The sequence below is a fragment of the Scyliorhinus torazame genome, chromosome 4, assembly GCF_047496885.1.
Source record: "Scyliorhinus torazame isolate Kashiwa2021f chromosome 4, sScyTor2.1, whole genome shotgun sequence".
NCBI classification, from domain to species: Eukaryota; Metazoa; Chordata; class Chondrichthyes; order Carcharhiniformes; family Scyliorhinidae; genus Scyliorhinus; species Scyliorhinus torazame.
Genome location: NC_092710.1, coordinates 288,913,674 through 290,067,106, shown reverse-complemented (window position 1 = coordinate 290,067,106; position 1,153,433 = coordinate 288,913,674). Strand labels below are relative to the sequence as shown.

Sequence of the window (1,153,433 nt, the reverse complement as noted above, 5' to 3'; positions counted from 1 at the left end):
CAATCATGTAATATAACAGAAAGATTTAGAAGGATATGGGCCAAATGGAAGCAAATGGAGTTATCTTAGGTGGGCTTTTTGGTTGACATGGACCAGTTTGGGCCAAAGGGCCTGTCTCCGTGCCCTAGAATCTTTGACGATTCTAGGATGTCCTCTACTGTCAGTGTCCCTCAGTCCTTCCTCCACGTCCCCAAATGTGACATCCATCCCCGCTATCCAAGACTGGTTCCATGTCCTTAGGGTGGGGACCACCACTGGGCTCCTGGAGAGTGTGTGTGTTGGGCGGGAGCAGGGGCCAGCGCTGAGAGACATGCAGGAGGCCACCCCTTACCTTTCCGCGTTAGCCGCCCAGTGGTAAAATGGGAGATTCGGTAGGGCCAGGCCTCCCACGCATCGTCCCCGCTATGCTATGCTTCCACAATACCTTGAGGCAGTTTGAGACAGGCAGAAAGTGAATGACGAGCTGCAAGCTCTTTCAGAGATTGGCACCTGTGACAATTCGGCTGTCAAAGCTGCAAAGCATATTCCGAGAGATGGTAACTTTGGATGTGGAAACCTTGCATTGATGAGGTTAAACAAACAGATGGGGATGGGTTCAAGGCAGACGACCCTGACCTATACAAGAAATCCAGGTACGACCTCCGCAAAGCCATCCGGAATGCCAAGAGAGAATTTCAAACCAAGCTAGAGTCACAGACAGACTCTCGGCGGTTGTGGCAAGGACTAAACAACATAACGGGCTACAAAGCGAAGCCGAACAGTATCTCTGGCAGCAGCGCACCCCTCCTCAATGAACTCAATGCATTCTATGCTCGGTTCGAGCAGGTAACCAACAATCCGCTGGCGAGTGCCCCAGCAGCCCATAATTCACCCATACCCACCATCACAGCTTCCGAAGTCAGATTGGCCTTCCTGAAAATGAACCCTCGGAAGGCGACGGGCCCAGACGGGATCCCTGGTCGTGCACTCAGAGCCTGCGCGGACCAGCTGGCAGAGGTATTCACGGACATCTTTAACCTGTCCCTACTCCACTCCGAGGTCCCCACCTGCTTCAAGAAGACCACCATCATACCGGTACCAAAGAAGAACCAGGCAACGTGCCTCAATGACTACCGACCAGTGGCCCTGACTTCAGTCGTAATGAAGTGCTTCAAGAGGTTGATCATGAAGCGCACCACCTCCATACTCCCAGAACGCCTTGATCCACTGCAATTCGCATACCACTGCAACCGGTCCACATCAGACACCATTTCCCTGGCCCTACACTCATCCCTAGAGCATCTCGAAAATAAGGACTCCTACATTAGACTCCTATTTATTGACTACAGCTCCGCCTTCAACACCATAGTCCCAGCCAAGCTCATATCAAAGCTCCAAAACCTAGGACTTGGCTCCCCACTCTGCAACTGGATCCTCGATTTTCTGACCAACAGACCACAATCAGTAAGAATGAAAAACAACACCTCCTCCACAATAGTCCTCAACACCGGTGCCCCGCAAGGCTGCGTACTTAGCCCCCTACTCTACTCCCTGTACACACACGACTGCGTGGAAAAACTTGGTTCCAACTCCATCTACAAGTTTGCTGACGATACGACCATAGTGGGCCCAATCTCGAATAACGATGAGTCCGAATACAGGAGGGAGATAGAGACCTAGTGGAGTGGTGTAGCGACAACAATCTTTCCCTCAATGCCAGCAAAATTAAAGAGCTGGTAATTGACTTCAGGAAGCAAAGTACTGTACACACCCCTGTCAGCATCAACGGGGCCGAGGTGGAGATGGTTAGCAGTTTCAAATTCCTAGGGGTGCACATCTCCAAAAATCTGTCCTGGTCCACCCACGTCGACGCTACTACCAAGAAAGCACAACAATGCCGATACTTCCTCAGGAAACTAAGGAAATTCGGCATGTGCCCATTGACTCTTACCAACTTTTACAGATGCACCATAAAAGCATCCTATCAGGCTGCATCACAGCCTGGTCTGGCAACTGCTCGGCCCAGGACCGTAAGAAACTTCAGAGAGTCGTGAACACCGCCCAGTTCATCACACGAACCTGCCTCCCTTCCATTGACTCCATTTACACCTCCCGCTGCCTGGGGAAAGCGGGCAGTATAATCAAAGATCCCTCCCACCCGGCTTACTCATTCTTCCAACTTTTTCCATCGGGCAGGAGATACAGAAGTCTGAGAACACACACGAACAGATTCAAAAACAGCTTCTTCCCCACTGTCACCAGACTCCTAAATGACCCTCTTATGGACTGATTTCATTAACACTACACCCTGTATGCTTCATCCGATGCTGGTGTTTATGTAGTTACATTGTATATGTTGTGTTGCCCTATTATGTATTTTCTTTTCTTCCCTTTTCTTCCCATGTACTTAATGATCTGTTGAGCTGCTCGCAGAAAAATACTTTTCACTGTATCTCGGTACACGTGACAATAAACAAATCCAATCCAATCCAATGATGACAGGCTGACACAGGGTGTCAGGTCAGTCTGTGGAGGGGGCGTGGTGACCTTCTCTGGTGCATCGCCTTTCTCTGCCGCTGGGGGCGCACATTTCCGGCAGCGCACGGCTCGGGAGGAAGAGGCGCTCACTGACGTGTCGGCGCGGCGGTTGGTGCACGCGGCTGTGGACAATGGCTCACAAATACCCCGAGGCCCAGCGGCTCGAGACGGTGAGGGAGGGGCTCCGGGGCTTTGTCCAACTGCTCAGCCGGTGGTGTCCGCGGGGCAGCGGCATTCCCCCGAACCTGGGACCACAGGCGTTATTTGTTTACCGGGGAGGGAGGGGAGACCAGTGCCCGGGAAGGGAGGAGGGGAGGGGAGGGGTGGTCAGTGCCCGGGAGGGGAGGGGTGGTCAGTGCCCGGGCTGGGAGGGGAGGGGTGGTCAGTGCCCGGGCTGGGAGGGGAGGGGTGGTCAGTGCCCGGGCTGGGAGGGGAGGGGTGGTCAGTGCCAGGGAGGGGAGGGGTGGTCAGTGCCCGGGCAGGGAGGGGAGGGGTGGTCAGTGCCCGGGCAGGGAGGGGAGGGGTGGTCAGTGCCCGGGAGGGGAGGGGTGGTCAGTGCCCGGGAGGGGAGGGGTGGTCAGTGCCCGGGAGGGGAGGGGAGGGGTGGTCAGTGCCCGGGCTGGGAGGGGAGGGGTGGTCAGTGCCCGGGCTGGGAGGGGAGGGGTGGTCAGTGCCCGGGCGGGGAGGGGAGGGGTGGTCAGTGCCCGGGCTGGGAGGGGAGGGGTGGTCAGTGCCCGGGCTGGGAGGGGAGGGGTGGTCAGTGCCCGGGCAGGGAGGGGAGGGGTGGTCAGTGCCCGGGCTGGGAGGGGAGGGGTGGTCAGTGCCCGGGCTGGGAGGGGAGGGGTGGTCAGTGCCCGGGCTGGGAGGGGAGGGGTGGTCAGTGCCTGGGCAGGGAGGGGAGGGGTGGTCAGTGCCCGGGAGGGGAGGGGAGGTCAGTGCCCGGGAGGGGAGGGGAGGGGTGGTCAGTGCCAGGGAGGGGAGGGGTGGTCAGTGCCCGGGCAGGGAGGGGAGGGGTGGTCAGTGCCCGGGAGGGGAGGGGTGGTCAGTGCCCGGGAGGGGAGGGGAGGGGTGGTCAGTGCCCGGGCTGGGAGGGGAGGGGTGGTCAGTGCCCGGGAGGGGAGGGGTGGTCAGTGCCCGGGCTGGGAGGGGAGGGGTGGTCAGTGCCCGGGCTGGGAGGGGAGGGGTGGTCAGTGCCCGGGCGGGGAGGGGAGGGGTGGTCAGTGCCCGGGCTGGGAGGGGAGGGGTGGTCAGTGCCCGGGCTGGGAGGGGAGGGGTGGTCAGTGCCCGGGCTGGGAGGGGAGGGGTGGTCAGTGCCTGGGCAGGGAGGGGAGGGGTGGTCAGTGCCCGGGCTGGGAGGGGAGGGGTGGTCAGTGCCCGGGCTGGGAGGGGAGGGGTGGTCAGTGCCTGGGCAGGGAGGGGAGGGGTGGTCAGTGCCCGGGAGGGGAGGGGAGGTCAGTGCCCGGGAGGGGAGGGGAGGGGTGGTCAGTGCCAGGGAGGGGAGGGGTGGTCAGTGCCCGGGCAGGGAGGGGAGGGGTGGTCAGTGCCCGGGCAGGGAGGGGAGGGGTGGTCAGTGCCCGGGAGGGGAGGGGAGGTCAGTGCCCGGGAGGGGAGGGGAGGGGAGGGGTGGTCAGTGCCTGGGAGGGGAGGGGTGGTCAGTGCCCGGGCAGGGAGGGGAGGGGTGGTCAGTGCCCGGGAGGGGAGGGGAGGTCAGTGCCCGGGAGGGGAGGGGAGGGGTGGTCAGTGCCTGGGAGGGGAGGGGTGGTCAGTGCCCGGGCAGGGAGGGGAGGGGTGGTCAGTGCCCGGGCAGGGAGGGGAGGGGTGGTCAGTGCCCGGGCAGGGAGGGGTGGTCAGTGCCCGGGCTGGGAGGGGAGGGGTGGTCAGTGCCCGGGAGGGGAGGGGAGGGGAGGGGTGGTCTGTGCCTGGGCAGGGAGGGAAGGGGTTGTCAGTGCCCGGGCGGGGAGGGGAGGGGTGGTCAGTGCCCGGGCGGGGAGGGGAGGGGTGGTCAGTGCCCGGGCGGGGAGGGGAGGGGTGGTCAGTGCCCGGGCTGGGAGGGGAGGGGTGGTCAGTGCCCAGGCTGGGAGGGGAGGGGTGGTCAGTGCCCGGGCTGGGAGGGGAGGGGTGGTCATTGCCCGGGAGGGGAGGGGTGAGTGCCTGGGCGGGGAGGGGAGGGGTGGTCAGTGCCCGGGCTGGGAGGGGAGGGTTGGTCAGTGCCCGGGAGGGGAGGGCTCGGGTGGTCAGTGCCCGGGCAGGGGTGGTCAGTGCCCGGGCAGGGAGGGGAGGGGTAGTCAGTGCCCGGGCTGGGAGGGGAGTGGTGGTCAGTGCCCGGGAGGGGAGGGGAGGGGTGGTCAGTGCCCGGGCAGGGAGGGGAGGGGTGGTCAGTGCCCGGGCAGGGAGGGGAGGGGTGGTCAGTGCCCGGGCAGGGAGGGGAGGGGTGGTCAGTGCCCGGGCAGGGAGGGGAGGGGTGGTCAGTGCCCGGGCAGGGAGGGGAGGGGTGGTCAGTGCCCGGGCAGGGAGGGGAGGGGTGGTCAGTGCCCGGGCAGGGAGGGGAGGGGTGGTCAGTGCCCGGGCAGGGAGGAGAGGGGTGGTCAGTGCCCGGGCAGGGAGGAGAGGGGTGGTCAGTGCCCGGGCAGGGAGGAGAGGGGTGGTCAGTGCCCGGGCAGGGAGGAGAGGGGTGGTCAGTGCCCGGGCAGGGAGGAGAGGGGTGGTCAGTGCCCGGGCAGGGAGGAGAGGGGTGGTCCGTGCCCGGGCAGGGAGGAGAGGGGTGGTCTGTGCCTGGGCAGGGAGGGAAGGGGTTGTCAGTGCCCGGGCAGGGAGGGGAGGTGTGGTCAGTGCCTGGGCAGGGAGGGGAGGGGTGGTCAGTGCCCGGGCTGGGAGGGGAGGGGTGGTCAGTGCCAGGGCAGGGAGGGGAGAGGTGGTCAGTGCCCGGGGTGGGAGGGGAGGAGGGGAGGGGAGGGGTGGTCAGTGCCCGGGTAGGGAGGGGAGGGGTGGTCAGTGCCCGGGGTGGGAGGGGAGGGGTGGTCAGTGCCCGGGCAGGGAGGGGAGGGGTGGTCAGTGCCCGGGGAGGGGTGGTCAGTGCCCGGGAAGGGAGGGGAGGGGTGGTCAGTGCCTGGGAAGGGAGGGGAGGGGAGGGGTGGTCAGTGCCCGGAGGGGAGGGGTATTCAGTGCCCGGAGGGGAGGGGTGGTCAGTGCCTGGAGGGGAGGGGTTGGAGTCTGTATGACCCTTCGACAGAACTGAAAAGTGAGGGAACTGTGATGAATTATGTACTTGGAGAAAGGGGAATGATTGGGGCAGAATGAAAGTCTGCTCGAGGTGGAGTTGAAGAGGGAATGACAAAGATGTCTCTTGTTCTTCAGTTTTTCTCCCACTGAGCAGTGTCTCCGTTCTCCGATTAACACATTCTGCTATCCTACCTTTACGCCATTAACATTCTTCAGTCCCGAGTTGCACCATGAGCCCCTTTGTCTCATGTCCATGACATCTTTTGCTCTCCTAAACTCGGACCTAATGCTGATTTTACATTCTGCCCCAACGCCCTCTCCTGGCATATTTAATCATCACATTTCAATCCTTTTTCAGTTCTGTGGAAGGGTCTATGGATTTGAAACACTAACTCTGTTTCCCATTCCACGGATGCTGCCAGACCTGCTGAGTTTATCCAACACTCTGATTTTTATTTCACAAGGTTTTTTAATGCTTAATTCACAAAAGCCGCACTATTTTCTTGAACAAGAAAGCGGTTAAAGTAAGTAGGAACCGGAGGAAAAGAAATGCAACATTTTTATTTCCTATACCGTGTTAGAGAAGTATTTATAATGTCATGTTGGAAAGATAGAATGAACCTGCCTTTAAAGTCATTCCAGATCAATGATTGAAAATCTAATTAGATCCTATAGTAAAATGAGCTCCACCAACCACACTCCTATTTCATGGGTGTATGTTTATCTCTGGGTCAGGAGTAGTGTGCTTCACATGACCAGTATAGATTTAAAAGAAAAGGAAGAATGGATGTCAGTTCCCATTAAAAAGCAAAATAAATCCAGCAGATAGTGGGTGCAAGAAAAAAACTGCAAAAATATTCAAAGAAAATATTGAGAGCTACAAAAGATAAATTGAAAAAAAAGTTAATGGATATTGAAGAGCAAAAGGAATGGGAACATGAGTAGACTACGCTAACAGTAAAAGTTCTACAAACTGCTAGCACTTTGGAATGGAGGATAAGGGTGGTCAGTGCCTGGGAGGGGAGAGGTGGCCAGTGCTCGGGAAGGGAGGGGAGGGGTGATAGGAACAATTGTGCTTGTGCGTTTTGGCCCTTACTGAGGCTGTTGCCGCCTGCGCAATTGTCCCAATGCATTTCTGGTTGATGGCAGGAGATCAGAATATGGGGTTCTAGTGAGTTTGTTTTGCAACAGCATTGAGTTCACACATGTCAAGTTGCCACTTACCTTGTAGTTGAATTTGCACCGGCAAATGCTTGTTCCCTTAAGCTGTTTGGCCCATCGAGCCTGCTGTCATTCAATAGGATCATGGCTGATCCGACATCCATCACGTCCACTTTTCCATAACCCTTGATTTCCTTACTGATCAAGAATCTGTCTTCTCGGCCTTAAATATACCCACGGATTCTGCCCCCATAGCTCTCTGTGGCAAGGGAGTGCAAAAGACTCAATTCTGAGAGAGGAAATTCTTCCAACTCGGTCTTAAATGGGCGCCCCTATATTTTGAGACTATGCCTTCTGGTCCTAGACTGTCCCATGAGATTAAACATCATCTCAGCAATTACCCTTAAGAATTCTATATGTTTCAATGAGATCACCTCATTATTCTAAATTCCAATGTGTAGAGTTCCTTTGCTCATAAGACACTCCCTCCATACCAGGGATCATCCTAGGGTACCTTCTCTGAACCGCCCCCAATGAAATAATACCTTTCTTTAAATAAGGGGACCGAAACTGCTCACAGTGCTCCAGATGTGGTCTCACCAGTACCGTGTACAGTCGCAGCAAGACTTCCCTGCTCTTAAAATCTAAACCCCTTGGAAAAATGGCCAACATTCTATTAGCCTTTCTGATTACCTGCCATACTTGTGTGCTAGCTTTCTGTGTTTTGTGCACAAGTACCCCCAAGTCACTGTGTTGCAGCTTTCTGCAAATTTTCTCCATTTAAACAATGCTCTTTTGTCCTCTCTTCCAGAATGAAGAACCACACATTTTCCCACATTGTACTCCATGTGCCAATTTTTTGGCCACTTAGCAATATCTCTTTGCAAACTGTTTGTATCCCTCTCGCAACTTGCCTTTCCACCTATTTTTGTGTCATCTGCAAATTTGGCTACAGTACATTTGCTTTCTTCCTCCAAGTCATTAATATATATTTAAACCATTGCGGTCCCAGCACTGATTCCTGTGGAATTCCACTGGTTACAGGTCACCAACCTGAAAAAGAACCCCTCGTCCCTACTTGCTGTTTGCTCCCAGTTCTCTATCCATGCCAATATACTACCTCAAAACACCATGGGCTCTGACTTAACCTGTTGTGAGACACCTTGTCGAATTCCTTCTGTAGGTCCAAATACTGGTTCCCCTCTTTTTTTTCAAATAAATTTAGAGTACCCAATTTACTGTGGCCAATCTACCTATCCTGCACATCTTTGGGTTGTGGGGGCGAAACCCATGCAAACACGGGGAGAATGTGCAAACTCCACACGGACAGTGACCCAGAGCCGGGAACGAACCTGGGACCTCGGCACCGTGAGGCAGCAGTGCTATCCACTGCGCCACCTTGCTGCCCTACTGGTTCCCCTCTAACCATTCTGGTTGAGACTTCTTTGAAAAACTGATAAATTAGTCAGACACTATTTCCTTTTCATGAAGTCATGTTGACTGCTTGATTAGATTATGATTTTCCAAATGCGCTGCTATTACTTTCTTAATAATTGATTCCAGCATTTTTCCAACATTAGCTGTTAGTCTAATTGGAGTAGAGTTCCCCGCTTTTTGTCTCCCTCCCTTTTTAAATAGGAGTGTTAAATGGTAGTTTTCCAATCATCCAGTACTTCTTCAGAATCTAAAGATTTTTGGAAAATTACAACTAATGTATCCACTATCTTTGAAGCTGCTTCTTTTAGGATCCTAGGATGCAAGCCCTAGGGCCTGGGATCTTGCTGCTTTTAGCCCCATTGGTTTGTTGAATACTGCATCTCTAGAGATGGTATTTAATTCCTCCTGCGTATTCTTTAGTATTATTGGGATGTTTGAAGTATCTTGCACCATTAAGACTGATGCAAAACATCTGTTTAACTCCTCTGCCATTTCCTTGTTCCCCATAACTGAGGATTCTTTTGCAGCCAGTCCGGATGAAATGATCAGTCGAACACCTCGTTACTTTAACATATGTTTATTTCTCGGCCGGGGCTAAGACCACTGTATCTCTTGAGAGTTACAACAGCAAGCCAAAATCAATACATCTAACAGCAGTTCTTATACAGTTTTTGGTTCATTTCTGAGGGCAGCTCCCTCGCATTCCATTTTGCTGAAGGCAGCCCCCCTCGCCTTTCATCTGTGCCTTTAGTTTAATTATGATTATTTTCAAGCCTAGCGCAACCCTTCCCAAGGCCGTTACTGCAATTTGGTACAAAAACAAGTGATTTCAGCTTGCTACCAAAAGCCTGTAAAAGCCAGTCTTGACATTTCTTCACACAAAGCTTGATCTAACATTTTGTTTTTCCCCTAAAGTTCCAATCCATCTTGAGCCAAACTCTCATTCCCCCTTTTATCATTTCATGATAACTTCTAATCCAATCGTCTCAGTCTCTCCCATTCTATTTGCATTTCTATCATTTCCTCATATTCCTCTGCACTTTCTTTCACATCCATTAACTCTTCAAAGCGCACTTCATGTTGCTGCATTAACTGTTGAGAAATTACTGCTGCACTGACACTTTTACACAAGCATTTCATTAGGAAGCGAAGCATAATTATTACAAGTATTACAACTACCAGGATTATCAATCCATGCACTAGGTAAGACCCCCATGATCTGGCAAACAACCAATCTAACCACCCATCTCTTGATATTTCATGCAGTTTCTTAACCTCTTTGCTGATATGATCCATGAGGTGGGTGATGTTCTCCAAACTATCGGGGATGTAGGTGCAACATTCCGAACCGATCATGGCACAAGTCCCACCTTTGTTTGCAAGGAGGTAATCGAGGGCCATTCGGTTTTGTAGGGCTACAGTTCTTATTGCCACCATTTCATTATTTATCTCAGTCAATGCTTCAGTGGTGTCGTTTGCTACCTCTTCCAGGATTTTTGCTATCTTCCTTATTTCCTTAATTGCAAGAGCTACCCCGATAGGGGGAAGCAGGAGCCCAAAGTATCGTTGCGTTTCGGTTATTGCTGTCTTTTGTCGCTTCATCATTTGGTAATGGTCGCCTAAATTGGTGAGGTGGTGTATAAAGGGGACTACATACCCCAGATAACGGGATCCTGTCCAATTCTCTGGCAGCCAGGGATATGCCTTGTGGCCACAAATAAAGTAGGTCCCATTGTATGAAGTGAGTTTGTCCACATCAAACCCTTGGGCCATCAGGGAGTACTTGAAGGTACCTGTCCCATTTGCGTATCGGACATCCAGTGTACACCCATAAAACTGAGGAGACGTATATACGGGATAGATCTCGGATATGTTGGCCACCACAAATCTGTGCTCGCATTGACTAGCACCTACAAATATCCCTTTAACCACATTCCTTACTAAACATATTATTCCCAGTGGTCTTCCCATGTTGGTGGTATTAGTGAGGTTAAGAAACGGAGGCTAGTGGGATTTGTTATAACTTGGTTGGTACCACATCTCAAAGGTGTTCATTGGATAGCCCCCCCTCTTTCCAAGGTCTTGGGGATATGAGGAGAAACGATAAACTAGAAGCTGCCCCGCCGCCTGGGTGTCTTACCATAGATGCAATTCTTATAGTCCTGGGAGATTGACGAGTACTATCCTGGTAAATATACCATTCTACTGTTTCTGACAGGTTAAGCGGAACAGGTCTGAGGGGGAATCCCTCCCTTAGCATGGGTCGGGATATGTGTACATACCCAGCAACCAGAAACATTCACATTCTTTGCGTACACATATGACCTATACAGATACATGTTTACATGTAATTCCCTTTTTTCCCGCAGCCTTACCCTCCCTTGGTCAACGCATCCCAAGGGTAAAGTCTTTTTTTTAAATTTCTGCAGCTATAGTCCCATTTACAGTTGACCTGATGACAGGGTAGGTTGCCCTTAGTCACTCCACTGATGAGTGTGGTCCGATTGCATCGTTGTACGTAGGCCGAACATCCGTCCGCAGGGGTCGCGTTCCAAGGTCCTTCTCCTGGGCCTTGACTGGTGCATTGTAAGGTGTCTCCTCGACAGAGGTGATGAGTCCGTCTTCCCTTGGGGCCACAGGTTCTTCGCTTGGCCTCTCCTCCCGTATCCAAAAGTCACAGCAGGGTTACGATAATAAGGCTGTCCTTCATCCCGTGAATGATGCTGAGGTTATTACCAAGGGCTCGAAACAGAGGGTTATTCTCTATTGCATTTTCACAACCATACAATGGTGGATGTGGATCCAGGCATTTCTGCCTTCCACTTATACAGCAGTGGGAGTAGTGAGTAGGACCTGGTGTGGTCCTTCCCATCGGGGTTCTAATCCTTTCCTAACCCATTTACGAATCAGAACATACTCCCCCGGATTAATAGTAACAGAACTGGACAAGGGAGGTATCTCCTCTTAAGCGGCTCGTACCCGTGAATGGAGGTCTTTTAGTACTTTAGTCAAGGCTACCACATAGTTGGCCATTTCAGTAGTCATATGGTGAAACTGTACTTCCTTATGTTTCCCTTGAGGAGTACGCAAGGGCCTTCCGTATAAAAGTTCGGCGGGACTCAGTCGTGTCTTTCCAGCTGGGGTTGCACGTATTTGGAAGAGAGCAATAGGCAATAATTTGAGCCAAGTGGCTCCAGTCTCTGCCTGTAGTTTTGCCAGTTTTGTTTTTAATGTCTGATTAGCCCTTTCTACCATTCCCGCTGCTTGGGGTCGGTATGCGCAATGTAATTGTTGTTTTATTCCCAGCTGAGTACAAAATTCCTCATTGATCTGTCCGACAAAATGAGGTCCATTATCAGAGCTTAATCGAAATGGAATCCCAAATCTAGGAACAATTTTTTGCATCAAAACTTTCACTACCGTGGAAGCTTTGTTATCTACAGTGGGGTAAGCATCTATCCATTTGCTAAATACATCAACAATAACCAATACATGTTTATAACATTGGCATCTTTCCAACTCAATGTAATCCATCTGGAGTGTCTCAAAGGGACCTTCCGGTAGCGGGGTTTTACCCATTTCACAGGGTATTGTTTTACCAGGATTATACTGCTGACATACTAGGCAACGACTGCTAATGTTTTGCGCTATATCTTGCAGTCTTGGATGCCACCATGTTTTGAGCAATACATCACCCGTAGCTCGCGCAACACAATGAGTTGCAAAGTGAACACATTCGGTGACCCAGGCTGCTAATGCATCTGGCATACAAGATTGCCCTGCCAGGGTGACCCACAATTTGTTTACAGGATCATAACAATATCCCAATTCTTCCCATAGTCTTTTTACACAAGCAGGAGCGTCCTCCTGTAACTGAATGACGTCAGTGATGGTCGGCATTGGCTTTTCAGAGGGAGACTGACCCTTAAGAGCTTTTAGTCTGGCTCATCATTTTTGGTACCACCATGTCTCTTAAGCGAGAAGCCTCTTTGGCCTGGTGGTCCGTCTGCCGATTACCCGCGTCCACCAGGGTTTTTCCATTTGTATGTGCTGCACATTTTATAACCGCAATCTATTTTGGAAGCATTAGAGCTTGTAATAATTGTGTAACCAATTGTTTATGAGATATCTGAGTACCCGCTGATGTCAGAAATCCCCTGTTTTTCCATAATTGGCCAAAATCGTGTGTGACCCCAAAGGCATATCGGGAATCAGTGTAGATATTTACAATTTTATCTTTCCCTAATACACAGGCTCGAATAAGTGCAAAAAGTTCAGCCTGTTGGGCGGAAAAGGGAGTTTTGAATGCTGCTGCTTCAAGTGTTTCTCCTTGTTGGTTAACAATTGCATACCCTGATAATCTATCCCCCCTTTCACCGATGGATGAACTACCATCGGTGAATAGGTTCAGATCAGCATTTGGTATTGGAGAATCAGTGAGATCATCGCGTAATGACGCATCGTCTTGTAAGAGAAAAAGACAGTCATGAGTCGGGGACTCAGTGGCGTTAGGCGGGTCGGAAAGGAAACTAGCGGGGTTAATAGTAGTGCAGTGCCGGAACTGAAGTTTCGGGTTATTGAGGAGATAAATCTCATATTTATTTTGACGCGCCATAGTTAGGTGCTGAGTCTGAAGTTGATCGAGCAGGGCCGTGACTGAATGTGAACTATAAATAACAATATCCTGCTGAAGAATGAGATTAGCCGCTGACTGGAGACTATTGTAAATAGAGGCTAAAATCTGAGTACATCCAGGATAGCCGAGTGCAACTGGATCAAGTTTAGACGAGTAATAAGCTATAGGACGGTGGCGATCCCCATGTTTCTGGGTAAGTACCGCAGTGGCACAACTGGCTAAAACAGTACAATAAAGTTGGAAAGGTCGATCATAAAGGGGGCGTCCTAGTGCTGGCGCCCTCATTAAGGCGTCTTTTAGCCGATGGAAGGCCTCTTGGGCTTCTGTACTTAACTGGAACTCTCCAGCGTTATTGGTGTATGGGGTCAATAGCCGGGTATCTAGGGCGATATTCGGAATCCATTGCCGACAATAATTAACCATTCCGAGCCATTTACGGACATCCTTAGCCGTTGTGGGTGCAGGGTACTGACAAATGGGCTGAACTCGACTTGGTGATAGCGCCCGTGCATCGGCGGATAAAAGGATACCCAGCAACCGGACTGTTGGTTGGGCTACTACTACTTTGGCGGGTGACACAATGTATCCTAAAATTGAAAGGTAATTTAATAATTGAGCCGTATCTTCTTTAAACTTTGTTCTGACGGGCTTGCGATCAGTAAATCGTCAACATACTGTACGAGGGTGGATCCCCCTTTTAATTCTATGGGCTGTAATTGTTGTTGGAGATAGCGGGAGAAAAGAGTAGGCGAATGTATAAATCCTTGAGACAACCTAGTCCATGTGTATTGTTGATTTTGATATGTCAAGGCAAAGAGATACTGTGAATCCGGGTGCAAGGGGAGGGCGAAAAAGGCATGCTGGAGATCCGCCAGGGAAAATGTTGTAGCGTCCGCTGGGACTTGGGCTAAAATGTGGGCTGGATTTGGGACCAATGCGTGAAGGGGTTGCACAATGGCATTAATTGAGCGCAGATCTTGGACGAGGCGATATTGATCTGGCTTGCCGGGCTTCGGGACTGCTGGTATTGGAGTATTACAAGGAGAGTGACACGGAACCAAAACTTGTTGCCGAATAAGATTCTGTATAAGTGCCTCTAGTGAATTCTACAGGGATAGTCAAGAACTGTCAACTTAAGAGAACTGTCATTATTCTGAATATTGCTTTATTAATTTTAAGAAACCAACATATCTTGCTAGTAGTGCCTTCTTTAATAGAATCGATGAATTCATCTACAGAAAACCTATATGTTTAATAAGTTATTGTGTTTGATATTTTAAAATAAATGTTTAGAATTAGCCTGGAAATTAAAACTTCAAACAGTGTGGAAGCTGGTTTTAAAAAACAAAACAACTCTAATTAAAAAGAACAGATCGTTCAAGGACATTTGATAACGGGAATTTGGCAGCAATCCAACTTTTATTCCCAGTCCATTTGAGTGACAAATACAATTTTTGAAAAAAAGTTTGGAGATGTGAATGGCATCATTCCAAACTATACGCCTCTTTTGTCTCTGCAAGAAAATTAACCCTTTCAACAAGCTTTTGTGTATAATCCAGAAGATGTCAAAGTGCAGAATGTTGTACTTTCATTCCCAATAACTCGAAAGAAGTTAAAGATTTGGCATTATATATCCAAAAAGAAATCAAAAAACTTGATCCACCCCAATTTATCTTCCAATTGTACCCCCAATCGATGAATTTGAGCTGAAATACTATTATTGAAATGTTACTGATCAATCAACTGTTTGACTGTATTATATTGTATAATTTATTAATACTGAATCAGTAGTATCAAATTTGATTAATTTATTAATTATAATAATTATTTTGAAATGCCTGGTTGTTGGGCCCCTGTGGTTGGCAGGGTTGTATGCTATATTGGGAACTTGCTGGACGGGAAACTGACACTGCGGTTGATAGTCGTCTGGGTAATCAGGGAAATCCACCTCTGGTGCCCCCTCTTTACCCGGGACTAACTCATGATTCATCTGTGAGAATTGATTAGCATGGGTTTTAGAACGAGTGCGAGTCGCCGGACCTCCTTGTGGAGGTGGTGATAGTGGCGTTGGGAGCGGTGGATAAAGGGCTTGAATGTACACATCTTTAATGTAATTTCTAACATGGTCACACCAGAGGAATAAAGAGTTTTTTTTTGTCTGAAACATCATTTGTTTTAGAACAGTTTGAACTACAATCAGAACCCTGGGAATGTAAGGTGGAGGCGGTCGTAGTGGCGGTGTAACGGTCGGTCGTCCCCTATATTGCCAATTTTCAGGGTCGTCCTCATCGTCTCCCTCGGTCAAGGGAAGACCGGCCATTTGACCGTACGGTCCTGATTTAGAAATGGGGGGGTTTTCCAGACTTAGGTCTTTTTCTATGGTGGGCTCATTCCTTTTTTCAAAACCTCCGCAGTCTTAACAATTCCCCCTTCTGTTAATTCAATACCCAATTTTAAAGCGTTAGCCGGCCAATTAGCCAATAAAGATGTATTTTTAAAATTTTTGGCAGTGCTCCCGCCATAACTCAGTCAATTTCTTAGCCGTGGAGCTACGGTTATGTTGCCAAATAATATGCTGTGCCTTTATAACAGTAGGCAAATCTTTTGATCCTCCCAGGGGCCATTTCCCCTTTCCCAATTTCTTGTGCAATTCTCCTGATAACTGCCGCAGCTGCTGAGAATGTTCCGGATACTATTCACAAAGAGTTTGAAGCGCGCTTCCATTATCAGAGGTACTATCTAAAGTATTACCCATTGTCTCCTATCCTCGGATGATCCTTGTGGTTTCCTATTTAATTTTGGTAGCGATCCTAAATCGCCTATTCAATCAAGAATTTAAACGGGGTTACCCTGCCCCGTTGCCCAATCAAAAATGCTAAATCAAATTGTTCAAAAGTGACTTTTAGAAGGTCAAAGTCTGGAAATGAAACATGAAAAGAGAGAGAGGACTGATTTAAACAGTCTGACAGACTCGGAATCAAAGACAGAACTAACAGACAGACAGACTCAGAGAATTAAAGACAGAACTAACAGATTTAAGAAATTGTTCGAGTGGTCCGACAGGGCACGCAACGGTCAAGCCCTGTTTATTATGTTTCCTTTATGTGTTATCCGCACCACCATTTAAATTTTATAATATATAATTTGGACAGAGTTATCCGTTCTCCGTAATATTCAATCTGATCAACCCGAAGTGTCGAACAAGTCTAGACACCGGTTGATATACTTATTTATCGAAAACCACCTTTTATCGCGAAGGTATTAGGCAACCCTAAGGATCATCATCACTCATTTACCCAGAGATTTAAGGAGGACTCTAACCTCCCAAGGTTTCCAACCCGGGACTTTAGGAAGGATTTTAACCTCCCAGGGACTCCAACCCGGACTGTTTAGGGATGACTCTAACCTCCCAAGGTTTCCAACCCGGGACTTTAGGAAGGTCCAACCTTCCTGGGACTCCAACCCTTTCAACCCTTCTTCGTAACGGGTTCGCCGGACTGCTTTGATTTCGTCAAAGTCTCCACCGAAACCGAACAGCAGGGCGTGGCCACACTCTGGACAGCCAAGGGGGAAACCAAAGTGGTAGCAAGGGTACTCGCGTTTGGTGGCCATTTCCCCCCTCAGCGTCCAAATGCGATCAGTCTGTTACGCCGTCAGGTTCCAGGGAGGCTCCTTGAAATCCCACTCCTGACACCAAATGAGGATTCTTTTGCACCCAGTCCGGATGAAATGATCAGTCGAACACCTCGTTACTTTAACATATGTTTATTTCTCGGCCGGGGCTAAGACCACTGTATCTCTTGAGAGTTACAACAGCAAGCCAAAATCAATACATCTAACAGCAGTTCTTATACAGTTTTTGGTTCATTTCTGAGGGCAGCTCCCTCGCATTCCATTTTGCTGAAGGCAGCCCCCCTCGCCTTTCATCTGTGCTTTTAGTTTAATTATGATTATTTTCAAGCCTAGCGCAACCCTTCCCAAGGCCGTTACTGCAATTTGTCTGGTACAAAAACAAGTGATTTCAGCTTGCTACCAAAAGCCTGTGAAAGCCAGTCTTGACATTTCTTCACACAAAGCTTGATCTAACATTTTGCTTTTCCCCTAAAGTTCCAATCCATCTTGAGCCAAACTCCCATAACTACCTCCCCAAATTCATTTTCTAGGGGGCTTATGTTCACTTTGACCTCTCTTCCTTTTTAGATATTTAAAGAAGCACTGATTGTCAGTTTTTTATATTCCTTGTTAGTTTGCCCTTGTAGTTTATTTTCTACCTCTTTATTACCTCTAGCCAGACACTTACTGAGGAGAAACTTGACTCCATCCCTGTCTTGCAAGTTCCATTGCTTGAGTGCCCACAGGCTGCTCTCTCCAGCGTGCACACAAGGCAGCAAAGACATACATTGTGCATATAATCACGGTCTTTCTATTGCCTTACAAATCATGAAAGTCAATTGTTTCCATTTAGAATAAAATTAGAAAATGCTGGGGGAAAATTGATTTGATAGCATCTGTGGAGAGAAAAAGAGAGTTAACGTTTTAAGTCTGATTCCTTTCTTCAGAACTTGGTGAAGGACTTCATGTACCTAAAAATGGGTAACTTGACATTCACTGTTAGTCTGTGTCATGCCAACTTGTTCATTTCCCTGTAAACAGCGGACACTGACACTGTTAGGGACTGCACCCATGTGCAGGGATGCTCCTCGTGTTGTGGCACAAATAAACACAGCCGTTATAAAAATGAATGATAAGAAAACAATCCTTTTTGTTTAAAAAATATACAGGTGTTATAATTGAAGAAAATAAACAACTGACTGATTAAATATGTACTTTGTGACAACCTTCCCAGCAGTCGATTAGGAGGTAGCAGATAGAGTGACTGAGCACTTGAACAAGTATGATCTGATCTGAGAGGCAGTGCAGGAATTTGCAATGGGTAGTACGTGCCGGACTAATCACGTTAAATTGTTTTGAAGCAGTCACTAAAATGGTGCATCAGAGTATGTGAATGGACATTATTTATATGGAGTTAGAGAGGACATATAACATTCCACATATGAGATTATTGGCAAAAATGAAAAAGCACAAAATTGCTGGAACTTTTTAATATTGGTTGGGAAGTAGGAGACCATAAGCATAAAAGGAAAAATAGAATCACAGAATCTTTACAGTGCAAAAGGAGTTTATTCGGCCCATCAAGTCTGCACTGGTTCTCCAAGAGAGTTCTACCTCGTCCCTCTCCCCTGCCTCCTGTGACCTTGTACCTTGCACATTCATTATTTTCAGATAGCAATCCAATTCCATTTTGAATACCTCAGTAACGCCACCCTCCCAGGAAGTTTGCTCCAGATTCCAACCACCCCTGGGTGAAAAATATTTTCCTCATTACTTCTACTCCTTTTTTCCCATTATTTTGAATCCATGCCCTCTAGTTTTTGATGTACTCTTTAGAGGAAACAGTTTCTTACTATTTACCCTGTAGAATATAGAATAATATATTTAATAAGAACATTTGTAGTTTACACTTAGATAGGGGTAGTAAGTGATGCAGGTGGGTGCAACAAGTTACAAACGGACGCAGTCGGATTAAGTAAAAGGGAAAATGGTGGCTAATTGAGTTGAGTGTGGGAGGTTTTGAGATTATCCACTTGCGCTAAAAGTAAGATAAATAGAATATTTTCTTTATGGTGAGAAACTAGAAACTCTAGAGGAGCAAATAAATCTCTGAGTTGACACATACAAAAAGTAATCAAAAAGCATAATGGAATCATAGAAACATACTTAGAAAGTAGGAGGAGGCTATTCAGCCCTTTGAACTTGCTCCGCCATTCATTATGATCATGGCTAATCACTCAACATCCATTTTTTAAAATCCGTTCATGGGACGTGGGCATGTGCTAGCATATTGCCCATGCGTAATTGCCCTTGAGGGGGCATTTAAGAGTCAACCACATTGCTGTGGGTCTGGAGTCACATTCCCCCCACCCTCTTCCCCCGATCCCTGCCTTCTCCATATCCTTTGATCCTTTTCTCCCCAAGGGCTATACCTAACTGCTTCTTGAAACATTCCATGTTTTGGGCTCAGCTGCTTTCTGTGGTAGCGAATTCCACAGGCCGACCGCTCTTTTGGTGAAGACATTTCTCCTCATCTCATCTGGTTCTGGACACCTCCACCATCGGGAACACCTTTCTTGCATCTACCCTCTCTTGGCCTTTATATTGAGGTTTGGAATTCAATGCGGGGGTTGGGTTCAATGCCAGTGATATTTTGGCTGTATCTCTTCCAAAGTACTACATTCAGTCTTGGCACTGCACCACAGGAAGGAGTTATGGTGCAAAGTTACCAGAAAGATTGAAGGGGTTTAAGGTGCTAGATTATGAGAACAGGTTATACAAACTTATTTAGCGGGTTAAATGATGATCTAATTTTGGTCTTTAAAGTGAACAAAAGGTTTTGATAGGATAAATAAAACTCTATTCAGTCAGAAAGATGACAGGATAGAAAATTATTTCCTCTGGTAGTCGCATCAGGAAAAGGGGGACATAATTTTAAGATTAAAGCTAAACCACTCGGGAGAGAAAACAGGAAACACGTTTTCACATATATGGTAGTGGAAATATGGAACTCTTTCCCAAAAGGCTATGGCTGCTGCAGCAAATGAACATTTAAAGACTGATATTGATAGATTTTTGTTTGGAAATTGTATCATAGAAATATAAAAAATAGAAGTAGGAGGAGGCCATTCGGCCCTTCGAGCCTGCTCCACCATTCATTATGATCATGGCTGATCATCAAGTTCAATACCCTGATTCCCGACCCCCCCCTAATATCCCTTTAGACTCAAGAACGATATCTAATTCCTCCTTGAAACTACAAGCAATAGAGATGAAAGGTGGGTAAATGTCGATAATGTTCAAATCAGACACGATCTGATTGATTGGAGGAACAGGCTGAAAGACCTACAAATGGACATTTGAAACAAAAAAAAAGAAAAAGAAGCATGTGTGCAGCGAAGAAATATTTGGTGTTTCAGCTTTATGCTCTGAAATTCAACACAAATGTTTGGGTGATTGACTGGTTTGAACAATGAGGTACGGTAATAAATATATGCTAATGGTACAATTGTAAGGGGTGCAAAAGTGTGACTTGGGCGTGTTTGGGCACAAGTCTTTGAAAGTGGCAAGACAGGTTAACAATGCAGATGATAAACTTTTTAAACTGAAGGAGAGTGTGCAAAAACTCGATAGCATGATAAAATATTAAAACATGCTGCTGTGCAGAGAGACCTGGGTGTGCTCGTGCATGAGTCGCAGAAAGTTGGTTTTCAGGTGCAACAGGTGATTAAGAAGGCAAATGGAATTTTGTCCTTCATTGCTAGAGGGATGGAGTTTAAGACTAGGGAGGTTATGCTGCAATTGTATAAGGTGTTAGTGAGGCCACACCTGGAGTATTGTGTTCAGTTTTGGTCTCCTTACTTGAGAAAGGACGTACTGGCACTGGAGGGTGTGCAGAGGAGATTCACTAGGTTAATCCCAGAGCTGAAGGGGTTGGATTACGAGGAGAGGTTGCGTAGACTGGGACTGTACTCGTTGGAATTTAGAAGGATGAGGGGGGATCTTATAGAAACATATAAGATTATGAAGGGAATCGATAGGATAGATGCGGGCAGGTTGTTTCCACTGGCGGGTGAAAACTAGAGGGCATAGCCTCAAAATAAGGGGAAGTAGATTTAGGACTGAGTTTAGGAGGAACTTCTTCACCCAAAGGGTTGTGAATCTCTGGAATTCCTTGCCCAGTGAAGCAGTAGAGGCTCCTTCATTAAATGTTTTTAAGATAAAGATAGATAGTTTTTTGAAGAATTAAGGGTTATGGTGTTCGGGCCGGAAAGTGGAGCTGAGTCCACAAAAGATCAGCCATGATCTCATTGAATGGCGGAGCAGGCTCGAGGGGCCAGATGGCCTACTCCTGCTCCTAGTTCTTATGTTCTTATGAAAGTCAAACCTCCATAAAATACTAGTTTGACCCCAGTCAAAGTGTTGTCTGTTTTTTGGCACCAAGCTTTAGGAAGGTCATGAAGGCTTTGGAGAAGATGTAGAAGAGATTTACTTGATGGTTCCAAGATTGAGGAATTAGTTACTATTGTTAGATAGACTTGAGAAGCTGGGGTTGCTGTCCTTTGAGCAGAGAATGTTAAGAGGAGATTTGACAGCGGAGCTTATCATAATGAAGGGTTAGATAGATGTTTCCAGTGGTGAAGAAAGCACAGATGGGCAAAAGAAATGGATGACAGGAGGAATGCACTGCCTGATAAGGTGGTGGAAACCGATTGCATAGCAGCCTTTGAAAGGGATTTGGATAAATACAGAAAGAGAAACTTTACGGATTTGGGGAATGAGTTGGAGAGTAGAATTAACTGGATTTCTCTTAGAAATGCCAACAAAGATTTGATGAGCCAAATGGCTCTGCTGTACTTACTATTCAATGATTCCTAACAATCAAAAGGCTTCAGTGCAGCACAAATATACGTCCTGCAAAAATTATGGATTTGAGTATCCAATTTACTACAGGCTGCAGCTTAGAACAGAAACCTAGCTGGTGTGCAGGGCGGCGCGGTAGCATAGTGATTAGCACTGTTGCTTCACAGCACCCAGGACCCGGGTTCGATTCCCGCTTGGGCCACTGCAGCGCCTGCACGTTCTCCCTGTGTCGGTATGGGTTTCCTCTGGGTGCGCCGGTTTCCTCCCACAAATCCCGAAAGAAGTGCTTGTTAGGTAAATTGGACATACTAAATTCTCCCTCCGTGTACCCGAACAGGCGCCGGAGTGTGGCGACTAGGGGATTTTCACAGTAACGTCATTGCAGTGTTATAAGCCTATTTGTGACAATAATAAAGATGATCTTTGTGTGTTATAAGGAGAGCTGTATTATTGACCATTGCTTACCTTTTTAAAAAGAAGTTTCATGGAATGTGGCCATCACTAAGTAGGTGTTAGTGAGCCATCTTGAATCACTGCATATGGTGTAAGTATTCCCGCATTACTGGTAGGAGTTCCAGGATTTTGACCCAGCGAAAGTGAAGGAATGGCAATATGGTCTCTGTCAGGATGATATGTGACTTAGAGGAGAGCTAATCTGCTTTTTTTTAACTGATGAACTGTTGTTTTGTTATCAGGCTTTATTCTTGTGTACTTGTTGAATGTTGATAATTAAATACATATTAATACATGGAAAGATATTATTTTGCAAGATAATGAACATCAAATGGTTCATGGCAGTTTGTTTTACAGCACTAAATTATTCTGAATATACCAAACTCCTCCGCCCTTTTCAGCCCACTGTTCCAAAGTTACAGAGATCACAACTACTGAGAGGACAAACCTAGTTAATATTTGTTGAGTGTGATGGCAGAGGAAAATAAAGGAAAGAGAAAGATGGCATCTATGATGCAAACTTGACATAGGATTTTTTATTACACAGAAATTCCTGGAGAATGTGGGGTTCTTCTTTATTAATACCTTGAGTGAATGTTGATGAGAATTGCAGCTGTCATTTATACATAGAATATCTGCTATGCGCTGTCATTTTATACAGTTTATTGTGAAGATATTCCTATATCAAATTTACACAATATTTGGGTGTATGGCTGTTGTCACCTGCAAACTCAGCAGAGGCACCAGCTGCAATTGCAAGATTAAAAATGGTTTTGAGTTTTCAGAAGTTTTCAATACAAAAATCTTAAAAATGTAATCAATATTAAAGTGCTGTAATATAGATTTTTGTTCATAATTTCTATTATCAGATTGATGTCTACCATGGTGAGAAAATTTATGACCCCTATATATGGTTGGAAAACCCTGACAGTGAAGACACTAAGGTAAATAAAAGTTTCTGTCACTTATAATAATGTCCACAAGGATATGTTTTTTTTCATTTTGAAAAATAAGGGGCGTCATAATCCGACCCCCCGCCGGGTTGGAGAATCGCCGGGGGCTGCCGTGAATCCCGCTCCCGCCGGTTGCCGAAGCCTCCGGTACCGGATATTCGGCGGGGGCGGGAATCGGGCCGCGCCGGTTGGCCGGGCCCCCCCCCCGCTGGATTCTCCGGCCCGGATGGGCCGAAGTCCCGCCGATAAATTGCCTGTCCCGCCTTTTGAACGGCGGGACAAGGCGGCGTGGGTGGGCTCCCTGGTCCTGGGGGGGGCGCGGGGCGATCTGGCCCCGGGGGGTGCCCCCACGGTGGCCTGGCCCGCGATCGGGGCCCACCGATCCGCGGGCGGGCCTGTGCCGTGGGGGCACTCTTTCCCTTCCGCCTCCGCCACGGTCTCCAACATGGCGGAGGTGGAAGAGACTCCCTCCACTGCGCATGCGCGGGAAACTGTCAGCGGCCACTGACGCTCCCGCGCATGCGCTGCCCAGAGATGTCATTTCCGTGCCAGCTGGCGGGGCAACAAAGGCCGTTTCCGCCAGCTGGCGGGGCGGAAATTCCTCCGGCGTCGGCCTAGCCCCTCAATGTTGGGGCTCGGCCCCCAAAGATGCGAAGCATTCCGCACCTTTGGGGCGGCGCGATGCCTGTCTGATTGGCGCCGTTTTGGGCGCCAGTCGGCGGACATCGTGCCGTTTCGGGAGAATTTCGCCCAAGATTCTGAAAACTTGTGGAGGTACATTGGGCGGGATTCTCCGACCCCACGCCGGGTCGTAGAATCGCCGGGGGATGGCGTGAATCCCGCCCCCGCCGGGTCCCGAGGTCTCTGCCACCAGAGATTCGGCGGGGGCGGGAATCGCACCGGTCGGCAGGCCCACCCCCGCCGATTCTCCGGCCCGCGATGGGCCGAAGTCCCGCTGCTGGAATGCCTGTCCCGCCAGCGTGGATTAAGCCAGCTTTTGAACGGTGGGACAAGGCGGCGCGGGCAGGCTCTGGGGTCCTGGGGGGGGGCGCAGAGCGATCTGGCCCCGGGGGGGTACCCCCACGGTGGCCTGGCCCGCGATCGGGGCCCACCGATCCGCGGGCGGGCCTGTGCTGTGGGGGCACTCTTTTTCTTCTGCCTTCGCCATGGTCTTCACTATTCTGTGCATGCGCGGGGATGACGTCAACTGACGCTCCCGCGCATGTGTCGCCCGGCGAAGACCTTTCGGCGCTGGCTGGCGTGGCGCCAAAGGCCTTTCCCGCCAGCCGACAGAGCGCAAACCACTCTGGCGCGGGCTTAGCCCTCAAGGTGAGGGCTTGGCCCCTAAAGGTGCGGAGACTTCCGCCCCTTTGGGGTGGCCCGACGCCAGAGTGGTTCCCGCCACTCCATTACGCCGGAACCCCCCGCCCCACCAGGTAGGGGAGAATCCCGCCAATTTTCCATGATTTAAATATACTTTGTGTAACTTTGCTTACTAGATTTTCAATTGGGCTGAAAAAACTGCTGGAGGAAATTGGAAATGTAGTTCCTAACCAATGTTTTCTTCCTGATTAGTATTGATGTCTTTCACTGACTTGCCTTTACTCCTGGAGGGGCTGATTCTTGATGGGATCACGTTTTATTGGCACCAACATATCTCTGCATATCTAATCCAAGTAGGTACTCCTATTGTGAGAGACGACTGAAATGTTGTTCACTCGGGCGAAGAGCTCAGTTAGAACATGGAACACACCGTGCAGAAGGAGGCCATTCGGCCCATGGAGTCTGCACCAACCCACTTAAGCCCTCACTTCCAGCCCATCCCCGTAACCCAATAACCCCTCCTAACCTTTTTGGTCACTAAGGGCAATTTATCATGGCCAATCCACCTAACCCAATCCTCAGCACTTATTTACACTTTTCAGCATTCACTTAATCTAAACGGGCATCCTGGCTTGTTTTGATTCACCTCCAGATTTCACTGATGCTGTAAATCATTTGGATTGGATTGGATTTGTTTATTGTCACATGTACCGAGGTACAGTGAAAAATATTCTTCTGCGAGCAGCTCAAGCAGATCCTTTAGTACTTGAAAAGAAAATAACAGAAAATACACAATAGGGCAACACAAGGCCCACAATGTAAATACAAAGACACCAGCATCGGTGTAGTATTAACCAGGTCAGTCCATAAGAGGGTTGCTTAGGAGTCTGGTAACAGCGGGGAAGAAGCTGTTTTTGAATCCGTTCGTGTGTGTTCTCAGACTTTTGTATCTCCTGCCAGATGGAAGAAGTTGGAAGAGTGAGTAAGCCGGGTGGGAGGGGTCTTTGATTATGCTGCCCGCTTTCCCAAGTCAGCGGGAGGTGGATGCAGTCGATGGATGGGAGGCAGCTGAAGGGAAGGGGTGAAGGATTGGTTGCGGCTGATCATGTCGGGATGGTTAGGTTGGGGTGTTGCCAACTCACCTGTGCGGCCCGGTGTAGGTCATTGACTTTATTGCGTCACTGGACCGTGCTTGCCATCCCCCTCTAACAAGGTCGAGGAGCACTTTAAACAGCTCTTACACAGCAAACCCCACTCAGCTTGCATCCATGGCGCCGAGACGTCTAGCCCCAAGATTTGGAGATGCAGACCGGGGCAGGCTGCGAGATGCGGTTGAGGCAAGGTGAGATGTCCTATTTCCCCGAGGGCCCGGACGGATGTTACCTGGGATGAAGTAGCAGCGGCCGTCAGCTCAGGCAGTGACCAGGAGGCGCCTCCAGTGGCACAAAAAAGTCAATGACTTGCACCGGGCTGCACAGGTGAGTTGACAACCCCCCAACCTAACCATCAACACGTGATCAGCCGCACCCAACCCTCTCTTCACCCCCTCCCTTTGCCCTTCCCTCCCTCCCTTTGACCCTCCCTCCCTTTGACCCTCCCTCCCTTTGACCCTCCCTCCCTCCCTCCCTTTGACCCTCCCTCCCTCCCTCCCTTTGACCCTCCCTCCCTCCCTTTGACCCTCCCTCCCTCCCTTTGACCCTCCCTCCTCCCTTTGACCCTCCCTCCCTCCCTTTGACCCTCCCTCCCTCCCTTTGACCCTCCCTCCCTCCCTTTGACCCTCCCTCCCTCCCTTTGACCCTCCCTCCCTCCCTTTGACCCTCCCTCCCTCCCATTGACCCTCCCACCCTCTCTTAGACCCTCCTTCCCTCCCTTTGACCCTCCCTCCCTTTGACCCTCCCTCCCTCCCTTTGACCCTCCCTCCCTCCCTTTGACTCTCCCTCCCTCCCTTTGACCCTCCCTCCCTCCCTTTGACCCTCCCTCCCTCCCTCCCTTTGACCCTCCCACCCTCTCTTAGACCCTCCCTCCCTCCCTTTGACCCTCCCTCCCTCCCTTTGACCCTCCCTCCCTCCGACCCTCCCTCCCTCCCTTTGACCCTCCCTCCCTCCCTTTGACCCTCCCTCCCTCCCTTTGACCCTCCCTCCCTTTGACCCTCCCTCCCTTTGACCCTCCCTCCCTTTGACCCTCCCTCCCTTTGACCCTCCCTCCCTTTGACCCTCCCTCCCTTTGACCCTCCCTCCCTTTGACCCTCCCTCCCTTTGACCCTCCCTCCCTTTGACCCTCCCTCCCTTTGACCCTCCCTCCCTTTGACCCTCCCTCCCTTTGACCCTCCCTCCCTTTGACCCTCCCTCCCTTTGACCCTCCCTCCCTTTGACCCTCCCTCCCTTTGACCCTCCCTCCCTTTGACCCTCCCTCCCTTTGACCCTCCCTCCCTTTGACCCTCCCTCCCTTTGACCCTCCCTCCCTTTGACCCTCCCTCCCTTTGACCCTCCCTCCCTTTGACCCCCCCTCCCTTTGACCCTCCCTCCCTCCCTTTGATCCTCCCTCCCTCCCTTTGATGATCCCTCCCTCCCTTTGACCCTCCCTCCCTCCCTTTGACCCTCCCTTTGACCCTCCCTCCCTTTGACCCTCCCTCCCTTTGACCCTCCCTCCCTTTGACCCTCCCTCCCTTTGACCCTCCCTCCCTTTGACCCTCCCTCCCTTTGACCCTCCCTCCCTCCCTTTGACCCTCCCTCCCTCCCTTTGACCCTCCCTCCCTCCCTTTGACCCTCCCTCCCTCCCTTTGACCCTCCCTCCCTCCCTTTGACCCTCCCTCCCTTTGACCCTCCCTCCCTTTGACCCTCCCTCCCTTTGACCCTCCCTCCCTTTGACCCTCCCTCCCTTTGACCCTCCCTCCCTTTGACCCTCCCTCCCTTTGACCCTCCCTCCCTTTGACCCTCCCTCCCTTTGACCCTCCCTCCCTTTGACCCTCCCTCCCTTTGACCCTCCCTCCCTTTGACCCTCCCTCCCTTTGACCCTCCCTCCCTTTGACCCTCCCTCCCTTTGACCCTCCCTCCCTTTGACCCTCCCTCCCTTTGACCCTCCCTCCCTTTGACCCTCCCTCCCTTTGACCCTCCCTCCCTTTGACCCTCCCTCCCTTTGACCCTCCCTCCCTTTGACCCTCCCTCCCTTTGACCCTCCCTCCCTTTGACCCTCCCTCCCTTTGACCCTCCCTCCCTTTGACCCTCCCTCCCTTTGACCCTCCCTCCCTTTGACCCTCCCTCCCTTTGACCCTCCCTCCCTTTGACCCTCCCTCCCTTTGACCCTCCCTCCCTTTGACCCTCCCTCCCTTTGACCCTCCCTCCCTTTGACCCTCCCTCCCTTTGACCCTCCCTCCCTTTGACCCTCCCTCCCTTTGACCCTCCCTCCCTTTGACCCTCCCTCCCTTTGACCCTCCCTCCCTTTGACCCTCCCTCCCTTTGACCCTCCCTCCCTTTGACCCTCCCTCCCTTTGACCCTCCCTCCCTTTGACCCCCCCCTCCCTTTGACCCCCCCTCCCTTTGACCCCCCCTCCCTTTGACCCCCCCTCCCTTTGACCCCCCCTCCCTTTGACCCCCCCTCCCTTTGACCCCCCCTCCCTTTGACCCCCCTCCCTTTGACCCCCCTCCCTTTGACCCCCCTCCCTTTGACCCCCCTCCCTTTGACCCCCCTCCCTTTGACCCCCCTCCCTTTGACCCCCCTCCCTTTGACCCCCCTCCCTTTGACCCCCCTCCCTTTGACCCCCCTCCCTTTGACCCCCCCTCCCTTTGACCCCCCCCTCCCTTTGACCCCCCCTCCCTTTGACCCCCCCTCCCTTTGACCCCCCCTCCCTTTGACCCCCCCTCCCTTTGACCCCCCCTCCCTTTGACCCCCCCTCCCTTTGACCCCCCCTCCCTTTGACCCCCCCCTCCCTTTGACCCCGACGAACGATGTCCTCTCTGTGTCGCCGCAGGAGAAGCTGTCCCACAATAACCAGGAGAAGGCCCAGACTGGCGGTGGGGTGCTGGTCATATGAATTCTCACTACCTGCGAGGAATGGGCTCTGGCGGTTATCTGGGTGGCAGAGGGCAGACTGCAGCAAACCCCCCCCCCCCCGGCCCCAGCTCGGAGGAGAGCTCAGAGGATGCAACCGTAGATGCGTCACAGCTGCACCAATGCAGAAACACACCGGTCAATGGGCAATGTTACTGGTCAGGCTTCTGGGGCACATTCTGCTGAGCACCACACAGTTGCTGATGCACATCAGGTGGAGGCAGTAACGCCAAGGTGAGACAGTAGTCGGCGGCCTGCTGGACCCCAGCTAGGCCCCAGTCAAATGCTGAGCCGCTGAAGCAGGTTTACCGGGAGCTGACACAGACTTTAGAAGATGTCGCTGGCAATGCATAGCCCAAGGCCAGCACTGCTAAGGTGGTGACCGCAGTGGAGAGCCTGGTGCACAATGACCGCACCATTAGTGAAGGTGTCCAAGGCGTGGCTCAGTCAGTGATGGCCATGGCTGAGGGCCTGAGTAGGCTGTCCAATCCGCTGGGGTAGGTGACCCTGGCGGGTCATGATGAGGTGTTGCGGGACATATCGCAGTCTCCGATGGGAATGGTCGAGGCGTTGCAGGGCTTGCCCCAGCCGCAGGTGGACATTGCCGAGGCGTTGCACAGCATGTCCCAGTCACCGAGGAGCATTGCCGAGGGCATGGCACCATGGTGCAGACATTGGGGAACAGCCAGGGCTGGCAGGGCCAGATGACACAGGGGCATCTGGGGTTCATTCCAGACTGGGAGGAGGGAGCACCGGGACCCATTCTGTGGAGTGGCGACATTAGCCACCAGCTCCCCCGAGTACAAGCTCTCTGGCGAAGCTGTGTCTTGCAGACTGCATCCGGAACAGGGCGGCACTGCTATGCTTATGCCGTTGCCCCAGAAGACACCAGCCAGGGGCATTGAATGACACGGGACGAGGTAAGCAGCTGGCTGCCTCCACCTCTGATGTGCAGCCTGGACATAGCGGTAGAGCAAGGAAGGCCAAGCACATCGAGGATCACTGAGAGGGCACTGAAGGGGTGGGGATAGGTAGGGTGTAAGGAGGGGAGTGTGCGTGGGTGGGGAGGTGGTGGGGGACGGGGCATTGATGGGGTGGGGAGGGAGGGTGGGGATAATGGTGTGGTACCTTCAGCAGAGTGAGGCACTTGTACGAGACGCATGAAATTACCCTGACCACAACTGGTATGACGCCTGTTTCTTTGCTCCGCGATGCGGCTTGACCACCATTCCCATGCCCATCCTCCCCAGACATAGGATCCTGCCCCCCCACCCGACATGCCCAGCCCACGCACATCGAGCTGCGGCGGGGGGGTGTCCTGTTCACTGTGATGCTGCACAGTGTTCAAGCACAGTGTCCATGTATCAAGATGTGATGAGCCTACATGCTACATGACACACCCACCTACGGGGGTCCACTTGGGATGTGTGAAGTGCTCACTTAACCATGATTGCTAATTCCCTATACCCAATAGCCGTCAGCCACATGGCCAGAAGCCTCCACAGTCAGTGGTTCTGGGTGGCCGATGGGGGCAGACAGGTCGGGACTACGGGACTAGGCTTGCCCCCAGATTCCAGGGGATGGCACGGAGGAACCATGTATGGTTTTCTCTCACCCCGGCCCCGATACCCCAACCCCTCCATAGCGGTCCACCCCTAACCGGGTCTGCACCCCCTCCCCTCCCCCCGGTTGCTTCTCTCTCCCCGCCACCCCCCCCCCCCCCCCTCTCTCTCTCTCCCTCCATGGCACAGGGACAGCATGTCCAGTGCCCCCGGGTTCATTGCCTGTGAATGGATATGGCCACTCACCTCTTAGGGTCCCCGCAGCAGCCCTACGTCAGGTTAACTTTTCTCAAAAGGCGTTCTAATCGGTGCCAGGATGACCACTTGCTGGGGAGACGCTGGATATGGGGTGGCTTCCGCTAATTGTATGGAAATAGGGCTTAAGTGGTGGGCGGCACGGTGGCGCAGTCATTAACACTGCTGCTTCATGGTGCCGAGGACCCGGGTTCCATCCCGGTCCCGGTTCTCTGTCCTTGTGGAGTTTGCACATTCTCCCCATATCTGCGTGGGTCTCACCCCCACAAATCAAAAGGTGTGTTGGGTAAGTGGATTGGCTATGCCAAATTGCCTCTTAATTGGGAAAAAATATTTGAGTACTCTTAAATTTACATTAAAAAAAAAAAAAGAAATAGGATTTCAGTGATTATTGGTTTCTCGCCATGCTACGGCGGGATCCCGATTTCACCTATGGGAGCGGGCTGGTTGCATCGTAAGTGGTTTGGTGCCTGGCGCGGTTCTCGTTTTTGGAGCCTCCCACTGTTCACCGGCCTTGACGCGCGCACTCTTGCTCGAGCGAAACGAGACCACTGAATCACATCCAATGTCTGAAAGGGTAGGGAAAGAAGATTCAAGAGTAACTTTCAAAAGGGAATTGAATCACACTTGGTGGGAAAATATTTACAGGGAAAGAGCAGGGAAGAGAGTTCTAATTGTCCAGCTCGTTCAAAGAGCTAGCACAGGCCTAATAGACTGAATGGTCTGCTTTGCTATGTCATTCTGGATTCTCAAACCTGCGTCTAAGGTCCTAGCTTTCCGGACAGCAGTGATCTCATAATCCTGTATGCTTTAAAGACTTGGACAATCTACAGGCCCCTCAAAACACTGGAGAAGTACTATCAGCAGTGCCTTCGCAGGATCCGCCAAATGTGGTGGCAAGAAAGGCAGTGTCCTCTCCCAATTTTCCCAGCATTGAGGTGCTAATCACTCAAAAACCAGCTCCGCAGGACAGAACATTTTGGTCGCATGCCTTAAACCAGACTCCTGAAGCAACTGGTCTATATGGAACTTGGTTGTGGTAGGAGACAGATGAAACACTTTAGGGATGTTCTCAGAGCATCCTTGAAGAGGTCAGACAAACTGTCGAAAATTGTAGACCCTATCTTGTGACCAAAATGGAGAAAGCTCATTGGGGAAGGTGCCGAACACATAGCGAGACTTTAGGAACATTAGACTTTAGCAGAGGCGAAGTATCTGAGAGTGCATGATGTGCTGAAGGGCTTTTTTCTGTGCTGTAAAACTACAGTCAACCAACCAATTGAGTCAGCCCTTCAAGCACAAACTGTCCCACATGTGAAAGAATCTGCATATTGCACTTTCGACTTATCAACCATCTTGGAACCCATCAAGCCGGAATGGAAGCAAGTCATTCTTGGGCAAAGGAACTGACTAAGAAGACAGCCTATTATATTATTTCTGTTTTGCTCTCGGGTATGCACCAACTGTAACCTGCTAACGGCTGCCTTGTTTATGAGGTGCTTGAGATCATGTGGCAGCAGGTTGGAGAGAATTCTTTGTTTCTTCTGTGGGAAAGTATGTGGCTTTAAATGATGCCATTCATACTGGAGAGAAAACCTATGTTTTCATGTCTCTTCTAAAATTGTGGAGAGAAGAATTTCAAATCAATGCGTTAAAGTGCACAGGTGCTAGTGTTGCATCATGACATTTAACAGCTCCTGTTTTCATTTGTACCTACCTGGAGCTAAGGTCAGAATCAAAGTGATTGCGGGGGGGAATTGGAAGAGGTGTGTGGTGGTATGGTTGAGCCATTCTTCTCCGGTGCACTACTGTACTCCATCTGCCTATTGGGATCTAGAGTTTGCAGTATTATATCTGAGTGGAAGTATTCTCCAACTCAGGTCAGAGCTAATCAATACTTTTAGCTTGTTTATTCCATGTATCGTAGATGTCAGTGCATACGTCGACCGTTAAAGCCTCCAAAGGAGGGCAGCATGGTAGCGCAGTGGGTTAGTACTGCGGCCTTACGGCGCCGAGGTCCCAGGTTCGATCCCGGCTCTGGGTCACTCTCCGTGTGGAGTTTGCACGTTCTCCCCGTGTTTGCGTGGGTTTCACCCCCACAACCCAAAGATGTGGAAGCTAGGTGGGTTTGGCCATGCTAAATTGCCCCTTAATTTAAAAAAAAAAGATACGAATTGGGTACTCTAAAATTTTTATTAATAAAAAGCCTCCAAAGGTAACTCCAAATACAGGGTGAGCTTATACATTGGTAGAACAAACAAAGAACAAAGAAAGGTACAGCACAGGAACAGGCCATTCGGCCCTCCAAGCCCACGCCGACCATGCTGCCCGACTAAACTACAATCTTCTACACTTCCTGGGTCCGTATCCCTCTATTCCCATCCTATTCATGTATTTGTCAAGATGCCCCTTAAATGTCACTATCGTCCCTGCTTCCACCACCTCCTCCGGTAGAGAGTTCCAGGCACCCACTAACCTCTGTGTAAAAAAACTTGCATCGTACATCGACTCTAAACCTTGCCCCTCTCACCTTAAACCTATGCCCCCTAGTAATTGACCCCTCTACCCTGGGGAAAAGCCTCTGACTATCCACTCTGTCTATGCCCCTCATAATTTTGTAGACCTCTATCAGGTCGCCCCTCAACCTCCGTTGTTCCAGTGAGAACAAACCGAGTTTATTCAACCGCTCCTCATAGCTAATGCCCTCCATACCAGGCAACATTCTGGTAAATCTCTTCTGCACCCTCTCTAAAGCCTCCACATCCTTCTGGTAGTGTGGTGACCAGAATTGAACACTATACTCGGGCAAGTGTGGCCTAACTAAGGTTCTATACAGCTGCAACATGACTTGCCAATTCTTATACTCAATGCCCCGGCCAATGAAGGCAAGCATGCCGTATGCCTTCTTGACTACCTTCTCCACCTGTGTTGCCACTTTCAGTGACCTGTGGACCTGTACACCTAGATCTCTCTGACTTTCAATACTCTTGAGGGTTCTACCATTCACTGTATATTCCCTACCTGCATTAGACCTTCTAAAATGCATTCCCTCACATTTGTCCAGATTAAACTCCCTCTGCCATCTCTCCGCCCAAGTCTCCAAACAATCTAAATCCTGCTGTATCCTCTGTCAGTCCTCATCGCTATCCGCAATTCCACCAACCTTTGTGTCGTCTGCAAACTCACTAATCAGACCAGTTACATTTTCCTCCAAATCATTTATATATACTACAAACAGCAACGGTCCCAGCACTGATCCCTGCGGAACACCACTAGTCACAGCCCTCCAATTAGAAAAGCATCCTTCCATTGCTACTCTCTGCCTTCTATGACCTAGCCAGTTCTGTATCCACCTTGCCACCTTGCCCTGATCCCGTGTGACTTCACCTTTTGTACTAGTCTACCATGAGGGACCTTGTCAAAGGCCTTACTGAAGTCCACATAGACAGCATCCACTGCCCTACCTGCATCAATCATCTTTGTGACCTCCTCGAAAAACTCTATCAAGCTAGTGAGACACGACCTCCCCTTCACAAACCATGCTACCTCTCACTAATACGCCCATTTGCTTCCAAATGGGAGCAGATCCTGTCTCGAAGAATTCTCTCCAGTAATTTCCCTACCACTGACGTAAGGCTCACCGGCCTGTAGTTCCCTGGATTATCCTTGCAACCCTTCTTAAACAGAGGAACAACATTGGCTATTCTCCAGTCCTCTGGGACATAACCTGAAGACAGTGAGGATCCAAAGATTTCTGTCAAGGGCTCAGCAATTTCCTCTCTAGCCTCCTTCAGTATTTTGGGGTAGATCCCATCAGGCCCTGGGGACTTATCTACCGTAATATTTTTCAAGACGCCCAACACCTCGTCTTTTTGGATCTCAATGTGACCCAGGCTATCTACACACCCTTCTCCAGACTCAACATGTGCCAATTCCTTCTCTTTGGTGAATACTGATGCAAAGTATTCATTTAGTACCTCACCCATTTCCTCTGGCTCCACACATAGATTCCCTTGCGTATCCTTCAGTGAGAAGTCTTACAACACCAGGTTAATGTCCAACAGGTTTGTTTCGATGTCACTAGCTTTCGGAGCGCTGCTCCTTCCTCAGGTGAAGGAAGAGGTATGTTCCAGAAACATATATATAGACAGATTCAAAGATGCCAAACAATGCTTGGAATGCGAGCATTAGCAGGTGATTAAATCTTTACAGATCCAGAGATGGGGTAACCCCAGGTTAAAGACGTGTGAATTGTGTCAAGCCAGGACAGTTGGTAGGATTTTGCAGGCCAGATGGTGGGGGATGAATGTAATGCGACATGAATCCCAGGTCCCGGTTGAGGCCGCACTCGTGTGCGGAACTTGACTATAAGCTTCTGCTCGGCGATTCTGCGATGTTGCGCGTCCTGAAGGCCGCCTTGGAGAACGCTTACCCGGAGATCAGAGGCTGAATGCCCTTGACTGCTGAAGTGTTCCCCGACTGGAAGGGAACATTCCTGCCTGGTGATTGTCGCGCGATGTCCGTTCATTCGTTGTCACAGCGTCTGCATGGTCTCGCCAATGTACCACGCTTCGGGACATCCTTTCCTGCAGCGTATGAGGTAGACAACGTTGGCCGAGTCGCACGAGTATGTACCGCGTAACTGGTGGGTGGTGTTCTCACGTGTAATGGTGGTATCCATGTCGATGATCTGGCACGTCTTGCAGAGATTGCCATGGCAGGGTTGTGTGGTGTCGTGGTCACTTCTGAAGGCTGGGTAGTTTGCTGCAAACAATGGTTTGTTTGAGGTTGCGCGGTTGTTTGAAGGCAAGTAGTGGGGATGACCTTGGCAAGATGTTCATCTTCATCGATGACGTGTTGAAGGCTGTGAAGAAGATGTCGTAGTTTCTCCACTCCGGGAAAGTACTGGACGACGAAGGGTATTCTGTCGGTTGTGTCCTATGTTTGTCTTCTGAGGAGGTCGGTGCGGTTTTTTGCTGTGGCGCGTTGGAACTGTCGATCGATGAGTCAAGCGCCATATCCCGTTCGTACGAGGGCATCTTTCAACGTCTGTAGATGTTTGTTACGCTCGTCCTCGTCTGAGCAGATCCTGTGTATACGGAGAGCTTGTTCATAGGGGATGGCTTCTTTAATGTGTTTAGGGTGGAAGCTGGAGAAGTGGAGCATCGTGAGGTTATCCGTGGGTTTGCGGTAAAGCAAAGTGCTGAGGTGACCGTCCTTGATGGAGACGAGTGTGTCCAAGAATGCAACTGATTTTGGAGAGTAGTCCATGGTGAGCCTGATGGTTGGATGGAACTGATTGATGTCACCGTGCGACAACGAATGAACGGACATCGCGCGACAATCACCAGGCAAGAATGTTCCCTTCCAGTCGGGGAGCACTTCAGCAGTCAAGGGCATTCAGCCTCTGATCTCCGGGTAAGCGTTCTCCAAGGCGGCCTTCAGGACGCGCAACAACGCAGAATCGCCGAGCAGAAGCTTATAGCCAAGTTCCGCACACATGAGTGCGGCCTCAACTGGGACCTGGGATTCATGTCGCATTACATTCATCCCCCACCATCTGGCCTGCGGAATCCTACCAACTGTCCTGGCTTGACACAATTCACACCTCTTTAACCTGGGGTTACCCCACCTCTGGATCTGTAAAGATTTAATCACCTGCTAATGCTCGCATTCCAAGCATTGTCTGGCATCTTTGAATCTGTCTATATATATATATATATGTTTCTGGAGCATACCTCTTCATTCACCTGAGGAAGGAGCAGCGCTCCGAAAGCTAGTGACATCGAAACAAACCTGTTGGACTTTAACCTGGTGTTGTAAGACTTCTTACTGTGCTCATCCCAATCCAACGCCGGCATCTCCACATCATATTCTTCAGTGGGCCAACCCTTTCCCTGGTTACCCTCTTGCTTTTTACGTATGTGCAAAAAGCCTTGGGATTTTCCTTAACCCTATTTGACAATGACTTTTCGTGACCACTTCTCGCCCTCCTGACTCCTTGCTTAAGTTCCTTCCTACTTTCCTTGTATTCCACACAGGCTTCGTCAGTTCCCAGCCTTTTAGCCCTGACAAATGCCTCCTTTTTCTTTTTGACGAGGCCTTCAATATCTCTCGTTATCCAAGGTTCTCGAAATCAGCCGTATTTATCCTTCTTCCTCACAGGAACATGCCGGTCCTCAATTCCTTTCAACTGACACTTGAAAGCCTCCCACATGTCAGATGTTGATTTACCCTCAAACATCCGCCCCCAATCTAGGTTCTTCAGTTCCCGCCTAATATTGTTATAATTAGCCTTCCCCCAATTTAGCACATTCACCCTAGGATCACTCTTATCCTTGTCCACCAGCACTTTAAAACTTACTGAATTGTGGTCACTGTTCCCGAAATGCTCCCCTACTGAAACTTCTACCACCTGGCCGGGCTCATTCCCCAATACCAGGTCCAGTAACACCCCTTCCCTAGTTGGACTGTCTACATATTGTTTTAAGAAGCCCTCCTGGATGCTCCTTACAAACTCCGCCCCGTCTAAGCCCCTGGCACTAAGTGAGTCCCAGTCAATATTGGGGAAGTTGAAGTCTCCCATCACCACAACCCTGTTGTTTTTACTCTTTTCCAAAATCTGTCTACCTATCTGCTCCTCTATCTCCCGCTGGCTGTTGGGAGGCCTGTAGTAAACCCCCAACATTGTGACTGCACCCTTCTTATTCCTGATCTCTACCCATATAACCTCACAGCCCTCTGAGGTGTCCTCCCGCAGTACAGCTGTGATATCCTCCCTAACCAGTAGTGCAACTCCGCCACCCCTTTTACATCCCCCTCTATCCCGCCTGAAACATCTAAATCCTGGAACGTTTAGCTGCCAATCCTGCCCTTCCCTCATCCAGGTCTCTGTAATGGCAACAACATCATCGTTCCAAGTACTAATCCAAGCTCTAAGTTCATCTGCCTTAACCGTAATACTTCTTGCATTAAAACATATGCACCTCAGGCCACAAGACCCGCTGTGTTCAGCAACTTCACCCTGTCTGATCTGTCTCAGAGCCATACTGTCCCTATTCCCTAGTTCTCCCTCAATGCTCTCACCTTCTGACCTATTGCTCCGGTGCCCACCCCCCTGCCATACTAGTTTAAACCCTCCCGTGTGACACTAGCAAACCTGATGATAAAGTATGAAACACAAGTGTGAATGAATAGCCTTCGATTACAGGATGATGTAGATGGGCTGGTCAGAGGCTGATCAATGGCAAATGGAATTCAATCCGGATAAGTGTGAGGTGATGCACTTGGGCAAGACAAATCACACAAGGGAATACATGATTAACGGCAGGACCCTGGAAAGCACTGAGGATCAGAGGGATCTTGGTATCCATCTGCACCGGTCCCTTAAGGTAGCAGGGCAGGTAGACACTGGTCCCTTAAAATAGCAGGGCAGGTGAATATAGTGGTTAAGAAGGCATATGGTATACTTGCCATTATTAGTCGAGTCAATAAATTTAAAAGCAGGGAGGTCATGCAGGAACTGTATAAAACCTTGATTACGCCACAGCTAGAGTATTGTGTGCAGTTCTGGAATTGACATTATAGGAGGGATGTGATAGCACTGGAAAGGGTCCAGAGGAGATTTACCAGGATGTTGCCTGGGCTGGAGAGTTTTAGCTATGAAGAGAGATTGGATAGACTGGGATTGTTTTCCTTGGAGCAGAGGAAACTGAGAGGGGACATGATTGAGATGTAGTAAATTCTGAGGGGCATTGAACTGTTCCCCTTGGTGGAGGGATAAATGACATAGGGCAGAGATTTAAGGTCAGGGACAGGAGGTTTAGAAGGGATGTGAGGGGAAACGTTTTCATCCAGAGGATTGTGGGAGTCTGGAACTCACTGCTTGAAAAGGTGGTGGAGGCAGAGCCCGCATAACATTTAGCACTGCTGCTTCACTGCTCTAGGGACCCAGGTTCAATTCCGGCTTGGGTCACTCTGTATGGAGTCTGCATGTTCTCCCCGTGTCTGCATGGGTTTCCTCCGGGTGCTCCGGTTTCTTCCCACTGTCCAAAGATGTGCAGGTTAGGTGGATTGACCATGGTAAATTGCCCTTAGTGTCCATGAATGTGCAGGTTAGGATATGGGCTTGCGGGGATAGGGCAGGGTGGATGGGGGAGTGGACATCAATGGAGTGCTCTTTCGAAGGGTTTTGATGGCCCGAATGACCACCTTCTGCACGTAGGTATTCTATGATGCTAGTCCAAATTTTGAGATAAAGCACTTGTGATGCCAAGCCATACAAGGCTGTGGACCAAGTGCTTGAAAATTGGATTGGAATACTTGGTTATTTTTGACCGGCGCAGAGGCAATGGGCCAAAGGGCCTTTTCTGTGTTGCAGACCTCTGACTCATCCAATTAATTTTTTTCCAATTAAGGGGCAATTTAGTGCAGCCAATCCACCTACACTGCACATCTTTGGGTTGTGGGGGTGAAACCCACACCGAAACGTGGAGAATGTGTAAACTCCACAGATAGTGACTCGGCACAGGGATCAAACCGGCGTCCTCAGCGCCGTGAGGCAGCAGTGCTAACCACTACACCACCATGCCGCCGCCCTCGAGTCGAGTATGTCGAGGCGTTAAGTATCAGCCTTGTTGTGCCCTGGTATTCAGGACTATCACGGAGGAGGTGTTGTTTATTCTTGCTGATTGTGGTCTCTGGGTCAGAAAATGAGGATCCAGTTGCAGAGGGAGGAGCCAAGTCCTAGATTTTGGAGTTTTGATATGAGCTTGACTGAAATTATGGTGCTGCAGGCAGAGTTGTAGTCAATGAATAGGAGTCTGACGTAGGAGTCCTTATTGTTGAGATGAATGAGGAATGAATGTAGGCCCAGGGAGATGGCGTCAGCTGTGGACTGGTTGCAGCGGTGTGGGATGCGAATTGTAGTGGATCAAGGCATTCTGGGAGAATGGAGTTGATGTGTCTCATGACCAACCTCTCGAAGCACTTCATAATGATGGATGTCAAGGCCACCAGACTTGTTGAGGCACGTTAACTGGTTCTTCTTTGGCACCATTACGATGGTCTTCTTGAATCAGGTGGTAACCTCGGAATGGAGTAGGGAGAGGTTGAGGATGTCCGCAAACACACCCGACAGATGGTCCGCGCAGAATCTGAGTGCACGACCAGGGACAAAGTCAGGACCCCTTACTTTCCGAGGGTTTACTTTCCAGAAGGCCGATCTGACTTCAGAGGCTATGACAGTAGGTATGGATGCATCCGAGGCCACTGGGACAGATGACAAGGGTTTGATGATTTCCTGCTCGAACTGAGCATAGAATGCATTGAGTCCATCGGGGAGGGGTGCGCTGCTGCCGGAGATTCTACTCAGCTTTGCTTTGTAGTCCTTTGTGTTATTTAAGCCTTGCCACAACTGACTAGCGTCCGTGTCATTAGTCTGTGACTCTAGCTTAGTCTGGTATTGTCTCTTGGCACCCCTGATGGCTTTGCGGAAGTCATACCTGGATTTCTTGTATAGGTCGGGGTTGCCTGTCTTGAACGCCTCAGATCTGGGGCTGGATTTTCCCAAAATGAGACTATGTCCCCCACGCCGACATAAAAACGGTGGAGATTTAATCCTGAAATTCCGATAAATAAGTTTTTGTTTTTAAAAAAATATATTTTATTCAAAATTTTTGGCCAACCATGACAGTACATTGTGTATCCTTTACACAGTAATATAACAATATAAATAACAATGGCCAGTTTTAAGCAAGAAATAAATAATATATAAACAACATCGAAATTTAAAAAAAAACTAAGTGGCAACTGCCTTGTCCCAAATAAATACTCTCCAAAAATACAATTTAGCAGTCCAATATACAATTACCTATAACAACAACCTATACATATTTTACATATACACTAACATCCCTGAGAGTCCTTCTGGTTCCTCCTCTCCTCCTCCCCCCCCCCCCCCCCCCCCCCCCCCGGGTTGCTGCTACTGTCTTCTTCTTTTCCATTCCCTCTACCTTTCTGTGAGGTATTCGATGAACGGTTGCCACCGCCTGGTGAACCCTTGAGCCGATCCCCTTAAGACAAACTTAATCCGTTCCAACTTTATAAACCCTGCCATGTCATTTATCCAGGTCTCCACACCCGGGGGCTTGGCTTCCTTCCACATCAACAGTATCCTGCGCCGGGCTACTAGGGACGCAAAGGCCAAAACATCAGCCTCTTTCGCCTCCTGCACTCCCGGCTCCTCTGCAACCCCGAATATAGCCAACCCCCAGCTTGGTTCGACCTGGACCCCCACCACCTTCGAAAGCACCTTTGTCACCCCCACCCAAAACCCCTGTAGTGCCGGACATGACCAGAACATGTGGGTGTGATTCGCTGGGCTTCTCGCACACCTATCCTCTACTCCAAAAAATTTACTGAGCCGTGCTCCAGTCATATGCGCCCTGTGTAACACCTTAAATTGTATCAGGCTTAGCCTGGCACACGAGGACGATGAGTTTTTCCTACTTAGGGCATCAGCCCACAGCCCCTCCTCAATCTCCTCCCCCAGCTCCTCTTCCCATTTCCCTTTTAGCTCATCTACCATAATCTCCCCCTCGTTCCTCATTTCCCTATATATGTCTGATACCTTACCGTCCCCCACCCATGTCTTTGAGATCACTCTGTCCTGCACCTCCTGCGTCGGGAGCTGCGGGAATTCCCTCACCTGTTGCCTCGCAAAAGCCCTCAGTTGCATATACCGGAATGCATTCCCTTGGGGCAACCCGTATTTTTCGGTCAGCGCTCCCAGACTTGCAAACGTCCCATCTACAAACAGATCTCTCAATTGTGTTACTCCTGCTCTTTGCCATGTTCCAAATCCCCCATCCATTCTCCCCGGAGCAAACCTATGGTTATTTCTTATCGGGGACCACACCGAGGCTCCTGCCTTACCCCTATGCCGTCTCCACTGCCCCCAGATTTTCAGAGTAGCCACCACCACCGGGCTTGTGGTGTATTTCTTCGGTGAGAACGGCAACGGCGCCGTCACCATAGCTTGTAGGCTAATCCCCCTGCAGGACGCCCTCTCCAATCTCTTCCACGCCGCTCCCTCCTCTTCTCCCATCGACTTACATACCATTGAGATATTGGCGGCCCAGTAGTACTCACTTAGGCACGGTAGTGCCAGCCCCCCCCCCCCCCTATCCCTACTACGCTGCAAAAATCCCCTCCTCACTCTCGGGGTCTTCCCGGCCCACACAAAACTCATGATATTCTTCTCAATCCTTTTGAAAAAAGCCTTCGTGATCACCACCGGGAGGCACTGAAACACAAAAAGGAATCTCGGGAGGACCACCATTTTAACCGCCTGCACCCTCCCTGCCAGTGACAGGGATACCATGTCCCATCTCTTGAAGTCCTCCTCCATCTGTTCCACCAACCGCGTTAAATTTAACCTATGCAATGTACCCCAAATCTTGGCTATCTGGATCCCCAAGTAGCGAAAGTCCCTTGTTACCTTCCTCAGCGGTACGTCCTCTATTTCTCTGCTCTGCCCCCCTGGATGCACCACAAACAACTCACTTTTCCCCATATTCAGTTTATATCCTGAAAATTCTCCAAACTCCCCAAGTATCCGCATTATCTCTGGCATCCCCTCCGCCGGGTCCGCCACATACAACAACAAATCGTCCGCATACAGAGATACCCGGTGTTCTTCTCCTCCCCTGAGTACTCCCCTCCACTTCCTGGAACCCCGCAGTGCTATTGCCAGGGCTCAATCGCCAGTGCAAACAATAATGGGGACAGAGGACATCCCTGCCTCGTCCCTCTATGGAGCCGAAAATATGCAGACCCCCGTCCATTCGTGACCACGCTCGCCATCGGGGCCCTCTACAGCAGCTGTACCCATCTAATATACTCATCTCCAAAGCCAAATCTCCTCAGCACCTCCCACAAATAATCCCACTCCACTCTATCAAATGCTTTCTCGGCATCCATCGCCACCACTATCTCCGCTTCCCCCTCTGGTGGGGGCATCATCATTACCCCTAGCAGCCTCCGTATATTCGTATTCAGCTGTCTCCCCTTCACAAACCCAGTTTGGTCCTCATGGACCACCCCCGGGACACAATCCTCTATCATTGCCATTACCTTGGCCAGATTCTTAGCGTCTACATTCAGGAGGGAAATAGGCCTATAGGACCCGCATTGCAGCGGGTCTTTTTCTTTCTTTAGGAGAAGCGATATCGTTGCCTCTGACATAGTCGGGGGCAGCTGTCCCCTTTCCCTCGCCCCATTAAAGGTTCTCATCAGTAGTGGGGCGAGCAAGTCCACGTATTTCCTGTAAAATTCAACTGGGAATCCATCCGGTCCCGGAGCCTTCCCCGCCTGCATGCTCCTAATTCCTTTCACTACTTCCTCCATTTCGATCTGTGCTCCCAGTCCCACCCTCCTGCTCCTCCACCTTAGGAAATTCCAGCTGGTCCAGAAAACACATCATTCTCTCCTTCCCATCCGGGGGCTTAGCTTCATATAATCTTTCATAGAATGCTTTGAACACTCCATTCACTCTCTCCGCTCCCCGCTCCATCTCTCCCTCCTCATCCCTCACTCCCCCTATTTCCCTCGCTGCTCCCCTTTTCCTCAATTGGTGGGCCAGCAACCTGCTCGCCTTCTCCCCATATTCGTATTGTACACCCTGTGCCTTCCTCCACTGCAGTACCCGTAGTCAGCAAATCAAATTCTACGTGTAGCCTTTGCCTTTCCCTGTACAGTCCCTCCTCCGGTGCCTCCGCATATTGCCTGTCCACCCTCAGAAGTTCTTGCAGTAACCGCTCCCGTTCCCTACTCTCCTGCTTTTCTTTATGTGCCCTGATTGATATCAGCTCCCCTCTAACCACTGCCTTCAGCGCCTCCCAGACCACTCCCACCTGGACCTCCCCATTATCATTTGAGTTCCAAGTACTTTTCAATACACCCCCTCACCCTTAGACACACCCCCTCATCCGACATTAGTCCCATGTCCATTCTCCAGGGTGGACGCCGTTCTTTTTCCTCCCCTATCTCCAAGTCCACCCAATGTGGAGCGTGATCCGAAATAGCTATGGCCGTATACTCCGTCCTCCTCACCTTCGGGATCAGCACCCTTCCCAAAACAAAAAAGTCGATTCGCGAATAAACTTTGTGGACATAGGAGAAAAACGAAAACTCCTTACTCCTAGGTCTACTAAATCTCCATGGGTCTACTCCTCACATCTGCTCCATAAAGTCTTTAAGCACCTTGGCTGCTGCCGGCCTCCTTCCAGTCCTGGACCTCGATCTGTCCAGCCCTGGTTCCAGCACCGTGTTAAAATCTCCACCCATTACCAACTTCCCCACCTCTAGGTCCGGGATACGTCCTAACATGCGCCTCATAAAGTTGGCATCATCCCAGTTCGGGGCATATACGTTCATTAAGACCACCGCCTCCCCCTGTAATTTGCCACTCACCATCACGTATATGCCTCCACTATCCGTCACTATGGCCTTTGCCTTTGCCTCAAACATTACCCGCTTCCCCACTAATATAGCCACCCCCCCTGTTTTTCGCATCCAGCCCCGAATGAAACACCTGCCCCACCCATCCTTTGCGTAGTCTAACCTGGTCTATCAGTTTCAAATGCGTCTCCTGTAACATAACCACATCTGCCTTAAGTTTCTTTAGGTGTGCGAGTACCCGTGCCCTCTTTATCGGCCCGTTCAGCCCTCTCACATTCCACGTGATCAGCCGGGTTGGGGGGCTCTTTACCCCCCCCCCCTGTCGATTAGCCATCCCCTTTTACCCAGCTCCTCACCCGGTTCCCACGCAGCTGTGTCCCCCCCCAGGCGGTGCGCCCCCCCCCCCCCCCACCCCATACCAGCTCCCCCTTCTCCCCAGCAGCAGCAACCCAGTAAATCCCCCCCCTCCCCGCTAGATCCCCCACTAGCGTAGTTACACCCCCCATGTTGCTCCCAGAAGTCAGCATACTCTGGCCGACCTCGGCTTCCCCCCCGTGACCTCGGCTCGCACCGTGCGACGCCCCCTCCTTCCTGCTTCCCTATTCCCGCCATAATTATCATAGCGCGGGAACAAAGCCCGCGCTTCCCTTTTGGCCCCGCCCCCAATGGCCAACGCCCCCAACTCCTCCACCTCCCTTCCTCTCCCACAACCTGTGGAAGAGAGAAAAGTTACCGGGTCGCAGGATTAACAACATAAAAATCCTCTCTCCCCCCTTTTTTCCCCCCTATTCGCCCCACCACTTTGTCTCGAACGTTCTTTTTTAATAACCCACTCATTCCAATTTCTCTTCAACAATAAATGTCCACGCCTCATCCGCCGTTTCAAAGTAGTGGTGCTTCCCTTGATATGTAACCCACAGTCTTGCCGGCTGCAGCATTCCAAATTTGATCTTTTTATGAAGCACCGCCTTGGCCCGATTAAAGCTCGCCCTCCTTCTCGCCACCTCCGCACTCCAGTCTTGATATACGCGGATCACCGCGTTCTCCCATCTACTGCTCCGAGTTTTCTTTGCCCATCTTAAGACCATCTCTCTGTCCTTAAAACGGAGGAATCTCACCACTATGGCTCGAGGAATTTCTCCAGCCCTCGGTCTTCGCGCCATAACTCGATAGGCTCCCTCCACCTCCAGCGGACCCGTCGGGGCCTCCGATCCCATCAACGAGTGCAGCATCGTGCTCACATATGCCCCGACGTCCGCCCCTTCTGCACCTTCAGGAAGACCAAGAATCCTTAAATTCTTCCTCCTCACATTATTCTCCAGCACCTCCAGCCTTTCCACACATCGTTTATGGTGTGCCTCGTGCATCTCCGTCTTCACCACCAGGCCCTGTATATCGTCCTCGTTCTCGGCAACCTTTGCCTTCACGACCCGAAGCTCCCGCTCCTGGGTCTTTTGCTCATCTTTTAGCCCTTCAATCGCCTGTAATATCGGGGCCAACAGCTCCTTCTTCATCTTTTTAAGCTCTTCCACGCAGCGTTTCAAAAACTCGTGTTGTTCAGGGCCCCATATTAAACTGCCACCTTCCGACGCCATCTTGGTTTTTGCTTGCCTTCCTTGCCGCTGCTCTAAAGGATCCACCGCAATCCGGCCACTTTCCTCTCCTTTTTCCATCCGTATCCAGGGGGGAATTCCTTTCTGGTTTACCGCACAGTGCTTTTAGCCGTTAAAATTGCCGTTGGGGCTCTTATTGAGAGCCCAAAAGTCCGTTCCGCCGGGAGCTGCCGAAACGTGCGACTTAGCTGGTCATCGCCGCACCCGGAAGTCCTCCGATAAATAAGTTCACCTAATTCAATGACCTGCAAGTGAACACTTAATGCAAATGCTTTGCATTTTTAAAGTTGTGTGAAACTGTGATGTATTTAGTTTAAAATATAGCCTGGGATGCCTTTGTTCCATTATTCAAAACAGCTATTTGCAGTAGATTGAGTGCACTTACCAAATGTTTGGTTGAACATGTGAAACATATCACTTTCAGCGTGGAATTTTTCCTTGGCTTGATTTAGAAAATTTAACCCTGGACCAATGAACCTGTAATATTATCATGTTTGTAATGTTAGATTATACTTTTGGGTATCAAATTGACCACAGTTTTTTTTGTAATTCTAACTGCCCGTGTAAAATGTTATAGATGCATTAGTTAAACTATTTAATTCAGCATGCTCAAAAGTTTGCTGCTGTCATTTTCAAAAAGTAAGATAAGCGAGAAGGGTGTATTTTTGTTTGTGGAGAATTAAGCTAAAATGACATCCACAATGCAACTTGCATGAATTTGCTAAATTTATAATTCTCTGTTCTGAATCTACTGTAGGCTTACGTGGAAGCTCAGAATAAATTGACATTACCATTTTTGGAAAAGTGTTCAATAAGGGAAAAGTTCAAAGAAAGAATGACAGAACTCTATGATTATCCAAAGTACAGCTGCCATTTTCGTAAAGGAACAAGGTACATTTGAAACATTTTACAAAACATGGATACTTTTCTATTACATTTTAAATATGCATTTTGTTACCCAAAGCAAATCTGTATTTTGTTACCCAAAGCAAGTTTGTATAAACTTGGCATTGCTGATTTGTATGTTCAAAGCAATTTCAGTTTTTCAACGATAACAAATATACAGTAAATTCATAACTGAACACCAGGTTTGTGTTTCAGCTTTGGTTTTGGTTATTTCTTTGTACAACTGAGTGGCTTTAAAAGGCATTTGGTATCAGCCCAATCTTATAGTCTATAAAGGCGTGGAAATAGCAGTTTATGTGAAAGTTTTCAGGCAGTCAACTGAAAATGAAAATGAAATGAAATGAAAATCGCTTATTGTCACAAGTAGGCTTCAAATGAAGTTACTGTGAAAAGCCCCGAGTCGCCACATTCCGGCGCCTGTTCGGGTACACAGAGGGAGAATTTAGAATGTCCAATTCACCTAACAGCACAGTGGGAGGAAAGCGGAGCTTCCTGAGGAAACCCACGCAGATACAGGAAGAATGTACAAACTTCACACAGATAATGGTCCATAGTCGGAATCGAACCAGGGTCTCTGGTGTTGTGATGTAGCAGTGCTAACCACTGTGCTGCCTTTCTTTATTCTTGTCCTCATGCGATAAAGGCCAACATGCAATTTGCCTTCCTAATTACACCTGCATGCAAATCTTTGTTCTTCTACGAGTACTTATCAATACCAACATTTAGAAGTTTCACAACTTTAAAAAAATATTCTAATTTCTTTTTCTTAGAACCAGTGAATAACCAATCTCTCTCTTATACTCCATCTGATCATAGCCATAAAATCATAAGAAACAAGAACGGGAGTAGGCCAATTGGCCCACTGAGCCTCTTCTACCATTCATGGCCTTAACTGCGTCTGTCTGCCCACCCCTCCAAACCCATAATCCGTGACTCCCTTGTCAATCAAAAGTGTCTAATTTACCTTGAATTATATGCAATGACTCAGCCTCTACTGCTGTCAGTAGGAGAGAATTCCAACGAAAACAACCCTCAGAGAAGAATTTGCTCCTCATTTCCTTTTTTTGGTACCTAATTATTTTTTCCAATTAACACGCAATTTAGTTTGGCCAATCCACCTAACCTTCACATCTTTGGGTTGTGGGGGTGAAACCCACGCAGACAAGGGGAGAATGTGCAATCTCCACACAGACAGTAGCCTGGGGCTGCGATCGAACCCGGGTCCTCAGCGCCTTAGGCAGCAGTACTAACCACTGCGCCACCATGCCGCCACCCCTCATTTCCATCTCATATGGGAGACCCCTTATTTTGAAACTGAGTCCCCAGTTTTAAATTTTCCCATGAGGGGAAATATCCTCCTCGCTTCTACCCTGTCAAACCCATAGATTTTGTTTCATTTAAGATCACCTCTCATTCTTCTGAAGTCCAATGAGTATAGTCCCAATCTGCTCAACCGTTCTGCAAAACAACTCCTTAATTCCAGGAATCAACCTAGAGCGGTGTTTTAAAAACTTTTTCCGTGACCCAGTTTTACCAACAACCGGCCAACCTTCGGGACCCATGCCAGCTGACATTCGCGATCCACGCCAGCCAACCTAATGACCCAGGGCCGGCCGACCTTCGCGACCCAGGCCGGCCGACCTTCGCGACCCGGGCCGGCCGACCTTCGCGACCCGGGCCGGCCGACCCTTCGCGACCCGGGGCGGCCGACCTTCGCGACCCGGGCCGGCCGACCTTCGCGACCCGGGCCGGCGACCTTCGCGACCCGGGCCGGCCGACCTTCGCGACCCGGGCCGGCCGGACCTTCGCGACCCGGGCCGGCCGACCTTCGCGACCCGGGCCGGCCGACCTTCGCGACCCGGGCCGGCCGACCTTCGCGACCCGGGCCGGCCGACCTTCGCGACCCGGGCCGGCCGACCTTCGCGACCCGGGCCGGCCGACCTTCGCGACCCGGGCCGGCCGACCTTCGCGACCCGGGCCGGCCGACCATCGCGACCCGGGCCGGCCGACCTTCGCGACCCGGGCCTGGCCGACCTTCGCGACCCGGGCCGGCCGACCTTCGCGACCCGGGCCGGCCGACCTTCGCGGACCCGGGCCGGCCGACCTTCGCGACCCGGGCCGGCCGACCTTCGCGACCCGGGCCGGCCGACCTTCGCGACCCGGGCCGGCCGACCTTCGCGACCCGGGCCGGCCGACCTTCGCGACCCGGGCCGGCCGACCTTCGCGACCCGGGCCGGCCGACCTTCGCGACCCGGCCGGCCGACCTTCGCGACCCGGGCCGGCCGACCTTCGCGACCCGGGCCGGCCGACCTTCGCGACCCGGGGCCGGCCGACCTTCGCGACCCGGGCCGGCCGACCTTCGCGGACCCGGGCCGGCCGACCTTCGCGACCCGGGCCGGCCGGCCTTCGCGACCCGGGGCCGGCCGACCTTCGCGACCCGGGCCGGCCGACCTTCGCGACCCGGGCCGGCCGACCTTCGCGACCCGGGCCGGCCCCGCGCCGGCCGGCCGCCTTCGCGACCCGGGCCGGCCGACCTTCGCGACCCGGGCCGGCCGACCTTCGCGACCCCGGGCCGGCGACCTTCGCGACCCGGGCCGGCCGACCTTCGCGACCCGGGCCGGCCGACCTTCGCGACCCGGGCCGGCCGACCTTCGCGGACCCGGGCCGGCCGACCTTCGCGACCCGGGCCGGCCGACCTTCGCGACCCGGGCCGGCCGACCTTCGCGACCCGGGCCGGCCGACCTTCGCGACCCGGGCCGGCCGACCTTCGCGACCCGGGCCGGCCGACCTTCGCGACCCCGGGCCGGCCGACCTTCGCGACCCGGGCCGGCCGAACCTTCGCGACCCGGGCCGGCCGACCTTCGCGACCCGGGCCGGCCGACCTTCGCGACCCGGGCCGGCCGACCTTCGCGACCCGGGCCGGCCGACCTTCGCGACCCGGGCCGGCCGACCTTCGCGACCCGGGGCCGGCCGACCTTCGCGACCCGGGCCGGCCGACCTTCGCGACCCGGGCCGGCCGACCTTCGCGACCCGGGCCGGCCGACCTTCGCGACCCGGGCCGGCCGACCTTCGCGACCCGGGCCGGCCGACCTTCGCGACCCGGGCCGGCCGGCCTTCGCGACCCGGGCCGGCCGGCCTTCGCGACCCGGGCCGGCCGGCCTTCGCGACCCGGGCCGGCCGGCCTTCGCGACCCGGGCCGGCCGGCCTTCGCGACCCGGGCCGGCCGGCCTTCGCGACCCGGGCCGGCCGAGCCTTCGCGACCCGGGCCGGCCGACCTTCGCGACCCGGGCCGGCCGACCTTCGCGACCCCGGGGCCGGCCGACCTTCGCGACCCGGGCCGGCCGACCTTCGCGACCCGGGCCGGCCGACCTTCGCGACCCCGGGCCGGCCGACCTTCGCGGACCCGGGCCCGGCCGACCTTCGCGACCCGGGCCGGCCGACCTTCGCGACCCGGGCCGGCCGACCTTCGCGACCCGGGCCGGCCGACCTTCGCGACCCGGGCCGGCCGACCTTCGCGACCCGGGCCGGCCGACCTTCGCGACCCGGGCCGGCCGACCTTCGCGACCCGGGCCGGCCGACCTTCGCGACCCGGGCCGGCCGACCTTCGCGACCCGGGCCGGCCGACCTTCGCGACCCGGGCCGGCCGACCTTCGCGACCCGGGCCGGCCGACCTTCGCGACCCGGGCCGGCCGACCTTCGCGGACCCCGGGCCGGCCGACCTTCGCGACCCGGGCCGGCCGACCTTCGCGACCCGGGCCGGCCGACCTTCGCGACCCGGGCCGGCCGACCTTCGCGACCCGGGCCGGCCGACCTTCGCGACCCCGGGCCGGCCGACCTTCGCGACCCGGGCCGGCCGACCTTCGCGACCCGGGCCGGCCGACCTTCGCGACCCGGGCCGGCCGACCTTCGCGACCCGGGCCGGCCGACCTTCGCGACCCGGGCCGGCCGACCTTCGCGGACCCGGGCCGGCCGACCTTCGCGACCCGGGCCGGCCGACCTTCGCGACCCGGGCCGGCCGACCTTCGCGACCCGGGCCGGCCGACCTTCGCGACCCGGGCCGGCCGACCTTCGCGACCCGGGCCGGCCGACCTTCGCGACCCGGGCCGGCCGACCTTCGCGACCCGGGCCGGCCGACCTTCGCGACCCGGGCCGGCCGACCTTCGCGACCCGGGCCGGCCGACCTTCGCGACCCGGGCGGCCGACCTTCGCGACCCGGGCCGGCCGACCTTCGCGACCCGGGCCGGCCGACCTTCGCGACCCGGGCCGGCCGACCTTCGCGACCCGGGCCGGCCGACCTTCGCGGACCCGGGCCGGCCGACCTTCGCGACCCGGGCCGCCGACCTTCGCGACCCGGGCCGGCCGACCTTCGCGACCCGGGGCCGGCCGACCTTCGCGACCCGGCCGGCCCGACCTTCGCGACCGGGCCGGCCGACCTTCGCGACCCCGGGCCGGCCGACCTTCGCGACCCGGGCCGGCCGACCTTCGCGACCCGGGCCGGCCGACCTTCGCGACCCGGGCCGGCCGACCTTCGCGACCACCATTTTCTCTTACCTTTAACGTGAGAGGTGAGCCTGCTTTGTCCTATTGATCTCACTCCAATCAGGTTCACAGGAGGAGCGGGCTATGCACATATCGTGTGCACAATTCAGCCGGTTCCTTTGTGCCGTCTTCATTTTGTGAGGACGGAAAATCCAACTTCGCACATGAAGGACAAAAACAACGAAATGCTTGTTTTACTCAACTCCAGTTACTCCTCAGAGACGCTATTCCCGAATGCTGACAGTTTCATTGACTTGTGCCATGTTTTTAATCTGCTGACAAAGCTGAGGTGTAGAAGTTCAGTCAGCTTCATTTGGAGTCAGGCTTGCCAGTCCATTTACAGTTTCCTTACTAATGCTGTTTTCTTCGATATGTCGTAGCAGTGTGAGGAATATGTAGTAATTTTGGCTGTGCATTTGCAATTGCCAAACTTTCAATGAGTTTTGGAAAGCTGCGATTTCTCCACAGTGCCAAAAGCAATCATCATCCTTCCCTTTGCAATTTGAGGTTCAGTTCATTTAGAATTGAAAAGATGTCTGCAAGGTTAGACATAGTTAGCATCCAAGTTTCATCAGGAAACGAACCAGCCAGAGAGGACGCTTTTTTTGAGGAAGAAAGCGTGGATTTCATACCTCAGTTCGTAAACTCTGAGTAGCTCCCCTGTTGACTGATCATTACAGTAACTCTTCAAGCGGATGAAGTCCACCGTCATTGGGATTGACTGGTCACTGTTTCGATTCTATGCTTTAATGTAGTCTAAAACGTCAACAAAAACTTATAGCCACCCTTCAGTACACAGGGCGACAATGTGATAATTTCCCATTGGCTTTCATTATATCCCTTGCCAAACGTTCAGTTCTGTCCATGATTAAACCGTGAGGAATATATACTGTCTCCAGATCGTTTGAGTAATGTTTAGGGATGCAAAACAGATCGAGGTCATAGCCTTGTTCATCATCAGTGATCACCATGTAGCCAGTTAAAATGGCTAACTCCCGATTTAGAATGGCTAACTCCCGATTTAAAATGGCGAACGGCAAAGGCTGATGGCAAAGTCAGCCAACAGGACACAAACAAGCAGCTGCAGGTTGAGTGTGTATTTACCTCTGGAAAGGCCAGACAAGATCGATACCGGCAACCATCAGCATAACAAAACACCAGCCATCTGCATATTAATGAGCAATCCCCGGGAACAATGAGCAACATTTAGAAACATAAAGCCAAACCAGACTCCGTGGCGCCAGCAGAAGCCTACACAATGGGAGGTGAACGACCACCTGAAGTCCGCCCATCGATCAGGGAACCGCTCCAGCATTGGAGAAAATCGAACCAAGTGATTGGGACAAAGTCCAATCACTTGGAACCAGGTACAGGGTCCGCCCCGAAAGGCGGGAAGCCCCTGTGGACTATAAGAATCAAGCCCAAGTTCAAATTGGCCCTCTGCTTCTCTTCTGGACCGGGTCACTCAGCAACGCGAACCAACCCTTGACAGTGACCGGTTCAGCCGCCGTCGATATCCAGTAAGTCTTACTTCAACGCTCGCTACGAGATAGGCGCCCCAAGCTACCAATCTGTACCAACTTCGAATCCCGCAGGCTCAACCCGAACGAAAGGCCATTCATTTCCCTGACCTGGTGGGCCAGTTCCAAGTTAAGTATTGGCCTGTTAGTCGTAGAAGTAGCTTAGACGTAGAATTTATACATGAGTAGTGATTGCTGTGTATAATAAATGTGCTTTGATTTAAATCTTACCATGCGGTGTATTGGATTATTGATCATTACTCGGACTTGAACCACGTGGCGGTATCAGAAAGATACCTGGCGACTCGAGCAAAGGTGAAGAAACAGAGCAATTAAACTAAGGCAAAAGTTAGCAACAACCACACAGTCAGCCGCCGGCATGCCGCGATCGCGCTTTGACCCTGGGTTCAGGTCCCAACACTCCAGGGCCGCATGCGCACTGATGAGTGAGCACACATGCGCAATGCGCCCCGCATTTTTTTAGCTGGTCCAGGCCACCATCTTTAAAGCCATTCGCAGCCGCCATTATTAAAAGCTGGCTGTTGCACGTGAATTCCCACGATAAACAGGCCCTTTCAGAATGGCAGACAGTGACTAGTGGGGTACTGCAGAGTTCAGTACTGGGACCCCAGCTGTTCACAATATACATTAATGATTTGGACGAAGGAATTGTATGCAATAGCTCCAAATTTGCAGACACTAAGCTGGGTGGCAGTGTGTGCTGTGAGAAGGATGCAAAGAGGCTGCAGGGTGACTTGGGCAGGCTGGTTGAGTGGGCAAATACTTGGCAAATGTTGGTAAAATGTGAGGTTATCCACTTTGGTTGCAAAACAGGAAGGCAGATTATTATCTGAATGGTAGCAGTTTAGGAAAAGGGGAAGTGCAATGAGACCTGGGTGTCATGGTGTAACAGTCGCTGAAGGTTAGCATGCAGGTACAGTAGGCAGTGAAAAAAGCTAATGATATGCTGCCCTTCATAGCGAGAGCATTTGTATTGGAGTAGGGATGTCTTATTGCAGTTATACCAGGGCTTTGGTGAGGCCACATCTGGAGTGTTGTGTGCAGTTTTGGTCTCCTAGTTTGAGGATAGACATTCTTACTATTGAGGGTATCCAGCGAAGTTTCACCAGACTAATTCCCAGGATGGCAGGACTGACATATGAAGAAAGACTGGATCGACTGGGCTTGTACTCACTGGAGTTTAAAAGAATGTGAGGGAATCTCATAGAAACATATAAAATCCTGATGGGACTGGACAGGCTATATGCGGGAAGAATGTTCCTGATGTTGGGGACGTCCGGAACTCAGGGTCACAGGCTAAGGATGAGGGGTAAGTCATTCAGGACTGAGATGAGGAACAACTTCGCGAAGAGAGTTGTAAAACTTGTGGAATACTCTACCACAGAAAGCCGTTGGTGCCAATTCATTGGATATCATAGAATCATAGAATTTACAGTGCAGAAGGAGGCCATTTGGCCCATCGAGTCTGCACCGACTTTTGGAAAGAGCATCCCACCCAAGCCCACGCCTCCACCCTCTCCCCGTAACCCCATAACCCAGCAACCCTACCTCACCTAAGGGCAATTTTTGAACGGCCAATTCACCTAACCTGCACATCTTTGGACTGTGGGAGGAAACCGGAGCACCCGGAGGAAATCCACGCAGACACTGGGAGAACGTGCAGACTCCGCACAGACAGTGACCCAGCAGGGAATTGAACCTGGGACGCTGGAGCTGTGAAGCAACTGTGCTAATCACTGTGCTACCATGCCACCTATTTAAGAGGGAGCTGGACATGGCCCTTGTGGCTAAAGAGAAATATGTAGACAAAGCGAGAGTGGGATACTGAATTGCACGATCAGCCATGATATTGACTGGTGGTGCAGGCTTGAAGGGCCGAATGGCAAAATCCTGCACCACCAATCTATGTTTTTCCTGGCAGTTTTTGTTATAGTTTGCCATTGTCCCAAGTCTGCCTTAGCTGGAATGGGAACCAAACCTGTGCTATTGGCATTATTCTGAACCACATACTAGCCATCTAGCCAACTGAGCTAGCTGAAAATGAAACTGAGGAAACCAATTTCTAAGAAACTGGGACTGAAACCAACTGAAACCCAAAATTTCTGGGGAAACTAAAACTAGTTGAAATCGTATTAAAGGACACCGGAGCCATCTGAGCTCTGATGAAATGAAAAATGAAATGAAAATCGCTTGTCACAAGCAGGCTTCAAATGAAGTTACTGTGAAAAGCCCTTAGTCGCCACATTCCGGTGCCTGTTCGGGGAGGCTGTTACGGGAATTGAACCGTGCTGCTGGCCTGCCTTGGTCTGCTTTCAAAACCAGCGATTTAGCCCTGTGTTAAACAGCCCCTGATGATGATGATTCTGGTGGTACTGTATAAAAGCAGGCTAAAGAAGACATGCTAGATACAGAAGCTGAGAATAAGCAATGATACGTTTGTTGCAATTGTTTCTTTGCTTGAAGGTAACAAGCAACTCTTGTGAGCAGAGTTGAGAAAGCTCTGCCGGTGTGCGTCATTTTTGGTGAAGATCATGATTGTGGAACTCTGGTTGGCTGTGTGTTGGTGTCAGTTTGGCATCAGGCTTATTCCTGGAAGAGGAGCTGAAATTCTGCATGAGGAAGACGGTGTTTTGTTGGACTTGTGACCAAGATTGATGACATTCTGAATCGACTGCTGAGCCAATACTTAAGATCTGTCTTACCTGCTGTTTTACGTGTTAATTTTTAATTTATAATCGACTGTAATTTGTCTATTGAGTTGATTCTGGGGTGAGAGGCTGCATATGATTTTTTTGTAGTGTTTTCTTTGTTTGTCATGTAAAAATTGTTTTGTTTAAACTTTGAGAGCTTGCGGCTTAATTTATTTTCAGGAAATTAACTGGGTTCGTTTTGAATTTCGTAACATCCGAATTTATACTTTCATAAATTATTTTCTTTCATAGATATTTTCACTTCTTCAACACTGGATTACAGAACCAAAGTGTGATGTATGTCCAAAATTCACTGGATGATACACCCCAAGTATTTCTTGACCCCAACAAATTCTCAGATGATGGAACAGTGGCTTTAAGAGGTTGGTGATAAAATACCCCAGAATATATATCACTTTATTTACTTGATCAAATTCTATATCTTGAAGAAACTCAAGATAACAGTTAATGTAAAATGCTGGCAATGCACATTAGGTCAGACAGCATCTGTGGAAAGAGAAAGATAGGGTTAGTGTTTCAGGTCAACGACCTCTTGTCAGAACCATTTATACTTTTGTATGTGCACTATAATTGAGTTTTCTCATTTATATATGTTTTATTATAAATATAAGTTTTATGAAGATAACTTAGTAGTTTATGCCAGGAACCCACAACTTGTGTGTTCTAATCTCTCCATGGCAAGTTGGGAAATTGAATTCATTAAAAGTCTGGTCATTTTCATAGAATCGTAGAATTTATAATACAGAAGGAGGCCATTCGGCCCTTGAAAGCGCACACTACTTTTTTTTAACAAATAATTCTATTGAGGTATTTTTTGGCATTGTAAACAGTTACATATAACAGAAATGTGCAAACATCAATATAAAACCAATACTTCAATCAAACCATACTGCACATGCCCGCTCCTCTCCCCTAGACACTACCCGCCTATTTATCCCTCCTACTCTACTCTAACCCCCCCCCCCCCCCTCTTCCTCCTTCATCCTCTCTTTCCCCCCACCCCCCCCCCTGCTGACTTTCACTCTCCCACGAAGAAGTCGATGAATGGTTGCCACCTTCGGGCGAACCCCAGTACAGATCCCCTCAAGGCAAACTTAATTTTTTCCATACCCAGAAAACTTGACATGTCCGAAAGCCATAGTTCGGTCTTCGGGGGTTTTGAGTCCCTCCATGCCAGCAGTATTCGCTGCTGGGCTATTAGGGAAGCAAAGGCCTCTTTCTGCCTCTTTCTCCCCCTGGACTCCCGGATCTTCCGAAACCCCGAAAATTGCCACCCCTGGACTCATCACCACCCTTGTTTTCAGCACCCAGGACATGATCCCCGCAAATGCCTCTCAGTACCCCCTAAGCTTAGGACATGCCCAAAACATGTGAACATGGTTCGCTGCGCGCAACTAGCGCACTTGTCCTCTACCCCAAAGAATTTGCTCACCTGAGCTACCGTCATGTGGGCCCGGTGAACGACCTTAAATTGAATCAGGCCGAGCCTGGCCCATGTTGCGGTTGAGTTTACCCTACTCCGAGCTTCCGCCCACAGCCCGTCCTCCCATCTCCCCGCCAAACTCCTCCTCCCATTTGAGTTTCAGTTCCTCCGTCTGGGACTCTTCCCCCTTCATGAGCACCTTGTAGATATCCGAGACTCTACCCTCTCCTCCTTCTCCTCTAGAGACTCTTCTGTCCTGGATCCCTATTGGCGGGAGGCGTGGGAAGGATGGGACCTGTCTGCGTACAAAGTCCCGCATCTATAAGTACCTAAAGTCATTTCCCCTTACCAGCCCAAATTTCTCCTCCAAGCCCCTCAAACTCTCAATGCTCCCCTCCAGGAACATATCGCCCACCCTCCCCACCCCCGCCCGCCGCCATGTTTGAAACCCTCCATCCATGTTCCCAGGGGCGAATCGATGGTTATCACATATTGGAGCCCAGACAGACGCACCCACCCCCCCACATGCCTCCTCCACTGGCCCCATATCCGCAGGGCCGCCCGGGCTGGTGGAGTACCTGGCCGGCGACAGCGGTAGGGGAGCTGTGACCAGGGCTGCCAAACTGGTGCCCCTGCACGAAGCCGCCTCCACTCGTTCCCAGATAGACCCCGTACCCACCATCCACTTCCTTATCATGGCTATGTTAGCCGCCCAGTAGTAGTTGATCAGACTCGGCAATGCTAGTAACCCCCTCGCTGTGGCTCCTTTCAAGCATCGCCTTCTTCACCCGCGGGGAATTTCCCGCCCAGACAAAGCTCATGATGATTTTGTCAGTCCTTTTGAAGAAGGACCGTGGGATAAAGATCGGGAGGCACTGGAAGATGAACAGAAATCTAGGGAGGATTGTCATCTTCACAGTCTGCACCCTCCCCGCCAGTGACAGCGGGAGTGCATCCCATCTCCGAAACTCCCTCTTCATTTGTTCCACAACCCTAGTCAAATTTAACTTCTGCAACCTGCCCCAGTCTCGTGCCACCTGTATCCCCAAGTACCGGAAACTTTTCTCCACCAGCCTAAATGGCAGCTCCTTCAGTCTATTCTCCTGGCCCCTTGCCTGCACCACAAACATCTCAATCTTGGCCATATTTAATTTGTACCCTGAAAACCGGCCGAACTGCCTCAATGTTTCCAGTATATTTTCCATCCCGGCCATTGGGTCCGACACGTACAGGAGCAGGTCGTTCACATAGAGAGAGACCCTATGTTCCACCCACCTAGTCATTCCCTTCCACCCCTTCGCAGCTCTCAACGCCATCGCCAACGGCTCTATGGCCAGCGCGAACAACAACGGGGAGAGTGGGCACCCCTGCCTGGTCCTGTGGTGTAGTCTGAAATAACCTGACATTATCCTGTTCGTCCTAACGCTAGCTTTTGGGGCATGGTTCAATAGACTACCCAATTAACCAGTCCCTCCCCGAACCCAAACCGTCCAAGCACCTCCCACAAATAGCCCCACTCCACCCGGTCGAAGGCCTTCTCAGCGTCCATTGCCACCACTACCTCCACCTCCTTGTCCGTCGGGGGCATCATGATCACATTAAGCAATCTTCTCAAGTTAGCTGTCAGCTGCCTGCCTTTCACAAACCCTGTCTGATCGTCCCCAATCGCCTCCGGTACGCAGCCCTCAATTCTAATCGCCAGGACCTTGGCTAGGAGCTTGGCATCCACATTGATCAGGGGGATTGGCCTGTATGACCCGCAGGATTCCGGGTCCTTGTCCCGCTTAAGTATCAGCGAGATGGTGGCTTGCGACATCGTTGGTGGCAGGGTCACTCTGTCCCTTGCCTCATTAAAAACCCCTGTCAGGACCGGTCCCACTATCTCCGAGAACTTCTTGGGTATCCATCCGGTCCCGGGGCTTTCCCCGACTGCATGGCCTTTAGGCCCCCCAATACCCCCTCCGCTCTAATCGGGGCCCCCAGCCCGTCCACTAGTCCCCTGCCTACTTTTGGGAAGGTTAGTCCATCCAGGAACCTTTTCATCTCCTCCGGCTCTTCCGGGGGTTCTGAAGTGTACAGCTTACTATAGAAGTCCCGAAATACCTTATTCAGTCCTGCCGTGTCCTCCACTCTGCTCCCCTCTCCATCAACCACTCTACTTATTTCCCTGGCCGCCTCCCTCTTCCTGAGTTGCTGCGCTAGCAATCTACTGGCCTTCTACCCATGCTCATACACCACTCCCCTCGCCTTCCTAAGTTGTTCCACGGCCCTACACGTGGATAGCACCCCCAGTTCCGCCTGCAATCTCCGTCTCTCCCTGAGTAGGTCCTCTCCCAGGGACCCCGCATGCTCCTCGTCTATCCGGTGAATTTCCCTAACCAATCTGTCCATTTCTGCTCTGTCCGCCCTGACCCTGTGAGCCCGAATTGAGATCAGCTCCCCCCTCACTACTGCCTTCAGCGCCTCCCACAGGGTCGCTGCTGAAACCTCCCCCGTATCGTTCACCTGCAAGTAATTTTGCATACACTTCCAAAGTCTCTCACATATCCCCTCCTCCGACAACAGTCCTATGTCTAACCTCCAGTTAATCCAGTTAACCTTGGCTAGGAGCTTGGTATCCACATTGATCAGGGAGATTGGCCTGTATGACAAGTGTTAACCCACGTCCCTTTCTGAGCACCAAAAAATATATATATATATATATATATAACACTGCAATAACCCAGTACCCCCATCCGAAACAAACATAAAAACCGTAGACATAAATGAAACAAAAGCCCCCAACCAACATCTTTAATCCCCATTGCTGACCGGCCACCCTTTTGTTACAATACAGGCTCCAGCGCACTCAGAGCCCAACAAAAGGTACCCACCCCAACAGAAGGAAAAAAACCAACAGAAAAAAGGAAAAAGACCATTTGAGAGGGGGGGGGGTCACATTCCCCCCTCCCTTTAAAGCACAAGGCACCTTTAAAGCACGGGCTCTATTTCCAGCTCCTCTACTCTGTCCAGCATTCTTCTCTGTCTCTCCTTCAACCCGTCGACTTCTAGCACAGCAATCGTCTGCGTGTCCGCCTGCTCCTCCACCGCCTCCCCCAGCTCCTTAACTTTTTCGTCCTGGGCATCCAGTCTCTGGTTCAGCTAATCCACTGCCTTCTGAAGTGGGTCCTAATTATCCCGCTTCAACGACTCAAAACTGCTCTTTATCACCTGCAGCATGTTTTCCAGCGCCTGCTGGATCGCCAGGTCTGCCATCTTTGCTCCCGGGTCAGCTTCCCCTGCACCTTGCCTTTGTCCTTTCCTCTCCCGTTTGCGCTGCTTTCTGCTCTCCCGCAGTTCCATGCAGCTCTCCTCGCTCCTTAGCCCCCTCTGGCCGTCCTTTCACAGCCCCGCAAAACTGGGGAACCAGGTCCTCAAATCCCGCCAGAGTGAGAGCCCCCGAATGTGCGGCTCACTCACTCATTGCCGCCACCGGAAGTCAAAAGCACACTACTAAGCCCACACCTCCACCCTATCCCCGTAACCCAGCAACCCCACCTAACCTTTGGACACTACAGGGCAATTTAGCATGGCCAATCCACCTAATCCGCACATGTTTGGTGGGAGGAAACCGGAGCACCCGGAGGAAACCCACATAGACACGGGGCGAATGTGCAGACTCCGCACAGACAGTGACCTAAGTCGGGAATCGAACTCAGGCCCCTGGCGCTATGAAACAACAGTGCTAACCACTGTGCTGTCGTGCCGCCCATTTTGTGGGTTAGCATTTGGAAGTGACAATGACAGATTGTTTTATAGAACCCATTGGTTCACCATAGTCCTTCAGGAAGCGGAATATTTTTCCCTTGCTTGGATGAGTAACATTCAAGCAACTAGACATCTGTGTACCAAAGAAGACAATAAGGGTGTTCCCCAATCTGAAACCCTGGCTCAACCAAAAGGTTCACTTTGCTAAAGTCCCGGACAGGGACGTTCAAGTCTGACGACCTTGACCTATATAAGAAATCCATGTACGATGTACGGAGAGCCATCAGGGACACCAAAAGACAATACCGGATCAAACTAGAGTCCCAGGCCAACGACACAAAGCCAAGACATCTATGGCAGGGCTTACATGAGATCACAGGCAACAAAGCCAGGCCAGGCGGAATCTCTGGGGCTGGAGCATTCCTCCCCGAATCTCTGGGGCTGGAGCATCCCTCCCCAATCAGTGCCATCCGCGACAACAGCCTTGAACACAACCATATCCACTATTCCAGCCTCGGAGGTAAGAGCTGCCTTCTTGAAAGTAAACCCGCGGAACGCGACAGGCCCCGACGGAGTACCTGGTCTGACCTATTTATGACTCCAATGTAGATGACTTTTTAAAAAAATTATAAATTTAGAGTATCCAATTCATTTTTTTTTTTCCAATTAAGGGGCAATTTCTAGTGGCCAATCCACCTAACCTGCTCATCTTTGGGTTGTGGGGGTGAAACACGCAAACACAGGGAGAATGTGCACACTCCACACGGACAGTGACCCAGGGCCGGGATTAAACCTGGGTCCTCGGCGGCGTGAGGAAAGCAGTGCTAATTACTGCCCCACCGTGCTGCCGTCTGCAAAGTCCTCCATAATAGCATCTGGGGGTTTGAGTCAAAATTGGGAGAGCTGTTCCACAGACTGGTCAAGCAATAGCCTGACATAGTGATACTAATCAAATCACACTTGACGATGTTCTAGATACCACCATTCCTGGGTACGTCTTACCCCTCTGGCAGAACAGACCCGGCAGTGGCACAGTGGCATTCTGTTTCCAGTTTCCTTCCACAAGTCCCGAAAAATGTGCTTGTTAGATGAATTGGACATTCGTGTACCCGACCAGGCGCCGGAATGTGGCGACTAGGGGCTTTTCACAGCAACTTCTTGCAGTGTTAATGTCAGCCTACCTGTGACACTAATAAAAAATGTTATTTTTACTGCATATCTTAATTATGTCAAGCGGTTGTTAATTAGCATTAATGTTGCATTTGGGAGGGTTTTTTTTTTTTACAAAAGAAAATTACATGAAGGTTCATTTAATTTAGCTGTTGAAGAACAAACGTATTCATTTTACAGATTTAGAACACTACGAGTAATAAAAGGACACCATTTTACTACATCTCCAGTTAGACTGGAGATTTTTTTTAGTCTATTAAAACTACTTATTGAAGTTTTCCTACAGCATATTGCTTAGTTGTATTGTGTCATTTAATGCTTTATCTGTCTCATCAGGTTTTGTCTGCTGTAGGTAATGTTCAAGGATCACTAGCAATAGCAAACAGTCAGTTTGATTTATGATAAACTATATTTTATCATCCTGAATGTGCAATAAGTCGATAATTTTACCTTTACTTTGTCGATTGTGACCAATGTGTGCACATGCTTTAGAGATATCTAATAGACTAATAACTAAATTGTGTTCAGGTAATGTGGTGGCTGAAGAACAGAGCAGAGTAAATTGACTTTTTGACAATCAATAATCAGGCAATTGGGATCTGCTTTAATTGGAAGCTTGGAGACAAGAACTTTGTAAAGACTAAATAGATCACTCTTTCAGAAAGCCAGCAAGATGTGATGGAACAAGTGGCCTTCTGTTGCCATGAATTTATATGATTATATGAATTAATTGTACTAGGAGTAACCAGTACTTAAATTGCTCTTAAGTTGCAATAGAAATACCTTCAGTCTTGTGATCTGTGATCATATAATCTTAGAATGTTTTTTTTTTAACAAACAATTTTAATGAGGTATTTTTGGCATTACAAGCAACAACAGTATACAACGAACAATAAACATAGTGCAAACACCGTCACCCGTCCCTCCAAGACCCGCCTATTCTACGCTACCCGAGCCCCCCTCTCGCCCCGCTGACGATTAATTCTCCGCAAAGAAGTCGATGAATTGTCACCTCCGGCGAACCCTAACACTGACCCACTCAAGGCGAACTTAATCTTCTCCAGGCCAAGAAAGCTAGCCATGTCGGTTAACTAGGCCTCCGACTTCGGGGGCTTTGAGTCCCTCCAAACTAGCAGTATCCGCCTCCGGGCTACCAGGGAGGCAAAGGCCAGAACATCTGCCTCTTTCTCCTCCTGGACTCCTGGATCTTCCGACATCCCAAAAATCGCCACATCTGGACTCATTGCCACCCTTGTTTTTGATACTCTGGACATGACGTTAGTAAACCCCTGCCAATATCCCCTAAGTTTTGGACACGCCCAGAACATGTGGACATGGTTCGCTGGCCCACCCGCACATTTTACACACCTGTCCTCCAACCCAAAGAATCTACTCATCCGGGCCACTGTCATGTGGGCGAGGTGTACCACTTTGAATTGGATCAAGCTGAGCCTTGCGCATGTAGCGGTCGCGTCCGCCCATAAGCCGCCCTCCATCTCTCCCCCAAGCTCCTCCTCCCACTTACGCTTCCGCTCCTCGGTCTGCGTTTCTGCCCCCATTAGTTCTTTGTAGATGTCCTAGACACTCCCCTCCCCCACCCACCCCCTAAACACTACCCTATCCTGGATCCCTCTTAGTGACAGGAGTGGGAAGGATGATACATGCCTGCGCAGAAATTCCCGCACCTGTAAATATCTGAAGTCGTTCCCTCTTGCCAACCCAAACTTCTCCTCCAGCGCCCTCAAGCTAGGGAAGCTCCCTTCCAGTAACAGTCCCCCATCCTCTCAATTCCCGCCCTTCACCATACTCGAAAACCCCCATTCAGGCTCCCTGGGGCAAACCGGTGGTTGTCACATATTGGGGACCAAACCGATGCTCCCCCTGCTCCAACATACCTCCTCCACTGACCCCAGATCCCCAAGGATGCCACCGCCACTGGACTGGTGGAATATCTCTCCGGCGGGAACGGCAGAGGTGCAGTTATCAACACTCTTCAAGGTGATGCCCCTACATGAAGCTGCCTCCACCCGCTCCCAAACTGACCCCGCCATCACCACCCACTTCCTTATATCATCTTCGAATGTTGCGTTGAAGATTTTTTTTTTTTAATTTAGAGTACCCAATTCATTTTTTTCCAATTAATGGGCAACTTAGCATGGCCAATCCACCTACCCTGCACATCTTTTGAGTTGTGGGGGCAAAACCCACACAAACACAGGGCGAATGTGCAAACTCCACACGGACAGTGACCCAGAGCCGGGATCGAAACTGGGACCTCGGTGCCATGAGGCTGCAGTGCTACCATACTGCCAGTATGACTATGAATAAAATTGCTATGGACACTTTTTTTGACCATGAAATCTAAAGTGAATTTCATTTATATTTTCTTTTCAAAACAAGTGGCTTAAATAAAATATTGGCTTTGACACAAATGTTATTATGCAGATTTTAAGACTAGGGGCGGAATTGCCCGTCCAGTGACGGCAGTGGCGTTCTTCGATCCCGCTGCAATGAATGGGAGATTTGGCTGAGCACAAAATTTTCCGTCCTCACTATCAGCAGTAGCGGGGGGCGGGCTCGCAATGGAGAATCCTGGCCTCACTAGAATTCTGAGGTTTGATTAGAAATGTTTGTATAACTTAATAATTTAGTGAGTCATTCAGAAAATAGCTGAATATAACGCATATGGGCTTAATTCTTAGTACGTGCTATATTGACCGATCTCCGGCGGGGCGGTATTATTGGTGCCATGGCAAATATCATCCACTGTTCCCACTCCTGAATAAGAGTAACTGTTCCCACTTTCGGGTAACCACTGTTGGAAGTGTGCAGGTGTGGACGTTTGTCAAAAGCAAAATTTGTTGTGCTACAACCCCTTCAATAAAATAGCTTGAGGTTGTTATGAACAGTGGTCATCTTGACAGATGTCAGAGTTGCCTCGATGCTTTTGAATTTGTAGTTGAGCAGGCATGGTGAAAACTAACCAAAATAATTTGGCGAAGGTGTATTTCATAAAATTCATGAACACCTACTGAATAATTAATTCAGCATTGTAATCAGTAATTGCCTAAATAATATTTAATGGTTTATTTCCTTCTGTTTTCAGGTTATGCATTCTCTGAAGATGGTGAATATTTTGCATATGGGCTGAGCATAAGTGGGTCAGATTGGGTAACCATCAAATTCTTAAAAGTTGATGGTGCTGTGGAACTTCCAGACACCTTGAAAAGAGTGAAGTTCAGCTGCATGGCTTGGACCCATGATGGAAAGGGAATATTTTACAATTGTTACCTGAACCAAGATGGAAAGAGTGATGGTAAGTTAAACTTATTGGAAACGATTATCTAAAGGGCAAAATACTTTGTCGACAAAGATATAAATATAGGATATATCTATTATTTCAAAATGGTATAAATTAAATAGCAATGATTCATGGGCCGATTTAGCTCAGTGGGCGAGACAGCTGGTTTCTAATGCAGAACAAGGCCAGCAGCGCGGGTTCAATTCCCATACCGGCCTCCCTGAACAGGCGCAGGAATGTGGCGATTAGGGGCTTTTCACAGTAACTTCATACTTGCGACAATTAAATATTATTATTATGTAATGGTATTGCTAAAATATATCAGGGTGGTACTTTCAATTCAACTGGAACTCAAATTAATGTGATGTCAAAAGAAAATTCACTTTTTTCATATGTACAGTTACTTACACTTTTCTCAGTTTCTGGCTTGAAAATTAGTTTTATGTGACAGGAGGTGGTTATTCTCTGCCGAATTCCCAGCCTCTGACCTGCTCATGTAGCCACAACATTTATATCTGGTCAATGGTAACCCCCAGCTCTGCATGGGCGGCGCAGAGAAGAAACCCCCAACGCATGCGCAAGAAACACGCCGGCGGTTCTGCTCATGCGCCAACTCGCGCCGGCCCTTAGGCGCCGGTTTGCGTGGCGCCAACCCCTCTGGCACCAGCGTAGCCCCCGGAAGTGTGGAGGATTCCACAACTTCCGGGTGGCCCGACGCTGGAGTGGTTTGCGCTGCTCTTGGAACCGGCGTCAGGCCATCGCGCCAAGTGCGGGAGAATCCCGCCCCAGGACTGTGTAGTTTTGCAGTTTGCCATAGAATTTGGGCCTGACAAAATGAGGGTTTTAAGTTGCACAGCAGTTTTGCCGAATGCTGCTAGGTTGAGCAGAAGTGTACTAAATCTGCACTTGAAAGGAATGCTCTCCAAAGGTCTGCACAGCTGAACAAGCAAACTTGTTTTGTTAACTTTATTTATAAGTGGCATTTGAACTGTATTTGGTTGCTTAATTGGAGTTAATAGCAGGTATCAATATTAAATTTTTTCTTGTGTACAACAACTGTTTAACTGATAATTGTAGAGCTATTTTCTTTTGATAATATGCTAATTCTGTGTTTAAATTAAAGTCCATTTTAACATAAAAGATGAAGTGAAATATCCTTTCCTCAGTCTTACAAATTTAAAAAAATGTATGGGGTTCTTGTCTGGCATCTAACAAAGGTCTAGGTCCAGTCCGGTATCCTAACACATTTAAAATTGGTTAGAAGGTAAACTAGTATTTCACAAAAAAGACATGTTACATTGGAACAACAAACTTAATTCAATTTTTGGAAAACATGGTTTTTACAATTCTGCTTGACCCATTCTAAAACGCTCATTTATGCTCATATTTACTGTATGCTCATTTACACTTCAGATTAACTGGATCTGTGTTTCATTCCTTTTCTGAATTCTGCCTCTGCATTTGCTATCCTTAAATGCATAATAGGTAACGATGGATCAGACATTTGTCTTGATTCTAAATTTAAAATTTCGTAAGTGCTTTAAATGTGTGCAATTTTAGTATATTGGCCAACTTTCATTTGTTTTCCTGGAAACATAATGGATATCTGGGATCTATATTTTGTTGCAAGTGTTCATGTTGATGTACAGATGTCAATGAATTAATATACTGAAGAGGCGGACTACAATCTGAGTGCTAATTACTAAATTCACAGGGGTGGCAGACAGTTTGATTAAAACCAGAAAATGCTGGAAATACTCAGGTCAGACAGCGTCTGTTGAGAGAAACAAAGTTAACTTCAGATCAATGACCTCTCATCAGAACTGGGAAAAGATTGCAATGTAATGGCTTTTATGTAGGTGAGGTGGGGAAGGGTGGAAAAAGAACAAGAGTAAAAATTTGTGATAGTGTGGAAGGCAACAAGTGAAAGAATTAGAAAGTAATAAAGATGAGCAAGTTAAGACAAACTTAAATTCCTTTGGCAAGAAGAGCAGAACTTTTTTTGAAAATATTTTTATTCTCCTTTTTCACATTTTCATCCAAATTTACACCCACCACAAACAATCAACAGTAACAAATACAATGTCAATCCCTGGCCAAAAATCCCTTCCTCCCACCAATCCCCAAACAACCCTCAACATTTTAAATAGAAACATCAAAGAAAAGGAATCAGGAATCCATCATTACCCATAGTCACCAACAACATACACAGTCCAAACCCCCTCACCCCACTCCAAAGTTCAATGCCATCCAATTCTTGAAAGTGCATAATAAACACAGCCAATGAATTGTAGAAGCTTTCCATCCTTCGCCTCAACTCAAACTTCACCTTCTCATGCGTTAATAACTCCCAACAGATCCCTCCGCCACGCCAGGGCACAAGGTGGAGAAACTGACCTCCACCCCAACAGGATCCGCCTTTGGACGATCAGCGAGGCGAAGGCTAAAACATCTGCCTCCCCAGCCGGTTCCAACCCCGGCCAATCCGATACCCCGAATAAGACCTCCAGAGTACCCGGCTCAAGCCTCACGTGTACCAACTTTGAAATTACCCTGAACAACTCCCTCCAATACCCCTCCAGATTTGGACCAAAACATATGAATGTGGTTTGCGGGGCTCCTTCCCCAACGTTCACAAACATCCTCTATCCCTTCAAAGAGTCGACGCATCCTCGCCTTTGTGAGGTGCGCCCTATTCTTTGAGAAGTTCTTTGAGAAGGTGACTGAACAGGTAGACGAGGGTAGAGCAGTTGATGTGGTGTATATGGATTTCAGCAAAGCGTTTGATAAGGTTCCCCACGGTAGGCTATTGCAAAAAATACGGGGGCTGGGGATTGAGGGTGATTTAGAGATGTGGATCAGAAATTGGCTAGCTGAAAGAAGACCGAGGGTGGTGGTTGATGGGAAATGTTCAGAATGGAGTACAGTCACAAGTGGAGTACCACAAGGATCTGTTCTGGGGCCGTTGCTGTTTGTCATTTTTATCAATGACCTAGAGGAAGGCGCAGAAGGGTGGGTGAGTAAATTTGCAGACGATACTAAAGTCGGTGGTGTTGTCGATAGTGTGGAAGGATGTAGCAGGTTACAGAGGGATATAGATAAGCTGCAGAGCTGGGCTGAGAGGTGGCAAATGGAGTTTAATGTAGAGAAGTGTGAGGTGATTCACTTTGGAAGGAATAACAGGAATGCGGAATATTTGGCTAATGGTAAAGTTCTTGAAAGTGTGGATGAGCAGAGGGATCTAGGTGTCCATGTACATAGATCCCTGAAAGTTGCCACCCAGGTTGATAGGGTTGTGAAGAAGGCCTATGGAGTGTTGGCCTTTATTGGTAGAGGGATTGAGTTCCGGAGTCAGGAGGTCATGTTGCAGCTGTACAGAACTCTGGTACGGCCGCATTTGGAGTATTGCGTACAGTTCTGGTCACCGCATTATAGGAAGGACGTGGAGGCTTTGGAGCGGGTGCAGAGGAGATTTACCAGGATGTTGCCCGGTATGGAGGGAAAATCTTATGAGGAAAGGCTGATAGACTTGAGGTTGTTTTCGTTGGAGAGAAGAAGGTTAAGAGGAGACTTAATAGAGGCATACAAAATGATCAGGGGGTTGGATAGGGTGGACAGTGAGAGCCTTCTCCCGCGGATGGAAATGGCTGGCACGAGGGGACATAACTTTAAACTGAGGGGTAATAGATCTAGGACAGAGGTCAGAGGTAGGTTCTTTACGCAAAGAGTAGTGAGGCCGTGGAATGCCCTACCTGCTACAGTAGTGAACTCGCCAACATTGAGGGCATTTAAAAGTTTATTGGATAAACATACGGATGATAATGGCATAGTGTAGGTTAGATGGCTTTTGTTTCGGTGCAACATCGTGGGCCGAAGGGCCTGTACTGCGCTGTATTGTTCTATGTTCTATTCACCACCTTCAGCTGTATCAGTCACAACCTCGCGCACAAAGTTGAGGCATCATTCACTCTCCAGAGAACCTCACACCACAACCCCTCCTCCATGACTTCTCCCAACTCTTCTTCCCACTTTGTCTTAATCCCCTCCAGTGGTGAATTCTCTTCTCACAGAATCACCCCATAAATCGCCGACACCATCTCCTTCTCCATTCCCCCTGTCGTCAGCACCTCCTCCAACAGCATGGATGCCCGCGCCACCGGAAAGCTCTATCTCCTGAGCGAAATCCCGGACTTGCATATACCTAAATATTTCCCCCTGCTCCAACCCATATTTCACCCCCAGCTCCTTCAATCCCGCAAACCTGCCGCCTAGAAACAAATCCTTTAATGCCCTGACTCCCAACTCCGAAAACTCCCATCCCACTTCCCTGGCTCAAATCTGTGATTCCCCTGAATCAGCATTTCCCTTGACCCCACATACAGCTTAAAGTGCTGGCGTAACTGCCTCCAGATTCTCAACGTCGGTACTACTGGGCAGCACGGTAGCATTGTGGATAGCACAATTGCTTCACAGCTCCAGGGTTCCAGGTTCGATTCCGGCTTGGGTCACTGTCTGTGCGGAGTCTGCACATCCTCCCCGTATGTGCGTGGGTTTCCTCCTGGTGCTCCGGTTTCCTCCCACAGTCCAAAGATGTGCAGGTTAGGTGGATTGGTCTTGATAAATTGCCCTTAGTGTCCAAAATTGCCCTTAGTGTTGGGTAGGGTTACTGGATTATGGGGATAGGGTGGAGGTGTTGACCTTGGGTAGGGTGCTCTTTCCAAGAGCCGGTGTAGACTCGATGGGCCGAATGGCCTCCTGCACTGTTGATTCGATGATTCTACTACCGGACTCCCTGAGTATTTCCCCGGGGCTATCGGGAGGAAGAGCATAACTTAAGGGTGGGAATTCTTGGAAGAGCTGTTGCAGTAAATTAAACTTGAATACAAAGCAATTACTGCAGATGCTGGAAATCTGAAACAAAAAGTATATACTGGAAATATTTAGCAGGTCGTGTTCTTGAAAAGGTGGATGGGTTGGAAACCAGCCTAATGTTTTCAACCCAAGTGACCACTGTACCTCAGGATGATAAATTATTGATACTCATTTCTCTTGCAGTTTATGGCTGCAAATTCCAAAAGATGCGCTGGGGAATCCCTCTCCGAAGTTCCCCAATAAGGGTTTACATGGCAATTGTCCAGAAGCGGCAACTTCCCCTGACCAATTGCGCTGCACTGGGAACTATCTGACAAAGCGATTTAAATCACTAACTTTGGGTGGTTCGGCCAGTGTTACCCTCAAACATTTCTAACTTCAGCGTAACTATTTTAAATATCCAGGCCGAGCGCCCACTGCATGGGATTCCCCCACCCACAAAGGAGAATTTGAAGATTAAGGTTAGAGCCTCTGCACTTTCCATTCTTGCTTCCCTCAGCATCCTCGGGTACATATCATTGATCCTGGCGACTTTAGTACAGCCAGCCTCCCTGATCCCTGCGCTTTGTCAGTTTCTAGCCTATCCAGTTATCTCACCTGTATCCTCTTTATGATTTCAGCAGCAACGTCTTCCTTGAAATTTGAGATTACATTATTTTAGGGTGGATTGTAAATTCAGGTCTTGTTTCAAAATCTGATGAAATATGTTTGTACTTCTAATTCTACTTACTTAATCTGAATTGGTAGCTTATAGCCTGAGATAACACAATTTTAGTCTTGATTCTTTTATTGGCGAGCTCGAGTTATCATAGAATCATAAGAATTTACAGTGCAGAAGGAGGGTATTCGGCCCATCGTCTGCACGGCCCTTGGAATGAGGACCCTACTTAAGCCCATGCCTCCACCCTACCTAACCTTTTGAACACTAAGAGGCAATTTAGCATGGCCAATCCACCTAACCTGCACATCTTTGGACTGTGGGAGGAAACCGGAGCACCTGGAGGAAACGCAAGCAGACAAGGTGAGAAAGTGGAAACTCCACACAGACAATCATACGAGGCCAGGAATTGAACCCGGGACCCTGGAGCTGTGAGGCAGCAGTGCTAACCACTGTGCCACTGTATCGTCAGCAAGTTAGGAATTAATTAATTAATCTGGAAACATTAACTGTCAGATTGCTTGACATATGCAGTCACATTTTTGTGCATAGGAAGCATGCGTTGCCTGAAGCAGTAGTCCTTCATACTAGGCACAAGAAGTAGCATCTGAAGAATGAATAAATTGCAAGCCTATTTATAGAGTTTCAAAAAAAGACAATTGAGGTGTCAGTATTTCCCCCAACTCCTTGAGAGTTTTGAAATATATCTCCTATGCCTGGGGACCTTTAGATACTTAATTCTAGTTTTTATGGAAATCAATCCTTAATAACTTGTGATAAAAATAGAAAAATGCTGGAAATACTTAGTTCAGGCATGATCTATGGAAGAAGAACAGAATTAACGATCTAGGTCGATGATCCTTTCATCAGAACAACGTGTGTTTATCATTGATTGCTCAGTGCAACCTAATGCTTTTTTTAGTGCTGCATTGTGAAAGGTATTTTGAAGAATACATTACATTTTTCTGCCAATGGAAGGAAAGACTTGCATTGCTATAGTGTCTTTCACAACCTCAGGCGCCAAAACACTTTACAGCCAATAAGTTAAATTTGAAGTTTAGTCACTGTTAATGCATAGACGTAGAACATTTACAACAGAGAAGGAGGATATTTGCCAATTGAGCCCTTGTTGATCCTACCTTCCTGTACTAGTTCAACAGCCCTTCAGGTCACCGCTCTTTTAAGTAGACATCCAAGTACTTCTTAAATGTGCAAGTTTCTGCCGCTACCACCCTTTCAGACAATGTGTTCCAGGTCCCTAAAGTAATTTGGATGACTTAACTCCCCTCTGACCCTTCTGCGAATTACTTGTGTCTTCCTGCATTTTTCTCTTGTCCCGTCCAGTGGAGAGTGTGCCTTTCCCAGTAGCCGCCCAGACAGGTCCCCGCAGTCTCCCTCTCTCTCGCTCCCCCCCCCACCCAACCCCCAAAAGTTGTCTGCGTCCAGTATTTCCTCTAATAGCGATTGTTTTGACACCCGTGGGTATATCTTTGTTTCCCTATGTAGGAAGTTCTTAATTTTCATGTATCTTAACTCGTTTCCACATGGCAGTTGGAACTTCTCTGTCAGTTCCTCTAGTGTTATTCTGTTGTCTGCATAGAAGTCCCTAACTATCTGTTATGGGCCAGGGTTTAGCGAACCCCAAAGTGTATCATGGAGTTCACCTGACCCACAACTTTTAATAGATTGTGGTATGGGGAGCACACGGCCCACTCTACAGGTGTGGTAGAGCAGAAATGGAAAAGTAATTTTTAAAGCAAAACAATGTTTATTCTATGAACTCAAGATAACCTTTTTAAAACATACAGTGAACATCTTAGCAACCATTAATTCAAATACAACTCCCAAAGAATACAACACTAAGTAATGCTTAATAACTTCCCAAACAACATCCAGAAGACAGAAGAAACACCTTTCAACAGAAGCGCATCAGGTTTACATTCACTACTGAAAACATTTATAATTCTGAATTCACCAAATGATCAAGCGATAGTCTTTTCATGGCAGAGAGATCAACAGTACACCTGCTCTGTCTTCAGCTCCAACACTGAAAACGAAACTAAAACACACCCTGCAGCAAACAGCCTAAAATGAAAGTAAAAAGCCAACAGACAGCCCAGCTCCACCCACTCTCTGACATCACTGCAGTAATAAACACCCATTTCTTAAAGGTACTCTCACTACAGATATTTATATACATACCCATTTATAAACACCCGTTTCTTAAAGGTACTTTCACATGATATATCAGTGTCCCCCTCCCTTCCTGTCTCCACCTTTTGAAGGTGCCGTCCATTGTGGCTGGCGCAAACCTGTGGTTGTTGTAGATGGGGGCTGTGATGGACATTTTGTTTCGACCAAAGTGCTGTCTTAGCTAGTTTCACGACCGGAGTGTGGCTATTATCACTGCGCACGTTAAGTGCTTATACGATGGGGATGGGTGCTGCCGTGGCCAGGGCCCGGAGGGATGTCCCCATGCAGAAATTTATTCATGCTTTTTAAAATCTATTTGCAGCTGTGACCTTTGGTCATCCTGTTTATGTTGAACACTCCGTTCTCACTTTAAGTACTTTGATTATCCATGCAATGGTTTAACGTTTTAGATGGAGAGATATCAAAAGATGTTCTCAAGTTAAACATCCTCTAAGAAGGTTTGTTAACAACACTAAGGCTACAACACCCAGGCTTAAGCTTCTTGTTTTCTAATGTTCAAACAGTTGCATGGCCAGATATCGAAATCTTCCAAAGTAATGAGAAACCTTCAACTACAGCCTTTGTTTTCTCTAGATATTACCCCATATCCTCTCTTCTCTCAAGTACTGGAAAATGTTTTTCCCTCTGGATGGTATATTCTTTTAAATGTTGTTTTGAGATTCGAGATGCAGGTTGAGCATCCCTTATCCAAAATACTTGAGGCTGAATGTGTATCGGATTTTGGAATTTTTCGGATTTCGAAATATAATGCGCATCAACGGCACATTGGGAACTGTGCATGTGTGGCGCTTTGGGACCTGCACATTGCCTGTGGATGCGTGTCATGTCGGTGCTTGAAAAAAAAATGGGGAATTTTGGAATTTTCCTGTTTTAGGAATTTCGGATAAGGGATGCTCAACCCGTACTTGTCTCTCCACAACTTGTGAAGGATAGCTCAAGATCCTTTTAGGCCTCACACACTGTCCTTGTTGTTTAATTATGATATGATGTTCGTTGTTCTGAAGTTGATGAGGTGGTTCCTCAAAAACTCAATGTTCAAACTAATCATCTTGGTCCAATTGTCGCAAGGCTAACACTTCACTATGTATTGATAAAGTTTAGTCAACAAATAAGAATGAATAAATTCTATTTCTCAGTGGAAAATAAGCAGTCCGGGAATGAACAACTTACTATTTCATTAATTTTTGTTACAGTACAAATTTATATGTCAAAACAGAACAATATTTTTTATGAAGTGATTAAATCGAATCCTAATCCCATGAGCATTTATCCGTTTATATGGATTGGGTATCTGATTGCAAGTTATTTAAAATATTCTGTTATGATCCTGAGCCAGATCCCCTCATTTACGGGAAGATTTTGTTTAAAGTAGATAAAGTTTGAGATTCAAGATGCTTGCGAAGAGAATAAAGCCACAAGGTTCCATGGGTTTTGAACAAACAAAAATAAATTTTACTATACAAGCTAAAAAAGAAAAAACTATTTACTATTTACACCCTGACATTCAGGATTTATGAGGTACAATTTAATTAACAGGCAAATTGTGGACAAATACACCACACTGTACTATAAATAAAAAATGTGACCAAGGCTGATCCAATGGAATTCTCAGCAACCCACCCAGATATGGTAAACAGGGAGTTAATCTCCCTCACGAGAAACTTCAAACCTTTCACTTTTGAAGATGAAACTTCTGAATCCCCTCAATGTTGACTCTAATTGCCCACATCTCCCAGTGTTTGTCTCGTCTTCTGAGACTCTATTTGCCTGGATTTCTGAGCCGAAGCCCCAGCCTCGACTTGTGGGGCAATTTCAGTTCTGAGCCTCTCTGCATCACTGGGTTGACACTACCCCTGGATTTCACCAAACTCCAATCTCCCCAACTGTACCAAGCTAACAATGGTTCCCAGGGCTGCTTCTGAGCTCTAACGATTTCAGCATGAAGCCAGTGACCTTTTGCCACCTTCTCAGCTCATCAGGACTTCTCCTGAGCCTTAACTACGCAGAACTATCAAACAGCTCCTGGGACATCTCCTTAGCCCCAGCTACACAAAGCCAACTAACTGCCACCAAAATATTACTACGAACTATGAAACTAGATATTTGTTATATCTGTGTACGTGTTGGTTCTTTGTTTACTAAAACATCATAACCTGTCATTTCTGTTTTCAAATGCTGACAGACTTATTCCATAGTTTCTGTTTTTATTTCCCGACTCATTGGTAAGGGGAATATACAGGCATTTCTGCAGACGCAAAGGAGACTCCAGGATGGTTTGTTGTCTCCTTGGTGCAAGGGTCAAGGATGTCTCGGAGCAGCTGCAGGACGTTCTGGAGGGGGAGGGTGTACAGCCAGCTGTCGTGTTGCATATAGCACCAATGATATAGGTAAAAGACGGGATGAGGTCCTACAAGCTGAATTTAGACAGTTAGGAATTAAATCATAGGATAGGTACCAGTGCCAAGTGCTGGTCAGAGTAAGAATGTCAGGATAGATAAGATGAATATGTGGCTTGAGCGATGGTGCAAGAGGGAGGGATTCAAATTACTGGGACATTGGAACCGGTTCTGGGGGAGATGGGACCAGTACAAGGACGGTCTGCGCCTGGACAGGACTGAAAACCAATATCCTAGGGCAAGTGTTTGCTAGTGCTGTTGGGGAGAGTTTAAACTAATATGGCAGGGGGTTGGTAACCGATTCAGCAAGTCGGAGGGAAGTTAAGTGGGGACAGAAACAAAAGGCAGTAAGGGGAAAAGTGAAAGACAGAGAAACCAAAATCAAAAAGGGCCACAGTACAGAGTGACTGTGGAGAACTCAGTGAATGGGTCCAGTAAGGCTAAGAGAATTAAAACACAGGAAGTGTACAAAACATGACCGGACAGATGGTCTGAGAAAGCAGGGCAGAGAGCAAGGGAAGTCTAAATTAAACTGCATTTATTTTCTATTTAGGGTACTCAATTCATTTTTTTCTCTTTTAAGAGGCAATTTAGCGTGGCCAATCCACCAACCCTGCACATCTTTGGGTTGTGGGGGTGAAACCCACGCAAACACGGGGAGAAAGTGCAAACTCCACATGGACAGTGACCCAGAGCCAGGATCAAACCTGGGACCTCGGCGCCGTGAGGCAGCAGGGCACCACCGTGCTGCCCATAAACTGCATTTATTTCAAGAGGCCTGCCGAGCAAAGCAGATGAACTCGGGGCATGGAGGGGTACATGGCACTGGGATATTATAGCTATTACTGAAACATGGATAAGGGAGGGGCAGGACTGGCAGCTCAGTGTTCTCTGGGTACAGATGCTATAGGAAAGATCAAACAAGAGGTAAGAGAGGAGGGGGAGTTGCGGTTTTGATTAGGGACAGTATCACGGCAGTACTGAGAGGGGACATATCTGAGGATTCGCCCACTGAATCTATATGGGTAGAACTGAAAAATAAGAAGGGCGAGATCACTTTGACAGGATTGTACTATAGGCTGCCAAATAGTCAGCGGGAAATTGAGGAGCAAATATATAAGGGGATTACAGATAGCTGCAAGAAAAATAGGGTGGTAATAGTTGGGGACTTTACTTTCCCAAAATTGACTGGCACAGCCATAGCATTGGGGGCTTGGATGGAGAGAAATTTGTGTATTCAGGAGGAATTTTTCATTCAGTGTGTGAATAGCCCGACTGGAGAGGGGGCAAAACTTGACCTCCTCTTGGGAAATAAGGAAGGGCGGGTGATAGATGTGTTAGTGAGGGATCACTTTGGACCAGCGACCGTAATTCCATTAGTTTTAAGATAGCTATGGAGAATGATAAGTCTGGCCCAAAAGTTAAAATTCTAAATTGGGGCAAGACCAATTTTGCTGGTATTAGACAGGAACTTTGAAAAGTTGATTGGGGGACTCTGTGGGCAGGCAAAGGGACGGCTGGTAAGTGGGAGGCTTTCAAAAGTGTATTAACCTGGGTTCAGGGTAAGCACATTTCTTTAAGAGTGAAGGGCAAGGCTGGTAGAAGTAGGGAACCCTGCATGACTTGGGATATTGAGGCCCTGGTCAAAAAGGAGGCATAAGTAGAATGTAGAACATACGGTGCAGAAGGAGGCCATTCGGCCCATCGAGTCTGCATCGACCCACTTAAGCCCTCACTTCCACCCCTCCTAACCTTTTTGTCACTATGGGCAATTTATCATGGCCAATCCACCTAACCTGCACGTCTTTGGACTGTGGCAGGAAACCAGAGCACCAGGAGGAAACCGACGCTGACACAGGATGAACATGCAGACTCCGCACAGACAGTGACCCAACGGGGAATCGAACCTGTGACCCTGGCGCTGTGAAGCCACAGTGCTAGCCACTTATGCTACTGTGCGGCCCACATACGACATGCATCGGCAGCTGGGAGCAAGTGGATGCCTTGAAGAGTATAGAGGTTGTCGGAGTAGAGTTAAGAGAGAAATCAGGAAGGCAAAAAGGGGACATGAGACTGCTTCGACAGCTAAGGCAAAGGAGAATCCAAAGAGCTTCTACAAATACATAATGGGCAAAAGTATAACTAGAGAGAGTGTAGGGCCTCTTAAGGATCCACAAGTGATGGGGGAGATCTTAAATAAATATTTCTCATTGGTAGTTACTGTTGAGAAAGGCATGGATGTTAGGGAACTTGGGGAAATAAATGGTGATGTCTTGAGTGTACATATTACAGAGAAGAAGGTGCTTGAAGTCTTAAAGCACATCAAGGTAGATAAATGAAATTAAAATCGCTTATTGTCACAAGTAGGCTTCAAATGAAGTTACTGTGAAAAGCCCCTCGTCGCCACATTCCGGCGCCTGTTCGGGGATGCTGGTACGGGAATCGAACCGTGCTGCTGGCCTGCCTCGGTCTGCTTTAAAAGCCAGCGATTTAGCCCTGTGCTAAACAGCCCCTAAATCCCCGGGACCTGATGAAATGGATCCCAGGGCATTGTGGGAGGCTAGGGAGGAAATTAATTTTTTATTTTTAAAAATATTTTTATTAAGGTATTTGAAAATTTTAATAATAACAATGACATAAACATGGTACAATAAACATTGCCACCCCCAACCCAGTCTTCACATACCCCAACCATAAAACATCAATCCGCCCCCCCCCCCCCCCCCCCGGAATACTGCTTCCGCTGACATTTTAATTTCCCCCGAGAAAGTCGACGAACGGTTGTCATCTCCGGGTGAACCCGACCATTGACCCTCTTGAGGCGAACGTTATCTTCTCGAGACTGAGAGACCCAGCCATGTCACTGACCCAGGTCTCTACACTCGGGGGCTTCGAGTCCCTCCACATTAGCAAGATCCATCTCCAGGTTACCAGGGAGGCAAAGGCCAAGATGTCAGCCTCTTTCGCCCCCTGAACTCCCGGCTCTTCCGACACGCCAAAGATCGCTACCTCCAGCCTCGGCACCACCCGTGTTTTTAGTACCGTGAACATTGGCTCAGCAAACACAGCCAAAACCCTTCAAGCTTTGGGCATGCCCAAAACATGTGGACATGATTTGCTGGGCTTCCCGCGCACCTCGCACACCTATCCTCTACCCGAAAAACGTGCTCATCCTAGCCACTGCCATGTGTGCCCGGTGGACTACCTTAAATTATATCAGGCTGAGCCTGGCATATGATGAGGAGGTATTAACCCTGCTTAGGGTGTCCGCCCATAGACCTGCCTCCATCTCTCCTCCTCGCCCGTCCTCCCACGTGCCCTTAAGCTCCTCCACGGGAGTTTCCTCTGCCTCCGAAAGCTCCTGGTAAACATCTGAAATCTTCCCCCCTCCCACCCAGGTACTGAAGACTACTCTATCCTGTACCCCCCGTGGCGGCACCAGCGGGAAGGCCGGAACCTGCTTTCTCAGGAAGTCTCACACCTGCAAATACCTAAACCTGTTCCCTGCTGGCAATTCAAATTTATCCTCTAAGGCTTTCAAGCTGGGAAAGCTCCCATCTATAAATAGATCCCCCACCCTTCTAATTCCTGCCCGTTGACATCTCCGGAACCCACCATCCAACCTACCCGGTACAAACCGATGATCAGGCCAGCGAGAACGGAAGAGGTGCTTTGTGTCTTTGCATGGCGCCACCTCCATCCGCTCCCATGCCGACCCCTCCGCCACTATCCACTTCGTAATCATGGCTATATTAGCCGCCCAGTAGTAATTGCAGATTCTTAGCTGGTACGGGAATTGAACCCGCGCTGCTGGCCTTGCTCTGCATCACAAACCAGCTATCTAGCCCACTGAGCTAAACCAGAGAGAGGCAGGAACTCATTAGGGACAGTGGGAAAGCTTTGTGAGTGGGATATCATGACTCAAATTTGATTAAGTTCTTTGAATGGGTAAGCAAGAAGATAGATGAGGGCAGTGCAGTCGACATTGTCTACATGGTCTTTAGCAAGTCTTTGACAACCTACCGCATCTTAGGTTGTTGCATAAGATTAAATCTTACGGGATCAGGGTGAGGCAGCCAAGTGGATACATAATTGGCTTGGCGACAGAAGCCGGAAAGGGTGGTTGTAGAGGGTTGTTTTTCAAATGTGGAGGCCTATATCCAGCAGTGTGTGTCAGGGATTAGTGCTGGGTCCACTGTTATTTGTTTTTTATATTAATGATTTGGATGAGAATTTAGGAGACATGGTTAGTAAGTTTGCAGATGACACCAAGATTGGTGGCAGACTGGATAGTGAAGAAGGTTATCGGGATCTTGATCAATTGGGCCAGTAGGCCGATGAATGGAAGATGGAGTTTAATTTAGATAAATGTGATGTGATGCATTTTGGTAGATTGAATCGGGGAAAGACCTACTCAGTTAATGGCAGGGAGTTGGGGGAAAGTTGTAGAACAAAGAGATCCAGGAGTACAGGTTCATAGCTCCTTGAAAGTGGAGTCACGGGTGGACAGGGTGGTGAAGAAGGCATTTGGCATGCTTGGTTTCATTGGTCAGAACATTGAATAAAGGAATTAGGACATTTTGTTCAAGTTGTACAAGACATTAGTAAGGCCACACTTGGAATACTGTGTACAGTTCTGGTTACCCTATTATAGAAAGGGTATTATTAAACTAGAAAGAATGCAGAAAAGATTTACTAGGATGCTACCGGGACTTGATGGTTTGAGGTGTAAGGAGAGGCTGGATAGATTGGGGCTTTTTTTCCCTGGAGGCTTAGGGGCCAACTTATAGAGGTCTATAAAATAATGAGGGGCATAGATAAGGTAGATAGTCAACATCTTTCCCCAAAGGTAGGGGAGTCTAAAACTAGAGGCCGTAGGTTTAAGGTGAGAAGGGAGAGATACAAAAGGGTCCAGAGGGGCAATTTTGAGACACAGAGGGCGCGATTCTCCACTCCCACGCCGGTTGGGAGAATCGCCTGGGCCACCAAAATTTCCGGGGACGCCGGTCCGACGCCCTCCCGCGATTCTCCCAAGCGGCAGGAACGGCCCGGTCGAGTTTTGCAGGCCGGAGAATCGCCGGAGTCACCGAAAATGGCGATTCTCCGGCACCCCCGCTATTCTGAGGCCCGGATGGGCCGAGCAGCCAGGCCAAAACGACGGGTTCCCCCGGCGCCGTCCACACCTGGTCGCTGCAGTCGTGGGCGGTGCGTGAACGCTGGGGGGGCGGCCTGTGGGGGGGGGGGGGGGGGGGGGGGGGCGAGGGGGGATCCTGCACCGGGCTTCACCTGCAATGTGGGGTGGCCCACGATCGGTGCCCACCGATCGTCGGGCCGTCCTCTCTGAAGGAGGACCTCCTTCCTTCTGCGGCCCCGCAAGATCCGTCCCCCATCTTGCGGGGCGGATTTGGACAGGACGGCAACCACGCATGCGCGGGTTGGCGCCGGCCAACCCGCGCATGCACGGATGACGTCCGTTATGCGGCGCCGGCCGCGTCATCTATGCGGCGCCGCTTTTACGTGGGCGACAAGGCCTGGCGCGGGTAGATGACGCGGCCCCGATACTGGCCCATTGTCAGGGCCTGAATCGGTCGGGACCGGGGCCGTTCCGCGCCGTCGTGAACCTCGACGGCGTTCACGACGGCGCGGCCACTTCGGCGTGGGAGTGGAGAATCACGCCCAGAGGGTGGTGAGTGTTGGAACGAGCTGCCAGAGGCAGTAGTAGAGGCGGGTACAATTTTGTCTTTTAAAAAGCATTTAGACAGTTATATGGGAAAGCTGGGTATAGAGGGATATTGGCCAAATGCGGGCAATTGGGACTAGCTTAGTGGTTAAACTGGGCGGCATGGACAAGTTGGGATGTAGGGCCTGTTTCCATGCTGTAAACCTCTATGACTCTACAACTTGCTATTTTTTTAATAAACCAATTGATTTACAGGCTTTTTAAACAAAGTATGAAAATGATGAAGACAGATCGCGTATAATTGTTATTTTTCTTACCAGGGACTGAAACATCTCTGAACCTTCACCAGAAATTGTATTATCATAAACTGGGATTTCAACAGTCTGAGGATATATTGTGTGCTGAATTTCCGGATTATCCCAAGTGGATGGGTGGAGCTGAGGTATTGTTAAATGATAGTTTAATCTTAAACTTAACTTTGCTGTATTTTGAGCACCGCTACACTGGTAACTCAGTTCTAGATGGAAACTTTTTTTCGGAGAGGATGTGACATGCAATGTTATTTGATGACCTACATCTGTTGAAGTATTTATCACCAACCTGCCCAAGTACACTTTTCAGTAAAGATGCTGTGTTAAAGCTATCATATTTGTACTTGAAATGAGGACATTTGATCAAAATGGTAATTCAGAACTTTGTTGTGGTAGTAGCCCTAGTTTTTAGGTACCTTGGTGGAATACGCATTTACGGAGCACTTTTTATGACCACCACATACCTCAAACTGCTTTACTGTTAATGAAGTATTTTTCAGTGGGTAGTCACTTGGAAGGGAAAAAGACCCGAAAAAGATGGTTGACAGTTTTCTCAAATGTAATGAAGACATTAACTCTAGTGCCAGCTATCGTGTAAGTACCTAATCTAGGTATCCATTCTTCAATTGTGGTTGTATGCATTGTTCGCTGGCTAATTCACCATGGGCATGCATCCAAGCTTGATCCTCTTTATTCTTCATGATCTTGTCCTATCAGGCACTTGTCCTGTCCCGCTCCAGGGGACTGCCATTGCTAATGGTAGTTTGCTACTACCTGAGGGTGATTATGGCACAGAAGGGGAGCATTTAGTCCATTGAGTCTACGCTGTCTCTCTAAAGCAGTCCAATCCCATTACCCCGCTGTATTCCTGCACCCCTGAGCATTTATTTTTTTCAGATTAAAAACTAATTACTGCGGATGCTGGAATCTGAAACAAAAACAAAATACTGGACAATCGCAGCATGTCTGACAGCATCTGGGCTGGTTTAGCACAGGGCTAAGTAGCTGGCTTTTAAAGCAGACCAAGGCAGACCAGCAGCAAGGTTCAATTACCGTACCAGCCTCTCCGAACAGGTGCCGGAATGTGGTGACTAGGGGCTTTTCACAGTAGCTTCATTTGAAGCCTACTTGTGACAATAAGCGATTTTCATTTTCATTTCAACTGTGGAGAGAGAAGGGAGCTAACGTTTCAAGTCTGGATGACTATTTGTCAAAAAGGATTTATTTTCCTCAAGTGGCTATCCAATTTCTTTTTGAAACCCACTTGTCTCCACTTCGACCACCCTCTTAAGCAGCGAGTACCAGGTCATTGCCACTTGCTACATAAAGTTCTTCCAAGAATCTCTTGCCTGAAACTTTAAATCTATGACCGAGAATCCTTGATTCATCAACTAATGTGAACAGCTTTTCTTTGTTCACCTTATATAAACCTGTACATCTCTATGAGATCTCACCTCCAGCTCCTTTGCTCCTTGGGGAAATAACCCCCAAATTCTTCAACCTTACTTGTAGTTAAAGTTCCCTAAATTTACGATTCTGGTAAATCTCCTGTGTTCTATTATAATAATAATCTTTATTAGTGTCACAAGTAGGCTTACATTAACACTGCAATTAAGTTACTGTGAAAACCCCCTTGTCGCCACATTCCGGTGCACAGAGGGAGAATTCAGAATGTCCAATTCACCTGACAAGCACGTTTTTTGTGGGAGGAAAACTGAGCGCCCGGAGGAAACCCACACAGACACAGGGAGAACATGCCATGCAGACTCCGCATAGACGGTGACTCAAGCCGAGAATCAAACCCAGGCCCCTGGCGCTGTGAAGCAACAGTACTAACCACTGTGCTACCGTGCTGCTCAATTATCATAGAATTTACAGTGCAGAAGGAGGCCATTCGGCCCGTCGAGTCTGCACCGGCTCTTGGAAAGAGCACCCTACCCAAGGTCAACACCTCCACCCTATCCCCATAACCCAGTAACCCCACCCAACACTAAGGGCAATTTTGGACACTAAGGGCAATTTAGCTTGGCCAATCCACCTAACCTGCACATCTTTGGGCTGTGGGAGGAAACCGGAGGAAACCCACGCACACACGGGGAGGATGTGCAGACTCCGCACAGACAGTGACCCAAGCTGGAATCGAACCTGGGACCCTGGAGCTGTGAAGCAATTGTGCTATCCACAATGCTACCGTGCTGCCCCTCAAGAGCCTTCACATTCTGAAGTGTGGTAACTAGAACTGCATGCAATCCTTTCGTTGTAACCTAATCAGAGCTCCATAAAGGTTCAGTGTAACTTTCCTATTTTGTTTTCAATATCTTTATTTATCAAGCTTAAAATTCCATAATTCTTTCCTACCTACTCTTCGTAAACCCTGCAATTTTAAAAATCTAGCCCATCGGATCCGGTGGAGGAGATGGGGGAGGTCATGCAGATCCTTAAAGGTTTTGTGGACTTTTTGGGGTATAAGTGGAATGTTGGGAAAAGCAAGCTTTTTGTGATACATGCGAGGGGCCAGGAAAAGAGACTGGGAGAGCTACTGCTTAAGATGGTGGAGAGGAGCTTTCGCTATTTGGGCATACAGATGGCTAAGAGTTGGGATGCCCTGCACAAGCTCAATCGAGCGCGGCTGGTGGATCAGATGGAGGAGGACTTTAAGAGATGGGACATGCTGCCGCTTTCCCTGGCGGGCAGGATGCAGTCCGTGAAGATGACAGTCCTCCCCAGGTTCTTGTTCGTCTTCCAGTGCCTTCCCATCCTCATCCCCAAGTCCTTCTTCAAGCGGGTGAATAGGATTATCACGGGATTTCTGTGGGCAAACAAGACCCTGCGTGTTAATAGACTGTTCTTAGAGCGCAGTCGGGGTGGGGGTGGGCTGGCGCGGCCGAACTTCTGCAGCTTTAATTGGGCAGCGAATATATCCATGATTCAGAAATGGGTAGTAGAGGGAGGGGGCGGCGGCGCGGAAACGATTGGAGGCAGCATCTTGCAGGGATACTAGCCTGGGGGCATTGATAACGCCACTGCTGCTGCCGACACGGTACACCACGAGCCTGGTGGTGATGGCGACATTGAGGATCTGGGGTCAGTGGAGACGGCACAGCGGGGAGGTAGGGGCCTCAGTCTGGACCCCGATACGAAACAAACACATGTTTGTTGCAGGTAGAATAGACGGTGGGTTCCTAAGCTGGCACAGAGCGGGTATTAAAAGGATGGGGGACTTGTTTATTGACAGGACCTTTGCTAGCCTGTGGGCCCTGGAAGAGAAATTTGGGTTGCCCCAGGGAATACCTTTAGGTATCTGCAGGTCCGGGCTTTCGTGAGAAAGCAGGTGGGGGAATTTCCGCTGCTACCGGCCCGGAGGATACAGGACAGGGTGGTCTCAGGCGTGTGGGTATGGGACGGAAAGGTATCGGACATATACCAGGAGCTGCAGGAGGCCTCGGTGGAAGAGCTGAATGGCAAGTGGGAGGAGGAGCTGGGTGAGGGCCTGTGGGCAGACGCCCTGGGCAGGGTCAATTCCTCCTCATCTTGTGCCAGGCTTAGTCTGATTCAGTTTAAGGTGGTGCACCGGGCGCATATGACAGTGGCAAGAATGAGCAAGTTCTTTGCGGTGGAGGACAGGTGTGTGAGGTGTGCAGGGAGCCCAGCAAACCATGTCCATATGTTTTGGGAATGCCCGAAACTTACAGAATTTTGGAGAGGCTTTGCAAAGGCTATGTCCCAGGTCTTGGACACTCAGGTAAAGCTGAGTAGGGGATAGCGATATTTGGGGTGTCAGAAGATCCGGGAGTGCAGGAGTCGAAAGGGGCCGGAGTCTTGGCCTTTGCCTCCGTGGTAGTCCGGAGACGGCTCTTGTTAATGTGGAGGGACGCAAAACCCCCAAGTGTGGAGACTTGGGTTAGTAACATGGCTGGGTTTCTAAGTTTGGAAAGGATAAAGTTTGCCTTAAGATGGTCCTTGCAGGGGTTCTCCAGGCGGTGGCAACCGTTCCTTAACTTTCTCGCGGAACGTTAAGTGGAGATCAGCAGCAGCGAACGGGGCGGGGGTATGGGTAGTGGGTAGATTTCACTGGTAAAGGGCAGATACCCCACCTTGTTTTGTTAAGTTGTTAATTCGCTTTCCTTTACTATTATTATTAGGTTTTTGTTGCTTTCTTTCTGTAGTGGTTTGTAAATTTTGTAAAAATTTTGAATAAAGACAATTTAAAAAAAAAATCTAGCTCATGGGTCTCCAGGCCTCCCTGTATTTGCATGCTTTTTAATGCCATTAAGTATATTTTGCCTCTCCCTGTCCGTGGCCAATCCACCTAGCCTGCACATCTTTGGATTGTTGGGTGAAACCTATGCAGACACTGGGAGAATGTGCAAACTCCACACAGACAGTGACCCAGGGCCAGGATCGAACACTGATCTTCAGTGCCGTATGTAGCAGTGCATACACTGTGCATCGTTAAAGTCCATCTGCCACTTGTCTGCCTATTTTGCAAGCCCATCTAAATCCTGTAGCAGTTCATTGGCATTACCCTCATTGTTGTCTTCATGGCAAATGTTCAAATTTTACTACCTGCCATCCTTCAGTCTGGAAAATGACCACTTAGCATGACTTGCTGCTTTCTGTCCTTAAGCCAATTTTCTTTATCCAAGCTGACACTGACCCTCATTCCATGAGCTTCGGTTTTGATAACTAGCCTATACTTTGTCAAATGCTTTTCAAAATCTGTGTTTTTTTAATCTTTGGGACATGGGCGTTGCCAGCAAGGCCAGCATTTGTTGCCCTACCTTAATGATCCCTGAACTAAGCAACTAACTAAACCCATTTCAGAAGAGTGAACCATATTGCTGTAGGTATGGAGTTGCTTGTCGGCCAGACCAAGTCAGGGTGGCAGATTTCCTTCCCTAAAGGGCATTAGTTAACTACTTGGCTTTTTATGACAATGAATTATAGGTTCCTGGTCACCATTATTGAGAATAGCTTTCAATTCCAGATTTTTTTTTTATTAATAGAATTTAAATTTCACCAGCTGCCATGGATGAATTTGAACCCATGGCTCTAGAGGCGGCACAGTAGCACAGTGGTTAGCACTGCTGCTTCACAGCGCCAAGGTCCCAGATTTGATTCGCAACTTGGGTCACTGTGCGGAGTCTGCACGTTCTCCCTGTGTCTCTGTGGGTTCCCTCTGGGTGCTCTGGTTTCCTCCCACAAGTCCCAAAAGACATGCTGTTAGGTCATTTGGACATTCTGAAATCTCCGTCTTGTGTACCTGAACAGGTTCTGGAATGTGGCGCCTAGGGGCTTTTCACAGTAACTTCATTGCAGTGTTAATGTAAGCCTTCTTCTGACAATAACGATTATATGTAGAGCATTAGCCTGGGCATTTGGAATACTATTTCAGCCACTCCGCCACTATATCTCCTAAATATAACAACATCCCTGCATTTCCTTCTTCAACGTTTTCCGTTGCATAATCAAAAGATTCAATTATATTAATCAAGCAATATTTGCCTTTTAAATCCATCCAAATCATTTATATAAATCACAATCCCTCCTGTTGATTTCCCCCCGCTCTTCTGTTCCAACCCCAGCTGATACTGGACAAGTCAGATTGCACAGTGAAACCTAACTTGATCAATCCTAACTTTTATTTTAAACCGTGGGGGTAGTTACTGAACAAATTCACAGGAGTCTGCTGATGAACTTTTAACATGAAGAACAAAACATATTAAGCAAGAAAAAATAAACTATATTATACCAGACGGGTTGGAAAGATCTTGATACAAACAAGAATATGTTTCAAATCGCACTATTCCTTTACTCCAGCTATATCTTTACAAACACTTACAAATTAGGAAAGATACATTTTTAAACTATCTCTATCTTGTACACTAATATTCAAGGTAATTATGCGATACATGTGAATTAACAGGTGAGCTATGTTCAGACATACCATGCTCAATGGTAAATAACATATGTGACCCAAGGAAATTCCATGGATTTTTTAAAAAATAGCCCTGAAGCTTGTCACATCATAAGCCGACAAGCCTCACTGAAACTCTTATCTTTCACATGAGGGTCTCCAATCTCTACCATCAAAGAACTCACCTTGGAATTCTCTCCAAATGTTACTCCTACTTGGATGGCTTGAACAAGAATCCATCTCCAGGGTTTCAACCTCTCCGTTGAGATTCCTTTCCTCTGGATCTCTGAGTACACTGAAGATTCATCTTCCATGCCCACTTTCAGATCTTCAGCCATGCCAAACAGAACACCACTGCTCCAAAAGACCTGCAATAAGAAGTCACCATTCTTTGGCTGCCTCCTTGGACTTTCTGGATTTCTCTCCAGCCCGCATTGCCTCAAGTCTGTGCCTACAGTGCTCTCTCTTTAACTCTGGAACTTATTCGCTGTTCCTTTCTCTCAACTTTACTGAACAAAGTCTGTTCTTGTTAATTATCTGGGAATGCTTCTGGAATTCTTTATGATCCATGTATTTGTCCCTGTCTGGGACCTGTCTTCTGGGAGATTTTTCTGTCCCACCTCCTGGTTTGGGACCTGTCCCCATCCCCATGTCCTGCTGTTTGAGACTTTCTCTGATCCAGGTCACCTAATCTCTTCACGCTGTTTGACTTTGGCTGTTCTGTGCAGGCATGCAGGGCCAGTTGCTGGTCGAAACATAAAAACCCGTACTGCACATGTGAGCAGGAGGTCCGAGGTCTACTAGGAACTCGAGTCCTGACCTCCAGTTTAAACAAAGTATTTGCATTTTGTAACACATTATAGTTTCTAAAACCTTGCCACTAATATTAATCCAACCGGCCTGTATTTCATGGGAATGTTCTTAATATACTTTTTCTTGAATAAGGATGTCGCATTTGCAATCTTCTGACACCTGTCCCATATCCAGGGGAAATTGGTAGATTATGGCAAGCTCTTCTACTATTTCCACTTCCTTTAGACAGGTGACTTACCCACCAAAGAATTGCCAACCTCTCCCATACATCCATCCTGTCATTTTTCACTCCACCCTTTCATCTCACCATCTCTGCTTCTACTGTTTTTTTGTCAGTGTCCTTTTTCTTAGTAAACACCAATACAAAGTACTCATTAAGTATTCAAGCTTTACCATGCACCACTAAGCATATATTTACTCTTGGGGAATGAAGTCGGGAAGACCCCCAGGCCGGATGGGTACCCAGCGGAATTTTACAAGGAATTTGCGACAGACCTGGCACCACACCTGTTGCGGGCGTTAAATGAAGCGCTGAAGAAGGGGGAACTGCCGGAGACGATGACGCAGGCAGTAATAACGCTAATCCAGAAAAAGGGGAAGGACCCGGTGGAATGTGAGTCGTATAGGCCCATATTACTATTGAACACGGATGTGAAAGTATTAGCTAAGTTGTTGGTGGGGAGGATGGCGGATTGTGTCCCGGGGGTGGTTGCAGAAGATCAAACAGCAGGCAGGCAGCTCGCGAGTAATATAAGATGGGACAAAGCTGCTGAATGTAGTGATGAATCCGTTGGGGCCTATGGTACCGGAGGTGCTGGTGTCCATGGACGTGGAGAAGGCACTTTATCGGATGGAGTGGCGGTACTTGTTCGAGGTTTTGGGAAGGTTTGGGTTTGGGCTGAGATTTGTGGCATCGGTGCGGTTGCTGTATGTAGCACCAAGGGTGAGTGTGAGGACGAATAATATGGGCGAAACTTTGATTTACACAGGGGTAAGAGTCAGGGCTGTCTCCGTTGCTGTTTGCACTGGCCATTGAGCCGTTGGTAATGGCTCTTAGGGGGTCGTCGGAGTGGCAGGGTATTATGAGGGGACAGTGGGAGCATCAGGCGACGCTCTATGCTGATGACTTGTTGCTGTATGTTCCGGATCCACTGGAGACTATGGGAAGGATTATGGGCCTGCTACGAAGGTTTGGAGGGTTCTCTGGGTACAAACTGAATGGAGGGCAAAGTGAGGTTTTCCCAGTGAATGAGCCGGGACAGCCGGCTAATTTATGGGGGATGCCATTTACGGTAGCGAGGAATAGATTAGGTATTTGGGGATTCAAGTAGCGAGGGAATGGACAGGGCTCCATAAGTGGAACTTAACAAAGCTGGTGGAGGAAGCCGGGGGAATCTCAGGAGGTGGGATACACTGCAGTTGACGATGGCAGGTAGGGTCCAAGTGGTGAAAATTAATATTCTGCCAAGGTTCTTATTTATTTTTCAGGCTCTCACGATCTTTACACCAAAGGCCTTTTTTCAGAAATTAGACATGATCATTTCGGACTTTGTATGGGCGGGGAAGGTGCCGAGGGTGGGGATGACCCTGTTGCTGAGGCAGCAGGGGGGTTTGGCGTTGCCGAATCTGCTTAATTATTATTGGGCGACAAATGTGGATAAGATGCGCCAATGGTGGAAAGGAGAAGGGGTAGAGTGGGTTAGGATGGAGGAGGAATCTTGTAAGGGCTCCAGTTTGAGGGCTATGGTCCCAGGAAAGCACAGGCCAGTCAGTCTAACCTCAGTGGGGAAATTATTGGAAGCAATTCTGCGACCGAATTAATCTGCATTTTGAGAACCAGGGATTAATCAAGAACAGTCAGCATTGTTTTCTTAAGGGGAGGACATGTCTGACCAACTTCATTAAATTTTTTGAAGAGGTGGCCAGTGTGTAAATGAGGTTAATACATTTGGCATAGTCTGCATGAACTTCAGCAAGGCTTTTAATATGGTCCCACATGGGAGACAAGTTAAGAGCACATGAGATCCTAGAAAATTTGGCAAATGTGAACTAGAGCTGGCCGAGTGGCAGCAAACAGAGGGTGATGGTCGAGAGATGTTTTTCTGACTGGGAGCCTGTGTTCAGTGGGATACCGCAGGGATCAATCAGTGTTGGGGTTCGTGCTGTTTCTGGTTTATATAAATGATCTGGACATGAACATTTGAGGGATGATCAGTAAATTCATGGATGATGTGAAAATTGGTGAGGTGGTAAATAGTGAGGAGGATAGCCTTCAATTACAGGAGAATATAAACGGGCTGGTCAGATGGGTGATCAGTGGCAAATAGAATTCAATCTGGATAAGTGAGAGGTGATGTACTTGGACAGGACAAACAAGGCGAGGGAATACATGATGAACGGGGAGCATCAACGATCAACGGAATCTTGGTGTGCATGCACACCAATCACTTAAGGTAGCAGGGCAGGTGGATTCAGTGGTTAAGTAGGTATATGGTATACTTGCCTTTATTAGGCAAGGCACAGAGTATAGGAGCAGGGAGGTTATGCTGGGATTGTATAAAATGTTGGTTAGGCCACAGCTAGAGTATTGTCTGCAGTTCTGGAATCCACATTAAAGGAAGACTGTTCTTGATTAATCCCTGGCTCTCTAAATGCAGATTAATTCTGTCTCAGAATTGCTTCCAATAATTTCCCCACCACTGAGGTTAGGCTGACTGGCCTGTGGTTTCCTGGTTTATCCCTTCCTCCCTTCTTGAATAATGGTACCACATTGACTACCCTCCGGCACCGCCTGTGGCCAGAGAGCAATTGAAAATTATTGCCAGCGCCCCTGCTATTTCCTCCCTTGCCTCACTCAACAGCCTGGGATAAATTTAATCTCGTCCTGGAAATTTATCTACTTTTAAGCCTGCCAGACCACTCAGAACCTCCTCTCTTGCCCATGTTAATTTATTTAATTATATCACTGTCCTTCTTCCTGATTCCTCTACCTCTCATTAGTGAACACTGACACAAAGTATTCATTTCGAACCCTACCTACGTCCTCTGGCTCCACACAAATGATCACTTAAAGGGCCCTACTCTTTCCCCTAGTTATCCTTTAACCCTTAATTGTTAAACGACTTGGGGTTTCCCCTTATTTTGCCTGCCAGTATCCTTTTTGTTCCTTTTTGCTCTCCTAATTTCCTTTTTTATTTATGTCTTGCAGATTCTATACACCTAGGGTTTCTGCTCTTTTGAGCCCTCGATATCTGCCATAAACCTCCCTTTTTTTCTTTATTGCAACATGTTGTCCCTATACTCTCCCTATTTCCTTCTTGAATGTGTCCCATTGTTCTGTCACAGATTTACCTAAATGTCTGCTCCCAGTTCACGCTGGTCAAATCATATCTGATCTTGTTAAAATCTGCCATTCCCCAGTTTAGAACGTTGATTTCAGGCTCATCCTTGTCCTTGTCCATAACAGCCTTGAATCTAACGGTGTTATGATAGTTGTCTGCAAAATGCTCCCCCACTGATTCTTAATTTGCCCAGCTTTGTTAATTATAATTAAGTCCAGGACCGCCCCCTCTCTAAAAGGGCCTTCTAAGTACTGGATTAAAAAGTTCTGGACACATTTGGAATTCTGCTCCCTCTAAACCTTTCACATTATGACTACCCCAGTTAATGTTGTGGAAGTTGAAATCTTCCACTATCACTACCCTACTACTTTTAAACTTCTCTGAAATTTGCCTACATATCTGCTCTTCTATTTCTCAACGACTGTTAATGGCCTATAGAACACTCCCAGCAAGGTTCTACCCATAAGGCTTCATTTGAACAGCCTCCTAAGATGTCGTCCCTCCTTACTGCCATAATTGATTCCGTGATCAAAATTGCGACACCCCATCCTCTTTTACCTCTTTCCCTGTCTTACCTGAAGATCCTGTATCCTGAGTTGCCAATCCTGCCCCCCCCCCCCGCCGACTATGTCTCTGACGACAATGACATCATACCCTCATGAAGAATGATTTTTTTTCTTTTCAATATGACCGTTGAAGATCCCTCATTGTTCCATTATAGCTTTTAAAGCACTCTGGTTCCATTTACTCTGATCTCATTGAAATTGGATCTCTTCTAATCCAGATATTTTACTTTATATTGTTCCTTGCTCTCCTCCATTACTAAAATAAATATTATGGTTCAATGATCATTTTTACCCAAGTGTTCCCCTATTGGTTAACAGCACAGACCTGAGCAAGTACTGATCTTAAGAGAGGCACTATTGTTAGCACTCTTGGTCCAGGGAGTGAGGTTGTTCTGTAGCTCATCAGCAAGAGGGCAAATATTTAACAGCATGAGGATAGGATGACGAAAACATTTTTTTTGCGTGGGCAACAGTTATTATTTCTTTGTAGCTTGCATGTACAGCTGAATTGAAGCCATGACAATGCACTTAGCAGTACTGTTCTACTAAGAATGATAATGAGGAATGATGTTTTTGCCCTTTTTAATACGATCCTGAACTTAACCACTCGTGCACCTTATGAAAAATGAACCTTGATCCCCAGTCTTCAGATGTTCTCTTTGCTGTCTGGGGAGCATTCTGGTCCTCACACAGAACATGTTCATTTGGGTGCATACTGTTCACCGTCAAGAGATATTTAATTTTAAGTTGAGTTATTTTTTATGATTAATTAACTTGTTTAATATTCATGCAAGTTAATTGCCAAATTATTTAAAGTTGTAGTCTTGTGGATGGGAGGTTTAAATAGCATCTTTGGATGAGATGTTAAACTGAAAGTGAACCCTCGGAAGGTGACGGGCCCGGCCAGGATCCCTGGTCATGCACTCAGTGCCTGTGCGGACCAGCTGGCAGATGTGTTCGTGGACATCTTTAACCTGTCCCTACTCCGCTCCAAGGTCTCCATCTGCTTCAAGAAGACCACCATCATACCGGTCCCAAAGAAGAACCAGGGAACATGCGTCAATGACTACCGTCCGGTGGCCCTGACATCAGTCTATCATGAGAATGTCACTTTAAGAAATGGTAGTCTGCTAAAGTTACTGCAGTGATGTCAGAGTGTGGGTGGAACTGAGCTTTGGCTCTGCTTTTTAGTTTCACTTTGAGAAAAGCTTGTGTGTGTCTTTTTTTGGTTTTGTTTCAGTGTTGGAGCTGCAGTCAGCCAGAGAAGGTGTAATGTTGTTCTGTCTGCCATGTAAAGACTATCACTTGATCATTTGGTGAATTCAGAGTGATAACTGTTCTCAGTAGTGAATTTAAACCTGATCTGCTTCAGTTAAAAGGTTTGTTTTAAGTCTTATGGATGTTAAAAGGAAAGTAAGGATTACTTAGTGTTGTATTCTTTGGGGGTTGTATTTGAATTGATGGCTGGTAAGATGTTCACTATGTTTTAAAAAGGTTAACTTGAGTTTAAAAAATACTTTTCGATCTCTGCTGTACCACACCTGTAGAGTGGGCCGTGTGCTCCCCATACCACAACCTAGTAAAAGTTGTGGGTCAGGTGAACTCCATGATACACTTTGGGGTTTTCTAAACCCTGGCCCATAACAAGTCGTAATGAAGTGCGTCGAGAGGATGGTCATGAAGCGCATCAACTCCATACTCCATAGTCGGCCGGATCTCAAATAACGACGAGTCAGAATACAGGCCGGAGATAGAGTACCTAGTGGAGTGGTGCAACGACAACAACCTATCGCTCAATGCCAGCAAAACTAAAGAGATGGTCATTGACTTCAGGAAGCAAAGTACCGTACACACCCCTGTCAGCATCATAGATTTCATAGAATTTACAGTGCAGAAGGAGGCCATTCGGCCCATCGAGTCTGCACCGGCTCTTGGAAAGAGCACCCTACCCAAGATCCACACCTCCACCCGATCCCCATAACCCAGTAACCCCACTCAACACTAAGGGCAATTTTGGACACTAAGGGCAATTTAGAATGGCCAATCCACCTAACCTGCACATCTTTGGACTGTGTGAGGAAACCGGAGCATACGGAGGAAACCCACGCACACACACTGGGAGGATGTGCAGACTCCGCACAGACAGTGACCCAAGCCGGAATCGAACCTGGGACCTTGGAGCTGTGAAGCAATTGTGCTATCCACAATGCTACCGTGCTGCCCTTTGAACACCTAGGGTGTCTTGCTCAGGTACACTTTCTGGATCCAGTGACCACAATGCACGGATGCCAATGTTCCCCACAACAGCCAATCAGCATCTCCGCTCTACTGCCCTCTGCTGGATGCTTGCCTTGACTTGAACACCTAGGGTGTCTTGCTCAGGTATACTTTCTGGATGCAGTGACCTCAGTGCACGGATGCAAATGTTCCCCGCAACAGCCGATCAGCAGCTCCGCTCCAGTGCCCTCTGCTGGATCATCAACGAAGCCAAGGTAGAGATGGATGACAGCTTCAAATCCCTAGGGGTGCACATCATCTAAAATCTGTCCTGGTCCACCCACATAGACGCTACCACCAAGAAAGCACACAATGCCTTTACTTCCTCAGGAAGCTAAGGAAATTCAGCATGTCCACAATAACTCTTACCAACTTTTAAACAAATCCATCCAAATTGAGGCCCTGTCTGCCCCCACAAATGGGCATGAAAATTCCCAGGTCACTAATTTGAACAAGAGCAGGGAAGTTATCCCCAGAGTCCTGGCCAATATTTATCCCTTAATCAACATAAAATTGGTTATCTAGTCAATATCACATTGTGTGCATGGGGATTTGCTATCTGAAAATTGACTGCCATGTTACAATAGTGACTACACTTCGAACCTTATTTGCAATAAAGTGTTTTGGGATGTCCTGGAGCCACGAAAAACACGAAAAAATGCTTGTTTTATACACTGAACATGGGAATGAGGGAAATTGTGAAGGCATACAACTTCTTAAAATATAGAATCTAATGATTTACTGGTAATAGCGGGAAAAGCATTTATTTAACAAATAGGAATTATGGCTGAAAAGGTTAGGTTTTTCGACCTTCCAGGATTGCTCTGGAGTCTCCAGGTTTAAAGATTAATCTCTGGGACAGTGCAGTGAGAAACGAGGAAGAAAAGAGTCCTTTTGTTTTCAATTATATTTGAATGCTTTTATTTCAGTAATTATATAAGTATTTGAGATGGGATGGGGAGTTTGACAGTGACAATTAGTTGGATATTGAAGAATCTGTTCGTTTCCGATTAGGATGGGAAGGCCCTGAAGATCCAAGTGGGTGAGTGAGAAGAGCAAGAAGATGCCCATGCAAGTTAAGAAGGAAATGGGGTAGTATGGGCTGAGGCAGATAATTGGAATTGAGTTTGGGGATGGGTGAAATGGTGGATGGGCTTCACCGCAACTTAACAGCCCGCAAATAAACTGCAAGCAGGCCAATATTCTGTCTCTCACTGATTTATTTTTGATGACTGTGTTAGAAGTACAAAGTAAAGACTTTGCAAGCACTGGAAGCATCTTTTTCCAGTTGATCGAATGAGGTTAGTTGAAAAAGCCACCCAATTTTCTCTTGGTTATTATATATATTTTAAATGATTATTTAGACATGTTTGGTGTAGAGCCAGTTAAAATTTGTCATAATTATTTTGACTTTATATACTTTTATTAACAGTTTCAGAAAAATACTTTTTAAAGCACTTTTACTTGGGTTACTTACCTGATTTTTAAAAATAAATGTTTTTTATTGGGATTTGAACAAAGTATATTTGCCGTTATGCACACAGAATATATAGAAGAGAAGGGCACACACAAACATATCACAAAAAACAGAGGAAAAAAAAGTAATAAAAAAGAAATAAAAAATGAAATAACATAACTGGTAAGATATTATGCACCAGCTCAACAGAAGCAACTCTGTACAATTGGCAAAATTGTTTACAACACATAAGTAGGCATCTGTTTGTGGGGGGGGGGGGGGTCTCGTGCTCACCTCCGCTTCGGCCGTTCCTCCCGTCTTTCGCCTGCATTCTCCTTGTTCGCTGTTCCTGTAGATGCCAAGTTTGTTATTGTTTCCCTGCCTCTCTCTCTCTCTCTCTTTCTCCCCCCCCTCTCCTCCCCCCCTCTCCTCCTCCCCCCTCTCCTCCCCCCCTCTCCTCCTCCCCCCCCTCTCCTCCTCCCCCCTCTCCTCCTCCCCCCTCTCCTCCTCCTCCCCCCTCTCCTCCTCCTCCCCCCTCTCCTCCTCCTCCCCCCTCTCCTCCTCCTCCCCCTCTCCTCCTCCTCCCCCCCTCTCCTCCTCCCCTCTCCTCCTCCCCTCCCCTCTCCTCCTCCCCCCTCCTCCTCCTTCCCCCTCTCCTCCCCCTCCCCCCTCTCCTCCCCTCCCCTCTCCTCCTCCCCTCCCCTCTCCTCCTCCCCTCCCCTCTCCTCCTCCCCCTCTCCTCCCCCTCTCCTCCCCCTCTCCTCCCCCCTCTCCTCCCCCCTCTGCTCCCCCCCCTCTGCTCCCCCTCTCCTCCTCCCCCTCTCCACCTCCCCCCCTCTCCTCCTCCTCCCCCTCTCCTCCTCCTCCCCCTATCCTCCTCCTCCTCCCCTCCTCCTCCTCCCCTCCCCCTCCCTCCCCCCTCCCTCCCTCCCTCCCCCCCTCCCCCTCCCTCCCTCTCCCCCCTCCCTCCCTCCCTCTCCCCCTCCCCTCCCTCCCTCTCCCCCTCCCCTCCCTCCCTCTCCCCCCTCCCTCCCTCCGCCCCTCCTCTCCCCCCTCCCTCCCTCCGCCCCTCCCTCCTCCTCCCTCCCCCTCCCCCTCCCTCCCCCTCCCTCCCCCCTCCCTCCCCCTCCCTCCCCCCTCCACCCCCTCCTCTCCCTCCCTCCCTCCTCCCTCCCTCCCCCCTCCCTCCCCCCCTCTCTCCCCCTCCCCTCCCTCCTCCCCCTCCCTCCCTCTCCCCCTCCCCTCCCTCCCTCTCCCCCTCCCCTCCCTCCCTCTCCCCCCTCCCCTCCCTCCCCCCCCTCCCCCCTCCCCTCCCCTCCCCTCCCTTCCCCCCCTCCCCTCCCTCCCCCCCCTCCCCTCCCTCCCCCCTCCCCTCCCTCCCCCCCTCCCCTCCCTCCCCCCCTCCCCTCCCTCCCCCTCACTCTTCTCCTCCCCCTCTCCTCCTCCCCCCCCTCCTCCTCCCCCCCTCCTCCTCCCCCCTCTCCTCCTCCCCCTCTCCTCCTCCCCCCTCTCCTCCTCCCCCTCTCCTCCTCCCCCCTCTCCTCCTCCCCCCCTCTCCTCCTCCCCCCCCTCTCCTCCTCCCCCCCCTCTCCTCCTCCCCCCCCTCTCCTCCCCCCTCTCCTCCTCCTCTCCCCCCTCTCCTCCTCCCCCCCTCTCCTCCTCCCCCCCTCTCCTCCTCCTCCCCCTCTCTCCTCCTCCTCCCCCTCTCTCCTCCTCCCCCCCCCTCCTCTCCTCCTTGCATAAATGAGACAACTAATTGCAATGTCTCTTAACCCATTACTTAACAGCCGAACAGGATTCTGCGGCGTGCGATCAGGGAGGCAAGGGCAGAGTTGGTGCACTGCTTTCCTGGTGGAGAGCAGATCAAAGTTCCTTTACTTACCTGATTTTAATGGTATCTTCAAATTCGTTGATTTATTAATTGTCTCTGGTACAGGTGTCAGATGATGGACTGTATATTCTCCTGTCAATTCGAGAGGGCTGTGACCCAGTCAACCGACTTTGGTATTGTGACCTGAAAGAGTTGCCCGATGGGATTAAAGGTAAACCAATCTGGAATTTTAGTCTCTGCCACATACAATTTTTAATGTAACTGTTGCCATAGTTGTGTCCGTGAATCCTTGTGGCTTGTTGACCATATCTCCAAACATCAGGGGTACCTGGTGGCACAGTGGTTAGCACTGCTACTTCACAGCACCAGGGACTTGGGTTCAATTCCGGCCTTGGGTGACTGTGTGGAGTTTACATATTTTCACCGTGTCTGTTCCACTTTCCTCCGGCTGCTCTGGCATCCTACCACAGTTCAAAGATGTGTGGGTTAGGTGGATTTGCCATGGTAAATTGTCCCTTAGTGTCCAGGGATGTGCAGGTTAGGTGACGGGGGTGTTATCATGGGTAGAGTGCTCTTTCAAAGGGCCGGTTCAGACTTGATGGGCCGAATGGCCTCCTTCTGCACTGTGGGGATTCTACGGGTTCAAAGATTTGTGTAAGCATGTTCTATTGTAAAACAAGCACCCAATGACCAAAATAACTTGATGTGTCACTGTTGCCTTCACAATACTTTTGTCGAAATAGATTAAAATGTCAAAACAAAATTCTCTTTGTCTGTTTATGGAGGTCTATCTTTGAAGATGTAAAATTCCCATTTTTTCTCCAAGGTAGATATGGGCAATGGTAGTTTACCCAACTTCATTTTTTATTTATTCATCATGGATTGTGGGCATCACTGACAAGATCAAGATCCCTGCTAACCTAAAATACTTGTGGACATCTCAGACCATTGACTTTGGGCGTAGATACAAGTTGCCATTTTCTGCTGCTCATTTTAACATATTCATTATCTCTGCCAAAAGCACAGCGCTGTTAATCTATTCCCAATTGCCAAGTCTCTTCCAACTTTGCAAAAAAAGACTGATCAGTGTTTAGGAGGATTGCATGACATTTGGTGACAGCTTTTCAAGTATTAGCCTAAGTTGCACTTGACTTGGGCAAAGGCAACCGACCCGTCAGAAAGATAATACCAGTTCTGACCTTCATTGATGTATATGCATGTGAAAGTGGGAGTGTAAAAAAAATTGCAGTTTCAAAAAATTTACTTGCAGACCTTGAAGTGCCTGGGCAACGAGCTCTAATAGGTCACAGCAGGACATTTTGGAGAGTGAGTTTATACTGAGTAAGATCAATAATAATACTTCACAAACATTCAAACCCTCCACCACCGACAAACGGTGGCAGCTGTGTGTACCATCTACAAGATACATTGCAGGAACTTGCCATGGTTCCTTCGACAGCACCTTCCAAATCCACGACCACTACCATCTAGGACAAGAACAGCAGATACCTGAGAATGCCACAACCTGCAGGTTCCCCTCCAAGTCACTCACCGCCCTGACGTTGAAATGTATCGCAGCTCCTTCACTGTCGCTGGGTCAAAATCCTGGAACTCCCTCCCTAAAAGCACTGTGTGTGTATCTCCACCTCGAGGACTGCAGTGGTTCAAGAAGACAACTCACCACCACCATCTGAAGGGCAACTAGGGATGCACAATAAATCTGACATCCCCAGTGATGACCAAATCCCGTAAAATGAATTTTTTAAAAGGTGGGAAGACCACCAAGCAGGAGAGACTGGGAATGGAAGTGAAAGTAAGAAATGGGAAAGGAAGTAAAAATGGAAGGGGACTGAGTTTTTTGCTATCAGGATTGTGGGAGAGTAGAGTAGGGGAGCAGTGTAAGGGTGGTGTACTGATGGTTCAGGCGAATAGGTTAAAATATTTTCAGTTAGTATTTGAAAAGAAAAACAAACTAATTAGATTAAATAGCCAAAGGAAGAGCCAGAATATTCTGAAAAGAAAATGTTACGTGGAGCTCCACCATTTGCACCACAATTCCACAAGTGGTGTTAGGCCTAAATTACCACCCTACATATGCTCACACCTCCACCCTATCCCAGTAACCCCCACCTAAGCCTTAGTGTTTCTGATTTAAAGGGGTTAATTTTTACTTAAGTATTCAGCATAAGGGTGGGTAAATTGCCACAACAGAAAATAGATATGACAAAATCTTGATTTTAATTTTATAGATAGGAGTAGGCCACTCAGCCCCTCAAGTCTGCCCCGCCATACAATTAGATCATGGCTGATCTGATTGTAACCTCAACCCGCATTCCTATCTATTCCGATATCCTTTCATCCCTTTGCTAATCAGGAATTTATCTAGCTCTACCTTCAAAATATTCAAAGACTCTGCTTCAACTGCCTTTTGGGGAAGAGAGTTCCAAAGATACTAAACCCTAAATGAGCACCCTGTATTTTTAAGCAGTTCTAGATTCTGCAACAAGAGGAAACATCCTCTTCACATCCACCCTTTCAATGCTCCTCAGGATCTTAAAGGTTTTGATCAGGTCGCCTCTTACATTTCTAAACTTTAGTGAATACAAACCTAACCTCTCAGATCTTTCCTTATAAGACACCCTGCCCATTCCAGGTGTTAATCAATAATTAGTAATCTAGAGACCCAGAGTCATGCTCTGGGGACCTGGGTTCGAATCCCGCCATGGCTGATGGTGAAATTTGAATTCAATAAATATCTGGAATTAAAAGTATAAAAATAACCATGAAACCATTGTCGATTATCATAAAAACCCATCTGGTTCACTAATGTCCTTTAGACAAGGAAATCTGTCATCCTTACCTGATCTGGCCTACACGTGACCCCAGATCCACAGCGATGTGTGTGACTCTTAGGTCAGGGATGGACAATAAATGCTGGCCCAGCCAGCGACGCCCACATCCCATGAATGAATTTTTAAAAACCTACACTGCTAAAGCATTCACATCTTTCCTTAGATAAGGAGACCAATGCTGTACATAGTACTCCAGATGTGGTCTCACCAATGCCCTGTACAACTGAAACATAACCTCTCTACTTTTGTATTCAGTTCCCCTTGCAATACACAATAACATTCTATCAGCTTTCCTAATTACTTGATGTACTTGGATACTAGCCTTTTGTGATTTGTGCACCAGGACACACACATCCCACTGCACCTCAGAGCTCTGCAATCTCTCACCATTTAGATAGGAAACTGCTTTATTCCAATAAAAGCAAAATACAACAGATGATGGAAATCATAGAACTTACAGTGCAGAAGGAGGCATTTGGCCCATCGAGTCTGCATTGACCCTTGGAAACAGCACCCTACATATGCTCACACCTCCACCCTATCCCAGTAACCCCACCTAACCTTTTTGGACATGAAGGGCAATTTAGCATGGTCAACCACCTAACCTGCACATCTTTGGACTGTGGGAGGAAACCGGAGCACCCAGGCACTGGGAGAATGTGCAGACTCCGCACAGACAGTGACCCAAGCCAGGAATCGAACCTGGAACCCTGGAGCTGTGAAGCAACAATGCTAACCACTGTGCTACCCCTACAGAGTTAATATTTCAAGTCCATATGAACTTTTGACAGAACTGAGTAATTTTGTAGAAGGGCCATATGGACTCGAAACATTAACTCTTGTTTCTCCTTCCACAGATGGTGCCAGATCTGCTGAATTTATCCAGCATTTTCTGTTTTTATTTATTTTTCATTCTTCCTGCCAAAATTGACATTTTCCCATTGCTTTGCATTAAAAAGATGTACATACAATCTTTACTTTCTTTGACAAACTTTCTGCCATACTTTTCAGTCACGCTTCATCCTTGATCATATTCAGATTTCTTCCAGTCATCCCCAAATTTATCTGAAAGAATGCAAATTTGCAGTAATTATCTTTGATTCTCTTAATGAAACACCTGATTGAATCTCACTTACACTTTCTGGACAAACAGCAGCTTGAAAACTGCCAGCCCTAATCAAGCAATCCGAAGTATGTTTTCTTGATTTTGCAATCATCTGTATTCTGTTTGATTTCTGAAATTCGGTCCCTGAAATGTGCAATGAGGAGAGATGATGGGCGTCATTCTCCGACCCCCCGCCGGGTCGGAGAATGGCCGTTGGTCGCCGTGAATCCCGCCCCCGCCGAAGTCTCCGGTACCGGAGATTGGGCGGGGGCGGGAATCGGGCCGCGCCGGTTGACGGGACCCCCGCTGGATTCTCCGGCCCGGATGGGCCGAAGTCCCGCCCAGGAATTGCCTGTCCCGCCGACGTAAATCAAACCTGGTATTTACTGGCGGGACCAGGCAGTGTGGGCGGGCTCCGGGGTCCTGGGGGGGGGGGGGGCGCGGGGCGATCTGACCCCGGGGGGTGCCCCCATGGTGGCCTGGCCCGCGATTGGGGCCCACCGATCCGCGGGCGGGCCTGTGCTGTGGGGGCACTTTTTCCCTTCCGCCTCCGCCACTCTCCCCACTGCGCATGCGCGTCAAACTGACAGCTGACGCTCCCGCGCATGCGCCGGGAAACTGACAGCGGCCGCTGACGCTCCCGCGCATGCGCCGCATTTCCGCGCCAGCTGGCGGGGCAACAAACACCATTTCCGCCAGCTGGCGGGGCGGAAATCCCTCCGGCGTCGGCCTAGCCCCTCAATGTTGGGGCTAGGCCGCCAAAGATGCGGAGCATTCCGCACCTTTGGGCCTGCGCGATGCCCGTCTGATTGGCGCCAGTCGGCGGACATCCCGCCGTTGGGGGAGAATTTCGCCCCAGATCTTCGAAGTGTCTTCAAACAAGGCCTTATGGGTAGAACTTAGAATACAAAGGGGGCAGCCACATTACTGGGAGTATATTATGGGCCCCCAAAGAGTTGGTGGGAAATAGAGGAGCAGATATGTAGATAATTTACTGAAGTGTGCAAGAATGATAATCGGGTAATTATACTAGGTGATTTCAACTTCCCCAACATAATTTGGGATAGTCATAGTGTAAGGGGTTTAGAGGGGGGAGGATTTCTTGAAATGTATTCAAGGAAGTTCTTTGCACCAATATGTAGAAGGTCCAACAAGAGATGGAACATTGCTGGGTCTGGTTCTGGCGAACGAAGCCGGACTAATGTTCAATATGGCAGTGGGGGAGCATCTTAGTGATAGCAGCCTCATCACGGTACAGTTTATATTTATTAAGGACAAGGAAAAAGATGACCTGCAAAAGACTGTTGTGGATGGGGCTAGGCAGATTTTACTAAAATAAAGCAGGACCTGGCCAAAGTTGACTGGGAACAGCTTCTTGTGGGAAAATCTACAGTGGAGCACTGGAGGGCATTCAAAAAGGAAATGGGGAGAGTACAGGTCCAACTTGTTCCCTATAGGGGGAATGGTAGGAGAAATAAGTTCAGGACAATCCAGAACTTGATAAGGAGTAAGGCTTTTAACAAGTCCAAAGGGAGAAATTAAACTGTGGCCCGAGATGAATATAGGAAGTGCAAGAGGGAAGTTAAAGCAATTAGAGGAGCAAAAAGAGGACATGAAAAAAAGACTTGAGAATAAGGTGAGGGAGAAGCTGAAAATATTCTTTAAATATAAATGGTAAAGAGATTAACCAGGGAAAAAGTAGAGCTCATTAGAGACCAAGGCGACAATCTGTGTGTGAAACCGCAAAACATTTCTGAGGTTAAATGAATGCTTCTCATCGGTCTTCAATCAGGAGAAGGAGGACTGTGTTCAGAATTCAGGAAATGGGACTGTGAGTAGTTCGATATACAAAGTGAGGAGGTATTGGAGGTTTTGAGGAGTTTAAAAATAGACAAATACCCAGGCTAGGATGAATTGCATCCCAGATTGTTGTGGGAGGCGATGCAGGAAATTGCACGGGCTCTAACGCAAATTTTTTTCTGCCATGGGGGATTTGCCAGAGGATTGGAGAACAGCTAATGTTGTTCCACTTTTCAAAAAGGGTGGAGAGATAAACCAGGGAATTACCAGGTGGGTCTAACGTCAGTGGTAGGGAAACAATTGTAGAAAATTCTGAAGGAGAGAATTAATTTCCACTTGTAAAGGCATGGGTTAATTAAGGATAGTCAGCATGGTTTTGTCAGAGAGAGGTCATACCTAACAAATTTGATAGAATGTTTTGATCAAGTGACTGTGTGTGTGGATGAAGGAAGTGCAGTTGATGTCGTTTATATGGATTTTAGCAAAGCCTTTGACCAGGTCCCACATGGGAGACTAACTGAGAAGGTTAAAGTACATGGAATTCCAAATGGCTTTTGCACTATGTTTATAGTTTCATGTATATTGTTTATTTTGTTGTTGTTACTATACCAAAAATACCTCAATAAAATGTTTATTAAAAAAAAGCACATGGAATTCCAGCAAACCTGCGTGGGTCCCTTATTGTTTGTTTAATATATATATATATATATATATATATATATATATAAATGATGTAGACAACAACATGGGGAGAATGCAGTAAGTTTGCAGATGACACCAAGATTGTTAGGGTGGTTAACAGTGAAGAAGAGGGTCGTTGGTTACAGGAAGGTATAGGTGGGTTGGTCATATGGGCAGAGCAGTTGCAGATAGTATTTAACCCTGATGAGTGCAAGGTGACGTACTTTGGAAGAAGAAACACGACAAGGGAATATGTAATGAAGGGCAAGACACAAGGAAATTCAGAGGAACAGATGGACCTAGGGGTACTTGTCACAGATCCCTGAAGGCGGCAGAGTCAGTGAATAGGGTGGTAAAGGCATATGAAACACTTGCCTTTATCAGTCGTGGCATAGAAATAAGAGCAAGGTGGTTATGTTGGAGCTGTACAGGACGTTGGTTAGGCAACAGCTGGAGTACTGTGTGCAGTTCTGGTCACCTCACTATAGGAAGGTGGTGATTGCACTGGAGGGAGTACAGAGGACATTCACCAGGATGTTGCCTGGGATGGACTATGAGTAAGAAGGAGACTCTGGATAGGCTTGGATTGTTTTCTTTAGAGCAGAGAAGGCTAAGGGTGGATATGTTTGAGGTGTATAAGGTTATGAGGGGTTTGGTCAGGATAAATAGGAAGCAGCTGCTCCACTTGGTTGAGAGGTAAATCACGGGGGGCAGAGTTTTAGGGTGAGGGTCGGGAGAGTCCGAGGGGATTTGAGAAAAAGAAAATTCACTGAGGGTGGTGAGAATCTGGAATGCACTGCCAGGGAAGGTAGTGGAGGCTGGAAACCTCACAGCCTTTAAAAAGCACTTGGATGAGCACTTGAAACACCATCACATTCAATGATATGGGTCAAGTGCTGGTTAGTGGGATTAGCACGAGACGATGGGTTGTTATTGTCGGTGCAGTCTCATTGGACCAAAGGTCCTTTTCTTGCAGTACAACTCTGACCCCATGTCCGTGAATAAATATATTTTCTGAAAAATTGTGTTTATGCACAATTTCTGTTCAATTAAACTACTTTTACCACAATTTTATGTCAAGTTTAATCTCAAAATTACCTCTTAACATAATGGGATTTTAGTTTGTAATCAACTCTTGAATGGTGTAGGTACAGGTTGTATGGAGGATGGCTGCATTTACCGTCTGTAGCAGTCAGGTGGGTCTTCAGAGAAATATTTCCAATTTTTCTGAAACCGAACTCTGCCATCTTTTAAATCAGAACCTAAAACGATTTGCTGCTCGTCTATGCTTGCTTATGTTTTACACAGTAAGATAATGTTTTATAATATCACGTTCTGAGACGAATTGACTAATTAACTAAGTTCTGTTTTAATAGGAATTCTTCCTTGGGTCAAACTGGTGGATAACTTTGATGCAGAGTATGAATATGTCACCAATGAAGGGACAGTGTTCACATTTAAGACAAATCTCAATTCTCCACATTATCACTTAATCAATATTGACCTTAGTGATCCTGATCCTTCCAAATGGACAACCTTAGTTGCAGAGGATAAGAAAGATGTACTAGGTAAGTGTAGAATTTATTTTCTGTACAATTTCTATTTTCACTTTACCACGGTTTACTCCCAACATTTTCTGAGGTGTGCCCACTTGATGCAGCTGCTTGAGGTTATATGAAAGTCACCTAAGCAGAATAGATACCTACTTAACCTATTTATATCCTTTTGCAGACTCTTTGTATCCGCCTCTCAACTTTCCTACCCATCTTTGTAACGTAAACAAATTTAGCTACAATACATTGGGTCACTTCATCCAAGTCATCCAGGGTACCTTCAGCATACAGCAGGCAAAGACGAGTATCTTTAATAAACAATGGAATGATGGTCTGAAAATAATTTATCCTTTTCATGTTGACATATTTCAACCAGGTCTTCTTTACTATATGTTAACCATTGTAAATTATGAATTCAGATAAAAAAGAGATGGATAGATGTATGTATGAATTACATTAGCTTGTACTGAAACCTTGCCTCAACATCTAAAATTGCCTTCAAGAGCTGAACACCATGGAGGAATTGAAAGAGTTTTGTTAGGTTGAGAAAACCAAATGCTTTGTCAAAGAAAGGTATCTGGTAGTCTTTTATTGAAGAAAGAGATGTAACAAAGTAATTTTGGAAGAGAATGCAGGGCATAATAAATAAATTGGTCACTGATGGTGGGGTGGGAAGTCAGGAATGGCAACTGCAGTCTGGAACACAAGGTGGGCAAATGAAATTGTGTTTCAGATCAGCCATGACCTAAGTGAATTGACGGCTTGAGCTTGAGGAGGTAAATACCTACTCCTGTTCCTATGTACTTTTAAGAGTTTCCAAATAAGCTGATGTGGGGTGTGGAGAAATTTGAGAAAAGACAAAAATGTACTAATGAGACGGTAGCAATATAATAATTTGTTAATCCATTATATTCGTATATTTGTGTGTCAAACTGCCTATGTCCCTTTCTATAGTAAATTACCCATCAGCTGGATTACATGTTCCGACCCCTTTGATGCCTTTAACATCCTAGTGCTCCTTTGGCAGGTAGTGACTAGATTGAGGTGTGACTGATGTTGAGATTTTGAAACCATAACAAGCTAGAAAACTTTGTTGGGCACACGACTCTTTAAATCTTCCATCGAGGTGTTCCTCTCAATAATTGAATAATTTGCTTTTATAACCAATGGTAATTTATTGTATAATTGTAGCACTGGGGCAGCATGTGGCGCAGTGGTTAGCACTGGGACTACGGCGCTGAGGACCCGGATTCGAATCCCGGCCCTGGGTCACTGTCCGTGTGGAGTTTGCACATTCTCCCCGTGTCTCCGTGCGTTTCACCCCCACAATGTGCAGGTTAGGTGGATTGGCCACGCTAAATTGCCCCTTAATTGGAAAAAAATAATAATTGGGTACTCTAAATTTTTTTTTTTTAATGATTATACCACTAGCTCCTGAATTCAGATTGTGTAACTTGAAAATTTCAGTACTGGTTCAGTATTAGACCGAAATGGTGCCTGTTACGACTGAACACACTGATCCCAGTACCATGTTTTGACCTTGAGTGACAGCCTTGACTTGGTTGGTAGCATTCCTGCCTCTGACCTGGTTTATATTCACCTCTCAACCAACATTATTAAAGACATTATCTGCACCTTATCTCATTGCTGTACATGAGTTTGTCTTGCATATGCCTCTCTCACGCTCCTCGCTCACTCTCTCCTCACTCTCGCGATCTCCTCATTCTCACACTCCTCGCTCATTCCTCACGCATTCCTCGCTCTCTCTCTCACATGTGCTCCACTCTCATGTGCTCCTCTGTCTCTCTCTCGGGCCCTCCTCTCTTTTGGGCACTCCGCTCTCTCGAGCGCTCCTCTCCCTCTCTCGGGCGCTTCTTTCCCACTCAGGCACTCCTCTCCCACTCTCAGGCGCTCCTCTCCCACTCTCGGGCGCTCCTCTCCCACTCTCGGGCGCTCCTCTCCCACTCTCGGGCGCTCCTCTCCCACTCTCGGGCGCTCCTCTCCCACTCTCGGGCGCTCCTCTCCCACTCTCGGGCGCTCCTCTCCCACTCTCGGGCGCTCCTCTCCCACTCTCGGGCGCTCCTCTCCCACTCTCGGGCGCTCCTCTCCCACTCTCGGGCGCTCCTCTCCCACTCTCGGGCGCTCCTCTCCCACTCTCGGGCGCTCCTCTCCCACTCTCGGGCGCTCCTCTCCCACTCTCGGGCGCTCCTCTCCCACTCTCGGGCGCTCCTCTCCCACTCTCGGGCGCTCCTCTCCCACTCTCGGGCGCTCCTCTCCCACTCTCGGGCGCTCCTCTCCCACTCTCGGGCGCTCCTCTCCCACTCTCGGGCGCTCCTCTCCCACTCTCGGGCGCTCCTCTCCCACTCTCGGGCGCTCCTCTCCCACTCTCGGGCGCTCCTCTCCCACTCTCGGGCGCTCCTCTCCCACTCTCGGGCGCTCCTCTCCCACTCTCGGGCGCTCCTCTCCCACTCTCGGGCGCTCCTCTCCCACTCTCGGGCGCTCCTCTCCCACTCTCGGGCGCTCCTCTCCCACTCTCGGGCGCTCCTCTCCCACTCTCGGGCGCTCCTCTCCCACTCTCGGGCGCTCCTCTCCCACTCTCGGGCGCTCCTCTCCCACTCTCGGGCGCTCCTCTCCCACTCTCGGGCGCTCCTCTCCCACTCTCGGGCGCTCCTCTCCCACTCTCGGGCGCTCCTCTCTCTCTCTCTCTCGGGCGCTCCTCTCTCTCTCTCTCTCTCTCGGGCGCTCCTCTCTCTCTCTCTCTCTCTCGGGCGCTCCTCACTATCTCTCTCTCTCTCGGGCGCTCCTCTCTCTCTCTCTCTCTCTCTCTCTCTGTCAGGTGCTCCTCTCTCTCTCGGGCGCTCCTCTCTCTCTCGGGCGCTCCTCTCTCTCTCGGGCGCTCCTCTCTCTCTCTCGGGCGCTCCTCTCTCTCTCTCGGGCGCTCCTCTCTCTCTCTCGGGCGCTCCTCTCTCTCTCTCGGGCGCTCCTCTCTCTCTCGGGCGCTCCTCTCTCTCTCTCGGGCGCTCCTCTCTCTCTCTCGGGCGCTCCTCTCTCTCTCTCTCGGGCGCTCCTCTCTCTCTCGGGCGCTCCTCTCTCTCTCTCGGGCGCTCCTCTCTCAATCTCAGGCGCTCCTCTCTCTCGGGCGCTCCTCTCTCGTGTTCCTCTCTCCCACTCTCTATCCCTCCCTCTCTCAGGTGCTCCTCTCTCTCCCTCTCTTTCGGGCGCTCTCCCTCTCGGGCACTCCTCTCTCTCCCTCTCGGGCGCTCCTCTCGGGCGCTCCTCTCGGACGCTCCTCTCTCGGGCGCTCCTCTCTCTCTCTCTCTCTCTCTCTCTCTCTCTCTCTCTCTCTCTCTCTCTCTCTCTCTCTCTCTCTCTCTCTCTCTCTCTTTCTCTCTCTCTCTCTCTCGGGCGCTCCTCTCTCTCTCTCTCGGGCGCTCTTCTCTCTCTCGCGCTCCTCTCTGTCTCTCGCGTGCTCCTCTCTCCCTGTCTCTATCCCTCCCTCTCGGGCGCTCCTCTCTCCCTCTCGGGCGCTCCTCTCTCTCCCTCTCGGGCGCTCTCTCTCGGGCGCTCTCTCTCTTGGGCGCTCCTCTCTCTCTCTTGGGCGCTCCTCTCTCTCTCTCGGGCGCTCCTCTCTCTCTCTCGGGCGCTCCTCTTTCACTCTCGGGCGCTCCTCGCTATCTCTCTCGGGCACTCCTCTCTCTCTCTCTCGGGCGCTCCTCTCGCTCTCTCTCTCGGGCGCTTCTCTCGGGCGCTCCTCTCGCTCTCTCGGGCGCTCCTCTCGCTCTCTTTCTCTCTCAAGTGCTCGCTCTCTTAGGTGCTCCTCGCTCTCTCACTCTCTTTCTCAGGTGCACCTCTTTCTTTCTCTCTCACATACTTTTTTCTCTCTCTCGTGCTACTCTCTCTCACGTGCTCCTCTCTCCCTCTCTCTATCCCTCCCTCTCTCAGGCACTTCTCTCTGTCCCTCCCTCTCCCAGGTGCTCATCTCTCTCTCCCTCTCAGGCACTTCTCTCTCTCTCTCCCTCTCTCGGGCGCTCCTCTCTCTTGCTCTTTCTTGCTAACTTTCTCTCTCAAGTGCTCCTTTCTCAGGTGCTCCTCTTTCTCTCTCGGGTGCTCCTCTTTCTCTGTCGGGTGCTCCTCTCTCTCTCTCTCTCTCTCTCTCTCTCTCTCTCTCTCTCTCTCTCTCTCTCTCCCCCAATCTCTCTCTCTCTCTCACTCTCCCTCCCTCAGGTGCTCCGCTCTCCCTCTCTCGGGCGCTCCTCTCTCCCTCTCTCGGGCGTTTTTCTCTCTCTTATGCTTCTCTCCATCTCTCTCTCTCTCTCTCTCTCTCTCTCTCTCTCTCTCTCTCTCTCTCTCTCTCTCTCTCTCTCTCTCTCTCTCTCTCTCTCTCTCTCTCTCTCTCTCTCTCTCTCTCTCCATCTCTCTCTCTCTCAGGCGCTTCTCTCTCTTCCTCTCTCTCAGGCGCTACTCTCTCTCTCAGGCACTCGCAGGCCGCACGCTCCTCCCCCTCGCGGGCCGCACGCTCCTCGTGAATCCCTCATCTGATGAAGGAGCTGTGCTCCGAAAGCTAGTGAGTCCAAATAAACCTGTTGGACTTTAACCTGGTGTTGTAAGACTTCTTACTGTACTCAATAAATAGGAAGATATTGAGAGGGGTTCAAGTGAGGGGCCTTGGGAGTGCATGTCTGGTTTAGGGGCTGGTTTAGCACACTGGGCTAAATAGCTAGCTTTTAAAGCAGACCAAGGCAGGCCAGCAGCACGGTTCAATTCCTGTACCAGCCAGCCCCCCCCCCCCGAACAGGCGCCGGAATGTGGCGACTAGGGGCTTTTCACAGTAACTTCATTTGAAGCCTACTTGTGACAATAAGCGATTTTCATTTCATTTCCATTTCATGTCCACAGGTCCTTGAAAGTGGCAGGAATGCTTTCCTTTACTGGGTGAGCTATTGAATACAAAAACAGGGATGTAATGATGAAACTGTATAAACACTGGTTAGGCCACATTTAGAATCTATTTTTCTGGTTGCCGCATTAGAGGAATGACATGATTGCTCTGGAGAGATTGAAGAGGAGCTTTACAAGAATGTTGCCAGTGCTTGAAAATTGCAGCTGTGAGGAGAGATTGGCTAGACTTGGGTTGCTTTCCTCAGACAAGGCTAAAAGGTGACCTAATTGAGGTGCATAAAATTATGAGGGACCGACACACGGTAGAAAGGAAAGACTTGTTTCCCTTAGCTGAGGGGTCAATTATCGGGGCACATAGATTTAATGCGATAGGTAGAACGAATAGAGGGAATCTGAAGAAATTAATTTACACCCAGAGGGTTGTGGGCATCTGGAATCTACTGCCTATGCTGGTGATTGAGGCTGAAATGCTCAGCTCATCTAAAGATACCTGGATCGACATTTGAAGTGCTGGAATTTGAAAGGCTAAAATAAAAGTGCAGAAAAATGGGATTAAAATGAGTGGCTAGTTTTTCTTCCTCTCGTTTGATAAAGTTCCCCATGGTAGGCTTATGCAGAAAGTAAGGAGGCATGGGATAGTGGGAAATTTGGCCAGTTGGATAACGAACTGGCTAACCGATAGAAGTCAGAGAGTGGTGGTGGATGGCAAATATTCAGCCTGGATCCCAGTTACCAGTGGCGTACCGCAGGGATCAGTTCTGGGTCCTCTGCTGTTTGTGATTTTCATCAATGACTTGGATGAGGGAGTTGAAGGGTGGGTCAGTAAATTTGCAGACGATACGAAGATTGGTGGAGTTGTGGATAGTAAGGAGGGCTGTTGTCGGCTGCAAAGAGACATAGATAGGATGCAGAGCTGGGCTGAGAAGTGGCAGATGGAGTTTAACCCTGAAAAGTGTGAGGTTGTCCATTTTGGAAGGACAAATATGAATGCGGAATACAGGGTTAACGGTAGCGTTCTTGGCAATGTGGAAGAGCAGAGAGATCTTGGGGTCTATGTTCATACATCTTTGAAAGTTGCCACTCAAGTGGATAGAGCTGTGAAGAAGGCCTATGGTGTGCTCGCGTTCATTAACAGAGGGATTGAATTTAAGAGCCGTGAGGTGATGATGCAGCTGTACAAAACTTTGGTAAGGCCACATTTGGAGTACTGTGTACAGTTCTGGTCGCCTCATTTTAGGAAGGATGTGGAAGCTTTGGAAAAGGTGCAAAGAAGATTTACCAGGATGTTGCCTGGAATGGAGAGTAGGTCTTACGAGGAAAGGTTGAGGGTGCTAGGCCTTTTCTCATTAGAGCGGAGAAGGATGAGGGGCGACTTGATAGAGGTTTATAAGATGATCAGGGGAATAGATAGAGTAGACAGTCAGAGACTTTTTCCCCGGGTGGAACAAACCATTACAAGGGGACATAAATTTAAGGTGAATGGTGGAAGATATAGGAGGGATATCAGAGGTAGGTTCTTTACCCAGAGAGTAGTGGGGGCATGGAATGCACTGCCTGTGGAAGTAGTTGAGTCGGAAACATTAGGGACCTTCAAGCAGCTATTGGATAGGTACATGGATTACGGTTAAATGATATAGTGTAGATTTATTTGTTCTCAAGGGCAGCACGGTAGCATTGTGGATAGCACAATTGCTTCACAGCTCCAGGGTCCCAGGTTCGATTCCGGCTTGGGTCACTGTTTGTGCGGAGTCTGCACGTCCTCCCCGTGTCTGCGTGGGTTTCCTCCGGGTGCTCCGGTTTCCTCCCACAATCCAAAGATGTGCGGGTTAGGTGAATTGGCCAATGATAAATTGCCCTTAATGTCCAAATTGCCCTTGGTGTTGGGTGGAGGTGTTGAGTTTGGGTAGGGTGCTCTTTCCAAGAGCCGGTGCAGACTCAAAGGGCCGAATGGCCTCCTTCTGCACTGTAAATTCAATGATAATCTATGATTAATCTAGGACAAAGGTTCGGCACAACATCGTGGGCCGAAGGGCCTGTTCTGTACTGTATTTTCTATGTTCTATGTTCGTTGATTGGCCTCGTTCTGCACCATAACTTGATTCTGATTGGCCGGCAGCTCTGTTGTCTCAAGTAACAAAAGCAAACAGTGGCTAAAAGCAACGGATCCCAACTTCAGCTAAGTCGTAGTCTATTGGTCAGGTCGTTCCAGCAATTGGGGAATTGGGGGGGAAAGAGAGTGGGGCGGGGGGGGTGCTGGAGGGGTTGAAGGAAGTTATGATCTTGTGGGCGGACATAGAGGAACCCCCACAAAGTAGGTTACCCCCATCTCCCCAGCCTTCCCACCCAACAGCAACCCATACAGCTGGGCTGCTTGCTTTGCTTTTGCATTACCCGGCTGGATGAAAAATGCGGAGTCAAAACATAGGCCTAAGTGCAGGCAGACAGACCACCTATTTTATTTTAGAAGCCTCCCACTCCCCTGAACCCCACTGCAGAAAATTCACCCCAGTGTTGTGAAATTGTTAGTTATTATGCTACCCTGTCGAGATCTACCATGCGGATCTAGTGGCACTTGCGAACACTAAAACTCAGTAGAAATTTGAATTGAAACTTCTCGGGTGCAAATAAGAATTGTTTATTGCCTCTATTTGATTACAATTGAGAGTCACTTAAATCTTATTCTCTAATAAGTCCGGCTAGCAAAACGGGCTTAAAGAGAAGCAACTTGTACACAATTTAACTTTCAAAATAATACAGAAATGGTTTCTTGCTTATGGCAAAATTAAAAGTATTAGTGGAAAATTAAAAGTATAGAGACAGCGAATAGTTTAGATCAAAGTATCGATGATTCACGAATAAAGATGGCCGTACGGACCCTCGCGGTTATACAAAATCATATCAATCTTTAGCCATCTATCTACACCTCTAAGTCATCCTAATTGGTTTGGGTTAGAATCAAATGAGTTTGATTTGACAGTTAGCTGTCATTCTTCAATGTACATTAGTTTTAAATGTTTCATGTCTGAATACTTGTGCATGTTCTGGAATGCGATTCTGTGCTGTTATCGTGACCAGCTTAAACTGGTCTTCTGATGACTTAGCTGTTATCTGTATTGTGAACAATGGTGCCTTCATATTACTATGGCGTTGCTATGATCTGATAAATGGTACAGCACAAGTATAGTGTCAAACTGTCTTGCAAATGTAAAAGTGCTGTTTTAATCTATAATGGAATTATGCTGTGTCATGCTGTTTTGTGTCTCTATGTTTTGAGATGGCCTGAGGTTATGGGTAAATGTAAAATTGGTATTTAAAGACTGAGGCTTAATATTTACGCTAAATAGCTATCTTTTACCTATCAGATGTATTGGAAAATAGTTGGTTTCTACATATACTTAAGCTTTCTTTGTGATTACCTGAATAAATACTGAATTCTAATCTCTTTGTAGAATATGCAACACTGATAAATCTAATGATGTATGATTTTTGCTATAGGTCATGACTCGATGTTATTTTCTGGTTCAGCCCATAGCAGGAGATGTCAGAGTCTGTCCTGATTAAATGTGCTGAACATAATCTATTATTTTGTTCATGCTATGTTGGCCAAGTCACATCAGGTGAAGTGTTTAATACTGCTAGGATTTCAGAGTTGACCTTTCATAGTTTAGCTTTATTATGCCAAACTAATGGAGCAAATCTTCATTAAATTTCCAGGTTATCAATTTCGTTCAGTATATAAAATTTTATACTGGAATTTTGCTAAGTATTTGATTAGTTTGTCTTTGCAGTATGCCTCGACATTACTGTATAATGAATAATTACACAAAGACGTTTGATTGTGATAAAGTCATTGCACTTTTGTGGAAGAGGCACGCTGTATCACTTTTTTTTAGCTGTACATGAATCATCAAAAATGCACAAAAGTATAATTTAGCTGCCTTATTTGAGGTCAATATTTGTAATTAAAATTTTAACATTTGTTTTTCCCATGTATTCACTATTTAAGTTATCTACATTTTCAGAATGGGCTGGATGTGTCAAGAACAACTTTCTAATTTTATGCTACCTCCATGATGTGAAGCACACTCTACAACTTCATGAACTGGTTACAGGGGCACACTTAAAGACATTTCCATTGGATGTAGGCAGTATTGTGGGCTACAGTGGGCAAAAGAAGGATTCTGAAATCTTCTACCAGTTTACTAGTTTCCTGACACCAGGTGAGTACAGAATTAAATTAATACAGATAAATAAGTAAACTCCCAAGTACTAGAAGAAAGTAAGCCATAACTTCCTGGCTCCCCAGCATTTGGGGAGGTACCTCAATGATGTGCTGGAGAATCCCTCTTGGAGGTTCCCAGGTAAGGAATTGGCAATTGTCCAAAAGACCTAACTTCCCCTGAACAATTGCACTGGACTGGTAACCATCCAACAAAGGGATTTAAATCACTAACTTCAGATGGTCTGCCAGCTTTACTGTCGTTGTTATTCTGAAAGAGAAAGAAAAAATGACTTGTTACTTCAGAGTAACTATTTTAAACACACCGGTGACTTTTTATAACTTATTTACTTTAACAATCAAAATAAATCGGGCAAATTGAGGTCTATTTAAATTATAATTTTCCCATTAAATAGCAGATACAACAAAGATAGATCTCATAGATATTTACTAAACAAACCAGTCAGCATATATGGCACCAATTTCAGCCACTGAAGTTCTTCAATCTGCTATTTCTCGGGTAGAATTTCAAATCATTTTTTTTTCAAACCATCAATTCTCATCCAACAGCAGCTCCCAATCAACCAGAGTCCCATGGGCTGGGCCTTCACCAAAGTGGTGCACTTCTTCAGAACCTTCCCAGCTCTGTTCACAGCAGTCTTGATGGTGTGGATCCAGGAGTATTTCTGAGCCTTTGGTGACAACCCTGTTGTTATGGATAGGTGGGGTTTAATTTAAAACAGCCTTGATTTCTCCCTTATCAGCTTTCTGTAAACAAAAAGGTGTTTTTTTTAAATTCCCCCCTTTATTAGTGGTGGCATATTTTCCCCAACCCTTCAGATTTGGAGTGATCAAATCCAATACAGAAAAGAGGGATAAGGGAAGAAAAAAGCAGAGTGCAAAGACCACAAAAACAATAAGCAATATTGCTTCACGCGAGTCCAGAATGCGAAGTCCAATAGAGTATCCCTTCACAGAGGTTAGCGGGTAAAGCTAATAATGGATAATCCACTTTCCAGTAGTGCTGATTACCACAATGGGTGAAGCGCACAGAGATTATTTAGTATTGTAGTGGGAGCTGGTACAGAAATTCAGACATTCCAGTGGAAACAGGATAGATGAGGGCCAGGCAGTTTAAACCTGGACAGATCTCTAGTGCTGATGCTGTTTTGGTGATGGAAGACGGTAGATCTTCAGAGATATTGAGATGACTATGTTTTTTTTGGAAGGCTAGAAATTCCTTTTGTGTGAGCCGTGGACCTTCATTGGGATGAACTAAACAGGATGGAGAAAGGAACAATGGGCATTATCCCCCCCCCCCCCGCCTCCGGATTTGGTAGAGCCTCATCCCTTTTGCAGTTGCGATGAGTCATTCTTTCCTCTTTGTAGTTGCTGCTGGAGCCACTGTTTTTGTCAGCATTTCTTTCAGTAACCTAACTTTGTAACCAATATATTCACTTTGTGATACAATTGCAATTGGTTATATTAAAATGGTCTGTGAAATGAAGGTGTATCAAGACAAAGGTTTGGATACTTATAACATATATCATACATAAACATCTCAAACATGCATTTTTTTGTGGAAAAGATAGTAATTAGCTAGTTTCAGATGCGGGAGCATAACTGAAGTTTTGAGAAGCAGATGATGCCATCAAGTGCTTGACTGTTTCTCTTGCCACTATTGTTCTCTTGAGGGCTGACTGATGCTTTCAAGAGTGCATGACCAATGTGGTACAACAACATTATTTGCATGACTTCACCAGCACTTGGCACATTTTGTGTGGCTTAATTAGTGTTTCTTTTGTCTAACTTGGAGTATTAGCAGCTGTGGAAAACCATGTAATACACGTTAATTATTGGCAGTAATACTAATTTTTTTCTTGCTATTTAAATCTAAAGCATTTAAGGATTTGCTTTACAGACAAGAAAATCCTTTTACATAATCCCGAAAAAACTAAATGACTTGTTCTCTCACACTGGCGCTACAGTTATTTTAATCTTAAACAATAAGACTGAACGTATTATTGCAAAGTCAAATAGAGGGTATTATGAAAATGGTAGAAATTCAACCTAGTGCATTGAATTGGCTCATTTATGATTGAATGAAGCACGGCTCAGTTAACTTAATTAAGATCAGTTCAGGATTTGGGACTTTTTTTTTTAAAGCATTTATTATTAAAGGGTCCATTCCATGTGTGACGTAGAATCTTTGCTCGTGGTCATTTGGCTTTGGCAGATATTTGCAATGTTCAGATGTTGGTCTGTTATTGTTTGGTCAGTTTGTGATCAGTGAACAAGGATTACTCTAACAGGAACTTTTCTTTGTAACTCAATGGGCTGTTTCTCAGAGTTGAGTTGTAATGTTTTTCAAAATAATGACTCTTACTACCATTGTATATTCTGTAAAATTGTTCTAAACAATTTCTGGGTCATATTTATCTCCTGCAAGACACAGTACTGCTTCCTGTGCAGCATGCTATTTTCTTTAATTACTACAGTCCTTTCGAAATAAGAGCAAATGAATCTTGTAAATCCTGTAATGATAGAATCTGTGACATGTAAATTATAATATACTGTGACATTTAATTTTACTTACATTGATTAACGTGAGTCCTGAAATGTTTGTATAAACTATTAGTTGCAGTGTCAACTTGGTTAAGGTTATCCAGGATCATCGTGGCTGCCAATTTTAGAAGAAATTAAGCAAATTTTAAATAGGGAACCATTTTCATGGAAAAATAGTCTCCAGCTGTTTTTAATTGCTTGCAAACACATAATCTAACAGTATAAATTATAGCTAAATACATCATCACATCATTTGATGCCATTGTGATGAAGATAATGTGCAGCTGTTCCAGCTCTTTTATTTTGCCAGATAAAGTATATCTCAAACAGTCTTTCAAATGGGCTGGACTTTTGCTCCCAAGGCAACACAAGAAACCCGCCTTGGGAGAAAGTGCCCTCTGTCAGGCTTGATTTTTAATGGGGGAGGTATGGGATGGAGTCAATGCCCCCCACCCCCCCGGACTCAGATAGGAGATGACCGCATGGGCTGCCAAGCACCGAGGCATACTATTCAAAAGGACCACCTCATATATCCCTGTTGATTCCTTAAATTTTAGATACTGTAGCCCACATCCCGTCACTTCCCCCATGTCACCTCCTTGCCCTCATGTCAATCCATCCCCAGCCACACCCTATGGTCCCTTTATAGGGCCCATGCCTACTTAGTGCCACCTCCTACCCATCTCTTGCCCTTACACTTTATGTAAACTCATCCAGTATTCGCCATGGGAACATCTCAGCAGCCATATTGAGATGAGCCACCTTTACTATAGTAAAATAAAATGAAAACACATTTAAAACTTTTAAATACCCTCAAGTACTTAATCCCACATGAAAGGACTTGTACTCATAACCCCAATCAAAGAATCTTTTCATATCGTTTTCATGCTGTCAATCAAATTGCAGGCGTAAGACCACCCTGCTGAGATAATTACAGGTTGTGGGGTGCAGCCAAACATTAATAATGACATAATAGTTTTAGGGTAATGTCAAGCAACAGCTATTTTACTCAGACTGACACAGGCCTTCACAGTATCCTCCCGTCCGTCACAAGTATTTGCAGAGACTCTAAAAATTCATAACTACCACACCACAGGTTAAGGCTCTTGCTATAGTGAAAATAAGGTCTGTTTGCACTGCAGAATTATGTTCAAATGGCCTTACTGAGTTTGGAGTTTCCTCGTGTGTGAGTCACACTCCTCCCCACTCCATTTTCCCTCCAGGCAAAAATCAAATTGTCATAAATGGGGTAGAACATCCTCATCCAGATCCCATCCACTATTTTTTAAAGGTCTTTGGAGTCTCAATGACTCTGCATAAACCAGCCTATTGAGTGTTCTGCTCCTGCATGTGGTTTCAAAATTTTAAATTGGTGAACTGCAGCCTTCTAACATTTCATTTTGTCATTGTCAGCTACTCCACTTGTATCATATGTTTTCTGTGAGGCTCACAGCGCTCATTGCAGATTAAATAGAACATAGAATTGACAGTGCAGAAGGAGGCCATTCAGTCCATCGAGTCTGCCCTTAGAAAGAGCCCCACACCTCCACCCTATCCCCGTAACCCAGCAACCCCACCCAACCTTTTTGGACACTAAGGGCAATTTAGCATGACCAATCCACCTAACCTGCACACCTTTGGACTGTGGGAGGAAACCGGACCACCCGGAGGAAACCCACGCAGACATGGGGAGAACTGCAGACTCCGCACAGACAGTGACCCAAGCCGGGATTCAAACCTGGGACCCTGGCGCTGTGAAGCCACCATGCTAACCACTGGGCAATCGTGTTGCCCACAAAAATTGATTGCTGGTCATCATTAGACTTTTAATTCCAGACTTTATTCAATTCAAATCCACTGTGATGTGATTTGAACCCTGGTTCCCCTGTGTAACTGGATTACTAATCCAGTGACAATACCATACACCACCTTGTCTGAACCAACACCACCTTGCCTGAACAACAACAAAAACAATGTATAGGCTTTCTAGACTGCATAGAAAATATTTACTAGAATAGTTCTTAAGGTTGAGTAATTATGTGTATAGACTGGGAAAGTTGGAGTTGTGTTCCTTAGAGCAGAGGAGACTAAGTGGAGATTTGAAGTTTTTAGATGGAATAAATAAGCAGAAACTGTTTCATTTAGCGGAATGGACAACAACCAGAAGGAGACACATTTAAGGTGATTGACAAAAGAACCAGAGGTGACATGAAGAAGATTTGGATTGCACTGCCTGAAAGATTGGAGAATACAGATTCAGAATAGCTTTCAAAAGGGAATGGATAAACACTTAGAAAACATTTCAAAGATCTTATCATAGAATTTACAGTGCAGAAGGAGGCCATTTGGCCCATTGAGTCTGCACCGGCCCTTGGAAAGAGCACCCTACCTAAGCCCACACCTCCACTCTATCCCCGTAACCCAGTAACCCCAGCTAACCTTTTTGGACACTAAGGGCAATTTACCATGGCCAATCCACCTAACCTGCACATCTTTGGACTGTGGGAGGAAACCGGAGCACCTGGAGGAAACCCATGCAAAAACGGGGAGGACATGCAGACTCCGCACAGACAGTGACCCAAGCCGGGAATCTGGGACCCTGGAGCTGTGAAGCAACTGTGCTAACCACTGTGCAGGAAGTGGACCAGGGAGTGGGACCAATTGGATTAATCTACAAAAGATTCAAATCAGCTGAATGGCCACCGCCTTTGCTGTACTGTTCAATGATTCTAAGAAGTTAAGAAGTGAAAGTTGTTTATTTTAAAAATGCGCTGAATATTGTACCAATAAAGAAAGGCAAATAGCTGAAGGTGAGTTTACAACTTACCTTCCGTGATCTTATTGATATTCGTGGACTTGAAAGGCTTGCCTCTGCTTCAATTTTTATAATCTTACTGTAGTGGGTGTTTCTCGTATTTATTGCCTACCCCTAATTGCCCTTGAGATGATAGTGGTGAGCCTTTTGAGTCACTGCTGTTCATGTGTCGGTTTAACCATAGTGCTTTAAGGAAGGAAGTTCCATTGTTTGGCATGCAAGTAGTCCTTTTTTGTAGCTTCACCAGGTTGACACCCCATCTTTAGGTATGCCTGGACCTTGTATTAGCAAAAGAGCAGATAGGAAGCTGATATAAATTTGTCAATCTTAAAATGTTTGTTTATGGGTGACATTTTGGGATAGCTTGCTGATTTTCTTGAACTCATTTTACTCCAATCCAGACTTGGGAGTGACACCTCCACTCTTTCCAGAGTATAAGAGTCAGTATGCATGTTTAATGCCAGCAGCAGGTATCACAAAAGGGCAACGTTTTTCATCCTAAATATCCCTCATGGTTGAGAGAAATAATGGTTGTACACTGCATCAGCCTTTATTAAGATATCTGCATTAAACATGCTCACATCACAATTAAGCAAAAGCAGCAAATCAGAGCTAGATTCTGAATGTGGCATGTTTTAAAAGCACTTGTTATCTCATTTGGACCTTTCTAAAGTTGAACCAGATTATTCACAACGTTGAACATCCTATTTGACCCTAAGTTTACCGTCTGATGTCATAATCCCTCGATCGCAAAGACCACCTACTCCACTTATGTATTATCATCTACCTTTGCCCCAACCTTAGCCCACCTTGTTCTAAATAAATATTTTCTATGTTCATTTTTTCAGCCCCTGTCTCAGGTTGATCCAGATTATTTACAACCTCGCTTATCTTTGCCTCTGGCCTTTGTCACCTCCAGACCCGACTGTTTGGGCACTCTCCTAACCTTCATTCTCCATAGCTCTGTTGCTCAACTTATCTTACACTGGTTCCGGTTGCGGTGATGCCTTGCTAGCCGCACGTTTCGGCGGCTCCAGCTCCGACGGACCTTCGGGCTCTTTTAAGAGCCCCAACGGGGAATTTTTTGACGACGCAACCCGGTGTGGGGTGTGTGAGAAGGGAGTGTCCGTCCCCCCCCCCCCCCCCCCCCCCCCCCCCCCGCCAACGAAGGAGGAAAAAGCCGGCTGCAGCGCGAGGAATCGTCGACCAAAGAGACAGAAAGGGAGAAGCACAAGATGGCGGCGGAGAAAGCGCAGGCGACATGGGGGCCTGAGCAGGACGAAATTTTGAGGCGGTGCGTGGAGCTGCTGAAGAGGGAGGTGCTGACCCCGAAGCTACAGGCAATTGAGGGGCTCAAGGAGACACTAAAGACCCAGGAGGCAGATCTCCGCGTGGTGGAGCAGAAGGTGACAGATAATGAGGACGAGATCCTGGGCCTGGCGGTTAAGACACAGACGCACGAGGCACTTCATAAAAAGTGTACTGAAAGGATCGAGGCCCTAGAAAACGGAGCGCGAAGGAAGAACCTTCGGATACTGGGTCTCCCTGAGGGTGTGGAAGGAGTGGACTGTGGAGCTTATGCAAGTACGATGCTGAGCTCACTGATGGGTGCTGAGGCCCCTACGGGCCCCTTGGAGGTGGAGTGGGCACATCGGATCCCGGCGAGAAGACCAAAAGCGGGAGAACCACCCAGGGTGATAATCGTGCGATTTCACCGCCTTAAGGATAGAGAAGAGGTCCTGAGATGGGCTAAAAAGGTGCGGAGTAGCAGATGGGAGAATGCAGTGGTACGGGTGTACCAGGATTGGAGTGCTGAGGTGGCGAGAAGGAGGGCGAGCTTTAACCGAGCCAAAGAGGTGTTGCATAAAAGGAAGGTGAAGTTCGGGATGCTGCAGCCGGCAAGACTATGGGTCACGTATCAGGAGAGACACCATTATTTCGAGACGGCGGAGGAAGCATGGACCTTTATCAAAGAGGAGAAATTGGATCGGAACTGAGGGACTGATGCTGCAGGAAATGTTATTGTTAATGTTATGGTTGAAGTTAATTGAGAAGTAAATTGGGAAGGGGGGAGACGTGGGGAAATGTGGGCGCCGGTGAGGGGGGAAAGACGGGACATAGTTGCGGAAGGGGAGGGGAAAGGGAGCTGCGCCATAAGAGGCGGGTCAGGTAAAGGGATGTTCCCGCGCCAGAAAGAATAAGGCGGGAAGACAGGCGCAAGGCGGATGGGAATTCCCCACACGGGGGGGTCGAGGAGTGAGCAGGAGTAGCCGGGGTCAGTTGAAGTCAGCTGACTTACGGAAGTAATATGGGGGGAGCAATCACGCTAGAAAGAGATCTAGCGGGGGGGGGGGGACAACTGGGTTGCTGCTGCGGAAATCCAAAAGGAAATGGCTAAAGAGTGGGTGGACGGGGATGGTGTGCGACGCTGGGAGAGCGAGTGGGAGCGCGGAGGCGGGATATGGGACTGGCCTAGAGAAGGTAATGGCTAGTCGACATGGGAGGGGGGCAGGTAGCCCCCTAGTGAGGCTGATCACGTGGAACGTGAGATGCCTGAACGGACCGATAAAAAGGGCCCGAGTGCTCGCGCATTTGAAAGGACTAAGGGCAGACGTGGTTATGCTCCAAGAGACGCACCTAAAGGTGGCGGACCAAGTTAGGTTAAGGAAAGGATGGGTGGGACAGGTGTTCCACTCAGGACTAGACGCAAAGAACAGAGGGGTGGCCATTTTGGAGGGGGAAACGGGTAGCATTTGAAGCAAAGAACATCGTAGCAGATAGCGGAGGTAGATATGTAATGGAGAGTGGCAGGCTGGAGGGAATGGAGGTCGTGTTGGTTAATGTGTATGCCCCAAACTGGGACGATGCGGGATTTATGAGACGGATGCTGGGGCGTATACCGGACCTGGAGGTAGGAAACTTGATTTTAGGAGGGGACTTTAATACGGTGCTGGACCCGGGGCTAGATAGATCCAGCTCAAGGACCAGAAGAAGGCCGGCAGCGGCCAAGGTACTTGAGGGGTTTATGGACCAAATGGGGGGAGTGGATCCATGGCGATTTCTTAGACCTAGGGCTAGGGAGTTCTCCTTCTTCTCCCATGTCCATAAAGTGTACTCCCGGATAGATTTTTTTGTTTTGGGAAGGTCGTTGATCTCTAGGGTGGAAGAAGCTGAGTACTCAGCCATAGCGGTTTCGGACCATGCCCCACATTGGGTGGACCTAGAATTAGGAGAGGAAAGGGAGCAGAGAACACTCTGGCGATTAGATGTGGGATTGATGGCGGATGAGGGAGTGCGTGCAAGAGTGCGGGGGTGTAATGAGAGATACCTGGAGGTCAATGACGACGGCGAGGTCCCTGTGGGAGTGGTATGGGAAGCACTAAAAGCGGTGGTCAGAGGAGAGCTGATCTCCATTGGGGCCCACAAAAGGAAAACCGAGGCCAAGGAAAAGGAAAGATTAATGGGGGAGATTTTAAGGTTGGATAGGGAATTTGCAGAGACCCCGGAGGAGGAGCTGTACAGGGAGAGGAGACGACTCCAGACGGAGTTTGACCTTCTGACCACCAGAAAGGCGGAGGTACTGTGGAGGAAGGCACAGGGGAGGAGGTATGAGTATGGGGAAAAGGCTAGTCGCCTGTTGGCGCACCAACTGCGAAAGAGGGCAGCAGCGAGGGAGATAGGAGGAATTAGGGATGAAAGGGGAGACACTGTGCGAAGGGCAGGAAAGATAAATGAGGTGTTCAAGACCTTTTATGAGGGACTGTATAGGTCTCAACCCCCAGAGGGAGAGGAGGGGGTGCGGCAGTTCCTGGACCAATTGAGGTTCCCGAAAGTAGAGGAGCAGGAGGTGGTAGGCCTGGGGGCACCGATTGGGGTGGACGAGGTTATTAAGGGACTGGGAAGCAGGGAAGGTCCCGGGACCAGACGGGTTCCCGGTGGAATATTACAGAAAATATGTGGATTTGTTGGCCCCGTTGCTGGTGTGGACGTTCAGTGAGGCCAGGGAAGGGGGGACTCTACCCCCGACGATGTCGGAGGCGACGATATCGCTAATTTTGAAGAGGGATAAAGATCCGTTGCAGTGCGGGTCCTATAGACCTATTTCATTATTGAACGTGGACGCCAAATTGTTGGCAAAGGTACTGGCATTGAGGATAGAGGACTGTGTCCCGGGGGTGGTGCACGAAGACCAGACAGGGTTTGTAAAAGGGAGACAACTGAATGTTAACGTGCGACGACTATTAGGGTTGATAATGATGCCCCCAGTGGAGGGGGAGGCAGAGATAGTGGCAGCAATGGATGCAGAGAAGGCATTTGATAGGATGGAGTTGGAGTATTTATGGGAAGTGTTCAGGAGGTTTGGGTTCGGGAACGGGTTTATTAGCTGGGTTAGACTCCTTTATGGGGCTCCAACGGCAAGTGTAGTTACGGGTCGACAAAGATCGGAGTATTTCCGACTATATAGGGGAACAAGACAGGGATGCCCGCTGTCTCCATTGTTGTTCGCGTTGGCAATTGAACCTCTGGCCATGGCGTTGAGAGACTCCAGGAAATAGAGAGGGGTGATTAGAGGGGGAGAAGAACACCGAGTCTCGTTATACGCAGATGACCTATTGTTATACGTGTCGGACTCAGTGGGGGGGATGATAGAGGTTATGCGAATGTTGAGGGAGTTCGGGGATTTCTCTGGGTATCGGCTAAACATGGGGAAGAGTGAATTATTTGTGATACATCCAGGGGACCAGAGTAGAGAGATAGAAGGCTTGCCTCTAAGGAAAGTGGAAAGAAACTTCCGATACCTGGGGATTCAGATCGCTAGGAGCTGGGGAACCTTGCACAGACTTAATCTGACACGGCTGGTGGAACAAATGGAGGAGGACTTCAAGAGGTGGGACATGCAGCCTCTGTCGCTGGCGAGCAGGGTGCAAGCAATTAAGATGATGGTCCTCCCGAGGTTCTTATTTGTATTTCAATGTCTCCCTAGACTAATCACTAAGACCTTTTTTAATAAAATAGACAGCATAACGAGCTTCGTGTGGGCAGGGAAAGTTCCGAGAGTAAGGAGGGGGTTCCTTCAGCGTAGTAGGGACAGAGGAGGATTGGCACTACCGAACTTGGGGGATTACTATTGGGCCGCCAATGTGGCAACGATACGTAAATGGATGATGGAGGGTGAGGGAGTGGCGTGCAAAAGACTGGAGAGAAAGTCCTGTAAAGGGACGAGTTTAGAGGCGCTGGTGACGGCGCCGCTACCGTTCTCACCTAAAAGGTTTACCACGAACCCGGTGGTGGCGGCAACATTGAATATCTGGGGACAGTGGAGGCGACAGAGAGGGGTGCGGGGAGCCCTGGTGGGGTCCCCAATCAGGAACAACTATAGGTTCGCCCCAGGAAGAATGGATGGAGGATTTCAGAGCTGGCACCAGTTGGGAATTAGGAGGGTGGGAGATTTATTTATAGATGGGACTTTTGCGAGCTTGGGAGCATTGGAGGAAAAGTATAAGTTGCCCCGGGGAAATTTCTTGCGATATATGCAGGTGAGGGCGTTTACTAGACAACAGGTGAGGGAATTTCCGTTGCTCCCGACACAGGGGATTCAGGACAGAGTGCTTTCAGGGGTGTGGGTCGGAGAGGGCAAGGTGTCAGAGATATACCGAGAGTTGAGGGAAGAGCAGGAGGAGTCGGTGGGCGAACTAAAAGGAAAGTGGGAAGAAGAACTAGGGGAGGAGATAGAGGAGGGTATGTGGGCTGATGCCCTAAGCAGGGTAAATTCCTCTTCCTCGTGCGCCAGGCTTAGCCTGATTCAATTTAAGGTGCTACATAGAGCACACATAACGGGAGCAAGATTGAGCAGGTTCTTTGGAGTGCAGGACAGATGTGGGAGGTGTGGCGGGAGCCCGGCAAACCACGCACATATGTTTTGGGCGTGCCCGGCACTGGAAGGGTATTGGAAGGGAGTGACGGCAGTGATTTCGAAGGTGGTGAAGGCCCGGGTCAAACCAGGCTGGGGGTTAGCTCTATTTGGAGTTGCGGATGAGCCGGGAGTGCAGGAGGCGAAAGAGGCCGACGTTGTGGCCTTTGCGTCCCTAGTAGCCCGGCGCAGGAGCCTACTCATGTGGAAGGAGGCAAAACCCCCCCCCGGACTGGAGGCCTGGGTAAATGATATGGCGGGGTTCATTAAATTGGAGCAGATAAAGTTTGCCCTGAGAGGGTCGGCTCAAGGGTTCACCAGGCGGTGGCAGCCATTTCTCGACTACCTAGGGGAACGTTAGAGGGAAGACAGATGACCAGCAGCAGCAACCCAGGGGGGAGGGGGGGGGGTTTAGTTTAGTGTATGTCAAAAGATAATGGGGTTTTGTTATTTGTGTATTGTTAAAAATTTCTTTATTGTTACGTTTGCTTTGTAAAAGGGGAAAAATTGTTGTCTGGAAAAAATTTTCAATAAAATATATATTTTTTAAAAAACTTATCTTACAACAAGTCCTTCTCTTCAGTCACCTCTGTGCTTCCTGACCTTCACGTGATTTACAATCCTCATCTTCATGTTTAAATTTCCCATCTTTCCCTTCCTGTGTCTGAAATCCACTTCAGTCTACAATTCTCGGAGAAATATCTTCTTTTAAATCTGACAAACTTTTGATACCCTCCCAGCCCTCGCCCTGCTTGCACATTTTCACTCTCAGTATTGGTCCTTGCCTTCATTTGTCTGAACCTGCTACTCTGGAATTTCATCTCAAAACCTCTATTCATAGTCCGGTTAGCCTGACTTCGGTCATCTAAAGATTTTAGAGTCCATTATTAAAGATGAGATTGCGGAGTACTTGAAGTGTATGATAAAATGGAACTGAGTCAGCATGGTTTTGTCAAGGGGAGGTGATATCTGATAAATCTGTTGGAGGTCTTTGAGGAGGTAACAAGGAAGTTAGACAAAGGAGAACCAGTGGACATGATTTACTTAGATTTCCAGAAGGCCTTTGACAAGGTTCCCCACGGTAGGCTATTGCAGAAAATACGGAGGCTGGGGATTGAGGGTGATTTAGAGATGTGGATCAGAAATTGGCTAGCTGAAAGAAGACAGAGGGTGGTGGTTGATGGGAAATGTTCAGAATGGAGTACAGTCACAAGTGGAGTACCGCAAGGATCTGTTCTGGGGCCGTTGCTGTTTGTCATTTTTATCAATGACCTAGAGGAAGGCGCAGAAGGGTGGGTGAGTAAATTTGCAGACGATACTAAAGTCGGTGGTGTTGTCGATAGTGTGGAAGGATGTAGCAGGTTACAGAGGGATATAGATAAGCTGCAGAGCTGGGCTGAGAGGTGGCAAATGGAGTTTAATGTAGAGAAGTGTGAGGTGATTCACTTTGGAAGGAATAACAGGAATGCGGAATATTTGGCTAATGGTAAAGTTCTTGAAAGTGTGGATGAGCAGAGGGATCTAGGTGTCCATGTACATAGATCCCTGAAAGTTGCCACCCAGGTTGATAGGGTTATGAAGAAGGCCTATGGAGTGTTGGCCTTTATTGGTAGAGGGATTGAGTTCCGGAGTCGGGAGGTCATGTTGCAGCTGTACAGAACTCTGGTTCGGCCGCATTTGGAGTATTGCGTACAGTTCTGGTCACCGCATTATAGGAAGGACGTGGAGGCTTTGGAGCGGGTGCAGAGGAGATTTACCAGGATGTTGCCTGGTATGGAGGGAAAATCTTATGAGGAAAGGCTGATGGACTTGAGGTTGTTTTCGTTGGAGAGAAGAAGGTTAAGAGGAGACTTAATAGAGGCATACAAAATGATCAGGGGGTTAGATAGGGTGGGCAGTGAGAGCCTTCTCCCGCGGATGGAAATGGCTGGCACGAGGGGACATAGCTTTAAACTGAGGGGGAATAGATATAGGACAGAGTTGAGAGGTAGGTTCTTTACGCAAAGAGTAGTGAGGCCGTGGAATGCCCTACCTGCTACAGTAGTGAACTCGCCAACATTGAGGGCATTTAAAAGTTTATTGGATAAACATATGGATGATAATGGCATAGTGTAGGTTAGATGGCTTTTGTTTCGGTGCAACATCGTGGGCCGAAGGGCCTGTACTGCGCTGTATTGTTCTATGTTCTATGTGACGCATAGGAGACTGTTAAATAAGTTAGGTATGATCCTGGCATGGATAAAGGATTGGCTGACTGGCAGAAGGCAAGGAGTGGGGATAAAGGGGTCTTTTTTAGAATGGCAGCTGGTGACTAGTGGTGTGCATCAGGGGTCGGTGCTGGAACACAACTTTTCACAATACACATTAACGATCTGGATGAAGGGACTGAGGGCACTGTTGCTAAGTTTGCAGGTGATACAAAGATATGCAGAGGGACAGGTAGTATTGAGGAAGTGGGGGGGCTGCAGAGGGACTTGGACAGGCTAGGAAAGTGGGCAAAGAACTGGCCGATGAAATACAATGTGGAAAAGTGAGGTTATGCACTTTGGAAGGAGGAATGGAGGCATAGACTATTTTCTAAATGGGGAAATGCTGAGGAAATCAGAAGCACAAAGGGACTTGGGAGTCCTTGTTCAAGATTCACTTACAGTTAATGTGTAGGTTCAGTCGGCAGTTAGGAAGGCAAATGGAATGTTAGCATTCATGTCGAGAGGGGTTAGAATACAAGAGCAGGGATGTACTTACATTTGGAGTAATGTGAGCAGTTTTGGGCCCTGTATCTAAGGAAGGATGTGCTGGCCTTGGAAAGGGTCCAGACGAGGGTCACAAGAATGCTCCCTGCAAAGAAGAGCTTGTCATGTGAGGAGCCGTTGAGGACTCAGGATCAGTACTCGTTGGCGTTTAGAAAGCTATGGGGGGGATCTTATTGAAACGTACAGGATACTGGAAGATCTGGATAGAGTGGACACGGAGAGGATGTTTCCACTTGTATGAAAAACTAGAACCAGAGGACGCAGTCCCAGACTAAAGAGATGATTGTTTAAAACAGATGGGGAGGAATTTCTTCAGCCAGAGGGTGGTGAATCTGTGGAACTCTTTGCTGCAGAAGGCTGTGGAGGCCAAATCACTGAGTTTCTTTAAGACAGAGACAGAACTGCCTTCAATGTTACTCTATCCTTTTTTAGGTAAGAGGACCAAAACTGTATGTAGTATTCCAGGTGAGGTCTCACAAACACCCTGTACAATTGCAACAAAGCCCCTCTATTTTTAAACTCCAACCCCTTTGCAATAAAGGCCAAAATGCCATTTGCCTACTTAACTAATTGTTGGACCTGCCTGCTAGCCTTTTGTGATTCATACACTCGAACACCTAGATCCCCCTATACTTCACTCACCTGCAGTCTCTCTGCATTCAGATAATCTGCCTTTTCATTCCTCCTACCAAAGTACATGACCTCACACTTTCCCACGTTAAACTTAATTTGCCAGGTTTTCGTACAAGTCACACAATCTATCAATATCCTGTTGCAGAATCACAATATCCTTATCACAACTTGCCCACCTACCTGCTTTTGTTTCATCGGCAAATTTGTACACCTTGGGCGGGATTCTCTCAGCCTGGGGCCGGGCCGGAGAATCCCCGCGAGCGACATGAATCGCGCCACGTCGGCACGTGATTCTCCGCAGAGCGGAGAATCGGCGCCATTGCCGCTGGCGTGGTTGGCACAGCGCCGGTCGGGGGCCGCTCTATGGGCCCCACCCGCCGATTCTCGGCTCGGGATGGACCGAGCGGCCGTCGTGAATTTGCCAACTCCCGCCGGCGCCATCCATACCTGCTCTCAGCCGGCGGGACCTCGGCGTGTAAAGGTCGGGCAGGGGTGCCACCCCGGGGCGGGCCTCCGATGTGGCCTTGCACGTGATCGGGTCCCACCGATCGACGGGCCGGCCTCTCTGGCTGGGGGCTTCCTTTCCTACGCGCCGGCCCCTGTAGTCCTGCACCATGTTGCATCGGGGCCGGCGCATTGAAGGAAACCACTGCGCATGTGCACGTTGGTGCTGGCGCCACTGCGCATGCGCAGATCCTGCGCCACCCAGTTCGCGCCGGGATCAGCAGCTGGAGCGGCGTGAACTGCTCCAGTGCCGTACTGGCCCCCTGTAGGGGCCAGAATTGGTCGACGGGTCGGCCCGACGGCGTGGACACACTGCCGCAGGATTAGAGAATCCCGCCCCTTATATTCTGCTCCTTCCTCCAGGTCATTAATGCAAATAGTGAAAAAACAGTAATCTACTGGGTTACATCTTTCCACTCTGCAAGGGACCCATTTATTCTAAATCTGTGACAGACAATTTTCAATCCATGCAAACATACTTCCTTCAATTCCAAGGGCTTTAGCTTCATGCACCAGCCTCTTATGCGGCACCTTGTCAAATGCCTTTTGGAAATCTAAATCCACCACATCAATAGGTTCCCCTCGCTACTCTCCCTGTTATATCCTCATAGAATTCGAGCAAATTTGTCAAACGTGATATACCTTTCATAAACCATGTTAACTAGATTTGATTATATTCAGCTTTCCTAAGTGATTTCCTCTTTGATTATTGACTCCAGCATCTTGCCAATAATAGATGTTAAATTAGCTGGTCTATAATTCCCTGCCTTCTGCTTTCTCCCTTTTTGAACAAGGGATGTTTTCCAATCATCCGGTACCCCCTCGAAATTTAGCAAGTTACGAAAAATTTCAACCAATGGGTCCACTATCCCTGCAACCACTTCCTTTAAAACCCTAATGTGCAGTTCATCAGGTCCTGGCGACTTGTCTGCCTTGAGCCCCTTGAGTTTCTCTAATACTGTATTCCTTGTGATTGGAATTTTTGTAAGTTCTACCATGCTATTTGAAATCAGCCCATCTGATATCTTAGGGATATCTAATGTCTTCCAAGGTAAAGACTGATGCAAAAAATTCATTTTTAAAAATAAATTTAGAGTACCTAATTCTTTTTTTTTCCCAATTAAGGGGCAATTTAGCTTGGCCAATCCATCTACCTACACATCTTTGGTTTGTGGGAGTGAAACCCATGCAGACACCGAGAGAATTTGCAATTTCCACACGGACAGTGTCCTGGGGCTGAGATCAAACCCGGGTCCTCAGCGCTGTGAGACAGCAGTGCTGGCCACTGTGCCGCCCTGCATAAAATTCATTTAAAGTATCCTCCATTTCTTTGTTTACTGTTATAGTAGAGATCCAACATTTACCTTAGCCACCCATTTCCTATTTATGTAGCCATAGAAACTCTTACTGTTTGTTTTTATACTGCGTGCAAGTTTTCTCTAAATTTATTTTCTCCCTTCTGATGAGCTTTTTTGTCTTTTGCTGCGGGATCCTAAAAACTCCTTAGTCCTCTGGTCTACCACAATCTCTTGCCATTTTGTATATCCTGCTTTTCAATTAATATTATCCTTGACCACCTTTGTTAGCCATGGCTTTTACCTCTTTTTCATGGAATCCCTCTCTTTGATTGGGATAAATCCCTTTGAGCATTATGCCAGTTTTTTGAGTATCTGCCACTGCTCATCTATGACCTGTATCTTAGCTTGTTTACCCAGTTGACCTTGGACAACACCTTCAGATTGTAATTTCTCTTATTTAAGTTGACACTGGTTATGGACCTTTGACACAGGTTATGGACCTATAGCATTCACCCTCAAGCTGTATCTGGAATTGTATCATATTTATGGTCACTACCCCCTAGGAGATCCTTAACCACAAGATCCCTTATTAATCCTTCTTCATTCGACAAAGCCAAATCTAAAATAGCCTGTTCCCGGGTAGGTTCCACATGTACTGCTCGAAAAAGAGATCACTGATGCACTCCACAAATTCTTCTTCTACGCTATCTTTGCTGGTTTGGTTTGGCAATCAATATGTAGATTGAAATCTCCCGTGATAATTGCAGTTCCTTTCAAATATGCCCGTGATATTTCCCCATTTATGATTTGACCTCTTGAGAGGTCAAATTTTGGGGTTCTAGAGACTACTCTCACCCTTGTCTGCGTTCCCCTGCTATTCCATCATTTCCACCCAAACCGATTCTACATCATTATCCACTGCCTTTATATCATGATTCAGCACTGCTCTGAAACCTTCCTTGATTAATGACGCTACCACACCTCCTTTCCCTTTTGGCCTCTGCTTTTGGAACATTGTATCCTGGAATGTTGAGCACCCAGTCCTGGTCACCCTGCAACCACATTTCTGTAATAGCTAATACATCATACACATATGTTGCAATCTGTGCTATCAGCTCATCAGTCCTGTTGCAAATGCTTTGTGTGTTCATATAAAGAAAGTTGATTTTTTAGTTTTCTGTAACTGGATTTGCTCTGTGTTGCATATTTTTGATGTGGAGATGCCGGCGTTGGACTGGGGTGAGCACAGTAGGAAGTCTTACAACACCAGGTTAAAGTCCAACAGGTTTGTTTCGATGTCACTAGCTTTCGGAATGCTGCTCCTTCCTCAGGTGAATGAAGAGGTATGTTCCAGAAACATATATACAGACAGATTCAAAGATGCCAGACAATGCTTGGAATGCGAGCATTAGCAGGTGATTAAATTTTCACAGATCCAGAGATGGGGTAACCCCAGGTTAAAGAGATGTGAATTGTGTCAAGCCAGGACAGTTGGTAGGATTTCGCAGGCCAGATGGTGGGGGATGAATGAAATGCAACATGAATCCCAGGTCCCGGTTGAGGCCGCACTCGTGTGCGGAACTTGGCTATAAGTTTCTGCTCGGCGATTCTGCGTTGTCGCGAAGGCCGCCCTGGAGAACGCTTACCCGGAGATCAGAGGCTGAATGCCCTTGACTGCTGAAGTGTTCCCCAACTGGAAGGGAACATTCCTGCCTGGTGATTGTCGCGCGATGTCCGTTCATTCGTTGTCGCAGCGTTTGAATGGTCTCGCCAATGTACCATGCTTCGGGGCATCCTTTCCTGCAGCGTATGAGGTAGACAACGTTGGCCGAGTCGCACGAATATGTACCACGTACCTGGTGGGTGTTCTCACGTGTAATGGTGGTATCCATGTCGATGATCTGGCACGTCTTGCAGAGATTGCCATGGCAGGGTTGTATGGTGTCGTGGTCACTGTTCTGAAGGCTGGGTAGTTTGCTGCAAACAATGGTTTGTTTGAGGTTGCGCGGTTGTTTGAAGGCAAGTAGTGGGGGGGGTGGGAATGACCTTGGCAAGATGTTCATCTTCATCGATGACGTGTTGAAGGCTGTGAAGAAGATGTCGTAGTTTCTCCGCTCCGGGAAAGTACTGGATGACGAAGGGTATTCTGTCGGTTGTGTCCCATGTTTGTCTTCTGAGGAGGTCGGTGCGGTTTTTTGCTGTAGCGCGTTGGAACTGTCGATCAATGAGTCGAGCGCCATATCCCGTTCGTACAAGGGCATCTTTTAACGTCTGTAGATGTCTGTTACGCTCCTTCTCGTCTGAGCATATCCTGTGTATACGGAGAGCTTGTCCATAGGGGATGGCTTCTTTAATGTGTTTAGGGTGGAAGCTGGAGAAGTGGAGCATTGTGAGGTTATCCATGGGTTTGCGGTAAAGCGACGTGCTGAGGTGACCGTCCTTGATGGAGACGAGTGTGTCCAAGAATGCAACTGATTTTGGAGAGTAGTCCATGGTGAGTCTGATGGTTGGATGGAACTTATTGATGTCATCATGTAGTCGTTTCAGGGATTCTTCGCCGTGGGTCCAAAGGAAAAAAATGTCATCGATGTATCTGGTGTATAACGGGGCACTGATAACGGCACCTCTGCCGTTCTCGCCAGGAGGGAGCATCGATTTGGGCCCCGATTTACAATAACCATTGGTTCATGCCGGGAAGACTGCATGGAGGGTTTCGAAGATGGCAGAGGGCAGGAATCGAGAGGATGGGAGATTTATTTATAGATGGGAGCTTCCCCTGTTTGAAGGATTTGGAGGAGAAATTTGAACTGCCAGCAGGGAATGGGTTTAGGTATCTGCAGGTATGGGATTATTTGAAAAGGCAGGTTCCGACCTTTCCGCTCCTGCCACCACCGGGTATACAGGACAGGGTAGTTTCCAGAACATGGGTGGGAGAAGGGAAGGTATCGGATAACTACAAAGAGCCTATGGAGTCGGAGGAAACTCCGATAGAGGAGCTAAAGAGCAAGTGGGAAGATGAGCTCGGGGGAGAGATAGAGGAGGGTTTGTGGGCGGATGCCTTAGGCAGGGTTAACACATCCTCATCATGTGCCAGGCTCAGCCTGATACAAGTTAAGGTAGTCCACCGGGCACACATGACGGTGGCCCGGATGAGCAAGTTTTTTGGGATAGAGGACAGGTGTGCGAGGTGCATGGGAGGGCAAGCAAATCATGTCCACATGCCCGAAGCTTAGAGGATTTTGGCAAGGTTTCGCTGATGTCATGTCCATGGTACTTAAAAAAAGGGTGGTGTCGAGTCCAGAGGTAGTGATCTTTGGAGTGTCAGAAGAGCCAGGAGTCCAGGGGGCGAGTGAGCCAGGAGTCCAGGGGGCGAGTGAGCCAGGAGTCCAGGGGGCGAGTGAGCCAGGAGTCCAGGGGGCGAGTGAGCCAGGAGTCCAGGGGGCGAGTGAGTTTGCCTCCCTGGTAGCCCGGAGGCGGGTACTGTTAATGTGGAGGGACTCAAAGCCCCCGAAATCAGAGATCTGGGTTAGCGACATGGCTGGGATTCTCAGTCTTGAGAAAATAAAGTTCGCCCTAAGAGGGTCAATGTTAGGGTTTGTCCGGAGGTGGCAGCCGTTTGTTGACTTATCGGGAAAAATTAAATGTCAGCAGAGGCAGAAATCTAGGGTGGGGGTGGGGAGGGGTTTAGCCTATCGATTGTGTGTTGGGGGCATGAGGAACATGTCAAGGATGGAAATGTCTTGTATATTATGTTCATGTTGTTATTGTTATTAATATAAAAACTATAAATACCCTAATAAAATGTTTTTTTTTTAAAGACAGGGTATAAGTACAATAAAATAAAAACAGTTGTTGGATATGATCAGCACTTAAGACTGCATCTGTGAAGAGGGAGAAAAGTTAATGTTTCAGGTCAATGGCTATAAATGTTAGTAATTCAAATTATTCAGATAATAAGTGAGAATGTATGACTAAAATGGGAATTTAATTACATTTGTTCTCTGGCCCAATTATTCCTCCCCTTCTAATCCAGCTTCGCCTGAACACTGCGCATGGTCTTGTTCCCCCACCCCCATTCCCCCACCCTCTTGTACAGTGCTGCTGGGGAATCGGCTGGTAATAATTTAGATGTCGAGCATATAGTGTTCACTGTCTTCTTGTTGCACTTCTTGTCTTACTCTATCCATCCCATTTTATTCATGACATCTCTGTTGTTTTTAAAGAGCATATGCTCTAGTTTATTATGACAATAATAATCACTCTAATAACTTATAGATGCAGTGACACCCATGCAGGAAAGATCATGCAGCAGTTGCCTGAGAATATCTTGGCTAAAGGTTTAAAATTGCTGAAAGTAATTTGTTAAAAGTTACATTGATGGACAGGAGGTAATCGTATCAGGAAAGCTGGCGTGCTTTACTAATTCATCAGCTCATATCATTGTCCTTTTTTCTCTTTCACCTCCTCTCCCACCCTCTGTACAAATGCCAACTGATTCTTGCTTTTTAAGCGTAACATAGAAACATAGAAGATAGGAGTAGGAGGAGGCCATTCAGCCCTTTAAGCCTGCTCCGCCATTTGTCACGATAATGACTGATCGTCCAACTCAATAGCTAACATATTTACATGTATCTTTTATTTATTGCTATCTTCTGTAACTGTCTCTACCATATTTAAAACCTGATGTACACACCCACATTCTGCACTAACATCAATTTTATGATTCTTGTGTGTTTTTACATGATCCATAGCAGTGAAATTTCTTAATGTTCTCTCATAGATGAATAGCATACCATTGTTGCAATGGGAAAGATTAATTTAATTCAGGCATTGTGAACGAATTAGTAATAAAGTGTCTCAAATTAAAAATGCTCAATTCTACTATAAAAGTGATCTCCTCATTGTGTGAACTGGGCCCCCTTAAAAATCGTGGAAATTTACAGCACAGGAGGATGATTCAATGAATCGTGTCTGCACCAACTGTTAGTGTTCTCCAGCGTCATCCCATTTTCCAACTCTTGATCTGTAGATTTATAGGTTACAGCACTTCATATGCATTTCCAAAATACTTTTGAAATGCAATGAGGATTCTTCTGCCACCGTTACTGACCCTAGCAATTCTCTGGGTGAAAAAACATCTCTTGACTCTTACATTAAATCTATGCTCCTGATTATTGACTTCTACAAAGCGAAATAGATCCTTCCTATGTACTCTGTAAAGCGAAGTAGATCTTTCCTATGTACTCTGTAAAGAGGTTCCACAATAATCTTATACACCTGAACTAAATTTAGCCTTGGCCTCCTCTGTTCCAAAGGAAATAACCTTATTCTACCCAATCTTTCCTCAGCGGCATCCTAATAAACCTCTACCTTCTCTAGTGTGATCACATCCTTTCTGTAATGTGATAAATTGAAGATCATCATGTTTAATTTACTTAACTGAAGTGTGCACATCTGATAGTGATCATTAAAGTAGCTCTCAAGGAGTCCTGGTAAACTCCCCAATGGAGCACAAAATTAGTGTTTGTACCGTTTGGCCTTGTATATATTTTTTACTGTTTTAATAAATAGATATGTATATTAATGTATGGATGCTGGGGGATGTGGAAGGTGAGGGGAGGGATCAGCCTTATCTCAATACGAAATGAAGACTTTTATTTTTAATCTATAATAATTGCTGCTTGTTTGAGGTCCTTGAAGCTTGTGCTTCAGCAAATGATTAATATTTTAAGAAAGGAAGGGGAAATATTAGTGGCAGAAAAAGTGGGCTCATCAGTATTTCAAAATATTTTGATTGTTATTTACATAACCATCTACATCAGTGCTTTTTGTGAAGACCACTTCTCTGAGCATTGCTAGCATACCTAGCTTATAGGGATGTTTTGTGTTTCACACATGGTTTCATGTGTGTTCACTTTTCTTCAGTGAGAATTGCAAATTAAAGTTATCCACAACTAGAGAAGCTTAGACCTGCATGGATTATATTAGCATTCAGTTTTTTACTAGCTACAGAGTGACCTGCACCAATTCTTAAGTCCTGGTGTAGATAGTGTGAAACTAAAGCTACTCAGTACTGTACAACAAATGTGTTTTGTGTTTGTAGCTGTGAGCAAACACAAACTCAAATGCCCATTGAAGTTAATTTTCTATGCCTTATTTTTATTCATATATTTAAAATGTTTCTAACGGAAATATCTTTCAGGTATTATTTATTACTGTGATCTGACCAAAGATGATTTGCAGCCACGAATTTTCAGAGAAGTGACTGTGAAGGGATTTGATCCATGTGATTACCAGACTGTTCAGGTAATTAGTTAAGAAATTCATTAAAGTCCTTATTATTTTATGTGCAAGTTTAAGTAATCGTTAAAACCAAATTTAAAAAATATATAACCTGTTTGCAATGGAGAATAACTATGGGGTTATTTCTGGCTGAAGAAGGGGTGGAATTCCAGATTCCTCTAAGTGGACAGTGTGGCAGAAATTTCAGGGGCAAAATTCTCCGGAAACGGCGCGATGTCCGCCGACTGGCGCCCAAAACGGCGCAAATCAGACAGGCATTGCGCCGCCCCAAAGGTGCGGAATGCTCCGCATCTTTGGGGGCCGAGCCCCAACCTTGAGGGGCTAGGTCGGCACCAGACGAATTTCCGCCCCGCCAGCTGGCGGAAAAGGCCTTTGGTGCCCTGCCAGCTGGCGCGGAAATGACATCTCCGGGCGGCGCATGCGCGGGAGCGTCAGCGGCTGCTGACGGCATTCCCGCGCATGCGCAGTGGAGGGAGTCTCTTCCGCCTCCGCCATGGTGGAGACCGTGGCGGAGGCGGAAGGGAAAGAGTGCCCCCGCGGCACAGGCCCGCCCGCGGATCGGTGGGCCCCAATCGCGGGCCAGGCCACCGTGGGGGCACCCCCCGGGGCCAGATCGCCCCGCGCCCCCCCCCCCAGGACCCCGGAGCCCGCCCGTGCCACCTTGTCCCGCCGGTAAGGTAGGTGGTTTAATTTACGCCGGCGGGCAAAAAAAACGCATGAACCAGAACTGATAGCCGCTTTCTTAGTACTGCATAGAAATTAGGGTCTAGATTCTTCATTCTGGAGACTAAGTCCCCACGCCAGCGTGAAAACGGCGTTTCACAACGGAAAAAATATCCCTGTTCCCTGGGGGCCTAGCAGCCAGGCAGCGTAGAGCACCTGGCTCTAGCTGCCGATGCAGCCTGGAGAATTGCCGGGTCCGTGGCTGTGCAAGCACACAGTCACTGCCTTCACTGGCTGCATTGTGTTTCATGGTGGATGTCGTTCGCGGACCCGACCCACAAGATAGTTCCTCTCCCCCCCCCCCCCCCCCACCCACCTTCGGCCTGCTCGCACGCCCAGGACCGCCCTACCATAGTGCCCCCAACCCCGAATATGTCCACCCCTCCCCCGACTGCTGGACTGAGTACGCAGCCACCATGCCGAGTTCCCGACTGGTGAGACCACACGTGACCCACGCTGCCGGGAACCCGGCCGGTCGGGGGCGGAGCATCAGGGGGCGGGCCTCAGCCATCGTGCAGAGGCCGTAGATATGGCCTTTTCAGGGGACGGAGCATCGTCATTTCAGCGTCATCGGGGATTGGAGAATCCAGCCCTAGAATTTTGTACAAATGGTGATTTGTGTTATTCTAAATGTGGTAGAGTTTCTCCTTCTCCCTGCTTGGAGGAAGTTTCTATTATTGTTCCTTTCCCAATTCTATGCCACTAATAAAATAAAATACAAATATAATGTATTTTTGTATTACTCATGCAAGTGAAAAGCCAGCCACCTCTCTTGATTTTCAAAAACTATCTCTAAGTCCCCCAGTATCTTGGGGATCAATATTGCCCCGAGGTATTACTCAACCAGCCATATCAGCCCATGGCTACAAGGACAGACAGAGGCTGGTTTGAACAGTCGTTCACCTAGGCCCAAGTACCATCAAATTACGCTGGAAAGAAAAAGTACCTCAAGTTTGAAAAAGAGGTTAAACAAGCCATTTCACACTGCTGCTGTGCAGTGATCTTTTAAAATAAATTTCAGAGTACTCAATTATTTTTTTCCAATTAAGGGGCAATTTAACATGGCCAATCCACTTACCCTCACATATTTGGGTTGTGGGGGTGAGACCCACGCAGACACCAGGAGAATGTGGAAAATCCACAGAGACAGTGACCTGGGGCCAGGATTGAACCCGGGTCCTCAGTGGCATAAGGCAGCAGAGCTAACCACTGCGCCACCTTGCTACTATGCAGTGGTGACGTGAGTGGTATTCACTAATAGGATGCAGCCATCAGTCCAAAGCGATGTTCTATTTCCCAATAATCGAGTAGCTTCGTTTATGAATTTTGTAGTAGCTACATGAGCCATATGTACCAATAATTGGCTAATCGAATCAAGCCTGTTCATCCGGGTATTTAATGGGTAGAATGCAGACCATATTTGAACAGCTTGCATAGCTAAAACAAAACACCTGCTGTTAGAGGTGATTCTGCAATTAGACAGCACTTGCTGAACAATCCTGAGTGCACTCCTAGCTACCAATCGAGTTTGTAACGTGATAAAATTATGCTTACTAGAAGCGACATCAATTCATAGGTAAGGGGGCCCATATTCTGCAAACAAATATGTTCAATCTTTCCACCTTTTTGACTTACCCCAACACACGGGGAGCCTATAGTTCCCAGTTGCTTTTTCCATAGGAGCATCTCGGCCAATTGGAGTCTACTTGCCAACAAATCTCATCCCTTTTTTCCTGTTGTACAAATTGTTGTGACTGTTTGAATTTTGGCATTCTTGCATTTGTTCTTGTCACAGAGTGCTACAGTGCAGAAGAGGCCTTTCAGCCCATTAAATCTGTACTGACGCATGGCAGACCTGCCCACTAAATCCCACTCGCCAGCACTTGGCCCATAGCCTTGAATGTTATGACGTGCCAAGTACTCATCCAGGTACTTTTTAAAGGATGTGAGGCATCCCATCTCGACCACCCTCCGAGGCAGTGCATTCCATTCTGATGAGCATCTTGTCTGTAAAACTTCAGGCACTTCAACCAGTTTATTATTCAAACATTTTATCCAGCTGCCTTTATTTGTGAGATGAACAAAGGACAAATACAAGTTTATAATTCAACCAGATTTATTATCAAACAAAGTAAAAAAACATTACTCCCTTTAAATTATCCCAACTACAATAATCCAACGAACTTAATCGCGCTGCGGATTCAGATATCTGAGTCTCTGTTATCTCTGGGCCTCCATCCGCGAAGGTGGGTCTCGCACACTGCTTCCTCCCGTCCTCTGTCCCTCCGTTGAATCTACCCTGTTGCCTGTGCGCCGAGTCTTCGCTGGGAAGGGTCCTGATGGTTAATTCTTATACCCCTCTTCATGCCTTTCAAGAAAGTTCTTGACCCTCAGCCAATGTGGTCTCACGGCAGGGCTTGCAACACCAAATAGAGTTGCTGATTGCAACTCTGCAGGACACCAGGAACCCACCCCCATGGGTTCATCTCCAGCTGTATTATTTGCAGGTAACCTTACTCAATATATGGTAACGGCAAGAAATCGTGGTGTCAGAAAATCTAGCTTCATATGGGCAATCTGCAACAATCGGTCCATTTAAATGGGACCAATTATCTCCTGATGGCTTGTTTACAGGACTTGTCCCGACTGTCTGTCTCTGTTCAGTGTATTCGAATTTAGCAGTTCGAATTCCCATCAGGCCTGTCTGTGGGTTGACTGTAGCTCTGATTTAAAATGTCCAATTATATATCGGGCCTAAAATTCAGGCCATTATACCTCAAGTGCAAAATAAAAAGCTTCGACAAAATGCAACTCACCACCACCTCTGAAGGGCAGCGAGGGATGGGCAATAAATGCTGGCCTAACCAGTGACTCACACACCCCGTAAATGAAAGAATAAAAATCCCCAGATGCATAATTAATGAGTTGGGGCCATAAGATTTGTCATGTATTCCCGCCAGCCGCCAGAGCAGGAAAGCCAACATGTTCCCCATCCCCACCACAGCACTTAGTCTCAAAATGGAAGAATTCCACGCAATCTTGTGTCTCGTATGCTGTCCATCATGCTTGTTGAAAATACCAGATAAACCTTTTTTTAAGCAAGCCTTTCATTGACCTTCAACCTAACATTTTACAAACAAGTGTGATTTAGCAATATTTACTTAAATATGTCTATTTAGTTCCAAGTTATGGGAAGAATAAGCATCACACTAAGTGATAGCAAGGTTTAGAACTTGAGGTGAGCAGAGTTACATCAGTCACAATCTTGAACCTGTAACAATGTATTGAATTTATGTTCGAGACATCAGCTACCAATGTACACCATGCTATTCTGGTTAATATAAAATCTATATTGGAAACTGTGGAAGACACGAGGAGATAAATCAAATAGGAAAAATTTCCACCTGACAGGAATAAAACAGAAATCTAATTTGTCACATTTAAACAGTACAGTAACCATCCGTGTGATATTCCAAAAATTGGGAGCGTAGTATACATTGCTACAGGTCCACGATTGTGTCTGAAGTAACTCTGCTCACCTTAAGTCTAGACCTTGCTATCACTTAATATAATGCTTATTGTTCCCAGAATGCTTACTTACAATGGAAAACTGCAGCCACCAAGCCATTACCCCAGCTTTCTCAAAACCAACCAGGGTTACAAAGAACAAAGAAAAGTACAGCACAGGAGCAGGCTCTTCGGCCCTCCAAGCCTGTGCCGACCATGCTGCCCGGCTCTTCTGCAACCCCAAATATAGCCAACCCCCAGCTTGGTTCGACCCGGACCTCCACCACCTTCGAAAGCACCTTTGCCACCCCCACCCAGAACCCCTGTAGTGCCGGACATGACCAGAACATGTGGGTGTGATTCGCTGGGCCTCTCGAGCATCTCGCACACCTATCCTCTACCCCCAAAAAATTTACTGAGCCGTGCTCCTGTCACCATTGACAGTATGGTCGGCGCGGGCTTGGAGGGCCGAAGGGCCTGTTCCTGTGCTGTACATTTCTTTGTTCTTTGTTTGTTCTTTGTTCATATGCGCCCTGTGTAACACCTTAAATTGAATCAGGCTTAAACTGGCACACGAGGACAATGAGTTTACCCTACGTAGGGCATCAGCCCACAGCCCCTCCTCAATCTCCTCCCCCAGCTCCCCTTCCCACTTCCCTTTCAGCTCGTCCACCATGATCTCCCCCTCGTCCCTCATTTCCCTGTATATGTCCGACACCCTACCATCCCCCACCCATGTCTCTGAGATCACTCTATCCTGCACCTCCTGTGTCGGGAGCTGCGGGAATTCCCTCACCTGTTGCCTCGCGAAAGCCCTCAATTGCCTGTACCGAAATGCATTCCCTTGGGGCAACCCATATTTTTCCGTCAGCGCTCCCAGACTCGCAAACGTCCCATCTACAAACATATCTCTCAGTTGTACTACCCCAGCTCTTTGCCATGCTCCAAATCCCCCATCCATTCTCCCCGGGACGAACCTATGATTGTTTCTTATCGGGGACCGCACCGAAGCTCCCGTCCTTCCCCCATGCCATCTCCACTGCCCCCAAATTTTCAATGTACCCACCACCACCGGGCTTGTGGTGTATTTCTTTGGTGAGAACGGCAACGGCGCCGTCACCATTGCTTGTAGGGTAGTCCCCCTGCAGGACGCCCTCTCCAATCTCTTCCACGCCGCTCCCTCCCCTTCTCCCATCCACTTACACACCATTGAAACATTGGCGGCCCAGTAGTACTCACTTAGGCTCGGTAGTGCCAGCCCCCCCCTGTCCCTACTACGCTGCAAGAATCCCCTCCTCACTCTCTGGGTCTTCCCAGCCCACACAAAACTCATAATACTCTTCTCGATTCTTTTGAAAAAAGCCTTCGTGATCACCAGCGGGAGGCACTGAAACACAAAAAGGAACCTCGGGAGGACCACCATTTTAACCGCCTGCACCCTACCTGCCAAAGACAGGGACACCGTGTCCCATCTCTTAAAGTCCTCCTCCATCTGTTCCACCAACCGCGTTAAATTAAGCCTGTGTAATGTACCCCAATTCTTGGCTATCTGGATCCCCAAGTACCGGAAGTCCCTTGTTACCTTCCTCAACGGTAAATCCTCTATCTCTCTGCTCTGCTCCTCTGGATGCACCACAAACACCTCACTTTTCCCCATGTTCAGTTTGTACCCAAACTCCCCAAGTATCCGCATTATCTCTGGCATCCCCTCCGCCGGGTCCGCCACATATAGCAACAAATCAGCATACAGAGATACCCGGTGTTCTTCTCCCCCCCCCCTGAGTACTCCCCTCCACTTCCTGGAACCCCTCAATGCTATGGCCAGGGGTTCAATCGCCAGTGCAAACAATAACGGGGACAGAGGACATCCCTGCCTCGTCCCTCTATGGAGCCGAAAATAGTCAGACCCCCGTCCATTCGTGACCACGCTCGCCATCGGGGCCCTATACAGCAGCTGTACCCACCTGATATACCCATCCCCAAAACCAAATCTCCTCAGCACCTCCCACAAATAATCCCACTCCACTCTATCAAATGCTTTCTCGGCATCCATCGCCACCACTATCTCCGCTTCCCCCTCTGGTGGGGGCATCATCATTATCCCTAGCAGCCTCCGTATATTTGTATTCAGCTGTCTCCCCTTCACAAACCCAGTTTGGTCCTCATGAACCACCCCCGGGACACAATCCTCTATCCTCATTGCCATTACCGTGGCCAGAATCTTAGCATCCACATTCAGGAGGGAAATTGGCCTGTAGGACCCACATTGCAGTGGGTCTTTTTCCTTCTTTAGGAGGAGCGATATCATTGCCTCTGACATAGTCGGGGGCAGCTGCCCCCATTCCTTCGCCTCATTAAAGGTTCTCATCAGTAGCGGGGCCAGCAAGTCCATATATTTCCTATAGAATTCAACTGGGAATCCGTCTGGTCCCGGGGCCTTCCCCGCCTGCATACTCCCAATCCCTTTCACCACTTCCTCCGTCTCAATCTGTGCTCCCAGTCCCACCCTCTCCTGCTCCTCCACCTTGGGGAATTCCAGCTGATCCAGAAAGCACATCATTCTCTCCTTCCCATCCGGGGGCTGAGCTTCATATAATCTTTTGTAAAATACTTTGAACACTCCATTCACTCTCTCCGCTCCCCGCTCCATCTCTCCCTCCTCATCTCTCACCCCCCCTATCTCCCTCGCTGCTCCCCTTTTCCTCAGTTGGTGGGCCAGCAACCTTCTCCCCGTATTCGTACTGTACAACCTGTGCCTTCCTCCATTGTGCCTCTGCCTTACCCGTAGTCAACAATTCAAATTCTACATGTAGCCTTTGCCTTTCCCTGTACAGTCCCTCCTCCGGTGCCTCCGCATATTGTCTGTCCACCCTCAGAAGTTCTTTCAACAACGCTCCCTTTCCCTACCCTCCTGCTTTCCTTTATGTGCCCTAATAGATATCAGCTCCCCTCTAACCACTGCCTTCAGCGCCTCCCAGACCACTCCCACCTGTACCTCCCCATTATCATTGAGTTCCAAGTTCCTTTCAATACACCCCCTCACCCTTAAGCACACCCCCTCATCTGCCAATAATCCCATGTCCATTCTCCAGGGTGGACGCTGTTGTTTTTCTTCCCCTATCTCCAGGTCCACCCAATGTGGAGCATGATCCAAAATGGCTATAGCCGTGTACTCTGTCCCCGTCGCCTTTGGGATCAGTGCCCTTCCCAGAACAAAAAAGTCTATCCGTGAATAAACTTTGTGGACATAGGAGAAAAACAAAAACTCCTTACTCCTAGGTCTACTAAATCTCCAGGGGTCTACTCCTCCCATCTGCTCCATAAAGTCCTTAAGCACCCTAGCTGCAGCCGGCCTCCTTCTGGTCCTGGACCTCGATCTGTCCAGCCCCGGGTCCAGCATCGTATTAAAATCTCCACCCATTATCAACTTCCCCACTTCTAGGTCCGGGATTCGTCCTAACATACGCCTCATAAAGTTGGCATCATCCCAGTTCGGGGCATACACGTTCACTAATACCACCGCCTCCCCATGCAATTTGCCACTCACCATCACGTATCTGCCCCCACTATCCGCCACTATAGTCTTTGCCTCAAACGTTACCCGCTTCCCCACTAGTATGGCCACCCCCCTGTTTTTTGCGTCTAGCCCCGAATGAAACACCTGCCCCACCCATCCTTTGCGTAGTCTGACCTGGTCTATCAGCTTCAGATGCGTCTCCTGAAGCATAACCACATCTGCCTTAAGTTTCTTTAGGTGTGCGAGTACCCGTGCCCTCTTAATCAGCCCATTCAGCCCTCTCACATTCCACGTGATCAACTGGGTTGGGGGGCTCTTTAACCCCCCCCCCCCCTTGACGACTAGCCATCTCCTTTTCGCCGTATGCCTTCTTGACTACCTTCTCCATCTGTGTTGTGCCTTTCAGTGACCTATGGACCTATACGCCTAGATCTCTCTGACTTTCAGTACTCTTGAGGGTTTTACCATTCACTGTATATTCCCTACCTGCATGAGACCTTCCAAAATGCATTACCTCACATTTGTCCAGATTAAACTCCATCTGCCATCTCTCCGCCCAAGTCTCCAAACGATCTAAATCCTGCTGTATCCTCTGACAGTCCACACTGCTATCCGCAATTCCACCAACCTTTGTGTCGTCTGCAAACTTACTAATCAGACCAGTTACATTTTCCTCCAAATCATCAATATATACTACGAACAGCAAAGGTCCCAGCACTGATCCCTGCGAAAACACCACTAGTCACTGCCCTCCAATTAGAAATGAATCCTTCCATTGCTACTCTCTGCCTTCTATGAAAGGTGCCAAGAACCTTCTTCCCACTTTGATAACTTCCAAAGTTGGCACCAATAGCACTGTCTTACAACTCCATTTTTGGTGAGAACTTTGCTCCTCCGACCACCAAGCCTGGCACAATGCTTCAGTTGTCGGTACATTCAGTTTGGACTCACATCCAAGTCCCTCCCACCTATTTTGGCATGCACTATTTTTTGTAGCAGAGCAGGAGAAATATGTCTACTTAGATCAGGGATTTTCAAAGTGCGGATCGCAGGACAGATGTCAGAAGGGTCACAGAGCTACGGGTCACATATAATTGGATGGAGGTGGAGGATAGAATTAAAGTGGTCTATATGTACTCGAAAGTATTGCAGTGCAATCATTAAAACAGTGAGAGGAGAGCCGCGAGTTTCAGTCTTTGAAACAGTGAGAGGAGAGCCGGGAGTTTCAGTGTTTAAAACAGCGAGACGAGAGCCGGGAGTTTCAGTGTTTAAAACAGTGAGAGGAGAGCCGGGAGTTTCAGTGTTTAAAACAGCGAGAGGAGAGCCGGGAGTTTGTGTTTAAAACAGTGAGAGGAGAGCCGGGAGTTTCAGTGTTTAAAACAGCGAGACGAGAGCCGGGAGTTTCAGTGTTTAAAACAGCAAGAGGAGAGCAGGGAGTTTCAGTGTTTAAAGCAGCGAGAGGGGAGCCGGGAGTTTCAGTGTTTAAAACAGCGAGAGGAGAGCCGAGAGATTCAGTGTTTAAAACAGCGAGAGGAGAGCCGGGAGTTTCACAATTTAAAACAGCGAGAGGAGAGCAGGGAGTTTCAGTGTTTAAAACAGCGAGAGGAGAGCAGGGAGTTTCAGTGTTTAAAGCAGCGAGAGGGGAGCCGGGAGTTTCAGTGTTTAAAACAGAGAGAGGAGAGCCAGGAGTTTCAGTGTTTAAAACATCGAGAGGAGAGCCGGGCGTTTCAGTGTTTAAAACAGCGAGTGGAGAGCCGGGAGTTTCAGTGTTTAAAACAGCGAGAGGAGAGCCGGGAGTTTCAGTGTTTAAAACATCGAGAGGAGAGCCGGGAGTTTCAGTGTTTAAAACAGCGAGTGGAGAGCCGGGAGTTTCAGTGTTTAAAACAGCGAGAGGGGAGCCGGGAGTTTCAGTGTTCAAAACAGCAAGAGGGGAGCCAGGAGTTTCAGTGTTTAAAACAGCGAGAGGAGAGCCGGTGGTTTCACAGTTTAAAATAGTGAGAGGAGAACCCGGAGTTTCAGTGTTTAAAACAGCGAGAGGAGAGCCGGGAGTTTCAGTGTTTAAAACAGCGAGAGGAGAGCAGGGAGTTTCAGTGTTTAAAACAGCGAGAGGAGAGCCGGGAGTTTCAGTGTTTAAAACAGTGAGAGACGATCCAGGAGTTTCAGTGTTTAAAACAGAGAAAGGAGAGCCGGGAGTTTCAGTGTTTAAAACAGCGAGAGGAGAGCCTGGGGTTTCAGTGTTTAAAACAGCGAGATGAGAGCCGGGAGTTTCAGTGTTTAAAACATCGAGAGGAGAGCCGGGAGTTTCAGTGTTTAAAACAGCGAGAGGAGAGCCGGGAGTTTCAGTGTTTAAAACGCGAGAGGAGAGCCGGGAGTTTCAGTGTTTAAAACAATGACATGAGAGCCGGGAGTTTCAGTGTTTAAAACAGCGAGAGGAGAGCCGGGAGTTTCAGTGTTTAAAACAGTGACATGAGAGCCGGGAGTTTCAGTGTTTAAAACAGCGAGAGGAGAGCAGGGATTTCAGTGTTTAAAACAGCGAGAGGAGAGCCGGGAGTTTCAGTGTTTAAAACAGTGAGAGGCGATCCGGGAGTTTCAGTGTTTAAAACAGAGAAAGGAGAGCCGGGAGTTTCAGTGTTTAAAACAGCGAGAGGAGAGCCTGGGGTTTCAGTGTTTAAAACAGCGAGATGAGAGCCGGGAGTTTCAGTGTTTAAAACATCGAGAGGAGAGCCGGGAGTTTCAGTGTTTAAAACAGCGAGAGGAGAGCCGGGAGTTTCAGTGTTTAAAACGCGAGAGGAGAGCCGGGAGTTTCAGTGTTTAAAACAATGACATGAGAGCCGGGAGTTTCAGTGTTTAAAACAGTGACATGAGAGCCGGGAGTTTCAGTGTTTAAAACAGCGAGAGGAGAGCCGGGGGTTTCAGTGTTTAAAACAGCGAAATGAGAGCCGGGAGTTTCAGTGTTTAAAACATCGAGAGGAGAGCCGGGAGTTTCAGTGTTTAAAACAGCGAGAGGAGAGCCGGGAGTTTCAGTGTTTAAAACGCGAGAGGAGAGCCGGGAGTTTCAGTGTTTAAAACAATGACATGAGAGCCGGGAGTTTCAGTGTTTAAAACAGTGACATGAGAGCCGGGAGTTTCAGTGTTTAAAACAGTGAGAGGAGAGCCGGGAGTTTCAGTGTTTAAAACAGCGAGAGGAGAGCCGGGAGTTTCAGTGTTTAAAACAGTGAGAGGAGATCCGGGAGTTTCAGTGTTTAAAACAGAGAAAGGAGAGCCGGGAGTTTCAGTGTTTTCAACAGCGAGAGGAGAGCCGAGAGATTCAGTGTTTAAAACAGCGAGATGAGAGCCGGGAGTTTCAGTGTTTAAAACATCGAGAGGAGAGCCGGGAGTTTCAGTGTTTAAAACAGCGAGAGGAGAGCCGGGAGTTTCAGTGTTTAAAACAGCGAGAGGAGAGCCGGGAGTTTCAGTGTTTAAAACAATGACATGAGAGCCGGGAGTTTCAGTGTTTAAAACAGCGAGAGGAGAGCCGGGAGTTTCCGTGTTTAAAACAGCGAGAGTAGAGCCTGGAGTTTCAGTGTTTAAATCTGTGAGAGGAGAGCCGGGAGTTTCAGTGTTTAAAACAGCGTGAGGAGAGCGGCCTGCGCGGGACACTGCGCTGCAGGTAGGACAACTGCTTGTCTGTTTGTTTATTTCAGATTGAAAAAAACCCGGTAAAGTGACGTCACAGGAGACTGTGACCTGAGTGGCTGAAAGGCACACTGGGCTAAATTTGAATATTTGTGGAGTACTAGTTTTAATTTGATTTAAATTACTATTTTTAAGTTGATTTGAATTACTATTTTTTAAATTTGACTTAAATTACTATTTTAAAGTGGATTTGAATTACTATTTTAAAATTTTTAATCTCACTTAAATAACTTTTGGGTTGATTTAAATATCTATTTTTAAGTTGATTTAAATAACTTTTTTAATTTGAATGAAATGACTTTTTAAATTTCAATTAAATAATTATTTAATTTGTTGTCAGATCAAGCAAGATAAATACTCTGGGATAAGGCTAATTAAATAAGAGACAGGAGTTTGAATATAATCTGACACAAAAGCATCTTTCTAAAGTTTAATTTCAAAAGTTTAATTTAAAGGAATAAATCATGGTAGGACAGCTCCCAGGCGTGGTCTGCTCCTCTTGCTCCATATGGCAGGCTGGGGACAGTTCCAGTCCCCAGGGTCAGCAGGTGTGCAGGAAGTGTCTCGGGTTACAGCCCCTGGAAGCTCAAGTTTCAGAGATGGAGCGGCGGCTGGAGACACTGGAGCATCTGCGAGTCGGAGAGCATCGTGGATAGCGCGTATAGAGAGGTGGTCACACAGCAGGCTCAGACTCCGCAGGCATGAAGGGAATGGGTGACCACCAGACAAGCAAGAGAGCGAGGCAGGTAGTGCAGGAATCTCCTGTGGTCATTCCCCTCCATGATGGCCATACCCCATGCAGCACGGTAGCATGGTGCTTAGCACAATTGCTTCACAGCTCCAGGGTCCCAGGTTCGATTCCCAGCTTGGGTCACTGTCTGTGTGGAGTCTGCACGTTCTCCCCGTGTGTGCGTGGGTTTCCTCCGGGGGCTCCGGTTTCCTCCCACAGTCCAAAGATGTGCAGGTTAGGTGGATTGGCCATGCTAAAATTGCCCTTAGTGTCCAAAATTGCCCTTAGTGTTGGGTGGGGTTACTGGGTTATGGGGATAGGGTGGAGGTGTGGACTTAGGTAGGGTGCTCTTTTAAAGAGCCGGTGCAGCCTCGATGGGCCGAATGGCCGCCTCCTGCACTGTAAATTCTATGATAATCTATGAAACAGCTATACCGCTTTGTTGAGGGGAATGGCCTCTCAGGGGAAATCAGCAACAGCGAAACTCGTGGCACCACGGTTGGTTCTGCTGCAGAGGGAGGGGTGATAAGTGTGACAGTGCAATAGGTATCAAGCTATACGGAAGGACACAGTGGATGGTAAGGTAGGTGGTGTAGCTCTGTTTAAGGATGACATCCGGGCAATAGCAAGGGATGACATCGGTGCTATGGAGGATAAGGCTGAATCCATTTGGGTGGAAATCAGGAATAGTAAGGCGAAAAAGTCACTGATAGGAGTAGTCTAAAGGCCACCAAATAGTAACATTATGGTGGGGCAGGCAATAAACAAAGAAATAACGGATGCATGTAGAAATGGTACAGCAGTTATCATGGGGGATTTTAATCTACATGTCGATTGGTTTAACCAGGTCGGTCAAGGCAGCCTTGAGGAGGAGTTTATAGAATGTATCCGCGATCGTTTCCTAGAACAGTATGTAATGGAACCTACGAGGGAACAAGTGGTCCTAGATCTGGTCCTGTGTAATGAGACAGGATTGATTCAGGATCTCATAGTTAGGGATCCTCTTGGAAGGAGCGATCACAATATGGTGGAATTTAAAATACAGATGGAGGGTGAGAAGGTAAAATCATACACTAGTGTTTTGTGCTGAAACAAAGGAGATTGCAATGGGATGAGATAAGGTAGACTGGGAGCAAAGACTTTATGGTGAAACAGTTGAGGAACAGTGGAGAACCTTCCAAGCGATTTTTCACAGTGCTCAGCAAAGGTTTTTACCAACAAAAAGGAAGGACGGTAGAAAGAGGGAAAATCGACCGTGGATATCTAAGGAAATAAGGGAGAGTATCAAATTGAAGGAAAAAACATACAAAGTGACAAAGATTAGTGGGAGACTTGAGGACTGGGAAATCTTTAGGGGGCAACAGAAAGCTACTAAAAAAGCTATAAAGAAGAGTAAGATAGATTATGAGAGTAAACTTGCTCAGAATATAAGAACAGATAGTAAAAGTTTCTACAAATACATAAAACAAAAAAGAGTGGCTAAGGTAAATACTCGTCCCTCAGAGGATGAGAAGGGAGATTTAATAATGGGAGATGAGGAAATGGCTGAGGAACTGAACAGGTTTTTTGGGTCGGTCTTCAAGTGGAAGACACAAATAACATGCCAGTGACTGATGGAAATGAGGCTATGACAGGTGAGGACCTTGAGATGATTGTTATCACTAAGGAGGTTGTGATGGCCAAGCTAATGGGGTTAAAGGTAGACAAGTCTCCTGGCCCTGATGGAATGCATCCCAGAGTGCTAAAAGAGATGTCTGGGGAAATTGCAAATGCACTAGTGATAATTTACCAAAATTCACTAGACTCAGGGGTGGTCCCGGCTGATTGGAAATTAGCAAATGTGACACCACTGTTTAAAAACGGAGGTAGGCAGAAGGCGGGTAATTATAGGCCAGTTAGCTTAACTTCGGTAGTAGGGAAGATGCTGGAATCTATCATCAAGGTAGAAATAGCGAGGCATCTGGATGGAAATTGTCCCATTGGGCAGACGCAGCATGAGTTCATAAAGGGTAGGTCGTACCTAACTAATTTAGTGGAATTATTTGAGGACATTACCAGCGCGGTAGATAACGGGGAGCCAATGGATGTGGTATATCTGGATTTCCAGAAAGCTTTTGACCAGGTGCCACACAAAAGGTTGCTGCATAAGATAAAGATGAATGGCTTTAAGGGTAAAGTAGTAGCATGGATAGAGGATTGGTTAATTAATAGAAAGCATAGAGTGGGGATTAATGGGTGTTTCTCTGGTTGGCAATCAGTAGCTAGTGGTGTCCCTCAGGGATCAGTGTTGTGAACAATTGTTCACAATTTACATAGATGATTTGGAGTTGGGGACCAAGTGCAATGTGTGCAAGTTTGCAGAAGACACTAAGATGAGCGGTAAAGTAAAAAGTGCAGAGGATACCGGACGTCTGCAGAGGGATTTAGATAGGTTAAGTGAATGGGCTAGGGTCTGGCAGATGGAATACAATGTTGACAAATGTGAGGTTATCCATTTGGTAGGAATAACAGCAAAAGGGATTATTATTTAAATGATAAAATATTAAAACATGCTGCTGTGCAGAGAGACCTGGGTGTGCTAGTGCATGAGTCGCAAAAAGTTGGTTTACAGGTGATTAAGAAGGCAAATGCAGTTTTGTCCTTCATTGCTAGAGGGATGGAGTTTAAGACTAGGGAGGTTATGCTGCAATTGTATAAGGTGTTAGTGAGGCCACACCTGGAGTATTGTGTTCAGTTTTTGTCTCTTTACCTGAGAAAGGACGTACTGGCGCTGGAGGATGTGCAGAGGAGATTCACTAGGTTAATCCCAGTGTTGAAGGGGTTGGATTACGAGGAGAGGTTGAGTAGACTGGGACTGTACTCGTTGGAATTTAGAAGGATGCGGGGGTATCTTATAGAAACATATAAAATTATGAAGGGAATAGATAGGATAGATGCGAGCAGGTTGTCTCCACTGGCGGGTGAAAGCAGAACTAGGGGGCATAGCCTCAAAATAAGGGGAAGTAGATTTAGGAATGAGCTTGGGAGGAACTTCTTCACCCAAAGGGTTGTGAATCTATGGAATTCCTTGCCCAGTGAAGCAGTTGAGGCTCCTTCATTAAATGTTTTTAAGATAAAGATAGATTGTTTTTTGAAGAATAAAAGGATTAAGGGTTATGGAAAGTGGAGCGGAGTCCACAAAAGATCAGCCATGATCTCATTGAATGGTGGAGCAGGCTTGAGGGGCCAGATGGCTTACTCCTGCTCCTAGTTCTGATGTTCTTCTTATGTTCTTATTGCATCATGACAGTTCTGACAGAAACATTGGTTTCCTGTCTTCACAAAAATATAGTGCATTGAACAGCGCAGCACTCCTCCAAACAATCAAATTATTTTGAATACACACTGCGAAGGAGCACAACTGATGTGCCATAAGAAGACAAAGGAAAATAAATCACTTTCCAGTTATAGTTGGCATTGAATGCAGAAACCAATCTATCAGGAAATTATACCTACCACCGGCAAAATAGCTTCACTGCAAATCTTGCTTAAAAGTACCATTGTGTTATATTTTGTGTAAATGCACTCTGGTCTGCAGCAAATTATCAATGGCCACACAAACTGGACCTTTGATAAAACTTTCCTCAGAGATGGAGGATGTTAAGTGATTAAAAGCTTCCGGTTTGTACACAAAGGCAATGTAATCATTCTATAGTTTTAGTGATGTGTCTCGGTTTTCCAGAAAGTTGTTCCTGCACATGTAAAACGGGCTTCCAAGTCATGGAACGGAATATTGAGGACAATATTGGCAGCAAAAAATAAACAAGTAGACATCAATTAACTCCAGAACTCTCCAGTAGGTGGAAATGTCGGAGCAAGTGACTGTTTGATGCCCATCACCAGTTAAGTTGAGATTTGATAGCGGCTCCCAAAAATGGCTGTTCATGTCAAATGCTGCAGATATTCCACAACAAATGATGAGAAGCAGAAGGAGTATTTTCCAACTCTCACAATGGGTCACGGTTTCATGGAAGGAGAAAATCAACAATTGAAGGGTCTACTTACTGATTCAGCAGTTACAACAATTGAAATGGAAAGAATTTGAAATTAATTGCAGCATTTACTCAGAAAAACTGAACAACCTCTCAATTTGTTGTCTGGGAACTCGATAGACTGAGCAGGATATCAGTAAAATATTAATGTTTCAACCATTAATTTTGATGTACGGAAATGGCGAGGTTATGAGTGCAATGTCATTATTGGGAAAACTGAAAAGAAATTGAGAGCCTGCAGCCTAGTTGTAATGTTACCAGACTAACAAACGAGAGGCCAAAACAACTGGTCTGGGACGCATGTTCGAATCCCACTGTGGCAGCTGATAGAATTTTAATTTTGGGCAACACATTCTCGCCCAAATGTCTCCGTCGGTTTCCTCCAGGTGCTTTGGTTTTTCCTCCACTGTACTACAAATATGGTGTCAAAAGTGGAACAAAAACTTTAAACTTTTTATCAAGGATTGAAGACTCGGGTATGTGTGGGTGTTTCTCGGGGAGATGGGGAGTGTGTGATGCAGAATTCACATCCAGCTGATTTGCTTCAACGCCAGATAGAATCTGGTGATGAAGGCGCTGCGCTCCGAAAGCTAGTGATTCCAAACTAACCTGTTGGACTATAACCTAGTGTTGTTTTACTTTGCCCACCCCAGTCCAACGCCGGCATCTCCAGATCATGCTTGTATGCAGAATAGGCACCAACCACTGATAAATTGGGCTGAATGATCTTTTTCCATGTTTAATTTCTAATTTTCTGTAATTCCAGGGAAAGAGCCATTGAAAGGTTACAGATTTGGCCTCAGTTACATGGAATGTCATGTTCTGTGCATTGGCCGATATGAATGATGCGCTACCGAACGTCTAGGTTAAATAGTTTAAAAGATAAAATGCTGGAAAGTCCCAGCAGGTCTGGCAGCATCTGTAGAGAGAGAAAAGAGCTAACGTTTTGAGTCCAAATGACCCTTTGCAAAGCTAAAAGACATAGAAAGTGGGAGATAGTTACCCTATGGGGTGAGGGAATGAAAGATGAGTCATAGCCACAGAAACCAAGGGAAAAGAGTGCTGATAGTCACAGAAACCAAGGGGAAAGAGTGCTAATGGCAGTCCCCAGAGAGTATAAAAGGTGTGAAAGGTCAAACTGCAGAAAAAACTAAAATCAGAGGGTAAGCTGTGACAGATGTAGGGGGGAGGAGGAAGCAAAGGGGAGAAAAGGTAAGGAGAGAGGGGATAAGATATTGGGGGGGTGGAATATAATATATATATATATGAAAGACAAGAAAGAAAGAAAATGTAAAAGACAGTTAAAATGAAATGCGAACAAAGGAGTCGAGATGGGGTAGAGCTAATCATCTGAAGTTGTTGAATTCGATGTTGAGCCCCCCCCGGAAAAGCGGGTGTTGCCCTCACCTCTGAGCTCTCCTTGGAGGTCTGTTCGCAAGATGCACACCTGGTCAAAATTCACACCGTTCTGGCACCATGCCGCCATGGATGGATCTTTGACTGTGGTCGGACGGCATTGTGGCGCAGTGGTTACACTGATTCCTACGGCACTGAGGACCCGGATTCGATCCTGGCCCCGAGTCATGTCTGTGTGGAGTTTGAACATTCTCCCCGTGTTGTGGGTTTCACCCCCACAACCCAAAGATGTGCAGGGTAGGTTGATTGGTCCCACATTGCCCCTTAATTGGAAAACAATAATTGGGTACTTTGGATCTTTGACTGGGGAGTGAATGATTCTAGCATATGGTCCTGCTAATGAGATGCTAATGCTTTCAAATAATGTTCCCAATGTCCTACGGTGGGAAATGCGCCTGCCACATACAGGGGAATGGGATGATTGCGGCAATCGTTTCACACCAACATGAAATGCAACTGGACACTTCTTGCTGTATTTTCCTCTCCCGCGATCAAACCCGCACATCGCCAACTGGAGCGGAAAATCCCAGCCATGGCTACTTTCTGCTTCCTGAACCTCCTGCTCACCATATATCTCACTCCCTGATACCCCTCCTCACTGTCATCATCTAGTTTGTGGCCTCTGGTCCTCTCTCTCATTGTCTACCCTCACAGTCTCTCCTTCACCTTAGCTCACCTTCTCACTGCTTACCTTCAGGATCTGCGATCTATGCTGCTCCTTGACCCTCCCTCTAGCTAACCACTTATTTCTCCAAACTCCTTGCACTTCCTTCTTTTGACGCCTCACTGTGAATGGCGGCTCTGGTGATGAGTGGTGAGAGTCAGGAGGAGCAGCTTCAGATCCTGAGGCCGCTCATCTCCAGAGCCCCCTCTGAGGGTGGTGGGAAGTGGGGGTTGAGGGGGGTTCAGAGTGGCAGAGGCCATGAACCTGGGTTTTGGCAGCGAGAGGGTGGGTCAGAGAGCTGGAGATACTGCGAGTTGATGGGGTCAATAGAGAGAGAAAGGATCAAGGAGCAGGAAAGGCTGCAATTAAGTGAGAGAAACCTCTCCAAAATTTCCTGATCAGACAGAAAACTTCATGAACGAAACTTGCACACTTACCCAGTGTACAGGCTCCAGTGAATGACTGAAGTGAAAAGTGAAACAATGTAAAATTTGCTGCAAATGTACGTTTTTATTTTTTGTGTGTTTGAAAAAAGGTTGGAGCTCTCTATTGAACTTCAACTGGAAATCCCTTAGGTCTGGATGATGAGGAATTTGTTATGTCCAAGAAGGTTTTTTGGAACAATATGTGGATAGACCGACTAGAGGGGGCTATATTGGACCTAGTACTAGGGAACGAGCCTGGCCAGGTCATCAATGTTGTAGTGGAAAAACATGTGGCGAACAGTGACGACAATTCCGTAAGCTTTAGGATACTCATGGAAAAGGATGAGTGTTGTCCTAGGGTTAAGGTGCTAAATTAGGGGAAGGCTAACTACAACCAGATTAGGCAGGATTTGGAGTCTGTTGTTTGGGAGAGGCTGTTTGAGGGTAAATCCACATTTGGCATGTGGGAGTCTTTTAAGGAGCAGTTGATGGGAGTGCAGGACAGGCATGTGCCGGTAAAAAGGAAGGACAGCAAAGGCAGGATTCGGGAACCATGGATGACCAGGGAAATTGAGAATCTTGTCAAAAATAAAAAAGATGCATATGTGAGGTACAGGCAACTAAAAACATAAAGCACTTGAGAAATACAAGGAAAGTAGAAAAGAGCTCAAGCAGGGAGTTGGGAGGGCAAAAAGGGGTCACAAAATGCCCTTGGCAGACAGGATTAAGGAAAATCCCAAGGCATTTTATAAGTATATTAGGAACAAGAGGGTAGCTAGAGAAAGAGTTGGCCCACTCGAGGACAAAGGAGAGAAATTATGTATAGAAACAGAGGAAGTAGGTGAGATCCTTAATGAGTGTTTTGCATCGTAATCAGAAAGGGGAGGGAAATGTTGATTGGTGGTGTCACAGAGGGATGTGTAAACACTTTGGAACAGGTCGCTATTACGAGGGAGGAAGTGTTAGGTGTGTTAAAAACCATTAAGGTAGACAAATCCCCAGGGCCAGATGGCGTCTATCCCAGATTACTGAGGGAGGCAAGGGGTGAAATCGTTGGGCCTCTTGACGGAAATCTTTGTGGCCTCATTGGCCACAGGTGAGATCCCAGAGGATTGGAGGATAGCCAATGTTGTACCGTTATTTAAGTACAAGGATAATCCGGGTAATTATAGGCCAGTGAGCTTGATGTCAGTGACAGTGAAATTGTTGGAAAAGGTTCCCCAAGATAGGATCGATTTTGGAAGTGAATGGTCTTATTAATGGCCCATATTTGGAAGTGAATGGTCTTATTAGTGACAGACAGCATGGTTTTGTATAAGGGAGATCATGTCTCACTAATTTGATTGAATTTTTTGAAGAGGTGACAAAAATGATTGATGAGGGAAGGGCTGTGGAGGTTGTCTACATGGACTTTAATAAAGCATTTGATATGGGCCCTCATGGCAGGCTGGTGCAAAAGATTAGATCATATGGGGTCAGGGGTGAACTAGCTGCATGGATCCTGAACTGGCTTGGCAATAAAAGACAGAGGATAGCAGTGGAAGGGTGTTTTCCGAATGGTGGTCTGTAACTAGTGGTGTTTCTCAGGGCTCAGTTCTGGGACCTCTGCTCTTTGTAATATATATAAATGACTTGGAAGAAAACATAGCGGGTCTGATTAGCAAGTTTGCGGATGATACTAAGATTGCAGGAGTTGCGAATAGTGATGAAGATTGTCAGAAAATACAACAGGATATAGATGCTGCAAAATTGAGCAGAGAAATGGCAGATGGAATTTAATCCGGACAAATGCGAGGTGATGCATTTTGGTAGATCCAATTCAGGTGGGAGCTATAAAATAAATGGCGGAACCATCAGGAGCATAGAGACACAGAGATTTGGGCTTGCAGATCCACAGATCCTTAAGAGTGGCAGCAGAGGTGGAAATGGTGGTAAAGAAAGCATATGGCGTGCTTGCCTTCATAGAACGGGGTACCGAGTATAAAAGCTCAAATTATGTTACAATTATATAGAACATTGGTTAGGCCACATTTGGAATACTGTGTCCAATTCTGGTTACCACACTACCAGAAGGACGTGGAGGCTTTGGAGAGAGTACAGAAAAGGTTTACCCGGACGTTGCTGTGTATGGAGAGTATGAGCCATGAGGAGAGATTGAATAAACTGGGATTGTTCTCCCTTGAGAGACGGAGGCTGAGGGGCGACCTGATAGAAGTTTATAAAATTATATGGGGTATAGATAGCGTGAGCAGTTGGAGACTTTTTCCCAGGGCGAAAATGGCAATTACAAGGGGGCACATGTTCAATGTGGGAGGGGGGGGGGGGGGGGGGGGTTCAGTGGAGATGTGCGGAAAGTTTTTTACACAAAGGGTGGTGGTGGACCTGGAATGTACTGCCAAGTTGAGGCAGATATGTTAGCGACCTTTAAGACTTATCTGGATAGGCACATGAACAGACAGGGTACAGAAGGATACAGGCAGTTGGTCTAGATCGGACATGTGATCGGCGCAGGCTTGGAGGGCCGAAGGACCTGTTCCTGTGCTGTACTATGCTTTGTTCTTGTTTTTTGTTCTTTGTTCAACTATTACCATAAATAAACTTTGACGGCTGCTTAATTTTAAATATCCCTTTTTGCTATAAAAAAATTGTCTCAATAGCTGATGCGAAGTTGATTCAAAGTTGATTAATTCAGATTGCTTGATGATTCAATTTTCAATGCTAAATTCCTCATTTGCTCTATTTATATTAATTCAAATTATAGAATATTTCAAGCTTTGGTTGAAAACAATTACTGAAAGATCTGGAATAGACTGTGTTGTATTATCCTTTAAACCTCATTCAACTGTGCCCACAGCCAGCACAGTAAGTTTGTTAGAATTGTGCTTGATATTGTTTTCCGAAAACGCTTCAGTAGACTTGAAGCAAATCTGTAAATTATGCACTGTATTATTTGAATAATCGAGAAAGAGTCGGGGAGCAGGAGAGGCCGTTCCAAATTGCCCGAGTAGAAGTAGCATGGCCCTATATCAGACAAAGCAACTTTGTAAGCATCCTCTCTAAATATCAGTACTGCTATTTATTTCTACTTCATCCACCTGTGGTATTTTAATAAAGGGCTAAAGGATTCCTCCGTGCCCATCACTTAAACATTTCTTCTCTAATTTCAATGGCTGAAGACCACTTTATCAATTTTAGAGTTAGTTGCTGTATTGCTTCTCTTCTGCAGTTGCTGCTTGCCAAGTCTTGCAGTATATTCTAGAAGTTGACTAGAAATACTATATGTCATGGTGAGCTGTTGACCCCCGTTTTAAGCTTCACCAAGCAGGAGGCGCTTCACTTTTGTAAAATTCTCATGCGCTTTCATCCGGTTATCTTAGCAATAGCGGTTTCCAAATGCCACAGCATTTCAGCTTAAAGGTCAGTTTAAAAAGTCACCGAGGCATCAGTAAAAAGATTACAAATGAAAGAAATGAAATACATCTGATCATACTTCAGTCATATGAACAAATGCATAGAGCCAACTTAAGCCATCTACAAATCTTTTGATTACGAGAGGCCTTAGAGACAGTCTTTGGCAAAACTTGATGTCCGTTGCATCTTGAAACTAATGACATTTTGGAAGGAAAAGGGAGATGAATAGGACAACAGTAATGGTCAAATTTCCCCTCTGCTTAAGTCACCAGGTTGCATGATGGCAGAGTGGTTAGCACTGCTGCCTCACAATACCAGGGTCCCAGGTTCAATAATGACTTTGGGTAATTGTGTGTGGAGTCTCTGCGTCTGCTTGGCTTTCCTCCAGATGTTCTGGTTTCCGCTCACAGTCCGAAGAGGTGCAGGCTAGGTGGATTAGCCATGCTAAATTGCCCATTGATGTACAAAGATGTGCAGGTTTAGTAGGGGATCGGCATAGGTAGGATGCTCTTTCGGAGGGTCGAGAAAGCTTGATGGGCCGAATGGCCTCCTTGCTTTGTAGGGATTCTGTGGATTACATAGATGGAATTCTCAACTAGTCCATGAAATGAACTGCTGCAAATGAGTGTTTTGTTACTGAGTGATTATTCTTCTGTTGACAGTATTGAAGGAGGCCATTTGGCCCATCGAGTCTGCACCAACATACTTAAGCCCTCACTCCCACCCCATCTCGGTGACCCAATAACCCCTCCTAACCTTTTTGGACACTAAAGGCAATTTAGCATGGCCAATCCACCTAACCTGCACATCTTTGTGGACTGTGGGGGAAACCGGAGCACCCAGAGGAAACCCACGTAGACACTGGGAGAATGTGCAGACTCCGCACACACACTGACCCAGCTGGGAATCAAACCTGGGACCCTGGCGCTGTGAAGCCACAGTGCTATCCACTTGTGCTACTGTGCTGCCCAGAGAGCTGGAGAAAGCCGCGACCGACCAGAGCGATCAGATCGCCTCACTGGAGACGGAGATGACAAGGCTGGTGATGACACACGGGCCACTAAGGAGGAAGAGAATCGATCACGCCGCTGAAACCTCCGCATTGTGGGCCTACTGGAGGGCACCGAGGGCAGGATCCCTATGGAGTACGTGGTCCAGATGCTGGGCAAACTAGAGGGGAAGCTTCCCCAAGCCCCCAAAAGCAGACACAGTCCACAGGTCACTCCGGCCAAAGCCCAAGGTTGGGAAGCAGCCACGAGCCATCATTGCAAAACTGCACCTGTGCCAAGACCAGGAAAAAATCCTGAACTGGGCATGACATACAACGTCCTGTATTTACCACTCGATCCGGATTTACCAGGGCATTGGGGCAGACCTGTCCAAGAATTTAAGAAAGCCAAGACAGCCCTTTATTAGAGCAATGTGTGGTTCGGAATGCTGTACCCTGCCAAGCTCTAGGTGATTTTCGGGGCAGGGGATACAATTTCACTGCACCGTTGGAAGCAGATGAATTTGTGCACAAGCATGGGCTGGGAAGGGGATGGGGAACTGGGTGGGGATGGCTTTGGCAAGATGTTCATCTTCATCGATGACGTGTTGCGATGAAGATGAACATCTTGCCAAGGTCATCCCCATACCCCCACTACTTGCCTTCAAATAACCGCGCAACCTCAAGCAAAGCATTGTTTGCAGCAAACTACCCAGCCTTCAGAACAGCGACCACGACACCACACAACCCTGCCATGGCAATCTCTGCAAGACGTGCCAGATCATCGACATTGGTACCACCATTATACGTGAGAACAGCACCCACCAGGTGCAGGAAAGGATGTTCCGAAACATTGGCGAGACCATGCAGACGCTACGACAACGGATGAACGGACATCGTGCGACAATCGCCAGGCAGGAATGTTCCCTTCCAGTCGGGGAACACATCAGCAGTCAAGGGCATTCAGCCTCTGATCTCCGGGTAAGCATTCTCCAAGGCGACCTTCAGGACGCGCGACAATGCAAAAGTGCCGAGTAGAAACTTATAGCCAAGTTCCGCAAACATGAGCACGGCCTCAACCGGGACCTTGGATTCATGTTGCATTACATTCACCCCCCACCATCTGGCCTGGTGTTGCAAAATCCTACCAACTGTCCTGGCTTGAGACAATTCACACCTCTTTAACCTGGGGTTATCCCTATCTCTGGATCTGTAAAGACTTAATTACCTGCAAATGCTCACATTCAAAGCATTGTCTTGCATCTTTGACTTTGTCTATATATATGTTTCTGGAACATATCTCTTCATTCACCTGAGGAAGGAGCAGTTCTCCGAAAGCTTGTGTTTGATACAAACCTGTTGGACTTTAACCTGGTGTTGTAAGACTTCTTACTGTGCTCACCCCAGTCCAACGCCGGCATCTCCACATCATGGTTAGTGGTGTCCTGGAAGGGGCACCAGCGGTCCTTGTAAACATGTGCTCTCCTAACTGGAACGACGCAGAATTCATGAAGAAAACCATGGCAGAAATCCCCAACATAGACACACACGACTCATCATGGGGGGTATTTAACTGTGTACAGGACCCAATGACAGACAGACCAAACCCCAAATTGGGTAAAGAGTCAAACATTGCCAAGAAACTGGGTGTGTTCGTGGAACAGATGGGGGCAGTGGACCCATGGAAGAAGGAGTGCTCGTCCTTCTCCCAGATATACAGGGTATATATTAAGATCAACTTCTTTGTAGTGGAGAAAGCGGTGCTTCCAGGGGTGGTAGTAGCGTACTCCATTCTGAATGGGCGTGAGGTTGCAGGCTAGATGTGGCCATCCTAGCCAATAAGGCATTCTGTGAATGAATATCACAGGCCATAGGTGGGTACGTTACCAACAACCAGAATGGGGATGTCACACCCCTCTCCACCCCCATGTTCTGCGAGATGCTGAAAGCAATGATAAAGGGGGAAATGATTGCGTACAAGGCACGCAAAGTTAAGAAGGAGAGGGTGGCTAGGCATGAGCTGGTCGATTTGATTCTGCAGGTGGACCGGCAATATTCGGCCCCGAGCTACTGGCAGAGAGGAAGAATTTACAAATGGATGTTGTCCTGCTTTCCATGGGGGAAACAGGCCTTCGTGACCTTCTACAGGATGCTGTATACCTCGGGGATGAAGCAGTTTCTCAATGGACTGGACATGCCAGTTGTGGGGGAAGAGAAGAGATGAGGCCTGGAAGCATCATTAGAACTGGAGAAGTCATGGAGAGTTCCTGCATAGGGACGTCCCTGTGAGCCCTGTTCACAACCCCACTCCCATCCCCCCCTGACAAAGCACTCTGATCTTTATTATTGTCATAAGTAGGCTTACATTAACATTGCAATGAAGTTGCCTAACGCAGCTAAAGGTGGTGTACAGAGCACATCTAACCAGACCCTGAATGAGTAGCTTCTTTGCGGAGGTGGCGGACAAGTGTTAACGGTGCTGTGGAGGCACGGCCTGCCCCAGACTTGCCGGGTACTTGACAACCTTTTTTGAGGCAATGTCCCAGTTTGTGGGAGTGAGAGTGGAACCATGCACAAACGTGGCGGTGTTCAGCGTCTCAGACCAGCCAGAACTCTTTGTGTGTGGGGAGCCGCCAGAGAATCTTGCTCGACTGGCGATCGTTAGCATCACCCAAGGCAGCAGACTGGCTGTCCGACCTGGCGGAATTTCTCAAACTGGAGGAAATATAATTTTCGGAACGTGGAAGCCGTTCACCAACTTGTTCCACGATCTGTTGAAGCTAGAGTGTGGGGGGGGGGGGGGGGGAGAAAGAAAGAGAGAGACGTGTGTGAGTCATGGGATAAAGATGGAAAGGAAGAGGGGGGTTGGGGGAGGTCACAAAGAAATCGAGAGGGACAAGGGAATAAAACTAGATAGATATCTGTAAATAGATGCCTGGGCCAAATTGGGAACTGCAACAAAGATACACCGTTCAAAGGGGGGGGGGGTCACGGCCACAGCAGGAGTGAAAGCAATTGTATGTAAATATCTGTGCTGATTTCTACTTGTCTTTTTAACCTCCTTTTATTTCATGCTCATTTGAGTTTGTTTTTTTCCCTTCTAGTTAGCACGGTTATGGAAAGTGTAACATATAACATACGAGTTGTGAGAAACAAAATGTGAAAGCCCAATAAAAAAAGATTTGCTGATGATACAAAACTCTCATGCACTAAACAATAAGGAGGATAGCAACAGACGTCAGATGGGCATGGGGAGAAGCTGGTGAAATAGGCAGACAACAGATTAAATTTAATGCCAAAAAGTTTTGAAGTGATGCATTCTGGTATGAAAAATGACATGATGGAGATAGTGTCAACTAAATAGTGTGACTCTAATGGGGTGTAGAGTTAGAGAGACCTAGGGATGTGTTACACAAACCTTTGATTGGGGCAGGTCAAGTAACGACAGATGTTTTAAAAATGGAATCCTTGGTCTCATTAATACAGTAGAAAAGCAAGGAAGTTATGCTAAACCTTTATTAATAAATACTGGTTCGGCCTCAAAGAGTATTGTGCTCAATTGTGAAGAATGCTAAAGCCATGGAGAGAGTACAGAAGAGGTTCACTAGAATGGTACCAGGACTGAGGGATTTCATTTGTGGAGAGCCTAGAGAAACTGAGGTTCTCCTTATAACAGATACGGTTAAGAGAAGATTAGATAGGTCTTACTTGTATCCTTATTCCCCTACATGGGCTAGAGAAATGTCAGCATCACTGTTATTTTGCTCCCATCGTTACCTACTGACTGCTGAAGACCCAAAAGATCAAAGACAATTACACATTTTTATGATACTGCTGTTTTTGTATTTTATCAATATCTTTTTGTCCATGCTATTTCATCTTAACATAAGATGAAATACCAACAATGATTTAAATAAGCCTTTGGTTGAAGAATAGATGAAGAAGTGTATTTCTAGTTATTAAAACTGAACTGATCTCAGTTTGAACATTGACAGTATCTTTGCAACGTCATCCCCTCCCGAACGTGCATGTAAATCACCGTTGTGAGCAGTTTTCCCTATTTCCCTTGAATGGCTAGACCTTCACGAAATTTTGTAAAGCTGTTGATTTCTCCTTAACACTTTATACCAGAGAGGGTATATGTACTTGAATTATTTGGCAACTCTGGCCCCAAGGAATTTGTGCACTGCTGTAGTTAGATTACTATTATAAGTATATCATTGTCCACTTGAAACAGCTCTGATAAATGTGGAACAGCAACACCCTTTTATGAAGACATTTTCTGAAGGTCCTCTCAATGATTCTAAAATTAGCCCTATCTGTGTAGTATTTCATTGCTTGCAGACATTCTTTTCTCTAGGGGCTGGTCCTCATCGGCTTCTTTTAATCTTCAACATAGGCTCTGTTATCAGAGTACTGAAATAACTGGAGAGCTGCTGAGCATTGCTCAGACTTGGTGTCAAATGAATTAACTGTTCCAATTCTCTTTTAGGGAGTATGTAAATGTTTTGTGTTCTGAATTGGTTATCATTTAGTTGTTTGGTCCTTTTCTGTTTGGCTGCAGTCACATCAGAATAGAATGCTAGTTAAAAGGACAATGGCAAGTAAATATGCTGAAACTGTTGACCACCAATTTCCTTTCCTGGTCCCCATTTCTGTTCATATTAACTTTCCTCTCCTTTGATATTGTTCCCCTCCCTTCAAACCTGTCATCATCACCCCCTCTTCAAGAAAACCTACCCTTTGATCACTCTGCCCTTGCAAACTACCATCCATTGTTCTTTCTCTTTAGTCCTGGAAAGTACTATCAGCTTGCAAATCCATGACTAAGGCCAAGCTGCATGTTTGAATCCCTCCAATCAGGATTCTTCTGCCCCTCCCATAAAACCCAAATGGCCTTTATCAAAGCTACAAATGAGATCCTACATGTCTAGGACCGTGGTAAACTATTCTTCATCCGTTGACACTGATGAGCACACCATCCTCCTCCCATTCCTCTCCTCCATCACCCAGCTGGGTGGAACTGCACACGCTTGGCTTAATCCTCAGCTGCAACCAGAGAATCGCATTTAAGAGACTCCTTACCTCGAGCCAAGTATTTGTCTTTGGCCCTGCTCCTATTTCTCTCTTGCTGTCAGACCTACTAAGTATTTGTGACCGTTTCTGTTTGTTTTATATTATAAACTAGGAACAGGAATAAGCCATTCAGCCCTTCAAGCCAGCTACGTCATTAAATAAGATCATGACTAATCGTCTACCTACAGTCCACCTTCCTGCACTATCCCCATTATCCTAATTCTCTTTAGTATTCCGAAGTCGATCAATCATTGAATGTACAGGGGGGCAGCACGGTGGTGCAGTGGGTTAGCTTTGATGTCTCACGGCTCCGAGGTCCCAGGTTCGGTCCCGGCTCTGGGTCACTGTCGTGTGGAGATTGCACATTCTCCCCGTGTTTGCTTGGGTTATGCCAATATATTGGTTATTACAACCAAAAGATGTGCAGGCTAGGTGGATTGGCCACGCTAAATTGCCCCTTAATTGGAAAAACAAATGAATTGGGTACTCTAAATATCAAAAAAAACATTGAATGTACTCAACGATTGAGCATCTTTAGTCCTCTGGGTTAGAGAGTTCGAAGACTCTGAATGCTTTGAAGAAAGTTTCCTAATCTCCATCGTAAAGGATTGATCCCCATGTCTGACTGACCCATAATTCTAAATTCCCCAGCCAGGCGAACCATGTTCCTTGCACCTATTCTGTCAAACCTTTAAGAATTTTATGTTTCAATGAGACCACGTCTCATTTCCGAGGATATAGGTCGAATCCACTCAATCTCTCCACATAGGTAAGTCTCCTCCTCTAGCAACCAGTTGAGAAAACTTTTATTGCACTTCCTTTAAGGCAAGTGTATCCTTCCTTGGGTAAGGAGTCTAAACCTGCACACAATACTCCAGGTAAGGGCGCATCAAGACCCTGTATTATAGTAGCAATTTAATATATATATAAATTAATTGGGAAGGAGATATAATAGCATTGATATGTGACCCATCAAAGCTGATACAGATCTAAATGGTTCACAAAGGTAAAACACTATGGAAATCTTTTGGAGAATGTTGATTACTTCCATCGGGATTGATAACCTTACTTTTTAATGGTAATCCGAATATAAAATACAATCCTCTAATTATAATGTTACAATTTTTCTATGCAGCTCTTCTATCCAAGTCGAGATGGGACACAAATACCAATGTTTATTGTCCATAAGAAAGGAATCAAACTTGATAACTCGCATCCTGCGTTTCTTTATGGATATGGAGGCTTCAATATATCTCTCACACCAAGTTATAGGTATGTTGGATTTATAGTAACGTGTACCGAGGTACAGTGAAAAATATATGCTCTGTGCAGAGGCCAGACAGATCGTTCCACATATGAAAAACATAGGACATACAATAAATAAATAATGTAGTAGATATTTGGCTTTTTCTTAAATACTGACAGATGTCCTGTGGCGTATGAGCGATGGATCTCTGTCTATATGGAACTTGGATATGCGTTATCCCCTTTTAGTTCCCAAATAACAGAGATTCCAGACTGCGCTTTTTGGTAAAGTATTTGAAACTTTATTCGTCAGCTTTAGTGTCTACTGATAAAGTTTATTTTTCAATACAGAATTTAGGAAGTTCCAACTAGCCCGACAACATGCTAGTCAGATCGATTGTCTTTAGCAAATACGGTGGTTGAGTTCTAAAATACTACTCGGTAATTCTTCAACTCAAATACACATATTAAATGACGGAGTGATTTAAAACAAAAGAAAACTGGCAATTTGAAAAGCAAGCAAGAGAATAGGTTTCTGAGATTAAGTAAGAATGATTCCGGAGTAGAAAAGGGGGCGGTTTCTCATCCCGGCAACAACTTTTTAAGGAGATTACTATCTTCGATTCCGGCTTGGGTCACTCTCTGTGCGGAGTCTGAATATCCTCCCCGTGTGTGCGTGGGTTTCCTCCGGGTGCTCCGGTTTCCTCCCACAGTCCAAAGATGTGCAGGTTAGGTGGATTGGGGACTTCCGGGTGCGGCGATGACCAGCTGAGTCGCACGTTTCGGCAGCTCCCGGTGAAACGGACTTTTGGGCTCTTGATAGGAGCCCCAACGGCAATTTTGACGGCTAAAAACACTGTGCGGTAAACCAGAAGGGAATCCCCCCTAGATACGGATGAAAAAAGGAGGATAAAGTGGCCGTTTTGCAGTGGATCCTTTAGAACAGCGGCAAGGAAGGCAAGCAAAAACCAAGATGGCGTCGGAAGGTGGCAGTTTAACATGGGGCCCTGAACAACAAGAGTTCTTGAAATGCTGTGTGGAAGAACTCAAAAAGGAAATGAAGAAAGAGCTGTTGGCCCCGATACTACAGGCGATCGAAGGGCTAAAGGAGGAACAAAAGACCCAGGAGCGGGAGCTTCGGGTCGTGAAGGCAAAGGCAGCCGAGAATGAGGACGACATACAGGGCCTGGTGGTGAAGACGGAGACGCATGAGGCACATCAGAAACGATGTGTGGAAAGGTTGGAGGCACTGGAGAACAACGCAAGGAGGAACAACCTGAGGATTCTTGGTCTTCCTGAAGGTGCGGAGGGAGCGGACGTCGGGGCATATGTGAGCACGATGCTGCACTCGTTAATGGGAGCGGAGGCCCCGGCGGGTCCGTTGGAGGTGGAGGGAGCATACCGAGTGATGGCGCGAGGACCGAGAGCAGGAGAAATTCCCAGAGCCATAGTGGTGAGAGTCCTCCGTTTTAAGGATAGAGAAATGGTCCTTAGATGGGCAAAGAAAACTCGGAGCAGTAAATGGGAGAACGCGGTGATCCGCGTTTATCAAGACTGGAGTGCGGAGGTGGCGAGAAGGAGGGCGAGCTTTAATCGGGCCAAGGCGGTGCTTCATGAAAAGAAGATAACATTTGGAATGCTGCAACCGGCAAGACTGTGGGTCACATATCGAGGGAGGCACCACTACTTTGAGACGGCGGATGAAGCGTGGACTTTTATTGTGGAAGAAAAACTGGAATGAGCGGGTTATTAAAAAGAACGTTTGAACAAAGTGGTGGGGCGAATGTGGGGGGCGAAGAGGGGGGTTAAAAAGGGGGGAAAGAGGAGTTTTATGTACTAATCCTGCGATGTGGTAACTTTTCTCTCTTCCACAGGTGGTGATGGGGGGAGGAGGGGAGGTGGAGGAGATGGGGCGTTGGCCATTGGGGGCGGGGCCAAGGGAGAAGCGCGGGCTTGGTTCCCGCGCTATGATAATCATGGCGGGAATAGAGAAGCAGGAAGGAGGGGGCGTCGCACGGTGCGAGCCAAGGTCACGGGGGGAAGCCGAGGTCGGCCAGAGTTTGCTGACTTCTGGGAGCAACATGGGGGGAGTAATTACCCTAGCGGGGGATCTAGCGGGGGGGGGGTGGGAGGGGGGAATTACTGGGTTGCTGCTGCTGGGGAGAGGGGGGAGCTGGTATGGGAGGGGATGGGCGGGGGGGCACCGCCTGGGGGAGGGTGAGGAGCTGGAAAAAGTGGGTGGCTAATCGACAAGGGGGGGGGGGGTTAGGAAGCCCCCCAACCCGGCTGATCACGTGGAACGTGAGAGGGCTGAACGGGCCGATAAAGAGGGCACGGGTACTCGCACACCTTAAGAAACTTAAGGCAGATGTGGTTATGTTACAGGAAACGCACCTGATACTGATAGACCAGGTTAGGCTACGCAAAGGATGGGTGGGGCAGGTGTTCCATTCGGGGCTAGATGCGAAAAACAGGGGGGTGGCTATATTAGTGGGGAAGCGGGTAATGTTCGAGGCAAAGACTATAGTGGCGGATAACGTGGGCAGATACGTGATGGTGAGTGGCAAACTACAGGGGGAGACGGTGGTTTTGGTAAACGTATATGCCCGGAACTGGGATGATGCCAATTTTATGAGGCGGATGCTAGGACGCATTCCGGACTTAGAGATGGGAAAGCTGATAATGGGGGGAGATTTTAATACGGTGTTGGAACCAGGGCTGGATAGGTCGAAGTCCAGGACTGGAAGGAGGCCGGCAGCAGCCAAGGTACTTAAAGATTTTATGGAGCAGATGGGAGGTGTAGCCCCGTGGAGATTTAGCAGACCTAGGAGTAAGGAGTTCTCGTTTTTCTCCTATGTCCATAAAGTCTACTCGCGAATAGACTTTTTTGTGCTGGGAAGGGTGTTGATCCCGAAGGTGAGGGGAACGGAGTATACGGCTATAGCCATTTCGGATCAAGCGCCACACTGGGTAGACTTGGAGATAGGGGAGGAAACAGGAGGGCGCCCACCCTGGAGAATGGACATGGGGCTAATGGCAGATGAGGGGGTGTGTCTAAGGGTGAGGGGGTGCATTGAAAAGTACTTGGAACTCAATGATAATGGGGAGGTCCAGGTGGGAGTGGTCTGGGAGGCGTTGAAGGCGGTGGTTAGAGGGGAGCTGATATCAATAAGGGCACATAAAGGGAAGCAGGAGAGTAAGGAACGGGAGCGGTTGCTGCAAGAACTTTTGAGGGTGGACAGACAATATGCGGAAGCACCGGAGGAGGGACTGTACAGGGAAAGGCAAAGGCTACATGTAGAATTTGACTTGCTGACTACGGGCACTGCAGAGGCACAATGGAGGGTGTACAGTATGAATATGGGGAGAAGGCGAGCAGGTTGCTGGCACACCAATTGAGGAAAAGGGGAGCAGCGAGGGAAATAGGGGGAGTGAGGGATGAGGAAGGAGAGATGGAGCGGAGAGAGTGAATGGAGTGTTCAAGACATTTTATAAAAAATTATATGAAGCTCAACCCCCGGATGGGAGGGAGAGAATGATGGGCTTCTTGGATCGGCTGGAATTTCCCAAGGTGGAAGAGCAGGAAAGGGTGGGACTGGGAGCACAGATCGAGGTAGAAGAAGTGGTGAAAGGAATTAGGAGCATGCAGGCGGGAAAGGCCCCGGGACCGGATGGATTCCCAGTCGAATTCTATAGAAAATATGTGGACTTGCTCGCCCCGGTATTGACGAGGACCTTTAATGAGGCAAAGGAAAGGGGACAACTGCCCCCGACTATGTCTGAAGCAACGATATCGCTTCTCTTAAAGAAGGAAAAGGACCCGCTACAATGCGGGTCCTATAGACCTATTTCCCTCCTAAATGTAGATGCCAAGATCCTGGCCAAGGTAATGGCAATGAGAATAGAGGAATGTGTCCCGGGGGTGGTCCACGAGGACCAAACTGGGTTTGTGAAGGGGAGACAGCTGAACACGAATATACGGAGGCTGTTAGGGGTAATGATGATGGCCCCACCAGAGGGGGAAACGGAGATAGTAGTGGCGATGGATGCCGAGAAAGCATTTGATAGAGTGGAGTGGGATTATTTGTGGGAGGTGTTGAGGAGATTTGGTTTTGGAGAGGGGTATGTTAGATGGGTGCAGCTGTTGTATAGGGCCCCGATGGCGAGCGTGGTCACGAATGGACGGGGATCTGCATATTTTCGGCTCCATAGAGGGACAAGGCAGGGATGCCCTCTGTCCCCATTATTGTTTGCACTGGCGATTGAGCCCCTGGCGATAGCGTTGAGGGGTTCCAAGAAGTGGAGGGGGGTACTTAGAGGAGGAGAAGAACACCGGGTATCTTTGTATGCGGACGATTTGCTACTATACGTGGCAGACCCGGCGGAGGGGATGCCAGAAATAATGCGGATACTTGGGGAGTTTGGGGATTTTTCAGGGTATAAATTGAACATGGGGAAAAGTGAGTTGTTTGTGGTGCATCCAGGGGAGCAGAGTAGAGAAATAGAGGACCTACCGTTGAGGAAGGTAACAAGGGACTTTCGTTACCTGGGGATCCAGATAGCCAAGAATTGGGGCACATTGCATAGGTTAAATTTAACGCAGTTGGTGGAACAAATGGAGGAGGATTTCAAGAGATGGGATATGGTATCCCTGTCACTGGCAGGGAGGGTGCAGGCGGTTAAGATGGTGGTCCTCCCGAGATTCCTCTTTGTGTTTCAGTGCCTCCCGGTGGTGATCACGAAGGCTTTTTTTAAAAGGATTGAAAAGAGCATCATGGGTTTTGTGTGGGCCAGGAAGACCCCGAGAGTGAGGAAGGGATTCTTACAGCGTAGCAGGGATAGGGGGGGGCTGGCACTACCGAGCCTAAGTGAGTATTATTGGGCCGCTAATATTTCAATGGTGAGTAAGTGGATGGGAGAGGAGGAGGGAGCGGCGTGGAAGAGATTAGAGAGGGCGTCCTGTAGGGGGACTAGCCTACTGGCTATGGTGACAGCCCCATTGCCGTTCTCACCGAGGAACTACACCACAAGCCCGGTGGTGGTGGCTACACTGAAGATTTGGGGACAGTGGAGACGGCATAGGGGAAAGACTGGAGCCTTGGGGGGGGGGGGGTCCCCGATAAGAAACAACCATAGGTTTGCACCGGGGGGAATGGATGGGGGATATGGAATGTGGCAAAGAGCAGGAATAACGCAACTGAAAGATCTGTTTGTGGATGGGAAGTTCGCGAGTCTGGGAGCGCTGACCGAGAAATATGGGTTGCCCCAAGGGAATGCATTCAGGTATATGCAACTGAGGGCTTTTGCGAGGCAACAGGTGAGGGAATTCCCGCAGCTCACGACACAAGAGGTGCAGGACAGAGTGATCTCAAAGACATGGGTGGGGGATGGTAAGGTGTCAGATATATATAGGGAAATGAGGGACGAAGGGGAGACTATGGTAGATGAACTAAAAGGGAAATGGGAAGAAGAGCTGGGGGAGGAGATCGAGGAGGGGCTGTGGGCAGATGCCCTAAGCAGGGTAAACTCGTCGTCCTCGTGTGCCAGGCTAAGCCTGATTCAGTTTAAGGTATTACACAGGGCGCATATGACTGGAGCACGGCTCAGTAAATTTTTTGGGGTGGAGGATAGGTGTGCGAGGTGCTCGAGAAGCCCAGCGAATCATACCCATATGTTTTGGTCATGCCCGGCACTACAGGGGTTTTGGATGGGGGTGACAAAGGTGCTTTCAAAAGTAGTGGGGGTCCGGGTCGAACCAAGCTGGGGGTTGGCTATATTTGGGGTTGCACAAGAGCCGGGAGTGCAGGAGGCGAGAGAGGCCGATGTTTTGGCCTTTGCGTCCCTAGTAGCCCGGCGCAGGATATTGTTAATGTGGAAAGAAGCCAAGCCCCCGGGGGTGGAGACCTGGATAAATGACATGGCAGGGTTTATAAAGATAGAGCGGATTAAGTTTGTTCTAAGGGGGTCGGCTCAAGGGTTCACCAGGCGGTGGCAACCGTTCGTCGAATACCTCGCAGAAAGATAGATGGAATGGAAAAAAGGAGGCAGCAGCAGCAGCCCAGGATCGGGGGGGGGGGGGGGGAGGAACCAGAAGGACTCTCAGGGTTGTTAATATATACTGTATAATATGTATAGGTCGTTGCTACAGATAATTATATATTGGACTGTTAAATTATATTTTTGGAGAGTGTTACTTGTGATAAGGCAGTTGCCAATTAGGGTTAGTTTTCATTTTTGTTATTTATTATTTATTCGTTTTTTTTGTTTTGTTTATAAAATAGGTCATTGTTATTTGTGTTGTTATAATATTGTGTAAAGGATGCACAATGTACTGTGTTGGTTGACCAAAAATTTTCAATAAAATATTTATTTAAAAAAAAGGTTCGGTGGATTGGCCATGATAAATTGCCCTTAGTGTCCAAAATTGCCCTTAGTGTTGGGTGGGGTTACTGGGTTGTGGGGATGGGCTGGAGGTGTTGACCTTGGGTAGGGTGCTCTTTCCAAGAGCCGGTGCAGACTCGATGGGCCGAATGGCCTCCTTCTGCACTGTAAATTCTATGATAAATTCTATGATATGATCTTTAAAGTTTCCTCCTCTTTACAGCTGTGATTGGTTTTAACTCATTTATAACTCACTTAATTCAACCAAAGTGTCTGTCAAATTTAAGAGATAAACGATTTGCGGTATTTTTCCATGACGGTCTGAGTGAAACACGTTTCCCACAAGAAATTATCACTGAGCTGACCAGCCGTTACCATCGAAACAGCACTGGAATGTCGGCCCAGTTTTCCATAACACAAAGGGTCTTTTCTGCTATTTGGCCTTGCACTTGCTAGCAGTCTTCAAACAACTTGCAAAATGCGAGAATGGTGTGTCTTATCTGATCAGTTCACAGTTAGTCAGCTTTTTCCTCACTCTCATGGTTAATATATTTTGATTTAGTTAAATACTCTTAAGGATTAAAGGATTTTTCCAACCAGGATTTCTTCATTAAACCTTTTACTTATCTTATCTACAGCTAACTACAAAATCTGATTTCTATCAATGAGTCAGCAAATATGTTGTATTATGACTGGGTGGATGGGATTGGAGTGTTTCCTTCAATTTGGAATTACATTGTTGGTGCAAAGTGAGTATGGAGGGGATAATATGGTGGTGTGGATTTCTTCCGGGTGCTCCAGTTTCCTCGCACAAGTCCGGAAAGACGTGCTGTTAGGTGAGTTGGACATTCTGAATTCTCCCTAAGTGCACCCGGACAGGCGCCGGAATGGGGCTTTTCACAGTAACTTCATTGCCGTGTTAATGTAAGCCTACCCGTGACGATAATAATAAAGATTATTAATTGAAAGAGGAAGAGGCCTTCAAGTAGTACCTTTAATAGAAGGATAATTCACTTAATTTAGTCATGTCATTGTGTATTCTTTGTTTATAAAAAACACTTCATCAAAACTTTGGTTTCCAACGTTAAGATAAAAGATGGACAGATTTATTTCCCCCTATTAGTATTGGATTGATCCATTTTTTCTTTTGACTAAATCATTAGTTAACCAAGCTAGTATTCGAGGTTTGATTGTTTTCAAAAGTCCTTTGTATTCAAATTAATACTTCTGACATCTTTGAACTATCTTACCCTTCAGTTCTGATTTTCAGATGTTTTACTTCGATCCAACCAACAAAGTTGCAATGAAATGTTGACTGCTTTCCTTTTTTAGGAGTTGACATACAAATCTTAACTCGACCATTGTGACACAGGACGTACATACCATATGCAAGACTTTAATATTTTTAAGTGTATTATATTGTATTTTAAGGAACAGAATTTTATGGGTATGTCAAGAAACTATTTTATTTAGAGGTAACCAGAAAAGGGGAGCATAACCTTAAATTAGAGCCGGCACTTGAATTTCTCCACTCGTAAAGTGTAGTGAAAATCAGAGCGATCTGACGGAAAGGTTTTGAAGTGTCTTTGTGTAAAAGCCTTTAAAACAAAGGAAACCTGAAGAGAGAAGTGTAAAACCTGAGAGTGAAACTTTGATGAAAGCAGCGGAGGGAAAGCTTAATTTAAAAGTGTGACTTTTGAAAGCAGAATGTGAAATCACTCATAGAATCATAGCATTTACGGTGCAGAAGGAGGCCATTCAGCCCATCGAGTCTGCACCAGCCCTTGGAATGAGCACACCACCCAAGCCCACACCTCCACCCTATCCCAGTAACCCCACCTAACCTTTTTGGATACTAAGGGCAATTTATCATGGCCTATCCACCTAACCTGCACATTTTTGGACTGTGGGAGGAAACCGGAGCACCCGGAGGAAACCCACGCAGACACGGGGAAAACCACAGTGCTACTGTGCCACCCACTCGTATGGAAACCGGAGTTCAGTGAGACGAGGTGGCCCTGGCTTACGGTATAAAAATAATCTTAGGTAATGCATTTTGGTAAGTCTAAGATTGAGGGGAAATATACCGTAAATGGTAAAACTCTTAGAATATAGAAAGTCAGAAGGATCTGGGCGTGCAGCTCCACAGATCTTTGAAGGTGGCAACACAAGTGGACAAGGTAGTCAAGAAAGCATACGGAATGCTTGCCTTCATTGGACGGGGCAACCAGTATAAAAACTGGCAAGTCATGCTACGGTTGTATAGAACCTTGATAAGGCTGCACTTGGAATATTGCGCACAATTCTGGTCACCACACTACCAGAAGGATATGGAGGCTTTGGAGAGGGTGCACAGGAGGTTTACCAGAATGTTGCCTCGTCTGGAGGATGTTAGCTATGTGAAGAGGCTGAATAGACTCGGACTTTTCATTAGAAAGACGGAGGTTGAAGGTTGACCTGGTAAGATGTCTACAAGATCATGAGGGGCATGGATAGAGTGGATGGGCAGGCACTCTTTCCCAGGGTGGAGGGGGTCAGGCACCAGGGGATATAGGTTTAAGGTCCATGGGGCAAAGTTTAGAGGAGATGCGCGAGGCAGATTTTTTACGCAGAGGGTGGCGAGTGCATGGAATGTGTTGCCAGGGGGAGGTTGTAGATGCAGATATATCAACGGCGTTCAAAAGGCAACTTGACAACCACATGGATAGGATGGGTATAGAGGGACACAGCACAAGGAAGTGCTGACGGTTTTGGCAAAGACCTTTTTAGGTAAGTTGATAAACTGTAAATAAATGTTTAAATGGTGGTATCATGACCGGTTCAGACTTGGAGGGCCGAAGGGCCTGTTCCTGTGCTGTATTGTTCTTTGTTCTTTTAATTGTCGCAAGTAGGCTTACGTTAACACTGCAATGAAGTTACTGTGAAAATCCTATAGCCGACACCCGGCGCCTGTTTGGGTGCACAGAGGGAGAATTCAGAATGTCCAATTCACCTAACAAACATGACTTTCTGGGGGGATTTTGAGGAGGAATCTACAGACAAATTTACTTTGGTTCAGAGAGGAGTATGTTTACCGCAGCCATCTTCTATGCTTTGTGTGTTGGTTGTATTTTACAATGCACTTTGTACCCATGTTAATCTTAAAATCTGTGTGTAATTGTTAAACTAAAGGGTGAGTAAAGAAGCATTGAATAATCCAAACTTTTCATGTTCAAATGTTTTTTTTCTTGTGTTAAAACTAAGTAGCAGTCCTGTAACTCAGTTTCTCCTGGGATTTTTCCGTCCAGTTATAACATCAACTGGAATCGTAACATTATCTCCCAACTTCCAATCTGGCAGGTGCTGGGAATAAACAGAAGTGAATTCCCAATTAAAGATGTGTAATTGTACACAAATTATTCCAGCCATTTGGGAAAGTACTAGGGCGGCACGTTGGGAAGCCGTTAGCACTGCTGCCTCAAGGTGGCGAGGTCCCAGATTCAATCCTGGCTCTGGGTCACTGTCGGTGTGGAGTTAACACATTCTCCCCACAACCCAAAAATGTACAGGGTAGGTGGATTGGCCTCGCTAAATTGCCCCTTAAATGGAAAAATACTCTCTTCCTTTTGACATTTGGAAAGTCCTTTTTAGGCAAGTTGATAAACTGTAAATAAATGTCTAAATGGTGGTTAAGCAGTAATAAACTAATCAGCCGCATATATTTTGTGTGCAACTTATCACCAGTTTACATTTTACATCACAGTGTTGAAAGTGTACGGATGCACCCGATGATACTGGAGTAGACCAGCATATATTTTTTAATCACTTATTTAAGATTCTGCTGATCGTAAACTCATGAGCCTTAATGCTATTGTTCTTCGGATCATAATTGAAATGACTTACATAGAAACATAGAAAATAAGAGCACAGAAAATAAGAGCACGAGTAGCCCATAGCCCAAAATAAGAGCCTGCTCCTCCAATCATTACGATCATGGCTGATAATCCAACTCAGCAGCTTCTTCCTGCCTTTCCCTCCCCCCGCCCTACCTATGCTTTGATCCCTTTAGCCCCAAGAGCAATATCTAACTCCTTCTTGAAAACAGGCAATGTTTTGGCCTCAACTACTTTCTGTGGCAGCAAATTCTGAAGGCTCACCACTCTCGGTGAAGAAATCTTTCCTCATCAGTCCTAAATGATTTACCCTCTATTATCTAGAAATTCTATTATAACGTTTTCATGAAAGTGTTTATTATGACCTGTAGAGATCTTAGGACTAAACCCTTGTAATAAATGTCAATTAGGACTATTACTATTGATAACTTCTTTCACCTTATTTTGTATGCTATTATCCTGTTTAATACTGCTACATGTATATTGATTTTCCTGTAACTATAGGACTTTATCAAATTCTTCCTACGAGTCAAGTGCAAGTATAGATCATACACTAATCCACATTGCATCCCCAGAAACCCCCACTGAATTTGCTTAGTGTTGGATTTCCTTATTTATAATTTTTCAATGATTTTCTAATATAGTTGAAAGTTAATAAGCCGTTGATCATCAAGATTATACTTTTGAGCCGGTTTTCAAACATTGGAACATTGACTATTTCTAATCACACTACAGTCCACTTTTTAAGATTTGCAGTTTATTTTAGTGTTTAGTCACATCATGAATGTCACTTTCTTCAATGAGAACTTCACAGTCATACCATAATAAACTTTCCATCACTTTTGTTTTCCATAGACAAGATCGGGGGGGGGGGGGGGGGGGGAGCGTGGAGAAAGAGTGAGAGTTGCCCATAAATATTGGTTTTGCGAAATGTATCCACACAAGTATAAAAAATATGTGCACACTGGTGTGATAGGTAGTTAAGATGTTAATTAATTAAATTTTGAGACTGTTCCCACAGGCTGAAGATAATCAATTTGTTCGCCTGTTCTAGCAATTGGCAAGCACCTTACACAGTTTATGTTGGGAAATCTTTAATCCCTTCTGGCTGTTCACAGAAGGAGGTTTAAAAAAACAGACAATGGCTCAGGCAGGCGGTCAGAAAGTTGTGATGGCAAGCTAAGAGTTTGATGCAGTGGTCTGGGTTTTTCAGTCAGCAACAAAGGAATAGCATTCACCGCTCACTAAACTGACAGCTACCTGCATGTTTTTTGCAACCTTTCAAGTGGAGATGAGCTCTAATCCAGCGAGGCGCCCTCTATAGGTGGTATGTGCAAGCAGGGCACAAGATAAAGCAGGGAAGTGGGAACAAAGCCCGTAGCAAATGTGTTTAGCTGCGTGTTTCCCGGTGCTTACAGCGCCGCGAAACACATGTCAATAAAACATCCCCTGCATTAAATAAGGGGCTTTAGTGTGGGACGTGCGGCCAAGGCCGCACTTAGCCCCGTTTTCTACATCGAGGAGCTCTGCTCACCGAAACTCCACAGTATAGCAAGAGATTGGGCCGCCATTTTTTGACGTCCCGATCTCTAAGCCTCACGACATGACCCCTGACCCCCCCTTCAATGCACTATGGGAGATCCCCTGTCCTGCACCCACCACCCGCATTCCTCACAACACCCGTGCAGGGCACCCCCGACCCAATCGCCAGCGCGCACAAGATGCCATCTTGGCAGTGCCAACCTGGCACCCTCCAGTGCCCTGACAACTGGGTGTGCCACCTGGGCACCTTGACTGTGCCAGCGTGGCACCAGCAGTGCCAGGGTACCAAGGGCATTCACCTGGGGGCTCTGATCCCCTAGGAGACCCCCATGAGTGCCTGTCTAGTCCCCGTTTGTGGAGACAAGTACTGAATGACGCTCACCTAAGGTCTCCTAAGCGAAGGGGATGGATCCTTCGAGAAACTTCATATTAACTTGCTGTCTCGTTCTAATGTGTAGATTTGCTTTAATAAAGTGATCTCGCAAGACGTTGTGAGCCAGATAGATCCCGGAAGCGGGGTCTCCTGGCTTCTATCAGCCACACTGTGCCGCGACGAGCTGCTTTTCCGGCAGCATGGCAGTTGGATCGTGCCCCAAACAATAGATTGAAATTTTTGCTGGAACACGCCAAATCCAAACCAGAAAGTACAAACCAGAAACTAACAGTTAGATTTTTGTCATGTACCGAAAGCAAAATTAAAATTGGGAAAGAAAGTTGGATTGAGAAAATTAAAAGGCAGTAAAAGAAAAAATGTACATAAGAAAACAATCTGGGACACTTGAAAAAAAAAAGAATGTGATTCCCCACTTACAAAATTAAATGGGTGGATATGGAGGGGATGTTTCCTCTTTTGGGAGAATCTAGAACTAGGGTTCCCATTTAAAATGAGGGGTCATCTATTTCACTCACTGTCGTGAGCCGTTGGAACTCTCGTCCTGAAAAGGCGTGGAAGCAGAGTCTTTGAATATTTTTAAGGCATAGGTGGCTATGTTCTTTGTAAGCATGAGGGTGATGCACTAATCTACACTAATCCCACTTTCCAGCACTTGGCCCACAGCCTTGAATGTTGAAAAATGAAAATCACTTATTGTCACAAGTAGGCTTCAAATGAAGTTACTGTGAAAAGCCCCTTATGGCTTGCTTGTTATGACATTTCAAGTGCCCATCCCAAGTACTTTTTAAAGATTGTGAGGTTTCCTGCCTCAACTACCCACCCAGGCTGTCGGTCCAGATTCCCACCACCCTCTGGGTGAAAAATGTTTTCCTCAAATCCCCTCTAAACCTCCAGCCTTTAACCTTAAAATTATGCCCTCTTGTTACTGACCAAGATTTTTAATGCCTCCATTGTCTTTTTTTTAAATCTGGAATTGTTTTTAGCTGATAGTTGATATGCATTGCTGTTCAGAAAAAAAACTGTTTCTCACTATCTCTGGCTGGTTAGTTTAATGTACCACTCTATATGCACTGTGTAAAAGACCCTTCAATTTTTGATCAGGCTATTGCAGTCAAGCAAGCCATTCATTTCCGAAGTGTCGAAATGTTTACTGCATTGGAAGTGAAGTAAATGTAATATCAGCTCATTCAGCTTGCAATTGTAAGAAAACAGGCAGTCTTTAAGGTGTCATGAGTCTTTCAGAGGAAAAGGTGCTTAATTTCTCCACCGTCTTATAACACAAATTAAATGCTCCAATTTTGTATTTTAGAAATAAATGTGATTATTCCTTTGCGTTATTATGCAGAAACAAATGTAAGTCCTATGATTTCAGTCAGGTTAAAGATGCCATTAGTTTGTGGTTCATAGACGAGATAAGAATTCACTGTTATTCACTGTTTTCCTAGAAAAATTAAGACTTGGGCCTTCTTTTGATCAGGTACAGTGGAAACTATCCTTTTGAAAGAGGTGTTCATCTTTGCTTTGAATATCATTATCTGATTCCACGAACAGGCTCAAGTGGTTAATTTTGTTGATTATCTAATTAGTATATTTAAAATTCCTTTCTCAGAATCCTAATTGAACATGAATAACATTCTTAAGTGGGAAATGAGAAATGCTACAATTTACATCTAACGCAACAGAGACTAGGCACAATTGCTAAAATGTGCTGCATGATAAATTGCCATTGCAAAGGGGTGAAGAGGAAGGTTATAATTTGTCCTTCAGTTTTTTGATAGGTTGATTCCCAGATCGTTGGTTGCGAGAGGCAATGTCACCATTAACTTGTAAAAAGGAAAACTCTGGAGAGTAGTCACCTTTTTATAACTCAGCCATGTGACTAATATACTATACTATACTAATATAATATACTATACAAGAAATTATCATACACTGCGATACAAAGTAATAAACGCAGAACACACAAAGATATTCCTCACATTTAAATTTGTGAATAATGTTCCTGGTCCAGTATTTAATGAGTATAGTTAGTCATGCTTGAGTGTAAATCACAAATCATATGAAAGGATAGATCGACCTTGATTATAATTTGAGGTGATCTGAAAGGCAAACCTCACTGAAGCTTAGCTGTACAGTACCCTAATGAAGTAAATAAGAATGCAATCAACTTTTAAATGATTATAGATATTCGAACATCCAAAGGTATGGAAGAAATTGGGGGAGAACATTTTCTGTTTACCACAGTGTTTCCTTTTTAACCCTCTTATTTCAGCTCGTAAGCTGAGGTTTCTATATAATACTCTGTATATGTACAATCTCTGTAAAATACTCTCAAAAAACTAGTACTTCACAGTTTTAGTATAAAGAAGACTAGAAGGTAATAAAAGAACATTTTTTAAAGTAGAATATCAGTAAGAGAATGTAGAAAATTGTCCTGCAGAGGAATGAAACGTAGGATCTAGTCAGTTAAAATTATGTTTTTATGGGAGATATATCAATGGTGGAAGTGAAAATGTAAAGGAAGATATCGAAAAATTGAGAACTGGCTGTGGAAAGGGATTGATTCTGAAACCATCAATAGTGCTAGAATAAGGGTGGCACAGGGGTTAACACTGCTGTCTCACAGCACCAGGGACCTGTGTTTGATTCTGACCTCGGGTGACTATCTGTGTAGGGTTTGCATATTACCCCTGCATGGGTTTCCTCCCACAGACCAAAGGTGTGCAGATTAGGTGGATTGACCAGACTAAAAATTGCTCCTTAGTGTCCAAACGTTAGGTGGGGTTACGGGGATGGGGCGGAGGCTTGGACCTAGGTAGAGTGTTCTTTCAGAGGATTGGCGCAGACTCGATGCGCCGAATGGCCTCATTCTGCACTAAAGGGATTTTATGAAATGAATAAACCACTGGACACTCAGATATACCATAAGATGTGGTGCAAATCAGAGAGGCAGTGGCAGAAACTCTAATCGCAATTTTCCAGCCCGTTTAGTGGATCCAGAGACTAGCCAACTTAACACTTGTGATCCCCACAGAGACCTTTTAAAGAGAAATGAATTTCCGCGTGACTTTTAGACCTGAAGCACGCAATTTTGCTTTTCAAAAGTTTTGCTGAAATAAACTAAATCAACATTGATCAAACATTAATTAATAAGTTGCATCAAAGAAAAGAAAGGGTACTTCCACATTTACTAACGTACGCAATTGAATTATGCCTCTTACACACTGACTCACTTCTGGCAGATATGTAGCATTACAGGAACTGGCCCACAGTCACTCCCAGCTCTTCAGCAAAGGTCACTTCTCCCCGTTATGCCAGGTCAGAATCTTATTGATTCATAGAACTTCTACAATGCAGAAGGAGGTCCTTTGGTCCATCGGGTCTGCACCTACCATCTGAAAGAGTCGGCCTAACCAGGCTTCCGCCCTATCCCTGCAATCCCAAAACCCCACCTAACCTGCACATCCCTGGAAACGAAGAGCAATTTAGCATGGTCAAACCAACTAACCTGCAGATCTTTGGACTGTGGGAGGAAACTGAAGCACTCGGAGGAAACCCACGCAGGAACAACGAAAAAGTGCAAACTCCTCACAGACAGTCACCCAAGGCTGGAATTGAGCCCGGGACCCTGGCGCTGTGCTAACCACTGTGCATTGCTGCACTCCCTGTTAAAATTTTTCCAGATCTGATTGGCACTTCACACTTGGGATCAGTACTGGGACCTTTGCTGTTTGTAGTATATATAAATGATTTGGAGGAAAATGTAACTGGTCTGATTAGTAAGTTTGCAGACGACACAAAGGTTGGTGGAATTGCGGATAGCGATGAGGACTGTCAGAGGATACAGCAGGATTTAGATTGTTTGGAGACTTGGGTGGAGAGATGGCAGATGGAGTTTAATCCGGACAAATGTGAGGTAATGCATTTTGGAAGGTCTAATGCAGGTAGGGAATATACAGTGAATGGTAGAACCCTCGAGTATTGAAAGCCAGAGAGATCTAGGAGTACAGGTCCACAGGTCAGTGAAAGGGGCAACACAGGTGGAGAAGGTAGTCAAGAAGGCATACGGCATGCTTGCCTTCATTTGCCGGGGCATTGAGTATAAGAATTGGCAAGTCATGTTGCAGCTGTATAGAACCTTAGTTAAGCCACACTTGGAGTATAGTGTTCAATTCTGGTCGCCACACTACCGGAAGGATGTGGAGGCTTTAGAGAGGGTGCAGAAGAGATTTACCAGAATGTTGCCTGGTATGGAGGGCATTAGCTATGAGGAGCGGTTGAATAAACTCGGTTTGTTCTCACTGGAACGAAGGAGGTTGAGGGGCGATCTGATAGAGGTCTACAAAATTATGAGGGGCATAGACAGAGTGGGTAGTCAGAGGCTATTCCCCGGGGTAGAGGGGTCAATTACTAGGGCCATAGGTTTACGGTGAGAGGGGCAAGGTTTAGAGTAGATGTACGAGGTAAGTTTTTTACACAGAGGGTAGTGGGTGCCTGGAACTCGCTACCGGAGGAGGTGGTGGAAGCAGGGACGATAGTGACATTTAAGGGGCATCTTGACAAATACATGAATAGAATGGGAATAGAGGGATACGGGCCCAGGAAGTGTAGAAGATTGTAGTTTAGTCGGGCAGCATGGTCGGCACGGGCTTGGAGGGCCGAAGGGCCTGTTCCTGTGCTGTACTTTTCTTTGTTCTTTGTTGATGATTCCTTGTTCCTTAAATCTTCCAAGAGCCCTCCTGTTCTGTTACCTTTTGAACAGAAGCCAAACTCTGAAGCTTCCTGCTCGCTTGTTAACAGTTATTCCCTGCGTTTCCACAGCAATAGTCCTTTGTCTCTTTGCCTCAAACAGCAGCTGTCTTTTTTGAGAAATATTGTGGAAAGATGTTAAAATTGCACTTGACACATCATTGAGCCCACCCCCGCCCAACCTGGCAAATGGATCACAAAGGCATGTCTCTATGCTGAGATGTTTTATCTCAAATTCTACTTTTGAGTTAAAATGTACATTTCAAAACATAACCATCTTATAAAGTTCAGCATTCATGATGCACTTTAGTGTAGAAGTCAACCTGGTAACTGCAGATCACAATGTCTAATAATATAGCAGTTGCATTCTCCTGGAAATAGAAAAATGAGAGGCAGTCTCATTGATGCTGAAGGCACTTGATAGGGTAGACACTGAGAGATGGTTTCTGCTGGTTGGAGAATCTAAAACAAAATATCAGGATAAGGGAACAATCATTTAGTATTGAGATGAGACAAAGTTGTTTCACTCAAAGGGTTGTGCATTTTTGGGGTCTCGGAAACAAAGGATATGGGTAGTGGGCAGGAATGTGAAGTTGAAACCCAAGATCAGCCGTGAATTATGGTGCAGGCTTGACATACAGTTTGATCTATTCCTGCTCCTATTGTATTCTGATATTCTAATATCTGGTCTGGATAAATCATGAGAGTCCATTCTTCTAAATCAGATTCTTGAGCATCTAGCCCACATAAGATAATCAGTGACAGCCAGATGGATTTGTTGAAGGTGGGGCATGTTTATCAAAGTTGTGTTCTTCAGTATATCCTAGTTTATGGTCTGCACCAATTGTCATCATGGAAAACATTGCTTTAGGCTACTGATTTTATAACAAATTATTCTTAAGACTGTTTGGTCTGTATGTTATTATTCTTACCACAACTTTGTTTGCACTACTGGCACGTTTTTCAGGCTCCATCAGATATTTATCTTGTGTTCAGAATTCAAGGCCAGAACCGTACAAGCTCTACTTCCTTCCAAGCCAAAGTCTGATTTTAACTGTACAATGCAGTATCGCCCAGGGATTGAACTAAAATTATTCCAATTGCAATTAAATGAGCCCTCACGTGTCCTCCTAGCCAGGTTTAAACTGTTGGTCAGCTTTGCTAAAATTAAAGGCTACACATGATGGCACAGTGTTTAGCATGCTGCCTCACAGCGCCAAGGACCTGGGTTCAATTCAACCTTGGGTCATGTTGCTCCTGGCCCATTTATACCTCCTACCTCTTCCACAAAGCAATCCTCATCCCCCTTGAGCTGTGTTAAATGTAATATTTAAAAATAGCAGCCACTTCTAGAGAACAGCTTTGTTGCCTATGGGTCCCCGCTGCCCCCTCACTAATCCCATCTCTTAAAACTAGAAAAGGGAAGGTTGGAAGTGGTTTGAGGTCACATTTGGGAGTGTTCATTTTGAATCCCACCCAACCCAAACCCAGGTTTAAGGGTTAAAGTCTTCCCCCCGCCCCCCCCCCCCCCAAATTTAATTGTCACTGTTGTTTCACACTTCTTGGAAGCTTTTTGTGGAGGATCAATAATCGTGGCCAAGTCCATTTTCCGATTTTCAGCTGCTCCCCATAAATATATCTGAAGTCCATTTTCCTCTTCTCCTTTGGTGATGGATATCCTAGGACAAAAACAATTGCATTAGCATATGTAGTCACTGTTGTATGCTAGTCATACTTAGAAATCAGCTTGCACACGACAAGATTACACAAACAGCAGTAAAAGAAATGACCAGTAAATTTGTTTTGATTGTGTTGGTTAGGAGATAAATGTTGGCCAGGACATAGAAATGCAATATGGCACCTTTTATATCCCCTGAATAGTCTGACAGTACCTCAGTTGGATTGGATTGGATTGGATTTGTTTTATTGTCACGTGTACTGAGGTACAGTGAAAAGTATTGTTCTGTGTACAATCCAGACAGATCATTCCATACATGAAATAAAATATAGGAGATACATAAATACATAGGCACAGGCAACAGGTGAGCATACAGAGTACACTACTACTCAGTAGAGAAGATGTGTGAAGAGATCAGGATGCAGCCAGATAGGATGCTTTCCATGGTGCATCTGTAAAAATTGGTAAGAGTCAATGTGAACATGCTGAATTTCCTTTGTTTCCTGAGGAAGTAGAGGCGCTGTTGTTCTTTCTTGGTGGTAGTGCCGACGTGGGTCGACCAGGACAGATTGTTGATGATGTGCATGCCTAGGAACTTGAAGCTGTCAACCATCTCCACCTCGGCACCATTGATGCAAACAGGGGTGTGTATGGTACTTTGCTTCCTAAAGTCAATGAGTTGAAGCCAAATTTTGCCAACAGTCGTCTGTGTATAGGGAGTATAGTAGTTTAAAGCTGTGTCCGAAAAACACCCTTCAGTGTTTTTCATTCAATGGCTGTATTTGAGGCTTGAACCAATAATTTTCTGACTCAGATGAAAGTGTGGACACAAATTAATTAAAGAAAAATGAAGGCTTTGACAATATAATTAAAGTTAGGCATAAAACACAACATTTGTAACATTTCTAATAATTTAGACTTCACTTATATTTTTAAGTCGTTGGCTTTGGTCTTCTAATGTTTTTCAAAAGAAATGTCAGGATTGTATATTATATTTGATGAACAGGTTTGATTTCATTTTAGCACTGGCATATTTAATGTAGATAATTATTGAATGTGAAATCTCCTTTATGAAACATAAATTTCTCAGGGATATATTCATTGAACATCTGTGTACATGAAGTTAATATAAACATTGACTGTACTCTTCAAAAATATGAGTCATTTTGAAGATTCTATGACCCTTTGAGAAATGTATAAAGGTTTCATGTGACATTTCCATCAGTGATATTCTGTATCTGCCCATTCTGTCTCTGGGGAATATCACCAAAAGACTGCATGGTTATTCCTTTGTGCAGGTCTTCCACATCATCTTATCATCAGAATGTCTAGATGCTAGTGAAATGCCAAAGCATTTTGATTAACCAAATTCCTTTTGTATGTGCGCTGAATTGATTTTAATTTATTTCTTGACATAATCCAAATTTAATATTTGTGCTTAAAAGAAAATGTAATGATTGCTCATGATTCCTGTTATAGTTTAGAAAGTTGTTTCAATCATTTTTTTCCTAGGTTTTCTCCGCTCTTCTCGTAAAAGGCCAGAATTTAGGATATTCCACATGGCTGACAACGTTTCAATAGTTATTTATTCTCCACAAGATACATACAGATGAGCAAGGCCATTCAATCATTTGTTAACTCATCCATTTAGAAGATGGGATCATGCTTTTCCTCTCATTGCTTCATTTAGCTGTGTCTTGAATTAATTTAGTACCTGGCCCAGAAGATCATTCAAAGTGGTGATCATTCTGTGAGAAGAAATTCTTTCTGGAATCTTAACTTCAGTTATCCTTTCACCAATTGTAACACATTTCTCTCCCAACCTTGTGTCTAACTGGGATAGGGTAGTGCTCCAAATTCACCTTATTTCTGTTTTTTAGTATTTTGTAAATGTTAAACGGTCCTCTTTCAGTTGCTATCTTAAAGACTTGAAGTGTCTGAGTTTCTCCAGTTTTTTTCCTCAACTTGATCCTTTTGATGTCAGGTGCTCGGATAATGTGTGAACGTAGATAGAGTGCTGGCAGAATCTATATCCATGTACATACCCAAAATCCACTGTCATGCTGGGTGATCTTTTTATGTTTTCCATTCCCTGTCCTGGATGCTGATTCAATTTTCCTGCTGCAACATTGTCCTCCATCTGAAATCAGATAACTTAATATATGTGGGATCTTCAGTCTGTTTGATGCTACACTCCCGATAGACGCACGGGTTTGTGGAAAATGGGCAATACTTTTAAAACAAAATAGAGAATGGACACTGCTTTTGAAACAAAATGAAGTTGATAGGTTCTGTCAACATATATAGAACCACACAAGCTAACCTGCGTGTCTGGACAAAACATAAAATGTAAATGACCTTTCGGGACATTTAATTGAGAAAGCGTTAGAATCATAGAATCAGAGCAGAAGGAGGCCATTCAACCCATTGAGTCTGCACAGGCCCTTGGAAAGAGCACCCTACTTAAGCCCACGCCTCCACCCCATCCCGGTATTCTCACCTAATGTTTTGGGGAAATTTAGCATGGCCAATCCACCTAACCTGCACATCTTTGGACTGTGGGAGGAAACTGGAGCACCCGGAGGAAACCCATGCAGACACTGGGAGAAAGTGCAAGCTCCACACAGACAGTCACCCAAGGCTGGAATTGAACCCCGGTCCCTGGAGCTGTGAGGCAGTAGTGCTAACCACTGTTCCACCGTGCCGCCCATTAAAATAGAATAAATTGTTCCTGTGGATTAATGGTTACCATTATCCAAATAGTTCCAGAACCCCGTTCACAATGGACCTGGAGACTTGTTGGGCGATATTCTCCACTCCTGCGCCGGTTGGGAGAATCGCCTGGGCCGCCAAAATTTCCCGGGACGCCGGTCCGACGCCCTCCCGCGATTCTCCCAAGCATCGGGTACGGCCCCGTCGAGTTCCGCAGGCCGGAGAACCGCCGGAGACACCCAAAATGGCGATTCTCCGGCACTCCCCGCTATTCTCAGGCCCGGATGGGCCGAGCGGCCAGGCCAAAACGGCGGTTTCCCCCGGCGCCGTCCACACCTGGTCACTGCCGTCGGGAACAGTACGGGAACGCTGGGGGGGGCGGCCTGCGGGGAGGGGGGGGGGGATCCTGCACCGGAGGGTATGTCAAATGGGGTCTGGCCCACGATCGGTGCCCACCGATCGTCGGGCCGTCCTCTCTGAAGGAGGTCCTCCTTCCTTCCGCGGCCCCGCAAGATCCGTCCGCCATCTTCTTGCGGGGCGGACTCAGAGGACGGCAACCACGCATGCGCGGGTGACGCCAGTTATGCGGCGCCAGCCGCGTCATCTATGCGGTGCCGCCTTTACACGGCGACAAGGCCTGGCGCGTGTAGATGACGCGGCCCCGATCCTAGCCCATTGTCGGGGCCTGAATCGGTCGGGATCGGGGCCGTTTCTCGCCGTTGTGAACCTCGACGGCATGGGCACTTCGGCGCGGGAGTGGAGAATCCCGCCCGTTGACTTTGAAGTGGAATTCCAAAGAATGGATGCAAGAAGAATTCCATTCTATCACAAGGATAATGTAGATGTGTGAAACTTTGACACACAGTGATGTTCCATGGTCAAACAGTTGGAGACCACTTGTGAGGACAATGGAAAACAGACACAATTGTCACATGACAGAAACCAAAAGAACATTTACTAAGACACATTTTTGAGAGTTCAGACCAGCAAGGGAACAGGACCCAGTCTAGAATCCATCAGGAGGCAGAGAATTCAGACCGGCATCTACCTAGCCGGTATTCGTTTCAGACCGGCATCTACCTAGCAGGGGTTTGACTGCACTTCGACTGGAGTGAGACTTAAGGAACCTGCTACTGCAAGCAGTAAGCCACCTTGAATTGATCTTCATAAATCTCCAATCTATATTTCTTCAGTTGACCAAAAGTCAATCACAGGCCTGCAACGCTTCAAAACCTCATCTCCCAAGTGTGACAAGTCCAAAGATGCACTTAAGTGTATTCCTCCTCTTTTGTAATTACCTTTTAATGGGGCGGGGGGGGGGGGGAGAGCGCTGTTGCTGTGAATCCATTTTGGATGTTGAATAATGAGCATTTATCCTTTTAAAAACTCTGAGAAACCTGTAATATTCTGCTTGAGAGTTACAGTACTCAAGAATAAAACACACCTATCTTCAGTCACTCGAGAGGTGGAAAAACGAGGGGACCATCCTACCATCTCTTCCCTTGTCCGTAACAATGCATAGTGTTGCAACCGGTTTCACCTACACCACTATCAGAGAATCTGCTAATATTCCATGCGTAACTTTATTTTGCACAGGGGCAGTAATGAATTGAGTCATACCCTTTTTACTAGTTTTCTTTTTCAATATATTTATCAAGATGGCAATATCTGGAAAGAAACTAAAATGTTGTTGAATAACTTTTGTTTGTGCAATCGTCAGTTCTGAAAACAATGTAGCAAATGATCATAGAATTTAAGACGTTCTTTTCAATCTTTGCAGTGTTTCAAGGCTTATTTTTGTGAAGCATCTGGGTGGTGTTTTAGCTGTTGCTAATATCAGAGGAGGAGGAGAATATGGAGAGAGCTGGCATAAAGGTAAGTCAGTCAACCTATGTCTAGGTATGGTGTACAAACTGTTGGTTTCAAACATTTGTTTTCTCTTGCATATTGAACTGATATTTAAATTTTATTTTTAATTGTGCAACCAACTTAATCCTTAATTATGTAGGCAACATGTGCAGTGTAAGGAATACATACTAGGAATTATTGGACTGATTTTGAATAATGTTAACGTGCCTTGCATTTGGCAGTAATCCGGTTTTCTACATTGTCTCCCAGTGGAAGTCCCTTCATATTCCGATTTATCGTCTTTTGCTCAGCAATTCTGAATCTATCTAAACAATGTATCACTTTGTCCATGATCCTTAATCTTCTGAATCTGAATAAACAGCTTTTAAGGATCCACGCAGGCTATGAGATTACCTTTTCGAAAAGATTACCTTCACTGTAGTTACCGTCTCAAAGAATTTCAATAGATTTATAAGACAATACTTTTACTTCGAAAACCATTCTGAGATATCGAAACTCAAATTTTTATTTATGACATCTCTTAAAATGCTCATAAGCATTTTGCCTCAGTGGATTTTAATCTAATAGCCTTATAGTTCCCAGATTTGTGGCTTTTGAATATTGCAACTGCATTTATTGTCCTTGGTTACTTAGAGAGAGGTCTGCAAAAGTATCAGTGAAGTAATTTCTGACGGCACTGTGCTTGGATTGCTTGTTAATTGACTGCTTTCCTTGTGAATTTGTGATTTGTTTATTCATATTGATTATGCCATCTGTATTTGTTACCATTACATATTCCTACAAACATTTGTAAACAATTTTTTTAATATAGTAGTTGGCATTGGTGATTACTATTGCATTCTCCATTATACTCTATTGATACTAGTTGATGTTTTTCATATGTGGAAAGGTTTCTTTTCAAAGCTTATTTTGTTTAATTATATAACTTATGCAGAATTGTATGAAAGCACTTTCTTCAAAAACCAGAGCATTATGCAGTTCACAAAAAATGGTAGTTTGTCAAATCCAGTGTGAGGAGCTCTTCACTAATGACAGCAAGAGACTGCGCTGTTATGTTCTATCTTTTTTTGCAATGGAAACTGCCAGTGTTTACTAGAATTACTTCTCTGAAAATGATAGCAACATCTGGAGATGACACATGTGCAGAATAACATGAAAGCCAGAAGTTGCTGACAGGGATTCTACATGTCTTCAGACGGTACGCAGTTAAGGAACCGCCCTTCCTCAGAATAGAATCAATAGGAAATCATTGAATTAACGAGAATTGCTGCTGCTCCACTATTAGTTTCAAATCTTAAATAATTGGATTGAATTTATTTATATATAAACATGAAGTTGGGCAGTTATACTTCATTTTTAATTTATTTGTGTAAGCATTCAGCTTTCTACACCATCTGACTATTTTCCAATAGTGTCTTTGGATATTCGTGGCTTTCCTTCATTATGACAAGCACTACAAGTAATTGAAAGTAATTGGCTGCAAGTATCTTGGCTGAGACATCATGGGCGGGATTCTCCGAAATGGAGGCAGAGTGTTTGCGCCGTCGTGAATGCCGTCGAGGTTCACGACTGCGCGAAACACCCCTATCCCGACCTATTCAGGGCCCGATAATGGGCTAGGAGCGGCACCGCGTCATTTACGCGCACCAGGCCTTGGCGGCGCGTCATGGCGGCGCCGCATACATGACGCAGTCGGCGCCGCATAACTGGCGTCACCCGCGCATGCGTGGTTGCCGTCCTCTCCGAGTCCGCCCCGCAAGAAGATGTCCGACGGATCTTGCGGGGCTGCGGAAGAAAGGAGGTCCTCCAGAGAGGACGGCCCAACAATCGGTAGGCACCGATCGCGGGCCACACCCCATTTGAGGCCCCCCCCCCCCCCCCCCCGGGTGCAGGATCACCCCCCCCCCCCCAGCGTTCCCGCGCTGTTCCCGCCGGCAGCGACCAGGTGTGGACGGCGCCGGGGGGGGACCCGCCGTTTTGGGCTGGCCGCTCGGCCCATCCGGGCCTGAGAATAGCGGGGGTGCCGGAGAATCGCCATTTTAGGTGTCTCGGGCGATTCTCCGGCCTGCGCCCGTGGAACTCGACGGGGCCATTCTCGCCGCTTGGGAGAATCGCGGGAGGGCGTCGGACCGCGTCGCGGGAATATTTGGCGACCCATGTGATTCTCCCAACCGGCGCGTGAGTGGAGAATCGCGCCCCTTGAAATTGCGAATGGTGCAATATAGATGCCAGTTTTCCTCCTTAATGTAATTCTAGATATAAGGGATTCCCGTGATCCTGTAGCATTTCTGATGTGTTATTATATTTCCATTTCTTGTGCAGTGCTGGAATGGAAAATCAATTTTTGTGGTCTACTTAAATGTTCTAATTGCTCTGCATTTTCCTGTTTCCCAGCACCATGAGATCATTGAACAGTTCAATTAAAGGGCTTGACATCCTCAAATGTAGCAAGTATTAGCAGGCATGTGGTGTTTTCTTACCAAATAGTTCATAATATTCCCTGGCCAATATTAACTAGCTCTGTAAATTGGTATTGGTTTTTTTTCAAAATGAATAAAAAGATGTTTGAGTTGCTTAAGACCACTAGCCTTCCAGATCCTGATGCAATCATTCAGACAGTTGAGCTTTATTTGATCGGTGAAGTTAAGTAGCAGCTTAGAAGCACTGTCTTAGAAGTAAGAAATAGCCATTAAGCGTGATAAACCAGTAATTTTTCCAAATCTCCCTTCTACTTGTCAATCCCTTCCATTTTCACCTTTCCATAAACCTTGAATCTGTTTCAATGTCCAAAGTCCAGTATCTTATTCCACAATCAATTGTTTTTTTAAAAGATATATATTTATTAAGAGTTTTAACACAATTTTTCACCCTTACAAACAACCCCCCCCCCCCCCCCCCCCCCCCGTAACAAAAAGAAAGAAAGCGCACATAGCAAGACATGAACATGGTAAAACAATATGTTACAGAGCTTTGTACATTGGATTCCTCCCGTACATGTCAGTTTTCCAGATCCTTCATGTATTTTCTTGCTCAAATACCCCCCAGACAGACCCCCCCTTTCCCCCCACCCAAGACATCCCCCTGGGTTGCTGCTGCTGCTGACCGACCTTCATCTAACACTCCGCGAGATAGTCTAGGAACGGCTGCCACCGCCTGTAGAACCCCTGCGCAGACCCTCAAGGCAAACTTTATCCTCTCCAACTTGATAAACCCTGCCATATCATTTATCCAGGCCTCCACGCTAGGGGGCTTCGCCTCCTTCCACATTAGCAAGATCCTTCGCCGGGCTACTAGGGACGCAAAGGCCAGAATGCCGGCCTCTTTCGTCTCTTGCACTCCCGGCGCGTCCACTACTCCAAATAGTGCTAGCCCCCAGCTTGGCTTGACCCGGACTTTCACCACCTTAGATATTGTTCCCGCCACTCCCCTCCAGATCCCCTCCAGTGCCGGGCATGACCAAAACATATGGACATGGTTTGCCGGACTTTCTGAGCACCTCCCACATTGGTCCTCTACCCCAAAGAACTTACTCAGCCTCGCCCCCGTCATGTGCGCTCTATGAACCACCTTAAATTGTATCAGGCTAAGCCTGGCACACGAAGAAGAGGAATTAACCCTACTTAGCGCATCAGCCCATAGCCCCTCCTCAATCTCCTCCCCCAGCTCCTCCTCCCATTTACCCTTCAGCTCCTCTACCAACGCCTCCCCCTCTTCTTTCATCTCCTGGTATATTGCCGACACCTTGCCCTCTCCGACCCATACACCCAAGATCACCCTGTCTTGAATCTCCCGTGCCAGGAGCAACGGGAATTCCCTCACCTGTCGCCTCACAAACGCCCTCACCTGCATGTATCTGAAAGCATTTCCCGGGGGTAGCCCAAACTTCTCCTCCAGTGCCCCTAGGCTCGCAAACGTCCCATCAATGAACAGGTCCCCCATTCTTCTAATCCCTGCTCGAAGCCAGCTCTGAAACCCCCCATCCACCCTCCCTGGGACAAACCGATGGTTACCCCTGATCGGGGACCACACCGAGGCTCCCATTGCACCCCTGTGCCGTCTCCACTGGCCCCAGATCTTTAGCGTTGCCGCCACCACCGGACTCGTGGTGTACCTTGTCGGCGAGAGCGGCAGTGGTGCCGTCACCAGCGCCCCCAGGCTCGTTTCCTTGCAGGACGCCATCTCCAACCTCTTCCATGCCGCCCCCTCTCCCTCCATCACCCACTTACGGATCATCGCCACATTTGCTGCCCAGTAGTAGCCACCCAGATTCGGCTGTGCCAACCCTCCTCGGTCCCTACTGTGCTCCAGAAACCCCCTCCTTACCCTCGGGGTCTTATTCGCCCACACAAAACCCATAATACTCCTGCCTACCCTCTTAAAAAACGGCCTTGGTGATTACAATTGGAAGGCACTGGAACACAAAAAAAAACCTCGGGAGGACCACCGTTTTGACCGACTGCACTCTACCCGCTAGCGAGAGCGGCAACATGTCCCATCGTTTGAAGTCCTCCTCCATCTGCTCCACCAGCCTCGTCAGATTAAGTTTATGTAGGGCCCCCCAACTCCTAGCTATTTGGATCCCCAGGTACCGAAAGCTCCTTTCCGCCCTCCTCAGCGGTAGATCGTCTATCCCCCTTTCCTGGTCTCCTGACTGTATTACAAAGAGCTCGCTCTGAGGCTCCCCAAACTCCCTTAGAGTCTGCATGACCACCAGCCCCTCCACTGGATCCGCCACATACAGCAACAGGTCGTCTGCATAAAGCGACACTCGATGCTCCTCTCCCCTCGGACCACCCCCCTCCATTTCCTAGACTCCCTTAATGACATGGCCAAGGGTTCAATTGCTAATGCAAACAACAGGGGGGACAAGGGGCACCCCTGCCTCGTCCCACGATACAGCCGAAAATACTCCGACCTCCGCCGATCCGTAACCACACTCGCCACCGGGGCTCTGTATAGGAGCTTAACCCAACTAATAAACCCTCCCCCGAACCCAAACCTACGCAGCACTTCCCAGAGGTACTCCCACTCTACTCGGTCAAAGGCCTTCTCCGCGTCCATAGCCGCCACTATCTCCGCCTCTCCCTCCACCGATGGCATCATCACGTTTAAGAGCCACCGCACATTGGTGTTTAGCTGCCTACCCTTTACAAATCCCGTCTGGTCCTCGTGAATCACTCCCGGGACACAGTCCTCGATCCTCGTAGCCACCACTTTTGCCAGCAACTTAGCATCCACGTTGGGGAGCAAGATCGGCCTGTACGACCCACATTGCAGTGGGTCCTTGTCCCGCTTCAGGATCAAAGAAATCGTCGCCTCCGACATTGTCGGGGGCAGGGTCCCCTCCCTTGCCTCATTAAATGTCCTCACTAGCAACGGGGCCAACAGGTCTAAGTACTTCCTTTAGAACTCAACCGGGAACCCGTCCGGTCCCGGAGCCTTCCTTGCCTGCATACTCCCCAGACTTTTGATCAGCTCCCCCAAACCAGCCACCTCCTGCTCCTCCACCCTCGGGGACCTCAGGAACCAAGAATCGTCGCGTCCCCTCTTCCCCCCGCTGGGGGCTGGGATCTGTACAGCTCCTCATAGAAGGCCTTGAATGCCTCATTTACTTTCGTCACACTCCGCACCGTAGCTCCCCTTCCATCCTTGACTCCATCTATTTCCCTCGCTGCCATCCTCTTACGGAGCTGGTGTGCCAACATCCGACTCGCCTTCTCCCCATACTCTTACGTCGCCCCCTGCGCTTTCGTCCACTGTGCCTCTGCCTTCCCTGTGGTCAACAGGTCAAACTCCGTCTGGAGACGTCGCCTTTCCCTAAGTAGTCCCTCTTCAGGGGCCTCTGCATATCTCCTGTCCACTCTTAAAATCTCCTCCACTAACCTCTCCCTTTCCATGCCCTCTATCTTCTCCCTATGAGCCCTGATGGAGATTAGCTCTCCCCTGATCACCGCCTTCAGCGCCTCCCATACCACCCCCACCCGCACCTCCCCGTTGTCGTTGACCTCCAAGTACCTTTCGATATACCCCCTCACCCTCCCACACGCCGCCTCATCTGCCAGCAGTCCCACATCCAACCGCCACAACTCCAGTTCCACCCAGTGCGGGGCGTGATCTGAAATGGCTATGTCCGAATACTCCGTTCCCTCCACTTTCGGGATCAGCGCCCTGCCCAGAACACAAATATCTATCCGGGAGTAGGCTTTGTGCACGTGGGAGAAAAAAGAAAATTCCCTGGCCTGCGGCCTGGCAAACCTCCACAGTCCACTCCCCCCATCTGATCCATAAACCCCCTAAGCACCTTGGCCGCAGCCGGCCTCTTTCCGGTCCTAGATCTGGAGCGGCCCAGTGCTGGGTCCAACACCGTGTTAAAATCCCCACCCATTATCAAGCTTCCTACCTCCAGGTCCGGAATGCGCCCCAACATGCGCTTCGTGAATCCGGCATCATCCCAGTTCGGGGCGTATACATTTACCAATACCACCCATGTCCCTTGCAACTTACCGCTCACCATCACGTATCGACCTCCGTTGTCCACTACAATATTCTTGGCCTCAAACGACACCCGCTTCCCCACCAATATTGCCACCCCTCTGTTCTTCGCATCCAGCCCCGAATGGAATACCTGTCCTACCCATCCCTTTCTTAACCTGACCTGATCCGCCACCTTCAAATGTGTCTCCTGGAGCATGACCACGTCTGCCTTCAATCCCTTTAAGTGCGCAAATACTTGGGCCCTCTTTACCGGCCCATTCAGGCCCCTCACATTCCACGTTATCAGCCTGATTGGGGGGCCTCCCCCACACACACACACACACCCCCTGCCGACTAGCCATCTCCTTTTCTAGGCCAGTCCCGTGCCCGCGCCGTCCTCACCCGCCAGTCCCCCAGACGGGAGACCCCCGCCCCGACCACCTCTTCTGTGTCCCATTCCCCTTCGGCCAGTGCAGCAGCAACCCTATTTCTCCCCCCCTCCCCCGCGTCTAGCTCTTTTGCTCCCCCCATAGCACTCCCGTAAGTCAGCTGACTCCTGCTGACCCCGGCTTCCCCCGCCATCCCATTGACCCCCACCCTGTGGGAATCTCCCAATCAGTGTGCGCTCCTCCATTCTCCCCCCCCCCCCCCCCCCCGGTCCTTCCCTAGCGCGGGGAAAAGCCCGCGCTTTCCTAAGCCTGCCCGCCCCCTCTGGCGCAGCTCCTGTCGCGGCCTTGTCTCATTTCCCCCCTCCCCGAGCCTCCTCTCCCTCCAGCACCAGCGCCCGCCGTCTCGTACGGTCTTCTCACCCGGTCCCTTTCCCCATCCCCATCCATCCTCCAGCCCGTGGAACATTTCCTGCGCGTGATTAACACCCTGTGTACAACAAACATCGAACATCCCCCCCCACCCCCCACCCTCACAAACCCTCAGTTTGAGTCCAACTTTTCAGTTTGAATAAAGGTCCAAGCCTCCTCAGGTATTTCAAAATAGTGATGTTGATCCTTGAATGTGACCCACAATCGCGCTGGCTGCAGCATTCCGAATCTCACTCCTTTCCGGTGCAGCACCGCCTTGGCCCGGTTGAAACCCGCTCTCCTCTTTGCTACCTCCGTGCTCCAGTCCGGGTATATTCGGATCTCCGCATTCTCCCAGCTGCTGCTCCGCTCTTTCTTGGCCCATTTTAAGACCCTCTCTCTGTCCGTGAAACGGTGAAACCTCACCACAATCGCCCTTGGCGGCTCATTATCCTTGGGCCTCCTCGCCAGCACCCGGTGTGCCCCATCCAGCTCCAAAGGCCTCGAAGGGGCCTCCGCGCCCATCATCGACCCGAGCATCGTGCTCGCATATGCCCCGGCATCGGCCCCCTCCACTCCTTCAGGGAGACCAAGGATCCGAAGATTCTTTCTCCTCGACCTGTTCTCCAGGTCTTCGAATCTTCCCGCCCACCTCTTGTGCAGCGCCTCGTGCGCCTCCCCCCTCACCGCCAGGCCCAAGATCTCATCCTCGTTCTCATTAACTTTTTTCTGCGCCTCCTGGATCTTTACCTTGTGGGCCTTCTGGGTCATCCCTAATCCTTCAATCGCCGACAGCATAGGCGCCAGCATCTCTTTCCGCAGCTCCTCAAAACAGCGCTTAATGAACTCATGCAGCTCCAACCCACCTTCCACTTTATCTCCGGCCACCATCTTGTTTTTCTTCCCTCGCTTCTCCCGCTGCTCCAACGCCGCTTTTTTGGCCGTTTCACTTCTCGTCCGATCCATAAACCGTGACGGGGACCTCACTCTCCCCTTCCCACACGGAACGTCTTCACAAAATTCCCATTGGGGCTCTTCTAGAGAGCCCGAAAGTCCGTGATCGCGGAAGCTGCCGAATCGTGCGGCTTAGCTCCGCATCGCCGCAACCGGAAGTCCTCCACAATCAATTGTGTTATGAAAATAAAGGATTTATACTTGAATCGGTAAACATTAGAAATAAAGCACAGTTTTAAGTGGCTTTAATTTTTCTGTGCCTGGATGAGTAAAACCTAGAGTTAGATTGCATGGATGAGGGTTGGTTAAGTTCCAACTGTTTCTATTATGCTTAGAGAGGGCTATGGTGTGCAAAATAATTAAACCAGCAGTGGCTGCTTAACACCTGGGACCTTGTACGGTAGAGAAGCTTTAAGTTATAATGTAGCTGGAGTGGCACGTGCCCCAGTGGGTAGCACTGGGACTGCGGTGCTGAGGACCCGGGTTCGAATCCTGGCCCTGGGTCACTGTCCGTGTGGAGTTTGCACATTCTCCCCGTGTCTGCGTGGGTTTCGCCCCCACAACTCAAAGTTGTGCAGGTTAGGTGAATTGGCCACACTAAATTGCCCCTTAATTGGAAAAAATAAATGGGTACTCTAAATTTTTAAAAAAGTTTTAGTGTAGCTAATTTGACTGCAGTTGAAGATAGGTAGTGAGAGAGGGGCAGCTCTCACAGATCTGCCAAAATGTTTAGAAGGCTAGAGAGGGAACATGTATATCTCAGCTTTGCGTCGAGAAAAGCCATACCATGCAGTCAGTAATGGTTAAGAAAACAAGTGCAGAGATCTGAAGAGCAGCTGGTTAAAAACTAGAACCATGATGAGAAGTGTTCAAAAAGTCTGACATTAAGTGAACAAAGACCATGGTATGGTTCAGAAGAATTCAAGGAGGAGTAAACAAAGTGTTCTGAGATTTTAAAAAAAGACAATTTTAGTAACTAGATTTTAAAGCGGGACAGCAGACATCAGAAGCAGGTGAAATAATTGATGTCATTTTAATACAGTCTGGGAATCAAGAGTTAAAGCAATTGTGAGCAGTTTAGACAGCAGTCAAGACAAAGAAATCCTAAAGGATTTGGTGTAAAATCCTGAACTCAAATTCCTGTTAAAAGTGGCGCAGAAGCTTTGTTTAAAAGTGTCATTTGGAAAAGCTGGTCTGGATTAGGAATGCAAACCGCGAAGGGAAAGCATACCTAGAAGATTTGAAAGTGTGTTCTTGGGGAGTGGAGTTTGGAAACTCTCATGTGACAATCATCTAGAGGGACTCTGAGGATAAATCCACAGATACTAACTTGGGTTCAGAGCGGAGTGCATGCACAGGAATACCTGTGTGTAATTGTTAAACTAAGGGCGGAATAAAGGGGTATTATATCCAAATTTTTCATGTTGAATAATTTTTTTTTCCTGTTAAAGCTAATTATCAGTCCTGTGAGTCTGTTCCTCCACGTTTGATTAGAAAAAGTAAATGTTGCGGTCTTTTGAGCCATGGTTCCATTCTAGGATCTTCCCTTCTAGCTATAATGTCAACTTGGATTGTAACTGAGAGCCTAGTGGAGTGGTGTGGCGACAACAATCTCTCCCTCAATGCCAGCAAAACTAAAGAGCTGGTAATTGACTTCAGGAAGCAAAGTACTGTACACACCCCTGTCAGCATCAACGGGGCCGAGGTGGCGATGGTTAGCAGTTTCAAATTCCTAGGGGTGCACATCTCCAAAAATCTGTCCTGGTCCACCCACGTCGACGCTACCACCAAGAAAGCACAACAGTGCCTATACTTCCTCAGGAAACTAAGGAAATTCGGCATGTCCACATTGACCCTTACCAACTTTTACAGATGCACCATAGAAAGCATCCTATCGGGCTGCATCACAGCCTGGTATGGCAACTGCTCGGCCCAGGACCGCAAGAAACTTCAGAGAGTCGTGAACACCGCCCAGTCCAACACACGAACCTGCCTCCCATCCATTGACTCCATCTACACCTCCCGCTGCCTGGGGAAAGCGGGCAGTATAATCAAAGATCCCTCCCACCCGGCTTACTCACTCTTCCAACTTCTTCCATCGGGCAGGAGATACAGAAGTCGGAGAACACGCACGAACAGACTCAAAAACAGCTTCTTCCCCACTTCACCAGACTCCTAAATGACCCTCTTGTGGACTGATTTCATTAACACTACACCCTGTATGCTTCATCCGATGCCAGTGCTTATGTAGTTACATTGTATATGTTGTGTTGCCCTATTATGTATTTTCTTTTATTCCCTTTTCTTCTCATGTACTTAATGATCTGTTGAGCTGCTCGCAGAAAAATACTTTTCACTGTACCTCGGTACACGTGACAATAAACAAATCCAATCCAATCCAAAATAATTGAATAAAATGTATTCCTGACTTCTCTTTCCTTATTTTAGTGAGTGCTTCTTGTTCGTTGAATTCTTAGGAACAGGAGTAGGTCATTCAGCCCATTGAGCCTGGTTTGCCATTTAATACGATCATGGCTGACCGGACACTTCAATGCCTTTTATACCCACTATCCCCATAACCTTTTTGCACTATTGTTAATCCGAAATCTATCAATCTCTGCTTTAAACAAACATACTGTCTGAGCTTGCACAGCCTACTGGATAGAGAATTTAAAAGATTTGCAACCCTCTGTGTAAATATATTTTTCCACGTCTCGGTCCTAAGTGGCATTCCCCCCTTTTTTAAATTTGTCCCTCTTGGGTTCTAGACTCCCCAGCCGAGGGAAATATCACACTACTCCTGTACTCAAATCCTCCTGCAATAAAGGCCAACATTCCATTAGCCTTCCTAATAGCTTGCTGCACCTGCCTGCTCGCCTTCATTGACTTAAGGACAAGGACACCCAGGTCGCTATGTACATCTACACGTTCTAATTTCTTACCATTTGGGAAATAACCTACACATCTGTTCCTTCTACCAAAGTGGATTACCTCTCATTTTTCCACGTAATATTCCGTGGGTACATTCTTGCCCATTCATTGAATCTGTCCAAAATTCTCCTGTAGCTGCTTTACACTTTCCTCACAACACACATTCCTGCTTAGCTTTCTAATATCTGTGAACTTGGAGATATTACATTTTAGTCCCAACATCCAAACCATTGATATATTTTAAGCAGCTGAGACCCAAGTACTGATCCTTGCAGTATCCCACTAGCTACAGACTGCCAACACAAAAAAGACCCATTTAATCCTACTCTGTTTTCTGCCTGTTCCCCTATCCTTAATTCATGATGGTGGGAGCAATTCTTCAGCCGCATTGTGCCCAGCACAAATCCTGCTATGTCAGGAGAATTCCGGGGGAGCCTCGAAACTGGATTTGCCAAACCGTTTCCGGTGCTCCTGGCTCGCTCCAGCTGGCATGATCTGGTTCACGCCCTCGCTGGGTGTGAACCAGATTAGCATATTTAAATATGCAGGATCTGTTTTTAAGCCATATTCTCCTACTGCTTCTACTATTCACTCACCAGCTGCTGCAACATGAAATCACTACTGGCCTCCACAAGCTGAGACTAGATGTGATGGCCATGTGGGGGAGAGGGAGTAGTGGCATTGTAGCCTTGTAGGCTATTGAACCCCCGGGTGGTTGGGGTCATGGCAGGACAGTGTCGCGGCACATGGATGGGGCTTGAAAGGGACATTCAGCGACCCCATTGCTTGGGAGTTGGGGGGGGGGGGGGGGGGGGCAGTGTTGGTCTGAGATCGGGGTGCCCTTCCGATCTCTGAGGTGCCACAGACCTGCTGGCATCTTCAGGTCCTGCACACCTCATACACGCGCAGCTCACCCAACCTTCAAAAAACTTTCTACTTGTGGGCGGATTGCAATCTGGATCACGCCCAGCTACCCAGCAGGAATCGCACCTCGTTTCTTGCCGGAGGCCACACTTCGACATTTTTTGGCAGAATTGGACCCAGTATGTTGCATCCTATCCCATGTGTTTTTATTTGCTAATGAACCTTTTATGGGGGACTTTATCAAAAGCTTTGTTAAAGTCCAAATATACTACATCCATCAACTCTCCTTTTATAAATGTTGTTAGCAATTCACCATTATGAGTAATTTCCATGGATTGTTTTACCAATTCCCTTCTCAACCTTGAGAAGTTCAGTTGGCAACCTTGAAGTCAATCTTTTTCAGAAAACCCAACTCCGCTTCCTTCTTTTCTAATCCAATCAGCGTTGCTTACTTCTAGTCTGCCACAGAGATAATATTCCTCTTCAGTTGGCTGTAAATATCTTGGCTGGGACATCTTGAGATTGTGAAAGGTGCAATACAAATGAGATTATTTTATCACTTTTACTGCTATAATAAGCATTATATTGATATATCATTCTCCATTATAATATTTATATCCCATTCCTGACCCCTATACTATTCCGCTTGTCGCCCATTTCTGAATTTGGGGCCAGGTGGGGATCTTGGGTCCAGCAGGAGTCTGGATGCTGCCTGTTTAGAAAGCAGTATCTGGGATTCAGACGATACTGATTACTGCACTCAGGGCAGGGACGGCACTATTTCTGTTAAATCATAAAGAGAATCCTATCAAGAATAAAGCAAACGTGGTGAAGAGGGAAAATCTGGAAATACCATGCCATATGATGAGAAGGGCTGGGAGGTTCTGGCTGTGTGGTGAATTCAGAATAAGTTACATAGCACTGTCTCGCATGCGTGCAGCCTGGAAAAGATTGGAGGTTTAAGCTGTTATCTCTGGAATAGAGCAGAACCAAAGTCACTGACTCTGGAGAGTGAGCTAGGCCTTTTCAGCAAAAGCTTGTGAAAAATATTCTAACATGTAATCCACAGGTTTAGTGTAGCTTCTTGTTTTTAAAAAAATAAGTTTTAATATGTTTATCCATTTAATTGGTGACTGGAAAGAAATATAGTACCTGGAACATCTTTGGGGGGAAATAACAACATGTGACTTTTATATAGCACTTGTAGCTTTTTTTAAAATGACCCACGATGTAATCAAAAAATATAGATGTTAAGCCAAAGGGAGAGGTATTGGAAGGGAACAAATGATTGGTTGAAGAGATAGGTTTTGAGGAGAAGTCGAGAGGTTTTAGGGACAGGGAGTATAAATGGCTGAAAGCGGGATTGACAGTAAGATTTGCATTTATAAAGCACCCTTTATGACCTCATGATGTCTGCAAGAACTTCAGGCACTAGTAGTTTTGAAATGTTTCCAGTAGAAACCCAGTAGTCAATTTGCTCCTAACAGGGTCCCACTAAACCACAGTTTTATAACCAGATAATCTGCTTTAGCAGTTATTTAATGAGATATAAATGTTAACCAGAGCACCAGAAATAATTCCATGTTTCCTCTTTGGAAAAAGTGCCATGTGCCCACCTGAGAGGGTAGGTGATGGCTTAACATCTCATCTTTTAGTGCAGCATTCCCACAGCACTGGAGTATTTCCTAAACTTTGTGGTCATGTCTCTGGAGTGAGGCATGAACCCAAACTCCTCTAACTCAGGAGCAAAAGTGCTACTAATTAGTCACAGCTGGCAATGATGGGGTGAATGGGGTGGGGAAGGGGCAGTGTTAGAACAACAGTGTTTAGAGAAATGTTGCTGTGCTGAAGGAGGTGACAGAAGGCAAGCTATGAGAATGAAAATTTCAAATTTGAACTGTTGAACCAGGATTCAGTGTAGATCAGCAAGGACTGATGTGATTGGTGAAATATGGCAGCAGCATTTTGAGTAACGTTTATTGAGGGTGGAAGATGGAAGGTTGGCTTTGGAAACATTGGAACAATTGGAGGTAAAAAGTCCCTAATAACAGATTTCAGCAGCAAATGGGTTGCGGTAGAGTTGGAGATGGACGATATTATGGATTTGGATTGGATTTGTTTATTGTCACGTGTATCAAGTTACAGTGAAAAGTATTTTTCTGCAAGCAGCTCAACAGATCATTAAGTAAGATCATATTATGGATGTGCAAGTAAATGGTGATGGGCCTGATATAGCGTCGGTAGCTTCACTTTGTGCTGGGTGTAGAGGTGCTAACTGTATCAGTTTGATACAGTTCTTCTCCGCAATTTGGATGAATAATCTGTACTGTTAGTTTGGGTACATAAACATGATACTGTGTGAAGATACAATGCTGGATTATCCTGTAGTGCAGTAATGTTGATGTACATTTACTGCCAGGTTACTGCTGACAAAGTAATATGGTAATTACTGCTACTCTGCATTGTCCCTTAATTAAACACTGCTCTAACAAAATAATGTAAATGAGCAAAATATTAATTAAAGCAGGGAACTGAGGGCCAGATATCTTTGAGTAAGCAACCCGAGTGAGAGATGTACAGCACAGAAAAGGCCGTTCGGCCCATTGCGTCTGCGCCAGTCAAAAGCAACTACCTAAGTATTCTAATCCATTTTTCAGCACTTAGCCATAGCCGTGTATGCCTTGGCATCACAAATACATATCTAAATACTTCTTAAATGTTATGAGGATCTCTGCATCCACCAGCCTTTCAGGCAGCGAATTCCAAATACCCACCCCCTTCTGGGTGGGAAAAGCTTTTCCTCAAGTATTGCGTGTTTTGATTACTGGAATGATAACATATGTCAAATTAAAAGTAGGGCATAATTCTTTTTAAATCTTACAAAGACGTATGTTTACTGTTAACATATTTTTCAGTTAAGCATAACTGGACATGAAACATTTCATTGTAGGGTTTTATGCCTCATTAAGATGAAGTGTAGTTTGAATTTTATTATGTGACACGAGTTGAAGTTGTAATACTTGGATTCATTTTATTGATATTGCACGCTAAATAAAGTTTTAAACAAATTTACAGTAGACAAGATGTCTTTTACATGTAAGTGCTAAAGAAATAGAGACTGAAAGGTGATAAATCATTGTCTCCCAAAACATTTCAGCTGTTACAATCAGCTTTTCGAACAACTGCATTATTTTGGTTAAAGAGCAAAGAAATGGAGTGATGTTTGTAAGACTGGAAAGTGGTAAACAGTGATAACCCTCAGTTGGGGATCATAATTGTGCAAATTACTTTTCTCAATATATGTATATAACTGACTTGGACTCGTCCGATATACCAGTGTTTTTCAAAAGCATTTCCTGGGACCCACTCTTGCCAACTGGCCAACCTTCGGGACCCACTTGATGGCCGGCACAGACACAATGTGCCAAAGAGCCTTTTTCTGTGCGGTAAAACTCTGTTACTTTATGTCAGTGTTTGGGAAACTGTTGGAGAAAATTCTGAATGAGACAATCTATCTCCACTTGGAGAGGCAAGGTTTGATGAGGAATAGCCAGCATGGCTTTGTCACAGGGAGGACATGCCTAATAAATCTGATTGAGTTTTTTGAGCTTGTGACCAGGTGTGTAGATAACAGTAGTGCAGATTACATGGATTTCAGCAAATTAAACTGTAAGAGTAAGACAAAGGCATACAGGTTTAAACTAGAGAAGTCTGCTTTTAGGATGGATATCAAGAATTTTTCATTTAATGATGCAAGATATGGCGGGGGCGGGTGGGGGGGACGCAGACAAAGGCAGCGAGTTTCCGTAAAGTTCCAAGGATTTTCCTTCAGTAGCTGAGTCAGATTATAATTGTTCTGTGTCAGATTTTAAAGTTGGGGTGATGGTTATTGTGAAGAGTGAGTTTAGCAGATCATGGACAGGTTATAAATAATTATTGGATAAGATTTAATGCAGGGAAACATGAAATGATGTATATTGGAGAGCAACAAAAGGAGATTAAAGGTATTGAATGAAAGAGAAAAGAAAACTTGCATTTATATATAGGCAAGTTCATAGTAGAAGTACATAGAAATGTAAAAATAGATATGCATCAGGAATAATAGTTAAGTTGCACAAATTGAAGCTAAAAGAGACCTATCTGTGGTAATAGACTCCCAAGCTTAACATGTCTAACCAATGTAAAAGTCGCAATCAACAAAGCCAATAGAATGTTGAACTACATAATGAAAACAGTGGAATATGACAGAGAAAGTCATGTCTAAATTCTTCAAAGCTCTGGTTAAACCACACCTTGAATACTTTGTCCAGTTTTAGTCGCTGAGCTATTCCGATGTTGAATGATTGTTAGCATGAGGAAGGCCTACAGAAACTCATACTTGTGAGCATAGAAAGGAATGTTATCATAGAATCCCTACAGTGCAGAAGGAGGTCAGTCAGACCATTGAGTCTACACCGACCTTCTGAAAGAGCACCCTACCCAGGCCTACTCCCCTACCCCATCCACGTAACCCCACCTAGGCGGATTGAACCTAGCTCCTTGGTGTTGTGAGGGAGCAATGCTCACCACTAAGCCACCGTGTATTATGAGATGTGATTTTACAGAAGTATATGAGTTAATTTAAAATATTACTTTAAGCTTATTTGCGATAGTATGACATGACATGGGGATATAGGTTGAAACTGGTAATCAGTAAATGTAGAACCAATAACAGGAGATTCCCTACAGAGTGACCAATGTATAAAATGGAATTCCAGGTGGAACGGTATTTTTTCATATGCATTAGCCCATTCTCCCTACCAACCTCTGTCATCGGGCAGGAGATACAAAAATCTGAGAACAGCACCAACATTCAAAAGCTGCTTCTTCCCTCCGGCTACCAGACTCCTGAATCGCCCTGTTATGGATTGAACTGATCTCTCCACACATCCTTTCTACTGAGTAACACTATACTCCGTATGCTTCACCCGTTGCCTGTGTTTATGTATTTATCGTATGTCCGATGTATGGAATGATCTGTCTGGACCGTACACAGAACAATGCTTTTCACTGAACTCAGTACACGTGACAAATCCAAATTCAAATATGCACTAGCTACCTGCCACGCTTGGCTAACTCTGAATCCAGATGTGGATCTATGCATTTCTGATTAGTACATTGAAAAATGAATAATAGACAGTCATTCTGCATTTAATCTCCTTGGGGCAGCACAGTGGTTAGCAGGGACCCAGGTTCAATTCCAGCCTTGGGTGACTGTAGTTTGCATGTTCTCTCCATGTCTGCATGGGTTTTCTCCGGATGCTCTGGTTTCTTCCCACAGTCCAGAGATGTGCAGGTTAGGTGGATTGGGCACGATAAATCTTTTTTTTTTTTAAATCTTTTTATTGGCATTTCTCATATTCATAAACTATTTTATATGTACATCACATTTTTCTTAACAGCGTTAATTTACTTTATTGTACAGAAAGCTTTATTTTGTCTTTCTTTTTAATTAGTCCTTTATACATTTTGCTGCCCTCTGGGTCGGTCTATGGTCCCTCCCTCTGACCCCCCTCCCTTGCATACTCCCTCTGCCCCACCATCCCCGCTGGCTTCAACTGTGCTTTGCTTTTATTTTCTGGAGGAGCGGGGGGGCGGGGTGTTACCCCCTCCTCTTCTCTTCTCCTTTTTGTGGTTTCTCCACTTCCTTCGGACCCTGGGATGACATACTTAATCTCCTCCAGGTGCAGAAATTTCAAGAGGTCAGCAAGCCAGTCTGCAGCATTGGGTGCTGCTGCTGATCACCTGCCGAGCAGGCTTCTCCGGTGTGCGGTTAGGGAAGTGAAAGCAAGGGCGATAGCCTCCTTCCCCATGTGTAGTTCTGGTTGCGCTGATACCCCGAAGATTGCCACTATTGAGCATGGCTTCACGCTCACCCCTACAACCTTGGACATTGCCTCGGAGAAGGCTGTCATGGACCCAGCAAGTTTGGGACAAGTCCAGAACACGTGGGTGTGGTTGGCCGGGCACCTCTGGCACCGTTCACATTTATCCTCCACCTCCGGGAAGAACCTGCTCATTTTGGGTTCTGGTCAGGTGAGCTCTGTGCAACACTTTGAGCTGCATTAGGCTGAGCCTTGCGCAGGAGGAGGTGGAGTTAGCCCTGCTCGGTGACTTCGCTCCAGAGTCCCCACCCTACCTCTGTCCCCACTTCGTCTTCCCATTTTTGCCTGGTCTCGTCCAGTGGTGGTCGAGCTCTGTCCAGCAACTGTCCGTATATTTTCCCACATAACCCCCCCGCTCCTTGCTGCCTGTACCTATCAAGTCCTCTAGTAGTGTAGTTTATGGGGTCCCGGGGTACCCAACTGTCTCTTTGCGGAGGAAATGTTTTATTTGGAGGTGTCTCATTTCCTGCCCTTTTGCTAGTTTCCACTTCCTTGTCAGTTCGTCTAGTGTCGCCAGTCTGCGCCCGTCCCCAACCGTCAGTGTGCCCCCGTCCCACTTCCATCTTTTGAAGGTGGTATCCAGCATGGCTGTGGGGGCCATTTTAGTTAGCCTGATCAGAGGTGAGCTGGCAAGATGGATACAGAACTGGCTAGGTCATAGAAGACAAAGAGTAGCAATGGAAGGGTACTTTTCTGATTGGAGGGCTATGACTAGTGGTGTTCCGCAGGGATCAATGCTGGGAAGTTTGCTGTTCATAGTACATATAAATGATTTGGAGGAAAAGGTAACTGGTCCTATAACGACACAAAGGTTGGTAGAATTGCGGCTAGCGATGGGGACTGTCAGAGGATGCAGCAGGATTTAGATTGTTTGGAGACTACGGCGGGGAGATGGCAGATGTAGTTTAATCCGGACAAATGTGAGGTAATGCATTTTGGAAGGTCTAATACAGGTAGGGAATATACAGTGAATGGTAGAACCCTCAAGAGTATTGACAGTCAGAGAGATCCTGGTATACAGGTCCACAGGTCACTGAAAGGGGCAACACGGGTGGAGAAGGTAGTCAAGAAGGCATACGGCATGCTTGCCTTCATTGGCCGGGGCATGGAGTATAAAAATTGGCAAGTCATGTATGTATAGAACCCTAGTTCGGCCACACTTGGAGTATGGTGTTCAATTCTGGTTGCCACACTACCAGAGGATATGGAGGCTTTAGAGAGGGTGCAGAAGAGATTTACCAGGATGTTGCCTGGTATGGAGGGCATTAGCTATGAGGAGAGGTTGAATAAACTTGGTTTGTTCTCACTGGAACGAAGGAGGTTGAGGGGTGACCTGATAGAGGTCTACAAAATTATGAGGGGTATAGACAGAGTGGATAGTCAGAGACTTTTTCCCAGTGTGGAGGGGTCAATTACTAGGGGGCATAGGTTTAAGGTGCGAGGGACAAGGTTTAGAGGAGATGTACGAGGCAAGTCTTTTTACACAGAGGGTAGTGGGTGCCTGAACCTCGCTACCAGAGGAGGTGGTGGAAGCAGGGGTGATAGTGACGTTTAAGGGGCATCTTGACAAATACATGAATAGGATAGGAATAGAGGGATACGGACACCGGAAGTGTAGAACATTTTAGTTTAGAGGGGCAGCATGGTCGGCGCAGGCTTAGAGGGCCAAAGGGCCTGTTCCTGTTCTTTGTTCTCAGCGTGGCCGCTACCACTGGGCTCGTTGTGTATCTTGTTGAGGGGGATGGGAGTGCTGCTGTAGCCAGGGCCTGGAGGGTCGTTCCTTTACAGGAGGCCTCCTCTATCTGTATCCACTCTGTGCTGGGATCGTGTACGCATCCCCTCACCCTTTCTGCCGTTGCTGCCCAGTGATAGTATTGTAGGTTTGTTAAAGCCAAGCCCCTTTTGATTTTCCTTCTTTGCAGTGTTGGTTTGGGAGTTCTCGGATTCTTACCCCCTCACCCCACGCACACAAACGGCATGATTAGACTGTCTACATTTTGGAAGAACGCCTTGGGGATGAAGATCGGTATGGATCTAAACAGGAAGAGGAACCTCGGCAGTACGCTCATCTTGATCGTCTGCACTCTCCCCCGCCAGGGAGAGTGGGAGTGAGCCCCACCTTTGTAGTCCTTTTTTTACTTCCACCGCCACGCTGGTCAGGTTCCACTTGTGGATTTGTGTCCAGTCTCTGGCTATCTGGATCCCCAGGCAACGGAATCTCTTCTGGGCCGTTTTAAATGGGAGCCCCTACAGCTCTGCCCCATCCCCATTTGGGTTCACTGGGAATGCCTCACTTTTGCCCAGGTTAAGTTTGTAGCCCAAAAAGGTTCCAAACTCCTTCAGGATCTGCAGTATTGTTTTCAATTCCTGCTGTGGGTTTGAGACATAGAGGAGCAGGTCATCTGCATAGAGTGAAACTCTGTGCTCTCTATCTCCTCTCTGGATGCCCTTCCAGCTTTTCGCATCCCGCAGAGCTATCGCCAGGGGTTTGATCGCTAGCGTAAACAAGAGAGCAAGGCCTTTGTGCATGATAAATTGTCCATTAGTGTCCAAAAGGTTAGGTTGTATTACGAGGTGGCAGCTTGGGCCTAGGTACAAAGAACAATTCAGCACAGGAACTGGCCCTTCGGCCCTCCAAGCCTGCGCCGATCACGTGTCCTATCTAGACGTACCGCCTGTATCCTTCAATACCCCGTTTATTCATGTGTCTATCCAGATAAGCCTTAAAGGTCGCTCTTTCGCAGGGTCGGTGCAGACTTGTTGGGCCGAATGGCCTCATTCTGCACTGTAGGGGTTCCATGATGAGAGTTTCTCAAAATGTTGACTTGTTTTGATGAGGTAAATGGGAATAAATATTTCTTGTGATTGGTGAGTTGATAATTAGAACATTGAAATTAAAGATAACCCACTAAAACAACGAACGGAGTGGTTTGGAGAATGTTTTCTTATGCGGAAGGTCATTGAAACATGAAAGTGATGGAAGTACAATCCACAATACTTTTTAAAAGATCAATGGGTTTGTAGACACAAGAAATTTTTTAAAGGGCATGGGGAAAGACCACGGAAATGGGACAAGGTGAATTAATCATTGTAGGTTGAGATTTATTTGGTTCATAAAGGTATTTTAGATGTAGAACTGTAGCTATATAACTACGGCATCACAGTTGAGTGAGAACTACTCCTTGCTGTATTTTTAACTTAATCACTGGGTATTGACTAAGGGTTCCTTGTCCGACTTTTGTTTCCTCTTTTATAATTAGGCTCTGCGATTAGCCTTAATTCCTATCTGTATCCCGATAGCTTACTGAGTACACACCATTGATCAAACCTGGATCTTCCTAGCCTTTATGCCTTAGTATTGCACCATAAAAGAAACTTCTACACTCTACAAAATTGATCCTGTTTTTTAGGGCGGAGAAGAAAAACAGAAGAATATAATCCTTTTGATATGAGTTTAGTATTACTGATATGATGTTCGTGCAGTGACTAATTTAAATTACAAAGCAGAAGATGCTGCAAAATACAAATTTCAATGTTTGAAAAGAGGATGTTACGTTTTGGAGGCATTTGTTGCATTTTTATTTCACACAATCACAAAATTGTTATGACATAGAAGGAGGCCATTTGGCTCAATCTGCACCAGCTCTCCGAACGACCATTGTGACCTAGTGCTTGTCCATGTATTCCTGCACATTAGAAATTGCAATTTTTATTTCGGTTTTCTGGTACTTGCACTGATTTTTCTTTGTCCTGCATATAGTTCTCAATATGGAGCTAGCATCCCCAGGGTAGTCCTTTTTTCCCTCCAGTTGTCATTGGAAAAGGGCATTCCTTGTAGTTGTGATCACCTTCAGGTCTCAAAGGTTGCAGCATTTTTCAGTTTATACGTCATAATTATATTTATTTGGGGTCAGTGCCTCTTAAGTTTGGTGTGTAATTTGAGGCAACCCTAGTTTCAAAATCTGCCAACCCTCAACAATAACCAACAGCTTAGGACCACTTCCTAATATCCGTGCTAATGTAGAATTTAATGGCACAGACGATAACATAAATCTTGCAGCTGTACAACCATAGTGCTATCCAAGAATGTCACTGGCCTATTGAAGGAAATAATAAATTCTGTTGTAAAAAGTAATGTTCCTTTTCATAGCTGGACTGAGTTTTTAAGTGGTTTCACTAGAGTAACTTTTTCTTTGTTTTATAAATTTATAGAACCCAATTATTTTTTCTAATTAAGGGGCAATTTAGTGTGACCAATCCACCTAACCTGGGTAATGGGGGTGAAACCCACGCAGACACGGGGAGAATGTGCAAACTCCACACGGACAGTGACCCGGGGCCGGGATCAAACCCGGGGCCTCAGCGCTGTAGGCAGCAGTGCTAGCCACTATGCCACCGTGCCGCCCCTTCACTAGAGTAACCTCTATAGCATTTGAAGCTGTGACAGATTAATTATTCTTCGCTTTCATTCTGATTTATTTAAAGCAGTGTTGACCATTTTAATCTTCTACAGGAAATCTGCAGGAGGTGGGGAGGCACAATCTGATGGAAAATACCTAGACTGCTGACTTCCTTTAAGACTTTTCTTTAAATCTGTCTCTTTGACCAAATGTTTGACCATGTGCCTTACATTGCCTATGTGGCTCGGTGTCTAATTTTGCTTTTTAATGATCCGATGAAGTGTCTATTAGAGACACTATATAAATGAGTTATTTGGCGGTCCAAACCACAATCCTAGGGGGATTAACCCACAGGTGTGATTAATTTATTCACTTCTGCCCTTTCACCAGCCAGTGCATGCAGACATACTGCCACCAAAATGAAGGTTCATTTGTCATTTTAGCAATGATAGTTCTAATATAATACATATCAGTCTTCTAAAAATACCAAGTACACTAAATATTATATACACATGTTGAAACTATTGTCAATATGGCAGTATGGTAGCAGGATTTGGGTACACTTGGGTTATTCATTAATATATCACTAATATTATTAGCTGGACCATTGAAAACTGAATCTGAAATTGATTATAGAATCTCAACTAAAATATATTTGTGCCTTGTTTGCAGGAGGTATGCTGGAAAACAAGCAGAATTGTTTTGATGACTTTCAATGTGCTGCTGAAGTTCTCATCAAAAAGGGCTACACTACTACAAAAAAACTGACCATTAATGGAGGCTCGAATGGTGGTCTGTTAGTGGGTATGTTGATGGTTTTTTTGATATATTTACAGGATATGGGCATCGCTGGTTAGGCCAGCATGTATTGCCCATCCCTATCTGCACTTCAGAAGGTGGGGGTGAGTTGTCTTCTTGAACCGCTGCAGTCCCTGAGGTGTAGGTACACCCACTGTGCTGTTTGGGAGGGAGTTCCAGGATGTTGTCCCAGCGACAAAGAAGGAGCAGCGATATATTTCCAAGTCAGGATGGTGAGTGACTTGGAGGGGAACCTCCAGATAGTGGGATTCCCAGATACCTGCTGCTCTTGTCCTTCCAGATGCTAGTGGTCATGGGTTTGGAAGGTGTTGTCTAAGGAACCTTGGTGAGACACTGCAGTGCACCTTGTAGATGATACACGTGGCTGCCACTGTTCGTTGGTGGTAGAGGGTTTGAATATTTGTGGAAGGGGGAGAAATCAAACGAGCTGCTTTGTGCTGGATGGTGTTGAGCTTCTTGAGTGTTATTGGAGCTGCACTCATCCAGGTGAGTGGAGAGAATTCCATTACATTACATTCCTGACTTGTGCCTTGTAGATGGTGGCCAAGCTTTGGGGGGAGGGGGTCAGGAGGTGAGTTACTCACGCTACGATTCCTAGTCTTTGACCTGCCCTGGTATCCACTGTATTAATGTGGCTAGTCCAGTTCATAAAATAGAATCATAGAATTTACAGTGCAGAAGGAGACCATTCAGCCCATCAAGTCTGCACCAGCCCTTGGAAAGAGCACCCTACCTAAGCCCACACCTCCACCCTATCCCTGTAACCCAGTAATCCCACCTAAGCTTTTTGGACACTAAGTGCAATTTAGCATGGCCAATCCACCTAACCTGCACATCTCTGAACTGTGGGAGGAAACCAGAGCACACGGAGAAAACCCACGCAGACACGGGGAGTACATGCAGACTCCATGCAGGCAGTGACCCAAGCCGGGAATCGAATCTGGGACCCTGGCGCTGTGAAGAAGCAACTGTGCTAACCACTGTGCCGCCCACCGTGCGTTCAGTTTCTGATCACTGGTAATCCCCCTAGGATGTGGGGGATTCAGTGATGGTAATGCCATTGAATGTCAAGGGGTACTGGTTAGATCCTCTCTTGTAGGAGATGGTCATTGCCTGGCACGTGTGTGGTGCGAATGTAACATGTCACTTGTCAGCCCAAGCCTGGATATTGTCCAGGTCTTGCTGCATTTGGACATTATCTGAGGAGTCACGAATGGTGCTGAACATAGCGCAGTCATCCACAAACATCCCCACTTCTGACCTTATGTTGGAAGGAAGGTCATTGATGAAGCAGTTGAAGATGGCTGGGACAAGTACACTACCCTGAAGAACTCCTGCAGTGATGTCCTGGAGTTGAGATAATTGACCACCACAACCATCTTCCTTTGTGCCAGGTATGGCTCCAAACAGCGGAAAGTTTTCCCCCTGATTCCCATTGACTCCAGTTTAGCTAGAGCTCCGAGATGCCATACTCGTTCAAATGCTGCCTTGATGTCAAGGGCAGTCACTCTCACCTCACCTCTGGCATTCAGCTCTTTTGTCCATGTTTGAACCACGGTTGTAATGAGGACAGGAGCTGAGTGACCCTGATGGAGCCCAAACTGAGCATCCGTGAGCAGGGTATGATGAGTAAGTGCCGCTTGATAGCACTGTTGTTGACTCCTTCCATCATTTTGCTGTTGATGGAGAGTAGACTGATACGGCAGTAATTGGCTGGGTTGCATTTGTCTGTTTCTTGGGTACAGGACACACCTGTGCAACAGTCCACATTGCGGGGCAGATGCCAGTGTTGTAGCTGTACTGGATCAGCTTGGCTAGGGGTTCGACAAGTTCTGTAGCCCAAGTCTTCAGTACTATTACCGGGATATTGTCAGGGCCCATAGCCTTTGCAGTATCCAGTGCCTTCAGCCGTTTCTTGATATCACATGGAGTGAATCGTATTGGCTGAAGACTGACATCTGTGATGCTGGGGACCTGCAGAGGAGACCGAGATGGATCATCCACTCGGCACTTCTGGCTGAAGATTGTTGCGAATGCCTCAGCCTTACCATTGCACATATGTGCTGGGCTCCTCCTTCATTGAGGATGGGGACATTTGTGGAGCCTCCTTCACTAGTAAGTTGTTTAATTGCCCACCACCATTCACAGCTGTATATGGCAGGACTCTACAGAGTTCAGATCTGATGCATTTGTTGTGGAATCGTTTAGCTCTGTTTATTACTTGCTGCTTATGCTGTTGGCACACAAGTAGTCCTGTGTTGTAGCTTCACCAGGTCGACACCTCATTTATCGGTATTCTTGATGTTGCTCCTGGCATGCTCTCTTGCACTCTTCATTGAACCAGGCTTGATCCCCTGAATTGGTGTTGATGATAGAGTGGGGGATATGCCAGGCCATGAGGTTGCAGATTGTGTTTGAATACAATTCTGCTGCTGTATGTGTATGTGCACTTACAGTACATGAAAACCAGCTTTATCTCTGTACTGAGAAAAGGTGGTCCCCGTAAAGTATTGACTGGGGTCTCGTGACAGATGCTGCCGTACTTGCTGAATGTTTCCAGCAGTTTCTGATTTTGCCTTTACCTCATGTAATTCTGATATGTAATTTTACTGCAAGTTTTTTTTCAGTAAGTGTTATTCCTTTACTTTAATCATAATGGTTTCTCAGATTAATTTGTACTTGAAGACGTATTTGGGTGGCGCACTGCTGCCTCACGGCACCAAGGACCCAGGTTCGATCCCGACTCCAGGTCACTGTCCGTGTGGAGTCTGCACGTTCTCTCCCTGTCGGCGTGGGTCTCACCCCCACAACCCAAAGATGTGCAGAGTAGGTGGATTTGTCACACTAAATTGCCCCTTAATTGGAAAAAAATAATTGGGTACTATAAATGTATATTAAATAAATAAATATTTTAAATTAATTCAGAATATATTGTTTGTGCCCACCTAGAGCCATCAAGTGGCAAAATTATAAAATCATGTAAACAAATTTAAATTGTCTACTTTTCTTAATTATATAACAGACTTCACAGGCCAGAGGCAATGAAAGTCATAAACACGGAGTACGTCTCTGCTATATGTCAAGCTTGAAGTCAAAGGAAGATCTGCACGCTATTTATCTTCTATTATAATACCTACAATGTACAACCAAAGCTTGGGGACTCTTGATTATCTGGCAATTTTTATTTTCTGAGAAAGAATTGTCACATTCTGCCAAATAATGGAGGTTTTACTTCCCTTCTGGCCTCCTAACGATGTGGTTGAAACTAGCATTCTAATGCGTTGAACAGAACAATATTTTATGCTCATTGTTGCACATGTTTTAGGGAGCTTTTTAGCTCTGCATCTATATCACATGACCATCGTTTAAAAATGTAGTTAAGCTGCTGATAAAACAATAAAAATACTCCTACAATGTTTTACAGGCCTTTTATTTTTTGGTTGGGTCACAGAAATCTTCATAAATGCACACATCTTCAGAGCTGACGAAGATCTGGGCCATGGTATGGAATCACAGAATCCCTACAGTGCAGAAGGAGGCTATTGGGACCATCGAGTCTGCACTGACCCTCCGAACGGGCGCCCTATCCTTGCAACCCCATCTAACCTTTGGACATGGGCAATTCAGCAAGGTCAATCCACCTAACCTGCACATATTGGATTGTGGGAGGAAGCCCATGCAGACACTGGGAGAACGTGCAAACTCCACACAGTCACCCAAGGTTGAAATCAAACCCGGGTCCCTGAAGCTCTGAGTGCTTGCCATCTTGCCGCCCTAAGTATGTTCTTCACTGGTGTCACTCAACATTGCAAAAACAGCAAGTATAAGTGCAAATTTAATTTTAGCACTTAACAGTGCTTGCTAGAATATATTAAAGGTTATTTTTCATGCTAGGGTGCTTTTGGTGATTCTTTTATCTAAATATACAAAAATTAGTTGATGGAAAATGTTACACCTTACCTGAATGAATAAACAGGAGCCTAGTTAGGAGCCTATTTAATACTAGTGTATATTTGTGTGCAAAAGCAGCTCTATCATGCCACAGAATATAAAATACATGTTTTGTTTTACAAATAGAGTTTTAGACATACAAAGTATTGTTAGTTCGATGATTGACTTCAGATCCTGTTGCTTATGGAAGCAACATTCAAAACTACTTGCACGTCAAAAGGATTTTGTCGTGGGCAGCACGGTGGCACAGTGCTGTGTGCCACCGCCTGCCTGTGGAAGTAGTTGAGTCGGAAACATTAGGGACCTTCAAGCAGCTATTGGATAGGTACATGGATTACGGTAAAATGATATAGTGTAGATTTGTTTGTTCTTAAGGGCAGCACGGTAGCATTGTGGATAGCACAATTGCTTCACAGCTCCAGGGTCCCAGGTTCGATTCCGGCTTGGGTCACTGTCTGTGCGGAATCTGCACGTCCTCCCCGTGTCTGCGTGGGTTTCCTCCGGGTGCTCCGGTTTTCTCCCACAGTCCAAAGATGTGCAGGGTAGGTGGATTGGCCATGATAAATTGCCCTCAGTGTCCAAAATTGCCCTCGGTGTTGGGTGGAGGTGTTGAGTTTGGGTAGGGTGCTCTTTCCAAGAGCCGGTGCAGACTCGGGGCCAAATGGCCTCCTTCTGCACTGTAAATTCAATGATAATCTATGATTAATCTAGGTCAAAGGTTCGGCACAACATCGTGGGCCGAAGGGCCTGTTCTGTGCTGTATTTTCTATGTTCTACAGTGGTTAGCATTGCTGCCTACGGCGCTGAGGACCTGGGTTTGAAGCCCGGTCCTGGGTCACTGACCGTGTGGAGTTTGCACATTCTCCCCGTGTCTGCGTGGGTTTCACCCCCACAACCCAAAGATGTGCAGGGTAGGTGGATTGGCCACACTAAATTGTCCCTTAATTGGAAAAAATAATTGGGTACTCTAAATTTATATTTTTAAAAAAAGAGGGTTTTGTCTTATCTCCAGTAAATTACCATAATGATGCTTTTTGGCTGTATCCTTTCATTGATTGCCTCAGGGATTCTGTTATCACTCTTTTAAATTTGTTCATGCATGTAGGCAGTGTTGGGAAGGCCCCATCAGTTACCAAACTAATGGCCCTGGCTGGGTTGTAATTGCAAAAAAGGCTGCTGTCAAATCTGGGTGACTAGAGATGGGCAAAAAAAGCGAATAAAAGCTGTAGATTAATTCATTATCTCTAGTCTGACTCCGTAAATTTAATTTAACTATTCTTGTGTTTCTCAATCTCAATCTTTTAATAGCGGCTTGTGTGAACCAGCGACCTGACCTCTTTGGCTGTGCTGTAGTGCAGGTTGGAGTCATGGACATGCTCAAGTTCCACAAGTTTACCATTGGACATGCGTGGACCACTGACTTTGGCTGTTCAGACAGCAAGGAGCAGTTTGAATACTTAATCAAGTAAGTTGTATATAGAAATGTTCTGAAAGATGTTCTTATGACTCATCAAGTTGTCGACTGAGCCATCCATGTAGACCAGAAATTTTGCAAGTCCAATCCATAGCCGGAGAGGCTGTTGATCTTGTACCCTGACTTTGGAAAGAGAGAATAAGGCAAATTCCCAGTTACTGATCATTAACCAGCATCTTTTGCCACAAATGTAGATGTGTGAACCTTCAGTGTGAACAAGATCAGTTTCTTTCAGTTGAAAAATTGCCTATTGAAAGATCTTCATGGCTTTATCGTGGTTTTTTTTTATAGTTATGAGCTGAGAAATGTTCCATACAAATTGTGAGAAAGTAGGAGGGAAACAATTATTTACAATCATTTTAGGCATATCGAAAGCACATGTATCTCTAAGAATGAAGAGACGCATCGTAAACTGTGTATCAAAACTGATTTGAAGAACAAACATACATTGAAATAAACAAAACTTAATTTAGGTTAATAAAACAATACTACAGGGTGGAGGATGTTTGTGAACGCTGTTGGGGGGAGGGGTGCGCAAATCACATTCATATGTTTTTGCCGGCCCAAAATTGGAGGGAGGTCTTTAGGGTAATCTCAAGGGTGGTGCATGTGAGACTCTAATCAGGTCCCCTGGAAACCATATTCAGGGTGTCGGGTCAGCCGGGATTGGAAGTGGGTGCGGAGGCAGATTGCCCGAAGGTGGATTCTGCTGGGTTGGAGGTCGGCTTCTCTGTCCTGCGCCTCGGCATGGCGGGGGGAACCTGCTGGAGTTCCTAACACTTGAGAAAGTAAAGTTCGAGTTGAGAGGGAGGATGGAAGGGTTCTACAACTCATGGACCTTGTTCATCATGCATTTTTACAAATTGGATGACATCGAACATTAGGGGTTGTAATGTATAAATTAATGATAATTCTTTTTCATTGGTGTTCTGTATTAAAAATGTTGGGGGGTGGGTGGGTGAGGGGATTACTGGCTAGGGGATTGCCATTGTATTTGTTATTATAATTATTTGTTGTTGTAAATATGACGAAAATGTGAAAAAGGAGAATAAAAATATTTATGAATAAAATACTACATTTTTGCTGTAAGCAGAAATCAAGATACAGCATCTTGTAATATTTCATCCCCAAGACAATTTTTCAGTGTCAGCAGTGAACAGTCTGCTTCATGATGCTAGGTCAAATCCAGGACTTTCGTGAAATTCGCCTCTTGTTAACTGAGCTTCCCCTTCCCTGGAATTTATCCCAGGAGCTTCATGCCCTTGGGATTGTATCAGACTTCTACATCTCAAACTACATGTTAATCTGTTGAATTTAATTATTTTCCATAACTGAATCAAAATGATAAATGAATGCACAAGAGGGAAGAAATTTTACTTCAAACAAGTGGGAGGTTACTGAGCAATTGCTTGTGTATTAGACTGCTCGTTTGAGGTCCAAGCCAAATTTAGTGTCAGGCATCATTTGAATGAAAGCAACAAGTTGGGAACTCCAAAGAGGCACCCAACGCATTCTTTGGTTGGGGCCTGGCGAATTCCAACAAGAGATATGTGGGACTTTAAAACATATTAAACTCCCACAAAATTTGAGTTGTAGATTCCATACATCAAGAATGGGATGGAATAAGTTTTTCTGTCCAGAAATAGATCTGATATAATTTATTCATGAAAGTGTAAATACATTATATATGACAATTTTTATTTATTCATAAAATAATTGAGGATTATTTTCAATTTGTGAGGTAGGGATTACTTTTATAGGTGTATCATTGACATTGTTAGACATGTGCCATTGACGTCATGATCTTAAGTTGCAACCAGTTTAATGAATAATTAACAGAGAGTGAATTTTATGATTGAATTTTCTCAGCAGTTACCTTTTCAGTCACAGGATCTTAAATTCTAAATTATTGACTGCTGTTTAAATTGGGTATCTCAACCTAATTGTAAACCTGAATTCTAAACTTGACTAATTTTGGGGATTTGTGAAATGTTCCATTTCATACGCAATATCTTGGTCTTGAATATCTGATATGCATAAGTATTGACAGCTACATTTTCATCTCTCTTTTTAGATACTCTCCACTTCATAATATTAAACTGCCAGCTGTTGGCATTCAGTATCCTGCAATGTTGTTGATGACAGCAGACCATGATGATCGCGTAGTTCCTCTCCACTCTATGAAATTCATAGCTACTCTGCAGCATGTTGTTGGCCAGAGCCCAACTCAGATTAATCCATTGTTTATCTATGTTGATACCAAGGCTGGGCATGGCGCAGGAAAACCAACTGCTAAAGTAATTCAAGAGGTCACTGATATGTATGCTTTCATTGCAGAAACATTGCATCTTGAATGGGTCAATTGAAACAGACTTTGTTATCTGCACACAGAATTGGTATTGAGTAGTTTCAAATATGTAAACATTTAGAAATCATACTAAACATTTAAGAATGGGACTATCATAAAGTAGAATGTTCTTTGGAAAGACCATTTGGGATTGAAGGGTATTTTCAAACCTTTGTAGAGTAAATGTTCCTACAAAATAAGAGATGTTAAATAAAAGTAATTAACATGTAGCAGCTATGTGCAACATATTTTGAGAAATAAAGGAGACTCAGATTGCAGTGGCTATTTACTTCCATAAATAGATATTGTCATAGTGAGGTCCATTTTGTGTTGGTATGTTTTTTAATTCACACGGAATATTGTTATAATTGTTCATCATTCAGATTATTTTGCATTATTGGACGTTTTTCACTTGCAGAGGCATAAGCTAATGGTACTGGTCTTAAATGCATAAATAGAAGTGTTTTCAAATAAATGACTGCAGTGATTGTTCATTTAAATATTATGATTCCTCTAAATTCTGGCAGGCATAGAAACATTTCATGTAGTGTGGGGGTTTACTTCGCATTCAGCACAACTCTGCCATTTCCTTTTCCTTTTGATCACCAGTCACTCACCTCTGCAGATACTTGAGTTAGAATGTTAACAATTATTTTCACTCCTTGGAGCAAACTGAATGAAATGGATAATGCTATGAGGTTTTTCAGATATAAATGATAGCCTTACATAACTGTTGGCAGTTCATTTGTAACTTTCCAGAATGGTCCATCCAACTAGATCATGATATATCTGTTTCCATGTGCTTGACTACATATAGCATTCACAAACATAAAAAAAATCAGGGACACAGTAAACATAAGTTTGTATTGCTGTGATCTAATCTTGGAAATTCGCGTATTCTGTCTGTTGTTTGCTGTAGATTTTTAAAAGCCCAATGTGACACATCTTCAGTTTTTGAAAGCTCCTACTATTTTTCCCGGTAATGTGCAATTTCACCAGGTGGTAGGAGGGAGAGAAGCTTGAGATTTTATCTAATGCATTGGATGCATTTGGTAAATAATATGTTGTGACCCAGTAGAATTAAGTTATACGAATGCTGATTTTGAATTTTTTTTAAAGTGTAAGTAATGTAAAGAAATAGAGCATAGGTTTATGAATTATTTTTCTTACCTTGGTCTCTAATTGATGTACCACAAAATAAGCTGCAAAATATGATGTCATTTTAAAGTCAGTTCAGAGAGCCGATATTTTACCATCATTTCAGTGTATTCCAATTGCATTTGACTGTTAAACTAAGTAATTTTTACCTCAAATCCTAATTGGAGAAGACATTGGTCACTAATAATTCAGGTTCACACCTTCGTATGCTGAATTAATGTATCAAGATTTCACTACCTTGAAAAATAAAAGCAATTTGCAATTTCTGCTTTTTTGAAATTATTTTCCATACTACTAAGAATTATTTTTTAACGGTGCTGTCATTTCATTGCAGCATTGATACATGGAGTAAACCTAGCTCATTAACAGAGGACTGCAAAAATAATGGATTTTTAAAACATTAACGGTGATCATTTTATCCCTTTCTCCACATGTCCTCTCACCCTCTCTTGTGGATGTACATTGTAGATCCACAGGTGCTGGTAGCCCTCCAGTAATTGCCATGGTGCTCATTTTACATTTGCAAGCCCATCACTCATTAGTTTAACTATCCCAGGTACCACAGTAATCTCATTTGACATCCAAATATGCATGTTCTGGCCTGAGTGACCAAATTGTACTCGGGCACAGGATATCTAGCTGAATTTTTAACCTCTCAAGCCCAAGGTCACTGAGGTCAGTGATACCATTGCCACACAACTCTCCTATCCAACGTCAGATACTAAATTGCATCTCGCATACCATTCAGTTATATTTCCCTGTCTGAAATTGGCTTTTAGTTATTAACTGAGGCAATGATTCAGCTTGTTGAGTCCATTATTTAAATATCCAGCTTAATTTCTGCCAGAACATGTGACTCTTTAATATTTACCATTGAAGGCCTGGCAATTCGAGAAACTGCCTTGCAAAACTTAATAGGACTTTTTAAATGGTGCTCGTAGACCTTGAAACCAACTCATTGGTCTGACATTATGTTGGGCTGTGAAAACTTCATGCAGACTTTTTAAAATAAATTTAGTGTACCCAATTATTTTTTTCCAATTGAGGGGCAATTTAGCGTGGCCAATCCACCTAACCTGCACATCTTTGGTTTATGGGGCTGAAACCCATGCAGACACAGGGAGAATGTGCAAACTCCACACGGACAGTGATCCAGGGCTGGGATTCGAATCCGGGTCCTCAGCGTCACAGTCCCAGTGCTAACCACTGTGCCACATGCCGCCCAGTTCATGCAGACTTCTGAGCTCTAAAAGTACGTACAATACTATAATTAGTAAGACAATTTGTTTCACATCTTTCAATACTAATCACTTTATACTTGATAAATTCATTGTATACCATCATACATTAGTCATTGAGTAGCTCCTAAATCACAAAGTTACTCACTACTGACTTACAACTCAGAGATGCCCTTGACGTTGATATAGCTCAGGAAGTGTCATCAACTTGTACCTCATAATTTTCAAAGACTTATTACCCATCTAGTTCTCTGCTGACCCAAAAGGCTGATGCCCTTATCAAGTTTTAACATCTAATTCTATTCCTTAATACATTTTACAACCTTCGTTGCTCGATTCCTAACTTTGAGATTTTATATGGCTTGTGTCTTACAGACTTCGGTTCCATTATCGGATGTTTAGCAGCCCTCATTTCAAGGTGGTTTCATGCATTTATGAAATTAGTTTGATGTAAAGTTAATTTCCACCCTTCAGTCGTGTCTCAAAACATGATAGAGATCAATAGAACTTGTGTCTTGCTTATAGAAACCAAAGTCTAAGGCTGGGATTTTCCAGCCCTTCCTGCTGGCAGGATCGCACAGCCTGCCGAAGATGACCCCCTCCCCCACATCGGTATCCCCAGCAGTATGGCTGGCAAGCAATGCAAATGACTTCTGTGGAACTGGAAGATCCTACTGGCGGCCACCCACTACTGGGGAGGAGTGGTGGTGGGGGGGGGGGGAAGGGGGAGTGTAAATCCCAGCCTAAGTATCTTTACATATCCTCCGATTTCAAAGTATTGAGAGATAGTGTGAAGTCATTGAAGACAATCAACAGGATCGACTTTTGGGATGGAGATTGTTTAGCCAATTTAGCACTTGTGTTTTGGATGTACAAATCCCAAAACTCTGTCAAAAGCAATAAATCTGAATTGTCCAACTTCTATACGTTATGACCTGCAAATCTAAAATGGGTTTGAGTCTAATATATCTCGTACTGTTTAGTACACCACAGTTCTATAGTCCCCAAAGCCAATGCTCTACAATCCTAACAGGATTTTCTGTAGTTTACAAGTCTGGTGTAATAGTCGCTACTCCAATGGTGGATGAAATGGTTTCTGCTCTCAAGCCAAGGATGACAACCGAGGTCACAAGACTACAGCAAGTCTATGGCCACTTTGCACAAATATCACCCTTTTCAGAAAAAAAACCATAATGTCTATATTATGACTTTTAATTGTAACTCAGATACATACACCGTCTACAATGAAAATCATCAGGTACAGAAACAGATAATTCTAGTTTGACCCATTTTCATTTGTCCCTACAAACGCATTACACACAATCATTAAATTGTTCAGGTCTTCTAAAGGCGTAAGGATCAACAAAGAACAAAGAAATGTACAGCACAGGAACAGGCCCTTCGGCCCTCCAAGCCCGGGCCGACCATGCTGCCCGACAAAACTACAATCTTCTACACTTCCTGGGTCCGTATCCCTCTATTCCCATCCTATTCATGTATTTGTCAAGATGCCCTTAAATGTCACTATCGTCCCTGCTTCCACCACCTCCTCCGGTAGCGAGTTCCAGGCACCCACTACCCTCTGCGTAAAAAAACTTGCCTCGTACATCTACTCTAAACCTTGCCCCTCTCACCTTAAACCTATGCCCCCTAGTAATTGACCCCTCTACCCCGGGGAAAAGCCCCTGACTATCCACTCTGTCTATGCCCCTCATAATTTTGTAGACCTCTATCAGGTTGCCCCTCAACCTCCTTCGTTCCAGTGAGAACAAACCGAGTTTATTCAACCGCTCCTCATAGCTAATGCCCTCCATACCAGGCAACATTCTGGTAAATCTCTTCTGCACCCTCTCTAAAGCCTCCACATTCTTCTGGTAGTGTGGCGACCAGAATTGAACACTATACTCCCAAGTGTGGCCTAACTACACACTGCAATATGACTTGCCAATTCTTATACTCAGTGCCCCGGCCAATGAAGGCAAGCATGCCGTATGCCTTCTTGACTACCTTCTCCACCTGTGTTGCCCCTTTTAGTGACCTGTGGACCTGTACTCCTAGATCTCTTTGACTTTCAATACTCTTGAGGGTTCTACCATTCACTGTATATTCCCTACCTGCATTAGACCTTCCAAAATGCATTACCTCACATTTTCCCAGATTAAAATCCATCTGCCATCTCTCCGCCCAAGTCTCCAAACAATCTAAATCCTGCTGTATCCTCTGACAGTCCTCATCGCTATCCGCAATTCCACCAACCTTTGTGTCGTCTGAAAACTTACTAATCAGACCAGTTACATTTTCCTACAAATCATTTATATATACTACAAACAGCAAAGGTCCCAGCACTGATCCCTGTGGAACACCACTGGTCACAGCCCTCCAATTAGAAAATCATCCTTCCATTGCTACTCTCTGCCTTCTATGACCTAGCCAGTTCTGTATCCACCTTGCCAGCTCACCCCTGATTCCGTGTGACTTCACCTTTTGTACTAGTCTACCATGAGGGACCTTGTCAAAGGCCTTACTGAAGTCCAGATAGACAACATCCACTGCCCTACCTGCATCAATCATCTTAGTGACCTCCTCGAAAAACTCTATCAAGTTAGTGAGACACGACCTCCCCTTCACAAAACCATGCTGCCTCTCACTAATACGTCCATTTGCTTCCAAATGGGAGTGGATCCTGTCTCGAAGAATTCTCTCCAGTAATTTCCCTACCACTGAAGTAAGGCTCACCGGCCTGTAGTTCCCTGGATTATCCTTGCTACCCTTCTTAAACAGAGGAACAACATTGGCTATTCTCCAGTCCTCCGGGACATCCCCTGAAGACAGTGAGGATCCAAAGATTTCTGTCAAGGCCTCAGCAATTTCCTCTCCAGCCTCCTTCAGTATTCTGGGGTAGATCCCATCAGGCCCTGGGGACTTATCTACCTTAATATTTTTTAAGACACCCAACACCTCGTCTTTTTGGATCTCAATGTGACCCAGGCTATCTACACACCCTTCTCCAGACTCAACATCTACCAATTTCTTCTCTTTGGTGAATACTGATGCAAAGTATTCATTTAGTACCTCGCCCATTTCCTCTGGCTCCACACATAGATTCCCTTGCCTATCCTTCAGTGGGCCAACCCTTTCCCTGGCTACCCTCTTGCTTTTTATGTACGTGTAAAAAGCCTTGGGATTTTCCTTAACCCTATTTGCCAATGACTTTTCGTGACCCCTTCTAGCCCTCCTGACTCCTTGCTTAAGTTCCTTCCTACTTTCCTTATATTCCACGCAGGCTTCGTCTGTTCCCAGCCTTTTAGCCCTGACAAATGCCTCCTTTTTCTTTTTGACGAGGCCTACAATATCTCTCGTTATCCAAGGTTCCTGAAAATTGCCGTATTTATCCTTCTTCCTCGCAGGAACATGCCGGTCCTGAATTCCTTTCAACTGACGCTTGAAAGCCTCCCACGTGTCAGATGTTGATTTGCCCTCAAACATCCGCCCCCAATCTATGTTCTTCAGTTCCCGCCTAATATTGATATAATTAGCCTTCCCCCAATTTAGCACATTTACCCTAGGACCACTCTTATCCTTGTCCACCAGCACTTTAAAACTTACTGAATTGTGGTCACTGTTACCGAAATGCTCCCCTACTGAAACATCTACCACCTGGCCGGGCTCATTCCCCAATACCAGGTCCAGTACCGCCCCTTCCCTAGTTGGACTGTCTACATATTGTTTTAAGAAGCCCTCCTGGATGCTCCTTACAAACTCCGCCCCGTCTAAGCCCCTGGCACTAAGTGAGTCCCAGTCAATATTGGGGAAGTTGAAATCTCCCATCACCACAACCCTGTTGTTTTTACTCTTTTCCAAAATCTGTCTACCTATCTGCTCCTCTATCTCCCGCTGGCTGTTGGGAGGCCTGTAGTAAACCCCCAACATTGTGACTGCACCCTTCTTATTCCTGATCTCTACCCATATAGCCTCACTGCCCTCTGAGGTGTCCTCCCGCAGTACAGCTGTGATATTCTCCCTAACCAGTAGCGCAACTCCGCCTCCCCTTTTACATCCCCCTCTATCCCGCCTGAAACATCTAGATCCTGGAACATTTAGCTGCCAATCCTGCCCTTCCCTCAACCAGGTCTCTGTAATGGCAACAACATCATAGTTCCAAGTACTAATCCAAGCTCTAAGTTCATCTGCCTTACCCGTAATACTTCTTGCATTAAAACATATGCACTTCAGACCACCAGACCCGCTGTGTTCAGCAACTTCTCCCTGTCTGCTCTGCCTCAGAGCCCCACTGTCCCTATTCCCTAGTTCTCCCTCAATGCTCTCACCTTCTGACCTATTGCTCCCGTGCCCACCCCTCTGCCATACTCGTTTAAACCCTCCCGTGCAAACCTCGCGGCCAGGATATTTATGCCTCTCCGGTTTAGATGCAACCCGTCCTTATATAGGTCACACCTGCCCCGGAAGAGCTCCCAGTGGTCCAGATAACGGAAACCCTCCCTCCTACACCAGCTGTTTAGCTGCTCTACCTATTTCTAGCCTCACTGGCACGTGGCACAGGGAGTAATCCCGAGATTACAACCCTTGAGATCCTGTCTTTTAACTTTCTGCCTAGCTTCCTGAACTCCTGCTGCAGGACCATTTATTTTCATTTTTTTTTAAAAAAAAGAGAGACAAATTTTAATTAATTGACGCAATGTCAGTTAGAGGGGTGCTGTGCTCTGACTGTGAGATGTGGCAGGTCCGGGAGGCTTCCAGCGTCCCGGGTGGCTTCATCTGCAGAAAGTGCACCCAACTGGAGCTCCTCACAGACCGCATGGTTCGGTTGGAGCAGCAATTGGATGCACTTAGGAGCATGCAGGTGGTAGGGAAATTACTGGAGTGGTAGGGAAATTACTGGAGAGAATTCTTCGAGACAGGATCTACTCCCATTTGGAAGCAAATGGACGTATTAGTGAGAGGCAGCACGGTTTTGTGAAGGGGAGGTCGTGTCTCACTAACTTGATAGAGTTTTTCGAGGAGGTCACTAAGATGATTGATGCAGGTAGGGCAGTGGATGTTGTCTACATGGACTTCAGTAAGGCCTTTGACAAGGTCCCTCATGGTAGACTAGTACAAAAGGTGAAGTCACACGGGATCAGGGGTGAGCTGGCAAGGTGGATTCAGAACTGGCTAGGCCATAGAAGGCAGAGGGTAGCAATGGAGGGATGCTTTTCTAATTGGAGGGCTGTGACCAGTGGTGTTCCACAGGGATCAGTGCTGGGACCTTTGCTGTTTGTAGTATATATAAATGATTTGGAGGAAAATGTAACTGGTCTGATTAGTAAGTTTGCAGACGACACAAAGGTTGGTGGAATTGCGGATAGCGATGAGGACTGTCTGAGGATACAGCAGGATTTAGATTGTCTGGAGACTTGGGCGGAGAGATGGCAGATGGAGTTTAATCCGGACAAATGTGAGGTAATGCATTTTGGAAGGGCTAATGCAGGTAGGGAATATACAGTGAATGGTAGAACCCTCAAGAGTATTGAAAGTCAAAGAGATCTAGGAGTACAGGTCCACAGGTCATTGAAAGGGGCAACACAGGTGGAGAAGGTAGTCAAGAAGGCATACGGCATGCTTGCCTTCATTGGACGGGGCATTGAGTATAAGAATTGGCAAGTCATGTTGCAGCTGTATAGAACCTTAGTTAGGCCACACTTGGAGTATAGTGTTCAATTCTGGTCGCCACACTACCAGAAGGATGTGGAGGCTTTAGAGAGGGTGCAGAAGAGATTTACCAGAATGTTGCCTGGTATGGAGGGCATAAGCTATGAGGAGCGATTGAATAAACTCGGTTTGTTCTCTCTGGAACGAAGGAGGTTGAGGGGCGACCTGATAGAGGTCTACAAAATTATGAGGGGCATAGACAGAGTGGATAGTCAGAGGCTTTTCCCCAGGGTAGAGGGGTCAATTACTAGGGGGCATAGGTTTAAGGTGAGAGGGGCAAGGTTTAGAGTAGATGTACGAGGCAAGTTTTTTACGCAGAGGGTAGTGGGTGCCTGGAACTCGCTACCGGAGGAGGTAGTGGAAGCAGGGACGATAGGGACATTTAAGGGGCATCTTGACAAATATATGAATAGGATGGGAATAGAAGGATACGGACCCAGGAAGTGTAGAAGATTGTAGTTTAGTCGGGCAGTATGGTCGGCGCGGGCTTGGAGGGCCGAAGGGCCTGTTCCTGTGCTGTACATTTCTTTGTTCTTTGTTGTTCTTTGACCTCATGCCCCTTCCTGCCTATGTCGTTCGTACCAATATGTACAACGACCTCTGCCTGTTTGCCCTCCCTCTTCAGGGTGCCCTCTACCCGTTCGGAGACATCCTGGACCCTGGCACCAGGGAGGCAACATACCATCCTGGAGTCTCTTTCACATCCACAGAAGCGCATATCTGTGCCCCTGACTATAGCGTCCCCTATTACTATTGCTCTTCTGCGCTTTGACCCTCCCTTCTGAACATCAGAGCCAGCCGTGGTGCCACTGCTCTGGCTGCTGCTGTTTTCCCCTGATAGGCTATCCCCCCCCCGACAGTATCCAAAGGGGTATACCTGTTCGAGAGGGGGACAACCACAGGGGATTCCTGTACTGACTGCCTGCCCTTTCTGGTGGTCACCCATTTCTCTGCCTGCACCTTGGGTGTGACCATGTTTATATAACTGCGATCTATGACGCTTTCCGCCACCTGCATGCTCCTAAGTGCATCCAATTGCTGCTCCAACCGAACCATGCGGTCTGTGAGGAGCTCCAGTTGGGTGCACTTTCTGCAGATGAAGCCATCCGGGACGCTGGAAGCCTACCGGACCTGCCACATCTCACAGTCAGAGCACTGCACCCCTCTAACTGACATTGCGTCAATTAATTAAAATTAATGTTTTTTTTTAATTTAATTTTTATTTTTTTTAATTTTCAAAGTTACTGTTAACTATCTGTTTCCTAGCACTAGATTTCTAATATAAATGCGAAAGCTAAATATAGTACTCTCCGATCTCTGGCTTAGATACCCCTCTAAATTATAATTAAGTAATTATGTTTAATTAGTTACCAATGCTTAATTTTTTTAATTTAGTGTAGATTCCCAACCAGCCACTCAGGTCACAGCTTTTCTGTGATGTCACTTCGTTTCCCCCCGACACACAATTTGAAAAAGGTATAAAAGTAAAAATGAGTAAAAATCACTTACCTTCTTACCTTCTGAGTGTCTTAGATGTTCTCAAGTTCTCTCCCTGACAGAGACTGCTCCTCCTCCTCCGAACGGCTCCCGAAACTAGGCCGCGATCTTTTAAAATCTCCGCTCTGACTCGCAGTTCCTGCGCTTTTTAAATCTCCCGCGCTTTTGTTAAATGCTATTTGTCGCTTGTTTTTCCTTTTCCGTTATTCTTTAGACTACTACCATTCTTGTCCATGGATGGTTAATGACTTTAAGGCCAAGCAGTTTACCTTTTATTTAAAACAGGAAGCTCCAGCAAGATGTGCTGTTTTAGTCTGACATCATTGACACCAAGACTGACTGGCTTGGCTGGTGGCCAATGAGCTGACCCCGAAAGCCAGGTTCTGCTCTCTCTGGAATGTTCCTCAGTGAGGCTAGATTCCATTTTGACTTGCAGTCTGAATTTTGGCACTGGGGACAAAGGATCCCAGTTGCTGTTCCTCCTGGGAAATCTCCCTTTGCATGAAAAGATCTAGCCAACTCTTTCTCTCAAATAAGCCTGGGAATATTTGATTCCTGAAAAGGGCCTGGAAGAGACCTTGCAGACTGAAAGCAAATTTGAAGAAACAAAGCCTCTGTCACTCCAAGAAAGGTGTGAGTAGTGTTTTAAACACACAGGAAATCAATGAGGGCTGCAACTCAACGGACAAAGACTGCACTAAAGACATTCGCAACTGAAGCAAGGACTAATCTGTATTTTATTTACCTTGATCCTTATGATTTCAACTCTCCCTTCCACCCTCACACCCTCATGTAAGTCTGTCATGGGCAGCACGGTAGCACAAGTGGATAGCACTGTGGCTTCACAGCGTTAGGTATCCAGGTTCAATTCCCCGCTGGGTCACTGTCTGTGCGGAGTCTGCACGTTCTCCCCGTGTCTGCGTGGGTTTCTTCCAGGTGCTCCAGTTTCCTCCCACAGTCCAAAGACGTACAGGTTAGATGGCTTGGCCGTGATAAATTGCCCTTAGTGACCAAAAAGGTTAGGAGAGGTTATTGGCTTACGGGGATAGGGAAGAGAAGATGTACCTAGGGTGGCACGGTGGCACAATGGTTAGCACTGCTGCCTCACAACGCCGAGGACCCGGGTTCGACACCGGCCCTGGGTCACTGTCTGTGTGGAATGTTGTGTTATGCTTCGTGTAGCATAAGCTGTTTCCTTTATGTATGCTTTGACAAAGGAAGGTCCAGACTTTGTAATGAGTTCAATATGTTTATTGAACTATTAACACAGTTCTTAAATGAGTTCAACTCTCCTGCTAATCTAACTGTAGTAACTCAGTCTAACTAAACCAGTCTGCTCTAAGCCATGTGCTGGGTGTGATGCTTCTGATCAACCGTGATGTACTCTCTAGATGTCTGCCTGTGGAAAGAGACAGAGCATGTGTGCCCTGTCCTTTTATATGGCTTGTGTAATGCCCCCTTGTGGTAATGCCACCTCTGGGTGTCTTGACTGCTCATTGGTTGTGTCCTATTCTAAGTGTTCATTAGCTGCATGTTTGCATATCATGACATCTCCAGTGCTCCCTCTAGTGTTTACTTAGTTGTAGTGTATTTACATTAACCCCTCGTGTGTATACAGTGATGCATATCACCACATGGAGTTTGCACATTTTCCCGTGTCTGCATGGATCTCACCCCCACAACACAAAAAGATGTGCAGGTAGGTGGATTGGCCAGGCTAATTTGCCCCTTAATTGGGAATAAAAAAGTAATTGGATACTCCAAATTCGAGGTAAGAAGGCAGAGATAATTGAAACGATTGCTCAATGTTTAAATTTGAAGGAAATGCAAGGAATACAGTGTAGGTCAGGACAACAATCAATAGAATTGCCGAAAATCCAGTTACAAATGAAACAATTGGAAATGAGGCAAAAAGAAATGGCAATGCAGCAAAAGAAGAGGGAGCTGAGGCAAAAAGAAATGGAGATGGACATGAGGTTGGATTTAGAGAAAGAGGAAAAAGTAAAAGAGAGCAAAACAGGAAAATAAATAGAGATGGAAATGAGGGTTGAAATTAAAGATTTCCAGCTTAAGGCACCGGAAATGGGTGGAGAACTGCCAGAAAGTAGAGGGGTACTGAATTCTAGAACGGAATCCAGTGGCAATATGTTGCTAAGACCATAAGACATGAGAGCAGAATTAGGCCACTTGGCCCATTGAGTCTGCTCCGCCATTCAATCATGGCTGGTATTTTTCACATCCCCATTCTCCTGCTTTCTCCCCATAACCCCTGATTCCCTTGTTAATCAAGAACCTGTCTATCTCTGTCTTAAAGACACTCAGTGATTTGGCCTCCACAGCCTTCTGTGGCAAAGAGTTCCACAGACTCACCACCCTCTGGCTGAAGAAATTCTTCCTCGTCTCTGTTTTAAAGGATCGTCCGTTTAGTCCGAGATTGTGTCCTCTGCTTCTAGTTTTTCCTACTGGCGGAAACATCCTCTTCACGTCCACTCTATCCAGGCCTCTCAGTGTCCTGTATGTTTCTAAAAGATCCCCCTCATCCTTCTAAACTCCAACGAGTATGGTCCCAGAGTCCTCAACCGTTCCTCATACGACAAGCTCTTCATTCCAGGGATCATGTTTAAATTTATACAGGCTCTCCCAAATTAGAAGAGAAGGAAGTAAGTTTGTCCTTTAGGGCTTTTGAGAAGACAGCAACCCAAATGGAGTGGCCAAAAGCAAAGCTGAAATTACCCCATAAGAGTAAATTGACGGGGCAGGTACAGCAAGTTTTTGCTGCCCTGTCAGAACAGGACTAAGGATTATGAGACGGTTAAAAAAGGCTATTCCGGACACACATGAATTGGTTCCCGAAGCATATAGGCAAAAATTTCTGAATTTGAGGAGACATCCGTGACAGACGTATGCAGAATTTGAAAGGATTAAGCAGAACTATTTTAATAGGTGGTTGCGAACATTGGGAGTTGAAACTACCCAAGAGGCTCTGAGAGCGTCATTCTCTTCGAGGAGTTTTAAGAATCCCTGACGTCCTGTAGGAAGAACCCATGTTGAGGACCAGAGGGTTAAAACTGCCAGCCACACAGCCATTATGGTTGACGATTTTGAGCTAATCCATAAATTTAAACCTTTGTTCCACCATACCCATAGTTTTGAAAAGGATAGGAAGTGGAAGAGTGAGAGGAAGGCAGGTAGCCACGGTAGAGCATGGATAGCTGGGAAACCTCTGGGATCTCAGACAGGAAGGAAGGTACTGTGGGTGAAGATGAGACTTGGAAGCCTAAGAGTCACCATTGTACTAAAGTGGGACACGTTTGATCAGAATGTTTGAAGTTGCAAGGAAAGCCCATAGGACTTGTGGCAGTTCATAGGGAGGATTCTGGAAAGGGAACAGAAGTGCAGAATACTACAGCGCAAACTATAGTGTTAACTGAACTTCGGAGAACCGAGGTGAACACTGCTGTGGGAACAGGTGTGAGGAATGAGGTAGATGTGAGATATGCTGGTTTTGTGTCTAAGGGAAAGGTCACCCCATTCTTCTTAACTGAGGTAACCAAACCCATAATCATGCTGGAGAAAGATTTAGTTTTTCCTCCCGAGAGCTCAGTGAAAGCTGAGGTATTAGTGAATGGAATAGGTGGATGTTGTAGCCCAGTTCCATTGTATAAAGTGCAATTGGAGTGTGATTTAGTGTCAGGTCCAGTAGTTATTAGGAGTGGTTAAGGAATTTCTAGTGTAAGGAGTAGACATACTTTTTGGGAATGATTTAGTGAGAGTAAAGGTTGTAGCTTCGCCCATGATTACAGAAAGACCGAAGGAAGACCTGCAGTTAGCATCTGAGATCCAACGGTAGGGGATGCAGGAGTTAGAAAAACACATTGGGCAGTGAATGACTCAAAGAAAGAGATTATGACAGCTTTTGATCACATATTAAATGACAGTGGTAGTGAACCAGATGTTGAGCTTTTAGACAGAAGGATGAAGAGTCAGACGAGGGTTTTGACTTCGATTTTGGTTCTGATTATGAACTGGGCAGCATGGTAACATAGTGGTTAGCACAATTGCTTCACAGCTCCAGGGTCCCAGGTTTGATTCCCGGCTTGGGTCATTGTCTGTGCAGAGTCTGCACGTTCTCCCATGTATGCATGGGTTTCCTCCGGGTACCCTGGTTTCCTCCCACAGTCCAAAGATGTGCGGGTTAGGTGGATTGGCCATGCTAAATTGCCCTTAGTGTCCAAAATTGCCCTTAGTGTTGGGCGGGGTTACTGGGTTATGGGGATAGGGTGGAGGTGTGGGCTTGGGTGGAGGTGTGGGCTTGGGTGGAGGTGTGGGCTTGGGTGGGGTGCTCTTTCCAAGAGCAGGTGCAGACTCGATGGGCCGAATGGCCTCCTTCTGCACTGTAAATTCTATGAAGTGATGGTAAACAGTTGTTACTTGGGTGCTGGCAGGGATGAATAGTTGGACGCGAGATTTGGCTTCGAATTTGGTTCTGACTACGAAGTGATGATAAACAGTTGTTACCGAATAGACCCGTCATTAATTGATTGTGAACAATTGGCCAGCAATTCTACCAAAGCTAGTAAAGAAGATAACCCAGAAGAGGAAAGTGAAGTGGACTTTTCTACAAGTAATTTGTTACAGCCGCTTGCAGTAAATCCATTACCATTCCCTTCAGGTGAAAGAATTTCCCAGAGCATGTCTGCATTAAAGGAAAGAATACATGATAGCACGGCATCAGTTAGTCAGGATGTGAACAGTAAGGACTGTGAAGTGATACCAAGCGAGCAACTGGTTAACCCACATCCTTTTGAAGGTCTACAGTGCCTCTTAGTAAAAGAAGCCAATAGTAAGGGAAGTGAAGTAATTGGCAATCAATGCCTTTCCAGAGTTATGGGGAAGTGGATGGAGAACCCTGTGGTAGTTCTGTACCCTCAGATGTTAGCAAAAATCAAACAGTTCATCGTGCCAATAATGTGCCATCCTCTGATTCTGAAAGTAGACAAGCAAAATTGAAATCTGGAAAGCACAAATCATGTCAGTCATGTCACAAATCATGGGCGAAATTCTCCTACCCGCCCCGCCACATTTCTGCCCCGACCGGCCGGCGGGAGTCTCCGTAACACCGGCCGGTCAATGGGGTTTCCTATTGTGGGGCAGCCCCACGCCGTCGGGAAACCCCCGGGCGCCGGCAAAACGGAGACTCCCGCCGGCGGAGAATGACGCCCCATATCTCCAATACCAATTGGAGACAAAGGTTCTGATTACGAAAATTCCGATGAGGTAAAAGATGTCACACAAGGAATGGTGCATATGATGTAAACCAACCCTGAGGACTGACCCCTTAGCTGCACTTATGGCTGAAAGTGGTAATATGAAGGCCAGAGAGAATGTAAAACTGGAGGTGTTGAAAAGAGTATTGGTTAAAAGTGAACCTGATACTTCTCTCAGCGTTGACAATCCTACTCGTAGTTTAGTTGTAGGAGATCCTCGAAATTTGGTTGAACATTCATTGGACAATCGGGAAAGACTGAGTGCATTGCATAAGAGACTGAAAGAGACAGATGCAGTAATGGTACTGAAGGAGCATAAACGGAGATGTAGGGACATATGAGGGGGCACTCTTAACTACTTATGGTGTGGAAAGAAGGAACTTTGAACCACTAAAGCCACGCCCATCTCAACTAAAACCACAGAAACTGACTGAGTTCGAGACTGAGGAACATTTTGGACATGTTTCAGAAACAAGCAAAACTGCTGCTGTCCATGGAATGTCAAGGACAGTTTGGGAAGTTGATGGCCATCTTGGAGGACGAATAGATGCTGGCCACCCTGGACGTTTCCAAACCATTATCCACTTGCATTTATGGAGATGTTTAAAACTCGGAACGCAAGATTATTATGTTAGAGTTTATTATTGCAACAGCTTAATGTTAAAACTACAAATTCCTGGAAAAGATGCTTTGTCGTGTGTTTAAAGGCTGCCTCATAACTAATGTAGAAACGAGGAAAAGGACTTGTATAATGGGGCTGGTTTAGATGGGTATGTGTGGTGTTGTATGTTTGCATGTCTGATAATGAAACGTCCATGCCCAGAAGTTTCATTCTTTTGGGGGCGGGGGGATCCTCTTGTTAAATCGTGTTTTTCCTTTTAATTTCTGTTATTCTTTTGGCCATTATAATTTTTGTCCATGGGGTGATTAATGACTTTTAAGGCCAAGCAGCTTACCTTTTATTTAAACCAGTAAGCCCTAACTCTCTGAAGAAGCATGCTACCTAGGAATACTCCCCCACCTTATGTCAGTAACCCTACCTATCCTGCACATCTTTGTGACTACGGGGAATTTACCATGGCTAATCCACCTAACTGCACATCTTTGGACTGTAGGAGGAAACTGGAGCACACAAAAGAAACCCATATAGCCACAGGGAGAATATGCAAACTCCACACAAACTTATCCATGGTTAGAATTGAACCCTGGTTCTGTGAGGCAGCAGTGCTAACCACTGCTACCCATGAACATCCATGAACTTGGGAATATAGCATTTGGTCCACACATCCAAACCATTGATATATATTGTGAACAGCCGGGGCTTGAGTACTGATCTTTCTGGTATGCCTCTTGTCATAGCCTGCCAACACAAGAATTACCTGTTTATTCTTACTCTGCTTTCTAGAACATAGAACAGTACAGGCCCTTTGGCCCACGATGTTGTGCTGACCACTTATCCTAATCTAAGATCAACCTAACCTACACCCCTTCAATTTACTGCTGTCCATGTGCCTGTCCAAGAGTCACTTAAATGTCCCTAATGACTCTGACTCCACTACCTCTGCTGGCAGTGCATTCCATGCACCCACCACTCTCTCTGTAAAGAACCGACCTCTGACATCTCCCCTATACCTTCCTCCAATCACCTTAAAATTATGTCCACTTGTGACAGCCATTTCCGCCCTGGGGAAAAGTCTCTGGCTATCCACTCTACCCATGCCTCTCATCACCTTGTACACCCCTATCAAGTCACCTCTCTTCCTTCTTCACTCCAGTGAGAAAAGCCCTAGCTCCCTTCTCCCTTTCTTCATAAAACATGCCCTCCAGTCCAGGCAGCATCCTGGTAAATCTCCTCTGTACCCTCTCCAAAGCATCCACATCCTTCCTATAATAAGGCAACCAGAACTGGGCAATATATTCCTAGTGTGGTCTAACTAGAGTTTTATAAAGCTGCAGCAAAACCTCGCGGCTCTTAAACTCAATCCCCCTATTAATGAAAGCCAACACCCATTCGCCTTCTTAAAGACCCTATCAACCTGGGTGGCAACTTTGAGGGATCTATGTACATGCACCCCAAGATCCCTCTGGTCCTCTACACTTCCAAAAATCCTGCCTTTTACCCTGTAATCAGCATTCAAATTTGACCTACTAAAATGAATCACTTCACATTTATCTAGGTTGAACCATCTGCCAGTTCTCAGCCCAGCTCTGCATCCTGTCAATGTCCTGTTGTAACCTGCAATAGCCCTCAACACGATCTACAAGTCCACCAACCATCGTGTCATTGGCAAACTTACTAACCCACCCTTCCACTCCCTCATCCAAGTCATTTATAAAAATCACAAAGAACAGAGGTCCCAGAACAGATCCCTGGGGACACCACTGGTCACCGACCTCCAGGTGGAATACTTTCCATCCACCATGACTCGCTGTCTTCTTTCGGCCAGCCAATTCTGTGTCCAGACTGCCAAATTTCCCTGTATCCCATGCCCCGTGACTTTCTGAATGAGCCTACCATGGAGAACCTTATCAAATGCCTTACTGAAATCCATATACACCACATCCACTGCCCGACCTTCATCAATGTGTCTCGTCACATCCTCAAAGAATTCAATAAGGCTTATGAGGCATGACCTGCCCATCACATAGCCATGCTGACTATCTTTAATCAAACTATGTTTTTCTAAATAATCATTAATCCTATCTCTCAGAATCCTTTCCAGTACTTTGCTCACCACAGACTTAAGACTGACTGGTCTGTAATTCCAGGGATTTCCCTATTCCCTTTCTTGAACAGGGGAACAACATTCGTCTCCCTCCAATCATCCAGTACTACTCCAGAGGAGAGTGCGGACGCAAAGATCATCGCCAACGGTGCAGCAATCTCCTCCCTCACTTTCCGTAGTAACCTTGGGTACCCCGTCAGGCCCAGCGGACTTATCTATCCTGATGCTTTTCAAAATTTCCAGCACATCCTCCTTCTTAAGATCAACCTGTTTGAGCCTATTAACCTGGTACACGCTGTTCTCATGAGCAACAAGGTCCCTCTCTCTAGTGAATACTGAAGCAAAATATTCATTTAGGGCCTCCCCATGTCCTCAGACTCTAGGCACAAGTTCCCTCCACTGATCGGCCCTACTCCCACTCTGATCATCCTCTTATTTCTCGCATAAGTGTAGAGGAAGATGGTTGTGGTTGTTGGAGGTCAGTCACCTCAGTCCCAAGGCATCACTGCAGGAGTAAGTTTCCTAGGCCCAATCATCTTCAGCTACTTCATCAATGACCTTCCTTCCAACATAAGGGCAGATGGGGGGATGTTCGCTGATGATTGCACAATGTTCAACACCTTTGCGACTCCTCAGACACTGAAGCAGTCCACGTGCAAATGCAACAAGACCTGGACAATATCCAGGCTTGGGCTGGCAAGTAGCAAGTAACATTCATAGAATCCCTACATTGCAGAAGGAGGCCATTCAGCCCATTGAGTCTGCACCGACCCCTTTGAACAACCACACTACTTAGGCCCAATCCCCCGCCCTAATCCTGTAACTCCACCCTCAGGGGTAACTTAGTATAGCGAATCCACCTAATCTGCACATCTTTGGACTGTGTAGGAAACCAGAGCACCCGGAGGAAACTACGCAGACACGGGGAGAACGTGCAAACCCCACACAGAGTGTGATGGAATACTCTCCATTTGCCTGCATCATTGCAACTCCATCAACACTCAGGAACCTCAACACCATCCAGGACAAAGCAGCCCGCTTGATTGCTCGCCCTTCCACAAACATTCAGTCTTTCCCCCACCGACGCACAGTAGCAGCCGTGTGTATCATTTACAAGATGCACTGTAGTCAAATTTAACAACATTAACAGCTAGGCTGAGCAACCCGGAAAACAGATCCAGGAGATGGAATATTCATATAGTGGGGTTACCGGAGGAAGTCGAGGGCCGGACCCGCTCTGAGTATTTCTCGAACCTGTTCCATAAGATGATGGGTGAGGATGTACTTTCATTCCCCCCAGAATTAGATTGGGCCTGTTGTGATCTCTGTTTATCAATATACATGATCAATTATGTAATGCTAGTACAGGCAATTGAACACTAGAGGTCTCACTATCAGGACCTATATTAATAATTTTCCCACTCTTTCTAGAGGCGTATGTATCAGGAGTGCAGAGAGAACAGACATAGGAAAGCTAGAGAGAGAAGAAGTTATTTGTTATCAAAGCATTATATTGCATAATTTAATTAGTTATCTCTACAATTGTTTCTTTATTTTACTTGTTGAGTATTAAGTAAAAAGAACTCACAATATTTATTTATTTTACTCAATAAATTAGTTTATCTTTACAAGAAGACTACTCATTTCAACAAATCAGCTGGTTCAAAAGAGTAATATATATATATATATATTACGCAAGGTAATATAACAGGGCCCATCGCTCACTTTGACTGAAGCCTTGCATTCGAGATCGTCCTCTTGTGGTGATCACAAGATGTCACAGTTTCAAAGGGAAGGAGTTGGTTCTTCGATGTGCATGGAAGCACTGAGACTTAATGTGGGAAGGACACTCTATTAGGCCAGTGTTTCCAAACTTTTTTGTCCAGGACCCATTTTTACCAACCAGCCATCCTTCGAGAACCTCGACGGCCGACCTTTGCGATCCACGCGGCCCAACCTTCGCGACATGCCCCGCCTGAACTTTGTGACCCATCATTTGTGCTTGCCTTTAATGTGACAGGTGAGCCTGCTTGGTCCTCACAATCTCACTTGCATGGTCATTCAATGTTACATTTCTGCTAAGGACTTCAGTTGATGATTTACTATCTTCCTGCATCCGTGGAGAAATATCAAGAGGTTTGTCCTCAAACTCGCCATGCTTAGTCTTGAAGTGCCAGTGAAATTTTGAGGGTATTAATCTTGCATTTTCTAGTACATCGCTGCATATAACACACATGAACTTTGCATCCTGATCTGCAGTGGCACAATTAGCAAACCCATACTTCAAGAACTCATCTTAATGCTGCTTTGTTCCTGTTTTCAGCTTCTTCTTCAAGGGTTGTTCACCAGAGGCCCTGGAGCTCACACCAGCACTGCTGAAAGTTTCATAGAACATAGAACTGTACAGCACAGTACAGGTTATCAGCTCTCCTCTGGCCACCGCTTTTAGTGCTTCCCAGACCACTCCCACAGGGACCTCGCCGTCGTCATTGACCTCCAGGTATCTCTCAATACACCCCCTCACTCTTGCACACACTCCCTCATCCGCCATCAGTCCCACATCTAATCGCCAGAGTGTTCTCTGCTCCCTGTCCTCTCCTACTTCCAGGTCCACCCAATGTGGGGCATGGTCCGAAACCGCTATGGCTGAGTATTCAGCTTCTTCCACCCTAGAGATCAACGACCTTCCTAAAACAAAAAAATCTATCCGGGAGTACACTTTATGGACATGGGAGAAGAAGGAATACTCCCTAGCCCTGGGTCTAAGAAATCGCCATGGATCCACTCCCCCCATTTGGTCCATAAACCCCTTAAGTACCTTGGCCGCTGCCGGCCTTCTTCCGGTCCTTGAGCTGGATCTATCTAGCCCCGGGTCCAGCACCGTGTTGAAGTCCCCTCCTAAAATCAAATTTCCTGCCTCCAGGTCCGGAATATGCCCCAGCATCCGTCTCATGAACCCCGCATCGTCCCAATTTGGGGCATACACATTAACCAACCTCCATTCCCTCCAGCCTACCACTCACCATTACATATCTACCTCCACTGTCTGCTACGATGTTCTTTGCTTCAAATGCTACCCGTTTCCCCACCAAAATGGCCACCCCTCTGTTCTTTGCGTCCAGTCCTGAGTGGAACACCTGTCCCACCCATCCTTTCCTTAGCCTAACTTGGTCCACCACCTTTAGGTGCGTCTCTTGGAGCATAGCCACGTCTGCCCTTAGTCCTTCCAAATGCGCGAGCGCTCGGGCCCTTTTTAATCGGTCCATTCAGGCCTCTCACGTTCCACGTGATCAGCCTCACTGGGGGGCTACCTGCCCCCCTCCCGTGTCGACTAGCCATTACCTTCTCTAGGCCAGTCCCATATCCCGCCTCCGCGCTCCCGCTCGCTCCCCCAGCGTCGCACTCCGCCCCCGACCACCCACTCTTTAGCCATTTCCTTTTGGATTTCCGCAGCAGCAACCCAGTTGTCCCCTCCCCCCCCCCGCCCCTCCCCCCCCCCCCCCCCCCCCCCGCTAGATCCCTATCTAGCTTGATTGCTCCCCCCATATCACTTCCGTAAGTCAGCTGATTTCAACTGACCCCGGCTACTCCTGCTCACTCCTCGGCCCCCCCGGTGTGAGGGAACTCCCATCCACCTTGCGCCTGTTTTCCGCCTTATTCTTTCTGGCGCGGGAACATCCCTTTACCTAACCCGCCTCTTATGGCGCAGCTCCCATTCCCCTCCCCTTCCCCTTCCCTATTCTTCAACTATGTCCCGCCTTTCCCCCCTCACCGGCGCCCACATTTCCCCAGTGTCCCCCCCTTCCCTGTTTACTTCTCGATTCACTTTCACCATAACATTAACAAAAACAATAACAATAATAACAATTCCCTGCAGCGTCAGTCCCTCAGTTCCGGTCCAGTTTCTCTTCATTGATGAAGGACCATGCTTCCTCCGCCGTCTCAAAATAATAGTGTCTCTCCTGATACGTGACCCATAGTCTTGCCGGCTGCAGCATCCCAAACTTCACCTTCCTCTTGTGCAAAACCTCTTTGGCTCGGTTAAAGCTCGCCCTCCTTCTCGCCACCTCCGCACTCCAGTCCTGGTATATCCTTACCACAGCATTCTCCCATCTGCTATTCCGCACCTTTTTAGCCCATCTCAGGACCTCTTCTCTGTCCTTAAGGCGGTAGAATCGCACGATTATCGCCCTCGGTGGTTCTCCCGCTTTTGGTCTTCTCGCCGGGATCCGATTTGCCCATTCCACCTCCATGGGGCCCGCAGGGGCCTCAGCACCCATCAGTGGGCTCAGCATCTTACTTGCGTACGCTCCACAGTCCACTCCTTCCACGCCCTCAGGGAGACCTAGTATCCTAAGGTTCTTCCTTCGCGCTCCATTTTCAAGGGCCTCAATCCTGTCAGCACACTTTTTATGAAGTGCCTCGTGCGTCTGAGTCTTAACCGCCAGGCCCAGGACCTCGTCCTCAATACCTGATACCTTCTGCTCCACCACGCGAAGCTCAGTCTCCTGGGTCTTTAAAGTCTCTTTAAGCCCCTCAATTGCCTGTAACATCGGGGTCATTACCTCCTTCTTCAGCAGATCCACGCACCGTCTCACCACCTCGTCCTGCTCAGGCCCCCATGTCACCTGCGATCCCTCCGCCGCCATTTTGTTCCACTCCCTCTGACCTTCTGGTTGCAGATTCTTCGGGCTGCAGCCGCCGCCGCCGGTTTATCCTCCGTCGTTCGGGGGGGGGGGAACTCCCTTCCCACGCACCTCCCACCGGGTTTTTCGGCCGGCAAAGTCCCCGTTGGGGCTCTTAAAAGAGCCCGAAGGTCCGTCGGAGCTGGAGCCACCGAAACGTGCGGCTAGCTCATCCTTGCCGCAACCAGAAGTGTCAAGATCATGTCTGTGGACGTGCTGTCGCGGTTGGGGGAGGGCTGGATTGGGTTGTCAGTGGGCGGGTCTCCATTGTCTGCCATTGCCAATGAGAGGTGGTGCGAGTGGCTGCACTGTGTTCCATAAACCTTAAGCTGGTTTACATGGAACCATCCTGATTTTCCGTTCGGCTACGTGATTTTATAAGTTGAGGGGCTTACTTTGTCCGAGATTGAAAAGGGTCCTGCAAATTTAGGGGAGAGGAATGAGCTGGGGTTGTAGAGGGAGATCATGATTTGCTGTCCGACTGTATACTCTGTCGGGTGTACTGTCTTATCAAAGCAGGCCTTACTCTGCTTTCGTTTAGCGCCTAGTCGAACAGCTGCAGCGAGCAGTGCTGCCTTAATATTTTCTAACATGTGCTGGACCGCTTTCTCATGGGTCAGGGCGGTGACTGTGGGGCTGGCCAAATCAAGTCCAAATAAAGACTCGGTACCCTTCATGGGTCGTCCGGTCATGAGGGTATGGCGGGTGTAACCTATCAAACTCGACACCATGTTTCTAATAAACATCAGTGCGAATGGGAGCACTGTGTCCCATGTCGTGTTGTGCTGCTGCACCATTTTTATGAGTGTGGCATGTAGTGTCCGATTCATGCGTTCCACAATGTCGCCGGACTGCGGGTGATAGGCAATGTGGAACTTTTGCTTTATCCCAAAAATTGTCATGACATTTTTCATGACCCTGCCTGTGAAGTGTGAACCTTGGTCCGACTCAATACTACGGGGGAGTCCCCATCTGGCACAAGCAGCCACAGGCTGCAGGGTTGCTGGGAGAGGTGAGTGCATATTTAAAAGAGACTTCAGTTCCTGGAGCAGGCCACAGGCTGCACGGTTGCTGGGAGAGGTGAGTGCATATTTAAAAGAGACATCAGTTCCTGGAGCAGGCCACAGGCTGCAGGGTTGCTGGGAGAGGTGAGTGCATATTTAAAAGTGCTTAGTTTACAGGTCGAGTGGCAGTTGGAGACTTCACTTCCTGGAGCGGGCCTATTGGCTCATTGGAAATCAGGCAGGGTACAAAAGGTGTGGCAGGAGTGCCTTTAGACATGGAGTGCTAATGGAACAGAGTGCATCTGAGTTTAGGTGAGTGACTGAGTTCGGGTGAGTGGCGAGAGAGGGCTGTGTTTTTGTTGGTGTTCGGGTTTATCCTTGAGGTTCTATAAAAAATATTTTTAAAAATAAAACTTATTTAAATTAACTAGTTGAATATGGCTGGACAGGTGATGTGCTGTTGCTGTATGATGATGGAACTGGTGGATCCCATTGAGACCGTCAGTGACCACATCTGCAGCAAGTGTTGGCTGCTCGAGGAACTTCGGCTCAGAATTGATGAGCTGGAGACCGAGCTGCACACACTGCGGCACATCAGGGAGGGGGAAAATTACCTGGACGCTTTGTTTCAGGAGGCAGTCACACCCGGTAGAATAAGTACTGTTAATTCGGTCAGTGGTCAGGGACAGAGTGGTGTGACTGCAAGGGAGGCAGGTAGGGGGATCCTGAGTTTAGGAGTTGAGGAGCCTCAGCCCTTGACCTTGTCCAACAGGTATGAGGTACTTGCTCCCTGTGTGGATGAGGAAGAGGGCTGTAGGGAGGATGCGTTGACTGACCACTGCACCATGGTACAGGAAGCCATTCAAGAGGGGGGAGCAAAAAGACAAGTGGTAGTTCTAGGGGATTCTATAATTAGGGGGATTGGTGGCATCCTTTGTAAGCCAGATCGTGAGTCCCGCATGGTATGTTACCTGCCCGGTGCCAGGGTGAGGGACATCTCTGATCGGCTTGAAAGGATTTTGGAGAGGGAGGGGGAGGATCCAGTTGTTGTGGTCCACGTTGGGACTAACAACATAGGTAAGACTAGGAAAGAGGACCTGTTTGGGGATTATCAAACACTAGGGACTAAATTAAAGAACAGGTCCTCCAGGGTTATAATCTCTGGATTACTACCCGAGCCACGTGCCAATTGGCATAGGGTTGAGAAAATTAGGGAAGTTAACACGTGGCTAAAGGAGTGGTGCAGGAAAGAGGGATTCCATTTCATGGGGCATTGTCATCAGTACTGGGGCAGGAGGGACCTGTACCGTTGGGACGGTCTTCACCTGAACCATTCTGGGACCAGTGTTCTAGCGAATAGGATAAATAGGTTGGTCACAAGGACTTTAAACTAGCAAGTTGGGGGGAAGGGAAGGGTAAAGCTATGGACAGTATAATGGTTAATGGAGAGCAAGGCAGCAGGTTACGTGACAGGTTATTAGGTACAGATATGGGTTCAAAGACAAGGAAAATTAGGAGAAAGGGTAAGAGGAAAAATAAGTTGCAAAAAGTTACTGATCAAGGTGTTAGGATTCATAACAAAGACATAAAAAACAGCATAAGTGTACTTTACCTGAATGCTCGTAGTATACGGAATAAGGTGAATGAGTTGATGGCGCAAATCATCGTGAATGACAATGATTTAGTGGCCATTACTAAAACATGTTTAAAAGATGGTCACGACTGGGAGTTAAATATCCAAGGGTATCAGACTATACGAAAGGATAGAATGGATGGTAAGGGCGGTGGTGTAGCTTTGTTGTTTAAGGATGGCATCCGGGCAATAGTAAGGGATGATATTGGTGCTATGGAGGACAAGGTTGAATCAATTTGGGTGGAAATCAGGAATAGTAAGGCGAAAAGGTCAAGGATAGGAGTAGTCTATAGGCCACCAAATAGTAACAGGATGGTAGGGCAGGCAATAAGCAAATAAATAACGGATGCATGTAGAAATGGTACAGCGGTTATCATGGGAGATTTTAATCTGCATGTCGATTGGTTTAACCAGGTTGGTAAAGGCAGCCTTGAGGAGGAGTTTATAGAATGTGTCCGGGATAATTTCCTGGAACAGTATGCAATGGAACCTACAAGGGAACAAGCGGTTCTAGATCTGGCCCTGTGTAATGAGACAGGATTGATTAATGATCTCATAGTTCGGGATCCTCTTGGAAGGAGCGACCACAATATGGTGGAATTTAAAATACAGTTGGAGGATGACAAGGTAAAATCAGACATTAGTGTTTTGTGCTTAAACAAAGGCGATTACAATGGGATGAGAGAAGAACTAGGTAAGGTAGACTGGGAGCAAAGTCTTCATGGTGAAGCAGTTGAGGAACAGTGGAGAATCTTCCGAGCAATCTTTCACAGTGTTCAGGAAAGGTTCATACCGACAAAAAAGAAAGACGGTAGAAAGGGGAAAAATCGACTGTGGATATCTAAGGAGGTGAGGGAGAGTATCAAATTGAAGGAAAAAACATACAAAGTGGCAAAAATTAGTGGGAGACTAGAGGACTGGGAAGTCTTTAGGGGACAACAGAAAGCTACTAAAAAAGCTATAAAGAAGAGTAAGGTAGACTATGAAAGTAAACTTGCTCAGAACATAAGAGCAGATAGTAAAAGCTTCTACAAATATATAAGACAACAAAGAGTGGCTAAGGTAAATATTGGTCCTTTGGAAGATGAGAAGGGAGATTTAATAATAGGAGACAGGGAAATGGCTGAGGAGCTGAACAGGTTTTTTGGGTCAGTCTTTGCAGTGGAAGACACAAATAACATGCCAGTGACTGATGGAAATAAAGATATGATAGGTGAGGACCTTGAGATGATTGTAATCACTGAGGAGGCAGTATTGGGCAAGCTAATGGGGCTAAAGGTAGACAAGTCTCCTGGCCCTGATGGGATGCATCCCAGAGTGTTAAAAGAGATGGCTACGGAAATTGTAAACGCACTAGTGATAATTTATCAAAATTCACTAGACTCTGGGGTGGTCCCAGAGGATTGGAAAGTATCAAACGTGACACCACTGTTTAAAAAAGGAGGTCGGCAGAAAGCGGGTAATTATAGGCCGGTAAGCTTAACTTCGGTTGTAGGGAAAATGCTGGAATCTATCATTAAGGAGGAAATAGCGGGGCACCTGGAGGGAAATTGTCCCATTGGGCAGACGCAGCATGGGTTCATAAAGGGTAGGTCGTGTCTGACTAATTTGGTAGAATTTTTTGAGGATTTACCAGTGCACTAGGTAACGGGGAGCCAATGGATGTGGTATATCTGGATTTCCAGAAAGCTTTTGACAAGGTGCCACACAAAATGTTACTGCATAAACTAAAGATGCTTGGCATTGAGGGTAAAGTGGTAGCATGGGTAGAGGATTGGTTAACTAACAGAAAGCAGAGAGTGGGGATAAATGGGTGTTTCTCTGGTTGGCAACCTGTAACTAGTGGGGTTCCTCAAGGGTCAGTGTTGGGCCTGCAGTTGTTCACAATTTACATAGATGATTTGGAGTTGGGGACCAAGTGCAATGTGGCAAAGTTTGCAGACGACACTAAGATGAGTGGTAAAGCAAAAAGTGCAGAGGATACCGGAAGTCTGCAGAAGGATTTGGATAGGTTAGGTGAATGGGCTAGGGTCTGGCAGATGGAATTCAATGTTGCCAAGTGTGAGGCTATCCATTTTGGGAGGAATAACAGCAGAATGGGTTATTATTTAAACGGTAAGATGTTAAAACATGCTGCTGTGCAGAGGGACCTGGGCGTGCTGGTGCACGAGTCGCAAAAAGTTGGTGTGCAGGTGCAACAGGTGATTAAGAAGGCTAATCGAGTTTTGTCTTTCATTGCTAGAGGGATGGAGTTCAAGACTAGGGAGGTTATGCTGCAATTATATAAGGTGTCGGTGAGGCCACATCTGGAGTATTGTGTTCAGTTTTGGTCTCCTTACCTGAGAAAGGACATATTGGCACTGGAGGGAGTGCAGAGGAGATTCACTAGGTTGATCCCAGAGTTGAGGGGATTAGATTATGACGAGAGGTTGAGTAGACTGGGACTGTACTCATTGGAGTTTAGAAGGATGCGGGGGGATCTTATTGAAACATATAAAATTATGACGGGAATAGATGCGGGCAGGTTGTTTGTACTGGTCGGGGAAAGCAGAACTAGGGGGCATAGCCTCAAAATAAGGGGAAGTAGATTTAGGACCGAGTGTAGGAGGAACTTCTTCACCCAAAGGGTTGTGAATCTCTGGAATTCCTTGCCCAGTGAAGCAGTTGAGGCTCCTTCTTTAAACGTTTTTAAGAAAAAGATAGATACCTTTCTAAAGAATAAAGGGATTCGGGGATATGGTGTACGGGCCGGAGAGTGGAGCGAGTCCACAAAGATCAGCCATGATCTCATTGAATGGTGGAGCAGGCTCGAAGGGCCAGATGGCCTACTCCAGTTCCTAGTTCTTATGTTCTTACGGTGAAAATTTGCCCAGTTAGGATCTTTGCCTTGGCCATATTTGTTCTCGAGGGGAAAGTTTCGACCCATTTCGTAAATGTGTCGATTCCAACCAACACATACTTGTAACCATTTCTGCAGGGTGGGGGGGAGGGGACCAATATAAGTCGTAGCTGGGCTTTTTTTCGCATATCTGTCCTGGTTGCTTTGTGCTCAAATCAAGCAATTCTCAATGTAATGGGATACGTTGGTTTTTAAATCAGGCCACCAGCAGAGGGGTCTGAGGTGGGCAAGGGTGGATTCTGTCCCTTGGTGTCCGTGCCTGTCATGGAATTTACATATGATCTCGTTGCTGTCCTGGGTGGGGACTACATAAATGCCATCTTTTAAACGATTCCCTCATGGATCGTTAAAGAATTTTAAAACTTTTCGTAGGGAGCTGGGAAGTTTCCTTTTAAAATTTCCTGTAATGCCTCGTCTTCCTTCTGTGCTTGGGCTAAGTGTTGAATGTTGGTCTGTGAGACCTGAACTGCGTGTACTGGGGCACTCTCGGGGGGTTGCCAAAAGTGGCCATGTCGTGAGCCTGCCTTCGCTAGGGCGTCAGCTTTCACATTAGCGGGTGGGGAGGAACGATGGTGACTTCTTACTTTAACTATTCCGTATTTCCTGCCTTTCGCTGTCTGAAGGATATGTCTGGGCAATGGGGCTGAGGGTAGAGATTTTCCGTCGGCGGAAATAAATCCTCTAGATTCGCACGGGTAGGAATTCTGTCAGGCTGTTGCAGACTTACAAACTGTCCGAATATATGTCTACTGGGGTCGGGAACGAATCGGGGTGCTGGACAATGTGAGCGATGGCTGCTAACTCGGCTGCCTGCGAACCCAAGTGTCCAGGCAACTTTAAAGAGATCTCTTCCAAAGCGCGTCCTCTCCATAAATCCCACATCCTGTGATATTTTTTCCATCAAGGACTGTGGAGGAGCCATCTACATAAATTCTCAAATCTTTGTCTGTGGGCTGGGTAGTCTGTGGTCGGGTGCGCGTCTTTTTCGGTACCGACTTGGGAACAAAGGGGCCTGTACTGTGCTTGGGGACTATGATCTGGCACTCATGTGGGGTTCCTGCATAGTGCAAATTGTTGGCCAGAAACGTGTGCGTTTTTCTCCCTTTTACGGTAATGTCGCGTCCTTGCTGCTCGAATTTGGCTTACTGTGCCGTCTTTTAGTCTGCCATCCAATAAAAGCTGTGTCGGGGTGTGCCCGGTCAAAATGGTTATGGGGTTGAGTCCGGTTATGTACGAGAAGTACTGTTCCGCCCAGAAAACTGCTAGTAGGTGCCTTTCGCAGGCTGAAAATCCCTGTTCTACTCGATCTAAAACTCATGCGGCATAGGCTACGGATCCTAAACGATTGTGCCTTTCCTGCAGGAATACGGCCGAAAGGATTTGGTCGGTGGTCGCTACCTCTATCGCGTATGGGGAGTGTGGATCTGGGGCTTGCAAAGAGGGGCTGTGCTCAGGGCACGTTTCAACGTGTCTACGGCATCCGTGTGCTGTGGAAGCCATTTCCATGGGGCCTGTTTCTTAAGGAGCTCGGAAAGTGGGGCTGCTTTTGTGGCGAAACCGTCTATGTGGTTTCTACAATAACCAACCAGTCCTAAAAATGACCGGAGTGCTGGAACGTTTTGGGGCAAGGGCAATTTTACTGTGGAATCTATGCGTTTATGTTCTATTTCACACTTCCCATGCGTGATGACCGTACCTAAATATGTGACTTTCCTGGAGGATTTGGGCTTTCTTTTGGTTAATTTTGCATCCAATTGTTGCGAGTAGTCCTAATAATTCCAAAAGAAGCGAGATGTGCTCTTCCTTGGTGTCAGTCTGTAGGAGCAAGTTGTCCACAAACTGAACAAGGCATTCAGGGCGGGAAAATTTAGATAAGCCGTTCGCCAATTGTCTGTGAAAGTTGGGGGGGGAGTTGTGGAAGCCTTGTGGAAGGCACGTCCACTGTACTGCTGTCCCTGGAAAGTGAACGCAAATTTATACTGGCATGCTTTGTCCAGTGGTATGGACAAAAGCCATTGCTAATATCCAATACCGTGAATTTTTTTAACTTGAGTCCCTGTTTTAACATGGTCTTGGGACTCATGGCAACGGTGGGGCTGCTAGTGGAGTCACTTTGTTCAATTCCCTTAAGTCGATGGTCAGTCGCCATGAACCATCTGGTTTCCTTACTGGCCAAATCGTGGCATTGTTCGTTGATGCCACTTTGGATTACCTTGGCTATCTCTCCCTCAGCTTGCTGGGGAAAGCCGTATTGTTTCTGGGGCTTTGGATCGGGACCAGTAATGTTAACCACTCCTGGGAGTTTGCCGCAGTCGTGCTTGTGCGGGGCAAACAATGCTTTATGTCTTTTAAAGACCTCTTTAGCCGCTGTGTCTGTGGTAATGGTTTATGGATCAAACCAGTACTCTCCTACTGAGCTAATCTTGTGTGCAGTCTCCTACTGTGAGCGTGGCGCGGGCGCGCACTGCTCTAGCCATTTTCCATATGCATCTATTAACGGGGTCGAACGAAAGGTTGTGTGCACTCGTGAAATCTATGCCCAGGATGTGTTCTGCTGCCTGGGGTAAATCTACTAAAACGACCGATGTTTCGTTTTAATATTGCCAATCTATACATCCACAGGGCCTGTAAAGCCACTAAGGGTAATGGTGTCCGTAGTGGGCCCTATATCTCTCTGGTACATCGCGGAGGGGTTTAACATGGTTCTGGACCCTCCTGTGTCCCAAAGGAACTCCATTGGGTGTCCCCGGACTGTGCCTGCAACTACCGGTCTTCCGGACTTATCCCAGAGGGTATCGCAGACCCAAGTTGGGGAGCCCGAACACCATCAATCGGTGCCGTTTGTGGCCAGATTATCTGCTTGAGCGCTAACACTGTGGATGGGTCTGGCATTGTTTCTCGGGGAGGCGTTTGTGTGCTGATTTTGTTGCTGTTTCGGGGGGCATTGCATTCTCGGGCATAATGTCCTTCGTGTCCGCAATTATAACATTCCTGTGCTTTGGGGTGCTGCGCATTACTTCTGCCTTCGGGGTCTTGGTGTGCCCTTACTGGATTAATTGTGGCGTCTACTCTCTCCTGCTCTGTCTTTCGCTGTACGGACATGTTCCCAAGCTCTCGATAATCGCTTCAGAACCCACACTTCATTGTGTGCCGGGTCTGAGGAGTCGTAACTGGCACATGCCTTTTGTCCTGCTTCTGTGGCATGGGATACTAGAGTACGGGTCCATTTATCATCTGCTGATAAACGGGCGCGGGCTAACTCACCGAATACAGCGGTAAAGTGGATCCAGAGGGGTCCAGCAACCGCTGTTGGATGCTCTCCCTTTTTCTGTCGGCACCGGTTGAGTCCTTCTACCGGATCTCCTCTATTGTAGCCAATGGCGTCTAAAATGGCTGTTTTCATGTCTTGGAGGCTACGTCCTACATTTTGTGGGTCGGGAAGGGCTGAACTAACTGACGGGTCAAGGCACATAACTATGAGCTTTACCTCTTCCTGCTCGTCTAAACCGTACATGAGGGTCTGTTGCTTAACTAGTTCAAAAAAGTGGTGTGGATCTGATGTGGGGTGGAAAGTCTCAACCTTATCGCGGGCATCTCTTACCTCGGTGATGGTTAATGGTGTTGTATACACAAAATCGGGTTGGTCTTCCGTGGTGGCCCTGCGCTGCGTAGTGATGGGGTTCATTGGGTTGGGTGCTGCCTGTGCAGTCGGTGGTGTGGGTGCTTTCCTTTTCAGGGCCTGGGGGGCTCTATTCTGGTTCTCTGTCTCACTCACGTACCATTGGGCCGTTTCACTGAGTTCCTGCCAATCGGGGCCGTCTTCCTGGTCTAGCTGTGGGACAAAGGTATCTCTGAACCCGTTCTGGACAGATAGCAGTGATTGAAATCTTGCAATTTGCTGCCTGCACTTGGCATGATCCACCGAACTCTGCCTCTGTTCCGTGGTGGAACTGTGGAGTGTTCGGAAGGCGTCTTCAAATCATCGCATTCTTTCCTCAACTGTTCTGCCTGGTTCTGTTTCTTCTCTTACCAGTACCGCAAGTTGCATGTCCTGGTAGGCCTTATCGTATAGAATCTGGAAGCTGCTGAGGTGGGCGAGAAGATTGGTGTGCCCTCTTGACATCATCCATTTCCTTGTCCTCCGCCGCTAGCTGCTCCTGGAGCTGCACATTTAATCTCTCGCTTTCACTAATATCTCCCTCTCTACTTCTCTCCTCCTCAAGCTGTCTACATAGCGTCCTCACGACCTCCTCTGTGCCTCGCACTTATGCCAAGCAGGACACGATTGCCATTGGCTTACGAACCTTACTTAAACTTGTCTTGTGAATCTCGGTCAGGCTGTCCCACCAAGTCTGTCCTATGCTGCCAGGACCTGTTTCCTCATTTGCGCAAAATTCCGACCATAGGGGCCATCCTTTCCCTTTAGGTATCTCCTAATCTCTTCTTCCTATATGGGATACTGTTCTGACCTGTTGGTCACTGCGACCTCAGGCTCTTGTGGATGCATAAGGCATTCCATTGCCTTCATGGCCATCCCTACGATTACTTCTGACTCCCGGAAATGTGGAACAAGGGGGAATAAAGCGGTGGTGCAAACATTGGTACGGCTCAAGTTATTTTCTGGTTTACACAACTCCCGAAGGTTTCATGCAACAAAATCTACTAAGGTTACCTTATATCTCTTTGTTAGTACGCATGCAAATTACACACTTCCGAATTTTGGAGGTTTGATCGATACTGGTTTCGCTTGTGGTTTCTTTTACTTTGCCAATTTGGATTTGTAATTCAAACACTTTTGTGGGTTCTCTCGGAGTGACACAGTCACTTCTGGGTCGAGTCCCACCAAATGACGCCAATAACTGTTGCCTTTTCTGTGGCTCTGCTGTAACTACGGCAATCAGTAAGTTTGCCCTCCTTTCTTTTGATATCTATGTTCTAATGCTCAGTCGGCAGATATCGAATGATACCACCACAAGATTCAACTGGCTATTGATCAAAAAGCCAAACACCAGTTAGTTAGTTCAAGGTCAAGTGTACTTTATTTACGCACACAATTAGTCATGCAACATAAACACTACTAGTTAACTACACCTATCGACTAAGACAACCTGTACTTAACTTCAGGCACCCGGCTCAGGTCAGTGGAACAGTGGCCGTTGTTCGATTCTGGCTCTATCGAGTCTGGAGAAGTAACTGCTGCTCAGCTAGGCTCATCCGTCTGGTAGCGGGCGTTGAACTTGGACCTGCTTCTGGTGGTGCTGCGATTGGAGATGGTCGTTGCCGGGGCGCCAGATCCAAAAGGGAACGAACATATGGCAAACTCTCTTCTTATGCTTGGGGGTTTTCGCGCTCTTTTGGGCGGTCCTTCAGTTTGGACCCCACTAATTGGGTGATCCCCGATCGCTATGTTCGATTTCTTTTTTTAAAAATATATTTTATTCAAGATTTTTGGCCAAATGTAACAGTACATGGTTTTTCTTTTAAACAACAATAAAGCAATATAAATAACAGTGGCCAGTTTTAAACAAGTAAATAAATAATATATAAACAGAAACAAAAACAAAACTAAATGGCAACTGCCTTGTCAAAAATAGTTACTCTCCAAAAATACAATCCAACAGTCCAATATACATTACCTATAGCAAATGTCTATACATATACAATGACATCCCTAAGAGCCCGCCCGGATCCTCCCCCCCCCACCCCCCCCCCTCCCCCCTGGGTTGCTGCTGTTGTCTTTCTTTCTTTTCATTCCCTCTATCGTTCTGTAAGGTAGTTGACGAACGGTTGCCACAGCCTGGTGAACCCTTGAGCCGAACCCCTTAATACGAACTTGATCCGTTCTAACTTTATAAACCCTGCCATGTTGTTTATCCAGGTCTCCACGCTCGGGGGTTTGGCTTCCTTCCACATAAGCAATATCCTGCGTCGGGCTACTAGGGACGCAAAGGCCAAGACATCAGCCTCTTTCGCCTCCTGCACTCCCGGCTCTTCTGCAACCCCGAATATAGCCAACCCCCAGCTTGGCTCGACCCGGACCCCCACCACCTTCGAAAGCACCTTCGCCGCCCCCACCCAGAACCCCTGTAATGCCGGACATGACCAGAACATGTGGTTGTGATTCGCTGGGCTTCTCGAGCATCTCCCACACCTATTCTCTACCCCGAAAAATTTACTGAGCCGTGCTCCAGTCATATGCGCCCTGTGTAGAACCTTGAATTGTATCAGGCTTAGCCTGGCACACGAGGACGATGAGTTTACCCTACGTAGGGCATCAGCCCACAGCCCCTCCTCAATCTCCTCTCCCAGCTCTTCCTCCCATTTCCCTTTCAGCTCATCTACCATGATCTCCCCCTCGTCCCTCATTTCCCTGTATATGTCCGACACCCTACCATCCCCCACCCACGTCTCTGAGATCACTCTATCCTGCACCTCCTGCGTCGGGAGCTGCATGAATTCCCTCACCTGTTGCCTCGCAAAAGCCCTCAGTTGCATATACCGGAATGCATTCCCTTGGGGCAACCCATATTTTTCCGTCAGCGCTCCCAGACTCGCAAACGTCCCATCTACGAACAGATCTCTCAATTGTACTATCCCAGCTCTTTGCCATGCTCCAAATCCCCCATCCATTCTCCCCGGAACAAACCTATGGTTATTTCTTATCGGGGACCGCACCGAGGCTCCCGTCCTTCCCCCATGCCGTCTCCACTGCCCCAAAATTTTTAATGTTGCCACCACCACCGGGCTTGTAGTGTATTTCTTCGGTGAAAACGGCAACGGTGCCGTCACCATTGCTTGTAAACTGCTCCCCTTGCAGGACGCCCTCTCCAATCTCTTCCACGCCGCTCCCTCCCCTTCTCCCATCCACTTACACACCATTGAAATATTGGCGGCCCAGTAATAATCATTTAGGCTCGGTAGTGCCAATCCCCCCCCTATCCCTACTACGCTGCAAGAACCCCCTCCTCACTCTCGGGGTCTTCCCGGCCCACACAAAACTCATAATGCTTTTCTCAATTCTCTTAAAAAAAGCCTTCGTGACCATCACCGGGAGGCACTGAAACACAAAGAGGAATCTCGGGAGAACCACCATTTTAACCGCCTGCACCCTACCCGCCAGTGACAGGGACACCATGTCCCATCTCTTGAAGTCCTCCTCCATCTGTTCCGCTATGTTCGATTTCTAACCAATAAATGGGCGGGGATCTGGATGGCTGGGCGTGTCCCAAGCGGCCACTGACCCTGTTGTTTACGCTTCCCTAGAACAGTGAGTGGCGCCGAAATGTCTGGGACTGTACCGGTCGCTCGAGTACCAGTCCTTTGTCTGGCGGAGATGGGCCATCAAATGCTAATCGGCCCATCAAAATGTTAATTGGTCGGAGTTTCGATACCGTCTGGACTCCTTGCTTGCAAATATACATTTCAGGGTCTGAGCCTGCCTGAATCTTGCCTTGTCCATTTTACCCGCTATGCTCTGCGAGTTCTACTGTTCCTGGTTGTAAGTGGCCATCCCAGATAGCTACAATGGATCCAAGGGTAAGGAAGTTCAGTTCCGTAGGTTGGAAAAGTTAGGACTATTCTTCTTGGAGAAAGAGAAGGTTTAGAGGAGATTTGAAAAAGGTATTCAAGATCATGAGGGTGTTATGGTACACAGACCAGGCCCCAATTTATATCAGGAAACTGGATGAGGTCCCATCAAATTTTCATTTTGTAAACTGCTCCATGAGTGATTCCACTGACAACCAGGGATCTTTTATATTAAAACAAACTTTAATATTATCATAGGATTAATCCCATTAACAGCCAAGAAAAAAAACAGCTTTTTTAGTTAACAGTTAAACAGTTCTTAAAAAAAACAGAAAGGTCTTTGATCTTACTTTTCCATCAACTTCTAATCTTTTAATTAAGCAAAACCCACACACAGAGGTCAAATGCCACTTATTAATACAGGTAACACTCAGTGGCTTATAGAGTTATTCACAAAGTCCTTGAGAGAGAAGCTTTCAGAAGCTAGTCTGAGAAAGCACACTTCCTTCCCTCAGAAACCAGAACAGAACTCTAAAAAGGAAACTAAAAACAACAGATGACACAGTGGTTAGCATTGCTGCCTCACAGTGCCAGGGACCCAGGTTCGAGTCCGACCAAGGGTGACTGTCTTTGTGGAGTTTGCATGGATCTGCATGGGTTTCCTCCTGGTGCTCTGGGTTCCTCCCACAGCCCAACAATGTGCAGGTTAGATGGATAGGCCATGCTAAATTACCCCTTCGTGTCCAACGGTTAGGTGGGGTTACGAGGATAGGGTGGGTGAGTGGGCCTAGGTAGAGTGCTCTTTCTTAGGGTCAGTGCAGACTCGATGGGCTGACTGACCTCCTTCTGCACTGTGGACATTCCATGATTCTGTAGGGATTGTATGACGCAGGGCTGAAAAACGAAACTAAAAACAGACCCAGACCCTCCCACGAGTGAGATCACAGCCTGCCTAGCTGTTAACCCCTTAATCACAGCTTTAGCAGACATATAATCTGAATACTTTAATAACATTACTGCAACAGACACAAAATACAATATACATAATAAATTCCTGCATTCATCACAAGTTCTCCAGACAGAGTAGATAGAGAGATGGTAGAAGGATCCAGAACCAGAGGGAAAATGGGCAAACGAAGCAAAGGCGGCCTGAAGTAAAAAGTCCACGCAGCGAGTGGTTAGGATCTCAAATGCACTGCCTGAGAGTGTATTGGGCAGGGTTAATTGAGGCATTCAGGAGGGAATCGGATTATTATCTGAAAAGGCAGAATGTGCAGGTTTAAGGGAGGTGAGGGAGAGCCTCTATGTGAATTGCTCCTTTGGAGAGCCAGCACAGCCACTTTGGGCCTTTGTGCTGTAATTCGAAGAAGAGATGAACCACACTGTCTATCCATGTCTAGCCCCAAAGCTGTTGCGGTGTGGGGAATTAGGCTGCTGTCACTTGAAAACAGGTTAGATTGTATTTTCACATGTTGTCCTCAGCTGTGATAGCAGTAACACGATATACTTATGTGGAACTATTTTTAATACAGTAACAGGGCGGTTCATATATCTCGCTATATATAAAATGATTAATGCTGCTGTTAAATCAAGCATTGGTGGTTTTAACCCTAAACAATCCTTAATCACATTTTTTTCTCAGTCAAAACCTTTTTTATTTAACAACTGTGAAATACTAAGTACAATGTAATGAATGTCAATCTATCAATTCTGACATTCTGTTTATCATTACAGTAGGGCCTGAGAGAATGAATATTATAAATCATTCTAGCATATTTTAGGGAAAGATCTTGATAATCGCTTGGAAATATGGTATTGCTGCAAAGGCCGGTGTAACAAAGATGTGGGGTCAAATGGAGAAAATATGTTCAGTGGTTTCTTGACCCAGTTGAATTTCCCTGCCCGGCTACCATGTGGACAGGCTCTGTCCGATAGGAAGGAAAGCAGTCATCAGGCTGTCCCCGGTTAGCTGGCAAAGGTACTAGCAGAGAGTATATCAAAGCAGGTTGACTATCCACGCCATGTGTGTACCTGGGCAGCATGGTAGCATTGTGGATAGCACAATTGCTTCACAGCTCCAGGGTCCCAGGTTCGATTCCGGATTGGGTCACTGTCTGTGCAGAGTCTGCACATCCTTCCCGTGTGTGTGTGTGGGTTTCCTCCGGGTGCTCAGGTTTCCACCCACAGTCCAAAGATGTGCAGGTTAGGTGGATTGGCCATGATAAATTGCCTTTAGTGTCCAAAATTGCCCTTAGTGTTGGGTGGGGTTACTGGGTTATGGGGATAGGGTGGAGGTGTGGACCTTGGGTAGGGTGCTCTTTCCAAGAGCCGGTGCAGACTCGATGGGCCAAATGGCCTCCTTCTGCACTGTAAATTCTATTCTATGGTGAGATTTATTCAGATAGAGCTTTTTTATATTCATTCATGGAATGTGGGCGTCGCTAGCAAGGCCACCATTACCGGCCATCCCTAACTGCCCTTGAGAAGGTGGTGGTGAGCTGCCTTTTAGCAGTTTGAGTGGCTTGTTCGACCATTTGAGGGAGCAGTTAAAAGTCAACAACATTGCTGAGGACCTGGAGTCACATGTGGGTCAGACCAGATCAAGACAGCAGGTTCCTTTCCCTAAAGGAAATTTTTTCTCCATAGAATTCCTACAGTGCAGAAGGAGGCCATTTGGCCCATCAAGTCTGCACTGACTCTCTGAAAGAGCACTCTACGGAGATCCACTCCTCCGCCCACCCCACTCTAACCCCGTAACGCCACAACCTAACCTGCACATCCTTGGACGCTAAGGGACAATTTATTATGGGCAACCCACCGTGGGCAGCATGGTAGCCTTGTGGATAGCACAATTGCTTCACAGCTCCAGGGTCCCAGGTTCGATTCCGGCTTGGGTCACTGTCTGTGCGGAGTCTGCACATCGCCCCCGTGTGTGCGTGTGTTTCCTCCGGGTTCCTCCCAGTCCAAAGATGTGCAGGTTAGGTGGATTGGCCATGATAAATTGCCCTTAGTGTCCAAAATTGCCCTTTGTGTTGGGTGGGGTTATGGGGATAGGGTGGCAGTGTTGACCTTGGGTAGGGTGCTCTTTCCAAGAGCCGATGCAGACTCGATGGGCCGAATGGCCTCCTTCCGCACTGTAAATTCTATGAATCTATAACCTGCACATCTTTGGACTGTGGAGGAAACCCACGCAGACATGGGGAGAACGTGCAAACCCCACACTGTCACCCGAGGCTGGAATTGATCCCGAGTCCCTAGTGCTGTGCTAACCACTGTGCCAAATTAGTGAACCAGGTGGTTTTATCCACACGGAGATTTAGGTTTTTGATTTCAAAATTTGATTGGATTCAAATTCCTCCATATCCCCCCCTGGTGGGATTCGAACCCATGTCGCCATTGGTGGTCGAGAGACAAAAAGCCACCATCTTCCCTGCACGGAGGACTAAACTGATTCGGTCTAAATTTGAGGTAGTTGTATGAAGGGCAGGGCAGCGACAGCCGGGTCGGGATCGGCGTGGGATTTCCCGCCCTCGAGTCCCAGCTCCCTCCGCTCAGTTAGAGAAGCTCCTGTAAATTTCATTCAGCAAGTGGGAGATAGCCGCGAGTAAGGGCTTCCCGCCTGGCAGTTCCAGCAAAGAACACTTACACAGTGGGCTGTGAGAAAAATGTCCCTCAGCCATACTGGGAGGCGGAGATTGATGCTCTTGCCGACCCAGAATCCAGGGAATGGCCCAGGACGGAGGGAAGTGACCCCCCATCCCCCCACTTTCACCGGCAAAGTTGTCCCGGATCCACCCCGCGGCCAGGAAGAGCAGGGAATGCCCAAAAGACTCTCTGTGCCCTCATTCCCCGGAGCAATGCTTCTTCAGGTGCGGGGTGCAGAGGGACCTTCCCTCTCCCTCACGGCTGTTAGCTGCCAATGCGGGTGTCCCCTGGCTGTGCCACCTGGTTCATTCTGCTAAACACTGCGCCGGCTGTGTCTGCACGGCTGGATGGTCACTAGGACCCCGCTCTCCGCTTCCGAGTGACTGGAGCACATGTTACCCCCACCCCACACACTCACTCACCCACCTCACACACACACCAGTCACTGCTCCCTGCCGCTACAGAGACCTCGCCGTGTCCCTCGCTCTCCCCCCCCCCCCCCCCCCCCCAAACAAATCACGAGGAAGCAGGAAAGTGTCTCCCCACAACTGACCCCTCCTGATGAACTTCATTCCCGCTCCCCCTGACGCCCACATCGCCTCCAGCTCGGATCCGGAGTGAGCGCCGCCGTCCCGGCATGGAGAGCCAAAACGCAACTTTGTGGGAGACCCTGCTGTACGGGCACCACGCCTGCGGCGGCTGGAAAGCGGGCATGGAGGGCTCCGTCTACCACCTCGCCAGCGTCTTCCTGACTTTGGGTTACATGGGCGGCAGCGGGCTGGTTGGCCTCCTCTACATCAACCTGTTCTTGTGTTGTGGCTTCCTCTGCACTTCCATCTGGGCGTGGACCGACGTGTGCGCCGCCGATATCTTCTCCTGGAATTTCGCCCTACTGGTGATCTCCGCCATGCAGATTATCCACGTTGCCTACCAGCTCCGGAGTGTCTCCTTCCAGGAGGACTTCCAGAACCTGTACGGCGCCCTCTTCCAACCGCTGGGAATCCCCCTGACCATCTACAAGAAGGTCGTCACTTGTTGTAGTGTGGTCTCTTTGGAGAAGGATCACTGCTACGCCATGGAGGGTAAAACTCCAATCGAAAGGCTTTCTCTCCTCTTGTCTGGGAGGTACGTATCTGTATGCGGCGAGTGTATGTGTGGCTAGTGTGTATGTGGCTCATGTGTTCTGATGTGTGTCTATACCTGTATGTGTGGCTAGTGTGTGCACCTGTGTGTGGGGATGGCTAATGTGTTCACCTGTGTGTGGGTGTGGCTAGTGTGTGCACCTGTGTGTGGGTGTGGCTCGTGTGTGAACCTGTGGGTGTGACTAGTGTGCGCACCTGTGTGTGGGTGTGGCTAGTGTGTGTACCTGTGGGTGTGGCTAGTGTGCACACCTGTTTGTGTGGGGCTAGTGTGCATACCTGTGTGTGCCTGGGACTAGTGTGTGTACCTGTGTTTGTGGTGCTAGTGTGTATACTTGTATGTGTGTGGCTGGTGTGTATACTTGTATGTGTGTGGCTAGTGTGTTCACAGTGTGGCTAGTGTGTTCACAGTGTGGCTAGTGTGTTCACTGTGTGTGTGGCTAGTGTGTATACCTGTCTGTGGAGCTAGTGTGCACACGTGGGGAGGCTGATGTGTGTTCCTGTGTGTGGTGCTAGTGTGCACACCTGTGCTTATGTGGCTAGTGTCCATACCTGTGTGTGTGGGGGGGGGGGGGGGGGGGAGATGGCTGGTGTGCACTCCTGTGTACATGTGGCTCGTGTGCACCTGTGTTTGTGGGACTAGTGTGCTATACCTGGCTGTGAGTGGCTAGTGTGTATACTTGTATGTGTGTGGCTAATGTTCTCACCGGTGTGTGTGTGTGTGGCTAGTGTGCATGCGTATGTCTGTGGGCTAGTGTGCATACCTGCCTGTGAGTGGGTGCACCTGTAGTTTGGTGGCTAATGTGTGTGGGGCTAGAGGAGACCTGTGTGTGTGGGGGCTAGTGTGTGTGTACCTATGTGTGTGTGTACCTATGTGTGTGGCTAGTGGTTGTACCTGTGTGTGTGTGTGTGTGGTTAATGTGCGCCACACAGTTCCTGCTACCAACTTTAGCTTAATAGGAGGGCACATGAAGGAAAACAAAGTGATTGGGTCGGATGTGATGTTTCAGAGTATTGGGATCTGTGATTCAATAGGGCGACAATTTTACCATCGGTGTAAAATCAAGTTTTTTTTTTCCCGTTAAGTTGCATTTTAAAATGTGAATGCATTATTGATAATGAACTTTTGATCAATCACAAAATGCAGCCTCCCAGGAATATTAACCAGATACCTCGGGTGTACTGGTAGCGGGTTGAATGTGTACTCATTCGCTTTTTTCATGTTGAGATGTTTATAACGGATGTTTAGATGCGTTACATATCTATCACCAGAGGTTGAGCTGTACTGATACCACAACAAGAAATGCAGGAAATTCTCAGTAATCGTCAGGTGTGGTAAAATCCCTGTCCATGGATACTGCCAGCCTGCCTTGCTGAAGGTTTCCAGCATTTTCTAGTTCTTGCTGTTGTTTATTCCAGATTGCCAACATGCTTAGTACTTCTGTATCTTCTGCAACCATGTCCGCTTGCTCTCATTCAATCTCCCTTATTTGTTGGCAGGATTCGGGTGACAGTAGATGGGGAGTTTTTACATTACATTTATCCTTATCAGTTCCTGGATTCTCCGGAATGGGATTCACTCAGACCGTCAGAGGAGGGGATCTTTCAGGTGAAGTGAGAGTTCAAGAGAAACTTGCTCGTAAACCATCTTTTCGGGACAGGGACACTTATAAAATAACAGGTGCATAAGCACAAAGAGGCAGCAATGCTAACCACTGTGCCACCATGCTCCCCTCTTGTTTGGATATACTTGACAATGCTCTAATGTGGCCAGTTGTGTCTGTGTACAGTCAGTGCAAGATGAAAACTCGATGCGGCGGGAAACACATTAGGTTTCCACCAGAAAGATTGCTCCTTTGCCAAACAAATGGGACAATAGTTTTTGCACGCATGTTTTTAAATATTTTTTTAGGATTATATTTAATTGTTAATGGGCTGAGACCCGCGCGTTCCCAATCTGTGATTAACAGCCACTCAGAGTTTGAGATAATGTGGTCTGTCCTCCCTACAGTCTCTATAATTTGGTCCCCATTTTACACCTTATGAAGGATTGATGAGACCTCGCATTCCTCTGCTGGCTGCCTTTAGTGATGTAGCAGACGTGTTAGTGTAGATCTTCACCCAAACCCGTTAATTATCGAATCCCTACAGTGCAGAAGGAGGTCATTCGGTCCATCCAGTCTGCACCAACCTGAAAGAGCACTCTACCAAGGCCACTCCCCATTCTACCACATAACACCACCTAACCTGCACATCTTTGGAAGTATGTTATTTGACGAATAGTTGGTATTACAATCAGAAATGGGGAAATTCATAACGGGAAGCAGAGAAATTGCTGAGGAACTAAATTTGTACTTTGCTTCTGCCTTCACAAAGGAAAACGTGAATAATGTACTGCAAGTTCTGAGAAACACACATTTTAGTGAGGAGCTGAAGGAAATTAGTATTAGTAGAGAAATGGTTTTGGGGAAATTAATGGGATTGAAATCTCCAGGGCCTGATAATCTTCATTCCAGCGTACTTCAGGAAATGGCCCTAGAAATAGTACATCCATTGGTGGTCATTTTCCAAAATCTTTGGATTCTGGAATGGTTCTTAGAGATTGGAAGGTAGCCAATATAAGCCTGTTATTCAAAAAGGGAGGTAGAGCGAAAACAGGGAACTATCGACCAGCAAGCCTAATGTTGGTAGTAGGGAAGTTGCTGGAATTCACTGTCAACAATTTCATAGCACAGCATTTGGAAAGCATAATCAGACAAAGCATGGAGAGGGAAATCATGCTTGACAAATCTATTGTAATTCTTTGAAGATGTAACTCGCAGAGTTGACCAGAGAGAACAGGTGGATGTGGTTTATTTAGACTTTCAGAAGGCTTTTGACAAGGCTTCACATAGCAGATTACTATGTAAAGTTACAGCGCTTGGGATTGTGGGTTGTGTCTTGAGCTGGATAGAAAGCTGACAGGAAGCAAGAGTTGGAATAAATGGGTATTTTTCTGATTGGCAAACAGTGACCAGTGGGGTACTGCAGGGGTCTGTGCTAGGAACCCCAACTGTTTACATGATATATTAATGATTTGCACGAGGGAACAGTGGGAGCTGGAGCACGGGTGTGAGAGGGAGGTGGGGGAGCCAGCAGCGGGCCGCAGTGGGGCACATGCAAGGCACCCAGGCCGCAGTGCCACACTCCCGAGAGGAGCAGGAGGGGCACCACAGCGTGCGAGAGTCACAGCACTGGGATGCCGAGAGGGAGGAGGAGGACCGTGTGCCACGGTCAAGGAGGCGTCCGATGCGACACCGTGTGTACCGGCCCCGCATGTCCTTCGAGGACCTCCCGGACAGGGCGTGTAGGAGGAGACTGCGGATGAGGCATAAGACCGTCGCCCACATCTGCCACCTGTGGCACACCTGGCACCACGCGGGACTGGGGGTGGACATGCCATCCCGGTGGATGTGAAGGTGAGGGTCGCCCTCAACTTCTTCACGACAGGATCATTCCAGTCGCCAAGTGGGGACCTGTCTGGCAGATGCCATCAGTGCACAGGTGCATCCGGGCATCACGGACGCCCTGTACAACATCACGGACCGGTACACACAGTTCCCTGCGGACCGCGCCCACCAGGATGCCCGCACAGTGGGGTTAGCCATTGTTGCCCATGGTGCAGGGGGCGATCGATGGAGTGCACATCGCCATGCGGCCCACCTCGGAGGAAAGGACTATGTGCCTAAACAGGAAGGGTACACATTCAATGAACGTGCAGGTTGTCTGCGACCACAGGATGACAATCCTGCACTTCTGCGCCAGATATCCTGGCAGTGTGCCTGCCATGTTCGAGGGACCCCCCCCCCTCCCCCAAACAAGCTGCAGGGCTGGTTACTGGGCGACAGCGGTTATCAGCTGCGGTCGTGGCTGATGACGCCTATACGGAGGCCACAGACCGACGTGGAGCAACGCCACAATGATGCCCAAGCAGCAACCAGGGGTGTGGTCGAGAGGTGCTTTGGGCTGCTCAAGATGCGCTTCAGATGCCTGGACCGCTCTGGAGGGGCCCTCCACTACCTGTCGGAGAGGGTCGGCCGCATCGTCGTGGTCTGCTGCGTCCTGCATAACATAGCCCAGCAGAGGGGCGATGTGCTGGAGGAGGAGGAGGAGGAGGACGGTCAGGATGAGGGGAACTCCTCCCCAGAAGAGGGGGATGGTGAGGGGGGAGCCGATGCACGGGACATGGGGCATGGATGGGAACACGAAGCTGCCCGGCGCCGCTGGCTGGGCCAGAAGGCATGGGAGGCGCTGGTAGCTGCCCGTTTCGGCGACCACGGTGGGCGGTAGGAGTGATGGGTAAGGGCACAGGCAGCGGGTTCGGCACGTCCTCAACGGAGAGACCACCCTCACCACCACAACACCCTCACCTCCCCTACCCCCAATCCCGTCACCACCACAACACCCGCATGCACACCACCCCTCCATGACACATCCGCTTGCGGCACAACGGGATGGCGCCACGGTCGATGTTATATGCGCGTCTGCTTCAAGGCATGGAGGATGATGACAGCCTGCTCTGCGATGGGCTCGGAGCCACATATTTCGACAATGTCTGACTCATGGCCACATCACGATGCTCCACCTGGGTGGACTCTGCCGCAGCCCTGACACTGCATCTCATGGCCCTGTCATATGCCCAGGTACGGGCTGGCGTCTGGGAACCATGGGGGTTACTGGGGGGAGACAGTTTGCATCGGTGTGGAATGTGTTTAATAACAGATGTCCTGTACATGTGCTCTAGCCCATCTAACTAATCTATGCCCTGCCCCCTTGTCAACTCACTCATCCGTGTCTACCTTTCTGGCCTTACGGGCCCTATGACTACGTCTAGATGTTCCCCCAGACGGTACAGCAGAACTGGAGGTGGACTCCTGTGATTCCTGCCCTGTGACTGGGGTCCCCGTCGGCGGCCGCTTCCTGGGGCGGCCCGGCCTGCATGGGCCAGGCAACACCTCGGGCAATTGGGATGGCGTGGTGCCACCCTGTTCTGCCCGCTCCCCACCAGGTGCATCAGGGGCGGTAGGTGGGGGGGGTCGGAAGTGGCGCGGGGTTCCGGGAATCCCCTGCAGGGGGACCCGGGACAGGCCCCAGCACCTCCTCCGCCCCCCCCCACCCCCCACCCCCACCCCGGGGTGCCCGATGGCCCCCGGGGCTCTCCATGGGATGGGGATGCGGGCGGATCCAGCACCTGGGGCACTGGCATCACCTGCTGCTGCCAGTCCTGGAGGCCCGTGCTGGTATCGACCAGGGTCTGGACGTTCACGGCCATGGAGCTCAGGGAGTGCGCCATCCATGTCGGGTTCTGTACAACGCCGCCCATCACCCGGCCAATGGTGCTGATGCTGTCAGCGATGGCTTGCTGGGACTGGGCCGTGGCCTGCAGAGATTGGGCCATGGCCTGCTGGGACTGGGCTGTGGCCTGCCGGGACTGGGCCAGGTTGTTGAGCGCCTCTGCGATGTTCAGCTGGCTCTGGCCCATGGCATCCTGTGCGATGGCAGCCCTGTTCTGGGCCGCGGAGGCCGCTGCCCGGATAGCCCCAGGCCCAGGCCTTGCAGGCTCAGACCCATGCCCGACACCATCGCCACCATTGACTCCACCGCGGACACCACCCATGCGGTGTTGGCCTGTGTGGCACTCATGACCTGCACCATTTCCTGCTCCTGGACCCGGAAGCACTCCTGCACGTGCGTCTGCAGGTGCTGCAAGCCGGCCGTCACCTTCTCACGCCCCTGGGTTCCCAACTGCATCGGGTCTATGGGTGGGCAGGGGAATTCCAGGGACCTGCGAACCGTCCGGGCGACAGGTGTTTGCGGGCTGCCCTCCCACCGTCCGGCCCCTCGGCTGCTCCTATCTCCATCTGCTGTACCGGAGCGGCTGTGTGGTGCGCACCAGTTATTGTCCCAGAAGCCTCACCACTAACATGGCCAACCGAGGTGAGTGTCTCTGTGATGGCGGGGGGTGGAGGAAATAGCTGTGACGCAACCTCAGTGTCTTCATCGGACCTGTGGTTGGGGTCCCATGGGGTGCCCTGGGGTGGCTGTCCGTCCTCTCCGTGTTGGTGTCGTAATGTGCCCTTTCATGACTGTCTGTCCCCTGTGTGCTGGTGTCCTGTGTGGTCGTGTCGTGTCCGTCTGTCCCCTGTGTGCTGGTGTCCTGTGTGGTCGTGCCGTGTCCGCCTGTCCCCTGTGTGCTGGTGTCCTGTGTGGTCGTGTCGTGTCCGTCTGTCCCCTGTGTGCTGGTGTCCTGTGTGGTCGTGCCGTGTCCGTCTGTCCCCTGTGTGCTGGTGTCCTGTGTGGTCGTGCCGTGTCCGTCTGTCCCCTGTGTGCTGGTGTCCTGTGTGGTCGTGTCGTGTCCGTCTGTCCCCTGTGTGCTGGTGTCCTGTGTGGTCGTGCCGTGTCCGCCTGTCCCCTGTGTGCTGGTGTCCTGTGTCGTCACTGGAGTGGGCCGGGGGGCTGTTGTTGGAGCTGCCCTCCCATCGCTGCTAGAGTCCCTGCGGGCTGACCCCCAGGCGCTGGTCGGGGGCGGTATAAGCTTGTTGCGCCCGGTTGGTCAGCGTCGGTTGGCCGTCCAGGCGCTGGATGCGAACGGTATCTGCCAGGTGCGCCCAGTTCATCTGCGTCGGCTGGCCATCCAGGTGCTGGATGCAGGCAGTGTCCGCCGGGTGCTCCAGGTCACACATGTGAGGGGTTGGTGCCATGGGCACACTGCTGGGTACTCACCCTGGCTGCCCTCAATGGGTCGTGGAGTTTTTTGTGGCACTGCTCGCCAGTCACGGCCGTGCCCACCTCCCTCCACAGACGCCGGGCCACGTTGGTTGGCACCCTCCAGTCGGGTCTGGGGTACAGACGCCCCCTCCTCTCCTCGAGGGCATCCAGCAGCGTTTCCAGGTCGTGGTATGTGAACTTGGGCGCTGCTCGGTGTGGCGCCATGGTCCCTCGTCAGCGGCCTGTGTGCTCGCGTCACCTGTTTTGCGCCGCGTTGTTTACGTGGCGCTATGTCTCCGTGGCCGCGCCCCCGCGCTTCCTGCCACGCCCCTGCTAGCCCCCTTGTAGGCCGGAGAATGCCGTCTCGGAACGGCGCCGCTAGCGAGGTAAAACATGCCTGTTTTCCCGCCGGCGCCCACACTCTGTCTCTGGGGCGGAGAATCGCGGCAGGGATGTTTTACTCCAATTGTATAGGGGGTTGGCTTGGCCACAACTGGAGTATTGTGTGCAGTTTTGGTGTCCTTATCTGAGGATGTTCTTGCTGTGGAGGGAGTGCAACAGAGGTTTACCAGACTGATTCCTGGGATGGCGGGACTGTCATATGAGGAGAGACTAAGTCAGTTAGGATTGTACTAATTGGAGTTTACAAGACTGAGAGGGGATCTCATAAAAACTTCTAAAATTCTAACAGGATTAGACAGGGTAGATTCAGAAAGAATGTTCCCGATGGTGGAGGAGTCCAGAACAAGGGGTCATTGTTTGATGATAAGGACTGAGGTGAGGAGAGATTTCTTCACTCAGATAGAGGTGAATCTGTGGAATTCACTACCACAGAACGTAGTTGAGGCCAAAACGTTGTGTAATTTCAAGATGGAATAATATATAGCTCTTGGGGCTAAAGGGATCAAGGGATATGGGGAGGAAGGCGGGATCAGGGTTCAGGCGGCCATGATCATAATGAATGGTGGAACAGGCTCGAAGGGCTAAATGGTCTCCTATTTTCTACATTTCTATGCACGCTTCCTTTTAAAGGAAATTTGCTCTGACCCAACGGACAGGGAATAATTTCTCCCCCTCTACCTCAGCTTCCTTTGAAACCATGTGTTGCAGCATTGTTGAGCTGTTTCATGGATTGTTGGGAGCTATTTAAATTTAGACTATTTGCTCTGATGACTATGTTTTTAATATTCTTGAAGGCTGCGATGCTCCAGGGTTAGGTGTTAAAACTATAGGACCAGTCATTATTGCAACTCTCTTGGTAACAATGGATAGATTGCCTCACATGCCCTTTCTACTCCCTACTCAGGTAACTCTAACAGCTGAGACCAGCTGTCGCTTCGCAGCCTGGAGGAGAAAGAAACTCTACTTGTTATTCGCCCAGCACCGCCGCATTTCCAGACTGTTTTCCGTCTTAATTGGGAAAGATATCGCCGACAAACTGTACTCCTTAAACGACAAAGTCTGCATCAGCAACGGATTCCATTATGATGTCCGGCTGCCGAGCTTCTATCACTTGGCCGTGCCTGTGAGCGAGCTCTCCGAGAGGAACCCCAGGCACCTGAAGTTTTGAGCTGCCTTCCCCTGGTTGAAGCCCCATGACCTGCTCTGGGTTGGGGGGAGGGGGGTGGGGGGGGGGGGGGGGGCTCCTGCCCTGGGGGCAGCTCCTGCCCTTGGTGGGGGAAGGGGTGGGTGGTTCCTGCTCTGGGGGTGAGGTGGGGGAAGCTCCTCCTCTGGGGGCATGCTCCAGCTCTGGGCTGGGGGTTCTTTTGCTGGAGGCTCCTGCCCTGGGGGCTCCTACGCTGAAAGTGGGGAGAAATTGGATAGGACTGGGGGTGGAATGGGCAAACCCCCAGTGACTGCTGCTTCGGAGATGTTCTATAGAGTCTGTGCGCGACTGCCCCATCCCAAACGGACCTTTTTGGAATCTGTGCGCGGCAGGCCGCATGCTTTCTCCTACAGCAACCAGTCAGGAAGCTAGTCTGCACCTAGCCGGCGGGGATATCCAAACGCCAGATCGCTTTAATCCGCGCTGTTTGCCAATACAATGCAATGATTTACTCACACCTTGAAATAAAATGCGCCCTCCTTATTGAATATTTTAGCCCAATTCTTGACTGACTCTTATTCTCTATGGATTAAACAATGTTTCAACAAGCTGAGCTACTTGTGCTTCCAAATCCTTTCCTATAGCTGCACTCCTCAATGGCCAACATGTGGCATCTGTGGTATCACTGCTGTTATATCTGGGTGCATTCCCGATGCTTGAGCTGGATTCTGACTCTCACCCTGAGACTGCTTTGTTGTTTGCTGCCATTTACCGCTGCGTGCCTTTAACAAAATGATCCTACCCGACAGCAGTTGGGGGTTGCGTGGGTGGTGGCAAGGCCGGACACTGAAAGTAAACCTCTCCCCAACTTCCCAGGACAGGACCGACATTGCGGCTTGGGTTTTAAGGGCAGTAGCAGATCAGTGAAGTGCACGGGATCTCGTGTTCCGATTTGTTGTTCCCACATCAACAATGAAAGTGAGTGCTTTTTCGTTAAATGTGAAACTGACGTTGTGGATTTATTGTTCTGGGAGGACCAGTGCATTACACACAAAATTGGAACAAGTACCATTTCCTTTAACGAGAAATTTGCCTGTTCAGTTGTTATTGATAATCACATTTACTATAAATGACAAAGGCAGGATATTAGGTTTCTTTGCAATACAATACATTAATGATGGTTATACTGACAGAGACATTCAAAGTAATCAATGTAATTGGCACTTTCTAGCTGATTCCTGTTCAATAATGTTCGCGTTAAAAGTATTTGGAATAATGTGACATCAAAGCCCAAGGATTATAATTAGTTGCCAGTAGGCTGGATATATTATCCCATAACAAATCATTACTTCAGTCTCGAGAATTGACTGAGCTATAGTCACCCTCCCTTCGGGAGAATCATTCTTGCTTTAACTGCAGCAAAGACCCATCAGCCAGGCATGCCATCCATCTCCCAGTTACCTAAAAACACAAAGCAATTAAATGTCCTATTTCCTGAAGCCTTCAGGGATAGATTTTTTGGAAGCTACAGTAATAGTCGTAGCCAAAGAGCAAATAAGTTTCACGGCACAGTTGCGGAGTTCACATGGAGTACTGGTGCATTAAAACTCTTGGGATAGCTGAGGTCAACTTGCCCAGGGGCATATTTTTTTAAACTTGAAAGACCAAGGTCAAAGGACAACGTTTATGGTAACAGTAAGGAAGGTTACGCATCAGGAGTTAGCTATCAAGGTTGCGAGTCTGGAGCCTCAAAGAAAGAAATTGGATGACAGCAAAAGACAGGGAAGTAAAGTAATCCATAGTTCTAAAATCCTTGGATAGAATGAGCCTGATTAATGAATGTGCCACAAGTCTTGGTTTTAATATCATAGAATGCCTGTAGTGCAAAGGAGGCCATTCAGCCCATCGAGTCTGCACCAAATCTCTGAAAGGGCATTCTACCTAAGCCCATTCCCCCACCTCTATCCCATGCCCCACCTTATCTGTATACCTTTGGGCATTAAGAGGCAATTTAGCATGGCCAATCCACCTAACCTGCATATCTTTGGACTGTGGGCGGAAGCAGGAACACCCGGAGGAAACCCATGCAGTCACGTGGAGAAAGTGCAAACTCTCCACATACAGTCACCCAAGGTCAGAATCGAACCTGGTCCCTGGCGCTGAGAGGCAGCAATTCTAACCACTGTGCCACCATGAGCCTTCACACCAAAATGATTATGTAAAATGGTAGGGTAGAATTCAGCCGAGGGACAACAACAGCTGAACACTGATATCATAGTACCAATAAAAGCAAGGCAGGGTAGGACATCATTGAGAGTTAAACACATTTCAAAGTGAGTGGTGACTACCACTAGTCGCTAAACCTTGTATTGTATCCAGAAATATGAGAGAGATGGTAGAACTACTTCTTCAGATATGGGATCAATGTTGATGCTCTGGGTAATCTTGGGCCTTCTAGAGAATTGTCAGGTGCTGCAGAAATAAAAGAGGAAACCTAGTTAGATTCTGTTTTGTAGAGGAGAGATGTGGGAGCTCCCTGTGAGGCCAGTGAAGGATTGGAGATTTTAAAATACCGTTTGCTGAGAAGGGGGTAACAGCTGGGTGATTCCAGTGAAATACAGTACTGAGCAATAACACTGGTTAAGTGAAACGGATCCCAAAATCTTTGATTAGAGAATGGGAGATTCCCCAGATTTGCTTTGCTTCCCGGGGGCATACACCTGCTCCATCTGACTGCATAAGAAAAGACATTTCTCAATAATTTGACATCTTCTTGAGCAACCTTTCATAGAGTCATGCAGCACAGAAAAGGCCCTTCGGCCTATCGAGTGCACTGATAAAAACAAACCTTGATCTAATCTTACTTAACAGCACTTGTTCCATATCCTTGAATGTGATGGTGTTGCAAGTGTTCATCCAAGTGTGTTTTAAACGTTGTGACGTTTTCAGCCTCCACCACCTTCCCAGGCAGTGCATTCCAGATTCTCATCACCCTCGGAGTCATTTTTTTCCTCAAATCTCCTGCGCTTCGCCCTAAAACTGCCCCTTTATGATTGACCCCTCAACAGCTGCTTCCTATTTATTCTGTCTAAACCCCTCATAATCTTATACACCTCAATCATATACCCCCCTCAGCCTTCTCCGCTCTAAAGAAGACAATCCAAGCCTATCCAATCTCTCCTTATAGCATAGATGCTCCATCCAGGCAATATCCTGGTGAATCATCTGTACCCCCTGCAGTGCAATCGACTCCTTCCTATAGTGAGATGACCAGAACTGCACACAGTACTCCCGTTGTGGCCTAACTTAACGTTTTGTACAGCTCCAACATAATCTCCTTGCTCATATATTCAATGCCACAACTGATCAAAGGCAAGTGTCCCATATGCCTTCTTAACAACCCTATTCACCTGCCCTGCCGCCTTCAATGACTTGTGAACAAGTACCCCAAGGTCCCCCTGTTCCTCTGAGCTTCTGAGTGTCCTGCCATTCATTACATACTCCCTTAACCTGTTTCTTCATCCAAAGTGCACCACCTCTCACTTATCAGGGCTAAATACCATCTACCACTGCTCTGCCCATCTAACTATATCCTCCTGTAACCTACAGCCATCTTCTTCACTGTTAACCACCCTACCAATCTTGGTGTCATCTGCAAACTTACTTATCATTCCCCCAGGTTTGCGTTTATATCATTTATTTATATATATATATATATATAGATAACAAACAATAAGGGATCCAGCATTGATCCTGGGGTACGCCGCTGGATACCGGTCTCCAGTTACTCAAACAACTTTCTACCACCATCCTTTGTGTCTATTACTAAGCCAGTTTTGGATCCATCCTCGACAAATTTCCTGGAATTCCATGTGCTTTAACCTTCTCAGTCAGTCTCCAATATGGGACCTTGTCAAAGGTTTTGCTAAAATACATATAAACTACATCAACTGCACTTCCTTCATCCACACTCGGTCACTTTATCAAAACATTCTGTCAAATTTGTTCGGAATGATCTCCCTCTGACAATGCCATGCTGACTATCCCTAATCAACCCATCCTTTCCAAGTGGAAATTAATTCTCTCCTTCAGAATATTCTCCAGTAGTGCGGCATTAGGGTGGTGCAGTGGTGTAGTTTCCAAACCACTGATGTTAGACTTACCGGTCTACAATTCCCTGGTTTAATCTCTCCACCCTTCTTGAAAAGTGGAGAAACATTAGCTGTTCTCCAATCCTCTGACACATTCCCCATGGACAGAGAGGAATTAAAAACTTGCATCAAAGCTCTACAATTTCCTGCATTGCTTCTCACCCACCTGGGATGCAATTCATCCGGGCCTGGGGCTTTGTCTATTTTTAAGCCCATCAAAGCCTACAATACCTCCTCACTTCCTACGTCAAACTACTCAAGGTCCTCACAGACCCATTTCTTGAATTCTGTACCTAATGTCCTTCTTCTCCTGGGAGAAGATCGATGAGAAGCATTCATTTAATTCCTGCGGCTTCACACATTGCCCCAACATCTCGAATGGGCCTTACTTTTTCCCTGGTTAACCTCTTCCCCTTAATTTATTTATAGAATATCTTAGGATTCTCCCTAATCTTATTTGCAAGTCCTTTCACATGCCCCCTTTTTTGCTCTTATAATTGCTTTCTAAGTTCCCTCTTGCGTTTTCTATATTCCTCTAGAGCCGCAGTTGAATTTCTCCCTTTGGACTTGTTAAAACCTTCCTCCTTCTTCCAGCAGGGCTGGTTTAGCTCAGTGGGCTAGACAGCTGGTTTGTGATGCAGAACAAAGCCAGCAACGTGGGTTCAATTCCTGTACCAGCTGAGAATTCTGAATTCTCCCTCTGTGTACCTGTGGCAACTAGGGGCTTTTCACAGTAACTTCATTGCAATGTTAATGTAAGTCTACTTGGGGGCAGCACGGTGGCGCAAGTGGTTAGCACGGTTCACTCACGATGCCGAGATCCCTGGTTCGATCCTGGCTCTGGGTCACTGTCCGTGTGGAGTTTGCACATTCTCCCCGTGTTTGCATGGGTTTCAGCCCCACAACCCAAAAGATGTGCAGGAGGGCTGTGACTAGTGGTGTTCCACAGTGATCAGTGCTGGGACCTTTGCTGTTCATAGTATATATAAATGATTTGGAGGAAAATGTAACTGGTCTGATTAATAAGTTTGCAGACGACCCAAAGGTTGGTGGAATTGTGGATAGCGATGAGAACTGTCAGAGGATACAGCAGGATTTAGATCGTTTGGAGACTTGGGCAGAAAGATGGCAGATTGAGTTTAATCCGGACAAATGTGAGGTAATGCATTTTGGAAGGTCTAATGCAGGTAGGGAATATACAGTGAATGGTAGAACCCTCAAGAGTATTCACAGTCAGAGAGATCTAGGTGTACAGGTCCACAGTCCACTTAAAGGGGCAACACAGGGGGAGAAGGTAGTCAAGAAGGCATACGGCATGCTTGCCATCATTGGGGCATCTAGTATAAAAATTGGCAAGTCATGTTGCAGCTGTATAGACCTTAGTTAGGCCACACTTGGAGTACAGTGTTCAATTCTGGTCGCCACACTACCAGAAGGATGTGGAGGCTTTTGAGAGGGTGCAGAAGAGATTTACCAGGATGTTGCCTGGTATGGAGGGCATTAACTATGAGGAGAGGTTGAATAAATTCAGTTTGTTCTCGCTGGAACGACGGAGGTTGAGGGGCGACCTGATAGGGGTCTACAAAATTATGAGGGGCATAGACAGAGTGGATAGTCAGGCTTTATCTCAGGGTAGAGGGGTCAATTACTAGGGGGCATTGGTTTGAGGTGCGAGGGCCATGGTTTAGAGGAGATGTACGAGGCAAGTTTTTACACAGAGGGTAGTGGGTGCCTGGAACTCGCTGCTGGAGGTGGTGGTGGAAGCAGGGACGAAAGTGACGTTTAAGGGGCATCTTGACAAATACACAAATAGGATGGGTATAGAGGGATATGGACCCCGGAAGTGCAGAAGATTTTAGTTTAGACGGGCAGCATGATCGGCACAGGCTTGGAGGGCCGAAGGGCCTGTTCCTGTGCTGTACTTTTCTTTGTTCTTTGATAGGTGGATTGGCCACGCTAAATTGTCCCTTTAATTGGAAAAGATGAATTGAGTACTCTAAATTTATTTTTTTAAATGTAAGCCTACTTGTGACAATAAAGATTCTTTACCTTTTACCTTTACCTCCTTATCCAGTCCTCGATTGTCCCAGACATCTGGGGTTCTCTAAAATAATTTCTCCTACATTTCCCCCTGTGGGGAACATGCTGGACCTGTACACTCCCCATTTCCCTTTTAAATGCCCTCCACTGCTCCATTGTAGAAGTTGTTCCCAGTCAACTTTTGCCAGGTCCTGCCTCATTTTAGTAAAATCTGCCTGGCCCCAATCCAAAACTGTCTTTTGCAGGTCATCTTTTGCATTGTCCATAACAAACTTGAACTGTACCGTGTTGTGGTTGCTATCACTAAAATGCTCCCCCACTGCCACATTGAACATTAGCCTGGCTTTATTCCCCAGACCCAGCACTGCTCCATCTCTTGTTGGGCCTTTGCTTTCCACTGCCCAAAGGCAGATGATGGCCTCAAGCCCCACTCTCTCTTTTACCCTCGGTCCCAAAAGTGTGTCCCTGGCAGGTCTGTGCTCTCTGCTGCCCAAAGATAGATGACGGCCTCGAGCCCCGTGCTCTCTTTTACCCTCCATCCCAGAAACGTGTCCCTTGCGTGTCCTATGTTCTCTGCTGCCAAAGGTAGATCTTCAAGAATTGTTGGTTTGGCTGCCCCAGACCCATGAATACCAGTAACATACCTCTGACTAGTCCAAAAATAGAATATAAGCATAAAATGACTGCAGTTTTGTAACAGGGTACGAATTTGGCTGGTAGGTACGGGCAGGAGCTTGATTCCAATACTGAAATGAGGCCTGCACTTATTTCAATTGGCTGTTACAGTCACCTAAAGAAAACCCTAGTCAATTTAGCCGAAGTACCAATGCAGATTGAGTGTTGACCTGTACCCTGTTACAAAACTGCAGTCATTTTATGCTTATATGTTTATGCCCAAAACAATTCTTCCATAGAATAAATATTGTGAATCGGCAGAATTGACTGATCAGAAAGAGGCTAATGTTCATTAGGACATTGATGAATGCATAATACATCTGCTCAATTGGAGACAAAGTCACCTTCGCTGGGATAAAAACAGAAAATGTGGGAAATGCTCAGCAGGTCAGGCAGCATCTACGGAAAGAGAAATAGAATCAATGTTTCAGATCTGTTACTTTTCATCACAACCTGAAATGCTAACACTGTTTTGCTCTCCACAGATTCTACTTGGCCAGCTTAATATTGCCAGCGTTTTCTTTTTTTTTTTCATTTTTCCACTATCTGCTAAATGTTGTTTTGTATTAGTCTCCACTGGACTTGACAAAGTAATCTTCTAGCCCTGACAGGTTACTCTACTGTTCAGGCATGAGGACTATGAGAAACAATACTCAAAGCTTAAATTAAGCACAAATATATTTATTAAATCCGAACAATACAATGCCCATATTGATAATACACCAATGTAGGTGGGCACCTACACCTCAGGGACTGCAGTTCTTCAAGAAGGCAGCTCACCGCCACTTTCTGAAGGGCAACTAAGGATGGGCAATAAATGCTAGTCTAGCCCACATCATGTAATTGATTTTTTAAAAATGAGTTACAAATACATTTCAAGGAATCATACATGCAATCACCAACTCCTTGCCAATTGTTTAGCAGTTGACACAACTTCCCCATTTAAGGTTAAAATCACACTCTGCAATCATTGTTATACCTTTCTTTCCAAGGTGGGCAGGATCTTTCCTTGTCAAAATGTTGCTGTCCTATTAAATCCTCCTTAAGCAGCAACTGTCCAATCAGACATCTAGTTCTGTGTTCATATTATGATATTAGAGACTGCCTTGAAGATGAGCATCCATTCAATCTTCCTTCAGTAACTTAACACATTTTAGATGTTCCAGATGCCATCAAGATCTTTATCAGTAAATATGACAGTAGCTTTCTTTTCTGGTCGCATGCACATTTCAAAACCATTGATTAATTGAACAATGGGTCCCTGAAATTATTAACTTATTACAGCTGTTGCTTGGAGAATTAAAAACAAACTTTATCTGATAAAGATAAACTTTTTGTGGAGTTGGGTTCTGTGCATTAAAAAAAAAACAATCCCTGACATTATCAATCTATCTCAGTTTACATCACTCAGTTTTCAAAACACTTAAGTTCGCTAAACAGACATTTTACCTCTTGATAACATTTTGGTGAAATAACATTTTTCTATTCAGGTTAATGAAATTTCATCAAAGTTCTAACTTTATATTAAATGAAAACATGCTTTGAAGCATGCCTATTTATTGGTTTTGACTCAATTTTACAACTTTTGTGTTTTTTGCTAAACATTCCAGAAATAGCTATTAAGTGTTTTATTTGCCAATGACTCTGTTTATCTGCAATGAAAATAGCATACCGATGGTAACAGATTAACTTTAGTTTGAAAGGCTTTTGATCTTTGCAATGGACAGTTTCTGTACACTGCATTTGCAGCCAACAGAATTTAATGTTTCATTTAAACCATTGATGCTTACCTCCTGGATTGAATAGCTTTTATAAAACTCGACCACATATTTCATTTCAAAGTACAATTAAGTCAGTCAAAATATTACAGCTCCTTACATGGTCTACATTTGGCACTAGATAACTCTGAAATAAAGTTTTATCAATTATATTATTCAACGTATGTTATTGAAATGATATAAAGGCATTGTATCAGTGAATTAAATACATGTTTCTGTATCAAATTGCATAAATCAATGGTTTTGGTCGCTGTTTAATCAATAATCTTTCTTGACCTTGAAATTGGAGTGCTAGTTTCCTTCATGATGAATTGTTATGCTCCTCAAGGTGAAGGATGTCAGGATGAAGCACTCCCAGGTCAGAATTTGTACAACCAGTTGCAGAGCTTCTCTCAGTTTGCACAAAGGCTTTTAGCCTCAACATCAAAATAATATCTCTTATTACAGTAGCATAATAATCTTTATTATTGTCACAAGTAGGCTTACATTAACACTGCAATGAAGTAACTGTGAAAATCCCCTAGTCGCCACATTCGGGCGCCTGTCCGGGTACATTGAGGGAGAATTCCGAATGTCCAAATCATCTAACAGCACGTCTTTCAGGACTCGTGGGAGGAAACCGGAGCACCCGGAGGAAGCCAACGCAGACATGGGGAGAACGTGCAGACTCCGCACAGACAGTGACCCAAGCCGGGAATCGAACCGGAGACCCTGGAGCTGTGAAGCAACAGTGCAAATCACTGTGCTACCGTGCCGCCCACATATTTTCCTTTCTACAATAGCGTGTTAACCAATTATTGCTACTAGTCCATTGGGAACTGGATTAAGATTTCCCAATCATGTTTTACAAAGGAGCCTTAAAGCCAACAGAGCAGGCTTTCAGCAGTATTCAACCCCAACTTGTGTGAGTGAAAATACTAACCCTTGCCTTCAGAATTGAATCTGTGCACTTAGGTAATGGTTACAGTATCCCTTATCCTTGAATGAAACTTACAATTTGGGCCACCTCCCAACACACTTGTTCTTAGTGTAAAAGATGAGGTCTTGTGGCACACTGGTAGCGCCCCTACCTCTGGACCAGAAGCTCTGAGTTTACGTCCAAGTGTGTATGAAGATGCACTAAAGAAAAACTGTAAAAAGTAGCTTTCATACCAGGTTGACATTTATGAACAGAAACATTTTATACAAGTGATATATGGGATACATCATACCTCTGGGCAACAATCTACTCTTTTAACCCGGGGTCATATTGGGTAGCACAGTAGTTAGCACAGTTGCTTCACAGCTCCAGGGCCCCAGGTTCGATTCCTGGCTTGGGTCACTGTCTGTGCGGTGTCTGCACGTTCTCCCTGTGTCCGTGTGGGTTTCCTCCCACAGTCCAAGATGTGCAGGTTGGGTGGATTGGCCATGCTAAATTGCCCTTCGTGTCCAAAAAGGTTGGGTGGAGTTGCTGGGTTACGGGGATAGGGTGGAGGTGTGAGCTTAGCTGGGGTGCTCTTTCCACGGGCCGGTGCAGACCCGATGGGCCGAATGGCCTCGTGCACTGTAAATTCTATGACATGGCGTATAGATTGACCAGATAATTTGGGCAAAACTATTAATCATTTATGATACCAAAAATAGGTGAATTAAGCAGATTAAATCAGAAATATAGAATAAAACTTCAAGCAGTACAGAGACAGTTTAATTAATCAAAGACTAAGAAATCATTTTGAGATTATGTTATCAATTTGAGTCTTATGAATAGTTTTCATGTATGCTCAGTTGGCTGTGCACAGCTGGTTTGTGATGCAGACTGAAGCCAGTAGCGCGGGCTCAATTCCCGGACCGGCTGAGGTTATTCATGAAGGCTCCGCCTTCTCAACCTTGCCCCTCACCTGAGGTGTGTTGACCCTCAGGTTAAATTACCACCAGTCAGCTCTCCCTCTATGCTCATCTGGGACTATGGCGACTTTACTTTTATTTTCAGGTGGAATGACATCAAATGCCTTCTGAAAGTTCAAGCATATATACAGAGAATACCATATTCTAACATTCACAAACAGTTCAACAATTTCAACAGAATTGTGAGGCTGAATCACCCTTTCATGCAGTATCAATTACGACGAGATGAGAGTAGAATGTAATCGAGGCTTTATTACACAGAGATGTGTGGCCTCCTACAGCAGCTTACAAAATGGCTGCTGTTCGGAGAGCACACACAATTATGCTCCGCCTACTGGGCGGAGCCAGCAGGCAAGGATCTACCCCTGTACCTGTAGCACAGGGGCCTTACCGTAATACCCATATATACAACATAATACAACAGTGGTTACTACCACATTCACCCCCTGTTAAAAATGAGTCCAGCGGGGGTGGTGGAAAACTATATACATTTGGTTTTAAAATTACAGAGAAAGTTACAAATTTAGACGATCGGGCACCTTGATCTGTCGTTGAGAGCGCCCCGTGCTGGTGGCAACTCAGGCATCGGCTTGGTCTTCGGTGACTCCGGGAGCGTGTCGAAATCCTCTTCTTCCCCGGGTGGGAGCAAGGGGAGGACGGATTGTCCTGGAGCAGGGGCTGCGGTGGGGTGCAAGGGGGAGGGGAGGGTGGCGCCGGGGTGGGGGGTGTGTGGGGACCCAAAAGGTGCCAGATCCCTGAGGGAGACTGTCTTGGCAGCCGTCGGGGTACGCTACGTAGGCGTACTGCGGGTTCGTATGGAGTAGCTGTACTCTCTCAACGAACGGGTCCGCCTTGTGGAGCAGCACGTGCTTGCGGAGGAGAACGGGTCCGGGAGCTGCCAGCAACGTTGGGAGGGACGCACCGGAGGCGGACTTCCTGGGGAAGGCAACGAGACGTTCATGGGGGGTTTCGTTGGTCGCGGTGCACAGGAGTGACCAAATGGAGTGAAGTGCGTCAGGGAGGACCTCCTGCCAGTCGGAGTCCGGGAGATATCTGGACGATAGGACCGGCTGGACGGCCTTCCAGACCGTCCCATTCTCCCGCTCCACCTGCCCGTTTCCCCTGGGGTTGTAGCTGGTCGCTCTGCCCGAGGCAATGCCCCTGTTGAGCAGGTACTGGCGCAGCTCCTCGCTCATAAATGAGGATCCCCGGTCGCTGTGGACGTAGGCGGGGAAACCGAACAGAGCAAAGATGGTTTTGAGAGCTTTGATGATGGTGGCAGACGTCATATCGGGGCATGGGGCGGCGAAGGAGAATCGGGAATACTCGTCGACCACATTAAGAAAGTACGTGTTGCGGTTGGTGGAGGGGAGGGGCCCTTTGAGGTCCACGCCGAGGCGTTCAAAGGGCGGGAGGTCTTCACCAGGCGCGCACAGTCTGGCCGGTAGAAGTGTGGTTTACACTCCGTGCAGACCTGGCAGTCTCTGGTGATAGCCCTGACTTCCTCAATGGGAGTAGAGCAGATTGCGGGCCTTAATGAAGTGGTAAAAGCGGGTGACTCCCGGGTGACAAATATCGTCGTGCAGGGTCCGGAGTCGGTCCACTTGTGCGCTGGTACATGTACCTCGGGACAGGGCATCGGGGGCTCGTTGAGCTTACCAGGGCGATACAAAATGTCATAATTTAGGTGGAGAGCCCGATCTTCCACCTCAAGATTTTATCATTTTTGATCTTACCCCGCTGTGTGTTGTTAAACATGAAGGCAACCGACCGTTGGTCAGTGAGGAGAGTTAATCTCCTGCCGGCCAGGTAATGCCTCCAATGTCGCACAGCTTCAACGATCGCTTGGGCCTCCTTTTCGATGGAGGAGTGCCGAATTTCGGACGCAAGGAGTGTGCGGGAAAAGAATGTCATGGGCCTGCCTGCCTTGTTGAGGGTGGCGGCCAGAGCGACATCTGATGCATCGCTCTCGACTTGGAAGGGGAGCGTCTCGTCGACCGGCTGCATCGCGGCCTTGGCGATGTCGGCCTTGTTACGGTTGAAGGCCTGGTGAGCCTCGGCCGTCAGTGGGAAAGAGGTGGATTGAATGAATGGGCGGGCATTGTCCGCATAGTTTGGGACCCACTGGGTGTAATACGAAAAGAACCCCAGGCATCGTTTGAGGGCCTTGGGGCAGTGGGGGGAGGGGGAGTTCCATGAGGGGGCGCATGCGATCGGGGTCGGGCCCTAGAACTCCGTTCTGAGACACATAGCCGAGGATGGCTAATCGGTTCATGCTGAACACACACTTCTCCTTGTTGTAAGTTAGGTTGAGGAGTGTGGCGGTGTGGAGAAATTTGGAAAGGTTAGCGGCGTGGTCCTGCTTGCCGTGGCTGCAGATGGTGACATTGTCCAGGTTCGGGAAAGTGGCCCGCAGCCCGTACCGGTCAACCATTCGGTCCATCTCCCGTTGGAAGGCCGAGACCCCGTTGGTGACGCCGAAGGGAACCCTAAGGAAATGGTAAAGGCGGCCGCCTGCTTCAAATGCAGTGTATGGGCAGTCCGCCTTACGGATGGGGAGCTGGTGGTAGGTAGATTTCAGGTCCACTGTCGAGAAGACCCAGTACTGTGCAATCTGATTGACCATATCAGATATGCGTGGGAGGGGGGACGCGTCGAGCTGCGTGTCCCGATTGATGGTCTGACTGTAGTCAACGACCATCCTGTTTTTCTCCCCGGTTTTCACCACTACCACTTGGGCTCTCCAGGGGCTGTTGCTGGCCTCAATGATACTTTCCCGCAGCAGCCGCTGGACCTCCGACCTGACGAAGGTCCTGTCCTGGGCACTGTACCGTCTGCTCCTGGTGGCGACGGGTTTGCAATCCGGGGTGAGGTTTGCAAACAGGGAAGGCGGGTCGACCTTAAGGGTCGCGAGGCCGCAAACAGTAAGGGGTGGTAGGGGCCCGCCAAATTTCAGGGTTAGGCTCTGGAGATTGCATTGGAAGTCCAGGCCGAGTAGCAAGGCAGCGCAGAGGTTGGGGAGGACGTAGAGCTGGAAGCCGCTGAACTCTACGCCCTGGACGGTGAGGGTGGCGATGCAGTACCCGCAGATCGCCACGGAGTGGGATCCGGAGGCCAGGGAGATTCTTTGGTTAGCGGGGTGTACCGCGAGGGAGTAGCACCTTACCGTATCGGGGTGGATGAAGCACTCAGTGCTCCCAGAGTCCAGAGGTAGGATGTCTCGTGCCCATCGACCTTCACCTTTGTCGAAGCGGTCGAGGTTGTGCGATCGAGACTGGTCAATCGTGACCGAGGCGAGACGCGGCTGCTCGTCGGCGGTTGCAGGCGATGAGCGGCCCGATGAGGTGTCTGATGGGCAGGGGTCCTGAGGCGGGTAAGATGGCGGCGCCCACGGGCCGCACGTGTCCTGGGGCAGGCAAGTTGGCGATGCACAGGAGGGGTGGGCCGTGCGGTCGGGGGCATAAGCCTGTACGTTGCGTGAGGCGACCGTGAGCGAGAGCGCTCATTTCTTGATCGCCGCGAGGTCAAGCATGGCCCCTTCTAAGAGGCACTGGCGGATGTAGTCAGGTTTGGATGTTCAGTGGCCGAAACGGCCTGGCAGTCACAGTCTCTCACCAGGACGAGCAGGGCACGCCAGAAATCTGCCACAGACTCACCGGGAAGTTGGTGCCGAGTGGATAGGAGGTGTCTGGCGTAGATCTTGTTGGTCTGCTGAGCGTAATTCTCCTTCAGTAGCGCCATGGCCTCTGCGTAGGTAGGCACGTCCTGGACGAGGGGAAATACGTTGGAGCTCAGCCGCGTGTACAGAATCTCGAGCTTCTGTGCTTCTGAGATTGGGTCTGGCGCAGACCCGATGTATACTTCAAAGCAAGCTAGCCAATGTTGGAGGTGCTTTTTGGCGTTGTTTGCTTGAGAATGCAGCTGCAGGCGATCCGGCTTGATGCGGAGGTCCATCTCTGAAAAATCTCTGTGTTATAAATTGATGCACTATCAATTACGACGAGACGAGAGCAGAATGTAATCGAGGCTTTATTACACAGAGATGTGTGGCCTCCTACAGCAGCTTACAAAATGGCTGCTGTTCGGAGAGCACATACATTTATACTCCGCCTACTGGGCGGAGCCAGCAGGCAGGGATCTACCCCCGTACCTGTAGTACAGGGGCCTTACCGTAATTCCCATATATACAATATAATTCAACAGTGGTGACTACTGCACCCTTGTGACATCAATACTCTTTAAATGAACATTGATGTAATCTCATAAAATACTCCAGAATTTCCCTAACAGATGTCTGACTAATTTATCTATAATTACCAATTCAGGCTTCACTATTTTTTAAATTGTGGGACTAAATGAACCACTTTCCAGTCCACAGGTAGACCTGAATTTATAGAAATAGTAACCACAGTCTCATCTACTTCATCATTCGATTCCCTCAGGGCTCTAATGTGTGTTATATTTGTTACCAGTACTCAATAGATTTTAGTGCTTTGATTTTGTTTGCAGTACATGCATTATTATGTTTTGTATCCGTTAAACATTCCAGGAGTAGTTGAATCAGGTTGAGATCATGTCTACTATATATTTTTTTTAAATATTTTTTATTCTCCTCCCTTTTTTGCATTTGTAGCACCATCGATCACACACGAGGCGAGACGTAAAGAACTTCAATCGAGGCTTTATTGAGCAGACTTGTTCAGACTCGTTCCCCAGCAGCTCAGTCACAGAATGCAGCTGCGGGGATTAAACCCAGGTTCTTATACCCTGCCTATCTGGGTGGAGACCAGTAGGCGGCGGATCCAATCGGGATCCAGCAACTGTCCTCCAATGGCTCCTCGGTATTCATGGTGTACCGTATTACCCTTAATACATACCACCACAGCATTTTCTCCCAATTTTCATCCAACCATAAACAACAATCAGTAATGAATGTAATGTCAATCCCCATATCAAAATAACAATCCCATCCTCTCACCCAATCCCAAGACATTAGCCCGCATGTTAACATAAACAAATGACAGAAAGGAATCAGGAATCACCCATAGTCACCATTAACACATACAGTCCCTCTCCCCCCCAACCCTCCCAGCAGCCCCCCCCCCCCCCGCCTCCCCCAATGTTCGATGTGATCCACTTCTCGAAAGTGCATAATGAATAATGCCCATGAATTGTAGAACCCCTCCATCCTTCCCCTCAGTTCAGATTTGACCCTTTCAAGCATTAAGAATTCCAGCAGATCCTCCCGCCACGCCAGGGCACAGGATGGAGAGGTTGATCTCCACCCTAACAGGATCCGCCTTCGGGCGATCAACGAGGCGAAAGCTACAACATCTGCCTCCGCGCCCATTTCCAACCCCGGCTGGTCTGACACCCCGAATATGGCCTCCCGAGGGCCCTGGTCCAGTTTCACGTGGACCACTTTAGAGATTACCCTAAAAACCTTTCAGTAATCCTCCAGCTTTGGACAGGACCAAAACATATGAACATACCGCAACGTTCACACATCTTCTACCCCTTCAAAGAGCCGGCTCATCCTCGCCCTTGTAAGGTGTGCTCTGTACACCACCTTCAGCTGTATCAGCCCCAACCTCACACACGAGGTGGAGGCATTAACCCTCCGGGGCACCTCACACCAGAACCCCTCCTTCATACCCTCCCCCAATTTTTCCTCCCACTTTGCCTTGATCCCTTCTAGCAGCGCCTTCTCCTCCTCCAAAATAGCCCCATAAACTGCCGATACTACCCCATTCTCCAGTTCCCCTGTCGTCAGCACCTCCTCCAGCAACAGGGAAGCCACCAAAGTCTCGAACCTGCATGTATCTAAATATTTCCCCCTGCTCCAGCCCATACTTCGCTCCCAGCTCTTTCAAACCTGCAAAACGACCCCCAAGAAACAAATCTTTTAGTGTCCTAATTCCTTTCTCCTCCCATCTCCGAAAATTTCCATCCCACTTCCCTGGCTCAAATCTATGGTTCCCCACGAATCGGCATTTCCCTTGTCCCTGCCCCCAACCCGAAGTGCTGGCGAAACTGCCTACAAATTCTCAACGAAGCTATTACTACCGGACTCCCTGAGTATCTCCCCGGGGCCGTCGGGAGCGGCGCTGTCCTTTGGCAGGAAAATCGTCAGGCACTGAAAAATAAACAGGAATCGCGGCAGCACATTCGTTTTAACCGCCTGTACGCGGCCCGCAGGTGACAGAGGGAGACCATCCCACCTTGCCAGATCAGCTTTCTCCCGCCCCACCAAACTAGAAATGTTGTACCTACCGAGCTGTTGCTCTCTTTGGTCTTTGGTTGGCTCTGAATATGGCGGTCAATATGGTTGACTTCCTTAATTCTAATTATGTTTGCTCTAGAGTCGCCAGGTATCTTTCGATATCGCCATAAGGTGCAAAACCGAATACTGATCAAAGACTCGATACACCAGTTAGTTAGTTCAAAGTCAATGCTTATTTATTTACACACACAGTTAAATATACTCATGCATGAAACTCTGCAGACTAAACTATCACTACTGCTGAAGCATATACTTAGCTTCGGGCGCCCACTCAGTCAGAGGAACAATGGCCGTTGTTCGGGTCTGAGGCTGCTGGGGTCGAACTGGTACAGGGGAACAGCTAAGGTCGTCCATCTGGTAGCGTGCGTTGACCTTGGACTTACTTGCTTCTGGTGCAGCTGGTGGACAGGTCTCTCCTCGGTGAGAGCCGGGTGCAAGAGAACGATTCTCGCTTGGGGGCTCCTTCTTATACCCAAAGGGGCTTCGCACTCTTTTGGGCGGGCCTTGAACTTGGCCCCAATCAATTGGGCCGTTTCTTGATCGTTCCTATTGATTTAATCCAATAAAGGGGTGGGTGCCCTGATGGCTGGGCGTGTCCTAGGTGGCCGTTGGCCTGCTTTGTTTTGGTTTCCTCTGGCGCCAGGGTGTCTGCCTTAGTATCGGTTACTCAAATGTTACTCTTTTGTTCCCGGAGATGGGCCATTAGTATGCTAATGGGCCTAAAGTTTTGGTCTTGTCTGGGAGCTGCGGCTCCAATATACAGACAAGCTCTGAACCTGCTTGTTTTCTCAGCATTGTCCATTTTCCCTGCAATCTTTGCAAAGTGTCCATTTTGTAATTGGGAAGTGGCCATCCCAGATGGCTACAGAGCCCCTCCCCAATCTCGAGCAACCTGCACCCCCAAGTATCTAAAGTGAGTCCCTGCCTTAAGGAATGGCAGCCCCCCCACCCCTGGCTGAGACACCACAAAATATTCACTCTTGTCTAGATTTAATTTGTACCCCAAGAAAGACCCAAACACTCGAACAGCTCCAGTACTCCCCCTATTGACACATCGGTTATGACACGTGTAATAACAAGTCATCGGCATATAAGGACACCCAATGCTCTATTGCCCCCCCGCACTATCCCTTTCCAAACCCCCAAACTTCTTAATGCGATGGCCAATGGCTCAGTTGCGAGTGCAAACAGCAGGGGGGCTTAGGACATCCGTGCCTAGTCCCATGGTGGAGAGGAAAGTATTCTGAGCTGATGTTATGCGTGCGGACACTGGCCCTCGGCTCCTTATATAATAGCTTTACCCAGTCCACAAATCTGGGTCCAATTCCAAACTGCTCTGGAACTGCCATCAAGTACCCCCATTCTACCCGGTCAAACGCTTTCTCGGCGTCCAATGCCACAATCACCTGTTTCCTTCCCCTCCGCCGGTACCATAACCACGTTGAATACCTTCCTAATGATGTCTACTATATTTAATTCTAAAGATTGATGTGAAGAACTGATTTAGTTCAATTATTTTCTTATTTCTTCCCTTGTCCATTTGCATCACATTATCCATTACAGGACAAATCTGGACCTCAAAAATCCCTCGATTGGGTTAAAAAAAATCATTTAAATTGCACCTTTCATAAACATAGGATGGCCCAGGGTGCTTTACAGCCAATGAAATAATTTTAAAGTGTAGTTACTGCTGTAATGTAGGAAACACAGCAGCCATTGTTCCACACAATTAGCTCCTACAAACAGCAATGTGATAATGACCAGATAATCTGCTTTTGTAATATTGATTCAGGGATAAATACTGGCCAGGACATCAGAGACACTTCCCCAGTTCTTCTTTGAAGTAATACAATAGAATATGCTCCACCCACCTGAGAAGGAAAAGGGCATTAATTTAATATTTCATCTGAAGGACAGCACTTCCAGCGGTGCAGCATTCCCTGAGAGTCAGCCTTGATTTTTGCATTCAAGTCGAACTTGAACCCACAATCTTCAGCCTAAGGGTAAAGAGTCAGCTGAAACACATCAAATTTTATATTGTACATCAAAAATATACATTTTTTTCAAACACTTCTGTTTGTCTTTCAGTTATCATATTTTTAATTATATTTGTTCCAATTAAAAATTCTTATGTGTCTATTTATAATGGATTTTGCTCATGTAAACTCATTGTTGTAATGGTGCAATCTGGCTGACTGTTTCCCACAATCATTCCGGTTAATTCTGATTTCTTGCCTTTTTTTTTCTCAGTCACAGAAATTTTAAGCATCCCAAATAACCTTTTAACTAAACATATAAAAGAACAAATAACGCATTTCTCAATAACATAATCACATTCATAGAATTTACAGTGCAGAAGGAGGCCATTCAGCCCATCGAGTCTGCACCAGCTCTTGGAAAGAGCACCCTACTTAAGTCCACACCTCAACCCTATCCCCTTAACCCAGTAAACCCACCTCACCTTTTTGCACACTAAGGGCAATTTATCCTGGCCAATCCACCTAACCTGCACATCTTTGGACTGTGGGAGGAAACCGGAACACCCGGAGGAAACCCACACAGACACGGGGAGAACGTGCAGACTCCACACAGACAGTGACCCAAGCCGGGAATTGAACCTGGGACCCTAGAGCTGTGAAGGAACTGTGCTAACCACTGTGCTACCGTGCTGCCCACAATTTGGATGAATTTGTCATTTGTATCTTGTAATACACAAATTGAATTGGGTCTGAACTTGATGTTTTTTTCCTGGCAGTAGTGATGAGCTGAATATGGAGTTTGCAGTCTGAGCATGTGGAGTGGCCACCATTTCCATTATGGATCTGCCATTCAGTCAGCTGCGGCATCAGACTCAACAACCTTTCAATATTACATGAAGAAAAGCTAGAGGATAAAGTTGAAACTTTTACTCAAGATTAGAACATAGAACATAGAACGATACAGCGCAGTACAGGCCCTTCGGCCCACGATGTTGCACCGAAACAAAAGCCATCTAACCTACACTATGCCATTATCATCCATATGCTTATCCAATAAACTTTTAAATGCCCTCAATGTTGGTGAGTTCACTACTGTTGCAGGTAGGGCATTCCACGGCCTCACCACTCTTTGCGTAAAGAACCTACCTCTGACCTCTGTCCTATGTCTATTACCCCTCAGTTTAAAGCTACGTCCCCTCGTGCCAGCCATTTCCATCCGCGGGAGAAGGCTCTCACTGTCCACCCTATCCAACCCCCTGATCATTTTGTATGCCTCTATTAAGTCTCCTCTTACCCTTCTTCTCTCCAACGAAAACAACCTCAAGTCCATCAGCCTTTCCTCATAAGATTTTCCCTCCATACCAGGCAACATCCTGGTAAATCTCCTCTGCACCCGCTCCAAAGCCTCCACGTCCTTCCTATAGTGCGGTGACCAGAACTGTACGCAATACTCCAAATGCGGCCGTACCAGAGTTTTGTACAGCTGCAACATGACCTCCTGACTCCGGAACTCAATCCCTCTACCAATAAAGGCGAACACTCCATAGGCCTTCTTCACAACCCTATCAACCTGGGTGGCAACTTTCAGGGATCTATGTACATGGACACCTAGATCCCACTGCTCATCCACACTTCCAAGAACTTTACCATTAGCCAAATAGTCTGCATTCCTGTTATTCCTTCCAAAGTGAATCACCTCACACTTCTCTACATTAAACTCCATTTGCCACCTCTCAGCCCAGCTCTGCAGCTTATCTATGTCCCTCTGTAACCTGCTACATCCTTCCACACTGTCGTCAACACCACCGACTTTAGTGTCGTCTGCAAATTTACTCACCCACCCTTCTGCGCCTTCCTCTAGGTCATTGATAAAAATGACAAACAGCAACGGCCCCAGAACAGATCCTTGTGGCACGCCACTTGTAACTGAACTCCATTCTGAACATTTCCCATCAACCACCACCCTCTGTCTTCTTTCAGCTAGCCAATTTCTGATCCACATCTCTAAATCACCCTCAATCCCCAGCCTCCGTAGAGGCTGAAGAAGATTGAATGTTTCCCTTAAATTGAGTATGGTTTGTAAAGGGGAAACTGTGCATATGTGAATCTGATTTAATATAAGGCCGCTACTAGCTACATATCTATTGTAACATTCTTTTCTGCTGTGAAGTTACAGAAGTACATTAAGCTCAGAGAGAGACAATGTGGTGGATTTTGCTTCATTATCCAAACTGATCTCAATTGGATTATATTGGCTAGAATTTTATGGTACACTATAGGTGGGTTTACAGGTTGTGGGTGGTGGAGGTGCATAAAATTCTGTGAGTGGCTTTCCCACCACCTAACCCCAACCTAGCCGCAATTTAACCGATCAGATTGATCAGCATGAGTCAGAAGCTGGACTCCTTCCTAGATGGAGTTGGGGACCCACCTCAAGCCAATGAACACTCCTCCTGTATGGGGGAGATGAATTTTACAGTGACATTTTCAGTGGCAAGACAGGAAAGACTGCCATCCATAAATCCATTAAATGTTGCCTATTACCATCATAATACAGAAATTATAAAATCCCGACAGTGGAGAAGGAGGCCATTTGGCCCATATCGAGTCTGCACCGTCCCTCAGAAAGAACACCCTACCTACTTAAGCCCACTCGGGCCTGGTGGTGCAGTGGTTAGCACTGCTGCCTCATGGCGCTCAGGACCCGGGTTACTGTCCGTGTGGAGTTTACACATCCTCCCCGTGTTTGCGTGGGTTTCACCCCACAACCCAAAGATGTGCAGGGTAGGTGGATTGGCCACGTTAATTGCCCCTTAATTGGAAAAAAAAAGAATTTGGGTACTTTAAATTTAAAAAAATGCTACTCCCCCGCTCTATTCCAGTAACTCCATATCCTGCACATCTTGGAGACTAAGGGATAATTTAGCATGGAAAATTTACCAAGCTTTCATATCTTTGAACTGTGCAACTGGAACAACCAGAGGAAAGCCACACAGACATGGGCAGAACATGCAAACTCCACAAGTCACCCAAGGCCGGAATCCAACCGGGGTCCCTGGTGCTGTGAGGAAGCTGTGCTAATCACTGTGTCACCATGCCGCCCTGTTCCCATGCAAAGTGCTCCAAATTCCTCCCACATGTCCCGAAAGACGTGCTTTTTAGGTGAATTGGATATTCTGAATTCTCCCTCAGTGCACACGAACAGGCGCCGGAGTGTGGCAACTAGGGGATTTTCACAGTAACTTCATTGCAGTGTTAATGTAAGTCTACTTGTGACACTAATAAAGCTTGTTATTAAGTCAAACACAAAAACCATCACTCAGTACAGCGAACTCCCAATGCCTAACCCCAGCATCGCTAAACAGCTGACCATTCCACCTTGTTTCTGTACCTTGCACAAAGTCTTGCTGTGCATTTTCAACTTTGAAAATAATGCAAGGTAAATGTGAAATACTGAAGAAAAGGAATGTATAAACTAGCCACACCTAGAGGTGTATAAGATTATAACAGGCTTAGATACTTAGATAAGGTAGACAAAGAAAATCTGTTTCCATTAGTTGATGGGACAGGGACTCAGGGACACACATTTAAGGTTTTGAGTTAGGGATGCTGGAGGGATTTGAGGAAGATGTGTTAATGACCTGCAACTCGCTGCCCATGAGGCTGGTCGAAGCAGGGATGATCAATGTTATCAAAAGGAAACTGGATAGGCACTGGAGGGAAACAAACTTGGGTATGGAGTTAAAGTGTGGGAATGGGACTGACAGCTAAACATCACACGCCTTATCACCTCTGAGTTCGAATGGAATTCCTGCAAATATTCAATTTTCAAAACTGCTTAAAAATATCAGCTTTGACTTTGGGGCTAAACTACTCTTCTCCCTTCAGCAACTCCTGAAGCCCAAGTCGATCCAAGATTGAAATGCTACCCCTATATCTGGGCATAATCTGTCAAGAGAAGTCACAGTAGGATGATCATTTCTGAAGGAGTTTTCTCCATTTTGTCTTTGGGGCTTTTACATTTTATTATTTTTAAACATATTTTTACCTTTCAATAGACTGAATAAAATTCATGCTTTATTCATCATCCATTGTTTCAAGTAATACAATACATCATTAATATTTGACCTTAAAATGTAACAAGACCATAAAATTAGAAAGCAGAAAATGTATGTTTAGAGTATGCTTGAAACATTGTGCCTAACTGATGCTTCTTGCTACAGGGTTGCCTTGCATTAGACTAATTTGGCCATGTAAGTGCAACTGAAAGCAGGTATAAAACATATCTAATGGATCTCACTTCAATAAAGACCACTTATTGAGCCAGAGTGCATACTTAATAAATCACAATTAACTTGGGAATTCTGTGCAAATTGAATGAACTCTACTTTGTCCCCATAGCATTCACCATTACAAGAAAGCTAACAGGGAGTACTGAACATGCTGGAAATCTGAAATGCTTACTCCATGTTCTCTCATCACAGATACTGCAAAAACCTGTTGAGTGTTTCCAGTATTATCTATTTTTATTTTATAATAAGAATTAAAATGTGACAGGGTTAATATTTTGTTGAAAAGCAAATTACAGCGGATGCTGGAATCTGAAACCAAAGACAAAATGCTGGAAAATCTCAGCACGTCTGGCAGCATCAGTAGGGAGAGAAAAGAGCGGATGTTTCGAGTCCAGATGACCCTTTGTCAACGTTTTGTCAAAGATGAGCTTTGACAAAGGGTCATCTGGACTCGAAACGTTAGCTCTTTCTCTCCCTACTGATGCTGCCAGACCTGCTGAGATTTTCCAGCACTTTCTCTTTGGTTTAATATTTTGTTTACTCTTACTAAAATCACACACTTTGTTCAAGTGCTAGCAATGACGTGAGTGTTCACTGAATTTAAATGAACTTGTTTTATCAGCATTTTAACAATGGATTGTGATTTAATCCGAGTAATTGCTAAAAACTGTGGAATAAGTTATAATAAATACTGGAAGGTTGTGCCTAAACTCAATCACAATTGTATCTTCGTCGATCACCAGGTCCTGTTTATTTGTGAAGCCCTTGGTGCCAGGGGAAAAGATGTTTGTCCGAAGCAGGCAGGTTTTTTTCGCTCAAGGCAACCCAAGCCAGATTGCAATAAATGTTGCCTAATGTCCTGGTGTTGAAATGAAAGCCACGTCTGTGCATACTTGATGTCGGGAGATACCTAATCTCGTACAAACAAAGTTATCCTGCTGGGATATCCGTTCCTGTTGTATATCAGTCTGGTTATTGTAAATCTGATTTATCTTGTAATTTCTGCAGGGCAACACACACACATTCCTGTGAAGATTTTCCGCCAGTGTTCCGCGGTAAAGTGGAGATGTGGCAAACCTCTCCCCTTATCCAAAGCTTTGCTGTATTATTATTATGATTGTTGCTAACATTTACATAATAAAATCAGAAAATGCAGGATGAACAGGTCTGGCAGCATCAGGGGCGGGGGGGTGAGAGGAAGGGTTGATATTTTGACTCCCTAAGACCCTTGTTAAAATTAAATATTTGAGTTAATATTTATGTTTGCTTAACACTAAATAAGAAACAATAAGGAGACCACCGTGACCGAAAATTGAAGCTGTCAAGCGCGTGGCTGTATTTTTAAAAAATGATTTACACATGAACATGACTAAACTCCACCACCTACCGCGGTCTCTCTGTGAATAGAAAATCTACAGGCGCTAATTAAAGTGTTTTTTTTTATTTCTGGTGTTTAAAAATGGTGAATCAATTTGTTATGGAAAACACAAAACTTATAATTTTGATGCGAAGAAGAATTAATTGTTGGAAATTGGTCTTGGATAATCTTATTGAGGCAGGAACAGAAGAAAGTATCCCTTTGAGTGGGACTCCCTCTGCCCGGTCCGTCTGCGGGACCGCGCCTGTGTGATGCGTGCGCGCCCGCGGGGACCGCGAACTCCGCGCATGAGCAATGTGTGCGAGACTGCGCCTGTGCACCGTGAGCTCCGCGGTCGCGACCGCGCGTTTGCACTGTGAGCTCGCGCCCGTCAGCGCTCGCGCGCGCGTGTGAGCGCGGCCCCGGGCGCTGCCTCCGCTGTTCTGCTCATGTCCATTTTAGTCAATGCTCAGCGTCGCTCTCTGAAGCATTTTGTTTTTTTGTCAAGCCTCTTTGCCGTCTCCTCTCGCACTGCGGCCTCTCTCTCCTTTCGCGGGCACATTTTTATTCCCCCAGAAGTGAAGACCTTTCAAAGTGGCTGGAAGCTGACAGGCTGCGGAAAGGTAAACTTATTCAGTGTTTTAATAAGTGAACTTTGGAGCCGCCCCCTTCCCCCTCACTCAGCCACTTCGTGAATTCCCAGCACGGACCCGATGGATAAATTTAGAAGGAAAGTTGTGAAGGTGTTTGCTATGTTTGCTTTGGGAGATGTGTAGCCTGCACATGGAGTGGATTACAGGACACAGTGAGGGAGAATCTGCTAACAGATTCTGCAGACCCCGGAGCCAGAGCCCTTCCAGCGCCGGCTGCAGGAATACATCCAGTTGTGGCTTCTACACATACAGGGGAAGAATATATTTATACATTTATATATATATATATATATATCAGTAATTATACCTCAATTTCCAAGCACAGGATGGCCCATTCATTTCAGACACTAAATCCCCCCCCCCCCCCCCCCCCCGATCTCCCTGTCTGCCCCCAATCTTCCTGTCTGCCCCCTCCCCTGGAATCTCCCTGCTGCCCCCCATCTCCCCGTCAGCCCTCCCCTCCCAACCCTCCTCCCTTCCCGCTGCCAGTTCTCCCCATCTGCCTCTGTCCTCTTGCCCCCCCCCCCCTTTCTGCCTCCCCCTTTCTCCCCACCTCCTCCGGCTCCCCCTGTATGGTCCCCGGGAAGTGAGCTCTCGGGCATGCCCCTTCCCCATGTTAACATACCATGATGTTGATGTATTTCCGTTTAGTGTTTTTTAGGTTTTGCACAATGAATGTTACACCAGACAGTCGCTGGGTATTCAGCTTCCTTTTGGAGAATGCCACCTCTGCTCCTTCGGATTATGCCTTCAGCACTAGGATGGCTCCGATTTCCAATCAGACCGAAAGCTGTGACAACTGGAAAGAAATCCACCATTTAGTCTTTCATGTCGCCAACTTCTGCTTCGCCATCGGGCTGCTTATTCCTACTACCGTTAAGATCCACATGATACTTCTCCGCGCTATGATGAGCATAGGTAAGTAGCGAGTTGGAGAAAATGGGAGAGAGGGAGACGTTCTGTGAGTCTGGGTCAACCCCTACTCGTGAGATTGGTAGGCATAATATAACTACTAAGATTTGTTGGTAGGAACAATGGGTGGCACAGTGGTTAGTACTGCTGCCTCATAGTGCCAGTGATCCGGGTTCAATTCTGGCCTTGGGTCACTGTTTTGTGTGGAGTTTGCACTTTCTCCCCGTATCTGCGTTTCCTTCCACAGCCCAAAGATGTGCAGGTTAGGTGGATTGGCCATGATAAAACAAAATTGCCCCTTTGTGTCCAAAGATCTGCAGGTTAGGTGGGGTTAGAGTATTATGGGGATGTGGGCCTGTGTGGGGTGCTCTTTCACAGGGTCAGTGCAGACTTGATTGGCCGAATGGCCTCCTTTTGCACTGTATGAATTCTAGGGTTTTATTCTAATGTGCTTTTAATCCAATGGGGTTGTGCTGACCCTGTAAATTATTTTTTTGATTTTTTTTTTGTATAAATTTAGCGTACCCAATTTATTTTTCCAATTAAGGGGCAATTTAGCATGGCCAATCCACCTACTCTGCACATCTTTGGGTTGTGGGGGTGAAACCCACGCAAACACAGGGAGAATGTGCGAATTCCACACTGACAGTGACCCAGAGCCGGGATCGAACCTGGGACCTCGGCGCCGTGAGGCAGGAGTGCTAACTATTGCGCAACCCTGCTGCCCCCGACCCTGTAATAATGGGTAATATATACTTAAGACACAGTGAGACACGGACATGACATGCACTTAAGGCATAGTGAGTCATAGGCACAGCCAGTCATCAGTTCTGCAAATCGACAACTTTGGCTGGGGAAAATAAGTTTTGCTTAAGTTTGGCTTAATCAGTTCCATGTAATAACTGTGGCTATCCCACAGCATTGTGTACAGTGTGGCAGTATCTGCAATGTAGAATGGCAAAGTTAATATTTCAAGTATTGGCATGCTTAAAATTTTTAGATTACACTAAGGGTGTATCTAAGAGATTAGAAGAATATGTGAGGAATTAAGTCAACGGGAAAAAGAAGGGAAGCCAGATCGCATAAGAATGCAAACTGAAGAAAGCCAGACATACGGGATAGGGAAAATGACATTGGGGAATTAGACAATGTTTATGGCTGCAGGAAGTTGAAATATCATGAACTTAAAAGAAACTATAAAACATTAGATGGATTGGCCATGCTAAATTGCTCCTTAGTGTCCAAATGGTTAGGTGGGGTTACTGAGTTATGGGGATAGTGTGGGGGAGTGGGCTTAGGCAGGGATTTTTTCAGAGGGTCAGTGCAGTCTTGATGGGCCGAATGGCCTCCCCAGCACTGTAGTGATTCTATGACTGAACTGCAGAACAGCACAGGGGGAGGCCATTTGGCCCGTCATGTCTGTGCCGCCTTTCCAAATGAGCAATGCACCTAGTGCCCTACCGACACTGTTTCCCTGTAACTCTGCACATTCTTCCATTTTAGATATGATTCCAATTCCTTGTTGAATGCCCCACTGAACCTGGCCTCCTGCACGTTATCAGGCATTCCAGATCGTAAGCACTGGCTGCAAGAAAATGTTTCTCCTCCTGTCTCATAGAATCCCTACAATGCAGAAGAAGGCCATTCGGCCCATTGAGTCTGCAACGACCCTTGCTCCGATAGAGCACCCTATCTAGGTCCACTCCCCGCCGTATTCGTGCAACCCTGTAGCCCCACCTAACCTTTTGGACACCAAGGGGTAATTTGCATGGCCAATTCACCTAACCTGCACATCTTTGGACTGTGGGAGGAAACTGGAGTCCCCGGAGGAAACCCACGCAGACACAGGGAGAAAGTGCAAACTCCGCACAGTGACCTGAGGTCAGAATCAAACCCGGGTCCCTGGTGCTGTGAGGCAGCAGTGCTAACCACTGTGCCACCATTGCTTTTGCCAATAACCTTAGATTCATACCCCCTCATTCTTGATCCTTCCACCAATGGGAACAATTGTTCATGCTCTAGCCAGGTCTCTTATGATTTTGCATACCTCAATCAAATCACTTCTGCCTTCTCCAATGAAGACAGTCCCATCTTCTCCAGTCTATCTATGAACTGTAGTTCCTTACTTTCTGCACCCGCTCCTATGACTTCGCATCTTTCCAGAACTGGCCAGAATACTCCAGTTAAGGCTGAACATAACCTCCTTGCTGTTGTATTCTATGCCCCTTTTAATAAAGCCAAGGTTACTGTAAACTTTATTAACTGCTCTCTCGACCTGACCTGCCACCTTCTATTATTTATACATCCAGGAACATGTACACCCGGGTCCCTCTGCTACTGCACCCCCTTTAGAATTCTACCCGTTAGTTTATACTGTCTCTCCTCCTCCTTTGTACCAATTCTTTTTCTTTCATGAAATATGGACATTGCTATCAAGGCTAGCATTTGTTGCCTATCCTAACAGCTCTTGAACTGAGTGGTTTGCTAAACCATTTCAGTGGACTCTTTTTAGTGACATTTCAGAGCCAACCATATTGCTGTGGATCTGGAGTCACATGTAGGCCAGACCAGGTAAGGATTTCCTTCTCTAAGGGACATTAGTGAACCTGGTTTTGTTCGCCATTACTGAGACTAATTTTCCATTCCAGATTTTGTTACCATGGTGAGATTTAAACCCATAGAACATTAGCCTGGATCTCTGGGTTACTAATCCACTGTCTCCACTTGGAGATGAATCACTTCAAACTTTGCATTGAATTTCATCTACCACTTGTCCATTGTGAGAAAATTGGGAATGTCACTGAGCTAGTAGTCCAGGGGCCAAGACCAATGCATTGGGAACACTGCTGTTGGTGGAATTTAACTTCAGTTGAATCTGTAATTAAAACTGTTTGTCTAATGTTGGGCATGAAACCATTGTCAACTGTCATAAAAACCCACCTGGTTCATTAATGCCCAGAGGTTTCCTTGGAAAAGGATGTCTGCCGTCCTCACATAGTCTGGCCTCCATCTGACTCCAGTCCCACAGCAATGTGGTTGACTCTTAAAACACCCTCTGAAATAGCCTACCTAGGCACTCGGGTGTACCAAACCACTACAAAAACCTTAAAAAAGGAATGAAACCAGACAGACCACCTGACATTGACCTAGGGCCACCATCAGACCACGGGAAGCAACAAACAACAGCAAAGCAAGCCCTGTCGACACTAACTCTCACCTTCTCAGTAACATCTAGTGGCTTGTGCCAAAATTGGGAGAGGTATCCCCCAGACTCATCAAGTGACATAGTCATACTGCTGAATCATTCTTTATGGACAATGTCCCAGGGATCACTGTCACTGGGTTTGGCCTGTCTCACTGGGTTTGGCCTGTCGCACTGGCAGAACAGACGCCCAGCACAGTAGCAGCAGTGTGTACCATCTACAAGATGCACTGCAGCAACTCACCAAGGCTCCATCCGCAAGACATTTTGCATGATAGAGCTATGTCTTTAAGTCTGAAGTTATTGGTAAACTAATGTTGGCAGATCAAATATGTGCCTTTATTGTAACATTTAAAATAAAACATTGCCTAACTTTAAAAAAAAAACCTCACCAAGGCTCCTTTGGCAGCAGCTTCCATACCGACAACCTTTACCACATAGAAGGACAAGAGTAGCAGATACCTGGGAACACCACCACCTGCAAGTTTCCCTCCAAATCTCACACCATCCTGACTTGGAACTGTATGGCCTTTCCTCCACTGTCACTGGGTCAAAATCCTGGAACTCCTTTCCTTACAGCCTGACACCTCACAGAATGCAGTGTTTCATGAAGACAGCTCAGCAGCTTCTTGAGGGCAACAAGGGGATGGGCAATAAATGCTGGCCCAAATTAAGCACATCTAGTTCTTAATTACCTCTTTCACCAAAACCTAGGTAGCATCTTCTTCCTTGCTGATGACATATGGGAAATATTCATTTAATGTCTTGCCATTTAATACCTACCTCTATGTATTAATTACATTTTAAATCCCTAATTGGCCCCATTTCTTCTTTTACCATTTGTATCCCTTCAGGAGACTGAGATTCCCTTTTATGTTAGCTGCTGTCTATTTTCACACTCCCTCTTTGCTTGTCTTATTTCCTGTTTAACTTGCCTCTGAACCTTCTGTATTCAGCCTGGTTCTCCACTTGTTCAGTTCTATTTTGGATCGAGGCCAAATAAAGAGGAATCATTCTTTCATATCATAGATTATCATAGAATTTACAGTGCAGAAGGAGGCCATTCGGCCCATCGAGTCTGCACCGGCTCTTGGAAAGAGCACCCTACCCAAGGTCAACACCTCCACCCTATCCCCATAACCCAGTAACCCCACCCAACACTAAGGGCCCCATTCTTCCCCCATTGAAGTTGGCTTTTTCCCAATTAAGAGTTCTTTCTCTGGATTGTTCTTTGTCTTTTTACATATGAAACCTAAGCATCATGATACAAAGATTGCCGTCCACTAAATGTTCTCCTATTGACATTTGATCCACTTGGCCCGCCTCATTCCCAAGAACCAGATCTAGCAGTGCCTCGTATCTCATTGGAATGGAAATATACCACTGTCGAAAACTTTCTTAACCCCATTCTAGGCTCTTTTGCCTCTCTCTATACCACTACTAGTCCAGTCTATTTTCAAATAGCTAAAGCCTCCCATTGTAACTACCATATAATTCTTGCACCTCTCTGTAAATTTCTTTGCAAATTTGTTCCTCTACATTTTTCCCACAAGGTTGTGTGAACGCGTTTCCTTCCTTCATCGCTGCTGCCGGATTTTAATATTGGTGCACTAAACCTTTGACCCGCACAACCCTAGTGATGCATGACCTACCTCTGGTGATTTCTTTTTAGTATTTCTATGGCTGAAAATTATGTACGCTGCAAACGTATAGTAATACGTTTAAGGTGGTAATTAAAATCCTTGAGCTATGATAAATAGAAAGTCTACCCTTCATTTTTTATAAATAAATTTAGAGCACCCAATTATTTTTTTTTCCAATTAAGGGGTAATTTAACGTGGCCACTCCACCTAACCTGCACATTTTGGGTTGTGGGGGTGAAACCCAGGCAGAGGTGGGGAGAATTTGCAAACTCCACACGAACAGTGATCCAGAGCCAGGTTTCAAACCTGGGTCCTCAGCGCCACAGCCCCAGTGCTATCCACTGTGTCACATGCCGCCCTAATGTTTATCCTTCATGGTTTATGATGTAGCAATGTGGTTGACTCTTAAATGTCCTCTGAAATGGCCTAGCAAGCCACTCCGTTGTAGAGCAGTTAGAGTTGGGCAATAAATGCTGGCCCATCCAGTGACATCTACATCCCATAAACAATTTAAAAAAAAAAGAGACCTGCTCAATTGAGCAGTGCCAGCTATTTAGTATTCAATTCAGCCTGGAAATGACTGCAGGCAAGTTCATCATTTATTTTAAATGGGTTATGTTTTAAAATAGTAGACAGATTGACTGCCTTAGTTTGTATAATTGTCATTTATAGCTATGTATCTTTGTATGTTCTTTTCCCTTTAGGCCATCTTCCCCCTGTACTTGGCACCTGCATAAGACTTTTTGTAGCTTCACTGGATTTGATTTTTCCGTTCACAGGTTGTGCGCTCTTCATTGTGTGGGCAGCGCTTTATCGATGCGCTTTAGACATACTGATCTGGAACTCTCTCTTTCTTATTCTCAACATGTTACATTTGGTCTATCTGTTGTACAAAAAGAGGCCGGTAAGTATAATCCACTATTTCCGAGGGTTATTTACCTTTGATAGCTTCTATTCATGCATTCTGATGTCTGCTGAAGTCCTGTTGTCTGCTATTTAGGATACGAACACATTAACAACCATATTAAAAGAGTGCATAAGTGTGGGTGGCATGTGGCGCAGTGATTGGCATTGCTGTCCACGGCGCTGAGGACCCGGGTTTGAATCCCGGTCCTGGGTCATTGTCCGTGTGGAGTTTGCACATTCTCCCCGTGTCTGAACATAGAACATTACAGCGCAGTATAGGCCCTTCGGCCCTCGATGTTGCGCCGACCTGTGAAACCACTCTAAAGCCCATCTACACTATTCCCTTATCATCCATATGTCTATCCAATGACCATTTGAATGCCCTTACTGGTGGCGAGTTCACTACTGTTGCAGGCAGGGCATTCCACTCCCTTACTACTCTCTGAGTAAAGAACCTACCTCTGACATTTGTCCTACATCTATCTCTCCTCAATTTAAAGCTATGTCCCCTCATGCTAGACATCACCATTTCATTCATTCATTCATTTCATTCATTCATTCATTCACTATCCGAGGAAAAAGGCTCTCACTGTCCACCCTATCCAATCCTCTGATCATCTTGTATGCCTCAATTAAGTCACCTCTTAACCTTCTCTCAAACGAAAACAGCCTCAAGTCCCTCAGCCTTTCCTCATAAGATCTTCCCTCCATACCAGGCAACATTCTGGTAAATCTCCTCTGCACCCTTTCCAATGCTTCCACATCCTTCATATAATGCAGCGACCAGAATTGCACGCAATACTCCAAATGCGGCTGCAACATGACCTCATGGCTCCGAAACTCAATCCCTCTACCAATTAAAGCGAACCCTTCTTAACGTGTCTGGGTGGGTTTCACCCCCACAACACAATTATGTGCAGGTTAGGTGGATTGGCTACGCTAAATTGCCCCTTAATTAGAAAAAAAAATAATTGGGTACTCTTTAAAACAAAAAGAGTGCATAAGTGTTTTGACAGTGAAAATTACACTCGATGGCTGTTTGCTTTCAATCTTTTAAGTGTGAAGTCTTTGCCCAGTACTAAAATTTTGAAATTGCCGCTGAATGCTGGATGGAAGCAGCATCCAGAGTAAGTACCCTTTGATAAACGAGGCGCACATCAGAGGACAACTCTTTGTTGGCATGGGAAATATGTCATGTTGTTATTGCTGCCTCATTGGTGCGGATGTTTGGATTATTCCCCAACGGGTCAAAAAATTTAAGCAAAATCTTTTAAAACTCCATTTATGGAGAAATTGTTTCACTTAAGTACAAATAGTTTTGATTAATCTTCCTCTCTTTAAAAAAAATGGCAAAATTCTGTCTTGGAAAGCTACTCTGACTTGGAGCACAAAATACAACTATGTGAATTGGAAGAATTTTCAGTCAATAAATCTTGTCCCGGATTTTGCTATGACAATGATGGCATCAGCACTCGCTGTGATTACTCCACTGAAACTGTCAACATCGGGAGTCCCGACGTGCACAGGACAATACAGAGATTCAGAAGTTTCTGTAATTGAATCGTGCACCTCCGTAGAAAGGTTCACACTAACTACAGTCTCCGTTTCAATCATGATTTGACAAAAATTTACAGCAAAACTAACCGTGTAGAAACGTACAAACCCTTGAAAAAGTTGTACCTTGTGAATGAGGTGTAATTGAGTTTTCAATGGCATATTAACTTCATACCCTTACTGGCCCTGAAAAGCTCATTTTATATTTGTGGAAAGTCAAATTCCTCGCCGGTGATTGATGTTTTAAAAACATACATTTATTTTAGCTTATATCTTAATACAATCAAATCATTTGGTTTGCTGCCTAACATTTTAATTTAAAAGAGAAAGATTTTAAGTGGTTTTAACATGCTAGTTTATCTGGTTGGTTGCTCCTGCTTGCTGACATCACTGCTGCTGCAAGATAAAACATCCTATGACTTGGTGACAGATATAAACTACCATTGGAAAAGGAAATTTCCATCAAAAGAGGTCACTAGATCATTGTAGGTAGCTTTCTGAGGTCTTGCTTCTCCATTGGCTGCAAAATCTGGGCTGTTGAATTTATGATACTTTGGCAGCAGCTCCGTCAATGCCCAAGGCTCTTAATAATATGTTTCCTCGAAGTAGAATCATCGAATGAAAATAGAGCAGGGTGAAGCTTCAATACTCATAAAATATGGAATGAAAAGATCTAAGCTTGGTTCTCCAGGTATTGATGTTTTGCTCTCGTAGGATTTCTCGGAACAAGAATTTACCAGTTAGCCCCTTGAGTCTGTTCCAGCATTCAATTAGATCATCACTGATCTGCGACCAAGTCCACATACCTGTCTTTGTGTTTGTCATTTTGACCATGTTGAATGGCCAGATGCTGTCCTTCAGAGGAGGACGGCCACTTTTCATTGGAGGCTAAGGAGGAGATTCGTTGTTGCCCCTTCTTGGGTGTGGATGAAAAGAAAGCGTGATATGTTTTATTATTTTTCTATATTTGGAGTACCCAATCATGTTTTTTCCAATTAAGGGGCCAATCCACCTACCCTGCACATCTTTGGGTTGTCGGGGTGAGACCCACACAGACACTGAGAGAATGTGCAAACTCCACATGGACAGTGACCTGGTGTCGGGATCGAACCAGGGACCTCGGCGGCGTGAGGCAGCAGTGCTAACTACTGCAGAACCATGCTGCCCTGTGTGATATGTTTTTTAAAAAAGCAGTTCACTGCAATTTATAAAATAATGTTTACTACTTAGCAGCATCTGTGGCAGTCCCCCAAATATCCCTTCAATTCGCATGGGAGCTTTTCTATTTCTGCATCCTGATTCATACCCATTCTGCTGACTCTGAAAGAAAATCTGCCTCTTGCAACTTTCTCTTGATCAATCTGACACATCTCAAGCTGGCTTTATCTTTGCTTGTAGTTTCTGTAGATCCACTGTTGGAGTTGCTAATTGTATTTTTATTAAAAGGAAGATCTTAAAAGGATGGGCTGGTTTTACTCAGTGGAGAGACAGCTGGTTTGTGATGCAGAACAAGGCCAGCATCGTGGGTTCAATTCCCGTACCAGCTGAGAATTCTGAATTCCCCCTCTGGGTACCCGAGCAGGCGCCAGAATGTGGCGACTAGGGGCTTTTCACAATAACTTCATTGCAGTGTTAATGTAAGCCTACTTGTGACAATAAAAAGATTATTATTATCTTGTTTACTTTTACCCAATGAAAAAAGGGTTATCCCTCTTGGCTTTCTAAATATACCTCTGTTGCTTTACAGCAGTATTTGCTAAACTGTTGAAAGCTGCTGTTACTGTCAAATTATCCATTACTTTGAATGTTCTGGCAGAATCATTCCACTGGCCATCGTGATGTTTATGTAATGCATATCTGCAACTCTATTCTTGTATAGTTAAACAAATCATCTGTCATTGCCTTAGATATCATTAAAGTCTTAATTGGAGCCTGGCATCATCCACTTTTTAAGCTCATTGATATAAAGATGCACATCTCAGTGGGATTATGGCTGATCCATGACCTAACTCCACGTGTAACCTTTGCCCTATTAGTTTCTGTTGATCAAAATATTCCCAACATAAATCTATCAAACCCAGATTTAAAATTAACGAGTTGCCGAGCACCAACTGCCATTTGCAAAACTTTTACCACTTTTTGTGTGTTGAAATGTTTCCTGATATCACTCCTGAAAGGGTTGTGTCTAGGAAAGGGACTAGACTCTCCAAACAGTGGAAACGCAGTAGCACAGTGGATAGCATTGTTTCACAGCTCCAGGGTCCCAGGTTCAATTCCCGGCTTGGGTCAGTTTCTGTGCAGAGTCAGTACGGTCTCCCTGTGTCTGCGTGGGTTTCCTCCGGGTGCTCTGGTTTCCTCCCACAAGTCCCGAAAGATGTGCTGTTAGGTAATTTGGACATTCTGAATTCTCTTTCTTTTGTATCCAAACAGGTGCCATAGTGTGGCACTAGGGGCTTTTCACAGTAACTTCATTGCAGTGTTAATGTAAGCCTACTTGTGACAATAAAGATTATTATAATAATTTCCCTGATGAAAGGTCACTGACCAGAAGCCTCACTTTTTTTTAAATTAAGGGGCAATTTAGCGTCCTATCCACCAATCCTGCACATCTTTGGGTTGTGTGGGTCAGACCCACGCAGACAAGGGGAGAATGGGAAAACTCCACACGGATCGAACCCAGGTCTTCAGCGCCGTGAAGCAGCAGGGCTAACCCCCGTGCCACCCTAGAAACCTTAGTTCTAATGCTGCCCAACCTGTTTCTCTCCACAGATGCTGCCCAACCTGCTATGTTTTTACGGCACTTTTTGTTCTTATTTTAGATTTCCAGCATTCACATTATTTTGGAGACGGGGGGGCGTGATTCTCTGAAATGGAGACAGAGTGTTCGTGCCATCGAGGTTCACGACGGCGCGAACCGGCCCCTATCCCGACCGATTCAGGGCCCGAAAATGGGTTAGGAGCGGCGCCGCGTCATTTACGCGCGCCAGGCCTTGGCGCCACGTAAAGGCGACGCCGCATACGTGACGGGGCCGGCGCCGCATAACTGCTGTCACCCGCGCATGCATGGTTGCCGTCCTCCCCGAGTGAAGATGTCCGACGGATCTTGCGGGGCTGCGAAAGAAAGGAGGTCCTCCTTCAGAGAGGACGGCCCGACGATCGGTGGGCACCGATCGTGGGCCAGACCCCATTTGAGGCCCCCTCCCCCTGGCGGAATTCTCCGTTTTGCCAGCGCCCAGGGGTTTCCTGACGGCGTGGGGCTGCCCCATAATGAGAAACCCCATTGACCAGCCGGCGTAACGGAGAATCCCGCCGACGGGTCGGGGCAGAAATGCGGCGGGGCGGAGAATCCAGCTCATAGTTTCTCTCTTAACCCATCATTTCCCCTCAATATTTTGAAAACTTCAATCAAAGCACCCCTTAACCTTTTGAATTTCAGGAAACTAACACTAGTTTGTATAATCACCCCTCATAATTTAACCCATGAAGTCTACGTATGATCCTGGTAGATCTACACTACATTATCTCTAAGGTCATGATATCCTTTCTAAGATGTGGCACCCAGAACTGCTGAGTACTCCTGGTGTGATTTAAGCAGAGCTTTGTCTAGCTGCAGCCTGAATTCTATCCCCTTTATATCTAGAGGCCTAGAATACAAGGCCAGCATTCCATTAGCCTTTTGGGTTTTTTATAAATACCTTTTTAAAATAAATTTAAAGTACCCAATTATTTTTTCCAATTTTAAGGGCAATTTAGCGTGGCAAATCCACCTAACCTGTATATCTTTGGGATGTGGGGGTGAAACCCACGCAGACATGGGGAGAATGTGCAAACTCCACACAGACAGTGACCCATGGCCGGGACTCAAACCCAGGTCCTCAGTGCCGCAGTCCCAGTGCTAGCCACATGCCGCCCTTTTTTAAAATACCTAACTATGGCATTTTAAAATGTGTACCTGGATCCCTTCTACTCTTTGAACATGCACTGTTTTAATCTTTGGAAAGTACACTGCTCAATCCTTTTCAAGTCCAAAGTGGCTGACCTCACTTGACTATATTGAAATATATTTGTCACATTTTTGTCCATCCATTAATCAATTAATATCTGTTTGTAATTTCATACTTTAATCTACACTGCTTACAATGATACCTGTCTTTGTATGATCAACAAACATGCATATGTAACTAACTATCGCATAATCAAAGGCATTAATACATGCAGTGAATAACTGCAGCTAGATCCCCATTGGATGCCACTAATTAGAGTGCCTACCTGTTATGCCTAATCTCATGACACTCAGCCAATCCCTTAACTAAGTCAATAATTTGCCCTCACTTCAGAATTTAAGCTTTAGCTGACAGACTCTTGTAAGAGACTTTATCAAATGCCTTCTGAAATTCCATTTACATGACATAGGCATTTCCCCTTCCACTGCTTTAGTCACGCCTACAAGAAGTCCAATTGAGTTGGTTAGGCATGACCTACCCGTTACAAATCATATTGGCTCTCTCTGATCAGTTGAAAACGTTCAAGGTCTTCAGCCACTCTATACTTTGTTTATAGGACACTAGTAATTTCCGGACTGCAGATGCTAAGCTAACTGGCATGAAATTCCCTTGTTTTCCTGTCCTTAATTAATGGAGTGCCTCACAATTTTCCAGTCTAAAGGGGAGAACTTTTGAAGATCAAAGTTTGGGCATCTGCAACGTTCTAACCTACTTTCTTTAAACTCTGGGATGAAAACCATCTGGTCCTGGAGATTTGCTTATGCTAATTTGATGTGTCCTGTCCATGATTCAATATTATTCTCTTTGGATTTCTGGTGTGTCCACCTATTCCTCTATGATGCAAAGGTTATTAGTCAACATGTCTGCTATTTTCTTATTTTCATTGATAGAACCATGTCAGTTTTTAACCAACTTTATTTTCTAATAGAATTGTAAGGTTTATTTGTGTTGATTTCAACATCCCTTGCAGTTTCTTTTCATACTCCCTTTTTGAAGCTCTTGTTGTCAGTTTTGGCACCCGTTGTTATTCTTAAGTACCACTCCCATTCAGCAGGACTTATGCTATTTTTTGCATTCTTATAAGCTTTTTTGGAAAGAGGAGCTGTTGCCCCTTCGGGTATAAACTGGTTCTGTATCCGCATATTCTTTTTTGAACATCTCCCACTGATCTTCTGTCACTTTATCTATTAACAGATGTGCCCAATTTCCTGCCAACAGTCTCTGACTCATTCCTTGAGGTGGGTCTTGGTCAAGTCTAGAAACTTAGTATCTGTATTTTTCACTTTCAAACACAACATCGAATCGACCTTATTATGACCATCATTAGTGTCAGGGACCCGGATTCAATTCTGGCCTTGTGTGACTCTGTGTGGAATTTGCACTTTTCCAGCGTGTCTGCATGAGTTTCCACTGGGTACTCCGGTTTCCTCCCATAGTCCAAAGATGTGCAGGTCAGGTGGGGTTACAGGATTACGGGGCTAGGGCGGAGGAGTGGGCCTAGGTGGGGTGCTCTTTTGGAGGGTCGGTGCAGACTCGATGGGCTGAATGGCCTCTTCTGCAGAGTAGTGATTCTATGTTTCTTATTTGGACCATACATGCGGAAGCGGGAATAACTTTTCACATTTAAAAACCTTTTGACCTTCTCATTACCATTAAAGTTGTTAATGATGTGTAACAAGAAAGCCAAATGTGGTGCTCTGGGAAAATTCACATCAGTTTTATGCCAGCTAGATGTGAAAAAGTGATAACTTCAACATAGCCAGTAATACCTGTGGGACCATAGGAACTAAAGTCCCTGAGACCGCTTGAATAACAAGGTTTAAAAAGCTGATCCATTTTGCTTTTACAGCAAATGCCTTTTTATAATAATTTTAAAGAAGAAAAACATTATATTGCCCACTGCTATCAAAAATCATTGTGCCCAAATATATCAAATAGTCTGAATGTTTTCGCCATCTGCGCACATCTAGACTTTCCTGTACTGCAATCAGTAAACTACATTGCAACTAACCATATTGTTTTATTACAGATTAAGCTTGATAAGGAGCTCAGAGTGCTTTACAGGAGAATGTTTGAACCGCTTCATGTCCCTCCAGATCTGTTCCACAGACTGACTGGGCAGTTCTGCAGTATTTTGACTCTTAAAAAGGATCAGACTTATGCTGCAGAAGATAAAACCTCTGTTGACGATCGACTTAGTGTCTTACTAAAGGGAAAGTAAGTCAATAGCATATTCTTGTTTCTGGTTTTTAAAAAAAATTTGAATTTCCATGTTGTTTTATGACATTCTCAGGATATCTCAAGGCACTCTACATTCAGTGAGCTATGTTTTGAAGTACGGCCACAATTGTGTAGACAAGAGCAGCAACCAGTCTGCACACCCCAAGGTTCTGCAAAAGCACAGGAGGTGCATAATTTGCTTGGTGGCATTGGCTGAGGGAGAAATATTGGCCAAGATGTGAGGTAAACTATCTGCTCTTCGTCAGATCATGAACAGCGCATGAACATCCACCTGAAGAGACACACAGTTCAAAGTCTCATTCGGAGGATACTGCTTTAAACAGTGCAGCGCTCCCTGTCTGAAGTGTTGGCCTAGATTATGCTGTCAAATTGTGGAATGCAAATGTAATCTTTTGCCTGATGAACAAGAGTGCTGTCAGCTGAACCAAACTGACATTATACTCTGTCCAGGCTCACCAGGTGATTTTCATCTGGTGCCGTTTTTGCACCATTTTAATTTATTCAGCTTCTGCTGTAAAGTGTTAATTGTTGAGGCCATCCACTTTCGAATGTATAGGTAAGTGCAGCTTGGAGTATCATCAACAATAAGATGCAAGTAGGAAAGACCTGTCATATCGGAAGTGTCTCTGTGGTTTTTCACAGAGCACCCTGTCACAGTTGTAATCGTGAACTTGGTTTACTCTTTCCTTCACAGACCTTGTTCCAAACTTGTGTTCAGCAGCAACCAATTAATGTTTTGCTCCTTCAGAAGTGCAGTTCCCTGCACTGGGTATGAGAGGGACTGCCCATTTCTCTTACTCTGCAGCGTGTTCCATTAGCGTTTCCTTCGATTGTGTATGCTCTGGCTTCCTGCCGCAAAGGGGTAAAGTAAAGAGCTGGCATGAAGCCAAAAAGTTATAAATAAGAGCCACTCCTCCACGAGGATCAGCTTGTGACCTTTCAGCAGTCGGTTGATAAATTCCACACTGCACCATGTGGAATATACTATTTGTTTTCTGGTGCCAACTCCAGCACACCAAAGCAATAATGTCCTACATGGTGAAATCTCTTCACGCGTGTCTCCAGTTAGTGCAACTAGCTCCCCTCTGTAGTAGCAGAACTCTGGCAAGTCTGAAAACGAGCTTGTGTTCATCTCCCAATTTGGAAGGCTGGACTACGAAGTTCGATGTTGGTGACATTTTCACAGTACTTCAGAGGGTCAACTCAATTGAAAATTCTGTACCCATTAGCTTTTGCCCCTGTCCGTCAGAGGACGAATAATCGGAATACTTTCCACATAAGAGTTATAGAGGAACAACGCAGTTTGGATGATCCATATATAGATTACTAAAAGCTAGTGTACAGGTTACAAAAAAACAATCAAAAGGTTAATGGAATGTTGGCCTTTGTCCCAAGAGCTTGGAATACGAAAGTCAGGACCTCTTGCTTCAGTCATATATTGGAGAGAACATTACATTCGATCCATTTGGACTCAAATAATTCTGCTGATAATGTTAGAAATAAGAGCTTCTGCAGAGTTACTGATGGACAGAAATCTAATTTCAGGAACTGAGCTGTTTTTTCACTTGAACCATGATGTGACTACACTTGACAGAATTGATTGTTCTCGTGTAATCTTTCTGCAGTAACTTTTTTACTTGACAGAATGAAAGTTTCTTATCGTGGGCACTTTCTGCACAACATTTACCCCACTTCCTTCATCGACTCCCCTGAATTCCGATCAACTCAGATGAACAAAGGAGAGAAATTTCAGGTAGAGCTATGAGGAGTGCATTTTCCCAGTTTTGGAGTCTACATAGATGGTGTGTGTGAAACCATTGGGCCCGCTTTTACCAATCCTCAACAGATGCCGCTGGGAGGCAGAGTTGGGAAGAGTGAGTGGGTTGGGGACTGTCAACTGGGAAGGGTGGGTGTAATGGTGGTGGTGGAGGGAGGGGGGGGTGGTGTTCATCCTTCGCCTTCCCACTGTCGTGGCATTTACCAGTGGTGGGGAAGATGGAGGATAGCCTTGCTATCTCATTACCAAGTGAAACACTTATGCAACCAATTAAGGGCCTCTGCCTGCCGCCACTGGCGTTTTGCTAGTGGTAGGTGTGTCCTTTACCATGTGGGGAGCCCGCTTCGAAGCGGTGAAGGAACTCCTAGTCAGGCACTCAGTATCCCATGGGGAGGCCATCCTGGTGATAATGGCTGTTTCAGTAACCAGAGTCCCCTCCCTCCCACCATGCGCCTCCTCACCGCGGCTTGCCTGACTGGCCTCAAACGGCTACCTCAAACTCCACATACCCGGTTGGGAGGGTGGCATGTTCCCACAGCATCCTCTTTGCCAGTAAAACTGCTGAACTGTTGGCTCCCTGATTGGCTGGCATCTCCGGGACATGGGTGTCTGCCCTTTAAAGGGGTGGAAGCCCCAACGGCAACTTTTTTTAGAACACAACATGTTAGTAATACTAATACTAGCTGTCACCTGCATCTTGATTTCCCTATTTTTTTTTCTTTTTTATTTTTAAATTTCAAGAAGTATTTCTCCCTGTTCCCCATTTATCTTGCTCTTACCCAATAGAGCAGACAAAAGATCTCTGCCCTCTGTCGGTCTAAGTCTGCTGCTGATGTGTAGTTGTCCGAAAACATCTCATTCTCCCTTCCCTATGTGGAGCCACTTGGTTCCCACTCGCCTCTAAAATCCCAGGTGAGATGTCTTGTCCCATTCATCTTGTCCCATTCTTCACTTTCTTTGGCCCACCCAGAATGAATGGATAGTGAAACCACAGCATAAAAGCCATCATGTCTGTGAGCTAAAAATTGATTATTTTCTAGCCTTCTAGGATCTCTGAAGCTATTAATGTGTTCAGTTTCTGACTTGGTTTGTAACTAGAGATGCATTTTGAGAAAAGTGGAGGCAGAGAAATGTGTTCTCGTTTAATTTGTGGAAATTCGACATCAGTTTTCTGGATTCTGAGTTTTAATACTAGGGATTCCCAGAATTAACAGCGTTGTTTCCACATTGAATGTGTGTAATTTTAAATGCTTCATGGCTGCCTTTCCCTGACAGTATTTAAGAGTCAACCATATTGCTGTGGGCCTGGAGTCATATGTAGACCAGACAAGGATGACAAATTTCCTTCCCTAAAGGACATTAGTGAACCAGATGGGTTTTTAGAATTCAAATTTCACCATCTGCTGTGGTGGGATTCGAATCCGGGTCCCCAGAGCATTACCGTGGGCTCTGGATTACTGCCTCCCCTACTGCATGTGCTTTCTTTTTACATGGTGAAATATACATCCATATTCGCTGTTCACTCTTGCTCTTTCCTCATCTGTTTTGTGTTTTTTTTTCTCTCTCCTGTTGGTTCCCTCACCACCTATGGTAGACCCAGGCTCATAGTGTTGTCCTTTACACTTGGTGATGGACATTGGAATCCCCCCACCCATAGTACATACTGTGCCTTTACCACCCTCCGTGCTTCCTCATGGTGTTCAACATGGAGGAATACTGATTCATCAGATGCGGGTGGACAGTACTTGGTAATCAGCAGGAGGTTTCCTTGCTCATGTTTGACCTGAAGCCATGAGCCTTCTTGGGATCCAGAGTCAACGATGAGCACTCCCATGGAAACTCCCTCTCGACTGTGTACCACTGTGGTACCACCTCTGCTGGGTCTGTCCTGCTGGTGGGACAGGACGCACCCAGGAATGGTGATAGTGGTATGTGAGATGTGATTTGTAAGGTATAATTCCGTGATTATGGCTATGTCAGGCTGTTGCTTGGCTAGTCTGTGTGACAACTCTGCCATTTCTGGCACAAGCCCGCAGATATTAGTAAGGAGGACTTTGCAATGTTCAGGGCTGGGTTTGCCATTGTCATTTCCAGTGCCTAGGTCAATGTTGGGTGTCTGTCCAGTTTCTTTCCTTTTTATTGACTTTGTAGCAGTTTGACACAACTATGTGGCTTGCTAGGCCATTTCAGAGGGCGTTTAAGAATCAACCACATTGCTGCAGACCTGTAGTCACATGTCGGCCAGACCAGGTGAGGGCTGCAGTTTTCTTCCTCGAAGGACATAACTAGCTTTAGGACAGCAGTGGTCCAGAGTCCCTGATGGTTGGTAAATTCAACTATTGCTATCCGCTGGGAATGAAGCCATTGCGCTTAGCGTTTTCATTTAATACCAAGGTTGTTTTTATACTTTGCAGTGCTTTGGACAGTGATGATCCCTCACAATGATGTCTTCTCTCTACAGGTAACTATTGTGGCTGACGATAACTGCAAGTTTTTGTGCTGGTCCAGAGAGAGGCTAACTTTCTTCCTGGAGACTGAATCATTTCTTCATGAAGTGTTTAAGTATCTAATTGGCAAAGATATCACAAACAAGCTATATTCTTTGAATGACCCAACACTAAGTGACAAAGTAGGTATTAGAGTTGCATGGCTGAAGTTTAATATATAAATTTACTGAGATAATTGGGAATTTGATACATTAAAATTGCCCAACCATAAATTGCTTTGCATGAAAAATGTGTCTTGAGATGCAGCAACTGTTTAAAAATATCCTTTAATACATTCACTTATTAATTGAGTGTTTCATATAATGAGCCACTATTAAGTTTAAGTATGTAAAATAAACTATCTACAATATATAGAAAATATAATAAACAGGCTGAAATGTGATTAAAAAGAGAATTACATGGGCTTGATTGTGTGATTGTTTTTAACCTTTTCATTAACCCAAGTTTTTGTTTTCCTTTTTTAAAAAACTCTACCTCTCTTGAAGTAAATTATACTTTGATTTGGTTATATGGGTACGTGATCCTGTCTGATGTTCAACTACTCTCATGTGTGAGTCTAAATATTATGTATTAGCAGTCTATTCCACCACATCAGAGCCAGTTCCTATTCTAACCCCATATTCCACATATTCAATAGATAGCAATTGGGAATAGAAAACCTGGCTGATTTTTTCCCCCCCCCCTCCTTAAACAACATACAGATACTTCACCAATTGAGTCCTCAACATAAACTATGTATCAAATATGGGACCCAATGGACCACATTGGTTGGTGCTACGGTTGACGGTTCATTGACCAATTGAGGAGCTCTATTGACCTAATCACAGCACTCAGGATACAGTGCAAGCAATGTGTTTCTATGCAGATATGGCTAACAGTCAGTAAATGTTTGCATTTATAGCTGTATGTTTGACTAACCCAAGTATACATTGCAACCTGGGAGGACAGGGTTAGCAAATCAAATGTTCTGAGTACAATTCTGAGCGACCATGGGATTTTCTGAATCAGCCTCCACCCCCCCCCCCCCCACCCCCCATATAGAGACCCCATGACATAGACCCTCCCCATAAGAGAGATGCCTTGAAGCCAGTGAACAATCCAGACAGGAACAGTGAAAAAAAGAATTGCTTTAAAACTCACCTGTCCCCCTACACCCAATAATAATCTTTATTAGTGTCACAAGTAGACTTACATTAACACTGCAATGAAGTTACTGTGAAAAATCCCCTCGTCGCCACACTCCGCCGCCTGTTCGGATACACTGAAGGAGAATTAAGAATGTCCAATTCACCTAACAAACACGTCTTTCGGGACTTGTTGGAGGAAACCGAGCACCCTGAGGAAATCCACGCAGACACGGGGAGAACATGCAGACTCTGCACAGACAGTGACCCAAGCTGCAAATAGAACCTGGGTCCCTGGTGCTGTGAAACAATAGTGCTAACCACTGTGCTATGGTGCTTGCTGCCTCAGGCAGAGAAAGCAGCCGCTGTAAATTCCCAGAAAGCGAAAACCACATCTCCAGAGGTTAAACCACCCCCAATCCTTTGACCTGCAAGGCGTTTCTTCACATCAATGAGAAATTACTTTTACTAGGCCATGATTGACAGCTTCCAGACAGTCAGATGTCTGGATTGTTTAATTTTATTTCCCTGCATGCTTGAATAGATCTCAAGTACCCTGCTATGAAACTTACCACAATGTTTTAAACGTGAAACTGTGATTGACAACTCCTGAGCACATCAAAAGTGGTAAAGTGCTGTGCAGATAGCCTGCTTTTGATGTGGTCAAGAGCTGTTAATCAGAACTTCCAGGCAGGGCTCTCTGTTATAGGAGGGGGTCTCTGATGGGGTGTCTGGGAGGAGTGGGGTGGGCAGTGTTTGTTTTGTGGGAGGAGGTTGGAGCCCTCCAATGATCTTTGGGGGCACCGACCTTAAAGATTTACCCCCATGAGGCCCACCGGCCGAGAGGAGTGGAGAATCATGGAGGCGTGGAGAATCTGGTGCCCAGCCAGTTCATAGAATGCAAATGAGTCAATTTGACTTATTTGCATCCTCCCACCGAACTTGAACTTGAGGGGGACCATAGCATCACGTCGATCCTGATTTTTGGACGATGCTGGATTCGCCGCCTGATCAGGCAGCAAGAGAATCCAGCCCCATATTTCATTAATGTGCAGTTGCTGTTGGTATGTTTTTGTAATTGTTTATTGTGAACTGCCGCTGCTTTACACAGGCAAACCTGATGAGCACTATTGGGTATTTATGGCACAATGCCTCTCATATACTTCATTTGTGCAGAATATTTGGGAGCATTAATTTATTTGAAAGGTTGAAATGTTGTGATATAGCAGATAGTAATTACCGAGCTAATTAAATCCCAAAGGGAAACTTGGCAAGCTATCACTGAGTGCCTTTAAGAGAGATAGATAGGTTCTTGATCAATAAGGGGATCAGGGGTTATGGGGAGAAGGCAGGAGAATGGGGATGAGAAAAATATCAGCCATGATTGAATGGCGGAACAGGCTCGATGGGCCAAAGGCCTAATTCTGCTCCTATGTCTTATGGTCTCATCACAACAATTTTCAATTTGTTATTTATTATGAGAAGATATGTATGCTGGAGTCAGTCACAAATTCCACTAACACTTTTGGAGATTATAAATAGTAATTTAAAACATTTATTGACAAAAGAAAATAAAACTCAAACACACAGTATTACATTTACACAGTTCAAATTAGTCTTACAGTACTTTTTCCACAAAAAGATTTATACTTGGTTAGACTCACAAATAAACACTCCTTTGGTCAACAATTCCTATAGATACTTAATCTATAAAAAGATCCAGTAATATTACCACAGGAGGGCGGCACTTTGGCGCAGTGGTTAGCACTGCTGCCAACGGCGCTGAGGAACCAGGTTTGATCCCGGCCCTGGGTCTAGGCCACTGTCTGTGTGGAGTTTGCACATTCTCCCCGTGTCTGCATGGGTCTCTTTCTTGACACCATTTAATGACTCAGATTCCACCGTACTATTGGGCAGCGAGTTCCACAAATTCAGCACCCTCTGCGAGAAGAACTCATTTCAGTTCTAAATCTATCGCCTCTCAACCTATATCCTGACCTCTCATTCTAGATTGCCCCACAAGGGGGAACATTTGGTCTACAGTTACTTTATCAATCCCTTTTCGTGTTTTATATACCTCGATTAGATCCCCTCTCGTCCTTCTAAACTGCAGCAAGTATAAGCCCAAACTGTTTAATCTCTCCACATACATCAAACCTTTCATCCCCGGAATCAATCTGGTGAACCTCCTCTGAACTACTTCCAATGCCACCATATCCTTCCTCAAATAAGGAGACCAAAACTGGACACAATGCTCCAGATATGGTCTCACCAACACCCTATACAACTGCAACAACACTTCTCTACTTTTATATTCCAGTGCTTTTGCGATAAACGCGAACATTCCTTTTTTAAAAAAAATAATTTTTATTAAAGGTTTTCATAAAATATCAGTAACAAAATGAAAAAGAAACCCAACAGGGTTAAGTGCAAAACACAGTCCAGAAAAACAACCCTCCATACCCCCCTCCCCCCTGTACATAAATGATAAATTAACATTAACACCCCGACTTAATACAAGTATATACAACCCCTCAGCCCCTCCAGTGTAAATAACAAAAACAAAAAAAAATAAAGTGACCCCCCCCCCCCCCCCCCCCCCCGAGTTGCTGCTGCATTGACCAATGTCTACCGCTCTGCCAGGAAGTCTAAGAACGGTTGACACTGCCTAAAGAACGCTTGTACCGACCCTCTCAAGGCAAATTTCACCCTCTCCAACTTAATAAGCCCTGCCATATCGTTGATCCAGGATTCCACGCTTGGGGGCCTCGCATCCTTCCACTGAAGAAGAATCCTTCGCCGGGCTACCATGGACGCAAAGGCCAGAATTCCGACCTCTTTCACCGCCTGCACTCCCGGCTCCTCTGCCACCCCAAATATTGCGAGCCCCCAGCCCGGCTTGACCCTGGATCCTACCACCCTCGACACCATCCTCGCTACCCCCTTCCAAAATTCCTCCAGCGCTGGGCATGCCCAGAACATATGGGTGTGGTTTGCTGGGCTCCCTGAGCACCTAACACACCTGTCCTCACCCCCAAAAAACCGACTCATCCTTGTCCCGGTCATGTGTGCCCTGTGCAGCACCTTAAACTGTGTGAGGCTGAGCCTCGCGCACGATGAGCAAGAGTTCACCCTCCCCAGGGCGCCTGCCCACGTCCCTTCCTCAATTTCCTCTCCCAACTCCTCCTCCCACTTACCTTTTACCTCCACCACCGAGGCCTCCTCCTCCTCCTGCATCACCTGGTAAGTTTCCGAGATCTTCCCCACTCCCACCCACCCCCCGAGAGCACCCTGTCCTGTACTGTGTGTGGCAGTAGCCATGGGAATTCCACCACCTGCCGTCTGGCAAACGCCCTTACCTGTAAGTACCTGAAGGTATTCCCCGGGGGGGAGCCCGTACGTCTCCTCCAGCTCACCCAGGCTCGCGAACGTCCCGTCCACAAACAGGTACCCCAACTTTCGTATCCCTGTCCTGTGTCACCCCGCAAACCCTCCACCTGTTCTTCCTGGGGCGAATCGGTGGTTTCCCCGTAATGGGGTCCCCGCCGAAGCCCCCACTTTACCCCTACGCCGCCTCCACTGCCCCCAAATTTTGAGGGCCGCCACCACCACCGGGCTCGTGGTATACCTCCTTGGAGGGAGCGGCAGCGGCGTCGTTGCCAGCGCCCCCAGACTCGTACCCACACAAGATGCCGTCTCCAGCCTCTTCCATGCGGCCCCCTCCCCTCCATCACCCACTTGCGCACCATCGTCGCATTGGCGGCCCAGTAGTATCCACAGAGGTTGGGCAGCGCCAGTCCCCACTATCTCTACTCCGCTCCAGGAGCACCCTTCTCACCCTCGGAGTCCCTCGCACCCACACAAACCCCATTATACTCCTGTTAACCCGCCTGAAAAAAGCCTTCGGGATAAACACGGGGTGGCACTGGAAAAGGAACAAAAACCTTAGGAGCACCGTCATTTTGATTGACTGCACCCTACCCGCCAGGGACAGCGGCAACGCTTCCCACCTCTTGAACTCCTCCATTTGCTCCACCAGCCTTGTAAAGTTAAGCCTACGCAGGGCCTCCCAGCTCCTAGCCACCTGGACTCCCAGATACCTGAAGCTCCTCTCCGCCTTTTTTAGTGGGAGCTCGCCAATCCCCCTCTCCTGGTCCCCTGGATGAACTACGAACAGCTCGCTCTTTCCCATATTGAGCTTGTACCCCGAAAAGCCCCCGAATTCCCTAAGAATCCTTATTACCTGCGGCATTCCTCCCACCGGGCCCACCGCATACAACAGCAGGTCGTCCGCATAAAGCGACACCCTATGCTCCTCCCCACCCCGCACCAACCCCCTCCAGTTCCTCGACTCTCTCAGTGCCATAGCCAGGGGTTCAATCGCCAGTGAGAAGAGCAGGGGGGACAGGGGACACCCCTGTCTCGTCCCTCGGTGCAACCGAAAGTACTCGGACCAACACCTGTTTGTGGCCACACTCACCATCGGGACCTCATACAACAGCCTAACCCACCTGACAAACCCCTCCCCAAACCCGAACCACTTCAGCACCTCCCACAGGTACCCCCACTCTACCCTATCGAAGTCTCTCTCAGCGTCCATCGCCACCACTATCTCCGCCTCCCCCTCCCTCGCCGGCATCATGATAACGTTCAAAAGCCTTCGCACATTCGCGTTCAACTGCCTCCCCTTCACAAACCCCGTCTGGTCTTCATGGATGATCTGCGGCACACAATCCTCAATCCTCGTGGCTAAGACCTTCGCCAACACCTTGGCATCTACATTTAGCAGGGAAATCGGTCTGTAAGACCCACAACTGCAGGGGATCCTTGTCCCCTTCAGGATCAAGGAGATCAGTGCCCGGGACATCGTTGGGGGCAAAGCACCCCCCCCCTCCCTTGCCTCAATGAAGGTCCTAACTAACTAGCTGCGTCCCGCTTCCGCAGCTGATGCGCCAGCATCCGGCTTGCCTTTTCCCCCTGAGCCTTCCTCCACTGCACCTCCACCTTCCTGGTGGTCACCAGGTAGAATTCGGCCTGGAGGCTACGCCTCTTCCTCAACAATCCTTTCTCGGGCTCCTACGCATACCTCCTGTCTACCCTCACCATCTCCCCCACCAGCCTCTCCCTCTCCCCCCCGCTCCCTGTGGGCCCTAATGGAGATCAGCTCTCTCCTCACCACCGCCTTCAGTGCCTCCCATACCATCCCCACTCGGACCTCCCCATTGTCGTTGGTCTCCAGGTACCTCTCTATACTTCCTCGGACCCGCTCGCTCACCACCTCGTCCGCCAACAGCCCCACCTCCAAGCGCCACAGCGGGTGCTGGTCCCTCTCCTCCCCCATCTCCAAGTCCACCCAATGCGGGGCGTGGTACAAAATGGCTATTGCCGAATACTCCGTATCCTCTACTCTCGCTATCAAAGCCCTACTCAAGATGAAAAAGTCGATTCGGGAATAAGCCTTATGGGCATGTGAGAAGAATGAAAGTTCCCTAGCCCCCGGCCTTGCATATCTCCGAGGGTCCACCCCTCCCATCTGGTCCATAAATCCCCTCAGCACTCTAGCCGCCGCCGGCTTCCTACCCGTCCTAGACCTGGAGCGATCCAGTGCCGGGTCCAGCACCATGTTAAAGTCTCCCCCCATTATCAGGCACCCCACTTCCAAGTCTGGGATCCGACCCAACATACGCTGCATAAAACCCGCATCGTCCCAGTTCGGGGCATACACATTGACCAGTACCACCCTCTCTCCCTGCAACTTACCACTTACAATTATGTACCTACCGCCATTACCTGCCACAATGCTCGACGCCTCAAACGACATCTTCTTTCCCACCAAGATCACCATCCCTCGATTTTTGGCATCCAGCCCCGAGTGAAACACCTGACCTACCCACCCTTTCCTCAATCTTACCTGGTCTGCCACCTTCAGGTGTGTCTCCTGAAGCATAACCACATCCGCCTTGAGCCCCTTCAGATGCGCGAACACGCATTCCAGGTTATCAGCCGGATCAGGGGGCAACCCGCCCGCCGATTAGCCATGACCCCTCCTCGGCCAGCCACGCGCCCACACCCCACACCCGGCCCGTTCCCCACAGCGGCATACCCCCGTCTCGACCCCCCCCCACTCGCTCCAGCTCCTCCTTGACCATAGCAGCAGCAACTCGATCCCCCACCCCCCCGCTCCCCCGGCTTGGACCCATCCTAGCTGATTTACTCCCCCCATTGCCCTTCCGCAAGTCAGCTGACTCCTGCTGACCCCGGCCACTCCCGCCTCTCCTTCGACTCCTCCCATTGTGTGGCACACCCTCCTCTCCCGTCCCCATCCATAGGCTCTCCCCCTCCCCCTTCTGTTCTAAGCGTGGGAAACAACCCTCGCTTCCCCGCTCCCTCCAGTCTTCAGCGCGGGAAAAAGCCCACGCTTTCCACCGACCAGGCCCCGCCACCTCTGACGCAGCTCCTTTTACAGGCCCGGTCCCCCACCCCCCCCCCCCGGGGCCCCATCTCGCCTCCAAGAGCCCCCCCAACCAAAACAGTGCCCAACCCGCCCCAGCCACCCTCACCAACCCAAAAGAGAAAAAACAGAAAGAAAAAGAAACCCGGAGCAATATAACGGCCCCCCCCTCGAAACAAAAATAAACGTAGCATATCAACTGTCGTCCCCAATCGCCCGTCCCGACCCTCAATCTGTGTCCAACTTCTCGACCTGAACAAAGGCCCATGCCTCCTCCGGAGACTCAAAATAATGGTGCCTGTCCTTGTAGGTAACCCACAGTCGCGCCGGCTGCAACATGCCAAACTTCACCCCCTTCCTGTGCAGCACCGCCTTCGCTCGATTGTACCCGACCCTCCTCTTCGCCACCTCCGCACTCCAGTCCTGATATATCCGAACCTCCACATTCTCCCACCTGCTGCTCCTCTCCTTGGCCCACCTGAGCACACACTCCCGATCGACGAACCGATGGAACCTCACCAGCACCGCCCGCGGAGGCTCGTTAGCCGTGGGCCTCCTCGCCAGCACTCTATGGGCCCCTTCCAGCTCCAGGGGCCCCTGGAAGGACCCCGCTCCCATCAGTGAGTTCAACATGGTGACCACATAGGCCCCCAAGTCCGGCACCTCCAGCCCCTCCAGGAGGCCCAGAATCCGCAGATTCTTCCGCCTCGACCGATTCTCCATCTCCTCGAACCGCTCCTGCCATTTCTTGTGGAGCGCCTCGTGCGCCTCCACCTTTACCGCCAGGCCTAAGATCTCGTCCTCATTGCCAGAGATTTTTTTGTTGAGCCTCGCGGATCACCACTCCCTGGGCCGCCTGTGTCTCCGGCAGCTTATCAATATCGGTAGCAGGCCCGTTTTAATCTCTCTGAAGCAGCGCTGGATACCCTCCTGCTGCTATTCCGCCCACTGCATCCACGCTGCCTGGTCTCCGCCCGCCGCCATTTTGCCCTTCTTCCCTCGCACCTTCTTTGGGTCCACCACTACCTTTTTTGTCGCCCCACTCCTAGTTGAAGCCATATACTGACGGGGAGCTGTTGTAGACTCCTTCCCACACCGGGAAACGTCGAAAAAGTGCCATTGGGGGCCCTGAAAAGAGCCCAAAAGTCAATTTTTGCGGGAGCTGCCGAATGTGTGACTTAGCCCCGCATAGCCGCAACCGGAAGTTCCATTTGCCTTTCTAATTACATGCTGTACCTGCATACTGACTTTCTGCAATTCATGAACAAAGACACTCAGATCCCTCTGCCCAGACACATTTTGAATCTGCTTTCCATTTAGATAATAACTTGCCTTTCTATTTTTTCGGTCAAAATGGATAACCTCACATTTATCAACATCAAACACTATCTGCCAAATTTTGGCCCAATCTCCTAGATTATCTATATCCTTTCTTATATCTAAAGTCTTTCATGCAGCACCTTATCATACGCCTTCTGGAAGTGAGCATTGAGAGTAAATTTTAAGCTTTGTATACATAGCACTGTACTATTTCAATTGCAAGTAGTGCAAATTGACATGCATCTAAATAGAAAATCCAATCACCATTGATGGGTCGTTGAATTATTTTACAGTATTGATTGTAAAAGAAGTAACTTGCATGTTATGATAGTTATACCTGTATCTCAGAAATGAATGAAGATTAAATTATACTGATACGACTTTGTTAATGGTTGAAATGGAATTGGACAAATGTAATGAGAGTTGCAGGCCGAACTTCATTATCCGGTCCTGCCCAGATGTGTTTTCATTTGCATAATCTCTTGTAAAATAAACAAGCAAGTATTGAATGAGCAAATATATAATCTTGCTGCGTCCTTCATTCTGCAATCAATTGGTAGAACTCAGCAAGGAAACTTTCTGGATTCTGTTAAATTACTGTCAGTTTTGTAGCAGTCAGAATAGTGAAAATATAAACTCTAAAACTTTAAGAAGCAAAGTTAAGAAATTTGGAATAGGTGTTATGGATTTGCCAGCCAAAAGATTGATGGAAAAGCTACGAAGGCTAAGAGCTTTATGTAAGATTGATGAGGGGGAACACCAGAGCAGTGACACCATTACTAAGCCACACAGATCACAGGGTCCCAGGTTTGCTCCTGATCCTGGTTTGTGTTAAATTACCTAGTCTTACTGAAGGGCAGCAGTTTACAGTAATTGGTTTTAGTTCTGGGCTAAAGAGTGGGAAACTTGATCAAGATTCCCATTTATTGTGTGTGTATGCACGTCTGAGTCGGCGTTTTGGTGGAATATTCTGTTGACTATGGCTCATACATGAAGAATGGCCATTGGAAAGTTGATCATTCCGGGAGATGGTGGCTGTGTGGTAATGTCACTGGACTACTGATCCAGAGGCCCAGACTGATACCCTGGGAACATGGGTTCAAATCCCACCATGGCAGCTGGTGGAATTTAAATTCTATCAATAAATATACAATATAAAGCTAGTCTCAGTGATACCGATTGTTGTAAAAGCCCATCTGGTTCGTTCATGTTCTTTAGGGAAGGAAATCTGCCGTCCTTACCTGGTCTGGCCTACACGTGACGCATCCCATGAAAGAATAAAGAAAGAAAGGATACAATTGTACCCGACTTGAGGTGGAGGGGAAGAGGGGAACGAGTGGGGACCAAATGACTGAATGAAGTGACCTTTAAACGATCTAAAGGTTGAGGATGAAGCAAACTAAAAAACAATGATATAAAAGCAAAATTTAATAAAAATATTTATTGAAAAAAAGTTTGAGGATGATAAGTATTCTAATATTGCTATGAGATCTTTACTTTCTTTATCTATTCTGTTCAAATAAGTAGTGGGTCTATTTTAGAAGTTGTGGCCCAGAATTCCCTCAGACCAGCTTTTGCTCTGCATGCAGCTGTGCAGGAAGTGTAGTGGAAATCATCTTTATGTATTACTGTCACATTTTAGACAAAGTAATATTTCCAATAAAATATACACCTTCTGCAGACTTTTGTAACACACATTTACTGATTTAACATGCTTTATTCACTGAATATTATGTATTTTGGCCCCCTCACCTTCCCCTACCCTCTTTTCCCTAAATGTTGTTATCTTAAAGGAATGCTTCACTCCATACTTTGAGATTTAAATTGGGACTTTCTAGTAACAGACGAGTCTGCCACGCTCTTTGGAAGGTTAGTTCCCTTCTTGTAAAGCACGACATATGTAGATCACAGTACATGTTGCTACTGATTTTAATATGCCTCACTTGAATATTGTATCCTAGGAATAGTTGTAAAATATTCCCTATTGTGTTATCCAATAACAGTTTACAGGGATCCGGGTTTAAGTGAGCCAAACTCGGTGCTAGTTTCCAGTGCAGACTTGATGTATGTTACTAGTTTCTGTTCACAGAGCAGAATGTTAAACATAGGAGGACTTTGCAGACAATCTATCCATTCCAGGCAGTCTTAATCAAACATTTAGAAAAAAAACCCTAATCAACAGGCAACGTAAATTGTATACATTATTCAAAACGCGAAACGGAACATTTTCCGAATTAAATTGAGATGTACCGGACTTCATGATGGAATATGACATCTACAATGGACCTGGAATTGATGATGGTGGTTTCTGTACTTGAATTCTTTTCACACAAAGGAGGACAAATGCGTATGCAGGGCCTCCTCTGTTGCTGGTCAGGGGGAGTTCCTGAGCAGCCTTGTAGCCCAGAGCTTTTAGCAGAGAGCTACCTCGAATATTTAACCTTGACAGAAAGGCCACCCGAGTCACGCTCCTCTGCCAAGTATCTGCAATTGGACATGTGCGTGATTGCCAGTTTCCAAGAACGGTTCTGTCAGTTACAAGATTCTGTCAGTTACACGATCATAATGGGGAAAATGAACTTTGCTTCAGGGATCTAGTATTGTTTTAAATGGAGATTATGTTAGAGGAATTAGTAGTTTAGGGCTACCTCACAGTCCAAAAATATGCAGGGCAGGTAATCCTTCCAGTTCAACGTTGAAGATGTTTTCTTGCGTGATCCTTATGCAGTAGCTGGAAATGGACTTCCCTTCTATTTAAGATATAGGCCAAATTTCGAAATAGTAACTGTCCCAGAAAAAGTGAGTGCTGAATAAGGTTCCTTGAATAGATTTCCGTCTAGGCATTCAGTAGTAAATGATTAATATTGAGGAACAACATTCTGTTGATCTTATTTCCGAAAATCAAGTTTCCTTACTTTTTTACAGACTGCCAAAAAACTTGAGCGACAGCCAAGTCTATGTTCCCAGCTTTCAATGATGAAAATGAGAAACAGTATGGCCAGTACAAGTGATACAGAAGATGGAATGTCACATTTTCTTCATGGAGGTTCTACTGCTTCATCAATCCGTGAGCATCAAATAAATGGCACTTCATCCTGCTTGCGCGTATTAAGAAACTGTGATTTTCAGCATTCAATCACGCATCGTCAAACTAACCATACAGAAGTATGAATCGGGTTTGCTTAATTCAAACGGAACTAACCCATCAAACAAGGTTTTCAGAACCCTTCCTCCTACATCTCCGTTGCCAATATAATCATAAAATCCTTAAAGTGATACCTTAACATCATCTATAAAAGGAACTTGCCATAAAATACAATCCTGAAGTTGTTGAATCATATAAATCACTAATGATACATGTCCCACATACAGTCCAGCTCGCATTCCATTCTCCCGCTAATACCAGTCATCAAAACGATGCTCCTCACTTCCCAAATAATTATATCCTATATCCACTTATGTTTCTAGTAGGCCATAGCCACACACACTTCAGACTGACTATGGTGTCTAACCAAGAAACATTTTTTAAGCATACAGGAAAGCATAAACGTGTTAAAATGTCTTTCAGTTCATCAAACCCATTCTTTCCACAGATCATATTGCATCACAAATTTCTAAATCATCTCTTAAATCTTCTGAGGAGTTCTTCTGAAAAACTTCTTCAAAGTTTCTTCTTGTCATTTAAATGGAGAAATACTAAGGAATATTTTCTGTACTTCCTACCTGATAAATATAATCTGGTATAAAATTTTCAAAGCAGATTTATCCTTTTTAACACCACCCAACAGACTAATCCTCAGTGGGTTCTATCTTCTGACCTAATTCCGTGCTGAACTGTATGATTTCAAGGTTGTTATGGTAGCTGTGTGCTCCCCTGTGTGTCTCTGGATTTGTTGTGCCTTACGTTAACAGTTTATGTTGTTTTCATTTTGTAAAAAGGAACTAACCTGCAAGACTGCTCTAATTTGTCTGAAAGGAGTCAACTGCTGCATTTTGTTCATGCTTGGTCCGATTGCGACTAACTACACGGTGCCAGGTACTGGAAAAAAAAAGAAGTCAGTACGTTATTTATAAACCCGGAATTTCGTTTTTTCTAATTACGGAGAGACCCTAATTAAATCACTAAGCCTTAAAAGGAAAATCCATTAATCAAAGTTGTTGGGATGACTCACGTTAACTAGAACGTCCTTGACAAATATTTTGTACCAGATTGGAGGTTGAAGCGTTGCTCCAGGATTTGGGCACACAATAGATTAGAATTTTAGGACAATATTAATGGAGTTCTGCATGGCCGGAAATTGTGTTTTTTTTAAAGTAGATGCCACAACTTGAAGAAGAACAGGATAATCTTGTGTGTGCACTGATGTTAGAACTTTCTGCCCCTTTCCTGACCACAGTTTCAAGCCTATAATTACATATTAGAAGGACTTATTTCTTTCAATTGTAACCCATGCCTGATTATGGTAATAGCCGCAAGATTTAAAGTATTTAGCCTAGTTTGAACTCTCAGTTATAAAGTTATTTGGCCATAGTTTTTTTTTTCAGTATTTTTCCTGCAACATACCTTGTTGTGATCTTCTTGAGTGTTAAGATAGCCACCTGTTACAACAGTGGAATCTTAACCAACTTTCAATGATTGCCTGTCAATCAAACTCCTTTTGAATAAGTGGGACAATTTGAAGCTATTTATGTCTACACGATTGGCGACTATGTAACTACTCCTGTTGTTTTCCGATTTAATCGTTCTGAACCGACATCTAAATTACAAAATTCTACTGTATTGATACAGGCAGAATAGCTGGCTGTTTGCTGTAATGGCTCAGTGCATAAGTGTTCTTCATTTAGTACCCAGCCATATAGTCCAGAAAAATCCCAAGTTGATCCATGCTTCTGAGTGATTTCCATGCAGTCATCCTCCTTCAGCTTTCGAGAGAGGAACAGATAAAGGAAGAAAACCACCCCAGCAGTATTACAGTGACAGATCCATATAGGTTAGCAAACGTGCATTTCAGCATGAGCCTGGAAAATAACCTGGTGTGACATTTAAAAGTTGTCAATCTGTTGCAGTTATTAGCCAGGGCTATTTGTTGTGTGATTAGTGGTGAACATCCAGATTGTTTTGAAAATTTACATTTGTTGTCTACAATTTAAATGATCTAAAATGGGTTTTATTTCTTCTGCCAAAAGAAGCATACCTCTTCTTGTTCCTTCCAACAACAAACACAGGCTGCCCAATGAGCATAAACACTGACTGTTTATTGCATGCACACAACTACCTTGATGGTGTTGCAGATGGGCAGATTGGGAACAAGTAGAAAAATGGAAGCTTACCTGTACGATGAGATGTTTCTTAAGGTGGTAATGAGCCACATTCAATTTGGTGTGACCAAACATTCTTTCAACGTCATTACAATGTAGACTTCTTTCTTGTAATATTTTCAAAAAAATGTTTGTCCATCTCTAGCATTTGAAGGTTTTGCAACTAACTACATTTTGTGAATCCTTTCAATTTGCACAAATGCTGTTGCACCAGTGTTGAAAAACAATGTTAAAAACCTAACATAATACTTCAAAGTGGCCTGGTATTAACCATGAATTTTTAAATAAAACAAAGCTTACTAATGGAAAACTTTTTCTTTATTTCCCAAGATTTTAGGTGACCTGTGCATGATTTCTAGTAACCTTGAACAATAATTGACTCTTGAATTTTCAAAGAGATGCAACTGAGCATGAATTGAATAATATTGATATTGATGGGTGGATAAAACAAATCTATAGCTAAAAGATGTCTTACGGTTTTAATAGGCTATTGGAGCTGGAAAAGGAGTTATTTCTAAAGAGAGAATAGACAAACTTTATCATCACTTTCTGCAATTATATTTTGGTACTGTTCTAGTTGTAAGTTGTTTTTTGCAAAGCTTTTTATTTTCAATAGAATATTTTCAGTTTTATTTGGCTAAGGATGGTGAATGGCAAGGACGGAAACTTCCATCTGCGGCTCTTGTCCTTCTAGATGGTAGGGGTTGTGGGTTTGGGAGGAGTTGTCTAAGGAACCTTGGTGTGTTCCTGCAGTGCACCTTGTAGATGGTTCCCACTGCTGCCACTGCGTGGAAGGATGGAGTGTTTGTGGATGGAGTGTCATTCAAGCAATCTGCTACACGCAACCATATAAATTAATGTTCATTTATCATTGGTTGACTTTTGAAATTTAGATAGGAATATAATGGACAATAATTTTCTGTGGCAGGTAACTAGTGGCATCAGCCATTAGTTAAGCTTGCCAATGCACAAATTAATTCGACATTTTTTGTTTGGCAAGTTGCTGAAAGTATGAACTTTGCAGTGAGGGTGACAGAATATCTGAGATCTGAATACAGTACGAAGTCTTACAACACCAGGTTAAAGTCCAACAGGTTTGTTTCGATGTCACTAGCTTTCGGAGCACTGCTCCTTCCTCAGGTGAATGAAGAGGACCTCTTCATTCACCTGAGGAAGGAGCAGCGCTCCGAAAGCTAGTGACATCGAAACAAACCTGTTGGACTTTAACCTGGTGTTGTAAGACTTCGTACTGTGCTCACCCCAGTCCAACGCCGGCATCTCCACATCGAGATCTGAATGAACAGGGCAAGTAAGTGTGCGTACCCTCAACCACTGAATTGAAGGATTAGGAAATGAACAGTGCAAGAAAGAGAAGTATAAATTAGAGTAAATGGATATAATGGCGAATGAGATGGAGAAAATTGTTTATCTGGTTTGTATTTTTGCGTTTATATATTCAATAAATATCTTTTTTTAAAGTGGGGGAAAGAGTGAAAAAAGATTGAATGTGACGTTTTATAAACTCCAAGAATGATCAAAGCATGAAGGCATGTGACTCCACATCTGTAATAGTTAATTTTCAATGTCAACAAATTTGACTGGCAGTAATTGTTTTTAATTTGGGGTACTCAATTGTTTTTTTCCAATTAAGGGGCAATTTATTGTGCCAATTCACCTACCCAGCGCATCTTTTTGGGTTGTGGGGGTGAGACACCGTTAAAGGTAACTGGAACTGAAATGGACAAGACTTCACTTTCTGTGGTGGGCTTAGCTTGAATGTACTGTACAAAGAGCAACTCGACGCTGTTCAATGCATTTCAATGGTGAGCTAGACAGCGAATTGCTATCTTTGCAAAGATATGGCAGACCAGCACATCACATCAAATCTTACAGCAAGAAAATCATTTGGCCTGACATACCTGTGCAGTTTCTTTAAAAGCTACCCAACTCAGCCCAGGCAGTAAACTTTGATTTTCGTGTTTAGTTGGACATTTCCCTCATCTGAGGTTGCTGGAGTATTTGCACCTAAACCTTACCATTACCTTGTCAGTAAACTATAGAGGGCATTAGTTTCTAGTTTGTTTCTTTGGAGCATCTCAAAAAGCTAAATAAGTTTGTAAAAAAAGAGACTTGACGCATTATTGACAATTAACATGGATGCAAACATTTAATTGCATAGATTTTTATTTTTGTTTCTGTTTCCTTTCAAATATAACAGAAAGGTCCCCATATACTAGGACTTCTGGAAAAATGAAGCCCATTGAGGAGTCTATTGAGGATGATGTCTTTGAACCACCTTCACCAGTTTCCCAGTTGGCTCCCAACTGGTCCTGAGCAAAACAAAATTGAAGATGTTCCCAGCAGAGAATAGTTCATGTCTGCTGGAAAATGCAAGCATCTTACCAAATAGGTCTTGTCTTTTTTAACCACTGAACCACCAGTACACAGCCAGCTGTGGCAACGCAAAAGTACACAGATTTCCATGGTTTGGCATGTGTCATTTGCTTTTTCACGCTTGTCACTTTTCTGTTTCTTTTCCTAATTTTATTATTGACTGTGAAGTGTGAAATAATGCACTTGGGCAATCGGGTCCTGACATGTCAACCACTTGAGTGAAGCACCATCTGAAATTTTTTCCACCATTCACACTTTTGTTCAAAATGTGTATTCTTATTAAAGGAAAAGCAGATTAGTTCTACTGCTGCTATGTTAAAAAGTTTCATGACTGGAATTGATGGGTACGGGTGAGTGGGAAAGCTGCTGCTTCCATTTTAAAATATCTCCTGAGTTCTTTCAATTAAGATTGGTTTAATCCCTGTGCCTGTACTCGAGTCAAGTTGGAAGCTATTTGTTAAGTCTCATCTGCGTTTTGATTAGTATGAACCACTAAAGGCCCCCTGACCGAGAAAATAATTATCTGTTATGGGCTTCTTGATGTTCAGCATCATTGCGCCCTGATTCGGTGCAATGACAACCACCATCTAAGTCAAGCTGGTATCCCATCGACACTATCTTCATTTTCGCACAGTCATGAAGTAATGAGTTCACCTTATTTTTGCTGGTCATCTGTTTAAAAAAGAAAAAGGTGCTTTTTTTCTTTTAAAGAGCATTTTGGCGCTGCCATGGCTTTCCTGGAATACAAGAAGCAAACATTGTAACGGGGGTGCACTCGCAAATAAATCTGTCAACGATGCGTTGACATGCTTTAACAACTCCGTGCACCCAGGACAAGTATGTGGCTAAGAGTGTCAAAATTATAATTTTTTTAATGATCACAGTAATAATGGTGAAAATGATTTGTAGAGCTTGAATGAGATGGTGAATGTTGGGCTGAATCTAACATTATACAAGAGCAGTACAGGTAAGAGGCAGGCTGCCACAAGAAAACTAGAAAGGGATACAGCTGAAGATGTAAAAGATGATGCACGAACATCCATTCACAATTATAACGAGGTTAGTCATGGATGGAGGTATTTTAAACCATTAAGGACCAATATGGCATCAAGTATAATGATTAATAGAAGATGGTTGCCTATTTTGATGCATCCTTTAGTTGTGGCCTCTTGTGTGGCCTTTTTTCTCAACTTGCATCATTCTAAGCTCTGGCATTCACTCCCTAAATCTCTTGGCTTATCTTCTCTGTGTTGTCTAAGGTGCTGTACCCAAGGATATTTGCAAAGAAAGGAGAGACAATTTGTGAAGCACTGATGCTTATTTTAAATAAATCATTGAATGTTTCAATAGATTGGAAATGAGAAAAACCAGCTTGCATATTGGAAGAAACGTAACAGGCTGGAATTCTCAAGCCGTTGGCTAGTGGTGGGATTCTCTGCTCCCGCCAGCACACCCCGACCCGTGGGTTTCCTGGCGGCGTGGAGGGAGCTTCAGTGGGAAATCCCATTGACAATGGCAGGAACAGAGAATCCTGCCACCAATGAATGGCACACCACCGAAAAACACATGCTGGGAGGCCGGAGAATCCCACCCAGAGTCTTCTAGTGATTACAGATGTGTAAACCTGATCCTAAAACTAATGGAATAAATAACTAAAAGCAAAGCACTTGCATTAACATAGCCTAATAAGCTAAAGGCATCATGGCTTTTAAAGAGGTAAAACCTGTCTAACCAACCTCTTATTGGTTGCAGAGGGCCTATCAAAATTTAAAATAAAAGCAATTACATGTAAAATAAAAGCAGCAGTTATATGTAGTTTATTGGTGCACTGTAGTTTGCCAAAATGGAAGATGCAAGACAACTTTGGTAGTTGATTTGTCACTCACTGCTTTGAGGTGGAAATGATGGAATGCTCTTTGTGCTTTAATTCTCTTGAGGTTAGGCTGGAGCTCCTCTACAGTGCACTGGTCAGAAATTGCGTACTGCACACTCCAATGAAACATTAAGAGGTTATCCCGGCTCTAGAGTCAATGGCGTTGGCTTGCACCACCCGCTATCAATTTAGTCTATAAACAAACATTTGTCTTTCTCACTGCCTCTCTGAATTTTGCTTGTGAGACCTATAACACTCCCATTCAGCTTTACACTTTCAAAAGATTTGTATATACGGTACAACAGGGTTTGGCAGTATATTGTTGTGTTAGGTGTACCTTGTATTACTTAAGTTCTCTACCAGCAATGTAAAGGATATCTACCGCACTCTCACCCAATTAGTTGCACATGAACCAGGTATATTTTATATTATCATCCAGTAGCTTAACTGACTTTGACTCTACTCAGCATACAATGATCCCACTTTAGGAGGCTAGTGATCTCAGCATTTGAGCAAAACTGGTAGCACCTTGTAGTCTATGAACCTTAATCAACCTCCGTTATGCTTTCAGCTGCTTTCCCCTATCTCTGCTGCACCACCTTCAATGCAAGTATATCATTTCCCTGCAATCTCTGGAGTTTGCTAAAGGTCTGGAAAGATGATATAACTGGAAACGGTTCACTCAATTGGTCCCTGGGATGAGGGGGGTTGTCGTATGATGAGAGACTGAGCAAATAGGACTTGTATTCTCTGGAGATAAGAAGAACGATTGATGATCTCATTGAAACCTCCAAGATTCTGGAGGGGTTTCATAAGGTAGATGCTGAGAGATTGTTTCTGCTTGTTGAGGAGTCTAAAACACAGGGGACACAGTCTCAGCTAAGGGACTGATCATTTGGGACTGAGCTGAGAAATCTCTTCACTCAAATGGTTGTGCATCTTTGGAATTCTCTACCCTAACGGGTTATGGATGTTCCATTGCTCAATACATTTGATAGGCAGCTTTTTTGGTGCCTCAGGAATTTAAGGCATGTGGGGAGTGGGCAGGGAAGTGGAGTTGTTGCCCAAGATCGTACTGAATGTTGGAGCAGGCTTGACAGGCCATAGAGTCTACTGCTCCTATTTTGTATGGATGCATTCCTGCCCACCATGAATTAGGCATGTTTTGTGACCCTTTCCATCAAAACTAATAGCTGCTGCTCTCCTTGGCTTGAAAGTTACTATGTTCACTTCACGGACCCTGCCATCTTTCCAATGTTTCAAACTCCGTCAATGCATCCAGAAGATTCTCTATGTTCCCAGTTCCATTGAATCTATCTCTATATTTGTTCAAGATCCCATCACCATTTGCTGATACAGCTGGCAGTGGGGGCAGCACCTCACTTGCTGATCTCGATTTAGGCTTTTTTAAATTCTGTCACGTACATTTCCAGTGACAGCTGCATCTCAGATTAGCAGCTCAACATGTGATAGTATTCAGAGGAATCTCATGGCAATCACAAAATGTAGCATTGAGCTGTAAATATTGGCTGCACGCAGCCACACCCTTCCTCCATTTACTAACCTATTGGTTTCTCAGATTACTTGAGATTGGTTCAGCCAACCTGGCTTAAGTATTGATCTGGTCAATATTCAATGGAAAGTATGTCAGTGTTCCAAAAACATTTTTAAAATCCATATTCAACAATGATTGTTCATTGTGGGGAAGAAAATAGGAATATCTTAACAGCTCAGACACTATTTGTGCAGGTTCTGATGTTTGAGATGTGTATCTTTTATAATATGTGATGCAGGGTCTACACCTGTAACATCATAGTCTGTATCTGTACAAATTAGAGGTTGTGTTTCCACCAATATCTCAAACATTTTTTTATGATGTCAGATGAATCTTTGCCACCTCACACTTTCACTGGAGCAATTTCTGAATCTGCCACTAAACCGTAAGAGCCTTAGGATACCCTCCTCAAGTCATTGTTCTATTTAATTTGGACAGGTAAGAAACAAATCGGTTTTCTGGAGAATCCATTTTGTCCATTAAAGCTCAAAACATTTTTTGTTCCTATGTGCACCTCCCCTCCCCCACCCGGCAACAGGGCCATCTGTCACGTGTTCTTAGATTTTACTACATTTTGGGCTTCCGGGTGCGGCGATGACCAGCTGAGTCGCACGTTTCGGCAGCTCCCTGTGAAACGGACTTTTGGGCTCTTGATAGGAGCCCCAACGGCAATTTTGACGGCTAAAAACACTGTGCGGTAAACCAGAAGGGAATCCCCCCTGGATACGGATGGAAAAAGGAGGAGAAAGTGGCCAGATTGCAGTGGATCCTTTAGAACAGCGGCAAGGAAGGCAAGCAAAAACCAAGATGGTGTCGGAAGGTGGCAGTTTAACATGGGGCCCTGAACAACAAGAGTTCTTGAAATGCTGTGTGGAAGAGATCAAAAAGGAAATGAAGAAAGAGCTGTTGGCCCTGATACGACAGGCGATCGAAGGGCTAAAGGAGGAACAAAAGACCCAGGAGCGGGAGCTTCGGGTCGTGAAGGCAAAGGCAGCCGAGAATGAGGACGACATACAGGGCCTGGTGGTGAAGACGGAGACGCAGGAGGCACATCAGAAACGATGTGTGGAAAGGTTGGAGGCACTGGAAAACAACGCAAGGAGGAACAATCTGAGGATTCTTGGTCTTCCTGAAGGTGTGGAGGGAGCGGACGTCGGGGCATATGTGAGCACGATGCTGCACTCGTTAATGGGAGCGGAGGCCCCGGCGGGTCCGTTGGAGGTGGAGGGAGCATACCGAGTGATGGCGCGAGGACCGAGAGCAGGAGAAATTCCCAGAGCCATAGTGGTGAGATTCCTCCGTTTTAAGGATAGAGAAATGGTCCTTAGATGGGCGAAGAAAACTCGGAGCAGTAAATGGGAGAACACGGTGATCCGCGTTTATCAAGACTGGAGTGCAGAGGTGGCGAGAAGGAGGGCGAGCTTTAATCGGGCCAAGGCGGTGCTTCATAAAAAGAAGATAAAATTTGGAATGCTGCAACCGGCAAGACTGTGGGTCACATATCGAGGGAGGCACCACTACTTTGAGACGGCGGATGAAGCGTGGACTTTTATTGTGGAAGAAAAACTGGAATGAGCGGGTTATTAAAAAGAACGTTCGAACAAAGTGGGGGGCGAATGTGGGGGGCAAAGAGGGGTTTTATGTACTAATCCTGCGATGTGGTAACTTTTCTCTCTCCCACAGGTGGTGATGGGGGGAGTTGGAGGAGATGGGGCGTTGGCCATTGGGGGCGGGGCCAAGGGAGAAGCGCGGGCTTGGTTCCCGTGCTATGATAATCATGGCGGGAATAGAGAAGCAGGAAGGAGGGGGCGTCGCACGGTGCGAGCCGAGGTCACTGGGGGAAGCCAAGGTCAGCCAGAGTTTGCTGACTTCTGGGAGCAACATGGGGGGAGTAATTACGCTAGCGGGGGATCTAGCGGGGGGGGGGGGTGGGAGGGGGGAATTACTGGGTTGCTGCTGCTGGGGAGAGGGGGGAGCTGGTATGGGAGAGGATGGGCGGGGGGGCACCGCCTGGGGGAGATACAGCTGCGTGGGAACCGGGTGAGGAGCTGGATAAAGGTGATGGCTAATCGACAAGGGGGGGGTAGGAAGCCCCCCAACCCGGCTGATCACGTGGAACGTGAGAGGGCTGAACGGGCCGATAAAGAGGGTACGGGTACTCGCACACCTTAAGAAACTTAAGGCAGATGTGGTTATGTTACAGGAAACGCACCTGAAACTGATAGACCAGGTTAGGCGACGCAAAGGATGGGTGGGGCAGGTGTTCCATTCGGGGCTAGATGCGAAAAACAGGGGGGTGGCTATATTAGTGGGGAAGCGGGTAATGTTCGAGGCAAAGACTATAGTGGCGGATAACGGGGGCAGATACGTGATGGTGAGTGGCAAACTACAGGGGGAGACGGTGGTTTTGATAAACGTATATGCCCCGAACTGGGATGATGCCAATTTTATGAGGCGGATGCTAGGACGCATTCCGGACCTAGAGATGGGAAAGCTGATAATGGGGGGAGATTTTAATACGGTGTTGGAACCAGGGCTGGATAGGTCGAAGTCCAGGACTGGAAGGAGGCCGGCAGCAGCCAAGGTACTTAAAGATTTTATGGAGCAGATGGGAGGTGTAGACCCGTGGAGATTTAGCAGACCTAGGAGTAAGGAGTTCTCGTTTTTCTCCTATGTCCATAAAGTCTACTCGCGAATAGACTTTTTTGTGCTGGGTAGGGCATTGATCCCGAAGGTGAGGGGAACGGAGTATACGGCTATAGCCATTTCGGATCACGCTCCACACTGGGTGGACTTGGAGATAGGGGAGGAAACAGGAGGGCGCCCACCCTGGAGAATGGACATGGGACTAATGGCAGATGAGGGGGTGTGTCTAAGGGTGAGGGGGTGCATTGAAAAGTACTTGGAACTCAATGATAATGGGGAGGTCCAGGTGGGAGTGGTCTGGGAGGCGTTGAAGGCGGTGGTTAGAGGGGAGCTGATATCAATAAGGGCACATAAAGGGAAGCAGGAGAGTAAGGAACGGGAGCGGTTGCTGCAAGAACTTTTGAGGGTGGACAGACAATATGCGGAAGCACCGGAGGAGGGACTGTACAGGGAAAGGCAAAGGCTACATGTAGAATTTGACTTGCTGACTACAGGCACTGCAGAGGCACAATGGAGGAAGGCACAGGGTGTACAGTACGAATATGGGGAGAAGGCGAGCAGGTTGCTGGCACACCAATTGAGGAAAAGGGGAGCAGCGAGGAAAATAGGGGGAGTGAGGGATGAGGAAGGAGAGATGGAGCGGGGAGCGGAGAGAGTGATGGAGTGTTCAAGACATTTTATTAAAAATTATATGAAGCTCAACCCCCGGATGGGAGGGAGAGAATGATGGGCTTTTTGGATCGGCTGGAATTTCCCAAGGTGGAAGAGCAGGAAAGGGTGGGACTGGGAGCACAGATCGAGGTAGAAGAAGTGGTGAAAGGAATTAGGAGCATGCAGGCGGGAAAGGCCCCGGGACCGGATGGATTCCCAGTCGAATTCTATAGAAAATATGTGGACTTGCTCGCCCCGGTACTGACGAGGACCTTTAATGAGGCAAAGGAAAGGGGACAACTGCCCCCGACTATGTCTGAAGCAACGATATTGCTTCTCTTCAAGAAGGAAAAGGACCCGCTACAATGCGGGTCCTATAGACCTATTTCCCTCCTAAATGTAGATGCCAAGGTCCTGGCCAAGGTAATGGCAATGAGAATAGAGGAATGTGTCCCGGGGGTGGTCCACAAGGACCAAACTGGGTTTGTGAAGGGGAGACAGCTGAACACGAATATACGGAGGTTGTTAGGGGTAATGATGATGGCCCCACCAGAGGGAGAAACGGAGATAGTAGTGGCGATGGATGCCGAGAAAGCATTTGATAGAGTGGAGTGGGATTATTTGTGGGAGGTGTTGAAGAGATTTTGTTTTGGAGAGGGGTATGTTAGATGGGTGCAGCTGTTGTATAGGGCCCCAGTGGCGAGCGTGGTCACGAATGGACGGGGATCTGCATATTTTCGGCTCCATAGAGGGACAAGGCAGGGATGCCCTCTGTCCCCATTATTGTTTGCACTGGCGATTGAGCCCCTGGCGATAGCGTTGTGGGGTTCCAAGAAGTGGAGGGGAGTACTTAGGGGAGGAGAAGAACACCGGGTATCTTTGTATGTGGACGATTTGCTACTATACGTGGCGGACCCGGCGGAGGGGATGCCAGAAATAATGCGGATACTTGGGGAGTTTGGGGATTTTTCAGGGTATAAATTGAACATGGGGAAAAGTGAGTTGTTTGTGGTGCATCCAGGGGAGCAGAGTAGAGAAATAGAGGACCTACCGTTGAGGAAGGTAACAAGGGACTTTCGTTACCTGGGGATCCAGATAGCTAAGAATTGGGGCACATTGCATAGGTTAAATTTAACGCGGTTGGTGGAACAGATGGAGGAGGATTTCAAGAGATGGGATATGGTATCCCTGTCACTGGCAGGGAGGGTGCAGGCGGTTAAGATGGTGGTCCTCCCGAGATTCCTCTTTGTGTTTCAGTGCCTCCCGGTGGTGATCACGAAGGCCTTTTTTAAAAGGATTGAAAAGAGCATCATGGGTTTTGTGTGGGCCGGGAAGACCCCGAGAGTGAGGAAGGGATTCTTACAGCGTAGCAGGGATAGGGGGAGCGCTGGCACTACCGAGCCTAAGTGAGTATTATTGGGCCGCTAATATTTCAATGGTGAGTAAGTGGATGGGAGAGGAGGAGGGAGCGGGGTGGAAGAGATTAGAGAGGGCGTCCTGTAGGGGGACTAGCCTACAGGCTATGGTGACAGCCGCATTGCCGTTCTCACCGAGGAACTACACCACAAGCCCGGTGGTGGTGGCTACACTGAAGATATGGGGACAGTGGAGACGGCATAGGGGAAAGACTGGAGCCTTGGGGGGGTCCCCGATAAGAAACAATCATAGGTTTGCCCCGGGGGGAATAGATGGGGGATATGGAATGTGGCAAAGAGCAGGAATAACGCAACTGAAAGATCTGTTTGTGGATGGGAAGTTCGCGAGTCTGGGAGCGCTGACCGAGAAATATGGGTTGCCCCAAGGGAATGCATTCAGGTATATGCAACTGAGGGCTTTTGCGAGGCAACAGGTGAGGGAATTCCCGCAGCTCCCGACACAAGAGGTGCAGGACAGAGTGATCTCAAAGACATGGGTGGGGGATGGTAAGGTGTCAGATATATATAGGGAAATGAGGGACGAAGGGGAGACTATGGTAGATGAACTAAAAGGGAAATGGGAAGAAGAGCTGGGGGAGGGGATCGAGGAGGGGCTGTGGGCAGATGCCCTAAGCAGGGTAAACTCGTCGTCCTCGTGTGCCAGGCTAAGCCTGATTCAGTTTAAGGTATTACACAGGGCACATATGACTGGAGCGCGGCTCAGTAAATTTTTTGGGGTGGAGGATAGGTGTGCGAGGTGCTCGAGAAGCCCAGCGAATCATACCCATATGTTTTGGTCATGCCCGGCACTACAAGGGTTTTGGATGGGGGTGACAAAGGTGCTTTCAAAAGTAGTAGGAGTCCGGGTCGAACCAAGCTGGGGGTTGGCTATATTTGGGGTTGCACAAGAGCCGGGAGTGCAGGAGGCGAGAGAGGCCGATGTTTTGGCCTTTGCGTCCCTAGTAGCCCGGTGCAGGATATTGCTAATGTGGAAAGAAGCCAAGCCCCCGGGGGTGGAGACCTGGATAAATGACATGGCGGGGTTTATAAAGCTAGAGCGGATTAAGTTCGTCCTAAGGGGGTCGGCTCAAGGGTTCACCAGGCGGTGGCAACCGTTCGTCGAATACCTCGCAGAAAGATAGACGGAATGGGAAAAAGAAGGCAGCAGCAGCAGCCCAGGATCGGGGGGGGGGGGGGGGGAGGAGGAACCAGAAGGACTCTCAGGGTTGTTAATATATACTGTATAGTATGTATAGGTCATTGCTACAGATAATTATATATTGGACTGTTAAATTATATTTTTGGAGAGTGTTACCTGTGACAAGGCAGTTGCCAATTAGGGTTAGTTTTCATTTTTGTTATTTATTATTTATTCATTTTTGTTTATAAAATAGGTCATTGTTATTTGTGTCGTTATAATATTGTGTAAAGGATGCACAATATACGGTGTTGGTTGACCAAAAATTTTCAATAAAATATTTAAGAAAAAAAAAAGATTTTACTACATTTTGTTGCAATCTCTCCCAACTTCCACTAATCACTGTCCACCCCCTTTTGTATCTTAATCATATTTTTTCCCCCTGTTAAATTCTGAAGAAGGATCATGCGGACTCAAAATGTTAACTTTGTCTTCTCTCCCTACAGATGCTGCCAGACCGGCTGAGCTTTTCCAGCATTTTCTGAATTTGTGCAGGAAAGGTTCTATTCCCATTTCTGTATTTTTGTCCCTATAGCCATTGATATTTTTATTCTGTGTTCATTGAATCCATTTCAATGTTAATTTCACGAGGCATTTATGATCTTTTCCATGATAATCCATTGGTGAAAAAATCCTTAAGCCTCCTTTATGCTTCTGGTATTAAACGTAAATTTATATTTTAACTAACTTGGCCTGGCCTGGGATCCTGAGAAAAGGTTCAGCAGGGATAGATGCACACCCAAAATTAGAGGAACATCAAGTGAGTCAGGAAGGCATAGAATGCCTAGACCAGTTAAGTCACCAGGGAGTTTGGCAAGATTGAATGGTCTTTATTTTAATTTCCAGGAGTCTGACAAACAAGGCAGATGAATTGAGGGCACAATTAAAATATGGGGATATGATGTTATTGCTGTCACTGAAACATGATTGAGAGAGAGTCAGGATTTGCAGCTCAATATTCCAGGATGCAGAATCTTAAAGCGAGATAGGGAAGGAGATAAAAGAGGAGGGATGTTGCAGGGAATGATCAGTAAACGAAATACAACAGTAAGGAGGGATAACATCTTAGAAGGCTCTTCAACTGAGGCCATATGGGCAGAACTTAAAAACCAAAAAGGAGCAAACACATTAGTGGGACTGTTCTGCAGGCCACCAAACGGTCCGGGAGAAATAGAAAATAGATGTGTAGGCATATTTCAGAGAAGTGTAAAAGTAATAGGGTAGTGATAGTGGGGGATGCAACTTCGCAACATTAACTGGGGAAGCCAAAATGTGAAAGATTTAGAGGGAGCAGAATTTGTAAAATGCATCCAGGAGAACTTTTTAAGCCAGTACGAAGAAGGTCCTACAAGAGAGGGGATGGTCCCGGACTTAATTTTCAGTAACAAAGCTGGGTTGGTGGCTGAAGTATCAGTAGGGGAACATTTTGCAGACAATGATCATAACTCCATTAGATTCAAGATTGTTATGGAAAAAGACAATAATGAGCCTGAGATCAAAGTTCTAAACTGGGGGAAGGCCGATTTGAGTAAAATCAGACCTTTTGGCCAGAGTGGACTGGGAGCAGACACTCTTAGGTAAATCTGTGTCAGAACAGTGGAATGCATTCAAGAAGAAAATAGGGAGAGTACATGGCCAACACGTTCCAATCAAGAAAAAGCGAGACCAACAAATCCTGTGAACCCTGGATATCTAGGGATATACATCATTGAATAAGGGGAAATAAGAGAGGCTTTTGGCAGAAAGTGAGGATTCAAAATAGCAGAAGCCGTAGAGGCATATAGAATTTGCAAGAGGGAACTTAAAAAGGAAATTAATTAGGAGAGCAAAAAGGGACATGAAAGAATATTGTCAGGTAAAATAAGTGAAAATCCTAAGTTGTTTTGCAAGTACATTAAGGGTAAATGGATAACTAGGTAAAGAGTAGGGTCCATTAAGGAGCACACTTGTGTGTGGAGCCAGAGGATGAAGGTAGGGTTCTAAATGAAACTTTGCGTCAGTGATCACTCGTGAGAGGGACAGTGTGGGTATAGAAATTGGGGAGGAAGACTCAGATAAAAATTTATTTTTTCCAATTAAGGGGCAATTTAGTGTGTTCAATCCACCTACCCTGCACATCTTTGGGTTGTGGGGGCGAAACCCACACAAACAAGAGGAGAATGTGCAAACCACACGGACAGTGACCCAGAGCCAGGATCGAACCTGGGACCTCGGCGCCATGAGGCAGCAATGCTAACCACTGCACCACCGTGCTGCCCCGCGGGGACTGTGATAAAATTAAAGAGGTTAACATAGACAGAGAGGAGGTTCTGAGTGGTCCGACAGGTTTAAAAGTAGACAAATCTCCAGGGCCAGATTAAATGGGCGGCACATTAGCACAGTGGTTAGCACTGTTTCTTTACAGCACCAGGGACCTGGGTTTGATTCCTGGCTTGGGTCACTGTCTGTGAGGAGTCTGCACATTCTCCCGGTGTCTGCATAGTTTTCCTCCAAGTCTGAAAGACACGCTTGTTAGGTAATTTGGACATTCTGAATTCTCCCTCAGTGTTCCCAAACAAGCGCCGGAGTGTGGCGACTAGGGGATTTTCACAGTAACTTTATTGAAGTGTTAATGTAAGCCTACTTGTGACTAATATAGATTATTATTTAATGCATTCCAGGCTGCTGAGTGGGTCAAGGGTGGGAATAGCAGGGTAATCATTTTCAATTCCTCTCTGGCCACAGGAGATGTGCTGGAGGATAATCAATGTGGTACCATTATTTAAGAAGGGAGGAAGGGATAAACCACAAATCTACAGGCCAGTCAGTCTAACCTCAGTGGTGGGGAAATTATTGGAAGCAATTCTGAGAAACAGAATTAATCTGCATTTGGAGAGGCAGGGATTAATTGAGAACAGTCGGTATGGTTTTGTTAAGTGGAAGTCATGTCTGACCAACTTGATTGTGTTTTTCTAAGAGGTGACCAGGTGTGTAGATGAGGGAAATGCATTTGACGTAGTCTATCTGGACTTCAGCAAGGCTTTTGCTAAGGTCACACATGACAGACTGATAGCAAATGAGATTCAACGAAATTTGGCAAATTGGATCCAAAATTGGTTGAGTGGCAGGAAGCAGAGGGTGATGGTGTTTTTCTGACTGGAAGCCTGTGTCCAGTGGGGATCAGTGTTGGGGCTCTTGCTGTTTGTGGTTTACATAAATGATTTAGATATGAATGTAGGAGGGTTGATCAGTAATTTTGCGTTTGATATGAAAATTTGTGGGGTGGTAAATAGTGAGGAGGATAGCCTTCAATTACAGCAGGATATAGACGGGCTGGTCAGATTGGCTGATTAGTGGCACATGGAATTCAATCTGGATAAGTGTGAGGTGATGCACTTGGGCAGGACAAACGAGGAAAGGGATACATGATTAACGGCAGGACCCTGGGAAGCACTAAGGATCAGAGGGATCTTGGTGTCCATGTACACCGGTCCCTTAAGGTAGCAGAGTAGGTGGATACAGTGGTTAAGAAGGCATATAGTATACTTGCCTTTATTAGCCGAGGCATTGAATTTAAGAGCAGGGAGGTTATGCTGGAGCTGTATAAAACATTGGTTAGGCTGCAGCTAGAGTATTGTGTGCAGTTCTGGAATTGACATTATAGGAGGAATGTGATAGCATTGGAAAGGGTGCAGAGGAGATTTACCCGGATGTTGCCTGGGCTGGAGAGTGTTAGTTATGATGACAGATTTGATAGACTGGGGCTGTTTTCCTTCGAGCAGAGGAGACTAAGGGGGGGGGGGGGGGGGATATGACTGAGATGTATAAAATTACGAGGGGCATAGTTAGAGTAGACAGAAATAAACCTTTCCCCTTGGTGGAGGGGTCAATGACCAGGGGACATAGATTTAAGGTAAGGAGCAGGTTTAGAGGGGATGTGAGGAAAATCTTTTTACCCAGAGGATGGTGGGACTTTGAAAGTCACTGCCTGGAAGGGTTGTGGAGGCAGAGACCCTCATAACATTTAAGAAGTATTCAGATGTGCACTTGCAATCCCAGAGCATTCAAGGCTATGGGCCAAGTGCTGGAAAATAGTATTAGGATAATTAGGTTTTTTTTGACTGGCGCAGACGCGATAGGCCAAAGGGCCTTTCAGTGGCTTATGATCCAAGACTTTATAGTTGCTCAGTATTGGAAATAATCTTCTGGTGTTAACCTTCTCAAACTATTTCAAAACTCTGTCCACTTCTGATCACTCCCTCTTTGTCCATCTGAAGTAAATACAATTCTAATTTTCAAGCCTCTCTATGACTATATTCCCTCACACCAGGTATCTGCTATTAAGTGTCTTTTAGACCTTTCCTCAGCATTCTGATACTCTTTCTATGATAGGGCATCAAAAACTGGACTGTACCCCGGCGACCTAACCAATGTTTTGTACAACTTTGCTTTTCTATTTTGGTGCCCTTGTGCAGAATCCTGTTTTGACGATCTTTTACTTTTCACACCTTATCAATCACCTCTTTTAAAAAGAAATCTAAGTACAGCTCCAGACCTGTTATTCCCCCCTGCCTGCCCCTTGAAGTTATTGCCTTTTACTACATAATTTCATTCATTGTTTTTCTCTCAAAATATACAACTTTAACAAGGGATTGTAGTGTAGTAATCATATATAATCCGGAGAACGCAATTCAGTTAAACATTCTGGATATAAAAGTGACCATGACTCTGATTGTCGTAAAAGCCCAACTGGTTTCCTGATGTAAGGGAAGGGAACCTGCCATCCATATAAATAAAAGCAAATTACTGCGGAAGCTGGAATCTGAAACCAAAAAGAAAATGCTGGATAATCTCAGCAGGTCTGGCAGCATCTGTAGGGAGAGAAAAGAGCTAACGTTTCGAGTCCAATGACTCTTTGTCAAAGCACCTGCCATCCATACTCGGTTTCAACTATAGGTGACTCCAGACTAAATTCTGCCTGCACTCTAAAACGGCATCATAACCCTCTTCGTTATACCAAACTTCTACATATAGCAGACTGAAACGGTTGGAGGAAGTAGCCTACCATCACCTCATGTTAACTGGGGATGAGCAACAATTGTCAGAGACACTCACCTCTTAAGAATGCCGAAGGAGACTTCCGGTGGCGGCTATGAGAGAGTGAGTCGCACATTCGGTGGCGCTCACTCCGGCTGGCTTTTTGGACCTGGTTTCCCGACTTTTCTGAACTTTTGAGCGCTAGAAAAGATGGCCACAAAGTTGATAATTGAAGTGTGCAGAGCTGTATGGAAACAAAGAAGAGCAGAAAGCAGAAAAAGAAGGGGCAGAGATAAAGTGGTGTGGGAGCTGATCCGGGACCAAAGATGGCTGACCGGACCGCGGACCAGACGATCCAAGCAGCGCTGGACAATATGCTGCAGGTCATAAAAGGAAGTTTTGAAGACATGAAGTGGGATAACTTAGAACCACTGCAGAAAGCGATGGAGCAAGTGAACCAAAGGCTAGAGGCCCAGGACAAAAAGGTCAAGGAGCTGGAGCAAGCGGTGGAGGAACAGGTGGACACACAAACGATCGCTGAAATAGAGATAGATGGGTCGAAGGAGCGACAGAGAAGGCTGCTTGACAGAATTGAAGACCTGGAAAACAGAGCCCGCAGACAAAATTTGAGAATTATTGGCCTCCCAAAAGAGCGGACGCCACGACGTTTGTGGTAGACCTGTTGCAGCAGCTGATGGGGGCTAACTCCTTTCCTCGACCGCTGGAGCTGGACGTGGCACACAGGGTGCAGGTGAAGCAGCCGCGACCGCACCCCCCCCCCCCCCCCCCCCCCCCACCCGACCAGTGGTGGTCAGGTTCACAGACAAGGAGCGGGTCCTTCAGTGGGCAAGGAGTATGAAGAGCTGTACATGGAACAACAATGTCCTGCGCATTTACCAAGACCTAAGTCAGGAGGTGGCAAGACAGCGAGCAGCCTTTAAAAGAATTAAGGAGATATTGTTCAAAAAGCACGTGACGTTCAGTCTGCTGTTCCCGGCGCGGCTTTGGGTCAGGCACCAGAGCCAGCATTACTACTTTATGGACCCTGATGAGGCGATGGAGTTTGCAAAGGATCAGGGACTGGTGCCGAACTGAGGGCCCACAGACCAAAGTCAGAGTCTGAGTATTATTGTCTGTGGGACTTCTAGTCCCACTGGACTATCTTTATATTTTTTGTTGCTTCATAGGTACTTTGTAGTTGCTTTTTTCCGTTTTCGCTGCCTATGGGTACAATGGGCGAGGGGGGGACGGGTGCCCCTCTCTCTTTTGGGTTGTCTTTTTGCTTTTTCTTTGTGTTTTTCGCATTTTGGAGCTTCCAACATAACAGAAATTTGGCCGGGAAGCAATGGGGGTTAAAGATATTGGATGTAGGGGGGTGATGCGGGTACTGTGTTGCTGTGTGTTTTTATTATTAATGCCCAGAAAGGGGTGATCGGTATCGCTCATCTGTTTACACAACTGGAACAGCATTACAGCTGGAGCGGTCTCGGGTCTTTGTTTGATTGCCCTTGTTTTTTGTTTGAACTCCCTTACTGCAGGGAGACTGCTCGAGCAGGATACATCAGGGAGATGGGTGTGGATGGATGGGGGGGATGAGCTCGGGGGAACAATGGGAGCGAGACAAGTGGGCGCCGGAGGGATGAGTCACCAGGCTAGCAGGGGGTCAGGTGAGGGGGTGCATACAGCCAATACATGGCAGGGGTCGGGTTACAGAGGGGTCTTGTTGCTGGTGTTGGGGGGGGGGGGGGGGGTAATTTTGCTGACATGGGAGGGATCTAAAGTAGGTAACAGAGTGGAGGCCGGGGGTGGGAGCTGCCAGGAGGTGAACTGGGAGGGATGCGGCACATGGACTGGGGGCGGGCCCAAGAAGGGGGATGGTTGATCGGCAAGGGGGGGGGGGGGGGGGCAGGTGCCCTCCAACCAGGCTGATCACCTGGAATGTCAGAGGACTAAACGGGCCAGTCAAGAGGGCGCATGTGTTCACGCATTTGCGGGCTCTAAAGGCGGACGTAATCATGCTGCAGGAGACACATCTGAAAGTGACTGACCAGACCAGACTAAGGAAGGGCTGGATTAGCCAGGTCTTCCACTCGGGCTTGGACTCTAAGTCCAGGGGGGTGGCAATCATGATCAATAAACGGGTTCAATTGAGGCAGAGGGCACAATTGCAGACGGAGGTGGTAGATTTCTTATGGTCTTGGGTACGCTTGAGGGGGTGAGGGTAGTTCTGGTGAATGTATATGCTCCAAATTGGGACGACGCTGACCTCATTAAAAGGGTGCTGGGGAAAATCCCAGACTTAGATTCACGCAAGTTGATCATGGGTGGGGACTTCAACACGGTCCTCGACCCCGGACTAGACAGGTCGTGCTCCAGAACGGGTAACTTCATTTGAAGCCTATTTGTGACAATAAGCAATTTTCATTCATTTCATTCATTTTTCATGTTCATAAAGTAGACTAGAATTGATTTTTTCATCATGAGCAGAGACTGTGTAGGCGGGGTAAAAAATACGGAGTACTCAGCGATCACCATCTCGGATCATGCCCCACACTGGGTTGATCTGCAGGTCTACAAAGGGAGCTACCAGCGCCCGCAATGGAGGTTGGACGTAGGATTGCTAGCGGAGGAGGGGGTGTGCGAGAGACTGCGGAAGTGCATGCAGGACTACCTTCAGGTTAATGACACAGAGGAAGTCTCAGCAGTGACCCTGTGGGGGGTGCTGACGGCGGTGGTAAGGGGGGAGCTAATTTCAATTCGGGCCCACAGAGATAGAACGGACAGAGCGGAGATGGACAGACTGGTCAAGGAGATCCACCAGACAGATAGGGAATACGCAGAGGCCCCGAGGGAGGACCTACTTCGAGATAGACGGAGACTGCAGGCCGAGTTGGGAGTGTTGTCCACAAGCAAGGCAGTGGAACAACTCAGGCAGGCAAAGGGTGTGGTCTATGAGCATGAGGAGAAAGCTGGTAGAATGCTTGCGCAGCAACTCAGGAGGAAGGAGGTGGCCAGAGAAATAGGCAGGGTAGTGGGCGGTATGGGGAACAGAGTGGATGACCCCTCAGGACTGAACAGGGTGTTTCGGGAGTTTTACAGCAAGCTCTACACCTCGGAATCCCCTGGGGAGCCGGAGGAGATGAAGCGTTTCTTAGACGGACTGACCATCCCAAAAGTGGGTAGGGGGCTGGTAGATGGACTGGGGGCCCCGATCAGAGCTGAAGAAGTACTGGGGGGGCTTGAAGGCCATGCAGTCGGGTAAATCCCCGGGGCCGGATGGATACCCAGTGGAGTTCTACAAAAAGTTCTCGGAGATATGGGGGCCGGTGCTGACTAGGGTATTTAACGAGGTGAGGGACAGAGGGATGCTACCCCCGACGATGTCATAGGCTACCATTTCACTGATATTAAAACGGGATAAAGACCCGGAAGCGTGTGGGTCATATAGACCAATCTCCCTGATCAACTTCGACGCCAAGCTCCTGGCTAAGGTCTTGCCGCTTAGAATTGAGGACTGTGTCCTGGAGGTGATCAGGGAAGACCAAGTAGGGATTGTGAAAGGCAGACAGCTGGTAGCCAACTTGAGAAGACTACTCAATGTGATCATGATGCCCCCAGAGGGCAGAGAGGTAGAGGCAGTGGTGGCAATGGATGTTGAGAAGGCCTTTGACCGGGTGGAGTCGGATTATTTGTGGGAGGTACATAGAACATAGAACATAGAACAATACAGCGCAGTACAGGCCCTTCGGCCCACGATGTTGCACCGAAACAAAAGCCATCTAACCTACACTATGCCATTATCATCCATATGTTTATCCAATAAACTTTTAAATGCCCTCAATGTTGGCGAGTTCACTACTGTAGCAGGTAGGGCATTCCACGGCCTCACTACTCTTTGCGTAAAGAACCTACCTCTGACCTCTGTCCTATATCTATTACCCCTCAGTTTAAAGTTATGTCCCCTCGTGCCAGCCATATCCATCCGCGGGAGAAGGCTCTCACTGTCCACCCTATCCAACCCCCTGATCATTTTGTATGCCTCTATTAAGTCTCCTCTTAGCCTTCTTCTCTCCAACGAAAACAACCTCAAGTCCGTCAGCCTTTCCTCATAAGATTTTCCCTCCATACCAGGCAACATCCTGGTAAATCTCCTCTGCACCCGCTCCAAAGCCTCCACGTCCTTCCTATAATGCGGTGACCAGAACTGTACGCAATACTCCAAATGCGGCCGGACCAGAGTTCTGTACAGCTGCAACATGACCTCTCGACTCCGGAACTCAATCCCTCTACCAATAAAGGCCAACACTCCATAGGCCTTCTTCACAACCCTATCAACCTGGGTGGCAACTTTCAGGGATCTATGTACATGGACACCTAGATCCCTCTGCTCAGCCACACTTTCAAGAACTTTACCATTAGCCAAATATTCTGCATTCCTGTTATTCCTTCCAAAGTGAATCACCTCACACTTCTCTACATTAAACTCCATTTGCCACCTCTCAGCCCAGCTCTGCAGCTTATCTATATCCCTCTGTAACCTGCTACATCCTTCCACACTATCGACAACACCACCGACTTTAGTATCATCTGCTAATTTACTCACCCACCCTTCTGTGCCTTCCTCTAGGTCATTGATAAAAATGACAAACAGCAACGGCCCCAGAACAGATCCTTGTGGTACGCCACTTGTGACTGTACTCCATTCTGAACATTTCCCATCAACCACCACCCTCTGTCTTCTTTCAGCTAGCCAATTTCTGATCCACATCTCTAAATCACCCTCAATCCCCAGCCTCCGTATTTTTTGCAATAGCCTACCGTGGGGAACCTTATCAAACGCTTTGCTGAAATCCATATACACCACATCAACTGCTCTACCCTCGTCTACCTGTTCAGTCACCTTCTCAAAGAACTCAATAAGGTTTGTGAGGCATGACCTACCCTTCACAAAGCCATGCTGACTATCCCTGATCATATCATTCCTATCTAGATGATTATAAATCTTGTCCCTTATAATCCCCTCCAAGACTTTACCCACTACAGACGTGAGGCTCACCGGTCTATAGTTGCCGGGGTTGTCTCTGCTCCCCTTTTTGAACAAAGGGACCACATTTGCTGTCCTCCAGTCCTCTGGCACTATTCCTGTAGCCAATGATGACATAAAAATCAAAGCCAAAGGTCCAGCAATCTCTTCCCTGGCCTCCCATAGAATCCTAGGATAAATCCCATCAGGTCCCGGGGACTTATCTATTTTCAGCCTGTCCAGAATTGCCAACACCTCTTCCCTACGTACCTCAATGCCATCTATTCTATTAGCCTGGGACTCAGCATTCTCCTCCACAACATTATCTTTTTCCTGAGTGAATACTGACGAAAAATATTCATTTAGTATCTCGCCTATCTCTTCAGACTCCACACACAATTTCCCATCCCTGTCCTTGACTGGTCCTACTCTTTCCCTAGTCATTCGCTTATTCCTGACATACCTATAGAAAGCTTTTGGGTTTTCCTTGATCCTTCCTGCCAAATACTTCTCATGTCCCCTCCTTGCTCGTCTTAGCTCTCTCTTTAGATCCTTCCTCGCTACCTTGTAACTATCCATCGCCCCAACCGAAACTTCACACTTCATCTTCACATAGGCCTCCTTCTTCCTCTTAACAAGAGATTCCACTTCCCTGGTAAACCACGGTTCCCTCGCTCGACGCCTTCCTCCCTGTCTGACCGGTACATACTTATCAAGAACACGCAGTAGCTGATCCTTGAACAAGCCCCACTTATCCAGTGTGCCCAACACTTGCAGCCTACTTCTCCACCTTATCCCCCCCAAGTCACGTCTAATGGCATCATAATTGCCCTTCCCCCAGCTATAACTCTTGCCCTGCGGTGTATACTTATCCCTTTCCATCATTAACGTAAACGTCACCGAATTGTGGTCACTGTCCCCAAAGTGCTCTCCTACCTCCAAATCCAACACCTGGCCTGGTTCATTACCCAAAACCAAATCCAACGTGGCCTCGCCTCTCGTTGGCCTGTCAACATATTGTTTCAGGAAACCCTCCTGCACACACTGTACAAAAAACGACCCATCTATTGTACTCGAACTATATCTTTTCCAGTCAATATTTGGAAAGTTAAAGTCTCCCATAATAACTACCCTGTTACTTTCGCTCATATCCAGAATCATCTTCGCCATCCTTTCCTCTACATCCCTAGAACTATTAGGAGGCCTATAAAAAACTCCCAACAGGGTGACCTCTCCTTTCCTGTTTCTAACTTCAGCCAATACTACCTCGGAAGAAGAGTCCCCATCTAGCATCCTCTCCGCCACCGTAATACTGCTCTTGACTAGCAGCGCCACACCTCCCCCTCTTTTGCCTCCTTCTCTGAGCTTACTAAAACACCTAAACCCCGGAACCTGCAACATCCATTCCTGTCCCTGCTCTATCCATGTCTCCGAAATGGCCACAACATCGAAGTCCCAGGTACCAACCCACGCTGCCAGTTCCCCTACCTTGTTTCGTATACTCCTGGCATTGAAGTAGACACACTTCAAACCACCTACCTGAACGCTGGCCCCCTCCTGCGACGTCAAATCTGTACTCGGTACTCGGTACTCGGATGGTTTGGGTTCGGGGAGGGCTTTGTTGACTGGGTTAGGCTATTGTACCAGGCCCCAAAAGGTAGGGTGAGGACGAATAGGACAACATCAGAGTACTTTAGACTACACCGGGGAACCAGACAGGGATGCCCACTCTCCCCGTTGCTGTTTGCATTGGCCATAGAGCCGCTGACAATTACCCTGAGAACTGCGAGGGGGTGGAAGGGAATGATTAGGGGAAGGGTGGAACACAGGGTATCGCTGTACGTGGATGACCTGCTCCTGTACGTATCGGACCCACTGGCTGGGATGGACAGTATACTAGGAATATTGAGAGAATTTGGCAGGTTTTCAGGGTACAAACTGAACATGGCTAAGAGTGAGATGTTTGTAGTGCAGGCAAGGGGCCAGGAGAACAGGTTGAAGGGGCTGCCATTTAGGATGGTCGGAGAAAGTTTCCGATACTTAGGGATACAGGTGGCACGAGTCTGGGGCAGGCTGCATAAGCTAAATTTGACTAGAGTGATGGAACAAATGAAGAGCAAGTTCATTTGCGGGGAGAGTGCAGACGGTAAAGATGACAATCCTCCCAAGATTCCTGTTTATTTTTCAGGGCCTCCCGATTTTCATCCCGCGGTCCTTCTTCAAAAGGGTCAACAAGATTATTATGGGCTTTGTCTGGGCGGGGATGTCCCCGCGGGTGAAGAAATCGATGCTTGAGAGGAACCGTAGCGAGGGGGGGCTGGTGATGCCGAACCTCAGCAACTACTACTGGGCGGCCAAAATAGCCATGGTAAGGAGTTGGATGGTGGGTACGGGGTCTATTTGGGGGCGAGTGGAGGCGGCTTCGTGCAGGGGCACCAGTTTGGCAGCCCTGGTCACGGCCCCCCTACCACTCCCGCCGGCCAGGTATTCCACCAGCCCGGTAGTGGTGGCAGCCATGCGGATCTGGGGCCAGTGGAGGAAGCATGTAGTCAATCTAGTCTCCAATATGCGACAACCACCGATTCGCCCCTGGGACTATGGACGGTGGATTCCGAGCGTGGTGGGGGGTGGGAAGCATGGGCGATATGTTCTTGGGGGGGAGCTTCTCGAGCATGAAGGCCTTGGAGGAGAAATTCGGACTAGTCAGAGGGAATGACTTTCGGTACTTGCGTGACTTCATATGTAGACAGGTCCCATCCTTCCCACGCCTCCTGCCAAATGGGATCCAGGACAGAGTAGTGTCTAGGGGAGAGGTAGGAGAGGGGAAAGTCTCGGATATTTACCGTGAACTGATGAAAGGGGAGGAGTTCCAGACAGAGGAACTGAAGCTCAAGTGGGAGGAGGAACTCGGCGAGGAGATGGAGGAGGGGGTATGGGCGGAAGCCCTGAGTAGGGTAAATTAAACTGCAACATGTGCTAGGCTCAGCCTGATTCAGTTCAAGGTCGTCCACCGGGCCCACATGACGGTGGCCCAGATGAGTACATTTTTTGGGGTGGAGGATAAATGCGTTAGGTGTGCGGGAGGGCTAGTGAATTACGTCCACATGTTCTGGGCATGCCCAAAACTTAGGAGATACTGGGAGGGATTTGCGGACGTCATGTCCCAGGTACTGAAAACTAGGGTGGTGATGAGTCCAGTGGTGGCAATATTTGGGGTCTCGGAAGACCCGGGGGTCCAGAAGGAGAGAGAGGCCGACGTCTTGGCCTTTGCTTCCCTGGTAGCCCGGCGATGTATACTGCTGGCATGGAGGGACTCAAAGACCGAAGCATGGCTCTCGGACATGTCGAGCTTTTTAGGGCAAGTTCGCCTTAATAGGATCTGTATTAGGGTTCGCCCGAAGGTGGCAACCAGTCATCGACTTCTTCACGGGGAATTAAATGTCAGTGGGGGGGGGTAGATTAGAGTAGAATAGGAGAGATAAATAGGCGGGTACTGTTTATGAGCGAGGAGTGGTCTTTTGTACTATGTTTCTGCTTTGTGTTGATATTTGCACATTACTGTAACTGTTTACAATGCCAAAAATACCTCAATAAAATTGTTTATTAAAAAAAAAAGAATGACGAAGGAAAAAAAATATTGAGCTGCATTTTGTGGCTCTTGTATTTGATTGGTAGTTTGTTGAAGCCTTTAATGTTTCCCGATAGCAATGCCCTTGGAATTAAGCTTTATGAGTATATACTGATAGGCATGTAGATTTACAATTCTGTGACTGCCATTTCAATTAAGTTATTATCCTGTTTATTTTAATAGATTAAATATCTTTAGGCTAACGTTTGCATAGAAATTCCATTTCTCTTACATTTAAAATCAGAAGGAAAATAACCAATAAGTTGGAATTTTACAACTTTGTGCAGTTCACATTTTTCACAATAAAGGCACTGTCCACCATTGTTTCTTTCAAGTTTTCTTAGATATTTTATAATATGGTGCAAAAGGTGGATTCTGCATCTGAGGTAAATAATCATATTTTTGATAATGATAAAAAAATAGTCAAGTGCCAGTGTTTATTGCCCTCCAAGCATGCGTTAATCAAGGTCCAAGCCACAGATGTGTTAAAATTGATGATGACTTAACTTTTCAATAAACTTGTACATGATGCAAATTAAATATGGCATAAAATTATTTTTTCAATAGCACAGCTTGAAAAGCATTGCCTTTTGCAAAGTTTTTTAATTCACTGAATGTGTCCCTCTTTCTCACGTTTAAACAAAATTTTGCAAATTTTATTATTCCCCTTTCTGTGACAGAACAGATGAGGCTCTGCTCTTTGACCTGCAATAACATCATTGGTCTTTCCTCATTGTTAAATTTGTACAGTTATGATTATTTTGGAGAATTGCAGTATGAACGCAGTCGCTACATAAGATCACATATTAAAACTCTTTGGGGGGGTTAAATTGGGCCTTGACACATCCTTTTTTTGGCAAACTCACGGCCAAGTAATGTTTCAAAATGTTTTTTAAGATGCGCGTGCTCACTTTCGAAAGGCCATGTGCTGGTTGCCATCTTGGTAAAGGGGTTTGCAAGTGCGTAGTGACCATACAGAGCAGGCAGTTCATGACGGGAATCAGTGTGTAGTTCTTGCTGGAAACTATCGCTGCCAATTTGGAACTCCACACTCTAGCTAATGCACTGTCTTCACATGAAACTGCATCAGAACTATTTAAAGGCAACATGAAGCATTTGCAGGTTAGTTGCTGGATTATTTATTCTGCTTGTACAATTGTTACATGTTTCCGTGTGTTTTCTACACTTGGCTAAAATTCCAGGGATCTACAGGGTGTGGCTTGGCTGTGCAATATGTTTTGTGTCATTTGAAATCTTATACTGAAAGAAGTATAATGTGTGTGCGTGGGTTTCCTCCGGGTGCTCCGGTTTCCTCCCACAGTCCAAAGATGTGCAGGTTAGGTGGATTGGGCATGATAAATTGCCCTTAGTGTCCAAAATTGCCCTTAGTGTTGGGTGGGGTTACTGGGTTATGGGGATAGGGTGGAGGTGTCGACCTTGGGTGGGGTGCTCTTTCCAAGAGCCGGTGCAGACTCGATGGGCCGAATGGCCTCCTTCTGCACTGTAAATTCTATGAAAACTAAAGTTGCTTCCAACCATGTGTGGCCTTGGTGGGGTATCCATTGAGAATTGAAAGACTGGGTCAATGAAGTTGAAATAATCCCACTTTTACTGTTCTTCCACTCCCCTCCTCTAACTGGGATGGAATCAGGTTTAGGGTATCTTTCATGCAAAAGGAGAAAGGATTGGTTTGTGGTGAGGGAACAGTAAAACTGTTTGCTTATGCCAGTACAGCTTGTGGGTTGGAAGCACTGGAAAGAGGGTTGGAACTGCGGAGAGCCTCATCATTGATCCCTCCAATGCCTCACCCCCTCATCACAGTGACCACCGCCTCCGTGATGTCCTTTCCCATGATGACCACACTGCCTCCTTGATGTGGATTTAAAAAATGAAACAGCTCTTGCCCTCATTCTGCTATCCTCTCTCCTGCAAGAAAGAAGGAAGTATGTAAGTCATTGTCGTTCAATATGTTTGAGCAATGTGTAATGGTTCAATAGCTGCCAGCATAGGTGAGTTGGGAATTTGGGGCTTGCAAGAGCACCAATTGTGTGAGGATGAGGTAAACAATATAATTTGAAGGGGTAAGCACTGATTGCTAGAGATTGCTGGTCGATGGGTGATGAGGGCGGAGTGAATAGAGCGGTGGATTCAGCTAACAGTGCGGTTAGTAGAAGACGGCACTCATTTGCCTTGTGAATTCTTCCTACACTGCATTGGTGTCATTGTAGTAACAGTCTTGGCAATGACCTCTGAAGCTACTTCCACTGTCTCGCGAACATCTGTCTTGATCGAAACCTTTAAGATCGTGATGGGCAGTGACAGGATGAATGTGGAGAGGATGTTTCCTCTAGAACTAGGGGTTGCTGTTTAAAAATAAGGCATCGCTCATTTGAGGCAGGGATGAGGAATAATTTATTCTCATAGTATCGTGTGTCTCTGGAACTCTCTTCCTCAAAAGGCAGCGGAAGCAGAGTCACTGGGCGGGATTCTCTGTTACCTGACACCAAAATCGGGACCGGTGATTGGGCGGAGAATCGATTCCGACGCCAAAATCGTGGCAGGGGTCGGTTTGACGCCAAATCGCAAAGTTCCAGCACCTTGAAAGCAGCGGAATGCACATACACTAGATACCGTTTGCATATCATTAGCGGGCCCGACCCGGTATTCTCTGGGGTCTCCGCGATTCTCCGTCTCCGACGGGCCGAGTTCCCGGCTGTGCGGCTCACTTGTGCTTTTAAAAATTGTGAAACCGCCGTTGTGGCTGCTGAGGGAGCGAGAGAAGGTATGGAAAGTGCCAACATCACCATAGTTTGCTGACAGTTGTGCCGCTGGACGGGGGGCTTCGACAGAGCAGGGGTTGGCCGGGAGAAGGGCTGTGGGGTTGGGGTGGATGAGCACGAAACACCATTGCCGCAGTCAGCAAGGCAGCCATGCAGCTGTGCACACCACCAGCAGCCCACTTTGAACTTAGTGCCATGGGTCATATAGGTGTTCCCCCAAGGCGCCCCCTTGGGTGTCCTCTGCCCCAGCCGACCCATCAGCTGTATGGGCGCATTCCAGCACAACCAGTGCCATCTTGTTGGCTGGGATGAGTGTCTGTGGGGAGTGTAATGTGCGGCTGCAGCTTGTCAGCCTCCCGAGTGTCAATCATGGACCCCCCCAAATTCCTCAATGTTTTTTATTGGAATCAATTGTGTTCCACGCGGCACCGGAGCTAGCCCTTTGATAGTAGCGGAATCAGTGCAGGTGTGACGCCAGATTTTTGATGTGAAAGTCCACAAATTCTGTGTTACAATCAACTCAGTCTCAGAAACGGAGGATCCCGCCCATTATTTTTGAGCTAGGTAGACTGTTGATGAGCAAGGGAGTGAAAAGTTATCAGTCGTAGGCTGGAATATGGGGTTGAAGTTACAGGCAGCTCAACCATGATCCCACTGAATGACAGAGCAGGCTTGAGGGGCCGAGTGGTTTACTCCTGCTTTTAAAATTCATTTTTACAGGATGTGGGCGTCGCTGATTAGGCCAGCATTTATTGTCCATCCCTAGTTGCCCTTCAGAAGTTGGTGGTGAGTTGAATCGCTGCAGTCCTTGAAGTGTTGGTACACCCAGCATGCTGTTAGGGATGGGGTTCAGGATGTTGCCCAGCGATAGTGAAGGAACAGTGATATATTTCCAAGTCAGAGTGGTGAGTGACTTGGAGGGGAACCTCCAGGTGGTGGGGTTCCCACGTCAGGTGGTGGGGTTCCCAGGTATCTGCTGCTCCTGACATTCTAGATGGTAGTGGTCATGGGTTTGGAAGGTGTTGTCCAAGGAACCTTGATGAGTTACTGCAGTGCATCTTGTAGATGGTACACACAGCTGCCACTGTTCATTAGTGATGGAGGGTTTGAATGTTTGTGGAAGGGAGCAATCAAGCGGGCTGCTTTCTCCTGGATGGTGTCGAGCTTCTTGTTGGAACTGCACTCATCCAGGCAAGTGGAGAGTATTCCATTACATTCCTGACTTGTGCCTTGAGATGGTGGACAGGCTTTGGGGGTCAGGAGGTGAGTTGCTCGCTGTAGGATTCCTAGCCTTTGACCTGCCTAATTGCAGTCCAGTTAATGTGGCTAGTCCAGTTCAGTTTCTGATCAATGGTAATCCCCCCCAGTATGTTGATTGTGGGAGATTCAGCGATGCCATTGACTGTCAAGGGACGGTGGTTAGATCCTCTCTTGTCAGAGATGGTCATTTCCTGGCACTTGTGTGGCGTGAATGTAACTTGCCACCTGTCAGCCCAAGTCTGGATATTGTCCAGGTCTTGCTGCATTTGAACATGGACCGCTTCATTATCTGAGGAATCACAAATGGTGCTGAACATTGTGTAGTCATCCACAAACATCCTCACTTCTGACCTTATGATGGAAGGGAGGTCATTGATGAAGCAGCTGAAGATGGTTGGGCCCAGGACACTATCCTGAGGAACTCCTGCAGTAATGGCCTGGAGCTGAGATGATTGACCTCCAACCACCACAACCATCTTCCTTTGTGCCAAGTGTGACTCCAACCAGCGGAGTGTTTACCCTGATTCCCATTGACTCCAGTTTAGCTAGGGCTCCTGATGCCATACTCGGTCAAATGCAGCCTTGATGTCAAGGGCAGTCATTCTCACCTCACCTCTGGCATTCAGCTCTTTTGTCCATGTTTGAACCAAGGCTGTAATGAGGTCAGGAGCTGAGTCACCCTGGCGGAACCCAAACTGAGCGTCCGTGAGCAGGTTATTGCTGAGTGAGTGCTGCTTTACAGCACTGTTGATGACTCCTTCCATCACTTTGCTGATGATGGGAGAGTAGACTGATCGGGTGGTAATTGGCTGTGTTGGATTTGTCCTGTTTCTTGTGTACAGGACACACCTGGGCAATATTCCACATTGCCGGGTAGATGCCAATGTTGTAGCTGAACTGGAACAGCTTGGCTAGGGGTTCAGCAAGTTTTGGAGCGCAAGTCTTCAGTAATATTGTCGGGATATTGTCACGGCACATAGTCGTTTGCAGTATCCAGTGCCTTCAGCCATTTCTTGATATCACGTGGAGTGAATTGTATTGGCTGAGGACTGACATCTGTGATGCTGGGGACCTCTGGAGGAGACCGAGATGGATCATCCGCTTGGCACTTCTGGCTGAAGATTGTTGCGAATGCCTCAGCCTTGTCTTTTGCACATATGTGCTGGACTCCTCCTTCATTGAGGATGAGGATATTTGTGGAGCCTCCTCTTCCACCATTCACGGCTGTATATGGCAGGACTACAGAGCTTAGATCTGATGCACTCGTTGTGGAATCGCTTAGCTCTGTTTATTGATTATGCTGTTTGGCATGCAAGTAGTCCTGTGTTGTCGCTTCACCAGGTCAATATCTCATTTATAATAATAATCATTATTAGTGGCCCAAGTAGGCTTACATTAACACTGCAATGGAGTTACTGTGAAAATCCCCTAGTCGCCACACTCCGGCGCCTGTGCGAGTACACTGAGGGAGAATTCACCTAACAAGCACATCTTTTGGGACTTGTGGGAGGAAACCAGAGCACCAGGAGGAAACCCACACAGACACTAGGAGAACGTGCAGACTCTGCACAGTGACCCAAGCCGAGAAACAAACCCAGATCCTTGGTGCTGTGAAACAACAGTGTTAACCATTGCGCTACCATGCCGCCCATATGCCTGATGTTGCTCCTGGTATGCTCTCCTGCACTCTTCATTGAACTAGGGTTGATTCCCTGGCTTGGTGGTAATGGTAGAGTGGGGGATATGCCGGGCCATGAGGCTGCAGATTGTGGTTGAGTACAATTCTATGATGATGGCCCACTTCATGGATGCCCAGACTTGAATTGCTAGATCTGTTCTGAATCTGTCCCATTCAGCACGGTGGTAGTGCCACATAACACAAGGGAGGGTATCCTCAATGTGAAGGCAGCTCTTTGTCTCCATAAGGACTGTGTAGTGGTCACTTCTACCGATACGGTCATGGACAGATGCATCTGCAGCAGGCAGATTGGTGAGGATGAGGTCAAGTATGTTTTCCCCTCTTGTTGGTTCCCTCACCACCTGGCTCAGAAACGGAAAATCCCACCCACTATTTCTAGTGAACATCAATGACTTGGGCCTGGACATCGAATGCTTTCCCTTTATAATAATAATAATCTTTATCAATATCACAAGTAAGCTTACATTAACATTGCAATGATGTTACTGTGAAAATCCCATCGTCGCCACACTATGGGCGCCTGTTCGGGTATACAGAGGGAGAATTTAGAATGTCCAATTCACCTAACAAGCACGTCTTTCAGCTCTTGTGGGAGGAAACTGGAGCACCTGGAGGAAACCCAAGCAGACACTGGGAGAATGTGCAGACTCTGCATAGACAGGGACCCAAACTGGGAATGGAACCCAGGTCTCTGGCACAGTGCTACCCACTGCTTTCTGTCCGCATCGGACCTGACCTTTTTTTTTGGAAAAGATTTTAATTCAAATTTTCGACATTTTAACATTACAAGAAATGAGCACAAATCCACACAAACCGCCCCCCCCCCCCCCCCCCCCCCCCCCCCCCCCGCCCCCGCCGACATCAACCAGATTCCCAAAGTATAAGGCAAACAAACCCCATCTCTTGTGGAACCCCTCACCTGCCCCTCTCAGAGCAAATTTCACTTTCTCCAAGTACGGGAACTCCCATTAGATCCCCCAGACCCACCGTGGCATTTGGGAAGAAGCTGACCTCCACCCCAACATAACCCGTCTGCGAACGATCAATGAGGCGAAGGCTAAGACATCCACCCTCACTGACCTGTTACCTTCGTGGGTGTCATTGGGGGCAGTGTCCATTCCCAGTGGGCTTGCTGGTATGAACTGTTGTCAAGAGGGAATTATGGGGGTGCTGTGGTTGGACACCCACTGGACTATTTGGAGGTATTATGGAGAAAGGGAAGGCCCCTTTTGGCTGCTGTCCCTCCCACCAACAGACCAAGGTATTTCCATCGTCACCCCAGGGTCTGCCACCACTCTGGGCGATTCTCGAGTTGGTGATGGGAACTAGAAAGAAAAGCAGATATCTTACCAAATTTGCAAGTCCCCATAGATATTTACAGTTGCTGGGGTTGAAGGATTAAACCAGGAGTCTTTCCAGCTGGTGTGGGGGAAAGGAACTCCAGATTTGAATGAATTTCCCACATGTTCTATCCCTATTATGTCTGGGGAAAAGGGGAATGGTTTCCACTGCTATGAATGGGACATTACGGTGAGGTCTAATCTGCCTTGTAAATGCATGGACTATGTACAAATTTAACAACAGCTGGGGAGTTGTCTCAGTCAATGTTTGCCCTTAATCTTTTAAATGATAGTGCTTATCAGGTTTATCATTAAAAAAACATCTGGTCACGTAGATCATTGCTGTTTATGCCATCACGCTAACACTAATTGAATGTTCTATTTTCTACAATAACAGCAGTGACTACACTTCAGAAGCATGTCATTTGCTGTGAAGTACTTTGGAACATGCTGAGATCATGAAAAATGCCAGTTCATTCCTTCTTAGTGCATGAGGTCCTCATGCATTGGGGCCTCTGTGCTGTCCACTTGCACTTGTTAAGGGCAGGAGAGGGGCAGGCAAACTGCATCAATTCCCCCTCACCACCTGAACGTAAGCAGGTGTTTTGAATTATTTTTAAACTTGTGCTGGTGTATTTTCTAAATCCCTCTATTTGTGCGATCCAATTGACTAATAACCTATAACAACCTCAGGTTATGATTAACTCTGAAGGTTGGTTAATTCACATTCAAAAATGTTCCTAACACAGGAGGAACTTCCCACTCCACTCTCTCACACCTGCACTAACAGTGAAGGGGGATAGAAAAACAAGTTTGCAGTACAAGAACCACAGAAATGAATACTAGTTCACATGATTTTAGGTGTCCAGCATCTAATAAGGTATTCTTTCACATAGGAGTTTGAATTCCATGGGTTGAAGTCCGGACTTGAATTATTTGCTTTTCAGTTGTGAGAATATGTGTCCATAGAACCCCTACAGTGCATAACGAGGCCATTATCAACCCTCTGAAAGACACCCTTCTTAGGCCCACACCCCTACCCTATCCCCGTAGCCCCACCTAACTGGCACATCTTTAGACTGTGGGAGGAAACCGGAGAACCTTGAGGAAGCCCACACAGACACGAGGAGAACAATGACCTAAGTGCAATGGCCAACGGCTCAATTGCCAAAGCAAACATTAACGGGGAAAGTGGACATCCCTGCCTTGTACCCCTATAAAACCGAAAGTACCCCAAACTCAGTTCATTGGTATGGACACTTACAGTGGGGGCCTTGTACAAAAGCCTAATCCACAAAATGAAATTGGGCCCGATGCCAAATCATCCCAATACCTCAAAAAAGGTGCCCCCACTCCACCCGGGTCAACGCTTTTTCCTCATCCACGGAGATGATTCCCTCTGGATCGACCCCCGAGGCGGACCACAGCACTGTGGTGTTGGGTGCTCTGGTGCACAGATGAGCCAACACAGTTGTATGTGGTACAACTCTATTTTATTTTAACTCTTATAATACAGTTCGTTCTGGATACTCTGCACGTGCTGTCTCCCTGAGTGTGTCGTGTAGCAGGTCTGTCCTGGTACTCCTCTCCAGCTAATACTGACCACCAGGTGTCGTGTTTGTGCTTTTATAACTTTCTGTGATTGGTTGTGGTGTTGTGTGTTCTGATTTGTCTGTTGGTGTGTCTATCATGATGTGTGTGTTTGAATATCATGACATCCCCCTTTTTTTACAAAGATATGTGCCTACGTGGTTATAAATATAATCGTGTCGTGAGTGCATCTAAGAGTGTGTGCGTGTGTTGTGTACAGCGTGTGTATATGACGTAACTATTTACATGGGGCGATGTCGGGTGCGTCACACTAACAAGGTTATACCAGAACAAAACATGAATGCGAGAAAAAAAAAAACTTGAACAGTGGTCCGGTCAGACGATATCTGGAACGATAAACAACAACAGGTTATAATGCAGAAGTGTTTGACTTTTTGAACGTATGAACAGCGTTATAAGTTCAGTCTAATGGGTGACCGCCTTAAGAATAGGCTGGTCCTCAAGCCGGTTCAGCTGTGGAGATTTGGGTTCACACTGGTTCACCTTGGACTGTTGGAGGTGATGCTGTTGCCGAAGTCTCTACTTTTCCATTTGTTGTACTTCGTGCAGTGCTTGGTTTTTTCATTCGTGCAAATATAACATTCAACATCTTTGTTAGTGTTGCCTTGGCTGTGGTTTGGTTCTGGTGGCGATGGAAGGGGCATGATCCGTGGCATCTCCATGAAGTCATCCTTGGGAACCAGTGGAGGATCCGGCGTGTGCGTACGGTTCAGTTGCGAGCGTGGAAGGCGGCGCAAAGCTCGCTGATTGCGCCTACGCACCAATCCATCCGCCCTGCATGCCAGGAACAAGGTGGAGTCTTTTTTCTTTTTATGTTTGTGGTGGACGGCATCTTGTAGCCGATGGGTCGTTGCCATCGAAGTAGCACCATCACTAATATCATGCAAGGCGATGACTGTGCCAGATGTGGAAGTTGGCCGAGACCGTGCACGCTGGTTCCGGCCACCTGCTGTGCTGGAAGGGCGACTCCGCAGAGAAACGTCGAAGCATGTCGCCTTGGAGAGAGAATTGTTGCTCGCATCAATGTCTGGCGATGGCGCGAATTGGTGTGTCCGTCTTGGACCGCCGGTGCTGGTCGCCACTGCCGACCCAGTGGGACTGCCACGCGATCCATTCCCTGTCGCCGTGGCATCCGCCGTCACCCTGAGCGTGCTATCACCGAGGCCGCGACACCGCCCGTCCGGAGCAAGGTCTGGCGTACGCGAATCAGAGTCGGCGCTTGGCTGCTCCCCATCTGGAGTCCGGTCTGCCTTCCGTCGATTCTCCCCGTCCAGAGTCCCAACAGGTTCACTGGAGGCAGCCGAGATTCCCTGAAGCTGCACTTCTGGAGTCGGAACATGCAGGAATGCACCAACCAGTGGAGAGGCTCGAGCCATCGAGGGTGGAAGCGGTGCGCCGCCACCGCAGTCGTCAGTGGTCCCACCGTGATCGTCGAGTGCCTCGGTATGCACTAGGCGAGGTCTGTCACCTTGCACCTTTTGCAAGGGAAGGGGGATGCTGTCGTCACTCGTCTCACATCCCGTGGATAGATCCTCATTAGCAGCTTGCTGTTCACTAGGGTTGGGTAAATTGTCAGAGTTTTCATCTGGTGGTGCACACCATGTCGGTGGACTGTCATTGTCTTGCCGTTGTCCTTCATTTGGGCTTTTCTTCTTTGGAATTTTAAATCTTCCCCCAGACATTGCAGAACCTTGTTTATTACCCCCAAATTCTCCCATATGTATGGTCTCGAATATAGGATCCAATGTTTCTATCGACATTGTACTATTTTCCAAAGAACATTCCGTTTCACTTTTCTTCTCAGGTACCTCATATGTATCTTTGTCTAATGTACATGCCTTCATGGTCTCTGGGTCTGATTTTGCTGGGACTGGCATGGTCACAGTCTCTCTTTTACTGTTCTCAATTGCCCACATTATACTCCCCATACATAACTGCTTAATCACTGGGGTTAGTGTGGTACAATGGATAATCGGGTCGACCTTATCTGCATCTTCACCATCAGTGGAAAGCACACTTGGTTCACTTGAAACTGCTGCGGGTTTTAAATTCGTTATCTGGCTACTCGATGTCTGTGTCCTCAGGAGTCTTGCTCCAATGTTCTGCTCATTTATCAGTGGAGTGTGTATAGGTTCAATGCAATTAATGTTCCCCTCAAGGTTTGAAGAGTCATTACTGACTAACTGCTGGTCTCCGAAGTTGGGACTTTGCGGCGTTGTGTTGAAGGGAGACATTTGTCCCTGCTGTAGATATGATTCAGGTTGTGTTATTTCCATTACCTGAGGATCAATGTCTTGTCCATTTTTTCGATCCGTACTAAAACACTGGCAATTCTCAGTCTGCTCCTTGCAAGTTAAACATTCAATTAATTTCTTTAGCAAATCCTCAGCATCCTTCTGTGACCGTGCAGCATTATTAATCTCTGTTCGGCTATAATGATCCTGAAGGTCAGCGCATAAACCTTTTTTCTTCGGGCTTGGAAGAGGCGATTCCTTTGGCTTGTCTTCAGTTGGGCTTGAACAGTCTTCAGCGCTGTGCCCTTCATTGTAGCATGAGAGGCCGTCATGGTCATGCTGCTGTGTAGTGGAGCATGGTAGGCTGTTATAGCCTTCTTGCTGTTCACGTGAGCATGGCAGACTTGCATCGTCTGCCGCTGGTTGGTCAGGAGAGGTTGCTAGACCCTCATGGTCTTGTTCCTGCAAGGACCGCACATTGGAGTCTTGCATTGCTTCTATCGTGGAGGCTGTCCACGAGCTCTCTGTGGAGGCTTGTGACACTGGAGTCACTTCTTGTTCGTGCAAGGACTGCGCTCTGGAGTCTTGCGTTGCTTCTATCGTGGAGGCTGTCCACGAGCTCCCTGTGGAGGCTTGTGACTCTGGAGTCACTTCTTGTTCATGCAAGGACTGCGCTCTGGAGTCTTGCATTGCTTCTATCGTGGAGGCTGTCCACGAGCTCTCTGTGGAGGCTTGTGACACTGGAGTCACTTCTTGTTCGTGCAAGGACTGCGCTCTGGAGTCTTGCGTTGCTTCTATCGTGGAGGCTGTCCACGAGCTCTCTGTGGAGGCTTGTGACACTGGAGTCACTTCTTGTTCGTGCAAGGACTGCACTCTGGAGTCTTGCGTTTCTGCAATTGTGGAGTCTGCCCACGAGCTTGCTGTGGAGGCTTGTGACACTGGAGTCACTTCTGGTTCATGCGAGGACTGCGCTCTGGAGTCTTGCATGTCTTCTTTCATAGAGTCGGGAACGTTGAGCGGGACGTGGACCACGCTCTGTGTGGCAGCAGGGCGTTCTCCGTGTGCTTGCAGCGCTCCCTGTCTGTTAATGTCAGGCTGCAGCATCATCCGGTACTGATAAGTTGGGACGTCATATCTGCTGGATTGAAGATCCTCAAATCCGAAAAATGAGTCCGCATCTGCGTCGGATTCAATGTGGGGGCCGCCAATGTGCAACACGAAAGGTTCGTCCAAGTCATAGTCGTATAGGACCACGGAGCTATCATTGGGCTCGCAAGGTCCGGAAACACTGTAAAGATCGTCATCGAAGTATTCGAGGTCGGAATCATCGGCTTGTGCGTAGGTAACTGCTTGTCGGAGGGTTCTTCGGAGGTCAAATTCATCTCCTGGGTCAATTTGCGGCAATGTGCTGTCATTCCAGGTGAGGGAAGGTTGTTTTACAGCTTTAACAGATTTTTGTTTTTTTGATTTGGGACGTTTCCCTTTTAAATTGGTGCGGTCTGGGGCTTCTGACATCCTGACGCTCAGTATGTAGCACGTAGGAAGCGACTGCGCATGCTCAGATCGCTGTTCCTTTACCGATGGCCGTTTTCTTGACTGCGCATGCGCAGCATCTCGCGCATGCGCAAACGAAACTTCCGGTTCTGCGCACTGCTCGCGCAACTGTGCTAGCGTGATACCTTTAGCAAGATGGCCACCGACCTCGACCCAGCCCTCTCTCAGGCCCGGGATTTCGGCCTCTGGGAATTCGGGCTTCGGGATCCCAGCCACGAGGTGAGTACTGCCGCTTTTCTTACCTTTACTTGCCGATTGGATTGCGTTTTCTTCACAGTACTTGGAGAATTTGTCCAGGACTGCCTGGTAATCGTACCTTTGCTGCCTCCTGAAGAACCTGAACCTTGTGAATATTTCTCTTGCCCTTGCACCGGCGATGGTGAGGAGAAATTCAATTTTTTCACTATCATCCAGGTCTTGGAGTTCAGCTGCCACCAGGAACAATTCGAACACTTGCCGGAATCGCCGCCAGTTTTCGCGGAGATCGCCGTAGCACTGGAGCGGCTGTGGAACCGGGTGCTCTATCATTTTGCCTGGGCACTGCTGGTTGTCTGTGTATACTGAGGTATGCCGGCAGGTATCGATCCACTCCTATACCATGTGGTGTTGGGTGCTCTGGTGCACAGATGAGCCAACACAGCTGTATGTGGTACAACTCTATTTTATTTTAACTCTTATAATACAGTTCGTTCTGGATACTCTGCACGTGCTGTCTCCCTGAGTGTGTCGTGTAGCAGGTCTGTCCTGGTCCTCCTCTCCAGCTAATACTGACCACCAGGTGTCGTGTTTGTGCTTTTATATCTTTCTGTGATTGGTTGTGGTGGTGTGTGTTCTGATTTGTCTGTTGGTGTGTCTATCATGATGTGTGTGTTTGAATATCATGACAAGCACCACATTCAACCGTCTCCTAATGTTGACTGACAACTGCCAGCCCTTAACTAAAGCCATCTGATCCTCAGAAATTACCCCTGGCAGGCACCCTTCCAAACACATTGCCAGGACCTCAGCCAAAAGCTTTGTATCTGCATTCAATAGAGAGATGGGCCTCTATGAACCATCCTTTATCCTTTTTCCTTATCCTTTTTCTTTATCCTTTTTCAAGAACAGGGAGATCGCTGCCTGTGCCAGAATGGCCAGTGACACCCCCTTGGGCAGATAAACATTAAACATGTCCAACAGATGTGGTCGCACCACAGTCGCGAACCGTTTATAAAATTCCACAGAGAGTCCATCCGGGCCCAGTTCCTTCCCTGATTGCATTGAGAAAATACATTTCATAATTTCCTCCAATCCAAGCGGTGCCTTCAGCTGCTACCTTCTCCCCAAACTCGTAAAATGTCCCTCTTGATCGACAGATTGGCTCACCACCTTCACCATTGACACTAACTCAAACTCCATCTGTAGCTTCTTCCTCTCCATAAAGCTCCGCTGTTGGGGCTGCAGAGTATTGACGATCTACCTCGAGGATGGAATTCACCAACCTCTGTCTCTCCACCGTAACAGAATTATCTCTATGGGCCTTAAATGAAATTATCTAACCCCCCTCCCCCACCGATGTCCACCTTCGGTGCTTCCCAAAACGTGGAAGGTGAAACCTCATTCTTATTAAAATCCACATAATTTCCAATTGCGGAAGCTATCCTCTCACAGCACCTCCCGTCCACAAGCAGCCCCATGTCCAAACGCCACAAGGGTCTCTGAAAGTGGCCCATCTCCAACCGCATATCCACATAGTGTGGGGCATGATTTGATATTACAATCACTGAGTACTCTGCCCCTGCAACCCCAGGTGTACAACTTCCCCACTATAAAGAAATCAATACGGAGTAGACCCAATGCTCATGCGAAAAGAAGAAAAACTTCTCTCCCGGGTACCTAAATCTCCACGGGTCCTGGGATCTCTAGCACACAATTAAAGTCTGATGCAACTCAAGCTTGGGGATGGCCACCAGCACCTTAATGAAGTCCGTGTTGTCCCAGTTGAGTGCACGTAATTCACTAAGAACACCGAAGTGCCTGCCAGCACCCCACTCACTATCACATATCTCCCCCCTGGATTCACCAATATATTAGCCACCGAAAAGGACACCCTCTTATTGATCAGCACCGTGGTCATATCAAAACTTGAGTGGAACACTTGTCCCACCCACTCTTTCTGCGGCCTTGTCGCGAACTCTCAGATGCGTCTTCTGCAAGAAACCGTCTGCCACCAAACTCGTCAGATGAGCAAACACCCGGGACCTTTTAACTGGCCCATTTCACCCCCTCACGTACCTTGTAACCAACCTGATTGGAAACCTCTGGGCCCCCCACCATGTTCAGCCATATCCCACCCGCAAGGAGGTCTGGCAGGGCCCCACCTCACTTCGGCTGCAGGCCTACCTAAGATGGACGCTGCCAACCCCCTCACACTGGTACATCAACAAAGAAACCTTCAGTGTCAGCAATATACCCCTCCCCCTCCCCAAGCACCAAGCATCCCATCCAACCCCCACCAACCCTCATCCCCAAACAAAGAAAACCCAACCCCCCTAGGCTTGTTGCCTTATTGAACAAAACAAACAATTCCCCAAAATTAAACCGTGAAAGCCATTGGAACCATGAGCTTAAAGGTCTTGCTTTGTTTAGGTTTGGTAGCAGATTTTAATTATTTTTGCTTGCCTTGCCTTTATTTGTATGGGTATTTGGGTGTGGTTGTGTTCAAGGACGATGGTGTGAGGAAAGGGGGGGGTATTTTGCTCGTGGTGTCTGCAGATTCTTCTTTGTTCAGTCTTCTGATTTGGTTTGGTCGCCGTATTGGGTGGGCCTGCTTGCTGTGCCTTTTAAATGTCTTTGGGGTAATCTCCCTTGGTGAAAATGGCTGACTCCAAATTGATTAGATCATAGAACACCTCATGTTTGAGGTGAGGGACGCCGTCAGTGTCCCTGCTGATTTCATCTGTGGGAAGTGCACCTATATCCAGCTCCTCAGAAACCGCGTTAGGGAACTGGAGCTGGAGCTGGATGAACCTCAGATCATTCGGGAGGCAGAGATGGTCATAGATAGAAGCTTCAGGGATGTAGTTACTCCGAAGAATAAAGATAGATGGGTGACGGTGAGAGGGGCTGGGAGGAAGCAGTCAGTCCAGGGATCCCCTGTGGTCCCCTTAGTAACAAGTATACCGCTTTTGATACTGTTGGGGGGGACGCCTTACCAGGGATAAGCCATGAGGTGCAGGTCTCTGGCACAGAGTCTGTCCCTGTTGCTCAGGAGGGAAGGGGGGAGTGGAGTAGAGCATTAGTCATTGGAGAGTCCATAGTTAGGGTGGTAGATAGGAGATTCTGTGGGAACGAGAGAGACTCGCGGTTGGTGTGTTGCCTCCCAGGTGCCAGGGTGCGTGATGTCTCGGATCGTGTTTTCGGGATCCTTAAGGGGGAGCTGCCCCAAGTCGTGGTCCACATAAGTACCAACGACAAGGGTAGGAAAAGGGATAGGGATGTAAGGCAGGAATTCAGGGAGTTAGGGTGGAAACTCAGATCTAGGACAAACAGAGTTATATCTCTGGGTTGTTACCCGTGCCACGTGATAGCGAGACGAGGAATAGGGAGAGAGAGGAGTTGAACACGTGACTACAGGAACGGTACAGGAGGGAGGGTTTCAGATTTCTGGATAATTGGGGCTCATTCTGGGGTCGGTGGGACCTCTACAAACAGGATGGTCTACACCTGAACCAGAGGGGTACCAATTTCCTGGCGGGGAAATTTGCTAATGCTCTTCGGGAGGGTTTAAACTAGTTCAGCAGGGGCTTGGGAACCTGAATTGTAGCTCCAGTATACAGGAGGTTGAGAGTAGTGAGGTCATGAGTAAGGTTTCAAAGTTGCAGGAGTGTACCGGCAGGCAGGAAGGTGGTTTAAAGTGTGTCTTCTTCAATGTCAGGAGCATCCAGAATAAGGTGGGTGAACTTGCGGCATGGGTTGGTACCTGGGACTTCGATGTTGTGGCCATTTCAGAGACATGGATAGAGCAGGGACAGGAAGGGTTGTTGCAGGGCCGGGGTTTAGATATTTCAGTAAGCTCAGGAAAGGTAGTAAAAGAGGGGGAGGGGTGGCATTGTTAGTCAAGGACAGTATTACGGTGGCAGAAAGGACGTTTGATGAGGACTCGTCTACTGTGGTAGTATGGGCTGAGGTTAGAAACAGGAAAGGAGAGGTCACCCTGTTAGGGGTTTTCTATAGGCCTCCGAAAAGTTTCAGAGATGTAGAGGAAAGGATTGCAAAGATGATTCTGGATAGGAGCGAAAGCAACAGGGTAGTTTTTATGGGGGACTTTAACTTTCCAAATATTGACTGGAAACGCAAGTACTTTAGATGGGTCCGTTTTTGTCCAATGTGTGCAGGAGGGTTTCCTAACACAGTGTGTACATAGGCCAACAAGAGGCGCGGCCATATTGGATTTGGTACTGGGTAATGAACCAGGACAGGTGTTAGATTTGGAGGTAGGTGAGCACTTTGGTGATAGTGACCACAATTCGATTACGTTTACTTTAGTGATGGAAAGGGATAGGTATATACCGCAGGGCAAGAGTTATATCTGGGGGAAAGGCAATTATGATGCGATGAGGCATGACTTAGGATGCATCGGATAGAGAGGAAAACAGGGGATGGGCACAATGGAAGTGTGGAGCTTGTTCAAGGAACAGCTACTGCGTATCCTTGATAAGTATGTACCTGTCAGGCAGGGAGGAAGTGGTCGAGCAGTCCGAGGAGATAGGAGAGGTGCTAAAGTATTCACACAGGAAAAAGACAATGTTGTCGAGGAGAATACTGAGATTCAGGCTACTAGACTAGAAGGGCTTGAGGTTCATAAGGAGGAGGTGTTAGCAATTCTGTAAAGTGTAAAAATAGATAAGTCCCCTTGGCCGGATAGGATTTATCCTAGGATTCTCTGGGAAGCTAGGAAGGAGATTGCTGAGCCTTTGGCTTTGATCTTTAAGTCATCATTGTCTACAGGAATAGTGCCAGAAAACTGGAGGATAGCAAATGTTGTCCCATTGTTCAAGAAGGGGAGTAGAGACAACCCCGGTAACTATAGACCAGTGAGCCTTACTTCTGTTGTGGGCAAAATCTTGGAAAGGTTTATAAGAGAGAGGATGTATAATCATCTGGAAAGGAATAATTTGATTAGAGATAGTCAACACGGTTTTGTGAAGGGTAGGTCGTGCTTCACAAACCTTATTGAGTTCTTTGAGAAGGTGACCAAACAGGTGGATGAGGGTAAAGCAGTTGATGTGGTGCATATGGATTTCAGTAAAGCATTTGATAAGGTTCCCCACGGTCGGCTACTGGAGAAAATACAGAGGCATGGGATTCAGGGTGATTTAGCAGTTTGGATCAGAAATTGGCTAGCTGGAAGAAGACAAAGGGTGATGGTGGTGGGAAATGTTCAGACTGGAGTCCAGTTACTAGTGGTGTACTACAAGGATGTGTTTTGGGGCCACTGCTGTTTGTCATTTTTATAAATGACCTGGAGGAGGGCGTAAAAGGATGGTGAGTAAATTTGCAGATGACACTGTCGGTGGAATTGTGCACAGTGCGGAAGGATGTTACAAGTTACAGAGGGACATAGATAAGCTGCAGCGCTGAGCTGAGAGGTGGCAAATGGAGTTTAATGCAGAAAAGTGTGAGGTGATTCATTTTGGAAGGAATAACAGGAAGACAGAGTACTGGGCTAATGGTAAGATTCTTGGCAGTGTGGATGAGCAGAGAGATCTCGGTGTCCATGCACATAGATCCCTGAAAGTTGCCACCCAGGTTGATAGGGTTGTTAAGAAGGCGTATGGTGTGTTAGCTTTTATTGGTAGAGGGATTGAGGTTCGGAGCCATGAGGTCATGTTGCAGCTATACAACACTCTGGTGCGGCCGCATTTGGAGTATTGCGTGCAATTCTGGTCGCCGCATTATAGGAAGGATGTGGAAGCATTGGAAAGGGTGCAGAGGAGATTTACCAGAATGTTGCCTGGTATGGAGGGAAGATCTTATGAGGAAAGGCTGAGGGACTTGAGGCTGTTTTCATTAGAGAGAAGAACAAAGAACAAAGAAATGTACAGCACAGGAACAGGCCCTTCGGCCCTCCACGCCCGTGCCGACCATGCTGTCCGACTAAACTACAATCTTCTACACTTCCTGGGTCCATATCCCTCTATTCCCATCCTATTCATGTATTTGTCAAGATGCCCCTTAAATGTCACTATCGTCCCTGCTTCCACCACCTCCTCCGGTAGCGAGTTCCAGGCACTCACTACCCTCTGCGTAAAAAAACCTGCCTCGTACATCTACTCTAAACCTTGCCCCTCTCACCTTAAACCTAGGTCCCCTAGTAATTGACCCCTCTACCCCGGGGAAAAGCCTCTGACTATCCACTCTGTCTATGCCCCTCATAATTTTGTAGACCTCTATCAAGTCGCCCCTCAACCTCCTTCGTTCCAGTGAGAACAAACCGAGTTTATTCAACCGCTCCTCATAGTTAATGCCCTCCATACCAGGCAACATTCTGGTAAATCTCTTCTGCACCCTCTCTAAAGCCTCCACATCCTTCTGGTAGTGTGGCGACCAGAATTGAACACTATACTCCAAGTGTGGCCTAACTAAGGTTCTATACAGCTGCAACATGACTTGCCAATTCTTATACTCAATGCCCCGGCCAATGAAGGTAAGCATGCCGTATGCCTTCTTGACTACCTTCTCCACCTGTGTTGCCCCTTTCAGTGACCTGTGGACCTGTACTCCTAGATCTCTTAGACTTTCAACACTCTTGAGGGTTCTACCATTCACTGTATATTCCCTACCTGCATTAGACCTTCCAAAATGCATTACCTCACATTTGTCCGGATTAAACTCCATCTGCCATCTCTCCGCCCAAGTCTCCAAACAATCTAAATCCTGCTGTATCCTCTGGCAGTCCTCATCGCTATCCGCAATTCCACCAACCTTTGTGTCGTCTGCAAACATACTAATCAGACCAGTTACATTTTCCTCCAAATCATTTATATATACTACAAACAGCAAAGGTCCCAGCACTGATCCCTGTGGAACACCACTGGTCACAGCCCTCCAATTAGAAAAGCATCCTTCCATTGCTACTCTCTGCCTTCTATGGCCTAGCCAGTTCTGTATCCACCTTGCCAGCTCACCCCTGATCCCGTGTGACTTCACCTTTTGTACTAGTCTACCATGAGGGACCTTGTCAAAGGCCTTACTGAAGTCCATATAGACAACATCCACTGCCCTACCTGCATCAATCATCTTAGTGACCTCCTCGAAAAACTCTATCAAGTTAGTGAGACATGACCTCCCCTTCACAAAACCATGCTGCCTCTCACTAATACATCCATTTGCTTCCAAATGGGAGTAGATCCTGTCTCGAAGAATTCTCTCCAGTAATTTCCCTACCACTGAAGTAAGGCTCACCGGCCTGTAGTTCCCTGGATTATCCTTGCTACCCTTCTTTTTTTTTAAATAATATTTTATTGAAAATTTTTGGTCAACCAACACAGTACATTGTGCATCCTTTCCACAACATTGTAACAATACAGATAATAATGACCTTTTTAAGTTTAAACAAAAACAACAACAAATAAATAAATATTAAATAACAAAAAAATAAAAACTAGCCCTAATTGGCAACTGCCTTGTCTCAGGCCACCCCCCCCCCCATCCCCCCCCCATCCCTCCCCCCCCCCCCCCCAAAGTCCTGGGCCGCTGCTGCTGCCTTCTTTGTTCTCCCCTATCTATCTTTCCGCAAGATATTCGACGAACGGTTGCCACCGCCTAGTAAACCCTTGAGCCAACCCCCTTAGGACGAACTTAATCCGCTCTAACTTTATGGACCCCGCCATATCATTTATCCAGGTCTCCACCCCCGGGGGCTTGGCTTCTTTCCACATTAGCAATATTCTGCGCCGGGCTACTAGGGACGCAAAGGCCAAAACATCGGCCTCTTTCGCCTCCTGCACTCCCGGCTCTTGTGCAACCCCAAATATAGCCAACCCCCAGCTTGGTTCGACCCGGACTCCTACTACTTTCGAAAGCACCTTTGTCACCCCCATCCAAAACCCCTGTAGTGCCGGGCATGACCAAAACATATGGGTATGATTCGCTGGGCTTCTCGAGCACCTCGCACACCTATCCTCCACCCCAAAAGATTTACTGAGCCGTGTTCCAGTCATATGTGCCCTGTGTAATACCTTAAACTGAATCAGGCTTAGCCTGGCGCACGAGGACGACGAGTTTACCCTGTTTAGGGCATCTGCCCACATCCCCTCCTCAATCTCCTCCCCTAGCTCTTCTTCCCATTTCCCTTTTAGTTCGTCCATCATAGTCTCCCCTTCGTCTCTCATTTCCCTATATATATCCGACACCTTACCGTCCCCCACCCATTTCTTTGAGATGACTCTGTCCTGCACCTCTTGTGTCGGGAGCTGCGGGAATTCCCTCACCTGTTGCCTCGCAAAAGCCCTCAATTGCATGTACCTGAATGCATTCCCTTGGGGCAACCCATATTTCTCGGTCAGCGCTCCCAGACTCGCAAACTTCCCATCCACAAATAGATCTTTCAATTGCGTTATACCTGCTCTTTGCCACATTCCATATCCCCCATCCATTCCCCCCGGGGCAAACCTATGGTTGTTTCTTATCGGGGACACCCCCAGTGCTCCGGTCTTTCCCCTATGTCGTCTCCACTGTCCCCAAATCTTCAGTGTAGCTACCACCACCGGACTCGTGGTATAGTTCCTTGGTGAGAACGGCAATGGGGCTGTCACCATAGCCTGCAGGCTGGTCCCCTACAGGACGCCCTCTCTAATCTCTTCCACGCCGCTCCTTCCTCCTCTCCCATCCACTTACTCACCATTGAAATATTAGCGGCCCAATAATACTCACTTAGGCTCGGTAGTGCCAGCCCCCCCCTATCCCTACTACGCTGTAAGAATCCCTTCCTCACTCTCGGAGTCTTCCCGGCCCAAACAAAACCCATGATACTCTTTTCTATCCTTTTGAAAAAAGCCTTCGTGATCACCACCGGGAGACACTGAAACACAAAGAGGAATCTCGGGAGGACCACCATCTTAACTGCCTGCACCCTCCCTGCCATTGACAATGCTACCATATCCCATCTCTTGAAATCTTCCTCCATCTGTTCCACCAACCGCGTCAAATTTAGCCTGTGCAATGTGCCCCAATTCTTAGCTATCTGGATCCCCAGGTAACGAAAGTCTCTTGTTACCTTCCTCAACGGTAGGTCTTCTATTTCTCTACTCTGCTCCCCTGGATGCACCACAAACAGCTCACTCTTCCCCATGTTCAATTTATACCCTGAAAAATCCCCAAACTCCCCAAGTATCCGCATTATTTCTGGCATCCCCTCCGCTGGATCCGCCACATATAGTAGCAGATCATCCGCATATAAAGATACCCGGTGTTCTTCTCCTCCCCTAAGTATTCCCCTCCATCCCTTGGAACCTCTCAGCGCTATCGCCAGGGGCTCAATCGCCAGTGCAAACAGTAATGGGGACAGAGGACATCCCTGCCTTGTCCCTCTATGGAGCCGAAAATATGCCGATCCCCGTCCATTCGTGACCACACTCGCCACTGGGGCCCTATACAACAGCTGCACCCATCTAACATACCCCTCTCCGAACCCAAATCTCCTCAACACCTCCCACAGATAATCCCACTCCACTCTATCAAATGCTTTCTCGGCATCCATCGCCACTACTATCTCCGTTTCACCCTCTGGTGGGGCCATCATCATTACCCCTAACAACCTCCGTATGTTCGTGTTCAGCTGTCTCCCCTTCACAAACCCAGTTTGGTCCTCATGAACCACCCCCGGGACACATTCCTCTATTCTCATTGCCATTACCTTGGCCAAGACCTTGGCATCTACATTGAGGAGGGAGATTGGTCTGTAGGACCCGCATTGTAGCGGATCCTTTTCCTTCTTTAAAAGAAGCGATATCGTTGCTTCTGACATAGTCGGGGGCAGTTGTCCCCTTTCCTTTGCCTCGTTAAAGGTCCTCGTCAGTAGCGGGGCGAGCAAGTCCAAATATTTTCTGTAAAATTCAACTGGGAATCCGTCCGGTCCCGGGGCCTTTCCCGTCTGCATGTTCCTAATTCCTTTCACCACTTCTTCTACCGTGATCTGTGCTCCCAATCCCATCCTTTCTGCTCTTCCACCTTGGGAATTTCCAGCCGATCCCAAAACTCCATCATTCTCTCCCTCCCATCCGGGGGTTGAGCTTCATACAATTTTTTATAAAATGTCTTAAACACTTCATTCACTCTCTCCGCTCCCCGCTCCGTCTCTCCATCTTCGTCTCTCACCCCCCCTATTTCCCTCGCTGCTCCCCTTTTCCTCAATTGGTGTGCCAGCAATCTGCTCGCCTTCTCTCCATATTCATACTGTACACCCTGCGCCTTCCTCCATTGTGCCTCTGCAGTGCCTGTGGTCAGCAAGTCAAATTCCACATGCAGCCTTTGCCTTTCCCTATACAGTCCCTCCTCCGGTGCTTCCGCATACTGTCTGTCCACCCTCAAAAGTTCTTGCAACAACCGCTCCCGTTCCTTACTCTCCTGCTTCCCTTTATGTGTCCTTATTGATATCAGCTCCCCCCTAACCACCGCCTTCAACGCCTCCCAGACCACTCCCACCTGAACCTCCCCATTGTCATTGAGTTCCAAGTACTTTTCAATGCATCCCCTCACCCTTAAGCACACCCCCTCACCCGCCATTAGTCCCATGTCCATTCTCCAGGGTGGACGCCCTCTTGTTTCCTCCCCTATCTCCAAGTCTACCCAGTGTGGGGCATGATCCGAAATGGCTATAGCCGTATATTCCGTTCCCCTCACCCTCGGGATCAATGCCCTACCCAACACAAAAAAGTCTATGCGTGAATAGACTTTATGGACATAGGAAAAAAACGAGAACTCCTTACTCCTAGGTCTACTGAATCTCCACGGGTCCACCCCTCCCATCTGCTCCATAAAATCCTTAAGCACCTTGGCTGCTGCCGGCCTCCTACCAGTCCTGGACTTCGACCTATCCAGCCTTGGTTCCAACACCGTGTTAAAGTCTCCCCCCATTATCAGCTTTCCGGTCTCTAGGTCTGGGATGCGTCCTAGCATTCGCCTCATAAAATTGGCATCGTCCCAATTCGGGGCATACACGTTTACCAACACCACCATCTCTCCCTGTAATTTGCCACTCACCATCACGTATCTGCCCCCGTTATCCGCCACTATAGTCTTTGCCTCGAACATTACCCGCTTCCCCACTAATATAGCCACCCCCCTGTTTTTCGCATCCAGCCCCGAATGGAACACCTGCCCTACCCATCCTTTGCGCAACCTAACCTGATCTATCAGTTTCAGGTGCGTTTCCTGTAACATGACCACATCTGCTTTAAGTTTCTTAAGGTGTGCGAGTACTCGTGCCCTCTTTATCGGCCCGTTAAGCCCCCTCACGTTCCACGTGATCAGCCGAGTTGGGGGGCTTCCCACCCCCCCCCTTGCCGGTTAGCCATCATCTTTTTCCAGCTTCTCGCCCAGTTCCCACGCAGCTGTATTTCTCCCAGACGGTGCCCCCCCGCCCATCCTTTCCCGTACCCACTCCCCCCTTTCCCCAGCAGCAGCAACCCAGTAATTCCCCCCCCCCCCCCGCTAGACCCCCCGCTAGCGTAATTACTCCCCCCATGTTGCTCCCAGAAGTCAGCAAACTCTGGCTGACCTCGGCTTCCCCCCGTGATCACGGCTCGCACCGTGCGGCGCCCCCTCCTTCCTGCTTCTCTATTCCCGCCATAATTATCATAGCGCGGGAACCAAGCCCGCGCCTCTCCCTCGGCCCCGCCTCCCATGGCCAACGCCCCATCTCCTCTCCCTCCCACCTCCCCCCATCACCACCTGTGGGAGAAGGAAAAGTTACCATACCGCAGGATTAATCATACAATCCCTCTTCGCCCCCCCCCCACTCGTCCCACCACTTTGTCCAAACGTTCATTTTCGTAGTCCAATCATTCCAATTTTTCTTCTACAATAAAAGTCCACGCTTCATCCGCCGTCTCAAAGTAGTGGTGCCTCCCTTGATATGTGACCCACAGTCTTGCCGGTTGCAGCATTCCAAACTTTATCTTTTTTTTGTGAAGTACCGCTTTGGCCCGATTAAAGCTCGCCCTCCTTCTCGCCACCTCCGCACTCCAATCTTGATAGACGCGGATCACCGCGTTCTCCCATTTACTACACCGAGTTTTCTTCGCCCATCTAAGGACCATTTCTCTATCCTTAAAACGGAGGAATCTCACCACTATGGCTCTGGGAGCTTCTCCTGCTCTCGATCCTCGCACCATAACTCGGTATGCTCCCTCCACCTCCAACGGACCCGTCGGGGCCTCCACTCCCATTAACGAGTGCAGCATCGTGCTCACATATGCCCCGACATCCGCCCCTCCACACCTTCAGGAAGGCCAAGAATCCTCAAGTTGTTCCTCCTTGCGTTATTTTCCAGTGCCTCCAACCTCTCCACAGATCGTTTCTGGTGTGCCTCCTGTATCTCCGACTTCACCACCAGGCCCTGTATATCGTTTTCATTCTCTGCTGCTTTCGCCTTCACGACCCGAAGCTCCTGCTCCTGGGTCTTTTGTTCCTCCTTTAGCCCTTCGATCGCCTGTAGTATCGGGGCCAACAACTCTTTCTTCATTTCCTTTTTTATCTCCTCCACGCAGCGTTTCAAAAACTCTTGTTGTTCAGGGCCCCATATGAAACTGCCACCTTCCGACGCCATCTTGGTTTTTGCTTGCCTTCCTTGCCGCTGCTCCAAAGGATCCGCTGCAATCCGGCCACTTTCCTCTCCTTTTTCCATCCGTGTCCAGGGGGAACACCCTTCTGGTTTACCGCACGGTGTTTTCAGCCATTAAAATTGCCGTTGGGGCTCCTATCAAGAGCCCAAAAGTCCGTTTCACAGGAGCTGCCGAAACGTGCGACTCAGCTGGTCATCGCCGCACCCGCTTGTTTTGCTAACCTTCTTAAACAGAGGACAACATTGGCTATTCTCCAGTCCTCCGGGACTTCCCCTGAAGACAGTGAGGATCCAAAGATTTCTGTCAAGGCCTCAGCAATTTCCTCTCCAGCCTCCTTCAGTATTCTGGGGTAGATCCCATCAGGCCCTGGGGACTTATCTACATTAATATTTTTTAAGACACCCAACACCTCGTCTTTTTGGATCTCAATGTGACCCAGGCTATCGACACACCCTTCTCCAGACTCAAAATCTACCAATTTCTTCTCTTTGGTGAATACTGATGCAAAGTATTCATTTAGTACCTCACCCATTTCCTCTGGCTCCACACATAGATTCCCTTGCCTATCCTTCAGTGGGCCAACCCTTTCCCTGGCTACCCTCTTGCTTTTTATGTACGTGTAAAAAGCCTTGGGATTTTCCTTAACCCTATTTGCCAATGACTTTTTGTGACCCCTCCTAGCCCTCCTGACTCCTTGCTTAAGTTCCTTCCTACTTTCCTTATATTCCACGCAGGCTTCGTCTGTTCCCAGTCTTTTAGCCCTGACAAATGCCTCCTTTTTTTTTTTTTGACGAGGCCTACAATATCTCTCGTTATCCAAGGTTCCCGAAAATTGCCGTATTTATCCTTCTTCCTCACAGGAACATGCCGGCCCTGAATTCCTTTCAACTGACACTTGAAAGCCTCCCACATGTCAGATGTTGATTTGCCCTCAAACATCCGCCCCCAATCTATGTTCTTCAGTTCCCGCCTAATATTGTTATAATTAGCTTTCCCCCAATTTAGCACATTCATCCTCGGACCACTCTTATCCTTGTCCACCAGTACTTTAAAACTTACTGAATTGTGGTCACTGTTACCGAAATGCTCCCCTACTGAAACATCTACCACCTGGTCGGGCTCATTCCCCAATACCAGGTCCAGTACCGCCCCTTCCCTAGTTGGACTGTCTACATATTGTTTTGAGAAGCCCTCCTGGATGCTCCTTACAAACTCCGCCCCGTCTAAGTCCCAGTCAATATTGGGGAAGTTGAAGTCTCCCATCACCACAACCCTGTTGTTTTTACACTTTTCCAAAATCTGTCTCCCTATCTGCTCCTCTATCTCCCGCTGGCTGTTGGGAGGCCTGTAGTAAACCCCCAACATTGTGACTGCACCCTTCTTATTCCTGATCTCTACCCATATAGCCTCACTGCCCTCTGAGGTGTCCTCCCGCAGTACAGCTGTTATATTCTCCCTAACCAGTAGCGCAACTCCGCCTCCCCTTTTCCATCTCCCTCTATCCCGCCTGAAACATCTAAATCCTGGAACGTTTAGCTGCTAATCCTGCCCTTCCCTCAACCAGGTCTCTGTAATGGCAACAACATCATAGTTCCAAGTACTAATCCAAGCTCTAAGTTCATCTGCCTTACCCGTAATACTTCTTGCATTAAAACATATGCACTTCAGGCCACCAGACCCGCTGTGTTCAGCAACTTCTCCCTGTCTGCTCTGCCTCAGAGCCCCACTGTCCCTATTCCCTAGTTCTCCCTCAATGCTCTCACCTTCTGACCTATTGCTCCCGTGCCCACCCCCCCTGCCATACTAGTTTAAACCCTCCCGTGTGACACTAGAAGTTTAAGAGGTGACTTAATTGAGGCATACAAGATGATCAGAGGATTGGATAGGGTGGACAGTGAAAGCCTTTTTCCTCGGATGGTGATTTCCTCGGATGCACGAGGGGACATAACTTTAAAATTGAGGGGAGATAGATATAAGACAGATGTCAGAGGTAGGTTCTTTACTCAGAGAGTAGTAAGGGCATGGAATGCCCTGCCTGCAACAGTAGTGGACTCGCCAATACTCAGGGCATTCAAATGGTCATTGGATAGACATATGGACGATAAGGGAATAGTGTATTTGGGCTTTAGAGTGGTTTCACAGGTCGGCGCAACATCGAGGGCCGAAGGGCCTGTACTGCGCTGTAATGTTCTATGTTCAAACGGAGACAATAGAAATTTGATTAATAACCTGCTCCTCCCTGCAATATAGATTTGCATCAGCTCATTTTGGATGAGGACCTAAACTGCATTCTAGACCCTGGACTGGATCATTCCAAGCCCAAATCTCTGGTTTCATCAGGGGTGTGCAGAGCTTTGGTGTTTTTCATGGAATAGATGGAGGGATGGGGCAGAGGTAGATCCTTGGTGCTTATTGCGCCCAGGTGATAATGAGTTTTTGTTTTTTCGCATGTTCATCAGGTATATTCGCGGATTGATGTTTTTGTGGTAGATAGATCTCGCCTATCTGAGTACTCAGCGATTGTGATTTTGGACCTTGCCCTGCACTTTGTTGATTCTGCACAAGAATCAGGTCCATCCCAATGGAGATTGGACACAACATTACTGGAGGATAAGAAATGTTGTGAACGCATGTCCACTGCACTGAGGACTATATAAAATGTAATAAAACTGAGTCAATCTCATCTTCCACACTGTTGGAAGCACTTACGGTGGCCCTCAGAGGGGAAATTATCTTTTATAAAGCAGAGGCCGGTGGACTCCATTCTTGAAGTGAACCACCAGTACTCACTTGACCCAACTTGTTGGCAAGTAGGAAAAAGATGGAAACACAATTCGGGCTATTGACGACAGGCAGAGCTGGGGGACAGCTGGACGCTCAAGGGACATGTCTTACGAATGCGAGGAGAAGGCTAGTTACCTTTTGACTCACCAGCTTAAGCGGCAGGTGGCGTCCCAGGAAATTATACAAATATGCAATTTGAGTGGTAGCCTGGTACCTGCCCCTCCTCAGGTTAATGCGGCTTTTGAATCATACTATCGTGATCTTTATAAATCGAAGCCGCCAGCCAAGGGGTCGGTCATGATTGACGTTTTGGACAGCCTATATATCCCAGTTGTGGAGGTGGACAGGAGTGATGAGTTGGAATCCCCATTAAACCCAGATGAAATTATAAAATGCATTGGTTTGAAGCAAACTGGTAAAACCGTGGTCCGGATGACTATCTTATTGAATTTTATCAGACGTTTGCAGAGCAGCTGGTGCTTTTAATTATGGACATGTTACCCTGCACCCTCATACAGGCCTCTACCTCCTTGATTCTCAAGAAGGCCAAAGAACCAACAGAGTGTGGGACGTAGTGACCTGTATCACTCTTGAACGCGAATGTCAAGTTACTTGCCGAGGTGTTGGCACTGTGACTGGAGCCCTGCCTCCCAAATGTAATATTGGAGGCCCAGATGGGTATCGTCAAGGGGCGCCAATTGTCGGCCAATATACATCGCCTGCTAAATGTTGTCCTTTCTCCATCCTGGGTGCCCGAACCGGAGGTGGTTGTTTTCCGAGATGCCGAAAAGGCATTCGATAAAGTGGAGTGGGAGTATCTGTTTGATATTCTTGGGAGGTTCGGATTTGGCCACAAGTTTATTTCTTGGATTTGACTACTGAATAGAGCCCCCACTGTTGGTGTTCATACGAATGTCCCGGAATCTGGCTATTTTCCACTGAACAGGTTCAAATCCCGGCCTGGGTCACTGTCTGTGTGGAGTCTGCACGTTCTCCCTGTGTCTGCATAGGTTTCCTCCGGGTGTTCCGATCTCCTCCCACAAGTCCCGAAAGACGTGCTGTTAGGTAATTTGGACATTCTGAATTCTCCCTCTGTGTACCCGAACAGGCGCCGGAATGTGCCGGCTCGGGGATTTTCACAGTAACTTCATTGCAGTGAGTACCCAATTCAGTTTTTCCAATTAAGGGACAATTTAGCGTGGCCAATCCACCTGCCCTGCACATCTATTCTCTAAGTCTGAATAAAGATTGTAGACTTCCAGTTAACACAAATACTTTATTCAGAAGGTTTGTTCTGTTTCCAGAGCTTAGCTAGATGTAATACAGTCAAGAGGTATGACCAGTGAAGCTAAGGTAAGCTGCCTATGCTGAGCTGTCTCTGTGTGCTGCTGCTCACTAGCCCTGTGCTTCTGAAAGAGGTGGATCCTACCTTGGGCTGCACCCTTTATACCCGTCTCTGATGCCCTCTAGTGATGCTGTGGCTGTTACTTCTGTCTGCAGTCCCTGGTGTATTTGCAGATGTATGTACAGATGTACAGATCACTACATTCCCCCCTTTTATTGGACATGTTATTGGACTGGCCTCAAGAAAACTGTACATAACATGCATAATATGCAAATCTGCACACTGTGAAAATGATAAAAGTAATACAGAAACAATTAACTGTATTGTGAGTCCATCGTGAGAAATGTCCATATTCGTTTTGTGAGTGTGTTGAAGTGCAGTCACAAATCTAGCCTGTTGGGTGCCTTACGGCTTCTGCTGGAGCGTCTTAACGGTGGTAGTAGGGATGATGGTTTGATGTCATCAAGAGTACTGTCTGGCATTGTGTGGCGAGGAACGTCCTGTGGACAAATGGACTCAGTCAAGTCCAGTGTGGGAAATACTGGTGTTGTAGGTCGAATCTCTAATAGATCCCGGCGGTTACGGCGAAAAAGTGCTCCCGCAGACGATTTGACAATGTAGGACCGCGGTGCCTCCTACCTGGTCACCGTGGCTGACTCAGACCATCCGCCTTCTGGGTCCCTGATTCTGATGGTGTCACCTACTGTCAGTGGCTTGAGTGGGATCGCATGTTGATCATAGTATAGTTTTTGTTTGGAGCATAGTGCCCGCATGTCGTCGAGAACCAGTGCGTTGCCGGGGTCTCGGAATTGCTTTGCCGGTAGGGTTGTCCGGATGTCTCTGCCGAAGAGCATTTGCGCTGGTGACAGTCCTGAGCTCAATGGGGCTGCTCGGTCTGATAACAGAGCTAGGTTGATGTTGGAACGTGACTCGGTTGCTTTGCTGATGAGTCGTTTAATGATGTAGACCCCTTTTTCCCCTGTTCCATTTGATTGTGGGTAGTGATTCTGTGTCTCACCGTTGTCTGACCTCGACTTTTTCTTGTGTTTGTGGTATTGATTCTGTATGTCATCGTTCGTGAAAGCTGTTTTGCTTGTTTGTTCTGGAGCAGATGTAAATTTGTGAGATTCTTTATCATGCCATGGCAGGTTTGCAGTCTTGTCATTGTTTTGCAGTGTGTATGGCATTGTCCTTCACGTGCAGAGTTGTACCATGTTGTACAGGTCGTTGTTTCATTGTGTCGTTCTTGTTGTTCTTTTTGTCACGCTTGTTGATTCTGTTTTCGTTGTTTTCGCTTGTATTCTTGCTCTTTTTCTTGTCGTGCTTGTTGTTTCTGGGATGCTTCTTGTTGCTTTTGTTGTTCTTGTGGCGCTGCATGTTGCTTTTTTTCTTGCTGTTGTGTTCTTGTTTCTGATGTGTTTCGTGTGTTTTTGTTCTTGTTGCACAAATGAGTGTGCCATGTGGATAATTTGAGTCATTGTCACAGTTATTGGTGTCCATGTCCTCTGTGGTCTCTGCTACATTGAGCGTATCTTCTTGAGAATTGTGAGAATGTTCTGACGTTGCATTGATGTTGGTGACATCAGTCATTTGTGGTGGATTCGATTCCTCGTCTTTGCTTAACTTGGTACTCTTCTCGAGTCATTTCAGGTTCACTTGAATTATCATTGAGTTCTTGGTGCTCCTCTTTTGAAGTCATTTCAGATTCATTTGAATCATCTGTGATCTCTTTGTGCTCCTTTTCTGGGGTCAAAATCTTCAAGATTTCAATTGACATGGTCTCTCTGGACTCATGGGTGGCCGTCCTCTGATTATTGAGTGGTTCTGAACAGACGAGCTGAGATATGTCAGTCTCACTGTGATCCTGCACATCCTGTATGGGAATTGTGATTTCTTCGTCACTTGTCTCACATACAGTGGGTAGACATTCAGTGTCTTCTTCTGGTGGCTCAAATAAGCTTGATAGATCTTCATGGTCTTGTACTTGCATGGCTTTCGCTATGGAGTGTTTGCTTGCTTCATTTTTGAGTCTGTCACTGTGGAGTCCATGGAGGCTTGCGTCACTCTCTTTGTGGAGGCTTGCATCGCTCTCTTTGTGGCGGCTTGTGTCGCTCTCTTTGTGGAGTCCTTCATCGCCCTCTCTGTGGAGTCCTTCATCGCTCTCTCTGTGGAGTCCTTCATCGCTCTCTCTGTGGAGTACAGTACGAAGTCTTACAACACCAGATTAAAGTCCAACAGGTTTGTTTCGATGTCACTAGCTTTCAGAGAGCTGCTCCTTCCTCAGGTGAATGAAGAGGTATGTTCCAGAAACATATATATAGACAAATTCAAAGATGCCAAACAATGCTTGGAATGCGACCATTAGCAGGTGATTAAATCTGTACAGATCCAGAGATGGGGTAACCCCAGGTTAAAGAGGTGTGAATTGTCTCAAGCCAGTACAGTTGGTAGGATTTCGCAGGCCAGATGGTGGGGGATGAATGTAATGCGACATGAATCCCAGGTCCCAGTTGAGGCCGCACTCATGTGTGCGGAACTTGGCTATAAGTTTCTGCTCGGCGATTCTGCGTTGTCGCGCGTCCTGAAGGCTGCCTTGGAGTACGCTCACCCGGAGATCAGAGGCTGAATGCCCTTGACTGCTGAAGTGTTCCCCTTCATGGTCTTGTACATGCATGGCGTGGTCTTTCTGTGGAGTGACATTGAAACAAACCTGTTGGACTTTAACCTGGTGCTGTAAGACTTCTTACTTTGCTCACCCCAGTCCAACGCCGGCATCTCCACATCTGTGGAGTTTGTCATCGCTCTCTCTGTGGAGTCGTGAAGTGTTCTCGCTGTAGAGTCGATCTGTGCTCGCTCAAATGAGTCGTTCTGTGCTCTCCATGTGGCGTCGTCTTCACCTTGGGTATTGCTGTCATCCAATGTATCGACGATCTGCCATGGCATCATGGTATTGGATTCATCTACCATCCGAAGAGTCGTATTGAACTGTTCAACCGTATTGCTGATGCTGTGATCAGGGTCTCCGAATAACTCAGCCATGTCTGAGCAGTATTGTGTGTATGGTTCGGCAGACAAATCATCGCTTTTTGTTTCGGAGTTGTGATCGTTCTCTTCATTTTCAATGAACAAATCATCTTCTTGTGTGGAGGCTGGGACCCTTCGTGGTGCGTGGACCACTCTCTGTTTCTTGGCATCAGGCCGCAGCATAATCCTGCACTCACGAGTCGGGATGTCATATATGCTGGGCTGAAGATTCCCCATTCCGAAGAACTCATCGTCGGGGCCTTCTCGGTACAACACCTCTAGTTGCGGTTCAGATTTGGTACTGGGGTAGCCATCTCCCAAGGTGAAATCTTCGTCTGAGTCGTATTCTACAAGGACCATATCATCTGCTAGGGCGGTGCTAACTGCTTGTTCCAGGGTGTTGTGAAAGTTATTTTTAACTGCTGGTGTAAGTTCGGGCATTGTTCTGTCTTTTGAGGCAAGAAAATTGGGTGTTGCATCTTTAAATTTATTTTTGTTCATTTTCGTGCATTTCCTTTTTAAGTGGGCTTGGTCCTGGTCATCTGACGTCATGACGCTAGTGATGTCACGTGCCGGACTCGATTGCTCATGCGCAATTCAAGTTTCCTTTACTGTGCGCTCTTGGCACAACTGCGCATGTACGGCTCCTTCCTCAAGATGGCTGCCGCTCAGAACTTCCTTCAATCCTGTCTCTGCCTCGTGGTAAGTTTTGGCGCCGTTTTTTTCGATTTTCTTTTCTAGACACTGATTCTGTGTTTGTAAAGACTGACAGTATTGATTTTGTTTTTGTTCATAAGCAAGGCATTTTTGTATCGCGATTTCTAGAGTTAGATGCTTATTTTGTAATAGTTCTTCCCTCAAATTTTTATCAGATAGTCCAGAAATTAATTGATGCATTATCACAGTGTCTCTGAAACCAGCATAATCACAGCCTTGAGGTATTAACTTGAGATTTGTAATAAAATCAGAGATGGGCCCTCCGTTTCTCTGACAAGAGTTAAATCTTTCCAGCATCTCACCAGCCTGACTGTTACAGTATTTAGCAAATTTTTTGAGTATGATTTCTACTTTGGATTTGTCTTCATCTTCTAAGTAATTAAAGCAATCATAGATTTCTCTAGCTCCATGCCCTCCTGTTGAGAGAAGTAGGGATATTTTCATTGCATCAGAGGCATGGCTTAAATCATTAGATGTGATAAATATTTGGAACATCTGTTCAAACATTTTCCAATTATAACTTAAATTACCGGTTGTTTCCAGCCACCATGGAGTTCCAACAAGTTCCTTCGAATCAGTTAGTCATCGAGGATCCATTTGCTGCAAAATCTTCCACAGTCGAATATCCGGTTTAAGTTTTTCTTCTCTTGCTGATGTCTAGCTAGCTTTCTGAAATCACTCCTGGTATCATATATTATTCTCTAAGTCTGAATAAAGATTGTAGGCTTCCAGTTAACACAAATACTTTATTCAGTAGGTTTGTTCTGTTTCCAGAGCTTAACTGGATATAATACAGTCAATAGGTATGACCAGTGAAGCTAAGGTAAGCTGCCAATGCTGAGCTGTCTCTGTCTGCTGTTGCTGCTCCCTAGCCCTGTGCTTCTGAAAGAGGCGGATAATCCAGTTACGCAAGAGGATTGACCCATATGAGCAGATTGCGAAAAGGTTCAAGTTCCTCTCAGAATTGGTGAACAATTCTGAAATTGATGAGGACTGTATTAAACTTATGATATCGTATTACAAAGGTGATATTGACCACAAATTAGTAAATGAGTGTTATCAATTCAAAGAGTATTTGCACCTTAGGAAATCCCAGAACACACAGAAGAAAACACGCCATCTAAAATGCAATGCGCAGAAGTTCTTCAGCTTATTTGTGAGCAACACCTAATTGACGTGTTCCCCAATATTACTACTGCGCTTAACCTGTACTTGACAATGCCTATCACGAGCTGTGAAGCAGAAAGGAATTTTTCAAAGCTATCCTTTATAAAGAACAAATTTTGGTCCACCATGACTGAAGAGCACTTAAATTCTTTATGCATATTGTCTCTAGAAAATTACATTGCAAGGAAGCTCTCATATGACAAAACTGTCCGTGAATATGTTGCTGGAAAAAACAGAAAAAAAGAGTATTTTGTAAAATGTGCTTCATGTAATATGTATTCTCATAGTTGTCTAAAATAAAAGATTACATTGACTGTGGTCTTTTCTATGTTTTATTTCATCATTCTATGATGCATCATGCATGTATATAATATTTCCCTAATTTTCAACCCCCCATAACTCAAAAACTATAAGGCATAGGAAATTTTTATTCACACCAGTGACTTTCACATGTGAGATAATCCAGTACAGCAATTTTAATCAAAATCTCAGATGTAGTGATTACATTTTTTAAAAATTTGTGGTGATCTGTCGTGGAACAACCCCATTGAAGAAGATAACAGTGGTTACCCAGACCTCGTTGCTGGTTGCGAAGGGGCCCCCATAACAGTTCAAGCTTCAGGGCCCCAAGAATGTAGGTCCGCCATTGCTTATCCCAGCCAACAAGATGGCAATGGTTGCGCTGGAGCATGCCAAGATGGCTGATGGGTCAGCTGCATGGCTGCGTTGCAGGCAATGGTGCTCTATGTCCATCCACCCCGACCTAACAGCCCACCTCCTGGCCACCCTGCCTTACTCCCAGCAGCCCTGTCAGAAGCCCCCCGGCCAGTGGCACAACTGTCAGCAAACAATGGCAATGTTTTCCATAGCCCCTCTCTCTCCCTCAGCAGCCATGGTGCCTGTTTTGCGATGTTTAAAAGTGAACCTCGCCGTCGGGAATTCGCCCCAGTGGAGGTGGAGAATTGCAGAGGCCCTGGAGAATACTGGGTCAGGCCCGCTAATGATATGCCAACTGCGTCTACTCTTCGTGTTTTGGAATGCATTGATGGCGCTGTCGAGGCGATGGAGAATTGCCTCCACCGTGTTGGACCCAGGGTTAGATAGATCTAGATCTAGGACCGGAAGAAGGCCGGCAGCGGCCAAGGTGCTTAGGGGGTGTATGGACCAAATGGGGGGAGTGGATCCGTGGTGATTTGTTAGGCCGATGGCCAAAGAGTTCTCCTTCTTCTCCCATGTTCACAAGGTGTACTCCCGGATAGATTTCTTTGTTTTGGGAAGGTCACTGATCTCGAGGGTGGAAGGAACTGAGTACTCAGCCATAGCTGTTTCAGATCATGCCCCACACTGGGTGGACCTGGAACTAGGAAAGGAGAGGGAGCAGCGTTCACTCTGGCGACTGGATGTGGGATTACTGGCAGATGAAGGAGTCTGCGGAAGGGTGCGGGGATGTATCGAAAGGTACCTGGAGGCCAATGACGACGGGGAGGTCCGAGTGGGAGTAGTATGGGAAGCACTAAAGGCGGTGGTCAGAGGAGAGCTGATCTCCATCAGGGCCCACAAGGAGAAAATAGAGGCCAAGGATAGGGAAAGACTACTGGGGGAGATTTTGAGGGTAGATAAAGAATACGCGGAGGCCCCGGGGGAAGGACTATACAGGGAGAGGCGACGACTCCAGCCGGAGTTCGACCTGTTGACCACATGGAGGGCGGAGGTGCTGTGGAGGAAGGCACAGGGGATGAGATATGAATATGGGGAAAAGGCGAGTCGCCTGTTGGCCCATCAGCTGCGAAAGAGGACAGCGGCGAGGGAGATAGGGGGAATTAGGGATGAAAAGGGAGCTACGGTGCGGAGAGCAGGGAAGATAAACGAGGTGTTTAAGACCTTTTACGAGAGACTATATTGGTCCCAACCCCCGGAGGGAAAAGAGGAGATGCGGCAGTTTTTGGACCAATTAAGGTTCCCGAGGGTGGAGGAGCAGGAGGTGGAAGGCCTGGGGGTGCCGATTGAGGTGGACGAGGTTACCAAGGGGCTGGGGAACATGCAGGCAGGGAAGGCCCCGGGACCAGATGGGTTCCCGGTGGAATTCTATAGAAAATATGTGGACTTGTTGGCCCCGCTGCTGGTAAGGACCTTTAACGAGGCCAGAGAAGGAGGGACCCTTTCCCCGACAATGTCAGAGGCGACGATATCGCTAATCTTGAAGCGGGATAAAGATCCGCTGCAGTGCGGGTCCTATAGGCCTATCTCACTGCTAAATGTGGACGCCAAGTTGCTAGCAAAGGTGCTGGCAACGAGGATAGAGGACTGTGTCCCGGGGGTGGTGCACGAAGACCAGACAGGGTTCGTAAAAGGGAGACAACTAAATGTCAACGTGCGACGGCTATTAGGGGTGATAATGATGCCCCCAGCAGAGGGGGAGGCAGAGATAGTGGCGGCAATGGATGCAGAGAAGGCATTTGATAGGGTGGAGTGGGAGTATCTATGGGAGGTGCTGAGGAGGTTCGGGTTCGGGGACGGGTTTGTCAGCTGGGTTAAACTCCTCTATGGGACCCCAACGGCAAGTGTAGTCACAGGTCGGCAAAGGTCGGAGTATTTTCGACTACACAGGGATGCCCGTGGTCCCCATTACTGTTCGCGTTGGCAATTGAACCACTGGCCATAGCGCTGAGAGACTCCAGAAAATGGAGTGGGGTGATTAGAGGGGGAGAGGAACACCGAGTGTCACTCTACGCAGATGACCTACTGCTGTATATGACGGACCCAGTGGGGGGGATGACAGAGGTCATGCAGATATTGAGCGAGTTTGGAGATTTCTCGGGATATAGGCTTAACATGGGAAAGAGTGAGCTTTTTGTGATACACCCCGGGGACCAGAGTAGAGGGATAGATGGCCTACCGCTAAGGAGAGTGGAAAGAAACTTCCGATACCTGGGGATTCAGATAGCCAGGAGCTGGGGAACCTTACACAGACTCAATCTGACATGACTGGTGGAACAAATGGAAGAGGATTTCAAAAGTTGGGTCATGCAGCCGCTGTCACTGGCGGGCAGAGTGCAGGCGATTAAGATGATGGTCCTCCCGAGGTTCCTATTTGTGTTCCAATGTCTCCCTATACTGATCACTAAGGCCTTCTTTAAAAAAATAGATAGGAGCATCACGAGCTTCGTGTGGGCAGGGAAGGCCCCGAGGGTAAGGAGGGGGTTCCTACAACGTAGCAGAGACAGAGGGGGACTGGCGTTGCCGAATTTGGGCGACTACTACTGGGCCGCCAACGTGGCGATGATTCGTAAATGGATGATAGAGGGAGAGGGAGCGGCATGGAAAAGGTTGGAGATGAAGTCCTGCAAAGGGACGAGTTTAAAAGCGCTGGTGACGGCGCCACTACCGCTCTCCCCAAAAACATTTACCACAAACCCAGTGGTGGCGGCAACATTAAGTATCTGGGGGCAATGGAGGCGACAGAGGGGTGTGCTGGGAGCCTCGGTGTGGTCCCCGATCAGGAACAACCATAGGTTTGCCCCAGGGAGGCTGGATGGAGGATTCCAGAGCTGGCACCTGGTAGGAATCAGGAGAGTGGGAGATTTATTTATAGACGGGACGTTTGCGAGCTTGGGAGCGCTTGAGGAAAAGTATGAGCTGTCCCGGGGAAATTTCTTTAGATATATGCAGGTGAGAGCGTTCACGAGACAACTGGTGAGGGAATTTCCGCTGCTCCCGACACAAGGGATCCAGGACAGGGTGCTTTCGGGGTTTGCGTTGGGGAGGGCAAAGTGTCAAAGATATACCGGGAGATGAGAGACGAGGGGGAGGAGTTGGTGGGCGAACTGAAGGGAAAATGGGAAGAAGAGCTCGGGGAGGAGATTGAGGAGGGTTTGTGGGCTGATGCCCTAAGCAGGGTAAATTCCACTTCCTCGTGTGCCAGGCTTAGCCTGATCCAATTTAAGGTGCTGCATAGAGCACACATAACGGGAGCAAGGTTGAGCAGGTTCTTCGGAGTGGAGGACAAGTGTGGGAGGTGCGGGGGAAGCCCAGCGAACCACACACATATGTTTTGGTTGTGTCCGGCACTGGAGGGGTATTGGAGGGGAGTGACGGGAGTGATCTCGAAGGTGGTGAAGGTCCGGGTCAAGCCAGGCTGGGGGTTAGCTATATATGGATTTGCGGATGAGCCGGGAGTGCAGGAGGCGAAAGGGGCCGATGTCGTGGCCTTTGCGTCCCTAGTAGCCCGGCGTAGGATTTTGCTCATGTGGAAGGAAGCAAAACCCCCCGGACTGGAGGCTTGGATAAACGATATGGCGGGGTTCATAAAACTAGAGCAGATGAAGTTTGCGCTGAGAGGATCGGCTCAAGGGTTCACCAGACGGTTGCAACCGTTCCTCGACTACCTAGCGGAACGTTAGAGGGAAGATAGATGGCCAGCAGCAGCAACCCAGCGGGGGGGGGGGGGGGTAAACTGTTTGGGTTTTTGGAGGGGGGGAGGGGGCGGGGAGTGGGGGGGGGGGGGAGTGTTACTTTGTGTTATTTGGTTAGTTTACCATGTTAGTTATACAATGTTATATTGCAGTTATCATGTTACCTTTATTTTTATTTCTTTGATTTGTAAGGGAAAAAATTGTGTTTGAAAACTTTAATAAAATATATATTTAAAAAAAAAACAAGGGTATTTCAGAGGACAATGGGCCTTGATTGAATCATCCTAGATAAACAGGAGTACCCAATTATTTTTTTTACAATTAAGGAGCAATGTAGCGTGGCCAGTCAACCTGACATGCACATCTTTTGGTTGTGGGGGTGAAACCCACGCAGACACAGGGAGAATGTGTAAACTCCACATGGACAGTGACCCGGGGCCGGGATCGAACCTGGGACCTCAGTGCCGTAGGCAGCAGTGCTAACCACTGCCCCACCGTGCCACCAAGGCTTACCTAAATCTAAACACAATAGGTCTCGAATTATCTACTCTCTAGGGAATCTCCAACAATCAAAGCATCGTACATCTCTTTGTGAACAAGTAAATGTTAAAATTAATCATGACCTCACCTTTTGCGACCTCTTAATTGCAACTTTAGTAGACAGAGAGTCTGGATACTGTAACCTAGGGTCTTTATTAATGTTACTGCCACAGATATATGCACATTAAGCCAGGCTTTTAATAACATTACTGCAACAGGTATATATATTAGCTACAATACAATCTGTATTAAAAATTTCTACATTCATTACATTTTTGTTCAGCGCCTTTCCTTTTTCAGTCCCAGGCAGACAGTAGTATCTTGTTGAGGACTGGGACATGTGTGCTCACACCACCCTCTTTAGGGACAAGCTAGTCATTTCTCCTGATAAAGGATCCCTGAGGAGTTAGGAGGAGAGATAGAGGATGGTCTCTGGGCGGACGCGTTGAGTAAAGTCAACGCGTCCACATCATGTGCCAGGCTCAGCCTGATACAATTCAAGGTCGTTCACCGGGCTCACATGACAGTGGCCCGGATGAGCACGTTCTTTGGGGTAGAACATAGGTGCGCTAGGTGTGCGGGAGGGTCAGCGAACCATATCCATATGTTCTGGGCATGCCCGAAGCTTAGGGGATTTTGGCAGGGGTTTGCAGATATCATGTCCAAAGTGTTGAAAACAAGGGTGGTGCTGAGTCCAGAGGTGGCGATTTCCAGAGTGTCGGAAGACCCGGGAATCCAGGAGGAGAAAGATGCAGACGTTCTAGCCTTTGCTTCTCTGGTAGCCCGGAGACGGATACTATTAGCTTGAAGGGACCCAAAGCCCCTGACGACGGAGACCTGCTAACTGACATGGCTAGCTTTCTCTGTTTGGAGAAAATCGAGTTCGCCTTGAGAGGGTCACTGTTAGGGTTCACCCGGAGGTGGCAGCCGTTTGTCGACTTCTTTGGGGAAAATTAACCATCAGCAGAAGGGGTTGGGGAGGGGGGGGAGGGGGGGGGGGGTTGGGGTCTAGCTTAGTTTAGTGTAGGGGGTTAGTATAGGTGGGACCTGTCAGGGAAGAAGACGGCTTTTGCACTATGTTTATATTTTCATGTACATTGTTTATTCTGTTGTTGTCATAAAACCATAAATACCTCAATAAAATGTTTATTAAAAAAAAATAAAGATATCCCTCTTTGAATGCTGGGTGTGATGGTAATCCTTAGAGCTTTGATCACCTGAGTTTTTATTTAGTGATGGTGCCGGATTGGGCCAAGCTGGGCTCCGGGATGCGTGATCGATATCCTGCTGCTCCGTGGATGGGTGTATCATTTTTTTCCTCTGGGAGACCCTGGTTTGAGATATGAAGTTTGGTGGTTTCTGGTCCTCCCCTCATCGTCCTGTCGTTATATTATGGTTGCCTGTGCTGGCCTGCACCTGGAGAAAATTATAACTTGCAAGGTGATTTCATAGATTTCATAGAATTTACAGTGCAGAAGGAGGCCATTCGGCCATTGAGTCTGCACCGGCTCTTACAAAGAGCACCCTACTCAAGCCCACGTATCTACCCTATCCCCGTAACCCAGGAACCCGCACTTAACCTTTTTGGACACTAAGGGCAATTTAGAATGGCCAATCCACCTAACCCACACATCTTTGGACTGTGGGAGGAAACCGGAGCAGCCGAAGGAAACCCACGCAGACACGGGGAGAACGTGCAGACTCCACACAGACAGTGACCCAAGCCGGGAATCGAACCTGGGACCCTGGAGATGTGAAGCAACTGTGCTAACCACTATGCTACCGTGCTGCCCCACGGTGAGTCTTAGTCGATTTCCCCTTTAGCTCTGGGGTTCTGGAATATTATTTTCTTCCTTCTGTCATTTTGTTTTATAGCAATGGGCACAACGTAGATCTGTGCCAGTTTCTTGTTCTGGTACGGACGGGTCTTGTATCTGTGATGGGAATATGTTGGGGATTTTGTTCCTGATTTATCCGGTCTTCTCTGGTTCCCATTTTTACATTGATTTTTGTTGTGAGCTGTACCTGTTATACATTGTTACCTAGGGCCGTCCTTTCTTTTTTTTTGTTTTGTTTCAGGCGATTTCTGTAAAAATTGAAAACTCTAAAAAAAAGGACTTAAAACAAAACATTTCCAAGGCTCCAGTTTTGTTCTGATTGAAAGAAAGGCTCCAGTCTTTGATGGTGGCAGGAATAATTGATGTGATTTGACCTTAACTTGTGGTGGCAATGGACCAATATTTGCAGAACTGAGTTGGTCAGGTCTCCAGGCGGCTTTGATTTGGTTGAAAACCCGATAATTCATGTTTATCAATAGGGAAATTGGAAAGACCTCCTTCAGGAGGCCCCATCTCAGTGGTCCTATCAGGTAGAAAGTTCAATTGTTATTGTTACTGGAACCTAGCTAACAACTGTGAAGTGAAAATAATGTGGTCCAAACTTTTCAGACTTTGTAGATGGTGTTCAAAGAAAGGTTTTCTGTATTGAGGGACAAAAATGAAGACCTGAATGGAGAGTAGTTTGGGCAATTACAGATCTAAAGAGAAAGGTCAACGCAATGGAACACTAAAACAATGTGGATAAAGGCAAGCAGAGTGGAGCAGGAAGGAACAGAGAGATTAACGTAAATTGTACATCAGTGAATAAGGTCATCGCAACAAGGTAAAATAGAGGTAAAAATGAAATTGAAGATGCTTTATCTGAATGCATAAAGCAATTGCAATAAGATAGATGAACTTGTAGCACCAACAGTGATAATGGTTTCGATTTAATCATCATTACCAAGATATGGTTGCATGCTGAGACGGTGAAGAGACAATGGACCAAAATGGCCTCTTTCTGTGCTGTAACAATTCCGTGAGAAGGTCAAGATTGGGAAATAAATATTATGGGGCACGCGATGTCTCGGAAACACACGTAAAATGGCAAAGGAGGGTTCGTCCTGATAGTAAAGCATGACAGAAGGACATTAGTGAGAACAGATCTGACCTCAGAAGATCAATCAGTATGAGTGGAAATTAGGAATAGCACGAGTCAGGAAATGCTGGTGAGAGTAGTTGGGCCCCATAACAGTAGTTGTACCATTAAGCAGAACATTAAACAAGAAATAATTGAGCTTGTAACAAAAGCACCGTAATAATTGTGGAGGACTTTAATCTTTCTATAGATTGAGATAATCAAATTGGCACGAATAGTCGAGAAGATTGCAGAATGTTTTTGATGACAGTTTCCTGGAGCAATATGTTGTGGAACCAACTGGGGATAAAGCTATCTTAAACCTCATATTGTGTAATGAAACAAGGTTAATTAGTAATGTCATTGTAAAAGATCCTCTGGGAAATAGTGATCACAACATCGTTGAATTCCATGCTAAGTTTGAAAGTGGCATCTCCAATCACAAACAATGATCTTAAACTTAAAACAAAGCCACCTACATGGGTATGGGGATAACTGGTTAAGGTTAATTGGGTAAATAGATTAAAAGGTATAGCTGTAAATGAACAATGGGAAACAGTGAAAGAAATGATTCAAAATCATAGAATCAACATAGAATCCCTACAGTACAGAAGGAGGCCATTTGGCCCATCCAGTCTGCTCCAGCACCTGGAAAGAACACCCTACTTCAGCCCACGTCTCCACCCTATCCCCATAATCCAGTAACCCCATCTAACCTTTTGAACACTAAGGGGCAATTTAGCACGGCTAATCCACCTAACCTGCACATCTTTGGATTGTGGGAGGAAACCAAAGCACCCGAAGGAAACCCACGCAGACACGAGAGAAAGTGCAAACTCACAGACAGTCACCCAAGGCCGGAATTGAACCCGTGTCCCTGGAGCTGTGAGGCAGCAATGCTGACTACTGTGCCACTGAGCTGCCCGGGTGTTCAACAAAATGTTCAACGAAAATACATTACATTATAAAACAAAAACTCAGCAAAAAGACCCTTTTGTAGTTCAGGAAGTTAGGGATAGTATTAGGTTAAAATAAAAGACCTACAATGTTGCAAAGAATAGGAGCTAGTCTAAGGGTTGGGCATGTTTTAGAAACCAGCAAAGGGATGCCTAAATGTTTATAAAAATGGAAAGAATAGAATCTGAGAGTGAACCTGGCAGAAATATAAATACAGACTGCAAGAGCTGGTATAAATATATATTAAAAAAGCAAGGAGCTAAAGTCAACATTAGAAGCAGCGGTAGGAGAAATTATTATGGGGAATGAAGAAATGGCAGAGGCATTGAACAGATATGCTTTGCCTATCTTCACAGTAGAAGACATAGGTTGCATACCAAAAATAGAGGATAACTATGTAGGTGTCAAAAGATATTAAATATCAACAGAGAAAAAGTACTCAGGAAATAAAGGACATAAATCCAACAAATCCCCAGGACCTGATGGCCCACACCGTAGGGTTCTAAAAGAGATAGTTGCAGATATAGTGGATGCACTAGCTATTATTTTACAAAGCACCGTCATCACTTGCACGATCCCTTCCGAGATACACACCATCCTGATGTGGGACTACATAACCATTCCTTCACTGTCATTAGATCAAACTGCTGGAACTCGGTGACTATCCGCACTGCAAACACAGCAGCAGTTCAAGAAATCAGCTCAACACCATCTTTTCAAGGGCAATTTAAGGATGGACAATAAATGCTCTCTGTGCTCTGAGATATGAATGCCAGTGGCACTCATATCTCACAAATGAATAAAAAATTTCAGACGCTGTCAGGCAAGCTAGATAAATTACCTTCCAGAAACTGCACAAGCTCCTGGCACCCTCTGCTGGTGTAATGTCGCAAATGCAAGTCTGACTTCCGAGGAATCCCTCTAAGATGTCTTTGGGTTTGGTGCACAGTCACATTTATTCTCCACCTAACATTATTACCATTCTCCTGATTCTCTTAATAAACATACTTCCCAGTCGAAAATTGAGCTTGATCGATAAAGGCAGACCCAAATCTGAATCTCTTTCTCTCATGCATGATTGGTTCTTCCATATATTATAATTGACCTCAACGCCCCTTGGGCTAGGAGGAGGAAAAATAAGCCAAGTTTCTTGTTCTTGACTTCAGACATCTGGTGACTGTTGCTGAAAAACAAACATCTGAGACGCCAACGTTTAAGAAGCATGTAAAAATGCCGCAGCCTACAAGGCTACGCACAAAGCGCTAGAAAATGGGATTGGAATAGATTGGTGCTTGATGGCCGGCAGAGACATGATGGGCCGAAGGGCCTCTTGCTGTGCTGTAAAAGTCAAGACTCTAAGGACAGATCTGGCATGGTGAGCATGCAAAATGTGGTCACCTGGACTTGTTACCAGAGTGTGGCTGAATGAGGCTCTGTATGTCAGCATTAATTAATACCTGCAGGAGGGAAGGAGCATTGCAATTAAAAGACTGTTTGATACTTGTGGGTGGATAGGTGCACACAAAATTAGTAGGTTAAAAAAAAATACTGATCTTGAGTATTCACTGAGTGTCTTTAAGACAGATATATGGGTTCTTGATTAATAAGGGGATTACGGGTTATGAGAAGACAGGAGAATGGGGATGAAAAAAATATCAGCCATGATTGTATGGCGGAGTAGACTTGATGGGCCAAGTGGCCTAATTCTGCTCCTATGTCTTGTGGTCTTGATTATGATCTATTCAAAATATATTCAGCCACAAAAATGCTGAAAAGGTACTCGTCCCGCTTTGATGCTGAGTCATGTCTGTAAACCGCATATTCAAATCTGAATTGTTTTAATTCCTTTTGTGTTGATCCAAACATGTCTCAAAGATCCACTTGGTATTGAAGTTTCAAGCCCATTTTTGTTTGCTAGATTATGTTGGGCAGCATGGTAGCACAGTGGTTTGTACTGTTGCTCCACAGCACCAAGGTCACGGGTTCAATTCCCAGCTTGGGTCACTGTCTATGCAGCTTGTTAGGTAATTTGGTCATTTTGAATTCTCGCTATGTATCCAAACAGGCGCTGGCCTGTGGTGACTAGGGGCTTTTCACAATAACTTCATTGCAGTGTTAATGTAAGCCAACTTGTGACAATGTAGATTATTAGTATTATTATTCCAATCTTCTATTAAATGACATTGGTTTCCTGTGTTCTTTGCTGCCATTCATTGAAAATTACTCCCAAACAATGTCTGTGCTCTGAGAGATATTACCTTTCACGATTCATTATGTGGATTCTCATCAATAGCGAGTGATGGCTGTCGTTACACGTTCCTGAGCCCACTGCCATAACGATCACCAACAGAGGAAATACACCACCTTGGTCTCCTTGGTTGCATACTGCGTTGCTCAGCAACCACCACTCTGAGTTCAGAGTGTTTATCTTGATTTATTTATCAAGACTGGTGGAAGCATTATGATGATCAGGTCTGTACTCGATGTTGATAGTTGGAAGGACAAAGTATTCTGTTCCTTATCAAGCCTATTATTGGGAACCATGAACAATCAAACATTTATTTCAATTACAATGAAAAATGAACCATGGGCAAATATTTTGGGCACCTTATTGCCTTAGAGCTCTGATTCTTTGAGGTGAGGCATTGACGTGAGGTTGCCAGATTATATTTCCAAAAACAAAGATTCAATCACCAACATATTAGGAAGTTCAAATAAAACTCTGTCTCCTCCTGGCGAAGTTTTCATAAACATCACAGTGTGTTATCATGGTAAATTAGGTGCTGCGTTTCCTACATTATAATAGTAAGTACATTTTTTTTTTTAAAACCCCATTGGCAGGGGCGGATCTACTATGAAACTAATGAAGCTTAAGCTTCAGGGCCCCTAATCCAGGAGGGGCCTCAGAAGCAACTTTGTCTACATTGCTTAAAAATTTGGGGTCTACTGTATGAGAAGGGGTTTAAAAAAAATAGTAATATTAATAATATAGTGTAATTCAATCCAAAATAATAGTCAAAATAAAAATTAAAAGGTTATTAAAATATCATGTAGGCTAGCCGTAAACGAAAAAACGCTCAAATTAAGGATATTTCATTCTACATATATATTTTAAAAAATATATATTTTATTCAATTTTTTTTCGGTCAAACAAGAACAGTACAGGATTTTCCCCTTTTTACAACTTTAAAACAATATAAATAATAATGATGACCGTTTTTTTTAACAAGTAAATAATATATTAACTAAACGGCAACTGCCAACAACAAAATAATAACTCTCCAATACAATAAAGTCCCACACGCCAGTATAAATAACTAATATACAAACAACTATAGGAAACCCCTGAGGGCCCACGAGGGCCCGCGTGGGCCCCCCTCCCCCCCTCCCCCCTCCCCTCCCTCCCTCTCTCTCCCCCCTCTCTCTCCCCCCTCTCTCCCCCCCCCTCTCTCTCCCCCCTCTCCCCCCTCCCTCCCTCTCCCCCCCTCTCCTACCCCCCTCCCTCCCTCTCCCCCCCTCCCTCCCTCCCTCCCTCTCCCCCCCTCCCGCCCTCCCTCTCCCCCCGGGTTGCTGCTGCTACCTTCTCCATTTCCCTTATCGTTCTGCGGGGTAGTCAAGGAACGGTTGCCACCGCCTGGTGAACCCTTGAGCCGAACCTCTTAGTGCGTATTTTATCCGCTCCAATTTTATAAACCCTGCCATGTCGTTTATCCAGGCCTCCACGCCCGGGGGTTTAGCTTCTTTCCACATAAGTAGAATCCTTCGTCGGGCTACTAGGGACGCAAAGGCCAAAACATCGGCCTCTCTCGCCTCCTGCACTCCCGGCTCATCTGCAACCCCGAATATAGCCAACCCCCAGCCTGGTTCGACCCGGACCGCCACCACCTTTGAAATCACTTTTGCCACACCCACCCAGAACCCATGCAGTACCGGACATGACCAAAACATGTGGGTGTGGTTCGCCGGGCTTCCCGCGCATCTCCCGCACCTATCTTCCACTCCAAAAAATCTACTCAGCCTTGCTCCCGTCATATGCGCCCTGTGTAGAACCTTGAATTGTATCAGGCTGAGCCTGGCACACGAGGACGAGGAATTTACCCTACTTAGGGCATCTGCCCACAGCCCCTCCTCAATCTCTTCCCCCAGCTCCTCCTCCCATTTTCCCTTCAGCTCCTCTACCATCGTCTCCCCCTCATCTCTCATTTCCCTATATATATCTGACACCCTACCATCACCCACCCATGCTCCCAAAATCACTCTGTCCTGGATCTCTTGCGCCGGGAGCTGCGGAAATTCCCTCACCTGTTGCCTCACAAATGCCCTCACTTGCATATAGCGAAATGCATTCCCAGGTGGCAACCCATATTTTTCTGTCAGTGCTCCCAGACTCGCATTCTACATATATTTAATATAAAATAATTATAAATAACTTAAAACACTATTAACATTTATGACAGAAATACAAACCGCAGATGACGTGTTGTAACAAAAAGGGGGAGCCGTTGAAAAGGCTATCACAATGCTAACGTGAATTTTCAATGTGATAGCACTCATGATAGCGATCTAGACAAGAATTTTTTTCAATAAAGTGTTCATAAGGATACAATATTTTAATTACCCCTACTCAAAAATAAATGTTTTATTTAGAAAAGTAAGGTAAATAATAAAGGTGAAATAGTGTTAGATTAGCCTAAGCCTATTGTTTTTATGAAGAGGTGAACGGAAGGTAGGCTACGACCGCATAGCCTAGGCTCATACTATATTACATGTATTTATGAAAAAGTAATTTGTGTTAAATTACAGATGTTTATTATGAAAAGTGTTCAAATATTGGTAAAATTGTGTTACATTACCATAGCCTATGAGTTTTGGTGGCCTAGTCTTGCCTAACTTAGTCTAACCTAGTGTAGGCTAGCTTGAACATCGCCTAGTTTAGCCTATTTAGCTTATTTATTATAAATCTTAAAAAATGGCGCTTTACTTTCGGAGAAGGGTTTAAAAAAAACTCTTTCTCAGAAAGTAGACCTAAAATTTTAGCCTTTCAAAGCATGTGACAATAGTCGCACGACTCAAATTGATTAATTTGTTGTTGTATATATTTCAACAATCCCAAAGTTTGAGAGTCAGTAGCACAGATGTTGGAAAGGTGGAGTGTCGCGGTAAGTTGGCTGTTCTGCTGTGGCTAATTTCCCTTTTTAACAGAGGTCAAGACCCTAGAGGAATAACAATGAGTTCACAAAAGTACCTAAGTGGATCCCAAAAACGCAGACGCAATGAAAAGCGATCTGACAAAACTTCTAAATGTCAAAAACTAACAAACTATTTTGCAATGTCAAGTTTGTCAACACCCACAGTTGAAATAAGCCAAGCAAACACCATTGAAGCCAATGATAGTGCACAAACCGTGAGAGCTCTTTCTAGCAATATTCAACCCACTGTTGACGCTTTTGATACAGATGACGATCACAGTGGTCAACATGAAAGTACCGCAGAACAAGCAGAGACTGAGCAGAAACATGAACCAGGAAGCAAATTCAGTGATTTCAAAGAATACAGTGACCTCGAAAGCTGGCCCATAACAGTTGACAATGATTTCATACAGAATTGTTTAATGCAAGACATAGGTTTTTTTCAAAATTAAAAAACCAGATGATGTATATACCGAATCATGCAGGGTTTTCATAGATTATCATAGAATTTACAGTGCAGAAGGAGACCATTCGGCCCATCGAGTCTGCACCGGCTCTTGGAAAGAGCACCCTACCCAAGGTCAACACCACCCACTACCCAGTAACCCCACCCAACACTAAGGGCAATTTTGGACACTAAGGGCAATTTATCATGGCCAATCCACCTAACCTGCACACTTTTGGACTGTGGGAGGAAACCGGAGCACCCGGAGGAAACCCTCGCACACACGGGGAGGATGTGCAGACTCCGCACAGACAGTGACCCAAGCCGGAATCGAACCTGGGACCCTGGAGCTGCGAAGCAATTGTGCTATCCACAATGCACAAGGAGCAAAACAGAAGTTTCTCAAACAAATATTTTGAAAAAAGATTGAAAAATGGCCAGACTGTTGAGATCCTGGTTAGTTTGCTCAAAGAGCAAAGGCTGTATATACTGTTTTGTTTGCAAACTCTTTTCTAAATGCCAAACATCACTTACAGGTGGGTTTTCTGACTGGATGAATGTACTCAGAAGTCTGGAGAATCATGAAGACAGCATGGAACATAAGAGGGCGATGTGTTGGATAACAAGAAAGTCAAATAAAAATACTGTGGATCAGCAACTTGAAGAACAGATGAGAAAAACCATACTGTACTATTTTGAAGTATTAAAAAGAGTTGTAGCTGTTATAAAGTTTTAAGTGAAAGAGGCTTGGCATTTAGAGGTCATGAGGAGAAGTGGGCGCACCAAATAACGGAAACTTCATGGGGGCCATTGAACTTATTGCAGAGTTCGACCCATTTTTACATGGACATCTCGAGAAATGTAAAAATGAAAAAGTAAATGCTACTTACCTATCCAAACCCGTGTATGAAGAATTGATAGAAATCATGGAAAAACATGTGCAAGATGATATTGTGAATCAAATCAACAACCTAAACACCAAATACTACTCTATTATTGTTGACTCCATGCCTGATCTGACACATGTTGACCAGCTGGTAATTGTGGTTCGATACTGCTATAATGGAAATCACGCCATCTAAAATGCAATGCGCAGAAGTTCTTCAGTTTATTTGTGAGCAACACCTAATTGAAGTGTTCCTCAATATTACTACTGCGCTTAAGCTGTACTTGACAATGCTTATCACGAGCTGTGAAGCAGAAAGGAATTTTTCAAAGCTATCCTTTATAAAGAACAAATTTCGGTCCACCATGACTGAAGAGCACTTAAATTCTTTATGCATATTGTCTCTAGAAAATGACATTGCAAGGAAGCTCTCATATGACAAAACTGTACGTGAATATGTTGCTAGAAAAAAGAGTATTTTGTAAAATGTGCTTCATGTAGTATGTATTTTCATAGGTGTCTAAAATAAAAGATTATATTGACTGTGGTCTTTTCTATGTTTTATTTCATCATTCTATGATGCATCATGCATGTATATAACATTTCCCTAATTTTCATCCCCCCATAACTCGAAAACTATAAGGCATAGGATTTTTAAATTCACACCAGTGACTTTCACATGTGAGATAATCCAGTACAGCAATTTGAATCAAAATCTGAGATGTAGTGGTTACATTTTAAAAAAAAACTGTGGTGATCTGTCGTGGAACAACCCCATTGAAGAAGATAACAGTGGTTACCCAGACCTCGTTGCTGGTTGCGAAGGGGCCCCCATAACAGTTCAAGCTTCAGGACCCCCAAAATGTAAGTCTGCCCCTGTCCATTGGCTGTAAGAGATGTCTGGTGGTCGTGAAGACCACCAATTTAATACAAGTCTTCCTTTTCTTTTTTGATTAGGGGAGAACATTGAAATCCTGAAGTTTCTCTTCATTGATGATACATGTAAGCCCTCTGTGACAGTCAGAATGGGAGGAGTTTTAAAAAAAAATTTTTTTTTAAATTCTACATTTTCACATTTTCCTTCAAAAATTTACACCCCACCCACAAACAGTAAATGGTAACAAATACAAAATCAATCCCCTTAACAATACCAATGATCCCATCCTCCCACCACCCCAAACAACGGCCCACCTCTCAATATATGTATCCAATAAACCAAACCCTTCCACGGTGGAAACAAAAACCAAAGGAGGAAAAGAAAAAGGAGTCCGGGTCCGCCCATGGTCACCATTAACCTATAGAGTCCACTCCCCCTCCCCCCTACACTCAACGCCATCCAGCCTCTGAAAGAGTACCGTACATGATACCCAAGAGTTGTACACCCCCCCCGCCCCCCCCCCCCTCCTGCCCAAGTCTCCAGCTCCTCCCGTCCACTGCCTCTTGTAAAATTCCTCCTCCCAACCTCGGTTCCTTCCCCCCAACTTTCCACCCCGGCTAGACCACTCGGACCCTGTTCTGCCAGGCTCCGATGGCCGCAGCCCCTCCCCCCACCTCACTCCCGTTCACTGGCCGGCTTAAACCGGCCAGCGTGGACCCGCCCGGGTCCCTTTCCCCCTTGCCCAGCCCCTGGAAAGCCCAGAGATCCCCTTTTAGCACACACATCCCGCATATCCCCCAACAACCCAAAGAGCCCTCATTTCGAGTGAAAGTCCCATCCCTTCCCTTGTCCAAATATATACAACATTGGCTCCTTTAGCCCCTACACCCGCACGCAGTGAAACAAAAAAGAAGAAAAAAATATAGTCATGAGGTTACATTGGCACATGGCCATTTCTCAATTTGTCAGTCTGCCACAGTCCTTCTGCCTTCGCAAACTCCTCCGCTGCTTCCCCCGTTCCAAAATAAAAGTCCCTGAGCTTATAAGTCACCCTCAGCTTCGCTGGATATACAATGCCGCACTGCACCTTGCTAATGTACAGTGCTCTCTTCACCCGGTTGAAGGCAGCCTGCCTCCTCGCCAGCTCCACCGTAAAGTCCTGGTATACACGTATACCAGCTCCAGCCCACTGCACCACCCGTTTCTGCTTGGCCCAGCTCAGGACCTTCTCCTTCACCCTGTACCTACGGAAGCACAGAGTCACTGCCCTTGGCGGCGCACTCGCCTTTGTTACAGGCCTCCACGACCGATGAGCCCGATCCAGTTCATATCGGGAGGGATCCTCCCCCTCCCCCAATAGTTTTGCCAGCATCGCGGCAAAATACTCAGTCGGCTTCGGTCCTTCAACTCCTTCGGGCAGCCCCACAATCCTCAAATTCTGTCGCCTAGATCTGTTTTCCAGGTCTTCCATTTTACCTCGCAGATCCTTGTTAATGTCCATCACCTTCCGCATCTCCTTCCCCATCGAGCCAAGTTGATCTCCATGCTGCAATAATGTCTCCTCCACTTCCTTCAGCGCCTCCCCTTGCTCTCGCACCTCCGCCACTGTGCTCGCCACCGCCTTCATCACCGGGGAAATCGCCTCCTCCACCAGCGCACTCAAAACCTCCCTCATCTCCTTCCTCACCGTCTCCATGCATTTCGCAAACTGCCTTTCGAATTCCGCAGCCATCACCTTAGTTATTCCTTCAGCCGTAAGCACTGCGGCCTCCCCTGGTACTCCAGCCTCCATTTTCTTTACTGACCACGCGGTGACCTTTCCACTCCCCGACGGACTTTCAGCCGCTTTTTTCACGGCCGTTTTTTTGCTGGTCTTCGACATTCCCCTCCTCTGTGCCATCTCCCTACTTTTACTGCCTTCGCTGGCCCTAGGACCGGGCGTTAACCCCCGACAATGCCGTTCCCGAACGGGAGCCCTCCAACGCGCTGCTGCCTCCCGCCCGCCGTCACCGGAAGTCAATGGGAGGAGTGTTTAAGTGATCTCCAACTGGTGTCAAGTTTGTTGCTCGTTCTAGCTTTATTCTATTTGCTCTGTTTCGGTCACCTTTGCTCATGAATCGCCAGGTATCTTTATGATACCGCCACGTGGTTCAAGTTTAGGTTATGATTAATAACACAGCACACCGTTTAGTAAGGATTAAAACAACGGTCATTTATTATATACAACAAGCAATATTAATACCCTAATACTACTTTCTATACAATAAACCTATCACTACGGGCCAATACTTAACTTAGGAAGAGCCCACCAGGTAAGGGAAACGAATGGCTTGTCCAATCAAATCTGGCCCCCGGGATTCAAAAGGCTGCTACAGGTTGGTGGCTAGGTGTCTCTACCGGATAGCGATCGTTGGATTCACATTTACTGCTACCGGTGGCTGGTCTTCCGAAGATCTCGAGCAGGCGAAGATGAGAGAGAAAGAGATCTGAACTTGGACCTTTACTTTTATAGGGCCATGGGGCTTCCCGCCTCCCGGGGCGGCCCTTGACCCTGAGTCCCAAGTGATTGGATTCTGTCCCCAGTCTCTGGGGACGATGTGTCCAATGGTGAGGCGATTCCTCGATCGGGGGGTGGTCGCTCACCTGTCTTTGTTTCGGCCACTGCAGGCGCCAACAGGTCTGGCCCGGTATTCAATTGCTAATGTGTTGCAATTGTTCCCGGGGATACCTGGGTTGATGGGCTGTTGATAGCCCTGAGTATCGATCTGGGCTACGTTCCCAGAGCTGAAGCTGCAAACCTGTCTGCAGCTGCCTGCTTGTGTCTTCTTGGCTGCTTTTCCCAGCAGTCTTTCGGTTTAGCCATTTAAAACTGGGTTTTGGCCAGATTAATCAGGACGCAGCCATTTTACATGGCTACAATCCCGCCTTGTGATCCTGACGCGAAGCGTGAAGGATCACATAAATGTTGTCCTCTTCGTTTCCCGACTGGGGGGCGGGTGGGGGGGGGGGGGGGGGCACCTCCCCCATGGCCACTACTCTGACCCTAGCTATGCACAAAAATTTACCGAAACAATTCTTGAGGGCGCTATGTCAGGCAGGAGCATGTATCTATAAAAAAATAAACTGGGAACCTCTAATTTTACCTAAACACTCTATACTCCTAAACATTGCATTATCCTATCTTCCTAAAACATACAACAACAATCACAACATTTAATATACTCTTTCCTGGCTTGGCAGTCAAGCTCAGGATCATACATTTCCATACATTCTCTTTTTTTTATTTACAGGAAAAACCGCCAGTGCATGTTTTATTATTCAGTGAAGTGTTAACAGTAAAGGGGTTTGGAGTGATGGGGTCCGCGTTCCCGCGCAACAAAAAGTCCATCAAAAGAGTGTTGAGCACGAAGAAAGGAGTCCTCATGGCTGTCTTCTTTCTTTTCCTTTCCTGTTTTTGCTGGTTTTCTCCGGACTTGGAGCTTCTGGAGTTCTGTAAGACAAGCGTAGTGTGTGTAAATACTTCAGTTTAATATCTGGTGTGTTAGTGTGTCTGTCCTTCTTGGGGCTAATTAAACCCTTATAATTGGTCACTATATGTGACTCTCCCCCCATTTTTTTTTCAAAACAAATGTTTGGACACGGCACACTTCCCAATGGTGGACCAGTGCTAACTTTATCATCCAAATGCTCTAGGATGTAAATAGCATGTGGCAGCAACCCAAAGGTTGCCTAAATAAAATAAAACGTTTTTTGAAAGTAAAGTTCGAATGAGGTGCGTGTGGGCCGCGACGGGTAAGATTTGGGTGGAGTCCCCGGGTAGGACGGCTACCAATAGCATATCTTCCCTACCCGAGCGTTTTTGACCAACGGGGGGTCCCCAGGCAGGGCGGGTCTCACGCCGTTTCTCCACTGCCTGAGCGACCAAAGAATGGACAAAAATGTAGTCATCATGGTGGGGTTACTGTTCTGATTCTACCATCAAATCAGAAGAGTAGTTACGATCGGGTGTCTGAGGCAAGTCCTCAGAGGTATCGGCCGAATGGGCGTGTGGCCGCGGTGGGGGTCAGTGGGAAAAGTTAAAAGTTCAGGTGAAAGGGTGTGGGGCGGTGAGAAAATTCTCCTGTAGGACGAACAACATTTAACAAACAGACAGACCACATAAAACATTTAACCAACAGACAGACCACATAAACCATTCTGCAGGTTCCATCAGAAAGGACAACACTTTTCACCAAGTGGCTCCTTTAAATCATCATGTGGACACCTCAGTTCTCAGTTGCGAACAGGGTCGCAAAAGGGTTGGCAGAGTCAGGCCCGAGGTCGTCACCGTCTCCCGGGTGCCAAACTCTGGAGTGGATCAGGGCGGAAAGGGCTGCGTGGTGTGAGTTGGGATCGTCCTCGTCGTTGCGGACGAGTCTGCAGGAGTTGTCGCGGTGCCAATGAGTGGTGTCGAGTTGGGTGGGGACAAAATCGGGGTCGTCCGTGTAGTTTGGTGGTCGGTGGTGGGGTTTATTTAAGTAGGTGATGAGGAAGGGGTCACTGGAGTCGAAGTCGGTGTTGCTGGGTGTGGGACCAGGATGGTAGGGAGGCGTGCTGTGGCTGTCGTCAGAGTCACAGTCGCTGTCTGTGCTGCTGCAGTCTGTGTGCGTTCCGGGGCGGAGCGTAAAGTTCGTGGGTGGAGTCAGTGGCGAGTCCGTGTCTAGGCTGGACGTGGAAGGGGTGGGTGTGGTGACGTTGGATGTGGGCGGGGTTAGGTCGGCTGCGTCAAGCATGACGTGGTGGGAGTGGTTTGACTGTGGTCCATAAACCTTGAGCTGGTTTATGTGAAACCATGCAGTCTGACCATTTTGGTATTTAATTTTATATACCGACGGGCTTATTTTGTCCGTAATTGAATAGGGACCCGAGTATTTTGGAGACAGAAACGTGCTGGGGTTGTACACGGACAACATTACTTGCTGTCCTATGTTGTACTCCGTGGCATGTACTGCCTTAGCAAAACAGGCCTTGCTCTGTTTTCTTTTAGTGCCCAGTTTAACAGCGGCTGCTAGCTGAGCCGTTTCTATATTTGCAAGTAGTTGTTCCACGGCCTTCTCGTGGGTGAGGGCCGTGACTTCGGGGCTGGTTAGGTCTAAACCTAGCAAGTACTCTGTCCCTTTCATGGGGCGTCCGGTCATGAGGGTGTGTGGGGTGAAACCTGTGGAGGTAGAAACAGTGTTACGCAAAAACATCAGCGCAAAGGGGAGGACCGAATCCCAAGTGGTGTTGTTTTGCTGGACCATTTTTCTAAGGGTGGTTTTTAGGGTCCGATTCATGCGCTCCACTATACCACTCGGCTGAGGGTGGTACGCAATGTGAAATTTTTGGGTTATGCCAAATATCGTGAGGATGTTCTGCATGACCCATCCCGTAAAGTGAGAACCTTGGTCCGATTCAATACTGCGGGGGAGTCCCCATCTTGTGAAGATGTGGTGGGTTAGGATTTTGGCGGTGGTTTTCGCGGTGTTGGTGCGGGCTGGAAATGCTTCCACCCACTTTGTAAAGGTGTCAATGACCACCAGAACATATTTATAGCCATTCCTGCAAGGGGGCAATGGACCTATAAAATCGATCTGGAGGTTAGTCCAGGGGCCGTTAACGGGTCGGGTGTGGCTGAGATGTGCCTTTTTGGCATACCTATCTGGGTTGTTTTGCGCGCAGATGAGGCAATTTTCAATGTAATGGGATACATCCTCTTTAAGATTTGGCCACCAACAAAGCTGCTTGAGGTGGGCTGCGGTGGATTCTATTCCCTGGTGTCCATGGCCGTCATGGAATAGACAGATCATCTGATTCCTATCTTCTCCAGGAACCACGTAAAGGCTGTCTTTTAGCACCACACCATCATGTGTGGTTATGGTATTCCGGAACCTCTCGTATGAGGCTGGAAACTTCCCTTTCACAATCTCAGTGAGAGCGCTATCCTGCTTCTGGGCCGCTACTAGATCCTCGATCCTAGTCTGCGCGACCTGAACTGCACTCACTGGCGCACTCACTGGGGCGCTCCCGGGGGGCTTCCAAAAGTACCCATGCCTGGATCCTGCCTTAGCCAGTGCGTCGGCTTTTACATTTCCAGGGGGGGAGGAACGATGGTGGCTGCGGACTTTTATAATGCCAAAAGTCCTGTTCTTGGCCTTTTCCAGAATATGGCGGAGTAATGGGGCTGAGGGGAGGGTTTTCCATCCGCTGAAACAAATCCTCTTGTTTCCCAGAGGGGCAGAAATTCGGTGAGGCTGTTGCAGACGTACAGACTGTGTGAGTATATGTCTGCTGGGCTGGGGAAGGAATCTGGGTGCTCTACAATGTAGGCGATGGCCGCAAGCTCTGCTGCCTGCGCGCCTAAGTGCCCGGGCAATTTTAATGCGATTTCTTCGAGGGCGCGTCCCTGTGCGTCCTCCACATAAATCCCACAACCTGTTATGCGTTGCCCATCCAGGATTGTGGAAGATCCATCCACATAAATCCTGATGGGGTCACACGTGTCCGGGTGAGGGGGGTTCTGAGATGGAGTGGCTAGTTTTCTGGGGGGTGTTTTGGCTATAAAGGGGCCTGTATTATGGTGTGGAGAGATGATTTCACACTCATGGGGGGTTCCGGGGTATTGTAGATTGTCCGCTAAGTATGTGTGAGTCTTTGTCCGTTTTACTGTGATGTCCCGTCCTTGTAAGAGAAGGGTCCACCTAGCAGCGCGGATTTGGCTGACGGTACCGTCTTTAAGTCGTCCGTCCAGTAAAAGTTGTGTGGGGGGGTGCTCGGTCAGAATGGTGATGGGGTTCAGTCCGGAACTGCCCAGAAAACTGCGAGCAGGTGCCTCTCACAGGCTGAAAATCCCTGCTCCACAGCATCTAAAATTCGGGAGGCATAAGCTACGGGTCTTAGCTGGTCGTGCCGTTCCTGCAGGAGCACGGCTGAAAGGGTGCGGTCTGTGGTCGCTACCTCTATGGCAAAAGGGGAAAGCAGGTCGGGAACTTGTAGTGCGGGGGCGGCTATGAGTGCCGGTTTTAGTGATTCCACAGCCTCCGTATGCTGCGGAAGCCACTCCCAGGGGGCTCCTTTCTTTAGGAGGTCTGAGAGGGGTGCTGCCTTGCTGGCGAAACTGTCGATGTGGTTTCGGCAGTAGCCAACCAGTCCTAAAAATGACTGGAGGGCTGACACGTGTTGGGGAAGGGGCAATTTAGCGATCAAGTCAATTCTTTTGTGCTCGATCTTGCATTTGCCGTGTGTGATGATAGTACCCAAATATATCACCTTTTCTTCCAATATTTGGGCCTTCTTGGGGTTTACTTTGCAGCCAATGGAGTGTTGTAACTCCAGGAGTTCGGACAGAAGCTGAATGTGCTCTTCCTTTGTGTCTGTCTGCAGTAGTAGATCGTCTACATACTGTACCAGACATTCGGGGCGAGAACATTTTGCTCGTCCATTTGCCAGTTGTCGGTGGAAAATGGAGGGCGAGTTGTGGAAGCCTTGTGGCAGGCATGTCCACGTGTATTGCTGAGCTCGGAAAGTGAATGCAAATTTGTACTGGTACGCCTTTGCCAATGGAATGGACCAGGACCCATTACTGACGTCCAAAACCGTGAAATATCGGGCATGGAGTCCCTGTTTGAGCATGGTCTCGGGACTTGTTGCAACGGTGGGGGCTGCTGCGGGGGTGACTTTGTTGAGTTCCCGATAATCAATGGTCAAGCGCCATGATCCGTCGGGCTTTCTCACTGGCCAAATCGGGGCATTATTAGTTGAGGCTACCGATCTTAGGACGCCCTGCTCTAATAAGCTTTCTATGACCTTTAGGATTTCTCCCTCTGCTTCTAGGGGAAATCCGTACTGTTTTTGGGGTCTCGGGTCCGGTCCGGTTATCTGTACGGAACCGGTCATCCGTCCACAGTCGTGCTTGTGGGTTGCAAATGCTGCCCTGTTCTTTTGCAGGACTGCCCTAACATGTCGGTCCGTGCTGAGTGTGGTGGGGATGAACCAAAACTCGCCTACGGCGCTGATTTTGTTCATGTTGTACCCTATATTGAGTGTTGTGGAGGCTCTAGCGGATTTCGCCATCTTCCAGACACACTGGTTGACTGGATCGAAAGAGAGGTGGTGAGAGTTCATGAAGTCGATCCCCAAAATGTGCTCTGCTGTTGGGGGCAGGTCGACTAACACGACGGGGTGTTTTGTACTAATGGTGCCGATTTGGATGGGTACAGGGGTTGTGATATGCCCCTGTTGTGAGTGGCCTGTGAAGCCGCTGAGGTTGATAGTGGATGTGGTGGGCCACGTGTCCTTACCAAGGGTGGAGGAATTTAAGGTTGTGCGGGACCCTCCTGTGTCCCAGAGAAACTCGATCGCCTGTCCCTTAACCTTTGCTGCGAACACGAGTCGTCCTGACCTATCCCAAAGGGTATCACAGACCCAGCTGGGGGAACCTATACACCGTCATGCCGTTCCGGTCGCGTCTTTCTGATCGGACTGGGCGCTAACGCTATGTATGGGCTCTGCCTTTTTCTTATTGGGAGTGCCTGTTTGTTGGGCTCTCTGTGGTTTCTTAGGGCCATTGCATTCCTTAGTAAAATGTCCCAAGTGTCCGCAATTGTAGCACTCTTGCGGTTTGGGATTGTGGAGAGTGGTTCTTACTGCCTGCACGTCTGCGGCGGCTTGGTTTTCCTCGTGTGTTCTAGTGGCTGATTTACCGTGAGCCGCTTGTTCCCAAACGCGGGACAATCTCTTGACCACCCACTTCTCATTATGAGCCTCCTCCGAGGGGTCATAATTGCTACAGGCATTCTGTCCTGCTTCCGTGGCATGGGAGATAAGGGTGCGGGTCCACTTGGCCATATTGTCTGCGGACAAATGGGCGCAATTTACGTTGCCGAAAACGGCTTCAAAATGAATCCACAAGCATCCTGCGAACGCTGTGGGGTGTTCAGACTTTTTCTGTCTGCATTTATTCAGACCGTCTACGGGGTCGCCCCGGTTGTACCCGATCGCATCCAGGATCGCGGGTTGCATTTCTGCAAGGGTGCCTCCTCCAACATTCTGTGGGTCAGGAAGGGCTGCTGCGACCGATGGGTCTAAGCTGAGGACCGTGAGCTTTACCTGCTCTTTCTCATCCAGGCCGTACATGGTCGCCTGGTGTTTGACGGTGGCAAAGAAATGGTGTGGGTCTGAAGCGGGGAGGAACAGTGTGATTTTGGCACACGCGTCCCGTAATTGGGTCACTGTGAGGGGGGTGGAATATAAGACCTCCGCCTCGTCTGCTGTGGCGGTGCGGTGGGTTGTTACAGGGTTCATGGGAGCCTGTATTATCTGTTGTGTGGAGGGTGGGGGTGCTTTCCTCCTTTGGGGTTTTTCCTGCGCACATGCTCCCTGAACATATCTCTGCGCTGTCTCTTGCAATTCTTCCCAATCAGGGCCGTCTTCCTGGTCTAAACTTTCCCCAAAGGTTTCTTGAAATCCCTTTTGGACAGAAAGCAGTGCTTTCAAGTCTGCAAACTGCTTTCGGCACTTTGCATGGTCCAAAGTACTCTGCCTTTGTTCCGTTGTTGTGGCGTGGAGCGCTCTCAAGGCTGCCTCGAGATCACTGCATTGTTTCTGGAGCGTTTCTAACTGGTTTTCGGTTTCTTTCTTTACCAGGACTGCACGCTGCAGGTCCTGATACGCCTTTTCATATTGTGACTGGAAACTACTCAAGTGCGCCAGACAGGATTGGCGACCCCGTTTGGCGTCAGCCACCTCTTGGTCCTTTGCTGCTAGTTTCCCTTTCAATTCCTGGTTCTCTTTCTCAATTTCACATATATCGATTTTACTTATCCGATGTATGCCTTCTATTTCCTTGCGGAGTGTCCTGACGACCTCCTCTGTGCCACGCAATTGTGCCAGACAGGACACAATTAGTCATGTTGAGCTGTTCAACTCACCCACTTGTAGTTCGGCTCGAATCACTCACGCTAGCGCGCTTTTGCTAAACTCTTTCTGTGGATCTCACTCAGGTTCTCCCACCAAGTATGCCCGATACTTCCAGGACCTGAGTCGTCGTTACTGCAGAAATCCTTCCACACGGGCCATCCTTTGCCCTGCAGAAATTTGCGGATTTCCACCTCCCAAACGGGACACTGTCCCGCTCCTACGCTGCTGACTGGTGCTGTGGTGTTGGGTGCTCTGGTGCACAGATGAGCCAACACAGTTGTATGTGGTACAACTCTATTTTATTTTAACTCTTATAATACAGTTCGTTCTGGATACTCTGCACGTGCTGTCTCCCTGAGTGTGTTTGGTGGCAGATGTGTCCTGGTCCTCCTCTGCAGCTAATACTGACCACCGGGGGTCGTGTCTGTGCTTTTATATCTTTCTGTCATTGATTGTGGTGTTGTGTGTTCTGATTTGTCTGTTGGTGTGTCTATCATGATGTGTGTGTTTGAATATCATGACATCCCCCCTTTTTACAAAGATATGTGCCTACGTGGTTATAAATATAATTGTGTCGTGAGTGCATCTAAGAGTGTGTGTGTGTGTTGTGTACAGCGTGTGTATATGACGTAACTATTTACATGGGGCGATGTCGGGTGCGTCACACTAACAAGGTTGTACCATAACAAAACTTGGATACGAGAGAAAAAAAAAACGTGAACATTGGTCTGGTCAGATGATATCTGGAACAATAAACAACAACAGGTTATAATACAGAAGTGTTTGACTTTTTGAACGTATGAACAGCGTTATAAGTCCAGTCTAATGGGTGACCGCCTCAAGAATGGGCTGGTCCTCAAGCCGGTTCAGCTGTGGAGATTTGGTTCTGGTGGCGATGGAAGGGGCATGATCCGTGGCATCTCCACGAAGTCATCCTTGGGAACCAGTGGAGGATCCGGCGTGTGCGTACGGTTCAGTTGCGAGCGTGGAAGGCGGCGCAAAGCTCGCTGATTGCGCCTACGCACCAATCCATCCGCCCTGCATGCCAGGAACAAGGTGGAGTCTTTTTTCTTTTTATGTTTGTGGTGGACGGCATCTTGTAGCCGATGGGTCGTTGCCATCGAAGTAGCACCATCACTAATATCATGCAAGGCGATGACTGTGCCAGATGTGGAAGTTGGCCGAGACCGTGCACGCTGGTTCCGGCCACCTGCTGTGCCGGAAGGGCGACTCCGCAGAGAAACGTCGAAGCATGTCGCCTTGGAGAGAGAATTGTTGCTCGCATCAACGTCTGGCGATGGCGCGAATTGGTGTGTCCATCTTGGACCGCCGGTGCTGGTTGCCACTGCCGACCCAGTGGGACTGCCACGCGATCCATTCCCTGTCGCCGTGGCATCCGCCGTCACCCTGAGCGTGCCATCACCGAGGCCGCGACACCGCCCGTCCGGAGCAAGGTCTGGCGTGCGCAAATCAGAGTCGGCGCTTGGCTGCTCCCCATCTGGAGTCCGGTCTGCCTTCCGTCGATGCCCCCCGTCCGGAGTCCCAACAGGTTCACTGGAGGCAGCCGAGATTCCCTGAAGCTGCACTTCTGGAGTCGGAACATGCAGGAATGCACCAACCAGTGGAGAGGCTCGAGCCATCGAGGGTGGAAGCGGTGCGCCGCCACCGCAGTCGTCAGTGGTCCCACCGTGATCGTCGAGTGCCTCGGTACGCACTAGGCGAGGTCTGTCACCTTGCACCTTTTGCATGGGAAGTGGGATGCTGTCGTCACTCGTCTCACATCCCGTGGATAGATCCTCATTAGCAGCTTGCTGTTCACTAGGGTTGGATAAATTGTCAGAGTTTTCATCTGGTGGTGCACACCATGTCGGTGGACTGTCATTGTCTTGCCGTTGTCCTTCATTTGGGCTTTTCTTCTTTGGAATTTTAAATCTTCCCCCAGACATTGCAGAACCTTGTTTATTACCCCCAAATTCTCCCATATGTATGGTCTCGAATATAGGATCCAATGTTTCTATCGACATTGTACTATTTTCCAAAGAACATTCCGTTTCACTTTTCTTCTCAGGTACCTCATATGTATCTTTGTCTAATGTACATGCCTTCATGGTCTCTGGGTCTGATTTTGCTGGGACTGGCATGGTCACAGTCTCTCTTTTACTGTTCTCAATTGCCCACATTATACTCCCCATACATAACTGCTTAATCACTGGGGTTAGTGTGGTACAATGGATAATCGGGTCGACCTTATCTGCATCTTCACCATTAGTGGAAAGCACACTTGGTTCACTTGAAACTGCTGTGGGTTTTAAATTCGTTATCTGGCTACTCGATGTCGGTGTCCTCAGGATTCTTGCTCCAATGTTCTGCTCATTTATCAGTGGAGTGTGTATCGGTTCAATGCAATTAATGTTCCCCTCAAGGTTTGAAGAGTCATTACTGACTAACTGCTGGTCTCCGAAGTTGGGATTTTGCGGCGTTGTGTTGAAGGGAGACATTTGTCCCTGCTGTAGATATGATTCAGGTTGTGTTATTTCCATTACCTGAGGATCAATGTCTTGTCCATTTTTTCGATCCGTACTAAAACACTGGCAATTCTCAGTCTGCTCCTTGCAAGTTAAACATTCAATAAATTTCTTTAGCAAATCCTCAGCATCCTTCTGTGGCCGTGCAGCATTATTAACCTCTGTTCGGCTATAATGATCCTGAAGGTCAGCGCATAAACCTTTTTTCTTCGGGCTTGGACGAGGCGATTCCTTTGGCTTGTCTTCAGTTGGGCTTGAACAGTCATCAGCGCTGTGCCCTTCATTGTAGCATGAGAGACCTTCATGGTCATGCTGCTGTGTAGTGGAGCATGGTAGGCTGTTATAGCCTTCTTGCTGTTCACGTGAGCATGGCAGACTTGCATCATCTACCGCTGGTTGGTCAGGAGAGGTTGCTAGACCCTCATGGTCTTGTTCCTGCAAGGACTGCACATTGGAGTCTTGCGTTGCTTCTATCGTGGAGGCTGTCCACGAGCTCTCTGTGGAGGCTTGTGACACTGGAGTCACTTCTTGTTCGTGCAAGGACTGCGCTCTGAAGTCTTGCGTTGCTTCTATCGTGGAGGCTGTCCACGAGCTCTCTGTGGAGGCTTGTGACACTGGAGTCACTTCTTGTTCGTGCAAGGACTGCGCTCTGGAGTCTTGCGTTTTCTTCACAGTACTTGGACAATTTGTCCAGGACTGCCTGGTAATTGTACCTTTGCTGCCTCCTGAAGAACCTGAACCTTGTGAATATTTCTCTTGCCCTTGCACCGGCGATGGTGAGGAGAAATTCAATTTTTTCGCTATCATCCAGGTCTTGGAGTTCAGCTGCCACCAGGAACAATTCGAACCATTGCCGGAATCGCCGCCAGTTTTCGCGGAGGTCGCCGTGGCACTGGAGCGGCTGCGGAACCGGGAGCTCTATCATTTTGCCTGGGCACTGCTGGTTGTCTCTGTACACTGAGGTATGCCGGCAGGTATCGATCCACTCCTGTACCATGTGGTGTTGGGTGCTCTGGTGCACAGATGAGCCAACACAGTTGTATGTGGTACAACTCTATTTTATTTTAACTCTTATAATACAGTTCGTTCTGGATACTCTGCACGTGCTGTCTCCCTGAGTGTGTTTGGTGGCAGATGTGTCCTGGTCCTCCTCTGCAGCTAATACTGACCACCGGGGGTCGTGTCTGTGCTTTTATATCTTTCTGTCATTGATTGTGGTGTTGTGTGTTCTGATTTGTCTGTTGGTGTGTCTATCATGATGTGTGTGTTTGAATATCATGACAGGTGCGACAGCAAAATCTTCGGGGTTCATGAGGCGCTGCATCGCTTGCATTGCCTGCATGGCTCTCTCTTATCTGCTCGGTACGTTCGAATTTGGAACAGGGGGTCAAGGTGGTGTGGTAGATACGGGTACGGCTTGCGCTAATTTCCGAAATACCAACTGCTGATAGTTTTGACGCAACAAAAAATCTATCAGTTTTGCCTTATAACCCTGTTAGTTACGCATGCATATACACACTTCCGAATTGTGAATTATTAACCAGAACCGCTTGAACACTTGTGGTTTTTTTTTTGTTTCCGATTGGATTCTAATTCAAAATGTTGGGGTTCTCCCGGAGTGGTTTTCCACTTCTAAGTCGGGTCCCGTCAGGATGTCGGCAATTATGTTGCTCGTTCTAGCTTTATTCTATTTGCTCTGTTTCGGTCACCTTTGCTCATGAGTCGCCAGGTATCTTTATGATATCGCCACGTGGTTCAAGTTCAGGTTATGATTAATAACACAGCACACCGCTTAGTAAGGATTAAAACAACGGTCATTTATTATATACAACAAGCAATATTAATACCCTAATACTACTTTCTATACAATAAACCTATCACTACGGGCCAATACTTAACTTAGGAAGAGCCCACCAGGTCAGGGAAACGAATGGCTTGTCCAATCAAATCTGGCCCGCGGGATTCAAAAGGCTGCTACAGGTCGGTGGCCTTCAGTGGATGATGGACTTTGACGACAGCAAAAGCTTGATCTGATTCTCATCCGTGACTCATGCAAAGAATTTCCAGCAGGGGTCACTGTAAGTTCTTTACATCAAGGGCGAACTCCTTGTATATGTAAATTGCAACAAATAAAGCAGAGTTTCATGTCTTGCTTGTGTCCTGTCCGGTCTTGTCTGAATATTGAAATGGGTAGGTATGAATGTAAATTTTAAGCAGCCTTTTGGTCGCACCCGGAGCTTTTGTTTCACCCCTTCAAGTGCTCCTTGAACACCAGCCATGTCCCAGACACACCTGGCCCCAGCAGAAATTTATGCTGACGGAGGTGGAGGTGGTAAAAGATCCTATGGCAGTATTTTGAAGAAGAGCAGGGTGTTCTCTCCAGTATCCGACCGAATATTTATCCCTCAACCAAGTACTCAAAACGGGTTACTTGGTCAACAACACACTCTGTTTGTGGTACCTTTCTGTGACAAATTCCATAGACTCCCTATAGTGCAGGAGGAGGTGATTATGCCCATGGACTATGCACCAACTCTCCGAATGAGCATCCCACCAAGACCCAATCCACTACCCTATCCCAGTTACTCCACCTAACCTGCACATCTTTGGACTGTGGGAGGGAACCAGAGCACCCGGAGGTAACCCACGCAGACTCGGGGCGAACGCGCCGACTCCGCACAGTCACCCATGGTCAGAATTGAACCCGGATCCCTTGGCTGCTGCGTTTCCCACACAACAACAGTAACTACACTTCAAAAACTACTTCACTTGCTGTAAAGTGAATGGGACATCCTGAGGCTGTGAACGACTTCATAAATGAAAATCTTACTTTGCTGCTCATCTAGCAATTACATGACAACCCTAATGATGAAGTAGCTTATCCTTTCCTCACATGACCTCTCTATTTTTGGACATCATTGCATGCTATATTATTCTTGGTGATTAATTGCCGACAAATACACCTTTATGAAGGGCTAATGGAAATGACCGAGGATCAAGTGTTTTTTTTCGCTGTCTTCAATCATGGAATCATTGTAATTAGACCCCTGCTTCATTTAACAGCTGGAAATAGCATTATTTCCTGTTTTCACGCTTTAACCTTTGGTCCTAGCAAATGACAATGAATTGTAACTTAACACTTAATTTGCTGCATTTTCATAATGGTTGACTGGACTGGTTCATAAATATGATGCTGAAAGAAGCATTAATATTACACTGAGAAGCTGTTCAAGCACGCACAGAGCGGAATGAACATTGGGATCAAGTTTAAAATAATGGAAAGTATCGTTGGCACAAAGGGATCAGTGTACCAGTAGGTCAGTTCATTCGGAGAATGTCAACACAGAGCAGTTCTCGAGGAATTCATTCAAATTAATCATAGAATCCCTACATTACAGAAAGAGGCCATTCAGCCCATCGAGTCTTCACTGACCCTCTGTAAGAGCACCCTACCCAGGCCTAATCCCCCACCGAGGCCTAATCCCCCACCCGTGCCCCGTAACCCCACCAAACCTTTTGGACACCAAGGGAAATTTAGAATAGCCAATCCACCTAACATGCACACCTTTGGACTGCTGGAGGAAACCGGAGCAAACACGGGAAGAATGTGCAAACTCCACACAGCCACCCGAGTTCAGAATCGAACCCGGGTCCCTGTGAGGCAGCAGTGCTAACCACCGTGCCACCACAAGGTGGCAATTAGCTTCTAAAAGAGGAAAGAAAGAATTTGTTTGGTTCCTGGATGGGCACTGGAGATGTGAGGCTTGCAATTCCTGCATCCATTGTGTGAATGATGATTGTGAAAGGTAGGCAACTAAAGGAAGGTGAAAGGTTGGCATCTAAATGTCATCACTCCAGTTTCCAATAATACAGAAGGTGTGGAAGCACCAACATTGGCAGCCCATCCAACATTTTGAATCCACTAAGCTTGTTAACAACTGAATTGCCTGTAATTTTTGTCCGCTGCAAGATAATAGAGGCTATCGCTTTGCAAAATTCCCTAGATTCTGGAACAGTACTAACAGATTGGAAACTAGCAAATGTGACACCAATACTCAAAAAATCAGGTTGTGAGACACCGGGGAGCTGCAGGTCAATTAGCCTGAAATCAGCTGTTGGGAATGTCATGTGAGAGTACCTTTAAGAAGTGAGTGTTTAAGAAATGTACCTTTAAGAAATGGATGTTTACCAGTGATGTCAGAGTGTGGCTGGAGCTGGGCTGTCTGTCAGCTTTTTACTTCTGTTTTAGGCTGTTTTCTGCAGGGTGTGTTTTAGTTTTGTTTTCAGAGCTGGATAGCTGCAGTCATAGCCAGAAGGTGTATGAGTTTCTTTCTGTAATCTAAAGCCTGTAAATCGATCCTTCGGTGGTTTAAAACTATTAACTGCTCTCAGTAGTGACTTTAACCTGATGTGCTTCTGTTTAAAGGTTTTTTAAAAGTCTTATGGATGTTAAAAGGACAGCTTAAGGATTACTTAGTGTTGTATTCTTTGGGGGTTATATTTGAATTGATGATTGCTAAGATGTTCACTGTATGTTTTAAAAAGGTTAACTTGAGTTCATAGAATAAACATTGTTTTGCTTTAAAAAATACTTTTCCATTTCTGCTGCACCACACCTGTAGAGTGGGCCGTGTGCTCCCCATACCACAATCTATTAAAAGTTGTGGTTCAGGTGAACTCCATGATACACTTTGGGGTTCTCTAAACCCTGGCCCATAACAGGAAGGTGTTGGAACCTGTTATTGAAGAAGTCTTAACAGTGCACTTGGAAAAGCGTAGGTTTGGGGGTTGCATTTTGTGGCAGGGTGAGGGAAATAGAATGGAAACTGAGAGGTCTGCAGTCTCCTGCCCCTGACATCTGTGCAAGTGTAAGCAAATGTCAGATAGATGGCCAATTAGTGGCCGCCCACTGGGAAGGAGACCAGGTGCAAAGCTTCGGACCACAAACACTTGATCCCTTTACAACCAAGGCCAAAGTTTTTCATGCCTGTTTTCAGCTGTCATAACATAAGCAGCCCTTTGAGTTACTATAAAAATTAATACACGGTTGAATTTCTGTTGCAGTTACATTCACACGGGAATATGAACCACACCTTGGTGTGAATACATAACTGGTGTGTTCTGAGAAACTCTTGTACAAAGCCAGGCACCAAGCCCAATTGGCAGTGTCTGCCGGATGCTGAGTGGCAGAGGGGCAATGCCATGGTCACGGCTAGACTAGCCTTCATTATGCTTAAAAGGTTGGGCCAGGAAGCGGATGAGGAACATACACCCGGCTGCTGTTGGCCACAATTTCACTCTGGTTGGACAATCAATGGCCAGCTTGTGTTAAATGCGCTATGAAAGGGTGAGCATTGCTGGGAAAAGGCACAAATAGGGCGGGCGCCAAGAAAAGGCGGGTGAAGGAACGGAGGGCAGCATGGTGGCGCATATAGCACCGAGGTCCCAGCCTCGATCCCGGCTCTGGGTCACTGTCCGTGTGGAGTTTGTACATTATCCTAGTGTTTGCGTGGGTTTCGTCCCCACAACCCAAAGATGTGCAGGTTAGGTGGATTGGCCATGCTAAATTGCTCCTTAATTGGAAAACATTAATTGGGTACTCTAAATTTAAAAAAAAAAGAGAGAGAAAAAAAGAAAGCCCAACAACGTCTCTACTCCCTATGGAAGCTAAAGAAATTCAGCATGTCTGCATCGACTCTCACAAACTTCTACAGATGTGCCATAGAGAGCATCCTCTCCGGCTGCATCACAGCCTGGTATTGCAACTGCTCGGCCCGAGATTGCAAGAAGCTGCAAAGTGTGGTGAACTCAGCCCAACGCATCACACAAGCTTGCCACCCTCCCATTGATTCTGTCTGCACCTCCCGCTGCCTCAGGAAAGCAGACAGCATTATCAGTGACCCCTCCCACCCAGGCATTGCCTTCTTCCAGACCCTTCCATCAGGCAGAAGATACAGAAATCTGAAGACCCGCACAGCCAAACATAGGAACAGCTTCTTCCCCACAGCTACTAGACTCATCAACGACTCCCCCTCGGACTGATCTGTTCCCTGTAAAAACACTATTCATGAAGCCCTATGCTGCTCTTGCTCATGTATTTGCTTTGTTTGGCTCCTTGTTCTGCACTGTAACCAGTCACTATTTGTCGATGTATTATTTGTCAATGTACTCATGATTATTCTTTTTGTCTACTATGTACGTACTGTGTATGTTCCCTTGCCCGCAGAAAAATACTTTTAACTGTACATCGGTACATGTGACAATAAATCAATCGGTTAATCAAGCAGTCTACAGATGAATTTGTTAATTTTCTTTCGTCCTGGATCCAGGATGCCGCTTAAATGTAAAGGTCGCTATGCCAATCTTGAAAACTGTAAAGGCAGACCGGCAACAAAAATCCCCAGCCAACTGGTGTTCAATTAATTTAAACAGCCATCTTGATTGTCGGTGGGCATGCATCCGATTAGTGCGCTCGCCCGCCAACCTCAAAATTGTGCACGATGATGTCGGGAAGCCCACCCAACATAATTTTAGGATATTTTATGTTGACCGAGTCGATCATGTGCCAGACACCCAAATGTAAAATTCTGGCCATACAGACAGACTCTGCCTCTTTCACCAGCAGAATCGACATCTACATTCAGCCCCGGTCCCAGTGGATGGCCGTTTCTTCTGCCCCTGTGCCACCTTGTCATAGTTGCTGCAAAACACTTCCAAACCTTTTCATTGCCCAATGCCAGAAAAAATGCAGTGGCCAATAAAAATGAGTGGACAATAGATTATCAATGAGTGATTTCAAAATGGCAAGCCAGCTGCCAGTTTTGTGCCCGTTTGCCTTCCATAATTTGGGGCTTGCTAGCTTATTCAGCAATGTTTCCACCTCCCTGTTGCTGGCAAAAGTATGAGCAAAGAGTGCTCATACTCCAAGATATCCAAGAGGTAGCAGTCTCGTTTCCCTTCTGCTGGTGGTTTGGATTTTACAGAGCACGGCTGAGGCGCGTACAGGTCAGAGCATGGTCCCGGGATAAGGCAGGGGAAGGGGATGAATCTTTTACTTGTTTGCTTGAGGAACAAATCATGGGCTGGATTCCACCTGCCGCTGACGTTGGAAACAAAATTCACAACCCGCACCAGCGGGAGGATGCAAATAGAATATAGAACACCCAGTGCAGAAGGAGGCCATTCGGCCCATCGAGCCAGCACCGACACTCTTAAGTCCTCACTTCCACCCTATCCCCGTAACCCAATAACCCCTCCTAACCTTTTTGGACACTGAGGGCAATTTAGCATGGCCAATCCACCTAACCTGCACGTCTTTAGACTGTGGGAGGAAACCGGAGACCCCGGAGGAAACCCACGCAGACACGGGAAGAATGTGCAGACTCCACACAGACAGTGACCCAGCGGGGAATCGAACCTGGGACCCTGGCACTGTGAAGCCACAGTGCTATCCATTTGTGCTACTGTATTCTCCGGGCCCTCGTAATTATCCGATCCTCAGCTCTTGACTAACGTGTACCTGATACAATGGACCTCGCGGTAGGCCAAGGGAGTAATCCAAAGCCCATTAGAGGGCCACCCTCCCACCACGATGCAAGTCCTGCCCATCCCATCAGAACCCCCGACTGCCCCCCACAAAGACCCCCTAATTAAAGAGACCCCCCCAGAGTCTCCCTAATTAAAGAGACCCCCAAAATAAAGTTGAGTAACTATGAGGTGATCAGCTGTGAAACTAACCACAATGTTTCCAACATGGAACCACATCAAACAGAAATAAGTGTTTTCTGTCGTTTCACTGCTGACTACTTCAAAGTCACTCAACCTTGAAGGGAAATGAATGAAAAGCATTTACCTCTGTTTGATGTGGTACAGGAGCTGTCAGTCAAAGCTTTTATATGCCTGTTTCACAGCTGACCACTTTAAAGTCACTCAAGCTTGAAGGAAGATGAATGGAACAATGCTGACAGCTGGAGGCTGTGGAAGCTGTCAATCACAGCCCAGTAAAACCAATATCACAGAGAAATGAATGAATGGATTGCAGATCAAATTATATGAGGGTGTTTAAAGCCAGCTGACTGGTTTCCTCTTTCCAGGAATTGACAGGTACTGCTTCCTTTGTCTGAGCCAAAAGGTGTATTACCCAGGCGAGTGTTAAAACGGTGATTTTTTTTCACTGCCCTGATCTGGACTGCTCTCTAACTTCCCGGCAGGGTCGGTCTTCTGGGGGGACTTCCTGAAAGGGGTCTCTTTATTTAGGAGGTCTCTTGGGGGTCTCTTTATTTACAGGGTTCCTGAAAGAGTCTCTTTAATTAGGGGTTTTCTGGTGGGGGAAGGCAGTGGGAGGGGGTGTGTGATAGAATCATAGAATATCCAGTGCAGATGGAAGCTACTTTTCGATTTTCCTCTCACACAATCCCACCTAATCTGAGCTCTTTTATGCTGCTTTTTTTTTTAAAAAAAGGGTTCATATGTTCAACTTACCGTTCTCCTCTCTCCCTGCTTGTTCCATTAATTTTAGAGTGGAAATCATGTTTTTAGAATATTTGCTGCACGTGTGATTAAGTTAGGGTTTGGCAGTCAATTACTCGGCTAGATATGGAAGATGAAGGTAGTTACAGCAACAGGTCAAATATTTGATTCAGTAATGGTCTTGTCATAATATCCACTCATGTACATAATGAGATGCAGACAGGCAGTGATTGACCAGTAAGCATACAGCACAGCACAGCCAATCACCAGATGGGCCGAATGGCTTCCTTCTGCACTTTAAATTCTATGCGGAGTCTGTCCGTTTTCCCCATGTCTGCGTGGGTTTCTTCCGGGCGCTCAGGTTTCCTCCCATAAATTCCGAAAGACATGCTGTTAGGTGAATTGGACATTCTAAATTCTCCCTCAGTGTACCCGAATGGATGCCGGAATGTGGCGACTAGGGGCTTTTCACAGTAACTTCATTGCTTACTTGTGACACTAATAAAGATTATTTATTATTTACAAGGGGAGAATGTGTAAACTCTACACGGACAGCGACCCGGGCCAGGATCCATAATCAATTAAATATCAATAAAACTCTTCTGCACTTACTGCACAAATGTCACCAGTTTTAAAATATCTGTCTTCATATTTATTCTGCTTTGTGGAGTATACCATGTGTAATATGATTTCCATGGCAATGCGGACAGACTAATGGCTTCTTCCCAGTTCTCATCAATACTGCCTCAGATGTGGCAAGCCTCAAGAAGCTTGGAACAGTGACCCATGAGAACCGACTCTCCAGCTACACCTTCATTAAGTTAACCACCTAAAGGACTGGACCAAAATGCTGGCATTCAAAGGGTATGCAGTTAGGTTAGGCAGCCATAATTATAAGCTTGGTGATCCACATCTAGTGCAGTTTTAACATGCTGTTCTGACCTTGTTAGCTATTAAAGCTGCTACTATGTGAAAATGGTTGCCTCGCTAGCATCCGCTTGTGATTCTGTCAGAGCATAAACGGCAGTTCAAACATAACTTATCCATTCAGTTCTGATTCGGCAAGCAGTTCATTAAAAATGGATTAAAAGCCCCTTTGTCAATTTAGTGATTAGTGGCTAGTTTGCAAGCTATAAATTGATGTTACATAATGGATTTCAGAGGAATACTTCGCAGAGTAGAAAATGTAGTGTTTAACAGCATTCTGCTCCAACAATGTGTCTCATACCCAAAAGTGCAAAAGCAGCTTTTACCACAGCAATTGACATTTCAATTGCCCACTCCAACCAACTCTGCCGCCTCCTCTGAGGGAAAACTCAATTATGAGGCCATTTGATTCCATCACCTCAACTTAGCAGAGCTTACAGTAGTGGAAGGTATCTGCAGCAAATATGTCTTCAACATTGAAGAATTTCATTATTTATTTATAATATATTAAATGTTCTGTATATTATGTGTCACAAGTTACTTCCTGTAACATTTCCCCCATCATACTTGGTTGATACTGTAATGTTCTCAATGTTCTAACAATGCTTAATATGAGTGATACAATGGGGGCTACACATTTTCTGTATGTATAAAATATATCAAGCACGTTAAAAACAAATTAGACTTGGGATCATATGTAAATAAAACCAAACGCAGTCTCACGCCGCTGAGGACCCGGGTTCGATCCCGGCTCTGGGTCACTGTCCGTGTGGAATTTGCACATTCTCCCCGTGTCTGCGTTGGTCTCACCCCTACAACCCAAAGATGTGCAGGTTAGGTGGATTGGCCACGCTAAATTGCTCCTTAATTAGAAAAAAGTAATTGAGTACTCTAAATTTATTTAAAAAAGTAAATAAAACCAATCAAAATCTCCTAGTGGAAGCCTTTTTCACAAGATGCAGGAAACCTAATGAGATAGCTAAAAATATAGATGAATGAAGAGGTTTTCTGGATGTGATTTGTGTTGGAATTAATGTGTTTATTAAGAGATAAATATATTAAAAAATTAGTAGACGATGGCAAAAGGTGTCTGGCTTCCCCAACCACTAATGCCATACGATTCCAAAGATTGGTTGGGTGACACTTTTCTAACCTGACAACGTTCTGACCCATTCCACATTTAGAGAGTCATGACAAATACAGTTTTTTAAAGTCATGTTGAAAGAAATAGTTAAAGGGGAATGTGAGACTCAGTGTTCTGTTGATGGCAGTGACGAGATACGAGGCTCCTCATGGTGGAGTGCGGGTACGGGTGCGAGTGCGGGTGCGGGTGCGAGTGCAGGTGCGGGTGCAGGTGCGAGTGCGGGCGCGGGTGCGGGTGCAGGTGCGAGTGCAAGTGCGGGTGCAGGTGCGAGTGCGGGTGCGGGTGCGAGTGCAGGTGCGAGTGCAGCTGCGGGTGCGGGTGCGGGTGTGAGTGCGGGTGCGGGTGCGAGTGCAGGTGCGAGTGCCTGTGCGAGTGCGAGTGCGGGTGCGAATGCCGGTGCGAGTGCGGGTGCGGGTGCGGGCGCGGGTGCGGGCGCGAGTGCGGGTCCGGGTGCGAGTGCGAGTGCAGGTGCGAGTGCGAGTGCGAGTGCGGGTGCGAGTGCGAGTGTGAGTGCAGGTGCGAGTGCCGGTGCGAGTGCGTGTCCGGGTGCGAGTGCGAGTGCGAGTGCGGGTGTGAGTGCGGGTGCGAGTGCGAGTGCAGGTGCGAGTGCCGGTGCGAGTGCCGGTGCGAGTGCGAGTGCGGGTGCGAGTCCGAGTGAGAGTGCGGGTCCGGGTGCGAGTGCGGGTGCGAGTGCAGGTCCGGGTGCCGGTGCGAGTGCGGGTGCGAGTACGGGTGCGAGTGCGGGTGCGGGTGCGGGTGCGAGTGCGGGTTGCGAGTGCAAGTGCGGGTGCAGGTGCTAGTGTGGGTGCGGGTGCGAGTACGGGTGCGAGTGCAGGTGCAGGTGCGAGTACGGGTGCGAGTGCGGGTGCGGGTGCGGGTGCGGGTGCGAGTGCGGGTTGCGAGTGCAAGAGCGGGTGCAGGTGCGAGTGCGGGTGCGAGTGCAAGTGCGGGTGCAGGTGCGGGTGCGGGTGCGGGTGCGAGTGCGGGTGCAGGTGCGGGTGCGAGTGCGGGTGCGGGTGCGAATGCGGGTGCGGGTGCGAGTGCGGGTGCGAGTGCGGCTGCGAGTGCGGGTGCGAGTGCGAGTGCGGGTGCGAGTGCGGGTGCGAGTGCGGGTGCGAGTGCGGGTGCGAGTGCGGGTCCGAGAGCGGGTGCGGGTGCGAGTGCGAGTGCGGGTGCGAGCGCGGGTGCGGGTGAGAGTGCGAGTGTGGGCGCGAGTGCGGGTGTGAGCGCGAGTGCGGGCACGAGTGCGGGTGCGAGTGCCGGTGCGAGTGCGAGTGCGGGTGCGGGTGCGGGTGCGGGTGCGAGTGCGGGTGCGAGTGCGAGTGCGAGTGCGGGTGCGAGTGCGGGTGCGGGTGCGGATGCGAGTGCGGATGCGAGTGCGGGTGCGGGTGGGGGTGGGGGTGTGAGTGCGTGTGCGGGTGCGGGTGCAGGTGCGGGTGCGGGTGCAGGTGCGGGTGCGGCTGCGAGTGCGGGTGCGAGTGCGGGTGCGGGTGCGGGTGCGAGTGCGGTTGCGGGTGGGGTTGCGAGTGCAGGTGTGAGTGCGAGTGCGGGTGGGGGTGGGGGTGCGTGTGCGGGTGCAGGTGCGAGTGCAGGTGCGGGTGCGAGTGCGGGTGCGAGTGCAGGTGCGGGTGCGAGTGCGGGTGCGGGTGCGAGTGCGGGTCCAGGTGCGAGTGCGGGTGCGAGTGCGGGTGCGAGTGCGGGTCCGGGTGCAGTTGCGGGTGCGAGTGCAGGTGGGAGTGCGGGTGCGAGTGCGGGTGCGGGTGCGGGTCCGGATGCGAGTGCGAATGCCGGTGCGAGTGCGGGTGCGGGTGCGAATGCCGGTGCGAGTGCGAGTGCGGGTGCGGGTGCGGGTCCGGGTGCGAGTGCGAGTGCAGGTGCGAGTGCCTGTGCGAGTGCGAGTGCGAGTGCGGGTGCAAGTGCGGGTGCGGGTGCGGGTGCGGGTACGGGTACGTGTGCGGGTGCGTGTGCGGGTGCGGGTGCGAGTGCGGGTCCAGGTGCGGGTCCAGGTGCGAGTGCGAGTGCAGGTGGGAGTGCGGGTGCGGGTGCGGGTGCGAGTGCGAGTGCGAGTGCAGGTGCGAGTGCCGGTGCGAGTGCGAGTGCGGGTGCGAATGCCGGTGCGAGTGCGAGTGCGGGTGCGGGTGCGGGTGCGAGTGCCGGTGCGAGTGCGAGTGCGGGTGCGAGTGCGGGTCCGGGTGCGAGTGCAGATGTGAGTGCCGGTGTGAGTGCGTGTCCGGGTGCGAGTGCGAGTGCGGGTGCGAGTGCGGGTGCGAGTGCGGGTGTGAGTGCGGGTGCGAGTGCGAGTGCAGGTGCGAGTGCCGGCGCGAGTGCGAGTGCGGGTGCGAGTCCGAGTGCGAGTGCGGGTCCGGGTGCGAGTGCGGGTGCGAGTGCGAGTGCGGGTCCGAGTGCGGGTCGGGTGCGGGTGCGAGTGCGGGTGCGAGTGCGGGTACGTGTGCGAGTGCGGGTGCGAGTGCGGGTGCAGGTGCGAGTGCAAGTGCGGGTGCATGTGCGAGTGCGGGTGCGGGTGCGGGTGCGAGTGCAGGTGCGGGTGCGAGTGCGGGTGCGGGTGCGAGTGCGGGTGCGGGTGCGAGTGCGGGTGCGGGTGCAAGTGCGGGTGCGAGTGCGGGTGCGAGTGCGGGTGCGAGTGCGGGTGCGGGTGCGGGTGCGAGTGCGGGTGCGAGTGCGGGTGCGGGTGAGAGTGCGAGTGAGGGCGCGAGTGCGGGTGCGAGCGCGAGTGCGGGCACGAGTGCGGGTGCGAGTGCGGGTGCGGGTGCAAGTGCGGGGGCGAGTGCGAGTGCGGCTGCGGGTGCGGGTGCGGGTGTGAGTGCGGGTGCGGGTGCGAGTGCGGGTGCGGGTGCGGGTGCGAGTGCGAATGCGGGTGCGAGTGCGGGTGCGAGTGCGGGTCCGAGTGCGAGTGCGGGTGCGGGTGCGAGTGCGAGTGCGGGTGCGGGTGCGAGTGCGGGTGCGGGTGAGAGTGCGAGTGTGGGCGCGAGTGCGGGTGTGAGCGCGAGTGCGGGTGGGGGTGGGGGTGCGTGTGCGGGTGCAGGTGCGAGTGCAGGTGCGGGTGCGAGTGCGGGTGCGAGTGCAGGTGCGGGTGCGAGTGCGGGTCCAGGTGCGAGTGCGGGTGCGAGTGCGGGTCCGGGTGCAGTTGCGGGTGCGAGTGCGGGTCCGGATGCGAGTGCGAGTGCAGGTGCGAGTGCCGGTGCGGGTGCGAATGCCGGTGCGGGTGCGGGTGCGAGTGCAGGTGCGAGTGCCTGTGCGAGTGCGAGTGCGGGTGCAAGTGCGGGTGCGGGTGCGGGTGCGGGTGCGGGTGCGGGTACGGGTGCGGGTGCGGGCGCGGGTGCGGGTGCGGGTGCGAGTGCGGGTCCAGGTGCGGGTCCAGGTGCGAGTGCGAGTGCGGGTCAGGGTGCAGGTGCGGGTGCGAGTGCGGGTGCGGGTGCGGGTCCGGATGCGAGTGCGAGTGCAGGTGCGAGTGCCGGTGCGGGTGCGAGTGCGGGTGCAGGTGCGAGTGCAGGTGCGGGTGCGAATGCCGGTGCGAGTGCGAGTGCGGGTGCGGGTGCGGGTGCGAGTGCGAGTGCAGGTGCGAGTGCCTGTGCGAGTGCGAGTGCGGGTGCAAGTGCGGGTGCGGGTGCGGGTACGGGTGCGGGTACGTGTGCGGGTGCGGGCGCGTGTGCGGGTGCGGGTGCGAGTGCGGGTCCAGGTGCGGGTCCAGGTGCGGGTCCAGGTGCGAGTGCGAGTGCGGGTCAGGGTGCAGGTGCGGGTGCGAGTGCAGGTGGGAGTGCGGGTGCGAGTGCGGGTGTGAGTGCGGGTGCGGGTGCGGGTGCGAGTGCAAGTGCGAGTGCAGGTGCGAGTGCAGGTGCGAGTGCCTGTGCGAGTGCGAGTGCGGGTGCGAATGCCGGTGCGAGTGCGAGTGTGGGTGCGGGTGCGAGTGCGAGTGCGAGTGCAGGTGCGAGTGCCGGTGCGAGTGCCGGTGCGAGTGCCGGTGCGAGTGCGAGTGCGGGTGCGGGTCCGGGTGCGAGTGCGGGTGCGAGTGCAGGTCCGGGTGCCGGTGCGAGTGCGGGTGCGAGTACGGGTGCGAGTACGGGTGCGAGTGCGGGTGTGAGTGCGGGTGCGAGTGCGGGTGCGAGTGTGGGTGCGAGTGCGAGTGCAGGTGCGAGTGCGGGTGCGAGTGCAGGTGCGGGTGCGGGTGTGAGTGCGTGTCCGGGTGCGAGTGCGAGTGCGGGTGTGAGTGCGGGTGCGAGTGCCGGTGCGAGTGCCGGTGCGAGTGCGTGTCCGGGTGCGAGTGCGAGTGCGGGTGTGAGTGCGGGTGCGAGTGCCGGTGCGAGTGCCGGTGCGAGTACGGGTGCGAGTGCGGGTGCGAGTGCGAGTGCGGGTGCGAGTGCGGGTGCGAGTGCGGGTGCGGGTCCGGGTGCGAGTGCGGGTGCGAGTGCAGGTCCGGGTGCCGGTGCGAGTGCGGGTGCGAGTACGGGTGCGAGTGCGGGTGCGAGTGCAGGTCCGGGTGCCGGTGCGAGTGCGGGTGCGAGTACGGGTGCGAGTGCGGGTGCGAGTGCGAGTGCGGGTGCGAGTGCGGGTGCGGGTTGCGAGTGCAAGTGCGGGTGCAGGTGCGAGTGCGAGTGCGAGTGCCGGTGCGAGTGAGAGTGCGGGTCCGGGTGCGAGTGCAGGTGCGAGTGCAGGTCCGGGTGCCGGTGCAAGTGCGGGTGCGAGTACGGGTGCGAGTGCGGGTGCGGGTGCGGGTGCGGGTGCGAGTGCGGGTGCAGGTGCAGGTGCGGGTTGCGAGTGCAAGTGCGGGTGCAGGTGCTAGTGCGGGTGCGGGTGCGAGTACGGGTGCGAGTGCAGGTCCGGGTGCCGGTGCGAGTGCGGGTGCGAGTACGGGTGCGAGTGCGGGTGCGGGTGCGGGTGCGGGTGCGAGTACGGGTGCGAGTGCAGGTGCTAGTGCGGGTGCGAGTGCGGGTGCGAGTGCGGGTGCGAGTGCGGGTGCGAGTGCGGGTGCGAGTACGGGTGCGAGTGCGAGTGCGGGTGCGAGTGCGGGTGCGGGTGCTAGTGCGGGTGCGGGTGCGAGTGCAGGTCCGGGTGCCGGTGCGAGTGCGGGTGCGAGTACGGGTGCGAGTGCGGGTGCGAGTACGGGTGCGAGTGCGAGTGCGGGTGCGAGTGCGGGTGCAGGTGCTAGTGCGGGTGCGGGTGCGAGTGCAGGTCCGGGTGCCGGTGCGAGTGCGGGTGCGAGTACGGGTGCGAGTGCGGGTGCGGGTGCGGGTGCGAGTGCGGGTTGCGAGTGCAAGTGCGGGTGCGAGTGCAGGTGTGGGTGCGGGTGCGGGTGCGAGTGCAGGTGCGAGTGCAAGTGCGGGTGCAGGTGCGGGTGCGGGTGCGGGTGCGAGTGCGAGTGCAGGTGCGGGTGCGAGTGCGGGTGCGAGTGCGGGTGCGGGTGCGAGTGCAGGTGCGAGTGCAAGTGCGGGTGCGGGTGCGGGTGCGAGTGCGAGTGCAGGTGCGGGTGCGAGTGCGGGTGCGAGTGCGGGTGCGAGTGCGGGTGCGAGTGCGGGTGCGAGTGCGGGTCCGAGTGCGGGTCCGAGTGCGGGTGCGGGTGCGGGTGCGAGTGCGAGTGCGGGTGCGAGCGCGGGTGCGGGTGAGAGTGCGAGTGTGGGCGCGAGTGCGGGTGCGAGCGCGAGTGCGGGCACGAGTGCGGGTGCGAGTGCCGGTGCGAGTGCGAGTGCAGGTGCAGGTGCGAGTGCGGGTGCGAGTGCGAGTGCGGGTGCGAGTGCGGGTGCGAGTGCGGGTGCGGATGCGAGTGCGGGTGCGGGTGGGGGTGGGGGTGTGAGTGCGTGTGCGGGTGCGGGTGCAGGTGCGGGTGCGGGTGCAGGTGCGGGTGCGGCTGCGAGTGCGGGTGCGAGTGCGAGTGCGGGTGCGGGTGCGAGTGCGGTTGCGGGTGGGGTTGCGAGTGCAGGTGTGAGTGCGAGTGCGGGTGGGGGTGGGGGTTTGAGTGCGGGTGTGGGTGCGTGTGTGGGTGCGGGTGCGAGTGCGGGTGGGGGTGCGAGTGCGGGTGGGAGTGGGGGTGTGAGTGCGGGTGCGAGTGCGGGTGTGGGTGTGAGTGCGGGTGTGCGTGCGGGTGGGGGTGTGAGTGCGGGTGCGAGTGCGGGTGGGGGTGTGAGTGCGGGTACGAGTGCGAGTGCAGGTGCGAGAGCGGGTGTGAGTGCGGGTGCGAGTGCGGGTGCGGGTGCGGGTGCGAGTGCGAGTGCGAGTGCGGGTGCGAGTGCGGGTGCGAGTGCGGGTGCAGGTGCGGGTGCGGGTGCGAGTGTTTGTGCGGGTGCAGGTGCCAGTGCGGGTGCGAGTGTGGGTGCGAGTGCAAGTGCGGGTGCGGGTGCGAGTGTTTGTGCGGGTGCAGGTGCCAGTGCGGGTGCGAGTGCGGGTGCGGCTGTGGGTGCGGGTGGGGGTGGGGGTGTGAGTGCGGGTGCGAGTGCGAGTACCGGTGCGGGTGCGATTGCGGGCGCGGGTGCGAGTGCGGGTGCGAGTGCGGGTGCGAGTGCGGGTGCAAGTGCGGGTGCGGCTGCGGGTGCGAGTGCGAGTGCGGGTGCGGGTGCGGGTGCGAGTGCGGGTGCGGGTGCGAGTGCGGGTGCGAGTGCGGGTGCGAGTGCGGGTGCGGGTGCGGGTGCGAGTGCGGGTGCGGGTGCGGGTGCGAGTGCGAGTGCGGGTACGGGTGCGAGTGCGAGTGCGGGTGCGAGTGCGGGTGCGAGTGCGGGTGCGGGTGCGGGTGCGAGTGCAAGTGCGAGTGCAGGTGCGAGTGCCTGTGCGAGTGCGAGTGCGGGTGCGAATGCCGGTGCGGGTGCGGGTGCGGGCGCGAGTGCGAGCGCGAGTGCGAGTGCGGGTGCGAGTGCGGGTGCGAGTGCCGGTGCGAGTGCGTGTCCGGGTGCGAGTGCGAGTGCGGGTGTGAGTGCGGGTGCGAGTGCCGGTGCGAGTGCCGGTGCGAGTGCCGGTGCGAGTGCGAGTGCGGGTGCGAGTGCGAGTGCGAGTGCCGGTGCGAGTGCGTGTCCGGGTGCGAGTGCGAGTGCGGGTGTGAGTGCGGGTGCGAGTGCCGGTGCGGTTGCGGGTGGGGTTGCGAGTGCAGGTGTGAGTGCGAGTGCGGGAGGGGGTGGGGGTGTGAGTGCGGGTGTGGGTGCGTGTGTGGGTGCGGGTGCGAGTGCGGGTGGGGGTGCGAGTGCGGGTGGGAGTGGGGGTGTGAGTGCGGGTGCGAGTGCGGGTGTGGGTGTGAGTGCGGGTGTGAGTGCGGGTGGGGGTGTGAGTGCGGGTGCGAGTGCGGGTGGGGGTGTGAGTGCGGGTGCGAGTGCGAGTGCAGGTGCGAGAGCGGGTGTGCGTGCGGGTGCGAGTGCGGGTGCGAGTGCGGGTGCGAGTGCGGGTGCGAGTGCGGGTGCGAGTGCGGGTGCGAGTGCGGGTGCAGGTGCGGGTGCGAGTGTTCGTGCGGGTGCAGGTGCCAGTGCGGGTGCGAGTGCGGGTGCGAGTGCGAGTGCGGGTGCGGGTGCGAGTGTTTGTGCGGGTGCAGGTGCCAGTGCGGGTGCGAGTGCGGGTGCGGCTGTGGGTGCGAGTACCGGTGCGGGTGCGATTGCGGGCGCGGGTGCGAGTGCGGGTGCGAGTGCGGGTGCGGGTGCGGGTGCGGGTACGGGTACGTGTGCGGGTGCGTGTGCGGGTGCGGGTGCGAGTGCGGGTCCAGGTGCGGGTCCAGGTGCGAGTGCGAGTGCGAGTGCGAGTGCGAGTGCAGGTGCGAGTGCCGGTGCGAGTGCGAGTGCGAGTGCGAATGCCGGTGCGAGTGCGAGTGCGGGTGCGGGTGCGAGTGCCGGTGCGAGTGCGGGTGCGGCTGTGGGTGCGGGTGGGGGTGGGGGTGTGAGTGCGGGTGCGAGTGCGAGTACCGGTGCGGGTGCGATTGCGGGCGCGGGTGCGAGTGCGGGTGCGAGTGCGGGTGCAAGTGCGGGTGCGGCTGCGGGTGCGAGTGCGAGTGCGGGTGCGGGTGCGAGTGCGGGTGCGAGTGCGGGTGCGGGTGCGAGTGCGGGTGCGAGTGCGGATGCGGGTGCGAGTGCGAGTGCGGGTACGGGTGCGAGTGCGAGTGCGGGTGCGAGTGCGGGTGTGAGTGCGGGTGCGGGTGCGGGTGCGAGTGCAAGTGCGAGTGCAGGTGCGAGTGCCTGTGCGAGTGCGAGTGCGGGTGCGAATGCCGGTGCGAGTGCGGGTGCGGGTGCGGGCGCGAGTGCGAGCGCGAGTGCGAGTGCGGGTGCGAGTGCAGGTGCGAGTGCCGGTGCGAGTGCGTGTCCGGGTGCGAGTGCGAGTGCGGGTGTGAGTGCGGGTGCGAGTGCCGGTGCGAGTGCCGGTGCGAGTGCCGGTGCGAGTGCGAGTGCGGGTGCGAGTGCGAGTGCGAGTGCAGGTGCGAGTGCCGGTGCGAGTGCGTGTCCGGGTGCGAGTGCGAGTGCGGGTGTGAGTGCGGGTGCGAGTGCCGGTGCGAGTGCCGGTGCGAGTGCCGGTGCGAGTGCCGGTGCGAGTGCGAGTGCGGGTGCGGGTCCGGGTGCGAGTGCGGGTGCGAGTGCAGGTGCGAGTGCGGGTGCGAGTACGGGTGCGAGTGCGGGTGCGGGTGCGGGTGCGAGTGCGGGTTGCGAGTGCAAGTGCAAGTGCGGGTGCAGGTGCTAGTGCGGGTGCGGGTGCGAGTACGGGTGCGAGTGCGGGTGCGGGTGCGGGTGCGAGTGCGGGTTGCGAGTGCAAGTGCGGGTGCGAGTGCAGGTGCGGGTGCGGGTGCGAGTGCAGGTGCGAGTGCAAGTGCGGGTGCAGGTGCGGGTGCGGGTGCGGGTGCGAGTGCGAGTGCAGGTGCGGGTGCGAGTGCGGGTGCGAGTGCGGGTGCGAGTGCGGGTGCGAGTGCGGGTGCGGGTGCGAGTGCAGGTGCGAGTGCAAGTGCGGGTGCGGGTGCGAGTGCGAGTGCGGGTGCGGGTGCGAGTGCGGTTGCGGGTGGGGTTGCGAGTGCAGGTGTGAGTGCGAGTGCGGGTGGGGGTGGGGGTTTGAGTGCGGGTGTGGGTGCGTGTGTGGGTGCGGGTGTGGGTGCGTGTGTGGGTGCGGGTGCGAGTGCGGGTGGGGGTGCGAGTGCGGGTGGGAGTGGGGGTGTGAGTGCGGGTGCGAGTGCGGGTGTGGGTGCGAGTGCGGGTGCGAGTGCGGATGCGGGTGCGAGTGCGAGTGCGGGTGCGGGTGCGAGTGCGAGTGCGAGTGCGGGTGCGAGTGCGGGTGCGAGTGCGGGTGCAGGTGCGGGTGCGGGTGCGAGTGTTTGTGCGGGTGCAGGTGCCAGTGCGGGTGCGAGTGTGGGTGCGAGTGCAAGTGCGGGTGCGGGTGCGAGTGTTTGTGCGGGTGCAGGTGCCAGTGCGGGTGCGAGTGCGGGTGCGGCTGTGGGTGCGGGTGGGGGTGGGGGTGTGAGTGCGGGTGCGAGTGCGAGTACCGGTGCGGGTGCGATTGCGGGCGCGGGTGCGAGTGCGGGTGCGAGTGCGGGTGCGAGTGCGGGTGCAAGTGCGGGTGCGGCTGCGGGTGCGAGTGCGAGTGCGGGTGCGGGTGCGGGTGCAGGTGCGGGTGCGGGTGCGAGTGCGGGTGCGAGTGCGGGTGCGAGTGCGGGTGCGAGTGCGGGTCCGAGTGCGGGTGCGGGTGCGAGTGCGGGTGCGAGCGCGGGTGCGAGCGCGGGTGCGGGTGAGAGTGCGAGTGTGGGCGCGAGTGCGGGTGCGAGCGCGAGTGCGGGCACGAGTGCGGGTGCGAGTGCCGGTGCGAGTGCGAGTGCAGGTGCAGGTGCGAGTGCGGGTGCGAGTGCGAGTGCGGGTGCGAGTGCGGGTGCGAGTGCGGGTGCGGATGCGAGTGCGGGTGCGGGTGGGGGTGGGGGTGTGAGTGCGTGTGCGGGTGCGGGTGCAGGTGCGGGTGCGGGTGCAGGTGCGGGTGCGGCTGCGAGTGCGGGTGCGAGTGCGAGTGCGGGTGCGGGTGCGAGTGCGGTTGCGGGTGGGGTTGCGAGTGCAGGTGTGAGTGCGAGTGCGGGTGGGGGTGGGGGTTTGAGTGCGGGTGTGGGTGCGTGTGTGGGTGCGGGTGTGGGTGCGTGTGTGGGTGCGGGTGCGAGTGCGGGTGGGGGTGCGAGTGCGGGTGGGGGTGCGAGTGCGGGTGGGAGTGGGGGTGTGAGTGCGGGTGCGAGTGCGGGTGTGGGTGTGAGTGCGGGTGTGCGTGCGGGTGGGGGTGTGAGTGCGGGTGCGAGTGCGGGTGGGGGTGTGAGTGCGGGTACGAGTGCGAGTGCAGGTGCGAGAGCGGGTGTGAGTGCGGGTGCGAGTGCGGGTGCGGGTGCGGGTGCGAGTGCGAGTGCGAGTGCGGGTGCGAGTGCGGGTGCGAGTGCGGGTGCAGGTGCGGGTGCGGGTGCGAGTGTTTGTGCGGGTGCAGGTGCCAGTGCGGGTGCGAGTGTGGGTGCGAGTGCAAGTGCGGGTGCGGGTGCGAGTGTTTGTGCGGGTGCAGGTGCCAGTGCGGGTGCGAGTGCGGGTGCGGCTGTGGGTGCGGGTGGGGGTGGGGGTGTGAGTGCGGGTGCGAGTGCGAGTACCGGTGCGGGTGCGATTGCGGGCGCGGGTGCGAGTGCGGGTGCGAGTGCGGGTGCGAGTGCGGGTGCAAGTGCGGGTGCGGCTGCGGGTGCGAGTGCGAGTGCGGGTGCGGGTGCGGGTGCGGGTGCGAGTGCGGGTGCGAGTGCGGGTGCGGGTGCGGGTGCGAGTGCGAGTGCGGGTACGGGTGCGAGTGCGAGTGCGGGTGCGGGTGCGGGTGCGGGTGCGGGTGCGAGTGCGGTTGCGGGTGGGGTTGCGAGTGCAGGTGTGAGTGCGAGTGCGGGTGGGGGTGGGGGTGTGAGTGCGGGTGTGGGTGCGTGTGTGGGTGCGGGTGCGAGTGCGGGTGGGGGTGCGAGTGCGGGTGGGAGTGGGGGTGTGAGTGCGGGTGCGAGTGCGGGTGTGGGTGTGAGAGCGGGTGTGAGTGCGGGTGGGGGTGTGAGTGCGGGTGCGAGTGCGGGTGGGGGTGTGAGTGCGGGTGCGAGTGCGAGTGCAGGTGCGAGAGCGGGTGTGCGTGCGGGTGCGAGTGCGGGTGCGAGTGCGGGTGCGAGTGCGGGTGCGAGTGCGGGTGCGAGTGCGGGTGCGAGTGCGGGTGCGAGTGCGGGTGCGAGTGCGGGTGCGAGTGCGGGTGCGAGTGTTCGTGCGGGTGCAGGTGCTAGTGCGGGTGCGAGTGCGGGTGCGAGTGCAAGTGCGGGTGCGGGTGCGAGTGTTTGTGCGGGTGCAGGTGCCAGTGCGGGTGCGAGTGCGGGTGCGGCTGTGGGTGCGGGTGGGGGTGGGGGTGTGAGTGCGGGTGCGAGTGCGTGTGCGAGTACCGGTGCGGGTGCGATTGCGGGCGCGGGTGCGAGTGCGGGTGCGAGTGCGGGTGCGGGTGCGGGTGCGGGTACGGGTACGTGTGCGGGTGCGTGTGCGGGTGCGGGTGCGAGTGCGGGTCCAGGTGCGGGTCCAGGTGCGAGTGCGAGTGCAGGTGGGAGTGCGGGTGCGGGTGCGGGTGCGAGTGCGAGTGCGGGTGCGGGTGCGGGTGCGAGTGCGAGTGCAGGTGCGAGTGCCGGTGCGAGTGCGAGTGCGGGTGCGAATGCCGGTGCGAGTGCGAGTGCGGGTGCGGGTGCGGGTGCGAGTGCCGGTGCGAGTGCGAGTGCGGGTGCGAGTGCGGGTCCGGGTGCGAGTGCAGGTGTGAGTGCCGGTGTGAGTGCGTGTCCGGGTGCGAGTGCGAGTGCGGGTGCGAGTGCGGGTGCGAGTGCGGGTGTGAGTGCGGGTGCGAGTGCGAGTGCAGGTGCGAGTGCCGGCGCGAGTGCGAGTGCGGGTGCGAGTCCGAGTGCGAGTGCGGGTCCGGGTGCGAGTGCGGGTGCGAGTGCGAGTGCGGGTCCGAGTGCGGGTCGGGTGCGGGTGCGAGTGCGGGTGCGAGTGCGGGTACGTGTGCGAGTGCGAGTGCGGGTGCGAGTGCGGGTGCAGGTGCGAGTGCAAGTGCGGGTGCATGTGCGAGTGCGGGTGCGGGTGCGGGTGCGAGTGCAGGTGCGGGTGCGAGTGCGGGTGCGGGTGCGAGTGCGGGTGCGGGTGCGGGTGCGGGTGCAAGTGCGGGTGCGAGTGCGGGTGCGAGTGCGGGTGCGAGTGCGGGTGCGGGTGCGAGTGCGGGTGCGAGTGCGGGTGCGGGTGAGAGTGCGAGTGAGGGCGCGAGTGCGGGTGCGAGCGCGGGCACGAGTGCGGGTGCGAGTGCGGGTGCGGGTGCAAGTGCGGGGGCGAGTGCGAGTGCGGCTGCGGGTGCGGGTGCGGGTGTGAGTGCGGGTGCGGGTGCGAGTGCGGGTGCGGGTGCGGGTGCGAGTGCGAATGCGGGTGCGAGTGCGGGTCCGAGTGCGAGTGCGGGTGCGGGTGCGAGTGCGAGTGCGGGTGCGGGTGCGAGTGCGGGTGCGGGTGAGAGTGCGAGTGTGGGCGCGAGTGCGGGTGTGAGCGCGAGTGCGGGTGGGGGTGGGGGTGCGTGTGCGGGTGCAGGTGCGAGTGCAGGTGCGGGTGCGAGTGCAGGTGCGGGTGCGAGTGCGGGTCCAGGTGCGAGTGCGGGTGCGAGTGCGGGTCCGGGTGCAGTTGCGGGTGCGAGTGCGGGTCCGGATGCGAGTGCGAGTGCAGGTGCGAGTGCCGGTGCGGGTGCGAATGCCGGTGCGAGTGCGAGTGCGGGTGCGAGTGCAGGTGCGAGTGCCTGTGCGAGTGCGAGTGCGGGTGCAAGTGCGGGTGCGGGTGCGGGTGCGGGTGCGGGTGCGGGTACGGGTGCGGGTGCGGGCGCGGGTGCGGGTGCGAGTGCGGGTCCAGGTGCGGGTCCAGGTGCGAGTGCGAGTGCGGGTCAGGGTGCAGGTGCGGGTGCGAGTGCAGGTGGGAGTGCGGGTGCGGGTGCGGGTCCGGATGCGAGTGCAGGTGCGAGTGCCGGTGCGGGTGCGAGTGCGGGTGCAGGTGCGAGTGCAGGTGCGGGTGCGAATGCCGGTGCGAGTGCGAGTGCGGGTGCGGGTGCGGGTGCGAGTGCGAGTGCAGGTGCGAGTGCCTGTGCGAGTGCGAGTGCGGGTGCAAGTGCGGGTGCGGGTGCGGGTACGGGTGCGGGTACGTGTGCGGGTGCGGGCGCGTGTGCGGGTGCGGGTGCGAGTGCGGGTCCAGGTGCGGGTCCAGGTGCGAGTGCGAGTGCGGGTCAGGGTGCAGGTGCGGGTGCGAGTGCAGGTGGGAGTGCGGGTGCGAGTGCGGGTGTGAGTGCGGGTGCGGGTGCGGGTGCGAGTGCAAGTGCGAGTGCAGGTGCGAGTGCCTGTGCGAGTGCGAGTGCGGGTGCGAATGCCGGTGCGAGTGCGAGTGTGGGTGCGGGTGCGAGTGCGAGTGCGAGTGCAGGTGCGAGTGCCGGTGCGAGTGCCGGTGCGAGTGCCGGTGCGAGTGCGAGTGCGGGTGCGGGTCCGGGTGCGAGTGCGGGTGCGAGTACAGGTCCGGGTGCGAGTGCGGGTGCGAGTGCGAGTGCGGGTCCGAGTGCGGGTCGGGTGCGGGTGCGAGTGCGGGTGCGAGTGCGGGTACGTGTGCGAGTGCGAGTGCGGGTGCGAGTGCGGGTGCAGGTGCGAGTGCAAGTGCGGGTGCATGTGCGAGTGCGGGTGCGGGTGCGGGTGCGAGTGCAGGTGCGGGTGCGAGTGCGGGTGCGGGTGCGAGTGCGGGTGCGGGTGCGAGTGCGGGTGCGGGTGCAAGTGCGGGTGCGAGTGCGGGTGCGAGTGCGGGTGCGAGTGCGGGTGCGGGTGCGAGTGCGGGTGCGAGTGCGGGTGCGGGTGAGAGTGCGAGTGAGGGCGCGAGTGCGGGTGCGAGCGCGAGTGCGGGCACGAGTGCGGGTGCGAGTGCGGGTGCGGGTGCAAGTGCGGGGGCGAGTGCGAGTGCGGCTGCGGGTGCGGGTGCGGGTGTGAGTGCGGGTGCGGGTGCGAGTGCGGGTGCGGGTGCGAGTGCGAATGCGGGTGCGAGTGCGGGTCCGAGTGCGAGTGCGGGTGCGGGTGCGAGTGCGAGTGCGGGTGCGGGTGCGAGTGCGGGTGCGGGTGAGAGTGCGAGTGTGGGCGCGAGTGCGGGTGTGAGCGCGAGTGCGGGTGGGGGTGGGGGTGCGTGTGCGGGTGCAGGTGCGAGTGCAGGTGCGGGTGCGAGTGCAGGTGCGGGTGCGAGTGCGGGTCCAGGTGCGAGTGCGGGTGCGAGTGCGGGTCCGGGTGCAGTTGCGGGTGCGAGTGCGGGTCCGGATGCGAGTGCGAGTGCAGGTGCGAGTGCCGGTGCGGGTGCGAATGCCGGTGCGAGTGCGAGTGCGGGTGCGGGTGCGAGTGCAGGTGCGAGTGCCTGTGCGAGTGCGAGTGCGGGTGCAAGTGCGGGTGCGGGTGCGGGTGCGGGTGCGGGTGCGGGTACGGGTGCGGGTGCGGGCGCGGGTGCGGGTGCGAGTGCGGGTCCAGGTGCGGGTCCAGGTGCGAGTGCGAGTGCGGGTCAGGGTGCAGGTGCGGGTGCGAGTGCAGGTGGGAGTGCGGGTGCGGGTGCGGGTCCGGATGCGAGTGCGAGTGCAGGTGCGAGTGCCGGTGCGGGTGCGAGTGCGGGTGCAGGTGCGAGTGCAGGTGCGGGTGCGAATGCCGGTGCGAGTGCGAGTGCGGGTGCGGGTGCGGGTGCGAGTGCGAGTGCGAGTGCAGGTGCGAGTGCCTGTGCGAGTGCGAGTGCGGGTGCAAGTGCGGGTGCGGGTGCGGGTACGGGTGCGGGTACGTGTGCGGGTGCGGGCGCGTGTGCGGGTGCGGGTGCGAGTGCGGGTCCAGGTGCGGGTCCAGGTGCGGGTCCAGGTGCGAGTGCGAGTGCGGGTCAGGGTGCAGGTGCGGGTGCGAGTGCAGGTGGGAGTGCGGGTGCGAGTGCGATGTGAGTGCGGGTGCGGGTGCGGGTGCGAGTGCAAGTGCGAGTGCAGGTGCGAGTGCCTGTGCGAGTGCGAGTGCGGGTGCGAATGCCGGTGCGAGTGCGAGTGTGGGTGCGGGTGCGAGTGCGAGTGCGAGTGCAGGTGCGAGTGCCGGTGCGAGTGCCGGTGCGAGTGCGAGTGCGGGTGCGGGTCCGGGTGCGAGTGCGGGTGCGAGTGCAGGTCCGGGTGCCGGTGCGAGTGCGGGTGCGAGTAAGGGTGCGAGTGCGGGTGCGAGTGCGGGTGCGAGTGCGGGTGCGAGTGTGGGTGCGAGTGCGAGTGCGGGTTGCGAGTGCAGGTGCGAGTGCGGGTGCGAGTGCGGGTGCGGGTGCAAGTGCGGGGGCGAGTGCGAGTGCGGCTGCGGGTGCGGGTGCGGGTGTGAGTGCGGGTGCGGGTGCGAGTGCGGGTGCGGGTGCGGGTGCGAGTGCGAATGCGGGTGCGAGTGCGGGTCCGAGTGCGAGTGCGGGTGCGGGTGCGGGTGCGAGTGCGGGTGCGGGTGCGAGTGCGGGTGCGGGTGAGAGTGCGAGTGTGGGCGCGAGTGCGGGTGTGAGCGCGAGTGCGGGTGGGGGTGGGGGTGCGTGTGCGGGTGCAGGTGCGAGTGCAGGTGCGGGTGCGAGTGCAGGTGCGGGTGCGAGTGCGGGTCCAGGTGCGAGTGCGGGTGCGAGTGCGGGTCCGGGTGCAGTTGCGGGTGCGAGTGCGGGTCCGGATGCGAGTGCGAGTGCAGGTGCGAGTGCCGGTGCGGGTGCGAATGCCGGTGCGAGTGCGAGTGCAGGTGCGGGTGCGAGTGCAGGTGCGAGTGCCTGTGCGAGTGCGAGTGCGGGTGCAAGTGCGGGTGCGGGTGCGGGTGCGGGTGCGGGTACGGGTGCGGGTGCGGGCGCGGGTGCGGGTGCGAGTGCGGGTCCAGGTGCGGGTCCAGGTGCGAGTGCGAGTGCGGGTCAGGGTGCAGGTGCGGGTGCGAGTGCAGGTGGGAGTGCGGGTGCGGGTGCGGGTCCGGATGCGAGTGCGAGTGCAGGTGCGAGTGCCGGTGCGGGTGCGAGTGCGGGTGCAGGTGCGAGTGCAGGTGCGGGTGCGAATGCCGGTGCGAGTGCGAGTGCGGGTGCGGGTGCGGGTGCGAGTGCGAGTGCAGGTGCGAGTGCCTGTGCGAGTGCGAGTGCGGGTGCAAGTGCGGGTGCGGGTGCGAGTGCGGGTGCGGGTGAGAGTGCGAGTGAGGGCGCGAGTGCGGGTGCGAGCGCGAGTGCGGGCACGAGTGCGGGTGCGAGTGCGGGTGCGGGTGCAAGTGCGGGGGCGAGTGCGAGTGCGGCTGCGGGTGCGGGTGCGGGTGTGAGTGCGGGTGCGGGTGCGAGTGCGGGTGCGGGTGCGAGTGCGAATGCGGGTGCGAGTGCGGGTCCGAGTGCGAGTGCGGGTGCGGGTGCGAGTGCGAGTGCGGGTGCGGGTGCGAGTGCGGGTGCGGGTGAGAGTGCGAGTGTGGGCGCGAGTGCGGGTGTGAGCGCGAGTGCGGGTGGGGGTGGGGGTGCGTGTGCGGGTGCAGGTGCGAGTGCAGGTGCGGGTGCGAGTGCAGGTGCGGGTGCGAGTGCGGGTCCAGGTGCGAGTGCGGGTGCGAGTGCGGGTCCGGGTGCAGTTGCGGGTGCGGGTCCGGATGCGAGTGCGAGTGCAGGTGCGAGTGCCGGTGCGGGTGCGAATGCCGGTGCGAGTGCGAGTGCGGGTGCGGGTGCGAGTGCAGGTGCGAGTGCCTGTGCGAGTGCGAGTGCGGGTGCAAGTGCGGGTGCGGGTGCGGGTGCGGGTGCGGGTGCGGGTACGGGTGCGGGTGCGGGCGCGGGTGCGGGTGCGAGTGCGGGTCCAGGTGCGGGTCCAGGTGCGAGTGCGAGTGCGGGTCAGGGTGCAGGTGCGGGTGCGAGTGCAGGTGGGAGTGCGGGTGCGGGTGCGGGTCCGGATGCGAGTGCGAGTGCAGGTGCGAGTGCCGGTGCGGGTGCGAGTGCGGGTGCAGGTGCGAGTGCAGGTGCGGGTGCGAATGCCGGTGCGAGTGCGAGTGCGGGTGCGGGTGCGGGTGCGAGTGCGAGTGCGAGTGCAGGTGCGAGTGCCTGTGCGAGTGCGAGTGCGGGTGCAAGTGCGGGTGCGGGTGCGGGTACGGGTGCGGGTACGTGTGCGGGTGCGGGCGCGTGTGCGGGTGCGGGTGCGAGTGCGGGTCCAGGTGCGGGTCCAGGTGCGGGTCCAGGTGCGAGTGCGAGTGCGGGTCAGGGTGCAGGTGCGGGTGCGAGTGCAGGTGGGAGTGCGGGTGCGAGTGCGATGTGAGTGCGGGTGCGGGTGCGGGTGCGAGTGCAAGTGCGAGTGCAGGTGCGAGTGCCTGTGCGAGTGCGAGTGCGGGTGCGAATGCCGGTGCGAGTGCGAGTGTGGGTGCGGGTGCGAGTGCGAGTGCGAGTGCAGGTGCGAGTGCCGGTGCGAGTGCCGGTGCGAGTGCGAGTGCGGGTGCGGGTCCGGGTGCGAGTGCGGGTGCGAGTGCAGGTCCGGGTGCCGGTGCGAGTGCGGGTGCGAGTAAGGGTGCGAGTGCGGGTGCGAGTGCGGGTGCGAGTGCGGGTGCGAGTGTGGGTGCGAGTGCGAGTGCGGGTTGCGAGTGCAGGTGCGAGTGCGGGTGCGAGTGCGGGTGCGGGTGCAAGTGCGGGGGCGAGTGCGAGTGCGGCTGCGGGTGCGGGTGCGGGTGTGAGTGCGGGTGCGGGTGCGAGTGCGGGTGCGGGTGCGGGTGCGAGTGCGAATGCGGGTGCGAGTGCGGGTCCGAGTGCGAGTGCGGGTGCGGGTGCGGGTGCGAGTGCGGGTGCGGGTGCGAGTGCGGGTGCGGGTGAGAGTGCGAGTGTGGGCGCGAGTGCGGGTGTGAGCGCGAGTGCGGGTGGGGGTGGGGGTGCGTGTGCGGGTGCAGGTGCGAGTGCAGGTGCGGGTGCGAGTGCAGGTGCGGGTGCGAGTGCGGGTCCAGGTGCGAGTGCGGGTGCGAGTGCGGGTCCGGGTGCAGTTGCGGGTGCGAGTGCGGGTCCGGATGCGAGTGCGAGTGCAGGTGCGAGTGCCGGTGCGGGTGCGAATGCCGGTGCGAGTGCGAGTGCGGGTGCGGGTGCGAGTGCAGGTGCGAGTGCCTGTGCGAGTGCGAGTGCGGGTGCAAGTGCGGGTGCGGGTGCGGGTGCGGGTGCGGGTACGGGTGCGGGTGCGGGCGCGGGTGCGGGTGCGAGTGCGGGTCCAGGTGCGGGTCCAGGTGCGAGTGCGAGTGCGGGTCAGGGTGCAGGTGCGGGTGCGAGTGCAGGTGGGAGTGCGGGTGCGGGTGCGGGTCCGGATGCGAGTGCGAGTGCAGGTGCGAGTGCCGGTGCGGGTGCGAGTGCGGGTGCAGGTGCGAGTGCAGGTGCGGGTGCGAATGCCGGTGCGAGTGCGAGTGCGGGTGCGGGTGCGGGTGCGAGTGCGAGTGCAGGTGCGAGTGCCTGTGCGAGTGCGAGTGCGGGTGCAAGTGCGGGTGCGGGTGCGGGTACGGGTGCGGGTACGTGTGCGGGTGCGGGCGCGTGTGCGGGTGCGGGTGCGAGTGCGGGTCCAGGTGCGGGTCCAGGTGCGGGTCCAGGTGCGAGTGCGAGTGCGGGTCAGGGTGCAGGTGCGGGTGCGAGTGCAGGTGGGAGTGCGGGTGCGAGTGCGGGTGTGAGTGCGGGTGCGGGTGCGGGTGCGAGTGCAAGTGCGAGTGCAGGTGCGAGTGCCTGTGCGAGTGCGAGTGCGGGTGCGAATGCCGGTGCGAGTGCGAGTGTGGGTGCGGGTGCGAGTGCGAGTGCGAGTGCAGGTGCGAGTGCCGGTGCGAGTGCCGGTGCGAGTGCGAGTGCGGGTGCGGGTCCGGGTGCGAGTGCGGGTGCGAGTGCAGGTCCGGGTGCCGGTGCGAGTGCGGGTGCGAGTAAGGGTGCGAGTGCGGGTGCGAGTGCGGGTGCGAGTGCGGGTGCGAGTGTGGGTGCGAGTGCGAGTGCGGGTTGCGAGTGCAGGTGCGAGTGCGGGTGCGAGTGCAGGTGCGGGTGCGGGTGCGAGTGCGTGTCCGGGTGAGAGTGCGAGTGCGGGTGTGAGTGCGGGTGCGAGTGCCGGTGCGAGTGCCGGTGCGAGTGCCGGTGCGAGTGCCGGTGCGAGTGCGTGTCCGGGTGCGAGTGCGAGTGCGGGTGTGAGTGCGGGTGCGAGTGCCGGTGCGAGTGCCGGTGCGAGTACGGGTGCGAGTGCGGGTGCGAGTGCGAGTGCGGGTGCGAGTGCGGGTGCGAGTGCGGGTGCGGGTCCGGGTGCGAGTGCGGGTGCGAGTGCAGGTCCGGGTGCCGGTGCGAGTGCGAGTGCGGGTGCGAGTACGGGTGCGAGTGCGGGTGCGGGTGCGAGTGCAGGTCCGGGTGCCGGTGCGAGTGCGGGTGCGAGTACGGGTGCGAGTGCGGGTGCGAGTGCGAGTGCGGGTGCGAGTGCGGGTGCGGGTTGCGAGTGCAGGTCCGGGTGCCGGTGCGAGTGCGGGTGCGAGTGCGGGTGCGAGTGCGAGTGTGGGTGCGAGTGCGGGTGCGGGTTGCGAGTGCAAGTGCGGGTGCAGGTGCGAGTGCGAGTGCGAGTGCCGGTGCGAGTGAGAGTGCGGGTCCGGGTGCGAGTGCAGGTGCGAGTGCAGGTCCGGGTGCCGGTGCAAGTGCGGGTGCGAGTACGGGTGCGAGTGCGGGTGCGGGTGCGGGTGCGAGTGCGGGTGCAGGTGCAGGTGCGGGTTGCGAGTGCAAGTGCGGGTGCAGGTGCTAGTGCGGGTGCGGGTGCGAGTACGGGTGCGAGTGCAGGTCCGGGTGCCGGTGCGAGTGCGGGTGCGAGTACGGGTGCGAGTGCGGGTGCGGGTGCGAGTGCGGGTGCGAGTACGGGTGCGAGTGCAGGTGCTAGTGCGGGTGCGAGTGCGGGTGCGAGTACGGGTGCGAGTGCGGGTGCGAGTGCGGGTGCGAGTACGGGTGCGAGTGCGAGTGCGGGTGCGAGTGCGGGTGCGGGTGCTAGTGCGGGTGCGGGTGCGAGTGCAGGTCCGGGTGCCGGTGCGAGTGCGGGTGCGAGTACGGGTGCGAGTGCGGGTGCGAGTACGGGTGCGAGTACGGGTGCGAGTACGGGTGCGAGTGCGAGTGCGGGTGCGAGTGCGGGTGCAGGTGCTAGTGCGGGTGCGGGTGCGAGTGCAGGTCCGGGTGCCGGTGCGAGTGCGGGTGCGAGTACGGGTGCGAGTGCGGGTGCGGGTGCGGGTGCGAGTGCGGGTTGCGAGTGCAAGTGCGGGTGCGAGTGCAGGTGTGGGTGCGGGTGCGGGTGCGAGTGCAGGTGCGAGTGCAAGTGCGGGTGCAGGTGCGGGTGCGGGTGCGGGTGCGAGTGCAGGTGCGGGTGCGAGTGCGGGTGCGAGTGCGGGTGCGAGTGCGGGTGCGAGTGCGGGTGCGGGTGCGAGTGCAAGTGCGGGTGCGGGTGCGGGTGCGAGTGCGAGTGCAGGTGCGGGTGCGAGTGCGGGTGCGAGTGCGGGTGCGAGTGCGGGTGCGAGTGCGGGTGCGAGTGCGGGTCCGAGTGCGGGTGCGGGTGCGGGTGCGAGTGCGAGTGCGGGTGCGAGCGCGGGTGCGGGTGAGAGTGCGAGTGTGGGCGCGAGTGCGGGTGCGAGCGCGAGTGCGGGCACGAGTGCGGGTGCGAGTGCCGGTGCGAGTGCGAGTGCAGGTGCAGGTGCGAGTGCGGGTGCGAGTGCGGGTGCGGGTGCGAGTGCGGGTGCGAGTGCGGGTGCGGATGCGAGTGCGGGTGCGGGTGGGGGTGGGGGTGTGAGTGCGTGTGCGGGTGCGGGTGCAGGTGCGGGTGCGGGTGCAGGTGCGGGTGCGGCTGCGAGTGCGGGTGCGAGTGCGAGTGCGGTTGCGGGTGGGGTTGCGAGTGCAGGTGTGAGTGCGAGTGCGGGTGGGGGTGGGGGTTTGAGTGCGGGTGTGGGTGCGTGTGTGGGTGCGGGTGCGAGTGCGGGTGGGGGTGCGAGTGCGGGTGGGAGTGGGGGTGTGAGTGCGGGTGCGAGTGCGGGTGTGGGTGTGAGTGCGGGTGTGCGTGCGGGTGGGGGTGTGAGTGCGGGTGCGAGTGCGGGTGGGGGTGTGAGTGCGGGTACGAGTGCGAGTGCAGGTGCGAGAGCGGGTGTGAGTGCGGGTGCGAGTGCGGGTGCGGGTGCGGGTGCGAGTGCGAGTGCGAGTGCGGGTGCGAGTGCGGGTGCGAGTGCGGGTGCAGGTGCGGGTGCGGGTGCGGGTGCGGGTGCGAGTGTTTGTGCGGGTGCAGGTGCCAGTGCGGGTGCGAGTGTGGGTGCGAGTGCAAGTGCGGGTGCGGGTGCGAGTGTTTGTGCGGGTGCAGGTGCCAGTGCGGGTGCGAGTGCGGGTGCGGCTGTGGGTGCGGGTGGGGGTGGGGGTGTGAGTGCGGGTGCGAGTGCGAGTACCGGTGCGGGTGCGATTGCGGGCGCGGGTGCGAGTGCGGGTGCGAGTGCGGGTGCGAGTGCGGGTGCAAGTGCGGGTGCGGCTGCGGGTGCGAGTGCGAGTGCGAGTGCGGGTGCGGGTGCGAGTGCGGGTGCGAGTGCGGGTGCGGGTGCGAGTGCGGGTGCGAGTGCGGGTGCGGGTGCGGGTGCGAGTGCGGGTGCGGGTGCGGGTGCGAGTGCGAGTGCGGGTACGGGTGCGAGTGCGAGTGCGGGTGCGAGTGCGGGTGTGAGTGCGGGTGCGGGTGCGGGTGCGAGTGCAAGTGCGAGTGCAGGTGCGAGTGCCTGTGCGAGTGCGAGTGCGGGTGCGAATGCCGGTGCGAGTGCGGGTGCGGGTGCGGGCGCGAGTGCGAGCGCGAGTGCGAGTGCGAGTGCGGGTGCGAGTGCAGGTGCGAGTGCCGGTGCGAGTGCGTGTCCGGGTGCGAGTGCGAGTGCGGGTGTGAGTGCGGGTGCGAGTGCCGGTGCGAGTGCCGGTGCGAGTGCCGGTGCGAGTGCGAGTGCGGGTGCGAGTGCGAGTGCAGGTGCGAGTGCAGGTCCGGGTGCCGGTGCAAGTGCGGGTGCGAGTACGGGTGCGAGTGCGGGTGCGGGTGCGGGTGCGAGTGCGGGTGCAGGTGCAGGTGCGGGTTGCGAGTGCAAGTGCCGGTGCGAGTGCGGGTGCGAGTGCCGGTGCGAGTGCGGGTGTGAGTGCGAGTGCGAGTGCCGGTGCGAGTGCCGGTGCGAGTGCCGGTGCGAGTGCGAGTGCGGGTGCGAGTGCGGGTGCGAGTGCAGGTCCGGGTGCCGGTGCGAGTGCGGGTGCGAGTACGGGTGCGAGTGCGGGTGCGGGTGCGAGTGCGGGTTGCGAGTGCAAGTGCGAGTGCGGGTCCGAGTGCGGGTCGGGTGCGAGTGCGGGTGCGAGTGCGAGTGCGGGTGCGAGTGCGGGTACGGGTGCGAGTGCGGGTGCGGGTGCGGGTCCGAGTGCGGGTCGGGTGCGAGTGCGGGTGCGAGTGCGAGTGCGGGTACGAGTGCGAGTGCGGGTGCGAGTGCGAGTGCGAGTGCGAGTGCGGGTCCGAGTGCGGGTCGGGTGCGAGTGCGGGTGCGAGTGCGAGTGCGGGTGCGAGTGCGGGTACGGGTGCGAGTGCGAGTGCGGGTGCGAGTGCGGGTACGGGTGCGAGTGCGAGTGCGGGTGCGGGTGCGAGTGCGGGTTGCAGATGCGAGTGCGGGTGTGGGTGCGGGTGCGAGTGCAGGTGCGAGTGCAAGTGCGGGTGCGAGTGCCGGTGCGAGTGCCGGTGCGAGTGCGAGTGCGGGTGCGAGTGCGGGTGCGAGTCCGAGTGCGGGTGCGAGTGCGGGTGCGAGTCCGAGTGCGGGTGCGAGTGCGGGTCCGGGTGCGAGTGCGAGTGCGGGTGCGAGTGCGGGTGCGGGTGCGGGTGCGAGTGCGAGTGCGAGTGCAGGTGCGAGTGCGAGTGCGGGTGCGGGTGCGGGTGCGGGTGCGAGTGCAGGTGCGAGTGCGGGTGCATGTGCGAGTGCGGGTGCGGGTGCGAGTGCGAGTGCCTGTGCGAGTGCGAGTGCCTGTGCGAGTGCGAGTGCGGGTGCGAGTGCGGGTGTGAGTGCGGGTGCGAGTGCGAGTGCAGGTGCGAGTGCAGGTCCGGGTGCCGGTGCGAGTGCGAGTGCGGGTGCGGGTGCGGGTGCGAGTGCCTGTGCGAGTGCGAGTGCCTGTGCGAGTGCGAGTGCGGGTGTGAGTGCGGGTGCGAGTGCGAGTGCAGGTGCGAGTGCAGGTCCGGGTGCCGGTGCGAGTTCCGGTGCGAGTGCGGGTACGGGTGCGAGTCCGAGTGCGAGTGCGGGTCCGGGTGCGAGTGCGGGTGCGAGTGCAGGTCCGGGTGCGGGTGCGAGTACGGGTGCGAGTGCGGGTGCGGGTGCGGGTGCGAGTGCGGGCGCGAGTGCCGGTGCGAGTGCGAGTGCGAGTGCAGGTGCGAGTGCGGGTGCGAGTGCGAGTGCCGGTGCGAGTGCGAGTGCGGGTGCAGGTGCGAGTGCGGGTGCGAGTGCGGGTGCGGGTGCGAGTGCGAGTGCGGGTGCGAGTGCGGGTGCGGGTGCGAGTGCGGATGCGAGTGCGGATGCAGGTGGGGGTGGGGGTGTGAGTGCGTGTGCGGGTGCGGGTGCATGTGCGGGTGCGAGTGCGGGTGCGAGTGCGAGTGCGGGTGCGAGTGCCGGTGCGAGTGCCGGTGCGAGTGCGGGTGCGAGTGCCGGTGCGAGTGCGGGTGTGAGTGCGAGTGCGAGTGCCGGTGCGAGTGCCGGTGCGAGTGCCGGTGCGAGTGCGAGTGCGGGTGCGAGTGCGGGTGCGAGTGCAGGTCCGGGTGCCGGTGCGAGTGCGGGTGCGAGTACGGGTGCGAGTGCGGGTGCGGGTGCGAGTGCGGGTTGCGAGTGCAAGTGCGAGTGCGGGTCCGAGTGCGGGTCGGGTGCGAGTGCGGGTGCGAGTGCGAGTGCGGGTGCGGGTGCGAGTGCGGGTTGCGAGTGCAAGTGCGAGTGCGGGTCCGAGTGCGGGTCGGGTGCGAGTGCGGGTGCGAGTGCGAGTGCGAGTGCGAGTGCGGGTGCGAGTGCGGGTACGGGTGCGAGTGCGGGTGCGGGTGCGGGTCCGAGTGCGGGTCGGGTGCGAGTGCGGGTGCGAGTGCGAGTGCGGGTGCGAGTGCGGGTGCGAGTGCGAGTGCGAGCGCGAGTGCGGGTCCGAGTGCGGGTCGGGTGCGAGTGCGGGTGCGAGTGCGAGTGCGAGTGCGGGTACGGGTGCGAGTGCGAGTGCGGGTGCGAGTGCGGGTACGGGTGCGAGTGCGAGTGCGGGTGCGGGTGCGAGTGCGGGTTGCAGATGCGAGTGCGGGTGTGGGTGCGGGTGCGAGTGCAGGTGCGAGTGCAAGTGCGGGTGCGAGTGCGGGTGCGAGTGCCGGTGCGAGTGCGAGTGCGGGTGCGGGTGCGAGTGCGAGTGCGAGTGCGAGTGCGGGTCCGAGTGCGGGTCGGGTGCGAGTGCGGGTGCGAGTGCGAGTGCGGGTGCGAGTGCGGGTACGGGTGCGAGTGCGAGTGCGGGTGCGAGTGCGGGTACGGGTGCGAGTGCGAGTGCGGGTGCGGGTGCGAGTGTGGGTGCGGGTGCGAGTGCAGGTGCGAGTGCGGGTGCGAGTGCCGGTGCGAGTGCCGGTGCGAGTGCGAGTGCGGGTGCGAGTGCGGGTGCGAGTCCGAGTGCGGGTGCGAGTGCGGGTGCGAGTCCGAGTGCGGGTGCGAGTGCGGGTCCGGGTGCGAGTGCGAGTGCGGGTGCGGGTGCGGGTGCGGGTGCGGGTGCGGGTGCGAGTGCGAGTGCAGGTGCGAGTGCAAGTGCGGGTGCAGATGCGAGTGCGGGTGCGGGTGCGGGTGCGGGTGCGAGTGCAGGTGCGAGTGCGGGTGCATGTGCGAGTGCGGGTGCGGGTGCGAGTGCGAGTGCCTGTGCGAGTGCGAGTGCCTGTGCGAGTGCGAGTGCGGGTGCGAGTGCGGGTGTGAGTGCGGGTGCGAGTGCGAGTGCAGGTGCGAGTGCAGGTCCGGGTGCCGGTGCGAGTGCGAGTGCGGGTGCGGGTGCGGGTGCGAGTGCCTGTGCGAGTGCGAGTGCGAGTGCCTGTGCGAGTGCGAGTGCGGGTGTGAGTGCGGGTGCGAGTGCGAGTGCAGGTGCGAGTGCAGGTCCGGGTGCCGGTGCGAGTTCCGGTGCGAGTGCGGGTACGGGTGCGAGTCCGAGTGCGAGTGCGGGTCCGGGTGCGAGTGCAGGTCCGGGTGCGGGTGCGAGTACGGGTGCGAGTGCGGGTGCGGGTGCGGGTGCGAGTGCGGGCGCGAGTGCCGGTGCGAGTGCGAGTGCGAGTGCAGGTGCGAGTGCGGGTGCGAGTGCGAGTGCCGGTGCGAGTGCGAGTGCGGGTGCAGGTGCGAGTGCGGGTGCGAGTGCGGGTGCGGGTGCGAGTGCGAGTGCGGGTGCGAGTGCGGGTGCGAGTGCGGATGCGAGTGCGGATGCAGGTGGGGGTGGGGGTGTGAGTGCGTGTGCGGGTGCGGGTGCATGTGCGGGTGCGAGTGCGGGTGCGAGTGCGAGTGCGGGTGCGAGTGCGAGTGCGAGTGCGGGTGCGTGTGCGAGTGCGAGTGCGGGTGCGAGTCCGAGTGCGAATGCGGGTCCGGGTGCGAGTGCGAGTGCGGGTGCGAGTGCGAGTGCGGGTGCGAGTGCGAGTGCGGGTGCGAGTGCGAGTGCGAGTGCGAGTGCGAGTGCGGGTCCGAGTGCGGGTCCGAGTGCGGGTCGGGTGCGGGTGCGAGTGCGGGTGCGGGTGCGAGTGCGGGTACGGGTGCGAGTGCGAGTGCGGGTGCGAGTGCGGGTACGGGTGCGAGTGCGAGTGCGGGTGCGGGTGCGAGTGCGGGTTGCGAGTGCAAGTGCGGGTGCAGATGCGAGTGCGGGTGTGGGTGCGGGTGCAGGTGCGAGTGCAAGTGCGGGTGCATGTGCGAGTGCGGGTGCGGGTGTGAGTGCGAGTGCAGGTGCGGGTGCGAGTGCAGCTGCGGGTGCGAGTGCGGGTGCGGGTGCGAGTGCGGGTGCGAGTGCGGGTGCGAGTGCGGGTGCGAGTGCGGGTGCGAGTGCGGCTGCGAGTGCGGGTGCGAGTGCGGGTGCGGGTGCGAGTGCGGGTGCGGGTGAGAGTGCGAGTGAGGGCGCGAGTGCGTGTGCGGGTGCGGGTGCGGGTGCAGGTGCGGGTGCGGCTGCGAGTGCGGGTGCGGGTGCGAGTGCGAGTGCGGTTGCGGGTGCGGGTGCGAGTGCGGTTGCGGGTGGGGTTGCGAGTGCGGGTGTGAGTGCGAGTGCGGGTGGGGGTGGGGGTGTGAGTGCGGGTGTGGGTGCGTGTGTGGGTGCGGGTGCGAGTGCGGGTGGGGGTGCGAGTGCGGGTGGGAGTGGGGGTGTGAGTGCGGGTGCGAGTGCGGGTGGGGGTGTGAGTGCGGGTGCGAGTGCGGGTGGAGGTGTGAGTGCAGGTGCGAGTGCGGGTGTGGGTGCGGGTGCGGGTGCGAGTGCGAGTGCGAGTGCGAGTGCGGGTGCGGGTGCGGGTGCAGGTGCGGGTGCGGCTGCGAGTGCGGGTGCGGGTGCGAGTGCGAGTGCGGGTGCGGGTGCGGGTGCGAGTGCGGGTGCGGGTGCGGGTGCGAGTGCGGTTGCGGGTGGGGTTGCGAGTGCAGGTGTGAGTGCGAGTGCGGGTGGGGGTGGGGGTGTGAGTGCGGGTGTGGGTGCGTGTGTGGGTGCGGGTGCGGGTGCGAGTGCGGGTGGGGGTGCGAGTGCGGGTGGGAGTGGGGGTGTGAGTGCGGGTGCGAGTGCGGGTGGGGGTGTGAGTGCGGGTGTGAGTGCGGGTGCGAGTGCGGGTGGAGGTGTGAGTGCAGGTGCGAGTGCGGGTGCGGGTGCGAGTGCGAGTGCGGGTGCGGGTGCGGGTGCGGGTGCGAGTGCGGGTGCAGGTGTGGGTGCGAGTGTTTGTGCGGGTGCAGGTGCCAGTGCGGGTGCGAGTGCGGGTGCGAGTGCAAGTGCGGGTGCGAGTGTCTGTGCGGGTGCAGGTGCCAGTGCGGGTGCGAGTGCGGGTGCGGGTGCGAGTGCGAGTGCGGCTGCGAGTGCGAGTGCGAGTGCGAGTGCGGGTGCGTGTAAGAGTGCGAGTGCGGGTGCGGGTGCGGGTGCGAGTGCGAGTGCGGCTGCATGTGTGAGTGCGGGTCCGGGTGCGAGTGCGGGTGCGAGTGCGGGTACGGGTGCGAGTGCGAGTGCGGGTGTGAGTGCGAGTGCGGGTGCAGGTGCGAGTGCGGGTACGGGTGCGGGTGCGAGTGCGGGTACGGGTGCGAGTGCGGGTACGGGTGCGAGTGCGGATGCGAGTGCGGATGCAGGTGGGGGTGGGAGTGCGTGTGCGGGTGCGGGTGCGAGTGCGGGTGCGAGTGCGGGTGCGAGTGCGGGTGCGGGTGCGAGTGCGGGTGCGAGTGCGAGTGCGGGTGCGGGTGCGGGTGCAGGTGCGGGTGCGGCTGCGAGTGCGGGTGCGAGTGCGAGTGCGGATGCGAGTGCGAGTGCGAGTGCGCGTGCGAGTGCGAGTGCGGGTGCGAGTGCGAGTGCGGGTGTGAGTGCGTGTGCGGGTGTGAGTGCGAGTGCGGGTGCAGGTGCGAGTGCGGGTGCGAGTGCGGGTGCGAGTGCCGGTGCGAGTGCCGGTGCGAGTGCCGGTGCGAGTGCGGGTGCGAGTGCCGGTGCGAGTGCGGGTGTGAGTGCGAGTGCGAGTGCCGGTGCGAGTGCCGGTGCGAGTGCCGGTGCGAGTGCGAGTGCGGGTGCGAGTGCGGGTGCGAGTGCAGGTCCGGGTGCCGGTGCGAGTGCGGGTGCGAGTACGGGTGCGAGTGCGGGTGCGGGTGCGAGTGCGGGTTGCGAGTGCAAGTGCGAGTGCGGGTCCGAGTGCGGGTCGGGTGCGAGTGCGGGTGCGAGTGCGAGTGCGGGTGCGAGTGCGGGTACGGGTGCGAGTGCGGGTGCGGGTGCGGGTCCGAGTGCGGGTCGGGTGCGAGTGCGGGTGCGAGTGCGAGTGCGGGTGCGAGTGCGAGTGCGGGTGCGAGTGCGAGTGCGAGTGCGAGTGCGAGTGCGGGTCCGAGTGCGGGTCGGGTGCGAGTGCGGGTGCGAGTGCGAGTGCGGGTGCGAGTGCGGGTACGGGTGCGAGTGCGAGTGCGGGTGCGAGTGCGGGTACGGGTGCGAGTGCGAGTGCGGGTGCGGGTGCGAGTGCGGGTTGCAGATGCGAGTGCGGGTGTGGGTGCGGGTGCGAGTGCAGGTGCGAGTGCAAGTGCGGGTGCGAGTGCCGGTGCGAGTGCCGGTGCGAGTGCGAGTGCGGGTGCGAGTGCGGGTGCGAGTCCGAGTGCGGGTGCGAGTGCGGGTGCGAGTCCGAGTGCGGGTGCGAGTGCGGGTCCGGGTGCGAGTGCGAGTGCGGGTGCGAGTGCGGGTGCGGGTGCGGGTGCGAGTGCGAGTGCGAGTGCAGGTGCGAGTGCAAGTGCGGGTGCAGATGCGAGTGCGGGTGCGGGTGCGGGTGCGGGTGCGAGTGCAGGTGCGAGTGCGGGTGCATGTGCGAGTGCGGGTGCGGGTGCGAGTGCGAGTGCCTGTGCGAGTGCGAGTGCCTGTGCGAGTGCGAGTGCGGGTGCGAGTGCGGGTGTGAGTGCGGGTGCGAGTGCGAGTGCAGGTGCGAGTGCAGGTGCGAGTGCAGGTCCGGGTGCCGGTGCGAGTGCGAGTGCGGGTGCGGGTGCGGGTGCGAGTGCCTGTGCGAGTGCGAGTGCCTGTGCGAGTGCGAGTGCGGGTGTGAGTGCGGGTGCGAGTGCGAGTGCAGGTGCGAGTGCAGGTCCGGGTGCCGGTGCGAGTTCCGGTGCGAGTGCGGGTACGGGTGCGAGTCCGAGTGCGAGTGCGGGTCCGGGTGCGAGTGCGGGTGCGAGTGCAGGTCCGGGTGCGGGTGCGAGTACGGGTGCGAGTGCGGGTGCGGGTGCGGGTGCGAGTGCGGGCGCGAGTGCCGGTGCGAGTGCGAGTGCGAGTGCAGGTGCGAGTGCGGGTGCGAGTGCGAGTGCCGGTGCGAGTGCGAGTGCGGGTGCAGGTGCGAGTGCGGGTGCGAGTGCGGGTGCGGGTGCGAGTGCGAGTGCGGGTGCGAGTGCGGGTGCGGGTGCGAGTGCGGATGCGAGTGCGGATGCAGGTGGGGGTGGGGGTGTGAGTGCGTGTGCGGGTGCGGGTGCATGTGCGGGTGCGAGTGCGGGTGCGAGTGCGAGTGCGGGTGCGAGTGCCGGTGCGAGTGCCGGTGCGAGTGCGGGTGCGAGTGCCGGTGCGAGTGCGGGTGTGAGTGCGAGTGCGAGTGCCGGTGCGAGTGCCGGTGCGAGTGCCGGTGCGAGTGCGAGTGCGGGTGCGAGTGCGGGTGCGAGTGCAGGTCCGGGTGCCGGTGCGAGTGCGGGTGCGAGTACGGGTGCGAGTGCGGGTGCGGGTGCGAGTGCGGGTTGCGAGTGCAAGTGCGAGTGCGGGTCCGAGTGCGGGTCGGGTGCGAGTGCGGGTGCGAGTGCGAGTGCGGGTGCGAATGCGGGTACGGGTGCGAGTGCGGGTGCGGGTGCGGGTCCGAGTGCGGGTCGGGTGCGAGTGCGGGTGCGAGTGCGAGTGCGGGTGCGAGTGCGAGTGCGGGTGCGAGTGCGAGTGCGAGTGCGAGTGCGGGTCCGAGTGCGGGTCGGGTGCGAGTGCGGGTGCGAGTGCGAGTGCGGGTGCGAGTGCGGGTACGGGTGCGAGTGCGAGTGCGGGTGCGAGTGCGGGTACGGGTGCGAGTGCGAGTGCGGGTGCGGGTGCGAGTGCGGGTTGCAGATGCGAGTGCGGGTGTGGGTGCGGGTGCGAGTGCAGGTGCGAGTGCAAGTGCGGGTGCGAGTGCCGGTGCGAGTGCCGGTGCGAGTGCGAGTGCGGGTGCGAGTGCGGGTGCGAGTCCGAGTGCGGGTGCGAGTGCGGGTGCGAGTCCGAGTGCGGGTGCGAGTGCGGGTCCGGGTGCGAGTGCGAGTGCGGGTGCGAGTGCGGGTGCGGGTGCGGGTGCGAGTGCGAGTGCGAGTGCAGGTGCGAGTGCAAGTGCGGGTGCAGATGCGAGTGCGGGTGCGGGTGCGGGTGCGGGTGCGAGTGCAGGTGCGAGTGCGGGTGCATGTGCGAGTGCGGGTGCGAGTGCGAGTGCCTGTGCGAGTGCGAGTGCCTGTGCGAGTGCGAGTGCGGGTGCGAGTGCGGGTGTGAGTGCGGGTGCGAGTGCGAGTGCAGGTGCGAGTGCAGGTCCGGGTGCCGGTGCGAGTGCGAGTGCGGGTGCGGGTGCGGGTGCGAGTGCCTGTGCGAGTGCGAGTGCCTGTGCGAGTGCGAGTGCGGGTGTGAGTGCGGGTGCGAGTGCGAGTGCAGGTGCGAGTGCAGGTCCGGGTGCCGGTGCGAGTTCCGGTGCGAGTGCGGGTACGGGTGCGAGTCCGAGTGCGAGTGCGGGTCCGGGTGCGAGTGCAGGTCCGGGTGCGGGTGCGAGTACGGGTGCGAGTGCGGGTGCGGGTGCGGGTGCGAGTGCGGGCGCGAGTGCCGGTGCGAGTGCGAGTGCGAGTGCAGGTGCGAGTGCGGGTGCGAGTGCGAGTGCCGGTGCGAGTGCGAGTGCGGGTGCAGGTGCGAGTGCGGGTGCGAGTGCGGGTGCGGGTGCGAGTGCGAGTGCGGGTGCGAGTGCGGGTGCGGGTGCGAGTGCGGATGCGAGTGCGGATGCAGGTGGGGGTGGGGGTGTGAGTGCGTGTGCGGGTGCGGGTGCATGTGCGGGTGCGAGTGCGGGTGCGAGTGCGAGTGCGGGTGCGAGTGCGAGTGCGAGTGCGAGTGCGGGTGCGTGTGCGAGTGCGAGTGCGGGTGCGAGTCCGAGTGCGAATGCGGGTCCGGGTGCGAGTGCGAGTGCGGGTGCGAGTGCGAGTGCGGGTGCGAGTGCGAGTGCGGGTGCGAGTGCGAGTGCGAGTGCGAGTGCGAGTGCGGGTCCGAGTGCGGGTCCGAGTGCGGGTCGGGTGCGGGTGCGAGTGCGGGTGCGGGTGCGAGTGCGGGTACGGGTGCGAGTGCGAGTGCGGGTGCGAGTGCGGGTACGGGTGCGAGTGCGGGTGCGGGTGCGAGTGCGGGTTGCGAGTGCAAGTGCGGGTGCAGATGCGAGTGCGGGTGTGGGTGCGGGTGCAGGTGCGAGTGCAAGTGCGGGTGCATGTGCGAGTGCGGGTGCGGGTGTGAGTGCGAGTGCAGGTGCGGGTGCGAGTGCAGCTGCGGGTGCGAGTGCGGGTGCGGGTGCGAGTGCGGGTGCGAGTGCGGGTGCGAGTGCGGGTGCGAGTGCGGGTGCGAGTGCGGCTGCGAGTGCGGGTGCGAGTGCGGGTGCGGGTGCGAGTGCGGGTGCGGGTGAGAGTGCGAGTGAGGGCGCGAGTGCGTGTGCGGGTGCGGGTGCGGGTGCAGGTGCGGGTGCGGCTGCGAGTGCGGGTGCGGGTGCGAGTGCGAGTGCGGTTGCGGGTGCGGGTGCGAGTGCGGTTGCGGGTGGGGTTGCGAGTGCGGGTGTGAGTGCGAGTGCGGGTGGGGGTGGGGGTGTGAGTGCGGGTGTGGGTGCGTGTGTGGGTGCGGGTGCGAGTGCGGGTGGGGGTGCGAGTGCGGGTGGGAGTGGGGGTGTGAGTGCGGGTGCGAGTGCGGGTGGGGGTGTGAGTGCGGGTGCGAGTGCGGGTGGAGGTGTGAGTGCAGGTGCGAGTGCGGGTGTGAGTGCGGGTGCGGGTGCGAGTGCGAGTGCGAGTGCGAGTGCGGGTGCGGGTGCGGGTGCGGGTGCGGGTGCAGGTGCGGGTGCGGCTGCGAGTGCGGGTGCGGGTGCGAGTGCGAGTGCGGGTGCGGGTGCGGGTGCGAGTGCGGGTGCGGGTGCGGGTGCGAGTGCGGTTGCGGGTGGGGTTGCGAGTGCAGGTGTGAGTGCGAGTGCGGGTGGGGGTGGGGGTGTGAGTGCGGGTGTGGGTGCGTGTGTGGGTGCGGGTGCGGGTGCGAGTGCGGGTGGGGGTGCGAGTGCGGGTGGGAGTGGGGGTGTGAGTGCGGGTGCGAGTGCGGGTGGGGGTGTGAGTGCGGGTGTGAGTGCGGGTGCGAGTGCGGGTGGAGGTGTGAGTGCAGGTGCGAGTGCGGGTGCGGGTGCGGGTGCGAGTGCGAGTGCGGGTGCGGGTGCGGGTGCGGGTGCGAGTGCAGGTGCAGGTGTGGGTGCGAGTGTTTGTGCGGGTGCAGGTGCCAGTGCGGGTGCGAGTGCGGGTGCGAGTGCAAGTGCGGGTGCGAGTGTCTGTGCGGGTGCAGGTGCCAGTGCGGGTGCGAGTGCGGGTGCGGGTGCGAGTGCGAGTGCGGCTGCGAGTGCGAGTGCGAGTGCGAGTGCGGGTGCGTGTAAGAGTGCGAGTGCGAGTGCGGGTGCGGGTGCGAGTGCGAGTGCGGCTGCATGTGTGAGTGCGGGTCCGGGTGCGAGTGCGGGTGCGAGTGCGGGTACGGGTGCGAGTGCGAGTGCGGGTGTGAGTGCGAGTGCGGGTGCAGGTGCGAGTGCGGGTACGGGTGCGGGTCCGAGTGCGGGTACGGGTGCGAGTGCGGGTACGGGTGCGAGTGCGGATGCGAGTGCGGATGCAGGTGGGGGTGGGGGTGTGAGTGCGTGTGCGGGTGCGGGTGCGAGTGCGGGTGCGAGTGCGGGTGCGAGTGCGGGTGCGGGTGCGAGTGCGGGTGCGAGTGCGAGTGCGGGTGCGGGTGCAGGTGCGGGTGCGGGTCCGGGTGCGAGTGCGAGTGCGAGTGCGGGTGCGAGTCCGAGTGCGAATGCGGGTCCGGGTGCGAGTGCGAGTGCGAGTGCGGGTGCGAGTGCGGCTGCGAGTGCGGCTGCGAGTCCGAGTGCGGGTGCGAGTCCGAGTGCGGGTGCGAGTGCGGGTCCGGGTGCGAGTGCGAGTGCGGGTGCGAGTGCGGGTGCGGGTGCGGGTGCGAGTGCGAGAGCAGGTGCGGGTACGGGTGCGAGTGCGGGTCCGAGTGCGGGTCCGAGTGCGGGTCGGGTGCGAGTGCGGGTGCGAGTGCGAGTGCGGGTGCGAGTGCGGGTACGGGTGCGAGTGCGAGTGCGGGTGCGAGTGCGGGTACGGGTGCGAGTGCGAGTGCGGGTGCGGGTGCGAGTGCGGGTTGCGAGTGCAAGTGCGGGTGCGAGTGCCGGTGCGAGTGCCGGTGCGAGTGCGAGTGCGGGTGCGAGTGCGGCTGCGAGTCCGAGTGCGGGTGCGAGTGCGGGTGCGAGTCCGAGTGCGGGTGCGAGTGCGGGTCCGGGTGCGAGTGCGAGTGCGGGTGCGAGTGCGGGTGCGGGTGCGGGTGCGAGTGCGAGAGCAGGTGCGGGTACGGGTGCGAGTGCGGATGCGAGTGCGGATGCAGGTGGGGGTGGGGGTGTGAGTGCGTGTGCGGGTGCAGGTGCGAGTGCGGGTGCGAGTGCGGGTGCGGGTGCGAGTGCGGATGCGAGTGCGAGTGCGAGTGCGGGTGCGAGTGCGAGTGCGGGTACGAGTGCGGGTGCGTGTGCGAGTGCGAGTGCGGGTGCGAGTCCGAGTGCGAATGCGGGTCCGGGTGCGAGTGCGAGTGCGAGTGCGGGTGCGAGTCCGAGTGCGAATGCGGGTCCGGGTGCGAGTGCGAGTGCGAGTGCGGGTGCGAGTGCGGGTGCGTGTGCGAGTGCGAGTGCGGGTGCGAGTCCGAGTGCGAGTGCGAGTGCGAGTGCGAGTGCGGGTGCGAGTGCGGGTGCGTGTGCGAGTGCGAGTGCGGGTGCGAGTCCGAGTGCGAATGCGGGTCCGGGTGCGAGTGCGAGTGCGAGTGCGGGTCCGAGTGCGGGTCGGGTGCGAGTGCGGGTGCGAGTGCGAGTGCGAGTGCGGGTGCGAATGCGGGTGCAGGTGCGAGTGCGGGTGCGAGTGCGGGTGCGGGTGCGAGTGCGGGTACGGGTGCGAGTGCGGATGCGAGTGCGAGTGCGAGTGCGGGTGCGAGTGCGAGTGCGAGTGCGAGTGCGGGTGCGTGTGCGAGTGCGAGTGCGGGTGCGAGTCCGAGTGCGAATGCGGGTCCGGGTGCGAGTGCGAGTGCGAGTGCGGGTGCGAGTGCGAGTGCGAGTGCGAGTGCGGGTCCGAGTGCGGGTCGGGTGCGAGTGCGGGTGCGAGTGCGAGTGCGGGTGCGAGTGCGGGTACGGGTGCGAGTGCGAGTGCGGGTGCGGGTACGGGTGCGAGTGCGAGTGCGAGCGCGGGTCCGAGTGCGGGTCGGGTGCGAGCGCGGGTGCGAGTGCGAGTGCGGGTGCGAGTGCGAGTGCGGGTGCGAGTGCGAGTGCGGGTCCGAGTGCGGGTCCGAGTGCGGGTCGGGTGCGAGTGCGGGTGCGAGTGCGAGTGCGGGTGCGAGTGCGGGTACGGGTGCGAGTGCGAGTGCGGGTGCGAGTGCGGGTACGGGTGCGAGTGCGAGTGCGGGTGCGGGTGCGAGTGCGGGTTGCGAGTGCAAGTGCGGGTGCGAGTGCCGGTGCGAGTGCCGGTGCGAGTGCGAGTGCGGGTGCGAGTGCGGCTGCGAGTCCGAGTGCGGGTGCGAGTGCGGGTGCGAGTCCGAGTGCGGGTGCGAGTGCGGGTCCGGGTGCGAGTGCGAGTGCGGGTGCGAGTGCGGGTGCGGGTGCGGGTGCGAGTGCGAGAGCAGGTGCGAGTGCAAGTGCGGGTGCAGATGCGAGTGCGGGTGCGGGTGCGGGTGCGGGTGCGAGTGCAGGTGCGAGTGCAAGTGCGGGTGCATGTGCGAGTGCGGGTGCGGGTGCGAGTGCGAGTGCGAGTGCCTGTGCGAGTGCGAGTGCCTGTGCGAGTGCGAGTGCGGGTGTGAGTGCGGGTGCGAGTGCGAGTGCAGGTGCGAGTGCAGGTCCGGGTGCCGGTGCGAGTTCCGGTGCGAGTGCGGGTGCGGGTGCGGGTGCGGGTGCGAGTGCGAGTGCCTGTGCGAGTGCGAGTGCCTGTGCGAGTGCGAGTGCGGGTGTGAGTGCGGGTGCGAGTGCGAGTGCAGGTGCGAGTGCAGGTCCGGGTGCCGGTGCGAGTTCCGGTGCGAGTGCGGGTACGGGTGCGAGTCCGAGTGCGAGTGCGGGTCCGGGTGCGAGTGCGGGTGCGAGTGCAGGTCCGGGTGCGGGTGCGAGTACGGGTGCGAGTGCAGGTGCGGGTGCGGGTGCGAGTGCGGGCACGAGTGCGGGTGCGAGTGCCGGTGCGAGTGCGAGTGCGAGTGCAGGTGCGAGTGCGGGTGCGAGTGCGAGTGCCGGTGCGAGTGCGAGTGCGGGTGCAGGTGCGAGTGCGGGTGCGGGTGCGAGTGCGAGTGCGGGTGCGAGTGCGGGTGCGGGTGCGAGTGCGGGTGCGGGTGCGAGTGCGGATGCGAGTGCGGATGCAGGTGGGGGTGGGGGTGTGAGTGCGTGTGCGGGTGCGGGTGCATGTGCGGGTGCGAGTGCGAGTGCGGGTGCGAGTGCGAGTGCGAGTGCGGGTGCGTGTGCGAGTGCGAGTGCGGGTGCGAGTCCGAGTGCGAATGCGGGTCCGGGTGCGGGTGCGCGTGCGAGTGCGAGTGCGGGTCCGAGTGCGGGTCGGGTGCGGGTCGGGTGCGGGTGCGAGTGCGGGTGCGAGTGCGGGTACGGGTGCGAGTGCGAGTGCGGGTGCGAGTGCGGGTACGGGTGCGAGTGCGAGTGCGGGTGCGAGTGCGGGTACGGGTGCGAGTGCGAGTGCGGGTGCGAGTGCGGGTAAGGGTGCGAGTGCGGGTTGCGAGTGCAAGTGCGGGTGCAGATGCGAGTGCGGGTGTGGGTGCGGGTGCGAGTGCAGGTGCGAGTGCAAGTGCGGGTGCATGTGCGAGTGCGGGTGCGGGTGCGAGTGCAGGTGCGGGTGCGAGTGCAGCTGCGGGTGTGAGTGCGGGTGCGGGTGCGAGTGCGGGTGCGGGTGCGAGTGCGGGTGCGAGTGTGGGTGCGAGTGCGGGTGCGAGTGCGGGTGCGAGTGCGGCTGCGAGTGCGGGTGCGAGTGCGGGTGCGGGTGCGAGTGCGGGTGCGGGTGAGAGTGCGAGTGAGGGCGCGAGTGCGTGTGCGGGTGCGGGTGCGGGTGCGGGTGCGGGTGCGGCTGCGAGTGCGGGTGCGGGTGCGAGTGCGAGTGCGGGTGCGGGTGCGGGTGCGAGTGCGGTTGCGGGTGGGGTTGCGAGTGCAGGTGTGAGTGCGAGTGCGGGTGGGAGTGGGAGTGTGAGTGCGGGTGCGAGTGCGGGTGGGGGTGTGAGTGCGGGTGTGAGTGCGGGTGCGAGTGCGGGTGGAGGTGTGAGTGCAGGTGCGAGTGCGGGTGTGAGTGCGGGTGCGGGTGCGAGTGCGAGTGCGAGTGCGGGTGCGGGTGCGGGTGCGGGTGCGAGTGCGGGTGCAGGTGCGGGTGCGAGTGTTTGTGCGGGTGCAGGTGCCAGTGCGGGTGCGAGTGCGGGTGCGAGTGCAAGTGCGGGTGCGAGTGTCTGTGCGGGTGCAGGTGCCAGTGCGGGTGCGAGTGCGGGTGCGGCTGTGGGTGCGGGTGGGGGTGTGAGTGCGGGTGCGAGTGCGGGTGCGGGTGCGAGTGCGGGTGCGGGGGCAAGTGCGTGTGCGAGTACCGGTGCGGGCGCGATTGCGGGTGCGGGTGCGAGTGCGAGTGCGGGTGCGAGTGCGGGTGCGGGTGCGGGTGCGAGTGCGAGTGCGAGTGCGGATGCGGGTGCGGGTGCGAGTGCGGGTGCGAGTGCGGGTGCAAGTGCCGGTGCGAGTGCACGTGCAGGTCCGGGTGCAGGTGCGAGTGCGGGTGCGGGTGCGAGTGCGAGTGCGGGTGCGAGTGCGGGTCCAGTTGCGAGCGCGGGTGCGAGTGCGGGTGCAGTTGCGAGTGCACGTGCGAGTGCGGGTCCAGGTGCGAGTGCGGGTGCGAGTGCGGGTGCGAGTGCGGGTCCGGGTGCAGGTGCGGGTGCGAGTGCAGGTGGGAGTGCGGGTGGGAGTGCGGGTGCAGGTCGGAGTGCGGGTGCGAGTGCGGGTCCGGGTGCGGGTGCGGGTGCGAGTGCGGGTCCGGGTGCGAGTGCAGGTGCGAGTGCCGGTGCGAGTGCGAGTGCGGGTGCGGGTGCGAATGCCGGTCCGAGTGCGAGTGCGGGTGCGGGTGCGGGTGCGAGTGCGAGTGCGGGTCCGGGTGCGAGTGCGAGTGCAGGTGCGAGTGCCGGTGCGAGTGCGAGTGCGAGTGCGAGTGCGGGTGCAAGTGCGGGTGCGGGTACGTGTGCGGGTGCGGGCGCGTGTGCGGGTGCAGGTGCGAGTGCAGGTGCGGGTGCGAGTGCGGGTCCAGGTGCGAGTGCGGGTCAGGGTGCAGGTGCGAGTGCAGGTGGGAGTGCAGGTGGGAGTGCGGGTGCGGGTGCGAGTGCGGGTCCAGGTGCGAGTGCGGGTCAGGGTGCAGGTGCGAGTGCAGGTGGGAGTGCAGGTGGGAGTGCGGGTGCGGGTGCGAGTGCATGTGCGGGTGCAAGTGCGGGTGCAAGTGCGGGTGCGGGTGCGGGTGCGAATGCCGGTGCGAGTGCGGGTGCGTGTGCGGGCGCGAGTGCGGGTCCGGGTGCGAGTGCGAGTGCAGGTGCGAGTGCGAGTGCGGGTGCAAGTGCGAGTGCAGGTGCGAGTGCCGGTGCGAGTGCGTGTCCGGGTGCGAGTGCGAGTGCGGGTGCGAGTCCGAGTGTGAGTGCGGGTGCGAGTGCGGCTGCGAGTCCGAGTGCGGGTGCGAGTGCGGGTGCGAGTCCGAGTGCGGGTGCGATTGCGGGTCCGGGTGCGAGTGCGAGTGCGGGTGCGAGTGCGGGTGCGGGTGCGGGTGCGAGTGCGAGAGCAGGTGCGAGTGCAAGTGCGGGTGCAGATGCGAGTGCGGGTGCGGGTGCGGGTGCGAGTGCAGGTGCGAGTGCAAGTGCGGGTGCATGTGCGAGTGCGGGTGCGGGTGCGAGCGCGGGTGCGAGTGCGAGTGCGGGTGCGAGTGCGAGTGCGGGTGCGAGTGCGAGTGCGGGTCCGAGTGCGGGTCCGAGTGCGGGTCGGGTGCGAGTGCGGGTGCGAGTGCGAGTGCGGGTGCGAGTGCGGGTACGGGTGCGAGTGCGAGTGCGGGTGCGAGTGCGGGTACGGGTGCGAGTGCGAGTGCGGGTGCGGGTGCGAGTGCGGGTTGCGAGTGCAAGTGCGGGTGCGAGTGCCGGTGCGAGTGCCGGTGCGAGTGCGAGTGCGGGTGCGAGTGCGGCTGCGAGTCCGAGTGCGGGTGCGAGTGCGGGTGCGAGTCCGAGTGCGGGTGCGAGTGCGGGTCCGGGTGCGAGTGCGAGTGCGGGTGCGAGTGCGGGTGCGGGTGCGGGTGCGAGTGCGAGAGCAGGTGCGAGTGCAAGTGCGGGTGCAGATGCGAGTGCGGGTGCGGGTGCGGGTGCGGGTGCGAGTGCAGGTGCGAGTGCAAGTGCGGGTGCATGTGCGAGTGCGGGTGCGGGTGCGAGTGCGAGTGCCTGTGCGAGTGCGAGTGCCTGTGCGAGTGCGAGTGCGGGTGTGAGTGCGGGTGCGAGTGCGAGTGCAGGTGCGAGTGCAGGTCCGGGTGCCGGTGCGAGTTCCGGTGCGAGTGCGGGTGCGGGTGCGGGTGCGGGTGCGAGTGCGAGTGCCTGTGCGAGTGCGAGTGCCTGTGCGAGTGCGAGTGCGGGTGTGAGTGCGGGTGCGAGTGCGAGTGCAGGTGCGAGTGCAGGTCCGGGTGCCGGTGCGAGTTCCGGTGCGAGTGCGGGTACGGGTGCGAGTCCGAGTGCGAGTGCGGGTCCGGGTGCGAGTGCGGGTGCGAGTGCAGGTCCGGGTGCGGGTGCGAGTACGGGTGCGAGTGCAGGTGCGGGTGCGGGTGCGAGTGCGGGCACGAGTGCGGGTGCGAGTGCCGGTGCGAGTGCGAGTGCGAGTGCAGGTGCGAGTGCGGGTGCGAGTGCGAGTGCCGGTGCGAGTGCGAGTGCGGGTGCAGGTGCGAGTGCGGGTGCGGGTGCGAGTGCGAGTGCGGGTGCGAGTGCGGGTGCGAGTGCGGGTGCGGGTGCGAGTGCGGGTGCGGGTGCGAGTGCGGATGCGAGTGCGGATGCAGGTGGGGGTGGGGGTGTGAGTGCGTGTGCGGGTGCGGGTGCATGTGCGGGTGCGAGTGCGGGTGCGAGTGCGAGTGCGGGTGCGAGTGCGAGTGCGAGTGCGGGTGCGTGTGCGAGTGCGAGTGCGGGTGCGAGTCCGAGTGCGAATGCGGGTCCGGGTGCGGGTGCGCGTGCGAGTGCGAGTGCGGGTCCGAGTGCGGGTCGGGTGCGGGTCGGGTGCGGGTGCGAGTGCGGGTGCGAGTGCGGGTACGGGTGCGAGTGCGAGTGCGGGTGCGGGTTCGGGTGCGAGTGCGAGTGCGAGTGCGGGTCCGAGTGCGGGTCGGGTGCGAGTGCGGGTGCGAGTGCGAGTGCGAGTGCGGGTGCGAATGCGGGTGCAGGTGCGAGTGCGGGTGCGAGTGCGAGTGCGAGTGCGGGTGCGAATGCGGGTGCAGGTGCGAGTGCGGGTGCGAGTGCGGGTGCGGGTGCGAGTGCGGGTACGGGTGCGAGTGCGGATGCGAGTGCGAGTGCGAGTGCGGGTGCGAGTGCGAGTGCGAGTGCAAGTGCGGGTGCGTGTGCGAGTGCGAGTGCGGGTGCGAGTCCGAGTGCGAATGCGGGTCCGGGTGCGAGTGCGGGTGCGAGTGCGGGTGCGAGTGCGAGTGCGAGCGCGGGTGCGAGTGCGGGTACGGGTGCGAGTGCGAGTGCGGGTGCGGGTACGGGTGCGAGTGCGAGTGCGAGCGCGGGTCCGAGTGCGGGTCGGGTGCGAGCGCGGGTGCGAGTGCGAGTGCGGGTGCGAGTGCGAGTGCGGGTGCGAGTGCGAGTGCGGGTCCGAGTGCGGGTCCGAGTGCGGGTCGGGTGCGAGTGCGGGTGCGAGTGCGAGTGCGGGTGCGAGTGCGGGTACGGGTGCGAGTGCGAGTGCGGGTGCGAGTGCGGGTACGGGTGCGAGTGCGAGTGCGGGTGCGGGTGCGAGTGCGGGTTGCGAGTGCAAGTGCGGGTGCGAGTGCCGGTGCGAGTGCCGGTGCGAGTGCGAGTGCGGGTGCGAGTGCGGCTGCGAGTCCGAGTGCGGGTGCGAGTGCGGGTGCGAGTCCGAGTGCGGGTGCGAGTGCGGGTCCGGGTGCGAGTGCGAGTGCGGGTGCGAGTGCGGGTGCGGGTGCGGGTGCGAGTGCGAGAGCAGGTGCGAGTGCAAGTGCGGGTGCAGATGCGAGTGCGGGTGCGGGTGCGGGTGCGGGTGCGAGTGCAGGTGCGAGTGCAAGTGCGGGTGCATGTGCGAGTGCGGGTGCGGGTGCGAGTGCGAGTGCCTGTGCGAGTGCGAGTGCCTGTGCGAGTGCGAGTGCGGGTGTGAGTGCGGGTGCGAGTGCGAGTGCAGGTGCGAGTGCAGGTCCGGGTGCCGGTGCGAGTTCCGGTGCGAGTGCGGGTGCGGGTGCGGGTGCGGGTGCGAGTGCGAGTGCCTGTGCGAGTGCGAGTGCCTGTGCGAGTGCGAGTGCGGGTGTGAGTGCGGGTGCGAGTGCGAGTGCAGGTGCGAGTGCAGGTCCGGGTGCCGGTGCGAGTTCCGGTGCGAGTGCGGGTACGGGTGCGAGTCCGAGTGCGAGTGCGGGTCCGGGTGCGAGTGCGGGTGCGAGTGCAGGTCCGGGTGCGGGTGCGAGTACGGGTGCGAGTGCAGGTGCGGGTGCGGGTGCGAGTGCGGGCACGAGTGCGGGTGCGAGTGCCGGTGCGAGTGCGAGTGCGAGTGCAGGTGCGAGTGCGGGTGCGAGTGCGAGTGCCGGTGCGAGTGCGAGTGCGGGTGCAGGTGCGAGTGCGGGTGCGGGTGCGAGTGCGAGTGCGGGTGCGAGTGCGGGTGCGGGTGCGAGTGCGGGTGCGGGTGCGAGTGCGGATGCGAGTGCGGATGCAGGTGGGGGTGGGGGTGTGAGTGCGTGTGCGGGTGCGGGTGCATGTGCGGGTGCGAGTGCGAGTGCGGGTGCGAGTGCGAGTGCGAGTGCGGGTGCGTGTGCGAGTGCGAGTGCGGGTGCGAGTCCGAGTGCGAATGCGGGTCCGGGTGCGGGTGCGCGTGCGAGTGCGAGTGCGGGTCCGAGTGCGGGTCGGGTGCGGGTCGGGTGCGGGTGCGAGTGCGGGTGCGAGTGCGGGTACGGGTGCGAGTGCGAGTGCGGGTGCGAGTGCGGGTACGGGTGCGAGTGCGAGTGCGGGTGCGAGTGCGGGTACGGGTGCGAGTGCGAGTGCGGGTGCGAGTGCGGGTAAGGGTGCGAGTGCGGGTTGCGAGTGCAAGTGCGGGTGCAGATGCGAGTGCGGGTGTGGGTGCGGGTGCGAGTGCAGGTGCGAGTGCAAGTGCGGGTGCATGTGCGAGTGCGGGTGCGGGTGCGAGTGCAGGTGCGGGTGCGAGTGCAGCTGCGGGTGTGAGTGCGGGTGCGGGTGCGAGTGCGGGTGCGGGTGCGAGTGCGGGTGCGAGTGTGGGTGCGAGTGCGGGTGCGAGTGCGGGTGCGAGTGCGGCTGCGAGTGCGGGTGCGAGTGCGGGTGCGGGTGCGAGTGCGGGTGCGGGTGAGAGTGCGAGTGAGGGCGCGAGTGCGTGTGCGGGTGCGGGTGCGGGTGCGGGTGCGGGTGCGGCTGCGAGTGCGGGTGCGGGTGCGAGTGCGAGTGCGGGTGCGGGTGCGGGTGCGAGTGCGGTTGCGGGTGGGGTTGCGAGTGCAGGTGTGAGTGCGAGTGCGGGTGGGAGTGGGGGTGTGAGTGCGGGTGCGAGTGCGGGTGGGGGTGTGAGTGCGGGTGTGAGTGCGGGTGCGAGTGCGGGTGGAGGTGTGAGTGCAGGTGCGAGTGCGGGTGTGAGTGCGGGTGCGGGTGCGAGTGCGAGTGCGAGTGCGGGTGCGGGTGCGGGTGCGGGTGCGAGTGCGGGTGCAGGTGCGGGTGCGAGTGTTTGTGCGGGTGCAGGTGCCAGTGCGGGTGCGAGTGCGGGTGCGAGTGCAAGTGCGGGTGCGAGTGTCTGTGCGGGTGCAGGTGCCAGTGCGGGTGCGAGTGCGGGTGCGGCTGTGGGTGCGGGTGGGGGTGTGAGTGCGGGTGCGAGTGCGGGTGCGGGTGCGAGTGCGGGTGCGGGGGCAAGTGCGTGTGCGAGTACCGGTGCGGGCGCGATTGCGGGTGCGGGTGCGAGTGCGAGTGCGGGTGCGAGTGCGGGTGCGGGTGCGGGTGCGAGTGCGAGTGCGAGTGCGGATGCGGGTGCGGGTGCGAGTGCGGGTGCGAGTGCGGGTGCAAGTGCCGGTGCGAGTGCACGTGCAGGTCCGGGTGCAGGTGCGAGTGCGGGTGCGGGTGCGAGTGCGAGTGCGGGTGCGAGTGCGGGTCCAGTTGCGAGCGCGGGTGCGAGTGCGGGTGCAGTTGCGAGTGCACGTGCGAGTGCGGGTCCAGGTGCGAGTGCGGGTGCGAGTGCGGGTGCGAGTCCGAGTGCGGGTGCGAGTGCGGGTCCGGGTGCGAGTGCGAGTGCGGGTGCGAGTGCGGGTGCGGGTGCGGGTGCGAGTGCGAGAGCAGGTGCGAGTGCAAGTGCGGGTGCAGATGCGAGTGCGGGTGCGGGTGCGGGTGCGGGTGCGAGTGCAGGTGCGAGTGCAAGTGCGGGTGCATGTGCGAGTGCGGGTGCGGGTGCGAGTGCGAGTGCCTGTGCGAGTGCGAGTGCCTGTGCGAGTGCGAGTGCGGGTGTGAGTGCGGGTGCGAGTGCGAGTGCAGGTGCGAGTGCAGGTCCGGGTGCCGGTGCGAGTTCCGGTGCGAGTGCGGGTGCGGGTGCGGGTGCGGGTGCGAGTGCGAGTGCCTGTGCGAGTGCGAGTGCCTGTGCGAGTGCGAGTGCGGGTGTGAGTGCGGGTGCGAGTGCGAGTGCAGGTGCGAGTGCAGGTCCGGGTGCCGGTGCGAGTTCCGGTGCGAGTGCGGGTACGGGTGCGAGTCCGAGTGCGAGTGCGGGTCCGGGTGCGAGTGCGGGTGCGAGTGCAGGTCCGGGTGCGGGTGCGAGTACGGGTGCGAGTGCAGGTGCGGGTGCGGGTGCGAGTGCGGGCACGAGTGCGGGTGCGAGTGCCGGTGCGAGTGCGAGTGCGAGTGCAGGTGCGAGTGCGGGTGCGAGTGCGAGTGCCGGTGCGAGTGCGAGTGCGGGTGCAGGTGCGAGTGCGGGTGCGGGTGCGAGTGCGAGTGCGGGTGCGAGTGCGGGTGCGGGTGCGAGTGCGGGTGCGGGTGCGAGTGCGGATGCGAGTGCGGATGCAGGTGGGGGTGGGGGTGTGAGTGCGTGTGCGGGTGCGGGTGCATGTGCGGGTGCGAGTGCGAGTGCGGGTGCGAGTGCGAGTGCGAGTGCGGGTGCGTGTGCGAGTGCGAGTGCGGGTGCGAGTCCGAGTGCGAATGCGGGTCCGGGTGCGGGTGCGCGTGCGAGTGCGAGTGCGGGTCCGAGTGCGGGTCGGGTGCGGGTCGGGTGCGGGTGCGAGTGCGGGTGCGAGTGCGGGTACGGGTGCGAGTGCGAGTGCGGGTGCGAGTGCGGGTACGGGTGCGAGTGCGAGTGCGGGTGCGAGTGCGGGTACGGGTGCGAGTGCGAGTGCGGGTGCGAGTGCGGGTAAGGGTGCGAGTGCGGGTTGCGAGTGCAAGTGCGGGTGCAGATGCGAGTGCGGGTGTGGGTGCGGGTGCGAGTGCAGGTGCGAGTGCAAGTGCGGGTGCATGTGCGAGTGCGGGTGCGGGTGCGAGTGCAGGTGCGGGTGCGAGTGCAGCTGCGGGTGTGAGTGCGGGTGCGGGTGCGAGTGCGGGTGCGGGTGCGAGTGCGGGTGCGAGTGTGGGTGCGAGTGCGGGTGCGAGTGCGGGTGCGAGTGCGGCTGCGAGTGCGGGTGCGAGTGCGGGTGCGGGTGCGAGTGCGGGTGCGGGTGAGAGTGCGAGTGAGGGCGCGAGTGCGTGTGCGGGTGCGGGTGCGGGTGCGGGTGCGGGTGCGGCTGCGAGTGCGGGTGCGGGTGCGAGTGCGAGTGCGGGTGCGGGTGCGGGTGCGAGTGCGGTTGCGGGTGGGGTTGCGAGTGCAGGTGTGAGTGCGAGTGCGGGTGGGAGTGGGGGTGTGAGTGCGGGTGCGAGTGCGGGTGGGGGTGTGAGTGCGGGTGTGAGTGCGGGTGCGAGTGCGGGTGGAGGTGTGAGTGCAGGTGCGAGTGCGGGTGTGAGTGCGGGTGCGGGTGCGAGTGCGAGTGCGAGTGCGGGTGCGGGTGCGGGTGCGGGTGCGAGTGCGGGTGCAGGTGCGGGTGCGAGTGTTTGTGCGGGTGCAGGTGCCAGTGCGGGTGCGAGTGCGGGTGCGAGTGCAAGTGCGGGTGCGAGTGTCTGTGCGGGTGCAGGTGCCAGTGCGGGTGCGAGTGCGGGTGCGGCTGTGGGTGCGGGTGGGGGTGTGAGTGCGGGTGCGAGTGCGGGTGCGGGTGCGAGTGCGGGTGCGGGGGCAAGTGCGTGTGCGAGTACCGGTGCGGGCGCGATTGCGGGTGCGGGTGCGAGTGCGAGTGCGGGTGCGAGTGCGGGTGCGGGTGCGGGTGCGAGTGCGAGTGCGAGTGCGGATGCGGGTGCGGGTGCGAGTGCGGGTGCGAGTGCGGGTGCAAGTGCCGGTGCGAGTGCACGTGCAGGTCCGGGTGCAGGTGCGAGTGCGGGTGCGGGTGCGAGTGCGAGTGCGGGTGCGAGTGCGGGTCCAGTTGCGAGCGCGGGTGCGAGTGCGGGTGCAGTTGCGAGTGCACGTGCGAGTGCGGGTCCAGGTGCGAGTGCGGGTGCGAGTGCGGGTGCGAGTGCGGGTCCGGGTGCAGGTGCGGGTGCGAGTGCAGGTGGGAGTGCGGGTGGGAGTGCGGGTGCAGGTCGGAGTGCGGGTGCGAGTGCGGGTCCGGGTGCGGGTGCGGGTGCGAGTGCGGGTCCGGGTGCGAGTGCAGGTGCGAGTGCCGGTGCGAGTGCGAGTGCGGGTGCGGGTGCGAATGCCGGTCCGAGTGCGAGTGCGGGTGCGGGTGCGGGTGCGAGTGCGAGTGCGGGTCCGGGTGCGAGTGCGAGTGCAGGTGCGAGTGCCGGTGCGAGTGCGAGTGCGAGTGCGAGTGCGGGTGCAAGTGCGGGTGCGGGTACGTGTGCGGGTGCGGGCGCGTGTGCGGGTGCAGGTGCGAGTGCAGGTGCGGGTGCGAGTGCGGGTCCAGGTGCGAGTGCGGGTCAGGGTGCAGGTGCGAGTGCAGGTGGGAGTGCAGGTGGGAGTGCGGGTGCGGGTGCGAGTGCGGGTCCAGGTGCGAGTGCGGGTCAGGGTGCAGGTGCGAGTGCAGGTGGGAGTGCAGGTGGGAGTGCGGGTGCGGGTGCGAGTGCATGTGCGGGTGCAAGTGCGGGTGCAAGTGCGGGTGCGGGTGCGGGTGCGAATGCCGGTGCGAGTGCGGGTGCGTGTGCGGGCGCGAGTGCGGGTCCGGGTGCGAGTGCGAGTGCAGGTGCGAGTGCGAGTGCGGGTGCAAGTGCGAGTGCAGGTGCGAGTGCCGGTGCGAGTGCGTGTCCGGGTGCGAGTGCGAGTGCGGGTGCGAGTGCGGGTGCGAGTCCGAGTGTGAGTGCGGGTGCGAGTGCGGCTGCGAGTCCGAGTGCGGGTGCGAGTGCGGGTGCGAGTCCGAGTGCGGGTGCGATTGCGGGTCCGGGTGCGAGTGCGAGTGCGGGTGCGAGTGCGGGTGCGGGTGCGGGTGCGAGTGCGAGAGCAGGTGCGAGTGCAAGTGCGGGTGCAGATGCGAGTGCGGGTGCGGGTGCGGGTGCGAGTGCAGGTGCGAGTGCAAGTGCGGGTGCATGTGCGAGTGCGGGTGCGGGTGCGAGTGCGAGTGCCTGTGCGAGTGCGAGTGCCTGTGCGAGTGCGAGTGCGGGTGTGAGTGCGGGTGCGAGTGCGAGTGCAGGTGCGAGTGCAGGTCCGGGTGCCGGTGCGAGTTCCGGTGCGAGTGCGGGTGCGGGTGCGGGTGCGGGTGCGAGTGCGAGTGCCTGTGCGAGTGCGAGTGCCTGTGCGAGTGCGAGTGCGGGTGTGAGTGCGGGTGCGAGTGCGAGTGCAGGTGCGAGTGCAGGTCCGGTTGCCGGTGCGAGTTCCGGTGCGAGTGCGGGTACGGGTGCGAGTCCGAGTGCGAGTGCGGGTCCGGGTGCGAGTGCGGGTGCGAGTGCAGGTCCGGGTGCGGGTGCGAGTACGGGTGCGGGTGCGGGTGCGGGTGCGAGTGCGGGCACGAGTGCGGGTGCGAGTGCCGGTGCGAGTGCGAGTGCGAGTGCAGGTGCGAGTGCGGGTGCGAGTGCGAGTGCCGGTGCGAGTGCGAGTGCGGGTGCAGGTGCGAGTGCGGGTGCGGGTGCGAGTGCGAGTGCGGGTGCGAGTGCGGGTGCGGGTGCGAGTGCGGGTGCGGGTGCGAGTGCGGATGCGAGTGCGGATGCAGGTGGGGGTGGGGGTGTGAGTGCGTGTGCGGGTGCGGGTGCATGTGCGGGTGCGAGTGCGGGTGCGAGTGCGAGTGCGGGTGCGAGTGCGAGTGCGAGTGCGGGTGCGTGTGCGAGTGCGAGTGCGGGTGCGAGTCCGAGTGCGAATGCGGGTCCGGGTGCGGGTGCGCGTGCGAGTGCGAGTGCGGGTCCGAGTGCGGGTCGGGTGCGGGTCGGGTGCGGGTGCGAGTGCGGGTGCGAGTGCGGGTACGGGTGCGAGTGCGAGTGCGGGTGCGAGTGCGGGTACGGGTGCGAGTGCGAGTGCGGGTGCGAGTGCGGGTACGGGTGCGAGTGCGAGTGCGGGTGCGAGTGCGGGTACGGGTGCGAGTGCGGGTTGCGAGTGCAAGTGCGGGTGCAGATGCGAGTGCGGGTGTGGGTGCGGGTGCGAGTGCAGGTGCGAGTGCAAGTGCGGGTGCATGTGCGAGTGCGGGTGCGGGTGCGAGTGCGAGTGCAGGTGCGGGTGCGAGTGCAGCTGCGGGTGTGAGTGCGGGTGCGGGTGCGAGTGCGGGTGCGGGTGCGAGTGCGGGTGCGAGTGCGGGTGCGAGTGCGGCTGCGAGTGCGGGTGCAAGTGCGGGTGCGAGTGCGGGTGCGAGTGCGGGTGCGGGTGCGGGTGCGGGTGCGAGTGCGGGTGCGGGTGAGAGTGCGAGTGAGGGCGCGAGTGCGTGTGCGGGTGCGGGTGCGGGTGCGGGTGCGGCTGCGAGTGCGGGTGCGAGTGCGAGTGCGGGTGCGGGTGCGAGTGCGGTTGCGGGTGGGGTTGCGAGTGCAGGTGTGAGTGCGAGTGCGGGTGGGGGTGGGGGTGTGAGTGCGGGTGTGGGTGCGTGTGTGGGTGCGGGTGCGAGTGCGGGTGGGGGTGCGAGTGCGGGTGGGAGTGGGGGTGTGAGTGCGGGTGCGAGTGCGGGTGGGGGTGTGAGTGCGGGTGTGAGTGCGGGTGCGAGTGCGGGTGGAGGTGTGAGTGCAGGTGCGAGTGCGGGTGTGAGTGCGGGTGCGGGTGCGAGTGCGGGTCAGGGTGCAGGTGCGAGTGCAGGTGGGAGTGCAGGTGGGAGTGCGGGTGCGGGTGCGAGTGCATGTGCGGGTGCAAGTGCGGGTGCAAGTGCGGGTGCGGGTGCGGGTGCGAATGCCGGTGCGAGTGCGGGTGCGTGTGCGGGCGCGAGTGCGGGTTCGGGTGCGAGTGCGAGTGCAGGTGCGAGTGCGAGTGCGGGTGCGAGTGCGAGTGCAGGTGCGAGTGCCGGTGCGAGTGCGTGTCCGGGTGCGAGTGCGAGTGCGGGTGTGAGTGCGGGTTCGAGTGCGAGTGCAGGTGCGAGTGCCGGTGCGAGTGCTGGTGCGAGTGCCGGTGCGAGTGCTGGTGCGAGTGCCGGTGCGAGTGCGAGTGCGGGTGCGAGCCCGAGTGCGAGTGCGGGTGCGGGTGCGGGTACGTGTGCGGGTGCGGGCGCGTGTGCGGGTGCGGCTGTGGGTGCGGGTGGGGGTGGGGGTGTGAGTGCGGGTGCGAGTGCGGGTGCGAGTGCGGGTGCGGGTGCGGGTGCGGGTGCGGGTGCGAGTGCGGGTGCGGGTGCGAGTGCATGTGCGAGTACCGGTGCGGGCGCGATTGCGGGTGTGGGTGCGAGTGCGGGTGCGAGTGCGGGTGCGGGTGCGAGTGCGGGTGCGAGTGCGGATGCGGGTGCGGGTGCGAGTGCGGGTGCGAGTGCGAGTGCGGGTGCGGGTGCAAGTGCGGGTGCGGGTGCGAGTGCACGTGCGGGTCCGGGTGCAGGTGCGAGTGCGGGTGCGGGTGCGAGTGCACGTGCGAGTGCGAGTGCGGGTCCAGGTGCGGGTGCGGGTGCGGGTCCGAGTGCAGGTGCGAGTGCCGGTGCGAGTGCGAGTGCGGGTGCGGGTGCGAATGCCGGTGCGAGTGCGAGTGCGGGTGCGGGTGCGGGTGCGGGTGCGAGTACCGGTGCGAGTGCAAGTGCGGGTGCGAGTGCGGGTCCGGGTGCGAGTGCGAGTGCAGGTGCGAGTGCCGGTGCGAGTGCGTGTCCGGGTGCGAGTGCGAGTGCGGGTGCGAGTGCGGTTGCGAGTGCAGGTGCGAGTGCCGGCGCGAGTGCGAGTGCGGGTGCGAGTCCGAGTGCGAGTGCGGGTCCGGGTGCGAGTGCGAGTGCGAGTGCGAGTGCGAGTGCGAGTGCGGGTGCGAGTGCGGGTGCGAGTGCGGGTCCGGGTGCGAGTGCGGGTACGGGTGCGAGTGCGAGTGCGGGTGCGAGTACGGGTACGGGTGCGAGTGCGAGTGCGGGTGCGTGTGCGAGTGCGAGTGCGGGTGTGGGTGCGGGTGCGAGTGCGGGTTGCGAGTGCAAGTGCGGGTGCAGGTGCGAGTGCGGGTGCGGGTGCAAGTGCGGGTGCGGGTGCGAGTGCAGCTGCGGGTGCGAGTGCGGGTGCGTGTGCGAGTGCGGGTGCGGGTGCGAGTGCGGGTGCGAGTGCGGGTGCGAGTGCGGGTGCGAGTGCGGGTCCGAGTGCAGGTCCGAGTGCGGGTGCGGGTGCGAGTGCGAGTGCGGGTGCGAGTGCGGGTGCGAGTGCGGGTCCGAGTGCGGGTGCGGGTGCGAGTGCGAGTGCGGGTGCGAGTGCGGGTGCATGTAAGAGTGCGAGTGTGGGCGCGAGTGAGGGTGCGAGCGCGAGTGCGGGCACGAGTGCGGGTGCGAGTGCCGGTGCGAATGCGAGTGCGGGTGCGAGTGCGAGTGCGAGTGCGGTTGCGGATGCGAGTGCGGGTGTGTGTGCGTGTGCGGGTGCGGGTGCGAGTGCGGGTGCGGGTGCAGGTGCGGGTGCGGCTGCGAGTGCGGGTGCGGGTGCGAGTGCGAGTGCGGCTGCATGTGCGAGTGCGGGTGCGGGTGCGAGTGCGGGTGCGAGTGCGGGTGCGGGTGCGAGTGCGGGTGCAAGTGCGGGTGCGAGTGCGGGTGCGAGTGCGGGTGCGAGTGCGGGTGCGAGTGCGAGTGCGGGTGCGAGTGCGGGTGCATGTAAGAGTGCGAGTGTGGGCGCGAGTGCGGGTGCGAGTGCGAGTGCGGCTGCATGTGTGAGTGCGGGTGCGGGTGCGAGTGCGGGTGCGAGTGCGGGTGCGAGTGCGGGTGAGAGTGCGAGTGTGGGTGCGAGTGCCGGTGCGAGTGCGAGTGCGGGTGCTGGTGCAGGTGCGAGTGCGGGCGCGAGTGCAGGTGCGAGTGCGAGTGCGGGTGCGAGTGCGAGTGCGGGTGCGGGTGCGGGTGCGAGTGCGAGTGCGGCTGCATGTGTGAGTGCGGGTGCGGGTGCGAGTGCGGGTGCGAGTGCGGGTGCGAGTGCGGGTGAGAGTGCGAGTGTGGGTGCGAGTGCCGGTGCGAGTGCGAGTGCGGGTGCTGGTGCAGGTGCGAGTGCGGGCGCGAGTGCAGGTGCGAGTGCGAGTGCGGGTGCGAGTGCGGGTGCGGGTGCGGGTGCGAGTGCGAGTGCGGGTGCGAGTGCGAGTGCGGGTGCGGGTGCGAGTGCGCGTGCGGATGCGAGTGCGGGTGCGAGTGCGTGTGCGGGTGCGGGTGCGAGTGCGGGTGCGGGTGCAGGTGCGGGTGCGGCTGCGAGTGCGGGTGCGGGTGCGAGTGCGAGTGCGGCTGCATGTGCGAGTGCGGGTGCGGGTGCGAGTGCGGGTGCGAGTGCGGGTGCGAGTGCGGGTGCGAGTGCGGGTGCGAGTGCGAGTGCGAGTGCGAGTGCGAGTGCGAGTGCGGTTGCGGATGCGAGTGCGGGTGTGAGTGCGTGTGCGGGTGCGGGTGCGAGTGCGGGTGCGGGTGCAGGTGCGGGTGCGGCTGCGAGTGCGGGTGCGGGTGCGAGTGCGAGTGCGGCTGCGAGTGCGAGTGCGGGTGCGAGTGCGGGTGCATGTAAGAGTGCGAGTGTGGGCGCGAGTGCGGGTGCGAGTGCGAGTGCGGCTGCATGTGTGAGTGCGGGTCCGGGTGCGAGTGCGGGTGCGAGTGCGGGTACGGGTGCGAGTGCGAGTGCGGGTGCGAGTGCGGGTACTGGTACGGGTGCGAGTGCGAGTGCGGGTGCGGGTGCGGGTGCGAGTGCGGGTTGCGAGTGCAAGTGCGGGTGCAGGTGCGAGTGCGGGTGCGGGTGCGAGTGCAAGTGCGGGTGCGGGTGCGAGTGCAGCTGCGGGTGCGAGTGCGGGTGCGGGTGCGTGTGCGAGTGCGGGTGCGGGTGCGAGTGCGGGTGCGAGTGCGGGTGCGAGTGCGGGTCCGAGTGCAGGTCCGAGTGCGTGTGCGGGTGCGAGTGCGAGTGCGGGTGCGAGTGCGGGTGCGAGTGCGGGTCCGAGTGCGGGTGCGGGTGCGAGTGCGAGTGCGGGTGCGAGTGCGGGTGCATGTAAGAGTGCGAGTGTGGGCGCGAGTGAGGGTGCGAGCGCGAGTGCGGGCACGAGTGTGGGTGCGAGTGCCGGTGCGAGTGCGAGTGCGGGTGCGAGTGCGAGTGCGGTTGCGGATGCGAGTGCGGGTGTGAGTGCGTGTGCGGGTGCGGGTGCGAGTGCGGGTGCGGGTGCAGGTGCGGGTGCGGCTGCGAGTGCGGGTGCGGGTGCGAGTGCGAGTGCGGCTGCATGTGCGAGTGCGGGTGCGGGTGCGAGTGCGGGTGCGAGTGCGGGTGCGAGTGCGGGTGCGGGTGCGAGTGCGGGTGCGAGTGCGGGTGCGAGTGCGAGTGCGGGTGCGAGTGCGAGTGCGGGTGCGAGTGCGGGTGCATGTAAGAGTGCGAGTGTGGGCGCGAGTGCGGGTGCGAGTGCGAGTGCGGCTGCATGTGCGAGTGCGGGTGCGGGTGCGAGTGCGGGTGCGAGTGCGGGTGCGAGTGCGGGTGCGAGTGCGGGTGCGAGTGCGAGTGCGAGTGCGAGTGCGAGTGCGAGTGCGGTTGCGGATGCGAGTGCGGGTGTGAGTGCGTGTGCGGGTGCGGGTGCGAGTGCGGGTGCGGGTGCAGGTGCGGGTGCGGCTGCGAGTGCGGGTGCGGGTGCGAGTGCGAGTGCGGCTGCGAGTGCGAGTGCGGGTGCGAGTGCGGGTGCATGTAAGAGTGCGAGTGTGGGCGCGAGTGCGGGTGCGAGTGCGAGTGCGGCTGCATGTGTGAGTGCGGGTCCGGGTGCGAGTGCGGGTGCGAGTGCGGGTACGGGTGCGAGTGCGAGTGCGGGTGCGAGTGCGGGTACTGGTACGGGTGCGAGTGCGAGTGCGGGTGCGGGTGCGGGTGCGAGTGCGGGTTGCGAGTGCAAGTGCGGGTGCAGGTGCGAGTGCGGGTGCGGGTGCGAGTGCAAGTGCGGGTGCGGGTGCGAGTGCAGCTGCGGGTGCGAGTGCGGGTGCGGGTGCGTGTGCGAGTGCGGGTGCGGGTGCGAGTGCGGGTGCGAGTGCGGGTGCGAGTGCGGGTCCGAGTGCAGGTCCGAGTGCGTGTGCGGGTGCGAGTGCGAGTGCGGGTGCGAGTGCGGGTGCGAGTGCGGGTCCGAGTGCGGGTGCGGGTGCGAGTGCGAGTGCGGGTGCGAGTGCGGGTGCATGTAAGAGTGCGAGTGTGGGCGCGAGTGAGGGTGCGAGCGCGAGTGCGGGCACGAGTGTGGGTGCGAGTGCCGGTGCGAGTGCGAGTGCGGGTGCGAGTGCGAGTGCGGTTGCGGATGCGAGTGCGGGTGTGAGTGCGTGTGCGGGTGCGGGTGCGAGTGCGGGTGCGGGTGCAGGTGCGGGTGCGGCTGCGAGTGCGGGTGCGGGTGCGAGTGCGAGTGCGGCTGCATGTGCGAGTGCGGGTGCGGGTGCGAGTGCGGGTGCGAGTGCGGGTGCGAGTGCGGGTGCGGGTGCGAGTGCGGGTGCGAGTGCGGGTGCGAGTGCGAGTGCGGGTGCGAGTGCGAGTGCGGGTGCGAGTGCGGGTGCATGTAAGAGTGCGAGTGTGGGCGCGAGTGCGGGTGCGAGTGCGAGTGCGGCTGCATGTGTGAGGGCGGGTGCGGGTGCGAGTGCGGGTGCGAGTGCGGGTGCGAGTGCGGGTGCGGGTGAGAGTGCGAGTGTGGGTGCGAGTGCCGGTGCGAGTGCGGGTGCGAGTGCGGGTGCGGGTGAGAGTGCGAGTGTGGGTGCGAGTGCCGGTGCGAGTGCGAGTGCGGGTGCTGGTGCAGGTGCGAGTGCGGGCGCGAGTGCAGGTGCGAGTGCGAGTGCGGGTGCGGGTGCGGGTGCGAGTGCGGGTGCGAGTGCGAGTGCGAGTGCGCGTGCGGATGCGAGTGCGGGTGTGAGTGCGTGTGCGGGTGCGGGTGCGGGTGCGGGTGCGGGTGCAGGTGCGGGTGCGGCTGCGAGTGCGGGTGCGGGTGCGAGTGCGAGTGCGGCTGCATGTGCGAGTGCGGGTGCGGGTGCGAGTGCGGGTGCGAGTGCGGGTGCGAGTGCGGGTGCGAGTGCGGGTGCGAGTGCGGGTGCGAGTGCGAGTGCGAGTGCGAGTGCGCGTGCGGATGCGAGTGCGGGTGTGAGTGCGTGTGCGGGTGCGGGTGCGGGTGCGAGTGCGGGTGCGAGTGCGAGTGCGAGTGCGCGTGCGGGTGCGAGTGCGAGTGCGAGTGGGGGTGCGAGTGCCGGTGCGAGTGCGAGTGTTTGTGCGGGTGCAGGTGCCAGTGCGGGTGCGAGTGCGGGTGCGAGTGCGGGTGCAAGTGCGGGTGCGAGTGTTTGTGCGGGTGCAGGTGCCAGTGCGGGTGCGAGTGCGGGTGCGGCTGTGGGTGCGGGTGGGGGTGGGGGTGTGAGTGCGGGTGCGAGTGCGGGTGCGAGTGCGGGTGCGGGTGCGAGTGCGTGTGCGAGTACCGGTGCGGGCGCGATTGCGGGTGTGGGTGCGAGTGCGGGTGCGAGTGCGGGTGCGAGTGCGGGTGCGGGTGCGAGTGCGGGTGCGAGTGCGGATGCGGGTGCGGGTGCGAGTGCGGGTGCGAGTGCGAGTGCGGGTGCGGGTGCAAGTGCGGGTGCGGGTGCGAGTGCACGTGCGGGTCCGGGTGCAGGTGCGAGTGCGGGTGCGGGTGCGAGTGCACGTGCGAGTGCGAGTGCGGGTCCAGGTGCGGGTGCGGGTGCGGGTCCGAGTGCAGGTGCGAGTGCCGGTGCGAGTGCGAGTGCGGGTGCGAATGCCGGTGCGAGTGCGAGTGCGGGTGCGGGTGCGGGTGCGGGTGCGAGTACCGGTGCGAGTGCAAGTGCGGGTGCGAGTGCGGGTCCGGGTGCGAGTGCGAGTGCAGGTGCGAGTGCCGGTGCGAGTGCGTGTCCGGGTGCGAGTGCGAGTGCGGGTGCGAGTGCGGTTGCGAGTGCAGGTGCGAGTGCCGGCGCGAGTGCGAGTGCGGGTGCGAGTCCGAGTGCGAGTGCGGGTCCGGGTGCGAGTGCGAGTGCGAGTGCGAGTGCGAGTGCGAGTGCGGGTGCGAGTGCGGGTGCGAGTGCGGGTCCGGGTGCGAGTGCGGGTGCGAGTGCGGGTACGGGTGCGAGTGCGAGTGCGGGTGCGAGTGCGGGTACGGGTACGGGTGCGAGTGCGAGTGCGGGTGCGGGTGCGAGTGCGGGTTGCGAGTGCAAGTGCGGGTGCAGGTGCGAGTGCGGGTGCGGGTGCGAGTGCAAGTGCGGGTGCGGGTGCGAGTGCAGCTGCGGGTGCGAGTGCGGGTGCGGGTGCGTGTGCGAGTGCGGGTGCGGGTGCGAGTGCGGGTGCGAGTGCGGGTGCGAGTGCGGGTGCGAGTGCGGGTCCGAGTGCGGGTGCAGGTGCGAGTGCGGGTGCGGGTGCGGGTGCGAGTGCGGGTCCGAGTGCGAGTGCGAGTGCGGGTGCGAGTGCGGGTGCATGTAAGAGTGCGAGTGTGGGCGCGAGTGAGGGTGCGAGCGCGAGTGCGGGCACGAGTGCGGGTGCGAGTGCCGGTGCGAGTGCGAGTGCGGGTGCGAGTGCGAGTGCGAGTGCGGGTGCGGATGCGAGTGCGGGTGTGAGTGCGTGTGCGGGTGCGAGTGCGTGTGCGGGTGCGGGTGCGTGTGCGGGTGCGGGTGCAGGTGCGGGTGCGGCTGCGAGTGCGGGTGCGGGTGCGAGTGCGAGTGCGGCTGCATGTGCGAGTGCGGGTGCGGGTGCGAGTGCGGGTGCGAGTGCGGGTGCGAGTGCGGGTGCGAGTGCGGGTGCGAGTGCGGGTGCGGGTGCGAGTGCGGGTGCATGTAAGAGTGCGAGTGTGGGCGCGAGTGCGGGTGCGAGTGCGAGTGCGGCTGCATGTGTGAGTGCGGGTGCGGGTGCGAGTGCGGGTGCGAGTGCGGGTGCGGGTGAGAGTGCGAGTGTGGGTGCGAGTGCCGGTGCGAGTGCGAGTGCGGGTGCTGGTGCAGGTGCGAGTGCGGGCGCGAGTGCAGGTGCGAGTGCGAGTGCGGGTGTGAGTGCGGGTGCGGGCGCGGGTGCGAGTGCGAGTGCGGGTGCGGGTGCGGGTGCAGGTGCGGGTGCGGCTGCGAGTGCGGGTGCGAGTGCGGGTGCGGGTGCGGGTGCGGGTGCGGGTGCGAGTGCGGTTGCGGGTGGGTTTGCGAGTGCAGGTGTGAGTGCGAGTGCAGGTGTGGGTGCGTGTGTGGGTGCGTGTGTGGGTGCGGGTGCAAGTGCGGGTGGGGGTGCGAGTGCGCGTGCGAGTGCGGGTGCGAATGCGGGTGCGAGTGCGGGTGCGAGTGCGGGTGCGGGTGCGAGTGCGAGTGCGAGTGCGGGTGCGGGTGCGGGTGCGAGTGCGGGTGCATGTAAGAGTGCGAGTGTGGGCGCGAGTGCGGGTGCGAGTGCGAGTGCGGCTGCATGCGTGAGTGCGGGTGCGGGTGCGAGTGCGGGTGCGAGTGCGGGTGCGAGTGCGGGTGAGAGTGCGAGTGTGGGTGCGAGTGCCGGTGCGAGTGCGAGTGCGGGTGCTAGTGCAGGTGCAAGTGCGGGCGCGAGTGCAGGTGCGAGTGCGAGTGCGGGTGCGAGTGCGGGTGCGGGTGCGAGTGCGAGTGCGGGTGCGAGTGCGAGTGCGGGTGCGAGTGCGAGTGCGAGTGCGCGTGCGGATGCGAGTGCGGGTGTGAGTGCGTGTGCGGGTGCGGGTGCGAGTGCGGGTGCGGGTGCAGGTGCGGGTGCGGCTGCGAGTGCGGGTGCGGGTGCGAGTGCGAGTGCGGCTGCATGTGCGAGTGCGGGTGCGGGTGCGAGTGCGGGTGCGAGTGCGGGTGCGAGTGCGGGTGCGACTGCGTGTGCGAGTGCGGGTGCGAGTGCGGGTGCGGGTGCGAGTGCGGGTGCGAGTGCGAGTGCGAGTGCGAGTGCGAGTGCGAGTGCGAGTGCGGTTGCGGATGCGAGTGCGGGTGTGAGTGCGTGTGCGGGTGCGGGTGCGAGTGCGGGTGCGGGTGCAGGTGCGGGTGCGGCTGCGAGTGCGGGTGCGGGTGCGAGTGCGAGTGCGGCTGCGAGTGCGAGTGCGGGTGCGAGTGCGGGTGCATGTAAGAGTGCGAGTGTGGGCGCGAGTGCGGGTGCGAGTGCGAGTGCGGCTGCATGTGTGAGTGCGGGTCCGGGTGCGAGTGCGGGTACGGGTGCGAGTGCGAGTGCGGGTGCGAGTGCGGGTACTGGTACGGGTGCGAGTGCGAGTGCGGGTGCGGGTGCGAGTGCGGGTTGCGAGTGCAAGTGCGGGTGCAGGTGCGAGTGCGGGTGCGGGTGCGAGTGCAAGTGCGGGTGCGGGTGCGAGTGCAGCTGCGGGTGCGAGTGCGGGTGCGTGTGCGAGTGCGGGTGCGGGTGCGAGTGCGGGTGCGAGTGCGGGTGCGAGTGCGGGTGCGAGTGCGGGTCCGAGTGCAGGTCCGAGTGCGTGTGCGGGTGCGAGTGCGAGTGCGGGTGCGAGTGCGGGTGCGAGTGCGGGTCCGAGTGCGGGTGCGGGTGCGAGTGCGAGTGCGGGTGCGAGTGCGGGTGCATGTAAGAGTGCGAGTGTGGGCGCGAGTGAGGGTGCGAGCGCGAGTGCGGGCACGAGTGTGGGTGCGAGTGCCGGTGCGAGTGCGAGTGCGGGTGCGAGTGCGAGTGCGGTTGCGGATGCGACTGCGGGTGTGAGTGCGTGTGCGGGTGCGGGTGCGAGTGCGGGTGCGGGTGCAGGTGCGGGTGCGGCTGCGAGTGCGGGTGCGGGTGCGAGTGCGAGTGCGGCTGCATGTGCGAGTGCGGGTGCGAGTGCGGGTGCGAGTGCGGGTGCGGGTGCGAGTGCGGGTGCGAGTGCGGGTGCGAGTGCGAGTGCGGGTGCGAGTGCGAGTGCGGGTGCGAGTGCGGGTGCATGTAAGAGTGCGAGTGTGGGCGCGAGTGCGGGTGCGAGTGCGAGTGCGGCTGCATGTGTGAGGGCGGGTGCGGGTGCGAGTGCGGGTGCGAGTGCGGGTGCGAGTGCCGGTGCGAGTGCGAGTGCGGGTGCTGGTGCAGGTGCGAGTGCGGGCGCGAGTGCAGGTGCGAGTGCGAGTGCGGGTGCGGGTGCGGGTGCGAGTGCGAGTGCGAGTGCGCGTGCGGATGCGAGTGCGGGTGTGAGTGCGTGTGCGGGTGCGGGTGCGGGTGCGGGTGCGGGTGCGGGTGCAGGTGCGGGTGCGGCTGCGAGTGCGGGTGCGGGTGCGAGTGCGGCTGCATGTGCGAGTGCGGGTGCGGGTGCGAGTGCGAGTGCGGGTGCGAGTGCGGGTGCGAGTGCGGGTGCGAGTGCGAGTGCGCGTGCGGATGCGAGTGCGGGTGTGAGTGCGTGTGCGGGTGCGGGTGCGGGTGCGGGTGCGAGTGCGGGTGCGAGTGCGAGTGCGAGTGCGAGTGCGCGTGCGGGTGCGAGTGCGAGTGCGAGTGTGGGTGCGAGTGCCGGTGCGAGTGCGAGTGCGGGTGCTGGTGCAGGTGCGAGTGCGGGCGCGAGTGCAGGTGCGAGTGCGAGTGCGGGTGCGAGTGCGGGTGCGGGTGCGGGTGCGAGTGCGAGTGCGGGTGCGAGTGCGAGTGTGGGTGCGAGTGCGGGTGCGAGTGCGGGTGCAGGTGCGGGTGCGAGTGCGAGTGTTTGTGCGGGTGCAGGTGCCAGTGCGGGTGCGAGTGCGGGTGCGAGTGCGGGTGCAAGTGCGGGTGCGAGTGTTTGTGCGGGTGCAGGTGCCAGTGCGGGTGCGAGTGCGGGTGCGGCTGTGGGTGCGGGTGGGGGTGGGGGTGTGAGTGCGGGTGCGAGTGCGGGTGCGAGTGCGGGTGCGGGTGCGAGTGCGTGTGCGAGTACCGGTGCGGGCGCGATTGCGGGTGTGGGTGCGAGTGCGGGTGCGAGTGCGGGTGCGAGTGCGGGTGCGGGTGCGAGTGCGGGTGCGAGTGCGGATGCGGGTGCGGGTGCGGGTGCGAGTGCGGGTGCGAGTGCGAGTGCGGGTGCGGGTGCAAGTGCGGGTGCGGGTGCGAGTGCACGTGCGGGTCCGGGTGCAGGTGCGAGTGCGGGTGCGGGTGCGAGTGCACGTGCGAGTGCGAGTGCGGGTCCAGGTGCGGGTGCGGGTGCGGGTCCGAGTGCAGGTGCGAGTGCCGGTGCGAGTGCGAGTGCGGGTGCGAATGCCGGTGCGAGTGCGAGTGCGGGTGCGGGTGCGGGTGCGGGTGCGAGTACCGGTGCGAGTGCAAGTGCGGGTGCGAGTGCGGGTCCGGGTGCGAGTGCGAGTGCAGGTGCGAGTGCCGGTGCGAGTGCCGGTGCGAGTGCGTGTCCGGGTGCGAGTGCGAGTGCGGGTGCGAGTGCGGTTGCGAGTGCAGGTGCGAGTGCCGGCGCGAGTGCGAGTGCGGGTGCGAGTCCGAGTGCGAGTGCGGGTCCGGGTGCGAGTGCGAGTGCGAGTGCTAGTGCGAGTGCGAGTGCGAGTGCGAGTGCGAGTGCGAGTGCGGGTGCGAGTGCGGGTGCGAGTGCGGGTCCGGGTGCGAGTGCGGGTGCGAGTGCGGGTACGGGTGCGAGTGCGAGTGCGGGTGCGAGTGCGGGTACGGGTACGGGTGCGAGTGCGAGTGCGGGTGCGGGTGCGAGTGCGGGTTGCGAGTGCAAGTGCGGGTGCAGGTGCGAGTGCGGGTGCGGGTGCGAGTGCAAGTGCGGGTACGGGTGCGAGTGCAGCTGCGGGTGCGAGTGCGGGTGCGGGTGCGTGTGCGAGTGCGGGTGCGGGTGCGAGTGCGGGTGCGAGTGCGGGTGCGAGTGCGGGTGCGAGTGCGGGTCCGAGTGCAGGTCCGAGTGCAGGTCCGAGTGCGGGTGCGGGTGCGAGTGCGAGTGCGGGTGCGAGTGCGGGTCCGAGTGCGGGTCCGAGTGCGAGTGCGAGTGCGGGTGCGAGTGCGGGTGCATGTAAGAGTGCGAGTGTGGGCGCGAGTGAGGGTGCGAGCGCGAGTGCGGGCACGAGTGCGGGTGCGAGTGCCGGTGCGAGTGCGAGTGCGGGTGCGAGTGCGAGTGCGAGTGCGGGTGCGGATGCGAGTGCGGGTGTGAGTGCGTGTGCGGGTGCGGGTGCGTGTGCGGGTGCGGGTGCAAGTGCGGGTGCGGCTGCGAGTGCGGGTGCGGGTGCGAGTGCGAGTGCGGCTGCATGTGCGAGTGCGGGTGCGGGTGCAAGTGCGGGTGCGAGTGCGGGTGCGAGTGCGGGTGCGAGTGCGGGTGCGAGTGCGGGTGCGAGTGCGGGTGCGAGTGCGGGTGCGGGTGCGAGTGCGGGTGCATGTAAGAGTGCGAGTGTGGGCGCGAGTGCGGGTGCGAGTGCGAGTGCGGCTGCATGTGTGAGTGCGGGTGCGGGTGCGAGTGCGGGTGCGAGTGCGGGTGCGGGTGAGAGTGCGAGTGTGGGTGCGAGTGCCGGTGCGAGTGCGAGTGCGGGTGCTGGTGCAGGTGCGAGTGCGGGCGCGAGTGCAGGTGCGAGTGCGAGTGCGGGTGTGAGTGCGGGTGCGGGCGCGGGTGCGAGTGCGAGTGCGAGTGCGGGTGCGGGTGCGGGTGCAGGTGCGGGTGCGGCTGCGAGTGCGGGTGCGAGTGCGGGTGCGGGTGCGGGTGCGGGTGCGGGTGCGAGTGCGGTTGCGGGTGGGTTTGCGAGTGCAGGTGTGAGTGCGAGTGCGGGTGTGGGTGCGTGTGTGGGTGCGTGTGTGGGTGCGGGTGCAAGTGCGGGTGGGGGTGCGAGTGCGCGTGCGAGTGCGGGTGCGAATGCGGGTGCGAGTGCGGGTCCGAGTGCGAGTGCGGGTGCGGGTGCGAGTGCGAGTGCGAGTGCGGGTGCGGGTGCGGGTGCGGGTGCGGGTGCGGGTGAGAGTGCGAGTGTGGGCGCGAGTGCGGGTGCGAGCGCGAGTGCGGGCACGAGTGCGGGTGCGAGTGCCGGTGCGAGTGCGGGTGCAGGTGCGAGTGCGAGTGCGGGTGCGAGTGCGGGTGCGGGTGGGGATGGGGGTGTGAGTGCGTGTGCGGGTGCGGGTGCGAGTGCGCGTGCGAGTGCGGGTCCGGGCGCGAGTGCGGGTGTGAGTGCGGATGTGGGTGCGTGTGCGGGTGCGGGTGCGAGTGCGGGTGGGGGTGCGAGTGCGGGTGGGAGTGGGGGTGTGAGTGCGGGTGCGAGTCCGGGTGCGGGTGCGAGTGCGAGTGCAGGTGCGAGTGCGAGTGCGGGTGCGGGTGGGGGTGCGAGTGCGGGTGGGGGTGGGGGTGTGAGTGCGGGTGCGAGTGCGGGTGCGGGTGCGAGTGCGGGTGCGAGTGCGGGTGCGAGTGCGAGTGCGAGTGCGAGTGCGGGTGCGAGTGCGGGTGCGAGTGCGGGTGCAGGTGCGAGTGCGCGTGCAGGTGCGAGTGCGAGTGCGAGTGGGGGTGCGAGTGCGGGTGCGAGTGCGGGTGAGAGTGCGAGTGCGAGTGCGGGTGCTAGTGCAGGTGCGAGTGCGGGTGCGGGTGCGAGTGCGAGTGCAGTTGCGAGTGCGGGTGCTAGTGCAGGTGCGAGTGCGGGTGAAGGTGCGAGTGCGAGTGCAGTTGCGAGTGCGGGTGCGAGTGCAGGTGCGAGTGCGGGTGCGGGTGCAGGTGCGGGTACGGGTGCGAGTGCAGGTGCGAGTGCGGGTGCGAGTGCAGGTGCGGGTGCGAGTGCGGGTGTGAGTGCGAGTGTGGGCGCGAGTGCGGGTGCGAGCGCGAGTGCGGGCACGAGTGCGGGTGCGAGTGCCGGTGCGAGTGCGGATGCGAGTGCGTGTGCGAGTGCGGGTGCGGGTGCGAGTGCGGGTGCGAGTGCGGGTGCGAGTGCGGGTGCGAGTGCGGGTCCGAGTGCGGGTGCGGGTGCGAGTGCGGGTGCGAGTGCGGGTGCGAGTGCGGGTGCGGGTGCGAGTGCGGGTGCGAGTGCGGGTGCGAGTGCGGGTCCGAGTGCGGGTGCGGGTGCGGGTGCGAGTGCGAGTGAGAGTGCGAGTGTGGGCGCGAGTGCGGGTGCGAGCTCGAGTGCGGGCACGAGTGCGGGTGCGAGTGCCGGTGCGAGTGCGAGTGCGGGTGCTGGTGCAGGTGCGAGTGCGGGCGCGAGTGCGGGCGCGAGTTTTTTTAAACGCAGCCAGTTTTTATGATCTGGAATGCGCTGCCTTAAAGAGTGGTGGGGGAAGATTCAATAACCTTTCAAAGGAATTGTAAAAACACTTAGCAGTTTAAGTGGAAAAAGCAGGGTAGTGGAACTAATTGGAAAGCCCTTTCATAAGAACATAAGAACTGGGCCATCTGGCCCCTCAAGCCCGCTCCGCCATTCAATGAGATCATGGCTGATCTTTTGTGGGCTCAGTTCCACTTTCCATCCTGAACACCATAACTCTTTATCCCTTTATTCTTCAAAAAACTATCTATCTTTATAGATTCACAACCCTTTGGGTGAAGAAGTTCCTCCTAAACTCAGTCCTAAATCTACTTCCCCTTATTTTGAGGCTATGCCCCCTAGTTCTGCTTTCACCCGCCAGTGGAAACAACCTGCCCGCATCTATCCTATCTATTCCCTTCATAATTTTATATGTTTCTATAAGATCCCCCCCGCATCCTTCTAAATTCCAATGAGTACAGTCCCAGTCTACTCAACCTCCCCTCATAATCCAACCCCTTCAGGTCTGGGATTAACCTAGTGAATCTCCTCTGCACACCCTCCAGCGACAGTACGTCCTTTCTCAGGTAAGGAGACCAGAACTGAATATAATACCCTAGGTGTGGCCTCACTAACACCTTATACAATTGCAGCATAACCTCCCTAGTCTTAAACTCCATCCCTCCAGCAATGAAGGACAAAACTCAGTTTATAAGATGATCAGGGGAATAGATAGAGTAGGCAGTCAGAGACTTTTTCCCCGGGTGGAACAAACCATTACAAGGGGATATAAATTTAAGGTGAAAGGTGGGAGATATAGGAGGGATATCAGAGGCAGGTTCTTTACCCAGAGAGTAGTGGGGACATGGAATGCACTGCCTGTGGAAGTAGTTGAGTTGGAAACATTAGGGACCTTCAAGCAGCTATTGGATAGGTACATGGATTATGGTAAAATGATATAGTGTAGATTTATTTGTTCTTAAGGGCAGCACGGTAACATTGTGGCTAGCACAATTGCTTCACAGCTGCAGGGTCCCAGGTTCGATTCCGGCTTGGGTCACTGTCTGTGCGGAGTCTGCACGTCCTCCCCGTGTCTGCGTGGGTTTCCTCCGGGTGCTCCGGTTTCCTCCCACAGTCCAAAGATGTGCAGGTTAGGTGAATTGGCCAATGATAAATTGCCCTTAATGTCCAGAATTGCCCTTGGTGTTGGGTGGAGGTGTTGAGTTTGGGTAGGGTGCTCTTTCCAAGAGCCGGTGCAGACTCAAAGGGCCGAATGGCCTCCTTCTGCACTGTAAATTCAATGATAATCTATGATTAATCTAGGACAAAGGTTCGCCACAACATCGTGGGCCGAAGGGCCTGTTCTGTGCTGTATTTTCTATGTTCTATGTTCTAAAACTCCATTTGCCTTCTTAATCACCTGTTGCACCTGTAAACCAACTTTTTGCGACTCATGCACTAACACACCCAGGTCTCTCTGCACAGCAGCATGTTTTAATATTTTATCATTTAAATAATAATCCCTTTTGCTGTTATTCCTACCAAAATAGGAAGAGGCAGCACGGGTAGCATTGTGGATAGCACAATTGCTTCAAAGCTCCAGGGTCCCAGGTTCGATTCCAGCTTGGGTGACTGTCTGTGCGTCTGCACATCCTCCCAGTATTTCCTCCGGATGGTCCCGTTTCCTCCCACAGTCCAAACATGTGCAAGTTAGATGGATTGGCCATGTGGAGGTGTTGACCTTGGGTAGGGTGCTCTTTCCAAGAGCAGGTGCAGACTCGATGGGCCGAATGGCCTCCTTCTGCACTGTAAATTCTATGAAAAAAATGGATAACCTCACATTTGTCAACATTGTATTCCATCTGCCAGAGCCTAGCCCATTCACTTAACCTATCCAAATCCCTCTGCAGACTTCTGATATCCTCTGCACTTTTTGCTTTACCACTCATCTTAGTGTCGTCTGCAATCTTGGACAAATTGCACTTGGTCCCCAACTCCAAATCATCTATGTAAATTGTGAACAATTGTGGGCCCAACACTGATCCCTGAGGGGCACCACTAGCTCCTGATTGCCAACCAGAGAAACACCCATTAATCCCCACGCTTTGCTTTCTATTAATTAACCAATCCTCTATCCATGCTACTACTTTACCCTTAATGCCATGCATCTTTATCTAATGCAGCAATCTTTTGTGTGGCACCTTGTCAAAGGCTTTCTGGAAATCCAGATATACCACATCCATTGGCTCCCCGTTATCCACCGCACTGGTAATGTCCTCATAAAATTCCACTAAATTAGTTAGGCACGACCTGCCCTTTATGAACCCATGCTGTGTCTGCCCAATGGGACAATTTCCATCCAGATGCCTCGCTATTTCTTCCTTGGTGATAGATTCCAGCATCTTCCCGACTACCGAAGTTAAGCTAACTGGCCGATAATTACCGGCTTTCTGCCTACCTCCTTTTTTAAACAGTGGTGTCACGTTTGCTAATTTCCAATCTGCCGGGACCACCCCAGAGTCCAGTGAATTTTGGTAAATTATCACTAGTGCATTTGCAATTTCCCTAGTCATCTCTTTTAGCACTCTGGGATGCATTCCATCAGGGCCAGGAGACTTGTCTACCTTTAGACCCATTAGCTTGCCTATCCCTATCTCTTTAGTGATAACAATCATCTCAAGGTCCTCACCTGTCATAGCCTCATTTCCATCACTCACTGGCATGTTATTTGTGTCTTCCACTGTAAAAACCGACCCAAAAAACCTGTTCAGTTCCTCAGCCATTTCCTCAGCTCCCATTATTAAATCTCAGAGTGCCAACACAGACACAATGGGCCAAATGGCCTCCTTCTAGTGTTCTCATGTGCAATTTGAATGAACAAGCTTCTAAATCTAAGGTAGCCATCTCCCAAACTCCTAAACTGATGTTGGCATTTGATTTTCAGTTAAATACAAAAAACCCCCACATAAAGCGCTGATTTAGCAATATCAGCACCGTGGGCTAGACTTTGAGACCTCCAGATGTTAAACGTTACGCACCTGGCCATTTCTTGGGCTCCACCCAGCTCTGAGCCATTGTTTCAGCAGCAGGATTGTGGAGTGTGGGGGGATGGTGGGTAGGGGAGCAGGAGTGGAAGATAGAGGGATGGTGCACAGCAGGGCTACCTGTCTGATTAGCTGATTAAGCTAATTAAGGGGTCACTTGAGGTCAATCGAAGGAGGTTGTCCGGGGATTTTGCACTCGGCCTCCAAGTTCCCAAGGTGAGTTCAGCTGCCTGGAGATGGACTCATAGCAACAGGCCGGTGCCAGCACTCCTGGCAGGCCTAGGGGTCCTCCCCAACCACCTGGGTGCAGCATTAGGGTGTTGGTGCAGCGGCCCAGCTGCAAAAGCCATTAAAAAAATGTAAACTTTGATCCATTTTGCTGCGCTCTCTCCCTCACTTACCTGCCATTGCATCCTGCTGCTGCAGTCAAACTGAACAGCCTTTGAGTGGCCCCCAGCTTTGAGAGCCTGCCTGATGTCCTTAATTGGGTGGTGAGCCAGACCTCTGACCATTAATTAGCTGCTCCAGGGAGGATCACAATGAGTTACTGTTTCTCATGCAGTGTGACCTTCTGATCCCCATTTAAAATAGACCGTGGGGGTTCAGAAGGTCGCAGGGAAAATCCTGCCCCATTCTGTTTTTCTAGTTATTTGCAGTAGCAAAATTCATTGAACTACATAGAATATGCATCACCAAAACAGGGCATTTGACCCAAATAGTCCATGCCAGCATTTATATTCCATACACGTCTCTTCCCAACAGCATCACCTACCCCTTTCATAACATCCTTCAATTCCTTTTTCTCTCATGTGTTTATCCAGCTTCCCATCATCTCATCCTCGTGGTAGCGAGTTTCACCTTTAAATGCTCTCTGCATGAAGAACTTTCTCCTGAATTCTTCATTGTATTTATTAATGATTATCTTATATTTATGGCCCATAGATTTGGTAGGAGTGGAAACATCTTCTCTTTGTCCACCTGTCATGTGAGAGTACTTTTAAGACATGGATGTTTAAGCAATGTACCTTTAAGAAAATAGTGATGTCAGAGAGTGGGTGGGGCTGAGGTCAAGTCAGCCATTTTGCAGGTTTTTAGTTACAGTTTTGAAAAGAGCTGGGTGTGTGTCTGTGTTTTGCAGTGAGCTGGATCTCTGCCATGAAAGACTATCTCTGGATCATTTGGGGGATTTAAACTTATAATAGTGAAGCCTTTAACCTGATGTGATTCTGTTTAAAGGTGTTAAGTCTCTTGGAAGTTTGAAGGAACATTTTAAGGAATTATTTACTGTTGCAATATTTTCTGAGTTATGTGTGAAGTATAAGGGGTGTTAAGAGATCCAATGTTTATTTAAAATTTTAAGTTGAGTTCATGGAATAAACAGTGTTTTGTGTTTAAAAACCCATGTGTCCATAATTGTAATTCCGTACCTGGGGAAAAGCCGTGTGCTAGGAAAAGCAACAAATCCATTAAAGGGAGAAGTTGGTTGAACTCCATGATACATTTTGGGGTTCTGAAAACGCCTCGCCCATAACACTACCTTACGCTGTTTTACAATCAGAAAGGACACTATCAGACCCCACTCTCGGGGCTACATCTCACAGGGGGGTGGGGGGGGGGTGCTGAGTGCAGGAATGGACAGGGGGACTGTAGCCATCTGGGAAGGCCACTTCCAACAAGGTACAGAGAAACACGCAAAGCCTGGTGGGTAAAATGGACAACCAAGACTCAGGCAGGCTCAGAGCCTGAAACGCATATTCGGAAGCCAGAAGTCCAAACGGTATCGAAACTCCGTCCAATTAGCATTGTAATGGGGCCGATTAGCATTTGATGGCCCACCTACCCCAAAACAAAGGACTGGTACTCAAGCAACCGGGACAGTCCCAGACATTTCGCTGCCACTCCCTGTTCAAGGGAAACGCAAACAATAGGGGCAGTGACCGCTTGGGACACACCCAGCCATCCAGATCCCCGCCCACTTATTGGCTAAGGAATCGAACAGAGTGATCAGGGATCACCCAATTAGTAAGGCCCAAATCGAAGGACCGCCCAAAAGAGTGCGAAAACCATCCGAGTATAAGAAGAAGAGTTTGCCATATGTTCGCTCTCTGTTGGTCTTGGTACCCCGGTCACGGCCATCGCCAAGTGCAGCAACACCAGAAGCGAGTCCAAGTTCAACGCTCGCTACCAGACGGATGAGCCTAGCTGAGCAGCAGTTACTCCTTCAAACCCGATAGATCCAGAATCGGACAGTGGCCACTGTTTTCTGACCTAAGCCGGGTGCCCGAAGTTAATTACAGGTTGTCTTAGACGATAGGTGTGGTGTTTATGTTGCATAACTAATTGTGTGTAAATAAAGTACCCTTGACCTTGAACTAACTAACTGGTGTTTGGCTCTTTGATCGATAGCCGGTTGAAATTGGCGACTCTAAGCATTAAGACATAGGATAACATGGAAAGAAAGGCAAACTCACTGATTGCCACAATTGGAACTGAGCCACAGAAAGACAAAGTAAAAGAAACACGCAACAGTTATTGGCGACATCTGACGGGACTCGACCCAGAAGTGACTGTGTCACTCCGAGAGAACCCACAAAAGTGTTTGAATTAGAATCCAAATTGGCAAAATAAAAGAAACCACAAGCGAAACCAGTATCGATCAAACTTCCAGAATTCGGATGTGTGTAATTTGCATGCGTACTAACAAAGAGATACAAGGTAAACTCGATAGATTTTGTTGCGTGAAACTTTCGGGAGTTGCGTCAACCGGAAAATAGCTTGAGCCGTAACAGTGTTTGCACCACCGCTTTATTCCCCTTGTTCCAAATTTCTTGGACAAAGAAGTAACTGTAGGGATGGCCATGAAGGCAATGGAACGCCTTATGTATCCACAAGAGCCCGAGGTTCTTTACGCAAAGAGTAGTGAGGCCGTGGAATGCCCTACCTGCTACAGTGGTGAACTCGCCAACATTGAGGGCATTTAAAAGTTTATTGGATAAACATATGGATGATAATGGCAGAGTGTAGGTTGGATGGCTTTTGTTTCGGTGCAACATCGTGGGCCGAAGGGCCTGTACTGCGCTGTATTGTTCTATGTTCTATGTTCTATGTTGCAGCGACCAACAGATCAGAACAGTGTCCCGACTGGGAAGAAGAGATTAGGAGATACCTAAAGGAGAAAGGATGGCCCCTCTGGTCGGACTTTTGTGCCAATGATGAGACAGGTCCTGGCAGCAGAGGACAGACTTGGTGGGACAGCCTGACTGAGATCCATAAAAAGAGTTTGACTAAGGTTCGTAAGCCGATGGCAATCGTGTCCTGCCTGGCACAATTGCGAGGCATAGAGGAGGTCGTGAGGACGCTCCGCAAGCAGCAAGAGGAGAAAGAGAGAAGTAGAGAGGGAGATATCAGTGAAAGTGAGGGATTAAATGTGCAGCTCCGGGAGCAGTTAGCGGCGAAGGACAAGGAAATGGATGATGTCAAGAGGCACGTCAATCCTGTCTTGCCCACCTTAGCAGCTTCCAAATCCAGTACGATGGGAACCTGGATTGTAGTTTTAGGGTAAGGGAGAATGAGAGTATAGAGGTCAGGAGCACAGATTTGACGTCGCAGGAGGGGGCCAGTGTTCAGGTAGGTGGTTTGAAGTGTGTCTACTTCAATGCCAGGAGTATACGAAATAAGGTAGGGGAACTGGCAGCATGGGTTGGTACCTGGGACTTCGATGTTGTGGCCATTTCGGAGACATGGATAGAGCAGGGACAGGAATGGATGTTGCAGCTTCCGGGGTTTAGGTGTTTTAGTAAGCTCAGAGAAGGAGGCAAAAGAGGGGGAGGTGTGGCGCTGCTAGTCAAGAGCAGTATTACGGTGGCGGAGAGGATGCTAGTTGGGGACTCATCTTCCGAGGTAGTATGGGCTGAGGTTAGAAACATGAAAGGAGAGGTCACACTGTTGGGAGTCTTCTATAGGCCTCCAAATAGTTCTAGGGATGTAGAGGAAAGGATGGCGAGGATGATCCTGGATAAGAGCGAAAGTAACAGGGTAGTTATTATGGGAGACTTTAACTTTCCAAATATTGACTGGAAAAGATATAGTTCGAGTACATTAGATGGGTCGTTTTTTGTACAGTGTGTGCAGGAGGGTTTCCTGACACAATATGTTGACAGGCCAACAAGAGGCGAGGCCACGTTGGATTTGGTTTTGGGTAATGAACCAGGCCAGGTGTTGGATTTGGAGGTAGGAGAGCACTTTGGGGACAGTGACCACAATTCGGTGACGTTTACGTTAATGATGGAAAGGGATAAGTATACACCGCAGGGCAAGAGTTATAGCTGGGGGAAGGGCAATTATGATGCCATTAGACGTGACTTGGGGGGGATAAGGTGGAGAAGTAGGCTGCAAGTGTTGGGCACACTGGATAAGTGGAGCTTGTTCAAGGATCAGCTACTGCGTGTTCTTGATAAGTATGTACCGGTCAGGCAGGGAGGAAGGCGTCGAGCGAGGGAACCGTGGTTTACGAAAGAAGTGGAATCTCTTGTTAAGAGGAAAAAGGAGGCCTATGTGAAGATGAGGTGTGAAGTTTCAGTTGGGGCGATGGATAGTTGCAAGGTAGCGAGGAAGGATCTAAAGAGAGAGCTAAGACGAGCAAGGAGGGGACATGAGAAGTATTTGGCAGGCAGGATCAAGGAAAACCCAAAAGCTTTCTATAGGTATGTCAGGAATAAGCGAATGACTAGGGAAAGAGTAGGACCAGTCAAGGACAGGGATGGGAAGTTGTGTGTGGAGTCTGAAGAGATGGGCGAGATACTAAATGAATATTTTTCGTCAGTATTCACTCAGGAAAAAGATAATGTTGTGGAGGAGAATGCTGAGACCCAGGCTAATAGAATAGATGGCATTGAGGTACGTAGGGAAGAGGTGTTGGCAATTCTGGACAGGCTGAAAATAGATAAGTCCCCGGGTCCTGATGGAATTTATCCTAGGATTCTCTGGGAGGCCAGGGAAGAGATTGCTGGACCTTTGGCTTTGATTTTTATGTCATCATTGGCTACAGGAATAGTGCCAGAGGACTGGAGGATAGCAAATGTGGTCCCTTTGTTCAAAAAGGGGAGCAGAGATAACCCCGGCAACTATAGACCGGTGAGCCTCACGTCTGTAGTGGGTAAAGTCTTGGAGGGGATTATAAGAGACAAGATTTATAATCATCTAGATAGGAATAATATGATCAGGGATAGTCAGCATGGCTTTGTGAAGGGTAGGTCATGCCTCACAAACCTTATCGAGTTCTTTGAGAAGGTGACTGAACAGGTAGACGAGGGTAGAGCAGTTGATGTAGTGTATATGGATTTCAGTAAAGCGTTTGATAAGGTTCCCCACGGTAGGCTATTGCAGAAAATACGGAGGCTGGGGATTGAGGGTGATTTAGAGATGTGGATCAGAAATTGGCTAGCTGAAAGAAGACAGATGGTGGTGGTTGATGGGAAATGTTCAGAATGGAGTTCAGTTACAAGTGGAGTACCACAAGGATCTGTTCTGGGGCCGTTGCTGTTTGTCATTTTTATCAATGACCTAGAGGAAGGCGCAGAAGGGTGGGTGAGTAAATTTGCAGACGATACTAAAGTCGGTGATGTTGTCGATAGTGTGGAAGGATGTAGCAGGTTACAGAGGGATATAGATAAACTGCAGAGCTGGGCTGAGAGGTGGCAAATGGAGTTTAATGTAGAGAAGTGTGAGGTGATTCACTTTGGAAGGAATAACAGGAATGCAGAATATTTGGCTAATGGTAAAGTTCTTGGAAGTGTGGATGAGCAGAGGGATCTAGGTGTCCATGTACATAGATCCCTGAAAGTTGCCACCCAGGTTGATAGGGTTGTGAAGAAGGCCTATGGAGTGTTGGCCTTTATTGGTAGAGGGATTGAGTTCCGGAGTCAGGAGGTCATGTTGCAGCTGTACAGAACTCTGGTACGGCCGCATTTGGAGTATTGCGTACAGTTCTGGTCACCGCATTATAGGAAGGACGTGGAGGCTTTGGAGCGGGTGCAGAGGAGATTTACCAGGACGTTACCTGGTATGGAGGGAAAATCTTATGAGGAAAGGCTGATGACTTGAGTTTGTTTTCATTGGAGAGAAGAAGGTTAAGAGGAGACTTAATAGAGGCATACAAAATGATCAGGGGGTTGGATAGGGTGGACAGTGAGAGCCTTCTCCCGCAGATGGAAATGGCTGGCACGAGGGGACATAACTTTAAACTGAGGGGTAATAGATATAGGACAGAGGTCAGAGGTAGGTTCTTTACGCAAAGAGTAGTGAGGCCGTGGAATGCCCTACCTGCTACAGTAGTGAACTCGCCAACATTGAGGGCATTTAAAAGTTTATTGGATAAACATATGGATGATAATGGCATAGTGTAGGTTAGATGGCTTTTGTTTCGGTGCAACATCGTGGGCCGAAGGGCCTGTACTGTGCTGTATCGTTCTATGTTCTATGATAAGGCCTACCAGGACACACAGCGTGCTGTAATGGTAAGAAAAGAGACAGAGCATCACGTACAGCAGTTAAAGAAACAGTGCGATGATCGAAAGGCAGCCCTCCGAGCACTCCACAATTCCACCACGGAACAGAGGCAGAGTTCGGTGGATCATGCCAAATGCAGGCAGCAAATTGCAAGGTTGCAATCCCTGCTATCAGTTCAAAATGGGTTTAGAGACACCTTTGGTCCACAGCTAGACCAGGAAGACGGCCCCGATTGGCAGGAACTCAGTAAAACGGCCCAACGGTACGTACGCGAGACCGAGAATCAAAATAGAGCCCCCCAGGCCCCGAAAAGAAAAGCACCCGCACCACCGACTGCACAGGCAGGACCCAACCCAATGAACCCCATTACCACACAGCGCAGGGTTACCACGGAAGACCAACCCGATTTCGTGTACACCACGCCATTAACGATCACCCAGTTAAGAGATGCCCGCGAGAAGATAGATACTTTCCACCCCACAACGGACCCACATCACTTTTTCGAGTTAGTAAAACAACAAACCCTCATGTATGGTTTAGACAAGCCGGAGCAGGTTAAGCTCATAGTAATGTTCTTAGACCCCTCAGTTAGTTCAGCTCTTCCCGACCCACAAAATGTAGGAGGAGGTAGCCTCCAAGAAATGAAAACGGCCATTTTAGACACCATAGGATATAATAGAGGAGATCCAGTAGACGGACTCAACCGTTGCAGGCAGAAAAAGGGAGAGCATCCAACAGCGTTTGCTGGATGCCTTTGGATCCATTTTACTGCTGTATTCGGTGAGTTAGCCCGCGCCCATTTATCAGCAGACAATACGGCCAAATGGACCCGTACGTTAGTATCCCATGCCACAGAGGCAGGACAGAAGGCATGTGCCAGTTCCGACCCCTCAGACCCAGCACACAATGAAGTGTGGGTTCTAAAACGATTGTCCAGAGTTTGGGAACAGTCTGTACAGAAAAACAGAGGAGAGAGTAGATGCCACAATGAATCCAGTAAGGGCACACCAAAATCCCGCATGCGTAAATGAAGGCAGAGGTACAGCGCAGCACCCCATGACACAGGTACTGCTATAATTGTGGACACGAGGGACATTACGCACAAGAATGCAATGCCCCCCGAAGCAAAGGAGGCAGCACCCAAACACCTCCCCAGAAACAATACCCGACCTATTCACAGCGTTAGCGCCGACCAGATAATTCGGCCATGAACGGCACTGACTGACGGTGTTCGGGCTCCCCAACTTGGGTCTGCGATACCCTTTGGGATAAGTCCGGAAGACCGGTCGTTGCAGGCACAGTTCGGGGACACCCAGTAGAGTTCCTTTGGGACACAGCAGACTCCCAAACCACATTAAACACCTCCATCATGTACCAGAAAGAGATATGGCCCACTACGGATGCCATTACCCTTAGTGGCTTTACAGGTCACCTCTAGCAGGGACACATCACAGCACCTGTGGACATACAGCTCGGTAATATTAGGACAAAACACTCTGTTGTTTTAGTAGATTTACCCCAAGCAGCAGAACACATCCTAGGCATCGATTTCATGAGCACACACCTTTCATTCGACCCATGCATATGGAAAACGGCTAGAGCAGCGCGAGCCCCCGCCAAGCTCACAGTAGGAGATTATGCCCATAGAATCAGCTCAGTAGGAGAGTATTGGTTTGATCCACAAACCATTACCACCGACAAAATGGTTAGAGAGGTCTTGAATAGACATAAGGCAGCATTTGCCCAACACAAGCACAACTGCGGCAAAATCCCAGGTGTAGTAAACATTACAGGTCCCGATTCCAAGCCCTAGAAACAATACGGCTTCCCCCAGCAAGCCGATGGAGAGATAGCCAAGGTAATTCAAAGTTTATTGAATCAAGGCATGATTCAACCCTTTGCATCGACAAATAATGCCCCGATTTGGCCAGTAAAGTGACTCCCCTGGCAGCCCCCACCATTGCCACCAGTCCCGAGACCATGTTGAGACAGGGACTCCAGTTGAAATTTTTTACGGTGTTAGATATCAGTAATGGCTTTTGGTCCATACCACTGGACAAAGCATGCCAGTATAAATTAGCATTCACCTTCCAGGGACAGCAGTACACGTGGACGTGCCTTCCACAAGGCTTCCACAACTCCCCCTCCATTTTTCACAGACAATTGGCAAACGGATTATCTAAATTTTCCCGCCCTGAATGCCTTGTTCAGTATGTGGACAACTTGCTCCTACAGATGGACAATAAGGAAGAGCACATCTCGCTTCTTTCGGAATTATGGAATTATTGGAACTCCTTACATCGATTGAATGCAAAATTAACCCCAAGAAAGCCCAAATCCTTCAGGAAAAAGTCACATATTTAGGTACGGTCATCACGCATGGGAAGCGTGAAATAGAACTCAAATGCATTGATTCCATTGTAAATTTGCCCTTGCCCCAAAACGTTACAGCACTCCGGTCATTTTTAGGACTGGTTGGATTTTGTAGGAACCACACAGACGGATTCACCACAAAAGCAGCCCCACTTTCCGAGCTACTAAATAAACAGGCCCCATGGAAATGGCTTCCACAGCACACAGGTGCCGTGGATGCATTGAAATGCGCCCTGAGCATAGCCCCCGCTTTGCAAGCCCCAGATCCACACTCCCCGTCTGCGATAGAGGTAGCAACCACAGACCGAACCTTTTCGGCCGTACTCCTGCAGGAAAGGCACGAATGTCTAGGACCCGTAGCCTATGCCTCACGAGTCTTGGATCCGGTGGAACAGGGATTTTCAGCCTGCGAGAGGCACCTGTTATCAGTTTTCTGGGCGGTACAGTACTTCTCGTACATAACCGGACTCAACCCAGTAACTATTTTGACCGAGCACACCCCGACACAGCTTTAATTGGACGGCAGACTAAAAGACGGCACAGTAAGCAAATTCGAGCAGCGCGATGGACCCTACTCCTACAGGGATGCAACATCACTGTAAAACGGACAAAAACTCACACGTTTCTGGCCGATAATTTGCATCATGAAGGAACCTCACATTAGTGCGCGATCATAGCCCCCAAGCACAGCACAGGCCCCTTTGTTCCCATGTCGGTACCAAGAAAGATAGATATCGGACCCCAGCCCACAGACAAAGCACTGAGAACTTACATAGATGGCTCCTCCATAGTCCTTGAGGGAAAAAGGATCACAGGATGTGGTATTTATGTAGAGGACGCGCAGGGACGCGCTTTAGAAGAGATAGCTTTAAAGTTGCCTGGACACTTAGGTTCGCAGGCAGCCGAGTTAGCGGCCATTGCTTACGTTGTCCAGCACCCCGATTCGTTCCCGACCCCTGCAGACATATATTCAGACAGTTTGTACGTCTGCAACAGCCTAACGGAATTCCTACCCGTGTGGGAATCTAGAGGATTTATTTCCGCCGATGGAAAATCTCTACCCTCAGCCCCATTGCCCAGACATATCCTCCAGACAGTGAAAGGTAGAAAATACGGAATAGTTAAAGTTAGAAGTCACCATCGTTCCTCCCCACCCGGTAACGTGAAAGCTGACGCCCTAGCGAAGGCAGGCTCACGACATGGCCACTTTTGGCAAACCCCCCGAAAGTACCCCAGTACACACAGTTCAGGTCTCACGGACCAACATCCAAGACCTAGCCCAGGCACAGAAAGAAGACGAAGCGTTAAAAGACATTTTAAAAGGGAACTTCCCAGCTCCTAATGAAAAGTTTAGGAATTCTTTGACGGTCCATGAGGGAATCGTTTCAAAGGATGGAATTTATGTAGTCCCCACCCAGGACAGGAATGAGATAATTTGCAAGTTCCATGACAGACATGGACACCAAGGGATTGAATCCGCCCTTGCCCACCTCAGACCCCTCTGCTGGTGGCCTGATTTGAAAACCGACGTGTCCCATTACGTCGAAAACTGTTTAATTTGTGCTCAAAACAACTCTGATAGGTATGCAGAAAAAGCCCAGCTCCGCCACACCCACCCTGTAATTGGCCCATGGACAAACCTTCAATTGGATTATATTGGTCCCCTCCCCCCCTGCAGAAATGGATACAAGTATGTGTTAGTGGTGATAGACACGTTTACGAAATGGGTCGAAGCGTTTCCCATTGAGAACAAACACAGCCAAGTCCACGGCGAAGATCTTAACAGATCAAATTTTTACGAGATGGGGACTCCCCCGTAGTATTGAGTCAGACCAAGGTTCCCACTTTACGGGAAGGGTCATGAAAAATGTGATGACGATATTTGGGATTAAACAAAAGTTCCACATTGCCTATCACCCGCAGTCCAGCGGCATTGTGGAGCGAATGAATCGGACACTAAAGGCCACACTTAGAAAAATGGTGCAGCAGCACAACACGACATGGGACACAGTGCTCCCATTCACACTGATGTTTATTAGGATCACAGTGTCGAGCTCAACAGGATATACCCCCCATACCCTCACGACCGGACGATCCATGAAGGGTACCGTAATACTTATTCGGACTTGATTTGGCCAGTCCCGCAGTCACCGCCCTGACCCATGAGAAAGCAGTCCAGCACATGGTAGAGAATATTAAGGCAGCACAGCTCGCTGCAGCTGTTCGACTAGGCGCTAAACTAAAGCAGAGTAAGGCCTGCTTTGATAAGACAGTACACCCAATAGAGTATACAGTCGGACAGCAAGTAATGATTACCTTATACAACCCCAGCTCATTCCTCTCCCCTAAATTTGCAGGACCCTATTCAATCTCTGACAAATAAGATCACGTATCCAAATGGAAAATCAGGATGGTTCCATGTAAATCAGCTTAAGGTTTATGGAACACAGTGCAGCCACTCGCACCACCTCTTATTGGCGATGGCAGACAATGAGGATCCGCCCATTGACAACCCAATCCCCCCCCTCCCTCAGCAGCAGCAGCACGTCCACAGACACGCCCTTGACCACGCCCCCAGAATCAAATTTCACCCTGACGCTTGATTCGGCTGATAGCGACAGCGACAGCACAACTGAAGCACCTGAGAGACCCGAACAAAGCTCCCATGAACCAGGCTCCAGTCACTACAGGCCCAGAGACCCCGAGCACGATACGCTCAGCCCCTTTGAAACAATTTATTTGCCCACACCGGAACCTGACCCAACTCCCGACGATAGAGACAGCCCCCTTGCAACCTCCCTATGGAACATGAAGCACTGGCACCGTGGTAATTCCTGTCGTCTGACTAGGAATGATGAAATGGACCCCACATCGGCACACGCCGCGTTAGCACGCAAACTCCACGAACGAGTTTGGCACCCGAGAGATGGTGACTACTCGGAGTCTGACTCCCACCATGGTAACCCATTCAAAAATCTTTTTGGAATGGAACCTTGAGGTGTCCAGATGATGAGAGTCAGGAACCGATTGAGATTTACGGTGTCCTGCACTCTGATGAAATCTGCCCGTTTTTATGTTTAGTTTGTGTTTAAATGTTGTTCGTTCTCTCTTGTACGATTTTGTGTGCCGTCCTCACGGGCGCTTTCTTGATGCAGTCATAACTACTCTTCCGATGCCACATGGCAGTTAGTGAAATAAGTTTGTCTGGAGCCCATATGGATACAAATTCTTGCCGCTCTTGGAAGGTCACTCAGGCAGTGGAGTAACGACACTTATCCCCGCCCTGCCTGAGGACACCCTATACATTTGGTCAGCCAAGCTCGGGTAGTGGAGCAACGGCACTGATCACCATCCTACCCGGGGATCCCACCCATTCTTGCCCTGCGCGGAACATACGCACCACCCCATTCGGATAATTCTTTTTCTTCCCTGTGGTTTAAAGAATGCTTTTTGCCACAACTTTTGCCCTTTCCAGCAACCCTTCGGTTGCTATCCCCCACATACTATTAACAAGGCAGAAACACTTGGTTGGAAAAACAAATTTGCAGAGGACGGAGAAAGTGTCCGCCCCCTCAGCCCATCGACCACAGGCTGCGAGAGTGCTCGCACTGTGACACAGAATTTCTTTCTTGTCTTTCTGTCTTGTCTCCACAAATGGTTATTTAAAAAAAAAAAATGAGGGAGTCACATATGGTGACGATTCTAATGGGACATTGACGTTAAGGAGAGACAGACAGACATACGAGATGTTAAACAACACGATTATAACAGATACTATGCTTGTTCCCTTAGAAAGATACAAAGATACTCGAAGGCGAAGGAAAACCTGAACAAAATGAAGACGACCCTAATGATCGGCACCATGATCGTCGCTGGAACAGTACAGTTGCGCGCGTTACCCACCTCTACCCCCCTCACCACACAGGCCCCGAACACGACCACCCAACACAACACCCCCAGCCCGGAAACTACACCACACACACACCCAGCCACTGATATCCCCACATGGTGTGAGAATCTCGTGAAGTTGTATTCACTGTCCTACACAGTGGAAGCCCTACTAGTGATAGCCATATTGTACAATGTCATCCAGACAATTAGATTGTGGAAATGGAGGAGAGCCTCCCGCCCTCCAGTATACACCTTTAGAGCCCCTTTCCTCGGACTCCAGCAAACCCCACGCTCTTTCTGAACCTTCCTCTTCAATAAATTCCGCAGTTGTTGTTTTGTTAATAAAGTTTATTTTTCTGTATATGAATGTTAGTGGTAAGAAGAAATGTGATGCTGCTATTGGATTATGTGTGTTGTAAGATAAGTTCTTTGATTGATAAATAGCAGCATGAGTGTAGTCTAGTTAGAGGTTCCCCTTTTTCTGAATGTTAAATGGCCCCATAGAAATACGTAGATATGTGTTGTTTAGGGACAATTAGGTAAATGTTTTTTGACCCATAGGACAGAGTAGAGTAGAACCTGTCCTTGGTTAAGGGCACCCGGAATTTCAGAGAACAAAGAAGACCTAGTATTTAGATCCTTCACGCTTCGCGTTGAGGATCAAGAGGACGGAGTGTAGCCATCTGGGATGGCCACTTCCAACAAGGTACAGAGAAACTCGCAAAGCCTGGAGGGTAAAATGGACAAGCCAAGACTCAGGCAGGCTCAGAGCCTGAAATGCATATTCGTAAGCAAGAAATCCAGACGGTATTGAAACTCCGTCCAATTAGCATTGTAATGGGGCCAATTAGCATTTGATCGCCCACCTTCACCAAAACAAAGGACTGGTACTCAAGCAACCGGGACAGTTCCAGACATTTCGGCGCCACTCCCTGGTCAAGGGAAACACAAACAACAGGGTCAGTGACTGCTTGGGACATGCCCAGCCATCCAGATCCCCGCCCACTTATTGGTTAGGAATCGAACGAAGTGATCCCCGGGGATCACCCAATTAGTAAGGCCCAAATCGAAGGACCGCCCAAAAGAACGTGAAACCTCCCCCCCACCCCCCCCCCCCCCCCCCCCCCCCGCCCCGAGTATAAGAAGAAGAGTTTGCCATATGTTCGCTCTCACTTGGTCTTGGTACCCCGGTCACGGCCATCGCCAAGTGCAGCAACACCAGAAGCGAGTCCAAGTTCAACGCTCGCTACCAGACGGATGAGCCTAGCTGAGCAGCAGTTACTCCTTCGAACCCGATAGATTCAGAATCGGCCAGTTTTCTGACCTAAGCCGGGTGCCCGAAGTTAAGTACAGGTTGTCTTAGTCGATAGGTGCAGTTAACGAGTAATGTTTATGTTGCATGATTAATTGTGTGTAAATAAAGTACCCTTGACCTTGAACGAACAAACTGGTGTTTGGCTCTGATCGATAGCCGGTTGAAACTTGTGAAGGTATCATTCGATACCTGGCGACTCTGAGCATTAAGGCATACATAACACAGAAAGAAGGGCAAACGACTTCCGGGTGCGGCGATGACCAGCTAAGTTGCACGTTTCGGCAGCTCCCGGTGGAACGGACTTTTGGGCTCTTAATAGGAGCCCCAACGGCAATTTTAACGGCTAAAAACACTGTGTGGTAAACCAGAAGGGAATCTCCCCTGGATACGGATGGAAAAAGGAGAGGAAAGCGGCCGGATTGCGGAGGATCCTCTAGAGCAGCGGCAAGGAAGGCAAGCACAAAGCAAGATGGCGTCGGAAGGTGGCCGTTTAGTATGGGGCCCTGACCAACAAGAGTTCCTGCGGCGCTGTGTGGAAGAACTAAAAAAGGAACATAGAACAAAGAACATAGAAAATACAGCACAGAACAGGCCCGACGGCCCACGATGTTGTGCCGAACCTTTGTCCTAGATTAATCATAGATTATCATTGAATTTACAGTGCAGAAGGAGGCCATTCGGCCCTTTGAGTCTGCACCGGCTCTTGGAAAGAGCACCCTACCCAAACTCAACACCTCCACCCAACACCAAGGGCAATTTGGACATTAAGGGCAATTTATCATTGGCCAATTCACCTAACCCGCACATCTTTGGACTGCGGGAGGAAACCGGAGCACCCGGAGGAAACCCACGCAGACACGGGGAGGACGTGCAGACTCCGCACAGACAGTGACCCAAGCCGGAATCAAACCTGGGACCCTGGAGCTGTGAAGCATTGTGCTATCCACAATGCTACTGTGCTGCCCTTAAGAACAAATAAATCTACACTATATAATTTTACCGTAATCCATGTACCTATCCAATAGCTGCTTGAAGGTCCCTAATGTTTCCGACTCAACTACTTCCACAGGCAGTGCATTCCATGCCCCCACTACTCTCTGGGTAAAGAACCTACCTCTGATGTCCCTCCTATATCTTCCACCTTTCACCTTAAATTTATGTCCCCTTGTAATGGTTTGTTCCACCCGGGGAAAAAGTCTCTGACTGTCTACTCTATCGATTCCCCTGATCAGCTTATAAACCTCTATCAAGTCGCCCCTCATCCTTCTCCGTTCTAATGAGAAAAGGCCTAGCACCCTCAACCTTTCCTCGTAAGACCTACTCTCCATTCCAGGAAACATCCTGGTAAATCTTCTTTGCACCTTTTCCAAAGCTTCCACACCCTTCCTAAAATGAGGCGACCAGAACTGTACACAGTACTCCAAATGTGGCCTTACCAAAGTTTTGTACAGCTGCATCATCACCTCACGGCTCTTAAATTCAATCCCTCTGTTAATGAACGCGAGCACACCATAGGCCTTCTTCACAGCTCTATCCACTTGAGTGGTAACTTTCAAAGATGTATGAACATAGACCCCAAGATCTCTCTGCTCCACATTGCCAAGAACTCTACCGTTAACCCTGTATTCCGCATTCATATCTGTCCTTCCAAAATGGACAACCTCACACTTTTCAGGGTTAAACTCCATCTGCCACTTCTCAGCCCAGCTCTGCATCCTATCTATGTCTCTTTGCAGCCGACAACAGCCCTCCCACTATCCACAACTCCACCAATCTTCGTATCGTCTGCAAATTTACTGACCCACCGTTCAACTCCCTCATCCAAGTCATTAATGAAAATCACAAACAGCAGAGGACCCAGAACTGATCCCTGCGGTACGCCACTGGTAACTGGGATCCAGGCTGAATATTTACCATCCACCACCACTCTCTGACTTCTATCGGTTAGCCAGTTCGTTATCCAACTGGCCAAATTTCCCACTATCCCATGCCTCCTTACTTTCTGCATAAGCCTACCATGGGGAACCTTATCAAATGCCTTACTAAAATCCATGTGCACTACATCCACTGCTTTACCTTCATCCACATGCTTGGTCACCTCCTCAAAGAATTCAATAAGGCTTGTAACGCAAGACCTACCCCTCACAAATCCGTGCTGACTATCCCTAATCAAGCAGTGTCTTTCCAGATGCTCAGAAATCCTATCCTTCAGTACCCTTTCCATTACTTTGCCTACCACCGAAGTAAGACTAACTGGCCTGTAATTCCCAGGGTTATCCCTAGTCCCTTTTTTGAACAGGGGCACGACATTCGCCACTCTCCAATCCCCTGGTACCACCCCTGTTGACAGTGAGGACGAAAAGATCATTGCCAACGGCTCTGCAATTTCATCTCTTGCTTCCCATAGAATCCTTGGATATATCCCGTCAGGCCCGGGGGACTTGTCTATCCTCAAGTTTTTCAAAATGCCCAACACATCTTCCTTCCTAACAAGTATTTCCTCGAGCTTACCAATCTGTTTCACACTGTCCTCTCCAACAATATCGCCCCTCTCATTTGTAAATACAGAAGAAAAGTACTCGTTCAAGACCTCTCCTATCTCTTCAGACTCAATACACAATCTCCCGCTACTGTCCTTGATCGGACCTACCCTCGCTCTAGTCATTCTCATATTTCTCACATATGTGTAAAAGGCCTTGGGGTTTTCCTTGATCCTACCCGCCAAAGATTGTTCATGCCCTCTCTTAGCTCTCCTAATCCCTTTCTTCAGTTCCCTCCTGGCTATCTTGTATCCCTCCAATGCCCTGTCTGAACCTTGTTTCCTCAGCCTTACATAAGTCTCCTTTTTCCTCTTAACAAGACATTCAACCTCTCGTCAACCATGGTTCCCTCACTCGACCATCTCTTCCCTGCCTGACAGGGACATACATATCAAGGACACGTAGCACCTGTTCCTTGAACAAGTTCCACATTTCACTTGTGTCCTTCCCTGACAGCCTATGTTCCCAACTTATGCACTTCAATTCTTGTCTGACAACATCGTATTTACCCTTCCCCCAATTGTAAACCTTGCCCTGTTGCACGTATCTATCCCTCTCCACTACTAAAGTGAAAGTCACAGAATTGTGGTCACTATCTCCAAAATGCTCCCCCACTAACAAATCTATCACTTGCCCTGGTTCATTACCCAGTACTAAATCCAATATTGCCCCTCCTCTGGTCGGAAAATCTACATACTGTGTTAGAAAAGCTTCCTGGGACTTCCGGGTGCGGCGATGACCAGCTGAGTCGCACGTTTCGGCAGCTCCCTGTGAAATGGACTTTTGGGCTCTTGATAGGAGCCCCAACGGCAATTTTAACGGCTGAAAACACCGTGCGGTAAACCAGAAGGGTGTTCCCCCTGGACACGGATGGAAAAAGAAGAGGAAAGTGGCCGGATTGCAGCGGATCCTTTGGAACAACGGCAAGGAAGGCAAGCAGAAACCAAGATGGCGTCGGAAGGTGGCAGTTTCATATGGGGCCCTGAACAACAAGAGTTTTTGAAACGCTGCGTGGAGGAGATAAAAAAGGAAATGAAGAAAGAGTTGTTGGCCCCGATATTACAGGCGATTGAAGGGCTGAAAGAGGAACAAAAGACCCAGGAGCAGGAGCTTCGGGTCGTGAAGGCGAAAGCAGCAGAGAATGAAAACGATATACAGGGCCTGGTGGTGAAGTCGGAGATACAGGAGGCACACCAGAAACGATCTGTGGAGAGGTTGGAGGCACTGGAAAATAACGCAAGGAGGAACAACTTGAGGATTCTTGGCCTTCCTGAAGGTGTGGAGGGGGCGGACGTCGGGGCATATGTGAGCACGATGCTGCACTCGTTAATGGGAGTGGAGGCCCCGACGGGTCCGTTGGAGGTGGAGGGAGCATACCGAGTCATGGTGCGAGGATCGAGAGCAGGAGAAGCTCCCAGAGCCACAGTGGTGAAATTTCTCCGTTTTAAGGATAGAGAAATGGTCCTTAGATGGGCGAAGAAAACTCGGTGTAGTAAATGGGAGAACGCGGTGATCCGCGTCTATCAAGATTGGAGTGCGGAGGTGGCGAGAAGGAGGGCGAGCTTTAATCGGGCCAAAGCGGTACTTCACAAAAAAAAGATAAAGTTTGGAATGCTGCAACCGGCAAGACTGTGGGTCACATATCAAGGGAGGCACCACTACTTTGAGACGGCGGATGAAGCGTGGACTTTTATTGTAGAAGAAAAATTGGAATGATTGGACTACGAAAATGAACGTTTGGACAAAGTGGTGGGACGAGTGGGGGGGGGGCGAAGAGGGATTGTATGATTAATCCTGCGGTATGGTAACTTTTCTTTCTCCCACAGGTGGTGATGGGGGAGGTGGGGAGGGAGAGGAGATGGGGCGTTGGCCATGGGAGGCGGGGCCGAGGGAGAGGCGCGGGCTTGGTTCCCGCGCTATGATAATTATGGCGGGAATAGAGAAGCAGGAAGGAGGGGGCGCCGCACGGGGCGAGCCGTGATCACGGGGGGAAGCCGAGGTCAGCCAGAGTTTGCTGACTTCTGGGAGCAACATGGGGGGAGTAATTACGCTAGCGGGGGGTCTAGCGGGGGGGAGGGGGGAATTACTGGGTTGCTGCTGCTGGGGAAAGGGGGGAGTGGGTACGGGAAAGGATGGGCGGGGGGGCACCGTCTGGGAGAAATACAGCTGCGTGGGAACTGGGCGAGAAGCTGGAAAAAGATGATGGCTAACCGGCAAGGGGGGGGGTGGGAAGCCCCCCAACTCGGCTGATCACGTGGAACGTGAGGGGGCTTAACGGGCCGATAAAGAGGGCACGAGTACTCGCACACCTTAAGAAACTTAAAGCAGATGTGGTCATGTTACAGGAAACGCACCTGAAACTGATAGATCAGGTTAGGTTGCGCAAAGGATGGGTAGGGCAGGTGTTCCATTCGGGGCTGGATGCGAAAAACAGGGGGGTGGCTATATTAGTGGGGAAGCGGGTAATGTTCGAGGCAAAGACTATAGTGGCGGATAACGGGGGCAGATACGTGATGGTGAGTGGCAAATTACAGGGAGAGATGGTGGTGTTGGTAAACATGTATGCCCCGAATTGGGACGATGCCAATTTTATGAGGCGAATGCTAGGACGCATCCCAGACCTAGAGACCGGAAAGCTGATAATGGGGGGAGACTTTAACACGGTGTTGGAACCAAGGCTGGATAGGTCGAAGTCCAGGACTGGTAGGAGGCCGGCAGCAGCCAAGGTGCTTAAGGATTTTATGGAGCAGATGGGAGGGGTGGACCCGTGGAGATTCAGTAGACCTAGGAGTAAGGAGTTCTCGTTTTTCTCCTATGTCCATAAAGTCTATTCACGCATAGACTTTTTTGTGTTGGGTAGGGCATTGATCCCGAGGGTGAGGGGAACGGAATATACGGCTATAGCCATTTCGGATCATGCCCCACACTGGGTAGACTTGGAGATAGGGGAGGAAACAAGAGGGCGTCCACCCTGGAGAATGGACATGGGACTAATGGTGGATGACGGGGTGTGCTTAAGGGTGAGGGGATGCATTGAAAAGTACTTGGAACTCAATGACAATGGGGAGGTTCAGGTGGGAGTGGTCTGGGAGGCGTTGAAGGCGGTGGTTAGGGGGGAGCTGATATCAATAAGGACACATAAAGGGAAGCAGGAGAGTAAGGAACGGGAGCGGTTGTTGCAAGAACTTTTGAGGGTGGACAGACAGTATGCGGAAGCACCGGAGGAGGGACTGTACAGGGAAAGGCAAAGGCTGCATGTGGAATTTGACTTGCTGACCACAGGCACTGCAGAGGCACAATGGAGGAAGGCGCAGGGTGTACAGTATGAATATGGAGAGAAGGCGAGCAGATTGCTGGCATACCAATTGAGGAAAAGGGGAGCAGCGAGGGAAATAGGGGGGGTGAGAGACGAAGATGGAGAGACGGAGCGGGGAGCGGAGAGAGTGAATGAAGTGTTTAAGACATTTTATAAAAAATTGTATGAAGCTCAACCCCCGGATGGGAGGGAGAGAATGATGGAGTTTTTGGATCGGCTGGAAATTCCCAAGGTGGAAGAGCAGGAAAGGATGGGATTGGGAGCACAAATCACGGTAGAAGAAGTGGTGAAAGGAATTAGGAACATGCAGACGGGAAAGGCTCCGGGACCGGACGGATTCCCAGTTGAATTTTACAGAAAATATTTGGACTTGCTCGCCCCGCTACTGACTAGGACCTTTAACGAGGCAAAGGAAAGGGGACAACTGCCCCCGACTATGTCAGAAGCAACGATATCGCTTCTTTTAAAGAAGGAAAAGGATCCGCTACAATGCGGGTCCTACAGACCAATCTCCCTCCTCAATGTAGATGCCAAGGTCTTGGCCAAGGTAATGGCAATGAGAATAGAGGAATGTGTCCCGGGGGTGGTTCATGAGGACCAAACTGGGTTTGTGAAGGGGAGACAGCTGAACACGAACATACGGAGGTTGTTAGGGGTAATGATGATGGCCCCACCAGAGGGTGAAACGGAGATAGTAGTGGCGATGGATGCCGAGAAAGCATTTGATAGAGTGGAGTGGGATTATCTGTGGGAGGTGTTGAGGAGATTTGGGTTCGGAGAGGGGTATGTTAGATGGGTGCAGCTGTTGTATAGGGCCCCAGTGGCGAGTGTGGTCATGAATGGACGGGGATCGGCATATTTTCGGCTCCATAGAGGGACAAGGCAGGGATGTCCTCTGTCCCCATTACTGTTTGCACTGGCGATTGAGCCCCTGGCGATAGCGCTGAGAGGTTCCAAGGGATGGAGGGGAATACTTAGGGGAGGAGAAGAACACCGGGTATCTTTATATGCGGATGATCTGCTACTATATGTGGCGGATCCAGCGGAGGGGATGCCAGAAATAATGCGGATACTTGGGGAGTTTGGGGATTTTTCAGGGTATAAATTGAACATGGGGAAGAGTGAGCTGTTTGTGGTGCATCCAGGGGAGCAGAGTAGGGAAATAGAAGACCTACCGTTGAGGAAGGTAACAAGAGACTTTCGTTACCTGGGGATCCAGATAGCTAAGAATTGGGGCACATTGCACAGGCTAAATTTGACGCGGTTGGTGGAACAGATGGAGGAAGATTTCAAGAGATGGGATATGGTAGCATTGTCAATGGCAGGGAGGGTGCAGGCGGTTAAGATGGTGGTCCTCCCGAGATTCCTCTTTGTGTTTCAGTGTCTCCCGGTGGTGATCACGAAGGCTTTTTTCAAAAGGATAGAAAAGAGTATCATGGGTTTTGTTTGGGCCGGGAAGACTCCGAGAGTGAGGAAGGGATTCTTACAGCGTAGTAGGGATAGCGGGGGGCTGGCACTACCGAGCCTAAGTGAGTATTATTGAGCCGCTAATATTTCAATGGTGAGTAAGTGGATGGGAGAGGAGGAAGGAGCGGCGTGGAAGAGATTAGAGAGGGCGTCCTGTAGGGGGACCAGCCTGCAGGCTATGGTGACAGCCCCATTGCCGTTCTCACCAAGGAACTATACCACGAGTCCGGTGGTGGTAGCTACATTGAAGATTTGGGGACAGTGGAGACGACATAGGGGAAAGACCGGAGCACGGGGGGGGTCACCGATAAGAAACAACCATAGGTTTGCCCCGGGGGGAATGGATGGGGGATATGGAATGTGGCAAAGAGCAGGTATAACGCAATTGAAAGATCTATTTGTGGATGGGAAGTTTGCGAGTCTGGGAGCGCTGACCGAGAAATATGGGTTGCCCCAAGGGAATGCATTCAGGTACATGCAATTGAGGGCTTTTGCGAGGCAACAGGTGAGGGAATTCCCGCAGCTCCCGACACAAGAGGTGCAGGACAGAGTCATCTCAAAGAAATGGGTGGGGGACGGTAAGGTGTCGGATATATATAGGGAAATGAGAGACGAAGGGGAGACTATGATGGACGAACTAAAAGGGAAATGGGAAGAAGAGCTAGGGGAGGAGATTGAGGAGGGGATGTGGGCAGATGCCCTAAACAGGGTAAACTCGTCGTCCTCGTGCGCCAGGCTAAGCCTGATTCAGTTCAAGGTATTACACAGGGCACATATGACTGGAACACGGCTCAGTAAATTTTTTGGGGTGGAGGATAGGTGTGCGAGGTGCTCGAGAAGCCCAGCGAATCATACCCATATGTTTTGGTCATGCCCGGCACTACAGGGGTTTTGGATGGGGGTGACAAAGGTGCTTTCGAAAGTAGTAGGAGTCCGGGTCGAACCAAGCTGGGGGTTGGCTATATTTGGGGTTGCACAAGAGCCGGGAGTGCAGGAGGCGAAAGAGGCCGATGTTTTGGCCTTTGCGTCCCTAGTAGCCCGGCGCAGAATATTGCTAATGTGGAAAGAAGCCAAGCCCCCGGGGGTGGAGACCTGGATAAATGATATGGCGGGGTTCATAAAGTTGGAGCGGATTAAGTTCGTCCTAAGGGGGTCGGCTCAAGGGTTTACTAGGCGGTGGCAACCGTTCGTCGAATATCTTGCGGAAAGATAGATAGGGGAGAACAAAGAAGGCAGCAGCAGCGGCCCAGGACTTTGGGGGGGGGGGGGGGGATGGGGGGGGGGGGTGGCCTGAGACAAGGCAGTTGCCAATTAGGGCTAGCTTTTCTTTTTTTGTTTTTTGTTATTTAATATTTATTTATTTGTTGTTGTTTTTGTTTAAATTTAAAAAGGTCATTATTATCTGTATTGTTACAATGTTGTGTAAAGGATGCACAATGTACTGTGTTGGTTGACCAAAAATTTTCAATAAAATATTATTTTTAAAAAAAAAGAAAAGCTTCCTGGACACACTGCACAAACACCACCCCATCCAAACTATTTGATCTAAAGAGTTTCCACTCAATATTTGGGAAGTTAAAGTTGCCCATGACTACTACCCTGTGACTTCTGCACCTTTCCAAAATCTGTTTCCCAATCTGTTCCTCCACATCTCTGCTACTATTGGGGGGCCTATAGAAAAATCCTAACAAGGTGACTGCTCCTTTCCTATTTCTGACTTCAACCCATACTACCTCAATAGGGTGATACTCCTCGAACTGCCTTTCTGCAGCTGTTATACTATCTCTAATTAATAATGCCACCCCCCCACCTCTTTTACCACCCTCCCTAATCTTATTGAAACATCTATAACCAGGGACCTCCAACAACCATTTCTGCCCCTCTTCTATCCAAGTTTCCGTGATGGCCACCACATCGTAGTCCCAAGTACCGGTCCATGCCTTAAGTTCACCCACCTTATTCCTGATGCTTCTTGCGTTGAAGTATACACACTTCAACCCATCTCCGTGCCTGCAAGTACTCTCCTTTGTCAGTGTTCCCTTCCCCACTGCCTCACTACACGCTTTGGCGTCCTGAATATCGGCTACCTTAGTTGCTGGACTACAAATCCGGTTCCCATTCCCCTGCCAAATTAGTTTAAACCCTCCCGAAGAGTACTAGAAAACCTCCCTCCCAGGATATTGGTGCCCCTCTGGTTCAGATGCAACCCGTCCTGCTTGTACAGGTCCCACCTTCCCCAGAATGCGCTCCAATTATCCAAATACCTGAAGCCCTCCCTCCTACACCATTCCTGCAGCCACGTGTTCAGCTGCACTCTCTCCCTATTCCTAGCCTCGCTATCACGTGGCACCGGCAACAAACCAGAGATGACAACTCTGTCTGTCCTGGCTTTTAACTTCCAGCCTAACTCCCTAAACTTGTTTATTACCTCCACACCCCTTTTCCTACCTATGTCGTTGGTACCAATGTGCACCACGACTTCTGGCTGCTCACCCTCCCCCTTAAGGATCCTGAAGACACGATCCGAGACATCCCTGGCCCTGGCACCGGGAGACAACATACCTTCCAGGAGTCTCGCTCGCGACCACAGCATCTCCTATCTATTCCCCTAACCATTGAATCTCCCAAAACTATTGCTTTTCTATTCTCCCCTCTTCCCTTCTGAGCCCCAGAGCCAGACTCAGTGCCAGAGACCTGGCCGCTAGGGTCTTCCCCCGGTAGGTCATCCCCCCCAACAGCATCCAAAACGGTATACTTGTTTTGAAGGGGAACGGCCACGAGGGATCCCTGCACTGTCTGCCTGTTTGTTTTTTTCCCCCTGACTGTAACCCAGCTATTCTTGTCCTGTATCTTGGGTATGGTTACCTCCTTGTAACTCTTCTCAATCACCCCCTCTGCCTCCCGGGTGATCCGAAGTTCATCCAGCTTCAGCTCCAGTTCCCTAACACGGTCTTTGAGGAGCTGAAGTTGGGTGCACTTCCCACAGGTATAGTCAGCGGGGATACCGGTGGTATCCCTCACCACCCACATCCTACAGGAGGAGCATGCAACTGGCCTAGCCTCCATCCCTTCTTACCTGACAGAATATAGCTGCCCTGTGGACTAACTAGATCTCCGCCCTCCGACTCTGCTCCCAGTCAGCTGCACTCTCTGTAAACTCCTGGCTCTCTTCTCACTCTTTGCGGAAATGTCGGAAACAAAATGAAAGCAGCACCTTACTCCCTCCTCACCTAACTCCCTCGGTCACCAAACTCTGACTATAGCACTCAAAATGCACCAAATTCAGCACTTAGTGCAAAAGGAGATGAAGAAGGAGCTGCTGGCCCCGATATTCCAGGCGATTGAAGGGCTAAGTAGGAGCAAAAGACCCAGGAGCAGGTGCTTCGGGTCGTGAAGGCAAAGGCCGCTGAAAATGAAGACGAAATACAGGGCCTGGTGGTGAAGACAGAGATGCACGAGGCACAACACAAAAGGTGTGTGGAAAGGCTGGAGGTGCTGGAGAATAATGCGAGGAGGAAGAATTTAAGGATTCTTGGTCTTCCCGAAGGCGCAGAAGGCGTAGATGTCGGGGCATATGTGAGCACGGTGCTTCACTCGTTAATGGGATCGGAGGCCCCGACAGGCCCGTTGGAGGTGGAGGGAGCCTATCGAGTTATGGCGCAAAGACCGAGGGCTGGAGAAATACCTCGAGCCATAGTGGTGAGATTTCTCCGCTATAATGACAGAGAGATGGTTCACAGATGGGCGAAGAAAACTCGGAGCAGTAGGTGGGAGAACGCGGTGATCCGCCTATATCAAGATTGGAGTGCGGAGGTGGTGGGAAGGAGGGCAAGTTTTAATCGGGCTAAGGCGGTGCTTCACAAAAGGAAGGTCAAATTCGGAATGTTGCAGCCGGCAAGATTGTGGGTCACACACCAAGGGAAGCACCACTACTTTGAGACGGCAGAAGAGGCGTGAACATTTATTGTGGACGAGAAGCTGGAATAGGCGGGCAAGAAAAAGAACGTTTGGGACAAAGTGGTGGGGTGATTACGTGGGGTGAAGGGGGGAAAAAGGGGGAGGGGATGATTTTTCAAGTTGTTAATCTTGCGACCCTGTAACTTTTCTCTCTTCCCCATGTTGTGGGGGGGGGGGGGGGGGGGGAGGATGAGGAACTGTGGGCGCCGGTCATTAGGGGCGGGGCCAAGTGGGAAACGCAGGCTTTGTTCCCGCGCTATGGTAATCATGACGGGAACAGGGAAGCAGGAAGGAGGGGGCCTCGCACAGTGGGGGCCGAGGTCACGGGGGGAAGCCGAGGTCAGCCAGAGTTTGCTGACTTCTGGGAGTAACATGGGGGGTGCAACTACGCTAGAAAGGGATCTAGCGGGGGGGGGGGGGTTAACTGGGTTGCTGCTGCTGGGGAGAAGGGGGAGCTGGTACGGGGTGGGGTGGTCGAGGCGGGAGGGCGCCGTCGGGGGGATATACGGGTACGTGGAAACCGGGTGAGGAGCTGGATTAAAAAAGGGGATGGCTAGTCGACAAGGGGGGGGGGAAAAGAGCCCCCCAACCCGGCTGATCACGTGGAATGTGAGAGGGCTGAACGGGCCGATTAAAAGGGCACGGGTACTCGCACACCTAAAGAAATTAAAGGCAGATGTGGTTATGCTGCAGGAGACGCATTTGGAACTGATAGACCAGGTCAGACTACGCAAAGGATGGCTGGGGCAGGTGTTTCATTCGGGGTTAGATGCAAAGAACAGGGGGGTGGCTATATTAGTGGGGAAACGGGTACTGTTTGAGGCAAAGACCATAGTGGCGGATAGTGGGGGTAGATACGTGATGGTGAGTGGTAGATTGCAAGGGGAGGCGGTGGTTCTAGTGAACGTATATGCCCCGAACTGGGATGATGCAAATTTTATGAGGCGTATGTTGGGACGTATCCCGGACCTAGAGGCGGGAAAGTTGGTAATGGGGGGAGACTTCAATACGGTGCTGGACCCAGGGCTGGACAGATCGAGGTCCAGAACCGGGAGGAGGCCGGCTGCAGCTTGGGTGCTCAAGGACTTCATGGAGCAGATGGGAGGAGTAGACCCCTGGAGATTTAGCAGGCCTAGGAGTAAGGAGTTCTCGTTTTTCTCCTATGTTCATAAAGTATATTCACGGATAGACTTTTTTGTTTTGGGAAGGGCATTGATCCCGAAGGTGACAGGGACGGAGTACACGGCCATAGCTATCTCGGGCCACGCTCCACATTGGGTGGACCTGGAGATAGGAGAGGAAAAAGAACAGCACCCACCCTGGAGAATGGACATGGGATTATTGGCGGATGAGGGGGTTTGTTTAAGGGTGAGGGGGTGTATTGAAAGGTACTTGGAGCTTAATGACAATGGGGAGGTTCAGGTGGGAGTGGTCTGGGAGGCGTTGAAGGCAGTGGTTAGAGGGGAGCTGAGATCTATCAGGGCACAGAAAGGAAAGCAGGAGGGTAGGGAAAGGGAGCGGTTGCTGAAAGAACTTTTGAGGGTGGACAGACAATATGCGGAGGCACCGGAGGAGGGACTGTACAGGGAAAGGCAAAGGCTACATGTAGAATTTGACTTGTTGACTACGGGTAATGCAGAGGCACAATGGAGGAGGGCACAGGGTGTACAGTACGAATATGGAGAGAAGGCAAGCCAGTTGCTGGCCCACCAACTGAGGAAGAGGGAAGCAGCAAGGGAGATAGGGGGGTGAGAGATGAGGAGGGAGAGATGGAGCGGAGAGAGTGAATGGGGTGTTCAAGGCATTCTGCGAAAGATTATATAAAGCTCAGCCCCCAGAAGGAAAGGAGAGAATGATGTGCTTTCTGGATCAGCTGGAATTCCCTAAGGTGGGGGAACAGGAGAGGGCGGGACTGGGAGCACAGATTGAGATGGAGGAGGTAGTGAAAGGGATTGGGAGCATGCAGGCGGGGAAGGCCCCGGGACCAGACGGATTCCCGGTGGAATTTTATAGGAAGTATATGGACTTGCTGGCCCCGCTTTTGAAAAGAACCTTTAATGAAGCACTGCGCAGGTCAAGGAGACACAGCCTGAGTGAGAGAGATACAGACCGAGTGAGAATTTGGTAATTTGGTGCAGTGAGGTAACCAGGAAAGGTAAGTGGTTCATCTAACTTTGCTGTTTTTCAGTTAAAAGTGCAGAGTAGATTAGTGTCTGATTGGCTGAAGCTGCCCCCATCCTAATTGCTGAGAGGCAGTTATCTGGCAGTCACCTGAGGCCTGTTAAGGGGCACAAAGGTACACATTGTTTTCTTCTCTTTGAAGTTTTAGTGTGAGTCATCCTAAAGTCTGTATAAAAGACAGACAGAAAGCGCGCTTAGTAAGCATTGCGCAGGTCAAGGAGACACAGCCTGAGTGAGAGAGATATAGACCGAGTGAGAATTTGGTAATTTGGTGCAGTGAGGTAATTCGGTGAAGAGTGGGAGAAGGTGCTTTTTCCCGACTGTTTTGTTCTCTCTCTTTCTTCGGGCCTAATTTCGGGAGCCGTTCGGAGGAGGAGCAGTCTCGGAGTATAAAAACCTAACGGAAACTTCCTGTTTTCCAGTTTGTTTCCCAAAAGTGACGTCAGAGGGAAGCTGTGATCTGAGTGGTTGATAGCAAATCTGCCCCAAATTTAAAAAAAAACACAGCTAAACTCATAAACTTAAATTAAACTAATTAATTAATTAGTGATGGCTGGTCAGGTGATGTGCTTGAGCTGCTTGATGTGGGAGCTGGCAGATCCCATTGCGAGCTGCAGCGACCACATCTGCAGTAAGTGTTGGCTGCTCGAAGAGCTCCGGCTCAGAGTTGATGAGCTGGAGTCTGAGCTTCAAACACTGAGGCACATCCGGGAGGGGGAGACTTACCTGGACACTGTGTTTCAGGAGGCAGTCACACCTGTCAGAGTAAGTAGTTTAAATCCTGCCAGTGGCCAGGGACAGCAGGGTGTGACTGCAATTCAGGCAGGTAAAGGGAACCAGTAGTCAGGAACTCAGGAGCCTCAGCCCTTGACTCTGTCCAACAGGTATGAGGCACTTGCTCCCTGTGTGGATGGCGAACAGGGCTGCAGGAAGGATGAGTCAGCTGACCAAGGTTCAGCAGGCCATTCAAAGGGAGGGAGTAAATAGGCAAGCTGTAGTTGTAGGGGATTCTATTATCAGGGGGATAGATAGTATCCTTTGTGAGCAGGATAAAGAGTCCCGCATGGTATGTTGCCTGCCCGGTGCTAGGGTGCGGGACATCTCTGACCGGCTTGAAAGGATACTGGAGAGGGAGGGGGACGATCCAGTTGTTGTGGTCCATGTCGGTACCAACAACATAGGCAAGTCTAGGAAAGAGGACCTGTTTAGAGATTATAAAGAGCTAGGATTCAAATTAAAAAAAGGTCCTCAAGGGTCATAATCACCGGATTACTGCCCGAGCCACGAGCAAATTGGCATAGGGAGGCAAGAATAAGGGAAGTTAACACGTGGCTGAAAGAGTGGTGTGGGAAAGAGGGGTTCCTTTTCATGGGACACTGGCATCAGTTTTGGGACAGGGGGTCCTATACCGTTGGGATGGTCTCCACCTGAACCGAGCTGGGACCAGTGTTCTGGCGAAAAGAATAAATAGGGTGGTCAATAGGACTTTAAACTAAAGATTGGAGGGGAAGGGAAAGTCAGGGAACCAGGAGGTGAAGTAATCAGTGGGAAGCGTAGCTGCTTAGGAATACAAAAAAGCACGAAAAGACAAAACTCAGGAGAGGTTACGATAGTCCCCATCCCACAAAATATGACACAGTGTATGGAAAGGCTCAGTAAACCAAGGTCCACCACACTAAGTAAACAAAAAGGGACGGTCAATAGAGAATTAAAGGTGCTATATTTAAATGCGCGCAGTGTACGGAACAAGGTAGATGAGCTTGTGGCCCAGATTGTGACTGGCAGGTATGATGTGATAGGCATCACAGAGACATGGTTGCAGGGGGTTCAGGACTGGCATTTAAACATCCAGGGATTCACAACCTATCGAAAAGACAGAGAGGTGGGCAGAGGGGGCGGGGTTGCCTTGTTAATTAGGAATGAAATTAAATCAATAGCACAAAACGACATTGGGTCGGATGATGTGGAGTCTGTGTGGGTAGAGTTGAGGAACCACAAAGGCAAAAAAACCATAATGGGAGTTATGTACAGGCCTCCTAACAGTGGTCAGGACCAGGGGCACAAAATGCACCGCAAAATAGAAAGTGCATGTCAGAAAGGCAAGGTCACAGAGATCATGGGGGACTTCAATATGCAGGTGGACTGGGTAAATAATGCTGCCTGTGGACCCAAGGAAAGGGAATTCATTGAATGTTTACAGGAGGGCTTTTTGGAACAGCTTGTGATGGAGCCCACAAGGGAACAGGCCATTCTGGACTTAGTGTTATGTAATGAGCCAGACTTGATTAAAGATCTTAAAGTAAGGGAGCACTTAGGAGGCAGTGATCATAATATGGTAGAATTCAATCTCCAATTTGAAAGAAAGAAGGTAGAATCAGATGTAAAGGTGTTACAGTTAAATAAAGGTAACTGCAGGGGCATGAGGGAGGAACTGACGAAAATTGACTGGGAGCAGAGCCTAGTGGGAAAGACAGTAGAACAGCAATGGCAGGAGTTTCTGGGAGTAATTGAGGACACAGTACAGAGGTTCATCCCAAAGAAAAGAAAGGTTATCAGAGGGGGGATTAGGCAGCCATGGCTGACAAAGGAAGTTAGGGAATGCATCAAAGCAAAAGAGAAAGCCTATAATGTGGCAAAGAGTAGTGGGAAGTCAGAAGATTGGGAAGGCTACAAAAACAAACAGAGGATAACAAAGAGAGAGATAAGAAAAGAGAGGATCAAATATGAAGGTAGGCTAGCCAGTAACATTAGGAATGATAGTAAAAGTTTCTTTAAATACATTAAAAACAAACAGGAGGCAAAAGTTGACATTGGGCCGCTCCAAAATGACGCTGGTAATTTTGTGATGGGAGACAAGGAAATAGCTGAGGAACTAAATAAATACTTTGCGTCAGTCTTCACAGTAGAAGACATGAGTAATATCCCAACAATTCCGGAGAGTCAGGGGGCAGAGTTGAATATGGTAGCCATCACAAAGGAGAAAGTGCTAGAGAAACTAAGAGGTCTAAAAATTGATAAATCTCCGGGCCCAGATGGACTACATCCTAGAGTTCTAAAGGAGATAGCTGAAGAAATAGTGGAGGCGTTAGTTATGATCTTTCAAAAGTCACTGGAGTCCGGGAAAGTCCCAGAGGATTGGAGAATCGCTGTCGTAACCCCCCTGTTCAAGAAGGGAACAAGGAAAAAGATGGAAAATTATAGGCCAATTAGCCTAACCTCGGTTGTTGGCAAGATTCTAGAATCCATTGTTAAGGATGAGATTTCTAAATTCTTGGAAGTGCAGGGTCAGATTAGGACAAGTCAGCATGGATTTAGTAAGTGGAGGTTGTGCCTGACAAACCTGTTAGAGTTCTTTGAAGAGATAACAAATAGGTTAGACCAAGGAGAGCCAATGGATGTTATCTATCTTGACTTCCAAAAGGCCTTTGATAAGGTGCCTCACGGGAGACTGCTGAGTAAAATAAGGGCCCATGGTATTCGAGGTAAGGTACTAACATGGATTGACGATTGGCTGTCAGGCAGAAGGCAGAGAGTTGGGATAAAAGGTTCTTTTTCGGAATGGCAACCGGTGACGAGTGGTGTCCCGCAGGGTTCAGTGTTGGGGCCACAGCTGTTCTCTTTATATATTAACAATCTAGATGACGGGACTGGGGGCATTCTGGCTAAGTTTGCCGATGATACAAAGATAGGTGGAGGGGCAGGTAGTATGGAGGAGGTGGGGAGGCTGCAGAAAGATTTAGACAGTTTAGGAGAGTGGTCCAAGAAATGGCTGATGAAATTCAACGTGGGCAAGTGCAAGGTCTTGCACTTTGGAAAAAATAGAGGCATGGACTATTTTCTAAACGGTGACAAAATTCATAATGCTGAAGTGCAAAGGGACTTGGGAGTCCTAGTCCAGGATTCTCTAAAGGTAAACTTGCAGGTTGAGTCCGTAATTAAGAAAGCAAATGCAATGTTGTCATTCATCTCAAGAGGCTTGGAATATAAAAGCAGGGATGTACTTCTGAAGCTTTATAAAGCATTAGTTAGGCCCCATTTAGAATACTGTGAGCAATATTGGGCCCCACACCTCAGGAAGGACATACTGGCACTGGAGCGGGTCCAGCGGCGATTCACACGGATGATTCCAGGAATGGTAGGCCTAACATACGATGAACGTCTGAGGATCCTGGGATTATATTCATTGGAGTTAAGGAGGTTGAGGGGATATCTAATAGAAACTTACAAGATAATGAATGGCTTAGATAGGGTGGATGTAGGGAAGTTGTTTCCATTAGCAGGGGAGACTAGGACCCGGGGGCACAGCCTTAGAATAAAAGGGAGTCACTTTAGAACAGAGATGAGGAGAAATTTCTTCAGCCAGAGAGTGGTGGGTCTGTGGAATTCATTGCCACAGAGGGCGGTGGAGGCCGGGACGTTGAGTGTCTTTAAGACAGAAGTTGACAAATTCTTGATTTCTCGAGGGATTAAGGGCTATGGAGAGAGAGCGGGTAAATGGAGTTGAAATCAGCCATGATTGAATGGCGGAGTGGACTCGATGGGCCGAATGGCCTTACTTCCGCTCCTATGTCTTATGGTCTTATGGAAAGGGGGCAGCTGCCCCCGACTATGTCAGAGGCAACGATATCGCTCCTCTTAAAGAAGGAAAAAGACCCGCTGCAATGCGGGTCCTATAGGCCCATTTCCCTTTTAAACGTGGATACTAAGATTCTGGCCAAGGTGATGGCGACGAGGATAGAGGACTGTGTCCCGGGGGTGGTCCACGAGGACCAAACCAGGTTTGTGAAGGGGAGACAGCTGAACACGAACATACGGAGGTTGCTAGCGGTAATGATGATGCCCCCGCCAGAGGGGGAAGCGGAGATAGTGGTGGCGATGGATGCCGAGAAAGCATTTGACAGAGTGGAGTGGGATTATCTGTGGGAGGTGCTGAGGAGATTTGGCTTTGGAGATGGGTATATTGGATGGGTACAGTTGCTGTATAGGGCCCCGATGGCGAGTGTGGTCACGAATGGACGGAGGTCTGATTATTTCCGGCTTCACAGAGGGACGAGGCAGGGGTGTCCCCTGTCTCCGTTATTGTTTGCATTGGCGATTGAGCCCCTGGCCATAGCACTGAGGGGTTCCAGGAAGTGGAGGGGAGTGTTTAGGGGAGGAGAAGAACACCGGGTATCTTTGTATGCGGATGATTTGTTGTTGTATGTTGCGGACCCGGTGGAGGGGATGCCAGAGATAATGCGGATACTTGGGGAGTTTGGGGATTTTTCGGGGTACAAATTGAACATGGGAAAAAAGGAGTTGTTTGTGGTGCATTCGGGGGAGCAGAGCAGGGAAATAGAGGATTTACCGCTGAGGAAGGTAACAAGAGACTTCTCAGTAATCTCTATTACTTAGAGATTCAGATAGCCAAGAATTGGGGAACCTTACACCGGCTTAATTTAACACGATTGGTGGAACAGATGGAGGAGGATTTCAAGAGATGGGACATGGTGTCCCTGTCACTGGCAGGTAGGGTGCAGGCGGTTAAAATGGTGGTTCTCCCAAGATTCCTCTTTGTGTTTCAGTGCCTCCCGGTGATGGTCACGAAGGCTTTTTTTAAGAGAATTGAAAAAAGTATTATGAGTTTTGTGTGGGCCGGGAAGACCCTGAGAGTGAGGAGGGGGTTCTTGCAGCGTTGTAGAGATAGGGGGGGCTGGCACTACCGAGCCTAAACGATTATTACTGGGCCGCCAATATCTCAATGGTGTGTAAGTGGATGGAAGAAGGGGAGGGAGCGGCTTGGAAGAGATTGGAGAGGGCGTCCTGCAGGGGGACTAGCCTACAAGCAATGGTGATGGCACCGTTGCCGTTCTCACCGAAGAAATACACCACAAGCCCAGTGGTGGTGGCAACACTAAAAATTTGGGGGCAGTGGAGACGGCATAGGGGAAGGACGGGAGCCTCGGTGCGGTCCCCGATAAGAAATAACCATAAGTTTGTTCCGGGGAGAATGGATGGGGGATTTGGAGTATGGCAAAGAGCTGGGGTAGTACAACTGAGAGATCTGTTCCTGGATGGGACGTTTGCAAGTATGGGAGCGCTGACGGAAAAGTATGGGTTGCCCCAAGGGAATGCGTTTAGGTATATGCAACTGAGGGCGTTTGCGAGGCAACAGGTGAGGGAATTCCCGCAGCTTCCGACGCAGGAGGTGCAAGATAGAGTGATCTCAGAGACATGGGTGGGGGATGGTAGGGTGTCGGATATATATAGGGAAATGAGGGACGAGGGGGAGATCATGATAGATGAGCTGAAAGGGAAATGGGAGGAAGAGTTGGGGGAAGAGATCGAAGAGGGGCTATGGGCTGATGCCCTACGTAGGGTAAACTCGTCGTCCTCGTGTGCCAGGCTAAGCTTGATACAATTTAAGGTTTTACACAGGGCGCATATGACTGGAGCACGGCTCAGTAAATTTTTCGGGGTAAAGGATAGGTGTGGGAGATGCTCGAGAAGCCCAGCAAATCACACCCACATGTTCTGGTCATGTCTGGCACTACAGGGGTTCTGGGTGGGGGTGGCGAAGGTGCTTTCGAAGGTGGTGGGGGTCCGGGTCGAGCCAAGCTGGGGGTTGGCTATATTCGGGGTCGCAGAAGAGCCGGGAGTACAGGAGGCAAGAGAGGCTGATGTTTTGGCCTTTGCGTCCCTAGTAGCCCGGCGCAGGATATTGCTTATGTGGAAGGAAGCCAAACCCCCGGGCGTGGAGACCTGGATAAATGACATGGCAGGGTTTATAAAGCTAGAACGGATCAAGTTCGTATTAAGGGGTCCGGCTCAGGGGTTCACCAGGCGGTGGCAACCGTTCGTCAACTACCTCACAGAACGATAGAGGGAATGGAAAAGAAAGAAGGCAACAGCAGCAATCCAGGGGCGCGGGGGGGGAGGACCCGGGCAGGCTCTCAGGGATTTCATTGTATATGTATAGGCATTTGTTTTAGGTAATGTATATTGGACTGTTCTATTGTACTTTTGGAGAGTAACTATTTTTGATAAGGCAGTTGCCATTTAGTTTTTGTTTATATATTATTTATTTATTTGTTTAAAACTGGCCACTGTTATTTATATTGTTTTATTGTTGTTAAAAAGAAAAACTGTGTACTGTTATGTTTGGCCAAAAAATCTTGAATAAAATATATTAAAAAAAAAGAAAGGGCAAACTCACTGATTGCCATAATTGGAACAGAGCCACAGAAAGACAAAGTTAAAGAAACACGCAACAGGACAGGCCCAAGAAAAGCCTGCCCCGCCCTTGAGAGCTGTCAGCCAATCTGCTTCTGTCTCCTTCATTCCCTTTACAAAGCTCTTTCCAAAGTAGCCTGCCACTCTGTTTTATGACATGGGCAGTTTGAAACGTGGCTTGGTATGAAGATCAATTGTCCATGAATTGTTTATTTAGAACAAGCGGGTGGCCACCAATTTTGGGGACCGGGTTGGGGGTGGGTGGAAGGCGGTGGGCTGGCAACCCTTGTATTTTATGTGATCTGCTGAAAACGTGCCCGGTGGAGAGTCGTATAATCCCTCTGTCTTCTCTTTTGTCAAGGATAGGGTCCCAGTCTGTCCCTTCTTTCTGATAATTACGATCACTCAGTTCTAGTATCATCATTGTAAATTAAATCTAGATCTTTTCCAGTGCTTCCACATCAGTGCTGGGCAACCTAGGCTAGTGAGTGGGCCGCAAGGGCGGCTTCTCCTTCATCTCAGTGGGCAGTAAGATTGAAATAAGGTCTGTTTGCTAACTATGACCCGCATGAATCAGATTACATACATTTAATACACGCTGAATGTTTCATAATGAGTTACAGAAAATGCTTAGTCATTTATATAATCAAAAGAACTTACCAACTTCAAATGGTAAAAACAAAATAAATGTTTACGCTGTGGATGTGTGGCTCTTTCAGTACATGTCATGTGCACTCAGCATTCACCTAACATTTCATTTGCTCGTGTTAAGTGTGTATTTACTTCAGTCATACTGATAGGAAAAAAAACTATGCGGATGGAAACCAGTAGGACGTGGCATCCCTGCGCATGGGCAACAGTTGACAAAATGTCACATGGGCTGCATTTGGAACCCAGATAGGCCGCTTGTGGGCCCTGGGCCTCAGGATGCCCACTACTGATCTGCATCCTTTTTTATAATATGGAGGCCAGAATTGTACACAGCACTTCCAAGTGTGACCTAACCAGGGTTCTGATACAAGTTTAACGTAACTTCTGTTTTTTTAATTCCTCTGGAAATGGTACCTCGGTGCTTTGTTTTCTACTTTTATGGCTTTATTTAAGTTGGATCGCCTGCCTGCATCTGCCCCGATTAAATCTGGGGTGGGAAGACTGATGAACAGCCTTTCCACCCCGCCACCAATTGAGGCCCCAAGGACATCATTCTGCTGCCGAGTAGGGCAGTCATCATATGGGAAGTCTGAAAAGAAAACTCTGCCGGGCATGCTTGCGCACTCCTGGGGTGAGAACGGGCTGCCTTTTCAAAAGCCTGATCGAGAGACACAAAATTGGAAAATGAAGGGCACTGGGGAGTGCTTGCTAAGGGCAACCCTCATGTGCATCACCCCATCTCCTCCCACTAAACCCCTATCCCAACCGCTCACTTCATTTGAAGCCTACTTGAAGCTTACAAGAAGCGATTTTCATTTCATTTAATTTCTCACCAGTGTCCCTCAGTTGGGTGCATTACCAGTAGCAACCAGCAATCTCCCGGTGGCGTTGACAGCAATAAGGATCTGCTGGCCTCTCATTGCCCGGCCATTCTCAGGGGATGGAATGTCCACCCCTGGGTCCTGGCCTCAGCGAACGAGGCAATGATTCTCTAGCCAGCAGCCAAGATCCCCATCGCCTGGATGAAATACTACCTGATGTGCCTATCTGGGCATTGGTGGGAATCAATTTTGATTTTTTTTCCCCATGTAACTAAAGAGCAGAAGAAGACAACCATATACAGCCTGGAGCAAAGATACAATAAACTTAAATTAGCGAAAATATATGAGACTTGTGTTTGACAGCATTTTATATATTGGCTTGGAGTTTGCAGCCACTGGTGAGTGAATGGCACTCATCATTCATTATGCTTTAAATTAACCCACAGACTTCCCATGGGCTTGTGCACTGCAACTTGCAATGATTAGAAAGCAATTTCAGTGCAGCACCCTCTCAGAGAGTGAGAGAAATAAAAGAGACCAAAGTAAAGCCCAAATTGCGCCAGGTGTCCCTTGAAGAGATGACAGTTTTCTCGTCGATAGGTTGACCTCATGTCACCTACACTAAATTCACCCAAGCAGCCGGTCAAAATGAGTTCATTATCCAACATTTTGAGGGGGGAAAAAAACTAAACTCTTATCATCAAAACATTACAAAAGTTTGCAATCAATGCGATTTTATTTGGCTCTCTACAAAGTAGTCTCAAAACCTAAGACCACAAGAGAAATTATTTGCTTTGTTATTGGAGATTTAATTTGTTTGAATAAATATTATTCCAGGAAAGATAGAATCAAGAACACAAGAGCCAACTCATCCATATTTTAACAATCCCGGTTCCCACAGGAAAGACATATCACCAGCATAATCTTTCTGCCATTTTGGAGTCTGAAATCCAGATAAGCTGACAGTGTTTTATTGTGCTCTTTCAATAATTTTGCACCTTTATTCATTAACCTGGGCACAATTTGAGGCTCCCTGGGCAGATCCTGCGATGTGAGCAATTCGAAGGAGGCTTGAACTCCGATGACTTTTAAGGGAATTAAAACATGAGTGTGTTCTAATTGATTATGTGAAATGTTACGGTAGATAAGATACATATGAGCATTGTGCAGTTTTGAACTATTAAATCCCAGAACTTTTCAAAGGATGTTGGGACTTCCTGCTCTGACAACCTCCTGATTTATTCAGCACCAGGAAATTAATCTAAGTGTACCTTCAGGTCCAATTACAAAATAACTAGCAATCCAATTTTAAGTATTAAAAAAAAAGTGCTATTAGCTTTCCTGAGACTCTATGATGCAACACGATGATAATAGGAATTGCTCAGGTTCCCAAGGCTGTAAGAATTGTTAATGTGAAATAACGGCATCTGACAGTCACATTCTGATCTCAGTAGATTGGTTGATAGGATTCTGGAGAACGGAAATCATCAAGTGATTAGGAGTGAGGGAAGAAAAGCCGCACTTTGTGTGACAGCAACGGTGTTGTCAGGGAAATGACCTAGCATGTCACTGAACATTTTTCCCTTCACACCTCATCCCACTGAACATGTTTCCATTGATGTTGAAGTTATAATCACCCACAGGGTTGCAGCGTGCTTATTTTTCACTGGAGGGGGACTGATATTGACCATAAAATAAAGGTGTGGCTAAGGCTGTAGTCAACGAGCAATCAAACTGCAAAATGACCATAAAACTACCAGGCACAGGAAGAAAATACAAGCAAGTCTAAAATGTTAAGCCGGGGGTGGGGGGAGAGAGAGAGAAGAGACTCGTCCATTTTCCTCCTCCTCCAGCTGGGCAGCTTCAATTTAGAACCAAATGATGCCTGAAAGAGGGTGGGACCAATATTATTGGAGAAAGGTGATTGAGTACTATCGAAGCATTAATTATAAGGGGGGGGGGGGGGGAAGAGGCCATTCTATTTTTATGGGCTGCATGCGAAAGTAGCTGGATGGCGGCAACTGGGGGGTGGGAGGGAGGGAAGGCGTCATGAACTGAACTTTGAACCTATCTTTTCTCTATACAGATGTTGACTAACCTATTGTGCATTTTCAACATTTGTTTTATGTTTCAGATTTCCAGCAAATGAATTATACCGCACATGCATCGGATGTTCTGCCACTTGTAGGCGTATATTTGTTTGGGAATTCTGAAAAAGAACAGACCGTGGGAGCTTCTCTCAGTACAATAGCCTCAGGATTAAAATATATAGATGTGCAGTGAAAAGATAATTCAATAGCTAAAATTAAAGTGTCAAATGAATGTTAGACTTCCCAACTTTTAATGAAAAAGGAAAAGGACACTTAGAAGTAAAGGAATGCAATCATTTATTAAATGTCATTTATACACTTTATTTTTTTAAAGTCAAATAAAATAATTTTCAGGCTGCATGATACCTGTGTGACACAGAACTAAAAGAAAACATCAGGTATGAATTACGTATTGAAAAAGAACTAGGTTAGGCAAAACAAGGCAATCAGTGCTAGATAATCCAATATTTAGACAGCAACAATTGACCTCAAAAAGGTATGAACCACACAAATAGTGGTATAAATACTCAATGTTTTTAAATTCCAACAATCAAATAACACGTTAAAATATTGTAAACAATGCATAATGTGAATCAAAAATGGTAGCCAAGGTATTTTAAAAAGTATGAAAAGATAATTTAAAGATATTATATAAAGTCAAGATTTAAAAATACAAAACAATGTAAGTGTTTACTTTGGTCTTCAGTAACAGTTTAAAAAAAAAAGTTCTAATACACCAACAGCCATAATTAGAAATACGGAATAGTTTAGCAGCTGTGCAGTTCACCGTAATGTTGGCAAATTAGCGCTGCTAGATGAAAAACAATGTGTTAAGAGGTAGACCTAGTTTATTACACAACTGGTAGCTTCAAATTCTTGACTGCCCTCAAGAGGCAACATACATTTTAAAGAACCACAGGCTGTCATAACTCAAGGAGCATGGAGAGGAATCAGTAGTTGTTTTTTTTTTTTGCTTTCTGGACCAGCAAGAGACACGTATACATTCAGTTCATATTCTATATTCAATGACAGGTTTACTTGAGAGAGTCCCCCCCCGCCCCCCCCCCCCCCCTCCACCCCCCAAGTGCCCTAGACATTTTTATAACAGACGGTACAGGGTGTGCAGTCCCATGAGGAGCAGTTTGACAGTGTTGTCAAGTCAGAAAGAACGGGTGTCCGAACCACAAAAACTGAAATTCAAGCAGCGCAGAATGAAGTGCCCTTAATGTGAGAACACCTGACAGGTATTGGGCGAATAACATGATTAATAATCTGTTCTGATAAAATTACACTGTACTTTCTTTCGGTTTGACTGTATTGAAATAAAAACAAACTCCTAGGCCTGATCCGTTCTTTCCACAGAAACATGTTTGAATCAACCCATTCTTTTTTTGTGCTTTTTAAAAATAAATTTAGGGTACCCAACTATCTTACTTTTCCAATTAAGGGGCAATTTAACATAGTCAATCCACCTAACGTGCACATCTTTGGGTTGCAGGGATGAAGCCCACGCAGATACGGGGAGAATGTGCAAACTCCACACGGACTCCCCATTTTTAAACAAGTTACTGCACACCCTTAAAGCCATTCCACTGACCAATATCAAAGCACATGACAGAAGTAACCACAAAGAAAGCTCCACTTTCAAAAAGCAATTCCGTGATACTTGCGCTTAAATACTCCTAAATAAATATGTATTGTGGATGATGAAGCCAATTTTGTTGCAGTCTTAAAAGGGCTGTCAAATAAATACACGGTGATGCCTTCAGTTTTGTAAATAAAGTTAATAAAGGGCCACCTTTGTCCCCCCACATAAAGAAAGACAGTGGATCATAAATTGGATACACTTCTGACTTGCAGACCGGATCAATGCTGGCCCACTCAACCTTCTGAATGAATATGTCAGCACACAGAGGTGAAGTTAAAACATCTCTTAGTCACGGCACTTCCTTTCGCTGAAAAAGATAAATGTTTGGAGTCTTGCGAGTATTGGTGGAAAATTAATCTTGGCTCTCAAAACAAATTCTGCTTAAAAAAGAAAGTAAATGAGTAACCGCATACAGTAACATATGACTACAACTGGAACTTGATAGTACCTGCATGCCTGCTACCCAGCCACCGGAAAATTATTCTACTTTATGAATTGGAACATGTGATTGACAGCCGATTTCAAGACTGAAGCAACAAAAAGGTGGAAATATACAGAAAAGGGATGAGGTAGCCTTTGCTGTAAACAGAAAAAAATAATTCAAACTGGTCTGTTTTACCAGATCGAACATACCATACAACATTGCATGTGCCAACGTCACAACCAAAAATAATGAATTAAGATGGGTACATAAGCCGTGGATACGATAAAACAACTCTACCATTATTATTTTTGTACAAAAATAACAAATACAAAAAAGACGTCATAAATCTGATTATCAGAAATGTAGGACTATGCAAAGCTCAGAGGTAGTTACTAATAACAGTATGTAAATATAGATATAGATACCAAGCTCTAAAACTATTTGGTTTGTTCAGAGTACTTTTGAGTATGTCTTCAGTACTTAATCTGCAAATAAAAATAAACCTACTTGGTATATTCCCTGAGTAAAGTTCTTTATCCTGAGATACACTTTGGAGTAATAATGATCATAACATTACAATATACAAAAATACAAAATCAATCTTTTGTCTCTCTGATATGTTTGGTCTGTGCTCTAAGGAATTCAGTGTGGTGCACTGACAGAATTCGGCACTGAAAAGCTTCACTTGCTTGCCAATGCTCTTTAAATTGCACCTGCAAACTTTCTGGTTTCAGGGTTGCGTTACTGAAAATCTGATCTCAGCTCTGAACTTTTCCATTGCAAACAGGGAATGTCCAACTCAGGAAATATTCATGCTTTCTTCATTCAAGAAGGTCAAGAAACTTTGGTTTAGCATGTCAAAGTGACTTGCAGCTTGCATTTTCTTTGTTGTTGTTTCTTGCCTAATCTCCTTTTTTTTTTGTAAAAAAAAAAAGACCTATATAGGTAGATTAAGCAATGCCACTCTGATTTGTCTATACACTTTTTAAATAAAGAAACAATCCTTACATTCCGTAAGCACACATTTCGCGATAGGTACAACACATTCAATATCGTCGCGTTTTTTCAGATTACGGGAAGGTTCGCTGTGTACGACATCAAGACAGCATTAGTACAACCTGCATTACTTCAATCACAAACACTTTTTCATCGTGGGATTTTTGAGTGGTCAAACAGACTATCTCGTCACATTTAGGCAGTTTATGTTTGTCTGTAATATACACACCAAGCAGCAGTATTGTTCCTAACACTCATGATATGGAAACCAACAATCCCCTTCACCATGATAAAGAACAAAAATGTTAGCCACACCTAATTTATCATTCTCGTATTGTCCAGTTAATGCCTACCAGATTCCAAACCGGCCAATACACATACACTTTGAAGTTTTCTGCAGTATTATCTTTCACAAGAACTGATGCCTCTGGGATATTTTTGAAGGGCTCAGTTGAATGGCCTCTCATCCCCCAGAAGTTGGACAAAACTCTGCCTATGGGAAATATTCAGTCACATAAAGGTATATGACCTGACTACTGGGTGGCTGCCTTTTGTCTTCAGAGACTTGTTATGGATTCTCTCTCTCTCCCTCTAACCTAATGCAAATCACAAGCTCAGTGATGTTATCCTCCAGTTTTATGGTTAGAATGAACATAGTCATTCAAACCTTGTTTTATGTTGTATGGCCTTGCACTCAATTATATTTATCAGTGCGCAATTTGCAAACATTTGAATGTTTTCAGCAGCATTACTTGGAATACATGGAAATGCCGTTCAAACAGCAGTTCAAAGCAGCAACAGCCATCTCATTCCTATTAACCATAACGAGATGCCAAGGGCATATTAGTTCCTGACCTCAGGTTGTTGCACATTCTTTCCCTTATTCCAAATACATCTAATGAAATTAGTGGCATGATTAATAGTGGGAAGTAAAGCATGACTTTTTAAAGCAACCCCTCAGAACAATCAGCATCAATAAGCAAGGATTGTTAAGGACCATGCACACTCACTTGCCTTTAACTAAATGATTAAACTTGCCACGGTATTGATGCGGTCAATGCATCGGGCAAAACATTAGCCACTGAATTTCTACCGTCTTCAGCTATTGTGAATCAGGAGCAGTGATTCAGAATGAGCATTCCCGCTTTATTTTTATGCAATTAATGTTTGTTGATAATGTTAATATGCAAAAAAACAAGAAAATCCAATCTGTTCTATGTCAAACTTTCCCCCCCTCTCCGTTTTTTTCCAATTAAGGGGCAATTTAGCGTGGCCAATCCACCTACCCTGCACATCTTTGGGTTGTGGGGGCGAAACACACGCAGACACGGGGGGGGAGAATGTGCAAATTCCACACGGACAGTAACCCAGGGCTGGGATTTGTACCCAGGTCCTCAGCGCCGTGGGCAGAAATGCTAAGCACTGTGCCACCATGCTGCCCTGGTGTTATTATTTTAACAAATCCATAAATGTCACTTTTTTAAAAAATTTAGAATACCCAATTTGTTTTTTCCAATTAAGGGGCAAATTTTAGCATGGCCAATCCACCTACCCTGCACATCTTTGGTTGTGGGGGTGAAACCCACACAAACACGGGGAGAATGTGCAAACTCCACATGGACAGCACGATAGCATAGTGGTTAGCACAGTTGCTTCACAGCTCCGTGTCCCAGGTTCGATTCCCGGCTGGGTCACTGTCGGTGTGGAGTCTGCACATTCTCCCCATGTCTGTGTGGGTTTCCTCTGGGTGCTCCGGTTTCCTCCCACTGTCCAAAGATGTGCGGGTTAGGTGGATTGGCCATGCTAAATTGCCCTTAGTGTCCAAAAAAGATTAATTGGGGGTTACTGGGTTACAGGGAAAGGGTAAATATGTGGGCTTGAGTACGGTGTTCTTTGTAAGGGCTGGTGCAGACTCGATGGGCCGAATGGCCTCCTTCTGCACTGTAAATTCCATGATGATAAAGGACAGTGACTCAGAGCCGGGATCGAACCTGGGACCTCGGTGCTGTGAGACTGCAGTGCTAACCACTGCACCACCGTGTTGCCCAATATAAATGTCACTTTTAATGAAAGATAATGTGCGTTTTATCAGACATCTCTCACTCCTTCGATCAAGTCAAAGAACTCTATATACATCACCTTTCAGTTTAAATTCAGCTAGAATAGAGAATGAACAAACTATATAAGAAAACCTTATAAAGGATCTTACTATTAAGGAAAATATGCTCATTCTGAATCAATGTTGTCACTCTACAGGATCATCTGCGGCAAGCAATTTTAACACTTCATATCAGCTTTGCAGTGTGCTCACAGGAAACATTTTGAAACAGAGACCATTTTTTCAGGCCATGCATATCCTAGAATATTTCAAAAAGGTCCAAAAAAGTACTTCCCAAAACACCTCATGGACCATGGGATAATACTTCGGCCCATTTGGAGTCAATTGGCAGAACACCCAGCTCATGTCTTGTGACATTTCCAGTACAAAACCTCTAATTTGTAAGCAGCAGAACCACTCGTATTTAATATCTGTCTCCTTGATAATCTACCTGCAGATCACCATATTGACGAACTTAAAAAAAAATGTAAATAGCTTTCACATCAGCAACTTGACGTCTTTCAAATAATGCTTTGGTAAAACTCACTAATTTTCAAGGGGTGCACCAATTTCAAAATAAGTATGGGAAGGATTAAAATGACTGCACTGTCAGAAGTACCTATATTTCCCTGCACTGCAGAGGGAGGTATGTTGTGCCATGACAAAAACAAGAGTACGTTACTGTTCACCCCAAAGTCTTCAGTATGAACTTCAGTACCTGGGTAACATGACATAAAATGAAATAGCATGTTACACTCAGGTTAATTTTTAAACTGAAATGTGCACCGTCTTATCTTGGGTGGCTGAATTACCAATTGAGAGTCAACCTTGTGGAGGCTGGTATCCAAAAGACATATCAAATTACCAAATTAACTGCGGAATAGGCGACTTACTAATACTGGAATCATGGGTCATGAGGTGAACTTATTTACATTTTGGAATTAATACTGCAACTATCGTAGCTGGGCAAGGAAACAATGCCAACTGCTGCTGAGGTGTTTACTGCAGAACATTCACACAAATGGCATGACATTCAAATTTTCTGCACTCTATTTTTAATTTTTTGTATCTATATCTATATATATCTGTACACACACACACACACACACACACACATATACACACACATATATATATATATAGATAGATATATATGAAAGAATACTACAGTGTTCACAGATTTGAGTTTAAGTCACAATTAAAAAAACAAAACCAAAAAGCACTTGCAACAGAAACACACAAACACATTCACATTATCTGTAGCTTTGACTCCCCTAACAAAGATTCATGGTAGTGACTAGTATCTCAATGATGAATATTGCCTACAGGAGTAAGACACTACCATGTAATATCAATTATATATCTGTTGCTATCCTTGGTACCTCAGCTCTGACAGCATCCACATCTTGATTTCCTTTGGTTTTCAACTTGAATGGAGTTGCTTCAGCTGCCCGACGTGGGGAACGGAGCCTCTGAAGAAAGTTCTAGGGTGATCGTAGTGTTGTGTATTGCTTTGCAATTCCGAGAGTTTACCAAAGGGACTGTGAACAGCACTTGTTATAAAAGATTAGAAAAGTCAAGGGAATTAAACATGGCAAATTGACACTGAAATGCGTGTGCCACTGGGTGCTTTACAGAGATTTCTGCATATAAAGGTAAAAATAGAGCACAGTGGATGCGCCTGAACTCAATCCAATTATGACTCTTTGCGTGGAGTGAATTGACCAGTTCAAAGTTTGTTTGATTCACTAGGTCTTTCCATTTCCTCAAAAAAAGGAGCTGCAATATGTGAATTTACTTCCCCTGTACTTTTGCAAGTATGAGGTAGTTTGGGATCCTATTTAAAAATAAGCCTCAGAAGCTTTGCTTTATGTTTTTTTCCGTTTCTGAATGGAAGGCCCCTTTCTACTTGGTTCTTCAGGAGATGCCGACAACTTGCTTGAAGAAGCCTCATGGGATGACTTGCCAGAGTTTTCAGTCTCTGGTTTTCCCTCCTGAAGATGAGACAGAGCTGGGCATCCTTGGGACCCTCCCATTTCTCTAGGGAAAGCAGCATATGCAGAGGTGGAAGGTTGAAGCTCTGCTTCATATCTTCCCTGAGGAATAAGGGACTGTGGTGGAACAGTTTTGAGGGGGCAGTTAGCTACCATGTGCATGATGCTCTGACAGTAATGGCACTTCTTTGGCTGAGGAGGTAGATTACATTCCTTAGCGTGATGATCAAGGCCGCCACAGTTGTAACATCTGTATTGAAATAAAAGGAGAGGTATGGTAAAGGCTTGCAACAAAATCTAAAATGGGTCTTTTACCTGCACTGTTGCAAAACACAATATCCATAATGAATCTACAAGAGATTATAATGGCATTTCTTACATGACCAGGTCAAAATTGGAAATAAAGCCAGAATATTGTGATGTCTATAAATACCGTAATGATGAAGTTGGTAACTTATATCATTATGAGACTCACATTGTCACAAGGCTCCTTAGGCAGCACCTTCCAAACCCATGCTCACTGCCATCTAGAAGGACAAGGGCAGCAGACACATGGGAACACCACCACCTGGACATTTCCCTCCAGGTCACTCACCATCCTGACTGGGGAATATATTGCTGTTCCTTCACGGTCCCTGGGTCAAAATCCCAGAACTCCTCCCTAACAGCACCGTGGGTGTACCTACACCACAGGGGCTGTAGCAGATCAAGAAGCAGCTCACCACCACCTTCCCTTTCAAAACAATATGTTCATTAGAGTTTTTACATAACACAAATGAGAATAGAAGAATGAAGATAATCACAAGCAAATGTAAAAGTTAAAAACAAATACATAATTAACTTAAATACGAATACTAAACTACACCCCCCCTCCCCAACAGCTGACGGTGATTAGATCCTTAAAAAAAGGGGGCTGGTTTAGCTCATTTGGCTAGACAGGTGGTTTGTGTTGCAGAGTGAGGCCACCAGCATGGGTTCAATTCCCGTGCCAGCTGGGGGTATCCACGATTCCCGTGCCAGCTGAGCCCCGCCTTCTCAAACTTGCCCCTCACCTGAGACGTGGTGATGGAGTGCGCAGCATGGTAGCATAGTGGTTAGCACAGTTGCCTCACAGCTCCTGGGTTCCAGGTTCGATTCCCGGCTTGGGTCACTGTCTGTGTGGAGTCTGCACGTTCTCCCCGTGTCTGCGTGGGTTTCCTCCGGGTGCTCCGGTTTGCTCCCACAGTCCAAAGATGTGCAGGTTAGGTGGATTGGCCATGCTAAATTGCCCTTAGGTTAGGTGGGGTTCCTGGGTTACGGGAATAGGCTGGAGGTGTGGGCTTAAGTGGGGTGCTCTTTCCAAGAGCCGGTGCAGACTTGATGGGCCAAATGGCCTCCTTCTGCACTGTAAATTCTATGATCTCCATGATCTATGATCCTCAGATTAAATCACCACCAGTCAGCTCTCCCCCTCAAAGGGGAAATCACTCTATGGTCTTCTGGGATTATGGCGACTTTACCTTACGAAAGGAAATAAATGGTTGCCATCTTAAGTAGAACTCCCCACTGACCCACTGATGGTGAATTGGATTTTCTCCCAAGTGTAGGAATGATGTTAAGTCGCTCAACCAAGCAGAGGCACTGAGCAGACTGGGAGACCTCCAACCATGCAATATGCACTTCCGGGCTATGAGTGAGACAAAAGCGATAACATCTGTCTCTACCCCAGACTGAAGCACTAGCGAAAGCAACACCCCAAACATAGCTACCAGCATTTGGCCCAATTCATTGCCCACCAGCCAAATCAATCAAAACGAGTCCCAGTCCATCTCTGTCCCTGGTGCCTGCCAGTCTACAACTCCAGTTTAAACCAGTACAGGCTTTGGGTCTAAATCCAAATGAAATATCTCCAACATAGTGCTAAAGAATGAGGCCCAGAAGCCTACAAGTTTGGGACAGAACCAGAACATATACGTCTGGCTAGCTGGGCTAAGATCACACCTATCCTCAACATTTGAGAAAAAACCACCAGACCAACAACTTCTCAAAGGCAATTAATTCAGGGAAGTAAATGCTGGCCTAGCCAATGATGCACACATCCTGCAAAATGAAAACTTAATTTGCTGATCATTTTAGAAGAGAATATTCATTTCACAGTTGTTACAACACCCTGGGCTAGTTTGCGGTCAATTCCAGCCCTACTCGTTCTGGAGTGACAACATAAGTGAATTAACCAAAAATTCTTATAAAAATACCCAAAGTCTTTGGTCCTTGGCTGCCCAATAAATTCAGTCAGCAGGTTTGTAAGTTTAATTACTGTTTATTTATAACAAGAATTATAATGAAATATGCTGTATATACAATTGGTTAACTATTAACTAATATAACTCCCACTTTAACTTGCCCCCCAGCCTCTACATACACACACACAGAAGACAGACAATAACAGAGGGGTGGAAAGAGGGAAAAAAGTGAAAGAGAAAAAGAGTTTGTTTTAGATGATGGTTCTTAGCATGCTTTTTCCCCCACAGTAAGCTTGTAGATTACAGTCTTAGTTTTGCAGCCTGTGCTGGTCTTTTCTGCAGTTTTAAAATACCATACTCAACTTTCCTGGAGAGGCAGAATCTTTCTCATCAAACTTTCCTTTCAGTTTGTGATTTTGTCTTCCAACCTCTATAGGTCCAGGATCACAACACCCATAGGCTTTTTGGAGAGAGAGGGAGCCTGCACTCACAGTAGCCTTCTGGAGTGTTTTAGCAACAGCTTTCTGGAGAGGATTAGCTGGACCCTTTTACCTCTCTGCTGCCAAAATCTAAACTGAACCCTCCTTAGGTCTCTGAACCATTTCATTGGGATAAGATCTAATCACCACCTGTTACCGGGCAAAGTACAGCTTTTGGCCCAATTCATTGGCCACCAGCCAAATCAATCAAAACGAGTCCCAGTCCATCTCTGTCACTGGTGCCTGCCAGTCTACAACTCCAGTTTAAACCAGTACAGGCTTTAGTTTTCTTCTGCTTGAATTAAAGACACAGGCTTTAAAGACACATGCCCATTAATCATCCACGAGTCCAAAATGTAACAGCAAAAATAAAAGGGAAATAAGGAAATAATAATAATCTTTGTTAGTGTCACAAGGAGGCTTACATTAACACTGCGATGAAGTTACTGTGAAAAGCCCCTAGTCACCACACGACGTACTATTTGGGTACACTGAAGCGGAATTCAGAATGTCCAATTCACCTAAGAAGCACGTCTTTTGGGACTTTATGGGACCACAGTGGTATGATATATAGCAGTCTGTAGATACACCTTAAAATAATTAAGTTAATACTTTTTGACCAATTTATGATCCAATCCGCATATCAAATACAACACGTTGCCATATTTAAGAAACAAGATTCAATGTTCAATGCCGGTGGGAATAACCTCAAAACAAACTGAAATGTTTTCTCTCCATAGATGCTGTCTGTCCTGCTGATTACTCCCTGCATTTTCTGAGTTTATTTCTGACCTTAAGAGTGCTCATTTAAGGTTTTCTTAAGCTCCATATTTCATAAGTTTCCTTCGAGTTAATCCGGCTCAAGCAAAGGAGTGGTGTTGGGTTCATTATATTTCCGGTGAGGCTACGGCAGTGAAGTGAAAGCTTCTCAAAGGAAATTCTTGGTGATCTGTCACTTGCAGAGCTTTCTTACCATTCAAATTGAAAAACCCAACACTTCATGCCAGGGTAACAAGTACAAAACGTACTCGTTCTTTCCATCATTTTGATTTGTCTCGCAGCTGATCACATGATCCACAGATTTGCTTTCAACAGCTGTACCTCAATTCAATAATACCACCAAAGTCACTTTGAGGGGCTGTTCCTCGTGGGAGTTTGAAGGGCTGTTCATCGCGGGGGAGGGGGGGGGGCAGAAAAAGGAGAAAAATCGGTACAGACTGTATAGTTGATTGTTGGGAAGTATGTTTCCCGAGGTGTTTATTCGCTGTAACCTGTTTTGATACATGTTTGTAATAAAATACATTAAACAAAAATAAATAATACCAGAGTGACTCGTTGTCACTGCAGGTCGTGAGGCTGAAATCTTTAAGCTTCACAATATCTCTCAGTGTACTCGAACAGGCGGGCGGAGTGTGGCAACTAGGAGATTTTCACAGAAACGTCATTGCAGTGTTAACGCAAGCCTATTTGTGACTAATAAAGATTATTATTATTACTACAACTTCAGAAGACAGGGCGGCATGGTGGTGCAGTGCCTCACGCCGTCGAGGACCCGGGTTCTATCCCAGCCCCGGATCACTGTCCGTGTGGAGTGTGCACATTCAACGTATTTGCATGGGTTTCACCCCCACAACCCAAAGATATGCAGGGTATGTGGATTGACCATGCTTAATTGCCCCTTAATTAGAAAAAACAAAATTGACCGGGGTGAAAATGACCTTACTTAGCAGGTGAAAGGTTTATTATTTTTCAAAATGTATCTGGATTGATGGATTTTAATCTTCTAACAAGCCATTCACTTCAATCCATTTCCTTTCAACAATTAAGTTATAGTTACTTCTTAAATTGGGCATAATACACAATACACTGGAACAAAGCTACAGTTACTTGATAAATTTGGCAGGCTCACTAACTCATATTTAGTTCTAAGAGACCCATTCTAGCAGGGTGCAGAGACAAGCATCAAAATGCACAACTTATGAAACTAACCGCATGCATTTATTTGCAAATAAAACAATTATCTTTATATTTGCACTATAAAATGAGTAAATTAACATTTTCCAAGGTCAAGGTTGTGTGAGCATTGGTATGGTTTGTCTGACTCAACCACTATGATTCACATTGAGCCTTTCATATCATGAAAGTTTCAAATTTCCCCATCCCTAACAAACAACTACTATAGCTGAGGATGGTGCAATGTTAGGATGTGAAACAAAGTTTTCAAATGCATTTCTGCAATCAGGTAACAGAAGAAAGACACTACATTATTTGAAGAAATTTTCTGCTACTACTTTTTATTCCCAAATACGACAAAGGTAATAATTTTACCACCAGAGGGCAGTAAAGCCCATGCGGAATACTAACATGGACCCTTTTACTGGAATTATCTGGGTAATGACTGAATTTCAAACACAAGGGGCGAAATTCTCCGTAATCGGCGCGATGTCCACCAACCGGCGCCAAAAACGGCGCAAATCAGTCCGGCATCGCGCCGCCCCAAAGGTGCGGAATCTCCGCATCTTGGGGGGCCCAGCCCTAGCCTTACGGGGCTAGGCCCGCGCCAGACTGATTTCCGCCCCGCCAGCTGGCGGAAAAGGCCTTTGGTGCCCTGCCAGCTGGCGCGGAAATGACATTGCCGGTCGGCGCATGCGCGGGAGCGTTAGCGGCCGCTCACGGCATCCCCGCACATGCGCTGTGGAAGGAGTCTCTTCCGCCTCCGCCATGGTGGAGACCGTGGCGAAGGCGAAAGGAAAAGAGTGCCCCCATGGTATAGGCCCGCCCGCGGATCGGTGGGCCCCGATAGCGGGCCAGGCCACCGTGGGGGCACCCCCCCGGGGCCAGATCGCCCCGCGTCCCCCCCAGGACCCCGGAGCCCGCACGCGCCGCCTTGTCCCGCCGGTAAGGTAGGTGGTTTAATCCACACAGGCAGGACAGGCATTCTAGCAGCGGGACTTCGGCCCATCCGGGCCAGAGAATCGCGGGGGTGGGGCCCCGCCAACCGGCGTGATTCCCGCCCCCGCCGAATCTCCGGTGCCGGAGAATTCGGCAACTGGCGGGGGCGGGATTCACGCCAGCCCCCGGCGATTCTCCGACCCGGCGGGGGGGTCGGTGAATCTCGCCCAAGATCTCTGATCTTGATTACAGCAAAATGTAAGCAACTTTACAGATTAAGCGCCGCTTGGATCCTATTAAAGCCTTGGATCAAGGCTAATTGAAAATTAAGAGGAACAAAACCCATAGATCCAGATATAATAATATAATAATCTTTGTCGCATTGCATTGAAATTACTGCGAAAAGCTGTGATACTTGTAGTTCATCTAGATCAAAGCGTAGTGTTGGCCAAGAATTGTTCCTTTATGCCCCCCTCACCTTTACCAGCAAGGTAAAATTGGCAAAAGGGGTAAAAGTGATGTGAGGAAAATAAATTTCACCCAGAGAGTGGTTGCAGTCTGTCAGCAAACCTCCCGAAGGTGGTGGAGGTAGGTTCAATCGAATTATTCAAAAGGGAATTGGATTGCTACCTGAAAAGAAAGAATGTGCATGATTACGGGGATAAGGCAGGGGAGTGGGATTTGGTAAAATGCTCTTTCCTCCTTCTGCACTGTAAAGATTCTGTGATGAAGTGCTTAGCCTGCCAATATTCTCAAATTGCCCATCTACCACCACTATGGGATAACATCACCAGCATCGTGAAGCTTTGAGGAAGGGCTTTAAACATTGGGATGGGACTTTTACATTGGCTAGCTTGCAAAGCCAGAAGTCGCATCAGCCGTTAATCTTGGCAGTGAATTCCACAGCCTAACAATTCTTCTATGTACAGAGCTTCGCCCGATTCAGCAGTTGTGCCCCGAGTGTTGGAGGTTGTGAATCACATATTTCGCCCAGACTTGGCTTCGTGGGTGTGTACAAGACTGGCACTGAAACAACACACATAAAAACCTCAACAATTTTGTACGTGGTGTGTCCACCTAAAATGGCTGATTCCCTATTAATTTGGCCAAAGCCCGATTTAAAATGGTTCACCGAAAAGGCTGATGGGAAAAGCAGCCAACAGGACACAAACGGACAGCTGCAGACAGAATAGCATATTCGGCTCTGGGGAAGTCGGCCCAGATCGATACCTACGACCATTAGCAGCACATCAACCCAGACATCTACAGTTTAATCGGCTATCCCCGGGAACAATTGCAACATATTAGCAATTGAATGCCGGGCCAGACCTCTCGGCGCCTGCAGTGGCCGAAACAAAGACAGGTGAACGACCACCCCCCGATCAAGGAATCTCCCCGTTATTAGACGTATCGAACCCAGTGATTGGGAACAAGTCCAATCACTTGGGACTCAGGGCCAAGGGTCGCCCCGAGTGGCAGGAAGCCCCTGGGCCCTATAAAGTACGGGGCCAAGTTCAGATCTCTCTCTCTCCCATCTTCGCCTGCTCGCGACCTTCGCAAGAACATCGACCAGAAACTGTAAGTTTGACTCCAGCGATCGCTACCCGACAGAGACTCCTAGCCATCGACCCGTATCAGCCTTTTGAATCCCGCGGGCCAGATCCGATTCGATAAGCCTTTCATTTCCCTGACCTGGTGGGCCCTTCCTAAAGCTAAGTATTGACCGGTAGTGGTAGGTTTCTATATAGAGAATAGCATTATTGTGTAAGCATTACTTGTTGTATATAATAAATGACCATTGATTTCAATCTTACTAAGCGGTGTGCTGACTTATTAATCATAACTCGAGCTTGAACTACGTGGCGGTATCAGAAAGATACCGACTCATGAGCAAAGGTGACATAATTAGAACTAAATAAACTAAGGCTAATAAGAGCAACAGTGGGTAATTCAATCATGGGATCAGGGCGTCGCTGTCTATGCCAGCATTTATTGCCCGTGACAAGGTATTGGTGAGCCGTTGCCTTTACCGCTACAGTCCATGTGGTGTGGGTGCACAGTGCTGATGTGGGGTCTATTCCAGGATTTTGGCCCTCCAGTCAGCTATTGCCCTCTAGAATCTGAATGGTTACATCACAGGAGGAAGCCAACTGGCCCATTGTGTCCAGGCCAGCTCTCTGAAAAAAGCAACTCACCTCATCCCAGTCCCTATAGCTCGGTGACTTCTTTCTCTTCAGATAACTGTCCAATTCTCTTTTGACAGCCACAACTGAATCTGGCTCCACCACTCTCTCAGGCAGTGCATAATCCGATCCTAACCACTCGCTACAGAAAAAAAGGTTTCCCTCATTCTGCCATACTTTTGTCAATCACCTTAAATGGCCGTCCTCTGGCCCATGAGCCTTCTGCTAACGGGACCAATTTCTCCATATCACCTCTATCTAGACCCCTTATGATTTCAAACTCTTCCGTTCCCTCATGAGGAACCATTCTCGTGCATCTTTTCTGCACTCTCTCTAATGCCTTCACATCCTTCCTAAAGTGTGGCATCCAGAACTGGACGCAATATTACAGTTGAGGCTGAGCGAGTATTTTATACAAGTGTTTCATAACTTCCTTACTTTTGTACTCTATGTCCCGATGCATGAAGCTCAGGATGGTGTATGCTTTTTATTTGCGTGCTCAACATGTCCTGTGGTAATTTGTGCACATATACTGTCCAGGTCCCTCTGCTCCTACACACTCTTTAGAATTGTTGTATATTTCCTAATCCCTCTTCCTACCAAAATGAACGACTTCACACCTATCTGAATAAAATTTAATCCGCCCATTCTAGCAACCTGTTTTATCCTTCTCACAGTTCACAATACTTCCAACACTTGTATCCTCTGCAAATTGTAAAATTGTGCCGTGTCCTCTGCAAATTTTAAAATTGTGCCCTGTATCACATTCTTTCTTTTCAGGTAGCAATCCACATGGACATATAGAAGAAAAAAACAAGAATCCTAACATCCACCCCCATATGTTTTTCAGACTGATACTTGCCTTCAGTCTGAAAAACCACTCTGTTCCCAGTCACTCGGCCGATTTCATATCTGCTATTAGTGGTTAGCACTGTTGCTTCACAGCGCCAGGGCACCAGGTACGATTCCCGGTTTGGGTCACTGCCTGTGCGGAGTCTGCACGTTCTCCCCGTGTCTGCGTGGGTTTCCTCCGGGTGCTCCGGTTTCCTTCCACAAGTCCCGAAAGACGTGCTGTTAGGTAATTTGGACATTCAGAATCTCCCTCAGTGTACCCGAACAGAAGGCAGAATGTGGCGACCAGGGGCTTTTCACAGTAACTTCATTGCAGTGTTAATGTAAGCCTATTTGTGATAATAATAAAATATTATTATTATAACGAATCTATAAGCATTTGGGGCAATAGGACAACTGAAGGAACTGGAGAATGGAAACATGCTCTTTATAACTTTTTATAGGCCATGACTTTTTATTTGCCAATCGTCCTCCTGCTTCGGTCCCCGTAAAAGCATCCTACTTTTACTGTTATTTTGTTGGGATCTGTTGTGGAAAGCCTTATCAATGAATAACATGAAGGGCCATTTTTGTGAAGTTAGTTCTCAATAATACATTTATAAACTCTTAGGTCGATGATGCTGCCGTTTCCCTAAATAAGATTGGAGGTGTGGGTGTACAGTTTTATAATGAAACGTGGGCAAAAGTTGAGACCAGTGAATTGACCATGGACTCCACATCATTGTCAAAAACACCACAAAACAACATTGTGTATACAAACCCATTGTAACACCACAATTCTTACCAAACTTACATGTTGGTCAGAGGATTGAAAGTGTGCAAACTATGAGAAGAATCTGAACTAGTTATGGCCCCCTTCAGAAATCAGAGGATACTAGAAATGGAAAACATTATACACAACTGGAGAGACGGAGACTGGCATTTTGTATGTGATTAAGAATCCTGACTCAGTTTAGGGACTGCAATATAAATATTGACATTTGGCAACCATCAATAGATTTCCATTAGCCCCACCCTGAACCTTATTAAAATGAGATAATGAGATGCTGTTTAAAAAAAATTTAGAGTGCCCAATTATTTTTTTTCCAATTAAGGGGCAATTTAGCGTGGCCATTGCACATACCTGCACATCTTTTTGGGTTGTGGGGGTGGGACCCACACAGACACGGGGAGAACGTGCAAACGCCACATGATGAGATGCTGTTTTTACATCTCAAAGACTATTAGTGTCAAGACCATTATAAATCAACACAGCAATTAAACCAAAAAAGGAGACTGAATTTTTGGCATATCCACTACCCCCCCAACCTCAACTCTAGATGTATAGGTGGAAAAGCTTAATACATCTCGATTGCATTCCTCCTATTTCGAGTTGAAAAAACCTTTTATGATCTGTATCGCAGGAAAGGTAGAAAATTTAAATTACAATGCCTACAAGAGGGGAATTTCACCCTCACAACCCCTTATTTTCTCTATTACAGCCCTGCACATTGTACAATGTATCAGACTGAACTTTGCTGCATAACAGGAATTGACATAAATCACAAGTAAACTTATCTACATCGTCTTAACGACGACGATAAAAATTGCTCAGTGGGACATGCATTGTGCTACTATCACAATAACTAAAAGTGCTCTTAAGTGGACACTTCTCTACTTTTCAAAAGAAGGCTTCTGGTATGAGTACTCTTCCCTCACTCACCTCTTGCCTTGTTTGCATACAGCCCATCAGTAGGACACACTAATAAAGGAGATAGGTTGTAATGCGTTTGTTCTTGATAGCCTTTGAATTACTAAAAAACAAATGGTGCCCACTCTCTAATGGCATTCAGGCAGGAGACAGTGGAAACCTATCGATGATCATTAAATAGCATTACTTATTTTGAAGCCCCTAAACCAAATCAAAATTATAAATAGATTATACCATGAGGATGTGAAAGGCAATACATAAATGCAGTTCTTTCTTTGATTTGCAGATGACACAAATGTAATGATGCATAGTGATGTGAAGGAAGAGTCTTGGGTAAATGACCTTTGTGTTCAGTGCCGATTCAGACACCATGCTCAGGCCCCTTGCTGGTGAAATCGATGTTTGCGCCCTGCACTGGTGCATCCATACAAAACCGTCATTTGCATGGATTTCAATATCATTAGCGGCTTGGATACAGTATGCCCTGCCCCTCTTAGGCGGATGTCTCGCAAGTGGGAATTACTGCAAGTATTGATTAGCAGGGCCTGGGCGCCATGACTGCGGAGGGGGAGCAGGAGGCTAAAAAAACACTGAAAGACTCTCGAAACCTTTCGAGCTGCCTGGGTCAGGTAGTGGGGAACGGCTTGGTGCCAAATCCGTCGACGCAGGGTGCCAACTCGGGACTGGGGGTGGTTGGCTCAGACTTCCATTGCTGCAGTCTGGCTATTAAGACCACTTCTTTGGTGCTCCTGACAGACCCCTGGCTGTTCACTCTCCTCAGTGTTGCCTGTTTCCCTTGAATGCTCAGGGAGCCTCGGACCATCTGGGAGCCCACTCACGTCACCCCTCTGAACACCCTCATAACCCAGCTGTTTCATCAAGGGGATGGGCGTGGCCAAACTCAATCAGGGGCCTGCCAGGTACTGCTACTCCTTAGTAGGGCTGCCCACTGCAGAGAAAGCAGGGGATCAGATGAGCTCGCCCCAACCAGAGGACACCTGCACCCTGACGTTTGGAGCCCTACCTGGTCCTCTGCCCCGCTCAGCGCAGAGGCCTCACCAGTGACTCCACCAGCCTTCCGGATCACCAGCTATCTCCGCCTAGTGAGGCTGGCAGCATTGACTGCCACTGCCACCACCTCCCAGGCAGTGTTCAGGAGGGCAGGCTTGAGTTTGCGGCCCTTACTGGGGAAGAGGGCATCCCTCCTCTCCTCATAGGAATGGAGCTGTGGGTCAACTTCAGACTCACTACCTCAGGGGTAGGTCTTCTGTGTGCCATCTTGGTGGCTGCAGTGAGTGTGAAGTAAGTGGCGCTTAGAAACAGCTCCAGCTGTCAGGCTCTTTGGCGCTAAATCCAGCCCCAACAATTAGAATGCCCACTTGGCCGGAATTGCTCTGAATACGCGTTGGCAGATTGCTGGCCCATTGGCATGTCCTGACTCGCTTTCCAAATTGCGCCCCCAATGGGAATGCGAATCTAACACTATTCAGTCCCGGCAGCAAGTACCAAAGGAGTGCTGCACTGTTGGGCGTGGATCTCTTGAATGAGATGTTAACTCAAGGCCCTGTCTGCCCTCCTGTCAGGTGGATGTAAAATATTCCATAGTCAGATATTTATTGCTCAACCAATATCACAAAAAATGGATTATCTTATTGCTGTTTGTAGGAGCTTGAAAATTGGCTGTCAGGTTTCCTACATTACAGCAATGAAGACACTACAAAATTATGTTTTGGCTAATGTTGGGAGATGTCTGGTGGCAATGAATAGTGTTATGCAAATGCAAGTCTTCCTTTCTGTAAGACATATATTGTAACAGCATTGACTATCATTAAAAGCCACATTATGTTGTTAATGGAGAAGCAAAGAGTGACTGAAACTACTTAACCTATTAGTCTCCTGGATTGCTTGCTCGAAAACGGAGTTATAATCCCAGAGCTTTCTCAGAGTAGCAATCAGCGGCAGATTGCCAATCTGTAGCACCTCGCCTTCACTTGAAATGGAAAGCACCAAACTTTCGGGCTCGGTGTGGCTAAAGAAGTGAAGCACGTCCATCGCTTCAACGAGGAAGTGCAAAAGGAGTGGAGCGAGGGAGGACACGCTTCCTTTTTACGGCATGCTGGGGAGGGGTGGATGGGCAGGCACTCTTTACCAGGGTGGAGGGGTCAGTCACCAGGGGGCGTAGGTTTAAGGTCCGTGGATCAAAATTTAAGAGATGTGCGAGGCAGGTTTTTTTACGCAGAGGATGGAGTGTGGCTGGAACGCGTTGCCAGAGGAGGTTGTGGAAGCAGATACATTAACGGCATGGTGACAAACACATGGATAGGGTGGGTATAGAGGGATACGGCACAAGGAAATGCTGAAGAGTTTGGCAACGGTTGGCATCATGACCGGTACAGACTAAGAGGGCCAAAGGGCCACTTCCTGTGCTGTATTGTTCTTTCAGCCATTTAAATTGCTTTGTTGGATGATTCCCAGCACAGCACAATTGTCCAGGGCAAGTTAGCATTTCTGGACAATTGCCGGGTAAATCCTTACATGGGAACTTCCAAGATAGATTCCCGAGAGATTCTTTAGGGTATTCCCTGCAAATATGAGGCTGAGGAACCAGACGTTATGGTTTGATGAATAGTAATCCCTTCTCATGGACATGTCCATTTTTCTATGCTGTCCTGAAGGCTTCATATTACTGGTACAAGAGGAAGCATCATGTTCGTTAATCCTTTAGCATGAATTAATCAGTACAGTGCAGAAGCAGGCCATTCGGAACATCGAGTAGCCACTGCCCCTTTGAAAGAGCACCTCACCCAGGCCCACTCCTGCTCCCTATCCCCTTAAACCCATCTAACCTTTGGGCAATTCAGCGTGGGCAATGCACCTAACCCACGCATCATAGAATCATAGGATTTACAGTGCAGGAGACCATTCGGCCCATCGAGTCTGGACCTGCACTTGGAAAGAGCACCCTATTTCAGCTTAGGCCCACGCCTCCACCCCATCCCTGTAACCCCACCTAACCTTTGGACACTAAGGGGCAATTTAGCATGGCCAATCCACCTAACTTGCACACCGTTGGTCTGTGGGAGGAAACCGGAGCAGCCGGAGGAAACCCACGGCGACATGGGGAGAAAGTGCAAATCCACACAGTCGCCCGAGGCCGAGGAATTGAACACGCATGGATTTGGGTCCTCGGCACTCTTGAGGCAGCAGTGCTAACCACTGCCACCTTGTCACCACGCCGCTGTAAAGCACACAAACTACCCCAGTGCTAAGAAGTCGAGCGAACAAAGCATGTCTTAAGGCATTGTAAGCAACTAGTTAAGCTCATAGTTTGGGTGTATTCTAAGTAGAAGGTGAATTGGAGTTGTACAGCTGGTAACATGTGCTACAGTTCACTGTCCATTTCCCCAATTTCTCCACAGAAACATTTCCTAGACAACATGAAATTGCCATTTTTTGAGAGGAAGTGAACAACAAACAAATCATTACCTCTGCTAACAGCCATAGGAGAAGCATATATAACATCACGCACAAACTTTATTGTGTGTAGGCTGGAAAGGTGATACTGCAGAGGGTAATAATGAAAAGACGATGGAAATGGCATCAATGAGACGCACATATCTTGCATTAGAGAAAAAGAAACTGGGCCGGGTTTCTCCGTCCCACAAGCCAGAACTCTGGTTCAGCCCGCCATCGGGATGCTCTGCTTCGCCGGCTGGTCAATGGGGTTTTCCATTAGAACATAGAACGATACAGCGCAGTACAGGCCCTTCGGCCCACAATGTTGCACCGAAACAAAAGCCATCTAACCTACACTATACCATTATCATCCATATGTTTATCCAATAAACTTTTAAATGCCCTCAATGTTGGCGAGTTCACTACTGTAGCAGGTAGGGCATTCCACGGCCTCACTACTCTTTGCGTAAAGAACCTACCTCTGACCTCTGTCCTATATCTATTACCCCTCAGTTTAAGGCTATGTCCCCTCGTGCTAGCCATTTCCATCCGCGGGAGAAGGCTCTCACTGTCCACCCTATCTAACCCTCTGATCATTTTGTATGCCTCTATTAAGTCTCCTCTCAACCTTCCTCTCTCTAACGAAAACAACCTCAAGTCCATCAGCCTTTCCTCATAAGATTTTCCCTCCATACCAGGCAACATCCTGGTAAATCTCCTCTGCACCCGCTCCAAAGCCTCCACGTCCTTCCTATAATGCGGTGACCAGAACTGTACGCAATACTCCAAATGCGGCCGTACCAGAGTTCTGTACAGCTGCAACATGACCTCCTGACTCCGGAACTCAATCCCTCTACCAATAAAGGCCAACACTCCATAGGCCTTCTTCACCACCCTATCAACCTGGGTGGCAACTTTCAGGGATCTATGTACATGGACACCTAGATCCCTCTGCTCATCCACACTTTCAAGAACTTTTCCATTAGCCAAATATTCCACATTCCTGTTTTTCCTTCCAAAGTGAATCACCTCACACTTCTCTACATTAAACTCCATCACTTCTCTACATTAAACTCCATACTTCTCTACATTAAACTCCATACTTCTCTACATTAAACTCCATTGTGGGGCAGCCCAATGCCGTCAGGAAACCCCCGGGCTGCCAGCAAAATGGAGCATCCAGCTGGCAGAGAATTCAGCCCTAGATATATGAAAATGAGAAAAATATTGAAAACTGGATCAATTTGTATCACCAAGTCTTTATTCTGCTATTTCTGCTGGAAACTGATCAACAAGTCATGGAGGTTTACAGCATGCAAACAGGCCCTTCGGCCCAACTTGTCCTTGCTGCGTGTATAACTAATCAGTACATCAAAACTATGTGCAGAAGGGATGACCATCACAATAATGGAAAATGTGGTGTTTTGTATCGTGTTCAGAATTAAACAAGAGATTAGTAAGGACCCCATGATATTATTCATACTGAGTTTGGCAGGTTGTGATAGAAATTGGTGAAAAAGGTACACTGAAAGATTTCGTGTTTTCGAGTCAATAATAAAGGAATGACAGATTTCTGCACTTTGAAATGTTATGAATGTGGTATTGGTTGCTATTTAATGTATTAAAATAATAAATCTGGAACATAAATCCAGTCTCAGTAATGATGGCCATGAAACCATCACCGATTGTTGTAAAAGCCAAAATGGCTCGCTAATATCCTTTAGGGAAGGAAATCTGCCGTCCCTACGGGTCTGGCCAACATGTGACTCCAGATTCACAGCAACTGCTCTCTGCAACATGACCTCCTGACTCCGGAACTCAATCCCTCTACCAATAAAGGCCAACACTCCATAGGCCTTCTTCACCACCCTATCAACCTGGGTGGCAACTTTCAGGGATCTATGTACATGGACACCTAGATCCCTCTGCTCATCCACACTTCCAAGAACTTTTCCATTAGCCAAATATTCCACATTCCTGTTTTGTTCAGGTTTGTTAAGTCACTCAGTTGAAGGACAATTAAGGATGGGCAACCTATGCTGGCTTGGACAGTGATGCCCATTATATGACGGTCACCCCGTCTGCTACGCTTTTAGATTTACACACTTGTCACTACACTTTTAGATTTACACAGTTGTCGCTACACTTTTCGATTTACACACTTGCTGCTTCACTTTTAGATTTACACACTTGTCGATCAGTTAACATAATAGCAGAGAAACATTTGCATAACCGAATTGATCCAGTTTCTAATACTTTTCTCCCTTTTCATACAATTGGCTTTTTTCTGATATGAATATTTCTAATGTTCCCCTTAATTGTAGTTGAGGGCTATTGATGTGAAATGTTCTTCCAGAGTTTGTTGATTAAGATTGAGCTTGCGTTCAAACATTTGAAGCCAAATGCGGAGTTAATTCTTCGAAAACTTCAAAGCCATTTCTGTAATCTAAATGTCAATTGGGCACTTATATCATCAAGATTAATATGATTCTTTAATATCATATTTAGACAAAAGATTTATATCAATGTACTTTATATAAAATAGCAGAATTACTTTTCAGCAGAAGTTGTTAACCTGAATTGTTAATACCTATGCTACTTAATAAAACACATAAATGATTAACCCTTCAGGTTTGTGGATGACATACCTAAATAATACCAAGTTATTTCGCTCCAGAATGAATATTTAATTAGCGAGTCATTAGTGGCTACCTTGATGCAAAAATGCATGTACAGTAAAGCATAAAGTGCACACAGAATTTCTGTAGGAAAGTGAAATGAGATATGCAGAGCAGAATGCCAGGCCAATAACATAGGCCTCAATTTCCACAGAGTTTCTGAACATTCCTTTGGAGTAATTTTGATGGACCAGTCCGAGAAAGGCCAGAAAAAAAACAGCCATTAATCCAAAGTTTTTATAGGTCTCCTGGCAATGCTCTGGCTAATGACGGGATAATTCCCTACTGGAAATCCACCCAAACTGACGAACTAAGGAGTAAAATTCAGAGAGCAGAACATTCTGTAGGGGCGGTTTCCATTTGGTGCGAGTTTGACACACGCCTGGAGATTTGTTATTCTTCGACGGGACATGGGCATCACTGGCCAGGCCATCACTAAATGCCCTTGAACTGAGTGGCTTGCTAGGCCTTTTCAGGGGGCAGTTAAGAGTCAACCAAGGGGGTGAAAATCGGCATCATGGTGGGTGACCCCAGAAGGGGATCTCAATCCTTGGTTGATGGTGAGGTCTTCTAAATCTCGAAGAAGACTCAAACTCGTCCAGTAACAACAAAGATTTATTGAGTAACTATAACAACAAGTGCATGAGTTCTGTACTTTAACTTTGATACTAGTGATAAGGTTAACAAGATCTAACTACAATAACTATACGTATCTCCACTAGCGATCTGAACTATTCTGATATTGTCCTGGTAACAGTGCACCCGAGAGAGAGAGACTGAGGGAGACACAATGTGGTTGCTTTTTATACCCCTGTTGGTCCGGCCCTCTAGTGATCATGTGGTGCTGCTGATTACACATTAACCCCTTGTGTACATGCACAGAGATCACTACATCCCCCCTTTTTTCTTATGTTACATATTTTCTGTATGTTGTAAAGAAAATTGAACATACATAATGGATGCAGTTTGCTTGAGACAGGTGGACATATAACGCTGTGTACAATTTGTGATGATATTGATGATTATACAAAGCCAATTAATATTTGAGAGTCCAATCATAATTTAAAAAATTGTGAGTCCAAATTTTATGAATTTGTTCAGTTAAGTTGCTTTCTTCTTCTGTTGATGAAGTGGTGATGTTGATATTGTTATTTCTTTGTGAACGTCGTCAGTGTTCCTGTGTTTAAGTAACCAAGCAGTCATCAATGAGGTTTTTGAATGGTCAAATCACTTTGTTGTCTGATTTATACTTTTTTTTCGATGCTTGTGTTAGCAGTTCTGTGTGACATCTTTGTTATCTGACCTGAACTTTTTCCTGTGCTTGTGGTATTGATTCTGTATGTCATCTTTGTTGCCTGACCTGGACTTTTTCCTGTGTTTGTGGTATTGATTCTGTATGCCATCTTTCTTGAAAGCTGGTCTGCTTGTTTGTTGTGGAGCAAATGTGAATTCGTGAGATTTGTTGCCATGCCATGGCATGTTTGTACTCTTCCCATTGTTTTGAACTGTGCTATTACATTGTCCTTCATGTGCAGAGTTGTGCCATGTTGTACAGGTCGTTGTTTCATTATTGTTGATTTTGTGGTTTCTGTCTTTGTTGTTTCTGTTGTTGTTTTTGTCGTGCTTGTTATTTCTGTTATTGTAGTCTTTGTTGTTGGTCTTGCTGTTGTTGTCATGCTTGTTGTTGCTGTTGTCATTTTTGTTATGCTTCTTGTTGTTGTTTTTGTAGTGTATGGTGTGATTGCAGCTTTCGTTGTGCTTGTTGTTGTTTTTGTTGTTGCTGCTGGTGTTCTTGTTTCTGTTGAGCTTCTTATGGTTTCTGTTGATCTTGTTGCGCTCAATGACTGTGCCGTTTGAATAATTCGAGTCATCCTCAGTTATTTGTGTCAGTGTTCTTTTTGGTATCTGATGTTTCGTTGAGCGTTTCTGCGTGAGGATTGTGAGAATGATCTGATGTTGCATTGATCTTGGTGACATCAGTCATTTGTGGTTGATGTGATACCTCTTTGATTCCTTGGTGCTCCTCTTCTGGCGTCATTTCTGGTTCATTTGAATCATCTTTGGTTTCTTGGTGCTCCTCTTCTGGAATCAAAATCTTCAAGATTTCATTTTCTTGTGACGTGGTCTCACAGGACCCAAGAGTAGTTTCGCTTTGATTGGCGAGTGCTTCTGTACATACGAGCTGAGATCTGTCAGTCTTGCTGTGATCTTGCACATCTTGTATGTCGATCGTGATCACATTTTCACTATTCTCACATACAGTGGGCAGACATTCAGTGTCTTCTTGGTACCCAAATGAGCTGGGTAGACTTTCATAGTCTTCTTCTGGTGGCTAAAATAAGCTGAGAAGACTTTCATAGTCTTCTGCTGGTTGCTCAGATAAGGTGGATAGACCTTCATAGTCTTCTTCGTGCACGGTTGTTGCTCTAGAGTCTTTAATTGCCTTCCATTCTGGAGTCTGTCAACAAGCTCACTGTGGAGGCTTGCATTACTCCCTCTATGGAGTCGATTTGTGCTCTCTGCGTGGCGCTGCATTTATCTTGGGTATTGCTGTCATCCAATGTATTGATGATCTGCCATGGCATCATGGTATTGGATTCATCTACCCATGAGTAGAGTCGTATTGAGCTTTTCAACCGTGTTGCTGATGCAATGATTATCAACTCCGAATAACTCATCCATGTCTGAGCAGTAATCGTCAATGAGCAAATCATCTCTTTTTGTTTCGGATTTGTCATTGTGCTCTCCATGTCCAAAGAAGAAATCAGCTTCTGAGTAGTAATCAGCAATAAACAAATCTTTTGCTCTGGATTTGTCATTGTGTTCTCCTCTTTGGGTCTTGCAAACTGCTTGTTCAAGGGTGCTGCGGAGGTAATCTTTAACTGTGGGTGGAGGCTCAGGCGTCATTCTGTCATTCGAGGAAAGAAATTTGTGTTTTGTAGCTTTAAAATTCTTGTTTGCAATTTTCGGGCATTTCCTTTTTAAGTGGGCGTGGTCCGAGTCTTCTGACGTCATGACGCTCGTGACGTAAAGCGTAGGAATCGAGTGTGCATGCGCAATCCGACTTTCCTTTACTGTGCGCTCTTTTCGCATGAGGAATCACGCATGCGCGCAAGTGTATTTTGCTGTTTTTTATCTTTTTGAGAAGTGCGCATGTGCGTACTGGCCGGAACGCTCTCGATCAATATGTCTGCCAATCAAAAAGAGCTGTTGCATCGAATGACATTCTGCCTTCGCCTCGTGGTAAGTTTTCACACCTTTTTACGGATTTTGTTTTCTAGATAATGATTCTGTCTTTGTAAAGACTCAAAGTATTGATTTTGTTTTTGTTCATACGCATGGCATGTTTGTATAGCGATTTCTAATGTTAAATATATTTTTTGTGAAAGTTCTTTGCTCAAATTTTTATCAAATATTCCAGAAATTAATTGATCCAGTATTATAGCGTCTCTGAAATCAGCATAATCACAGCCTTGTTGTATTGACTTGAGATTTGTAACAAAATCAGTGAATCATTTCTGTGGCATTTATGACAGGAGTTAAGTTTTTTCTGCATCTCACCAGACTGACCGTTACAGTGATCATCACATTTTTTGAGTATTACTTCTCATTTAGTGTTGTTTTCACCTTCTAAGTAATTATAGATTTTTCTGGCTTCATGCCCTCCTGCTGTGAGTAGTAGTGCTATTTTTGTTGCGTCAGGCAGCAAGGTGGCACTGTGGTTAGCATTGCTGCCTCACGGCGCCGAGGTCCCAGGTTCGATCCCGGCTCTGGGTCACTGTCCGCGTGGAGTTTGCACATTCTCCCCGTGTTTGCGTGGGTTTTGCCCCCACAACCCAAAGGTGTGCAGGGTAGGTGGATTGGCCACGCTAAATTGCCCCTTAATTGGAAAAAATGAATTGGGTACTCTAAATTTTAAAAAGAAATTTGTTGCGTCAGAGACCATGGTTAACTCATTAGCTGCGATACATATTTGGAACATCTGTTTAAACATTTTCCAGTTAAAACTTAAATTACCAGTTGTTTCCAGCTGCCATGGAACTCCAACGATTTCCATCAAATCAGGTAGTCGCCAAGGACTCATTTTGCTGCGAAGTCTTCCACAGTCGAATGTCCGGCCTGAATTTTCTTCTTGTTGTCAAACCTTATTTAACTAGTTCTTTTTAAGCCAACACGCCTGGTACCATGTCTTGTTACCTGTGTGGTAGGTAACTCGTGCTACTCAATCCTTGGTTGATGGTGAGGTCTTCTGAATCTCGATGAAGCTCGATGAAGAAGACTAAAACTCGTCCAGTAACAACAAAGGTTTATTGAGTAACTATAACAACAAGTGCATGAGTTCTTTACTTTAACTTTGATACTAGTGATAAGGTTAACAAGATCTAACTACAATAACTATACGTAACTCCACTAGCCATCTGAACTATTCTGGTATTGCCCTGGTCACAGTGCACTCGAGAGAGAGAGAGACTGAGGGAGACACAATATGGTGGTTTTTTATACCCCTGTTGGTCCGGCACTCTCGTGACCATGTGGTGCTACTGATTACACATTAACCCCTTGTGTACATGACATAGAGATCACTGCAGCATCCATAACAACCCGTCCCACCTTTTGATCCCACCTACCTACATGGTCCCTTCTACCCTCCATGCCAACCTATGTCCCCTACATATCCTATGGCCCTTTATTGCTCTACTGACAACTTATCAAATCACGTTTCCCACCCTTTGGCATAAAGCCCACCATGCCAACTCACCCAGTATACAGCATAGCAGACCTCAGGACCCTGAGATAGCGTCTATTAATTAATTAATTTTTTTTTTAAAACACTCTCATTGATAAAAAAAACATTCATAACATTTTAACATTCTTCAAACCCTTATAAAAAGAAGCTTTTGCATTCATAGTCCTAATTCATAAGAACATAAGAACTAGGAACAGGAGTAGGCCATCTGGCCCCTCGAGCCTGCTCCGCCATTTAATGAGATCATGGCTGATCTTTGTGGACTCAGCGCCACTTTCCGGCCCGTAAACCATATCCCCGAATCCCTTTATTCTTTAGAAAGGTATCTATCTTTTTCTTAAAAACGTTTAAAGAAGGTGCCTCAACTGCTTCACTGGGCAAGGAATTCCAGAGATTCACAACCCTTTGGGTGAAGACGTTCCTCCTAAACTCGGTCCTAATTCTACTTCCCCTTATTTTGAGGCTATGCCCCCTAGTTCTGCTTTCCCTGACCAGTGGAAACAACCTGCCTGCATCTATCCTATCTATTCCCTTCATAATTTTATGTGTCTCAATAAGATCCCACGCATCCTTCTAAACTCCAATGAGTACAGTCCCAGTCTACTCAACCTCTCGTCATAATCTAATCCCCTCAACTCTGGGATCAACCTAGTGAATCTCCTCTGCACTCCCTCCAGTGCCAATATGTCCTTTCTCAGGTAAGGAGACCAAAACTGAACACAATACTCCAGATGTGGCCTCACCGACACCGTATACAATTGCAGCATAACCTCCCTAGTCTTGAACTCCATCCCTCTAGCAATGGAAGACAAAACTCGATTAGCCTTCTTAATCACTTGTTGCACCTGCACACCAACTTTTTGCGACTCGTGCACCAGCACACCCAGGTCCCTCTGCACAGCAGCATGTTTTAACATCTTACCGTTGAAATAATAATCCATTCTGCTGTTATTCTTCCCAAAATGGATAGCCTCACACTTGGCAACATTGAATTCCATCTGCCAGACCCTAGCCCATTCACCTAACCTATCCAAATCCTTCTGCAGACTTCCGGTATCCTCTGCACTTTTTGCTTTACCACTCATCTTAGTGTCATCTGCAAACTTTGCGACATTGCACTTGGTCCCCAACTCCAAATCGTCTATGTAAATTGTGAACAACTGCAGGCCCAACACTGATCCTTGAGGGACCCCACTAGTTACAGGTTGCCAACCAAAGAAACACCCATTTATCCCCACTCTCTGCTTTCTGTTAGTTAACCAATCCTCTACCCATGCTACCACTTTACCCTCAATGACATGCATATTTAGTTTATGCAGCAACCTTTTGTGTGGCACCTTGTTAAAAGCTTTCTGGAAATCCAGATATACCACATCCATTGGCTCCCCATTATCTACTGCACTGGTAACAAACAAAGAACAAAGAAATGTACAGCACAGGAACAGGCCCTTCGGCCCTCCAAGCCCGTGCCGACCATACTGCCCGACTAAACTACAATCTTCTACACTTCCTGGGTCCGTATCCTTCTATTCCCATCCTATTCATATATTTGTCAAGGTGCCCCTTAAATGTCCCTATCGTCCCTGCTCCACTACCTCCTCCGGTAGTGAGTTCCAGGCACCCACTACCCTCTGCGTAAAAAACTTGCCTCGTACATCTACTCTAAACTTTGCCCCTCTCACCTTAAACCTATGCCCCCGAGTAATTGACCCCTCTACCCTGGGGAAAAGCCTCGGAAATCCACTCTGTCTATGCCCCTCATAATTTTGTATACCTCTATCAGGTCGCCCCTCAACCTCCTTCGTTCCAGTGAGAACAAACCGAGTTTATTCAATCGCTCCTCATAGCTTATGCCCTCCATACCAGGCAACATTCTGGTAAATCTCTTCTGCACCCTCTCTAAAGCCTTCACATCCTTCTGGTAGTGTGGCGACCAGAATTGAACACTATACTCCAAGTGTGGCCTAACTAAGGTTCTATACAGTAGGTAATGTCCTCAAAAAATTCTACCAAATTAGTCAAGACACGACCTACCCTTTATGAACCCATGCTGCGTCTGCCCAATGGGACAATTTCCCTCCAGGTGCCCCGCTATTTCCTCCTTAATGATAGATTCCAGCATTTTCCCTACAACCGAAGTTAAGCTTACCGGCCTATAATTACCCGCGTTCTGCCGACCTCCTTTTTAAAATAGTGGTGTCACGTTTGCTACTTTCCAATCCTCTGGGACCACCCCAGAGTCTAGTGAATTTTGATAAATTATCACTAGTGCGTTTATAATTTCCCTAGCCATCTCTTTTAACACTCTGGGATGCATCCCATCAGGGCCAGGAGACTTGTCTACCTTTAGCCCGATTAGCTGGGCCAATACTGCCTCCTTAGTGATTACAATCATCTCAAGGTCCTCACTTATCATAGCCTCATTTCCATCAGTCACTGGCATGTTATTTGTGTCTTCCACTGTGAAGACTGACCCAAAAAACCTGTTCAGCTCCTCAGCCATTTCCCCGTCTCCTATTATTAAATCTCCCTTCTCATCTTCCAAAGGATCAATATTTACCTTAGCTAATCTTTTTTGTCTTATATATTTGTAGAAGCTTTTATTATCTGCTTTTATGTTCTGAGTAAGTTTACTTTCATAGTCTACTGTACTCTTCTTTATAGCTTTTTTAGTAGCTTTTTGTTGTCCCCTAAAGACTTCCCAGTCCTCTAGTTTCCCACTAATTTTTGCCGCTTTGTATGTTTTTTCCTTCAATTTGATACTCTCCCTCACCTCCTTAGATATCCACGGTCGATTATTCACCTTTCTACCGTCTTTCTTTTTTGTCGGTATGAACCTTTCCTGAACACTGTGAAAGATCGCTCGGAAGGTTCTCCACTGTTCCTCAACTGCTTCACCATGAAGTCTTTGCTCCCAGTCTACCTTAGCTAGTTCTTCTCTCATCCCATTGTAATCGCCTTTGTTTAAGCACAAAACACTAGTGTTTGATTTTACCTTAAGGTTATAAGGACTTGGAGCTGTCAATCGAACTATGAACTGACAGGCAGTCCAGAATAATGATAGGTTGTGGAATCAGTCATGCAATACTAATACTATAATGATAACCCTCAGACTTATGTCAACACTTCGGACAGTTTTTTCCAAATATTTAAAAGGCGGGAGATTTAAATTCCTTGACAGTTCCAATGAGTTTATGCACTTGCATGCACATTCATGACTAATTTTTAAAAATCCCAAAGGGCACCTTATCTATCCCAAAGGGTCCAAGGACCATATCCAAAAGCATAACCTACCTCTCCTAAAAGGTGCCCCACCACTGCTAAAGTAAGACTTTCTCCTACCAAGTCTAAAGTGCATAAGTCAGGTTTTAGACATCCCACTAGCCAAAATTATATCAGCCAGTTGCCTCCCGGAACCACATGTGTGTAAAGAGTGACCCATACCCGCCACCCCCCCCCCCCCTTCCCAACCTCCACCAAAATGGTGGCAGCCAGGTTGGGAGTAATGTGTTTACATACTGATTACATTTGTGTCAGTACAGCACATTAAAACAACAGCATTGTTGTTAAAGCACCAATGGGTTGCCCAAAAAAGGAGAAGATGTCACAATATGCTCATGTGAAAATCATCAAGGAAAATAATCTTCAGCAAAATCTGGCTTTTTGTCTTTTAGTTAAAGGAAATGTAGTTTAAGGACGGGTTTGCTCCCCGTCAATTGTTTTCCACTTACTCAAACCATTTAAGGCATGGACCACTCTCCATCCAAAATATTGCCCAGATCTTCATCCATGTGCCGAGACAACAAATGTCACACGGTGCTCATGCCTGGTCTTGACTTAGTACTCACCTAGTTGAGACTTCTGAGGTGCAGGTCACGGCAGTATTTATTGTCCATCTCCTGAGAGGATAGTAAGAGTCCCATGCATGCCACATTTGGTGGGGTAGCAGGTTTCTTTCTTTGAAGGACATTTGTGAACAAGTTGGGTTTTTACAATCTGACACCTTTCATTGGTATTGCTCTTCTGATGTCTCCCTACAAATGGGATCCAGTCAGTCCATGAATGCAAACTAATTTTTTTGGCTGATAGGAAGCAGTTCACTTGCTGAACAGTCATTCACAATTTTTCAGGGACTGCAACCTCCTTCTCCCAGCAGCCAGAGAGACAAATAAGGTCTCAGGTTAGTTAAAGCACTGGAACAAAGGCCAAGAATTTTGAATTATGCTGAAGTTGCTCGAGAGATGGTTTTGCTTGGCGCTGGTGCCAGTCTGAGGTCCGAGCCAAATTCAATTTTCGGCCTCATGCAAATGCCACCTTTGAGTTGGCTTGGTCAACAGCTCGAAGAGATGATGCAGGGAATGTTGTAGAGTGGGATGGGGGGGGGGGGTTATTGGCTGCCAAGGTGGGAGTCTCGAATGTGATGACAGGAGTCGGGGGAGGGGAGTGAAGGGGTGGGGGGGGGCGCGCGGGGAGTGTTGTGGGTTCAGGTGAAACACTCCTGCTTCGCCTGGGCCCACAAAAATAAAAACTGAAAACTTATCAGGTTCATTGGTTAAGCCAGTCAAAGTGTAGCATATCCAGGTGGCGCCATCAAGCTCCATTCATTTGTACCTGAATTTTACACTTGTTCTCCACAACCAGCCTAGGACATTGATTTGCATTTTTAAGGAGCCTAGCATTTGTTTCAGACAAGCGACCGGTGTCTAAAGACCACTCAAATCATTAGAGTATCCTGTGCGTCTTTGGTCTGGCAACGTAGATATTAGAGCAGAATAACGTTCGCTCTACTTTAACAATATGGAGGCTTAGGTTCAAAATTAGTGTTGTCTCCCTCTTACAACCAGATGCAATGTTGAACCTCATGGTAAATCTTTGCACGGCTGTGCTGGCTCTACTGAAACTGCAGGTGACATTTGAACCCTAGGATTGCATTTTGTGGGCAAATTGGAATATACAATAGTTTTAGCTCAGCTACAGTACTTTTCCGATTCTCTGAGCTGCACCTGCCTTTAATCTTTATCCCTCCATGCCCGCACCTGCCTTCTGCTTACCATACTGCCATACGTCTCTTGTTTTTGTCTCTATTGGCCGGCTCATTACATTCCTTTAATTTACACCACCATCCATCTCACCCAGCCTGCTCAATGTATCTGCTTGCCTTTGTTTGCTTGCCCTCCGGCTGTTTATCAGATGCAGTCCTGCTGCTTCTCTTTCTTGCAGCAGGAGAAAGCAAGGTCACTGTGAGGAGGTAGGTTATCCCAGCCTCCACAGAGCTGATAAAAAAGGCTCTGTTGTACATCAAGCTTTTTTGGACAGCTGGGTGGGCCACTGAACAGAGGCAAACAGATGCACAAAACGGTCAGGGCTGGAAGATGACGACCCACTACCTGTTCCATCAGGCGAGTAGTTCCTGTGGGTGCCAAAGACTAAACGAGTGGCTGGTCTTTGCAGGTATAATATTGATTTAAATGTTAGGACAATAAAACGAAAAGTGACATAGGAAATAAAGTTGAAGTCAAGGAACTACCATGATCACAGGGCTAAAGAACTCCATCCTCCGTTTAATTCATGCATGTAATTTCCCCATGACATTGACTAACTCTAGGGGATACATCATGGAGATCAACTGAGGGAGACAAGGAAAATACAAACATGCACCACCAACAGTAGCACTATATCCACCAGTGTAAAGACAAATTGCAGGAAAGGCGAAGTGGCAAAGTGAGAAAAATGTATACATTTTTACAAAACCGTTCATTTGTTACTTTCTTCTATCAATTAAATCTCTGCCAGTAAAATATGGGTTTTATTGCAATACAAAATTCTGAGATTCGGACATTGACAGAAAGTACAATTCAGAACTTTGCAAAAAAAATTTAAATTGCAAAATCTTTTCTCTTGGGCTTTTGTAGGCCCTGAGCTACTGCACTCACTTAACTTGCAGCGACACAGTATTTTGATTGGATCATTTTTAGCAATCCCTTATTTATAACCTAATACATTCTTATCAAAAAACGATTTCCTCATGATATTTCTGAATGCAAGGACAAAGGCCAGAATTAATATACATTAACAATGAGCTTCAAATCCGCTTTCAAATTAGAGATAATCTGATTTACATAAATTAGGTAGAAATCCAAACTAGGCGATTTAGGGGCTTTACTCAGTAACTTCATTGCAGTGTTAATGTAAGCCTACTTGTGACAATAAAGATTATTAAAATTATTATTTGTGGCACAAGTAGAATGGCTCACTTGTACAAGGAAAATCCAGCTCTTATTATACACCTGTTTGGGCATTCGCTCCCCACGCCACATAAAATTTAGTCTGCATTTGCAAAATCATATCCGCTCAACGCACACCAAGACATCTTACAAAGTGTGCAGCAGGTGAGATTTGTTTATGGTTGTATGTTTTTGTGCTGTGGCCGGTTTAGCTCAGTTGGCTGGACAGCTGGTTTGTGATGCAGAGCGAGGCCAGCAGCGTGGGTTCAATTCCCGTACTGGTTGAGGGTATTCATGAAGGCCCCACCTTCTCAACTTCACTTGAAGTGATCCGCAGGTTAAATCACCACCTCAATGGGGAAAGCAGCCTATGGTCACCTGGGACAGTGGCGACTTTACTTTGTTTTTGTGTAGCCAAAATGTCCATGGTCAGGGATAGTTTAAATGGCTATACTTACAAGATGTTGTAATCCTGACAAAGCTGGAATTTGGGGCATTGGCTTGCTGGGTGGACACATACATAGATTCAATTTTTCTTTTTTTAAATTTAGAGTACACAATTCTTTTATTTCCAATTAAGGGGCAATTTAGCATGGCCAATCTACCTACTCTGCACATCTTTGGGTTACGGGAGTGAGACCCACGCAGACACGGGGAGAATGTGCAAACTCCATATGGACAGGGATCGAACCCGGGTTCATGGCGCTGTGAGGCAGCAGTGCTAATCACTGCACCACCATACCACCCTTGGACATATACATAAGTGTACGCCATTTTGGGGAGAAGGGAAAAAAGGCAGGGGGGAGATTATGTGACAAAACCGGAGCCATTTCACTTCACAGGAGAAGAATTTCTGATCAGTAAAATGCATGTACAAATAGCTAATGAACTTCCACTACTTTTTTTCTGTGCGACAGTTGTTCGCAAACATGAACTCATTTATTTTAAGTGGGCGGACGTCTGTGTAAGATCAGCACACATGCACAAAGTCAATACACATGCCGCTGCTTCTAAGTGAACTGGAAGAATTAGAAGTTGTACCTTCAACCATCAATCCACCTTCAGCTTTTGATTTGGATCATTTGAGGGGCAAAAACATTACTTAAAAAAGTAAATGGTTTTGAATAAACAACTTGGACCTGCTGCTGAACTAGTGCATATTGACACCGTAACATGGACAGAAAATAAAACAGGAAACAATGTCAAGAACGTGTTTCATCCTTTTGAGGACAAAATGAATTTCTACTGAAAATCAACAAAATGTAAAGAATGGATGTTCTTCTAATTCCCGTTTTTCAAATTTTTCCAACCCAATCCACATCTTTGGATTTTGGGGGTGAGACCCAAGCAGACATGGAGAGAATGTGTAAACTCCACACGGACAGTGACCGAGGGCCGGGATTGAACCCGGGTCCTCAGCGCCATGAGGCAGCAGTGCTAACCCCTGAGCCACTTTTCTGAAGAAAGTTATGTTGTAAAGACAATCACAGAAACTGAAAACTTAACGATCTATTTCAAAAAAATAGTTCACAAAATAATTGCCCTTGTGTAGAGTTAGATTTTGTGCGCATTAGAATGTATTTCTATTATTAAATTCACTTGCATTCTTTTTGGTTTGTACATGCAAGACTTGAATTTGCAATTTTGAAGAAAACTGTTCCACCCTCATATCACTAATACTGAGGAGATTCTTTTCATAGTGGGACAAAAAAAATAACAAACTTCAGCCATTTAAATTTCGAACGTGGCAGCATAAAAGCAAACTTTGAGCTACCATTCAATGTGGGGATTTAAAAAAAAGATTTGTGTGCACCTTTTGAGATACAACAAAATGGCAAAAGAAACCTCATTGGAATGCACATTGACCTTTGACCAGCCATCCATCTGCTGCTGAATTCACTTTGGCTGACAAGGCCTGATGAGGTGTTGCATGAGCAACAACAAAATCGTGGCAGGCTGAGCATTGTTGGACCATCAGCAAATGTTCAGTCCAAAGCATCGTGTACAACATAAACTTCGGTTAACTCTTGACCGAATTTCCCAAAAGACAAAAATAAAAAAAACAGTAATCATTCCCAATTATTTACTCTTCCACTGAAATGAGAAAATATAAATGATTGAAAGGCAGTTTGCGGCTCACCTTGTGGACGTGGCACAACAGATTTGAACATGGAATTGAATGACAGTCTCCTTATTCAAAATCCTGATTTCAACCTGTGTGTCCAAATGGAAAGTTGAGACAAACCATCACCCTCGTATACAGGCCCCTTCCCCCCACCAGGAAAGAGGAATATGCTGAGATTGTTAACCAAAAACGCAGAGACTGACTGGGGCTGAACTAGAAACTCTGTTGGATGGAGAGTTGTTTGAAAAGTATGAAAGGAAAAAAAACGATCATGGCAAACTTTTTTTATAAGTAAAAAAATTATTTTTCTGGGATGTGAGGAATGCTCATAATGGTATGGGTACACTTTATCAAGCTATTGGAAAGACTCGGGTCAAATCACACAATTTAACTTGCTGTGAAGCTGATGTTTCAGACTCAGCACCAGCTGAAGTTAGCGTTTAGGATGGGTATAAACAAACCGTCTTAACATTGTTAATTGGCAAGTGCATCCTAAGTATCCCTCAACTATTTTAGCACATTATTGCATTAAACAAAAGTAGACTGAAGTGATGTGATTTATGGGAGAATAACTTTTTAAACTCCACAGAGCAAGTTGTCCACATTGTTGATGCAGGTTTAAAAGTCTTTGAGACACTTTCTTTTGTCTTGGTCCTATTTTCCCTAAAAAAGCTAGGTTTTCTTTTGGGGTGGGGGTGGGGGAGGAGAAAAAGAGTTCAGGGGCAGGTTAAAGGGCCTCAAAACCAGAGTAGGCAATGGTCACAGAAAAATCAATTTAATCAGTCACTATGGTATGCAGTGTGTTATTCGATTCAGTGAAGCATTTCAACTCACCAATTGACAATCAACCTGCTGTCAGGTCTCCCACTTCCACTCAGAGCCTCGGCACCATTCCACAGGACTGTGTACTTTTGGTTTGCATTTTAAATGAGTCTCCCTTCCATTCTTCGTTTTGTTGATGAGAAATGTTAGGCCAATATATTCCAAAAAGGCAAAGAAAATTTTACTTTTCAGGAAAATATATATATATTTGTTTCTCTTGTCAATCTTCTTTCTTCGCAGCTTTCACTTCCAGATACATGTGGTACACTTATTTTGAAGGGGGAAAGCGAGTAATCTTTTGTTCGCCATAATATTGACCTATTCTGTGTCAAACACTTATGTTAGATCTCCATATCACAACTATTTTCTAAGCTTCCATTTCTCCAGGGGATGTACGTCAAAACATAAGTATGAATAACCCTGTGTAACGGGCAACTTGCATTAGTGCCCGTGTGCCCATAAATTGAGGGTAAATCCTGAACTCAAAATGCTCCTTGGTAATATCGAATCATTAAAATTAAATTTTCATAGAAAAGGCCAATGGATCTACATCTGCAGTTAGAGTTTTAGAGATAGTTTCTGTTAAGATATCAGGTAAAGTGTGGTTTATAACTCCACAGCTCAAATCTTCTGACCTGCAATTGTCACAAATAATTAAGGTAATGGTGCAACCTCTACAACAATTATCATATAATTTAAAGTACAGTGACAGGTCATTCTTTGCTTAATCGGTTCATTTACGGGTTGTGGGTGTTGCTGGCTAGCCCAACATATACTGTCCATCCCTAGTTGCCCTTGAGAAGGTGGTGGTGAGTTGCCTTCTTGAACCGCTGCAGTCGCTGATCGGTATGTACACCCACAGTGCTGTCAGAGAGGAAGTTCCAGGATTTTGAGCCAGTGAAGGAATGGCGATATAGTTCCAAGTCAGGATGGTAAGTGGCTTGGAGGGGAACTTTCATGTGGCGCTACCTGCTGTCTTGTCCTTCTAGATGGTAGTGGTCGTAGGTTTGGAAGGTGCTGCCTAAGGAACTTGAGAGTTCTTGCAGTTCATCTCGTAGATGGTACACATGGCTGCCACTGTTCCATCGGTGGTGGGTGCAGTGAATGTTTGTTGAAGAGGTAGCAATCAAGCGGGCTGCTTTGTTGTGGATGGTGTTGAGCTTCTTGAGTGTTGTTGGAGCTGCACTCATCCAGGCAAGTGGAGAATATTCTGGTGCACTCCTGACTTGTGCCTTGCACAAGTGCCTTGATCAGGCTTTGGGGTCAGGAATGGAGTTATTCGTCTTTGATCTGCTCTGGTAGCCATAGTATTTATGTGGTTAACCAGTTCAGTTTCCTGTTAATGGTAAACCCCAGAATGTTAATAGTGGGGATTCAATTATAATAAAGCCTGAGAATATCAAGGGGCGATGGTTAGCTCCTCTTTTGTTGGAGATGGTCATTGCCTTGGATTTGTGTGGTGCGAATGTTACTTGCCCCTTGTCAGTCCAAGCCTGAATTTGTCCAGGTCTTGCTGCATTTGGACATGGACTGCTTCAGTATCTGCTGAACATTGTGCAAGCATCAGGAAATATCAACAAATATCCCCATTTCGGACTTTAGATGGAAGGAAGGTAATTGAAGCAGCTGAAGATGGTTGAGCCAAGGACACTACCTGAGGAACCCCTGTAGTTATGTCCTGCAGCTGTGATGATTGACCTCAAACCACAACAACCATCTTCCTTTATGTCAGGAATGACTCCAACCAGCATAGGTTTACTCTCCTGATTCCCATTGACTCCAGTTTTGCTTGCGCTCCGTGATGCCATACTCGGTCAAAAGTTGCTTTAATGTCAAGTTCAACCAGGGTTGGGGTGGCAGAGTGGCGCAGTGGTTAGCACTGCTGCCCTTGGCGCTGAAGATTCGGGTTCGATCCCGGCCCGGGGTCACTGTCTATGTGGATTTTGCACATTCTCCCCCACCCCCCTCCCACCCCCGTGTCTACGTGGGTTTCGCAACCCAAAGATGTGGTTAGGTGGATTGGCCACACTAAATTGCTCCTTAAATGGAAAAAAATAATAGGGTATTCTAAATTTATTTGTTAAAAATGTTCAACCAGGATTGAGTCCCTGGCTCAACGGTAATGGTAGAATGGAGAACATGCCACACAGATTGTGGCTGAGTACAATTCTGCGGCTGCTGATAGCCCACAGAGCCTCATGGGTGTCCAGTCTTGAATGGCTAGATGTGTTCGAAATCTATCCGATTGAGCACGATTGAGGGTATCCTCAATGCGACGATGAGACTTTGCCTCCACAAGGACTGGGCAATGATGAGGATGAGGTTTGTGCAGATGAGGTCAAGTACGTTTTTCCCTCCTGTTGGTTTCCTCACCACCTGTTGCAGACCCAGTCTCGCAGCTTTGTCTTTTAGGACCTGGCCAGCTAGGTCTGCGGTGGTACTACTGAGCCACTCTTGGTGATTGAAGTCCCCCATCCAGAGTACATTCTGCACCTTTGCCACCCTCTCCAAGTAATGTTCAACATGGTACTTGGTCCTTGCCCATATTTGACCTGGTGCCATGAGACTCCCAGGGCAACTCCTCCCACTGTGCTGCCACCTCTGCTGGGTCTGTCCTGCCAGTGGGATAGAATGATGGTGTCTGGGACATTAAGGTATGATTCTGTGAGTATGACTATGTCAGGCCATTGCTTGACTAGTCTGTGAGGCAGCACTCCCAATTTTGGCACAAGTCCCCAGATGTTAGAAGGAAGAATTTTCAAGGTTTGCCATTGTCATTTCTGGTGCCCAGGCTTTTTTTCCTCTTTTTTTTCTTTTCTTTTTAAAAATAAATTTAGAGTACCCAATTCATTTTTTTTTTTACCAATTAAGGGGAATTTAGCGTGACCAATCCACCTACCCTGCACATCTTTTGTTGTGGGGGCGAAACCCACGCAGACACGGGGAGAATGTGCATACTCCACACGGACAGTGACCCAGAGCTGGGATCGAACCTGGGACCTCGGACTCACTCCGCCACCGTGTTGCCCCTTCTGGTGCCCAGGTTGATGTTGGGTGGTCTGCCCAGTTTCCTTCCTTTTTGCTTCATTTGTAGTGGTTGCTAGGCCATTTCCGAGGGCATTTAAGAGTCGTGTAGGCCAGGTATCCTTCCCTAAAGGACATTAGTGAACCAGGTGGGTTTTTATAACAAATCGACAATGGTTTCATTGTAATTCCAGGTTTTTGTTGCATTCAAATTTTGCCACCTGCCGTTGTGGGATTTGAACCCGGGTCCCCAGACCATTACCCTGGGTCTCTGGATAACCAGTCAAGCAACAATACCACTGTGCCTCCACCTCCCAACATGTCTATGTTTATTTTCATACTCTGCACCAGTCTCTTCCCACCCTACTCACATCATTATGCACAGTAACTGAATTGTACAAAGTGGCTTTAGCATAGTAACATATACCAAGTTCGCAAGAACGATTATCAAATACAATCTGACACCAAGCACACAGGCGGCATTAGTAGGTGATGAAAGCCGGGTCAAACAAGTAAGTTTTAAGGGGCATCTTCAAAGAAGAGAGAGATAGATAAGTTCAGGGAAGAAATTCAAAAGCTTTGGGGCCAAGGCAGTTATAGATGTGACCAATGGCGAGGTGATGAAAATAACGCATGCTCAAAAGGTCAGAATTGGAAGAACGCCGAGACATCAAAGGATTTTGAGGCTGCAGGAAGTTGGAGATAGGGAGTGACGCCGCGGCTAAGCAGGGATTTGAAAACAAGGACGAAAATATGAAGTGATATATATATTTTACTATATATTTAATCAATCAATCTAGCACAAGTGGCAACCACATCTAGCTCTTTTAAAATAAGACCAAGGAAAATCTGATTTGCTTCTGATATTACATGTATTTCTGCAGCAACTTATACCAAAATGGCTCAAGGCACTTCAAAGCATGATTTATTTTTCAGGCATAGTGACCATTACAAAAGGCATAAAGACCATTAAGGCATATTTGTGCCTCAAGATCATTAATGTCAGTACTTTTCCGTTTCTCATTAGATTCTTTCAATCTGTTGAGACCTATTCTCAGCTTTTGTTTTTGCCTGGGTAGCAGCATGTTACCAATCTAAAAGTAACCAGAAAAGCTAACACAACTGATTGAAAATCAAACCTTAAATAAATGTTAGAATGTGTATGTGGTGCGACAATTTATACATCTTCCTTTCTACCACACACTGTGCTGCAAAATCATTGTTTCTTTTTAAAATTTGAGCAGTAGATTATATTCAGCATTTGTTGCATGTCCAGGGGCTGGATGCTTCCTCCCACTAGCAGCCCTTCATGATTTTTCAAATTGATTAAAGTTTATTCGATCGAAGCGAAAAGTAAGTTCGGAAAAAGTATATTTTGGAAGGAAGTTACAACTAAAAGACCTGTGATTACAAGCTTCAGATTTCATTTGATGTGCATGTTCTGGATTCCATTCATTAGAGGTAACCACATGAAGAATTCCAAAAATGTGGTGTGTGCCCATCTGGGTTAAGTTGTAGATCAGGGCAACAGTGAAAAAATTAGGTTCTCTTCATTTTCAATGGAGATCTGTTGACAGGGCTTTAACTTCAGTAAGGAAAATCCAATTTCAAACTCCTCAACCGCATTGTGCATTTGAAGTAAAGGTTTTGCACATGAGGAACCGCTGAGCTGGGTTCATGTTGAGTAAAGTGGTCGGCAATAGGTCAGATGCTTCATTTAAAAGGGCCTTTGTGAAATCAGTGGTGAAGACTGGGCCGCCATTCTGTTTGGCATAGAGTTGTTGAGAGGAAATATCAAACTTGCGCAGATTTGAAGCAAATCTTTTCATGTCTTGCCACACAATCTCAATAAATAACAGCAAACTGAATGTCTTCTACTGGAACAAATTTCCAAATGCATCTCACCCGTTCAATCCCCCTCCTCTCCCCAATGTAGACAGATGCACAGTGCACATGTCTCATAACGCAAAAGTGGGTAAAAAGAATTACTCCACTCTGAAACTTATATTTGAATTCAAGTCAGTTTGTCATATCACCAAAGTCTCGCCAAACATCAGGACATAAAAATGATAGACTCACCAAATACACATGTAAATCTTCAAGTGTGGAGAACTATGACTACAATCGTCGATTGATTCTTCACTGTACATTATTCTATAGAGGTTTATGAATTATTTCATTGCCCAACTCCTTGCCATCAAACTAAAAGCTTCAAATCCATAAGATGATCTTGGCATTGCCATTAGGGTCTGTAATGTGGTTTAAAGCATCAATATCATATTAAATAAATGAGCTATATTTCCCTCCAGATTTTTACTGAAAAAATAAATGCAAGTAAAAGGTTGCTTATTGTTGGTAGAAACTAAACTATTTGTCTATGTTTGAAGCTTCTCCGAGGATTCGTACTGTTTCATAAAAGCAACAAGAAATATCAGTGCAAAGCAGATTCCTGCCTCGGGCTGTTACTGAGGATGCTGTGCACCATTCCCTAGCTACATAGTTAAAAACTTAAAAAGTAATCGCTTACTGCAAGCTTACAATCCTCCAGTGTTAGTGAGTGTAATGAAGAGGACTTTGCAGTATCAGCACAGAAACAAATAACGCACAGGAATAACTTTTCAAATATGATAGGTGCAATGATCAAATTGTACAGCAGTGAAGCAAGCAGGAGAAGGCAGTGCAGCAGTGCAGAGGAGAAGGGACATACAAATCTTAGCAGTCACAAACTCAGGCAAGGAAATCCACAGCAGTGGAGTGGAGTCAATGAAGTGAACACAGGGGAACAAAGCACAAACTGTGTTGGCTGCATAATTCTGAGGTGTCACATGCACCATGAAGACCTGGAGGATAATCTGTGCATGAAATGCCAGGGTAAGTCACCCCTGGCATCAACTTTGTGATCTCATTTCTTTTTCTGAGGGGCGCAATTTACCGTCCGCGTTCCGCGAGAGGCCTCTTCCGGGATTCCCGAGGTTTGATGCGCCTCATGAGATCTTGTGAGACGTTGCGAGGCTGGATCCCGCCCACAATGGGCGGAACCCAGGCTTGCAGAGTTAAGTGAGCTGAACCCTGTGATCCACTGGCCTTGCCGAGGAAACCCCTATCGGGCGCCATTCAGCACTGGTCTCCAAAAACGGGACTTGTCGAAAGGCACTTGGAGGAGTCTCCCAAGGAGGCCCCGGGTGGTTAGCATCTGGGCAGGGTGGCAACCTGGTACTCATGATGCCACCTGGACACCTTGGCACTGCCAGCACCACTATCACATATACGAAACATTTCCGGAGTAGTGGTGTGTTACTGGATAGTGATCAGTAATTGGAACCATGGTTGATGACCATGCACGTGGACCCGGGGCATCAATTGTCACACCCTTACCATCATCCTGACTGTACTCAACCACAGGCTAGCATCAAACCTGCCATCTCCCACACCATACGAATCAGCGATTCACTGGATAAATTCCCTGAGCCATCCGACAGTCAGCACTCTCAAATTTAAATTTCAGTGCCCTTCAATACATCCACAGTGCATTTCTCAGGAGGCAACTCTTATTTGTTTACTTAATGGGCACAGGCTGCCTGATCTAACAGAAGTGGATATCCATACTTTGTAAAGTGAGTGTTACAAGCATACAAATCTGAGAAAGCCAGCTTGTGCATCATTCTATCCCTTACCATGGTAGCTAGAATATGAAGACTAGACACCTCCCAACCCTCCTATCCCCACCCACACAGCCATGACATCTTCTTGGAGAAGCAAAACTACAGGGAGAAACAGAAAGGAAAAAAAGCAATGTAGAGAGAAATAACCTGGAAAACTCCCTCCACTCCCTCTTGCAGTTGAAACCAGGCGAGCAGATCATGGTTTCCTCTCGTACTTTTCCTCTTATTTGGCGTGAGTTTCTCTGCACTGATCTAGGGAATAGCATGGTGCCTGCATGGTCAAACCTAGGCAATAAAGGCCGACAGCTAACAATGTGTATGACCAATACTGATAGCTCTGCCTCCATCAAAGACCTTCTTTGTTAAATTTGCAGTGGTCCATAGCTTTCAGATGCAGTATCGCATGTTGAGTCCACTTAATCCCACAGAACAGATATTGACATGTGTCCCAACCAGCTACTCGAGTGCATGATGTATGTTCCTATAGTGTCTATGGCCTGTAGAGGTGAAGTTCCCTCTGTAGCTGCCTCTGCTGCTCCTGTTTGTCCAATGAGAGGTCCTTGCATGAACCACCTCTGACATCAGTTCAAGACCAGCTCATTGGCAATACAAAAACCTTTGTTCATAAGCTTGTGGTTTGAGCCTCACTACAGGAATACAGCACATTACCTAAGCTGGCAATTTAATGCAATATTAGAATAAGTTAGAGGCGCTGTCTTTCAGGTGAGATATTAAAATGAGCTCATGGGACTATTCAAAGAAGAATAGGATGTTTATTAATATCTACGTCGGCATTTCTCCTTCATTTAACTGGTCATTCATCTCATTGCTGCTTGTGGAATCTTATCGTGCACAAATTGGCTGGAAAATTGCCCAGGTATGTACTGTGCACAAATTGCACAAAAAATACAACCTTGCCAGTCACCCCACTATCAGTCTACTCCTGATCATCAGTATAGTGTCATCAACAGCGCTGTCAAGCGGCACTTGCTTTGCAATAACCTGCTCACTGATGCTCAGTTTGGGTTCCGCCAGGGTCAGTCAACTGCTGACCTCATTACAGCCCTGGTTCAAACATGGACAAAAAAGTTGAACTCCAGAGGTGAGGTGAGATTGATTGCCCTTGATATCAAGGTAGCATTTGATCGAATATTGCATCAAGGAGCCTTCGCACTAACTAGTCAATGGGAAACAGGGGGAAATCTCTTGGTTGGTTGCAATCATACCGAACACAAAAGAAGATGGTTGTTGGTGTTTAAAGTCAATGATCTCGGTTCCAGGATATTACTGGAGGAGTTCCTCAGGATAGTGCCCTATGCCCAACCATCTTCAGCCGCTTCATCAATGACCTTCCCTCCATCAGAAGCGAGGATATTCCCGGAGTAGCACCATTTGTGACTACTCAGACACTGAAGCAATCCCTGCCCAAATGCAGGAAGACCTGGACAATGTCCAGGCTTGGGTTGACAAGTGGAAAGTAATATTCGTGCCACACAAGTGTCCGGCAATTACCATCTCCGAACAAGGAAGGAGCTAACCATCGCCCCTTGGCATTCAATGTCACTACCATTGCTGAATCCTAACCAACAACATCCTAAGGGTTACCATTAATCAGAAATGAATTGAATTAGTCATATAAATCTGTGGCTACAAGAGCAGGTGAGAGATTAGGAATTCTGCAGCGAGTAACTCCTCTCCTGATCTCCACCTACAAGGCTCAAGCCAGGAGTGTGATAAAATACTTTCCACCTGCATGGATGAGTGCAGCTCCAACAACACGACACCATTCAGGACAAAGCAGCCTGCTTGATTGGTATCCCATCCACAAACATTCCCTCTCTCCACCAGCAACGCACAGTGCCAGCAGTGTGTACCATCTACACGATACAGTGCAGGAACTCACCGCGGCTCCTTAGGCTGTACCTTCCAAACCCACACTGCTACCATCTAGAAGGACAGGAGCAACAGATACCTGGGAACACCACCATCTGGAAGTTCCCTTCAAGCCACCTTGTCCTCACCTTGTAAGTCATCAGCCGTCATACTTTGTGAATCATCTTCCACTGTTTTTATCACCATAAATGTGGTGCCACCATCATCCCCTCCACTTTCAGGATTCCAAAGGGACCACTCTAGCTTGGAAACATAACACCGTTCCTTCACTATCATGTGGACCTCCCTTCACCTAACAGCAGTGTGGATGTAGCTGCACCACATGGACTGTAGTGGTTCAAGGAAGCAGCTCACCACCACTGCCTCAAGGGCAATTCGGGATCATCAATAAATGCTGATCTAGCCAGTGATGGCCACAACCCAAGAATGAATGAATTAAAAATGCTTTAATCACATTGCCGTATAATTCATAACTACTTTTAAAATTGTGAAGCTCTTTAGAATGCCCTGGACATATGATATGATGCTACATAATGTGAAGTTTTTAAAAATTCTTGGAATGAGTGAGCCCTGCATGATGGCAAGGTACAAGTGGAAAGTTTTGCCTTTCTTGTGCTTGCACGGGAAGATAGCTGGGTGGCTTTTGATTTGATTAAGGAATAGGGTTGAGGAGTAGAGGAATGAAGGGTCCCTTTGGAAGCCTGAAAGTGGAGGGGATGATGTGCATAGTGGTGGCACCACGTTCATGGTGACAAAAACAGTGGAAGATGATTCATAACGTATGACGGCTGATGACTTACAAGGTGAGGACAAGGAGAATTGTGGTGCTGAGAGAGTGAGAGAGGAAAGTTGAGCACAGAATTGTGGGAAATGGGCCAGACATGGTCAAAGACCCTGTCAGTCACAGTGGTGGGTAATCCTCAGTTGCGGAAACACTGGCTTGGGAAGGTATCATTGTCAAAACAGCAGCAGAATCTAGCATAATGGAACAAAGTCCTTCCAGGAGGCAAAATGCGAAGTACAGTCATATTGGAGTCAGAAGATATTACCCAATAAGGCTATACTCAGAAATGGAGGTGAGGAATTTGAAGAAAGGAAAGAACGAATCGGGAAGTGGCCATTTGAAGGTGGGAAAAGTTGGAAATTTGAAGCAAAGTTGTTGACAAGATGGCAGTGGTTAGCACTGCTGCCTCACAATGCCAGGGACAAGGTTTGATTCTGACCTGGGGTGATTGCCTGTGTGGAGTTTGCACGTTCTTCCAGTGTCTGCGTGGGTTTTCTCCAGGTGCTCCGGTTTCCTCTCAGTGCAGGTTAGCTGGATTGGCTACACTAGATTGCCCCTAGGTGGCGTTATGGGGATAGGGTGGGGTTTGGGCCTGAATTGGGGGGCTCTTTCGGAGGGTCGGTGTGGAGTTGATGGGCCAAATGGCCTCCTTCTGCACCGTCGGGATTCTCTAATTTTTCCCAGTTTGGGGCAAGAGCATCACGTAGTCAACAATGTATTGGAAAAAAGTGTTCCCATATTCCAACTGACAAAAGATGTTCAGTGTCAGAAGAGGTTCAGTTAGGTGTGGGAGGGTGGATGTGGATGGGTGGATGTGAATGGGGACCAGTTGGACCCCCATTCAAGGAAGAAGCAGTGAGTCCTCAGACATCTGGGTGGGGGCTGGGGGAGGGGGGTGTTGAGCAGTGTAGAGGGATTGGACAGCTCTTCAAATTTGGCTGCTGACAAATCCCGATGGGTAGTTGCTGTTTTCTCCATATGGATTTTGTATTTTCTCCTTGAAGGGATACATCGCATTTCTAAATAGAGAGTTTGAAGTTGACATTGGCCAAGGGTTAAGTGAGGGTCGTGGTACTACAGTAGTTAGCCAGCTAAAATCTCTACAGTATATATTATCTGCAAAAAGCACTGGCAAATGCTTGTTCAGTAAGAATTATAATAAACTAGACCATGCACTGGGTTTGACGTGCATGAAAAGTACTGCAGATTGCATACAAGCTAATAATTCAACCTTAATTTGATTTGACTGATAAAGCATGTAATTAAATAGTATTTGTATATTTTTCCATTTGTTGCTTATGTAATGTGCTTACCACACATAATAAACCTTATGTCTATGTCTACACTTTGATGCATAATCCTATTTACAGCCTATAATCCATTATTATGGACATAAAACAGATGCACATGTAGATAACCCAGTGTTATCCAGCAGGCACAATTAGAGAGAATGGAGTATTTACATCAAGTTCAACTAAAAACTGCAGTGTGAATACTGCACAAGAGGGCGGCACCGTGGCGCAGTGGTTAGCACTGCTGCCTCACGGAGCTGAGGACACGGGTTCAATCCCGGCTCTGGGTCACTGTCCGTGTGGAGTTTGCACATTCTCCCCGTCTTTGCATGGGTCTCACCCCCACAACCCAAAGATGCGCAGGGTAGGTGGATTGGCCATGCTAAATTGCCCCTTAATTGGAGAAAAAAGGAATTGGGTACTCTAAATTTATTTTTAAAAAGTGAATACTGCACAAGATTCTCAGCCAATCTACATAGGGTGAGAACTCTATGGTAGGACTCTTCCCTCCAAGTCAGAAAGTGTACTTTGAAGTTGTGCACTAGCAATTGTTAGAATACTGAACCGAATGCCAACATTTATTATGATACCGGACTAAAACAAAGAAAATAGAATTACAATTATCAGTTAAACATTTCTTAAACACCAGGAAAAACTTAAGCTTACTATCTATACTTGTTACTAATTCCAGTTAAGCAACCCAATACAGTTCAAATGCCATGTATAAATAGAGTTGACTAACAGATTACTTGCTTAGTGGTGTAGAGATTTTTGGAGAGGGCGACCCTTTCAGGAGCAGATTCAATATACTTCTGCTCAACCTAGCAGCATTTGGCAAATCTGCTGTTCACCATTAAAATCCTCTGTCCCGTCAGACTCAAATCCTATGGCAAACTCCAAAACTGCAGACAGACAGACCTGGCTCCTCCCATTAATTACATAATCTATACCCCACTGGGAGGTCACACTTTCAGAGCAGACACATTTAGGTAAATCTGTGATGGAGCAGTGGGACGCATTCAAGAAATAAATAGGGAGAATACAGGGCCAACATGTTCCAATCAAGAAAAATTATAAAAATAATAAATCATCTTTATTGTCACAAGTAGGCTTACATTAACACTACAATGAAGTTACTGTGAAAACCCCTCGTCGCCACATTCCAGCACCTGTTCGGGTACAGAGGGAGAATTCAGAATTCTCAGCTGGTACGGGAATTGAACCCACGCTGCTGGCCTTGCTCTGCCCACTAAGCTAAACTAGCCCCTGGATGGGACGAGGGCAGCACGGTGGCACAGTGGTTAGCACTGCTGCCTCACGGCGCCGAGGTCCCAGGTTCGATCCCGGCTCTAGGCCTCTGTCCGTATGGAGTTTGCACATTTTGCAGTGTTTTCGTGGGTCTCACCCCCACAACCCAAAGACGTGCAGGGTAGGTGGATCAGCCACGGTAAATTGCCCCTTAATTGGAAAAAATGAATTGGGTACTCTAAATTTATTTAAAAAAAAGAAAAACAAATCCAATGAACGTTGGATACCGAGGGACATACAGCGTTGGGTAAGGAGAAAAATGGAGGCTTATGGCAGATATCGTGGGTTCAAAACAGAGAAGCCCGAGAGGCATACGGAATGCGCAGGAGGAACCTTAAAACAGAAATTAGGAGACTGACAGTAAAATAAAGGAAAATACAAAGTTATTTCAGAAGTAATTAAGGGTAAAGGGATAACTAGGGAAAGAATTGGGCCCATTAAGGACCACAGTGGTAATTTGTGTGTAGAGTCAGAGGACGTAGGTCGGACTCTAAATGAATACTTTCATGTCTGTGTTTACGAGTGAAAGGGACAGTGTGGGTATAGTAATCAGAGAGAAAGACGGTGATAAAACTAAAGAGATTAACATAGACAGAGAGGATGTTCTGAGTGGTCTGTCATGCTTAAAGGTAGCCAAATTTCCAGGGCCAGATAAAATGTATCGCAGGCTATTGAGTGAGGCAAGGGAGGAAATAGCAGGGCTGCTGTCAATAATTTTCAATTCCTCTCTGGCCACTCACAAGCATCCAAAGAAAGGCACCGATATAAACTAAGTGCAAACTCTACTTTCCTCCTCGAATGCCAGCTGTGTCCAGGAAATTCATGTTCCAGTCTTGCAAATCCAGGGAAGTTAGCTACCCGAACTGAAAATCACAGTCCGCAAAAAAAATTCAGGCTTCCGTACTTGATCTGACAATCTGAGGCATTCGAGTGACTTGCGGTACCAGTGATGCTTGTGCGTACCACCCCGGTCGCCCCCACTGTCAACAGCGACATGTTCCTGCTGCCCGGACGCAACATAAGAATATCACAAATGGGAGCAGGAAAGGGCCATTAGGTCCCTTCAGCCTGCTCCATCATTCAATAAAAACATGGTAGATATCATTATTGAGCCTCAATTCCACTTTCCTGCCTCAACTCCCATGTTGGTCAAAAGTCTCCATTTGTATGCGAGTAGCTTACTAGGTGACATCGTCACAGTGGAAAGTAAGTCATGTTCATCTTCTCTTCTCTCTTACTCATATCTCATTAAAGCTCATGGTACCGGGATAATGTATTGACGTAGATAGAGAACTGGTTGGCAGACAGGAAGCAGAAAGTGGGAATAAATGGGTCCTTTTCAGAATGGCAGACAGTGACTAGTGGGTCACTGCAGGGGTCAGTGCTGGACGCCAGCTTTTCACAATATACATTAATGATTTGGATGAAAGAATTGTATGCAATATCTCTAAATTTGCAGACAACACTAAGCTGGGTGGCAGTGTGTGCTGTGAGGAGGATGCAAAGAGGCTGCAGGGTGACTTGGACAGGCTGGCTGAGTGGGCAAATACTTGGCAAATGCAATATAATGTGGGTGAATGTGAGGTTACCCACTTTGGTGGCAAAAACAGAAAGGCAGATTATCTGAATGGTGGCAGTTTAGGAAAAGGGGACGTGCAACGAGATCTGGGAGTCATGGTGGAACAGTTGCTAAGGTTGGCATGCAGGTACAGCAGGTGGTGAGGAAAGCTAATGGCATGCTGCCCTTCATAGCGAGAGGATTTGAATTTAGGAGTAGGGATGTCTTGCTGCAGTTATACAGGTCCAACGTGAGGCCGCACCTCGGGTATTGTGTGCAGTTTTGGTCTCGCAGTTTGAGGAAGGATATTCTTCCGATTGAGGGTGTCCAGCGAAGGTTCACCAGACTAATTCCCGGGATGGCAGGACTGACACGAGGAAAGACTGGATCGACTGGGCTTGTACTCACTGGAGTTTAGAAGAATGAGAGGGGATCTCATAGAAACATAAACTCCTGATGGGACAGGACAGGCTAGATGGGGGAAGAATCGTCCCGATGCTGGGGACGTCCAGAACTAGGGGGTCACAGCCTAAGAATAAAGGGTAAGCCACTCAGGACTGAGATGAGGAAGAACTTCTTCTCTCAGAGAGTTGTTACCTTGTGGAATTCTCTACCACACAAAGCTGTTGGGGCCAGATTGTTGGATATATTCAAGAGGGAGCTGGACGTGGTCCTTGCGGCTAAAGGGATCAAGGGGTATGGAGAGAAAGCGGGAGTGGTATACTGAATTTGCATGATCAGCCATGATCATATTGAAGGGTGGTGCAGGCTGGAAGGGCCGAATGGCCTACTCCTGCACCTATTTTCTATGTTTCTATCTCATATTTACAACCCACTAAATGTTTCACCAATGTCACTCTTGCGACTAAATGCCCTGGTAGTCAATTGGGTGAAGTATAGGCACAGAATGAGTCAAATTTGCCTTGGCAGGGCCTTTACATTTTTATTTGTGTCAGGTTACCTGGGGCAAAGGGCAGCACGGTGGCACAGTGGTTAGCATTGCTGCCTCATGGCGCCAAAGTCCCAGGTTCGATCCCTGCTCTGGGTCACTGTCCGTGTGGAGTTTCCACAGTCACCCCCTGTTTGTGTGGGTTTGGCCCCCACAACGCAAAGATGTACAGGGTAGGTGAATCGGCCTTGCTAAATTGCCCCTTAATTGAAAAAATGAAATGGGTACTATAAATTTATATTTAAAAAAATATTACCTGGGACAGGCGGGCAGCTGTGGCTTGAGACCATCATCGTATCGCATCGCCAAGATACAGGAACATCATCAAATAATAGCCAGGGAGAATGGCTCCTCCGCAGACCAGTGGCACCTGGTAGGCTTCGGCTGCGACCCACTGTAGAGAACATGTTGGCAGATCTCTACCTTTGAGGTGCCATAGAAATTCTGGAAATCACGATCCGATTCACCCTGGACCGCCAGCGTGATGCCACAGGTGGGAATGTATGACGTTTCCGGAAGATACGGTATAAAGCCGGTTTCGAATATTTAATTGCAGTTAAATGAATGGTAATGATTACATCGCTAGCGGGAGGCGGGGGAAGATCTCATTCTGGCCTTCCCATGAGTGTTTCTGGCTATAACGGGATTTGTACCTGCATGAAACAGGGCAATCGTCCGCAATGAAGATTGAAAGGACCATGAGAAATTAAGCTCTCGTTTTAGTTGGAACCTGTAAACCATGCATGATTTCAGCGATCAGAAAATGTACTTTCAATAAAGCATATCCTAGAAGCAAAGAATAGGTCATAGATTGTGACAGCACTGAAAAGAGGCTATTTAACACACCATCATAAGTTTTCCCATCTACACCCAGAGTATTTTACTTTTTGAAGAAACTATCCAACCTAATTTTAAAAGACTTTATGAGCTTGTGGCAAAATAAAATCTGCATTCAAGGAAGAAAATTAAACATACTGCAACTTTTATCTCTCGACTTTGTGTATTTTTTTTTGTTTGTTTTAAAAAAAAATTTGAGTATCCAATTCATTTTTTCTAATTAAGGGGCAATTTAGCGTGGCCAATCCACCTACCCTGCACATCTTTGGGTTGTGGGGGCGAAAACCACGCAAACACGGGGAGAATGTGCAAACTCCACACAGACAGTGACCCAGAGCCGGGATCGAACCTGGGACCTCAGCGCCGTGAGGCAGATATGCTAATCACTAGGTCACCATGCTGCCCCAACTTTGTGTATTGATGGACTGGAATCAGTTACTCCACAAGCCGGTTCCACAATCAGGATCCAGCTGACGCAAATTTCAAGCGTGAATTCTTGAGGTGATCCCAATTACACTGGCTTGACTTACAGCTGGAATGAGGGCATCTCATGCTGTATCTGCAGACACTTTGGCAGCTGGAATCTGTGGGGCGGTGTTGTACTCCACAGGTCAGGTAGTGGTCAATTTTTAATGTGACCTGACCTCTGCCCAGCAGAATAACTACGGTGGAAACTGCTAACACAACAAATTCTGCTCTCCTCATCGACATTTCAGTTGATGCACATAGACTTGATCACAAAACCAAAGGCTCTATTATTTATCCTTCACAAATGAAGTGCTCCCTCTAAAACAAAAACTGCTTGCTCATTCTATCACCATACCAGTAAATTGAACAGATCTGTAAGTTGTGCAAGGTCATGAGTTCCCAGCTAAATATATTTTGGTAATTAAACTACAAACCCAATAAAAATCAAAATAGTTCCTGGTAAAACTCTCAGACCAATCCATTATTTATATGCTAGCAGTTTATAGCAAAGGAAACTTTTCTTCCTTTTCCTACACTTACACTTAGAAGGAGTGTAACTTATTTTTGGCAGAGATGTGACCATTTTCGAAAATTGTGAACAGTTCCACTGATATATTTTTACCCCTTCATGTGCTGTGGGCATCGCTGGCAAGATCACCATTTGTTGCCAATCCCCAATTTCCCTTGAATTGAATAGTTTATTCGATCATTTCAGAGGGCAGTTAAGAGTCAAACTCACATTACTGTGGGTGTGGAGTCACTCATAGGCCAAACCAGGCAAGGATGGAAGATTTATTTCCTTAAAGGGCATTCGTGAACCAGACGGGCATTTACACCAATCGTCAACGGTCTCATTGTTACTATTACTGAGACTAGTTTTCAATTCCATATTTATTAGTTGAAATTAAATTCCACCAGCTGCTGTGGTGGGATTTGAACCTGGTATCCCCACAGCAATTAGCTTGGACTTCTGGATTGCTAACCCTGTGACATTACCACTACACCACCACTGCACCGCATAATCGTTTCACTTTCCCCCTGCTGACATTCTACCTTAATAAGGGTTAACCATGAGCGAGTCAAGATTTCTTCCCAAAGAAAATTGTTATATACTGTGGTAGCCGGTATTAGAGGTATTACGGTACCCTGTAATGTTGTAAGACCATTGGTGTAGGAGGTACTGTTTTCATTGGTGAAGCCTGCCTGCTGGTTCCGCCCAGTAAGGCGGAGAATAAGAGCCCGTGTCTCCCCAGCAGCTGCATTCTGTACCTGCGCTGCTGGGGGAAACATCTAGTGTAATAAAGCCTTCAATTGTCTCCAATCTCACTTCTGGAGTTATTGATCGAGCATCAATTTATTACACTGGATTTTAAAGAATGGAGCTCCGAATCAAGCCGGAGTGTCTGCAACACAGCCCCCACACGGCAAACTCAGCGGCAACCTTCAAGCACTGGCTGGCGTGTTTCAATGGATATCTCAGGACGGCCACAATTACACCCACGGAGGACCAGAAAATGCAAGTTCTGCACTCGAAGGCAAGCCCAGAGGTCTACACTCTCATCGAGGACGCGGACAATTTCGAGGCCGCAATAAATCTGCTGAAAGGACACTATATTCACCCTGTAAACCAGGTCTACGCCTAACATCCACTAGCGATGAAGCGACAAATCCCTGTGGAATTGCTGGAGGAGTTCTACCGTGTGCTCCTGGTGTTGGGGAGGAACTGTAACTGCCCGCAAGTTTCGGCCAGCGACCACACACAACTTTTGATCCGGGACGCATTTGTTGCAGGTATGCTGTCCTCCCAAATCCGCCAGCAAGGAGGCACGGGCCCTTGCTAGCTCCCTGGATGTGGCCTCCCGAAACGCCCGTGCTTACGTCCCCGACTGTGCGGCAGCCCCTTGGGCAGCGTGGAACCCCCCTGTGACCGAGTCCGATGCATCCCCATCCCCCCACAAGCTTGTGCTGCGAGACTGCCAGGTAACCCCGGAGGGCCCCGCTGCTATTTTTGCGGACAAGCCAAGCAGCCCCGACAGCGCTGTCCGGCCCGCTCATCCCTCTGCAAAGATGTGGCAAAAAGGGCCACTTTGTGGTGGTATGCCAGGCCCTGGTGGTCGCTGCGGTCTCCAGAGGCAAATCGGGACCGCCACCACAACCCTCTCCACGGGCCACGTGCGGCCAGCGGGCGCCGCCATCTTGTGCACCCCCAGCCATGTGCGCCCAGTGGGCGCCACAATCTTGGCTGGACTCTCAGGACCTCGGCTCGGACGACCACACACCGACCGAGGAGAACATCCACCTTCTGCCACGACTAACCTCGGTGACCCTGGACCAGTCTCGGCCCCGAATACTCTCGACTGCAACAACGACCGTGCTCATCAATGGGCATGAAACATCCTGTCTGATCGACTCTGGGAGCACGGAGAGCTTCATACACCCCAACTAGGTAAGGCGCTGTTCTCTCCCCGTTCACCCAGTTAACGAAAAAATCTCCCTGGCCTCCGGGTCTCATTCAGTGGAGATCAAGGGGTTCTGCATTGTGAACCTCAAGGTCCAGGGAAGGGAGTTTAAAAATTCTACGTCCTTCCCCGCCTCTGCGCTGCCACACTCATAGGGTTAGATTTTCAATGCAACCTCCAAAGTTTAACCTTTAAATTTGGCGGCCCTATACCCCCCTCACTGTCTGCTGCCTCGCGACCCTCAAGGTCGATCCGCCTTACCTGTTTGCGAACCTCACCCCGGATTGCAAACCCGTCACCACCAGGAGCAGACGGACAGTGCCCAGGACCGGACCTTTATTAGGTCGGAGGTCCAGCGATTACTGAGGGAAGGTGTCATTGAGGCTAGCAACAGTCCCTGGAGAGCTCAAGTCGTGGTTGTAAAGACCGGGGAAAAGCATAGTATGGTCATCGATTATAGCCAGACCATCAACAGGTAACGCAGCTTGACGCGTACCCTCTCCCCCGCATATCCGATCTGGTCAACTGGATCGCACAATACAAGGTCTTTTCCATGGTGGATCTAAAGTCCGCCTACCACCAGCTCCCCATCCGCCCTAGCGACCGCAAATACACTGCTTTCAAAGCAGATGGGCGGCTCTACCACTTCCTCAGGGTTCCCTTCGGTGTCACTAATGGGAGTCTCGATCTTCCAACGAGAGATGGACCGAATGGTTGACCGGTACGGTTTGCGGGCCATGTTTCCGTACCTCGATAATGTCACCATCTGCGGCCACGACCAGCAGGACCACGATACCAACCTCCGAAAATTCCTCCATACCGCAAAAATCCTTAATCTCACATATAACAAGGATAAATGCGTGTTCAGCACCGACCGTCTAGCCATCCTCGGCTACGTAGTGCATGATGGAGTTATAGGCCCAGATCCCGAATGCATGCGCCTCCTCATGGAGTTCCCCCTCCCCCACTGCTCCAAGGCCCTGAAACGCTGCCTGAGATTTTTCTCTTATTATGCCTGTGCGTTCCCAACTATGCGGACAAGTCCCACCCGCTAATCCAATCCACGGTTTTCCCCGTTGACAGAGGCCCGCCAAGCCTTCAGCCGCATCAAAGCAGACATCGCAAAGGCCACGATGCATGCCATCAACACGTCCCTCCCCTTCCAAGTCGAGAGTGACGCGTCCGACGTAGCTCTGGCGGCCACCCTCAACCAAGCGGGCAGACCCATGGCCTTCTTCTCACGCATCCTCCACGCTTCAGAAATCCGCCATTCCTCAGTTGAAAAGGAGGCCCAGGCCATAGTAGAAGCTATGCGGCATTGGAGGCATTACCTGCCGGCGGGAGATTCACTCTCCTTACTGACCAATGGTCAGTGGCCTTCATGTTCGATAATGCACCGCGGGGCAAGATAAAGAACGATAAGACCTTATGATGGAGGATCGAACTCTCCACCTACAACTATGAGATCTTGTATCGTCCCGGGAAGCTAAACGAGCCTCCTGATGCCCTATCCCGCAGCACATGCGCCAACGCACAAGTGGACCGCCTCCGGCCCCTCCAAGAGGACCTCTGCCACCCGGGGGTCACTCGATTCTTCCATTTCATTAAAACCCGCAACCTGCCCTACTCCATCGAGGAGGTCAGGACAGCCACCAGGGACTGCCAAATCTGCGCAGAGTGCAAGCCGCACTTCTACAGGCCAGAGAAAGCGCACCTGATAAAGGCTTCCCGTCCCTTTGAACGCCTCATTATGGACTTCAAAGGGTTCCTCCCTCCACTGACCGCAACACGTACTTCCTGAACGTGATTGACGAGTACTTCCGGTTCCCATTCGCCATTCCCTGCCCCGACATGACTGCAGCCACCCTCCACAGTATCTTTACGCTGTTCGGTTTCCCCGCCTACATACAAGCGATAGGGGGTCCTCCTTTATGAGCGACGAACTGCGTCAATTCCTGCTCAGCAAGGGCATTGCCTCGAGCAGGACAACCAGTTACAACCCCCGGGACAGGTAGAGAGGGAGAGCGGAATGGTCTGGAAGACAGTCCTACTGGCCCTACGGTCCAGGAATCTCCCAGTCTCCCTCTGGCAGGAGGTCCTCCCGGATGCCCTCCACTCCATCCGGTCACTGCTGTGTACCACGACCAACCAAACACCTCACGAACGTCTCCTTGTCTTCCCTAGGAGGTCCTCCTCCGGGATCTCGCTCCCAACCTGGCTGGCAGCTCCTGGACCCATCCTGCTCCGCAAACACGTGCGGGTGCACAAGTCGGACCCATTGGTCGAGAGAGTCCATCTCCTCCACGCTAACCCTCAGTACGCCGACATGGAGTGCCCCGACGGCTGACAGAATACGGTCTCCCTACGGGACCTGGCGCCCGCTGGATCCACACACACACACCCACCACCAATCCCACCCTCCCTCCCACTAGCGCACCCCATAGCCGCCCCCTTCCCAGGTGGATCGGTCCTCCCACCGGTCCCATCTAGGGGCGATGAAGCTGCCGAAGAAGCCGAAGCCATGCTTCCGGATCCACAGATGCCCGAGTCGGCGCCTGCATCACCACCAAAGCTACGACGATTGCAGAGGACGACCAGGGCCCCCGATCGACTAATTGCTTCATTCTGAACTGTAAATACATTTTGTAAATAGTTGCGATGTAACGAGGCAAAACCACTGTACTGATGTATACTAGGTACCTCCATAACCTTAACCTCTACCACTGTGTAATGCGAGGCCACCACCCCCGCTGGACTCTTTTTTTAAAACAGGGGTGAATGTGGTAGTCGGTATTAGAGATATTACGGTACCGTGTAATGCTGTAAGACCATTGGTGTAGGAGGTACTGTTTTCATTGGTTAAGCCTGCCTGCTGGTTCCGCCCGGTAAGGCGGAGTATAGGAGCCCGTATCTCCCCAGCAGCTGCCTTCTGTACCTGCGCTGCTGGGGGAAACATTTAGTGTAATAAAGCCAATCTCACTTCTGGAGTTATTGATCGAGCATCATATACCCCATGCATTTTCTTTAATATTCTATGAATAACAGTACAAAACTGTGTTTCCAAACAGAAAAAAAGACAAACGAAATAGAACGATGCAGCTTAATTTAAGTAAGAAAGATAGCTCCTAGTTTGAAACTTGCCAATTCCAAATCCAGAGTGGCATAGTTAGTAACCTGCATATCAAGTCTTCCTATATGGCTAGGACTGGCATAAAAAAACCTAATGTTGAAATTGTGCTGGTCAAGGATAAGGAAAAGTTACCAGTGCCAAACATGCTTATGGGCATGCTTCAGTCTAGAATAGGCAAATTGTTGGTAGAAGTCGTCCTTAGCACTGATTTATTTGCAACTGAACATTCTCTACAGGCACTGAAGGAAGTTGTAACTAAGATTCAGCAGCGTTTGCTAATGAACGGGTCGAAGCAGATGATAGCTCATTCGCAACTGAATTTCAAACCTCATCACTTACTGACACACAATGAAGCAACAACATCTCTCTGAACCAGGATAGTCTTATTGTATCTACTGAGGTCAGTGATGGAAGTCTGATTCCAGTGCTAAAAGAATTGCATCACGTTGAGCAAAAAGAGCGGACTTTGCCTGGACTTGTGAGGAGACCAATGTAAAACAAACTTGAATCATTTCTTGCGAAGGTTGGCCTCGGTGCAAAGTATGATCAACGCATAGATGGGATATTCAGCCTATGGAACTGTAATGCTTTGCCAGACAGCAGGTAAGTAGCAGCTGTCACAACCTGATTATCCTCTCATGACTGACACTTGGGCGATAAAAAAGATTAAACAAACACCTAGGATCTACCTATAATGCAGCCATTTCTCTAGGTTTCAATATAATTTCAAGATGGCAAATATTAAACTTTATTTCTTCACCAGGTGGGGCCATTTTTAACCATTGGTGCCTCATCCAAACTGCTTACTCTGCTAACCTCTTTTTTTTTTAAAAAGCACACTCTTGTGAACATGTTTTTTAAAAGATCAAAATAAAAATCTTGGAACAAATATCCAGACAGTCAATGTGAAAATAATTTGAAGATATTTATCCCATCTTGTTGTTCAGACAATGGTTAGAAAATATTCAAGTTTCACAATGTGGTTTATGATGTCACCTGAGCTGTTCCATGAGATCATGGTTTTCCTAATCATTCCCAGATTTCTATTGCACTTTGTGGGATTTTCTATACACTGAATTCCATGATGATCAGATACCAATAGGCTTTCAATAGACATCATAAATTATTTCCCAATGGTCAATCTTTTGATGCGAATGTTAGCACACGCTATATTGTTGACTCATGACTCTCATGGCCATCGTCAATGGGAGCGGACGTCAAATAAATACATTGCTCAAGTACATACTGCAATGATTGCCAAGCAGTAAACAAAACTAGAGGTTCAGGGAACAGTTACAAACCACAAGGCCATCATTAGAAATTCTAGGACAAGACAGCCACATTTTAAATCATTACACCAAAGTGGGGGGTGGGGGTGGTTAGGGGCTTTTGGCTCTGTGCCAACTCTTTGAAGGAGCTTGCGAAATAGAAACATAGAAAAAATAGGAGCAGAAGAAGGCCATTCAGCCCTTCAAGCCCATTCCGACATTCATTATGATCATGGCTGTTCATCCAACTCAATAGCCTAATCCCGCTTTCCCCCATATCCTTTGATCTCCTAACTGCTATATCTAACTGCTTCTTGAAACCATACAATGGTTTTGATTCAACTACTTTGTGTGGTAACAAATGCCACAGGCTCACCACTCCCTGGCTGAAGATATTTCTCCTCATCTCTGCCCTAAATGGTCTACCCTGTACTCTCAGACTGTGACCCCTGGTTCTGGACACACCCACAATCAGGAACATGCTTCCCGCATCGACTTGGTCCAGTCTTATAAGATCCCTCCTCATTCTTCTTAACTGCAGCGAATACAATCCTAACCAATTCAATCTCTCCTCGTACGTCAGTCCGGCTATCCCAGGAATCAGTCTGGTAAACCTTTGCTGCATTCCCACTCAGAATACCAAAATTGCACACAATATTCCAGGTGTGGCCTCACCAAGGCCCTGTATAATTGGCAAGACATCCCTGTTCCTGTACTCGAATCCTCTCGGTGTGAAGGCCAGCATACTATTTGTCTTCTTTATCACCTGCTGCAACTGGTTACTTACCTTCAGTGACAGGTGTACGAGGACACCCAGGTCTCATTGCACATTCCCCTATCCGAAATTATGGCCATTCAAATAATAGTCTGCCTTCTTGGCTTTGCTACCAAAGTGAATAACCTCGCATTTATCCAAATTGTACTGTATCTGCCATTCATTTTCCCACTCCCTCAACTTGTCCAAATCACACTGAAGAATGAATAGTCCCAATTTGCTGCGTTTTTCCCATAACACTGTAATTCCCCCCTCCCCCCACACTTTCATTTATCCATCCAATTCTCCTTTGAAAGTTATTATTGAATCTGCTTCCAGCATCCTTTCGGGCAGTGTATTCCAGATTATAACAGTTCACTGGGCGGCACGATTGCACACTGGTTAGCACTGTTGCCTTGCGGTGCCAGGGAACCTGGTTCAATTCTGGCTTTGGGTGACTATCTGTGTGGAATTTGTATGTCCTCCCCGTGTCTGTGTGGGTTTCCTCCGGGTGCTCCGGTTTCTTCCCACAGTCCAAATATGTGCAGGTTAGGTGGATTGGACATACTAAATTGCCCCTTAGTGTCCAAGGGGTTGGGTGGGGTTGCTGGGATGGGGTGGAGGCATGGGCTTGAATGGGGTGCTCATTCCAGGGGCTGGTGTTGATTCGAGGGGCCTAATGGCTTCCTTCTGCACTGCAAATTCTATGATTCTATGATGAAACAAAATTTCTTCATCTCCCCTCTGGCATCTTTGCCAAAGCATATGGGCAGCATGGTGGCGCAATGGTTAGCACTGCTGTCTCATGGCACTGAGGACCTGGGTTCAATCCCTGCCCCGGGTCACTGTCCGTGTGGAGTTTGCACATACTCGACATATCTGCGTGGGTCTCACCCCCACAAACCGTGTCTGCATGGGTCTCACCCCCACAACCCCCCACATGTGCAGGGTAAATTGCCCATTCATTGGAAAAAAAAGTATGGGTGCTGTAAATAAAAAACATTTTTGGCCAAAGTATTTTTGATTTGCTGTGACGTTAGCACACAATATACTGGCCCAAGTTTCACTGATTACTCCAGGAGTCTGGCAACAACCAAAGGTCTCACCTGGTGTGCTATGTGCAGGTTGCTTGCAATTTTCTGTGGTCTTTTTTATAGTAATAGCATAATAATCTTTATTGTCACAAGTAGGCTTACATTAACACTGCAATGAAGTTATGTGAAAAGCCCCTCGTCGCCACATTCTGGCGCCTGTTCAGGTACACGGAGGGAGAATTCAGAATGCCCAAATTACCTAACAGCACGTCTTTTGGGACTTGTGGGAGGAAACTGGAGCACCCGGAGGAAACCCATGCAGACACGGGGAGAATGTGCAGGCTCCGCACAGACAGTGACCCAAGCCGGGAATCGAACCGGCTGTGAAGCAATAGTGCTAACCACTGTGCTACCATGGTCAGCACATTCTCAGAATAAATGGCACCTTCAGCTGCAGCATCTGGTAAATAAGCAAACATTGGAGGTCTGGTTTGGGGGCGGGGCGTAGAATGCATGTATTTAATAGACACGTCACTTAAGGACAAAGTGGCTATTTAAATCTGTTGTCAAAAAATAAAAGCAAATTACTGCGGATGCTGGAATCTGAAATGAAAGAGAAAATGCTGGAAAATCTCAGCGTGTCTGGCAGCAACTGTAGGGAGAGAAAACAGCGGACGTTTCGAGTCCAATGACTCTTTGTCAAACCTGTTGTCAATCTGCTCCAAGGTTGGAGAGGTAATGGTACAACTAGTAAAAGTGAAATAAAAGGATCCCCGATGAGAAGACATGAACTGGAGCTTGCAGGAAAGTAACAAACCAGTCCCGGCTCTGATGTGTCGAAATTGCAACATCTGAGGAGGGGGTGCAGTTGAGATCACAGCTGAACATTACAATGTAACTGTTCATGCATCCAACGTCACAACTAGTCTCTGGGTGAGCAGAGAATTATGATGAGAGCTAGCCCAGATTGTTGCCAAGTAGACACATCAGGATCTGTCGATATGTACGTCACCATCTTGACAGATATGGCCATTCAGGCTCTGCTGCTTTCCTGTCACTGTTGGAATGAGGCGGTCTCAGCAGCATCAATTGGAAGAGAGACACGTCTTAGGAGCCAGGAGGGAGCAAGAGCAATCCTCAGAATCCACATATCCCAATTGCTCCCTCCCACCTTTTGATAATTATCTTCAGGCCCCTGCCTGCAATGCAAGCGGCCCCAAATGTAAAGATGGGCAAACTCTCTGTGAACACGGCAACTCACTCAAGTCGAATTAGCGAGTTTCAAGGTCCAATTTCGAGCTGGTCCTGGGCCCCCTAGTTGGCGAGTGCACTTGTATGAAGATTCCATTTCTGACCTGAAAATGGGCCGGAAGCAATTTTTCCAATTTTGCCTTCACCGCTGCCACTTCTCCACCCCAACCCCCCACCCCGTCCAACCCCCGCAAACAGAAGTGCTAAACGACTGGAAATTAAGATATTAAGAAGGGATTGATACCACACTTCGACCTTTACATTTCCTTTGATGCCCGAGATCCATACATGTTAAAAATGTTAGCTGTACAAGTATCTTGTTTTTAATCTGGAAGTGAAAAGACGAAGGATGCTGACAATTGTCAACATGGGAGATTAAATCTTTCAACCCAGGCATTTGAAACCTCAATGTGTCACGAGTGATTTCCTGTAGTCAGCAGAAGTCTTTTGATTTTTTTTCCCCCTTCTCTTCAGAGTCCTGACATGGAACAAAAGCATTTTTTATGCCAAACGTAACATGTATAACCACAATCATCAACCTGATGACACATGCCTCATCATTAGGGATGCAATTTTTAAATAGCCTATCAATTTTCCCGAACATTTGTGTTCTTCCTTCAGATGTTTTCCGATGAGTATCTTGTGAAAAAAGTCAAAGGGATTAACTGTCTGAAGCGGAGGTACACAGTTCAGCACTCACCCCTCGAACTGCACCCAAAGTGCTAAACTAAATACAAAATTTGAACTTTAAATAGAAGGAGCAACAGCAACGATTAAAGAAAGATGAATGTTTGTCGGGAGCGAAGGAATCAAAATAGAAACAAGTTGTACTTGAATAACCAAGAAGCCTGCATGGGGTCATGCATGGTGGCATCTTAAATTAGCACAAGAAAAGGGGGAAGGGCAGAAGGAATTTTGGTTAGATCTCCGGTCTGTGGAGCCAGTAGCGTAATCTCTCCAACTCCACCGCCCCCCCCCCCCCCCAACATTCCTCGTCAAGTTCCTTTTGTCTGAACTGAAACCGCAGCAAATTTTTAAATTTTTACCCTCCAACCTCATTAACCTCCACAAACTGCATTTTACGAAAGAAAGTAAAACACTCCCCGCATTCTCCTAAACATCAGCTGACTAAGTTCACTGCGGTTAACATAAGACATTTACAGTACACACTTCATTAAAAGTAAGCTTTTTGGATAAGGAAAGAACAATTAATAATGTAGTCTGCACACAATTCATTGGAACCACAAAGGATGCCTCAGAAACCCAGAGGTATGCCAGTCTTCCAAGCGTACAGCAGTAGTAGCTTCACACAATGTGGTTCATAGAAAATATGGTGTTGATTATCTTCACTGTGACCAGAAAATACATCCAGAATGCTCGCATTCCAAGCATTGTCTGGCATCTTTGAATTTGTCTATATACATGTTTCTGGAACATACCTCTTCATTCACCTGAGGAAGGAGCAGCGCTCCGAAAGCTAGTGCCATCGAAACAAACCTGTTGGACTTTAACCTGGTGTTGTAAGACCTCTTACTGTGCTCACCCCAGTCCAACGCCGGCATCTCCACATCAGAAAATACAAATCAGTATTAAGTTCTCCCATGGCCTTAAATGGATACCATGTAGCCATGTAACATTTTCCAAAGATAAGCAGAGCAACAATGTATTGGAATGCACTGAAATAAAATGTAGAATCTTATATTTTCATGGGCATTCTCTCCTCCCCGCTTTTATTTACAAGCATTATTTTACTACAAAACATTATGTGGCATCATTGCTCTTTAAGGTTTCCTTCTTCCCAAACCAAAAAGAATTTGGAAAATATTTTTTTGGAGACACGAGTGAAAGACAGCGCAAGACATTTGGGTTCTCAGGCCACGCAGAGAAATAAGTACAAGTTTAAATCATGTATATTATTTGAGATTCAACATATATATATATAATTCCCTTCAAAGAAATGAGAAATACACTGATCACAGTAAACTGGGTTGATCTGTTGATGGGTAAATCGATAAGCGAACAGTGGAAATATTGAAACAAATATTTGGAACAATATAGAGAACCATTGGGGTGGTCAATTAGCTCAGTTGAATGGATGTGGTTCAGAATAGCCCCAATGATGCGGTTTTGATTGCCGTTCCGGCTGACGCAGTCCTTGGGGCTAGCCTCCGCAACCTGCCAGAGAGTGGCAAACCACCACGGAAAAATAAGTGCCAAGGAAGCAGTTCAGAATGAAGCATCAGCTGGCAACGGATCAAGGACTGGCCTTCGGGCAGAGCACACAGATGAATGAATAAAACCAGCACATATCACTAAAAGACAACAGCTCAATTTTCCGTCATTGAACAACCATGGGAAGCACGTTAGATAAATGACAGTGGCAAGCTGAGAGAAAAAGTGTACACATCTACAGGGAAAGGTGCAAATCCAGACTGAGAGACCTATAAAAAGAAACAATGGAACAGCAAATTGCATTTATATAGAGTCTTTAACATAGTCAAAGTGCTTCACATTAGTGGTATCAACAAAAAATTGACACCAAACCACATAGAGGTATTCGGGTAATTAATCAAACGCTTGGTCAAAGAGGTAGGTTTTAAGGAGTGTCTTAAAAGAGAAAGAGGTAAAGAGGCTTAGGGAAGGGAATTCCAGAGATAAGGGCCTGTGTTTTAGAAATGTGTTGATAAAAGAGAGTGTAAGAGAGCCTATGAGTTCATTAAAGACAGACAGGTAAGATTAAAATGAATAATTAGAAAACAGCGGGTTCGTTAATTGAATACTTTTCTTAAATAAATATTTTTATTCTCCTTTTTCACATTTTCTTCCGAATTTACACACATCAACAATAAACAATAATCAGCAACAGATATGTCAATCCCCATAACAATAACAACGATCCCATCCTCCCACCAACCCCCAAACATCAGCCCGCATGTTTACATAAACAAATGACAAAAAGGAATCAGGGATTACCCATAGTCATCCTTAATATACACAGCCCCCCTCCCCCCAACCCTCCCACCCAACAAATGTTCGATGTTATCCGGTTCTTGAAAGTGCATAATGAATAATGCCCATGACTTGTAGAACCCCTCCGTCCTTCCCCTCAGTTCAAACTTAATCTTCTCAAGGGTCAAGTATTCCAACAGGTCCCCCCGCGGTGCCAGGGCACAGGGTGGAGAGGCTGCTCTCCATCCCAGCAGGATCCGCCTTCGGGCGATCTGAGGCGAAGGCTACGATATCTGCCTCTGCACCCGTTTCCAACCCTGGCTGGTCCGACACCCCGAATATGGCCACCTGGGGGCCCGGGTCCAGTTTCACGTGCACCACCTTGGAAATTACCCTAAAAACCTCCTTCCAGTACTCCTTTAGCTTTGAAACAGGACCAAAGCAAATGAACGTGATTAGCCCCACCCCCCCCCCCCCCCCACCCCCCGGCAACGCTCACACACATCTTCGACTCCTTCAAAGAATCGGCTCATCCTCGCCCTCGTGAGGTGCGCTCTGTATACCACCTTCAGCTGTATCAGCCCCAACCTCGCACATGAGGTGGAGGCATTCACTCTCCGGAGCACCTCACACCAGACCCCCTCCTTGATAACCTCACAACTCTTCCACTTTGCTTTAATCCCTTCCAGTGGTGCCTTATCCTCTTCCAAAATAGCTCCGTACACCGCTGACACTACCCCCTTCTCCAGACCCCTTGTCGTCAGCACCTCCTCCAGCAATGTGGAGGCCGGTTCCTCCGGGAAGCTCTGTATCTCCTTCCTGGCAAAATCTCGAACCTGCATATATCTAAACATTTCTCTCTGCTCCACCCATACTTCGCTTCCAGCTCACTCAATCCTGCAAACTGACCCCTAAGAAACAAATCTTTTAGCGTCTTAATCCCCTTCTCTTCCCATTTCCGAAAACTTCCATCCCACTTCCCTGGCTCAAACCTGTGGTTGCCCCGAATCGGCATTTCCCTTGACCCTAAACCCAACCCGAAGTGTTGGCGAAACTGCCTCCAGATTTTCAATGAAGCTATTATTACCGGACTCCCTGAGTATTTCCCTGGAGCTATCGGGAGCGGCGCTGTTGCTAGTGCTTTCAGTCCCGACCCCCTGCACAAACTCTTCTCCATTCTGACCCACTGGGAATTAACCCCTCTGACCCAGTTCCGCACCTTCTCCACATTCACCGCTCAGTAGTAGTACATCAGGTTCAGGAGACCCAAACCCCTGCCTGCCTTCCCCTCAGTAGCAGCACCTTTCTCACTCTGGCCACCTTCCCTCCCCATATGGACGAGGTAATCCTTCCCTCAGTCTCCCTGAAAAAAGCCTTTGGGAGGAAAATCGGTAGGCATTGAAAAATAAACAGAAATCGTGGCAGCACATTCATTTTAACCGCCTGTACCCGACCCGCCAGTGACAGAGGAAGACCATCCCACCTTGCCAGATCGGCTTTCACTCTCCCCAGCAAACTAGTGATGTTGTACCTGTGAAGCCTCCCCCACTCCCGGGCAACCTGCACTCCCAGATACCAAAAGTGAGTCCCTGCCCTATGGAATGGCAGCCCACCCCAGCCCTGGCCGACACACCACAAAATACTCACTCTTGTCCAGGTTCAACTTGTACCCCGAGAAAGACTCAAATACTCGCAGTAGCTCCAATATTCCTCCTATCGATGCATTCGGTTCCGACACATACAGCAGCAAGTCGTTGGCATACAAGGACACCCTATGCTCTATCCCCACCCCCCGCACTATTCCTTTCCATGCTCGCGAACTTCTTAATGCGATGGCCAATGGCTCTGTCACAAGTGCAAACAGCAGGGGGGACATAGGACATCCCTGCCTCATCCCATGGTGGAGAGAAAAGTATGTCGAGCTGATATTGTTTGTGAGGACACTCGCCTTCGGCTCCATATATAATAGCTTTACCCAGTTCACAAATCTTGGTCCAATCCCAAACCCCTCCAGAACTGCCATCAGGTTCATTCTACCCGGTCAAACACCTTTCCGGCGTCCAATGCCACAACCACTTCTGTTTCCTTCCCTTCCGCTGGTGCCATAACAACGTTCAAAACCCTCCTAATGTTCGAAAACAGCTGCCTCCCTTTCACGAACCCCGTCTGATCCTCCCCTATCACCTTCGGGAGGCACTCCTCCAGTCTACCCGCCAGTATCTTCGCCAATACTTTTGCGTCCACAGGCAGAAGTGATATGGGCCTATACGAACCACACTCCGTCGGATTCTTATCTTTTTTAAGCAACAGTGAAATCGATGCCTACCCAAGGTTTGTGGCAGAATCCCCTTCCCTATCGCCTCTTCAAACATCCCCACCATCAGGGGTGCCAACTTATCCTTGAATTTTTTATAATACTCCACTGGAAACCATCCGGCCCTGCCACCTTCCCCGACTGCATCCTCCCAATCGCATCCTTTATCTCCTGCTCCACTATTGCTCTTTTTTTAAAGTAAAAAATGTTTTTATTCAAAATTTTTCAATAATTTTTACAAACCACTACAAAAGAAAATATAACGCAAGGAGTACAAAACAAAATGCCAACAAAAACAACTTAACCCTCTAACAAATTAACAATTTAACAAACAAAACAAAACAAGGTGGGGCATTTGCCCCTTACAAATTAAATGAATCAACCCCCCCATCCACCCCCCGCCCCACCCCTCTCTCTGGATTGCTGCTGACCTCCATCTAACTTTCCGCGAGAAAGTCAAGGAACGGTTGCCACCGCCTGGCGAACCCCTGCAAGGACTCTCACAGGGCAAACTTCATCTTCTCCAACCTGAGAAACCCCGCCATGTCACTGACCCAAGCCTCTACACTTGGGGGCTTCATGTCCCTCCACATTAACAAGAGCCTTCTCCAGGCTACCAAGGAGGCAAAGACTGGAACTCCAGCCTCTTTCGACTCCTGCACTCCGATACCCCAAATATCGCTAGCCCCAGCTCGGTTTTACCCGAGTGTCCAAGACCTTGGGCATAGCCTTTGCAAAGCCTTTCCAAAATTCCGTAAGTGCCAGGCATGTCCAAAACATATGGGCATAGTTCGCTGGGCTCCCTGAACACGTCACACACCTGTCCTCTACCCCAAAGAACTTACTCATTCCCGCCCCTGTCATATGCACCCGGTGCACCACGTTAAACTGAATCAGGCTCAGCCTGGCACAAGATGAGGAGGAATTAACCCTGCCCAGGGCGTCAGCCCACAGGCCCTCATCCAGCTCCTCACCCAGCTCCTCCTCCCACTTGCCCTTCAGCTCTTCCCATCGAGGCCTCCTCCGCCTCCTGCAGCTCCTGGTATATGTCCGATACTTTGCCTCCTCCGCCTCCTGCATCTCACAGTCCCCCCCGGGTGGCTCTGACTTGTACAACCTCTCATAAAACTCCTCAAAAACCTTGTTAATCAGCACTGGAGCCACCAGCAACTTCCCTGCCCTATCCCTCACCTGAAGAATTTCCCTTGCCGCTGCCTCCCTCCGGAGCTGACCTGCTAAGATACAGCCTTAACTCCATGTTCGTAAACTGCACCCCTTGCTCGCGTCAGTTGGCGCACCACCTTCCTGGTGGACAGTCGGTCGAAGCTCGCCTGTAGTTCCTTCCGCTTTTCCAGCTTCGCTGGGTCCCCATCCTCTGCATACCTCCTATCTACCTCCAACATCTCACCTGTTACCCTCTGCCGCTCCACCCTCTCCGCTTTGTCCACCCTGGCCTGAAACAAAATTACCTCACCACGGACTTTAGAGCCTCCCAGACGACTGCCTTCGACACCTCACCCGTACAGTTGAAACCTACATATTCCTCAATTACCTGTGCAATTTTCTCACAGAACACTTGGTTCCCCAAAAGCCCCACATCCAGTTTCCACCCCGGCCTCTGCGCTACCCCCTTCTCCAGTACCATATCCACCCAATGCGGAGCATGATCTGACACTGCAATTGCTGAGTATTCCGACCCCTTGACCCCAGCCAGCAAAGCCTTTCCCACCACAAAAAAGTCGATCCGCGAGTATACCTTATGGACTGCTGAGAAAAACGAGTACTCCCGCTCCCTTGGGTGCAGGAGGGGTCCACCCCTCCCATTTCCACCATTAGCCCAGCCAGCGCCTTCACCCCCCCCTGATGGGACCAGCGAGCGCGGCCGTGATCTGTCCAACCTTGGCTCCTGCACCAGGTTCCAGTCCCCCCCCCACAATCAGCTCACGTGTGTCCAAGTCGGGAATGGCCCCAAACACCTTCTTTGCGAATCCCACATCGTCCCAATTGGGACCGTATACACTTGACAGCGCCACTAATCTCCCCTCCAGCGCCCCTGTCACAATCACATATCTACCCCCCTGATCTGTCACCACCTTCTCCATCTGGAAGCGAACCCTTTTGCTGACCAACACCGCTACCCCTCGAGCCCTTCTATCAAATCCAGAGTGAAACACTTGGCTAACTGAGCCTTTTTTAAGTCTCACCTGGTCCTTCACCCTCAAGTGAGTCTCCTGCAGCATTGCTACATCGGCTTTCAAACTTTTAAGATGTGCAAGCACCCTTGACCTCTTGACCGGACCTCCTAGCCCTCTCACGTTCCACGTGATTATCCTTACTGGGGGTCTCTCACCCCCCCACCTTCCTTATCCACCATCATCATACCACCGGGCCCTGCCCCATAAGCCTGACCCGCCCCTGTCCATTGTTAACATCTAACCCCTTCCCCCCCTCCCAAGAACTCCCCTACATTTCCCCCTGAAACAACATCTCCCAGCATCCATCCCCCCCCCCCCCCCCCCCCCCTCTCGCTTGCCTCGTAGGCCCATTGAAGCCTGCTATCCAGGCTCCAACGTCTGCAGCCCTCCTCTCACCTCACCTCCGTTCACTAACTGGCTTTAGTTAGATAGCGCGGGTGGCTCCCCCTGCCAAGATATACCGTCCCCTTCCAACCAGTCCCAGAGAAATAAAAAGAAACAAAACAAAACCAACAATCCAACCCATACAATTCACTTACATAACATATAACCGTCGCAGCACAGAAATGAAATGAAATGAAAATTAAAACTGAACGCCATTGACTTGAACTCTGTAACAATGCAAAGAGAAGTAAATTACAATACACATCAGTAAAAAGAAAGTTGTCGCATTTATACATTTTCCAGCTGCTCAAACACAGTCCACAGTCTGTCTTCCAGTTCTGCTCCTCACATCTGTTCCAAGCCTTCTGCCCTCACGAACGCCTCAGCCGCCTCCGCGGTCTCAAAATATAAGTCTTTGGCGTTATACGTTACTCTCGCCTTCGCCGGGTACACCATACCAAATCGCACCCCTTTCTTGTACAAAGCTGCCTTCACTCGCCCAAAAGCCGCTCGTCTTTTTGCCAACTCCACCGTCAAGTTCTGGTAGATCCGAACCACAGTACCATCCCACTGCATCTCACGTTTCTGCTTCGCCCAGCTTAATACCTTCTCCTTCATGCAGAACTTCTGGAAGCAGATAATTACTGCTCTTGGCGGCTTGTTCACTTTGGGCTTCGGCCTTAATGACCGATGAGCTCGATCTAGGTCGTACAGGGTGGGGCTCTCACCCTCCCCCATCAGCTCCGCCAACCTCTTAGCGAAGTATTGTGTTGGCCTTGAGCCCTCTGTCCCTTCGGGCAAGCCCACAATTCTCAAATTGTGCCGCCGTGAGCGGTTCTCCAAGTCTTCGAGCTTTGCTCGGAGTCCTCTGTTGACCTCCACCACCCTCCGCTGCTCGTCCCCCATCGAGGTGACCTGGTCACGGTGTCGTGACACAGCCTCCTCCACTTCCTTCATCTTCTCGCCCTGCTCTCTCACCTTGGCCGATGCCTTTGCCACCGCCACCCACACCGGGGCGATTGCCTCCTCCACCAATGACTTCAATGCGACCACCGTCTCCTTCCTCAAGGCCTCCATGTGCCTCGCGAACTGCTTTTCCAGCTCCACCGCCATCACCTTGGTCATCTTCTCTACCATAAGTAGTGCGGCCCCACCTTGCGGTTCGGCTTCCGCCATCTTGTCAGCACTTTTACTCGTCGTCTCATTCAGCGGTGAACCCGCGTTTCCTCCTTTCTTCGACGCTGCTCTTCGCATCCTTTGGCGGCTTATTGTTTTTTCTTTCTTTTCTCTTCTCTCCCCTTCCACCCTCCTGTCCTTCATCAATCTGAATTATTCTTTTTCTTTTGAAAAAAAAAATATTTCTCGTCCTTCACACACAAAAAAAAAAAGGGGAAAAAGGGGAGAAAATAAAACTTTCACCAAACTTCCTTAAACCTTCTTTCTCTTCTCCTCTACATTCCCCCAGAGCTCCCCTGGGACCGGACGTGAGCCTTCTTTCTTCATCCTAGGTGGGAGCCATCCGATGTGGGACACCCCACCTACACCGTGCCCTGGCCTCGGGCCTGCCGCCTCGGCCTCCTTTTAGCTCCGCCCCTGCTGCTCCGACCTCCACGCCGCGCTGGGCCCAGCGCCTCAGCCCCCGCCGCCCGACACACGCGCGGGGTTATTAAACCAGCCCCGCTAGCTGCCCGTGACGGCCCCAAAGGCCGACGATAGTCGGGGGGTGAGTAATGTCTCGGGGAAATCACCAAAATCGCCGCAAATCGTGGCCACCGGAAGTCGTTAATTGAATCTTCACATAAGTGGAAAAAGTCAAAGGAAGCTAAAAATAAGTCAGACTGAAGAGCATTTAAAATTTTTAACTGAAGCGTTTAGTGGGCAGTACAGTAACACAGTGGTTAGCACTGCTGCCTCACGTTGCCAAGGTTCCAGGTTCGATTCCGGCTCTGGGTCACTGTCTGTGTGGAGTTTGCACATTCTCCCAGTGTTTGCCTGGGTTTCGCCCCAACAACCCAAAGATGTGCAGAGTAGGTGGATTGGCCACGCTAAGTTGCCCCTTAATTGGAAACATTTAATTGGGTCCTCTAAATTTAAAGAAAACACTGCAATGAAGTTACTGTGAAAAGCCGCTAGTTGCCACATTCCGGCGCCTGCGCGGGTACACTGAGTGAGAATTCAGGATGTCCAATTCACTTAACAGCACGTCTTTCGGCACTTCTGGGAGGAAACCGGAGCACCCGGAGGAAACCCACGCAGACACGGGGAGAATGTGCAGACTCTGCACAGACAGTGACCCAAGCCGGGAATCAAACCCGAGGCCCTGGTGCTGTGAAGCAACAGTGCTAACCACTGTGCTACCGTGCTGCTCGCGGATGCAGATGGAGTACTATGTACAGAAGTGTGAATTCACCCACTTTAGGTCCAGTAAAAACAAATATTTCCTTTATGAGGAGAAACAAAGAACTTCAAGGAGCAAAGGGCATTAGGTCATCGCCACAAATCTCCAAATACTAGTGCACAGTGCACAAGTATATAAATGTAACCAAAATGATTAATTTTTTTTCATCTTATGGGAGTTTGTGTACAGAGGGCAGGTTATGCTTCCAATTGTGCAGAAACTCAGTCAGATCGAATGCAGAGTACTGTAGTTACTTTGGGGCGCCACACAAGAAGATAGATCTCCCATTATTTTTTAAAAAATTTAATTTACAGGATATGGATATCACTGGTTAGGCCAGCAATTTTTGTACATCCCTAGCTGCACTTCAGAAGGAGGGTGTTCCAGGATTTTCACCCAACGACTGCGAAGGAGCAGCAATATATTTCCAAGTCAGGGTGGTGAGTGACTTGGAGGGGAAACTTCAGGTGGTGGTGTTCCCAGATATCTGCTGCTCTTGTCCTTCTAGATGGCAGTGGTCATGAGTTTGGAAGGTGCTGCCTAAAAATACCTTTGTGAGTTCCTGCAGTGCATCTTGTAGATGGTACACAGCTCCCCCTGCTCATCGGTGGTGGAGGGATTTAATGTTTGTTGAAGGGGTATCAATCAAACGGGTTGCTTCTTGAGCGTTGTTGGAGCCGTATTCCATCACGCTCCTGACTTATGCCTTGTAGGTGGTGAACAGGCTTTGGGGGGGTTCCTGTAAGTGAGCTGCTCGTCACAGGAACCCTAGCCTTTGCTCTGCCCTGGTAGCCACAGTATTTATATGGCTAGTCCAATTCAGTTTCTGGTCAATAGTAACCACCAGGATGTTGATTGTGGGGGACTCAGCGATTGTAACGCCAATGAATGTAAAGGGGCAATGGTTAGAGAATACTTGTAGGAAATGGTCATTGCCTGGTACTTGTGTGGTGCGAATGTAACTTGCCACTTGTCAGCCAAGCCTGGATATTGTTGCATTTGGACATGAACTGCTTCATTATCTGAGGAGTCAGGAATGGTGCTGGACATTGGATGCCTGTGCAGTTCTCTCGTCCATCCCCCTTCTGACCTTTTCAAGGATGGAAGGTCAGTTATGAAGCAGCGGAAGATGGTTGGGCCTAGGACACTATCCTGAAGAACTCTGAATTGATATCTTGGAGCTGAGAATGATTGACCTCCAACCACCACAACCATCTTCATTTGTGCCGGGGCGGCACGGTGGCCCGGGTCACTGTCCGTGTGGAACCTGGCACATTCTCCCTGTGACTGTCTGCGTGGGTTTCCTCCGGGTGCTCCGGTTTCCTCCCACAGTTCAAAGATGTGCAGGTTAGGTAGATTGGCCATGCTAAATTGCCCTTAGTGTCCAAAAGGTTAGGTGGGGTTACAGGGATAGATTAGAAGTATGGGCTTAAATGGGGTGCACTTTCCAAGAGCCGGTGCAGACTCGATGGGCTGAATGGCCTCTTTTTTCACTGTAAATTCTATGAACCCAAAGTTGCGCAGGGTAGGTAGATTACCCATGCTAAAATTGCCCCTTAATTGGAAAAAATAAATGGGGTACTCCAAATTTTGAAAAATCTTCATTTGTACCAGGTACGACTCCAATCAATGGAGAGTTTTCCACCTGATTCTCTTGAGTCCAGTTTAGCTAGGGTTCCTTGATGCCATACTCGGTCAAATGCTGCCTTGATATCAAGGGCAGTCATTCTCACCTCACCTCTGGCATTCAGCTCTTTTGTCCGTGTTTGAGCCAAAGCTGAGGTCAGGAGCTGAATGACCCTGGCGGAACCCAAAGTGAATGTCTGTGACAGGTTATTGCAGAGTAATTGCTATTTTATACCACTGGTGATGACCCCTTCGATCACTTTACCGATGATAGAGAGGAGCCTGGTGGGGCGGTAATTTGTCCTGTTTCTTGCTGAGGAAATACCTCGGCAATTTTCCACATTGCCAGTTGGATGCCAGTGCTGTATACAGGAGCAGCTTGGCTCAGGGCATGGCAAATTCCGGAAGACAAATCTTCAGTACTATTGCCGGAATAGTGTCAGGGCCCATAGTCGTTTGCAGTATCCAGTGCCTTCAGCCGTTTCTTGATATCACATGGAGTGAATCGTATTGGCTGAAGACTGACATCTGTGATGCTGGAGATCTCTGGAGGCCAAGATGGATCATTCATTCAGCACTTATGGCTGAACTGAAGATTGTTGCAAATGCTTCAGCCTTGTCCTTTACACTGAACTGTTGGGCTGCCCCATCATCGAGGATGGGGATATTTGTGGAGCCACCTCCCCCAGCGAGTTGTTTAATTGTCCACCACCATTCATGGCTGGATGTGGCAGGACTGCAAAGCATAGATTTGGAACTGCTAATATTCTAATACAGACGAAAAGCAGAGCAGAGAATGTCAAAAAATTGGTTTAAATTGTGTACAAGTAAATTCTGTCTTTACCCCTCGTCAATACTGTTAACAATGGAGGGCAGCACGGTGGTGCAGTGGTTAGCATTGCTGCCTCATGGCGCCGAGGTCCCAGGTTCGAATCCCGGCCCTGGGTCACTGTCCGTGTGGAGTTTGCACATTATCCCCATGTATGCGTGGGGTTCGCACCCGCAACCCAAAGATGTGTAGGTTAGGTGGATTGGCCATACTAAATTGCCCCTTAATTGGAAAAAATGAATTGTGTACTCTAAATTTAAAAAAAACAATGGAGAAGGTTGAATTTCAGAGCCAGAGACTTTGCACTATACGGAAAAGCACACATATATTATTAAATAAACCAACAGGCATTAAAGATACAACATACAGCTAAAAAAGCCAAAGCACATAGGCCTGAATGTTACGCTCCCCCCAGTGGGTTTTGAGGTGGCGGCAGGGGAGTGAAATTGCATGGATGCGATTCCTTTAGGATCTCACCTTATCGGTACACAATTTTGCGGTGGGCCAGGCAGAGCCTTGGACTGGAAGTCCGTCCTTGCCCTGTTAAGGCCCTTAAGTGGCCATTTAATAGTCACCCAAGGGCCTTTTCTCACCCAGTTTCAATTTTCAGGCTGGCAGAAGCTGGTTACCTCAGGGTGGAAAATAGTCCAAGTTTAGAACCTTGATTTGAGCGTGTGTCCCTTCTGACTCGGGGCGTCCTCCCCCTCTCAGACTGGACACTTCTGGACCACCCACTCCACCCTCCACCCCAGCCGATCCACCCATTATCCATTTGCCCCCGCCTGCTACAAACCCCCAATCATCCCCTACCCTCCCCTCCCACCAACTCCCTGCACTTAGTCCTAGGCACGACACTGCTGTTAGACGTTTTAGTTGCTGTGAAATGAAGAGTCTAAAGTTCTTGTTCCTTTTCACCAAACACCATTTATTTCACTTCCACAGCCTCTGCGCAAAACTCTTAACACACCACCTGACAGAGGCCACCTGAAGCCCCTTTACATATCAGTGTCAATTAATGGCTACTTAACATAAACGAGACAACTAATTGCAATATCTCTTAACCCATTACTTAACAGCTGCTGTGTCTCTTCTGGCCAATGCAGCCGGGATGTGCTGGAGGCCTATCTAATTGAGAGTGAAATGGCAGTGGGCCTGTCAGATACCCGCTGACTCTCCACCGCCAACCCCGCCACTCCCCCCCCCCCCCCCCCCCCCCCAAACCAAAATCTGAAAACTTCAGGCAACAAGCTTTGAAAATACAGGCTTTTAAAAAAAAAAGTCAAAGTTGAATAAATCAGAACATGACTGAGGTACACCTTAGGTTCCCTTTACTGCAGAGAATACAGAAGATAAGTTGTCAAAGGCTTGTATGACAAAGACTATAATTTGGGAAGGGCAAAGTTAGGAAGCAAAACAGGACATAAGGCATCCAATCATTGTTAAGTGGAAAGCAGCCAGAACTACAAGACATGTATGAAGCAAAATGCTTCATCATCCTTGGATGGAGTAAACTGTAGATTCGCTGGATGGACATCAGGGCTTCAGAGGGGAGATTTTTTTTTTTTTTTTAATTCATTCAGGGGGTGTGGACGTCTCTGCTGGGCCAGCATTTACTGCCCATCCTGGAGCGCATTTTAGAGTCAATCACATTGTTGTGGGTCTGGAGTCGCATATAGGCCAGACCAGATAAGGATGACAGATTTCCTTCCCTAAAGGACATTAGTGAACCAGATAGGTTTTCTCAATTGATAATGGTTTCATGGTCACCTTTTAAGCTTTTAATCCCAGATTTTTATTGAATTCCAGGACAGCTTGCAATTACTTGGTTTGTAATCCCTTAAATTTAGAGAGTTTTTAAAATAATAAAAAGATTTGATGGGAAAAATTCCTATGTTCCCTTCTCTTGCGTCACACCTACAGAAGTTCTGCATGATTTGATAAACTATACCTCCTTTACCTTGGTTTCAGTAATAACTGATGTGACCATTATTAGGTTTAAAATGATACTTTTTCAAATAAAAGTTCTGAGTCTGTTTATTTCCCCTAAAAAATGATCGCTCGAGCAGTTCTTTTTATAACTACCGGTAACAGATTGTGTTTTTTGTTTGCAAAGTGTTTGACAAAATATGTTGAACAGTATTTTTTGTTCTCAAATATTCTTGATGAAACCAAGAAGATATAGAATTTTTAAACTTAGAGTGTCTATTTCTTTCCTTTTCCAACTCAGGGGCAATGTAGCGTGGCCAATCCACCTACCCTGCACATCTCTTTGGGTTGTGGGGGGTGAGACCCACACAGACACAGCGAGAATGTGAAAACTCCACACGGGCAGTAACCCGGGGCCGGGAATGGATCTGGGTCCTCAGCTAACCACTGTGCCGTCCAATCCAAGAGGATATTAACATTAATGTCCAATGTATCTACCATCCATCCAAAAGTCTTTTGCAAGATGGTCAGACTTACTTTATATGACCAATTTGTAACAATATCTAATTATACCAATTAACTTTTCCGTCCAAAATCAAATCAATGTTTTTATTTTCTACAACAAGCCTAAATAGATATATCAGTTAAAAATAAAATCATGAAAAACTGATTAAAACCTCTAACCTCATCCAACATTTTATTTTAAAAGGAAAATATTGTGGATGTTGGAAGCCTGAAAGATAATGTAACAAAAACAGTAATTGCTGGGAGAAGCATTTTATTTTGCCTGGTATGTTGCACTTAAAATGTTCCTCCTCGCAGGCAAGGCAGGGGAGAAAAACACAGCAATTTCTTCAATGGAAAGCATCATCAAATTGGTAATAGTTCATTTTATTTTTTCTGGTATCAAGTAAGAATTTGGCTACGCCGACAAGGTCAGAGAATTTGCTTCATTGCTGAAAGCAGTCCACTGTTTTTTATCGCTTGTTAGATTGGATTCATCAGAACCATTATATGGAACGAATATGTTAAAAGCGGCGACAAACCTTTGCGTGTAACACCTCTCCAGAAAGGCAACTCAAAAGTGAACACGTAGGTAAATACTAAAGTTAGGACCAAGTTTCCATTGCTAGCACCTTGCCTCAACCAAAAGTGGGTACAAGCTCTGTTCCAGGACATTAGTGAATAATATAGGCAAAATGGTCCAAATGCAGTGCTGAGGGGATACCCCATTGTCAAAGATGCCTCTTTAAATCAGATATCAAGCTGGCACAGGTTATCTCTTCAATCCACTCTCGAAAGTACAGTGACATGACTTCCGGTGGCGGCTACGGAGGAGTAAGGCGCACATTTGGTGGCTCCCGTTCTGGTCGGATTTTTGGACCTTTCCCCCAGACTTTTCTTTCGTTTTGAATGGTGGACGCGAAAGCCAAGGCAATTGGGCACCGTTTCCTCGTATTAGTGTATGGAGCAAAGGACCAGACGTGCACGAAAGACCAGAAATAAGAAGTTAGCCATGAGCTGTGTTGAAGCTGCAGCGAGCGACAGTATGGCCGAGGACCGGACCCCTGGGGTGGCAGCGCAGCGACCAACGGACCTGGTGATGCAGGCCATCCCGGATGGTTTTGCCAGGCAGAAGCGGGAATGTTTGGACCCGATTAAAGAATCGATCGACCGGCTAGAGCATAGATTGGACGCCCAGAATCGGGCGATTCAGAAGGTCGAGAAGGCGCTGGCTGAGCAGGAGCATCAAACAGCAGTGGAGCTGGAGGTGGGGATGCTTCGGGAACAGCAGAAAAGGCTTCTGGAGAAGGTGGAGGACCTTGAGAACCGGTCCCCCTGGCAGAACTTAAGAATTGTCGGGCTCCCGGAGGGGGCTGAGGGAGTAGATGCGGGTATGTTCAAAAAGCTGCTGGGGGAGGGGGCATTCCCTGGAGGTGAACAGGGCGTACCGGGAGCTTGCAAGGAAGCCACGAGCGGGGGACCCTCCGAGGGAATGGTGGTGAGATTTCACAGGTTCCTGGACAGGGAATGCATTCTTCGGTGAGCCTATATTGGGCCCCTTTTTTCTGGTTTTTCCCCTTGGTTTTTTGGGGTTTTGTTTTCCTGTTTTTAAATTGGCTATGCCGTCTCTTATTGTTTTGTGTCTGTTTTTGGGGTTCCGTTTAGGAAATAGGGGGGGGGGGGGTCGATCTTTGGGTTCTTTTTCATGGTGGATGCAATAAACAAAAAGCGATGCCCACATTCCATGAATTTATATATTTTTTTAAACTTTGAGAATTACAAAATATCGCTGTAACCTTGATTAAAGGTATATTTGTACAATCAGACAATAAACCATGTCTCATTAGTTTAATATGAATTACTGGTGTCATGTGTTTTTTCATCCACAATGGATCAAATGCTGCCTTGATGTGAAAGGCAGTCACTCTCACCTCATATCTGGAATTCAGCTCCTTTGTGCATGTTTGGATCTAGGCTGTAATGAGGTCTAGAGCTGGATGACCCTGACAGAACACAAACTGAGCATCAGTGAGCAGGTTATTTTTGTCTAAGTGCCACTTGATAGCACTGTTGATGACCGATTCCATCATTTTGCTGATGATTAGGAGTTGACTGATGGGGTAGTAATTGGATTTATCCTGCGTGCTGTGGACAGGGCATATCTGGATAATTTTTCATTTTGTCGGATAGGTACCATTGTTGTAGCTGTACTGGAGCAGCATGGCTAAAGGCACAGCTATATCAGGAGCACAAGTCTTCAGCCAACTCTCTCTTCGTATGTTTGTAATTGCCCTGTGATCCTAACACACTGTGATACTCAATTCCCCCTCTTCCGTGCCTCAACATCACAGCCCCCCCCCCCACGCTCCTCACTGGGGTGAACAGCCTCCGCGCTGGTCAACGTTGGGAGACTGCTGCAGTCCCAGCAGTGATCACCACTTGGATGGCTGGCCATCCGACAGGTCAGATGGGGCCAGAAGTCCCAAATATAGCACTTTAATAGCTCAACCCTGATTTGAGAATTATTTTGTATCTGTCTTCACTGTGGACACTTAAAGCTGTCCAATAATAGTGAATCAGACAGCAAAAGGGATCAATTAAAAAAATTGCAAGCTAGGGCAGCATGGTGGCGCAGTGGGTTAGCACTGCTGCCTCACGGCGCCGAGGTCCCAGGTTCGATCCCGGCTCTGGGTCACTGTCCGTGTGGAGTTTGCACATTCTCCCCGTGTCGGCGTGGATTTCGCCCCCACAACCCAAAGATGCACAGGTTAGGTGGATTGGCCACGCTAAATTGCCCCTTAATTGGAAAAAAATAATTGGAAATGCTAAATTTATACAAAAATAAATTGCAATCATTAGAGAAAAAGTACTAGGCAAACTAATGGGGCTAAAGGCTGACAAGTCCATTCGGCCTAATAGCCTGCATCCTAGGGTCTTAAAATGAGTGGCTGCAGAGATAGTAGATACATTGATACAAACCTTATTGAGTTCTTTGAGAAGGTGACCAAACAGGTGGATGAGGGTAAAGCAGTTGATGTGGTGTATATGGATTTCAGTAAAGCGTTTGATAAGGTTCCCCACGGTAGGCTACTGCAGAAAATACGGAGGCATGGGATTCAGGGTGTTTTGGCAGGTTGGATCAGAAATTGGCTAGCTGGAAGAAGACAAAGGGTGGTGGTTGATGGGAAATGTTCGGACTGGAGTCCAGTTACTAGTGGTGTACCACAAGGATCTGTTTTGGGGCCACTGCTGTTTGTCATTTTTATAAATGACGTGGAGTAGGGCGTAGAAGGATGGGTGAGTAAATTTGCAGATGACACTAAAGTCGGTGAAGTTGCGGACAGTTCGGAAGGATGTTACAAGTTACAGAGGGACATAGATAAGCTGCAGAGCTGGGCTGAGAGGTGGCAAATGGAGTTTAATGCAGAAAAGTGTGAGGTGACTCATTTTGGAAGGAATAACAGGAAGACAGAGTACTGGGCTAATGGTAAGATTCTTGGTAGTATGGATGAGCAGAGATATCTCAGTGTCCATGTACATAGATCCCTAAAAGTTGCCACCCAGGTTGAGAGGGTTGTTAAGAAGGCGTATGGTGCGTTAGCTTTTATTGGTAGAGGGATTGAGTTTCGGAGCCATGAGGTCATGTTGCAGCTGTACAAAACTCTGGTGCGGCCGCATTTGGAGTATTGCGTGCAATTCTGGTCGCCGCATTATAGGAAGGATGTGGAAGCATTGGAAAGGGTGCAGAGGAGATTTACCAGAATGTTGCCTGGTATGGAGGGAAGATCTTATGAGGGAAGGTTGAGGGACTTGAGGCTGTTTTCGTTAGAGAGAAGAAGGTTAAGAGGTGACTTAATTGAGGCATACAAGGTGATCAGAGGATTGGATAGGGTGGACAGTGAGAGCCTTTTTCCTCAGATGGTGATGTCTAGCATGAGGGGACATAGCTTTAAATTGAGGGGAGCTAGATATCGGACAGATGTCAGAGGTAGGTTCTTTACTCAGAGAGTAGTAAGGGCGTGGAATGCCCTGTCTGCAACAGTAGTGGACTCGCCAACACTAAGGGCATTCAAATGGTCACTGGATAGACATCTGGACGATAAGGGAATATAGTGTAGATGGGCTTTAGAGTGGTTTCACAGGTCGGCGCAACATCGAGGGCCGAAGGGCCTGTACTGCACTGTTATGTTCTATGTTCTATGTTCTATTGATTGCAATCTTAAATTCCCGAAATTTGAAAGTCTCAGTGGGTTAGAAAATTGCAAATTAAATGAAAGGAGGGACAGAAGGAAAGAAACTATAGGTCAATTAATTAACATCCACCATTGGGAAAATGTTGGAATGCACCATTAGAGAGTTGGTAGCTGGACATTTAGAAAATCATAATACAATCAGGCAGAGTCAATATGATTCTATGGAAGGAAAATCGTATTTGACAAATTTATCAGGCTTCTTCTCAGCTTTAATAAGAAAGGTGAATAAAGGACAACCAGTGGATGTAGGATATTGGATTTCAAAAAGGTGCTCCATAAAAAGGGACACAAAACTCAGTATGGGTCGAGGATTGATGAACTAACAAAAAACAGGAAGTCAGTCAGGATAAATGGATCATTTTAAGGCTTGCAAACTTAACCAGTGAGATGTCACAGGGATATCGCTGGGCCACTCAACCTTTTACAATCCTCGTTAAGGTCTTGGATGGAGAGACAAAGTACACTGTAACCAAAAATGTTGATGATACAAAGTGACATGGGAAGACTAAGTGGCTGGCCAAAGATTTGGCAGATAGGGCAAGATGTGGGAAAATGTGAGGTTGTCCACTTTGGTAAGAAGAACAGAAAGGAAAAATATTATTTAAGTGGAGAGAACCTACAGAATATTGTGGCAAAGAGAGATCTGGGTATCCTCGTACACAAAATCAAAATGTTGGTCTGCAGATACAACACATATTGCATGGTAGCACAGTGATGAGCACTGTTGCTTCACAGCATCAGGGTCCCAAGTTCAATTCCCGGCTTGGGTCACTGTCTGTGCGGAGTCTATACGTTCTCCCAGTGTCTGCGGGGGTTTCCTCCCAGTGCTCCAGTTTCCTCCCACAAGTCCCGAAAAACGTGCTGTTAGGTAATTTGGACATTCTGAATTCTCCCTCTGTGTACCCGAACGGGTGCTGGAATGTGGCGACTTGGGGCTTTTCACAATATCATTGCAGTGTTAATGTAAGCCTACTTGTGACAGTACATTATTAATAAGGAAGGCAAATGGAATGTCGACCTTTATTGCAAGGGGGTGGAGTATAAAAATAGGGAAGCATTGCTACAACTGCACAAGGGATTGTGAAACTATTCCTAGAGGACCTCATACAATTTGGTTTCCTTATTTGAGGAACATGCGTATGGCATGCCGGAAATGACAACGGCAAACCCAGCCTTGCCGACCATGCAAAGTCCTCCTTACTAACATCTGGGGGCTTGTGCCAAAGTTGGGAACTGTCTCGCAGACTAGTTAAGCAACAACTCACAGAATCATACCCTACAGACAATGTCCCAGACACCATTATCACCATTCCTGGTTATGTCCTGTCTCAACGGCAGGACAGACCCAGCAGAGGTGGCAGCACAATGGTATACAGTCGGGAGGGAGTTGCTCTGGGAGTCCTCAACATCGACTCTGGACCCCATGAAGTCCCATGGCTTCAGGTTAAACATGTGCAAGGAAACCTCCTGCTGATTACCACGTGCCGTCCACCATCAGCTGATGAATCAGTATTCGTCCATGTTGAACACCACTTGGAGGAAGCACGGAAGGTGGCATGGGCACAGAATATGCTCTGGGTGGGGACTTCAATGTCCATCACCAAGTGTGGCTCGGTAATACCACCACAGACCGAGCTGGCCGGATCCTGAAGGACATCGCTGCTAGACTGGGACTGCAGCAGGTGGTGAGGGAACCCACAAGAGCGAAAAACATACTTGATCTAATCCTCATCAATCTGCCTGCTGCAGATGCATCTGTTCATGACAGTATCGGTAGAAGTGACCACCACACGGTCCTTGTGGAGACGAAGTCCCGTCTTCACATTGAAGATACCTTCCATCGTGTTATGTGGCACTGCCACCGTGCTAAATGGAATAGACTTGGAACAGATCTAGCAACTCACGACTGGGCACCCATGAGGCGCTATGGGCCATCAGCAACAATTTAACCACAATCTGCAACCTCACGGCCTGGCTTATCCCCCACTCTACCATTATCAACAAGTCAGGAGATCAACCCTGGTTCAATTAAGCAGGAGAGCATGCCAGCAGCAACATCAGGCATACCGAATGAGGTGTCAACCTTGTGAAGCTACAACACAGGACTACTTGTGTGCCAAATAGCATAAACAGCAGCAAGTAATAGACAGAGCTAAGCGATTCCACAACAAACGCATCAGATCTAAGCTCTGTTGTCCTGCCACATCCAGCCGTGAATGGTGGTGGACAATTAATTATTTTAAAAAAATATAAATTTAGAGTGGCCAATTAATTTTTTGCACCTACCCTGCACATCTTTGGGTTGTGGGGACGAAACCTACGCAAAAATAGGGAGAATGTGCAAACTCCACATGGACAGTGGATCAAACCTGGCACCTTGGTGCCGTGAGGCAGCAGTGCTAACCACTGCGCCACTGTGCTGCCCGGGTGGTGGACAATTAAACAACTCACTGGAGGAGGAGGCTCCACAAATATCCTTATCCTTAATAATGGAGGAGCCAGCACGTATGTGCAAAAGACAAGGCTGGGGCATTCCCAATAATCTTCAGCCAGAAGTCTCAAGTGGATGATCTATCTCGATCTCTTCCGGAGGTCCCCAGCATCACAAATGTCAAGTCTTCAGCCAATACAATTCACTGCACGTGATATCAAGAAACAGCTGAGGGCACTGGACACTGCAAAGGCTATGGCCTTGACAATATTCCGATAATAGTACTGAAGACTTGCGCACGAGAAATTGCCACACCCCTAGCCAAACTGTTCCAGTACAGCTACAACACTGGCATCGACCTGGCAATGTGGAAAATTGTCCAGGTTTGTTCTGTACACAACAAACAGGACAAATTCAACCCAGCCAATTACCACCCTATCAGTCTACTTGACAATCATCAGCAAAGTGATAGAAGGAGTCATCAACAGTGCTATCAAGCGACACTTACTCAGCAATAACCTGCTCACGGACGTTCAGTTTGGATTCCACCAGGGTCATTCAGCTCCTGACCTCATTACAGCCTTGGTTCAAACATGGACAAAAGAGCTAAATGCCAGAGGTGAGGCGAGAGCGACTGCCCTTGGCATGAAGGCAGCTCTTGACCTAGTACGGCATCAAGGAGCCCTAGCTAAACTGGAGTTAATGGGAAACCGGGTTAAATTCTCCACTGGTTGGAGTCATACCTGGCACAATGGAAGATGGCTGTGGTGGTTGGAGGTCAATCATCTCAGCTTCAGGGCATCAGGAGTTCCTCAGGGTAGTGTACTAGGCCCAAACATCTTCAGCTGCTTTATCAATTGTTGATTCCCAAATTTCTTCCTCTGTCAGTCTGGCCTCAATAAAAGTTGAGATGGATTCGCACGTAAAAAGAAGTTATTTATTTAGCTTGCAAGCTTAAGTCATCTTACAGAAACATAAGAGACATCCAGCCTCTTAAGCTCCAGAAAAACGACTGAACAAAGAGACAAAGGGATCTCTGTAAAATCAATTCAAATGGTATCAAGTTTCACATACTCGACGGACATAGGTCAGCCTATGTCCCTCCTGACCTGTTTGATCTATTCTGATTGGCTCACTTCCAATCCCTTTCTCTGGCCCCTATCAATGCAGCATCACTCTCATAGACACACCTCTTCCTGCTTTTTCCATGCGGTCTCAAACCCCTTTGTCCCTAACTGCCAGAATCAAAGTGGCTTATTTCTACATTACATTAACTAGTATCTCTAAAGTAACTATTTTATATCACATTCGTCACAATGACCTCGCTTCCATCATAAGGTCAGAAGTAGGGAGGTTTGCAGATAACTGCAAGATGTTCAGCACCATTCGTGACTCCTCAGATAATGAAGCAGTCTATGTCCAAACGCAAATATCCAGGATTGCGCTGACAAGTGGCAAGTTACATTTGCGCCACACAAGTGCCAGGCAATGACGATCTCCTACAAGAGAGGATCTAACCAACGTGCCTTGATATTCAGTGGCATTATCATTGCTGAATTCCCCACAATTCAACATCCTGGGAGTTGTTGATCAGAAACTGAATTGGACCAGCCATATATTTTTTTTAAATTGAAGAGTACCTAATTCATTTTTTCCAATTACGGGACAATTTAGCGTGGCCAATCCACCTACCCTGTACATCTTTCGGTTGTGGGGGCGAAACGCATGCAAACGCGGGGAGAATGTGCAAACTTCACATGGACAGTGACCAGAGCCTGGGACCTCGGCGTCATGAGGCAGCAATGCTAACCACTGCATCACCGTGTTTCCGGCCTAGCCATATTAATACTACCAGAGCAAGTCAAAGGCTAGGAATCCTACGGCGAGTAACCCACCTCCTGACCCCCCAAAGACTGTCCACCATCTACAAGGCACAAGTCAGGAGTGTAATGGAATATTTCCCAGTTGCCTGGATGATTGCAGCTCCAACAACACTCAAGAAGCTCGACACCATCCAGGACAAAGCAGCCCACTTGATTGCTTCCCCTTCCACAAACATTCAAACCGTTCACCACCATCTACAAGATACACTGCAGTAACTCACCAAGGTTCCTTAGACAGCACCTTCCAAACCCACGACCACTGCCACCTAGAAGGACAAGAGTACCAGATGCCTGGAAACCCCACCACCTGGAGGTTCCCCACCAAGTCGCTCACCACCCTGACTTGGAAATGTATCGCTGTTCCTTCACTGTGTCTGGGGCAACATCCTGGAACTCCCATCCTAACAGCATAGCGTGTGTACCTACACCTCAAGGACTGCAGCAGTTCAAGAAGGCAACTCACCACCACCTTCTGAAGGGATGGATAATAAATGCTGTCCTAACCAGCGACGTCCACATGGCATAAAATGAATTTCTTTAAACTTGGAGGTGGTTCAGAAGAGATTAGAATAGAATTCCTATGGCAGGAGGCCATTCAGCCCATTGAACCTGCACTGGCCCTCTGAAAGAGCACCCTACCTGGGCCCACTCTCGCGCCCCACCCTCGTAACCCCACCTAACCTGCACATTTTATATTGGACACTAAGGGGCAATTTAGCATGGCCAATCCACCTAACCTGCACATATTTGGATCGTGGGAGATAACCAAAACACCCGGAGGAAACCCAAGCAAACACATGGAGAATGTGCAAACTCCAGACAAGCCACACAAGCCTGGAATTGAACCCGGGTTCCTGGCGCTGTGAGGCAACAGTGCTAATCACTGTGCCACCTTGCCATCCCATTATGCTGATTCCTGGGATGAACGGGCTTTTTTTTACTGGGAAAGGTTGAAGATGTTAGGCCTATAGCTATTGGGGGTTAGAAGAATAAGAGGTGATCATATAATCCCTACAGAGCTGGAGGCCATTCGACCCACTGAATCTGAACTGACCCTCCGAAAGAGCATTCTACCTAGGCCCACTGCCCCACTCCACATCCGCAACCCAGTAAACCTAACCTCGGCAATGAGGTTATGGATGGAAAACAATTCTGCTACTGCTGGCTCACAGCGCCTCATGGATGTCCAGGTTTGAGCTTCTAGGTCTGTCACATAGCACGGCGAAGGGTGTCCTCAATCTACATCTTCAGTATTTGCCATCAGTTGAAGGACTAACAAGCCATCCTTAGTGATGGGCACTGAAGTAGTTGTGTTCAACGTAGAGAAATACTGATTTCCTCACTGGTGCAAATGGTGATGTTCGTGCCTGGGACATTTGCTGTAATTTACGATTTGGTGAGTGTGACTGTCTTTTTTTTAAATTGAGAGTACCCAATTATTTGTTTCCAGTTAAGGGGCAATTTAGCCTGGCCAATCCACCTACCCTGCACATCTTTGGGTTGTGGCGGTGAGACCCACGCAGGCACGGAGAGAATGTGCAAACTCCACACAGGCAGTGACCCGGGACCAGGATCGGCGCCGTGAGACAGCAGTGCTAACCACCGCTCCACCGTGCCACCCAATATGACTGTGTGTTCTCTAGTCTGTGGGACAGCTAGCCTAGTTTTGGCACAGGCTCCAGATGTCAATGAGGAGGACTTTGCAGGGTATGCCTTTGCGAATGTGAATCCAGTGCTGAAGTGGGCCATCAAATGTTATTCTTATTGAAATACATGGTAGTGTTTTGATACAATTGAGTGGCGTGTTAGACCTTTTCAGAGGGCAGCCAAGAGTCAACCTGTGGACCTGGAGTCATATATTAGCCCGACAAGTGGGAGCAGGATTCTCTGTCCATTCATGGCAGTGGGATTTTCTGGTGCTGCAACAGTGAAGAGGAGATTTGGCTGAGTGCCAAATTCACCGTCCTCGCTAGCATTGGTACCGGGGCAGATTCGCAATGGAGAATCCTCCCCTGATTTTCTTCCCTGAAGGACATTAAAAACCCAACTGGTTCATTAATGGAAATCTAGTAGTTTCATAATTATCATTGCTGAGACTAGGATTCTATTCTAGATTGATTTATTAACTGAATTTAAATTCCATAGCTGACTTGCTGTACTATTTTTAATATAAATTTAGAGCACTCAATTTATTTTTTACAATTAAGTGGCCAATCCACCTACTCTGCACATCTTTGGGTTGTGGGGGTGAGACCCAGGCAAACACGGGGAGAATGTGCAAATTCCACACTGACAGTGACCCAGAGCCGGGATCAAACCTGGCACCTCGATGCCATGAGGCAGCAGTGCTAACCACTGCGCCACCGTGCTGCCCGACTTGCTGTACTTTTAAAATACTATTTGTGGTCAGAAACGCGTGACCAACAGGTTGCTATGATGTATCTAGCGTGTGAATGAAGAATGTTAGTATGCTTCACACCTTTCATGCTAGTTTGCTTCACATTTTCAGTCTACACTGCAGGAATAACTATGCCAAAAGGAGAGCCCAATGTACAAGTCTGTCCCTGTCAATACACAATCTCTCTGTCGACAAGCCCTCAGCCCTGCCTTGACGTGACGACATACAGAAACTGGGTCCCACATGGTCCCAGGTTAAAGGAGGTTTTGACCCTCAGGTATATAGACTGGATTCTCCGGTCACTCAGCTGCGTGGTTCTCGGTGGCGGGTGGCGGCGTGCCGATTGCTGGTGGCGGGACTTTCAGTTCCCATCGCTGTCAATGGGATTTCCCATTGGAGCTACCCCACGCCGCCAAGAAACACGAAGCACGGTGCGCTGCCGGCAGAACCAGAGAATCCCGCCTCCAGCGAACAGCTGGAGAATTCCAGCCATAGTGTGCAGGCCCAGCGGGTGTGGATACGCCCTGGTGCTCATGATCCAAACTCCCAACTACAAGCCACAATCTCCACAGCCTTATGGATAACTTGGGAGATTTGAAAACCAAGCGAGTAAACCCTGACAAATAAATATGGAGTGGACCCAAATGCTGACTGGTGACGATATATATTGGGCCGGATTCTCCATTTCGGAGTCTAAATTCTGACACCAATGGAAAATCTGTGCACCTTGGTCAGACAAATTGGTGTCACAGCTGCACCGACTCTGCTACCGGTGAGGGGCTAGCACCGGCGCTGCGTGGAACACCATTGAAACAAACGAAAAGCGGTGCGGGAATCGCCGGGTCTGTGATGGACACTCACAGAGCTGACAAGCTGCAGCCACACTTAAACTATACACAGCCCACACACATTGATCGGGACAGGTTGTGCTGGAGCGCCCATATAGCTGATGGCTTGTCTGGAGCCAGAGGGCACCCAGGGCAACAGGTTTAAAGCGAGCTGTCAACGGCATGCGCAGCTGCATGGCTGCTTTGCCGTCTGCATTATGGTGATGTGTACCCATCCACCCTGACCCCACAGCCCACCTCCTGGCCAGACCCCATCTCCTGGCCACCCTCCACTATTCTCCCCAGCCCTGGCAGGAGCCCACCGGCCAGCGCACGGTTGTCGGCGAAGTATGGCAGTGCTGGGCACTGTCCGTACGCCCCCTCTCTCTCTTAGCAGCCACCATGCCAGGTTCACGGTTTGTGAGAGCACAAGTGGACCGCGCCATCGGGAACTCGGCCCATCGGAGGTGGAGAATCGCGGTTGGGCCCACTAATGATAAGTGAACGGTGTTTCTACTACGCGCGGCGTGAGTCACATTGACGCCATTTTCAGGGAGGAGGAACATCGCGATTCGGCGCCAAACCAGCGCCTGCCGTGAAATCGGCTTCGGGAGCTATTCTCCGCCCGATTGCATACCCCGATTTCAGCATCGGCCAAGGGAGAGTCTGGCCCATTACCTTTCTAGCAATTCCTGCAGCTAAGACAGTGCCAAACCTGGTTTTCCGCATTTCATTAGACTCAAGTGGGGAGGCAGAGGGGGGACCCTGATGTCTCCATAAACTTTTCGCCAGGTTGTGCCCTGGAGAAGACATTCCTGTCTTGCTGCAGCATGTTAACAGAACATAGGAGACGCCAGGTACGAGTGATAAGAAAGCTCAGCTGGTCATGAGGAGAACCCTAAGAAATCAAGCCAATGAATCTGGATCAGTCTCAGCCCATGGCCTTCCTCTACAATAGTGGCAGGGCCTGCCATGTCAGAGTGCAGCTCCTGAGCCCCGCCAAGTGAAATTTTAAAATAAATTTGGAATACCCAATTCTTTTTTCCCCCAATTAAGGAGCAATTTAACGTGGCCAACCCACCTAACCTGCACATATTTGGTCTGGGAGACCCACACAGACACGGGGAGAATGTGCAAACTCCACACGGACAGTGACCCGGGGCCAGGATCGAACCCGTGAGGCAGCAGTGCAAACCACTGTGCTGCCATGCCGTCCCAAGTGATCTTTAATATTGAATTATCACCAAGTCCAAACGTTGTTTCAAAACACACAAAAGGCTGCCAATCACAAATATTTTATAAAGGCACAGCGCACTGGAAACCATAACAAAATCACTTACTCATCTGATTACAGTCCAGCCTGTTCGCTCATTCTCAAGATGTCATTCCAGAGTTTAAGATGATCAGTCATAGAGTCATACAGGTTTACAGCATGGAAACAGGCCCTTCAGCCCAACTTGCTCATGCCACCCAGTTTTTACCACTAAGCTAGTCCCAATTGCCCACATTTGACCAATATCCCTCTATACCCATTCTACCCATATAATTGTCTGAATGCTTTAAAAGACAAAACTGTACCCTCCTCTGCTACTGCCTTTGGCAGCTCTTTCCAGACATTCTTCACCCTCTGTGAAAAAATTGCCCGTCTGGACCCTTTTGTATTTCTCCTTCCTTACCTTAAACCAATGCCCTATAGTTTTAGACTCCCCTACCTTTGGGAAAGATGTTGACTACCTACCTTATCTATGCCCCTCATTATTTTACAGACCTCTATAAGCTCACCCCTAAGCCAGGGAAAATATTCTCAGTCTATCCAGCATCTCCTTATAACGCAAAACATCAAGTCCCAGTAGCATCCTAGTGAATCTTTTCTGCACTCTTTCTAGTTTAATAATACCGTTTCTATAATAGGGTGACCAGAACTGTACACAGTATTCCATGTGTGGCCTTACTAATGTCTTGCACAACTTCAACAAGACATCCCAACTCCTGTATTCAATGTTCTGACCAATGAAACCAAGCATGCTGAATGTCTTCTTCACCACTCTGTCCACCTGTGATTCCACCTTCAAGGAGCTATGAACCTGCACTCCTAGATCTCTTTGTTCTATAAAACCTTCCCCAACACCCTACCATTAACCGAGTAGGTCCTGTCCCAATTCGATCTACCAAAATGCATCGCCATATTTATCTAAATTAAGCCCCATCTGCCATTCATCGGCCCACTGGCCCAATTGATAAATCCTAGATAACCTTCTTCACTATCCACTATGCCGTCACTCTTGGTGTCAGTGACATCTGCGAACTTACTAACCATGCCTCCTAAATTCTCATCCAAATCATTAATATAAGTAACAAACAAAAGTGGACCCAGCACTGATCCCTGAGGCACACTGCTGGTCACAGGCCTCCAGTTTGAAAAACAACCCTCTACAACCATCATTTGTCTTCTGTGGTCAAGCCAATTTTGTATCCAATTGGCGACCTCACCGTGATGATCATTACTCTGGAACGAACTGGGAACTCAGCTTGCAAGCTGCTTCCCTTGACCATCCACCATCGCTTTTCATATTTTAGGTCTTGCTGTGTTGAGATGAAACCAAAAAAGGGGTTTCCCCCTTCATTTTAAGATGGAACACAGTTAATGGGCGGAATTCTCCCGACCCCCGCCGGGCCGGAGAATCGGCGGGGGGTGGCGTGAATCCTGCCCCGACGCCGGCTGCCGGATCCTCTGGCGCCGTTTTTTTGTCGGGGCCAGGAATCGCGCCGCGGCGGTCGGGGGCCTTTGGCAGTGGGCCGCGATGGGCCGAGTGGCTGCCTGTTTTCGGCGGGTTCCGCCGGCGTAAAATACACCAGGTCCATATCGGCAGGACCTGGCTCTGCGGGCGGAGTCCTCGGGGGGGGGGGGGGGGGGGGTATGGCCCCGGGGAGGGGGGGGGGGGGCGGCCTACGGTGGCCTGGCCTGCGATCGGGGCTCACCGATCCGCGGGCAGGCCTATGCCGTGGGGGCACTCTTTCCCTCCGCGCTGGCTGGTGTAACAGTCCGCCATGGCCGGCGCGGAGAGGAACCCCTGTGGTGCATGCGCTGGGATGACGCCAGCACATGCTGGCGCTACCGCGCATGCGCGGGCCGGCGGAGGCCCTTCGCCGCCGGTTGGCACGGCACCAAGCCCTTCGGCGCCAATCCCGCTGGCGCCGGCCTAGACCCTGAAGGTGCGGAGGATTCCGCACCTTCCAGGCGGCCCGACGTCGGAGTGATTCACGCCACTCCTCGGCGCAGGTACGGCCCCCGCCGCCGGGTGGGGAGAATCCTGCCCAGGTTTCCTGGTTTTCTTTGACAAAATTAACCATTCATCCAAAACCAGCAATTGAAACTTGGTCTTTGTGCTTATTTTTGAGTATTATTGTTTGCAAGTGAGCAGATGAATAACTTACTAATTTTAACTGATGCATTATCAATCATATCTTTGGTCTTAAGTGGGTGTATATGTTGCAGTGGATCATGTACAAAAAAATGTTTTAGGCACTGGAAAGGCAGATGTGCCTTTCCTGCCATTAGTGGGGGACATGCTGAAATATATTGTCCTTGGCATTAAGTTATTCAATATCCATTTTATTTTAAATGGCTAGTCACTGTTGTCATGGGGCAGATCAGCTGATATTGCAAAAAATATTATTCAGCTGGTGGTACAATGAGGCATATAAATAGTTTTATTGATCAGAAGTTTCAATTTAGGATTGCATAAGGGCTTCCTGCCAACCACAGGAAATGCTTACAATAAGGAACATTCTATCCTTAGTAACGTTATTGCTGTTCAACAGTGAATCTGGGCTGCAAGCAGCTTCTGGAGATAGTACCATTGCTTGGTGAGACAAAACTGAACCATTATAAGTGACCTTGCAGCCAATAAACAGTTCTAAATTTAACTTTACTTGTCCTTTAATATGCCACAGTCATTAGAAAGACAGGCTTGCTCTTTAGAGAGCACTTTCACAATCACAGGATGTTTCAAAGTGCTTCACAGCCAACGCAGCAATTTTGATCACACTTGCCTGAAGAAATTGGAAAGGCCGCAACCAATTTGCATACAGCAAGCTCCCACAAACAGCAATGTGATAATAACCAGATAATCCATTTGTCGGGACGCTGATCGATAGACAGATATAGTTCAGGGCACCAGGGAAAACTCTCAAAATAGTGTCGTGGTCGTGGAATCTTCAACATCCTCCTGACAGGGCAGGTGGGGTCACAGTTTAACATTCCATCTGAAAGCCAACACTTTGGATGGTGCAGCATCATTCTGCACTGAACTGGAGCTACACCTTCAATCTTTTTAAATATTCAGGCTCTGCTGTGATATTTCGACCCACAACCTTTTGCCTCAGGGTGAGAGCATTACTATGTCAGGGCTAATACGTTACACGCCATGCGCGAGCCCCAACCACTTCATAACAGAAACGTTTCTAAGTGCCGTTTGTGGCGGGTTTTGCTGGGAGTTTCCTGCTGGCTTTGCCGGCGAGTTCCCCACCGCTATCTAAGCACACTTAGGGTTGGATTTACCGACCACCCCATTGTCAACAGGATTTCCCGGTGATAGCATCCCTCGACGCCGGGAAACCTGCGTGCCGGCATGGCACCGCAATTTCCTGCCAGCGTGAAATCCCGCCCTTAGCCGTTTTATTGGGCCCTGGGAGTTGCTTGTTGAGCCCACACTAAGAATTCCCCCCCCCCCCCCACGGTAATGTCAGCTCCCAACACACATGGGCATTACTCCACACACCCTCCCAACTGAGGACACCCTGCAATGGGGTCCCCGAGATGCCCCCCTTTTTCTGTCCCTCCAGGACCCCCACCCTTCACCCCCAACACCACCACCCCCTTTCAACCTCCCCCTCAACCACCCCCCCCCTTACCTCCAAGAAGCCCTACTTACCTGCCCTGAAACCCCCAGCCTTCGCACACACCCGTCACTCTCCTTTCACGGGCATGGCCCCCGTCAGGTCCTGGCGCTTGGCAGTGCCACTACCATCCTGGCAGTGCTCCTGCTGGCTTAATGGTGCCATCCAGGCATCTTGGCAGTGCCAAGGTACCAGTGTGGCACTACCAAGGTGCCTGCGTTCTAGGGGAATAGTGAAGGGGTCACACTGCTCTATACCTGACCAGCCAGGGGCCTCCGATGTCCCTGGGGACCCCGTGGATACCGCTCTGCCTGGTCCACGTTTATGTGGACCAGTACCGAATAGCGCCCAGCTTAGGCCCCCCTGGGGATGCCGGTAGATCCTGGGAGGCCGTTAGATTGTGGGTAAGTATGTTTAAGTAGGTCTAAAACGTACTTTAGCACAGGCCCATTGAGAGTGGGATTCTGGTCGCGCTGCCTCGAGGGACTTGGGCAGGTGCCACGAGGTATCGTGACTGCCAGGAAGCCTGTGGCAGGCTTCACCCAGCATCTACTGGCTATGTCACACTCCTGGACGGGTGCAACATTGCTGGCAAATCACTCCCATGAAGTATTCGGGCAGCACGGAGGCACAGTGGTTAGCACTGTTGTCTCACAGCGCCAGGGACACAAATTTAATTCCAGCCTCGGTTGACTGTCCGTGTGGAGTTTTACCCGTGTAAGCGTGGGTTTCCTCCCCGTGCTTCTTCCCACAGTCCAAAGTGCAGATGGATTGGCCATGTTAGACCATAAGGCCATAAGACATAGGAGCGGAAGTAAGGCCATTCGGCCCATCGAGTCCACTCCACCATTCAATCATGGCTGATTTCAACTCCATTTACCCGCTCTCTCTCCATAGCCCTGTTAAACTGCCCCTTCGTGTCTAGAACGTTAATTGGGGTTACTGGGTTATGGGGTGTGGACTGATGGTGGTTTTTCCAAGAGCCGGTGCAAATTCGATGTGCCAAATTACCTCCTTCAGCACTGTAGGGATTCTATGATATAATTCCATGACTTATTGTTTAAATTATCTCATGTAACCAACCATCTTTATCAGACAATCCTTCCTGATTATTGTCCTTTATTGTAAACTCCATTACAGTATAGGTAACCACCTTCATCAATAACATAGGGGAGAACAAATTATTCCAACTCATTTACTGATTTTCCCCAATATCCTCGAGGAAGTTCCTAATTTCTACTCCATATCTTTCTAGATCTTCACTGAGTGCAGAAATTCACCATGTCGGAAATAAATCATACAATTTCCCCTCTGGTTTTGCACATCATTGTACCAGCATGGTGTTGTTAAATGAATTTACGCACCTTTTCTCAAAGTTTTGTTTATTCTGTTGCAGAATGTGGGTGTTGCCGACTGGGCCAGCACTTTTATTGCCCACCCCTAATCACCCTCAAGAAGGTGCTGCTGAGCTGCCTTCTTGAACTGCTGCGATCTATGTGGTGTAGGTACACCTACTGTGCTGTCCAGGGGGAGTTCCAAGATTTTGACCCAGTTGCACAGATCCAGGCAAGTGGAGGGTGTTCAACCAGACTCCTGACTTGTGGATGATGGGCAGGCCTTGGGTAGTCAGTGCATCTTGAGGGAGCACCTATCTGATTAATCTCCTTGCTGAATGACGTGTTGGACTACATGTTCTCCACTTCATGCTTACCCAAGTATTAGGGCTGAGATTGGGAACTCCGAATTCTGCCGGTGTCTGATCACATATCACTGCAGTAGCTTCCATAGCTGGGTTCTCCTTGGGCATTTTTATTTTGTTGTTTTGAGTTGAAAGAGCAGGGGGTGGGGGGTGGGGGCGGAATAGTGTTCTTTGAAGGCTGATCTGACTTTCAACAATATTTTTGACAGGGTTGGCATAATGGTTAGCACTACTGCCTGATGGTGTTAGTGTTGGGTGGGGTTACTGGGTTATGGGGATAGGGTGGAAGTGTGGGCTTGGGTAGGGTGCTCTTTCCAAGAGCCGGTGCAGACTCGATGGGCCGAATGGCCTCCTTCTGCACTGTAAATTCTATGAAATTCTATGGTGCTAAGGACCCGGGTTCTATCCCGGCCCCGGGTCACTGTCCGTGTGAAGTTTGTACATTCTCCCTGTGTCTGCGTGCGTCTCACCCCAACAACCCAAAGATATGCAGGTTTGGTGGATTGGCCATGCAAAATTGCCCCTTAATTAGAATTTTTTTTTTTTTAAAGAGACAATCTTTTTGACAAGGACCTCACTCAATGGTCAAATTCTTAATTGCACTGGGCACTTAAGGCGGAATAAACCACAGTAACTGGTGTTCCAATGGAAAATATTTTTTCTTCAATGCAGTTATGCTTCCATTAATCTTTTACATTTGAACTGCCGCCATACTTTACAACCCATGTAATGTTTGAGAAAGTCCTTGATAAAATTGAATCAACAGCTAACCAGTTTCAGTTCAGTGTAGCAGCTGCTAATCAAGTTCAAATGAGAATGGTCATGTTGCAGTGCATTAACGGCACCAGTACTTTTTGTGAAATAAATGGCACAATCCAGGACCAAGAAGCCTGCTTGAACAGCACCTCAGTCACCAATTTAAACATTGACTTCCGCCCTTCCCATCAGTGACTACAATCTACAAGAAGCACTGCAGCAAAATCACAGTGGTTGCTTCGAATGCACTTTCCAAACCCAGGATCCATCTCGAAGGACAAGGGGAACAGATGCATGGGAGCATCACCACATGCGAGTCATTGATCTGGAACTATATTACTGTTCTTTCACTGTCACTGGGTCAAGGTTCTGCAGCTCCTTCTGTAGATGTCCCTATACCACAGGGACTGAAGCAGTTCAAGGACATGGCTCTCCATCACTTTCTCAAGGGTAATTAAGGATGGGCAACAAATACTGATGCCCATATCCCACGAAAATAACAACAATTCAAAAGGGAATTTTCAGGAGAATGTTAGGCAAACCCAGCGCACAGCTATTAGGTTTAGTACGGAGCCCAACTAATTTTATTTTCAGTCATCCCTTGAACAAGCTCCGTCCGGCATGAGTGCTGGTCCTGTCTGTTGTCCAGCGCTGCTCTTTGCCTCATTTTTCATCGGAGTTGCTGGGTCAAATTTGCAAGGCAGTCCCAAATATGACTGCCACTTGCCTTTGCCGTTGGCGCCAGTTAAGCAGCTCCAATCTCCTGTAGGTGACCTCAAACTGAGCACCAGGCTTGCCTCCTGCCCAATTAAGTCAGCTGTCATCAGCTTGGGCACTGGGCCAGGACCTGGAATTCACCCCAGGTGTCGGGTCCCTGACCATGCATTGAAAATCCAGCCCAATATTTCATACGTCACTTGCCTAGGACATTAACTTTGTTTCTCTCTCAACAGATGCTGCCAGACCAGCTGCGTACGTTCCCGGCATTTTCTACTTTTGTTCCTCACCTTTATCCTGGGTGAAACATATTTGTGCACATCACATGTACAGAGTTCCATTCCTTTCTGCACTGAGGAGTTTCCTGTAAAGGCAACTGCTACACATCCTTACCTTGCTCACCCACATCAATTGTATGGACACATCGTCTAACTCTGCCCAGGGATCTGCCAGGTTATCTGACTGACCCTCATCCACAGCTACATTCTCGCCCTGGTACCCTGGAGAGGAAGCATGCAGTGTCTGCTGGTATGCTTAAGGCCTTCCATGGCTGGTGGCACCGGAGTGCATCATTACCCCTGGGAACACTATGTTAATTTAATAAGTTAGGTTTTGTCTGTTTGTTGCAGTGACCCCCTTTAAGGGGCTGTTAACCTGTTTATTTTTATTGATACTCTTGTCATGAGTGTCACTTTAAGAAATGTTTGTCTGCTCAAATTACTGCAGTGATGTCAGAGTGTGGGTGGAGCTGAGCTCTGGCTCTGCTTTTTAGTTTCACTTTGAGAAAAGCTTGGGTGTGTCTGTGTTTTTTGGGTTTCGTTTCAGCATTGGAGCTGCAGTCAGCCAGAGGTGTAATGTTGTTCTCTCTGCCATGTAAAGATTATCTCTTGATCATTTGGTGAATTCAGAGTGATAACTGTTCTTAGTAGTGAATTTAAACCTGATGTGCTGCTGTTAAAAGGTTCTTTTTGATGTCTTATGGGTGTTAAAAGAAAAGTAAGGATTACTTAGTGTTTTTTTGGGGGTGTGTGTTTGAATTGATGGTTGCTAAGATGTTCACTATATATTTTAAAAAGGTTAATTTGAGTTCATAGAATAAACATTGTTTTGCTTTAAAATATACTTTACGATTTCTGCTGTACCACACCTGTAGAGTGGGCAGTGTGCTCCCCATTCCACAATTTATTAAAAGTTGTGGGTCAGGTGATCTCCATGATATACTTTGGAGTTCTCTCAACCCTGGCCCATAACACTCTAAGAATTGAATCTTCCCAGCCCCAAGATGGTGGACCTCGAGGTGGGGGAGCTGGGAAAACAGGGGATGGACATCTCGGAATGGCTCCTGACATGTTGCTGCCATCGGGAATGTTTCCAGTTCCTTGCAGCTGATTAGTATCTTGTTGTGTTATTCATCCTGGGGTAACACAGACTGCAACACGATGCAGTGAAATGATCAAGCATACACCAAACGTAGGCGCTGGTTCAATAGGATTTATTGAACTTCAGTAACAAAGCACACAGCTGCCTGTGGGTTGACTTTCTACTACTCGAAGTAAACTAACATTAACTATCTAGACCAGGCTAGCTCTGATCCACGTGTAGAAGGTGTTGAATGATTTGTACACCCTGACTATCACTACAGTTGTCACCAGTGGAAAGAGGCGGAGTGCTGATGCCTCATGTGTTTTATAGTTGGAAGCCCCCCCTCTGGTGTTCTGTCTGGTGATTGGTCGTGTTCTATTCTGTATGTTGATTGGCTCAACTGGGTGTCTGTCACTGCCTGCTTTTACCTCATGATGTGCATGGGTGCATATTATGACATACCTTAATACGCGTAATTGAAGGCAGCTGAACGGAGGTGGTCTCTCTGTGGCAGGCTAAGAGGTCAGCAGGGCAGGTGGCTCCATGCCCCGGTGACAGGTGTATGAGCATGAAAGGCTGCAATCATGGTTCTATCTGATCCACCAGAGAGGTTCCCCCTCCATCTCGATGGATCTGCCAGTCTAGATTATGTGCATTACTGCAGGGTTGTGCAGCACAGCGAGGGCGCTTGGTAATGAGACAGTATCCACCTCTCTCGCCATGGGGCTGCCAATGCTCTAGAGCTGCCAGTCCTCTGGTTGTGTCTGTAGGATCAGGACAAGGATGACAAGTTGAAGCATGGCTGATTAAGAAGCTGCCTATTGGAAGATGGTGTGGTAAACCACTGTTACTGTATAATATATATTGTGGTAAACCACTGTTAATGTATTGTATATATTGTTTGTTGTCTCTGCTGGCTCCGCCTGTGACTCCTCCCCTCAGGCTCTGTATAAAGGTGGCCGACCTCTGGCCCTGCCCTAGTTCGGGATCAGTTGCCAGCAGGTTCTCGTTTAGCTTTTTAAAGCCACAGTTTTTTCCCACAACTAGTCTTTGTTATAATTGATGGCACATTAGATTACCAAGACAGTCTTGCTGCTGGTGAGATTGAGCTCGGGATATACATTTGGTCCTGCTGTCGGCTCAGAAAATCCAGTGTAAGTGAAGATAACTCTGCTTGTAACATCTATGCACTATATAACTTGCAGCCATGTGGTAGTTACATGGAAATCATGACTCATTTCCTTCTTTCTCTTTTGGTGTTTTGCTTAAACAAAATAACATTTTTACGGTCCTCAAGGAGTTGACTAAAAGAAAATATCCTGCATACCTCACAATTTAAATCAATTATTAGAAATCATTATACTTCTGAAAACTTTAAAGTTTGATTTTTAAGATACTTTCAAGGAGCTCACACCCTACCGTGAAATTTAATGTTTGTGATGGGAGTCTTTTCCGCAGCAGAACCAGCAGCAGGTCAACGTCACTGCCTTTGGGGAAAGCCCGCTGTATTATCAGGCACTTAACTCGCAGACAGTTGACCTTCCTGGGGAACGTATCATCCTCGGTGTGGAAAACCCACCCGCATCCCCCCACCCGTCAGCCAGACTTAGGCAGCTCTCCATTGTCGTCCGCAGTACTTGCAGCTGTTGGTAACGCACCCAGCAGAGACACGGGGGCAATGAGAGAATCCAGGTGACAGGTAAGTGGGGCCCATAGGGAAGCGGAGGTGTTTTGAGGAAAGGACATTGGGTTGATTGAGTGCATTGAGTGCCTTTGAATGAGGGAGCCCCTCCATCCCCAAACCTAGGGAGCTTACAAGTAAACCCGACAGGGTTTCCTGCTTGAGCTTTCTGTATGGCCACTTTCTGTTGGCCATTGTTTGATGAGGGCCTAAGTAGACATTAATTTCACACTTAAGAGGAGCGGCACGGTGGCGCACTGGTTAGCACTGCTGCCTCACGGTGCTGAGGACCCGGGTTTGATCCCGGCCCACTCTCCGTGTGGAGTTTGCACATTCTACCCATGTGTGTTTGGGTCTCAGCCCACAACCCAAAGATGTGCAGGCTAGGTGCATTAGCCATGCTAAATTGGAAAAACAATTGGATATTCTAAATTCGTTTTTTTTAAATTTCACATTTAAGGGCCACAATTGACATCAGAGCATGAAAGCTGGCCATGAGCCTTCCTGCAAAATGTGTTTTTCCAATTAAGGAAGTGGGGGGGTGGGGGGGGGGGGGGGGGGGGGAGGGAAGAAAAGGCCAGCTCGAAGTCAATCTTCATTCCGGCAATTATTTACCATCAATAATCTGACACTGGAAAAATGTTTGACCAAATGGCGGTAATGGGAGAAAATCAAAACGAAAAGGAAGGGAGCATTTCAACAAAGGATCCATAGTTTGTGTATGTTTATTTGTATGCATATACGCATAGATATTATATATGATCCGATCTTTGCCTCCATTTGGAGCTGTGCATGCGAAGGACAAGGTGTTGACGTCAGAATCTGGGTCGCTTAAAGAAAAGGGCCCTGCTTCCTTCCACCTGCATAAAACAGGTTAAAATTGCAACATGTCCGGGATTGCGGTGGTGGGTAGGGCTGCGGGTGCGTGATTAAGTCGCTTTAACTTTTTTCCGAACTGTCTAGCGGGTATAATAAAATTGGGACTTTTGTCTGTGTCGGTTTTGCGGATTCAAATTTCTTTTTTAAAAACTGAATCTTTGGTTGAGTGGAACTCAATGGTAACAACTTCTTCCAAGCATAGCCGTGTAAAATATTCGTTCTGCCATGGTCAAACTGCTCAATATCATCTCTTGAAGAGACTTAGAAAACAAACATAGGATAAACACGCTAAAAATGAGTTCCTATTTTCATTGAAAAGGAGTAAAAACTGCTTCACTGTTTTATCTATTTGATCTCAAAAATACCCCCAAACATTAGGTACACTGCATCCAACAAATGTTTCCTGTAATATTGCTAAGTGATTAAAAAAACTGGTACTTACTTAGAATTTTATTTTCGCTCTCAGATACCTCTGAAAGTTTTGAAGTGCCCCTCCCCCACCCTCTCTGGCCCTTCATATCCCCCATGCCAAAGCATGACCCATCCACCAACACCCACTGGCCCCTCATGCCCATGAGCACTTACAAGTCCATTTGCTATACAATGTGGAGAATCTATAGTGACAGTAGAATTAGCAAAAATACTTTTTTAAAAGTCATGCATCATTAACTTTCCATTCTCTTAAAAGAAACTCCTACTTGCTACAGCCCAATAAAGAAGTGAATCATCCAAATTGTTTAAATTTTCAACAGTTCAAACTGCAAGCACTTGAAACTCCTTTACCTCATAAAAACAAATAATGAAATTTCCAGAATTTCCAAAGAGCGGAAGCTGTCAATCAAGCAATGTTTTCTCTGGGGCTTAGGTGTTTCAACAGGCAAATGGATTTCTTGGCTCTTAGCCTCAATATACTACATCACATTGTTGATCTATAGCACGTGATCTATAGACTAATCCGCCTCACCTCTACTAGTGCACTCCTCATCTTTCTGCCTTATTCCAAGGTGAAACTGTTGTTTTATTAACATTTGTTTTGTCATAGTTGAACTTAATACTTTATCATATTCACGCCGTCGAGGTCCCAGGTTCGATCCCGGCTCTGGGTCACTGTCCGTGTGGAGTTTTGCACGTTCTCCCCGTGTTTGCGTGGGTTTTTACCCACAACCCAAAGGTCTGCAGGGTAGGTGGTTTGGCCACGTTAAATTGCCCCTTAATTGGAAAAAATGAATTGGACACTCCAAATTTAAAAAAACAACTTTATCATATTATTAATTACTACTTCCAAGGTTCTCACCCAAACATAAATCATCTTGCCAATTGATTTTGTTACTGAGAAAATCCAGCAATGCCTCTCCATTGTCAATGTACATACTGCTTGAAGAATGAATCCTGTACACATTTCAAGAACTCCAATCCGTTTCCTCCATTTTTGACGCCCCTGTCCCGAGCAGTGAGTGGGAAATTAGTATTTCCTAGAACAATAATGTTGTTATTCCCGTTCATCTCTCTGCTCTGCCTCCAGATTTCCTCTTCCATTTCCTTCCCATAACTGTAGCTAGTCCCTCATCGAGCAGTCCCTTTTTTCCACCTTTAGATCGTATATTTTTCTATTATTCATTCAAAAGATGAGAGTTGCTGGCTAGGTCAGCATATATTACCCATCACCAATTATCCTTGGTGCTCATACTGGCTCCGTATGAATCCTCTTTTGTGTAATTAATCCTCTCTACACTGTGCATTCAGCTCCTTCACTAACACTGTTATTCCTTCAGCTCTCACACAGGTTCATGAATTCCTCCTAAAACAATTATTACTTTTTAAAAAATTTAGAGTACCCAATTCATTTTTTTCCAAGTAAATGGCAATTTAGCGTGGCCAATCCACCTACCCTGCACATCTTTGAGTTGTGGGGGCGAAACCCACGGAAACATGGGGAGAATGTGAAAACTCCACACGGATAGTGACCCAGAGCTGGGATCAAACCTGGGTTCGCAGCACCATGTGGCAGCAGTGCTAACCACTGCACCACCATGCTGCCTATAAAACAATTATTACAACCCAAAGTTTATTTTCCAGACCTGTCCAATTTGCAGTCAAGCTTCTGTTCATTACTGTGACTTCATTGAAATCCACCTATTTGATTTCTCTGACTCTCGACTTTTATTTTATTTACATTCATATCTAATGGTACATCTATTTCTCTGCTTTTTGATCAAAGATGACCATGTTCCAGGCGGCATAGTGGCACAGTGGTTAGCAAGGCTGCCTCATTGCGGCGAGGACCCGGGTTCAATCCCAGCCCCGCGGGGGTCACCGTCAGTGTGGAGTTTGCACATTGTCCCCGTCTCTGCGTGAGTCTCACCCCCCTACCCAAAATGTGCAGGGTAGGTGAATTGGTCATGCTAAATTGCCCCTTAATTGAAAAAAAATAATTGGGTACTCTAAATTTCTTTAAAAAGTAACCTTGTTCCTTCAGTGCAGTCTTTTCTCTGTTTCAAATGGATTAATTTGATTTAATTCTTCTCTCCCTTTATTGTTACTGAAGCTACGGCTTTGGTTGTTCTTTTATATTTACTGACCTCATCTATACCTAAACTTTCTAATTGCTATTTCGGATTCACTTTTACTTTCCTTAACTCTTCCTTCCTCCCTATTTCATTAGCTCCCTTCCTGTTCGTGAGAGGTTCATTCTTGTGGCAAAGTTCCCATCGCCCGCTGAACTGGTGCTAATGCCTGATACAACAGAAATCCTCTTCCCGATACCACTCCTTTAGCTGCATTCTATCACGCAGCTGGGGAAGTTATCAAGAAATTACCACCCTTGTGGATCTGCTCCTAATCCTGCTCCCTAAATGGCTTGCGCAGGATTTGCCACCTTTCTCATTCCAAAGCGTTGACTTTCAAGTGGACCACAGTGACCGCTCGTTCTCCCTTTCATTGTGTAAGCCTTTCCAGCCTCCATGAAAGGCCCATTTCTCTGGCACCTGGGAGACCATAAAGCAGTGGCTCAGTAGGATCGCAAAGTTGTGGGTTCAAGTCCCACTGCAGCACTTGAGCACCAAAATCATGGCTGACACTGCGGTGCAGTACTGTTGGGAGGGCTGCGCTGTCAGAGAGATGCCACCTTCTGGATGAGACATCGAACTGAGGCCGTCAGTTAAAATATCCGTGGCAATATTTTGAAGAGAAGCAGGGGCGTTATCCCCGGTTTCTTTGCCAGTATTTATCCCTCCATCAACATCACTATTATACTGTTTGTGAGAGCTTGCTGTATGCAAATCAGCTACCATCCTTCCTACATCAAAACAGTAGCTACACTTGAAAAGTCCTTCATTGGTTGTAAAGCACTTAACAATGTGAAAGGAATTATATAATAATCTTTAGTAGTTCACAAATAGGCTTCCATTAACACTGCAATGAAGTTACTGTGAAAAGCCCCTAGTCGCCACATTCCGGCACCTGTTCGGGTACACAGAGGGAGAATTCAGAATGTCCAATTCACTTAACAAGCACGTCTTTCGGGACTTGTGGGAGGAAACCAGAGCACCCGGAGGAAACCAACGCAGACATGGAGAGAATGTGCAGACTCCGCACAGACAGTGACCCGAGCCCCGAATCAAACCTGGGACCCTGGAGCTGTGAAGCAACAGTGCGAACCACTGTGCTACTAAATGCCACCAGCAGGTTCTGAGGCTGGGGAGCATAAAATTGCATCAAAATGATTGTCTCCGGGATACACCATACCCCGACATGGTCGCGATTTTATGCCTGGGCATGTGGGGCCTCGAATGGGAAGCCTGGCCTTGACCAATTAAAATCCTTAGGTGATCACTTAAGGGCCTTTCCTGTCCATCGCAAACTTTAGGCTGGTGGGCAGATGCTAGATCAGGGGGATAAACCTGAATTGAACAAAGTTTGATCTTGGGAGGGGGGTTCTCAGTCAGAAGCAAATTATAAGGGCAGCACGGTAGCATTGTAGGGCAGCACGGTAGCATTGTGGATAGCACAATTGCTTCACAGCTCCAGGGTTCCAGGTTCGATTCCGGCTTTGGTCACTGTCTGTGCGGAGTCTGCACATCCTCCCCGTGTGTGCGTGGGTTTCCTCCGGGTGCTCCGGTTTCCTCCCACAGTCCAAAGATGTGCAGGTTAGGTGGATTGGCCATGATAAATTGCCTTTAGTGTCCAAAATTGCCCTTAGTGGTGGGTGGGGTTACTGGGTTATGGGGATAGGGTGGAGGTGTTGACCTTGGGTAGGGTGCTCTTTCCAAGAGCCGGTGCAGACTCGATGGGGCCGAATGGCCTCCTTCTACACTGTAAATTCTATGATAATCTATGATCTCTAACTGGGTGCACCCTCCACTTAGGGCCTGGTGACCTCTGGACCTCCCTCCCCCACTGACCTATCCTCCTCCACCACCTTGACCATCACACCACTTCCCTCCCCCACATTGATGAGCTCTGCCACTTAGCTTTCCCCCTTTTTCCAGCGCTTGGGGTTCAGGCAGCCAGCTACAATGCCTCTTCAGGCCACTGCAGCGCTGTACCTGGAATTACTGGAGAGCTGTCAGCAATACGATTGGCTGGCAGCTCTCCAAGGCAGAACTTCCTCCCTCTGACAGGCGGAAGTCCTGCCTTCTGCCAATCAACGCTCCTTAGCGTCCCCCACCGACTCTTCAGATGTCAGGGGCTGAGCCTACGCTGAAAGTTATGTCCTAGCTCTCTTATTATTGAATCTCCTTTTGTGCTGCCATTTCTGCTTAGCTACCCCTCCGTACCATCTCCCACAATGGTCAAGACATCTCTTTTCTTTAGTTACCAGTGCAATCCACTTGATGGCTCTGACCCTGAGTTCTCTTTCTCTCTCCAAGAAATCAATGCTTCATATTATAACTTGTTCTGAGCATTCCTGCTTTAACCAGTCCCTTGTTACTTTACCCTGACCGGGGGCTAGTCACCTTCTCCTTCCATTACCACTGCCACTTCTGTACCTCGCAGTTGGGCGATTACTCTTGAAGTTCGTGCTCTTCCTCCAGATTTTGTCAGATTGTCTCCAACTGTTTCTCAAATTGTTGAACTCAAGTAGGCTCCACTAGAGCCATTTCCTGCATGTGTTTGGCTGAATTACCATCTGCTGTTTGAAACCCTCATATCCTGCAGGAACTGCACACCCACCGACCCTTCCTGTGCTGCCTTCACTATAAGTACTAGTTAAGTTTATATTCTTATCTATTTAAATGTCAACTACATGGTGCTCCTCCTCCTCCTCCCCCCCCCCCCTCCCCCCCCCCCCCCCCAATCCTCTCAATCACCACAGCCCTGAAAGCCCACTTCCGTGATGAAAGTGCTGTTTTTCACTCAGAACAAAGAAAAGTACAGCACAGGAACAGGTCCTTTGGCCCTCCAAGCCTGTGCCGACCATGCTGCCCGGCTAAACTACAATCTTCTACACTTCCTGGGTCCGTATCCCTCTATTCCCATCCTATTCATGTATTTGTCAAGATGCCCCTTAAATGTCACTATCGTCCCTGCTTCCACCACCTCCTCCGGTAGCGAGTTCCAGGCACTCACTACCCTCTGCGTAAAAAACCTACCTCGTACATCTACTCTAAACCTTGCCCCTCTCACCTTAAACCTATGCCCCCTAGTAATTGACCCCTCTACCCTGGGGAAAAGCCTCTGACTATCCACTCTGTCTATGCCCCTCATAATTTTGTAGACCTCTATCAGGTCGCCACTCAACCTCTGCCGTTCCAGTGAGAACAAACCGAGTTTATTCAACCGCTCCTCATAGCTAATGCCCTCCATACCAGGCAACATTCTGGTAAATCTCTTCTGCACCCTCTCTAAAGCCTCTACATCCTTCTGGTAGTGTGGCGACCAGAATTGAACACTATACTCCAAGTGTGGCCTAAGTAAGGTTCTATACAGCTGCAACATGACTTGCCAATTCTTATACTCAATGCTCCAGCCAATGAAGGCAAGCATGCCGTATGCCTTCTTGACTACCTTCTCCACCCGTGTTGCCCCTTTCAGTGACCTGTGGACCTGTACACCTAGATCTCTCTGACTTTCAATACTCTTGAGGGTTCAACCATTCACTGTATATTCCCTACCTGCATTGACCTTCCAAAATGCATTACCTCACATTTATCCGGATTAAACTCCATCTGCCATCTCTCCGCCCAAGTCTCCAAACAATCTAAATCCTGTTGTATCCTCTGACAGTCCTCATCGCTATCCGCAATTCCACCAACCTTTGTGTCGTCTGCAAACTTACTAATCAGACCAGTTACATTTTCCTCCAAATCATTTATATATACTACAAACAGCAAGGATCCCAGCACTGATCCCTGCGGAACACCACTAGTCACAGCCCTCCAATTAGAAAGCATCCCTCCATTGCTACTCTCTGCCTTCTATGACCTAGCCAGTTCTGTATCCACCTTGCCAGCTCACCCCTGATCCCGTGTGACTTCAGCTTTTGTACTAGTCTACCATGAGGGACCTTGTCAAAGGCCTTACTGAAGTCCATGTAGACAACATCCACTGCCCTACCTGCATCAATCATCTTTGTGACGTCCTCCAAAAACTCTATCAAGTTAGTGAGACACGACCTCCCCTTCACAAAACCATGCTGCCTCTCACTGATACGTCCATTTGCTTCCAAATGGCAGTAGATCCTGTCTCGAAGAATTCTCTCCAGTAATTTTCCTACCACTGACGTAAGGCTCACCGGCCTGTAATTCCCTGGATTATCCTTGCTACCCTTCTTAAACAGAAGAACAACATTGGCTATACTCAAGTCCTCTAGGACATCACCTGAAGACAGTGAGGATCCAAAGATTTCTGTCAAGGCCTCAGCAATTTCCTCTCTAGCCTCCTTCAGTATTCTGGGGTAGATCCCATCAGGCCCTGGGGACTTATCTACCGTAATGTTTTTCAAGACGCCCAACACTTCGTCTTTTTGGATCTCAATGTGACCCAGGCTATCTATACACCCTTCTCCAGACTCAACATTTACCAATTCCTTCTCTTTGGTGAATACTGATGCAAAGTATTCATTTAGTACCTCGCCCATTTCCTTGGCTCCACACATAAATTCCCTTGCCTATCCTTCAGTGGGCCAACCCTTTCCCTGGCTACCCTCCTGCTTTTTATGTACGTGTAAAAAGCCTTGGGATTTTCCTTAACCCCATTTGCCAGTGACTTTTTGTGACCCCTTCTAGCCCTCCTGACTCCTTGCTGAAGTTCCTTCCTACTTTCCTTATATTCCACACAGCTTCGTCTGTTCCCAGCCTTTTCTTTTTGACGAGGCCTACAATATCTCTCGTTATCCAAGGTTCCCGAAAATTGCCGTCTTTATCCTTCTTCCTCACAGGAACATACCGGTCCTGAATTCCTTTCAACTGACACTTGAAAGCCTCCCACATGTCAGATGTTGATTTACCCTCAAACATCCGCCCCCAATCTAGGTTCTTCAGTTCCCGCCTAATATTGTTATAATTAGCCTTCCCCCAATTTAGCACATTCACCCTAGGACCACTCTTATCCTTGTCCACCAGCACTTTAAAACTGACTGAATTGTGGTCACTGTTCCCGAAATGCTCCCCTACTGAAACTTCTACCACCTGGCAGGACTCATTCCCCAATACCAGGTCCAGTACAGCCCCTTCCCGAGTTGGACTGTCTACATATTGTTTTAAAAAGGCCTCCTGGATGCTCCTTACAAACTCTGCCCCGTCTAAGCCCCTGGCATGAAGTGAGTCCCAGTCAATATTGGGGAAGTTGGAAGTCTCCCATCACCACAACCCTGTTGTTTTTACTGTTTTCCAAAATCTGACTATCTATCTGCTCCTCTATCTCCCGCTGGCTGTTGGGAGGCCTGTAGTAAACCCCCAACATTGTGACTGCACCCTTCTTATTCCTGATCTCTACCCATATAGCCTCACTGCCCTCCGAGGTGTCCTCCCGTAGTACAGCTGTGATATTCTCCCTGACCAGGAGCACAACTACGCCACCCCTTTTACATCACCCTCTGTCCCGCCTGAAACATCTAAATCCTGGAACGTTTAGCTGCCAATCCTGCCCTTCCCTCAACCAGGTCTCTGTAATGGCAACAACATCATAGTTCCAAGTACTAATCCAAGCTCGAAGTTCATCTGCCTTACCTGTAAAACTTCTTGCATTAAAACATATGCACTTCAGGCCACCAGACCCGCTGTGTTCAGCAACTTCACCCTGTCTGCTCTGCCTCAGAGCCATATTGTCCCTATTCCCTAGTTCTCCCTCAATGCTCTCACCTTCTGACCTATTGCTCCCGTGCCCACCCCCCTGCCATACTAGTTTAAACCCTCCCGTGTGACACTAGTTCTCACCTCATTCTCTTATGCGCTCACTGAGGCTTGCTCTCTGCTCTAATGTAGAGAAGGCAAGTGGGCGGGCCATTGTGTTAACCAGTCATAGGATCTCCCTTGCCCCAAAACAAATGTCACGGATCTTCTCCCTAAACTGAAAAACTGGCCTTTCCTGTCACCCAATCCTTGCACCCCTCAATGCCCCAATATTGCAAATCTACATGGGTGGAAAAAGAGTGTTAATGATGATTAGCATGAGTTATGTCGTGCTGACACCTTCTCCTTCCCTTACCACTGGACAGTTTGGATGGACCACTTCGTCTTCTTCTGCACAGTTCTGTCTGTATCACATAAATTGTCAAGGGAAATTCACAGTGGCTGAGAATGCCGCTTTGAGCATTGATCTTCCATTATGCAATCAGACGGTAAAATTGCTTAGGATTTTTTGTTTCATAAATTGTACAGTACAATCATATCTGCAGTCAGCAATTTATAAAGTATTATAAAAATGATGAGATAACAGAATCCTAAGACAGAAGGTATTTTACGTTGAAAGTACTTCCTTCAAAGTACCTGGAGCAGGCCATTCGGCCCTTTGAGCCTGCTCTGCCATTCAATATGACCATGGCTGATCATCTATCTCAGTGCCATATTCCCACTCTCTCCCCACACCCCTTGATGGCTTTCGTGTCCAGAAATCCATGTATTTCCTTCTCAAAGACTACCACAGATTCCTGTGGTAGAGAAATGTAGTCTCACAACCCTAGAAATTAAGATAATTCTTCATTTGGGGCAGCATGGTGGCACAAGCGGATAGCACTGTGGCTTCACAGCACCAGGGTCCCAGGTTTGATTCCCCGCTGGGTCACTGTCTGTGTGGAGTCTGCATGTTCTCCCTGTGTCTGCGTGTGTTTCCTCTGGGTGCTCCGGTTTCCTCCCACAGTCCAACGATGTGCAGGTTCGGTCGATTGGCCATGATGAATGGCCTCCTTCTGCACTGTATGTTTTATGTTATGTTCTTGTTCTTATTACCTCAGTCCTAAATGGCCTACCATGTATTCTGGTACTGTGACCTCCTTTTCTAGATGTGACCCCCCCCCCCCCCCCCCCCCCCCACTCCCTAGCCTCCCCACCCAGGGAAAACATCATCTCTGCATCCAGTGTGTGCAGCCCTGTCAGAATTTTATATGTTTCAATCATAAAATGTCATTCTTCTAAACTCGTGAATACAGGCACAGTCAACCCAATCTCTCCTCATACAATAACCCTGCCATCCCAGCAATCAATCTGCGTGAATGTTCACTGCACTCCCTCGATGGTAACTAAATCCTTTCCTTGATAAGGCGATCAAAACTGCACACAATACTCACCATGGTTCTGTACAGCTGCATTAAGACATTCCTGCTCCTGTACTCAAATCCTCGTGCAATTAAAGCTAACATATCATTTGCTTTCTTAACTGCTTGCTTTTATTGACTGGTGTACAAGGACACCAGGGTCACTTTGTTCATCAACATTTCCCAATCTATCACAATATAAATAAACTCTGCCGTTCTGTTTTTCCTACTGAACTGGATAACTTCACATTGTACTACATCTGCCATGTATTTGCCCACTCACTCAACTTGTCTAAATCACCTTGAAGCCTCTGAACATCCTCCTTATCACTCACATTCCCACTCTCACCTAGTTTTGTATCATCAGCAAACTTGAAAATATTACATTTGGTTCCCTCCTCCAAATCATTGATATATATTAAGGATCACCAAGACCCAAGGGCCGATCTCGAAGTACCCCACTAGTCACTGCCTGTCACTTTGAAAAAGACCTATTTATTCCGGCTCTGTTTCTTGTCTGCTCACCAGTTTTCAATTCATGTTAATATGTTACCCCCAATTTGATGTGCTTTAATTTTTATGTGGGACCTTATCAAAAGCTTTCTGAAAATCTAAATGCACCACATCCACTGGTTACCCCTTCTATTTTGCTAGTTTCATCCTCAAAAATCTCCAGCAGGTTTGTCAAACATGATTTCCCTTTCACAAATCCATGATGACTTTGTCTAATCCCGTTGATATTTCCTGAGTGTCCTGTTACCACATTCTTTAAAATTGACTCTAGTATTTTCCCTACTACTCACGTAAAGCTATCCAATCTGTAATTCACGGTTTCCCCCTTCCTACATTTGGGTTTGTTTATTGTCACGTTTACGAAGGTACAGTGAAAAGTATTTTCCTGCGGGCAGCTCAAACAGATCATTTAATATATGAAAATAAAATAAAAAGAAAATACATAATAGGGCAACACAAGGTACACAGACACCGGCATCGGGTAAAGCATACAGGAGTGTAGTGTTAATGAGGTCAGTCCATAAGAGGATCATTTACGAGTCTGGTAACAACGGGGAAGAAGCTGTTTTTGAATCTGTTAGTGCTTGTCCTCAGACTTTTGTATTTCCTGCCCAATGGAAGAAGTGGCTATTTTTAAATAGTGGGTTACATTTTATATTCCCTGTCTGCCGGGGCTGTTCCAGAATCCACAGAATTTTGAAAGATGACAACCAACGCATCCCTTATTTCCATGGCCACCTAGTTTAGTTCCCTGGGATGTAGATTATCAGGCCCAGGGGATTTATCAGCCTTGAACCCCATTAATTTCTCCAGCGCTACATTTTTACTAATACTAATTTTGTTCAACTGCTCCTTCTCACCAGACCTTCGCTTCTAGCATTTCTGAGAATTTATAATAATAATCTTTATTGTCACAAGTAGGCGTACATTAACACGGCAATGAAGCTACTGTGAAAATCCCCTAGTCGCCACATTCCGATGCCTGTTCGGGTACACAGAGGGAGAATTCAGAATGTCCAAATTACGAACAGCACGTCTTTCGGGACTTGTGGGAGGAAACTGGAGCACCCGGAGGAAACCCACGCAGACACGGGGAGAACGTGCAGACTCTGCACATACAGTGACCCAAGCCGGGAATCGAACCTGGGACACTGGAGCTGTAAAGCAACAATTATACTCACTGTGTTACTGTGAATTTGTTTTTTGGTTTACCTCTGTGAAGACGTAACTAAAGTAGTTGTTTAATTGCTCTGCTATTTCCTTGTTCTCCATTATAATTTCTCTTATTCTAACTGTAGGGACATACATTTGTCTTCACTAATCGTATAATTGTTGCAATTATAAATTTGTCCTGCAAAGAAACACAGCACTTTATTTATTGTTCGAAGTTGCATTACATACAGGAAATATAATAACATTTTACTTACAAGCAGATGGGGCTGGTTATTTGCGGAGAGTGGCTCAATTCCCAACTCCCAAAGCCTCACCACAAGGAGGTGTGGCTGGATAAGTCCAGCTGCAACAGCACTCGAGAAGCTTGACACCATTCAGGATAGAGCAGCCCAGGATATAAGCACCTAACCACCACCTTAATATTCACTCCCTCCACAATGGTGCACCATGGCTGTTATATGTACTGTGGGATGCACTGGGCAGCATGGTAGCAACATGGTTAGCACTATTGCTTCACAGCGCCAGGGTCCCAGGTTTGATTCCCGGCTTGGGTCACTTTCTGAGCGGAGTTTGCACGCTCTCTCCGTGTCTGCGTGGGTTTCCTCCGGGAGCTCCGGTTTCCTCCCACAAGTCCCGAAAGACATGCTGTTAGGTGAATGGGACACTCTGAATTCTCCCTCAATGTCCCGAACAGACACCGGAGTGTGGCGACTAGGGGATTTTCACAGTAACTTCATTGCAGTGTTAATGTAAGCATACTTTTGACAATAAAGATTATTATTATTGCAACCACTCAACAAAACTTCTTCATCAACTCCTTCCAAGCCTGTAACCTCCACCACGTTGAATGACAGAGAGCAGGAGCATGGGAACACCATCATTTGCAAGTTCCCCTCCAAATCACACACCATTCCAATTTGGTCATATATCATCGTTCCTTCACTGTAACTGGGTCAAAATCCCGTTACTTAACCCCATCTGAAAACACAAAGTACACCTTCATCATGATGGGCAGCACGGTAGCATTGTGGATAGCACAATTGCTTCACAGCTCCAGGGTCCCAGGTTCAATTCAGACTTGGGTCACTGTCTGTGCGGAGTCTGCACATCCTCCCAGTGTGTGCGTGGGTTTCCTCCGGGTGCTCCGGTTTCCTCCCACAGTCCAAAGATGTGCAGGTTAGGTGGATTGGCCGTGATAAATTGCCCTTAGTGTCCAAAATTGCCCTTGGTGTTGGGTGGGGTTACTGGGTTATGGGGATCGGGTGGAGGTGTTGATCTTGGGTAGGGTGCTCTTTCCAAGAGCCGGTGCAGACTCGATGGGCCGAATGGCCTCCTTCTGCACTGTAAATTCAATGATCTATGTGGATTGGAGCAATTTAAAAAGGCCAATAAACGCCATTATGCATGGATCTGTAAGAACTTTTAAGAATCTTGCTTCAAAAATGTTTCAATTTGAAAACAGCAGTAAAAGTATGACTGCCAATTAACCACAGACGCTATCTGTGATTTTATGAATGCATGTTCACCTTGGCAGTGGAGTGAAGTACCTCCTTGCCATAAGCTTCAGTGCATATGCAAAGCTCAGCATTTGCACACGTGCAACCATTATGTCCTGTGGTTATCTGAACAATGCCCTGTCTCTGCGTGCACAGACACCGCGCTCTGTGCATGTGTGGCCATTATGTGCTCGTGTGCATGCATATAGTTGCCAGGGTGATGGTAGAGTGCGAATGTAGCTCTGTCAGTGATGTTCATTGCAGAGCATGCAGGACAAGTGCCCCTCTCTCAGCCCTGGATCCCAGTAAGGCTGCTACTCCTGCTGATTCCCTGCCTGGAGACGCTACCACAGCTAAAAACGTCATTAACTGAGACTAAAAATGTTCATCCTACGATTGAGATTAATTTTCCTAAATCTCTTTGCAGCCCTAAGAAACATAAATTAATTCTGCTCAGCAAGTATCTCATGCTTGCTTTTTTCTGTGAAAGAAATTCAGATCAATTTTTTATTTACGTCTCCCCCAACCCTATCCAGGAAGAAAATATAACAAATTGGACAGCATTCCAACATTTAATATGTTTATTTGCATCTTTATATGAATAAAGTAGCAACTAGATTTCAGTTAATCAACTAAATAAAAGCTCAAGAACAAGGTAATAATAATAATTAAGAGGGTTATAATCTCTTTACCGTTTTATTATTATTTTCTTCTGATATTTTAATGGGGTTAGATGGTGTAATTGCTCGGTTTGTTAATGAAGAGGCGGTTATGGATGAGAAACCTAGTTTTCCTCGATTAACAGTCAATTACATTGTCGACATTGTGGAACCAATATGCCCCTGAACTGGTTTTCGGGGCAAGCAATGAGATGGATTAGGGGCCTGCCCAATCTACTCTGTGCATTGACTTTGTAACATAAAGGAATTTAAAAAAAAGATATGCTCTTATTAAGAGGGAGCTGAACCACACAGCAAGTTTATTTTTCATCTGTAAGAGATAACTGAAGTTTTAAGTCATAATTTGGAGCTGTTCAATTTACAGATAGTTTGTTTTCACCGACTTCTACAGGGAATCAGTTGGCACTCTTTTGGGGAAATGGACCTGAAGGCTGCGAGAACGGGAAGTAGGTGCCATATGCAAGTTCCATAACATATTGAATAGATCTTGTTTTAAATACATCCACACCGTTGATGCGACCATCAATTCACACGAGACGAAGAGTTGAAGTGAACAGTGGTTTTAATCAGCTAGAACGGTGCCTGCCTGCAACTGCTCTGTACTGAGTGCCGCCTACAGGCTGCAGCACTATATACACCTTCCCTGAGGGTGGCGGAGCCCGCAAGGGCATCAACATAATGCAATACAATGTAATGCAATTACAATGGTGAATGGTAGCAGTAATACATTCACCACATTCACCCCCTGTTAAAAATTGAAGTCCAGCGGGGGTGAAGTGGGCTCACAGATCGAGTCTGTCCGGCGCCTTGATCGTTCACTGTGATCGCCTAGCTCTGGTTTCGCTGCGGACACGGGTGTTGAACCCGTTGTTGCGGGCACGGGTGTTGGGCTCGTTGACTCTGGGAGCATCGCTTCTGGAGCTTCATCACTGTAGGTTGGCGATGAGGTGACGGGGGGTGTCGGCCATGTAGGGGCGGGGGCGGTGTTTGGTGTAGGGTGGGGGGGGGTAGGTGATGGTCGCAGGGGAACCAGCAGTGCCAGATCCCAGAGGGAGACTGTATCTTGTCGGCCGTCATGGTGCGCCACGTAGGCATACTGGGGTTGGCGTGAAGGAGCTGGACCCTCTCGACCAGGGGGTCGGACTTATGGCTCCTCACGTGCTTTCTGAGGGGGACAGGCCCCGGTGTTGTCAGCCAGGACAGAAGCGAGACCCCGGAGGTGGATTTCCTGGGGAAAACAAATAGGCGGTCATGAGGGGTCATGTTCATGGCTGTGCAGAGGAGGACCTAATTGAGTGGAGCACGTCGGGGAGGACCTCCTGCCAGTGGGAAACTGGGAGACTCCTAGACCGTAGCGCCAGAAGGACGGCCTTCCATATCATCACGTTCTCCCTCTCCACCTGTCCGTTTCCCCGGGGGTTGTAGCTGGTAGTTCTGCTCGAGGCGATGCCCTTACCGAGCAGGTACTGACGCAGCTCATCGCTCATAAACGAGGAGCCCCAGTCACTGTGGACGTGTGGGGAAACCGAACAGGATGAAGATACTATGCAGGGCCGAGTCATGCAGTGGCCGAGGTCATGTCGGGGCAAGGGATTGCAAAGGGGAAACGGGAATACTCGCCACCGACGTTAAGAAAATGTGTGTTGTGGTCAGTGGTGGGGAGGGGCCCTTTGAAATCGATGCTGAGTGGCTCAAAGGGCCGGGATGCCTTCACCAGGTGGGCCTTGTCTGGACGATAGAAGTGCGGCTCACACTCCACGCAGACTTGGCAGTCCCTGGTCATGGCCCTGACCTCCTCGGTGGCGTAGGGCAGGTTGAGGGCCTTGATGAAGTAGAGAAGCCGGGTGACCCCTGGGTGGCAGATGTCATTGTGCATGGCCTGGAGTCAGTCATCTTGCGCGCTGGCGCATGTGCCGCGGGACAGGGCATCTGGGGGCTCGTTGAGCTTCCCGGGACGATACACAATATCATAATTGTAGGTGGAGAGTTCGATCCTCATTTTATCATTCTTGATCTTGCCCCGCTGTGTATTGTTGAACATAAAGGCTACCGACCGTTGATCGATGACGAGGGTGAACCTCCTACCAGCCAGGTAGTGCCTCCAATGCCGCACAGCTTCCACAATGGCTTGAGCTTCTTTTTCGACTGAGGAGTGTCAAATCTTGGAGGCGTTGAGGGTACGAGATAAAAAGGCTACGGGCCTGCCTGCCTGGTTAAGGGTAGCAGCCAGGGCGACATCTGACGGTCGCTCTCCACCTGGAAGGGGATGGACTCGTCTACCGCGTGCACCGCGGCTTTGGTAATATCTGCCTTGATGCGGCTGATGGCCAAGCGGGCCTCAGTCATCAGGGGGAAGATGGTGGCTTTGATAAGTGGGCGGGCTTTGTCCGCATAGTTGGGGACCCACTGGGCATAATATGAAAAGAACCCGAGTCATCTTTTCAGGGGGAGGGGAAGTTGCAGGAGGGGGCGCATGCGGTCGGGCCGGGCCCTAGGGCTCCATTTTCCACAACATAGCCGAGGATGGCCAGTCGGAGTGTGCGGAAAACGCATTTACCATGTTACAGGTGAGATTGAGGGCTTGGGCAATTTAGAGAAACTTCTAAAGGTTGGCGTCGTGGTCCAGCTGATCATGGCTGCACATGGTGACGTTGTCCAAGTACGGAAATGTGGCCCGCAGCCTGTACTGGTCCACCATTTGGTCCATCGTTCTTTGGAAGACCGAGACCCCGTTGGTGATGCTGAAGGGGACCCGGAAGTGGAAGAGGCGGCCATCTGCCTGAAAGGCCGTGTAGTGGCGATCTTCCGGGCGGATTGGAAGCTGGTGGTATGCGGACTTCAGATCTACCGTGGAGAACACCCGGTAGTGTGCAATCTGATTCACCATGTCCGCTATCCGGGGAAGGGGGTATGCATCGCGTTGCGTGTACCGGTTTATGGTTTGGCTGTAGTCTACAACCATCTGGTTCTTTTCCCCGGTCCTGACAACCACCACTTGGGCTCTTCAGGGGCTATTACTGGCCTCGATGACCCCCTCCCTCAAGAGCTGCTGGACCTCTGACTTGATAAAAGTCCTGCCCTGGACACTGTACCACCTGCTCCTGTTGGCAAAGGGTTTGCAGTCGGCGGTGAGGTTCGCGAAGAGCGGGGGAGGGGCGACCTTAAGGGTCGCGAGGTTACATACGGTGAGAGGAGGTAGGTGCCCGCCGAACTTCAGGGTCAGGCTCCTGAGGTTGCACTGGAAGTCCAGTCCTAACAGGAGAGGAGCGCAGAGGTCGGGGAGGACATATAATTTAAAATTGGCATACTCGGCGCCCTGTATCGCGAGATTCGTGGCACAGTACCCCCGGATCTGCACTGAATGCGATCCGGAAGCGAGGGAGATTGTTTGAAACGCGGGGGAAATTGGGAGAGAACAGCGCCTTACTGTGTCTGGATGTATGAAGCTCTCCGTGCTCCTAGAGTCAAACAGGCAGGGCGTTTCGTGCCCATTAACCCGGACGGTCATCATCGAGTTCCTGAGGTGCTTGGGCCGTGACTGGTCGAGGGTCACAGCGACGAGCTGTGGGTAGCCGGCGTGGTCGGAGATGGTGGGGCGGTCCCAAGATGGCAGCCCCCGTCGGTCGAACGTGTCGGGCGGCATTGCAGATGGCGGCCCCCATCGGTCGCACGTGTCGGGCGGCGTTGGTGATGGCGGCCAAGGTGGCGGCCCCCATGAGTCACACGTGTCGGGTAGGGTTAAGATTGGCTGCCCCCACGTACAGCACTAGGCTGATGACGCATCCGAAGGGGGCGGTACCGGCTGGCACGCAGCCACACTGCAGGGTCTGCGGGCCTGTGAATCTGAAAGTCGGGCCTGTGATTTCGGAGCTTTGGATCTGGCCAGGCAGACTTTGGCAAAGTGTCCTTTCTTGCCGCAGTCGCTAGAGATCGCGTTCCGAACTGGGCAAAGCTGCCAGAGGTGCTCGTTCTGACCACAGAAATAGCAGGGTAGCCCCCCGGGTTGGACGGGCAGCCGCGCGGCACAGGCCTGGGACACCCTCTGGTCGGGTGTCCACGAGGGGATCGCGTAGTTGGAGGGGAAAGCATTGAGGCTCTGAAACGCTACTTCTAAGGAGGTGGCTAGTTTTACCGTCTCTTCTAGGTCGCGGGCGCCCTTTTTGAGCAAGCGCTGTCTGACGTACTTGGACCGGACTCCAGCCACATAGGTGCCCGGATGGCAAGTTCCATATGATGCGAGACCGCGACGTCCTTGTAGTTCCAGTTTCGAGCGAGTACCTTGAGATCGCGTAGGTATTCCTCCAGCGATTCCCCGGGGCGTTGACGATGAGTGGTGAGGAGAAGCCGCGCGAACACTTCGTTCACCGGCCTCACGAACTGCCTTTTCAGGATCGCGACCGTGTCTGTGTACGTGGTCACTTCCTCGATCTGCATGGAGATTCTGTGGCTCACCCGGGCGTGGAGGAGACTCAGTTTCTGTTCCTCGGTGACGGTGGGTGAGGAGGAGGTGGTGAGGTAGGCCTCAAAACAACGGAGCCAGTGCAAAAAAATTCCTTTGGCTTCAGCTGCCTGTGGGTCGAGTTCCAGTCGATCAGGTTTGAGGGCTGCTTCGATAGCGATATTGTAGCTGATCAAATTGATGCAACCATCAATTCACACGAGACGGAGAGTTGAAGTGAACAGTGGTTTTAATCAGCTAGAACTGTGCCTGCCTGCGACTGCTCTGTACTGAGTGCTGCCTGCAGGCTGCAGCTCTATCTCCCTCCCCCGAGGGGGCGGAGCCACAGGGGGAGCCCACAAGGGCATCAACATAATACAATACAATGTAATGTAATACAATGGTGAATGGTAGCAGTAATACATTCACCATAACTGTGCAGTAACATAGTTAAGTAGCTCAACCAGTAAAGTATGGCCAATCAATCGAGTGCTTAACAAATTAACAAAACAAATTTTCAAAATTCTGTTTCCTCAATATAAAAGCAATGCTTTGAGTTTTTAGATACAGTTGATATTGATAATCAGTGCTTCTGATTTGTGAGCTATTTTTAAGCAGCGTTACAATACTACACCATAAACTCTATTTTTCTATTGCGCTTATTTTGTGCTTTGTTTCAGTAAAGTTTTCATCAAAGTTGCTCCAAGCTGCGTAGGTCTCACCTCCACAACCCAAAGATGTGCAGGGTAGGTGAATTGGCCTCGCTAAATTGGCCCTTAATTGGAAAAAAAAAAATTGGTCACTAAGAAACTGATGGGAGAAATAACTCCAACATTGAGTCAGAGGAGGAAAGCAGCAGAACTCTCCAAAAATAATGTATTGTCTTAATTGACTCATCCAGACAGATTTCGACATTCCATTGGCACATTCAACTGTTTCTTTCAGCGATTCTAATACTTTTGCCTTCATCACTCTATCTGGAAATTTGTCGCATTTATTGTTAATTTTTTCAGTGAAGAAAATAGTCTGTCCTAAAAGTGCTCTTGTCTTGTTATCCCCCAATTCCAGTGCTACAGTTTAGGGTTTTGTGTTAACATTTTACACATCTTACATATCTGCATAAACTTATCTTTCAGACAGCTCTGGTCATTGCTAAAACACGCAAATTTTACCAGTGTTTATCCGTCACTCAGACCTGATACTGAGGACTGTCCTCCAGAACCTGAATGTTTATGGTGACCAGAACCGGATGCAATATAATGTAAATTTTACTGCTCTATCCAAGTAATTCAACATCCCACTTGCTTTGCTGGTTGCCCAGCCAGAGCAGAATAGCAACTAGTCCCCAAGGACTCAACAGGTCTCTTTCAGCTTCTCCTTCAGCTAGTTCAACATGATTCATGGAATGTGCACGTGTTATATTCTCTAGTTCACCTTCCTTCATGCAGCACTTCATATTTGTCTGCATTAAATTACATCTGTTATTGCTCTGACCATTATTCTGTCCCAACTCATTCATTGTGTAATTTCTGAGCTCTTTGTCATCTGAATCCACTTTCAGCTGGTTTGGTAACACTCTGCGATGCTATGGTTTCTGTTTCATGTACATTTTCTGTCTTTTGTTTTTCATTTACCAGATCAAGAAGAAAATCTCCTCTTGTGGCATCCCAGATGTACTGGATCTGGGAACTGTCATGTATTACAGCGACTAACTTTGATTCTAAACCACTTGGGATTTTCCACTTTACATTAGCTTGACTGAAGCCTCGCATTAAAATAACTGCACAGTTCTCATTATCATTTTTAACTCTCTTGACTTGTTCATCTATTACTGACCTGAGGGTCGACAGTTTAACCCTATTGTTAGCTGGGATTTTTGTATTGCATTCGAGATATCCAGCCAGAGTATTTATTTGTAGCTTTCTACTTCCTGCAGGATCACTTCCTTTTAACTTCCAGGTGCTTCTGATATACAAAAGTATATCAGAATATACAAAATATTCCCGTACAAAAATATTCCCGGAACAGCCTCCCCGAACAGGCGCAGGAATGTGGCGACTGCTAAATTTAACTTTATTTGTGATATTCCTGCCACAATAAGTTTCAGTTTTAGCATTTTATTCTTCAAGTTTCTAGTATTCAGAGCAACACAGGACTGAGGAGAAGAAGGAGGCCATTTAGCCCATCCAGTCGGCATCCGAAAGAGCACCCTACCCGTGACCCAATCCCCGCCCTATCCCCATAACCCCACCACAATTCAGCATGCCCAATCCACTTATTCCATTAAGGAATAAAGGGTTATGGCGTTTGGGTGGGCAAGTGGAGCTGAGTCCACAAAAGATCAGCCATGATCTCATTGAATGGCGGAGCAGGCACAAAGGGCCAGATGGCCTACTCCTGCTCCTAGTTCTTATATTCTTAACCTGCACATCTTTGGATAGGGGGAGGAAACCGGAGCTCCCAGAGGAAACACACGTAGACATTGGGAGAATGTGCAAACTCCACACAATCACCCGAGGTTGAAATCAAACCTGGGTCCTTGGCACCGTGAAGCAGCAGTGCTAACTACTGTGCCGTCGCATCATTTTGAGATTTCAACTATGCTACCTGACCCCCATAACTCTTAACTCTCATGTAAGTAAAAAATCTATCTAATTCAACTTTGAATGAATCCAATGATTCAGCTGCCACTGTTTTCTGGGGAACAGAATTGCACAGACTAACAACCCTCAGAGAAACAAATTCTCCTCATGTCCATACTAAAAGGGAAACATTATTCCTCAACTGTGCCCCCCAGTTCAAGTCTCCCTCGCAAGAAGAAACCTACTTTCAGTAACTACCCTATCAAGTCCCCTCAGGATCTTGTATGTTTCAATCGAATCACTTTGCTTTCTTCTAAACTCCAATGGGTATAGGCTCAACCTGTTCAACCTTTCCTCATAAGTTTTTTAAAAATAAATTTAGAGTACCCAATTATTATTTTTTTTTCCAATGACGGGGCATTTAGCGTGGCCAATCCACCTACCCTGCACATCTTTTGGGTTGTGGGGGTGAAACCCACGCAGACACAGGGAGAATGTGCAAACTCCACACAGTGACTCAGGGCCGGGATTCGAACCCGGGTCCTCAGCGCCGTAGTCCCAGTGCAATCCACTGTGCCACCGCGGAGCCCTCTTTCCTCATAAGTTAAGCCCTTCATCCCAGGAATGAGTTGAGTGAACCTTCTTGAACTGCTAAAACAATTATATCCTTTGTCAAATAAGGAGACCAACATTATATGGAATACTCATGATTTGGTCTCACCCAGGTCCTGCACAGTTGCAGTAAAACGCCCCTACTTTTATATTCCACAACATTCAATTTGCCTTCATAATCACTGTACCTGCAAACTGCAAATGGGCATACTGCAAATGGGCAGCACGGTAGCATTGTGGATAGCACAATTACTTCACAGCTCCAGGGTCCCAGGTTCGATTCCGGCTTGGGTCACTGTCTGTGCGGAGTCTGCACATCCTCCCCGTGTGTGCGTGGGTTTCTTCCGGGTGCTCCGGTTTCCTCCCACAGTCCAAAGATGTGCAGGTTAGGTGGATTGGCCAGGATAAATTGCCCTTAGTGTCCAAAATTGCCCTTAGTGTTGGGTGGGGTTACTGGGTTATGGGGATAGGGTGGAGGTGTTGACCTTAGGTAGGGTGCTCTTTCCAAGAGTCGGTGCAGACTCGATGGGCCGAATGGCCTCCTTCTGCACTGTAAATTCTATGATAATCTATGATACATGGTTTGTGATTCATGGACCAGGACACCTGAGTCCCTCTGCACCATGAGTTGTGCAGTCTTTCTCCATTTAAATAGTGTACTGCTTTCCTGTTCTTCCTGTCAAATAGGGAAAGTTCACATTTTACATGTCCCACATTATACTCCGCCTGCCAATTTTTTCCCACTCACTTAACCTATCTAATCTCTTTGCGGACTCCTTTTGTCGTCCTCTTCACAACTTACTTTCCAACCTATCTTCATATGTGTGTGTGTATATATATATATATATATATATATATATAGAGAGAGAGAGAGAGAGAGAGAGAGAGAGGTGTCAACTACAATTTTATATGTACATATATATAAAATTGTAGATTTGTTTCCTCATATGCTCCCAGTGTCTATTTCTGACTGCTCATTTTTTGCATTTGGCTGTGCCAACCTGACACCTACGCATTGACTATCCTATGATTTGTCGGTGCTGAATCCTGTTTCCACCATATCCTTTCCACTTATCGTCGGGGCATATGTGAGCACGATGCTTCACTCGTTAATGGTATCGGAGGCCCCGACGGGCCCGTTGGAGGTGGAGGGAGCTTATCGAGTTATGGCGCGAAGACCGAGGGCTGGAGAAATACCTCGAGCCATAGTGGTGAGATTTCTCCGCTATAATGACAGAGAGATGGTCCTCAGATGGGCGAAGAAAACTCGGAGCAGTAGGTGGGAGAACACGGTGATCCGCGTATATCAAGATTGGAGTGCGGAGGAGGCGAGAAGGAGGGCAAGTTTTAATCGGGCAAAGGCGGTGCTTCACAAAAGGAAGGTCAAATTCGGAATGTTGCAGCCGGCAAGATTGTGGGTCACACACCAAGGGAAGCACCACTACTTTGAGACGGCAGAAGAGGCATGGACATTTATTGTGGACGAGAAGCTGGAATAGGCGGGCAAGAAAAAGAACGTTTGGGACAAAGTGGTGGGGTGATTACGTGGGGTGAAGGGGGGAAAAAGGGGGAGGGGATGATTTTTCAAGTTGTTAATCTTGCGACCCTGTAACTTTTCTCTCTTCCCCATGTTGTGGGGGAGGGGGGGGGGGGGGGGGAGGATGAGGAACTGTGGGCGCCGGTCATTAGGGGCGGGGCCAAGTGGGAAACACGGGCTTTGTTCCCGCGCTATGGTAATCATGGCGGGAACAGGGAAGCAGGAAGGAGGGGGCCTCGCACAGTGGGGGCGCCAAGGTCAGCCAGAGTTTGCTGACTTCTGGGAGTAACATGGGGGGTGCAACTACGCTAGAAAGGGATCTAGCGGGGGGGGGGGGGGGGGGGGTGTTAATTGGGTTGCTGCTGCTGGGGAGAGGGGGGAGCTGGTACGGGGTGGGGTGGTCGAGGCGGGAGGGCGCCGTCGGGGGGATATACGGGCACGTGGGAACCGGGTGAGGAGCTGGATTAAAAAAGGGGATGGCTAGTCGACAAGGGGGGGGGGGTTAAAGAGCCCCCCAACCCGGCTGATCACGTGGAATGTGAGAGGGCTGAACGGGCCGATTAAAAGGGCACGGGTACTCGCACACCTAAAGAAATTAAAGGCAGATGTGGTTATGCTGCAGGAGACGCATTTGAAACTGATAGACCAGGTCAGACTACGCAAAGGATGGGTGGGGCAGGTGTTTCATTCGGGGTTAGATGCAAAGAACAGGGGGGTGGCTATATTAGTGGGGAAACGGGTACTGTTTGAGGCAAAGACCATAGTGGCGGATAGTGGGGGTAGATACGTGATGGTGAGTGGTAGATTGCAAGGGGAGGCGGTGGTTCTAGTGAACGTATATGCCCCGAACTGGGATGATGCAAATTTTATGAGGCGTATGTTGGGACGTATCCCGGACCTAGAGGCGGGAAAGTTGGTAATGGGGGGAGACTTCAATACGGTGCTGGACCCAGGGCTGGACAGATCGAGGTCCAGAACCGGGAGGAGGCCGGCTGCAGCTTGGGTGCTCAAGGACTTCATGGAGCAGATGGGAGGAGTAGACCCCTGGAGATTTAGCAGGCCTAGGAGTAAGGAGTTCTCGTTTTTCTCCTATGTTCATAAAGTATATTCACGGATAGACTTTTTTTGTTTTGGGAAGGGCATTGATCCCGAAGGTGACAGGGACGGAGTACACGGCCATAGCTATCTCGGGCCACACTCCACATTGGGTGGAGCTGGAGATAGGAGAGGAAAAAGAACAGCACCCACCCTGGAGAATGGACATGGGATTATTGGCGGATGAGGGGGTATGTTTAAGGGTGAGGGGGTGTATTGAAAGGTACTTGGAGCTTAATGACAATGGGGAGGTTCAGGTGGGAGTGGTCTGGGAGGCGTTGAAGGCAGTGGTTAGAGGGGAGCTGATATCTATCAGGGCACATAAAGGAAAGCAGGAGGGTAGGGAAAGGGAGCGGTTGCTGAAAGAACTTCTGAGGGTGGACAGACAATATGCGGAGGCACCGGAGGAGGGACTGTACAGGGAAAGACAAAGGCTACTTGTAGAATTTGACTTGTTGACTACGGGTAATGCAGAGGCACAATGGAGGAGGGCACAGGGTGTACAGTATGAATATGGAGAGAAGGCGTGCCGGTTGCTGGCCCACCAACTGAGGAAGAGGGGAGCAGCGAGGGAGATAGGGGGGGGTGAGAGATGAGGAGGGAGAGATGGAGCGGGGAGCGGAGAGAGTGAATGGGGTGTTCAAGGCATTCTACGAAAGATTATATAAAGCTCAGCCCCCGGAAGGGAAGGAGAGAATGATGTGCTTTCTGGATCAGCTGGAATTCCCTAAGGTGGAGGAACAGGAGAGGGCGGGACTGGAATCACAGATTGAGATGGAGGAGGTAGTGAAAGGGATTGGGAGCATGCAGGCGGGGAAGGCCCCGGGACCAGACGGATTCCCGGTGGAATTTTATAGCAAGTATATGGACTTGCTGGCCCCGCTTTTGACGAGAACCTTTAATGAGGCTAGGGAAAGGGGGCAGCTGCCCCCGACTATGTCAGCGGCAACGATATTGCTCCTCTTAAAGAAGGAAAAAGACCCGGGGGAAGCGGAGATAGTGGTGGCGATGGATGCCGAGAAAGCATCCGACAGAGTGGAGTGGGATTATCTGTGGGAGGTGCTGAGGAGATTTGGCTTTGGAGATGGGTATATCGGATGGGTACAGTTGCTGTATAGGGCCCCGATGGCGAGTGTGGTCACGAATGGACGGAGGTCTGATTATTTCCGGCTTCACAGAGGGACGAGGCAGGGGTGTCCCCTGTCTCCGTTATTGTTTGCATTGGCGATTGAGCCCCTGGCCATAGCACTGAGGGGTTCCAGGAAGTGGAGGGGAGTGTTTAGGGGAGGAGAAGAACACCGGGTATCTTTGTATGCGGATGATTTGTTGTTGTATGTTGCGGACCCGGTGGAGGGGATGCCAGAGATAATGCGGATACTTGGGGAGTTTGGGGATTTTTCGGGGTACAAATTGAACATGGGGAAAAGTGAGTTGTTTGTGGTGCATTCGGGGGAGCAGAGCAGGGAAATAGAGGATTTACCGCTGAGGAAGGTAACAAGAGACTTCCGGTACTTAGAGATTCAGATAGCCAAGAATTGGGGAACCTTACACTGGCTTAATTTAACACGATTGGTGGAACAGATGGAGGAGGATTTCAAGAGATGGGACACGGTGTCCCTGTCACTGGCAGGTAGGGTGCAGGCGGTTAAAATGGTGGTTCTCCCGGGATTCCTCTTTGTGTTTCAGTGCCTCCTGGTGATGGTCACGAAGGCTTTTTTTCAGAGAATTGAGAAAAGTATTATGAGTTTTGTGTGGGCCGGGAAGACCCCGAGAGTGAGGAGGGGGTTCTTGCAGCGTTGTAGAGATAGGGGGGGCTGGCACTACCGAGCCTAAACGATTATTACTGGGCCGCCAATATCTCAATGGTGTGTAAGTGGATGGGAGAAGGGGAGGGAGCGGCGTGGAAGAGATTGGAGAGGGCGTCGTGCAAGGGGACCAGCCTACAAGCAATGGTGACGGCACCGTTGCCGTTCTCACCGAAGAAATACACCACAAGCCCAGTGGTGGTGGCAACACTAAAAATTTGGGGGCAGTGGAGACGGCATAGGGGAAGGACGGGAGCCTCGGTGCGGTCCCCGATAAGAAATAACCATAGGTTTGTTCCGGGGAGAATGGATGGGGGATTTGGAGTATGGCAAAGAGCTGGGGTAGTACAACTGAGAGATCTGTTCCTGGATGGGGCGTTTGCAAGTATGGGAGCGCTGACGGAAAAGTATGGGTTGCCCCAAAGGAATGCGTTTAGGTATATGCAACTGAGGGCGTTTGCGAGGCAACAGGTGAGGGAATTCCCGCAGCTTCCGACGCAGGAGGTGCAAGATAGAGTGATCTCAGAGACATGGGTGGGGGATGGTAGGGTGTCGGATATATATAGAGAAATGAGGGACGAGGGGGAGGTCATGATAGATGAGCTGAAAGGGAAATGGGAGGAAGAGTTGGGGGAAGAGATCGAAGAGGGGCTATGGGCTGATGCCCTACGTAGGGTAAACTCGTCGTCCTCGTGCGCCAGGCTAAGCTTGATACAATTTAAAGTTTTACACAGGGCGCATATGACTGGAGCACGGCTCAGTAAATTTTTCGGGGTAGAGGATAGGTGTGGGAGATGCTCGAGAAGCCCAGCGAATCACACCCACATGTTCTGGTCATGTCCGGCACTACAGGGGTTCTGGGTGGGGGTGGCGAAGGTGCTTTCGAAGGTGGTGGGGGTCCGGGTCGAGCCAAGCTGGGGGTTGGCTATATTCGGGGTCGCAGAAGAGCCGGGAGTACAGGAGGCGAGAGAGGCTGATGTTTTGGCCTTTGCGTCCCTTGTAGCCCGGCGCAGGATATTGCTTATGTGGAAGGAAGCCAAACCCCCGGGCGTGGAGACCTGGATAAATGACATGGCAGGGTTTATAAAGCTAGAACGGATCAAGTTCGTATTAAGGGGTTCGGCTCAGGGGTTCACCAGGCGGTGGCAACCGTTCGTCAACTACCTCACAGAACGATAGAGGGAATGGGAAAGAAAGAAGGCAACAGCAGCAACCCAGGGGGGAGTGGTAGGACCCGGGCGGGCTCTCATGGATGTCATTGTATATGTATAGGCATTTGTTTTAGGTAATGTATATTGGACTGTTATATTGTACTTTTGGAGAGTAACTATTTTTGATAAGGCAGTTGCCATTTAGTTTTTGTTTATATATTATTTATTTATTTGTTTAAAACTGGCCACTGTTATTTATATTGCTTTATTGTTGTTAAAAAGAAAAACTGTGTACTGTTATGTTTGGCCAAAAAATTTTGAATAAAATATATTTTAAAAAAAAGAAAAGCTTCAGCTGATGTGCCTTCATTTAAAAATAAAAGGCTTTTTTTCTTTTTAGCAGAGTTGCTCCTGTTCAAAATGTATCTATTAATTGTTGGCCAATTACTGAACAATTAAAATGATAGCTCTCTTTTGAATGGTTGGTCACTCACAAAATACAAAGCGCTTGTTTTTCTCCATTTCCTATTCTTTGCCTGCTGTGGGATTTGAAATTAAAAACTGAGGCTCATACTACTTTGAGCCAAGTTAAGTGTTCGCCTTAATTCGCTAAGCAGGCTGCTTCGGCGAAGCTGCACAAAAATAGCTGATGCGAAATGCAAGATTCAACATTGTTACAGTTGGGAATGCTCTTGTAAACTTGCAATTAACATACATTGTTGGGTAACAAGCACCAAAAGCTTTTTTCCCCACATCTGGCTCTTGTCGTATCTGACTTAGCGACCTACGAAGAGCAGAAAATGGTGCTGCATTCCTTAACGCTGACATCTCTCACTTTGGGGGGCACAAGTAAATAAATAAAATTTCACTTGAAGAGTCTTTTTAATGATAAATTTAAATACAATTAATCTTCAACAGAAAAAAATGAAATCTTCTGTAAAGGTCATGATCAGTGTGTTGTAGGTCTGAAATTCCATTCTATTCATGGAGGTGATCACATCAAGTTCTCATTTATCACAGCTTTGAGACTATTCTTCATGGTGCATCATCTTCGAAACCAAGTTTTGTTGAAGCTAATCCCTATGGCAAGCAATGTGGCAGGATCCCATCAACTAATATATGTGTGATGTCAGGAGCAGTGGTGTGTACATACATTCTCTTGATGTCTTCAATAGCTTCGCTGCTGATGGTTGTTGTAAAGTACAAGTTAAAATCCAAAACAAATTACCTGATCATTAACTAACTGTCAACACTGCATTTCTAATATCATTTTCTATTTCTCTAGCTTGCCAGAGCAAGGTCAGATTATAAAATTAGACATGGAAATTAGCTGTCTGGAAAGAAAGCATTTTTGCTCAATTGATCAACACGAGGCATATTTATCTGAACTTAAAACACCTTACACCACCACATCTATGACAGTATTTCAGGGCTGCCTGCCTTCAGAGGCATTACTTCCTCTGAACTTGGCTGTGAAGCTTCTTGCAGCTGAATAGCTTGATGGCAATTGATCATTGCTGGCTAGATGGAAGCCAGTTGTCAGATAGTGTCCCAGTGTATTGCTTGAGGAGAGGGGAATGGAGAACATTGGTGAGAGGAAACGATGAATACTGGATAACGAGGAGGTCTTAGGTGATCGCTAATGAGTATGATTGTCCATCTAAGCACCTCCCCGTCACTGGTCAAAGGTTCTGTGGGTCCTTCCGTGGCGGTCAAGTCCGATCCTAGGGCCACATCTCTGGCCCCATGCTTGGCAGGTGTTTCCTGGTGGTGGGATCGGCCTGAGGACTTGAGATCACTGGTATTCCTTTCTCAGGCACCTTTTCTGGATCTCCTCTTGCCTTCGGGTGTTCTCGAAGAATTGTGTCCCTTCAATCAGGTGGCAAGTAGCTCTCTTCTGAGCAAGAGTCTCCCAGACATCAATGTGTATGTTGCATTTCTTGACATAAGCCTTTGGGGTGTCTTTAAAGCACATCCTTTGTCTTCCTCTTGTTTGAAAACCTTCCTCGAGCTGGGCAAAGATGATTTGCTTTGGCAGTCGGGAATCTAGCAACCGAAGCACGTGGCTGGCCCAACAGAGTTGATTTCGGATTACCATGGCCTCAATGCTGGTGCTCTTCATTACTTCAAGAACGCCTGTTCTCCCAGCTGATGCAGCAAATCGTCTCAGACAGCATTGATGGTACCTCTCCAGGGTCTTGAGTTGGTGCCTGTACATAATCCATGTTACTGAGCTGTACAGATGAGTTGGGAGGACGACTGCCTTGTAAATGTAGATCTTGGTGTCAAGCACAGATGTCACAGTCATCGAAGACTCTCACCCTTAGGTGTCCAACGGCAGTGTTCCTGGATTGGATATGATGTTGGATCTCTGCATCGATGTCAGGTTTAAATGTGAGGATTGGGAGGGTTAATCCATTGATCTCGGAGGAAGAGACTAGAGTTAGCCCTGGGGTGGGTTGGTAAAGGACTTGAGTCTTCTTGAAGTTGAGGCTGAGATTGATTCTTCGGTATGCTTTCGTGAAGGCGTCAAGCATGGCTTGGAGATTCTCTCCTGAGAGAGTGGAGATGGTGATGCCATCCACATACTGAAATTCCACGGGTGATGTCAGTGTCGATTTTTGGATTGGATTGGATTTGTTTATTGTCACGTGTACCGAGGTACAGTGAAAAGTATTTTTCTGCGAGCAGCTCAAAGATCATTAAGTACATGAGAAGAAAAGGGAATAAAAGAAAATACATAATAGGGCAACACAACATATACAATGTAACACATAAGCACCGGCTTCGGATGAAGCATACAGGGTGTAGTGTTAATGAGGTCATTCCATAAGAGGGTCATTTAGGAGTCTGGTGACAGTGGGGAAGAAGCTGTTTTTGAGTCTGTTCGTGCGTGTTCTCAGACTTCTGTATCTCCTGCCCGATGGAAGAAGCTGGAAGAGTGAGTAAGCCGGGTGGGAGGGATCTTTGATTATACTGCCCGCTTTCCCAAGGCAGCGGGAGGTGTAGATGGAGTCAATGGATGGGAGGCAGGTTTGTGTGATGGACTGGGTGGTATTCACGACTCTCTGAAGTTTCTTGCGGTCCTGGGCCGAACAGTTGCCATACCAGGCTGTGATGCAGCCCGATAGGATGCTTTCATTGGTGCATCTGTAAAAGTTGGTAAGGGTTAATGTGGACATGCCGAATTTCCTTAGTTTCCTGAGGAAGTATAGGTGCTGTTGTGCTTTCTTGGTGGTAGCGTCGACGTGGGTGGACCAGGACAGATTTTTGGAGATGTGCACCCCTAGGAATTTGAAACTGCTAACCGTCTCCACCTTGGCCCCGTTGATGCTGACAGGGGTGTGTACAGTACTTTGCTTCCTGAAGTCAATTACCAGCTCTTTAGTTTTGCTGGCATTGAGGGAGAGATTGTTGTCGCTACACCACTCCACTAGGTTCTCTATCTCCCTCCTGTATTCGGACTCGTCGTTATTCGAGATATTATTTTCTTGGATTTCAATCAATTGGGGTTGAAAAGATTTCTGTCCATCCTGTAGACGATGCCCACTCCACTGGGAAGCTTCTTCTTGGCAAGCTGAAGAATGGTGGCGAATAGATGAAATAAAAGGTGGGGGTGATGACACATCTTTGCTCAACACCAATTTTGACGTTAAATGTTTCTATCTTGCATCTGTCGCCGAGGACTGTTGCTGACACCTTTGCGTGGATGACGAAGGTCGGCCAGCGTGAGCCACAAGGGTCGGCTGGCGGGGGCCGCGAAGGTCGGCTGGTTGGTAAACGTGGGTCCCGGAAATTTCTTTTAAAAAAAACACTGCTGAAGACAGACTATTCCTTCTATGAGTGCTGTTTCAAATGGTCTTTTATCATTTTCACCTTCTGTCATCTGTCTAGACCGACAAAACTCTTTCATCCATTCTATTTTAATGCAAATATCCTGTCATACCAGCTTCCTGACAAGTGGAAGAAATGTGAGATAGTAGATAAAACATTGGCACGGTTTGTTCTCCCTGAGATAAGGGAGATTTAGCTACAATCTTAGGCAAAAAGGAAGGACATTCTATCCGTGCAGCAGACAAAGAGGAGGTAGGATCAAGGTTAATAAAATAACAGTTTTGAGTGAAAGACAGCTAAACATTTGAAAATCAATAGGTTAAAACAAAACTTGCAGAAAGTCAGATTTAAGTCCCACATGGTTTTGGAGGCATCTTTCATAAACTGGAACACCCGTGAGGTGATTCGTCACTACAATCTATGGTAGGAGAGGGGGAGAGGCAGAAATAACACCAGCATCACCAGCATGGACTCTTAGCAACCATGAAAGTTCCAGTGATCCGACAACATCTTACGATTCATGTCCCTTTGTGCAGTCTGTCAGGATCGAGGATTACAAATTATGGAATTACTTACACAATGCACCCAGTGGGATGAAAGGGTGGGATGAGATGATGACAAGTTTGCTTTCACAGCGACCAGGGTTTTTCCAACATGTCCAACTATTGACGGCAAGACATGTTGCTTTTCCACTGCTGCCACCAAAACAAACAGCTGGGCTTCACCGGAGGGAGGGAAGCAAAAATTTAAAAATCCTCATCTCTTCAGTGACAAACCCCTTATTTAGAATCACAGTGGGAAACTGGGAGAAATTGTTCCTGGCTTCACTGGAACAAAATCGCATGTTTCAGTGACCGAAAATCAGTCGTCAGATTCTGGAGAAAATGAACAGGGTTTTAAGTGGATAGAAAAGAAAGGAGAATCGATTCAACCTGATCAGGAAGCAAAGAAGCTTCAGCTCTACACTAGACTACCTGTACAACTCCAAAAGAAGCAGAACCATCATCCAAGCTCAGGTCACCCAGCAGTGTAGAGCAAGCCAGCTGAAGGAAACAGAGGCTGTATCCAAGAGCCAGCAATGTGCAACTATAAGGGGAAGAATTCTCTGTTTGGGAGACTATGTTCACCTGCCGAATCTGAATTGCACCTGTTTTACGAACCCCTTGATTTCCTTGCAGTCGTAAAACAGGAGGAAACTCAGTGTTCCACACCATGCAACGACTCATTAAGACACATTTACGTTTATTCCATGCTCCCGCTGGCTTGCAGCGTGGACTCTTTTTTTGCCCCAACCCCGATTATCCGTCTCATCGGGGAACGGGATCCATGGACAGAGAATCCCGCCGAAGGATTTTGCAGCTGCTTCAGTGAGTAATTGGCTGACTAGGCTCAGTGATAAAGTGCACAGTGCTGTCAAGACAGTTCAGGTAAAGGTAACACTGTAAAGCCCATGAGCTAACAAGACTATCCTGAGCAGAGCTCAAGGCCATTTTGGTGAAGTCCAGGCCCACAGCACTCGTGCTGATTGGGCACTGATGCTGGGTGATCATCAGTGACTAAGTCTTTGAAGAAAAGATGCTAGAATTCTACCTGAGGAAGACCAGGGCCGGAATTCTCCCTTTTGCGGACTAAGACCCCATGCCCGCCGGAAAACGGGTGAGAATCCCTCTGGACTTTTTCCTCAAAAGTCCGGGGTGATCCTCTGTTTTCCATGGGGCCAGCAGGGCCACGGTGTGCTTCCCGCAGCTCTGGCTGCTGGTGGGGCCCTCCTGTTCAGATGCGCGGCCGCGCATGTGCAGGTGCCGCTGACATGGCGGAGCCACACAGCAAACCCGCGCGGAGGAAGGTAGGTCCCACCCCAGATCGCGATGGCCCGCCGATCGGTGGCCCCGATCGTGGGCCTGGCCACCGCAGAGGCCTCCCCCCGGATACAGATTCCCCCCACCCCCCCACCAGGACTGCCACTGCGGCCACGGGTCTGAGGGCCCGCCGGGTGGTACCAGATGTAAACCACGCTGGTGGGAGTTCGGACGGAGAATCCGCGGCCCGGCGTCGAAGCGACATGGTGGGAATTTCCCACGCCCCCGGCGATTCGCCAACACGTTGCAGGCTCGGAGAATCCCGCCCCAGAACTTTGATGGACTTTGTGGCAGAACTTCCTGCTATTTAGGCTGAGTCGACTGCAATCCGTGGAATCAATCTTTGTTGCATCTGCTCGCTATTCAATTTGTAATTTCTCATAAATATTGAGCACGATTTGTATGTCAATTCAGCTTCAGTCGTAACAACTGAAATTTTGTCCAATTATTTTTAGCTAAGGTTGTTCAATAAAATTCTATTTTTTTTTTAAGTTTGTTGGCCTCCACAGGGATCATAACAGGACTTAAATGGGATGGAGAAGCGAATCCCAAACATGACTTTGAGGTAAGAGGCACGGTGCAGGTTTAGGGTTGTAAAAGGTAAACTCAGAATAGATATCAGGAATTATTTTGTTACAGAGGTATAATCAATGTATGGTGCTGGATTCTCCGATCCCCAGTCGCCTGTTTCTTGGTCGCGTGCTGTTCGCTGGCAGTGGGATTCTATGCTTGTCAATGGATCCACCCCTCGCTGCTGTGAAACCCATTGACGGGGTGCGCTGCCAGCAGGTAAAGTGAATCCCGATGACGAGAGAGTTCCGGCCATGGAATAGCTTGATTGGAACAGTGTCACTCTCATGCAATTTGGACTCATTCAGAATGAACATTTTATCTTGAAACAAAATGGAGAATGGACACTCTGCTTCTAAAATCAAAACGGAGTTGAAAGGTTTGGTGACTTTCCATTTCCAATATAAATGCAACAACACAAGGTCCAGGAAACTAGCCCGCATGTCTGGATAATGCATGAAAATGCAAACGACCCTATGGGACATTTGAATGAGAAGGCATAAAACAGATCATTCCTGTTGGATTAATGTATGTCCTTGTTCAAATATTTGCCGAAATTAGTTCAGTCAATTTTCAGAGTTCTCAGCTTTGGAGCGGAATTCCAAAAAAAGCGTCACAAGAACCTTATTCTGTCACGAGAATATGCAAATTGAACTCCACTGTGTGGCCAAACTGGAGACCGTTTCAGAGGACAGTGAAAACAGATACTATGGCACATGACATAGTATCTGATAAGAGACATTGAATAAGACACATCTTTTTGGGAGCAGCAACAGGGAGTGAATAAGATCCAGACCAGCAAAAGAATGCGATTCATCAAAAGACAGAATTTGGGCTGGTCTTTTGCCTACCTATTTCATAAAATTTACAGTGCCATTTAAGAAGGCCATTCGGTCCATCGAGTCTGCACCGACCCTTGGAAAGGGCACCCTACCTAAGCCCACTCCTCCACCCTATCCCCGTAACCCGATCTAATCTTTTTGGATACCAAGGGCAATTTAGCATGGCCAATCCAGCAAACCCGCACATCTTTGGACTGTGGGAGGAAACCGAAGCACACGGAGGAAACTCACGCAGACACGGGAAGAATGTGCATACTCCTATTTGAAGAACCAAACTGGAGTTTGCACATTCTCCCCAGGTTTGCATGGGTTCGCCCCCACAACCCAAAGATGTGCAAAGTAGGTGGATTGAACATGCTAAATTGCCCCTTAATTGGAAAAAATGAATTGCGTACTCTAAATTTATATTTTTTTTAAAAAAGAAGAACCAAACCAGGTTTTTACTGCAGGAATTCGACTGCACCTCGACGGGGTAAAGCCAGAGAAACCTGCTACTTCAAGCAGTAAGCCACTGTCAATCAATCTTCGTTCACCTTCAATCCCTATTTCTTCAGTGGGCCGAAAAGTGAATCACAGGCCTTGCAACATTTCAAGCCCGAATCTTGAGAGAATTATAATTTGCACTTTTTAAAGACCCGAGTGCAAGATACCACTTTTGTAATCACCTTTTCCTGAAAGGGTGTGTGTATATCTGTGTGTGGGTAGGCTATTGTGAATACATTTTGGGTGTTGTTATGGGCCAGGGTTTAGAGAACCACAAAGTGTATCATGGAGTTCACCTGACCCACAACTTTTAATAGATTGTGGTATGGGGAGCACACGGCCCACTCTACAGGTGTGGACAGCAGAAATGGAAAAGTATTTTTTAAAGCAAAACAATGTTTACTCTATGAACTCAAGTTAACCTTTTTAAAACATAGTGAACATCTTAGCAACCATCAATTCAAATACAACCCGCAAAGAATACAACACTAAGTAATTCTTAATAACTTCCCAAACAACATCCAGAAGACAAAAGAAACATCTTTTTACAGAAGCACATCAGGTTTACATTCACTACTGAAAACATTTATAATTCCGAATTCACCAAATGATCAAGAGATAGTCTTTTCATGGCAGAGAGAACAGCAGTACACCTGCTTTGTCTGGCTTCAGCTCCAACACTGAAAACAAAACTAAAACACACCCTGCAGCAAACAACCCAAAACAAAAGTAAAAAGCTGACAGACAGCCCAGTTCCACCCACACTCTGATATCACTGGTAAACACCCATTTCTTAAAGATACATTTCTTAAACACCCATTTCTTAAAGGTACTCTCACATGACACCTTGCCCCAAGAAAAAAAACATCAACTTCAAGATGGTTTCATTTTTCACCCTTTCACTATCCTTTAAGAAATGCACACAGTAAATATACTTTTTGTTTCAAAAAACAACACACGCAAACAGGTATAATAATAGAGTCCATTTTTTTTTCGTTTGTCTTCCTCCAACTGGAATCCTTCTCGATTGACAGTCTCTTTGTACAAGAAGGTCTCTGCACGATCCATCCATTTCTCTACGCCTCGGCATGCCTCTTTAAAGTCAGATGCTTTTGTTCAATCTGATCAGAGTCCCTTGTAATTCTCCAACACAGGAGCATTGGTTATCACAGCTTTCAGGCAGTCAAATGCCTGTTGAAAGTCCGCTGTCCACTGAAATTTTTTATGCTTCTTCAGCAAGTCTATCAGTGGAGCAATCACGATACAAAGGTTTTTCACCAATGTTCGATCAAATCCTCTCATGCCAAGAAATCGCATTATTTCCCTTTTGTCTTGAGGGTATCGGAAACTCCTCAATAACTGTTCGTTTCACATCCCGTGTGACCATTCGACCCTGTCTGATTTCCTGGCCAAGGAAAGTGACTTGGGCTTTTCCAAATTCACTTTTGTCTAGGTTTGTCACCAAACCCGCCTCCTGAAGTCGATCGAATAACTCTGTCAGATGTTTCAAATGTTCTTTCCGTGTCTGGCTGAAAATTACCAGATTGTCGATGTATACCGCACAATTGGGTAATCCTGAAACAACTTTGTTAGTTAACTGTTGAAATGTGGCTGGGGTGTTTTTCATGCCAAATGGCCTAACTTTGAATTGGTATATATCATCTGGAGTCATAAAAGCTGAAATCTCCTTTGCCCTTCAGGATAAAGGTACCTGCCAGCAACCTTTAAGTAAATCCAGTTTGGAAATAAAAGCAGATTGTCCCACTATCTCAATGCAATCCTCCAAACGTGGAATAGGATAAGAGTCCGTTCTTGTAACTACATTAACCTTTCTATAGTCCCCACAGAACCGTTGGGTACCATCCAGTTTTGGTACATCACTATGGGTGAGCTCCACTGGCTGCAACCCACTTCAATTATGCCATTTTTAAGCATACTCTCAATCTCTTTGTTAACCTGTGCCAATTTTAAAGGGTTAAGTCTGTATGGATGTTGTTTGATTGGAACAGTATTTCCCGTATCTACATCATGTAGAGCCATTTTAGTACTTCCCAATTTATCTCTACAAACTTGCCCATATGATATCAATAACTCTTTCAGGTCAGTCTGTTTTTCCTCTGGAAGGTAACACAACAATTTATCCCAATTTTTAAGAACATCATCATTTTCCAATTTAATTTGAGGTATGTCAAATTCACAGTCATCTGGATTTGGTTCGTCACTTTGAGTTAGAATCATTAACACTCCTCCTTTTTCTCTCCTTCCCTATCAAAGTACCTTTTAAGCATATTCACATGACACACGCGGTGAGTCTTCCATTTGGTGTTTTTAACCACATAATTCACCTCACTTAATTTCCTTTCAATCTGATAAGGTCCACAAAACCTTGTTTTTAAAGGTTCACCTGCCACTGGTAACAACACTAAAACTTTATCTCCACTGGCAAACGAACTTTGGATTTCTTGTCTGCAACCTGTTTCATCACATTTTGAGCAACTTTTAAATGTTGTTTAGCCAATTCACCTGCTCTATTTAATCGTTCCCTAAAATTTGGCACATAATCCAATAATGTAATTTCCGATTTCTTACTCACCAATTTTTCCTTAATCAATTTAAGTGGTCCTCTTACCTCATGACCAAAAATTAGTTCAAAAGGACTAAATTTGGTTGACTCATTAGGTGCATCCCTTTTTTTTTTTTAATAAATATTTTATTGAAAATTTTTGGTCAACCAACACAGTACATTGTGCATCCTTTACACAATATTATAACAACACAGATAACAATGACCTATTTTATATAAACAAAAAATGAATAAATATTAAATAACAAAAATGAAAACTAGCTCTAATTGGCAACTGCCTTGTCACAAGCTACACCCCCCCTCCCCCCCCCCCAAATCCTGGGCCGCTGCTGCTGCCTTCTTTTTCCCCCCATCTATCTATCCGCAAGATATTCGACGAACGGTTGCCACCGCCTGGTGAACCCTTGAGCCGACCCCCTTAGGACGAACTTAATCCGCTCTAGCTTTATAAACCCCGCCATGTCATTTATCCAGGTCTCCACCCCCGGGGGCTTGGCTTCTTTCCACATTAACAATATCCTGCGCCGGGCTACTAGGGACGCAAAGGCCAAAACATCGGCCTCTCTCGCCTCCTGCACTCCCGGCTCTTGTGCAACCCCAAATATAGCCAACCCCCAGCTTGGTTCGACCCGGACTCCTACTGCTTTTGAAAGCACCTTTGTCACCCCCATCCAAAACCCCTGTAGTGCCGGGCATGACCAAAACATATGGGTATGATTCGCTGGGCTTCTCGAGCACCTCGCACACCTATCCTCCACCCCAAAAAATTTACTGAGCCGTGTTCCAGTCATATGTGCCCTGTGTAATACCTTAAACTGAATCAGGCTTAGCCTGGCACACGAGGACGACGAGTTTACCCTGCTTAGGGCATCTGCCCACAGCCCCTCCTCGATCTCCTCCCCTAGCTCTTCTTCCCATTTCCCTTTTAGTTCATCCACCATAGTTTCCCCTTCGTCCCTCATTTCCCTATATATATCTGACACCTTACCATCCCCCACCCATGTCTTTGAGATCACTCTGTCCTGCACCTCTTGTGTCGGGAGCTGCGGAAATTCCCTCACCTGTTGCCTCGCAAAAGCCCTCAATTGCATATACCTGAATGCATTCCCTTGGGGCAACCCATATTTCTCGGTCAGCGCTCCCAGACTTGCGAACTTCCCATCCACAAATAGATCTTTCAGTTGCGTTATTCCTGCTCTTTGCCACATTCCATATCCCCCATCCATTCCCCCCGGGGCAAACCTATGGTTGTTTCTTATCGGGGACCCCCCCAATGCTCCAGTCTTTCCCCTATGTCGTCTCCACTGTCCCCAAATCTTCAGTGTAGCTACCACCACCGGGCTTGTGGTGTAGTTCCTCGGTGAGAACGGCAATGGGGCTGTCACCATAGCCTGCAGGCTAGTCCCCCTACAGGACGCCCTCTCTAATCTCTTCCACGCCGCTCCCTCCTCATCTCCCATCCACTTACTCACCATTGAAATATTAGCGGCCCAATAGTACACACTTAGGCTCGGTAGTGCCAGCACCCCCCCCTATCCCTACTACGCTGTAAGAATCCCTTCCTCACTCTCGGAGTCTTCCCGGCCCAAACAAAACCCATGATACTCTTTTCAATCCTTTTTAAAAAAGCCTTCGTGATCACCACCGGGAGGCACTGAAACACAAAGAGGAATCTCGGGAGGACCACCATCTTAACCGCCTGCACCCTCCCTGCCATTGACAGGGCTACCATATCCCATCTCTTGAAATCTTCCTCCATCTGTTCCACCAACCGCGTTAAATTTAACCTGTGCAATGTGCCCCAATTCTTAGCTATCTGGATCCCCAGGTAACGAAAGTCTCTTGTTACCTTCCTCAACGGTAGGTCCTCTATTTCTCTACTCTGCTCCCCTGGATGCACCACAAACAGCTCACTCTTCCCCATGTTCAATTTATACCCTGAAAAATCCCCAAACTCCCCAAGTATCCGCATTATTTCTGGCATCCCCTCCGCCGGATCCGCCACATATAGTAGCAAATCATCCGCATACAAAGATACCCGGTGTTCTTTTCCTCCCCTAAGTACTCCCCTCCACCTCTTGGAACCCCTCAGCGCTATCGCCAGGGGCTCAATCGCCAGTGCAAACAGTAATGGGGACAGAGGACATCCCTGCCTTGTCCCTCTATGGAGCCGAAAATATGCCGATCCCCGCCCATTCGTGACCACACTCGCCACTGGGGCCCTATACAATCGCTGCACCCATCTAACGTACCCCTCTCCAAAACCAAATCTCCTCAACACCTCCCACAAATAATCCCATTCCACTCTATCAAATGCTTTCTCGGCATCCATCGCCACTACTATCTCCGTTTCACCCTCTGGTGGGGCCATCATCATTACCCCTAACAGCCTCCGTATATTCGTGTTCAGCTGTCTCCCCTTCACAAACCCAGTTTGGTCCTCGTGAACCACCCCCGGGACACATTCCTCTATTCTCATTGCCATTACCTTGGCCAGGACCTTGGCATCCACATTTAGGAGGGAAATTGGTCTGTAGGACCCGCATTGTAGCGGGTCCTTTTCCTTCTTTAAGAGAAGCGATATCGTTGCTTCAGACATAGTCGGGGGCAGTTGTCCCCTTTCCTTTGCCCCATTAAAGGTCCTCGTCAGTACCGGGGCGAGCAAGTCCAAATATTTTCTATAGAATTCAACTGGGAATCCGTCCGGTCCCGGGGCCTTTCCCGTCTGCATACTCCTAATTCCTTTCACCACTTCTTCTACCTCGATCTGTGCTCCCAGTCCCACCCTTTCCTGCTCTTTCACCTTGGGAATTTCCAGCCGATCCAAAAAGTCCATCATTCTCTCCCTCCCATCCGGGGGTTGAGCTTCATATAATTTTTTATAAAATGTCTTGAACACTTCATTCACTCTCTCCGCTCCCCGCTCCATCTCTCCTTCCTCGTCCCTCACTCCCCCTATTTCCCTCGCTGCTCCCCTTTTCCTCAATTGGTGTGCCAGCAATCTGCTCGCCTTCTCCCCATATTCATACTGTACACCCTGCGCCTTCCTCCATTGTGCCTCTGCAGTGCCTGTAGTCAGCAAATCAAATTCCACATGCAGCCTTTGCCTTTCCCTGTACAGTCCCTCCTCCGGTGCTTCCGCATATTGTCTGTCCACCCTCAAAAGTTCTTGCAGCAACCGCTCCCGTTCCTTACTCTCCTGCTTCCCTTTATGTGCCCTTATTGATATCAGCTCCCCCCTAACCACCGCCTTCAACGCCTCCCAGACCACTCCCACCTGGACCTCCCCATTGTCATTGAGTTCCAAGTACTTTTCAATACATCCCCTCACCCTTAGACACACCCCCTCATCCGCCATTAGTCCCATGTCCATTCTCCAGGGTGGGCGCCCTCCTGTTTCCTCCCCTATCTCCAAGTTCACCCAGTGTGGGGCATGATCCGAAATGGCTATAGCCGTATATTCCGTTCCCCTCACCCTCGGGATCAATGCCCTACCCAACACAAAAAAGTCTATGCGTGAATAGACTTTATGGACATAGGAGAAAAACGAGAACTCCTTACTCCTAGGTCTACTGAATCTCCACGGGTCCACCCCTCCCATCTGCTCCATAAAATCCTTAAGCACCTTGGCTGCTGCCGGCCTCCTACCAGTCCTGGACTTCGACCTATCCAGCCCTGGTTCCAACACCGTGTTAAAATCTCCCCCCATTATCAGCTTTCCCGTCTCCAGGTCCGGAATGCGTCCTAGCATTCGCCTCATAAAATTGGCATCATCCCAGTTCGGGGCATACACGTTTACCAAAACCACCATCTCTCCCTGTAGTTTGCCACTCACCATCATGTATCTGCCCCCGTTATCCGCCACTATAGTCTTTGCCTCGAACATTACCCGCTTCCCCACTAATATAGCCACCCCCCTGTTTTTCGCATCCAGCCCCGAATTGAACACCTGCCCCACCCATCCTTTGCGCAGCCTAACCTGGTCTATCAGTTTCAGGTGCGTTTCCTGTAACATAACCACATCTGCTTTAAGTTTCTTAAGGTGTGCGAGTACCCGTGCCCTCTTTATCGGCCCGTTGAGCCCTCTCACGTTCCACGTGATCAGCCGAGTTGGGGGGCTTCCCACCCCCCCCCCCTTGCCGATTAGCCATCATCTTTTTCCAGCTTCTCACCCAGTTCCCACGCAGCTGTATCTCCCCCAGGCGGTGCCCCCCCGCCCATCCTCTCCCGTACCCGCTCCCCCCTTTCCCCAGCAGCAGCAACCCAGTAATTCCCCCCTCCCACCCCCCCCGCTAGACCCCCCGCTAGCGTAATTACTCCCCCCATGTTGCTCCCAGAAGTCAGCAAACTCTGGCTGACCTCGGCTTCCCCCCGTGACCACGGCTCGCACCGTGCGACGCCCCCTCCTTCCTGCTTCTCTATTCCCGCCATAATTATCATAGCGCGGGAGCCAAGCCCGCGCTTCTCCCTTGGCCCCGCCCCCCATGGCCAACGCCCCATCTCCTCTCCCTCCCCACCTCCCCCCATCACCACCTGTGGGAGAGAGAAAAGTTACCATACCGCAGGATTAGAACATAAAACCCCTCTTCGCCCCCCACATTCGCCCCACCACTTTGTCCAAACGTTCTTTTTAATAATCCACTCATTCCAGTTTTTCTTCTACAATAAAAGTCCACGCTTCATCCGCCGTCTCAAAGTAGTGGTGCCTCCCTTGATATGTGACCCACAGTCTTGCCGGTTGCAGCATTCCAAATTTTATCTTCTTTTTATGAAGCACCGCCTTGGCCCGATTAAAGCTCGCCCTCCTTCTCGCCACCTCCGCACTCCAGTCTTGATAAACGCGGATCACCGCGTTCTCCCATTTACTGCACCGAGTTTTCTTCGTCCATCTAAGGACCATTTCTCTATCCTTAAAACGGAGGAATCTCACCACTATGGCTCTGGGAGTTTCTCCTGCTCTCGGTCCTCGCGCCATAACTCGGTATGCTCCCTCCACCTCCAACGGACCCGTCGGGGCCTCCGCTCCCATTAACGAGTGCAGCATCGTGCTCACATATGCCCCGACGTCCGCCCCCTCCACACCTTCAGGAAGACCAAGAATCCTCAAGTTTTTCCTCCTTGCGTTGTTTTCCAGTGCCTCCAACCTCTCCACACATCGTTTCTGATGTGCCTCCTGTATCTCCGTCTTCACCACCAGGCCCTGTATATCGTCCTCATTCTCGGCTGCCTTCGCCTTCACGACCCGAAGCTCCTGCTCCTGGGTCTTTTGTTCCTCCTTTAGCCCTTCGATCGCCTGTAGTATCGGGGCCAACAGCTCTTTCTTCATTTCCTTTTTTATCTCTTCCACGCAGCATTTAAAGAACTCTTGTTGTTCAGGGCCCCATGTGAAACTGCCACCTTCCGACGCCATCTTGGTTTTTGCTTGCCTTCCTTGCCGCTGTTCCAAAGGATCCGCTGCAATCCGGCCACTTTCCTCTCCTTTTTCCATCCGTGTCCAGGGGGAATTCCCTTCTGGTTTACCGCACGGTGTTTTTAGCCGTTAAAATTGCCGTTGGGGCTCCTATCAAGAGCCCAAAAGTCCGTTCCACCGGGAGCTGCCGAAACGTGCGACTTAGCTGGTCATCGCCGCACCCGGAAGTCCCCATTAGGTGCATCCCTAATTGCAAACAGTACGAATGGAATTCCTTTATCCCAATCCTCTGGATAATCTTGACAATAAGACCTCAACATTGTCTTTAATGTCTGATGCCACCTTTCTAACGCTCCCTGCGATTCTGGATGGTACGCAGTTGATTCAAATTGTTTTATTCCTAAGCTACCCATAACTTCTTTGAATAACCGTGAGGTAAAATTTGATCCTTGATCTGATTGTATTTCTGTGGCTAGTCCATATCCAGTAAAGAATTGAAGTAACTCCTCCACAATCTTTTTAGCTGTAATATTACGTACTGGAATGGCCTCTGGAAACCTAGTACACACATCAATTATCGTCAAAAGATATTGATTCCCACTTTTTGTTTTAGGAAGTGGTCCTATGCAATCAATTAGGACCCTTGTAAAAGGTTCCTCAAATGCTGGAATGAGTATTAAGGACGCTGGTTTTATCGCTGCTTGAGGTTACCCTATCACTTGGCATGTGTGACATGATTGACAAAATTTAACTACATCTTTATGTAGTCCAGGCCAATAAAAATGTTTCTGGATTTTAGCTTGAGTTTTCCTTATTCCCAAATGACCTCCCACTGGTACCTCATGTGCAACTTGCAACACCTCCTTACTATACCCCACCAGCAATACTACTTGATGAATTTCTGCCCACTTTTCATCTGCCTGCATATGTAACGGTCTCCATTTTCTCATCAAGACATCACTTTTACGATAATAACATTCTGGTATACACTCAGACACCTCTTCCATATATGCTTTCTGATTCTACATCCTTCTGTAGTAACTCCGCCAATTTTCCGGAACTAAAAATATCCGCCTCATCCTCCGCTTGTTCTTTTTCAACCATTTGATCAAAAATCATTCCTGATAATTGCACTTCCACTTCATCTTCACTCTTTGAATTCTCCTCGTCTTAACCTGTGACTTTGCGACCTTGTTACTACACAATCCAGAAAAATCCCAGGATATTCGTCCTTCAACACTTCAGTTGACTGATTTTCCACTGGCTTATCAACCACAGTAGGCATCACTCCCACCTGCGATCCAGCTATATCATTACCCAAGATAAACTGTATTCCTGGACAAGATAGTTTCTCTATTACTCCTACTACCACTTCACGACTCTTCACTGGACTTTCCTACCTTACCTTTAATAAGTGAACACTACTCCTCGCACCCTGAATTCCACATATTACCACCTTTCCTGGCAACATTCTTCCCAAACTACGTAACTCCTCATCTCTTACCATTAAAGATTGACTAGCTCCCGTATCTCTTAAAATTGTGACTTCTTTACCTGCTCCTCCTGATACACATGAGTAAACTTTACCCACACAAGTAAATTCTTTAAAGACATCTGGCACCTTCTTATCAATCACCTCTTGATTAGGCTTTTGCACCTCCTTCGCTTCACTTGGGCTTTCCTTTACCACTTTAACAAACCCCACTGTCTTATCCAGTTTTCCCACATCAGCCTTCACAGTGCTTTTCTTCAACCACCAACACTGTGACTTTACATGGCCTAGTTTATTACAGTGAAAACATCTGAAACTTTTCATTTATTTTCCACCCTCCTGGATTTCATTTTTAATCTGAGGTACGCTCTCCTTATTATCTCCCATTAGATCACCTTTACTTTTACCACATGAGTATTTCTCATGTCCCCAATTTCTATCCCTCACCGGCTGAAACTGATGTCGAAAACCAAGCCTTGATTTATGAACTAATTCATAATCATCTGCCATTTCCGCTGCTAATCTCGCAGTTTTAACCCTCTGTTCTTCCACATGAGTTCTCACTACATCAGGAATTGAATTTTTAAACTCCTCCAAAAGCATAATTTCTCTGAGAGCTTCATACGTTTGGTCTATTTTCAAAGTCCTTATCCACCTATCAAAATTACTCTGTTTGATCCTTTCAAACTCCATGTATGTTTGACCAAATTCTTTCCTTAAATTTCTAAACCTTTGTCTGCAGGCTTCAGGCACTAGTTCATATGCAGCTAAGATGGATTTTTTCACCTTCTCTTGCGTCCCAGATACCTCCTCCGGTCGTGATGCAAACACTTCACTAGCCCTACCTAGCAGCTTTGTTTGAATGTCCTGTGGCCATTTCATTTGTTTAGCTACCTTCTCAAATGAAATGAAAAAGGCTTCTACCTCCTTCTCATCAAACCTTGGCAATGCTTAGACATATTTAAATAGATCACCACCAGCCTTCGACTATGACACTCTTTCTCACTATCCTCATCACTATCATCCAACTGTACGTTTCCCTTTACGTCTGCCAATTTTAACTGACTGTCATGTCTCATCTGTATCTCCTTTTCTCTTTCTTTTTGTTCTGCTAGGGCAATTCTTTCTTTTCTCCTTTCTTCTCTCTCCTTTTCTTTTTCCTCTCTCTCTCTTTCGTATTCAAGCTGCTTTAATTCTTTCTCATGTTCCATTTGTTTAAGTTTCGAAAAAATACATTTCTTAAACACCCATTTCTTAAAGGTACTCTCACATGACAGTCTGGAGTAATAAATATTTATCCTGCTGTTTAAATCCCAATGAGAAAACGTGCAATTTGTCTGTTCTTAAGAGTACCAGCACTCAGAGGGATGAAAAAATGTATTCTTTTAAAACACATCCAAGTTCAGTCGAGAGTTTGGAAAAAGGAGAGGTATCCCACCATCTTACCACTGACCTCAACATCAGTCAGACATTGCAAAGGGAAGATAATCCAGTCGGCATTCCCAAAAGGATAAGTTGGTCGAAGGACTTTTAAAATGCCTATCAATTGGATTGCATTCTGAATGACCCAATGTTTATAGATCGGGAAAAGACGATTTTAATTGATTTCCAAAAAGGCGCAGGATTTTGGGATCTCAATTTTCTGCTCTGGCATTGTTCAAACTCCCTAAGACGAGAGTAAAAGACAGAAGAACGAATGATAATGGGAAAGAAAAGAAGTAGTCGTAAGATTACAGGAAAATGAGGTTTGAGGAGCACTGGAAAGCAACTGATTGCAAGTGGTGGAGGTCAACGTCAACTGGTTTGGCAATTTGGTTTACACAGAGGGTAGTGAGTGCCTGGAACTCGCTGCCGGGGGGAGATGGTGGAAACAGCTACAATAGCGAAGTTTAAGAGGCACCTTGACGAATATATGAATAGGGTGGGAGTAGAGGAATACGGACCCCGGAAGTGCAGAATGTTTTAGTTTAGACAGGCATGATGATCGGTGCAGGCTTGGAGGGCTGAAGAGCCTGTTCCAGTGCTGTATTGTTCTTCCATTCTAGGAAAGCTGCCACATCCCTAGTGCAGAAACTTGGGACACCAGACTGATCCGCAAGGGAGAAACCTGGACATCTTTCTGTATATCGTCAGGCACATATTTAGCACAGGGCTAAATCGCTGGCTTTGAAAGCAGACCAAGGCAGGCCAGCAGCATGGTTCGATTCCCGTACCAGCCTCCCCGAACAGGCGCCGGAATGTGGCGACTAGGGGCTTTTCACAGTAATTTCATTTGAAGCCTACTTGTGACAATAAGCGATTTTCATTTCATTCATTTCATTTCACATATATATATGTGCCTGACGATATACAGAAAGATGTCTAAACGAATGTATATACATAAGAAGGTTGCGATAGTGCAGATACATAGCAAATGAAACAATATTTACAGAGGTCCAATTGGTAAAGTCACAAAACTGTACAAAAGCTCAGTCTATAGATTTAGTCTTTGTGGTGGGCGACAAATTCTCGTTGATCGCCGCAAAGGCGCATTAGGAGCCGCCTGTGCTTGGAGAGACGGGATCGCTGGCATCGCGGTGGGCGCATGGATCGGCAGGATTGCTGGTAGATTGGTGGCCTCGTGGACGGGTACATCCGGAGGAGGCATCGTAGGTGGCAGGGCACACCGGTCAGGTAGTGGGCGTGGAACTCTTTGCAGTGCCCGTCTGTTGCGCCATAGCAGGGGGCCATCAGCCATGCGGACAAGGAATGATCTTGGGGCCACTTGTTTGAGCACAACAGCTGTGGCTGACCAGCTGCGCTCAGGCAACTGTACGTGAACATGATCGGGCAGATCCGTGGCATGGGCATCATAGGTGGCATTCTGTTGGGCCCATGACTGCTGCATTTTTTGTAGGACCGTGAGGTGGTCAAGGTCGGGAATATGGATGGCTGGAACTGTGGTCCTCAGAGTGCGATTCATGAGCATCTGGGCTGGAGACAATCCAGTGGACAGTGGGGTCGCCCTGTATGCCAGCATCGCCAAGTTAAAATCGGAGCCTGAATCTGCAGCTTTGCACAGCAGCCGCTTTACAATGTGGGCCCTTTTTCGGCCTTCCTGCTTGACTGTGGGTAGTGGGGACTGGAGATAACGTGATGGAAGTTGTAGAACTCTGCGGTCATACCATTCCTGGCTGTAAAAGCAAGGACCGTTGTCGCTCATTACCGTGAGCGGTATCCCATGCCTGCCGAACGTTTCTTTGCAGGCTTTGATTACCGCCTTCGACGTGAGGTCGGACAGTTAAATACTTCTGGGTAACTGGAGAAGTAGTCGACCAGGAGTACGTAGTCACGCCCCTTGATGTGGAAAAGGTCTACATCGACTTTGGACCACGGAGAGGTCACAATCTCGTGCTGCTGCAACGTTTCTTTGGATTGAGCTGGCTGAAACCTCTGACAGGTAGGGCAATTGAGGACTGTGTCGGCAATGTCCTGGCTGATGCCCGGCCAATAGACCGCCTCCCGAGCTCTGCGTCAGCATTTCTCGACCCCAAGGTGACCCTCATGGAGTTGGCCCAGCACCATAGCACGCATTCTCTGAGGAATTACGATTCTGTCGAGTTTCAGAAGGATTCCCTCCACCACCGTCAGGTCGTCTTTTACGTTATAGAACTGGTGACATTGTCCCTTCTGCCAGCCATTGCTGAGGTGCTGCATCACGCGCTGCAGCAGAGGATCCTTGGCTATCTCCTCACGAATGTGGACCCCCGTTCGTCGGAGGCTGGAAGGTACAAGGCACACAACTGCACTTGGGCTTCTATGTGGCAGATGAAGTCACTTTGTTCATGCGGTGCGGCAATGGACCTGGACAGGGCATCTGCAACGATCAGCTCTTTACCTGGCGTGTAGACAAGTTCGAAGTCGTAGCGGCGTAGCTTTAGAAGAATACGCTGTAACCGAGGTGTCATGTCGTTTAAATCCTTCAGCAGACCACTCGTCGTCGGGATCCACACTGAGGATCGAGAGGCGTTGCGTAGGTGTGGTGGAAGGCAGCACATGTGTAGTTATGATGCCCACCCGGTATGGGAACTTGAAGCACTCAGCATCAGGGTCCGTTGGGCTGTCGGGATCGTAATCTGGCATGCCTTGTTGTATTGAGCGAACACTTATTTACATGGACACGTCTTCATAGCGACAGAGAGGGTCAACTGTTTGACTTTCAGGAGCTGCCGCCGAAGGGAGTCGGAGTGGACCCCAAAAACGATCTGATCCCGGATCATGGAATCAGCCGTCGAGTCATAGTTACATGACTGCGCTGGGATGCGGAGATGGGTGACAAAGGACTGAAAAGGTTCATCCCTACCCTGAAGCCTCTTCTGTAAAACGTACCGTTCAAAGCTCTCATTCACCTCAATGTCGCAGTGGCTGTCAAACTTCAGCAGGACTGTTTTGAATTTTGTTTTGTCTTCGCCGTCAGCGAACGTGAGGGAGCTGTAGATGTGGATGGCGTGGTCCCCCGCGATGGAGAGAAATAGCGCGATCTTCCTGGCATCGAGGTCGGAGGCCTTGAAGCACCAGAGGGACTTTTGCTTGAAGAGCTTCCAATTTGCACTGAGGTTGCCGGAGATGCGGAGGAGGCTGGATGTTTTCAATGTCACCGGATGGCTGCTTGCTGGTCAATGCTGATTCACTCGAGGTAGGTCCGTCAATTATCAGTATTACTCCGTGGTACCATGATGTGTTAGGCAAGTCGGTTCAGTGTGGACTGCACTTGATGCAGCGATGCGAGAAACAGACCTCAAACACTGTACAAGATCCAACACGGTTTTATTGAACGATAGAACTAACATACATATTTAACTGTGGGTCGACACTATACTGAACTGACTGGAGACCTTGTACTAGCCTGACCAGACTTACTAGCTACCGCATGGTGTTTGCACTGTGCTAGCTCGACTGTCTCAGTGGCTGGGTCCAGAGAGAGCGGGAAACCTAGTGCCCTCTGGCTTTATAGTGGTGGTGTCCTGTCTGGTGATTGGCTGCACTGTGCTGTGTGCTTACTGGTCATCCTGTGTGTCAATCACTGCCTGTCTGCACTTCATTATATACATGCATGGATATTATGACAATCCCCAAGGGAGAAAATCGGACACAAGACTCATCCACAGTGGAGAAACTGAAACAGACGTCCAGTCCCCAATTGAGGAAACCAGCCACCAGACTGATTGCCAGTGACTGAGGGTGAAGTGGCTGTATGAATATCTCTTACTCTTGGTTTCAGGAAAATACAGCGATTATTAACTATGGAGGGAGGAACCAATCATCAACTAAAATAAAATAACCACATTTTGCCTACATAAGAAGTCACTGCACTCCAGAATTATTTCATTGAAACATTTGAAGTTTCACGCAGTACTTGATGGATCATTACTTAATTCCAAGTTTATTATAAATTGACACTCATCTAACTGGAGTTGAATCAGTCAGAACTACTAGGTTAAATATTAAACTTTGCAACATTGCAACTGCTCTGTAGTAAAATATGATCTAATTATTCTGGTGAAAATATATCACTGTCCTTTAAGAAACATTTCATGTTCTTGTAAAGAAACTGGAGGACAAAACCAGTTTTGCAATGAAAAGTGCAATGTAATTGTGCCTGAACAGCTCTTTTTAAACAAAGTTACAGATTATTTTATTCATTCACAGGATGTTGTTGGCTTTGCTGGTAAAGATGGCATTTATTACCCATCCCTAATTGCCTTTGAGAAGGGGGTGGTGAACTGTCTTCTTGAATACAACTTAAAAACAAAGACAGGGGTGATCATTACTCAACCCAGCAAGCAGATGGGAAGGTTGGTGGAGGATTAGCTCAAGCTCTACCGATACAACGAAGAACGTCGTCACTTAAGAAGCTCTCAGTGCCATTCCAGATTCTTCTGTCCAGGAGTAGTTGGATAGCAAGCCCATCATAGAATCCCTACAGTGCAGAAGGAGGCCATTCAGCCCATTGAATCTGCATCAATCCTCCAAAAGAACACCCTACTCAGGCCCCCTTCCTTGCCCTATCCCCGTTACCTCATAACCCCGCATAACCTTTGGACTCGAAGGGGCAATTTATCATGGCCAATCCACTCAACTTGCACATCTTTGGACTGTGGGAGGAAACCGGAGAACCCGGTAGAAACCCACACAGACACGTGGAGAATGTGCACACTCCACACAGACAGTCACCCAAGGCTGGAATCGAACCTGGGTCTCTGGTGCTGTGAGGCAGCAGTGCGAACCACTGTGGCACCTTGCCACCTTGTGGGAGGCTCTCCTGGGGCTATACTAGAGGGCCCCTCCAGAGTGGTCCAGGCACCAGAACTTCATCTTCAACATGCTGATGCACCACTTGTTCACGTCGCTGGTCACAGCATGGGCGTCATTGTAGCAGGACTCCACATCGGTCTGTGGCCTCCGGATAGGCATCATCAGCCACGACCGTAGTGGATAAGCTTTTGTCACCCAAGAGACAAATCTTGACCCGGGTTGCGCCTCGAAGGTGTCGGGTACTGTCGAGTGCGCTAGCATGAAGGCGTCATGCATGCTGACCAGGTATCGAGCGCAGACATGCATGATGTTCAGCTCGTGGTTGCACATCAACTGCACATTTATGGAGTGATACCCCTTGCGGTTCGTGAAGTGCACCCTCCAGCGGCTGAGCTCGTAAGGGGTTTTGCGCCCCGTCAATCACCCCCTGGTCCTGGGACATCCCAGCAATGGCAGCGGGCCTTGCTACCCAGGCTGCCTGGTGGGCTTGGTCCATATTCAGGTTGATGTATTGTGCCGACCGGGGATACAAGGCCTCCACTATGGACGGATGCACTTATGCACTGAGGTCTGAGAGATCCCTGACAGGTCTCCGGTCAGCGCCTGGAAGGACACCATGGAATAAAAGTTCAGGGCGACCATCACCTTGACGGCAACCGGGAGCGGGTGTCCTCCCCAAACCCAGGTGCACAGATATGCCGTACAGTCTCCCTGGTTAGCCGGAGTCTTCAACGACACGCCTGGTCCGGCAGGTCCTCGAATTACTGGTGCTGCCGGTGGCTACCAAGGCGCCGCATTTCACCTCCTCCCCGGCCTGTTGTGCGGCTGGTTCTCCATCCTCATCGGTTAGATCCTGTCCCCATGGTGCAAGCTCCAAAGCTACAGAGCCCTCCCCGAGCTGCTCCTGCTCGTACAGCCTGTGGTGGCCAGGCAGATGCCAACCGTTCCTGGTTGGATACTGAAGTCCATTCTCTGCTAAAGAGCAGACATGTTAGCATGGCGGCTACCCCTGTGCCCAACCAAGTCTGGCAGGTTACGCGGTGGCCCTGGCCTGCACTGCAGTCCCTGCCCCCACATGTCCCATCCTCAGCTTTTCCGACTGACGCTTTGCCCGCCGCACCGTAGGCCCCATTGGTGCCATGCAACGGTGGGGTGGAATGGGCCTCCGATACCAGCACCCATCCCTGCTGGCAGGGGTATGGGTGGCTGGCGCAAGCCATGTTAGAGGAAACTTCTACGACCCTGTCCCCGTACCCTCCTGTAGGAGTAAAAAAAATGAATTGGGTACTCTAAATTTATAAATTTTTCTAATCGCAAAGAAACAAGAAAGGAGCAGTCATTTCATTGGGAATTTTCTATAGACCCCCCAATAGCAGCAGAGAGGTTGGGCGGCAGATCTTGGAAAGGTGTAGAAGTAACAGAGTTGTTGTCATGGGTGACTTCAACTTCTCTAATATTGACTTGAACCTCCTTTATGCAAATGGTTTGGATGGAGCAGATTTTCTCAGGTGTGTCCAGGAAAGATTCCTGACTCAGTATGTAGGTGAGAGGCCATATTGGATTTGGTGCTTAGCAACGAACCAGGCCAGGTGTCAGATGTCTCGGTGGGAGAGCATGTCGGTGACAGTGCTGGGAACAGACAGTATGGGAAGGTCTGTAATTGGGGGAGGGGAAATTATACTGCTATTAGACAGGAGCTGAGGAGCATGAATTGGGAACACATGTTCTCAGGGAAATGCACAACGGTAATGTGGGGGTTGTTTAAGGAGCACTTGCTGCGAGTGCTAGATAGTTTTGTCCCACTGTGACAAGGAAGGAATGGTAAGGTGAAGGAGCCTTGGGTGACAAGAGAATTGGAGCTTCTAGTCAAGTGGAAGAAGGAAGCTTACGCAAGGTTGAGGAAGCAAGGATCTGGCACACTCTAGAGGATTACATTGTAGCCAGGAAGAAACTCAAAAATGGACTGAGGAGAGCTCGAAGGGGGCATGAAAAAGCCTTGGCGGGAAGGATTAGGGAAAACCCTCAAGACATTCTACACTTATGTGAGAAATAAGAGGATGATCAGAGTGAGAGTAGGGCTGATCAGCGATAGTGGAGGGAACTTGTGCCTAGAGCCTTAGGAAGAAGGGGAGGCCCTAAATAAATATTTTGCTTCAGTATTCACTAGAGACAGGGACCTTGTTGCTCATGAGAAAAGCGTGAACTAGGTTAATAGGCTCGAACAGGTTGATATTAAGGATGAGGATGTGCTGGAAATTTTGAAAAGCATCAGGATAGATAAGTCCCCTGGGCCTGACGGGATATACCCAAGGTTACTACGGGAAGATTGCTGCGCCGCTGGTGATGATCTTTGTGTCCTCACTCTCCACTGGAGTAGTACCGGATATTGGAGGGAGGCGAATGTTGTTCCCCTGTTCAAGAAAGGGAATAGGGAAATCCCTGGGAATTAAAGACCCATCAGTCTTACATCCGTGGTGAGCAAAGTACTGTAAAGGCTTCTGAGAGATAGGATTTATGTTTATTTAGAAAAACATAGTTTGATTAAAAATAGTCAGCATGGCTTTGGTGAGATGCAGGTCATGCCTCACAAGCCTCATTGAATTCTTTGAGAATGTGGCGAGACACATTGATGAAGTTCGGCCAGTGGATGTGGTGTGTACGGATTTCAGTAAGGCATTTGATAAGGTTCTCCATGGTAGGGCTTTAAAATATATGGTAAGGGGGCGTTCAGTTTTTAAGTTAAAGGAGAAAGTAGAAATGCAGGTTAATGACATGGACTTTAAACTAGTTAAAGGGGCCGAGGGCTCAGGAGAGGTTAGTAAAGATTCCAGAACACATAATAGAACAGAGAGTACAGAAGGTGGCAGGAATCTAACTTCAGATAGAGCAAAAAGGGGGAGAAAGATGAGAAGCGGGCAAGCAGGACTGAGGGTGTTGTACCAAAATGCGCGCAGTACACTAAAAAAGGTAAAAGCTTGTTTCACACATTAAAATTAACTGGTACGATGTTGTGGGCATCACAGAGACATGGCTACAAGGGGACCAGGGCTGGGATCTAAATATCCAAGGTTGTGTGTCCTATCGAAAGGACAGGCAGGTGGGCAGAGGGGGAGCCATTGCAATGTAAGTAAGGAATGAAATCAAATCAATAGCCAGAAGCAATATGGTATTGGAAGGCATAGGGCAAAATTGAGAAATGGCAAAGGAAATGGGAGTTAAGTAGCGGCCCCAGTAGTCAGGATGTGGGGCAGAAAATAAATCAGGAGATCGAAAAGGCTTGTAAAAAAGGCAATATTACAATAATCATGGGGGCTTCAATATGCAGATGGACTGGAAAAATCAGGTTGGTAGTGGATCCCAAGAAAAGGAATTTGTGGCATGTCCACGAGATGTTTTTTTGGAGCAGCTTGGGGTAGAGCCTACTAGGGGACAAGCAACTCTGCATTTGGTAATGTGTAATGAGGCAGACTTGATTAGGGAACTTCAGGTGAAATAACCGTTAAGAGGCAGTGACCGCAAGTTTCCGGGTGCGGCGATGACCAGCTGAGTCGCACGTTTCGGCAGCTCCCTGTGAAACGGACTTTTGGGCTCTTGATAGGAGCCCCAACGGCAATTTTAACGGCTAAAAACACCGTGCGGTAAACCAGGAGGGTGTTCCCCCTGGACACGGATGGAAAAAGGAGAGGAAAGTGGCCGGATTGCAGCGGATCCTTTGGAACAACGGCAAGGAAGGCAAGCAAAAACCAAGATGGCGTTGGAAGGTGGCAGTTTCATATGGGGCCCTGAACAACAAGAGTTCTTGAAATGCTGCGTGGGGGAGATAAAAAAGGAAATGAAGAAAGAGTTGTTGGCCCCGATACTCCAGGCGATCGAAGGGCTAAAGGAGGAACAAAAGACCCAGGAGCAGGAGCTTCGGGTCGTGAAGGCGAAAGCAGCCGAGAATGAGAACGATATACAGGGCCTGGTGGTGAAGTCGGAGATACAGGAGGCACACCAGAAACGATGTGTGGAGAGGTTGGAGGCACTGGAAAACAACGCAAGGAGGAACAACCTGAGGATTCTTGGCCTTCCTGAAGGTGTGGAGGGGGCGGACGTCGGGGCATATGTGAGCACGATGCTGCATTCGTTAATGGGAGCGGAGGCCCCGACGGGTCCGTTGGAGGTGGAGGGAGCATACCGAGTGATGGCGCGAGGACCGAGGGCAAGAGAAACTCCCAGAGCCATAGTGGTGAGATTCCTCCGTTTTAAGGATAGAGAAATGGTCCTTAGATGGGCGAAGAAAACTCGGTGCAGTAAATGGGAGAACGCGGTGATCCGCGTTTATCAAGACTGGAGTGCGGAGGTGGCGAGAAGGAGGGCGAGCTTTAATCGGGCCAAGGCGGTACTTCACAAAAGGAAGATAAAATTTGGAATGCTGCAACCGGCAAGACTGTGGGTCACATATCAAGGGAGGCACCACTACTTTGAGACGGCGGATGAAGCGTGGACTTTTATTGTAGAAGAAAAACTGGAATGAGTGGATTATGAAAAAGAACGTTTGGACAAAGTGGTGGGGCGAATGGGGGGGGCGAAGAGGGGTTTTATGTTCTAATCCTGCGGTATGGTAACTTTTCTTTCTCCCACAGGTGGTGATGGGGGGAGGTGGGGAGGGAGAGGAGATGGGGCGTTGGCCATGGGAGGCGGGGCCGAGGGAGAGGCGCGGGCTTGGCTCCCGCGCTATGATAATTATGGCGGGAATAGAGAAGCAGGAAGGAGGGGGCGCCGCACGGTGCGAGCCGAGGTCACGGGGGGAAGCCGAGGTCAGCCAGAGTTTGCTGACTTCTGGGAGCAACATGGGGGGAGTAATTACGCTAGCGGGGGGTCTAGTGGGGGGGGTGGGAGGGGGGAATTACTGGGTTGCTGCTGCTGGGGAAAGGGGGGAGTGGGTACGGGAGAGGATGGGCGGGGGGGCACCGCCTGGGGGAGATACAGCTGCGTGGGAACTGGGTGAGAAGCTGGAAAAAGATGATGGCTAACCGGCAAGGGGGGGGGGGGTGGGAAGCCCCCCAACTCGGCTGATCACGTGGAACGTGAGAGGGCTCAACGGCCCGATAAAGAGGGCACGAGTACTCGCACACCTTAAGAAACTTAAAGCAGATGTGGTTATGTTACAGGAAACGCACCTGAAACTGATAGACCAGGTTAGGCTGCGTAAAGGATGGGTGGGGCAGGTGTTCCATTCGGGGCTGGATGCGAAAAACAGGGGGGTGGCTATATTAGTGGGGAAGCGGGTAATGTTCGAGGCAAAGACTATAGTGGTGGATAACGGGGGCAGATACGTGATGGTGAGTGGCAAATTACAGGGAGAGATGGTGGTTTTGGTAAACGTGTATGCCCCGAACTGGGATGATGCCAACTTTATGAGGCGAATGCTAGGACGCATCCCGGACCTAGAGACGGGAAAGCTGATAATGGGGGGAGACTTTAACACGGTGTTGGAACCAAGGCTGGATAGGTCGAAGTCCAGGACTGGTAGGAGGCCGGCAGCAGCCAAGGTGCTTAAGGATTTTATGGAGCAGATGGGAGGTGTGGACCCGTGGAGATTCAGTAGACCTAGGAGTAAGGAGTTCTCGTTTTTCTCCTATGTCCATAAAGTCTATTCGCGCATAGACTTTTTTGTGTTGGGTAGGGCATTGATCCCGAAGGTGAGGGGAACGGAATATACGGCTATAGCCATTTCGGATCATGCCCCACACTGGGTAGACTTGGAGATAGGGGAGGAAACAGGAGGGCGCCCACCCTGGAGAATGGACATGGGACTAATGGCGGATGAGGGGGTGTGCCTTAGGGTGAGGGGATGTATTGAAAAGTACTTGGAACTCAATGACAATGGGGAGGTTCAGGTGGGAGTGGTCTGGGAGGCGTTGAAGGCGGTGGTTAGGGGGGAGCTGATATCAATAAGGGCACATAAAGGGAAGCAGGAGAGTAAGGAACGGGAGCGGTTGCTGCAAGAACTTTTGAGGGTGGATAGACAATATGCGGAAGCACCGGAGGAGGGACTGTACAGGGAAAGGCAAAGGCTGCATGTGGAATTTGATTTGCTGACTACAGGCACTGCAGAGGCACAATGGAGGAAGGCGCAGGGTGTACAGTATGAATATGGGGAGAAGGCGAGCAGATTGCTGGCACACCAATTGAGGAAAAGGGGAGCAGCGAGGGAAATAGGGGGAGTGAGGGATGAGGAAGGAGAGATGGAGCGGGGGGCGGAGAGAGTGAATGAAGTGTTCAAGACATTTTATAAAAAATTGTATGAAGCTCAACCCCCGGATGGGAGGGAGAGAATGATGGATTTTTTGGATCGGCTGGAAATTCCCAAGGTGGAAGAGCAGGAAAGGGTGGGACTGGGAGCACAGATCACGGTAGAAGAAGTGGTGAAAGGAATTAGGAACATGCAGACGGGAAAGGCCCCGGGACCGGACGGATTCCCAGTTGAATTTTACAGAAAGTATTTGGACTTGCTCGCCCCGGTACTGACGAGGACCTTTAACGAGGCAAAGGAAAGGGGACAACTGCCCCCGACTATGTCTGAAGCAACGATATCGCTTCTCTTAAAGAAGGAAAAGGATCCGCTACAATGCGGGTCCTACAGACCAATTTCCCTCCTAAATGTGGATGCCAAGGTCCTGGCCAAGGTAATGGCAATGAGAATAGAGGAATGTGTCCCGGGGGTGGTTCACGAGGACCAAACTGGGTTTGTGAAGGGGAGACAGCTGAACACGAATATACGAAGGCTGTTAGGGGTAATGATGATGGCCCCACCAGAGGGTGAAACGGAGATAGTAGTGGCGATGGATGCCGAGAAAGCATTTGATAGAGTGGAATGGGATTATCTGTGGGAGGTGTTGAGGAGATTTGGTTTTGGAGAGGGGTATGTTAGATGGGTGCAGCTGTTGTATAGGGCCCCAGTGGCGAGTGTGGTCACGAATGGACGGGGATCGGCATATTTTCGGCTCCATAGAGGGACAAGGCAGGGATGTCCTCTGTCCCCATTACTGTTTGCACTGGCGATTGAGCCCCTGGCGATAGCGCTGAGAGGTTCCAAGAGATGGAGGGGAATACTTAGGGGAGGAGAAGAACACCGGGTATCTTTATATGCGGATGATCTGCTACTATATGTGGCGGATCCGGCGGAGGGGATGCCAGAAATAATGCGGATACTTGGGGAGTTTGGGGATTTTTCAGGGTATAAATTGAACATGGGGAAGAGTGAGCTGTTTGTGGTGCATCCAGGGGAGCAGAGTAGAGAAATAGAAGACCTACCGTCGAGGAAGGTAACAAGAGACTTTCGTTACCTGGGGATCCAGATAGCTAAGAATTGGGGCACATTGCACAAGCTAAATTTAACGCGGTTGGTGGAACAGATGGAGGAAGATTTCAAGAGATGGGATATGGTAGCACTGTCAATGGCAGGGAGGGTGCAGGCGGTTAAGATGGTGGTCCTCCCGAGATTCCTCTTTGTGTTTCAGTGCCTCCCGGTGGTGATCACGAAGGCTTTTTTTAAAAGGATAGAAAAGAGCATCATGGGTTTTGTTTGGGCCGGGAAGACTCCGAGAGTGAGGAAGGGATTCTTACAGCGTAGTAGGGATAGGGGGGGGCTGGCATTACCGAGTCTAAGTGAGTATTATTGGGCCGCTAATATTTCAATGGTGAGTAAGTGGATGGGAGAGGAGGAGGGAGCGGCGTGGAAGAGATTAGAGAGGACGTCCTGTAGGGGGACCAGCCTGCAGGCTATGGTGACAGCCCCATTGCCGTTCTCACCGAGGAACTACACCACGAGCCCGGTGGTGGTAGCTACACTGAAGATTTGGGGCCAGTGGAGACGACATAGGGGAAAGACCGGAGCATTGGGGGGGTCCCCGATAAGAAACAACCATAGGTTTGCCCCGGGGGGAATGGATGGGGGATATGGAATGTGGCAAAGAGCAGGAATAACGCAACTGAAAGATCTATTTGTGGACGGGAAGTTCGCAAGTCTGGGAGCGCTGACCGAGAAATATGGGTTGCCCCAAGGGAATGCATTCAGGTACATGCAATTGAGGGCTTTTGCGAGGCAACAGGTGAGGGAATTCCCGCAGCTCCCGACACAAGAGGTGCAGGACAGAGTCATCTCAAAGAAATGGGTGGGGGATGGTAAGGTGTCGGATATATATAGGGAAATGAGGGACGAAGGGGAGACTATGGTGGACGAACTAAAAGGGAAATGGGAAGAAGAGCTAGGGGAGGAGATCGAGGAGGGGCTGTGGGCAGATGCCCTAAACAGGGTAAACTCGTCGTCCTCGTGCGCCAGGCTAAGCCTGATTCAGTTTAAGGTATTACACAGGGCACATATGACTGGAACACGGCTCAGTAAATTTTTTGGGGTGGAGGATAGGTGTGCGAGGTGCTCGAGAAGCCCAGCGAATCATACCCATATGTTTTGGTCATGCCCGGCACTACAGGGGTTCTGGGTGGGGTTGACAAAGGCGCTTTCAAAAGTAGTAGGAGTCCGGGTCGAACCAAGCTGGGGGTTGGCTATATTTGGGGTTGCACAAGAGCCGGGAGTGCAGGAGGCGAGAGAGGCCGATGTTTTGGCCTTTGCGTCGTCCCTAGTAGCCCGGCGCAGGATATTGCTAATGTGGAAAGAAGCCAAGCCCCCGGGGGTGGAGACCTGGATAAATGATATGGCGGGGTTCATAAAGCTAGAGCGGATTAAGTTCGTCCTAAGGGGGTCGGCTCAAGGGTTCACCAGGCGGTGGCAACCGTTCGTCGAATATCTTGTGGAAAGATAGATGGGGGAAAAAAGAAGGCAGCAGCAGCAGCCCAGGACTTGGGGGGGGGTGGGGGGGGGGGGAAAGGGAGGGATGGGGGGTGGGTGGGTGGGGGGGGTATAGCCTGTGACAAGGCAGTTGCCAATTAGGGCTAGTTTTCATTTTTGTTATTTAATATTTATTTATTTGTTGTTTTTTGTTTATATAAAAAAGGTCATTATTATCTGTATTGTTATAATGTTGTGCAAAGGATGCACAATGTACTGTGTTGGTTGACCAAAAATTTTCAATAAAATATTTGTTAAAAAAAAAAGAGGCAGTGACCACAATATGATAGAATTATTTTGTTATGTCCCTCAGTTTGTTTCCTTTCTTCTGTTTTGTTGGTGGACCTCAAAAGAGTGGCCATTCCACGTACCCTGCAAATCTTTGGGTTGTGGGGACGAAACCCACGAAAACACGGGGAGAATGTGCAAACTCCACACAGACAGTGACCCAGAGCCCGGATCAAACCTGGCCTCGACGCCGTGAGAGAGCAGTGCTAACCACTGCGCCACCATGCTGCCCACAACATGATAGAATTTACCCTGCAGTTTGAGAGGAAGAAGCTGGAATCAGATGTAACAGTATTACAATTGAGTAACGGTAACTACAAAGACATGAGGGAGGAGCTGGCCAGATTTGATTGGAAAAGGAGCCTAGCAGGGAAGACAATGGAACAGCAATGGCAGGTGTTTTGGGGGGTTATTTGGGAGGCATAACAGAAATTCATCCCAAGGAGGACGTGGCATCCATGGCTTATGAGTGAAGTGGAGGACAGCATAAAAGCAAAAGAAAACCCATACAAAGTGGCGAAGATTAGTGGGAAGCTAGAAATTGGAAAGCCTTTAAAAGTGAGCAGAGGACAACTAAAAAAACAATAATGGGGGAGAAGATGAAACAGGAGCATAAGCTAGCTAATAATATAAAATAAGATAGCAAACGTTTTTTCAATATATAAAAAGTTGAGAGGCAAGAATAGAAATTAGACCACTGGAAAATGAGGCTGGAAATCTAATAATAAGAAACAAAGAAATGCAGAGGAACTGAATAGTTGCTTTGCATCAGTCTTCACGGTGGAAGACACCAGTGGGATACCAGAACTTCAGGAGAGTCAGGGGGCAGAGGCAAGTGTGGTGGCCATCACTAAGGAGAAGGTTCTGGGGAAACTGAAAGGTCTGACGGTGGATGGGCGGCATCCCATGGTTGTGAAGGGGAGGTCATGCCTCACTAACGTGATCGAATTTTTGGAGGAGGTGACAAAGACGATTGATGAAGAGAGGGCAGTGGATGTTTTTTTTTGGAGCTCAGTAAAGTCTTTGACAAGGTGCCTCATGGCAGACTGGTACAAAAGGTGAAGTCACACAGGATCAGAGGTGAGGTGGCAAGATGGATACAGAACTGGTTCGGTCACAGAAGGCAAAGAGTAGCAGTAGAAGGGTGTTTTTTTCTGAATGGAAGGTTGTGACTCGTGGTGTTCCACAGGAATTGGTGCTGGGGCCTCTGTTGTTTGTAGTATACATAAACAATTTGGAGGAAAATGTAGCTGCTCTGATTAGCAAGTTCGCAGTTGACACCAAAGTGGTGGAGTGCCACAGTGTTGAGGATTGTCAGAGTATACAGCAGGACATAGATAGGTTGGAGACTTGGGCAAAGAAATGGCAAATGGAGTTTAATCTGGACAAATGCGAGGTAATGCATTTTGGTAGGTCGAACAGAGGGGAAATATACAATAAATGGCAAAAATCTTAGGAATATAGAAAGTCAGAGAGATATGGGCATACAGGTCCACAGATCTTTGAAAAAGTGACAACACAATTGGACAAAATAGTCAAGAAAGCATTCGGAATGCTTGCCTTCATTGGACGGGGCATCGAGTATAAAACTGGCAAGTCATGCTGCAATTGTATAACCTTGGTTCGGTCGCACTTGGAATATTGCGCACAATTCTGGTCTCCGCACTACCAGAAGGATGTGGAGGCTTTGGAGAGGGTTCAGAGGAGGTTTACCAGGATGTTGCCTGGTCTGGCGGATGTTAGCTATGCAGAGAGACTGAATAGACTCGGACTGTTTTCATTAGAACCATGGAGGTTGAGGGGTGACCTGATGGTGGTCTACAAGATTCTGAGGGGCATGGATAGATTGGATGGGCAGGAACTCTTTCCCAGGGTGGAGGGGTCATTCATGAGGGAGCATAGGTTTACAGTCTGTGGGGAAAAGTTTAGAGGAGATGTGCGAGGCAGGTTTTTTTTACACAGGGGGTGATGAGTGCCCGGAACATGTTGCCAGGGGTGGTTGTGGAAGCAGATACATTAACGGTGTTCAAAAGGCATCTTGACAAATACATGGATAGGATGGGTATAGAGGGATGGGGCACTAAGAAGTGCTGAGGTTTTTTGCCAAGGGGGTATCATGACCGGTATAGGCTTGGTTGGCCAAAGGGCCAATTGCTATGCTGTATTGTTCTTTGTTCTTTATTATTATTAAAGATGAGTTTCTGGAGTATTTGAAAGCGCATGATGAAATAGGACTGAGTCAGCACGGCTTCGTCAAGGGGAGGTCATGGCTGACAAATCTGTTAGAATTCTTTGAGGTAACAAAAATAATATTTTATTGCCACAAGTAGGCTTACATTAATACTGCAATGAAGTTACAGTGAAAAGTCCCTAGTTGCTACATTCCGGCCCCTGTTCGGGTACACTGAGGGAGAATTCAGAATGTTCAATTCACCTAACAGCACGTCTTTCGGGACTTGTGGGAGGATACCGGAGCACCCGGAGGAAACCCACGCAGACACAGGGAAAACGTGCAGACTCTGCACAGACAGTGATCTAAGCCAGGAATCGAACCCAGGTCTCTGGCACTGTGAAGCAACAGTGCTACCAATGTGCTACCGGAAGTTAGACAAAGAAGAATTAGCCGACATGATCTGAAGAGAAAAGTTGCAGCAGGAGGGGTTATCGCATCAGTCACCATGTGTAAAAGATGGTGTTTAGGAATTCTTATGGTCCCAAAACCGAACAGCCCTTTAAGAATTTGCATGGATTTAACTTAACTAAATGCAGCAGTAGAGTGTGAGATCCATCCAATGGACTCAGTGAATGGGAGCCTTGCAAACTAGGCAGGGGCACTTTATTTGCTAAAATGGATGTGAACAGTGGATTTTGGCAGATGCCCCTGGACAAAAATCCAGAATGCTGACTACATTTCTAATGTCATTCACCAGTTATTGTTTCAATAGATTGCCCTTCAGAATTAAGTCTGTTCTAGAAATTCACCAGAGAATGACATCCAACACTTTTGAAGGTATTGAAGTAGCAATCTGCCATATGGATACCACTCTCATACATGGATCCACAAGAGGAGCATTAATGCAGGATCAGAGCAGTCCTGAGAGATTAAAAGGAAGCAGGCCTAACCCTGAATAATTATATTTATGGGTCACATAGCACAAGTCACCAGAATCACAGTTGATCCTGTGAGAAAAGTTAAAGCGAATTTCTGCAACCCAGGAAGATAACTGAGCTTCAAGGATTCCTAGAGATGGTCAACCAAGTAGGCAAGTTCCTACCAAATTTAGAAACCTTGAGACAGCTCTTGAGACTGAGACAACAGTGGTTCTGGAACGTGGAGCACCAAAAGGATTAAACAATTTACAGGCTCTTCTGAAAACTAGTACATTACAACCCAGATTTACCGATCACAGTAGCTGCAGATGCATTTTGACTGCAGGTGCGGGGTGTGGAGGCAGTACTACTTCAGGTTCAAAAGACCAGTAAGCATAGACCAGTATACCACGCATCCAGGTCTCTTGACAGAAAGGGAACGATATTAGCCACCTGGAAAATGAAGCCTTTTCAGCAACGTTATGAAATTATGCTTCAAAATTGAAGCAGGTGATAAACCACGAGTCATCCTTCTGAATATGAAAGTAGTTGCCTAGAGTCCAATGGCACAGATTAAGATTAATGAGATAGGACTCCATCTCAGAGTATGTGCAAGGAAAATGTCAAACAACAGTGGACACACGGTCATGAATACCATCAGAATTAACTGAACAAAAGGATTTAGACTTTGAAACAGGAAGAAGTATGCCTACAAATCTGAGAATATCATCCGGAAGGATAACCAGGCTATATTCCCAGTAATCTAAGAGAGAAGGGCTGTAACCCGGGATGGGGAATGAGGATAGGCCTCAACTCGGATTGTTGGGAAGGGGTAAGAAGTCACAACCAGGTGGTTGCAGGGGGTGTGGAGGTGCAGCAAACTGGTGGATCAGGTAGCAGATAATTCAGGAAGCAGTGTCTGCAGCAAGGAGACACTGTACTGCAAGTAGAAAGTTACATTTTTCTTTCATATTTTCAAACTCATTGCATTTAGCAATATAAAATATTTCAATGGGAGGGTATAATGTTTTAATATTTGCTTTTTTCTGATAAGGAAGGTCTTACAGAACCTACAGTTTTTAACATTGATCCTTATGGGAACCTATGTTTCACTTAAAAGTCATTCCACGGAAAGTCGTATGATATCCCAATTGTCCTGATGAGTACTACATGAAAGCTTTGACTGAATATCTTTTCTCCACAATACTTAAGTTCTGTACTATCAAATGACTACTTAACTAATTGTTACTTCGAAAAAGTGTCTTTTCCTTGTTGTCTTCATTGTCCACATAGCTGGATGATATGGTACAGGAGTTTTGATTGATCTCTTCTATACAGTTTGAGAGATGTCAAAAATAATTTCTGGCAGCCTAACCCATAAGAAGAAGAATAGGATCCATTTACACTGCAACTTTAGTTTCACTGCAAATCAATTTACATTTCTAAACTGCAAATTAAATGCAGGAGGGTCAGAGACTTGACTCCGAGAAACAGTGCAAGGAGACAGACTCATTTTACCAGAGTTTTGCACCACACGGAATGAGCTACTGGACAAGTTTCAAATGTTCACTTGGATCTCCTGGGCATTTATTAAACCATTGTGAATGAGTGTCCCTATGAGATCATAACCAACTTTTCAACAAAATGTCAATGGGATGTTCCCCAACCTTCTGCTTTGGGAGAAATTTGGGAGGGAGAAAAACGGAAATATATAACTGTTCTCCGATCAACTCTAGATGGAAATTTCCACTGCTTGTCACGCTGGAATGCAACTACACGAGGGCAAAATCTTGTGAGGAAGTGAATTCTGTTGCAGCAAAGTATGGTACTGGGAACAGAGATTGAAGATAGATATAATGTACAAGCGCAAATGAAATGGTAACTAACTGTAAAGCAACATTCCAACATAGCCACAGAATCATAGAATTTATAGTACAGGAGGGGCCATTCGGCCCATCGAGTCTGCACCAGCCCTTGGAAAGAGCATCCTACTCAGGCCCACACCTCCACCTTATCCCCATAACCCAGTAACCCCATCTAAGCTTTTTGGACACTAAGGGCAATTTAACATGGCCAATCCACCTAACCTGCACATCTTTGGACAATGGAAGGAAGCCGGAGCACCCGGAGGAAACCCAAGCAGACACGTGGAGAACATGCAGACTCCGCATAGACAGTGACCCAAGCCGGGAATCGACCCTGGAGCTGTGATGCAACTGTGCTGACCACTGTGCTACTGTGCTGTTTGGTATATGAAGCAATGTTTCCAATTGTGATAATCATGCCCTAAAATTCTAGCACTTTTGACATTTTGAATCAAGATACAAGTACTGCCAGAAATCCAGGTTCAGCTTTTTAAACAATCCACTCAGAATCCATAATTAAGGCCAGCTCTCATGTTATTGCAGGGATACTGAACTATAAGAATGTTGGGACGCGGTCCCAAAATATTGGAGATGATGGAACATAACAGGTATCCCTGTTTTTTAATAAAAAAGGCACAAGGACTGTAACAGAAATGACAGATCAGTTGGCCAGACATCACAAGAAAAGAATGTTCAAGTTTCTATAGAAGAATAATATTGGCCCCATTTTCCTTCCTTGCTTTTGCTGTTCACCTTGTGCTCAATTGTCCAAAGACTTTTCACAGGAATGGGTCGAGATTTCCACTAATCTTATCTGATCCAGCGTAACTTCCTCTGCCGGGAATCTGTGGTGCTTGAGGGCACAGAAAGCAGCGCAAGGTGTTTTAACTAGATTGAATAATCCTCACTGAGACATGCAGACTGCTAACCAGGAAGTACAAGAAACAGGAAATATAACTTACATTTAAATCATTGTGCAGGAAATAAATTCAAGATTGGGACTTGCAAAAAGGATTAAGGTAAAGAGATGAGAAAGAATCAGAAAAACAAAATTATTTAAAAGTCCGCAATATTACTTTTGAGGGAATTGTACTCCACACTTGTAAAATTTATTTTTCTAGGCCAAGATGATTTCCACTAATTATGAGTGTTGTGGCCATTAAAACTCATGGACCTCTGAATGCACCAGTCCTAATATTTTCAAACCATCTTCCATACCTTAAAATCCCACCATTACTTGGATTTTAGGGCCACGTCTAGTGGCAAGGACTGAAACAATCCGCCGTGTGGACAGGCAGGCCACCTTTGAAAGTAGCTTTGGATTTCTAGATTTAACTGTGCATATGCTGATGCCAGATGTTGCAGTCAGATTTATCCTATGATAACATTGAGCAATGATGTCCTTGTCACTATTATTACAGCAAAGTCCTGATCGATGAGAAACATCTAGAGGACTATGAAGTCGGTGTAGTGAGTTGGCATGGCATTATGCGTGATGTTTGTACTTGAGAAACCAGTTCAAGTTCTTTCAAGAATTATCAGAAGCCGCTGGTCCAGTGCATCTGTTGGTAATACCCAAATGAGCTGAACTGCAAGCATACTGAACGAGAGATATCTCTGCACCTGAAACTGAACTATCCTTCTATCTAGGAGGGCAACTCCCCAGCAAATGCGACAAGCATGATCAACTCTTTCTTTTTAAAGCAGTCATCACAATTTAAGATGCCTTGCCACATTGGAATCAAGTAAGAGGAACTCCCTAAACTGGACTGGCAAATAATTCTTGTGCGTTTTAAAGCTAGAAATTGAAATTGACTGCAGCAGAACAAACAGAACTCACACAGTTGAGGAAACACAGCAAACATCAGTTGAATAAAAATGGCATTAGCCACTGCACGGAATAAACAAAGAATTACCCGATAGAAGAGCAGCATTATGGTGTGAATCTTTAAGTATCGCAAGAGAATTCTTATCCCCCCTGAGCAAATTGACAATATCCATTTGTACACAGAGTGTAGAGAAAAGAGTGCATTCTAACGAACAGGTTCGAAAACACATCACATGCAATCCCTTTGCAAATAATAGATGAGTAACTTTACCGGTCTCCCTTTGGCTTCCGCTTTTGTACTGTCTTCCCTTTAGGCCGTCTCTCGCTGCCTGAACAAGGGGTACCTCCTGGACCTGTTACCCGTATTGACTCGAGGCCTTTGGAAGATTTTTTGAAGGTGAATTCCACGTGCTCTCCTTCTTTTAAACTCCTGAATCCATCCATGTAAAGTTTGCTCTATAGATTAGAATACAAAACGGAAGAAATTATTACATTTATCTCAGCTACTTCAACACGGATTCTAAGAAACAGATGCAGTAGGATACACGTTAAACTTTTGGTAATAAGGTTAAGTGAAGCAATGTGTTAAATTATTTTTGATTCTTAGTTTCAGAGGGACCTTTTAACATAAATTAAATTTTGGCCCCGTCAAATGCCTTAAAAATATAAATATTATAATAGTGGCAATGTTTCCCAAGTGGCTCACCTGTGGTAAAGTGCATTGAGACATGCGCAAATCATAAAAGGTGTTATGTAAACACAAGCTCTTTTTCTTCTTTCCATAGAATCCCTACAGTACAGGAGGCGGCCATTTGGCCCATCGAGTCTGCACTATCCATGTAATCCTACCTAACGTTTGGACACTAAGGGTCAATCAGCTTGGGATACCTCGCCATGGCGCCATTTAGCACTGGTTTCCACAAATGTGGAACAGGTGTAACGGCACTTGGTGTGTGTGTATGTGTGGGGGGGGGGGGTTGGAAGAGAGGGGTTCTCCCAGGTGATCAGAGGCAGAATGTCCGGGTGGCACTGCCGGGGGTTGCTGGGGTGTCAGGCTGACAGCGCCGGGGTGCCAGGTTGCCCATGCTGGTGATAGAGCCCAGGGGTGCCCCACCATTTGAGGTGAGATGAGGGGGGGTGCTCGAGGACAACTTCGGTAAGTTGGGCATTTGGGGGTCCAGAGGCTGTGGTGGAGAAGGGGGGGTCTAGAGATCAGGGCTGATCTCTTCCCCCCCACAAAAATTATCTTATTTCAGTTAAAGCTACGATAGGGTAATAGGACTGAGTTCAAGGGGTAGATCAGCTCGGAACATGCATCAATGCTGGAAATCCCACGATTATTAGATATTGTGATATCTCTCGCAGCAACCTGAACAATGCTTAAGAAGCTCGACGTAATCCTATACAAAAGAATCTGTTTCACTGTTGCTGGGTTAATATCCTGAAACTTCCTACATTGGGAGAGGCGCTGGAAAACTGGTAATGTCACAGGACTGGTGGTCAAGAGGCCTCGTCCTCTGGGGACATGGGTTCAAATATCACCATGGCAGCTGGTAGAATTTGAATTCAATTAATAAATTTGGAATATAAAGCTGATCTCAGTAATGGTGACCATGAGAACTATCACCAACTATTGTACATTTGGTTGACTAATGTCCTTTAGGGAAGGAAACCTGCCATCTTTACCAGGACTGGATTACATGCTATTCCAGACCCACAGCAGGCTGAGCCTTTGAAATGGCCTAGAAAGCCACTCAATTTAAGGACAGTTTGTGATGGACCACAAGTGCTGACCTTCCAGCGATGCTGACATTTCATAAAATAAATGAAATAAACTATACATGTCAGTGATTATTGGAGAAATATTAAAATTGCTGAGTGTAGGTGCAAAATATAGCTTTACTATTGGAGCCTACGGACTGCTGTGTATCATGAAATATAAACTTTTAAAACTTCCTTTACCAGGAATGCAAAGCCAAAGTGCAATCCCCCAATCCATCCCCTGCCTGCTCCAAATACCAACCTAAATTCAAATCGAATCCAACTCATGGTGTCCACAAGAGAGACATACCAGAACCAGCCATTATATCTGATCCTAGCCAAAAGGCCAAGTAATGATGAAATATAATTTTTTTAAAACACCATCTATGCAATGATACAATACCTCATCCAAAACTTTGATCTTGAAAACTTAAGTCATTAGTCAGAAAAGTGGATATTAGAATGTAGATAACGGAGACACCACAGTTGTTGGTGATAATAGGGAGCAAGGCACTCATCATATTAATACATTGATCTCCCTTGCTTCCATGCCTCTGTATCTCAAGGCCCAACCACTGTAGCACAATCCAGGTTAGCCTCCCATGTTGTATTCTCCACAATCTTGGGATCAACCAAAACTCTACTGCCTCTGTCCTTACTTGCACCAAGTCTCATTCACCACTCCCCATGTGCTCGCTGACTTGCATTGGATCATTTGACTTTCAAATCCCTCCATGGCCTTGCTTCTCCTCATTTCTGTAATTCCGCTAGCCCGATGTCTGTGGTTCTTTCATTTCGTTCTTTTGCAGATTCCCGATTTGAAGTAGTCTTCCATTGGTGGCCTTGCCTTCATCTGCCCAGGCCCGAAGCTTTGGGTTTTCTGTCCTAAATCTCTCCACCTCTCTACTTCACCCTTTTCAAGTCACTCTTGGTCCAAGCCTTTGGCCATCTGCCCAGATATCTCATGTGGCTGAGAACCAAACATTTCCTTTACAATATTCTTTTTTTAATAAACAATTTTATTGAGGTATTTTTGGCATATAAAATGACATTGTATAGTACCGTACAAAAGGAAAAGCAAATAACAGTGCAAACCACGACTACACTCGTGCAAGGAACTGCCTAAACCACTCCCTACTCTACACTACCCTAGGCGCCCCCCCCCCCCCCCCCCCCCCCCCCCCGCTGACGATTAATTCTCCGCGAAGAAGTCAATGAATGGCTGCCACCTCCGGGCGAACCCCGATAGTGAACCTCTCAAGGCGAACTTAACTTTCTCTAGACCAACAAAGCTCACCATGTCCGATAGCCATGCTTTGGTCTTCGGGGGCTTTGAGTCCCTCCATGCCAACAGCATTCGTCGCCGGGCTACCAGGGAAGCAAAGGCCAAGACGTCGGCCTCCTTCTCCTCCTGGACTCCCGGGTCCTCCGACACCCCAAATATTGCCACCTCAGGACTCATTACCACCCCAGTTTTCAAAACCCAGGACATGATGTCTGCGAATCCCTGCCAGTACCCAGAGTCTAGGGCACGACCAGAACATGTGCACGTGATTAGCCGGCCCACCGGCACATCCGGCACACTTGTCCTCCAGCCCGAAGAATTTACTCATTCGGGCCACCATCATGTGGGCCCGGTGCACGACCTTAAACTGGATCAGACTGAGCCTGGCACACGTTGCGGTCGTGCTAACTCTGCCGTCCATCTACCCCTGAGCTCCTCCTCCCACTTAAGCTTCAGGTCATCGGTCTGTGTATCCTCTGATCCCATTAGTTCTTTGCAAATATCTGAGACTCTACCCTCACCAACCTCTCCCCTAGAAACTACCCTGTCCTGCCTCCCCTTTGGCGGGAGGCGTGGGAAGGACGGCACCAGTCTGCGCACAAAATCCCGCACCTGTAAGTATCTAAAGTCATTCCCTCCCACCAGCCCGAACTTCTTCTCCAACGCCCTCATGCTCGGAAAGCTCCCTTCCAGGAACAGATCACCCACCCTCACAATCCCCGCCCTCCGCCACAGTCCATGTTCCCCGGGGCAAATCGGTGATTGCCGCAGATTGGGGTCCACACCGATGCTCTCACTTCCCCGATATGCCTCCTCCACTGGCCGCAGACCCGCAAAGCAGCCACCACTACCGGGCTGGTGGAGTACCGCGCCGGCGGGAGCGGCAGAGGCGCCGTAACCAGGGCCGCCAAACTGGTGCCCCCGCACGAAACAGCCTCCATCTGTTCCCAGACCGACCCCGTGCCCACCATCCATTTCCTTATCATCGCTATGTTGGCCGCCCAGTAGTAGTTGCTAAAGGTCGGCAACGCCAGCTCCCCCTCCCCTCTGTTCCTTTCGAGCATCACCTTCCTCACCCGCAGGGACTTCCCCGCCCAGACAAATCCCAGGATAATTTTATTCAGCCTCTTAAAGAAGGACCTTGGGATGAAAATGGGGAGAAACTGAAATATGAACGAGAATCTCGGGAGAATCGTTATCTTGACAGTCTGCACCCTCCCCGCTAGTGACAGCGGGAGCGCATCCCAAATCCGAACCTCCTCCCTCACTCGTTCCACAATCGGGACAGGTTGAGCTTATGCAACCTGTCCCAGTCCCATGCCACCTATATCCCCAAGTATCTAAAGCTTTCCCCTACCAGCCTGAATGGCAACCCCTTCCGCCTAACTCTCCTGCCCCCTCGCCTGAATTACGAACAACTCGCTCTTAGCCATGTTCAATTTATACCCTGAAAACCGGCCAAATTTCCTCAGGATTTCCATGATGCCGTCCATCCCAGCCATTGGGTCCGCTACGTATAACAACAGGTCACCCGCGTATAACGAGACTTTATGTTCCACTCCACTCCGGATCAGTCCATTCCAGTCCTCTGAAGCTCTCAGAGCAATTGCCAGCGGCTCTATGGCCAGCGCGAACAGCAGTGGGGAGAGAGGGCAGCCCTGTCTTGTCCGGCGGTGTAGTCTGAGGTAATCTGATGTCGTCCTGTTCATCCTTACACTCGCCTCTGTGGCCTGGTATAACAGCCTAACCCAGTCAATGAACCCTCCCAGAATGCAAACCTTCCCAGCACCTCCCACAGATAGTCCCACTCGACCCGGTTAAAAGCCTTTTCCGCATCCATAGCTACCACTATCTCTGCCTCCCTGCTCTCCGGGGGCATCATGATCACCTTAAGTAGCCTTCTTAGATTGGCCGCCAGTTGCCTACCCTTTACGAGCTCAGTTTGGTCCTCCACAATTACGTCCGGTACACGGTCCTCAATTCTAGTCGCCAAGACCTTGGCCAGTAACTTAGTGTCTGCGTTGATCAAAGTGATTGGCTGATAAGACCCACAGGCCTCCGGGTCTTTATCCCGTTTCAGAATAAGCAAGATAGTGGCCTGCGGCATCGTCGGGGGTAGGACCCCTCTGTCTCTTGCCTTGTTAAAAACCCTGACCAGCACTGGCCCCACTATCTCGGCAAACTTTTTTGCTCCACCGGATACCCATCCTGCCCCGGGGCTTTACCCGACTGCATGACCTTCAGGCCCCCCAGTACCTCTTCGATCCCAACCAGGGCCCCCAGTCCGTCTACCAACCCCCTACCCACTCTTGGGAAGGTCAGTCCGTCCAGGAATTGTTTCAGCCCCTCCGGTCCCCTGGGGGGTTCCGAAGTGTATAGCTGACTATAAAAGTCCCTAAACACCTTGTTCAGCACTGCCGGGTCCCCCACCAGATTCCCCTCCCCATCCGCTATCCTTCCCATCTCGCTAGCCGCTTCTCTCTTCCTTAGTTGTTGCGCGAGCATTCTGCTGGCCTTCTCTCCATGCTCATATATCGCGCCTTTTGCCTTTCTAAGCTGCTCTACAGCCTTGCCTGTAGTCAGCACCCCGAACTCAGCCTGCAGCCTCTGTCGTTTCCTGAGTAACTCTGGCCTCGGGGACTCCGTGTAGTTCCCATCCATCCGTTAAATTTCCTGAACCAGTCGGTCCGTTTCTGCCCTGTCTGTCCTGTCCCTATGGGCCCGGATTGAGATCAGCTCTCCTCTCACTGCCTTCAGTGCCTCCCAGAGCACTGCTGTTGAGACTTCTACGGTATCATTTACGTGCAGGTAATTATGCATGAATTTCCTGAGTCTCTCACACACCGCCTTGTCCACCAGCAATCCAACTTCCAGCCTCCACTGTGGGCACTGGAAGCTATTCTTACAAATCCTTAGGTCTACCCAGTGTGAAGCATGGTCCGATATGGTAATTACCGAATATTCTGCTCCCACCATCCCGGCCAGCAAGACAAAGAAATCAATTCGGGAATACACCTTATGGACGTGGGAGTAGTATAAAAACTCCCTCGCCGACGGCCGGCTAAATCTCCAAGGATCAGTTCCCCTCATTTGCTCCATGAACCCTCTCAGTTTCTTTGCCATCATTGGCAACCTGCTCGTTTTTGAAGACGACCGATCCAGACTCGGGTCCAGGACTGTGTTAAAGTCCCCACCCACGATCAGTTTGCGCGAGTCCAAGTCGGGGATCTTCCCTAGCAACCTCCTGATAAAATCCACATCATCCCAATTAGGGGCATACACACTGACCAAGACTACTCTCACCCCTTTGAGCTTGCCCCTAATCATAACAAATCTGCCGCCCCTCTCCGCAACTGTGCCCTCCGCCTCAAATTGAACCCTTTTATTAATCAGGATCGCAACCCCCCCTAGTCTTAGTGTTGAGCCCCGAATGACAGACTTGACTAACCCAGCCCTTCCTTACCCTAACCTGGTCTGCCACTTTCAGGTGCGTCTCCTGCAGCATGACTATGTCCGCCTTCAGAACCCGCAAATGCGCGAACATACACGCCCTCATCACTGGTCCATTTAGCCCTCTAACATTCCAGGTGATCAGCCTGGTTTGGGGGCACTTCGCCCCCCCCCTTTGCCGATCAGCCATCCCCTTTCCTTGGCCAGCCCCCCAGCCATGTGTCGCGCTTCCTCTGGCCCGCCTCCTGGCCGGCTCCATCCATGACCTCCTCACTGTTGCCATGTCCAGTTTCCATCCTCATCAGCAGATCAACTTCCCCCCCCTCCCCCTAACACCATCCTACCACCCAACCCCTGCTCTAGTCTAACTGTATGAATCCCCCCACCTGGCTTCCGTTGACTAGCCCACCCAGCTAGCATGGTGGCTCCCCGCTTCGGCGCCAGCCCGTCTCTCACCCATTGTTCCCTGCCCCCCCGGCCCATCCATACCACTTCACCAAACCAGCCCTGCTTAAACACACACTCTATGCAAGTCAAAGACATCCCCTACAATAGTGCAATTTAGAACAAACAGATAGAGATAAGAAGTACCAGGCACTCTCAGCCCTTCCCCATCACACTCAGAAAAAGATTGCAAAAAATTACCCCGAAACCCCCATCAATACCACACGTTTTTGGCTATTTTCTTTTTTATTTTCCCCCTACCAAACCTCCAACCCAACAAGAGACCCCAAAAAGGAAACATTTAGGGAAACCACGTAAAGAACAAGAAAAACACATTGCAACCAAAATACATCAACCTAAAAAGGCCGAAAAAATGAAGAGAACGGATGCAAGCATGCAGGCATCTCTCAAAGCGAGAGAGAAACAAAATAGGTTTAAAAGTTCTACCAGGAGTCCAAGAGTCCTCAGCTCAGAGCCAGCCCTTGCTTCTTAACAAAGTCCATCGCCTCCTCGGGTTCCTCGAAATAGTGGTGCTGGCTCTCATACATAACCCACAGTCGCACCAGAAAAAGCAGCCCCAATTTCACCTTGTTCTTGTACAAAATCTCCTTCACCGGTCTGTAGCCTCCCCTCCTCCTGGCCACCTCAGTGCTCAGGTATTGGAAACACGCAGGGTGCTATTGTCCCAGGTACAGATTTGTGTGCTCTTGGCCCATCACAGAACCCGCTCCTTGTCCAGGTACCTGTGGAACCGGACCACCATCGCTTGTGCGGGACCCCCTCGTCGCGGCTGCCTCACCTGCACTCTGTATGCCCTGTCCACCACTGGCAGGCGAGGGAACACCTCGTTCCCCAGCAGCATCTGAAACATACCCTCCACATACGCCGCGGCATCCAGCCCCTCAGTCCCCTCCGGGAGGCCAACAATTCTTACATTCTGCCGGCGAGATCTGTTGTCCAGGTCCTCCAGCCTTTCCAGGAGCATTTTTTGCTGATCCCTCAGCCTCCGAATCTTCACATCCGCCACCGTTTGAAAGTCTGTCTGCTCCTCCACCGTCTTCTCTAGCTTCTGGAGCTTCTCAGCCTGATCATCCAGCCTTTTTTCCAATCGGTCCATCGACTTCTGGAGCGGCTCCAAATTATCGCGCTTCAGAGTTAAAAAGCCCTCCTGCATGGTCTGTAGCAGCTGTTCCATTGTAGGCTGGGCTGTCAGCGCCTTGCTCTGGACACCGGCCATATTGGCCTCTCTCACAGCCTCCACCGTGCCCTTGGTTGACCACTTCTTCTGCTATTTATGGGCTGAATGGCCTCATTCTGCACTGTAGGGATTCTATGATTCCATGAATAGTAAAGGAGAAAACAAGTCAATTATAGGGACAATGTAGGCAAGCCTATAAGTGATGATAAGGAAATGGCAAAAATATTAAATGAGTGCTTTGTAGTACACAGAAGGGAGATGCTTCGAATTAACAACAGTTCAAGAGGAGGTACTTAGTGGAATAATGGGACTTAACATGGAAACAAGAGTAGGTAATTTAGCCCCTGTTACTAGTTGCACCTTTCAGTTTGGTCATGGCTAATCTGCATCTTAACTCGATCTACTCACCTTGGTTACTAAATCCTCGCCTAACAAAAATATTATTAATCTCAGTTTTCAAATTTTCAGTTGACCTAGCCTCAGCAGCTTGGTGAGAGAGAGCTTGACATTTTCACTGCTCATAACGTAAATAAAAGCGCTTCCTGACATGACCCCTGAATGATCTCTTTCTAATTTCCCGGCTGGGTCACTGTCTGTGCGGAGTCTGCACGTTCTCCCCGTGTGTGCGTGGGTTTCCTCCGGGTGCTCCGGTTTCCTCCCACAGTCCAAAGACGTGCAGGTTAGGTGGATTGGCCGTGATAAATTGCCCTTAGTGACCAAAAAAAAAAAGGTTAGGAGGGGTTATGGGGATAGGGTGGAAGTGAGGACTTAAGTGGGTCGGTGCAGACTCGATGGGCCGAATGGCCTCCTTCTGCACTGTATGTTCTATGTTCTATGTTCTATGTTCTAATTTGAAGGTGTGACCCCAGTTTTCTCTCAATCTACCCTATTCTTTAATCATCTTGACCACTTAAAATAACCAAATCTCGAAATAAATAAATAGACAATAAATAAGAAATCTAATTTCCACTCCAGGCCATTGGAAGAAATTAGTCTAATTTACCTTACCAAAATGTGGCCCAGTGTTGGTTCCGGTGAGAAAACCAGTGCCAGTGGTGGTGGAAGGAAGTCTCACAAATTTAGAGCTTCTTTAACAATTGTTTCCCCCCAGCAGTGCCACAAGATGAAGAATGACTGTCTTTGCGTGGCCAGGACAAGACTGCCACTATCAGTCTCTCTGGCCAGGGAGGAGAAAGACTGTACCTGCACGCACAGGACGAGGTGGGAGATGCTGACAAAAGTGAGAATTCTCAGGGCACATAGTCATCCTTTAAGCCTCACGTGAGTAAACATTGCCCCATCATTTATCCCCCATGATGCACCAATGCCATCTCCCTTGCCTTGCAGAGCAATCGGTCGACCAGCCAGGACCACCCTCACGCCCGTTTGGAGACTACGGACACGAGCAGCTCCGAGGGAGTATTGACTCCACCATTGAAGAGGCATCACATCTGTCATCCGTACCTCCACCAGTGCAGATACTCTCTCCTTGGTGAGATCAAGTAGTAGGCTGGCTTCCCGGTCACTCACTGATGGGCATCTCATAATTGATGATCCACAGCAGTCGGAGGCAGGGACATTCCAGGAGTCCAGCACAGGAAGGGATTCTGGAACCCAGGACTATACTGAGCACCTGGCCAATGATGTGTCTCGGGGTTCAGTCATCTCAGAGTTGCTGGAACTGCAAAGGCAGAGTCGTGAGCATTAGGAAGGGATGACAGCATCTCCCCTCGGAGTGCAAGGTTGACTGGAGAAGTCCCAATGCCTTCTGTACGAAGAGATGGTGCCTTCACTCCTACATAACGAGGGTGTGGAAGGTAGCAGGCGCCGTGACCTCAGCTGCGAACCTGGGGATATACCTAGACATAGCGGGAGTGTGAGGAAGAGTAAGAAACTGTAGGAACCTAGTGGGTAAGGGTGGGCTTAGGCACTGGTTGAAACAGTCATAGACGTTTACAGCATGAAAATAGGCCCTTCGGCCCAACTTGTCCATGCCGCCCAGTTTTTAGCCACTAAGCTAGTCCCAATTGCCCGAATTTGGCCCATATCCCTCTATAACCACCTTACCCATATAACTGTCTCAATAAGTCAACATTGTAATATAGCTCTTGTATTAAACATCACTGTTCACCAGTAGATCATCCACCCTGTCATCTCATGGCACCATGCTCCGCAAACCCCGTGCACCCTCGACGCTTCATCCCTTTGCAGTGTGAGAATGGCATCGCTATGTCTCTCCCACTTCCCACACTTATGACTCAGTAATGTTGCGCTGCTACTGGCATGGACCAACCCCCTGCATCAACGCTCAGGCCTCTCAGGTCTGCCACTCTTCTCTAGTGATGAAGCGGCCAAGGGCTGAGAGGCTGACCCACCTCGGATGTTAGGACCTCTGAACTCAAAGGGTTTGAGAGATCATCCAGCATCTCTGAACCCAAGATAAGTCCATTCATTGGCAGAACTCGTTCAACTCAGGCTGGAGTCGGACCTATCGCTGAAGTTGAGAGCAGCAACGCTGTGTCCTCAATTCAAGTCATCATCAATCTCCCGCAGAGTCTGGCCAATAGCTTTAGTGCCCTGCCCATGTTACACCCAATGGTGGGAGCTCCTCACTCCCTAGTCCTGCTCGTCCACAAATCAAAAGGCTATGAGGGGTCCCCAGCTCTTCAGCCCATGCCAACCATGGCCATGGCCCGAAGTCCTTCCTCCTCAGTGCCCTCCTTGACCTCCTCGTCATCAGAGGAGATTTTACACTCAATCATCTCCTCCTGGTCTAGCTGTTGTCCCCTCTGCAGTGCCACAATAGCAGTGGTTAACACTGTTGCTTCACAGCACCAGGGACCCGGGTTCAATTCCCGGCTTGAGTCAGTGTGTGTGTGGAGTCTGCACATTCTCCCCGTGTCTGCGTGGGTTTCCTCCGGATGCTCCGGATCCCTCCCACAAGTCCCAAAAGATGTGCTTGTTAGGTGAATTGGACATTCTGAATTCTTCCTCTGTGTATCCGAGCAGGCACCATAGTGTGGCGACTGAGGGCTTTTCACAGTAGTGGAGAGCGCAGCAGATCACAATTATGAGGGACACCCTCCGGAGGGTTAGATTGCACCCCCTGACCGGCCCAGGTACTGGAATCACATCATTTTAAAAAATAAATTCAGAGTACCCAATTCATTTCTTCCAATTAAGGGGCAATTTAGTGTGGCCAATCCACCTACCCTGCACATCTTTGGGTTGTGGGGGCGAAACCCATGCAAACACAACTCCAAACGGACAGTGACCCAGAGCCGGGATCGAACCTGGGACCTCGGCGCCGTGAGGCAACAGTGCTATCCACTGCACTACTGTGCTGCCCTCTGGAATCACATCTTGAGCAGTGGCGTCATCAGCCACATCCTGAGTGGGTAGCCCCTGTGCCCGATGAGCATTCTTCCAGCCACTATTCTCCCTCAAAAACAGCATGGATCTGCGACCGTCCCAAGATAGAACTGTTAGGGACGCTCCCCAGAAAACTGACATACTCTTATGACCATGCACTGGACATTGAGGGCGTGGAATCCCTTGAGGTTCATGAATGGTGTTGCATGAAGCCGTGGAGACCGCAGGGCCTTGTGTAGTCTATCACACCCTGCACCTGGGGTATGTCTACGAAGCGGGCGAAGCCCATGCGAAGCACATAAAGGGCAACTTGTACCTCCCTTATGCATTTGTGTGGGTAACTGGGAAATGCCACACAAGTCACCGATGCTGGCATGAAACGAGTTGCCTGCGTAGAAGTTCAGAGCGGCAGTAACTTTTAAGGTCCACAAGCAGTGGGTGTCCTTCCATTCCATGTCGTGCTCACTCTTGCAGGACCTGGCATCGGTGGTCCACCATCCCCCGGGACAGATGCAGTCTTCTCCGGCACTGAAGCTCTGACATCTGTCACCTGTAGATAGGATGTCTGAGGTCAGAAGAACTTTTGCCTCCTACAAAGTTCCACCATATGTGGTGGTGCTCCCGGAACTGCTACAGGCCCACTCTCGCCATCCACCGCAGGGCCACGCTGATCCTGGTCACGTGCAACGGCATGTCAATGTCTCTGCTGACGCTTGATCCTCGATCGCGAGGAGTAGAACAGCCAACTCAACTGGCTCCAGCACTGAAAAGTAGAGGCCACCAGAGTGAGCAATGAGGATTCCGGACAGAACCCTGACCCTCAGCGCTCCACACACACCTCTGGTACATCCACTCATTCACTTCCCCCTTACTGAGTACCTCCCCACTAAGCCTCACACATTCTCTTCTCACACAATGCCATTACCCCACGGTTGTCCATCTCAAATCCACCTGGGTGAGGCGCATGGATCCTCAAAGAGTCTCCGGGACATCTTATCCCCGACCATTCTCCGCACCCCCCCTCGCCCCACCCCAACCTTGGCGATAAACAAAAGGGATTGGATGTATGGGACCAGCATCTGCATTCTCATGGGGGACCTCAAGGCTGCACCCTGTCATGACCTTGAATGGGGTGAGTGATGCTAGGCATCACCATCACACCGTGCATAGGGGCACATATCGATGTCATCTGAGTAATGTTAATGCTTGTATGAGCATTGTAGTTTAATGCTCAGGGCCAATGCTTCCTAAGAGTTAAGGAGTTGGCTCCAATCACTGGAACTCCTATTGGCTATGCACATTTCATTGGCACAATTGACTAGTCAAGGAAGGGTGAGGTAGCTTTTCAGGCAAATGACTGTCTCTTGTAGCAGACAAGGCACAGTTAATTCAAGTAAAACCTGCAATTAGCATGACAAGCATATCCCTAGAGGGTGTCGGTTATAAACTGTCTGCTTACCACTGGCTGGGGACTAATGGCAATCCCACCATCCTTAGGCAGTATGAGCTTCCCAATGAGGGGGCCGGAGAAACCATTAGCAGAGTCCCTGCACAAATAGAGCTGGCCAGTGTGGAACCAGCTGGACAGAGGAGTGAGCAGCAAGGGAGTATTGCTGCTGTTGTATATATGTAATTGTAAATAAAGTTATTTCTTTCTATTCTACAAACTCGTGCTGGATTCTTTGTGGCCCTCACAAAAGCGCCCTCATTCTTCAAGTTCACAAGGGTTGCAGATTTGACAAGCCTTCCATCAGTCATAGCCGTCCACCCAGTACTACTTCCTGACAGTCAAACTTCCCTGACAAGTGAATTTAAACATCCATGTAGCTTAATGCCTTTGTGCTCACAGTGCTCCCCGAGTGTGGATTCAACTCACACTGCAGTTATCCTCCCTTCAGTGAGAAGGTCTTAATGCCTCATACACGTGCGACTCGGCCAATGTTGTCTACGTCATCCGCTGAAGGAACGGATGTCCCGAGGCATGGTACATTGGCGAGACCATGCAGATGCTGCAACAACAGATGAATGGACATCGCGCGACAATTGCCAAGCAGGAATGTTCCTTTCCAGTCAGGGAACACTTCAGCAGTCAAGCACATTCAGCCTCTGATCTTTGGGTAAGCGTTCTCCAAGGCAGCCTTCAGGATGTGCGACAACGCAGAATCGCCGAGCAGAAACTTATAGCCAAGTTCCACACACATGAGTACGGCCTCAACCGGGACCTTGGATTCATGTCGTATCACATTCACCCCCACTATCTGGCCTGGGCTTGCAAAATACTACCAACTGTCCTGGCTTGAGACAATTCACACCTCTTTAACCTGTGATTATTCCTCTCCGTCTGGACCTGTGAACACTTAATTACCTGCAAAGACTTGCATTCAAAGTATTGTCTTGCATCTTTGACTTTGTCTATATATGTATGTTTCTGGAACCCACCTCTTCATTCACCCGAGAAAGGAGCTGTGCTCCGAAAGCTAGTGATTCGAAACAAACCCGTTGGACTTTAGCCTCTTCTTACTGTGCTCACCCCAGTCCAACGCAGGCAACTCCACATCATGCTTCATGAGGTAGGGATGCAACCCATTTCTGAGACACACTCTGTCTTGAAATCTTGCCTTTCATGGAACCTGACCCAGGAACCTCACAGTTGCCCCAGGGATGACTTCCGCCCAATTTCCAGCTCCCACTCAGGAAGCACACTCAGCGGCGACTTGGGCACAGGCACAGCAAGGAGCACACGGGAAGTGACGTCTGCGTGCCAGCCTTGGAAATGCAAGGCCTGAGAACGACCCCGTCCCCTGAGAGCAAGAGACTGAACTCCACTCCCGGTCCCTAATTTAATTTATCTGTGCACCCATATGTCCACTCCAGTGCACCCTGAGCATTTAACATGCTGGAGGGTAACGGCTGTCTGGAAGCTCACCTCGGAAATTCCCCCTCAGAGATCATCAGCTCAGTGAAGCAGCAGTGCTAACCACTGTGCCGCCTAGATTGGAAATATGAGGAATAGGCGAATGAGGTATTTAAAACGATAAAGGGATTTAATAATAATATTATTACATTAATAATCTTTTATTGTGACAAGTATGAAGTTACTGTGCAAAGCCCCGAGTCGCCACATTCCGGGCGCATGTTCGGGTAAGCTGGTACGGGAATTGAACCCGCACTGCTCGCTTTGTTCTGCATTACAAACCAGCTGTCTAGCCCACTGAGCTGAACCAGCCTTTGGTGCTTGATAGCATAGATGCAAGGAATCTGTTTTCTCTAGTGGTGGAATCCAGAATAAGAGGTCACAATCTGAAACTGACAGCTGAACTATTTAGGCACGAAATCGGAAAACATTTTTTTGCAGAAAGGGTAGTAGAAATGTGGAGTTCCCCGAAAGCTGCAACGCCCTCCCTAGCCTCCCTCGCCCTGGCAAAATGCAGTGGCTTCTGGGTCAATTGAAGTTTTCAGACTGAATGGGCAAAAGGTTTCAGGAGATAATAATAATAATAATCGCTTATTGTCACAAGTAGGCTTCAATTAAGTTACTGTGAAAAGCCCCTAGTCACCACATTCCGGCGCCTGTTCGGGGAGGCCGGTACGGGAATTGAACCCACGCTGCTGGCATTGTTCTGCATTCCAAGCCAGCTATTTAGCCCACTGTGCTAAACCAGCCCCAGATCTGTAACAATGATGGACAATTAGCGTTTAAGTGCAAATCAGCCATGATCTAGCTGAATGGCAGAACCGGTTAGAGGGAATGAATGGCGTATCCTATTTTTATGTTCTCATTACCATGCGATCAGTACAAAGAAACTCACCAAATGATGGGACCGGAGGAAGATATGAGAATAACAAATAAAAAATGAATGGCTAATTTAAATCTAATATAAATGGCGAGAACCCTACTTGGTCTACAGCCAGAACTTGTAAATGTGATGCGTGACTGCTTCATGACCAACAGTGTCAGAAAGACCAAGAAGCGGCAGCATTCACCTCAACCTGGCATTTGTTAAAGATCTAGACCAGTGATGGACAACCTAGGCTCCTAAGTGGGCCGCATGAGCAGTCCTCCATCTCAGTGGGCCGCAAGATTGAAACCAGGTTTATTCACTAACCATGACCCCCATGAATAAGATTAAATACATTCAGAGCAAGTTGTAGAAAATCAAATGATAAAAACAAAAGGAATATTTACACTTTGGATGCCGAGTGAGTTAACGCCTCTCAGAGTCAATGTTGTGTACAATCAGCAAGCCCCTAATTTAACTTGCTCTTGCTTCACGTGCCTATCACTTAAGTCAAACCGATAGAAAAAAAAGCTATGTAGTTGGAAATCAGCGGAATGTGGCAACCCTGCGCTTGGGCAATGGTGAACAAAATGTCTCGTGGGTGGCACTCAGGACTCGCATGGGCAGTATGTGGCCCCCGGGCCGCAGGTTGTCCACAAATGATCTGGACGATGTACAAAAATGTGGGAGGTGTAGCATGCCTGGGGAACAGCAATCAGAGAATGATAAATTTCAATGTGATCTGAAACACAAAAATAGTCAGGATCAAGGCAAAACCTTTACAAGGTTAATCACAAGGGAAGGAGGATATAACTTAATCAAGTAGATTGGGGGGAGGGGGAAGAGATGGTGGTGGGGAGGCTTTCAACAATTCAGTAACGAACAGGTAGAATCTTATTCATGACAGGGTGGGATTTTCCTCCCCCTCCATGACGTGTTCTCCAGTGGTGGAGGGGGGCTCGCCAGTGGCCGATGGCAGGATCTACTGGTCCCTCCGTTTCCTGTTGAAACGGAGACAACGCGAACAGCCAAAGAATCCCACCCACAATATTGAAGATGTATTATGATCCCAGACCAGACCCCAACGGTAGCTAGGATACTGTACCAAAACCCCAATATTTGAGTTTATTATAAGACTGTGCGGAAAGAATGATTCGCTCCAGGAGTGATTGCATGAAAAATAGGACTTGGTATTTCAAAAACAAAACTTTATTATGAATACAATATTAACCTTGTACCCAAAAAGAACAGTTTACAATCAGCCCTTAACACAACTATACAATACAACAAGGAAAGAAATATACAGCTCTTAATCCATCTTAAAATTAGCAGGGCATAGAGTAATAGGTGCTTCAAACAGGTTTTGGCTCTGGTTGGAATCCCTTCAGACTCTGGCTGAATATCTTCAGATAGCTGCTTCAACTAGGTTGTTTCAGCCTCTTCTTTGTCTTCAGACAAGACTGCTTTAAAATGTTACTATATTACTATTTTTTAAAAACTATCCTACTTAGAAAGTATTGTGGACTCCGAGTCAGGCAGATCAGAGCTCAGCTCCTCTCTCAAAGCTTCTCCCAGTTCGCAGCTTCTCTGCCTTTCTGGGCCTAGCAATGCCCTTATCTCCCCAAGCTGGAAAACAAATTCTCTCTGCAGGCTGCAAAGCACATCAACTCCCCAGGGGCCTCCCCACTCAAACCACAGTCCTTCAGCCTAGACTGAAAAACACATTCCTTCATCAATTTCACCTTCTGTTCACTAGAAGCAAATCAAAATCCTTTTTAAAAGACACTATACCACCAGGCTTTTAATCCTTAAAATGCTCAATACTTGGAATCCAATATGCTTAAAGTCTTCCAGTGATCACACATGCAAGGTAAATATACACTTGAAGCTAGTAAAAACAGATTAAACACGCATGACCCCCTAAAAGGATTAACTAATCAAAATCAAAATGAAGGGAAAAAATATGACCTCTGCAAACTCTAGAGGGAGAAAGGGAATGGAGTTTATTGGAAGTCATATATAACATGTTAAAAGTGCAATCACAAAAGGAAGAGAGACTTGGAGAGAATAACAGCTCCTGATGTGAAACATAACTAAGAAATTCTTGCAGTACTTACCCTGATTGAGAGAGGGGCAGAGGCAATAAGGGTGGGAAAGGGATCTGGATGGGAGGGGGTGATGGTAAAAGAGTGAGAAACCAAAAGAGCAAATGCTGGAAAATCACAGCAGATCTGGCAGCATCTGTAAGGAGAGAAAATAGCTATTGTTTCGAGTCCAGATGATCCTTTGTCAAAGCCTTTCTATGCCTTTTAGCTTTGACAAAGGGTCATCTGGACTCGAAACATTAGCTCTTTTCTCTCCTTACGGATGCTGCCAGACCTGCTGAGATTTTCCAGCATTTTCTGTTTTGGTTTCAGATTCCAGCATCCACAGTAGTAAAGATGGGACAGGGAGAATATTAGAGATTGAATTGGGGAGAAGGAATAAAGGAAAAGAGAGGTAAGGACTATCATGATATGTAAACATGCAACCAATGAACACTCAGAATAGGACACAACCAATGGGCAGTCAGGACACTCAGAGGTGGCATCACCACAAGGAGGCATGACATAAACACTATAAAAGGGATGAGGCCCTCACACCCTGCCTCTTTCCACAGACAAGCATCTAAAGAGTTAGACATGGTTGATCAGCAGCATCACACCTCAGCACGTGGCTTAGAGCAAGCTGGTACAGTTAGACTAAGTTACTACAGTTAGATTAGCAGAGAGTCGAACTCATTTGAGAACTGTGTTAATAGTTCAATAAACACGTTGAACTCATTTCAGAGTCTGGAGCATCCTTTAGTTAAGACTGCATCAAGTAGCAGCCTGTGTTATCCAAAGCAGCATAGCACAACATGATACCAGGAGTGACTGCTCAATCTATTTAGTTCAACTCAGCAAGATCCGTGACAACCAGCTACTGTATACAGGCACAATGGACAAGATTCAGGCTCCTCATCAGCTCTGTACCATCGGTAATCTTAGTGCCAACTGGCGATTATTCAAGCAGAAATTTCAACTATACGTGGAAGCATCCGACCTCAATGGCGCGACCGATGCTCGGAAGATAGCTCTTCTACTCACCATTGCGGGTGACCATGCGATGGAGATCTTCAACTCCTTTTACTTTTCCGAAGGGCAGGACAAAACAAAATAGCAAACCTTCCTGGACAAATTCGACAGCCACTGCGAGGTGGACACCAACAAAAGCTTTGAGTGCTACATCTTCAAGCAGCGGATGCAAGGTAAAGACAAATTCTTCAACTCCTATATAACTAACCTTAGACTGCTAAAGTAATCCTGCAACTTCGGTGATATCACTGATTCCAGGATCAGAGACCAACACATTTTTGGAGTCCACTCTGATCCTCTGCGAGAGCAATTGTTGAAAATCAAGCACATGACCCTGCCAGTCGCGATCGAAACGTGTACTGTGCATGAGCACTTTAAAAATTGCTATTCACAGTACAAAACGTCAGAAAGTGAAAAACAAGCCTCACACGAGGTGGGAAATGTTCAGGCCATCTCCCGGATGCAGCGCCTCCACATTGGCGAAAGCGGCCATTTTGCACGCTCTTCCCGGGGCTCGGCGCATGTGCAATGCGATTGGGTACACGAAGCAGCCAAAACCAACACTGCGCATGTGCAGACGTCCGAGAACCGCACTGCGCATGCACAACGACGCACTGAGCGTCATGACGCCAACGTCAAGACGTGAGCAAACTGCGGCACTGCACATTTTTTTAAAAACTGCCTTGCAAGATGCAAACGCTGTTTAAACCGTGGGAAACCAAACCACTTTGCAGCCCTGTGCAGATCTGCACCACCAGTCAGGAGCCAGCGCTCCCAATTCCGACAGCATCGCATTCGAAGTGTGCAACACCGAATGCATGACTCTGATCCAGGCAGTGTGACGGATCCAGATGATGAATACCTGGACGACACTTACCGAGTGGGCATTATTACGAAGTGCGAATACGCCACACTGGACACATCGCGGGTCTAATCAATCCTGGCTGTGGATTCCGAGGACGAATGGCATGCAGTGATGAAGGTCAACCACTGCCCCATCCAGTTCAAACTGGACACAGGTGCCTCCGCCAACCTGATTTCGCAGGTGGACTTAAAGAGAATCAAGAGGTCCCCCACAATCCTTCCAGCTGCCTGCAAACTCCTGGACTACAACAAAAACGCAATCAAGGCACTGGAGTCCTGCCATCTGCAGGTGTCCAGCCGACACACACAAGCAAGCTTACGCTTCGAGATTGTTAAACCAGAGAGGGCGTCCCTGCTAGGTGCGCACGCCTGCAAGCACTTGAACCTCATTCAAAGGGTTTGCACCACAACGCCGTTCTATTTGGATTGTCAGGCCTGCATCAAAGACATCCCAACCCAGTACCCAGATGTATTTTGCGGGATGGGCACGCTGCCGTACGAGTACAAGATTCTACTGAGACCTGAATCCAAGCCAGTGGTCCACGCACCACGATGTGTCCCTGCTCCACTGAGAGAGCACCTAAAGGCAGAGCTCACGAGTCTACAACAAAAAGGCATCATCTCCAAGGTCACTGAACCACCGACTGGGTCAGTTCGATGGTGTGTGTAAAGAAGCCTTCGGGGGAACTCCGCTTCTGCATTGACCCCAAGGATATAAACAAAAACATTATGGGGGAACATTACCCCATCCCAGGGAGGGAAGAAATCATGAGGTGGCACACGCGCGCTTCTTCTCACAATTGGACGCATCCCAAGGATTTTGGCAAATCCAACTTGAAGAATCCAGCAGAAGGCTCTGCACCTTCAACATGCCTTTTAGCAGATTCTGTTACAACCAAATGCCATTTGGCATCATCTCGGCATCAGAGATTTTCAATTGCATCATGGAACAGATGATGGAGGGAATAGAAGGGGTTCGTGTCTACTTTGACGATATCATAATCTGGTCCAAAACCCAGAGGAACATGTGTCGCGACTCAAGAAAGTATTCCGATACATACATGAACATGGCCTCAAGCTAAACAGGTCCAAGTGCTGTTTTGGGACATCCACACTGAAGTTCCTGGGCGATAAGATTTTGCAACACGGTATGCGCCCGGACACAGACAATATTAAAGCCATCAAGGCAATGAAAGTCCCCCGAGGACAAGAAGGCAGTACTGCGCTTCCTGGGAATGGTCAATTTCTTTGGTAAGTTCATCCCGAATTTGGCCACACACACCACGGCCCTACGCAACCTGGTGAAAAAAATCAACCGCCTTTGAGTGGAAGGCGGAGCACCGAACAGAGTGGCTGGAGGTGAAAACCAAGCTCACCACTGCACCCGTCCTTGCATTCTTTGACCCAGACCGAGAGACCAAGATGTCCACAGATGCTAGTCAGGACGGCATTGGGGCGGTGTTGCTTTAAAGAGATGACACGTCGTCCTGTGTACCAGTAGCATAGGCGTCACGGGCAATGACACCCACTGAGACCAGATAGGCGCAGATTGAGAAGGCGTGTTTAGGTCTTCTCACCGGCATCCTCAATTTTCATGATTATGTCTACGGCTTGTCAACATTTACTGTTGAGACGGATCATAGGCCTCTGGTCCACATCATCCAAAAGGACCTGAACGACATGACGCCTCGTTTGCAGAGAATTCTGCTCAAAGTCCAGAAGTATGATTCCAATTTGGTGTACACACCTGGCAAGGAACTCATCATCGCCGATGCATTGTCCCGCTCCGTCAACTCACCCAGTGAACCACTGGAGATCATCCAGCACATTGAATTGCAGGTACAACTGTGTGCAAGCATTCTCCCGGCAACAGGTGAGAAGATTGTTCTCATCAGAGAAGAGACGGCCAAAGACCCCCTGTTGCAGCGAGTCATCCACAACCTCAGCAATGGCTGGCAGAAAGGGCAATGCCCTCAATTCTACAACGTCAAAGATGACCTGACGCTGATCGATGGCATCCTGCTCAAGCTGGACAGGATAGTCCTCCCGCTACGTCTCCAGAGCATGGTGCTGCGGCAGATTCATGAGGGACACCTGGGCGTAGAAAAGTGCAGATGCAGGGCCCCGCAAGCTGTCTACTGGCCCGGCATCAACCAGGACATCACGGACATGGTCCTGAACAGCGAAACCTGTCAGAGGTTCCAACCAGTGCAGAGCAAGGAGACGCTCCAACCACATGACCTAGAGACCTCTCCCTGGTCCAAGGTTGGCATTGACCTATTCCACGCGAATGGTCGTGACTATATCTTAATCTTCGATTACTTTTGAAATGAAATGAAATGGAAATCGCTTATTGTCACAAGTAGGCTTCAAATCAAGTTACTGTGAAAAGCCCCTAGTCGCCACATTCCGGCGCCTGTTCGGGGAGGCTGGTACGGGAATTGAACTGTGCTGCTGGCCTGCCTTGGTCTGCTTTCAAAGCCAGCGGATTAGTCCTCGAACTATCCTGAGGTGCTGAAGCTGCCAGACCTCACATCACGGACCGTCATCAAAGCGTGTAAAGAGACATTCTCACGGCATGGCATCCCGTCATGAGCAACAATGGCCCGTGCTTCCACAGTCGAGGATGGTCCACGTTTGCCAAGAGCTATAATTTCAGGCATGTCATCTCCAGTCCGCACAATTCGCACGCAGTCTAATGGCAAAGTCGAAAAAGGGGTGCACATCGTTAAGCAGCTCATCCGCAAGGCCTCGGACTCCGCTTCCAACATACACCTTGCACTACTTGCGTACCGGGCGACTCCTTTGTCCACTGGCATGTCGCCAGCTCAACTGATGAACAGGGACCTGCGGGCGGCGCTTCCAGCCATACACCTGCCCAACCTTGATCACCTCCCGGTGCTGCAGAAGATGCAGCAGCTTCGCGATAGCCAGAAGCAGGGCTATGACGCACATACCACCGATCTGGACATGCTATCCCCAGCAGACAGGGTCAGGATCAAGATACCAGATGGTGGGTGGGCTGCTCCAGCTGTCGGTGTTCGACAGGCCACGCCCAGATCCGATGTCATACGTATGGCTGATGCCTCCATTGTGCGAAAGAATCGAAGGGCACTGCGAAAAGTTGCTTGCCTACAACCACTTTCCCCTCCATTCCCACATGTCGAATTGCCACCTCCAGACACCTCGAACCATGAGGCCACCAGTCGTGCTTCCCATTCGCCTGTCAAGACATTGTCATCCCCTCCACTGCCTCTCCGGAGGGCGGCGAGGATCAGACGCAAGCCTCAGAGACTGGACATATGAGCATTTGTTTTGTTTGTTCTGTATTCCTCAGTCAGTCACATTAGAGAGACACATTCACATGTATATACATCTAAAAAAAAGGTGAGATGTCATGATATGCAAACATGCAACCAATGAACACTCAGAATAGGACACAACCAATGGGCAGTCAGGACACTCAAGAGGTGGCATCACCACAAGGGGGCATGACATAAACACTATAAAAGGAATGAGGCACTCGCACCCTGCCTCTTTCCACGGACAGACATCTGGAGAGGGTTGATCATCAGTATCACACCCCAGCACGTGGCTTAGAGCAAGCTGGTACAGTTAGGCGGAGTTACTACAGTTAGATTAGCAGAGAGTCGAACTCATTTGAGAACTGTGTTAATAATTCAATAAACACGTTGAACTCACTTCAGAGGCTGGAGCATCAAATAGCAGCCTGTGTTATCCGAAGCAGCATAACACAACAAGAAGAACAGTGCAGGGACAATGAGGAAGGAAAAGGGAGGAAAAGGAAGCAGAGAAGGTTATGGAGAAGGAGGAGGGAGAAAGGATGTGGGGTTTACTTCTAATCAGCAAACCGATGGGGAGTGGGCCAAGTGGACTAATACCCCGAAATCTGAAATTGTTCATGAATTTAAAAAAACGTTTCCATTCACAATGTTGTATGATCCAAGGGTTAATATTATTTATTAACCAAAATCTGATTATTGGAGTGAACACTGTGCCTTATCTCACTAATGCAAGACTGTCATATTACAAGACAAGTTGTATAGACTAAACCCGAGAAATCACTGTCATTAATAGCACTGGATGAATGCTTCAGATGCTCAATAAAATAGCTTTCAGCCAGGGGTGTTAACTGACTTAATTTCTCAATTTAAACAGCAAATACATTTATTCACAATTAAATGGGCATAAAGCACAAAACATTGAATAATTAAGAAAGTACAACATAAATACAATGACAAAAACCCATAATTGGCTCATTACTCTGCACAGGAGGCTGTGGGTGGAGTGAATTATCTGATTGGCACATTTGTTTTCTTGTGACATTACAATGCCAATTCGCAAAGACTGAAGAGTGACACAAGGGCTGCCGTTGTCTGATAAGATAGAGTCTATTCCTTTTCATTAGAATTATCTGTTAATGGGATGACATGGAGGTGCAGTGGTTAGCACTGCTGCCTACGGCGCTGAGGACCCCCAGTTTGATCCCAGCCCCGGGTCACTGTCTGTGTGGAGTTTGCACATTCTCCCAGTGTCTGAGACGGTTTCACCCCCCAAAGCCCAAAGATGTGCAGGTTAAGTGGATTGGCCATGCTAAATTGCCCCTTAATTGGGAAAAAAAATAATTGGGTACTCTAAATAAAAAAAAAGACGTATCTGGAAATTCTATTTGTTTTTCCCAGAAAAAAAGAGGCTCTTTGTGCTGTTTTAAGATTTTGATTTACAACAAAAGCCACCAAGAATAAATACCAATGCCTGTGCAATTTTGGATCGCGTCCGCAATCTATTCTTTATTTCTAAATGCCTGGTTAAAAATCAATTTGGTAAAAAAAGGATAGTGTTCCCCTTAATTTTCCTGCATCACGCGCGACCCATTTCTTGAACTCCATTCTTTCCTTAAGGCTGTTGCAAAAGGGCACATCTTTAAAGGGATTGTGTTGTGCGTGGCCTCTTCTGAAATTAGGCCCAGCAATGTTTTTACAATGATTTAGAAGTTATTTAAATCAATCAACTTATTTATTTTATTTACAGACTTTTTTAAAAATTGGGATAACTGAAATAATACACTGGTAATCGTTTCAGATTGATTAGATTACCCACAGATTTTGTCTTGTGTTGCGATACCATCAAGTGCAGAGAAAGCGAGATAGAACTAAAGAAAATTTAAATGACTTAAAAATTTGCATTTTAAACTGCCGTGCGGCAGCCCCTTGGGCAGCGTGGAACCCACCCGCGGCCGACCCCGATGCATCCCCCATCCCCCCATAAGCTTGTGCCGTGCGGCTACCAGGCAGCCCCGGGGGCCCCACTGTTATTTTGCGGGCAAGCCAAGCACCCCCGGCAGCGCTGCCCAGCCCGCTCCTCCACCTGCAAAGGTTGTGGCAAAAAGGGCCATTTTGTGGCGGTATGCCAGGCCCGGGCGGTCGCCGCTGTCTCTGGGGCGAACCGGGGCCGCCACCACAACTCTCTCCACGTGCGGGCCACGGGCGCCGCCATCTTCATTTTCCCGAGCCACGTGCGGGCCCCGCCATCTTGTTACCCAGGGACCACGTGCGATGCGTGGGCACCGCCATCTTGCCCACCCCCAGCCATGTGCGACCCGTGGGCGCCGCCATCTTGGCTGGAGTCTCAGGACCCCGATTCAGATGACCACACAATGCCCGAGGAAAATCTTCAACTTTTACCATGACTCGCCTCGGTGACCCTGGACCAGTCTCGGCCCTGAACGCCCTCGACCGCGAGGACGACCGCTCTCATTAACGGGCGGGCGCAAAACATCCTGCCTGATCGACTGCGGGAGCACAGAGTGCTTCATACACCCCAACACAGTAAGACGCTGTTCTCTGGCCTTCGGGTCTCACACTGTAGAGATCAAGGGGCTCTGCATAGCGAACCTCACGGTCCAGGGAAGAGAATTAAAAAATTTCCGACTCTACGTCCTCACTCACCTCTGCGCTGCCACGCTCCTGGGATTGGACTTCCAATGCAACCTCCAGAGCTTAACCTTTAAATTCAGCGGCCCTATACCCCCCCATCACTGTCTGCAGCCGCGCGACCCTCAAGTTCGACCCGTCTTCCCTTATTGCGAACCTCACCGCAGATTGCAAACCCGTCGCCACCAGGAGCAGACAGTACAGTGCCCAAGACCGGACCTTCATTATGTCGGAAGTCCAGCGGCTCCTGAAGGAAGGTATTATCGAGGCTAGCAACAGCCCCTGGAGAGCTCAAATAGTGGTTGTAAAGACTGGGGAGAAGCACAGAATGGTCATCGATTATAGTCAGACCATCAACAGGTAACGCAGCTCGACGCGTACCCTCTCTCCCACATATCTGATTTGGTCAATCAGATTGCACAATACAAGGTCTTTTCCATGGTGGATCTCAAATCCGCCTACCACCAGCTCCCCATCCACCGGGCGACCGCAAGTACACTGCATTTGAAGCAGATGGGCGGCTCTACCACTTCCTAAGGGTTTCCTTCGGTGTCACAAATGGAGTCTCGGTCTTCCAACGGCAGATGGACCGAATGGTTGACTGGTACGGTTTGCGGGCCACGTTAACGTACCTCGACAAGGTCACCATCTGCGGCCACGACCAGCAGGACCACGACACCAACCTCCGCAAATTCCTCCATACCGCAAAAACCCTTAACTTAACCTACAGCAAAGACAAATGAGTGTTCAGCATCGACCGTCTAGCCATCCTCGGCTACGTAGTGCATGATGGGAGTCATAGGCCCAGATCCCGAACGCATGCGTCCGCACAGGAGTTTCCTCTCCCCCACTGCTCCAAGGCCCTGAAACGCTGCCTGGGATTTTTTCATATTACGCCCAGTGGGTCCCCAATTATATGGACAAGGCCCGCTCACGAATCCAATCCTCGGTTTTCCCCCTGTCGGCAGAGGCCCGCCAGGCCTTCATCCGCATAAAGGCGGACATCGCAAAGGCCACTATGCACACAATCGATGAATCCCTTCCCTTCCAAGTTGAGAGCGACGCGTCCGATGTAGCTCTGGTTGCCACCCTCAACCAAGCGGGCAGGCCCGTGGCCCTCTTCTCACGCACCCTCCATGCTTCAGAAATCCATCATTCCTCTGTTGAAAAGGAGGCCCAGGCCAAAGTAGAAGCTGTGCGGCATTGGAGGCATTACCTCCAGGAGATTCACGCTTCTCACTGACCAACGGTCGGTAGCTTTCATGTTCGATAATGCACAGTGGGGCAAGAAAAAGAACGATAAGATCTTACGGTGGAGGATCGAGCTCTCCACCTACAATTATGAGATCTTGTATCGTCCCGGGAAGCTAAATGAGCCTTCTGATGCCCTATCCCGTGGCACATGTGCCAACGCTCAAGTGGACCGACTCCGGGCCCTCCATGATGACCTCTGCCACCCGGGGGTCACTCGATTCTTCCATTTCATTAAGACCCACAACCTGCCCTACTACCTCGAGGAGGTCAGGACCACCACCAGGAACTGCCAAATCTGCACGGAGTGCAAGCCGCACTTCTACAGGCCAGAGAAAGCGCACCTGATAAAGGCTTCCCGTCCCTTTGAACGCCTCAGTATGGACTTCAAAGGGCCCCTCCCCTCCACCGACCGCAACACTTACTTCCTGAACGTGATTGACGAGTACTCCCAGTTCCCATCCCCTGCCCGACATGACCGCAGCCACCGTCATAAAAGCCCTCCACAGTATCTTTACCCTGTTCAGTTTCCCTGCCTACATACACAGCGATAGGGGGTCCTCCTTCATGAGCGACGAATTCCTGCTCAGCAAAGACATCGCCTCGAGCAGGACGACCAGTTATAACCCCCAGGGAAACGGACAGGTAGAGAGGGACAACGGAACGGTCTGGAAGACCGTCATGCTGGCCCTACGGTCCAGGAATCTCTCCGTTTCCCGCTGGCAGGAGGTCCTTCCCGATGCACTCCATTCCATCCGATCACTGCTGTGTACCACGACAAACGAAACACCTCATGAACGTCTCCTACTCGGAAGTCCTCCTCCGGGACCTCGCTCCCAACCTGGTTGGCAGCGCCTGGACCCATTCTGCTCCACAAACACGTGCGGGCGCACAAGTCGGACCCATTGGTAGAGAGGGTCCACCTCCTTCACGCTAACCCTCAGTACCCCGACAGCCAGCAGGATACGGTCTCCCTACGGGACCTGGCGCCCGCTGGATCCCCACCCACCAACCCCACCCTCTCTCCGGCGCACCCCACGGCTGCCCCCCTTCCCAGGTGGATCGGTTCTTCCACTGGTCCCACCCAGGGGTGATGAAGCCACCGAAGAAGCCAAAGTCACGTTCCCGGAGTCACGGATGCCCGAGCCGGCGCCTGCATCAGCGCCAAAACTGCGACAATCACAGAGGACGACCAGGGCCCCCGATCGACTAATTGCTTCATTCTGAGATGTACAGAAGTAAATACTTGTGACATGTAATAAGGCAAAACACTGTACCACCGATGGGTACCACCATAACCTCTACCACTGTATGACGCGAGACCACCACCCCCACCGAACTCTTTCTTTTAAACAGGGTGTGAATGTGGTAGTCGGTATTAGGGATATTACGGTACCTAGGTTGAGGCTGTAAGATCATTGGTGTGGGAGGTACCCGAGACAGGAAGATCATTGGTGAAGCCTGCCTGCTGGTTCCGCCCAGTAAGGCGGAGTATAAGAGTCTGTGTCTCCCTAACTGCTGCATTCTGTACCTGAGCTGCTGGGGAAACATCTAGTCCAATAAAGCCTTCAATTGCCATCCAATCTCACTTCTGGAGTCATTGATCGAGCATCACACCCCACAATTAACATCCTGGGGGTTACCATTGACCAGAAACTAATCTGGACTCGCCCTTACAATACTGTGGCTACAAGAGCAGGTTAGAGGCTTCAAGTACCCCACCTCCTGACTCCCAGAGCCTCTCCATCATCCATAAGGCACAAGTCAGGAGCTTAATGGAAACTCTCCACTTGCCTGGATTAGTGAAGCTCCAGCAACATTCAAGAAACTTGACACCATCCAGGACAAAGCAGCCCACTTGACTGGCACCCCATCCATCTCCTAAACATGCACACCCTCCTCCACTGACGCATAGTGTTTACCACCTACAAAATGCCCTGAAGCAACTCACCGAGGTTCCCTTAATAGCGCTGTCGAAACTCATGGACTCTACCAACTAGAAGGAAACGGGCAGTGGACGCATGACAACGTAGTCACTTGCAAGTTCCCTTCCAAGCCATTCACCATCCTGACTTGGAAATATATTACTATTCCATCCCTGTCGCTAGGTCAAAATCCTGGAATTCACTTCTTTAGAGCACTGTGCTATACCACAGGGATTGTAGTGATTCAAGAAGGTGGCTCACCACCACCTTCTCAAAGGAAATTAAGGTTGGACAATAAATACTGTCGAAACCAGCAATGCCCACATCCCATTAATTGATAAAAAAGGTGATGATTTTAGGCATTGAGATGATGTTTCCACGTATATTGGGGATTAGAACTGACTGTTACAAAATAGATGATAATCATTAATGAATCCAATAAAGAGAGTTTGGAAGAAATCACCACAGTGAGTGTTTAAAATGTAGAACTCATGACTACAGAGTGTGCAATTGAGGTGAATAGCATTCAAGTAAAAGCTACATATGGAGAAAGGTATAAAATGATAAATTAATGGGGATGGCGAAAGAGCAGTGGTAGGATGCCAGTTGCCACAGTACCAGGTGATTATAGGCTGCTTTCCCCTTTTGAGGGCGGGAGCTGACTGGTGGTCACCTGAAGATCACACCTCAGGCGAAGGGCAAGGCTGAGAAGGTAGGATCTTCAAGATTAACAGCTGGTACGGGAATTGAACCAGTGATGTTGGCCTCGCTCTACATCATGAACCAGCTGTCGAAGCAACTGAGCTAAACTGATACCTGTTGGGCAGAATGATCTGTTTTCCTGCTGTAAATACATGGTAATAATGCAACAGATTTGACCATTAGAGAGAAAACATAAAGAGCATGAACAAACACATAAAAAAGGTTTGAATGGCGTGACAAGCTGTATATATTCATATGTCAATAGTAAGAGGCCTTGTGCGCAATATTCCAAGTACGGCCTTATCAAGGTTCTATACAACTGTAGCATGACTCGTCAGTTTTTATACTCGATGGCCCATCCAATGAAGGCAAGCATTCCGTATGCTTTCTTGATTATCTTGTCCACTTCTGTTGCCACCTTCAAAGATCCGTGGACCTGCATGTCCAGATCTCTCTGGCTTTCTATATTCCTTAGAGTTTTGCCATTTACAGTATATTTCCCCTCTATGTTAGACCAACCAAAATGCACTACCTCACATTTGTCCGGATTAAACTCCATTTGCCATTTCTCAGCCCAAGTCTCCAACCTATCTATGTCCTGCTGTATCTGCTGACAATCCTCAACACCATCTGCGATTCCACCAACCTTGATGTCATCTGTGAACTTACTAATCAGACCGGCTACATTTTCCTCCAAATTGTTTATGTACACTACAAACAACAGAGGCCCAAGCACAGATCCTTGTGGAACACCACTAGTCACAATCGTCCATTCAGAAAAACACCCTTCTACTGCTATTCTTTGCCTTCTGTGACCAAGTTACTTCTGTATCCCTCTTACCACCTCACCTCTGATCCCATGTGACTTCACTTTTTGTACCAGTCTGCCATGAGCTGCCTTGAGAAGTCTTACACCACCAGGTTAAAGTCCAACAGGTTTATTTAGAATCACTAGATTTCGGAGCGTAGCTTCTTCATCAGTTGACACCGGATTCCAAATAAACATGTTGGACGTTAACCTGGTGTTGTAAGACTTCTTACTGTGCCCACCCAAGTCCAACGTCGGCATCTCCACATCATGAGGTACCTTGTCAAAGGCTTTACTGAAGTTCATGTAAACAACATCCACCACCTTCCCCTCATCAATCATCTTTGTCACCTCCTCAAAATACTTGAACAAGTTAGTAAGGCAAGACCTGCCCTTCACAAAACCATGCTGTCCATCATTAATGAGTCCATTTGTTTCCGAATAGGTATAAATCCTGTCCCTGAGAATTCTCTCCAATAATTTACCGACTACCAACATGAGGCTCACCGGCCTATAATTTCCTGGATTATCCCAGCTACCGTTCTTAAAATAGTGGTACCACATTAGCTATTCTCCAGTCCTCTAGGATCTCACCTGTAGCCATTGAAGATACAACAATGTCCGTTAAGGCCCCAGCAATTTCCTCCCTTGCTTCCCTCCGTATTCTGGGGTAAGTCCCATCCGGCCCAGGAAACCTATCTACTCCTTTTCAATGTCAACATGACCCAGACTGTCCACACACCCTACCCAAAAATCATCTTCCACAAAGTCCCTTTCTTTGATGAACACTGATGCAAAGTACCTCGCCTATTTCCTCTGGCTCAATACCCACTGTCCTTAAGTGGTCCAATCCTTTCCCTGGTCACTCCTTGCTTTTTACATATGAATAAAAAGTTTGAGATTCACCTTAATCCTACTTGCCAAGGACGTTTCATGACCCTCCTAGCCCTCCTAATTTCCCACTCAAGTACCTTCCTACTTTAGATAGACTGAGAGCAAAGACATTATTGATGAAGAACAGTGGAGAACCTTCCAAGCGATTTTTCACAGGGCTCAGCAAAGGTTTATACCAACAAAAAGGAAGGACTGTAGAAAGAGGGAAAATTGACCGTGGGTATCTGAGGAAATGAGAGAGAGTATCAAATTGAAGGAAAAAACAGACAAAGTGGCAAAGATTAGTGGGAGACTAGAGGACTGGGAAATCTTTTGGCGGCAACAGAAAGCTACTAAAAAAGCTATAAAGAAGACTTAAGATAGATAATGAGAGTAAACTTGCTCAGAATATAAAAATAGATAGCAAACATTTCTACAAATATATAAAACAAAAAAGAGTGGCTAAGGTAAATATTGGTCCTTTAGAGGATGAGAAGGGAGATTTAATAATGGGAGATGAGGAAATGGCTGAGGAACTGAACAGGTTTTTTGGGTCGGTCTTCACAGTGGAAGACACAAATAACATGCCAGTGACTGATGGAAATGAGGCTGTGACAGGTGAGGACCTTGAGAGGATTGTTCTAGAATTTACAGTGCAGAAGGAGGCCATTCGGCCCATCGAGTCTGCACCGGCTCTTTGAAAGAGATCCCTACCCAAGCCCACACCTCCACCCTATCCCCATAACCCAGCAACCCCACCCAACACTAAGGGCAATTTTAGACACTAAGGGCAATTTAACATGGCCAATCCACCTAACCTGCACATCTTTGGACTGTGGGTGGAAACCGGAGCACCCGGAGGAAACCCACGCACACACGGGCAGAACGTGCAGACTCTGCACAGACAGTGACCCAAGCCGGGAATCGAACCTGGGACCCTGGAGCTGTGAAGCAATTGTGCTAACCACTATGCTACCGTGCATTATCACTAAGGAGGTAGCGATGGGCAAGCTAATGGGGCTAAAGGTAGACAGGTCTCCTGGATCTGATGGAATGCATCCCAGAGTGCTAAAAGAGATGTCTAGGGAAATTGCAAATGCACTAGTGATAATTTACCAAAATTCACTAGACTCTGGGGTGGCCCCGGTGGATTGGAAATTAGCAAACGTGACACCACTATTTAAAAAAGGAGGTAGGCAGAAAGCAGGTAATTATAGGCCAGTGAGCTTAACTTCGGTAGAAGGGAAGATGCTGGAATCTATCATCAAGGAAGAAATAGCGAGGCATCTGGATGGAAATTGTCCCATTGGGCAGATGCAGCATGGGTTCATAAAGGGCAGGTCGTGCCTAACTAATTTAGTGGAATTCTTTGAGGACATTACGAGTGCGGTAGATAACGGGGAGCCAATGGATGTGATATATCTGGATTTCCAGAAAGCCTTTGACAAGGTGCCACACAAAAGGTTGTTGCATAAGATAAAGATGCATGGCATTAAGGGGAAAGTACTCGTTTTTGCACTGAGTGCTGAATTTGGTGCATTTGACTGCGATAGTGAGAGTTTGGTGACTGAGGGAGTGCTGAATTTGGTGCATTTGAGTGCGATAGTGAGAGTTTGGTGACCGAGGGAGTTAGGTGAGGAGGGAGTAAGGTGCTCCTTTCATTTTGTTTCCGACATTTCCGCAAAGAGTGAGAAGAGAGCCAGGTGTTTACAGAAAGTGTAGCTGACTGGGAGCAGAGTCGGAGGGCGGAGATCTAGTTAGTCCACACGGCAGCTATATTCTGTAAGGTAAGAGGGGATGGAGGCTAGGCCAGTTACAAGCTCCTCCTGTAGGATGTGGGTGGTGAGGGATACCACCGGTGTCCCCGCTGACTATACCTGCGGGAAGTTCACCCAACTTCAGCTCCTCAAAGACCGTGTTAGGGAACTGGAGCTGAAGCTGGATGAACTTCGGATCATCCGGGAGGCAGAGGGGGTGATTGAGAAGAGTTACGGGGAGGCACAGGGCAAGAATAGCTGGGTTACAGTCAGGGGGAAAAAAACAAACAGGCAGACAGTGCAGGGATCCCTCGTGGCCGTTCCCCTTCAAAACAAGTATACCGTTTTGGATGCTGTTGGGGGAGATGACCTACCGGGGGAAGGCCCTAGCGGCCAGGTCTCTGGCACTGAGTCTGGCTCTGGGGCTCAGAAGGGAAGGGGGGAGAATAGAAAAGCAATAGTCGTAGGAGATTCAATGGTTAGGGGAATAGATAGGAGATTCTGTGGTCGCGAGCGAGGCTCCCGGAAGGTATGTTGCCTCCCAGGTGCCAGGGCCAGGGATGTCTCGGATCGTGTCTTCAGGATCCTTAAGGGGGAGGGGGAGCAGCCAGAAGTCGCGGTGCACATTGGTACCAAAGACGTAGGTAGGAAAAGGGGTGTGGAGGTAATAAACAAGTTTAGGGAGTTAGGCTGGAAGTTAAAAGCCAGGACAGACAGAGTTGTCATCTCTGGTTTGTTGCCGGTGCCACGTGATAGCGAGGCTAGGAATAGGGAGAGAGTGCAGTTGAACACGTGGCTGCAGGAATGGTGTAGGAGGGAGGGCTTCAGGTATTTGGATAATTGGAGCACATTCTGGGGAAGGTGGGACCTGTACAAGCAGGACGGGTTGCATCTGAACCAGAGGGGCACCAATATCCTGGGAGGGAGGTTTTCTAGTACTCTTCGGGAGGGTTTAAACTAATTTGGCAGGGGAATGGGAACCGGATTTGTAGTCCAGCAACTAAGGTAGACGATATTCAGGACGCCAAAGCGTGTAATGAGGCAGTGGGGAAGGGAACACTGACAAAGGAGAGTACTTTCAGGCACGGAGATGGGTTGAATTGTGTATACTTCAACGCAAGAAGCATCAGGAATAAGGTGGGTGAACTTAAGGCATGGATCGGTACTTGGGACTACGATGTGGTGCCATCACTGAAACTTGGATAGAAGAGGGGCAGAAATGGTTGTTGGAGGTCCCTGGTTATAGATGTTTCAATAAGATTAGGGAGGGTGGTAAAAGAGGTGGGGGGGTGGCATTATTAATTAGAGATAGTATAACAGCTGCAGAAAGGCAGTTCGAGGAGTATCACCCTATTGAGGTAGTATGGGTTGAAGTCAGAAATAGGAAAGGAGCAGTCACCTTGTTAGGAGTTTTCTATAAGCCCCCCAATAGTAGCAGAGATGTGGAGGAACAGATTGGGAAACAGATTTTGGAAAGGTGCAGAAGTCACAGGGTAGTAGTCATGGGCGACTTTAACTTCCCAAATATTGAGTGGAAACTCTTTAGATCAAATAGTTTGGATGGGGTGGTGTTTGTGCAGTGTGTCCAAGAAGCTTTTCTAACACAGTATGTAGATTGTCCGACCAGAGGAGGGGCAATATTGGATTTAGTACTGGGTAATGAACCAGGGCAAGTGATAGATTTGTTAGTGGGGGAGCATTTTGGAGATAGTGGCCACAATTCTGTGACTTTCACTTTAGCAATGGAGAGGGATAGGTACGTGCAACAGGGCAAGGTTTACAATTGGGGGAAGGGTAAATACGATGTTGTCAGACAAGAATTGAAGTGCATAAGTTGGGAACATAGGCTGGCAGGGAAGGACACAAGTGAAATGTGGAACTTGTTCAAGGAACAGGTGCTACGTGTCCTTGATATGTATGTCCCTGTCAGGCAGGTAAGAGATGGTCGAGTGAGGCAACCATGGTTGACAAGAGAGGTTGAATGTCTTGTTAAGAGGAAAAAGGAGACTTATGTAAGGCTGAGGAAACAAGGTTCAGACAGGGCATTGGAGGGATACAAGATAGCCAGGAGGGAACTGAAGAAAAGAATTAGGAGAGCTAAGAGAGGGCATGAACAATCTTTGGCGGGTAGGATCAAGGAAAACCCCAAGGCCTTTTACACATATGTGAGAAATATGAGAATGACTAGAGCGAGGGTAGGTCCGATCAAGGACAGTAGCGAGAGATTGTGTATTGAGTCTGAAGAGATAGGAGAGGTCTTGAACGAGTACTTTTCTTCTGTATTTACAAATGAGAGGGGCGATATTGTTGGAGAGGACAGTGTGAAACAGATTGGTAAGCTCGAGGAAATACTTGTTAGGAAGGAAGATGTGTTGGGCATTTTGAAAAACTTGAGGATAGACAAATCCCCCGGGCCTGACGGGATATATCCAAGGATTCTATGGGAAGCAAGAGATGAAATTGCAGAGCCATTGGCAATGATCTTTTCGTCCTCACTGTCAACAGGGGTGGTACCAGGGGATTGGAGAGTGGCGAATGTTGTGCCCCTGTTCAAAAAAGGAACTAGGGATAACCCTGGGAATTATAGGCCAGTTAGTCTTACTTCGGTGGTAGGCAAAGTAATGGAAAGGGTACTGAAGGATAGGATTTCTGAGCATCTGGAAAGACACTGCTTGATTAGGGATAGTCAGCACGGATTTGTGAGGGGTAGGTCTTGCCTTACAAGTCTTATTGAATTCTTTGAGGAGGTGACCAAGCATGTGGATGAAGGTAAAGCAGTGGATGTAGTGTACATGGATTTTAGTAAGGCATTTGATAAAGTTCCCCATGGTAGGCTTATGCAGAAAGTAAGGAGGCATGGGATAGTGGGAAATTTGGCCAGTTGGATAATGAACTGGCTAACCGATAGAAGTCAGAGAGTGGTGGTGGATGGCAAATATTCAGCCTGGATCCCAGTTACCAGTGGCGTACCGCAGGGATCAGTTCTGGGTCCTCTGCTGTTTGTGATTTTCATTAATGACTTGGATGAGGGAATTGAAGGGTGGGTCAGTAAATTTGCAGACGATACGAAGATTGGTGGAGTTGTGGATAGTAAGGAGGGATGTTGTCGGCTGCAAAGAGACATAGATAGGATGCAGAGCTGGGCTGAGAAGTGGCAGATGGATTTTAACCCTGAAAAGTGTGAGGTTGTCCATTTTGGAAGGACAAATATGAATGCGGAATACAGGGTTAACGGTAGAGTTCTTGGCAATGTGGAGGAGCAGAGAGATCTTGGGGTCTATGTTCATACATCTTTGAAAGTTGCCACTCAAGTGGATAGAGTTGTGAAGAAGGCCTATGGTGTGCTCGCGTTCATTAACAGAGGGATTGAATTTAAGAGCCGTGAGGTGATGATGCAGCTGTACAAAACTTTGGTACGGCCACATTTGGAGTACTGTGTACAGTTCTGGTCGCCTCATTTTAGGAAGGATGTGGAAGCTTTGGAAAAGCTGCAAAGAAGATTTACCAGGATGTTGCCTGGAATGGAGAGTAGGTCTTACGAGGAAAGGTTGAGGGTGCTAGGCCTTTTCTCATTAGAACGGGGAAGGATGAGGGGCAACTTGATAGAGGTTTATAAGATGATCAGGGGAATAGATAGAGTAGACAGTCAGAGACTTTTTCCCCGGGTGGAACAAACCATTATTACAAGGGGACATAAATTTAAGGTGAAAGGTGGAAGATATAGGAGGGATATCAGAGGTAGGTTCTTTACCCAGAGAGTAGTGGGGGCATGGAATGCACTGCCTGTGGAAGTAGTTGAGTCGGAAACATTAGGGACCTTCAAGCAGCTATTGGATAGGTACATGGATGACGGTAAAATGATATAGTGTAGATTTATTTGATCTTAAGGGCAGCACGGTAGCATTGTGGATAGCACAATTGCTTCACAGCTCCAGGGTCCCAGGTTCGATTCTGGCTTGGGTCACTGTCTGTGCGGAGTCTGCACATCCTCCCCGTGTCTGCGTGGGTTTCCTCCGGGTGCTCCGGTTTCCTCCCACAGTCCAAAGATGTGCGGGTTAGGTGAATTGGCCAATGATAAATTGCCCTTAATGTCCAAATTGCCCTTGGTGTAGGGTGGAGGTGTTAAGTTTGGGTGGGGTGCTCTTTCCAAGAGCCGGTGCAGACTCAAGGGGCCGAATGGCCTCCTTCTGCACTGTAAATTCAATGATAATCTATGATTAATCTAGGACAAAGGTTCGGCACAACATCGTGGGCCGAAGGGCCTGTTCTGTGCTGTATTTTCTATGTTCTATTAGCATGGATAGAGGATTGGTTAATTAATAGAAAGCAAAGAGTGGGGATTAATGGGTGTTTCTCTGGTTGGCAATCTGTAGCTAGTGGTGACCCACAGGGATTAGTGTTGGGCCCACAATTGTTCACAATTTACATAGATGATTTGGAGTTGGGGACCAAGGGCAATGTGTCCAAGTTTGCAGACGACACTAAGATGAGTGGTAAAGCAAAAAATGCAGAGGATACTGGAAGTCTGCAGAGGGATTTGGATAGTCTAGGATCTGGCAGATGGAATACAATGTTGACAAATGTGAGGTTATCCATTTTGGTAGGAATAACAGCAAAAGGGATTATTATTTAAATGACAAAATATTAAAACATGCTGCTGTGCAGAGACCTGGGTGTGCTAGTACATGAGTCGCAAAAAGTTGGTTTACAGGTGCAACAGATGATTAAGAAGGAAAATGGAATTTTGTCCTTCATTGCTAGATGGATGGAGTTTAAGATTAGGGTGGTTATGCTGCAATTGTATAAGGTGTTAGTGAGACCACACCTGGAGTATTGTGTTCAGTTTTGGTCTCCTTACCTGAGAAAGGATGTACTGGCGCTGGAGGGTGCGCAGAGGAGATTCACTAGGTTAATCCCAGAGCTGAAGGGGTTGGATTACGAGGAGAGGCTGAGTAGACTGGGACTGCAGTCATTGGAATTTAGAAGGTTGAGGGAGGATCTTATAGAAACATATCAAATTATCAAGGGAATAGATAAGATAGATGCACAGGTTGTTTCCACTGGCGGGTGAAAGCAGAACTAGGGGGCATAGCCTCAAAATAAGGGGAAGTAGATTTAGGACTGAGTTTAGGAGGAACTTCTTCACCCAAAGGGTTGTGAGTCTACGGAATTCCTTGCCCAGTGAAGCAGTTGAGGCTCCTTCATTAAATGTTTTAAAGATAAAGATAGATAGTTTTTTGAAGAATAAAGGGATTAAGGGCTATGGTGTTCGGGCTGGAAAGTGGAGCCGAGTCCACAAGATCAGCCATGATCTCATTGAATGGCGGAGCAGGCTTGAGAGGCCAGATGGCCTACTCCTGCTCCTAGTTCTTATGTTACTTTCTTTATACTCAAGGGTTTTGACTGTCCCCACCCTTCTAGACCTTTTTCTTTTTGACAAGGTTCACAATATCCCTCGTTATCCAAGGCGCTCTAAAATTCCCATACTTATTTTTCGTTCTCTCAGGAACGTGACTTTCCTCAATCGTAATCAACTGTCGCTTGAAAGATTCCCACATGTAGATTTACCCTCCAACAGCCGCACCAAATCCAAATTCTTCAATTCCTGCCTAATGTTATCGTAATTTGCCTTTCCCCAGTTTAGCACCTTAAACGCGATGGTTACCCTCATCCCTATCCAAAAGTATCCTAAAAGTTACGGAATTGTGGGAACTACAGGGAGCAAAATGGAGTCAAGAAAGGTGTTATGGGGAAAGAAGTGACATCTAAAATTCCAATATGTACAGGAAAGAAACAAGATAAAAAGTGCGCCATCACCAGAGGAATACCAAGAAACTAATGAGGCATGAAAAGGAAGCAGGAGTGAAGTACAGTGGAAATATAAAGGGATAATAACAGAACATTCATGAAGTACATCAGAAGCAAGCGAAGGGCATAGAAGGGCATTTCATCACTAACCAGTGATGCTGCAAGAAATGGGGCCCAGAGGAAACAAAGTGGTAAAACTACTCAATTATTAGTCTGTACCTGCTTTCATGGAACAAAACGGAAATAGGAAAGAAAAAATTGAAGTTACAGCAGGGAGAAAATAAACTGGAAACGGTCACCACCACAAGGAAAAAGAATAGGTTAAGAAATGTTAGATAAAGTGCAATGTTAGCTAATGTAGTGAAATGTCATGGTGCGGGTGCACAGGCGAGGAGGCCAGAATTAGAGGAACACAGCTACGGTGGAATGTTGTGTGGTTTGAGAATATTACAGTAATAGGAATGGGGACGGTCATGGATGGATTCAGGAAGAAGCATCAGAATTTAAAAGTCAAGATGTAAAGTCGCCATTGTCCTAGGTGACCGTAGGCTGCTTCCCTTTTTGAGGGGGAGAGCTGACTGGTGGTGGTTTAACCTGCGGATCAGCACACCTGAGGTGAGGGACAAGATTGAAAGGGTGGACCTTCATGAATAATCTCAGCCTGTATGGGAATTGAACCCACGCTGTTGGCCTCACTCTGCATTATGAACCATCTGTGCAGCCAACTGAACTCACCCAGCCCTCGATGATAAGCCAATATGTATCAATGAACAATAAACAGGCTTACTGTGAGTTAAAGCACAGGTAGCAAAGTTTTGGATGACCTCAGGTTTACAGAGGGTAGAATATGGGAAACCAAGGAGTGTGTTAGAGTGTGATGGAATAGTTCAGTCTAGAAGTAAAAAAGACTTGGATGAGGGTGTTAGCAACAGATGAACTGGACAGGGGCAAAGTGGGGATGTTACTTAGGTGGAAATAGGCGGACTTAGTGACGTGGCGAATAGGAGACCATAAACTCATCCTGGGTCGGAGGCGACGGTTAGCTTAATCCCAAACTGTTGCAAGGAAGGAGGGATGGAGGCAGCAGCTTGGTAATGGAGTTTGGAGAAAGAACTGATGAAATTATTTCAGTTTTCCCAGTTATTTCAGCGGTGTTGAGGAAGAACCAAGTGTCGTTGCTATGTCTTTAGATGGCATCACAAAGGGATAGGATTGCCAACCCTGCAGGTTTGGCCTGGAATCTCCAGGAACTGAAGATCAATTTTCAGGACTGTGCGCGATCCTGGCGCAAAATCACGAGGACATTCTGAAAGATTGTTTTGCTTTGTTATTTTGTTTGAACATTTCTCTTTACCAGATATAAAGATTGTCGTTTGGTAGTACAGAAGTTGAGTATTGCTGAATAAACACGCTATGCTGTTGAAGCTTTTTGTCTTGCGACATCAGGACAGAATTCACAACAATACCAATTGGAACAGCAATAACAATTTATACTGCATAAGAAGAGAGTGCTGATTTGTTGGCAAGTAGACACTGACTGATAGAGGTATTGCCAAGGAGAATACACCAAGGAATAGTTAAATAGTTAAATTCAAACCAGACAGGTTGACTCTGGTCAAGGCATTGACATGGGGAATGAACCAGGGAATGGCTGCACCCAAAGCATTTGTTTAGTTGAAAAAGTTGCAAATGCATGGACGTGCTCCACTATCTGCAAAGGACAGGGCCTTATGCACAAATATGTAGCTTCTAGCATGCTAAATAAGCCACACTGTGAACCCAAATGATAACCTTTGATTGACAGCATGTCTCTTTCTTCAGCAATACTTAGGGTACAAAAAAGCTGTTTGGCTGACTGTCAAGCATTATCCACTTGGTGTAGGAAGGAGTTCATCACAAGGATGGATGTGTTGGCCAACTAATTTTTTTATATTCATTGGTGGTGTGCGGAGATCACTGGCTAAGTCAGTATTTATTGCCTGTCCTTAGTTGCCCTTGAGAATGTGGTGATGAGCAACCTTCTTGAACTGCTGCAGTTTGTGGGGTGTAAATACACCCACAGTGCTATTGGGGAGGGAGTTCCAGGATTTTAGTCCAGCAATATTGAAGGAACAGGTCAGGATGGCAAGTGGCTTGGAGAGGAACTTGCAGCTGGTGGTGTTCCCATATGTCTGGTGTCCTTGTCCTTCTAGATGGCAGAGGGTCGTGGGTTTGGGAAGTGCCACCTGAAGAGCCTTGGTTTGTTCCTGCAGTGCACCTTGTAGATGGCACACATTGCTGCTACTGTGCGTTGGTGATGAAGGGAGTGAATATTGGAGGATGGGGTGTCAATCAAGCGGGCTGCTTTGTCCTTGATGGTGTCGAGCTTCTGAGTGTTGTTGGAGCTGCACTCATCCAGGCAAGTGGAAAGTATTCCATCACGCTCCTGACTTGTGCCTTGTAGATGGTGGACAGGCTTTGGGAAGCTGCAGGATTCCTAGCCTCCGACCTGCTCATATAGCCACAGTATTTATATGGCTGGTCCAGTTCAGTTTCTGGTCAATGGCAACCTCCAGAATACGATAAATATGGGTGCAAGTCATGTGATAAAACCTCCAGGAATCCATTTAATCAGAGTTGCTAACCTTCCAGAGGGGCACTCTGTTGATGGGAAAGAAGATTCAACCAAGTATTAATCCTTGGAGATCAGTGGAGGTAATGGTATGAGTAGGAAGCGAAGCATTTACAAGTGATTCTCTGGCTACAATTGGATAGATAAGAAAGGAACCACACGAGAGGTGTCCCAGCTGGACGGAAGTGGGGAGATGTTGAAGGATGAAGGTGTGGTCAACGGTGTTAAAGGCTGCAGACACACCAAGCAGGAATATTTACCGTTGCTACGGATACATAGGATGACTCATGATGTGACTTTGATGAGAGCTGTTCAGTGCCATGGCAAGGGTGGAAACTTGATGCGAGGAAGTCAAACCTGGGAGTTCCAGGAAGGGGGCAGAGGGGGCATAAGATGGCAACACGGTAAAGGACATTTGAAAGAAGAGAGAATTTGGAGATGGGAGAATAGCTTGCAAGGCCGGTGGGGTCAGGTGTTAGTTTTTTGAGGAATCGGGTGATGACAGCAGATTTAAAGAAGGAAGGTACAAGTCCTGAAGAGATCCATTTACCATATCAATTAACATGGCAGACAGGAGGGAAAATTGAGTGATCAGCAGTTCAGTTTAAATAGGATCAAGGGAATAGGAGGTGGGTCTCATTGACAAGATGAGATCAGAGAGGATACGTGGAGGTAGGATAGAAAGAGAAAGTTGCATGTTCGCAGATAGGACAGAAGGAGGCATTAAAGGAATTTTGGCCAAATTGGCTAATGAAAGGAAGGCTTGGGTGAAATACTGAGGGAAGGTGCTACTTGTGGAACCATACTGCAGCACGAGTTATCAGCAAGCTACATAATTTAATGCTGCATTAAACATAACATTTAACATAATGCATTAACTTATTTATTTAATTAGGTCAGTAATGACATAAAAGTGGACCCACTGATAAATAAAGGCAGTGGACAAAAACCGGAGCAAAAATTAATTATAAATATTCCATAAAGATAAAGCTGCACAGTCCTGTACAGTCCTCCCAATTAATGTACACTAGAAATCAACATAGTTATTAACGATAACATGGAAAAATGAACATTAAGTTAGCTAACAGGAAACATTCCTAATGGCAGCGTAGACTTAAGAGCCATCGTTTGTTAAAAGCTTCACAATTAGAGTCAGCTACTGGGACTTATTCTCATTATTATTGGGATGGGCGAAGCATTCCCTTATTTACAAATTGTATGAAATTCTTGACCATACAGTTTTGCAAGGCAAGGAGGCTCATTCTTCCAAGCTAACTTCAAAGGGTTCATGACAGTTTAATTGTATTTATGGTGGTCCTGTCGTCAGATAAACTCGCAAGTCTTCATGCATTGTTACAAACCTGAATTGTGTCCCCCCGTTTCACATTAATCAAACCACAGTAAAAAGGAGTAAAAAGCATCATTTGCAGAGCCAAGTCATGCAATATTAATGAGTACTATAGCGACGAGAACATAAATACTCATATAGACATCACCTTTTTAAAAGTAAACTATTGCCAGGTTAAACAATGAACTAATGAGATGTATCCTTTAAAAATTAATTAACTGGAAACGACCACTGTGTGAGTGAGTTTACTATTTACAGGTAATGAATACAGGCATGTGGCAATATGAAAATATATGTCTTGACATTCGTTACACTTTATTGCAAGTTTATTTGCATTTGAAATTTCCACTTCACAGTTGTTGAATTTCCATCATAATATTACAGCGGATGATAAAAGACTTCTGTCAGAATTTATAGGGCAGTCTTAAAACAAACCCCCAAGTAAAAATGCTAAAACTGGATTTAACAGATTTTCTCACCGTCCGGTTAGGGTAGCTAAAATATTTGGTCTCTGGACACACACGCAATTGTAAATTAATTTTAAACCAACCATAATATTTCCCCTGATGTAAAAATCTGTCAGCCTTGTTTCAATCTCTCTTCAGGTATTTGGATAGAGTATACAATCAGCACCAATATTCGCAACTTTACTCATGACCCAGTCTTGGTTAACTCACTCATTTAGCTTCAACAAAGAAAGAGTCATCCAGACTGGAAACGTTAGCTACGTTCTCTCTCCACAGATGCTGTCAGACCAGCTGAGATTGTCCGGCATTTTCGGTTTTGTTTCGGATTCCAGCATCCGCAGTAATTTGTTTTTATCAGTAATTTATGTTCCATCTTCCACTTCTTTGCCCGTCCATTCAAACAATCCACTTGCGCACCTCAATAGTTAGCGGTTGGGAATTGGGAGGAACAAGGGTGAAGGAGATCACAAAGAAGAGTACAGCACAGGAACAGGCCCTTCAGCCCTCCAAGCCTGCGCAGATCATGATGCTTGTCTAAACTAAACCCTTCTGCACTCCCGGGTTCCGCATGCCTCTATTCCCATCCTATTCACGTATTTGTCAAGATGTCTCTTAAATGCCGCTAGCGTATCTATTTCTACCACCTCCTCCGGCAGCGAGTTCCAGGCACTCACCATTTTATATGGAAAAAAACTTGCCTCACACATCTCCTCCAAGCTTCTCCCCCTGCAACTTAAACCTATGTCCCCCAATAATTGACTTTTCCACCCTGGGAAAAAGCATCCAACTATTCACTCTGTCCATGCCACTCAATTTTGTAAACCGCCAACAGGTCGCCCCTCCACCTCCTTCGTTCCAGTGCAAACAATCAGAGTTTATTCAATCTCTCTTCATAGCTAATGTCCTTCAGAACAAACAACATCCTGGTGAACCTCTTGTGTACCCTCTCCAAAGCTTCTACATCCTTCTGATACTGTGGCAACCAGAATTGTACACAATATTCCCAGTGTGGCCTAACTAATGTTCTGTACAGATGCAGTATGACGGGCCAATTTTTATACTCAAATGTCCTGACCGATGAAGGCCAGCATGGCGTATACCTTCTCGACTACTTTATCTACCTGTGTTGCCACTTGATCTGTGGACTTGTACGCCCAGATCTCTCTGCCATTTTGCGTATAATTCCCACCTGCATTAGACCTTCCAAAATGCATCTCACATTTGTCCAGATTAATCTCCATCTGCCATTTCTCCACCCAAGTCTCCAACCAATCTACATCCTGCTGTATTCTCTGACAATCCTCTTAATTATCCGCAACTCCACCAGTGTGAGGCAGTGGGGAAGATAACACTGACAAAGGAGAGTACTTGCAGGCATGGAGATGGGTTGAAGTGTGTATACTTCAACGCAAGAAGCAGCAGGAATAAGTGGGTGAACTTAAGGCTTGAGTCGGTACTTCGGACTACAATGTTGTGGCCATCACGGAAACTTGGATAGAAGAGGGGCAGAAATGGTTGTTGGGGGTTCCTGGTTATAGATGTTTCAATAAGATTAGGGAGGGTGGTAAAAGAGGTGGGGTGGGGGAGGAGGTGGCATTGTTAATTAGAGATAGTATAACAGCTGCAGAACGGCAGTTCGAGGAGGATCTGCCTACTGAGGTAGTATGGGTTGAAGTCAGAAATAGGAAAGGAGCAGTCACCTTGTTGGGAGTTTTCTATAGGCCCAATAGCAGCAGAGATGTGGAGGAACAGATTGAGAAACAGATTTTGGAAAGGTGCAGAAGTCACAGGGTAGTAGTAATGGGTGACTTCAACTTCCCAAACATTGAGTGGAAACTCTTTAGATTAAATAGTTTGGATGGGGTGGTGTTTGTGCAGTGTGTCCAGGAAGCTTTTCTAACACAGTATGTAGATTGTCCGACTAGAGGGGAAGCCATATTGGATTTGGTGCTTGGTAATGAACCAGGACAAGTGATAGATTTGTTAGTGGGGGAGCATTTTGGAGTTAGTGACCACAATTCTGTGACTTTCACTTTAGTAATGGAGAGGGATAGGTGCGTGCAACAGGGCAAGGTTTACAATTGGGGGAAGGGTAAATACGATGTCAGACAAGAACTGAAGTGCATAAGTTGGGAGCATAGGCTGTCAGGGAAGGACACAATTGAAATGTGGAACTTGTTGAAGGAACAGATACTACGTGTCCTTGATAGGTATGTCCCTGTCAGGCAGGGAAGTAATGGTCGAGCGAGGGAACCATGGTTGACAAGAGAGGTTGAATGTCTTGTTAAGAGGAAGAAGGAGACTTATGCAAGGCTGAGGAAACAAGGTTCAGACAGGGCATTGGAGGGATACAAGATAGCCAGGAGGGAACTGAAGAAAGGGATTAGGAGAGCTAAGAGAGGGCATAAAAAATCTTTGGCGTGTAGGATTAAGGAAAACCCCAAGGCCTTTTACACACGTGAGCAATATGAGAATGACTAGAGCGAGGGTAGGTCCGATCAAGGACAGTAGCGGGAGATTGTGTATTGAGTCTGAAAAGATAGGAGAGGTCTTGAACGCGTACTTTTCTTCAGCATTTACTGTTATGGGTCAGAGTTTAGAGAACCCCAAAGTGTAGCATGGAGTTCAGCTGACCCACACTTTTAATAGACTGTAGTATGGGGAGCACACGGCGCACTCTGCAGGTGTGATACAGCAAACGGACAAGTGTTTTTTAAAACAAAACAATGCTTATCCTATCAACTCAAGTTAACCTTTTTAAAACAACCATTGAATATCTTAACAACCATTAATTCAAAGATACCCCAAAGACTAAGTAATCGTTTCAGCTGTCCTTTTAACATCCAAAAGACTTAACCAACCTTCAAACAGGAGTACATTAGGTTACATTCAATATATATAGTGAGAAAGGGTCCAGTCGTGCTGCTGCTTTTGGTTACGTCAGCGTCAGCCCCTTTGTTCTCTTCATGCAGCTCACTGGAAACACACAGACACACCCAAGCTGCTCTCTCAAACTGAAACTCAAAAAGCTAAGTGTAGCTCAGCTCCCCCCACACTCTGACATCACTTCAGTAACCTGAGCAGTTCCATTCCTTAAAGGCACATTTCTTAAACACTCATTTCTTAAAGGTACTCTCACATGACATGACGAATGAGAGGGGCCATATTGTTGGAAAGGACAGTGTGAAACAGACTGGTAAGCTCGAGGAGATACTTGTTAGGAAGGAAGATGTGTTGGGCATTTTGAAAAACTTGAGGATAGACAAGTCCCCCGGGCCTGACGGGATATATCCAAGGATTCTAGGGAAGCAAGAGATGAAATTGCAGAGCCGTTGGCAATGATCTTTTCGTCCTCACTGTCAACAGGGGTGGTACCAGGGGTTTGGAGAGTGGCAAATGTCGTGCCCCTGTTCAAAAAAAGGAATAGGGATAACCTTTGGAATTACAGGCCAGTTAGTCTTACTTCAGTGGTAGGCAAAGTAATGGAAAGGGTACTGAGGGATAGGATTTCTGAGCATCTGGAAAGACACTGCTTGATTAGGGATAGTCAGCACGGATTTGTGAGGGGTAGGTCTTGCCTTACAAGTCTGATTGAATTCTTTGAGGAGGTGACCAAGCATGTGGATGAAGGTAAAGCAGTGGATGTAGTGTACATGGATTTTAATAAGGCATTTGATAAGGTTCCCCATGGTAGGCTTATGCAGAAAGTAAGGAGGCATGGAATAGTGGGAAATTTGGCCAGTTGGATAATGAACTGGCTAATCGATAGAAGTCAGAGAGTGGTGGTGGATGGCAAATATTCAGCCTGGAGCCCAGTTACCAGTGGCGTACCGCGGGGATCAGTTCTGGGTCTTCTGCTGTTTGTGATTTTCATTAATGACTTGGATGAGGGAGTTGAAGGGTGGGTCAGTAAATTTGCAGACGATTCGAAGATTGGTGGAGTTGTGGATAGTGAGGAGGGCTGTTGTCGGCTGCAAAGAGACATAGATAGGATGCAGAGCTGGGCTGAGAAATGGCAGATGGAGTTTAACCCTGGAAAGTGTGAGGTTGTCCATTTTGGAAGGACAAATATGAATGCGGAATACAGGGTTAATGGTAGGGTTCTTGGCAATGTGGAGGAGCAGAGAGATCTTGGGGTCTATGTTCATAGATCTTTGAAAGTTGCCACTCAAGTGGATAGAGCTGTGAAGAAGGCCTATGGTGTGCTAGCATTCATTAGCAGAGGGATTGAATTTAAGAGCTGTGAGGTGATGATGCAGCTGTACAAAACTTTGGTAAGGCCACATTTGGAGTACTGTGTGCAGGTCTGGTCGCCTCATTTTAAGAAGGATGTGGAAGCTTTGGAAAAGCTGCAAAGGAGATTTATCAGGATGTTGCCTGGAATGGAAAGTAGGTCTTACGAGGAAAGGTTGAGGGTGATAGACCTTTTCTCATTAGAATGGAGAAGGATGAGGGGCGACTTGATAGAGGTTTATAAGATGATCAGGGGAATAGATAGAGTAGACAGTCAGAGACTTTTTCCCCGGGCGGAACAAACCTTTACAATGGGACATAAATTTAAGGTGAAAGGTGGAAGATATAGGGGGGATGTCAGAGGTAGGTTCTTTACCCAGAGAGTAATGGGGGCATGGAATGCACTGCCTGTGGAAGTAGTTGAGTCGGAAACATTAGGGACCTTCAAGCAGTTATTGGATAGGTACATGGATTACGGTAGAATGATAGTGTAGATTACTTTGTTCTTAATCTCGGACAAAAGTTCGGCACGACATTGTGGGCCGAAGGGCCTGTTCTGTGCTGTATTTTCTATGTTCTATGTTCCACCAATCTTTGTGTTGTCTTCAGACTTAGTAAATCAGACCAGCCTCATTTTCCTCCAAATCATTTATATATACTAAAAACAGCAAAGATCCCAGCACTGATCCCTGTGGAACACCACTAGTCAGAGCCCTCCCATTTAGAAAAGCACCCTTCCACCACTACCCTTTGTCTTCTATGACCGAGCCCGTTTTGTATCCATCTTACCAGCTCACCTCTAATCCAGTGTGACTTCACCTTGTGTATCAGTCTGCCAAGGGGAACCTTGTCAAGGCTTTATTGAAGTCCACGTAGACAACATCTATTGCCCTTCGTGCAGGTGAGGGCTTTTGTGAGGCGACAGGTGAGGGAATTCCCGTTGCTCCGGCGAACCATGTCCATATGTTTTGGTCGTGCCCGGCACTGGAGGGGTTCTGGAGAGGAGTGGCGGGAGCAATATCTCAGGTGGTGAAAGTCCGGGTCAAGCCAAGCTGGGGGCTAGCAATATTTGGAGTCGTGGACGAACCGGGAGTGCAGGAGGCGAAAGAGGCCGGCATTCTGGCCTTTGCGTCCCTAGTAGCCCGGCGAAGGATCTTGCTAATGTGGAAGGAGGCGAAGCCCCCCAGCCTGAAGGCCTGGATAAATGATATGGCTGGGTTCAGAAAGTTGGAGAGGATTAAGTTCGCCTTGAGAGGGTCTTCGCAGGGGTTCTACAGGCGGTGTCAACCGTTCCTAGACTATCTTGCGGAGCGTTAGAGGAAGGTCGGTCAGCAGCAGCAGCAACCTTTGGGGGGGGGGGGGGTGAGAGGGGGGGGGGGGGAGAAGGGGGGACTGCCTGGGAGGGTGGGTGAGCAAGAGATAACATGAAGGGTTGGGGAAACTGGCACGTACGGGTGAGGGCCAGTGTACAAAGCTGTGTAAATATATAATTTTGCCATGTATATATCTTGCTCTGTGCAATTTCCCGTTTTTTTTTTGTTGCGAGGGGTGTGGGGGGGGCGGTTTATTGTTTGTAAGGGAGAAAAATTGTGTTAAAAATCTTTAATAAATATATATATTTTTTAAAAATCTATTGCCCTTCCTTCATCAATTCCTCAAAATACTTGACCGAGTTAGTGAGACCCAATCTCCACTTCACAAAACAATGCTGTCTATTGCTGTTAAGTCCATTTGGTTCCAAATGCGAGTAAATCCTGCCCCTAAGAATCTTTTCCAATAATTTCCCGACCACGGACGTAAGGCTCACTGGCCTATAATTTCCTGGACTATCACACTACCCTTCTTAAACAAAGGAACAACATTGGTATCCTCCCATCGTCTGGGACCTCACCTGTAGCCAATGAGGATACAAATATTTCTGTCAAGGCCCCATCTGATCTCCTAATTTCCTTTAGGGAAGTAAATCTGCCAACTGTACCTGGTCTGGCCAAATGTGACTTCAGACCCATAGTAATATGTGTCACTCTAAACTGCCTTCTGAAATGGTCCAGCAAGTCACTCAGCTCAACTGCAATTTGAGATGGGCAACAAATACCGGTGATGCCAGCATCACCCACATCCACCCCCAGAAACCTTGTTCGTCTGTCACCCTTCGGTCTCTTAAAACATTTGTTCCCTCCACCATAAAGTCAGGAGTAGGGTTGTTCACCGATAATTGCAAAATGTTCAGCACCATTTGTGACTTGACCAATACTGAAGCAGTCCATGCCCATATGAAATGAAATGAAAATGAAATGAAAATCTCTTATTGTCACAAGGAGGCTTCAAATGAAGTTACTGTGAAAAGCCCCTAATCGCCACATTCCGGCGGCGCCTGTTCGGGGAGGCTGTTAGTGGAAATGAACCGTGCTGCTGGCTGCCTGAGTCTGCTTTCAAAGCCAGCGATTTAGCAGAAGATCTGGACAATATACAGGCAATGACCATCTCCAAGTGAATCTAACCATCTCTCCTTAACATTCAATGGCATTACCATTGCTGAATGCTCCACTGAACATCCTGGGTGTTCCCATTGTCCAGAAGCTATAACAGCAAGTCAAAAGCTGGGAATTCTGTGGTGGGTAATTCGCCTCCTGACTTCCAAATGCCTGTCCACCACCAACAAGGCACAAAATCAGGAGTGTGATGGAATACTTTCCACTTGCCTGGAAGAGTGTAGCTCCAACAACACTTAAGATTGATACCATTCAGGATGAAGAAGCCCACTTGATTGGCACCCCATCCACAAACATTCACTCTCTCCACCACCGATGCACAGTGGCTGCAGCATGTGCCATCTACAAGATGCACTGCAGCAACTCACCAAGGTTCCTTCAACAGCACCTTCCAACTCCAAGCTCGCTCTCCTCCGTCTAGAAGGACCCGATTCGATCCCGGCCCCGGGTTACTGTCTGTGTGGAGTTTACACATTCTCCCGGTGTCTGTGGGGGTCTCACCCCACAACCCAAAAAGATGTGCAGGGTAGGTGAATTGGCCACACTAAATTGGCCTTTTTTCCAATTAGAAAAAAAAGGGGTGTACTCTAAATTTATTTAAACAAATATCAGCCAGCTCACAATTAGGCGGCACAGTAGCACAGTGGTTAGCACTGTTGCTTCACAGCTCCGGGGTCCCAGGTTCGATTCCCGGCTTGGGTCACTGTCTGTGTGGAGTTTGCACATTCTCCCCTTGTCTGAGTGGGTTTCCTCCGGGTGCTCCGGTTTCCTCCCACAGTCCAAAGTTGTGCAGGTTAGGTGGATTGGCCATGCTAAATTGCCCTTCATGTCCAAAAAGGTTAGGTGGGGTTACTGGGTTAGGGTGGAGGTGTGGGTTTAAGTGGGATGCTCTTTCCAAGGGCCAGTGCAGACTCGATGAGCCGAATGGGCTCCTTCTGCACTGTAAATTCTAAATTCTATTTAATACCTGTGTTAGTACATCTGGGTTATCACCAAAGAAAAAATTATCACAGTACGATTCTTCACCCTCACACCTTGCACACAATCTTGTAGATGCGTAAAAATATGGTGTAGAACGTCTAATTACCGGTCTTCTGAACGAGGGAACAATTTTGCAGAAAGCTGCACTGCATTCGGAAGCCATATTTGAAGTCGTACAAGGTTCAGATTTTCTTTACGAAAAGACCTAATTGTCTCCCAACAGCCCAAGGCGCTGTAGGGTTGTGTCAGAAAGCAATGGCCAATTCCTCGGAGGTGTCCTTCAAGATGTGGACCTTTCCCCCACCCTTAAATTCCACAGGCCATATGGCAGTGGCCTGCTGATGAAAACTTTCACTCCTGGACCTTTGTTAAAAGCAGATGGTTTGACAGGAAGTCATCTACATAACCATAACTGAATTGAGGCCTGATGCATAAATAAACAGCATCATGCAAATATAATTAGCAACTTTAGAGCCAATTATTGATTTTTAAATAAATTCAATTTTAGTATCTGCTCTGCCTTTTGGCTCAGATCTGGTCTGTCTCTTGTGGGGACCATGAATTGGATTCAATTTGAATTTGAATTGTTTTTTGGAGCAGGCAAGGAGCTGGATTAGAGGTTTGCTCCTGTCCACACTCTGGCCCTGGCTTGGTAACTCAGAAAAGTAACTTAAAAAAATGTTTTTTTTTGTTTTTTTTTTAAATAAAAAAAAAAAAATGTTTGTTTCACTCCATTCATAATCTGTCAGAGAACCTCATTATGGAAAAGCCTCAGGAGCTCAATATCAGTCCATGAGATGTCATCTTTCATCACTCCTTCTTCATATGCTTTTTCTACTTGGTATTGTGACTTTTAAAAAGCATTCAACATTATTATCGCTGTTGTGATATTGTTTTAAAATCTCGGTAGGATCCCTTTTCAAAGCTTGTTTCCTGCCCGTATCAGCAGGAATTCAGCAAATTATCCCAGGTGACGTGCAAAAAAATAATAATAATTGCAGTGTCATTTCTGGTCACAGGAGATTGTCTTAACCTTTTGTCCTGTGCTACAACCTTCCTTTCCTCTTACTCATCTACAATATTCTTTTTTTCTTCCCCCGGCCATCAAAATGACATGACGGTGACAGAAAACTAAAAATAAGATTGCAAAATCTGATGGTTGCAAAAGGCAAAAAAAAAAACCCACAGAACCCAACAAAATACAGATGCAGTTGAGTACATTTAAAAACCTTTTGAACGTCATTTATTTCCCCTGTGGTTTGACACCAGCTTATTTCCTTAGGCGGGTGCTGCCCCCTCCCCCCCCAGCTTATTTCCTTAGGAGAGCGGCACATACCCTGGAAGAGTGGGAAATGGGAGTGGGGTGTGGGGGGGGGGGGGGGGGGGGGGGGGGGGGGGGTGACGGACCAGACCACGTCCTAAGTGAATCGGGTGAGTACGAGGGCCGCCGTGGCCCTCTGGGCTTGCCGGACCCACAGCACTGCCGCCTGTCCTGCAGCCGACAGCTGGTCCTCGGGTTCCTCCCCGGCCTCTTCCCCCAGCCCCTGCTGGCCCGAGCACCACCTCACCAGAGGTGGCCACACGTTCCTCATCACCAACTACCAGCTTGTCGCCTCGCTGCTGTGTGAGGTTGTGGAGGGCATGGCAAACCACCATAAAGCGGGTGACCCACCGGGCGGTGTACTGGAGTGCACCACCGGAGCGGTTGAGGCATCGGAACCGCATCTGGAGGAGCCCGATACACCGCTTAATCACAGCCCAGGAGCCTGCATGGGCCTCAATGTATCGGGTCTCCGCTTTGGTCACCGGCCCCCCGTACTGGTGTCATTAGCCAGGTCCTCAGCGGATACCCTTTATCCCCCCTACATCCAGCCATCCATCCTGGGTGGTGCTTGAAGAGGCCGGGGATGACCAACTGCCCCAGGATGTAGCTGTCTTGCACACACCCCCGGAGGTATGCACACACATACATTATCTTCATCTGGTGGTCGTACACGAGCTGTATGTTCAGGGAGTGGAACTCCGTTCTGTAGGGCACTCCCAGATGGCCCGTTGAGCGCAGGGCAACATGTGCAGCATCTATTACCCCCTGCGCCTGGGGTATCCCAGCGATGACGGAGAAACCTGCTGTCAGGGCATCTTGCTGAGCCTGGTCCATGTCAAAGACGATGTCGTCTGCTGCCCGGGTATACAGGACATTCGTGAGCTGTTGGACGCACCTGTGGACTGTGAGCTACCACAGAGGTTCCCATTCAAGCCCTGGAATGATCCCGAGGCGTAAATGTTCAGGGCTCTGGTGACCTTGATGGCCACTGGGAGTGGGTGTCCTCCTCCTCAATACGGTACTACGTCCGCAAGGACATGGCACAGGTGCCATACATTCGCCTTTGTTGAGGCGGAGCCTCCTACGGCACGCACTGCCGGTCATCTGTTCAAATGCTTGAGCAAGGCCGGAGAATCACGCCCATAATCACTGAGGGCTTGCCAGCCGTTTGGAGAGCCGGTGGGAGTCCAGCATTTCCTCTGCAAGGGGAAGGAATTATGTGCCTACTAGGCACTTGAAGGGCCAGCGTTAGGCCTTCTGCAGGAGTTAGTGCCTCAGGAACGGATTCCAGCCCTCCTGCTGAAGGCTGGTAGCCCTCCATTGCTGATAATGCTACCCGAGAGAGATGGCTGCTACAGGTATAATATAATCTTTATTAGTGTCACAAGTAGGCTTACATTAACACTGCAATGAAGTTACTGTGAAAAGCCCCTAGCCGTCACACTCCGGCCCCGGTTCAGGTACACGGGGGGAGAATTCAGAACCTCCAACTCGCCTAATAAGCACGTCGTGGGAAAAAACCGGAGCATCCAGACGAAACCCACGCAAACCCGGGGAGAACGTGCAGACTCCGCACAGACAATGACCCAAGCCAGGAATCAAACACAGGTCCCTGCCGCTGTGAAGCAACAGTGCTAACCACTGTGCTACCATGCCACCCTTAAGGAATGTGCCCAGAGAGAGGCCTAGGATCACTGGTGGCCCCAGGCCACTGGTGAGTGAAGGTGAACTGGGTTCACAGCCAGGGTGGGGTCAGTCGGCTTGAAAAAAAAAGCGCAAGAGGGTTGCTTTCAGTAACCTCCTCCCACTTGATAAGATACTGGGTGCCTTTAAATGAGGCACCCCACCCCGAGGGGGCCACAAAGAGGCCCAACAAATCTCGCACCATACCACCCAATCAAATGTCGCACCCCCTGTTCCATCCCACAAATTTGCCTCCAGAGGAGGGGGCACGAAATTTCACCCACTTACCAAGATTGCTCACTCTTGTTTGTATTGGTGCCAGTTTTGGCGACAGGAGCCGACATGGAACAGGAAGCAATGGTCCCCTCCCCAGTCAGTGATGGTCCACAGTTCTTGACAATAACGTTGGGAACCTCACTGTAGTTAATTAACATATAATTGTCAAGTTCATATGCCGGAATCATCCCATGTCAAAAAATCCATCTATGGCTGCATGATGTTAGAATGCCGTGAAGCACAACTGGTCTAAGAAGGCATGCCCTTGGCAAGTAGGCCTCCCAGGGGAGCTCGGAGGTAAGTGCAGCACTCAAGGTGTAGAGCCATGTGCTAGAGTAATGCCAGAGGGTTCCAGGGTAATGCTAGCTTGATGCCAGGCAGTGTCAGATTGTTGCCGGGAATGCAGCTGGGTGAAGGTTATTTCCCAGTTTACTAGTTGTGCTATGGGGCGGCTTTTGATTTGAGTGCTGGGCGGGTGAATCAGAGGCTGTTCGCCAGCAATACATCACGGAACCGGTGACTACAAGTTATTTTTCTAGGTTCCGGAAAACAAGGCAGAAAAAGTCGGTAGCCTCAATGCCACTTTTCCTCTCCACATGTGGTTATAACAAATGCTATTTTGGAGAGGACAGAAATTTCATAAATTAGCAACAAGCTACAATCAATCAGTCTACACCTGCCTGTGGGCCAGCTTGAATAACAGATGTGATAATTTCGCATCATAATTTCCACACACTCTGGAGGCAAATATCGAAAAATGGAGTCAGCCATTGCGCCTCTTGAGCTCGCTCCGTCTTTCAATTCGATCATGATTGATCCAAAATCAGGCTAATAATAATATAATAATAAGATGAAGAATCTGATTCAACATCAGACACAGTTAGTTTTGTGTGACGTTAGCCAAGTAAAACATTATGAGCACACCTCAATGTTATATCAGTACTTGTGTTGTTTCTCAAGCAGTCAACTCTAGGACTGGAGAACGAATGGTCAACTATTTCAATCTGCCGTGTCAGTACTAGCCAAGCCATTGAGAACTAGAGAATAAAAACTTGGGATTATGCTGTTTATTCATCCTCGGGGTTTCTCCTTGCCCCACGATCTATTCTCACCTGAAGAGAAAATGAATGAAATGAAATTTGCTTATTGTCACAAGTAGGCTTCAAATGAAGTTACTGTGAAAAGCCCCTAGTCGCCACATTCCGCCGCCTGTTCGGGGAGGCTGGTACTGGAATTGAACCGTGCTGCTGGCCTGCCTTAGTCTGCTTTCAAAGCCAGCGATTTAGCCCAGTGTGCTAAACCAGCCCCGAAGAGTGACTGGTTCTTTTGGCTGGAATTGAACCTCATCAATGGGCCATTTTGAATGGGTGAACTTTATGAATATTTACTAACTGATTTAATTTTTAGCTCCCTATTCAACCCTGAGCTGAGCTATAAACCCACATCAGGAGCGAAATTCTCCATCCCGCCCCGCCACATTTCTGCCCCGACCCGCCGGCGGGATGCTCCGTTACACCGGCCGGTCAATGGGGTTTCCCATTGTGGGGCAGCCCCACGCCGTCGGGAAACCCCCGGGCGCCGGCAAAACGGAGACTCCCGCCGGCGGAGAATGACGCCCCTGATCTTTCACCACGACTCCTTACTTTTACCTCCACAACACTGGCTACCTCCATCCTTGGCTCCAGTTCCACAGTCGCTCTCCGGAGGATTGGGACAAAAAGGGAAATGAACCTGGCACCTCTCGAGCATGTATAACCACAGTGGTGTTAAGGGTATTTGCTTATGAATCAATTGGGCCAACTACTTTTAGTTTTTCTATTTCTCACCAAGTTGATTTGCTCTTTTTCTGAAGACCCCTGGTGGCTCTCCAGGTGGTCACCTATCTGACCCGTCATTCAGCTGCATTTCCAACAGTCAAACATGTACACGAATGGACAACTCTGACCCATCTTTCCCTCCATAACAGATACCAGTTGCAATGTCCTTACTGATACTCCAGCTGACAATAACTAAAGCAAGGTACATTTGGAGCCTTCATGGTTTAGTTTTCTGCCATGGGCCAGCTTATCTGGTAAGCAGCTGAGCCACTTAGGGAGCCAAGTAACATCAGAAGACCATAAGACATAGCAGCAGAATTAGGGCACTCTGCCCATCGAGTCTGCTCCGCCATTCAATCATGGCTGATATTTTTCTGATCCCCTTTCTCCTGCCTTCTCCCCATATCCCCTTATTAATTAAGAACCTATCTCTGTCTTAAAAACACTGTGATTTGGCCTCCACAGCCTTCTGCAGCAAAGAGTTCCACAGATTCACCACCCTCTAGCTGAAGAAATTCATCCTCATCTTTGTTTTGATGGTTCATCCCATTAGTCTGAGATTGTGTGCTCTGGTTCTAGTTTTTCCTACAAGTGGAAACATCCTCTCCACATCCACTCTATCCAGGCCTCGCAGTATCCTGTAAGTTTCAATAAAATCCTCCCTTATCCTTCTAAACTCCAACGAGTACAGACCCAGAGCCATCGACCGTTCCTCATACGACAAGTTCTTCATTCCAGGGATCATTCTTGTGAACCTCCTCTGGACCCTTTCCAAGGCCAGCACATCCTTCCTTAGATACAGGGTCCAAAACTGCTCACAATACTCCAAATGGGGTCTGACCAGAGCCTTATACAGCCTCAGAAGTACATCCTTGATCTTGTATTCTAGCCCTCGTGACATGAATGTTAACATTGCATTTGCCTTCCTAACCGCCGACTGAACGTTAACCTTAAGAGACTCTTGAACAAGGGCTCCCAAGTCGCTTTGTACTTTTTATTTCCTAAACATTTCCCCATTTAGAAAATAGTCTATCCCTCCATTCCTCCTTCCAAAGTGCATAACCTCACACTTTTCCACATTGTATACCATCTGCCACCGTCTTTGCCCACTCTCGTAGCCTCTCCAAGTCCTTCTACAGCCTCCCTGCTTCCTCAATACTATATGTCCCTCTCCAGATCTTCGTATCATCTGCAAACTTAGCAACAGTGTCTTCAGTTTCTTCTTCTAGGGCATTTATGTATATTGTGAAAAGTTGTGGTCCCAGCACCGACCCCTGAGGCACACCACTAATCCCCGGCTGCCATCCTGAAAAAGACCCCTTTATCCCCACCCTCTGCCAGTCAGCCAATCCTCTATCCATGCCAGGATCTTACCCTTAACAACATGGGCTCTTAACTCATTTAACAGTAATTATCAAAAAGGGGGGGGGAGGAAAACAGGAGACATGGCAATGTTAGAGAAGGTCAGGGAACTTGGTATATGGGTAATTAAGGAATAGGGCGGGGGAAGGAGGGGACGTTCTTTTCTGTTTTTTATTCTTTTAGGTGTTTTGCGTGTGTCGGCCTGCGCTTTGGTTTAAGAAATGTTAATGTGTGAAAATTACAAGTGATTCAATAAAATATTTTCTTTTAAAAAACAGGAATTGCAGTTTTGACTTGAAAGTTGAACAAAGACAATCATTAAAAATGATATGGCGAAGGCAGCACGGTAGCACAAATGGTTAGCACGGTTGCCTCACAGCACTGAGGTCCCAGGTTCGATCCTGGCTCTGGGTCACTGTCCGTGTGGAGTTTGCACATCCCCCAGTGTTTGAGTGGGTTTCGCCCCCACAACACAATGATGTGCAGGGTAGGTGGATTGGCCGCGCTAAATTGCCCTTTAATTGGAAAAAAATAATTGGGTAGTCTAAATTTGAAAAAAAATAAAAATGATAAGGCTGTTTTGGAAACTACTTTGAAACTAAATTATTCCTGGCCTTGCAGTGGTTTCACAATAAACCTTTAATTACAAATAGCTGGTCAACAGCATAGACAAAAAAAAAAATCGACTGGAATTTAGTTAGGGAGAGCTCCTTTGGCTGTTCATACTAGTAGAATCTTCCGCCCCTGCCAACGGCATGGCCCCATTGTTGGTTACTTGGCGGCGTGGGGTGGATTCAATGGCAAATGCCATTGACAGCAGATCCCGGCACCGGACAGCAGTGGGCCATCCCCCGCCACCGGGAAACAAGCCGCAGGGAGTCAGAGAACCTCGACCATAGTCTTTTCATATGTTCAGGATTTTCAAAGTGCATTTGGAGTGCAGTCACTGATTTGCAAACAACGTAGCGGTTAATGTGTGCATAATTTGTTCATTCTTGCCGTGGATCTCCACTTCGGTCAGTCTTGTGTTACCCTTGTGTTACACATTCTTCATAGTTTAACAGCAACCAGTCCATTGTATCAGTCATACATTTTCTCCTCTCCTTTCCTCTCCTATATATTCCGTCAATATTTCCTTCCAATAATTATCTCTATCTACTGTCTGCTCTAATGATGTGACCGAAATATTAATTTATTAAATTTAGTAATCTTTAGTATCACAAGTAGGCTTACATTAACACTGCAATGAAGTTACTGTGAAAAGCCCCTAGTCACCACACTCCGGTGCCTGTTCGGGTACACTGAGGGAGAATTCAGAATGTCCAATTCATCTAGCAGCATGTCTTTCAGGACTTGTGGGAGGAAACCGGAGCACCCGGAGTAAACAGACAGTGACCCAAGCCAGGAATCGAACCTGGGACCCTGGCACTGTGAAGCAATAGTGCGACCCAATGTGCTACTGTGCTACCCTATTGTATTGTACCTTTCCAAACTCTTCAATGTTATGCACTAATTTTCTCTTTTCTCCAGCCATTTCTAGCATTTCTTTTTCATCTTTCCAGCTGTGTAGGATTTGCAGAACACCCTACTGTCTGTCCACATTGCAAATGCATTCACTTTATCAATAGTCTCTTTTGTTTGTTGTCTATGTCTCAGAGGCATATGACATAGGTGAAAAAATGTTGTGCCTCTAGCATTCTTTTCCAAAGGCTCATGTTCAGTTTCTTTGACATTAACACATCCTTCATTCTGACGAGGTGGTCTTTGCTATCTCAATCTTGCTTGGAATCTCACAATCATATCTCTCATTTTCTGTGATAATCTGCCCATGAAATGTGAACGTTTTCACTTGTTCCAGGACTTGCCCAATTATTTCAGTTTTTATTTCTGGGGTTAGGCCTCATCACATTATTGGTCTCCTTAACTTTTGTTATATTATAGAAATGTAATATAGATATTACTCACTTGTCTTGTCGAGTTGTATTTAACTTGATGATAAACAGTCGAAGTCTTCCAGTTGATGACAAATTATTTATTGAGTAACAGAATAATATACTTGAGTTTTTTCACTTTAATACTTTGACTAGCAATAGAATTAACTAAGATTAGATTAAACTAACAATTAAGATAATACACTACACTCTGAGCTGGTCATGTCTATACTCTAGCTGCACTACACACTCATTAACCTACAGAAAGAGCGGGAAACTCTTTATCTAGTTCCTGTTAGCGTTGCCATCTAGTGATCATCTGACTGTACTGACTGCACATTAAATTATGTATTAACATATACAGAGATCACTACATCCCCTTTTTTCTATATACATGATAAAGAAAATTGTACATAAGAAATTAAGTATTCTGTCATGCATTGTACATTAATTATGAATTAGTAAAATGTTCATAAGTTCAAACGATTTGGTTGTCTTCTACGTCTAGTAGATCTTCTCAATTTGATTGGAGAAGTCGACACTTTAATGTTCTGCTGTTCACTTTCAGCAGGTTGTTTGATATTGTTATGGGCGAGGCGTTTTCAGAACCCCAAAATGTATCATGGAGTTCAACCAACACCTCCCTTTAATGCATTTGTTGCTTTTCCGAGCACACGGCTTTTCCCTAGGTGTGGGATTACAATTATGGACACGTGGGTTTTTAAATACAAAACACTGTTTATTCCATGAACTCAACTTAACATCTTAAATAAACACTTGATCTGTTAACACCCCTTACTTCAAAGATAACTCAGAAAATATTGCAACAGTAAATAATTCCTGAAAATGTTCCTTCAAACTTCCAAGAGACTTAACACCTTTAAACAAAATCGCATCAGGTTAAAGGCTTTACAATTATGAGTTTAAATCACCCAAATGATCCAGAGATGGTCTTTTATGGCAGACATCACAGCTCACTGCAAAACACAGACACACAAGCTGTTTTTAAAACTGCAAAACTAAACTGCAGCTCTCTGGAATCACACAGACACACACCAGCTCTTTTCCAAAAACTGAAACTAAAAACCTGCAAAATGGCTGACCGAATGCCCAGCTCCACCCACTCTGACATCACTCTTTTCTTAAAGGTACATTGCTTAAACATCCATGTCTTAAAGGTACTCTCACATGACACCTCTCCCCAAGAAAAAAAAATAAACCATCAACTTCAAGATGGTTTCATTTTTCACTTTTGCACCATCCACTAAGAAATGTACACAGTAAATAAACCTTTTCGTTTTTTTTTTAAAAAACACATGCAAACAGGTATAATAATATAGTCCATTTTTCTTTGTTCTTCTTCCTCCAACCGAAATCCTTCTCGATTGACAGTCTCTTTGAACAAAGCCTCAGCACGATCCTCTACTCCTCGGCATTTCTCTTCAGAATCAGATACTTTAGTTCAATCTGACCACAGAGCCCCTTGCAATACTCCAATACAGGAGCATTGGTGATCACAACTTTCAGGCAGTCAAATGGCTGTTGAAAGTCCACTGTCCATTGAAATTTTTGACGTTTCAATAGCAAGTCCATCAGTGGAACAATCACGCTACAAATCTTTTGCACAAAAGTTCGATCAAATCCACTCATGCTAAGAAATGGCATTATTTCCCTTCGTCTTGAGGATAACGGAAACTCAAGGAAAGAGATTCAGGCTTCTCCAAATTTACTTTCGGCTAGGTTCATCACCAAACCCGCCACCCGAAGTCGATCGAAGAACTCCATACGATGTTTTGAATGTTCTTTCCATGTCTGGAAGTTGGAAATAAAAGCAGATTGTCCCACTTTCTCAATGCAATCCCTCAAACGTGGAATAGGTAAGAGTCCGTTCTTGTAACTGCATTCACCTTTCGATAGTCCACACACAACCGTTGGGTACCATCTGGTTTAGGTACCATAACTATGGGTGAGCTCCATTGGCTGCAACCCACTTCAATTATGCCATTTTTAAGCATACTCTCAATCTCTTTGTTAATCTGTGCCAATTTTAAAGGGTTAAGTCTGTATGGATGTTGTTTGATTGGAACAGTATTTCCCGTATCTACATCATGTAGAGCCATTTTAGTACTTCCCAATTTATCTCTACAAACTTGCCCATATGATATCAATAACTCTTTCAGGTCAGTCTGTTTTTCCTCTGGAAGGTAACACAACAATTTATCCCAATTTTTAAGAACATCATCATTTTCCAATTTAATTTGAGGTATGTCAAATTCACAGTCATCTGGATTTGGTTCGTCACTTTGAGTTAGAATCATTAAAACCTCCTTTTTCTCTCCTTCCCTTTCAAAGTACCTTTTAAGCAGATTCACATGACACACTCGGAGAGTTTTCCTTCTATCTGGTGTTTTTAACCACATAATTCACCTCACTTAATTTCCTTTCAATCTGATACGGTCCATGAAACCTAGCTTTTAAAGGCTCACCTACCACTGTAACAACACTAAAACTTTATCCCCACTGGCAAAATACGAACTTTGGATTTCTTGTCTAATGCCCGTTTCATCACATTTTGTGCAACTTTCAAATGTTATCTAGCCAATTCACCTGCTCTATTTAAACGTTCCCTAAAATTTGACACGTAATCCAATAGTGTAATTTCCGGTTTCTCCCCCACCAATTTTTCCTTAATCAATTTAAGTGGTCCTCTTACCTCATGACCAAAAATTAGTTCAAAAGGACTAAATCTTGTAGACTCATTAGGTGCATCCCTAATTGCAAACAATACGAATGGGATTCCTTTATCCCAATCCTATGGATAATCTTGACAATACGCCCTCAACATTGTCTGTAATGTCTGATGCCACCTTTCTAACGCTCCCTGCGATTCTGGATGGTACGCAGTTGATTTAAATTGTTTTATTCCTAAGTATTCCGTAACTTCTTTGAATAACTTTGATGTAAAATCCGTTCTTTGATCAGATTGTATTTCTGTGGGTAGTCCATATCTAGTAAAGAATTCAAGTAACTCCTCCACAATCCTTTTAGCTGTAATATTACGTACTGGAATGGCCTCTGGAAACCTAGTAGACATATCCATTACAGTCAAAAGATATTGATTCCCACTTTTTGTTTTAGGAAGCATTCCTACACAATCGATTAGGACCCTTGTAAAAGGTTCCTTAAATGCTGGAATGCGTATTAAGAGCGCTGGTTTTATCACTGCTTGAGGTTTCCCTATCACTTGACATGTGTGACATGATTGACAAAATTTAACTACATCTTTATGTAGTCCAGGCCAATAAAAATGTTTCTGGATTGTAGCTTGAGTTTTCCTTATTCCCAAATGACCTCCCACTGGTACCTCATGTGCAACTCGCAACACCTCCGTTCCCTACCCTACCGGCAATACTACTTGATGAACTTCTGCCCACTTTTCATCCGCCTGCAGGTGAACAGGTCTCCATTTTCTCATCAAGACATCACTTTTACGGTAATAACACTCTCAGATTCCTCTTCCGTATATGCTTTCTGATATATCCGTTTTATTTCTACATCTTTATGTTGCAACTCCGCCAATTTTCCTGAAGTAAAAATATCCGTCTCATCCTCCACCTGTTCTTGTTCTTTTTCAACCATCTGATCAAAAATAGTTTCTGATAATTGCACTTCAACTTCATCTTCACTCTTTGATTTCTCCTCTTGTCTTAACCTGTGACTTTGCGACCTTGTTACTACACAAACCGGAAAAATCCCAGGATATTCATCCTTCAACACTTCAGTTGACTGATTTTCCACTGGCTTATCAACCACAGTAGGCATCACTCCCACCTGCGATCCAGCTATATCATTACCCAAGATAAACTGTATTCCTGGACAAGATAGTTTATCTATTACTCCTACTACGACTTCACGACTCTTCACTGGACTTTCCTACCTTACCTTATATAATGGAACGCTACTCCTCTCACCCTGAATTCCACATATCACAACCTTTTCTGGCGACATTCTTCCCAAACTACATAATTCCTCATCTCTTACCATTAAAAGATTGACTAGCCCCTGTATCTCTTTCAATTGTGACTTCTTTACCTGCTCCTCCTGATACACATGAGTAAACTTTACCCACACAAGTAAATTCTTTAAAGACATCTGGCACCTTCTTAACAATTACTTCTTGAACAGGCTGTACAATTGTTTGCACCTCCTTCGCTTCACTTGGGCTTTCCTTTACCACTCGAACAAATCCCACTGTCTTATCCTGTTTTAGCACATCAGCCTTTCCAGTGCTTTTCTTCAACCACCAACACTGTGACTTTACATGGCCTAGGTTATTACAGTGAAAACATTTGAAACTTTTCATCTCTTTTCCACCCTCCTGGATTGCTGTTTGAATCTGAGGTGCACTCTCTTTATTGTCTCCCATCAGATCACCTTTGCCTTTACCACTTGAGTATTTCTCACGTCCCCAGTTTCTATCCCTCACCGGCTGAAACTGATGTCGGAAACCAATCTTTGATTTATGAACTAATTCATAATCATCTGCCATTCCCGCTGCTAATCTCGCAGTTTTAACCCTCTGTTCTTCCACACGAGTTCTCACTACATCAGGAATTGAATTTTTAAACTCCTCCAAAAGTATAATTTCTCCGAGAGCTTCATACGTTTGGTCTATTTTCAAATCCCTTATCCACCTATCAAAATTACTCTTGTTTGAGCCTTTCAAACTCCATGTCTGTTTGACCAAATTCTTTCCTTAAATTTCTAAACCTTTGTAAGCTTCAGGCACTAACTCATATGCACTTAAGATGGACTTCTTCACCTCCTCATACGTTCCAGATACCTCTTCCGGTAGTGATGCAGACACTTCACTAGCTCGACCTACCAGCTTTGTTTGAATCAGTAACACCCACATGTCCTGTGGCCATTTCATTTGTTTAGCTACCCTCTCAAATAAAATGAAAAAGGCTTCCACTTCCTTCTCGTCAAACCGTGGCAATTTAAATAGATTCCCACCAAGCCTTCGACTATGACGCTCTTTCTCACTATCCTCATCACTATCCTCCAACTGTACGTTTCCCTTTACATCTGCCAATTTTCACTGATTGTCATGTTTCATGGCCATTTTCTGAAGTTCAAACTCCCTCTCTATCTTGTTCCCTGATCTGTACCTCCCTTTCTTTTTGTTCTGCTAGGGCTATTCTTTCTTTTCTCCTTTCTTCTCTCTCCTTTTCTTTTTCCTCTCTCTCTCTTTTTCTTTCTTTTTCCTCTCTCTCTCTTTCTTTTTCCTCTCTCTCGCTCTTTCTTTTTCCTCTCTCTCTCTCTTTTTCCTCTCTCTCACTCTTTTTCCTCTCTCTCACTCTAGTATTCAAGCCACTTTAATTCTTTCTCATGTTCCATTTGTTTAATTTGCAACTGAATTTTTGCCATTTCTAATGAGTCAAACTGTATCTCAGGCAACTTTAAATGCTTAACCACCGCCAGAATTACCTCATCTTTTCACATTTTATCAGGTGATGTTAACTGCAATGTTCTTGCCAAATCTAACAGTCTGCTTTTCGTTTCTGTCCGTAAAGTACTACGTGTGACATTCTCCACCCCCAAAAACTTCTGAGCCTCTGAAAGAGCCATTGTCCACAACACTCGCCCCACTGAAACTAAAATACCACACCGGAAAAGCAACAATCCTTCACTGTCTTTAAGTTCACAAAAGCCAATCCAATAGATAGACTTTTATCCCCCTCGAGCCCCCCCCAATTGTTATGGGCGAGGCTTTTCAGAACCCCAAAATGTATCATAGAGTTCAACCAACCTCTCCCTTTAATGGATTTGTTGCTTTTCCTAGCACACGGCTTTTCCCGAGGTGTGGGATTACAATTATGGACACGTGGGTTTTTAAACACAAAATACTGTTTATTCCATGAACTCAACTTAACATCTTAAATAAACATTGGATCTCTTAACACCCCTTACTTCAAAGTTAACTCAGAAAATATTGCAACAGTGTGGTAGTATGCATTAGGGGTCATGTGGGACTGTGAAGCCGTGATGTCATTGGCTGACAGATCCCGGGTCCTGGTTGGCTGTTGATCTCTAGCTCCGCCCTGAAGGCGGAGTAGAAGAACCAGGAATTCTCCCCGCAGCTCCAGTCTGTTGCTGAACTGTGGGGAACGAGTCACGCTTAATAAAGCCTCATCGACTTCGCCTCTATTCGTCTCTCGGGAGTCTTTGTGCGCTACAATTTATTAAGCGTGCTTAAAGGACTATGGAGCTCAGGATCGTCCCGGAATGCTTGAGGATCAGCCCCCACGCAGTGAACTCAGCAGCAGTTTTTAAACACTGGCAGACTTGTTTCGAAGCCTACCTCCGAACGGCCCCCGGCCGGGTCACAGAAGACCAGAAACTACAGGTCCTGCACTCGAAGGTAAGCCCGGAAATTTACCCTCTCATAGAAGACGCAGAGGATTTCCAGACGGCGTTCGCAGCACTAAAGAGCATCTATGTTCGCCCAGTGAACCAGATCTACGTACGCTACCAACTCGCAACGAGACGGCAAAGTCCCGGAGAATCGCTAGACGAATTCTATGCCGCGCTGCTAATTTTGGGACGGGCCTGCAGCTGCCCGCCGGTAAACGCGATTGAACACACGGACATGTTAATTCGCGATGCGTTTGTGGCTGGTATGAACTCTCCCCATATCCGCCAAAGACTTTTAGAAAAAGAGTCGCTAGGACTCTCAGAGGCACGGGCCCTTGCAGCCTCACTAGATGTAGCCGCGCGAAACGCCCGCGCCTACGGCCCCGACCGCGCGGCAGCCCCTTGGGCTCCGTGGACCCCCGTCGCGACAAACCCCCCCCCCCACCACACAGGCTTGCGCGGTTCAGACGCCAAGTCGTCCCGGGGGAGCCCGCTGCTATTTCTGCGGCCAGGCGAAACACCCCCGGCAGCGCTGCCCGGCCCGCGCAGCGATTTGCAAGAGCTGCGGGAAAAAGGGCCATTTCGCGGCTGTGTGCCGGTCCCGGGGGGTCGCCGCTGTCCCCGGAGAAGAAGGAGTCCTGCGCGTTCCAAACGCTCCCCAACCCCCCCCAGCGCCCCATGTGTGACCCGCAGGTGCCGCCATTTTGGGTCCCGGCCACCACGAGGGGAGGAGGGGCGCCGCCATCTTGGGACCCCCCAGCCCTGCGCGACGCATGGGGGCGGCCATTTTGTCCACCCCCGCCCCCATCTTGTGACCCCCCAGCCATGTGCGATGCATGGGGGTGCCATTTTGTTCACCCCCGCCGCCATCTTGGACGGCAACAATGGACCCCAGCATCGACGGCTCCATGGGGTTCGAGGAAGACGCTGAAGCACTACGACCACGTCTGGCCTCAATGACGCTGGACCAAGCACGGCCCCGGACGCTCCAGACGACGACAACAACGGTGCTGATCAACGGACACGAGACACCATGCCTGGTCGACTCCGGGAGCACAGAAAGCTTCATCCACCCCGACACGGTAAGACGCTGTTTTTTGACCATCCGTCCCAGTGCGCAAAAGATTTCCCTAGCTGCAGGATCCCACTCCGTACAGATCAAAGGCTTCTGCATAGTTACCCTAATGGTGCAAGGGAGGGAGTTTAAAAACTACAGGCTCTACGTCCTTCCCCAACTCTGCGCGCCCACATTACTGGGATTAGACTTCCAGTGCAATCTGCAGAGCCTAACTTTCCAATTCGGCGGCCCAATACCCCCACTCACTATCTGCGGCCTCGCAACCCTCAAGGTTGAGCCCCCATCCTTGTTTGCAAACCTCACCCCGGATTGCAAACCCGTCGCCACTAGGAGCAGACGGTACAGCGCCCAGGACCGGACATTTATTCGGTCCGAAGTCCAGCGGCTACGGAAGGAAGGCATAATCCAGGCCAGTAGTAGTCCCTGGAGAGCACAGGTGGTAGTAGTAAAGACAGGGGAGAAGCAAAGGATGGTCATAGACTATAGCCAGACCATCAACAGGTACACACAGCTAGATGCGTACCCTCTCCCCCGCATGTCCGATATGGTCAATCGGATTGCCCAATATAAGGTCTTCTCCACCGTGGACCTCAAGTCCGCCTACCATCAGCTCCCTATCCGCCCAAGTGACCGCAAGTACACAGCGTTCGAGGCAGACGGGCGATTATACCACTTCCTAAGGGTCCCATTTGGCGTCACAAACGGGGTCTCGGTCTTCCAACGGGAGATGGACCGAATGGTTGATCAACACGGGTTGCAGGCCACGTTCCCGTATCTCGACAACGTAACCATCTGCGGCCACGATCAGCAGGACCACGACGCCAATCTCCAAAAATTTCTCCAGACCGCTAAAGCCTTGAACCTCACATACAACGAGGACAGGTGCGTTTTTAGCACAAACCGGCTAGCCATCTTGGGATATGTAGTGCGCAATGGGATAATAGGCCCCGACCCCGAACGTATGCGCCCCCTCATGGAATTTCCCCTCCCTCACTGCTCAAAAGCCCTAAAACGCTGCCTGGGGTTCTTTTCAAATTACGCCCAGTGGGTCCCCCAGTACGCAGACAAGGCCCGTCCCCTAATACAGACCACGACCTTCCCTCTGTCGACAGAGGCTTGCCAGGCCTTCAGCCGCATCAAAGCGGATATCGCAAAGGCCACGATGCGCGCCATCGACGAGTCCCTCCCCTTCCAGGTCGAGAGCGACGCCTCCGATGTAGCTCTAGCGGCCACCCTTAACCAAGCGGGCAGACCCGTGGCCTTTTTCTCCCGAACCCTCCACGCCTCAGAAATCCGCCACTCCTCAGTGGAAAAGGAAGCCCAAGCCATAGTGGAAGCTGTGCGACATTGGAGGCATTACCTGGCCGGCAGGAGATTCACTCTCCTCACTGACCAATGGTCGGTAGCTTTCATGTTCGATAATGCACAGCGGGGCAAAATTAAAAATGACAAGATCTTAAGGTGGAGGATCGAGCTCTCCACCTTCAACTATGAGATCTTGTACCGTCCCGGAAAGCTGAACGAGCCGTCCGATGCCCTATCCCGCGGCACATGTGCCAACGCACAAATTAACCGTCTCCAAACCCTCCACGAGGACCTCTGCCACCCGTGGGTCACTCGGTTCTACCATTTTATAAAGTCCCGCAACCTCCCCTACTCCGTGGAGGAGGTCCGTACAGTCACAAGGAACTGCCACATCTGCGCAGAGTGCAAACCGCACTTTTTCAGGCCGGATAGTGCGCACCTGATCAAGGCTTCCCGTCCCTTTGAACGCCTCAGTCTGGATTTCAAAGGGCCCCTCCCCTCCACCGACCGCAACACATACTTCCTGAACGTGGTGGACGAGTACTCCCGTTTCCCCTTCGCCATCCCCTGCCCTGACAGGACAGCGGCCACAGTCATTAAAGCCCTTAGCACCATATTCACACTGTTCGGTTGCCCCGCATACGTCCATAGCGACAGGGGGTCCTCCTTCATGAGTGACGAGCTGCGCCAGTTCCTGCTCAGCAAGGGTATAGCCTCGAGCAGGACGACCAGCTACAACCCCCGGGGGAACGGGCAAGTAGAGAGGGAGAACGGCACCGTCTGGAAGACCGTCCTACTGGCCCTACGGTCCAGGGATCTCCCAGTTTCACGGTGGCAGGAGGTCCTCCCGGACGCCCTCCACTCCATCCGGTCGCTACTGTGTACCACCACTAACCAAATGCCTCATGAGCGCCTCCTTGTCTTCCCCAGGAAGTCCTCCTCTGGAACGTCACTGCCGACCTGGCTGGCGGCCCCAGGACCCATCTTGCTCCGGAAACATGTGCGGGCGCACAAGTCGGACCCGTTGGTTGAGAGGGTTCACCTCCTCCACGCGAACCCGCAGTACGCCTACGTGGAGTACCCCGACGGCCGACAGGACACGGTTTCCCTGCGAGATCTGGCCCCCGCCGGCAACACACACACCCCCTCGACACCAATCACCCCCTCCCTGCCACCGGCGCACCCCGCGACAGCCCCCTTCCCGGGAGGATCGGTCCTCCTCCCAGGTCCGACCAGAAGTGAAGCTGAAACAGAAACCGTAAAGCTCCCGGAGGCGACAACACTGGAACAAGCACCACCACCACCGGGGCTGAGGCGATCGACAAGGACGACCAGACCGCCCGCCCGACTCGTGGCATCGGTGTAACACTAGAATGTTGTGGACTTTAACGAGAATGTTTTTTTTTTCCTTTTCCCTCTTACGAATACTGTAAATAGTTCAAAACAAAAAAACCCTGTACATAGCCCAGTGTAGGGCACTGTAATGACATGCAAAAGTTTTTTCCTCCCAGGACCAGCCTTGTAAACCTCTACCACCATGCGAAGCACCACCCCGCCGGGTTCATTTTTAACAAGGGGTAAATGTGGTAGTATGCATTAGGGGTCATGTGGGACTGTGAAGCCGTGATGTCATTGGCTGACAGATCCCGGGTCCTGGTTGGCTGTTGATCTCTAGCTCCGCCCTGAAGGCAGAGTATAAGAACCAGAAATTCTCCCCGCAGCTCCAGTCTGTTGCTGAACTGCGGGGAACGAGTCACGCTTAATAAAGCCTCATCGACTTCACCTCTATTCGTCTCTCGGGAGTCTTTGTGCGCTACAAACAGTAAATAATTCCTTAAAATGTTCCTTGAAACTTCCAAGAGACTCAACACCTTTAAACAAAACCACATCAGGTTAAAGGCTTTACAATTATGAGTTTAAATCACCCAAATGATCCAGAGATGGTCTTTTATGGCAGACATCACAGCTCATTGCAAAACACAGACACACACAAGCTGTTTTTAAAACTGTAAAACTAAACTGCAGCTCTCTGGAATCACACAGACACACACCAGCTCTTTTCCAAAAACTGAAACTAAAAACCTGCAAAATGGCTGACCGAAAGCCCAGCTCCACCCACTCTGACATCACTCTCTTCTTAAAGGTACATTGCTTAAACATCCATGTCTTAAAGGTACTCTCACATGACAATATTCACATGCTGATTTCAAGATTGGTTTAAATTCAAAGTTGGAAAAATAGGTTGACAAATGTGCACTTTCAAAATGTCACGCCTGTTCTTTCTAATCAATCCACTTTCTGCAGTTTTGATTATGTAGGAGCGTGGTGATATTTGCCTAATAACCATAGCAGTATCAGGTCATCCTCCATCAGGCCATCTGATTCTAACAATGTCACCTGCTATTAGCGATTTTGCGTGCCTGTCAGAATAACTTTGTTGTTTTTCATGTTGCTGTTGAATTCTGTTCAGCACACCCAGTTGATCTGGATCACCAATTTAAATTTTCGGTAATGTCGTTCTAATTTCACGATTGTACAACATTTGAGCTGGAGATAAACCTGAATTCAACGGAGAGGCTCTGTACGATAGTAAAGCCAAGTAATAATCCAATTGTGAATCTCTTGCTTTGCTTAACAATTGCTTCACAATATGTACACCTTTCTCCACTCTTCCATTTCATTGAGGTAAATGGGGACTTGAAGTATTGTGATTGAAGTTATGTTCTTGAAAATTCTGTCCACTCCCAGCTTGCAAAGAACATTATCTGACATAACAGTTTGCCATCTACCTCAGTAAGTTCAGCTTGAATACTTTGATACTGAGGACAGTGTCCTTTTGGCCACCCATGCTGTGAATGATCGATAACTCTAAGCAAGGTTACATCGTTTTGTGTTTCATCACGTATCTGCTTCAGCTTTGCATCTGATGCAGGAAGTGTTTCTCTATATAACTGCAGTTGAGCTTCTACGTTGTTGATGATTCAAACGGTAGATTCTCGGTATTTATAGACTTTGAAAGTGTATCTGCAATTATGAGATCTTTGCCAGGAGTATAGATTAAAGTAAAATCATACCTCCTCAACTTCATCATCATTCTCTGTGATTTTGGTGTCATATCATGGAGGCTTTTCTCTATGATATTTACGAGAGGCCGATGATCAGTCTCAATTATGAACTAAGGTAGACTATACACATAGTCATGAAACTTAGTGATGCCTGCTATTAGTCCTAGACATTCTTTTCCTATTTGCACACACCTGCACTCTGTGGCGGTCATCGTTCTCGAAGCGTATGCGATAGGAATCCAATTTGTCTGGTCATCTTGCTGAAGCAAGACTGCACCAATTCCATCTTGACTTGCGTCTGTCGAGATTCATGTGGGTTTGGTTGGATCGACTAAATTTAAACTTGCGGCTTTTATTAATTGCTATTGGAGGTCCAGCCATTCTGCATGATGAATTGGAGTCCACTCAAACTCAGTACTTTTTCTGATTAAGCTTCACAGAGCAACAATTCTTGAAGATAAGTTGGAGATGAATTTCCCGAGAATATTTATGAATCCAAGAAATCTAAGTACAGCTTTCTTGTCTTTTGGTTGCTGCATTTTCTGTATGACTGTTATCTTTTCTTCATCCGGTCTGACACCTTTAGCTGAGATGGTATCACCTAAAAAAATGTAATGACGAGGTAGCAAATGTGCATTTAGACTGGTTCAATTTTAAACCATATTGATGTTTTCAGTGAAATATTTTCCTTAGCCTTGCAATATGCTCTTCCTCAGTAGTTGACCATATAATGATGTCATCCACATAGACTCGAACACAATCTATGTTTTCCGTCATCTGCTCCATAATTCGGTGAAACATCTCCAAGGCTGAGATGATCTCGAAGGGCATTCTATTAAAGCAGTACCTTCCAAAAGATGTGTTGAATGTATAGAGGAGCTTGCTGGAGTCGTAGAGCTGCATCTGCCAAAAACCTTGTGATGTGTCACTGTACAAAAATTCGCGCATTTGACAATTCTGAAGTAATTTCTTCTCGTTTGGGAATAGGATAATGTTCCCTACGTATGTTTTTATTTAGATCTTTGGGATCCATACAAATGCAGATTTTTTTTTTTTTACACAATGAGCTGACCCAGTCAGTTGGTTGCGTGACTTTGGATATTATGTCTTGAGATTGTAATCAGCTTTTAATCTCTCTCATAGAGGTGCTGGAACTCTTCTTGGCGGATGGATCCTTTTTTAGCAAAATTTTGTACCGATATGGAAATGCGCAGTTTAGAATTCAGCAAAGAAGGTACCAAGGGATTGATTAAGAATGGGAAAGCACAGTACGAAAGCAAGCTTGCAGGTAACATAAAGACTGACACTAAGAGTTTCTACAGATATGTGAAGAGAAAGAGATTGTTAAAGACAATGTAGGCCCCTACAGACAGAAACAGTGGAATGTATAAGGGGCAAAGAAATGGCTCAGCAATTGAATACATACTTCTGTCTTCACAAAAGAGCACACAAATCAGATACCAGAAATGTTGGAGAATAAAAGGTTTAGTGAGAGGGAAAAACTGAGGGAGATCAATATTAGTAGAGAATTGGTGCTGGGAAAATTGATGGGATTGAAGGCAGATAAATCCCCAGGGCCTGATAATCTGCATCCCAGAGTGCTTAAGGAGGTGGCTTATAGTGGATGCATTGGTGGTCATCTTCCGGGATTCTGTAGACTCTGGAACAGTCCCTGCAGATTGGAGGCAGCTAATGTCACTCCAATATTCAAAAAGGGATAGAGAGAAAACAGGAAATTGTAGACCAGCAAGCCTAACATCAGTAATGGGGAAAATTCTTGAATCCATTATCAAGGACTTTATAGCGGAACATTTAGAAAGCAGTGGCAGGATCAGTCAGAGTCAGCATGAATTTATGAAGGGGAAATCATATTTGACATATCTGTTGGAATTCTTTGAAGATGTAACTCGTACTGTTGACAAGGGGGAGCCAGTCGATGTGGTATATTTGGACATTCAGAAGGCGTTTGACAAAGCCCCACATAAGAGATTATTGTGCAAAATTAAAGCATATGGGATTGGGGGAAGTGTATTGAGGTGGATAGAAAACTGGGTGGCAGAGAGGAAACAATGATTAGGAATTAATGGGTCCTTTTCAAATTGGTAGGCAGTAACTAGTGGGGTACCACAGGGATCGGTGCTGGGATATCAGCTATTCACAATATATATTATTGATTTGTATGAGGGAACAAAATGTAACATCTCAAAGTTTGCCGATGATACCAAGTTAGGTGGGAGGGTGAACTATGACGAGGATGCAGAGATCCTATAGCATGATCTGGAAAGGTTGGGCAAGTGGGCAAATCAATGGCAGATGCAGTATAATTTGGATAAGTGTGAGGTTATTCACTTTGGAAGCAAAAACAGGAAGGCAGATTACTGCCTGAATGGTTGTAAATTGGGAGAGGGGTGGGTGCAGCCGGACCTGGGTGTCCTTGTGCACCAGTCGCTGAAGGTAAGCATGCAGGTGCAGCAGGCGGTAAAGAAGGCTAATGGTATGTTGGCGTTCATTGTAAGAGGTTTTGAGTACAGGAACAGGGATGTGCTGTTGCAATTATACACTGCCTTGGTGAGGCCACACCTGGAACATTGTGTGCAGTTTTGGTCTCCTTCTCTGAGGAAGGATGTTCTTGCTCTCGAGGAAGTGCAGCAAAGGTTTACTGGACTGATTTCAGAGATGGCAAGACTGTCATGAGGAGAGATTGGCTAGGTTAGGATTGTTCTCGCTGGAGTTCAGAAGAATGAGGGGGGATCTCAGACAGACTTATAAAATTCTAACAGGACTAGACAAGGTATGGAGGGAAGATGTTCCTGATGGTGGGTGCGTCCAGAACCAGGTGCCACAGTCGGAGGATTCAGGGTAAACCATTTCGGACAGAGATGAGGAGACATTTCTTCACCCAAAGAGTGGTGAGCCTGTGGAATTCATTAACACAGGAAGAAGTCGATGCTAAAACATTGAATATATTCAAAAGGCGGCTGGATATAGCACTTGGGGCAAATGGGGTCAAAGGTTATGGGGAGAAAGCAGGGTTAGGCTATTGAGTTAGATGATCAGCCATGATCGTGATAAATGGCGGAACAGATTTGAAGGGCCACAAGGGTCCTCCTGCTCCTATCTTCTATGTATCTATGTATATGTGTAATCTCCAGGGTCTGAAAATCTGCATCCCAAAGTACTAAAGGAAGTGGCCATAGAAATAATCGATCCATTGGTGGTCATTTTCCAAAATTCTTTTGACTCTGGAATGGTTACGACAGGTTGGAGGATAGTGAATGTAACCCCGCTATTCAAAAAGGGAGGTAGCGAGAAAACAGGGAACCATAGATCAGTGTGCCGAACGGTCGTAGGGAAGTTGCTGGATTCCATTATCAAGGATTTCATAGCACAGCATTTGGAAAGCAGTGGTATAATCAGACAAAGTCAGCATGGATTTATGAAAGGAAAATCATGTTTGACAAATCTAGTAGAATTCTTTGAAGTTATAACTAGTAGAGTTGACCAGGGAGAATCAGTGGATGTGGTTTGTTTAGACTTTCAGAAGGCTTTCGACAAGTTCTCACATAGCAGATCAATATGTAAAGTTAAAGCACATGTGATTATGGGTAGTATCTTGAGATGGATAAAAAGCTGGTTAGCAGACAGGAAGCAAAAAGTTGTAATAAAAGGTCTCTTTCTGATTGGCAGCCAGTGGCTTGTGGGGTACCGCAGGGATCTGTGCTAGGACCCCCAACTGGTCACATTATATATTTAATGATTCAGACTCCAAATTTGCAGATGATACAAAGTTGGGTGGGAGGGTGCGCTGTGAGGAATTGCAGAGATGCTTCAGCAGGATTTGGACAGGCTAGGTGAGTGGCAGATGCAATATAATGTGGATAAATGTGAGGTAATCTGCTTCGGTAGCAAAAGTAGGAAGGCAGATTATTTGAATAGATGCACATTGAGAGCGGTGGATTATCAGCGAGACCTTGGTATCCTCGTGCATCAGTTGTTGAAAGTAAGCACACCGGTCCAGCAGGATCGAACGGCGGCTAATGGTTGGCCTTCAAAGCGAGAGGATTTGAGTGTAGGAACAGAGATGTTGTATTGCAATTGTATACGGTATTGGTGAGGCAACACCTGGAATAGTGTGTGCAGTTGTGGTGTCCTTACCGGAGGAAGGATGGAGGGAGTGCAGCGAAGGTTTACTCGGCTTATTCCTAGGATGGCAGGACTGTTATGTGAGGAGAGACAAAATCGGTTAGGATTATATTCATTGAAGTTGAGAAGAACGAGAGGGAATCTAATAGAAACTTACAACATTCTAAAAAGATTAAACAGGGTAGATTCAGAAAGAATGTTCCCGATGGTGGGGGAGTCCAGAACTAGCGGTCAGAGTTTGAGGATATGGAGTAAACCTTTTAGACTGAGGCGAGGTGAAATTTCTTCACCCAGAGAGTGGTGAATCTGTGGAATTCACTACCACAGAAAGTAGTTGAGGCCAACACATTGTGTAATTTCAAGAAGGAATTAGATACAGCTCTTGGGCTAATGGGATCAAGGGATATGGGAAAAGCGAGATTGAACTTGATGATCAGCCATGATCATAATGAATAATGAATGGCGGAGCAGGCTCAAAGGGCCGAATGGCCTCCGTCTGCTTATATTTTCTATGTTTAATGCCTCTTCTGACTTTGTAATCAGCGCAGTGTCGTCTATGTATCTCAAGATGTTGACGTTCAGTTCTCCAATGTTGCAATCTGGTCGACCTTATATGTCTCAGAAAATGGCTTGGAGATATCCAACAAATCCCTGGCACACTCCTCTTCTGATTGGGAAGCCGTTTCTCATGTCGTTTTCAAGTCTTATCACTGTTGATTGGTTTCATTATAGGTTCTAAATGATCTTTTTATGTCTAGTTTGTTCAAGCCATCCCATTATTTTCTGATGGTAGATTCTATTAACTCTTCTCATCATCTACAAATCATACATGCACACACACAAGTTTATCCACGCCCAGGTATCTTTCAAGGACCACTCTAAAATTAAAATTGCCCTCTCTTGTTCCACTCTTTGATCTGAATCCTGACTGGCTCATCTATCTTTACTTCTATAGACTGGTCATTTCTTTCCAAAATGATGATGAAAATCATTTTCACCACATGGCTCAGGAGACATATTGCCCGGTACCCTAAACACTAAGGCTTTTGGTTTCTTTGTGAGCTTAATAAACACTGGCTGCATAAGGTAAGGCAGGAATGCAGTTCTGGAAATGTTATCATTCAGGGCTTTAGCTCTCCTTGCTTTCATCATTTTGATTACTGCATTGACTTCTGCCTCGATTATCTTTGGTCCTTCTGATGGCACAATTCACTTCTGTCGTCGTCATCATACAGCTTGTGATGTATTCCACCTCTCTACATTTTCTTTTCAAAGAGGAGTCCAACTTCCTTATTCCGCCACTATTTATGGTTATTCTTTTCTTCTCATTTGTCAATGCGGTAACATTCTCATGCAATGCACTCATGTTGTGTCTTTTCTCCAGTTCTTCTATTTCTTTGCAATGGTCTTCAGATTACGTCTCCTTCACTGGTCTATTTTCTTTACTAATCTGCTTTTCAGTTTCTTCATATTCTTTTGTTGTTCTTGTTCTAATCCTTTTCTCCATCATATCTAGTATGTCATCAGTCATCCACTCATGATGTTATCCTCCTCTCTTTCCGAGGGACAATCTCAGCTACTGCATGCCTCATGCTCTGTTTCAACCTTTCCCAATGCCTTTCTGTCACTTCCTGAAGTAAAACTTCATACTTATGGTAACCTCCATGGCATACTTCTTCATTACATCTTCCTTTCAGCTTGTCTTGGGATTTCCTCTTGGGATTATTAGCCTGATGTTCATCTTCATTACAAGCAGGCAGTGATCTGAATTGATGCCTGCACTTCAGTGAAGGCATTTTGATGCTGATCTTGTTCCGATCATTGATCATCAGGAAAAAAAAATCCCTATTTGAATCCTGTGAACGTCTCTAGTACTCTTCCAGCTGTACAGACTTCTTGGGTGTTTGAAGAGTGCATTTAAGATGACAATGTTATTTTCCTTCACAGAACTGTATAAGGTGTTCATTTTGGCTGTTCTTCATTTCTACTTTTTTTTTTAAATTTAGAGTACTGTCATGAGAATGTCGCTTTAAGAAATATTTGGCTGTTCATGTTACTGCAGTGATGTCAGAGTGTGGGTGGAGCTGAGCTCTGGTTCTGCTTTATAGTTTCACTTTGAGAAAAGCGTGGGTGTGTCCGTGTCTTTTTGGTTTCGTTTTTTAGTGTGTTGCAGCTGAAGTCAGACAAAGCAGCTGTACTGTTGAGCTCTCTGCCATGAAAGACTATCTCTGGGTCATTTGGTAAATTCAGAATTATAAATGTTTTCAGTGGTGAATGTAAACCCTGATGTGCTTCTGTTTAAAGGTTTGTTAAGTCTTCTGGGTGTTAAAAGGACAGCTTACAGATTACTTAGTGCTGTATTCTTTGGGGGTGTATTTGATTTACTGGTTACGAAGATGTTCACTGTTTGTTTTAGAAAGGTTAACTTGAGTTCATAGAATAAACATTGTTTTGCTGTTTTAAAAAATACTTGTCCATTTCTGAAGTACCACACCTGTAGAGTGGGTCATGTGCTCCCCATACCACAATCTATTAAAAGTTGTGGGTCAGGTGAACTCCATGATACACTTTGGGGTTCTCTAAACCCTGGCCCATAACAGTACCCAATTATTTATTTATTCCCCCCCCCCAATTCAGGGGCAATTTAGTGTGGCGAATCCACCTAACCTGCATATCTTTGGGGTGTGGGAGTGAAACCCACGCAGACATGGGGAGAATGTGCAAACTCCACACGGACAGTGACCCAGGGCCGGGATTCGAACCCGGGTCCTTAGCGCCGCAGTCCCAGTGCTAACCACTACACCATGTTCTTCATTTCTAGTTCTTATGCTTGTCACATTGCTACACCTCTCACTGCCAACTTTTGCATTCAAATCACCCATGACTATAGCTGTCTCCACTCTTCACATGCTTCACTGTTTTTTGCATCCCCTCATCGAATACTTCAAATTCTTCATCACTGTGATCCATACAACCGTAGGGTAAATAGGAGTGTTGCCAAAGAACAGAAAAGTTGACCGTTGCATAGTGCTATGGAATGTTTAATGTGCACTTGAAAAGGTAGGTGGGGCCTTGACTTAATATCTCCTCAGGAAGACTGCACCTTGCAGCACTCTCTGTACCATTGTAAAATGCCACCATTAAACCTATGCTAATCCACTAGAAATATATGATCTGCCAACATTTTTCTGCACAGAAAAATCAGGTTACCAAATTAAAAGAAGCCAGTTTAAGTTTATTATCAATATGCAGTGTCTCCAGTTTGAATTGGTTACAGGTGGTCAAGCTAAAGGAGAAAAAAAAACATTGGCAACAGCAGCAGTCATGGCTACCATTTAGACACCCCCAAAATTCAGACTTTGCTGCAATTTAAATCAAAAGGGCAGAACATAGGGATGTTTCCTGGCAGGACTATTCTGCTGAGATTGTCCAGCATTTTCTGTTTTTGTTTCAGATTCCAGCATTCGCAGTAATGTGCTTTTATCTCAGTGTTTCATTCGCTGCCACTTCTCCTCCAGGAATGCCTAACCTGAAAAACTACGAGTCATCTCTCTGACAGGATTCCCATTCATCTGCTTCATCCTGCCCACCCTCATTGCTTTCCATTTCCCTCCTGGTGTGTGACCCGGTGTTTACCAAAACTCGCTCTTATGTTCAACTATCAGCACCCTTCTTTTGTCATTATCACCACCAATCTACAAACCCTTTGTCTTTTTGTCCATGACGTATTTGTCAACCTTCACCTATCGCTGACCCTCTATCCAGTCCCACTGCTCCAGTCCATCCCACAAAAGTATAAATCTTATCCTATTTCCAGTTCTCTCTAGCTTTGACAAAGACTCATCAAGAGTCAAAACATTAACTCGCTTCTCTCTCCACAGATGCGGTCAGATTGCTGAGATTGCCCAATTCTTTTTGTTTATGTCCCAAATAAGGAGATGAGATCCAGCCTGTTGTGTTGGGTCCTCTGGATCTGTGGAACACCTACAGGCCACCAACACTTGAAATAGTGCAACACTATTTTATTGAGTCAGAAACTGTTTAACATACTTTCACTATGGGTTAACACGATATTAGCTTTAACTAAAGACCTTTGCCTTGTCCTAACCAGTCGATGCACTCAGCACATGGTGAAGATCTGTGCTGCAGACTGAGAGCTCTGTCCTACTAGGAAGCTGCAGCTCGAATGAGCGGAAACTCTGATGCCCCCTGTCTTTATAGTGCGTGTGCTCTAACTGGTGATTGGCTGCGGTGTTATGTGTTGATTGGTCCCTCTGTGTGTCCATCAGTGTGTGTCTGCACCATGCTTTACTGGTGTATATTATGACATAGGGGTTATAGGTTTAAGGTGCGAGGGGCAAGGTTTAGAGTAGATGTACGAGGCAAGTTTTTTTACACAGAGGATAGTGGGTGCCTGGAAATCGCTGCCGGAGGAGGTGGTGGAAGCATGGATGATAGTGACATTTAAGGGGCATCTTGACAAATACATGAATAGGATGGGAATAGAGGGATACGGACCCAGGAAGTGTAGAAGAAACTTCAGAGAGTCGTGAACACCGCCCAGTTCATCTCACAAACCTGCCTCCCATCCATTGACTCCATCCACACCTCCCGCTGCCTGGGGAAAGCGGGTAGCATAGTCAAAGACCCCTCCCACCCGGCTTACTCACTCTTGCAACTTCTTCCATCGGGCAGGAGGTACAGAAGTCTGAGAACACGCACGAACAGACTCAAAAATAGCTTCGTGCCCTCTGTTACCTGACTCCTAAATGAGCCTCTTATGGACTGACCTCATTAACACTACACCCCTATTACCTATTTTCTTTTATTCCCTTTTCTTCTCATGTACTTAATGATCTGTGGAGCTGCTTGCAGAAAAATACTTTTCACTGTACCTTGGTACACATGACAATAAACAAAATCCAATCGAAATCCAATCCAATATCACATTTTCAAAAATAATGGGGCATAATCTCATGAAAGAGTAATGCATTCATGCACGCAGGCAGACAAATAATCAGACTTCAAATCATATTTTAGGACTCCATTCTGAACAAAGCATACATCTCGTGCAGAATTCACCTGGACCCAGGTACCAGGCACAGCCTCAACCAATCTCTTCCATTATCCATCAGTTAAAAGGAATGCATGCCACATCCGCCCGCCCCCCCCCCCGCCCCTCCACACACATAAAACATCCTGCCAGTGGGAAGGCTGGAAAATCCCCCCCCCCCCCAAAGTCTTTCAACTGGGAGCAGCACGGTGGCGCAATGGGTTAGCCCTGTTGCCTCACGGTGCCGAGGTCCCAGGTTCGATCTCGGCTCTGGGCCACTGTCCCTGTGGAGTTTGCACATTCGCCCCGTGTTTGTGTGGGTTTCGCCCCCACAACCTAAAGATGTGCAAGGTAGGTGGATTGGCCACGCTAAATTGCCCCTTAATTGGAAAAAAATGAATTGGGTATTCTAAATTTTAAAAAAGTCTTTCAACTGTAATTTTTCGCTCACATCCTTGGATGTTGAAACATATCGGGGGCGATTCTCCGATATGGAGGCCAAGTGTTCACGCCGTCGTGAGCGCCGTCGCGTTTCACGACGGCGCAAACAGGGCCCGGGCACGACCTATTCTGGCCCCCATAGGGGGCCAGCACGTCGCTGGAGCGGTTCACGCCGCTCCAGCGTCCTTACGCGGCACCAAATGGGCGCCGTGACAACCCGCGCATGCAGAGTTGGGCCACGCTATCCTGCGCATGCGCGGGGAACATCTTACTCACGCCGGCCCCTCACCAACATGGCGCCGGTGTTCTGGTACCCGCCCGCGGAAGGAGGTAGGCCCGGGGAGGGGGGGGGGCGGCGGGAGAAGAGGCCTGCCCACCAATCGGTGGGCCCCGATCGGGGGCCAAACCCCATCTCGCCGGTTCTCCGAGCAGCCAGGTGCAAATCGCGTTCCGCTGGTTTCCGGGGGGTGGGAGAATCGCGTGCGGGGGTCGGGGCGGCGTGGCGCGATTCGCGCGGTGCCCCAGCGATTCTCCCACCCGGCGTTGGGGGTGGGGGGGTAGCGAGAGAGAAGAGAATAGTGCCCATCAACTTGGATAACGGTAAAGTACAGACGAAGCTCTGCATTAAGCTGTTGTCTGGCAACTTGGTGATAATGTTTCACCATAAATACATTCTAAAGAAAAAAACAATGCAAGCATGACTACACTAACCTGAAGTAAAATTAGCTTGTTGTGTAATTAATTCAGTTGCTGAACAGTTATTCTGAAATCACGTGCCATAACATGAATCAATGGTTGATACCAACAGTTACAGAGAGCACCTGACATCTTAAGCTTTAGTCCCAAAAAACACTCTGCAATTGTAAAGTTTGTTCTGGTGACAGTTTTATGCGACCTGTCCAGCTTTCTGTTAAAATGGTTTATTTGATTGAGGGTGACATAACAGCAACATACCACAGGGAGGACAAAATTAGTTTTAAGTGAGAAAAGGAAATAGGATTATAAATAAATCTGCTGATTTGAAGTGCTGCAGATTCCCACAAAAACTAAGTATAGGAAAGTAAATGGCGAGGCTAGTGATCTATGACAAAAAAGAGAAAGTGTACACTTCTTTTAAGATAAGATAGTTTTCTCTGAACTTGCTTTCTAGTAGTTTCAGTAGAGATTCTTTGCACCTCTATGTGCTACATTTCATGCATGGTTAAAATCTTACAATATTACACATTTTTCCCCAGGAGCCTCGGATTCCATTTTATTCTTTTTAAATACAATAGAGTGGAGAAAACCACAAGTTACTCAGGCACAAACCACAAGTTACTCAGGCACAAACCACAAGTTACTGTCAGGCATATCTCTGCACAGATCTGCCACCTAGCCAACAGCACTTTTATCTTTCCTGATTAAAATGTTTAACAGGAATTTCCTAACATTGTGAGCCAAGCACTTCCCCATTTCCCCTCAGTTCCAAAACTGCTAGGTCATGAAGTTCAGAGGTCAACGGTCAGGGTGCCAGCTGACTGATCAATTTGGACAGGGACGGAAGCTGACAACTGGAATCTTTCCTCCAACTTCTGTCATTTTCTGTCTTAAATTGGTTCCTACTGTTTTTGTCTACCATCAAAAGTATTCCTATTCTTACTTTAATCCTCATCAAACCCCCTGAAAGAAATTGTTTGCATTCCCTGTTTTGTTATGTTTCCTTTGTAACATAAGCGGCTTCCTTGTGTTGCATTTGCCAAGGAAGGTCGAGACGTGTAAATAACTTCAACTCATTTATTTATACTATGTACACTTTTATAACTTGAGTTCGACACTACTGCTAATCCTATTATAGCTACCTAACTGACTAACCATCTGCTGTCTTCCACGTGGTGGGTGTGATAATGAATCAACCCTGTGCCTCTCCTCACTGACTGTCTCCACTGGCCAAAGGGGCTAATCATGTGTGTGGTGTCCTTTATGTATGGGTTGGTGTAATGCCCCCCTGTGGTCGTGTCACCTCCTTGTGTATCGTGAATGTCCATTGGTCGCCTCCTATCTAACTTATCTATTGGTTGAGTGTGTGTGTGATGTTTCTGGTGCTCTCTCTAGTGTCTGTCTAGCTTACATGTATTTACAGTGATGCACATCACCACATTCCCTTGTTTGCATTCCCTCGTATTTTAATCAATAGAATTGCAAAATTGGAATGCGCTTCCCAAAAAGAAGTAAAAGCAAAGTATTTCCCAATGTATCGACAATGTATCCACCTTTTTTTTAAATTTAGAGTACCCAATTCATTTTTCCAATTGAGGGGAAATTTAGCGTGGCCAATTCACCTAGCCTGCACATCTTTGGGTTGTGGGGGCAAAATCCATGCAAACACGGGGAGAATGTGCAAACTCCACACAAACTGTGATCCAGGGCTGGGATCGAACCCGGTACCTCAGCGCCGCGATGCAGCAGTGCTAACCACTGTGTCACCCTGCTGCCCAACTAAATTTCCATCTTAACACTTTTTTAAAAACACACAAACATTTCAAAAATCTTCAGCCAAAATATGAAAGAGTATTTCAAAAGTGCCAACTGACTTATTAGTAGCCTAAAAATACTTTTTTTCCCTGAACTTTGAATTGATGTAATTGATATGACCATTCTGCTCAATATCCTCAGAAGTAAATAGAACCTTAGAACGGATACAATGCATTCAGCTTCTCATATTCATGACAGCTCCCTGCAACACCAAGTCAGCTATAGTTCCACTTCCCTGGCTTTTCCTCGTAGATCTGTGATTGTTATTTTACTTCAGGTTATTATCCAATTGAAAGGCATGAATGAATCAGCCTTCGTCACACACAGGCAGTGCATTCCAGATCCTAGCCACTTGCTACATGAAGTAGAGTTTGCTGATGGTTCTTTGGCCAACCACTTTAAAATCAGTTTCCTTTGGTTTCTTGACCCTACTGCCAATTTTATTTTTGCATTCGTTCATGGGATGCAAGTACTGCTGGGTGGTCAGCATTTGTTGTCCATTGCACGGTAGCACAGTGGTTAGCACCATTGCTTCACAGCGCCTGGGACCCGGGTTTGATTCCCAGCTTGGGTCACTGACTGTGCAGAATCTTCTGCACCTTCTCTCCGTGTCAGCAGGGTTTCCTCTGGGTGCTCCAGTTTCCTCCACAAGTCCCGAAAGACGTGCTGTTAGGTGAATTGGACATCCTGAATTTTCCGTGTATTCGAACAGTTGTCGGAGTGTGGCGACTAGGGGATTTTCACAATAACTTAATTGCAGCATTAATGTACCCGGTAGCACAAGTGAATAGCACTGTGGCTTTACAGCGCCAGGGTCCCAGGTTCAAATCCCCGCTGGTTCACTGTCTGTGCGGAGTCTGCACCTTCTCCCCGTGTCTGCGTGGTTTCCTCTGGGTGTTCCGGTTTTCTCCCACAGTCCAAAGACGTGCAGGTTAGGTGGATTGGCCATGGTAAATTGTCCTTAGTTATCAAAAAAAAGGTTAGGAGGGGTTATTAGGTTACGGGGATAGGGTGGAAGTGAGGGTTTAAGTGGGTCGGTGCAGACTCGATGTGCTGAATGGCCTCCTTCTGCATTGTATGTTCTATGGTCATTGCCTGGAACTGGTGTGGTGTGAATGTTACTTGCAACTTACCAACTGAAGCCTGAATGTTGTCCAGGCCTTCCCACACATGGACACAGACAGCTTCAGTATCTGAGGAGTTGCGAATGATACTAAACAATATATAATTATGAGTGAATATCCCCCATTTCTGTCCTTCTTAGGTCATTGATGAAGTAGTGACAACAGTTGGGCCTCGGACAAGACAGAGAAACTCTTTCAGTAATGTCCTGGGACAGGGATGATTGGTCTCCAACAAACACAGGCATATTCTTTTGTGCTAGGTACGACTACAGCCAGTCTAATTTTTCCTCGGATCCTTTTGACTCCAGTTTTGCTAGGGCTCATTGATACTACACTTGACCAAATGCTGCCTGGATGTCAAAGGCAGCCATCTCACCTCAAGAATATGAATCATTTCTCTCCATCTAATATGTCCACACTCTCACAATTTATCAAATCTCCTCTCAACCTACTCTTCTCGAATTAGAAGGAAACGGTAATTTGAATGGTTAGGTAATTTGGACATTCTGAATCTCCCTCAGTGTACCCGAACAAGCGCCGGAGTGTGGCGACGAGGGGATTTTCACAGCAACTTCATTGCAGTGTTAATATTGCAAATTATTAATATGACCGCCAATTGCTACTTCTGTTACAATATACAGCACTGCCATGAGAGGACAACATGGTGCCCAGATTTTGTTAGCATGAGTTATATATTTTTTAAAATAAATTTAGATTACCCAATTATTTTTTCCAATTAAGGGGCAATTTAGTGTGGCCAATCCACCTACTCTGCACATTTTTGGGTTGTGGGGGCGAAACCCACGCAGACACGGGGAGAATGTGCAAACTCCACACGGACAGTGACCCAGAGCCGGGATCGAACTGGGACCTCAGCGCCGTTAGGCAGCTGTGCTAGCCACTATGCCACCTGCATGAGTTATATTTAACTTTTTTTCTCTCCTGTATCAAACCTAAGTTCCCCTTATACTTCCACAACTATTTACATTTACTTGTGCCTCTGCTAAGTAACATGATACTTTTAGGGGGCAGCATTAAACAATGAATTTGAATGGAGTTCTAATGGCTACTGTGCATATTGCATGTTCAATTATCTCACAGACTTGCCGATGAATTGATGATGGTGATTCAAATTGTTGATTCAAATGGTTATTCTCGCAGGAGAAATACTTTAAAATGTAATATTAAATGCAACAAACCAACCACAACAAACCAACCCATTTATGCCCACAAACAATTAATGAGGCAAACCATGATTCAGATTATACAGAATCTCCAGCGCTCGCAAAACTGAACCTACAAGAAAAAACTAATTGCCAACGTACTTATCAGCCCTAATTTTTTATTCAGCACTCCATACTGCTTATTGAATGAAACCATATTGCACCCTCTCCCCAAACAAGCACAGATACTTTGTTTAATTTTACAATGTTCAGCAAAAATATCAAGGATATCAGATTTGCATTAAACATTTTATTAGAGTGCCGTCAGTTCTATCGCCTCTAGTCCAACAAATTCTTCAAGCTGTACAGTTATTTACATTTGTTGATGGTTTCCTGGTTTTGTGCATATGAACATGCAATAGAGAATAGTTGGGAACCAGAAAGCACAAAATCGCTTCCTTGTGAGGAAAACGGAGCTTGATATCATGCTATGCGATATTAGTAAGCAAATGATTCGTCACATGGGGCGACACGGTAGCACAATGGTTAGCACTGTTGCTTCACAGCGCCAGTGATCCGGGTTCGATTCCCGGCTTGGGTCTCTGCCTATGTGGAGTCTGCACATTCTCCCTGTGTCTGCGTGGGTTTCCACCGGGTGCTCCAGTTTCTTCTCACACGTCCCAAAAGACGTGCTCGTTAGGTGAATTGGACATTCTGAATTCTCCCTGTGTGTACCCAAATAGGTGCTGGAGTGTGGCAACCAGGGGATTTTCACAGTAACTTCATTGCAGTGTTAATGTAATCCTACTTGTGACGCTAATAAAGATTATTAGATTATTATTATATATTACAATTAACAGTGCCGTTTATCCCTTTATTTCATGGTGACTGCATTTCTTTCAAAGCTGGGAGAAAATGTGTTATTTGTTAATAATTGCATAATCTAGTTTAGCAAGCTATGAAAGTTCTGTAGAATCTGAATCATAGTTTGCCTCATCATTAACTGTTTGGGGGAAGAAATGTGTTGCTTTGTTGTATTTAATATTACATTTTCAGTGTTTCTACTGTGAGAATAACAATTTGAATTATCATCTGCAGGTTTGAGAGATGGTTGAACATGCAACATGCAGAGCAGTCATTACAACTCCATTAAAATTCCATTGCATGAAGCATAATCATTTAATTGAAAACAATTCTTCAGGGAAATATTCAGGTTTCTATTGCAAAATAAGAAAATATACTGAAGTTGTTTGCTCTAGGAAATCATTCCATACGATTTTCATTTTTTCTTTTATTAAATTTAGGAGTACCCAATTCTGCCCCCCCCCCCTCCCCCTCCCCCACCCTCCCCCCTCCCCCCAACCACCCAATTAAGAGGCAATTTGGTCAATCCACCGACCCTGCACATCTTTTTGAGTTCTGAGGGTAAGACCTGTGCTGACACGGGAGATTGTGCAAACTCCCGGGGCCGGGATCAAACCCGGGTCCTCGTCGCTATGAGGCAGCAGGGCTAACCACTGCGCCACCGTGCTGCCCCAAATCTTGATGGATCTTCCCATCCAAAAAAAATCTAACAACACTTATTTCTCTCACTGGTGGGGAAACATAGCTATTGTGAAATTTTAGATTGTGTAAATTAACCCATCTTATTTTAACTGTCAACTGTTTCATCTCATCTAACCTTGCACAAACAAACTGTTTAACACTATTTAAACTGAAGTACATAATTACAATCAAAGTTCTCCACGCTAACCCAACACTAGGTCATTCTCCCAAAAGCATCCAGAACCTAATTCCACCACTCTCTCTCGTCTCATACCCTTGTTCACCACCCCACCCCCTCAGCATTCTGAATTGAAGTTTTAATCTCAAACTGGCATCATCTGACCCTGTTGACATCCTGCGTGGTTTAGGTTCACACACAAGAGGTCAAGAGAGGGCACAACCAGAGGACTTATGAATAGGAAAACAAAATGGAGAACTCCCATGGAGTGGGGGATGGGGGTGGGTGGCACCCTGAGAGGATAATGGAGGCAAGCAGAAAGACAGAGAGCCTATTTTTGATCAGTTTCAGTGAGGTAACATTTCCTCATCACGTATGGGAAGCAAAAAGTTCACAAAGGAGGTCAAAATAGCTACATTTTTGAACTTTACTGAAGCAATAGGCTTATGAGCAAAATGATCTGCTTGTATCACATCATGAGCAATGCCTTGCACATTTATTGTAAAAGCACAACTAGAAAGCGGCTAAGGATTAAAATGATCCTGATGAACGGTAATAAGCAGAACGATAAACAATTTAAATTAGTACCTATAACATACTTCCCAAGCAAGTGTCCTTGTTGATCAATCATTGTCTTTGGTTTACTCTTGAAACAAGGTTAAATCACGGGAGAGAAAATATATGTTTCAGACAAAAAATAATGCAAGAATACATGGAAAGAGAAAGAAAGACAATGGGAAGTACTGCATGCACCATATGCTTGTATATCTCACTCTATAACCTCCAATAGAAGGGGGTTTACAGATATCTGCATGTGTGGAACTGAAGCTTTCTAAAACATGTTTTTACTTTGTTGTTCATATGCACGAATATTTTTCATAGTAATCTTAGCTTAAGGTACTTTTTTCATTGAGTGGCAAAGTAAGTTCAAAAACAAAGTACGAAAATGAGTCTGTGAAAAGTCCATATTATAACAGATTGACTAAAGAGATATTTCCTCAAATGCATTCTGTGCATAAATCGGCTGAACTTAAAAGATAACAAGTAATTTGAACTTTAAAAGCACCTCATCATATTTCTCAAGATCTTCACAATATTTACTGTGAGGTATACTGACTGGTGTTGCACAGGCAAATGCAATTTTTTGCACATATCAAAGTCTTGCTGGCCGAACAGTGATGGGATACTTCATCAATTAAATTCTATTTTCTTTGTCAAGGGTGCCATGATATTCAGATAAACATCATGGTGCAAACACACATACACACTGAGGGACAGATCAATAGACCAATCACCACACACGCAACATCACAGCCAATCACAAGCAAGAGCACACGCACTATAAAACGGGGAACACCACAGTTCCCGCTCATTCCAGCAGGAGACAGCTCAGGGCACAGAGCTCACAGCGCGCCACTCAGACATACACCTTGTGCTGAGTGCCTCTCTAAGATAGTGTGAGGGATGGGTCCACAGGTTAAAGGGTAAAGAACGAATCACAGTCATAAGTCTACAGATGTTGTTATTGATAATAATAAAACAGTTGTACCATCTGCAACCGTGTTGGTTTGTCTGTATAGCGGAACACCCAACACGACATAGTACCAGGGTTGGAACCCAGCAACTGTGAGACCTACCTGCAGATCTTCAGGGATCCGCCATCCTGCGCCATGGACACCATCAGCCCGCCGCAGCCGCTCCAAATCGCTGGAAACCTCGGCGTCAACTGGAAGCTGTTTAAACAGTGTTTCCAGTTCTTCCTAGAAGCCACAGAAAGGGAGAATGCTTCGAACACCAGAAAAATCGCCCTCCTCCTCTCCACGGCAGGGTAACACGCCATCCACATCTACAACTCCCTGGTGATCGCGGACGGTGAGGGCAAGACGAAGTACAAGATGGTCCTTCTTAAACTCGAGCAGCACTTCAGCGTCGAGGTGAACGAGAGCTTCGAGAGGTACCTCTTCCAGCAGCGCCTGCAGGGTAAGGCTGAGCCTTTTCAATCTTTCCTGACACACCTCCGTATCCTCGCGCAGTCCTGCGGTTGTGAGGCCACCTCCGATTCCATGATTCGGGACCAGATAGTTTTTGGGGTCACCTCGGGCACCCTACGCCAGCAGATCCTCAAAATTAAGAGCCTCCCCTTAGCCACCGCCATCCCTTAGCCACTGCCATTGAAGCCTGCGTCCTCCATGAAAACGCGACCAGCCGGTACTCCCAATTTCAGGCAGCCGAATCGGCACGGCAGGGGTCCTACGAGGCCGAGCGGGTCTAGTCGATCGAGTTCCTCCCGGCCCGCAGCCCGGACGAGGGCGGCCATTTTGCGCGCTTTCCGCGGCCTCCCGCGCTTGTACGCGCCAAAAGAGACGTCGACGCAGAGGAACGCGACGCGCAGGTGCGCTCTACGCAGGACCGAACTGCGCATGCGCGATAGTGCAACGAACGCCATGACGTCACGACGTGCGGCAACTGTTGATCCGCACATTTAAAGCGGCAATGTCCAGCAAAGAATCGACAATGCGTCCGCTGTGGCAAGATGGGCCACTACGCTGGCTGCTGTCGAGCAGCTCAACCTGCCAACGCTCCCCAATTCCGCCAGCCTCGCAGGGACGTGCGGGCCATTCAGCCTCCATACACAGAGTCATACTCTGACGATGTACAGACCGGTGATACCGACGACCGGGAAGCCTTCCGCATTGTGCTCATTGACAGGAACCGGATGTCCCCAAGCAGGACCCACCAGCCGATGCCAGTGAACAGCGTTAATCCGGGTGCTGAATGGTGTGCCACCCTAACGGTCAACCGATCACCAATCACATTCCGTTTAGACACTGGTGCCTCCGTCAACCTTATAGCATGGTCAGCCTTCTACGCCTTGAAGGTCAGACCACCGATTCGGCCATCCCGCTGTCAGATGGTCGATTACAGCGGAAATGTTATCCCGGCCATGGGATCCTGCCAGCTCGAGGTCACACACAATTCATACACAGCCACACTGTCCTTTGAGATAGTTGGATCATCGAAGGACTCCCTGCTAGGCGCACAGGTGTGCAAGGTTCTCCACCTCGTTCAGCGGGTACACACTCTGTCTCCAGAAGGCACGTCCGACTTCCCGGATGCAGAATTTAGGGCACAGCTCCACTCGCTCCTCGCCCACAACGAGGAGGCTTTCGAGGGCATGGGCACACTGCCCTACACTTACAGAATACGGCTCAAACCGGACGCCACCCCGTTCATTCACGCACCTCGTAGAGTCCCAGCACCACTCAAAGACCGCCTCAAGCAGCAGCTGCAGGATCTCCAGGACCAAGGAGTGCTTTCCCGGGTCACGGAGCCCATGCCATGGGTCAGCTCCATGGTGTGCGTTAAAAAGCCCTCTGGCGAACTCAGGATCTGTATCGACCCGAAAGACCTGAACAACAACATCATGAGGGAACATTACCCCATACCCAAACGGGAAGACATCACGAGCGAAATGGCCCGGGCTAAAATTTTTACAAAGCTTGATGCCTCAAAGGGTTTTTGGCAGATTCAACTGGATCAGTGCAGTAGGAAGCTATGCACCTTCAACACTCCCTTTGGCAGGTTCTGCTACAATAGGATGCCGTTTGGCATCATCTCGGCATCCGAGGTGTTTCATAGAATCATGGAACAGATGATGGACGGCATCGAAGGGGTGCGCGTCTATGTTGACGACGTCATCATCTGGTCCACCACACCATAGGAGCACATCAATCGTCTCCAGCGTGTCTTTGCTCGGATACGAGAACACGGCCTGTGCCTCAACCGAGCCAAGTGTTCTTTTCGCCAAACTGAGCTAAAGTTTCTGGGGGACCACATATCCCGGTCAGGAGTGCGTCCGGATGCAGACAAAGTGAGCGCCATTACAGCCATGCTGCAGCCGGCAGACAAGAAGGCAGTGCTACGCTTTCTCGGGATGGTCAACTTCCTGGGGAAGGTCATTCCCAACCTTGCCTCCCACACAACGGCTCTTCACCACCTAGTGAAGAAGACCACGGAGTTCCAGTGGCTGCCCACACACCAGAAGGAATGGGAGGAGCTCAAGATTAAGCTCACCACAGCCCCGGTATTGGCGTTCTCGAGATACGAAGATCCCGACTGATGCCAGCCAGTCCGGCATTGGGGCGGTACTCTTGCAACGGGACGACACTGCATCATGGGCCCCGGTCGCCTATGCCTCGCGGGCCATGACCCCCACAGAACAGCGCTATGCGCAGATCGAGAAGGAGTGCCTGGGTTTATTAACCGGCATAGATAAGTTCCACGACTCTGTGTATGGTCTCCCTCAGTTCACCGTGGATACCGACCATCGCCCCCTGGTCAGCATCATACAAAAGGACCTGAATGAGATGACCCCTCGCCTCCAGCGCATTCTGCTCAAGCTTCCGAGATACGACTTTCAACTGGTCTACACCCCAGGAAAGGACCTCATCATCGCGGATGCCCTGTCCAGAGCAGTGAGCACACCGCCCAAATCTGGGGGGGGGGGGGGGGGGGGGGGGGTTCGTATGTCAGGTCGAAGCGCATGTGGCCTTCACATTGGCCAATCTGCCAGCTAATGATTCAAGTCTGGCCCGTATTTGCCAGGAGACTGCGGCTGACCCCCTTCTACAACGTGTGATGCGCCACATGACGGGAGGGTGGCTCATAGGACAGTGACCACAATTCTACAATGTACGGGACGACTTGGCCGTCATTGACGGTGACCTCCTAAAGTTGGACCGGATTGTGATTCCACACAGCATGCACCAGCTTGTCCTCGAACAATTGCACAAATGCCATCGCGGGGTTGAGAAGTGCAGGCGGAGGGCCCGAGAAGCTGTATACTGGCCGGGCATCAGCGACGACAGCGCCAACATGGTGCTCAACTGCCCCACCTGCCAAAGGTTTCAACCGGCGCAACCCCCTGAGACGCTTCAGCCCCATGAGTTGGGAACGTCCCCCTGGGCGAAGGTGGGTGTGGACCTTTTTCATGCGCTCGGCAGGGACTACGTCATCATTATAGATTACTTTTCGAATTATCCAGAGGTCATACGCCTGCACGATTTGACAATGTCCACTGTCATCAGGGCATGCAAAGAAACCTTCGCTCGCCATGGCATTCCGCTTACTGTCATGTCGGACAATGGGCCCTGTTTTGCAAGCCAAGAATGGTCTTCTTTTGCTGCTTCGAATGGCATCACACACGTGACGTCCAGCCCTCTGCATCCCCAGTCCAATGGCAAGGAGGAAAAGGGCGTCCAGATCATCAAGCGGCTCCTCTGCAAGGCTGCTGATGCCGGATCAGATTTCTGTTTAGCCCTGCTGGCCTATCGCTCGGCCCCACTATCCACTGGCCTCTCACCAGTCCAGCTGTTGATGGGGCGCGCCCTCAGGACCACTGTGCCATCCATTCTTGTTCCTACACCCGACAATGCTCCAGTACTGCGAAGGATGGGACAGCAGCGTGCTCAGCAGAAGGTGGCACATGACACTTGGGCAACTGATCTTCCTGCCTTGGCACCTGGAGACAACGTCCGCATCCACCTACCAGAGGGTGGCTGGTCGGCAACTGCCGAAGCTCTCCGACGCGTGGCTCCCCGCTCGTTCCTGGTCCGCATGCCTGATGGCTCCATTCGCCGGCGTAATCGCCGGGCTCTTCGCCTGCTTCGCCGCTCGCTATGTGATCATACACCGATGCCACGCCCTCCTGTTGTTCCTGATGTCGGCTTTGTGGCGCTTTCTGCCACCATGCCTATTCCTCTATTGCCTGTGGCCAGGCCCATTCCTCAGCCGGTGGATCCTGGCCCACCCTTGAGGCGGTCAACCCAAATTCGTCGCCCACCTACTAGGCTGGACCTATGAGCCTGTTTGAACATTGGACTCACTAAAGTGTTATGCCACAATGTTAATATGTTTCTCTTTTTGTCGTTACAGGAGTTCGTTTTTGATGTTTGATGATTACACTCGTTTTGTTTATGGTACAACCTCGTTGCTATGTTGCACCTTCCTATGTATATAGTTTAGCCTCATGTACAAGGTGTAGATATTTCACACACACATTCAGCTGCACTCAGTACACATCTAAATTTATTACCACATAGGCACACATTCTTGTAAAAAAGGGAGGATGTCATGATATTCAGATAAACATCATGGTGCAAACACATACACACACTGATGGACAGATCAACGGACCAATCAACACACGCAACATCACAGCCAATCACAAGCAAGAGCACACTCACTATAAAATGGGGAACACCACAGTTCCCGCTCATTCCAGCAGGAGACAGCTCAGGGCACAGAGCTCACAACGTGCCACTCAGACATACACCATGTGCCGAGTGCCTCTCTAAGATAGTGTAACGGCTGGGTCCACAGGTTAAAGGGTAAAGAACTAACCACAGTCATAAGTTTACAGATGTTGTTATTGATAGTAATAAAACAGAGTTTTACCATCTGCAACCGTGTTGGTTCGTCTGTATAGCGGAACACCCAACACGACAAAGGGGAGCTTAAGTCAGTACACAGGGAGAACTGTCTCCTCTGCTTCAAAGAGTGCCATAGAATCTTTCACCTTTTACCAGATTCCCTGGCATAGCCAGACAAAAGATTGGTTTTGTCTCTTGTCCAAAGTGCAGCACCCTCGTACTCGAACTGTCAGTTAAGCTCAAAATAGTCGTTAAGAAAATGCCCAGGTGGCTGGTCAAAGGTGCCCTTGGGTAACTCATTAAATCACACTCGGGATTATATTCCATGCAGTATTAAACCAAGGGCTTGCGAGCCACCAATTCGGAAGTCAAGCTGTAACTCAAACTCAGGAGTGTTGCTGCAAATATTAACGAACAGATAGCTGAAGAAATAGTGGAGGCGTTAGTTATGATCTTTCAAAAGTCACTGGAGTCAGGGAAAGTCCCAGAGGATTGGAAAATTGCTGTTGAAACCCCCCCGTTCAAGAAGGGACAAGAAAATAGATGGAAAATTATAGGCCAATTAGCCTAACCTCGGTTGTTGGCAAGATTCTAGAGTCCATCGTTAAGGGTGAGATTTCTAAATTCCTGAAAATGCAGGGTCGGATTAGGACAAGTCAGTATGGATTTAGTAAGGGGAGGTCGTGCCTGACAAACCTGTTAGAGTTCTTTGAAGAGATAACAAATAGGTTAGACCAAGGAGAGCCAATGGATGTTATCTATCTTGACGTCCAAAAGGCCTTTGATAAGGTGCCTCACGGGAGACAGCTGAGTAAAATAAGGGCCCATGGATATTCGAGGCAAGGTACTAACATGGATTGACGATTGGCTGTCAGGCAGAAGGCAGAGAGTTGGGATAAAAAGTGCTTTTTCGGAATGGCAACCGGTGACGAGTGGTGTCCCGCAGGGTTCAGTGTTGGGGCCACAGCTGTTCTCTTTATATATTAACGATCTAGATAACGGGACTGAGGGCATTCTGGCTAAGTTTGCCGATGATACAAAGATAGGTGGAGGGGCAGGTAGTATGGAGGAGGTGGGGAGGCTGCAGAAAGATTTAGACAGTTTAGGAGAGTGGTCCAAGAAATGGCTGATGAAATTCAATGTGGTCAAGTGCGAGGTCTTGCACTTTGGAAAAAAGAATAGAGGCATGGACTATTTTCTAAACGGTGACAAAATTCATAATGTTGAAGTCCAAAGGGACTTGGGAGTCCTAGTCCAGGATTCTCTAAAGGTAAACATGCAGGTTGAGGCCGTAATTAAGAAAGCAAATGCAATGTTGTCATTTATTTCAAGAGGCTTGGAATATAAAAGCAGGGATGCACTTCTGAAGCTTTATAAAGCACTAGTTAGGCCCCATTTAGAATACTGTGAGCAATTTTGGGCCCCACACCTCAGGAAGGACATACTGGAGCTGGAGCGGGTCCAGCGGAGATTCACACGGATGATCCCAGGAATGGTAGGCCTAACATACGATGAACGTCTGAGGATCCTGGGATTATATTCATTGGAGTTTAGGAGGTGGAGGGGAGATCTAATAGAAACTTACAAGATAATGAATGGCTTAGATAGGGTGGACGTAGGGAAGTTGTTTCCATTAGCAGGTGAGACTAGGACCCGGGGGCACAGCCTTAGAATAAAAGGGAGTGACTTCAGAACAGAGGTGAGGAGAAATTTCTTTAGCCAGAGTGGTGGGTCTGTGGAATTCATTGTCATAGAGGGCGGTGGAGGCCGGGACGTTGAGTGTCTTTAAGACAGAAGTTGATAAATTCTTGATTTCTCGAGGAATTAAGGGTTATGGAGAGAGAGCGGGTAAATGGAGTTGAAATCAACCATGATTGAATGGTGGAGTGGACTCGATGGGCCGAATGGCCTTACTTCCACTCCTATGTCTGATGGTTAACAGACATCTTCTTACAGTGCCTTTGAAGTTTCACTAAAGTTCTTGGAGGGAAGAATATCATCAGTTCCACCAAGTCAATAATAAATATCCACAGAAGTTATAAAAATAGAAAACCGGAAGTGCTTTGAGTATTATGCAGATTTAAAAAGATATGAAACGAAACAACCTTTCAAGCAAATCTGTTCACTTTTATATGTTATTATTTCTAAATTATAAAAATGGCACTTCAGTTTCAAGGTTATTAAGAAATATAAATGCTTAAATCCTTTAATATGATATCAGCAGAGTCTTTGAAACTGATGAGCCTTTCTTGTAAATTAGCAGCAAGTTCTGTGGCACAATGTCTAAAATGCACTGATGCACTAGTGCCATGGAGTGGCAGCACCTACCCTCTTCTCGACAAAACCAGATTAGGCCAAAAATCAGCTTGGTCAACCTGCTGGCATAAAATGCAGCACAGCAACCCAGACTGAGAAACTCCGCAGGAGGGGTGACATTTCAGCCATTGCTTGAAGCTCACGTATTTCGTTGGGGGTGTTGTAAGGGTAACGGCTGACGTCGGTGAGAAACTGGGAAAATGGGAAGGGAAATACCGAGAGGAAGGGGGGAAAAAAATATAGAAATAAAAACATAGGGGCAAGAATAGGCCATTTGGCCCTTCGAGCCTGCTCCACCATTTATTATGATCATGGCTGATCATCCAACTCAGTCACCTGTTTTTGCATTCCTCCTAATCCTTTGATCACTTTAGCCCCAAGAGCCATATCTAATTAAAACAAAGGCTGTGCCTTTGGAGACAGTATGGAAAGAGAAATCTGAAAAGCTACTTGAATAACTGCAGTCCCCTCGATAAACATACCAGGCTGTTGAAGGTGAAAAACAATTATTTTTTGGATTACATTTGGGATAATACACCACCAGTGAGAAAACAAATTTGACTATTTCCAAATGAACATGAAAATTTCTAAGTGACTATAAAATGAACAATTTCTTCGGTATTATACATGTAAATTTCTGTGGGAGGTCTCTCATTTGCCCATCCATTGTACGTTCAGGTAGAAACCCCACACCCCAATGGGGCAAGGGTGAAAGCCCTTCCCCCCCACCATTCAGTTCTATGTTTGACCATGGCAAGAATATTTTATTTTTATTATTTGTTATTATTTGTGAGCATTACTGGACAGGCCAGCACTGCATTGCCCATCCCAATTTCTCTTGAGGTGGTGGTGGTGAGCCGTTTTCTTTAACCGCTGCAGGCCATGTGGCATAGGTACACTCGCAGTGCTGTGAGTTCCAACTCAGAAAGCTGGGTTAGCTGTCAGCATTATCAGCTGAAGTGCATTGAGTCAAGGTAATTTGCAAATATCTAAATTCACTAGGTTTCCTTTGTGGTTTTCAGTGAAAGGACAGAAGGAAAAATGAATGGATGGAAGGAAGGGAGGGAGGGAAGCCCAGTTGTTATCACTTGTACCACCTTGCTAAATTCTCTGTCAGTACAATGTATTTTGCCTAGCTTTAACAACCACAATTACAAACAACAGCTTGTATTTTTTATATAATTAAAAAACCCAAGGTGATTCACAGGAACAATACCAACCAAAATTTGACACATAAAGGGGATGTTAGGACAGTTGACCAAAAGCTCAGATAAACAGGTAGGTTTTAGGCATGCCCGAAAGGAGGGAAAGTGGGGCGGGCGGGGGGGCCTTAGGGCCTCAATAGCGAAAGAGGCATAACCACCACTGATAGAACAATTGGGGGTGCTCAAAAGAATCTATAATTAGGAGAGTGCAAATATCTGGAGAAATATCTGAGAGATAGGGAGGGATGAGGCCATGGAGGTATCTGAAAATGAGGAGATAGTAAAAACTGAAACTCTACTTGACCGGGAGCCAATCTAGGTCAGTGAGCATGTTATAACCTGCCTACTTACCATTGGCTGGGGACTAATGACTATCCCACAATCCTGTGGGAGTATGAGCTTCCCCAATGAGGGGGGCGGAGAAACCACTAGTAAACTCCTAGTATAAATAAAGCTGGCCAGTTCAGGAACCAGCAGAAAGGAGTATGTAGCAAGGGAAGTTACTGCTACTGTTATGTATATATGTTATAGTAAATAAATGTTATTACTTTGTATCCTTAAAACTCGTGCTGGATTCTTCGTGGCCCTTACAAAACTGGCGACAAGGTAAAAGTGAATAGCTGTCTACACTGCTGAAGCCACCTCCCTGGATTTTTGTTGGATACAGGTTGGAAGTTGTTTTCTATTATACCATGCCTCTGTACGGACGTTTGGATGTTTTTGATGCTGCGCTGGAAAGCTGGAACCAGTACACACAATGGATGCGTTACTATTTCCGGGCAAACAACATCACCGAAAACGAGCGCCAGGTGGTCATATTGCTCACCGCCTGCGGCCCGCATACGTTTGGGGTGATTAGGAGCCTTACGTACCCAGCTGCGCCGGACACCAAAACATTTGATTAACTTGTGAATATACTGGGGCAACATTTTAACCCAACCCCGTCCACGATAGTCCAGCGTTACCGGTTTAATACCGCTGAGAGGAACCCTGGAGAATCCCTTGTCGATTTTCTATCCAGGCTACACAGGATTGTGGAGTACTGTGACTATGGTGAGACCTTGTCAGAAATGTTACGCGACCGTTTGGTTTGCGGTATTAACAATGCGGCCACCCAGAGAAAGTTGTTAGCGGAGCCAACATTGACTTTTCAACAGGCCATTCAAATAGTATTGTCCCGAGAGAGCGCAGAGCGAGGAGTACAGGAGCTACAGGGAATGGAAGTGCATGCCTTGGGGCGCAACCCCTTCCGTCCGAAAACGTCCCCCCGCACTCCTGCGGTACCTTGGGCGAGGCAACGTCCGGACCGACGCCAGTGGCCGTCGGACATTCCTCCCCGAAGGGAGCTTTCTCCAGAGCCAATGGATGAGGTGCCATGTCCGTGTCAGACTTGTAGGCGTCGACCCCGTCGCGGACGGCGGTCCTGGGGGCCGTAACTGGGACCAGCCCCGAGGCCGTACCTTCCATGTGGATGAACCTGCGGCGACTACTCCTGAGGACGTGGAGACGGAGGACGACTGCCTGCAGCTGCATTGTGTGGCAGCTCCCCGTGTGGCCCCCATTAAGGTGACAGTACGGGTCAATGGCCACCCGCTTGAGATGGAGTTGGATACTGGCGCAGCGGTCTCCGTGATCGCCCAGAGGACATTCGACCGCATCAAGCAGGGTATACAGACCCTTACATTAACCGACTCACAGGCCAGGTTGGCCACCTACACATGGGAACCACTGGACATCGCAGGAACTACAATGACCCCTGTTGTCTATGGACACCAGGAGGGGCGTTTCCCACTTATTGTGGTGCGCGGCCATGGGCCCAGCCTGTTGGGTCGGGACTGGTTGCGCCATTTGCGGTTGCAATGGCAGCACATCCTCCAAACAGTTTCTGAAGGGGTGACTGAGGTGCTAGGACGATACCCAGATGTATTTCAGCCTGGTTTGGGAAAAATAAAAGGGGCCGTAGCCCATATCCAAGTTGAACCAGGAGCCACGCCGCGCTATTTCCGGGCGCGCCCAGTGCCTTATGCCTTGCTCGAGAAGGTAGAAGGGGAGCTCACTCGTTTGGAGAGTTTGGGTATTATCAGGCCCGTCCGTTTTGCTGACTGGGCAGCACCAATTGTACCTGTAATGAAGCCAGATGCCACAGTTCGCTTGTGTGGCGACTATAAACTTACAGTGAATACGGTTTCCCGACTCGACCGATATCCAATGCCTCGCATAGAGGATCTCTATGCGAAACTTGCAGGTGGACTCTTGTTCACAAAATTAGATATGAGTCACGCCTATCTGCAGTTGGAGCTGGACCCTGCCTCCCGGCCATATGTAACGATTAATACACACCGGGGCCTGTATGAATATACACGGTTGCCCTTTGGAGTATCCTCTGCCTGCGCAATTTTTCAACGTGTTATGGAGGGTATTTTGAGAGGTTTACCACGTGTGGCTGTCTACCTAGATGACGTTTTGATTACAGGGACATCGGAGCAGGAACATTTGGAAAATCTGGAGGCTGTCCTTAAACGCCTTTCGGAGGCTGGAGTCCGTTTACGTCGCACAAAGTGCGTATTTCAGGCAAAGGAAGTAGTCTACCTGGGTTATCGGGTGGACCGCGAAGGTCTGCACCCCGTCGCAGAGAAGGTGCGTGCAATTCAACATGCCCCCGCCCCAACTGACACTTCGCATCTTCGTTCTTTTCTCGGTCTCGTAAACTATTACGGGAAGTTCCTCCCCAATCTGGCAACTACGCTGGCCCCTTTGCACCTTCTGCTAAAGAAAAATCACACCTGGGTTTGGGGTCAGCCGCAAGAAACCGCTTTCCGGCGGGTAAAGCAACAATTGTCGTCGTCTGGGTTACTAACCCACTATGATCCTGGAAAGCCTTTGCTCATCACATGTGATGCATCCCCGTATGGTATTGGGGCCGTCCTGTCGCACAAGATGGAGAACGGGGCCGAGCGACCGACAGCTTTCGCCTCCCGCACATTGACTGCAGCGGAGAAAAAGTACGCGCAGATCGAGAAGGAGTGCCTGGCAGTGGTTTTTGCGGTGAAACGCTTCCACCAGTAAGTGTACGGCCGCCATTTCACTATCGTGACTGATCATAAGCCCCTGCTGGGACTTTTCAGAGAGGATAAGCCAATACCGCCCATTGCTTCTGCACGGATCCAGCGCTGGGCTTTGTTGTTTGCTGCATACGAGTATTCTCTGGAGCACAAACCAGGAACGCAGATAGCAAATGCCGACGCACTGAGCCGATAGCCTTTATCGACCGGCCCCATGTCGACCCCCACGACCGGTGAGGTGGTTGCAACCCTAAATTTTATGGACACCTTGCCTGTCACGGCATCACAGATCCGTGAGTGGACCCAGACGGAGCCAGTCCTGTCAAAGGTTCGGCACATAGTCCTGTATGGTGGGCAGCATAGACAGCTCCCAGGCGAGTTGCGGGCATTTTCCTCCAAGCTGTCAGAATTCAGCGTGGAAGACGGCATCCTCTTGTGGGGGATGCGTGTGATTGTCCCGGAAAAAGGACAGGAGCTGATACTAACAAGACTTGCACAATGGGCAACCAGGCGTGACCAAAATGAAAATGTTGGCCCGGAGTTATGTCTGGTGGCCAGGCCTCGACACCGACATTGAGAAGGTTGACCAAAACTGCTCCTTTTGCCAGGAGCATCAGAAGCCTCCGCCGGCCGCGCCCATACATCACTGGGAATGACCAGGGCGGCCTTGGGCATACTTGCATGCAGATTTCGCAGGCCCTTTTCAAGGATCCATGTTCCTTCTACTAATTGACGCCCAGTCTAAATGGCTAGAGGTGCATAAGATGCAGGGGCAACGTCCTGCGCAACAATTGAAAAGATGCGTTTATCGTTTAGTACGCATGGCCTCCCCGAGGTGCTGGTCACGGATAATGGGGCACTCCATTCACCAGTGAGGAGTTTGCGAGGTTCACGAAGATGAACGGCATCCGCCATATCCGCACTGCCCCTTACCACCCGACTTCAAATGGGTTGGCAGAGCACGCAGTGCAGACATTCAAAAGAGGCCTAAAGAAGCAGTCTTCCGGATCAATGGACACGAGGCTGGCTCGCTTTTTGTTTACGTACAGGACCACCCCCCATGCGGTGACTGGGGTAGCTCCCGCAGAACTCCTAATGGGCCGGAGACTTCGCACCCGCCTTAGTATGGTTTTCCCGGACATTGGCACAAAAGTACGCCGCACACAAGAACGACAGAGACAGGGATTTTCTCGGCATCGGCCGATTCGGCAGTTTGCGCCCGGTGACCCAGTGTTCGTTCGGAATTTTGCTGGTGGTGCCCAATGGGTTCCTGGTGTAATCTTTTGCCAAACGGGCCCTATATCTTACCAAGTGCAAGCCCAGGGTCGTCTTAAGCGAAAACATGTAGACCACGTTCGGTCCAGAAGACTATCCCCTCAAAAGATTCCCCGCCCCCGGATCTCATTTCTACAGCCGCAGAGACCAGAGACAAGGGAAGGGAGTCCTCACAATCTTCCACTGGTGCCTCACTCGAAGCCTGCGCAGGTCGTTACGGGACCGAATGGAGATAGAGACGCTGACATGACGGAGGCAGCAGACTCTGACTCCGAGATGGAGACACAGGATGCATCAGAGGGGGAATCCTCTGGTCCACGGGCCGTGGATGTACAACCGTTGCGCCGTTCATCACGGAAGCGCCGGTCTCCGTCTCGTTACACACCGCCTGATCCAGCGCCGCGTGCATATAGTGTCCGGCCTGCGGCCAAACGAGTCCGACGCCCTCCTTCGCCAGGGTCTTCGGTGTATTCCTTGGACTTTGGGGGGGGAGGGATGTTATAACCTGCCTACTTACCATTGGCTGGGGACTAATGACTATCCCATAATCCTGTGGGAGTATGAGCTTCACCAATGAGGGGGGCGGAGAAACCACTAGTAAACTCCTAGTATAAATAAAGCTGGCCAGTTCAGGAACCAGCAGAAAGGAGTATGTAGCAAGGGAAGTTACTGCTACTGTTATGTATATATGTTATAGTAAATAAATGTTATTACTTTGTACCCTTAAAACTCGTGCTGGATTCTTCGTGGCCCTTACAAAAGAGCACAAGTTAATGAGTGAATGGGACTTGGTGGAAGTCCGGACACAGGCAGAGTTTTGGATGACCTCAAGTGAGGCTAGAACCTGGGGGTGCATTGGGATAGTTAAGTTCGAAGTCCTGTCATGAGTGCCTTCCTGAAGTCAAGTCCTAGGCCCATTGTCTGCTGATGCTTCATGCTGAGCTATTTCCTTGGTAGTTTTTGTGGTGCTGGTTTGCCACTGGCCTTCCACTCTCAGGGGCAAGGAGAGGAGACAGGTTCCAAGTCTACCTCAGCTGGAATGGGAAACAAATGTTTTCGGCATCATTCTGAATTAACCAGCCCCCATAAGCCTGGAGCAACAAGGGCAAAGATATCCATTTTTTTTGTGATCAAATTAATTTAAATTTATTCTTCTATGTTTAGCTGTGTAACAATTTCCTGAGCTCCTACAAAGGACTCCATCACTGGAAGTGGCATTGTTGCTGGACTAGAAATCCAGAGTCCCCAATGCTCTGGGGACCAGGGTTCGAATCCCACCATGGAAGATGGTAAAATTTGAATTCAATAAAAACCTGGAAATAAATGTTTATTGATGACCAGGAAACCATTGTCGAAAAAACCCATATGGTTCACGAATGTCCTTCATGGAAGGAAACCAGTCATCCTCACCTGGTCTGGCCTATTTGTGACTCCAAATCCACAGCAATGTGGTCGACCCTTAAACGGCCCTCAGGCATGGGCAATAAATGTTAGCCCACCCAGCGACGTTCACATCCAATGAACGAATAAAAAATACCTCTTCAAAAAATTTGTCGACCATTGGGGGGAAAAAAAGAGAGGTTTATTCATGCTCCAGTTTAAAAGTGCAAACACTGCCGGATTGCTAAGTTGGATCATTCTGTTATTGCACAACTTTCCTTTACACACCTTTGCACTGCTTATACTTGAGAAATGTGGGAAGGATCATGAAAGTAGATATCTTGGGAATGACAGCGACTTTTACCATTACCACTAACAAAGTTGCATTCTCAGGAACCTCATTTGAAAATAAGACTTCCCACTCAAATTTTATATATGTGGGTTGAAAGTTACAAAGAGAGACTTCCGGGTGCGGTTATGCAGAGCTAAGTCGCATGTTCGGCAACTCCCGCTTGGAAAGGACTTTTGGGCTCTTTACAGGGCGCCCAACGGGGTTTTTTCCGACATTTTCCAGTGTGGGAAGAAGACTGCAATATTCCCCTGACAGTGTCCCCCAGGAATGGTATGTCTCTTGGTTACCAGACCCGGCAGAAACAGTAAAAGATTTGGCTGGAGCTGCAGGAAACACAAAAGCCTCTTCCAGCATGCAGGTGGGGGAAGGGCAAGCTTAAAGGCTGCAAGCTGACTTGAGGGCCTTTACTAAAGGTGAATTCTAGCAGCAGAGGGAAAAAGTGTGAAAAGATCTACCAAGGCCACTGAAGAAGCGGGGATGAGGCTTCCGGTAGCGGCCATGGAGGAGTAGGTCGCGCATTCGGCAGCTCCCGTCTGGAACGGACTCTCAGACCTTTTTCAGGAGTTTCCACAGACTTTTTGGGGCAGATTGGTGAAGCGAACTCTGCCAAAAGGATTCCCTCTCGAGACTTCCGGTTGCGGCTATGCGGAGCTAAGTCGCACATTCGGCGGCTCCCGCAAAAACGGATTTTTGAGCTCTTTTCAGGGCCCCCAAGTGCACTTTTTCGACGTTTCCCGGTGTGGGAAGGAGTAAATAACAGCTCCCCGTCAGTATGTGGCTTTAACTAGGAGCGGGGTGGCAAAAAAGGTGGTGGTGGACCCGAAGAAGGGAGAGAAGAAGGACAAAATAGCGGAGGGCGGAGACCAGGCAGTGTGGAGGCAGTGGATGGAGGAGCAACAGGAGTGTATCCAGCGCTGCCTCAGAGATTAAAACGGACCTGCGAGAGCCGATGAAGGCTTCTATTGATAAGCTGCTGGAGGCACAGACGGCCCAGGGGGTGGCGATCCGAGAGGCTCAACAAAAGATCTCTGACAATGAGGACGAGATCTTAGGCCTGGCGGAAAAGGTGGAGGCGCACGAGGCGCTCCACAAGAAATGGCAGGAGCGATTCGAGGAGATGGAGAATCGGTCGAGGCGGAAGAATCTGCGGATTCTGGGCCTCCCGGAGGGGCTGGAGGGGCCGGACGTGGGGGCCTATGTGGTCACCATGTTGAACTCGCTGATGGGAGCGGGGTCCTTCCAGGGGCCCCTGGAGCTGGAAGGGGCCCATAGAGTGCTGGCGAGGAGGCCCAAGGCTAACGAGCCTCCGCGGGCGGTGCTGGTGCGGTTCCATCGGCTCGTCGATCGGGCGTGTGTGCTCAGGTGGGCGAAGGAGAGGAGCAGCAGGTGGGAGAACGCGGAGGTTCGAATATACCTGGACTGGAGTGCGGAGGTGGCGAAGAGGAGGGCCGGGTACAATCGAGTGAAGGCGGTGCTGCACAGGAAGGGGGTGAAGTTTGGCATGTTGCAGCCGGCGCGACTGTGGGTTACCTACAAGGACCGGCACCATTATTTTGAGTCTCCAGAGGAGGCGTGGGCCTTTGTTCACACCGAGAAGCTGGACACAGACTGAGGGTCGGGATGGGCGATTAAGGACTGCGGTGGATATGTTATCCTATTTTTTGTTGGGGGGGGGGGGGGCCTTTGCATTATTTTGGGTTTCTTTTTCTCTGTGTTTTTCTCTTTTGGGTTGGGGAGGGTGGATGGGGCGGGTTGGGCACTGTTTTGGTTGGTGGCAGGGCCTGGTAGGTGGAGAGCGTGGGCTTTTTCCCGTGCCGAAGACTGTGGGGGGACTGAATGGGCCGGTTAAGCGGGCCTGCGTGTTCGCTCACCTGAAGGGGCTTAAGGCGGATGTGGTTATGCTCCGGGAGACACACCTGAAGGTGGCAGACCAGGTAAGACTGAGGAAAGGGGGGGGGGGGGGGGGGGTAGGTCAGGTGTTTCACTCGGGGCTAGATGCCAAAAATCGAGGGGTGGCGATCTTGGTGGGAAAGGTGGTGTCATTCGAGGCGTCGAGCATTGTGGCAGATAATGGCGGTAGATACATAATGGTAAGTGGTAAGTTGCAGGGAGAGAGGGTGGTACTGGTCAATGTGTATGCTCCGAACTGGGACGATGCGGGTTTTATGTGGCGTATGTTGGGTCGGATTCCAGACTTGGAAGTGGGGGGCCTGATAATGGGGGGAGACTTTAACACGGTGTTGGATCCTGCACTGGATCGCTCCAGGTCTAGGACAGGTAGGAAGCCGGCGGCGGCTAGAGTGCTGAGGGGATTTATGGACCAAATGGACCCTTGGAGATTTGCAAGGCCGGGGGCTAGGGAATTTTCATTCTTCTCACATGTCCATAAGGCTTATTCTCAAATCGACTTTTTCATCTTGAGTAGGGCTTTGATAGCGAGAGTAGAGGATACTGAGTATTCGGCAATAACCATTTTGGACCACGCCCTACATTGGGTGGACTTGGAGATGGGGGAGGAGAGGGACCAGCGCCCGCTGTGGCGCCTGGAGGTGGGGCTGTTGGCGGACGAGGAGGTGAGCGAGCGGGTCCGAGGAAGTATAAAGAGGTACTTGGAGACCAACGACAACAGGGAGGTCCGAGTGGGGATGGTATTGGAGGCACTGAAGGCGGTGGTGAGGAGAGAACTGATCTCCATTAGGGCCCACAAGGAGTGGAGGGAGAGGGAGAGGCTGGTGGGGGAGATGGTGAGGGTAGATGGGAGGTATGCGGAAGAGCCTGAGGAAGGATTGTTGAGGAAGAGGCGCAGCCTCCAGGCCGTATTCGACCTGGTGACCACCAGGAAGGCGGAGGTGCAGTGGAGGAAGGCCCAGGGGGCGGTCTACGAGCATGGGGAAAAGGCAAGCCGGATGCTGGCGCATCAGCTTCGGAAGCGGGACGCAGCTAGGGAGATCGGGGGAGTTAAGGACAGGGGGGGGGGGGGGGGGGGGGGGGGACTTCCGGTTGTGGCGATGCAGAGCTAAGTCGCCCGTTTCGGCAGCTCGCGTGAAAACGGACTTTCGGGCTCTCCAGAGGAGCCCCAATGGAGCTTTTTTCAGATTAATCCTGTGTGGGAAGGAGCAGTGAGGTTCCCCCCCTACAATATTTGGCAGGGAGCAGCGGTGGGGCAACGAGGAAAGTGGCCATGGAGCAGAGCTCAAAACGAGGGGAAGAAGGCAAGATGGCGGAGAGCGAGCAGCGTGGGGGCCAGACCAGCAGGAGTTCCTCATGAGATGTGTGGAGGTGCTGAAAAAGGAGGTGCTGGCGCCGATGCTGTTGGCGATCGAGGGGCTGAAGGAGAGCCAGAAGACCCAGGCGGTGGAGCTTCGTGAGGTGAACGATAAAGTGAACACCAATGAGGACGATATCCTGGGCCTGGCAGTAAAAGTGGAGGCGCACGAGACGGTGCACAGGAGGTGCGCCGAGAGAATTGAGGTCCTGGAGAACAGGGTGAGGAGGAAGAACCTCCGGATTCTGGGTCTTCCTGAAGGAGTGGAGGGAGCTGATGCCGGGGCGTATGTGAGTACGATGCTCCATTCGCTGATGGGGGCGGAGGTCTCTCCGACCCCCCTGGAGCTGGAAGGGGCTCACCGGGTCCTGGCGAGGAGACCCAAGGCAGATGAGCCGCCAAGGGCGATAGTGGTAAGGTTCCATCGCTTTGCGGACAAAGAAAGTGTGCGGAGATGGGCCAAGAAGGTGCGGAGCAGTAGATGGGAGAATGCGGTGATCCGAGTCTACCAGGACTAGAGCGCGGAGGTGGCAAAGAGGAGAGCTGGCTTCAACCGGGCCAAGGCGGTGCTGCACAAAAAAAAGAGTCAGATTCGGCATGCTGCAGCCTGCGCGACTGTGGGTCACCTATCAGGACCGACACCATTATTTTGAAACGCCAGAAGAGGCTTGGACCTTTATACAGACGGAAAAACTGGACTCGAACTGAGGGGATGTGGTTGTTTATGGGGTTGTAAATATGGGTAAAGAATATTTTGAGTGGGATGATGGATGGGGATGTGGGTAGAGTTCTGGTTAAAATTCCTAAAATTTCCTTTTTTCTTTTCTGTAGACAAAATGATGATGATGGGGAATGTGGGCATCGGTCCTGGAGGGAGGCGAGACTCGGGGACGAGGGAACTGGGATGATGGCCGCAACAGGAGCTGCGCCACAGGGGGCGGAGCTGGTTCAGGAAAGCACGGGCTTTTTTCCTGCGCCAAAAGGGGGGGGGGGGGGGGAAAGAGAGATGGAGGAAGGTAAGGAGGAGGAGAGACTCCCACACGGGGGAGATCAACGGGAAGGTGGGGGAAGCCGGGGTCAGCATACTCACAAAAAGTAATATGGAGGGAACAAAAGTGCTAGATGTGGATCTAGCGGTGGGGGGGGGGGGGGGATTCTAGGGTTGCTGCTGCCGAGGGGGAACTGAAAATGGAAGAGGTGGTCGGGCCGAGGGTTCCCCGCCTGGGGTCTGGAGGGTGCGGGAGGCGCGAGCACGGGACTGGCCTAAGATAGGAGATGGCTTGTCAGCGGGGGGGGTGGGGGGTAACCCCCCAATCCGGCTGCTCACGTGGAATGTGAGAGGCCTAAATGGGCCGGTTAAGAGGGCCCGAGTGTTCGCGCACCTAAAGGGACTGAAGGCAGACGTGGCCATGCTTCAGGAGACACATCTGAAGGTGGCAGATCAGGTCAGGTTAAGGAAGGGATGGGTAGGACAGGTGTTCCATTCGGGGCTGGATGCGAAGAACAGAGGGGTGGCAATACTGGTGGGAAAGCGGGTGTCGTTTGAGGCCAAGAACATAGTAGCGGACAAGGGAGGCCGATACGTGATGGTGAGCGGTAAGTTGCAGGGGACGGAGGTGGTACTGGTGAATGTATATGCCCCAAACTGGGACGATGCTGGATTCATGAAACGGATGTTGGGGCGTATTCCGGACCTGGAGGTAGGGAGTTTGATAATGGGTGGGGATTTTAACACGGTGCTGGACCCAGCATTAGATCGTTCCAGATCAAGGACGGGGAGGAGGCCGGCTGCGGCCAAGGTGCTTAAGGGGTTTATGGACCAGATGGGGGGAGTAGATCCGTGGAGATTTGCCAGACCTTTGGCCAGAGAATTCTCTTTTTTCTCCCATGTACATATGGCCTACTCCCGGATAGATTTTTTTTGTTTTGTCAGGGCACTGATCCCTAAAGTGGAGGGAACGAAGTATTCGGCCATAGCCATTTCAGACCATGCCCCCCACTGGGTGGAGCTAGAGCTGGGGGAGGAGAGGGACCAACGCCCGTTGTGGCGGTTGGATGTGGGACTGCTGGCAGACGAGAAAGTGTGCGGGAGGGTGCGGGGGTGTATTGAAAGATATCTGGAGGCTAACAACAACGGGGAGGTGCAGGTGGGAGTAGTATGGGAGGGGCTGAAGGCGGTGGTCAGGGGAGAGTTAATCTCCATCAGGGCTCACAGGGTGAAGAGAGAGGGCAGGGAAAGGGAGAGGTTAGTGGGGGAGATTTTAAGGGTGGACAGGAGATATGCAGAGGCTCCTGATGAGGGACTACTCAGGGAGAGACAAAGTCTCCAGACGGAGTTCGACCTGTTGACCACAGGGGAGGCAGAGGCACAGTGGAGGAAGGCATAGGGGGCGATATATGAATATGGGGAGAAGGCGAGCCGGATGCTGGCACATCAGCTCCGTAAGAGGATGGCAGCGAGGGAAATAGGTGGAGTCAAAGATGGCAGGGGAGCTACGGTGCGGAGTGCAGGGAAAGTGAATGAGGCTGTTAAGGCCTTTTACAAGGAACTGTATAGGTCCCAGCCCCCAAGGGGAGAAGAGGGGATGCGGCGATTCTTGGATCAGTTGAGGTTCCCAAGGGTGGAGGTGCAGGAGGTGGCGGGTCTGGGGGCGCCAATTGGGGTGGAGGAGCTGGTTAAAGGACTGGGGAGCATGCAGGCAGGGAAGGCCCCAGGGCCGGATGGGTTCCCGGTGGAGTTCTATAGAAAGTATGTAGACCTGCTGGCCCCGTTGCTGGTAAGGACCTTCAATGAATCAAGGGAGGGGGGGACCCTGCCCCCGACAATGTCGGAGGCAACGATCTCTTTGATCTTGAAGCGGGATAAGGACCCACTGCAATGTGGGTCATAGAGACCGATCTCGCTCCTTAATGTAGATTGTAAATTGCTGGCAAAAATGTTGGCCATGAGGATTGAGGACTGTGTCCCGGGGGTGATTCACGAGGACCAGACGGGATTCGTAAAGGGTAGGCAGTTCAACACTAATGTGCGAAGGCTCTTAAATGTGATAATGATGCCACCGGTGGAGGCAGAAACGGAGATAGTGACAGCCATGGACGTGGAGAAGGCCTTTGATCGGGTAGAGTGGGAGTATCTCTGGGAAGTGTTGAGGAGGTTTGGGTTCAGGGGAGGGTTTATTAGTTGGGTTAAGATCCTGTATAAAGCCCCGGTGGCGAGTGTGGTCATGAACCGGCGGAGGTCGGAGTATTTCCGGCTGTATCGAGGGACGAGGCAGGGGTGCCCCCTGTCCCCTCTGCTGTTTGCATTAGCAATTGAACCTTTGGCCATGGCGTTAAGGGAGTCGGGGAAATGGAAGGGGGTGGTTCGAGGGGGACAGGAACATCGAGTGTTGCTGTATGCAGACGACCTGTTGCTGTATGTGAGGGATCCAGTGGAGGGGATGGTTCAGGTAATGCAGATCCTACGGGAGTTTGGAGATTTTTCGGGCTATAAGCTCAATGTGGGAAAGAATGAGCTCTTTGTGATCCATCCAGGGGACCAGCGAAGAGGGATAGAGGACCTACCGTTGAGGAGAGCGGAAAGGAGCTTTCGATATTTGGGGATTCAAGTAGCTAGGAGTTGGGGGGCACTGCACAAACTTAATTTGACGCGGTTGGTGAAACAGATGGAGGAGGATTTTAAAAGGTGGGACATGTTGCCACTCTCGCTGGCGGGTAGGGTACAGTCAGTTAAAATGGTGGTCCTCCCGAGATTTCTTTTTGTATTCCAATGCCTCCCAATTGTGATCACCAAGGCCTTTTTTTAAAGAGGGTAAGCAGGAACATTACGGGATTTGTGCGGGCGAGCAAGACCCCGCAGGTAAGGAGGGGGTTATTGGAGTGTAGCAGAGATAAGAGGAGGGTTGGCATTGCCGAATCTGGGTGGTTATTATTGGGCAGCCAACGTGGCAATGATCCGTAAGTGGGTGATGGAGGGAGAGGGGGCGGCGTGGAAGAGGTTGGAGATGGCGTCCTGTAAAGGAACGAGCCTGGGGGCGCTGGTGACGGCACCGCTGCCGCTCTCGCCGACAAGGTACATCACGAGCCCGGTGGTGGCGGCAACGCTAAAGATCTGGGGACAGTGGAAACGGCACAGGGGTGCGATGGGAGCCTCGGTGTGGTCCCCGATCAGAGACAACCATCGGTTTGTCCCAGGTAGGATGGACGGGGGATTTCAGAGTTGGCATCGGGTAGGGATCAGAAGAATGCGGGACCTGTTCATTGACGGGACGTTCGCGAGCTTAGGGGCGCTGGAGGAGAAGTTTGGGCTACCCCCGGGAAACGCTTTCAGGTACATGCAAGTGAGGGCGTTTGTGAGGCGGTCGGTGAGGGAATTTCCGCTACGCCCGGCACAGGGGATTCAAGATAGGGTGATTTTGGGTGTATGGGTTGGAGAGGGCAAGGTGTCAGCGATATACCAGGAGATGAAAGAAGAGGGGGAGGCTTTGGTAGAGGAGCTGAAGGGTAAATGGGAAGAGGAGTTGGGGGAGGAGATTGAGGAGGGGCTATGGGCTGATGCCCTAAGTAGGGTTAATTCCTCTTCCTCGTGTGCCAGGCTTAGCCTGATACAATTTAAGGTGGTTCATAGAGCGCATATGACGGGGGCGAGGCTGAGTAGATTCTTTGGGGTGGAGGACAGATGTGGGAGGTGCTCAGGAAGTCCGACAAACCATGTCCATATGTTTTGGTCATGTCCAGCACTGGAGGGGTTCTGGAGGGGAGTTGCGGGAACAGTATCTAAGGTGGTGAAAGTCCGGGTCAAGCCAAGCTGGGGGCTAGCACTATTTGGAGTAGTGGACGAGCCGGGAGTGCAGGAGGCGAAAGAGGCCGGCATTCTGGCCTTTGCGTCCCTAGTAGCCCGGCGAAGGATCTTGTTAATGTGGAAGGAGGCGAAGGCCCCCCAGCGTGGAGGCCTGGATAAATGATATGGCTGGGTTTATCAAGTTGGAAAGGATAAAGTTTGCCTTGAGAGGGTCTGCGCAGGGGTTCTACAGGCGGTGGCAACCGTTCCTAGACCATCTCGCAGAGCGTTAGATGAAGGTCGGACAGCAGCAGCAGCAACACAGGGGGGGGGTGGGAGGGACATCGTTCGTGGTGGGTGGGGGGGTTCCTGTGGGGTGCATGTGAGCAAGAATGCACATGAATGATCCGGAAACTGACATGCACGGGAAGAATCCATTGTACAAAGTTCTGTATTTTATTGACTTGCCATGTTCATGTCTTGCCACGTGAGTTCTTTTCTTTTCTTTGTTACGGGGGGGGGGGGTTTGTTTGTAAGGCGGAAAATATTGTTATTGAACAATTCTTAATTAAAATATATTTTTAAAAAAGGACAGGGGAGGGAGCGTGGTGCGGAGTGGGGTATTCGGACTTCTACGAGGAATTGTACCGATCCGAGCCCCCACGGAGGAGGGAGGGATGGGCCATTTCCTGAACCAATTGAGGGTTCCAAAGGTGGAAGCGGGACTGAGGGCCCCGATTGGGCTGGAGGAGCTGATCAAAGGGATAGGAAGCATGCAGGCGGGGAAGGCACCGGGGCCGGACGGTTTCCCGGTCGAGTTCTATAAAAAATATATGGATCTGTTGGGCCCGCTGTTAGTTAGGACCTTCAATGAGGCAAGGAGGGGGGGGGGGGGGGGGGGGGGGGAGAGGGGGAGGGGGAGGAGGAGGGGGGGGAGGGGGGAGGGAGGGAGGAGGAGGAGGGGGGGAGGAGGGGGAGGGGGGGTCTTCACCCCCGACGATGTCCCGGGCACTGATCTCCTTGATCCTGAAGCAGGACAACGATCCCCTGCAATGTGGGTCTTACAGACCGATTTCCTTGCTAAATGTAGATGCCAAGGTGCTAGCGAAGGTCTTAGCCACAAGGATTGAGGATTGTGTGCCGCAGATCATCCATGAAGACCAGACGGGGTTTGTGAAGGGGAGACAGTTGAACGCGAATGTGCGGAGGCTTTTGAACGTTATCATGATGCCGGCGAGGGAGGGGGAGGTGGAGATAGTGGTGGCGATGGACGCTGAGAGAGCCTTCGATAGGGTAGAGTGGGGCCACCTGTGGGAGGTGCTGAAGAGGTTCGGGTTTGGGGAGGGGGTTTGTCAGGTGGGTTAGGCACCTGAGGTATGAGGTCCCGATGGCGAGTGTGGCCACAAATAGGAGGGGGTCCAAGTAATTTCGGTTGCACCGAGGGATGAGACAGGGGTGTCCCCTGTCTCCCCTGCTCTTCGCACTGGCGATTGAACCCTGGCTATGGCACTGAGAGAGTCAAGGAACTGGAGGGGTTGGTGCGGGGTGGGGATGAGCATAGGGTGTCGCTTTATGCGGACGACCTGCTGCTGTATGTGGCGGACCCGGTGGGAGGAATGCCAGAGGTAATGAGGATCCTTGGGGAATTCGGTGACTTTTCGGGGTACAAGCTCAATATGGGGAAGAGCGAGCTGTTCGTAGTTCAGCTAGCGGACCAGGAGAGGGGGATTGGCGAGCTCCCACTAAAAAGGGCAGAGAGGAGCTTCAGATATTTGGGGGTCCAGGTGGCCAGGAGCTGGGAAGCCCTGAATAGGCTTAACTTTACAAGGCTGGTGGAGCAAATGGAGGAGGAGTTCAAGAGGTGGGACGCGTTGCCGCTGTCCTTGGCGGGTAGGGTGCAGTCAATCAAAATGACGGTGCTCCCAAGGTTTTTGTTCCTGTTCCAGTGCCTCCCCGTGTTTATCCCAAAGGCTTTTTTCAGGCCGATTATCAGGAGTATAATGGGGCTTTTGTGGGCGCGAGGGACTCCAAGGGTGAGAAGGGTGTTCCTGGACAGAAGTAGAGATGGGGGGCGCTGGCGCTGCCCAACCTCTGTGGGTACTACTGGGCCGCCAATGCGACGATGGTGCGAAAGTGGGTGATGGAGGAGGAGGGGGCTGCATGGAAGAGGCTGGAGACGGCGTCCTGTGTGGGTACGAGTCTGGGGGCGCTGGCAACGGCGCCGCTACCGCTCCCTCCAAGGAGGTATACCACGAGCCCTGTGGTGGTGGCGGCCCTCAAAATCTGGGAGCAGTGGAGGCGGCATAGGGGGGAAGTTGGGGCCTCGGCGTGGACCCCATTACGGGGGAACCACCGGTTCGCCCCAGGAAGAACAGGTGGAGGGTTTTCGGGGTGGCACAGGGCAGGGATACGAAAGTTGGGGGACCTGTTTGTGGACGGGAAGTGCACGAGCTTGGGTGAGCTGGAGGAGGAGTACGGGCTCCCCCCGGGGAACACCTTCAGGTACTTACAGGTAAGGGCGTTTGCCAGACGGCAGGTGGTGGAATTCCCGCGGCTACTGCCACACACCGGTGAACTCTTCCTCATCGTGCGCGAGGCTCAGCCTCATACAGTTTCAGGTGCTGCACAGGGCACACATGACCGGGACAAGGATGAGCCGGTTCTTTGGGGGTGAGGACAGGTGTGTTAGGTGCACCAGCAAATCACACCCATATGTTCTGGGCATGCCCAGCGCTGGAGGAATTTTGGAAGGGCGTAGCGAGGACGGTGTTGAGGGTGGTAGGGTCCAGGGTCAAACCGGGCTGGGGGCTCGCTGTATTTGGGGTGGCAGAGGAGCCGGGAGTGCAGGAGGTGAAAGAGGCTGGAATTCTGGCCTTTGCGTCCCTGGTAGCCCGGCGAAGGATTATCCTTCAGTGGAAAGATGCAAGGCCCCCAAGCGTGGAATCCTGGATCAGCGATATGGCAGGGTTCATTAAATTGGAGAGGGTGAAATTCGCCTTGAGGGGGTCGGTACAAGGGTTCTCCAGGCGGTGGCAACCGTTCTTAGACTTTCTGGCAGAACGATAGACATTGGTCAATGGCAGCAGCAGCTCGGGGTGGGGGGGGGGGTTTACTTTATTTTTGCTTATGTTATTTACACTGGAGGGTCTGAGGGGGTGTATACACCTGTTGTGTTAAGTAGGGGTGTTAATGTTAATTTATTGTTTATGTACAGGGGTGGGAGGGGTTTGAGGGTTTGTTTTTTTAGATTGTGTTTTGTACTTAACCCTGTTGGGTTCTTTTTTCTTTCTCATTTTGTTATTGATATTTTATGAAAATCTTTAATAAAAGTTATTTAAAAAAAAGAAAGTTACAAAGAAAAAGAATAGGTATCTAACCTACTGTTTAGGGAAGGGGCAAAATATCATTCAAGCTCTTTTGCACAAAGACACTACGGGCGTGATTTTCCGACTGCGTTGGGCACAGCGCTGATCCCAAAGAACCGGGTGTGTAGGAGGCGCCAAAAACAGGTTTTGTACCAGATACAATGCGCTATCCAGATAAGGATATTTAAATGAGTAATTAGGCACATTTAAATATGCGCAGCACATTTGTGGCCACATTCTCCCGGCAGTCACTGGTCATACCAGCTAGGTCTCACACTAGCCCTAAATAGTACTGGGTTCCACAAGTGGAGACCAGGCATGATGGCCACGGCTTGGAGGCCATTAGATCCCTTAGGTGGTCGGGGTTAGGGCAGGGCAGTACGCCTCCAGGGTAAAGGGTTGGGGGCGTTGCCCATATCTGCGGGGAGTGGGGTCATGATGTCAGTGGGTGGGGGCTGTGGGGAACCCTCAACCTCACTTTGAGATCTGGGCATCCTTTAAAAATTCAAACTGCATTTGCATTGAATAAATATATGAGCCATTCTCTAGCAGCATTGACTATGGAAATTCAGGACTGAACACCCACACAGACAGCAGTTTGGGAAGAAGAGAAGTACAATTGGTTAGACCAGCGTTTTTCAAACCCAGGGTCGCGACCCGCGGAATCTCCCTCCCAATCACGGGAAGAGCAGCCAACAGCTGCGACCGGCTCTTAGATTGAGAATGCTGGCCGAGTCTGCCAGCAGTCGCTGCATTTTGCCTTGCTCCATCAGATTGGCATCCAGATTATCCAATCGGTGATTAGCTTTCCTAACGTCACACCCGGCACCCCATTGTTCCCCTGACCAATAGGAGGAGGTGGGTGGTACTTCAGGCGGTGGGACTGGGACTGTTGAAGCTCGGGGCCTGTGAAGGACACGGAGAGTGGCCAAGTGAAGTTTGTGTGAGGGGGGTGAGAATGGCAGGCCATGATGCTGGCAGTCAGCACCAGTTCACTGGCTTCCACAAGTACTTCAATGCCTACACCATCACAGGGAAGAAGAAATATGTGATAGCTACATAAACAGGGATTGCAGCAATTTGTTTGTTCTTCAAACTGAGATCCAAGAAAAAGGTACCCGCAGTAATCAGAGAAAATAAATTGTGTCTGTTTCTCCTCTGTGACAGGGCAAGTGGAATTGGATTTGGATTTGTTTATTGTCACGTGTATCGAGGAACGATGAAAAGTATTTTTCTGCGAGCAGCTCAACAGATCATTAAGTACATGGGAAGAAAAGAGAAGAAAAGAAAATACATAATAGGGCAACACAAGGTACATAATGTAACTACATAAACACCAGCATCGGGTGAAGCATACAGGGTATAGTGTTAATGAGGTCAGTCCATAAGAGGGTTGTTTGGGAGTCTGGTAACAGCGGGGGAAAAACTGTTTTTGAGTCTGTTGGTGCATGTTCTCAGACTTTTGTATCTCCTGCCTGATGGAAGAAATTTAAGCACAGAATGTGAAATCTGTGTGAATGTTTGAAACCTCTGCAATTGTGTCACTATGAAATGAAATGAAAATCGCTTATTGTCACAAGTAGGCTTCAAATGAAGTTACTGTGAAAAGCCCCTAGCCGCCACATTCCGGCGACTGTTCGGGGAGGCTGTTACGGGAATCGAACCGTGCTGCTGGCCTGCCTTGGTCTGCTTTCAAAGCCAACGATTTAGCCCTGTGCTAAACAGCCCCTGGTGTATAATGGTGTATAAGTTATCAGTCTTCACAAATAAAACTCATGGGACACCATGTGCTGTTTAAAAAAGAAGAGAGAATACCATCCACATGCAAGACTTCAATACTTCAAAAGCATCTCAAGACTAAGCAGGGCGAGTTCAAGGACAAACCTCTTGATTTTTTTCAAAAGATGCAGCGAAAGCCCTTAGCAGAAAGTAACATTGAACGACAAAGCAAGTGAGATCTTGAGCACAAAGTAGGCTCACTGGTCGCATTAAAGGTAAGCAAAAAAAATTAGTCACGAAGGTTGGTCAGCGTGGGTCACGAAGCTTAGCCAGTTGGGAAAAATGGGTCCTGGGCAAGTTTGAAAAACACTGAGTTAGACAATATGATTCTTCGCCATTAATTGTAGGTGCGTTGGTGGCGATGGAATTTGCCTGTGATTAGCAGTGAACATAGAGTCTTACAGTACAGACAAGGCCCTTTGGCCCAACGCTTCTGTTCCAGCCAAAAACAACCACAGAATCACAGAATAATACAGCACAGAAGAGGCCCTTTGGCCCATCAAGTCTGCACTGGCACATGACAAACACCTGACCTGCCTACCTAATCCCATTTGCCAGACCTTGGCCTTGTACTCCCTGAGAATGCAAGTGCACATCTAAATACTTCTTAAATGTTACGAGGGTCTCTGCTATTGTCTGTGTACACAATAATACATGGGAACTTTGCCACTTGGTCACAGTTTCTCTGGTTGGAGCAAGTCACTGGAATTGTAGCTGCCAAGCTACAGTCAGTGGCAATAAAGGAAGAGCTTAGTGGCTACAGGGCCCGGCCAGCTAGAATGCAATTACCAACGCAATTACCAAGACAATGGACCAATTTCGCCAGCAGACCCGTTCCACAAGTTGACTTCCTGTCTCAGAGATTTCAAAACAATGGTGTATAAATCGGCATGTCAGTGCAAATAACTTGTATTTGTAACCTGAAGTAGGCGGCACTGTTAATAGCTTATGGGCGTGTCATTTTAATCAGTGGCAAATTTACAGTTAGTGGGACCCTGTGTTTAGCTTTATTTTTGTGCAATTCGTCATGTGTCTTTTCATTGGTTTGTTTCCTTGCGGTAAAACACGTTATTGTATTACATGCATTGTGCTGTATCGTGCATGTCTGGGCTTGTCCAGGCTGGCTCCGCCTGTGGCTCATCCCCTCGGGCTTCTGTATAAAAGTGGCAAGTCTCCACCTCTGGACCCAGTTCGGGTCCAGAGGCAGGAGGCTTGCTGTTTAGTGTATTAAAGCCTCAGTTACGTTTATCACTCGTCGTGTATTATTGATGGTGTATCAATTTAATACACTAAACTTCTAAAGATAGACTCTTCACTCAAGATGAACTCCTCACTCAGCCTGATCAATCGCTTGGAACTGGACCCACAAGCAGCCGACGCTACAGAAACGTTTGAACATTGGCTAAGCTGCTTCGAAGCATACCTCGCATCCTTCAACAAAGACTTCACAGACCTCCAGAAGAAGCAGGTCCTCCACGCACGGGTGAGCCCAAGAGTCTTTTAACCTCATCAGGGAGCCCCCTTGTACGCTGCTAAAAAGGACATTACGTGAAATCCGTTAACCAGGTATATGCTAGGCACCTCCTCGCCACGAGACGGCAAAGCCCTGGCGAATCACTCGCAGAATTCCTGTGTGCCTTGCGCATCCTCTGCCGGAACTGTGACTGCCGGGCGATATCGGCTACCCAGCACGTGGAGCTGCTGATCAGGGACGCCTATGTCGCGGGCATGCACTCTAACTATATCCGCCAGCGATTATTAGAAGGGGGAACACTCGGCCTCCCAGAAACAGTACAACTCTCCAACTCACTGGAGGTGGCCTCCCAGAACATGGGGGCCTACACCTCCGACCGCGTGGCACCCTCATGTGCCTAGCCATCAACCGACCCGGGTGCGACGCAAGCCTGCACCGTGCAGTGGCCTGCCAACGCCGGAGGCCCGAAGTGCTACTTCTGCGGCCAGCGTAATCACTCCAGACAACGCTGCCCGGCACGGAACTTGTAACGGCTGTGGGAAGAAGGGCCACTTTGCAAAAGCCTGCCAGGCCCGACCCCCCCCCCCTAAATCTTCTAGGCCCAACAGCGTTGCCTGCTGGTGTCGGGGCCACCCCCAGCTGCCGCGCCACCCGCCATGTGTGACCCGCGGGCGCGGCCATCTTTTATTTTGGCTGACACATGCGACCCAAGGGGCCGCCATCTTGCACCTCACCTGCCACGTGACCCACGGGGGCCGCCATCTTGGGACCACTCCACAGCCACCCGACCGTACACTCGTCGCCGCTACCTCCGACCGGCCTACCGACGGCCTTCCGACACTCGCCTCCGTCACACTCGACCAGTTCCGGACGCACCACCTCGCGAAGTCCACGATGACCGTCCGGATCAAGGGCACGAGACGGCCTGCCTTTTCGACTCCGGGAGCACAGACAGTTTCATACACCCAGATCCGGTAAGACGCTGCTCCCTCCCCATCCTACCTGCGACCCAGAAAATCTCCCTGGCTTCCGGATCCCACACAGTAGAAATCCGGGAGTACTGTGTCGCGACCCTCACTGTGCAAGGCGTAGAGTACACCAACTTTAGGCTCTACGTCCTCCCCCATCTCTGCGCTGTCCTATTACTGAGGCTCGACTTCCAGTGCCATCTCCAGAGCCTTACCTTAAAGTGCAACGGACCCCTCACCATCTGTAGCCTCGCGACCCTTAAGGTTGCCCCACCCTCCCTCTTCGCAAACCTCACCCCGGACTGTAAGCCCGTCGCTACCAGAAGCAGACGCTACAGTGCCCAGGACGGGGCCTTCATCAGGTCGGAGGTCCAGCGACTCCTGCGAGAGGGGATCATTGAGGCTAATAACAGCCCCTGGAGAGCCCAAGTGGTGGTCGTCAAGACTGGGGAGAAGCACGGGATGATCATCGAATACAGTCAGACCATCAACCGGTACACGCAGCTCGATGCGTACCCCCTCCCCCCATATCTGACATGGTCAATCAGATTGCGCAATATCGAGTCTTTTCTACAGTCGACTTGAAGTCTGCGTACCACCATCTCCCTATCCGCCCGGAGGACCGCCAATACACTGCCTTCGAGGCAGATGGCCGCCTCTTATCATTTCCTCAGGGTTCCCTTCGGCATCACCAACGGGGTCTCCGTCTTCCAACGGGAAATGGACGGAATGGTTGACCAGTACGGGCTGCGGGCCATGTTCCCGTACCTAGACAACGTCACCATCTGCGGCCGTGATCAGCAGGACCATGACGAGAACCTCCGGCGCTTCCTCCACACCGCCAAACTCCTGAACCTAATTTATAATAGAGAGAAATGCGTCTTCCGCACAACCCGCCTAGCCATCCTCAGCTACGTCGTGGAACACGGAGTCCTAGGGCCCGACCCCGACCGCATGCGCCCCCTCCTGGAACTCCCCCTCCGCCACTGCCCCAAGGCCCTGAAGAGATGCCTGGGGTTCTTCTCTTACTATGCCCAGTGGGTCCCCAGCTACGCGGACAAGGCCCGCCCACTGATCAAGTCCACCACGTTTCCCCTGACAGCTGAGGCCCGACTGGCCTTCAATCACATCAAAGCAGACATTGCCAAAGCCGCGATGCACGCTGTGGACGAGTCCATCCCATTCCAAGTGGAGAGCGATGCGTCGGACTTTGCTCTGGCCACTACACTCAACCAGGCGGGCAGGCCCGTGGCTTTCTTTTCTCGTACCCTCCATGCCTCCAAAATTCGACACTTCTCTGTCGAAAAGGAAGCCCAAGCCATCGAGATGCTGTGAGACATTGGAGGCATTACCTGGCCGGCAGGCAATTCACTCTCCTCACTGACCAACGGTCGGTTGCCTTCTTGTTCAATAACACACAGAGGGACAAGATTAAGAATGATAAGATCCTAAGGTGGAGGATCAAGCTCTCCACCTACAGCTATGATATCTTGTATCGACCCGGGAAGCTCAATGAGCCCCCAGATGCCCTCTCCCGCAATACATGTGCCCGCACAAAGTAGACCGCCTACATCCACAGTGATCGGGGCACATCCTTTATGAGCGGCGAGTTGAGTCAGTTCCTGCTCAGCAAAGGCATCGCCTCCAGCAGGACGACCAGCTACAACCCCCGGGGAAATGGACAGGTGGAGAGGGAGAACGCGACGGTCTGGAAGGCCGTCCTTCTGGCCCTACGTTCGAAACATCTCCCAGTCTCCCGCTGGCAAGAGGTCCTCCCCGATGCGCTCCACTCCATCCGGTCGCTCCTATGTAGAGCTACTAACGAGACTCCTCATGAATACATGTTTGCCTTCCCCAGGAAGTCCACCTCCTGGGTCTCGCTTCCATCCTGGCTGACAGTCCCAGGGCCCGTTCTTCTCCGCAAGCATGCGAGGAGCCATAAAACTGACCCTCTCGTTGAGAAGGTCCTGCTCTCCATGCAAACCCCCAATATGCCTACGTGGCACGCCAGGACGGGCGGCAGGACACAGTCTCCCTTCGGGATTTGGCTCCTGCAGGCTCCCCGGAGACCATCACCACCACCCCCCACCCTACACCGTCTTCCCCCACCCCTGCTCATCTCCCTTACGGACTGACACCCGCAGGCCCACCGGCGACAAGCACCACCACCTCCGCCCATACACCACCCCCCCCCCCTTCGCCGACACAACATCTGGGTGAAGATGAAGGTGACAGCCGAGACTGAGGCGATCATGGCGGAAGGTCAAGGCCCCCGACAGACTTGACCTTTAAGACCACTTCACCCCCACCGGACTCTTTTTTAAACAGGGGACGAATGTGGTAAACCACATTATTGTATTACATGCATTGTGCTGTATCGTGCATGCCTGGGCTTGTCCAGGCTGGCTCTGCCTGTGGCTCCTCCCCTTGGGCTTCTGTATAAAAGTGGCAAGTCTCTGCCTCCGGCCCAGTTTAGTGTATTAAAGCCTCAGTTACGTTTATCACTCATCGTGTATTATTGATGGTGTATCATTCCTGAATGTAATCCCCTCAAATCTACTCATTCAATATGATCCCCTCCAATTTGCTGAGTGATTTCTCCATTTACTTTCATCAAATCCTTTTGGGCCTGCTTTCTCAATAATCCAGATCGTCCCTGAGTAATCCCTATAAACACAGTACACTTCCAACATTCATTCACTCAAGAACCTTTTAGGCCCAAATGAGGTACTCCTGGATCTGCTTTCTGAATAAGATCACAGAGACTGAAGACTTCCGGTGGCAGCTATAGAGTGAGTGGTCATACACAGGGCAGCTCCTGCTCGAAGGTGTAGAACTGAGCTCTTACCCAAGAACGGGAGAAATTTTGACCGGCAAGTGCAGTTGAAGGTGTGGAGAAGTTCTCTCCCCCCCCCCCCCCGAGAGTGGTAGGTCTGCTGGTTACCAGACCCGTCAGAAGGTGAAAGGCCTGGCCAAAGAGTTGGAAGAGACCTGTGGTGCAGCAGCTATTGGAAAGATGGAGGAAGGGGAAGGGATCGGCCCATCGAGTCTGCACCGGCTCTTGGAACGAGCATTCCACTTAAGCCCACACATGTTACTGTTAACCAGTAACCCCACCTAACCTAAAGGCAATTTAGCATGGCCAATCTACCTAACCCTGCACAGGGTTTGAACTGTGGGAGGAAACCGGAGCACCCAGAGGAAACCCACACAGACACAGGGAGAACGTGCAGACTCCGCTCAGACAGTGACCTAGCCAGATATCGAACCTGGGACCCTGGAGCTGTGAAGCAACTGTGCTAACCACGGTGCTACAGTGCTGCTCCTTAGCTCATACCTTGACCAAGCCAAGAGGATCATTCTGCAACGCTATAAGTAGCGAAGTAGATCACAATGACTTTAATTCAGCAAACTGATGATTACCATCAATTTTTGAGAGGGATAGAAGTATGAAAATAACTTTGTTTATGAAAGAGATAGGATGAGTGAGCCTTCACAAATTATTTTGTAGTATAATTAATGGCAGGACTCCTCAGAGCCAATGTGACAAGTTTACAGTTTTCATTGCAAATCTGAATTGAAATTCTTAATGAGAAAAAGTTGCTAAAAGTCAGAACAGGAAGCAATATGATGTGGACAAGATGTGCAGACAAACGCAGTTGTTTTATGTTATAGAGGGACGCGCACATACAGGAATTTATTGTCAGCGCAGTGTTTTAGCACAATCAATTATGGTTATTCACATGATCAGTTAAGCTCCTAACAAATCCTACCAGAATCTTTGCAGAAAATAATCTGCAAACCAGAGGTTGCAAAGCATGAATTGGAACTTCTGCAGAAGGCCAGCATGAGCTCAGCGGGACAAATGGCCTCCTTCTGTACTGTGACCATTTTCTCAAATGATGCGATAATGCAAGATCAGGTGATGAGAAGTAGCAGCTTGATTGCAAAAGCTAGGACAATGGGAAGAAGACTTTGTTCACATTTAATGGATGGGCATTAGTGGTTAAGGTTTAAGATTGAAGGGGCGAAAATAATCTCAATCGAGGCATACACCAGCTGCAGCAGATCAGTTGCCTGGTTATATACGCCACCTGGGCGAGGTGCATGAAAGGGGGTCACAGTATGTTGTAGTTCCTTGTTAAAGTTGAAAGTTTTAAATTTGAAATCCTGGGGACTGGGTCACAGTGTAGACCAAGGAGATTGTGATAATGGGCAAGCAAGACTTTGTATGGGAGAGGATACAGGATGCAAATGCTTGGCTGAGCTGTTTTATGATAAAATGGTGAAAGAATTCAATTTGGAAGTGACAATAGCTGAATACAATTTAAAACATACATGGGATCAAGTAGAAGCAAGAGGCTGGAGTTATTAGAGAGGGAAACAAACTATATTCTTGATGGAGAGGTGATGGCATCAGGAACTTAGCTCAGGATAGAACAGGATGCTAAGGGTATGAACAGTCTAGTTCCGTCCAATAGAATGAGGAGGATGCAGAGTTTCTGGCAGGGACCCAAGGGGTTGGGCTTTGGTCTTCCCTATGTTCAAATGGAGGAAGTTACTGGTCTTCCAAGATTAGAAATCTGACAGCAGAAAACAATGGAGGTGGGAGTATGAGAGGTGGGATTGGCATCTCAATTCTGAACCCCTTTGACTCTGAAAGCATGTTGCTGAGGAAGAGAATGGGACGATAGAAAGAATGTTGGGGAATTATGAATGGCTATTTTTGTGCTGTGAGTAACTATGAAGGTGTGATAGTACAAATCCCAGGAACAAACTAAAGGCAGTGTTGATGACTCTCTCACTGTGGCTTTATCAGACAAAGAACATTACAACACAAGAGCAGGCTCTTCGCTTGGCCTTCAAAATGTGCCCAGCACATGTGCTAGCAGCAAATACCTGTGCGTTTTCCTTGTCGACAACGGCCAAGTCTACCTGTCATTTTAGATGTTACAGCAAACACACAAACCCTGGTTCGACATTGTGGGCAGGAGACATGGTGCTAATTCTATTGCCCAAATGATCTGTATCCCTCCATTCCCTGCCCGTTCATGTCTCTATCAAGATACATCTTAAACATTGCTATCGTGCTTGCCTCCACCATCTGCACTGGTAATGCGTTCCAGGCCCCTACCACCCTCTGTGTGAAAACCTTTCCCTGCACATCTCTCCTAAACTAACCCCTCTCACCTTGAACCTGTGCCCCTTGTAATTGAGCCTTCCACCCTGGGAAAAAGCTTCTGACTATTCACCCTGTCTTATACCTCATAATTTTGTAGACCTTAATCAGGTCTCCACTCAGCCTCCATGTTTCCAACAAAAACAATCTAAGTTTATTCAACCTCTCCCTCACAGCTAATACCCTCAAGAACAGGCAACATCCTGGAAAACCTTCTTTGCACTCTCTCCAATGCATACACGTCCTTCTGGTAATGTGGCGACCAGAACTGCATGCAATATTTCAAATGTGGCCTAACTAAAGTTTTATACAACTGTAACATGACCTCTCAACTCTTATTAATATAATAATATTTAATGTCACAAGTAGGCTTACATTAATACTGCAATTAAATTACTGTGAAAAGCCCCTAGTCGCCACATTTCGGTCGCCTGTTCGGGTACACAGAGGGAGAATTCAGAATGTCCAAGTTACCTAACAACATGTCTTTTGGGACTTGTGGGAGGAAACCGGAGCACCCGGAGGAAACCCACGCAGATACAGGGAGAAGGTGCAGACTCTGCACAGACAGTGACAAGCCAGGAATCGAACCTGGGACCATGATGCTGTGAAGCACCACTGTGCTACTGTGCCACCCCAATGCCCCGGACTATGAAGGCAAGCATGCCGTATGCCTTCTTGACCACCTTATTCCACTGCATTGCCACTTTTATGGAACAATGGACCTGAACGCCCAGATCCCTCTGAATGTCAATGCTCCCAAGGTTCTGCCATTTACTATAAAATTCACAACGGAATTTGATCTTCCAAAATGCATCATGTCGCATTTGACCAGATTGAATTCCATCTGCCATTTATCTGCCCAACTCTCCAATCTACCTATATTCTGCTCTATTCTCTTGACAGTCCTCTTCACGATCTGTAACTCCACCTATCTTAGTATCATCTGCAGACTTGCTAATCAGACCATCTACATTTTCCTGCTGATCATTTATATATATTACAAACAACAGTGTCGCAGCACTGATCCCTGTGGAACATCAGTAGATACAGAACTCCATTCTGAAAAACTCCCTTGCATTGTTCTGTCTCCTGTTGCCAAGCCAGTTCTTTATGCATCTAGCTAGCACACCCCAAATCCCATGCGACTTTACCTATTGTACTAGTCTGCCATGAGGGATCTTGTCAAACGTCTTACTAAAGTCCACGTAGATGATAACCACAGCCTTTCCCTCATCAATCAATTTTGGCACTTCCTCAAAACATGACCATGTTGCCCACCACGAACAAGTCCATTTCGCTTCCAAATGTGAATAAATCCTGTCCCTCAATATCTTCTCCAACAGCTTTCCCACCACTGACAGCAGACTCACCGGCCTATAATTACCTGGATTAACCTTGCTTCCCTTCTTAAAAAAAGGGACACCATTGGCTATTCTCCAGTCATCTGTAACCTTGCCTGTGGTCAAAGGTAATGAAAGGAGATCAACCGTCCCAAGTGTCAGCTCCCCTCCGAGCCAGTGGGTTGAGAGCCTGTGCTTCATCGGGCTGACACCCCAGCAGGGTATAGAGTGCAGTGCTCTAGGTGCCGCCCTTCAGATGAGATGTCAAAAGGTAGCTCCGCTTCTCAACTAAATGTAACAAGATCCCATGACACTATTTCAAAGATGACCAGGGGAGTGATCACCAATATTTGATCTGGCCAATATTTGTCTCTCAATTTATTAAGCAAACAGATTATCTGGTCATCATGAAAATGCTGTTTTGAGGGGGTTTGCTGCGGAAACTGATGACCACATTACAACAGAGAGTACACTTCACGAACACATCAGTAGCTGTAAAGTGCTTTGGGAAATCATGAAGCGTGTCATATGAATGCAAATCGTTTTTTAGTGACTGATGGCAGCACATGTCGGTCTTGGTAAATAGGTCTGACAAAGACTAATAAGGAAATGTTCAGCAGTGGTGAATCATTGAATCTGCTCCCTACTGGATCATCAACAAAGCATTACTGTTCAATGGGAAGGAACGACATAAACAACAACAAAAATCTCAAATTTAAAACAACGGTGCATGCATAGGCTTATACATTTGGCTTTAGACATGGCACAAGCCCCTGAAATCATAAGTTGTGCAATATAAACTCAGCATTAAAACTTAAGAGCTGATCTTGAGGTCAAAAGATGCGTTGGAAGCAGATGACAGAAGTAAATTTACAAATTGGAAAATTCAAATTTGTGTTTTAAATTTGGTTGAAACTGTAGCCAAATTGAACCGAGTGCTGGTTTTATTTCGTCCCTTTTTCACTGCAGCCTTCCCGACAATTCAATTTTTAACTTTCTTCACTGCATCTATGCTGCAAGTCCAATTATTTCGAGGTTTTGTGATAAAATTAAATATTACCTCAGGGTCCAAGACCAAACCATCACCATTTCATATCAAGTGTTATTGCAACAAAGCCCATAACAGTAATGATCCATCCATTTCCTTTATAAAAAAAAAAAAATTTAGAGTACCCAATTCACTTTTTTCAATTAAGGGGCAACTTAGCGTGGCCAATCCACCTAGCTTGCATATTTTTGGGTTGTGGGGGCGAAACCCACGCAAACACGGGGAGAATGTGCAAACTCCACACGGACAGTGACCCAGAGCCGGGATCGAACCTGCGACCTGTGTCGTGAGGCCGCAGTGCTAACCCACTGCACCACCGTGCTGCCCTATGATCAATCCATTTCCTGACCTACTCAACCCAGTGGAGATCCTGGTAGTTAACTGCAGCTTAAATCACAAAGTAACACACGCGAGAGCAATCTTCGGAGTTGGCCTATATGAACAATTTTCCTTGCCAGTCAGTTGGCAAACTTGATTGCAATTAAAAATGACCTATTCTGTCCCAATTGTTAACTATGAAGAGAAATATATACAATAATAAATTCAAATTTTGAAGTTACAACACAAGGAATGAATACAAATTATATTGGGCGAAAGAAAACGCACCGCAGCTTCAAACAGAGTGCTACATAGACTACGTCCATTCCCCAAGGCAGGCGATGCCACGATCGCAACCTACACAACTGTGCGGGTTTCATCGTTGATAACATATATTTCAGCCTCTGGGCGAGCAAGCCATTTAAACCTCTACCCTCCCAGTGAGGATGCAATTACATGCCCTGTTAAATGTAGGAACTCATAACAACATTCCCAACAATACCTAGACATTCACAAAAGTCACCTCACTTGCAAGTTGGGTGCCTGGCCTGTCAAATAACACTATTGCTGGGTCCCTCTTGAGCTGACTGCCCTGTTTAGTGGCATACAGTTTCTTACAATGGACCTGCATGGTTCAAATTTGAGCAATGGGTGTCACATCAGCCAGTGAGGGTGTGAGATGTCAACATATAACTGGTGCAGCTGCATTTGGCATGAACAGGTGTCCTTTGCAAGAAGACAATGTGCTAGAGCAGCAGCTGCGCACCCAAACAAAGGAGGATCAGCTTCAGTTAGTGTCAGATCCAGTGGGGTTCCTGGAGAATTCATACCGAGTGAATTCCAAAGACAGGGAATGTTGCACAAAAGGGTGGAAGCAGAACCTGAGTTGAGGAGATAACATTTTGGGAGAAACTGAACTTTAGAAGGGTTTTGGAATAGTAGCAAATAAATAATCACAGTCCTAGGCCCAACCACCTTCAGATGTTTCATCAGTGATCTTCCTTCCATCACAAGCTCTGAAGTAGAGATGTTCACTGTAATATTCAGCACCATTCATGACTTCTCAGATACTGAAGCAGTCCGTGTCAATGTGCAGCAAGACCTGGACAATATTCAGGATTAGGCTGATATGTGGCAAGAAGGATTTGGACAGGCGAGGAGAGGGCAAAGAAGTGGCAGATGCAATGCAACGTGGAAAAGTGTGAGGTTATGCACTTTGGAAGGAGGAATGGAGGCATAGACTATTTTTGAAATGGGAAGATGCTTAGGAAATCAGAAGCACAAAGGGACTTGGGAGTCCTTGTTCACGATTCTCTTAAGGTTAACGTGCAGGTTCAGTCGGCAGTTAGGAAGGCAAACAAAATGTTAACATTCATGTTGAGAGGGCTAGAATACAAGACCAGGGATGCACTTCTGAGGTTGTATAAGGCTCTATTCAGATCCCATTTGAAGTATTGTGTGCAGTTTTGGGCCCTGTATCGAAGGAAGGATGTGCTTGCCTTGGAAAGGGTCCAGAGGAGGTGCACAAGAATGATCACTGGAATGAAGAGCTTGTCGTGAGAGGAAAGGTTGAGGACTCTGTGTCTATACTCGGAGTTCTTATTGAAACTTACAGGATACTGCGAGGCCTGGACAGAGTGGATGTGGAGAGGATGTTTCCACTTGTAGGGAAAACTAGAAGCAGAGGACACCATCTCAGACTAAAGGGACGACCTTTTAAAACAGAGATGAGTTGGAATTTCTTCAGTCAGAGACTGGTGAATCTGTGGAACACTTTGCCGCAGAAGGCTGTGGAGGCCAAATCACTGAGTGTCTTCAAGGCAGAGCTAGATAGGTTCTTGATTAATAAGGGGATCAGGGGTTATGAGGAGAAGGCAGGAGAATGGGGATGAGAAAAATATCAGCCATGATTGAATGGCAGAGCAGATTCGATGGGCCGAGTGGCTTAATTCTGCTCCTATGTCTTATGGTCTTAAGTAATATTCACACGACACAAGTGGCAGGCAATGATCATTTCCAAGGGAAAATTAAGCATCTCCCCATGACAGTCAAAGGCACTACCATCACTAATTCCACACTATCAAGTGTGGATAGTGCGGGAGTGACTATTCACCAGAAACTGAACTGGGCCAACCACATTAATATTGTGACTACAAGAGCAAGTCAGAGGCTGGGAATTCCATGGCAAGTAACTCACCTCATGACTCCTAAAGACTGTCCACCATCTACAATTCAGGAATGTGATGGTATACTCTCCACTTGCCTGGATGCGTGCAGCTCGAACAACAGTCAAAGTTCATCACCATCAGGACTAAGCAGCCCGCTTGATCGGTACTCCATCCCCCACCTTCAACATTCAACTCCTTAAAAACCACCAATGCACCATCTACAAGATGTACTGCAGAAACTCACCAAGGTTCCGTCAACAGCACCATCGAAACCCACAACTTCTACCGCCAAGAACAGCAGATGCACCATCATCTGCAAGTTCTCCTCCAAGTCACAAAACAACCTAAATTGGAACTATTATTATATCGCTGTTCCTTCACTGCCGCTGGATCAAGATCCTAGAACTCCCTTATTAACAGCACTGTGGGCATTGGGACTACACATGGACTGCAACAGCTCAAGAAGACAGCCCGCCGCCACCTTCTCAAGGGTAATAAGTCCTGGCCGAGCCATAATGCCCACATGCCATGAACGAATAAGTCTCACTGATAGAGCTAAGATAGGAAAGGCATGCAGCACCTTTCACAACCTCAAGTGCTTCAGGGCAAATGAAGAACTTTTGAAGTGTGGTCACGGCAGTAGTGGAAGAAGGACAAGACAATTTGTGCACAACAAGATCCCATATACAGTAACGAGATAATGACATCTGCCTTCGTAAAGCATATCTTTGTGCTGTAAAATTATGTAATTCTGCATCACTTTTGAAAAAATAACATTTTAATCTAAATGCACCACTAACACTACCTGCACATAATGAGCTTTGAAGGAACCAATACTTTGTTTTTTTGATTACATTCTGGCGAGAAATGCTCGTAATTAGTCTCAATAATCAATAACACAGAGAATCAGTAATTGATAAAATTGCGAAGGACTTTATCGTAAAGAAACAAATAAAAGTTGTGAAGCAACTGTGTAAGTGACACTGTTGCAGCCTAGCTGTATGTTTCCCAGAGCGTCTTGCATGCTTGCGGCACCAAAGTGTGAAGAAAAGAAACCTCATGCCAAGGTGGTGGAAAATCGAAAAGCAAGTCCAAAAGACAAGGAAGAGAAATTTATACATTTCTGGACTAATTTCATGCACATCCATTTTCGAAATGAACCCACTGGTCGATGAAAAAAAAGTTTTCTTCAAATCAGCTACATGCTTTCAGTTTGGCTAACCAAGGTCTGGGTGGCCTAATTGATAAGAATGCAACTTTTCCCCAGCTTCAAATCAATGTCAGACTAATAGAATGGGCATTCTCATAATGGGAAACGGCTGTTAATAGTCTTGATTGAAAAGAATTTGGGAAACTTCAGCTTTAATTGTCAAAGTGGATGCTGGACTACAATGCAAAACATGATTTGTCGGCTGCTGTTCATAGAGATGGAAGGAAGAGAGAAAAAAATGTTACATTAGATGAACCAGCGGTTCTCTTTTCAAGGATATAGTTAAGAAATATTAGATGGAGATGTGATCGTCCAACTCCTCATTGCCCTTAATAAGCACTATCTAACGACAAGCTGTACTCCAATGTTTGCATCAATATAGCATGTTTTGTTGCATTAACATAGTGGGGTTTTTGTATCATATTGGTGCAGAAGCTATGGTATGTGCTTTTCAGATACCGACGACATAATAAATGGCAGATGACCTCGCAGGCCTGCTCCACTATTTAATAATATCAAGACTTTTTTTTTTAATTAAATATTTTATTGAAAATTTTTGGTCAACCAACACAGTACATTGTGCATCCTTTACACAATATTATAACAACACAAATAACAATGACCTATTTTATAAACAAAAAATGAATAAATAATAAATAACAAAAATGAAAACTAGCCCTAATTGGCAACTGCCTTGTCACAAGTAACACTCTCCAAAAATATAATTTAACAGTCCAATATATAATTATCTGTAGCAACGACCTATACATACTATACAGTATATATTAACAACCCTGAGAGTCCTTCTGGTTCCTCCCCCCCCCCCCTCCCCTCTCCCCGCCCCCCCACCTACCCCCCCCCCCCCCCCCCCCCCCCCCGGATCCTGAGCTGCTGCTGCCTTCTTTTTCCCATTCCGTCTATCTTTCTGCGAGGTATTCGACGAACGGTTGCCACCGCCTGGTGAACCCTTGAGCCGACCCCCTTAGGACGAACTTAATCCGCTCTAGCTTTATAAACCCCGCCATGTCATTTATCCAGGTCTCCACCCCCGGGGGCTTGGCTTCTTTCCACATTAGCAATATCCTGCGCCGGGCTACTAGGGACGCAAAGGCCAAAACATCGGCCTCTCTCGCCTCCTGCACTCCCGGCTCTTGTGCAACCCCAAATATAGCCAACCCCCAGCTTGGTTCGACCCGGACTCCTACTACTTTTGAAAGCACCTTTGTCACCCCCATCCAAAACCCCTGTAGTGCCGGGCATGACCAAAACATATGGGTATGATTCGCTGGGCTTCTCGAGCACCTCGCACACCTATCCTCCACCCCAAAAAATTTACTGAGCCGTGCTCCAATCATATGCGCCCTGTGTAATACCTTAAACTGAATCAGGCTTAGCCTGGCACACGAGGACGACGAGTTTACCCTGCTTAGGGCATCTGCCCACAGCCCCTCCTCGATCTCCTCCCCCAGCTCTTCTTCCCATTTCCCTTTTAGTTCATCTACCATAGTCTCCCCTTCGTCCCTCATTTCCCTATATATATCTGACACCTTACCATCCCCCACCCATGTCTTTGAGATCACTCTGTCCTGCACCTCTTGTGTCGGGAGCTGCGGGAATTCCCTCACCTGTTGCCTCGCAAAAGCCCTCAGTTGCATATACCTGAATGCATTCCCTTGGGGCAACCCATATTTCTCGGTCAGCGCTCCCAGACTCGCGAACTTCCCATCCACAAACAGATCTTTCAGTTGCGTTATTCCTGCTCTTTGCCACATTCCATATCCCCCATCCATTCCCCCCCGGGGCAAACCTATGATTGTTTCTTATCGGGGACCCCCCCAAGGCTCCAGTCTTTCCCCTATGCCGTCTCCACTGTCCTCAAATCTTCAGTGTAGCCACCACCACCGGGCTTGTGGTGTAGTTCCTCGGTGAGAACGGCAATGGGGCTGTCACCATAGCCTGTAGGCTAGTCCCCCTACAGGACGCCCTCTCTAATCTCTTCCACGCCGCTCCCTCCTCCTCTCCCATCCACTTACTCACCATTGAAATATTAGCGGCCCAATAATACTCACTTAGGCTCGGTAGTGCCAGCCCCCCCCCTATCCCTGCTACGCTGTAAGAATCCCTTCCTCACTCTCGGGGTCTTCCCGGCCCACACAAAACCCATGATGCTCTTTTCAATCCTTTTTAAAAAAGCCTTCGTGATCACCACCGGGAGGCACTGAAACACAAAGAGGAATCTCGGGAGGACCACCATCTTAACCGCCTGCACCCTCCCTGCCATTGACAGGGATACCATATCCCATCTCTTGAAATCCTCCTCCATCTGTTCCACCAACCGCGTTAAATTTAACCTATGCAATGTGCCCCAATTCTTAGCTATCTGGATCCCCAGGTAACAAAAGTCCCTTGTTACCTTCCTCAACGGTAGGTCCTCTATTTCTCTACTCTGCTCCCCTGGATGCACCACAAACAACTCACTTTTCCCCATGTTCAATTTATACCCTGAAAAATCCCCAAACTCCCCAAGTATCCGCATTATTTCTGGCATCCCCTCCGCCGGGTCCGCCACGTATAATAGCAAATCGTCCGCATACAAAGATACCCGATGCTCTTCTCCTCCCCTAAGTACTCCCCTCCGCTTCTTGGAACCCCTCAACGCTATCGCCAGGGGCTCAATCGCCAGTGCAAACAATAATGGGGACAGAGGGCATCCCTGCCTTGTCCCTCTATGGAGCCGAAAATATGCAGATCCCCGTCCATTCGTGACCACGCTCGCCACTGGGGCCCTATACAACAGCTGCACCCATCTAACATACCCCTCTCCAAAACCAAATCTCCTCAACACCTCCCACAAATAATCCCACTCCACTCTATCAAATGCTTTCTCGGCATCCATCGCCACTACTATCTCCGTTTCTCCCTCTGGTGGGGCCATCATCATTACCCCGAACAACCTCCGTATATTCGTGTTCAGCTGTCTCCCCTTCACAAACCCAGTTTGGTCCTCGTGGACCACCCCCGGGACACATTCCTCTATTCTCATTGCCATTACCTTGGCCAGGACCTTGGCATCTACATTTAGGAGGGAAATAGGTCTATAGGACCCGCATTGTAGCGGGTCCTTTTCCTTCTTTAAGAGAAGCAATATCGTTGCTTCCGACATAGTCGGGGGCAGTTGTCCCCTTTCCTTTGCCTCATTAAAGGTCCTCGTCAGTACCGGGGCGAGCAAGTCCACATATTTTCTATAGAATTCGACTGGGAATCCATCCGGTCCCGGGGCCTTTCCCGCCTGCATGCTCCTAATTCCTTTCACCACTTCTTCTACCTCGATCTGTGCTCCCAGTCCCACCCTTTCCTGCTCTTCCACCTTGGGAAATTCCAGCCGATCCAAGAAGCCCATCATTCTCTCCCTCCCATCCGGGGGTTGTGCTTCATATAATTTTTTATAAAATGTCTTGAACACTCCATTCACTCTCTCCGCTCCCCGCTCCATCTCTCCTTCCTCATCCCTCACTCCCCCTATTTCCCTCAATTGGTGTGCCAGCAACCTGCTCGCCTTCTCCCCATATTCGTACTGTACACCCTGTGCCTTCCTCCATTGTGCCTCTGCAGTGCCTGTAGTCAGCAAGTCAAATTCTACATGTAGCCTTTGCCTTTCCCTGTACAGTCCCTCCTCCGGTTCTTCCGCATATTGTCTGTCCACCCTCAAAAGTTCTTGCAGCAACCGCTCCCGTTCCTTACTCTCCTGCTTCCCTTTATGTGCCCTTATTGATATCAGCTCCCCTCTAACCACCGCCTTCAACGCCTCCCAGACCACTCCCACCTGGACCTCCCCATTATCATTGAGTTCCAAGTACTTTTCAATGCACCCCCTCACCCTTAGACACACACCCTCATCTGCCATTAGTCCCATGTCCATTCTCCAGGGTGGGCGCCCTCCTGTTTCCTCCCCTATCTCCAAGTCCACCCAGTGTGGAGCGTGATCCGAAATGGCTATAGCCGTATACTCCGTTCCCCTCACCTTCGGGATCAATGCCCTACCCAGCACAAAAAAGTCTATGCGCGAGTAGACTTTATGGACATAGGAGAAAAACGAGAACTCCTTACTCCTAGGTCTGCTAAATCTCCACGGGTCTACACCTCCCATCTGCTCCATAAAATCTTTAAGTACCTTGGCTGCTGCCGGCCTCCTTCCAGTCCTGGACTTCGACCTATCCAGCCCTGGTTCCAACACCGTATTAAAATCTCCCCCCATTATCAGCTTTCCCATCTCTAGGTCCGGAATGCGTCCTAGCATCCGCCTCATAAAATTGGCATCATCCCAGTTCGGGGCATATACGTTTACCAAAACCACCGTCTCCCCCTGTAGTTTGCCACTCACCATCACGTATCTGCCCCCGTTATCCGCCACTATAGTCTTTGCCTCGAACATTACCCGCTTCCCCACTAATATAGCCACCCCCCTGTTTTTCGCATCTAGCCCCGAATGGAACACCTGCCCCACCCATCCTTTGCGTAGCCTAACCTGGTCTATCAGTTTCAGGTGCGTTTCCTGTAACATAACCACATCTGCCTTAAGTTTCTTAAGGTGTGCGAGTACCCGTGCCCTCTTTATCGGCCCGTTCAGCCCTCTCACGTTCCACGTGATCAGCCGAGTTGGGGGGCTTCCTACCCCCCCCCCTTGTCGATTAGCCATCACCTTTTTCCAGCTCCTCACCCGGTTCCCACGCAGCTGTATCTCCCCCAGGCGGTGCCCCCCCCGCCCATCCTCTCCCATACCAGCTCCCCCCTCTCCCCAGCAGCAGCAACCCAGTAATTCCCCCCTCCCACCCCCCCCGCTAGATCCCCCGCTAGCGTAATTACTCCCCCCATGTTGCTCCCAGAAGTCAGCAAACTCTGGCTGACCTCGGCTTCCCCCCGTGACCTCGGCTCGCACCGTGCGACGCCCCCTCCTTCCTGCTTCTCTATTCCCGCCATGATTATCATAGCGCGGGAACCAAGCCCGCGCTTCTCCCTTGGCCCCGCCCCCAATGGCCAACGCCCCATCTCCTCCACCTCCCCTCCTCCCCCCATCACCACCTGTGGGAGAGAGAAAAGTTACCACATCGCAGGATTAGTACATAAAACCCCTCTTTGCCCCCCACATTCGCCCCACCACTTTGTTCGAACGTTCTTTTTAATAACCCGCTCATTCCAGTTTTTCTTCCACAATAAAAGTCCACGCTTCATCCGCCGTCTCAAAGTAGTGGTGCCTCCCTCGATATGTGACCCACAGTCTTGCCGGTTGCAGCATTCCAAATTTTATCTTCTTTTTATGAAGCACCGCCTTGGCCCGATTAAAGCTCGCCCTCCTTCTCGCCACCTCCGCACTCCAGTCTTGATAAACGCGGATCACCGCGTTCTCCCATTTACTGCTCCGAGTTTTCTTCGCCCATCTAAGGACCATTTCTCTATCCTTAAAACGGAGGAATCTCACCACTATGGCTCTGGGAATTTCTCCTGCTCTCGGTCCTCGCGCCATCACTCGGTATGCTCCCTCCACCTCCAACGGACCCGCCGGGGCCTCCGCTCCCATTAACGAGTGCAGCATCGTGCTCACATATGCCCCGACGTCCGCTCCCTCCACACCTTCAGGAAGACCAAGAATCCTCAGGTTGTTCCTCCTTGCGTTGTTTTCCAGTGCCTCCAACCTTTCCACACATCGTTTCTGATGTGCCTCCTGCGTCTCAGTCTTCACCACCAGGCCCTGTATATCGTCCTCATTCTCGGCTGCCTTTGCCTTCACGACCCGAAGCTCCCGCTCCTGGGTCTTTTGTTCCTCCTTTAGCCCTTCGATCGCCTGTAGTATCGGGGCCAACAGCTCTTTCTTCATTTCCTTTTTGATCTCTTCCACACAGCATTTCAAGAACTCTTGTTGTTCAGGGCCCCATGTTAAACTGCCACCTTCCGACGCCATCTTGGTTTTTGCTTGCCTTCCTTGCCGCTGTTCTAAAGGATCCACTGCAATCTGGCCACTCTCTCCTCCTTTTTCCATCCGTATCCAGGGGGGATTCCCTTCTGGTTTACCGCACAGTGTTTTTAGCCGTCAAAATTGCCGTTGGGGCTCCTATCAAGAGCCCAAAAGCCCGTTTCACAGGGAGCTGCCGAAACGTGCGACTCAGCTGGTCATCGCCGCACCCGGAAGTCCAATAATATCAAGACTGATCTTCAATATCGACTCCACGTTCCCACTCAATCCACATTATCTTCTATTCCCTCAGTGACCAAAAAATGCAACTGGTTCTGCGGCAGCCTCATATTAAGTAAAACTAGTGTCAGTAATGGTATCCACCAATGGATAGAGATCAATTAATTAATAGGAGAAGCTAGGCCGTTTAGTTTTAGCTTTGAGCAAGCAGCAGCTTTTGCAAAACACAGTCAGGTTAAGCAGTAGTCTGACACAGACAAGAATCTGCAGGCATTTTCCTGACAGGATCTCTCTTTCTCTCTTCAAGCAGTATTTTTAAGATTTGGATTTGGGTTCATTGTCACGTGTACCGAGGTACAGTTGTTCAGCGTACATGTCCAGAAAGATCGTTCCATACATGAAAAACATAGAACATATGACAGATACACAATGTAAATATATAGACACAGACATCGGGTGAAGCATATGGAGTGTAGTGCTACTCAGTAGAGAAGATGCGTGGAGAGATCAGTTCAGTCCATAAGAGGGTCATTCAGGAGCTTGGAACAGCGGGGAAGAAGCTGTTTTTGAATCTGTTAGTGCATGTTCTCAGACTTTTGCTTTGTAGCCTTGCCACAACCGACGAGAGTCCATGTTATTAGTCTACGACTCGAGGCTTAGTCTGGTATTGTCTCTTGGCAGCCCTGACGGAGGTCGTACCTGGATTCTTGTATAGGTCAGGGTCGCCTGCCTTGAACACCTCAGACCTGACCTTCAGTAGGAAGTGATTTCCCAATTAGCCAATGGTTTCCGGTTGAGGAACATACATACTACTTTCCGTGCCACACAATGTTCTGCACATTTGCTGATGAGGTCTGTGATGGTGGTGGCATACTCGTTTTGGCTGCTGACTTCTTGAATATGGACCAGTCCACTGACTCCAAGCAGTCGCGAAGGAACTCTTCTGTTGCCTCAGACCAGCATTGCACCACCTTAACTGGATTCTCCCGCTCGTTTCTGCTTGTATGCCGGGAGAATCAGCATCGTTTTGAGGTCCGATTTTCCGAACCGTGCGTGGTTGGAGGATGAATCAGTAGACGCCCTTGATGGTTCTGTAGCAGTGGTCAAGTATGTTGGGGCCCTTGGTGGGACAGGAGTGGTGTTTGTGGAATTTTGGCAGTACACACTTGAGGTTGACCTGGTTAAAGCTCCTGGCCATAATGAACAAGGCCTCCGGGTGTTCTGTTTCACTTATTTATAGCGGTGTACAATTTAGGACAATTGATAATAGTTTCATGGTCACCATTAATGAGACTAGCTTTCAATTCCAGATTTTTAAATTCCATCAGCTGCCGTGGTGGGATTTGAACCTTGTCGTTGTCCCCAGAAAATTAGCCTGGGCTTCTAGATTACTAGTCCAGTGACATTACTGCCATACCATCATCTCTGCCTATCTTCCCCATCATTACTGGATGACACCGGGTCATAAAAATGGAGGGGTTACCCATTTAAAACAGATGAGGTGAAACCTTAACACTCCAAAGGACTTGGGGAATTGGTCCCAAAAGAGATAGCTGAGGGGATTGTGGAGGCATTGGTGATGATCTTTCAGGAATCACTGGAGGTAGGAAGAGTCCCAGAGGACTACAAAATGGCTAATGTTACACCCCTGTTTCAGAAGGAAGGGAGGCAGAAGGCGGGAAATTATAGGCCGCTTAGCCTGACTTCGGTCATTGGTAAGATGTTACAGTCCATTATAAAGATGAGATTGCAGAGTACATGGAAGTGCATGATAAAATAAAACTGAGTCAGCACGGCTTCGTCAAGGGGAAGTCATGTCTGACAAATCTGTTAGAATTCTTTGAGGAGGTAACATGGAAGTTAGACAAAGGAGAACCAGCAGACATGATCTATTTAGATTTCCAGAAGGCCTTTGACAAGGTGCGGTATAGCAGGCTGTTAAATAATTAAGAGCCCATGCTGTAAAGTGTAAGATACTGGCATGGGCAGAGAGTGGGGATAAAGGGGTCTTTTTCAGGATGGCAGCTGGTGACTAGTGGTGTGGCTCACAACTTTTCACAATATACATTAACGATCTGGGAAAAGGAACTGAGGGCACTGTTGCTACGTTTGCAAATGATACAAAGATATGCAGAGGGACGTAGAATTGAGGAAGCGGGGGAGGGGGGCTGCAGAAGAGCATGGGCAGGCTAGAAGAGTGGGCAAGGAAGTGGCATAAATATGGAAAGGTTGAGGTTGTGTATTTTGGAAGGAAGAATGGAGGCATAGAGTATTTCTAAACAGGAAAAGGCTTCGGAAATCAGAAGCACAAAGGGACGAAGTAGTCCTAGTTCAAGATTCTCTTAAGGTTAACGTGCAGGATCAGTCGGCAGTTCGGATGGCAAATGCAATATTAGCATTCATGTCGCGAGGGCTAGAACACGAGCAGGGGTCTACTTCGGAGGCTGTATTAGGCTCAGGTCAGACCCCATTTGGAGTATTGTGAGCAGTTTTGGACCCGCATCTAAGGAAGGATGTGCTGACCTTGGAAAGGGTCCAGAGGAGGTTCACAAGAATTATTCCCGGAAAGAAGAGCTTGTCATATGAGGAATGGCTGAGGACTACTTGGAGTTTGGAAGGATGAGGGGGGATATTATTTAATCTTACAGGATACTGAGAGGCCTGGATAGAGTGGACGTGGAGAAGATGTTTCCACTAGTAGGAAAAATGAGAAATTGAGGGCACAGACTCAGACTGAAGGGATGATCCTTTAAAACAGAGATGAGGACGAATTTCTTCAGCCAGAGATGGTGAATCTGTGGAACTCTTTGCTGCAGAAGGCTGTGGAGGCCAAATCACTGAATGTCTTTAAGCCAGAGATAGTTTCTTGATTAATAAGGCGATCAGGGGTTATGGGGTGAAGGCAGGAGAATAGGATGAGAAAAATATCAGCAATGATTGAATGGCGGAGCAGTCCCGATGGGCTGAATAGCCCAATTCTGTTCCTATGGACTGAACTGATCTTTCCACACATCTTCTCCACTGAGGAGTACTGCACTCCGTAAGCTTCTCCCAATGCCTGTGTCTATGTATTTGAATTGTGTATTTATGTGTATCCTATGCTTCTTCATGTATGGAACGATCGGTCTGGACTGTACGCAGAACAATACTTAGCACTGTACTTCGGTATATGTGACAATAAATCAAATCAAATTAAATATCCGTCTGTTTCAATAATGCCCTTTAGGGGAGGAAATCTGCCAACCTTCCCCAGTTTGGCCTACATGTGACTCCAAACCCACAACCATGTGGAAGACACTTAACAGCCCTTAAGGTGAATTAGGGGTGGGCAAAAAATGCTGGGCTTGCCAGTGATGTCCACATCCCATGAGCAAATAAAGAAAGAAATGGTGTCAACACCATTTAATAGGGCAGCACGGTGGCACAGTGGTTAGCATTGCTGCCTACGGCGCTGATGACCCGGGTTCGAATCCCGGCTCTGGGTCACTGTCCGTGTGGAGTTTGCAAGTTCTCCCCGTTCTGCGTAGGTTTCACCCCCACAACCCAAAGATGTGCAGGGTAGGTGGATTGGCCACGCTAAATTGCCCTTTAATTGGAAAAAATAATTGGCTACTCTAAATTTAATTTTTAAAAATACTTTTAAAACACCATTTAATGCCAATTCGGAAGGAGGAAAGGTTTAATAATGGAATGATTTATGAAGACCAATTAGGATGTTAACTTACAAAACCATGAATTATTAACAAATACCGATTTCCTGTTTGTTTAAATTTTTATTCCCCGGAAACTATTGGGAAAGAGTGAATTTTCAAACTTCCTTCAAATTGTCAGGCATGTTATCTATTGCAATTACAGACAATGTTATTTTTCATATCAAATTTAAGTTCCGATATGATTCCAAATCCAGCAAACCAGTCCTCATCAGAAGTCAAAACAAACATTCAGGTGCCATTTTATTTCTAAGAAAACAATAAGATTTCAACTGTAATGCACACCCCTCTTTATCCTAAGTTTACTTCTGATAAAACCTTCAACAAGTTATCCTCAACAATTCAATAATCTCTACCAGAGTTAACTTCAATTGTTAATCGCATTCATGAAGCAATTATCACCTTGAAGGTTATACCTCAATTCCAGTTTGAAAAATGGGAGCCAAATTGGGCAGGGATGCTGTAAAACAATGAATTTGGATACGCAACTGAAAATAGATGAGATTTCCTTTAAGTCTGATCATTAATCAACTTTGGCAATGCACTTACATGGAAGGAATACAGCATGATTCATTCACCATCTAATATTTTGTATAATGGATTCATTTTCCAGCTTTGCGGGGGCTGGGGGGGTTAACAGGAATAAATCCAGAAACAATTTCTTCCTAACATTTGTACAAGTTGTTTTAACTTTAACTTGAATTGGCACCTGTTTCAAATTCCCCCAGATTACCTCATGACAAGGATACGTAACCAGATTCCACTACAAGAAAAGTAGAATGGAAACAAATAAATAAGAAGTTTGTGACTGGGACTAAAATTACAACTCGAGTATCTTGATCCAATTATCTCCTACCCTCTGATAATGTTTCACTCGACGACTGCATTTGGAATAGAGGGCATGCAAGTTATTTACGTATCAATCTTCTTAAACAGTCCATCGGGACTGAGGTTGATTTGCTTCCACTCCAATTCAATGGGCTCTGGGTTGGCTGATAAGTCCAACATGTGATCTGCAGATTCGACGGGCCAGGTGGTGCCTGAATGCTGGTGAGGAGGTGCTTGAAGGTTTGTGTGCTCTCTCTGTACTCTCGACTTTGCCTCTGTGTGCTCCTGATGTAGTCTCTCGATTTATTCAGTGCCATCCCGAAAGAAAATTTTCCATTTCGGTCAGTCATAAGACATGGACTCCCACATGTTGGCGGGATGTTTGACTCTTCAGGGATGCTTTCAGGACTTTTATTCTCCTGGCGGTCTCCTGCAGTGATAGAATTCAAGGTAGAATTGCTGCTTCGAGATTCTGGTGCCAGGTGTACACATGACACATCCTGCCCTGCAAAGCTTGTTTGAGGTGATTAGTGCTTCGGCGATGACTATGCTGGCTTGGGAAAAAACTGTTGACCACCTTTCTGGCCAGTGGATCTGGAGAAGCTTGCAAAGGCACCACTGATGGTACTTCTTTAATGCTTTCAAAGGTGCCTGCCCATAGGTTGTCCAAGTCTCTGAAGCACAAAGGAGTTTGGGGATCACTGCTGCCTGGTAAACCATGACTTCAGTCTCTGGTTTGAGATCATGGCCCTCAAATATTCTTTTCCTCAATCGACCAAAGGCTGAGCTGGCACATTGTAGACAATGATAAATTTATACCTATATAAGATGCATAATAATACAGTGAGTGTTTGCTTAATATTAAAAAAGGAAAAATTTAGAGTACCCAATTCATTTCTTTTTCCAATTAAGGGGCAATTTAGCATGCACATTTTTTGGGTTGTGGGGGCGAAATCCACGCAAACACGGGGAGAATGTGCAAACTCCACACAGACGGCAGTCCAGGGCAGGGATCATACCTGGGACCTCGACGCCGTGAAGCAGCAGTGCTAACCACTGCACCGCCATGCTGCTTTATATTTGTATAAGTGCATCTATGTGTATACCACGTCAAATGTTAAAAGGTTGGCACATTACTCCAATGGCAGGTGGGTGGGAGGTGGTGGAGAAAGTATGTAACCAGTTTCTTTTCCCCTTGCCTGCTAACTTAATTATACTGATTTGATGAATTATCAATCAGAAAATGTTCCGCAGAAAAATAATGAATTTAAACACTCATAGAATCATAGAATTTACAGTGCAGAAGGAGGCCATTCGGCCCATCGAGTCTGCACCGACCCTTGGAAAGAGCACCCTGCTCAAGCCCACGTATCTACCCTATCCCCGTAAACCAGCAACCCTACTTAACCTTTTTGGGCACGAAGGGCAATTTAGCATGGCCAATCCACCTAACCCGCACATCATTGGACTGTGGGAGGAAGCCGGAGCACCCAGAGGAAACCCACGCAGACACGGGGAGAAGGTGCAGACTCTGCACAGACAGTGACCCAGCCGGGAATCGAACCAGGGACCCTGGTGCTGTGGAGCTACTGTGCTAACCACTATGCTACCATGCTGCCCACTCAATTTGAATCATTTCTTTCAATTTATTTTCCCTCCAAATATCCTCTTACGTTTTGGACTTAACTAAACATGTAGTCATAGAAAATAAGCAACCAGGCAGCACGGTGGTGCAGTGGCTAGCACTGCTGCCTCACTGTGCCAAGTACCCAGCCAGGGATCACTGTCCATGTGGAGTTTATGCATTCTCCCAGTGTCTGCGTGGGTCTCACCCCCACAACCCAAAGATGTGAGTAGGCGAATTTGCCCCTTAATTGGAAAAATTGAAAAGAAAATAAGCAACCAAATTTGTTGAAACTAAAATTATTAAATGTACCGATAAAGCTAATGTGATGGTATACCTGCGTGGCAGAGCATAAAAATGAGTGGAAGAATGGGAACTGCAGTTTTCACCCTGATCCAGTGGAACTCCCAACAGCTAATATATAATCAGCCAAAAGAAAATCAATAACAGCAAACAACTAGAAAAAAAGTTCAGCATTATACAAAGCAGGGGTGAGGGTGGAAAACTCTCTTTTATAATTGTCTAAGTAATTTGGGAAATTGTTTTTGGTACAAGGGATGGAAGTATAGTATTTGCACCTCAAGGAAACACTAAAAATCAAATGGGAAAAATAGTGCAGAAACAAAATTATATAACAATCGAATAATAAGAAAAATAAAGTCAGTTCATTGCATCTGTGGGAGTGATAGGTAATCGGCAGCATGGTGGTGCAGTGGTTAGCACTACTGCCTCACGGCGCCGAGGTCCCAGGTTCGATCCCGGCCCCGAGTCCCTGTCCTTATGGAGTTTGCACATTCTCCCTGTATTTACGTGGGTTTGACCCCCACAACTAAAGATGTGCAGGGTAGGCGGATTGGCCACACTAAATTGCCCCTTAATTGGAAAAAATTGGAATTGGGTACTCTAAATTTATTTTTAAAAAGAAAAAGTGATAGGTAAAATAGTATGAATCTATTTAATATGTTTCAATCTTTTAGCATCAGTAAATATTTTAAAATGACAGGCCACTGTCGCGATTCAAGGCACACTTCATATCTTGGGACTACCCATAAACAATCCTCCTGAATACCCACTACATATGCAATGTTGGAAACTCTGAGAGCAAACAGCAGTGTGAAACTCCCTCTTAAACCCATTCGTTTTGCTACTTTGCACACCTTTTTGACTTTAGCTTTCTCTCTCAACTCTTCTGCTATTGCTTGGGCTCTATGGTTTCCTGTGTAACGTTGCCTTCAAATCTGTTTTTCTGGTGCTTTTAAATGTAATAAAGCAATTAAAGATAATAATCTCTCGTTTACTGTCTGAGCCACGAGCTAATTGGCTCAGGATCAATGAGGTTAAAGAAGTAAATGCGTGCCTCAAAGATTGGCATGGAAGAAATGGGTTTGAGGTCATGGGACAGTAGCACCAGGATTGGGGAAAGAGAGATGTCATGAATTTGCCTAGCAACAGCATTAAAACAAACTTAAAAAAACATAAGATCATAAGGCAAGAAATAGGAACAGGATGAGGCCATTCAGCCCATCGGGTCTGCACCTCCATTCAATCGGATCATGAATATTACTCACGTCCACTCCCCAGCCCTTTACATGTAACCCTCGATTCCCTTACTGATAAAGAATCCATCTATCTCAGCGATAAATATACACAAGAAATCAGCCCCCACACTTCTCTGTGGCAAGGAGATCGGAAGACTCACAACCCTCATAGAAGAAATTCCTCCTCATCTCAGTCTTAAATTCACACCCCTTTATTCTGACAATATGCCCTCTCGTCCTAAACTCTCCCATGAGGGAAAACATCCTCTCGGCATTTACCCTGCCGGCCCCTTAAGAATCCTCTATGTTTCACTGAGATCACTTCTCATTATTCCAAATTCCAATCAGTAGTGTCCCAGCCTATTCAACCTTTGCTCATAAGACAATCCCTCCATACTGGGGGTCACCCTTGTAATACTGGATGAGAATGATTCTCTTCCCCGGTGTTCCTCACGGAGTACAAGCTCCCCCACTGAGGGGCAGGGGAACTCAATTTAGCGTTGTATAAAAGTCGGAATGCACTGCCAGCAGAGGTGGTGGAGTCAGAGTCATTAGGGACGTTTAAGCGACTCTTGGACAGGCACATGGACAGCAGTAAATTGAAGGGGTGTAGGTTAGGTTCATCTTAGATTAGGATAAATGGTCGGCACAACATCGTGGGCCGAAGGGCTTGTACTGTGCTGTTCTGTACTATGTTCTATGTAGCACACCGACCTAAAAAGACACCCAATAGGGATCTACAGGGAAGTGTATATACCATATTATAAACAAATCAAAGTACTTTATTTTATTTGGTGTGGACTCCATGTCCTTATTAAAAGACTAGTGAATCTTCTCTGAACCACCTCCACTGAAATAATATCTTTCCTTAAATAAGGGGACCAAAACTGTTCACAGTACTCCAGCTGTGGTCTCACCAGTACCTAGTACAGTTGGAGCAAAGACTTTGCTACCCTTTTCCTCCAAACTCCTGACCTGCAACATGTGTGTGTTAGCTTTGTGTTCCGTGCACAAGTATCCCAAGTCTCTTGTGTTTCAACTTTCTGCAGTTTTTCTCCATTTAAATAATTTTTGTTCTCCCCTCCAAAATGCACAAATTCACATTTTCCCACATTATACAGGGATGTGATCTGCCCAGCAACAGGTAGAAATCTGCCTAGAGACAGCAGTAGCCAGTATTCAAAAACAAGATTAGAAAGTAGTTTAGATAAGAATCAGACGTGAATAGATGAGTAGAAACAGTTTATCTAGACAATTTGAAAGATCAGTGAGGTTTTCATATCATAATGTCCAGAGTCAAGGGATTTGAGTGGGGCAGACAGTCAAATACACAGCAAGCAAAATCAATGAGGAATAAAAGTATAATTGGCCAGACCCTCAGATACAAGGCAGGCCTGTTAACACCTAGTAGACAGAAGCATACAAGCCAGTTTCCAGCTAAAAGGCTCCAAGTCTTAGAGCCAAGGCAGTGAAGAAACCTTCAGAAAGGCAGTTTAAATATATTCACTGGACCAGAAAAAGATGCTTCCCAGACTTGAATATCATCCCTGGACTGTGTGGTAACTATAAGCTGGTTTTTAAATTAGATTTATTTAATTTTGTTATTTGTTTACAGGTCTTGAGGAGTTCAGGTCTCATCAATATATTTCCGAACAAGGTGTTATGTTCTATATAAACTGTATGTATGATTCGTAATTCATATACCTTAATTGTCGTAGACTAGTCCTGTGTATTTGTCTTTTCTTTATTTTAATGAAATAGTGTTTAATAATTGTCACACGATGATGGGGGCTATTTTTTCTCACTGGAGATTCACTTATATCCTCACACCATTGCAAAAACCAAAACCACATACCCAGTGAACCGGTGCGCCAATTTGGTATTCTTCGCAGATAACAAGGGTCCCAGGTTTGATTTTGGCTTGGGTCACTGCCTGTGCAGAGTCTGCACAGTCTCCCTGTGTCTGCGTGGGTTTCCTCCGGGTGCTCCGGTTTCCTCCCACAAGTCCTAAAAGACATGCTTGTTAGGTGATTTGGACATTCTAAATTCTCCCTCAGTATACCCGACCCTGTGCCAGAGTGTGGCGGCTAGGGGCTTTTCACAGTAACTTCATTGCAGTGTTAATGTAAGCCTACTTGTGACAATAATAAAGATTATCAGCATGCTCCGTAACTTGGGATGGGCTCCACTTAAAATCATGCTCGGACCGGTGACCTGGCAAACCAAATAACAAGGGCTGTTGATAGGGCTTTAAACTAACTAATCAGCGTGAGGGTTCAGTTGCACAGAAATTTTCAAAATCAAAGCGTAAGGAGAATATATCCCAAATTGGAGCACCGGTTGACGGGGTATGTGGTTAATCATGAGGCTAATTGTGACCAGATAATGAAAGGAAGAGACAGATCGCGTGAATGTCATATTACTCCAGGGTATCATAAGAGTAGGGAAAATGAATAATAGGACAAAATTACAAGTTTTGCATCGAAATGCACGTAGCATTCAGAATAAAATTTATGAGTTAACAGCGCAAATACAGACAATGGGGATTACTGAGGCATGGTTACAAGGTGACCAGGTTTGGGAATTGAATATCAGAAAGATAGACAGAAAGGAAAAGAAGGTGGTGATAGTTTCATTAGTAAAGAAAGGGATCAGGGCTGTAGTGAGAAATGGTATTGGCACTGGAGATCAAGACTTAGAATCACTCTGGGTAGAAATAAGAAATAGCAAGGGAAAGTAGCCCATAGTGGGAGTAATCTATAGGTCCGAAGAAGTAGTTCCACAGAGGATGCAGTACATATAAACAAGGAAATATTGGGGGTTGTAAGAAAGGTTTGGCAACAATCATGGGTTATTTTATTGTACATATATACTGAATTAATGAAATTGGCAGGTCTGGCATCAGGGGAGAGTTCATGGAGTGTATTTGAGATTGTTTCTTGGAACAATATGTCCAAGCCTACCACGGGGCAGACTGTTTTGGGTTTAGTATTGTGTAATGAGATAGGATTAATTAATGATCTTGCAGTGAAGGACCCCCTCTATGGAAGTGATCATTGCATGCATGAATTTCAAACTCCGTTCGAGGGCGAGAAACTAGAATCCCACACTCATCTTCTGGTGTTAAACCAAGGTAATTACATAAGCGTGAGGGGACTAGGCAGAAAGAAGAAAAGGTAGGACAAAGTTCAGAGTACCCAATTGATTTTTTCCAAATAAGGGGCAATTTAGCATGACCAATCCAGCTACCCTGCACATCTTTGGGTTGTGGGGATGAAACCCACGCAAATACAGGGAGAATGTGCAAACTCCACACGGACAGTGACCCAGAGCCGGGATTGAACCTGGGACCTCGGTGCCATGAGGCAACAGTGTTTACCACTGCGCCACCGTGCTGCCTCTTAAAGGAGATATTCAAGACCTTCCACAGAGGAAGAAATATTATTTAAGGGGAAAATGCACCCATGGTTAAGCAAGGAGGTTAAAGGTAACAAAGGCAAAAACGAAGGTACAGCATATTGCAAAAAGTCAGTGGCAGGCTGGAGGATTGGGAAGCTTTTACAGATCAGAGGGTTACGAAAAAAGGAATAAAAAGAGCAAAGGTAAATTATGAAAGAAGTCTAACGCAAAATATAAAAACAGATGGCAAAAGATTCCCGTACCAGCCTCCCCGAACAGGCGCCGGAATGTGGCGACTAGGAGCTTTTCACAGTAACTTCATTTGAAGCCTACTTGTGACAATAAGCGATTTTCATTTTCATTCATATAAGTATATCAAAAGGTAGTGAGTAGCCCACTTCAATGTTGGCCCCTTTGAGGATAAGTGAGAATTAATAATGGGGAACACAGAAATGGCAGACACAAAATCAATATTTTGCCTAGGCTTTCACGGTGGAGGACACTAGAAACATCATAAGACCCTGCATAACTACAGCAAGACAACCCTATTCCTATACTCAATTCCTCTCGCTATGAAGGCCAGCATGTCATTAGTTTTCCTCACCACCTGCTGCACCGGCATGCCAACCTTCAGCAACTGTCCACCATATCACCCAAGTTTTGTTGCACTTCTTTTCCTAAACTGCCACCATTCAAATAATAATCTGCCTTCCTGTTTTTGCCATCAAAGTGGATACCCTCACATTTACTCACATTATGTTGCATTTGCCAAGTATTTGCCCACTCAGCCAAGTCACCGTGCAGCCTCTTTGCATTCTCCTCACAGCACACGCTGCCACCCAGCTTAGTGTCGTCTGCAAATTTGGAGATATTGCATGCAATTCTTTTGTCCAAATCATTAATATATATTGTGAACAGCTGGGATCCCAGCACTGAACCCTGCGGTACCTCACTAGTCACTGCCTGCCGCTCTGAAAAGGACCCGTTTATTCCCTCTCTCTGCTTCCTGTCCGCCAACAGTTCTCTATCCACATCAATACATTACCCCCAATACCAAGAGCTTTAATTTTGCTCACTAATCTCTTTTGTGGGACCTTGTCAATCAAAAGCCTTTTGAAAGTCCAGCTACACAACATCCACTGGTTCACCCATATCTACTCTAGGGGTCACATGGTCAAAAAATTCCAGAAGTTTTGTCAAGAATGATTTCCCTTTAGTGAATCCATGCTGACTTGGACCGATCCCATCCCTACTTTACAAATGACCAGTTATTGGGCAGCAAATGTGGCGATGATCCGCAAGTGGGTTATGGAGGGAGAGGGGGCGGCATGGAAGAGGATGGAGATGGCGTCCTGTAAAGGAACGAGCCTGGGGGCGTTGGTGACGGCACCGCTGCCGCTCTCGCCGACAAAGTATACCACGAGCCCGGTGGTGGCGGCAACGCTAAGGATCTGGGGCCAGTGGAGACGGCACCGGGGTGCATTGGGAGCATCGTTGTGGTCCCTGATCAGGGGTAACCACCGGTTTGTCCCGGGGAAGATGGACGGGGGGGTTCCAGAGCTGGCATCGGGCGGGGATTGGAAGAATGGGGGACCTGTTCATCGACGGGACGTTTGCGAGCCTAGGGGCACTGGAGGAGAAGTTAGAGTTACCCCCGGGAAATGCCTTTAGATATATGCAGGTGAGGGAATTCTCGTTGCTCCCGGCACAAGAAGTTCAAGATAGGGTGATCTCGGGTGTATGGGTCGGGGAGGGCAAGGTGTCGGAAATACACCAGGAGTTGAAAGAAGAGGGGGAAGCGCTGGTAGAAGAGTTGAAGGGTAAATGGGAGGAGGAGCTGGGGGAGGAGATCGAGGAAGGTCTGTGGGCTGATGCACTAGGGAGGGTTAATTCCTCCTCCTCGTGTGCCAGGCTCAGCCTGATACAATTTAAGGTGGTCCACAGAGCGCACTTGACGGGGGCAAGGTTGAGTAGGTTCTTTGGGGTAGAGGACAGATGTGGAAGGTGCTCAGGGAGCCCGGCGAACCATGTCCATATGTTTTGGTCATGCCGGGTTCTGGAGAGGAGTGGCGGGAGCAATATCTCAGGTGGTGAAAGTCCGGGTCAAGCCAAGCTGGGGGCTAGCAATATTTGGAGTAGTGGACGAACCGGGAGTGCAGGAGGCGAAATAGGCCGGCATTCTGGCCTTTGCGTCCCTAGTAGCCCGGCGAAGGATCTTGCTAATGTGGAAGGAGGCGAAGCCCCCCAGCCTGGAGGCCTGGATAAATGATATGGCTGGGTTCATAAAGTTGGAGAGGATTAAGTTCGCCTTGAGAGGGTCTGCGCAGGGGCTCTACAGGCGGTGGCAACCGTTCCTAGGCTATCTCGCGGAGCGTTAGAGGAAGGTCGGTCAGCAGCAACCTTGGGGGGGGGGGGGGGGGGGGGGGAAGGGGGGACTGCCTGGGAGGGTGGGTGAGCAAGAGATAACATGAAGGGTTGGGGAAACTGGCACGTACGGGTGAGGACCAGTGTACAAAGCTGTGTAAATATATCATTTTGCCATGTATATATCTTGCTCTGCGCGATTTCTCTTTTTTTTTTGTTACGAGGGGGCGGGGTTATTGTTTGTAAGGGAGAAAAATTGTGTTAAAAAACTTTAATAAATATATATTTTTTTTTAAAACAAATGACCAGTTATTTCATCCTTAATAATTGACTTCAGCATTTTCCCCACCATCGATGCCAGGCTAACTGATCTATAATTCTCTCTCCTTCCTTTTTTTAAAAAGAAAAGTGGGGTTACATTAGCTACCCTCTATAGAATGCTGGAAAATGATCACCAATGTGTCCACAATTTCTAGGGTCACTTCCTCACGCACTCTGGAATGCAGAGTATCAGGCACTGGGGACTTATCGGGTTTTAATCCCATCAATTTCCCCAATACAATTTCCTGACTAATAAGGATTTCCTTCAGTTCCTTCTTCATGCTAGACCCTCTGCCCCCTAGTGTTTTGGGAAGGTTATTTGTGTCCTCCTTAATGAAGACAGATCCAAAGTAAGTGTTTAACTGATCTGCCATCTCTTTGTTGCCCAGTATTAATTCACCTGATTCTAACTGTAAGTCTTCACCAGTCTTTCCCTCTTCTCATATCTATAGAAACTTTTGCAGTCAGTTTTTATGTTTTCTGCAAGCTTACTCTCGTATTCTATTTTCCCCTTCTGAATTAAACCCTATGGCCTCTTGTGCTGAATTTTAAATTTCTCCGAGTCCTCAGGCTCACTGCTTTTTCTGACCAATTCATGTGCCTCCTCTTTGGCCTTAACATTATCCCCCATTTCCCTTGTTAGCCATGGTTGAGCCACCTTCCCAGTCTTACTCTTGCACCAGACAGGGATGTACAATTGTTGAAGTTAACCCATGTGTTCATTAAATGTCTGCCATTGCCTATCCACCACCAACCCCTTAAGTATCCCTTGCTAGGGCAGCACGGTGGCGCAGTGGGTTAGCACTGCGGCCTCACGGCGCCGAGGTTCCAGGTTCGATCCAGGCTCTGGGTCACTGGCCGTGTGGAGTTTGCACATTCTCGTCGTGTTTGTGTGGGTTTCGCACCCCCCGCCCCCACCCCCACAACCCAGAAATGTGCAAGCTAGGTGGATTGGCCAAGCTAAATTGCCCCTTAATTGGAAAAAATGAATTGGGTACTCTAAATTTTTTTTTTTTTTTTTAAGTATCCCTTGCCCACTTATCTTAGCCAATGCATGACTCATACTATCAAAGTTAGATTTCTATAAGTTCAGGACCCTAGTCTCAAACTTAACTGTGTCACTCTCACCTTAATGAAGAATTCTGCCATATTATGATCACTCTTCCCTTAAGGATCTCTCACCACAACGTTGTGCAATGTTGCACAATACCCATTCTAGGATGGCCTGCTCTCTAGTTGGTTCCTCGACATACTGGTCGAGAAAGCCATCCCTTATACGTTCCAGGGAATCATACTCATCGCATTGGTACCAGCTTGATTAGCCCAATCAATATGCAGATTGAAGTCACCCATAATAACTGCTGTACCCTTGCTGCACACATCTCTAATTTCCTGTTTGATGTCATTCCCAACCTCATAACTATTGTTTGGTGGTCTATACACAACTTCCACAAACGTTTTCTGCCATACAGATTCCATATCAACCAGGCCAATATCATAGATTATCATAGAATTTACAATGCAGAAGGAGGCCATTTGGCCCAGCCGGTCTGCACCGGCTCTTGGAAAGAGCACCCTACCCAAGGTCCACACCTCCACCCATCCCCATAACCCAGTAACCCCACCCAACACCAAGGGCAATTTTGGACACTAAGGGCAATTTATCATGGCCAATCCACCTAACCTGCACATATTTGGACTGTGGGAAGAAACCGGAGCACCCGGAGGAAACCCATGCAGACACAGGGAGAACGTGAAAACTCCACACAAACAGTGACCCAAGTCCGGAATCGAACCTGGGACCCTGGAGCTGTGAAGCAACTGTGTTAACCACTGTGCTACCGTGCTGCCCACAAAATGACCTCTTTGTGTACATCCTTAGGATCACATTCAACAGTGATGGCAGATGTCTCAGCTTTTGATGATAAATTGTCTCAGGTATTGGCGATACTGCTGCACCGTATCCACTTCAGTTTTAATTTCATAACCTTCAAGTTTTGGATATGCCCAAAATCTTTCTGCATTGACAAAACACCCAGCTTTACCTGTGCAGTAGATTTGCTGTCTTTTCTGTGATCTTGATCTTCACCCACTAAGTTGCAGACATGACTAGGTTGTTTAACTGTGTTGTTCTTCTTGCACTTTATTGGTGTAGAAGGTGGTACCGGAGCCCAACATGCTGTGACAATGCTGTTCTTCTAACCGCCATTATTACATGTATTTTATTTATTCCAACATATCTCCACTAAGCGCCCAACCTGTGTACAACGGTGACATGGTTGCACCTTTGTAACCTTGTTTCTTGAGGTATCTATTTTGCTGATCTTCGCCTCAGACCCGATCTGTGAAGTTTCTCTTTTAGCAAGCTCCATAAATGTGGCAACTTCCACAGGAGCTTTGAGAGTTAAATCACTTGCAATAAGCAGCTTCCTCTGAATTGCTTCACTGCATAACTTGCCTGTCTCACAGAGTGCCAAGTGTTATCCCAAATTCACAATATCTAGCTAATCTTAAGACGTTTTTGTAAGTGTAAAATACTTTCACCTTCTTCCTGACTACAGAGGTGGAACTGGAACCTTTCTGCAATCAATAATGGTTTCGGAGAGAAATGTCCCTTTCAAATTCCATTAATTCACTGAAGGTCCTACCCCCAAGTTTTACTGGGTGAAAAAGATTCTGTAGCAGCATAAACATTTTACGGCCAACTGAGCGGGTCCTCCGGTGTCTGATTAGCTATTAAAAACAATTAGAATTCAGATTCTATGTTTCATAATCCTCATCAAACACGTTTTTGCCGCCATTTTCAGCTCCCGGCTCTTAGGGTCTGCACTTCCTCCCTTCCGACCTTGTTGAAAAGTCTGGCACAAACAATCCCTTGAACAAACTAGGAAATCTTTCCCTTTTAAAAAGAGTAATGTGATTTTTCTAAAGAATGGGCAGACTTCAAAATCCTTGCTCCCCGCAGCCCATGTAGTTCACCACGTGCATGGCCCCTGCAGCCCAGACCCCACTCACTTCAACACAAGCAAGTGTTCCCAGACTCTTACTCGGTTGTTGTCAAAAATGTTGTTAAAACTTTCACAAGGTGGAGTGAGTGAGGTGAGTGAGAGAGAGATCTGGTCACGAAAATCTATTGTTGCCCCTGATGCCATCCCACAATTAGTTGACGAAAACCTTCTTTCTTTTGCCTCAGTCGTCGTCTCCTGTTATATTTCTTTTTTGCTGCAAAGAGTTACGGTATGGGGGTGCAATGAGAGATTTATTAAGTATGTTGCTCATACAATCAAGATGGTGATTTGCTCAAAGCCCGCATAAACACTCTGCTGACGTAACTACACATCACGTGATGCAGAACCAACATGAATACACTCATCCTCATTTCTCACAACTCCTCCACTGCTGCTAACCTATCAGACTGGTTATCCAACATCCAGTGCTTGAATAGAAATTTCCTCCAAATAAATATTGGGACAACTGAAGCCATTGGTTTTGGTTCTTGTTCGAAGCTCCATTTCATAGCTACTGACTCCATCCCTCTCCTTGCCAGTCTGTTTACAACCCTGGTGTCACATTTGAATCAAGAGCTGAGCTTCTGACCTCATGTTCGGGTCATCACTAAGATCACCTATTTCCACTCCATAACAATACTCAACTTCACCCCGGCTGAAACTCACTTGGTGTTGAAATGCTCTTTCATACATATAGACTTGACCGTTCCTTTGCAATTCTGGCTGATCTCCCAAATTCTACCCTCCATAAACTGGAGGTCATTAAAAGCTTTGCTGCCTGTGTCTTTTATTTTATAAAAGAAGAGAGCAGCACAGTGGTTAGCATTATGGCTTCACAGCACCAGGGTCCCAGCTTCGATTTCCGGCTTGGGTCACTGTCTGTGCGGAGTCTGCATGTACTCCCCGGGTCTGCGTGGATTTCCTCCGGGGGCTCCGGTTTCCTCCCACAAGTCCCGAAAGACGTGCTATTCGGTAATTTGGACATTCTGAATTCTCCCTCTGTGGCCAATCTACCTAACCTGCACATCTTTGGGTTGTGGGAGTGAAACCCACGCGGACACGGGGCCGGGATCGAATCCGGGTCCTCAGCGTCGTAGTCCCAGTACTAACCACTGCACCGCGTGCCGCCCTGCTGCCCATGTCTTAAATCGCACCAAGTCCCATTTATCTCAGTTTTTGTGTTCATGAACCTACATTGGCTCCCAGCCAAGCAACATCTTCATTTTAAAATTCTTGTCCTTAGATTTCAAATCTCTAACCCCAGCCTATCTTTGTAACTTCCTCCATTCCCACAACCCACTGAAATATCGGCACTCGTCTAATTCTGGCTTCTTGCACATCCCAATTGTAAACACTCCACCATTTTTGCCTTACTTTCAGGAGTTGTCTGAGCGCTAAGCTATGGCGTACCCTCCTTATATTTCTCTGCCTCTCACCTTCTTCCTTTAAGACATTCCTTAAAACCAACCTCCTTGACTAAGCTTTTAGTCAAGTGATCCAGCATCTCCTCATGTGGCTCAGTGGCATATTTTGTTTTATTTATTTTATTTTTTTAAATTTGTTTTTATTCAAAATTTTCCAATAATGTTTACAGACCTACAGAAATGTGGTTGACTCTAACTGCCCCCTCAATAAATGCTGGGCCAGTCAGCGACACCCACTAACTATTATTTTGTTAAACTCTGGGATTCCGACGGCACAGTTTGGTGCAATTGGTCTTATACCCAAACAGAAAAGGAAATGAAGTTGGAATGCTTTATTGCAGTTGTAAAGGGCATGGCGGGACCACGTCTGGAATACGGTGTACAGTTTGGTCTCCTAATTTAAGGAAGGGTATAAATGTTAGGAGCAATTCTGAGAAGGTCCACTCTATGATAACTGAGATGGGAGGTTATCTTATGAAGTAAGATTGGGCAGGCTAGACCTGTACCCACTGGAGTTCAGAAGAATGAGGTGATCTTATTGAAACAAATTAAATCCTATGGATTCCCCTTATGCGAGAGAATAGAACTAGGAGACACAGTTTAAAAATATGGGGCCTTCTACTTAAGATGCTGATAATTATTTTCTCTCAGAGTGTTGTGAGTCTTTAGAACTCTCTTCCCCAGAGAGTTGTAGAAGAAGGTCCATTGAATATACTTAAAGGCAGAGATAGATTGACTCCCTGGTTAGTCAAGAATCTATGGTTACGGGAGAGGTGGGGGTGGAGAAAAGAGAATGTAGGATTCCACAATCAGATCAGTCATGGACTAAATGGTGGAACTGGTTTGAGGGGCCGAGAGATCTGCTCCTGCTCTTAATTCGTATGTTAGCATGTAGCACCAGGACGGGAGACAATGCGGTCAGAGATAGATAGTGGCACATCATCATTGTGTAATAGAACTTAACACTCCTGACCACCAACCTGCAATCCACGTGTGCCTTGGCTAAACTACATGCTATAGAAATTACCCATTGGGATAATGGCAGCTGGAAGGTTGACGGGACTAAATCTGAATCCCTTTTGTCAAAGTCTGGCATCTCAATTAAAAGTATGCTTGGGTGAATCAAGGAATATCTATTGTGTCCAAAACAAATTCTAAAGTCAATAACGTCTCGTTACTGTACTGAATTTGCTTGAACGCACTGAAATATTAAAAAAGTTATCACACAATGACTTGAGGACTTTAAAAAAAAATTATTATAAAACTGGAGGAAAACCACATACCAAGTTGCGGCTCTTGTGCTGACATTGCGGAAAAGAATACTCGCCCTGTAACCGTTCATTCTGATCACAGTGACTGGAGGACTTCATGGTTATATAGTAAAATGCAGAACTTGAATGGCAATGATTAATAGAAGGAGGTTATGTGCATAATGTACAAATACCGTAGATCAACGTCCTGGATAGAGTAACAGATTTTTGTTTTGACAGTTCTCTTTTAAACAAAAGCATTGTTTTCCTTTATGTTCTTAACCCCACTTCGGCTGAAACTGTTAATTCTCTTACTTGGATATGGTCTGATACTGAAAGTAAACATTACTTGTAAGCTTCATCAGTCAGAGAGAATAATTTTCACTAGGTACTACCTGGTCAATGTGCTTACTGCATTACAATTTGGTGAGCTAGCATCAGCTGAATGGCTGCTGACTTTTCACCATCCTTCTCAAATTAGGTGCAAAAGACTTTGGCAAACTGCTAATGACAGACTGTCTCAATGTAGCCAAAGACCTTTGGTCCAGGTGACTTGTACCGATCAAGGATGATTTTTAATCAATGTATTTCCTTGACCACACTAATTATTCTTCAGTTACCTTGGAGTTCATTTGGAGTCCAGATGGTATTCATGGGTTTACTCTTTGTACCACTACAATAGAGTGATTGGGCTGAATGACCTCCGCCTGTACTGTATCAATCTTTGGGAGGACCATCTCTTTGAAAGGGTGACCCAATCAATCCTGCCCCTTTATTTATCCAAAACCTTCAGACATTTCCCTTTTATATATGATAGTGAGGTTGGAATGCCAGGATTCGGACCCAGCAATGGTGTTCAATAAGATGCTATCAACATCCTTTGTGGGGATGGTGATCCCATGACTTCATTGCTCTCATCATTCCAAGTAATAGAGATCTCAGGAAGTGAGTGCTGCAAGATCATTGCCTTCCTTCAAGTGGTTGACACTTGCTCCACACTGACATAATTGTTGTTTCTCTCCCTTCTAAAAGTTATGGTCTTGTATTCAAATATTAACACAGTACTGTTGATTCAACACTCTAAAGGGATTCTTGCCCAGGTTTACAAGGCCACTTCTTACCCTTATAGATGGGCATCCATTTCTCCCTTCACCTACCCAGTCTGCAGAGTGATCAGCTCCTGAAACATACACCTGAATAGGAAAACCTCATTTGATGTGTCCACATATAGGATATTTCCTACTTCAGACGTCAGTGTTGTGATAGACAAGAGTTCCCATACTGCTCTTTCCAAGAGCCGGTGCAGACTCGATGGGCTGAATGGCCTCCTTCTGCATGGTAAATTCTATGATTACTGTAGAGAATATACAACTGCCCAAAAAGTTGGAAAACAAAGGTGGTCGTGAACCTGGTTCAACAACAGCTCGTCAGGTGACTGCAGTGTCCTGGGTATACTTACAATGCAATCATCTGTAGTCAAAGCCTGGCCCAATTGTCTTTAACTTGCATGGGATGAGTCATACAAAATCTCTATCCTCGGAACTTTTTTTTTTTAAAACTTAGAGTACCCAATTATCTTTTTCCAATCAAGGGGCAATTTAGCACGGCCAATCCACCTACTCTGCACATCTTTTAGGTTGTGGAGGTGAGACCCATGCAGTCACGGGGAGAATGTGCAAACTCCATACTGGGAAGTGGATGCAATCCTGAGGCACAACTGAACTCTATATTCCCGGGGCTCGATAGTGCTGAAAGACGTGCTTGTTCGGTGAATTGGACATTCTGAATTCTTCCTCAGTGTACCCTAACAGGCGCCGCCGGTGTGTGGCAACTAGGGGATTTTCATAGCAACTTCATTGCAATGTTAATGCAAGCCTACTTGTGACACTAAAAAAGATTAGTATTAATGATTATTGTTCTATGTACTGTGATGTGATTTAATCATCTAACTTTTTAAAAAGCCTGCCAACAACTTGTTCCAGGAATCAACAAAGTTGCTTTGCAGGAGCGGATATCAAAACATCAAAATAACAGTAACTCGCACTCCTCCAAAAAGTAATTCTTTTTTTAATAAACATTTTATTGAGGTATTTTTTTGGCATTGTAACAGCAGCAATCTAAGCAATGTACAAAAAAATATTAACATAGTGCAAATACCACCTCCCTCTCCCACAGGCCTCACCATTAATAACCCCCTAATCTACGCTAACCTAATCCCCTCCCTTCTGCTGACGATTAATTCTCTGCAAAGAAGTCGATGAATGGTTGCCACCTCTGGGTGAACCCTAACAATGACCCTCTCATGGGGAACTTAATTTTCTCCAGGCAGAGGAAGCTAGCCATGTCCGATAACCAGGTCTCCGACTTCGGGGGCCTAGAGTCCCTCCATGCTAGTAATATCCACCTCCGGGTTACCAGGGAAGCAAAGGCCAGCACGTCTGCCTCTTTCTCCTCCTGGATCCTGCAACACCCCGAAAATCGCCACCTCGGGACTCATTGCCACCCTCGTATTTAATAACTTGGACATGGCGTCGGCAAACCCCTGCCAAAATCCCCTCAACTTTGGACATGCCCAGAACATGTGAACATGGTTCGCTGGTCCTCCCACACACTTTGCGCACCCATCCTCCACCCCAAAGAATCTGCTTATCCGGGCCACTGTCATGTGAGCTCGGTGCTCGACCTTAAATTGGATCAGGCTGAGTCTGGCACATGTTGCGGTCGCGTTGACCCTACTCAACGCATCCGCCCAGAGACCCTCCTCTATCTCTCCCCCCAGTTCCTCCTCCCACTTTTGCTTTAGCCCCTTGGTCTGCGTCTCCTCTGATCCCATAAGCTCCTTATAAATGTCAGAAACACTCCCTTCACCTATCCATCCTCTAGAAACCACCCAATCCTGAATCCCCCTAAGGGGCAGGATTGGGAAGGTTGATACCAGTCTATGCAGAAAGTCCTGCAGATATTGAAATTAGTTTCCCCCCACCAATGCAAACTTCTCCTCCTCCAGCGCCCTCATACTCGGAAAGCTCAACTCTATAAACAAGTCCCCCATCCTCTCAACCCCCGCTCTCCGCCATATTCGTAACCCCCCCCTGTCCATCCTCCCCGGGGCAAACCGGTGATTATCGCAGATTGTAGACCAGTCCGTTGGTCCCACTGCTCCCACATGTCTCCTCCATTTCCCCCAGACTCTCAAGGCCGCCACCACCACGGGGCTGGTGGAGTACCGTGCCGGCGGGAATGGCAGAGGCATGGCTACCAGCGCCCCCAAACTTGTGCCCATGCAAGAAGCCACCTCCATACGCACCCATGCTGACCCCCCCCCCCCACTTCCTAATCATGGCTATGTTAGCCGCCCAGTAATAATTGCTAAAGTTCAGCAGCGCCAGCCCGCCCTCTCCCTGACTCAGCTCAAGCATTACCCTCTTCACTCGCGGGGACTTGCCCCCCGCCAAACGAAGCCCACTTTAACTTTATTGACCCGCTTAAAAAAGGACCACAGAATGAAGATGGGGAGACATTGAAATACAAACAGGAATCTCGGGAGGACCGTCATTTTCACCGTTTGGACACTGCCAGCTAGAGACAAAAGGAACATGTCCCATCTCCGGAAATCATCCTTCATCTGATCCACCAACCGGGCCAAGTTCAATTTATGTAGCCGGTCCCTATCCCGCGCCACTTGGATACCTAGGTACCTGAAACTGTCCCCTACCACTCTGAACGGCAGTTCCCCCAGTCACCTCACCTGACCCCTCGCCTGGACCACAAACATCTCGCTCTTCCCCATATTAAGCTTATACCCCGAAAACCGGCCGAATTCCCCTAAAATTCCTATGATTTCTTCCATCCCCTCAATTGGATCCGAAACATACAGAAGCAGGTCGTCTGCATACAGTGAGACACTGTGCTCTCCCCCCCCCCCCCCCCCCACCCCACCCCCCCACTCCCCCCGGACCAGCCTCTTGAGGCCCTCAGAGCAATTGCCAGCGCAAACAGCAGTGGAGAGAGGGGGCATCCCTGTCTCGTCCCCCAGTGCAGTCTAAAATAGTCCGAAGTCGTCCTGTTCGTCCGTACACTTGCCACAGGAGCCTGGTACAGCAACCTGACCCAGTCAATAAAGCCCCTCCCAAATCCGAACCGCTCCAGCACCTCACATAAATAATCCCACTCAACCCGGTCAAAAGCTTTCTCCGCATCCATCGTGACCACTACCTCTACTGCCCTACCCTCATGATTACGTTTAACAGCCTTCTTACATTGGCCACCAGCTGCCTGCCCCTAACGAACCCTGTCTGATCCTCTACAATGACGTTCGGTACACAATCCTCAATCCTGGAGGACAACATTTTGGCCAGCAGTTTGGCGCCTACGTTCAACAGGGAAATCGGTCTCTAAGACCCACATAGCTCCGGTTCTTGTCCCGTTTCAGGATAAGCGAAATCGTGGCCTGTGACATCGCCTGGGGCAGAACCCACCCCCTTTCCCTTGCCTCATTAAACACCTTCATCATGACCGGTCCCAATACAGAGATCTTTTTATGGAACTCCGCTGGGTACCCGTCCGATCCCGGGGCCTTACCCGACTACATGGCCTTCAAGCCCTCCACTATCTTTTCCAACCTGATCGGGGCCCCCAGCCCTTCTACCAGCTCCCCGGCCATCTTCGGGAAAGTCAGCCCCTCCAGCAAGTGCCTCATCCCTCTGGCCCCGCAGGGGGTTCCGACCTGTACAACCTGCTGTAAAAATCCTGAAACGCCTTACTCACCCCTGCCGAATCACCAACCAAGTTCCCCTCCCCGTCAATAACTTTCCCCATTTCTCTAGCTGCCTCCCTCTTTCTGAGCTGCTGTGCAAGCACCCTGCTGGCCTTCTCACCATGCTCGTATATCGCCCCCCTCGCTTTTCTGAGCTGTTCCACTGCCCTCACTGTGGTTAACAAGCCAAACTCCGCCTGTAGCCTCCGCCGTTCCCTTAAAAGCCCTGCCTCGGGAGTCTCCGCGTAACTCCTGTCGACTTGCAGAATCTCTTTCACCAGTCGGTCCGTCTCTGCCCTATCCGTCCTGTCCCTGTGAACCCGGATCGAGATCAGCTCTCCACCCACTGCCACCAGCGCTTCCCAGACCACCGCTGCGGAGACCTCCCTCGTATCATTTACCTGCAGGTAATTTTGTATGCATTTTCTCAGCCTCTCGCACACTGCTTCGTCCGCCAATAGCCCTACATCTAACCTCCATAGCGGGCGCTGATTGCTATCTGTACTAACCTGTAGTTCAACCCAATATGGAGCATGGTCCGAGATCGTAATCGCCGAATACCTCGTGTCCACAACCCCTGCCAGCAAGGCCCTACCCAAGATAAAGAAATCGATCCGAGAGTATACCTTTTGTACGTGGGAGTAGAAGGAAAACTCCTTCACCCTCGGCTTCCTAAATCTCCATGGATCCACCCTCCCATCTGCTCCATGAACCCTTTCAGTTCCTTTGCCATTGCTAGCACCCTGCCCATTTTCAAGCATGACCGACCCAGGCCGGGATCAATAACTGTATTAAAGTCCCCTCCCATGATCAGCATGTGCGAGCCCAGGTCCGGTATCTTCCCAAACATCCTCTTTATAAATTCCACATCATCCCAATTTGGCACATATACATTAACCAGCACTACCTTCATCCCCTCCAACTTACCACTAACCATAATATATCGACCTCCCACATCCGAAACTATTCTACCCACCTCAAATATCACCCACATATTAATCAAGATCGCAACCCTTCTAGTCTGTGTGTCCACCCAGAGTGGAAAACCTGACTCATCCAGCCTTTCCTCAATCTGACCTGGTCCACTACTCTAAGGTGCGTCTCCTGCAGCATTACCACGTCCGCCTTCAGTCCACTCAGGTGCGCGAACACACGTGCCCTCTTAACCAGCCCATTTAACCCTCGAACATTCCAGGTGATCAGTCTAGTTGGGGGACAAAGTGCCCCACCCCTCCGCCGATCAGCCATCCCCTTTTTTGGGCCCACCTCCAGCCCAGGCGCCGCGCCTCCTCCGGCCCGTCCCCCGGTGGTCCCCGCCACCGACCTCCCCACTGTCTCTCCACCGAAGTCCCCCCCTCGTCAGCAGAACCACTACCCCCCCCCCCCCCCACCGCCTTCTCAAACAGAACTCAAAAAACAGAAGAGAAAAAATAAGAGGAGAGAAAAAAATGAAATAAATTTTATTTATTTTTTTATAAAAAGGGCCCCAATATAAGCCAACAAGTTGCATCAAGTTCAAGAGTTCTCAGCCCCCCACCAGTCCTTCGCTTTTCGCAAAGTTCAGTGCATCTTCAGGCAACTCAAAATAATGATGCTGGTCCTCCTATGTGACCAAAAGACGAGCCGGATACAGCAGTCAAAACTTCACCTGTTTCTTGAAGAAGATCGACTTAGCTTGGTTAAAGCCTGCCCTTTTCCTAGCCACCTCCACACTCAGGTCCTGGTACGCCTGCAGGATACTATCTCACCACCATTGCCCTCGGAGGGTCCCCCGCTCGGGGCTTCCTCGCAAGCGCTCTAAACGCCCTGTCCATCTCCAAGGGTCGGGAGAATACCCCCTCCCCCAGCAGCCTTTCGAACATACCCGCTACGTATGCTCCAGCATCCGCTCCCTCGGCCCCCTCCGGGAGCCCGACAATTCTGAGGTTCTGCCGGTGGGAACTATTCTCTAGGTCCTCCACCTTCTCCAGAAGCCTTTTCTGCTGGTCCCGCAGCATCCCCACCTCCAGCTCCACCGCTGTTTGATGCTCCTCCTGCTCAGCCAGCGCCTTCTCAACCTTCTGGATCGCCCGATCCTGGGCGTCCGTCTGTGCTCCAGCCGATCAATCGACTCATCGGGTCCAGACAGTCCCGTTTCTGCTTGGCAAAGCCTTCCTGGATGACCTGCATCAATTGCTTCGTTGGTCACTGCACCGACACCCCAGGGGTCCGGTCCCCGGTTATGCTGTCTCCTGTTGCCACTTCAGCACAGCCCTTGCCTATCTTCCTATTTCTGCCTTTTTGTGCACTTGTGGTTCTTTTCTCCATACACCGATACGTGGAAACGGTGCCCAATTGCCTCAGCCTTCGAATTCACTGTTTAAAACCGAAAAAAGTCGGGGGGAAAGATCCAAAAGTCCGACCAGAGCGGGAGCCACCAAATGTGCGACTTACTCCTTCATAGCCGCCACCGGAAGTCAGCCCAAGAAGTAATTTTTAACACAAAAAAGGCAAATACATTTAGTTTCACTTCCAGGAAGAAATAACATGGGTGGGATTCTCCGGTTGCCAACGCCGGAATCGCGTTCGGCCGGAGAATCCCTGGTTGCGCCAAAATCAGGGGCAGGCAGCGCCACTTTTGCGATGCTCCGCCCCCTCAAAAAACGGCATACTCAAGAGTACGCTGCACGCCACATGGACAGCCTTAGGAAGTCACCCGAGATCCTCCCCCGATCCTCCGCCCCTGATGGGCTTAGGTCCTGAGGGTGTGGAACACTTATCCTTTTTTTCCCCGTGATGCGTGGCCACGGACCCGGCAATTCTCCGGCCATATCCACAGGTAAAGCCAGGGGGGCCTTAAGCTGGTTACTAGCTCCCCACCAGATGGGAGGATCGGTGCAGTTTTTGCGGCATTGTTTCTGGCGTAAAACGCCACTGTTCCCATGCCGGCACCAGCACTTAGTCTTCAAATCGGAGAACACAGCCCAATTTGAAAAGCACCTTCACGTTGCAAAAATGCCCAAAGTGCCATAATACCAAGTACTTTCCAGCTGCAGCTGGAAATGTGGCAGCCAATTTGAGTGCAGCAAAATCTCACAAAACACAAAAATGATAATAACCAAATAAAATACTGGCCAGTACACTGGGAAGAACTTCCCTTCTCTGAGCACTGTCAGCCAAGCTGATCAGAATAATAGCACTGGTAGTATGTGTGTGACACAGCACCGTTAGCAGAGTTTTACAGACTTCACGTCATTGAGTGCATGGTGAACAGCTTTGCAGCTCAGCAAGAAACTGAGCCGCTTGATTTCAAAGCTACATTCTGACTGGTTCTTCATTGAGTAGTAATGGCAATGCATCCATCTTGGAGAAAGCTTGCAGTGAAATACTGTTCTCCTACAAACGTGGTTGAAAGAAAAATTAAAAAATTTCATTTTCAGCATTCTCAGCGGATAAAAGCAATTTGTTTCCTTGAGCTCATCCAACTGTGAAAGACATCATATCGGAGCCTGACATTGTTCTCACAGTGGCCATGCTGCTAGGTTTCCAGGCCAGGGCTGGTATGGTATGGTCAATTTTCCTTCATAACAGCGCAATGGCATGGCCAATGTCAGCACCATATCACAATTACAGCTAAGGTCACATAACTCCGTATTCAACATAGATTGAATTTGGAGCTTGCCTGTGTAGCGGAGAACTTTTTAAACCTATTGATTCACCAGATTGGAACTTATGCTGTGTATTTTCATACAGAGATCCAAATCTGCATATTTGAGAATACAGCCAACCTTCCGATAATTAAACAGCCAACACAAAAAGCACAGCATTACATAGATGAAATATAAGTAGTGGAGAAACGGAAAGACAAAGATTCCAATTTGAGAATATTACTAGGACTTTATATGAGGAATACTTTCAATCTGAGCAGGAATGTTACAATTCCCAACAGTACTAGAGTCACTATACTCTTTTCTATTGTCGGTTCTGTCGTCCCTTGCAGCCACAAACAAGGGAGGAATAGAGAACCCGAGCCCTACAGGAAACTTAGGCATCACTATTCCAGGAATTCACAGAATCATTCTGGAGCAGGAGACCGCCATTTGACTTATCGTGTCTAAACTGGCTCTACAAATGAGCGTCATGACTTCCCCCGTACACCCACAGACTGGGTGCGAATCAGCGTTTGCGTTGCACCAGGCAATGATCCCGGTGTGCTGAGTGAATCCCAAGAGATCCCCAAAACAGGCTCCGTGCAGAGTCGTTCGCGTTCAACTGACTCGCTCCGCCCAGCGCAATCCGAATCTCGCCATCGAGATCAGCATATTTAAATGAGCCGCTTTTCGCCCGGAGTCAACGGCTGCACCTGCAGGGCGCCATTTAGTACTGGCTGGAGGACTTCCGGGTGCGGCTACGCAGAGCTAGGTCGCATAGTCGCGTTTAGAACGGAGGGGGAGAGCCTGTGAATGGGGAGCGGGAGAGGAGGGTATGCCATACAATGGGAGGAGTCGAAGGGGAGGCGGGAGTGGCCGGGGTCAGCAGGAGTCAGCTGACTTGCGGAAGTGCAATGGGGGGAGTAAACCAGCTAGGATGGGTCCTAGCCGGGAGGGTGGGGGGTGGGGGGGAATCGAGTTGCTGCTGCTAAGATCAAGGAGGAGCTGGAGCGAGTGGGGTGGGTCGAGACGGGGGTATGCCGCTGTGGGGAACGGGCCGGGTGTGGGGTGCGGGCACGTGGCTGGCCGAGGAGGGGTCATGGCTAGTCGGCGGGGGAGGGGGGCGGGTAACCCCCTGATCCGGCTGATAACCTGGAATGTAAGGGGACTGACCGGGCCGGTTAAGCGGGCCCGCGTGTTCGCGCACCTGAAGGGGCTCAAGGCGGATGTGGTTATGCTCCAGGAGACACACCTGAAGGTGGCAGACCAGGTAAGACTGAGGAAAGGGTGGGTAGGTCAGGTGTTTCACTCGGCGCTAGATGCCAAAAACCGAGGTGTGGCGATCTTGGTGGGAAAGGTGGTGTCATTCGAGGCGTCGAGCATTGTGGCAGATAATGGCGGTAGGTACATAATGGTAAGTGGTAAGTTGCAGGGAGAGAGGGTGGTACTGGTCAATGTGTATGCTCCGAACTGGGACGATGCGGGTTTTATGCGGCCTATGTTGGGTCGGATCCCAGACTTGGAAGTGGGGGGCCTGATAATGGGGGGAGACTTTAACACGGTGTTGGATCCTGCACTGGATCGCTCCAGGTCTAGGACAGGTAGGAAGCCGGCGGCGGCTAGAGTGTTGAGGGGATTCATGGACCAAATGGGAGGGGTGGACCCTTGGAGATTTGCAAGGCCGGGGGCTAGGGAATTTTCATTCTTCTCACATGTCCATAAGGCTTATTCTCGAATCAACTTTATCATTTTGAGTAGGGCGCTGATAGCGAGAGTAGAGGATACCGAGTATTCGGCAATAGCCATTTTGGACCACGCCCCGCATTGGGTGGACTTGGAGATGGGGAAGGAGAGGGACCAGCGCCCGCTGTGGCGCTTGGAGGTGGGGTTGTTGGCGGACGAGGAGGTGAGCGAGCGGGTCCGAGGAAGTATAGAGAGGTACTTGGAGACCAACGACAACAGGGAGGTCCGAGTGGGGATGGTATGGGAGGCACTGAAGCCGGTGGTGAGGGGAGAGCTGATCTCCATCAGGGCCCACAAGGAGCGGAGGGAGCGGGGAGAGAGGGAGAGGCTGGTGGGGGAGATGGTGAGGGTAGACAGGAGGTATGCGGAAGAACCTGAGGAAGGATTGTTGAGGAGGATGCGCAGCCTCCAGGCCGAATTTGACCTGGTGACCACCAGGAAGGTGGAGGTGCAGTGGAGGAAGGCCCAGGTGCAGTGGAGGAAGGCCCAGGGGGCGGTCTACGAGTATGGGGAAAAGGCAAGCCGGATGCTGGCGCATCAGCTTCGGAAGCGGGACGCAGCTAGGGAGATCGGGGGAGTTAAGGACAGGGGAGGGAGCGTGGTGCGGAGTGGGGTTGGCATCAATAGGGTCTTCAGGGACTTCTACGAGGAATTGTACCGATCCGAGCCCCCACGGGAGGAGGGAGGGATGGGCCGTTTCCTGGACCAATTGAGGTTTCCAAAGGTGGAAGAGGGACTGGTGGCAGGACTGGTGGCCCCGATTGGGCTGGAGGAGCTGATCAAAGGGATAGGAAGCATGCAGGCGGGGAAGGCACCGGGGCCGGACGGTTTCCCGGTCGAGTTCTATAAAAAATATATGGACCTGTTGGGCCCGCTGTTAGTTAGGACCTTCAATGAGGCAAGGGAGGGGGGGGCTTTACCCCGAAGCGGGACAAGGATCCCCTGCATTGTGGGTCTCATAGGCCGATTTCCTTGCTAAATGTAGATGCCAAGGTGCTGGCGAAGGTCTTAGCCACGAGGATTGAGGATTGTGTGCCGCAGATCATCCATGAAGACCAGACGGGGTTTGTGAAGGGGAGACAGTTGAATGCGAATGTGCGGAGGCTTTTGAACGTTATCATGATGCCGGCGAGGGAGGGGGAGGCGGAGATAGTGGTGGCGGTGGATGCTGAGAAAGCCTTCGATAGGGTAGAGTGGGGGTACCTGTGGGAGGTGCTGAAGAGGTTCAGGTTTGGGGAGGGGTTTGTCAGGTGGATTAGACTGTTGTACCAGGTCCCGATGGCGAGTGTGGCCACAAATGGGAGGAGATCCGAGTACTTTCAGTAGCACCGAGGGACGAGACAGGGGTGTCCCCTGTCCCCCCTGCTCTTCGCACTGGCGATTGAACCCCTGGCTATGGCACTGAGAGAGTCGAGGAACTGGAGGGGGCTGGTGCGGGGTGGGGAGGAGCATAGGGTGTCGCTTTATGCGGACGACCTGCTGCTGTATGTGGCGGACCCGGTGGGAGGAATGCCAGAGGTAATGAGGATCCTTAGGGAATTCGGGGACTTTTCGGGGTACAAGCTCAATATGGGGAAGAGCGAGCTGTTCGTAGTTCAGCTAGGGGACCAGGAGAGGAGCATTGGCGAGCTCCCACTAAAATGGGCGGAGAGGAACTTCAGATATTTGGGGGTCCAGGTGGCCAGGAGTTGGGGGGCCCTGCATAGGCTTAACTTTACAAGGCTGGTGGAGCAAATGGAGGAGGAGTTCAAGAGGTGGGACGCGTTGCCGCTGTCCCTGGCGGGTAGGGTGCAGTCAATCAAAATGACGGTGCTCCCAAGGTTTTTGTTCCTGTTCCAGTGCCTCCCCGTGTTTATCCCGAAGGCTTTTTTCAGGCGGGTTAACATGAGTATAATGGGGTTTGTGTGGGCGCGAGGGACTCAGAGGGTGAGAAGGATGTTCCTGGAGCGGAGTAGAGATAGGGGGGGGGCTGGCGCTGCCCAACCTGTGGGTACTACTGGGCCGCCAATGCGACAATGGTGCGCAAGTGGGTGATGGAGATGGAGGGGGCTGCATGGAAGAGGCTGGAGACGGCGTCCTGTGTGGGTACGAGTCTAGGGGCGCTGGCAACGACGCCACTGCCGCTCCCTCCAAGGAGGTATACCACGAGCCCGGTGGTGGTGGCGGCCCTCAAAATTTGGGGGCAGTGGAGGCGGCATGGGGGGGGGGGGGGGGGAAAGTTAGGGCCTCGGCGTGGACCCCATTACAGGGGAACCACCAGTTCGCCCCAGGAAGAACAGGTGGAGGGTTTTCGGGGTGGCACAGGGCAGGCATACGAAAGTTGGGGGACCTGTTTGTGGACGGGAAGTTCGCGAGCTTGGGTGAGCTGGAGGAGAAGTATGGGCTCCCCCCGGGGAACACCTTCAGGTAAGGGCATTTGCCAGACGGCAGGTGGTGGAATTCCCACGGCTACTGCCACACACAGTACAGGACCGGGTGCTCTCGGGGGGGTGGGTGGGAGTGGGGAAGATCTCGGAAACTTACCAGGTGATGCAGGAGGAGGAGGAGGCCTCGGTGGTGGAGTTGAAAGGTAAGTGGGAGGAGGAGTTGGGAGAGGAGATCGAAGAGGGGACGTGGGCAGATGCCCTAGGGAGGGTGAACTCTTCCTCTTCGTGCGCGAGGCTCAGCCTCATACAGTTTAAGGTGCTGCACAGGGCACACATGACTGGGACAAGGATGAGCAGGTTCTTTGGGGGTGAGGACAGGTGTGTTAGGTGCTCAGGGAGCCCAGCAAATCACACCCATATGTTCTGGGCATGCCCAGCGCTGGAGGAATTTTGGAAGGGCGTAGCGAGGACGGTGTCGAGGGTGGTAGGATTCAGGGTCAACCCGGGCTGGGGGCTCGCAATATTTGGGGTGGCAGAGGAGCCGGGAGTGCAGGAGGCGAAAGAGGCTGGAATTCTGGCCTTTGCGTCCCTGGTAGCCCGGCGAAGGTTTCTCCTTCAGTGGAAAGATACGAGGCCCCCAAGCGTGGAATCCTGGATCAGCGATATGGCAGGGTTCATTAAATTGGAGAGGGTGAAATTTGCCTTGAGAGGGTCGGTACAAGGGTTCTTTAGGCGGTGGCAACCGTTCTTAGACTTCCTGGCAGAACGATAGACATTGGTCAATGCAGCAGCAGCTCGGGGGGGTGGGGGTTTACTTTATTTTTGTTTATGTTATTTACACTGGAAGGGTCTGAGGGGGTGTATACACCTGTTGTCTTAAGTCGGGGTGTTAATGTTAATTTATTATTTAGGCACGGGGGGGGGGGGGGGGGGGTTTGGGGGGTTGCTTTTTTAGATCGTGTTTGGTACTTAACCCTGTTGGGTTCTTTTTTCTTTCTCATTTTGTTATTGATATTTTATGAAAACCTTTAATAAAAATTATTTTTAAAAAAAAATTTTTTTTTAAGTACTGGTCTGCACAAATATAACCAAATGCAAATAATACCCTGGTGGCTCATGCAGGGCATTAAGAGATCCCCGGGTTGTCAGGGACAGGGCAGGGCGGTACCCTGCCACCACCTTTGGCACATGGGCACCTTGGTAATGCCAGCCTGCCACCCTGGTGCCACCCAACATGGCACTACCAGTGTGCCAGGCTGGCAGTGCTAGGGTGCCCAGGTGCCAGGTTGCACTGCCTGCAGTCGAGAGAACATTGGGGGAGGGGTGGGAAATCAGCTCGCCAGCAGGAAATCTCTCCGAGTGTGGCCTCTCAGAGGCCAAAACCCCAGCAAAGTGCTGTTGAATAGCAGGGTGATTCCCAGCACTGAATCCACCGAGAACCACCCCGCCAAACACGCCCAAAAGTGGACCTTAACTTTTGTCTGCTAAATCCCACCCATTGTTTCTATTTGAGTAATCATATAATGCCCTACATTCCAAAACAAAGTTTTTTCTCCCATCACATTTTCTTTATTTACAAAATCACTTTAAATCTGCGCCATCTCGTTCTTGAACCTTTTATGAGCAGGAACAGTTTCTCCCCATCTTCTCTGCCCAGCCCACTCGTAATTTTGAATATCACTATCAAATCTCCTCTTCTCTCCAAGGAGTATAGTCCCAACCTCTCCAATCTATCTTCATAACTGTATCTTGTAACCTCTTTTGCACTCTCACCAATGTGTTCACATCCTTCCTATAGTGTGGCACCCAGAACTGTGTACAATATTCCAGCTGAGGTCTAACTAGTGTCTTGTATAAGTTCAGCAAAAAACTTCCTTGCTCTACTCTATGCTCCTATTGATAATGTCCGGATACTGTATGTTTTATTAACTGCTCTCCTCACCTGTTCTGCTACCTTCAATTGTATATGCAGATGTACACCCAGGTCCCTCTGCTTCTGCACCCCTTTAAGAATGTTACCCCTTATTTTAGATCAGAAAAACCTGGGGTCACAAACCATCCCCTGGGAACGCCAGTACAAACCTTCTTCCAGCTCAAAAAATATCCATCGTTATTCAGCCAATTTTCGATCCAGGTTGCTACTGTCCCTTTTATTCCATAAGCTATAACTTCTCTCACTTGCAACCCAAAGTTGTGCAGGCTAGGTGGATTGGCCACGCTAAATTGCCCCCTAATTGGAAAAAATGAATTTGGTACACTAAATGTATTTATTTTACATTTCCATACTCACTTCCTTCGATATCAGTATCAATTTTGTGCCCCTCGCCACCCCCAAGCCCCTTTTCCTCGGCTCTGCATTTGCTGTCCATCTCCAACATCTTTTAGATGGTTGAACAGAAACATTAACTCTTTTATTTATTTCTCCATCGGCCTGGTTGATGGTCAAGTGTTTCCAGAACTTTCTATTTTTCATTTCCCAGTGCGCTATATTATGACAGATAAGCCACTAGTTCCACAACAAATTGGAAGATTCAGAAAATATTCATCAATGTGAAACAAATAACAAAAGTCAGTCCAGGTATTCAAAACTGCCTGGGCAGGAAATCCACTGGGCAAACGTTGCCATTGATGAAGCACTTTTGAACGGTGGTCTTAAGCTGAAGAATAAATTTGCTGGACTCCAGCAAGTGTTTTTTTTTTAAACCCCAAGTATTTCCAACTACAATTTTAAGATCACTTTAAACATTTATGTACAATAACTGAGCCAGAAAATCATACAGATGATATCCCAACACCATATACCCAAAAGCCTAGACATAAACATAATTGGTATTGAAATTATGCTTGTAATATCACATCCTCAGTCTCTCTATAGAGATGAATTAATTAGGTCTAGTTGGGAGGGGAGTGCAAACTGCAGTGCAGCCCCCATCCACACCAATCACCAACTAATGATTTTGTACCTACAGAACTTGAGCACCATAAGACCCTGAGACATAGGAGCGGAAGTAAGACAATTTCGCCCATCGTATCCACGCCACCATTCAATCATGGCTGATTTCAACTCCATTTACCCGCTCTCTCTCCATCGCCCTTAATTCCTCGAGAAATCAAAAATGTATCAACTTCTGTCTTAAAGACACTCAACGTCCCGGCCTCCACCGCCCTCTGTGGCAATGAATTACAAAGACCCACCACTCTCTGGCTGAAGAAATTTCTCCTCATCTCTGTTCTAAAGTGACTCCCTTTTATTCTAAGGTTGTGCCCCCGGGTCCTAGTCTCCCCTGCTAATGGAAACAACTTCCCTACCGTGGGCACATTACTTTTGTTGCAAAACAGTAAGTAACACAACAAGAACTCTATATTCAAGGTGAAAATCAGCACTTAGATGTTCATGATGGACAATGTGCCAGGCTCCCGAGCCTGGGCGTTTATACTTCAAAAACAATTTGATCAATCTTCATCTGTTTGAATATAGACAGAAGCGATGTGAAATTTTTGGACAAGGGAGTTTTGTGGCCTTGGGTTTTATACAGTAAATGATAAAGTGTAACTGCAGTGAAGTGGCAATTTGGATTTTGAAACTGTCGATGGTCTTTTGGCTCTCCTGGAAACTCAGCACTGTCAAGCTGTCTTTATTTGTACTGCCTTAGGCATAGGAGAAAAAAAATAGAAAGATTCAATGAACTCCAATAGATAGACCCTGTGGAGTGCGATTTATTCTTGTGACTTCTACATTGAATTTGTTTACAGATGTTGCAGCAGACATTCCTAAAGACATTTGAACATGTTCACCTCCTTATCCAGTCAGTTAGCAAAGTAAAAAAGTGAACTTGAAACCGACAAGATAAAGCTTATGTTTCCTGACTGATTGTGCCCTCCTCCCTTACCTGACACCAACTTGAAGGAAGATCTGTGCATGCACACTGAACTCACATTGTGCCCAATTGCTCATGCGTAGGGAGTTCAGGTTCACCTTAAAATGTAGCTTTACAAGTTATGTACAGATGACCACGTCACTTCTATTTCATCGATCCAGAATAGACAGCTAGATTCCCTCTCCTAATCACCCCATTCATCGAGGAGACAATTGACTGACTTCATGCTTCCAATTTTAATTTCCTTGCCTGAAGGTCTATCTTCAGATCATGATGTCCTTCAGAATGTCAGTTCAAACTTCTCTCTTTCACAGTTTTATAGCCAATCATCCTTGTTCGAGTGCAAGAGGAACCCTCTCAGTCACTTCCTTTGAAGTTTACAGGGCTCTTCCCCCTGCCATCTTGGACTTAAATATTTCCTGGTGACAGAAGCTGAACAAGGTGCAATGCGACTAGGTAACCATGATACCTTCTGATGGAGACTCTGTTAACTCAAGGCATTGCACTTAATTTGTTCAATACTGCCCAAGGTGATTTACTGCTAATAAAACTCTACTAATAAAAATTGCTCATCTCACACATATTGAGCGGGATTCTCTGGCTGCCCTCGCCCGGTGACCGGAAATTCCAGCCCGAGGTCATTGGACCTTTACATGGTTTGTGTCCCACCCATGGCGACCTTGCGGCGGGCACGACCAAGAATCCAGCCCATTGTCTATCATGTCAGCTGTGGCTCGGTGGGTAGCATGCTCACTTCTGCTTCAGAAGGTTGACGGTTCAAGTCCCAGTCATGAGGACAAAAATCACATCCAACATTCCTTGTCTCAGTACTGAGGGAGTGTCAGAACAGCCTTCTTTCAAATAAGGAGTTAAACTGAGGCCCAGTCTGCTCCTCTCAGATGATTGTAAAAAAGGTCCCACAGCCACTGTTTTGGTGGCACAGTGGTTAACACTGCTGCCTCACAGCGCCTGGGACCCAGGTTCGATCCCGGACTCTGGTGACTGTGTGGATGGAGGTCGTCTGTCTGGATGGAGGTTGCACATTCTCGTGTCTGTGTGGGTTTCCTCCGGGTGCTCCGGTTTCCTCCCACAGTCCAAAGATGTGCAGATTAGGTGGATTGGTTATGCTAAATTGTCCCTTAGGGTGGGTTGCAGGAATAGGGCAGGGGATTGAGCCTAGGCATGGTGGTCTTTTGACCTCAATGGGCTGAATGGCCTCCTTCTGCACTGTAGGGATTCTCTATATCTTTTATGCACCTTCAGCTATTTCTACTCCAGACTATTTTTTCCAGTCAATGCCCGTACGTCTGTGATTAGACATACAGGAGGCTACCCAACCACAACCACCAGCTTAACATCATCTGTGAAGTGAAGATGGGAAGGTATATGATCTGACCTGGTTTGTGTTAGGGAGTGTCAGCAAGGAGAAAACCCAGACCAGTTTGAGACATAATGCCATTTCTTCCCCTTGGACATTCGCAAATCTGATGAAGGCACTGCGCACTACCAACTAAAGAAAAGGCATCTCTTTCTTTAGTTTGATCAGGTTGGGGAATGGCATTCAATTGAGCTATTAGGAGTCAACATTTGTCATCCATAAATATTCCAACATTTCTTTTTGCAGGTCACAAAGAAAGTATTCCTTTTTAACATCATGGTAATAGGAATTGACTTCATACAGAGCAGAGCAGAAAACAGATCATATGATTCATTTCGATATGGGAAGAGGTCGTCACATGATTTACAAGTGAAAGTTTTCATAGTCTCAATGGTTACATGAAGACAGAGATAGCAGCATATGGAGGATAAAATGAATTAGTTACAATTTCCATTGTAGCTAACATTGCAATTATTCTAACCTAATGGGTGGTGCAGTGTTTAGCACTGCTGCCTCCCAGTACCGTGGACCCAGGTTCAATCCCGGCCCAGGGTCACTGTCTGTGTGGAGTTTGCACATTCTCCCAGTGTCTGCGTGGGTCTCATCCCCACAACCCAAAAAAAAGTGCAGGGTAGGCGACCACACTAAATTGCCCCTTAATTGGAAACAAATAATTTGGTACTCTAAATAAATTTATTTTTTAAAACCTTTAGAATATTTCAATAGCCATACTGTTTACTTTTGCAATGAATAAAGCTAGATTCCTACAGACTGCTCACTACAACAGTATTGCATAGAAAACCAATTGATCCTGGATATAGTGTCTCTGTCTACCACCTTCATTTTTTAGAGTCTACATATTAATATAACTACCTGATGAGACATACAAAGAAGTGCACCAGACCTCTTTCCATTGTACAAAATTTGGTAATGCATCAATGACTGTTATGGCTTTTCACTGCAGGTCCCCAAAGACAACATTCTGTACTATTTTTGTTTTATACTATTTTTGTTTTGTACTATCTGAATGTTTTAAACAAGAAACATCCCCACTTTTTAAGCAGATTAATGATTTACTACATTAAAGAATATAACTTGTTTTTGTAATTTTCCTACCTTAATCAACTTATCCTGCCACTGTCAAAGATGTGTGCAACTAAACTCCCAAGTCTTTGTCCTGCACGCCCTTTAAAATTGTAACATTCAGCTGGTAACAGCCTTCCTCGTTCTTCCTCCCAAAGTCACAGGTACTCCAAAGTCACAGGTACAAATGTCTGCCTTCTCTGCTATATTATTCCATGTAATGCATCACTTCACACTAATCTACAGTAAATTTAATCTATCTTGTTGTGTCTGTCCTCCAGGGGTTTGCTGTCCTCTGGAGAGGCATTTTTAATTCCTGAGTTGAGAGAAAATGAAATGCATTACTGATGAATGAAGCAGAGATCATGGCAACTTTAACAATAGATTAGGCAGGTAATTGAAGGAAAAGGGAATAGCGGGATGTAAACATACAGGATGAAACTGCTGCTCATTTTCAAGATAAAACACGAACGCGGCTGAATAGTCCATTTTCATTTTATCACCCATGTAATTCGACACAATGCCGTTCAGTGAAGCTGACATGATCCAAGGCAGTTACCAGACTTCATAGAAATATAATTTTTTTCAGCTTTCGGTCGGACGATTATAACCCTTTTCCATAGGAAATAAAATTCTGTACTGATAATTCAAATTACAGATGCTAGATTTGCTCGGTTGATAACACTCTTGCCTCTAGGGTGGGAAGATATGGATTCAACCCCTTGTTAGGATTGAAGCACGTAAACCAGGCAGATGACCAGTGGAGTACTCAATCTGCTGTGTTGTTGGCAGTACTGTCCATGTGAAATGTCAAAACAAAAACTTAAACATGAACCTGAATAGGGGGACTTTGTAGCCATTGTTGACGTTTACTTATCTCATTGTTTAAGGATGACCCAACGTTTGAGGGATATGGGACCTCTGGACTATTGAGCAAAACGGTAATGTTTGAGCTCAGGCCGGAGCAGAGATAAGAATGAATGACCATTTTCAACTGCTATTGTATCGTGGTAGTCTGGAACGCAGAAATGTCAACCCTGCAGTCATGTTACTGAAACTAACTTTCAGTCACTGGGGTTCAAAATATCTTAAACAAAGAAAATCTATCAGACAACTATCAAAACGCCAAGAAATATTTGAAGCATCTGAACAATTATAGCTGACAGTCTTCTAATGCATGCTCCAGCTTCTAAGTCCAACTGAGAGCCAATCTCTCCGCTATTTGTTCACAAGAGGGGTCACATTTTCAAGGGAATCCTTTGCGTCCAGAAGACCTTCACTCCAACTAAAGAATGAACATCAAGAAAGATGACATCAGGCCTACTTCAACATAAAGACGGAGTTATAAATTCCATGCTTATAATTATGGTTTTAAATTAAATCGGTACCTAATCTTTGCAGGTGAGTGAGATGAGTGATTGAGATGTTGCCAATTTGGGGCAACTGAGAGATAATAAATTACATCCTTTATTTTTAATCTCATCAAAAAGCCAACTGCTGTAAATCATTTTAAATTTTAGGGGAAAAAAAATCACGTGTAAGGAAATACACACATGTTACATACAAAAAGGCCACACATATTCTGTCTGTAACAGAATCAAAATCAATTAACTTCTCATTAACCTCACTGGTGTTCGTTGGGCATTACTAGCATAGAATGGTTTCCATCTTCGATTCAACAGTCAGTGCTCTCCATTCCTACCAATATGCCACTCTATTTTTTCCATGTGTGAGCCTGAAGAGTGACTGTTCACGGTACATGCTTGAAATCTTCACAGTCAAAGCCAATCTGGTCCTCACTTAATAGACGTGTGTGGGAGTCACCATACAGTTATGGAGGGCACAAATTCTGGTTGCACTTCCTCCTTTTAAACATTCGGCAACTGTTTAACTGTCATGCTTCCATCACAGCCCTCGTTTAACTCAGATCAGATCAGTCAGCCCCCATAAGCGATTGAATTTGAAACCATCTTAATCTAGGCTCAGTACCACAGCAGGCCATGCATTTAGTCACTGAGCTACCAGGGGTACTAACCTAGCTGGTTTCTAATCCCACATATACGGCACACAAATGAACACCGTTGCTGAGGCTCTGATACAAGAAGTCACTTATGCCAGTTGCAAAAAGCAACCAGAACCAAATGAAGGACGATTTCGGTCCAAATGAAGGACAATTTTCAGAGATGGGACGCGCTCCTGTTGTCATTAGCTGGGAGGGTACAGACGGTGAAGATGACGGTCCTCCCGAGATTCGTGTTTGTGTTTCAACGTCTCCCCATCTTTATTCCGCAGTCATTTTTTAAACGGGTTAACAAAGTGATCTCTGGCTTTGTCTGGGCGGGCAAGCCCCCGCGGGTAAGGAAGGTAATGCTGGAGTGGAGTCGGGGAGAGGGCGGGCTGGCGCTGCCAAATTTTAGTAACTATTACTGGGCGACGAATATAGCCACGATCAGGAAGTGGGTGGTGGGGGAAGAGGTCGGCATGGGAGCGTATGGAGGCGGCTTCATGCAAGGGCACTAGTCTGGGGGCGTTGGTAACTGCGCCTCTGCCGTGCCTGCTGGCACGGTACTCCACCAGCCCCGTGGTGGTGGCAGCCCCAAGAGTCTGGGGGCAATGGAGGAGACATGTGGGAGCAGAGGAAGCATCGCTCTGGTCCCCAATCTGTATTAATCACCTGTTTGCCCCGAGACGTATGGATGGGGGGTTCCGGATATGGCGGAGAGCAGGGATTGAGAGGATAGGGGATATGTTTATATAGGGGCACTTTCAGAGTATGAGGGCGCTGGAGAAGTTTGGGTTGGCGAGGGGAAACAAATTCAGGTTTCTGCAAGTGCAGGACTTCCTACGTAAAGGTGTCAACCTTCCCGCTCCTACCGCTAAGGGGGATTCAGGACAGGGTAGTTTCCAGGCCTGGGGGGTGGGGGGTAGGAGAAGGGAGCGTCTCGGACATTTACAAGGAACTTATGGGGTCAGAGGAGACGCAGACCGAGGAGCTAAAGTGCAAGTGGGAGGAGGAGAGATAGAGGGTGGTCTATGGGTGGACGCGTGAGTAGAGTCAACGCATCCGCAACATGTGCCAGGCTCAGCCTGATAGGTCGTTCACCGGGCTCGCATGACAGTTGCCCGGATTCTTTGAGGTGGAAGACAGGTGTGCAAAATATGCGGGGGGACCAGCGAACAATGTCCACATGTTCTGGGCATGTCCGAAGCTTAGGGGATTTTGGCAGGGGTTTCCAGGTGTCATGTCCACGATGTTAAAAAGAAGGGTGGCGCTGAGTCCAGAGGTGGCGATGTTCAGGGTGTCGGAAGACCAGGGAATCCAGGAGGAGAAAGAGGCAGACGTTCTAGCCTTTGCTTCCCTGGAAGCCCGGAGACGGATACTATTAGCTTGGAGGGACTCAAAGCCCCCGAAGTCGGAGACCTGGCTATCAGATGTGGCTAGCTTTCTCGGTTTGGAGAAAATCAAGTTCGCTTTGAGAGGGTCACTGTTAGGGTTCGCCCGGAGGTGGCAACCCGTTCGTCGACTTCTTCGCGGAAAATTCATCGCCAGCAGAAGGGGGGGGGTGGGGTGTTAAGTTTAGCTTAGAGTAGGGGGTTAATAAAGGTGGGACCTGTACGGGAGAGAGATGGCTTTTGCACTATGTTTATAGTTTCATATACATGGTTTGTGTTGTTGTTTTAATACCAAAAAATACCTCAATAAAATGTTTATTTAAAAAAAAGCAATCAGAAAGAAATCGACATAGTCATCATAAAAGGGGGAGGACACAAGTTAACTGAAACTTGTTTATGGTTTTAAACCATGGCCTTCAAATAAACACAAGTGTAAACAATATTTTAGAATCCTGTCATTTAAAATGACTGGCTGGCCTATTTTGAATTTATCAGAAAGAACCAGAAATCTGATAGGTGGGAGTGGTTTAAGAGTTTGTTTAAGTTCTGGCTTTCATCAACTATATATTACCAAGTTAGACAAAACATAGCTTCAGAATCCTCCATTTCTAGCGCAGTCCCACTTTCTACATGCTGGCATCAAAACAATTTTCCCCACTATATGCACTGGATACTGCAAAAAAAAGAAAGCCCATACAGAAAGTAAACAGAAATCAGATCTTGGATATCCCAAAATAAGAGCATATAATCTAAACGCCAATTCGGGAACCACAGATTTGAACAAGGGATGTGGGATGGATATTTTTGGAGATGGGAATTATGACTAAAAGATTTGTTTCTTGGGGATCGGTTTGCAGGATTGAAGGAGCTGGGAGCGAAATACAGGCTGGGGTAGGGGGTAATGTTTAGATACATGTAGGTTTGAGACTTTGCTAGGAAGGAGACACAGAGCTTCCCGGTGGAGCCGGCCACATTGCTGGAGGAGGTGGAGAAGGGGGTCGTGTCAGCGATTTACAGGACCATTTTGGAAGAAGAGAAGGCACCGTTGGAAGGGATCAAAGCAAAGTGGAAGGAAGAATTGGGAGAGGGTATGGTGTGAGGTGCTTCGGAGAGTGAACGCCTCCACCTCATGCGCGAGGTTGTGGCTGATAAAGCTGAAGATGATTATATAGAGTGCACCTCACAAGGGCGAGGATGAGCCGGCTCTTTGAGGAGGTAGAAGATGCATGCGAACGTTGCGGGAGGGCCCCGCAAACCATGTTCATATGTTTTAGTCCTGTCCAAAGCTAAATGATTACTGGAAGGAGGTTTTTAGGGTATTCTCTAAAGTGGTGTACGTGAAACTGGACCCGGAACCTCGGTAGGCCATATTCAGGGTGTCAGACCAGCCGGGGTTGGAAATGGGTGCGGAGGCAGATGTTGTAGCTTTCGCCTCGTTGATCCCCCGAAGGCGGATCCTGTTTGGATGGAGATCAACCTCTCCATCCTGTGCCCTGGCGTGGCGGGGGGTCCTGCTGGAATACTTAACTCTTGAGAAGGTTACGTTTGAATGGAGGGGAGGATGGAAGGGTTCTACAAATCATGGTCGTTATTCATTATGCACTTTCAAGAATTGGATTACATCTAACATTTGGCGGGGGGGGACGTATGTGTTAACGGTGACTATGGGGGTTTCCCGATTCCTTCTTGCTTTTTGTGTTTATGTCAACAAGCAGGCTGTTGTTGTTGATAAGGGGTTTGACAACGTATTTGTTACTGTTTATTGTTCGTTGGTGGGTGTAAATTTGAAAGAAAATGTGAAAAAGGGGAATAAAAATATATATATATATATTTTTTTTTTTTTTTAAAAGAGTACATAATCTAAGATTTCAAATTAAACCAGTGAAATGAATGCAGCATTTGGGCCACGGTCAGAGAGACAACTACATTTTGCCCGTTTCTCAGAAATAACCAGACAATGTTGTGATGCAGATACATTGAAAATATAACACTGTTGGATGGCACTGTGGCGCAGTGGTAAGTACTGCTGCCTCACAGTGCCGAGTACTGGGTTTGATCCCGGCCCGGGTCACTGTTCGTGTGGAGTTTGCACGTTCTCCCAGTGTCTGCATGCATCTCATCTCACCCCTACAACCCAGAGGTGTGCAGGATAGGTGGATTAGACATGCTAAATTGCCCCTGAATTGGAAAAAATAATTGGGTACTCTCAATATATTTTTAAAAATAAAATATAACACTGTTACATACAATTCAATCACACGTTTTGCATAGCAGCAGAAGTGTGTCCCTTGTACTCAAGGGTAAAAATGTCAACAAAGAAAGGAGCATAATTCACGGGTGAGTTGGTGACAATGCAGGCTAATATGGAACACAGTCTACCAGAAAAAATGTTTCTGAGGACTTCACCTGTTGATCCCTTCAATATGGCTGATCCTCCCCCTGCCCCCACCCTGTTTCAACATTAAAAACGCTCACTCTATTTCAGCACATTTTGCCATTTGCTGGCCTGCCAGAGACAATGACCAGGTTGCTCTGCTTCTAAATATTCAAGTCTAACTTGTGCCTTTTGTTATCGACCCTGCTTCATCTGACAGATGTCATCCCTCTCCCTCCCTCCACAAAGTCCAGTATTAATTATCGTTGCCTGAATCCAGATGCTGTCAGCACGTCCTTTGCCTTACTGTTCGTAATTGTAACTTTGCCTCTTAGTACAAAATAAGTTCTGACAGCATCTTTGATACCCGTTTCACATACTGCTGCACCCAACCATTTGTTTGTAGTGAAAATGAGCATAACTTAAGATGAAGTAAGATATCAGGCAGTAACTTTCAGTGAATATGCAACCAGGAACTGAAAATTCCAATCAATCATTCTTTTGATCACCTCCACTGTGGTGATAAAGAGCAAAACATTGAACATCTGGAAATTTGGATTTGAGCATCAAAATCTGTTGGAAATACACAGCAGCTGCAAGAAGGATTCACAGCTGAAGCATCAAGTTCACCCCATCAAGTGCCCACATACGTTTCCAGCATATTGTATGGTTGGTGCACGGCTGTTTATTTGCCAGAGGTGCCATCTTTCAGTGGAGTTGTCAACCAAGCTTTCTCAGGTGGATGCAACAGATCCAGTGGCACATAATGCCCTGGCCTACACACATTCTTGCTTCCATCAGCAACACTAACAGATCATTGGCTCATTTATCTATATCCATTTGCTGTTTGGAGGGACTATGATGTGCATTAATTGGCTGCTAGGCATGAATCAATTATAATAATTACATAGGAGCCTAGAAATAAAGAGTTCATTCATCCTCTCAAACCCTATTCACCAGTCTATTTCATCACTGGTGATCAGTACATCAATACTATTTACCCACCTTTTCTCCATACCCCTCAATGCCCTTACTTGGCAAAAATCTACAAACCTTGAATTCACCTTATCAAATTACCCTGTATCCCATGTGTATTTGCCGTCTTTAAAAGTCTCCTTTGTGATTTCATAGAATTTACAGTGCAGAAGGCGGCCATTCGGCCCATCGAGTCTGCACCGGCTCTTGGAAAGAGCACCCTACCCAAGGTCCACACATCCACCCTATCCCCATAACCCAGTAACCCCACCCAACACTAAGGGCAATTTTGGACACCAAGGGCAATTTATCATGGCCCATCCACCTAACCTGCACATCTTTGGACTGTGGGAGAAAACCGGAGCACCCGGAGAAAACCCACACACACACGGGGAGGATGTGCAGAGTCCGCACAGACAGTGGCCCAAGCCGGAATCGAACCTGGGACCCTGGAGCTGTTACGCAATTGTGCTATCCACAATGCTACCGTGCTGCCCTTTATTTGACTGCGTCAGCATGCACAGCCTTTGTTGCAAGCATTCCACATATCTCTTACCTTTGTGTGAAAAAATGATTCCCAATTTGATACTTAATTCTTAACCCAGTTCTTAACTGGGCTAACCTAAAGTACATCAACACTTTGGGTATGGTGAGACTGTAAGAAGTGCAATATAAATGCAAGTTTCCTCTTTCACCACCCCGCCACCCCACTGTTTAAACTGTATCATGTTTCGCCTTCCATCTGTTTTTTTTTCTTTTTACAAATGTCAAATTTGACAATGTTTACAGTCCTTCCTCTTTGCTTAATGTGTCACAACAGTTCAATGCCAACAGAAATACAGAATAAAAAACAAATGTATGCTTTGGGCAAATTTCATCAGACTTTAAGTATGCAAAATATCTTCGATGGTTTATGAATTCTCGATAAGCAAAAAATAAAAACTTGAGGAAAAGAATTTACAATTTAATGTGACTTTGTGTCCAAGTTACTAAACGTCATACCCAACAAAATGAAGACTGAAGGTTACAAAATCAATAGAAAAAACATTACTGTGCCATGAAAACAGTTCCATTACTAAATTAGTTCTATTTAAAGATATACAAATTGCTGTATGCTCTCCAAAGATCAAGTCAAGACTCTTCCGATTATATTCAGTGCTGATTACTTGGACAGTATTAATCTGTGGTAGTATATTGCAGCAAGCCACATATTTGTCTGTGTGGAGTGTGCACATTCACCCCGTGCCTGCATGGGTTTCCTCCAGGTGCTCCATTTCCTCCCACAAGTCCCGAAAGACGTGCTTGTTAGGTGAACTGGATATTGAATTCTCTCTGTGTACCCGAACAGGTGCCGCAGTGTCGCGACTAGGGGATTTTCACAGTAACTTCATTGCGGTGTTAACGTAAGCCTACTTGTGACAATAATAAAGATTATTTGTGCTCATCATCCTCCATAACTGGCTTGTTTTCAAAAGAGCCACAGAGACTCAAAGGGTAAAATGGCCTCCTTCAGTGCTGTACTTTTCTATAGCTTCATGATGCTCGATTGTCTAACCTCAGCTCCGTCAATATAGGGACAGCATCAAGTTTAACACAAACACACTGATGCCACACGGCGCCTAGGACCCGGGTTCGATCCCGGCCCCAGGTCACTGTCCATGTAGAGTTTGCACATTTCCTCGTGTCTGCGTGGGTCTCACTCCACAACGCAAAAAGATGTGCCACGCTAAATTGCCCCTAATTGGAAAAAAATAATTGGATACTCTTAAATTTTAAAAAGTTTAACACAAACATCTCAAAAGGGAGAAAGGAAATTGATCGGAAGATTCGTCAACACTAGAGTCTTGGAGCATTTTTCAATACAAATGAACGTTATTGTTGTCCTGTGCACACCCTTGTGGCCGGTGCCAATGTAGAACTGGCAAAAGCTTGGAAGCAAATCTTGCCCATGTGCTCTCCTGCAGCCGTGGAGCAGGGAAACCAGAGTTAAAATAGTGAGATAATTTAGTAAAAAGTTGTAACAAATTTCACAGTATGGAACATATGGTTGAGCACCATATTGTATTCAGATGGTTATTATACAGTTGTGGCTTTTGTCAATCACAATTCATAGTCAGGATGATAAAAAGAAAGGGCGGCACTGCAGTCTCGTGGCACATAGGACCCGGGTCTGATTCCAGGTCACTGTCCGTATGGAGTTTGCACATTCTCCCCGTGTCGACATGGGTCTCACCCCCCACAACCCAAAAATGTGGAAGGCAGGTGGATTGGCCACGCTACATTGCCCCTTAATTGGAATTTAAAAAAAAAAAAATTAAATGCATTATAAAAAGAAAACTAAGAGGGGAAGTTGCATTTGATATGGAGGCATGAGGCAGCAGAAGCTCTTAGCTTAACTTGGAGCTTACTGTGGCTTACCCAATATTAGCATTCCCAGCAGGAAATAGTGAATGAAGAAAGGTTTGCACTTATGTAGCACCAAGATATCCCAAAGCACTTTACACGTAATGAGGTACTTTTCCCAAGTGCTCGTAATGCAGGCAACCAGTTTACACACAAGCTCCGAAAGCAGCAATGTGATAATGACTAGATATTTTGTTTTTGTGATATTTGTTGAGGAATAAATATTGGCCAGGACACAGGTGAGAACTCCAATGCATTCTTAGAAATCGTGCCGTAATATCTTCAATATCCAGCTTTGATATCCAGGCTTCAACATAAGCGTGGAAAGTCAATAATGTTTTTGTATTCTGGATTGAAACAGTTGCATCAGGCCAAATTTCAGTCTCTTATTATGGGATTGAATTTAAACTTTATTTTGAAACAGATTAATTCGGAGTAACAAACCCATAGAGTTAAGTCCCATGGGATCCACCCACAAGTCCATGTTAAGTGGTACGAGAGGTGGCCCCATTCCTACATGTTGAGTCTCGACGTAACCAGTTATGCCTACAAACACAATGTGAAAAACAGATTCAAATGCCAAATAAAAATAGTCAAGGTAGTGTGTGAAAAAGTCTTTATTTAATTTGTTCACATCTTATAATGACCTGACCTTGTAAAAAGGACAGATATTAGCATTGAAAATGGTCAGGAGTTTGCTCCAGAAAAACTTGGTATACTTTTAGTCCTCGTGAATGTATTTGTTCATCAGACTCTTCAGGGTCATCTACCTCCTTGTTGAAGAATCTACGATCGCATCATCTACCAGTTACGTCATGCTGCGTACAGCACTGTCCACCTCCACGTTAAGTTTCCAAGGTTGTCTCTGCTGGGATTTCCATGCCAGCCTCCCACAGGTGAGCAAAGTGTGCCTGATCATTGGGTTGGCTAGGCCCTGCGCCGTCTTGTTCTTCACATCTTTTGCAGTTGTAATGTGTTTCTCGCAGGGTTTAGCCATACTCCACTTTTTGCTGTCCTTTCAGAGGGAGATCGCAATGTCAACTGATGGCTTGTCCAGCGCTTCATAATTTTGGACTTTCATCTAACTCCACTCTGGTCATATGACAAGTTTAGGCAAGTTTGGCTAATCCAGAATTAAGTGTGGAATTTCACGGGCATCATTCTATGGGATTTGCTATGCTGTTGATGGGAATGGTCGATGACTTCAAGGTAAAAACAGAAAATGCTGGAAAGACTCAGCTGGTCTGGGAGCATCTGTGGAGAGAGGAACAAAGTTAACATTGAGTTTGTATTGCTCTTCTTCAGAGCTCAGATTCTCTTCTTTAGAATGTCCTCTCATCAGAGTTTGACCCATCACAATTTCACTGTAACAGCCTCAGGAAGTCTAGTCTAAGACAGTATTCTCCAATATGGTCACCACATGTGCTGAATTGATGGTCATTTTTAGAGCCATACAATATTGAGGTGTGTTATAGTTGCAGCAGAGGGCATGAATATGGGTGTCAGTCACTGGCTATTTTGCTTGTTATCCATCACTAATTGAGCAAGGAAGGATCAACACATTTAGATCTGCAGGACCACTCTGAAACACAGTGAAAGCAGGGCCAGCCTTTGGAAAGGTAATAGTCCAGTTACTTCCAATTTTTCTTGGGAAATAAAGTGGTACATCCAGTGTGCCAACTAAAGAACTTGCTTTTGTTTAGCTCGCAGTTGGCAGTTCGGAAAACTGTTGAAATGCTTAAGAAACAGAGCACCACACGGCTGCCAATCCAGGTTAAAAATACAGGTTAAAATGTGCATTTTTGGCAAGCTGGGGCAGCGCCGCAACATTCAAATGTGCTTAACCTTCATAATAATAGATTTGTCGAATGAGCAATTTAAAGGAATGGGTTTAAAACTGAAATTACATAATGTTAGCCGCGATTCAAAGATCTATCAAATATCCAGAGATGATGACCGGAAATAACGGAGTATAAACAAGGCAAGACTCGGCAAGTACAGAATCTAATGCATAGAGACTTGTCGATCCGTTTCAACACGGAATCCCCCAATAAATCAATTCTGACAAGATGTAAACTGGTGCACACTGTCGGAAACAGAACACTCCAATAAAAGATTGTCACCACCGTTTGAAAGTGTATACCGTAACAGTTGGATTACAAAACGCTCTTCTGAAGCTCTTCTGCTGGCGCTGGCAGTAAGTGTAATAGATTTGGTTGCTGACAGTTTAAAACCTCAAATCTATTTCCAAAAGATTGTGCCTTTATTTATTGATACTACACCCATATTTGTGTTACGATATGACTACAGCAGATGTTAATTGCTGACCAAACCAATCCCAGAAGCAAGCTTGGCTGTGTACCTTTTCTCTGTATTCTGAAAATGAGATCGAAATGTACTGATTTTAGCAGCAAGAAATCCAGTAACAGGTTTATTAACAAGAATAGAAAATGTAACCACACAAGATTACAGTTAAAATTAGTCTTACAAAATATTCTGCCCAAATGACTCCCTACTTGGTCAGACCCACAAGTAAACAACTCCCAGGCAACAATCCCTTGTGAATGTTTAACTATAGGAATCTAGTAATATTACCCAAAGACAAACTGCTATAGCTTTAATAAAGAGATACCGCACGTCCTCTCGAACCCTTTTTCACTCTGCTGTGGAATTCCAAGACACCTCAGAAACAAGACTGATTTTGGTTGACTGGGTGGATTCAAACTGCATCTTCTCCCAGCCCAGAGCTGTTTTTTGCAAAAAAAATTTTAAACAAACAATTTTGAGGTATTTTAGGCATATAGAAAAAGTGACATTGTACAGTACAAAAACTTTAAGACAAATTACAAATTAAACATAGTGCAAACCACGGATGTGTTCACGCACGGACCTGCCTCAATATCCCCCCATTCTACTCTACTTTACCCTTGTGCCCCCCCCCCCCGCTGATGCTTAGTCCTCTGCGAAGTCAATAAACGGCTGCCACCTTCGGACGAACCCTAGTAGCGAACCTCTCAAGGCGAACTTGACTTTCTCTAGGCCAAGAAAGCTCACCATGTCCGATAGCCAGCCCTCGGGGGCTTGGAGTCCCTCCATGCTAACAGTATTCGTCACCGGGCTACCAGTGAAGCAAAGGCCAGAACGTCGGCCTCTCTCTCTTCCTGGACTCCCGGGTCCTCCGAAACCCCAAAGATTGCCACCTCCGGGCTCATTACCACCACAGTTTTCAACACCTGGGACATGACATCTGCGAATCCCTGCCAGTATCCCCGAGTTTAGGGCACGACCAGAACATGTGTACATGGTTAGCCGACCCTCCGGCACATCCAGCACACTTGTCCTCCAGCCCGAAGAATCTGCTCATCCGGGCCACCGTCATGTGGGCCCGTGCACGACCTTAAACTGGATCAGGCTGAGCCTGGCGCATGTTGCGGTCATGGTTCCTCTGCTCAGCGTTTCTGCTCAAATACCGTCCTCCAGCTCCCCCCCCCACCCCACCCCACCCCCCTCCCGAGCTCCTCCTCCCACTTAAGCTTCTAGGTCCTGGGTCTGCGTATCCTCAGCTCCCATTAGTTCAGTGTAGAAACTCCCCCCTCGCCCCGAGAAACTACCCTGTCCTGCCTCCCCTTCGGCGGGAGACGTGGGAAGGACGGCACCAGTCTGCGTACAAAATCCCTCACCTGCAAGTATCTAAAGTCGTTCCCTCTCGCCAGCCCAAACTTCTCCTCTAGTGTCCTCATGCTTGGAAAGCTCCCTTCCAGGAACAGGTCCCCCATCCTCACAATCCCCGCCCTCCTCCACAGTCTATACCCCCCCCCCGTCCATGTTCCCCGTGGCAAATCGGTGGTTGCCGCAGATTGGGGTCCACACCGATGCTCTTACCTCCCCTACATGCCTCTCCCACTGGCCCCAATCCGAAGAGCTGCCACCACTATCAGGCTGGTGGAGTACCGTGCTGGCGGAAGCGGCAGAGGTGCCGTGACCAGGGCTGTTAAGCTAGTGCCCCTGCACGAAGCAGCCTCCATCCACTCCCAGAGCTGTTTTTAAGCAGGCCTTCCCCCATATAGCCAATGATTCCAAAACTCTCCACAGTAACTCTAAATACCTTGTTCCCCTTTCTATCTCAGATTCCATTGTTCTCACACCTCTTTGAAACTCAAATCCTTCCCATCTATAACCTTTCATGTTTTGATTTTGGCTCTGCTTTTGGGTCAATAAAATGTCATTTCTGTTTACCCATGAAACTCTTGTAAGATGTGAAATATTTCTTGTCCCTGGCTACACTTCCATATTATTATTATTCTATATTCAAACCAACTCTCAACTGATCTAAGAATGTAAATGTTAGCTCCAACCTATTTACTTGTACCTCCTTTCATGTTTTAAACCTCCAGACAAAGGGTCTCTAGTAACCTATCGCCAACTTAAATAATTTACACAGAGTATTCTCAGTTGCATTCTGTTGCAAATATTAGGAGTCAATTGCCATATGCTTGGCAAGCAAAGTCTTATTGGACAACACTGCTCTAACAATAACTTGTACTTGTATAGCTCATTTACGTAATAAAATGATGACCCTAGGTACTTCAGAGGAGCATTGCAAAACGCAGTATGAAACCAATGTCTAAAAAGTTGGTTTTAAGGATTATCTCAAAAGGAGGAAAGCGAGGTAGATAGGTGGAGGTGGAGGGAGCTTGGGGACACAACCGAACAGTCTTACAAGTACTGAATAATGCAACTTCAAAGCATCATGAATATATCACAAAAAGCATGTAACCGCAATGAAGACAGAATTTCTACTTGTGCAGTAAATATTCTCAGTTTAATTTCACTTTGTACAAAGTGAAACCCTCATACCAAAAACAGAAATGTTCAGTCAATGGGACTGGGCACGCATAACTGGGTTCAGTTAATAGCACCTGCAGCTCCCAAGAAATAAATTTGTGGGCTCAAGCTCCATGCCAGAACAATCTGGATTGATACATTAGCGCTGAGAGCACGCTGGCTTTAGAGCAGTGCTGAGGGCAGCCATTCACTTAAATGCAAAAAATCCCATGGCACTGTTTGAAGGATAGCAAGAGTTTTACTGGTGCCCCAGCCAATAATTATATTGCAGCCACCATCGTCAAAATAGATAAACAGACCATTTCCCTTACTTGTTGCCTGCAGGACCTGTGCAAACTGACTGCTGTGTTTGCCTATAGAATAGCATCTATACTTCAAAGGTAATTAATGGGCTGTGAAGTACTTAGGGAAAACCCAAGGACATGAAAGGCCCTCTATACACACAAGTTATTTGTGCTTTTAGAAAAACATTAATGAAATTAGATATTTTTAAATGATACTTATGTTCCCAAAAATAGGTCAAATTTAAAATATTTTGGCCAGCAGTACAAAAGTGATAATCTTAGAGAAAAATTTAAATTTAAGAAAACTAAATATGCAACTCTAATTTCAGAGCAACAAATACACAATTTATAATATTCAGTGGTCAAATCTCTTTACAGAATGTCCCATTCATTTTTCTCCAGTTTTTAAGACCTTAAATTGTTTAAAACAAAAATTATCAGGTAAAATAACATGCCAAAGAAGCTATAATCGAACGCCAGATCGACAAGTCTTCAGGCATTTAGCGTGAAGTACTCATACGTTCACTATACTAGTCAAAAGCGGTTTCAACCGCACGTAGGCAATCTGACCCCCAGAACTCACTGAATCCGAGCAATGTGAATTCCTATCAAAATGATTTTCAGTCCTCCTGGACATTTTATAAAATCCTTCTGCCTCTTTTGATTTAAATGTTACAAGAAAGTTGACACTTTTCACTTATACTTTCAAAACATTCGCTAGTTTGCCGGATTGCGAAACATCTTTCCCACGTGCTCTGCGCTGGGCAGGGCACAGCCTACAGTATAACTCAAGTTGCTACTTTCTGCGCTTTGCAATCTGTGTCTTCAGACTGGGACGAATGTGTGAATCAAGCGGCGTTAGTTAAATTAGCGCCCCGTTTGAAACGCTTCGTTCGAGAGCATGTAGCCAGACTTTTTTTTGTGATTTTAAAGATAACAAAAAGTTCAGTCATCATGCAACCACCGCCAAGTGGATCGTGCCTACTTGAATTGCTTTTTAAGTTAACTCAGATCTTTGGGAGCCGTCGGACCCCGCAGTACTGACCACTGTAAAAAGTAACTTCACAATCTCCAGTTTTTGGTTTGAACGACATGCTCTGTGCCATCGGTGCCTTCAGTCTCCATCCCAGAGAGGGAGGAAACATGGAAATGGAAATAGAAACAGGATGCCATTCGGCCCTTCTCTCTCGTCCCCCCCCCCCCAAATCCCCCATCCATTCCCATCACTCGAGAGGTCTCACGGCAAAATTATTTTGCAACATGTAACAAACCTTATAAAAAGGCGAGTAGCATGTCAAAGCGAAATAAATCTGTTAAGTCAGTGGCCCAGTTACTTTTAGTCAATTGATAACCTGCAGCTAATATAACCAGCTGTATATTCTCTAACCCAAACTACTGCAGCTAGTTTCTCAGTGTTGCACGTCTTTGGACAGTAACTGCGGTTGCATTGCATTTTGCCGAACATATTGAAAAATTCATAAGGAAATTGCAGAATGGCAATTCAACTCCCTGATTCACCCTCAACGTCTGTGCGGCTCACTGAAAAGGGAAGTCATGTGATCAGACCAGTGATTCTGATTGAGAACAGTGTTGCTGGCTTTTTTTTTCAAAAGCCTTTCTGCGGAAGAAACAAAAGCTTGGTATTAGCTGTCCACAGCCATTCAAGGGTGGGTCTGAATGCAAAAAACCCCAGTAATGGGCCGAGGTTAATCTTAATGGGGGCCCACTTTAACCTTTTGAATGCATCAAAAATGTGAGCGAGAATTGCATCTTGCCCCAGGACCATGACAGAGCTACCTGCATTCGCTGCAGAGGTATTTTGAAGCCGAATTCCAAACGGGAAATGATAGTGTGACATTTTGTTTCAGAATTTGAAGCAATGGCACTTTCACAATATTTCGTTTTTAACAGTTAACTGTGGCTTGACTGTAACCTATAGCTTAAAGAAACTGCCCCACCCCTCCCCCACCCTGAACTATATTCCAACTGCAAGCTTCTTAAATAAATAGCCGTATCGGGTGACCAGGGTAATGGGTGGTCTTAAGGGCTCCAGCCAAAGCTGCATTATGTTTGGACCAGGGAGATAAGAACAAAGTGTTGGCTGGCATGTGGATTCTGATCAGAGATAAACCAGGCTAGTAGGGAGGAGGAGGGGGATGAGGGCAAATTGGATTTAAAAGAAAATCCATAATCAATTTAACCATACAATGAAATAAAAACAAGATATGTTGGAAGTACACAACATTCAAAGAGTTAAAGTATCCTTTTTTTGATTCAGGAAGCTGTGTAATTTGAACATTTTCTATTTTCCTTCATTTGCAATTTTTATCTTTCTATTGAATTTAATCCAATGACCACGCAAAAGCCATTTGTAAATAATTTAGAAACAAATGCATACATTGTAGACTTTGTGAAGCTAAACTGTAGCTGAAGCACTGAATAATATTGGTCTCATCTCACCCCCATCATTTGAGAATTATGGATCAGCACTCTATATTAGTCATTCATGAACAGGCAGTTAATTAAGGTAGCAAAGGTCAAGTAGCATTCAGGTTTTTAATGTAGCATACGGAGACTATAAATAGGCAAATAAAAGAAAACTAGCAATTGGTGGTCACAGAAGGCATTGGGCAATGAACAAAGCACAAATTTTACAGCAAAATTGGTGGGGCAGTCGAATGCAAATTCATTACAACAGTGAACATTTTGGAAAATCCAAAATTCCTGTGCAATAGAAGCAGAAGAATGACTCAGTCACCTTAAAACAGTGACTCTGGCAATGATTTTCCCTGGCCTCCAGATCCTTCATCTTGATGAAGACGGCCTGCAACCTGATCTACGGTGCAAAATGCTTCTTCGTTCAGAATTCCCCGAGTAGAAGAGCGAAGAGGAAATAATTAAAGGGGCGGGCATGAGACCAAACCAACAATAGTTCATACCTTATGCTTGAGATTGTCCTTTAAATAAAGATCGTTCTTGCAGCCAAAACCTACATGTGCCTGTTATGCACTATCAACTGCTCAATTTCATTTTAATTACTAACTCAAAAATTTATACAATTGTAAGGGAAGAAGGGTTCTGCTGTGAGGAAACTGTCTTTTGAATAGGAGGCAGGTAGATTAGGCAGACTTTTCCCTCCGTACCATGTGGAAGACAGGGAAGTACTACTAAGTATTTTTTCAGAGATACATGCCCAAAGAAGAATATATGAATTTTATATATTCTGCTGTTCACAAAAGAAATTTACATCTTAAATTGTTACACCTAACTATACACATGAAAATGATACACTTTATACCTTCGTCCAAATTTGAACAGTGCAACACTTCCACGACCGGGAACATGGAATGGGAGTAGTCCAATTCAGTCCCTTGCAATTTGATCCACCACCATTCAATTAGATCATGAATGATCTGTTTCTAGGGCAGCATGGTGGCACCGTGGTTAGCACTGCTGCCTCACGGCACTGAGGTCCCAGGTTCGATCCCGGCTCTGTGTCACTGTCCATGTGGAGTTTGCACATTCTCCCCATGTTTGTGTGGATTTCGCTCCCACAACCCAAAGATGTGCAGGGTAAGTGGATTGGCCGTGCTAAATTTGCCCCTTAATTGGAAAAAATTACTTGGGTACTCTCAATTTATATGATCCATTTCTCAAAACTGCCCCATTCCTTTAATACTCTTTCCTGACAGAAATCTTCCAATTTCAATTGACCCATCATCCACGGGGGGCAAGTATCAGGGGCTGAATTATCCGACGGCGGGATGCTCAGTTTTGCCGGCAGTCCGGGGGTTTCCCATGGCGTGGGGCTGCCCCACAATGGGAAACCCCATTAACTAGCCAGCGTAACGGAAACGAGCCAGCGTTACAGGAGCATCCCAGCAGGGTCAGCCTAAAATGTGGCCGGGCGGAGAATCCAGCCCCAGATTTTTGATACACTTTGGTTGAAAAAGTGTTGCCCTATTTCAGTCCTGAAAGAGCTGCTTCTGATTTTTAAAAAAAAAATTTTTTTTTAATTTTATTCTCCTCCTTTTCCACATTTTCTCCCACATTTACACCCATCAACAATAAACAATAATCAACAACAGATATGTCAATCCCCATAACAGTAACAACGCTCCCTTCCTTCCACCAACCCCCAAATATCAGCCTGCATGTTTACATAAACAAATGACAAAAAGGAATCAGGGATTACCCATAGTCATCCTTAATTTACACAGCCCTCCTCCCCACCTATCCCCCCAACTAATGTTCGATGTTATCCAGTTCTTGAAAGTGCATAATAAATAGTGCCCATAGGCATCTGGATGGAAATTGTCCCATTGGACAGACGCAGCATGGGTTCAAAAAGGGCAGGTCGTGCCTAACTAATTTAGTGGAATTTTGTGAGCACATTAACAGTGCGGCAGATAACGGGGAGCCAATGGATGTGGTATATCTGGATTTCCAGAAAGCCTTTGACAAGGTGCCACACAAAAGGTTGTTGCATAAGATAAAGATGCACGGCATTAAGGGGAAAGTAATAGCATGGATAGAGGATTGGTTAATTAATAGAAAGCAAAGAGTGGGGATTAATGGGTGTTTCTCTGGTTGGCAATCAGTAGCTAGTGGTGTCCCTCAGGGATCAGTGTTGGGCCCACAACTGTTCACAATTTACATAGATGATTTGGAGTTGAGGACCAAGGGCAATGTGTCCAAGTTTGCAGACGACACTAAGATAAGTGGTAAAGTAAAAAGTGGCGAGGATACTGGAAGTCTGCAGAGGGATTTGGATAGGCTAAGTGAATGGGCTAGGGTCTGGCAGATGGAATACAATGTTGACAAATGTGAGGTTATCCATTTTGGTAGGAATAACAGCAAAAGGGATTATTTAAATGATAAAATATTAAAACATGCTGCTGTGCAGAGAGACCTCGGTGTGCTAGTGCATGAGTCGCAAAAAGTTGGTTTTCAAGTGCAACAGGTGATTAAGAAGGCAAATGGAATTTTGTCCTTCATTGCTAGAGGGATGGAGTTTAAGACTAGGGAGGCTCTGCTGCAATTGTATAAGGTGTTAGTGAGGCCACACCTGGAGTATTGTGTTCAGTTTTGGTCTTCTTACTTGAGAAAGGACGTACTGGCACTGGAGGGTGTGCAGAGGAGATTCACTAGGTTAATCCCAGAGCTGAAGGGGTTGGATTACGAGGAGAGGTTGAGTAGACTGGGACTGTACTCGTTGGAATTTAGAAGGATGAGGGGGGATCTTATAGAAACATAAGATTATGAAGGGAATAGATAGGATAGATGCGGGCAGGTTGTTTCCACTGGCGGGTGAAAACTAGAGGGCATAGCCTCAAAATAAGGGGAAGTAGATTTAGGACTGAGTTTAGGAGGAACTTCTTCACCCAAAGGGTTGTGAATCTATGGAATTCCTTGCCCAGTGAAGCAGTAGAGGCTCCTTCATTAAATGTTTTTAAGATAAAGATAGATAGTTTTTTGAAGAATAAAGGGATTAAGGGTTATGGTGTTCGGGCCGGAAAGTGGAGCTGAGTCCACAAACGATCAGCCATGATCTCATTGAATGGTGGAGGAGGCTCGAGGGGACAGATGACCTACTCCTGCTCCTAGTTCTTATGACTTGTAGAACCCCTCCGAGCTTCCCCTCAGTTCGAACTTAACCTTCTCAAGGGTCAAATATTCCAACAGGTCCCCCCCGCCACACCAGGGCACTGGGTGGAGAGACTGCCCTCCATCCCAGCAGGATCCACCTTCGGGTGATCAACGAGGCGAAGGCTATGATATCTGCCTCCGCACCAGTTTCCAACCCTGGCTGGTCAGGCACCCAGAATATGGCCTCCCGGGGACCGGGGTCCAGTTTCACATTCGCCATCTTGGAAATTACCATAAACACCTCCTTCCAGTACTCCCCTAGGACAGGACCAAAACATATGAACGTGATTCGCGGCCCCCCCCTCGCAACGCTCACACACATCCTCTACTCCTTCAAAAAAAAAATTTAAAAAAATAAAAAATTGGCTCATCCTCACCCTCGTTAGAAGCGCTCTATATACCACCTTCAGCTGTATCAACCCCAACCTCGCACACGAGGTGGAGGCATTCACCCTCCGGAGCACCTCACACCAGACCCCCCTCCTCTATAACCTCTCCCAGCTCTTCCTCCCACTTTGCTTTGATCGCTTCCAGTGGTGCCTTATCCTCTTCCAACATAGCTCTGTACACCGCTGACACTGCCCCCTTCCCTAGTCCTCTTGCCATCAGCACCTCCTCCAGCAATGTGGAGGACGCTTCCTCTGGGAAGCTCTGTATCTCCTTCCTGGCAAAATCCCGAACCTGCATGTACCTAAACACTTCTCCCTGCTCTGGCCCATACTTCGCTTCCAGCTCCCTCAATCCTGCAAACCGACCCCGAAGAAACAAATCTTTTAGCGTCTTAATCCCCCTCTCTTCCCATTTCCGAAAACTTCCATCCCACCTCCCTGACTCAAATCGGTGGTTCCCCCGAATCGGCATTTCCCTTGACCTTGCCCCAACCCGAAGTGTTGGCGAAACTGCCTCCAGATTTTCAATGAAGCTATTATTACCGGACTCCCTGAGTATTTCCCTGGAGCTATCGGGAGCGGCGCTGTTGCTAGTGCTTTCAGCCCCAACCCCCTGCACAAACTCTCCTCCATTCTGACCCACTGGGAATCAACCCCTCTGACCTAGCTCCACACCTAGCTGCCTCTGATTTTAAGGTTGTGTCCTCATTCTGGATTCCAACACCAGAGGAAATCGATCCATTTCATCTATCAGATTGAAATCCTTTTTAATAATTTCAAGAACATTGCCCAGATTGCCTGCTGAAATAACTGCTTACTTATTATCTCAGAATTTAAAACCAAAATGAAGTTAAAAAAAAATACAGCTAGCATAGTCTTTTGGAAGACACTAAAAAATGCATGACCTTCTCAAGAGCAATTCCATCCATATCCATTCGTTGGTTTTGTCCTCAACTATGCGTTTAGCTCTTTTCCTTAAAGCTGTTAAATGTAGATTTGAGATAGCTGTTGTATAATAATCTTTTTTTAAACAAGCCAGATTCATACTTTACAGAACTTTACAATGTCTTCTCGTCCTCGGTAATCTTCTATTGATATACAAAGGAGGGCTTCCAAACATTGTGGTCTGGCAGACTGATGGCCAATGTTAGTTCTAGTGTTTGACTGACAAAACAAAGAATATGTCCCAATTTTGACCTGCTGAATCTCTCAATTTCTCGAGGCTGGTTTCGAAGTAATAATAGTGAAAGCTGGGATGCAGGTTTCCTGCCTGCCTCGCTTGACTAGACAAGTTACATGGTTTGATGAAAACAAAAGAAATGGATGGGAGATGAAAAAGATATCAGAACGGAGGCTTCGCTCAAAAACACTATTTGAAAAGCCAAGAAATAAAAAAGAACACACAATCAGTAACCGTTCAATAAAAGTTTCCAAGCTTTAAGATACAAGGACTAATAAAACCATTTTTTTAAAAAATCAACCTGCCTTTATAAATTTGGTCATCAAAATTACTTTAAACATGAAGTGTACTTTTAACATGTATTTTTAACTATAAATGCCAGTCTTTATCACTCATGTAAAGCACCTTTCACCTTATTGCTAAATCTTGCACTGAGAAAAATACAATAACAAAGCCGTATTTTTCTCAGACAATTGTTGATAAATTTACAACTCTCACTGTATTTTGTCAGAGCTACGCTAGGAAACAACACAAATAAAACACAATTAAGCTGTTTTCAGAAATCAGTACCTGGAACGTAAGAAAATGCAATTGGAACTTTGTGTTCATATCCTGAGACAAGAATATCAGATCTAGGAGGGCAGCACGGTGGCGCAGTGGTTAGCACTGCTGCCACACGGCGCCAAGGACCCTGGTTCGATCCCGGCACTGGGTCACTGCCATTGTGGAGTTTGCACATTCTCCCCGTGTTTGCATGGGTCTCACCCTCACAACCCAATGATGTGCAGGGTAGGTGGATTGGCCATGTTAAATTGCCCCTTAATTGGAAAAAGGAATTGGGTACTCTTAAATTTATAAAAAGGAAAAAAAAAAAATATCAGATCTATGAAGGGACCATTTTCACTGATAATTCAGAGCAAAAAAAAAAAACTACACCTTGCTAAAATAAAACTCCTGTTTTGTTTTCAAAATGACTGGCACTCACTGTACCTATCCTGGATTTTAAGAATTTTAAGTATCGTTAGGAATGGTTCGCAGGGCTGTTACTTGGACAAGAACAATTTATGTTCATATAGAGCCTTGATTGCAATTAAACTTCCCAAGGCACTTCAGAGGCTTTATAAAACAAATTATGAGGGCAGCACGGTGGTGCAGTTGTTAGCACTGCAGCCTCACAGCGCTGAGGACCCAGGTTCGATCCCGGCCCCGGGTCATTGTCCGTGTAGAGTTTGCACATTCACACGTCTGCATGCGTCTCAACCCCACAGCCCGAAAAGATCATGTGCAGGTTAGATGGATTAGCTATGCTAAATTGCCACGTAATTGGGAGAAAAAAATATTTGGGTAATCTATTTATTTTTAGAAAAACAGGGCCACATAAGGAGATATTAGGTCAGATGGCCAAAATTTTGGTTAAAAATGTAGATTTTAAAGGAGTGTTGTGAAGGAGCAAAATTTAGGGAGTGAATTCCAGAGCTTAAAACCCAGATAGTTAAAGACACAGACACCAATGGTGAAATGATTAAAATGCTTAAGCAACCAGAATTAAAGGAGCACGGATATCTCAGAGGGCTGTACGGCTTGAGGAGATTACAGAGATGGGGAGGGGCCAGAAAATAGTAGAAACTTCAGATTCACTGTACACCGGCAGAGGAAACAAGTACTTTTGAGGCCTACATAACAAAAGGTGTACTTAGATTTATTGTCATGTGTACCGAGAAAGTAAAAAGTATTGTTCTTCAAAGTTATGTGAAACACTGAGTGCAAACATTTCTTTCTTGCTTATAATGAATAAAGATTGCAGGTATCTGCTATTTCCCACATATCTTTGAACGTAAAATTAAGAGTTGAAAATAACAAATTAAAGAAGAGGCCTTGATCTGGACCCAATTTTATTCATATCATTAGCATGTCATTATTTCTAATACAATGGAGTTGATGTACTATGGACAATGGAGTTGATGTACTATGGATAATCAAGACCAGTTTAGATTATCCAAATTAGATAACAAAGCATAACCTTGTGAATGACTATGATAATAAAATCTCTTCACAAGTTAGGCTTTCATTGAAAACATTTTAAATAGAGTACCCAATTATTTTTTCCCAATTAAGGGGCAATTTAGCGTGGCCAATCCACCTACCCCACACCTCTTTGGGTTGTGGGGGTGAGATCTATGCAGACACAGGGGGAATGTGCAAATCCCACACAGACAGTGACCCGCATCTGAGATCAAACCCGGGTCCTCGACGCCGTGAGGATGCAGTGCTACACACCACCACCATGCTGACCGTTTCATTGAAGAAATGGTGCATGATTTTTATGGGTATTTCATTTGCAGCACATGTTCAATTCAAGCCTTGTGTGACTGTTGACTTCAGTTTGTACATTCTCCCAGTGTCTGGATGGATTTCTTCTGGGTGCTCTGGTTTCTTTCCACAGCCCAAAGATGTGCACATCAGATAGATTGGCCATGCCCATGCTAAATTGCCCCTTAGTGTCCAAAAGGTTAGGTAGGGGTAATGGATTACGGGGGTAGGGGGTCTTTCAGAGGGTTGGTGCAGACTTGATGGTCCAAATGGCCTCCTTCTGCACTGCAGGGATTCTACGATTCTTATACTTCAACTGGACCTTTTAAATCTTCTCAGTTTTACTTGTTCTGTATGTTAAGTAGTAAGGGAGAGGGTAAGAAATGATGCAGCATCAGTTTCTTCACCTCTCCCCACCCACCCAGATTCTTTTAAAATAATTTACTTTGTGCGATGTATTAATGCTGCGGAATGTAATTTTTTTTTTGAAATTTTATTGTCAGCAATACGTTTTTCCAAGTTGAATGAAATATCCTTCATATTGGGCGGCACAGTGGCGCAGTGGTTAGCACTGCTGCCTCATGGCGCCGAGGTCCCAGGTTCGATCCAGGCCCGTGTGTGAAGTTTGTGCATTCTCCCCACGTTTGTGTGGGTCTCGCCAAACCCAAAGGTGAGCAAGCTGGGTGGATTGGCCAAGCTAAATTGTCCCTTAATTGGAAAACAAAAATTGGATACTCTAAATTAAAACAAAAGAAATATCCTTCACATTCAATCACGGAATAGATTTCCTCTTTGGGCATGTCTATGAAGAAATCATGCAGAGCTTATAGCTGACAGGATCAGGCTCAGCTGTGATGCTCCTTGTAGCCAAAAAGCCCACCTACACTCACGTGAGTATTGACGGTCATAGAATTTACAGCGCAGGAGGCCATTCGGCCCATTGAGTCTGCACCAGCCCTTGGAAAGAGCACCCCACTCAAGCACACACCACCTCCACCCCATCCCCTTAACCCAGTAACTCCAATAAACCTTTTTGGACACTAAGGGCAATTTAGCTTGGCCAATCCACCTAACCTGCACATCTTTGGACTGTGGGAGGAAACCGGAGCACCCGGAATAAACCCACGCAGACATGGGGAGAACGTGCAGACTCCGCACAGACAGTGACCCAAGCCGGAATCGAACCTGGGATCCTGGAGCTGTGAAACAACTGTGCTAACCGCTATGCTACCGTGCTACCCAATATGGTTTTATATTAGGTACTCGAGGGTTACTGGTGCCTGTGGAATAAGAGAGCAGCAAATCAGTCAACATTTTGATTGGGGGGGGGGGGGGGGGGGGGGAAATAAGTATTATCAAGAAAGGTTTTAAAATTAAAAAGGCCAGCTGAGATTTTAATAATTATTTGTTAAAATGTTCTCCAGCAGTTGGTATAATGGAGTAGTAATTTGTCTCCTGATTTATAAAGCATCTTTCACAATCTCAACTGAAAACTCTAAACCCAATGAATTACTGTAATGTACGACAGACAGAACTAATTGAACATAGCCAAACCTAGAAAAGTCATTTGAAAGTAGATGGGGCTATGACTCAACGCCTCATTTGAATGGATTAAAATATCAACAGTACAATATTCCTTTTGTACTACACTGACACTCGTTCTGCCATTCGTTTGTTATTGCTGCAGAATCTGTTAATACCAGTTCTTTATGGATAGAGGATTTCCATAAATTTGTACCAAAAGAGAGAAATGTGTTAAAAAGGGCTTACATCATAACTTAGCTGACCTAAAATTCATTAATGAAATCTCAGTGTGTATTGTGGAAACAAATGTAAAATCAGATTTAACAGGACTTTAAAAAAAACATTCTAAAATCTGTAACATTCAAATTGCTGTAGGTGGCTCATTCCTTATTTGGGCTTTTCTGTTGCAATTATTGTACTGCCACCACTAGATGGCGGTTAATAAGCTCTAGATTCTCTTATCTACACCTGTGGCATCACTGATGACAGCACTTTCAGGGAAATTAGCTTTATGCTGACTTTCCATGGCATGTGGACAAAGACTTTGAATATTGAATTGACATGCTACCAATTCTTTTAAAAAAAAAACAAATTTAGAGTACCCAATTCACTTTTTCCAATTAAGGGGCAATTTAGCATGGCCAATCCACCTAGCCTGCACATCTTTGAGTTGTGGGGGCAAAACACGGGGAGAATGTGCAAACTCCACACGGACAGTGACCCAGAGCCAGGATCGAACCTGGGACCTCGGCGCCGTGAGGCAACAGAGCTAACCCACTGCGCCACCGTGCTGCCCCGGACATGCTGCCAATTCTACTCAGTTGCTTGGCCTTAATGTTTTTTATCTTTCAGGTTAATGATGTTTTTAAGGACATTGCTAATTCATGATCTGATCCATCCCTTTAGTATTGCATATCAGAACTCAATGGACTAAATACAACAGTTTAGGGGCAGCACGGCAGCGCAGTGGTTAGCATTGCTGCCTCACGGCGCCGAGGTCCCAGGTTCGATCCTGGCTCTGGGCCACTGTCCGTGTGGAGTTTGCACATTCTCCCTGTGCTTTGCCCCCACAACCCAAAGATGTGCAGGCTAGGTGGGTTGGCCATGCTAAATTGCCCCTTAATTGGAAAAAAAACGAATTGGGTACTCTTTTTAAAAAAAAAAGGTAGGTCAGCCACTCACTACCGTTTACCTATTGGGAAACAATCGATAGTATAATGTAAAAACCTAAAATCCTTTCGAGTTTGATTGCAGGAAGAGTGTGGTACAAGACAAATACACTGAACCTAGCTATTGCGGACGCCATCAAATTTGAATATAACGATGTAATGATTCTTCAATTCTCAATGTATCTTAAGGAATAAGGATCCTTTATTACCGTATTGGGGTCCACGCCGAGGCCCCAACTTCTCCCCTATGCCACCTCCACTGCCCCCAGACTTTGAGGGCCGCCACCAGCACCGGGCTCGTGGTATACCTCCTTGGAGGGAGCAGCAGCGGCGCCGTTGCCAGCGCCCCAGACTCATACCCACACAGGACGCCGTCTCCAGCCTCTTCCATGCAGCCCCCTCCCTCTCCATCACCTACTTGCGCACCGTCGTCGCATTGGCGGCCCAGTAGTACCCACAGAGCTTGGGCAGGGCAGGGCAGCCCCCCCCCCCCATCTCTACTCCGCTCCAGGAACACCCTTCTCACCCTCGGAGTCCCTCGCGCCCACACAAATCCCATTATACTCCTGATAGCCCGCCTGAAAAAAGCCTTCGGGATAAACACGGGGAGGCACTGGAACAGGAACAAAAACCTTGGGTGCACCGTCATTTTGATTGACTGCACCCTACCCGCAAAGGACAGTGGCAACGCGTCCCACATCTTTAACTCCTCCTCCATTTGCTCCACCAGCCTTGTAAAGTTAAGCCTATGCAGGGCACCACAGCTCCTGGCCACCTGGACCCCCAAATATCTGAAGCTCCTCTCCGCCCTTTTTAGTGGGAGCTCACCAATCCCCCTCTCCTGGTCCCCTAACTGAACTACGAACAGCTCGCTCTTCCCCATATTGAGCTTGTACCCCGAAAAGTCCCCGAATTCCCCAAGGATCCTCATTACCTCTGGCATTCCTCCCACCGGGTCTGCCACATACAGCAGCAGGTCGTCCGCATAAAGCGACACCCTATGCTCCTCCCCACCCCGCACCAACCCCCTCCAGTTCCTCGACTCTCTCAGTGCCATAGCCAGGGGGGACAGGGGACACCCCTGTCTCGTCGCTTGGTGCAACCAAAAGTACTCGGACCTCCTCCTATTTGTGGCCACACTCGCCATCGAGAGCTCATACAACAGCCTAACACACCTGACAAACCCCTCCCCAAACCCGAACCTCTTCAGCACCTCCCACAGGTATCCCCACTGTACCCTATCGAAGGCTTTCTCAGCGTCCATCGCCACCACTACCTCCACCTCCCCCTCCCTCGCCGGCATCATGGTAACGTTCAAAAGCCTCCGTACATTCGCGTTCAACTGTCTCCCCTTCACAAACCCTGTCTGGTCTTCATGGATGGTCTGTGGCACACAATCCTCATGGCTAAGACCTTCGCCAGCACCTTGGCATCTACATTTAGCAAGGAAATCGGTCTGTAAGACCCACATTGCAGGGGATCCTTGTCCCGCTTCAGGATGAAGATCAGTGCCCGGGACATTGTCGGGGGTAAAGCCCCCCCCCCCCTCCCCTCCTTGCCTCTTTGAAGGTCCTAACTAGCAACGGGCCCAGCAGGTCCATATATTTTTTACAGAATTCAACTGGGAAACCATCCGGCCCCGGTGCCTTCCCCGCCTGCATTCTTCCTATCCCTTTGGCCAGCTCCTCCAGCCCAATCGGGGCCCCCGATCCCGCCACCAGTCCCTCCTCCACCTTCGGAAACCTCAGTTGGTCCTAAAAGTCCCTGAAGACCCCATTGATGTCAACCCCACTCCGCACCACATCTTTAACTCCCCCGATCTCCCTAGCTGCGTCCCGCTTCCAAAGCTGATGCGGCAGCATCTGGCTTGCCTTTTCCCCATACTCGTAAATCGCCCCCTGGGCCTTCCTCCACTGCACCTCCGCATTCCTGGTGGTCACCAGGTCGAATTCGTCCTGGAGGCTGCGCCTCTTCCTCAACAATCCTTCCTCAGGCTCTTCCGCATACCTCCTGTCTACCCTCACCATCTCCCCCACCAGTCTTTCCCGCTCCCTGTGGGTCCTAATGGAGATCAGCTCTCCCCTCACCACCGCCTTCAGTGCCTCCCATACCATCCCCACTCGGACCTCCCAGTTGTCGTTGGTCTCCAAATACCTCTCTATACTTCCTCGGACCCGCTTGCTCACCTCCTCGTCTGCCAACAGCCCCACCTCCAAGCGCCACAGCGGGCTGTGGTCCCTCTCCTCCCCCATCTCCAAGTCCACCCAATGCGGAGCGTGGTTCGAAATGGCTATTGCTCAATACTCGGTATCCTCTACTCTCGCTATCAGCGCCCTACTCAAAATGATAAAGTTGATTCGAGAATAAGCCTTATGGACATGTGAGAAGAATGAAAATTCCTTATGGACACGTGAGAAGAATGAAAATTCCCTAGCCCCCGGCCTTGCAAATCTCCAAGGGTCCACCCCTCCCATTTGGTCCATAAATCCCCTCAACACTCTAGCCGCCGCCGGCTTCCTACCCGTCCTCTACGTGGGGCGATCCAGTGCAGAATCCAACACCGTGTTAAAGTCTCCCCCCATTATCAGGCCCCCCACTTCCAAGTCTTCCAACATACGCCGCATAAAACCCGCATCGTCCCAGTTCGGGGCATACACATTGACCAGTACCACCCTCTCTCCCTGCAACTTACCACTTACCATTATGTACCTACCGCCATTATCTGCCACAATGCTCGACGCCTCGAATAACACCTCCTTTCCCACCAAGATCGCCACCCCTCGATTTTTGGCATCTAGCCCCGAGTGAAACACCTGACCTACCCACCCTTTCCTCAGTCTTACCTGGTCTGCCACCTTCAGGTGTGTCTCCTGGAGCATAACCACATCCGCCTTGAGCCCCTTCAGGTGCGCGAACACGCGGGCCCGCTTAACCGGCCCATTCAGTCCCCTTACATTCCAGGTTATCAGCCGGATCAGGGGGTTATCAGCCGGATCAGGGGGGCTACCCGCCCCCCCTCCCCTGCCGACTAGCCATGACCCCTCCTCGGCCAGCCACGCGCCCGCACCCCACACCCGGCCCGTTCCCCACAGCGGCATACCCCCGTCTTGACCCACCCCACTCGCTCCAGCTCCTCCTTGATCTTAGCAGCAGCAACTCTATTCCTCCCCCCCCCTCCCCCCCCTCCCCCCCCCCCCCCTTCCCCCCCCCACCACCCAGGACCCATCCTAGCTGGTTGTGCCTTAACTATTTGTTTGGAACAAAAAGGATATTGAATGAGTTTGAGTGAAGTGTACAAAATGATGAGAGGTTTGAATAAAGGAGGCATGGGAACACGGTTCCGACGAGCTACTAGTACAAGATCTTGAGAACACAAATTGAAAGTTTCGGCCAACAAATAAATGCAGGAGAGCGGGGAAGAACTTTTTAATGCATTGAGTGGTAATGACCTGGAACTCACTGAAACAATCAATGATTTCAAAAGGAAATTGGATGGACACGGAGTTAATCAACCAACACAGGAACGATTGGAACTGACTGGATTACTCGACAAAGTATACGCATGGACTTGATGGACCCAATGGCCTCCGTGTGCTGTAAATGACTCCACATCTCTCATGATAATTACATGATTTGAGGGGTCAAATAACTGTATTGTAGCCAAATTTGTTGACACAAATGTTATGTAGGAAAGCAAGTTATGAGGAAACAAAGGGATATAAATAGGTTAAGACAAAACAAATGCCATATCTGATCTAAGGTGTTTTTGGCAGGAAGATTAGAAAAGCAAAAATATTAATTAAATAGAAAGAGACTTCACGGCGCCCAGGACCCGGGTTCGATCCCAGCTCCGGGTCACTATCCGTGTGGAATTTGCAAATTCTCCGCGTGGGTCTCACCCCCACTACCCAAAGTGGTGCAGGGTGCGTGAATTGGCCATCTTAAATTGCCCCTAAATTAGGAAAAAAAAAAGAATTGGATACTGTAAAATTTTTAAAAAGAGACTACAGAACACTGCAGAATAAAAGTTAGCATGCAAGTTCATCAAGTAATTAGGAAGGCAAATGGAATGTTGGTCCTTACTGTAAGGAGGATGGAGTATAGAAATAGGGAAATGTTACTATAACATTACAGCGCATTGTTGAGACCACTCTTGACATGCACTGCAATTTTGGTCACCTAATTTAAGCTTGAAATACTTGCATTGGAGACAGTTCAGGGAAGATTCCATGGGTGGATTTCTGGGATGAAAGGGATTGGCTGATGAGCAATGGCTGACTGGATTGGGAGTTTAGAATGAGGTCATCTTACTGAAACATATATTGAGAAGGTTTGATGGGGTAGATATTTGGAGGATGTTTCCTCTCCTGGGGATGTCAGATAGAAGAGAGCACACTTTCAGAACAATGTATCTCCCATTTAATATGAATGTTCTTTCGCAGAGGGTTATGAATTTTTGGAATTCTCTTTGCCAGAGAAATGTGGAAGTTTGTTTATAGAAGATAGTGGCAGGAGGAGGTCATTCAGCCCTTTGAACCTGCCCGCCAATGATCATGGCTGACCATCCAACTCAATAATAATAATAATCTTTATTATTGTCTTAAGTAGGCTTACATTAACACTGTAATGAAGCTACTGTGAAAATTCCCTAGTCGCCACATTCCGGCAAGTGCACAAAGGGAGAATTCAGAATGTCCAAATCACCTAACGAGCACGCCTTTCGGGAGCAAACCAGATAACCCGGAGGAAATCCACGCAGACACGGGGAGAACGTGCAGACTCTGCACAGACAGTGACCCAAGCGGGAATTGCACCTGGGACCCTGGCACTGTGAAACAACTGTGCTACCGTGCCGCCCTCAACGGCCTATTCACGCTTCCTCCCCCCCATATACCCATTGCCCCAAGTGCTATATCTAATTGCTTCTTAAAAACATACAATGTTTAGGCCTCAACTACTTAATGTGGTAATGAATTCCACAGGCTGATCATTCTCTGGGTGAAGATATTTCTCATCATCTCTCTCCTAAGTGGTCTACCCTGTATCTCAGACGGTGACCCCTGGTTCTGGACAGTCCCACTATTGGAAACATCCTTCCTGCATCTACCTTGTCTAGTCCCGGTAGAATTTTAGGTTTCTATGAGAAACCCCCTTGTTCTTCTAAACTCCAGTGAATACAATCCTAACCGATTCAATCTCTCGTCATAAGTCAGTCCCGCCATCCCAGGAATCAGTCTGGTAAACCTTTGTTGCACTCCCTCTAGAGCAAGAACATTGTTCCTCGGACAGGGAGACCAAAATTACACACAATATTCCAGGTGTGGCCTCATCAAGACCCTGTATAATTCCAGCAAGCCATCCCTCCTCCTGTATTCAAATCCTCTTGCCATGAAGGCCAGCATACCAATTGGCTTCTTACCATCTGCTGTACCTGCATGCTTACCTTCAGTGACTGATGTATTAGGACATCCAGTCTCATTGAACATTCCCCCCCTTCATAATTTATGGCCATTCAGATAATAGTCTGCTGTCTCATTTTTGCAACCAAAGTGGGTAACTTTGCACTTATCCAAATTATACTGCATCTGCCATTCATTTGCCTACTCACTCAACATGTCCAAATCACACTGAAGGATTTCTGCATCCTCCTCACAGCTCACCCTCCCACCCAATTTGGTGTCATCTGTAAATTTGGAGATATTACATTTTGTTCCCTCATCTAAATCATTGATATAGCGGTACCCCACTAGTCACTGCCTGCCAATTTGAAAAAGACCTGATAATTCCTACTCTTTGTTTCCTGTCTGCCAACCAGTTTTCTAGCCATCTCAATATGCTACCGCAATCCCATGCACTTTAATTTTACATGCTAATCTCTTATGCGGGACTTTGTCAAAAGCTTTCCGAAAGTCCAAATATACATCATCCACTGGCTGCCCCTCATCAACTATACTAGTAACATCCGCAAAGAATTCCAGTAGATTTTTCAAGCATGATTTTCCCTTCATAAATCCATGCTGACTCTGTCCGATCCTGCCATTATTTAAGTGCTCAGCTATAATATCTTTGATAAATCATGAATATTTTAATGTTGGGGTAAAACAGATTTTTTAACTATAGGGGAGTCGAGGATTATGGGGAACAGGCAGGAAAGTGGAATTGAGACTGAGATCAGATCAGCCAATATCTCATTGAATAGCACAGTAGTCCCTTAAGGCCCTAGGGCCTACTCCTGGTCCTATTTTCTAGATTATGAACATTTCTTTACTCCCAATGACAAATTTAGATTGAATTTTCTTCACAACAGTTTATGGTTTTTAAAAACGTTTCCAATTAAGAGGCAATTTAGTGTGGCCAATCCACCTACCCTGCAACTTTTTGGGTGTGGGAGTGAGACCCACATAGACACGAGGAGAATGTGCAAACTCCACATGGACAAGTGACCTGCGGCCAGGATCGAACTCAGGTCCTCGGCACCATGAGGCAGCAGTGCTAACCACTACACCACCGTACCGCCTCAAAAATGTATATTTTCAACAACATTCTGTCGAAAATCTTATTAAATACTTGTAGTTACCCCCATATCTTTGATTTTTTGGGGGGGAAATTCTGGTTTCTTCCCCACACTTCCTTTGAGACATTGACAAGCTGCTGGAGTACAGCTCAATTGACATGGATCTCCTGCCAATACTTCATCATGATATCATGATTCATGCATAATGAATGCGCATAAGTAGAATATTTGATCACCTAGGAAACACAGCCAAGACCAATCATGCCCTCCTCACCTATATCCATACATTAAAAACTAAAACACAGAAATAGGGTTTGCAGTCCTGCTCGTGTTCATTGTCCACTTGAACAGCAGCCCTACTCCATGTGCCTGCACCGTGGCTTTCCAGCAGTGGTTGCAAGTTATATTAAATTAGCTCATCCAAAAGGCATTCAGAGTATAGCACCATTCATTAGCTCAGCATAGACTTGGGACCTAATCTGTGATCTTCTTAAGTCTGTGTGGTTCAGCTACTCACTGGGTTAGTGGGGAAGTATGACTAATATCATATCTACATTCAATATTCAGCCTGCATTTGTCATTGAAAGGAACACTGTGCTAACACCCAGCTTCAAGAAGCAGCCAGGATTTGGGGGTAGCTCCCAGTAAAACTCCCTGAATTTGTCACCATCAGCGATTCAAACTTCCTGCTGTTATAATCTTGCATATAAAAGGCAAATGCAACTATAACCATAATGAAAACACATTATTCGCTCATTATAAAATGTTTTCTGGGAGTTGACCATTTTGTACCCAATTGGTGCAGTGAATGCCCCATAATGCAGCACAGAAATTCAGCAAGTTCCAGTATCTTAAAAATAATTCGATAGAGAGCATCCTTAAAAAAGATGGGAGAAAATATCAAATTATATTTACAATTAATTTCTTTATTTTGTCACAAGTAGGCTTACAGTAACACGGCAATGAAGTTACTGTGAAACGCCCCTACTCGCCACACTCCTGCGCCTGTTTGAATACACAGAGGGAGAATTCAGAATGTCCAAATGACCTAACAGCACATCTTTCGGGACTTGTGGGAGGAAACTGGAGCACCCGGAGGAAACCCACACAGACACATGGAGAACATGCAGACTCCGCACAGACAGTGGCCCAAGCCAGAAATCGAACCTGGGACCCTGGCGCTGTGAAGCAACATTGCTAACCACGGTGCTACTGTGCCGCCCTTACAAAAAATGGTTGTTGTGTCAGCACATCTGTAAACGAGTAATGTTTTGGAGTTATTTGCAAGTACAGAAGCTAGTAATCATTGCCTACAACTTTTACATCAAGGCGTAATTTCTTATGTTGGCTATCAGTTAACCTTTTGAGACACAACTTTAACTGTACAATGAATTGCTCAGGTACGAATACTTCATTCTTAAATAATATGTCTCAATTGAAGAAAAACAACAATTAAAATGCATTTTAAAAGGCAGGCAATTCTGTGCACTACAGCTGTGATTTATGTTGTTAAATACTGTCAGACCAGCACTTGTAATACGTTAAGAGGTTAGTAAATATTTTCAGGATCTTTAATGTGAAACATGAAGCCCACAAGCAGCAGCAGCAGCCCCCCCCCCCCCTCCCCAGATGGTAACAACCTGTGAAGAACGGCATTTAAAACAATGAATACCTTCAAGGGCAAAGGACCACACTTGAAAGAGAGGGTTGAAAAAATGCTACGGAGCCAGTATTAATGGACACAATTAACATATGCAAATACTCAATGAAGCTAAACCTTTGACAAAAGTGTAGAGCAAATATTTAAATCATTTTATGACAGGAACAGCTCCAAATGTCTTATCAGCATGGGAGCTTTATCCATTTTATCTCATCAAAGGGGGCTGACAGTTTAGTTGGATGCTCTGTGGGAAGCCAAATACCCAGATCTTCAAAGAATGATAGTGTCAACCAGATCTGATCCAGGATCAGTTAAACATACTTCCTTAAAAAAAAGTGGCATTCCCCAAATGCTTGCAACTTTTAAGTCGTACCAAGTTAATCTTTCAAGACTTGATATATGTTTTATGTGCAACATTTGATATAAAAGAAGAAGAATTCAGAGGAACAAGTCCTTTCTGATAATTTAACTTAATGCCTCATTTAAGTTTGCATCTACTTTGAAAGTTTCACAGCATCTTCCCGAACCTGGGTTGACATGCAACAAACCGAAACTTAATTTGTTCTTGTAAATAGATGACTAAACAGATTTACAAATTAAACACTTTTAAAAGTTCAGCAATTTACACATATTCAAACAGCTGACCGCGCTGATCAAAGAACAGTTATCAAAATGTCATTGCAAAATATGACATTTTATGAGCTGACTATGCCAGATCTACAAATTAAATTGTGATTTACAGTTTCCTGTAGTTTATCTTACAAAAAACAGCAGTGTTAAGCCAACACAGAAGAACCAATGTTCTCCACACAAAAAAAAAATCAATAGATTGAATATACTGATTATTGCTACTGACCACAAGTGTATTTTTACAATATGTTCAACCATCTTGACGAGTTATTTGCCCTCACTTGATATCAACGTCAGGATTATTTCTCACTCTCAGTCCGCCTTACCAAAACCAATAGCAATGCACATTCGGAAACACGCTGATAAATAGGATTAATTTTCAATTTCTTAGTAAATTTTGTAGGAAACAAATTGGTAACTTAGAAATACAATCTTTCAAGTTATTTTAAAACCATAAAACACCCTTGTATTTTTATACATTGAGATGTAAAATCAATCCTTATGATCAATTAAACTCTCTACAAATTTGAGTTAACTAATAATCATACAGTGCATTTTTTCTTTTTAAAATAGAAGCATGTTTGGTACATTTTAGAATTCAGAATAGTCGCATTTAAGGTTTTAAACAGTTTAATAAAATACATCAGTCATGAGGTGCAGCAAATTGAAACTTTTTCAAAAATTTAGAGTACCCAATTCTTTTTTTTCAATTAAGGGGCAATTTAGCATGGCCAATCCACCTAGCCTGCACACCTTTGGGTTGTGGGGCAGAAACCCATGCAAACACGGGGAGAATGTGCAAACTCCACATGGACAGTGACCTAGGGCCGGAATCGAACCTGGGACATTGGTGCCGTGAGGCAGCTGTGCTAACCACTGTGCTACCGTGCTGTCCCTAAACTTAATAATGGTGTACAAACCTACTGACAGTGAAATGTTGTATTTATAGATCTCTACATTTCTTGGTTTTGCCAGGTATTGGCCTTAAACTGTATTAAGTAGGTAATGATCGGTGCTTACCTACATGATTGAATGTCTAGCTTGCATTTCTATGACTTGTATAGAAATACCAGCAGAAAGCTCTCTCTGTGGCCATACCGCATCACAAATGATTCAACAGATTTGAGGAATTTAAAAAAGACTATTGAAATGTGTTTTCCAGTTTAACTGCCATATGTTATGAATATCCTATAGTCAGCCAGATGATATTTTAAACATCCCCAATCATGAGGAAACTCTAGAGAAGTAACCTATTACCAGTTCAATCACAGATTATCTGGTCAATTATCTTATTTCATAACTTAACAGCATAAATTCTATTTCTGTACAATTTATGTTAAAAGAAACAGTTATCATGTTGTCATCAGATGTAAATGTATTAAAAACTGGCAGATATTAAAATGTAGTCATTTACATTAAGATTCTTTATATTTGGGGCAGCACGGTGGTGCAGTGGTTAGTGCTGCTGCCTCACGGTGCCAAGGTCCCAGGTTCAATCCTGGCTCTGGGTCACTGTCCATGTGGAGTTTGCACAGGAGGTGCCAAGGTCCCAGGTTCAATCCTGGCTCTGGGTCACTGTCCATGTGGAGTTTGCACATTCTCCCCGTGTTTGCGTGGGTTTCGCCCTCACAACCCAAAAGATGTGCATAGGTTAATTGGCCACACTAAATTGCCCCTCAATTGGAAAAAATGAATTGGATAATCTACATTTTTAAAAAAAGATTCTTTATTAAGGGACAATTTAGCATGGCCAACCCACCTACCCTGCACATCTTTTTGGGTTGTGCGGTTGAGACCCACGCAGACACGTGAAAAATGTGCAAACTCTACACAGACAGTGACCCGGGACCGGGGTCAAACCAGTGTCCTTGGTGCCGTGAGGCAGCAGTGCTAACCACTGCACCACCATGCTGCCCTCCCCTATACATCTTATATTTGGTTATACATTTTTAATTTTTATTTAAAAGGCTGCTATTAAATTTACTTGCTACATTCAATATTATTTAGTAATGCAGTATTGATTTGCTGGAAAGGGGAAAAATTGTACAAACTGTGGACTGAGTTTGTGGAATATGTTCTTGTATATGTTGCTGTTTTTTAAAATACATTTTTAAATCTATTTCTTGGTCTGTGCTGAATTAGCTGTTCTGGATTACTGGAAATGGCCGAAGCAACATTTTGATTGATTGAAAGGTGGCGGTGGGTGCACAGGAGGAGGAAATTATCTCATTCCTCATCCAATAACCCTTGCTGGAGTTCAGCTTTTGGGAGGACAGGTGTGGAGTTTGACATGGTGTCTTCCATAGTTGGGATAGCCTGTTGGCGCTTAATCTCCCAACAATTGCAATAGTTACCTTGATGAGACATCAGAGTCCTTTGCACCAGGAGATCCAGACCACAGCAAGGGGTCAGTGCCTTCAGGGGCTGAGAAGGGAGGGGCAAGAAGTAGAATTGCAAAGTAGACTAACAAGAGAAAACTAGATATCAGAAATTATGTTTCCATTGTTATATTTTGAACCAGTCTTTTGTTTAGATTCTTAATAGCATATTTAAAAATAATGGATGTATGAAACATTGTTTTGTAGCCAATCTTTGTATGCATCATGCTGCTTGCTTTTATTTGTGTTTCTAGTTGCTTTTATATATTATCAGGACATTGTTAACATTCAAGGAGAATTAGTAACTTTTAAATGTGGAATTTAAACGTTGAAAAATATCTTTCAGAAAAAGTTTTTAAAAAGACATTTGGCAAATTATAACTAAACCGTTAATTTCGGTGTTTGAATGCTTCTGGGAAACTTAATTCTGTAGGTTCCATTCAGTTTCATTTCAGCAGATCTATTCAATGCACAACTAAACTTCAACTGTTTTTTATGCCGTAACAATAAAATACTAAAAAATGTGAAGCTATTTTGGATAAATAAATGGTCCATATATCTCGCTAGACCATTTCATAGAAATAATGCATGTTTGGACATCAAACCTTCAGCAGAAACAGAAGTGTATAAAATGAGTGTTCAAAAGTAAAATCTATTCATCTGCACAACTTAAAAATGAAAAAAAAACATACCGAGTTTACGTGAATTACTTGAAACTAATTTGTGTTTGAGGTCACAGTGATTAGGGCTCTGCCAAAAATAAAGTGCAAATGAGATTCGGTAGCTGCAGTTACACCAGAATAAACACAGCCGAGATGAGTTTTTTTTGTGGTTCTCTTTTACAATAATTATTTAATTACATGCAGGGCTTACAACAATTTATATCTTAAAATATAGTTTTATGCAATAGTTGACTTTTGATCCAACTCCCCCAACCCCCCATTCCTTATCCTCTTCTTGTTTATATTACAACTGAGAAATCCAGGTAAAAAATGTATTTTTTACTCCATCAATTTTAAGATATCGAATACGAAGACTAACTGCAGGTAATCTGTTGGTTATAAATTCAGTTTAAGTCCTGTGAAAGATGGTTGCACAAATGGGTATTGGAGAACTCAAGAGTTAATTCTCATGAAGAAACATTTAAATGGTCACCTTTTGTAAAATAGGATAACTTTAAAAATGCATTCCAATTGTGTTATTTTCTCCTTTGAAATAATGAAGATGCACTGAACAGTTCCTAATTCGAAAATGCAACCATTGCTTGAAAAACTGCTCCTTTCAATCACTTGAATGTGGATTAAATGCCCAAGAATACACAAGGCAAATGACAGCTCAACAGAAGGCCAACAGTAATTACAATGACCACAAAACTAGCAAAAAAAACATCACATTTTTAACCAGCACAGAATTGCTTGAACAATTGGATGCTCTGAATACCTTTGTAAGTATGTATATGCCAGTGTGTTATCTAGTGTTCTCCTCCACCTCAGAGGACAAGTAGGTAAATATATAATTCACAGAACATTTTTATCAATGCAACTTATTTTATTTGTGAAACACGTGCAACAGTTTCCAAGTAAAGTCCATTGGAACACATGGTGAGAGAAAGGCCACGCTTGAAATACCCAGACAGGGGTAATATCATCAATTACTTTTATAATTTTTTTTTACAAAACATTTTATGGAGGTATTTATAACAGTAAACAGTACAAATACAAACATAAACATAGTGCATAAACCATCTCCATCCTTAACAAATCCCACCTACCCTACTTTTATAATTCTAACAATGATTCAAATCATTGCCAACAAACAATCCCATCCTGCAAAAGGCGATTCATGGGCTTGCAAACCACGAGCTTTTCATTCAAACGTCCTTGAGCCACTTCCAGTAATTACAAAGCACACGTTCGAGCCAGAAACAGACAAAGTTTTCTTACCCCAAAACAAAGCAAAAAATTCAAATTTTACGCGCTGACTAAATTAAATAAGAAATATTAACCCAGGTAAGACTCTACTCGAGATCTTAAGCCCGCCTCCATGGTGGCAACAGTTCTCAACGACCTATGCCATAAGAGCACGAGGGGTGCCACCAGCTCAGCCCAAACACCCCTTTCCCTCTCCTGTCTTCTCTCGGCATTTGGTCTGTAAAACAACTTTTACGAGGTCGTAAACCCCTACTTAACGTACCCAAGGAAAGGTTTAGAGAAACGGGCAGAAATGCAGATAGATGCAGTGAAGACCAGCATTGTGAAGGGGCCCTCTACAATACCAGGGACGACACAGCTAAAGGAATTCGATTCTCCGCGGCTCCCCCCCCCCCCCCAAAAAAAAAAAGAAATTTCACATCTTCATATCTGTTCTCTGCCAATTTGGACGCGGGGGCGGGGCGGGGAGTTGCCGGCTGCAAAAGTCGTATTTGGTCCCTTCTTTCTGTGTAGTTAGTTATAGTATAGGGAAATCATTCGTTAGTACAATAGTGGGCAACTAGCACAGTTCCACATCAGTAATATATAGTTTCATTTAATCAACTAACTGCTCTTCCAGATTCGTTCTCCCAAGCGTCACACAAAGCCAGCCAGGTCAAATAATAAAGGGGGAAATTGCTCTTTCGCTCCCCAATATCTGCAAGAAAACGCAATTATATAAAGGAGGAGGGTGGTGTTTTAAAGCTTTCAGCCTTATAGAAGGGGGGGATTGGGGGTGCGGCTCCATGACAATATCCGCCCCTCTCTCGATCCCTTTCCCCCAGTCTGAGCCCAGCATTTGCGGGTTTCACCTCTGACCTTGACAAGCAGATCCTTATTTGACATTTGCACCGGCAGAGAACGTCAATTGGCAAAGCGTGTGCGTTTAAGTGTGAGAGTGTGTATGAGAGTATCTGCGAAAAATGGGAGATAGTGTGTGAGAGAGAGAGAGAGAGAGTGTGTGTGTGACCGAGTGCGACTTCTACCATCAACTCCATTCATTCATCTCATTTTTTAAACAGATATCGCATGCACTCGCCCCACGGTTTCCCACAAAAAAACATTGTGTACAGAAAAAAAGAAACCATTCTTGCCAGGTCACGTTCAGCTCCTAACGCCTGAACATCCTTTCCAGAGTCCGCACCACTCGAAGCAACATTTAGAAATAAAACTCAGCGCCTATTCAAAGTGTGCCGGCTCCAGCTCACACCGTACACACAATCCCCTTTACACCAATCGCATGGACAGTGGCAGTTCTTGAAATTAAACTTTTTTTTTTAAGGTTTTTCCGCTAACAACCCTCTCTTCCCCGCCCTCCACAACAAAGGTAAAACATTTAAAAACAATGAATGAAACAGGCGGAATCATGCAAACTTACTTGGTGCACAAAAACATCCACAGGCGCTTCCAGGGGGGTGCCTTCCCGAGAAGTCATGGAGATAAATCCGAATCCCATTCTAACGTTGAACCATTTACAGTGGCCTGTTCCCTGCTGGATTTGAGGTTCTTCTTTCTCTGCCAATGTTCTTTTTTCGTCTCCAGCACCTTTACCCGCCCCTCCTGGACAATTGAATGGCACACACAGGGGAGAGAGAAAAAAGGTTTCAGTTTATCTGATATTATAAGGGGGGGGGGGGGGAAGAAAGTGGAAATCATTAACAAAATACATTTCAAAATAAGCTTCTGGGAGGAGAGAAGAAACACTCTGCATCGCCCGTGGGCCATTGGCTGCAGCGTCTGAGCCAAAGCCCTCGCAATATCGATCTGGGTCCAGAATGCTCCTTTTACGCCATGTTGAGATTAGCAAACCGTACGTAACTGGAATGAGGTTGGTTTAAAACGGATCCCATCTCCCCGTAGAAACCACTATCACACCGGCCCGGGCTGGTCTTCCTCCCCTCTTTCCGCAAACCGTGATCAACATTCAACAGCGGTTTTTTTAAACCTCCCCCCTTTTTTTAAAAAAACAACCTTCCACTAAAATAAGAGAACTCCAGCGAGCATCCAGCGTGTGCAGTACTGTGCTCCCAACTAAACTCGCAGGTGTAATCCTGCCTTCCACCCACACACACAAATACAAGCTGAAGAGAGGGGGAGATAAAAGGGGGGGGGGGGAACACAAAACTGTGCTCAATGCCACACAAACACTCGCAGCACAATAGCCCTTCAGAAAGCCTTTGAAGTTGTGAATAAACGAGGGGCGGGTACATTTTGGGAGATCTGCAACAATAGTTTGGGGAAAAGCCCCCTCTGCGATCTCCTTTTTTTTAAAGAAAAAATATGCAAAAAAGGATTTTTTTTTCAAAACAAAGAGAGAAAAAAAGTAACCTTCGGCCATGTTGTCACACAGGCCCCTGCGCGCAAACCCGCCCGATCACAACTTTTTCCTCGGAATGGCTAATCTTCTGCATCAATCTAGCGTGAGAGGATTGAGGGATGAGAAATTTAGCAATCTCCAGTGTTCGCATGGTGTAACGTGCTTCCCTCCTTACCCCCCACCCCCCCTTTCCTGGTCTTGGCACACATGTGACTCGTCAATTACATGCTTTCTTGCCGCTAATTACACATCGCAATCTTCAGAGAGGCCAATCGGCCTCTCCCCTAACCTGTCACCGCGACTCCCCCCACCCCCACCCAAAAATAAATAAATCCGCCAGCTTTTTTTATCCAGCTCATTTGTCCGACATTGTTGATGAACCCCGGTCAGCTCCATAGACTTAAAGCTACAGGATCTCCCTCTCTCTCTCCTCCTGTTGTGTAGCTTTCTGTCGCAATCGTCAACCTAAATATACAGAATAAACCCAATCGCAGATCAACTGTAATCCCCAAAATACGATTTTATGTAATGTGGGCTGATCTCGCTGCGTCGGTTTCTTGTAAATTACTCGGCCGGCAGCAATAAGCTGGCAAAACATCCTTCACAATTGATGCAAGTGTCGATTTTCCGGAATGTAATATTCTGATATCAAATAGTGCAGGGAGGGCAAAGAGTGTGGGAGCAAGGGAGGGCCTGGGGAGGGCGGACTGCGCTGGTTTTATTCTGCTACATTCAGAGAACATGCTGGCAGAAAGGAAATCAAATATATGTCAGAGCTTCATGCTCAATCGGGGCTGTATGTGGAGGGGGGTGGTTGCTGTTAGGTACCTCCCCTTAGGCAAGGTGGTATCATCCCAGTGCAAAGATGTCATTTTCAAATGGTCTCCATTTAAACTATAAAACGGTTCATCAATTACGCGAGGCGCTGGTGATGCCTTTATTTCAGAAGGCGGATGGCGAGTGCATTGTTCTCTCTGAGGACACGTGTACCTGGGAGGAAGGAAGGGGGCAGCAAGGTTTTAAACGCACACATTTTAGCACCGAAGAAAATCACTCCTCTCCCGCATGCGACTTTCCCTCATTTTCTGGCGAAAGGAAATGCCCCTCCGGAAGGGTTCAAAGGTCAAGGATTTGCTTCAGTGCCTCTGTTGTTATTTTGAAATACCTTCACGTTGGGAGGCTGCTGGGGAAAAGGTGCACGGGCTCTCCCGGGATCAAAAACAAGGGAGAAAGCGTGCTATTTTAGGAAGGGGGAGGGGTTGACCAATACATAAGCGATTTACCATGGGGAGGGGGGTTCCCACTATCCACCCCCCCCTCCCAAAAAAAACTAGCCTGACGCGTTGGCGCCAACCAGTCTGACCAATTGTAAGGGGCAGTGTGCACTTAAATGGCTTGTGTGGTGCTCTGACATCCAGCGTCTTAAATAGTCGCAACGTTTATTTGCGCACAACCTGCATCACATCCCCAAAGTGTGGGCATGCCAAGCACTGTCGGCGGGTGTAGGTTATTCCCTTAAACAGCTTAGAGGAGGTAGGAGGGAGAGAGAGAGAAAAAAAAAGAGACAGCAACCAACTAATTGACTAACTAAAGTCGAAGCTCTCAGTCCTGAAATTCCTTTGAAGTTTTCAACCGTAAATTTCCTATAGGTTATTTCAACAGAGCGTGAGTTGCGGTCCAATCTCTAAAGCGACCTAGAATGGTGGGGTTTGTTGGCTCTGCAATCACTCTGTTTCTCGTCAGTGCTGCTTTGTACCAGCCCCACCGATTACATTTTTTTAAAATCAAAAAACAATTACACCCACAACATATTTTATAAACAACCGTTCATTGTTTTCGAACGAAACCAGATGCCCCCAACAAAAGCCCAAATGTCCCATTGTCAGTATTTGTATTTTATATGAATGTGTACCCACTTCAAAGCTGTGAGCACAGCCATTACAAATCAAATGAAAAGCAATAAAAGTCTCTTGACGGACGCCCAGTTAAAAAAAAGAGGGAAGGAAGTGTCTTAGTGTTAATTGATTTTTCGGTGTAGAATGAATGAACGGTCTCGAAATGCGGCGCATACCTCAGACAAATTAAGGATATTTCTAAACTCCTGAGATTCCGTTAATAAATCTACTGGACAGTTGCTTTTTTTTTTAAAAAGGGGGGGGGGGGAATGGTGGAAAGCTTTCACCTGCTTCCTAAACACACAAATGAGTCCACCGAGTCTTCACCGGCCCTTGGAAAAAGCACCCCACTTAAGCCCCATCCCCCCACCCCTCCAAATACAAATCGAGGAAGTCAATTATAACAAGCGCCACTGCTTTACCAAAATGTTTCCTTTAATATTTGATCCTCTCGACAGCGGCCGACAAAAGTGGCTGTTTCAGGCTATCCCTCGTATTAGGAGAATTAAGGTCGGGTCAGCAGAGTGGTCAATGGTGTCAGATCTTATCGAGTCATTCATTTCCTGTGAGAGGACACCAGCCTTTCAAGTCATGCAAAGGTATAGCTTTGGTCAGCTGGTCAGTCCACATTCCAGCTTTATCTATCCCATTCAGAAAGAATCAGCCAAGTTGTTCTTTGTAAAGGAAGATTTTAAAAAATCTCATCCCTTAAGAAAATAACTCCCAAAAAATAGCTTGGGGGATTTAATCACGTTCCTAGCAAGCATTTCCGCGTTTGTTTGTACTGGCCGGTGTCTTTCCCCTGAAAGGTCCAGCTCCAAAACTAAGTTTGAAATGCTTCCCCTATCCACGCCGAACGACTAACCGAGAGCCGGCTTTACAGCACGTTGACTTCGGTTCGTCAGCAGGGACGCGTCGCATTTCTAAAGTTCTGATGACAATGGGAAAATGTTGACTTTCTCTCCATCGCACTCAACGACGTGGTTATAGATAAACGCCTAAAGCCAATTCGCCCGATCAGATTCAAATATAGTTTAAATCAATCAATCAAAACCGCGCTAAAGAAAGCTGCTCCCCCTTGAATTGCTTTTGCATGTCTACTTTCGGTTCAACACTGTGCCATGGGCCATTCAAGATACAAAGAATATATAACTCGCACGGAGAAAGCATTTTGCTTGACCTCAGAATGTCACAAAAGCGCCTTCCAACCAGTGAAATAGTTTTGATTGCTGTGATACAGAGAGAGGCTCCCACCACGGTGCCACACGAGTGAGAGAGAATGGCCGGATTTATCCGTTTTGGTGGACGAACGAATTCTCGTGCTCCCCTTCAAAAACAGCGCCAGAGGTGTTGTCGAAGGCACCCTTCAGCGGGGAGCCCCTCACCACTTGCGTATCCGTCTCAGAGTGGGACTTGAACCTACCACTTCACGATTCAGCTACCAGTGAGCTCAAGATAAAAACCCAAATATAGCGTGTAACATCTGTTAAAATAAACAAATATTTGAATCTGATACGTCCAGAGCACAGCATCATCCGGTGAAGATTATTTTCCGAAATTACGAAGAATTGATATAGATTAGACCCCAGCAAGACCCAATATCTGTACTCTTTCGTAGACATTTCGTTGGGATTGCTGCATACTCGGTTTAGGCGAAAGATTAAAAGAAACATCATTATGAAATTAGGGAAATATGGACGGGTTGGTTCTGAAATATAGTTTAACATTTGTATTAAAAAGATCAAAATAAACGCGTGGGGGGTTTGTTTAAAACATTGTCATTAAAGAGTTCTTTCAGGAATGCCTAATCACTAAAGTGGAATGATTAAAACTTCTCAAAGGGCGGCATTGACTTGTCAGTGGACGTTAACAAGTGATTCAGTAGTGTTGCTAATTAAGCCGGAACGAGTCCTTTCGAGACGGGTTTCCCTCAAGTCCGGCTGAAACGTGTGGCCTGGCTGGCGGGAGCATTCAGTCAATATTTTATTTTATGCGTTTCTCTCCCCGCCCTGAAAAATCAGAAGGAGGCTGACGGCCTTTCCTTCCTACCCTCACGGCCTGAAGAGTGTTATCACCCCTCCATGTCCTGTGCGAGTGGTGCTTCGGCCTCCTTGCTTTTCTCCCTTGAGGGAGGTGCATAAAGCAGATGAGGTGCTCTTTACAGAGTAGAGGGCAGCTGTTAGCGCCGGTGACACTTGCAGCGAGAGGTCGTTCAAAGCAGGTTGACGGGGTCGGTGGGTGGACTTGATGCGAGCACCGACGTACCATACCTAGCTCAGTTGGCTGGACAGCTGGAGCGTGGCCAACAGCGCAGGTTCGGGTTGAGGTTATCCATGAAGGCCCCGCCTTCTCAACCATGTCCCTCGCCTGAGGTGTGGTAACATTCAGGTTAAATCACCACAAGTCCGTTCTCTCCCTGAAAGAAGAAAGCAATCTGTGGTCATCTGGGACTATGGGGACTTGACTTTATTGGTTAGCGAGCGGGGCCTCTGAAACATTAACCTCATTGTTTCTGGATTTTAAAAAAAAAATTAGAGTACCCAATTAATTTTTTCCAATTAATGGGCAATTTAGCATGGCCAATCCACCTACTCTACACATCTTTGGGTTGTGGGGGCGAAACCCACGCAAAGACGGGGAGAATGTACAAACTCACAGTAACCCAGAGCCTCATCCCAAATCCCGTATCAACCACCCCGAACAGGTACCAGAATGTGGCGACTAGGGGCTTTTCACAGTAACTTAATTTGAAGCTACTTGTGACAATAAGCAATTTTAATTTTTTTTTCATTTTTCAGCTGGGATTGAACCTGGGACCTCGGTGCAGTGAGGCAGCTGTGCTAACCACTGTGCCACCGTGCTGCCCCACTGTTTGTGGATTTTGAAAGGATTATGGATATCAATGTCTTTTATCTGATCAGTGTAGGTATGCTAGGACCTGCTGTTGATGCCTGGAACTCATTCATGAAATGATTGAGTGGGGTCCACCAAGACACGCGGTCCCAGCTTGCAGGGTGTGTTGCCAGTGAAGACTGGGTAGTGACAAGCGACAGTGTGTACACTGACAAGCGACAATGTGTACAGTGACAAGGGAAGTGTATACGGTGACAAGTAATAGTGTGTACAATGCCAAGGGCAGTGTATTCAGTGGCAAGGGCTGACTGGCAGAGTGGGGATAAAGGGGTCTTGTTCAGGATGGCAACCGGTGACTAGTGGCGTACCTCAGGAGTCTGTACTGGGACCACAACTTTTCACAATATACATTAATGATCTGGAAGAAGGAACTGAAGGCACTGTTGCTAAGTTTGCAGATGATACAGAGATCTGTAGAGAGACAGGTAGTATTAAGGAAGCAGGTGGGCTGCAGATGGACTTGGACAGGCTAGGAGAGTGGGTAAAGAAGTAGCAGATGGAATACAATGTGAAAAAGTATGAGTTTATGCACTTTGAAAGGAGAAATGGTGGCATGGACTATTTTCTAAATGGGAAGACTATTTTCTAAATTAGGAAATAAGAAGTACAAAGGGACTTGGGTGTCCTTGTTCACGATTCTCTTAAGGTTAATGTGCAGGTTCAGTCGGCAGTTAGGAAGGCAAATGCAATGTTAACATTCATGTCAAAAGAGCTGGAATACAAGACCAGGGACGCACTTCTGAGGTTGTATCAGGCTCTGGTCAGACCCCATTTGGAGTATTGTGAGCAGTTTTGGGCCCCATATCTAAGGAAGGATGGCTTCCCCCAACGGGGGGTTTGGAAAGGGTCCAGAGGAGGTTCACAAGAATGATCCCTGGAATGAAGAGCTTGTCATAAGAGGAAAGGTTGAGGACTCTGTCTGCACCCGTTGGGGTTTAGCAGGATGAGGGGAATTGTATTGAAATTTACAGGATACTGCGTGGCCTGAATAGAGTGGACATGGAGAGGCTGTTTCCTCTTGTAGAAAAAGCTAGAAGCAGAGGACAGAATCTCAGGCTAAAGGGATGATCCTTTAAAACAGATGAGTAGGAATTTCTTCAGCCAGAGGGTGGTGAATCTGTGGAACTCTTTGCCGCAAAAGGCTGTGGAGGCCAAATCACAGTGTCTGCAAGACAGAGATAGAGAGGTTTTTGATCAATAAGGGGATCAACGGTTATGTGGAGAAGGCAGGAGAATGGGGATGAGAAAAATATCAGCCTTGATTGAATGGCGGAGCAGACTTGATGGGCTGTACAGTCACAAGGGACAACACCATATTTGCCCATAGTCCCCTGATTGTCAGCTGTGTGCAGAGATAGCATTGGCCATGGAATATTTTTCCCACTGTTCTCGCCAGTGGTATTTTCCTGTCCCGCCAAAGGCATGCCCCCGTTGTGGGGTTCCCGGTGGCGAGGGATGGATTCCATAGGAAACCCCATTGACAGCGGGAGACCAGAAGATCCCACCGCACGCCAACAGTGTGCTGCCTCCCGAGAAACACGCCATTGGGGGGCATGGAAAATCTCCCTGTCATTTCCCATTTGAAATCTCAACAGATGAACAGTCGTTCCGAGAACAGTCACCGTGATCCACCACTTCTAGACTTGTCGCTATCTTTATTTGTGGACTCTATACTTTGTGCATAATATATCTGCGATGTTTATACATTGCCCAATTTAAGTTGGCATTGGCCATATATTTAGAATTGTATTCGTAGACCTTTGAAAAGCTTTGGGAAGTACCATTTCCATCTGCCAATTGGATAAGAAATGCAATATATGATATACCATAGGGAGGATGCAATTGCATGAGAAAGGGTGCAGAGGAGATTCACCAGGATGCAGCCTATGAAGAGAGACTGGTTAGGTTTAGAGCAGAGAAGACTGAGGAGGGACCACATTAGGTTTACAACATGATGAAGGACATAGATAGGGTAGATGGGAAGAAACCTTTCCCCTTAGTAGAGGGATCAATACCAGGGGGCATAGATTTATGGTGAGGGTCATGAGATTTAGAGGGGATTTGAGAGAAGCCCTATTCACCCAGAGGGTGGTGGGAATGTGGAATTCACTGCCTGGAAGGGCGATAAAGGTGAAAACCCTCGCCACACTTAGGAATGATGTGGAGATGCCAGCATTGGACTGGGGTGGGCACAGTAAGAAGTCTTCCAGCACCAGGTTAGAGTCCAACAGGTTTGTTTGGAATCACTAGCTTTCGGAGCGCAGCTCCTTCATCAGCTGAGCAATTTAGGAAGTATTTAGATAAATACGTGAAATGCCACAGCATACAATGTTATGGACCAAGTGCTGGAAAATGGGAGTAGAATAGATAGGTGCTTGATGGCCGGCAGGGACATGACGGGCCGAATGACCTCTTTCTGTGGTTTAAAGCTACCACTAAACTGCCAATTGGACACCGCATGGATGGCTGATCATGGATTAAACATAAACGTTTGTTTCAAAGATACAGGCGAGGGATTGCTCCATGCCAAGTATTGAGTTTGTCATCTAAGCGGGTCTCAGGAAAGTGAGTTGGGATCAGCAATTTGAGAGGATTTAACAAGAGGCGTGGAGGCACCACGGTGGCGCAGTGGGTTAGCCCTGTTGCCTCACGGTGCCGAGGTCCCAGGTTCGATCCCGGCTCTAGGTCACAGTCCGTGTGGCTTTTGCATATTCTCCCCGTGTTTAGCCCCCACAACCCAAAGATGTGCAGGTTAGGTGGATTGGCCACGCTAAATTGACCCTTAATTGGAAAAAATGAATTGGGTATTCGAAATTTATTTAAAAAACAAGAGGCACACTCTTGTGGCAAGGGAAAAGTGATGTTTCTTTTAATGGATTGGGGGTGGGGGCAACGGGGGGGGAACGGTGGGGGAACAACGGGGGGGGGGGGGATAACACGGACCTGATCGACCCGCCCCGATACCGCAGTGCCTGCAGCAGCTTCCCACCAGCCTGCCTGGGCTGTGTTTGAAGCGGCGGGAGCGCTCCGAGTCCACACACACACACACACACACACTGTGCAGTGCATCTCGCTGCCAGTTTCCGCATAGCGATCCCACTCCGGGATTCCTAGATTCCCAAGTGGCAAACCAAAAGTCAAGAGGAGCAGACGAGCCTTTAAAATTGTGGGGTCACGACAACATGATCAGTTTCCTGGAAATTGAAGTTATTCACCGGTGTCTGAATAAAACCTGATTTCAGCAGAGTCACGGGTGCCCCCGATCGACCTTTGTGGAGGGATAGTGAGCAGTGCCTCTAAAGTGTGCTTTTGTAGTGAACCCTGCCACTTTATTTGACATAGAGTGTGAATCCGGATAAAATCAGGACTCGCCCGGTGGGGCATGGCTCATTATTTACATATTTGATATGATTAATACCTCTCTCTGACTCAGAGCTACACTGGCTTAATCCCACGGGACGTCAAAATTGGAACCAGCGAGTTTGGAATCGAGGTTCCTCGGAGCACAAAACAACTGGGAAATAACTATTTTAAGATCAGCGATGTAAACTACAGAAACAGTCACATATAGTCACAATTCAGAACATTTGCAATTTCTTTTTGGGGGGGCGGGGGGGGGGGGGGGGTGAGCGATGGAGAAGGGATTATTACATAAAGATGCCGCCTGCGACACAGCGTGTGAGAGGACAATCCGGGTTTCCGTGCTGCTGGACACAGACATGAGCACCTTTCAGCTCTGGGCGTCAATGAACACAGGGCTGGAGAAAGGGGGCACGTCCTTCCTCTCAGGGACACAGAGCTGTGCCCTGACCCTTGTCACTTCACGCCTCCTGCACCATGATACATGCGGTGCACAACCGAGGGGCTGGTTTAGCACATTGGGCTAAACAGCTGGCATGTAATGCAGAACAATGCCAGCAGCACCTGCCTCCCCGAACAGGCGCCGGAACAGGTGGTGACTAGGGCCTTTTCACAGTAACTTCATTCAAGCCTACTTGTGACAATAAGCGATTATTGTCCCCAACATAAACACCCCATTTCCAATACAGTGTACACACCAACAAGACGCGAAGCACTTATCGTTTGTGTATTTCGTTGCCTTGTAAATTCCGAATAACTTTCCTAAAACTGGTGTATCACAGGTGTAACATAAGCTACAATATTGACATCATGGTGCAGGGAGCGGGTGGAAACTTGGAAGAAGCTTGCACGGGATGTTTACGCTGGATCGGGAACACGAACCGAGCAAACAAATGTCCCAGGAAGAGGATATCTGAGGATATCAGGACCACCTGGACCTGGAAAGCCGGCCACGCACACCACTCCGGGAATGGGGGGGGGGGGGGGTGAGAGCTGAGAGAGGAACCCTTCCAAACCGATCTGCCAAGGATGGGAAGGAGCCGGAATCTTCCAAATTTGTTGAAACCAATAGGTTCTGGATTGAATGGACAACATTTAATTCCCAGTCCCTCAACAACGAGTGTCCCGGATACAAGATCAATCCCGTTGGGAAAACTATCTCCGCAGCAAGAAGAACTCGTGAGAATCTGCTTCGTAGCTTTTTTAATAGCTATAACTCTTTATATAACTTCTGAAAATCTCATTCGGGATAGCCACCGGGGTTGGTGGGTGGGGGGGGGGGGGGAGTTGGATGTGGGCCGCGAGGAAATTCCAGTCGCTGTTCTGTGTTAAACACCAGGCTAACATGGATAACTTCTGGGCATTTCTTGCTCTCGGCATCGCCCTGCTACCGCGTTAGTGAGCACGCAGCCAGCCTGAAAGCCCCCTCCCAATATCATCTCGCTGTTAACCACAGTCTTTATATTTCGCTCTTTACACGTGAAGGGCGAGATTTCATTGCACTCGTCTCAAACCCAGCGTCCGCAGTATCTTGCTTTTATTTGAACGAATCATGTTAACTTCCCAACGCAACATTTATTTTTGGTTGGTTGGGGGGGGGGGGGGGGGAGACACAAACCGTGCACCCCCTGAATGGCAGAGAATTGCCAACCTGCTGTGGAACGGACGCGGGGTGGCGGTGTCACCCGGTTAAGAGTTTCTTGTCCTTTGTAGATTCTCGGTAGCAGTAGTGCAGACTTGATGGGCCGAATGGCCTCCTGCGGCTCTGTCGGCATTCTTGGGATCTTACAGTGCCAGCAATGCCCAAGGGAGGAGCCGACCCCACCTTTCGGTCTGCGCTCAGGTTCCTTTGGGAAATCGTTGACCAGGAACCGCGCCCCGAGAACAGATAAGGATCACTCCCAGGACGGTTTACAAATTAATGCCCAGGGCAGCATCTTCCCCCAGTTTACTAGATTGAAGATTCTAACTTGCGGGTTCACAAACAAAATACCTGGAAACGGAGCAGTGCAGCCTTACACGTCAACATGGTTTTTAACAAAAAACTAATGTTTCGCTGACTTAACTCAGTGAAAGGAGATGATCTTGTGCCTCTACTTAACTGGCTTAATTTGGCTGCACGCTTCCTGGGTCTTTCCCAACCCCAGTAAGAGGCTGTCTCCCTTGCAACGTTACAAATATAACCATTGCCCATCGGGCTGAATATTGCTAAAATACTAGTTCACCACCTAAGACTGCAGTAATAAATTCAATTACTGGAACTCTAGTGATAATTACACGGAGAGTGGATTGCACCTTTTGCTGGAACCCATGACATAACAAGTGGATTTTAATACCATCAGTCGGAGCAGGGAAATTTCGCTCATTTTAATTAACACAATCTAACATGGGGCAGCTACACCGCAGCATCATTATTTGACTCGGCAGTGGGAAGGTGCTGCACTCAGCGGACCCCCCTGTAACGAAAAGCATTCATTCATTCATTGTCGGCGGACGCCTCGAAACTCCCCCACCCCCACAGTTTCATTCATGACCGGAGCTGCCCAGCAACTGGGAAATGGATTGGCGATTAGTTGTGCCTGGAAAGTGATCCGAGTTTAATCACGGGCTCCAGAGTCAGTTTGGTAATCGTGTCCCTATAATGTGTCCGTAATTTGGGGAACTGGTAACTGAAGCTCCTCAATTCGCCAAATGCCTGTAATGAACACGGTCTCCTCTTCCGCGTGTTAGAAACCCTCAGCTCGGCGGTGACCCATCCATTTTCCAACAACCATCACTTTGTTTACGACGGAGACAGAAATCGAGATATTAAAAATAACACAACCATACCGCGCGGAGGCGAGAAATTGCTTTATATCTTGATTTTAAATGTGAGTTTACTAGCTTATGCTAAAGCTCCCAATTAGCGATTTCCCTGTTAAATGTTTGATGCAAACTTGTTCACAAGGATACAGAGCCGTGTCCGGATTACCTTTGTAATGTGTGAAATGCTGAACATCTCTCTCTGTCACAGACAATTGGCAACTTCATTTCAAAACAGCAGTGTGACTTCCATTCATGTAACAAAGTACATGACATTAACCACTAACATGCCGGGTGTCTTAAACGACAATAACTTATATTTATATAGTACCTTTTGATGTAATAAAACGTCCCACGGTGATCCTTTTTAAAACAACAAAAGTAGCTGCCAGCCACGTTGAGATATTAAGCCAAAGGATCAAAATTTTAGTGTAAGGTTTTAAGGGAAACTACTAGTAGAGTAGTAGGAAATTTCAGAGCTTAGGGCTCAAACAGGTAAAGGCAAGGACATAATTGTTGGAGCCTTTAAAATCCTGGAGCGATCTTATGGACTGATCTGATCTTTCTATGCATCTTCTCTACAGTTGTAGCACAATACACGGTATACTTCACCCGCTGTCTACGTTCATGTATCTTCATTATGTATCCTCATGTATTTATCATGTTTAATGTTTTCATGGATGGAACGATCTGTCCAGGCTGTACACAGAGCAATAGTTTTCAATGTACCTCGGTACACGTGACAATAAATCTAAATGTAAACTGGGGTTAAATGTGAAGTATCATTAAAAAAGCCTCAAACATTTACCTGGTGGAGGGAGGCCATTGGTAGCTTAGTAGCAGAATTTGTGGTGGGCACCAGAGCACGAAGCTTCCGTCTTCCCCACATTCACAAGGGATACATTTCTGCTCACCCATCCAACTGGATGTTAGATAAGCAGTCTGATTGATTTGGGCCAAACTGACAGGGGGTAGTGAGGTAGAGTTGGGTATCGTCAGTGTCCATGTGGAAACAAACTGTTTTTGGATGATATCAGAGGGGCAGCATGTAGATGGGATATAGGCAAGTCCAAGGATAGACCCTGGGGAGGAGGGATACCAGGGTAATGGTGGGGGAGCAGGAAGAGAAGCCATTGATATGATTAGATATGGGTTGAGAAGAGTCTTTAATATGTGGGCTAAGGGGTATCCAGTTGTAGAAAGGTAAGGAGAGAATTGCAGAGCTGTGGTTCAAAATGTGGTTGAAAGCTTTTCTCATTTAATGTGAGAGCAAAGGTGCCAAGAAGGTCAGAGGTGAAAGCAGCCACCCAGCAGTGCTTGCATCCCATGAACGAATGTAAAAATAAAATTGGCGGTAGGATCAAGAATCAAAAGGAAACAGATTTAAAGTGGTTGGCCAAATAATCATCAGCAAAGTCTACTTCATGTAGCAAGTGGTTAGGATTTGGAATGCACTGCCTGTGTGTGATGAAGGCTGATTCATTCATGCCTTTCAATTGGATAATAACCTGAAGGAAAATAAAAATCACAGATCTACGAGGAAAAAGTCTTGCCGGGAGTTGTCATGGATATGAGAAGCTGAATGTCTTCTTTCTGTTCTATGGTTCTATTTAGTTCTGAGAATTTTGAACAAAAAGATCATATTCAGTTACCTCAATTCAAAGTTAAGGAAGACATCCTTTTTTAGGCTATTAACAAGTCAGTTGGTAATTTTAAAATACTAATTTTTGGCTGAAGGTTTTTGAAATGCTTTTCACTGTGATTTTTTTTATTGTTAAGATAGAAATTTTAGTTGTCGATACATTAGGAAATACTTCTCGTTGCTTTATGGGAAGTGAATTCTAATTTTACAATTCTATTGATTAAAATATGAGGGAATACAAATCGATTTCTTGTATTGTTCTGGACTAGTTCCATTTACACGCAACAAAACACTTAGACATTAGGTGGAAAGTAACCAAGGCCGGGGGTTTGTTAAGGTTTGAAGTAATAATAGGAATACTACAGATGGTAGACAAAAACAGGAGGAACAAATTTGAATTGAATGTATTGAGTGATGGCGAGCCATTGGATGTCACCAAGGCCAAGATTGAATGCATTCCAAAGTCTGTTCCCTCTTAAGGAGAAGCTCAAATTTCTCTGCAATCATCAATGGTGCCACCATTGTTCAGAATCCAGTATCCACATGTTGGAGGCATCACTGGCCTGAAGCTTAACTAGGTCAGCGTAGCAAAACTTTGGCTATGAGTGCAGGGTAGAGAGTGAAAATTCTGTAATGCCTGGATCACATCCTCATTCTCCCAGAGCTTCTCCACAAGACGAATGGAATGCATTGCAACACACTCAATCATCTTACTCAGGTTGCTTTGCACCATCAAGGACTGAATATTTTGTCTGTGCCCAAATCACACCAGACTAAATTAACACCTTGGACAGTCCCTAGGCTTCCACTCTGGTTTTCAGATAGTTATTAAGTCCATATGCGATCTGCAGCCTATCACGTGGAGAAGGTGGTGCTTGCAGGTTTACACAGATGATTTGTTGTGCGCTCTCCCCAACACCTTAACTTTTTCTCTGCAGGTTCTTGACAAAGCCTTTAAGTGCCTTCCCAATTAAACCTTCTCCATGTAGGTTGGTCATTAACTAGAGACTTCTATGAGTCGGTGGGGCTGTTTGGCCACTTCAGGTTGCTTTGAGGACATCTCTCATCAGGGTTGCATTGTCCTCCTGGGAATCTCCTGTCACGACTGAGTTCTGACTAACACAGTTGGTTCAGGATCCTGGTGTCAGGCCTCTGGCCATGTTCCTCCTAGCAGAGCTGGATTTTAGTGATTAGCTCCTTGATGATGAGTATGTTGACTTGCGAGCAGTGGCTGCTGTTACATCACCTTTTTTGTCACTGTATTTGAAGGATCTTGTGAAGGTGATCCTGGTGGTACTCTTAGTGCTCATTATAGACACCCCCTCCAGTACTATTGCATTGTGGCTGCAGGTAGATTACAGAAACTCACCCAATGTATTTTAATTGCACTTCTGCTTTTTGTTGCAAGTTCTGCGAGACCAGAAAATGTTATAATCCACTATTGGTTCAAAGATTCCCTCAAAATGATGTATCATCATCCCTTGTGCATTTAATTACTCTTCATTATTACTGGATTGAATCCCATTAAATCCTTACCTAATCATCCAGGAAGCATTATAGATTCATGCAGGTCCATCACCACATTCTTAGGGCAGTTAGGAATGAGCAATAGGGCGGCACAGTGGCAAGCACTGCTGCCTCATGGTGCTGAGGACCTGGGTTTACTGTCTGTGTGGAGATTGCACATTCTCCCCATGCCTATGTGGGTCTCACCCCAGAACCCAAAATGTGCAGGGTAGGCAGATTGGCCATGCTAAATGAAAAAAAAAATGAAATGAAATGAAAATTGCTTGTTGTCACAAGTAGGCTTCAAATGAAGCTACTGTGAAAAGCCCCTAGTCGCCACATTCTGGCGCCTGTTCGGGGAGGCTGTTACGGGAATTGAACCGTGCTGCTGGCCTGCCTTGGTCTGCTTTAAAATCCAGCTCTTTAGCCCTGTGCCAATTGGGAAAAAAAAGAATTGGGTACTTTAAATTTATTTAAAAAGAGGAATGAGCAATAGTCTCACTAGCACTGAGCCGATTCTGTGAAGAAGGTGTCAAAGGCTGACATTTTGGGTAAGTATGAGGTTGTTGTATACAATGAAGTTGGTGATTATGAAGATGTGGATAAAGGCATGTGTTGTTGAGGTGAGGTCAGGACAGAGGTGGGTGATGTTGTAGGAGATGGAAACACTGAAAGAATTAAAGCTCAAATTAGGATCACGTAGGACATCAGTGCCTCAGGCAACAGATGGGGGTGCAGGTGGCTTCAGTTGAGAGTTGACAAGGTTGAGCTGGATGAGGGCAGCATGGTGGCGCAAGTGTTTAGCACAGTTGCCTCATGGCGCCGAGGTCCCAGGTTCGATCCCAACTCTGGGTCACTGTCCGTGTGGAGTTTGCACAATCTCCCCATGTTTGCGTGGGTTTCGCCCCCACAACCCAAAAGATGTGCAGTGTAGGTGGATTGGCCATGGTAAATTGCCCGTTAATTGGAAAAAATAAATTGGATACTCTAAAAAAAAAAATTTTTTTTTTTTTTTTTAAAAAAGGTTGAGCTGGATGCCTTTGGTCTTGCAATACAGTGGTGGTGTGGAGATGCGTCTCCTGTACAGTCATAGTCTGTAAAGCATGGAAAGAGGCCCTTCAGCCCATTGTGTCCGCACCAACCATCAAACACCTATTGAGTCTAACCCCTACTCTACTCCCATTATCCAGCACTTACCCCATAGCCTGTGATATTTCACATGTTCATCTAAATCCTTAAATGTAGTGAGGGTTCCCACCTTTACCAACCTTTCAGGCAGCGAGTTCCATATCCTGTTTTATTTCCTCACACCTCCTATAAACTCCTGTTCCTCACCTTAAATATATGCGCCCTGATTATTGACCCCTCCGCTAGAGGGGAAAAGTACCTTCCTGTCCACCCTATCTATGACCCTCCTAATTTTATATACCGTAATCAGGTCCCCCTCAGCCTTCTCTGCTCCAAGGAATACAACCCAAGTCTCTCTTCATAGCTGCAATGCTCCAGGCCAGGAAACATCCTGGTGAATCTCCTCGTGCAATCACTTCCGAAGGTGTGGTTACCAGAACTGCACAGTACACCAGCTGTGGTCAAACCAGTGTTTTATTCAGTGTATATAAAACTAATAAATACCCATGAACAGATACAGTAAGAAGTCTTACAACACCAGGTTGACGTCCAACAGGTTTCTTTCGAATCACTAGCTTTCGGAGCACAGCTCCTTCCCCAGGTGAAGGAAGAGGTGGGTTCTAGAAACACATATATAGACAAAGTCTTTAAAAAATATATATATTTAGAGTTGTTATGGACCAGGGTTTAGAGAACCCCAAAGGGTATCATGGAGTTCACATGACCCACAACTTTTAATAGATTGTGGTATGGGGAGCACATGGCCCACTCTACGGGTGTGGTACAGCAGAAATGGAAAAGTATTTTTTAAAGCAAAACAATGCTTATTCTATGAACTCAAGTTAACCTTTTTAAAACATAGTGAACATCTTAGCAACGATCAATTCAAATACAACTACCAAAGAATACAACACTAAGTAATCCTTAATAAATTCCCAAACAGCATTCAGAAGACAAAAGACCCTTTTAACACAAAGATCAGGTTTAAATTCACTATTGAGAACAGTTACCACGTTGAAATCAGCAAATTAACATTCATAAGCTTGCAGAGATTCAGACACAACCTGCTGTGATTTCAGCTTCTCCAAAACTAAAATTAAACCAAACCCACCCTGCAGCAAAAAGCCTAAAGCGAAAGTAAAAAGCCAACAGACAGCCCAGCTCAACCCACTCTGACATCACTGCGGTAATAAACAACCATTTCTTAAAGGTACTCTCACGACAGATATGTATATACACACCCATTTATAAACACCAATTTCTTAAAGGTACTCTCACATGACAGAGTACCCATTTAGTTTTTTCCAATTAAGGGGCAATTTAGCATGGCCAATCCACCTACCCTGCACATCTTTGGGTTGTGGGGGTGAAACACACGCAGACATGAGGGGAATGTGGGAACTCCAAACGGAGAGTGACCCAGAGCCGGGATCGAACCTGGGACCTCAGCGCTGTGAGACTGCAGTGCTAACCACTGCGCTGCCCTATATATACACAAAGCCGATGATACAAGACAATATTTTGAATGAGAGTCTTTGCAGGTAATTAAGGCTTTACGGGTCCAGAGGGGACCTGTAAAGAGGTCCTGGAGAGAGGGATAATCACAGGTTAAAGAGGTGTGAATTGTCTCAAGCCAGAACAGTTGGTAAGATTTCGCAAGCCCAGGCCAGATAGTGGGGGTGAATGTAATGCGACATGAATCCAAGGTCCCGGTTGAGGCCATACTCATCTGCGCTCCGAAAGCTAGTGATTTGAAGCAAACCTGTTGGACTTTAACCTGGTTCTTACTGTGCCCACCCCAGTCCAATGGCGGCATCTCCACATAATGAAAAGACAATGATTGGTATGAATTAAGAAAATATTTATGTTTAGAAAGCTAGTTTCAAGTCAAAATAATCCGTTGCCAAGTAATATGTCAAGTATTGTATTTTTTGAGAGTGAGCAAGGAAAAGCCGCAATTATCCCTGAAACCAGATGATGATGTGAAATCCACCTCGACTGGAAGGGGACGTGTAATACCTTGTGTTGATATTTAACTGTAGATCTGCATTATCTTGTGTTAATATTTAACTGTAGAGATTAAAACAGAAAGGATAACTTTGCCCTAGTTATAACGGAGGATAACAACACTGTCCATTTTACTGCGATAATTCTTGTTTGCGTTTAACGTAGCTAACTGTATGTGTCAGAAGTTACAAATGAACTCCCAAGGCTTGGGGACAATAAAACAAATCAATGAGCCTTTCTTCAAATGTGCAAATATTAGACATCCATTTGCAAGTTTCTAGCAGCGAACAAACTTGAGTTTTGTTTTTAAATGAGTTCTAACATACGTGAAACAGAAGATTGTGTTTTTTTTTTACAAAAAGCAGCAATTAGTTTCGTATTTGGAAATCAGGGACTGATGCAAATGACATTCACGGACAGAAACCTGAAGAAAACATTTGCAAAAACCATCCCAAAAAGTATAGACCCACTCTCCCACTCATCCTCTCTCAAAAATCCCGAACATGTTATCCATGAAGGCTCCGCCTTCTCAACCATGTCCCTCACCTGAGATGTGGTGATCTTTGTTAAATCACCAACAGTCAGCTCTCTCCCTAAACGGGGAAAGCAGCCTATGGCCACCTGGGACTGTGGTGACTTATATTAGAACCATAGAATTTACAGCGCTGAAGAAGGCCATTTGGCCCATCGAGTCTGCACCGGCCTTTGGAAAGAGCAGCCTACCCAAGCCCACATTTCCACCCTATCCCCGAAACCCAGTAACCCCTTCACCTTTTTGGACACTAAGGGAAATTTGGCATGGCCAATCCGCCTAACCTGCACATCTTTGAACTGTGGGAGGAAACCGGAGCACCCGGAGGAACCCCACGCCCACACGGGGAGAACGTGCAGACTCCACACAGACAGTGACCCAAGCCGGGAATCGAACCTGGGACCCTGGAGCTGCGAAGCAACTGTGCTAACCACTATGTTACCATGCTGCTGACTTGACCTTACATAACATGTACCGTTTAGCCATGATGTGGAGATGCCGGCGTTGGACTGGGGAGAGCACAGTAAGAAGTCTTACAACACCAGGTTAAAGACCAACAGATTTGTTTCGAACCACTAGCTTTCGGAGCACAGCTCCATCCTCAGGTGAATCTTCATCTGTGGAAGGAGCAGTGCTCCCAAAGCTAGTGTTTGAAACAAACATGTTGGACTTTAACCTGATGTTGTAAGACTTCTTACTGTGCTCTCCCCAGTCCAACGCCGGCATCTCCACATCATTGGGAGAGGAGGGTTAGGACATCAATTGGGAGCAGGGACTGCTTTGCTCCTTTACTGATCTTGAGCCATTTCAGGTCTTCGTCCTCGCCTTGAGTTTTCGGTAATTCAGCATGGATTTGGAAGCTTGCAGGGCTTGTGTAGCACAATAGGCAGCCGCCATCGAGAGGACCGAGCACAGTATTTTCCCTGGGAGTTTGCAGCTTCATTTCACTGCACCAGCGACATGGGTGCTGGGCTGTCCGGTACCGTCGACATTGACGCCTGAAATGAGAGAATGTGGGCGGCAGCTTTCCAAGCCATTCCCTCCTCTTTGCCCTTTTTGTGCAAGGGGGTTGCCCGCAAAGGCGGGGAGAAAACGAGTTTCAAACCCCCCCCCCCCCCCCCCCCCAGAACTGCCGTCTCTGCCTCCCTCTGAAAAACAGGTTACGTGTGCCAGGGAATGCGGATAGCGATCTGGCAGCGAGTTCCCCGCTTCTCCCCGGTTCCGGGGCGATGCCAGGAGGTTCGCCGATTGAATTCGGATTTCAATTGTCCTCCAGTAAGATTACAAATTACAGAACCGCAGCTAAAACATTAAATTCCCATACTTACATCGCGTTAGCTGAAGCGGGTTTATTATATAATCGGCCACGTGTTATAGCATCGAAACGGGCCATTTGGCCCATCCAATCTTTCCTGATGTTTTGCTCCACACGAGTCTCGAACCCCCTCGGCCCTGTTTACCCTGCAGGCCCTCCATAAACTTCAATTTCGACAAGTAACCATTCAAAGTCACTCATGGACTTTGCCACAGGTCAATTCCCTCCCACATGGGAGGGAATTGCACGTGCTACCCCTTTATTAGATTTTTTTAAAAAGTGTTATCCCTCCCGTTTTGCACGTTGTCCTCTTCCCGTTACAATTTCCCAACTCGGAGGGGACGGAAACCAATTCTTTCCAAGGCTTCTCCTTTTTTATTTTTAGACCAGCTTTCCAGGAGGTACATGACAACAGCCCGGGGAAGAAACTATCTACCGGGCACAGAAAATGTTTCTTAAAACCACACAATGAAGAAGACGATAGGAATCATCAAATAAATCCTGCATTGTAGTTTGGTAAATCTTGCATTGATGTAGCACCTTTCGTGATCTCAGGGCGTCTAGGTGTTGAGAAATTAGAGGTCAATTCGGAACTGGACCATACCCCAGGGAAGATAAAACTCTTTCATGAGAGAGAAATTATAACCATTTTAAAACAACTTTTCACAATGGCTATTATTATTCATACTCAAGAGGCAAACTTACTGATAAGAACCATCTCAAACATTTCACATACACTGAGCCACTTGGAACTACAGCTACTACTCTTATAAAGTTACTGCAACCATTTTTGCAGAACAAGGTTCCAGAGGACAGCAGGATAGCACAATTGCTTCACAGCTCCAGGGTCCTAGATTCGATTCCGGCTTGGGTCACTGTCTGTGCGGAGTCTGCACATCCTCCCAGTGTGTGCGTCGGTTTCCTCCGGGTGCTCCGGTTTCCACCCACAGTCCAAAGATGTGCAGGTTAGGTGGATTGGCCATGATAAATTGCCCTGAGTGTCCAAAATTGCCCTTAGTGTTGGGTGGGGTTACTGGGTTATGGGGATAGGGTGGAGGTGTGGACCTTGGGTAGGGTGCTCTTTCCAAGAGCCGGTGCAGACCTGATGGGCTGAATGGCCTCCTTCTGCACTGTAAATTCTATGTAAGAGCCCATGGATTAAATACCAGGTAATCTGGTTCTTGGTAGAATTTGAGACAATGTTTGCCATGACAATGGGATAATAGAGGAACAATAGTAAACTAAAACAGAAAATGCTGGACAATCTCAGCAGGTCAGACAGCATCTGGGGAGAGAACCAGGCTAACATTTCGAGTCTGGATGCCTCTTTATCAATCACAACAGTAAACTATTTAGCCCCTCAAGCCTATTCTGTCATTTTACCCAAATCATGCTTATCTGTAATTCAACTGCATTTATCTGCCTAATCCAGTTCAAATAGAGCCTTTAACTCCCATTAACATTGAAACCATGGGGTGTGGCACGGTGGTGTAGTGGTTAGCACTGCTGCCTCATGGCACTGAGAACTATGGTTTGATCCTGGCCCCGGTTCACTGTCTGGATGGAGTTTGCACATTCTCCCTGTGACTGCATGGGTCTCACCCCCACAAACCCAAAGATGTGCAGCATAGGTAGATTGGCCACGCTAAATTGCTCCTTAATTAGGAAACAAATGAATTGGGCACCATGGTACATTGAGACTCAATTTAATGCCTCACCCAAAAGATGGCACCTCCACCAATGGAGCACACCGTCAGTACCACACCAAAATACCAGTTTAGATTATGTCCTCAAATCCAAGCCAATTTCTACCTGCCAACATTGTTTCCAGCTCAGATGTGGTTGAAATGTTTTTCATGACTTTGTGGGAAACCCAACAGGAATGTATTGGAATAGTCAATGCCAGAAGTACCATTCTATCCTTGGTAAACTTTGAGTCATCCAAAACTTGCTGTGTCTCTTAACTTGAACCAATCCCAGTTCATCTTCACCTTTGTGCCCACTGATACACATTAGCATCTGGTCAAGCAACACCTTGATTTTGAAATTCTCATCTTCCTTTTCACATCCCTTCCTTTCACATCCATGGCCTTGCCCCTCCCTATCTCTGCAATATCTGCACTGATTAAAATAATGCCTGAGCAACCCTGTTTTAATTGCTTCATTGGTTGGTGACCATGCCCAGTTGCCTAGGGCCTACGCATTGAAATACCTTCTCTAAACCTCCCTTTAGGTCACTCCTTTAAAAAAATACCTCTTTAATCAAGCTTTTGGTCATCTGACCTCATATCCCCTATGTGACTCAGTATTATAATTGTTTTATAATGCTCCTGTGAAGACCCTGGGAGGTTTTATTAAGTTAAAGATGCTACATTAGGGGCCGCACAATGACACAGTAGTTAGTACTGTTGCCACAGTGCCGAGGACCCAGGTCATTGTGTGGAGTTTGCACATTCTCCTTGTGTCTGCATGGGTCTCACCCCCCCACAACCCAAAGATGTGCAAGGTAGCTGGATTGACTATGCTAAATTGCCCCTTAATTGGAAAAAACAACTTTATAAAAGTATAAACTGTCGCTGTTTGGATCCAAAACCTTCAAAGTCAGAAGTAGGTTTAAAAAAAAAATTAAATGGGCGACTGTCCCAAGGCCATATTGGGTAAATACATCAGATTATGTAGTATGGAGTTGCAGAGAACAGGAAGGTCCCAGATTCGATCTCTGACCCGTACAAAGTTTGGTGGTCTCAGACAGGAAGGCTGTCATTGCACTACAGCTGGCTAAAGATGAAAAAAGTAAATCAAAGCTCTCACTTCTATTCCCATTGAACAACCTGTCCTATAAATGTGCATGTGTGGCGATTTGGCAAGAGCGCACTCAACTGTGGCATGCCATGTGGTTGAATAGCTTCTAAATGTTTGTTATTTAAGCTCACAGTGAATAATAGCCATTTGGTTGAAGCATGGAGGACTGGCAGCACCGTGAAATTGTATTGTGGCAGGAAAATGGGAAAATAAATGGAGGGGGAATGGAGCTTGAAAGAAACAAATACAATAAATACACTCTTTAGATAAGTATATGAATTTATTCTGTAATACATCAAGGGAAATAGCAAAGGATGGTACAGATTAGATAAAATACTGATACAGTGAACAGAAATGCACTAAACCAAAAGGAGCCTAGAGAAAATGTACTTTTTTTATTCTCATGAAAGAAGCATAAGATAGAAGTTGGAGAAAAGTGGGGGTTGGGCTTAAATGGTCAGAATCTGATTTTGAACTATGGCCATTGGGAAAACAGAGGTTGAGGGCACATATGGTCCTAGTTAGCTCAAAATTAACCCTACCATTACAAGGCATGTCTTGGAAAGAGAGAGAGAAAAACAAATCAGGTGGAGAAGTAAAAAAAAAGAAGAGATTTCTGCTTAAAGTACAAAACTATGCACCAGGATTTCATGAACATAGCTGAAACCCCCCACAAAATATTGCTCAGTTATCCCTAGCTCAGGCTGCTCTCTTATAAACAATCCTGCTCTTCAATGTGATCACTTAGTATCAATGATACCAGTATCTCCAATTCTGTAGTTTAAAAGGTGGTTCGATTAAATACTTGCAACCTCATCAATGTGACTACAGCTGAGCTAAATATATACGAGTAATATTGCTGGTGTCAGATTCCAAATCAGGGCAATCTTTTGCTGCAGGCGGTTTAATGAAAAATATCCCGTCTGCAGCTGTTGCGATCTGTTAATGCTGAGCAAAAGGTTCTAATTATTCCAACTCGACTGCTGTTGCATTATTCCTGCTAGTTGTACCACCAATATAAAGTATCTAATCTCTGCCTATGAAAATATTCAAATGTGCCAATCATAACTGTATCAGTAGTTCTTAATTGTTATCACAACACTCATCATGCTAATAGTGCAGCTAAATAGATTGTAATACCCACAATCACACCGGTCTTTCTAAACTATTTGGTTTGTGCAGGTCCAAACAAATCTATCAGACATTGTCTTATATTGTCTGACATCAGTCAATTAGGTTTACTACTAAGAAAAGGGTTGTGACAAATAAATGAGAAAAAAGATAAGTCAACATAAGAGGAGGTTGCTTGGCCCCTGGAGCCTGCTCTACCATTCAACTGGATCATGGTTGGTCTTCTACCTCAACCATTTTCCTGCATGATCCCCGTATGTCACTAATATGCAATTGTATAGGGTGTTGGGGAGATCACTTCTGAAGCATTGTGTCCAATTTTGGTCTCTTTATTTGAGGAAGGATGTGGTGGCATTGGAGGCAGTTCAGAGGAGGTTCATCAAATTGAATATGGGGGTGAAAGGGTTGACGTATGAGGAGAGATTAAACAGTTTGGGCTTATACTCTCTGGAGTTTAGAACAAAGAACAAAGAACAAAGAAATGTACAGCACAGGAACAGGCCCTTCGGCCCTCCAAGCCCGTGCCGACCATACTGCCCGACTAAACTACAATCTTCTACACTTCCTGGGTCCGTATCCTTCTATTCTCATCCTATTCATATATTTGTCAAGATGCCCCTTAAATGTCCCTATCGTCCCTGCCTCCACTACCACCTCCGGTAGTGAGTTCCAGGCACCCACTACCCTCTGTGTAAAAAACTTGCCTCGTACATCTACTCTAAACTTTGCCCCTCTCACCTTAAACCTATGCCCCCTAGTAATTGACCCCTCTACCCTGGGGAAAAGCCTCTGACTATCCACTCTGTCTATGCCCCTCATAATTTTGTATACCTCTATCAGGTCGCCCCTCAACCTCCTTCGTTCCAGTGAGAACAAACCGAGTTTATTCAATCGCTCCTCATAGCTTATGCCCTCCATACCAGGCAACATTCTGGTAAATCTCTTCTGCACCCTCTCTAAAGCCTCCACATCCTTCTGGTAGTGTGGCGACCAGAATTGAACACTATACTCCAAGTGTGGCCTAACTAAGGTTCTATACAGCTGCAACATGACTTGCCAATTCTTATACTCAATGCCCCGGCCAATGAAGGCAAGCATGCCGTATGCCTTCTTGACTACCTTCTCCACCTGTGTAGCCCCTTTCAGTGATCTGTGGACCTGTACTCCTAGATCTCTTTGACTTTCAATACTCTTGAGGGTTCTACCATTCACTGTATATTCCCTACCTGCATTAGCCCTTCCAAAATGCATTACCTCACATTTGTCCAGGTTAAACTCCATCTGCCATCTCTCCGCCCAAGTCTCCAGACAATCTAAATCCTGCTGTATCCTCAGACAGTCCTCATCGCTATCCGCAATTCCACCAACCTTTGTGTCGTCTGCAAACTTACTAATCAGACCAGTTACATTTTCCTCCAAATCATTTATATATACTACAAAGAGCAAAGGTCCCAGCACTGATCCCTGTGGAACACCACTGGTCACAGCCCTCCAATTAGAAAAGCATCCCTCCATTGCTACCCTCTGCCTTCTATGGCCTAGCCAGTTCTGTATCCACCTTGCCAGTTCACCCCTGATCCCGTGTGACTTCACCTTTTGTACTAGTCTACCATGAGGGACCTTGTCAAAGGCCTTACTGAAGTCCATATAGACAACATCTACTGCCCTACCTGCATCAATCATCTTAGTGACCTCCTCGAAAAACTCTATCAAGTTAGTGAGACACGACCTCCCCTTCACAAAACCGTGCTGCCTCTCACTAATACGTCCATTTGCTTCCAAATGGGAGTAGATCCTGTCTCGAAGAATTCTCTCCAGTAATTTCCCTACCACTGAAGTAAGGCTCACCGGCCTGTAGTTCCCGGGATTATCCCTGCCACCCTTCTTAAACAGAGGAACAACATTGGCTATTCTCCAGTCCTCCGGGACATCCCCTGAAGACAGCGAGGATCCAAAGATTTCTGTCAAGGCCTCAGCAATTTCCTCTCCAGCCTCCTTCAGTATTCTGGGGTAGATCCCATCCGGCCCTGGGGACTTATCTACCTTAATATTTTTTAAGACACCCAACACCTCGTCTTTTTGGATCACAATGTGACCCAGGCTATCTACACCCCCTTCTCCAGACTCAACATCTACCAATTCCTTCTCTTTGGTGAATACTGATGCAAAGTATTCATTTAGTACCTCGCCCATTTCCTCTGGCTCCACACATAGATTCCCTTGCCTATCCTTCAGTGGGCCAACCCTTTCCCTGGCTACCCTCTTACTTTTTATGTAAGTGTAAAAAGCCTTGGGATTTTCCTTAACCCTATTTGCCAATGCCTTTTCATGACCCCTTCTAGCCCTCCTGACTCCTTGCTTAAGTTCCTTCCTACTTTCCTTATATGCCACACAGGCTTCGTCTGTTCCCAGCCTTTTAGCCCTGACAAATGCCTCCTTTTTCTTTTTGACGAGGCCTACAATATCACTCGTCATCCAAGGTTCCCGAAAATTGCCGTATTTATCTTTCTTCCTCACAGGAACATGCCTGTCCTGTATTCCTTTCAACTGACACTTGAAAGCCTCCCACATGTCAGATGTTGATTTGCCCTCAAACATCCGCCCCCAATCTATGTTCTTCAGTTCCCGCCTAATATTGTTATAATTAGCCTTCCCCCAATTTAGCACATTCATCCTCGGACCACTCTTATCCTGGTCCACCAGTACTTTAAAACTTACTGAATTGTGGTCACTGTTACCGAAATGCTCCCCTACTGAAACATCTACCACCTGGCCGGGCTCATTCCCCAATACCAGGTCCAGTACCGCCCCTTCCCTAGTTGGACTGTTTACATATTGTTTTAAGAAGCCCTCCTGGATGCTCCTTACAAACTCTGCCCCGTCTAAGCCCCTGGCACTAAGTGAGTCCCAGTCAATATTGGGGAAGTTGAAGTCTCCCATCACCACAACCCTGTTGTTTTTACTCTTTTCCAAAATCTGTCTACCTATCTGCTCCTCTATCTCCCGCTGGCTGTTGGGAGGCCTGTAGTATACCCCCAACATTGTGACTGCACCCTTCTTATTCCTGATCTCTACCCATATAGCCTCACTGCCCTCTGAGGTGTCCTCTCGCTGTATAGCTGTGATACTCTCCTGAACAAGTAGCGCAACTCCGCCTCCCCTTTTACATCCCCCTCTATCCCGCCTGAAACATCTAAATCCTGGAACGTTTAGCTGCCAATCCTGCCCTTCCCTCAACCAGGTCTCTGTAATGGCAACAACATCATAGTTCCAAGTAGTAATCCAAGCTCTAAGTTCATCTGCCTTACCCGTAATGCTCCTTGCATTAAAACATATGCACTTCAGGCCACCAGACCCGCTGTGTTCAGCAACTTCTCCCCGTCTGCGCTGCCTCAGAGCCACACTGTCCCTATTCCCTAGTTCTCCCTCAATGCTCTCACCTTCTGACCTATTGCTCCCATGCCCACCCCCCTGCCATACTAGTTTAAACCCTCCCGTGTGACACTAGCAAACCTCGCGGCCAGGATATTTATGCCTCTCCGGTTTAGATGCAACCCGTCCATCTTATACAGGTCACACCTGCCCCGGAAGAGCTCCCAGTGGTCCAGATAACAGAAACCCTCCCTCCTACACCAGCTGTTTAGCCACGTGTTTGTCTGCTCTATCTTCCTATTTCTAGCCTCACTGGCACGTGGCACAGGGAGTAATCCCGAGATTACAACCCTCGAGGTCCTGTCTTTTAACTTTCTGCCTAGCTCCCTGAACTCCTGCTGCAGGACCTCATGCCCCTTCCTGCCTATGTCGTTAGTACCAATATGTACAACGACCTCTGCCTGTTTGCCCTCCCCCTTCAGGATTCCCTCAACCCGTTCGGAGACATCCTGGACCCTGGCACCAGGGAGGCAACATACCATCCTGGAGTCTCTTTCACGTCCACAGAAGCGCCTATCTGTGCCCCTGACTATAGAGTCCCCTATAACTATTACTCTTTTGCGCTTTGACCCTCCCTTCTGAACATCAGAGCCAGCCGTGGTGCCACTGCTCTGGCTGCTGCTGTTTTCCCCTGATAGGCTATCCCCCCCGACAGTATCCAAAGGGGTATATCTGTTCGAGAGGGGGACAACCACAGGGGATTCCTGCACTGACTGCCTGCCCTTTCTGGTGGTCACCCATTTCTCTGCCTGCACCTTGGGTGTGACCACACTTACATAACTGCGATCTATGACGCTTTCCGCCACCTGCATGCTCCTAAGTGCATCCAATTGCTGCTCCAACCGAACCATGCGGTCTGTGAGGAGCTGCAGTTGGGTGCACTTTCTGCAGATGAAGCCATCCGGGACACTGGAAGCCTCCCGGACCTGCCACATCTCACAGTCAGAGCACAGCACCCCTCTAACTGACATTGCGTCAATTAATTAAAATTAAAATTTGTCTTTTTTTTTTTAATACTTTTTTTAAATTTCAAAGTTACTGTCAACTATCTGTTTCCTAGCACTAGATTTCTAATAGAAATGCGATAGCTAACTATAATATTCTCCGATCTCTGGCTTAGATATCCTCTAAATTATAATTAAGTTATTATGTTTAATTAGATCCCAAATACTCAAAAAAATTTAGGTTAGAATCCCAACCAGCCACTCAGGTCACAGCTTTTCTGTGATGTCACTTCAGTTTCCCCCCGACACACACAATTTGAAAAACAGGTATAAAAGTAAAAATCACTTGCTTACCTTCTGAGATGTTCTCAGGTTCCCTCGCTGACAGAGACTGCTCCTCCACCTCCAATCCTTGACCTGCACAATGCTAATAATATAATAATATAATATGGCACTTACCTTACACCAATGGGTCTTATTATTAGGTTAGAGGAGGAGGGCGGGTGGGAGACACTACACGTGTAGTGTCTCGGGTTTCCTCTCCACCAGAATTTATTGGGGGGGGGGGGGGGGGGGGGGCACTTGCCAGAGGTCGAACTTCCGGTTCCCGCCGAAATCCAAAGGGCTGCTCCTGCAAAGGTAAGTGCTTTTAAACTAACTACTCACCTCCCAGAAGGCCCCTGCGCACCGCTGCCGCCGAAATCCAAAGGGCTGCTCCTGCAAAGGTAAGTGCTTTTAAATTCACTACTCACCTCCAAGAAGGCCCCTGCGCACCGCTGCCGCCGAAATCCAAAGGGCTGCTCCTGCAAAGGTAAGTGCTTTTAAACTAACTACTCACCTCCCAGAAGGCCCCTGCGCACCGCTGCCGCCGAAATCCAAAGGGCTGCTCCTGCAAAGGTAAGTGCTTTTAAATTCACTACTCACCTCCAAGAAGGCCCCTGCGCACCGCTGCCGCCGAAATCCAAAGGGCTGCTCCTGCAAAGGTAAGTGCTTTTAAACTAACTACTCACCTCCCAGATGGCCCCTGCGCACCGCTGCCGCCGAAATCCAAAGGGCTGCTCCTGCAAAGGTAAGTGCTTTTAAATTCACTACTCACCTCCCAGAAGGCCCCTGCGCACCGCTGCCGCCGAAATCCAAAGGGCTGCTCCTGCAAAGGTAAGTGCTTTTAAACTAACTACTCACCTCCCAGAAGGCCCCTGCGCACCGCTGCCGCCGAAATCCAAAGGGCTGCTCCTGCAAAGGTAAGTGCTTTTAAATTCACTACTCACCTCCCAGAAGGCCCCTGCGCACCGCTGCCGCCGAAATCCAAAGGGCTGCTCCTGCAAAGGTAAGTGCTTTTAAATTCACTACTCACCTCCAAGAAGGCCCCTGCGCACCGCTGCCGCCGAAATCCAAAGGGAAAGATAAGAAGGGAACTGATTGAGGTGTTTAAAACACTAAATGGGATTGATAAAGTAAATATAGACCAAATGTACCCCCTTGTGGTGAAATCTAAAACGAGAGGTCACGGATATAGCTTGAGAGGCGGTAGATTTAGAACCGAGATGAGGAGGAACTACTTCTCACAGAGGATGGTGAATTTGTGGAACTCACTGCCCCATAGTCGGTAGAATCTGAGTCATGAAATACAAGTGGTGGCAACTGCTGGAAGATTTTGATTTACCGAAAGAACATGCATGTATTGATTATTAATTGCTTAGTAAAGAAAATCAAAGACTTACGGCCACAGTATTGAATTGGAAAGTTTTAACACAGAAAATATTAGCTTTAATGTACAAAATGGGTTAAAGGGTTATGGGCAACAACTGGGAGAGGTGGATTTGAGACCAGGAAGAGATCAGCCATGATCTGATTTAGTTGCGGAGCAGGCTTGAAGAGCTGAATTGCCTACTTCTGCTCCTTACTTCTCTATGTAATAGTGAGAAATCTCTAGAAATCAAAACACTAATCACTTCAGTGACTGGGGCGGGTCTAAAAGCAGCTGTCCATCATGACACTGTGACATCTGTTAGAATCCATTTTGTGCAACACATTGATAAGCTAGCTCATTCTTAAAACAAAACTACACAAAAGTCAAATCTGAAAAGCTTGACCAGCAATGTACCAGAGAAGTAGGACATGGGATTTTCCAAAACATTCTCTAACCTCTATGCAAATCATCAACATGAGGAGACAAGAAAATGCTAGATGTGCAGTATTCGCCCATCAACAATGAGTGAGAATTATATATATTTAAATAAAAAATAAGTCACTCCAAGCTGCACTGGAGATGGCTTACTAGACAGACTAAAAACACCACTACAGCAGGACACATCCCCTATCAATCAAGAAATGGAATGGAGCTTAGGTATATATGACTGAAATAACAGATAAGATGTTACCTATATAAAAACAGTGGCTACGCCTCACAAATCAATGAAGCACTTTGATTAAGAAGGAGCACCACATTAAAGTTAATATTTTCTGTGTTAAAACTTTCAAATTCAATACTGTGGCCGTAAGTCTTTAATTTTCCTTACTAAGCAATTAATAATCAATATATGTATGTTCTTTCGGTAAATCAAAATCTTCCAGCAGTTGCCACCACTATGTATGAGACATTCATAAATCATCTCAAGTTACTTTTGGTTCGCTTAGGACATAATTTCCAGCTATCCAACCATAGAACATACAGTGCATAAGGAGGCCATTCGGCCCAACGAGTCTGCACTGACCCACTTAAGCCCTCACTTCCACTCTACCCCCGTAACCCAATAACCCCTCCTAACCTTTTTGGACACTAAGGACAATTTAGCACGGCCAATACACCTAACCTGCACGTCTTTGGACTGTGGGAGGAAACCGGTGCACCTGGAGGAAGCCCACTCAGACACGGGGAGAACGTGCGGACTTTGCACAGACAGTGACCCAGCGGGGAATCGAACCTGGGATCCTGGTGCTGTGAAGCCACAGTGCTAGCCACTTGTGCTACCGTGCTGCCCATCATCTGGCCTTCCAGATTCCGTTGCCACCACAGTTCACAATGGTAGTCACAGACACTTCCGAAACATTGATGGCTCACACAATAGAAATATACCATCCGGCTGTGTAATTCTGTGTAGTTTGTGTGATGCATATGCAAATATTTTTACATTCAGAAACACACACAAAAAAAACCTGATGAAATTAACATTGTTACATTTCCAGTAGTGTTATTTAAGGGTAATTTGGGCCTTGGAGCATGGCAGTGATTAAACTGCTAACCTGGCCTGTCCCATCAAGGCAATGGCATAAAGATTCCCAGTGGGAATCCAGATAATTATAGGTGCTTGTAAATTCCTCTGGTCAATTAGAGGTCAATAAAGCTTGTAAATGTAAGCATGCAGGACGAAAAACTTTGTTTTCTTTCTCATTGTAAGGGATGTTTTGCATCGGGTAACACATTTTGATATGTGAAATGTGGAGGGTACATGTTAAGTGGAAGACTAACATTAAACACATTTGTGTTTTGTTTTTAATTGCACACACAAGCACATCTCTTGTGGCACTGCTCACAGTAAGTCAGAGGACAGCTTATTTTATATTCACAAGAATGGTTTTGTCATAAGATTTGACATCAGGGCCACTGATTTATGATGACTGCTTAAATCAAGTACCTTGTACATGGCATTCAGGAGGTTTTATTGGTGCTCCCACAGTGTTGTTCCTTGTTCTAATAAAACAGTAATTTGGTGTCCTTTGTATACATATTTATTACTTTTTTTTATCCCATACCCTTTTTTAAATCCAGGGAAACACAAGAGGGTGTGAAATAGATATCTCATATTTAGCAGTACAAATGATTGAGATGAAGTTTAGTTGCACCACAGGGCAATCTGTAGCAGTGGGAATGACCTTCTTTAAAAGTGAGGAGTTAATCTGGTGATGTTGTAGGATAAAGATGCATGGGAGCCTAGAGTTTGGCAGTACTGTCTTGGGAGTGGATCTCGGGAGTATTAGTGGGGTTGAATACTTTGGTGACTGCAGAACCTGGAGATGGAGTCAGAGTATGGCTCGTTGGTGAATTCAGGTGATTGTCAGCAGCAAGAAGAGGGTATGGGGGATTTGACCTGGTAAACTGGGGCCAGGTCTCCTGGGTGTGGAAGCACTGATTTGTAGGATTCCAAAAGATCTGTGCAATTAGTGAACTGAGTGTTTTCTTTCTTCTCTGTGGACATGCATTAATCTTGTTTATCTCTTCTTGCTCTGCTTACTCACGTGCCTCTCTCAGGTATTTCTGATCAGGATGTTTATGTTTCCTAATCCTCAAGAAAATGTAGTTGGTTATAAACAGCCACTTTGAGTGCTTAAGGAGATTCTAAATTATTTGGGGAAGTTAGGAAGAAGGGTTACCGTCAGTTTGAAACTTTTGGAAGTTTATGAAATGTTTATAATGAATGTGGAGCTGAAGATATTACGAGAAGTGACCAAAACCTTGGTTAAAGAACCAGTTTAAAAGGAAATGAGAGCAATGGAAAGGCAAAGGGAATTAGAAAGTGAACTTCTGAGCATGGTACCACATCAGCTGATGACACAGCCACCAATAGCAGAATGAAAGGTCATAGATTTGGTGCAGGATAGAATATGGATGAGCTGATGTTGATGGAGAGTGGAGAACAGGAGTCTGCCAGGATATCATTGGAATTGTTTAACCTGGAAATGAGTGACCGAGGCATGGATGAGAGTTTCAGTAGCATATCGCACTGTGGTGAAAATAGGCAACATTAACCAGGTGAAATAGAATATGAGGTTGGAAAGTTAGCAGAGGGTTGAATAGGGTGGTGAAATAGTGAGCAGTCTGGTTTAGCCAAAGATCATATCCAGTGTGAGGAACGGAATCAGTGCCAAGAGTATGGAGTCATGGAAGTGGTTCAAATGTGCAGTCACTGTTGTGGCAAGGTCCCAAAGAGAGTGATGAGGTAGACAACCGGATAATCTGTTGACGGATAAATGTTGACCAAATACCTGACCTCATTTTACCAATACCATCAGATCTTTTGCATATATCTGGGAGGGCCGATGGCATCTTGGTTGGATGTTTCATCTGAAAGTCTGTAACTCAAAACACTGTCTCAATTGTGGGAGCTTAGATTAGACGCTCAAGTCTGTAAAATGCAGTTTGAACTTATGACCTTCCAATTTCGAGACCTTCCAACTGCCACTGAGCCAACATTGGCACTAGAACAAGTAACCTGACATAGCTATTGCACAGTATAAAATTCTGAATGCCTCATTATAGTATGGCATTAAAACTACAGAACATATATGGAGCCAATTACCAGGATATTGCCACGGGTGGAAAACATAATTATGAAGAGACACTTGGGACTACTTCCAATGGAGCAGAGAAGTTCAAGGGAAGATGTAATACTGTTTGACTCCCCGTAAGTGGAAACATCTTTACATTTACTCTGTCAAACTGTTCATAATTTTAATAGCCATTTTTACATCATCCCTCCACCTATTTTCTGGAGAAGGGAACCCCGAACCCCAGCCTATTCTTTCTCTCCTGATGATTATAATATCTTAGTTCTGGTATCATCCTTTGCAAATTTAAAAAAATGTTTTTACACCTTGTCCAGCGCTTGTATATCTTTTGTATAATATGGAAACAAAGTACAAAGACCTTCCATTTAGTATAACCAAATTTCTGTACAATTTTACGATAACTTCCCTGCTTTTAATTTCTATTCCTCTAGAAATTAACCCAACCACTGAGTTTAATTTTTTGATGTCCTTGTTAACTTGTGTTGCTACTTTTGACAGTGTGTGAATATTTACACCTAGATACCACTCTTCCTTTATTCCATTTAGACTCAGATTTTTTAAAGGTCTCCTTATTCCTCCAACCAATAAAATGACTCAGACATATTAAAATGCATTTGCTCACACAACCATTCTGCAAGTTTACTAATAGCCTCTTGTAATCGTTTGCTGTCTTCCTCAGTATTAACTATGCCCCTCAATTTGGTGTCAACTGCAAATTTAGAAGTTATACTTCTGCTTCCTGACTCCAAATTGATACAAATGATGAGTACTGGTCCCAGCACAGGCTTTTGTAGAATTTCGCTTCCCACCCACCAGCAGTCTAAGTAACTGCCTCAAACACACCCTATTTTTAGTTTTACCCAGCTAACTCGCCATTCTGCTACTTGTCCTCATGGTCATGAGTTTATTATTTGGTACTAAAGGCCTTCTAAAAAAAATCCAGACCAATGACCTTACTGATGAAAGGTCACTGACCAAAAACATTAACTTTGTTTCTGTTTTCACAAATACTGCCTGACTCAAGTATTTATAGCAGTTACTGGTTTCTCTTTCCTATTTGAAATCCATGTTGGCTATCTATTATATTTTTAGTTGCCAGATGTTTTTCTCATGTAACTTTGAATTAAAATTCCATTTATTTGCTATCTTTAATGTTAACTGGTTTATATTTCAACGGTCTCCTTCTTTAAATCTTCCTTATATATATAAAGGAACAACATTAACAGTCTTCTAGCCTGCTGGTACTATACTTTTCTCCAATATATTTTCATAAATATATAATAGTTCCTCTACTGTCTCTTCCGTAGTGTCTTTTAGTATGTACAAATGAAATACATTGAGACTAGTGATTTTACCCTTGTAAGTTTGATTAGTTTATCAATTATGGCTCCCTTTCCATTTTGAATGCCTTGATTTTTTAAGTTCATCTTCTAATGCAATGACCATTTCACTAGTCTGCCTGGTAAATAATAGGGCAAAATAATTATTCAACATGGCTATCATTTCATGGTGTTACCAGTGCATTTATCTTGTGCGTCTTTTAGTGATTGTATTTCTCACCTGATTTTCCTTTTGTTAATTATCAAGATATATTTTAAAATTAGCAATGTCTTAGTTCCTATTTGCTTTCATAATTTAAAAAAATTTCTTCCCTGACCATCACATATTGCCCATTATTATTCTCTCCTTTGTGGTTTCTGTATTTTATTTCCACTAATTTTGTCTTCATCACTTCCTCACCCACCGTCTTCAATTATTGTATAGTTTGTTGTTATTCTTTTAGAAGAGTATATTTTTTCTGGGCTCCATTGATCACCTTTTAAAAATATTTCAAACTGTTGTACTTGTCTGTCAATATTTGCTTTTGGCTTATCTTCCCTAGCTCCATTCACAATCCTCAAAATACTTCTTCCAATACTTAGGTCTTTGTTTTACTTACATTTTTCTGATTATTTTTAATACGATTATGGTCTGATTGTTATTGCCTCAATGATCTTCCATGTTTACAATTCTATTGTGCGCTGATTAATTTTCAATTACTAGATCTAACAGTGATTCCTCTTTTGTTGGGCATTTATGTATTGGGTAAAAAAGGGTTTGGCACACAGTAAAATTCAGTTCCTCATTTTGTCTTACAAGTTTATTTGGGGGTACTTGAAATTATCCATGAAAACCATTCCATGGATTTTTCCAATTTCACACATTTGCTTATTTCATCCTCCACTTCGATTTCACTATTAATTGGTCAGTAGCACAATCAAACATTTCTTATTCTGTATTTTAATCTGTAAGGACTTGGTTTCTACCTTAATGTTAGTTATGTCCCTTTTTTATACTGCCGTTATGTTATCTCCAATTCATGCAAGTACATGCTTTCTTCCTATGTTATGTTTTGTAAATAGGGTGGCACAATGGCACAGTGATTAGCACTGCTGCCGCACAGCGTCAGAGACCAGAGTTTGATTCCAGCCTTGGGTTACTGTCTGTGTGGAGACAGTACATTCTCACCCTGTTTTTTTGGTTTCCTCTGGGTGCTCTGGTTTCCTCCCAAAGATGTGCAGGTTAGGTGGATTGGCCAGGCTAATTTGCCCCTTACTGCCCAAAGATGTGCAGAATAACTGGGGTTACGGGGATGGGAGAGGTAGTGGGTCTAGGTTGGATGCTCTTTTGGAGGGGTTGTGCAGATTCAATGGGCTGAATGGCCTCCTTCTGCACTGTAAGTGTTCAAAGGTTCAGATCCTATCCTCCAATATTTCACTTCAATCTATTCCCATTGAGATAACTACTGCTAAAAAAACAAACTTTCCATATCCCTTTGTTGCATATATGTAGTGGCATTAGATGTCCAGAATAGTGTAGATATACTTGGCTTGCACTGGCAAAAAACAAAATCAATGAAGATAAACATTTTCCAACAGATTTTCAAAATCAGAACTGTAATTATTCTGAAGAAGGGCACATACTTACGATGTCAAGACCCATCTTCTTATTTTGCAGATAATTATTGCATTTTCTCGGCATTTCTAAAATGTTTCATTTGTATAGATGCATAACTTTTACAGTCTTTACAAACATTTAATAATTAGACCAATGTGTTGCTGTGAGAACATGGCTTTTCTTTTAAATCCCAGGTTACATGGAACTACACCATATCATAATTTTGTTCCCTCACCCCCTTGTTACGACGCTCTGGGCAAGTGTAAGGTCAATTCCAGCCCCACAGGCCCCGGGTCCAAACACAAGTGAATTAACCAATAATTAGTATAAGATTTCTGAGATCTTTGGTTGTGACTGCTCCAATGACTTACAGGCATCAGATTTATATGTTAAATACAACAACTGTTTATTTATAAACAGAAATAGAGTTGAAACATGCAATAATTATAACAGAATAATGGCCAGCTAATCTACTACTACCCCTTTTCATCATTCCACCTTCTACCTGTGAAACCACTCTAAAGCCCATCTACACTATTCCCTTATCGTCCATATGTCTATCCAATGACCATTTGAATGCCCTTAGTGTTGGCGAGTCCACTACTGTTGCAGGCAGGGCATTCCACGCCCTTATTACTCTCTGAGTAAAGAACTTACTTCTGACATCTGTCTTATATCTATCTCCCCTCAATTTAAAACTATGTCCCCTCGTGCAAGGCATCCCCATTCGAGGAAGAAGGCTCTCACTGTCCACCCTATCCAATCCTCTGATCATCTTGTATGCCTCAATTAAGTCACCTCTTAACCTTCTTCACTCTAACGAAAACAGCCTCAAGTCCCTCAGCCTTTCCTCATAAGATCTTCCCTCCATACCAGGCAACATTTTGGTAAATCTCCTCTGCACCCTTTCCAATGCTTCCACATCCTTCCTATAATGCGGCGACCAGAATTGCACGCAATACTCCAAATGCGGCCGCACCAGAGTTTTGTACAGCTGCAACATGACCTCATGGCTCCAAACCTCAATCCCTCTACCAATAAAAGCTAACACACCGTACGCCTTCTTAACAACCCCCTCAACCTGGGTGGCAACTTTCAGGGATCTATGTACATGGACACCGAGATCTCTCTGCGCATCCACACTACCAAGAATCTTACCATTAGCCCAGTACTCTGTCTTCCTGTTATTCCTTCCAAAATGAATCACCTCACACTTTTCTGCATTAAACTCCATTTGGCACCTCTCAGCCCAGCGCTGCAGCTTATCTATGTCCCTCTGTAACTTGTATCATCCGTCCGCACTGTCCACAACTCCACCGACTTTAGTGTCATCTGCAAATTTACTCACCCATCCTTCTATGCCCTCCTCCAGGTCATTTATAAAAATGACAAACAGCAGTGGCCCCAAAACAGATCCTTGTGGTACACCACTAGTAACTGGACTCCAGTCTGAACACTTCCCATCAACCACCACCCTTTGTCTTCTTCCAGCTAGCCAATTTCTGATCCAAAATGCTAAATCACCCCGAATCCTTTGCCTCCATATTTTCTGCAGTAGCCTACCGTGGGGAACCTTATCAAACGCTTTACTGAAATCCATATACACCACATCAACTGCTTTACCCTCATCCACCTGTTTGGTCACCTTCTCAAAGAACTCAATAAGGTTTGTGAGGCACGACCTACCCTTCACAAAACCGTGTTGACTATCTCTAATCAAATTATTCCTTTCTAGATGATTATACATCCTATCTCTTATAAACCTTTCCAAGATTTTGCCCACAACAGAAGTAAGGCTCACTGGTTTATATGTCTCTACTCCCCTTCTTGCACAAGGGGACAACATTTGCTATCCTCCAGTCTTCTGGTACTATTCCTGTAGAGAAAGATGACTTAAAGATCAAAGCCAAAGGCTCAGCAATCTCCTCCCTAGCTTCCCAGAGAATCCTAGGATAAATCCCATCCGGCCCAGGGGACTTATCTATTTTCACACTTTCCAGAATTGCTAACACCTCCTCCTTATGAACCTCAAGCCCTTCTAGTCTAGTAGCCTGAATCTCAGTATTCTCATCGACAACGTTGTCTTTTTCCTGTGTGAATACTGACGAAAAATATTCATTTAGCACCTCTCCTATCTCCTCGGACTCCACCCACAACTTCCCTTGACTGGCCCTACTCTTACCCTAGTCATTCGTTTATTCCTGACATATCTATAGAAAGCTTTAGGATTATCCTTGATCCTACCTGCCAAAGACTTCTCATGACCCCTCTGGCTCTTCTTAGCTCTCTCTTTAGGTCCTTTCTAGCTAACTTGTAACTCTTGAGCGCCCTAACTGAACCTTCATGTCTCATCTTTACTGAAGCCTCCTTCTTCCTCTTGACAAGTGTTTCAACTGCTTTAGTAAACCACGGTTCCCTTGCTCGACCACTTCCTCCCTGCCTGACGGGTACATACTTATCAAGGACACGCAGTAGCTGTTCCTGGAACAAGCTCCACATTTCCATTGTGCCCATCCCCTGCAGTTTTCCTCTCCATCCGATGCATCCTAAGTCTTGCCTCATCGCATCATAATTGCCTTTCCCCCAGATATAACTCTTGCTCTGCGGTATATACCTACCCCTTTCCATCACTAAAGTAAACGTAATCGAATTGTGGTCACTATCACCAAAGTGCTCACCTACCTCCAAATCTAACACCTGTCCTGGTTCATTACCCAGTACCAAATCCAATATGGCCTTGCCTCTCATTGGCCTATCTACATACGGTGTCAGGAAACCCTCCTGCACACATTGGACAAAAACGGACCCATCTAATGTACTCGAACTATAGCGTTTCCAGTCAATATTTGGAAAGTTAAAGTCCCCCATAACAACTACCCTGTTGCTTTCACTCCTATCCAGAATCATCTTTGCAATCCTTTCCTCTACATCTCTGGAACTTTTCGGAGGCCTATCGAAAACCCTTAACAGGGTGACCTCTCCTTTCCTGTTTCTAACCTCAGCCCATACTGCCTCAGTAGACGAGTCCTCATCAAACGTCCTTTCTGCAACCGTAATACTGTCCTTGACTAACAATGCCACCCCTCCCCCTCTTTTACCACCTTCCCTGAGCTTACTGAAATATCTATACCCCGGCACCTGCAACAACCATTCCTGTCCCTGCTCTATCCATGTCTCCGAAATGGCCACAACATCGAAGTCCCAGGTACCCATGCCGCATGTTCACCCACCTTATTCCGGATGCTCCTGGCATTGAAGAGGACACTTTAAACCACCTTCCTGCCTGCCGGTTCCTGCAACTTTGAAACCTTACTCATGACCTCACTACTCTCAACCTCCTGTATACTGGAGCTACAATTCAGGTTCCCAAGCCTGTGCTGAACTAGTTTAAACCCTCCCGAAGAGCATTAGCAAATTTCCGCCCCCAGGATATTGGTACCCCTCTGGTCTAGGTGTAGACCATCCCGTTTGTAGAGGTCCCACCAACCCCAGAATGAGCCCCAATTATCCAGAAATCTGAAACCCTCCCTCATGCACCATCCCTGTAGCCACGTGTTCAACTCCACTCTCTCCCTATTCCTCGTCTCGCTATCACAGCAGAGGAATGTCAGTACGAGGTATTTATTTTTCAGAATGTACTTCAACTGTATGTGCATCAGTCACTGTTACCTCAAAGTGTAATTATACGTCCAGTGGACAAGATTAAAAGTAGGACAGACACCATTTCACCTTGAAAATGATATCTATATTTGAAACCCACTTAATATACCAGTTAATAACCCACTGCAAATTGCCATTTCGTAGATGTTCTGTGGAGTAGCTGCCTCCACCCTCACGTTTAAATTTTTTAAAAATTTAGAATACCCAATTCATTTTTCGAATTAAGGGACAATTTAGTATGGCCAATTCACCTACCTTGCACATCTTTTGGGTTGTGGGGCGAAACCCATGCAAACACGGGGAGAATGCGCAAACTCCACACGGACAGTGACCCAGAAGGGGGGGGGCGGGGAGCGTCTCCGTCGCGGTTTGAAGTGGGATAGAAGGCTCCTGGTTGTGTTAGTCGGATCTCCCTGGAGGGAGTCCCTTTCTGGCCCGTGGTGATGTCACTGCCTTGCGATGATGTTGGATGCTGAAGCAGAGAGTGGCTGAGTCAGAGAGGAGAGCAAATGCTGCTGCTGGAATCGAGCCAGCACAATGGGTCTCCCGAGTATCCGCCACAGACCCAACACGACCAGCCGGGTATCGAAACAACCGCAAACCGCGTCAGGCAAGTAAGGATCACATTCTCTGTATTGCGCATCGCTCAGTAAACCGGAGGACTGAGGCTACCACCCCTGCAGCTGTACGTACAAAAGGAGACTAGAGGAGAGCAAGAGTGTGGGGAAAGCCTATTTTGTTTTCTTGCTCTAAGTTTGGGGAGGGGGAGAAGGGCGTGGACACTGGGAACTGATAGTGTAACTTCGGCTTATAAAATGCCGCCTCCCCTCCCGTCCAAGTAAACGGCGCTGGTCTCATTGACTGCGAGCTTCCGATGTCCGGACCGAGCGGCAAGCAGTTGCTGCTTCACACAAGACCACATCCAGCAACTGCGTGCGACCTCGCCTTGCTTTGCTCAGTCGCGGAGAGAGAGAAACGCGAACTCTGGAGAGGGGCACTTTGACCACACCTCTGCTTATTGGCCAGCTTCTGCTCCGTTTCTCATCCACCAACACGAGTTGGGTCGGGTCGGACCGGACTCTTGAAATGTTTATGATGGGATTAATGGTGATTAATTTAAAACCCGCGCTAGCTTCCCTCCGCACCCAGTTTCCAAAGGGAAACGCAGGTTTCAAGATGATTTTCCTCTTCTTTCTCACTGTTTCGAGTAGTTAGGACGAAAGCGACACTAACGCCCGTTGTACAACAAGTGAGTTTGAGAAAGGGTGGCAGAGGCGGGAACCGTCAACATTTAAGAAGCATTTGAAACGCCAGAGTTACACCAAGTGCTGGAAAATGGGATAAGAATAGATAGGTGCTTGATGGACTGCAGAGACACGATGGGCCGAAGAGACTCTTTCCGTGCTGTAAAGCTCTATGACTATAAGATTCCCGCATTGGTCCTGAAGCTGCGGGACAGAAGCATTCTCCCTTAAAATTTCCTGTTGTATGTACAAATCTGATTTGTTTATTGTTTAAAGAGGTATAGAATCATAGAATTTACAGTGCTGAAGGAGGCCATTCGGCCCATCGAGTCAGCACCGGCCCTTGGAAAGAGCACCCTACCCTATCCCCGTAACCCAGGTACACGATACAAGACCCTGCTCAGCAAGGAGACAGCATAAGTGCAATATTTGGTTGCTGACATATGTGTTTGTGGGGGGCGATTTTTACTGTCACCGAAGCGAACTTCATATTTTCTTCAAGCTTTCTTAGCTCAATTTTTGTTTAAATTCAAGAAAATCACCAAAGGACGTTATGCTTCCAGAGGACGAGTTTAGTCCAGTGTCTTAAACACACAGAGCATTCTTCACTTGAATGGAAAGTGCTTCACACTGGGTCAAGGTATCTCACACAATATCCCTGTTGGTACAGGATGGTGCCGGAGATACTAGTTTAAAACAAATTACAAACAACCCTCTTCTCTCTTCTCCCTCTCTCCCCCCCCCCCCCCGCCAGAAAAAAATCACGGGAGTTCACCAAGGCAAATAAATGGATTGAACAATTGTCACACTGTGATATCAACTGAAGTTTTATATTGGCCTTCAGAGCTTCAATGCCCCCTCCTCGAGAAAAAAAAACTTACTCTCCACCTCCACCCTCTCAAAAGGTGTCCCAAACGACGTAATTCTTTCGGACAAAGTGATCAACAATTTTGCACATGAGAATATATTTTCCCGTTATACTTAAGTCAGCCAAACTTCTAATTCCACAATTCCGTTTTCTCCCGAAAGGGGCATTACAATGAATTTTGCCAAGTCGATGCTTTTGACACGCCTCAGGACCATTTATTCAGAAATACAAATTTTAGCCGTGCCTCAGGGTCACAAAAAGCACACACATATATATATACACACATATATTTCGCAAGCATTTTTTTGAAAGATAACGACCAACCTGAGCTTGGACAGGAAACCATCTTGAATGAGCTCATCCTCTTCTCCGGGACCTGGAAATTAACACGTCTGCTCAGTTTGACATCAAAGGATAATAAAGATTTTGCACAGTTCACAAACTTTTTTTAAAAAAAAAGGATAAATGTGCTTATTGTTTGGAAACGCGGTATTTCGTTCCTGAAGGTTTCTGAATGTTTCCATTACCTTTCTCACTGGACAGCCAGAAGGATTAAACTGCGCCCAAAACAAGTATATTCCGTGAAAGCCAAGCTTCTTCGCAGGAGCATTCACAAACAGGGTCGCACTCTCTAGGACAGCCCGGCCTCTTCCCAACTTACTGCTGCAGGTCGCGTCTATCGGCCGCCGTCAGCGTTACAAGCGCCATGTAGCAAACATTCCTGTCACATTTTTGACAGAAAGGCGTACGGATTTGTTTCCTTACTGTAAAAGCGAGGTGTATATTCTTTCACTCTGTTAATAATGGATTATGTTTTACCAGCAGAGTGTAACACAAGAGCTCCCTGCGTTTCAGTACTTACTCATCGACTTGGGCCAATTCCGTGCAAATAGCATCCTGGAGCTCATGTTTGCATGGAGAGCAATGGTCATGTTGTTGGTCCAATTGAACCACCGCAGTATGTCTTTTAGATACTTGCATAGCGCGATTTGTGTGTGTTAAAGCGGCATTTACAGCACTGGAGCAGGTAATTCGGCCCAACGGGTCTATGCAGGTGTTTAGGCTCGATAAAGCCTCGTATCGCCTTACTTAATCGATCACATAAAATATCCCACTTCTTTTTCCCCTTTATGCTTGCTCTTCAGCGCGTGAATACATTTTGGAGTTGCCGCTTTTAAAATTATATATTGGCACAATAACATTTTGCTGAGGTTTTCAGACGTAGTCAAAAACACATGAAGATTTGCCGATAGCAATCCACTGTGAGGATCGCAACATTAAGACAGAACGCCGACTGTCAGCTCTCACTCCACGAGGGCCGAGATGCTGATCAAGAGAGCTGCTTTATGAACCCGCAGTTCAATTCTGCTGCCCATTTTGAAGTGTCTGTAATCCCACAAGTAGCTGGCGAGACGGCGCTGTCTGATCAGCCCGAGGGCTCGGGTTTCTGCCAGGCTATTTAAAGGATGTTGTGTGCAGGAACTCACCTGGTAACAGGCGACGTCTGTTTTTTTTACACGGCCATTGGATCAGCCGGGAGCAAGTCAGGTGAGTCCAGAAGGCTATCTTTTACCTCGCACCCCCTCCCCTTTGCTGCAGCTGTTGAGAACAGAGGGGGAAGGGGTTCTCTCTCTCTCCCCCCCCCCCCCTCCCCCCAGTACTGCTGAGGGTTAGGGTGGGGGTTGGGGACTTTCGGCAGCCCAGGCCGAGTTGTTAGGTGCACAGCCTTCCTTCTCGCGCTCGGCCGAGCGAGCGAAAGCTAATGGGGGGGGGGGGGGGGGGGGTGCAATCGCGCGTTTTACACTAGACCTCGTTTGATATCAGGTACAACAAATAGCTTTAAAACATTTTATCAATCCTCCGACCTGCTGGGTTATCTGGGAGGGAACATGTACCGATTTCACAGCCAAACGCGGAGCACTGAAAACATGGTGAAACACCCTTTACTGCGGATCCGTCAATTTGCTTAGGGGGGAATGCTGGAACGATGAGACATTTGTTAAAACTGTTGACGATTTCCTCGGTACTTTCACACAGGGGCGGTGGGAATTGAATGCATTTGTTACACAGCTTCTTCCCAAATTTACACGTCCCGGTTGTTTTTTAATTCCCTCGTCGAACGCACCCCATACAAATTAAATCCACCATGTTAAAATGTTCTTTAATAATTGCATCAATATTCCCGTTCTTTAAATTCAAATACGGAATTGGTGCTACAATTGTGAATGGTGAAGTAAAAGAGCGGTGCATAATTTTATCACATTTAACCCTAAGGCGGGCTAAAGATACAGCATGAGAGTTTTTGAACGATAAATAAACAACTTTGTTGCATTCTTAATTTTACGGCTCCAATCTTATTTCGGTGGCTACCAAGGTTCGGATTCTTTCTGCGTCTCCCGAACTAAACCCAAGCCTTCGTGGCAAAACACAACAAACAGTAGTGTGCAGATTATAAACTGTAATTTCCTTCTTAGGAACGCTTCAAAGTAATCTAGTACGACTCCACCAGCAGGACAACGCCACAAAAGATACGATTCTTTTAAGACTATTGCCCCTTTAAATTTTCTGCATCCTGGTGCTCCGGTTTCTATGGCGACGTTTACCCATTCTGTTGAAGGAGATAAATACACAAGTGTTGTTCTGTGGACGGGTGGGCGTGTGTCGGGGTAGTTTTACGGCGCTCGCCTTTTGCCTACATAAACATTGCCGACGTGCCCTGACAGAGAAAATTATACCAAAATGAGAACCACGCAAACCAATAGGCGAGCACAGGGGAAGTGCTCCTGAAATAAATTGGGGACATTAAAGTCAACCACAGTGCTGACATTAACAAATGGTCACTTCAAAAGAACCCCCCTGTAAGGAAACGGATTGTTTTAAGAGGAAGCTTTTTTGGCTGGTTGGTTGGGGTTGCTTGCTTTAGTGTGGCAACAGAGTGCATACTCGTGCGACTCGGCCAATGTTGTCTACCTCATACGCTGCAGGAAAGGATGTCCTGAAGCGTGGTACATTGGCGAGACTATGCAGACGCTGCGACAACGAATGAACGGACATTGCACGACAATCACCAGGCAGGAATGTTCCCTTCCAGTCGGGGAACACTTCAGCAGTCAAGGGCATTCAGCCTCTGATCTCCGGAGGTAAGCGTTCTCCAAGGCGGCTCTCAGGACGCGCGACAATGCAGAATTGCTGAGCAGAAACTTATAGCCAAGTTCCGCACACGAGTGCGGCCTCAACCGGGACCTGGGATTCATGTCACATTACATTCATCCCCCACCATCTGGCCTGCGAAATCCTACCAACTGTCTTGGCTTGACACAATTCACACCTCTTTAACCTGGGGTTACCCCATCTCTGGATCTGTAAAGATTTAATCACCTGCTAATGCTCCTTTTGCAAGCATTGTCTGGCATCTTTGAATCTGTCTATATATATGTTCCTGGAACATACCTCCTTCATTCACCTGAGGAAGGAGCAGCGCTCTGAAAGCTAGTGATATCGAAACAAGCCTGTTGGACATTAACCTGGTGTTGTAAGACTTCTTACTGTGCTCACCCCAGTCCAACGCCGGCATCTCCACATCTTCGTGTGGCAAAGCAGCTTGATATCTGCCATTCAAGATCCAAAGGGGCTGGTTTAGCACAGGGCTAAAGAGCTGTCTTTTAAAGCAGAGCAAGGCAGGCCAGCAGCACGGTTCAATTCCCGTACCAGCCTCCCTGAATAGGTGCCGGAATGTGGCGACGAGGGGCTTTTCACAGTAACTTCGTTTGCAGCCTACTTGTGACAATAAGCGATTTTCATTTCATTTCAATAATGTGAGCCATACTGCAGGAGAGATTTATTCCAAAGGCTTGCTCTATTTTTAAGAGGCTCCTATGGAATCTGGACTTTTATTTATCAAAATTCATATTGCGGATTGCATATTATAAATTAGTGTGCCAAAGTGAGGGTACCTCTAAATCACCCAGCCATTCACACATGGTCAAAAAGTAACATACATCACAAAGCAGGGCTTACAGAATTAGTCCCAGCTTACTCACGCGGCCCCCCCCCCCCCCCACACACACACTTATAAAAAGGCCATGGAGTGAGAAATAAATTGCGATTACTTTTAAAGGCAGTTGACGTAACAAGGAACACTTTGGACCAAAATAAATGGAGTGGTGAAGAATATATGTAACTATAACACCTAACTTGTTATCACTGTGCAACAATGCATGCAATCTTTGATTTAGGGATACGAGAACACTTAAAAAAAAATCATTATGTCTTGTATCACACTTGGCCATCTTTTCCTTCCAAACAAACTGCGTAGAATTTCCAAGTTCAACATTTTAAATTTATTTTAGACACCTAAAATAGTTGAAATTCCACAAATGGTTCTGTTGTAGTTTCCGCCTAGTAAACATACTTAGTCAGATGAATCAATTCTGATTGAATGTACTTCGTTTCAGATTTATTTTAACAAAGGTTTAACACACCCCCATCCCATTAATTTATTTCCTTTGATGGTATTTACTTCATGGTCGTATATGGTTCTACTTACACTATTAGTGAGAGTACTGACAGTGAGTATAGGCAGGCTTTATAACCATTGAGTAATGTCTCTATCTCCATGAGATATTGCCACATTTTCACTTCAAACGGTGAGTTCTCATTGAATAGTACATAGGAGTACCAAGACCAATTTAAATTCATACTATACTAAATCTAATCTATTTACAGCATAGATGTGAATCAAACCTGGAATAATTTGAGCACCTCAAACAAAAGATTCAATGTTAATTATGAACCAACATATTGATTGAATGACTTTGCATATTTGATTTGACGTATTGTAAACTATAGCATATTCTTCTATACATTGAGAAGGCAATTTAGATGATGTATATAGCCATAATATACAATTTCCCATTTCTGATTTCATCATAAATATTCAGTATTAGCTTGTGCAATAACGGACTGTTAAACTAATTGGGCATACATGTTGGTGCCAGCAATTAAAAGCATATACAAAAATAGTAAACTATCCAATGTCAGCTGCATTGTTTCAGAAACTAGAGAAATGTATCTGGGATTGAACAGGAAGGTGATGAATTGTGAACAAAAAAAAAATTCAGATTTTAAAGCTACTAGTAATGAAAAAGGATATTGCTTTCTTTTCTTTTGCTACAGGACTGCTGGTATGGAAGATAAATTATGCAACTGAAATATATCCTGCCAATGAGCTTACAGAAGTGAAATACAGGTTCTGCAAACCAATCAGGCATCTGATCTTGCTTCACTGCTTCTCCGCTCACACCCCCATCAAACCTTTGAGGATTGTAGTATGTTTAAAAATACAATTGAATAAAGAGAATAGTAGGCACTTCTGAGCGGGTTCAATGGATGCAATCTGATCAGGGGTATTCAAACAAGTTACATTGTGAGAATGCTTACGTTATAATTATCTGACTCCAAAGATTAGACTAGTGTTTGGAAATGACTAATTTTAAGCAATTTTACCCACTTGTGTGCATTTTAACTCTTAGATGCATGATTGACGTTGAAAAATAAAATTTTAGCATCAGAGTAAAATGTTTAAAAGCTTTGACATCTTATGAAATGGAACAAAATGCATCGATTAGATTTTATTTTGCTTCAAAGTAGTGGGGGTATCCAATAATTGAAAACATTGTAAATGGCTTGTGTATATGCACCATTGGTTGCATGGCGTATATCGAAAATGCAATAATTATCCGGGGATATTTCGATCATTAGTTTAGGGGAAATAACCAAAATATGGAAATCTTGAAACAGAGCATATTATATTAATAATAATATTAATACTAGTTCCCAGTTTATTTGAAGCTCCTTTTAAACTTTGTTTGCAATTCATAGAAAAACAAATCCAAAATGTGAATTTCCTAGAAGCAATATTCTAAATTATAGGCTAGCTTGGTGGTATCAAAAATAAGACAAATCAGAAGAACAAGCAGTAAAATATGATGCCAGGGATATACCTTTATAGGAAATATAATTTCTGTAAAGTATAATTTTGCTTTGAAAGGATCGAAACCACAAAAAAAAATACAACGTTTATTTAAAGGTGCAGGAAATAGAAGTTGAATGCCATGTCTATTGAACTGGAACTTACTTTAACAGAATCAGCATTAAATGTTTACAGGCGATTATCTGAAGAAAGTTGCAATACAAGGACTAAAATTACAAAGCAAAATATGAAAGGATTTTTATGTACCATGCTTAAGAAATATTTACAAATACTATATTTAGGCTGCCCATATGACATTCTGTTTTTACCCTGATGGAAATTGTAAATAACATTAAACTTTGAAACTTAATACTTATATATTTCTTACTCCATTCAGCAGAGCTTGATAGGCAATCACTGTCTAAAGTAAACTGTGATAGGGTGGAATGGTGGCACAGTGGTTACCACTGCTGCCTTACGGCACCGAGGCCCCAGGTCAGTGTGTGTGGTGTTTGCACATTCTCCCCATGTCTACGTGGTTCTCATTCCCACAACCCAAAGATGTGCAGGGTAGGTGGATTGGCCACGCTAAATTGACCCTTAAATTGGGAAAAAAAATTATTTGGTACTTTCCAAAGTGGAAAGTTGATTTTCCACAAATGCATTTTGCTCGTGTCAGAAGGTTAATACATTTATGAGATTATCTGGTGTATTGCTTCTGTGCTGTTAATTAACTTTGAGGTTGAAAACACAACTCTAATTACTGAATTGTCTATTGGAATACTTATACATTTCATAGCACATTATGTAACTTTCCATGATGTGTTTTTCTGATATAACATTTCCAATGATGACCTTTTTCCAATTAAGAGGTAACATAATGTGGCCATTCCACTTACGCTGCACATCTTTGGGTGTGGGGGAAACCCACGCACACATGGGCAGAATGTGCAAACACCACCTGGGATCGAACCTGGGTCCTCGGCCCCCTTGAGGCAGCAGTGCTAACCACTGTGCCACCGTGCTACCCAACATTTCCAAAGATGATTATTGTATTTTCTAAATGGAAATTTAAAAAATGGGACTTCCTCGCATTGTTGTTTGTGATTAATTATTTTCCACCGTTTACTCTATTGCCTAATGAGGTGCCCCTGTCCTGGTGTGGTCTGATAGTTATAGAGGAATTAATTATTTGAAACTAAAAGCCCCAAAACATTAGCCTTGCTGTATTTATCAGTAAAAACAATTTATCTAAAACAATTTATTTAAAAAGGTTACTTACGTTCCTTAATGTGTTTTATATTTTAGCTCTGATATGCACATGCAATGTATCCACATTTTAATATGTAACATTACATATTATTTAAAACACATATGCATAGGACATGGTAGAAAATAGTAACTTTTTAAACAATATATTACTGTTATATATTTGTATACAGGTATAATAGTCTTTCCTATTGACAATTGTTGAACTGTCATATGTCTGTGTGTTTCACTGGCAAAGAGATTCAACTAATTAATAAAATTTGTGTCGTCCACGGTGTTGTGTTTATACATGGATTGCTCTGTCCGTGTGGAGTTTGCACATTCTCCCCATGTCTGCGTGGATTTTACCCCCACAACCCAAAGATGTGTTGGTTAGGTGGATTGGCCACGTTAAATTGCCCCTTAATTGGAAAAGAAAAATAATTGGCTACTCTAAATAAAAAAAATACATGGATTGCTAATATAATTCTACTTCTGGAAAATTTTCAACAATATGTAGTTTATAGATAAAATGTTATAAATGAGTTTCAATTGACTATTTTGCAGATATCCATCATTCTCATGTAAGCTTTGAAACTTTGGTCCTTTGCACACTCGAATGGTTGAAATGAAATGATTTATTTCTAAAAACTATATTTGAAAAACAATTAACATAAATTAACATTAGTGCTCATAATTGAAACATATTATTTAATATATACAGAACTATTTGTTGGAAATGAGGAAAGCAAGAGTACCAATCAGCTTAATTTTACCTGTAGTAAAATTGAGATGATAAAATCCCCAAACCATTCTACTTTAGTAAACATTTTGGCAATTTAGATTAAGAGGTTCATATTTACATGCATTGTTATTGCAAATTAATTCTGTTAACTTTCCAAAAAAACAACTGGCATTGAAATATCTCCAAAAAGATTTTATTTTAGTGGTCTACTCACAAGTCTAAACTTGTATAAATCGTACTGTTTATTGCTATGTATGAGTCAGTGTGGTTCATTTTGCTAATACAGGCATCTAATTCTTCCTAGGCACATGGCTTCAAAATATGGATTGAGTAGCAAAAAAATAATAACCTGAGAAGTGAACAGTTTGCGTACATTTGTGTCTATGTAAAGCCTGGCTGTAGAATTATAATACAAAGAAATGAAAACATTTATTTCCTATTTCTATGACTTCTTAAACATTGAGCTGCAAGATCTATGAAAATGTCAGTGGAAGTTGTAACAGATGATGAATAAAATGGAATTTACATTTAATATTTAAAAATTTAGCTATGTTTTCATTGTACAGAATAAATCCGTATGAAAATGTATACTATGACATTTGACATTTTTGGTTCTGTTTTATGTACATTCGGAGAACAGCCACTATAGTATACCACTGTTCAAGTTTGTAGAATTATTGAAAAAACCTTGACTCTGGCAAGAGAGAAGTGTTTTAGCAACTGGCTTGTCTTGTAATAAGATCAGGTTTCAATGACCTAAGAATAGTCTATGTTGTCTTACAATTGCAAATCAATTCACTTAAGAGATTCATAATATCTAATATGCCAATTCTGAATTACCACTAAAGATGGTACGTACATAATGCTGGTAAGGAATATTTAAGTACTGATGATTCATTTGCCAAAACTAATTTTAGAGGTAATAGAGCCATATCCAAAGGACTAACCATTTAGTTTACACAGGATCAGAATATTATAAATAATACATTAAACCCCCTCGGAAATTAAGATTGTTGTTATATACATTTCAATAATTATCCACTTCCTGCAAAACATTTAGTTGGATAGTTACATTTAGTAGCTCCCTGCTTATTTCATTGCTGTTATTTCTTTCAGCATTTATCTCCCTACCAGGAGTATCAAACAAAACTGATATTTTTACAAAATAGTTGACAAATAAACTAAAATGGAAAAAGATTTGATGGTGTAAATTACAACATTGTCAAGCTTCATTTTATTTTACAAATTTGTTTTCCCTCTCAGAAAATCTTTTGTGCTTTAAAAAGGATGATTTTTAATGTATTATTTGAGCAGGCAAGAGAGTAAGACATCAATTAGTTAGTTCCCTGCAGAAACGTATCCTGCCAGTTCAATCTGAAGTGACCACAGTGACTGGTCATCACAGGCTCCAAAGATGAATAATTAAGCCTTTGTTCAACTAAGGAAAAACTGGTACTGGCCTGTTCAAAATGAGCTCAGTGACCTTCCACCTGGTTTGTCACCTATGCCCTTTAATTTGATGATCCCGTATATCCTCAACTCTATTTTTAGGGGCAGAATGTCAATAAGCTGCTCCAATTGATTTTCAATGACAATTGACATCAGCATGCATGTAACTATGCTGGCTTATTATATGCTTTACCAAGGCAGACAAATGCAGTTTCAATTTTTTTTAAATTACATTCTCCCACTCCGTTATAATTCAATGTAATTATGTTAAAATAATGCACTTTTCTTAAAATTGTGGTGTGTGACACAGTATATGCATTTTAATTCAAGGCGATTCCAACAACAAAAATAAAATATATCAGGGAGCACAATGACCAATTTTGAAAAATCATTATTTTTTCAGTTTCTATATCATTTTAGGAGAATATGGATATATTTAAACAAAATTGGAACAATTTCCACATTAATATTAATTATAATTGATTTTACAATAAAACATGCAATTTGGTATAAATCTAATCATGATTATAGTGCTTCCATGACAAACTGGTAATATTTAATATAATTTATAGATTCTCACCTTTTCAACATGATAAATATAATTTCTTGGACAATATAGCTGCTAATGAGAAAAATACTACAAGCACAATCTTATCCACGAGATGATGAAGAATTTCTGCAATTATCTGAACATACTGCTCAATTATATAGAATTAATTTTGGACATGTTCAAAGCTTTGCCAAACTATAATTTTGGATCATTTTTTTCAATTTCATAGGTTATAGCCAGACATCCAATCATTTGGTCGTGTTCCTCCTTTTAGCTCAAAATGAATATGCTCACCATTTTTAAAAAAATACATTCATGTTCTAAAAGTTCCAGTATTTTGGGGGGTTTTCTTTCTCTACCCACCCCCCCAAAAAATAACTCTATATTGTAGCAGTGACCTTTGGTTTTGCATATCTTTCTCACATTATTTTAAACGTATTAAATGTTAGCACTTTATTTTTAAATACACAATTTACTGGAAGTTTTTCATCGCTATGAAGCTGTGTGAAACTTCCAAATATGGATTAATAAACAGTATTCAGTAATGATCAATATAGATACTTGATTCAGCACTCCGGTCAGCGACATCATACAAAATCATTACATCCTTGCAATGCACCTCCATGATTTTGCCTTATTTCTGTAAGTTAAGTCAGGCTCAAAGCATTTGTTTACACCTCAGAATAAGCCTTAAATTATATTTCTAGAAGGGCTCATATTCTGCACTGTGGTGGATTTATTTGATCAAATGTGCATAACACAAGAGTGAAAGGACAGTGATGTAACCTGTCTCGATGCAAGCTGGGCTTTTAATCACTCCTGGATGCTTTGTATCATATTGCTCGACAGAATAAATAAACTGTGGTTTAAACAAGTTTAACAAATATTTATTAATTAATACCAAGCATTTCAAGATGTTAAATTCTTACACCCCTACCATTGCTACTTTCTAATTTCAAAAAATAAATATAAACTGCTCAAAATGAAAATGGTACAGTTCCAGTCCTCAAGACACCACACTTGTAAGATGCACCATTTCCTTTCCATCTCAGGAAAATATAGCCCACAGGCACACAGACTATTTATCAACAAAATCAACCTCCGCTTGATGCAGTGAACTAACAGCAGAATTGCATTTGCTGTACAACATTTTATTTTCAAGAAATTCTTGTTGTGCTTTTTCTCCTCAGTTTATAAAATGAAAAGAGTATTATAAACACAATGAAATTATCGTACATGTAAAATACTGTGGATGGTGGAAGTTATAGTTTTATTGTACAAATTGTAGATAAAGGTACTATATTGGCAACACTTTAATTAGATATAGCATTTAGGGTTTTAAAATAAATTCACCATAATTTTATCCTATTTATATATATATACACAATGTGTCGAAGATAAAATTGTCACTCTTCTATATTGCCATTTCAAAACATCCATTTGTAACAATTAATGATAAACTATGCTAAGGACCCCATGGTGTTTTTACAAACTTTTTTCATAATAGGAAAGCTCTTGCTGTTTTGGACTGGAGTATAATTTGCTCCTTGATGCACAAGGTTTTAAAAATTTAGAAAAATTAGATTAAAATTTGCCATCATGTTTTGGCCCTAAACCTAAACGACTTGCGGAAATTTACAAATGCAATCAAATATAGTTTTTGTTCAAAGTTTGCCATAGAGCACATTATTAAATCAAAATTTCTATAAATTTAATTTTACGTGCAAATAAAAATTACTGTTAATATAAACCATTAAATGCTATTTAATTTACATCATTTAACAATATTATAACAATAGTTATTTAACAACTGTCTGGCAATATTTTGTCTCCTAATTTCCAAACTTTTAGTTAATTTAACCTTCAGTGATTTAATCTTTCTCAATAAACCAAGTACCATATATTAGTATATTCTAAAATATCCCCCCTCCCACCCACCCCCCCCCAGTGAAACTTACACAAGAGCGTTCCAAAGATGAACAAAAATTGTGTAGCATTCAAGCTTAAATATTTGTATCCACTGAAAACGGATTTTGTAACTTGAATGGTCTGCTTCTATTAGATATGTATTTACTTGCATTAATAAGGTAATATGTCTCCTATACTTAGCGATTACAATATGACAGGTTTAGTACAAGTAATAGCTGGTCAATTTAATCAGTCACATCACAAGCAAATGCACCTCCGTGATATTTTGTGTCAGTTATGTCTCTTTGTTTGAATACGGAATTTTGTTATGAGCTCAAGTGTAAAATATATTCATATAACTTCTATTTTCCAATTAATTAAATTGGCCCTATATTTTTGGATCAAGAACAATCTTTGATGCTGGATGTCAGTACACAAAATGTAGAACATAAACATTGCAACATGTGTCTAACTGAATGAAGAAAACCACAAAATCATTCTTAGTCAAGTTTAAACATTATTGCTACGCTAAGGTGTACCTAACGCCGAGAGAATCTTAATTTTTTTTTTTTAAACATACATTTATTTTTAATCTTATTTTCATCTCAATCTATATATGCATAGATTTATATCTTCCATTTATTTTTTTAAAATAAATTTATAGTACCCAATTATTTTTTTTTTACAATTAAGGGGCAACTTAGCATGGCCAATCCATCTACCCTGCACATCTTTTTGGGTTGTTGGGGTGGGACCCATGCAGACACGAGGAGAAGAGGCAAACTCCACATGGACAGTGACCCGGGGCTGGGATCGAACCTGGGACCACGGCGGCATGAGGCAGCAGACTGGACCACCATGCCACTATGTCATCCATTTAAAGTGAGATTGATATACAACGTTTTTACACCTCTGAATTTGCACACCATGTGGCATACAAATTATGGACTTCGATTTTTATTCAATACAAACTTAAAAAGAAAAGTCTGACATAGCGAACATTAATATAATTTTGCGCACGCTTTGGATGTCAATCTCAAGCTGTCAATAACACCCTTTATGGGTGGAACAGTGGCACAGCGGTTAGCACTGCTGCCCATGGCACTGGGGACCTGGGTTTGATCCCAGCCCCGGGTCTCTGGGTGGTGTTTGCACATTCTCCATGTGTTTGCGTGGGTTTCACCCCCACAATAATGTGCAGGGTAGGTGGATTGGCCACACTAAACTGCCCCTTAATTGGAAAAAAATAATTGGGTACTCTAAATGTATTCAAAAAATAAAAAACACCCTCTTATTTCCCCCTGCCCATCACTGTACATTTTCAAAATAGTTTGCATCCATAAAAAACCCCCTATATCACATTGTTCACATTCTTTTCTTTGAAAATGCATTTTATTGGCAAAACAATTTGTCAACTTAATGTTTTCAAATTCAGTCAACATATCTAGTATCAACATTTCCAGCATCAATGATATTGGAGTCCGGTATTTACAAGATAATCGACTAGAGCGGCAATGTCATCTACCATATTTTGCATCTTCAAATACAGAGCAAAATGCATCTTTCAATTTATAGCTATTTTGTTGAAAATTACTTTAAGAAATATATTAATAGTCTGCTCTATGATGTTCTCTCAAAAACATTTAGGCCAATTAGTATATTTCTATAAATGGACCTTAAGAAACCTCAAATCATTCTCTCAATTCTTGTTTTTCCAACCCATTTCAAATTGTCTGACATGTCAAAATACCATTTCAGCCAAAACTATACAACTAGCAAGTACGTAGGAAGTGGAGAATATGGCTATTATGTTAAAATTTCTTGTTCAGGAGTAGTCTAATTCTTAAATTTTAAGCAATTCAATTAGTAACGAACAAAGCAGAAAACAAATACAATTGTAAACACTGTCACTTTGGCCAGTCCAGCAAGGCTGGATTAAGCATGAATGCAACAAATATTTAATGCTCAACCCATGCCACAAAGACAGTATTAGCTACGATTTGGTTCAGATTTTAAATGCCACATATGATATCTAAAGCCCACAAAAACGTTTGATAGAAGAGATCACAATTTGCGCTGACATGAATTAAATTCAAACAATTAAATACAATCAATTAAGTCATGTGCAGCGATCATAATTTACATATGTTGTGTTAACAGAAATATAGGCTGCATTTTTAAAAGGAAGATTGCAATACTACAGAAGCATTACAGATTGTGAATTGAAAGATCAAGAGTCAAAGCTGCAGTATGACATTTTCATTCCCCTCTCCACCACCAAAACAGTTACAGATTGGAGTTAAAGGACATATGAACTGAATTTCTAATTTTTGAATCCCATATATTTGAATTTAAATGGTCCCTAATATGTTATTCTATAGGCCTGATGTATTATATACAGGCTTTATATTTTGGATGAATAAGATGCTTGAATTAATGTCAGCACATTACATATCTAAATGACTCAAAGCACTTCACATAGAATTATTTTGCAGTCATTATAGCCATGTAGACAAAGAACCCAAGTGCAAGACTGGTGGTCCATGGCTTCAGATTGCAAACCACACTTAATTGACCTGTGGCATTAAATACTATTTTCGAAAGCATGGGAAGGGCTAAAACAAGAGTTTTCATGTTTAAAAAAATGATAAAACGTTTAAATTGAAAATCTATTGTGAGACAGTTTTGGAGAACTCAGCCAGGAGGTGATAACCAGTATACAGTTACAATGAACAATATTAATATAACACTTTCACTGTGCTTTTTGCGTGTTTTTAAATTGGGAAACAAATGCTCGCCTCAGTGTTTTTTTAAAAACTGAAGTTAAAACGTATTTTGTAAGACCTCACTTCGAACAATTCAATCCTATCGAGGAAGCAAACTCTTCGAAATAGGAGGAAAGAGAATTGTACTCGATGCAAAACGTTACGATTTACTGCCCAAACCCCCCACCCCAAATAGTCCACAAATTCCAATGTGTTTTTTTTTACAACGAAAGCAGAGACACACATGATTTCTGCCAGTACAACTTATGTCTAAAAGGCTCATGCATCAGTTCAGATCGGTGTACAGATAGAAAGCCATGAAAAAAGACCATGAACCATCCAGGAAACAGATGCCCTCGAAATGCTTGCTTTATTATTTTTTTTAAGTACCTCGGATGTGTAAAACTGCCAATGACAACGAATCAAAATGGCGACTTTCTATTCCCTGGTCCACTTAAAAATCGAGCGGAAGGAAATCGTTTACTCTCTCAGACCACGTTACAACAGCAAAGTTCACCGACGACTTAAAAACAAAATAACCGAACGAATAAGGGCCAAGCCGGCTCGTGTTGCCACACTCAACATTTCAATTGATTTTTTTTTAAATGTACTCTCTCTCGTCATTAGCATCACGCCGCTGTTCCAATCGGAGCATCTTACCGTGAGTAAAGAAAAAAAGTCATAAGCAACATAACGTTTTAAGATAGTGTACAATATGCATCTTCCTGCGCATGGTCTCCATGCCCAACTTAGTCCTGCATTATGCTGAGAAAGGGGGGAGGGGGAGTGAAGGGATTTGTAGAATGGCAGCTAACGGGGTTGCCTTTTTAAAAGTAATGTCGCTTCAAAAGCAGCAGCATCCCAGATTAAACCCAGCAGCATCCCAGATTAAGCCCAGCAACCCCCGCCCGCCCCCGGGAGGGGTCCGGATCTACTCCGGGTCCGCGCGACTCCCCCTCTCGCTGGCAGCCCGGCCAGGTGACAGCAATCATTGAGCCCGGGGCTCGCGCACAACACACCTTCAGGGAGTGGGGAAGGCAGGAGCAGCTCGAGCCCGCATCCGCCAACCCCGGGGTGGGGGGCAGGACCTGCGAACTTTTCCACCCCTCCCCTTTGGCCAAGCACCTAACTTTCACGTGCTAACTTGCAATATTCCACAAACTACTTTCGTGGGACACCGTCTTATTTCTTTTCAGGTTCAGTTTACCTGAAGACGTGAAATTCCAGGACGCGTCCAATTTTCCTCGATTTAAAAAAAATGTTGCTGTCTCTTTCAGTCATGAGAGAGAGATAGAGAAAAAATATATATGTATACACACAGCGAAAGGAATGAACCCGGAAGAACATTAATCTCCTCCAATTCTGGATAGTCAGACGCTGCAACAGTGAGCGCTTTGTCCGGGGGAGGGAAGAGTGAGGCTTTATTTGGCTTAAACAATTTAGCGCTTCTCGCGTCCGAGCAAACGGGTTGGGCGAGATCGGCGTTCGAGCTCCCAGTAAAACTGGAGGGTCACACATTTCATTCCCTTACCTTACGTACGTCATTTTATTTCACTTCCTGCCCGAATGTTCTTTACTGTTGAAGCGACAGAGCCACGTTCAAAAAAGGGGCAATGTTCAGGATGAAACTTTTGCCGAGACACCCCACAATGTGCAAAAAAAAAAGCCGTGCAGCCCGAAGGGGAATTCCCAACTCTGCTCACACACTTCATTCAACTTGCCTTTCACGTCATATGCAGCTCGACAGGGGCTTTCCCACTGCTGCTTGTGTGTTTGTGCAATTCAACACTGCCCAGATACTTTGTGCCTTACCAAATGCAAAACTTTTTTTGTTTCCAAACCGCATTTCTTTTTAAGCCTTCCAAAATTGGGCTCACTGTGCCCCTCCAGTTTAGTATTGATAGTTCACTATCGCTTTGTAGCAGCTAATTCTACGTATATATTATATTAAAAATGTTGTTTATTTCCCGTTACTTTTCTGGGATCATGCCATGGCTTTGCAAAATAAACTCTGCAACTGGGAGTGTTTAATAAAAATGATCAAAACCCAATAACATAACATCTTCGATGTCAAGCTGAATGTAATTTATATACTGTATGAATGCATATGAGAATAGGCATCTTACAATGGAAAATAGTGATGCTGTGCATAATCAAAATGAGCACAGATGAGGCTATGTGGTACCCAACATCTGTGGCAACTGTTGGTATTGGGAAAGTTGTCAGTCAAAGTGAACTTTTTTTTTGTTTATATAGTTTTGAAGTATTAAGTTTCAGACAGAAGTAATATGAAGTACAGGACTGTGAAGACCAATGTGATTTCCTTGGAGTAAAAAGTAAATAAGGTAGAATACATAGAAGATATATGATCGATGGCAACACATAGGTTAAAGTTGTAGCAAAATAATGGGAAGTGCAAAGCTTTGGAGTTAATGTCTTTGAAAAGCAGGTTGTGGTGGTATGTATTAAGGGTAATACGGTACACCATGAATGCCGAGGAGCCATTGGAGGACAGTTGCTGGATCCCGATTGGATCCGCCGCCTACTGGGCTCCACCCAGATAGGCGGGGTATAAGAACCTGGGTTTAATCCCCGCAGCTGCATTCTGTGACTGAGCTGCTGGGGAATGAGTCGGAACAAGTCTACTCAATAAAGCCTCAATTGAAGTTCTTTACGTCTCGCCTCGTGTGTGATCGATGGTGCTACACAGGTGAAAAAGATTAAGCTGAACAAATAAGGAAGAATGCAGGTTGAAATCTTTCATGAAATGCAAACTGTTTCTTCTCATTAATGTTAACATTTTAGTTGGTTTCTTATACGACATTGCCCTTGTATCTCATAGCTGCATGAAAAGAGACTTGCTTGTAAAATACTGTCCAGCTGTAGCTTAGAAAATTATTTAGCTCCTAATTTTCAACAATGTCACAAAAGAATCAAAATTAATACTTAAAATCTAAATATAGAGTTTTATTTGACAACCACAGTGAACTATTTCCATTTCAGTGAACTGCTAACAAAACAGCAAAAATAAGTCACAATTCAACGGTGTCCTTTTTAAAATTTTGTTTACTGACCATCAGGTTGGATGGTCCACAACATTTGAGAAATTAGCTTCGAAATGTAGATTCAGGGTGGTATATAAAACAAAAAGTAATTTGTAATTAAAGATAAAGACCTATATTCCATTGGATTGTTTTGTGCATTAGCTTCTAGTGTACATAGTCACACAGATGTATTTGCTCATCTGAAGTTCTTCATCTATCACTATTAACAAAATCTGTATGGACGACACAGCAGAGTGGTTAGCATTGTTGCCTCACAGCGCCAGGGACCAGAGTTCAATTCCAGCCTTGGCTGACTGTGTGGAGTTTGCACATTCTCCCTGTGTTTGCCTGGGTTTCCCCCGGGTGCTCCGGTTTCCTCCCACAATCCAAAGATGTGCAGGTTAGGTGGATTGGCCATGTTAAATTGCCCCTTAATGTCCGGGATTGTGCAGGTTAAGTGGGGTTGCAGGGATAGAGCGGAGCTAGGGTGCTGTTTCAGGGGGTCGGTGCAGACCTGATGGGCCGAACGGTCTCCTTCTGCACTGTAGGGATTCTATGATTCTATATAGAACATTCCAAGAGTGTCTAGTATAACATATTACATTGAATTTATATAGAGTAACAGTGAAATCCTAACTTTCCAATTCATATTCAATGGATTCTGTCAAATGATTTTCATTGCCTTTCAAGGAAGTGAAAATCAACATTAATTTAATCTCAAAAATTTGTGAACTTGGCATGACCCAGTAATTAAAACTGCAATCTCCAACAATAATTTTTCCTGAATATTAAAGCAAGATTCTTGTTACCAAAATAATTATGAGACTGCCCATAGGAATTCAAAAATTTATTATAGGAGTGCAAACTTTGTTGCTGAAGGAGGTCCCTGAGTATTCATTTTGCTGAGTTAAGCAAGCTCCTTGATAAGCTAGAATCATAGACTGGCATAATATCTTGTATTCAAGTAATAAACAATATCATATTCCCTCATTTAAAATTTTAATCCACTTTGAATGTTGTCCTCCTGGATGTAATATATCAAGGGTTTATTTCCACTGATGTCTATTTCTCTCCGACCCTAATACCTCACCCTGCATTGGGTTAGCTAGTGTGTTGGTAAGCTTATCCAAGCAAGGGGGATGTTGGGGGGGTGGGGGGGGGAGGGTGGTTGGGCATGGAGATAATTATACTCGGGTCCAATCTTGTCCTCATCCACAAGGATGCACATTCCACTCAAGGTCGTTGGATAGCGAGTTGATTTCCCCTGCCTCCAGCTGATGGGTGCTGGTGCAATATTTAGCATCCTTTCTCTCCCTGGCGATTGGCGAACATATCGCAGATTGGGAATTGAATCTGGCCTCAGTCATGCATTAACTTTACCAGCTGCAGATTTATAAATCAGTGCATTAATTGTGAACGCTGCTGGATTCACATGCTGAACATCACAATTCGAGCATCAGTCTTGGCTGACATTTAATTTTGGTTATCATCTGGAAGTGACGTTTGGAAATCCTTAGCTAGAATACTAGATGGCGTGCCTGAAAATGTTGGAGTGTTAGATTCTGGTAATGAGAGAAAAATCAGCTGGGAAAGTTACCTGAATTTACAAAACCGCTAAAACCGAGCTCCACTGACAACTTTAGGGAAAAACAGAAAACATAGAAATAAATGATATTTTGCCAATTCGGGTGAAAATTCTTTCAACCTGGTTTTGTATACAAGTTTGTTGTGATTTTAAAAAAAATACAAGGAAGGGTGTTGAACTAGTGGGTTTCCTCTGTGTGCTCCAGTTTCCTCCCACAGTCCAAATGTGCCGATTAGGTGGCCTGGCTGTGCTAAATTGTCCCTTGGTGTCCAATGATGTGCAGGTTAGATGGATTGGTCATGATTAATGCACAGGGTTACAGGGATGGGATGGGGGAGTGGGCCTGGCTATTTGAATGGTCGGTGCTGACTTGATGGGCTGAATGGCCTCCTTCTGCACTGCAGGGATCCCATGATTTGATGAATTAACATTCAATTGATGATGAGGGGCTTTTCACAGTAACTTCATTGAAGCCTACTTGTGACAATAAGCTATTATTATTATTATTATTATTATTATTATTATGTTTGCATTGCAAACTGTCTGACATCACTGCAACAAATTTCACATTGCAAAATTTCAGTGTCTTAAATTGTATTTTAAATGGTATTTTCCAAAATAATGTTTTATTTTTATTTAAGAATGCAGTATTCACCCAGTATTCCAAATTAATTTTTATTGCAGATTTTCTAAATCTGTCATGCAGTGATGAAGCCTTTTTCCAAGTATCCTATACACACATTAGGCTTTCAAAACTGCAGAGACATTCAAAGATGTTTTCAAATGAATATGTTACAGAAAAATAAGATTGAATGCAGGTCATAATAGCCTGAGGTTCGTAATCTGCCTGTATATAATGACATTATAAATGCACCCAATATGGCTTTCTTTTCACATCTACACAAACAGGAGGGGTTGATGGATAACAATCAATAATGGGAACCCTGGCCAATCTGTCTTTCACCTAGTTGGCATTGAAGCCAATTGTAGTACTCTAAGATCTCCCCAACTGAATCAGCTAACTCAGAACAGGCTGGTGATCAAACCTGGTACCTTCCTGCCTAATTTTGATAAGCAAGCCACTGGCTTGAGTCGTTGAGCCACCAAGGCAGCATGGACAAGAGTATTTGAGGAAATAACTGTAACAGACCGTTTCTGACATTCGGAAAAAAAATGATAATGAAAAATGTGAATGAGGTCTTTCTAAATCGAACCTTAACAACATTCTCAAATTTTCCACTTTTCCCAAATGCTCATGACAAAATGGATCCTTTGTTTTGATTAAAGTACTTTGCACTGTCACACTCATTTAATCATGACCGGTGTCACTTATTGCATGATACACTTAGGAACAATCAAACTTTTCATAAAAATATCACAGTAAAGTAATAATATTATCAATAACAATTTCTTTAAAAAAAAGCCAATCTAAATATTAATTACAAACACTTGGCCAAATTGTTTTATTTGTCGCTGGAAGGTTGATTTGGTTCTTGATTATGCACTGTTATATTGAATCTTTTGTTTGTTGATTGGTTACATTTTGTGCCATTTGCCTATTAACTAGAGAAATCAGCTCTCGATGCTCACCATATCACTAAAGCAGAAGTAATTGCAAATCCTGCTGTCAAGGAAGAAAGCAGGAAAGGATGCAGAAGACTACTTTGAATTTTGATTTGTTTGTTGTAGGAGGGCATATAGCCGCTGTGACCTTTGCTCTGTGGGGGAAGGGCTGCATTTTAGAGTGAACCACAGTTTGTCCTTTTTCAAGATGTAATTGCTCACTAGCTTGTGAAGAAACAGCAAAACCTGAAACTGGAAATAGGCTTTTTGTACCTCTGCATGTTTCAAGAGCTACTGAAAAACCAATGCTGTATATCGTGATTTAAGCTGAGAAATACAATGAGTGAAGAAAAGGAAGCCCTGTCTGTAGTAAATTATTAAAAAGCATATATATCATAAAGAAAACTGTCAAACATTTTATTTGCTGAGGGATTTCATTGTTCAAGGTTGTAATTTTCATTCTACAATCGCAGAGTTTGTTAACAACAAAAACGTCCATATCTTTAGCACCTTATAATACACAAAACCTCTCCAATTGTTTTACATTTGGAGTTCAGATTGGAGATGGCCACAAGCTCTATTAAAGAGGTAGATTTTAAAGGGACATTTGAAGATGGAGAAAGATCTAGTTGACTGACAGTTCGAGGATCGGGCTGTAATTTGAGTGGTGGGAACCAGAATGTTTGTCAAGCATTGTTGGGGAAAGCGGCAAGAGACGGGTAGATCAGAACTTGAATAGCAGAAGGTGTGGCAAAGACAAAGGGTGGGTGGCTGGTGGGAAAGACAAAGGGAGGAGGATGATTGGAAACATAGTGTCAATGTCATTGTTACATTGTTAAAGACAGGTAATGGTTGTTGGCTCAACCTCCGAAAAAATATAAAAGGGCACACCTGGAGCTGTTGCTGTGGAGTTTGTATCTTTGCCGAGTTGGATGCAGAATAGACTTGTTGAAGGTAAAAGGCAAGCTGCTGTATTATTCCTACATTATATACTAATAGCTAGTACTAACACATAGGGAGGACATGGAGGGTTATAAAACAAAGATTCTTAAATTGAAGTTCTGAGCAGGGAACAATGGAGTATTGCAGAAATAGAAGTGGATAGATCCTTAGTGCGGGATAGGCTGTGAGTGGCAAAAGTACTGGGTGTGTTCTAGTTTACATTGGGTGGAGCTCTTAAGCAGGGCATTTGAATAGTCTAGTCTGGAAAATGATGCAGGCATGGATTAGAGTTTTAGCTGCAGCTAGGGAAAGGGATAGAACTCTCAACACATCTGGGATAAAAATAAATAGTCGTGGTGATCGACTAGTTTGGGAAATAATGTTAAATCTGATCAGGGTATTAAAGGCGAGTACTAATGAGTTATGTTTAAGCAGGTCTACGTGAAGGGGAATGGGATTAGGAACATGTCTGAAGTAATTTTGTACTTGCCTATTATCCCATTGCTTTGATGAATGATTGTTAAAAAACAAACAGCTGGCAGATTAGTATGATATTGTGTATGATATCTGGCCAAGTCTCGATGATCACAAATACTGTGTGTGAAGTCCGTGTTTGAGGGATGGAGGCATTGGCTTTCAGCTTGTCCTCAATGCACTTGACTTTGTTCTCCTCAAATGTCAAATTGCTTGAGGACAGAGGCTTCACTATTTGAGCCTGTCTGTGATTGTTTTGGGACTGGGATCCAGCTTGAAGCTCTGAGATTGGCTTTCAGGTTGTCTTTATTATCTAAGTTTGGAACGTCCTGTATGGGAATTGTTCTTGTGAACCACATAACGGGCCCAGCAAAGCTGAGCTCCGATGATCATGCTCTCGATGCCAGGTATGCAACACTTTGCTGGAAACTTGGAGTTGGGGAATTGTCCTGCCTCCTGATGCAGGAAATAGATCCCAGGCGTCAAGATAGAATTTTTTGAATTGTTTGATGTGATGATATGCTGTTCAAGTCTCACACCCATAAAAGAAATGATGTAGGAATCACTGCCTGGTAAATTTTGATCTCTGTTCTGTGACAACTCCATGTTCTTTCCAAGGTCTGCGAGCGAGCCTGCCAAATGCTGAGCTTGTGTTTGCCAGGCAGTTGTTTATTTTGTCATCCAACACAATGTTATTGGAGAGGATACTCCCAAGATAGCAAAACCACTGTGCTGAGCAGAGGGACCTGTTGTTAAGTGTGTCTTTGAGACCTTGGAGTACGCATTCAGTCATGTGTTGGTATGAGATTTCTGTCTTCTCCAGATTTACTGTCAGGTCAAAAGTATTCTGAGGCTAGGGCTTAGCGATTAATAAGCAACTGAATGGTCTGGTCTATGTGTGCAATGCAATTGCAGTTGTCTGCAGGTAGGTATTCAGTAACCTTTGTGCAAGGTGAAGAGGTTGCCATTGAATTGAATGTGCACTCCTGTGTCAAGATCTTTGAGTGCATAGTGGAGCATGGCTGAGATGTATATGACAAACAAAGCTGGTGCCAATACACCGCCTTGCTAGGTGCCATGTGTGACAGGAAAGGCATCCAATAATGTACCACTTTACATCATGTTGGCCGTCATTAAATGAGGGAATGACACTAATTATCTTTTTGGAGCAGCCATATTTGAAAAGATCCTTCCACAAGTCTCCCTGGTATACTGTGTGAAACAACTTGGTCAGGTCAATAAACACCATTTATAGAGGCATTATTCTGTTTTGGGTGCTTTTCTTGAATTTGACATTCTGCAAAGATCATGCCTACTAGTTTCATGTTCTGTACGGAAGCCACATTGTGATTCTGGGTACAAAGAGTCAATGACGTGAGTGACAGTCTGATTAAGATTAATCCTTGAAAGGAGCTTCCTGCTGTTGAAAGAAATTATATTTCACAATTTTGTTTAGTATAGCTTCACGCACACTTTTTATCCCTTTGGGGAATGTGGTGACATCGTGGAAAGATTCCCAAGCTGATTATCAGCCTGTTGCACCGTGTTCTGAACGTTCCTGCAGTGGCCAACAAGTCCTGGTGTTGGACTTGGACCCAGAGCTTCTGATTCAGCTTCTGGTGGGGGTGCTACCACTGCACCACAAGACCTCCAATATTGGGCAGCATGGTAGCACAGTGGTTAGCACTATTGCTTCCCAGCACCAGGTTCGATTCCTGGGTCACAGTCTGTGCAGAGTCTGCACGTTCTCCCCGTGTCTGCGTGGGTTTCCTCCGGGTGCTCCGGTTTCCTCAAGTCCCGAAAGACGTACTGTTAGGTAATTTGGACATACTGAATTCTCCCTCTGTGTACCCGAACAGGTGCCGGAATGAGACGAGTAAGGGTCTTTCACAGTAACTTCATTGCAGTGTTAATGAAAGCCTACTTGTGACAATAAAGATTATTATTATTATTATTATTATTATTATATATTCCACACTGATTGTTACAAACGCACCTGCTCCCTTTACATTTGTAGAGATGAAATATCAAGACACCGTTTATCGTCTTGGGGAATAGTTCCCCAGATTAAGCAGAAGAGGCGCATGAGTTTCCGAACCAAGTGAGTCTCTCCAAACTTGAATACTGAAGCTTGAATACCATTAACTCCCAACAGCTTGTCCATAATAGAAACCAACTCTATGGCCTTTGACTTCTGCTTGAGATGGATCGAGAGCAAGCTCTTCCAGATTGAGGCGCTGTGTAAGTGATTATATGGCAGTGATGGGCAATCTAAGCTAGTGAGTGGGGCTGCATGAGTGGTCCTTCTTCACCTCAGTGAGCCGCAAGATTGAAATCAGGCTTGTTCACTAACCATAACTCCATGAATAAGATGTCTGGTTCTTTGTACTCCCCTCTGTTTTTCTTACCCGGGCATGGAATTCATCAAGAATATCAAGTTTGACCTGTTGGGGTACTTCTCTAATTATCTTGCTGAGGTATTCATAGAATGCTTCTTTGACCTCCTCTATATCTGTCATTGTTGGAGCATAGGCGCTAATGAGCATGTTGCATACTGGTTGGAGGTAAGGCTTAAACAAAGAACCGTAAGTCGATCACTGATCCCTGTGGGAAGCTTGTGTACCAGTGCAGATCAAGTGGCAAAACTCATGCCTCACTGTCATGGCCGGTCATTTTAAAAATTAATTTATCGGATGCAGGCATCGCTGGTTAGGTCAACGTTTATTGCCCATCCCTAGTTGCCCTTCAGAAGGTGGTGGTGAGCAGCCACCTTGAACCACTGCAGTTCCTGAGGTGTAGGTACACCCACAGAACTGTGAGGGAGGGAGTTCCAGGATTTTGCCTCCACGACAGTGAAGGAACGGCGATATAGTTCCAAGTCAGAGTGGTGAGTGATTTGGAGGGGAAACTCCAGGTGATGGGGTTCCCTCTAGATGGTAGTTGTCGTGACTTGTGCCTTGTTGATGGTGGACAGACTTTGGTAGGGGGGGGGGGGGGGGGGTCAAGAGGTGAGTTACTCGCTGTCGGGTTCCTAGGCCCTGGTAGCCACAGTATTAGTATGACTAGTCCAGTTCAGTTTCTGATCATTGGTAACCACCAGGATGTTTGTAACCCCAGGATGTTGATTGTGGGTGATTCAGCAATGGCAACACCATTGAATGTCAAAGGATGATGGTTAGGTTCTCTCTTGTAGGAGGAGGTGGTCATTGCCTGACACTTGTCAATTAGACTTGCCAATCCAGTTGAATGTGAACCCTGCACCAACCTCGTTAAGTTGAGACTCTTTAGCAAGCATTGTTTCGCTTAGGGCGGATAGGTTGATGTTCTACTTGCCCAGTGTTCAGGCTATGAGGAATGTTCTGCACTCTGGTCTCATTGTTGTTGAGAAGTGTTCTAAATTCCACAAACCAAACTTCATACAATGACTAGTGGTCTTGTTCTTTAGGCTTTGACCACGGTGATTGGATGACCAGCCATTGGCATGTTTGTGCCTATTTCAGATACGTCAACCATTTTATTTATCCAAAGGTTTTACCCAAGTGTATTGAATAGCAAGGAGAACAAAGGACAAACGCAAGTATAAATTTGCTAACAACAGCTTTGACAGAGTTGGGCAGCACGGTGGCACAGTGCTTAGCACTGCTGCCTCATGGCACTGAGGACCGGGGTTTGATCCCGGCCTTGGGTCACTGTGTATGTGAAGATTCATATTCTCTCCTGTCTGCATGGGTTTCACCCCCACAATGCAAAAGATGTGCAGGGAGGTCAATTGGCCATGCTAAATTGCCCCTTATTTGGAAAAAACGAATTGGCCACTCTAAATTTATTTTAAAAAGCTTCGACAAAGAGTCATCCAGACTCTCAACGTTACCTCCCTTTTCTTTCCACAGATGCTGTCAGACCATTTTTAAAATTTTTCCAATTCTTTGTTTTCTTTATGGGGGTGAGGGGGGTTGGGAGAGGGATTGGGTGGGTGCATTTCTGATATAAAGCGGGGTTGGGATTGTTGGGATTTGTTGTTGTTTTTGTAACAATGGAAATCTTGTTTGAATAAAAATGTTTTTAACAAAACGAATGGTAGGCCTACCTTGCTTTGGTTTGACTCCATATTGAATCTAAATCCTGTGTCGTGTCAAATCTAGTTTTCAAAGTCCTCGTGGTTTGTTGTAGTCCTTCACACAGTAAACTGAACTAACCTTATTTGAAATAGTGAGAGTTGTATTTCTTCCCACTCCTCGTCCCCTGTAACCCCACTCTCTGTCCTTAAATCTTAACTTCTGGTGAGGTCTGTGTGCACATTGGGCGCGATGCTCCGTTTTGCCGGCAGCTCGGGGGTTTCCCGACGGCGTGGGGCTACCCCACAATGGCAAATCCCATTGACCGGCCGGCATAACGGAGCACCCCGCCGGCGTGCTGAAACAGAAATGTGGCGCAGTGGGGCAGAGAATCCAGCCCATTGATTCGGACTTGTCAGTGACAGTGAAATTGCACCAAAAATGTCTTTCTCTCTGAGGTATATTTTGAAAATGATTATACAGAAAAGATGCTTTGACCATTTCATGTTCATATTTTGGAATTAGCCAGCCCTTAATTTTAAACTTTAACATAATTTTCATTCTATGTATTGTTTTTTTAAAAATGTTTATCCAATCGAATGGCCAACTCTACACATGAGATAACATATACAGACCTATATACAGATGTACATCGAAGACAAACATTGGGCATGATTTTCCGGTTATTCACTCTGGCGCGATCTTCCGGTCCACTGATGGCGCACCCCCCGCCATGATTTTCCTGGTGGCACAGGGTGGATTCAATGGGAAATCCCATTGACAGTGACATGCTGCCCGCCAGCAGCAAGCCGCCTCCCACCGCTAAGAAACTGGCTACGGGGAGGCCAGAGAATCTCCTCCATTATTTAAGTACAGGGCTGCAACTGATCCTTGGCAGACAGCTGTGATTTGTGCAGGTGGAAATCAGTGCGTAAGATATGCTGTTTATTCAGCACGAGTTGGAGTGATGTTTCTCGAGGCAGTTAATGGCACTTGGGCAGCTGGTGGGGATGTTGCTGCTTCCTTGTTCCATTTTCAATCATTTTTTTCCCCTTAATTGTATTTTAATTTGAACAGTACATGTTAATAACACTAACAAAAGAACTAGCCTGGGGAAAGTGAGGGAGTAAAATTAACATGAATAGAGACAATTTAATTAACTAATTTCCTTTGAGCTTCAATTGTGCATACTAATCTGATTCACTAATTTTCAAGCTCACTAATTCCAAATCCATGCATTTGATTATGTTATTGATAATTAATGTTTAAATATAAAATAGTCTAATGGCCATGTGTTATAGTTGATAGTTCCACATATTTTATTTATCTTTTTTAATTGGTGTACTGATGGGGATCTACTTAAAAGTGAAAAGAAAATTACAACTGGCCCCTGATGATTGCAGTTCATTTGACATGAAACTATTATGATGAGGTCCCTCACAGCACTCTGGCTGTTATCTACATTACTTGTACTGCAGTGATTTAAGAAGGTGGCTCACCAACATTTTCTCAAGGGCAATTAGAAATAGGCAATAAATGCCAGCACATACGATCTAGGAATAAATAGAAATAAAATTGTGACAATGTTGCTTCTAAGGACTCTTGTACAGCTCATTCGCAAAGTATTTCTTGTTCTGTTCTGGGAGATTACAATTCAATATGTTCGATCGACTCCTAAACCTTTCTTTGGCCAATTTCTTCCATTGTCTCCTGCTTCTCAGAAGTCATTAAATGGCATAGATTGAAAGATTTTATTCCCCAATTAAAGGGCAATTAAGCATTGCCAATCCACCTACACTGCACATCTTTTGGTTGTGGGAGTGAGACCCACACAGACACGGGGGTAATGTGCAAACTCCACACGAACAGTGACCCGGGGCCGGGATCGAATCACGGTCCTCGGCGCCATGAGGCAGCAGTGCTAAACACTGTGCCACCATGCTGCCCTCGGGCTCAGTAATTTTGAGCTGACCTTGAAATTGAAGGGGACATTGGGAGAAATTTCTAGAACATCAAATACTTTGCCACAGGGGTTAATTAAAGCAGAGACCATTACATATTTTAAGAAAAGAAATTGGATGAATATACATCACAAAGAAAGGTACAAGGCGATGGAGAGTGTGCCAGCCAGTCAAATTCATTTTGCGCCTTCAGTATAGACATGATAGGCCAGATGGTTACCTGTGCTGTAAAGCTTTATGGTTCTATGATTCCTGAAGATATTAATTCTCTGTTGAATGATGATTCCCAAATCCTCATCCCGTTAAGAGTGCTTATACATGCCTTTGGAGTTAGATAAACTTTTAATAATGTGTGCAGGAAATGAACAGCAAACTGTTAATTGCTTTAACTGATACACACATTTTGTCTTCATGAGAGCTCAATGTAATTTTTTTAGCAAAGGAGCAGCACAACATATACAGCTTCATATTTTCAATGGACACCCTTCCAAGTTAATATGCGGGTAGAAAAAATAATAAATCTAACAACTAACTTGATTTGTTGTAAATTACTTTTTAAATTCACCCAGTATTTCTCTTTTTATTTGCAACTGACTAACACTACGTTCAGAAGCATATAAATTGTGGAACTAGGAGCAGGTATTACAATCCCAGACCAGACCCCAACAGTGGGTAAGATACTGGAGACAGAAGCCGCAAAATTTTAATTTTGTAAGACTGTGAGGAAAGGGCACCTCACTCCTGGAACAATTTCACAAAGAAATAAGGATAAGTATATTGAAACAAACTTTATTACTAACGCAGTATCAAAATATCTTTAACACCACACCAGAAAATAGCTTACACTTGCACCGTAAACAATGCAAATTAATACAGTGACTAGAGTAACCCTGAACTGCTATGTTCCCATTGAAACAACAAAGCAACCTATCTCAGCTCTCAATCCACTGTTAAATACAGTTAGTCCTCAAGAATATCTGCTTTACAGAGATGTTCTTTGAGAAAGAGAGATCTTTAAACAAAAAGTCTGAATCCTGTCAGAATTATGCAGAAATTCTGGCTGTATTTCTTCAGATGCTTCTTCAGCTTGTTTACCTTCTCTGGTATTTGCTCACCTTCTAATTACACTCTTCTGAACAGCTTGGAAAGAAACTGAGTATAACCACAGAAATATCTTTTAATTGACCTTGACTTCTGTTCAGATCTCTATTTAAAACTCAATTAATACTTATTTTCTATAAAATGCTTTATAACTTGGCTCCTCCCAGTAATTACATTTTACCAAACTGAAATCTGGCAGAAGGGTGAGGTGGGACGGGCCTATGGTTGGTGGGAGAGGAGGTGGGCGCTGTATTCCTGTGCCAGCAGGGAATCCCATGGGCCGGATGTGGTGGGAAATGCCATGGGGCGGGTCATTAGTCAGGTGGAGGGGAAGGGAGTCCCATGGGGGAGACCTTTTTCTCATTTTCTGGGTAACTATTTGTGTTACCAGAAATAGTAACATTTCTGGTAACACAAAATGTTACAACACTGCCAGAACCATCCAAGTTTGCAATTTAAATTGCATTTTCAGATGGTACCCAGCACAGGGCAGTTGTCCAGAGGAAGCCCTCAATTCTGAGCAATTGCCATGCAAACTCTTAGCATTAGTGGGGGGGGGGGTCCACACATGGTGGTGGGGGAGGGGGGTTTAGGACATCAAGCTGGGGGGGGGGGGGGGGGCTGGGGTTGGTGCGTAGTTGGACATGGCCAGGCGAGGTGTTGGACAACGGGGGGCTTGGGTGGGTTTGGACATCGAGGGGGGAGTCAGACATGGAGGGAATATGTCGGACATCAGGAGGGTTTGGGCGGCGAGTCAGGCTGGTTTGGGGGGGGGGGGGGGTTTAGTTCGTGTGGGGAGGGGATTGGTCGATGTGCGGTCATGCCGAGCTGGGCCGAGGGGATGCGGTTTGGAATCCTGTGTGGGTGCGGGGGATGGAGTGTTGGGAGTCTCCTGGGATTCGGGGGTGTGGGGTCCCATGGGATTTGAGTGTTGCGGTGGTTCATGTGGGGCTCAGACTGCATCTTTATAATAGCTACTCTGAAGTTAGAAGTACTTTGTTTTCCTTCTAACTCTTAGAGTAACTGTGAGTGTAAGACTGGCAGAACAGTCGGCAGTTAGAGGTTTAAATCGCTCCACCGATGTCCCCAGTGGGGGCCAATTGTCCGCGGGAAGTTAGCCCTTCTAGACAATTGCCGGGTAAACCCTTGTATGGAAATCTTTGAGACGGATTCCCCAGCGAATCTTTGGTGTACCCTCCAAATGCTATGCCAGGGAGCCAGTAAGTTACGGGTGTGTCACAATGGTTTATTTTTAATATTTTTATTCCATCCTTAAAGTTACAAAGCCAATGTGCAGAGTGGACAGGGCAAACCCTTAATCCATCTCATTATTTGCTCCAAAAACCAATTCAAATTGAAGCCAATTCATGGTTTCCACACAAGAGACACACAATCCAAGCTGACCAGAAAAGGCATTGCACCTCATCTTGGGCTTGATCTGACACTTGATCTTAGCCAAAAGTCCGAGAAGCAACGAGTCACAATGGTTGAAGACGTTTCTGACTTTGGCTGGCTGTTAAAGTGCATATTCATTATAGCTGGATCTAAAGGGATAGTTACCAAATCAACACTAGACAAAATAAAAAATATCAAGTGTTTAAGCTCACTAAACAAGAGAATTGCTACTCTTATTCTAAAATAAATGTGTGTCAACAGATTCATGTGCCCAGATCATCGTTAAAGATCTTCATTGACCTTCAAATCTTTGTCTCCAATCCAATGCTAAATATGTATGGATTCACAGAATCATAGAATTTACAGTGCGGAAGGAGGCCATTCGGTCCATTTAGTCTGCACCGGCCCATGTAAAGCGCACCTTCCCCAAGCCCCCACCTCCATCCCATCCCGGCAACCCAGTGACCCCACCTAACCTATTTGGACACAAAGGGCAATTTGGTGTGGCCAATCCACCTAACCGGCACATCTTTGGACTGTGGGAGCACCTGGAGGAAACCCACGCAGACATGGGGAGAAAGTGCAGACTCCGCACAGACAGTGACCCAAGCCGGGAATCGAACCTGGGAACCTGTGGCTGTGAAGCAACAGTGATAACCACTGTGCTACTGTGCCGCCCAATTGCTCTTTAACAATGTACATAACGTTGCGTTTCATGAATGCTCAGTAAAAAGCTACGCACCAGAATCACATTCTCCCTCCAAATTTAAATGCCCCACCGGCAGATAACACAATGATCGTTTACACGTGGTGTGCATCTGGCGACCTTCACTTCATCAATAATGTCCATGTACATTGATGTTTCTTTCGCTTACCTTTCACAGTGGTGCTTCTACATCCAGGTGCTTGTCAGAAGCTGCACCATGGTTGTTGCGCTGGAAGGAATGGCATCAAGAAGGGGAAGACAGAGGCATGACTGAAGAGTTGAAAGGATGGGGAGCACAAGGTGTCTGGGGAAAATAGGAGGGAAGACTGGAACGCAGGGGTGGAAGGAGGTGGTCAAAGGTACAGAGGATAGTAGTGTGAGACAGCCCTGAGGCTGAGACCACACCATCAGGGAATGATTCAGAAGACTGTCCTGGAGATGAGGCCACACTGTCCAAGTGTTGATTAAGAAGATTTCACAGGAGCTGAGACCATACTGTCTGGAGTGTAGTCAGTGTGCTGCAATGGTTTGTCTTGGGGGGCTGGAGGATTGGCATTGGGAAGTAGTTGCCATCCTCACAGTCAGGGGAGACATCTACATCCGATAAAATGGGAGCAGGTAAGTCAGGTATTGGAAGGTCTCATGTGTGGATGGGGGAAGGGCCCTCTGACAAGTCACAGTATATGTGGCCTCGGGAAGGGGAGGGTGTAGTATTATAGGTATTACGGTACCTGATAGGCTAAAGCACCATTGGTGGAACCTGTATGCTTTCTATTGGTTAGAGTGTATGATAGCTCCGCCCTGCTAGGCGGGGTATAATAACCAGTGCCGCCCCAGCAGCCTTCATTCTGTACCTGAGCTGCTGGGGGAAACATCTAGCTTATGAAAGCCTTCAGTTGGACTACAACCTCGCTTTAGTGGTCATTGATCGTGCATCAATTTAATAAGCTAGAATTTTAAGAAGAAAGGATGGAGCTCCGAATCAAGCCGGAGTGTCTGCAACTTAACCCCCACGCGGCGAACTCAGCGGCAATCTTTAAGCACTGGCTGGCGTGCTTTAAAGGGTATCGCGGGATGGCCGAAAACGCACCGACGGGAGAGCAGAAACTGCACGTTCTGCACTCAAGGTTGAGCCCGGAGATTTACACCCTCATCGAGGAAGCGGAATACTTCGATGCAGCAATAGAGCTGCTAAAAGGACACTATATTCGCCCGGTAAACCAGTTCTACGCCCGGCACCTGCTTGCAACAAGACGACAAACCCCTGGGGAATCGTTGGAGGAATTCTACCGTGCATTCCTGGTGTTGGGAAGAAGCTGCAGCTGCCTGCAAGTTTCGGTGAGCGAACACACAGAACACTTAGTCCGGGACGCTTTCGTGGCAGGTATGCTATCTTCACAAATCCGCCAGCGTCTGTTAGAAAAGGACACCCTGGGTCTCAGGGCGGCACGGGCCCTTGCAGGCTCCCTGGTCGGTTCCCGACCGCACGGCAGCCCCTTGGACAGCGTGGAACCCCTCCGCGGTCGACCCCGAGACTTCCCCCATTCCCCCACAGGCCTGCGCTGCAAGGCAGCCTGGCAACCCCGAGGGGCCCCGCTGCTACTTTTGCGGGCAGGCCAAGCACCCCCGCCAGCGCTGCCCGGCCCGCGCATCCACCTGCAAGGGATGCGGCAAAAAGGGCCATTTCGTGAGGGTAAGCCAGGCCCGTGCGGTTGCCACGGTCTCCGGCGGCGAATGCGGACCGCAACCACAAACTTCTCCACAGGCCCCGTGCGGCCAGTGGTCGCCGCCATCTTCATATTCCAGGGCCACGTGCCGACCCCGGGTGCCGCTATCTTGTTCCGCGGACAGGGAGGGATGGGCGCCACCATTTTGTGCGCCCCCAGCCATGTGCGACCAATGGGAGCCGCCATCTTGGATGAACCCCCAGGACCCCAGCTCGGCTGACCATGCACTGCCCGAAGAGAACTCTCAACTGCTGCGATTAGCCTCTGTGACTCTGGATCAGTCTCTGCCTCGAACACCCTCAACTGCTACGACGACCGTATTCATCAACGGGCACGAGACATCCTGCCTAATCGACTCTGGGTGCACGGAGAGCTTCATACACCCTGACACGGTAAGGCGCTGTTCTCTCTTCTTCCACCCCATTAATCAAAAAATCTCCCTGGCTTCCGGTTCACACTCAGTGGAGATAAAGGGATTTTGTGTAGCCAACCTCACAGTCCAGGGAAGGGAGTTCAATAATTTCCGTCTCTAGGTCCTTCCCCACCTCTGCGCGGCTACACTCCTGGGTTTAGACTTCCAGTGTAACCTTCAAAGTCTGACCTTCAAATTCGGCGGCCCTATTTCCCCCCCCCTTACTGTCTGCGGCCTCGTGACCCTGAAGGTCGACCCGCCTTCCCTGTTTGCGAACCTCACCCCGGATTGTAAATCCGTCGCCACCAGGAGCAGATGCTACAGTGCCCAGGACCGGACCTTCATCAGGTCAGAGGTCCAAAGGCTACTGAGGGAAGGGGTCATTGAAGCCAGTAACAGTCCCTGGAGAGCTCAAGTAGTGGTGGTGAAGACCGGGGAGAAGCACAGGATGGTCATCGACTACAGTCAGACCATCAACAGGTTTACGCAGCTGGACGCGTACCCTCTCCCCCGCATATCCGACCTGGTAAACAGGATCGCGCATTATAAGGTCTTCTCCACGGTGGATCTCAAGTCCGCCCACTACCAGCTCCTCATCTGTACTAGTGACCGCAAATACACTGCCTTCGAGGCAGATGGGCGGCTCTATCGTTTCTTAAGGATTCCTTTCGGTGTCACCAACGGGGTCTCGGTCTTCCAGCGCGAGATGGACCGAATGGTTGACCGGTACGGTTTACGGGCAACATTCCCGTATCTCGATAATGTCACCATCTGCGGCCATGACCAGCAGGACCACGACACCAACCTCCGAAAATTTCTCCAGACCGCTAAAATCCTTAACCTTACATACAACAAGGATAAATGCGTGTTTAGCACCGACCGCCTAGCCATCCTCGGCTACGTAGTGCAAAATGGAGTTATAGGCCCCGACCCTGACCGCATGCGCCCCCTTATGGAGTTCCCCCTCCCTCACTGCTCCAAGGCCCTGAAACGTTGCCTATGGTTTTTTAGCTGCTACGCCCAGTGGGTCCCCAACTACGCGGACAAAGCCCGTCCCCCTGATCCAATTCACAGCTTTTCCCCTGTCGATAGAGGCCCGCCAGGCCTTCAGCCGCATCAAAGCAGACGTTGCAAAGGCTATGATGCACGCCATCGACGAGTCCCTTCCCTTCCAGGTCGAGACCGATGCGTCTGACATAGCTCTGGCGGCCACCCTCAACCAAGCGGGCAGACCCGTGACCTTCTTCTCTCGTACCCTCCATGCTTCGAAAATCCGCTACTCCTCAGTCGAAAAGGAGGCCCAGGCCATAGTAGAAGCTGTGCGACATTGGAGGCATTACCTGGCCGGCAGGAGATTCACTCTCCTCACGGACCAATGGTCGGTTGCTTTCATGTTTGATAATGCACAGCGGGGCAAGATTAAAAAAAACGACAAGATCTTGCGGTGGAGGATTGAACTCTCCACCTACAACTACGAGATCTTTTATCGTCCCGGGAAGCTGAACAAGCCTCCTGACGCCCTGCCCCGCGGCACATGTGCCACCGCACAAGTGGACCGCCTCCGAGCCCTCCACGAGGACCTCTGCCAACCGGGGGTCACTCGCTTTTTCCATTTTGTCAAGACCCGCAACCTGCCCTACTCCATCGAGGAGGTCAGGACAGCCACCAGGGACTGCCAAATCTGCGCGGAGTGCAAACCGCACTTCTACCGACCAGAGAAAGCGCACCTGATAAAGGCTTCCCGTCCCTTTGAACGCCTCAGCATGGACTTCAAAGGACCCCTCCCCTCCACCGACCGCAACACTTACTTCCTGAGCATGATTGACGAGTACTCCCGGTTCCCATTCGCCATCCCCTGCCCAGACATGACCGCAACCACCGTCATCAAGGCCCTCCATGGCATCTTTGCACTCTTCGGGTTCCCCGCTTACATACACAGTGATCGGGGCTCCTCCTTTATGAGCGATGAACTGCGTCAATTCCTGCTCAGCAATGGCATCGCCTCTAGCAGGACGACCAGTTACAACCCCCGGGGTAACGGACAGGTAGAGAGGGAGAACAGAACGGTCTAGAAGATCGTCCTACTGGCCCCACCATCCAGGAACCTCCCAGTCTCCCGCTGGCAAGAAGTCCTCCCGGATGCCCTCCACTCCATCCAGTCACTGCTTTGTACAACCACCAATCAGACACCTCACGAACGCCTCCTTGTCTTTCCCCAGGAAATCCTCCTCTGGGACCTCGCTCCCGACCTGGCTGGCAGCACCCGGACCCATCCTGCTCCGAAAACACGTGCGGGCGCACAAGTCTGACCCGTTGGTCGAGAGGGTCCACCTGCTTCATGCTAACCCCCAGTACGCCTACGTGGCGTACCCCGACGGCCGACAAGATACGATCTCCCTACGGGATCTTGTGCCCGCCGGAACCCCCATGTACATCCCAGCCACCAGTCCCACCCTCCCCTCCACCACAGCACCTTACAGGAGGATCGGTCGTTCCGCCAGCCCCGTCAAGGCCCCCCCACCCACCGACTCCCCCCCGCAGGCGCTCCCTTCCCAGGTCAACCGTTTTCCCCAGCAGCGCCGTCTAGGGTAGCCGAAGCTCCCATGGAGATCGAAGCCATGCACCCGGAGTCACAGACGCCCGAGCCTCCACCGGAGTCACCACCGAAGCTCCGACGATCACAGAGGTCGACCAGGGCCCCCGATCGACTGGTTGCTTCATTTTAACTGTAATCTGTAAATATAAAAACAGAATGTACATAGCTACCAAACTTGTAAATAGTTACTAAACACTGTACGGAGGTATTACGGTACCTCCATAACTAATTATACCATGTTGACATGTTTTGTTGTTTCAGGCCACCACCCCCGCCGGACTCTTTTAACTGGGGGTGAATGTGGTATTATAGGTATTGGTAGCATTGTGGATAGCACAATTGCTTCACAGCTCCAGGGTCCCAGGTTAGATTCCGGCTTGGGTCACTGTCTGTGCGGAGTCTGCACATCCTCCCCGTGTGTGCGTGGGTTTCCTCCGGGTGCTCCGGTTTCCTCCCACAGTCCAAAGATGTGCAGGTTAGGTGGATTGGCCATGATAAATTGCCCTTCGTGTCCAAAATTGTCCTTCGTGTTGGGTGGGGTTATGGGGATAGGGTGGCGTTGTGGACCTTGGGTAGTGTCCTCTTTCCAAGAGCCGGTGCAGACTCGATGGGCTGAATGGCCTCCTTCTGCACTGTAAATTCTATGATAGGCTAAAGCACCATTGGTGGAAACTATGCTTTCTATTTGTTAGAATGTATGATAGCTCCGCCCTGCTAGGTGGAGTATAAGAACCAGTGCCGCCCCAGCAGCCTTCATTCTGTACCTGAGCTGCTGGGGGAAACATCTAGCTTATTAAAGCATTCAGTTGGACTACAACCTCGCTTTCGTGGTCATTGATCGTGGAGGGGTCAGACTTAAACCAGGAATAGGCACACCAACAGAAACGGGTTTGGAGGAAATACAGGAATATTAATCAATCATGATTGGTCGGAGGGAGTGGAATTTGGATGGAGGAGGATTGGAATGATTTGGAGGTAAGGGGGGGGAAGACCGAAAACTGTGGCACCACCATCTTGACATGGATCTCGAATGAAGCAGTGGAAAAATAAAGTTTGGAAAAAAAAGCTGCTCAGAGAAGTGTCTGATGGTGTGTGGGAGGTGTCTATTACTGGTCTGATTGCCTACATGTCAGTAAGCGAGGCATGTAAAGAGGGAAGGGGGTGCAAACAATGAGGGTGCTACAGCTGTTGCACATAAGCAGCAAGCTCTAGACAAGGCTGCACATTAACATTTGAATGGTCATTCCTACAGATAACAACGCCCACAGTCATGAAATTGGGGTGAGGCTGCACTAGTCTCTAGGCTAAAGGAGGCAGGCTGACGGCGGCCTGACTGAGGGCAAGAGTACATGACTGTATTCAGCTTTGCGAATGCACAGTCATACCGGAGTGGGGTGCTCAGCCACCTGTGAACCTTTTGGGATGTGCTTCAACTGTAGGAGGCTGGACTGAGGACGACAAGTCAGAAGTGAGGGCAGGTCTATGGGTCCACACTGGCTTGCCGATGGATGGGGGGAATTTGAAGATAAGATGCATGGGGGGAATTTGAAGATAAGATGCAATCATGTCCCATTTTATTTGTTCACAGACACTCAAAGAAGTACAGAATTCAGGTTGCAAGCAACACTGGTTTCTTGATAGCTCTGATCCAGGTGAGGAGAAGAAGGGCCCATCCCTTATGGTAGAGCTCAGGGAAGCACATTGCCCTGAGGATGAAGAATCAGCAGGGGCTGAGGAAAGCCTTGATGCTGACAAAGAGGGATCACATCCACGGAGGTGTTTGGCATAACCAAGGGTCTACAAAAGCGGTACATCATACATGGAGATGAGCCGGCGAGAGTCAGTGCCATGGATGCCTATTCCTGCCAAGGGATCTGGTGGGTCATATCTGCCAGATCCTCAGTGAGAATCTCACGCCAAATGGACTGGGAGGCCATCCAATGCCAGATCTGCTGAAGGTAACTACTGCTCTCAGCTTCTTTTGCCAGGAGATCATTCCAGAGCTACACTGGGAACCTCTGAGAAATATCGCAGTCATCAACTCATAAACCATATGGGAGGTGACCGATGCCCTTTTCAATAAGGTACACAATTATACCCAGTTCTCCATGAATGAAGCCAGCCAGGCTGCTGGAGCAGTGGGATTTGCAGCAATCTCCAGCTTCCCACAAATGAAGGGTGATATCGGCTGCACATCTGTGGCATTAAGAGCTTCCTGGCTGCAGCGAGTAAGAATTATCTATCGGAAAGGATTCCATTCTCTCAATAGGGAGTTGACTTGTGACACCAAAAGCAACCAGTGCAAGGTACCTGGGGAGCTCAGACGACTCTTGCATCTTGAGTCACTGGTAGGTGCCACAGATCTTTTGAGGCTCTCAACACATTCAGGGTTGGCTCCTCAGTGATAAGGGGTACCCCCAAAAGAGGTGGCTAATGATGCCCATTTCGCAGTCACAGAGTGCTTCTGAGGAGAAGGGCAATGCGACACATTCTGCACTTTGGCCCTTATGCAGATGATTGGCATGTTGAAGATGTGTTTCAGATGTTTGGATCAATCCGTAGGTGCTTTCCACTACTCTCCTTAGAGGGTGGCCCGTGTCATTGTGGTTTGCTGTGCCCTACACAACCCGGTGCTTCAAAGGGGGGTGAGTTGCCACCTCACAAAATGAAGGAGGTGCACATCTCCTCGGACATGAAAAGGGATGCAATTGAAGAGGGCAAGGATGATGGTGCCCCACAAGAGGCCATTGCATGGGCCAACATGGCATATGGGTGGCACGGTAGCACAATGGTTAGCACCTTTGCTTCACAGCTCCAGGGACCCGGGCTCGATTCCCGTCTTGGGCCACTGTCTGTGTGGAGTCTGCATGTCCGCCCAGTGTCTGCGTGGGTTTCCTCCGGGTGCTCCAGTTTCCTCTCAAGTCCCGAAAGATGTTTTTGTTAGGTGAATTCGACATTCTGAATTCTCCCTCCGTGTTCCCGAACAGACATCGGAGTGCGGCGACTAGGGGATTTTCACAGTAACTTCATTGCAGTGTTAATCTAAGCCTATTTGTGATACTAATAAAGATTATTATTATTACGTGCCCATGAGACCCTCATAGCAGCAAGGTTTCAGGGCAATTAATATTAAGAGTAGCTCATATGAGCGCATTTCTCCTGCCCATTCGATGCAGGCCAGACATTAAGATCTTCTTTGCAATCCTCATCATCTCATTGAAGGACATCAATCTCAGAATAAATTATCACAAGCGGGTGTAATGATGACCTCATCATTACAAGACTAAGCACCCTATGGAGCCTGTGGCCATTCTGTAATTGGATAAGAACTCCACTAGCACTCTGTCTGAAGCAAGTAGACATGGTGCTGTCCTTTCAAGCATTGCATCAACATTTCACTGGCCATGGTAGCCTTCAAGGGGCAGGATCACCCCTGTAAACATCCGTGCACTCACGGCAGTATGTCTGGAGCGCAGCAAGGTGCCTCCAGGAAGAAAATCATCCAATATTGGTTATCGCTTGACTGTCTGAGGATGGCACAAAATCTGAACAGTGGCATCGCTCCAAATGCCATTTCTTGCGCGCGATTAATGTTCAGGCCTCGTCCTGATTTTGAGCCCTCAGGATGACTTCGCTCTTCAGGACACTGTCATCTGACACTCTACAGCACAAAAGTGAACCTGCGAATTAGGTTACCTTTGGGAGCACAGGCAGTATTTCAGCCGATCCATCGTGTCATCATTGACCAATACTCATGAGCCTGGCTTTGTCCAGAGCTTCCAGGTTCATGTCCAGCATTGTCCTGACATCCTAGATCAAATGTGACCTAGTCAGCATCGATACTACATTTTAGGATAACTTAGTATTCTCGTAAATACTAAAGACCACTCAGGAGCTTTTCACAGTAACTTCATTTGAAGCCTACTTGTGACAATAAGCGATTTTCAAATTTTTTTCAGGAGCATCCCATTACAGACCTCCATTTTTCATTGTAACAGTATGATATGCACGAAGAAGCCTAAGGCACTGATGGCACTTTTGAGTTCAGAGATCCATGTCGATTGTCCTCATCGGACCGAGTACAGTCAAGCTACGCTAGCCAGACCTTCAGGTGGAAATTAGCATCCTCACGTGTAATAGGCTGGCATCATGCGACGAGGCACACACTTAAAACATCGCAGATTCATTGCCATCGAGCAGACATTTCAAAAGTCTAATTATTTCCATTGCTCTGCGCAATGCATGTGGTGAGGGAACTAATAAAGGAGTAGTGTTTAGCTGGCAAGGTAGTAACGAGCTAATGCTGCAAGCAGACATCAACAATTAATTAAACTGCAACCCCGACTTGACAGTCATTACATGGGGGCCATTCAGAAGTGCACTTGGTTGTAAGAATCATAGAATTCCTACAGTGCAGAAGAAGGCCATTCAGCCCATCGAATCTCTGAAAGAGCACTCCAGCTAGGCAGAATTCCCCACCCGTAACCCCACCTAGAGGCAATGCAGCCAATCCACCTAACCTGCACATCTTTGGACTGTGGGAGAAAACTGGAGTATCTAGAGGAATCCCACGCAGACACTGGAAGAATGGGCAGCACGGTAGCATTGTGGATAGCACAATTGCTTCACAGCTCCAGGGTCCCAGGTTCGATTCCGGCTTGGGTCACTGTCTGTGCGGAGTCTGCACATCCTCCCCGTGTGTGCGTGGGTTTCCTCCGGGTGCTCCGGTTTCCTCCCACAGTCCAAAGATGTGCAGGTTAGGTGGATTGGCCAAGATAAATTGCCCTTAGTGTCTAAAATTGCCCTTGGTGTTGGGTGGGGTTACTGGGTTATGGGGATAGGGTGGAGGTGTTGACCTTGGGTAGGGTGCTCTTTCCAAGAGCTGGTGCAGACTCGATGGGTCGAATGGCCTCCTTCTGCACTGTAAATTCTGTAATATACACACTCCACACACAGTCACCCGAGGACGGAATTGGACCCGGGTCTCTGGTGCTGTGAGGCAGCGGTGCTAACCAGTGTTAAGACTCAATATCAGTCACAATAAATAATGATAACCTGCACAGAGAACAAACTGTAGTGTAGCTGTATCGGGACAATCTTCCAAGAACTACACTCATGAGGACACATTATATATTCCTCTGACATACGCATTGACCAAAACCATGTTCATAGAGGACCTGAAACAGAAGAGAAAATGCTGGAAAATCTCAGCAAGTCTGGCAGCATCTGTCGGGAGAGAAAAGAGCAAATGTTTCGAGTTCGGATGACCCTTTGTCAAAGCTATAAGATTGGATTGGATTTGTTTATTGTCACGTGTACCAAGGTACAGTGAAAAGTATTTTTCTGCGAGCAGCTCAACAGATCATTAAGTACATTTAAAAAAAAAAAAGAAAACACATAATAGGGCAACACAAGGGTACACAATGTAACTAGGTAACACTGGCATCAGGTGAAACATACAGGGGTCAGTCCATAAGAGGGTCGTTTAGGAGTCTGGTAACAGTGGGGAAGAAGCTGTTCTTGAGTCTGTTCGTGTGTGTTCTCAGACTTTTGTATGACTTTCTAAGACCGAGAAAATGGGAAATATTTAGACTGTGGAGTGAGAATGAAAGATGAGTCATAGCCATAGAAACCCAGTGAAACTGGGTGCTAATAGCCACAGAAACCACAGGGAAAGAGTGCTCAGCATTAAATATAAATATTTCCCACTTTCTCTGTCTTATATCTTTGACACAGGGTCACCTGGACTCGAAACGTTAGCTCTTTTCTCTCCCTACAGATGCTGCCAGACCTGCTGAGATTTTCCAGCATTTGCTCTTTGCTTTCAGATTCCAGCATCCGCAGTAATTTGCTTTTATTCATAGAGGACCTGGCTTTGTCATGTTGCTTCTGGGGCATAAAAGCTACGAACTGAGCTGAGATTGAGTGAGACAATGCAGAACTGAGGAAAACTACAGGAGAATTGAAGGGTGTCGGAGGGGGAGCGGGAAGTTGGGGGGCGGGGCGGGCAGGGGGTGGGGGTGGGCGGGGCAGGGGAGCGGGGTGGGGGGGGGGCATCTGTTATCCTCGGATGACTGCAGAACATTTCATCACATTGAAGAGCCATTCAGTACCTGAGACTTTACTGGAGAGAAGCAAATATATTTACAGGTGGACTGGGAAACTCTGTTTGGTAGTGGATCCAAAGAAAATACATTTCTGGAATGTCTAAGAGATGGTTCTTTGGAACACTTGTGACAGAGCCTACTGGGGTACAGGCAATTGTGGATGTTTAATAGGTGGAAGCAATCTGCTGACTGCTACGCCATGTTGTCTGAGATTACCTTGGTGGACGTCCTCTGGAGACCTGAGGTCTGTAAGGCGCCAGCCTGATAAGAGCCTCCTGCTGAGGAGCAGATGGACCCTCCTTGGCCTGACTTGCTGGAGTGGATGGGGCCAGAGGCAGAAGGGATTTGGAGTTTTCTTTGTGGAAGACTGATGCTCCTCCATGTGGATGTCCGAAGGCCTCTCCCTGACTCCTGAAGAGAAAGCACACCTGAAGGGAGGTCAAGGTGCCGTGTCCTCCACTCGCCTAGACACTGTTGGAATGCCCTCATGGATAGAGCTATAGTGTGCATTTCTGATTTTTATATCCAGCAGGATATGCTAGATCAGGGTCTCCAACATGGTCGGTGCCTTCCAATTTTGTCCCTGATGCATGTGCCTTACGGATCCATGACATTAGAATGGACATGGATGGGCTCCTCTATTATTTGATTTACCTGCAGTCAGCCTCTGACAACTCTGCCTGCTGTTCCCCTGCCAGTTTTTGCAGCTCCAACATTTTTCTGAGGGCTGATTCCAGAGACTCATCATCGGACATGGACTCAGCAGGGGCCTGGTGTCCAGCAGTTCACCAAATGTTAGAGAACTTGTCTGTCACCGCCTCTGCCTGCTGTGGATCTACGTCTATGAGGTGACCACCAGATAGTGACATACTTCAGAACTAAGACCCACTGAATTGTGACTATCTGTGCTGTTGGAGGGCAAAGGTGAACCAATGATGGGTCTTCCTTGGATGCTTCCTCAAGATCCTCATCTGAGGATCTCTGGGAGCTGTAGCTGATGTGGTGCCTGATGCTCTGCCTCTACCTTTTTCTTGCTGGTGGCTGGAAGAGAGAAAAGATAGGATTCGCCATTGGCTGGACAGGCACGTACATGATGGGTCACTCATAGTTATTGTCCGCATGTGGTTCATGCCTTCTGAATGGACATCACTGGCTTGTTGGGGATGCAGATCTTGCCTTCTGCTCAGGAATGTTCTCTGTCCTCACCAACCAGCTATGCCATCTGCTCCTCAAAGGGGAAGAGTGGCCTCAATTTTGGCACCCCCCCAACCTATTTTAAAAAGAATTTACAGTACCCAATTAATTTTTTCCAATTAAGGGGCAATTTCGCATACCCAATCCACTACCCTGCACATCTTTTGGGTTGTGGGGGCGAAACACACGCAAACACGGGGAGAATGTGCAAACTCCACACGGACAGTGACCCAGAGCCGGGATCGAACCTGGCACCTCGGCGCCGTGAAGCAACAGCACTAACCACTGCACCACCGTGCTGCCCAAGGGGCAATTTAGCATGGCCAATCCACCTATCCTGCACCTCTTTGGGTTGTGGGGGCGAAACTCATGCAAACACTGGGAGAATGTGCAAACTCCACACGGACAGTGACCTAGAGCCGGGATTGAACCTGGGACCTCGGCACCGTGAGGCAGCAGTGCTAACCACTGCACCACCGTGCTGTCCAATTCCCCCCATCTGTTATTGATGTCTCCCTTTTTGTTGTGGGAGATCAATTGGATTGACTGTGAGCAACACAGATGAAAGAGAAGATCAGACGCATGCATGCCTGATGTATGTGCTGAGTCTCCTCAGTAAGGATGAAGATGCCATTTGTGCAGCATGTTGGTGTTAATGTGTCTGTCAGACAATTAGTACTGATGTACCTTCTGCTGGTAGTGTGGGAAATCCCTGTGCACTCTAACCCTTTGAATGCCTGATGCTCTTATGAGAGTGAGAGTTTGTAGTGAGGAGAAGTTTGACTTACCCTGGCAGTGCAGATGAGATCATTCAACCTCTCTCTGCACTGCAGGGCAATCCTCTTCTGAAGTCCACCTCCCTGGTGACCTCCTCCCAGGTTGGTGGACCTCCAGCTTCCATCGCAAGGAAAGATGACCTCCCAACTGTCCTGGACTGCCTGCAGGAGTCTCTCCAGGGAGGTGTTGCTGAAGTTCAGAGCAGATGGTTTTGATCTGCATTTCCAACAGGTTCCACGCACATCTGGGCTGCAGCGAGTGAATATATGTGAGGATTCCCTGCCCACCCCATGACCAGATTCAAAGAGTTCCTCACTGATGCATAAATAATGAGCTGAAAAGTGGATGATCTGGCATGGGAATTCCAGCAAGAGGGAATCACGGCAACTTTCCCACCTGCCGCCGCACTTAGTCCCCAGAATGAAAACATCTGGCGTAGGCTCGTGTAACACAAAGCATGGAGCACATGGGAAAATATCACCATTTTACATCTTATGAAAATAGATTTGGTTATTGAGTCACCAGCAATAATAACGGAACCAGAAATGTATTCTAATCCTTTGGAACTGCACAAGTTCCGGCACGATAGCAGAGTGATCCGCATTGTTGCATCACAGCGCCAGTGTCGCAAGTTCAATTCCCACTTGGATCACTGTCTGTGCGGAGTCTGCACATTCTCCCCGTGTCTGCGTGGATTTCCTCCGGGTGCTCCGATTTCCTCCCACAAGTCCCGAAAGACGTGCTGTTAGGTGAATTGGACATTTTGAATTCTCCCTCTGTATTCCCGAACAGGTGCCGGAATGTGGCGACTATGGGCTTTTCACAGTAACTTCATTGCAGTGTTAATGTAAGCCTATTTGTGACAATAATAATCTTTAATCTTTATTATTAAGTAAAATGATAGAAAGTATTATAATAGAAAATGATCTTATTTTGGGTTGTTAGCTTTTAAAGCAATTAAAAGATTTATTTGCCGATGCCTTTTCAGTTAACAGTAAGATCAACTTTTGACTTTACAGACTTTTGCTTGAATATTTGTGTTAAATGAAACCACTTTGTTAACAGATGTTTTAGAAAAAGTTCTTGTTGCGAATGTACATTCCTGGACATCCTTCTCAATAGTCTGAGAGTAGATTTGTCCTGTGATGTCCAATTAGATTCCACTCATAATAGTGAGATTATACGACATGCAACAAATCCGAAAGAATTGTACAAATGGCTGATATAGGAGTGATTCATGTACTCAAGTCTCTGCTTAAGTGAAAATAGGGTTTGGAATGAGCCAATGTTCCCATGTATGTAGATACCCATCTTGTTTTCCAGACTTGATGCCAACTGTTTGCCCCTGACAATTCACTGACTCCATGGAAGGCGGCATTAAATAGATGTCTGTGGCAACATAAAGAAATTAATGGACCTGCTATTATTTAATGCATCGTTCATCTTCTGAATATAGGTATATGTTGTACATGCGTAAGAGCTATGGAATTATTCTCTTTGCAGCTAAGGAATAGCTGGTTGTTGCTAATTTCACATTCACAGAACGAGCAACTGAAGGAACTAAAGATCTATCCAATTCATGCCACTATTTGAAACAGCTGTTAACTTGTTACTCAGCCTGAATCTCTGGAGGCATTGGCCCTCTGTTGCATCAAAGTAATTGAGGAATGATCGGTACATCTTTTCAAAGGGTATTGGGTCTCCTCCTCCATCATTCAGTGTCCATTCAAGCTGTTCCACTAGCAGAAAAATGCAAACACAACTTTCTATAAGGTTTTACATTATCACAGGCAAATTGAAGGTCTCTAGCCTCAAAGTGATATGAAAAATGTAGATTCAAGTGTAATTTTGTCATGTAAGTCTAAAGGTTTGTAAAGTTGAAAATGGCATTTTATTCAACTTAATTAGATTGTGATAAACATTTATCATTAAATTAAACTCCCATCCGAAAATGCAATTTGGCATTAATATCACATGATCACAAATCCTGGGCTGGATTCCCCGCTGTTGGGATTCTCCATTGCGATTCCCAGGGATTTCCCGAAGGCGTGGGGCTGCCCACAATGGGAAACCCCATTGGCCGGTTGGTGAGACGGAGAATTCCACCCCCTATGTTTGGTATTTTCGGTGCAGATCTTCTCATTAAGACACAGATACTTACAGTCATTGAAATGTAACTTATTTTTATTTTTCCTTTAGTTCATGGGATTATTAGCTAAGAAAATATTGGACTACAATGCTGCTGCTGGGATATTAGTGATGTAAATATGGGGAGCCAGAGGACAGATGTCTCTTTCCCAAAATCTGAGCAACAGTGGCTCAGATGCTAATGTATAGCCTACAAACTTTCCCTTTTGGACTACATGGTTGTTTAGGTGAACCTGGGAAACCAAAGGACACAGCGTCATGAAAGTTGTATTTCTGAAGATTGCAAACATTAATTGTGATAGTGAAAATATGTAAGGGGAAAAAGGGGGCACCAACAAATCATCACCAATCAGATTTGTGTTTTGGAAAAGGAAAGATGGGAGCAGTATTTGCATTCTAATGAGGTCGCAGAAGCTCCACCAATGTGTCTGAACTAGAGACAGCAATCTTTTTTTTGTCCATTTGCACCAGATGCGGTACCAATTGAATTAGTTCCCATACATTACAAATCTATCTAGTGCCATTTTTAATTGTGTATCATGTCATGAATCTGCCCAGCAACAGCAGTAAATGAATTCAATAAAACATAATAGGATGTTCAGCAACAAGCAGAAATCTGCCTGGAGACAGCAGTAGATAGTATTCAATAGGCCTATTCAATAGGTCCTAATGATATGCATCTCTCTCCAGTAATGAGATTAGGAGGCCACTAAGGTAAATAGCCACTGAGGAGAAATGGCTCATAGTTGATGGGGAAGATCCATGAGGTATACATATGTTAATGTCCAGAGTAGGATTTGATAGGGGCAGGTGCCAAATACACAGAAGGCTTAATTAAAGATGATGTGGAGATGCCGGCGTTGGACTGGGGTGAGCACAGTAAGAAGTCTTACAACACCAGGTTAAAGTATATATATATATATAACAAAGTCAAAGATGCTAGACCATACTTTGAATGCGAGTCTTTGAAGGTAATTAAGTCTTTACAGGTCCAGACGAAGCAACTGGAGAGAGGGATAATCAAAGGGATTAAAGAGGTGTGAATTGTCTCAAGCCAGGACAGTTGGTAGGATTTTGCAAGCCCAGGCCAGATGGTGTGGGGTGAATGTAATTCGACATGAATCCAAGGTCCCGGTTGATGCCGTACTGATGTGTGCGGAACTTGGCTATAAATTTCTGCTTTGCGATTCTACGTTGTCGCTCGTCCTGAAGGCCGCCTTGGAGAACGCTTACTCGAAAATCAGAGGCTGAATGCCCTTGACTGCTGAAATGTTCCCCGACTGGAAGGGAATATTCCCGCCTGGCGATTGTCGTGCGATGTCCATTCAGACGCTGCGACAACGGATGAACGGACATTTAGTTAATTAAGTCATGAAATTACTTTCATTCATAACTGTTGAAAGACTTTGTATTAGTTATAATTTATGTATATATAAAGTAGTGAAGCTTCCATTTTCTACTGCATATCATTTATGTATGCATTTTCTGCCCACCTGCCAAATGTGAAGAGATGCGTGCTAAGGATTGCAACTCGATAGATGACAGAAAACTTGTACATAGATATTTGTTTAATTACCACGCTTTCATGATATTGAATCTCTTGAATGTGCTAATTTTTGCTGAGCTACATTTCCTTGGATACTGATATAACCCCTCAGTTCCTTGTTTTTCTGAACATTCATCACGCATAATCCTGGGCAGTGGGTGCTGGGAAGTTATTTCACCCTGGAGGTATCACAACTGAGTCTAATCCTGCTGTCATTCAACGGTCCCCCTCGGGACACTGAGGCCCATTGTTTTTCCAAAGTTTATTGTGAGCCTTGAAGTAAGTTATGCTTACCAGCCCCGCTGATGTTAAATGCGATGGCATGCCAAAACCCATAAGAGTTACTTGGAACATCGGATCTTGGTTAGGTACATTTTCAATTTGGTATACTGTGAGAAAAGATATACAAACCAGGGAGGAACAGTCCAATCGTTTTGTGATCAATTAATAAAGAATATTAACTTAAAAGAGAAACACACAACAAGAAGGACTGTAATATACTACAACAGTGGGCGGCACGGTAGCGCAGTGGTTAGCATTGCTGCCTCACAGCACCGAGAACCCGGGTTCGATCCCGGTCCATGGTCTCTGTCTGTGTGGAGTTTGCACATTCTCTCCATGTCTGCGTGGGTTCTACCCCCACAGCTCAAAAAGCTGTGCTGGGTAGGTGGATTGGCCACGCTAAATTGCCTCTTAATTGGGGAAAAAATAATTGGGTACTCTAAATTTAAAAAAAAAAAATCTATACTACAACATTTCACTTAACTGCACTGATGGAACTTCCAGTGGTGACATGTAGAAAAAGGCCGCATGTAAAGACTCCTGCTAGGGTCTTTAGTTTTTGGTTCTTTTTACCTGGTTTCCAGGGGTAATTCATTGACAGATTTGCCCATTTGAGAGTCCTTGGTCAGAAGATGTCAAAAGACCAAAGAAAGAATATAACTAAGAAAGTTGGGAGCGGCAGTCCTTTGGAGGAGCCGAGTAAGGTGCGGAGCCCAGGGGTATCTGAGATGGTGGAGCAAGTTTATCAGGTAGAGCTGCATATATCATGGTAGATATGCTGGGGAGGTAATGGTGTCGAATTTGACAAGCATTTCGAAAGGCATGGGAGGGAAATGATGTTGTTAGAAAGTTGGTGGATGATACCCTAGTGCCGATAAAGGAGGCGTTGGAAAGAACATCGGAGACAGTGCGGCAGCATAGCGAGGTATAAGGGGATGGAAGAACATAGAACATACAGTGCAGAATGAGGCCAATCGGCCCATCGAGTCTGCACCGACCCACTTAAGCCCTCACTTCCACCCTACCCCGTTACCCAATAACCCCTCCTACCTTGGTCACTAAGGGCAATTTATCATGGCCAATCCACCTAGCCTGCAAGTCTTTGGACTGTGGGAGGAAACCGGAGCACCCGGAGGAAACCCACGCACACACTGGGAGGATGTTCAGACTCCACACAGACAGTGACCCAAGCCGGAACCGAACCTGGGACCCTGGCGCTGTGAAGCCACAGTGCTATCCACTTGTGCTGCCGTGCTGTCACGATACCGATCAGGTGGCCTCGTTAGATGCTTAACTGCGAAGGTGGAGGAAAGAAATAAGGGCTTGAGAGCGACAGTCGACGACCTGGAGAATGGTTTGAGGTGGCAGAACCTTAGGATTGTGGGGCTGCCTAAGAGGGTGGAGGATCCGAAGCTGACTGAATATTTCAAGTTGACGTTTAAGAAGTTGATGAGGGAGGACGATCAGGGTCCCCCTATCGAGCTAGATCGGGCTCATCGGTTGATTTGGGTGAAGCCAAGGGGGAATGAACCACTGCAAGCTGTGATAGCATGCTTTCACAGCTATTGGTCAAAGGAGCAGGTCCTGAAGTGGATCAAGGAGAATCAGGAGGTGAAGTGGGAAGGTAGCAGTATCTTCATACATTAGGACATAGCGGTGGAATTGGCAAGAAGGTGTGGGGCTTTTAACAGGGTGAAAACAGCACTCTACAAGAGTGGTGTTTGGTTTGGTGTAGTGTATCGGCGAGGCTGAGGGTTGAGTGCAGGGCTAAAGATCATTCCTTTGAATTGGAGGAGGAAGCGGAGGCATTTGATATACAATCATGGAACATACAGTGCTGAAGGAGGCCATTCGGCCCATCGAGTCTGCACCGACCTACTTAATCCCTCACTTCCTTCCACACTATACCCATAACCTAATAACCCCTCCTAACCTTTTTTGGACACTAAGGGCAATTTAGCATGTCCAATCCACCTAACTCGCACGCCTTTGGATTGTGGGAGAAAACCGGAGCACCCGGAGGAAACCCACGCAGACACTGGGGGGAATGTGCAGACTCCACACAAACAGTGACCTAGCGGGGAATCGAACCTGGGACCCTGGTGCTGTGAAGCCACAGTGCTAACCAATGTGCTACCATGCTGTTGATAAGCTTTATCAAAGCTGAAGGACTTGGACTGGACTGAAGGAACTTGGTTTGTAGTTGGGGTGGGTCTGTATGGAGACATTGCACGAACAAGTATCTATGTACCTATATGTTTTTTCCCTTGTTCTCTTTCCGGCTCTCTTTTTATCTTGTTTGTACAATGTTGGGGGTAATTGAAATTGTTGCAATTTGGCCTGGGGAGTTCTTTCTCTTTTTTTCTATCTTTTTTCGCACTAAGGCGTGTTTGACATTTGGAGGGAGTGTTTGGTTTGGAGAGGTGGGGGGGTTGTTTTGTGTGGTAGAAGGCACGGGTGGGGGAGTTTTGGTTTCGTTTTGGAGTCTGGCTTTTGTCTTTGGTTGTTTATTTGGGTATTGTGGGCTCTGGCGGGGGGCTACCTTGCTGGCTGAGTTAGATTTGCTAATGAACGGGAACAAAGTGGGGAGAGGGTCTGAGGCCTGCAGGACCTGCTGAGGCAGGTTTCGTTGAGCCTAGAAGGTGTGAATGCTGGGGAACGTGGATGGAGGAGCGAGGTAGCAGTTGCTACCTAGGTTCCAGTTACGGGGACATTGGAGGGTAAGTCGTTGAGGCTGGTGAGTGTGTATGCTCCAAATTGGGATGACAGAATCATAGAATAATAGTGCAGAAGAGGTCCTTCGGCCCATTGAGCCGGAAAAACACCTGACCTGCCTACCTGATCCCATTTGCCAGCACTTGGCCCATAGACTTGAATGTTATTTTAAAAAATAAATTTAGAGTACCCAATTATTTTTTTCCCAATTGAGGGGCAATTTAGTATGGCCAATCCATCTACCCTGCACAGCTTTGGGTGGTGGGGGTGAAACCCACGCAAACACGGGGAGAATGTGCAAACTCCACACGGACACTGACCCAGAGCTGGGATTGAACTTGGGACCTCGGCACCGTGAGGCAGCAATGCTCTCCACTACGCCACCGTGCTGCCCCAGCCTTGAATGTTATGATGTGCCAAGTGCTCATCCACGTACTTTTTAAAAGATGTGAGGCAGCCTACCTCTACTACCCTCCCAGGCAGTGCACTCCAGATGTGGAGTTTATGAAGAGGATGCTGGCTGTGATACCTGATATGGATACCAGTTGATTTTGGGGGGGGATTTTAACTGCGTATTGAGACTCCAGTTGGATCGGTCTAAGCCGGAATCGCTATCCCGAAAGCACGGTCGGCGTTCATGAAGGAGATGGGTGGAGTGGATACATTACAGTTTTCTCTCCAGTGCATAATGTATATTCCTGCATAGACTTTATGTAATGTGGAGAGCCCTGTTGCCAGGGGTGAAGAATGCGGAATATTCCACAGAAGTGATTTCACACCATGCTCTGAGCCTGGTGGTTGTGACTTTGGAGATAGCGCAGCCCAGCGACCGGGGGGGGTGGTTTGATGTGGGGATGTTGGCGAATTTGGGATTTTATGTGACGATGCAAAGGTGATGAGTATGTGGGGTTCAACAAGAATGGGGAGGTGTCATCCTTAGTATTGTGGGGGGCCTGAAGGTAGTGGTGCGAGGGGAGATAATTTCGCAAAATACACAGAAGGATAGGGAGACGAGAGAGGAGTGCCAGTGGTTGGTGGACGAGATGCTGGACAAGATGGCAGATATTCAAGTGACTCGATGCGAGAGCTTCTGGCTAGTAGAAAGAAGTTGCAGGCTCTATCCACTGATAAGGCGGTACAGCCAGTAGTGGACCTACATTTTTGGGGCCCTGAAGCTTGAACTGTTATGTTCGCAACCAGCAACGAGGTCTGGGTAACCACTGTTTTCTTCTTCAATGGGGTTGTTCCACGACAGATCACCGCAAATTTTAAAAAGATTTAACCACTACATCTCAGATTTTGATTAAAATTGCTGTACTGGATTGTCTCACATGTCAAAGTCACTGGTGTGAATAAAAATTTCCTATGCCTTATAGTTTTTGAGTTATGGGGGGATGAAAATTAGGGAAATGTTAAATACATGCATGATGCATCATAGAATGATGAAATAAAACATAGAAAAGACCACAGTCAATATAATCTTTTATTTTAGACAACTATGAGAATACATACTACATGTAGCACATTTTACAAAATACTCTTTTTTCTGTTTTTTCCAGCAACATATTCACGTACAGTTTTGTCATATGAGAGCTTCCTTGCAATGTCATTTTCTAGAGACAATATGCATAAAGAATTTAAGCGCTCTTCAGTCATGGTGGACCAAAATTTGTTCTTTATAAAGGATAGCTTTGAAAAATTCCTTTCTGCTTCACAGCTTGTGATAGGCATTGTCAAGTACAGCTTAAGCGCAGTAGTAATATTGGGGAACACTTCAATTAGGTGTTGCTCACAAATAAACTGAAGAACTTCTGTGCATTGCATTTTAGATGGCGTGTTTTCTACTGTGTTCTGGGATTTCCTAAGGCGCAAATATTCTTTGAACTGATAGCACTCGTTTACTAATTTGTGATCAATATCATCTTTGTAATACGATATTATAAGTTTAATACAGTCCTCATCAATTTCAGAATTGTTCACCAATTCTGAGAGGAACTTGAACCTTTTCGCAATCTGCCCATATGGGTCAATCCTCTTGCGTAACTGGATTATCAAGCAGTCATAGAGTTGATATAGAACTTCTATCCTAAATTTGTCAGCTCCTCTCAAAGAAGCAATACCACTTGTTCCATCTGAAAATTTCCTTGTAACAATGCGTTTGGAAGCATCAGAATAATTTGAGGTGATATCTTCACACAACCTTTTGCTTCTGATTCATAGTGTGCAATTCTATCGGCTGAATTTTCTCTGAGTTCTTTAACAAACGAAAGTAAAGATGATAGCAGAAGATAACCTTCAAATACATCAAAACCAGGGGTTTGGAGTTTCTTGTTTTGTTGAAACGCTCCAGCACTTCTTCCCAAACGACTGTTAAAATAGCATATTCCAGCTTTACCAACTTGTGGTATAAATTCTTTGCATCTCGTTTACATTCAGGCTTCTCTTCTGAGTCTTCAAAAATATGTTTGAGAGTTTGTAAAGTACCCATATATCCATTTTTAATTGCCCAGACTGCTTCATAGTTACACTTAAGCTCTTTAGAGAAAAATGTAGATTGCCCTGTGTGTTTAAAATCCACCATCTTCGTGGAGATCCAGAAAAGAAAACATACAGCTCCTGCAAAATGCCAAAATAGTCAACAACTTCAGGTACTCCTCTAGGGTCTTGACCTCTGTTAAAAAGGGGAAAAAATTACATTAGCCACTGCAGAACAGCCAATTTACCGCGACATTTCACCTTACAACATCTGTGCTACTGACTCTCAAACTTTGGGATTGTTGAAATATATACAACAAAAAATTAATCAATTTGAGTCGTGCGACTATTGTCACATGCTTTGAAAGGAATTTTTTTTAGGTCTACTTTCTGAGAAAGGTTTTTTTAAAAAAAACCTTCTCAGAAAGTAAAGCGCCATTTTTTAAGATTTATAATAAATAAGCTAAATAGGCTAAACTAGGCTATATTCAAGCTAGCCTACACTAGGTTAGACTAAGTTAGGCAAGACTAGGCCGCCAAAACTCATAGGCTAAGGTAGTATAACACAATTTTCCCATTATTTGAACACTTTTCATAATAAACACCTGTAATTTTTTAACACAAATTCACCCTTTTATTACTTTTTCATAAATACTTGTAATATAGTATTAGCCTATGCTATGCGGTCGTAGTCTACCTTCCGTTCACCTCTTCATAAAAACAATAGGCTTAGGCTAATCTAACACTATTTCACCTTTATTACTTACCTTACTTTTCTAAATAAAACATTTATTTTTGAGTCGGGGTAATTAAAATATTGTATCCTCATGAACACTTCATTGAAAAAAATTCTTGTCGAGATCGCTATCACCAATGCTATCACGTTGAAAATTTACGTTAGCACTGTGTTTGCCTTTTCAACGGCTCCCCTTTTTTGTTATGACACGTCATCTACTGTTTGTATTTCTGTCATAAATGTTAATAGTGTTTTAAATTATTTATAATTATTTTATATTAAATATATTTAGAACGAAACATCCTTAATTTGAACATTTTTTTCATTTACGGCTAGCCTACATGATACTTTAATAACCTTTAAATTTTTATTTTAACTATTATTTTGTATTGAATTACATTATTATTAATATTATTTTTTTTAAACCCCTTCTCATACAGTAGACACAATATTTAAGCAATGTGGACTACAGTCGCTTCTGGGGCCCCTCCGGGATTAGGGGCCCTGAAGCTTAAGCTTCATTAGTTTCATAGTAGATCCGCCCCTGGGTACGGCAATTGTCATGCTCCAGGGGAGTATGTATTAATGTGGGGAAATGACCAGTGAGCTTTTGGCTGGTCAGCTGAGGGGGCAGGCGGTCTTCCTGGGAATGTATGGATTCGGTGGTTGGGTGATGGAACAAAGAAAATTATAGCACAGGAACAGGCCCTTCGGCCCTCCCAGCCTGCGCTGATCCAGATCCTTTATCTCAACCTGCCTTCTATTTTCCAAGGATCTACTTCCCTCTGTTCCCCGCCCGTTCATATATCTGTCTAGATGCATCTTAAATGATGGTATCGTGCCCGCCTCTACCACCTCCGCTGGCCAGGCACCCATCACCCTCTGCGTAAAAGACTTTCCACGCACGTCTCCCTTAAACTTTCCCCCTCTCACCTTGAAATCGTGACCCCTTGTAACTGACACCTCCACTCTTGGAAAAAGCTTGTTGATATCCACCCTGTCCATACCTCTCATAATTTTGTAGACCTCAATCAGGTCCCCCCCTCAACCTCTGTCTTTCCAACGAAAACAATCCGAATCTACTCAACCTTTCTTCATAGCTAGCACCCTCCATACCAGGCAACATCCTGGTGAACCTCCTCTGCACCCTCTCTAAAGCATCCACATCCTTCTGGTAATGTGGCGACCAGAACTGCACGCAGTATTCCAAATGTGGCCTAACCAAAGTCCTATACAATTGTAACATGACCTGCCGACTCTTGTACTCAATAACCCGTCCGATGAAGGCAAGCATGCTGTATGCCTTCTTGACCACTCTATCGACCTGCGTTGCCACCTTCAGGGTACAATGGACCTGAACTCCCAGATCTCTCTGTACATCACTTTTCCCCAGGAATCTTCCATTGACCGTATAGTCCGCTCTTGAATTAGATTTTCCAAAATGCATCACCTCGCATTTGCCTGGATTGAACTCCATCTGCCATTTCTCTGCCCAACTCTCCAATCTATCTATATTTTGCTGTATTCTCGGACAGTCCTCCTCGCTATCTGCAACTCCACCAATCTTAGTATCACCTGCAAACCTGCTAATCAGACCACCTATACCTTCGTCCAGATCATTTATGTATATCACAAACAACAGTGGTCCGAGCACGGATCCCTGTGGTACACCACTAGTCCCCTTTCTCCATTTTGAGACATTCCCTTCCACCACTACTCTCTGTCTCCTGTTGCCTAGCCAGTTCTTTATCCATCTAGCTAGTACACCCTGAACCCCATATGACTTCACTTTTTCCATCAACCTGCCATGGGAAACTTTATCAAACACTTTACTGAAGTCCATGTATATGACATCTACCGCCCTTCCCTCATCAATTAACTTTGTCACTTCCTCAAAGAATTCTATTAGGTTTGTAAGACATGACCTTCCCTGCACAAAACCATGCTGCCTATCACTAATAAGTCTATTGGCTTCCAAATGTGAATAGATCCTATCCCTCAGTACCTTCTCCAACAGTTTGCCTACCACTGACGTCAAGCTCACAGGTCTATAATTCCCTGGATTATCCCTGCTACCCTTCTTAAACAAAGGGACAACATTAGCAATTGTTCAGTCCTCCGGGACCTCACCCGTGCTCAAGGATACTGCAAAGATATGGTAGGTTAGTATTGGCGCCGGATAAAGTTAATGGGGTGTTTGAGGTGTTCTATAAGACTCTGTATAGGTCAGAGCTGCGGAGGAGGAGTCAGATATGTTGACGTTTTTGAGGGTTTGGAGTGTCCCAGGGTTGGAGGAGGAGGATTGGGAAGAGATGGAGGGGCCGCTGGGGGTGGGGAGGAGGTCAGAGTGGCGATTGGGCGAATGCAGACGAGTAAAGTGCCAGGGCCAGATGGATTCCTGGTGGAGTTTTATTAAAACATTGCTGATATACTGGTGCAGCTGTTGGTGGAGATGTTTGAGGACTCGGTGAATGGCGTGGTCTCTTATGGAGACAATGATGCAAGCGTCTATCTTTTTTCTGCTAAAGAAGGATAAGGACCCGGTAGAGTGTGGATCGTACCGCCTGAGGAACGGATGGGTTCCCATTTTACACACTTAGGGGTGCGAGTGGCCTGGGATTGGGCTCGGCTTCAGAAATTGAATTTTACAAGCCTGGTGAGCAGGCTTAAAGCGGACTTGTAGAGGTGGGACAGCATCCCTCTGTCCTTGGCTGGCAGAATTCACTCGGTAGAAATGAATGTCCTGCCGCATTTTTTGTCTTTTTTTCAGGATTTGCCTTTTTTTTTTTTTTGCCAAAATCCTTTTTTGGGGGAGTCCAGAAATTGATTTTGACTTTCATTTGGGCTGGAAAATTAGCTAGGATTTGGAGGAGGCTACTTCAGAGGGAACAGCAGTTGTGTGGGGGCGGGGGGGGGGAGGTGGGCTTGGTGTTGCCAAGTTTGATATATTATTATTGGGCGGAGAATGCTGAGAGGTGCTGGGATGTTGTGGGGACCCTGATGCTGCATGGGTGCGAATGGTGGCGGCTTCGTTACCTTTTACTCCAGGGAAGTAATCAGGGAATCCGGTGGTGTCCTCCACACTGAAGATATGGAGACAATTTCGGCAGCACTTCAAATTGAAATTGGTATCGAAGTTGGTGCCGGTCTGTGCGAATCACATGTTCGAACTGTCGGGAGGAGAAGGGGGTTGTGGTGATGAAGGATTTGTTTTTGGAGGGCTGGTTTACGAGCATGGAGGGGTTGGCAGAAAAATTTGGACTTTCACGGTTGGGTATATTTAGATATTTACAGGTGCGTGACTTCTCGAAGAAGATCTTTCCAACATTCTCGGTGGTGTCATCTTCCTTGTTACTGGAAAGGGTCTTGTCATCGGCGGGGACAGAGGAGCGGTGCACCTCCGGGATTTATAATGCTCAGGGAGGCCTATAATGGAGGAGGCAGTGTCTTTTGGAGGGGATTAAGGCCAAGTGGGGGGAGGAGTTGTGGTTCGAGCTGGGGAGGGGGGTGATGTGTGAGATTCTGCGTAGGCTGAATGCAACATCATCATGTGCAAGGTTAGGCTGATACAGTTGAAAGTAGTGCATCGGCCCTTTTGACCAAATCCAGGACAAACCGGTTATTTTGCAGGTGTGGGGGATGAGTGTGAGTGTTGTGGGAGGGGCCTGGCCAACCATGTACATATATTCTGTTTGTGCCCTAAGCTTGTGGGGTTTTGTGTCTCCTTCTTTGGCACCATGTACAAATTGAACTGAAGCCTTGTCCCCTTGGGGCCATCTTTGGAGTATCAACCTGTCGGAGCTGCAGACTTGGGCGGGCACTGATATTCAGGCCTTCACCTCGCTGATTGCTCGAAGGCGGGGATGATGGGTTGGAGGTCAGCTCCTTCACTCAGTATGGCTGGGGATCTTCTGGAATTTTTGTATCAGGAAAGTTAAGCACTCCATAAGGGGAGCAATTGAATGGTTTTACTGAAGATGGCAGCCGTTTATTTAGTACTTTAAAGAGCTGGTCACCGCTAATTGCCAGGGAGAGGGTAAAGGGTCGATGGGGAGGGTGGGGGGAGGCTGCTGGGGGGAGTTCTGTTTGGTTTTCCGGGGGGGGGGGGGGAAGTCTGTTATTAATTCTTATTGTTTTTAGTATTTACAAAATTAAAAAAGTTGAATACAAATATATTTTTAAAAGTTACACCGATGGCTATACGCACACAGTATTATGGGAAGTTACCTTTTTGTTCCAACTACCTCTGTTTCCTGAATTCTGAGATGACCCTTGTTCCCATACAGCATCCAATATTATATAACTCTATTAGCGAAATCCTGCAGGTTATTTGTTCACATTTGGGAACACTGTCTTCCGTTTCAATGAAGGCATAAGCATCTCAGTTTGAATTTTGGATCTTAACCAGCTGCCGTTTTTGCAATAATTTGTTTTCAGGGGAGATTACTTTATGCACTTGGGTATGGTTATGATAGGATCGACTGTGTCCCTTTCTCCAGTTAATGTGCTATGGATATATCATTCTTTGACTTTGATATTACCCACCCTGTGGACTCAGCTTTTTAACATATAAGTGCCAATTCCCTTATCTCTCCGCTTTGAAGTTACCTCTTCTACACTTCGTTGTTTTTTCCTCATCACATGGTAAACGCTTGCTTTTCTCACGTATGCTAATTCGCATATCAGAACCCCTTTCGGCCAACTATCCTTTTCAATTCCCCTTTTTATTTTATCCCAATTAAATTTTTGAATCTTAATTTTTCCCAATTCTTAACACCTTCCTTTTTTTTCAAATGAAACACAACTTGAAAGATGATTTTATTTCTGAATCATTTCTTATTAGGTCTACCTTATTTAACAATGAAAGTATGCCACCACAGGCTTCTCAATTCCGAGTCCATCTTCCAGTAACAACACAGCCCCCAGCATTCAAACAGTTCTTTTTGGTATTGCTGATGTTCTTCGAACTTTGACTAAACGGCATTAAATCATCAATGCACACCGTATAGAAACTCAGTCCCTGAATAACTTTATTCATTAATCTCTGAAATTTTGCAGGTGCATTCTTTTTCCCGAAAGGGATAACTTTAAATTGATAAAGTCTATTTGGTGTCTCGAATGCTGAGACAAAGGAAATTGCCAATATCCTTTAGCAAGTCTATTTTTGTGATGAATTTAGACTGTCCAACTTTTTCAATGCAATCCTCCAATCATGGTACAGGAAACAAGTCACTCTTGTTCACGACATTCACTTTCCTGTAGCCCAGGCAAAGTCTTTGTGTTCCATCTGGCTTTGGCACCATTATAGTAGGTGAACTCCAATCACTAGAACTCTTCAATAATGTCATTTTGAAAAAAATATTCAAATTCATTCTCCACTTGTGATAGCTTTGCTGGATCTAACCTATATGGATGTTGCTTTATTGAAACAGTTTTTCCCACATCTACGTCCAACATGGCTATCTCTGTTCCATGTAATTTATTCCCACAAGCAAATTTATAAAACTCTTTCAATTCGCCTCGGCTCTTATCTGGAAGGTAACAACCAATTGTCTAAATTTCCGAGTATTTCCCCAATTACCCAAATGAATTAGAGGAAAGTCACTCTCCGAATGTAACCCTTCCACTTCTCCCTGTTCCAATACTACCAAGACCTCATGCTTGTCCTCATCTCCTCTATCCCAATACCTCTTGGCATGTTGATGTGACATTCTCTGTCAGATTTACATTTATCAGGTGTGTATACCAGATAATTTACTTCACTCAGTTTTCTCTCAATCTGATATGGTCCACGAAGTAAAGGTTTTTCAAACTTATTTTCCAGTGACCCACTTTTACCAAATGGCCATCCCTCACGACCTCATGCGACATTCACACCATGACAGGTGAGCCCGTTCTTATTTTTATCCATTTAAATGTAATATAATTGATCATACTCACTCAAAACGGTAAATTGCATTCGATTCTGCATATCTAAAGCCAAGATGTTGCATGGCAACAAAATAATTCCACCTTGTATATTGTAATTTTCACTTACCAACGAACAGTTTTACATTCCTCACACTGAAAACACTGGTTTTGTTCAATCTGATGTTTCCAACTCAAACCCGAGATTTACCTCTGGGCTCCAAAGTGCCAAAAGGCTGCTTAATCGAGTGAGGATTTGACACCCCGTGTACCATCTGACCTATCTAAACACATTGACTGATCTGGTAGCCCTGTATCAACACAGATACGTGAATTCAGCTTTATGAAATACGATAAATTTTATTCTTCTTGTCAATATATGCATTCAAAATAAATGCCCAAAATAAGAAAATACACTCATTTAGTGTCTCAGCCATCCACATTGTTCAGATGTCATCTCATTCTGAAATTGATTTACCAGCAAAATATTTTTATGCACATAGGATTTTTAGATAATGACGATCATTTTCAAACTCTGAAGTCATAGCCTGCATTTATGGCAGGAAATTCAAGCCTCCGGCAGAGTTCACTGACCAGGCAAGCAGCAGGATTGTTGCTACAGTCGAAATCTAAATGACTGTACATTTAAAAATACACCTCGCTCCCAATTCTTAGCTTTTCCTTTCATAAAGTGCACTTCGCTTGAATTTTGTGAGGCAATAATAAGCTTTCCCTCCACATCAAAAGACCTCATGCTTGCTGTGTCATCGTCTGAGAGGTCCTCATTGTCACACCACCTACTACAAAATGCGCACTACAAACAGAACAGAATCTGAACAACATGTAACACTACACCAGTGTTGATCCCACAGCCATTTCAAACATTAGACTTCATAATGAAACATTGGGTGCAATGTAACGGAAACATTTCTTAGTGTATTTTGGGCGGATTTGGTGGGGTTTTTCCTCCTGGCTTTTTGGGTGAGATCCACACCATTACTTACCCATACTTAGGGCGCGATTTATAGGAAAAGTTGTGAAGTGTGGTAGCGAGCGGGAGCTGCCGTGAGCTTCCTGATGCTCGACCCAGTGAGACCGTCATCGGTATCAAATTTGAATTTGTCCACTTAACGAGACCCAACAGCTTCCAAGATGCAAATGATGGTCCTGCCGGCTGCTTCACTGGGAGCCCACCCGCCAGCTTCCTGCCAACAAGAGGAAGCAGAGCAAACGCCATGCATCCCGCAGCCATGCCACCGAGGAGACCAGCCCCGCAATTTGGGGATGCCGACCTGGCTAGATTGCTGGACGTGGTCGAATCTAGACAGAATGCCCTGTTCCCCTGAGGCGCTCGTAGGGTCAGCCATCAGGGCAACCGGTGTCACCTAGGAAAAAGTGGCAGTGGCTGTCAGCTTGGAGAGCTTCACCAGGAGGACCTACACACAGTGCCATAAGAAGATCAATGATCTCCACTGGGCCCCAGAGTGGGTTGGCACCGACCCCGCCTGTCATGCCTGCCCCCCCACCCTGGTGACCATGTGCCTGGCACGGCCCTGCCCAGCACCATACCATGCCCTGGCCCATCCATGTCCAGTAGTGTGCCCATGCCTGCATCCCCCATTCCACCTCCCCCACCCCCCAACCATGCGTGCAAGGCAACATGTGTTAAATGTTTTAGTTGCTGTGAAATGAAGAGTCTAAAGTTCTTGTTCCTTTTCACCAAACACCATTTATTTCACTTCCACAGCCTCTGCACAAAACTCTTAACAATACACCACCTGACAGAGGCCACCTGAAGCATCTTTACATATCAGTGTCAATTAATGGATACTTTACGTAAATGAGACAACTAATTGCAATGTCTCTTAACCTATTACTTAACAGTCTCCCCTTGGAGAAAAAAAAGAATTAGGTGAAAACAAAATTTCAAGAAACTCAAAAACACACACATGATGTCCCCCCATTTCTTTTTTTGATTGGACGAGAAAGAAAAAAAAACAGTCACAGAAACAAGTGCCCTTCATTAACAATATCCAAAAGTTTCTGTGAACTCGCCCCTCTTTTCGTAAAACAGTCTGACAGTTGATAGCTCCTGTCGACCCATTTAATTTTTGTTATTTCCCCTCTGTCCAACATCTGCTTCAAACTTGCGATGTCTATCCGTAACCTCTTTTCATTGACACTTTTTGGAGAGTGCACATTTTCCCACAGGGATTTATTGTCAACGTGACAGTCAATAGGTATATTACCCAAATCCCCTAATCCCAAAATTTCTGTCAATGTCATACTTATATAAAAAGCCATATCCACTGCCTCTACAAGGCTTAACGTCTCAGCAGCCAAAGTGCTTTTTACCACTCTCCTTATTTTCTTTGTTTCCCACACAAGTGGGAACATTTACCATTGTTCCCCAAAAGGAAAATTATAAGACCTCCTGCGCTTGAAACCTCATCACATATATTTGCGTAGGGCGCATCACTATAAACTATGAGTTTCAAGTGCTTAAGGTCACCTAAAACCGGGAACTTCAAAACACACTCCTGCATTTTTAGTTTGGCCAACGCTTTATTTGCTCTTATTATGTCTTCCACTTTGGGATCATTCATTTTTGTACTCAAATCTAAGACATCAAAACTCATGTCCGGTCTAGTCTGTCTACCTAACCAGTTCAGTTGCCCAATTGAACTTCGTAGTTGCTCTTTTTCTATCTTTGAAACCATTGCGTCTTTTTGTGAAACTCGGCCACGACTAATTGCTATTGGGGTGATGCTTTCCAAATAAGATTGCTGACGTAATGTTGCCCCTAACTTAGTCTGTCCAATTTCCAGTCCAATATATTTAAATGCACCGGAAGCCTGACTTCCAACCCTGAATTCTTTCCTCAAACCAGAGATTACAATAGCTTCAAAATCACTAGTCCCACCCCACAAAAAATCATCGACATGCATCATAAAAATGCCAGAAAGATTTCCTTTATAGTGCCAGTAAAACATTGCAGGATCTGCTTTCAACTGGCAACGGCCTAACTTTAACAAAACTGACCTTACCGAAAAATACCAGACACTAGCTGCATCATTTAATCCATATACACATTTGTTCAACTTTCAGAGTACCCCTTCTGTGTTAGCTGTTTCTTTAGGAGGACGGAGAAAAATGTCTCTCTGGAGCTGATGCCCCTGCAAAAAGGCAGCTTTTATATCTACAGATTTGCATTCCCATGCCTTTGTGGCTAATAGAGCCAAGAAGATCTTTAAAATAACCTTTCCTGCTGTAGGTGAATCTACCGTTAAATCCTGATCTTCTAAGTTTTCTTCAAATCCCCTTGCCACGAGCCTGGCCTTTGCCTTATAAGTTCCATCCGGAAGAACCTTTTCTGTGCAAATCCATCTGTGGGATAGAGCTCTTTGTCCCCTATCCGGTACTTCCGTGTTTACCCCAAATTCACTCCAACTATGCAATTCTTGCTGTTTAGCTTCTTTAATAACTTTTTCATCTAATTTATTTGAAGCCACCAAAATCTCACGTGCACGTGGGCTTCTACTCCTATTAGTATTCGTAGTCTTACTCATGTTCCGAGATCTTGACAAACTACGTCCCCTCTCCCGCCTAGTATCTCGTTCTGTACTGCTACTGCTTGATCTTTCCCTTCTGCTGTGGGATGTCCTTTCAATAGTTCTCGACCTTTTCCTACGGACCTGTTCACTATCCGATGTACTATCTGAACTGGCACTGCGCTTCTGTGCCCTCCATTTTTGAACTTTGTTTTCCCAATCCATTGTCTTGACTCCTTCCCCTGAATGCTGCACATTCAACAATGTTTATACTTTCCAGTGGCCTTCCCTGCTCTACTAATAACAGTTGCATCCTTCCATTGACTAGACCCTTCAGGCAAGTATGTCACTTTTGTACCAATTTTGGCAGTTGCCCTTTCGGAAAAATGTCCTGTTTTAATTCACCAGAAGTGTTGTGTTCCTCCACAGAAACCCTGTCTATATCAGTTAATTGGTCCTCATAGTTATGTAACACATGCATACCAGATGACGCTGGTTCCTCGTCATGTCCGTCTGCTCTGTCTAAATTTGAAAATTTGTAATCTGTACCCATTGATGAATGGACCCTAACAGTTTGATTACCATGTAGCAAAATAATTGTTTTGCAATCTATGTCTATGATCTTCCCTGGGCCTTTCCATTCATTAGAATTGTCTCTCTTATAGTATACCATGTCTCCTTGCTGAAAAACAGCATCTGATGGCCGTACGTTATGCCTTAAAGCTCTGCGAATTCTTTCAGAGACTTCTCCTTCCAAAAAAGCTTTTCTACTGCTATGTAATGCATTTAAATGTTCAGCAAAACCAGAGCTAATTGTAGTCCCCTCCCAAGCTGGAGGCGGGTCATCCAAAATGGACGGAATTTTAGGATTTCTACCAAACACTAATTGATAAGGACTATAGCCCCCAACCAACTGCAATTTGGTCGATCTGCCAAAAGCTTCTGAAGCATGTCATCGATGACAGCATGATTTCTTTCACAGACACCATTACTAAATGGGCTTTCTGCAGCCGTATTCATAACTCTGATATTCTTGTTTTCACACACATCCCTAAACTCATAATTAGCAAATTCTCCCCCATTGTCCGTAAGGAATTTTGCCGGTGGACCCATTCCTGTCCCTATCCATTTTTCCACGATTTGATCCAGAATTACTCTCTTTTCTTTACTTCGTACAATCGTTGATTGACTAAATCTGGTTGCTAAATCTACAAAATGCAAAATAAGTATATTATTTGCTTTATCCCAGATCTTAAGGTCCATGGCCACAATGTCGTTAAAATTCCTGGCCAAAGGTAGGGTTACTATCGGTCGTGCTGGTGTCCTTCTGTACTTCCTACAAACTTCACAGCAGTCACTAACCTGTTCTATCAGTTAGTATCGTCGTCATCCCTTACCCCTGCATCCTTTAATAAATTTTTCAGCCTCCGAGGAGACGGATGTGCAAATTGCCTATGCAGTTTTAATACCACAAGCTTTTTATCAGCTAAAGTCCCATTTTCAACTGCCATTAACACATCCTTAACCACTCTACTTGAAAAATTATTTGTCGGTAACCACAATAGTGTCCCGACTGTGTAAATTGTAAGTCCACAGTCTTTCCAAAAACTTTTGCCTTATCCTGTTCCATATCCAGTTTCATGTGTGCTTTCTTCATTGATGGTCTGCTCAGAAGCAAAGGTATCTCACTTGCTACAACATCCGTGCTAATGAAATGATTCACTCCGGCAATATTGCAAGGGATCACCACTCTTTTCAGCGCCTTCAGAGTATTATCATCCCCAAACCTGAAACTTGTGAAACTTTCAAATTCCTTTCCTTTGTTACGATTTTCAGCATTCAAAGAGTCCAGGTAACACTTTAACCAATCAATTCCACACACAGTAGATGTGCAGCCACTGTCCAATACAGCACAGTTGAAGGATTCTGAAACCAACACTCTCATTACCGGCGTAAAACTGCTTGTCAATAGGACAATGCCTTCTTTCTGGTCACTATTTTTTTCCTCTTCTGACTCTTCCGTGTCATGTGTCGCTTCAAACACTCTATCATAACGAGTTGGACAGTTGAAAGCATAATGGTATTGAGAGTCACATCAAAAACATCGATTTATCATGCCCCGTGCATTTCTGGGGTTCGTCTTCCTATTGTAGGTTCTAACTGAGTTTCTGTCTTCATAATTTCCTTGTCTCGGTCTCCTTCTGTAGTCTTGAGCCCTGTTCGTAGCCATACGATTTCGCCATCCTGTTACTAGTGTATCTTCCATATTCTGCCTTATTGCAGGCTGACCTATTTGGGTCATCAGAGCCATCGGAATTTAATGTTTCACCAGAAACCTTTGTAAAGCTTTTGTCATTCTGTTCGAATAAGGTATCCTTATCAGTAAATTGAACTCCTGTCAAAATCAGGAGCCTATCCATGTTGCTCACTCTAGCACAGTCAAGTAATTTTAAAGGCCAACACAGACTGGAAATTCCAGATTGCGTTTCTGCAGCCTTTTATATAGTTTGCCAAATTCCATTATATAGTCTTCCATGGAGATATCCTCCATTTTCCGGAACTTATCAAAATCCGACCATGCTTCATACGCACTTAACAAGTCATCTTTCTTATAAATCTTATCCATATAATGTAATAAAGTCTCCAGACCGTCTTCTGAGTCTAATTCTTCCAATTCCAGCTCAGAAAGCACTTTGTTTCGGATTTTACTGCCATATGATAGAGAAAGAGCCAATGCCATACCTTGTTTTCTCTTTCCCAAAGCAGTTACTTTAGTCCACATAACTACTGCACTTCTCCATTGGTCGTACGATTCCCTTTCTGAATATAAGGGAGGATAGTCATATCCAGCCATCTTTATCCTGGGTTCAGCCATGTATCTTTTTTTTTTCCTTCTCACTCACTCCTTGGTTTGAACAGGAAAAGTTGTATCTTTCAAACCTTCACATTTGCACAGCAACCATCCTCTGCTGCCACTGTTAGACGTTTTAGTTGCTGTGAAATGAAGAGTCTAAAGTTCATGTTCCTTTTCACCAAACACCATTTATTTCACTTCCACAGCCTCTGTACAAAACTCTTAACACACCACCTGACAGAGGCCACCTGAAGCCCCTTTACATATCAGTGTCAATTAATGGATACATAACATAAATGAGACAACTAATTGCAATGTCTCTTAACCCATTACTTAACAACATGCATGACATCTATTGCCCCCTTGAACCTGGGATATCACATTGATGGCAGGTAATCCTGCTGCCCGGGCATTTTGTTGGGCCTGGTCCATGTCAAAGTTTATACAGTTTTCTGCTGGGGCAAACAGTGCATCCGTGACCTCATGGATACACTTGTGGACTATAGATGCCACAAATCCCCGCTCGAGCCCTGGAATGATCCTGAGGCATAAAGGTTCAGGGCTACAGTGAGATTGATGGCCACCGAGAGTGAGTGTCCTATTCTTCCACGTGGTGCCAAGTCCGCAAGGCCATGGCACAGGTGCTGCACTGTCCCCTTATTCAGGCGGAGCTTCCTGTGGCACACATTGCCTGTCATCTGTTCAAAAGACCATTGACACCTGTACACCTTGGGCCATCATCGACCTCCGCCTCTGGATCCCTCCCTGGCCTGATGGGCGGGCGGGGCCTGCACCTGGGCTGCCACCTCGAAACTCTGTTGATGCTGCTGCTGCTGCCTTCTCTGTCATCTGGCCACCTGGTCTGCCAGCATCACAGCGAGGGCAGCCTCCGAGATCTGAGGATACAACTGTTATAGTCGCGGCACAGCTGTCATCTCCACCCTCCTCCAGCGCAGATACACACACCTCGGTGGGAAATGTTAGTGGTCATGCTGCCGGGCACAATCTGGTGAGCACTGCACGGCTGATGATGCCCATCTGGTGGAGGCAGGAACTCCCAGCCAAGACAGCAGTTGGAGGTCTGCAGGATCCCTGGACCCAGCTGGGTCCCAGCTTGATGCTGAGCCTTTGGAACAAAGTTACCCGGGGCTGATGGGAAAGATAGGGAGCAGCCGGGAAATTCAGAGGGCGATGTCAGCTTCACTCCAGCAGATCCATAGCCGATTGGAGGAGTCCCAGAGGCTACGGGCACAGGAGGTGGCGCCGGCAATGTGTGGCACTGAGGCCAACACTGCTAGGGTGGCGACCGCAGTGGAGAGCCTGGTGCACATAATTGGCACTATGAGTGAATGAGTCCAAGGCATTGCGCAGCCATGGCTGAGGATCTCGGCAGTAACTCTGTCTCACTGGTGGATGTCACCCATTATCAGCCAACCTTGATGGGGTTCTGCGGGACATGTCCTGCTCTCAGATGGGAATGGCCAAGGCGCTGCGGAGCTTGCCCTTGTCGCAGTTGGCATGGCTAGGCACCACAGAGCATGGCCCGGTCACTGGGGGATGTGTCCCAGTCACTGAGGAGCATCGCCGAGGGTGTTGACACGACGATGGGGAACCACCAGGGCTGGCAGAGCCAGATGATGCAGGGGCAGCCGGGGCTCGAACAAGCTGCCCCTCCATTCCAAGGTGAACTCCAGAGCCCCAAGTTCACCAATCTGGAGGACGGGGCGCTGAGTGCCAACCCGGACACTTCCACGGAGTGACAACGGTGGCCACCAGCACTCCCGTGTTGCACCCCTCTGATGAGGCCGCGTCTTGGGGTCAGCACACGGGACAGGGCAGCACGGCAAGTCGACAAGTGAGCCGGGCCCCTCTGGCCCCAGAGGACGCCCCCAGGGGCATCGAAGGCCATGGGACATGGTAAGCACCTGGCTGCCTCCACGTCAGATGTGCATCCTGGGGAAACACCATGACGTAGTGGTAGAGCTAGGATGGCCAGGCACGTTGAGCATCACTGAGGGACTTAGTAGGGGGGAGGGGTTAGGTAGTGGGTGGGGAGGGTGTGTGTTTGGGGGTCTGGGGTTGGGGGGGGCGGCACTATCGGAAATGCGGTATTGTACAGTATATTAAACCCGCTCTTTGCACAAACAGCATGATGCCTCTGTCACTTTCTTCCACAATGCTGGACCCTGACCATTTGCCTGTCTCTCCAGGCATCACACCCTCCCCGTGGCACCCACCCGTCCTCCGGCCGTGTTCATGTCCCCGGAGATGTGTCCCATCCCCTGGGGTGTTCGGATGTTGGCTGCTGATTGTGTGGTGTTGACCCCCACACAGTGTCCAGGTGCGATTGGAATGCTAGGCAATGACTCCCACATGGTACATGGCCCACCTAACCCCGGGAACCCACTTGGCATGTGTGAAATGCTCACTTAACCACGATTGCCAATTCCCTATTAGCGATTGCCTTCAGCCGCGCAGCCAGAGGACTCGGCAGTCGGTGGGGGTTATGGGTGATCGGTGGGCAGACAGGCAGGGACAGGGGTTGCCCCCGGAATGGGGCTGGTGTTTCCATGAGGGATTGCCCTCCCCAGTTGCCCCCGCCAGCGGCTCTCCCCCACCCTCCCACGGTGGCCCGCCCCAGCCGAGGGTCCCCATCCTCCACCGAGCACAGGGGCAGCAAGCCCAGCGCCCCCGGTCTCTTTTCCTGTAAGCAGAGGTGGCTACTCACCTCCTCGAGGGTCCCCATCCTCCACCGAGCACAGGGGCAGCAAGCCCAGCGCCCCCGGTCTCTTTTCCTGTAAGCAGAGGTGGCTACTCACCTCCTCGTCTCCCCACAGAAGTCCTTCTGTCAGGCTTCTGTTTTTAAAAAGGAGTATTAATCGGTGCCAGCGTAAGCACTTGCTGCAGAGGCTGCTGGATGACAGAAGGCTGTTGCATGATGCTTATCTCTCGTTAATTATATGAAAATGGGGCTTAAGTGCTAATAATTGGTTTGTTGCCACGCTACGGCGAGATTCCAAATTCGCCTATTGGCAGGCCGTTTGCATCGCTAACTGTTTGGCGCCTGGCGCGGTTCCCGTTTTTGGCCTCTCCTGCTATTCGCTGACCTCATTACGCTTGAGTGCGAGGGTAACGAAGCTGGAAGATCTTGCCCTTTGACTCTATTCTATCTGTACCCTCTTCATTCAGCTTACTAAAGACAGTATCAGATAACCTTATTGCACTTTTCTCATCCTGTACTCGTAACTTCTCCTTCCCTTGTCTCATCTTATGTGCCTGTGATCTTGTTATCACACAATCAGGAAACATCCCAGGATGGTCCATTTGCAATTCTTCTGCAGCTTGATTTTCTACTGGTTGTCCAACCATAGTAGGCTCTGTGATCCAGCTATATCATTCCCTCCAATGAAATAAATCCCTGCAATGGGCATTCAAGGCTGTGGGCCAAGTGCTGGCAAATGGGATTAGGTAGGCAGGTCAGATGTCTTTCATGTGTCAATGCAGATGCACTGCATTATTCTGTGATTGAGTATGATGCAGTGAAGAAAGCTATATTGAGTGCTTATGAGCTGGTATTCGAGGCTTACAGACAAAAGTTTTGAAATGTAAGAAAACAGTCTGGACAGACTTACATTGAATTTGACAGAGTTAAACAAAGTAATTTTCATAGGGGACTGAGAGCTTTAAAAATAGAAAGAACCCTGGTGCACGATCAATTGCACAAAGACTAAAGTTGGGTACAACTGTGGCTTTATTACAGTCAAATGCATGGCCTCCTGCTGCAGCTGGCGAAATGGCTGGGCACTGGAGGTCACACATATTTATACAGTTCTCCGTGGGCGGAGCCAGCCGGCAGGAGCTACCGGCGAACCTGTAGTGCAGGTCCTACCTTACATCTCCTATTACTGTGGAGATGTAATTCACCCCCTGTTAAAATGAGTCCGGCGGGGGTGACGTGAAACTATATACAATTATGCAATTATGTACAGTGGTAGGGAAAGAAAAGTCCACGTTGACGATCCGGAGTCTGTCAAAGGTTCAGCCGGTCTGGTGTGTCATGATATTCAAACACACACATCATGATGGACACACTAACAGGCAAATCAGAGTACACAACACCACAACCAATCACAGACAAGAACACCAACCACATAAAAAGCACGAGCACGACACCTGGAGGTCAGTAGGTCTGGGGAGAAGGAAACAAGAAAGAGCTGTTGAAACACCACAAGCAGGGAGCCCCCCACGTGCAGAGTGCAAAGACCAAGTTGTAAATAGTGAGTTTAAATAAAGAAGCGTTGTACCACATGCAACTGTGTTGGCTCATCTGTGTGTCAGAACACCCAACACCACATGGTACAGGAGTGGATCGATACCTGCCTACCAACCTGCCATTCTGGACATGGACCACACCGGCAAACCGCAGCCGATGCAAGTCACGGGGAACCTAGGCACCAACTGGAAGCTCTACAGGCAGCGATTTGACCTGTACATCCGTGCCACCGAAAAACAGAATGCCTCGGATGATTCGAAGATTGCAATGCTCCTCTTCTACGCAGGCCCCCACCCAAACGATGTCTTTAATTCACTGGTGTTCGAAGAAGGCGAAAACCAGGCCAAATATGACACGGTCATCCTCAAACTGGACCAGCACTTTCAAACTGAAGTAAACGAAACTTTTGAAAGATACATCTTTCAGCAACGCCTGCAAGGTAAGGAGGAGCTTTTTCAACCCTTTTTGACGCACCTCCGGATTCTAGCGCAGTCCTGCGGTTACGGCACCACTACAGAGTCCATGATCAGGGACCAGATTGTTTTTGGCGTTGCCTCTAGTGGCCTACGCCAGCAGCTTCTTAAAATAAAGAGCCTCACCTTAGCGTCTGCTGTGGAAGCCTGTGTCCTCCATGAAAATGCTACCTGCCGTTTTGCCCGATTTCAGGCGTCCGAGTTGGCACGGAGGGGGTCCCCAGCCGTCGAATCGGCAAGCCAGGCCGCCCACGACGTTGAACGCATCCAGGCCGTCGATTTCTTCCCGCCCCACGGCCCGGACGACAGCGGCCGCTTCCCGCGCTTTTCGCGGTCTCCCGCGCAGGTGCGCGCCAAAAATAACGGCCACAACGAGGGACGCACTGCGCAGGCGCGCCCACCGCAAGATCGCACTGCGCATGCGCAGTGGCGCAACGAACGTCGTGACGTCATGACGTGCAGCAATTGTGGAGGTCTACACTTAAAAGGGCAATGTCCTGCAAAATACCGACAGTGCAACAGATGTGCCATGATAGGCCACTACGCAGCCCGCTGTCGTGCGGCTCAACCCATGGATCCGGCGCATCCTCGACAACCTCGCACACGAGTCAGGACCGTCCAGCCCACGCATCAAGACTTCCAGTTAAGTGATGCAGATGACCAGGATGACTTCCGAGTTGCCGTCATTGATGTCAACAAGGTCAATGCCATCAATCCAGACGATGAGTGGTGTGCCACCCTGACGGTCAACCGATCGCGCGTCGCCTTCCGTCTGGACACCGGCGCATCCGCCAACCTGATTGCTTACTCTGCAGTCCAGGCCATGAAGGTCAAACCACCCATCACACCATCCCGGCTTAAGATGGTTGACTATAACGGGAACGTTATCCCGTCCGTAGGATCTTGCCAGCTACAGGTGACTCACAAGAGGTACACGGCCACACTCCCCTTCGAAGTTGTGGGCTCATCAAAGGACTCGTTACTGGGCGCACAAGCGTGTAAGGTCCTTCACCTGGTACAGCGCATCATGTCTCTCTCTCCAGATGAGATATCCGACTTCCCGGATGCTGAGTTCCACGCGAATCTCCATTCCCTCCTCGCTCACAACCAGGAGGTTTTTGAAGGCATGGGGACATTGCCACACACGTACAAGATTCGACTCAGACCGGACGCCATCCCTGTCGTTCACGCACCTCGCAGGGTTCCTGTGCCTCTCAAAGACCGCCTCAAGGCACAACTGCAGATTCTTCAGGACCAAGGGGTCCTATCCAAGGTCACGGAGCCCACGCCATGGGTCAGCTCCATGGTCTGTGTAAAGAAGCCCTCTGGCGAGCTCCGTATATGTATAGATCCAAAAGATCTGAACAACAACATCATGCGGGAACACTATCCCATCCCGAAACGAGAAGACCTCACCAGCGAGATGGCGCGAGCCAACATATTCACTAAATTGGATGCGTCCAAAGGATTCTGGCAGATCAAACTGGACCCGGCCAGCCGAAGACTATGCACATTCAACACCCCTTTTGGCAGATTCTGCTACAACCGGATGCCATTCGGCATCATTTCGGCATCTGAAGTATTCCACCGCATTATGGAGCAGATGATGGAAGGCATCGAAGGGGTACGTGTATATGTGGACGATATCATCATTTGGTCCACCACTCCGCAGGAACACATGCATCGTCTTCGACGTGTCTTCACCCGCATACGGCAAAATGGCCTGCGTCTCAACCGTGCGAAGTGTGCTTTCGGCCAGACGGAGCTGAAATTCCTCGGGGACCACATCTCAAGGTCCGGGGTCCGTCCCGATGCAGACAAGGTTAGCGCCATCACAGCCATGCCACGACCGGCTGACAAGAAGGCTGTCTTAAGATTCCTGGGCATGGTCAACTTCCTTGGGAAGTTCATTCCCAACCTGGCTTCTCATACAACAAACATGCGCCATCTCGTAAAAAAATCGACGGAATTCAACTGGCACCAGTCGCATCAGCGGGAATGGGAGGAGCTCAAGCACAAACTGGTCACGGCACCAGTGCTGGCCTTCTTTGACACGACTCGCCCTACAAAGATCTCAACAGACGCCAGCCAATCTGGTATTGGAGCGGTACTCCTGCAAAAAGACAGCACGTCATCATGGGCCCCGGTTGCGTATGCCTCACGAGCCATGACCCCTACCGAACAGCGCTACGCGCAAATCGAAAAAGAATGCCTGGGCTTGTTAACTGGACTGGACAAGTTCCACGACTATGTGTATGGCCTGCCACGATTCACGGTCGAAACTGACCACCGCCCCCTGGTCAACATCATTAACAAAGACCTGAACGACATGACTCCTCGCCTCCAGCGCATCTTACTTAAACTCAGGAGGTACGATTTTGCACTGATCTACACTCCGGGGAAGGAACTCATAGTGGCGGACACTCTTTCCCGAGCAGTGAGCACACCACCAGATGCGGAGGGGTTCGTGCGTCAAATTGAGGCACACGTGACTCTGACAGCAGCAAATATGCCAGCTGATGATCCTTGTCTGGCCCACATACGCGCAGAGACGGCGACTGACCCTCTGCTGCAGCGAGTGATGCGCCACATGACGGAAGGGTGGCTAAAAGGGCAGTGCCCCCAGTTTTATAATGTGCGAGATGATCTCACCAATATAGACGGGGTCCTTATGAAATCGCATAGGATCGTCATTCCACACAGTGTGCGCCAGATGATTCTTCGTCAACTACACGAAGGCCACTTGGGCGTCGAAAAATGCAGACGAAGGGCCCGGGAGGCGGTATATTGGCCGGGTATTAATGAAGACATAGCCAACATGGTGCTCAACTGCACAACCTGTCAGAGGTTTCAGCCAGCGCAACCTCCGGAAACACTTCTACCACACGAGATGGTGACGTCCCCCTGGGCGAAGGTGGGTGTTGACCTATTTCACGCGCTCGGCAGAGATTACATTGTTATTATAGACTACTTCTCAAACTACCCGGAAGTCATGCCTCTCCATGATCTGACGTCGTCCGCAGTCATTGGGGCCTGCAAGGAAACGTTTGCTCGCCATGGCATTCCAAGGACTGTCATGTCAGACAATGGACCTTGTTTTGCCAGCCGTGAATGGTCGTCCTTTGCCGCAGCATATGGTTTCACTCATGTGACATCCAGCCCTCTGCATCCACAATCGAACGGGAAGGCTGAAAAGGGTGTCCACATCGCAAAGCGGCTCCTGTGCAAGGCGGCTGATGCCGGATCGGACTTTAACCTTGCCTTGCTGGCCTATCGATCGGCCCCGTTATCCACGGGCCTCTCGCCAGCGCAGCTACTAATGGGTCGCTCCCTCAGGACGACGGTACCTTCCGTCCTGGCACCGACAACAGACCATGAGGCGGTTCTTCGGAACATGCAACTGCAGCGTGATCGCCAGAAAGGTCGGTACGACACACGAGCGACGGACCTGCCCCCCCTGTCCTCCGGAGACAAAGTACGCGTCCATCAACCGTATGGTGGCTGGTCAGCACCGGCCGAAGTCCTCCGACAAGTGGCTCCCCGCTCGTTCCTGGTTCGCATGCCGGATGGTTCCGTGCGTCGCCGCAATCGGCGCGCCCTTCGCCGACTTCCACGCTCACAGCCACACAACACGCCAGATCCTCAACAGGCTTCCGAGGATGACTTTGTGGAGCTGCCGCACATCACGCCCTTTCCATCGCCACCCATGGCCATGCCTGCACAGCAGCCGGTGGTTCTTGATCCACCCTTGAGGCGGTCAATCCGAATTCGTCGCAAACCCATTAGAATGGACTTATAATACAGTTCATATGTTAAATAAGTTGGACAATTTTACATGATAACCTGTTGTTGTTTATCGTTCCAGATGTCTGACTGGACAACTGTTCAAATTTTTTTTTCTTCTTCTCTCGTTCGCATTTCTGTTATGTTATGGTACAACTGGATTCATGTGACGCACTCGACATCGCCCCATGTACATAGTTCCGTCATAGACACATGCTGCACACGACACACACACACTCTTAGATGCACTCACGTCACGATCATATTTATTACCACGTAGGCACATATCTTTGTAAAAAGGGGGGATGTCATGATATTCAAACACACACATCATGATGGACACACTAACAGGCAAATCAGAGTACACAACACCACAACCAATCACAGACAAGAACACCAACCACATAAAAAGCACGAGCACGACACCTGGAGGTCAGTAGGTCTGGGGAGAAGGAAACAAGAAAGAGCTGTTGAAACACCACAAGCAGGGAGCCCCCCACGTGCAGAGTGCAAAGACCAAGTTGTAAATAGTGAGTTTAAATAAAGAAGCGTTGTACCACATGCAACTGTGTTGGCTCATCTGTGTGTCAGAACACCCAACACCACATGGTGCTTTGGTACTTCATTGGGAGCGGCTTAACGGTGGTGGGGAAGTTGGTGCTGGCAGTGGTGGAGGTGGCACCGATGGCGGTGGTGGCTGTGCTGATGCTGGCCAGTCATCGGGGAACTCCGGGAGCGTGCAGAAGTCCTCTTCGGCCTCTTGTGCGGAAAAGGGGAGGTGGGGGGGTAGTCTAGTGGGGTCAATATTGGCGGCGCGGTGGGAGGTGGGGGGGGCACATTGGTGGGGGTATGTGTTGGGGTTGAACCTGACGGTGCCAGGTCGCTGAGTGAGACAGTATCTTGGCGGCCGGGGGGAACTCAACGTAGGCATATTGAGGGTTGGCGTGGAGCAGGTGAACCCTGTCCACCAAGGGGTCCGCCTTGTGGAGTCGGACGTGCCTACGGAGAAGGACCGTTCCTGGAGCAGCGAGCCAAGTCGGGAGCGACACCCAGGATGTGGACTTCCTGGGGAAGGTAAAAACACGTTCATGGGGTGTGTTATTAGTGGCGGTGCACAATAGTGACCGGATGGAGTGCAGAGCGTCAGGGAGGACCTCCTGCCAGCGAGAGGCTGGGAGGTTACTGGACCGTAGGGCCAGCTGGACAGCCCTCCAAACCGTCCCATTCTCCCGTTCTACTTGCCCGATTCCCCGGGGGTTGTAGCTGGTCGTCCTGCTGGAGGCTATACCCCTGCTGAGCAGGAACTGACGCAGCTCATCGCTCATGAATGAGGATCCCCTGTCACTGTGGATGTAGGCGGGGAAACCGAACAGAGCGAAGATGATGCTGAGGGCCTTGATGACGGTGGCAGACGTCATATCGGGGCATGGGATGGCGAAGGGGAATCTGGAGTACTCATCGACCACAATGAGAATGTACGTGTTACAGTCGGTGGAGGGGAGGGGCCCTTTGAAATCCATGCTGGGGCGTTCAAAGGGGTGGGAAGCCTTCACCAGGCGTGCACGGTCCGTCCGGTAGAAGAGCGGCTTGCACCAGTCCCTAGTGACTGTCCTTACTTCCTCGACGGAGTAGGGCAGATTGCGAGCTTTGACCAGATGGTACAATCAAGTGACCCCCGAGTGACAAAGGCTGTCGTGTAGGGCCCGGAGTTGCTCCACTTGTGCGCTGGCACATGTACCTCGGGATAGGGCGTCTGAGGGCTCTTTGAGTTTACCGGGGCGATACAAGGTCTCGTAATTATAGTTGGAGAGCTTGATTCTCCACCGCAAGATTTTATCATTTTTGATCTTGCCCCGCTGTGTGTTATCGAACATGAAGGCTACCGACCGTTGGTCCGTAAGGAGAGTGAATCTCTTACCGGCCAGGTAATGCCTCCAATGCCGCACAGCTTCAACGATAGCTTGGGCCTCCTTTTCGACAGATGATTTTCCGAGGCAAAGAATGCCACAGGTCTGCCTGCCTGGTTTAGAGTGGCGGCAAGGGCGACATCTGAAGCGTCGCTTTCTACTTGGAAAGGCAGTGACTCGACCACTGCGTGCATCCCGGCCTTGGCGATGTCTGCTCTGATGCGGGCGAAAGCATGTTGTGCCTCGGCCGCAAGGGGGAATTGGGTGGACTGAATGAGTGGGCGGGCCTTGTCCGCATAGTTTGGGACCCACTGAGCGCAGTAGGAAAAGAACACCAGGCAGCGTTTGAGGGCCTTGGGGCAGTGGGGAGGGGAAGTTCCATGAGGGGACACATGCCGTCGGGGTCAGGCCCGATAAGTCCGTTTTGGACTATATAGCCGAGAATGGCTAACCGGGTCGTGCTGAACACACTTCTCTTTCTTGTAGGTCAGGTTGAGAAGAGTGGCAGTGCGGAGGAATTTATCGAGGTTGGCATTGTGGTCCTGCTGGTCATGACCGCAGATGGTGACATTATCTAAGTACGGAAAGGTGGCCCACAAACCGTACTGGTCGACCATTCGGTCCATCTCTCTTTGGAAGACCGAGACCCCATTTGTGACACCGAAAGGGACCCTAAGGAAGTGGTAGAGGCGACCGTCCGCCTTGAAGGCAGTGTATGGCCGGTCCGACTTCCGGATGGGGAGCTGGTGGTCGGCGGATTTCAGGTCAATTGTTGAGAAGACCCGGTACTGCGCAATCTGATTGACCATATCAGATATGTTTGGGAGGGGGTACGCGTCGAGCTGCGTGTACCGATTGCTGTAGTCCACGACCAATTGTGTTTCTCCCCAGTTTTAACCACTACGACTTGGGCTATCCAGAGGCTGTTGCTGGCCTCGATAATACCCTCCGAAAGCAGCCGCTGGACTTCGGACCTGATGAAGGTCTTGTCCTGGGTGCTGTACCGTCTGCTCTGTAGCCACCTGAGTTGGCCACTTCCTGACTTAAAATGGAGAACAGCAAAGGCTGAAGGGAAATTCAGCCAACACAGGCAGAAACTAGCAGGTGCAAGTTTACGATGTATTAGATTCTGCAGAAACCCAGACAGCATCGATACAAGCAGCCATCTGCATAGTAATGTAGCATCCATCTACATAGTAATGAGCGATCCCCGGGAACAATCAAAACATTTTGAGGTAAACAAGGCCAAGCCAGACTCCTCGGCGCCAGCAGGAGCCAACACAAAAGAGGTTAACGGACACTTAAAGACCGCCCAACGATCAGGGAACAGCTCCAATATTGGAGAAATCGAACCAAGCGATTGGAACGAAGTCCAATCACTTAAAACCAGGTACGGGGTCCACCCCGAAGGGCGGAAAGCCCCTGGGGACTATAAAGTAAAGCCCCCAAGTTCAAATCGTCCTTCTTGACCGGGACACTCAGCAACGCAAAGCAACCCCTGAGAGTGAACTGTCCGGCGGCCTCCAAGAAAGTAAGTCGCGAGTCAATGCTCGCTATGAGGTAGGCGCTCCTAGCTACCAGTCCATACCAGCTTTTGAATCCCGCAGGCTCAGAACCCGAATGAAAGGCCATTTGTTCCCCTGACCTGGTGGGCCGTCTGAAGCTAAGTATAGGCCTGTTAGTTATAGAAATAGCTTAGAAAGTAGAGTTTATGCATGAGTAGTGATTTACTGTGTATAATAAATGTGCTTTGATTTGAATCTTACTAATTGGTGTATTGAGTTTCATAGGATTCATAGAATTTACAGTGCAGAAGGAGGCCATTCGGCCCATCGAGTCTGCACCGGCTCTTGGAAAGAGCACCCTACCCAAGGTCAACACCTCCACCCTATCCCCATAACCCAGTAACCCCACCCAACACTAAGGGCAATTTTGGACACTAAGGGCAATTTATCATGGCCAATCCACCTAACCTGCACATCTTTGGACTGTGGGAGGAAACCGGAGCACCTGGAGGAAACCCACGCACACACTGGGAGGATGTGCAGACTCCGCACAGACAGTGACCCAAGCCGGAACCGAACCTGGGACCTTGGAGCTGTGAAGCAATTGTGCTATCCACAATGCTACCGTGCTGCCCACTATTATTGATTATTACTTGAACTTGAACCTCGTGGCGGTATCAGAAAGATACCTGGCAACTCTAGAGCAAAGGTCATAAAACCGAGCCAATTGAACCAACCAAAAGTTAGCAACATATTACTCCCGATCGAGAAGTGGCTTAACCACTCCGGGAGAACCCAAAATTTGAATTTGAAATCCAATTGGGAACAGAAAAACCACAAGTGTTCAAGCACTTCTGATCAATCCTCATAATTCAGAAGTGTGTTAATGCATGCGTAACTAACAGGGCTACAAGGTAAACTGCTAGATTTTTTGTTGGGACAAAACTGTCGGGAGTTTGTATTCCGGAAAAAAATATAAGCCGTACCCATAATCTCAGCACCGCCTTAATACCCCTCGATCCAAATTTCAAGACCTGTATTTAGAGAGGAAAGATGGCAATGCAGGCAACGCAACGCATTGAACCCCGAAGAATACGTGGTCGCAGGGACCAGCAGTAGAGTAGGACAGTGTCCCCTTTGGGAAGAGGAAATCAGAAAGTACCTCAAAGGGAAAGGATGGCCCCTTTGGAGCGAATTCTGTGAAAATGAGGAAACAGATCCCGGGAGTATAGGATATACTTGGTGAGAGAACTTGAGCGAGATTCACAAGAAGAGCTTAGGAAAAGATCGCAAGCCGATGGCAATCGGGTGCTGTTTGGCACAATTGCGAGGCACAGAGGAGGTCGTTCTGACGCTCCGTAGAGATAGAGGAGGCACATCGAATGAGTAAGGTCGATGTGAGCGAGATAGAGAGAGAAAACGTAGATTTAAGAAGGAAGTTAGCAGCAAAGGACGGAGAGGTGGATGATGCCAAGTGGGCACACCAGTCTTGTCTGGCACACTTAAGCAGCTTCCAATCCCAGTACGAAAAGGCCTATCAGGACACGCAACGTGCAGTCCTGGTACGAGAGGAAACAGAGAAGCAGGTCGAGGCATTGCAAAGGCAGTGTAGCGACCTGAAGGCGGCGTTAAGAGCACTCCAAACTACCACCACGGAGCACAGACAAAGCTCATTAGACCACGCAAAGTGCCGGAAGCAGATTGCAGAACTGCAATCTTTGCTTTCAGTTCAAAAAGGATTCCAGGAAACCTTTGGATCACAGTTAGATGAGGAAGACGGCCCTGATTGGGAAGAATTGAGTGAGACAGCACAGAGAAATGTTCAGGGAACATGTGCGCAGGGAAAGCCCCAGAAGCGAAAAGCGCCCCAACCCCCCACAGAGCAGATAGTTCAGGCTCCAATGAACACAGTCACCACCCACCGCACAGCCACATCGGACGACACGGAATTTCTGTACACCACCCCCTTAACAGTGACCCAATTACGGGATGCGTGCGATAAAATCAAACCGTTCCTCCCCACCTCAGACCCCCACCACTCCTTTGCCAGAGTAAAACAGCAGGTGACCATGTACGGCCTGGATGAGCGAGAGCAAGTGAAGCTCACAGTTTTGAGTTTAGACCCTTCGGTCGTAGCAGCCCTTCCTGACCCACAGAATATAGGAGAAGGTACCCTTGCAGAAATGCATACTGCGATCCTGGACGCGATCGGGTATAACAGGGGTGACCCCGTAGAAGGCCTCAATAAGTACAGGCAAAAGAAAACCGAGCACCCCACAGCGTTTGCTGGATGCTTGTGGATCCATTTCGCAGCAGTTTTCGGAGACTTAGACCATGCCCACTTGTCCCCAGACAACATGGCCAAATGGACCCGCACCCTTATCTTCCATGCCACAGAAACAGGACCGAAAGCTTGTGCCAATTATGATCCCTCAGAGGAGGCTCATAATGAGAAATGGGTTGTAAAAAGATTGTCCCGCGTCTGGGAGCAGTCTGTACAGAACAAACCCGCAGTTAGGAAACCCGAGGAACAGCAGGCAGAAGCAGACATTCAAGCGGTGAAAACGCACCAGAGCCCCGCATGGGTGAACGAAGGTAGGAACAGCCCCCCAAAAAAGCCACAGGACTGTTACAACTGTGGACAGTTGGGACACTGCAAGAGAATGCAATGCCCCACGAAAGCCACAGAGAGCCCAGCAGGCAGGCACTCTGAATAAGAATAGGACAGAGCCCATACATAATGTGAGCACCTGTTCAGATCAGCCGGACCTGAACGGAACGGACTGACGGTGTTCGGTCTCCCCCAGTTGGGACTGCGACACCCTTTGGGATAGGTCCGGCCGACCAGTAGTTGCCGCAAAGATACGGGGACAGCCCATCAAATTTGTCTGGGACGCAGGAGGGTCCCGCACCACAATCAATTCCTCCACCATGTTTCAAAAGGACACGTGGCCCACTACAGCCACCATCACCCTCAGCGGCTTTACAGGCCACTCACAGCAGGGACACATCACAGCCCCTGTACCCATTCAAATAGGCAACATCACCACCAGGCACCCCATAGTTTTAGTCGATCTACCCCACACAGCAGAACACATTTTGGGCATCGATTTTATGAATTCCCACAACCTATCCTTTGATCCAGTCAACCAATGTGTCTGGAGAATGGCAAAATCTGCAAGAGCCCCCGCAACGCTCACCATAGGAGACTATGCAAACAAGATTAGCGCAGTGGGCAAATTTTGGTTTGACCCGACCACAATTAGCACAGACAAGCAGGTTAGGGCAGTTCTGCAGAAGCACAGGACCGCGTTCGCGACCCACAAACACGACTGTAGCCGGATGACTGCTTCCGTTCAAATCACAGGACCTGACCCTAGACCCCAAAAGCAATATGGATTTCCCCAAGAGGCAGAGGGAGAAATCACAAAAGTTATCGACAGCTTATTAGAGCAGGGCGTACTCAGATCAGTAGCCTCCACTAATAATGCCCCGATTTGGCCAGTGAGAAAGCCAAATGGATCATGGCGACTGACCATCGATTACCGGGAACTCAACAAAGTCACCCCCGCAGCAGCCCCCACGGTATCCACAAGTCCCAAGACCATGCTCAAACAGGGACTCAACTCACAATACTTTACGGTTTTGGATGTCAGTAATGGATTCTGGTCCATTCCATTGGCAAAGGCGTGCCAGTACAAATTTGCCTTCACTTTTAAAAATCAGCAGTACACGTGGACATGCCTTCCACAAGGATTCCACAACTAAACTAATGCAGCAGGTGCATGGGAACCTGGATTGTAGTTTTAGGGTAAGGGAGAATGAGAGTATAGAGGTCAGGAGCACAGATTTGACGTCGCAGGAGGGGGCTAGTGTTCAGGTAGGTGGTTTGAAGTGTGTCTACTTCAATGCCAGGAGTATACGAAATAAGGTAGAGGAACTGGCAGCATGGGTTGGTACCTGGGACTTCGATGTTGTGGCCATTTCGGAGACATGGATAGAGAAGGGACAGGAATGGATGTTGCAGGTTCCGGGGTTTAGGTGTTTTAGTAAGCTCAGAGAAGGCGGCAAAAGAGGGGGAGGTGTGGCGCTGCTAGTCAAGAGCAGTATTACGGTGGCGGAGAGGATGCTAGTTGGGGACTCATCTTCCGAGGTAGTATGGGCTGAGGTTAGAAACATGAAAGGAGAGGTCACACTGTTGGGAGTCTTCTATAGGCCTCTAAATAGTTCTAGGGATGTAGAGGAAAGGATGGTGAGGACGATCCTGGATAAGAGCGAAAGTAACAGGGTAGTTATTATGGGAGACTTTAACTTTCCAAATAGTGACTGGAAAAGATATAGTTTGAGTACATTAGATGGGTCGTTTTTTGTACAGTGTGTGCAGGAGGGTTTCCTGACACAATATGTTGACAGGCCAACAAGAGGCGAGGCCACGTTGGATTTGGTTTTGGGTAATGAACCAGGCCAGGTGTTGGATTTGGAGGTAGGAGAGCACTTTGGGGACAGTGACCACAATTCGGTGACGTTTACGTTAATGATGGAAAGGGATAAGTATACACCGCAGGGCAAGAGTTATAGCTGGGGGAAGGGCAATTATGATGCCATTAGACGTGACTTGGGGGGGATAAGGTGGAGAAGTAGGCTGCAAGTGTTGGGCATACTGGATAAGTGGAGCTTGTTCAAGGATCAGCTACTGCGTGTTCTTGATAAGTATGTACCGGTCAGGCAGGGAGGACGGTGTCGAGCGAGGGAACCGTGGTTTACCAAAGAAGTGGAATCTCTTGTTAAGAGGAAGAAGGAGGCCTATGTGAAGATGAGGTGTGAAGTTTCAGTTGGGGCGATGGATAGTTACAAGGTAGCGAGGAAGGATCTAAAGAGAGAGCTAAGACGAGCAAGGAGGGGACATGAGAAGTATTTGGCAGGTAGGATCAAGGAAAACCCAGAAGCTTTCAATAGGTATGTCAGGAATAAGCGAATGACTAGGGAAAGAGTAGGACCAGTCAAGGACAGGGATGGGAAGTTGTGTGTGGAGTCTGAAGAGATAGGCGAGATACTAAATGAATATTTACTCAGGAAAAAGATAATGTTGTGGAGGAGAATGCTGAGACCCAGGCTAATAGAATAGATGGCATTGAGGTACGTAGGGAAGAGGTGTTGGCAATTCTGGACAGGCTGAAATTAGATAAGTCCCCGGGTCCTGATGGGATTTATCCTAGGATTCTCTGGGAGGCCAGGGAAGAGATTGCTGGACCTTTGGCTTTGATTTTTATGTCATCATTGGCTACAGGAATAGTGCCAGAAGACTGGAGGATAGCAAATGTGGTCCCTTTGTTCAAAAAGGGGAGCAGAGACAACCCCGGCAACTATAGACCGGTGAGCCTCACGTCTGTAGTGGGTAAAGTCTTGGAGGGGATTAGAAGAGACAAGATTTATAATCATCTAGATAGGAATAATATGATCAGGGATAGTCAGCATGGCTTTGTGAAGGGTAGGTCATGCCTCACAAACCTTATTGAGTTCTTTGAGAAGGTGACTGAACAGGTAGACGAGGGTAGAGCAGTTGATGTGGTGTATATTTGGGTGGGTGAGTAAATTTGCAGACGATACTAAAGTCGGTGGTGTTGTCGATAGTGTGGAAGGATGTAGCAGATTACAGAGGGATATAGATAAGCTGCAGAGCTGGGCCGAGAGGTGGCAAATGGAGTTTAATGTAGAGAAGTGTGAGGTGATTCACTTTGGAAGGAATAACAGGAATGCGGAATATTTGGCTAATGGTAAAGTTCTTGAAAGTGTGGATGAGCAGAGGGATCTAGGTGTCCATGTACATAGATCCCTGAAAGTTGCCACCCAGGTTGATAGGGTTGTGAAGAAGGCCTATGGAGTGTTGGCCTTTATTGGTAGAGGGATTGCGTTCCGGAGTCGGGAGGTCATGTTGCAGCTGTACAGAACTCTGGTACGGCCGCATTTGGAGTATTGCGTACAGTTCTGGTCACCGCATTATAGGAAGGACGTGGAGGCTTTGGAGCGGGTGCAGAGGAGATTTACCAGGATGTTGCCTGGTATGGAGGAAAAATCTTATGAGGAAAGGCTGATGGACTTGAGGTTGTTTTCGTTGGAGAGAAGAAGGTTAAGAGGAGACTTAATAGAGGCATACAAAATGATCAGGGGGTTGGATAGGGTGGACAGTGAGAGCCTTCTCCCGTGGATGGAAATGGCTGGCACGAGGGGACATAGGTTTAAACTGAGGGGTAATAGATATAGGACAGAGGTCAGAGGTAGGTTCTTTACGCAAAGAGTAGTGAGGCCGTGGAATGCCCTACCTGCTACAGTAGTGAAGTCGCCAACATTGAGGGCATTTAAAAGCTTATTGGATAAACATATGGATGATAATGGCATAGTGTAGGTTAGATGGCTTTTGTTTCGGTGCAACATCGTGGGCCGAAGGGCCTGTACTGCGCTGTATCGTTCTATGTTCTATAACTCCCACTCCATTTTACCGACAGTTGGCAAATGGTTTGTCAAAATTTTCTCGCCCGAATGTCTGGTCCAGTATGTGGACGACCTATTACTGCAGACAGACACCAAGGCAGAGCACATCGAGCTTCTGTCCGAACTCCTGGAACTCCTACAGAAAATTGGTTGTAAGGTAAACCCCAAAAAGGCCCAGATTTTGGAAAACAAGGTGATATATTTGGGTACAATTATCACACATGCTAAACGCAAGATAGAGCATAAAAGGATTGACTCGATTGCTAAATTGCCCCTTCCCCAGAACGTTTCAGCCATCCGGTCGTTTTTAGGACTGGTTGGCTACTGCCGAAACCACATTGACGGTTTCGCCAGCAAGGCAGCACCCTCTCGGAACTCCTAAAGAAAGGAGCCCCTTGGGAATGGCTTCCGCAGCATATGGATGCTGTGGACTCTTTGAAAAGAGCCCTCATTGCAGCCCCCGCACTACAAGTTCCAGACCCGCTTTCCCCCTATGCGATTGAGGTAGCAAGCACTGACCGCACCCTTTCGGGCATGCTCGTCCAGGAACGGCACGAACAATTAAGGCCCATGGTTTACGCCTCCAGAGTTTTAGATGCTGTGGAGCAGGGATTTTCAGCCTGTGAAAGGCACCTGCTCGCAGTTTTCTGGGCAGTTCAGTATTTTTCTTACATAACCGGACTAAACCCCATCACAATCCTCACAGAACACACCCCCACCCAACTTTTACTTGATGGACGACTCAAGGACGGTACAGTTAGCCAAATAAGAGCAGCCAGATGGACCCTTCTTTTGCAGGGACGGGACATCACTGTTAAAAGGATCAAGACCCACACTTTCTTAGCAGATAACCTACAGTACCCAGGCACCCCCCATGAATGTGGAATTATCTCACCACACCACAACACAGGCCCCTTTATTGCAAAAACACCCCCCATAAAGATAGGTAGTCCAACCCAGATCTCCCAGCACACAGATACGTGTTAACCCATAAGAATATATGTGGATGGATCTTCCACAGTATTAGAAGGAAAGCACATAACAGAATGCGCCATCTATGTCGAGGACATGCAGGGACGCGCCCTAGAAGAAATCGCAATAAAACTTCCAGGACACTTAGGCGCACAGGCGGCAGAACTAGCAGCCGTGGCGTACATTGTGGATCACCCAGATTCCTTCCCCAGCCCAGCAGACATATACTCGGACAGCCTCTATGTCTGCAATAGCCTTACAGAGTTCCTACCCCTGTGGAAAGCTAGAGGATTTGTTTCCGCAGACGGAAAACCCCTCCCCTCAGCCCCATTGCTCCGTCACATCTTAGGAAAAGCACAGGGCAGGACCTTTGGAATAGTTAAAGTTTGTAGTCACCATCGTTCCTCCCCCCCCCTGGAAATGTAAAGGCCGACGCACTGGCAAAAGCAGGTTCCAGGCACGGATATTTTTGGACACCCCCGAAAGCGCACCAGTGAATGCAGTTCAGGTCTCGCAGACTGATATCGAGGATTTAGTGCAGGCCCAGAAGCAGGACAGCAATCTCAGGGAGATTTTGAAAGGAAAATTTACGGCACCTTACGATAGGTTTAAAAATGCTTTGACCACACATGACGGTGTGGTGTTAAAAGACACCCTTTATGTGGTTTCTGAACAGGACAGGAATCAGCTCATTTGTTTATTCCATGACGGTCATGGATCCCACTACAGCCCACCTCAGGCAGCCCTGTTGGTGGCCAAGTTTAAAAGAAGACGGAACACACTACGTTGAGAATTGCCTTATCTGTGCCCAGAACAATCCGGACTGATATGCCAAGAAAGCTCAACTTAGTCACACCCGCCCCGTTAACGGCCCCTGGACCAACCTCCAGATTGATTTTATAGGACCATTGCCCCCTTGCAGGAATGGTTATAAATATGTACTCGTTGTGATAGGCATGTTTACAAAATGGGTAGAGGCATTCCCATCCAGAACGAACACGTCAAAGACCACAGCCAAGATCTTAACCCACCACATCTTTACGAGATGGGGACACCCCCGCAGCATTGAATCCGACCAAGGTTCCCATTTTACGGGACGTGTCATGAAGAACGTCCTCACGATATTTGGCATTACCCAAAAATTCCACATCGCATACCCATCCCCAGTCAAGTGGTATCGTGGAGCGCATGAATCGGACCCTAAAAGCTACCCTCCGAAAAATGGTCCAGCAAAACAACACCACTTGGGATTCAGTCCTCCCTTTTGCACTGATGTTTTTGCGAAATACAGTTTCAACATATACAGGTTACACCCCACACACTCTCATGACTGGACGCCCCATGAAAGGCAGAGAATTTTTATTAGGTTTAGACTTGACCAGCCCCGAAGTGACGGCCCTCACACACGAGAAAGCAGTAGAACAACTGGTAGAGAATGTTAAAACGGCTCAGCTAGCAGCCACGGTACGATTAGGCACACAAAAGAAACAGAGCAAGACCTGTTTCGATAAGACAGTACATGCGACTGAGTTCAGTGTAGGACAGCAAGTCATGCTCTCCATATACAAACCCAGCACATTCCTGTCACCTAAATATTCAGGTCCGTACTCCATTACGGACAAAGTAAGATCCTCCGTGTACAAAATAATGTTCCCCAACGGAAAGACTCCATGGTTCCATATTAACCAGCTTAAGGCATACGGATCACAGTCGAACCACGCACACCACGTCATGCTCGACGCAGCAGACCACATCCCACCCACAGCCAACGTAACCCTATCCTCCCCAACACGCCCACCACATCCACGGACTCGCCCTTGACTCCACCCCAGACCTCTAGGCTCCGCCGCGGAACGCCCACAGACAGCAGCAGCAGCGACAGCGACTGGGACTCGGACAATAGCCACAGCACGCCTCACTACTATCCCCATGCAACAGGACCCACACCCAGCGAATCTGACCACGATTCGAGTGATTCCTTCCTCATCACATTCCTCAATAAACCCACCAAAGACCACCGCCCTACGATTACGACCCCGACTCCGTCCCCACAGAATTAGACACCACCTATTGGCACCGAGATGACTCGTCCGGAACGACGAGATGGACCCCAAATCGCACCATGCAGCCCTATCAGCCCTGATACATTCGAGAGTATGGCATCCGGGAGAAGATGACGACTTTGAGTCTGACTCCCAAAGCGAGAACCCCTTTGCAACCCTGTTCGCAACCGATAACTGAGGTGTCCAGATGATGTTTTAGAAAGGAACCGCTTGGGAGGAAACGGTGTCCTTTCTGATGGAACCTGTAGCATGTTTAATGTTGTTTGTTACTGTTAGTGGTATTGTTAAATGTTGTATGTAAGACCGTAAAAAAACATTTCCACTGCCCCACGCCTTATTTGTTGGCAGAAACCTTTGAGAACGTGCCAGCACACTCATCGGCCGAAACCACTGAGAGCTTGCCAAACCCCCGTTCATAACTGCCCTTCTGGTTCGAAGGTAGAACCAATACGGCAACCCCCCACGATGACTACATTTCTTGCCCGTTCTTGTCGGTTGCTCAGGCAGTGGAGAAACGGCTTGGGACCCGCCCTGCCTGAGGACCCCCCCTCTGGTCAACTACGCTCGGGTAGATCACACACGGCATTGGTTGCCTTCCTACCCGGGGATTCCATCCAAATCTTACCCGTCGCGGCCCATACGCACCTCATTTCGGCACTTTTGGCTCAAAAAGTTTTGTTTGTTTCAGGCGACCCTTAGGTTGCCAACCCTCTGCTATTTACATCCTCAAACATTCGGCTGGTAAATCACACAGCCTGCGAGACGGCTCACACTGGTTCAGTATTTTTAAGTGTGTCTTGTCCGGAATATTCGTTTTTAAAAAAAAAATGAGGGAGTCACACATGGTGACAAGTTGTAAAGGGAGAATTGGCGCAGAAGGACAGACATACTAACAGACGAGATATTAAACCAAGATAGTAACAGACACTATGCTTGATCCCACAGAACCCCAGAAGCTCCAGGAAAAGAGACAAAATGAAGAAAGAAGAGAAAGAAGAAGAACCATGAGGACATCCTCCGTGTAGCTCATCACCTTAATGAACATTTGGTTGTGCGCGAACGTGAACCCCCTGACCCCAACCCCCCCCCAGCCGTTAATGATTCACTTCCCCATAGCACCCAGAGCCCAGTCACAAGCGACACCACACCATCTTGTTGTGACAGGTTTATAACCTGGTATTCCCTGTCTTACTTAATAGAATCCCTTCTAGTATTGGCGATACTATGCAGCATCGTGCAGACTATCCGCATGAGGAAGTGGAGAAGGAGAACCTACCGCACTCGCACCCCGGTATATAGGATAAGATCCCCTATTTTTGGTTGCGACCAGACCCCCAACCCCCGCGATCTATAATAAAGGACATTCGTTTGCGTTCTTTTTGTGAATAAAGAAATGTTTCATGAGTGATTGTACAACCCTGAGCTTGACTGCCAAGCCAGGAAAAATGTGAATAATGCTGCTATGATTTTGTTTGTATCATTAAGGAAGTTAGTATGATTGAATGTCTGAGTGAGTGTAGTTTAGTGAGGACAGTTAGAGGTACCGTTTTTCTTATTTTGTAATGCATGTCCCTGTTTTGACATAGCGCCTCTTAGAATGTTAGTTTCAATTTTCTTACATAGTTATGGTCAGTGTAGAGGCCATAGAAGAGTGCTCGCCGGGTCAGGGAATGAAGACAACGCAGTTATGTGATCCTTCATGCTTCGCGTTAGGATCACAAGGAGGAAGTGTAGCCACCTGAGTTGGCCAACTCCCGATGTAAAATGGAGAACAGCAAAGGCTGAAGGGAAATTCAGTCAACACAGGCAAACTTGCAGGTGCAAGTTTACTGTGTATTAGACTCTGCAGAAACCCAGACAGCATCGATATAAGCAGCCATCTACATAGTAATGAGCGATCCCCGGGAACAATCAAAACATTTTGAGGTAAACAAGGCCAAGCCAGACTCCTCGGCGCCAGCAGGAGCCAACACAAAAGAGGTTAACGGACACTTAAAGACCACCCAACTATCAGGGAACAGCTCCAATATTGGAGAAATCGAACCAAGCGATTGGAACGAAGTCCAATCACTTGAAACCAGGTACGGGGTCCGCCCCTAAGGGCAGGAAGCCCCTGGGGACTATAAAGTAAAGCCCCAAGTTCAAATCGTCCTTCTTGACAGCAACGCAAAGCAACCGCTGAGAGTGAACTGTCCGGCGGCCTCCAAGAAAGTAAGTCTCAAGTCAACGCTTGCTACGAGATAGGCGCTCCTAGCTACCAGTCCATACCAGCTTTTGAATCCCGCAGACCCAGAATCCAAAAGAAAGGCCATTTGTTCCCCTGACCTGGTGGACCAGTCCGAAGCTAAGTATAGGCCTGTTAATTATAGAAATAGCTTAGAAAGTAGAGTTTATGCATGAGTAGTGATTTACTGTGGTAATAAATGTGCTTTGATTTGAATCTTACTAATTGGTGTATTAAGTTATTGATCATTACTTGAACTTGAACCTCGTGGCGGTATCATGAAGATACCTGGCGACTCTAGAGCAAAGGTTATAAAACAGAGCCAATTGAACCAACCAAAAGTTAGCAACAGCTCCTAGTGGCAATGGGCTTGCAATCCGCAATTAGATTGGCAAAAAGGGAGGGGGGGGATCAACCTTGAGGGGCGCAAGGCCGTAAATGGTAAGGGGGGTAAGGGCCCACCGAATTTGAGGGTGAGGCTCTGGAGGTTGCACTGGAAGTCCAGGCCCAACAGGAGTGCAGCGCAGAGATTAGGAAGGACATAGAGGCGGAAGTTACTAAATTCAATGCCCTGGACCGTGAGGGTGACTGTACCAAAGCAGCGGATCGGGTCGGAGTGGGATCCGGAGTCTAGGGAGATCCTCTGTTTGGCGGGGTGGACCACGAGGGAGCAGCGCCTTACCGTATCTGAGTGAACGAAGCTTTCGGTGCTCCCGGAGTCCAGCAGGCACGAGATCGCGTGGCCGTTGATTTTAGCCGTCGTCGACGCGGTGGCCAGGTTGTGCGGGCGAGATTGGTCCAGCGTCACCGAAGCGAGCTGCGGGTAGCCATCGGATGCGTCGGGTGACGAGCGTGTGCCGTTCCGATGTGGGGATGTCCGGAGACCCTGTGGGGGACAAGATGGCGGCGCCCATGGGGCGCACGTGGCCGAAGGGGGACAAGATGGTGGTGGCCCTTGGTCGCACACGGACCCGGGAGGAGAAGATGGCGGCTCCTATTGTGCGTCTGGCATGGGGGAGGTGGCGATAACAGGCGCGATTGTAGTGACTGCGCGGGCCTGGCACACCGCCACGAAGTGGCCCTTTTTACTGCAGGCTTTACAAACTGCAGTGCGGGCCGGGCAGTGTTGGCGGGGGTGCTTCTGCTGACTGCAGCAGTAGCAGCGGGAACCCCCGGGGTGCACGGATCGGCGTGCGGCGCAGGCATATTGGGAAGGCAGGGACCCGGCTGAGGAGGTCGTCGGCGGGGTAGGAAGGAGTAGAAGGGTGGGCAGCGTGGCGGGAGGGGTACGATTGTACATTACGGGATGCGACCGTCATGGAGAGCGCCAAGGTTTTAGTCTCCGCCAGTTCGAGCGTGGCCCCTTCCAGTAATCGTTCTCGGATGCGGTCCGACGCAATCCCCGCCACGAAGGCATCGCGCATGAGGAGATTCGCGTGTTCAGAACTCGTGTCGAAGAACAAAGAGTTAAAACGGGGTAAACTGTGGAGCGTGCTGTTGACTCTGAATTGGCTCATAGGTCAACAGGTTCTTTTCAACACTCTTATAAATCTGAGAAATGTGCAGCAGGGTGGCCCAGTGGTTAGCACTGCTGCCTCACGGCGCCGAGGTCTCAGGTTCGATCCTAGCTCTGGGTCACTGTCTGTGTGGAGTTTGCACGTTCTCCCCATGTTTGCGTGGGTTTCGCCCCCACAACCCAAAGATGTGCAGTGTAGGTGGATTGGCCACGCTAAATTGCCCCTTAGTTGGAAAAAATGAATTGGGTATTCTAAATTTTAAAAAATAAGGTCCCTTTGTTCCTCGGAACTTCCCAGTGTCAGGCCATTCATTGAATACTTCTTTGTCAAATGTATCATCTCACACTTTTCAAGGTAACATTTTCTAGGTAATGTAATCGGGGCCTAGTTTTAAGGCCAATTAAATTGGATATCTAAATTAAAGATTTGGGCACTTTAAACAAAAATCACAGTTCGCTCCAGCAAGAAGCCTGCAGAATCTAAATATCTGTAATACACAACCGACAGACCAGCTGCCAGAACATGTCTGGGCCTGTCCCATTCAATCACCCATCAAAGATCATCGCACACTACGGAGACCGAGCAGGAGATCATCGTATCCCATTGAAATGCACTGTTCTGCAGCCAAGATCAAGCCGGACTTTCCGTCACCCAGAGTATCTACTGTTACCTTATATGGGAACAGGTCGTGTGTAGCCCACACCACCAGAGTTGGGACACCTGGGGTGGGCTCAGGTGGCCTGTCAAATGGTCATCAACCGGACCATTGGATGCAGGGACCCCCTCCCAAGACCTCATTGGCCGGAAGCCAGAGAAGTTTCTGGAAAGGTGGGGAGAGATTTTGATAAAGGTAGGCATCTCAGAGACACCTGCAGCAAGTCTCGGTGTGTAAAGTGACTTTGATCAGACCAGAAGGAAGGAAGGAAGCAAGTCAGGAAGAAACTGACAGCGAGAATCACTTTTGCAAAGAGGAACCAGAGGAACTGCGGGATCGGATATACAGCATACCAAACCACTGATTAGTATAGTCGAATCCTGGGTGTTTCTTGTGTATATAGTGGGTTAATTATATGAAATAAAGTGTATTGCATTATATCTATGGCTGTACTTTGTTCTCATAATTAAAGACACCTGGGTAAACTTTAATTACGGAGCTGGTTGAAGTATCTGAATTGGACAGATACACCAATTCCATCTGCCATCTTCTGACCATTTGACCATTCTGTCTATATCCATACCAGCCACCCGAACAGGGAACCGAATGTGGCGACTAGGGGCTTTTCACAGTAACTTCATTTGAAGCCTACTTGTGACAATAAGCGATTTTCATTTCATTTTCACTTAATCTTCCTGTAATCCAAGACACTCAAACTCACTGTTAACCATCCGGCCAATATTTGTGTCATCCACAAACTTACTGATCCTACCCCCCCATATAGTCATCTATGTAAAATGACAAATAATAGGGGACCCAGCAGAGTCCTTCTGGTACGCCACTGGACACTGGCCTCCAGTCACTAAAGCAGTCGTCTGTCATCACCCTCTGTCTCCTACAGCTAAGCCAATTTTGATTCCACCTTATCAAGTTGCCATGTATCCCATGTTTCCAGTCTACCTGGGCCACATTCTGCCTTATTTTCTTAAAATCTACCCTCCCCAATCCAAAACCTTTTTTTGCAACTTGTCTATTTCTTTGTCCATAACAAATTTAAATTGTACCATATTGTGTTCGCTATCACTAATATGTTCCCCCACCAACACATCAACCACCTGTCCGGCTTCATTCCCCAGAAATAGGTCCAGCGCTGCACCATCCCTTGTTGGATCCTCTACATATTAAGCTAGAAAGCTCTCCTGTGTACATTTTAAGAACTCTACTCCATCTATGCCCTTAACATGATGGCTATCCCAATTAATGTACTATCCAAAATTATCCTCTGACAAAGATGCATAGACTTCACTAGACCGACCTACACATTTACTCTGGAAGAGCAGTTCAAATATCTTGCATACTTTTCATTTGACTTGCTATTTTCTCAAATGAATTTTAAAAATGCCTCCACACCCCTTTTATCAAATTTTGGAAGTGCCTGTACAAATCTAAACATCTTCGCACTCGGTACATGTCCAACTACGTCCTTCTTCAACCTGCTCTGGTACCTCTGCTTTAACTTTTGACATTTTAATTTGAAATGCCCTCTCTTTCTCCTTTTTCCTTTCTGCTATTGATAACTTCTCCATTTCCAAGTCCATTTGAAAGGCTCGCTCTTTGCCCCTTTCCCTTTTTATTTGGCTTTTCCTGAAGTTTCTATTTCTTTCTCTTTTTCATTGCCTCCACTTCAATTTTCATCATTTCTATTTCTCTTTTTCCTTCATTTCTTAAATATTTTTTTTAGAGTACCCAATTATTATTATTTTGTCCAATTAAGGGGCAATTTAGCATGGCCAAACCACCTCGCGTGCACAACTTGGGTTGCGGGGGTCAGCCCGATACACACACAAGGAGAATGTGCAAACTCCACATGGACAGTGACCTGGGGCTGGGATCGAACCTGGATCCTCGGGCCTGGGATCGAACCCGGATCCTCAGCGCTGTGAGGCAGCAATGCTAACCACTGCACCACCTTGCCACCCCTTTCCTTCATTTCTAGTTTGTAATTGAATTTTAGCTAATTCATTTTCCTCACTTTTTATAGAACTTGGTCTGTCAGAGAACTCTTGTACATTTAAATGCTTCGCTATTCTTTCCATTACCTCAGCGTGCTTAGGTAGGTAACATTAATTATAATACGAAGTCTTACAACACCAGGTTAAAGTCCAACATTGGACTTTAACCTGGTGTTGTAAGACTTCGTACTGTGCTCACCCCAGTCCAACGCCGGCATCTCCACATCATTAATTATAATGTATTTGTCAATTCCATCTATATAGCTTTAAGTACACTTTTAGACTTTCCAAGATTATATTGTTTACTCCCAAACAAGCTTTAGCCATGGCAAGAGTCAATTTGCAGGCACCTTATTTTAAATCACACACATCCTCACTTAGTTTAATACATTTCTCACTCTTGTTATCACAGAATTTACAGTGCAGAAGGAGGTCATTTGGCCCATCGTGTCTGCACCGGCCTTTGAAAAGAGCACCCTACCTAAGCCCACACCTCCAACGTATCCCCACACTTCCACCCTTACCTTACCTTTGGACACTAAAGGCAATTTAGCATAGCCAATCCACCTACCCATGCACATCTTTGGACTGTGGGAGGAAACCGGAGCACCCGGAGAAAACCCACGCAGACACGGGGAGAACGTGCAGACTCCGCAGACAGTGACCCAAGCCGGGAAGCGAACCTGAGACCCTGCCGCTGTGAAGCCATTGTGCTAACCACTATGCTACCGTGGGCCCTTGTTTGAAATTCAGAAATTCCCCTTCACCCAAGTAACTATGCCTTTCAAAATCCTGTCAAAGAGCCCCCAATTTTGTTCTGAATCCTGCTGGTGTTAAATGCAAGGGCATCCCAAAGCCCAGAAGGGTAACTTGGAACACCAGTTCTTAGCGGTGTATATTTTCAATTTGGTATTCTGTGAGAAAAGGTATGCCGAACCAGGGAGGAATGGTCCAGTCATTTTGTGATCAATTAATAAAGTATATTTATGAACTTAAAGTGAAAGCACATGACAAGAAGGACGAGAATACACTACAATAGTATGCTTAACTACACTGATGGCCACACACACAGTATTACATGAGGTTACCCCTTTGTACCCAGCTACCTACGTTTCCTGAACTCTGCTATGCCCCTTGTTCCCAACCATCATCCAATATTATATAACTCAATGAGCTAAATCCAGCAGATAATTAGCACAGACAGGTTATTTGTCTGCATTTGGGATAACCAAATTCAGTTTCAGTGAAGGTGTAATCTTCTCAGTGTGAGTTTTGGATTTTATCCGGCTGCACGTTTACAATGACTTGTTTTCAGGGAAGATTGCTTTCTGCAGCTGGGTGTGGCTGTGATGGTAGCTGCCTCCACTGTGTCCCTTTCTCCAGTTATTATGCTATGGATAGAAAATTATTTCCCTATGATGTTACCCACCCTACGGATATAGCATATAAGTGTCAATTCCATTATCTCTCCACTTTGAAGTTACTTAGTCTATACCCCATTGTTCTCCCCTAGTCACATTGGTAAACACATGCTTTTGTCACTGGTTTGCTAATTTACATATCATACCCCTTCAGGCAGCTGCCCTTTTCAATTCCTCTTTTTATTTTATCTCAATTTCATTTTTTAATCTTGTTTCCCCAATTCATAACACTAATTATTTCTAAAAATCAAATCAGGGGCGAGATTCTCCGACCACCCCTGCCGGGTCGGAGAATCGCCGGGGGCTGGCGTAAATCCCGCCCCCGCCGGTTGCCGAAGTCTCCGGCACCGGAGATTCGGCAGGGGCGAGAATCGTGCCGCGACGGTTGGCGGGCCCCCCCGCTTGATTCTCCGGCCCGGATGGGCCGAAGTCCCGCCGCTAAAATGCCTGTCCCGCCGGCGTAAATTAAACCACCTACCTTACCGGCGGGACAAGGTGGCGCGGGCGGGCTCTGGGGTCCTGGGGGGGGCGCGGGGCGATCTGGCCCCAGGGGGTGCCCCCACGGTGGCCTGGCCCACGATCGGGGCCCACCGATCCGCGGGCGGGCCTGTGCCGTGGGGGCACTCTTTCCCTTCCGCCTCCGCCACGGTCTCCACCATGGCGGAGGCAGAAGAGACTCCCCCCACTGCGCATGCGTGGGAATGCTGTCAGCGGCCGCTGACGCTCCCGCGCATGCACCGCCCGGAGATGTCATATCCGCGCCAGCTGGCGGAGCACCAAAGCCTTTTCCGCCAGCTGGCGGGGCGGAAATTCGTCCGACGCGGGCCTAGCCCCTCAAGGTTGGGGCTCGGCCCCCAATGACGCGGAGCATTCCGCACCTTTGGGGCGGCGCGATGCTCGTCTGATTTGCGCCGTTTTGGGCACCAGTCGGCCGACATCGCGCCGTTTCCGGAGAATTTCGCCCCAGATGTCAGAACAGTGGTCAGAATTGTGCCCTCTAAATTTATCGAAAAAAACATCAAAATTCTTATTGCACTCATTAAATAGATCACTGGGTATCAGTTTGCATTGGGTTAGCTTCATGTTTTTGTGAATCTGGAATTAAATAAGAGAAATTATTTTTAACATTACTTCGCTATTAGACTGGTAGAACATAAATTAACAATTCTAAGTGTGTTTTGAATGATGACCCAGATTCAATCGTTTCATTTTTGCTAGACGATTGCATTTAATGTGACTGTTTTGTGAAAGAGCAAGATAATGTTTATCCATGTTTGTCAGGTAAAAGGGAATAGGAAAGCAAGAGGTTAACATGTGCTGAGGGTGGGGGCGGGCGGGGGTTGGATTGGGACAGTTGTTTCCCTCCCCCACCGGTGCGACCACTGACTAGTTTATTCAAGCCATCCCAAGTTATTGTAAGGACCTGATTTATAAAGGTCAAAGGTTAGTGTGAATGTTGTCTTTTCAAACGTCAATCACACTGTAAATGAAAATAAAAACCTGGGAAATGTGGAATGAAGACATCTGACTGAGTTGGTCAACACAAATGACCACATTTCACATCGAGTAGGATTAAAAGTAGGATTTTTCCTCAATTCACAGTTGTGAATGTCGGCTTTCCTGATCAAAGAAAGATTGTGTAGCACAGGACACACTAGGGAAGCATATAAAAGCATTTTTGGAGAAAAAAAATTAATGATGGTTATTGATTTCACAGATTATTTTACAATGGCAAGATTTCTTTAAGATCAAATTAAGATCCTTCTGTGTGGCAGATTTTTTATAATAGAAGACAATTACTTCCTTCAATTCCAATGCCCAGACTAAAAACAAGGAAATGGTTAAAGCAAGCTGTCTGAATGCTAACCAACAGATTTTAACTTAATCTTTGGGTCTGTGTTACTTAGAATAGATTTCTAAAAAGTATGTGATTTACGAGGCACTTAACGCCCTCTATCTTTTTTTCTTTTCTTTAATAAATTTAGAGTACCCGATTCATTTTTTCCAATAAAGGGGCAATTTAGCCTGGCCAATCCACCTAGCCTGCACATCTTTGGGTTGTGGGGGCGAGACCCACGCAAACACGGAGAGAATGTGCAAACTCCACACGGACAGTGACTCGGGATCGAACCCGGGTCTTCAGCGCCGTGAGGCAGCAGTACTAACCACTGCGCCCTGTGCCAGACCATTTAGAATGATCTTTAGTACAGTGAAGTGGTTGGACACAATTACATTTGTAGACAACCGAGACACAAAAACAAGCAAAAGCTGGGATCGAACCTGGGACCTCGGCGCCGTGAGGCAGCAGGGCTAACCCACTGCGCCACCGTGCTGCCCTTTACGCCCTATATCGAGTTAGAAAAGTGAAAAGGTGAACTTCTAATCAGAGCACTCCATAGTTTTAACATTTTTTGAGGTAAGAGCAGTGTACTCAATTTCCTTTAATCAATTCGTAAATGGTGCTTCTGCTTTGCAGGTCACCTGAGTGAGAAAACAGCTTTTTATTTTATCATCGGTGCGTAAATTATTTCTACCATTCAAGAACGCAAGATGTGAACCGCAGTCTCTTGCTTGTTTTTGTGTTTGTGTCTCGGTTGTCTACAAATGTAATTGTGTCCAAGCACTTCACTACTAAAGATCATTCGAAATGCTCTGGCACAGGGCGGCACGGTGGCGCAGCAGCTAGTACTGCTGTCTCACGGCGCAGAAGACCCGGGTTCGATCCTGGGTCACTGTCCGTGTGGAGTTTGCACATTCTCCCCGTGTTTGCGTGGGTCTCACCCCAACAACCCAAACATGGGCAGGCTAGGTGGATTGGCCACGCATAATTGGAATTTATTTTAAAAAGAATTTTAAAAATAAATAAATAAATGGTCTGGCATGAGTCTACAAGTTTGCAAACATTGGTGTTTCAACGAAAAGATGAATTCTGATGCAATTAACATTTTGGCCATTTTATTCATCCTTTAATTGAAAATTCTGCGAAGCATTACCTGCTGCTGATATGTTTATTATTGTTACACTTTCAAAGTCCCAGTTGTTCTGTCTAAAATTAATGCAGAACTAGAAAGGGCGTAATTCAGATTAGTATTGTATTGTGCTTTCTGAGTTGTTCATTTATTTGGTTTCACTCTGAGCTAAGTATTTTATTTACCAATAATCCAAAGACAGTGTAACAATTTGAATAAAACAATTGATTTATTGACCTAAGGCAATTCTTAGCAACGCTAATTAACAATTCATAAAGGAAGGAACAGATGAGTAAGATAAACTGTGATGCTGCAGAATGGTACGACTCAGGTTTCAGTCTATCATTCCCTCACAACTAATTCTTAACCTCTACATACGCTGCCTGGGTATCAGGTGCTTTGTCACAAAGAGCAAAGGAAAAGAGTACCTTTATTTTTAAAAGATTTCTATTGAACATTTTTCATCATAAACAAAATAATATAAAACAGTTCATTCACGTTACAATGCAAAAAGAACACAATAACACCCCAACATTAATCGCAACCCCTTAACAACTGACAGTGACAAACTCTTTTTTTAAATTACTTTAACAGAGTTACAAAGCCAGAGCTCAGAGTGTGGACAGGGGCAAACCCCTAATCCAGCTCCTTGTCTGTTCCGAAAACCAATTCAAATTGAATCCAATTCATGGTCCCCACAGGAGACATACCAGAGCCAGGCATTACACCTGACCCTCACGCTCACCTTAGCCAAAAGGCCGAGAAGCGATGATGGTGACTAACTCTTTAAAAAAGGAAATGAATGGCTGCCATCTTAGGTAGAAACCTAATGGGGCACTTCGCCAAATATAAGAATGACATCATGTCACCCAACTAAGCCGAGGCACTGGGTGGAGCAGAAGATCTTCACCCAGGTAGAACTCATCGCCAAGGCAACCGTGAGGACATCTGCCTTCACCCCTGTCTACCGAATCAACAAGTTTCATACCCCAAAAGTGGCCATCAATGGACATGGCTCCAGATCGACATTAAGTATCTCTGACGTGATGCAAAAGAAGGTGACCAGAAGCTCAATATCTTGGGATGAGACCAGTGTGGTTAGCTGGCCCCCGGGAACACACATCTGACCTCCACCCCAGAGAAAAAAAGGCATCCTCACCTTCGTCAAATGTCCACTCCCTTGAACTCGATCAGACTAAGCCAAGTGCAAGAGGAAGTGGAGTTTACTTTGTGAAGAGCCTCACTCCGCACCTCATCATCCAGAATGGGACCCAATTCACCCTCCCATTTCACCTTCACCTCATCCAACGGAGCCGACTCCGCTGATAGGATCTGGTTGTAAATGCACACCAGACCCGACCGAAGACAAAATCCTCTTCAACAGGGAGGAGGTTGGTACCAAGGGAAAAGAGGGAAAAGCCTTGCCGAAAAACCACGACTCTGAAAACATTTGAACAGATTGGAACCAGGGAGTTGACATTTTTCCGAAAGCCCCTTAAAGGTAGCAAACCTTCCCTCCACAATCAAGTCCCCAAACCTTTCCAAACTCTTCCCCTCGTATAACCTAAACGTCGGGTCTAATCTCCCTGGCAAAAAGAGGTGATTACTGCAGATTTGGACCAGCAAAGTCATGGAGCGAAGTTTAAAATGCTGTCTGAACAGATTTCTGGTGGCTGCCATGGAATGAGAGTTCGCTTTTATGGTAGCTCCCATTCATGGTGGACATTTGGAACATTTTTCCCTGACTTATGGGGGATTTGATCGGTAAACTTGGAGACTGGTGAGGTAGAGGAGAGGAATCCCCCACCAGTTTATGGAGTCATGGTCCAGAACCTGTCTGCAAAGGGGAGATTGTTGGGCAAAGAAGAGAGTGGAGCCTGCAGCACAGGAAGACATGGCGGAGGTTCAGTGTGATTCCACCCTCCCCCACCATCTTCCCAAACATCTTTGCAAAATACTCTGTGGGAGTTGGGCCTTCCGTCCCTTCTGGCAGCCCCACAACATCGGATATTTTACCTCCTTGAGCGATTCTCCAAATCAATCATTTTGGTCTCGGAGTGATTTATTCATCTCAGCCATTACATCTCCGCTTCCAGAGAGGCAATCTGGTCACTGTGCCTCAACAGAGATACCTTGGGCAGCATGGTGGCACAGTGGTTATCACTGCTGCCTCACAGCGCTGAGGACCCAGGTTTGATCCCGGCCCCGGATTACTGTCCATGTGGAGTTTGCACAGTCTCCCCATGTCTATGTGGGTCTCACCCCCACAACCCAAAGATGTGCAGGGTAGGTGGATTGGTCATGCTAAATTGCCCCTTAATTAAAAAATAGAAAGAGACACCTCCATGTCTTGTATCATGGCGCACACACTTTTACCATTTCGTTGGTCAATGAAATGGGAGCCAGGGCCTCTTCCATCAACTTGCAGAGGTCCCCCGACACTACCCGCCATTGCTCTCGAATTCCGCTGCCAAGGTGTCGGTAAGCATTTCAGCCGGTAGTGGAGTGGCCGGAGTCACAGAAACTGCCTCCGCCATTTTCTCCACTGATGAGTCCCAAAAAGCCTCCGATTCAGTCGACGAACTTCTGCTTTCAGGCTTTTTTCCCCTAGTCCTCCTGGACATTTCCTGTATGTAGGCACCTTATTCCAATACACGAGTGGATTTTCAAACAAAAATACCCCGGCAATTGGGCGAAAAGGGCAAAAACGACAGTACCCGAGCGGGAGCCACCTCGTGCACGTCTTCCCCCTACATAACATCACCGGAAGTCTCTGGAAAAGAGCATCAATGGTGAAGTCACAAGGGTTGATCTTCTAATAACCTGTAGTTGGGGGAGTGATGCGGGTCTGTATGCACTTTATAAGCAAGGGGACAGGTGGTGGGGAGTGTAGGGAGGACAGTGGAAATAATAAGTGCATTAAAAATATACAGACCTGCCTACATAATTGTTCAAAATTTAGGTTTAATACAGCTCCTTTATACCTCAAGGCAGGAACAAATTCTGGAGCTCGATTCTTCACTCTGGAGACTAAATGCTCCCGCCGGAGTAGAATCGCTCCTGGTCTCCATTGTCGATAGGAGCGGCAGCCAGGTATGATGCCCTCTCCTTCTCCATGCAAATTTCTGCATGGATTAGTTCCTGCGGGAGTCTGTTGAAATCTCAGTATCGGGCCACCCATTCAGAATGGCGGCCTGATGCCGAGGTCTGGCTGCTAGCCCCCCCTCCCAACAATGCAAATACTGCCCCCCCTCGCTGACACGTAGCGACATCCTCCCCCCCCCACCAACATAGGAATAACGTGTCACTCTCCCATAGCACATGCACATAAGTATGACTCAACCCTGCCCCCCACGACTCCCCATCAGACCCCCAACATAATAATAATCTTTTATTGTTACAAGTGTGAAGTTACTGTGAAAAGCCCCTAGTCGCCACATTCTGGCACCTGGGGCGTCATTCTCCGACCCCCCGCCGGGTCGGAGAATGGCCGTTGGCCGCCGTGAATCCCGCCCCCGCCCCCGCCGAAGTCTCCGAAGGGAGAAAAGTTGGCGGGGCGTTAATGGCGCCGCTGCCGCGGAGAATGTCACGGGTCTGCGCAAGGCAGCCGATTTCCGGCCTGCCAATATTCTCCCTTCCGGATGGGCCGAAGTCCCATCGACGTGATGACCGTTCACGTCGACGTGAATCAAACCTCCTTTTCATCGGCGTGACCCGGTGCTCCAGGCTCACGCCGACCAGCGAGGAGGTGAGTGACGGCCTGGGGGGTTGGCTCTGGGCAGGAAATGGTGTGGCCGCAGACTGATTGCGTGAGGAGAGGTGTGTCTCGGCTTGTGTGTGTGCGTGTGCGGCGGGGGGGGGGGGGGGGTGGTTAGAGTAGGCTGGGCTCCGGGGGAGTGCCGGGAGGGGGTCCGTGCTGGGGTGGAGGTTGGGGGTTGGAGGGAGTCCGTGCCGGGGTGGAGGTTGGGGGGGGTGTCCGTGCTGGGGTGGAGGTTGGGGAGGGGGTCCGTGCTGGGGTGGAGGTTGGGGAGGGGGTCCGTGCCGGGGTGGAGGTTGGGGGTTGTAGGGGGTCCGTGCTGGGGTGGAGGTTGGGGGTTGGAGGGGGTCCGTGCCGGGGTGGAGGTTGGGGGGGGGTCCGTGCTGGGGTGGAGGTTGGGGGTTGGAAGGGGTCCGTGCTGGGGTGGAGGTTGGGGGTTGGAGGGGGTCCGTGCTGGGGTGGAGGTTGGGGGTTGGAGGGGGCCCGTGCCGGGGTGGAGGTTGGGGAGGGGGTCCGTGCTGGGGTGGAGGTTGGGAGTTGGAGGGGGTCCGTGCCGGGGTGGAGGTTGGGGGGGGGGGGGGGGTCAGTGCTGGGGTGGAGGTTGGGGAGGTGGTCCGTGCCGGGGTGGAGGTTGGGGGTTGGAGGGGGTCCGTGCTGGGGTGGAGGTTGGGGGTTGGAGGGGGTCCGTGCTGGGGTGGAGGTTGGGGAGGGGGTCCGTGCCGAGGAGGGTGATGGGAGGGCAAATGAGTTGGCCCACCTGGCCAGGTGCCAGCCTCCAACAGTTGGACCCATGCGGTCCATGCCACCTGGCTGGGGGGAGGAGGGGATATGGGCAATGATGACATGTCGTCGTTCCCCTCCCCCCCACCAGGCCGTCATGTTTTCAGACCATCCAGCGATGTTGGCCGCCGTGGTGGCAGCCGCTCATGTCTATGTTGCCCTGGATGAGGAGGAGGAGGAGGAGGAGGAGCGTGCCAGAGAGGCGGCGCAGGCTGCCGCAGAGGGGCAGGCGGCAGCCGCCCAGGCTGGAGGGACACCTGACCGACAGGACGAGGAGGGGGAGGAGGACGTCGCGGCCCCACGGCAACGGAGGCACCCGAGGGCGCCCCGTGTGTACCGGCCCCGCCAGTCATACCAGGACCTTACGGACCGGGAATGCAGGAGGAGACTCCGGATGAGCCGGGAAACCGTGGCACACATCTGCCACCTGCTGGCACACCTGTCACCGCGTGGCACTGGCGGGGGACACCCTCTCCCCGTGTCCGTCAAGGTTACGGTGGCCCTGAACTTTTATGCAACGGGGTCATTCCAGGCACCGAGTGGGGACCTGTCCGGCATATCGCAGACATCGGTGCACCGGTGCATCCGGGCAGTGACAGATGCCCTTTATGCCATGGCGCACCGCTACATCCGCTTCCCCGTGGACCGGGCCAGCCAAGATGCCCGGTCCGTGGGCTTCTCTGCCGTGGCCGGGTTCCCCATGGTCCAGGGCGCGATCGATGGGATGCACGTCGCCGTGCGGCCACCTGCAGATAACAGGGCCGTGTTCACTAATAGGAACGGGACCTATTCGATGAACGTACAGGTGGTCTGCGACCACCGCATGATGATCCTGCACGTCTGCGCCCGTCACCCAGGCAGTGTACACGACTCATTCGTGTTGTCGCGGTCATCCATCCCTGGCATGTACGAGGGACGGAATCCCCGGCTGAGGGGCTGGTTGCTGGGCGACAGGGGCTACCCATTGCGATCGTGGCTGATGACGCCTATACGGAGGCCACGCAATGAGGCGGAGAACCGCTACAATGATGTCCATGTAGCGACAAGGGGAGTGATCGAGAGGTGCTTTGGCGTGCTGAAGATGCGTTTCAAGTGCCTGGACCTCTCTGGGGGCGCCCTCCAGTATCGGTCAGATAGGGTCGGCCGCATCATTGTGCTGTGCTGCGTCCTGCACAACATAGCCCAGCAGAGGGGCGATGTGCCGCAGGCAGAGGAGGGCGGAGTGGAGGAGCAGCAGGAAGAGGCACAGTCCTCCCCAGATGAGGGGGATGGGGGCAATGGTCAGGGCAGACGGGGTAGACACAGGCGGGTGGCTGTCCACCGTTACCGGCTGGCCCAGCGGGCACGGGACAGACTGATAGCCGCCCGCTTCACTGACTAGATGGGCGTGGGAATCGAGTAGTATGGCCACAGACCGCACACCATGGCAACAGCCGACCACCCCCACCCCCCACCCATCCACCCACCCAGCACCCTCACCCCCCTCCCCAACCCCACACACCCCACCCGCATGCACACCACCCCCCCCCCCCCCCCATTGCCGATCCACCGGCGGCACAACGGGCCGGGCTCACCCAGTTGCGGGTGGACGCGTGTCTATCGCAGGCCATGGAGGATGATGACAACCCGCCCTGCGATGAGCTCCTGGCTCTACATCGTTGGACTATGTCTGACCCATGGCCACAGTACCACCATCCACCCGGACCATCCCTGCATGCGGCTGTGACACTGCAGCGCACGGTCCCGTCCTCTGCCCGGGGGATGTTGATGGCGGCCCAGGGGGAAGGGGGCAGACTCACCTGGGGCTGAGGTAAGACCACCCCTCACACACACACTTGCGCTCAACGTACATGACACGCCCGCACACTTTGGACAGAGCACAAAGGCAGCTTCGGTAGGTGTAACATTGACTTTAATAACCAAAGGAGTTCATGCACGTGCCCTAGCCCCTAAAACTCATCTGTGCCCTGCACCCGTGCCAACTTACTCAGTGTCTAATTGTTTGGCCTTACGGGCCCTTTGACTACGTCTACGTGGTTCCCCAGACGGTACAGCAGAACTGGAGGTGGACTCCTGTGATTCCTGCCCTCTGACACTGGATCCCTTTGGCGGCCGTTTCCTGGGGCGTCCTGGCCTAGATGGGCCAGGCTGCGGCCCGGGCGACTGGGATGGCGAGCTGCCAGCCTGTCCTGCCCGTTGCCCACCCGATGCACCTGGGACGGAAGGGGGGGAGTCCGAGGTGTCGCGGTGTACCGGGACCTCCCCTACAGAGGGAGCCGGGACGGACCACACCACCTCCTCCTCCCTCGGGGTGCCCGATGGCCCCCAGGCCTCTACATGGGTGGGGGATGCGAACGGACTGGCCATCCGACGCCCCCCCGACATCTGGCGCTGCCAGTCCTGGAGGCCCGTGCTGGTATCGACAGGGGTCTGCAGGTTTGCAGCCATGGAGCCCAGGGTGTTGTCAAACCCTGTCTGTGACAGTGCGACGCCGGCTCGCACATGGCCACTGGCGCCGATGCCCTCAGCGATGGCCTGCTGAGACTGGGCCATGGCCTGCAGAGACTGGGCCATGGCCTGCAGAGACTGGGCTATGGCCTGCTGAGACTGGGCCATGGCCTGCTGAGACTGGGCTATGGCGTTGAGCGCCTCTGCCATCTGGTGCTGGCACTGGCTCATGGCCTCCTGTGAGAGGGCAGCCATTTCCTGGGCCATAGACGCCGCTTGCACGGAAGGCCCCAGGCCTCGCAAACCGTTCCCCATGTCTGACACCGTCGCACCCATTGCCTCCACCGCGGACGCCACCCGTGCGGTGTCAGCCTGGGTGGCACGCATGACCGGGACCACTCCCAGCTCCTGGACGCGGGTGGACTCCTCCACCTGCGACCGCAGCCGCCGCAAGCCACCCGTCACCCTCTTCGCTCGTCTCCGGGTCGGTGGTTGCATCGGATCTATGTGTGGGTGTGGTAACTGCAGGAACCCGGGATCCATCTGGGCGGCAGATGTTCGCTTGGCCTGGACTGCCCTCCGACCGCCCGGTCCCTCTGCTGCTCCTACCTCCACCTGCTGTACCGGGACGGCTGTGTTGTGCGCACCAGTGAGTGTACCAGACGCCTCATCACTAAAGTGCCCAACCGTGGTGAGTGTTTCTGCGATGGTGGAGGGTGTTGGTGACAGCAGTGGCGTTGTGTCGTGCTCTTCGTCCCACCCTGAGTCCATGGCACTTTGGGGTGGGGGTTCGTCTCCACCCATCCACTCTGAGTCACTGTCCAGTATTTCGTCTTCCCGGGTAGGGGTGTCCAGGGTAGTGCTGTCCCGGGTAGTGCTGTCCCGGGTAGGGGTGTCCCGGGTAGTGCTGTCCCGGGTAGTGCTGTCCCGGGTAGGGGTGTCCTGGGTAGTGCTGTCCCGGGTAGGGGTGTCCTGGATAGTGGTGTCCTGGGTAGTGGTGTCCTGGGTAGTGGTGTCCTGGCTCGGATGTGACGGGGGCCTGTGGCTGCCCCCCTCATCGCTGGGTGGTCGCTCCCGCACGTGACGGGGGTGTCGTCTCCCTGTTGCTCCAGGTCTCTCCGTCTCCCGTGGTGCGCGAGGGGCATCCTGCGGGCGGCGCATGCTGGAGGGTCCGGGTCTCTCCGTCTCCCGTGGTGTGCGAGGGGCATCCTGCGGGCGTCGCATGCTGGAGGGTCCGGGTCTCTCCGTCTCCCGTGGTGTGTGAGGGGCATCCTGCGGGCGTCGCATGCTGGAGGGTCCGGGTCTCTCCGTCTCCCGTGGTCTCCGGGGGGCATCCTGCGGGCGTCGCATGCTGGAGGGTCCGGGTCTCTCCGTCTCCCGTGGTCTCCGAGGGGCATCCTGCGGGCGTCGCATGCTGGAGGGTCTGGGTCTCTCCGTCCCCCGTGGTCTCCGAGGGGCATCCTGCGGGCGTCGCATGCTGGAGGGTGCGGGTCTCTTCATCTCCTGTGGTCTCCGAGGGGCATCCTGCGGGCGGTGTGCATCTGCGGGGATGGGTGCCTAGACGTTTGGTCCTGCGATACACAATGAAGCATGCATGGTTAGACATCAGGCAGTGATCAGGTGATATGGGGGAGGGGGATATAGGGGAGGGGGGATATGGGGACGGGCTGTCGGTGGCTCACTTGCTGGTGGGCCCCCGACCTCTGCATCAGCAACCTCGCTTCTCCTGTGGGGGGGGGAGGGGTGGTGGCAGGGGTAAAAGGCAACAGTGTTAGGCAGGTATATGAATGCACGCCATCGGTTGCGCGTGCATTGCAGAGGTTAAGGTTAGGGCTGGATTCACTTGGGGATATGGGGGATATGGGGGAGGGGGGATATGGGGGATATGGGGGAGGGGGGATATGGGGGAGGGGGGGATATGGGGGAGGGGGGATATGGGGGAGGGGGGGATATGGGGGAGGGGGGATATGGGGAGGGGGGATATGGGGGAGGGGGGATATGGGGGAGGGGGAGATATGGGGGAGGGGGGATATGGGGATGGGGGGATATGGGGATGGGGGGATATGGGGATGGGGGGATATGGGGGAGGGGGGATATGGGGGAGGGGGGATATGGGGGAGGCTCACCCTGCCTGCTCTGACGAGCTCGTTCACCTTCTTGTGGCACTGGGTGCCTGTCCGTGGTGTCAGGGCCACAGCGGTGACGGCCTCTGCCACTTCCCTCCACAGACGCCGGCTGTGGCGTGGGGCAACTCTGCGGCCGTGCCCGGGATACAGGGCGTCCCTCCTCTGCTCCACCGCGTCCAGGAGCGCCTCCACATCGCGTGACTCGAACCTCGGGGCTGAGCGACGGCCAGCCATCCAGTCGGGTGTTGCGGTCGGGTGTTCCGGTCGGTTGGGGGGGAGCTGCGCGGCCTTATGAGCCGTCACGCCGTGCAGCGCGTATGACGCTGCACGGCGTGAACCACTGCGCAGGCGCGGATCCCGTTACGTCGCTGCTAGCCCATTTCGGGCCGGAGACTATCGTCCCATTTTTATGACGTGACGCAAGTGGGATTTGCGCCGTTTTTTGCGCCGATCGGCGGACTTTCCGCCGATAACGGAGAATTTCGCCCCTGTTCTGGTAAGCCGGTACGGGAATTGAACCCGCGTTGCTGGTCTTGATCTGCATTACAAACCAGCTGTCTAGCCCACTGAGCTAAACTGGCCCTTACAGAGACCCACAGCAGAGACCTTCCAACAGAGACCTCATTATTCAAAGTTTTACCATATTTTCAACAACCCCCTTACAGAAGTAAGAAAAAACAAAGAACACATAAATAAACATCTTATAGCTATGTCACGTATTCCCCCCATTAAATGATAATAAACACAGTAGTAATCAAAATGTACCCTGTGCCAGCTCAGGAACCCCTCATCCATTCTCCCTGGGACAAACCAATGGTTCTCTCGTATCAGGGACCATACCGAAGCCTCTGCCTCCCCCCTGTTGCGTCTCCACTGCCCCCAAATTACGCCACCACTGGACTGGTGGTGTACCTTGTCGGCGGGAGCAGCAGTGATGCCGTCACCAGCGCTCTCAGTCTCGTGCCCACACAGGACGCCATCTCCAGCCTCTACCACGCCGCCTCCTCCCCTTCCATTACCCACTTGCGTATCATCGCCACATTGGCAGCCCAGTAGTACCCACACAGATTGTCCCTGCTCTGTTCCAGAAACACCCTTCTCACCCTCGGGGTCTTTTTCGCCCATACAACCCTATGATGCTCCTGATAACCCGCTTAAAAAAGGCCTTAGGGATCAGGATGGGGAGGCACTGGAATATAAAAACGAACCTCGGGAGCACCCTCATCTTCACCGACTGTACCCTATCCGCCAGGGAGAGTGGCAGCATATCCCACCTTTTAAACTCCTCCTCCATCTGCTCCACCAGCCTCATCAAGTTGAACTTGTGTAGGGCCCCCTAGATCCTGGCAACACCTGGATCCCTAGGTACCAAAAACTCCCTTACGCCCTCTTCAGTGGAAGCTCGTCTATCCCCCTTCCCTGGTCCCCTGGGTGTATCACGAATAGCTCACTCTTCCCCATGTTGAGCTTATACCCGGAAAGTCTCCAAACTCCCTGAGGATCCGTATCACCTCCGGCATCCCCCCTACTTACCCTTTTCTGACATCTGCTGCCTCAGACAAAGGTGTCCCAAGCAGCAGCTGTTAAAGGTGTCAGAGTCTTCCTTGAATGTCCAGTACATGTCATAAGGCTGGAAATCCCACAACAGCTTTTGAAATACATATCTTATCATAGAATATCTACAGTGGAGAAGGAGACCATTTGGCCCATCGAGCCTGCACCAACCCTCCGAAAGAGCACCCTACCTAGGCCCACTTTCGCCACCCTACTCCATAACCCTGGAACCCCAATTAACCTTCAGAAACTGGCGGCAATTTGGCATTGCCAAGCCACCTAAGCTGCACATCTTTGGACTGTGGGGAGGAAACCAGAGCACCCAGAGGAAACCCACAGGGAGAGTCTGCCAAATCCACACAGACAGTCACCCAAGGTTGGAATCCAAACCGGCTCCCTGGTGCTGTGAGGCAGCAGATCTATCGACTGTGCCACCCCATTCAATTTCACAAAGAAACAATTGCATTAGCTTGAGATTGAGAGTTTTATTACTCCAGAAACTGTTGCATGGTGGATTATTTATTGATCTTTACCTTCACGCTTAAATGCATCTCCATTACCCTGCATTGATGCCAATCACAATGTTTACAAACACGCTTGTTATGATTGATAGCCCCTCACCACATCAAAGGCAGCTACGTGCTTCCACAAGTCAAAGCCCTGAGCTGCTTTCGATAAAGTGAGATGCTGGCAATCATAGCAAGAATGTTTATAAACATTGTGGTTAGCACCAAAGCATCACGGGGCCTGGAGAATCAGACTTCCAACCCATAAATCAGATGCAAATGAGTGCAATTGACCCACCTACATCTTCCCGCCTGTGCAGGGTGTGTAGTTCAATGTCGCCGCCGGAGGGATACTGGAGCATCGGAACGGTATCGGCGCCTGGCACGACCCTGTTTTTAGCCCGATGCTCGGTTCTCCGTCGGATCGGGAACCCCGCTAATGGCGGCGGGAGGTGGAGATCCACCCCCCCTGTCTATATATACAGAACAACGAGAATTAAAGGCTGGCTTGTGCCTTTTGGCCTCCAGATATGTTCAGGTCCTCATGATGGCATTATGTGCATTGATAACGTAATTGTATCAAAATCCATCTTGTCCTTGAACCACCAATGTTTTCAAACTTATAATCTCATACAGGACTAGTTAGAATGATTTTTGTTACAGCAAAGTGCTCGGAGAAAATTATAACTGCAGATAACCGAAACACGAAAACAACCAAGAGACTGCTGTTCATGTCTTGCATTCTTAAATGGTAGAAATAATTCATACTTTGCTGGTAAAATATAAAGTAAACACTGCAAGAGTTGGAAACTTGACTTAAAACAAGAAATTATTTTCATATACAAAAGTCAATCAGCTTCTGAGAAGAGAATGGATCCTTTTTGTGGTGGATATGTCAAATTGGTTAAAGTGAAAAGCATAGTTGTACTTAAAGGGAAGTCGGATAAGCACATGAGGGTGAAAGGTATAGAAGGATATGTTTATAGGGCAAGGTGTGAAAAGAAACAGGAGCAGGAGTAGGCCATTCGACCCTTAAGCCTGCTCCACTAAGATACGTGTGGAACATAAACACGGACATAGATCCATTGGATGATTCGTCTGTTTCTATAGTTGTAGCACAGTGGGTAGCACTGTTACTTCACAGCTCTAGGCCCCAGGTTCGATTCCCGGCTTGGGTCACTGTCTGTGCGGAGTCTGCACGTTCTCCCTGTGTCTGCGTAGGTTTCCTCCGGGTGCTCCGGTTTCCTCCCACAGGTCCTGAAAGACATGCTGTTAGGTGAATTGGATATTCTGAATTCTCCGTCTGTGTAGCCAAACAGGCGTCGGAATGTGGCGACTAGTTTTTCACAGTAAGCCTTACTGATTCTCTGCTGGGCCACTGTCTGTGCGGAGTCTGCACGTTCTCCCCGTATCTGCGTGGGTTTCCTCCGGGTGCTCTGGTTTCCTCCCACAGTCCAAAGATGTGCACTTTAGGTGGATTGGCCATGATAAATTGCCCTTAGTGACCAAAAAGGTTAGGAGGGGTTATTGGGTTACGGGGATAGGGTGGAAGTGAGGGCTTAAGTGGGTCGGTGCAGACTCGATGGGCCGAATGGCCTCCTTCAGTACTGTATGTTCCCTGTTCTATGTTCATAAGAAAGCATGTTATTTTTTATTGTGCCATCCGTACTTCAAGAACTGTGTAAGCAAAAAATTGCATTCACATACGGTTTCTCGCCAATAAAGTGCTTTTGTAATATGGGCAAATGCGGCAGCCAATCTGTGCACAGCAAACTTCCACAAACAGCAGTGACATAATCCATTTTAGTGATGTTCTTTGAAGAATTAATATTATTGACACCTCTACTTCAAGTAATATCATGGCATCCTTTACACCCACCTGAGATGGTAACCAGGATTATGGTTCAATGTCCCGCCTGAAAGATGGCACCTTTGACCACGTAACGCTCCTTCACTATTGTGCTGCCATATCAGGAGAGTGACCACATGTCTCTTCAATCAATCAGATTGAACAACTCTCACTGATATTCATTTCAGGAGCGGGAATCTGACGTAGGGACCAATTTCAGATCCTGATCCCACACGGTGTGTTTCAGGCACGCCCATCACCAGTTTAAAGGAATGGCCAATGAAAGACAAGTGGGCAAGCTCATTGTCAAATTAGGAAAAGCAGGCATGTTCCCAAGGCTGGAGGTCCAATGAGGGGTCCTCCAGAACGTACAGATCCCTAGCCCCACTGGCCGAGGTGTTGTTGATGACACAAAGATAGGTAGAAAAGTAAGTTGTTCTGAGGACACGGGTCTGCAAAGGGATGCAGACAGGCCAAGTGAGTGGGAAAAAATTTGGCAGATGGAGTATAATGTGGGAAAATGTCCACTTTGGAAGGAAGAATAGAAAAGCAACAGATTATTTCAATGGGGAGATTGCAGACATCTGAGGTACAGTGGGGTCTGGGTGTCCAGGTACATGAACTGCAAAACGTTAGTGTGCAACTCCATTAGGAAAATAAATAGGATGTTGTTGTTTAATGCAAAATGAGAATGTTTCACTGCAATCATAGAGAATGTTGCTGAGACTACATCTGGAGTACAGTGTACGGTTTTGGTTGCCTTATTTAATAAAGGATATTAATGCATTAGAAGCAATGCAGAGAAGGTTCACTTTACTGATTCCTGGAATGAAGAGGTTAGCTGTCACCCAGCCTTCAAATACGCCGGTGGTGGAACCAAAGGATTCCCCTCCCTCATCTGGAGTACTGTGTACAGTTTTGATCTCTTTACTTAAGAAAGGTATAATTGCATTAGAAGCAGATCAGAAAAGGTCTACTCGACTGATTCCTGGGATGAAGGCATCATCTTAGGAGGAACGGTTGGACCTGTATACATTGGAGTTCAGAAGAATGAGAATTTGACCTCTGTCTTTAATGTACTCAGGGCAGCACAGTGGCGCAGTTGTAGCACTGCAGTCTCACGGCGCCGAGGTCCCAGGTTCGATCCCGGCTCTGGGTCACTGTCCGTGTGGAGTTTGCACATTCTCCCTGTGTTAAAACATAGAACTTAGAGCATTACAGCGCAGTACAGGCCCTTTGGCCCTAGATGTTGCGGCAACCTGTGAAACCACTCTAAAGCCCATCTACACTATTCCCTTCTCGTCCATATGTCTATCCAATGACCATTTGAATGCCCTTAGTGTTGGCGAGTCCACTACTGTTGCAGGCAGGGCATTCCACGCCCTTACTACTCTCTGAGTAAAGAACCTACCTCCGACACCTGTCTTATATCTATCTCCCCTCAATTTAAAGCTATGTCCCCTCGTGCTAGACATCACCATCCAAGGAAAAAGGCTCTCACTGTCCACCCTATCCAATCCTCTGATCATCTTGTATGCCTCAATTAAGTCACCTCTTAACCTTTTATCATAGAATTTACAGTGCAGAAGAAGGCCATTCGGCCCATCGAGTCTGCACCGGCTCTTGGATAGAGCACCCTACCCAAGGTCAACACCTCCGCCCTATCCCCATAACCCAGTAACCCCACCCAACACTAAGGACAATTTTGGACACTAAGGGCAATTTATCATGGCCAATCCACCTAACCCGCACATCTTTGGACTGTGGAAACCGGAGCACCCGCAGGAAACCCACGCACACATGGGGAGGATGTGCAGACTCCGCACAGACAGTGACCCAAGCCGGAATCGAACCTGGGACCCTGGAGCTGTGAAGCAATTGTGCTATCCACAAGGCTACCGTGCTGCTCGTTAACATTGGCTAACGAAAACAGCCTCAAGTCCCTCAGCCTTTCCTCATATAATCTTCCCTCCAAACCAGGCAACATTCTGGTAAATCTCCTCTGCACCCTTTCCAATGCTTCCACATCCTTCCTGTAATGCGGCGACCAGAATTGCACGCAATACTCCAAATGCGGCCGCACCAGAGTTTTGTACAGCTGCAACATGTCCTCATGGTTCCGAAACTCAATCCCTCTACCAATAAAAGCTAACACACTGTACGCCTTCTTAACAACCCTCTCAACTTGGGTGACAACTTTCAGGGATCTATGTACATGGACACCGAGAACTCTCTGCTCATCCGCACTGCCAAGAATCTTACCATTAGCCCAGCACTCTGTCTTCCTGTTATTCCTTCCAAAATGAATCACTTCACACTTTTCGGCATTAAATTCCATTTGCCACCTCTCAGCCCAGCGCTGCAGCTTATCTATGTCCCTCTGTAACTTGTAGCATCCTTCCGCACTGTCCACAACTCCACCGACTTTAGTGTCATCTGCAAATTTACTCACCCATCCTTCTACGCCCTCCTCCAGATCATTTATAAAAATGACAAACAGCAGTGGCCCCCAAACAGATCCTTGTGGTACACGACTAGTAACTGGACTCCAGTCTGAACATTTCCCATCAACCACCACCCTTTGTCTTCTTCCAGCTAGCCAATTTCTGATCCAAACTGCTAAATCACCCTGAATCCCATGCCTCCGTATTTTCTGCAGTAGCCTACCGTGGGGAAACTTATCAAACGCTTTACTGAAATCCATATGCACCACATCAACTGCTTTACCCTCATCCACCTGTTTGGTCACCTTCTCAAAGAACTCAATAAGGTTTGTGAGGCACGGCCTACCCTTCACAAAACCGTGTTGACTATCTCTAATCAAATTATTCCTTTCCAGATGATTATACATCCTATCTCATAGAAACTTTTCCAAGATTTTGCCCACAACAGAAGTAAGGCTCACTGGTCTATAGTTACCTAGGTTGTCTCTACTCCCCTTCTTGAACAAGGGGACAACATTTGCTATCCTCCAGTCTTCTGGCACTATTTCTGTAGACAAAGATGACTTAAAGATCAAAGTCAAAGGCTCAGCAATCTCCTCCCTAACTTCCCAGAGAATCCTAGGATAAATCCCATCCGGCCCTGGGGACTTATCTATTTTCACACTTTCCAGAATTGCTAACACCTCCTCCTTACGAACCACAAGCCCTTCTAGTCTAGTAGCCTGAATCTCAGTATTCTCCTCGACAACATTGTCTTTTTACTGTGTGAATACTGACAAAAAATATTCATTTAGCACCTCTCCTATCTCGTTGGACTCCACGCACAACTTCCCACTACTGTCCTTGACTGGCCCTACTCTTACCCTAGTCATTTGTTTATTCCTGACATATCTAGAGAAAGCTTTAGGGTTATCCTTGATCCTACCTGCCAAAGACTTCTCATGACCCCTCTGGCTCTTCTTAGCTCTCTCTTTAGGTCCTTCCTAGCTAACTTGTAACTCTCGAGCGCCCTAACTGAACCTTCATGTCTCATCTTTACTTAAGCCTCCTTCTTCCTCTTGACAAGTGTTTCAGCTGCTTTAGTAAACCACGGTTCCCGTGCTTGACCACTTCCTCCCTACCTGATGGGTACATACTTATCAAGGACACGCAGTAGCTGTTCCTTGAACAAGCTCCACATTTCCATTGTGCCCATCCCCTGCAGTTTCCCTCTCCATCCGATGCATCCTAAGTCTTGCCTCATCGCATCATAATTGCCTTTCCCCCAGATATAACTCTTGCCCTGCGGTATATACCTACCCCTTTCCATCACTAAAGTAAACGTAATCGAATTGTGGTCACTATCACCAAAGTGCTCACCTACCTCCAAATCTAACAACCTGGTTCATTACCAAGTACTAAATCCAACATGGTCTCGCCTCTCGTTGGCCTACCTACATACTGCGTCAGGTAACCCTCCTGCACACAGTGGACAAAATCGGACCCATCTACAGTCCTCGAACTATAGCGTTTCCAGTCAATATTTGGAAAGTTAAAGTCCCCCATAACAACTACCCTGTTACTTTCGCTCCTATCCAGAATCATCTTTGCAATCCTTACCTCTAAATCTCTGGAACTTTTTGGAGGCCTATAGAAAACCCCTAACAGTGTGACCTCTCCTTTCCTGTTTCTAACCTCAGCCCATACTACCTCAGTAGACGAGTCCTCATCAAACGTCCTTTCTGCCACCGTAATGCTGTCCTTGACTAACAATGCCACCCCTCCCCCTCTTTTACCACCTTCCCTGAGCTTACTGAAATATCTAAACCCCGGCACCTGCAACAACCATTCCTGTCCCTGCTCTATCCATGTCTCCGAAATGGCCATAACATCGAAATCCCAGGTACCAACCCATGCCGCAAGTTCACCCACCTTATTCCGGATGCTCCTGGCATTGAAGAAGACACACTTTAAACCACCTTCCTGCCTGCCGGTACACTCCTGCAACTTTGAAACCTTACTCATGACCTCACTACTCTCAACCTCCTGTATACTGGAGCTACAATTCAGGTTCCCAAGCCCCTGCTGAACTAGTTTAAACCCTCCCGAAGAGCATTAGCAAATTTCCCCCCCGCCCCCCCCAGGATATTGGTACCCCTGTGGTCTAGGTGTAGACCATCCCGTTTGTAGAGGTCCCACCGACCCCAGAATGAGCCCCAATTATCCAGAAATCTGAAAGCCTCCCTCCTGCATCATCCCTATAGCCACGTGTTCAACTCCTCTCTCTCCCTATTCCTCGTCTCGCTAGCACGTGGCACGGGTAACAACCCAGAGATAATAACTCTGTTTGTCCTAGATCTAAGTTTCCACCCTAGCTCCCTGAATTCCTGCCTTACATCCCTATCCCTTTTCCTACCTATGTCGTTGGTACCTATGTGGACCATGACTTGGGGCTGCTTCCCCTCCCCCTTAAGGATCCCGAAAACACGACCCAAGACATCACGGACCCTGGCACCTGGGAGACAACACATCAACCGCGAGTCTCTCTCGTTCCCACAGAATCTCTTATCTATCCCCCTAACTATGGAGTCTCCAATGACTAATGCTCTACTCCTCCCCCCCTTCCCTTCTGAGCAACAGGGACAGACTCTGTGCCAGAGACCTGTACCCCATGGCTTACCCCTGGTAAGTCCCCCCCCCAACAGTATCCAATGCGGTATATTTGTTACTAAGGGGAACGACAGCAGGGGATCCTTGTACTGACTGCTTCCTCCCAGCCCCTCGCACCATCACCCATCTATCTTCATTCTTCGGAGTAACTATATCCCTGAAGCTTCTATCTATGACCACCTCTGCCTCCCGAATGATCCAAAGTTCATCCAGCTCCAGCTCCAGTTCCCTAACACAGTTTCTGAGGAGCTGGAGATGGGTACACTTCTCACAGATGAAATCAGCAGGGACACTGACGGTGTCCCCCACCTCAAACATTCTGCAGGAGGAACATTGCACTACCTTCCCTGCCATCCCCTCTAGATAAAAAAATAAAAATAAAGAAAGAGCTTACCTGTTATTCACGCCCCTTCTCAGCAAGCACTCACTCAGTAACCTCTGCACCCCGCACGATAACACCTGAGGGAAAATAAAATAAAAACAACGAACAATCACCAGCCAATCCCTTACCTGCAGGCTGTGACTTCACGGTTCAACTTCTTTCTACTTCTACCTGCTCTTGAGCCTTCCTCTTGATCTTTACAGCAGTTGTGTTTTTTTGGTTAGAGGAGGGGGTAGAGAGGGAAACACTAAAGAAGTGTTTCGGGTTTAAGTGTCACTTGACAACAGCTCCTCCACAAACCACCTTCAAGTTAGGGTGAGTACAACAGACGTCTGCAAATTGCCCCCACAACAGCCAATCAGCAGCTCCGCTCTACTGCCCTCTGCTGGATGCTTGTCTTTACTTGAACAGCTAGGGTCTCTTGCTCAGGTACACCTTCAAGTTAGGGTGAGCACAACAGACCTATGCAAATTGCCCCTTCAACAGCCAATCAGCAGCTCCACTCTACTGCCCTCTGCTGGAATTATAATTTGGGCAGCTTGATTTCCACTCCCATTTACACAAAAGACTAGAGCCGTGCCATTCATATGCACCCAGCCGTCTATTGACAGACCATTAGGTTCTCAGACTCTGTTTATCGAATAATGGCTGATCATGCAGGAATGTCCCAAAAGACAACAGATCTTGGGTGAAGCACCATATGCATTCCCTAATGAGTGTAAGTCTGAATGGGACCATGTGTCTCAGCCATATGGGGGCGCATCCCGTTGACACTGCTGCAAACAGACTTTTTTTTCTTTCTGTTTTAACCCCCTAAATTCCCTGCTTCATCTTGGACCCAAATTCTTAATATCTTCCTAGCATGACAGTTAGTTTGATGCTATTCCATTGCATTCACTGCATATTTTGCCATCAATCTTGTTATAAAAAAAGAGTAATTATGTTTCAACTTACAAACATGGTGACTGTAATTATTGGGCCGCCAAGGGCCAAAGAGTTGAGGAATTTTTATCAGAATTATTGGTTAATTCACTTGGGGCTGGAATGGAGCGTGCACTTTCCCAGGGTGGCAAAGAACAAAGAAGAAAGAACAATACAGCACAGGAACAGGCCCTTCGGCCCTCCAAGCCTGCGCTGATCACATGTCCTATCTTGACTGTCCGCCTGTATCCCTCTATACCCCGTCTGTTCATGTGCCTATCCAGAAAGGTCTTAAAGATCACTAACGTATCTGCCTCAACCACCTCACTTGGCAGAGCATTCCAGGCCACCACCACCACTCTCTGTGTAAAATACTTCTCCCGCACATTTCCACTGAACCTATTCCCCCCTCATCTTGAACTTGTGCCCCCTTGTAATTGTCATTTCCACCCTGGGAAAAAGTCTCCAACTGTTCACCCTGTCTATACCCCTCATAATTTTATAAACTTCTGTCAGGCCACCCCTCAGCCTAATTCTCTCCAGGGAGAACAATCCCTGTTTGGGATTTTGGGACTTTCCTCATAGCTAGTACCCTCCATACCAGGCAACATCCTGGAAAGCCTTTTCTCTACTCTCTCCAAAGCCTCCACGTCCTTCTGGTAGTTCGGTGACCAGAATCGGACACAGTATTCCAAATATGGCCTATCAACGTTCTATATAACTGTAACATAGTTTGCGAGCTTTTATACTCGATACCCCATCTGATGAAGGCAAGCATGACATATGCTTTCTTTACCACCATTTCCACCTGTGCTGCCACTTTTACGAAACTGTGGACCTGTGCGCCCAGATCTCTCTGTGTATCTATGCTTCTGATGGTTTTGTCATTTATTTTATAGCTCCCACCTGAATTGCATCTACCAAAATGCATCACCTCGCATTTGTCCGGGTTAAATTCCATCTGCCATATCTCCACCCAATTGTGCAGCCTATTTGCTGTATTCTCTGACAATCTCCGTCTCTATCCGCAACTCCTGCAATCTTGGTATCATCCGGGATGGTAGACCCCAGCAAAACGGGGAATTGGTGGCCATTTTGCGATGGTTTTTCTGGCGTAAAACGCCACCGTTCCCACGCCTGTGTGGGGACATAGCCCCAGAATCGGAAAATCCAGCCCCTAGCTCTGAGAATCCTTTCCAACAATTTCCCTATCACTGACGTCAAGCTCACTGGCCTAAAATTACCTTGCTACCCTTCTTAAATACTGGGACAACATTGGCCAACTTTCAACCCTCTGGGATCTCACCTGTGGCCAATGAGGAAACAAAGATTTCTGTTAAAGGCCCAACAATTTCATCTCTTGTCTCCCACAGTAATCTGGGATAGATGCCATCTAGCCCTGGGGATTTGTCTACCTTAATGCTTTTTAACACACCTAACACTTCCTCCCTTGTAATAATGACCTGTTCTAAAGTGTTTACACATCCCTCTGAGACACCACCAATCAACGTGTCATTCTCCTTTGTGAATACTGATGCAAAATACTCATTAAGGATCTCCCCTACTTCCTTTGGTTCTACACATAATTTCCCTCCTTTGTCCTTAGGTGGACCAACTCTTTCTCTAGCTACCCTCTTGTTCCTAATATACGTCTAAAATGCCTTGGGATTCTCCTTAATCCTGTCTGCCAAGGACATTTCGTGACCCCTTTTTGCCCTCCTAACTCCCTGCTTGAGCTCTTTTCTACTTTTCTTGTATTCTTCAAGTGCTTCATCTGTTTTTAGTTGCCTAGACCCCACGTGTGCATCCTTTTTCATTTTGACGAGACTTGCAATTTCCCTGGTCATCCACGGTTCATGAATCCTGCCTTTCCTGTTTTTTCTTTTTACCGGTACATGCCTGTCCTGCACTCCCATCAACTGCTACTTAAAAGACGCCCACATGCCAAATGTGGCTTTACCCTCCAACAGCCTCTCCCAAACAACAGCCTCCAAATCCTGCCTAATCTGGTTGTAGTTCACCTTCCCCCAATTTAGCACCTTAACCCGAGGACAACACTCGTTCTTTTCCATGAGTATCCAAAAGCTTACGGAATTGTGGTCAATGTTCGCCACATCTTCCCCCACTGCGACCTTGACCTGGCCGGGCTTATTCCCTATTACTAGGTCCAGTATAGCCCCCTCTCTAGTCGGACTATCCACATATTGTTCCAAACTTTTTTCCTGTTTAACACACTTAACAAATTCCTCACTATCCAGACTCTTAGCCCTAAGGGATTTCCAGTCAATATGAGGAAAATTAAAGTCACCCACTGCAACAACCCTATTATTTCTACATCTATCCAGAATCTGCTTACATATTTGTTCTTCAACGTCCCGTGGGCTGTTGGGAGGCCTGTAGTACACCCCCATTATAGCGAATGCTCCCTTCCTGTTTCTGAGTTCTACCAACAGTGCCTCGTTACTTGATTCTTCCAAGGTGTCCTCCCACTGAACAGCTGTAATATGTTCTCTTACCTGTATTGCAACTCCCCCACTACTTTTACCTTCCCCCCCTGTCTCGCCTAAAACACCTATATCATGGGGCAGCACGGTGGCACAGTGGTTAGCATTTCTGCTGACGGCGCTGAGGACCCAGGTTCGAATCCCAGCCTGGGTCAATGTCCGTGTGGAGTTTACACGTTCTCCCTGTGTCTGCGTGGGTTTCACCCCCACAACCCAAAAGATGTACAGGATAGTTGGATTGGCCACGCTAAATTACCCCTTAATCGGAAGAAATAATTGGATACTCTAAATTTAAAAAAAAACATATTTAGCTGCCAGTTCTGTCCCTATTCCAGGCCCGTTGGTGTAACAGATTATAGTAATGAACTCTGAGAAACCCCACTGTATACCTCCAACCTGTCCAAACAAAATGGCCATTTCCCACAAAGCTTTGTTTTCTATTTCTGAGTCAATTTTGTATCCATGCTGCTTCCGCTCCCTTTATCCCATTTGCTTCAATTTTGCGAACAAGTTTAAAATATGAAACTTATTGAAACATCATTTGGAAGTCCATATACACATCATCAACTGCACCAAATTCATCCACCCTCTCTATTACCTTATCAAAAAAACTCAATCAAGTTAGCCAAACTCGATTATCCCTTCATCCACCCTGGCTTTCGTTAAATCGACCATGCTTTCCTCAGGGGCTGTTAACCTTCTCCCAGATTATTCTTTCTAAAACTTACCCAGCACCAACATTAAACTGATTGACTCACCTGTAATTGCCTGGTGTACCATTTAACTTTTTTGAACAAGTGTGCAACGTTAGCGACCCAGTAGTCCTTTGACACGGCCCGGTATCTACAGGAAACGGAAAGTTTGTGGACTGCCTCAATTTCTGCCTATACTTCCCTTTGCATCCTCAGATTGCATCTTATCTGAACCGGGTGATGTACCACTTTAAGCACCATCAGCCTTTCTTGTACCTCCTGTTTATCCATTTTTATCGCATCTGGTTTTGCAGGCAATTTCCTCATTTATCACTGCGTTAGTGAAGTCCTCTTCTGGGCAAACACCAATGCAGAGCACATCTTCTTTCTTTGCTTTTGTGTTATCATTTCTGTTATTTCTGTTATTATTGTTCAATCTCCCTTTTCGCCCCCCCACAACAAATCCTCCAGACGGGTTTTGGTGAAAGTTTGCCGAAGCTGTGGATCACCTGGTGAGCGAAGGGGGTCAGTGCATAACAGGAGCGCCCCCCCCCCCAAAGTCCATTGGCAGACCTTCCCCCCCCCACAATGCAAATCATGTGAGTAAGGGTGGGCAAGTAGGGGCATCCTCTCCCTCCACCATGGGAATAATGGGTTACCCCTCCATGGAACACATGCATAACGGTGACCTGACCCCTGCTTCCATGACTCCCCTAGACCCTGCCATCAGAGACGCCCATCAGACCCCGTCATCAGAAACTGCCAACAGGGACAGAAATAAGAGAGCCCATCAGAGATCCACATCAGAGACGCCCATCAGTCACACCTGCTTAAAAGCTGAAGAGCAGTTAGGCAATAGGGTTAGAAAACACTGCATTCTCACTTACCCTTCCCTTACATCTGTTGTCTCAGAGAAAAGTGTTTAAAAGAGCAGCTGTTACAAGTGTCAGAAGCTTCCTTGAAAGCCAAGTACACGTCAAAGGGCTTCAGATCCCTTGACACCTATTTAAATGCAAATCTTCCATTCAATTTCACACAGCAATACATTGTATTAGCCAGTGATTGACGTTTTTATTTCTCCAGAGATGTGCTTGGTGGTTTGTTAATCTATCTTTCTCTTCAGGCTTGAATACATCTCAAGTACCTGGCTTTGGTGCTAACCACAATGTTTATAAGCACTCTTGCTATGCTTGACAGCTCCTCACCACATCAAAACAGACAAGTGTTTTCAGCTATGAAAAAGAGGACTATGATCAGTATGGTGGCGCAGTAGGTAGCACTGCTTGCCTCACGCCGCAGAGGACCCAGTATTGATCCCGGCCCCAGGCCACTGTCCGTGTCATTCTCCCCATGTCTGTGTGGATCTCACTCCCACAACCCAAAAAAAAGATATGCAAAATTAAAGATTCCCTTAATTGGAACAAAAAATAATTGGGTATTTTAAATTTATAATAAAAAAGAAAAAGAGGAAGACTGGTAGGGTGCTGGAGGGGTCGGTGGAGGGGGGGCGGGGGGGGACGGATCACCCTCATGCGTGCCTACTGTGGGCGGGGTGGTGAACTGTTATTTCCATGGTGGGGGGGAGGATGCCCCTACTTGTCATGGGGGGGACGGGTGCCCATACATATCAGCGGGGCAGTGCTTGCATTGTTGGGGGGGGGGGAGTGGGGCGGGTGGAAGAGACTCACACCTGGATACCGCTCCTATCGCAACGGCGACTCTGTTGGTGGGAGCTCTTTGTGTCCAGAATGGAGACTCCAGGCCCTAATGTAGAGGAAAATCTGCTGAAGGCGAGAGTTCAGCTTGTCAAGCAGCAGGAATTTCAACAAATTTCATCAGATAATTTTTCACAACTTCCACTTAAGCCATCAGTTTTTATTGCCTAAATTAATATTCTGACTACTAATCTAGGTATACTTGTATCCATATCCATGAGAGAATGGTAAGGGATTAACTGCTATTGCATACCATGTCCAATTTTGGGAAGTGTGTAGAATAAGTGGCTGATGCACTATTGTCCGTTTATTTAGGGAATATTTATATTCCCTCCCGAACCTCTCTACTTGTCCGTCTCCTTTCCATTCCTTAACACGTACCTTTGACGAACCTTTTGGATACCTATCCTGGTATTTCATGTGACTCAGTGTCAAGATTTGTTTGATAATGCTTCTTTGCCTTGGGACATTTTACTATGTCAAAGGGTAATAAGAGTTGTTGCCATTTTGGGTTCTATATTGTTGCAGATTCACTCTTTTCCTTTTTAACTGCTTTTCTATTCCTATGCTTTCTTTGTTCCCTTTTTTAAAATCATCCTTCCTTTCTGCTTGGAGGTAGTGAGTGGAGTGGCATTCTGCAAGTTTTGAGTATAAGGAGGATTTGAAAGAATCATAGAATTTACAGTGCAGAAGGAGGCCATTCGGCCCATCGAGTCTGCACCAGCTCTTGGAAAGAGCACCCTACCCAAGCCCCCACCCCCACCGCACCCCCATAGCCGAGTAGTCGCACCCAACACTAAGGGCAATTTTGGACACTAAGGGCAATTTATCACGGCCAATCCACCTAACCTGCACATCTTTGGACTGTAGGAGGAAACCGGAGCACCCGGAGGAAATCCACGCAGACACGGGGAGAACGTGCAGACTCCGCACAGACAGTGACCCAAGCCGGGAATGAAACCTGGGATCCTGGAGCTGTGAAGCAATTGTACTAACCACTATACTACCGTGCTGCCCCTAAGGAATGGAGAGATGTCGCACTGTGATGAGGTTTAGGGAGAGAATTCCAGAGCTTAGGGTCTGGTGAGGTGATGAAAAGGTTGTGGGCAGCACGGTAGCACAGTTGCTTCACAGCTCCAGGGCCCCAGGTTCGCTTCCCGGCTTGGGTCACTGTCTGTGTGGCGTCTGCACGTTCTGCGTCTGTGTGGGTTTCCTCCGGGTGCTCTGGTTTCTTCCCAAAGTCCAAAGATGTGCAGGTTAGGTGGATTGGCCATGCTAAATTGCCCTTGGTGTCCAAAAAAGGTTAGATGGGGTTACGGGGATCGGATGGAGGTGTAGGGATGGGATGGGATGGGGTGGAGGTGTGGGCTTTGGTATGGTGCTCTTTCCAAGGACCGGTGCAGACTTGATGGGCCAAATGGCCTCCTTCTGCACTGTAAATTCTATGATATGATTCGACTCCGGTTTCCTCCCACGGTCCGGGGATGTACGGGTTGGGTTGATTGGCCATGCTGGATTGCCCTTGGTGTCCAAAAAGGGTTGAGTGGGGGTTGCTGGGTTATGGGGATGGGGTGGATACGTGGGCTTCAGTAGGTTGCTCTTTGTAAGGGCCGGTACTGACCCGATGGGCTGAATGGCCTCCTTCTGCACTGTAAATTCTATGGTTCTATGATGATTCTATGAAAATCAGGGATGCAAGCGAGGCCAGGACTGGATAGCCACATCTATCTCAGAGAATTGTAGGGCGAGAGGATGTGACAGGGATGAGTCCTTGGAGGTGTTTGAAAACAAAGATGGAAATTCTAAGACTGAGACCTTGTTAGGCCAGATGGGACCTGGTGTGAGTTAGGGTCTGTGTAGAAGAGCTTTGGATGAGTAAAGTTTATAGAGGGTGCAAGGTGGGAGGTTGGCCAGCAGCGCTTTGTAATAGTAGAGTCAAGGTGAGAAAGACATGAATACATGAATACAGCAGTAGATAAGCTGCACCAGGTGCAGAGCCGAGCACTGTTACAGAGGTGGGAGTAGGTAGCCTTGATGGTAGAGAGGATCTAGGGTCAAAACTCAATTCAGGGTCATATTGGAAGCCAAGATTTCAAACAGTCATATTCCGCTTTCGATATTAGCCAGGTAGAGACAATTGCTAGAGAATTAAGTTTTTGATGGGGACCAAAGACAATGGGCGGGATTCTCCAACCCCCTGTCGGGTCGGAGAATCGCCGGGGGTTGGCGTGAATCCCGCTCCCGCCGACCTCCAAGTTCTCCCGCCCCCCAAGAATCGGCCGGCATGTGCCGCGCCGCCCGCCTCGGAGAATGGCGGGGTCCGGCACGACTCAACTCAATGGGCCCCGGGGCTGCCCGGATTCTCCAGCCTGCGATGGGCCGAAGTCCTGCCTTTTTTCTGCCAGTCCCGCCGGCGTAAATTGGAGTAGGTCCTTACCGGCGGGACCTGGCGCTGCGGGCGGCCTCCGGGGTTCTTGGGGAGGCACAGGGGGATCTGGCCCCGGGAGGTGCCCCCACGGTGACCTGGCCCGCGATCGGATTCGACCATTCCGATGTCTCGATGTCCTCACGTACACTCATAAACACTGTCGGTGGTCACAACGACATGACAACATCAACACTGCCACCGCAACGATAGGCAAAGAGATCAACCCATCTGATCAAACTCATACAGTCTGGACTCACAAAGTTTTTCGTTAAGGTTGGAGTTTTTAAACATTGATTGACTTTGTACAGTCATTATTACCATCACATTCTGTACACAGCGTTACTTGTTTTATCTGTTCCCAGTTGACTTAATTCATTATGTTTGTTCAATTTTCGTTACACCATACAGAAAATCTGTAACACATTAAAAAGGGGAGGATGTAGTGATCTCTGTAGGTGCGTGCACACAAGGGGTTAATGGATAAATAGTAGCACCACATCACTAGAGGGCTGGACCAACAGGGGTATTAAAAAGCAGCCACACGGGGTCTCTCTCTCTCGTGGGTGTACTGTGAACAGGGTAGCATCAGAATAACATAGATAGTTAGTGGAGTTACGTTTAGTTATTATTGTTAATCTTGTTAACCAATTCCTAGTTTCCATGTTAAGGTAAAGAACTCATGCATTTATAGTTATAGTTACTCAAAAAACCTTTGTTGTTACTGGACGAGTCTTCTTCAACACGATTCAGAGGACCTCTCACCATCAACCAAGGATTGAGTAACACGTGTTATTGACCACGCAGGTAACACAACATGGTACCAAGGAGTGTTGGCCTTAACAACAAAAACAGAAACTAGCTAGATTTGGTTCGACAGACAAGAAAAAGAAAAACTCGGATATGATATTCGGCCAAGGAAGGCATCGCAACACTCGGATCTCTCGGGCACAAACTAGTAAGATGGAATCACTTCCAGCTCCAGAACAGCTCAGAACCTCTGGTAATCTCCAGTACAACTGGAAGATTTTCCTGCAACAATTTAATTTGTTTCTGGAAATTAAGGACATGACCGCTGCGCCAGATTCAAAAAAAAATAGCATACCTCTTAGCTGCGGCAGGGAAACCGGCCATTGAGATACATAACTCGTTCAATTTCTTGGAAGGTGAAGATAAAACTAAATTTAAAGTCATTATCGCAAAATTTGAAGAGCCCTGTAAAAGTCAGTCTGGTGAGATGCTGGAAAGACTTAAATTTCATAATAGGTGCCAGAGATTCGGAGAGTCAATCACTGATTTTATTGCAGTCCTCCAGGTACGAGCACAAGGCTGTTAATATGCTGATCTCAGAGAAGCTATGATAATAGATCAATTAATTTATGGACTATCTGATAAAACTTTAACGAGAAAACTTTCACAACAACCGTATCAAATTTTAGACATCGCAATTAAATAGTGGGTAGTGTATGAAAAGAAAAACAATCAGTACCTTCAATCTATCCAAAGAAAAAACGAAGCCAAAACTTAGCACGAGGCAGAGGCAGGATCTCACTCGACGCAGCAGCACTTGACCGAGAGCTTTCCGGCCAGTACGCACATGCGCACTTCTTCAACAGAAAAAAAACGTCAAAATACACTTGCGCGCATGCGTGAGAAGCCGTGCATGCGCAGTCGATTCCTTTTTAAAAAAAATATATTTATTAAAAATTTTTAACACAATTTCTCACCCTTACAAACAATAACCCCCCCTCATAACAAAATAGCAAGAAATCGCACAAAGCAAGATACATCCATGGTAAAACAATATGTTACATAACTTTGTACATTGGCTCTCTCCCGCACGTGCCAGTTTCCCAAATCCTTCATGTTTCCTCTTGCTCATCCACCCCCCCAGGCAAGCCCCCCTTCCCCCCTCCTTCCATTCCCCCCCCCCTCACAGGACGTTCCCCCCCCCCTCCCCCGGGTTGCTGCTGCTGCTGACCGGCCTTCCTCTAACGCTCCGCGAGATAGTCTAGGAACGGTTGCCACCGCCTGTAAAACCCCTGCCAGACCCTCTCAAGGCAAACTTTATCCGCTCAAGCTTTATGAACCCAGCCATGTCGTTTATCCAGGCCTCCACGCTGGGGGCTTCGCCTCCTTCCACATTAGCAAGATCCTTTGCCGGGCTACTAGGGAGGCAAAGGCCAGAATGCCGGCCTCTTTCGCCTCCTGCACTCCCGGCTCGTCCGCTACTCCAAATATTGCTAGCCCCCAGCTTGGCTTGACCCGGACTTTCACCACCTGAGATATTGCTCCCGCCACTCCTCTCCAGAACCCCTCCAGTGCCGGGCATGACCAAAACATATGGACATGGTTCGCCGGGCTCCCTGAGCACCTTCCACATCTGTCCTCTACCCCAAAGAACCTGATCAACCTCGCCCCTGTCAAGTAAGCTCTGTGAACCACCTTAAATTGTATCAGGCTGAGCCTGGCACACGAAGAGGAGGAATTAATCCTGCCTAGGGCATCAGCCCACAGACCTTCCTCAATCTCCTCCCCCAGCTCCTCCTCCCTTTTCCCCTTCAGCTCTTCTACTAGCGCTTCCCCCTCTTCTTTCATCTCCTGGTGTATTGCCGACACCTTGCCCTCCCCGACCCATACACCCGAGATCACCCTGTCTTGAATTTCTTGTGCCGGGAGCAACGGGAATTCCTTCACCTGTCGCCTCACAAACGCCCCCACCTGCATGTATCCCGGGGGTATCTCAAACTTCTCCTCCAGTGCCCCTAGGCTCGCAAACGTCCCGTCAATGAACAGGTCCTCCATTCTTCTAATCTCCGCCCGATGCCAGCTCTGAAACCCCCCGTCCATCTTCCCCGGGACAAACCGGTGGTTACCCCTGATCGGGGACCACACCGAGGCTCCCATTGCACCCCTGTGCCGTCTCCACTGGCCCCAGATATTTAGCGTTGCCGCCACCACCGGGCTCGTGGTGTACCTTATCGGCGAGAGCGGCAGCGGTGCCGTCACCAGGCTCGTTCCTTTACAGGACGCCATCTCCACCCTCTTCCATGCCGCCCCCTCTCCCTCCATCACCCACTTGCGGATCATCGCCACATTTGCTGCCCAATAGTAGCTCCCTAGGTTTGGCAGCGCCAGCCCTCCTCGGTCCCTACTGTGTTCCAGAAACCCTCTCCTTACCCTCGGGGTCCTATTCGACCACACATTGGTGTTTAGCTGCCTGCCCTTTACAAATCCCGTCTGGTCCTCGTGGATCACCCCCGGGACACAGTCCTCGATCCTCGTAGCCAGCAGTTTTGCCAGCAACTTAGCATCCACGTTGAGGAGCGAGATCGGCCTGTACGATGTACATTGCAGTGGGTCCTTGTCCCGCTTTAGGATCAAAGAAAACGTCGCCTCCGACATTGTCGGGGGCAGGGTCCCTTCCTCTCTTGCCTCATTAAAGGTCCTCACTAGTAGCGGGGCCAACAGGTCTACGTACTTCCTGGAGAATTCCACCGGGAACCCGTCCGGTCCCGGGGCCTTCCCCGCGTCCAAATCTCCCAAACCCTTGCTCAGCTCCTCCAACCCAATTGGTGCTCCCAAACCAGCCACCTCTTGCTCCTCCACCCTCGGGAATCTCAGTTGGTCTAGGAATCGTCTCATCCCCTCTTCCCCCGCTGGGGGCTGGGATCTGTACAGCTCCTCATAGAAGGCCTTGAATACCTCGTTTATTTTCGTCGCACTCTGCACCGTGTCTCCCCTTCCATCCTTGACTCCCCCTATTTCTCTCGCTGCCGCCCTCTTACGGAGCTGGTGTGCCAGCATCTGACTCGCCTTTTCCCCATACTCGTAGGTCGCCCCCTGCGCCTTCCTCCACTGTGCCTCTGCCTTCCCTGTGGTCAACAGATCAAACTCCGTCTGGAGACGTCGTCTTTCCCCAAGTAATCTCTCCTCAGGGGCCTCTGCGTATCTCCTGTCCACTCTTAAAATCTCCCCCAATAACCTCTCCCTTTCCATGCCCTCTGTCTTCTCCCTATGAGCCCTGATGGAGATTAGCTCTCCCCTGATCACCGCCTTCAATGCCTCCCATACCACCCCCACCCGCACCTCCCCGTTGTCGTTGGCCTCCAAGTATCTTTCGATGCACCCCCTCATCTTCCAGCAGTCCCACATCCAGCCGCCACAGCGGGCGTTGGTCCCTCTCCTCTCCCAGCTCCAGTTCCACCCAGTGCGGGGCGTGATCCGAAACGGCTGTGGCCGAATACTCCGTTCCCTCCACTGAGCGCCCTGCCCAGGACAAAAAAATCTATCCGGGAGTAGGCTTTGTGCACGTGGGAGAAAAAAGAAAATTCCCTGGCCTGCGGCCTAGCAAACCTCCACGGGTCCACTCCCCCCATCTGATCCATAAACCCCCTAAGCACCCTGGCCGCCACCGGCCTCTTTCCAGTCCTCGATCTGGAACGGTCCAGTGCTGGGTCCAACACCGTATTGAAGTCCGCACCCATTATCAGGCCTCCTACCTCCAGGTCCGGAATGCGCCCCAACATGCGCTTCATGAATCCAGCATCATCCCAGTTCGGGGCGTATACATTTACCAACACCACCCACGTCCCCTGCAACTTACCGCTCACCATCACATATCACCCTCCGTTATCCACTACGATATTCTTGGCCTCAAATGACACCCGCTTCCCCACCAATATTGCCACCACTCTATTCTTTGCGTCCAGCCCCGAATGGAATACCTGTCCTACCCATCCCTTTCTTAACCTGACCTGGTCCGCCACATTCAGATGTGTCTCTTGGAGCATGACCACGTCTGCCTTCAGTCCCTTTAAGTGCGCGAACACTCGGGCCCTCTTCACTGGCCCGTTCAGGCCCCTCACGTTCTACTTTATCAGCCGGATTGGAGGGGCTCTCACCGCCCCCCCCCCCACACCCCGACTAGCCATCTCCTTTTCTAGGCCAGTCCCGTGTCCGCGCCGCCCTCACCCTCCAGTCCCCCAGCTGGGAGACCCCCGCCCCGACCACCTCTTCTGTGTCCCATTCCCTTTCGGCCGGTGCAGCAGCAACCCTTTTTCCCCCCCTTCCCCCCTCCTCTCCCCCCCTCCCCCCCCCCACCCCCGCTAGACCCGTGTCTAGCTTTTTTGCTTCCCCCATATCACTCCCGTAAGTCAGCTGACACCTGCTGACCCCGGCTTCCCCCCCCATCCCATTCACCTCCCCGTGTGGGAGTCTCCCAATCAGTGTGCGTTCCTCCATTCTCCTTCCCGCCTTTCTTCCCTAGCGCGGGAAAAACCCCGCGCTTTCCGAAGCCTGCCCCGCCCCCTCTGGCGCAGCTCCTGTCTCTCTCCACCAGCCCATGTAACATTTCCTGCGCGTGATTGACCCCCTATATACAACAACCATCAAACATCCCCCCCACCCTCACAAACCCTCAGTTAGAGCCCAACTTTTCGGTTTGTATGAAGGTCCACGCCTCTTCAGGAGTTTCGAAATAATAGTGTTGATTTCTTGTGTGTGACCCACAGTCGCGCTGGCTGCAGCATTCCGAATCTCACTCCTTTCCGGTGCAACACCGCCTTGGCCCGGTTGAAACCCGCTCTCCTCTTTGCAACCTCCGTGCTCCAGTCCGGGTATATTCGGATCTCTGCATTGTCCCACTTGGTGCTCCGCTCCTTCTTGGCCCATTTCAGGACCCTCTTTCTGTCCGTGAAACGGTGAAATCTCACCACCATCGCCCTTGGCGGCTCGTTTGCCTTGGGCCTCCTCGCCAGCACCCGGTGTGCCCCGTCCAGCTCCAGCGACCTCGAAGGGGCCTCCGCGCCCATCATTACCCCGAGCATCGTGCTCGCGTATGCCCCGGCATCGGCCCCCTCCACACCTTCAGGGAGACCCAGGATCCGCAGATTCTTTCTCCTCGAACTGTTCTCCATGTCTTCGAGTCTTCCCGCCCACCTCTTGTGCAGCGCCTCGTGCTGCTCCACTCTCACCGCCAGGCCCAAGATCTCGTCCTCGTTCTCACTGACTCTTTTCTGTTCCTCCTGGATCTTTACCTCGTGGGCCTTCTGGGTCATCCCTAGTCCTTCAATTGCCGACAACATAGGCGCCAGCATCTACTTGCGCAGCTCCTCGAAGCAGTGCTTGATGAACTCCTGCAGCTCCGGCCCGCACTCCGCTTTGTCCCCGGCCGCCGCCATTTTGATTTTCTTCCCTCGCTTCTCCCGTTGCTCCAATGCCGCTTTTTTGGCCGTTTCACTTCTGGTCCGGTCCATAAAAGTTGAAGGGGGACCTCTCTCTTCCCTTCCCCACGGGTTGTCTTCAAACAAATTTCCGTTGGGGCTCCTCTAAAGAGCCCGAAAGTCCGTGATAGCGGGAGCTGCCGAATCGTGCGGCTTAGCTCCGTATAGCCTCAACCGGAAGTCCGCAGTCGATTCCTACACGTTATGTCACGAGCGTCATGATGTCAGAGGACCTTGACCACGCCCACTTAAAAGGGAACTGCCCGAAAATTGCAAATAAGAAATTTAAAGCTACAAACCACAGATTTTTTTCCTCGAATGACAAAATGAAGCCCGAGCCTCCACCCACAGCTAAAGGTTACCTCCGCAGCACACTGGAACATAGGAACTAGGAGCAGGAATAGGTCATCTGGCCCCTCGAGCCTGCTCTGCCATTCAATGAGATCATGGCTGATCTTTTGTGGACTCAGCTCCACTTTCCGGCCCGAACACCATAACCCTGAATCCCTTCATTCTTCAAAAAACTATCTATCATTATCTTAAAAACATTTAATGAAGGAGCCTCAATTGCTTCACTGGGCAAGGAATTCCATAGATTCACAACCCTTTGGATGAAGAAGTTCCTCCTAAACTCAGTCCTAAATCTACTTCCCCTTATTTTGAGGCTATGCCCCCTAGTTCTGCTTTCACCCGCCAGTGGAAACAACCTGCCCGCATCTATCCTATCTATTCACTTCACAATTTTATATGTTTCTATAAGATCCCCCCTCATCCTTCTAAATTCCAACGAGTACAGTCCCAGTCTACTCAACTTCACCTCGTAATCCAACCCCTTCAGATCTGGGATTAATTTAGTGAATCTCCTCTGCACACCCTCCAGTGCCAGTATGTCCTTTTTCAGGTAAGGAGACCAAAACTGAACACAATACTCCAGGTGTGGCCTCACTAACATCATATACAATTGCAGCATAACCTCCCTAGTCTTAAACTCCATCCCTCTAGCAATGAAGGACAAAATTCCAATCACCTTCTTGATAACCTGTTGCACGTGTAAACTAACTTTTTGTGACTCATGCACTAGCAGACCCAGGTCTCTCTGCACAGCAGTATGTTTTAATATTTTATCATTTAAATAATAATCCCTTTTGCTGTTATTCCTACCAAAATGGATAACCTCACATTTGTCAACATTGTTTCCATCTGCCAGACCCTAGCCCATTCAATTAACCTATCCAAATCCCTCTGCAGACTTCCGGTATCCTCTGCACTTTTTGCTTTACCACTCATCTTAGTGTCGTCTGCAAACTTGGACTCATTGCCCTTGGTCCCCAACTCCAAATCATCCATGTAAATTGTGAACAATTGTGGGCCCAACACTGATCCCTGAGGGACACCACTCGCTACTGATTGCCAACCAGAGAAACACCCATTAATATCCACTCTTTGCTTTCTATTCATTAACCAATCCTCTATCCATGCTACTACTTTACCCTTAATACCATGCATCTTTATCTCATGCAGCAACCTTTTGTGTGGCACCTTGTCAAATGCTTTCTGGAAATCCAGATATACCACATCCATTGGCTCCCTGTTATCTACCGCATTGGTAATGTCCTCAAACAATTCCACAAAATTAGTTAGGCACAACCTGCCCTTTATGAACCCATGCTGCGTCTGCCCAATGGGACAATTTCCATCCAGAGGCCTCGCTATTTCTTCCTTGATGATAGATTTCAGCATCTTCCCTAGTACCGAAGTTAAGCTAACTGCCCTATAATTACCCGCTTTCTGCCTACCTCCTTTTTTAAACAGTGGTGTCACGTTTGCTAATTTCCAATCTGCTGGAACCACCCCAGAGTCCAGTGAATTTTGGTAAATTATCACTAGTGCATTTGGAATTTCCCTAGCCATCTCTTTTAGCACTCTGGGATGCATTCCATCAGGGCCAGGAGACTTGTCTACCTTTAGCCCCATTAGCTTGCCCATCACTACCTCCTTAGTGATAACAATCATCTCAAGGTCCTCACCTGGCATTGTCTCATTTCCATCAGTCACTGGCATGTTATTTGTGTCTTCCACTGTGAAGACCGACCCAAAAAACCTGTTCAGTTCCTCAGCCATTTCCTCATCTCCCATTATTAAATCTCCCTTCTCATCCTCTAAAGGACCAATATTGACCTTAGCCACTCTTTTTTGTTTTATATATTTTTGTAGAAACTTTTACTATCTGTTTTTATATTCTGAGCAAGTTTACTCTCATAATCTATCTTACTCTTCTTTATAGCTTTTTTAGTAGCTTTCTGTTGCCCCCCTAAAGATTTCCTCTAGTCTCCCACTAATTTTGCCACTTTGTATGCTTTTTCCTTCAATTTGATACTCTCCCTTATTTCCTTAGATATCCACGGTCGATTTTCCCTCTTTCTACCGTCCTTCCTTTTCGTTGGTATAAACCTTTGCTGAGCACTGTAAAAAATTGCTTGGAAGGTTCTCTACTGTTCCTCAACTGTTTCACCATAATGTCTTTGCTCCCAGTCTACCTTATCTCATCCCATTGCAATCTCCTTTGTTTAAGCACAAAACACTAGTGTTTGATTTTACCTTCTCACCCTCCATCTGTATTTTAAATTCCACCATATTGTGATCGCTCCTTCCCGAGGATCCCTATCTATGAGATCATTAATGAATCCTGTCTCATTAGAACAGGACCAGATCTAGGACTGCTTATTACCTCGTCGGTTCCATTACATACTGTTCTAGGAAACTATGGCGGATACATTCTATAAACTCCTCCTCAAGGCTGCCTTGACTGTCCTGGTTAAACCAATCGACATGTAGAGTAAAATCCCCCATGATAACTGCTGTACCATTTCTACATGCATCCGTTATTTCTTTGTTTATTGCCTGCCCCACCATAATGTTACTATTTGATGGCCTATAGACTACTCCTATCAGTGACGTTTTCGCCTTACTATTCCTGATTTCCACCCAAATGGATTCAACCTTTTCCTCCATAGCACCGATGTCATCCCTTACTATTGCCCGGATGTCATCCTTAAATAACAGAGATACACCACCTCCCTTACCATCCACTCTGTCCTTCCGAATAGTTTGATACCCTTGGATATTTAACTCCCAGTTGTGACCATCCTTTAACCATGTTTCAGTAATGGACACTAAATCATAATCATTTACGATTGTTTGCAACACAAGCAGTTTTCAAAACCCAAAGAGGAGAGCACAATGACAAATCCAAAGTAGAAACAGAGGATTTGCTCATTGACGATTACTGCTCAGACATGGATGAGTTATTCGGAATTGATGATCATTGCATCATCAGCATGGTTGAAAAGCTCAACACGAATCTTCTCATGGTAGATGAATCCAATACCATGATGCCATGGCAGATCGTCGATATATTGGTTGACAGCAATACCCAAGAAGAAGACAACGCCACACAGAGCGCACAGATCAACTCCACAGAGAGAACACTGCAAGACTCCACTGAGGGACTGATACCGGCCTCCATAGCGAGCTCATTGATAGGCTCCAGAATGGCCCAAGCAAAGACTCCAGAGCGACAACCGTGCACGAAGAAGACGATGAAGGTCTATCCACCTTATCGGAGCCACCAGCAAAAGACTATGAAAGTCTACCCAGCTCATTTAACCGGCAAGAAGATACTGAATGTCTACCCACTGTATGTGAAAACAGTGACAAAGTGATCCCACTCGACATTCAGAGTGTGCAGGATCGCAGCGAGACTGACAGATCTCAGCTTGTCTGTACAAAAACACAGAGTAGGACTACTCTTCGGTCCAGTGAGACCACATCAATTGAAATCTTGAAGATTTTAACTCCTGAAGAGGAACATAAAGAGATCACAGATGATCCAAATGTACCGGAAATGTCTCCAGCAGAGGAGCACCAAGGCAGCAACGTAGAGCAATCAAATCCACCACAAGTGACTGATGTCACCAACATCAATATGACATCAGATCATTCTCACAGTTCTCAAGAAGAAACGCTCAATGTAACTGACACCAATAACTGTGACAATTACTCAAATTATTCACACAGAACACACATTGAGCGCTACAAGAGTATAAACATGCCATGTCATGGCAACAAATCTCACAAATTCGCATTTGCTCCACAACAAACAAGCAAACCAGCTTTCAAGAAAGATGCAACATGGAATCGCTACCACAAGCATAAAAAGAAAGTATATATCAGACAACAAAGTGATTCGACCATTCCGATGTCTCAATGTCCTCACGTACACTCATAAACACTGACGGTGGTCACAACGACATGACGACATCAACACTGCCACCGCAACGATAGGCGAAGAGATCAACCCATCTGATCAAACTCATACAGTCTGGACTCACAAAGTTTTTCGTTAAGATTGGACTTTTTAAACATTGATTGACTTTGTACAGTCATTATTACCATCACATTCTGTACACAGCGTTACTTGTTTTATCTATTCCCAGTTGACTTAATTCATTATGTTTGTTCAATTTTCGTTACACCGTACAGAAAATCTGTAACACATTAAAAAAGGGGGGATGTAGTGATCTCTGTAGGTGCGTGCACACAAGGGGTTAATGGATAAATAGCAGCACCACATCACTAGAGGGCTGGACCAACAGGGGTATTAAAAAGCAGCCATACGGGGTCTCTCTCTCTCTCTCGTGGGTGTACTGTGAACAGGGTAGCATCAGAATAACATAGATAGTTAGTGGAGTTACGTTTAGTTATTATTGTTAAATCGTGTTAACCAATTCCTAGTTTCCATGTTAAGGTAAAGAACTCATGCATTTATAGTTATAGTTACTCAAAAAATCTTTGTTGTTACTGGACGAGTTTGAGTCTTCTTCAACAAGATTCAGAGGACCTCTCACCATCAACCAAGGATTGAGTAACACGTGTTATCGACCATGCAGGTAACACAACATGACTTATTTGGAAATTAACTAATTATATTTGTGGAATAGAATGAACTTCAGTCTGAAGTTCTTATGAGTAACCATTAGCACGTTTTAAATAGTATGTGCTTTCAACCCCACGTGCCTGTCTCTGCTTTGTATAACTATCTGTATTTGTCAAAACAATCGAACCGTGAAAAGTAAATTATCAAATATTATTCTGGCTTCATTTTTAAGATTTAGGGGTCTTAAACAGTGAACCAGAATCCTGTCTTATTTATGAATGAGTTGAGTTTGCCTGCCCTGGCCACATGCTAATTTAGGTTAATCCTGTTAAAGTAGCATAACCTACCAGCGACAGAATAAAACACAGCAGTCTTCAGCTAAACTCCCACTGCGACTCGAGCCCCTATGGTCTGCAGCAAATGGTTCCTTAGGGTCCTGAATTATTATTAATTTTGCATTAAGGGGATTTTCTCTTCTATTCTTTGCTTCTTTCAAGCAAACTCCATCCTGTTTTTCTGCTTTTTCAACCCAGATCAGGGCACAGCGATTTGTACACAGTCTCAGAAGGACACATCATAGTTTTCCAGCTGCTGGTTTCTCCTGCTCCACACATAAATCTTTCCTGACTACAGGACCAAGGCTTTTTATTTTTTATGCTTGTCAGAAACACTAAGGATGAGGAATTTGTTTTTTCACGTCGTCAAGCTTTCTGAATCGTGTTTACATCTGTATGTTTGTGGATCATGCGTGACACATTAGACATTAACGTCTGCCAGAGCTTGAATTACAAACTTATTTGTTACTGAAACCGAGATTTTTAGAAAAGAAATGAGGCAATTATACCTTACTGTATGTCTTACTCCTGTGTTATAGCCATGGGTTACAGGAAATGGTCAAGACAGACAAAGAGTCAGAGGCTGGTGTCGAGCCTATGGCAAGTCATGCATTCTTCCACAGTGAATCATTTAAAACCATTCATTTTACATAGAACTACTACGTATGTTTCAACACCCCCATCACAGGAAACAATTGTTTTCAGTTTGCTTCCTTTCTTCTGAAGGTGCTGACTCATCCTGGCGTCAGTTACAGAGCTGCCAGTTGCCCTCAAAAGCGTCAGCGTCTCATTCAAGTGGCCTCTTAATTTATGAGTTTGATACTTGATGGTCAATTTCATCAAGCTTGCGTGAGTCATTAAAAGCTGAGGCCAATCATCTTCTTCCTGCACCTTCCTGCAGGCATGACTGGATATTAATCAGGGGCAAGGGCCCTAGCTGATTTATTCCCCCTTCCATAAGACCATAAGGCATAGGAGCAGAATTAGGCCACTTGACCCATTGAGTCTGCTCCGCCATTCAATCATGGTTGAAATTCTTTTCCCCTATTCTCCTGCCTTTTCCCCATAACCCCTGATCCCCTTATTAATCAAGAACCTATCTATCTCTGTCTAGTGTGTTGTCTCAGTTTAGCTGGGTTCTATATAAGAGAGAGGCAGAAACATAGAACATAGAAAAACATAGAAAAATACAGCACAGAACAGACCTTTCGGCCCACGATGTTGTGCCGAACCTTTGTCCTAGATTAATCATAGATTATCATAGAATTTACAGTGCAGAAGGAGACCATTCGGCCCATTGAGTCTGCACCGGCTCTTGGAAAGAGCACCCCACCCAAGGTCAACACTTCCACCCAACACTAAGGGCAATTTTGGACACTAAGGGCAATTTAGCATGGCTAATCCACCTAACCTGCACATCTTTGGACTGTGGGAGGAAACCGGAGCACCCGGAGGAAACCCAGCACACATGGGGAGGATATGCAGACTCCGCACAGACAGTGACCCAAGCCGGAATCGAATCTGGGACCCTGGAGCTGTGAAGCAATTGTGCTACCGTGCTGCCCTTAAGAACAAATTAATCTACACTATATCATTCTACCGTAATCCATGTACCTATCCAATAGCTGCTTGAAGGTCCCTAATGTTTCCGACTCAACTACTTCCACAGGCAGTGCATTCCATGCCCTCACTACTCTCTGGGTAAAGAACCTATCTCTGACATCCCCTCTATATCTTCCACCTTCACCTTAAATATATGTCCCCTTGTAATTGTTTGTTCCACCTGGGGAAAAAGTCTCTGACTGTCTGCTCCATCTATTCCCCTGATCATCTTATAAACCTTTATCAAGCGCACACTCGGTAAGCTTTACGCAGGTGACGTTTGAGACAGCCTGAGTGAGTGAGACAGCCAGAGTGGGGATTGGAACTTGGTAACTTGGATCAGTGTGGTAATTAAAGATGTGAGTGTTAAATTTACTTTTCCTGTTTTTCAGTTAAAAGTTCAGTGTCTAGTTTAGTGTCTGATTGGCTGGAGCTGCCCCCCCCCCCCCTAATTGCTGAGTGGCAGTTATCTGTCAATCACCTGAAGCTTGATTTGAGGCAAAAGGTGTAAATTGCATTCTTCTGTTTGAAGCTTATCTAGTGTGAGCCATCTCAGTTTAGCTGGGTGCTATATAAGCGAGAGGCATAAAGCGCACACTCAGTAAGCTTTGCGCACGTGAAGTAGAGACAGCCTGAGTGAGTGAGAGATCCAGAGTGGGAATTGAAAATTGATAATTTGAAACAGTGTGGTCATTCAGTGCAGAGTGGGACAAGGTGCTTTTTGCCTTTTTGATTTGTTTTCTTTCTTCTGGCTTTGTAACTGGTAACCTGCAGGGAGAGATCCAGAGAGCATCCTGGGAAGGTAAGTGATACAAACACCGTTTCAAATTGTGTGTGTGTGGGGGGGTGTGGGGGGGGGGGGGTGGGGGGGGGGGGGGGGGGGGCGGTGGGGGGAACTGAAATGACATCACAGTAAAGCTGTGATCTGATTGGCTGGTAGGGAACCTGTTAAATTTGAGAAAGAAAACATTGAAAAAAACTAATTGAAACTTATTAATTAACTAGGTAGAGGAGTAACTAAACCTGAGGACAGAGATGACTATTTAGCATTTCATTTCACTGTAAAAACCTAGCACCAGGGCCATATAGTTAATTGTAACTTAATCGAACAATAATTTAAGTATTTATTTTAAATTAATTAACTAGTGCTTGAATGTCACTCAGCTGAGTGCAGTGCTCTAACTGCGAGATGTGGCACATCTGACGCTTCCAACATTCAGGTCGACTACGTCTGCAGCAAGTATAACCAATGGCAGCTCCTCACATACTGCGCGGTTCGGTTGGAGCAACAGTTGGATGCACTGAGGAGTATGCAGGTGGTGGAAAGCATCATAGATAGGAGTTATAGAGACATGGTCACACCCAAGGTGCAGGCAGACAGATGGATGACCGCTAGAAAGGGGAGGCAGTCAGTGCAGGAATCCCCTGCGACTGTCCCCCTCTCTAACAGGTATACCGTTTTGGATATTGTTGAGGGGGATAGCCTTTCAGGGGAAAACAACAGCAGCCAGAACAGTGGCACCACAACTGTATCTGTTGCTCAGCAGGGGAGGGCAAAGTGCAGGAGAGCGAGCTAGTTCTAGGGGACTCTATAGTAAGGGGCACAGATAGGTGCTTCTGTGGACGTGAAAGAGACTCCAGGATGGTATGTTGCCTCACTGGTGCCAGGGTCAAAGATGTCTCTGAACGATTACAGGACATCCTGAAGGGGGAGGGTGAACAGCCAGAGGTCATGGTACACATAGGTACTAAGACATAGACAGGAAGAGTGATGAGGTGCTGCAGAAGGAGTTCAGGGAGTGAGGCAGTAAGCTAAAAAGCAGGACCTCTAGGGTTGTAATCTCAGGATTACTCCCTGTGCCATGTGCCTGTGAGGCTAGAAATAGGAGGATAGTGCAGCTAAATACGTGGCTAAACTGGTGGTGTAGGAGCAAGGGTTTCAGATTTCTGGACCATTGGGATCTCTTCCGGGGCAGGTGGGACCTGTACAAGCAGGACAGGTTGCATCCAAACTGGAGGGGCACCGATATCCTGTCTGGGAGGTTCGCCAGAGTCACTCGGGAGGATTTAAACTAGTATAGCAGTGGGGTGGGAATCAGAATGTGAGCTTAGAAGGTGTAATAACTGAAGGGGAAATAGAGAACCAAAATAAAGGAACAACATCACCCTCAGACAGAGCAAAAAAGGTGACAAGTGTGAGAAGGGAGATGGTCAATGCAGGATTGAGGGTGCTGTACCTAAACGCACACAGCACACGGAACAAGGTAACTGAGCTTGTTACACACATTGAAATTGGCTGGTATGATGTTGTGGGCATCACAGAGACATGGCTGCAAGGGGATCAGTGCTGGGATCTAAATATCCAAGGATATGTGTCTTATCGAAAGCACAGGCAGATGGGCAAAGGGGGCAGGGTTGCATTGTTAGTAAGGAATGAAGTTAAATTGATAGCCAGGAGCGATATAGGGTCAGAGGACATAGAATCTCTGTGGATAGAGTTGAGGAAATGCAAAGGTAAAAAGATCCTGATGGGAGTTATGTACAGGCCCCCTAGCAGTAGTCAGGATGTGGGGCAGAAAATAAATCAGGAGATAGAAAAGGCATGTAAAAAAGGCAATATTACAATAATCATGGGGGGCTTCAATATGTAGGTGGACTGGGAAAATCAGGTTGGTAGTGGATCCCAAGAAAAGGAATTTGTGGAATGTCTAAGAGGGAACAGGCAATTCTGGATTTGCTGATGTGTAATGAGACAGACTTGATTAGGGAACTTAAGGTGAAGGAACCCTTAGAGAGCAGTGACGACAATATGATATAATTTACCCTGAAGTTTGAGCGGGAGAAGCTGCAATCAAATGTAACAATATTACAATTAAATAAGGGGAACTACAAAGACATGAGGGAGGAGTTGGCCAGAGTTGTTTGGAAAAGGAGACTAGCAGGGAAGACAGTGGAACATGTAGCCATCTGGGATGGCTACTTCCAACTAGGTACAGAGAAACACGCAAAGCCTGGCGGGTAAAATGGACAAGCCAAGACTCAGGCAGGCTCAGAGCCTGAAATGCATATTCGTAAGCAAGAAATCCAGACGGTATCAAAACTCCGTCCAATTAGCATTTTAATGGGGCCGATTAGCATTTGATGGCCCACCTTCCCCAAAACAAAGGATTGGTACTCAAGCAACCGGGACAGTCCCAGACATTTCGGTGCCACTCCCTGTTCAAGGGAAACGCAAACAACAGGGTCAGTGACCGCTTGGGACACGCCCAGCCATCCAGATCCCCGCCCACTTATTGGTTAGGAATCGAACAGAGTGATCAGGGATAAGGCCCAAATCGAAGGACCGCCAAAAAGAGCGCAAAAACCTCCCCCCCACCGCCCCCCCCCCCCCCCCCCCCACCCCCCGAGTATAAGAAGAAGAGTTTGCCATATGTTCGATCTCTCTTGGCGCCCTCTTGGGCTTGGTACCCCGGTCACGGCCATCGCCAATTGCAGCAACACCAGAAGCGAGTCCAAGTTCAACGCTCGCTATCAGACAGATGAGCCTAGCTGAGCAGCAGTTACTCCTTCGAACCCGAGAGATCCAGAATTGGACAGCGGCCATTGTTCTCTGACCTAAGCCGGGTGCCCGAAGTTATGTACAGGTTGTCTTAGTCGATAGGTATAGTTAACTAGTAGTGTTTATGTTGCATGACTAATTGTGTGTAAATAAAGTACCCTTGACCTTGAGCTAACTAACTGGTGTTTGGCTCTTTGATCGATAGCCGGTTGAAACTTGTGGTGGTATCATTCGATACCTGGCGACTCTGAGCATTAAGACATAGATAACATAGAAAGAAAGGCAAACTCACTGATTGCCATAATTGGAACAGAGCCACAGAAAAGACAGAGTGAAAGAAAAGGCAACAGTTATTGGCGACATCAGACGGGACTCGACCCAGAAGTGACCGTGTCACTCCGAGAGAACTCACAAAGCATTTGAATTAGAATCCAAATTGGCAAAGTAAAAGAAACCACAAGCGAAACCAGTATCGATCAAACCTCCAGAATTCGGAAGTGTGTAATTTGCATGCGTACTAACAAAGGGATAGAAGGTAACCTCGATAGACTTTGTTGCGTTAAACTTTCTGGAGTTGCTTAAACTGGAAAATAGCTTGAGCCGTACCAATGTTTGCACCACCTATTTATTCCCCCTTGTTCCACATTTCCAGGCGTCAGAAGTAATTGTAGGGATGGCCATGAAGGCAATGGAACGCCTTATGCATCCACAAGAGCCAGAGGTCGCAGTGACCAATAGTTCAGAGCAGTGTCCCGTATGGGAAGAAGAGATTAGGAGATACCTAAAGGGAAAGGATGGCCCCTATGGTCTGAGTTTTGCGCAAATGAGGAAACAGGTCCTGGCAGCATAGGATAGACTTGGTGGGACAGCCTGACCGAGATCCATGGAAAGAGTTTGACTAATGGCAATTGTGTCCTGTCTGGCACAATTGCGAGGCACAGAGGAGGTCGTGAGGACGCTCCGCAAGCAGCTAGAGGAGAAGGAGAAAAGTAGAGAGGGAGATTTAAGTGAAAGCGAGAGATTAAATGTACAGCTCCGGGAGCAGTTAGCGGCGAAGGACAAGGAAATGGATGATGTCAAAAGGGCACATCAATCCAGTCTCGCCCACCTTAGCAGCTTCCAAATCCAGTACGATAAGGCCTACCAGGACACACAACATGCTGTAATGGTGAGAGAAGAGACAGAGAATTAGGTACAACAGTTAAAGAAACAATGTGAGGATCAAAAAGCAGCCCTCTGAGCACGCCACAGTTCCACCACGGAACAGAGGCAGAGTTCGGTGGATCATGCCAAATGCAGGCAACAAATTGCAAGGTTGCAATCCCTGCTATCAGTTCAAAATGGGTTTAGAGACACCTTTGGCCCACAGCTAGACCAGGAAGACATCTCCGATTGGCAGGAACTCAGTAAAACGGCCCAACGATACGTAAGCGAGACCGAGAATCAAAATAGAGCCCCCCAGGCCCCGAAAAGAAAAGCACCCGCACCACCGACTGCACAGGCAGCACCCAACCCAATGAACCCCATTACCACACAGCGCAGGGTTACCACAGAAGACCAACCCGATTTCGTGTACACCACCCCATTAACGATCACCCAGTTAAGAGATGCCCGCGAGAAGATAGATACTTTCCACCCCACAACGGACCCACATCACTTTTTCGAGTTAGTGAAACAACAAACCCTCATGTATGGTTTAGACAAGCCGGAGCAGGTTAAGCTCGTAGTTATGTGCTTAGACCCCTCAGTTAGTTCAGCTCTTCCCGACCCACAAAATGTAGGAGGAGGTAGCCTCCAAGAAATGAAAACGTCCGTTTTAGACGCCACAGGATATAACAGAGGAGACCGGTAGACGGACTCAACCGGAGCAGGCAGAAAAAGAGAGAGCATCCGACAGCGTTTGCTGGATGCCTTTGGATCCATTTTACTGCTGTATTTGGTGAGTTAGCCCACGCCCATTTATCAGTGGACAATAGCCGTAACAGCCTTCCCGAACAGGCGCCGGAATGTGGCGACTAGGGGCTTTTCACAGTAACTTCATTTGAAGCCTACTTGTGACAATAAGCGATTTTCATTTCATTCATTTCATACGGCCAAATGGACCCGTACGTTGGTATCCCATGCCACAGAGGCAGGAAAAAGGCATGCGCCAGTTATGATCCCTCAGACCCAGCACACAAAGTGTGGGTTCTGAAACGATTGTCCAGAGCTTGGAACAGTCTGTACAGAAAAAGACAGAGCGTGAGAGAGTAGACGCCACAATTAATCCAGTAAGGGCACACCAAGACCCCGCATGGGTAAATTAAGGCAGAGGTACCGCACAGCACCCAAGACACAGGAATGCTATAATTTCGTATAGAAAGGACATTACGCCCAAGAATGTCAAGCCCCCCCGAAGCAGCAAAGGAATCAGCACCCAAACGCCCCCCCTCCCCTCCCCAGAACCAATACCCGACCCATTCACAGCGTTAGCGCCCGAACAGATAATTCGGCTATGAGTGGCACCGATTGACGGTGTTTGGGCTCCCCAACTTGGGTCTGCGATACCCTTTGGGATAAGTCCGGAAGACCGGTCGTTGCAGGCACAGTCCGGGGACACCCTGCAGAGTTCCTTTGGGACACAGGAGGGTCCCGAACCACGTTAAACTCCTCCATCGTGTACCAGAAGGAGATTTGGCCCACTACCGATACCATTACACTTAGTGGCTTTACAGGTCACCTCCAGCAGGGACACATCACAGCTCCTGTGGACGTACAGCTCGATAATATTGGGACAAAACACTCTATTGTTTTAGTAGACTTGCTCCAGGCAGCAGAACACATCCTAGGCATCAATTTCATGAGCACACACAACCTTTCATTCGACCCAGTCAACCGATGCATATGGAAAATGGCTAGAGCAGCGTGAGTCCCCGCCATGCTCACAGTAGGAGAATATGCCCATAGAATCAGCTCAGTAAGAGAGTACTGGTTTGATCCACAAACTATTACCACAGACAAAGCGCTAGAGAGGTCTTGAAAAGACATAAAACAACATTTGCCCAGCACAAACACGACTGCGGCAAAATCCCAGGTGTAGTAAACTTTACAGGTCCCGATCCCAAGCCCCAGAAACAGTATGGCTTCCCCCAGCAAGCCAAGGGAGAGATAACCAAGGTAATTCAAAGTTTATTGAATCAAGGCGTGATTCGACCCGTTGCATCAACAAATAATGCCCCGAATTGGCCAGTAAGAAAACCCGATGGATCATGGCGACTGACCATCGACTATAGAGAATTGAACAAAGTGACTCCCCTGGCAGCCCCCACCGTTGCCACAAGTCCCGAGACCATGTTTTAAAAAATATATATATTTTATTCAAATTTTTTTCGGCCAAACAAAACAGTACAAAAGTTTTTCCCTTTTACAACAATAAAACAACATAAATAATAGTGACCATTTTTAACAAATAAATAAATAATATATAAACTAAATGGCAACTGCCATAACAAAATATTAACTCTCCCAAATAATAAAGTCAAACAAGCCAATATACATGTCCAAGTAAAAATATCCATACAAAAACTCCCCTGAGGACCCACCCGAGCCCTCTCCCCCCACCCCGGGTTGCTGCTGCTACTTTCCCAGTTCCTTTATCGTTCTGCGAGATAGTCAATGAACGGTTGCCACCGCCTGGTGAACCCTTGAGCCGAACCTCTTAGTGCGAACTTTATCCGTTCCAGTTTTATAAACCCTGCCATGTCGTTTATCCAGGCCTCCACGCCCGGGGGTTTAGCTTCCTTCCACATTAACAATATCCTTCGCCGGGCTACTAGGGACACAAAGGCCAAAACATCAGCCTCTCTCGCCTCCTGCACTCCCGGCTCTTCTGCAACCCCAAATATAGCCAACCTCCAGCTTGGCTCGACCCGGACCCCCACCACCTTCGAAAGCACATTTGCCACCCCCACCCAGAACCCATGCAGTGCCGAGCATAACCAAAACATGTGGGAGTGGTTCGCTGGGCTTCTCGCGCATCTCCTGCACCTATCCTCTACCCCGAAAAATTTACTGAGCCTTGCTCCGGTCATGTGCGCCCTGTGCAAGACCTTGAATTGTATCAGGCTAAGCCTGGCACACGAGGATGAAGAGTTGACCCTGCGTAGGGCATCTGCCCACAGCCCCTCTTCGATCTCTTCCCCCAGCTCTTCTTCCCAATTTCCCTTCAGCTCATCCACCATGATCTCCCCCTCATCTCTCATTTCCCTGTATATATCTGACACCCTACCTTCCCCCACCCATGTCCCCGAAACTACTCTATCCTGAATCTCCTGCGTCAAGAGCTGCGGAAATTCCCTCACCTGTTGCCTCACAAAAGCTCCCAATTGCATATACCGAAATGCATTCCCCTGGGGCAACCCATATTTTTCCGTCAGCTCTCCCAGACTCGCAAACGTCCCGTCTAGGAACAGATCCCTCAGTTGCACAATCCCTGCTCTTTGCCATGTTCTAAATCCCCCATCTATTCTCCCCGGGACAAACCTATGATTATTCCTTATCGGGGACCGCGGCACCCGTCATTCCCTTATGCCATCTCCACTGCCCCCAAATTTTCAGCGTTGCCACCACCACTGGACTTGTGGTGTATTTCTTCGGGGAGAATGGCAACGGCGCCGTCGCCAACGCTTGTAGGCTGGTTCCTTTACAGGACGCCATTTCCAGTCTCTTCCACGCCGCTCCCTCCCCTTCTCCCATCCACTTACACACCATTGAGATATTGGCGGCCCAATATTAATCACTTAAGCTCGGCAGTGCCAGTCCCCCCCTATCCCTGCTACGCTGCAAACCCCCCCCCCCCCCCCCCCTCACTCTCGGGGTCTTCCCAGCCCACACAAAGCTCATAACACTCTTCTCAATTTTTTTGAAAAAAGCTTTCGTAACCATCACCGGGAGGCACTGGAACACAAAAAGAAATCTCGGAAGGACTACCATTTTGACCGCCTGCACCCTGCCCACCAGTGACAGGGACACCATGTCCCATCTCTTAAAATCCTTCTCCATCTGTTCCACCAATCGTGTTAGATTAAGCCTATGTAGGGTTCCCCAGTTCCTGGCTATCTGGATCCCTAAGTACCGGAAATCTCTTGTTACCCTCCTCAGCGGTAAATCATCTATTCCCCTGCTCTGCTCCCCCGGATGCACCACAAACAACTCACTCTTCCCCTTATTCAATTTGTACCCCGAAAGTTCCCCAAACTCCCTGAGTGTCCACATTATCTCAGGCATCCCCTCCACTGGGTCCGCAACATACAGCAATAGATCATCTGCATACAATGATACCCGGTGTTCTTCTCCTCCCCTGAGTACTCCCCTCCACTTCCTAGAGCCCCTCAGTGCTATGGCCAGCAGCTCAATCGCCAATGCAAACAGTAACGGAGACAGGGGGCACCCCTGCCTCGTCCCTCTGTAAAGACGGAAGTAGTCAGACCTCTGCCTGTTCGTGATCACACTTGCCACCGGGGCCCTATATAGCAGTTGTACCCATCCAATAAACCCTTCTCCAAAACCAAATCTCCTCAACACTTCCCACAGATAGTCCCACTCCACTCTGTCGAATGCTTTCTCGGCGTCCATCGCCACCACTATCTCCGCCTCCCCCTCTGGTGGGGGCATCATCATCACCCCTAGCAGCCTCCGTATGTTCGTGTTCAGCTGTCTCCCCTTAACGAACCCAGTTTGATCCTCGTGGACCACCCCCGGGACACAATCCTCTATCCTCGTCGCCATCACCTTGGCCAGGAGCTTAGCATCTACGTTCAAAAGGGAAATGGGCCTGTAGGACCCACACTGCAGCAGGTCTTTTTCCTCCTTCAAAAGTAGCGATATCGTCGCCTCTGACATAGTCGGGGGCAACTTCCCCCTTTCCCTGGCCTCATTAAAGGTTCTCGTCAAAAGCGGGGCCAGTAGGTCCATATATTTCCTATAAAATTCCACCGGGAACCCATCCGGTCCCGGGGCCTTCCCCGCCTGCATGCTCCCAATCCCCTTTACCACCTCCTCCATCTCAATCTGTGTTCCCAGTCCCGCCCTCTCCTGCTCCTCCACCTTCGGAAATTCCAGCTGATCCAGGAAACACATCATTCCCTCCTTCCCTTCCGGGGGCTGAGCCTTATATAACCTCTCATAGAATGCCTTGAACACCCCGTTCACTCTCTCCGCTCCCCGTTCCATCTCTCCCTCCTCATCTCTCACCCCACCTATCTCCCTCGCCGCTCCCCTCTTCCTCAATTGGTGGGCCAGTAGCCGACTCGCCTTCTCTCCATACTCATACTGTACACCCTGTGCCCTCCTCCACTGTGCCTCTGCCTTACCAGTGATCAGCAGGTCAAATTCCACATGTAACCTTTGTCTTTCCCTGTACAGTCTCTCCTCCGGTGCCTCTGCATATTGCCTGTCCACCCTCAGAAGTCCTCTCAACAATCGCTCCCTTTCTTTACCCTCTTGCTTCCCTTTATGTGCCCTTATGGATATTAGTTCCCCTCTGACCACCGCCTTCAACGCATCCCAGACCACTCCCACCTGAACCTCTCCGTTTTCATTAAGCTCCAAGTACCTTTCGATACACCCCCTCACCCTTAGACATACCCCCTCATCCGCCAATAAGCCCATATCCATTCTCCAGAATGGGTGCTGTTCTTTTTCCTCTCCTACCTCCAGGTCTACCCAATGTGGAGCGTGGTCCGAAATGGCTATGGCCGTATACTCCGTCCCTGTCACCTTCGGAATCAGTGCCCTTCCCAAAACAAAAAAGTCTTTCCGTGAATATACCTTGTGAACATGGGAGAAAAATGAGAACTCCTTACTCCTAGGCCTAATAAATCTCCAGGGGTCTACTCCTCCCATCTGCTCCATGAAGTCCTTGAGCACCCTGGCCGCTGCCGGCCTCCTCCCGGTCCTGGACTTCGACCGGTCCAGCCCTGGATCAAGCACCGTATTGAGGTCTCCCCCCATTACCAACCTTCCCGCCTCCAGGTCCGGGATACGCCCCAACATACGCCTCATAAAGTTTGCATCATCCCAGTTCGGGGCGTATACGTTCACCAGAACCACCGCCTCCCCTTGCAATCTGCCACTCACCATCACATATCTACCCCCACTATCCGCCACTGTGGTCTTTGCCTCAAACAGTACCCGTTTCCCCACTAAAATAGCCACCCCCCTATTCTTCGCATCCAAACCCGAATGAAACACCTGCCCCACCCATCCTCTACGTAGTCTGACCTGGTCTATCAGTTTCAGGTGCGTCTCCTGCAACATAACCACATCTGCCTTTAATTTCTTCAGGTGTGCAAGTACCCGTGCCCTTTTAATCGGCCCGTTCAGCCCTCTCACGTTCCACGTGATCAGCTGGGTTGGGGGGCTCTTTACCCCCCCCCCCCTTGTCGACTAGCCATCCCCTTTTTTAACCAAGTTCCTCACCCGGTTCCCACGTACCCGTATATCCCACCGACGGTGCCCCCCCGTCTCGACCACCCCGTCCCATAACAGCTCCCCCTTCTCCTTAGCAGCAGCAACCCAGTTAACGCCCCCCCCTCCGCTAGATACCCCTCTAGCGTAGTTGCACCCTACATGTTGCTCCCAGAAGTCAGCGAACTCTGGCTGACCTCGGCTTCCCCCTTTGCCCTCGGCCCCTCACTGTGCGAGGCCCCCTCCTTCCTGCGTCCCTGTTCCCGCCACAATTACCATAGCGCGGGAGCAAAGCCCGCGTTTGGCACTCAGCCCCGCCCCTAATGGCGCATTTCCCTTCTCCTTCCCCTTTCCTTCCCACCGGCGCCCACAGTTCCTCATACTCCCCCCCCCCCGCTCCCCCTCCCCCCCCCCCCCCCCCCCCCCCAACGAGGGGAGGAGAGAAAAGTTACAGGGTCGAAGAATTAACAAATTGAAAAAAAAAAAATCATCCCCCCCCCTTCCCCTTCCCCTTCCTCACCCCACGTAATCACCCCACCACTTAATCCCACAAGTTCTTTCTCTCGCCAGACTATTCCAGCTTCTCGTCCACAATGAAGGTTCTTTACGCAAAGAGTAGTGAGGCCGTGGAATGCCCTACCTGCTACAGTAGTGAACTCGCCAACATTGAGGGCATTTAAAAGTTTATTGGATAAACATATGGATGATAATGGCATAGTGTACGTTAGATGGCTTTTGTTTCGGTGCAACATCGTGGGCCGAAGGGCCTGTACTGCGCTGTATTGTTCTATGTTCTATGTTCTATGAATGTCCACGCCTCTTCTGCCGTCTCAAAGTAGTGGTGCTTCCCTTGGTGTGTAACCCACAGTCTCGCCGGTTGCAACATTCCAAATTGAACCTTCTTTTTGTGAAGCACCGCCTTAGCCCGATTGAAACTTGCCCTCCTACTCGCCACCTCCGCACTCCAATCCTGGTATACGCGGATCACCGCGTTCTCCCATCTACAGCTCTGAGTTTTCTTCGCCCATCTGAGGACCGTCTCTCTGTCATTGTAGCGGAGAAACCTCACCACTATAGCTCGAGGTATTTCTCCAGCCTTTGGTCTTCGCGCCAAAACTCGATAGGCTCCCTCCACCTCCAAAGGGCCCGTCGGGGCCTCCGGTCCCATTAGCGAGTGAAGCATCGTGCTTACATATGCCCCAACGTCCGCCCCCTCTGCGCCTTCGGGAAGACCCAGGACTCTTAAGTTCTTCCTCCTCGAATTATTCTCCAGTGCTTCCAACCTCTCCACACACCTTTTGGTCTGTGCCTCGTGCGTCTCTGTCTTCACCACCAGGCCCTGTATTTCATCTTCGTTTTCAGCAGTCTTTGCCTTCACGACCCGCAGCTCCAGCTCCTCAGGTCCTCTGCTCCTCCTTTAGCCCTTCAATCGTCTGTAATATCGGGGCCAACAACTCCTTCTTCAACTCCTTCTTCAGCTCTTCCACACAGCGCCGCAGGAACTCTTGTTGCTCCGGGCCCCATAACAAACGGCCACCTTCCGATGCCATCTTGCTTCGAGCTTCCCTTCCTTGCCGCTGCTCCAGAGGATCTTCTGCAATCCGGCTGCTATCCTCTCCTTTTTCCATGTGTGTCCGGGGGGGATTCCCTTCTAGTTTACCGCACAGTGATTTTGGCCGTTTAAATTGCCGTTGGGGCTCCTATCAAGAGCCCAAAAGTCCGTTCCAACGGGAGGTGCTGAAACGTGCGACTCAGCTGGTCATTGCCGCACCCGGAAGTGTCCCGAGACCATGTTGAGACAGGGACTCCAGTAGAAATGTTTTTCGGGTATTAGATATCAGTAATGGCTTTTGGTCCATACCACTGGACAAAGCATGCCAGTATAAATTTGCGTTTACCTTCCAGGGACAGCAGTACATGTGGACGTGCCTTCCACAAAGCGTCCACAACTCCCCCTCCATTTATCACAGACAATTGGCAAACGGATTATCTAAATTTTTGCGTCCTGAATGCCTTGTTCAGTATGTGGACGACTTGCTCCTACAGACTGACACCAAGGAAGAGCACATCTCGCTTCTTTTTGAATTACTAGAACTCCTTACAACGATTGGATGTAAAATTAACCCCAAGAAAGCCCAAATGCTTCAGGAAAAAGTCACATATTTAGGTACGGTCATCACGCAAGGGAAGCGTGAAATAAAACTCAAATGCATTGATTCCATTGTAAATTTGCCCTTGCCCCAAAACGTTACAGCACTCCGGTCATTTTTAGGACTGGTTGGATATTGTCGGAACGATATAGACGGATTCGCCACAAAAGCAGCCCCACTTTCCGAGCTACTAAATAAACAGGCCCCATGGAAATGGCTTCCACAGCACATGGATTCCGTGGACGCATTGAAACGCGCCCTGGGCACAGCCCCCGCTTTGCAAGCTCCAGATCCACACTCCCCACACGCGATAGAGGTAGCGACCACAGACTGAACCCGTTCGGCCGTACTCCTGCAGGAAAGGCACGATCGTCTAGGACCCGTAGCCTCTGCCTCACGAGTCTTAGATCCGGTCGAACAAGGATTTCCAGCCTGCGAAAGGCACCTGTTAGCAGTTTTCTGGGAGGTACAGTACTTCTCGTATATAACCGGACTCAACCCAGTAACCATTTTGACCGAGCACACCCCAACACAGCTTTTATTGGACGGCAGACTAAAGGATGGCACAGTAAGCAAATTCGAGCTGCGCGATGGACCCTACTCCTACAGGGACGTGACGTTACCGTGAAACGGACAAAAACGCACACATTTCTGGTCGATAATTTGCACTATGCAGGAACCCCACATGAGTGAGAGATCATAGCCCCCAAGCACAGCACAGGCCCCTTTGTTCCCAAGTCGGTACCGAAAAAGACAGGTATTGGACGCCAGCCCACAGACAAAGCACTGAGAATTTACATAGATGTCTCCTCCATAGTCCTTGAGGGAAAAAAGATAACAGGCTGTGGTATTTATGTAGAGGACACGCAAGGACGCGCTTTAGAAGAGATAGCTTTAACGTTGCCTGGACACTTAGGTTCGCAGGCAGCCGAGTTAGCAGCCATCGCTTACATTGTCCAGCACCCCGATTCATTCCCGACCCCAGCAGACATATATTCAGACAGTTTGTACGTCTGCAACAGCCTAACGGAATTCCTACCCGTGTGGGAATCGAGAGGATTTATTTCCGCTGACGGAAAACCTCTACCCTCAGCCCCATTGCCCAGACATATCCTCCAGACAGCGAAAGGCAGGAAATTTGGCATAGTTAAAGTAAGAAGTCACCATCGTTCCTCCCCACCCGGTAACGTGAAAGCTGACGCCCTAGCGAAGGCAGGCTCACGACATGGCCACTTTTGGCAAACCCCCCGAAAGTGCCCCAGTACACACAGTTCAGGTCTCACAGACCAACATCCAAGACCTAGCCCAGGCACAGAAAGAAGACGAAGCGTTAAAAGACATTTTAAAAGGCAACTTCTCAGCTCCTAATGAAAAGTTTAGGAATTCTTTGACGGTCCATGAGGGAATCATTTTAAAAGATGGAATTTATGTAGTCCCTACCCAGGACAGTAATGAGATAATTTGTACGTTCCATGATGGACATGAACACCAAGGGAATGAATCCGTACTTGCCCACCTCAGACCCCCTCTGCTGGTGGCCTGATTTGAAAACCGACGTGTCCCATTACGTCGAAAACTGTTTAATTTGCGCTCAAAACAACCCCGATAGGTATGCGAAAAAAGCCCAGCTACGCCACACCCACCCTGTAATTGGCCCATGGACAAACCTTCAATTGGATTATATTGGTCCCCTCCCCCCCTGCAGAAATGGATACAAGTATGTGTTAGTGGTGATAGACACGTTTACGAAATGGGTCGAAGCGTTTCCCTCGAGAACAAACACAGCCAAGCCCACGGCGAAGATCTTAACAGAGCAAATTTTTACGAGATGGGGACTCCCCCGTAGTATTGAGTCGGACTAAGGTTCCCACTTTACCGGAAGGGTCATGAAAAATGTGATGACGATATTTGGTATCAGGCAAAAGTTCCACATTGCCTATCACCCGCAGTCAAGCGGCATTGTGGAGCGAATGAATCGGACACTAAAGGCCACGGAAAAATGGTGCAGCAGCACAACACAACATGGGACACAGTGCTCCCATTCACACTGATGTTTATTAGGAACACAGTGTCGAGCTCAACAGGATATACCCCCATACCCTCATGACCGGATGATCCATGAAGGGTACCGTAATACTTATTCGGACTTGATTTGGCCAGTCCCGCAGTCACCGCCCTGACCCATGAGAAAGCAGTCCAGCACATGGTAGAGAATATTAAAGCAGCACAGCTCGCTGCAGCTGTTCGACTAGGCGCTAAACTAAAGCAGAGTAAGGCCTACTTTGATAAAACATACACCCGACAGAGTATACAGTCGGACAGCAAGTAATGATCACCTTATATAACCCTAGCTCATTCCTCTCCCCTAAACTTGCAGGACCCTATTCAATCTCGGACAAAGTAAGTCCCTCAGTTTATAAAATCAGGATGGTTCCATGTAAATCAGCTCAAGGTTTATGGAACGCAGCGCAGCCACTCACACCACCTCTCATTGGCAATGACAGACAATGAGGACCCGCCCATTGACAACCCGAGTTCCCCCTCCCCCACCAGCAGCAGCACGTCCACAGACACGACCTTGACCACGCCCCCAGAATCAAATTTCACCCTCTCGCTTGATTCGGCTGATAGCGACAGCGACAACAGCACAACTGAAGCACCTGAGAGACCCGAACGAAGGTCCCACGAATCAGGCCCCAAGCACTGCAGGCCCAGAGACCCCGAGCACGATACGCTCAGCCTCTTTGAAACGATTTGTTTGCCCACACCGGAACCTCACCCGCCATCCGACAATTGCGACAGCCCCCTTGCAACCTCCCCACGGAACATGAAGCACTGGCACTGTGACAATTCCTGTTGCCTGACGAGGAATGATGAAATGGACCCCACATCGGCATATGCCACGTTAGCACGCAAACTCCATGAACGAGTTTGGCACCCGGGAGATGGTGACAACTCCGAGTCTGACTCCCACCATGGTAACCCCTTCGCGAATCTTTTTGAAATGGAATCTTGAGGTGTCCAGGTGATGAGAGTCAGGAACCAATTGAGATTTACGGTGTCCTGCACTCTGATGGAACCTGCCCGTTTTTATGTTTAGTTTGTTTTAAATGTTGTACGTTCTCTCTTGTACGATTTTTTGCGTCAGCCTCATGGACACTTTCTTGATCCAGTTTATTCTTTCGGTCTCACACCAAATTTCTTGATGCAGTCATAATTACTCTTCCAACGCCATATGGCAGTTAGTGAAACAAGTTTGTCTGGAGCCCATATAGGTACAAATTCTTACCGCCCTTGGAAGGTCACTCAGGCAGTGGAGTAACGGCACATATCCCCGCCCTGCCTGGGGACCCCCTATACATTTGGTCAGCCAAGCTCGGGTAGTGGATCAACGGCACTGATCACCGCCCTACCCGTGGATCCCACCCATTCTTTCCCTGCCGCATATCATACGCACCATCCCATTCGGATACTTGTTTTTGAAACTCTTTTGCTATTCTTTTCTAGTCCTGTGGTTTAAAGAATGCTTTTTTCTGCAACATTTACCCTTTCCGGCAACCCTTCGGTTGCTATCCCCCACATGCTATTTACATGTCAGAAACACTTGGTTGGAAAAACAAGTTTGCAGAGGACGGAGAAATTGTCCGCCCACTCAGCCCATCGACCACAGGCTGCGAGAGTGCAGAATTGTTTTTCGCATGTCTTGTCTCCGCAAATGGCTGTTTAAAAAAAAAAATGATGGAGTCACATATGGTGACGATTAAAATGGGAAATTGGCGTTAAGGAGAAATAGACAGACATACGAGATGTTAAACAACACGATAACAGATACTATGCTTGTTCCCCTAGGAAGATACGAAGATACTCGACGGCGAAGGAAAACCCGAATAAGATGAAGACTACCCTGATGATCTGCATCATGATCGTCGCTGGAACAGTACAGTTGCGCGCGTTGCCCAGCCCTACATCCCTCACCACAGAGGCCCTGAACACGACTACCCAACACAACACCCCCAGCCCGGAAACTACACCACACACAGACCCAGCCACTGATACCCCCACATGGTGTGAGAATCTCGCTGAATGGTACTCCCTGTCATACACAGTGGAAGCCTTTCTAGTGATAGCCATATTGTGCAGTGTCATCCAGACAATTAGATTGTGAAAATGGAGGAGGAGAGCCTCCCGCCCTCCAGTATACTCGTTTAGAGCCCCTTTCCTCGGACTCCAGCAAACCCCACACTCTTTCTGAAACTTTCTCCTTAATAAATTCTGCGGTTGTTGTTCTGTTAATAAAGTTACTTCTCTGTATGTGAATGTTAGTGATGGGAAGAAATGTGATGCTGCTATCGGATTTGTGTTGTACTGTAAGATCAGTTCTTTGATTGATAACTAGCAGCATGAGTGTAGTCTGGTTAGAGACAGTTAGAGGTTCCCCTTTTACTGCATGTTAAATGACCCCCTAGAAATTCTTAGACATGTGTTGTTTAGGGAAAATTAGGTAAAAGTTTTGAACCCATAGGACAGAATAGAGTAGAACCTGTCCTTGTTTAAGAGTACCCGCCATTTCAGAGAACAAAGAAGACCCAGTATTGTGATCCTTCACGCTTCGCATTGAGGATCAAGAGGACGGAGTGTAGCCATCTGGGATGGCCACTTCCAACTAGGTACAGAGAAACTCGCAAAGCCTGGTGGGTAAAATGGACAAGCCAAGACTCAGGCAGGCTCAGAGCCTGAAATGCATATTCGTAAGCCAGAAGTCCAAACGGTATCGAAACTCCGTCCAATTAGCATTTTAATGGGGGCGATTAGCATTTGATTGCCCACCTTCCCCAAAACAAAGGACTGGTACTCAAGCAACCAGGACAGTCCCAGACATTTCGGCGCCACTCCCTGTTCAAGGGAAACGCAGACAACAGGGTCAGTGACTGCTTGGGACACACCCAGCCATCCAGATCCCTGTCCACTTATTGGCTAAGGAATCGAACGGAGTGATCAGGGATCACCCAATTAGTAAGGCTCAAATCGAAGGACCGCCCAAAAGAGTGCGAAAAAACCCCAATATAAGAAGAAGGGTTTGCTATATGTTCGCTCTCTCTTGGCACCCTCTTGGTCTTGGTACCCCGGTCACGGCCATCGCCAATTGCAGCAACACCAGAAGCGAGTCCAAGTTCAACGCTCGCTACCAGACGGATGAGCCCAGCTGAGCAGCAGTTACTCCTTCGAACCCGATAGATCCAGAATTGGACAGCGGCCACTGTTTTCTGACCTAAGCCAGGTGCCCTAAGTTAACTGCTTACATGTACCCTTGACCTTAAACTGACTAACTAGTATTTGGCTCTTTGATGGATAGCCGGTTGAAACTTGTGGTGGTATCATTCGATACCTGGCGACTCTAAGCATTAAGACATAGATAACATAGAAAGAAAGGCAAATCACTGATTGCCATAATTGGAACAGAGCCACAGAAAAGACAGAGTGAAAGAAAAGGCAACAAACAGCAATGGCAGGGGTTTTTGGGGGTTATTCGGGAGGCACAACAGAAATTCATCCCTAGGAGGAGGAAATATGCTAAGGGGAGGGCAAGGCATCCATGGCTGACAAAGGATGTCAAGGACAGTATAAAAGCAAAAGAAAAAGCATACAAAGTGGCGAGCATCAATGGGAAGCCAGAGGATTGGGAAGCCTTTAAAAGCGAGCAGAGGTCAACTAAAAAAGCAATAAGGGGGGAGAAGATGAAATATGAGTACAAGCTAGCTAGTAAAATAAAGGAAGATAGGAAGAGTTTTTTTACAATATATAAAAAGGTAAGAGAGAGGCAAAAATAGTCATTGTACCACTGGAAAATGTGGCTGGAGAAGGAATAATAGGAAACAAAGAAATGGCCGAGGAACTGAATAATTACTTTACATCAGTCTTCATGGTGGAAGACACCAGTGGGATGCCAGAGCTCCAGGAGAATCAGGGGACAGAGGTGAGTGCAGTGAACTTCACTAAGGAGAAGTATCTGGGGAAACTGAAAGGTCTGAAGGTGGATAAACCACCTGGCCGGATGAACTACACCCCAGGGTTATAAAAGAGATAGCTGAGGAGATTGTGGAGGCATTGGTGGTGATCTTTCAGGAATCACTGGAGGCAGAAAGGGTCCCAGAGGACTGGAAGGTGGCTCATGTAATACCACTGTTTCAAAAGGGAGGGAGGCAGAAGACGGGAAATTATAGGCCGGTTAGCCTGACTTCGGTCATTGGTAAGATTTAGAGTCCATTATTAAAGATGAGATCGCGGAGTACTTCGGAAGTGCATGATAAAATAGGACTGAGTCAGCATGGCTTCGTCAAGGGGAGGTCATGTCTGACAATTCTGTTAGAGTTCTTTGAGGAAGTAACAAGGAAGTTAGACAAAGGAGAACTAGTGGACGTGATTTATTTAGATTTCCACAAGGCCTTTGACAAGGTGCCGCATAGGAAACTGTTAAATAAGTTAAGAGCCCATGGTGTTAAGGGTAAGTTCCTGGCATGGATAGAGGATTGGCTCACTGGCAAAAGGGTCTTTTTCAGGATAGCAGCCAGTGACTAGTGGTGTGCCTCAGGGGTCGGTGCTGGGACAACAACCTTTCTCACTATACATTAATGATCTGGAAGAAGGAACTGAAGGCACTATAGTATTCAGGAATCAGACTTGAACAGGCTAGGAGAGTGGGTAAAGAAGTGGCAGATGAGGTTATGCACTTTGGAATGAGAAATGGAGGCATAGATTATTTTCTAAATGGGGAGATGCTTAGCAGAAGCACAAAGGGACTTGGGAGTCCTTGTTCATGATTCTCTTAAGGTTAACGTGCAGGTTCAGTAGGCAGTTAGGAAGGCAAATGCAATGTTAGCATTCATGTCGAGAGAGTTGGAATACAAGACCAGGGATGTATTCTGAGGCTATGTAAGGCTCTGGTCACACCCCATTTGGAGTATTGGGCCTCGTATCTAAGGAAAGATGTGCTAGCCTTGGAAAGGGTCCAGAGGAGGTTCACAAGAATGATCCCTGGAATGAAGAGTTTGTCGAATGAGAAACGGTTAAGAACTCTGGGTCTGTACTGATTGGAGTTTAGAAGGATGAGGGGGGATCTTATTGAAACTTAATAAGTTTCTGGACCACTGGGAGCTCTTCCGGGGCAGGTGTGACCTGTATAAGATGGACGGGTTGCATCTAAACCGGAGAGGCATAAATATCCTGGCCGCGAGGTTTGCTAGTGTCACACGGGAGGGTTTAAACTAGTATGGCAGGGGGGTGGGTACGGGAGCAATAGGTCAGAAGGTGAGAGCATTGAGGGAGAACTAGGGAATAGGGACAGTGTGGCTCTGAGGCAGAGCAGACGGGGAAAAGTTGCTGAACACAGCGGGTCTGGTGGCCTGAAGTGCCTATGTTTTAATGCAAGGAGCATTACGGGTAAGGCAGATGAACTTAGAGCTTGGATTACTACTTGGAACTATGATGTTATTGCCATTACAGAGACCTGGTTGAGGGAAGGGCAGGATTGGCAGCTAAACGTTCCAGGATTTAGATGTTTCAGGCGGGATAGAGGGGGATGTAAAAGGGGAGGCGGAGTTGCGCTACTTGTTCGGGAGAATATCACAGCTATACTGCGAGAGGACACCTCAGAGGGCAGTGAGGCTATATGGGTAGAGATCAGGAATAAGAAGGGTGCAGTCACAATGTTGGGGGTATACTACAGGCCTCCCAACAGCCAGCGGGAGATAGAGGAGCAGATAGGTAGACAGATTTTGGAAAAGAGTAAAAACAACAGGGTTGTGGTGATGGGAGACTTCAACTTCCCCAATATTGACTGGGACTCACTTAGTGCCAGGGGCTTAGACGGGGCGGAGTTTGTAAGGAGCATCCAGGAGGGCTTCTTAAAACAATATGTAGACAGTCCAACTAGGGAAGGGGCGGTACTGGACCTGGTATTGGGGAATGAGCCCGGCCAGGTGGTAGATGTTTCAGTAGGGGAGCATTTCGGTAACAGTGACCACAATTCAGTAAGTTTTAAAGTACTGGTGGACAAGGATAAGAGTGGTCCGAGGATGAATGTGCTAAATTGGGGGAAGGCTAATTATGACAATATTAGGTGGGAACTGAAGAACATAGATTGGGGGCGGATGTTTGAGGGCAAATCAACATCTGACATGTGGGAGGCTTTCAAGTGTCAGTTGAAGGGAATACAGGACAGGCATGTTCCTGTGAGGAAGAAAGATAAATACGGCAATTTTCGGGAACCTTGGATGACGAGTGATATTGTAGGCCTCGTCAAAAAGAAAAAGGAGGCATTTGTCAGGGCTAAAAGGCTGGGAACAGACGAAGCCTGTGTGGCATATAAGGAAAGTAGGAAGGAACTTAAGCAAGGAGTCAGGAGGGCTAGAAGGGGTCATGAAAAGTCATTGGCAAATAGGGTTAAGGAAAATCCCAAGGCTTTTTACACATACATAAAAAGCAAGAGGGTAGCCAGGGAAAGGGTTGGCCCACTGAAGGATAGGCAAGGGAATCTATGTGTGGAGCCAGAGGAAATGGGCGAGGTACTAAATGAATACTTTGCATCAGTATTCACCAAAGAGAAGGAATTGGTAGATGTTGAGTCTGGAGAAGGGGGTGTAGATAGCCTGGGTCACATTGTGATCCAAAAAGACGAGGTGTTGGGTGTCTTAAAAAATATTAAGGTAGATAAGTCCCCAGGGCCTGATGGGATCTACCCCAGAATACTGAAGGAGGCTGGAGAGGAAATTGCTGAGGCCTTGACAGAAATCTTTGGATCCTCGCTGTCTTCAGGGGATGTCCCGGAGGACTGGAGAATAGCCAATGTTGTTCCTCTGTTTAAGAAGGGTAGCAAGGATAATCCCGGGAACTACAGGCCGGTGAGCCTTACTTCAGTGGTAGGGAAATTACTGGAGAGAATTCTTCGAGACAGGATCTACTCCCATTTGGAAGCAAATGGACGTATTAGTGAGAGGCAGCACGGTTTTGTGAAGGGGAGGTCGTGTCTCACTAACTTGATAGAGTTTTTCGAGGAGGTCACTAAGATGATTGATGCAGGTAGGGCAGTGGATGTTGTCTACATGGACTTCAGTAAGGCCTTTGACAAGGTCCCTCATGGTAGACTAGTACAAAAGGTGAAGTCACACGGGATCAGGGGTGAGCTGGCAAGGTGGATTCAGAACTGGCTAGGCCATAGAAGGCAGAGGGTAGCAATGGAGGGATGCTTTTCTAATTGGAGGGCTGTGACCAGTGGTGTTCCACAGGGATCAGTGCTGGGACCTTTGCTGTTTGTAGTATATATAAATGATTTGGAGGAAAATGTAACTGGTCTGATTAGTAAGTTTGCAGACGACACAAAGGTTGGTGGAATTGCGGATAGCGATGAGGACTGTCTGAGGATACAGCAGGATTTAGATTGTCTGGAGACTTGGGCGGAGAGATGGCAGATGGAGTTTAATCCGGACAAATGTGAGGTAATGCATTTTGGAAGGGCTAATGCAGGTAGGGAATATACAGTAAATGGTAGAACCCTCAAGAGTATTGAAAGTCAAAGAGATCTAGGAGTACAGGTCCACAGGTCATTGAAAGGGGCAACACAGGTGGAGAAGGTAGTCAAGAAGGCATACGGCATGCTTGCCTTCATTGGACGGGGCATTGAGTATAAGAATTGGCAAGTCATGTTGCAGCTGTATAGGACCTTAGTTAGGCCACACTTGGAGTATAGTGTTCAATTCTGGTCGCCACACTACCAGAAGGATGTGGAGGCTTTAGAGAGGGTGCAGAAGAGATTTACCAGAATGTTGCCTGGTATGGAGGGCATAAGCTATGAGGAGCGATTGAATAAACTCGGTTTGTTCTCTCTGGAACGAAGGAGGTTGAGGGGCGACCTGATAGAGGTCTACAAAATTATGAGGGGCATAGACAGAGTGGATAGTCAGAGGCTTTTCCCCAGGGTAGAGGGGTCAATTACTAGGGGGCATAGGTTTAAGGTGAGAGGGGCAAGGTTTAGAGTAGATGTACGAGGCAAGTTTTTTACGCAGAGGGTAGTGGGTGCCTGGAACTCGCTACCGGAGGAGGTAGTGGAAGCAGGGACGATAGGGACATTTAAGGGGCATCTTGACAAATATATGAATAGGATGGGAATAGAAGGATACGGACCCAGGAAGTGTAGAAGATTGTAGTTTAGTCGGGCAGTATGGTCGGCGCGGGCTTGGAGGGCCGAAGGGCCTGTTCCTGTGCTGTACATTTCTTTGTTCTTTGTTCTTACAGGATGCTGCAAGGCCTGGATAGAGATGATGTGGAGAGGATGTTTCCACTTGTAGGAAAAACTAGAAGCAGCGGACACAATCTCAGACTAAAGGGACGACCCTTTTAAACAGAGATGAGGAGGAATTTCTTCAGCCGGAGGGTGGTGAATCTGTGGAACTCTTTGCCGCAGAAGGCTGTGGAGGCCAAATCACTGAGTGTCTTTAAGACAGAGATAGATAGACCATAAGACATAGGAGCAGAATTAGGCCACTCGGCCCATCCGAGTCTGCTCCGCCATTCAATCATAGCTGATCAAGATAGGTTCTTGATCAATAAGGGGATCAGTGGTTATGGGGAGAAGCAGGAGAATGGGGATGAGAAAAAATATCAGCCATGATTGATTGGTGGAGCAGACCTGATGGGCCGAGTGGCCTAATTCTGCTCCAATGACTTGGTCTTATGGCCACCAGGGCCTCCAAGTACCTCCTGCCTCCCTGAAGAATCTCCCTAACCAGCCTGTCCATTTCTGCCGCTCCACGTTCTCCCTATGCGCCCGCATCGAAATAAACTCCCCCCTAAACGCCTCACGGCCCGTTGCTGACGAAACGTCCCCTGTGTCATTTATCTCCACATAATTCCGGATAGCCTCCCTCACCCGCGCACACACCTCCTCCTCCGCTAACAGTCCTACATCTAATCTCCAGTGTGTGCACTGGACCCCCCTCCTTGCTCACTAGCACGGTAGCATTGTGGATAGCACAATTGCTTCACAGCTCCAGGGTCCCAGGTTCGATTCCGGCTTGGGTCACTGTCTGTGTGGAGTCTGCACGTTCTCCCCGTGTGTGCGTGGGTTTCCTCCGGGCGCTCCGGTTTCCTCCCACAGTCCAAAGATGTGCAGGTTAGGTGGATTGACCATGATAAATTGCCCTTAGTGTCCAAAATTGCCCGTAGTGTTGGGTAGGGTTGCTGGGTTATGAGGATAGGGTGGAGGAGCGGACCTTGGGTAGGTTGCTCTTTCCAAGAGCCGGAGCAGACTCGATGGGCCGAATGGCCTTCTTCTGCACTGTAAATTCTATGAATCTATGAATCTATGTCCACCCAGTGTGGGACTTGCTCCATCACTATGAGCGCCGAGTACTTGGCGTCTACCATCCCTGCGAGCAGAGCCTTATCCAAAATGAAAAAAATAGATCCAGTACACTTTGTGTACATGGGAGAAAAAAAAAGTCCCTCAATCTCTGCCATCCAAACCTCCACGGATCCACCTTCCCGTCTGCTACATAAACCCCTTTAGTTCCTTCGCAGCCGCTGACACCCTTCCTGTGCTCGAACTCGACCGATCCAGCTTTGGATCCAAGGCAGTGTTAAAGTCGTCTCCCCGCCCCCCATGATCAGCCGATGCGAGTCCAGATCAGGAATCTTCCCTAACACCTGCCTCATAAACTTCACATCATCCCAGTTTGGTGCATAAATGTTCACTAATACCACTGGCATCCCCTCAACTTCCCACTCAGCATAACGTACCTATCCCCCGTCTGTCACTATGCTTGCCACTTCAAATGACACCCGCTTATTAATCAGAATTGCTACCCCCTCCGTTTTAGAGTCTAGCTCCGAATGGAATACCTGCCCAACCCATCCATCCTCAGCCTAGTCTGATCCACCACACTCAGGTGTGTCTCCTGTAGCCACGTCTGCCGTTAAACTCTTCAAATGAGCGAACATGCCCCCTCTTGCCCATTCAGCCCTCTCACATTGGGCGGCACGGTAGCATAGTGGTTCGCACTGTGGCTTCACAGCGCCAGGGTCCCATGTTCGATTCCCTGCTGGGTCACTGTCTGTGCGGAGTCGGCATGTTCTCCCCATGTCTGCATGGGTTTCCTCTGGGTGCTCCGGTTTCCTCCCACAGTCCAAAGGTATGCAGGTTAGGTGGATTGGCCACACTAAATTGCCCTTAGTGTCCAAAAAAGGTTAGGAGGGGTTATTGGGTTAGGGGGTTAGGCTGGAAGTGAGGGTTTAAGTGGGTCGGTGCAGACTCGATGGGCCGAATGGCCTCCTTCTGCACTGTATATTCTATTCCATGTAATCAGCTTAGTCGCCCCCCCCCCCCCCCCCCCCCACCCTCTCTCGCCGATCAAACATAACCCTTCCTAGGCCAGCCTCCAGCCTGCGTCCCGCACCTCCTCAGGCCCACCCTCGGGCGCCCACCGTCATCGACCTCCGACCTGTCGCCATTCGTCAATCCCTCCCCTGTCAACAGATCAATAACCCCCTCCCTCTCCCTCCCATAACAAAATAACAACCCCAACCCCCATCAACAAACTCATCACCTGCTTGCCCCCACTGCGCTTCCGTGAGCTAGCCCACACAGCTAGCCTGGTAGCCCCCGCACATGGTGCCAAGCATCCTACTCCCCACTGATTCCCCTCCCCCCACGCTCGACCAACTTAAATATACAAACATTACAATCCCCAACAAACGCAAAGAAGAAAAATCAACCCAACATCCCCCACTAAGAACAAAGCAAAGCCACAAACAAAACTAAACAACGGCCCCAAACTTAGTGCAAAAATGGTTCATACAAACCAGAAGAAAAGAAGCTTAACAAAAGTTCTAACACAGAAATAAAAACTGTCGCTCCAAAGTTCAATGTCCTCCATCTCCTGCCAGTTCCATTTCCCTGATAAAGTTTATCGCCTCCTCCGGCGATCCGAAATAATGTTCCTGGTCCTCGTATGTGATCCACAAACACACTGGGTACAACATGCTCGCACTAGTTAAGCACTAGTGTTTTGTGCTTAAACAAAGGAGATTACAATGGGATGAGAGAAGAACTAGCTAAGGTAGACTGGGAGCAAAGGCTTGATAGTGAAACAGTTGAGGAACAGTGGAGAACCTTCCAAGTGATTTTTCACACTGCTCAGCAAAGGTTTATACCAACAAAAAGGAAGGACGGTAAAAAGAGGGCAAATCGACCGTGGATATCTAAGGAAATAAGGGAGAGTATCAAATTGAAGGAAAAAGCATACAAAGTAGCAAAGATCAGTGGGAGACTAGAGGACTGGGAAATCTTTAGGGGGCAACAGAAAGCTACTAAAAAAGCTATAAAGAAGAGTAAGGTAGATTATGAGAGTAAACTTGCTCAGAATATAAAAACAGATCGTAAAAGTTTCTACAAATACATAAAACAAAAAAGAGTGGCTAAGGTAAATATTGGTCCTTTAGAGGATGAGAAGGGAGATTTAATAATGGGAGATGAGGAAATGGCTGAGGAACTGAACAGGTTTTTTGGGTCGGTCTTCACAGTGGAAGACACAAATAACATGTCAGTGACGGATGGAAATGAGGCTATGACAGGTGAGGACCTTGAGAGGATTGTTATCACCAAGGAGGTAGTGATGGGCAAGCTAATGGGGCTAAAGGTAGACAAGTCTCCTGGACCTGATGGAATGCATCCCAGAGTGCTAAAAGAGATGGCTAGGGAAATTGCAAATGCACTAGTGATAATTTACCAAAATTCACTAGACTCTGGGGTGGTCCCGGCGGATTGGAAATGAGCAAATGTGACACCACTGTTTAAAAAAGGAGGTAGGCAGAAAGCGGGTAATTATAGGCCAGTGAGCTTAACTTCGGTAGTCGGGAAGATGCTGGAATCTATCATCAAGGAAGAAATAGCGAGGCATCTGGATGGAAATTGTCCCATTGGGCAGACGCAGCATGGGTTCATATAGGGCAGGTCATGCCGAACTAATTTAGTGAAATTCTTTGAGGACATTAACAGTGCGGTAGATAACGGGGAGCCAATGGACGTGGTATATCTGGATTTCCAGAAAGCCTTTGACAAGGTGCCACACAAAAGGTTGTTGCATAAGATAAAGATGCATGGCATTAAGGGGAAAGTAGTAGCATGGATAGAGGTTTGGTTAATTAATAGCAAAGAGTGGGGACTAATGGGTATTTCTCTGGTTGGCAATCAGTAGCTAGTGGTGTCCCTCAGGGATCAGTGTTGGGCCCACAACTGTTCACAATTTACATAGATGATTTGGAGTTGGGGACCAAGGGCAATGTGTCCAAGTTTGCAGACGACACTAAGATAAGTGGTAAAGCAAAAAGTGCAGAGGATACTGGAAGTCTGCAGAGGGATTTGGATAGGCTAAGTGAATGGGCTAGGGTCTGGCAGATGGAATACAATGTTGACAAATGTGAGGTTATCCATTTTGGTAGGAATAACAGCAAAAGGGATTATTATTTAAACGATAAAATATTAAAACATGCTGCTGTGCAGAGAGACCTGGGTGTGCTAGTGCATGAGTCGCAAAAAGTTGGTTTTCAGGTGCAACAGGTGATTAAGAAGGCAAATGGAATTTTGTCCTTCATTGTAGAGGGATGGAGTTTAAGACTAGGGAGGTTCTGCTGCAATTGTATAAGGTATTAGTGAGGCCACACCTGGAGTATTGTGTTCAGTTTTGGTCTCCTTACTTGAGAAAGGACGTACTGGCACTGGAGGGTGTGCAGAGGAGATTCACTAGGTTAATCCCAGAGCTGAAGGGGTTGGATTACGAGGAGAGGTTGAGTAGACTGGGACTGTACTCATTGGAATTTAGAAGGATGAGGGGGGATCTTATAGAAACATATAAGATTATGAAGGGAATAGATAGGATAGATGCGGGCAGGTTGTTTCCACTGGCGGGTGAAAGCAGAACTAGGGGGCATAGCCTCAAAATAAGGGGAAGTAGATTTAGGACTGACTTTAGGAGGAACCTCTTCACCCAAAGGGTTGTGACTCTATGGAATTCCTTGCCCAGTGAAGCAGTAGAGGCTCCTTCAGGAAATGTTTTTAAGATAAAGATAGATAGTTTTTTGAAGAATAAACGATTAAGGGTTATGGTGTTCAGGCCGGAAAGTGGAGCTGAGTCCACAAAAGATCAGCCATGATCTCATTGAATGGTGGAGCAGGCTCGAGGGGCCAGATGGCCTACTCCTGCTCCTAGTTCTTATGTTCTTATGCCAAACTTCACCCCCTTCTTAAAGAGGGCCACCTTTCTCTTATTGAAGCTCGCCTTTCTTTTGGCCAGCTCCGTGCCCATGTCCTGGTAGACACGCAGCTCACTGCCTTCCCATTTGCAGCGCTTCGTCTGCCTGGCCCACCTCAAAATTTATCCAGGAATCGGTGCATTCGCACCACCATCGCCCTCGGCGGCTGTTTCCTCACAAGCGCCCTGTGCGCCCTGTCCACTTCCAAGGGCCGAGCAAACACTCCTTCACCCAGCAACTTCTCAAACATTCGTCCCACATATGCACTGGCGTCCACTCCATCGCTGCCTTCCGGCAGGCTGACGATCCTTATATTCTGCCTGTGCGATCTATTCTCTAGATTCTCCACTTTGTCCTGCAGCCTCTTCTGATGGTTTCTCATCAGCCCCACTTCCGCCGCCATCGCAGCTAGCTGATTATCGTGCTCGCCCACTCCCTCCTCCCCCTTCTGGATTGTCTGGCCCTGGGCTTCTAACCTCAGTTCCATGCGGTCGATCCCCGCCTTTATAGATGCACCACCCTGGCGAGGTTCACCAGAAATTCCTTCCTCTGCTGAGCAAATTTCTCAGTCAGGAAGGTCACAACTTGATCTGTCAAAACCTGGGCCGGCACGTTCGGACCCTGACCCTCCGCCATCTTCCCCTGTGTCGCAGGCTGCAAATCAGTTTTTCTTCCTTTTAGACCACTTCTGATCCACGAATCCATAAACCGGTGGAACACACTCTTCTTTTACCTCACCAGCGCCTTGTACTATCATTCAGTTCCACCGTAAATCAGGGACCTTATTTCTTTTTAAAAAAATTTAGAGTACCCAATTCTTTTTTTCCAATTTAGGGGCAATTTAATGTGGCCAATCCACCTACCCTGCTCATCATTTGGGTTGTGGGGATGAGACCCATGCAGACATGGAGAGAATGTGCAAACTCCACAGTGACCCGGGGCCGGGATCAAACCCGGGTCCTCGGCACCGTGAGGCAGCAGGGCTAACCACTGTGCCACTGTGCTGCCCTACCGCCTTATTTCAATGTTTTCAGTATTCAGTACCATTCTGAACCCATTGCTAGTTGGTTGCACACTCAACAGAGCACCATACAGCGAGCAGTACGTGTTTCAGTTAGCGGCGCCTTTCTGTAAAGAACATTTTCACTCATTGGACAGAACCACTGTTCGTGATCAGCAGAAAAAGGGCCCACAAAGAGAACCACACCTAATGGAGCAGCAGACAGAGTCCGAACTTTTCCACTGTGGCACTGGGTGCACTCACCCAGGTGGTGGAAAGAAGGAGAAAAGCATACATGTCCACAGGAGTGTCAGGAACTCCTTAAGGCAAATGTTGTGAAGGGAATGGAAATAGCGGGCCAGGAGCTGAGTTCCTGGGGTTGTCTCAATGATCTGGCAACAGTGTGGGGGGTTGGGGGTGGAGGGTGGAGAGGGGCAGCAGAGTCAAGATCAGCAAATTCACCTTCACTTGACATCTCCTTGACATCACCATCACCTGGTGAAACTGCTCGGGGTACCTCCTTCCTAATGCTTTCCTATCAGCAATCAGGACTCGTGTCTCACAGTCTTTGGCCAGGTTTCCCCGGTTGTTCACGTCAGCAGGGTTCTCTAGTTCCACCAGCAGCACACCCCTGCTGCAGATTTCCTGGTGACGTGGGTTTGGCTTCAATGGGATATCCCATTGACAGCGGCGGTACGGGAGAATCCTGCTGTGTGCGAATCGCGCGCCGCCTCCCGTCGCTGAGATACCCCGAGCTGGGAGGCCTGGGAATCCCGCCTGACCTTCACCACCCACCATTGCAGCCAGCTTCATACTCATCTCATGTTGCTTCCTCATGCTTCCAGCTATGCAGCTATTACAGGTACATCACCCACACACATTGTAACTCAATCATGACTTTCGCCCTCTCTTTTACAAGACAAAATGGCCCCATAACTGTGGGGATCTGAAAAGAACTGGACGGGGATAGGCATTCCTACGTCACCTCTGCACTTTGGAAAAGATGGTGCTCTTCGTCATGGAAGTGGTTGTGACAGGACCCACTGAAGTCCACAAAAATGTTCAGGATGTTGTTCCTACCTCATGTCTCTTCTCAAACCCCACCTCACCCACATCCTGCTAGTTGACATGAAATAAAATCCACCGTTGACCTGATCTTGGACATCTTGCTTTTCACCCCAACCATCTTCTTTCTCATTAACCCTCCTCTTTTGCATTTATGCCTTCAGACACCTCAAAACTACTGGTGGGTCAACCAGTGAAACGCAAGAGGAAGGGAAAGAGCTGCTACAGACCTCTGACGAAGAAGACCCTCACTTGATCTGACACCAGCTCAGATACTAACACTGTGCATGCCTAATAGTGCAGGATACAGACAGGATCTGAATGCGGGCCTGATTGGGTTGAAGCCAGGACAGCAGGAGGACTCCAGATGGCAAAGTTTCAGATGAAGTTCTGTTGCAAGACACTTGGATGATAAGGCGGCATACATGAGAATGCTAGAAATTGGAATTCTTGGTGACAGGTCTGCCAATCTTGCCACTGTCAAGGACCATGACGGAGCTGAGCTTCAACTTGGTACAAAGTTTTGGTTGGAGCTTTGAACATACCTTTTCCAGAATGGTCATTTCCATGAAAGTTCTTGCAGAGCCGTCTGTGATTCAGGTCTGGCGGTCGATGGTTCAGCTTCCGTTACAGCACAGATGGAAGCCCCCAATGTCTGTGCTGCAGTGAAATCTCAGACTGGGGTCGGGAGATCTATGCTTGTTTCCATGCAAGTTTAGATTTCTGCCATCATATCTGTGGATATCTGTGACTAAAGGGGCACACAGGCTCTGACAACAGTCCAGCAATACGAACATACAGAATAGGAGCAGAAATAGGCAAATCGGCCCCTCGAGCCTGCTCCACATTAAACAGGAGTATGGCTGACCTGTATGTGTTTGAAGTTCCACATCCCCATTTCCCCCCGATAATCTTTGATTCCCTTGTCTAACAATAATTTGCCCATAATAAAGTAAAAGCAAATTACTGCAGATACTGGAATCTGAAACAAAAATAGAAAATACTGGACAATCTCAGCAGGTCTGACAGCATCTGTGGAGAGAGAAGGGAGCTAATGTTTTGAGTCTGAACAAAGACCAAAGAACAAAGAAAAGTACAGCACAGGAACAGGCCCTTCGGCCCTCCAAGCCTGCGCATGCATAACTAAAATCTTATACACTTCCTGGGTCCGTATCCCTCTATTCCCATCCTGTTCATGTATTTGTCAAGATGCCCCTTAAACGTTACCATCGTCCCTGCTTCCACCACCTCCTCCGGGAGTGAGTTCCAGGCACCCTCTATCTTCTGTGTAAAAAAACTTGCCTCGTACATCTCCTCTAAACCTTGCTCCTCGTCCCTTAAACCTATGCCCCCTAGTAATTGACCCCTCTACCCTGGGGAAAAGCCTCTGACTATCCACTCTGTCTGTGCCCCTCATAATTTTGTAGACCTCTATCAGGTCGCACTGCAACCTTCGTCGTTCCAGTTTAAACCGAGTTTATTCTTTTTTTAAAAATATATTTTATTGAAAATCTTTTCCAAACAACAATTTTTCCCTCTTACAAAGCAAACAAAACAATAACAAAACAGAAATTTTTAACAATACACAGGTAACAAAACCCCATTGTCTATTGACCTAAACTAAACTAACCCCCCCCCCCCCCCCCCCCCCCGCCTCACCCTGGGTTGCTGCTGCTGGTCATCTGTCTTCCCTCTAACGTTAACGTTCCCCTAGGTAGTCGAGAAATGGCTGCCACCGCCTGGTGAACCCTTGAGCCGATCCTCTCAGGGCAAACTTTATCTGCTCCAGTTTAATGAACCCCGCCATATCATTTACCCAGGCCTCCAGTCCGGGGGGTTTCCCCTCCTTCCACATGAGTAGGATCCTGCGCCGGGCTACTAGGGACGCAAAGGCCATGACATCGGCCTCTTTCGCCTCCTGCACTCCCGGCTCTTCCGCAACTCCAAATAGAGCTAACCGCCAGCCTGGTTTGACCCGGGCCTTCACCACCTGCGAAATCACTCCCGTCACTCCCTTCCAATACCCTTCCAGTGCCGGGCACGCCCAAAACATATTTGATTGGTTTGCCGGGCTCCCGCCACACCTCTCACATTTGTCCTCCACTCCAAAGAACCTGCTCAATCTTGCCCCCGTTATGTGTGCTCTATGTAGCACCTTAAATTGAATCAGGCTAAGCCTGGCGCATGAGGAAGAGGAATTTACCCTGCTTAGGGCATCAGCCCACATACCCTCCTCTATCTCCTCCCCTAATTCTTCTTCCCACTTTCCTTTTAGTTCGCCCACCGACTCCTCCCCCTCTTCCCTCATCTCTCTATAAATCTCTGACACCTTGCCCTCTCCGACCCACACCCCTGAAAGCACCCTGTCCTGTATCCCCTGTGTCGGGAGCAACGGAAATTCCCTCACCTGTTGTCTAGTAAACGCCCTCACCTGCATATATCGCAAAAAATTTCCCCGGGGCAACTTATACTTTTCCTCCAATGCTCCCAAGCTCGCAAAAGTCCCATCTATAAATAAATCTCCCACCTTCCTAATTCCCAACTGGTATCAGCTCTGAAATCCTCCATCCATTCTTCCTGGGGCGAACCTATGGTTGTTCCTGATAGGGGACCCCACCAGGGCTCCCTGCACCCCTCTCTGTCGCCTCCACTGTCCCCAGATATTCAGTGTTGCCGCCACCACCGGGTTCGTGGTAAACTTTTTAGGTGAGAACGGTAGCGGCGCCGTCACCAGCGCCTATCAACTCGTCCCTTTACAGGACTTTCTCTCCAGTCTTTTCCACGCCGCTCCCTCACCCTCCATCATCCATCTACGTATCATTGCCACATTGGCGGCCCAAGTTCGGTAGTGCCAGTCCTCCTCTGTCCCTACTACGCTGAAGGAACCCCCTCCTTACTCTCGGAACTTTCCCTGCCCACACGAAGCTCGTGATGCTCCTATCTATTTTATTAAAAAAGGTCTTGGTGATTAGTATAGGGAGACATTGAAATACAAATAAGAACCTCGGGAGGACCATCATCTTAATTGCTTGCACCCTGCCCGCCAGTGATAGAGGCTGCATGTCCCACCTCTTGAAGTCCTCCTCCATTTGTTCTACCAGCCGTGTCAGATTAAGTCTGTGCAAGGTTCCCCAGCTCCTAGCGATCTGAATCCCCAGGTATCGGAAGTTTCTTTCCACTTTCCTTCGCGGTAAGCCTTCTATCTCTCTACTCTATTATCACAAATAATTCACTCTTCCCCATGTTTAGCCTATACCCCGAGAATTATCCGAACCCCCTCAAAATTCGCATAACCTCTATCATCCCCCCCGCTGGGTCCGACACGTATAACAATAGGTCATCTGCGTATAACGAGACTCGGTGTTCTTCTCCCCCTCTAATCACCCCTCTCCATTTACTGGAGTCTCTCAACGCCATGGCCAGAGGTTCAACTGCCAACGCGAACAACAATGGAGACAGCGGGCATCTCTGTCTTGTTCCCCTATATAATCGGAAATCCTGCCAATCAGGTAAAGACCCATTTATGCATACTCTGTTTTCTGTCAGCGCGCCAATCCTCAATCCAAGCTAATATGTTACCGCCTACTCAATGAGCTTATATTTTCCACATAATCTGTCATCCAAATAATTTTTAGGATTGCTGTGTGCCGCCTTGCCATGGCAAGTGTTGTGCCTTCTTCATTATGAGATTGCGAAGGGTCAGCAGACCACCACAAACCTGGACATCCACTCTGGTGGGTGCTGAAGGCTGAAGGACTCTTCTAGGCAGAGGAATTGTTGCTTCTCAATGCTGATGGTTTGCTCCATGATGTTCGTTTTAGCTGCATGGTCCTCAGTACAGATGCATTGTGCTTATGTGGTCAGGTGGCAGAGAAGAGTCTTTGGATAGGTGTAGAGCAGGTCTTCCTTGTCAACATGCAGTCAGCCTGTGGTTCTGCATGGTAGCCTAAAGACGATAGTAAAGGGTGACTGCATCTGGATGAAGACATTGTAGCTGTTGCCAGGAGAGCAGGCAGTCACTGAGATAATTATCTGTATATGGCTGCATACCAATTATACATTATTGCAGTGCTAGCTGTTGCAGTTCCGATACATCCATCTAACGTGTGAGGTTCATGGAGCCATGTACTACAGTCGCAGCTCCCTGTAACAAGTGCCCAGCCCTCACAATTCTCTATATGAAGTCCTCCCTCCTCGCCTATCGGGCCTCCGTCTCGCATGAAGCAATGGACAGCAAATTGGAACTGTTGGCAATTTCGCCAGCTCCCACCTTGTGTAGATGTTGAGCAAGATGATAACCTTGACAGCTGCTGACAGTTCAATCCTTGCACTGCTCTGCAGCTGTGGGTCCTGTTGACCAGTTCAGTGACCACCTCTTTGGTGAATCGTACACACCTCACACGTTACACGTTACAAAACAATTGTTATGTTTCCTTTGTAACATAAGCGGCTTCCTTGTGTTGCATTTGCGAAGGAAGGTCGAGACGTGTAAATAACTTCAACTCATTTATTTACACTATGTACACTTTTATAACTTGAGTTCGACACTACTGCTAATCCTAATATAGCTACCTAACTGACTAACCATCTGCTGTTTTCCATGTGGTGGGTGTAATATTGAATCAACCCTGTGCCTCTCCTCACTGACTGTCTCTACTGGCCAAAAGGGCTGATCATGTGTGTGGTGTGCTTTATGTATGGGTTGGTGTAATGTCCCCCTGTGGTCGTGTCACCTCCTTGTGTATCGTGAATGTCCATTGGTCGCCTCCTATCTAACTTATCTATTGATTGAGTGTGTGTGTGTGATGTTTCTGGTGCTCCCTCTAGTGTCTGTCTAGCTTACATGTATTTACAGTGATGCACATCACCACACTCCTGGCTGAGGGGGAAGTAGGAGAACTGTTCTCTGAAGACTGTTGGAAGGTGTAACATGTTATCGAGAGACCTGCTCTTCCTCCTCTTTCTGGGCATAGCTTCCCATTCTTGCAGTTTGGATCCATTTCACCCTCATGTTGCAACCAAAGAAAAATTCAACTATAGCTTCAGAACTTCAGTTACGTGGCTGGATTAGAGAAGGGAAAGCTGAGAGGAGGTTTGATAGAGATGTTCAAAATGAGGATCTGCACAGCATAGAAAGGAAGAAATTTGATCCATTGACACAAGGGGCAAGAACCAGAGGGTAGGATCGAGATTGAAAGTAATTGGCCAAGGAATGAAAGGTACATGAGGGAAAATCTTTTCATGCAGTGAGGCATTATGTTATGTAGTGTGCTGCCAGAAAGGATGGGTGGAGGCAGATTCAATTGTGACTTTCGAAAGGCAATTGGATAAACACCTGAAGGGGAAAAGAAATACAGAGTGATAGCAAAAAGACAGGAGAGTGGATCAGCTAAATGGTTCTTTCAGGGAGCCGACAAAGGTTCAACAGGCCAAATGGCCTCCTTTTGTGCTATAGCCATTTTAGAATTCTCTAAAGATCCTCCAAGAATGCACCATAATACTTCCACAGACATTGCAAGAGCAAACTTAAGTAAAAAGTACCTCACCTTCATGTTAGCTGGCTGGCCCATTAAATAAGAAGCGTTCAGTTGTGAGTGAAGAAAAAAGGCATTAACTAGATCTGCTGAGTCCACATCTACAGAATGTGTGTCAAATCAGCTGAAGAAACAGTTTAAGATCACAACTTCCCACTCTATTAACTTCTGGTTCACCCATGCTTGCCTGCACCAGGGCCCTAGTGCAGTGAGGGTGCACTGTGGCATTTGTGCCAGAGCACCCTCCAATTCTAGCTTCTCTGGCTTCCAATGCATTGGCTCCAGCGCACTACGGAGATTAATTTTGAAGTCCTTACTGTCTAAGCCATTTCTTCCCAACAGCTTTCTGTTTTAAATAACTCTTGGACTAATGTGCGGGTTAGGTTCAATTGTGTTTGGATTGAGCACAGTTTACTATCCCATAATTAGTTTTCATTCTATTGATCTCTTGATCTATTGCTAAGTTGTCCAGTGAACGTCTCGAGATGCTCATTGTGCCTCATAATTTATTGTTCTTTGGCAAGCTGCACTGCATGTGACTTTGTAGAATTTGTCATTTGCTACAGAAAACGGTACAAAAATAAAACAATTAACTTGAATGATTGAATGAAAATAGTTACCGATGTCATAAAATGCATCACCCCAATATACTCTGTCATCATTTGGAGGAAACTTGGAAATTGTCAGGCGTGTGGAGAGGCACGTGGAAGGATGGAAGGAAGTTGTGAATGATCTTATCTGGCTCACAGACACTAAACCACGCTTCCTGTCACTAAATCTAAGAACAACAATGGCTGCAGTACTTGAGAAGTCCTTGGCCTGGACTTTTTTTTTATGCCTTAGCTGAAGGATGTTGCTCAGTAATGAAAAAGTACTGGAAATCAAACTGCAGAAATCTGGAGCAGAATACTGGGAGGAAGCTTTGCGCTAGCACGGTTAAGCATAACACTGTACTAAAGAAAATTTAACCACAGTAAACTAGGGCTGGTACAGAATAGCCAGGTAATGGAATGTAATGGCAACTAAAAGCTTTTCAATGACTAACTATGTTGTGGACTTGGAAGGATTTATTAGGCTTTATGCTCAACCGTATTTATAGACCTTTTGAACCGACTTGGACTTGAAAGGATGAATGATGGGAAAGTAGGACTTGTTTGTGCTTTCTACAGTCTGAACTGCGAATGTCAATTTATTCTGTGGTAAGTAGACAGATCGCAATGTGTTGTGAGTGTACATGAAAGGAAGGATAAATAATGCTTCTACTCTATATAACACAGTCAAATTTTGTTTACAAACAGGATAAGTGTCACGTGATAAAGGTATTTCCGGCCAGGGATGAATACATCATAATTGTTACCACTGCAGCAGGAAGGGAAACAATAATAATGTCAGAAAATGGTGTTTATCCCAACGGACTATTGGGCGGCGAACATTGAAACTGTGCAGGGGGTGGGATAGAGGGACGGAGTCCATGTGGGAGCAGGTAGAGCGGAATGACTGGAATGACTGTAAAGGCCCCAGTTTGAGAGCATTGGAGACAGCTCCCCTTCTGCTTTCTCTAATGAAATGGACTGCCAATCCAGTGGTGATGGCCACCTTGAAAATATGGGGACAGTTTAGACGCCACTTTAAATTGGGAGCTATGTTAGTGCTGGCCCCAATTTGTGGAAACCATTGTTTCGTTACAGCGGTTTTGGATTTGTCCTCCGTAGCTTGGAGGGAGGAGGAGTTGGAGCGGCTAGGTTACTTGTTGGTGGTAAGTTCACTAGTTTTGATGAGTGGTTGGAGGAGCACAAGCTCCCAAGTGGTAACCAGTTTTGGTACTGCAAGTGCGAGACTTTGTGCACAAGGAGGTTGCTTCCTTATCTTTGTTCCCCGTGATCTCGTTGATGGACAGTCTTCTCGGTGGTTGATGTAGGTGAGGGGAGGATGTCGGAGATCTATGGTTGGCTGGTTTTGGTGGGGCAGGTCCTGTTGAGTGAGATTAAAAGGAAATGGGAGGAGGAGTTGGGCGTGGTGTTTGAGGGAGGGGTGTGGAGCAAAGCTCTATATAGAGTCAACACCACCCCCTTGTGTGCTAGGCTTCGACTGATTCAATTCAAGGTGGTGCACAGCGCACATTTGACCAGGGCATGAATGAGTAGGTTTTTCACGGATCTAGGTATGAGTGATGTTCTCGTGGCCTGGCGTATCATACACACATGTTCAAGAATTCTTGGGTTGATTTTTGGGGGGGATTATTTTGAACCATTAATTTTGGTCACTATTTTTGGGATCTCAGACTTACCTGAGTTGCAGACAGTGGCGAAGGCAGATGCTCTTGCCTTTGCTTCCTTAATAGCTCCAAAGGCGACTTGTTTGGTTGGAAGTCTTTGGCCCCGCCCACTGCCCAGTCATGGTTAAACGACCTGGGTCAGCTGGAAGGTTCTGCCTCCGGTGGCAGCCGTTTATTTCCTATTTTAGGGAGTTGATCACCATCAGATGTTAGGAGGGTATTATGGATTGGTTGTTGTTTTTCTTTGGGTTGGTGGGAGGAGATGCGGTGGAAGGGTTGAAATATTGTTAACTTTTTTAATGGATGTGGATGTAAAGATGTTATATTGGAAAATTTGCTAATAAAATATTTTTTTAAAAGAAAATACCATTCATGTGCTTCTTACAGATGCAAATTACATTTATTTTAATGTTTTGTTTTATTCCTTAAGATGTCCATTGTTGTTTCCTAACACTATGTCTGGAAATCAGGGTAAACTGTCCTTTGACGTTACCCATCCCTCCATCAATTCTGCTCTCATTTTCTGAGCCAAAGATATATTTCTGCACTAATAAATAAACAAATTGTTTCCTTTCACATAATTTTCAAACCATAACAGAGTGCAGGCCTCCATCTACTGGCCTGGCTGAGAACTGCTGAAACACCGTTGTTTAAGACAGATGAGTTCAAATGACATAAAAACGTAAGAGCATAAGGAACAGGAGCAGGCAATTTAACATCTTGAGTCTTCAGCATTCAATAAGATCATACTGTGGCCTTAACTCCGACTTTCCCAGGAACAGCACTGTGGTGCAGTGGTTAGCACTGCTCCCTCACGGCGGCGAGGACCCGAGTTCAATCCTGTCCATGTGGAGTTTGCACATTCTCCCCATGTTTGCGTGGCTCTCACCCTCAGAACCCAAAAGGATCTGCAGGGTAGGTCAATTGACGGGACTAAGTTGCCCCTTAATTGAGAAAAAAAGAATTGGGTTCTCTAAATTTATTTTTTAAAAACCCACTTTCCTGCCTGTTCCCCATATCCCTTCACTCCCTTGGCAACCACAAAATATGTCCAACTCAGCCTTTAATTTGTTCAAAAACCCAGCCTCCACTGCCCACTGGGAAAGAGAATTGAAACTAATGAGCCTCTGAGAGCAGAAATTCCTCCTTATTTCCATCTTGAATGGGAGACTCCTTACTTATAAACTGTGCCGCTTGGTTATAGATTCCCCCATGACAGGACATTCTGGCCTTGGGTTACTGTCTGTGTGCAGTTTCCACGTTCTCCCCATGTCTGCGTGGGCTTCCTCCGGGTGCTCCGGTTTCCTCCCACAGTCCAAAGATCTGCGGGTTAGGTGGAGTTGGGGGAATGGGGTGGGGGACTGGGCCTGGGTAGGGTGCTCTTCCGGAGTGTCATTGCAGAATCGATGGGTCTCCTGCTGCATTGTAGGGATTCTATAAATCTATGATTCTATGAAACATCCTCCTGCCATCCACTCTGTCAAGCCACTTCAATGTTTCAATCGCCTCTCATTCTCCTAAACTCCATTGAGTATTGGCACAACTTGCTCAACCTTTCGTCATAAGACAAACTCTTACAACCCACGGATCAGCCTAGTGAACCTCTCAACTGCTTCCAATGCACCTATGTCTTTCTTAAATAAGCTGACCAAAATTGTACACAATACTCTATGTGTGGTCTCACCAATGCCTTGCATGGTTGTAGCAAAACATTTGTACTTTTATACTCCAACTAAGCAAAAAAGGCCAAAATTCCAATTACCAAACAAATTATTTGCTGCACCTGTGTGCTGATGGTTTGCAATTTATGTACCGAGACACCCAGATCCTTCTGTACCGAAGAATAATATTCTGCTTTTCCAATATTTCTGCCACACAGTTTCCCACATTATGCTCCATTTGCCAAATCTTTGTCTACCCACTTAACCTATAATCCTGCACTCATCCAGACAGATGCAAGAGTACAAAATTTCAAAGGGAGGCAACAATTTATACTGAATGAGGTCAGGGTGCTGATTGGTTGGCAAGACAACTCAGATCACTTAAGTTGTTTCCATTGTTATAATAATAATCATTATTAGTGTCACAAGTAGGCTTATATTAACACTGCAATGAAATTACTGTGAAAATGCCCTAGTTGCCACATTCCAGCGCCTAATCGGGTACACTGAGGGAGAATTCAGAATGCCCAATTCACCTAACAGCACGTCTTTCAGGACTTGTGGGAGGAAACCGGAGTGTCCGGAGGAAACCCACACAGACACATGGAGAACATGCAGACTCTGCACAGACAGTGACCCAAGCCAGGAATTGAACCCGGGACCCTGGCGTTGTGAAGCAACGGTGCTAACCACTGTGCTAATGTGCCACCATGATTCGCTTGCTGGAAATGACTGGCAAAGTTTCAAAAAGCACTAAGATGCCGAGGTCCCAGATTCGATCCCGGCTCTGGGTCACTGTCCGTGTGGAGTTTGCACATTCTCCCCGTGTTTGCGTGGGTTTCTCTCCCACATCCCAAAGATGTGCCGGATTGGTGGATTGGCCACGCTAAATTGCCCTTAATTGGAAAAAATTAATTGGGTACCCTCAATTTATTTTTTAAAAAGCACTAAAATCGCAAGCTGATAAAGTGACTGCTGAGAGTCAGGTAACCTTTATAATTCTGCAGACTCAGAATTACTCAATTCTGCAGAAAGTTCTTAATTAAATGACCCTGAGTGGGGTGCAATTCCTTGAATGGTCATGCTGGGACAAAACCATCTGTAGAATTGATACTTTGCACTGATCAAAATCTATGGACTTTCAGTCTCTCTGAACTCGAAACTTAACAAAGAGAATGGCAGAGAAACTAGTTCTTCATAAGTAGGTTTGAATAACCACCATCCTTTTCCCCATTATGAAGCAATAGCTTTTAACTTTAAATCAGTTATCTTTGGCAATGGAAGTATTAATCAAGTGACCACTTGATCAAAACTGACTTCAGACAGTGACAGTGGCGACTAGGGGCTATTCACAGTAACTTCATTGCAGTGTTAATGTAAGCTTACTTGTGACAATAAAGGTTATTATTATTACAACTAATCTTACTTACTCCAAGCAGCAGGAAGGAACAAGCCAGTCTTGAAACAAAGAGCACAGAAGATCCTTATGTGGGTCTCTCTCCTTCACCACCTTGTCTCAAGGGCAGCAGCCTTTGTCTCCAGCAGAACAGGTAACTTGTCCGTCTACATCTTTAAATCACCTCGTCGTTGAAACCAGAAGGACCACCAAACCCAATCTGGATCCACTTCAGTCATCAACGTATGAGAACCATAACACTTTAATCATTATCAGACTTCAAGGTTATCCCTTAATCTATCCTCTCCCTTTGTAAACTATTTCCATAAGTGGCAACTTGTGTGTGTGTCAATGAAAGTTGGAACGTTTTTATTATTTTACTCAGTTCGGTTAGACTGGGTTAAGTTCAATAAAAACTAGCCTCTTTTCTTTGAAAAAATCTCAAGAAAACCTGCCTGTTTGTGACTTCTACAGCCACAGCACAGAAACAGTTCAGAACAAGTGAAGGTACCGGCACCAGGGGAAACAAAGGAAGCTCCTTATGCACAAAATCTCGCATCTGCAGGTATCTAGCCCAGCAAACCTACCCTCCAGAAACTTATCCTTAAATTCGTCAACCTCTCCCTCTCCCATGCCCTGAACGTTGAATCTAGACCAGACGGCACAAACCGGTTCCCACAAATCGGTACTGACAGCGACATAGAATCTAATTTAAAATGCTGCCTGAATTGATTCCAAATTCCCAAAGAGGCTTTTACCACTGGACTTGAGGAGAATCTTACTGGAGAGAATTCTTAGTAGAGGAGCCCTCAGACTCGATCCTATATAAAAAGCCTCCTCCATCAGCCCCCATATGGAATCCGGATCCTTAAACCACCCCCGCACCTTATTAATATTTGCCACCCAGATTAGGTAGTGCCAACCCCTCTGACTGTCTATGCCATTGCAAAAATTCCCTACGAACCCAAGGGGTCTTCTCCATCCAAACAAAAGATGATATTAACTTATTGTTGCCAAAAAAAAGACTAGGAGGCACTGGAACAAAAACAAAAACCATGGGAAAATATTCATCTTCACCGTCTGAACACTTCCCACCAAGGTCAAAGGAAGGGCATCCCACCCCTTCAAATCAGCCTTCACCCCATCCACCAGACTAGATAAGTTAGTTTATGGAGTGTGCCCCAGTTATGGGCCACTGGAATACCCAGACACTAGAAGCTAGACTTGGTCAGATGAAACAGCAGCCTCCCCAGAACAGCTCCCCACCCCAGGGGGTTCACTGGAAAAAATTCACTCTTGCCCAGGTTTAACTATACCCTCAAAAGAAACCACACTTCCTGTGAACCTCCATTATCCTCCCCAGAATAGACAGGGGGTCCATAATGTATAATAAATAACAAATTGTCTGCATACAGGAACACCCTATGCTCCCTCCCTAGCCACTCTACCCCCTCCACTTAGACGACAATCACAGCTCAATGGCCAACAATGGGGATAGTGGACACCCCTGACTCGTACCCCTGTTCAGTTAAAAGTACCCCGAGCTCAAGGCATTGGCACAGACACTCGCCCTATGCAAAAGGAACACCAAGATAGAAATTTTTGCCCAAACCCAAATCGCCCATAATCTCAAAAAGGTACCGCCACACAACCCGTTCAAACGCTTTTTCAGCGTCCATCGAGATCACCTCTGGCGTGGCCACTGAGGAGGGTGACAGCACCACATTCAAGAGTCTCCTAATGTTGGCCGACAGCTGCTGGCGCTTTAAAAATCCTGTTGACTCCTCCGCAATCATCCCTGGCAGGCAGGCAGGTCCCCAAACGAGTTGCCAACAGCTTAGTGTTAGCATTTAACAGAGGAATGGGTCGGTACACCCACATTGTAGGATCCTTGTCATTTTTCAAGATCAAGGAGATCAATGCCTGTGCCAGCAAGACTGGCAACATCCCCTGGGATAGGAAATCATTGAACATATCCAGCAGAAGTGGAACCAGCAGATCAGCAAACTGTTTATAAAATTCGATCAGCGACTTCCGGTTGCGGCGATGACTAGCTAAGCCGCACGTTTCAGCGGCTCCAGCTCCAACGGACCTTCGGGCTCTTTTAAGAGCCCCAACGGGAAATTTTCGCGCGACGAAACCCGGTGTGGGGTGAGTGAATAGGGAGTCCCCCCCCCCAACGAAAGAGGAAAATATCGGCGGCGGCGGCTGCAGCGCGAGGAATCCTCAACGAGAGGGACAGAAAGGGAGAAGACACAAGATGACGGCGGAGAAAGCCCAGGCGGCATGGGGGCCCGAGCAAGATGAATTCTTGAGACGGTGTGTGGAGCTACTAAAGAGGGAGGTGCTGACCCCGATGCTACAGGCAATTGAGGGGCTCAAGGAGGCACAAAGGACCCAGAAGACAGAGCTCCGCGTGGTGGAGCAGAAGGTGACGGATAATGAGGACGAGATCCTGGGCCTGGCGGTCAAAACACAGACGCACGAGGCGCTCCACAAAAAGTGCATTGAAAGGATTGAGGCCCTAGAAAACAGAGCGCGAAGGAAGAACCTTCGGATACTGGGTCTCCCTGAGGGAGTGGAAGGAGCGGATTGCGGGGCTTATGTAAGCACGATGCTAAGCTCGTTGATGGGAGCTGAGGCCCCTGTGGGCCCCTTAGAGGTGGAGGGGGCACATCGCATCCCGGCGAGAAGACCAAAAGCGGGAGAACCACCTAGGGCGACAATCGTGCGATTTCACCGCCTTAAAGATAGAGAAGAGGTCCTGAGATGGGCTAAAAAAGTACGGAGTAGCAGATGGGAGAATGCAGTGGTACGGGTGTACCAGGATTGGAGTGCGGAGGTGGCGAGAAGGAGGGCGAGTTTTAACCGAACCAAGGAGGTGTTACACAAAAGAAGGTGAAGTTCGGGATGCTGCAGCCGGCACGACTATGGGTCACGTACCAGGAGAGACATCACTATTTCGAAACGGCGGAAGAAGCATGGACCTTTATTAAAGAGGAGAAATTGGATCGGAACTGAGGGACTGATACTATAGGGAATGTTATTGTCGATGTAAATAGAGAAGTAAATTGGGAAGGGGGGAGACACTAAGAAATGTGGGCGCCGGTGAGGGGGGAAAGAAGGGACATAGGCGGAGAATGAGGAATGGGAGTGGGAGGGGAAAGGGAGCTGCGCCACAAGAGGCGGGTCAGATAAAGGGATGTTCCCGCGCCAGAAAGATAATGGCGGGAAGACAGGCGCAAGGCAGATGGGAGTTCCCCACACGGGGGGGTCAAGGAGGGAGCAGGAGTAGCCGGGGTCAGTTGAAGTCAGCTGACTTGCGGAAGTAATATGGGGGGAGCAATCACGCTAGAAGGGGATCTAGCGGGGGGGGGGGGGTGGGAGGGAAGGGGAGGGGGGGGATAACTGGGTTGCTGCTGCGGAAATCAAAGAGGAAATGGCTAAAGAGTGGGTGGACAGGGATGGAATGCGACGCCTGGGGAGCGAGTGGGAGCGCGGAGGCGGGATACGGGACTGGCCTAGAGAAGGTGATGGCTAGTCGACACGGGAAGGGGGCAGGTAGCCCCCTAGTGAGGCTGATCATGTGGAACGTGAGAGGCCTGAATGGACTGATTAAAAGGGCCCGAGTGCTCGCGCACTTGAAAGGACTAAGGGCAGACGTGGCTATGCTCCAGGAGATGCACCTGAAGGTGGCGGACCAAGCTAGGTTAAGGAAAGGATGGGTGGGACAGGTGTTCCACTCAGGACTAGATGCAAAGAATAGAGGGGTGGCCATATTGGTGGGGAAACGGGTAGCATTTGAAGCAAGGAGCATTGTAACAGATAGCGGAGGTAGATATGTAATGGTGAGTGGCAGGCTGGAGGGAATGGAGGTCGTGCTGGTTAATGTATATGCCCCGAATTGGGACGATGCGGGATTTATGAGACGGATGTTGGGTCGTATACCGGACCTGGAGGTAGGAAACTTGATATTGGGAGGGGACTTCAACACCGTGCTGGACCCAGATTTAGATAGATCCAGATCGAAGACCGGAAGAAGGCCGGCAGCGGCCAAGGTGCTCAAGGGGTTTATGGACCAAATGGGGGGAGTGGATCCATGGCGATTTCTTAGACCGAGGGCCAGGGAGTTCTCCTTCTTCTCCCATGTCCATAAAGTGTACTCCCGGATAGATTTTTTTGTTCTGGGAAGGTCGTTGATCTCAAGGGTGGAAGAAACTGAGTACTCAGTCATAGCGGTTTCGGATCATGCCCCACACTGGGTGGACCTGGAACTAGGAGAGGAAAGGGAGCAGCGAGCACTCTGGCGATTGGATGTGGGATTGATGGCGGATGAGGGAGTGTGTGGAAGAGTGCGGGGATGTATTGAGAGTTACCTGGAGACCAATGACGACGGGGAGGTCCGAGTGGGAGTGGTATGGGAAGCACTAAAAGCGGTGGTCAGAGGAGAGCTGATCTCCATTAGGGCCCACAAAGGGAAAATAGAGGCCAAGGAAAGGGAAGGATTACTGGGGGAGATTTTAAGGGTGGACAGGGAATTTGCGGAGACCCCGGAGGAGGGACTGTGCAGGGAGAGAAGACGACTCCAGACGGAGTTCGACCTTTTGACCACCAGAAGGGCGGAGGTGCTGTGGGGGAAGGCACAGGAGAGGAGGTATGAATATGGGGAAAAGGCTAGTCGCCTGCTGGCCCATCAGCTGCGAAAGAGGACAGCGGCGAGGGAGATAGGGGGAATTAGAGACGAAAAGGGAGCTGCGGTGCGGAGAGCAGGGAAGATAAACGAGGTGTTCAAGACCTTTTATGAAGGACTGTATAGGTCCCAACCCCCGAAGGGAGAGGAGGGGATGCGGCAGTTCCAGGATCAATTGAGGTTCCCGAGGGTGGAGGAGCAGGAGGTGGAAGGCCTGGGAGCACCGATTGGGGTGGACGAGGTTATTAAGGGGCTGGGGAATATGCAAGCAGGGAAGGCTCCGGGACCAGACGGGTTCCCGGTGGAATTTTATAGAAAGTACGTGGACTTGTTGGCCCCGCTGTTGGTGAGGACGTTTAATGAGGCCAGGGAAGGAGGGACTTTACCCCCGACAATGTCGGAGGCGACGATATCGCTAATTCTGAAGCGGGATAAAGATCCGTTGCAGTGCGGGTCCTATAGACCTATTTCATTATTGAATGTGGACGCCAAATTGCTGGCAAAGGTACTAGCATCGAGGATAGAGGACTGTGTCCCGGGGGTGGTGCACGAAGACCAGACAGGGTTCGTAAAGGGGAGACAACTGAATGTCAACGTGCGACGACTATTAGGGGTGATAATGATGCCCCCAGTGGAGGGGGAGGTAGAGATAGTGGCGGCAATGGATGCAGAGAAGGCATTTGATAGTGTGGAGTGGGAGTATTTATGGGAGGTGCTAAGGAGGTTTGGGTTCGGGAATGGGTTTATTGGCTGGGTCAAACTCCTTTATGGGGCCCCAACGGCAAGTGTGGTCACGGGTCGGCAAAGATCGGAGTACTTCCGACTATATAGGGGAACAAGACAGGGATGCCCGCTATCTCCATTGTTGTTCGCGTTGGCAATTGAACCTCTGGCCATGGCGTTGAGAGACTCCAGGAAATGGAGAGGGGTGATTAGAGGGGGAGAAGAACACCGAGTGTCGCTATACGCAGATGACCTACTGTTGTATATGACGGACCCAGTGGGGGGGATGACAGAGGTCATGCAGATATTGAGGGAGTTCGGAGATTTCTCGGGATATAGGCTTAACATGGGGAAGAGTGAACTATTCGTGATACACCCTGGGGACCAGAGTAGAGAGATAGAAGGCCTGCCTCTAAGGAAAGTGGAAAGAAACTTCCAATACCTGGGGATTCAGATCGCTAGGAGCTGGGGAACCTTACACAGACTTAATCTGACACGATTGGTAGAACAAATGGAGGAGGACTTCAAGAGGTGGGACATGCAGCCTCTGTCGTTGGCGGGCAGAGTGCAGGCAATCAAGATGATGGTCCTCCCGAGGTTCTTATTTGTATTTCAATGTCTCCCTATACTAATCACTAAGACCTTTTTTTAAAAAATAGACAGGAGCATCACGAGCTTCGTGTGGGCAGGGAAAGTCCCGAGGGTAAGGAGGGGGTTCCTACAACGTAGCAGAGACAGAGGAGGATTGGCGCTACCGAATTTGGGTGACTACTATTGGGCCGCCAATGTGGCGATGATTCGTAAATGGATGATGGAGGGAGAGGGAGCGGCGTGGAAAAGACTGGAGAGAAAGTCCTGTAAAGGGACGAGCCTAGAGGCGCTGGTGACGGCGCCGCTACCGCTCTCACCAAAAAAGTTTACCACGAACCCAGTGGTGGCAGCAACATTGAATATTTGGGGATAATGGAGGCGACAGAGAGGTGCGCGGGGAGCCCTGGTGGGGTCCCCAATCAGGAACAACCACAGGTTTGCCCCAGGAAGGATGGATGGTGGATTTCAGAGCTGGCACCAGTTGGGAATTAGGAGGGTGGGAGATTTATTTATAGATGGGACGTTTGCGAGCTTGGGAGCATTGGAGGAAAAGTATAAGTTGCCCCGGGGAAACTTCCTTAGGTATATACAGGTGAGGGCGTTCACAAGACAACAAATGAGGGAATTTCCGCTGCTCCCGGCACAGGGGATCCAGGACAGAGTGCTTTCGGGGGTGTGGGTCGGGGAGGGCAAGGTGTCAGAGATATACCGAGAGATGAGGGAAGAGGGGGAGGAGCTGGTGGGCGAGTTAAAAGGAAAGTGGGAAGAAGAGCTAGAGGAGGGTATGTGGGCTGATGCCCTAAGCAGGGTAAATTCCTCTTCCTCGTGCGCCAGGCTTAGCCTGATTCAATTCAAGGTGCTACATAGAGCACACATAACGGGGGCAAGATTGAGCAGGTTCTTTGGAGTGAGGACAAGTGTGGGAGGTGCGGCGGAAGCCCGGCAAACCACGTACATATGTTTTGGTCGTGCCCGGCACTGGAGGGGTATTGGAAGGGAGTGACGGGAGTGATCTCGAAGGTGGTGAAGGTCCGGGTCAAACCAGGCTAGGGGCTAGCTCTATTTGGAGTTGCGGATTAACCGGGAGTGCAGGAGGCGAAAGAGGCCGACGTTGTGGCCTTTGCGTCCCTAGTAGCCCGGCGCAGGATCCTACTCATGTGGAAGGAGGCGAAACCCCCCGGACTGGAGGCCTGGGTAAATGATATGGCGGGGTTCATAAAACTGGAGCAGATGAAGTTTGCGCTGAGAGGATCGGCTCAAGGGTTCACCAGGCAGTGGCAGCCATTCCTCGACTACCTAGGGGAACGTTAGAGGGAAGACAGATGACCAGCAGCAGCAACCCAGGGGGGGGAGGGGGGGAGGGGGGGGGGTGGGAAGTTTTAGTTTATGTTAAATGATTAGTTTACCATGTCGATTAGCCATTTGTTCACTGTTAAATTTTCTTTTTTGTTATGTTTGATGTGTAAGGGGAAAAAATTGTGATCGAAAAATTTTCAATAAAATATATTTAAAAAAAAAAATTCGATCAGCAATCCATCCGGACTTGGTGATTTACCCGTCTGTATTAACCAAATACAGTTCATAATCTCCTCCTGTTCAATCGCCTCCATCGCCTTCTTTCCCATTCCACCTCTGGAAAGAAATTGTAACATTGTCCTCCGATGCAGTGGGATTCAACCTATCCAGCCTTGGGTCCAGAACACGATTGACGTCCTCCCAATGATTAACGGATGCAAGTCGAGATTGGGAATAGAAGCCAGCATCTTCTTCATGAATTTTGAGTCATCCCAATTTGACATATATATGTTAACCAAAACCACCGGCTTGCCCACCAAAACCCCATTAATTATTACATATCGCCCTCCTGAGTCCACCACAAAGTTAACCACAGAAAAAGCTACCCTTTTGTTAATCAACACCGTGGACACTATATCCTAACATGAAAACTCAAGTGAAACATTTGCCCCATCCATCCTTTCCGCAGTCTTGTTTGATCCCTAATTCTCAAATGGGTCTCCTGTAGAAACAACACATCAGCAGTGAAACCTTTCAAGTGGGCAAGTCCGGGGACCTTTTAACTGGTCCATTAAACTCTTTACATTCCATGTAACCAACCAAACAGAGGGCCTTTGGTCGCCCCACCCCTTCCGCAGGATCAGCCATATCACCCGTGTGGCAATCCGGCAGGGCCCCATCCTGCACCAGCACCAAAAATGGCCACCATCACCCCCATCAAGCCAGTTCAAAAACAAAGGAACCTGCACCATGAGCAAACTACCCCTCCCCCAACTCTCCCCCTCCCCATGCGCAGGAGACGAACCGGGTACACAATCCCAAAATGGACATTTGTTACGGGCGCCTTGTCAGCCCTTAAAAATGGCCAAGTTACTGAACCAGATGTATAACGTTTTTAAGTTTTAAGACTGAGCAGAAAGAACGATTAATTCTGGGAGTGATAATATAAGAAATAGGGGCTTGGTTATTTAGTAAACAAACTTAATTAAAATGAAACAAAAGAGAAAAATATTTAAATTTTTAACTTCAATTCTAACATTAACATATTACATCCAGTTTCTTAATCTTAACATGTGAGTTCCCATGAACCACACGTCCAATAAACATACAACTCTCGTTTCATTTACATAATCAGGGAAAGATAAAGGTAATACTTGTATTTATGAAACAATTCTCTGCTGTAAGTCAAGTGCCTTTCGAACCTTTTTCAAAAGTCTGTAATCTGGAGCAGCTTCCTTCATGACCTCTGGGTGACCTCCACAGCCTTCTGCTTGTAACTATTCACAAAAAAGTATTTCCTGTCTCTCTCTCTCTCTCTCTCCAAGCTCTGCCCAGCTCCTCAGACCCGAGTCTATTCTCATTACCTTGGCTGATTGCCCATTCCCATTTGTATAAAAGAACAGAACTATGCCATTTATATGCAACTATAACTTGTTTTTCATTTTTAAACAAGCAAACATCACATGAATATAATCCATTGTAGTCTTTTTCCATGTCATGGCCGCGCATCAGCAATCACCTTTTCTTTTGAATACTTTTGCATTAGTTCTGTACAAGTAGTTCTGGTATTTTCGCTCAGTGTACCCGAATAGAAGTGTGGCAACTAGGGGATTTTCACAGTAACTTCATTGCAGTGTTAATGTAAACCTACTTGTGACAATAATAAAGATTCTTATTATTAACCTGCACATCAGTCGACAATTGAGCATTGCCAGTCCACCTAACACACATATCTTTGAACTGTAGGAGGAAACCGAAGTACCTGCAGATAAGGGGAGAACACGCAAACTCCACCCAGTCACCCTGAATCAAACCCAGATCCTGGCAGCAGTGCCTCAGTGCCACCATGCCACTTGCACGAGGTGCATACTCACAAGGGGGAAAGGCAGAGCAGCCACAACCAGAGCTCTCTGGACAACGAGCAAGATAGAGAGTGTGGTGAAAAGGTGGGCCTACGAACAGAGTAGATGAGGAGAAACTGTTTCCGTTGGTAGAAGGGTCGAGAACTAGAGGACACTAATTTAAAGGTGGTTGGTAAAAAAAACAATGACGTCATGAGGAATATCATTTTTATACAGAGAGCAGTGAGCATTTTGAATGCACTGCCTAAGAGTGTGGTGCAGGCAGATACAATCGGGCCTGAGAGTGTGGTGCAGGCAGATACAATCGGGCTGAGAGTGTGGTGCAGGCAGATACAATCGGGCCTGAGAGGGTGGTGCAGGCAGATACAATCAGACCCGAGAGTCTGGTGCAGGCAGATACAATCGGGCCTGAGAGCGTGGTGCAGGCAAATACAATCGGGCCTGAGAGTGTGGTGCAGGCAGGTGCAATTGGGCCTGAGAGCGTGGTGCAGGCAGATACATTTGGGCCTGAGAGTGTGGTGCAGGCAGGTACAATTGGGCCTGAGAGCGTGGTGCAGGCAGATACATTTGGGCCTGAGAGTGTGGTGCAGGAAGATACAATCAGACCTGAGAGTGTGGTGCAGGCAGGTACAATTGGGCCTGTGAGTGTGGTGCAGGCAAATACAATCAGACCTGTGAGTGTGGTGCAGGCAGATACATTTGGGCCTGAGAGTGTGGTGCAGGCAGGTACAATCGGGCCTGAGAGTGTGGTGCAGGCAGATACAATCAGACCTGTGAGTGTGGTGCAGGCAGATACATTTGGGCCTGAGAGTGTGGTGCAGGCAGGTACAATCGGGCCTGAGAGTGTGGTGCAGGCAAGTACAATCGCGCCTGAGAGTGTGGTGCAGGCAGGTGCAATTGGGCCTGAGAGCGTGGTGCAGGCAGATACATTTGGGCATGAGAGTGTGGTGGAGGCAGATACTATCAGACCTGAGAGTGTGGTGCAGGCAGGTACAATTGGGCCTGAGAGTGTGGTGCAGGCAGATACAATCAGACCTGAGAGTGTGGTGCAGGCAGATACATTTGGGCCTGAGAGTGTGGTGCAGGCAGGTACAATCGGGCCTGAGAGTGTGGTGCAGGCAGGTACAATCGGGCCTGAGTGTGTGGTGCAGGCAGATACAATCGGGCCTGAGAGTGTGCTGCAGGCAGATACAATCGTGCTTGAGAGTGTGGTGCAGGCAGAAAGAATCGGGCCTCAGAGTGTGGTGCAGGCAGATACAATCGGGCCTGTGAGTGTGGTGCAGGCAGATACAATCGGGCCAGAGAGTGTGGTGCAGGCAGATACAATCTGGCCTGAGAGAGTGGTGCAGGCAGATACAATCGGGCCTGAGAGCGTGGTGCACCAGGAACAATCGGGCCTGAGAGTGTGGTGCAGGCAGATACAATCGGGCCTGAGAGTGTGGTGCAGGCAGATACAATCGTGCTTGAGAGTGTGGTGCAGGCAGAAAGAATCGGGCCTGAGAGTGTGGTGCAGGCAGATACAATCGGGCCTGTGAGTGTGGTGCAGGCAGATACAATCGGGCCAGAGAGTGTGGTGCAGGCAGATACAATCGGGCCTGAGAGAGTGTTGCAGGCAGATACAATCGGGCCTGAGAGCGTGGTGCAGGCAGGAACAATCGGGCCTGAGAGTGTGGTGCAGGCAGATACAATCGGGCCTGAGAGCGTGGTGCAGGCAGATACAATCGGGCCTGAGAGTGTGATGCAGGCAGATACAATCAGACCAGAGAGTGTGGTGCAGGCAGATACAATCGGGCCTGAGAGTGTGGTGCAGGCAGATACAATCGGGCCTGAGAGTGTGGTGCAGGCAGAAACAATCAGACCTGAGAGTGTGGTGCAGGCAGGTACAATCGGGCCTGAAAGTGTGGTGTAGGCAGGTACAATCGGGCCTGAGAGTGTGGTGCAGGCAGATACAATTGGGCCAGAGAGTGTGATGCAGGCAGATACAATCGGACCTGAGAGTGTGGTGCAGGCAGATACAATCGGGCCTGAGAGTGTGGTGCTGGCAGATACAATTGGGCCTGAGAGTGTGGTGCAGGCAGGTACAAACGGGCCTGAGAGTGTGGTGCAGGCAGTTACAGTCGGGCCAGAGAGTGTGGTGCAGGCAGATACAATCAGGCCGGAGAGTGTGGTGCAGGCAGATGCAATCGGTCCTGAGAGTGTGGTGCAGGCAGATACAATCTGGCCTGAGAGTGTGGTGCAGGCAGATACAATCGGGCCTGAGAGTGTGGTGCAGGCAGATACAATCAGGCCTGAGAGTGTGGTGCAGGCAGTTACAGTCGGGCCTGAGAGTGTGGTGCAGGCAGATACAATCTGGCCTGAGAGTGTGGTGCAGGCAGATACAATCGGGCCTGAGGGTGTGGTGCAGGCAGATACAATCGGGCCTGAGAGTGTGGTGCAGGCAGATGCAATCGGTCCTGAGAGTGTGGTGCAGGCAGATGCAATCAGGCCTGAGAGTGTGGTGCAGGCAGATACAATCGGGCCTGAGAGTGTGGTGCAGGCAGATACTATCAGGCCTGAGAGTGTGGTGCAGGCAGTTACAGTCGGGCCAGAGAGTGTGGTGCAGGCAGATACAATCGGGCCTGATAGTGTGGTGCAGGCAGATACAATCGGGCCTGAGAGTGTGGTGCAGGCAGATACAATCGGGCCTGAGAGTGTGGTGCAGACAGGTACAATCGGGCCTGAGAGTGTGGTGCAGGCAGATACAATCGGGCCTGAGAGTATTGGTGCAGGCAGATACAATTGGGCCTGAGAGTGTGGTGCAGGCAGATACGATCGGGCCTGCGAGTGAGGTGCAGGCAGGTACAATCGGGCCTGAGAGTGTGGTGCAGGCAGATACAATCAGGCCTGAGAGTGTGGTGCAGGCAGATACAATCTCACCTGAGACTGTGGTGCAGGCAGGTACAATCGGGCCTGAGAGTGTGGTGCAGGCAGACACAATCGGGCCTGAGAGTGTGGTGCAGGCAGATACAATCTCACCTGAGAGTCTGGTGCAGGCAGATACAATCAGACCTGAGAGTGTGGTGCAGGCAGATACAATTGGGCCCGAGAGTGTGGTGCAGGCAGGTACAATCGGGCCTGAGAGGGTGGTGCAGGCAGGTACAATCGGTCCTGAGAGTGTGGTGCAGGCAGGTACAATTGGGCCTGAGAGTGTGGTGCAGGCAGATACAATCAGACCCGAGAGTCTGGTGCAGGCAGATACAATCGGGCCTGAGAGTGTGGTGCAGGCAGGTGCAATTGGGCCTGAGAGCGTGGTGCAGGCAGATACATTTGGGCCTGAGAGTGTGGTGCAGGCAGGTACAATTGGGCCTGTGAGTGTGGTGCAGGCAGATACAATCAGACCTGTGAGTGTGGTGCAGGCAGATACAATCGGGCCTGAGAGTGTGGTGCAGGCAGGTACAATCGGGCCTGAGAGTGTGGTGCAGGCAGGTACAATCGCGCCTGAGAGTGTGGTGCAGGCAGGTGCAATTGGGCCTGAGAGCGTGGTGCAGGCAGATACATTTGGGCCTGAGAGTGTGGTGGAGGCAGATACTATCATACCTGAGAGTGTGGTGCAGGCAGGTACAATTGGGCCTGAGAGTGTGGTGCAGGCAGATACAATCAGACCTGAGAGTGTGGTGCAGGCAGATACATTTGGGCCTGAGAGTGTGGTGCAGGCAGGTACAATCGGGCCTGAGAGCGCGGTGCAGGCAGGAACAATCAGGCCTGAGAGTGTGGTGCAGGCAGATACAATCGGGCCTGAGAGTGTGGTGCAGGCAGATACAATCGGGCCTGAGAGTGTGGTGGAGGCAGATGCTATCAGACCTGAGAGTGTGGTGCAGGCAGGTACAATTGGGCCTGAGAGTGTGGTGCAGGCAGATACAATCTGACCTGAGAGTGTGGTGCAGGCAGATACATTTGGGCCTGAGAGTGTGGTGCAGGCAGGTACAATCGGGCCTGAGAGTGCGGTGCAGGCAGGTACAATCGGGCCTGAGAGTGTGGTGCAGGCAGATACAGTCGGGCCAGAGAGTGTGGTGCAGGAAGATACAATCGGGCCTGAGAGTCTGGTGCAGGCAGATACAATCGGGCCTGAGAGTGTGGTGCAGGCAGGTACAATCGGGCCTCAGCGTGTGGTGCAGGCAGATACAATTGGGCCTGAGAGTGTGGTGCAGGCAGGTACAATCGCGCCTCAGAGTGTGGTGCAGGCAGATACAATCGGGCCTGAGAGTGTGGTGCAGGCAGGTACAATCGGGCCTCAGAGTGTGGTGCAGGCAGATACAATTGGGCCTGAGAGTGTGGTGCAGGCAGATACAATCGGGCCTGAGAGTGTGGTGCAGGCAGATACAATTGGGCCTGAGAGTGTGGTGCAGGCAGATACAATCGGGCCTGAGAGTGTGGTGCAGGCAGATACAATCGGGCCTGAGAGTGTGGTGTAGGCAGATACAATCGGCCTGAGAGTGTGGTGCAGGCAGGTACAATCGGGCCTGAGAGTGTGGTGCAGGCAGGTACAATCGCGCCTGAGAGTGTGGTGCAGGCAGGTGCAATTGGGCCTGAGAGCGTGGTGCAGGCAGATACATTTGGGCCTGAGAGTGTGGTGGAGGCAGATACTATCATACCTGAGAGTGTGGTGCAGGCAGGTACAATTGGGCCTGAGAGTGTGGTGCAGGCAGATACAATCAGACCTGAGAGTGTGGTGCAGGCAGATACATTTGGGCCTGAGAGTGTGGTGCAGGCAGGTACAATCGGGCCTGAGAACGCGGTGCAGGCAGGAACAATCAGGCCTGAGAGTGTGGTGCAGGCAGATACAATCGGGCCTGAGAGTGTGGTGCAGGCAGATACAATCGGGCCTGAGAGTGTGGTGGAGGCAGATGCTATCAGACCTGAGAGTGTGGTGCAGGCAGGTACAATTGGGCCTGAGAGTGTGGTGCAGGCAGATACAATCTGACCTGAGAGTGTGGTGCAGGCAGATACATTTGGGCCTGAGAGTGTGGTGCAGGCAGGTACAATCGGGCCTGAGAGTGTGGTGCAGGCAGGTACAATCGGGCCTGAGAGTGTGGTGCAGGCAGATACAGTCGGGCCAGAGAGTGTGGTGCAGGAAGATACAATCGGGCCTGAGAGTCTGGTGCAGGCAGATACAATCGGGCCTGAGAGTGTGGTGCAGGCAGGTACAATCGGGCCTCAGCGTGTGGTGCAGGCAGATACAATTGGGCCTGAGAGTGTGGTGCAGGCAGGTACAATCGCGCCTCAGAGTGTGGTGCAGGCAGATACAATCAGGCCTGAGAGTGTGGTGCAGGCAGGTACAATCGGGCCTCAGAGTGTGGTGCAGGCAGATACAATTGGGCCTGAGAGTGTGGTGCAGGCAGATACAATCGGGTCTGAGAGTGTGGTGCAGGCAGATACAATTGGGCCTGAGAGTGTGGTGCAGGCAGATACAATCGGGCCTGAGAGTGTGGTGCAGGCAGATACAATCGGGCCTGAGAGTGTGGTGTAGGCAGATACAATCGGCCTGAGAGTGTGGCGCAGGCAGATACAATCGGGCCTGTGAGAGTGGTGCAGGCAGGTACAATCAGGCCTGAGAGTGTGGTGCAGGCAGATACAATCGGGCCGGAGAGTGTGGTGTAGGCAGATACAATCGGCCTGAGAGTCTGGTGCAGGCAGATACAATTGGGCCTGTGAGTGTGGTGCAGGCAGATACAATCGGGCCTGAGAGTGTGGTGCAGGCAGGTACAATCGGTCTGAGAGTGTGGTGCAGGCAAATACAATCAGACCTGAGAGTGTGGGGCAGGTAGATACAATCGGCCTGAGAGTGTGGTGCAGGCAGATACAATCGGGCCTGAGAGTGTGTTGCAGGCAGATACAATCGGGCCTGAGAGTGTGGTGCAGGCAGGTACAATCGGGCCTGAGAGTGTGGTGCAGGCAGATACAATCGGGCCTGATAGTGTAGTGCAGGCAGATACAATCGGGCCTGAGAGTGTGGTGCAGGCAGATACAATCGGGCCTGAGAGTGTGGTGCAGACAGGTACAATCGGGCCTGAGAGAGTGGTGCAGGCAGATACAATCGGGCCTGCGAGTGTGGTGCAGGCAGGGACAATCGGGCCTGAGAATGTGGTGCAGGCAGATACAATCAGGCCTGAGAGTGTGGTGCAGGCAGATACAATCTCACCTGAGACTGTGGTGCAGGCAGGTGCAATCGGGCCTGAGAGTGTGGTGCAGGCAGATACAATCGGGCCTGAGAGTGTGGTGCAGGCAGATACAATCAGGCCTGAGAGTGTGGTGCAGGCAGATACAATCTCACCTGAGTCTGTGGTGCAGGCAGGTACAATCGGGCCTGAGAGTGTGGTGCAGGCAGATACAATCGGGCCTGAGAGTGTGGTGCAGGCAGATACAATCTCACCTGAGAGTCTGGTGCAGGCAGATACAATCAGACCTGTGAGTGTGGTGCAGGTAGATACAATTGGGCCTGAGAGTGTGGTGCAGGCAGATACAATCGGCCCTGATAGTGTGGTGCAGGCAGATACAATCGGGCCTGAGAGTATGGTGCAGGCAGATACAATCGGGCCTGAGAGTGTGGTGCAGACAGGTACAATCGGGCCTGAGAGTGTGGTGCAGGCAGATACAATCGGGCCTGAGTGTATTGGTGCAGGCAGATACAATTGGGCCTGAGAGTGTGGTGCAGGCAGATACGATCGGGCCGGCGAGTGTGGTGCAGGCAGGTACAATCGGGCCTGAGAGTGTGGTGCAGGCAGATACAATCAGGCCTGAGAGTGTGGTGCAGGCAGATACAATCTCATCTGAGACTGTGGTGCAGGCAGGTACAATCGGGCCTGAGAGTGTGGTGCAGGCAGATACAATCGGGCCTGAGAGTGTGGTGCAGGCAGATACAATCTCACCTGAGAGTCTGGTGCAGGCAGATACAATCAGACCTGAGAGTGTGGTGCAGGCAGATACAATTGGGCCTGAGAGTGTGGTGCAGGCAGGTACAATCGGGCCTGAGAGGGTGGTGCAGGCAGGTACAATCGGTCCTGAGAGTGTGGTGCAGGCAGGTACAATCGGGCCTGAGAGTGTGGTGCAGGCAGATACAATCAGACCCGAGAGTCTGGTGCAGGCAGATACAATCGGGCCTGAAAGCGTTGTGCAGGCAGATACAATCGGGCCTGAGAGTGTGGTGCAGGCAGGTGCAATTGGGCCTGAGAGCGTGGTGCAGGCAGATACATTTGGGCCTGAGAGTGTGGTGCAGGCAGGTACAATTGGGCCTGAGAGCGTGGTGCAGGCAGATACATTTGGGCCTGAGAGTGTGGTGCAGGAAGATACAATCAGACCTGAGAGTGTGGTGCAGGCAGGTACAATCAGACCTGTGAGTGTGGTGCAGGCAGATACAATCGGGCCTGAGAGTGTGGTGCAGGCAGGTACAATCGGGCCTGAGAGTGTGGTGCAGGCAGGTACAATCGCGCCTGAGAGTGTGGTGCAGGCAGGTGCAATTGGGCCTGAGAGCGTGGTGCAGGCAGATACATTTGGGCCTGAGAGTGTGGTGGAGGCAGATACTATCAGACCTGAGAGTGTGGTGCAGGCAGGTACAATTGGGCCTGAGAGTGTGGTGCAGGCAGATACAATCAGACCTGAGAGTGTGGTGCAGGCAGATACATTTGGGCCTGAGAGTGTGGTGCAGGCAGGTACAATCGGGCCTGAGAGCGTGGTGCAGGCAGGAACAATCAGGCCTGAGAGTGTGGTGCAGGCAGATACAATCGGGCCTGAGAGTGTGGTGCAGGCAGATACAATCGGGCCTGAGAGTGTGGTGGAGGCAGATGCTATCAGACCTGAGAGTGTGGTGCAGGCAGGTACAATTGGGCCTGAGAGTGTGGTGCAGGCAGATACAATCTGACCTGAGAGTGTGGTGCAGGCAGATATATTTGGGCCTGAGAGTGTGGTGCAGGCAGGTACAATCGGGCCTGAGAGTGTGGTGCAGGCAGGTACAATCGGGCCTGAGAGTGTGGTGCAGGCAGATACAGTCGGGCCAGAGAGTGTGGTGCAGGATGATACAATCGGGCCTGAGAGTCTGGTGCAGGCAGATACAATCGGGCCTGAGAGTGTGGTGCAGGCAGGTACAATCGGGCCTCAGCGTGTGGTGCAGGCAGATACAATTGGGCCTGAGAGTGTGGTGCAGGCAGGTACAATCGCGCCTCAGAGTGTGGTGCAGGCAGATACAATCAGGCCTGAGAGTGTGGTGCAGGCAGGTACAATCGGGCCTCAGAGTGTGGTGCAGGCAGATACAATCGGGCCTGAGAGTGTGGTGCAGGCAGATACAATTGGGCCTGAGAGTGTGGTGCAGGCAGATACAATCGGGCCTGAGAGTGTGGTGCAGGCAGATACAATCGGGCCTGAGAGTGTGGTGTAGGCAGATACAATCGGCCTGAGAGTGTGGCGCAGGCAGATACAATCTGGCCTGTGCGAGTGGTGCAGGCAGGTACAATCAGGCCTGAGAGTGTGGTGCAGGCAGATACAATCGGGCCGGAGAGTGTGGTGTAGGCAGATACAATCGGCCTGAGAGTCTGGTGCAGGCAGATACAATTGGGCCTGTGAGTGTGGTGCAGGCAGATACAATCGGGCCTGAGAGTGTGGTGCAGGCAGGTACAATCGGTCTGAGAGTGTGGTGCAGGCAAATACAATCAGACCTGAGAGTGTGGGGCAGGTAGATACAATCGGCCTGAGAGTGTGGTGCAGGCAGATACAATCGGGCCTGAGAGTGTGTTGCAGGCAGATACAATCGGGCCTGAGAGTGTGGTGCAGGCAGGTACAATCGGGCCTGAGAGTGTGGTGCAGGCAGATACAATCGGGCCTGATAGTGTAGTGCAGGCAGATACAATCGGGCCTGAGAGTGTGGTGCAGGCAGATACAATCGGGCCTGAGAGTGTGGTGCAGACAGGTACAATCGGGCCTGAGAGTGTGGTGCAGGCAGATACAATCGGGCCTGCGAGTGTGGTGCAGGCAGGGACAATTGGGCCTGAGAATGTGGTGCAGGCAGATACAATCAGGCCTGAGAGTGTGGTGCAGGCAGATACAATCTCACCTGAGACTGTGGTGCAGGCAGGTGCAATCGGGCCTGAGAGTGTGGTGCAGGCAGATACAATCGGGCCTGAGAGTGTGGTGCAGGCAGATACAATCAGGCCTGAGAGTGTGGTGCAGGCAGATACAATCTCACCTGAGTCTGTGGTGCAGGCAGGTACAATCGGGCCTGAGAGTGTGGTGCAGGCAGATACAATCGGGCCTGAGAGTGTGGTGCAGGCAGATACAATCTCACCTGAGAGTCTGGTGCAGGCAGATACAATCAGACCTGAGAGTGTGGTGCAGGTAGATACAATTGGGCCTGAGAGTGTGGTGCAGGCAGATACAATCGGCCCTGATAGTGTGGTGCAGGCAGATACAATCGGGCCTGAGAGTGTGGTGCAGGCAGATACAATCGGGCCTGAGAGTGTGGTGCAGACAGGTACAATCGGGCCTGAGAGTGTGGTGCAGGCAGATACAATCGGGCCTGAGTGTATTGGTGCAGGCAGATACAATTGGGCCTGAGAGTGTGGTGCAGGCAGATACGATCGGGCCGGCGAGTGTGGTGCAGGCAGGTACAATCGGGCCTGAGAGTGTGGTGCAGGCAGATACAATCAGGCCTGAGAGTGTGGTGCAGGCAGATACAATCTCACCTGAGACTGTGGTGCAGGCAGGTACAATCGGGCCTGAGAGTGTGGTGCAGGCACATACAATCGGGCCTGAGAGTGTGGTGCAGGCAGATACAATCTCACCTGAGAGTCTGGTGCAGGCAGATACAATCAGACCTGAGAGTGTGGTGCAGGCAGATACAATTGGGCCTGAGAGTGTGGTGCAGGCAGGTACAATCGGGCCTGAGAGGGTGGTGCAGGCAGGTACAATCGGTCCTGAGAGTGTGGTGCAGGCAGGTACAATCGGGCCTGAGAGTGTGGTGCAGGCAGATACAATCAGACCCGAGAGTCTGGTGCAGGCAGATACAATCGGGCCTGAAAGCGTTGTGCAGGCAGATACAATCGGGCCTGAGAGTGTGGTGCAGGCAGGTGCAATTGGGCCTGAGAGCGTGGTGCAGGCAGATACATTTGGGCCTGAGAGTGTGGTGCAGGAAGATACAATCAGACCTGAGAGTGTGGTGCAGGCAGGTACAATTGGGCCTGTGAGTGTGGTGCAGGCAGATACAATCAGACCTGTGAGTGTGGTGCAGGCAGATACAATCGGGCCTGAGAGTGTGGTGCAGGCAGGTACAATCGGGCCTGAGAGTGTGGTGCAGGCAGGTACAATCGCGCCTGAGAGTGTGGTGCAGGCAGGTGCAATTGGGCCTGAGAGCGTGGTGCAGGCAGATACATTTGGGCCTGAGAGTGTGGTGGAGGCAGATACTATCAGACCTGAGAGTGTGGTGCAGGCAGGTACAATTGGGCCTGAGAGTGTGGTGCAGGCAGATACAATC

General features: G+C 48.3%; 3 protein-coding genes and 3 long non-coding RNA genes across 27 annotated transcripts; 4 read left to right on the top strand and 2 right to left on the bottom strand.

Moving 5' to 3' along the window:
• The first annotated feature begins 2,568 nt into the window (after positions 1–2,568).
• On the top strand, positions 2,569–221,637 carry LOC140410990 (prolyl endopeptidase-like). 3 transcript variants are annotated; one of them, XM_072499880.1, is made up of 16 exons: positions 2,671–2,687; positions 22,768–22,842; positions 24,427–24,527; positions 45,870–46,003; positions 55,041–55,171; positions 64,256–64,465; positions 80,591–80,712; positions 96,888–96,993; positions 104,597–104,788; positions 113,695–113,892; positions 136,573–136,676; positions 165,972–166,108; positions 189,190–189,284; positions 212,295–212,426; positions 217,701–217,857; positions 219,941–221,637. In XM_072499880.1, exons 3-16 carry the CDS (start codon positions 24,432–24,434, stop codon positions 220,230–220,232), a joined length of 2,106 nt encoding a protein of 701 aa, XP_072355981.1. In that variant the 5' UTR covers positions 2,671–2,687; positions 22,768–22,842; positions 24,427–24,431; the 3' UTR covers positions 220,233–221,637. The 3 variants fall into 3 exon arrangements, with proteins under 3 accessions (XP_072355980.1, XP_072355982.1, XP_072355981.1); XM_072499879.1 differs by lacking the exon at positions 24,427–24,527 and having other exon boundaries at positions 2,569–2,687; XM_072499881.1 differs by lacking the exons at positions 24,427–24,527; positions 217,701–217,857; positions 219,941–221,637 and adding an exon at positions 215,893–216,101 and having other exon boundaries at positions 2,569–2,687.
• Positions 221,638–259,765: 38,128 nt separating this feature from the next.
• Positions 259,766–329,401, top strand: popdc1 (popeye domain cAMP effector 1). Of its 6 annotated transcripts, XM_072499877.1 has the most exons (13): positions 259,766–260,326; positions 261,841–261,949; positions 268,394–268,576; positions 290,049–290,096; positions 290,903–290,914; positions 294,445–294,643; positions 300,262–300,386; positions 307,976–308,163; positions 309,832–309,940; positions 312,426–312,593; positions 324,292–324,531; positions 325,306–325,402; positions 328,904–329,401. In XM_072499877.1, exons 1-13 carry the CDS (start codon positions 259,839–259,841, stop codon positions 329,017–329,019), a joined length of 2,082 nt encoding a protein of 693 aa, XP_072355978.1. In that variant the 5' UTR covers positions 259,766–259,838; the 3' UTR covers positions 329,020–329,401. The 6 variants fall into 6 exon arrangements, with proteins under 6 accessions (XP_072355978.1, XP_072355976.1, XP_072355977.1 ...); XM_072499875.1 differs by lacking the exons at positions 259,766–260,326; positions 261,841–261,949; positions 268,394–268,576; positions 290,049–290,096; positions 290,903–290,914 and adding an exon at positions 293,494–293,695 and having other exon boundaries at positions 294,377–294,643; positions 324,292–324,433; XM_072499876.1 differs by lacking the exons at positions 259,766–260,326; positions 261,841–261,949; positions 268,394–268,576; positions 290,049–290,096; positions 290,903–290,914 and adding an exon at positions 293,494–293,695 and having other exon boundaries at positions 294,377–294,643; positions 324,292–324,433; positions 325,306–325,421.
• Positions 329,402–528,827: 199,426 nt separating this feature from the next.
• LOC140410983 (protein lin-28 homolog B-like) lies at positions 528,828–969,878 on the bottom strand. 11 transcript variants are annotated; one of them, XM_072499863.1, is made up of 5 exons: positions 969,738–969,878; positions 953,895–953,946; positions 911,228–911,409; positions 696,175–696,359; positions 528,828–535,157 (listed from the first exon to the last, which is right to left on the bottom strand). In XM_072499863.1, exons 2-5 carry the CDS (start codon positions 953,929–953,931, stop codon positions 534,782–534,784), a joined length of 780 nt encoding a protein of 259 aa, XP_072355964.1. In that variant the 5' UTR covers positions 953,932–953,946; positions 969,738–969,878; the 3' UTR covers positions 528,828–534,781. The 11 variants fall into 11 exon arrangements, with proteins under 11 accessions (XP_072355964.1, XP_072355960.1, XP_072355963.1 ...); XM_072499859.1 differs by lacking the exon at positions 969,738–969,878 and adding an exon at positions 969,414–969,635; XM_072499862.1 differs by lacking the exon at positions 969,738–969,878 and adding an exon at positions 968,867–969,139.
• On the bottom strand, positions 879,947–885,636 carry LOC140410987 (uncharacterized). The gene is made up of 2 exons (XR_011940781.1): positions 885,060–885,636; positions 879,947–880,601 (listed from the first exon to the last, which is right to left on the bottom strand). It is a non-coding gene; the product is annotated as an uncharacterized lncRNA (long non-coding RNA).
• On the top strand, positions 951,812–962,076 carry LOC140410985 (uncharacterized). Of its 3 annotated transcripts, none has more exons than XR_011940776.1 (3): positions 951,812–952,072; positions 956,555–956,710; positions 958,746–962,076. It is a non-coding gene; the product is annotated as an uncharacterized lncRNA (long non-coding RNA). The 3 variants fall into 3 exon arrangements; XR_011940775.1 differs by lacking the exon at positions 951,812–952,072 and adding an exon at positions 953,464–955,118; XR_011940777.1 differs by lacking the exon at positions 956,555–956,710.
• On the top strand, positions 968,451–1,043,969 carry LOC140410986 (uncharacterized). 3 transcript variants are annotated; one of them, XR_011940779.1, is made up of 3 exons: positions 968,451–968,867; positions 1,013,572–1,013,632; positions 1,042,470–1,043,969. It is a non-coding gene; the product is annotated as an uncharacterized lncRNA (long non-coding RNA). The 3 variants fall into 3 exon arrangements; XR_011940778.1 differs by lacking the exon at positions 968,451–968,867 and adding an exon at positions 970,818–970,916; XR_011940780.1 differs by lacking the exon at positions 968,451–968,867 and adding an exon at positions 970,824–970,955.
• The last annotated feature ends 109,464 nt before the right edge of the window (positions 1,043,970–1,153,433 follow it).

Coding starts and splice junctions, on each gene's coding strand:
- LOC140410990 (XM_072499879.1), top strand. CDS start 2,649: ATGGCTCACAAATACCCCGAGGCCCAGCGGCTCGAGACG. Junction 46,004..55,040: donor CATTTTCGTAAAGGAACAAG/GTACATTTGAAA, acceptor TTTCTTTCATAG/ATATTTTCACTTCTTCAACA. Junction 166,109..189,189: donor TCTCTCACACCAAGTTATAG/GTATGTTGGATT, acceptor CAATCTTTGCAG/TGTTTCAAGGCTTATTTTTG.
- popdc1 (XM_072499877.1), top strand. CDS start 259,839: ATGGAGAGCCAAAACGCAACTTTGTGGGAGACCCTGCTGTACGGGCAC. Junction 260,327..261,840: donor TCTCTCCTCTTGTCTGGGAG/GTACGTATCTGT, acceptor ATTTGTTGGCAG/GATTCGGGTGACAGTAGATG. Junction 308,164..309,831: donor AGTGTCTTACTAAAGGGAAA/GTAAGTCAATAG, acceptor TTTACTTGACAG/AATGAAAGTTTCTTATCGTG.
- LOC140410983 (XM_072499863.1), bottom strand. CDS start 953,931: ATGAGCTCATTCAAGATGGTTTCCTGTCCAAGCTCAG. Junction 696,360..911,227: donor TGGATGTTTTTGTGCACCAA/GTAAGTTTGCAT, acceptor TCTAATCTATAG/AGCAAACTTTACATGGATGG. Junction 535,158..696,174: donor CGGAAGCCAAAGGGAGACCG/GTAAAGTTACTC, acceptor ATTTCAATACAG/ATGTTACAACTGTGGCGGCC.